We start from the raw sequence: 1,153,433 nt of genomic DNA, 5'->3' as shown, positions 1-1,153,433 counted from the left end.
CTACTAGTGCTGAAGTATGGATGTGAAACATGTACTCATAATGTAAGATACATCCAAAACGAGTAGCGTAACTTGGCATGAAATGTACTTGTTGGGCATAACGCGGAAAACCACAAAATAAACCAATGGACAAGCAGGCAGACAAGAGTGTGCGAAGTGATAGAGGTCGCTGAGTAGATAAAATGGCAATAGGCTGGATATATCGCTTGGCGAATGGACAACCGCTGGAAAAAATGCCATGAGACTGGTTCCTCATAAAATTCTGTGGATGTACCTGGCAGCAAAGAACTACAGACCAAAAAGAGTGGAAGGAACTAGAGGATGCCTTCATACATCAGTGGATCGACCTTAGATAATGATGATGATGCTATGGTACTTATTTCACATGTTTAATAATAATCAGAACCGGTTGCCGCACAGGACAATCTTCGATTAAAGCGAAGGAAACTGGTCGTGATTATCATTAAAATATGTAGTTTTTTTACCATGCTCGATCACAAAATGATCACATAGGCATCCAAAGGGTGGAAGTTGTATTCACAGATTTTTGTTTTTACGAGAAATGTACACTAGCCAAATGCTTAATCCATTTGATGTATACTCTGGATCCAAACACACATTGTGAATTTTCACTACATTACCGTTACCGCTCGGCGATCATGGGCGTAAAGAGCTAATTCATGTAGAATAATGGTCCTTGTACACGTGTATGGAGTTACTGGCAACAATATCGTGTAAATTAAACTATCGCGATAATAACTGTTTACACAGAATAGTGCTGACTGTCTCGCCATTCTCATGCTTCAAGCGTAAGCGAACGCGTTTGTTGTCGTTGTATGGAGATATTTGACAGGTTCGGATAACTTACTTGTGAAAATCGGTAAACGTCAAAATGCTTTGCGCTGTGTAGTTCCTATTTTTCCGTCAGATTCCGCTCGCCACAATATTTCTACTGCGCATGCGAAAATATCGTGCAAGTTACAACTATCGCGTGAAAATTCAAAAGCTGTTGAATTTTTTGATCCTTGCATGCAGTTTTGCAACTTGCATGGTACTCGTAATACGTGTTTACGTTTGCATTTTATTGTTATGGTCGCGATAATACTTAATGCCAGCAATAAATCACGTGTAAATGGGTTATCATAATCACAATCATCATCAACCGGGATGGATCCACTGCTGGATGAAGGCCTCCCCTAGCTTTCTCCACTCTTCTCGGTCCCTAATTCTTTGGTGCCACGTACATCCACTGAAACTAATGACCTCGTCTATCCAGTGGGTTTTAGAGTGACCCTGTGGGCGTTTAGTGCTCCTTGGGCACCATCGTATGACGGCATTTGTCCAGCGGTTTTATACTCGCCGAGGGACATGTCCGCTCTATTGTCATTCCATGATAAATGGGTTATAAGTATGTGATGTATACTTTGTTTTGTTTTAATTCATAAGATAATGATACGATTGAAGTATTATTATAATATATCATAAATTTTGACAACATAGCACTGCTAATCAAAAAGACAAGTTTCTCAATAGACGGTATCGTGTATGATCTTCATTCCATGATATAATTTTTGAAGACAAATGTCACGATTCCAGACGAATAAGTTTTCAGCGTCAATGAAGGTACCTATTCAATCGAAAATAATTTTCAATTGTTCGAAAGCCGTAGTAAGATTAAGTAGCCATTCAAACATTTACATAGTATACTTAGCAAATCTGTTTTGAAATAAAGGGGATATTTGCTATGTAGGTAAGGCTTGTCAAGGGCTTAGGATTCAAAATACATTAATTCCTAATATGCCTACTTAGCTCAACATAATATAGATTAGTTTACTTCAGCGTGCTAAGATAGATATCTTATGCAATTATATTAACTTTCTGTTAATCATAATAATATGGATTTAAATTAACTGTTTCATTCGTTAATCAAATATATACGGTTGATTATTAATGTAACCTTCCCTAATAATAAATAATTTAAAACATATCATAAATATACAACACAAGTTTGAAATTTGTTAACTCAAAATGAAATTTAATATAAAATATAACAGCTAACTATGTTTTTCCCCCAATATGTGAAAAAAAAAATATTTTCTAGTAGAGTTTTACGGAAACCCACGACAAGTAGTGCCAAGGAATTGGCATAAACCATAAAAAAAAATGTTTAATAGGTACAACCTGTTTTTAATCAATATGGGTATTCTAACAAATTTTCATAATTCAAAATATCGCGTTCCAGAAATGACTAATACTCGAAGTAGCAAATTAAGGGAAAATAAAACTGTGAATATTACAACGTTTGCTGGTAGATTTATTGACAACACAAAAGAGCGTTTAAATTGTTTCAGTGTCTACGGATTTAATATCTCAGATTATTAAAGAATATATTTGCATGTATCAGTGCAAGATAGATAGCTTTGCAGAAATAATAGTAAGTAGAAGGAAATGAAATTACATATAATTTGAGGCTACCAACTGATAGTAAGGTGCTTTGAGTCGAGTCCATTTATTGACGCCACTTTGCATTTCGTATATCACTGCTTGCTGACTGTGTATATATTATTTGTAATTTACCCCGATGAATCATAATGTCAGGCTAGAGGTGTTCTCGCAGAATTTATTATACCATCTTCTTTACCATATTTGATCCTAAGACGATACTATTATGGGCCTTCACATAGTGAAAGTTGTATTAACGGCACTAGAACAGCTGGACGCTAGAACAAGTGGGTGCCGCACTGTCGAATGAAATAACGTTCATTAATGAAATAAATAGACGATTGATACAGAAAGTAGACGAGGATGTTCAATAAGTTTATATCTACTACTTAGTAGTTTTAATTGATTTTAACATAATATTTTTTATTGTGGATTGAGAATAATTATTATGCCTGACGCTTCATATAAAAATAAAAGAACTCTCTTCTCGTTGGAACTTAAACATGCCTATGCACAACAAGTATTTACGTGTGCATATTTAAATGCTCAATAAGTATTAAATAATTTAATCTATTGATACTATAATAATTTAAAGAATATGTCACGGTTTCGAATCTCAGATTTGACCCGTTGCACCCCGGGGACAGTTTTACGGTTTTTGCGGGAAAAAACCCGGCGCGTACAGGGCCTTGAAACGCGGAAGCTAATGCTGCAATCCCCATTTTTTATTGAAAATGTCGCTAGATCATGTTGTTGTAGATCGACGTCGATCGAAGGTCAAATGGCAAAGTTAGATGTAAATTATTGTGTTATTAGAATCGCTAATCGGCAGGTTGGCGCGGGCGACGCAGTGCTGCCATATTAGATCGAAATGCTTCACTGACGGACAATAATAAAATTGTATTTAGCGGCATCAGAGCTGGAGTGCGTGGTCGGGGTCTCGAATTTCAGATTTAACCCGTTGCACCTCGGGACAGTTTTACAATAATAAATAGAATATCTACTACTTTTTAAGATATTTAAATGCAATAAATGTACAAAAATATACTATATTACGAGTATGTTAAAAATCTCTAATAATATATTTTTTTTACTTTTTTTTAAATTCAATCTTATTCAATCCTATTGTATTAAATTTAGAATTTTTATTTTCAAATAATAAATCATTCCACTCCCGGGCAGCGCTGGGTGATATTGCTAGTAATATTATATAAGTATTCAATATATATTTTAAAAATATCTATAATTTACAAACGTCTATTTATTTTCGATTGCGTAGCGCCCAGTTGTCCCGGCGCCGAATCGTCCTAGACCCGTATTAACAGGTTTTTGTTTTTACGATAAATTTAATATTTATATTAGCCACTAGCTTAACCTATTAGGTCAATAATCTGCTCATGCTCCATTCCAAATTAAAATGTTTTTTCATTCTTAAATGCTGTGTATTATTGAATAAAAAAACATTTCTACTTTAAAAACCCATTATTTTACCATGTTTTTATTAGCTCGTATTCTTGTTTGTCCCGTACAAATGTGTCCAAGATTAATCCAACTAACTTCCCGACTAGCTAAACATTTGAAACTTTTGGAATATATCAGAACACGACGGGAATGCATTTTTTACTACTTTTGGCCATCTTTAAGGAGAACTGAATTCATTTTCAGTTAAGTCTGTTTTGTATGTTTCGGAAAAAAATTCATTAAAAGTAAAATTTACTACTCACAATTATTGGTTGCTAAGTGGGTCCTAGCAACTAAATTATTAATATATACGTGCGTTACTATGGAAATCAATATGAAATGTCAAAATGACATTTCATTATTCTATATTTATTAATACATAGAATCGTCAAGTTTATATTTAGCAACATTACATAACATAACAGCATTATAACAGAAAATTTAAAATTGTGGTATATAAAAAGTTTTTTTTATCTTGTTATTATTTTTAAATATGTTTCACCGAAGTACAATTCCATTTAATTCAAAACTATTTTTTTATTTAAGTTGTGGATCGTACAACCGGTTAGCATTTATAACTAACTTTTTAGATAGTATTGTATTTGATCCGTAAATTATATTAGTAATAATGCTATTGTTATTTTAATTCGTCATCTATAGCTTAGTATTGGTTTAATGAGATATTGATTTAATACTAACATTCGATGATAGTCTGTGAACCATTCCACGGTCACTGCACATAAACTTCAAATTTTGCAAATTCTGCGGATAAGATAGGATGCTAGTGATGGTTTCCGAGAAACTTTCGATTTTGGATCTAGTTTCGAACTATGAAATACCTACTATACCTGTAAACAATACAAACCAAGCTTATCAATACATAAACTATTAAAGAAAATATAATATTTTAAAACTCAATGTAGATTGGAGGTTAGCGGGCAAAGTGAAGGCTAGTAAAGTCATAATAATATGCCTGAGAGTTGTCAGAATGGCCGATACACTATAATAATATAGACGTGGCTTTATTCTTTGTCTTGGATTGGTATTGATATATTTATATACTTGTCTTATTATATTTTATTCAATACTGAACTAGATTCTTTATCATAGAGCAATTGTAGAAAAAACCTATTGCTTCCTGATTGGTATAATTTGAAGTACTTCAGTTAAAACGTAGATCTAAGAAATAATTCGCATGAATCATAGACGGGTTAAAGACGTGAGTTTAGTTCCATTCGGTCCAATTATTTTTCTAGATTTTTTTTCTAAAATGTAAGTATGTTTTTTTAGGCTTTTCAAAAGTCTGTTTTTTACATGCCTATGATATTATAAACCTGTGTTTTCTTAATATTTTAGAATTGATAAAATACTATAAATATATGCATTGTAGAATAATTGAAACATATAATTAGAATTCAAATTTTATTGTTGGTCTGTATAAAAAAAGACAATGAAATATTCTAATTAATTTTTATTAAGAGTGACTTAATATCACTACTAAAATGTGCACCCGAAGTGCTCAGGTCAACAATATCGATATGTCACTTAATGCAACCAATAATTTTATTAGTGGTAGTCAGCCTATAATAGTACACAACGCTTACATGGCAAGCTATTAATATATACATGTGTTGTCAAGAATAGTTTCAGTAAAGGCTCGGCGCAATATAACCATATTAAAGTAATATTGCCACTATGAATATACCTACTGATATAATGCTTTCGCTTGACGAATTCTTTCTAGATTGCAAGAAAAGGGACTGATTCCTTAGAACAGAGCGAGCAGGAGGATACTGAAAATTGTGAATGAAATAATATAGCGTGATAAACTCCCCTAAAAATAGTATGGCGTGGTGACATTCAAATTGAAGAGCTCAATGATTAGTCAGCTTGTGTGCTTTCGCCAAAAAAGTTTCAGCTGTAGCTGTAGTATAATAGCGATTAAATATATATTGTTCTGCAATTATATATTCCCAGCGAATCAATTTCCAGCAAACAACTCTTAGCTAGATCAGCAAGTCAATTGGCGACATTAGATACGGTATATTATTACATCATATTACAGCATATAATATCATTACGGTGTATTAGCCGAATAATCATTTTTCATGGTATCATATTTTTTTACGTCTGTAATAATAAATAATATTTCATTTCGCTACTCGATTTAAAACGCTGACTCTATAATTAGTCCAATATGATTATGTACCAGAATTTAATGTTAACGTATTAGTTTTTATTGTATAAATAACGAAGAATAATTTATATAAATGTCACTCGAATCTAAGTACCTAGCTCGTAACTATCTCAGTAGATTATATGTACTATCATTGTATAATATACTATTGTACCGATACGCTGCTAATAAATCTCACCCTGCTACATCGTAGACTTCATTATCATCATCCTAAACCCACACATTGAACACCACAGTAGTGACCCAACACAGCCATTCACCAAGCCGAACCGGAGGCTGTAGGACTAATTCTATACCTACATTTTTTGTACCAGGTATAGGAATATTTCTACACTAGAAATATTCCTATAGCTACATTTTTTATGTCAGCTAATATGTTTCTTTTGGTTTTGTCTGTATATATGTTTGCTATTCTACAGAATAATTTTGATCTCTCCTCAAATTCATTACTTTCAACTCCTGACTCTTCTGCACCGAGGTATATGGTTGCTACATCAGTCTCATGTAACTTCGTTTCGGGACAAGAAAGTGTGCGCTAAAATCTTTTAATTCTGACATGTTTATAACATGGAAATCAGCCGTGCACAAAGCGCGGCTGCATATATATGACGGGTGACGATGGAGTAACTAAATTAATCTATTCTACATATTAGCTTTGTGGAATTTGGTATTCAACATCAATGTTCTACAGCCCTTCCTTATATATTATATAATCATCCCTTCCATATATTGGTATTCTAAAATCATCTGCTATTTTATAAAGAATGTTGGTAATCCACGAAGCACATTCCCCGGCAAAAGGGCTTGACATAATTTTGCATTGTTGGCAGAACGGAGCAAAATGTTTCGATGAAATGTGTGGGAAGTATAACTAACTATGTCTCAAAAGTTTATCAGTAAATTTGGTTTGACTCGGATAATTAAACAGTCAATCAGTAGAAGAGTTGCGGTAGACCTCAAGTGCCAAGTATCAAAAGGTGCTAAATAATAGGATAGTGCCATTAGAGTGGATACCATGAATGATACTCCCATTTGCATAATATATTACCTATTCCTCTCAGTCCCTCGCACTTTCTATTACTTCCGCAATTAATCAATTCCTCAAAAACTGATACAATATGATAAATATAGGTCTGTAAACACAACTACTCAAAGAACAGTCTAATAGCTTCAACCACGTCTTATATTATTGTTACGTATATAATATTATTCATTTATTTAAAAAATATATTTAAATCCTTTTACACTACACATCACAACTGATTAAGATAGTTATAAATAGGTGGTGTTTATACTACACTAAAAAGAAGCTTCAAAAAGATAAAATTTAAAATCTTATTATATCACTGTTTGTGCCAATGTGTCACTTAATTAATATACAAATGCTTCATTACATTACCGACCGCTTTTATATAATATTTGTTTCATTGACTTAAATTGATTTTAAAAACTAACCAGTACCATCTGTAGTTTATATTATTAGTTCAATGAAAAGAAATTAATATGACGGATAAAATTTAGTGTGCACTGTTTACGTCGGATCTTCACAACCTACCTCCACTGGGCCGCGGCATATACGAAATTGACAACCCTCGCTATAAAAAGTATAAAGTAGAAATATGGACGATATATGTACTAGTAAATTTTATGATATCCTATATAATATAGATTTGCACATTTGAATAGTAAGCCCAGTATTGAAAAGGTTATAAGTATAGAAAATTCAAATGAATCATTCAAATATTTCCAGCATATTACTATCAACGTCTGTTTGGATAGTTTTTGCATTGAAAAATATTTCAAGAATATATTTGCGGTACATGGTCAATATTTGATAAGGTGTTGTAACTGTATTTCTTATAAGCAGTGTTTAAATCATTAATTTCTCTCTTTAAATAAAATAAAATAATATATTATAAACCTGACCATTAAGTACTAGCATTAGAATTAACCAGGAGAAAAGTGGTGTAAAAATATTGGTACAGTGATAAGGGGCTGTCCACATTATGATGTCACATGATTTTAACAATTTTAACCCACCCCCCTTCTAAACGTTAAAATAGTTTTTTTTTTTTTTTTAAATATTTATACTTAAATCAAATGCATTGGCGTGCCACAAAACAGGTAATTCAAAGTACTGGACACTGCCTGCCACTAAAATAAAACTAATAAATCTATTGTAAGACAATTTTATTTGAATATAACAATTCGCGCTACATAAAAACATCATACAATATTTAAACGTTAGTGATTCTCTTGATGTTCAATTTTGGAAGCTAACACTTCAATATTTGGTTCATAGTTTGAAGTTTGTAATTTTATGCTCATTTTCGAATTTTCTTCAGTTAAACGATTTCGTTAAGGGTTTATGATATACTTCACAATTGAGGTACAGTAGTACGTTATACGGAAACACTTAAAAGAGCGAATGCGACTTTTTTCATACAGCGAAATGTGTCTGGGAGTTCATTCCAAGTTTTGGTTACCATGTCAAGATAATTGTCTTCGTTTTTAATAATTTCATCTTGAAGTTTAATTTCCAAATTTCAAAATTGTTTAATTTGATGAACTCTAAATCAACATATTTACTCTCGATGTTCAAAAATTCAAAATATTTTTTATCAATTGTGTAACTGTCTTTAATGTCACGCTGCAAAAAATATTTAAACATGGGTGAGTGTTACTAAATTAGTGTCCGTAATCATCGGCTCGTGAAACGGTGACACAGTGTATCATCATTCATCACATAATATTACGATACAGTTTTTAAAGTACCGAAAATTTTAATAAATCGTCATTTTCGAGGCGTGCCACCAACAATTCTTTCACGTGCCACCTAGTAGCACGCGTGGCATAAGTTTCCGGGTGCTGACGCAGACGATCCCTAATATGTATGATATTTTTCAATATTAACACTATCCTATTAATATATTGTGGGTTATTGCCAAATGGTAAGTCTCGAAATCATGTCATGGAGTAATTAATTAAGACATGCCCTCTAAAATCAAACATAATACTAATTCCTTTGTGCTTTATGTACATGTTCTATATATCAGATGACTTGAAATTTTTTCTAACATACATATTTATATATACTTAGTCACATAATCCGTTGTTAACTTTATATATCTAAATTACCGACATACCAACTTTTGGAATGTTCAAAATATCTTTTTCAGCTTGCATTTAATTGTCGTCCAAATTTTTACGTCTGCAAATTTTCAAATTTTTTTGCGCACAGAATTTACGGCGGGATACATATTGTGCGCGTATTATTTTTACTTCAAACATCGCAAAAGTCTCAGTTAAATTCTGCTATCATATTACGTCATGTCGCTGTCAGAGCGCGAGTGTTTCGCAAAACGTCTTTTGCGATTTATTATTTTATAAGCTGCATTCGCGACATAATAACGTATTCCGAGGAAAACATAAACAAAATGCAAGTAGTATTTTTTATAATTAATTACTACGATACTTAAAAAATACTCAAGTAACCAACATATACTTTTATTAGCTTTTTTCTTACTAATAAATATCAATTTCTTCTTTGTTTTAGTGTTACTTTATTCTTATGATGGTAATTCTGTGAAAATATTGTAGTTATATCTCTCCAGTATTTGTTATTTCTCATTCTTCTTTGCACATCTGAAGATAATGAGAACTCAAGCATTATTCATTATAAAGGATCATCGAGTAGACCAGGCATGTCCAACGCGACAATAGCACGGCACTATTATGACTATAAGATATGAACACAGAACAGATTAATAAATAGAATTCCGATAGGCTATACTTATCCCAATACACTACATTATGACTCAGGGTTTTGAATGTGTGAGTGTACTACGATAATGAACCACGCATTATAGACGTGCAATCGTGTGTTTTGCAACCGTCAATACACACATCAATATTAAATGAGCGTCAGTGCATACACCGAGAGCAGTTGTCAGTGTTCGACGTATGACGTATTCTTGGCACGTGTTTATGTTTATCTTGTATTCATCTCCACTCGAAATCGGTTGCTCGCTTCTCCACACCTGGTAGGTATTTCAGTTCGCATTATTTCTGAGTTCCCTGAATTAAAACGTTAAAATGTAAAAAAGCGTATACATTCACTTGCAATATTATAATAATACATTTTTTTCTAATTTTTAATGGAAAGCATTAACCATTATTACTTTTATTTTATTAACTAGTGTACGTGAACTTCGTTTTAAAATTAACCATGAGAAAGCTTACGTGACATCGTCGTGTCAGTTGATTCCTCGAGGACCGGTGAATAAAAGAAGAGAAGGTGTAAATTTCTACGTTTTACTAAGTCGTAGTTGCCCTTACCATTGCGCAGTAATCTTTTTGCACAGTAGAAGAAAAAAAGACCAAAACTTATCATTTTAACAATGAATAGGAATGACGGTTATTGTTTAATTTTCAGCCAAATAGAAGAAGTTTGTTTTATATGAAGTGTGTGAATGGGAGAGTGTGGTAGATTACTGTTAGTTTTTATAATGGATAGTATATCACAACCCACTTTAAGTTGAACATGACTGGAAGTAAACGATCTCCATCTTGTACGTCAACATAAAATGTTTCCGCGGACTATAAGCCTTTTAGAATTAATCGTTTTGCCAACTATTAGCCAAATAAATAGGTACACAACTCTCTAAATGTATATTTTAAAGAAAGGGTTCTTAAAAGTAGAACACAAATTAATATTCATGCTTTTTGGTTTCCATGTTACACTTATTATGCACCTCCAGCATTATATATCAAAGACATCAACCGTACGTCTTTATTTTTGCTTTAAAAGATGAAAACGATCAGAAACTTAACCGTGTGGTATTTGGTCTATTTTAATAATGCACCCTTATTTGTTTCACACATGCCATTCTTACCTTTGCGGTCTTCTATTATATTGTACAATTTTAAGTTAAAAAAAATGTTTATTTAGGTTTGTTCAACGAATCGAAACTCTTATCAGTATTAATTATCAGTTATCGTTTTCAGAAAAACTTTGTTTAAATAAAAATAGCCGTTTTTGTTTTTTGTCTCCTGAGCAAATATCATTTTATAGATACCTGTTAATGATAGCGGCTAATATGGCACTAAACTTTTCAGTGCTTACGTGGACGACTTCTAATTGGTAATTTTCCCTTAATTCGAGATAATTTTATAATTCCTGAATTTCCGGAAAGGTGAAATGATTTCACGTGCAACTTCATTGAAAGTATAAATAAATAAATTTGTTAATCCCCTAGATTAAGTACAATTATTAACAAAATTTGTATATTAATTTACAATAATTTAGATACAGGAGTCATGCCTATTTATGTGTGGCCCCGAAAGCTATTAACTGATTTTACATTTTTAATTTTGTGATAAATATTTTTTTTAAAACGGAATATTTGCAAAGTTCCTACATAATACAATTGTGTAGATATATAATATTTGATTTAATCAGTGTGTCAGTTCCATACATATTAGGTATTATCATTGGTAAAAAATGTAATTCAAACTAAAAATCCTGCATAGCTTGAAAAAGTATAATGTTAACTGATATTGTTTATCTTAACATTAGACAGAATTGCATTATACCTCTAAATAACATATTTTATTAAACCAATATTCACAAACAAAAATAACCTTATAAAATCATTTGTAAGGCAATCTACAATACGCAAACTTTATTACTGCACTTGAAATTCTTGCTAATATAGATTTTTTAAATTATACAATCATAAAGACAGTTTAACATTTTTTATTGTACATTGATACTTTGAAACAATTTCATAAAAATACATTTTCTCAGAACAAGATCTTGAGTATTATTATATTAAATAAAAAAATATTTCAATTCATAGGTACATATTATATTATTCTTTAATGTACAACTTCACTTAGAAGTCGTTTAATTTTTTTTTAGTGACTGGAGACATTCAATATATCATTAAAAACGGCTATTTTATTATTTACCTACTACAAAGCTTAAGGCTATACCTCAGCTGAGGCATGGTCTAAAAAGATCGTGACTAGGCGATGCGGGTCGCGGGTGCAAATGACGCAAGCCGAACGAAAATAATTTGTCATAAAAATTCAACATGCGTCCTTTTTATGTTACGTTTATTATTATATTCGTAATAATAATAGGATATTCATTGACATGTTTTCTTTTTCAAGTACATGCGGAACGTTTTTTAGTTATCTTTACACGATTTAAGAATATTTTCATCCGACTCCATCACAAAAGAAATTGACGTGCGAACAGGTCGACAATTCCTCTCCGAATGGCAACGAGTTGCAAAATTTCGTTCCACATAGTGTTGAAAATTATTTCCCGTTTTACTTATGTGCGCTCTTAATAGGTAGGTAAATAAAAATATATATTTTTAAGTTCTTCCAGAATATATGTATTGCGACAATAGATTCGCCAATCACCAGAATTACCGGTAAAAAGAATTTTCCAAATTTTTTTCAAGGTGGTTTCATAGAGCCTAGTCGAATCCAAATTAGCGGTACTCGATGCGGGTAGATGAATTGTCTCCAATATTGCATTTTTCTCAGCCGGTACAAATTCTCTTTGACTGAGCATCTACTGATAGTAAATGCGAGGTATCCATGAAGGCATCTGGGAAAAAAAGATGCAATAATTTTAGGGTTTATGGCTTGTTTATTTATTATTTGGGAGTACTAAAATCATTAATTTTTATTTATATTTATTTAAATTTTGAGGTTGATTTTTATACCCTAGAGATTGAAAGGGGTTCCATGGCAGGGTTTTATTGAGGAATATAGAAGTTGTGAATGTAAAAATGCAATCACGCTCCAAAATTTTCATTTGTTCAAACAATGGCGGAATAAAAACGCTTATCCTCAGCTCATTGCAGCGAAAAGTTTAATTTTTCAAAGAAGAAAATAATCATTGCCATACCTACCTATACATTATTTAAGATTATGAAAAAATAGGTACATGATTCTCAAAGATCATCAGTTTCAATTTTACAGTAATTATACTTTCAGTTGATATACAGTTTTCATGAAAAGATCATTCGTCGAATACATATTTTGATTTTAACAGTAAAATAATTAAAAATGCGTTTTTAGATTGGTTGGTATAGATGGCATTTAAATATTTAAAAAGATGTTGATAAGCTTTTTTGATTATGCATATATTATGGTAGGATGGCTAAAATCGACGTGAAAGTTTAGTGCTTAAAGCTTAGTGGTTAAAGTTGCTCTGGAGGTTTTTTTTGAGTTTCGAGTACTTAAATCATGAAAAACTGTTTTGTGAATTTACAATCATTTTTAATGTAATTAAAGTTATATTTCTTCCGGTACAAAATAAAATGGTAAAATAAAACCTTTCATCAAATTTATGTGCCGCATTATTATCATAAGAGCGGGCTTAGTCGCTAACTTCCCAACAGAACAAATTTGACGACATATATTTGTTAACATAGCGTAAGAACTAGGGACCGAGAACACTGAAGAGAGCTAGTGGAGGACTTTATCCACCATTGGATCGACCCCAGCTGATGATGATAGTTATATTCATACAATTTCCAGATAAAATAAATAAAAACACAGATGTCAGTGAAAGCGTAGAAATGAATTCGCATGACAAACCATCGAGTTTTTTTTTCAATATTTAGACAATGCAGTAGAAAAGGGTAAATATACTAAATTGTCATTTAAAGTAAAATGTGCACGTGGCAAAGGAAGCTCAGGTAAAAGACAAGCATTTTGTCTAATAAATACAAACAGTGGTTCGGTTACAACACATTGTTCTTATTTTCTAGTGAACGTATTCAGCCTGAACTCGCTAGAATAGTAATAGGGAATATGGAATTATTGTTGACATTTCAAAAAAGTATACAGAATACTGTACGTCCTACATTGTAAATGCTATTTGGAACATAATGAAATATTCTAACATATTATATCAATAACAACATAATATTTTGCTCCAATTAATGAAATACATATCCAAATTAGTGTATCTGAGGCTTTGGAATTTTAAACAAAGGTCCATTTCAACCGTCAGATTCATTATTCATTTACTTATAATTTATAATATAATATAAGATAATATTATGTAATATGTATAACACTTTGTATACAAAACATATTCCGTAATAGTAATAATAATATTATATCATAGACAATATGCGAATACTAGTACCTACCAGAGGCGCTAAGCGGGAAAATAATAAGAAAAGATTTCAATTTATACCTACTTACTTATTTAAAAAAATAAAAATCGACGTTTTTCTTTTTCAATAAATATAACATACAATAAAACTACGAATTAGTCAAAAAGTATTAGAGAAAACTTAATAATCTAAATTTTAATAATGAGCTTGAAAATGGGATCATAACTTTGTAACTTTTTTTTTAATATATAAGTTGAATATTCTTCTTTCCAATGTTTTAGATACGTATTTATTAATTATTAGAACACTTTAAAATCTATCAAAAATGTCTCAAATTGCAAACTCCGCATTTTTCCTCTAGGTACGAGTACGTCTGGTAGGTAGAGCATAAAACCATCTCTTTTTGACATTCTTATAAGAAACCAGAAAAACTCTAACAAATAGTATGAGGCTTGAAACAATGAGGACATAACACCGTTAAAGACAATATAATATTATGCATTTGTATATCAATTTTTATGTGCAAAGACATTGTCATATCATAGTGCAATTTGTTGAAAGAGTTTACAATATGTCTGATTGATCGCTTACTTTCAATATGAGATCGTTTAATTTATATGCAATAGGTCTGAAACTGTGAAAGGTTCGTTGTTATGTTTTCTATATTCTTTTCTATTGTATTATATAAATATGGACTGTAAACGAAGAGATGTCACAAAGAGTTGAGGCTTTCGAGATGTGGCTGTATAGACGCATCCTCACAATTCCTTGGACTGATCAGGTGACAAATGTGAAGTTCTCAACCGAATGTGAAATGACCGATATGTTCTGCTTAGTATCACATCCAGAAAACTATAGTATCTCAGCCACATAATAGTATTCCCCAACTTGTCACCCAAGGAAAGATCACCGGAAAGCGTAGTCGAGGAGCAGCTCCACTAAATTGTTCCAGGTAGCAGATGAGAAGACAAAAATAGCCGTGATGGTGGCCGACCTCCGCTAGGGGATCTACTAGATATGAAACATATCAGTTTTACTTGTACGATTTTAGTCAAATTGTATGTGCACTTAACTACAGCTTTTTTTCAATTATACATTTTTAATAAACAAGCAATGTTATACGCTATTCGTACGGCTTACGCCGCTATAGTGATATAATAATCCTAGGGTTTTCAATAAAGGTATTACATAACTGGTATTCCAGTATTTATTAATACCGAAATACCGGTTTTAAAAATCCAAAATACCGGAATTTTTGGTATTAAGAAACCACACTCGTTTACGTTTTTAAAAATGAATTTAATGTTATTTTTCATTACTTTGTACTATAGTGCCTTTTAATTTGTGTGTATAAGTGCTGCTAAAATTAAAATATATTAACTGAATCAAACAGAGGTGAAATAATAACAATACAAAATCCATCAAATATACCTATTTATAAAATTGTCGGGATAAATTAACATAATATTATTTCGAAGTAGAAAACATCCGTGACAAATTTTCGATCATTCTATAATATAATTATTGATGACTTAACAAGCGTTGAATTGAAGAAACTTTTTCTGCAGACGCACTTATTTGCACTTAATAAACAAACCTTTTTGAGGTATTTTTTTTATTATTTATCAACGTATTGAAATTATTATACTATAATATTATTACGTAATTATCAACGTATTGAAATTATTTGTCAAAATTACGAAGTCTACAATATTAGGTTCAATACATATTTTTAATACTGATAAATACTTTTTTTATGTTTTAACTAATACCGATATTAATACCGGTATTCAATAAGAAATATGTTCAATATTCAATAATCGATATGTTCATTCGGTATTGCAATCCCTAAATAATCCTCTTCGAAATACATTAATTTAAAACAGATGCATACCTATGTGACTGAGGCATACCCGTTGCATCTATTGAATTTTGATTCGGTTAAATTGATACAAAGAGATAGTTCTAAACTATCCGTAAGAGATATTAACAACTTCAATCTTATCCCAATTAAAACGTACTTATCGATGATGATACTATGGTATGTGCGAGTGAATTGAATGAAAATCAAAATCATACAGAACATATTATTATGTTTTTGAATCGGACACCATCTTCTCAAAATAAATAACCAATTTCATGGTTCGTCAAACTTTTGACACATAACAGCCAAATATGAGTAGCACAACGATTTAGAGTTTTTCAAGAGCCTCTTCTTGCAAATAAATATACAATACGATCAATTTTTTTACCCAAATTGAAAAATTCATCCACAATCTAAGTCGAAACATTTTTAAATTTCTTACTTCCAAAAACTTTCAATGATTTAAAAAAAAAATATTTGTATTTTAATTTAATATAATTTGTAGTATATGCTCAAAATGTTCAATATGCCAAAAGACCTAGAATTAAAAGGCAAATCCACGACATGGGGATATAGGTACTAAAACCTGCTGGTCGTCAACCGTATACTGCACCAAGAGAAGAAAACAAGTAAATTACACATACATCTCTAATCATTTTTTTAACAAGTTGTATTTGTATTGACATACCAATCTTTTTAATGCCAATAAAATATATCAAAAATTATACGTTAAACTCACAGTTTCGTTTTTTTTTATAAATATTTTTTTCAAAATTATTTAGAACTTATATCTACATCATTTTATAAATACAAGTTTAATAGTAACAGCGGTATTTTTTTTATGCAGATGACGCAATTGATTCTTCAAAATATTTAAAAGGTGGCCTCGAAACAGTTCAAAACAGTCTTAATTACTTATATTAAATTGTACCAAAAAAATTAAAAAGATGTTAAATATTTCTCACAAATAGATTACTTATTACCTAATAACTATGTATTACCCAAAGCATAACAGTTATGTACACAAAAATAAACACTAATACTGTAGTAATGTTATTTATCACTGCCATTTTCAATAATAATTATTTTTAATTATGTACATTATGTGATTCTACGAAAGAGATACCTACATTGATATTCGGACTAGCTTTTATTATTTTTTTTCATGGGAGGACTCAAAATCAATCAGTGCTTCGGTCCTTCACGTTCCTCAATGCACCACTACAAAGTCAGCGTGAAATATTATATTTACGTTTAAATCCATAAAATAAAAGTATTTTATTATGTGTTAACGTACACACCGTTAAATTATTATGAACTACAAAACTAATAGGGCTTAATCAGTTTTAAGCGTTGAGTGTTAGCTAATTTACATTGCATATTTTATCAATAATTTTGTATCAACCCCTCCACAAAAGGCCATAAATATTGCAATGCAATATCCGTAAATGATGTAATATAGATTAGTGGTAATAAACCTCTTATGCAATCAAATGTTATGTTGAAAGCAAATCAGTACGGAACAAAACAGAGGTACGAATACACTAAGCTTTTCATTCAACATGATTCTATTATATGAAAAGCCTTATAAAGTTTATTTTACGTTTAAAAAAATTATTTTACTCCATAAAGCCATGAAGCTTTTTATGTCATCTACTTGTTTTTTGTAATTAAATACCAGTAATCGCATTACAGTTTTAAGCGAATGTGCCACATACAAAGGGCACAAAAATAATGGCAAGTGGGTTGCCTTCTGCGTGTGACTGTAACAAGGTTTAAATCTCAAGTGTGGAGAAATATGACACAAACTTAAACGTGTATTAAAGAATATGTAGTTTTCAATAGATGTCTGCATCATAACGTGCATTAAAGATTTTCACGTAAATGAAACAACGAACATTCAATATTGGTAATATTTAACAACTCTCGTTTTACGTTTCTGCCATTATTATAGCCAGGTCATCATAAAATAATTAGCCGAACACGGTTTCAAAATCTAGGTCCAAGGTTACTGTTATTCACATTTATTCACTTATTCACTTATCTATTATGTGGATCCGATTTGATAATAAATATCATGTATCTAAATAAATAAAGAATATCAGAGTTTAATACAAATGTATATGTATGCAATGATAAGAAGCTGGTTTGCGTAAAATTGATGGGACGTAAAATTAGCCCCATACAATATATTTTAATTCCATTTTTTTTACTTAGGTTAGATTCGGTTTCTGTCCTTAATTTATGAATGGATAAAACAAAAATTCAACAATGTATGTACTTTATTTAATTAGTTATAAGTAAACTCGAATTAATTAGTTATAAGTAAACTCGAATTAATATGTAAACTACAAAGGAAATTCTCCATTTTCCATTATTAAACATTATTTCTGTTGAAACACAATTATTATTCTGTAATGTCAATAAGCTATAAATTTTCTTCAAGCAGAGTGAATCTTCAGTAATAGTATAAGACAGCGACTGAAGAAATGTAATGAGATTGTTGAATATTGTTTTATTGGAAATAAGTACATGACAATATTATGAATATTTTTCTCTTACTTTAATAAATCTTGTCTATTCTTTATGCATACAAATAAAGAAGAATAATATCGTAGAATTAGTTATTTACGTTATAACTATTTTTAACAACGTTTTTCTTAGCTCGTATTTTTATTTTTCTTGTGTTTCTTTGTCCGGTACAAATCTTGCAATCGATTTTTAACTTCCCGACATTCGAAACTTTTAGAATATATCATAACATGATGCCAATGCATTTTTTAATACTTTTAGCCATCTTTAAGTAGAATTGAATTCATTTTCAGCTAATTCTGTTTTGTATGAAAAGTTATTTCGACACTATTATTGGTTGCTAGGGGTCTGGGGTCCTAGCAACTAAATTATTAATATATACGTGCGTTACTATGGAAATCAATATGACATGTCAAAATGACATTTCAGTGTTATTTCTATCAAGTACAAATTTTTTTGATCGTTTTAGCTAGTCAAGATAAGTTTATATGATTCAACAGAAAATTTAAAAACGTTGTATATAAAAGGTTATTTTTATCTTGTAATTATTTATAATATATGTATTGATTACTTATTGGATATGTGAACGCACAATGTTTTTAAGAGCCTTTATGAATATGAACAACACAATATCATTATTTAAGACCAATATTCATTAACTTAGTGCAAGACGTTATTAACTAACCAAGTAATAACACTATATTAATGAATTCTTTTACTATGTACTAACCTGTTACATAATTAATTCTGATTATAGGTAGTTACCGCATATTATAATTCTGATTATAGGTAGTTACCGCATATTATAAATCTTATTGTAGCTGTATTAAAAAATGAGCCAATGTTATACTCAGTTTTATTGAAGTGATATGTGATGACTTGTTGCACCAAGCCGGCGGCTTATCATGTGGGCAATAAATATCTAAAAACGCTTTATATGTATAACGTCATATTCTTTAACAGGGATAATGGATGTTTTATGTGCCAAGAAACTAAAAAATATATTTGTAATAGTAGGTGGGATCAGCAAGGGATTTTTTAAATTAGCGTCAGCACTTCTAAGCTTCGAACATGCGGTTTTCCCACAAAGAAACTATTCTTTTAAGCATAGTTATACAAACTTTTGAGTTTTCTGGATCACCTTCAGTGAATAGGAATAAGGGTCGCATAAGGTCGCGAGCTTTTTTTAACTCTCCCTGTCAATATTTTTTTTTTTTCATTCAGTATCTAACACTAGCGATTTTTATTCTTTCCAAAAATTATTCATATTTTTCTTCTAATTAAGTATCTATGTTCAATAAAAGAATGTTACATTATTGTGAATTATTCGTTGAATAAAAAAATAATTTATTATCTTAATTATGAAATGAACAAACTGCGGGAATTTAAATGAACAACCATCGCATTTATATAATAATGGTTTCCAGCTTATGTATCAAAGCGCGAACATAACTATTGCATTTATATGGTTTTTGTTTTATATTAACTTTTTGAGATATTCAATTAGTAAGCAATTAAATTGATATGTTTTTTCACCAGTATGTTTAATTTAATGTGTTTTGAATTTAAATTAATAAAATTCGCGTTGATAATATGGTCATGTATATGCTTGTTATTGAATATAGAAAAAAACATTCAGGCAATATTATATTTCAGACTAAATAAGTCTCATTCATTATTCATTTATACGGGAAATATAATACTTCGTCCATATTATCTAATAAGTAATATTTTAGATTTGTTAATGTATATTTATTCATATTTAGTGTTTTTTGTTGATCAACATTAAGTTACTATGTATGTCACTTATTATCGTGGTTTTTAATTGAAAACTTTTAATTCATGTCCCACCTGTTAGAAACGTATACTCATAAAAAATGCAGATGTTGTAAAATTACAATTACTTTCGCAATCAACCAATGAATTGCAAAATAATGTCCTGCAGGGCTATAAAATCAATAAAAAAAAAATTATAAATATAATATTATACTGTATCGTATTCAAAGAGTTAATTATCCCGGGATATTAACTGTCACGCGTGATGTTTTTAACACGGCCGCTCGTGACCATGTTAACTGTTTTAGAGCGAGATAGAGAACGACAATAACATATTATTGAGATGCAGCGATTTTGAAAATTGAAAAGTCAAAAGCAAAAGGGCTTCTCCCCATTACTAACACATTGTGATACGCGCATAAAACTACTAACATAATTTTGAAGACGTTTTAGGTAGGTAAACTATAAGATTGAACATTGTTTAAATTTAAAAGTAAGAAGTTATTTAGTCCAATTCGAATATTTCAAAAATAGTGAGAAGTTTTTATGCTTCTTGCCTACTCAATTAATACTAACATTGCGACACTAACGCCTCAAGTGTCGTAGAGCAGTGTTCTTCAACCTTTTAACACCCGCGGCCCCGTGAATATAGGATACATATTTGGCGGACCGGTATTAGCCAGAAATAATAACCATTATAGATAGAATTTTATTTATTAAATCTTATATTTTAAAATTACAACTTTCAGTTAGTGCCACATCTGTTGCTGAATTTTGATAAACGTGATTGCATCATTGTTTCTGAGAGACAAAGTGCTGCATTAACATCCATTCGATTTCCGTTTGGTTAATATTACTGACATAGATAAAAAATTCTTTTCATATAAATAGGAAGTCGAAAAAATTACCAATAATCTGATCTTTATAATTTTTTTAATGCATTTTATGTCTGGACACCAGAGTAACATCATAAAATAGCTCGGTGAGTTTTTCTTTCTCACGAGGATCAAGTGCGCATGATTTAATATCTTCAAAAAAGGGACTATTAATCCAGATGTTAGAGGTCCACCTTTACGTAGGTCTTAATTTTCAGAGAAATATTTATTAAAATTTTCAGCTAACGATTTTAAATGTTGGCTTATGATGTTGAATATGACTTTCTGGTCGATATCAGCAGCATTAAAAATTCTACCAGTATTTCATCTCGTGCGACTTTCCGAATCATGTAGCGATATACCTAGTCGATAGCTGGTTGATAGCATGGTGAAAGTTTTCGCGGACCGGTAATAAATTCTTGCGGACCACCGGTTGAAGAACACTGCCGTAGAGTAATACAAGATATTTTTTAATAAGTCATACTGCAATTTCAATTTGATCAAAATTTTTCAAATAGGGCTGTGTTACCAATTATTGTAGATAACCGCCTTGAATACGGAATTGCCCCGATTGATATCCGTGTTATTTTGATTCAAGAAAAATAACGAAAACATGTTATATACATTGTTAAATAGTTAAAATAGCCCTGCTGTTGTTGGCCATACCTACTATTCTTGAAAAGTGCTTCAACTGAGAGATATCCGTTATTTTCTATAAGATAAAACGCAGCACTTCCATTTGTTTGCTTTATTCAATAAAATTGAGAGACTGCGACTGGCTTGTAGAGAATTTCATCATATACCGAGACAATGGATTAAAGCAGATTAAATGAATTGCATCCAAGGCTTGAGTTGTGGAATGCTATTCGAAAGAAAACAATAAAAGCTATTTTCTAGAAGGAGCTTTATAGAGAGACGACGTATTTATTTGCTTATTAATTTAATTATGCGTTTTCATTTACTATCTCATAAATAAAACTTCAAGAGTTTAAGAGATAAACATTTTGTTTTTACACAATTTCATTCATTATTCTTTATCATTGGCTGAGTTTAACTTACACATATTTAAATAGCTCCCCTTATTATTTTTATTTACGTATTTTGGCGCGGGACCTGTCTTTCTCTTGCATGCATAAAATTGTCTCATAGCGAAAGGATTAGTGCATCATTTGTAGCATACATGCTATACACAGAAAAGATTATTTCTGAGTTCCCTGATGCTATAGATTGTATTTTAATTCTGTACTTTCAGTGACATCTATTTTTTCAGAAGTAAGTTCTATTAGTCCATGACTAATGATATTTTTGCCACGTTTTTATTAGCTCGTATTCTTGTTTGTCCGGTACAGATTTTTTCTTGTTTGTCCAAGATTTCGAACTAATTTTCCGACTAGCTAGACATTTGAAACTTTAAAAAAATATCAGAACACGACAACAATGCATTCTTTTAATACTTTTGGCCATCTTTAAGCAGAATTGAATTCTTTTTTAGTTAATTCTGTTTTGTATGTTTCGGAAAAAATTCGTTAAAAGTAATATTTACTACTCACTATTATTGATTGCTAAGTGGGTCCTAGCAACTAAATTATTTATATAGGTATACGTGCGTTACTATGGAAATCAATATGAAATGTCAAAATGACATTTCTGTATTCTATAACATTTATTCAGTATTTCTATAGTCTAAGTACCTACAATAAAAAGTTTTTATTAATACATAGAATTGTCAAGTTTATATTATGATTCAACAGAAAATTTAAAAACGTGGTATATAAAAAGTTCTTTTTATCTTGTAATTATTATGCTAATTAAATTGCATTGTTAAAAAAGACAAAATATTTATTAAAACTTAAAAAAAAAACATTAAAGGGATAATAATTATATTGGAAGTGCGGTTTCTTCATAATACAATTATTAAATCAACCCAAGTATTTAATTACGGGCATATTTCTTACAACATAATATGTATATAATATCAATCAATATACAAATAATTAAGTCGTCAAATAATAGTATTTTTAATTACAAATCGTAATTAAGTTCTTGATAAGTTCTTCTTTGCATTCTTCCTGGTTTCATGGACGTTTTTCCTTCATTTTTTCACTGTATATATCAGAAAGGGTGTGGAGAAATGCAGGGTGGTAGAAAACCATATGAGTTGTTTAAGATCAACAGAAATATATATATATATATATATATATATGTACATTGTAGAGAGGACTTACTAATGTATTCAAATTACCCACCTTACTATACTACACCCCAAACCAATAGATAATATGCATACAGACATCAGAGACAGGTACATATTAATTATATATTTGTAGGTACATAACTGTATTTTATGGTTGTATGATATACAACATAATTATTATTTTTATTATACTTATTTGGTAACTCGCCGCGTCATGCAATATTATCGTATAGAAATATTATCATGAATGACAGATCAATTTAGTGATGGCAAAAAAATATTGCTCATAGGCGGGCGGGCTCGAGCCACAAACCCTTTCAATCTGCAGTCGATCGCTATAACACTGACCTATACGCCCGGAGTCAGAGTGGCAAAAATGTGTCCTGTTTGGCTTTGTATTATTTAACACGAAAACAGAGGGAAAGTAACGTCGCCGTTTCTTTAGACCATAGTTTCCAAAACTTTTTTTTTGATTCACCGCCCCTTTTCCAAACATAATAAAATTTTAAGTGTAATGCTTGAATTTATAAAGCTAGTTCGGAAAAGAGAAACTAGAAACTGGCATTGTAAAACCATTTATCATTTTTACCACGTTTTTCTTAGCTCGTATTCTTGTTGTTTGTCCGGTGGTTGTTTATCCAGTACAAATCTTGCAATCGATTTTTAACTAACTTCCCGACTAGTTAGACATTTGAAACTTTTAGAATATATCATAACACGATGCCAATGCATTCTTTTAATTCTTTCAGATTTGAATTCATTTTCAGTTAATTCGGTTTTGTATGAAAAGTTATTTTGACAACACTATTGGATGCTAGGGGTCTGGGGTCCGAGCAATTAAATTATTAATATATACGTGCATTACTATGGAAATCAAAATCACATTTCAGTGTTCTATATTGTTTGTTTGTTGCAAAGTAGCAAAAGAAATGATTTGTTGTTCTAAGTATTAATACATAGAATTGTCAAGTTTATAATATGATTCAACAGAAAATTTAACAACGTGGTTTATAAAAAGTTCTTTTTATCTTGTAATTATAATTATTCAATCCTGTTGAAATCCTGGTCAAATGGTTAAAAATTTTGAATTCTTTATTGTAGAAAAATAAATTTTTGAATAATCCAAGGATTTTTTTAAGCGAGTAGGACTCGAACTCAGATACTGCTCTGACGTTTAAGCTATCGAGCTTTCTATTTTAACTAAGTTACTTAAAAGTTCGATCAGCTTTGTGATCTATTAAGGTGAACGAAATTATTAACTTAATCATAACAGATGTCCGACACGAGCCGAATTCTTATTATTAACGTAGAACTCCCGAAAGAAAATGATGTGCTTTTGATATCCAACGTTTTCTTCTAAGGTTTTTTCTAATATGTAATCATGCTCTTGAGGATTTTTCGAATTATATTTTTTCTGTATTACTAATCAAATAAATAAAATTAAAAATAACAAACAATGAAGAATAAGCACAATGCTAATCTAATAATTTATCTATATTAGACTGTCGTTTTTTTATTCAATTGCGACCCTGAGGCCACCAGTGCATCCCGCCATTCCATAACTACACAGTACCCATGCAGTTTAGATTTTCACTTCTATTCGTTTTCTATGCATTTACCACAAACATGTCTTTTTTTTTATTTTATGTCACATCCAAATAATTTTGGATTATAAATATAATGAGGGCTACACATTATTTCTGTTATGACATGGATGAAGCATGGTTAAGTCGGTAAACTCCACAAATATTAACATCGCTCAGTTGCCATTCCGATTTTACTATTCACGTAATATGGCGGCCATTTTTAATGTTCATAATGATTATTTACAGTTTTATACAAAATGTATACAATTTTTTAACTAAATATTAATGCCGTATGCTGCTATCTATGCATCATGATAGATTGTCTTTTTTATACGCTCATCAAATTGGTAAATAAATGTTATATCAGTAGTGTAAAGTTTTCAGAAAACGAACCTGTGGGTCTATTCTATACTTATCGAACACTAAAGTGATAAATAGTATGAAACTTAGGGTAGGTTTGTATCAAAATATTAGCACTTATTGTAACAATTACACGAAGTTGGTTTTTATTGTTGCAATAAGTGCGATATTTTAACAGCAGCAAGATTGGCGCTGTTAAAATATAGTACTTATTGCAACAATAAAAACCAACTTTGTGTAATTGTTACAATAAGTGCTAATATTTTGATACAAACCTAACCTAAGTTTGATAATATTTATCACTTTATCACTTTAGCAGTCGATAAGTATAGAATAGACCCACTGGAATGCGAAGTCACATTTTTTGGTTAAATTTCATATGTATATGCTCTATCCATATAGAAGGTTTTCAACATCTCTGGTCACGCCACATGTACGTACTTAATTAATCCTCAGTGCTTAAATTACTTGTATGCGTGTGATGTATTTTTTTGTTTGTTTGAATCGTTATGCGTACATTTTTATTTTCCGATCCGTTGAACTCCACGAACAAACTCGAAAGTTGGGAGTGTTTTTTTTTCTAATTCAGGTTGATCCATTAGGCAGCGCATTCAGAATGTCGTGGCGGAAACCAATTTGGTGCCGAATCGGGATCGGTTTATAAACTTCGAGTGAAAAAAAACCTTACCCGGTATAGTTTCCCATTAGGCCGCGGCGGGCGCTGCCTCTCCGCCCTGTTGAGTGCTGGGCCTTGGGATAAAATTTGATTGGAAAACGTACACACTCGGCGGCCATTGCAGCGATAAAATGACTTCAACAATAATACTTTGATACGAACTGCAAACATATCGAAAGCTACTGAACCAAAAAGGCGTAAGGGCAGTTTTCGCAAAAAATCAAGAAAGAAGTGGCGGAATTTTTTGATTTAAAATCAAACTTCCATAATAAATTTATATATTTTTCTTTTTAATGTTTTCAGATACATATTTATTAATTAATACAGTTGAAATAGTAAATTATCAAAAATATGTCTCAAATTGCAAACTTCGTATTTTTCCGCTAGGTGCCTCGCCCTGCTGGTTTAAGCATTGCCCTTAATGTTTACTTACGGCTTTAATTTTTTAAGAATTTCAGTTTAGTAGACTCAGAGTCTGCATTGGGCAGATATGATAATTTATGTAAGTACAAAATCTGAACAGAATTAGTTTTGGGAAAAGTTGAACTTAAATTTGTAGTTAATATTAATTTTGGTTATAAAAACACTATTTTTGTGAGTTTTAGTGCGATATTGAATTCCACTACCTAATAAAAACAAGTTTAAGTTTATGCTTCTTATCAATAAAAAGGCAAAATTGCGCCGCAGGCTACATTTTCATTTTATCAGAAGAAACGTAGATATAAGAAAATGTGATTTTTCACCAACACATAAGATTATATTCTTAGAGTGATATTCTAGAACGGTAAGTTTTCCTATAACTGTAACATTAATTTTATTATTATCGACGATGAAAATTGTTTTATTCGACTTAGCACTAAAACGGGCAATGGTGATAAAACTTATTTACCAAATATACATATGCGAAAATTCTTACTGTTTTAAACAGATTTATTAAATATTTAATACGAAATTACCATTTTTTCCGGACGCAATCGGTTAGGGTGTGGGGCGTAACTGCATATGCGGGTATACTATTAAGAGACCCCGGCTTAAAATATCATTTTCAGCGTCCCAAAAGCATGCCAGCATAACTTATTCTTTGACAAAGTTACAATAATGTGTGCTTAATTCAAATTGCTCTTCTGTGACATAAATTTTCACGTACGCCCTTTTGACTTAACAATCTGACTATGTAATATATTTTGTCGTGTCGATTTCACTTTACCCGGTAAACGTTAAATTTTATCAGCCATCAACATTCGTAGAGAGGTAGATCGCCCGCGGCATTTTCGTTTTCCAAATCACTCAAGTACATGCATATCCGCATTTCGGGATATGTTGCTGCACAATAACATAATAGTAACGTATTCACAATAGAAATCGTAGTTTTTCACATGTCAATTCACAAGTTAGCCCATTAACACTATTGTGAATTTTATTATTTATAGTATTCAACCAATATACAGAAATATTCGTGGTATTAGATAAAATTCTGAGCTCAATACAGTCTATATTTTAAGCCATGAATTAATTTTTCTGTCATGGTTTCGCTTCCCAGAAATTTTCGCTTGTCTCGTGATATTCCATCATAAGGCTAAATGCTGCTGATCATCATTTAGATATCTATGAAGAATCTGAAGCTCTGACAGACTTAGCAAACATTTTGGCTATGGAATAAATACACAGTTATCGCTTAAGGATTAACAATTTGATTGTTTTATGGTTTGATTAATATTTTACACTTATCGTCACCTTACTATTAAGACCTTGTAACTCCGTTATTATGGAAAATTGAAGTTTTTTCGACAAAATTTAAACAAAAAAATATTTTAAATCATATCAAAACCTTGGTTCTCTAAACTAGTATGCCGTCAATCTATTGATTAATTAAAAAAAAACTTGTAGGCCTCATAGTTTCAAACATGGAATTAAAACCTCGTATGTCACAATCAAGTGTTAGCAGATTCATCGATTAGAGAGGTGTTTAACATATTGTTTATATTATGTTTTTTCCTTCCCCTGAACATTCTTCTCAAACAGACTTACGAGGTTTTAATAGTAAGGTGACGTTATATAATATGAAAGCTGTGCATAGTTTTAGGATTTTCATATTTTTTAACGAAGCGACCGCATCTGCTTCATAGAAAATTGATATTATTTATATGTTGTTCTCTACACTCAGTTGTCATATTATGATTGAATGAATTAATTTTCCTTCTTCTTAGTACATGTTAGCTCCCCAGTTAGAGCATATGGACACCACGCGACGCCTCTAATAATCTTTGACTTAAGTCTTCCCAGGTTTTCCGAATACCGCCTGTGGATGATGGTATTTATTTAGCACACCATACCAAGTCGCTGGATTTCGGTTGGATTGAAGAAATGGCAGACTGGATTAAATTTCTCTAGAACTCTAGAAATATTTGTCAATTATTTACCTTCAATGTAATGAGAGGCTGTATAATCCACCCTCTATCTTCTCGTTACTTATAAATTCAAACCAACTCACCATAAAACCAGTATCCGCCACACGCACTTATTCGCTAAGCTCAACTTTAAAAAGCACAAGCAGATTTTGATTTTTGAATGAGTGAATAAATAGTGGTTATATTATAGCAGCGACGAAGGGTGGAGGTAGGCTGTTAAAATCTGACATAAATAGTGCACACTAAACTTTGTCACTCAAACGTATTTTTTTTCATTGAACTATGCTACTAAGGCTATACTGTGTAGGTAGATAGTGTTTGTTGGTTTTAAAATTTAATTAAACCCTACCTGATACAAGCCATAGTAGATAATAGTGAAAAAATATTCGTTTATCTATAAAATATCCAAAATTATGCAATTAAACCGTACATAATTTGAGATATTTTATAGATAGAAGAATAATCTTCATCGGTTACGGTTTGGTATAGGTATGGCTTAATGTATTTAAAAAATACCACCTGTAATATATATTCATAATTCAACGAAAACCAATAAGTATGACTGAAAAAGTGTGCACTATTTTTGTCGGATCACCGATAGCATACATAAACTATTATGGTTTGGCTTAGGCAGGATTTAATTGATTTTCAAAAACTAACCAGGGCCATCTGCAAATTGTATTCTTTGTTCAACGAAAACAAATAAGTATGACTGACAAAGTTAAGTGAGCACTATTTATGTCAAATAATAACAGCCTACCTCCACCCTTCGCCAGTGTTATAAAGTAGTATTTGATCGTTCTTTAATAATCCTTACATGTACTCACATATAAATGCTTATTTGAAGAATATACTTCATTAGTCGGTTATTCTTTATTTACGGGAACCTACAAATACTAAATGAATAAGGTAAATAAATAATCTTGTTGTTTGCTGATATTATTAATAAGTTCTTGTCAAGTTTGTCATATAAAGTGAGTAAGTATTATCGATTTTATGTATGTAGATATCTCCTACATAGTGGCTAAAACGGGGCGAAAACATAATATGCCCGTCTAACATTATTTCGGTTGAAAAAGATGTGACATTATATGGGAAACCTTACGAAATTTCAATAAAGCAGACCGTATTATTTATTATTATTTCATATTGTAATAAAACACTTTTACAATAATATATCTCTCGCGTGCCTACAATCTCTCTTAAGTGAAAAAAGTACGATAACTTAAGGACCATGGAATATTCGGTTAAAAATACGCAACACAAAAATAAATAGTATGATGAATGAAACTATTTACTCATCATTATTGGTTCTATAATCATATGTGGAGATCTAATTCATATCTAAATAAAACTCTTACAAAATTGACTGACAAAAACTACCGAAATACAAGTGAAAGACAGAATAGACAGATAAGTAAATTAAAAATACGATCATATCGTATATATTAATTATATAAATTACTTGTAGGAGCCCGTAATATCAAATTATTGTGCTTATTGAATAATATTGTAACATTACTGTATATGATCCAACACGTATTTTTTTATCTTAATGCTATACGGCCACCGCTTTCTGGTTCGATAGCTCAAGATGAACTCATGCTATGACGAAATGTTATACATGTATACAATTTACATGTAACCGGCCGCCTCCCAGATATCTGCATTCACGCCTGCTTATCCTGAGATTCAGTTGAAGACCCATTATGGTAGCGTTACTGTATCTAATGCAATAAGAACAACGCGATTTTTTTTTATCTTAATGCCATACGGCCACCACTTTCCGGTTTGATAGCTCACAGTGAACTATGCTATGGCGAAATGTCATACGTACAATTTACATGTAAACGGCCGCCTCCGAGATATATGCATTCACGCCTGCTTATCCTGAGCTTTAGTTGAAGACCCATTGTGGTGGCGTTAATATTAAAAAAAAACTGCAGACGTCTTCCATTACGTATTCTAACCTCGTGATACGTCCGATTGAGATCTTGTGTGGTAAGATGTGTGTTGAACGGTGTGGAGAAATTATATTGACTAAATAATTCCATTTCTCGTCATTATGGTAATTTAATCAAAGTTTGCCATTCCTTCACAAATAAAATTATACTTTTACGATAAAATTGAAAGACTTATTGTACAAATTAAACTTTTACGACGTTTTTCAATTTGCCCAGCAAGTTATTTTAATTGAAGTATCTACTTACCATCTATTCACTACAAGATTTTCAAAAGCGGATTGTCAATAAGCATCCGTGGATATTAGTGATTTCATATAATATAAATGCAGCTCTAATCAGTTAGAAGATACACTGAAGTATTTTTTTTTATTTGACAGTTACATAAAAAAAATATAAATACTTAGGGAATGGGGTAGGGCAGGGTAAATGTAGGGTATATAATATTATATATGTAACATATTTTATCCACTCATTATTAATTAACATTCAATTTCATTCTGTTATCATTCTTGACAATGGTCTCTGTAGTAAACTTTAAAGGTAGAGAAAAGGAGAAGAAATACAGAAATAGCATAAAAACCAATTGAAACTATAAGTTTCAAGGTCGGTTATCTGCATATTCCGTCATTTTGAGTTAGTCGCAAAACACTCTCAAACATATTATTATTATTTATTACAATGTTTTAAAAGTTTCAGTTATAAACATAAACTTTTGGGATGTCTATGAATGTATAGATAAGGCTTTTACATCGAGGTCATAACCGTTGGCGTGGGGTCTAGGACGATTTGGCGCTGGGACAACTGGATGCCACGCAGTTCGAAAATAAATAGACGTTAGATACTTATACGTACAAAAAAAATATATTTAATATTATTATTTATTTTTAAATTATTATATTATGATTTAATAGTTGGTGAAAATTTAAATATGCCCACGTAAATAATTATTTAATCTTGCATATGTTTAAATTCCAACGAAAAGAGTTTTTATTTTTATACAAAGACATAGACATAGTAATTCTCAATCCGAAATTTAAAAAAAACATTATGTGTAGAGTAAAATGAATTAAAACTACTAAGTAGTAGATATAAACTGATTAAAATTCATCGTCTACGTTCTGTTTACATGTCTACGACAGTGAGGCGTCCAATTGTCCTGGGGTCCAGTTGTGCCATTCCCTTGGCGTGCTTAGTCAGGACTCATGAGGCTTGAGTTGGGAGGCTAGATGTTGTTCCGGTTTGTAAATTAGTAATCAAATAAGTAAAATTTAAATTATAGCAAATAAAGAATAAGCATAGCACCGCTCTCATAATTTATCTATATTAGACTACATACGTTTTCTTGTGCATTTGCTCCCCCAAGGTTATCAGTATCCTCCTCTTCAGCACTTACTTTGGGAAACCACGGCTTAGATTTTTTTAAAAAATCACTTTTATTGCGTCATGCGTGCGTTCACCAGACACTTTTTTAATTAATTAGTCTATAAATGTCACGCCCAAAGAATTTGGTATATTAAAAGAAAAAGCCTTATTTTACATTATCTGTTATGACTTAAAATTATTTAGCAAAAGGGTAAAGCATAGCATGGTTAAGTTTTTCGCTCAGTTTTTTTTAATTTTACATTTTTAATGTGCATTACGATTGCGTATTCGAATGCAGTTTTAAACAGTTTAATTCAAGTTATATACGTACTTATAATTTTAATAATAAGTAAACAAATAATTTTGTTATTTGTAAATACTAAGGCTTAAAACATGCCCATAGCCATTAGTGTGTTTTGGGTATGAAGCTAGTAGGGCGGGTACTAATAATCAAGAAGTTGTTGATGATAACCGTAACGACGTGTTTTTCTTCATTCTTTCTTCAACATTTCGAGCTCGTTGTATAGAGACCATTCTCATGAACGTAGCCTAGTGCCCTGGCCTAGTAGACCAGTAGAGGGCGCAAAGAGTCAGAAACGTTGACGAGAGAATTAGGAAGAACACGCGGTGTCAACCCAATAATCTATTACGTCCTTAACGTCTACGAAAAAATAATAATTTTACCATTTTGCGCATGTCCCAAAATTTATAATTTTCTTTTTGTACTAATTGTATCACATTAAAGATGGCGTATGTAAGTTTATTGTATCTAAGATAAAAATACACATTAAAAAAATCGGTGTGTGTACTTATGTACGCGCGTTAGAAGTTATACTTCTTAGGCGTAACAAAACTTGTGATAACCTAGATTCTTTGACTAGCTCTTACTTATCTTGTTAAATTACACACTCAAGAAAAAATACCGTTTATTAGAACGCCGTTGGTTTATTTCTATACACTTTAACTTATATAATTATTTATCGTTGTTTTTATTTTTAAAGTAACAACTGCCACGCCACTATGACGTTTAATAGTTTGTTTACGTAGTTAGCAAGGAATTGCAAATGACCGACAATAATAAATTCGTTTCCTACGCAACGGAACAAATCTTCGTACATATAATAATATATTCGCTGCCTAGGTAACGGAATAATTCAAAACTATAATATTATACTGTATAATCGTCACGATTGCATTATCATAATGTGGCGTAAAGGCAGTGCGTTCGGCTGATAACCGAACAATCGTGGTTCAAATCCAATCGAGTTCGATTTTTTACGTGTGAAAAAATAAATTATGTGTTACATGTCACACGTCAAAAATACACTCTGATCTGATTTTCCAAACGCACCTAAAGAAGTATAACTTCAAAGACTGTATTCTTCTGATAAAGTACAAAAACGTGGCATTCTTAAATCTCCCCTTGTTCTAATCGAGTGCAGTTCGTATAGTAATAGAATACTAACGTTGCAAAATTCAGGTAACATATTTTCCAAATCGTTCGGATACAAGCAATCAATTTCACCTGAGTTCCTGTTTTGTTTTCCCATTATTGTCTACTCATCATTTTGAGACAAAATGTATTTCCAAGCACATTTTAAATGGGTTATTTATTTCGATAGGTATCGTTTAGTGTCACCCAATTGGGTTGCAATTTAATTTTGTATCGGCTAACCAATATGGGCCTAAATATAATTTCATTTTTGTGTAATCAGTTATATCTATTTTATAATTTGTGTCAATGACAATGACCTGAATATATATTAATATAACTTCCTCTAACTTCTAAATACGAGGGTGGGTCAATAAGTCCTTAGAAAAGCCGACAGGTGGCGCGACTAGTACTGTAAGCGGTTTGTTTTCATGCAGCGGCACTACCGATTCAGTATGCTGCGAAGTTTCAATCAGATTGGTTGGGTTGTTGTGTGTTTCTCGTACATTTAAAAAAAAAATTCTTGTTTACAAAATGGAAAAATGGAAAATGGAGAAAATTGAGGTTAGAGCTGTTATTAAACATTTTAATATAAAATGGTTAACAGCAAAGGAAATAAAAAATGAGTTGGATTTAGTTCACAGCATATCTGCTCCTTCACTTGCAACTATTTATAACTGGTTAAATGAATTTAAACGTGGTCGTACATCAACAAAGGATGAACCACGCTCAGGACGTCCTGTAGAAGTGACTACACCAGAAATGATCAATAAAATCCACGATATGGTGTTAAGTGACCAAAGATTAAAGTTGAGTGCGATAATTGAGGTTACAGGGATCTCAAAAGGTAGCGTCATTTCTATTTTACATGACAAATTGGGCATGAAAAATATTTCTGCAAGATGGGTGCCGCGTTTGCTCACAGTCGACAATAAACGCAATAGGGTGGTGGCCTCTAAAGCCCTGTTGTCGCTCATGCAACGCAATCCGGATGAATTTTTTCGTCGCTTTGTGACTGTAGATGAAACATGGATACACCACTATACTCCCGAGACGAAAGAACAGTCAAAGCAGTGGATTGCGAAGGCAAACCATGTCAAAAGAAGGCGAAAACCGTAAAATCAGCTGGTAAGGTTATGGCTACTGTATTTTGGGATGCACGTGAAATTATTTTCGTTGACTATTTGGAAAAAGGAAAAAAAATAACAGGGGATTATTATGCATCTTTATTGGACCAGCTAAAAAACAAAATTGAAGAAAAACGGCCTCATTTAAACAGGAAAAAAATCCTCTTTCATCAGGACAATGCCCGTGTTCACACATGTTTACGATCAATGGCTAAAATTGAAGAATTGAAGTTCGAATTGGTCGACCACCCACCGTATTCGCCAGATTTAGCCCCCCCCCCCCCCAGTGACTTTTTTCTTTTCCCAAACTTAAAAAAATGGCTAAGTGGACAACGTTTTTTTTCAAATGAAGAAGTCATCGATCGGACAAATGCTTATTTTGAGGACCTTCCGAAAACTTATTTTTCTGATGGTTTAAAAAATATTGAGAAACGTCTAACCAAGTGTATTGAGCTCCAAGGAGATTATGTTGAGAAATAAAAAAAAAATACAAAAATAAAAACTGTTTTAATGCTTTTTTCTAAGGAATTATTGACCCACCCTCGTATCTATTAATATTTAAAATATTTTTGAAATCGGTCGAATTTATCTGTAAGTCAGCATTGTATTGTAGAACATGAAAAATGCATTTCAACCATTTCAACGTATTGGTCGTTATTTAGTCGAAAAGAAGTACAAAGTACTACTATACTTGCCTACTGTGGATGTAATGGGGCTATCTAGCGACAAATTACAAAAGATGTAATTTAATACATTTAATCGTATACATTAAGTATGTCGTGAATTTTAAACGATCGAAACATAAAATCTTAAAGCGTTAGAGTTTCATTTGCAGAGATTATGACAGTTATTAATTGCCAATTTTAATATGAAAAGACAGTTTTCTACGACGAGCAGCTGATAATAACATACTTCGGCATTATTATTTGGTTGAAAAATTCTGTCGTTAGACATTATTTGGAAAAAATCATTGTTCTGTCATCATCATCATCATAGCAAAGTCTAACTATTCAATAGAAATTAAAACGATTTCACACACATTTTTTTATTAAAAAAAAATACATTAAAACCGTGAATAATAAAATTATTATTATAAAAAAATCTTTTCAATAAATTCCAGTGAACTTATTAAACTGCATTTTAATGATAAACATATCAATAAAGTAATATGTAGTAATAATCAGAAGAGTTTTTTTAACCTTTGAACTAACCAATATGTTTCATATTATGCAGGTGATAATTATTTAAAACACATTAAAATGTGAGTTATTAGTAAAATTAATTAAATTGCATCATTCCTGTTCTGTTCCTAGAAGGCCTTTGTAGCATATTAACTTTTACATGTTGATTGTTACTAATATTAATTAATTAATTAATTAGTTTTGGGAGAGTGATGGATAGGTTACGGTTTTGCAGTCTGCCATGAACATGAATGGGCTCCAATACCAGTCTAACAATAGCATGATAAGCATAGGTAATGCATTTTAAAACATGGGATATTCACGTTTTCTAACGTAAAATGACTGTGTGTGTATGAAGGGTAAAAGTGAAACTAGAAAAAAGGTATGTTTTGAAATCGTTGAACGTCTTTTGTGAGTTTTACATATTGCTATAATCCCATGTCATTGAGATTGAGAATATTGAGAATATAAAAAAAACCAATTGAAATGATTATCTACATTTTTTAATCTTATTGTAGTATTCAACCTCATAACCAAGTGTAAATAATACAATAAAATTGAAAAATCAATTCATATTTGAATGTAAATAACCTAAGAATACTTATCTACATAATGTAGAAAAAGCGTAGAAAATTTTTATGGGCTAATTTTTTGTAGAGTTGTATCGTGATTGGAAAAAAATCAAATCATGATAATATTTCATTTGATTTACTAATTTGAATTGCTTGGATAAGGCAAGAAATCGAAGAAATAAATTGTAATGTAGGTAGTTCTTTGTATTTATTGTTTTATAAAACTGTCGCTTCTGCCATGTCCTCTGTGGCGCAATTGGTAGAGTGTTCGGCTGTTTACCGAATGGTTGGGGCATTATTCGGTTCGCGTTTTTGTCTCCAATATCATATTAGGAAATATGTATACCTAATATCACTGACCTGACCCCGTGAATTAGCTCAATGGTCGCTACAAATCAAACGGTTGGAGGTTCGAATCATCTCGCATTCATTCTGTAAGCATAATTACCGTAAAAAATCATTAAAATAATTATGTGATAATAACTATTCGACGCTTGCGTTCTGAAGGTATTGCTTAACAATAGCGAGTCACGATACTTTATGAAGATTTAATTAAAGCAACCGTATACTAAGCTTCAAAAGCATCTAATGTTTGTAAATATTTTGGTTGTAACGTGGAGATAACAGAGCGGACAAAGCTGGTCCGATGCTGGACCTGGTTCCACCACGTGCTGTGGACGCCAGAAGATAATTTCAACCTGGTTTACCTGTTCTTCAAACCAACCGAATTCCGACGACCTGTAAGGCCGCAAGCAGCGCATTATCGGATACGCCGTGTGGTGCATATGTGCTCCAACGAAGGGGCGGACATGATGAAAGAAAAAAAAGTAAAGAACTTTAAAATTCAGTAAAATAAAAATGTTTTGCGAAACATGAAAACTCATAAAATCGCTGTAGGTATTTATTGATTATTTTTATAGCTTTTCTAATGGTATTCATATGTAATATGTTTATGTATCATGCATGTCCACTAAGCTGTGAAAATAACTACAAGTTTAACATAATATAGCTAGGTTTTGAGTTAGTCTGAACTAGTTTTGCATAAAACGTGGGGTCAAGGATGAATTTCATAATGCGGCTTCATACAAACGTCATATCGATTTTTCGCGGCTGGCCATACATCGAGAATACATTTACGATTTGAATAATTTTAACAAAACACATGCATATTATATCAATTCTGCTCATGTAATGCATAATCTATATGAAATCGTCTAATCCGATAATCTGTAATTTCATACTATATAATAAATTATTAAATTTTCCACCCATCGAATCAATCAGGGATGGTCACAATATGAAAAAATATACTTCCGTTTGCTTAGCGTTCCGAATTAGGAAGCGACCACTTTAGTTAGGGAGAGTTGGAAATAGCCGTCGGGGAAAACTCCACTCCTGATAATAACGATTATCATGCTGGTTAACTTAATTTCATAATATGTATTTATTTACATATAGTGAACATACAAATTTAAGACGTTCATAATATGACATAAAAAACAGTATTTCAAAAATTATGACGTACCTACATGGAAATACACTGAATGACCCAAACAGCTCATATTTAAAGAATTTATTAAAAATCGTCCATCTAAACTCATCCCCACGTCAGTGAAATCTATCAATCGGATACGTTTACAGGTTGGTATTCATACAGATTCAAGTAAAGAGTCTCAAAAATAATCTCAACTAAATGGTCGTACTTTAACTGATACGGAACCCAAACAAAAGATCAACTCTCAAGCCGGAGACGAAAAAAATAGTGAAAATGTCAATAATGAGAGTATGGTTCCCATTTTTAGACAAACACATCGTATACTTTCAGACGTTTTCTTAGAAAATGAATTTACACGTTTGGTATGCCGCTATTTTTGGTATAATTGAGTTAGCGAAGTTTTATCTAATGATATGCAATTGAATAAATATTATTACTATAATGAAAAGTCGCCAGAAGTTATTGGGTACAATAATTTTACTCAACAGATTAAAATTTCTGTGATACGATATTTGGAATATAGAGTAATAATTATGCACACGTTTAAAAAGCTATGTGGAATTCTGCTGGTAGCGAATTTCGCCCGTACAACTAAGTGCAATATATTGTACTAAAACTGTGCAGGTATAATGGAGCGCATAATTCAATCAACCTAAATATCATTGATTAATTATTATTAGTGCACACGCCGTATTTTCGGATAACCATAACTTAATAAACTCTATATTCTGTGCCCAATATTCGGTTTTTAGCTGCTTAGAAAATTAACCATTGCTGGTTTACTAACTCAATATGTAATTTCAAAACGAATGAACAATGTATATACCTACAATGCTAATTAGATAACTTTGTCAGTTTTATAAATAAAAAAATATATTAATATCTACCTAACTTACCTACTTTTGTTATATTTTCTTTTTTAGATTATCTAATTTTTTCATTGTCTTGAAGAAAATTAAAATCTTCCAAGCATAATAATTAAAACGAACTGATTCGTATTATACAGTTTGTTATTTTGACGTTTTGTTGCCAGATCTAACATGTTTGACTAGATTTGCAAAATAAATCTGGCATTTATCGACAGCGTAAACCACAACGAAAAGTTGGCGCGAAAAAGATAAAATATTTAGTTTGGATACTAGAAATTAAGAGTGAAGTTATTTACCTTTTATAGGGTTATCAAACAAAAGATATATAAACGAGACTTTTCTCTCAATAAGTTGATTGTGTCACGAGCTGTATGGCATCTTGCACCATCTTGTTGGAATCTCATATTGTCCAGATCGATATCATTTTATTCATGCCGAAAAAATCAGTAATTCATATTTCTGTAGCGTTTTTCATTGTCCTGTATAGCGATTTTAACGTTTTCAAAAAATACGGTCCATTTTCAGCCCCAGACCATAAACAACACCAAACTGTTGTGGCTACAAACGTGTTTCAATAATAGCATGTGAGTTTTCATTACTCCAAATGTGACAATAGAGCTTATTTTTTACGAAGCCATTTAACCAAAAATTAACTTCATCGCTGAAAATGATTTTTTCGTGAAATAAAAGGTCTTTTTCAATTTTCTCTAAAGCCCAATCAGCAAAATTTCTACGCACCAAATGGTGATTTAGCTAAAGTTCTTGTGTTAATTGTATTTTATACGCCTTTCAGTACAAATCTTTATTAAGAATATTTTATGTAGCTCCATAAGAAAGTCCAAGTTCTTGAGAACGATGTGTAATTGATTTTTCTGGATTTTCGTCCACACTTGATTCACAACATTGGTGTTTTCAGCAGTAGGTACGCTTACGTTTTTAAACGGTTGAATTTATTCTTAACATCACACATATTAGTAATTGACTCGAAATTTCCAATTAAATTACGAATAGTAAGCTCTGTATGTCGATTATTTTTACAGTACATTTCACGTAATACCTGAAACGTTGCTCTAATAGATTTACAAATTTTCCAAACAAATGTCAATTTTGGTGTGAATCAGAAAAAAATGGCTGCGATGACGTTTTAAAAATTTATAGTATGGATTTGATTACCTTTTATGAGGTTGTGTATTTTAAAATCAGTAACTTCTATGTACCAGCATTTTGAGAAACCGTCGAGAAAACGAAAAATCCGTCAATCATATTTAGGACTGCAAATAAAATATTTTATTTGAAAACACAATACAATAATAGCGAAATAAAATGTCCGTAACGTCACTGAAATTAATTTAAAAAAAAATGTTTAGAGCAAGAAGAAAATGGCGGCTGATGAAAATAAACGACACTACAATGAACCTCCGGTCTTATTCTATTTTACTAACAAACGGAGCTGAAATTAATATTTTAGTAATCTAGTAGGTACAATCAAAATAATTACAAGATAAAAAGAACTTTTTATATACCTACCACGTTATTAAATTTTCTGTTGAATCATATAAACTTGGCAATTCTATGTATTAATAAAAACTTTTTATTGTACTTGATAGAAATACTGAATAAATATAGAATACTGCAATGTCATTTTGACATTTCATATTGATTTCTATAGTAACGCACGGATATATTAATAATTTAGTTTCTAGGACCCCTTAGCAACCAACAATAATAACTTTCCATACAAAACAGAATCAACTGAAAATGAATTCAATTCTGCTTAAAGATGGCTAAAAATATTACAAGAATGCATTGTGATCGTGTTCTGATATATTCTAAAAGTTTCAAATGTCTATCTTGTCGGGAAGTTAGTTAAAAATCGATTGCAAGATTTGTATTGGACAAACAAGCATACGAGCTAATAAAAACGCGGCAAAATACAGATCAGAATCAAGAAAAATATCAAATAAAATAAAAATAGATATTACCGACTTTGAAACTAATAGCCTAATAGTATTATCTTAATAATTAATAAAGTAAATACAACATGTACTTATTTATTATCTGCGATAAATTTTCGATATTTTTTCTCACGAAAACAATGTTCGTAAAATATTTTTCAAAAGCTGAGCTCTAGACATTTTTCTGCTAGCTAGATTATTTTCATAACATTTCAAGCATACTTTAATCAAATACCAATCAATGCTGACATTGTTCTCAGTATCTTATAAATATAAAAGATTAGTAGGTACTCTTTTAATTTTATTTCGTCGATTTAAAATTTATAACTAATGTTTATTTTCCAATCACAAGTTGTAGGTTATTCTTTTAGAATTTAATGAATAATAATAGTTTTACGGTTATGGTATGGATTTTATGAATGAAAAATATGAAGAATACTATATTTACAAATATAAGCAGCAAAGTCGTTATTAATGGTTTTAAAAAAGTTTTTTTGTTATTACCACGATATTTGAATTATTTATGTTAACATATGTTTCTGGCTATATTCCCACATACCTTCACAATGACTATGGATATAAGATATATTTTTTTAATAATAAAGCCACTCAAATATATTCACAGTATAAAACAATTAATATGTTAAGGCCATACCTCAGTTGAGACACGGTCTAAAAAGATCGTCGCTAGGCGATGCGCGGATTGCGGGTCGCGGGTGCAAATGAGGCATGTCAAACCAAATATAATTTGTCATATAAATCCAACATGTGTCCATTTAATGTTCTGTTTATTGTTTTATCAGTAACAATAATAATATATTCATTGACATGTTTTCTTTTTAAAGTAAATGGGTAACGTTTTAAGTCATCTTTACACGATTTAAGAATTATTACGGCCGTCGCCATCACGAAGCAAAATGACGTGTTTCCAGCTCTACATTCTCTCTCCGAATGGGAGCGAGTGCGAAATTTCGTCGCGCCTATGGTTGAAAATTATTTGCCGTTTCACTGATGAATCACCTTAAAAGGTCAAAAATACATAATATTTAACCAATTATCTAAAAGAAATACATTTTCTGAACATAAATGGATGCAACAATAATGTATTACATAGGTCATGGATGCGTACTGTATAAATAAGTTTGATTTATCATATCATTGAGCCAAAATTTTGAAAAAGCATACAATACAAAATACATTCTTCCATACAGAATCGGAATACTAAAGCAATACGCAGACAGGCTGAGTTATATAAGAATCATTCGTATTATAATGTTTCAAAGATCATTTTTAACTATATCTACACGCATGGCCCCCACATCCTGAAGCGGGCCCCCAGGGTAGGACGTTTGGCACCCCCCCCCTTACCTATCGCTAAGGGTAAAGTCAGTTTGATGCGCTGCAGTAGCGTTATCCATAGTGTATTTTTAGCGATTGTTTATATTTTTAATATGTACGAGTACATCCATTTGATTGATGGAGTTGTTGATTATCAACACAGTACATGTTGCATCGTACAACCAAATAGTTTTAATTATAAATATCATATTAAAATTGCGCCGCAGGCGACCTTTTTTGCTATTAGGTCAAATTTGTGATCTGTGTTTTAAGAAGGATATGAATGATTTATATGAGAATTTAATATAATAAAAAATCGGATGTGCAAATTGACCTTTATCATAATGTAAGTAGAGTTAATTTAATCCACTATCATCCGTATTTATTACTTGTTACGTACTTGTATCAGCGAAGTCAGACAGACTCAATGTTGTATGGGGTTCATCAGTTATGAGAAACGTCTTATATGTGCCATAATAGCTTGAACATGAGTTAACGTAACCAGTAGGTGTTGCCAATAATTGTTATTCACAAAAATACGGCTGATATAGTAAAAATATAAGCTAGTTGGCCTAAAAAACGCTAGAATTTGTCAAACTCTAAAAGTGTCTAGAAACTAGCATTTCATAAAAAATGTTGTGTCATATTGCTTTCACAAGAACAAGATTGGAGTTAAATTTCTATTTTTTGCAACTAATAAAATTGGTCAAAATGAAAAAAGAAATTTAGTATGTAACACATTTTATTTTATATTATAAGATATACGGTACAAAAACCAACATGTTGATTTTCAAGGAAATCTGATATAATATTATATTCTATCTTTATTATGAAAAGTTTTAAACTCTTTGCGGTGTCAAAAAACGCTCAAAATTTTGCAAACTAAATGCTAGACACAATGTATCGGCGCGGCAACTCAAACGTGTCAAATAAATTGCACCAAATAATACATTATATTTAAATAAACTTTTTGATGATTCTATATAGGTAGGTACGTATATTAAAAATCTAGTGAGCTTTTTATCCTAGCAACTTACTGTAAGGTAGTAAAGCTGCATGTTTTTTTTTTGTAATACATACAGTAGACACAGACTCTAGCAAGTACTAGAAGGTAAGTGCACTTTTAAAGGAATTATTTGACGTTTCCGACGTCAAAGGGGTAGAATATTTTATATTTTAATGCAGATTCAATATGATGGCAAGATAGAAGCTATCTGCTCGTCGTACACGTGCATATATCGTTACGTTCACGTGCATTTTCGCAATTTTTCAAAAGCAAGCATATTCATAATAGTATATTTAGCGTACAACGCTAAGTACCACCTAGATTATTTCAAAGTGCACGCCCACAAAGGGATATATTTTCTTTTCAAGAGATTTAATATCAGCTTGTTGGTAATTCACCACCCCCCAGCTCCTACAATGCAATATTGACAATGATTATAACGTTACATAAATTTAATCGTATGGTACCAGCGGAGAAGGGTGGAGTTAGGCTGGATTCGACAAAAATAGTGCGCGCCAAAACTTGTCTTGTAGAATTTAAAATTAGGTTGAGTTGAGTTATCACAAGACGTACCTATGCGTATTTTAATCTCGCACTACCAGGAATTTAACTCTGCAATCTAATATAATATACTGACATCACATATATTTCGATTTAAAATTCAAAGTCAACTGATTACAAATGTATAAAATTACACTTTAAATAATTTAGGACTTGGGCGATTTATGGTGGGAAAAGGATACGTGGGTTATTATCAGTGGCGAAGGGTGGAGGTAGGCTGTCAAGATTCAATATAAACAATGCACTCTAAACTTTGTCAGTCATACTAATTTTTTCCATTGAACTAATAATACAATTTGCAGATGGTGTTGGATAGATTTTTTAAATTCAATTAAACCCTACCTCTAGTAAACCACAATAATTGACGTATGATTATGGGCGATTCAATTTTGAAATTTAATGAATAATAATAGTTTTAGAGGTATGGTATGGATTTTATGAATGAAAAATATGAAGAATACTATATTTACAAATATAAGCAGCAAAGTCGTTATTAATGGTTTAAAAAAAGTTTTTTTGTTATTACCACGATATTTGAATTATTTATGTAAACATATGTTTCTGGCTATATTCCCACATACCTTCACAATGACTATGGAAATAAGATATATTTTTTAAATAATAAAGCCACTCAAATATATTCACAGTATAAAACAATTAATGTGTTAAGGCCATACCTCAGTTGAGACACGGTCTAAAAAGATCGTCGCTAGGCGATGCGCGGATTGCGGGTCGCGGGTGCAAATGAGGCATGCCAAACGTAATATAATTTGCCATATAAATCCAACATGTGTCCATTTAATGTTCTGTTTATTATTCTATTAGTAACAATAATAATATATTCATCGACATGTTTTCTTTTTTAATAAATGGGTAACGTTTTTAGTCATCTTTACACGATTTAAGAATTAATACGCCCGTCGCCATCACGAAACAAATTTACATATTCACACCTCGTTGTTCGGTCTCCGATAGCCAGCGAATCCAAAATTTCGTCGCGCCTATAGTTGAAAATTATTTGCCGTTTCACTGAAGTATCATCTTAAGGAGTCATGTTACAGATAGTGTAGGTTAGTTTTATTAAATTCAACAAGCCCTGCCTAAAACAAATCATAGTAAATAAAAAATATTAATCTATTGATTTAATGGCATAATTTTAGATATTTTATGGATCGTGATAGACGAATGTTTTTTGACTATTATTTATTATGGTTTGGTTTAATTGAATTTTAGAAACTAAATACTACTATCTGTAATTTTTAGTCTTAATTCAATTAAAAGAAATACGTATTCCCGACAAAGATTAGTGTGTACTATATATGTCGGATCTTATCAGCTCACTTCCATTCTTCGGCAATGGTGTGTTACAAGATTCGACGGTCTATATCTTCGCAATGCTAAGACTGAGCTGGGTATTGTACCAACCTAGGAGGAAGGAGACCAATAATTTTACCATTTTCGATCCTTAGAAAATCATTGGGGCCTTTACGGAGTGGAAGAATGTATTAAACGGTTTTTGTTTTTACGATTTTCGTTTTCTAGTTGCTTAATCTATTAGGTCCAAACACACATTGAAAAACAACATGCGATGTTTTTGCAGACGCGGAATTTGAACCCGGAACCCACGACATTATAGAAGGGCATGTTACCGCTCGACTTTAATCTGATTAACGCGGCAAACATTGATACTAAACAATATCTTCGAAACACTTTTTAGGTAAAGATCAGTAAATGCAGAAAATTAAATTACCGAAAATTTATTCTAGCTCGACCTATTGGCCACACCTGGAATAATATTATGGAGTATGAGTATAGAAACATCGACATACTTAGTAAGTCGAACGGTTACATACAATTTATTATTATGACATATTTGATTAATTTTATAATGGAAATAACTGCTCGAAAAAATAGTAGTCGCGAGCTTTTTTATTATTTGCATGAAAAAAATATTAATCAGATTATACACATTATTCCAAAGCGAATGTATTCATTTGTTGCGCATACAGGGTCGGGACCGCCCCAAAGATTATATAAATAAGCATTTCTGGGAAAATACTCTGAAACGAAAACTATTCTTTTTAATTTTATTAAGAATTTTATCAATTGAGTAGTATTTTTATCGATTAACACAATTCGGACCGTTAACGAATATCTTTTTTCTGTAATTATGATGTTTTAATATTTGAATTTGGATGACGAATCTCAGAATCTCTCTGAATTTTAGCATTTGTTTTTATACTATTTTTTTTGACCATGTCCGATACTAATAAGATCATATGGGCCTCCACAGAGAGGACGTTTGTATTAAAAGATTTTTTTTTGTACGAGAAATGGATGTTAGCCACTTGCTCAACCTTTTAGGTCCATACTCTGACTCATACACAAATTGAAAAACAGTATGTGTATTTGCCAGACCAAGGATTCGAACCTGGGCCCACGATGTTATAGGCCGATGCTTACGCCGCGCGGCCATCGTGGGCCGTATTTATAATATTTGCAGATATCGTAATAGATTTTTGTGTTTCCACTTTGTGTACTTCTTCATTCTTTCCTCGGCGTTTCGGGCTCGTTGCAGTGGCCATTATCGAGAGATGATATGATGATGACCCTCTGCAACGGGCCCGAACCGTCGAGGAAAGAAGGAAGAAGTACACACTGTGGAAACTCAAAAATCTATTACGATAAAAAAATAACCGTGAGAGTCTCAAACGGTATATATTTTCAGAGACTTAATTTAAAAAAAAACACAATTATTCTAGTAATGTGCATCGTTATAAATTGTATGTTATAATACTCGGTATATGCAAAGTAATCAAACAGGGAACGCTGGATGCTAGATCTTTCAGGATGATGAAAGTTTCTGGGGTAGTCAAGAGTGACAAGACGAACCATGTAATGTAGAGTTGAAATTCAAAACAATTTTGAATCAAGTCCTAAGAAATTTTTAGCGAAGTAATTTTTTTTTCAGTTTTTTCTTTTAAGTCTTCTCTGACGTTATTTATATTACAACCTTTAAAATACTTTTTCCAGAAGTTATAAGTATAACAACGAATTGAAATATTTTTATTGGTTTGCTAACAATTTCCCAGAATGGAAACTGCCGTTTTCTTCTCTGAGATGTTTCTTCACATGTTTATATTATGTAATACCGAAATCCTGAGATTAAAAATTGTGTACATACGGATTTGCATTCTCTAGTATAGCGACGACAATCCAACGTCTGCTGGAATGCAAAATAACTGTATATCGGTAAGATCGTTCTGCAAAATAAGTCTCAATCCTGGAATCCCGGATGAAACTCAATTTTATAGAGAATACGTAACAAATATTCTTTTAACAGGCAACTAAAATATTTGCCACTTAATAAGAATTTAGTTAAAAAAGACTTACAAATAAAAAATAATCAGCTCTAAATAAATGAAAGGATCAGGAAGAAAAAAATCGATATAGCTTTTTGAATTAGAATATTATTAGAAGGGGAAACTTGATAAAAAGTTATTCGTATATTATTAGATTTTGTATTTATTTGCAGTATTCTTGAGAGTAATTATAACTTTTTGGCACTTCTTACAGTACCTAATATGTGTAGGAACTATGCAGAGAGGTGCCAACCACATATGGTTGGAATATACTCGTACTTATTCTATGCCTATATTATTATGTTTTTCTTCAAAATCATGTTTAATGCGAAACTCGTGCGGAAAAGTCACGTATGTATGCGAATTTTTACTTATGAGAAGATTTCAAAGCGTGTTCATATTATTTCCACGCAACGTTACAACAATATTACAAATATAACATCGTAAAAAAATATTCTCAATTTCGCTAATGTAGTGTGAACAAAAAATACTGATTTTTTTTTAAATTTCGTGAAAAACGCATATGCTCACGTCGGAATATTATTAGGTGGATTAGTTTTTGACAGGTTTAGAAAGAGTATATAAATTTAATATTTTTTTTTCAGAAAATATAAAAAATAATTAAAAAGATTAAAAAATAAAATATCTTAAAGTCTAAATCTGTATTTTAAATCAAAACGTAAATAACTGGGACCGATCATAATATATACCTGCATAGTGTGTTGTTGACGATCAACTTTTTACTGAGAATTTTTACGGGTCTTCGATAATTCTATCTACAGTTATGGTTGCCGACGATAGCAGTTTTTCCAGTGAACTTGAAATCCGCATAAACCTGTAGAGGTTTTCATTAACCTAACTTAGAATCGCGTGGAAATTAATGCTGTGTTCTATGAGGACTGAATATTGTTTATTCAATGCGTGCGTATTGACAGTGCTTGTATGGCATATTACCTGTTTCTAAATATTTCGACTTTTGAGCTTTGAGAATCGATGTCTCTGTCGAATAATAAGGGTTAATTGGTATACCACGTTACAACCACTCGAGCTCGTGACTAGATACGTCATCCTTCGGTAGATTTAAATATACACAAAGAGACGCTTTGTATGGATTGGACATGGCGTGTTCTTCATTCCATCACAGTGTGATAGTCCGTACTATTGTGGAACAGCCTAAAAGATTGGTGTTCGATTGGAGATTGAGATTCGATTAGTGATGCCATGCACCCTGTATGGCTTTAACGCGGGAGCTTCCGGTGCCTCTCTAGCAATAACAATTCATTTACAAATTGACAATGTGATGTTGTGTTGGTGACAATGGTTTTGTTTCGTTAAAGTGTAAATAGATTCGTCGTCTAGAGACTAGAGTCCAGATCCTACTCACATACGAGCGCGAATGTGAATAAAATATAGTGAAAACTAACCTACTCTAATATGACATTTTTTTAAATGTATTGTTTTCTTAAATTTAATTAAATCAAAGTAAATAGGTACATCAAAAGGTTAAATTACACAAAAATCTCTTAACTTTCCAGATAACTTTTAAAAAGAACATTTAAATTGTCACTGATAGTATTATAATCTGAAACCATTCAGTGAATGCTCATTTTGTAATTCCCAAGTTAATTTTTGAGTTTTAAAATTTTTTATCTGCGTATTTATTTATTTAACGGCATATTTCGTAAGTCCATAATTAGATGTCCCTTATCACTACACTGCCTATTTATACTAAACTCATTTGTTATATTTTCACACGTCATTATTTTTAGTGTAAATATTATTTTAAACGTTTACGACACGTATTCCATATAAAAGGAAACAGAAAACATCAGATAATTTTCTGTTTTTTCAAACATCATGAGTATCATGACTTTAACTATACTAATAATTTAAAATTCACGAGATCGTTAAAGCCAAAGGTGTGTTCAAAGAGTAATTAAGGCTATAAACATGTGTCAGGGGCAGTCGTTCTCAAAAGTCGAATAATTTGAGGCATCTATTTACAATAATTATTACCGATACCACTCGACTAGTTAGTATTTGTTTTAAACGACTCTTTTGTGTTTCAAGCGTGAATGATTTGCTATAATATTAGTTTATTCTTTTCAACGTACTCGTATTTTAATTAAAAAATATGAGCAATATTCCAATTTTTATAATCCGATAAACTCTTTATTATAATGCATATAAATCAATTAAAAATTGAACATATTGCCATATATTTATGTCATTTTTATTTATTAATAAGTTTTAGTAATTCATTAAGTTAAAAATATATGCAGGTTTCGGAATTTAAAAACAACGTTACTCCAACTTAAAAAAATGTCGGTAAAAAAATTCAAACCTAACTACACTTACATGGTGTAGAAAACAGCATGAATTACAAAAGTTTTCGTTATTAACAACGTATTTTTTCACGGCATAATAATTTGAGCTCATTTATCTACGAAAAATAAGGAGGATATTTGTGTACAAAATGTACCGCTTAGATGAGATTATGATTATGAAAAATTAGAGAGAACGTTAACTATAGATTATTACATATTGTGTGAAATAACACATAACATAACCTTACGTAGTTTTTGTTATATTTTGACTGTATGTCAGTGGAGAAGAGTGGAGGTAAGCTGTTAAGATCCGACTATGAATAGTGCACATAAAACAATGTTAGTCAAACGCATTTGTTTTTATTGAACCAAGGCTACAATTTACAGTTTTAAAATTCAATTGAACCCTGCCTAAACCAAACCATAATAGTTTTGGTACGTTATGGGCGATCCGATAAACTACACCACACTTTTTCAGCCATACTTATTTGTTTGTTGAATTAAGAATACACATTATTACACATATTGTTGGTTTATTTATTTTTTTAATTCATTAAGCACTGCCTAAAACATACCTAAATAAAAATTATTATTCTATCTGTTGAATTTTAAAATCTAACCAACAAAATCTGTAATTTGTAGTCTTAGTTTAATGAAAACAAATACGTATGGTTAACAAAGTTTAGTAGGTACGCACTATTTATGTCGGATCTTAACAGCCTATCTCCACCCTTCGCCACTGTTGTATGTGGACACCTTCGTTTCATTTGCAATATTCATTAAAATTATCAGCCACGATCAATCTCTGCCTCTTCTCATATTCACCACATTTAGAGACGATACGTGTTTTGCTCATATGATGATTTTGTATCAAGTATGATTACCGAAATTTACATCTAATTTTTTTAAACGTTATAATGATTAACAGAACTGTATACTGTATACTGTATACTGTATACTGTATACTGTATACTGTATACTGTATACTATTGAAAACAAACCTTACCTACTACCTATAATGTAAGATAGGGATAGTTAGAAAAATTTATGAATGAATAGAAAATTCAAATGGGAAAATCCCTAGTGATTGGTAAATTTTAAATGTTGTTAATTATTGTGTTATTCCGATTAATATTCATAAATTAACATGAACTACCACCAATCCGGTTAGTTAAATAAAGAATATAGAAAATATATCCCGGTTTTTCAAACCCTATTCGGTGATCATATCAAAAGGATAAAAGTAATCAAATTCTTGTATTAGCTATGTAATAATATTAGTATCCTCTGGCATAGGTAGGCTTGTCTAGATATGTTTAAGCTAGCAGGCACTTCTGATTTCGAAATTACATTTTTTCATGTTTTCGTAAAAAAAATATTTACTTCTATTTTTATAACGTCTTCATATTTTTAATTAAATACCAATGTATTGATATTTTTCTCTCTATGTACGTACCTACCTATTATAATTTGAAAAAATCAAATATTTTCATTTCAAGTTTTATATAAGTGGGTATTTATTATATTATTTAGCTAGGTACCTAGTTTCTCTGATTCGGTTTATTGGCAAATTTTACACGTTGTTATATTTATATTGTGTATTCAGGTTTACGAACGAACTGGCTTTCCAAATATCGCAGTCAGCTTGGTTGCAGGTTCTAGCGGACTCGAAAAAGAAAACTCCAATTTAGATACCGTCTAAATTATTAAAAAAATATAAAAATATTATACCTAGTCCGATAAGTATCTGATATTATATTCGTGCAGACAAAACATTTTGATTTAAAGCATAATACAAAATATTGCAGTAGCGAAGGGTGCAGGTAGGCTTTTAAGATCTGAAATAAATAATACATATTAAACTTTGTTAGTCATACGTATTTGTTTTTATTTAACTAAGACTACAACTTACAGATGGTGTTGGTTAGTTTTTAAAAATCAATTAAACCTCGCCTAAACCAAACCACAATAGTTTTGGTATACTTTGAGCGATACGACAGAATTATCGACACCTTTTCATTCATAATTTTTTTTTCGTTTGATTAAGAATACATATCACACATATTGTTAGTTCATTTTTTTTAAAATTCATTACGCCTTGCCTAAACCAAACTATAATAGATAAAAATATTATTATATCTATAAAATATCCAAAGTTACGTATGGTTTAATTATATAATTTTAGAAATGTATAGATAGACGAGTATTTTTAAACTATTATCTATTACGGCTTGGTTTAATTGAATTTTAAAAAGTAACCAACACTATCTGTAAATTGTAGTCTTATTTCAATGAAAACAAATACGTATGACTGACAAAGTTTAGTGTGCACTATTTATGTCGGATCTTAATAGCCTACCTCCACTCTTTGATACTGATATATTTTTTAACTTTTATAATGCAAAAAATATCTGCAAATCAAAAATCAGCAAATGTATACAATATTCCACAAGTTTGTTTTTAAATTTTACTATTTTTATTTTTATGCTTGCATCGTGTATAATGGCTTAAAATATACCTGTATTATTACAAAAATATAATTTTAATTGATATTATCTTATACGTTTTATTACATATTTAAAATCCCAAGTCCATAATATAGAAATTATATAATAGATACCTAGAGAAATTCCAATAATTCCCAAATTAGGAATTAATTTCAAAAAAAATCTAACCTCGAATGGCCTTTACAATTTACAAATTTAGCAAAATAATCGAGGATGTCTGAAAAGTTTCATTTGTAGAGACATTAAATTTGACTGATTGTTTTTGGTTAAATTTGCTCTCCTGCAAAATATTGAATTTGTGTCTTCCAAACTTCCAGCTCTAAGGTACAGACTTCATCTCCAGTGCCGTAACTAGGTGTCATGTGCCGTATGCAACGTTTTTTTTTGGAAAAAAACAATAAAGCCAATAGGAACGGTATAACAATTGAGGTGCTAACGCGCTTAGATAAGTAATAACCGCATGTTTATTCAACATGTTATTATAACTACATCAATATTGGTAAACTGAATAAAATAATTTTACTATTTGCATACTAGCGTATTTCATTTAAATGTTTTAGCCTGAAATGTCACCCTTCAAACATTAAAAACATAAATAAATTTTATATTTTTAATATACCCATTTGAAAAAGTACTAGTAGTAATTTATTTAAAAATAAAACCTTCTCTACAATTTTTTTACAACAGTAATTTATAATTTTATTTGCAATCGCATATATTTAAATTTGAAGCCGATTTACTCAACATAGTCATAAGTGCACTTGTGTTCATTAATAATCAGTTAATAAATATTATTAATATAAAGACCATTTGCATATATTTATGAATGAAAATAATAATTTTAATTGGCTTTTCCTAAAATTCATTTCAGACAAATTCAACCATCATAATTAATAATAATAATTGTTATCGTCTGTTAGTTCATCTCAAATATATTTTTATTAATTTTAACTTCTCTCACATGAACACAAAGAAACTATAATATTATGTAATAATTACAAGATAAAAGTAACTTTTTATATACAACGTTTTTAAATTTTCTGTTCAATTATTATGCTCAATATGCTCAAACTTGTACTTGATAATTATTATGAAGTACCTAAATAAAAAACAAACAAACAAATATGTAATACTGAAATGTCATTATGACATTTGATTTACGCACGAACATTTACGCATTGAACGCACGTATATATTAATAATTTAGTTGCTATGACCACCCCCTTAGCAACCAATAATAGTCTTTTATTTTTTAAGGATTTTTCTGAAATAACTTTCCATACAAAACAGAATTAACTGAAAATGAATTCAATTCTGCTTAAAGATGGCTAAAAGTATTAAAAAATGCATTGGCATCGTGTTCTGATATACTCTAAAAGTTTCAAATGTCTAGCTAGTCGGGAAGTTAGTTAAAAATCGATTGCAAGATGTGTACTGGATAAACAACTACCGGACAAACAAGAATACGAGATAAAAAACGTTGTAAAAAAATTCTTAGAGCAATATTAGTATTTCTCTATAACTTAATTAATTCAAACGCATGAAGAGCTTGTAGACAAATAAACAGGGTTGCATTTTAATCTTATGCATTAGGCTCGCCGCAATAAATTTGAAAAACTTCAATGTCACGTCATATAATTTCATATATAATAAAAAAAAAACATTATTTCACAAAAAAATCTGTAGCTGATTTAAAAACATGCATAATACTCTTCTAAAGAATTCTCAAATGCCCATTGATATGTGTAGCATGTGTCGCATCTTCACATTTTGCATGTGCTACATTTTCATTTTAGGATTCCCTTCCTCAAGGGCACAGCACATGTGCACTTATTGCATTGTAAACAGCAGTTATAACTTATTTTTGCCATCACAGTACCGAAATATTACGCATTATTCGATAAAAATTAATAAAGATACCGGACACGGACATTGACCTCAAAAGAGAGGATTTGTCCGGGTAAATGAGGATGTCTAGGAACCCTGGTTCATTTGGCATATTAAACTCATTTTCCTATTTTTAAGATTGATCGCCTTCTTTCTTTCTCTCAATGTTATATTTCTGCGAAGCAATTAAAACTATTTAAACATATGTCATGTTCGTATCAGGAATATTATTAATAGGTACGTAATTTTGTAGATAGATATGTACTTCAACTAATTGCCTGCCATAATAATTACCATTATGTATTAAGAATGTAAGTGTCTTTAAATGACATTTTAAAAACCGTTATAGTATAACTAATCTATTAAGTCTTAGTTACAATATTGTCTAATGAAAACAACCTTACAACAAGGCTCAATAATAAATACAAAAACTTATTTAATTTAATTTGAATTCATAGATGGAACACGTCTGATGTGTAACAAAAGATCGTCATAGCCGATTCGAAAATCAGAAATTAAAAAACGGGCGTACTGGAGCTATTGTCAGTCCAAATGCACCATTGTGGAAAATTTTGATGGCCTATGTACATACTTCACAAAGTGGATTGCTTTGATTGCGAGTGGGCAGGCGAACCACGTAAGTCGTTCGACTCTTTTGAAAAATGTCAACAATAACAAAACAGAAATCGCTGGTTGATACTTCACTTTATATCATAACGGATTCGATACATCAAAGGCCAGTCATAAAACATTATATTACTTACTTATACGAATTTCATGAAGGCTACGGTAACTGATGAATGAACTTGTACGTATTCAGGGATCATTTCAAATTGCGTTTCGGGTAACTATAGGTATATAGGTACGTTGTTTCAGAGTATAGATAGACGATGTACTACCTATAGACATGCATGTCTACAGCTAGGCTGCGATCTACTATCCGGTTATCAAAACTGGCAGTGATCTACCACACTCTACCGTTGTTAATATTCATCTTAAAACTACAAAAACTTATTCTATTTCGCCGAAGACAATTATTAAACAACAAGTCTTAAAATACATAACTCAAATAAATACTCAATTTCCCTTATCGTGTAATGGTTAATTTTAAAACGACTGTCACGTAAGTTTTTTTCAGTAAGTAAGTAAAAATACGAATGGATAACAATTCTTGCTCTTCTAAATCTGAATGAAATCATGATATACCTAATTCAATTCAATTTATTTATTTTAACATATTGTGGACATTTCAAATTATAAGTTTAAGACGTTCACAACATGATATCAAACATTATTATAAAGAAGAAAGAAAAACAAAAGTAATAAAAGGGATACAAATGAAATATAAAAAGAGAACATAACATAAACATACAAAGGCAGTGAAAATACAATTACACATATATATATATATATATGTGTTTAAAGAAATACACCGAGTTTGCTAATTATACCCTATTTTAAGAATTTATAAAATAGCGTACACCTAAACTCACCTCACGCAAGTGGAATATATCAACACGCAAAGCAATTTGGTTATCGCCCTCCCAATTGGCATTACCAGTTGCAGATTAGTTCTACACCTTGGGAGAATAATCACAATTGAATGTACACGTGCTCTTATTTTCACGACTCAATTCATATGGGCTATTGTGCAACAGACCAAAATCCATTCCCCGATCGACGCGTTGGACATGTTTGACATATTCTATATTGAGCGATTTCTCGTAAAAGACTGTTCAAGAAAGAACTTTCTCGAAAGGCGGCGATTTTCAAAAGAATCTCGGCCAATTTAAGAATATTTTCAGTTTTTTCTCAGTTATTTAATCAGTAAAATATGTATCAGGCAATAAATACGTCATGTAATCAAAACGATTACAAGTGACTTTAATAATGCAGCTATTTTAATTTATTTTATTCATAAATATTTAAGCAAAATGATATAATATTTCGTTGAACATTAGTGATTAGCCTATAGAAGTGATCGGCAAACTCATTAGTCAACAGAGCCAAATATCAGCAATACAACGATTGAGATTTCTTTTGAGAGCCAAATTTCTTAATCTCACTATATAGGTAGGTACATTGTTAACGTGATATCATTCTTAATAATGATCTTAATTATTGATAAAAATTAAATTGTAAGTAAGGTAGATGACAATGACTGACAAACACTTAACGTGAACCTTGTATTTCCTAGAAAAGTTTGGGTAAGTCAGGTTTGTATGTTGTTGTTTTTAGGCACGATTCCAGGTTCTCATCGATAAGACGACTTCTCAATTTACTCTTGATAAGGTTCATGCTTGAAAAAGATTGTTCGCATGAATATGTAGCACCGGAAAGGGAAATAACAGCAAACGCTAGTTTTTTCAACTGATCATATGTCAGGAATACCATTCCAGGTATTAAAAATCATCATGCCTTCCTTCTCCAAGACTATCAAAGTAGACTCTAAGCCTGTGCTGTGAAACATGTTCACATTTGTTTTTCTTTAATATGCCCATATCAGCACAGAGATTTTCAAATTTAGAGCTCCATAATTCTTTATCCATAAGCTTTATCTATAATAGAGTTGATAATCTTAATTACCAATTCCATAACTTTGTAAATGTCTGCGCACAAAGCTTTTCTTGACGAATGATGCAATGGTAAGCAAGTATCTTGAGATTATTTTTTTCTTTCAAAATAGCAACAACCCCTTTTCTTACGCCGGTCATACTTAACTGTCTGTTGAAATTGAAACAATTTTATTGAATGGAATATGATGTTTTTCCATACACTCATTACAGCATTTTACAATATCCTCTCCACGTATTTGACATTTGAGTGACAATAATCCTACAAGTTTTTTTTAAGACCTGTAGATGAAATAAATCGTACAAAACGTGAAACTTATGCTGTATCATTTATGTCACAAGACTCGTTAACTGCTATTGATAAAGCTGAAACCAATTTAAGATCTTCGGCTTGCTGGTTGGTTATATTCGAAGACATTTTGACTGTTTTAGCCCGTACGTGGTCATTTGTGGCAGAGCCACACCCAAGGGGGCAAAGAGCCACATGTGGCTCGCGAGCCGCGGTCTGCCGACTACTAGCCTACAGCATAGCTATACGATACGCGAAATTAACGTTGTACCTTCTTACGTCTAAAGAAATATAATATATTGTTAACTATTGATTAATAATAATATATTACTCAAACATATTTAGAACGCTTGGCTTTTTTTTATCTTCACGTTTTATTTCGAAAGTCGTCAATTATCTTGGAAATATCCACTTCTAAACCCTGCTTGCTGGAGCAGTTTAGTGTATTTTTAAACACGAAACGTTCGTCGTTCAAGCTCTAATCTTCCGTGTGATATTCCCTTGAGTGGTCTGTATGTATCTCTTCCTTTGATTTTATGCCTGATGTCTATTTGAGTTGTCTTTGCTTGACCGTATTTATGAGTTCATTTTTCTTCTGGATATATGTAATAACTATCGCAGAAAATAGTCGGTGTTTTAGTTAAGCGAATGAAAAGAAAACAAAATCGGTGCAAATTGTATTATGTGGTCTGCAAACAAATACCTATATTAATAAAGCAATCATTGCTAACCTTTTAATTACCACATTTAAATAACACGTTAATTATATCTAATGGGCAACGACTCCAAACGGGCCAGTCGCGGTGTTAGCACTAAATGATGTAATGAATAACTAATGATGTAAAGAATGTAATATATTTTTGTAATGCTATAGTTTAAAAAAAACTAAATACTTACTAATCTACTATTTATTAATAACTTCGACAATCAAGAAATTAATTTCATTTATTCATGATAATTACAAGTCAGAGATGACGAACCTGCGGTCTTTTAGGGTCTCAAGTACGGCCTATTGACTAAATCCAAATTTTCATCCATTTGACTTCCATTTACTGAATCCAAAAATTCAAAAAGAAATTTCGGATGAGCATTTCCCTCAGTTACCGAAAATCATTGATGAGCAAAATAATTATATATTCGAGTCATTGAAAGAATATGCAGCTGTTATTGACGTATTAATTGAGCCGTTGCCCGGAATAACGTTGTATCCAACAATATTCTTGTTTTGAGAAAAATGGAAAAAATTAAACCAGTTATGTTTTGTTACATTTTATATTTTAAATACAATAAACATACAATTATTAAGAGTTTTAAATGTAAAGTGGCGAAGAAAAGCAATTAAATTTGGATTTATTACAAAAAAATGTAGTAAATTAGTGGAAAAATGTTGTATATGAAAATTTCACATACAACATTATTCCGCAAAATGTATTTTATTCATTCTGCTTCACTCAATAGTGCCTTAAAAAGGCAGCATGCTCATCTAACATGAATTCACACATGTCATTAAGGTATTTCAGCTTAGAATTATCTTCGTCTGCTTTCTGAACATAGCGTCCGACATTCGACTCTCAATACATGAGACGAGATGATGACTTTGTCCATTGTGATTCAGTAACCTGAATGCTAATTGAATATTTGTCTTGATATTAAAATCGAGAACACATCCCGGATTAAATTTTTTTTTTGGCACATACGCGACATTGCAAAATAGAACTAGGAACGATTAAAAAAAATTGAAACGGTATTACGAGTAGATGAAGTTACAATATATAGAGCACTACAATGCCAGCATTATTATCAAACAACATTTCCAATAACAATATGGGTAAATCAATTGAATACAATCGATTAACGTTCGACATATTAATAATATGTCGAACGTAATAATTTTATTCATGAGATCAACAGAACTGTCAAATGGTATACAACATTATTCCACAAAACTGTTTCGACGGGTAAATTGCAGGCTTAATAATATTTTTTTCTGGATAAATACTCTTTTCCTACATCCTTCAGCTTCCTAGCTTTGATATTTGTCCAGTTTAAAACATTAGATGTCCGTTTTCTTCCTTTATTCAAGTGAATTATACCACGCTCCGTGATATTGACGGATGGCGACGCCATTTTGACAATAGCATATACAACGTTCTTCCACAAACCAATAACTTTAAAATGCTGCCACAAGCCTACATATTTTTTCTTTGCCATACTACCTACCTTAAACGATGCATAAAAACATACCCAACATTATTCCATCAATAACTCAACATTGACAATTTTGTTGGATACAACATTATTCCGGGCAACGGCTCAATTGTAAAATACAATGAAAGGTTTACCGATTTTGAGACTCATGAAATCGCACTGAAATTACCATTTCAGCCTCACTTAGTTGATGTCATCAAGGCATCTAAAGAGCTACAAATGGAATTGATTGAGCTCTCAGTAGATGATATTTTCAAGACATTGTTTGATGCTAAGAAAGATCCAATTGTAATATAAAAAATGCCGTAGAATACCCACGCCTTCCGCAACATGCTCGTAAAATGCTTTCCTGCTTGCCAACGTTATCTATATTAGGCTTATCTAGCAATAATCAAGACATGATTAAGGTCACAATTGACAGATACCCATTTAGAGGATCAACTGAAGCTGCGGACCTCTACGCTGTAACCAAATATTTCAATGCTTACCAAGAAAAAGACACAACCCTAATAAATAGTTGTCATTAATTTAAAGATTTACTATATCCGTGTAAATATATGTATATTATAATGTATGTATACATTTTAAAGGGTAGAACACACGTAAATGAATAAATTAATAAATTTCAATGTTTTCCTTCATTTACAAAATACTGTACACTCATCCCTCGATTCACGCGGTTCACTTTTACGCGGTCGAAAAAAAACAAAAAAAAAAACGCTTTTTGTTAAATAACATATTTTTTCTTAAAAAATCCTTTGGAACCTACCTACATTTTTATGTATATTTATTAAAGGCGGCCTTATTTTATTTAAGATAAATGAATGCGGCCTTCCGAAAGGAAGAGGTTCGTCACCCCTGCACTAAGCTCTTATTTATTAAGATTTCGAATATATTTTTTATTCGAATAAAAACATAATATTTCGAATTTAAAATAATAATCTTATATAAGTATTATTATATTAATGAAGAATATTTTTACAGTATTCTATATAATATTATAAAGAAATGAAAAAAATATTAAAAAAACCAACGTCTCACCTATAACCGTAGGTACCTATAATAATTATCATTCAATGATTTTTTTTTAAATTTAATGTTGTATTTAGAATCTAACCAAATTACAACAATAAAAATTTAAATTAATATGTATTTATTTACATATTATAAAATCAAGGCATTCAAAACAAGACATTTATTTAAAAACAAAGAAATGTATGCAGTATTAGAAAAACAATATAAAGAATAAATACACAAAATGTAAACTAAATACATGGTAGTATACCGAATGAGCTAAATAGACCCATTTTAAGGATTAATAAATCAACGCCCACCTATTATTTACTTCTCACTCACGTAAGTGGAATGTATCAACATCCAAAGTGATTTGGTTGAACAAGAGTTATTACCCTCCTAATTTGCATCACCATGTAGAACTGTGAATCATTACAGCAATCGATTAGAACTGTTTTGTTCTCTTGCCTCTTTTAAATAAAGTTGCTCCAAAATTTTTCACTCGTCGTAACTGGATGACTGTATTTTTGATTGTAGGTATATTTTTTTGATGTTTAAGTTTTTCAGTATATTTTATTTTTCACTCTCTTATATGTAGGTACTATGTAAGTGTTTTTCTTTCTTTTAATCATATTTAATAGCTTTCTTCAATGTATTTTTCATAACTGTATTTAATATAAATTATTATCTGCCTATTCTTAGGGCCATTACTTATTCATTTATTTTATACCTCATATTGTACTTATTTTTTTATGATTAATCCTGTTTGTTGACCTAAAAAAAATACGTTTATTATTTCTTTAAATCGAATAAGATCCCGATTCTCGGGAGTTTAGTGGAAACCCTCTCTTTCTCCATGTTAACAAACTTTTTTATGTATTAACTAATAGGATCATTGTATCAAAGGTTTTATCATCTGCGAAGCTCTTTGATCAATTTAGATTCATGAAACTTAGTGCTGCACTCCATTAGGTAAAATATAATTCAACATAAAATTGCATTCATGAACCATTTGAGTTCTCTACAACTTCGTGTAGAATAATAGAAAAAAAATTGACTTGCTTATTATGCACCATATCTAGTTTCTTTAATGTTGGCGAATGTGTCTCAATCCTATATGGACCACTTCATCAACTCTTCTAATTCTAGTTAATTCTTCCGTCCCTTCAGTCCTCTTAGCAGGACCTTTGCGTTGCTCTATTTTATTGCCACGTTTTTATTAGCTCGTATTCTTGTTCGGTACAGGTTTTTTCTTGTGTGTCCAGTATGATTTTTTTCTTATTTGTCCAAGATTTATATTGGACGATTGAAGATGTCCGACTAGCTAGACATTTGAAACTTTTAGAATATAATATGAGAACACGACGACAATGCATTCTTTTAATTCTTTTAGACATTTTTAAGCAGAATTGAATTCATTTTCAGTTAATTCTGTTTTGTATATAAAGTTATTTTTAATTAACTATTTCTTTTATTCAAACGAATAATTCACAAGATTTAAGAATATATCATTCTGATTATTGAACATTATATAATTTTTAGAAAAACACTAACTGAGAGAGTATATCACAACCAATAGAAAAAACTTTTTTGAAAAAAGTAAGCCAACCGGTCGGGAATCGAACCCGGCATTTCCAACGGGTAAACGCCCCAAACTCGTCGCATTCGAGCATTCGAAGAGCGCTGAGTGGTAGGTATTTAATAGCCAATAGCTTAAATATTGTCGTCATTAGTATGTCTTCCGTAGCATAATGGTTGAATGCGACGAGTTTGGGGCGTTTACCCGTTGGAAATGCCGGGTTCGATTCCCGACCGGTTGGCTTACTTTTTTCAAAAAAGTTTTTTCTATTGGTTGTGATATACTCTCTCAGTTAGTGTTTTTCTAAAAATCATATATAAAGTTATTGTTGTTGGTTGCTAAGGAGGTCCTTGCAACTAAATTATTAATATATACGTGCGTTACTATGGAAATCTATATGAAATGTTAAAATGACATTTCAGTATTCTATATTTATTCAGTATTTCTATCAAGTACAATAAAAAGTTTTTATTAATACATAGAATTGTCAAGTTTATTTATTATGATTCAACAGAAAATTTAAAAACGTGGTACATAAAAAGTTCTTTTTATCTTGTAATTATTTTCTTTCAGTATGTTCTATCTATTCTCTTCTATTCTACTTCTTCTTACTCTTACTGTTCGAGACGAGTGGTAATGTATCCGTTTTCGAATACGTGTGTCTCGGCTTCGAATCCCGCGTCTGACAAACACACAAGTTATTTTTCAACGTGTTTTTGACCAAGAGCATGGACCTAATAGGTGGAGCAGTGGCGAGAGGTGGAGGTAGGCTGCTAAGATTCGGCATAAATAGTGCACACTGTCGGTTATATTTATTTGTTTTCATTGAACTAAGAATACAATTTGCAGATAGTGCTACACTGCCTAAACCAAATCATAATAGTTAAGGTATGCTATGAACGATCCGACAAAAATAGTTTACACTTTTTCAGTCATATTTATTTGTTTTTTTTTTAATTAAAAATACACATTACAGAATACGGTATAGTTTAGTATTTTTTTAAACTCATTATAAGCCCTGCTCACCAAACCATAATCGATGAAAATATTCTTCTATCTATAAAATATCTAAAATTGTGTAAGTATTGTTTAATGGTATAATTTTTGATATTTTATAGATTAGCGAATATTTTTTAATTATTATCTACTATGGCTAGGATTGGGCAAGGTTTAATTAAATTTTAAAAACTAACAAATACTACACATTGTAGTCTTAGTGAAAACAAATACGTTTGACTGAAAAAGTTTGGTGTGCACTATTTATGTCGGATCTTAACAGCATTTCGCCACTGAAGTGGAGAATGTAGCTTACATCCATTTATCACGTAAGGTTGTTAAGATTCACGCCAGATTGTATCGCGAATGAAGTTAATATTTAAAAAAAAAAAAACTAGGTAATTTAAGTACATAATTAGTAAAGATACCGATACCCTCCCTTCTCCATCTACTCCACTTGACCCCAAAATCTTTGACTCAGTTATATAAAATACTTCATATCATAATTTCATTTAGATACTTAGGCGATACAATAATATGATCAATATTCTTAAGTTTCCGCTCTTTTGTGACTGGGTACCGTTGATTCTATTGTATATAGATATTTCATTCGCTGTTATTCCTGTAATTTCCATTCTGCGCAATAATTGTATCGATATTAGCGAAAACTTTCTAAACAGATGTTGCCACTACGAATATAGAACTATGTAACATTACCTACCTAGAGCTGTGCTTGTAGCAATCAGGCAATTCCAAAAGGAATCGTTAAATATGCGGCAAAACGGTAAAATGCAAAACACAGTATGATTTGCAGTCGAGATTGGTGACGATAATAACATTAATACGACAATTATTACTAATTAACCGGGTACACGCTTTTCAATATACTCTCATTCACGGTCATACAATATAAGTAACTACCCATGAACTACGCGTTACCTAGGGATTTCAATACCGGTATTTCGGTATTTCTTATTGAATACCGGTACTTATTCGTCAAAACATATTGCAGACAAAAGAAAAACCTATTAATAAATATAACTATTAAAATCTATTTGAAATACTATTTTATAGCACCCTAAAGTACCTACACACATTTATTGTGTTGACCTTTATATTATGTGTACGACCATAATATTTTAGAACTGCTTATCTTTAGAAATACTATAAGTCCGGGTACAGAAAAATCAACGTTTGTTGAATGTAGTATCAACGTTGGATTAAAAGTTATAGAATAATTGGAAATATTTTCCACGAATGTTTTCTTTTCCGAAATATGTTAACTTATCCCGACAATTATTTGTAAATTGTATATTTGAGGGATTTTGTCTTAATCTTTTTTAACTTTTGTTTGTTTCAGTCATATTTGCGTTTTGGCAGCATAAAATTTATACTTAAGTACACTAAAATTAATATGCAATATGTACAGTAAATATACAGTAAGTAATGAAAAACTAACATTAAATTGATTTTCGAAAAACATAAACGTGTATGCTTTCTTAACACCGAAAATACCGATAATTTTGATTTTTGAAACCGGTATTTCGGGGTCGATTAATGATTGAATACCGGTATTGCAATTCCTAATCGTACCTACACTATTGGTGTTCAAACGTTTCTACTTCTTTTTCCTGGTCAATATCCGTTCCTTAGTAAAAGAATATTATTACACCTACCAGATTTTATTAATAAAAAAATAAATAAAAAATATATATTTATTCCAATTCGTTCAATATTATATTTCTTTATATTATGTACATATATGAAAGATACTACGAAAAGTATAAATTAGGTGAAATTGGGTTATTATTATATTAAAATTCTATTTCGTGCTTTATACCGTAATAATTAAGAGTAACTCATAAGAGAAAAACTAGACCATTAACCAGAATAAATGTTGTAGTAAATTTTACTAGAGTATAAGTGCAACAACTTTTTTTACTATATACCTATTTAATACTTTTATAAAGGCGGCCCCAAATTGTCGCCAATTGTCCAAAATAACTTGGTCAACAATTGCGTCAAAATGGCGCCGATTGTCTCAATGACTTAACAAAGAAATAATCTGATAAAATATTTTTTTATGATAAAAATAAAAAAAAAACGTTTTGGGCATTTAAAAAAATTTTAACTAGAGAAAAGAAATATACTTATATGTACTTTACATCTTCTCACAAACAAATAATACAACATGTTTAAAGCGAGAAAACTCAATACGTGATGTTTCTCCTGTAAATTTTGTGATATGGACTTGAATGAATTTTACAAAATGGAGTACATAGTAGTAATCTTTTTAAATTATTGCCAAGGCTTGTCTTACCACAGAATTCACATTTTTTTTTCAAATTATAATCTGCATACGGAAATAATTGGTTGTTCAAAAATAGGTATCTATGAATTCAAAAAATGGCAGTTAAAAAATCCATATATGTATGTAAAATGTGCAATAGATTTTGACATTCTAGCAACAGTTGCAGCTTATAATGCCCCACGATGCTGAAGCACACACTTTGAAAATATGTGAAAACACTATTGTAATATTTTATTAGTGATACGTAGTTTACATTCCGTGACTATGTCGATTTTCAAAAATACCGCGAAAAGATACGTCGTGGGTGGCTTCCGTAATTTTTTTTACTGACACAAGCTCTACAGCCCGCTAAATGCTGAAGGGGTAATTTCGAGCCGCGGAGAAGACTGCTGCCTAACGGAAAAATCATTCGAGCTATGATCATCGTTCGTGATATCGCGACGAAGAACAATAATTATAATATAACCTGATTATCACATCATTTCAAACGGTTTAATGTGAGGAATGTATGTAGATATTATAAAATAATAAGTAATAACACATTGTTACAACACTTCAAATATTTTTAATTTATTACACCCCCGACGACGATGGCTACTTTTATAATAATACATTTAATGTTTTGCTACATTTTTCACTACCTACCTGAAAAATTAATCGATTGTATTGTAATTAATCAATTCTCGGGAACTTCCGTTCAGCAGGTACCTTTAACGATATTTCAAGTATACTTGAAAGCATAACGAATACTAATATTGTTTCTGGAACTAAAACAATGAATGTTATGTAAAAATATTATAATGCCTAATACTATTAATAAAAAAATAATGTTTTTGTGTTACTTTGGAAATTTGCAAATATACTTGATTTTCCTGCTTGTGATTAATAACACAAAATATTATATAACAAGCAGTCATACGTTGTTTAGGTGTGGTACATTATAACGGGTGGCAAATGTAGGAACGAATACATAATATATTACAACTTTTCAATCATACGATGACGTGGCTTAATTACAATGTATCAACACCTTAGTTTAAAAAATAACGGATGTATATAAAAAAATCAAGACAAAAAAACTATCGTGGTATTGTAATACTCATGTTAATAAACAATGTAATGGCAACTTTCACAAGGGTGTCTCAATTCTGTCAGCGTCACAATCCTACAAATATAAAAAAAAAGCAGCATTTTGAGAGTATTTTTTGTAAAAATGCTCTAATTCTAACTAGATAGCGTGTCTGATAATTTAAAGATTTGTATTGTATTTTATCTGTATAAATAATAAATTAGATAAGTAGGTACCTAACGAATTTTCAAACAATACAAACTAAAAATGAAAGAGGGCTGCATTTTCAGTCTGCTTAAGGGTGGCATTTTCCTAGGAATGTCACTAATAGCAACTTACTTTACCGAGATATACTAGAAGCATTGGGGACGTACCTACATTGATATACCTAAGTACCGTTTTCCTCAGTTCAGAACCACGTTCTACGCCTCTTGCCATAAAATACCTGCAGCGCGTATATAGTTATTATTGTGCCTACAACAACGCAATGTCATAGTATCGAACTGCATGTTCCAGGCAGTTCCCACCGTATGAAATGTTTATCCGTAATTACATCTGTCACCACAGATTGACGCGTCTGGTCACGAAGTCAACTGTTTGTGATGTGGATCAATGTACCCCTAAAATTTGGCGTAGACATCGATTGTCAAAACTCAAATGTTGATAACCCCGTGCCTTTGTCATATAGCGGGGATGGCGAACCTTTTTACGTACGCGTGATAGATTTCCAAAATATTATTTTTCGACTGTCTGACGTGCCAAACGTTTTTCATGGAGAAAAATGGGAAAAAACGTTTTTAGGAATTTCATTTTAAAAAAATTAAAAAAGAAATAGTGCACATTCTAAAAATGCATTCTTGATGTAGTCTCCATCACTGAATAGTTTTCTATATTGGCGATTACTTTGGCTCCTTCAAAGCTCGCAGCAACATTATTGGAATTAGGTACTACTAATAAACTTACTTAAAGCACTTGGTTATAATAGTAGATTTACTATTACTAGCTTCACCAAGTTTTTGTTTCTTATTTGGTACGACCATGCTTATGGATAGCAATGAAATTGGTTGTTACTGTATTACTACATTGCTCTTTATGCACAAATTGATACCAAAGTTGCTCCGATCAGATGATCAGTAGCTCTCGCCATACAGATTTCAAGCATTGCAAATAGATCAAAATTAGAGGTTCGCGGCGCGGTTTTCCCTGCAGCCTTATGAGGTTCGTACGATAATACATATTATTATGTATGGCGCATAAAGCCTAAGGATTGATCTAAGCAAGTATATATTTTATATTAAGCGTACCTAATGCTTATTTTTGAAGAGAGCTAATTTTTATTCAATGCGATCTGTCATTTATGGATGAATTTCGTCGTTTCCGTTGTCGCATCGACTGGTAAAAATAATATTAAAAACCTATAAAATGCGTATAGTTATGTCATTATTTTTTTAAATTATTATAGGTATATTTTTCTCTTCAAAATAAAACATTCGCGTGCCATGCAAAATCATCTCGCGTACTATAGGTTCGCCATCGTTTTCGACTCGTTTTCTTCTGGGTATGCTATCAATGCAATCCCTGTCTACCCGAAGAGTGATTGTTCTTTTAAAGCATTTCTTTTTACTTCTTCTTGGGTTCATTTACAATCCGTTTATACTGGCAAATATTAATTTTCATGTTCCCACCAATATCATTCATAGCTCCACGGTCTTCAAGATACCTCGTCGCAGGACAGATGTTATGTTTCATGATGCTGTGTATCGTGCAATTAGCTTATTTGATGGCACAATAAAGGTTGATTTGTTTTTTATTAACTATATAATGTTTGTGGACGTATTAAATAGGCTAAATTTATAATTGTATAAATTATCATATTTCATTAATATTTACACATGCTGTCTTTTTATTGTTATTTGTTATTAAGATATTTTTATACATTTGTATTTATTAAGTATTATGGCGCATTGGCCAATAGCTGTAATGCCGTAATACTCTTTTATATAAATAAATAAAAAAAAAATTTAAAAAAAAATATAGCATGTCATGGCTCGGGCCGTCATATCGAAAGAGAGTATCAACATAGGTACCGTATCGAAAGAAAAAGTATGTGAATAACGGTAAGTACTATATTTTTTAATCTCAAAATCATGTATCCGTAATAGTGTTGCCAACTTAGCGTTTTTTCTTGCCAGTTCTATAATTTTGAATAGGCATCTAGCTTGCATATATTTCATCTGACGTATGGCGTCAAACCTAGCGTGTTTCGATACGTCAAACAGCTTTGAACTTCTCATAATAAAGCCAGAATATTGTTCCAGATTTGCATTCAACATAATGGCTTTTCGTACATTATACAATATTATAAATGTGACATACCAAATGATGACTAAATTAATTCTTACTTGCATTAATTTTGAATTCTATTTTAATAGTTGCTCAATCCAAATCTTTGTTTTGTTAAAAGAAGGTTAAAATTACGAGATATTTTTTTGAAATGCTAGTTTCTACAGTTTTTGAGTTTTGAGAAAATGTAGCATTTATTTCTGCCATCTGGCTTATTTTCTTACCCTATCTGGCATACTTTTGTGAGTGTCAGTTGGCAACACAGATCAGTATTGAAAGAAAGTATTTATTCTTTTTGACGATCTAGCAATACATGATCACGAGTAGCACGCCCGTATTTTAATACCGACAATCATTAGTCGTCACAGAATAAATTCTGGCGGTATAAAAAATATTGAAACGGAACCATTTATTATTTTTCGCTACCTACTCGGTCTTGTTACTCGATATTAATAATTTTTTAAAAATACAATATTTTTTTTTATTAATCCCATGGTAATTTAAAAATAATATATTCTAATAGAATTCTACTATAATAAACGCACAAATAGGTAATTTATATATTCTTGGGTTAAATACTAGAAGAGGGGGAAGATAAGAAATCTTACTTGACAGACTTTAGTCGTTGCGGACAAATATCTTTACCATTGCTTTTCTGAGTTTTATAGTTTAGATACATCATAATATAGTATTATTACGACTTACGAACAACAGTTTCGTTTAAACGTAAATCTAATCGTTTCAAAATCAATTACTAAAATTGAAACTAGGCTTGTGGATTCATAAAGAGGAAACAAGGAAGGTATAATAACTAATATAATGTCAATTAGGTAGCGAAACATTATTAATGCAGCGCTTAATATGATTGAATTGATACAAAACAAAACCTCTTTGAGTATGATTGAATTTAATATTGCAGTATTGTACGTCCTACATCATTATATCCTATGCAATTAGTAATAATCGTTAGTATAAGCCAGTTCAATTTTATAATTGAAATAATTTACACTGAACTTGTTGAATTTGAAATTCGAATAGATTATTAAATTCAATGATGAGTATTTTATTGTGAATAATGTCAAAAATTGCAAATATTTATTACATTCACTGATTTCATTAAAATGTATTGTTTTAATATGAGAGAATATATCAACCGTTATATATTAACAAATAATTTCCAATTAAGTATTACTATTTCAATATGCAATATAATTAAAATATGTATTGAAATAAAACACTCACATTATTCATTTTTGGGAATTCGTTTCATCAAATTTATTAATCAATTGGATATCACCAAAATAATTTAATAACGATGCGTATTTTATTTACATAATATTACCTATCTCAGGTATATCCAACTTCAAATAGAATGTGATCAACTACCATCCAGTATTAAAAGTGGTAGAGTTTTACTACACTCTACCATCGTCAATCTTCAACTTGAGCAAGCGTATTACATTAATTGACAAAGGATAAAACAACGACATTTTGTCATTCACCAATACAGAGAAATAATAAAGTTTTGGTCTTCTTTTGGGCACTCATTGCACTCATCGTCAAATTATTCTCCTACTGCTCGACGGTAAGGGGAACTACGGTATGGTGAGTTGCATCTTCTTTTTATCTCACTCCTGCTGCAATTTCTGAGTGATGTAGGCCACGGGGGTTTTCTTATGATTCATTTGAAGAGGACTTGCACACGTAAGCTGTAAAAAGAAAAAATATATGATTGATTCTTCATTAAAACTCAATGTACAACTACAACTGAATATACCCAGGTTCGAATCCTGAGTATGGAAAATTCACATATTGTTTTTTTAATTTGAGTTTGAAGTCAGAGTATGGACCTAATAGGTTGAGTAAGTGGCTAATATCCATTTCTCGTAAAAACAAAATCTGTTAAGACAAACATCGACTCTGTGGAGGCCTATATGATCATAATACTTATTAGGATCGGACATGGTCAAAAGAAAAAAATTAAGAAAGTAATATATACATACCTATTTTATGTATCTATTCCTAAGGTCAATCAACTAAAATCCTAATCGACACTAGAATCTTGCTGTCACTTGAGACGCACTGGACGCAGGAGTGAAAGAAAGAAAATATGTGATTCCCTAATCGTCGCGCAATTACGCTCTTTGTACAGTAGGAGAATAGTTTGAAAATATTAGTGCGATTAGTGCACAAATAAACTCTAAACGTTTTCACGGCGAATGAGAAATTGATTAAGTATTTCTTTTTATGGTAAAATATAAGTGTTTTATTTCATTTTCAAGGCCTTAGTATCCACAACTAAATACAATACTTACATTAATTTTCTTCACGTTGAAGAATGATACTAGTAGAGTGTGATATTATATGAATATCACTACCCGTTTTGAAACTGGATAGTAGACTTTAGCCGACTTGTAGTTGAATAATTTATGCCTGACACATAGGTATAAAAATAAAATTTACTCGTAATATAAAATATTTTATATTTATGGTGAATGTGAAGTGAATTACCACCAACTAAATGCTGAATCTCTTCAAACGATAATAAATAAATTAAATTTGCCCGGTTTAATTATCGTTGGAATCATTGATTGAATATTACTAATATTATGTTAATTGCTCTACTGTTATAGGCATTTATGATTTAACCAATTTTTAAACGTCATCATCATCGTCGTTAAGTTAAAAATCAATTACATTACCGTGAATAATTACCATAAAAATGTGCTTTGGTGTGAATGAGTATCAAAATAAATGTATTTGATCGGACCGTAAATGATTTATTGTCAAAATCATATTGAATATCAACCCTACTGTCACACTATATAAACAGTAAGTAATTTGTATGTATCAACTATACATGACAAGCCTGAGTAGCTGAAGATTCCCCGGTCGTATATAAATTTAATAAAGTACAATACCAGCTTTTAATTAACGTATTATAAGTAGTTTATTAATTAAAATTAATTAAAACACCATTTCAAAAAATTGTATCGAATTTCATCTGTCGTAATTCCGTTATTAGTAGGCTTGCCATAATTATGAAACTCTAAACCGGGACAAGAACGGGGTATAGGGCAAAGAAACAATTTTAACCACCAAAAATTCTTTTATTACCTATTAAAAGTATGTACAAAATAAGAATGCAGAAGGTTTGCTGCATAAATTTAAATTTATTTTTTTATTGTACCAGTCGTACTTCTCGCTGGAATTAACTTTTTTGCCATCCTTCCCCGCTATCTCATCACATATACGCTACTATGCCAATCATGACAATTTAAATTATTGACAATCATTCACACGCAGAACAACAGCCGGGACTACATGCCAAACCGGCCGAGACGCCGGGACTAATATGTGAAACCGGGACGTATGGTAAGCCTAGTTATTAGGTATCCCTAAGTAGAATCACAGTCGTCCTAATAATTTAACAAAAATAATTTATTTGTCCAATTTATTTAAAATTGCATAGTATTGTTATTGAGATGCGCTTTGTTCGGTTGGCGCAGTAAAATATTTATTCTAGTATTAATTAATAAGTTGCTATTGTTTGTTCCAGCAAAGCAAGTATTCACCTATTCATAAAATTAAATAAATTCGGCTTATTAAATTACTATCTACGCTGCAATATAACTTAAGGGGACGCTCTACAGAAATGCCCTTGACAATTGAAAATATGATATTTTTATATGTGGTCCGAAATAGTTGGTCCACTAGTAATATTAAAAAGTTACCGCCGATACGTGCCTCAAAAGTAATGGTCACTAAATTAAATTTAAAACAAACAAACTCTTTCCAACTAAGCGAGTATAGGGTGACCAAAAAATAGTATCTTTTAATATACTTAAATGTTACTAAACTCAATATGATAATCAGCTGTTTGGTGGGAAGTATTGCAAAAAATATGGTAGATATTGTGACGTTTTTAAACTTAGAGTTTAGTTTAGTAGTTTAGAAACTTATAAATAGATTAATAACTGTTTAACCTGAATTTGTACGAGAACTAAACATACGAAGGATTTTGAAACACATATTATCTACCTACATTTTTATTTCATGTGCTATCCAAAAAACATTATTAATGAATAGTATTTATTTTTAATGTGTAAGACCTACATAATTATTAAAAAACATAAGTAAATATTGTTTAATTTTATTCTAATGCATATTTAAAAAAAACGTAGAATATATCTAGTGAAGTACCCGAGCTTAGTCTGACACTTTTACAAACTAGTAACGCAACTTTACTTTTATAATATGTACTAGTGAAACAGTAGGTAGGTACCATTATTGTATTTTGTTGGTTGAGTAAAGCCAATGCACGAAATAATTTATAACGCCTAAAAAAATATTATCGTGCAGCACCCCATATACTTTTATTATTTTTCACATTGTTTTCATTTGGCCGGCCGGCGACAGCGTTGGCGGTACCTAATAAATCATTGAAAAGAATTGCTCTACCGACAATAATTATTAATATGTTTTTAAAATAAAATATTCGATGACCAGGTATTTTGTTGTAAATTTGATTTAAAATGACGTGCTGCTCGCTCTGCTCGACTAAAATATGAATCACATTGGCTGTTATGGCTACTATTAAGCTGGCTTAGTCGAGTTGCAAAAATATCGCACTATTTTCGGAAAACTCTACAAAATTATAAAAGTAAGCAAAGGACTTGCGTTCACTTTTATGACGTGTGAAAAATAAAACAACACACCCTGTGGCAGTTGTCCTATACCTTTCGACAAATATATCATTTACATTACAATAAAGTTAATGATATTATTACTTATATAACTTCCTATTAAAGTATCAATTCCTTTGTTCGAATAATAACTGACGTTTTGCTTGGAAGTTTTTTTGGAAACATTTTTTTACCCTCGCGATAAATCGTCATTAATTGGTGGTCCAAATATAGAAATAGTCAAACCGCCAGGATTTTAAATAATCTTTGATTAATTTTTTAAAGTTAGTAAACATAATATATTTTATAAGATTTTGGTAATTTCTACGAAGTGACCATCTCATTGCTTCATATAAATCTGCCGCAGGGGTCGAGGATTCGTATCCCGAAGTTACAAATCCGAATGCTCTTATCAATATCAAGAACCTAACGAGTTTAAAAAATACCTAAATCCTTAAAAAAACTATAAAAATAATTAAAAAAAAAATCGTATTTTATAGAATTAGAGGCGATGAAACATAAACATAATATGAAATTGAAACAAAAAAGCTAAAAAATCTGCGATCATCACAGTCGGGCGTTTAGACCATGAGACCACGTGATAGTATGAAATGGTTTTGACATTGTGTGTGCATTTTTTTACAATACGTGTTTAATCGTACGTATGTGTTGTTTGCGTAAAATGTACCAAATTACTTGAAACGTTTGTTGGATTGTGATAGTGTCGTTTATGTTATATCTACATACACGTTAGCGCCAACGAGTACGTCTAGTTAAGCAAGCTGGCAGTCAATTTATAATACATACTCCATACATGATAATTATGTCATTAGAAAATTATATAATTTGTGTAGAATATAAAATAATGAAGTTCTTAGTTATTATTCAATAAACAACAGAAGGTGGGCTTTAAATAATTGCCTGGTATTGGTCTTCGCCACTGGTATTTAGGGATGAAAATATAATGTGGTAGGTCAATGAAAATTCAGTGTTCACGTGGATAGAATGTCGATTGAAATACAAGCAAACCAGGCTATATACACATACCCTGAGGGCAAGAGAAGTCCTGTTTGGCTGGAGTGCGCTTTAAAGATGCTTCGCCAAAGAACGATAAAATAATATCATATAATATATATAATAATAATAATAGATCATGATTTTTTGATTCCGTGTAAAATAATATGCGCGCATTTACGACTTAAGCTTGATTATATTGAGATGCTATGAGTTATTCTATATGATAGATTAGTCTACGGTTTCGTCATTTTGTAGAATATTTTGAACGAACACAATCTCTGTAAATTCAATGATGGAGTAACCAAGTAACGAGTCTCTGTAAATACAATAATATTTTGAACAGAACCCAACCTGCAGACCATTGATAATAGACAACATTCTTATAGAAAATTCTTAGTGCCAACCGCTAAAAACAAAAAATACGCAATTTTGACATGAGTCATGTTGTTCTGGTGATTTCGGCAGATTTTGCTAACTGACAATGTTCGTTTAAACTTTAAAGGATCAAAATGTGATATGGGATGGGAGCACATTGATAACATTTTAAACACAAATAAAAACTACATCAATTTTCAATTTATTTTTTAACATATTGTGGATCTTACAAATTATAAGTTTAAGACGTTCACAGTATGACATCAAACACTATTATAAAGAAAAAAAGTAATAACAAAAATGAAATATAAAAAGAGAACGTAACATAAACATACAAAAGCAGTGAGAATACAATTATGCATCTATAGAAGTTCAAAGAAGTACACCGAGTTTGCTAAGGAGACCCTATTTTAAGAATTTATAAAATAGCGTCCACCTAAACTCAACTCACGCAAGTGGAATATACCAACACGCAAAGCAATTTGGTTGAACATAGTTATCGCCCTCCAAATTGGCATTACCAGTGGCAGATTGGTTCTGCACCTTGGGAGACTTATAGTAGATACACGTTTAATAGTACGCGACATGCACCATAATATATTTCGCGCTTTACGATCAACGGTTATAGACCGCTGAAAGGTGTACGCGCGCCCCAGGGATATCGAACCGCACGTTAAGTTGGGTTGGGAAAAATTATTGCGCTAGCGACTCGTTTATTAAGTCTGACAATGACATGCGTAATCGATATCGATCGCTGCCCGCTTATTTACATTCGCAATGCCTTTCATAATAATAATAATATGCTCACGTGTTTCCATAACATTGCTACAATAAAGCGGACCAATGAAAAAAGCACGCCTTGCGCGCCCTGCGACGGTTTTTCTGTAAGTGTAAAATTATTCTCGGGTGACAATGGGTTATCGGTATCATGTGAATAAAAATTTCCTTAGACAAAAATGACGCATCCGATTCGTCAGAAAAATTAAAAAAGAGCCTCTTAAAGACTTATGTATTGTGATTTGCAGTGGCGAAGACTCCATACTAGGCGATTATTTAAAGCCTACCTTCTTAAGAAAAATATTTTTTAATTGCATATTGACATATTTATATACTTAATCACTTTATTATTTTATTTTATATAAAAATAATTTATTTTGCCAACGAGAGATGTTGTATATGTAGGAATGTATTACAGTATTACACAGTTTACAAAACAACTGCAAAGGTATTAAAAAATATACCACAGCGCGCCGTAAATAAATAATAAACGCCGCGATGTCTCGTCCTAAATAAATCTCCGATTATGTGTGAAATAATTCTGAATTTTTTCGTATGGACTGTACGTCTCGTAACTTCAGGAAGTCTGCTGATTTGTACGAAATAAGGTAAGCTCCCATCGCAGAGCCTAAAACATTCGCGCATAATAATGTTGTCACGACTGCGCACTTTGTCCAAAATCATTAATAATTAGATTGTGATTTGTATGAGAGGATACTATTTTATGAATTTAATGAAACCATGCTTGTAAAATTTATACAAAATTTAAATTATAAATTGATTATGAATGCATAGATTTATTTAACATTTAGTTATCTTTAATTAAGCCGGGCCTCTCTGCGTCACTAAACGCGCCACTGATTAGATTTTTCAAATCTGCAAACTACAGAATGTGCATTTAAGGGGCTGCATGCCAGCAGAGGCACGTAGCGGAAAAATATGAAGCTTGCAATTTGAGACATTTTTTTAAAATAATTAAAAATTTCAACTGTATTATTTAATACCTACATATGTATCTGAAAACATTAAAAAAAATTTTTAAGTCAAAGATAAACTTACAATTTATTGTTACAAGTTATACACATTTAATATTTAATTATAATTATAAAAATCGATGTTTTCTAAAAAAAATATTAAAACGATGAATTAGTCAAAAATCTACACGACAAAAAATAGAAAACTTAATAATCTAAATTTTGATAATAAATATGACCATAAAATATAATGTAATAATAAGATGTGGGGTCCTATGACAAATTTAGATTTTATTTTTATAATATCTTTTTATATAAGTTTATCTTTGACTTAAAAAATCTTTTTAATGTTTTCAGATACATATTTATTAATAGGTACAATTGAAATTGTAAATTTTTAAAACAAAAATGTCTCAAATTTCAAGCTTCGTATTTTTCCGCTAGGTGCCTCTGCTGGTATTCTACTGGTAAAAGCATCCCTCTTAACAGCCGAAATAATTAAAATCATCACTATGTCCATACCTTCGAGGCCTTGAACTATGTCGTTTTTGCGCTACTAAATGCATCGATCTATGAAAATGGTTTTTGTTTTTGAGTTTTTTAGGTCATCGTATTGGATTTTAAGACCCAAATACTTTGCACTCCTGGGAGCCGTTAAATTATATTGGATCCCAGACAATATTAATAAGGACGACATTTTAATGCCTAGAGATAGGTATATTTGTCGTGAAGAAATAATTACATAATATACGAATATTATGTAAACGTATGTTCCCAACACAAATTTCGGTGCACAGTCGCCTATTTGAAAGTTTGAAACTCAACAAGTCACGTCCTCATCTGTAAACATTGTCATCAAATTAAATATATTTTATAGTTTGAATAGTTTACATCGTAGAAAATTTTGTGATTTAATCAAAACAATATTCCACTAAACCGATGAAACATTTAAAAAAATCCTCATACATGGACACACTTTTTCTGTAATATTCACACATTTTTCATCCGCGATGGAAAAAAAAAAACTTCGTAAACAGTTTTTATACATTTTTATCTGTTCTCTCTGATGTTTATTAGTCAAGACCAGGAATAATAGGTCATGTCATCTGACTCTGCTTTGACATCTCTAGTCTCAATTTTAAACAGTGGCTAGCATATATTATTATTAGTCTGAGTCTCTGTTAGCAAACAGAGCAATAATACTAAATACTCGTAAGTATATAGGGTATTGTCCCATTATATGACCAATTTCTTTGCGTATGACACACAGCAGAACCTCAATTGTATTATTATTAACTTACGTATGTAACGCCCACGACGGCCGACGGCTTACGCGTCGGTTTATAATATCGTGGGTCCCTGGTTCGAATCCTGGATCTAGAAAATATTGTTTTTCATTTTGTGTTTGGAGTCAGTGTATGGACCTTATAGGCTGAGCAAGTGGCTAACATCCATTTCTCGTAAAAACAAAATTCTGTTAATACAAACCTTTACTCTGTGGGGCCCCCTATGATCCTATTAAGAATGGACATGGTCAAAAGAAAGCGTTATGTTATAACCATCATCTTGATTTTCAGTATGGCTACCAAATTTAAACGTAACATAGTTAACCATTTTTTTTTTACTAAAATATTGACCAGTATCTTTATATTTCGTATTATCAGTATTTACCGGCTTCACTTCTACCTCACTAAGTCGAGCATTCATATATCTTTTATCTTACTCTAACGCATATTGCGGATATTATACGAGTGCAGAATGCTGTCTTACTCGCACTTATGGCTACTTTTTGTACAGGGGTTTTTAAACTACCCTCGTAGTAGTAGTAAATGTAAACAGTATATTTTATGACATACTTACCCTTTTTTAAAGTAGCCTCAAACACAAAATGATAAACCAACTACATATGTTGGTATTGTATATAACAGCACTTAATGTCGACTGCGAACCAACTAGGTAAATGTAAAATATAATAATATCGTCCTCCGAGACCCAGTCTAGACAATAATTATAATTCTTGTAGTGCACGTTGTGTAGCAGATAATTCATCGTAGGTATATTATTCCAGACATTTGATGGTAGATTGCATACAAACATTCTCGTCTGTGGTCAACATTCATATCCCCATGAAGGCTTCTGGAGAAATGGTATGAAAGACACCCTGCTGGGCCAATAAGTTAAGCTTAGTTCTCAATTTGCGAGTAGCAGACTTTCCTTGCGGAAGAAACGGGGAGACGGGGGAAACAGTTAGGGGAATGAAAAACCCAGCGCAACATCACTGCATCATAAATTGTATTTCTCTATGAGATTTTATTTATAACTTTATTCTCCAGAAATTATTATTAGTGAATAGTTTATATTTTATGCACGGCAGAGACCCATCATATATATCAGGAGTTGCCAACGTGTTTGTTGTTACGATCGACTTTTTGATTAAAAATATAGTCGCGAGCTACCTAAATTTGCATAACGACAAAGAACGCGTTGATACGGTATTTTAAAAATCAATATTATGTATGTATTAATAGGGGGGAAAATTAACAGAAAATGTACTTAATTAAATATGCTTATTTAAAATTATATTTAGTCAGAAAAAATATTTATCAAGCAAGATACATATATTCACCAGTGCTGCAAAAACGTGTAGCAGAATTTCATTTTATTTACTTAATAATTATTCTTTTTTATCATGTTTTTTTATTTAATCTAACGATATTTGGAACCGGGAGAGCTAAATGTCCTGAGGGGCGTTATTTTCACGTCATCGCCTAAACCACGTAAGGCGCCTCTTCGTGACTACAATATCATTCATGGCATGCCAGCTTACGAACGCGAGTGTTTATAGCGTAGTCGTATCAATGTACCCATAAAATTCACCAGAGATACTGATTCTCAAAGCTAAGGTGACGTCTCGGCTTGTCTCGTCATTTTTTTTTATTAACAAACGTAAAATATTAAACTGCAAATGTAGACTTTCTGAAGTTTGTTGATATTTAACATTAATTATTAATGTATGACTTACAATCTCATTAATATGAAAACAGTAAACATCGTTGAATAATAATATATTGCTTGATTCTTTCATGGTTATTTGGATTTTAACATTGTGTGTTAAACTGAGTGAAAGCGAAATGTCCAGAAAGAAAGAAACGTAAATAATACATTATAACTACCTAAATTTACAAATTTTGATCTACATATTTTATAATGTATCAATTATTAATTTCTATTAAAATTTATTAGCTTTGCACCAACCCTGCTTCAAAACGCGAACTTCGTACGTCGCTCATCCGTATGCTTTAGAAAGTTGGCGTGTGAAGTGAAAGTTTACTTACAATTCTAAAAGCACTGCAGTTGAGGAAAACGCCGCATTATCTTCTTATAAACCATAGATTAAATTCATAACTATATAATACGTTGAAACGTGTAAAAACTACAAAATACTTCTCAATAATATACTCTTAGGTCTCAATGCATATATTTCACAATCCAAGGACTCCGTGTGTAAGCAATCACAACACAAAACTTTGCAAGGGGTCCTTCAAATCTCTCATAAAATATAAAAATAATTACAAGATAAAACGAACTTTTTATATAAAACGTTTTTTTTTTTTTTTAAATTCTGTTGAATCATATAAACCTGACTTGACTAGCTTATTTATTATTAACATGTCATATTGATTTTCATAGTAACGCACGTATATATATTAATAATTTAGTTGCTAGGAGAATCCGCCTAGCAACCAATAATGGTGTTGAAATAACTTTTCATACAAAACAGAATTAATTGAAAATGAATTCAATTCTTCTTAAAGATGGCTAAAAGTATTAAAAAATTCATTGGCATCGTGTTCCGATATATTATAGAAGTTTCAAATGTCTAACTAGGGAAGTTAGTTAAAAATCGATTGCAAGATTTGTACCGGACAAAGAACCAGCGGACAAAATTAATTATTAATAAATTAAATTAATAAGAATACGAGCTAAGAAAAACGTTGTAATAAGATGTGAACTAGAAACATGTGCATCTACGTCGATCTGTTTACACAAAATAATTAAATGCAATAAACCTTATTTTTTATTCAACGAATAATTCTATATATTGAATATACAGTGAATTCTCGACTAAAAAATCGTAAAAAATCCGTTATCTCAAGTTTTTGTCACTTCGCATGCGCTGATGACTTAAATAAGATGTGGCAATCGATTGTATCAAATGCAATTCAAAACTTACAGACTTACGACTATTCCGACATACGACATAGGTGGCAAAATAGAACCCTGTCATAAGTCGAGGACTCACTGTACATACAATATGTATATAGAATACGTTCTCAAATATTGTGAATTATTTGTTGAATAACAGAACATGGTTTAAACGAATGGCAAGTGCAAGTACGTTATAAATAAAATTTGGAGTGATACATGCGTCGGTTAGTAATTATGCCACTTAATTGATTCAAAACACAAAAACCAATAGCCAACATTAACGCAATCCGATAAGCATTCTCATATAATAACTAGGTATCTACTAGTTAAATTCGTCGTAATAAAGAAGGGTGTCCATGGCTTATATAACATAAAGTATATTGGCGCGAATTAATGGTTAGATGTTGAACTCCCGTCGGGCGTCAAATTTTCTTCAACATAGATTATTCTAGTATAAATATATCTGAGGTGTTTTCAGATTTATTAAATGCAATAGAATTAAGTTTAAAGAACCCTGCAAGCACGTTGGCCGGAATCCAATGAATGTGGGTTCGATTCTCGCGTGGTATGTATATTCAATAAAAAATGATACATTCATAAATTCTGTGAGTTTCACATTGAATATAAAAATAGTTTTCTTAAAAACTAACATTGAAAATAAAATAAAATAAATATGTAATTGTACACAGTTACCTATTATGTTATTAAAATTCGATTGGCTCAATAGGGGGACTCGAAATCATTTGTGATGGCCTAGGGCAGCGGTGGCGACAATATGGTACGCGAATTCTTTTGGTACGCTAAATAATTGTTTAAAAATGTAAGATTTAATAATAACTACATTATATACATGGAGAATGTCAGAAACAGAACCGACTGGAAAGCCTTTATTAAGCATATGATCTATATTATATATAAAGTATCTGCTTATTTAAATGGCTTTTCAGCAGTGTTATTCTATTTGTAAATATGCATACATCTCTACAGTGTGATTTTTTCCAGTACCTACATAGCACGACATGTATTTATACCTAGGTATCTTTTCGTGGATAAAACTGCCTGTCTATAGTCGGACATTATATTTAATTAGGTTTTCATAAAGCTATGTCAATGGATTCGTAATAATATGTTGTGGTCACATAAGGACAAGCATCGCCTGTATTTTTTTAACGGGTCGGGGAGTGGACCATTTTCCGAACCAACCTCTCATTTACTTTGGACTTGTCCATTTTTTATGAATTAACTGAGATTTCGAGATGCCCATTTCTTCAGCTATTAGAGAAACCTTAAGACATCTCTCTGACAACATCAAACATAACGTGTACCTACATTTATTTGGATATTGCTTTCACATATCGGGCAATATGCGGATTGTTTTTAATGAACTCTATATCCTACTTAAACTTCATACTTCAAAAGTTCACTATATAGTATGAAGAAACATGCATATAAAAAAGCGTTGGTAGAGTCTATATTTAAAATATTTTTATTATTGACAATGATAGGTACCAACTTGTATTAATAGATATAACAAAAACAACCATTTTAAAATTAATCGATATTAATAGAGTAGGTATCTAACTAAGCATCTAAATATCTAACATATCTAGCTAAGTATCTAACTTAGCAAATTTATAGATCTGTATGTAAGTAAGTCCTTAAGAACAGATTTTATTGTGTATCAGTGGATTTTTTGTTTACTTCTACAAAAACCATTCCTATATGTGCGCTATAAAAATAACTTTATTATACAATGTAGGTATGTAAGCGAATTCTTACATGGTTAAATATTTACAAACCTTTTTAGGAAGAGTTTTCCCAAATATGTACCTTTATATTTAGAGATATAGAAAAACATAAATTGGAGATAGCAGTTCTGTTTTTTTTTCTTCATTTTTCTCTCGGAAAATATTTTGGAGTGGGGGCAGACCTTAATGTAAATTATATTGGCTTACATGATTATTGAAGCCTTTGGTCGGTAGTTTGTATTATGTGTCTGGAAAATTCACGCATTGGTTTTTCAATGTGTGTTTAAATTCAAATATCCATGTACCCAATACGGTGATAGAATGGTTGACAACCTACAACCGTTTCCCGTAATAAAAAAAATTAAGATACCTTATCGGAAGACAACCGAGACTCACGTCAGGTTATAGGGTCAACGTTGATGTTTTCAGTGATGTTATTCTTTGTTGAGGTAATATACTCAAAACTAAGGTCTTCGATCAATATTCACTCCCAGTATGGATAGCTGACGTGGATCCCGACAGCTGGTCTAGTTTATAATTAAGATTGACACAGCGAACAGCCGATCAATCCATATTAAAAACGTAATTAAAGAATAAATCAGAAATGACGATGCTCGTTGGAAAATAACATGCTTGGTGAGGTGGTTAGTATGAAAAACGGTTTTATAATGGAGCAGTGGGGCACTCAGGATTTAATATTGGAGGAAGCCTAAGGAGGAGAATGTAAATTAGTCCCATAGGCTCTTTTTCTTCTTCATATATTATTTTTACATATTTTCACAATACACGGCGGTATATTTGTACAGTTTCTGCTAGTTTTCATTAAATTGGAGGCATAGTGGCGGTAACCGTGGAACGTGTCATCAGCGACTGGCGGATTGGAAGTGATTGGAAGCAACCATGCTGGACATGTGCGCCTAGTATGCTAAAATATCACTCTGTTTTTATTTGTCTAAGCCCAAGGTATAGTTTATTGGCTTTCAATTCCAATGTTTAAAATCATTCTGATAATTTTCATGTTTAGGAGGTGCCAAAGCCCCAGGGTGTGCCACTGTAATGGAGGCATTTAATGGTTTTTAAGCATTTAAAGATTTTTTGTGATAGTATCACTTCTACTACTGCCATTGGGCATTGGGCAGTATTATATTACATTGGGTCTAGAAATGTGTGCGAAAATAATTTTATTTAGAAGCGAATTGATTTTAAATTCTATCAAATACTGATAAAGCATAATATTGTAATAGAAGGGTTAAAAATAAAAATATATTTTGAATAATTGGAGCAAATAATTTTTGGTTCATTTTTTGTACGAAGATAACCAATATTATAAAACAGGTATTTTCTGTTCGAACTATTTAAACAGATATTTTATTGGATTGAAAATATTAACTAAGTTATTATAGTATTTCGGTGTTTAATAAAACATTATATATTTAATTAATTTACCAATTATTATAAGTTTCACGTTCTACTCGTACACAGTTAATTGTTATTTTATTATAATATTTTGTTATTCTTCCCAACAAGCAAGAGATAAACATAAACTCGTTTATACATTTTAGAGATAACCTTAATAATAATCATATATTTACAATAACAATATTATAATAAGCCAAGTATTATACCTCGTTTACACGTGCATGAATTTACTGCTGACAGTACCTACGTATTATCGCGGCAATAACAAGAAAATGCATATGTAAACATGAATTATTTTGTAAGTTTCAAGATTGCATGAATGAATCAAAAAAGTTCGGAAGCTCCTGAATGTTCATGCAACAGTTGGGATTTGTTGGATATCTGCGCCGACGCAGTAGAACGATAGTGGCGAACCCGCCAGAAAAAAAACGAATTACACCGCGCAGAGACTCTTTTTGAGGTTAACCGATTTTTACTACTGTCAAATAGTACTATAAAATGACAACATCGCGTTTCGCTTACTCATTGGCGAGACAGTCAGAACTTTTACGTGTAAACAGTTATTATTGCGATGGTTTAAAATACGCACTATTGGTTCAAGTAAATCCATTCACGTGTACAGGCGCTATTACACAAGTTGATATCTTATAGATTCGAATATTAAAAAATCTGTACACTATAATTATGTAAAAGGTTCGGTGTCCGTTTTTTTTTTACAAAAATGAGCTATGAATGTTAAAAAGATACTTTTAACCCTTATCCCTACATACACCCCTATATATAAACAAATGAATGCCCAACAATAAAAAAATGATTAACAATTTATTGACTTGGCACTTAGCTCGAACTCCATAATAATAGATTTAAAACAAAGTATTTTATTACTTATTCTACAATATTTAAATAATTTATGTACACATTGAAGTTAATGGTCCCATAAAACCACACCACTTAATTAAACGTATCACGAGACCCTACAACCCCACAAGTATGTTTTATGACTGAAAATGTCTTAGGAGCAGTTACCTAAAATACAGGTCGCCATACTTTTAACTCCTGACTCCTCTGTTTCTGTAGAGTTTCAGTACACGGTTATAGAGGACACTTTATTTTACTAAATTAAATATAAATGACGGCAGAGCAAGTCTAAGCTTTTTTTTTATTTTCTAAGCTCTTTTTTTCAGTACCAAAGTGCATGGTTGTTACATTGGTTCCGTGCAGCTTCGTCTCAAGGCAAGGAAGTGTGGCCTAAAATGTTTTCATTCTGACTTGTTTTTAGCGTGATGGAAGGCGGCCATGTACAAATCACGGCTGCATATACATGCCCGTGTCCGGAAACTTGTACGTATGCAATTCGCCGTATCACACTTCACCGTGAAATGTTGTATCGGGAATATTATGAAGACATTCGAACCTCTTTGGGTCGTATAATATTGACATAAAATTCATGCCTAAATAAAGCACGGTTCTTGTCGGTATACACTTTACAGGAAGCCAGCAGCAAACAAATTTTGAAAATAGCCGATTTACTGGATTATTGATTATTCTAGGTTAGGTCAGATAAGGGTTTCATTCTTGAATTCATGAATTTTGCCAAAACAGCTATGAAAATTGAATTAATGTTCATATTGAATCTAATAAAATTGGAGACCGTATAGTATACGGTCATTTCTTTCCGATAAGAAAGCTCACGGCGAACTGTGCCACGGTGAAATATTTTGCTTACAATTTACATGTATGCATGACGAGTAACTCAAATCATTGTGTTTTAATAGTTTTACTTTATTTCATTGTAAGTTTTCCTGCCATGTTGTGAACGTCCACTATTTTATCAACGTAAATAAATTAATTTGAATGATTTTTTTTTCTTTTCTTATTGAAGCACCGTTGACATCGAACATAACGTAATATGGTTGTCGCTTTCAATTTTGAATTTATTGAATATCAATCGCCGAGAAAATAATCCACGACAACCTCCGAAAAGGTGGCGCGAACGCCGTACGACTGAAGCGCAAGAAAAGCAAATAAATTATTGAAAAGAAGGCAATACAAAGAAGAAGAATTTAATAAATATCTCGCTCCGTGAACAAGATATCTGTTAATATAAATTTCGTTATACAAATTATTTTATTAATACTAATAAAAAAAATGCTAGTACAGTCTTTTATTATGGTGTTACGATTCATTTTCTACTGAGAAAAATCAAATGAAAAGCATATTAACGTAAACTGCAGACTTTGTAATATTATTTTATATAGGTATAATTTGTATTATTCTTATTCTGAGTTTTCCTATTTTCCGATATAAACTGATATTTTCTTAAGTCAAAGGCAGGCGGTGTATAAATAAAAGATCAATAATTAATGAAGAAAATAAAGAAATTGTTCATACTTTAATATGTTATATTGTATTCATATTCAGCAATAATTCAGATATGTATTAAAAAATGCACAACGGAGATAATGTTCATATAGCCCCTTCTTTACAGTGGCCCAAATCATTTAGTCGTTTAATGGAAGAAAACGGAGAGTAGTTGAAGGAAGTCAGGCAAGATTGATGAAAAAAGTCTAGTTGTTTTTTTTTTAATCTCAACTGCAATGGTTGAGTATGTCAAATTACACAGTTTATTTCTCAGGTTCAGTTATATTGAGTGAAAATTGAAAACTAAATATTTTTGATTAACAGAAATGCATCGTTATTACTGTGCTTAATGTGGTAAATTTTGAGAAAACTTGTCAAAATGGATGAATGATGTAGACAAAGTGGATTGGTGCTATTTCAGCCGACCAACCGCGTAATCGCTCGATCCTCATGGAAATGTTAACATAATTATGTATAACAAAACAGAAATCACGTACGTATATAGTCCAAAGACTTGTCAGTGATAAGTACAGAGGCACGCAGAGAAAACTGGTGTGGGGGTAAATTTAGAAAATGACCGACAATAATTTGCGGGTGGGAAGAAGCAGGGTTAAAATGAAACCTAGTAAATCTAGATACTTCTAGCTTGTCATTGCTTCAACCGTGGACCCCACACTTTTCCGGATACATTCCCAATACACTCCGCACTTTGAGTCATGCGATGAACACATGGCCTGCTTCTGCTGCCATGATTACGTATGTACGAGTGGTTTCGGAACCTTATGGTCATAACTATTAAGATCGTTTGTGTCCGTTTGTGTCATCCGTGCTGTCTTATCTTTTGGATCAGTATCAGAATATTAAAAATAACGTTGGATGGATCATATGGGTACTGTCACATGCCTTGCGTGTCGTAGAATACCGAAAGGAGAGGGGCCAACTTATTAAGAAGCCGGGGCGATTTTAATATTTCATTGACGTAAATTTTATTTTTTCCGAGAGGTAGTCAGGACCTGAAACAACCTCTTGTGTGCGCGACTGAATGAGTAACTTTTTAACTATGCGGAGAACCTTACTGGGAAGATAATATATTAGTTTACAGTGGTGTTGAGAATCCAGTCAACGACGACATAGAATGTTATGAAATTGGAGACCAAAAATATAAAGTTTTTTATTCATATCACGTCTGCTCGCCACTCATTTTTTTATTCACATTTTGTTTGCCGCTAAAACTGTGGATTCGCTTAAGAGCTGTATTACTAGCATTCAATGCGACTATTAATCAATGAATACATTGCATATTAAGTGGTTTTTACGTAAAGCACTTACGGTGCACTCCCGTTGACCAATTACAGTGAGTATACATTGATTGTATGTACATTTGTGTATGCATAGTACATATTAGAACGTGTCTCATCCACAAAACTTCTAAATGAAACCCTCTTCTTCTTGTTTGTGATAAATATTTATAATATGTCTGTATAGTAATAATTATTAATGGTTTTGATATTATGTAACTAAAATAATTTATTTTTCGGCGTAGAGGGCCGTGATTATTTTCTTCATATTTTGGAGTCTGTGGTATAAAAAAAATGGGAAGCACCGATTTAAACGTAAATTTTTATCAATTTAATAACATACGATTTAAAACATGCTATGTGAAAGTATAGTAAGTAACCTGTAATGAGAAAAACTAAAATGAAATTGTATAATGCTTTAATTGACTATTGAACGATTAACTGACAAGATTTAAGTACCTATGTAACATTCTTTTATTGAACATACATAATTTGAAAACAATGAGAAATGTAAGTACAGCAATTAGAAAAAAATCGGTGTGTGTAGCGCGTTAGAAGTTGTACGTCTTTGGCGTAACAAAACAAAATAAGCCGTTACCTGAATCTATTAATATTACTGTGGATTAGTTTGATGAAAACGTACACGTCATCTGTGTCACATATAGCACATGATAATTGTAATTTAATTATTGTATTGGAACAAAACTCATCTTTGCTATACAGCGGTTATAATCGATTCAGAAGTGCCCATGATGAATTAATAAAAAATCAAATTTTAATATATTTATTGAATTATTTACCAACTCACAAACAACAACATTCACAAAATTTATTTATTTATTGATATATAATTTTACTCATAAATAAAACTTACATAAATATAGCCTCAAATCTTGATACACAATTTTTACAATGAAAAATAAATTATACACTCCAATGTAAATAAAGTTTTATGAATATAAATTAACAGTGTAGAATTTTAGTCTCCAGAAATTTTTTTACAAACATATATATTTATTAGGACACAATATTGGTTATGTTTAAAACACGTGATGTTTACTTGGTTGTATTGAACGACTAACTAAATGACACTATGCGCACACGCATGTACCCCTGAGACCGAAATGAATATAAGTAATCATAATGATAAATAATGTGTTGCATCGGCGCGAGCAATTTCCGTCACATGCCAAACGTGTTACATTGGCACGCGCAACTTCGTCACATGCCAAAAATACACTCTGATCTGTTTTCCCAAACGCGCCAAAAGAACTAAAACTTCAAGAATCTTTTTGAAAAAAATACCATACTGATCTGCCGAAATCACCAAAACAACAATGAGGTCACCTCACGTTGAACCACACTACATCGACACCTGCATGACTCAATGAAAGTTTTTATCATATTCCACATGTCTGCACATTTTCGATTCATGTCAAAATCACGTTTTTTTGTTTTTAGTGGTTAGCACTATGTATTTTCTATAATAATACTGTCTATTATCTATGGTCTGCAGGTTGGGTTCTGTTCAAAATATTATCTATGAAAATACTAATACATTAGAGTTGGCACTCTCTATAATTGAATTTAGAGAGGTGGTGATCGTTCAAAATAATCTGCAAAATGACGAAACCGTAGACTAAATTTATCGCCATGACAGCGTGATTGTGACGTGACATGCATCTCAATTTGATCACAACTTAATTGTCCTCTGACTTTTAGCTCGCCTGCTTTAAGTATTCTTATTCCCTCAGGTACAAACCCTGTAGGCCCTTAGGCCAGACCCTAAATCTAGTCTACAGAGTGAAGTGGGGTCCGTAAAAGTATGATGGGTGTTTAATAGCACTTACACGGGAAGATAATAATGGCGTTATGATTGCAATGATTATTTTTATTGCCGGCATCCAATGCGCCTGCGATCGTTCGTCTGGCGAACGCCCCGCCGCACACAACGAGCGCCGAGATAATTTTTCCCCTACAATAATTTTATTTTTCTCGCCCATTAAGCTTTTTTCCGTGCCTTTTATTGCGTCGAAAATTTAAGCGTTTAAACCATTGATGTAATGCCCGGCTATTTCGTCACGTACAAAATATCAGTATTAAACAGGAAACGTAATACATGCACGAAACACAATAAAAAATGTCTCTTGAATTGAATTAGCTTGTTATGCAACAATTATTATTGTCTAGTCCAGTGGTTCTCATGTGCGGCCACCGGATGATTTTTCTGCGGCCACCAACATTATTTTCAGTATTTTATTTAATTAACTGGGCTAACGTTAAATAAAATAAAAACCATTTTAATAATACCACAGTTGAAAAAATTTGGTCGAAGTTATACGTTAGCGTAAGTGAATTCAAATAATAGGCAACAATTGTTTTATTAATATTTTTGATTTTTTCCTACTACTGTATATCGTGAAAGATCATTCATTGTAATTCACTTAATAAAAAAACAAATATCAAAGCCAGTCGACTTTCGAGTAAACTTAGAAGCAGCCATGCGGCTCGCATTGGAAATAAGGAGTACGTATTGAAGAATTTCCATTTGCATTATTGTTAAAGAAATAAATATGTATGTACTAAAATATTCAAATGTCTTTTATTAAAAGGACTTGCACATAAATAAATTAATCCATTTTTTTAGTAAATAAAATTTAGCTTTAATTTTTTCGATGACAACCAAAGTGAAATTTGGTGCCGCCACCAGACGTTTCTATAGAACTGTCAATCTCAATTGTGCGGCCACAGTTAAATTTCACGTGAGAATCACTGGTCAAGCCCAATGGTCAACAATCAGTGACGTCCCATGGAAATAGGCAGGTCATGCGTTTCTTATGGGTAGCATATTATAAATGACGGCGAATGAAGGAAAGATTATAAATGTATTACATTTTTTAGAACAGTGGGGGTTTTCCATGTAGTAGACGAAGACGAAAGTCTGAGTATAAAAAAATAATCGAAGCATATTATGAAAATATTGAAAACATAATTATTATTGTATTATAATACCTACATATAGTAATATCAGTTTATCACACAGGGAAAATTTTCTCATGGGTACCTAGCTCCAAAACTGCCATCGCTACATACCTATGTAAAAGACTAAAATCACCGGTTTTTGAGAGTAGATTTCATGGGAACGTTCTAATTGGTTTAATTCTCAGTAGAGAGTTTTTGTTACAGGTTTTTGATGTATTTGTCTATTCAAGATAGCTGAAAATAAGTAATAACATTGTTAAGTTTTCTAACGATTTATCAATCAATTGAAATTAAAAATAAAAGGCAGCGTTTGCCCAGGGACGTCATTGTCAGCAAACGTTTGACACAAATGAGCCTAATATGAATGTAGTAACGATTATAAAGAATTTTTAATCCATATGCATGTATTTTATAAGATCAAGGTTGCTTAAATAAGTATCGCGGATAGTTTTATACCCGTAGCCGTAGAATATGACAACAATGCTGTAAAAATATAAACGAAGATTAGCAATAATGACCCCTATATCAATTATAATTAATTTGTCAACCACGTGTGTCTTTACTTATCTGATTATGAAATAACATTTTTATGAGCAATCGCAGATATCTATGGACTAAAGTGGTTTCATTTGTTAAGTCAATTGGTTAAATTAACTTAGAGAAACAGATATAGGTACGTTTATGTAATTTGTTACCTTTTTATTGAACTCATCGTCCCGCCGTAATTCTGCATGTGCGAGGTAAACACCTTTACATCTACAATGCCAACATTACTATTGAAACAAACATGCATATTTAATTGTGACCTTTAATAGTGTTGAACACCATCGGTGTTTCTCAAACGTTTCATAAATGCGTACTATCACAACAAAAAAATGAAATATCACTACCGTAACATTAATAATAATCACTTATGTAGATAGTAAAAAAAGCAAGAAACATAAAAAATTTATAGGTACTTATATAAAAATACATCAATACAAAAACTCGGACATAAATATATTAAAATAAAAGACTTTATGAAATTAGCTTTAAATGAATTGATATTACTTCTATAAGAAAATTATAAAATTACATAAGGCTTGAAACAATTAAAATTCTATAGTATTATAAATCAGGTGAATTCAACTATTTTTTCTTAAATAATTAAACAACTTATTTAATTTAGAAGTATGACTTACCTAATTTAAAAACAAGACTTATCTACTTCTTCCAGGTTGATACAGTAATTATTTTCCGTTGCAATTTACAAGATTCTTCTATTAGGCACTTACTGTGATATCAAAGAAATTTAATGATCTAGTGATCTAGTAGAATTATAAAACGATAATTAATTTACTCAGTTTATTAGTTAATTTGCTATTTCGTGTTTCACAAGAATTATCAACGTTTCATAATACGGATTTGAACATCTAATTTTTTTTTTTGAATAATTTGAGTTTACAGCCAGTTGAATGAGTCACACCACTAGATTTTTCTTTGTTTTTCATTTCTGTCGCCCAACTCTAACTCAGACTAATAAATATTATACAAAATTATGTCCATGAATAAATTTATTATGTATATCTACGATTCTTTAAAAACCTTAGTCGCTGCAAACATCTATCAAAATGCTATAAAATTGAATGTAGTTTTCACAGTATACATTGTGAAAATTTGCACGATTTTATCAAAACAACAATCCACAAAAACACGCGTCGCTACTTCCAATGGAACAGTGTAAAAAATCACAAAAATATAGGTACATTAGTTGCTGAGTCCACGTTAGCCGAGCGGCTAACGCGTCGGCTTATAATGACGTGGGTCCCAGGTTCGAATCCTGGGTCTGGCAAATACACATATTGCTTTTCAGTGCTAGCATTGACTGAATAGGTTGAGCAAGTGGCTAACATCAATTTCTCGTTAAAACAGAAATCTGTGAAAACCACAGAACAGATTAATAAATACAAATGTAAAAGCCATCTCCGTGGAACAATATTTTGGTACAGGGTATTTTACGATAGTCGGCCCTTAATACACAAATATAAGAAAGCATGACGACAGCACTCAATGTTGGATGCACGTTACATTTACTTAACAATGCATACTATTATCATACATACGTAACTATTGAAAATAATATATTCTATCACATGTTATCCCATATTTTTCCACACTCAAGATCCGTTGCCTGTTATACCACACCAATTAAGGTAACGCAGTTTCTATTAATTTTGTGTTCACTCGTTATAAAAAATCTCCTCTCTGTGTGGGCACCAATGACATTATTAATGGACAACTCACTCAATACAGTAGCTAGCAAGTAAATTCGCACACGCATAGACGTCACGCAATTATGCGATATTACGCATCGGGAATTTATAGCAATATCACCTTTATTGTAATGGCGTTAGAACAGTGTTTCTAGTGTCAATGTTCATTTGAGCGAACTCGTTCAAACCGAACCATTCGGCAGACTCGACAAAAAGCATCGGAAATTTATAGCAATATCACCTTTATTGTAATGCTGTTAGAACAGATTATGCCATTCGGCAGACCCGACAAAAAAGTGAGTGTAATTTTTTTTCCAGATGCTTCGTCCATATTAATGTCATTGGTGGGCACATATTATTATGATCTTCTTAGGATTGGACATGGTAAAAAAAAGTTCTTTTTATCAGTGCATCTACACATGTTTGCCATCCGTGGCGGAGTACAAAAAATATACCTACCAATTACCATGTCTGTTTATTTACTCGCAGACGTATGCTGGTGTTGACCATTCTTGAATAATGTAGTAATGGAAATATTACTAGTGCCCTGAGTGGGCACTCAGGGACATATTATTATGAAGCTACAATTCACAGATTTAAAAATCAATTCAAAAAAGTATTGGTACTTTTTCTTTCGATATGACGACAATAGTTACAAAGTGTTTACTTTACATTCATTATTATCTATCGTAGACATTACTAGCTTTCACATTATAAAACAAAATCATTTTGTGACAATAAAGTAATCAAAAACAATCTCTTTGGTATGAAACGAATTTTACAAAAATCTAAATTAAAACTGTACTTATTACGATTCATCACACTCTGTAGATTTCATGTTAAATTTGATCAATTCGTCGATATAGGAGCTATTAAGAGTGCTAGTGGTATATTTCCATTTTAGACACAGTGGAAAGTAAATTTTGAATTTATTTACTAGACTCTTTCAATGGTAATTATTACTTACTTCTCGTGGGTATTCTGCGAAAAGGCACTAAGTCAAAATTTTGCTGTTTTGACTTAATGATGAGGTAATCTTATTAAGAGTATGCTCTATAGTCTACAAAAACACACACAGTCATATATATAAAACTGGCGAAGATAATTTATGTTATATGTCAAAAAGACATATATATATTCAGTGAAAAGGCACTAAATGGACTTATATTCACAAAATTCTGCGTACGAAACTGCACTTAGTCATACTCAAAGCAATATCGCAAAAAGGAATTTGCCTTTTATATATATAAAATAAGTTAAGACCGTCCAAACTTTCAAACTCGATTATCTCAAAACTAGTATTTTTGACTTAATGCTTATTCGCAGTATACCCACGTATCTGTACCAGTGAATACAGAATTAATGGGAACTTAAATACCTAACGGATGTGGAGTAACGGGTAACAAATCTCGAGTGTGGAAGAATATGGGATAAACTTAAAAATGTGTCAAGAGTACATCATTCTAAGTTTGTCCTTCGTCTGATAACTGCTCTCGGTTTATGCACTGACGCTCATTGAATATTTGTGTATTTGAAGGTTGCAACACATACTATTACACGTCTATAATGTGTGTTTCATTTTTGTAGGATACTCACACATTTAAAACCCTGTTACAAAATGTAGTGGATTGGGGTGCCTATCTGAATTCTATTTATTAATCTGTTCTGTATTCCGTACCTATTCAACTACCAAATTGGTATGGTTGCGATTTTATAGCACTGTGGAGTGTAAAAGATGGATATAGACGTGCAAAACGGGGGATTTCGTATTCCCGAATTACAAATTGAAAATAACGACCGCTACCGGATTAACTAATAATAAATAGGTTATTTTACACACAGTTATTTTTTCGAAATACGGCCATATTTTTCTGATCGGCATCAACCTCATTTTTCGGCTAGTATATTTAAATCGTAGTGGTAGACAGAGTTACTACCTTTTTCTCTTTCGGTATATTTTGTGTAAATTTATATTATTGTACTATAATTATTATTATTATTATTCGATTGGCAACACTGGTAGTAGGTAAGTTTTGTTCAATATGAGTAAAATGAAGTTATTGGACCAAGTTAACGCGACGTAAATACGCTTCCGAATTGGTTCATGAGATTTGCCACTGCGGCCCAGACACGCTTGTAGCATCATAAACAAGCTAATGCCTGGGGGGGTTGGGGGATGAGAAAACAAAGCATTGTGGGGTTAAGGGTAGATAGAACTCCCTTTAAGCCTTATTCATATCTAATAAGGTCTGAAAACGAGTGAGCATTCTTGCCATTTTTGTGCATTACGTGTTCGTTTATTGTCTTTCGTATTATTTATACAGACATTTTTAAAAATACACTGAAATGATGTAATATTATTTGTTTACTATTTTTGCTTTGATTAGGTATATACAAATTTTCTGCCAGTCATTTACGGAATCATAATAATTTATATGCAACATTATGGTCAAAAATTAAGAATTTGTTGACTTTATAGAAAAGATGTTTGTATAATTAATTATGATTTTACAACGTTTTCCTTCACTCATATTCTTATTTGTCCGGTACAAATCTTGCAATCGATTTTTAACTAACTTCCCGACTAGCTAGACATTTGAAACTTTTAGAATATATCAGAACACGATGCCAATACATTTTTTTAATACTTTTAGCCATCTTTAAGTAGAATTGAATTCATTTTCAGTTAATTCTGTTTTGTATGAAAAGTTATTTCGACACCATTATTGGTTGCTAAGCGGATTCTCCTAGCAACTAAATTATTAATATATACGCGCGTTACTATGGAAATCAATATGACATGTTAATAATAAATAAGCTAGTCAAGTCAATATGATTCAACAGAAAATTTAAAAACGTAAATAAAAAGTTCGTAATTTGCATATAAAAAGTTCTTTTTATCTTGTAATTATTATATTTTATTGTTATCCCAAGCATTTAAATTCATTTATTTAACTACCTACTTCTTTTGTTCAACTAATAATTCACAAGATTTGAGAATGTAACATTCTATATATTGAACATACATAATTTGAAAACAACAAACTCATGCATGTACCTATCTATTAGAATAAAAAAATCCGACGGGACTTGAACCTGTAACCGCTGGATTTACGGCAGTGTGCTTTTCCAATTAAGCCTTTTTCTAAAAAAGATTTTTTCTCGTGTCTATATGCATGAGATGTTTTTAAATTATGTATATTAAAATTCCTGATCACATACATTATAATATTAATACTATAAAAGGATATAACTGTAAACTTCGTTGTTTTTAAATCTAAAACAAAACTATATTTTGCCACATGTGAAATTGTCCGTGGTTATTGACATTTTAAACTTTTGATTTAGTTTATCTAAATGTAATACAACAATATATATTCGAGCAACTCTCTATCGGATTTTTCAATTGACTCGGATTTTGGAAAATTGGCAATATCGTGCGAATTTGTTTATCATAATAATATGTAAAACTTATCATGATTTAATATTACTTATATTATTATTATTCCTCATAGTGGAGGTTGGAGTAACACATTTTTGTTTTTACGAGAAATATTACTTGTTCTTTTTCGTCAAGATCTGGGACCTCAAGATCGTGACCCAGATGATTTGCTGTCGAAAAGCCTTCTGAATGGACTCACCCCACTCCTTTCGATATTCCGCGACACCCAAGACCTGTAGTAGCCACTGATATACTCGTGGTAATAATAAATTGGTGCAACTATCTGGGGCATCCAATATTTGCTTTAATATTACAACGGGGCATGTCTAAAATACAAGACAGCGCAGACGATACAAACATACACTGACGATCTTAATATTTATGACCGTTAAGCCACGCGCATTCGATAACCACTTGTGGATGTGACAGCTGACAATAATTCGTAGGTGAAGACGCTTAGTTAGGTATACCTGCAGGCCAGGTGTTTATGGGTAAACTCAAAATTCAGAGTGTCTGGATACGGGAAGTGTACCTGTAAAAGTGTGATATTTAGCGTTTGGGGTAAATATGAAAGTCAGTGGCACCTGCTAGATTTTTTCAACCCCGCACCATCTCGCCGCCTTAAATATCAATAAAATAATATTAACAATATGGATTCCCCACATAATTTTTTTGTGTGTGCACCTGAGCCTAATTATTAATATTTGACAGTTAAACGGCATCTGCGCCCAGTAAAACCCAGTGAAGTAGTGGCTCGATTGCAGTTGGCAACATCATAAAATAATAGAAATGAAGCTGTTCTCATTATTGTTACGTACGCGGAGTTACACAGAATTGGCAACAATATTTGAGTTACCCCGTCTCCACCCGTCATGCAAATACTGCCGCGACTTGTGCACGGTCGCCTTCCATGACGCTATAAACCTGTCTGACTGATTTCTTTAGTGCTATACTTCCTTGTTCCAAGACGAAGCTGCACAGAACTAATATAGCAACTATGCACATTCATGGTGCTTAAAGAGAAAGAGTTCGAAGAAAGTAAATAATAAATCTTGATTTGCTCTGCCGTCATTTATCTTTAGTGGCATGAAGTGTCCTCTATACCAGTCTACTGAAACTCTGCCGAAACAGATGTATCAGTGGGTCTATTCTATACTTACCGAACGCTAAAGTGATAAATACGAGGGTGGGTCAATAATTCCTTAGAAAAAAGCATTAAAACAGTTTTTATTTTTATTTATTTTTTTTATTTCTCAACATAATCTCCTTGGAGCTCAATACACTTGGTTAGACGTTTCTCAATTTTTTTTAAACCGTCAGAAAAATAAGTTTTCGGAAGGTCCTCAAAATAAGCATTTGTCCGATCGATGACTTCTTCATTTGAAAAAAAACGTTGTCCACTTAGCCATTTTTTTAAGTTTGGGAAAAGGAAAAAGTCACTGGGGGCTAAATCTGGCGAATACGGTGGGTGGTCGACCAATTCGAACTTCAATTCTTCAATTTTAGCCATTGATCGTAAACATGTGGGAACACGATGAAAGAGGATTTTTTTCCTGTTTAAATGAGGCCGTTTTTCTTCAATTTTGTTTTTTAGCTAGTCCAATAAAGATGCATAATAATCCCCTGTTATTGTTTTTCCTTTTTCCAAATAGTCAACGAAAATAATTCCACGTGCATCCCAAAATACAGTAGCCATAACCTTACCAGCTGATTTTACGGTTTTCGCCTTCTTTGGACATGGTTCGCCTTTCGCAATCCACTGCTTTGACTGTTCTTTCGTCTCGGGAGTATAGTGGTGTATCCATGTTTCATCTACAGTCACAAAGCGACGAAAAAATTCATCCGGATTGCGTTGCATGAGCGACAACAGGGCTTTAGAGGCCACCACCCTATTGCGTTTATTGTCGACTGTGAGCAAACGCGGCACCCATCTTGCAGAAATTTTTTTCATGCCCAATTTGTCATGTAAAATAGAAATGACGCTACCTTTTGAGATCCCTGTAACCTCAATTATCTCACTCAACTTTAATCTTCGGTCACTTAACACCATATCGTGGATTTTATTGATCATTTCTGGTGTAGTCACCTCTACAGGACGTCCTGAGCGTGGTTCATCCTTTGTTGATGTACGACCACGTTTAAATTCATTTAACCAGTTAGTTGCAAGTGAAGGAGCAGATGTGCCGTGAACTAAATCCAACTCATTTTTTATTTCCTTTGCTGTTAACCCTTTTATATTAAAATGTTTAATAACAGCTCTAAACTCAATTTTCTCCATTTTTGTAAACAAGCAAATTTTTTTTTAAATGTACGAGAAACACACAACAACCCGACCAATCTGATTGAAACTTCGCAGCATACTGAATCGGTAGTGCCGCTGCATGAAAACAAACCGCTTACAGTACTAGTCGCGCCACCTGTCGGCTTTTCTAAGGACTTATTGACCCACCCTCGTAGTATCAAACTTAGGGTAGGTTTGTATCAAAATATTAGCACGTATTGTAACAATTACACGGAGTTGGTTTTTATTGTTGCAATAAGTGCTTTATTTTAACAGCAGTAAGATAGGTGCTGTTAAAATATAGCACTTATTGCAACAATAAAAACCAGCTTCGTGTAATTGTTACAATAAGTGCTAATATTTTGATACAAACCTACCCTAAGTTTGATAATATTTATCACTTTATCACTTTAGCGGTCGATAGGTATAGAATAGACCCACAGGAGTCTAAAGTGATGAATCTACACAAAAATAAAATTATTCCGTCCTCCAAATAACGCATCAAACTTTGTAAAATAAATGCCTCAAAGTTGATCTTGGTTGATAATATCAAGACGTCGTGACCAATTGGGCCTGTATGTGGACTGGTAAACAGCTCTGCTCGATCGGATCCCGCGGACAGTCCCAAAGGACATATTTAGCGTTTTGATGGTCGTGGCCGCATGTGCATTCCGGCACAATATGTTCTATCAAATTAAAACCGTCTACTTTGGCCCCAAAGTCACCATGGCCGGTCAGGAAATGGCTTACTTGATGTTTTGGTCCTAATTATCTCATCTGAAGCTTGCAGGGCTCATTAAAAAAATACATTTGTCATCTTTTATATGAATGTCCTTACAGTCTGCCTGTGAGGTGTCTTCAGATTTAGGCGGAGTTGGCAACAGAAAGGTTGTCAACTTTCCTTTAAACCCCAGTATTATGGTTCACCTTATAATAAACTATGATATATTATTATATATTATAAGGTTGACTAATTTTGCCTCTCATATACGAGAAAGAACATCGTAATACAAAAACCATACACTAACTCGCCTCGACATAGGTAGCTACTAAGTTTCTAAATTATGCACTCAAAATTATTGTTAGTGAATTTTACTACTATTACTTAGGTTGGATTCACGTTATAAATATATGAATGACTAAATTAGATATTATTAGATTTTAATAAATTTGAAAAATAGCAAACAGAATTTGCATCCCAATAAATATGAACAATTTGTCTATTATATTTGACAAGAAAAACATGGCTAACAAAATATTATGGTAACAACGATGCAGATAATAATTATTAAGAGAATAATTATACGCATTATTGTTAAAATTAAAATCTTCATAAGGACCAATCGATTGATTATTTATTCAGTTATATCCGAGGGATTATATCAGTTAAATATTATTACCCACGCAGAGAAACCAACAATGGTGAAAATGATTGGGAAAATTGATATTTACACAAGCCTAACAATCAAAGCGGAGCGCTTGTTTATCCACGGCCGAAAACCGGATATGGGAAGCAATGAACCCGATATTATGGGTAGCCCAAAACCAGCAATCTATGAACTATAGAAATAAATAACATAAAAATGATATTTTATTCAAAATAAAACTTTATAATAATTAGAAAATAATATTTTGGATAAAATAAGGCCTTCGGTGTAGGTCCCCAAAAATTCGTTTCATTGGCATTGTGATAAATGTTATCGTATTAACCGAGAAGTTTTGCGTAGTATCAAAACTAGAAAAATTTATTACCCCGGCCATATTATGAACCATCATTTGCCATTTTTTTAACACATTTGGTACTGGTTCTGGTTTTGGAAGAAGTACCATGGACTTTTTCCAGATACCGGAATGTCGCCGCACGCACATCATGGGGCATTTTACACATACTTACAGAATTTTAATACGGCCATTGGTACAACAATTATTGTTAAATAGTTTTTAGTTTATAAAGGCAACATCGCTGAACAAGCTGAAGGCTTTAACAAAAAATGGACTTCAAAATTATTTTGAGAATTGAACAAAACGTGTTATAAGTATATGAAACGGACTACGTTGTGGGGAACCACATAGATATTGATGAATAAATTGAGTGCAAAATACACAAGCATAATTAAATAAAGAAGATAAATTACGATTAGCAAAAATAGATAACTACTACAATTAGGTAAACAATAAAAGTCAAGTTAAACACTTAGGTCAAAAAGTTCATTAACTAATTTTGTTCCTTAACGGAGTTATTAAACATGTCAATGCACGAAATCTTTAAGAGAGAATAAATATCTACTAGACACGAAAGAATATTATACAGTCAAGTTTGATTTATGAAAATCTATATTAATTGGGACTCAATATGAATATTTTTTCTTATAATAATTATCACAATCTCATGGTGTTCGAAAAATAACTTAACAGTTTTACATTAACAAAAATATTTTTATTTTGGTGTAAAACAATAGTTATCTTTAAAACAAATTCCAACTGTAAATGATAAATTTTATCATTTACAGTTGGAATATAAAGTTTTAATATTAAAAAAATGTATTTTATGTACTTGATAGTATTAGTTAGGTATATTGACATCTTTCAATCGTTAAGATGTGAACTGTATTTATTTGGAGTAGTACATAAACTTCATAAATATTATTCTTCGATTTGAGCATCTCAAAAGAATCCATCTCTGACGGATGTCCCTCGTCAATGTTCTTAAGATTTCCCACCCTTCTATCCTGTTACAGTTATCCTCCACACAATCAATCCACCTCTTTCGAGATCTACCCCTATGGTTACTTCCACTGGTGAGTTTGGTATCAAATTCTGCTATAATATTATCGGTATAAGGTGGCGTAACAATAACTTTAATTTAAAATGAATGAAGTCATTGTTTCATCAGCAGTATGACAAGTAGCCAATCCTGCCTAAAGCCACATGTTTTCCACGTCCAAATCGTTTAATTGATAACACAAAAAGTTTGAATCATGTCATGATATCGATTTCTATTAAAACTGCTTGACCACGTTCATCTTCTAAAAAATATGTACAAATGACTCATCCAGCCTAAAAACAACACCAAATTGAGCCCCAATGAGCGTAACGATTATATGGGCATTCGATATAATTAGAATGCTATTTAAATGTGGTAATTAAAAACTAATTATCTAGTCAGCAGTCAATGTATAGACTCAGGTAACGGCTTATTTTGTTTTGTTACGCCATGAAGTATAACTTCTAACGCGCGTACAAAACACACACCGATTATTTTTATCATTGTCTTTTATCATACCATACATAATATTATTATTATTATTATATCACTTAAAATAGATTAGGACATCGGACTTCCAATAAAACACAACATGCATACTTTAGTTATTTATATATAAACAAAATAAAACGGATGGTTTGGAGGGGTCATTGTTTGTGTTGTCAACATGAAAAGCTCAAAAATTGTAAAATTATAAAAACTTTGTTTCAAAACCATGTTCATTTATTTTTTCAATTTAATTTACTTAAAGCCTTTTTAGCAGTTGTCATTCATATTATGTCGTTTTTTTGATATATTGGATTTAATGCGGTCGAATCTCTGACAAATAATCGTACCTAATACAATGATGAATTCATACATCCGTATGCATTCATCAAAGTCAATTTTCAAATGAAAATGTTCGCCAATAAATGCATGATTCTGAAACAACATTAGCATGTCTATTAATAACAGTGTTGCTGACATTCAAATAACTCGATATATGTTTTGATTAATATATTACCATATATATATGAAAATACGTGTAGTTAGTTCTCTGCGGTTGTAATTAATAAATTCTCTTTTTAACAATTGTAGTTTCAAATATTTTGTTGACAGTATAATAACGCTTGAAAATAAGTCAGGTCTCCCCGGTTCATCTGAGAATAACTTTTAATAATCATCTAGCGACTGGCCCAATGGTTGGATACCTGTTATAATTTAGCCATCGGGCATTTAATGCGCCTTCCCGTATGGTTAAGTTGTTAATGTTAGCAAAAAACAAACAGTTTCATACTAGTGTTACACTCAGGTATTCCCGGTATAATTGTTTAGCGTATTAGTTACACAATATTCAACTTCCCCGTCATATTTTATTTCGTTGTAGGTATTGCCAGTTTATAAATTGTTTGATAATTCATGGTAATTTAATGTCGATCATAGTATGACAGCCCGTGACAATTTATTACATATCGGCGCTTGAGTAATAATTATTGTTGCAGTGCAATTGTGTTTAATAACGACTGAATTAAATAGTAGGATTAGGAATTACACATTACTGACTGAAGTCCCCTGCCACTTCATAAGACGTCAACATGACATGACAATTACTAGGTAGGTACATTTCAATTGCAATTTAACTTACATGTTAAGTCAATTATGGGTGAATGAATTAGTAATCATTACGTTGGATACTTTTCATTTCACATTTCTCTGCTTACATATTAAATGTGTGAACAGTATTCTAACGTGTAACTATTTTGTATGTAAAGTTAAAAGCATTTTATTAAAATATACGTTTATAAAACGTTTTTTTACTTTCATGTTTACTTAAATACTAAATAATTTAAATGTTTCACTTGACTTGTACTCCTTCAAATACTTACTGGAATCACCAGAATCAGACCGCATTTACGAAAACTATGTAGAAGGCAGTAAATAGTGAAAATTATAATCGCATATTTAAGTTTGATGTCGATTTATTATACTTCAAGCACGCACACAAGGGAGGTCTTCGGGATTGCCTCCCCCCACGGGAAGGAAAAAATACAAATTATTTATTTAAAAAAGAAAATATTCTAGACATAACATGAGAATGACTGAAAACATGGTGATTTCAAAACATGAGAATTTAAATTGACAAATAACTGGTTCTAATCAAACGAGTTAAATTATATATTGTTATATATAGTAAATATTACCCCCAGAAGAGAGAAGAAAAAACATAAACAATTTATTCACAGCACATTACTTAAAATGTCTAGATACTTTACATATATGGGGAGGTCATTAATTAGTCTCACAATCCTCAGTAATATGCTTGATAAGCCTGACAAGAGGAAAATATTTAATTATTATCATCATCATCATCGCAATGAATTTATGGATGCTGGATGAAGCCCTCTTTAAGCTGCTTCCACTTCTCTTGGTCCTATGCGTTGCGTTGCCATGTAATTCCGGAGAACTTTATCATTTCATCGATTCAGCGGCCTCTAGGTCTACCTTTCGGACGTTTTGTACCTCTTGGATACCACTGGATGACTAAATTTGTCCAACGATTGTCTCTTCTTCAAGCTATGTGTCTAGCCCATCTCCATTTGACGCTTTTAATGAACTCTATTACATCGCAAACCCTTGTCTGCTTCCTTATCCACTCCTTCCTCTTTTTATTCTTTCGCGTTATGCCTAGCATGCACCTCTCCATACTACGTTGTGCTACTCTTAGTTTTTGGATCTCTCTTTTACTTGGGGTCCATGTTTCACACTCATATGTGATTACGGGAAGCACAGACTGGTTGAACACTTATTTATTATATACATGGAGAATTACTTCTACTTGTCATATTCCTTCATATTAACAGCAAAACAAGCCATAAGGCTCAATAACAGTTAGTAGTAGCTGCTGTGAAATAATCAAAGAAACTTCAAAACTTTGAGAAAATGTATTCAGATATCGTATGACCTCTCCAGGAGCCAGCCAGTGCCTTAGACATTGAACTACGAAGGTGGTACTGTCTCAATTTCATGGTAACTTTACAGGTCAAAATGTTCAAATTATAAGAGAATATGCATTTGCTATTATAGCATATTACTTTATGCTGACACGTAAGTTTATATTATGTCTATCTTGAAATTATTAGTCTTTCCAATTTCGGACAGAATTATAAACTTCTTGTACCTAATCATGTGAAATTCTGGATTATAATAATATATTATGTATATCAGTGGCGAAGGGTGGAGCTAGGCTATTAAAATCTGACATAAATAATCCATAATAAACTTTGTCAGTTAAATTTACAGATGGTATTGGTTAGTTTATTTTTTAATCAATTAAACATTACGAAAACCAAGCCATAATAGATAATAATCAAAAAATTGTCGTCTATAAAATATGTAAAATTATGTCATTAAACCATACATTATTTTGTATATTTTATAGTTAGCATATTTTCTTATCTACTATGGTTTTCTTTAGGCAGGGCTTAATAAATTTAATAAAAATTAACCGACAATATGTGTAATATGTATTTTTAATCGAACGAAAACAAATAAGTATTAATGAAAAAGTGTGCACTATTTTATCTAATCGCCCATAACATACCAAAACTATTATGTTTTCGTTTAGGCAAGGTTTAATTGATCTTTGAAAACTAACTGACACCATCTGTAAATTTTAGTCTTAGTTCAATAAAACACAATACGAATTACTGATAAACTTTAATATGCACTAATTAGGTCGAATCTTAACAGCCTACCTCCACCCTTCGTCACTGAATTATATATATATAATCCAGTTTTAATTTTCTTTCCGTTCATACCATAACCATAGAAATAAATAGATATTAGTATATTATATCAGTGATTCCAGACTTTTTGTATACATGATACTTTTTTTAGCTAATTCCTGGCTGAAACGTCATATTAAATGACCAGGGCTTAAAACAGTAGGCAGTGACATCCAAATCCAATATCGACCTCGACACTCAAAATTCCGTGGTATACATTTTTATTTAAAGTAAATGGCCAGGATAACTGCACTTTTAAACGCTTTGGTAGAATACAATAATAACAGTGCATAGTAGGCGGCGACAAAAAAGAAAAAAAAATACCACTGTAAGACAAAGGTATAAGACTAGGCTTAAACCTGCCGGACCTTTAAGTTCAGCGAGACGGGGATATACACTAGGTCTCGATAATTGAGTTCCGGTGAAGATTCTAACGCACATTTCTGTAAGAGTTGTACTTTGTAAGCCATTCATTAATTCATTAAACAAAACAAAAAAACAAAATACTCTCATTCGTTAATTTTCACATGGTTTTGCGAATTGTTGGGAATCACTGCTGTATATAATATTATTATCGCGCAAAAATGCATTTTTATTGCTGACTATCATCAATAAATACCCCATAAACAACAGACTATAATGCAAATTTGGATGTAAGATGGATGCTTTGTTTTATATCTTTTGAAATCGCTTTTTTTCGTATTCGAAGTCATAAACCATAATAATTTCATCATGCACAAAATAATACGCTGACATAAATGCTAACCACTAAAACCAACACACCGCAGTAAATCAAATATGTTTTATGTATTTCAAGAATATTTAAACATATTTTTTTATGCCAGAAGTAGGTATTTTGTTTGTTTTGATATAAAGGTACCTATACAGTCTAATGTAATTAAACGAATGGGACCAATGATAAATACTCGCTTCTAAATCCGCACGATGCACAATCGAATCATGCGGTTGCCTAAATTTTTTCATATTTATGTCAATAAGTCAATATGTGTTTGATCCATAGTATGGTCCCAATCAATTCAACAATACATTTAAGTATAATATTGTATATAATATATGTATACTTATAATCAGTTTCACAGTAAAATCAGTTTCATATATAATCAGGATTACTTATGGCTTAATCATTTTACATTAGCACCATAGACTATTGGCATTGTTGCAACCGTGCCTGTTTCAATGCTAGCAATTATTTTTTTTTTTTCGATCATGTCCGATCCTGATAGGATCATACGGGCCTCCACAGAGTGGAGGTTTGTATTGACAGATTTTGTTTTTTATGAGAAATGGATGTCAGCCACTTGCTCAACCTATTAGGTCCATACCCTGACACACACAAATTGAAAAACAATATGTGTACTTGCCAGACCCAGGATTCGAACCTGGGACCCACGGCTTTATAGTCCAACGCTTATGCCGCGCGGCCACCGTGGGTGTTAATTATTAATACCACTAAAACTGAAAATCATTTTTAATGTACGCGTAGTGGCACTCTATAATTATTTACCTCTACGCTCTGTGTAGGTGTCCATATGGTTAAAAAAAATACATCCAAAAACTTAGGCGAGTTCAGCGTATTATGGAGATGTACAACGGAAAAGTATGTACATAAACGGAATGATTGGATAAGGGAAAAATAATGGTATGCGATGTAATAAAGTTGGCTAAAATTTTCAAATGGAAGTGGTCTGGAAGCAAAGATCAAAAAATGGGCAAATCTAGTTATAATATAGTGTTACCAGAGACATAGAAAACGTCCGAAAGATTGTGAAAGGAATCTGTTTGGGGAAGCTTTCACTTAGTATTGGATAGATTCAGACTGATGATGATGATAAGTCTTTGCTACCCTGAACTCTACTCTACCATAATATATACAAACATTGTATATATCTTGATTCAATCTTCAAACTATATTAATTCAAAACTAAGCAATAGCACTTACAATCAGTTTGAATTGGGATGACTAACTGTTATAACTTTTGAATTTGTCATGTTCCGGTTCTTAATTAATATAAATGTTTGAATTTTTAAGTATCATTGTGATGTAAAAAAATTTTCTATGAAAGACATCTTATTTGTTAGGAATTTTATTAATTTAGTCTAGTAATAATCTAGTTCAATCAATAAAAAAAAACATGTAATATTAAAACTACACTATTAAACGAGTACCCGCTCGATGACAATTAGGTATGTATATATACAGTGTTGTCATGATATAAACACTTGCCCGATTTCCGGTAATTATTCACAGCTGTTTTTTTAAATGAAATTTCTTTTCAATATACCTACCTAGTCCTCTTCCAATCCAATTTCCATAATATTCTATCGAATGTTTTAAATTAGTTTTGTTGTAAATTAGTGATGTTCTAATGAAGCATCAATACCCGTAGGTATTATATATATCATATATTTATATTATCCGATCCTAATAACATCATATAGGCCTTCACAGAGAAGAGGTTTGAATTAACAGATTTTTTGTTATTTTTTTACGAGAAATGGATGTTAACACTTGCTCAACCATACTCTCTCTGAACACAAATTGAAAAACAATATGTGTATTTGCTAGACACAGGATTCAAAGCTGGGACCAACGACATTATAAACCGATGAATACATACTATAAATCAGAGATCAGCCTCCTTTTCCTCATAAAGGGAATTAAAAAATCCCAAAGGCATATAAGACATTTATCTTTTGACCGATAAAAAGCATTAAATTTTATAATATAATGTAATTACAATACAATGTAAAATAAATCTAGGATTTTTCATATCAAATAGCTTATTTTCTTACATAATTTTTAATTTTCTTTTTTTGTTAAGAAATGTTAGCTGGTGAAATCGCATCAAATATTTTCCAAGGGCGCATTGGCACCCTCAGGCGACGTTTTGCCGACCTCTGCTATAAAGCTGTATCAAAACATAGCGACATTATTTTGTTACAGGTAACCAAACAGATATTACATAGGTACTACATAAAACAAATGTATAACTGTTTAAAATAAATTTGTCATTCGTAAATTCGTAATTTATTTACCGGAATGTTATGATCACATAGCCTTTGTAATATTTATTGGCTCAATCGAATTTCAACGTGGTTAGCATTTCCTTCAATCTTCACGATTCTTCACGCATCGAAGATTCACGCATCCTGAAATCTACATGGTTTTTACGATAAAGCTACGGGATTCTCACAGACATGAGATCGAATTTACATCCACGGCTTCATAGAAGAGCGCTCCACAATAACGCTTTATTGTGAAACTTTTACAATAATGGATAGTTATTAAATATCAAACAATATTACTATGCCCTTAAATGCATGAGATTTTTGTTTGTAGTTATAATACATATTTTCCCATTCCAATAAGTATTTCAACAATGGGAAAAATAATTAAAAAGAAAAGCATTCCAAACATCGTTTTTTTTTTTTTTAAATGAGTCGTTTCATATAATATGATACATTGTGCATTCTGTGTCTTAAAAATATATTTCGCGAAAACATACGTTTATAATATGAAAGTGGGTACCTACCTATATGACAATGGAAATATTTTTTTCTATGCTGTAATTAGTTTTATACCTAATAACGAAAATAACAATGATTTATTCAGGCAAAAACGTGTAAAATCCTTATTTCACACATGTAAAATTGAAACTAATATAATTCGGGCCCAGTATTACATAATATGTTAGTTTTTTAAATTTATTACCAAAAAAACTATCATTAGCCATCGACTAATATAACTAACTTCTGAAAAATACGTGTCACTAAAAGTACAGAATTAAAATTCAATATGTAGCATATATGCTACATGATGCACTGAAGGGTTAAAAGTAATAAGCTAGTAATAAAATTAATATTTAGCCGTTCCGTTATGGTTGGTGGCCCAACGTACCTATATTTTAGTCTGTAGCCACCCTGACCGATCGTTTATTTCCTGTGTATACCCTGATTTTATTCTGAACTATCACATGCACCAATCTCTTCTTCTTTATAATCAGGACCCCATGACTTGGATTCGTGATCCAGATGTCACTGTCTGAGAGCTTTCTACAAAGCTTGGTTCCACCCCTCTCGACATCAATTAGCACGCAGAGCTTACCTATGACACTCTTTATTTCATCCTTATATTTGTATGGAACCCTTGCTTGTTCACATCGATCTGATCAGATATTATGAGTTTCTCTAAGTTATCATTTTCCCTTCTAGCTATATAACTATAGCATTGTCACGTCTGATGCGAAATTTTCTGTTGATGGATATCGTTAATTTATTTAGCAATTGGCGGCTCTCGTGGTGCAGTGGGTAAGGCGCTGGCCTTTCACCCCAGAGGCCTGGGTTCGATTCCCGGTCATGACAAAAACACTTATGTGTTTTTCTCAAAGCCTGGGTGTTTGTGATTGTTAAAAATTACTAACAACCACCTTGTACGAAAAATCAAGGACGTGGTTATTAATAATTCTAAAAAAATATATATTTAGCAATCCACGAGACTCTCTACATTCGAATCCAGTAACTTTACACATTACAAATTCGTCTAACCTTCATACTCATATTTTATCAAAACCTAAAAAGAAAATAACGTATATACCTATATCATTCTCATTAGTTATTACGTATCTGAATACACTATCAGTGTTTAATCCTAGTTGACGGGGACCACCCGTCAACGCTCCGCTTGGTACTGCAACGAATTGGTTGGATTTGTAGTGGTCGAATAACACGACGACCAATTGTCACCCTACAGAATTATGACACCTGGTACACCTACAAGTTATTACGTTGATAAAGACAACACTTACAATGTTTTATGCACAACTGCAGCCATATCCTGAAAAGACACGTCACTGTAGTTTTACTATGTACTTAATTCAGTAATAATAAATGTTCTGCAATTATGTATCGTACCTTTCTTTAATCTTATAATACATTTCTTCGAAGTATAAGTAGAAGAAATAGGTTATATAACCTGCAGTCCGTTATTAAATCTATCAAAGGCAATTAAATTTTTCTTTATTCATTTCCCTCGAAGCAATTATTTGTTTTATCTGTAATTACTTTATTTTCTAATGACAGTGCAACGACTCTTAATAGAAATAATAGTACGAAGTCTTTTAGTTTACGAGTACGTCTTCACATTGATATGCGTCGTATTTTTAAGTTAAAAAATTATTAAAATATCTACCCCACTGCGTTATGTTTATAAATATTATCAAGGGGAAGTATGATATTACTAAGGCCATCTAGAGACGGAATACAATTTAATTCAATGTAATGACAATTTATAAGTAAGTGCCTACTTATTTAAATAATAAATAACTTTAATAATAAAACATCAGATGATTATACTTACTAAATTTCAAAATAACTTACATTCGTCGAATACATTAATATCGCGAAAAAAAGGTTTTCATATTTTTTTTCGACATGAATTTTATGACTAACATTTTTCTGTCAAATAATTGTTTTTCATAGCCTGTCTAGAATATTTTTGTCGACGAAAATTGACAACAATAATTATTCCAGGTCACCTCTACCAATACAAACAACTGGGTGTTATTTAATACAGGAATATCCGACGTGGGCTGTGATCTACTATCCAGTTTAAAAACTGTCATTCTTCAACTTAAATAAACATATTACATTTGAACATACATATTTTTAACACACTTCTGAAAAAATGTATTATAACCAATAGAAAAAATCTTTTTGAAAAAAGTCAGACAACCCGCAGGAATCGAACCTGCATCTCTCCAGGTATCGCGCCCGCCGCGCATAGACCTCTATGCTAAAGCTGTCATACTAATTACGGCCAATTGTAACTATTGGCTCTTATAACACTCTCTGAAGTACTTCCCAAACTTCCAAAATTATGTATGTTCAATACTTAGAATATTACATTCTTAAATCTTGTGAAATATTCGTTGAATAAAAAAAATAGTTTATATTACCTACATTTGGCTAAACTGATGGTAAAAATAAAAACAAATTAAGCATAGTTGCTTCCACACAGCTTGAACGGTTCGAAATAAATAAATTCTAACTGAAGATATATAAATATATAGGTACGTACCTCAGTTGTTGGTGTGACGCTTAGGTCTGCATTTCGTTCATCATATTGAATGTCAGACGAGTACATATTAGGGGAGGGCCAGATCCAGGAAATCATATTATGGTTTTCTGTCATGTTGGAGCGTTACCCACTCTCAGTCAATTGTTAGATAATATGAAAATGCAGATTCATATAAATAAGTTGAACCGAAACTGGAGTAAAAAAGTTTGACAATCTACAATCTTCATTAAAATCGCTGAAATATATACGCGACCAGGGATTACAATACTGGTATTTAACGATATTAAAATGCTGGTGTTAAAAATGCTAAATACTGGTAAGTCATCATCATCAGCCTGAATATATCTCCTGCTGGATGAAGGCCTCTTCAAGCTGCTTCCACTTCTCTCGGTCCTATGCGTTGCGTTGCCACGTACTTCCGCAGAGCTTTATAATTTCATCGATCCAGCGGCCTCTAGGTCTACCTTGCGGACGTTTTTTACCTCTTGGATACCACTGAATGACAAAATTTGTCCAACAATTGTCTCTTTTTCGAGCTATGTGTCCAGACCATCTCCATTTGAAACCCCAAACAGGTAAGTATTTATAAATAAAAGAGAAATTGTCAAAAACTATACCTATCTTAAATGACTCAATGATCCGATAAAAGTGAAATAATAATAAAAATATCCACTACACATTTATTTTTGATAAGAATGGCTTCAAAAAAAGACCTCAACTTTGGTTTTATGAGGGAATTCTGGCCAAAGTTGAGCTAAAAAAGGCTGTGTTTCGACATCGGTTTCTGGGTAAAATTTATCATTTCGGGCGGGAAAGTCAACGGCTCTGAAAAATTGTAATTTTTACGAATACCGATATTCTACATGCAATACCAAAATACCAGTATTTATGCTTTCATTCGGTATTGCATCCTTAGATCTGACGCTTGTTTGCAGACAGTAATATTCCAATATTATTAGATCCAATAAGAGCATTAATTTGATAGTATGGCTTTACGAGCATCTGAAATTCTACTTTTCTTCGTTATTTCCCCTGTATTCCGGTGGTTTTTATAACTATATATATTATATCTCAATAATATATGACTATCTGTTTCCGGTACAATATACGTGTACAACATAGGTGTTTGACACAATGTCCACTACACAATCCCTATTAGGTATGGTGCGAAAGCCCGCGATCGACGCGTTGCACATGCCTGATCTAGTATCATAATATTATATACAATCAACATTTTAAACCATTTTAAAAGCAGGTGGTGAATTTCTTCACAGAATTTATATAAACATGAGTGAACATAATAACCATTATAATTTATAATTAACATTAATAAGACGGTGCATAATAATTCCGCTTACAAAATTGCATCGTCATAGCCCCTTTCCCGTAATAAACGCCGCGTGCACCCTGGTTTTATGGCAAGTCATCTATTCTCATCATTGCTAATAAATATAATGAAGATGGTTATTTTTATTCCTCCCCTGCTAAAACGTACGTTTTTTATCTATGGTTAATTTACATAAATGGTAATACAGAGCTCATCATCATCATCATCATCACCAAAACTGAGCTGGGTATCATGAGGCCCTACCTTTAATATAATGCATCAGCATTTTTTTACCCCTGGTAATATCTCAGAAGCTGATGCTCAAGACTGAGGTCACAGTCCTTAGCCATGAGGGAACGACGAAGAAGAAGACATGTAAATTTTCAAAAACTGATAGGCTTACAACCGTATATTTGTAGTACATATACATTTTTTTCTTTTTTAAACGGCAATGGTTGGGTTTAATTAAACATGTTAGTTTCTTTTACCATAGCATTGCATTTTTTTCAATAAGAATAGTATATGCCCATTTTAATTAGTCGATAAATCCTTTATTGCATTAATTGCTTTCTGTTTTAAGGTTTAAAATATCATTTCTATGAGTAAAATTAAATATCAATAATTTAATAAATTTTGTGAATGTTGAGTTGGTAAATAATTCAAACAATGGTATGTTGTACATTTACAATATTTAGACACTTCATACACAAAAATACATATTTTTACAGTTTAGGATAATATAAGTTGCATATCCATGTCAATTTTTTTATTAGCGGTTTATAATAATTGAAGACAATAACAATTATTATATTTCATCACAAAAACGAACATCAGGTTTCAGTTAAACCATTAAAAAGGCTATGTTTTACTTTTGATTTGTAATAAATTATTATTGTTAACGAAAATACTTGTACAGTCATCATCGTCTGGGGGGGGGTCAGTTTAAAATAAGTCGACGCGTCGGGCCTCCACGTTCCTAAGCCCTCCACTGCTCAGGGGCATTACTGTATAACTATTAATGACCGACATTGTGTATCATCTCACGAGCAATCATTATAGTTATTCGAATGAGTGACATTTATTATATTATTAACCGAATCATCGCAACCGATGCATGTGATCAGTTAGCGTATACGGAAATATTAACTAATTGATGCTTGTCACCATTATAAAGATATTATGAGTTTATACATGTAGTATTATTTCAGTGATATGATATAACTATATTTTAGTTCTTTAAGTGGGGTGGATTGCTACCAGGAGCATCGAGCGATGGCTTACGAAAGATGCAATAATTTAATACAATATAATATATTTTAAAAATTTAAAAATTAAAACACATACCTTAAATTTACTCTGATAGAAAAAAAAAGTCGCCCGCGGGGCTATTTTACAACGTTTTTATTAGCTCGTATTCTTATTTGTCCGGTACAAATCTTGCAATCGTTTTTTAACTAACTTGCCGACTGGCTAGACATTTGAAACTTTTAGAATATATCAGAACACGATGCCAATGCATTATTTTAATACTTTTAGTCATCTTTAAGTAGAATTCAATTCATTTTCAGTTAATTCTGTTAAGATCCTAAAAATCCGTAATACAATCCACTATTATTGGTTGCTAGGGGTCTGGGGTCCTAGCAACTAAATTATTAATATATACGTGTGTTACTATGGAAATCAAAATGACATTTCAGTATTATTTCTAACAAGTACAACTTTTTTGATCGTTTAAGCTAGTCAAGTCAAGTTTATATGATTCAACAAAAAATTTAAAAACGTTGTATATAAAAAGTTCTTTTTATCTTGTAATTATTACTTTAAAATGTTAACATTTGCAAATATGTGGCTTGATGCAATTCGATGTGATAATATGATGATTGATATAAATAAATGATAAGTATTTCACGAGTAGATATTTATTTTAATTATTTTTAGTGTGTTTCCTGAAATGGCTATTCATCAAATATATTGGAAGGTCTCATATAACATGACTAACACAAAAGATGGTCGCGATGCTTCATAATCGAGTGTCGAGTGCGCCGGCAACTCAATAATTCAATTGGGTTTATATAAAAATACGAAAAATCACTAAAAATACACAGAACGACCTTAATTTCACCATGCGGAACCCTGGGATTTCATTGGGGATACCATTTAGGGAACACTAAAGTGTAGGTAGAGCATCACGCTGCCCTTACCCATTGCGATAGGTATGGGGGCCCGCCAAACATCCTGGCCTGGGGGCCGCTTCAGGATGTGGGGGCCATGCCCGTATGTGTGCGCCTGATGATGTGTTACAATACTGTAATTAATTACGCGTCGTCGTCAGTTGTAGTATTAAAAAATCATAGCTTCAAAATCAATAATATTACACTATTGTCTATTATACCTACAGCTCAAAGAGTTAATAGTATGACAAAGCAATGTGGATTATGTCATTAAACGCATTTAAATTTATGTGATTTGTATTAAATTTTGATCCATCCGAGTTACAGCGTACATGCGTTGTTTGCGATTTGCACTGAAAATATTTTGCATGGGATTTTTCTTCAGGTGTCCCACCAGGCTAATCCGCCGCTGAATGCGGCTTATGTTAATATTACACCAATATGAGTTTCCGGCTTACGTTAGCTCATTCGAAATTGTCTACAATATTATTTTGATATTGACGTTAATATTTGAATTCGTAATAATAATAGTTAATATCAGTGGCGGTTTTGAGTACGCTGAGGCCTGAGGCACTGACTAGTTTGGATTCCGATAGTTATGTTGAAGATCTTCGATATATAACATGCTTCATGTAAAGCTGCAGTAAAGTGCTCTTTCAAAATTTTCTCCAATTCAATAATTATTGTTTTCAGAAAATTTTTATTGAATTTTTGTAATTTTCCGTTACATAATATTATGTTACATTGAGAATTATATGAGCAGCTTAGTTTCAAAGTAGGACAAGTGCTAATCCCACTAAATTCATGTTTTAATTGGTAGTACAAATGATGCTCTTTTCAAAAATTCGTATCAAAGAGGGTCGTTTTCATATAGATTGTTCAGTTTAAAGTCAGTATGTAATATGAAATTCACGCCCACGGTGGCCGCGCGGCATAAGCGTTGGACTACAAAGCCGTGGGTCCCAGGTTCGAATCCTGGGTCTGGCAAGTACAAAAATTGTTTTTCAATTTGTGTGTGTCAGGGTATGGACCTAATAGGTTGAGCAAGTGGCTGACATCCATTTCCATCTGTCAATACAAACCTCCACTCTGTGGAGGCCCATATGATCCTATCAGGATCGGACATGGTCGAAAAAAAAAAAAAAAAAAAAAAAAAAATGTAATATGAAAAATGGACACTGTACACACATGTTCCCGAATATCCTGTACATTTTCGTAAATGATTTATATACCTACTCGTGTAGAGAAACAATAATATATAATAAAAGAGGAAAACAAAATAAGTGACCAAGGGTGTAAAATTAAACGATAGTACGAAGTACATATATATATATATATATATATATATATATATATATATATATATATATATAAACCAATAAACTAATAATTATAAAACTATTATATACTCGTACCTACTAGCTTTCCCCAAGTATATAAAATACCTCCTCCAGTCCCCTTGGATACACCAATAGTACATAAAATAGCGACTGCATTACCTCTTCAGATTATTAATGCTTATTCACTGTCGCAGGTACTCAGTTGAACGGCACTCAACTGTTTTATTAGTCAAACGACGACCAATCTAAGAATATATTATGTTTATCCTTTTTATTTTGCATCTGGCAACCCTGCTCACTATTCAATTATTATATATTGCAGAGAGGACATGCATGCAAGGCAACGCAGAGATTTGGTTTGTCTCGTCTGAGGGTCGGACCGTGCGTCTCGCGCCGTCATTATCGCCCGAGAATGTGTGGCGGATGCCTCACCCCGGATCACTGCTGCAAGCCCACGCGCACAACCACCATTAACGTAAGTTATCATTCTTATCATCAGAAACATACTTATTAGGATAATTTTTGGAAAGATATTAATTGATTCAACAAATAACAATATATTATTCATTCATTTTAATTTAAAATTACGTTAAAAAGTGCATGTGCTACACTATAGTTTGATTTAGGCGGGGTTTAATTGATTTTAAAAACTAAGCAATAACATCTGTAATTGGTATTACTAGTTAAATGAAAATAAATAAGTATGGCTGACAAAACTTACTGTATAGGTAGGTATAGTATTATTTATGTCGGGTCTCCACAGCCTACCACTACCCTTCGCCATTATATACTCATATTTTTATTTATAATGTTCTTAGTTTTCGTATTTTTAATGTATATAATACATTAATTGTTATTATTAATATTTTTTTTATTTGTTGATAAAAAAAAAGTCACTTCACAACACAATAACCCAGCGGGTGGAGGTAGGCTATTTACAATATAAATAGTGCACTCTAAGCTATGTTGGTCAAACGCATTTGATTTCATTGAACTAAGACTACAAAGTGTGGATAATGTTTGTTTGTTTTTAAAATTCAATTAAACCCTGCCTAATCCAAGCCATAGTAGATAATAATCAAAAAATAGATATCCGATTATCTATAAAATATCTACAATTATTCCATAAAACCGCTCATGATTTTAGATATTTTGTAGATAGAATATTTTTATATATTATGCTTTGGTATGTATAGATAGGGTTTAATGAATTAGCCAACTAAAAAAATAGCCAACACTATCTGTAATAAGAAATATGTATTCTTAATTCAATGAAAACAAATAAGTATGACTGAAAAAGTGTGCACTATTTTTGTCGCATCGCCCGTAGCATACGAGTACCTACATAAACTATTATTTGATTTGGCAGGGTTAAATTGAATTTTAAAAAAGTAGCCAGCACCGTCTGCAAAATGTATTCTTTGTTCAAAGAAAACAAATAATATGTATGACTGACAAAGTTTATAGTGCACTGTTTATGTCAAATCTTGACAGCCTACCTCCACCCCTCGTTAATGAATAAATCCTTATAACACGATAAATTTCCCAAATCCTAAATTATTTAAAGTGTAATTTTATTCATTTGAAGTTAATTGACTTTGAATGTTAAATCGAAATATATTGTATTGTGATGTCGATTTATAATACTATATTATATTGCATAGCAAAATTCCTGGTGATAATTCACGTGTGATAACTCAACTCAACTAATGGTACCTAATTCTAAATTCTATGGAAACAAATGAGATAGGGGGTGATGAAATGTCTGGTACGCCAGTAAAATCTATGTCCCTAAAGATAATATGATGTTGAAAATGTAATTTGGTTTATTTGGTAGGATGCGGTTTTATTACTTTTAAATGATTTCTTTTTCTTATCGTGCCATCCTTTAACGGAGGTCGGTCGCCATCAGGATGTTCTTTGCTCTATAATCTACTATTCTGAACAGTTCAGTAGAGGATGTTAATCGACGAAACGCGGCATCGTCTTCTTTTACATGTACAGTTCTGTTGAAGATTCCTTGGATAACAAGTTGGCGAATGCTGTAACGTTGTCCTCTCATAATGTCGCTGAGGTACTGTAGTTTTCTTGTTTTGATACTACGCAGAAATTCTCGGTCGTTTTCCATACATTTGAGAACGTTAACATTATTTACCTGGTCCGTCAAAGAAATTTTGGTATGCGTCTATACATAACACCTCGATAGCCTCAACTCTCCGTGACGTCTTTTAGTTTATTTTTCATATATGTACGAGAGTTGTCCAAGAATTAAAGACCTTTATTCATTTTTGGTGACGCGGATGTTATTTCTCAAAAGATGGCAGCACTGGCGTGTAGCGCAGCTTTCCTCTCCAGAACGAGTGTTGAGCCGGCTCGGTAGCTGCTTCAGTATAACCTTTACATCTGTTTGAGATGGACGCTCCACTGTCGAATCCCGCCACCTGCGAGGTGCGTTCAAACATTCAGTCTCTCAACCAGGAGGAAATCCACCCTGTTCAAATCCATCGTCGTCTTACATCCAATTATGGTAATGTGAAGAACCATAGGAATGTCAGGAAGTTGTGTACTGAGTTTTCGAGTGGTAGAACGAGTGTTCATGATGAGGAGGTGAGAGGAAGAAGGCCCTCAATTGGTAAGGTTTTGTTGAAGAAAAGCAATGATAAAGTTCGTGAAGATCGCCGTCTAACAGTCCGTGAGCTCGCAATTTTGAACCCAGACATCAGTAAGTCTGCCATACAAATAATTTTGAGGGTAAAATTGGAGTATGCAAAGGTGTGCTCGTTGGGTGCCCAAAATTCTGACGGAAGCTTACAAAAAAATCGTGTGGAAAGCGCTTAGGTCTTTTTGAATCTGTTGGACTAATTCAAATGGGATGTCCTCCATCATCTTGCTCATAGCCCCGACATGGCGCCGAGTTATTTCTATCTCATTCTTACCTGAAGCAACCTTTGGCCGAAAAACGCTTCGAGACTGACCAGGACGTGGAGGAAATGGTGAGAACATTTTTGAGGACGGCGGCAGCGGAGTTCTACGACAATGGAATCAAGGACTAGTGCCACGGCTCACCAAGTACATCGATCGTAACAGGGACTACGTCAAAAATAGTGGGAATAGGTACCTAAAATTGCGTATGCTTTTTTATAAAAATAAAATTTTCCTGATTTTAAAATGATAAAGGTCTTTAATTCTTGGACAACCCTCGTATTATACACCATAGAAAAGGATTGGGATAACATAATAATAACCATATTATGCGGTTTCAGATCTAGGTTAAGGTATATCTCAATTCATGTTTTCATTCCCTGAAGTGGTCATTAATCATTCGCCTCTGCAGAACCATGAATCCTCTCAGTGACCGAGTCGATCTATTTTATTCTCTTGCCTCTTTCAAATTAAGTTGCTCCAAAATTTACGACTAATTGTGTCTGGACGACTGCTTTTTTATTATATTTTTCTTTTCTTATATTGTCTTTTATTATGATTACTACTTGTGTGTGTTTTTTTTTAACCATTTTCAATAACTATCCAATATATTCTTTATGCCTGTATTTTATAGTTGATCTAATTTAATTTGATTTATTATGCTTTTGTGCCCGCCTGTTTCTAGGATCATCACATACATATTCTTTTATTCCACATTCTCATTATACTTCTTCTTTGTGAGTTATCCTATTGGTATTGACCTAAATACAAAAATAAATGTATAATTGATTTGATTGAATGATTGAACATCCTTTGATTTTCAGGTTAAAATGGTGTGTCACTCCCTTCGTATTGATGAGGAAACAGAAGACACCTATGAGATCTTAAACGAATTGATACTTCCCGGCAGCGACGTATGGGTGAAGAGCAAGAACTCTACAAAGGGTCACAAAAAACATCACAAGAATGTGGAAAAGCATAGGTTTGGTTCGGCCAACATGTGGAAAGACCAAATGATCGATATTGCTAACGGGAAAGCGGGAACAACGGCTTTAGAGAAGACTCATTTGCGAAACTACAGGCGTTTCTTGAGATACGAGGAGAGAAACGTACATACTATCAAGATGGAATGGGTTTTGCGATGCGAATGTGGAAAAAACATCTGCACTGATAACGCTAATGATTCTGGAAATGAGATTGAATTGGAAAGCCAGCCACCCAAGGCACCATTGTCTACATCAGGCCAAGTTCTCCTGCACCGTGTCCACCGCACTCTGTCGACTATCACTGACATAGGTAATGAAATCATTCGACCCTTTTAAATATATTATATTCATCTTTGCATTGTTAAATGTTCACTTAAAATATACACGTGAGTAATTAATAATATGTTACCCTCACTTTATATGTGTCGTGTCGTATTGGGAGATCGACAATGAGTCAATGAGACTATTCAAATGTAATCGATGTATATAGAGATCCCATTTAGCTATAATTCGCGAAACAATGTTTTGCTGTGTATCAAGTAAAACGGACTGAGGAAATAATCATTTGTAAATTATAACCCTCATTTGTATTTTAATAAAAGGGGCCAGATTCGTAAATCTTCAACCACAAGATTGACATCGAGAAGTTGGAAAACGAATTTATTAAAAAGTAGTTGAATATTTTTGAAATTTTAAAATAATGGTTTCTATAATATAAACCCAAAATTTATAAAATCAACAACATTCGTTACCTTTGCTTATATTATTTTTTTATAGAAATATGTTATTTATTTATTTTATTAAAAAATGAATTAATTATTATTAGTTCTTCGATTCAATATTGAATTTCTCATTATTATTAGTATAGGTATTTATCAATATCACTTTCAGTGTAGTGCTACTGGGGATATCTATTGATGGAATTATGAAACATGCTATTAGATACAATTTACTGAAATTTTACCTTAAAACGTATTTTAATTAATTACAACTTACCTTAAAACCACAAAAATTTAAATAATTATTTTTTTCAATTCAATGACCAATACTGAATTTTGAAAATTGACATTCATTGAATAATTTCAGCTTATCTTAACATCTCTTTATGATTATTAAATTAACATATACTTTGATAAATTAACGTTAAATATGACAATTTATAAGTCAATTATATTTAATTGATCGTCGCTAGTAAGCACTACACGTCCCATTAAAAACAATACTAATTAAGCTATTACAGACGCTATGACAGTCTGGCATATATGAGTCGAAAAACCAGTATCTTATGTTGTTATTCTATCGTCACATAGTCTAAGCACGCAAGTATATAAAGGCATATATATGCCAAAGGATACGGGGTGTAGTTTTTGATCACGTATAAATACTACCAATAATTTCATATGACAATTGCTTCCTCTATGACGTGTATACCAACTCTATCAAACGTCATGATTCAGTAGTTGGGAATACTCACAGTATATAGGATAAGAATAAATGGCAAGATACACGTATAGCACACCGGCCTTTGGAGGTTAACATATATATTATTATGGCATATGTAATTTTGACAAATATCCACTATTCACGCACGTGTCGACGTAATTGCATGATCATACACATTTTTTTTCTAAAGACTATTTTTTGAAAGTATATGCCACATCTACATAGCGTGTAAAGTTAGCTATTTGATTCAATATTGAATTTTTCATTATTTATCGTTACTTATCACTTTAAAAACAAATAAATTTCTTTACTCTAACTAGATAGTATTACAACATAATCACTAACCGCACTAACATACATCATCCATAATGCAATATTATTAAATACTTCAACAAGTAATATGTTTGTCATTTTAAATACAACCTAACAGCATAATTATAATCATTAGTTTTCTGTTGTCTCTAGTACCAACATAATTTCTTTCCAAATATATAATAAAATTAAGGCAACTGATACATATCTTATTCTTGGTGAAAGAGTGTTAAATACTTTCAAAAAACTCTATAAATACGTACATCAAAAAAGATAAAAGAAAAATATACATACATCGTATGTGTACTGTTCGAATAATTCTTAGATACCTAACTACCCTATTAATTAATCATTATTTATGCAGTAGGTTCTTACCAGTATTTTGATATAATATAACACATTATAAAACAATAATTTTACTTAGAATTGAAGAGCTGGGTAGAGGTAAGTGCTAAATGAAAAATGAGGCTAAATGAGTGATGAGCAACCAAATCCTTTTTGGGTGCCGCATTCATATTAACATATACTTATATTTTGCGCATAATTATTCAAACCGACCCATTCACTCCTGTGGCAACACCGTAGAGATATTTAAACCAAGCCATAATCTAATTTAAAAAAAACAATATTATACTACGAGGGGAGTACTGTAGCGGCCCGGCTCAATCAGTCTTGTCAACATCTATATTTAATCATATCAAATAAACAGTGTTAACCTGTACTTTTGTGCTAGACTGTATAATATGCGCCTTGCCTGTACCGAGATCCATAGCGGACTGGTTAAACTAGGACCTCTACAGAGCTATCCATGATAGTGGATTTTGATTAGGTTAGTGGATGGCAGAAGTCTCCCAGGGAACGGAACACAAACCGATTATTTTTTAAAAAAATCTTATTATTTAAACCAAATAATATTGCTATTTTTAAAAATCCTTGCTTGGGCCGCATGCGCCCTGCGGGCTACAGGTTTACTCATTCGTAGTCTAAAAATTTTAAAAACAAAATAAATCGGTATGTTTATACAATGATAAATAGCAACACATGTAGCATCTAGCCGAATTATGTTTTGGAAACGTGGTAAACAATGAATCGAAATTTCGACAAAAACTGTCATATCAAAGAGCTTCAATAATTAATTATCCAGCACCTTAATTACAAGTAATCATTATTTCTTTTAGTTGTATTATAATTATAATATAATCAACATGGCGTCACATGACCCACAAAATTGGGTCGGATACGACGTGCGTGATATAAATTAATTTTGCTATCATGACATTTTACAAAAGTCCAGGAATTCTCCCCATCAGCTTGCACTTTTTCATTGATTTTCCTAGAGTTAATAACCTATTCATTTTTTTTACTTCTAAGTCTACTTCTGTATCTACTTTTGCATCTACGGCAACCATGCAAATTATTTTCATGATACAGGGGGAATATTAACAGTAAGACTGATGTCGAAAAGTTAATTGGGTTTTCATTAACATTAACAAATCATCATGTATTTCAATTGGCATTGCAATATATATAATATAGCTTGTATCCAAGTGACAACCACAGTGAGATTAAAACAAAATATTAGTTCACTAACATAATACACAAGAGATGTCACGGGTTCAAATTCATATGAGTATGTACCTACTTTTTCTTATTTATTTTGGAAAATTATATTCTTCAACTTTTTCATATCATAATCGTAAATAAACTTATCAATAATTCCCTATACGAAAATTTAATAATACCGCAGGAGTAATTTTTGTGCACGTACAACTAACTAACTTCATTATAACACTGCGCACAATATTGTGTTTTTCAATAAGAACAACAAAATCAAAATTACAAAAAAACTTCCATAATATAACGATATCATAAAAGGTTTATTCCCGCTGCCTGTTACAAACTGTTTTAAAATAGGTTGACTTTTTTTGATTGTTTGAATAATAAAAATTATTTGAAACAATCCTTTTTGTTGATTCTACTATTTTGACAGCTGCTTCAGACGATAACCGCATCCTTCGAATGGTTCAACGATAACTAAATTTAAATACTAGATAATATTGAGTTTTGGTCTGAATACCTTGCGAATACCTTGGCTCAGTCGGATTTATTTTTTACTTATTTTTATCGCCTATTATATTAGATTCGGAGAGAGTGATAGTGTGTTATTGGTACTGGGATCTTATTTATACTGGATTATTTGCGGTTTATTTATTCGGACTTATATGAGTGTTAAAATAGTAAGGCAGGACTTTTCCACATTGATTAAAGTGGTTAGCTCATCACTAGTTTTTTTTTTTTATTTATTTACAAGTGTTTATTTACCTCAACTGCCGTCAGTATCGATAACTAAAAAAATTTAGAATTAACAAAAATATTATTGTTCAACCACGCAACGGTCGGTTTAATTAGTCAGTTTAGTTGCGTATTTTACGTATCGGTATCGGTTTGATAATAATTGAATTAGCGATTTTTACGCCATTGTTTATGGTGGTTTTAGAAATAAAGTTTTTTTTGTTTATTCCATACATAATATTTTGAATAAATAATTTATGTTGACAGCTGTTTTGTGCTATACATACATCTTCAGAATGATAACTAAAACTAAATTTTTAGAAATTCCAACTTATAACAAGCAAAGTTACGAAAGAGTGTATTTTCTTAATTTATCGTCTTTCTTTCGCACAACAAAGGCGTAGTTTTATTTATTTTTTAAATTGTATTTATTTAACTAAATTAATTTACATATACTAAGATATTTTAAAAAGAGGAGGTACTATTAAATACGTTCACATCTACATTAACTCTGGATTTTTTTGAAGTTAGTTATCTCATTGTCGTTCTGAACGATAGTCCGAAACAGCCTTTAATATAACAACTTAAATTGTGTAGAAATCACAAAAACAAGATTTTTAAAACGATTTAAAATTACTAATTATAAAAAAATTGATACAATATCGTCATTGTGATTATTATTGACTATTTCATCCGTCACACTCAAGTCTGGTCAGTCAGAAATACTCAAAGTACCTACCCATTCTGAAAGCATCAGTCAGCATTGGGGCTGAAAGAATTGCTTGTAAACCATCGCTCCTGCATGACTATTCCTCGTGAACCAAACGCCAGTGGGAATAAACCTTTTTTTAGATAGATTAGTAATTAAGACACATTCTCGCAACACCGATTTGAGTTGCTTTCAATAAAATCTGATTATTTATTGAAACATTAACATTCCACAAAAATTACACAAATGGATATTATAAAACAAGTTAAAACTAATAATAATGTATCACCAAACAAAACATTTATAATAATACATATTATATTATTATAAATTATCGGTTTTCAAAACAAGAGTATAATATCTATATGCGGTTTATATTTAACCTTCCTGTAATGAAATAAAAATTATTTTAACACAGTATTTTTATCTGCATATTATAGTAAAGTAAAAAATATTTTTTATTATCGCTCACCAATGTATTATGATTTGCCTTTTTTTCTAATCCTTGAGTTTAATTAAATGAACCAACGTGATTTATATTATTTCAACATTATTGTAACAGTATGTATACTTTAATAAATATTAAGTATATTTAAATGTATTTACTTTATAAGTTATCTTAAGCATATTTCTTTATTATACTCAGTTTTTTGGGAAGGTAGTTACTATTAAATGAGAAGGTTGTATAAAAATAAAATAAATAATGTAAAATAATAAATACACAGTAGGTAATTGAAAGTATTGTTGAAGGGTTTAGAAGTGTTAATATAATTTTAAATGCTTTGTTAAATTGAACGATGTTTAACTAAACTCTATTTGTAAGAACATAAGTCTTACTTTATTTATTTCGTTATATTATTTGATTATTTCATTGTTTTAATAAATTAAAGTGATTAAAAATGTTATTGTTATAAATTAATTATTTTGAATTGTTAATTAAAAAGTCTTTTTAGAGATGAATTAATTATTCTAAATGAGCTTTAACATTTTATACACTTAAAAATATTTGGTGGTATTGCCGTTATAAAGTACCTAGAGCTTTATGCGATAATGATAGATTTGTTTGATAGAATCTTTAAAACCTATAAAAGCGAGATAATTCAATTTAGAAATTAGATGATATTTAAACATATTTGGTAGACTATGTACAAAAAAACAACATATCTCATATTAATAAATAAAAAATACTCTTGAATGCATAGGATTTGCCTAAAACAGTAGTCATATTGTTTCTGTCACTATTAAAATATCCCATTTTATTCAGATGTTTGCAACATGTATTCATGTGATTCCGTTGTAATAAAAATATTTATTCAATAAATATATAATCACATGTTCTCAAAAATTTCTGGACAATATTCAATTATAGAATGTAATATAGACATGCCACTCGCATCAAAACTTCTATAACCATAATTTTATGATGGTAGACATTTTAAATTCCCTTACACTATAATTAATAAGATAAGAGTATTTTTGTTACACTGATAATTACAATAATAATTAATTATTGGAAAACCTGACACTCGATAGATAAACGGTTTAATATATTGATTTTTATAAATAATACTATGTGAATTTCAAATATTTTTACTTATTCAACACTCTTAGTTCATTCCTGGACAATGAATTTAAAAATGATAAAGATATTATAACTGTGTGGCTCAAATAAACAAAACAATATAACACTACAACATATTGGTTTTCTGGTTAGTTTTAATATAAAGAAAGTTTCTTTATTTTTTAGCCGTTTTAAACATTTTATGATTGTGATATTATAATTATTTTCATTATTTAAGAGACCTTTAAAATTTAAATCAAAACTACGGAAATGACTTGAAAACAAAAAAAAAACAGTCCTCCAAACGTAAAATGTGGTAATGAAATTATTATAGACTTATTATTATTATTATTGTAATAACAAAATAGATCCACGAGTACGATGAAATGGATGAAAAAACTTCCTAATTGGTATTTATAATGTATCAAAAGCTGAGTAATGATATCAGTATTATACCGACAGAAAAGTATTGAACCTTTTTGACATCCTTAATCTCATTTTGTATTGAATTCGGTATAATATTATTATATTGGAGTTTTTAATTAAATCTGTCTAAGTATATTAATTGTCAAGATGTATTATGATAATATATGTAAGTACTATTATTATCACAAGGTGTATTATGTACAGGTAAATTCCGAGAAAATACTAAATGCATTGAATAGAAGTGTTTCCGAATCATCCAGATTTTTTGTATTTTTTAAATAATTATTTTTATTACAATTTAAGTTTGGTGGACTGTTTATAAACTGTTATTGAAAGCTTTTATGTTTCGTATGTGGTTGAATTGATAGCTTCAGTTGTGAAAGAAACAGAAGAATATTGGAATGTAATTCAATTGAACAGAGGGAGATACAAGATACAGAGATAAAGTACCTACCGTTATTACTCAAATTCATAATAATTGTTATTATAGGTTATAGATAGTCAAGCTATACAAGCACCAAATGTATTAATGTTTGTATTCATTTACTATTGTATTAACTGTCTAAATTATTGATGTCATGTTTCACACAGTTGTCTGTAGTTTGAATGCAGATGAAACTGGAATATCCTGATAACCACTCAACTAGCCGGATCGCACAGGATGAATATTACTAATATTAATTAATTAATATATGTCGTGAATTGATTTTATTGTCCGGTAACCATAAATATGTCAGTTTAAATAAATCTAGACAGCTTTGGAAAATACATAAAAATATATTAGTCGAACTATTGTATGGATTGCCCACCTACATCCACCATTGATAAAATTAAACTAGATTCTAGATACTCAGGCTATTACTGGAATACCTATTATAATTTATTTTCAAGTATTAACTTTAAACATAGGTACGTTTATTATACGTACACAACATTAATTATATGTGTTAAATGGTAGAAAATAACTGTTCACTGGATATGATAAACAATGATAAAATAACCAAATAAAGCAACTCATTATGATGACTTTGTGTTTTTTTTATTATCCTACCAAGATATTGAAATTGATTAATTGATATGTCAAAATGAAAAAACATATAAATGTTTCGCTAGTAGGTACTCACGTCCGATTTCCCTATCTCTACCTTCGCGCCTATTACTAACCCTTGAATCCATAAGGGTGCATAAAATATAACAAAAATAAACTAAAGGTCTCGATCTCGCCTTAATATACAGAATGCGGTGTCTTCGTTTAGTCATATTCATATTATAATTTTGTTGATTGAGTTGAGCAAACAATTATATTTTGATTTCCAATCGGTCAGTGGTCCATTTCTTATTTATTCGGGGTTATAATCCCTCTTTCGGCCGGCAGACTTTGAGAGACCGTAAAAACAACAGCTCTTCACTTCCACCTCTCTCTGCACCACCATTACATACCATTACCTTTCTATTCTGTTTGGCCATTAGTTCTGTAGACTCCTTCTCTGACATCAGAATTCTGCCGCCACCCAATGTCACCTGTCAGATGTTTTCTAGTAGGTATAAACTCCATGCACACTAATCAGTAATTTTCGTGTGTGTGCGAAAGGAAAAGGGAGATATGATTAAAATTTTAAATCGAGTTAATTATGCACAAATTAACCGATGCCTACAGATAAGAAAAATGACAAGACGAATCAACGCTTCTGAATTATTAGTAAATTTCCCAAAAAACATCGAATTTCATGTTGAAAGTTGTCAAATTTAATGACAAACTTCTTTTGGCTCTCCTGGAAATTACTGATTTTATACTTTCTTTTCTATATTTTCCATTCGTAAACAGATAATATAATGTCATGTAAATTATAGGTAAGGGACCGTCCATATATGACGTCACGCTCAAGGGGGAAGGTGGTCTGATATAATATGTGATGATTTGTGATGAAAGGGGGAAGGGAAGGGGGATTCATAAAAATGTTATGTCACAAAGTAAACAAAAAATATAAAAGGATCTGAAAACACATTATTGGGGATCAGGATTTACTTACGGATTAAATATTTTTTCTGTTTTTTAACGTTTGGGTGGGAGGTGCCAAAATGTGGAGGGTAAAAAATAGCCAAAATCGTGTGACGTTATGTGGACGGGCCCGGCCACTAGGAATTACAATAATTTCATTTACAGACGAAACAAAATTTCAAGAGACCCTCTGGGTGGATTTTCACACATTTAAAAAGACTTTTTACCAAATCTCTACATAATATTTCTAATAAACAATAAACTCAATTTCTTATAAGATCGTAAATTAAAAAAGAAATATCATTCTGGCTCCTACGCGAACCATACCTATCGGACTAACTTCTTATATGGCTTGTTATCACAACCAATAATTGAGTCCTTGTTCTGTATCAAACAATGTCTGATTTTTGTCAGACATAGGATTCGAGCCCTCACCCAGAGCTTTAGAAACAGGTGCTCTGTCGCTAACTAATGTGAGTATTATAACAATTTTAAAGTTAATGAAATTGGTCGTATAAATAATTTATTGAAAGCAGCCACAGCTACAGACCTACAAACTTATCTAAAGAATGGATGGGGGAGCCACAGTCGAAAACTACCCAATCAAGACTCGCAACTGGACAGAATCTGACATTCGAATGACGTTTTCAAAATGGCGTCCATATTTCCGTCCGTAGTTTCATTTTTGACCGTTCTTTAGATAAGTTTGTAGGACTGTAGTTATTCTTATTGTCGAGTCTGCACCATTTCTACATCACTAAAACATACATCAATATTTAATAATTCTAATAAAAAATAATATATTTCTAAGATTTCACATTTTTATTATTTAAAACAACAAATACACTGAAGAAATATTTTACATTCGCCAAGTAAAAATACCGTTTGATATTGCTGTAAATAATTTAAAATGATATTTCATTACAAAAACGTGATTGCAACAAGTATGTCCATCTATGTGTGTGACTACATACTAAGCTGAGTTTATAGCCAACTTATAATTTCAAATGATAGATGTCTATCAACATTGTACATCTAAAAAAATACAATATTATGTTAACAAAAAAAATTACACGTCATGACGTCATAATTGCACATAGAAAAATGATTTAGGAAAAATATCTATAATAATATAATTTTGATTTTTATGGCAGTATTTAACAAAATTTAGTAAGTGCCAGTAATCTCCACGTTTACCCAGACTGTTACTTATAGCTTCCCATCGCTTCAACTGCAGAAACCACCCCGAAATTTACTAGCATATTCCCTATACACAGAGACTCCGCAATTTGAGTCTTGCGATAAACACTTGACTTGCAAGCATAACTAAGAGTGCTCACCTATGATTTATTGCAATATATCACATCCACAAGTGAATACGTGTATTAATTAAGGCGCTAAGTAGCTAAAAATAGAAACTGACTATTTTATAGAAAAATGTTCTACGAACCAAAGCCAATAACGTCAACTATGGTCTAAGTGCCCCAAGCAAGTCAAAAAAATACAGCAAACTATTTAAATCTGACGACGTTGTAAGTCCGTTGGCGTGTTTTATTTATAATGGTGTAAGTACCACTGCAGTGTTCAATGGCATTCAATATAAATTGGCCGACGATGGTGTGTTGACACTCACGAGTTCTTAATTCCTAAAATTATGGAAGCTGCCGAGATAGCTTCACACTGTGAAACCACATTTTTCAAAAAGTCTGCTTCATGAAATTTTACTGCAATGACTCAGTATTTTGTAATCACAGGCAATACTACTTTTTGATACTTAGCACCTTAATTAATACACGTATTCAAGTGGTAAACAAACCCACGATGGCCTAGCCATTATAATGAATACGATTGTTAGTATTTGTTTGTGTCATGTGCTTTGTCTGTCTTTAAGATATGCTGGTTTATAATATTAAAGATATCATTCGATTCATCGATTCATAAGTACTATGGGTCTTCCACTGATACGTCTTGCTTTGCGTGTTGTAGAATATCAAGAGGAGTGTGGCTACCTCGTTGAGAAGACTATTCGATGGCCAAATTATACGGGTCATGGCCCTCTGAAGACAGTTAACACACAAATATTGCAACATCTTAAAACCTTTTCACCTCTGACGGCACAGCTGTTGTGCTCTCATTAGTTGGCCGTTCGATATAATTAGCTTGTTATTAAATGCTCCGCGCGGTGAAAGGGTTAATTTAATTTCGATGCACGGTCTTAACTTTTTTTTTCAATGTAGCTAATCAGAAAATAATCTCATTTAGTCGATAAAGTAGTGGGTTATCCAGTTCTTTAACCACTTTCTATTCTTACTATTCGTTCTCTTATCAAATGGATTATAAAGCTGAAAGTAGTTGTATTGACAACATTCCAATATTTTGTACCTAATAATTATAAAAATATTATAATAATTAATAAATAACTTTAGTGTCTATAATATGGTTAATTACAGAAGGATGACAATAACAACAGTTTTAAAGATCAGATAAATCGATAAAATAAAAGCTATGTACGAGTATGCATTGTAAAATTGGAGTGTGTTATTTATACATCTATATTATAATATTATAATCAACCGATGTTTTTACCAAACATACTATAGTTATGTTTACAATATACTTTACAGTGATGTCCCGTGGGTGTAGGCAGGCTAAGGAACGTATGTATGCGGATAGCAACAGTTGATGTGTATGTCAGAATTTCAAAAGTATTTCATCCATTTAAAATAACTGAGATGAAATATTACAATAGTTGGTAATAAGTTAATGATTTCATATCAAATTTTAACGTCTTCTATGCCGCAATTAGTTAATTGATAGTAATTAATTTGCTTGCACTTTACTTAGTGACATCTCTGGCATTTAATTTGTATTGTTATGATACAAACATTTACCATCAATGTTACTGCTCACTGCTGTTGCTTCTTTTTAAACAGTTGAGTATTTTAACAACAGATGGCTTTTACAAGTATTTATTTAATTTTGGTATTTCACTTGATTTGGTATTCTTAGGCACCTTCTAACTAGAATATGCGCTACATTAATAATTCATTACTCTGTAGTAAATTTGAAGTTTATAAACCAATTATTTTGCGATGTCTACTAGTTCTCATAACGCCTAGGTAGAAATTGTATTGCCTTTTGTCCCCAGGCCGTTCGGTTTCCTCTTTTTGGTTTTCCCGATCTCTTTATTGCTAAAAACCAGCCAAGATGAGCGTAACTTCTTGACATATATGTATTATACGATCCTAGAACTTCTTCCAGCCAAACATTGCACTCCATATCCTTTTTGGTCTGTAAAGTAATAACTCTTTTATATAATTTATGTCCAACCCAAAATGTCGTACACAAATTGTTAGATATTACTATTTAATCTATTACAGAAATGAGATAGATAAGATTTAAAAATGTAATAAATTATTACCTCTCCGTAAAGTCTCCCTTTCTTATTCATGGCGACAAATCTTTTGCTTTCCCTGCCTTGAATAATAACGTGTCCTGGAAATCCAGCTGACAAAATCTCCAATATTGCTGAAAAAATAATTATTACCTCATTTATTTAATATGCAGTAAAGAATACCAGGATGATATTTCATAATATTATGTAGTTAAATGAGAAAATATGAATATTGAAATAATATTAAGTCATAAGAGAATCCTCTCTATTTATTGTGATTTTTCAACGATAACGGCATCTGTTTGTCGAAATTGTAAACACTTGGGTTACTACATCGGTGTAAATTTATTATTCTTTTTATCAAAATCTTGGATTTTAGCCATATTGTTATTGTATTACAAAATTTATTATGTAGGATCAGTGGAGGTTTTGGACGATAATGTAAGATGGTGTTTTAACCGAATAAATTGATTTTTCAGGTAGAGTACAAAAAAGTTTACAATATTTTAAAATAAATAATAGGTACCTACACCAAACATTTTATATATTATCAATATCTATTGTCTGTAAGCACACCATATTATGCACCAAATTACATAAATCACAAAATTTACAAATCTGTGGGTTATTACAACACCTGAATGTGGATTTTGTTGTATTTCGTAATTCACTAGATGGTCCTGGTATTACTTCAGTCCCTTTTCAATAATATATCAAATATTGAACTATCGTCATCTATATTATTATGTATTAAATGTTTAGTATAAAGTTAACTAACCATATTTGTCGGTTTCATCGTGTGTTCCAAATATTTTACCATCTGACGGTACTGCGATATGACTGCCTGTCCGACAATATAATAGCATTACGTTACCATATTTGGGATTTCCTTCAATCCAGTGAAAACTAGAGTTACTCTGTAGTCTGCTAGATCTAAAATTTACATAATAATAAATTGTGAATTATATTTTCTAAAAAGGTTAGAATAATATGTTATCTGGGGCCAAGTGCTATGTCAGATTTTTGGCATTTTGAGTTAAGTATGAGAAAGTACTTTTAAATGTTCCTTCTTTCAATGCTATAAATGTCTATGTCAGCCAATGTGATATGAATGAAATAGATAAGAGCACATTTAAAGAAAAGTGTATGCAAAAATAATGTGTTGGCATATTTTAGATCAATAAATGCCTATGTTTACATAACGAATGAAATTTTGAATTTTCCTCATTTTCCAAAAAAAAAAAAAAACTTTCTGATTATCCGCCTTGAGCGTATTAATTTATATTTTCTATAACCAGGTTTTCTTGATGTGTATTGTAAGAGTTAACAATATTAATTTTATTTATTGTTAATGAGAAATAAACAATCGCCTGTAGTGAGCTATTGGTATGTTTGACATAAGCACTTCTAGTATTAGGCCCCAGATATAAAGATAGGGGAACACTTAAAATATTATGAATATAGAAAAAATAAATAGGTATAGCATTGAAAATAGTGGTGTAATATCGTCACTAGTGAATCCAATCCCGAACCAAAATCTTGATCCCGGGATTGGCATTTTTTTTTCATTTTTTGCATTTTTTATTAATAATTAATATAAAATTTCTATATATACAAATAACGTTGATAAAATCGGTCAAAAATAAATTTAGTATAATTTATAGATACTATTTAAGACATTTTTTATTAATATTGTGTACTTTCAATCTTGGAAATACATAGGTTTAATGGAGTAAATAATATTGTAACATGTATGAATAATAATGTGAAAATAAAACAGTTTTATTTATTTATGAAAAGATAACAAATACAAGTTCAATTAAAATAAAAAAAATACAATTGCATTAAAAAACATGGTGGAATCACTTTGTTAAAAGTGCGAAGCATTGTTTTTTCCAATCTTTCTCATTTTTATTAATTTATGTGAAAAAATAAAATGAATTGGCAATACATGGGTAATAAATCAAACTTCATTCAAACTCAGTTTAGTTCTAATGTATTTGTATGTTATTAAAAGTATTTTTTCTGTTATATTTTCGTTTTTATTTTATTTTCCATAAAAAATGATAAAAAAACTCAATGCCGAAAGTTTCGGGATTATGTTTACCAATCTCGGGATTCATAGGTATCGAAAATAGTTCGGGATTCCGGGATCCCGGGATTGGTATCCCTAATCGTCACCAACATGTCAAAGAGGAGTAGGGAAATCAAAAATCGTAGTTTTTCACGAGAGCAGAAATATTTTTAGAGTAGGTACCTATTTCATTAGTACCTACATTGAATATTTTTTTCGCCAATACATATAATAAATACTTCAACACGTATTACGTACAATTTTTTTTTTGAATTTCAAATTTTGAATTTGAAGAAAATACAATTTATTTTTAAATAAAGGCAATGACAATACATAGGTTTTTTGTCATAATCATTTGGTTAGACGATTTTTGGTAATTTCTATCATGAAGTAGTAACACGAGATTATTTATTTGCTATTTTCCCAATTAATTAGAACAATTTATAAATAAATATAAGAAAAAGATATCCATTAATCCATTATTATAAAAAAATGATTTAAGTTATACAAACATTTTAACAGGACATTCTAAAAATAATATAATTTATATAGTAATTGAACTGGTCATTTCGAAAACCCCATAACTGACACAAAATGGAAAAATGCGTTTATTGCGGATTATTGTTTATTGAGGGGTAGACCTATCATTCCCTTAGATATCAACTCAATTGTGAACATGCAACACGATTTTATTAAAGCAAGAATTTTCAGGTCATTTCGAAAACAACATAAATCCCGTAGTTGTGTTGTTTTCGCATGGATTATCCTTAGCTACCGTACATCGACTATATGAAAAATCTTCCACTTACGAAAATTCCTGTGCATGATTTTTTTTAATTATCGCCAGCTATGTATAGGTAAACTCTTTTTTTATACACAACCTTAAGTCAAATAAGTCAGGATTGTATTGCTACCACGAAAGGCTAGCAAAAAAGGGCCCAATTAAGTGTGCATATTTTTGAAGGACTACATAGATCGATTTGTATCCTCGCAAATTACAGAACTGTACATTGTTTCAGACTGTGGTTCGATTTTTTCTTACTTTGACTGACACAAAAAGATTTCAAAGTATTGTTCATGTTGTACCAGTGCAGGGTCACTCATTTCTTCCCTGTGATAGGGATTTCGGTACTGCAAAACGCTTAATCTGGCGCCAAGATAAGATCAATACTCCATATGAGTATTCTTCTCTCATAGAAAGAGTCAGTACAACAAAAATTAAATGACTTAAAAGAACTTCAGCAGTGTATTCTTGAAAAATATATCCCTTTTTATGAAACAATTTTCCAGTAGCAAACCACAGAAACTGAAAATGACGACTGATTGATTTTTTTTGATAAACTTATTATCTGAAATACTAAATTTGTATAAATCAACATCAAATATATATATTTTTAAATTATATTTCAATGAAATTAATTATTACTTAACAACGCTATTCCACAAGAATAGCGTTTCACAAGAAACGTATTTCACAAGAAACAAGAAATTGAAACAGATTTTGCCATTAAATTAGATAAAATTTCATACTTATTTTGGAACTTAAATATTCCATAATATTATTCTACAGCTTTCGAGGAGTTTTTTTTAATGTACGTAACTAAACAAAAAAAAATACAGAGTTTTTTTATCTCTCAAATTTGTTTTCTGTCAGTTATGGGGTTTTCGAAATGACCAATTCAATTATATACAAATAACGCGGAAAGGCCACAAACGCAACCAGTGGATGAAGAGTCAAAAAAGAGCATGGCCGAATTTACAATAGGGCTAAAGGGGCTATAGGCCAGGGCCCGGAAGTGATAGAGGCCCCGTCATCTGTCAAATATGTAAATTGAAATAGTACTGTTAACATATCTCGTAATCACACAATATACGATTTACTGTCCGACAACGCGAGTCGCTGTAGTCGCATATAGAAGACTTTTCAGTGACGTACCTATCATGGTGGCAACGCGTCCTAGAGGCGTGTTTAAATAATGTATCGGCTCTCCTTTAAGATGCGACTATTTGTCTTCTTCGCAATAAACTAAACGTTTACGAATAATAATTGTAACATCACTCCTGATCGTTTTAGACATGTTTTTATTATAAAAACTTCAAATTACGTAAATTATTACATTCGTACACGACGGGAGCGTACAATGAAATAATAAATTTGATGGTGTTCCTCTTTTGAAACAAAAGTGTGATTAGCTGCACTGAAGGGGATTGTTAGTTCACAGTTTTAACACGTGGACAACAAGTTCTTGTTCGACAATAGGTACATTTAGACTTTAGAGAGTAAATCAAAAATAATGTATTGTGGAATTTCGCATTGTATTACAGTTATCATTATTAAAACAACAAATTAATATAGTTATATTAAAACTTTTTCTAATTTACGTTTTAACAACTTGGATTTTAGGGTCTCCACTAAATGTTAGCTCAGGGACGTTTCAAGTGTAAATCGGAACCTGAAAAAAGTACTTACCTACATAATATAATTATTGTTGATGACATAATGATCGAGAAACTAACCAAGTTCAAGTAAAAATCAGAATTTGTTGCATATTTATCCCCACAGTTACGTTAGTATTACATAATATTTTATGGTCATAATTATTATTACAATTTAGTTTATTAAGTTTTCTATTTTTTCTCGTGCAGATTTTTGACTAATTCATAGTAGCAGCCAGCAATCCCTAACTATAAAAAGGTTTTATTCAGGTCTATGGTGTATGGACTTGAGGCCCAGAACAAAATATATGTAAGCTTGATGGTGGCGGAATTCAATTTCAATTTTTTTTTTCAATTTCAATTTCAATTTTAATTTCAATTTTAATTTATTTTACATATTGTGGACATTACAAATTATAAGTTTAAGACGTTCACAACATGACATTTAGAAACAAATAAATATTATTAAAAAAGTATTATGTAATATTGTAATTATGCAATATTAAGTTATTCTATAGTATAAATGTGTAAATACAAAAAATATGAAGTATATAGGTACAAGGAAGTACACCGGATGAGTTAAGCAGACCCTATTTTAAGAATTTATAAAATAACGTCCGCCTATACTCATTCTCACGTAGATGGAATATATCAACATCCGAAGCAATTTGGTTGAACAGAGTTATTGCTCTACCAATTGGCATCACCAATGGCAGGTTAGTTCTGCTCCTCGGGAGAACAAACAACTGATGCTCCCGATTTCTAAGATAGTTATCAGGGACACAGAAGTCAATATTACCAAGAATTGCAGAGTTCTCATTCACACCACGTATTAGTCGAAAAAAATACGTGGCCAAATATTGATATCTTCTAGCACTTAAACTACAGTATGTTAGCATACCTAATTATGGGCAAAATTTTAAAATTATCTAAATGATAACTAAATTAGGGAACTGATGAAAGCTATACAGAGTGAAAAAAATATCGTTGTGTACCTAAATCCTGACACAGCCCCACATGAACTGTCGACATCTTAAGATTAATAAAACGACAACTAAACTGGTAAAAACAATAACAAAAAGATAATATTGCTAAAAATCTTTTAAATGTAAAGTATGCTCTTTTAAGCAGAGAGTCTAAAAATACGTGTTACATACACATAACGGCGATTTAAAAAAATGCATAATGTCCTTAGAAGTTTGATTCATTTAAAATAATATAAATTTAATAATAACGCATCCTTATTGTTTGACGCATATTAAAATCTAGTTAAGGTGATTCATCAGTGAAACGGCAAATAATTTTCAACCATGGGCGCGACGAAATTTTGCACTCGCTCCCATTCGGAGAGAGAATGTAGAGTTGGAAGCACGTCATTTTGCTTAAGCTTACACTTAAGCTTAAGCTTAAGCTTAAGCTTAAGCTTGCATTAAGCTTAAACGTTACCCATTTACTTTAAAAAGAAAACATGTCAATGAATATATTATTATTGTTACTGATAAAACAATAAACAGAACATTAAATGGACACATGTTGGATTTACAAGACTAATTATATTTGGTTTGACATGCCTCATTTGTACCCGCGACCCGCAATCCGCGCATCGCCTATCGACGATCTTTTTAGACCGTGTCTTAACTGAGGTATGGCCAAACACACGGAAAATTAAATATGTGGATGAAAAATCATTCAAATGCAATGAGTGCTGTTACGCAAACAGGAGGTGTAATGACCAAAAAATACATAACATTACACAAAATGATAGAAAAATTACATAAATGCGATGTATGTTTACACATACGCAGAAGACATTTTAGAAAAACAACTCCCATTTAAATGCAATGTATGTTCTTACACAAGGACAAACGGTAAATATATATAAAGTGGATTCCAGTTTTGCACTATTCCATTTGATCCGTTTTTGCGACCCGGGTTTTGTCTTTCGGAAATATGTTATATTTTCTATTGTGATCGTTGATTAAATTTAATGCGTAAGTGCGCAAAGTGCCTGAATATGCCGAAATATGAAACCCGGGTCGCAAGAAACAACCCAAATAGAATAGTATAAAACTCGAATCCATTAGAATTTAAATTCAAATTCCACCAAGTACCCTAGGTCGATAGTATTAGATAATACCATATATAAATAAGTAAGATTTATATCTAAACTAAGTGTTACACAAAATATTGTATCAATTCAATAATCTGTTTATTTAATGATACTATTATACCATACACATTGATAAAAAAAAAACCTCTCAAATTATTATAAATTCATCACATGGTGAATCTAGATAATTAATAAAAGTTGGTTCTTGTCTGTTTGGAAGCCAGCGGCAAACAATATTTTAAAATAGCCGATATACTAGATTATTTGTTAGGTTAGGTTAGATTAGATTAGATTCTTGAATTCATGAATTATGCAGACCTCGGCTATGAAAATTTCCGCTGATCCCGCCTGGCTTCCAGTAAACAGACTTGTACATAGGTACCTAAAAGTTATCTTTGAGCGTTCTTAGTAAATCAGATTGCCATGTGTGTAAGTACAATAAATAATTATTATTGGTCACAATCAGATTGCCATGTGTGTAAGTACAATAAATAATTATTATTGGTCACAATCAGATTGCCATGTGTGTAAGTATAATAAATAATTATTATTGGTCACAATCAGATTGCCATGTGTGTAAGTACAATAAATAATTATTATTGGTCACAATCAGATTGCCATGTGTGTAAGTACAATAAATAATTATTATTGGTCACAATCAAGTTAAAACTTAAGACGAAGACATTGTCTTCATCATACTCGTAGTTGCGAAATACTATTTGAATATAGTTTATTTTAAGGGTACCTACCATTATTTTATAAATGTTTACTTTAGTTTATAATAATTATTATTAGTTGTTTTTTACATCATTATAATATTAGGTATGTATAATTGATATATTCTGTTAATTTCGTTTGTTTCACATTATTGTGTATGGTACGTACATATATATCTACTGTAAAAATTTCTTTCGGATATATTATAATATGTCGTACTTATCTATGTATGTGATGGTATTTTTTTCAGTGTAAAATATTATGTTATCACATAATATAATATTATGATTATATTATGTTTGATTCGGAAAAAAGTCCTGGAATTTTCAAAAAAAAAAAGTTGGCAAATGGGCGTATGGTGTGTATGCCCATAATATACTCTTCTTTGGAGCGAAAATAAAATCGTTTTACTTTAATTTTAAGAAATTTCATCAAAAGGTTCTCAGGATAGACACTGAATATTTAAAAAAAAAATGACGAAGTTAAGAATGTAAAAAAAACACACGTTGGATAAAAATTCTCATTTTTCGGAAGAGATAAGTACCTACCTATATTATATTAAATTTCATAATGAAAATCTTACGTATGGTTTTTATCCAATTTAACAGTAAAGTAAATAAAATATGTATAGCAATTATGTAGTTTTATTAACGTTTACAATGTAAACACGCGTTTGCTCTACTGACAGTACCTAATAACTAATATCACGGTGAAATAGATATTATTAATATATTTGCTAATGTACTCGTATATTCATTTAATAAATAGGTACAATTATTTATTAAAAATATGAAACTATATTTTCCATTTACTTTAGTGCTTGTGCAAACACTCCATGCGACAGACCACGCCTTGTTCTGACAGACTTCTTGGAGTCGGTCTGGTCATCTGATGACATCGACGAGTCACTGGTCTCACTGTTCTGGCTTTCCTCCATTATTATTATTCCACCAGCAAAGACAATCACATAAATTCCTGTTTTCTTGGCTACGATTCACTCACACCGCACCCACACTTATGCACTCAATTAAAATAATCCCATTCAAAGTAAAAATTAACTTTTTTGTCGTCCACTAATGAATGAATGGTCTTCGATGATTGGTATGTTTAGGAGAGAATGAAACAAAACCAACTCAGTACCAAAAATAAATATTATGTTTTATACACTCCCAAAGACAGAAATAGCCTGGTGAGAAGGAAGTCAGTTTGCGTTTGACTTTATGCTCTGTTTTATATTTAGACTTATTACAAGCAAACTTGGTATTCAAAGATTATCGGTACGAAAATATGAAAGCGAAAATTAATTTTATAAAGACAACTTAATCAAACGTTATTCAGAAGTAAATATAGGGTTAACACTATTAAACAATAAGTAGAATAAAATTATATTAAAAGTGAAAGATGTTTTTAATGGTTTAGTTTAGGTAGGGCTTAATCAAATTTAAAGAACAACCTACAATTTGTATTCATAATTAAATGAAAACAAATAAGTATGACTGATAAAGTGTGCTTTATTTTTTTAAGACCTCCACAGTCTACCAATATGATTTGGTCGTTTCAGGGTGTAATTTAATTTAAAAAAAAACTAACACATTCCCATCTGCAATTTATATTATTAGTTCAATGAAAACAAATAAGTTTAGTGTACACTATTCATGTCGAATCTCCACAGCTTACTTTCACCTTTCGCCACTGAATTTATTAGGAAGTGACTTGTGTAATTTCTCCTTCGTATATGACGCCCAACGAAATCATTATCTTTCGGTTGATAACCCTCTAATATTACTATCGATCTTTTACTATATCTGACAGCATCCCTTATTTTTAGCATGACGGATTCGTTAGAAAAAAACGCACAGGCGTAACAAAAAATAAAGTCACAAAAGTAGCGCGACCGCGAGAGACTCCAGTCGGCCGCAAACGGCGCTTTGAAAATGATGTGTAAACCCGCGCACCGCAATATTTTATTTTCTTTCGAATTTGGACAAACAGCATTCAGAGAAGCAGTAGGCAAAGCATGTTCCATGTTTAATAATTTTAGCCGTCAAGGTTTATTTTATTGAATTGATTTTACTTTTCGGAAGTTTTTATCAGGTAGCAAAGGTAAGTACCTGAAATAAACATGTTTCAGTTAAATTATTGTGTAGCAATCATTCATGAATACAACTAAATGGTACACAAAAATGACTAGACCAAAGTTGAAATTAAAGTATATTTTTTTCATATTTTCACCAACAATATCACCAATATTACCTACTAAAATCATCATTTAACATACGTACTAGAAAAAATCCATTTTAGAAAAAATACGACACCCGTCGGGATATGAACCTGTAAACACTGGATTCGCGCCATTTTCCTTTTTCCAATTAAGGTACGGGCATCCTACTTAATTACGATAACTTACATGAATTAATGCTTATCAAATTGCGTTAATAATATTGGTAATATTAAATTAAGTACCCCTCCCCCCACAAGATCGAGAAAACATGTACGAATTATTTAGGTGAATGAAATATTACCTACTTCGTCTTTGTCAGGACTTTCGTGAATGAAGATCGTGACCCGTATAATTTGCCTGCCGGACTGTCTTCTCAACGGGGTGGCCCCACTCGTCAGTCTACGACCCGCAAGGTAAACCCGTGGCATCGATGTAACCATCTGAGGCATCCAATGGTTGCTTTAATATTATGAACCGGCGTATTTTAAAGACAAGACAAACCACACGACACAAACGGACACTAACGATCGTAATCATTACACTCTTTCGGAGCGTCTGGGTATGGATAATGTACGTGAGAAGTTGCGGTGAGGGGTCTGCAGTTGAAGCGACGAAAAGCTATAGGTAAAAGGGCAGGGTAAACGTGTACGTTTTACATACTAGAGTTTGTTAAGGCTATACTTCAGCTGAGGCACGGTCTAAAACGATCGTGATTACGCGACGCACATTTATTGTGGAAACGACGCGTGACGAAAAAAATATAATTTTTCATAAAAATTCAACATGCGTCTATTTAATGTTATGTTTTTGTTATTTAAGTAATAATAATAATATATTCATTGACATGTTTTGTTTTTTTGAGTAAATGCGTAACATTTTTTAGTCATCTTTACACGATTTTTGAATTTTTTTAAATTTAATTGTAACTGTCGTTATACGTCCCTGTGTAGGCAGTAGTAATATTTTCATTGCTACATTATTCAAGACTATTCCACATTAACATACTTCTACTAGTAAATAAATACAATAGAATGTGTAACATGTGTAGATGCACTGTGAAACAAGATTTTTTTTTCCATGTCCGATCCGATGAAGATCGTAATAGGCTTCCACATAGTGCAGATTTGTATTAACAGATTTTTGTTTTAACGAGAATGGATGTTAGCCACTTGCTCAACCTATTCGGTCAATACAGCAAACATGAATTGAAAAACAATATGTATATTTGCCAGACACAAGATCTGACCGGGGACTAACAATTACCCAACGAAGTGCCATTTTCTGCAATAAAATAGTTTATTAGGTTAAGTAGGTACTAAATTCATAAAAGTTAGCTGATATTAATTGTTTGATAAATATTTTATGGAAAACTAAAATACATAAATATTACATGGTAGAATCCGATATTATTCATGCTTATCGTTTATACAAAATCACTTGAACTATAAGCATACCACATAAGCGTGAAGCTTAATGGTTTTCGCAGAAAATATGACGTAATTAGAGCGACAGAAAATGATGCAATAAGCTTCATGTAAGAGCAGTCGGAAATAATAACGGTAACAATAATTGAATATGTTTATTAAATTAATTAAATGGTTAAAATAAAATTAAGTATGTAATTCGTGCGCAGTAGAAGAAATCACAATCTGCGCAATTTCAAGGTTAAATTGTTCCATTAAGACTTTGATAAAATGCTTTCCGATATTTTAGTATACAACTGTGACCCTTAAGTGGATATATTATTTTTTTTAAACATATTTGAAGTTAATTCTTCACGCTTTGATACAGTTACATAGCTTGAAATATTGGACCCCTGTGAAAACATTGTGCAAGTTGTGGTGTTTCTAAAAAAAATGCGTCCAAAATTAAAATTGGGAGCTTTTAACACCGTTCCTAAATTGTTTTCCGTTCAGAATCTAAGTGGAGAGCTTTTTCAATTAGCTCTTCCCTCCAATTATTTCCGCCGATCCAATCGTTTTTATCACCCAATATTTTTGCCGTCCAAAACCAATCTCGACAACTTTTTTAAGAGTGCCCTGAAAGCTTGAATGCGAGTGAAAAAATCATATTATTTTCGTGCGATTTCTTTTTATCTATTTTTCTATATTCTAGAACAAAATGGCATACACTGACAAATAAACACGTGTAGCAATAATGTTTAGGGATGTTTTTGTTTGTGTCTAGTGAAAGTCGACTACATTTAATTTTACGTATTGTTGAGTTTGAAAGAAAATAATGGTTGTGCACAGCGGAAAAAGTTTCAAAACAATTAATTGTATAATTTGTATGCCGACATAATATTGATAATGTGTTACTAGTATACAAATTGCTGTAGGTATTAAAAAATAATAATTATAATATTCTACTATATATCGGAGAATTAGATGGGGTATTTATTATTTAACACAATTGTAATAATAATTAAATTACAAATTTATAAAATACTACAATATTAGATACTACATACACGTGTACAGCACGGGTCTCCAACCCATGGTTCACGAAATGTTTTCCATGAAATTACCAATAACTCAATGAATAACAGAAAAAATATTGATCTTAACTTAGAGGTATAACAAAATTCATTTTTAATGGATATCTCAATGTCAAATAATATGGACTTACTTTGGACAGAATTTCATTTATCATTTATTTTCATATAATATTACCATGCTTACAATTTTTAAAAGTATATTGGATTTAAATCTTCAATGTTTCGAGACTCTGGAGCTCGACAATCGATTAACATCGTCAGCCAAAAGTAAAATATTCCAGCTAAAAGTAGAAGAAAACCATTTCAATGTTATATTAATTAAAATGCGACAAAAATAATACATAATAAGTAGACATACTGCGTTCAATGTAAAAATATTTGGCATAATTTAAATAGAAACTAGTAAAAAGTAGTCATATGGCCGAACCATTTGCATATCCTATTCCTGAATTTGCAGAGAACAGAAACAAGTCAAAAATATGAAGACATATTATAACTATTGTCATTTATCCTGAAGTACAATGCCAACTTAGCAAGAAAATATTGTCAAACAATCCATTGGCTTTTACACATACAGGCCGGTTGCATTTATGTATGAGAAAAAAGATAAAAATTTACCTTCCCCTTGGTAAAAATTTATCTTTCAATTTAAAAGTTTTATATTGAACTAATATATTTTATATTTTATAATATATTAATTAATTAAAAGGATCACTTATGTTGTACAGCTGTACTGTGACTAAAATTTAATTATAAAATAATAAATTGATACTTGTTAATCCATATCATGTCAAATTTTCGTATAGCATTTTTCACCATAATATCAAAAACGGCTTTTTATGCTAATATTGGGAGGTCACAAGTCATAAACCTATCATAAAAAGAGGATTGCGACTTAAAAGAGGATGGAAATCAATGGCGTAGAGGCTTACTTTGTTATATAATATAGATATTAAGTATATAATTATATATTTTTTTAACAAACCATTTCTTCTATTCAACGAATACTTCACCAGATTTGAAATGTAATATTCTATAAGTATATTGAACATACATAACTTGAAAACACCTCAGATAATATACATACTAGCAAAAATGACATTTGAAAAAAATACGACGCCCTATATCTACTGGTATTGCGCCAATATGCTATAACCAATTAAGCTACGGGCCATCTACTTAATTAAGATAATTTTAACTAGTAGGTCCTACATGAAATATTGATCAAATTGCGTTATTACAACGTTTTTATTAGGTCGTATTTATGTTTGTCCGGTGGTTGTTTGTCCGGTACAAATCTTGCAATCTATGTTTAACTAACTTCCCGACTAGCTAGACATTTTAAACTTTTAGAATACATCAGAACACGATGCCAATGATTTTTTTAATACTTTTAGCCATCTTTAAGTATAATTGAATTCATTTTCAGTTAATTCTGTTTGTATGAAAAGATATTTCGACACCATTATTGGTTGCTAGGGGTCTGGGGTCCTAGCAACTAAATTATTGATATATACGTGCGTTACTATGGAAATCATTATGACATGTCAAGTACAAATTTTTTTGATCGTTAAAGCTAGTCAAGTCAAGTTTATATAGTGCAACAGAAAATTTAAAAAAGTTTTATATAAAAAGTCAGCTTTTAATAATACAGTAAATACTAAAGGGAAAAATGCTCAAATAAAGAACTGCCCTTTTAAAATAAAATTAAAACGGGGGTGGTATATCTTTCGCAGTTCACTTACTTGGGCCATATTATTTACTCACTGCCCGAGGGCCGCGGATTGAACAGGTCTTGTTTATATTATTTCCAAGTCGATAATGTGCTCGTGATTGGTTGGATCTTGCAATGACGTCCCTAGACATAATGCCGCCCTTAGGCACCGCCAAACACCGCCCAATTTTTTTATACAGTATTTTTATCATCCTTTCATGACCAAAATATCTAATAAATGTGTTGTAAGTATATATATATTACTAACTAACAAAATATATACCACTAAATCTATTTTAAATGTCATCTTTGCTTCAATACACAATATTGTGAGACCACGGTTTCAGATACATTTAAAAATACACCTGACAACTTCCAAAACTCGCGAGTGTTTAAAATAGTTCAAAATAGGTAAGTATTAACCTACTTATAATAAATTCTAAAACTACACTACACGTGTCCTTACTGGTCAACAAGAACGTGACCTCCAAGAACAACGGAAGTAAACTAGACATCGCGAACCCGAAAAAATAAATACAGTCATGTTAAACCTTGTATGTTGATTAATACATTTTGTTTCCAATCAGTGAGCTGATTTTTTAATGGAAAGATATTTCCGTTATTAGGTTCTAAGCTTAGGTAGGTAGGTATTTTCAGATATACCTAATGATTCTTCTCGATTTGCCACCCTTCGAGTAACTGCAGCCCCCAGGCGACGCTCAATCTGCCTACCCCCACGGGACGTCACTGGGATCTTGCAATGAAACTTTAACGCGCCCTTGAAAAAAAGATAGATTTCAAACTTAATTTCTAACGAAATCTAGTAATGGCAATATTTTCATTATTACTTCTCATACACTTAAATGTCGCTTTCTGTGTGGTAATTTTGTTCGGTTTATACTAACATCATAATATTCAGTTAACTATTAAAAACCCCTATGTCTAACTGGACTTGACATGATATTGCGCATGTGACCTCCTATGTCTAGTTGGACTTGATATTATACAGAATAGTGTTAAAAATGATTTTACAATTGATGGACTAAAGCGCCGGCTAGAAGCGAATGCTTTACCACAAGCTTACTTGCACAAACCGGTTTGTATGGGGAAGCCTGTGTGTGTGAAACTGTAGATTATGCAAATCGAAAAGCGCTGTAAAGTGTTTTTTGCACAAACTATACCACACACGTCGCTGTAGGATTGGTTTCCCGAATAGACCAAATATTCAGGAGACGAAAAACAAATTTCACAATCCTATATTTAAATACATGGAGATATTTAAATTGTTATTTTTACAGCATATGAATGATGTATTCATTACCATTACAAAGTAATTTAAAGAAAGGGATTGTTCTAGTCCAATTAGATACAACAAAACATTCTGCATTAAAAGGTCGATTTCGACAAAAACGGATATTCGGGAAACCAACCCTATAGCGACGCACAGAAGGCCAATTCTTGAATAAAGCAGTAAAAAACACCGCTTTAATGAAGCATTAATGAAGCACGTAAAATTTTTAGTTTTCACAGGAGATATTGTGTGTATAAAGCTTCGAACGAAATGCATTCGTGCGAGTGAGAAAGCATTCATTATGCTTATACCTTATATCCATGCGTTAGAGTAAGATAGAAAGTAAACATGCCAAAAAGAACCGTTTGTGAATTGTTGAAGTACGTAGCCAATTAATCAGTTACGTCTCCAATATAACAATATTACAACACGGAATTTCCGTTGTATTTTGCAAACAAACATGTGTGTTTCTGTATTACAAAATCACAATAAATATTTAAGTGAGAATTTAAACACAAACTAATACTTTCAGCGGTAATAGTTGTGTAAAAGATAGAAAAAATAGAATAACAGCCTGCTCACTACGTACAAATTTTTGACGTTTAATAATATGTCAAAGTCAAATGGAGAGTTACTAGCGCCCCTATCGGCAAAGCGTGTATAGTTAAATTGCATACTGTACTCGACACCACCGGTCGACATTTTATATACTTCGTTGTAGCAGGTTTGCGCTTAGTTTGCGCAACCGGTAATACTGCTTCATTCAAGAATTGGCCTTCAGGCAAGTCGTTACCGTCTAGGCGCTTTAGAAACGAAAACGGTAGTTTCCATTTTCGTGAAATGTTGGGAAGTCATGAAAAATATACTTTTCAGGTTAGGTATCTATATCTAAAAAAAGTATTAAATTCTGTATGTATATTGTATATACTCGTATTATATAACAGTGTAGGTATATTGCTGTTTATAGAAATTATACCTCTAAAAGAGAAATAAGACATTTTTATTGACTTGCCTACATTTTTTAAAAATGGAAACTTTTTTTTGAAACCGTTTTTGTTTGTAAATTCCACAATTATTATAAATTAATTATAGGATTTATATTTTCTATCTAATTCAATTATGTACATATTATGTGTTTTCTTTAAATTAATTAGAGACGTTTTAGAATAAAAAAAATTGTTATCAAGAAGTGAATAAACATAAAACCGGCACTTTATGTACCTATAATCCTGTAAACTGCATAGTCATCCATACACCCAGATAGGCTCTCGTCTAGGATGGCTATGTAGTCGCACGTTTCGTGCCACCTTGCTGTTTTTCAACTATAAAATCCCCCCCTTGGTCGCCCTAAAAAAAGCCCTAAAGTTTGCTGGATTTCAGTCATAATAAGTGACGTCCCATGGAGGTAGGCAGGTCATGCGTTGTATATGTGTGACAAATTGTAAAGGGCGGCAAATGAAAGCGAAAAAATAAACTTTTCCATGAATCAAACGATGCGGTCGCTTCATTATAAAATATCGTCAAATTAGATATTAAAAATTATGACCATAAAAAATCCTGGCAATATAACTGTTGTTGTATTGTAATACATAGTTTAATAGCGGTTTATCGCACACAAATTTTTTCCACAGGGGTGCCTCCAAACCTGTCAGCATCACTAAATGTATCGTACCGAAAAGCTGTTTGAGAATACGTTTCGTCTAAATGCTTTAATTCTTAGTAGATTGTGTATGCAAATGTTGCTTGTTTAATAAAATAGATAGGTACCTACTTAACGAATTCACACACAATATGAAATAAAAAATCAGTCAAAAGTTTTCTGAGCTTTGGTCAATCCACATATTATTGTAGGTATCTATCATGTATTATAACTGCAGCTTATCGATTTAAAGAAAGAAATCTCTTTCAAACTTTCCGACTGACAAATATCACTTTTGCTCTAATGATAAAAGCCCACAGTTATATTGGTTATAACATTTCACCGTAGCACAGTTTGCCGTGAGCTTCCTTATCGGAAAGACATGATCGTAGACTATAGGGACTCCAATTTTATTAGATTCAATATGAATATTAATTCAATTTTCATATATGATTTTGGCAAAATTCATCGTCATTCAAGTCATCCAGTGGTATCCAAGAAGTACAAAACGTCCACAAGGTAGACCTAGAGGTCACTGGATCGATTAAATGATAAAGTTCTGCGGAAGTACGTGGCAACGTAATGCACAGGACCGAGAAAAGTGGAAGCAGCTTGAAGCGGCCTTCATCCAGCAGTGAATAGATTCAGGCTGATGATGGTGACTATACAACCCAAAAAGGTTGGACGGTCTGTAATATACGGCTATATATTTCCGATACAACATTTCACGGTGAAGTGTGATACGGTGAACTGCATACGTACAAGTTTCCGGATACGAGTAAAATTATTAATGAGTACAGAAGAATGATCCAAAAACCATGTTTATTAATTTATCTGGGTTTTTTAATCGTTAAATATTACATTACGTATAAGTGTTTTATTTACTTTCTTAACATTTATAAGAATTTCCACAAAAAACCCAACTTCGCTAATAATAGTTGACCATATTATTTCACAGTGAAAAAAAAAATAATCGTATCGCTGCATCTGAAGTTTTAATTAATAAATGTTATTATTTAAGTTACATAATAAATTTATTTTAATATTTTATTTACCCAAATAAAATTAACTCATAGGTAAAACTAATTGGAAAAACTAAGATGTGGGGTTTAAATTAATAAACAGTTCGCCGTCAGCCATTTTACAACGTGTTTCTTAGCTCGTATTCCTATTTGTCCGGTGGTTCTTTGTCCGGTACAAATCTCGCAATCGATTTTTAACTACTTACGAGTAACTTCCTGACTAGCTAGAGTCTAGACATTTGAAACTTTTAGAATATGTATATCAGAACACGATGCCAATGCATTTTTTTAATACTTTTAGCCATCTTTAAGTAGAATTGAATTCATTTTCAGTTAATTCTGTTTTGTATGAAAAGTTATTTCGGAAGAAATCCGCAATCCAATTCACTATTATTGATTGCTAAGGGGGTGGTCCTAGCAACTAGATTTTTAATTTTTTTTTTCTAAAAATGTACGTGCGTTACTATGGAAATCAAAATGACATTTCAGTATTCTATATTTGTTTGTTTGTTGCAAAATAGCAAAAAAAAAACGATTTGTTGACAATTGCCTTATTTGTCCTAAATTATTAATACATACATAGTCAAGTTTATATGATTCAACAGAAAATTTATAAACGTGGTATATAAAAAGTTCTTTTTATCTTGTAATTATTTATATTAAATATGTGTTTCGTTGGGAGGCACATCGTTACTATAAACAGTATAAACTCATACCTTCAAATGAAATCGTGTCCCTTTCATCTAACGTCTTTAGTCACAACCAGGGAACATAGAATTAATGTGAACTGAAATACCTAACGGGCGTGGAGTAACAGGCAACCTATCTCGAGTGTGGAAGAATATTGGATAAACTTAAACATGTGTCAAGAATAAGATTGTCCTTCGTTCTGAAACTACTTTCGGTTGCTGCACTGACGCTCATTCAACATTGGTGTGTTCGAAGATTGCAACACATAATATTGAAGAGAGAGAGAATGACACTCACCCATTCAAAACCTTTCGTCAAAATGTAGTGTATTGGAGAATAGCCTATCGGAATTATATTTATTAATCTGTTCTGTGGCCACAACCGTTGTGTACTTTTAAAGGGTATTGATGGTGGATTATACGTGAAATTGATTATGGTTTTATTTATTAATTTTTTGACACTTTTCACTTTATTTATTTCATATAATATTCAAATACGGAAAAGTAAAAAAAAAACGTAATAAACGTAATTTATTTTTGTATTTGTATTTCCAACGTGAAGTTACAATACAGAAAATAATATTTTTAATATGCAATACATAGCATGACGTAAAATTGCAACGTTATTTACTTGCCAATCGTCGTGTTTGTACAATGTTGTTTCTAGAGAGAGAAAAACACATAAAAATAAAAACTTTAACTAGAAATGACTTGATAAACTCAGTTAGCATATTGGTTTGGCAATTTATATTCCCATTCCATTCCCTATCTCATCACCCACCTCCTAATCCCCAGTGTAATTGTCACCAGACAATGTATACGCAATTATGCGTCATGAGAGACCGTGTTGCAAATAGACATTCAGTTGCATCTCGACAGCGGACGCGTGCGGGCTTCTAATAGCTTTCCGTCACTTAAGTGATTGACTCAATAGATACAGACTCATTTATAATCTATCATCATCATCATTCATACACCCTCACATATAATCCATAAAACTGTGTCACAAAGTGCGGGAGAGTACGAACCGGGTGACCCAAAACAACGATACCGCCCGAGTGACAGTTGAAACCAGACCACGGAGCCATCAAACATCATCACAAAGGTCAGTATCTGGCGTTCTGTTCCATCGCCCCCGCCCCTAGATCCAACCTCCTCATCTTCCACAAAATAATTACAGTCCACTTAAAAAAGCTCATCCACATATTATATTTTTACATTCTAGGTTATTTAGATTTTCTAGATTATTATTTATTTATTTCATCTATCATAAAGTGTGGAAAGGCGGATGTCGAGCAGAAATAAGAAGGCGCACACAATTGTAAAAAATGCGATGACACGTCTGGACAATATTATGTAGGTATGTAGATGAATCGAAGAATTTCAATTATTACATATTGTATAGTTTTCTTTATATTTTTGTACGGTATCGTGTCATCGACACTGAAGGCAAAGGAGCGAAAGGCCATGTATGCTTTTGAAATGCGGTGTTGAAGCCGAATGATTTGTATTTCTTGGACAGAGCACATGCAATCGTCCAGATACTCCAGATAAAGGAACGGCTCTTGATGTCTAAGATGTATTTGATAGTTTTTTGACATATTATTCGGTGCGAACTGGATAACCTGGAGAGACTGATGGTTTAAGGTAGCCGCCTTTAAGCAGCCTTTACTCTGTCCTGAGAGAAGAAGAGGATCGTGCGTTGTGGAGAGTCTTGGTCGCTCAGAAGATTACCATAAACTGAGCCATGAGGGAACGACCAAGAAGATATTATAAAATGAATTTGAAATCCTGTAAAATATAGCGACAGGTCCGGTTTAGTGGCGATTGCACTGATTGGGATACGCTCTGTGGGTTCTTCGCGACCTGGGTCAAGCCGGTAAAGAAAAGTTTATTTTTAATTTGGAATAAATATTCGGCCCCAAAATTTAACCCCATTATTCACGTATTCAACTTCGGTTACATGTGCATTGTATCTATGCAATTCACCGTATCACACTTTACCGTGAGTTTTTGTACCAGAAACAGATGGCTGTATATCACTGAGATCGGATTGTTATTTATATATCGAAATATATTCGAAACTAAAGATACACACTCATCTTCCGAGCGTCCCGCCTACCGCTGCTGGTCCACGATGTTAGTCTATATCGAATCGTCGCATCGTCATTATATCGATTATCGATTTAATATGCCTAAACTTTATGAGAGCGACTCCAATATCTAAAAAAAATATTATTCATTACTAACAAAATATATACCACTAAAACACACAAAATTAATTTTATAAATATTTTTTCCCCAAAAGGTGGGATTATTTTGATATTGGTAATACAGTGGTTTCTTACATGTAATTTTTGCGATACATTAATTTGCTCTGTCTTAGTAATTAAGGGCGATCCGTGTCGTTTTTCTTCTTCATAAAACTTGGCAACATTTTGATTTGTAATGTAATTTTAGCCTGAGATCGCAAAGGTTTAGGCATTATTAAATCTATAATCGATATAATGACAGCGTGACGCTTCGATAGAGACTAAAATCGTTGACCGAGACCGGTAGGTAGGACGCTCTATAAGAGGGGGGTAACGCAACTTCCAAGCGCACTGGTCAACAAGTCAGACTGTAATTATTTATTCGTTAACCTGCACGTGTCGTTTCTGGTCACCGAGGATATCGAAGGGCAACGGAAGTAAACTAGATATTGCAAAACCGACAAAAAAATACGACAGATACGTTTAATACGTCTTGATACGTTTAATACATTTTGTTTCCAACTGATTTTTTTTAATGGAAAGATATTTTCGTTATTACTAAGTTTAGGTAGCTATTTATATATACTTATACCAAATGATTTATCCTTGATTTGCCGCCCTTAGAGTAACTGCCGACCCCAATCGACGCTCAATCTGCCTAACCCCACGGGACGTCACTGGTAGACGTTATTCAAGATAGATAGATAGTTGGATTTAAAGACCTCGGACAGTGGAAAGAATCTCTTTTAGACAAACCCACATATGGTTGTAACGTCAGGAAGAAGAAACGTAAATAAGTACCTTGTTAAGGGTCTTGTGCTGATAATCCAATTAGGCCTCGCATTTGCAAGGACTGGCCCGGCCCTATTAAGGGGTGTGCTTCTACCTACCAGAGGCACCTAGCGAAAAAATACGAAGCTTGCAATTTGAGAATTTTTTTTTGATAATTTACAATTTCAACTGTATTAATTAATAAAAAGGTAAGTGAAAACATTAAAAGAAAAATATTTTTTATTTTAAGTCAAAGATACTTACAATTGTAAAAAAAAAATGTTAATTTGTTACATATTTACGTACACAGTTGTTACGTTATTATTACATTTTGTTTTATAGTCATATTTATTATAAAAATTTAGTTTATTAAGTTTTCAATTTTTCTTCGTACACATTTTTTGACTAATTCATAGTTTTCATATTTTTTTATATTTACTTTAAAAAACATCTTTAAAAATAGAAATGTAAACATAAATATAGATATAAAAATATAAAAAAAATAAATAAAATATGTAAATATATAAATATATAAAAAAAATATAAATATGAACTTGAAATCCTTTGTAGACCTAGATCTTTTAATTTAATTTAATCCTAGATGAACATAGAATAATAATTAATATATAATCTAGTCTTGGCATTGCAAATACATTTTTACTCAAGGCAAACTGCAGTTTAATTGAGTTATAAACAATTTCCTCTACTGTGCAAATTAATTGGACATTAATTAAATCCACATAGTATCCGTAATAATCCGTAATATCCATAATAGTAGTAAAATAATATTCATCTTCATATGGTGGTGATGTAAAAATAGATATATTATTTAATAGGCAATATAATATTATAACAATAAATTTGCATTTTTTACTCCCTTATACTAATTAAAGTCAAATTCAAAATATGTAATACCTACTTACCAATTTTAATATGCACATTGACTGCTGACTAGATAATTACTTTTTAATTACCACATTTAAATAGCGAGCTATGTATTAATTCACTTTGGGTACCTATATTATTTTAGATGATTTGGCTTTTTCATATTTTATTTACAAAATCTGTTCAATAATTGAATGGGATAATAATAATTAAACTGTACCTGTCGGGTCAGCCATCAATCATCCCTGCAACTTTAAATCATTTAAAATGAATCTGTCAGCTAATTAAAAAATGACCTGGTTAATATTGCCCCCTTTTCTGACAAATTCCGTATTTTTCTGTAAATCAGGGTTGGTCAACTTGTTTATTTTTACATAAAAATATGACCACGATACCTACCGTATTCACAAAATAAATGTGCAAGAACGCACTAGCACGAGATTTCAGTGTCTTATAATATATCGCAGAAACGAGCATTACAATGATAAAATATCAGGGGTTTATTATCATTATAATAATTATGTATTTTGAGATAAACAGGAAAAAATAATTGAAATGAGCATTTATACTCGTATGGGTTTCCCCCGTAGGTATATCGATTGTTTGCCGATGTTCAGTGTCTAAAACTATTCATATCTCATATTATTTTTTTAAATGCACCCTTGTTTAAAGCCCGAAGATGCCACAAAGTGAAACCTGGTTGAATGAAACTAATATTTATGAAAAATAAGATGATTCTAACATTTTTTATTTCTGGGAATTCTATTCATTATAATTAATTATTTTTTTAAAATTTCATCATATTTATTGGATATAATAAATCTGGACACATGATAAATATGATGGTTAAATTTTAATTTGTGATAGTCGTAGTAGTAATAGTAGGTACTAGATTATTCAGAGAATTTAGATTAAAACAAAGATAATTATTAGTAATTAATATATTTGTTAAATAAGTGTATTTTACCACGTTTTTATTAGCTCGTACTCTTGTTTGTCCAGTACATTTTTTTCTTGTTTGTCCAATACAAATCTTGCATTCGATTTTTAACTAACTTCCCGACTAGATAGACATTTGAAACTTTTAGAATATATCAGAACACGATCACAATGGATTCTTTTAATACTTTTAACCATCTTTAAGCAGAATTAAATTCATTTTCAGTTCATTCTGTTTTGTATGAAAAGTTATTTCGGAAAAAAATCACAAAAAGTAACACTATTATTGGTTACTAAGGGGGTCCTAGCAACTAAATTATTAATATATACGTGCGTTACTATGGAAATCAATATGAAATGTCAAAATAACATTTCAGTATTCTATATTTATTCAGTATTTCTACAAAGTACAAAAAAAAGTATTTATTAATATGTAGAATTGTCAAGTTTATATGATTCAACAGAAAATTTTAAAACGTGGTATATAAAAGTTCTTTTTATCTTGTAATTATTAAATTTTAAGGAACTAATTTCCTTTAAAAATAAACTTATTCTACATGGTATTTCTAAACTTGGTTTTCCCGTGATGATTATTAACACAAACCATTTTTGAGAATACAAAAAATTCAAACTAAATTGTTTACGAGAGAAGAAATATTTACAAAAAGGCTTCATATTCAAACTTGAAGACATTTGAGAAGTCGTAGGCTTTTGTGTCCCAGTATTGCCTTGTAGGGAAATTTGCGAGACAGATTCATTTTCTACAGTATTTTATTATAAATAAAAATTACATAATGCACATTTATTTGGAATTCAAGATTGTTTTTGTTGGAAATATTTAACTCGCATTAAATATTACTTTTTATTAGCATCAATACTTAATAACTACTAATCACGTTACATATTGTCAAATATTTATGTGACAGTTTTAAATTCAAAACTTTCAATTCATGTGAATTATGTTAATCTGTTATAAACGTAGATCTCAAAGTATACAAATTCGATGTTGTAAAATTACAAATACGACTGCGGTCGACCTGTTGGCAATACCTGATATACATTAATTTTGCAATCAAAGTAAGGAAGACAGCTAAATGATTAAAAAACATTTTATTTAATTTGTTGTACTAGTCTGGGACCATTAACTTTTGACACTTTTTTCCATGTTCGATTATAATATTATAGTTTGTTTACGAGCACTTGCTCAACCCGTTAGGTTAAACACACATTTAAAAATAATATGTGAATTTTCCAGACCCGGAGACTCGAGCCCTGATGCGTAACCTCTCAGCTATCTTGGCCAAACATTATTACTTATTATATACATATATCATCATAATCGTCATCATCAGCCTGAGTCTATCTACTGCTGGATGAATGCCGCTCTAAGCACATTCCACTTTTCTCGATCCTGTGCATTGCGTTGCCATGTACTTCCGCAGAACTGAACTATTTCATCGATCCAGTGGCCTCTAGGAATACCTTGCGGACATTTTGTACCTCTTGGGTACCACCACTGGATGACTAGATTTGTCCAGCTATGCGTCCGGCCCATTTTTATTTGAGGTTTTTAGCGAACTCTATTACATCGCAAACTCTTGTCCAATTATTCATATATAATATATATAAATATAGATATATTACTTATTTGGAGGTGGGGAAGGAAGTGATAGCTTGGAAAGAATGGCCGTAGTTCATAGCATCATCGTATATTTTATGTTGAAATGGAAGCATTGTTTTTTCAGTGGTATTTGACAGATTTAAAAAAAATTATCAATATTTTTTAAGAACCATACGCTATCCACGTGTAGCTCGGAGAGCTGTGATTTTCAGACCCCTGCTAGATCAATGTATTACAAACCATACGCTCAACCTAATATTTGGGTAATCATTAGGTTGGTCGAATGATCAACAATTAATATTAGATAGAATACTTGTATCATTTATTACGGTGTACGTAACGGAGGAAAAGTGGTGGAAATTGTTGATGAAGTCATCATACTAATTAAAATAACTCTGAAATGAAATTCGATGAATTCACGAAGCAGCAAAAAACTAGGGACTGGGAGGAATGGAGAGAGCTAGGGGAGGCCGAGGATCGAGCCCAGCCGATGTTGACGACATTGAGACTTATAAAAACTCCCTAAAATGTAATGTTCTGTATAGTGTAGGTATAGGTTTATAATAAATAATTACAAGATAAAAATAACTTTTTATATAGGTACAACGTTTTTAAATTCTGTTGAGCCATATAAACTTGAGTTGATTAGCTTAAACGATCAAAAAATTTGTACTTGACATGTCATATTGATTTCCATAGTAACGCACGTATATATTAATAATTTGGTTGCTAGGACCCCAGACCCCTAGCAACCAATAATGGTGTCGATATAACTTTTTATACAAAACAGAATTAACTGAAAATGAATTCAATTCTACTTAAAGATGACTAAAAGTTTAAAAAAAATGCATTGGCATCGTGTTCTGATATATTCTAAAAGTTTCAAATGTCTAGCTGGTCGGGAAGTTAGTTAAAAATCGATTGCAAGATTTGTACCGGACAAAGAACTACCGGAGAAATAAGAATACGAACTAAGAGAAATGTTGTAATAAAAGTGTGTATAGTGTAATACTACCTAAACATGTACATGACTTATAATATATTATATTATATTTTTCTAGAAAAATCAATGTTTTTTTTAATTAAATCAATTAATTAGGTATCTACTCTAAAACTTTTGTCATCGAGAGACCTTATAATCACAAATTGAATTGTAATATAACCATAAATAATATATTGTAATATCTACCAAGCATTGAATACCAAATTAAAACATTTTAAAATAATGCCTCATACTTTTCAGTATAATTACCGTAGCAGTTCGCTTTAATCCAAACAATTCAATAAACATCGAAGCTGATTTCGTAGGGGGTTGTTAATATTTAACCTGCATGCATATGTGTGCTTGCTTAATGTTAATGATAACATAACAGAAGTTTAAAAAAACTCATGAAGATCATTAACATAACAGTACCAGGTAATTAAATTCAATAGGTTTTCTAGGAACATAGATAAGAAGATGTCATATTAAAATATTATAATGCGCACATGCCAGGATTTGTATTGTAGACAGAGCTGGAAATGGAAATAGAACCAAATCCTAGAACCATGAGAAACTGATTTTAGAACCGAAACTGAGACTAGCACCCTTAATTCAGAATCTTGAGAAATACGAACCGATGCCGGTTTAATTATTCTATTATGTTTGGTCATCATTCACTCATTATTGAGTAAGTCGTAGTCAATAGGTAGGTATTATGATATTATACGTTTGTAATTTAGACATAATACCCCGCTTACACGTGTATGGATTTACTGCTTATAGTACGTATTATCGCGGCCATAACAAGAAAATTTACGTATAACACGTATTGTATTATCGTGCGAGTTGCAAGATTGCGTGTATGTATCGCAAAAGTTCAGAAGCTTCTGAATTTTCACTCAATAATTGGTACTTGCATGGCGGTGCGCATGCCCAGTAGAACGATAGTGGCGAACCTGCCGGAAGAAATACGAACTACACCGCACAGAATATTTTGACGGCTACCGATTATATACGAACTTGTCCGAACCTGTCTGAATCTGTCAAATAGCACCATACGTTGACAACATAGCGTATCGCTTATACTTGAAGAATGACATTGGAGAGACATGCAGCACTTTTACGTGTAAAAAGCTATTATCGCGATAGTTTCAAATACACACTATTGGTGCAAGTAAATCCATGCACGTGTACAGGCGCTATAATGTTTTACAAAGTTTTTTACAAATGTAAAAATGACGGTGTCCATCATATCCTCCACTGGTAAAGATATCATGAAAAAATAGCATCGACAAATACTGTTTTTAAATTTAAATACAATATCCGTCATACACAAATATAAATTGGTATAAGTTTTTTAAACCGGAATCGGAATCAAACCCTTAGGGCTTACATTTTTGACTTGATGGAGCTGAACTCTGGATCCGAACTTCATTATATTTTCTACTGGAACTGAACCCGAAATGGAATATTTAAAAAAAAATCGGTGTGTGTACTTATGTACGCGCGTCAGAAGTTATACTTCTTTGGCGTAACAAAATAAAATAATCGCACACTGCGTTAGTCAAAATTCACATCAACCAAAAATATTCAAACAGTTAGAAAATAGTTTTCACATTAACTAAATATGTAATACCAAACAAAAGTAACGTACCTATCACACTTAAAAATATTAAGCTTAGTTTTGACAGCTAATCACATATAATAATAAATTCGTTTCCTAGGCAACGGAACAATTCTTCGTATATATAATAATAAATTCGCTGCTTAGGAAACGGAATAAACTATAATATTATAGTGTATAATCGTCACGATTGCATTATCATACTGTGGCGTAAAGGGAGTGCGTTCGGATGATAACCAAACAATCGTGGTTCGAATCCAATCGAGTAAAAACTCTTATCCCACGTAATTCAGTCTAAAACTTTGTAATATTTGCTTTCTTTCCTATATTTTCCACCCTTAATAAACACATTAGAGGTTTACCCGTACGGAACGTCACCGCATCCGATAGCTGGCTATTTGTCGTTAAGTCAGGAGTTCGTAGAGAGAGAAGGACTGTGGTGACATCACAAATCCAACAACAGTAAATTTTATAGTATCTGTATAAAAAATATAAATTTTTGTTCTTACATTTCCTCACTAATAATAACTAAAAGATAAGTAATTATCACTTTCAAATATTTATTTTGAATCGCGCCAACGATGGACGAGTGGTAGTGCTTGTTTCTGAAGATGTGGGTCGTAGGGTTGAATTATACGTTTAAAAAATCCACAATGAATTTAGCGTATTCATCTAACATATTAGGCGAGTGACAAATACTTATTTGTCGTAAAATAAATTAAAACCCCTTCAAGAGCTGGACAATATCCATATCGAATTGTAGAGGTAATGATAAAATAAGGAAGAAAAAAGAATTTGAAGTAATACTCAATTTACAAATTTAATCTATGCGGGTAATTATGTACTATCGTTATTGTTAAATCTTAAATGATTTTTTTTTTATTTTGACCAATTGAAGGCTTTGAAAAAGTGCTGATCGATAAAAATCCCTTTCGGCTGAAATGCATTTCTGCCATTTCTGAATCGGGCCCTAATGGTCAATTATACTTCTGCCGAAGACTGCTAATTGTTATAAATAATATGAATATTGTTTTTAAAAAATAATAGTAAGTTGTGAGTAATAGATTTTTTTGATGACCCACATCTGGGTCGCGACCCGCGCATTAGGAAAGAGTGCCTTCGGCATAAGCCGCGGGATGACGCCGCCCGGCAGTCACAAACAGCGGCTTGTGAGCGACGGTCGCCGCGTGTCTCCGAATAAATCGTACACTGTGGTTTCCTCCCCGCAACCCTCCGCCCCCAACGGGAAACAAGAAGAAGGCGCGAAGTGAAAAGACAATGCGTGCTTATGTGGCGATCGGCGCCCTGGTGCACGTGCTGCTGGGGCTGAGCGTGCGCGCCAGCATGCACTGCGCGCAGAGACGCGAGATCTCGCCGTGCACCTGCCGCAAGCAGAGCGGACCCGTGTCCCTGCTCATTGCCTGCGAGAGGATGGTCAACTATCAGCAGGTCAGCACGGCGCTGAAGGGTCGGTTCCCCGACACAACCGTCACCTTGGAAGTCACCCACTCCGACGTTCGCGACCTCGCCGGCAGTTCGCTAGCTGACCTGGCCCTCAACGTCCATAACTGCAAACTCAACTACAATAACATCAGGCAAGTCGAATTTTCTTCGTCGTATTTTGAGCACCTACACAGCACCAACTCCGGAGTATGCCTTCAACAATCCACAAATTTCGCGCCATTTAACTTCTCTAATTTAATATTAGTTCTATAAAACACTAACATAATCGGTTACACTTTGATATAGGAATATCGATCTATATTTTAGGGAGAGAAAAGAAGACTTTAGGCTTATTTCTATTTTTGGGAAATTGGAATCTATTTGCTGATTACTCACTATGATTTTCATATAAAATCGATGCTATGTAATTTATGTACGTAGTCCAATATACCTTTTAAGTTTTCCCCATGATGGATCAATGTATCCGAAAATAGGAACAAAATAATAACATTATTTTAGATAGTATGCAGAAAGATTATTTGCATAATCTATCTCATTTTGCGCCATTTACTGATGTATTTTTATTAATTACATTATAAATGTTATTTGAACCGTATTTACTAATATAATATGTAACTTCGATATATTTATTATTTTCTTCTATATTCTTTTGCGCTGTTAACATATAAAAAAGGTCTAATGCGCAGGGAATCAAGTACATAGTTACGTCTTTGCATAAATTCAGAAATGTTGTTCAATCATTCATTGTGAGTACCGAGAATTCCATTTTTTTTATTTGGTCTCTCATTCGGGCGACGCGATAAGGAAAATCATCGGTGAACAATATATCTATTAAACAAGTCACCAAAGGTCATTTACTGTTTTTCTTGTGAAGCAATTTCAGTATTCCCCACTTAATAATATTAGTTCATTACTTACTTCAAATTATCTAAAATTATTGATACAATATTTCCCATGCATTGGCGAAGGGTGGAGGTAGGCTGTTGAGATCCGACATGAATATCGCACACTAAATTTTGTCATATGTATTTGTTTTCATTGAACTACGACTACAATTTACAGATGGTATTATTTATCATTAAATCATACATAATTTTGGATATTTCATACATATAATTATATTTTGTATCAATTATGGTTTGATTAGGCAGGGATTAATGAATTTAAAAAAAAAACTACCAACAACAAGTGTAATTTGTATACTTAATACAAAAATAAGTATGAATAAAAAAAATGTGTACTTACTATTTTATCGAATCGCCCATAACATATCAAAACTATTAAGGTTTGGTTTAGGCAGAATTCAATTGATTTTTAAAAACTAACCAACACCGTCTGTAATTGTAGTATTGGTTCAATAAAAACAAATACGTATGACTGGCATAGTATTATGTGCACTATTTATGTCGGATCTTAACAGCCTACCTCCACCCTTCGCCACGACCCCTTGTATATCTTTCAACGTTTTTTTTTATTTTTTAAATATATTTTCTGAAACACTTTTGTCAGTAAATAATAAGACTGATCGTAGAAACTTTTATTTAAAATATTACCTATACAATTTCATTAAAAATAATTACAAGTTAAAAAGAACTTTTTATATACCACGTTTTTAATTTTTCTGTTGAATCATATAAATTTGACAATTCTATGTATTAATAAATACTTTTTTTGCACTTTATAGAAATACTGATTAAATATAGAATACTGAAATGTAATTTTGAGCAAAAATTGCAGCAAAAAAACTAGGGACTGGGAGGAATGGAGACAGCTAGGGGAGGCCGAATATCGAGCCCCGCCGATGATGACGAAGTTGAAACTCATAAAAACTCCCTAAAATATAATGTTATAGGTATAGGATTATAATAAATAATTACAAGATAAAAAGAACTTTTTATATACAACGTTTTTAAATTCTGTTGAACCATATAAACTTGACGTGACTAGCTTAAACGATCAAAAAAATTTGTACTTGACATGTCATATTGATTTCCATAGTAACGCACGTATATATAAATAATTTAGTTGCTAGGACTGGACACACAAGAAAAAATGTGTTCTGGACAAACAAGAATACGAACTAATAAAAACGTGGTAAAATATAGCCTCACATCAAACTTGTCGGTCTCTAGAATAAACACACTAAAATGTACAGTGGCGGTTTTCCCTGGATGGAGAAGTTTAATTTTGGAAAATTTAAACATTACGTATTGTGCACAATCTGAGATTTTCATTGTGTATAAAATCTTTCAATAGTCAGTGGCAGCTTCTCCTGTAGGAAAATTTTTAAAATGAGGTCTCCAAACCTATTATAAAATAAATAAGACAAGTACGTAGATATGATAACGTGAATTAATTGAATGCAATAAAACTAAGTTTAATGATTTCATACGAATTTAAGAAAAAATATTTTGTGTTTGGCTTAACTTCTATCATAGGGTTCATCATCAGTCAGCAACTGGGCCTTCCAACCTGCCTAAAACGATATTGTAAATTAATACGTTTTATTTGAAAAATCAGCGGTTTATTTTCAGATATACCTTTTGAATGTATTAATGGTTTCTTTCATTTTTAAAGGATAAATTTTTAGCATGATTTTCTCTGAAACTTTACACTTTTCGTCGTTAAGTCTCTAAATAACTTGATTTATTTGAACAATATGCAGTGGGTAGCTCATCATCATCGAGTGTTTATGATGGGTCCGATTTGATTACTAATATAGGTACATTGAAGGAACTACGGTCTTGAAATTTGGAGGTGTCTGTAGAAATTATATTTTAATATAGGTAGTATATAGAATTGATATGTTTACTAATATATTAGTAAATTTTAAGGGTTTAACATCTCAATAGTGATAAAGATCTTCATCACAAATTTGACAATTTGTTGAGCTCGAATGAAATCATTCTCACAATAAAATTGATTATTTACTGTGTTCAGATTTTCTCTATTCTTAGCTGTTTCTTAACAATCTATTATCATAAATATCAAAACCCTAAATAACTTATGATCCTTTAAAATCCACTTCGATTGTTTGCGATTTCGTGTTTTGACATTGACAAAATATATTATTTTTTCTCCTATCCATTTCTGTTAGGTCTCTACGTATAAATAATGCTGCTAGTTTATAATTATTTGACATAATATACTAAGCAGATCAAATTACAAATGAATTATTTTCCAATTCTATATTGTAAATTTTCTTTTTAATATAGACTCATTTTTATTGTTTTATTGATCCTGTTCATAGACGACATACTACTTTTACAGATAAACACGGCATCGACCCGCCCCTTGGTACACGGCTAAACAGTGCGAAATCTCAAAAATCCACCCAATAAACCCTTTAAAAAAGAACACAAAAGAAAACAAAAAACAAATCTCATTATTAATTTAATTTAATAAAACGAAAAACTTTTATAGTACTTTTTCACTTTTAATAGATGCATCTGGACCGGTTTCACCCACTTCAGTAGAATATTTTCAACTGTCAATGTTTTTTTTAAATTTTGCGTTTTATTAAATTAATTTAAAATGAATTTTCACCATGAATTGACAGTTGACACAATAAAAGAAAACAAACAAATCACTTAATATCTAATAACAAAAATACTATTATAAATGGAATGGTATTAAATTTTAAATGTAGCTGCATCTAAAATAACCAGATGTGTTAGTACCTAGGGCAGAAAAAAATTGCTTAGTAGATAAACTAATTATTTAATAAAATAAAGACCATTACGACATCAATTTTGTACATTCTCTATTATAGTTGAATGATAATTTTGTTGATATTTGTAGGAGCGATTTTCTTTGACGCCGATAACGAAATCTATTCATCAAAAAAATTAAAAGGGGGCCTCAAAACGGTTCAAACCAGTCATGCAATTACTAAATTATACAAAAATATCCAAAAGATGCGTAGGTGTTTCTTGCAATTTGACTATGAGATATTGCCTAAATCATAAGAAAATCCCTTCAAACTATTATCAAACGGGCCCATAACATAGCCACTAATATTTTTGAATATGTGTCATTACTGTCATTCTCAATAATAATCATTATTTATTAAGGTGATGTGATTCGTGGTGTTTATTATAGTTTTGTTGGTGGGGGGTCTCGAAATCAGTCAGTACGTCGGACCTCCGCGTCCCTAAATACACTACTGGATATTTGATTGCAAAGTAAGATATCTTTATGAACAGCATCAGTTATTAACAGTTACGGATTATAATACTTAACAATATGAAGTGGGAAAAAAATGACTTTGTTTTGATCACCACGGAATGAGCCTGCAAGTTATAACATTGTAAATGACTTCTAGTGCCCTACCAGCCTACCTAATATAAGGTCACTGGAGTAAATGTGAACACGTTTCCGGTTAATTGATTTTGACCATAAATTACACAAAAACGAGAAGAGATAAATTAGAATTGTTATAGATACATAGTCTATACTTTTGACGACTAAATTTAGTTTATTGGATTATCAGTTCTGTACAGGAACTATTTTTCTTATATTCTTTGGATGGAGATTCGAGTTCACACTTACACGTATTTAAATGAGACAAGTAGAACACTGTACTTTAAATGCTCTGTATTTGCTATAAGAATAGTTAACTGTAAAGAAATACAATTATTATTTCATAATATAAAACTGTTTGTTTTTTAATATCTTGAAAAATAAAAAAGTTACAATTTTTTTAATATGAAGGTCAGTGAAATTACTTAATACTATTGAGATGAAAAAAACAACCAAGTAAGAAAAAACAATATATAAAAAACGGGGCAGGTGTGAACTTCGGTTCACACTTGCCTCTTGCCATCTTTTGATGAGGTAAGTGTAAACTCGCCTGGATTTCCACAAGTATGAAAGCAACAAGCTTACTATTGCCACACATGATAAAACAACATTTATAATAAATGGTGAACAACAAATCATTTCACCTCGCCTTTTAATATAACGATTTAATTAAGTTTTTTTGTGGAGCACCTCTAACTTATCCAATCTCAAAGAATTCAAGCGTCAGATTGAGTGATGTTTTCTTAAAATCGGTAAGGCAGATCTCTACAACAATTTTATGTGAGAAATGAAAAATGACAATGATAACAATCCACTAGATGTAACTGTCCGTCGAGCATTATTACCAATACCACAAGGCGAGTTTGCACTTGCTCCGTATTCACACTTGGGCTAGCCTACCTTAGGTATTTTGTTTTTTAGAATATCTGATTAAATTAGATTAAACGGACCTATAAATTAGGTACGTTATAATAATTACATGCAAGACGTTGACGTACAGCACACTATTCGAGAAGCAACGAATGTTGTTCGAGCTTAAATTTTAAATCCATCTCAGAATTGTTATTACTAATATATATTTTTAAAATATAATTACTGATTTTTTTGTATATAATAATATTATTATATTGATCTGATAACAATAAACTTTGTTATATATAATTAAATGTTTGTAATATACATAACAGACTTTTGTGACAATCTAATCTACCCTAATAATCTAGAACTTATAATATCGTTAGTTTATAATGACGCTTTATTACACTAATAAAAAATATCCGGATTTTATATTTTTATAACTCTGCCTGGAAGTGACGCCATAAAAATATTAAAAAAAAATAATTAATCAGAAACCGTTCAGATAAAATGATAAATTGTAATAACTGGTGTTATGATTTCTAGATAAAATAATATGTTTTTTTTTGATAATTTAAAAAATACGCAGAACTGGGATAATGAAACATTCGAATTATTTTAACCGCTAAATATCTCCAATAGCTGTTAGGTATCAATATATTATTAACATATTTATGTTTACAAATACTGGTTGTTATCTATTCATTGAAATTACTGAGTTGTTGATCTTAGTCAATCATACTAGGGATTGCAATACCAAATGAGATTATCAATACCGGTTTTTTGGTATTTCTTATTAAAAACCGGTATTCTTTAACACATAGAGAAAAAAAGAAATATCTATCCATAAATACGGATATACTATTTTCTTTTAAACACTAATTATTAAGTATTTATAAATAATAATATGATAGAACTATTAATTTTTCATACATTGAATTTTAGTGGTCGGATTAAATATTTTTGAAAGTTCACGTGAGTCCGTATGTTTTTTTTTTTGAGTCGTAAGTATTCTAAAACATCTGAAATATCAATCCGTCACTCTTCAAGAAAAGCGTTCTTGTACCCTCTTTTTTAAATTAACCGATTAATGGTATATTTTGATGGATCAACTGCTTAAATATAAAATTCAGAGTAGCGTTTGCACTCAAAATATTTGCATCTTGGCAGCACAGAGCTCCTGCACTCAATTTAATATGCAATAGAAAGTAATGAAGAAATAACATTAAATTCTTTTTCAAAAAAGTTAAAGTATTTTTGCTCACTTAATACCGAAAGTATCGGTATTTTTTATATTTGAAACGGGTATTTCCATGCAGCTATATACTGGAATACCGGTATTGTAACCCTTAAAAATATATTGAAAACTTGTCAGATGCCAGAATCGAACCCGCAGCCATGGTTTCAGAGGCACTCTACTCAACGAATATACAAGTAAAGCTTGCATATTATTATATACATACAATAAAATGTATAGATTATGATCGACCGAAATGAGCGAGCAAGATGTGAAAGAGCTGACTGGGGGGCACCATTCATTATGCCCTGAGAAATGTGAAAGATCGAAAGGGATGGAAAGTCTTGGTCGCTCAAAGGATGACAAAATTCAAAGGTTGTCACGATCCTCAGCCATGAGCGTACGACCAAGAAGAAGAAGAACACGACTTATATTGCATCTGTACCTGGTAAAGTGCCGGAGTTAAAGTATCGTTATTGGTATCGAGAAAGATCATCAAAGAATAGTCAGGAGAAAGGCATCGATGCAAGAGACATTCAACCGATAGCTAACTTATATTGGAAACGAACAGCAAATATTAAGATCGAAAACGAAGTCAGTGGAGAGGTAAAAATTCGTCGCGGTGTAAGACAGGGGTGTATATTGTCACCTCTGCTATTTAACATGTACTCAGAAGCTATTTTCAAGGAAGCTTCACAAGGTGAATCGGTGGGTATTTTCGTTAATGGGAAACATATTAACAATATACGATATGCCGATGATACTCTTCTGATTGCTGATAGCTTAATGAGTTTACATCAACTGATAGAAACGGTTTATGAGGTCAGCAATTATGGTTTAAAAATGAACCTCGAGAAAACAAAACTATTACTAGTATCAAAAATAGCGACACCAGACACCAACACAAATTTTGTCATTAACAGCGAACCAATCGAACGTGTGACCCACTACATGGGTCAATGAGAAATGGGACCAGTCTCAGGAAATAAAAACTAGAATTATTGAGATTGTAAGGAGTGCCTTTCTCAAAATGAGACGCACCCTTAGCAATCGAGACGTTAACCTAGGTCTGAGACTGCGTATGGTACGTTGTTATATTCTCTCAATTCTTTTCTATGGTATGGAAGTATGGACGCTAAACCAAGAGATGTCACGGAGACTTGAAGCTTTCAAAATGTGGCTGTATGGATGCATCTTCAAAATTCCTTGGACTGACAGGTTGACAAATGTTGAAGTTCTCAATCGAATGGGGAAGGACCGAGAAGTTGTACGTAGTATCAATACCAGGAAACTACAGTACCTGGGCCACATTATAAGAGGACAAAAGTACAGTATTCCTCAACTTGTCATTCAAGGATAGATCAATGGTAAGCGTAGCAGAGGACGGCGGCGCATTTCGTGGCTTACGAACCTGCGTGATTGGTACGAGTGCAGCTACACTGAACTGTTCCGGGTAGCAGATGACAAAGCTAAGATTGCTTTGATGGTGGCCGACCTCCGCTATGGGATGGCACAATAAAAAGAAGATTTGTATCTTTAAATTACTTACTTAGGATATGTGCGAATGTTGTAGCTATCTCGAGTGTTGCATGATTTTTTCAGTTGAATGGAACCATGTGAATTTGAAGTTATTCTTGCATCCACATTTGGGTGTCCGTCGATTCAATACCGCATCGGTTCAGTTTCCAGGGTGTTTTCTTTTTTACCACCATGAGTCCGTCATGCTTGGTTGAGTCCTGAGTACCGCTTCCCAAGACTCCGCTTCTTGGCTGGTTTCTGGGGAAGAGTTCAGTCCTGTGGAGGCGTTTTTGATTTCCAGTAAGGCGATCTTGGCGTAAATTTTTTCTGCTTTGGCGAGAGTCTGTTTTGCTTGTGTTAGTAATTCTTCTAAGAATTCGTCGTTTCTTAAAAAAAGTCGTTTCGTGTTTGTTATCATCTGTTGACTTTGAGAGAGCAGTCCCATTTGGGATTGCTGAAGTTCCTGGGGTCTGGATGTCTTGGTCCCATCTGGTTTGTTTTGATCTGATTGATAGCTTGGGTGTATGAACTGTTTGGTTCGTGTAGTCCATCGTTAGATGAGTGAGACTGCGGGGACGTTTGGTCTGGGCTGGACAGTCACGTGTAGCATGATTGTATTTTTGGCAGCGTTGACATTGTCCGTCTGAGTATTTCCTTCTGGGAGTTTCAATCTTCACTCTCAGCTGCATCACTTGCTAGGTGGCGAAAATTTTTACCCCTTTGTCAGTTGAAAGCATTCTCACCAGGACGAGAGGCATTGGGTATTTGCTCGTATCCTGGGTTATTCTTTGCGTACTGATGTTCGGTAGGCTTGTTTGATTAAATCGTCTGTGATGTCGTCCGTTCCGATTTGTATTGGGATTCCTCTAATTACGACTTTCGGAATAGTAAAATTGTATGAAATCAGTTAACACATCCAATGAAAAAAGAATACCTTTAATCAAATTCATTCTTTATATAAGTCACGAGTTTGTTATCATACTATTATAAACAATCATTACGCTGTTAGGAAATCAATAAATATAAAATAAGCTCTTAGTGCAAGATTCTATGATCAATGAAGATTCCTGTGATTCTTCTATAAATTCAGATAGTAAATAATTGCATTTTTATGAATAAAACACTTTAATTAAAAATTTCATTTACGATAGTAGAAGTGGTGGTAATTTTGTTATAAATTCTCAGAAATTCTGAGTTTTGTATCACATTGTATGCCAATATGTGATTCGATACGATTTACTGAATATGACACAAAGTAATATTTTGTTAGAACATTGCAACACCATAATATAAAAAAATAAATATTAACTAATCTTTAATAATAATAAAATTAGTGTTTGTGATTTTAAAATATTCGTTTTTTGATAAGTATTAGGTACCTACAGATTTTATTCAATTTTTATTTTAATCTGATTTGCCATTATAAATTATAAAAATATTATTGAAACGTATACAATTGTTTATTATTTGAGTTTCGTCTCGATAAAACATTTCGAAGCTACAAGATAAAACTTCTCTAAAATAACGCATCGGTGGAGTGGTTATGTTAGGTTAGGTTAGATAGTCGTTCAAGTAAAGAGCACGTGTTGTAAATATAACCAATATTGTGTCATAATAAATATATATGTTTATAAACAAATTTATGGAGACTAACGTTCTACACAGTTAATTTATATTCATAAAACTTCATTTATATTGGAGTGTATATTTATTTTTCATTGTAAAGATTGTGCATCAAGATTTTAGGCTATATTTATGTTATTTATGAGTAAAATTATATATCAATAAATAAATAAATGTTGTGAATTTTGACTTGGTAAACAATTCAAAAAATATATTAAAATTTGATTTTTTTATTAATTTATCATGGGCATTTCTGAATCGATTATAACCACTGTATGGTAAAGATGAGTTTTAGTCCAATACAATAATTAAATTATAATTATCATGTGCTATATGAGACACAGATGAATCGCGTACATTTTCATCAACCTAATCCACCGTAATATTAATAGACTCAGGTAACGGCTTATGTTGTTTTGTGACGCCAAAGAACTATAACTTCTAACGCGCGTACATAAGTACACACGCCGATTTTTTTTATTATATATTACCTTAATTAGTGTCATTCTTCGAGAGAAAAAAAACAAATGTGTGAATAATAACGCCCGCCATATTTGTTTATTTTATTTTCGTCGATGAGCGATGATAAGGAACGAGTCTAAAGTCAAAACGAAAAATGTTTTATGTCAACCATCAATTTGAATGTGCATAACGAAATATTTTTCAACCACAATAATTAATAATTATTATTGTACTATTGACCTTAGCTATCTGCTTGTTCTAGCTGACAACAGCTGCTTTTATGTATACAACCCAAGTTTTCTCAATAATAATGTACCTACCTATACATTGCCAGCAACATTCAATATTTTACAGCTATACAATCATGCGCCGCTAGGGCTTTAGCGACTAGGGTTTGTAATCCCACAATCCGCAAACCCAGGATTGAAATGGTCGGAATCCTTGAATTTCGGGATTAGCTTCAAACAAATTTTCGTCATAAAAAACTATTTTTTTTATCTAAAAAGTGTAACTAATAGAAAATAACTAGGGAAATTTGGAATACTTTAAAAAATATATAGGTATATTAAAAAAATGGTGCTGTGCGGGACTTCAACCCACATCCATCGGATTCTGATCAATATGCTGTAATGATTCATCCACATGCACTATACTTAATTGGTGAATTATTTATGAATTGCGTAAAATAGTAATATAATATAATATCAGTTTATATTAATATACAAGTTAGTTTGAACAAATATTTTAGAAAATCCTATCCATGCTGTCAAACCAAAGGGGTAAGAGATATTTTGGGAACAATTAATTATGTATTATATTAATACTATCGACCAGTGGCGAAAGGTGGAGGTAGGCTGTTAAAATCCGACATAAATAGTCTACAATAAACTTTGTCAGTCAAAAGTATTTGTTTTCATTGAACTACATCTACAATTTACAGATGGTGTTGGATAGTTTTGGAAAAATCAATTAAATACTATATATTAATTATTATTATATATTAATATGTATTCTTAATTATATGAAAACAAATAATTAGTAGAAATGAAAAAGTTTACACTATTTTGGTTTACTATTATGGTTTGGTTTAGGCAAGGTTTAATTGGTTTTTAAAAACTAGCCAACACCATCTGTAAACTGTAGACTTAGTTATATCAAAACAAATATGAATGACTAACAAAGTTTAATGTACACCATTTATGTCTGATCTTAATAGTCTACATCCACCCTTCGCCACTGTATTACACATTTAATAAAATTGTGAATTATCTTTATTACTAGAAAATTGCATGGAGGTTTAAATGTTTTATCAGTCAGTTGTTTAAATAAAATATATTAAATTATTGTAGAAAATATTCCTTTTCAACAGAATAATAGATATTACACTTTAGAGATACAAAAATACATATAAATGTTAACTATATTGACGACTGTCTCGTGGGATGGTACATTAAATTAATATGTTTGATATTTGTTTGTCTAGTGTTACGTATAAAAAAAACACTACAGTGCTGCTTTTATATTAAGTCGGCCACGTTCTCTACATTCTCTGCGCCCATAATTCAGTGCGTGTTCGTTAACGAGTGAAGATTCACTACAAAATAAAAAGCCTAAACCTCTGCAGAAGCAGACGAAGAGTATTATTTCGAATGTAGAAGTATTGTCTGGAGGAGACATAGAAAAGAAAGCTTTTAATTCCTCTCAATAGCACCAGAGATAAATTATCTGCAATTACAAGCCAACACGCAAAAATAACGTGAGTCAATTTATAAAGCGCTCTGACGTAGAAGGCTTAATACAAACAACTTTTATATTACGCACTATATTTAGCATGTTTGTCCAACAAAAGTTGAAATATTTTTATTACATAGTAGAATACTTTTACTTTACGAAGGCACACCCCCACTCTGTTCAAACAGAATGCGCAGTAGCAAACAAATTCAAAGTAGACATTTTCTAATACGTGATTATTGCTCTGTGCACGCGCTCTACGGGGTAGGGTTGCGCTTTCGTGACGTATAATAGTTATACTTATAACTGGAAATAATATGATTGTATTGAATTTATTTTAAATATTATGAATAGCGTGGAATAAAAGTTCATGTCAAGTTGATGTAACATTACATGTTTATACATTATTAAATAATATAATATTATGTTGAGGCGGTGTGGCATTATTTGTAAGAAAAATATACTTACTTATCACGATTGCCGTAGAATAATCAGACACAATATATCTTTATAACGTAAGTTAAAGAAGCTTTCAAAGTAAATCACTGTCATATTTTGATAGTGGTAGCATGGAAAACGCATTTGGATGGTTATATTCTAAACGAAATTCATGATAATTTTCAGTGTACCTATATGCTAAAACGATTCATTATTTAATGATGTAATTTATCAGGGAGTGTAATAAGTGGTTTTGTTACACGTTTTAAATGAAAATTTGCTCTTCTAATAGGCTCTAATTAACACATTTAAGTTAGTATGTCGAGGTAGTCGATATACATTTTTGCCCGGATTGAGTGATCAGAATAAATAAATAATTTTAAGATAATTAAAATATACCATCAGAATCGTCACCCTAGTTTAAACTGTTTTATTTGTTGATTTTGAATTAATCAAGTATAAATATTGAATCCAAATATTTGCGCTGTTGGCAATTTCGCCCGTTAACAAACTTGCAAACTTACAATACTGCCCTTTTATTATTGTCTCAACATTTGTGTTAATTGACAATCTGTCTACTACATAATATTATTTATCTCTTCTCTTTTCTCTTCTCGTTTTTTTTAAATTTTTTTATTGATGTTTACAAATTTCAATTGATTTCAGTATATATGATGAATGGGAACACAGAATTAATGGGAACTGAAATACCTAAAGTGTGGAAGAATGTGGGATTAACTTAAACACGTGTCAAGAATACGTCATTCTAAGTTTGTCCTTAGTTGTGACAACAGTTTTCGGTTTATGCACTAACATATTGTTGTATTTGACGGTTGCAACACACGCTAATGCACTCTATAATGTGTGTTTAATTTTCGTAGGACACTCACACATTCACAACCCTGCTTCAAAATGTAGTGTATTGTGGTTTTGCCTATCTGAATTATATTTATTAATCTGTTCTGTAGGATACACATATATTGAGAAATTTTAAATTAAATAAAAAATATTAATAAATAGAATATTAAATAAAGCAAATATTTACTATGTATATATTTTGTTGTATTTTATTGGTTTGGAATGGTATTGTGTTGACAGTTGTTTATTATTTTGAATTAAAATATAATTCTACGACAGTTCATAAATTTAAATCTATATATCTATATATATCGGGTTTACGCCATCATTATTTAAATCCCAATGAGTTAAATTATCTCAACGCCTTTATACCACTCGCTTAATTCTTAAGCAGGGGTGGATAGTTAGGAAAAATATGTTTAGAACACGAAAATCATACATTTTATAAAAAACTAGAATTTAAGCTTAAGATTTCCGTACATCTTGCTAGTGCAGAACAACACTATACAATTACGTCTCTAAAAGTGTCAACCTTTGTCGGAATAAAAATACCGTTCCTTACCATCATTACCGTATATTTTATATACGATATTCATTGCATAATTTATATTATTATTGGATAATCCATAGTAAAAATACAACGAAATTTCTTAAAACTATGCAAACTGATGTATTAGCCTCTAGAAGTCGCACCAGGTGAAAATCTTTCTCATTCACACGAAATTTACTATGATGTTGACAAGTTGAGGCTTTCGAGATGTGACTAAATAGATACATCCTCGAAATTCTTTGGATTAACCGGGTTAAAAATCTTGACGTTCTCAATCGAATGGGAAACGTAGTATCAAAACAAGAAAACTACAGTACCCCGGACGCAGAATGACAAGACAGATAACATAATCGTACGCGTAGCAGAGGTCGACGCCGCATTTCGTAGTTTAAGAACCTCCGCAATCGGTACGAATGCAGCTCCACCGAACTGTTTCGGGTAGCAGATGATAAAACAAATATCACTTTGATGGTGGCCAAGCTCTTTTAGGAGATGGCACGAAGAATTCTCCACCTATAACGTATGCATGACGTACCCACCCGCACAGGACTTCACTGCCAGTATGTGAGGATATAAAAATTAGAAGAAATTTTTCAATCATCAATAATAAAAAAATACCTACCGATTTGTATACTTATGTATTTTTTTATTTTAGAAGGCTGCATTAAACTAACTCTATCATAGTACTTTTGCAATTAAGGAGATTCAATTATATGCCCTTCAAGGTGTAGGTACATTATTTTTTAAACGTCTAGGTACTAATTTTTTTATAAATTTAAATTTTGTAAATTATGTAATTCGGTTTAGTATATTTTACTATATATATCAATAAATAAATGGTCAAATTCATTTTATTGTCATGTACCTGCGATTACTATTCATAGTATGATGTACATAATACAAATAAATATATAGTCATTAACTGAGAGAGTATATCACAACCAATAGAAAAAACTTTTTTTTGTTTGAAAAAAGTAAGCCAACCGGTCGGGAATCGAACCCGGCATCTCCAACGGGTAAACGCCCCAAAACTCGTCGCATTCAACCATTATGCTACGGAAGACATACTAATGACGACAATATTTAAGCTATTGGCTATTAAATACCTACCACTCAGCGCTCTTCGAAATCATGTTTAGTGGTTAGTGGTTATCTAAAGTATTAATGTTCAATAATCAGAATGATATATTCTTAAATCTTGTGAATTATTCGTTTGAATAAAAGAAATAGTTAATTAAAAATATATAGTCGATAATTTTTGCTAACTTAATTGTTAACTAACCATTTAATGACTCTTTTAGTAAGAATGCATTTGAATATTTACTTAATTTAATGATTAATATTAAGCGTCCTTTAATGCACCTGGTGGCTTACAAGGCCGCAGATTCCCCACTGCTGCCCTAAAGCATTACAAACTAAGGATTACTCTTCTAAATAAATCAGATTCATTTAGACATCCTTTATCACATCATCAAATCAAACCATATAAATTAATTAAGAAGCCTATTCATAATCGTTACAAACATTTGTTTAATCGCCACTAGAATCAATATATGAAACGGAATTCAGTCTTCTACGGTATGACGTAGCTATATCATTACAGACATTACAGTGGACAGATTTAACTAGTAGCATATTTGTATAAGCTTCATATTAAAAATAAACGATTTGAAGTATCGACCAAGTCTACAAATATATTTTAGTGGATTTAAAAATGAGCATAATGTATATTCTGCCTTAGAAATGTTAATTAACTATTATGTATCTACCTAACAATTTAATAATAAATTAAATATAATTCATTGACGACACACGTATTATCATAGATATGCCGAAAATTAAGAATAAAAAATATGAACAAATTGTAGGGTTTACGAAAATATTATATACATAATAATATATGTCATGTTGCAATGTTTTTTTTTCTTATTTTTTATAAATCAGCATTAAATTTCATGGTCATATAAAATATCATAAACTATCGCAAACGTCATTTTACAATTGAATAAATCCTTACTACATGAATACGAGATAATCGTGTATTTTTTATATTATTTTTTTTCTATCTGTGGATTATTATAGTTTAATTATTTGCTATGTTACGTTTTATATATAGCGATCGGATTTTGTTTTTCAATAGGTACTACGTAAAAATGCGTTTAAAATAAAATATGATATCTACCAAATCATGGCCCCCACAAGGGGGGGGGGCTGACATGGCTCTAGCCTAGGGGCCCGAGCTCAGGAAGGGCCCGGCGTGGCAAGTCGACCAGACAAGTGAGATAAACACAGATCACAAATTTGCTCTAATAGTTTTAAAAAAAAAGTCGCCTTTGGCGCTATGTTACTTCAATGATATTGAAAATTAAAAATATTTGGTAGTATGATGTAATTTTTAACTGTGTGCCGATACTCGACAATTTTATAATTCAAATGGATGTATATATATATTTTCAGCCGGGGTCGATCCACTGCTTGATGAAGGCCTCCCCCAGCTCCCTCCACTCTTCTCGGTTCCTTAGTTTTCTCTGCCACGTACTTCCACCGAACCTGACTAGTTCGTCAATCCTGCGGGTTTTGGGGCACCCTTGTGGCCGCTTAGTGCCTCTCGGGTACCACTGAATGACTGTATTCGTCCAGCGGTTGTCCGTTCGCCGTGCGACATGTCCGGCTCACCGACATTTCATCAATTTGGTGACCTCAAATGGATGTAGATATTTAAAATACAAAAACTCGTTAAAAATACACCTTAATTAAAAAAAAAAAAAAAACGCCACTGCAGCGCGTCACACTGCCTTTACCCTTAGCGATAGGCAGAGAGCCCCGTAAAACATCCTAGCCTGGGGGCCCGCTTCAGGATGTGGGGGCCATGTACCAATTAGTTGAATCTGCTTACAGCAAAAATTCGTGCTTTTTGACTAAAAATATATCCATCATTTCATTTTGTCCATACGTCTTGGTTAATTTCTTTGAAAACGTTGTATTTCAGTTGCTCCTTTAAATAGCCCGACAGAAAACAATCTGAATAAGTATATTAAATCAGGCTTAAAGGTTGTCCATAAATATTAATCTTTGTTTTTACATCCGACCACAAGTGTTATTAACAAACACACACTGGTCAAAATGAGCTTCGTCACTCACGATTAAATTTTCAAAAATAAAAATTAGAATCTATTTTGCTAAAAGGTCAATAACCAATAATATTTGGACTATCAAATTCTTGATAATGAATTTCAGATTATAACTGACTTCTATGCAGCAAACAAAAAAATATGGCAAATCAAAATCGGAACAGTACATTAAAAACACTCATTACTTGACGCCAACTGACAATACAAAGTTTATTCAAACTACCTTTCCTGCAAATTCCAATTTAAAATTTTTACGATGGACCAAAATAAAGTTTTCATAATTTGGATTCGACTTTAAGTTGATGTTCTTTTATTTGATATAACTGTCAGAATTATTTACATTTTACCACGTTTTTATTAACTCGTATTCTTGTTTGTCCAGTACAATTTTTTTCTTGTTTTTCCAAGATTTGTATTGGACGATTGAAGATTTTTAACTAATTTCTCGACTAGCTAGACATTTGAAACTTTTAGAATATATCAGAACACGACGACAATGCATTCTTTTAATACTTTCAGCTATCTTTAAGTAGAATTGAATTCATTTTCAGTTAATTCTGTTTTGTATGGAAAGTTATTTCGGAAAAAATTCGTAAAAAGTAAAACACTATTATTGGTTGCTAGGGGGGTCTTGTCAACTAAATTATTAATATATACGTGCATTACTATGGAAATCAATAGGAAATGTGAAAATGACATTTCAGTATTCTATATTTATTCAGTATTTCTATCAAGTACAAAAAAAGTATTTATTAATACATCATCATCATAGTCAAGTTTATATGATTCAACAGAAAATTTAAAAACGTGGTATATAAAAAGTTCTTTTTATCTTGTTATTATATGACGTCATGTTGAATAGAGTCTAGATATTTCAGATATTTTAATATTGAAGAATGTAATTATTATTGTTTTGTTAAGTAAGCTGAATGTATCTCTGCTTATGTATTATAATAATATACTTAAGGGCGGACGTGCTCAGCGTGGGTCAAAATAGAGCTTTTATTCTATTTTCAAAGCATGATCCTGGACATTCATTAAACGTAGTAGATAATCTATTTATATAATTTTGAAGCCTTATTATCCTTTATATTTATTTTAAACATTTGATGACTGCATAAACTATTTTTATTACATAACATAGTATTCTTTTAAACCTCTCGCTCTAATGTTTTAGAATATAGTCATATTTCAGTACATAAATGTGCAATGGTGTTAAGATTTTTTAGATTTATTAATTTTTAAACGCATTTATAAAACCATCAGTATAATTTATGTCGACATTACTATAGTGACATATTTACGATAAAAAATTATATTGATAATCTCTGTGATCCCAAATTTGACAAGAATTAGGCATTTTATTATTCAAAAAATGGGCAAGATTAACACATTTCAAGATAATTCTAAAGATACTCATTATAAGCTCATGTCTTTGAGCATTCAAGTGTGATAAATATCCTACGTAATAATGATTGCTTTATAATAATTATTGACCTAAGAATAAGGTAGTGTTTTTTTGAAATACGCCATTTCTTTTGGCATTCCCCAGTGGTTAAGCTACAACATACGGCCGTAGCCATAAATTGACAAACTAAAACTGAAGTAGGGAGTAAGATCATGTTAACGCGCGTGTTTGAACATGTACCTAACCGAATTTTTTTTTTAAACGGATGTCCAGGAATGTCCAGGATCATGCTTTGAAAATAGAATAAAAGCTCCATTTTTACCTACACTGAGCATGTCCTCCCTTAATTTTTGTTTTTTTTTGTACGCATATTTAGTGGATTGTACCAACAGCCCCAAGATTTTTCTGATACATGACAAAGTAATTTTATTGTGGTAGATGTATATAATATATCAATCACCTTGGTATGTTACATCGGTTAAGTATTATAACGTATTATTATCATTAGTCCTTCGGAAATGTACCCAATGATTTTTGCATCTCGATTGAGATATAATTAAACCAAATTTCAAAAGATTTTCTGTATACGCAATAGAAGCGCTGGTAGATGACAAAATCGTGAAGTGAATTAAAATGCAAATCATGCCTAGTGTAAAACCAAGATCAAAGTTCATATGAATACATCATTTAATTAGCATAGCATCATCATCATCATCATCAAAAAGTGTCAAGGGTCCAAATCTTTTGACAGAGCTGAAAGAATACAACCGACAGATAATATTGTTTTTTTTTCTATCTTTGTAATAGAATAATGAATTGGTTTAATAAACTATTTCTTTTATTCCACGAATAATTCAAATTATTTAGAAATGTAATACCCCGTTTACACGTGCATGGATTTACTGTTGACAGTGACATGTATTATCCTGCAGTTGGCAAGATTGCATGCATGAATCATGCAAGCTTGGAAGCTTCTGAATTTTCATTTGAAAGTATTTTTATCTATCTGTGTATGCACAGTAGAACGATAGTGGCGAACCTGCCGACAAAAAAACGAACTTTCAGATTGACCGATTTTCACTGCTATCAAATAGTACGAAATAGTAACATAAAATGACAACATCGCGTCTCGCTCACTCTTAAAGAATGAATTGGAGAGGCAGTCAGCACTTTTACGTGTAAACATTTATTGTCGTGATAGTTTAAAATAAGCACTATTGCCACCAGTAAATCCATGCTCGTGTACAGGCATTGTAACGTTCTTTATATTGAACATATTGAAAACATAAATTGGATAATCATTTTATGTAAAAATTCTAGTTAATTCCATTGTAATTCGACAGGATAACGTTAGTTTAATTGATAAGCACATTCGCGCAAATTTAGTGCTTACAGGTTCAAGTCCGGTCGAGCGTCGTATTTAATTGTATGTAGGTACATCTATATATTCTAGGATGTTTTCAAATTATGTATGAATTAGTTTATTTGAATATTTTTAGCCAATAATGCGTTTTCTAGAGGCGAGTCGGTCCAAATTATTTTTATTATGTATCATAAACAACAATTCAATACAGTTACTAAAAAAGTAAGTGTGTATGGTACACACGGTAGAGATTAAACGTATTTTAATGTAAGTAGATAATACTTTTTAACATTATTAAATCACTGGTTTATGTCCATATCGATGAGAATATTGTCGATAATCCATTGGCTGGAGTAGCAGAACAGCAACGTACGTGACTGGTAATCAATAGGTATATTATGGTTCGATTCCACATAATGCTATTTACTTTTTAAGAGAAGAATACGATATAATAATTATTCTTCCCGGCGTTTAATTCCCATGAAATAAGCACAAATAAAATATTCATATATCTGAACTTGACTAAATAAACGGAAGGGACAATATGATTTATAATTTAAGAAAATCACCCTATTATTCAGAATCAAAAATATATAGATTTCCAAATACATAAAGTAATTATTATCTACGACTTTTTTTATTTTAAAATATATATATTTTTTTAATGTTATTTGACACTTGATGTAATAAAACTATTTACCGTTTTATAGTCTCTGCAACTACTTAACGAATGTCAATCATTTGTTAACCTTGATCAGGGATTGTCAAAATTTACTATCCGTAAATTAACGTTAGATTTGAATATTGAAAGATGCTGATTGACAACGAGTATTTCGACATTGTGAACGTTATACAATAGTCGATAGTTTCTAAAGTCGAAAATTCTTAATAAAATTATAAAGTAATATAGGTTATCTAACAAAATTCTAAACATACTACATAACCATATAAATACTTATTAAAAAAATTAAATAATAATATTCACATCAAATGGAATGCATAACCATGGCATTTTAGGGACTGTTTTAAATAACCTATGTAGGCACAAATCACGATGAAATAAATCTGTTAAAATATTGGTGGCCATATTTTGTAATTTTGAATCAAAGTATTAATTTACAATAAAATTTTTCGACCATGTCCGATCCTAATAGTATCATATGGGCCTCCACAGAGTGGAAGTTTGTATAAACAGATTCTGTTTTTACGAGAAATGGATGTTAGCCACTTGCTCAACCTATTCGGTCTATACTTTGATTCATACACAAATTGGAAAATAATATGTGTACTTGCCACTCCCAGGATTTGAATCTGGGACCCACGACACTATAGACCGACTCTTACGCCGCGCGGCCTTTGCGGGTGTTAAATACTAACAATAAATAGTAACATTAATTCCTCAGCGATGTCAGGATTTCTCCAAATATTAATTTTAACGTAACAGAATAGTTTGAAGAATGCTACATTTTTATATCCCGTAAATATGTAATTGAATAAAAAAGAGTTTAATGGAAAACGGAATATAATTAAGCCCGTTAGAAACATTGAGGGGTAGCCTTGAATGATTTTTGCATTAGGTGGCAATATTTTTCGCGACGCCACTGGTCGTTACCAAATGTTCTTCCTCCTTCTTTTTCGACGTTTCAAGTTCATTGCAGAGGCGTCCATCATTTACAGTTCCATATTATATTTGCTGCAGGATCTTCCTTGTCAAATGGTATATCGCGTCAAATAATGTACGTAGATGAAAACACAAATACAATATATAAACATCGATGATAATAATATAACCTATCAACTTTTTCAAAGTTCACCTGAAGTGTGGGACAATTTCATGCACATTAGGCAAGCCAATTTATGCCTCACTATAACATATTATTATTTTATTTGTATTATTTTCTATATTGAAAGTTGAGTTTTTGGGCCTCTTTGATTTTTTTAAATGTGTCAAAGATCGGGGGTAGGTACATAAATGTCTATTGGGGTGGGTCTGTCATCAATTGAAATATAACAGTATAGTATACGCTTCGTAACTTTGCACCCCGGCTCTTAGATGAAAATGATGTAATATATTCTAAATATATTTTTTTACATTACATTATCTACTTATTTATTAATACATATATTAATAGTAGTAAATATATCATTTGATATAATTTTATGCGAGGTAATCAGGCAAAGAGACGTATTAGTGTTGTGAAAAGTACAAAAAAATGCAAGTTGTAAAACGTATACTCTAGTTGTAAAGGAATTATTCTTTTTTAAATATGATTAATTATGGAAGTACATGATTTTTAATTAATTCATGATAATAGTAATATACACATATCACCAACTATGTGGCGCGATGTTTTCTTTCTATTGTTAGAATTTTATATAAAAAAATATAGGCTCATTATTATTACAATCATTTTTAATTGGCTCTATTTATATAACTGTTCTTCATTATCAGCTATGGATATTTATGTGACATTTATGCAGTATTTATTAAAAAATATATGAGTTAAATAAGAATGAATTCTTTCAAACCATCGTTGTAATAATAAAAAAAAATATTTGTATATATATATTAATCATATTTAATTTGGTTAGACGAGTGTACAGATGGGTTTTCAAGGATAGTGTTACCCAACACATTGACATTCATGGTTTACAACTATTTTCTTAATAATCAATTCAATAGTTTATTGTTAAAAAAAATATACTTACAGGTAATATAAATTGGGCAGATTACAATATTAATTTAATAGTCCGCTATTAAAAATAATTATATACCTATGCAATATAATAATAATTTCGAAAACTATTCTTTCAATTAGATACTATTTATTTTAATGTATTTGAACATATTTTCTTATCGTCTAAATTTTCCTTTTAAAAAAGCTATTAGTTCTTCGTAAAAAACTTTGACCGCCGAATTAAAATCAAAATCCGCCCAGAATCAAAGACGACTCGTTTTTCTTTAGGTTCTAATATTTTTTCCCCTGGCTTCTCTTAAGATTCAAGTTTCCTATACTTTTTACAAACTTATAGTATTTTCCTTTTAATTTTTTTCTATAAATAATTACAAGATAAAAAGAACTTTTATATGCCACGTTTTTAAATTAATCATATAAACTTGACAATTCTATGTATTAATAAATATTTTTTTTTTATACTGAATACAGAAATACTGAATAAACATAGAATACTGAAATGTCATTTTGACATTTCATATTGATTTCCATAGTAACGCACGTATATAATAATAATTTAGTTGCTAGGACCCCTTTAGCAACCAATAATAGTGTTTTACCTTTTTACGAATTTTTCCGAAACAACTTTCCATACAAAACAGAATTAACTGAAAATTAATTCAATTCTGCTTAAAGATGGCTAAAAAGTTTAAAATGCCTATCTATCTAGTCGGGAAGTTAGTTAAAAATCGATTGTAAGATTTGAACAAACAAGAAAAAATTTGTACCGGACAAACAAGAATACGAGCTAATAAAAACGTTGTAAAATAGAATATATTTTCTTCTTCGCGTAAAGACAGGATGTCGGATGTTTTCACGGGTTCGGCAAAAATATATTACGATTTTTCAAAATAATGGAAAAAACTATTTTTCTTTCAAAAACCAAAATCGAAAGAATACTATTTATAATAGACTGCTCTTTTAAATAATGACCGAAAGATCACCGTAATGGGAAGTTTTTTTTAAACCATGTGAAGTTCGTGCGTTTAGTCCGGTGGGATACGGAAACCTGGTTAAAAAATTCATTTGTAGATTTTTAAAAAATTTAAGTAACTCAATATTTACGAAAGTAAAAAAAAATATGTAAATGGGTTAACGTAGAAGAATCTTATATAAAATGAATGTAGTTTTACAAAATATAAACGATTAAGAAGTATTTGAAATTTGATTAAAAAAATGGGTACAGTTCGGTTATGAAGAACACAGCGGAAAACACATTTTGAAAATACCCGATACACTGGATTACTTGTTAGTTTGGGTTAGTTTAGGTTAGGTTAGATTGGGTTAGGTCAGGTTTGGTTAGGTTAGGTTAACCTAACAAATAATCCAGTACATCGGCAATTTTCAAAATGTGCTTGCCGCTGCATTCCTCATAACCGAACTGTACCAAAATATGTTGTTATACTGTATTTCTTGTTAATTTTTGACATCATCATCTTCAATATATATCTGCTGGAAGAAGGATTCTCTAAGCTGACTACATTCCTCTCATTTGTTGTGTTCCATTGTCACATCATATAGTTATTTCATTGACCCAGCAGGCTTAAATATATCTTCAAGAAATTTTCTACCACCTGTATCTACCACAGGATGTTAAGCGATTGTCTTTTATGCGATTTATATGCCCTGTATATTTATATTTAAAAACCAAATATTAGCAGCAGACCATAATTAAAATTCAATACATATTATACACACTTGTATACTCTATCGTCTGTTTTCCAAACATTATCAACTATAAACCTTATCACAAAACCACTATGTAACAAAAATATAACACCCCTGTTTTATTTATGTCAGAAAGGTACTGCTAAACTTTGGCATGTATAAGCATGACCCCCACAACCTGAAGCGGGCCTCCAGGCTAGGATGTTTGGCGGGCCTCCCTACCTATCACTAAGGGTAAAGGCAGTGTGACGCGCTACATTAGCGTTTTCCATGGAATTTCCATAAGGTGTATTTTTAGCGATTTTTGTATTTTTAATATGTACATCCATTTGAATCATGGAGTTGTCGAGTATAGGCACACTGTTAAAAATTGCATCGTACAATCAAATATTTTAATTATTAATAATTATTGACGTAAAATAGCGCCTCAGGCGACTTTTTTTACTATTAGAGCAAATTTGTCGACTGTGTTTATCTCACTCATCTGGTCGACTCGTCTCGCCGGGCCCTTCTGAGCCCGAGCCCCTAGGCTAGAGACCTGTCAGCCCCCCTTGTGGGGGCCATGTGTATAAGTATAGCTTAAATTAATGTTTAACAAACTGTGGTACCCTGGATCATACCAAGGGTAGTTGTCACCCACATGGCACCCATCTCATATGTGAAAATATGTATTGTTTTAAAATTATCAATATGTATTAATAAGGGGGACGATAAAATTAGATAAAATGAATGAGGTCTCCGCATCCGAAATTATATATGTATAGTAACGTATCATAAGGGTAAGCAGCTAACGCACTACATTGGGGTGGCATATTCTAACTGGGTGGTAAATAAAAAAAAGAAAAGAAAATAATCCTACTTTTGAAATCAGGTTTCGTCGAACATAGTCCGCCTATGGATTTGACATCGTGTACCTACAAATAAGCGTCAGCTGAAATGAAAATCAGAAATTTAAATAATCAGAACCCTCGCTTGGCATGGTAGTTACTAGTGACACACAAGAGATTTGAATAATTGTCCTGTATAGGCATAAGAGGTTGGTTTGTGGTATCATGTATGTTACGCCGAATGTGTGAAATTACGTATTACATGAAATCGGCAAAATTTCGATAGTATGATTTGATAGTTTGTTGACAGTTGTCAGCTTACCTCAAAATGGAAATTCAGTTCAATTCAGAATTACAAAACCTAACCTAACCTTATATGATATTCAATTATAACTAATAAAACCATCTGTATCAAATTTACTTTTTCTACTGCCATGTTGACAGTTTAAGAATTCCATACCCTGCCGAATTCACGTACTCGGCAGATAATTTGCTTAATTTATGAATAAGGCAACGGGCTTGCATTTTTTCATGAATTAGGCAAAATTTTGCCGATTTCATGTAATACGCAATTTCACGCATTCGGTGTAACATATATACAGATGTCATTGACAGGATAAAAATTGCTTAGGTACCTCTTTAAATTAAAAGAGTCAAAGGACACTAATAACGAATTGTATTTGAATGAAATATTATAAAATACTGACTGGACCGATTTTATAGTATTTTAGATACAAATATTTTTTTTAATAATCAGTAAATTAAATATTCAAGTAATTATAAATAATTGTGCCTATATTTCACAAGCCCGCAATATGCCATTACCACTTAAGACAAATAAAATTTTCATTATATTATAAATATTTTTTGTAAAATAGATTCTTACTTCGAATGGGTGCTTATTTCTCTAACTTCGATTCCATCGTTTCTTTCTACCAACCAGTATTACAGTCTTCTGTCAAATGTTGCATTGCAAGTGATGTATTTCCCGTGAATCAATTCTCCTTCGCGAAAATTGAGTCAATTTCTGATTTTGTCTATCAGATATTGTGTACTATCTTTTGGAGACGTTTTGATCCTTTAGTATGTTAGATTTTGATAAACATTATTTTTTATTTATTTTTCATTTATAAAATAAATCGTGTCAAGGAAAAAAAACGAGACCAGTATGCTTTATTTATTGAATATTAGGTGTACGATGCTCTCAAACTTTGCATAGTGCTAATACAGATAGAAATAATTATGGGATAATAGGTATTTATTTACGTCATAGCTTGGGAATTTCTTACTTATATCTATCGAACGCAATCTTGTGCGCATTCCAACACTCACGTACTCTTGTTATGCGAGATAGTTCCAAAGTTACTATTGCGTAGGTACATAATATCTACTTTAAAATTCCATATCCAAATGTGATGTGATTACATACACGCAAAGCCAATCTCACAATAAATTTTCCCATTCAGTAAATTTTCCTGCGTCATTAGTGTATATTTATTTATATACTTATTTACGCCGTAAAGCTCACTAGACATACCAACATATTCCTAGTATGTACCAAATACTTCACATTCTTAGCACTAAATACGCCAAAATAAACCACTACAGTCTTGGCTATAATAAAGTATTCGTTTGTTTTTATGAATGAATAATTATTATCTAATTCATTGTAGATACGTTTTTGTATTTTTTTCTAACCGGAAATGAATGTAATAGAGATCGTAATCCCGAACCGATACTCCAATAATTGTGACATTCTGTTATTCGTATTTTCAACTCTGATTCCAAGATTGATGAATCCAAACTGAAAGAATTTTCTCCTCCGAATGGATAATGAGTCCTTGTCTGGTTTGTTGGACTTCAAACTTAGATTTGTTTGTATTTTTACAAACTGCCTATTTTAAAAAATTCATATAATACGACAATATTGTATTGTATTAGGACTATTAATACCATTTTCTGAACTCAAAAAATTAAAAAAAATAAAAAAAGGGTACCTTATTATTTGTAAATATATTTTAGGTGTATTGCCTCCTGATTGGTTCTCATTGTCAAAAACTTTTATTTTTATAAATATCATTCGGTAAATTATATAACATAAGATTAGTATGGAAACTGTACTCATTACTGGATACTTCTGAAAATAATTATTAATAAAAATGGTACTGTTCGGTTATACCGGAGGCAGCGGAAAACGCATTTTGAAAATAGTCGATAAACTGGATTATTTGTTAGTTTGGGTTAGTTTAGATTCGGTTAGGTTGGGTTAGGTTAGGTTAGGTTAGGTTTGGTTAGGTTAACCTAACAAATAATCCAGTTTATCGGCTATTTTCAAAATGCGTTTTCCGCTGCCTCCGGTATAACCGAACAGTACCATAAAAATAGTTGTAAACACTGTAATTGTGTAGATACGTATTAGGACTTTAATATCCTATTGTATATTATATTATTAATAATAGCGTAAATAATAGGTTTCGGTTTTTTGTACAACTTTAATGAAATTTGTGCGATTTAATTTTAATAATTTGCTTGCTTAAAACATTAAGCAATAGTCGTATGATATTTCATAATTATTATATCATTATAATAAAAAGTTTTATAATTTTCAGTTGTATTGTATTATTTTCAAACCAGTATTTAAATTAAAGAAATACTTGCACATATTATTATTTCATACAATTTTTGATGAAATTCAAAATCGAGATAGAGTTGGGGAAGGTCGTTGAATTACTTACTTTTTTAAAGCATTTCTTTTTACTTTTTCGTGGCTTTCATTTATAATCCGTCTATACTGGCAAATATTAATTTTAATGTTCCCGCCAATATTACTCGTAACTCTGGGGTCTTCATGATATTCCGTCGCAGGACGGATGTGATGTTTCATGATGCTGTGTATCGTGCAGTTAACCTGTTTGATGGCACCATAAAGGCTGATTTTTTAAACTATATAATATTCATGGATATGTTAAATAGGTTAAATCTATAATTTTTTTATTATTTTAGTTTATTATTTACATATTAACATACTTTTTTTTCTACTTTATTGGTTGTTATTAGTAATTAAATCATTGTTATATTTTGTATTTATAATGTGTTCTGTCGCATTTACCAATCTCTGTAATGCCATAATACTTTCTAAATAAATAAAAGAACAAAGTTCATTCATTTTATAAATAGGAAAGTGCATACGTTCATAGAATTTTACTGTTACGGAAATATCTTTTTAATATTGTTTTTATTAATATATTATTAATATAACGTATTTCCGTGAAGAATTGTCACTAAACGTAATTGAAAACTTTTATGAATCCTTCTACACTACACTCATATATAATGAGGACTTTCTAGTAATAGGTACAGCATTATCAAATATACAAGAGAGATAAACAATTCATTTATTTGGATCTCTGGATGTATGATAATATTTTTTTACAATTTGTACCTGTTATAATTTTCAAAGATTAATTTTGTCAAAATTGAAATGACAAAGTAACACCAGTGCAAAATGACGGCTGATTTAAAACAGTCACCTAATCACCTCTTATTGTTTGTTACACGCAGAGACGCTCCAAGAGAGGGTGCTCCGAGTTTGAGGCACTCACAGGATTCAAGGGGCGGCACATGGACAAAAAATACATTTTATAATAATCTAATATGTATTAATAAAAATATAATATATACAATTCAATTATGTAAACTAAATCCAATCTTGAAAAATATGAAGTACTTACGCGTATTGTATACTACTGAAGGGCGACACTTTTCAAAAGGCAGTAAATCAAAGAATTAATGCATGATATTATAGATATGTATATATAATATAAATATGCACATAATAATAAACAACATGCACAATTTGAATAATAATCCGATTTATGAGTTCGAGATCTTCGATCTATGACTAATGACATGTATCACAAATATATGAAAAGCATTCTCTCGAAGTCTTCATAAGATGCTTCAGTGTTCTAACATAATATACTTACACACAAAAATTTGGCTAAATGTAATAATTTTACATATCCAGGAAATTAACCGGGTCAATAATCTATAATGTATCAGTGGGATTATTATAATGAATTAGTTTAATAGATGCAAAAAAAATTGCCTGTGGTACAATTTTCTTTCATATTATTAAAAACTGAAGTAAAAAATGTCAACATAAATTTGTCATAATATAAACATTTTGATCAGAATAACATAATCATTTGAACTATTTTCACTCATTGCATATTATTTCCATTAAACATATTTATTATATTTAGGGAGGTGGCAATTTTGAAATGTCACCCGAACGGTAACCAACCTTAGCTTGGCCTGGATATACCTTATATTATCAAATATTTCTTTGAAATTATTGTTACAATTTAAGACCAAGACGTATTACTACTTCTTAAAATGCCGATATTAAAAATATGCATATGGACAATTTTTCAGTATCCATAGACAAACATCTAAGACAGGAAATTATGTCAGAATACCCGCTATCTACTACTAATACTTTTCAGATATAATATGTTTATAATATAAACATATATCTGGAAATACCCCTGACGAAAATCAGTTATATCAAATTATGTAACCATTCCAAATCCAACACGTATTATTTTCATATACACTCAATGTATAGGTATAAGATTTAAAAAATCGAATAACTATTCCATTTTCTGTCACTCGCTTATAAACAATGTTCATATTATACAATTTATTATCAAATGTCAGTCATTTTAAAAACCTATTTTTGTTTAATGATTGCTACGCATTTTTAAACCTCTTAAAACAACTTGGGATGCTTGGGATTTTTTAATGAATTTTCTTTGTTTATTTATGATAGATAGATTTTACTATTTTTCCAATTTTAGTAAGATTGAACTAAATTGCATGTGGAGTGGGCAAGGCAAATTAGCTGCTTCAACAAAATTAAAATGCGATACAGCAGCATAATATGCAATTATATAGAAATTATTGGACCTACCTACAGGCATTACTGGTTTAGCAGAATAACTTGGGTGCCCTCAGAAATTTTTAATATATTTTTTCTGTCGACTTACGATACATTTTTATTCAATTATTAGCCGGTATATGTATATCTAAGAATTACCATCTAATAAAAATGCGTGTGATGTGGGCAAGTTAAATGATATTAACTTATTTACAGATTATTGAAGTTATATGTACTTCTTCTGGCGCGTTTGGGAAAACAGATCAGAGTGTATTTTTGGCGTGTGACACCGATGTAACGCCTTTGTCGTGTGACGGAAGTTTCGCGCGCCGCTGCAACACAATTTATTATTATGATTATTCATTAATATTTGAGGCTATATTTATGTAAGTATTATTTATGAATAAAATTTTATATATTAATAAATAAATAAATTTTGTGAATGTTGAGTTGGTAAATAATTCAACAATGGTCGGTTGTAAATTTAAAATATTTAGACACTTTATACACAAAAATACATAATTTTACAGTTTAGGATAATATTTGTCGCATATCCCATGTCAATTTATTTATTAGCGGTCGATAATAATTGAAGACAATAATAATTATTATGTTTCATCAGTCATCACAAAAGCCTATATCATGTTTCAGTTAAACCATTAAATAGGCTATGTTTTACTTTTGATTTGTAATAAATTATTATTGTGAACGAAAATCGTTATACAGTCATTTGTTTAAGTAAAGATGTTCGAAACAGCGGTTTGCTAAATTTTTCAATCACAGGTTTTGAGATTTATTTCTTCCAAAGTAGGTACATTCTGCAATAATATTATTTATTTGCATACATGATATTATTGCTGGCGGTACCTATATTGATAAAATACTCTTGAGAACGAAATGAATATAATCATAATAACGCGCCAATAAAATTTGTTTTTTTATTAATTCATCATGGGCACTTCTGAATCGATTATAACCGCTGTATGGCAAAGATGAGATTTTTTGTTTTGTTATTATTTTTTGTTTTGTTATTTTTTGTGTTGTTACGCCAAAGAAGTATAACTTCTATCGCGCGTACATAAGTACACACACCGATTTTTTAACAGAAAGTATATACTTATTTTCCATTTTATATTATAATATTTAAACCAAACTTGTTCTTTCGATTTTACATCATTTTTATATTTTATTAGAAAATAGAAAATCTCATACCATACCATATTTGCTCCCATAGGGAGTTATCCTGAGCATCTAGTACGTTTTTATACTATTATACAGTTTGTGAAAGATATCGTAATATATGAATTGTTGAGGCCAAGTTCAATTTGGGCAGTACCCGCCCCATTGTAAGGAATAAAATATATCACTCCAGAAACTATGAACATCGTAAGTTAGTCAGTTTGCCGTCAGTGATTATTGTTATTTATTTGAACTATTTGCCATTTCAGCTAATTAAAATATGTATTTAGTAATTTCTCGCAAATAATGAATAGCTTCGCCGCGACAGCTTGGATAGGAAACACTCGTAAAAAATAACAAATAACTTATCATTCAATTTTACCGCATTACAAAATGACATTGACGATAACCTTCTTATCATCACAACAGAACTTGTTCAAAATAACAGGGACTCTCAACTTAGTTATACCTGAAAACAATAATAGATTGTTACTAATCATCATCATCAGCCAGGGTTTATCCGCTGCAAGACGAAGGCCTCTCCTAACTTCTTCTACTCATGTCATTTAGTGCCTGTTTTCCATTCGCTGAGTGATATATTTGGCGTATTGTTATTTTATTTACATGACGTATTCTATCACATCGTGACTTTGAAGTTCCTTTAAAGGGCTCTTAACAAATATTTATGATCTGTTCGACGTACACCGGTTGCGGAATCCTGTCTAACAATAATAATGATTACAATACTGTTTATCAATTATTATTAAGAAGAATGTTAATAATCATGCAAATAGTCAAAAGTAACCTTTATTCCATGGAGAGGGTGTTATTCTATGCAGAGCAGAATTATATTTTTTCGTCTTTATATGAGTACGAAATATGCAATTAAAAACATTAACATCTAAAATCAACTATGAGTGAATACTCAACTAGAATAAGCAAGTACACTTTGTATGTGCTAAGTTTTGTGGAGCTGATTTAAATACAACTGCATTTATAGATAGAATGCAAATTCCTCACATTTCAATGAGCGACGGTTAGCATCACAGATATTTGTCGAAACTTAATAGGCTATCTAAGATCATTGGGGGGTGACATAAACAAAATTTAAAAAAAATTAAGATGCGACAAATGGAAGAGATGTTACTTATAATTATCATCTTTTATCGGGTCTAGGACGATTTGGCACCGGACAACTGGACGCCACGGAATTTGAAAATAAATAGACGTTAGGTACTTATAGGTACTTTAAAAAAATATTCAGTATTATTATTTATATTTCAATGATTATATTATGATTTAATAGTTGGTGAGAATGTGTAAATATGCAGACGTAAACAATGATTTAATCGTGCATATGTTTAAGTTTCAACGAAAAAGAGTTTTTTATTTTATATAAAGCCTTAGGCATGGTAATTTTCAATCCGCGATAAAGAATACATTATGTTAAGAGTAAAATGAATTCAAACTACTAGGTAGTAGATAGAAAATGATTAAAATACCTCGTCTACACGTGTCTACGACAGTGCGGCGTCCAATTGTCCGGAGGCCAGTCGTCCCATTCCCCTTTTATCTTATCACCTGCAGGCATGTGATGTAACTATTGATTCAGCAGAACAGCTGCCCTTAGATTTTTTTAAATGTGTTTTCTCTTCGACTTATGAATTTTTATTCATTGGCCAGCATAAATCTAAGAATTTCCATCTAAGAAATTGCGAAATGGGCAAGCTAAATGTTATTTACAGATTATTTTGTAACATAAGTATACCAATAATTTTTTTCCGCTTTTATGTAATATATAAAAATTTCAGATTTCCACTACTTATACCAATTTTATTTTTCATAAGCAAATAACTAATCTCACACCCACAGAACAGATAATAAATAGAATACCGATTGGCTATGTTCAATACGCCTCACGTTGAAGCAGGGTTTTTGAATGTGTGAGTGTCCTACGAAAATGAAGCATGCATTATGCACGTGAAATAGTGTGTGTAATACACCAACACTAAATGAGCGTAAATGCATAAACCGAGAGCGGTATTCACTATTAGACGTATAACGTATTCTTGACACGTGTGTAAGTTTAACCCGGATTCTTCCTTACTCGAGACGGTTACCTGCTATCGCCTTACCCATTGGGTATCTCAGTTCCCATTATTTCTGAGTTCCCTGCTCACACCCATGGCCCCCACATACTAAAGCGGGCCCCCAGGCCATGATATTTGTCGCCCCCTCCCTTCCCTTACATATCACTAAGTAAGGGTAGTGTGATATTCTCCCCAAATAGTATTTCGTCGAACCCCTGGGTTCCACGGAGTATGCTTTAGCGATTTTTTTTCTATTTAAAAATAAATCAACTTGAATTATTGACTTTTGTTTACTAATAGAGCCAATTTATGGTGTGCTTATCTCATTTAATTGGTCGACCCTCCAAGCCACCTCCTTCTTGTCGGAACCATGCTCAACCCACACCACATTTTTTTCACATATTGTTCCGGGCAGCTAGTATAATATTATAATGCGTGACAGAGAGATGTTTTCTCAGTTATGATTGCATATTTTTAGTTTTCTAATGTTAATCATACATCTGTAAAACTAAACGTCGGGTGAAATAATATAATAAATTTCGTATCATGTAGGTACATTTTTCAATTATATATTAAATAAAATAGTTAATGATTTCAGACAGACATAATTATCAATTTATAAACACTTAATTAACCCTATCACACTTCAGCGTTGCACCATATGGCAAGAACGTACAACCTCCCTTGGTCCATCGTCCCGCTAAACAGTAATGATTAAATTTTAATTATTCACGGCTCTAGTGATGCAGTGCGTAATGCGCTGGCCTTCCACCCGAGAGTTCTATGTTCGATTCCCGGCGAAGACACAATATTTATGAATTTTTCTCAAAGCCTGAGTGTTTGTGATTATTCAAAATTACTAACAACCACCTTGTAAGTACGAAGAAGCAAGAACATGGTTAGTAATAATTCTAATAATAAAAAAATATATTGAATATTATAAATTTAATTTTTGAGCATTTAAATTTTAGTCCTAAACCTAAACTTTCGAGCTCCGCGACAAAAAATCATTTTACTCTTAAGATAATGTTTTTTTTATTGCGGATTAAGAATTACCATGCCTAAGGCTTTATATAAAATAAAAATAAATGTTTTTCATGGGAACTTAACCATATGTACGATTACATTATTTACGTGTGCATATTTAATAAAGTACCTAACGTCTATCTATTTTCGAATTGCGTGGCATCCAGTTGTCCCGGCGCCAAATCGTCCTAGGCCCGTCATAAAACTGTCGATAATTATCTTCCAATACAATACTGGAATCAATGGTTTTTCCATAGATGGAATATTTAAATGCTGATTGACGATAACGATGAATTCAAATATTTGAAATATTTTAACCAATAATTTCAGTGAAATCGAAAGTATTTTGTTCGCGAATAAACGTATATAATATATCATTTAATAATTACCGAATTTGTGTTGAAGTTAATATTTTGACAACAATTGTTATGAGTCGATGTGTTAAAAACATCTAAAACCCCCCGAAGTGTAATCAGTAACACGAACTATTTTTTAATGCATAACGAAGTTCATATTATATGCCGTAAAATGGGGTGAGATTATAGCAATACTATTTTCAAAAGTTTATCCAACTAATTATTGTTTTTTTGCCTTAAATTTTGATTTTTGAAGAAAATATTGCATTTTTTATTATATTAAAAAGTTTTGATACCGATGCCAGGTATCGATACCTTTTCTTTCGATATGATGGAGCTAGTCGTGTGTAGCACGCAATAGAAGTAGTGTCATATTATATTATTATCGGAAATGAGACAACTGGGGGGCAGGACAATTGGGCGCCGAACTGTCGAATGAAATAAATAGACTATTAATACTTTCGACCTAAGGTACTTAAATGGAATAGTACAGAGCTTGAATCCATTAGAATTTAAATAAATAGACGTTAGTTACGATTTTATACAGAAAGTAGACGAGGAATTTTAATCAATTTTTATCTACTTCTATTTTTAATTTATTTTGCTCTTAACATAATGTGTTTTGTAGCGGATTGAGAATTATTATGCATGAGGCTTTATAATATAAAAATAGAACTCTTCTCGTTAGCATACGTAGAGTTGGGTTTCGAGATTTTCCATCCCGAATCTCGAGAATTGAAATTTTTAACATTTCGGGAAATCCCGGACTTTAGAATCTTTTCTCGGGATTCGGGATTTTTTCATTATCAAATATTAATTGAAAAAACGATTTTCTATATGGAAAAAGTGGACAGAAAACACAAAACGTTCAAAGACTGATCGGGGCATTTAACACAATGAAGCCAACGTCGACTCAAAATGAGCGCAATTTTTGCAACATCAGGGAATTTTGTGTCTCAAAAGTGTACGCGATTGTCAGACGCAGCGATTGACAGTCTGTGTTTTTTGAAAGTCTATTATAATAAGTAATGTTTTGAATTATTTTTGTTTTCCTACATCTATCTTATTTTTCTTCTTACATAAATAATAAAAAAAATCATATTTCTTTCGAATTTGTTTGTTTTTACACTGATTTTTGGATTTTTACATGTTTTTTTTCAATTTCTCGATATCCTAATAATTCTCGAGAATTCTTTTCTGGAAATCCCGAATCTCGAGATTGAGATTTTCTCGGGAAATACCCAACTCTAAACATATGCACAGTTGAATCATTATTATTGCATATTTAAATTCTCATCAAGTATTAAATAATAATATAATACCGAATTTAAATATAAATAAAAAATATAATATTAAATATATGTAAGTATATTGTTTTAAAAGTACATGTAATTCACGAACATCTATTTATTATCGAATTTCATTCGATTGCTTGGCGCCCAGTTGCCCCGGCGTCGAATGGTCCCAGACCCTTATTTTCATCGAGTTTGAAAGACTAAAATGGCAATAAAAATATTTTGGGATAACGTGTTTCATTAAATATATTATAAGTAAAAGTAAGCATATAATAAATGTAATTTATCAAGCTTTCTGAATGAAAAGTAGGATAACTATAACATATGTAATTTTAATTCATAATTAATAATAAGAATAATTATCCAGTGCTGGAAACGAGGAGGTACGAAATATATCTAAAATACGAGGCTTAAAATCAAATACCTACCCACTGCGTACTTAACTTAAACCATGTTAAACTTTACATGTTTGATTTTAAAAACATTTTTATTACACGTGATATTATTATAAAAGAGCTTTGTATCACAAAATATTAACCAATAATAATATATTTTTCGTTTCAAAATAATATTATATTATAAGACAACAGTAATTACTTTATTACATTGATAACTGATGAAAATTCATTGTTTATAAATGATATTCCGCCATTTTTTCGAAATTTTTATTCTATACAATATCATATAGGTACCGTGATTTAATATATAAATACACAATTTGATGTCGACATCGACATGTGAAATACAATTAAACCTAGAAGTTTTTAAGTACTACATCCGGTAATTTGGATTGCTAACATATGTCAAAATACGAATGATTTTATTTTTAATATTCTTGTAAAAAAAAATGTATAAAAAACTGCTTAGTTTTCAATGTAGGATTTCAATTCGAAACCTACTGTACAAAGGCCTGCCTTTGGATATACCGCCTACAACATAAACAATTCTACTCCCGGATAGTCTCACTGAATGCGTCAAATTTTATTTGTGATCATTTTAATATTCAAGTAAATTTTGTTTGATTGAAAAAAACATATCTAGATGTAGGTACATTAATTTACTGTTATGTTATGTTATTATATCATAATCTACATATTATATTATTACTCATATTATAATATGTTGAATGCGCTTCCAGAATAAAAAATACTATTTGTTGGAAGAAAGTATAGAGCACATAATTAGATTTTTTTGTTCAATCATAGAACAGCGACGGGAAATATTTTTAAGTGTGTATTTAAACAACACTTTAGGGTGTGAATTATTTGGTAGATACTTCCATTGATGTAATAGTAATTGATACTCTCTGATTGATATCATTGGATACTTCCTAAAAAATCTCGCTATCCAAATAGGAATAGATAGAGCAATATTTAACTTGATGCAGAATATCTGGGACTCACGCCTGTACACAGAAAGCATTCACAATAAAAAGATTTAAATCGTAGGTTGACTGAAAAATTGTTTATATTCATTAGCCGCAATTTTTACCACGTTTTTATTAGCTCGTATTCTTGTTTGTCCAGTACAATTTTTTTCTTGTTTGTCCAAGATTTGTATTGGACGATTGAAGATTTTTAACTAACTTCCCAAGACATTTGAAACTTTTAGAATATATCAGAACACGACGACAATGAATTCTTTTAATACTTTTAACCATCTTTAAGCAGAATTGAATTCATTTTCAGTTAATTCTGTTTTGTATGGAAAGTTATTTCGGAAAAAATTTGTATAAAGTAAACTACTATTGTTGGTTGCTAAGGGGGTCCTAGCAACTAAATTATTAATATATACGTGCGTTACTATGAAATATCAAAATGACATTTCAGTATTCTATATTTATTTAGTATTTCTATCAAGTACATAAAAAGTATTTATTAATACATATAATTGTCAAGTTTATAATGATTCAACAGAAAATTTAAAAAAAAAAGTGGTATATAAAAAGTTCTTTTTACCTTGTAATTATTATAATCTATGATTAACGATAAACAAGATTTTTTAATTTAATTGAGTTAATATTAATGACGTTTGGGATAATTTATTTTACCATTCGCTTTTTTTAATTATTATCGAATGTGTTTGCAAAAATAAAATAATTTTATTTACAGTTCTAAGTAATGTTCTTGGCGGTTGATTATCTAAAAATGATGGATTATGGAGGTTACCGACTTTGAAACTAACATCCTCATTGCAATTATTGATAGGCACACATAATTTTTCATTCTTTAGGACGCCAGGATTGGATACCATCCCTCGTGATAGCAGGCAAAAATGTCCCAAGAGCAGAAGTGACTAGCTACTAGATTCAAGAGAGTGAAAAGTCAGCATGTCTTATGCAAAGGCAGTCGAAAAGTAATCATTTTGACGAATTATTGAAAGGAAAATAATAATTATATATATTAAATTTCTTCTGGACGCGCTCTAAAATAAGCTTGTAGGAAACTTTATAAGGACACCAGATAATGGCCCCATATTCAAGAATACTATACACCAATGAGACGTAGTGTACGTATGACATTTGGATTCTTGAATGGTTTGGCTTATTGCATGATGAATCCAATACTTGCGCGGATAATGGGTGTGTGGAGGTATGCAGTGATCTCTATAGGCATAGTGCTCTGTTTTTTCCGCTCTTCTCGTTTTTTTTAATAAACCGACCCATGGTATTTATATATTGTTGAGTCTTTCTTATGACAACAATGTACCTATTGGTTTATAATTCTAACATTTACCCGACTAGTATTTGCATTTGAGCAATACAATGCACTCGTTATTGATTTTCCATATATCATTTGATTGATCTAAGGATTTGGGAATATCTCCGATATTTAGTTGGTCATAAATCATTAATAACAATATCTACCTACGCTGTATTTATTAATCGAATAAATATTTGGCCATTAATTCTTTCTTAAAATTATCCGCCCTTCGAATAACTGCCTTTATGTATAAATCTACATACGGTGTCGGTTGATACTGGCATGACCTTAGACCTAAGCCAAAACTGGTAAGGACCTTTTCTACCTAAGGTAGCTTTTCATTCTCGATAACTTCTAAGAAGTAAGTAAATCAAAATCTATGAGTCTACTTGCAATATTTTTTGATGAAAATTAGTACCGTCTTTATTTATCTAGATATATATATTATTATATATATACTAGCTGACCCGGCAAACGTTGTTCTGCCATATAAATTATTTCTAGTGAATATTTCGGTTGTTAAATAAAAAATAACGAATGTATCGTAAGTGTGTGGGGATGGGATATATGACAGAAAGAGGAATGGAGCGCTGTAGACGATGACCGCCGATAAAAACAAAAAAACATCAACCATTCATTTTCTCAATTCAAAATGAGTAATGATGTTCATAATGAATGAATTACCTGTGACAGGATCTCGTTGTTTAATGTTTATGCAATATCCGTCTTGTCCCTTCCAGAAAATTAGCGGATATTGGAGAGCGTCGTATGAACGGTGTGTGTCAGCGATGAACTCCAGATTATTGTTTCTTCTTCGAATCACGATTTCTCGCGTCGATGTGTGGTCGCCAACCATGATTCCAGCAATGTCGTCAACAACAGGCGCATTGAATCGACGCACGTGCTCTCCAGCTGGTGTTTTATCAGGATTGATGACAATAGCGTGATTGTCACTTTGCAATTCGTGCATGTGTGCTTTGAAGAATTTCAATAATTCATTGTGCTCATTCAACAGGGCGTCCAGTTCGCCGACGATGCGCCTGGCATTAGGCGAATTGAGGCTATTGTAGCCGCAACGTGCATCCACATGATTGATGTCCTCACCGCACATGAAGTAGATTTGTAAAAATTTATGTGGTTCGTTTGACATTGGCAGCAATGAGCCTACTTTGTGGTATACTTGGCCTTTGATTTTGAACGTAGAGTGGAATTGTTGACCATTTGCCGCAGTATTGTGAATTATTTCTGTTGCTCCGAACGAAGTCATTTGGAAGCATGAATTGAATGTGCGAATGGACTTAAGGACAGGTTTGAATCTGGAACCGTGCCGATGAGCAAGCCGTTCAATGGTTCTGGTGGTATCTCAATTTCTGCTAGTTGCACTTTTCCTGATGCGCAACACATCCCGGCTGACTCATGTTTGAATTTGAGCGCATGACAATGGGGACATTCTTTGTCCATAGCACCAATCAGCACTTTCGGATGAGCGGAATATTCAATATCTGGCTCGTACTCGAATGCGAGACGAAGGAATGAAGCGGATGTAAATGTTCGATGTACTTGTTGGCGTTGTCGGCCATTTGCTCTGCGTGTGTTAACTACGAACTGGCGCGCTTGGCTCCGTTCCAATTGTCGTTGTTGATTTCGTTCAGCTTGTGCCTCTTGTGATTGGGATGCACGCAATTGCAACATGCTTACACGCACGTTTTTGTTATCTTGTCGGATTTGTTCGTCTGTTCTTTCTGCTCTACTATTTCGCATGTTTGTTGCTTTATTCGTTCGATGGCCCAAATGGCCCCCATTGCGTCTTGCTGGCATTGTGTACTGTAATACACGCACATAAAAATAGATAAATTAAAATAAATCGTACAAAATTTTGCACGCACTGCGTTGTGATATGCCGAATGAAATGTCAAAATGACGCGACGCTTCTCTTGAATTCTTCTCGGACGTAGCGCCATCTGTCATTCAACAACATAAATAATTTCGTTCTATTTGAAATACGAACGACGGTTAAATTTGTTCATACAAAAATAATAAAATTGCGATTAAAAAATGGGAGGGTGGGGGTAGGAGAGTGAAAATTTGGGGTTATAGGTATTTTTATATGCCATATAATAAAAAAAACACAAAAAAAAAATTGTCAAAAAAAAAAAAAAAAATCTGGGTAGAGATACCCTAATCATCTAGCGGTATGAAATATACTTGTTGACCTATTCTCATACCTAACAAATATACATAAAAAAATTCATAAAAATCGGTCTAGCCATTTCGGAGGAGTTCGACCACAAACATCGTGACACGAGATTTTTATATATATAGAGATTATAGTAGGTACCTACCATAAATTTTAGATTTGTTTAATTTTCTCTAATACCTGAAAACGACCCTAATTTACATTTAAGATATAAAACAAATATGATTATTTTTTTATATAAATACTGATCATGTTAATTAATATTTCTTACACATAGAAATTTGTTGTTGAAATGTGTTATTGTAATTAACTCTTCAATTATTTAATTATTATTGTTTAATTAGGATTAACAATAAGCTGGATTATCTTTCTATCCATATAATTATTTTGACAATTTCAAGATTAATGAAAATGATTTCTAGTAAGGTATACATATTTTTCACATAAAAATACATCAAACTACTACACAAATACAGAGGTTATTGATCGATAATTCTCGAGAAATAATCAAAGAAATCAATTTCGAAACTCGTGAATTCAATTTTTGGAAATTTTGAGAAATCATCGATGATATTCTCAGAAATTGCGGAAATTTTTACTAAGCAAAAAAATAAAAGGGAAAAAATTAAACATGAGAAAAAAGCTACCGACCGCAATCTAAATTTAAAAAAAAAAAAACTATTTTTCTTACAATTGGTCGCAGGAAGTATGCCGAGATAAAATCTCACAACCATTCAACATTCGGAGGGGCACCAAGGCTTCTACCAGTGTTGGAGTCCTGGACAGCTATTTTATGGTAAACCCAGCTCTGCTTCCTATATCTAGAACTAACAGGCTATTGACGATGCTTACCAATTGGAAGGTCAATATGTACATTCAACCGCTTTGGCTTAGGTATCGCTATATTTCACTTACATGAAGTGAAATTAGATTAAAGTCATTAATTTATCTTCTTAAAATAGAGTTGTTTAATTTATACTTTTTACATTGTAAATATGTTTTTTCTTTATTAAACTAACACCTTAATGTGATAATATATTAGTGTATTGAAGTATAGGTACCTATTCTATAATCTCCACTATGTGTTGAAATTAATTTATTGATTTGAAAATCTAGTAAATAAATTACAATACATACATTTTATTGAAGAAATACTTAATACATATAATTTCACGTAATAGTATAATTTGTTAATTTTAATGAGAGTGGCGTCTACTGATTTTGTTATCCCAGCCAGTTTTAAAGGAAATACAATAATGTAGGTAATAATTATATTTAGTAAATCATGCCAAAAAAAATTACTAACGTGAAGGTGCAAACCAGGGGTAGGGAAAATTTTCACGTTTTAAGGTCGCATTAAGTTGTTATGTTACATCAGTGATTCTCAACTGTTTTGTTTGGCGGAACCCTTAAGACATTTTTTAACGTGTCGTGAAAATCCTACATGGATGATACACGCTTATAAAAACGATAATAAATTACAAATTAGCGCTGCAAACAAAAAAATATAATTTTCACGTAATCTACCACCAAAAGTTGTATTATTCATATTCATTCCATAATCAGCCGCTCTCTGTCAGAAGGGTTATTAGATAATCATTAGTATGTACATACGGAATAAAAATATATTCTCTCGCGGTGCAGTGCGTAATGCGCCAGCCATCCATCCAGGAGCTCTGGTTTCATTTCCCGGTGAGGACACAATATATTTATGTGATTTTCTCAAAGCTTGGGAGTTTGTGATTGTTCAAAATCACAAACAACAACCCTGTACGAAAAAGCAAGGACATGGTTATTAATAATATAAAAAACAGTTAAATACCTCAATTATAAATATGTATTAGCTAATTTCTTCGTAATTAGTTAGGAAGCAGGTGGTTAAATTGATTAAGCACATTGGCGCAAATCCAATGGTTGCGAGCTCGAACTCCGGCTGGAATCTTTTTGAAAGATTTTGATAATAATTCTCGAGTTAGCTTAGATAAACACAATCACTGCTGACCTTTTAATTACCACATATAAATAACACGTTAATTATATCTAATGGCCAATTACTCCAAACGCGCCAGTCGCAGTGTTAGCACTAAATGAGTTAAACTATGTAAAATAACAATAATATGTTTAACTCTTAAATTTTTAAGACATAACTTTTAATTCCGTAATTAAATATACCTGGTAGCATTACCCCTTTAAGTATGTTTACAATCCGATGGTATTTATACAATGTAGGCATATTTGATTATGTTCCTTGATATTTTAACCGATGATGCTATCCATTGATGAAACGAAGTCGCAATGCCATAGGTTAGTAACCCGGGACTTTTTCCTAGATTTAAAATCGTTCCGGCGCTAAACTTGTCCAAATAATTCTCATCAATAATATGTTACACATAATAATATCCAATCACAGAAAATTATTTCATTGTTATTTTTATCATTGAAGAAAATAATCTATAACTTGAATTTGTATGCACATTTTTATAACTGCCCTAGGCGTAAAAAATTTGTTAGTCCAATTCTGAAGTGAATATGAATGCATAGCCTGTTTTACTTTCACCGCGAAATTAGATCATGAGTATAATACTATCACTTCCGGTCGAATTTGAGAGGGAGAAATGTGTAGGTACATCCTCCCGATTTTTTGGGTGTCAGTAGACATCGTCTGTGCTTGGGAGTCTTTGGAGCGATAAAAAGAAAACGCGGATGATCGTTTGAAGAAAAAATCGAGGTATATTGCTGAATACAATTACAGTTGTAACATTTTTAATAAAATTATAATAAATAAAAATGTGCAAGGGACGAACCATGCTAATAGGGATTGCAATACCGGTATTAAATTATTTATCAATACCGAAAGACCGGTTTCAAAAATCCAAAATACCGGTATTTTCGGTATTGAGAAAGCATCCTCGTTTATGTTATTTTTTCATTACTTACTACTGTATTGTATATTAAATTAAGTTTTATTCTGCCAAAACGCAAATATACTGACCGGAAACCAACAAAAGTTAAAAAAAATTAAAACAAAATCCTTCAAATATACCTATAGAATTGTCGCATTAACATATTTCGAAAAAGAAAACATTCGTGGCAAATATTTCCAATTATTCTATAACTATCGATACAACGTTTATAGAACATCCAACAAACGTTGGATTTCACAAAGATTTTTCTGGACCCGGGACTTATAGTAGTTGTAAAAATAAGCAATTTTAAAGTATTATGATCTATACCTGTTTACAATGGTCAATATAATAAATGTAGATATGTAGGTACTGTAGGTTGATATAAAATATTGTTTTAAATATACATATGTTAATATTTATTTTTATTGATAGGTACTTCTTTACTCTACAATATGCTTTGACTAATACCGGTATTCAATAAGAAATACCGAAATACCGGTATTGATATATTCATTCGGTATTGTAATCCCTACGTGCTAACAGTTTGAACGGCCGGTGGTGTCTGACAAGACGCTTCACAAAATCTCTCTCGAAAAATTGAACAGCATCTGGCTATCACGCGTGATTAAAAGTATAATATGAATATTATTAAAATATTTATTACAGTATCTACTAACAATATCTGCCGATAAGGACATCTGATATTTCCTTCCTAAGTTCGGCGTAGAAACATTTACTCATTATTATTATTTAAAAATGATAAGTATTAATTAGGTTGTCAAAGGGTGGCTATAAAATCTTATTTGTGCTATAAATTGATCCGTTCATAATCGATCCTGTTTATACAACTATGAGTCCGCCGGAAATGGTTCCGGCCACTATAGGTATCCAGAGGAGACCTCCCCCAAATGGTCAAATTTGGGGGGGTGACAATACCCTAACGTGTATCTAATGTGATTTAGAAAAAGCGGGATTTTGATTTTTAAAAAACAGCGACCTAGCACATTTTTCACTACACCACTGATATAATAAAATGAGTATTTTTTTGTAAATTATCTCTTTTCATTCTATTTATTTTCTATTTCTTTAAATCTACAATATTATTTTACGTTTCGTTTCGTTTATCAGTTAGTATTTATCTAAGTATTATTAAAATATTAATATTTATAACAGACACAATAATATACCCAGTGAGAATGAAAATATCTAACAAAAACTGTGGGTGCCTATCTGTAATTATGATAATAGGTCAAAATGCACTTAATTTATTTACATATTATGTCTCCTATAATTTTGTTTTATCTGTGTATTTATTAAAAATGTTTTTCAATTGTTTCAAATAGTAATAATAAATCAATTTGTTAACAAATACAATACTGTAGTATAGTATTACAGTGGCTCTCTAATTTAGATCATGAATTTATTGACAACCCACCCATATGTCACCCAAATTTAATAGAGTATATTATTAGTACTGGCAATTAATAAGCATGGATATAATTAATGTAAGGAATATTGGATAAAAAAAATGAATGTGAAGGAGTGATAGTATTGCAAAATATCTTTTTTGAAAAAATACGACGCCCAGTCTTTCTACTAATGTATTTATATATCTGTATTTAGCAATCATACCACTCACATTGACTGCTGACTAGATAATTACTTTTTAGTTACCACATTTAAATATCGTGCTAATTATATCGAATGGCCACCCTTATCGTTACGCGTTGGGCTCAACTCGCTGAACTCATCGAGTCCCTCACGAAACGTACTTCTATTGTCACTACTCCTTCACTCGACATCATGGCACCCACACCCTGAAGAGGGCCCCCCACCTATCGCTAAGGTTAAAGGCAGACTGTCGCTGTACAGCTTCGTTTTTCAAATGGTACTCGAGGTCAAACAAAATTCAGTGTATTTATAGCGATTTTTTAACATATCGAATTATAAAGTTATCGAATTATCAATACACAATAACGAAAAATTGCATCGCACAAGCATATAATTTAAAATAGTAATAACCCCAAGTAAAATAGCGCGCAGGTGACTCTTTTACCATAAGAACAAATTTAGCTAAGATGTGTGTTTATCTCATTTATCTGCCGACCCACCACGCCGGTCCCCCTTGAACCCGGGCCCCTAGGCTAGAGGCCTGTCAGGTGGGGACCATGCTCGACATAGTCAACGTCATTCTACTCGAATCAAGTCTCTCAGTTCATTAATATTAATATCAATCTCTTGATCATATCGATCTCACCAGTAAATCATTACCCGCGATTATAATCTCACGCTGTCATCTTCATCATCTTTATTAGTGTTATTGTATATGTTACGCCGAATGTGCGAAATTGACAATTACATGAAATGGGCAAAATTTTGCCTAATTCATGTAATAGTCAAGCCCGTTGCCTTATTTATGAATTAGGTAAATTATCTGCCGAGTGCGTGAATTCGCCAGGGTATGGAATTCTTAAACTGTCAACATGACAATAGAAAAAGTAAATTTAATACGGATGGTTTTATTAGTTATAATTGGACATAATATAATATTATTATTGTTAGGTTTTGTAATTCTGAATTCAACTGAACGTCCATTTTGAGGTTAGCTAACAAGAGTCAACAAACTATCAAATCATACTATCACAAACAAAAAATCGACCATTGCACGATTGATACCCAAGCACGAATCAAATCGCGAAAATATGTACCTTTTAATAAAATTCTTCCGTTATCATATTATAGTTCTAGATTATTTGGGCATAGTAAATGGATATGAACGTCATTGTAGTTATTGATTGGTATATTTATATATTATAATCAATAACATTTGGTTAGTTTAATTAGTTGCAAAAAACACCACCGGAGCGCGACCATCTATTTTGCCCAATGCTTGAACAAGGCAGAAAAATTACTGCCGAATTCACGCACTTTGCAGATATTTTGCCTAATTCATGAATAAGGTAACGGGCTTGCATTTTTCATGATTTAGGTAAAATTTTTCCCATTTCATGTAATAGTCAATTTCGCACATTCGGCGTAACAATATATATAATGTATTCTTTTATCGCTTAATAAACTTTCATCCAAACATCCACGCAACAACGACCTTATATCTCCTCCATCTCATCTACTTCCAAATATCTGAGGTGTTTTCAAAGTGTGTATGTTCAATAAAGATTTTTACATTCTCAAATTTTGTGAATTATTTTTAAGAATAAAAAAATAGTTTATACCCACATTATTAGCAAGCGTGAATCCAAAGAATTAGAGAGATCCTGATACTGGTAAGTAATTAGGGAAATTGATACTTTAATTTAAAACGCAAAAGTCGACTGCCAAAAATTAACACAATTTGTGAAATGCTTCAAAATGTAAAAACTGATAATAATTAGATAAAACGCTCATTACTTATTGGTAAAGAACATTGGCGCAAATCTAAATCTAGTGGATGCGAGTTCGAGTTCCGCATTGTCAGTTTATGTATGTTCAGTCATAAATAATTTTGCTCCGTAATATGGTGGAATGTCCCACGATAACACTAGAAATCAGAAGGTAACTCTGCCAATCAGCTAAATATCATAAATTTTTATGTGATAAAAATGAAATAAAAATTCGGACCAAGGCTTTATTTACTATATTACAGTACTTTCATGTCCCGAGGCATAAAAAACATTTGAAAAAAAAAATTGAAGGTGGAGTATGCGCAAATATATTATGAACTTCTGTAATATCGGAGATTTGCAATAATTAATGTTCAAATATATGGCAAAAGATCATTGGTCCACGTTATTAGGTACAAATTAAAAATTATTCACACAACATCATTGACCAAAATCGATAAGTTTAATTGTTCAAATGATAGAGTGGCGAAGGGTGGAGGTAGGCTGTTAAGATTCGCTATAAATAGTGCACATTAAACTTTTTTAGTCATATTTATTTGATTTTATTGAACTAAGACTACAATTTACAGATGGTGTTAGTTAGTTTTTAAAAATCAATTAAACCCAGCCTAAACGAAACCATAATAGTTTTGGTCTAATTTGGGCAATACGACAAAATTGTGCACACTTTTTCATTCATAGTATTTGTTTTCATTGGATTAAAAATACATATTACACATATTGTTGGTTAATTTTTTTAATTCATTAAGCCCTGCCTAAACCAAACTATAATAAATAAAAAATATTATTCTATTTATAAAATATTCAAAGTTATGTATGATTTAATTGCATAATTTTAGATATTTTATAGATAGACATGTATTTTTTGACTATTATCTATTATGGCTTGGTTTCTCAGGGTTTAATTGAATTTTAAAAACTAACTAACACTATCTGTAAATTGTAGTCTTATTGCAATGAAAACAAATATGTATGTCTGAAAAAGTTTAATGTGCACTGTTTATGGCGGATCTTAACAGCCTACCTCCACCCTTCGCCACTGAAGAATGAAGAATAGAAAATCCATCACCCCTTCAATTTTATTATAAATATGATTCTGTTTTAGAAAATGAAACGTAAAATAATAAAATGATATATGCCTCTTCACCTATATGCTTCACGGAAGGATTCTCGTCAATTTTGCAAATGACAGCAATAAAACATGTCGTTCGTTAAATAAAAATAATTGCTTAAAAACAAAATTCCCCACTTGGTTCCTCGAATAAATTTCGTATGCATAGAACACAATTTTTGGACATCTCTGTTTAAATGCCCTAATGATCAGGAGTCAAGTAAGATTTTCTTAGCATGAGCTTTGTCTCACAATATAGATATTTAATAAAAAAATATATATAACATCTCTAAAAGGAAAATATAACAATCAAGGCGTAGGGAAGGTGATACTGGAGGCGGAGGGAAAGTGATACTTTTTATCAGGATGGCACATACTAGGGTCATTAATTAATATACGGATTATAGTAAGCTAAAGCCACGATACTTTCGTACATAATAAAAGTTTAAAAAAAATATATAACTAAACAGTTGCATTAAATGGTGGAAAATATTTCAATTATTCCCCCGGCCAACGTTCCAAAATAACCATTCGAAACCTAGAAAAAAAGCCCTTACAAAAATTACAAGTTCCACATACAGTGGATCTCGTGTCCGTGGATAGAAAAAAATTGATGTGTGTACTTATGTACGCGGGTTAGAAGTTATACTTCTTTGGCGTAACAAAACAATAGCCTATATAATGGTTTAACTGAAACGTGATATTGGCTTTTGTGATGAAACATAATAACTATTATTGTCTTCAATTATTATAAACCGCTAAAAAATAAATTGACATGGGATAAACGACAAATATTATCCTAAACTTTAAAAATATGTATTTTTGTGTATGACGTGTCTAAATATTGTAAATTTACAACATACCATTGTTTGAATTATTTACCAACTCAACATTCACAAAATTTATTTATTTATTGATATATAATTGTACTCGTAAATAAAAGTTGCAACATTCAGTCTTTAGCCAACCGGCCCAAGCCACAGCCCTCAATATCACAGCTGAAAATTACAAACCTCCAGCATTTAGAACACCCGAACGTCGCCGCACAAAATAAATTATGTTGAATCGGCTGGTAAAACTTCCGTCCCATGCCAAATAATGCGTTACAATTTGCGCGCACAGGTTTATACTTCTTTAGGCGCATCTGTTTTCCCAAATGCGCCTAAAGAAGTATAACTTCAAAAATATGATATTATGGTAAAAACAAAAAAAACGTCGATGTTAATATCAGGTAATAATTTTCCACTTATATGTGGTAAAAAATATATATTTATAGTTAACTCGACAATGGATAAAAAACAACCGGCAATAAGTTGGTCTCTTCATCTGGCGGCAGTTTAATATTAGATTTTCATTTAAAATAATGTTAGTCTCAGTAAATAACTAAATAAATATTCTCTTAGTCTCTTTTTGAAAAAAGCTACCACCTGCTCGTTGCTATATTGAAAAAAATGAATATTTACTGTGATTGTTGATTGATAGAAAATACCAGAAAAGTAAACAAAGACGTTATAAACAAACCTTCAATTGAATATAACTTTTTTTCGTCTGCGAGCGATAGATTTTCTGTAAATCAAAAAAATCATATACCTACCTACCTGCATTTTTAAAATAGTTAATAATTTAGATTAATTATTTTTAGTAAACAGTAAAAAAAAAAGTATGGAATTCTAATGGATTTAAGTTTTAGGTAGGTGATAAGTTTTTACCTACTTTATTGTATTGATTTATTATATAAGACTAAATTTAAAATAAGACTAGTACTAGTATAAGGAATAGTACAAAACTTAAATTCAAATTCCATCAAGTACCTTATCGATAGTATTAATATTAAAGTATGGAATACACAGTTAGAAATATTCGTGTCAAATTTGTAAAATGAAGCGCCTAGTTTCAAAAGCCCCTAAAACGATTTTAGGCAGTTCTGAGAAAAATGAGAAAAAACGATTTTGTTTTGAGAAAATCATATCTATTAAATCTGTGAGCTTTATGTATTTATTTTTTAATTCGTCACATTCTAAAGAGTATTTTGTCTTTCCATATTAGCGGTATTTGTAAAGCACACCCAACCATTTTAGCGGGTTTTGAAATTTACCGTAATTTTTGATAATACGTATTGACGAATTTTGGAGCTTGTTGAAGTTCAATCTTAGGCCATCATATGACCGTCAGGTGACAAAAATATCCATCTAACTACATATCTAACTCAAAAATTATCAAAAACCGTTTTAGGGGCTTTTAAAACTATGCGCTTCAAATATAAGTATATTTGCTTAGGTGTAGACATTAGAATCGTAGTCATAATGAAGTGAGTTGTAAACTCGGTTCGTCGCTCACTTATGGTGAATTTTCATTGAGTGGTTGGTGTCTGATTACTGATTAGAGCAGCTGATTCTCCGGCGCCACAATATTTAAATCGTGATAATGTGACAGTAGTGGAGAGGGGAGGGGAGGGTATCACGAGGTCCACGACCTCGATCTATTGGAATTTTACTATGTGAATCGCAATAATTGATACTACCGTCAAAATATAATAATAAACACAATCATAGTCTAGCTTTCCCAATTTAACATGTTCACTAATTTTTTTCATAAATGTACCCTTAAATTTATGCTTGAACAATTTCGAGCGGAAAAATTTGTTCGATTGACGACAACTTTTAATTGTAATTTCTTTCTTTTGGCCATATCCGATCCACGGGGTGGAGGTTTGTATTAACAGATTTTTTATGAGAAATGGATGTCAGCGACTTGCTCAACCTAATTATGTTCATCCTGTGACTCCAAATACAAATTGAAAAAACAATAATGTGTGTTTTTGTCAGAACTAGGACTCTAACCTGGGACTCACGACATTATAAGTGTAAGCCGCTCGGCCATCGTGAGCGTAAAAAAATATGTATATGTTATTATGTAATCGTCGTGATTTAATTCGTGAGTGGTGACAATTAATTTACGCTAATGTGTTACTTATGATGTGTTATATCATGCCTGGTCCACACCGGCAACAAGTCGCGCGACAACTCGTTAAATTTTACGATTATTATCATATTTGCTTAAGAAATTTTATGATAATTATCATGCTTATCGTAAAATTTCACGAGTTGTCGCGCGACTTGTTTTCGGTGTGGCCGCACTTTCAAGTTCTCGTAATTTAATATGTGAATGTGTAATTTAATAGCTCAATAATTCTGTGTAAATATGAACATATTTATGTACATTCAAAATACAAATAATTATGGTAGATTTTTTGTTAAATACCTATCTGGCTCAGACGGCTTAATGGAATAAATAAAAATCTATACACCCAGTGATGTCCCGTGGGGGTAGGCAGATTAAGCGTTACTTGGGGGCGGCAGTTACTCGAAGGGCGGTAAATCGAGGAGAATCATTAGGTATATTATATAAAAATATGTACCTAAACTTAGTAATAACTGAAATATCTATCCAAAAAAAATCATCTGACTAGTTGGAAACAGAATGTATTAATTAATATAAAAGGTTTACCAGGACTGTAATTTTAATGTCGGTTTTGCGATGTCTAGTTTACTTCCGTTGTCCTTGGACGTTACGTCTTTGATGACTAACAATGACACGTGCAGATTTGCGAATTATATTTGAATTAAACGTAAGTATGTACCTACATAATTAATTTATCCAAATATTTTTGCCAGTTACTCATTTTTAAATGTATCTGAAACCGCGGACTCACAATGTTGTAAATTAGTATATAGTGGTATATATTTTGTTAGTAATGTATCCATTAAACACATTTCTCAGGTATTTAAGTTTTGAAAGGATGATAAAAATACTGTATAAAAAATGGAGCGGCATTTTGTCGCTGCCTAAGGGCGGAATTTTGTCTAGGGACGTCACTGTATACACCTGTTTCCTTTAAGATTAGAATGTGGAAATGTTGTTTCCGACATGTTTCGTAATAAATTTTTTAAATACATATATTATAAAGCAAGTAAATTTAATAATTGTCAATCGGAACGCAATATTTAATTTATCCTTACGACGGAGCGATTATCTCGAGGATTTTCACGCTTCGGTGCGCTTCGTTCCATTTCGAGCCCTGTAATTATACAATAAGCAGAATGGTAAATAATCATCTGGTAAGAAGTCTTCGGAACTTTGTGGTATGTATTTATTTATAAAAGAAAGATAATATAATATAAAAGAAATAAAAAATAAAACAGAGCACACAGCACAATAATAATAAAATATTATCACCAGGTAAATATAATATATTAATATACAATCATAATACAATGTATCATTAATTTATAAATAAAACAGTACAATAAAATAAAGGTCATTTACTGCAGTGCTTGAGTGCTTGAAAAGAGATATTGAACATGCCGATAGAATAATGAATAATCGGTATCAAAGAATGAACAGAGAAATCAATGTGAAAAGGATTTCAATTTTTTGTAATGTTTGTACACACATAGGGATTGCAATACCGGTATTCCAGTATGTATCAATACCGAAATACTGGTTTTAAAAATCCAAAATACCGGAATTATCGGTATTAAGAAAACACGCCCGTTTACGTTTTTGAAAATGAATTATAATTTATGTGCTGCTAAAATGCAAATATATTGAGTGAATCCAACAGAGGTGAATAAATAATAAAACAATGTTCATTAAATATATTAATATAAGAAATTGTCGCGATGAATTATCATATTATTTCGAAATAGAAGACATCCGTGACAAAAATGTTCAATTATTATTCTGTAATTACTGTACAAGCGTTGAATTTAATAAGCTTTTCCTGCAGCCAGACTTATTTGCACTTGATGAACTTTTGAGCAATTTAGTTAAAATTAGCAATATATTCAAATTATTTGTAAAAAATCACTAGTTCTACAATTATGATCAATACATATTTTTTAATGTCAATACAATAAATGTAGGTATGTAGGTTTTTGCTATAAAATAATATTTTAAAAATATTTAAATAGCTATTCACGTTCTTCTATTTTTTTCAATGTTTAAGAAATACCAGTATTAAGACCGGTATTCAATAAGAAATACCGAAAAACCGGTATTGACATTTTCATTCGGTATTGCAATTCTTATACACACATACCTACGTCAAGTTTTCTATAAAATCAATTTAATAAAATAATATAAATTCAATTAATAGAATTAAATAACGACCAGGGCTGGTTTCGTCTGCATAGAAGAATATGTTTAACTTAAGTTGATGGCCGTGATCGTTTTTAAATTATGTGGATTGTATACTTTTTATTTTCATGAATATAGTTAATACATTATGGGGTTCTCAGTAAAGGGGGTGAATCACGTAACACACCTCGGTTACCGTAGTAGGTACTTACATGCCATGAAATCAAGAGGAAATTAAATTGAAATAGTATGAAATATATTTCAGCATGTCCGGAAAATTGTACGTATGCAGTTGGCCGTATCACAGCTCACCGTGAGATGTTGTATCGGAAATATATGGCCACGTAGCATTGATCTTCTTCTTCTAGCACGGTGCTACATCTCGGGGTGGGATTTGGCCTCCTCCACAACCGCTCTACACTCACTCCGATCTCTCGCCACACTTCTCCAGTTACCGGGTCTATATAGCATTGATATCAAATTCAAATCTAAAAATACTTTTAAAAAAAAACGTTAAAAACCACCGGAAAACAAGAAAAAGACAAGAAAATAGTTAATTAGAAATAATCACATCATATAATTTATATAAAGTTCATGTAAGTATTAAATCATACCTGTCAATATCAAATTAATGTTCTAATTGAATCTAATAAAATTCGAATATGTCTGCAATAATCTACGAACAACGCGTTGTTTTTTTTATCTCAATACTATACGGCCATCTCTTTCCGGTAAAATAACTCACGCTGAACTATTCTACGGCGAAATGTAAGTCGTATAATGTACACGTAACCAAATTTTGAAAAATACACTAATATTAGTTGCACTCAAAGGGGAGAGGGTACTTGGGTTATCTAACGATGAAATTGCGAAACATTTAGTTTCATATAATTAACTGACAATATTTTTGAAAATTAAACATAAATCAACAAATTTTCAGAAAATATATATACTACGAGCTTTCATTGAAGGCTATATCCTAGTATTTCACATTTTATGGTTGTTTGTATTAGGTACATATTGATTTTTTTGTTTGATCTTAAAGCTACAGAACTGATTTAAAAATAATTTATAGTTCTAATGACTTTAGCTTCAGTACTGTGAACATACTAAATATAATGATGAAAGTAAAGTTGTATGTTACAACGTTTTTCTTAGCTCGTATTCTTATTTGTCCGGTGGTTCTTTGTCCGGTGCAAAGCTTGCAATCGATTTTTAACTAACTTCCCGACTAGCTAGACATTTGAAACTTTTAGAATATATCAAAACACGATGCCAATACATTTTTTTACTTTTAACCATCTTTAAGTAGAATTGAATTCATTTTCAGTTAATCATTTGTATGAAAAGTTATTTCGACACCATTATTGGTTGCTAGGAGAGGTCTGGGGTCCTAGCAACTAAATTATTAATATATACGTGCGTTACTATGGAAATCAATATGACATGTTAAGTACATTTTTTTTTGATCGTTTAAGCTAGTCAAGTCAAGTTTATAATATGGTTCAACAGAATTTAAAAACGTTGTATATAAAAAGTTCTTTTTATCTTGTTATTATTTATTATAAACCTATACCTACACTATACAGAACATTACATTTTAGGGAGTTTTTATAAGTTTCAACGTCGTCATCATCGGCGGGGCTCAATCCTCGGCCTCCCCTAGCTCTCTCCGGTCCTCCCAGTTCCTAGTTTTTTGCTGCTACGTGAATTCATCGAATTTCATGAGTTCGTCTAACTAGCGAGTCTTAGGGCATCACTGTGGTCGTTTCGTGGCCTTTTGGTACCACTGTTCGACTACATTTATTCAGCTGCTATCCCCTTGTTGAGCGACATGTCCAGCTCATTGTCATTTCATCTGCTTATAACCTATATCCCACCACTTACTGTTGTATGGCTCCCTATCCATTGTGGTCTTTCCGCGTTATGCCAAAATACATCTTTTGATGACACGTTTCGCTACTCGTATTTTTTTAATTTCTCGTACATTAAGAGTCCATGTAAACACGCATACTTGTGCACTGGTAGAATACACTGGTTGAACATTTTACATTTAAGAAACAGTGGGAGGTCACTTTTGAAGATACTATTCAAACTCCCAAATAAATGCACTCCATGCCAGTTTGGTTCTGCATAATATGTTGTCCAAGATTGATGTAGTTGTTGACTCTCTTGATTTGAGTGTTATTGATGAGGATTGCTTTTGGTTTAGCAAAGCATTTACCACCCACTTTGTCTTAGAGACATTATTTATATTTAAATCTATTTTGCGGATTAAATTTGCAAGTTAGTGCATCTTGTTAAGACGGTCTACTCGGTAGTCTGCAAAACTCGCCTGAATAGCCCTTCCAGAATAGCGGTGAATATAGCCTTACCACTATATCATCAATGACGTCCCGTGGTTGTAGGCAGATTGAGCGTCGCTTGGTGGCAGCAGTTACTCGAAGGGCGGCAAATCGAGGAGTATCATTAGATATATTATATAGAAATAGGTAAGTACCTAAACTTAGTAATAACGGAAATATCTTTCCATTAAAAAGTTCAGCTCACTGGTTGGAAACAAAATGTATTAATTAACATAAAAGGTTTAACAGGACTGTAATTTTTTGTCGGTTCGCGATGTCTAGCTTACTTCCGTTGTCCTTGGACATCACGTCCTTGATGACCAGCAATGACACGTACATATTTTCAAATTATATTTGAATTATAGGTAGGTACATACTTACCTAATTAATGTACCAATCCAAAAAATTTGAGTTTTGAAAGTTGTCAGGTGTATTTTTAAATGTATTTGAAACCATGGACTCGCAATATTGTCTATTGAAGTAGAGATGACATTTACCTAAATTAATTTTTTTGGTAAATTTGGTTAGTAATGTACGAGTATTTCTTAAATGTTGGAGTCATGGAAGGATAATAAAAAAAATAATGTATAAAAAATGGGGTGGCATTTTGGCGCTGCCTAAAGGCGACATTTTGTCTAGGGACGTCACTGTACATTATGGTTGCGGAACTACGTTTACCCCCGCAGTTTTCTATGTATTTTTACAGCCCCAAAATCCGTCTTGACAACTGCATACAACGCCATAAAATCGTAGCCAAGATATAATGGTTCTACTATATATTAGGTGAGATCGTGTCGCCTTGGCGGACACCCTTGCAAGTAGGAAATCTGCAAGATGTCTTATGAAATTTTACGCTGTCTGTTTCTGAGTTTTATAAGTTTATATCAAGTATATAAAAACAAATAATGTATGTCTCAATGCATTTGCTTTCACAAATAGGCAGTATTATCTAGAGCCTATAAAACTTTTGGAGTATAATACTCTACATGAAGATGTTTTTATTACAACTGTTTATTATGTTTGTTATGTAGATATTTAAATAACAAAAATAATAATATATCATATCAATCATTCAATCATTCAATTAGCGTGAAAATGAGTAAAAACTAGAAATTAAAGTACTTTTGGCTTACGAAGATAGAGCAGAATGCACAATGTAAGATTTCGATCCTAAGGATAAGTCGCCGAAAAGCATCACTTAACTATAGACAATCCTGAGTATAGAGTTAAGGAATCCTTAACCATAGACTACTTTTGTTATGAACACGCCCCCTTCTGTATTACCATTTACCACTGACAGCTGGTGTCAAAATAAATTCGCATGTCTATAAAACAGTCCATACACTCAAATTCATTTAACAATGTATCTCAATATGGATATTGATAGTGTTAATTCATTTGGCATGTACTTGCAGAATATTATTTTACATTTATACGCCAGCCCGCAGAAATACAAAATGCCAGGTGAAGAATGACACTTGACGCTAGTGTTCCCATGTTAAAAAAATATCTTGCGGTGCCTGTGGAATCACGTATAATGACTTATAACGGAAACATAAGAGTATTATAATTAAATATTAATATGTATTTATAATTATTGCATTTTTAAAATGCAGTTGTCATATTTTTGTCATCGTTTAACAATTAATTTGCCTAAACTATAGGAAAGAGAATTTTTAAATATGGTATTATATTCAATAGAAATGATCTTAACTAAGGACAATGTTTCTGCATAGTGTTTTCTGCTAAGGAAATTTTAGTTATGACAAATGTTTCTGCATTCCGCTCGTAAGCGCTACGTAAATTGTTAAATGTTAACTTTACTATTACCAACTTTAAATACATTTGATAAACTTCAATAAAAGAAGAAGATGAATATGTATATTATATTCTCACCAAGACTTCTCATCACGTTTTGTGCCACGTTCCTCCCCCAGTTAAGATCGTTGTGGTACGAAGCGGGTTTGGTTGCTAGGTGTTATCTTTTCACCAATAATAATTGACAGTTCGCATCATGTAATTAATACACCATGGCAAGGACTTAAACTAATATCTGTTAGTGGAATTGGCTGATTTGAAATCCCTATAAAAATAGACACTCATTTGTCACGAATTAAACGAATAATAAATCTCAGAAGCCTTATCATATCGTCAATGCAGGGAAATTTATAAATGCATGTACATACGGTTGCATTCCACCTGCATTAAATCGATATGCAATTTATTTCAATCATGTTAACAAAGCTTTTGACTGACCTACATTATATTTGAAAGCTTTCGTGTAGTTTACCCATTAAACTTAACTTGTAATTAACATGTAAAAGGTAAACGTAAGTTGAACTGAAGAGGGATTTTACAAATAATATACATTTTGAATTATTCGTATACATATTATTATTTAAAATATTAGTGAAGGATGTTGTTATAAATAATAATTCAAAAATATATAATATATATTTTTAATAGGCTCTAAATTTTGTTGTGGATCTTTCTGAAGAGGTTTGTTAACACATTTTATTTTACGAAAGTTTATTTATAAGGTATATAGTTTCAGAAATATAGGTTCGGTCGCACAAGATTGAGACAGTCAATAATTACGTAAATTAACATATCATAGAAAAAAAAATATCAAGAAAATCATATCACCGAAAAAATGCTACTTCGGTAGGTATATTACAACATATTAAGTCAAGCCCTAAGGCTGTCAAAAAAGTATTGATACTATCTTTCTATAAAATGCCTACTATCTTGGCGAACTCAAAGACACTCACAAAGTATTTTTTCTCGGAAATCTGGACATTAACTATGCCAAATAAACTAGTTCTGAATATTTTTAAATAAAAATTCTACTCTTTATCGATTAGCCAATAGCAGCCTGCACACACACAATCTTGTGAATCTTGTCTACGTGAAAACCTCGTGTACGCGATGTCGCACGGGAATGATCGTGTATCGTTCGTGTAGCGAACAGCGGAAAGAGTAAGGTTGGTCGCGTCCGATCTGTCACGTGTGCCGTACGTCAAATCGTTTTACTACGTTCGTCATAAATGGACGTTCGCAATTTCTCTCGCCAATTTATTACGGACCTTATGGACATGTATAAAATATTCACATATTTGTGGAGAATCAAATCGGCGGCAAATGAAAATAGAAATTTACGCGTTTTGGCGTATGCAAAAATAATTTCTTCAAAGAGAGAGGATTTCCCGAGACTAATAGAGACTTTGTAGTAAAAAAATTCAAAGCCTTAGGTGTTGTTTTTGGAAAGAGTTAAAAAAAAGTAGAAGAAAGTCGACGTAGCGGTAGCGGAAGAGATGAAGTAGGTATATGAGCCATCATTTTGGTATTACGATCTGCTGCTCTTCACGAAGGATCAAGAGCTTCCAACGGCAAACATGTCAAATATGGATGAAGAGATCGGGGATATTGAGGATGAATCTGTAATCAAATGATGAACTACTGTTCATTTTTAAATATTTTTTTAAATCATCGGGATAGTTTTGATGCAATTCACGAATTAAGGGTAGGTAAGCAAAACACCGTCTTTAACCAAGACTTTTCGTTTTTTTGTTTTGACTTAAACTTATACTTGCGCCTGCACAAGCTCAGCTAGTATAATATTAATTCTTCTTTGTATATCAATTTATTAAGTACAAATTAAGTGTGTAAAGATGCCTTCTTGTATAAAAATAAAGCTAAACTTGTTCACGCGTTATATTTTGGTTATTTTGTGTGCGGAAGGATTTGATTGAATTGTTTTTTCTCAAGAATGATTTGTTTACGAAACTGTGTTTGAGCTAAATGTGAAAATGCAGTTTGTCAAAATAACACACTCTTGCTAAAACCGTTAAATTGTTCTACGCTCCAACGACTTCCACGATCACGCAGTAATGAACGCGCGATATGCCTTTAGACGCTCAATCCCAGTGCGCGCTCCTCAAAACATGTGCAAAACGTTGCGTTATCGCGCAGGATATAGTTGACATGTAAATTGTAGCAGCAGACATCTGACACGGATATTATACCGGGTCCACACTGGCAACATGTCGCGCGACAACCCCGTTAAATTTTACGATAAGTATAATAATTATCGTAAAATTTCTTAAGCAATTATGATAATTATCGTAAAATTTAACGAGGTTGTCGCGCGACATGTTGCCAGTGTGGACCCGGCATTACGCGCTCAATAACGGGTTCTGGCGCGTACGCTCCTGAGCATGCGGTAAAGAATGTGCGTATAAAGGCCGCAAATGATGAGACGGCGACGATTGAGCTTTAAGGTTTGAACGAACGTTGTAGCGCAGCTAGCTAGATCATGTTTACTCTATAAACCGATAAAAAATAATAACGAGCAATCCAATAGGGCGTAAAAAAGGGTTGTCTAAAATATACCATTTTCCAACATATTGATATTTTTTTATTGATCTTCTACTGTCCATTAGCAGACCTACTGAGGTTTTCATGAGATTACGTCGAATTAATTATCCATGATTTTATCCACCATTTCCTACTTCAGGTTTCAGTTGATGGCATTTTAGAATACAATGAGTAATTTATTTTTAATGCATTTTTAAAAAAAAAAAATATTCTTAGTGACTTCTCTTTGGATAATTAATTCTCTATGATCATCAAGTGACTCGTGTAAATGCGGCTTAAGGCTCTAGAATAGTGATTTCCTACCAGGGTACCGCGAAAATTTTAATACACTCAATAAAAATACATCTTATCTATCATATTTTTTTATAAGAGGTTTGGGTTTCACATGACCCAATGAATAAATAAATAGATAAACAATATAAAATTTAGGTTTGGTTAGATATTCGCATATTAAACAAGTAACATTAAGTATAAATGTTGTATTCTATCTTCTGCCAAACCTAAAATTATGACGTGATCTAAGATTTCTTCGATATTTTACAACATATCTCACAAATTTTTCCAATAAAAAAGGCTGAGATTCAATTCCCTAAACGCGCTAGAGCAGCGGTTCTCAAACTAGGGTCCGCAGTCCCATAGGGAACCGCGAAGCGGTTTCGGTAGGACCGCGAAAAACGAACGCATGTTTTTTTTATAATTATAGCATGTAACATTTCTTGGGTTTTGGATTTGGATTTATCCCAGGCAGGGAAAGTAAGTGACTGAACTCCGTCGTTACCCCCACTACACCAAGATTCGACTTGTACTATTCATCGCCAAGCCTTAATGGTGAAAACTATGCCTGACGAGTTGAAAACTGTTCTCAATCATGATTAATGATAAACTACATTAAATCAAATGCACTTAACTCTTGTTTGTTTTCTGAGTTGCAAAAAAAGCGATTCCAAATTTCAAACCCTCTTGTTGCACTCATACGTGAGGTGACTTTCCAAAGGGAAAGTTTTAAAGAGAGTTTTCATACTACATAAAGAAATTCAGCACATTTTGAAAGATACCAAACCAGACACGCACGCAAAATTCTCCGATGTCCGTTTTCTTATTTCCCTGTCATTTTTGGTAGACATATTTGAATTTGTGAATTTACCAACCTGGCGCTGCAAGGAAAAGATACCACAGTTCTCCACTGTCACGAAAAATTGACAGCTTTCAAAATGAAGCTCGAACTATGGATTGTCAAGTTCTTTTTCCACAGCTGAACACATATATTGATGTAAATGTGCTTGAAGTCGATGGCGATATCCTTGAGGTGATGAAACAGCATGTATTCATTCTTAGCGAAGAAATTTCGTACTATTTTTCTGACCTACGATAATTGAAAAATACCATCCTTTTTTCAATAACCCATTTGTACTCTCCATTAGTGATCTGCCTTCGGAGGACAATTTAATTCAGGAACAGTAAAGTTTATTGATTTGATAAATGATGGGGGTGCAAAACATGTTTTCCGAGAAACGTGTTGTAGTGATTTTTTGGATTGAAATGGCACAGTCTTATCCTGATGTTGCAAAGATGGCTCTAAGAGTGCTGATTCCATTCACAACCACTTATGAGTGTGAGACAGCTTTTTCTACAATCCTTACTATCAAGACAAAATCTCGAAATAGATTATACGCGACAAATGACATGATAGTTGATATGGCCAAAACAAAGCCAAACATAGAACAACTGGTTCAGGCAAAGCAGATGCATCCATTCGATTAAAATTGTCATTTAAATTTAATGTCTACATAACATGTAATATTTTCTGAATACATAATTGTTTGTAAAAAAAATGTGTTATTCGCAACCGCCTATAAAGCGTCAATTACATTGAGCTTCTTTACGAGCTGTTTGTTGGCGAATTTACAATCTGCCTGTAAAGTCGCCCAGTGTAATCATATAACAAGCTAACAAGCAGGTTGTAAACACTCTACCGAGAGAAGTTGAAAGCCGGTCAACTTTACACGCTACACGCCGGCGTGTGGGCCAAATCGCAGTAGCTGAATCGCCCGCTTTTAAATTCGCCAACAAACAGCTTGTAAATAAGCTCAATGTAATTGACGCTTAAGCAGTGCCGCGCCGTATGTATGTGGCACCCTTGTGCAAAGTATTTGGCGCCCCCAATTTCATTAAAATAATATAGATTTTCTTCTTTTATTAAAGGGATCCGCGAGCCATTGAACAATTTTTAAAGGGACCGCCCCGCAGGAAATTTTAAAATGTTTGAGAACCGCTGCGCTAGAGACTGCTGTTATGAAAAAATAATTAAAAGTTTTAATAACCACAAAATTGAAAATAAACAGAAACAGTAGGTAGATCAAAGTTTAATACTCTAATATTTCGATCGGTGGATGAAGAAGAGTTTGAATCCGGCTGTCTTATTATCTAGTAGAATACTAGATAATAAAAAATCTCAGACAATATTATGTGTAAGTATTTGATTTAGAGCTAGATTCAAATGCCGTAGGTAAGGTAGGGCCAGTTTAACAATGAACACTTTCTTCAAATTACACCCATTTTATTGAGACATTATTTGAGTACAAATCAACAAACAATATTCCCGATATTCCAATATTTTCAATCTCTAGGTTTTGGGATCAAGAAATCTTCGGGAAAAATGGAATTCCGAGATAATTAATTGCTAACCATATAGTATCATACCTTCGTAATGAAAATTGAATCATCATGATCATATAAAATGGAAAGTGGCTATATTACAATGCGTACCTATATATTCATAGTTTTTCAATTGATTTGTTTGAATAATTTCTCCTTTATTTATACTGATTATTGATTAATTAAATAAATATTGTTGCGACAGTTTGGCGCCTGCTAGTAAACATTAGCCTAACCTTGACCTCATTTTATGTAAACAAATTTATCAGTAGAAATTTAATACCTATATTGCACTAGCAATAACAATCAACTACTAGGGCTGATATCTTTTAACAACAAAATTATATTATTTCTCAACAGTGAGTTCTTGCAAGCTTTTTCTATGTTGTTATTGATATTTTGAAATACAAATATTTTTTTTATAAAAATATGTACTGAGTTCCAATGTATACTATTTCTACAAAGTATACTTTCAGGAATAACTTAAAGACTTTTCATTCGATAGCAACTTGCAGCTAGGGAATGGGACGACTTACCTCCGGACAATTGGACGCCGCACTGTCGTAGACACGTATACAGAACGTAGACGAGGTATTTTAATCAGTTTCTATCTACTACTTAGTAGTTCGAATTCATTTTACTCTTAACATAATGTATTCTTTATCGCGGATTGAGAATTATCATGCCTAAGGCTTTATATAAAATAAAAAACTCTTTTTTCGCTGGAACTTAAACATATGCACGATTAAATCATTGTTTACGTATGCATATTTACATTCTCACCAACTATTAAATCATAATATAACCATTTAAATAATATTGAATATTTTTTAGTCTTCTTTCTTCTAATTCTTGTCAAATTTGGGATCACAGAGATTATCAATATAATTTGTTATCGTAAATATTTCACTATAATAATGTCGATATAAATTATACTCATGGTTGTATAAATGCGTTTAAAAATTAATAAATGTAAAAAATCTTAACACCACTGCACAGTTATGTACTGAAATATGACTATATTCTAAAACATTAGAGCGAGAGGTTTAAAAGAATACTATTTTATGTAATAAAAATACTTTATGCAGTCATCAAATGTTTAAAATAAATATAAAGAATAATAAGGCTTCAAAATTATATAAATAGATTATCTACAACGTTTAAGGTATGTCCAGTATCATGCTTTGAAAATAGAAAAAAGGCTCTATTTTGACCCACGCTGAGCACGTCCGCCCTTAATCCAAACCCATTTGATATTTCAGTTCCCATTAATTCTGTGTTTGCCCTAAAGATTGCTTTACGATACGTTTTTCGCTCATGAGATATGTTTTATCAATTGTACAAAGCACGTGTCGTAAGACAATCTGTATATGTGGTAAATATCAAAAGAAAAACTCAACTCATACGAAGAAAAAGAAAGAAAAGTGGTTAATTATATAAAACTAACCATACAATGCTAGTATTGTTTCAATTGTTTAGATTGACCAAACGGAAGAATTCAGAAAACTTAGTAAGTAACTTTGCAGTAATCATAAATTGACCCACAGCCACAAATATTAATAATATTTACGTATCAAACGTAAAAGTATTTTTTTCTGCTATCGTGGCAATATTTTTTTAATAAAATAATCCCTCCTCATATCACCGCACTTAAAACTTGCCCCATTGTTGGCACAAAGAAAATACTCTTGTAGCGATTGCATACATTCGTTATCCTACGGTTATACGAATATTATGATGCGTTTATTTTATAAAGAAAGAGTGTTTCTTGAGCTCGCATTTACAAAAATCGTTTAGGAATATCACACTTAATTCTAATTGGACGCTTCCGTCGTTTGCCGTAAACAACTTTGACAATGAACGCCAGACATCGTTTGATTAAGTGAACCATTTTTACCATTTCAAAACAGGCGTGAAAATTTATATTATTAAGGTACACATATCATAGAGGCCAAAATTTTTAAAAATTGTGTAGAAAAGTGTCCAAATTGCTTCAAATAACTAGAAAGCTTTAAGGTCACCTGTGGGTCTATTCTATACTAACTTATCGACCGCTAAAGTGATAAAGTGATAGATATTATCAAACTTAGGGTAGGTTTGTATCAAAGGATTAGCATTTATTGTAACAATTACAATTGTTTTGTAAATGCTATATTTTAACAGCAGCAAGAGAGGTGCTGTTAAAATATAGCATTTACAAAACAATTGTAATTGTTACAATGTGATAATACTTTGATACAAACCTACCCCAAGTTTGATAATATTTATCACTTTATCACTTTAGCGGTCGATAAGTAGATATAGAATAGAACCACTGATGCAATTCCAGTAGGTACGGATAAAACGCACGAGTAATATGTGAAGGTCAAAAATTTCCACATGAGGAAGGTTTGTTGGCAAGGATGGCAATGTTGCAAATATGTACATTATTATATATTCATTGTCAAATATTACTTTATTAAAAGGGGAATCATAATAAAAACTATGTTTGTTTATTTCTTTCAAATTTAGAAATTTTACCACAGATTAAAGATAAGTTTGTATATTTCAGGTTCGACTTAAATTTGGTGTCATTTTATTTGAGTTTTACTGCTGTTAGAATTATTTTTATTTTAATGGTTTGCCTTGATTTAACAGGTATTTTCATATTGTAAAATGTGATTATTACTTATTATCAATGAAAAGACCTCGACGAAGCTGTGTACTTCAGATAGTCCATATATAATAATATAAAAATAAACATATTATTATGTTAGTTTGATTTCTTTACCCTGTTGATATCTACAAAGGTAATATTCTGTGTAATAGGTATAAATCGGTGTGTGTACTTATCTACGCGCATTAGAAGTTATACTTCTTTGGCGTAACAAAACAAAAATAACAAAAAAAATTTTGGAGCGCCGCTGGTTTATTTTTACATTTTAACTTATATCACTAAATAAATAATATAAAAGGTAATAACTATCACTATGACGATCTTTTGTTGAGGTAAAGTATTGCAAATGGCCGACAATGACCGTTACATTGGTATACCTTGATTATGCGGCCGACGGCATTTCCACTTCCGTAACGGTTTCTCAATCAAAAGAAGTATAACTTCAAAAATACAAAGCTTGTTTATTCAAATGACAATTCCAAATTTTAATTCTCACGACACATCAAGATAAAGTCTGCATATTTTGGATTCGATTTTAATTTTATAGGTATTCTTTTGTTTGACTCAGCTGTCAGAATTATTTTCATTTTTGACACGTAGTTTGGCTAAATACAGATATTTTAATATTGAAGAATGTAATTATTGTTGTTTTGTTAAGTAAGATAAATGTATATCAATCAATGAAGCGACTGTAGTCAGCGTATCAACGTAAGATTGGTATGAATGATCAAATTAGGTAAAGCGTTTGAAGAAACACAAACTATAATTTTTCCAATAATCCCTTCAGAATTGAACTGTTTAATCGCTTTTGCCATCAAAGGTACGTGGTCTCCGCTACAGCTTACGTTTGACACATCTGACGTCTAGTAACCTAGTAAGTTCTGATCAATTTGAGGTGCATGTCGCCTACCATCACGTGACGTCACAGTAAACTGTCGCTACGGGAAATAAGTGCGTAATGTCGTTTTTCCTGGTGTTTAAAATTTTATCAGACTGATGCGTAGCACATTTTGAACCTTTAAACCATGGGCGGCCAACCCGCGGCCCACCGGCCGTATGCGGCCCGCTGGGTGTCAACTTGTGGCCCGCGGAGCAGTGAAAAAATAAAAATAGTATTATAAATAATAATTTTGTAAATTGAGATTCGATATTGGCTAGCTCGAATTTGAATCGCCTCTTCCCTCGCCGCGCCGCGTCAGTGAGCATCAGCCAATCTGCGGCGAGTTTGCAACGCTATTGGAGGTGTGGTCGCTGTGTGCGTTATCGCCACGTGCCTCGTGAAATTTTCAGATCGACTTTTAAATACAATATACTAATAAGAATATTTGGACAAAGCGAAATATCCTGCATTTTTCGAACAATATGCTCTAATGATGACTTCGCTATTTGGAAACACTTAGACGTGTGAACAGATTTTTAGTCGGATGAAGCATATTATCAAATCCCGAGTGAGAACAAGAATCACTGATGTGCATTTGGAAAACTGTTTCCCTACTTCAGTTTTAGTTTGTCAATTTATGGCTACGGCTGTATGTTGTAGGTTAACCACTGGGGAATGCCAAAAGAAATGGCGTATTTCAAAAAAACACTACCTTATTCTTAGGTCAATAATTATTATAAAGCAACCATTATACGTAGGATGTTTATCACATTTGAATGGTCAAAGACATAGCTTATAATCAGTATCTTTGAATTATCTTCAAATATGTTAATCTTGACCATTTTTGAATAATAAAATGCCTAATTCTTGTCAAATTTTGGATCACAGAGATTATCAATATAATTTTTTATCGTAAATATTTCACTATAATAATGTCGACATAAATTATACTGATGGTTTTATAAATGCGTTTGAAAATTAATGAATGTAAAAAATCTTAACACCACTGCACATTTATGTACTGAAATATGACTATATTCAAAAACATTAGAGCGAGAGGTTTAAAAGAATACTATTTTATGTAATAAAAATACTTTATGCAGTCATGAAATGTTTAAAATAAATATAAAAGATAATAAGGCTTCAAAATTATATAAATAGATTATCTACAACGTTTAAGGAATGTCCAGGATCATGCTTTTAAAATAGAATAAAAGCTCCATTTTGACCCACGCTGAGCACGTCCGCCCTTAATATATGTCTTTTTTGTTTTGTATAATAAAAAAAATCGGTTGTGTGGCCCGGTAGGAAATCTTATTTTTTTAATCTGGCCCGGCTGCTGAAAAGGTTGGCCCCACCCATGCTTTAAACGAAAAATGTCAGTTAGCAAAATCTGCCGAAATCACCATAAAAACAATGAGGTCACCTAGAGTCACGTTGACCTGCACTGCATCGATACCTGTAAGACTCAATGAACGTTTTTATCATCTTCTACATGCCTGCACTTTTCGACTATCATGTCAAATTCAGGTTTTTTGTTTTTAGCTGTTGGCACTATGTATTTTTTATAAAAATGTTGTATATTATCTATGATCTGCAGGTTGCGTTTTGTTCAAAATATTATCTATGGATGTCATGTCGCAAGTAATTTTAACGTACGCACACGTTAAAACTGATAAAATTAATTGAAATTAGCATGAATTAATAATAATTCAAATTACTAATACATTATAGTTGGCACTCTTCATCAGTGTCATTCTTCGGTGAATTTATAGAGATGGTGATCGTTCAAAGTATTCTGCAAAATGACGAAACCATAGACTAAATTTGTCGCCGCCACAGCGTGGCAGTAGGCGACATGCACCTCAATTTGAGTCGCGCTTAACTCACACACGTGACTTTCTGAGAAAAGATTGATGTACAAATGGTCTTTGATTATTTAATATGAACAATATACGGGATACTTTCAGAAAAATAAATAATCACACATCATTTTTAAATCAATCTTTTCTCAAATATATCGCACGTGTGGGTTGGATATTTTTTCTTGTGTGTGTACGCGAAATGCAATAAAATCATCGCCCCTCGCGTCTGCCTGGCAGTGTGGCGCTTCTTGAAACCACGTTTATACGTAGACATCATTCGTGTAAGTCACAGGTTCTCAAACTTATTTCGACCACCGCCCACTTTGAGATTTAAAAAAATCTAGTGCCCCCATATTTTTAACTCACCTTTTTACATTACCAGCTGTTGCGTATCTTATTGATCTCTATTGCAAATATAATTTTTAAACATGCATTATTATAATATATGGATGGGATAGATAGGGTGTGACCTATATCCTATTTCTGAGATCAAAGAATGTTTCAATGCGAGGAATTAAAACTCATACTTAATCATATTCAGTAGCATTTTTATTAACATTAAAAGAAGGCTTTGAATTTAAGACTTATCTAATGTGAAGAATGAATCTGATGCATTTCGACGAGTTTGTTAATATCAGGTTCGAATTCACTTAAAAACCGCCGTAAGTCGTCGCGTTTATTAACTTGCAGTCGATTTCTGTCTTTAGTTACAACGTTGATACAGCACTAAACCCACGTTCATGCAAATACGACAATGGGAATGCTATCAGAAATCGTTGAACAACCGACCATACAGTTCTGCGCTTCTGCAGCCGAAATTCTTGGTAGCTATTCTTGAATTTAATTTTTAATTCATTCGTTTGTTGTCAGTTCTTTAAGTTCTTCTAATCTAAAATTTTTATAGATAGAATTTGTCTGTCGTCGCCCCTCTAGATTTCCTTAACTCCCCCTAATTTTATTTGAGCCTTCTACTGCCCCCCTGAAACCTTCAGCGCTCACATGGGGGCATTATCGCCCACTTTGAGAAATACTGGTATAAGTGTATGGAAATAAGGAACACGCCAATTGGCGACACCGGTAAAACTCTAATGTGTAAGGCAACTCGTGTCCGAGTTTTACACTTGTATAATAGTATATTATCATCGTTCAAATGTATAACATATTATGTGCTTTATTATACTACATATTGCATTTATATAGTTTTTACCTCCGATACGATGATATTATGTAGGATTCTTAAACCTTGAGACTCGTATTCAAGCTAAGGTGTATGTTACGCAATTATTATGGGATTTTACAATTGGGGGTCTCACTCGCAGCAGTCTCATTCGTAGCCCCCTACCCCAAAATATATATTTACTCTTTAATGAATGAATCTTGAATCTATTCACTGCTGGATAAAGGCCTCTTCAAGCTGCTTCCACTTCTCTCAGTCCTGTGCGTTGCGTTGCCACGTACTTCCGCCGAACTTTATCATTTCATCGATCCAGCGGCCTCCAGGTCTACCTTGCGGACGTTTTTTACCTCTGGGATACCACTGGATGACTAAAGTTGTCCAACGATTGTCTCTTCTTCGAGATATGTGTCCAGCCCATCTCCATTTAAGGTTTTTAATGGACTCTATTACATCGCAAACCCTTGTCTGCTTCCTTATCCACTCATTCCTTTTTTTGTCCTTTCGCGTTATGCACAGCATGCACCTCTCCATACCACGTTGTGCTACTCTAAATTTCTGGATCTCTCTTTTATTTAGGGTCTATTTTTCACACACTATTTGAACACTTTGCGCTTTAGGCACTGTGGAAGGATATATATATATAGGTACTAGCCTAAAAATTATGCGAAATCCAGCATTTCATAATTATTATTAATGTTTTGAATATATATTATCTAAATATACGTAATCAATCTCCTCTAAATGTATTCATCATTTTTTCATGGTATAATTTATCTTAGCCTCATAAATATTGAATGTAAAGTGACATAAAATAAGTCTTATATAGATTTAATTAATCACAACTAATGAGTCACAGCTAGAGCTTTCAAACCGGGTAACCGCGCGATTTTTAAATAACCGAAAACCGGGTACATAACCTAACCAGCCATAATCTTAGTAGATATTTGAATGAAAGAGCATTAATTAAATTTAATATAACAGATTGGCAACAAATTAATTTGGTAGCGAAATTACTTTACGCCGTAAATAATAACTTATCTGTGTTTATTTATTCCACAGGCCAATACACTATGTCAGTTGTCTTGCATCTGGCAATGCAGAGTAGTTACATATCCGACAATATAATAAATAATTAAACGACTCTCCTTTGCCGTATGCAAATAAATGCACTATACAAATTATAACTAATATTTAAAAATGACAAATAATTTATTTTGAAATCGGACGATTCAATCCGTTTAACCGGCTACCTATTCCTAAATAAACCGAAAACAGGTAGTATTTTTACGTCAATTAATCAAATGCCCTAGTCACAGATTAAAATCTATGTTATTTTTTCCACATTTTTGCATTTTGGTGTACGTTTGAATTTTGAATCGTATTTGAAATTAGACAGTGAATCTTTCTCAGTAATAGAAAAATATTTTTGATATGATAATCTAAAATAATTGTTTTAGGAAAGGATACTATTTTTAATCTTGGCATTTTCATGTTTTTATAGTTACTATGGATTACCATCATATGGATTACCATGGATTTTAATTTGTGGAACCCTAGTCAGCGTGGGGCCCTACTCCTACGCACACTCAGAGTATCAATAAATTTGTTCCTTTAAACAACTTCTTCTTTTTCTTTGACCATATCCTATGCTCAGTTAGAGCATATTATAGACACCATACGGCGCCTCCTAGAAGCCCCGTGTCTTTCGTAATATAATTTACCTTACATACACTTTTACTGTGGGTTTTTAATTAATCTTATTATTTTTTTTTCAGTGAACTGAATGGCAGCGCTTTTCAAGGGATGACGAATATTGCATACTTTAGTTTGGCCGACAACAAGTTAGGGTCAGTGCCGAAAGATGTTTTACGTCATATGCCAAATATACGAACGCTTGATTTAGGAAGGAACAATATTAAAATTGTAAACGACGCTGATTTTAAGGTAAGCATATTTTTAATAAAACCAGTTTTATTTGTTTTTTACCTATAATAAACCTTTTATAAAAATAATTAAATCCATGTAATTATCGTTGAAAAATCTCTGTAAATATAATATATCTCCACACACATAATATATAACCATTTATATGCTTCGTCTTCGCAGAAAATAGTGTTTGATCAATTAAAAATCTTAATATCCATTTAAATCCACTTCATTTTTATAAGGTCGGTCATAAATGGTGTCACTATTTTTGACCACCGATAGTCACACTTCAACACTAAATATTTTATCCCCTTGTCATATTTTAACACTCACGTCTCACATTCGTTGAAATTCAAATTCGTTGAATATGACCAATTTCAGTATGTTCTCATGGAATATATTATTAACAGAAAAATATATGTTTATATTTTGTTGATTTTGTGATGTCACATTTTCTACAGCTCCCTAACTCCTTCGTCGTAAATCATCAAAACATTGTATCAGACTCACCCCTCCTCTTTGCGTGTGACGTCATAATATATAGACGACTCCTAATCTGTTTAACGTATTGCGTCGTGTGTTGAAAGGATGTTTTAGTTACCATTCATATGGCTGTGGAAACTTGTTGGCACACCAAATACTATCTTTTAAATATCATAAACGGCCCCACGATGGCCGAGCGGCAAAGCATTGTCTTATAATGTCGGGGTCCCAGGTTTGCATCCTGGGTTTGGCAAATATACATAATGATTTTCAATTTGTGTTTTGAGTTAGAGTGTGGACCTAATAGGTCGAGCAAGTGCTACCGCATCGGCTTATAATGTCGTTGGTACCGGGTTCAAATCCCGGCTCTGGAAAATTCACTGCGTCCAACGCAACCGGTGCGTTGCCCATCATGTTATTTAAAAGTGGTAATTAAATATTAATTAAACGGTCCACAGTGAATGGGTTAAGCAAGTGGCTTACATTTATTTCTCTTAAAAAAACAAATATGTTAATACATCATCCACTTCGTGGAGGCCCATTACTAATCAACAAGCGATTTACTACACTAGGTACCGCGCATTTAGGACACACCATCAAATGCAAGCATGGTATAGATTTTTAAAAAGTGGATGACTAGAAACCTATAATAATAGGATCACTCCTGTAAAAACTACAAATGATCCATCTCCTCAGGCCATGCTCAATGTAATGTTACTGCGCATCTGAATTAAAGTACTCCATTACCTGTGGATCATCATTATCATCAGCCTGAATCTATCCACTGCTGGATGAAAGCCTCTTCAAGCTGCTTTCACTTATCTCGGTCATGTGCGTTGCGCTGCCAGGTAGTTCCGCAGAACTTTATCATTTCATCGATCCAGCGGCCTCTAGGTCTACCTTGCAGATGTTTTTTACCTCTGGATGACTAAATTTGTCCAACGATTGTCTCTTCTTCGAGCTATGTGTCCAGCCCATCTCCATTTGAGGCTTTTAATGAACTATATTACATCGCAAACCCTTGTCTGCGTCCTTGTCCACTCATTCCTCTTTTTGTCCTTTCGCGTTATGCCCAGCATGCACCTCTCCATACCAAGTTGTGCTACTCTAAGTTTCCGGATCTCTCTTTTATTTAGGGTCCATGTTTCACACGCATATGTGATTACGGGAAGCACCCACTGGTTGAACATTTTGTGCTTTAGGCACAGTGGAAGGTCACTTTTGAAGACATTACTCAGTTGGCCAAAAGCACTCCAGCCTAGCTTAACTCTGCGTGAACAATTTCATAGACACTTTTTGTCCCAGATTGATGTAGTTTTTCACCTGTTCGAGCTGAGTGCCATTGATGAGGATCTCTTTTTTGCCCGCAAAGCAGTTGAACATGACTTTCGTCTTTGTTACATTTATTTTCAAATCTACTTTGGATACTCATGCTAAACTGTGCCAGAGCTTCTAAAACAAAGAAGAAGAAACGTTATCTACTATTGAATATTACTCTACTTAGTGGGGGAATGAGAATTTTCAACCACAAACACTAGAGAGCAATGTTGTTTTTTTTTTAAGAAATAAATATCAACGAACCGGGAAAATGATTCACCTTAATTGTTTTCTTTATTTACAGAAAAATTGTTAATTACTAACTTATTAATATTTACCTTCGAATTCTTGTTGATTATTAGTAACGACGTATATATTATATATATATATTTGAAACGTTTGGTAATTTTTATTGACTTACCTACTACTGTTGATTGGTGAAAATTACAATTTTCCATTTAATTATAGCCCATACCTTCAATTAAGAACTTTTTATTTACTTCAATAATATAGTATAGATACATATTTTATATCAGTTAACAGTGTGATATTGAAGCAGACGAAACCGGTCTCCGTGATTTGAAAAATATTTGGAATAAGTACTACTAAATATTTTGAAAGTTTCTCCACTTTGCATTGCTATATGTAAAATATATTTTTTAAATTAGTCAAAACTTATAGAGATAATTATGTTTTATACAAAATCAATAATAACTGATTTTATCGTTGTACCCAATGATTTTACCTAGATGGTGGCGTTTTTCTGATGTGTAACGAGGCCGAAAACTTTTTTTTTATTTAGACACAAAACTATAAAATATAACCAAAAACAACACTTACTCCACCTTATAGGCGTTCATTAAAATTTGATTGTAATTAATAGATACGTTATATTTCATGGTAACTTCGTCATTGAAATGTAGTCATAGTTAACATAAAGTTTTTTGAATAATTTATTGATTTATTATTATATTTTATTTATTTTTTATTCTACTAAATGGTGAGGGTACAAAAACACATTGGTTATGCGTCAATTACATTGAGCTTCTTTACGAGCTGTTTGTTGGCGAATTTGAAAGCGGGCGATTCAGCTACTGCGATTTGATGATTACACACAAAACTTTCCATTCGCTGAGAAGCCACAAGCCAGCGACTAATTTGACAGAACGTAGTTCGTTTTTTTACCGGGAGGTTGGTACTGCGCTCTACTGCACAGACTTTTCTCGGTAGAGTGTTTACAACCTGCTTATTAGCTTGCTCGATGATTACACTGGGCGACTTTACAGGCAGATTGTAAATTCGCCAATAAACAGCTCGTAAAGAAGCTCAATGTAATTGACGCTTTAAGCGCAATACGCTTCACGAAGAGTGAGAATGGGAGGTTACTTTTGAATATTTTATTCAGACATGCGAATGAATCCCACCCCATCTTTTATCATCGGAAAAATTCTTAAGAATTTTAGCACACCCGATAAGCGATGTTCTATGAAATCCTAGTTTTGGAATGACGCCCTTTTAAACGATGAGTATTGGGGACAAAATTGATATAAAATAACACGAAGAGGGCGCGAATTTTTGATCAATTGAGTCATGTCGCTCAATTTCGATAGTTCAATTTAGTTCGTTTAACGATCACCGCTCAATTTATTATTAAACGTTCAATCAAAATCAAAAATCACTTACACGCATCGAATTCAATCATTTTCAACTATGAGACATGTTCACTCTCAGATTTCGTGCGACCATTTTAGGACAGACAACACTTTTGTTGTCATAGAAATTTCCTTTCGCTCAAGTAAAAATCAAGGGCTGTGCGATTGGTCAATGCGCTTCTTATAGACGTATACATCTGTAGTGATGCGTAATGTATTTTATTTTATAGAATTATTTATGTTTAAAAAATTCTTTCATTGTTTACTTTTTTAACTTTGGTACGTTTTTCTATTTACTATAACTTGGTTTACATGTTTTTTTATTCTAAATGTCATATTGTGAACGTCTCGAATCAATAATTTGTTATATGGTCAATCTGGTTGTTGTCTACTATGGCCGAGCGGTGATGTGTCATGTCATGGGTCCCGGTCTGAATCCGAGGTCTGGGAAAAAATCACAGAGTATGAGCCAGGTTGAGCAAGTGATCCTCGCTTCTTGGTCGTAATCCCATGGCTGAGCATCGTAACCACCTTTGAATTTTACCATCCATTGAGCGACCAAGACTTTCCATCCCTCTTGATCTTCCACATCTCTCAAGGCAGAATGAATGGTGTCCCCAGTCAGTTCCTTTACTTGGTCGCTCCAGTGCGCCGATGCTCTTCCTCTGCTTCGCCTTCCCTGGAGCCCACCCAAGACCACCAGTCTCTTTAGATTGTCCTGTCAGCGCCGGATAATATGTCTAAAAAACTGCAGAATGCATCTCAGACATATTGTTGAGAGCCGTTCCTTTATCCACAGTGATTAATAGCCATTTATCATAAAATTAAAAACAACAAATGGCTGTTAATACAATCTCTACTCTACTCTGTGGAGGCATGTATTATTATATTATGATCTTATTAGAAACGAACATGATTTTTAAAAAAATGTTTTTTTTTTTAATAAATGAATTATTATAGGTACTTTTATCAATTGAGTCCCACTTTTATAAAACTGTTATAATTCACTTGAAAGTTTTGTATTTTCTTAAAATATATGTGATGGCTTTTTATTCAGAGTACTTTCAAAGGAGTGTGGTAATATTCGTTTGGTTGATTATTTATTTTTATAATATTTACCTTTACGTAATGATCCCAAAATTTGAATTAGAGATATTTTACAACGTTTTTCTTAGCTCGTATTCTTATTTGTCCGGTACAAATCTTGCAATCAATTTTTAACTAACTTCCCGACTAGCTAGACATTTGAAACTTTTAGAATATATCAGAACACGATGCCAATGCATTTTTTTAATACTTTTAGCCATCTTTAAGTAGAATTTAATTCATTTTCAGTTAATTCTGTTTTGTATGAAAAGTTATTTCGGAAGAAATCCGTAAAAAGTAAAACTATTATTGGTTGCTAAGTGGGTCATAGCAACTAAATTATTAATATTAATATATACGTGCGTTACTATGGAAATCAATATGACATTTCAGTATTATTTCTATCAAGTACAAATTTTTTTGATCGCTTAAGCTAGTTAAGCCAAGTTTATATGATTCAACAGAAAACTTAAAAACGTTGTATATAAAAAGTTATTTTTATCTTGTAATTATTTCATATCTAAGTCTAATAAATCTGTTGTGATTACGCAGTATAATTTCTCATAAATTGATATTTCATTATCACATAAAATATACTAATACCATATAAGCGTAATATGGGAGGCATCGTTTGAAATTGAGAATAAAGTCATATTTTGGTAAACCAAATGTCACAGATTATAGCGCTTTTTATTAATATTATTTTGTCGATACTTGCAGTATGTATTATTTTCAATAAAAATATATTTACCAAACTTTCCATTGAACATTATTATTTCAGAGGCCATTGAATAAATTCTAAAATAAGTCGACATTAAAATGTTCATTTAAAAATACGACTTTACAGCGGCGCGTGATTTTTTATCGGTGATCTGTCGGCGATTGGAAACACTAATATTTATTATTAATATTTATTTATCTTTTTTTAATTTAATAACTTCATTCAATTTGAAACCATCACGTCTTGTCACTTGTAATTGATATGAAAATCAGGCAGGCAAATATTATGTATATATATTCGCATACATTCTTGATTGCACGATTTTATCATGTTTACATTACGTGAAGCTCATGCACGTCATTGATTTATATATTATTGATATTAAAAATGATCTTAGATTAAATCGATGAAGATTAATTTAAGTTATTTATATAATACTGTTTTTTTAATAAACTATTCCTAAGACGGAGCATATTATAATAGACCCTACACTATGTAGCTGCATACTGATTCACTTATTGTTAAAATGAATTTATTTCAGGTATATTATTATCAAAGTGTATAGATATATTTACAGAGCATTTTACGAAGATTTTTGTTAAAAATTTAATTTATTTTTACTCCATCTTAGGATAAACGACGACAAGGGCGACAATATAATATTAAGAAACACTAATACCTTTCATCTAAAAATACCTTTTATTAAAATAAACACATTTTAAAAATGAGGCCTTTATTTTTTACTGTGTTACATGTTAAGTTATTCTTTTTCAAATAACCATTTTATAAATTATATTGACAGTGGGTCAAGATAACTATTTATTAATTCTCAAATTAAGTGTTAAAGGTGGAATTGTCAAATTCACGTTAACTATATTGTATATCTATCTCTATTTCAAAACACTATTCTTTGAACGGTTGAGTCATTCAAATTTGTATAAAGGAAAATGTAGATGATAATTCCTCAAATTATAATTTTTCAGCAAAAACAAAAGAAAATTGTGTTTTGAAAAACGAAGATAGTTATGTATGTATATGTCATATATTTTTTTTCATTGTTTTAAGACACTCCTTTATTCTTTCACCCGCAGAGATATTCTCATTATAGATTGATGGTCGATGTATACTTCTTATGCCACTCGATTCAATTGGCATTTTATTAACAGTTTTTAATATGTTGTATTTTTTATTAATATTTTAGGATATTGCGAACATGCACCATTTGGTACTCCCTGGGAATGGGCTGACAGTTTTGGAAAAAAATTCATTACCCTGCACCCTGCAACATCTACATCTTGGTATTAATCAATTGACGACTTTGAATGGCACCCTCAGAACTATGGAGAGTTTGGAGTGGTTATTTATTAATTCAAATAAGCTAACGTCAATTGACAACGAAATGCCTATGGTTGGTTAGTTCACTAATTACCTGTTTAATGCAAATAATATTATGTATATTAAATTGAGTGAATTTATAAATTAATTATATTTATTTGTTTCAAATAGCTCTCTCAGGGGATGACCATGATTCATGCAGCCAACAATCAGCTTAAGAGATTGCCGAAAGATTTGCAGAGTTTACCAAAGTTGGACGCGATATACTTTTATTCCAATAACATACAGGCGTTAAATGGAGCATTGCAAAAATCTAAATTACTACATAGAGTAAATTTATCGTTAAATAATATTAAATATGTATGTCCAAATTTTCAATAACTTATTTATGTTAAAATATTCGAATATAGCTTTAAGCTAATTTTACATCGACAATAATATTGGTTGCGTAACTATAGTATTATGACCGAGAGATAAAAATGTCAGTTTATGATATCAGTGGGTTCCGGATTCGAACACATTATTTTTTGAATGTGTGTTTGAACCCTGAGTATGGACCTAATGGATTGAGCAAATGAATAACATCCATTTCTCGGTTTAAAAAAATCTGTTAATACAACCTCCACTCTGCGGAGGCCCATATTATGATAGTCAAGATTTTTAATATATTTGCAGTCAAGCACATTGTACTTAATATGCACACTATTTGCTATATTACCTACTTTAACTTATATCTTAATAATATTAAATATTATTAAAAAAAAAAAAAAAAAAAAAAAAAAAAACAGATAATTGTTACTTAAACCCTGACGGTTAAAATTATTAAACATGGTTACATGCTTTGCCTACTGATTCTCTGAATGCTGGTTGTCCAAATTTGAAAGAAAATTTATTTGTCAAAGTAACCAAATCCAAAAGATTCAAACAATTGCACTTTTCTGAAAATTAAAATTTATGAACTCATATAGTAATGTTGGTGCGTATTTGCTACACATAATCGTTAGAAGTAATGGTCAATATGGGTTTATGATAGCTGAAATAAGTTATGTAATGTTTAGAATGAATTTTGACGATGTGGCGAGCGAAGATCAAATCGATGCACGACCCACCACGAGTGGTTGAGATAGCTGGATTCGTTATCAGCAGAAGTCCGAACGTTTCCTCCATGAAATTGATGAAATGTTGATTTTCTTTTTTCACTTTTTTACTGCACTGATACGCCTCTTTGACTGATTACCTCACATTAAATTAGATCAAATGGTATTTAATTGTATTAATAAATAAATAGGTAGTATATTTATTTATAACGACAAAAATAAACGACTTGTAAATATTAAAGAAAAAATATAGAACAGCTTGAAATTTGTTATACTTATAGAATTATCAAAATTTGGAGTCTCTAGCGGCCGTGCTACAATTGTAACCGTTACGTCTGTGCGATTTTTCGTAACGAATCCGCCCGGGAGGTCAAGGCAAAAGCATGTATCCATGCTAAAAATAATGAGCCACTATGACTCTTGGCTCTAATGTAAATTCCAGTGGCACCACTGAATATTAAATAAATTATTTTATATTGACATCTTCATAATAAAAACTAAATCTGAATTTATCGTAGACCAGTATTATATACGTTTCTCGCACACTATGAGACTATGTATTTTAATTTCTCCGTAATTTACTGTCACATGAATATATTTTATAACAGTGACGAAAACTGGCTGTTCTGCGAATATAATTGATTATAACAAACTAAAATAATATTGATACATCATTAGACAGTCATGCCCCCCAACCTATCGCTAAGGTTTTTTTTTAAATTAATAATAACCATGTCCCTGCTTTTTCGTACAAGGTGGTTATTGAATTTTGAATTATCACGAACACCCAGGCTTTGATAAAATCATATAAACCCCATTTGTCATAGCCACGTAACACGCGACCCTTCGCCATATTCGATAATAGTAATTTTTATTAGTCGGGAAACACACTAAAAATAATTATAAATTCTCGTCGTGAATTAGCGCCTCAAGCGACCTTTTTACTATCAAAGTAAATCCGTGGCGTTTTTATCTCACTTCAACGGTCGACGTGCCACGATAGGTCCCCAGGCTAAAGCCCTGTCAGCCCCCTTGTGGGGGCCATGTAGACAGTAATCGGTTACTTCTGGCATATTAGACGCATCCAAAAAATACAAATAAACTGAATATATTTAGTTTATTACAAACATTATTTTTGTTGAGAAACTTCTCATTGTTTCTTATTCATCCAAAGCGTATACTTCTACGGCTTATATATAAATATATCAGTATAATCAGGGTTCGAAATGGATCGGAACGCACCGGAGCGCCGTTCCGGTTCGTAACATCTCCAAAATTATCGCTCTGTCTCTTGGAAATATTAATTTGACCGTCTGAGTGATATATGCCATATACTAAAAAAAATCTAATACACTTATTTTTTAAATACTTACAATACAATTAGTTAATAATGTTAGGTAATTTTTTGGTAAAATTATCGAGCGCCCCGGTTCGTAAAATTTTACATTTCGAGCGCTGAGTATAATTTCATACATGTTAAAGATATTGCTACTTTATCACGTTGGAATTGCATTGCGTGCAGAAGGAATACATCGTCGCAAATGCCATTTTAATATCATGTTATGGAAACTCTCGTGTTTAAAATAATTTTACAGGTCAATATAAATGTTAAATCAGGGAATCTTAACGTATGGATCGTGACTAATTGATCAAGTTTAATTATTAACAAGTGGAAGTACATTATAACAATAATTTGGAGTGATCCTGACATCGGTTAGTAATTACGTATTATTTTGATTTAAAATACAAAAGCCGATTGCCAATAAGTAAGAGTATTGTAAAAATCATTAGTTAACTTTATCGCAATTAGATAGGACACATAAAGCTTAGTGGTCAGGCACATGTGCGTGAATCCCGTTGGGCGCAGATTTGAATCACGCTGAGTGTTCTAGTAGTTGTGTATTTCTTGGAAGTGTTTTCAAATTATGTATGCTCAACAAAAGAATGTTACATTCTTAAATATTGTGAATTATTTATTGGATAAAAAAAATAGTTTATCTATAATATTATTGAGATGATAACGATTCGTGGCAAATACACAAAAAATATTTTGAAAACATTTATAAAAAAAAAACAGTTTTAATAAACGAAGCTCTGGATGGAAAACTATCCTTTACTACACAAACATGACTGTACGAGTCGGCGTTTTATACTATTATGATTTAAAAAAAAAATACTAAGTATTTCCCACGCTGAATATGACCTATTATTCAACCTATCTAAATAGTATGTTTTCATGAGCTTTCAAAACTTATTCTGAGCCAAAGTTCACATTAATAATATTAACGTTTTTACCAATATAATTATTGTAATTATTTTGTATTATCAAAATATATTTAATTGATATAATGTTGTCAATTGTTAAGAAGCGTTATGAACTTTGCATTAAATAATCGTTTAGTTCGTGTTTTTGCCACTGTTATAGTATATACTACACACACTCTTTCTACATGGAGTAATATTTTCTTCAGTTTTGTTTCAATATAAATTTCAAATAAAAATATTACTGTTGCATTACTACTTAGATAATCTCTAAAAAAGTCTTTTATGTTTTTTTTATTGCAGCTACATACAAACAAACTTAATATATATTAAATGAAAATAATATATGTCCCATGTCAGTGATTTAAAAATAAAACAGCAACCCCTTATAAAAAGGTCACACAGTGCCATATCTCAAAACGGGGTTAAGCTGGCCTACTTATAATACAAAGAATATCTAACCTTGCAACATTCAAGAGAGTTATTAGTCATATTGCATCATATAAAACGCTGTTTATTTTTTTATAAATATATTTTACTTGTAAATTCTTTGCCAATACACATTTTAATGTGAGATTTTCATTAGCATTATATTCTCAATTAAATACATAAGAGACATTTCGATATTTATATACTATTGTCACCTCAATACTACAACTAGATAACTTGATTTTTACTATTTTTGAGATCTCTATTGAATATAATTCTAGATTTCCTTCTCTACGTAATGATAAATCTACGTAAGTCAAAAGTTAATGTAACTGTATTAATTTTGTGTTTAAAAATATTAGATAACTTTAAAACCATAAATGCATTAAATAAATAAAATATCTATAATATTTTTTCATTCAATCGAACATTATTTAATTGTACTCAATTAGACATAGCAAAATTTTCCATTTTTATTTAAAATAATAATTATAACCTAGATTTATGTTAATCAAGTAAAGTTTAAATTTCATTTTCCCAACAATGACCAAATCATAGTTATCTAGTTGTAGTATTCAGGTGACGATATATATACGCGACATTAAGGTGAAGAATTAATTATTAATTGTTTTAATTAATCAATATGCAGGTATCTAAAACCAATAACACGGAAAATACTTATTATAATTATGAAAAACGTTTGTTTAAAAGTTTCAGTTTATTATAATTTCTCTGTTATCATTAAAACGTTATTTGATAAGTTCTTTCGAATATGTACAGGTATTTTTACAATAACAAAACTTTTTAGATAATATAATTAAAACTGATTTTAAATTCAAAACAATCTCATTTTTAATAAAAAAAAAATATAATAAGTATAACTATGGAATTATTCTAAATTCTTCCATTTGAGAGAACTTGTAAAACTTTAATTATTTCTTAATAATTGTTTTTAGATACTAATTTACTAATGATATTTTTTCAGTATAACGTATATTTTGATTGCATATTTCGTAGTTCCTTTACTACATGACAGTGGTAGTAGGATATAAGTACTCTACTTTAAAGTTGATTTTATTTACAAATGTTTTATTTTTTCATAAAAAATACTTCGGTAATAAAACTTCGCTGGCGCTTTTCAAAAATGGTTGATATTTCTTCGTTTACACGTCAAACGTAATTTAAAATATTCAATCAAGTCATGTAAATAAAATCAGTAGGTACGGTAGATAACTACAGTAACCAAACAAATATGTCGATTTGCTGCCTTTTGCTTGCGTACTGTTTATTTATCTCTTTATGTAATATATGCATATTATAGGTACATACAGACCATGTAGAATCCTTTGCTAATAAAACAGTAATTGATTAGGTACCTTTATAATAACTGCAACCCACTCGCCAACAATCCATATAATTTGTAATTAAGCAATCCTATGACGTTGCTATGGATAACATGGCTTAATCCGTATTTAAGAATGTATCGCATGTCACTTTTATATTTTCATTTCACAAATCAGTACTTACTAACGCTATACGGAAACTAAAAATGTCAAGTATTTGAGTTAAGAATGCCCATGACCCACTATAGTCAAGCCGTGACACGAAACTGTAAACTTGTATGATAGTGCTAGTTATTGTTCATATTTCGAATGCAATGCGGTAAACTGTTTGTAGAAAATGATGATTGTTTCATATTTAAATAAATTATAATCCGTTATATTGATTTGAATGAAATATAAAATTGAAAATCTTCATCTATAGCGAACAGATTACCATATTACATTCGAAGATACCCAATAACTAGCACTTAATTGGTAATTCGCAATTCAGTGCCACGGCCTGAATATAGTCGGCCTTGAATAATAATGTAGCAGTGTTTCCCAAACTTTCGACATCTGTGTACCCCCCCCCCCCTTCTATAATTTTCGTAGCACTGAATACCCCTCGTCAAAAAATGCATATACTCTAATAACAATCAAAATATTTTTTTTCCTTCAGTAGTAAGTACATAAATAAAATAATAATAAACGAAAATAAAATTCATTCATAATAAAATATAAATAAAAGTTATATAATAAATATCATTCATTATCAATAATGAGAAGGATGAAAATGTTTATGTTTTGACAGTTTATCATAATTTGGTTCTCTGGTTGTTAATTTTAATCTGAGATGCGGTTCCACATCCAATAGCATATTCCAAAAGCATCCATAATTTCTTCTAAAAACAAGGTTTTCCATTTGATTTAAAATATTTTAGTGTTTTACAATATAATTCTCAGTTGTTTCTGTATACTAGGGTATCGAACTAATACCATAGTACCAGACAAATTTTAAGTGCTCTGTCATCAAATCTCAATAATTCGTTTTATTCTTCATGCATGATTAACATTTTCAGATTTCAATATTCAGATGAGTCAGACTTTAGAGATTTTTTAGGCCTTCCGAGTAGCCAATCGATTTTTTTCTCGTGTCAATCCTTAATGTCATTATTTTTAATTATACTATTCCGATGATTAAAACAATAGTTTTTCCGGCGAAAAATTATTACATATTCGAAAATAAAGGACAACAGTGTGCTTGTGAAAGAAAAATAATTTTAAAGGACTGCTCTATGTGATAAAATAGATTAGGTACATCGTTAGATATGTTTAATTTATTTATTTATAGTATTGCAGGGTGCTAGTAAAATAATAGATATATAACTGTATATAATACATTATATTATAACATAGTTATATGAGATGTATACTATATTATAGGGTGTCTCAGGTATATTTTATAATAGTATTATCGGCGTTAATTAATTAATGGGGTAGACTTTCATAATATTTTGCTACCTATTTAAACTATCACAAGATTATAGAAAAAAAAATTATATCTAGTTGCCATTTGCGAATTAACAAAATCTAATGATTTATCTCTAAATTGTAGTTAATACCCATAGTGACTATATTTGAAACAAAAATTGTTTTATTCGTTCTTTTTCCAGTTAGCTCATGACGACTTCGCAGAAACAACTTCATTGGCATTGTTGGATTTGGGATACAATCAACTGCAATCGTTGAACGGTTCACTCACCAAATGCACATTGCTGCGGTATTTAAACCTAACTCACAACGAGCTTACAGAGTTTTCCCTTCAAGAAATTAAGGGCCTCGAAAGGCTGTGGGTCGTTGACCTATCGCATAATAAAATCACGCATCTGAGTGGACATACAGAGGTTAGTACATATTATATTCCTTAACATAAGTATATCGAAAATTTTAAAAAAAAACTTGTTCCCATAGTCAGATTCGGATTACAAGGCCGACTCAATATATCAGTCATCAAATGTTTAAAATAAATATAAAGGATAATAAGGCTTCAAAATTATATAAATAGATTATCTACAACGTTTAAGAAATGTCTAGGCTTATGCTCTGAAAATACCATAAAATCTCCATTTTGACCTACGTGGCGCTTGTTGGCCCTTAAGCATAATTTAGTCTCTATGAAAATATCACGATTTTCGCTTAAGTCACTGCATCTTCTGTGTCCATATTGGACGGTTCATAGTAAAATCTAAGGGAAAAATAACAAAATTTGATTGTATCTTGAACCAGGGTCTACGAAAAACGCTACGCCGTAGACACCTCTGCGTTTTTTTAGTATCACTTTTATTGAACATCGTTTTATTAGATATATATTATATCTATAGAATTAATAACTATCACAACTTTGAAACGTATACATAATATTGCAACTCAACTGTATATATAAGACAAGGCCAATAAAAACCAAATAAGTAAATCTGGACTCAAGAGATACTCAACTGGGCAAACGATTTGTATCAAGAGAGTCAATTAATATAACAGATGCACTACTGTTTTAAATGTATATCGTGTTGCAGGTACCAATATTTCTCGCGAATGCCAAACGAAGACAATTAATTTCACAATTAAGTCACATTATTATTGATTGCTACCTGATATATATATATATATATATATTTTTTACCATCTCCGATCCTAATACGATCATATGGGCCTCCACAGAGTAGAGGTTTGTATTTGTTATACCCACGGTGGCCGCTCGGCTTAAGCGTTGGACTATCACGCCGTGGGTCTCAGGTTCGAATCCTGGGTCTGACAAGTATACATATTGTTTTTCAATTTGTGTGTGAGTCAGGGTATGGACCTAATAGGTTGAGCAAGTGGCTGACATCCATTTCACGTAAAAAAACAAATATTTGGATTAGTATATTATTATCCAATACTGGTCCTAATTCCGGGATTCCGAGATTTATGAAAACAAATGGAATTTTCAATCAAAATTAGTTTTTCTTCCGATCCCAGAATTCCGGATAATACACGAACATTAAAAGCAATATTATGTATTACAAGTTGATTACCGAAATGTAAACTATAAAATAGTGGATGTAATAATTTTGAATATATACAAAGTTATATAAATAATTGTATATAGAAAATACTATATACATCGATTTATTTAGAAACTAGATACCAATATTCTTCATTACGAATAAAAGTAGCTTAATTCATATGTAAATCATAATATCCATTTTTAATCTCGGAATTTTGTTTTCAATAATCTAAATCAGGATTCTGAGATTGCAGACCCTCCCTGTACATAATCTCAGATTTAGAAATATAATTACCTACTTTTTTTAGAATCTTGTGGATTTGGGAACACATCTACTTGAACTACGCCTGGAGCATAATCGACTGCAAAGTCTCGGTGGAGCTCTTATGGGGTTACATGGCCTTCTAAGGCTTAATATGAGCCATAATCTGATGGAAATTATATCCCCTGATGACCTCATCGGATTGGACGAATTAAAAGTTCTTGATGTCTCCCATAATAAAATCAAAACTCTGGAAGAAACTTCGAAGGTAAGAGAATTTATCCTGAATGTGTGTGATAAAATAATTGATTTTGTTGGTTATCTATTTTTTTTTTGGACTCTTTGGAAGAAGGCTGTGTGATTATCTCATTATTTTTTACCAAAATTGTCAATCATCTCCACCTTTGAGCCTGTGCTCTAATGTCCTAAGATTCTTTAGCCATGGCTTCCTAAAATTCTCCCCTGTCATAAGTCGTAGGACGTGGTATTTTTCACCAGACATCGAATGTCATCGACGCTTTAGATCCACTTCATAATAACTTTTAATACTGCTATTCGAATTTCCCGCATGAATAAATTATCATCATTTACCAGGTGTAGGTAATACACATTGAACTAACTCTGTAACTAAACGAAACTAAAGAAGAAAATCACAATGATTTTTATTGAACAACGAATGTGGTTTCAAGTGAAAATTTAATTGAATTTGTTTATTTATTTTCAGACGTATCTGCCAGCACTGGAAGAACTTTTGGCTTCCAATAACAATTTAACCCTTCTTGATAAAGATTTCCACGGGTTGCCAATTTTGTGCTGGGCTGATTTATCCTACAATCAAATTGCATCCATCAATTTCGATTTGGTAACAAAGACAAAGTGCTTGGTACATGGAGTTAAGGGAACGTTGAAAGTATACCTTAATGGTAAGTGTACGTAAAATCAAAACAAAAACAAAGAATCCCCCATTTATTGCTTATCTGGTGCTACATGTATGACGATTTTACATAGTTACTGTATTCATTAAACTTCATATTCAACAGCACATTAATAATCATCACATAAACCATGACATTCGTTGCCCTAATATGCCTACTCAGTTCATGCATTAATTACAATTTCAAAAGTATTAATAGTCATCGGGCTTTTATCTAATTTTATATTATATTTATTATTAAAATTTAATTTTTAAATTCACTTTAATTGTGTTTTTAATTAATTGCCGTGATTTTATTTGACTAAAAACTATTGGTTAGGTTAGTAATAAATGATAATGCGACACGACGTTCTTTCATATGGGGAAACAAATATAATAAATAAGTGGATATCCAATAAAATTAATGTCGAGAGGATTAAGATGTGATTTATATGCTCATATTGGACATTGATTAACCTGCGATTATGTGAGAAATAATCAGTGGCGTGCGGTAACTCCTGAGATGGGAGATGTTATTCAAAATACGTGGTTTTATCTATTAGAATATATTACGAGAATAGTACCTGCATATCTATTTAAAATACTTATTATGTATATTAAATACTAGTTGCTTATTGGGACAACAGCCTTAATCTAGGGGTACTATCTTGACCTTGCTCGCTTGCTTAAACATTTGTTTGTTGTAATAAACTTTATTTTTGCACTCATCTTGGGATCCAGATCCTTTATTCAAGCCATTAAAGACTGAAATAGTTTCAGCGATTTTCGCAAAATAAAATGTGAAATTATATAATATAAGATTATATGAATATCTTGGAATAATTTTGGAATTCGCCGTATCCTCAGCATCCATGGACCACGCGCCACTGGTTAGTATAATATATTGTAATAGTATGATTGTTTGCATAATTTATCACCACCAAAAAATGCACACTCAATGGCGATAGCTATGCACTGTTTTACAATAGTTTATTAGCAAACATAATAATATAATGTTATGGTTTAAGACGTTATATAAATAGTTTTCCTATTGCAAACATTGTCTTTAAATAATTTTAATAATAATATGTATTATATTCTGAAGACGCTTGCGCGTTGCTGTATTTAAAATGACATTAAGTTTATTCGGTTTATTAAATCTATGAATTGGAATTGTTTATAGATTCAAGCCATACTGCTAATTAAATAATTACTGCAATAATGCGAATTTAAAAAACTATATCTATGATAAATCTACCTTTCTAAATGAATATTTACAATCGAATTAAGTGTAAAATAAAACAGATCATTACTTTGTTTTCTGCATACAAAAATGACACATACGTCAAAATAAAAGTTCCTGCAGAGATTTTTTTATAGGAAAGACTTCATCTAGAAGATGATTCAATATATTTAGTGTGCCTATAATGTTCCCCCGACCAGAGATGCTAGTCTAAATTGAGACCAGACTAAATGTTGGATTTCCCTAACGTGCCAATTTGTTTTTTTTTCGTTAATGCGTCAATGACATTGAGCTACTTTACGAGCTGCTTGTTGGCGAATTTACAATCTGCCTGTAAAGTCGCCCAGTGTCATCATCGAACAAGCTAACAAGCAGATTGTAAACAATCTACCGAGAAAAGTTGAAAGCCGGTCGACTTTACACGCTACACGCCGGCGTGTGGGCCTACTGCGCAGTAGAGACCTCCCGGTAAAAAACGAACTACGTTCTGTCAAAATAGTCGCTAGCTTGTTGGCTTCTCAGCGAATGGAGAGAATGGAAGAAATAGCTGAATCGCCCGCTTTTAAATTCGCCAACAAACAGCTCGTAAAGTAGCACAATGTAATTGACGCATAAGAGAGAGTTATTCTATTCCAAAATCAATAATTAATCAAATAACTACGATATATTACATTTATTACAAATTTATGTTGTGCTTATCATAGTTGCATTATGAAATCATTAATATTTTATAGCATAAGTAATATTATGTCAACATCTGCATATTATTGCGATCTTTTGCTGATTTTTACAATTGCGATCACTTTAAATGCAATTCCATATTATATTACAACATGCCTGATAATTTATATTTTATTATCATAATAAAATTATTATTGTATAATCATATATTATATCTGTGTGGTAATAATTGTTTTTTGTTTTTAGATAATCCAGTTTTATGCGACGAACACTTTCCTGATCTAGTTCTGATTATGGACAAGTTGCACGCCCGTTTCCTTGGAGAATGTTCAAAGAAAAAACCGATAGGGGTGTCACCGCCCGTACTCATCGTGCCCACGCTTATGAACGACATCGTAGCACCGATAGATGGGCAACTGGGAACTATTGGTAACCCAATAGTCAGCGTAGTTCCTTTAGAGAGTCAGGTGATATCTCAGTCGAAACTGTTTCAAGCTGTGGGCGGGTTGATGGATCATATTATAACTGAAAGAAATATAGACCTGCCTATAATTGTGGACCCACCAATAACTCTACCCCCAGTTACCACAAGCACAATATTACCACAAATTATTCAAGGGGTTCCCAATAAGAGTTTATTTAATTTAGAACCAGAACCCGCACCAGAAACTCCGGTAGCACACCAATCCATACAAGGTAAAGAATGGTTGCGTTTTATTATCATGAATCACTCATGAGCATATTGTAAATTATCATTAAAATTATTTAAAGCTAATTTCTGGGGGGACATTATAATGAAATAATTAACGTTTTCAAATAGCCACAACCGTTTTTTTCATTGGCTCTACAATCTGATGTAGATCTTGGATCAGTGGGTCTATTCTATACTTATCGACCGCTTAAGTGATAAATATTATCAAACTTAGGGTAGGTTTGTATCAAAGTGTTAGCACTTATTGGAACAATTACAATAATATGTTTATGCTATGCTATTTATGCACCTCTCTTACTGCTGTTAAAATATAGCATTTATTCAAAGAGATTGGACTCCTCCCACAGAGGTAGCACACAAATGTCAGTGTGTACTCGTTTTGTGAGAGAAAGTTCTATTTCTCTGAAATTAGGTACACTTTGCTGCAAATGGGCCATACTCGGACATAAAAACGCCCCACTGAGTATTTTTTTTATCAACACAAGCTTACAACCAATTTATGATAAACGTATTTTCATTATAAAAAGTTCCCGCAATAAAAACTTTATTAGGATTCAGGGTAAGAAAGAATATTGCAAATGGAAGTAAGTATTTTATTTTTAATAACACAAAAAACACAATGTTTTGAAAAATTAAACACAAATCAGTTAATAGCTTCGTTTAGGGTTCGTTTTTGACATATTGTGTATAAAATTACTTGTTTATATAAACCTATTAGACACAAAATATAGGTAGGTATGTTGAAAATTTGTTATATAGTTAATTACAATATTTTATCTATTTAACATATTATTATCAGAGAAGCCCTGCATATATAATATGGATTCATACAAAAAAATCGATTATTTAAAACGAAAATGTTTTTATTTGAAATATAATGTATGAAAGTCAGCGTTGAGAAAATAATATTTTGAAAAGCTATTGATTCCTAAGTATAATTAATCTATTAAAATATTGTGTAATATGGTTGATTGGTTCTCTGCATTTTTTGCTAAATGATGATATCTTATTTCTAAATATTTTTTTGAAACTAGTTTCATTAAATTTGTGAAGTGGTTGGTCAATGGCGAAGTATCATACATGTGATTATCTAATTCTCTAAAAATACAGTTGCTATTAACAAAATAGTTTAAAAGTTTATTATTTAAATATTCTAAATTAAATTTTGGATGCATACGAATGCCTCCACTTTGGTGCAGGGCAAAATATATTTAACTCTGAAAACTATTATAAACTTATTTAAATAATGAATGTCATTAACTAGTAAGTACTAATATTTTTTACTTTGAAAAACAAATCTTATGTCCTGGCACATGACATTGGAGAGTAAACATTTTGACGTTTGACATAATTGTTATTGTAACAGATGTTTTAGGAAAAACTATCAATGTATAATTAATAATATGCATATATTGTTCCGAAATGCTGTTACTCCTTTGTATTCTTCCATTAAGAACACTTTTTTAGCCGAATAACATCTGAAATCTTTGTAAAATACAATAACAATATCCGCCATGTTTTTTTACAACACAAAAGCAAACGATAGTGAAGTAACAGCGTACAGTAATGCCAACAGACTTTTTTTTCTGTTTCGTATTGCTTCGTACGTGTTCGTACGAAAATGACGATATGTTCACTCTCCACAGTCTAATCTCTTTGCATTTATTGTTAGTTTAAGCTTAGTTAAGTTAGTTAGCATTAAGTGCTAATACTTTGATACAAATCTACCATAAGTGTGATAATATTTATCACTTTAGCGGTCAATAAGTATAGAATAGACCCACAGGGCCGGGGCCGCCTTACAATATTTTAATATGGGTAACATTTTCTTGTTTTTGTTTTCAAGAAAATATGGATGTTAGCCACTTACTCAACCTAAATAGGTCAATGCAAAAACAATATGTGAATTTACCAAACCCGAGACCCATGACTTACCATGTAGATAAGTATCACGCTATGCCTTCGATGGCGCTGTCACAAAAAATTATACCGTTTCAATTCAAACAAAAGTCACCATTTTCCCTCCTAAACAGAGTATATCGGACTTATGATTAATAGACTTTTTCTTATGAGGAATGGTTAGTATATCTACATTAGCGCCAGCAAGCACAACTTGAAAAAACAGCATTTAATTTTACCATCGATAACTACAACTTGGGTAGTGGGGCTAATTGCTATTTGAGTATTGCCAGTGTATTGCAAGATATTAGTTATCCAAAGTATTATAATAACAATAACCTTATGTTATGGTGGTTAATAACTACACGGGACCAAACCCGTACCCACGGTTTCAGAAACACGCACTCTCTTAACTATGCCACCCATATAGACTAAACAGATTTTTGAATGTTTAAAAATGTATGAAAAATAAACTGTTGGTATATTAAGGGGGGACATGCTCAGCGCAGGTCAAAATGGAGCTTTTGTTCTATTTTCAAAGCATGATCCTGGACATACCTTAAACGTTGTAGATAATCTATTTTTATAATCTTGAAGCCTTATTATCCTTTATATTTATTTTAAACATTTGATGACTGCATAAAGTATTTTTATTACATAAAATAGTATTCTTTCAAACCTCTCGCTCTAATGTTTTAGAATATAGTCATATTTAAGTACATAAATGTGCAGTGGTGGTAAGATTTTTTAAATTTATTAATTTTTAAACGCATTTATAAAACCATCAGTATAATTTATATCGACATTATTTTAGTGAAATATTTACGATAAAAAATTATATTGATAATCTCTGTGATCCCAAATTTGACAAGAATTAGGCATTTTATTATTCAAAAAATGGGCAAGATTAACACATTCGAAGATAATTCTAAAGATACTAATTATAAGCTATGTCTTTGACCATTCAAGTGTGATAAACATCCTACGAATAATGATTGCTTTATAATAATTATTGGCCTAAGAATAATGTAGTGTTTTTTTGAAATACGTCATTTCTTTTGGCATTCCCCAGTGCTTAAGCTACAACATACGGCCGTAGCCATAAATTGACAAACTATAATTGAAGTAGGGAGTAAAATGATGTTAACGCGCGTGTTTGAACTGCTGTTGTGTTATAAGCTGCTCGGCCATAATGGGTGTACATTCTATACTGGCAATAATACTTCAATAGTATTTCGTAATACTTCTACTGTCTACCCAAACCTACATTCGGTATTTTAATCATTATACATGGTCCCTTTTATAAATTGATATTATGATTTTTTTATATATTTGACAGAATATGATAGCGTATTATTATATAGATAAGATATAAAATATAATATGTCAATGGCTTACTAATGGAAAAAGCATTTAAAAAGTAAAAGACCCCTGCCCATAGGCATCCAAGTGGTCATACAAATTTCATTATTTAGGTAAAGAAATGAATGTGGTCATAATATATTTCAAAATATTGCAAACTTGAGTTCATGTTTTTGACCCATTCTACTGTGTCTATTTTTGATACTTTTAATGAAAGGGTTTGTCGTGTATATGTCAATAACCAAAATAGAATTTACTATGTTATATTTTGTAATGTTTAAAATACTAATTAAAATCTAACTGGACTTTTCAGTTTCAACTGAAGTAGACAAGCATTTTCACTGGAAACTTGAATCGACTTGACCAGTTCTGGAATAAACTAAAAACTATTCTTCAAGAAACAGCTGCCAGTACAAACACTTTCATCGAGCAGTCAGTGTCAGGTTTTCATTTATTGTAAATAGTTAGTAATATTTTGGTGATTTTTCCACCTACATATTTCATTTATAATTAAATTATGTTATGTAATAATACAATAAAGAATGTGTATTTATATTAAACAAATGAGTTTCAAATTTGCAAAACCTAACGAACTTAATTTATGTATTCAAAATACTATCTACTTGAGGTAATGATAAGAATATTTTTTCAACAAATATTGTTATAATGACATGCCAATAGGTAATACAGAATGACCACAGATGAATTACGTGCACAATACCACTAAAACAACTATAATAAACCAGATGAAGCTACTGGATTATTTTCTAATACAATACAATATAATTTATATAATTATATTTAATAATAACAATTAGTAAGATTGATAACAGAAACTAATTTACAAAACAAGTCAATCCTTGCATTAGAATCCGGTTTAGACCTTGTGTAGCTGAAACTCGTTGAGGAATAGCATTCAAGGTGCAGAATTCCAGGATGTGTTTGAACCTCACTACATTCCCGAAGTGGGGACTCTTTCAAGACCTCACTTCTCGAATATAATCTTTATGGTGATTACTAAGAAAACACAGAGGATATCAGTATGTGTACTGTATTATATTTCAGTCGTAGTGTACACATAAATATACATTGATGTTAATCACTATGATGATTTATATCCGCCTGTATATCAAAATAGAGTGTGAATTAGGAACCCATTCTATATTTTTATATAAGAAGTTTGAGATAATTAACTTGTACAATAATTAAATGTTCTGGTGATGTATTGTTATATTTTATTTTGTTTTAGGCAATATGTAGTAAGCACAGATTATTAAATTTATTTTCGAATAACTCATTGAAGCCAGGATCAAACCAAACTGTAATTATAATTATTAATTGTATATTGTCGATCATTGGAGAAATAATAAGTGCAGAATTCTATTATTAAAGCAAATATCCAAACATATTTGATTGACTAAGATGACATACTACTGCTAATACTGAATAACTATGAAAATTGTCAACTACCTGATTTACCCACTAATTGTAAGATATTGTGATTTAAAAATAAAAACTGAGTACAGGATACGAAGCGGTTATTATTTTTACTATGCTACATTCATGTTAATATGTTATCACAGGTGTCAGTTCCGATGTGTTAGCAAACTAATACAGCATTATCGTACATCTGCTATTTTACCTCCATTGGGAGAAACTGCTATCCAGAGGATAAATTATACACGAATCTATTACAAGCACATACTAATGGAAATTAAATTTAAAATTTAATTGACAGAGTTTTGTACCATTCCATAAAGAATCAAGTTTGTCAACCCAGGTTGTTTCGCCTTTCATTATTGAGAGTTGTGTGGCAATCAATGAGTCCTGTGAGAACAAGCATTGTCAATAAAATCCGTGACATACGAATGGATTGCGGAAACATTATTTAATTATTTTACATTATATATGTATTATATATACATTTTTTCATAGGTCGTCTGCAGGATTGGTTAGTGCCTACTCAGTGACAAATACTGATGGTGAAAAAAAAATTATTTAGTAAATACATTTTAGCATACAAATTTCACACGAATCTAGTTACCAATTAGCAAATAAGAACTTTTACCTTAGCAATATTTTTTATGTTAAAATGCATTTCTCACCGAAGGCATGGGATACTCAGTTTAAGCATTATTCATCATGAGGCGTTCAATAAATAAGCTAACATGATTGAATGAATATCTCACTCTGCTTGTATCTCGACCGTGTAACTGTTACTCCATTCAGTCACTCAGTATCGCCGAGCCTCGGACTAAATATCTGACTCGTTTTTATATCTTATATTATTGTCTTAATTGTACCTATATAAACTGTACTCAGAGCCGGCGCGAGCTTATTTGGTGCCCTAGGCAACGTTTATTTGCGTGCCCTCTTTTTAACAAATTGTCTAATTTTTTTCGATATAATAAAAAAACATTTAGGGATCATTAGACATAAAAAATATGATAGACACTTATTAATAAAATCTTATTAATAAAGTCTCTTCCAAAAATTTTAATTTAATAAATTATTATAAAACATGCACGCTCATCAGCACGGTCATCAAATATCTCCATTAATGCATCATATATATTACCAAGATTATATCTTAAAGCAATGATACTCAACCTTTTTTTTCTTCGGGCCAAATACATATATTTGTATAGTAACGCGGGCCGCATCACTACTGGTGTGACGAAAAAAATCATGAAACCCCCCTTTTTTACAAAACATTTTTGAGATTTTAAAAATTATGCGTGTTTTTTAAATTAATACCAGATCTGATGTGGACCATAATGACAATCCTCTTCGGGTGTCACTATCTGTGCGTCAAAGTCGAAACGAATCTCAAGATATACGAAATTTCTGATAATAAATATGTTTCGGGCCGCACATAAAAGCTTAAATATCCCTGTCTTAAAGGCTTCAAAGCTTTCGGCTCGGCTTCGATTCGGCTCTCCCACCTTGTTTCGCTCAATGGTTTGAGAGTTAACATTGGAATACGGTTAGATAAAACTTTCCAACGACGTGTCGACCCAGAAAAATAATTATATATTTGTTGAACTATATTCATATAAATTGCTGCGATAAAAACATATACGGTCTCTTTTTATCTTGGATTAGCTTAGACCGCATACCTGGAAATGTCACAGTTTTAACAAAAACTAAATAAGAAATAAGAATAAAAAAGAAAATAAAAATTTTGATTATAGATCTACCATCATGAATTGGCATTTCAGCGAGGGCGCTAGAATGTTGCCATAACTAACAAAAAAATGGTAATTTATAATTTTTTATTGGTAGTAGATTTCTGTACAAATATTATTAAAATAAAAAATTAACACAATCAAAATAAAAACGTGTTACTTTTTTTATAACCACGAGGAAGAAATGCATAGTTGGAAAAATCAGAAATTGGAAAATATAAAGTAGTATTGTGTATATTTTAGTCATGGAAAAAAATATAATAAAAAAAGCGAAAATAAATTAAATTCTAAAGACAATAAAATAGTATCAACATAAATGGAATTTTAAATTAAACACGATAACGATAAATTACACAAACAATGTAGAAATTATATAACTACTATAATGGTTCAATTCCAGATAGACTATCATCCGATTCTGTGTCACTCTCAGGACCATTTACGGTAAAAATAAAACCAGTCGAGGTCATATTATGGAATTCAAATTTGTTAATGTCAGTTTAATTAATATACTAAATTTCTTCATAAATCCGTTTACATACACAAATAATAAGTAAGTATTCATTTATATTGCTATCCGACATTAATTTTTATTTATATCACAACTTTGAACAAAACTAAAAAATACAAGAAATTACTTGCGTTGTAATATAAATGCAACTTGGTAACACTGAAAATAAATCTTCAACTGTCATGGCGGCTGGCCGTTGTATTCCATTATCGATATAAATAATCAATTCTTTTTGTCCTTTTTCATCATCGCAGAATTGCCATACTTTTAAAATGATGTCTCTGGCATTCCCATGAACTGTTTTAGAACTACTTGCCATTATGCACTATACTTATTTCTTCTGTATTTTCAATAACACAATATATAACCCGAATTCTGCACGCTGACGTTTCAAAATGTAAACATTTGACTCAGTCTGGAATAAATTTGTCATAACGCCCAATCAGTAAACACTACTTCCTGCAAAGTTATTTTCGGTTTGGGCTTCGTCTGCATTCATTTCTTCGTGGAGACATAATTCGTTGTTGATTATATTAAAATATAGCTTACATTAAATACTTACCAAATAATTGGTACTAAGTAGCTATTGAATAATGTCAAATATTAAAAGGTCACATTCGTTTATTAATGATCTAAAATGCTCTTTATGTTTTCAAATGTACAAACAATAAAAATCTTGCGAGCACGAAAAACAGCGTATCTACTTAAATTAGCAACAAACACTCATTCGATTATAAAATACTATATCAAATATAAAATTATGTATTAGGTACATTCCTTATTTAAAAGGAAAAAGCTTTTTTTACTTGTTGATCTCTTTTTTTTATAGGTAGGTACATTTTATTTATCAACACTAAATATAATGTGTTTTTGATATTTTGACGCCATGAGAGCTAAATAAACGCAAGCGCAATCCATAATTCGAGAAACATGTTGTAAAATTAAATGGCGTTTGTGACAAATTTATCCTCGATAGACAATTTTAGTTTCAAATTCCACCGGCTGCCAACTTACGATGGTAGATCTATAGCAATCGGAATGTTTTCCGAATCTCGTGGTGAGAGGCTGGGTTCCAGGCCCAGAATCGCCTTGTGAACGCTTTTAAGTAATTAGACTAAACAATACACAGCTGTGTGACAAAAACCCGGGATTTGTATCGTTTGTATACCTGAAACTGGCCATGAAACGCCACCAGATTCCGAATTCGATCACTACTTATGATACATAATTACAACAAACATCAAAAGATAAAAACATCAAAATAAAATAAAACGTATTATTTAAAATTAAGATATGGAAATTAATTTTAGTTCCCCATTTATGTGCCCCTTATGTCTTGTGCCCTAGGCGGTTGCCTAGTTCGCCTATATGGACGCGCCAGCCCTAACTGTACTTGCCAATCCAAAAATAAACTAGCCATCTCCTCCAGCAACTACAAGTCTTCATACTCCGCTTATCTCACAATCCTCATCTCAACACATGCTTCACACCAATGTTGTATATATACATTAGCCGGCTCGCACATCACAACTCGCCTCGTGTGCCTGACCGCCATAAACCAAAACTTCCAAGAACGGGCGACCAGTATTGCATGACACAACCTGACACATCTATCTAGCGACAGTCGCGCGTAGCCTTCGAAACGTATGGATATTTCAACGCGGTGATCGGCGAGCCGGTATAGGAATGACCAATTCGTAGGTGTTTCTTTGTGACTTCGACCCTCCGACTCGGAGCCCGAGAAGGATGCAACATGTCGAATGCAACAGCCAGATGTTTTTTTCAGATGAAACAGTTGCATTCGATCAATCTGCGAACCTCCATTTGGAAACGCGTGTTATGTTGTTTCGTTAAATAACGATGACGTCACATCGACGCGTTTTTAGGCGAGACGTGCGAGCCGACTTAGGTAAGGGCATGAAGATGCCGAAAGAAGAATTAAAATTTACTAAAACTGATTCCTATGAAATAGTACAAAACCCCCATCAATTAAAATAATTATAGATTAAATGAAAATACCCCCATTATACACAAACAATGCTCATTGACTACAATGCATTAACCATAGGCTAACAAAATACATAATAACCATATTGATATACATAGTTGGGCAATAATTTTTTTGCTAGTTTCCATTTGACTTTCGCTGTCTCGAGCAGACTCCTTCACTCTCCTTCTCTAGCCGATCACTCAAAATACTTGTCTCACCGAAGTAGTCTCCCCGCACTCTGTTTTCTTTCTAGAGCATTTAACTTGAGGCGCATGCTCATCCACATATATCACGTGACTGTGATGACACGTGGTCTGTTGCAGACGTTGGGTTTTGATAAATCAAACAACATCGGGGTCATCAAAAAACCTGACCTCATTATTAAAGCGACCTTGCCAGATGTCGCAGATGCGGTCAATCTATATATTATGTATTCAAATATTTGCCATCATTATAATATACTTATTTAATTGTTTCTTTTTATCAAAACAATAGGCCATAGTGTAGTAGTGAAACAATCACAGAATGTAACACATCTCATAGGGAATCGAACCCAGACCTCCAGATGAGAAACCAGTGTCTTGCGATTTAATTTACCCAGGCTGTTTCAATACACAAGATGTGTTTTTACTTCGGCTTTGTTAATGGCATTGGGAATAAAACCGAGATGACAACTTTATACTGATTAAAAATTTTAAGTGGTTTTAATAAAACTCCACAAATATAATTTAATATAATTTAATTATAAATATAAACCATCACAATGACAAGACATACGGTAAAAAATGTAGGTAGCAAATAAAAATTGTTGTACATATTATTTTAGTCTTATTGTCGATTGGATATAATTTCAAAACACGTACATACTAAGAGGTATTGTGGTGTCAAGCAGGGCAATTCCGCAAATAATCAGTATCAAAATAGACAACTGTGATTGATATATCATCCCGAAACATCCGAGATACGTCTGCGGGTAAACTTAACATCTCCGATAACCTTGAGTGTTCGATTCCATACTCTGTGCCTCCCAAAGCATGTCTCAATAGGTGTGTTGCAGCATTTTTGTCCTTTGGTTTCGACTTGAGTCCCTCCATCCTATGCAATAAAAGTTCATGAATATCACCCAATATCATATTCTTCCTGGGCAGTTTGAGTGGAGTAAAAAACACTTTGCCCAGCATATGTTCCCCGACAAGCTTAACAGCCTGTAGCGGTGTCATCATATCCCAAAGTCCGTCAGAAGCAATGACCAAAAATTTATCCCTCGGTGTAAGTTTATGGTAATAAACTTCAGGTTTTGCAGATAAATATGGCGGAGTGTAGTAATCAGGGGGGACAGCTTGCGGCCCCACAAAAGGAACTACAACATTTTCCATAACTTCAGTCGACCATTTATATCGAAAGTCACCGAGGGATCTTAATGGAGCCAGTTGACCCAATAATCTTTCTAGTTTTATAACAGTGTCCTTTTCACTCAGCGGGTGCTCATTTTGTATCCTTAGAACCTCAGTCATGTTTTCAGCATTATGTTCAGTAGTTATTTTCTTTGCAATCCAATCATTATTCTCTGAGAGTACACCTAGAACGGCGTTGCTGTCTCCAACATTTGCAACATGAAGATGAGGACCATCGATGTGCGCTACGCATGCCACTGCTCCTGACAAGGCCACAGACAATATCTTTTTATTGACATTTCCCGTTACATTGAACTCATCAAGGACCTCATTAGAAAGATCAAGATCCAATCCCAAGAATGCAGATTCAAGAGCAGTTTGCATTTCAAAACTCTCCTTACATTTTAACCGGGTCATCTCATGCAGGAATTTATCAAAACTCTTTTTATAAATTGGTTTGATGTCTTCTACTATATCAACCTACAAAAATAAATTTATAAAAACTTAAAACAACTTAGAAACAGAAATTGATCCATTAGTAAATAAAATCAAATAAATAATTCTATATCAAATTGACTCTTGATTTGCCATGAAATAATACGTTATCGTAATCTTCAATGAAGACATACGGAGCTGATAATGAATCCTGTATTCCATTGATTAACAGACACTGGTGGTGTTTGAGTGCAAGGTGAGTGAAAGATACTGGGGCCAATCTGTCAAAATTGAGTATGACTGAGCCGGGGGTAAACATGAGATGTATAATGTTGCTATAAAAGATAAATCATATATCAGCATTGAAATTTCAACATTGACAAAGCCGAATGGACCATGACTTGGGTGACTGGAAAGAGAAAAAAAGGACCTCCTGACTCTCAGTGTGCCTAACTGGCATTTCAGGGCAATGGAGGAGATAGTGGAAAGCAATGTTGGAGGTGGCTATGTTCCCTACTGGGCCGTATCGTCATTAATAATAATAATCATCGTTTTCAGACTTCAAACGATTTAATTCACAGCTGGTAGAAACTAACGAATATAACTTGAGGTGTGGCCATGGCACCTGTGTCGTGATGAAAACTATTAATTCTCCAAACCGTCACACTTTATTTCATATTAAGAAGTGGTAGGTGATCACCATCACTATTACATCTTTATGGAAGACTAAATTCTTGTTAATTGTAATCTGTTTTCAATACGTGTAGTCAAATTGTGTAGGAGTATCATGATAATGACATACTTTTGAATATTTTGATTGACCAGGAGACTGAATATCCTGTAAAATAAATGTTCCCATCTACCCTGGTAAGTCAAAAGTTTACTGTATAGATTTACAGTATACTGCGAATAAGCAAATAGAGCACAAAATGAAAATATTGTGTAATAAACCTTTGCAGAAAATATGCACAATTTGAAAAAAAAACAAATAGTGAAATTGCCAATTAATAGCACACCTTAATTTTAAATAATATACCATTGCATAAATGGTTTATTTCAATGTAAGTATTATGAAGAATATGTTTTTCTACCTTTGATAAAATCTTTGTATGGTGTCTAATTTCAAAAAAGGATGAGTCTACATTATTATGGTCAAACAAAAAATGGATACATATTCTATGTGCAATTTCGAATAATATATTGTATCTATAACATCTAATAACGATTGCAGAAACCGATTACCTATTTAAAGTAATATAAATAAATGTGGCTACGTCTAATTTTATTTTCCATTTATTTATTGCAAAAAGGGGTTTATCAATTAATAGAAATGGGTGTATTGTTCTAATTTGAAAACCAACCGGATATGCTTGACGCACAAAAACATCATTTACCATTAATATTGAATTGTGGATTTTTGTAATTCAGTGATATGCCGCCATCATACATCAATAATAGTGGTAAAGGGTGTCTGTTGAAGGAACGTAGGCTGTGGTAAATGACTGAAAAAAATCCGTAGGACAACTGTAATTATTTACGGGACATGAATTTGAATTTAGATTCATATACAGTATTTTACTGAACATAAAATGTTATACTTTAGTTTTTTATTAAAGATATTTAACTAAAAAAAGATGCCATGCACTAAACAGATATATTTTACAAAAAAAAATTGATGCCGAACCGGGAATCGAACATGGACTAAAAACAATACAACTTCGTTAGTTGGACTTCTTGTACGGTGGGCCAGCCGGAGATTGCCTGCTGTGCATAAAATAACATAGCCAGTGCACAAAGGTAAGTTAAGTAGGCTTTATCGTAAAAGCATTACCCCTTTCATATAATGAAGTAAACGGTAGTTGTCATATCTCAAGGACAAACACCATCAAAATTCTTACAAAAATACTTACCAAATTATACCAAACATTTTTGTTTGCATGTATTAGTAAAAGATTCGATAGACTCGGATACAATATAATATACGTGTTATTTAAAGTCTTGGTGTAAAAAATGGGTGTGGTGTTATATGGAAATTTTAGCAATCAAATTATTGTTAATAATAAGTTAACTTAGAAAGCAGTGGCAAAGGGTGGAAATAGGCTGTAGAGATTTAACATTAATAGTGCACACTAAACTTTGTAAGTCATACTTATTTGTTATCATTGAACTTAGAAAACAAATTGCAAATGGTATTGGTTAGTTTTTAAAATTCAATTAAACCCTGCCTTTACCAAACCACAATCCCCATGCCCCCTGGTGTGAATATAATACATGGAACAATTGTAGGTGTCTTTAATAGTAGTATATACCTCGTATTGCTTATGGCTTGTGTAGCCTAACAAGGCACCATCAGTATTTCCACAAATTCTCCAACGGTTTGTGTTGTAAGCTTAGCATGATTGTTCATACAGGGAGTCCTCATTTTCCGAGGGTAATTCGGACCAAAAATAATACTTCTTAAAGCGAATCCGCTTGAAAAGGGGCCCAAAATTACTTAGTAAATGAGTTTAATTGGGACACGTTTAGAAAAGATAAAGACTCATGAGCAAGACAGAAATAGCGTAGGAGTGTGTGATTGAAAGATTGAAAGTGACAGTTGATGACTGTGAGCTATTGCGCTTGTGTTTTTTTTTTGTATTTCCCTGCAAATTCGAAACTGCGGAGACTCGGATAACGAATACTCGGATAATGAGGACCCCATGTATCTTTAATAATAATGCCAAAATCAGCCATAAGGTGAGTAAAAGCGTGTCAGGAAAGAAAATATGCAAACCAAGGACCAAATACAAAAATAATTAAAAATAGTGATAGGTTAATAATATTATTGGAAGCAAATGCAACTAAGTCACATACAGTCCCAAATGAATTTGCCTTTGCTTCTATTAGATTCATAGAGACCAAGAAAATAGTCACTAAATACCAGCATTGTGGATCGTTTACTAACTACAACAAATCACAAAATTTTTGGATTCTGAATCTATGTATCTATGAAATTACATTTATGTATCATAATAAAATTTATAAATCAAAGAAAATTCACTTCTGCCACACCCAGAGGTGGAGGTCATGTACAATTTTTTTTTTTTTCTTATTGTTTTCTTTTTCGCCAAAATGGGGACAATATTACAATTCAAAAAACAAAATAGTACTAAATCTTACCTTATCGTTATAACTGAGAATTAGCTCTTCCCTCTGAGAAGACTTTACATATTTGTCCATAATATCAGGGGGGAGCAAACAAGCTGCTATATAATGAAACAAGCGTTTTGAAATGACCTGCGCGCAAGCCCCGCCACCATGTCCATCAAATATTCCCACAAGAAGTCCTGACAAATGAACGAATTTAAAATAACAATTAATTGTAAATTAATAAAATTCAGGTTTAATTATTCATTGGATGTTAAATAAAAATTACCAGTAGTCAATAGGCACTGTGCTTCACAACGTGTATCTTCAATTGGACTATTGGATGGTAGTTGATTTGAGTCAAAAGCTTTGACGGAACCTGTCGATAATTCTTTATTGTATTCATTAGCTCGTAGAATATCGGTAACCTGTAAGACAAAAACATTATTTATTACTATATATCATTACTTTTATTACTATTTAAAAAATGAGGCAGCACTATATTTAAAACCCAATAAGTATAAAATTGATTATTTTTGTATACGGCATTCTGTACTTCAATCAGAGACAATTTGTTTTAATATTAATTGATGTTTTTCATTGTATTGTATTTTTAAAGAAGAACAGTACACCCGTTTTTATTAACCAATAAAAATTTAATGCAAAATAAAATTAGATGGAGCATGTATTTGTATCAATTTAATTCAACAAATCTGTCAAGTTTTTAAATATTTTTTACTATCCCTTTATCATTTTGAGGTTATAGAAGATCTGTGATTCCCAACCATGATTCTACCAGAACACTAGTGGTCTGTAAGAATTCACAGGTTTTTGGTAATAACGGTTTTCCATTTTTTTTCTTCACTCTATCATTTTTCTTCTCCATTCTATCTTCTTTTATTCGTATGGTTCCTATACCATTCATCCAACTGCGATGAAACTTTCGTCAATTATTGTTCGCACACCCGCAAAGGTTTCTGAATTAGTACAACCATCTTTTTCTTCTTCTTCTTTATTCTATCTTCTTTTATTCGTATGCGTTCCTATACCATTCATCCGATTGCAATGAAACTTTGGTCAGTTGTTGTGTGCACGCCCGCGAAGGTTTCTGAATTAGTACAACCGTCTTCTTCTTCTTCATTCTATCTTCTTTTATTCGTATGGTTCCTATATCATTCATCCGATTGCAATGAAACTTTCGTCAGTAAGTTGTTGAGCGCACACCCGCGAAGATTTCTGAATTGGTACAACCATCTTCTTCTTCAACTCTATCTTCTTCTATTCGTATGCGTTTCCATACCATTCATCCTATTGCAATGAAACTTTGGTGAGTTGTTGTGCGTACGCCTGCAAAAGTTTCTGAAATAGTACAACCATCTTCGTCTTCTTCTATTCTATCTTCTTCTGTTCGTATGCGTTCCTATACCAAATTTAGAAAATCAATGCTTCTCACATGGACAGCTGTATGTGGCCTGCTCACGCATTGGAAAACCTTCTGATTAATTAGTGTACGCACCAAACGGAAAAAAATGTTGAGTATCCAAAAGCACTTCAATAAAAAGAATTAAAACACTAACACTTTATTTCTTTGAGTGGCATTGCAACGCATGCCGGGTACTCTCTAGTTTCTTATAAAAACAAAGATCTGTTATACAACCACCACTCTGTAATACCATTTTCTGAATGTTGCTTAGTTAGTATCAAACACATCATTGAAGATTGGGAGAGTTATAGTTCGGAGACGAAATTTTGTGGCAATAATGGATGAAGGAATTAATTTTGAGGAATTGAGTAGTCAGTAATCAGTGTCGAAAAATATTAGTTAATTATAATTTACGGACTACTACCGGACACATCCAGTGTAGACAGATAGTTTATGCTTTATTTATGGACAGTAGATCACAAGGCAGTGGAAAATTGAGGAAGGAATGCAAATGATGGAACTTTTAAGATTAGATTAATGCGCCGGCTAGATGGCAGCGACTTGCCTGTGCGGTATAGACTTTTACAACGCTTTTCGGTTTGTGCGAGCTTCAGTTCTCCCGTTCATACACACGGGCTTCCCGATACAAACCGGTTTACGCAGGTAAGCTTGTCGTAAAGCATGAGCGTCTAGCCGGCGCTTTAGAGGTGATTTCAAATTTTTTGAATACGGCGCTAAATTTCACTAGTTTACTAAGCAGAAGTAATAATAATTACAAGATAAAAAGAACTTTTTATATACAACATTTTTAAATTTTCTGTTGAATTATTATGCTCAATATGCTCAAACTTGTACTTGATATAAAGTAAATAAAAAACATACAAACAAAAAAATATAGAATACTGAAATGTCATTTTGATTTCCATAGTAACGCACGTATATATTAATAATTTAGTTGCTAGGACCACCGCCTTAGCAACCAATAAGAGTCTTTCAATTTTTACGAATTTTTCTGAAATATCTTTCCATACAAAACAGAATTAACTGAAAATGAATTCAATTCTGCTTAAAGATGGCTAAAAGTATTAAAAGAATGCATTGGCATCGTGTTCTGATATATTCTAAAAGTTTCAAATGTCTAGCTAGTCGGGAAGTTAGTTAAAAATCGATTGCAAGATTTGTACTGGACAAACAACCACCGGAAAAACAAGAATACGAGCTAATAAAGACGTTGTAAAATTACATAATTGCCAGTTGGCAATGTGAGTTTGCTAATGATAGGCACTTTACTTAGGTATATCACTGCTTACTTGATTTACACGTATTTTTTGTAATTTATCCCTCTGGATTTTAATTGGCGTCAACTAGGTAGAGGTTCCCCAAGATTTTACAAAATACTCCAAGGGATCTGACAAGCAAAAAATGGTGAAAATTACTGGTATAAATCAATACACATTATGTAAAATTAGACACAAAATATGTACCTACGTATTTACATCATGATAATACTTATGGGGTCTTATCGGGTTTTCGAAATAGACACCTCAAATTATACAGTTCTAAAATTGAGATAACCCAATAAAACAAAGCAGGTTTCGTTTGCTTTCAAGGCATTGTGGAAATCGGGGATGGAGGGTGTGGGATGGGATATGTACTTGACGTTGTGAATTTATGGGCGTGCTGGACCCCTGGATATCCCTGTGTAAAATCCTCATATTCACCTAGACATGCGTCGTTCTCGAACATACGAATCTTTTTAAACTAATCTATAGCCAGCGAACGAATCGGTCCCGTGTCACCTGGTGCTTATGCAGTTCGTCGTTCGTCTAGTTCACGCAGTATAGGAAAAAACGAGAGTGAGAGGACGCGCTGCCAGGCAAACTGAATATGTCATTTGGGCGAACTAGATTTGCGAGAGTGCAAGCGCAGTATAGGAAGAAACGTGGGTGGGAAGGACACGCTGCCAGGCGAACTGAATATGTCGTTTGGGCGAACTAGATTTGCGAGAGTGCAAGCGCAGTATAGGAAGAAACGTGGGTGGGAAGGACACGCTGCCAGGCGAACTGAATATGTCGTTCGGGCGAACTAGATTTGCGAGAGTGCAAGCGCAGTATAGGAAGAAACGTGGGTGGGAAGGACACGCTGCCAGGCGAACTGAATATGTCGTTCGGGCGAACTAGATTTGCGAGAGTGCAAGCGCAGTATAGGAAGAAACGTGGGTGGGAAGGACACGCTGCCAGGCAAACTGAATATGTCGTTCGGGCGAACTAGATTTGCGAGAGTGCGAGCGCAGTATAGGAAGAAACGTGGGTGGGAAGGACAGGCTGCCAGGCTAGTACTATACATTTTATTACGGCAACAAAAGACACAATTGACCTAATCTGTCCGAACAAATCACTATCCGTAATTGACCTATTCGGTTGGAGTCCTTATTAAGTGACTCATTTCCCATATCTGATATTCACTCCATCCCTAAAATAAAAACTATGCCTACGACTTGCGATAACGTCCAATAGTTATCAAGTGTGCTACAAATAGCAAATACAAGTACCAAAAGGTTAATACTATAAATAAAATATGGGACAACTGACCCAGAGGGGTCTGCCAGTTGCACCATGATGCGTACACTTCCAATATTATTTTTATTCGTACCTTTAAAAGTTGTTTCCTACTAAAATATTGTGAATTCATTGTTTTAAAGCTGTGAAAAGTTAGTGGAAAATATACCCATGCTATAATAATTATTTTGAACTGACCATTTATTGATCTTATTATTAGTTTTTTGTAAAACATTGCAAAACATGTCAGACCGCACCCGGTCAGTAGACCACTTACATTTTGTGGCGAGTGGAGCAATGCGGAGAGCTTCCTGGAGACGTGAAGATATCTAACCTCACTTTTCGGTATGTCAAGTTTCCGGCTTAGTATATTGCGAGGAAAATGTTGACATGCAATGTTGACGTATGATTCCAATTTAACCACCTTGTTTGGCGGTTTTGGTTTAATGGTGAAGTGTTGTAACTGTTTTATATTAACAACTAATCGGCCACTTTGCGGGATACCCAACATTGCTGACATAGACTAATATATTTTTATTGCTGACAAGTATAAATTGTAATGGGCAATAATTATTACTGTGTGGCCTAAACTATCACGATAACATAGATGACACCGTGTTAATATTACATTTCAGTTTGATTCGGTGTAATGAACACTCGGTCTCTTGTTTTGTCACAAATTGTTTTTAAGTGCCACAACTGACATGTCAAGATTTTAATTAAGTGTGTGACCAGGGATGCCATCTTTTTATCACCGAATTATAGTACGCGGTCCAAGACGTTATAGTATTTTCACAAATATAATATAGTACTGTCTTCTATTGAAAATGTATAAGATTTTTGTTTTTTACCAAAAAAAATAACGGAGAATTAGGGAAGTTCTGAGGCATTTTTTATGTAGGTTCTCTTCTGATCAAAATTGCATCGCTGAATTCAATAAATTTCATTTTAAAAAGTTAAAGGTTTTTTTTCTTAGTTCGCCAAATTTTCTCCTATTACAAAATTATAATACTTTGCACAAATTTATAGTACGTAAATATCGAAATTTTGGTAGGTACATTTGCAATTTTTTCCGATATTCAAAATTATAGTATTTTAGACGTACTATACCTTTTATCGTACATAGTACACAGACAAAATTTATAGTATAAGTACTATAATTATAGTACTATTGGCAGCATGTGACATTCTTCTGAATGTGTGTTGCCGTTGCCGCATGTGAGTGTTTCCATATTTTAAAAATAATAAAATATTATACAAGAACATTTTCAGCCTAAAACAAAGTGGTTCGTGTTTTTTGTTTCGCACCCATTATTATTTTTATGGTAGGTAAGACATTGAATGAGATAGATCAATACTAATCTAGCAGTGATGAGATACCTACAATAATCCGATAGTATGGAGAATAAATTTTAATATTCTTACAGTGTCAACCAATAAGAATTAATGAGGTACCTAGGTATTTAATCTTTTCATAAGAATATAATTATTGTGAGCAATTCTTTTGAATGGATCGCGCTTTATAATGTACCTATTTATATTACATATTATTATTTAACTTATTTTTTCTGATAGGAGAAAGAAGTTTGAAAAATATTTTTAAATCGTTAATATGACCAAACTTGAAAATAAACTCTGTTGGTAGGTAGGGTAAGCCGCCCAGTGAATGCACACATAAGGACTTTGGAGAATTGTAAAATTTCTAAAAAGTACAGGTAGGTATTCCTACAGTTATTCTAAAAAATATTGTACTTATCTATAACTTGTGTAGATTTAAATGAACTTAATAAATATGATGTGGAATACATCACTGTTTAATAAAAAAATAACAAAGAAAAGCCCAGTAATTGAACACAAAATCTAAAGAATGAACCTGAAAAAAAACCAGTAAATGAACTAAGCATATTAAACATATTAAACCTTTATTATTTTAGAATTATAACAGTATTTAAGTACTATAAATTGTATATAGCTATGCTATCACTAATTTTATTGTATTCAAGATGATTTTTCTTAAAAAATAGAAAAAGTTTGAAATTTTGTCAAATATTTAAGTTCCTCATTTATCTGCCGCCACATCATAAAACTGTTATTATATTCCTTTTTGTGAAGTAATTATAGATTAAAAAAAAGTTACGGTCTACTTTTCAACCATAATAAATTCTTTGGTCCATTCATTAGGTTAAAAATGTTAGTTAATGAATTGGTACCGTAGTGTTCAAAAAAAGTGTTCAAATACTAGCTATAAGCTTCCTAAAACATTTATATATTAAGTATAATCATTACAAGGTATTATAATAAATAAATAAAAAATCACTGATCTAAAGAATAAACACATCGTTTATTAATTGCATTAACCTCCATTAGGAAGAACACTTAATGAACACTAATATTTTTAACGTTGCGGCACAAAAAAATATACAAATAAAAGGATATCTTACATTTATGATCTTCGGTTCCTCAGTAAAATCAAGAATTGGGTAATATATGCAGGGAAACGGATTAAAAAAGATACAATTAAAATGTAGCACCACGCACACTCCTTCGTAAACTGGCAACAAAACCTCTTAACCAAAAATGTTTTCTGAATATCATTCCGCCTTCTTGGCATCAGAGGCAGGAGGGGATTTGTGAAGTTGTTTTCATATGGATATAAGTTTTTCCAACCTATAAAAAAAATCCTACTTCAGAAAAATACCACCCATTTCTTATGATTTTAAAATAATCGAGTTTTGTTCATTCACAGGGGGGGTTCATTAACTAGGCGGCTTACCCTACGCTGTATTCTAATAAATTATTAATAGTATCGTCTTCTCTAGTACAGTGACTACAGTGACCATATTTTCTTTTTTTTTAATGTTTATATATATATAAATATATACTTCTATGTGTACATAAGTATCCCAGTTTAACTACTTAAAAATATTAAGATGAAACATATATTATTATAGGTACTGGTACTTACTGAAGAACAATCAAATTTCATATAGGTGTAAAAAACATAATGTTTGATCATTCAACCAAACATCAAATTATATATACACACCGATGGAACACCTTGTATTAAATGCACCGGTGTCTCTGGACACTGATTTTCCACATAAATGAATAATGGGCGCGTTAAGACGGAGACACTTGTGTGTCGCGCCACGGACTACCGTCGTCCGCGGCTCAATTGCTCGATCCGCCGAGACACTTTTATTAGGTACCGCAGCCAGTTTTTATGTCTTCATTGTTTGTATTTCTAATTTATGACGCGAAAATATGCGTTGACTCATTCGCTACTGAGGCTTTCATATAAATAATACAAGAAAATGAAATGGTATTCGTGCAAAAACGTGGACATGTAACTTTGGATCTGACGTCAGAGACACATTAGATATTCGGTGGCTGCAATGGCTACTGATGTGTGTCGAGTGGCTGGACGCTTCGGTGTCTAGACACAGGTGTCCCGTGTGAAACGGACCTTAAAATCGTAACGTCACGAGTTATACCAGTGAATACGATGCTTATTCCTACACAGGCAACAAGTAGTGTCATCACCAGGGAACTCGTCATCACTAACTAGACACGCCACCACTAATTAAACGTATAAAATTACATACTGGTGTAAACTATTTTTCGATGTTTGTTGTTTACAAACAGAATAAATACAAATTCGACACACATAAATTACAAACCAAACCTAAAGCATATTGATTAAAAGCGTGGTAACGTTACTAGGTACCTACCTAGTATGCCATTGGCATTGATTGGCACATTCGCAGGGCGTTCCGTCCTTAGGAATTAAATACCTACTTAGTTACAGGGCTCGAAATGGAACGGAACGCACCGGAGCGCCGTTCCGGCTCGTGAAATTTGTAAAATTATCGCTCCGTCTCGTGGAAGAAATACGTTGACCGTCTGATCTAGATAAGCTATGGAATAGAAAATCTGACACACTTATTTTTATAAAATACACATACGATTTGATGACTGTAAATATCTTCAGAAAATTTGTCGAGCGCTCCAGTTCGTAAACTTTTCCATTTCGAGCGCTGACTTAGTAAGAACTGTATGAAGCACCCAGGTGTCCAGCATTGGTCGATTCTTGAAATAAATACCTACTAATTATTGGTCCTTTAATGCCATCCCCAGAGGTCAGTCACCATCAGAGTGATCCTTGATTTAGCGTCTACCTACTACCCGGAAGAGTTTAATAGTTACAGTATCTACATTCGTCCCACTTAACGCACGTACAATATTATTAGGTACCTACATACCTATGTACGATGGTGGAACATCATTTAAATTCGATGTTTACTTTTTTATAAACAGAACGTACTTGTACGAAACTTGATTTGCATTAAGTATTTTTCCCCTTTTCAGCAGCCTACAACTAGCATTTTTTCTTTCAGAGTTCCTTTGAATTCTTCATCGCCATAAGCACTTACTTTGGGAAGTATTTATGGGTTTAAATAATATGAAAACAAATCATATCATTTTATTAAAATTATTTTTGAGGGGATATTAATTTAATTAAATTTCTCTATAATAAAATATGACGCATAGTCTCAGTACCTAATACCTACGTTGAAGAAAACTTTCTCTTTAACGTACAAAATAACAGACGTAACCGAGTTAATATATTTGCATTTTTATCATTAGGATAATAATATTATTCGACTAATCTTAAAATAATCATTATTGGTTATTTTCCTAGGATGTAAGAAAGATTGCAATAAAATTAATGGCATCGGTAGATAGGTAATGCCTATCATTATTAGCATTTTGTTGAAATAAAAAAAAAAGATATCATTAATTTTCGAGATACATATTATATTATCTTCTTAATATTAAAATATAAAGCATTTTTCAATTTATTTTTTATTCTTGTAATAATGTTATAAAATTATATTAAAAAAACAGTCAGCTACATCAATATTATATTTCCTAATAATTGTATCTTCATATAAAGAAAATCCCAAGATAATTACAATAATTTTATTGTAAGTAGTTAGAAAAACAAAGAAAAATAGTATAGGTAATTTAAATTATTGTTCCGAATGTATTTCCGGTCGGTTATGAGTAGTTATCTATATTAGGTACCTATATTGTATAATAATATTATTTATCGTATCTACCGATATAAATACCTAGGTAGGTAGGTACCTACTATAATTCTCTATACAAAATTGACGTGATATTATTACCAATGCTAGCTTTTGGGGGAAGATTATAAAACCCAATATATTTTTTTTAAATGCACGATATTCCATTTCAGAGTTTGAGAATTGGGTAATTTACTATTTTTAAAATAAAATGTTAGGTAATAAATACTTGTAAAATGAAAGATTACCCATGTCTTTTGTGGTATCCGATCTATTTTTTTGTATATGGTAATGCAATAATTATTTTACTGTACGTGGCAATAATTTCATTTTTAAAAGTCTTGCCAACCGTATTATAAATATAGTATTTGTACTATAATTTGGTCGCTTACAATGTACGATACCTAGTAAAATACACTTTCATTTGAATATGTTAGGATGAAATTAGGAGATTTACACGACAAAATTCAGATGTAAGGGATGAAGGGCCTAGCCCAGGTGCCCTAAACGACAACCATACCCAACGTAACGGACAGTCAAGCAAACTTTGTCAGATCAGAGACATCAGAGGTAATATCAGATCATGCTGAGGTTACTTAGATACCCATATTATTGTGAGATAGCCGTGCCATCCGACCACTTAACGGTCTGACCAGGTCAGGTCTATAACGTTATTGTGTAACTTGGTGTCTGTCGGGCTTAAAGCACTTGTAGGATGTTGTGAGATGATCATCCACAACATAATTTCACAAAAAGTTAGTCATTTATAATAAATAGACTGCATCGATTTATGGCAGCTCGGTCGAAGTAAACTAACCAGATTGTAGGTATTCACACCGTGCATGTCTTTTAGCACTTGATACACGCCACCGTGTTGGACTGTTTCCACAATGATTAATTTCACAAATGCATCTGGCAGAGTTAGATGTTGCCACTGATATACTGTAGGAAGAAATCCACATAATTCGATTGTCAAATTGATTTCTCAAACTACCTATTAGGGTCGTCAGTAATATCTATCGTACGGCATATACTTTTATTACATTTTATGGTACAACACTCTCTTGCATTATACCATCTGTAAGATAGGTAGGTACCATTGGAAATTACATCCGAGAGTAAACTGGCGTTTAGTAACCACAGTTACTATTATTGTAACAAGATATTTTATGTAGGTACCAATCATTTATGTTACGCTTTGTCTCCTGTTACAGTAGGTATCAATACTTTCTTAAATTATTTAGTCCGAACTAGACATTGAAGTGGTGAGGTTTTAGAATATTTTTTTTGTACCGATTTACTTGAGATTATCGAAACACCCGCGTGGATTTATCGAAATGACTTTATCTTGGCAAGTTTAAAAATGTGAAAGGGTATTATTTATTATTCTACATAATATATTTTCAACATATTATATTATGTAATGTAAAGAGGACGTTCCAAGGTTGGCTAGTATTGCTTTATATTGTGCCCTTGGTAGATTATCGCTAAATCGGTGCCTACTATCAGTACCTAACTGCTTATTATCATCTTCAGGTGCTGAACTAGCCTGCCATCGGTAATGCCAGTTATTAGAACAATAATAATTATTTGTGTTACACTTAATTGATTTGGATATCGATATACCTACATATTCCATGTAAGTCAGAGTTTAGGTGGGTGTTGTTTTATAAATTCTTTAAATGAGGTGTTTTTATTTAGTTCACTTCAGAGCCAGATATTCTTTTACAGTAATCTGAAGAGGTCTTTTGTTTTGTTATTTTCATTGTAGGATCGTTCTTTAAAAAAATGGTAATTTTATATTACTCCATAATATTATCGTCATTTTGATTAAGGTGTTTTGAGATTAAATAGGTACCAAACCAAAACCTAACCACAACCTCCTGAAAAACAACCCAACACATAACACAACCTACCTACTTATTTTTGGTTGTATTAGGTTTTGGTTTAGTTTTTGGTCTCAAAAGATCTCGATCACAAAAACAATATGGAGTACCATAAAATTACCAAATATTTATTACAATAGTACCTATGTGAAAAAACTATAAACTCGAAAACAACACTGTTTTTTGTACTATACTAATTAAATTTGTACACTTTTTTGATTTTGTACTATAGCCAAGATAAGAAAAGATGGTCACATTGATTTTCTTTTTTGACATTTTGACATTCAGTTTATAACCTCTTAAAAGGTTGGATCTGTCATTGTCTCGCACTAAGTTGTAAAGAAATAACATTGGTTAATTCAGGCGTTGTGTTAAAAGTTGCCGGTAACGATAAAGAGAATGATAAAACGCTAGGATTATGGACTACAACTTTATTATTTGTTGCTTGTTTTTGTGTAAGTGTCTATAAACTTTTATGTTATTCATAACCTATTGATAACACAAACAACTTTTATAGCCTCCTTGTCAACATTTTTTGACTGAGATCTAAAAGATAGACCTAATCGGCATTGATGTTTTAAGGCACAGGCACAGTGCCCATGGACCCAGTGCAGCCCTATCGTTCATTAAAGATTTTTTGGCGGAGTGGCTAATTACTTTATCTCTCCCTAGAAAGGCTTGGTAATAAAATTTGTATTGTACCCTACTATTTTTTTCTTATCAAAGATATCACAGTTTCACATTTAAGTAAGTCAATAGAAGAAGATTTCATACAGATTATATATTTACACGTATTTAAATATATGTCTTTGGTGCTGGTAATGGGTATAATATTTTGCATTGATTAAAAGTGTAGGTATCTTAAGCAGCATTGCCAACGTAGCGTTTTCCTTGCCAGATCCAGCATTCATTTTTGCAAAATATACATCTCGCGTATTGCGTTAAATCTAGCAGTTTATCGATACCTCAAATAACATTAAATTTCTCTTGAAAAAGCTATAGGTACTATTATAATAGATTTAGGTACATAGAAAGTAATTTTCTGGAGTTTTATACCTTTTATTTTAACAATAAATTTAAATGTAACTTACAATATTCAAGCGATGATTAAATTTTGTAGCTACGTTAATTTTTCATCATCATATTTTGGTACTACAATCCGGCCTCCTTCATAAATTTTGATTATGTGCTGATTCTGACAAGAATAAATTTAATAATATGAGGCAAAAAAATGTTTAAAATCCAACAATTTACGGAGGCTGGTTATTTAAAATGATGTAATTAAATAAAATTATGTTGATATGTTCAATTTTATTTTTGTGTATTTTTCATTATTAGTATGTACTTATCCACAATAATATGCAAAGATCAGGAATTTTGCAACATTATAGCATGTCAGGGGGCATACCGTATATGGGTGTTACATACAGTGTGGTACACGTTGCACGCTTACACGCTACGGTACACGCTTTTCATGTCATTCCAATCATCAGCTGAACTCGTCGTACATTGCAACTTAGTATTTGCAGTATTTTACGATGACCGAGAAGGTCTTTTCAGGCTAGAACATAACAGATTAAATCAGAATAGGAATCATGCACATTCTGGTGCACGCCGACTAAGGTCTTGAAAGGTTGTTCCTGGGACACTACACAATTTGAAGGGTGCTTAAGATTCATTATGCCATGGTATACATCCGCATAACAGGTGTAGAGATGTGGTGGGTGGTGGACAGATTAACAAGTACAGTTTATGGCCAATTATCCAAATTTTGGGAGAAATGAATTTAATATTTCATCCTTTTTGCCTAATAAACTTTCTAAAATCTTATGAAAATCATATTTTTCTCATATCCATACCTCACAAATTTATCCTTCTATGGTAAAAATGTTGCCTGTGGTGTAATTTTATTTTTACATTTCAAAAATTGTGCTTGCGCCATACTGTATATTTTTATGTTTCTGATTATTATTTTGCATTTTTTTGTCTAGTTAATTATCATTTATGTTGAAAATTCAGTTACCGTAGGCCCTCCTCGACGGTCAGCTTTACTTAGGGCTTACAATACTCTAAAGATAGACATTAATTGAGTCAGGAACCCCTTTTATTTTTGCCAAGTAATCTACAACCTCCTGTCACAATTGCACAGAAATCATTTTTAATAGGATGATGAAAACACATTAAATACAATTATACATGTGGATTATCACTTTCTTAATCATTTTACCAGCCCCTGTTTACTTTCAAGTATTTACTAATTTCTTACTGAAACTGTTAACTGATTTATGCTGTCAAGGTTAATCGAGTTCTGATTTCCAGTTTGTTATATAAAATACGTATACATAAATAAATAAATATAAAGGGGGGGTATGTTATTCATACATCGAGACACTGATTAAAAGAAAATTTTGCATTATAAGTAGCCAATACTTTTTTAGTTTTACTATTAAATAGTTTCCGACACCTTGAAAAGACTTTGCAACCCAGCTGAGGCATATTATGTGCTATGGTTCGAAAACCGGTGTACTTTTATTTAATTGCATATTTCTGTAATTAGTATTCCAACATATAAGTATGTTTTTATTATATTTCCTTCTAATCGTTTAAATCAATATACAATCTGAAGTTTCATATAGGTAATAATATTGATGAATAAATTTCTCTCAAGGTCAAATTAATTAAAAACCCATTGTAAGTTTTGCAAAAACATGTTTGATTTCTTTTAAAACAACATTGATATCCGGGCTTTGTGGTTCAGGTTTTCACATGTGCAGTTTTAAAAGCGTTATGACTATATAATATAGACCAGGAGTGGTGAATCTATGGCACTCGTGCCATTAGTGGCACGTGAGATGATTTTGCATGGCACGCGAATGTTTTATTTTGAAGAGAAAAAAATCCCTATAATAACAATAAATGACGTTGCATTGTATAAAAAATAGCAGGTAAATTACTCTCGAAGGATAAGCATTACGTTTAATATAAATATATAATTGGGTTGGGCTTTATACGTCACATATAATATTATCGCACTAACCTCATCAGGTGGCGGGGGAAGCCGCGCCGGGAATCTCTGATTTTGATCAATTTACAATGGTTGAGACCACTGTACCGAGAGAATGCCTAATCTGATCAGAGCAATTCTGATGTCAATTTGTGCATAAAGAATCAAACTAAGTACCTAATACATTAACAAAAAAATCATTTCTAACCACAAAAATGGCTATACCAAATAAGAAACAAAAACTTGCTGGTGCCTGCTGCCTTGCTGCCAGAATTACTACTACAAAGTAGTAATTCTGGCAGACAGTTTCAAAATTAGTTTACCGAAATGCTTGTTTCTCAACCCCTCTTCTATGTATACAGTGCTGATAATTATTAGTAGTTCTATCTCATGGAGAAATAGTTGCAGAGTACCGATATTTGATAAATATCTCATAATATATCAGTTAATCTATGATTTTCATAGTGTCAAGTAACATCATCTCATATTAATTTCAAAAGCTACATAGAGTAGTAGTAAGTAGACACTTTTGGATACATAATGTGAATAATCGAATGAAATAAACAATTTACTGACTTAATTAAACATCTTTGACAATAAATTCTGCTCTGCTAAAATTTTTGCAAGATATATTAACCAGTTCTATGCCTTCAGCGAGTTTTCTCGCACTATGAGGCCGTGATCCGACAGGCCGCACATACAAATTTCGCAAGTTATCTCGTCCGTCATTAAACTTGAATTACTACCCACTGTCAATTGATTTTTGTAATCTATAAAATTAAAAACACAGTGACATCCTTTATGACAACATGAATGAATAATAATGAAATACTAAGCTGCAAATTATTGGTATTGTGATTTTAGTAAGAGATTCGCTCTACATTCAACGTATGTCGTTAAAAATCTGCAGCCTGTCAGATACTGCCATAGTAATATCGTGAGGCATAGAAAAGGTTAAGTATATTATATAGCTACCCACCTTATATATTTAAGTAATTTTATAAGTACATATTATTACTAGACTTCAAAATGTTTAAGAAGGAAGGCAATCACTTTGGATAACTAAAATGGCCGCAATACTCATAAAATGACAATACAGTCACCATTGTCCTTCTTCTTAAATGCTTCTGAGTCTACGAAAATATGTACATGCATACAATGACTGAAGATGCCAAAAGGCGAAACCCGTGTCACAAAAAACGAAATAGTACAAAACTTAAAATCAACTAGAATAAACTTTTGGTTATATATTAGTAATTTTTTATTAACATATGTTATCTTTTCCAAATGTATGTGTATGTTTTTATAATGTATCGTTGAATAAAGTATTTTTTGCAAATTTCGCAAAATTTCGTAGGTAGGTGGCTTGCGACTAATTTTTTATGTAAAAAGTTGATCACAATAACAAATTAGTTGAGTCTAGTCAATTGAGTGGATACCTACATGAAGTTGTCATAAATGTAATAACATTTATTTTATTATATGAATATCGCCGATTCAAGGTTTTGTTAATACTCGTGTAATAATCAGTAATAATTATCGATTGACTTACTCATAATATGAAAAATTATATTTTTATTTTTAGATTTCAAAACATACACTCCTCCGATCTAATGGTATTGACAAGTAGTTAAACCATCAACATCACGTCATATTTTGGGTTTTATACATTCCACTTAAACAATGGCTGTCAATTTAAATTTTGATGTATGGGACTATGTTATCATGGTTTTAATGATAATAATATCTGTGTCAATCGGAATCTACTATCGCTTTACTGGTGGTAAACAGCAAACTACACAGGTGACTTGATATATTTTTATTATACTAAACGAGACATTGTCACCTTATTGTAAAATTAAATCTTACATGCAGATTGAATTCATAACTGTTGTTTTTATTATTATATTATGTCAATTGACTGTTCATGCTTAACACGGTTTAATTAACAGTGAAGTTTTATGATGACATATTACATTTGTAAGGATTCAATTGTAATTTAAGATTAAGTGATAAACATTGTGAAGTAGGCTTACAAATATAACAGATTGCATTAATCTCATATTGTAAAGATATGCCAGAAGAATCTATTCTTATCTTGTTAAGGAAATCCAATTAAATTATTCAAAAATTGACTCAATTTGATACGAGGGTGGGTCAATAAGTCCTTAGAAAAGCCGACAGGTGGCGCGACTAGTACTGTAAGCGGTTTGTTTTCATGCAGCGGCACTACCGATTCAGTATGCTGTGAAGTTTCAATCAGATTGGTCGGGTTGTTGTTTTTTATTTTCGTACATTTAAAAAAAAAATTTGCTTGTTTACAAAAATGGAGAAAATTGAGTTTAGAGCTGTTATTAAACATTTTAATATAAAAGGGTTAACAGCAAAGGAAATAAAAAATGAGTTGGATTTAGTTCACGGCATATCTGCTCCTTCACTTGCAACTATTTATAACTGGTTAAATGAATTTAAACGTGGTCGTACATCAACAAAGGATGAACCACGCTCAGGACGTCCTGTAGAGGTGACTACACCAGAAATGATCAATAAAATCCACGATATGGTGTTAAGTGACCGAAGATTAAAGTTGAGTGAGATAATTGAGGTTACAGGGATCTCAAAAGGTAGCGTCATTTCTATTTTACATGACAAATTGGGCATGAAAAATATTTCTGCAAGATGGGTGCCGCGTTTGCTCACAGTCGACAATAAACGCAATAGGGTGGTGGCCTCTAAAGCCCTGTTGTCGCTCATGCAACGCAATCCGGATGAATTTTTTCGTCGCTTTGTGACTGTAGATGAAACATGGATACACCACTATACTCCCGAGACGAAAGAACAGTCAAAGCAGTGGATTGCGAAAGGCGAACCATGTCCAAAGAAGGCGAAAACCGTAAAATCAGCTGGTAAGGTTAAGGCTACTGTATTTTGGGATGCACGTGGAATTATTTTCGTTGACTATTTGGAAAAAGGAAAAACAATAACAGGGGATTATTATGCATCTTTATTGGACCAGCTAAAAAACAAAATTGACGAAAAACGGCCTCATTTAAACAGGAAAAAAATTCTCTTTCATCAGGACAATGCCCTTGTTCACACATGTTTACGATCAATGGCTAAAATTGAAGAATTGAAGTTCGAATTGGTCGACCACCCACCGTATTCGCCAGATTTAGCCCCCAGTGATTTTTTCTTTTCCCAAACTTAAAAAAATGGCTAAGTGGACAACGTTTTTTTTCAAATGAAGAAGTCATCGATCGGACAGATGCTTATTTTGAGGACCTTCCGAAAACTTATTTTTCTGACGGTTTAAAAAAAATTGAGAAACGTCTAACCAAGTGTATTGAGCTCCAAGGAGATTATGTTGAGAAATAAAAAAAAAATACAAAAATAAAAACTGTTTTAATGCTTTTTTCTAAGGAATTATTGACCCACCCTCGTATTATGGGATTTATTTTAAAACTTTATATTATGGCATAATCTTGTATCCTTCTCCGGTATAAATTGAGGATCACAATCCCAGACAGGATTCAATTCTTGAATTTTCCGAATAAAATTCTTGATCCTGATACTGGGATTGGTGTAAACATGAAATTTTGAAATATGAATATAAAACTCACATTTGAAAAATTTTATAATGGAATTCTTTGAAATGACCTACTTCAATTATTTATTATTTCTATGGATAAATCAAAGAAGCTTGAAGAAGGGGCAATCGTTGGACAAATCTAGTCATCCAGTGGTACCCGAGAGGTACAAATCGTCCGCAAAGTTGGCCTAGAGGCCGCTGGATCGATTAAACGATTAAGTTCTGTGGAAGTACGTGGCAATCCAACGCACAGGACCGAGAGAAGTGGAATCGGCTTGGAGAGGTCTTCATCCAGCAGTGGATCGATTCAGGCTGATGATAATGACGACTATAGATAAATGTGTACATCATATTTTAGTAGGACTATTTATGAAAATAATGATGTATAAATGTGGCTATTTATATAAATATCAAATAACTTAAATGGGATGTTCCAAAGAACACTTCTATAAAATATTTCAAATGTGAGTTAGAACAGTTCTGCATTCAGCTGACGGACTTATTTGTATTTACCATCCTGTGAGGTATACAACTCGTTTATCTTTATTTATGTGTCTATGGAAAAACCAATCAGGATAATTAAATTTAAAAATAATTTTGGATAGAAACTTTGTGACATTTATTATCATTGAGATACAATAATTAACATAAAACTATTTTATAAATAATAAACCTATTTATTTATTATTTACATTCAATGTAACCTTCAGAAATTTCCGCAGCCATTAATATAATATGCATTTGTATTATTATAATGAAACAATATTTTTTTTTTCTTTAGGAGTATTTGATGGCAGACAAAAATATGTCATTTCTGCCTGTAAGTTTTTCATTGATGGCATCATTTATGTCGGCAATCACCCTATTGGGAGTCTCCACTGAGAATTACACTTACGGAACACAATTCGTAGCTATCAATCTTTCATATGGCATTGCTACGCCAATTGCAGCATATCTCTATTTGCCTGTCTTCTTTAAACTACAAAGAGTTAGCGCATATGAGGTATGTATTAAGGCAGTCATATTTTTATTACTTTGTAGCTCTTTGAATTTACTACTTTATTTTAATGATGCAAACAACATAGTATAGATGAAAAATTTGTACAACCTAATTCAAAGTCGTTGAAGAACTCTTTTCTATATTTCTATATCAATCGGTCAATAATTCCATACATTATAAGATGTGCAGATATTGCAACAATTAACTGTGAATGATGAATTTATTATGAATGGATGGTATTGTTTTATTATGTAGGTACTTCATATGTTAACTATTTTGAACATGAAACTTGTACTGAAATCAAAGCATTCACTTTATAATATAAATGTAGCTGTAACTGCCTGTGAATGGACAGATCGCATGAATTATGTATTGTGTATAGATAGATGGGCAGCCAGATACACTCAACTTTATATTTAGATGAACAATCACGTAAAAGCATATTCATAATACTATGTACATAATTCTGAAAAGTCTATAAACAAAAGCTTATAGCTGCCATATTTTAAGTTGTCAATGTAGGTACAGAATATTAATATTTCTATAGCTACCAATTTAACCACAATAAAAATGTTAAAAATCAACATCAAGTAAAAAACTTTATAAGATTTTTTAGTAGCTATAGCCAAACTCTATGGTCTTGATGTAGCTGGTGAATTTCCTCATGGTTTTATTAAAGCTAAAACTTGTAGAGAATTAGATTATTTAATCAATATGCTTTTCACCAAGTATTAATAGTAAACAAAAATAATTGTGTATATAGTTCGATTAAACCTTTATTTAATGTGAAAATGACCTTTGAAAATGACCTTTGAAAATATATAAAATAATGATATATTATTTGATTTCCATTATTTTATTATTTTCACACCTACTCTATTCATTTAGAGTAATTTTAATAAAATATATTTTTTTATGTCTACATATTTATAATCAAACAATTTGAATGTTTATTACTTTTTTAGTATCTTGGCCTTCGATTTGGTCCCATCATCCGACTTATAGCATCACTGGCATATACTTTACAAATGGTATTGTACATGGGTATAGTCCTTTATGCACCAGCTATCACTCTTGAAGCAGTCACTGGCTTATCAAAAACTATTTCAATTCTCGTGATTGGTAAGTATCTGTATTTTACGTACACCAGTGGTGGATTAGTGGCCTGTAACTAATCCGGGATATTTACTTGTCAATTGGCCTAAAATTTAAATATACTTGTTTATAACATACATGAAAATAATTTTTTCAATACAAATAGAAAGGAGAATAAATTCTATCGTCGAATATTGAATGACTCCGATGGCAATACAATTGTAATAAACACAGTAATAATGATAAGGCACCAGAATTATTGTGTACAATCTCATTCACAATTTCTAGCAAACAATTTTACTTCCAGGACTCGTTTGTCTACTGGGACTTACTGAAAATTTGTAAAAGTTAAATTAACATTTACGCTTCCAAGTCAAATCGTACAAACCTCTACCGTGTGGAGGTATCTCGACAGACATTTTGGTAGAATTGGTTGTAATCCTTTTACTCGAGACATTGAGTTCATGCACTGTTTTCAAACAAAATATATTAATTGAAAATATAACATGAAACTTTTACCTGGCTTAGGGATTTCAAACCGCAATTCATAGAGCAAAAGACAGTGTTATAGACCAGTGCTCCGCAACCTTTTTTCAACCACGGGACACTAAAGGTCTTCCCAGAATTCTGCGGCACACCACACGTAAAACAATTTATACACCAAAACATGGACCCCACGTCCTGAAGCGGGCCCCCGGGCCAGGATCGTTGGCATGCTCCCCTACCTATCGCTAAGGTAAAAGACACTGTAATCCTCTAAAGTAGCGTTTTCCAAATGGTGTTCGAGGTGAAATTAAATGTATGTTCAGTGATTTTTTGTATTTATTAATACATACACTTGATATAGTTTGTTTTCGGTATTGACACAATAATAAAAAATTGCATCCCATAATCGCATATTTAAAAATATTACTACCGGTATGATAAGGCAACTTTTTTTAAAAATATTGAGCAGATTTGTAATTTGTGTTTATCTCACTTATCTGGTTGACCTGGATCGCCGGCCCTCCAATAAGCCTGGGCCTAAGTTTTTGCGTCCCATCGTTCCTCAATTCAACAAATTCCTCTCGGATTTATAGGGAAAGCGCTTCTATAGAATTTTCGGCATTGGTGGCAAAAGGGTTTCGACTCCAGTCGTATTGATTGTATGAAAGAAATGATGAAATTTCTTTTGCAGCGAAGTTAAATATTTTTGAGCCAAATCCAAAATTAATTGCTTGTTTTCAATGGTGGTCTGGTAGGTCTCCTTGTCTTAACTCCTTCTGCCAAAGTTCGTGTTTATTTTTGAGTCCTTCTAATTTATCAGAGCATGTCAATATATTTCCATTCTGACCTTTTATTAAGTTCATTCTAATGCTCAAATATATTACCAGCCATGTACGCAAATTTGGCTATTAAGTAAGTATGTATTGTATAATATACAAATTTACTTGTGATTTTTTTTTTTGGAAGCAATGCACTGCAGCACACCTAGCATCATCCCGCGGCACACCAGTTGCGGAGCACTGTTGTAAACATTGCAAATGTTTTAAAGAAAAAAATATTTTTTCTTTATTGTTTCATAGTTCACTTTAATAATAGAGCAAATAAATATGATAGAAAGAAAGCTTGTTTTATGAATTAAACGGTTATAAAATTTACTGTTTCATTTATTGTTTTAAAATTTTATTTTACAGGTCTTGTCTGTACATTTTATTCTACAATTGGAGGCATGAAAGCTGTTCTTATGACCGATGTATTTCAATCAATACTTATGTTTGCCGCTGTATACAGCATTATAATTTATGCGGCAGTAGCTGCAGGCGGGTTAGATGTCATATGGCGAATAGCCGATGGAAAGGGTCGCATTGAGTTTTGGAAGTAAGTATGTGAGTTGAATTTAAATATCGTTCAAGGATGTTTCAATCAGACTCATTGATCTAGATTGGTTTAATTACATAGCTATAAACAGAATGCCTTAAATTCAATCTTTAAACTACTCATAATTCTTTGAAATGTATTTTTAGTCAGTTTATTAACCATTCATTTATTTATTAACAGTATTTAACCCCCCCTCCTAAGTGGTCACTAATTTATATTTGGACTCTTTGTCCTCTCGAAAAATTTATTACAAAAGTTAAATTAGATGGTTACATGTAAATTGTACGTAAAACATTTCACCGTGGCACAGTTCGCTTTGAGTTTTCTATCGGAAAGAGATGACCATAATACTATACAGTGTCCAATTTTATTAGATTCAATTTGAAAATTAATTCAATTTTCATAGCTGATTTTGGCAAGAATGAAAACCTAACCTAACAAATAATTCAGTATATCGGCTATTTTCAAAATTTGTTTAATTTGTAAACCGACAAGAACCGTGTTTTATTTAGACCTGAATTTTATGTCAGTACAATACGAGCCAAAGAGGTTGGATGGTCTTTAATATACGGCCATATATTTCCGATACACCATTTCATGGTGAAGTGTGATACGGCGAACTTCATACGGACAAGTTTCTGGACACGAAATTAGATGCATTTTAGAATAATATTTGCCAAAATGAATGCTTTAATAATATTATGATTGCTTACCAGAACTTTTATTTCTGAAATAACGTATATATATAAATTATGCCCACGATGGCCAAGCGGCTACGCGCCAGGCTTATGGTGTCATGGGTCTCGGGTTCGAATCCTGGGTCTGGAAAAAATTCACATATTGTTTTTTAATGTTTTTAGACCTAGTGTTTCGACTTAATAGGTTAAACAAAAAATCTGTTAAGAAACCTTTTTGTGAGGCGGCCCAGATCCGCATAGGATTGTAGACCCAATTAAAAAATATAAATCATAAATCATCTTGAATTTTACAAAACTACTGATTTAGTTGATAACTGATTAGTTAAAACAATTGCAAGCTGTTGGTGAACAAAGCTTAGTAAAATTAACTCTAGTTTCAGCCCTGACCCAACTGTTAGACATACATGGTGGTCGCTTACCATTGGTGGAATGGTTACATATTTATCATTATACGCTGTTAACCAAACACAGGTAAGCCATATAAATTTATAGGTGTCTCATAATTTTACCGGTGTTGGTACATTGATGGTTAGAGCCTAATAAAACCTTATAATATGTCAGTTTATCGTAAGAATTCTATAGCTTGTAGAACAATTATTCAAAATCTAATGCTGTTGAAACTTTCACACTTGTCGTTGTGTTCGAATCCCACTCTGTTCAAGGAAGGTTTTTTTCTAGTAAGTATATTTCTGATTCATGTAAATAAAAACGGTTTGCATTTTAAAATCTTTAATCTTGAAAAAGAATAATAAAAAATTCTTACTAATTTAATCAACACCAGATAATAGTGTAATCTGAAATAATAGAATTATTATCTCTTTCTCAATTTTCTTGTATCAGATTTTAATTTATGATCTTGATAATGTAAATGTAGAAAGGGATATAAAATCGTCATATCAATACTTCAAGACTTTTGATTGTTTTCTGATCCATTAAAATAATTGAACTTTTATTTACATAATGATTTACTTACTAGTAGGTACTAAAGAACCTTTTCTGGCACTGCACAAAATTATAATAAAAATAATGTCACCCACGTCCATTTCAAAGTAAATCTATTCCCATTTTTGCTTCATAAATGGAGCATATGGGCCTCCATTTTTTCATGGGGAATAGTTGTTTTCTATTTTGATCAAGCACACATTGAAAAGTCAACATAATATATTTGGGAGCCATGAGATCGAACCCTTGGCTTCAGAAGCAGATGCTCTACTAACTTGGCTGCTGTAACCTATTTCTATTTACTACTTGAGTAAATCTCTTCATGTATAATATACGTCTTATATGAATCAAATTTTTGTATGGGATTCGAATGACAATAAATATAAACTAATTAATTAGATCACTTGCACTTAAAAACAATAACATAATTAAAAGAATGAATTTTTTAAATAAAAATCTTCACTTTTATATTAATTTATATCTGTTTTCTAAGACAAGCTTTTTATTTAATTATTAACATTGTATTAAAAATATAGTAGGCATGACTTAAATTATGGAGTATCTACATACAATTATCAAAAATTGCATTGCACAACTACAAATTTTAAAATGTTAACAGTCTTGAAGTAAAATAGCGCTAGGCGATTTTTTTTTTTACTATTATAGAAAATTTGTGATGTGTGTTATCTCACTTATCTGATTGACCCGTCACGCTGGGCTCCAGGCTATAGCCCTGTCAGTCCCCCCCTTGTGGGGGCCTTGCTAGTAGGTACTATTTTATATTATATTATATCTGTAGTTCATAACCAGGGAAAGTAAAATTTCGCAGCTATTGTACGACAACATCTTCTTGGCTACGCTTCTAGGCACTGCTGTCTACTAAATGGGAGGAGCTTGTTAGTTTATAATGGAATTCCGGGTAAAAATGGGCGGAGCATGTTAGTTCACAGTTTTCACACGTAGCCAAAAAGATGTTGTCGTACAATAAGTACCTATTTTTTACAAAAATTATCATATCTGTCATCTTTGATTCACAATTTGATTCTATTCATAATATAAACCCAAGATTCCTAAAATAATACAGCTGTAAATACATTAACATTGCATTTTCCCGTAAGTATTATTTTTGGACATAAGGTAGTCTGGCTTATGGGTACAGAAATTATATTTTATATGAGATTTTTTTCTAGATTTGTTTCTATTTTCTATTAATATTTTATTACTATTGTGTGTTTATAGTAATCTATAATTGTATAATATAGCACATTCAATTATATCTGATAACAATATTATATTGCTTTGTTGCTCCGAATACAAGGTACTTAGCGATTTTTTTAAATTAAAAAAACAATGAATCGTCTTGCCTACTATTCCTATACATATTTTTGAGGAATATTCAACCATGCAAACGTGCATACTAAACATACTAATTTTAATGTCTGAATGCCAAAAACAAAATTGTGGTTTTACAATAACATGTAGCCAATGTGGAGCATGGGCTAGAATCCTAATTTTTTTATTCCATGGGTCGCAGAATTGAATCCCACAGCATCTATGAATATACATATTTTGAATCAATATGTATATATATTTGGATCCAGTACGAGTATATTAATCTGATGAGTAGGGTAAATGATTATCAACAAATATTTAAGATATCTTTACACTGAGGTCAATATGCTTGTGCTAGTCTTGGCGTGGGATGGTGTTTTACCACTTTTTTAACCATATTCAAATTGATTTAATATTCATAAAACTCTCCTGTGATCTACTTAATTTTAACTTCTTCATTTCTGTCTTATCATATTCACTGTGTGAATATTCCCATAAACAATCATAACATGGTTATTATATAAGTGGATGTATTCTGTGTAAGATAAGTGTTATCTGTCGCAATACTATATATTTTTTATTGTTCTTAGAAGTCGTCAGATTATGAATACGTAATCTAAACAAATATGTTTACTGATGATACAAAGTATGCATAATAATAAATTGCTAGTCTGTAATCAAGTACATTTAAGACGTCATTGAGATGATAATTTTCAAACTAAAATCTTTTGTCTAAGAGCGATGAAAGATAAATAATAATCTTTGACATCTAATAAATAGAAAGATAAAAATGATTTGATTTTTATTATATTAAGATATTGGATTCAGATTTTTAACTACAATAATTGATATAGTATTTATTAGACATTGCAGCTACTTAAAAATATTATGATTTCAAAGATAAAACTTTTGAATAGGTAATAATAATATATTAATGTTTGTTCTTATAATATATGTAATATTTTTTATTCAGTTTGCATAGGGTCTGTTAATAAATTTATTATTATTATTATTATTTATATGGTTTCAATATGCTCTTGTTAATTTTTTTAAATTTAGGTGCAGAGATTACTTACAGTGAAAGATTTAAAAACATCTCAGAAATGCCTTTGGTGGAACTGGCCGATTTTATCACTTTTAAGTTTTAGTACTTCATTTAGGTTAGTATCAATCTTATTATCGTTATTTTTATATTGAGTTATATCAATTTCCAAATTGTTATTCAGCATTTGCCTTATTAAGAAATTTAAAATACCCTACATATTATATTGTAGATGCAAGTGCAGTACCTACTACAAATGAACCATTTATGAAAATGATCAGTAGAGACAAAAAAGCTTTGTTATGCATTTGCATAATTTGAATATGATACATATCATTGTTAATTTTCTACAAACACGTATCTCAAAAAACACAACTTTTCAGGTGAAATAACAACTTTATTCTCTCAGTTTTTGATTCAGATATAAATTTTCTTCTATGAAATATCCATTTAGAATAATTACACATATTTTCATGAAAAAAATGTTATGTTTCTTCAATCTATCGCACTATACTTTCGACCGGATCAGTCATATTGTCGGAGATACGAGAATGCGTTGCAAGTTTACTGTGAGTCATTCCACAATATTACTGCAGTAAACACGTATCTTGACTTACGAGAAAGTGCTTCAGTATAATCATCTGTCGGAGTTCAGTATTCTGTAGGTATACTTACAAACACGTAACTCAAGATACGAGTTTATAATATTTTTAAACGTCTTTTATTGTGATATGAGTTTTTTGTCATTGCTTAAATCTACGAGGGTGGGTCAATAAGTCCTTAGAAAAGCCGACAAGTGGCGCGACTAGTACTGTAAGCGGTTTGTTTTCATGCAGCGGCACTACCGATTCAGTATGCTGCGAAGTTTCAATCAGATTGGTCGGGTTGTTGTGTGTTTTTCGTACATTTAAAAAAAAAATTTGCTTGTGGAAAATGGAAAAATGGAAAATGGAGAAAATTGAGTTTAGAGCTGTTATTAAACATTTTAATATAAAAGGGTTAACAGCAAAGGAAATAAAAAATGAGTTGGATTTAGTTCACGGCATATCTGCTCCTTCACTTGCAACTATTTATAACTGGTTAAATGAATTTAAACGTGGTCGTACATCAACAAAGGATGAACCACGCTCAGGACGTCCTGTAGAGGTGACTACACCAGATATGATCAATAAAATCCACGATATGGTGTTAAGTGACCGAAGATTAAAGTTGAGTGAGATAATTGAGGTTACAGGGATCTCAAAAGGTAGCGTCATTTCTATTTTACATGACAAATTGGGCATGAAAAATATTTCTGCAAGATGGGTGCCGCGTTTGCTCACAGTCGACAATAAACGCAATAGGGTGGTGGCCTCTAAAGCCCTGTTGTCGCTCATGCAACGCAATCCGGATGAATTTTTTCGTCGCTTTGTGACTGTAGATGAAACATGGATACACCACTATACTCCCGAGACGAAAGAACAGTCAAAGCAGTGGATTGCAAAGACAAACCATGTCCAAAGAAGGCGAAAACCGTAAAATCAGCTGGTAAGGTTATGGCTACTGTATTTTGGGATGCACGTGAAATTATTTTCGTTGACTATTTGGAAAAAGGAAAAACAATAACAGGGGATTATTATGCATCTTTATTGGACCAGCTAAAAAACGAAATTGAAGAAAAATGGCCTCATTTAAACAGGAAAAAAATCTTCTTTCATCAGAACAATGCCCGTGTTCACACATGTTTACGATCAATGGCTAAAATTGAAGAATTGAAGTTCGAATTGGTCGACCACCCACCGTATTCGCCAGATTTAGCCCCCAGTGACTTTTTCCTTTTCCCAAACTTAAAAAAATGGCTAAGTGGACAAGGTTTTTTTTCAAATGAAGAAGTCATCGATCGGACAAATGCTTATTTTGAGGACCTTCCGAAAACTTATTTTTCTGACGGTTTAAAAAAAATTGAGAAACGTCTAACCAAATGTATTGAGCTCCAAGGAGATTATGTTGAGAAATAAAAAAAAAATACAAAAATAAAAACTGTTTTAATGCTTTTTTCTAAGGAATTATTGACCCACCCTCGTATTATGCTATAAAGTATGTTTTAAGATACATGTTGTGGAATATGTGCATATTCAAATTCTGAATTCAATGCATCAAACAACTCAAAACTGACAAAAATTGAGATGGGTACGTGTTTGTAAAAAATGAACGACGATAATATGTGATATTTCCGGTATATTGATTTATGCTGACAACTGGAAAAATAAGTTTAGCTGAATGTAGGCAAATTTATATATTTTTTAAATTGGAAAATAAAAATTCAAATTTCAATTCAAACAATATTTATGCCTACACTATATTTAAAAATGTAACTTCTACAGCGATTATATTTTGGGACAGCCAAATTGTTTTGTTTATGTAGGTATTTATTAATCATTATTTTTAAATATTGCTTTAATTTCAATATTTTGACAAAATTGCAAAATATATTTTGACATCACTTCATGTCATGACATTCTTTTAATTTTACACAACACCATTGCTTAAACCAATGATACTCAACCTTTTTTTTCTTCGGGCCAAATACATATATTTGTAAAGTAACGCGGGCCGCATCACTACTGGTGTGACGAAAAAAATCATGAAACCCTTTTTTACAAAACATTTTTGAGATTTTAAAAATTATGCGTGTTTTTTAAATTAATCATGTGCAATAGCAACACTCTTATACCAGATCTGATGTGGACCATAATGACAATCCTCTTCGAGTGTCACTATCTGTGCGTCAAAGTCGAAACAAATCTCAAAATATACGAAAGTTGACATTAGAAGCGGATATTTTGCCATTGCTTCTGTGACATAACTAAATTTTACATCACCACCGTCCTGTCCCAATCCTTTGAATATAAAACAATACATGTTGTTTTTTTGCTCTTTTTTAGTGGACTAGCTATATTTTCAAGATACCACAGTTGCGATCCGTTAAAAACTGGAAAGATTACATCTAATGACCAACTGATGCCATTTTATGTTGTGGATGCCATGGGTGGAACTCCTGGCCTGGCGGGTTTATTTATTGCTGGAATATTTAGTGCTTCATTGTCGACAGTATCCGCAGCATGTAATAGTCTAGCAGCAGTTACTCTCCAGGACTATGTCAAGGTTTGTTTCATTCAATCTTCCTTGTCAAACTAACACACTCAGGTGTTTCCACCTGAGTAGTTTCGTGCAAGAATCGATCAAACCTGGCATATTTTTTAATTTATATTATAGGTTTGAAATAATCTAATATCTTCATGTGGAGCTAAACAATGACTATCTGACAAAAATAATAATATTTCGGTAATTAAATGACATGTAGTAATATTTATCATGTCAAATACATAGAATTCATCGTCGTAAATCAATAAATCGACACAAGAAAAATGATTATCAATTAATGTTAAACTTTGATCACTTGGTATATTTAACTAAAAAATTACAAAATTGCAAAAGGTGAGTTATGACTCTAGGCGACTCAATTCACTAGTGAAATTGTTTCCATGGAAATTTTACATTACCTGCTGTTAGGGAATCCAATCCCGAGCCAAAATTCTGATCCCGGGATTTCGAGATTACAATTTGACAATCCCGGGACTGGTCCCGGGATTGGCATTTTTTTCCATTGTTAATATAAAATTTTTATATTTACAAATAACATTGATAAAATCGGTAAAAAATAAATCTAGTATAATTTATACTATTGTATACGTTCAATCTTGGAAATATACAAGTTTAATGGAGTAAATAATATTGTAATATAAATAATAATGTGAATTTAATATGAGATTGCTGTTTCTGATAGTAAAGACATAGTGAATGGATTAGCGAGATTTAAAATAGTAAAGCAAATAATCATGGCGTACTTATGGCCTTTCCGCATCATAAATCTAATTAGTCAGCCAAATATGAAACTGCCGTAAAACGTATGATATCATGGTAGAATTACTTTGTTAAAAGTGCGAAGCATTGTTTTTTTCCAATCTTTCTCATTTTTAATAATTCTTGTGAAAAAATAAAATGAATCGGCAGTCTACACATGGGTATAAATCAAACTTCATTCAAACTCAGTTTATTTCTAATGTAGTTATTTTTTATTAAAAGTATTTTTTCTGTTTTATTTTCGCTTTTATTTTATTTTCCATAAAAATTGATAAAAAAATCAATCCCGAAATCCCGGGATTATGTTTATCAATCCCGGGATTCATAGGTATCGAAAATAGCTCGGGATCCCGGGATTGGAATCCCTACCTGCTGTGTATAGTGTTTCTGTATGTGTAAATGTGTAAGTTATAGATATTTTCCAAAATTAAAATGAATAAGTTTTGCAAGAAAAACATATTTTGAGTTCATTGAATTCATAATTCTGTACATTTAATATTTTAAGTAAATTGTATAAAAATATTTACGGTCACACTTTATCTCAAAAAATGTCATGAAGCACCGACCTCATGTGGTCTGCCCCACTACAGCACAGGTTATTGTAGAGCCCTCAATATGTGCGTCCAGTTACAACAAGTTTCTTCATTCATAAATGTTGTATTTTTGAAGTATTTCTGATTTACAAATATTCACCGAAAAGACTAAATTTCTTTTGAATTTCTTTCCTTTGACAGCCGCTATATTCTAAAATAAAAAAAAAACCTCTGCCGGATTCAAGAATGACTGTCCACACCAAAATAATGGCGTGCCTGTACGGACTGGCATGTCTCGCAATTGCATTCATTGCACAGTTCCTTGGAGGAGTTTTGCAAGCAGCTCTCACTATCTTTGGTGTGGTTGGCGGACCTCTATTAGGTATTTTTACTCTGGGAATGTTTACCGTCAGGTCCAATGAAAAGGTGAGTAGTTCTTCATTGTTTTTTCATCATATCTGCCCGCTAGATAAAGTTGCAACGATTGGTAGCATTTTTATTTAAAATCTGTATTATGAATTTAAGCCATGATTATAATGCCGGGTCCACACTGGCAACAAGTTGCTGGCAACCTCGTTAGATTTTACGATAATTATCGTAAAATTTAATGATGTTGCCAGCAACTTGTTGCCAGTGTGGACACGGCATAATATATTAAATATATAATTTTGTCAAAGGGTTAAATAATTATGATATAATTAGTCCCCAAGAAAAGATCAACAAACCAAATTTCATAGTACTAGGTAGTGAGCCTAATACTACAAGTTTCTAGGTGTTCCTTGACAAAACAAACCCAACAATGAAGTAGTATTCTAAGTTGCCTTATTGTCATCTTTGTTTTGCCAAAAACTAAGACTTAGAACCTTGTAGTTCTCCATTCGCGAGTTGTAGATTTTAGTATACCAACTCATCATCTATTCATAGATTTTAAGGCTGCATATGACACAATAAATAGAACCAAATTATATGCTTTCATGAGGTAGCTAAATATACTGCATATACTGGTGGATATGGTACTTACATTAAGTTAACAAAATGATTTGGGGTGGGGTCCATTTCCAAAAAAAATATCCATAATTTACTGTTGATTTTTAACTCGGTGGAGGGGCCGGGGTAAACAAAATCTAGCAGATACCACTGACTTTCACATTTACCCCGCCGACTACTTGTAAATTCACTTCAATTCATCATGACAATTTCATGAGTTATTGCAAGCTGTTGCATCCACAAGTGGTTAAGGATTGCGCGTGGCTTAACAGTCATAATTATTCGGATAGTTGGTATCTGTTTGTGTCGCCCATGCTGTCTTGTCTTTCAGACATGCCGCTTTGGATGCTCCAAATTTGTGTGTACCACAAGTCTTTCAGTAGCCACAGGCCTTATGTGACTCATCAAATGCCAAGAAGAATGGGGCCAATCCATTGAAGCCAAATCATCTGGGTCACGATCCTCAGTCATGAGGTAATGACAAAGACTAAAAAGAATAATATTAATCGGTTAATAAGTAATAACTAATTTACATAAAAAATCTGTTTAGTTAGCTCGTCGTAGGATGTCCTTTGTTACATTATTTCAATGTCTTAAATCAGCTATTAAATAATAAAAAAAACTTCATAACATCCATTCCATAGATAAAAATCATCGATATGGATCTACCCACTGCTAGATGAAGGCCCCTCCAAGTTGATTACATTTCTCTCAGTCCTGAGTGTTGCGTCGTTGCGACGTACTTCTGCAGAACTGAAATATTTTATTGATCCAGCAGCATCTATGTCTACTGTCGTAGTCTTGCTTGTCAGTCTTCTTACATCTTCCCAGGTCATACCAGTATTCCATAGCTCCACCGTATACACTATGGATGGTATTTAGCGACCTTACACGACGAAGAACAGGCAGGTCAGGTTGAAATTCTCTTGAGGCATCCTTAGCATGTGGTCAAGCTAGGTCCAAAATCGCTTCTTCACTCTCAATGTGATAAAAGGCTGCATGCTCCTTTCTCTTATCTCCTTGTTACTTCTAAAGTTTTACCACCGCACACCCAGTAATCCACTGCAAATATCTGCTCTCAAATCTTGCTATATTGTTGCTCTGAGCCTTTGTAAGGTGCCACGACTCGCTACTGTAAATAAGCAGCATCAGAATGCAAGTGTCGAATAAGTGGCATTTGGTGGATGTGTATATACTTACAATTATTGATCAATATGTATTTTTTCTGTTAAGGGTTGTATTGTTGGATTGATGTGTGGGCTAGCGTTTTCATTATGGATTGGATTTGGTGGACCTAAGCCACCACCGCCCCTTTTGCCCACATATACATATGGATGTAACGAAACACAGACTGAGTCGCATGACAAATTTACTTACGTTCCAAATTATATTGATACCAGGTAAGGCGTACAGTTTATTTGTGTTTTTTTTTGTCATGTCATTCTGTCATGTTTTGAATTGTAATTATAATGTTTTACTAATTTCAGCTTTGATCTAATATTTCCATTGCTTAACACGAATACATATCAAATTTATGTAATTGCATATTGTGTATGTGCTTATGTGATTTGTCTCATTTTACAACGTTTTTCTTAGCTCGTATTCTTATTTGCCCGGTGGTTGTTTATCCGGTACAAATCTTGTAATCGATTTTTAACAAACTTCCCGACTGGCTAGACATTTGAAACTTTTAGAATATATCAGAACACGAAGCCAATGCATTCTTTTAATACTTTTTGCCATCTTTAAGTAAAATTGAATTCATTTTCAGTTAATTCTGTTTCCTATGAAAAGTTATTTCGGAAGAAATCCATAATCCAATCCACTATTATTGGTTGCTAAGTGGGTGGTCCTAGCAACTAAATTATTAATATATACATGCGTTACTATGGAAATCAAAATGACATTTCAGTATTCTATATTTGTTTGTTTGTTTGTTTTTTATTTACTTCATATCAAGTACAAGTCTGAGCATATTGAGCATAATAATTGAACAGAAAATTTAAAAACGTTGTATATAAAAAGTTTTTTTATCTTGTAATTATTTACATTTAATTTTGAACCCATTAAAAGACAGAAGAAATGAAATGATAAACCAAATACAGATAGTTAAAAGTCAAAAAATCAAGGGTCTCATCTCGCCGGAATTGTGGAAACAGAAAAATCAAACGGCTTCGCAGTTACAATAAAATTTTTGCAATTCTGTCATTTCTGGTGTATGTTATCTAACTAGTCCTTGATGCTAAAAAGTTTATTTGTAGTAGAGATTCATAAATACACAGAATTTTTATCTAATCCATATTCGATACAGGTTGTACGATTTGAAAATGTAGATAGTGCTGGATAACAGAACCCCATTCAACAGTAATACCCCGTATACATATCCATGGATTTACTGCTGACAATACGTATTATCGCGGCCATAACAGGAAAATGCATGTGTATGTATTATCATGCAAGTTGCAAGATTGCATGCATGAATCAAAAAAGTTTGGAAGCTTCTGAATTTTCACGCGACAGTTGGAATTTGTTCGAAATCTGCACCTGCGCAGTAGAATGATATATAATTTTCAGGACCAGCTGTCAAATACTACTATAGAATGACAAAATCGCGTCTCGGTTACTCTTGTAAAATGAGATGGGCGAGACAGTCAGCACTTTTACGGTTTACCGGTACCGAAATATGACTATATTCTAAAACATTAGAGCGAGAGGTTTAAAAGAATACTATTTTATGTAACAAAAATACTTTATGCAGTCATCAAATGTTTAATATAAATATAAAGGATAATAAGGCTTCAAAATTATATAAATAGATTATCTACAACGTTTAAGGAGTGTCCAGGAACATGGTTTGAAAATACAATAAAAACTCAATTTTGACCTACGACGAGCATGTGGGCCGTTAACCTCCTCCTGCATCTGCCTCCATAGGGGTCTGTCTAATACCGCTTTCCAAATTAGGACGCCAAGGTCTTTAAATCCAACTCGCCATTATCCCTCCATTTTTTACAAGGTTTTTTTTTTGGACCATGTCCGATCCTAATAGGATCATATGGGCCTCCACAGACTGAAGGTTTGCATTAACAAATTTTTGTTTTTTACGAGAAATGGATGTCAGCCACTTGCTCAACCTATTAGGTCCATACTCTGGGTCATACACAAATTGAAAAACAGTATGTGTACTTGCCAGACACAGGATTCAAACCTGGGACCCACAACGCCAAAGGCCAACGCTTAAGCCGCGCGGCCATCGTGGGTCTACCTGGACTTCATTTGCCTTTTGGCTTCCCAAATGTCAGTTGCTTTGTCATGCGTGACTCATCTATCCTATGTACATGGTGGTCTAATTTGTTGGACTATGATGTGCGGGCCCCCATTCAAAGTATACGGCTCGTAATTGTATCTTCGTCTCCATGCCAACTGTGTGGCTTTGATGGCTCTAAAGATACCATACAGCACGCTCCACTCAAATGAGTTCGACACTCTTACCATGTTTTGGTCATGCACCAGGTCTCGGATCCTTACATGACAACTGTTTGTATTAATATTTTGCACAAGATACATTTCAAGTATAGGTTCAATGCGTTGGAACGTAGCATCTTCATTAGACCGGCATTTGTTATTGAACATACAGTAAAACCTCGATTTTACATTTTTGAAAATCGGGTATTAACACGTTGATCGCCATGGGGGTCACCGGTGACCGGCAAAGAAGATCTGCCTTAGAGTTGTTCTACAGCGCCGGCGGGCACGCGCGCAGTGCATTTTTCGATACGCGGTGACCGGCATGGCCCTTCTGTATATTACTGCCACTTGGCCTGAAAATATGTCTTCCCAGTCACAAAATATAGGCTCACTAATGTAAAGAATGTACATAATGAAAAAAAAAGTTTTCCTTTTAAATTCTAAATGTGTTTTTATTGATATAAAAATAAAAATTAAATAGATTTTAAAAATGTAAGTTATAAAAAATATGTAAATAATTAAAAAATAGAATAACAAAAATGATTATAAGGTATGTATACGTATATTTCCAGTTTATGTGTATCCAGGTATTATACTACCCAATTTGAAAACTTTTATTCCGTATTTGTGCCTTTTCTGTTTATTATACTATCTAAATCTAAATATAATTCCACCGCGAAATGGCACCATGCCCTCGTCAACACATATGGACAGGTGACCGGCGAAATGGCCGGCACGGCGCAATAGAATAAATTAACTTGTTGGCGCCGCGACGGACACATGTGGCCGGCACATCATAAAAATCAATATTTACGTAAAAAAATCATCAAAATGAAAAAAAAACATTATATTCTTTCATAACCTATCAAATAATACCTTAAAAACAAATAATCATTTTTTAACTATTTTATGTAAAACTAGTTGGCGATCAATGTGTTAAATGTACTAAAATGAAATGGGACTGCAGAAAATACACACAAAATGCGGTAAAATTCGAATTCTGGGCACGTAAAATCTGGGTTCCACTGTATATGTTACGCCGAATGTGCGAAATTGACTTACATGAAATGGGCAAAATTTTGGCTAATTCATGTAATAGTCAAGCCCGTTGCCTTATTCATGAATTAGGTAAATTATCTGCCGAGTGCGTGAATTCGCCAGGGTATGGAATTCTTAAGCTGTAATACGGATGGTTTTATTAGTTATAATTGGACATAATATAATATTATTAGGTTAGGTTAGGTTTTGTAATTCTGAATTCAACTGAATGTCCATTTTGAGGTTAGCTAACAACTGTCAACAAACTATCAAATCATACTATCACAAACAAACAACCGACCATTGCCTGATACCCAAGCACGAATCAAATCGCAAAAATACCTTTTAATAAAATTCTTCGGTTATCATATTATAACTCTAGATTTTTTTTGGGAATAGTAAATGGATATGAACGTCATTGTAGTTATTGATTGGTATATTTTTATATAATGAATGACATTTGACACATTTGGTTAGTTTGATTAGTTGCAAAAAACACCACCGGAGCGTGACCATCTATTTTGACAAATCCATGAGCATTTCACACATTTGGTTTAGTTGTAAAAAACACCACCGTAGTGCTACTATCTAATTTGCCCAATGCATGAACTAGGCAGAAAAATTACTGTCGAATTCACGCACTCGGCAGATATTTTGTCTAATTCATGAATAAGGTAACGAACGGGCTTGCATTTTTCATGATTTAGGCAAAATTTTGCCCATTTCATGTAATAGTCAATTTCGCACATTCGGCGTAACATATATAATAAAATTGAAACATATCTATACAAATTAAATTGAAATAATTACAAGATTAAAAGAACTTTTTATATACCACGTTTTTAAATTTTCTGTTGAATCATATAAACTTGATAATTCTATGTATTAATAATTTTTTTGTACTTGATAGAAATACTGAATAAATATAGACTATTGAAATGTCATTTTGTATAAATATAGAATACTGAAATTTCATTTTAATAATTTAGTTGCCAGGACTGGACACACAAGAAAAAATGTGTGCTGGACAAACAAGAATATGAGCTAATATAAACGTGGTAAAATAAGTCTCACTCACTTCAAATATTTTTTCGAATAATAATAATGATTCTCAGGTTTTCCAAATTGTCTATGTTCAATAACAATCTTGTATAATTCATTGACGAAATATAGTTAATGATTTTAAACATTATAATATTACATAATATGAGTCTGTAAGTTTCAAAGTCAACAACCTCCATATTCCGCCAATTTTAGATAATCGCAAAAAACTGTCAAGCGCAATTAGGACTACAAATTGAAAATTTTCTTTCTACAAACATATCAGTAAATAATTGGAAAAGGTGACTAGCGAAATAAATGTCCTCAACTTTAAATTTATAAAAAAGTCAGTTATAAAATATATAGAATGGCGACTGATGAATGTAAACGATTTTGCAATCAGCCTCCGGTTTAATTCTATCTAACTTATTATGATTATACATATGATAGAAAAGTACTTGAAGTTAAATATCAAAATAAGTAAAAATGGAAGTTACTAACTTTGGAACTAATAGCCTCATATTAATGTAGGTATTCATTAATTTTGTTTTCCTTTTATTTTTCAGTGGATATTTCTATTTATACAGACTCTCTTACATGTGGTCGGGAGTTTTAGGATTTATTATAACTACAATTATGGGATACGTGGCTTCAATAGTATTATATAAAATATCACCATTGATGTTTGGCAATCGGTGGCAAGTCGCAAGATTATCCACCTTTAGTAGTTACCAAGTGAATATTATCGATAGGGTTGGCAAACAATCAAATGCTAAGAATTTGAGTGATTTGTCACCAAGTCCAGATTTATTCACCCCACTATTGGCAGCTCGGATATCAAAAAGAAATGATAAATACATATCCGATCTAGAGTTACAAGTAAGTGCTCAATAGAATGTTTGAATGTTTTATATCTCTTTATTATTCTTTGGTTCTTTTTAGTCACTATCTTACTACTTGGCACAAATTCTTAGCTTTTAGTCAAAGGTTGTGGAAAGTATATAAATAACTTTTATTTTAATGAGAGATATTTTGAATATACACAGTAATCTTTACGCTTTCATTTAAGAAATATTAATAATTATATTATTAATTCAGTTATAATATGTAGTTATAACAATATTGGTGATAGATACTGTCTTTGAGAGTTGTTTTTATATGTGTTTTTGTCTCTATAGAAGTCTAATTGTTACCAAAAGTGACGGTATGTCTTCATCAAGGTTTTCAATAAATTATGTAAGTACTTCAGTTTCAATTACTATTTTGCACTGGAAATTTTCCTTTGACTTCACATGGATGATAATGATAATCAATCAACATTATGAGACTATCATTTTATTATAATTACATTCAAAATATCTTTTATGATTTCTTTATATACTATTTCTGTAATGCATGATATACCTTTATTAATATTTCCTAAAATATGTAATGCATGTTGCATGAAAAGTTTATTGTAATACTATTTTTATTCCCAGCAGAGATGATCTAATTAATATGCAGATTCTTTGATTATTTATGATACGTAAAAAAATTTTGATGACAACTAAAAATTTTAGTTAAAAAGAGTTATTAATAGCTATTTTGAACTACGTACTCTGCCTCAGAATAATCTATCGATATCTCTAAAGATAGATTCATAACCTTAAACAACTATCAATATAAATACTTGAATCATACAGATGTGGCTTATTCCATAGCGTTTATATTGTGATAGAATTGCTTTTGCTCATGAACACCTATTCTTATTTTACATCTAAATCAGCACTCGAAATGGAAAATTTTACGAACTGGAGCGCTCAATAATTTTTCGAAAATATTAACCCAGTTAATTTGTTCTATATTTTATAAAAATAAGTGTGTTAGATTTTTTGTCATATGGCCTATTTAGCTCAGATGGTCAAATTATTTTTTCCACGAGACATAGATAATTTTGGGGATTTCATGAACCGGAATGGCGCTCCGGTCCATTTGGAGCCCTGATCTAAATGACGATTTGTATAAAAGACTTCTTTCAGGCTTGTAACACAACTCTGGCAAATAAATCATAGAGCTCAAAATATGTGAAACTTGTTATAAATAATATGAAATGACTTACAACTAATGTAATGATCAACTTTTGTATTTTTATTATATATTATTTTCACGTATATCAAAGACTCGGGAGTAAATAATTTTAGATGCCAAAAGCTCTGATTTGGCTGCTGATTTTGTATACCAAATTTAATGTATATTATATTTTCCTTTTGATATCCGATATCAATAAAAAAGGAATGATGTTTCTATAATTACTTCGTCCAATTTTGTTGTTAAAAAAAGTATGATTCCCAATTTTTTTGAAAAATTTTTAGCCTGTATTTCATTTTGAGTACTTGTTGATTAACAATATTTTTTCTCAAGCCCTCCATATTATAAAGGGATATCCAAAATCGGTCATGAATTTGTTTTTTAAACACAATAAATCCAGTGTCTCACGCAAAATATTTGACAGGACTGTGGAATTCGTACCACAAGTTGGATAACCCTATATAAAGGGCTAATCTATAATACTATAATAATATTGAAATGTATTTAGTTGTATGTACTAAACACTTCTCAACGCATGAATTCTATCTAAAAGTATACCCCTAAATGAAAGGAAATATTTTAATAATCTTTAGTAGCTTTAGATTGAAGAGTTAAAAGACTGTCAGTGACGTAACCAAAAAGTTTGTAATGGGATGGGAGTCTTATAGTCTTATAAAATAAATATTCCACAATGTTGATACAGTAATGACTTCAGGGTTGGATCGGTGGCATGTGACAGTCCTGGAAAATTTTCTAGTTAATCAGCCCCAAATTAAACTAACTAACACCCACGATGGCTGAGCGGCTTGCGGCAGCTTATAACGTCTTGGGTCCCAGGTTCGAATCTTGGGTCTGGCAAATACACATATTGTTTTTCAATTTGTGTTTGGAGTCAGAGTATAGACCTAATATGTTGAGCAAGTGGCTGACATCCATTTCTCGTAAAAAAAAAAACACTAATCTGTTAATACAAAACCTTCCACTCTGTGGAGGCCCATATGATCTTATTAGGATCGGACATGGTAAAAAAAAAAGTATAATACATAATATTTTGTGCATATTATGTGAACAATGATATGAAATTTTTTTTTCAGTATAGACATGAGACTGAATGCATACCATTGTCGATTATTGAATGACTGCAAGGCGATAAAATTGTGATAAACACAGTACGACAAAGTGCGCAAGAAATTATTGCGTATGATCTCACTCAACAGTTTTAAATTTCTGTCATATCATATTTGAAATCTATACATGCATTCATTGATCACGATTTGAAATTTGTTCCCGGTGTCCTGCCAAACCAACCACCCCTGAATGAATCCATGAAAAATTATTTAGTCTAAACAAATTACAAATTTACAGTACCAATTTATTATGCATTAAGATTTAAGTTAATCAAAATAGAGATTTTAATGGTATTTTCAGATATTCCTGGACATTCCTTCAACTTCGTAGAAATCTGTTTATATAATTTTGAAGCCCTATTATTTCTTTATATTTATGTGACTACATAAAGTATATTTATTACATAAGATAGTATTTTTTAATGCTTGATCTAATAGTTTAGGATAATGTCTGATTTCAGTACATCCATGTGCAGTGTTGATTTCATTTTTTCGACTTATTATTTTACCAACTCGTGCATAAAACTATTGTTTAACATTACATAGTAAAATATATTCAGTAGAAAATTATATTTGCAATCTCTGACACTTGATTAAAAAAATTAGACATTTTTTATTCAGAAAATTGGCACGATTTACACATTCTAAGATAATTCCAAAGATACTGATTATGTGTGACCTTTATCCAATGACATTAATATGGACGAAGCATCTGGAAAAAAAATGACACTCACTTTTTTGTCGGGTCTGCCGAATGGCATAATCTGTTCTAACGCCATTACAATAAAGGTGATATTGCTATAAATTCCCGATGCTTTTGTCGGGTCTGCCGAATGGTATAATTCATATTTTAATATCAATATCGTTCGCTCAAATGAACATTGACACTAGAAACACTGTTCTAACGCCATAAGAATAAAGGTGATATTGCTATAAATTCCCGATGCGTGATATCGCATAATGGAAATTGCGAAATTTGTCACGTGACGTCCACCTATACATGTGCGAATGTCGCTATGTGCGAATTTACTTGCTAGCTACTGTACTGAGTGCGTTGTCCATTAATAATGTCATTGCCTTTTTTCATTCAACGAAAGATGATTTATTTTACTAATTATAAATTCTTTATAAAAATTATCGACCTTAGAATGAGTTGGTAATTTTTTGAAATCCGCCACATTTTTTCCTTCGTCATAATCTGAATCAAATATACATGAAAATGGTGATCATTGGAATATTTATTTTTCACTGTTAAAAAATAACGCAAACACATTGATATTGTATTTAAATATATTTATAAAGGTGTGTATTATTAATTCAACTAGAAAACACATCAGAAAATAAATACCTGACTTTATTATTCCAAATTACAAAAATATAACCTCATATTTTGACATCTAAATGAATTGTCAATGAATATTTTCAATAAAGTTAATCCTTCGTAATTATTACGTATTTCTTCAAAAATGGCAACGATTTTTAATCAAAAAAGTCATTTTAATGCTATATGTATTATATTGTATAACCAAAAATAATATTTACATTCCAAAAATCATCAAAACATATGGAGAGAATTATAGCAAATTTCACCTTTTTATATTGTTTTATTACTATTACTAATACACTGAGTGTTATAAAAATATTTTAAATATAATATATATACGGCAGTGTTTGGCTACAAGTAGCTTAGAAATTTTCAGTTTTAGATATCTTGTTGAAAATAATATGTACATATGTATATGCAGATAATGTTTATTTTGCGTACAGTACATATCTATAAAGATCTGCTATTTATAGAGATTATTGAGTGACCTAATAATATAATATAGTATCACTTATGTGCATAGAAATTATGTTTTGTGACTGATAAGATAACTTTGAAAAATTCTAGATAAATATCATTAATTATTAATGTCAGTGTTGATTAGTTGTAAGTATTTAATCATATTATGTAGGTTGAGCACATCTAGAAAGTATAATAATTATTTTATGAGATGTTAAACTATGTTCTCAATTATTGCATACTGTGATCTAAAGACAGTAGTTTAACGAATATTTAAAAAAAAAAATGTTCATTTCGTTAATAAATTTATTAAGTAAATATATATTTTTTGAATTTTCGTGTTTTGTTTTATGATTTGTATACAGAAAAATATTCATTTGCATGTCATTTCTATTTTGCTCGAACTCGGCATCAGGGCAGAAAGCAGTGACAGGTGACATTACTGCATAGAAATGTAGTATAATGTTCATATGACATGACTGCTCCGAGAGTAGTAGTGTTGTCTGTTGCCGGACGTGAACAGTTAGTTTTATTCCGATCATGTTTACTATAAACAAAAAAATATTTTGAATAAAATTGTTTTCAATATAGAATAGCATTCTTCTTTCTCTCTGTCTAATATTCTATCATCATTATAAGTGGCGAATGGTGAGGTAGGTGGTCAAGATCCAACATAAATAGTGCACACTAAACTTTGTCAGTCATCCTTATTTGTTTCCATTGAACTAAGATTACAAATTACGGGATGATGCTGGTTAGTTTTGCAAATTCAATTAAACCCTGCCTAAAATAAACCACAATGGTTTAGGTATGCTATAGGCGATCCAACCAAAATAGTGCGCACTTCTTCAATCATATTTATTTGTTTTCGTTGAATTAAGTATACATACATATTACAGATGGTGTAATTTTTAAAATTCATTAAACCCTACCTTCATAATATGGAATACCACCTAACCGAGGCATATCTGTTACCCCCACGGTGAAGCTATGCAACCTGGAATACGCCGATGACGCTGTCCTATTTGACAACTCAATCGAGAGCATTCAAGAGACAATCGACAGGTTGCATGACAACTCGTCTCGCGTTTGTTTGAAAAACTGATATTTGAAACGGATACTGGGTGTGCGGTGGTGATATGACTTTAGGAGTAATGAGGAGATAAGAGAATGCACCAAGCAGCCTCTCATCATGCTGAGAGTGAAGAGGCGATCTGGTTCTGCCACGTGGAGCTACGGGATGCTGGTTTGACCTGGAATGATGCAAGACTGGCGAGCGACAGGGATTCTTGGAGGCGCCTCATGGTGCCATATGCTCCAACTAAGGGCGGATACGGCCGAAGAAGAAGAAACCAAATCATAATAGATAAAAATATTCTTTTATCTATAGAATTATATATGATTTAATAGCATACTTTTATATATTTTATTGACAGAAAAATATTTTTTAACTATTGGTTTTTCGCAGAGTTTAATAGAATTTTAAAAACTAACCAACACTATCTGCAATTTGTAGTATCAATTCAATAAAAACTAATATGTATTACTGACAAAGTTTAGTATGCACTATTTATATTTGATCGCAGTTTACCTCCACCCTTCACCACTGATCATTATGATTATAAAATAAAACAATTTGCTATATTATATACTACAAAATTTATTTTATGATTAATAAATACACTAACATTTCCATCTGTTTCGTAAGCCATATCTTGATCAATATTATCAGAAGAGATTTTTTTATATTTTATAGACCAACAGAGCTAAATTATTGTAGATCTGTTATCGGCTGAAATAAGTGTATCCATAAAATAACTTTCACTGTATAAGAGACCCATAGGCTCCGTTTTGAAACAGACGGAAATTTATATTTTATATTTTTACAAAACTATATTCAACATCACTGGCGGCTCCCTCTATAGGTCATTCGGTCATTGACCTGCCAAAATAAATACCTTACAATCGACATAATAATATTAATAATATGTGCAATGTCATATATAATAATATCAATAATAATCGGTGGATTTGAAATTATAGGGCGCGCGATATTGTGTCAACCCAGTCTATTGGGCTTTTTTTGTTTGGGCGATAATTCCCCGAACAAAAATATTGTGTTCGCCGGCAGTCTGAAAATTGACCCAAATTGAATATTTTTATAAAATTTTCTCTCTCGTTTCTCATACATAAGACAGAGATCGATATAACACAAAATACGAGATCGAAGCTTGTAACGGTGCGTGAATTACTGTAATATCGGCAATGCCCGAGTGTGAGACAAAAGATTTTTTCACCTAATTAAATGAAACAGAATGATAACACTGACTAGATAATTGGTCTCAAGACGCAACTGTGTATGCGGTTCGGATTCGTTGACAGGTTTTGACGAATGCCTTTGGTTATTTTAATAATATATAAGGAGTTTTTGGTGATTTATAACATTTTTGTGAAGCAGTTAGTACGCACGCAGTAGCAATTGAAGTCTGTGATACAATTATAATGGAAATGGAAGCACGATTTGCATCCAAGGATCATCTCATTATATCCGATTTGTTCAATAAAGAAAATTACACTGATTTTAAAAATAATTTTCCCACACGTCAAGTAAATTTGGTAAAACTGTTAGAAGAAATAAACATAATCAAGTTAAAAAATGAATTATTGGTGTTTTATCAACGAGATGATTTGCATGGCGCTATTAGTGCAGTTTCTCTTCTACATTTTTTACTCAGCAATAATTTCAACGAAACATTTTCCGAGTCGATCAAAGTTCTCCAATTTATTTGCGTCATTCCAATGACAACAGTTGAAAGTGAAAGATGTTTTTCCACTCTCAAAAGAATAAAAACCTTTCTACGCAATAGGGCCAGGATAGACTGACCGCTCTTGCAATGCTCAGTATTGAAAAAAAATATGTGGGAAAAATAGACAATTTTTATAATCGTGTGATTGATGATTTTTCAAAAAGCAAAGAAAGAAAAGTGGACCTGATTTACAAAAAATTATAACGCGTTGTGTGCAATTTCGGTTAACGATGGGTTGGCGTTATGAAAAACGGACATTTTTTGAAGGGTTAGTAGGTACCGACCTATAACAATTTCTAGCACTTATTCTATAATGTATAAAAAGTCAATTTGCAATACGTCTTTTCAGTATACAACGAAAAGGCAAATTAAAATAATATATTCAAAATTGACCTGCTAGGTTTTTCCGGATTAAGCCGCCAATGTTCAACATAACATTCATTGTGTAATATCCTTTGATTTTTTTGAACCCTTAGCAGATCATTCGAATGATATAGGTATTGGAAAAGATATAAGTAATTATATTCACGTTTTCCCACCCCACCGACTGTGACTGCTTTCTACTATACATCCTGTCTTGCAGAGTGGAGATAATACAGCTTTATAAGATAAATCAATTATTTTATCATAATAATATGTATTTTATTCAATAATCTGGCTCCATATGGATGATATTATAGTGTGCACAGTTTCCAGTATACCAGGAATTGCCGAAAAATATCCTAAATTAGTTCTATTTGTATCTTTATTGTTGGTTGGTATATTAAATTGATAGATGGAGATTGATGTCGCTTTAGTTTTTGCAGTGTGGCTTTGACGGTGAGGGAAGTTTTTCACCTGATGATTTATCAAAATGTATATCTTTAAAGGCATTGTTATGCATTAAAGTATCAGTGTAAGTACATCTTACTTTTTAAAAATATATTTTGAATAACCATTATCAGATCCTTATGTTTGAATAAAACCCCCAGGTATGTATTTCTAACAATCTTTTTTCTGCCTTTTGTGATCCTCTATATCAGTGTTTTTCAACCTATCTAAGTTAATGACACACTTTAAAACTAGTTAAGACTTTGTGACAAAATTTTTAAATTAAAAAGTTTCCCTTGAAATAATAACACACTTCGACTGCTTAATCTGCAAACTGGCTAACTCCATTTCAGTTCAGGAAGGAGAAAAACTTAATAATCTAACTATCGAATGGAATTTAACAATTATTCCAAAAATACACTTGGATTTTTCTTTTACAAATAAGCTGCACTATGAATTAATAATCTATTTTAGCTTCTCTTTTATATAAGAAAATTTATATAAAGAGCGGAGTTGTTCCATTTACGATATTGGAAATTTGGCACCTACAGTTGGCTGCTTTGTGTGAAGAAAGATACTGCATCTATTTATAGGTTAAGGAGTTTGAAATTTTGTGCGAGCATAGAAAACATGCTACAATATAACAAAATGCCATCAAAATTTCATTTTTGATCAAAAGTGCAGTTGGCTGGTTTGCAGCTTAAACAGTCGATTTGCACTTATAGTTATCTAAAAAATTTGGCGACAGCTGAGTCATACTCGCAATACACTTATTGGGAAACACTGCTCTATCTTGGGGTTATAATAGAATGAGCCTCATTATTAGCTGTATTTAGTCATTCTTCAAAGATTTTTTTACTTCATTATATCATCTTAGTCACATTTAGTATGAAGAATCACTGTTCCTTATCATTATTATGTTTTTATATGTATATAATTGTTATATAGTAAATTATAGCTTAAAATAGATTACTTAAAATAGATTTGCCATGAAAATTGTAAAATACCGCACTGCAGTCAGTGGTGAGAAATAAGAGACCTGGTGTGTATTCCTGCAATACAACATTTAACATCTATAAACATCTTGTATTTCATTGTAAGGTTAAACAGTATAATATATATAAAAATATAGAAATAAATATCTCAAAGACAACAGATGCTGTGTCCTTTAGTGTGTTTACATACATCTATGTAAGTACATTTCGACTTCAAAAGGACTTTTGTTGGGTTAAAAATTGATAAATGGTGTTTTTCTTTGTTAAGCACCAGGGCTTCAAACCGGAAAAACTGTTATTTTTGTCAGAACGAAAACCGGAACCGAACTGAAAAAAAAATAGTTTTTTTGGTTCAGTACATGTTCATACACGCGCGTTGACATGATCTTCCTCCCCTCTCCTACAGTTGTCGTTCAGTTGTTGTAGTATTTTAAAAATTTATGACTACGGCTGTGTGGTGCAGCATAACCATTGGTTCCATGTGACACGTGACACCGTGCATCATACAACATGTGACACCGGGCATCATACAAGTACCATACAATGTTTTAAATTACGGTAGAAAATTTTTTTTTAATGCAAATATTTAAAAATTAATCACTCAGCTAAACCGAAAACCGGAAAAATTGAAATTTTTTTCGGAACGAAAACTGGTACCGAACTGATATATATATTTTTTACTTGAACCGGAACGAAAACTGAAATGAAAAAAAATAACGGTTCAAAGCCCTGGTAAGCACATCAACAATAATTAAACAGATTGAATTATTATGCTACACGAGTTGATATTGACTTTAGGAATTGAACCAAGATCCAGTACTGTAGGTGAAAAATCTGACTTTCTAGCAAATACTAAGCAAATTTTATCAAAGAACAGTTCTGACTTGGAACTATTACTGGTTTGATGATGTAGTGAAATTTTAATTAACTGATTGTGCCTGGATCAATCTCACCACTGATTGCAGCTATGTAGAGTTTAAAAAACACTGCAATATAAAGTATCCACCACGGCGAGCATAGGTTATGTAGTATTAAAATAAATACATTACACAATATCCATTTTGTTTTCTGTAATGTATAAAAAAAAACAAATTCACACAATTAGGGTCACCTCAATTATTTATACATTTGTTTTCCATCATATATTAACACCAGTATATAAATGTCTCATGACGTCTGTGAAATCTAACAGAGGTTTTTTAAATTCATTATTTAAATACATTATGTTTGAATGGGGGGTTTTAGCAGATTGATAATAATTTCCTGCATTCATTAATCAATTATTTTGCATTATTTTATTTCCTGAGCAAATATTTTTTTTATTGTTTAGTTTAGAAATATTTATGCTATTTAATATTAAATAATTTCTTCATAATAAATAATATTGCATACATACGTAATTGACCTTAAAGGACAATTTACACAAAATTTAAATTATAAAAAAATCAAATTGCAAGCGTCATATTTTTCAACTAGTTGCATATGGCAGGCTGAACATTGAACAGGCTTAATTGATCAACCAGTTTTATTAAAATAATTCATTATGAAAATAATCACACATTAATTATGTATTTATTACAAGTGTGTTTTATCCAACATTTTTATGTTTCAGGTGGAGTGTATGCTTTTAAAGGAATCGCCAGTTTAATGATTCATTTTTAGTATTACGCTTAGTGAAAAAATATTAAATAATTAATGTTTTTAATTGATTATTAAGTAATCTTTATTGTGGAATAGCAACATTTAATTATGAAAAATACGCAGATACACAATGTTTTATTCTATAGTAAGTATATAAATTTATATGCTCATCATAAGTGGTGCAGTAACATATTATCTTTTTTGTTATTCGAGAAAAATAAATAATTCTTTTATTATGATGGTATGAATAAATTTTTTCGGTTAGAATAAAATGAGTATTTATGACTAAAAGACTAAAATGTTATAATAGACTTTGAAGAAAGCGTTAGAACAAATTTTCATTGCTCAATTTGCTGATAAAATAATCATTGGTAAATTTTTATTTATCTAACTGAATGTGCAAATCCATTCCATTGTTTTACTTTACCATGTGCTCTCTACGATGCTTGGTATTCACCACGCGAGAATACCAAGTGATGAACTCATTTTGACTCAAGTAAACTGAATTAAATTTTTTGATTTTATCCTTTTTACAAACATTTACAATGAAGTCCTGCTAATTAAATGACAAACCCATAATATAATGTTTATGCTAGCAATTTACTTTTTTTATATTTAACTTTTTTATTGTTTTTTTTTATTATGTAGGCTAATGCAAAATAAAATTTTATTAGGTTTATCTTGATTTATGAATCTGAATATAATATTATTATAAGTTTTAAGTAGGTGATCCTTTTACATCTTATACACTAATAGTATTTTATTTAATGATTGGGCTATGTAACTAATCTTCTATTTTTATTTGGTTTGTGGGGTATATTAATTGTAAGGTTATTTTGTTATTTTTTTTATATGTATATTTGGTTATTTGAAATGCCTTTTTTACTCTCACAATGTAACCAAATTGCGAGGAATATGTTCAATTTGTCTGCGGATTCGATTTTTTTCTAGTTTTATTAACATTTTCCTCCATATCGGCATGAAGTGTTTTAGTTGCAAAAGACAGTACTAGTTTAATTAGACTAATTAGACATAAGATGGTTAAGAAATCATATGAAATAGTTAATATTATATTAATTTTATATTGTGTACTTTTTGAAGTTTTATACTGAATAAATTTTATGAACCCTTTGTAGATTTTTTTATTTTAAAATAATTTTATTCGATCGATTGTTTTTGTTAAATAATGTTAAAAAAAATACATTATAATATCTGAATTTGGGTAAGTATACGAGGATAGTCCCAGAAGTACCCCACCTAACAAAGAAAACACAAAAAATTTGGAAAAAAATATTTTTATTTCTCTACGTAGTCTCCTTTTAGGTTGATACACTTTTCCCAGCGATGTTCAATAGCTTCGATATCCTGAAATAGTGATAATCGTAGAGCTCCTCAAAATAGCCATCAACCGCAGACTCCACCTCTTCATTGTTGGCAAATCTTTTACCACCGAGCCATTTTTTCAAGTTTGGAAACAGAAAATAATCCGAGGGGCTAAATCTGACGAATAAGGTGCGTGAGGAAGGAATTCGAACTTTAACTCATTGATTTTGGCCATCGCGATAACAAATGTGTGAACTGATGAATTGTCCTGATGAAACGAAACTTTCTTTTTCGCCAATTGCGGTTGTTTTTTCTTGACTTCATCACTCAAACGCTGCAATAAGTTTGCATAACACGTTGATTGATTTTCCTTTCTGAAGATAATCAATGAAAATTACCCACGCGCATCCCAAAAAACTGACGCCACGACCTTGCCTGCAGATGGAACTGTCTTCGCCTTCTTTGGAGCCAATTCTCCCCTTTCAGTCGATTGTTTTGACTGCTCTTTCGTCTCAGGTGTGAAGTGATGGACCCATGTTTCATCCATGGTTATAGATGCAAAAACTTTGCTTTATTGGTGTGAAACTTCGCCAAACACTCGATCGAAACATCCTCACGATGCTGTTTTTGTTACATTGTGAGAAAACGCGGCACCCACCTTGCGCACAGCTTTCTCATGTCAAAATTTTCAGTCAATATGTGATGTACAGCACTTTTTGAAATGCCTACCATGTCTGCTAGCTCGCGCAATTTTAGTCGACGTTCATCCAATACCATTTTGTGGATTTTCGTCACCATTTCTGGCGTGGTCACCTCATTTGGTCGACCACTGCGTTGTTCGTCTTGGCAGCTCGTCCGAGCTCGTTCAAACTGAGCCACCCAATATGTTACTGTTGTAAACAAAGGAGCAGACACCCCCAAAGTAGAATCTAGCGCCGCTTTGACATTGATTGGACTGAAGCCTTTCAAATGATAGTGTTGTATCAGATAACTATGACCAATTTTTATGGTTATTTATTATTCCTTTCTTTATTATTCCTATGGCCACGGTGGCCGCGCGGCATAAGCGTTGGACTACAAAGCCGTGGGTCCCAGGTTCGAATCCTGGGTCTGGCAAGTACAAAAATTGTTTTTCAATTTGTGTGTGTCAGGGTATGGACCTAATAGGTTGAGCAAGTGGCTGACATCCATTTCTCGTAAAAAACAAAATCTGTCAATACAAACCTCCACTCTGTGGAGGCCCATATGATCCTATCAGGATCGGACATGGTCGAAAAAAAAAAAAAAAAAAAAATTTTTTCCATGTTTACAAATTCACTGAGAGCGTTCACTGTTGATGGCTGACAAATAATTACTGAACAACATAGCGTCGTCTTAGGGTTTATAAGGTTGGTACTTTCTATTATGGTCATTATTTTCAAACAACAACTGCTATCTATACCAGGGCTCGAAATGGACCGGAACGCACCGGAGCGCCGTTCCGATTAATAAAATCTCGTAGGAAAATAATTTGACCGTCTGAGCTAGATCGGCCATATAACAAAATAAACCTAACACTTATTTTTATAAAATACTCATAAATTTAGATAACTATGTTAATATTTTCGTAAAATCATCGGGCGCTCCGGTTCGTAAAATTTTCCATTTCGAGCGCTGATCTATACGTCAGGTCGAGTACTTCTGGGACTACCTTATTTTATATATTTTATGAGAGATATCGGTTTCTATCATTCCAACAAAATAAAGATAGATGGCATCTCAATATAATCTGTGAAATAGCACATTAAATTGGTGCCCTGGTTTGTAGAGTCTCCTTTGAAGAGAAATAAGCTGAGGCTAAGAACAGGACTCACAATGGGTAAAAGATTTGATGTCCTCATGGGAAGAAGCAATTTGCAGCTCTGCGATGAATGTGATGTTATGGAGGACATTGTACATATAGCAGTACAATGCCCTAAGTATGAACGACACAGAGTACAGCTTGCGAACTGCGGATATCTTTGAGAATGTTGACGAATTGAAAGGTACCACCCTACATCGGCAAAATTGTAAAGTTCTTTAACAGAATTGGAGTAAGGACCGGCGGATCCTCCTCTTTTTGAGAAGAGGCGATATGTCAGCGAGTCACAGTCAAAGCCTCGGTAAAATCACAAAAAAATTTTGGTATCAATCGAAATGGAGGAGGTTTTTTAATAAGTACAGCAAAAAATACTTTTTAACAACAAAATTATTTATTTTTGATACAGTGAAATAAAATCGTTATCTATTATAAATTACATTTTTTACATAATTAACGTTATTACAAAATTATCAACTGTAATATAAATTTAATCATCACTTTATATCACGGTAAATATTTGAAAACATAAACAATTAATGAATACCTAGTATCTTTTCTAATTTTTCTTTTATATCTATTTCTAATTATTATAATGTATGCCTTATAGATTTTCGTAAAACTAAAAATTTCGTTTTATTACATATTTTTACAGAATTAAAGAAAATTTACTGAAGGATAAAAAATATAAATACCCAAGGCATTATATTTATTATCTTTCTTTTAGTAAAGTTTCCTAAGAATTAATGGTCTGTTAAGTACCTATATAAGATTTTTTTTTTAAATAGACACTATTTTTCATAGATTAATAAAAATATTTTAGATTCAATAATTACTAAGTCTACTAAAATTACATTGCAAAAAATAGTTTTCCATCAAAATAAATATAAAATGGACATATCTGTCTTTCTTCTATAAAAAGAATATTTTAGTAATATAAAAAACACACATTGAATTCTTAACACACAGGATATTGGCTGTAATGCAATGACTTATTATTCTATGAACACAATATATAATCCATTATTGTAGGCAAAATTGTAGGTGTCGAGAATTATTATATATTGACAAAAGTTGGTTGAAGAGTCACCAAAAATGGTTATTAACGTATGCTAAATGCTTTATTTTAAGGTTATTTGTATTATAATTAAGTTATTTTATATCATATTTTAGTCATGTTATTTAAGATAAGTTTAAGATTTGTGCAAATTGTTAAATAACTACATAGGTACTTTTAAAAGTTGGCTATTGCAATGTTGCGCTAATTGAACATTCATTGATTCATAAATAACTACATAAGATTAAACTTGATAAAATTCTGAATATTATTGCCATGTTTGCATTAATGCCAAATATACAAATGACAAAGCCCGTTATTTAATTCAATAAATAATATATCAAAAATTAACCATTTGTATATTAACAATAGGGTTCCTTATCTTACTAAATAGGTTGAATTTATGATAAACCAAAAAACATTGAACAAATTTTATCACACTTGACGCAGCTTAATACATAGCTGCAAGAAAATAATAATTACTAATTGTTTTCACTTGACATATAAAACTTCCATATTGTTGATTAAATTGCATATATAATTAATATCTAACAAAAGGCTATAATATACATTAAATACAAAATGCAATCTGTGCGTTATGTCATTATTGTGTAGGAAATACCAATCTACATCAATTCCGACAGGAAACACCTAAACATCTAATTACACGGGCAGACTCGCAGATTCGATGAATAATATTTATCTTATATTGCTGATATTAAAAAAGTAAACAACATTTCTCCTCAGACACCATTTTCCCATGCATTTTTAATTCAACTGTCAAAGCAAGTTTTCATTGCTTAGACGAGTCGATTAATTGTATTGAGCTTAATTCTAAACAGCTATATTATAATTTGTTTTTTTTTTGTGTTGCATATTACTTCCCTGCCATGGATAAGTCTCATTAACAACGCACCATTGCTACCTGAACACGAAAACAAAACAAAAGTTATGTTATGCCACGACATATTTAAACATCAAATTGCATGTTTGATAACTGGATGTTGAATGACAATAATTTAGATAATACCAGAATGCAACGACGTCGCGTCAAGCCCACTTTGTATTTTTTCATCTATCCTCGGGTAATCTTTGACCCAACTTACTGTCACATGAAATGTGTTGAAAAAATAGAAATTATTTTATTCTCCTCATGATTCGGCTAAATGATTCAAATCTACATTTCAGACGATCACGGGAAGTTATTGGATCTGCAAGTCTGCTGTTGTAATTTACACTTAAGACAGCATAGAGAATCGGCAAAGGAAAGAAATTATTTTTTCAGTCTCTTCGATAATGAGTTAATGGGTTGGAATAATATTATATACCTACAGCGGTATTTAATTTTTTTTCCTTTTCAAATGAAATTCATCTATCAAACCTGATATCCATTTTTCTTATGTCATTTATTCAACATCGGTCATTTTCTTTTGAGATAAAAATCTGCGGAAAAAACACTACCTCTAACAATTAAACAGAATCTTTGAATACTGTGATTTATAACCCACATCTGTAACTAAGGCAGTAATTTGCATTTTGACATGTATATGTCTTACCGCTGGCCATATAAAAATTGTGTCCAAAAATCCAGCATTACGCAGAATGTTACCAGCCAAGTGGTCGAACGCTCTCTTCCGATCAACGAAGTTAAGCACCATCGGGCGCCGATAGTATTTGGATGGGTGACCGCTTTTATTTTCACAGGAAAAAATAAATCGCACTCGGGTGGATTCGAACCACTGACCTTTCGATTACCAGCCGAACGTGTTACCTTTGCGCTATGGCACGGGACTGCCATAGCGACGATTTCACTGTATAATAACTGGGAATAGAGTTGTGAAATCAAGTTTGCCTAGGCGTAGGTTCGGATTTCACTTCTGACAAATATTTTAATATTTTATATTAGTATTAATGCGTTTTATTTTAATTAATATATATTTCTTAAATCATTAATTTACATTATACGTTTGTGTAGTAAATACATATTGTAAAATGAAAAATAAAATTGCGAGTTGCCGTGGTGCACAATTTTCTTTCCTTTTATTAAAAAATATAACAAACACCGATATCCATTATTGGTTCGGTGGTAGAATGTTCGCCTGCCATGCGGACGTCCCGCATTCGATTTCCGGCAAATGCATTTTTTTTGTATTTTATTATTTCTTAAATTATTATGTAATTTATATTAATTGTATTTAATTATCAATATGTATTTTAATTCATCAAGACCTGCTTAGACAAAACAATTGACAATAAAAACAAAATATAAATAAAATTAAATAATGTTGTAGATGAAAATGTCTTGCTAATATAGAAGTATTTTTTTAAATAAAAACACACAAACTTTTTTGACTGTTATCTAATATGACTTGGATTTAGGGTTTAATTTAATTTTAAAAAGTAACAATCACTATCTACATCAGTGGTCGGTAACCTTTTGAGAGACTGGGTAAAAAAATCAATTTTGGAAAAAATATTTGGTTAGTAGGTAAGTGCTAAGTACCTCCGCTACATGGAAGTACATTGGAATGTGGATATGTGTCTTCAATCGCTCTCAGATATATACATGTTCCAATGTACTTCTGTGTAGCGGAGGTACTCAGCATCAGGCTGCTGATGTATTTATTTGAATGCTTATTTTTTTTTTATCAGTAGGACCAATTTATACATTCTCCAAGTCTAGACATTTAAATCAGACATTGTTTAAATTCATTAAAGAAAATGCTTGCTTGCAGGTATTACTGCTTCTAATAAAACTTGCACACAATGCAGCCTTCTTACATGGGCTTGGAAACTGCTCTACAGGAGCTTTAAACACACATTTGACTCGGATTCATTGCTATATGCTACACAAGGGGGGGTTTTCTGGTCCGGACCGCCCCCCAGAAAAGGAAAAAATACAAATTAATTGGTGAATGGAATATTAATTAAGTAGTAGGTGGGGTAAAGGCAGAAGTCAGTTACACCTGGTAGATTTTGTGAACTCCACCCCTCCACCACTTTAAAAAATCAGTAGTAAGTTATGTATATTTTTTCAAACAGTCTTGTGTGCTCGCCTGCGTGTATCAATGCCATCTGTTGTAGTATGATTTACTTTAATTATTAACATATGAAATCAATTTATTATAGTTAATTATTAGGATATGCTAGGAAAAAATTCGCATGTTTCATTTAGTCTGTGGAACACATCCTGACTGCAGGTTGCGTTACTATCAATTATAAGAACTAAACATCATTTATCAAAGAGAATCTTTCCTTTGCTGATTCTCCTCATTCTTATCCCTTAATGGACTTGAAGCCAACTAATCCTGGCATGACGGACAAAAATACATCTCTAAAGCATGTTCGCTAGCGTGCATTATCTAATCAAATTGTATATGCGTCTCCTCCTTGAATCATATGTACTGATTTAGAAGGCCAATTTTATTTTAGGACATTTAAATAGAAACATACTTTATTAACAGAACAAAGACAAATATTTTAAAATTCATTTAAAGCTACATTGTCTTGGATCAATTTAGATGAAGGCTCAATTCATGGTTCCTAACGTTATGTTTTTTTTTTACAAATGATACCTACCCACGCTGCAACAAAATTGCACATGCACCAGTGGCTGATGAGAAAAGAGAGTGTGAGTTTTCTTTAAATACTAGTTAACATAGCAAACTAATTGTGCACATCCAAAATAATTTATAAGGATTTTCATTTTTTTATAGATTTTCAAAGAAATCGGTAATTTTTAATATTACCACACTCAATTCTGGGCATTCATTATTAGTTTACTAAAAAAATATTCAGATAATGTTTACATTACATAATAATATTTATATTATACATATTTATATTTTATACACCGTCAATAGTTTTCCTACATTGCTTCTCCACAAAATCTAAAGGCAATAAATGTTTATTATTTAACTCCATTTCATACTTTTTAAAATACTTATAAAACTCAAAGCTTGGAAGGTTCTGTCTTTTATACATAATACCGTAATAGCCCAAATGTAATGTGAATGTATATTTTGCACAGCGGCATCAGTATCAATATCCGTTCTTTCGATGTGACAGCCCTGTTTATTATTACATACATAACATAAAACAACAAACTCCAATGACAACAGAAATGCATTGGTATATAATATTATATTATGCACCCAATATCAGTCAGGCAAATGTTGGCACCCTTTGAAGCGTGTTGCAATACCGACACTGTCGATAGACGACAAACATTTGCTGACAAGTGCATATGTCGCTCTCTTCACAATTATTGTAAACACCAAATGACCACAAACATTTGGCTGACATGGGTCATTGTGAAGGTTAGCATGAGTATATGGATGTACACCCGATCCTCTTTTTGCACGACTTTTTTTTGCACGGTTTCGAAATAAAATGATTTAAAAAAGTACAGATAACTTTTTTTTTATTTACACTGATTTTTTTGCTTTAACAGGCTTTAAAAAATAAAAAGAATAATAATATGTATATTATAATACGTTCTTGGTATGGACTAGTCACTAAGCGCAGTTACATTAAACAAACGCATTTCTTCAAAATAGAATACGGACATCTGTAGGTAAAAAACATATACATACCTACCCGTTTTTACTAATGGTTTAGTAACGCAAATGGCTTTTACAAAAAAATATTTTATGTTAAAAACATTACGCCATATTTAGGCTAATACGGTATGTATATTTTATATGAGAAGCCATCTTTGAAGATAGGGTAAAAATAGAATCGCCACAATATGATTCTTTCCATTACAGTTTATGTTTTCAGTTTAATATGAATACGTGTATTAAATAAGGCTCTAAGTACCAAAAAGTAGTATTGCCTGTAGTTACAAAATAACGAGTCATTGCATGAAGTGATAAAAATGAAGCAGACCTTTTGAAAAATGTAGTTTTACAGTGTGAAGTAATCACGGCAGCTTCTATAATTTTAGGTATTAAGAACTCGCAAGTATCAACACACCATTGTCAGCTATTTTATATTGAACGCCGTTGACCACTGCAGTGCTACTTACACCATTATAAATAAAACACGCCAACGGACTTACAACGTCGACAGGTTTAATTATTTTGCTGTATTTTTTTGACTTGCTTTAGGCACTTAGACTATTACTGCCCTTCTCAGGAAGAAGGCAGTAACTGACTCTCACACACTTTCGAGATAAATGACATAATGTGTTTTTTCTCAAAATTTAGTACTGTGAATTAATAAAAAACGGTTGTAATTTTTATTAGTGACAAGTTAAAATACAAACAAATTAATAATAACCAAGCAGTAACTGCAATGAATATGTGCAATTACTGCCTTTTTGCTAAAAAAAATGTATTATTTTAGAAGATGTCTATTTTTTCACTAAGGATTTTAACGGTATTTTAGTGATAATACTGATTTTAAAATGAACAGAATATATAGCTTTCAGAATTACCTAACGGATGGCATTCATAACTCAATTTCACAAATTTTGCGAGTTACTGCCTTCTTTCTAAGAAGGGCAGTAATAGTTGAAGTTATTGGCGTTGGTATGTAGTACATTTTTCTATAAAAATGTCAGTTTTTATTATTTTGGTACTTAGCGCCTTAATTAATACACGTATTCATATGTTTTTAACACAAAATATATAATATTATTTATTGATAGATTATTGCAGTCATTTCCCCGTTAATTAATTCACTGTTCTATAAAAAGTTTTTGTTATCCTAAGTTTTTTTGTAAAAAAATCATTAAATTCTTATAGGATTTATGTCCGGATAATGCAAGTTTCTAATGTCAATAAACATAAATAAACATGTAAAATGTTTAAGGCTACGACGGCATATCTATCTTGTATTAGAAATAGAAAAGTTCAGCCGATAGGAGGTATTAAGTACACACTATATTGTACATTTTAATGTGTTATGTTGGTAACACTCATATTTTAATAAAAACTAGTCAATTCGTGAATTTTACAATGTTGAATTCACTAGCAAATTTGCTCCACTTCTAAAGGGAATATTATAATACATCAATAATGTTCCCGAAGTAAACGCAAAACATGACAGTATAGTTGATGTTATCCTCTTGCAGTCTTCGCCACTGGAAGAAGCCAATATACTGTGATCTGTAAACCCGTATAAAAAATGCAAAAAACAATTTATCGTTGTATCTATTACCAGGAAACTGTTGTAGTTCATGAATTATACCACTTTGAAAGAAGGCAAGTATAGATCTCGCTTCAATACTTATACATACTACCTGATGTCTCCCTATATACATGACTGAACACTCAGAGGCATTCTACACAAGTAGGTAAGTTAAACGCAGCGGTTCACTCGCTTCCATGGCCCCCACAAGGGGGCTGACAGGACTCTAGCCTGGGGGCCCGGGCTCAGAAGGGACCCGGCGTGGCGAGTCGACCATATATGTGAGATAAACACACATCACAAATTTGCTTTAATAGTGAAAAAAGTCGCCTGCGATATATCACTTCAATAGTGTTGTTATATTACAATATATGGTTGTGAGATACAATTTTTCATTGTGTGCCGATACTCGGCAACTCCATAATTCAAATGGATGTATTAAAAATACACCATTTAGAAAACACTACTGTAAAGTGCCACTCCGACTTTACCCTTAGCGATAGATAGGGGGGCCCGCCAAAGATCCTAGCCTGGGGGCCCGCTTCAGGATGTGGGGGCCATACTCGCTACCAACCGCTCATAAAATTTGCAAACTACACGCAACCCACAAAACGCGACAATAAACTTTTCAGTGTCAAATATTTTAAAGCGGAGAACACAACCACTATAGCCCTGTCTACATTCAGTCATTATTTCGTTCGCCAGATGAGCGCTATGCAGTTCATGTGTAGCCTGCGCACTGCCTGCATGAAACCAGTTTCAAAATAACCGTTTGTCATGATGAAAGTACTAGCACTAGTACTAGTAGATTCATCACCGATGGATATCTTTTCAACAACACATCAGTGTTGAAAACTGAATGATTTCGGAAAAAAATTATATAAGTATTTATTATACTCTAATGTTATGCCAAATAAACCAAAAATATTATAATTTTGAAGGATTATATTTTTTATTTGTAAAAATATGATAAACTGCTTCCCGTGAAAAATTTAAATCTATTTGACGTACAAGTGCAGAGAGTTGGCGCAGTGCGTAACACGCTTTCAACCTACAGCATGCGTAAAACTATTCGGTGTTAAAACTAGAATTAAAAAGTTGAAATGATCAAATGTAGACATAGCTTATGACTAATCATGAATGACGCATTGCACACGGTATTCACAGCGTGCGCAATGCATACCTCTGACTGCCGCCCACTTTTCAAGCACTTTTTCTCGTGACCGGTAAAACGTTAATGTAATCAGTCTAATTATAACCAATGAATATAATGTGAGATGATAATGTGGTCGGTAGTAGGTGAACCACGATGTTTTACCTGGTTGTGTAGAAAGACCCTCAGTCATTAAATTTAAATTGATATAAATCTATTAAATTAGTGTCAATTTATATAAAAATTTGTTTTAAAATTAAAAATATAAATAGGCTTTAACTATTAGTGACAATGTGCATGATATCTATGTGCAAGTTGGGCACGCCACCAGTCTCTCACGTCGTGGACTGCCGGTGGCAATCTGACTGCTGCAGTGCCGCTGCCGCTCTCGACGCCCGATCCTCCAGAGCCACTCGCATCAGGAGCACCTCCCGGTGAAGCAGCATGAAATCCACCAAAGATTCCCGCAAATCCACTATTACTAGTCCCCACCGTGGCTCCTGATCTTCCTGCACTGCTTTTTCCACTTGAAGTTGCTGAAAAGGAAATGGAGCAAAACAATGAAATATAAGTAGGAATTTCCACCTTAGAATCAGATGCTTAGTCATATTAGTTTACCATTATGCAGCTAAAATCGATGGTTTTAGTGACTAGCCATACCATTAAAGAGTGACAAAATAAAGAAACTCAAGTGACAACTATCAAAATAATCATGTACGTCGTACACAAAATTCAAGCTGGTTTCAACTGTCAACATATTATGTATGTCAAATTATTATGAGAGTATCCTATCATTTGTTTTCTTTCACGACCCGATTAAAATAAACGATTCCTTTATTTTCGTGTCAGTTCATTTTTCAAATTTTAAATGTGCATCTACGTATATGTTTTCCCCCACCACCCACGATAGCCGCGTGGCTTAGGCGTCAGCCTATAGCGTGATGGGTAGAAGGTTCGAATTCTGGGTCTGGCAAGTACACATATAGTTTTTCAATTTGTGTATGAGTCAGAGTATGGACCTAATAATAGGTTGAGCTAGTGGGTGAGATCCATTTCCCGTAAAAATAAAATTTGTTAATACAAACCTCCACTCTGTGGAGGCCCATATCATCCTATTAGGATTGGAAATGGTCAAAAAAAGAAATGTCTTCTCCCTGTCTCTCTCTCTCATACACATTTATATATGTTTTTCTGAAACGTTACATACAGACAGATAGATAAATCAAGACAAATATAATAATATAATGTTTCATTTGAACTTAAATTTAAATTATCGTTCATTTTATCTTGCGTATGAATAAATTTAATATAATAGGTACTATATTTATTTGAATTCTGTGTGCGATTCACTTGATGATTTTATCAGATGCCACATGTGTTTCTCAAGTCTGCTACTACGTAGTGGTAGTGCCACTTATGTTATTCAGGTTAATTTAATGCTGACATCTCTGTTTCCAGCTCTTGGGCATGGTCCAGACGATGCTCTGATTCACAAAACTTAAAGATAGTGCATCTGAAGCATCATGTTAATAATTGGAATAGGTCCTAAATAGGTTATTATAACACATTATTCTTATTACCTTGAGGCCTTTTAACCACTGAACTAGGATCACTAAATGTTGGCTGCAAAAATTTCCTTCCTTGACTGCCAGCACTATCAGATCTGCAATAGAAGTACAATGTTGAAATTATTTTTATTATACAAGATTTTGAGTTTTACTTCCGTTTACCTGTAAATTATTGTACATATTACATTTCTCCGTATCACAGTTCACCGTGAGCAGTCATACTGAAAAGAGATGACTGTATAGCATTGAGATCAAAACATGACACGTTCATGGAGCATTGCATGTTCCAATTTTATTAAGTAAATTAATTTGACATTGATTGGAATCAAATATCTGATAATAATGCTATCATTATATAGCCTTGATACTTACGAGCACCTAGTTGCTAACCTATTTTTTTATATGATAATATTTATAATTTACTTATCTACCTATTTTCTTCAGTCTTTCCCATGTATTCCGGTGGTTTTTATTATATATTTAGAGATGAATTTGATCTCAATGCTATACGGCCATCGGTTTCCGATACAACACCTATCCGTGAACTGTGATATGGCCAACTGCATACGTACAAGTTTCCACACACGTCTACTCCTGACCAGATTAAAATTTTGGGTTGTTATATTTTAATTATGTTATTATAGGTACAAAGGTCAAACAATTACAATGAGCTACAGCAGCAAACTCACCAATAGGTTTCTGTCAATTAATGCAAAAACATAAAATCCTTTATTCTCTCTCCTTCTACTTATGGCAACGCAGAAATTATCCTTGGAGGCATATTAATATCTCCCTAATACTTCTTTGATTAGTAAATAATATTCATACAAACGTAATTGAACACATTTTATATATATAAAACATATTATTTTTAACTCGCGTAATGGATTCGGGTTTTAAATAAATATTGAATGAAAGTAATACCTGCTAAGTGATTGAGTTGGCCCAGTAACCACCTGACTAGGTTTCTTGGGACGCAGTCCAGCACGAATAGACGATGATGATGCTGCCTCTCCAAATTGACCAGGTGTTGCCGCCATTCCGGATGGCTGATCATAATGTGGAGCACTTTCCACAGCACCCTGCCAATTTATGAAAGTATTAATGGTTACTCTGGTTAGTTTAGTGAAGCATCGAACTAGTATAAGTAAGTTACTGATCTATATCTTCAAAGAACGGTTAATTAAAGTTATGATAATATGTCCTCCTTTTCCACTTCTTTATCTATTGAAGTATATCGGTGAATTTAAGGTCACATACGCAGCAGTCAAACTTGAGTTTGAATTTAAACATCAAACATGAAACCATCCACCTCTGCAACTCGAGTATTCGGTAGCTGTCCATGTGTAGTGAAGAGTCACTTTTATATTTATTGTGAAATAAAATATCATTCTTAAGAAACAATACCAAAACGAAAGTGCAAATTAAATGAATATTAAAAAAAAAGTCTTTGTTTTAGCCAATTAACAATAATAGTGTCCTCTTTTGATAACGGTAAGTTTGGCGACTGATTCACAACCATTGTAGATACAGTATTACATATTATAGATAGTATAGTGTATTATTGTGTTTAATAATAAACCTATTCATCCAATATGTCATAATCATAAACCTTCAATAAACCAAAATCGACACGATACACAAATAAACTACATTGACAATAAATTCCTTTTATGGTTGCTCTTTTGACTGATCAATCAATATGCACGCAGCATATTAATTAATTGAATTAAATTATAATTTGTGGAATTTTTATTTAAATTGATTCGACGGTTTTGTTCAAAATATATATACAGTCGAACTCGGTTATTACGATCACGGAAATAGCGAGATTTCGGATTTAACGAGGAAACATTCGTTGATATTTTAGTTTATGATTTTCTCCATACATTTACTACTACTTTAGCTACTTCTCGGGTATACCGAGCAAAACTGTTAATGTGTCGATCGTTTAAAAACAACATTTTCAACCCTAAGCGATAAAATCTGACCGGGCAGTTAACTAGACCGAAGCCGCCGGGATCGGATTACGTTTATGAGACTCGTTAAGTGTCTAAGTACCTAATTGATGTTTTCGCCGACAACATTGAAAAATTATCCACGTATATGGTTGAAATTGCATGTAAAAAGGCCAAGCTTTGTGAAGTCATTAGGTACCTACCCGAGTTCATTACAATAATCAACTTCTTTTGAATGCCGTGCTTGTTTCGAGGATTTTAATGATGATTTTCAGATTTTTTATGTTTTATGCTTAAATAGAACATGGCGCGAAAAATGTTATATAATGATATAATGCGTAACGAGCAAATTCAGTCGGTCCTATCTTCCTCTTAGTAACCAAGTTCGACTGTATTTATTATTAACACTAGTGAATATAGGTTTTTTTTTCCATAAAATATATAAACTGCACCTTAATTCCAGAATCAGTTCGTGCGATAGTTATCTGATCTTCAACATCTAATCCAGCGTTTCTCATTTTTTCATTAGTCGCCCTTAAGCCTGCTATTAAACTAGTTTGCTGCTTCTGAAACAGTCAATGATCAAAATAAATACGTATTGATTCAATCCAAATCAATTGGATCTGATTGATACATAAATAAATTCGCGTATTTCATTTTATATAATAAATACATACTGATGTTGCCCTAATTTTCTTCAAACATCCTTCCAGCCACGTTCGGATGGTCTGTTTGGCCACTTCTTCTTCAATCAAATATTCAAATTCTTCTCTTGCTAAAAGTTCTTCCAATTGAAGCGCTTTTCTAATATCCACAGACCGATATGATAACATACTGAAAAAATAAACGAAATTTATAATATAATAACACTGCACTAAAGTTTGAAATAAAGAGAAAATGAAAAGATCTAATCAAACTCATTGTATTTCAACACGTGGTTGCGATACCAAAACACATTTTAGTATAGTGGCGGTTTATCCTAATGGAGGCCGAAAATGCTGATAGGTTTGGAGGCCCCTTACAAAAATATTGTCTGTGCAATAAACTATTCATTGGTGTTGAAATATAAAAATAGTTACGTTGCCAGGATTTAAAAAAATAAATATTGATATTTTTTTTACAAATTATTATTCTATATCTAAATGCATGTAGGTATTAAAATTGTTGTTTTTACAGCATATGCATGCTGTAATCATTACAAAGTAATTTAAATAAAAGGATGGTTCTGGTCCATTTAGATACAAAAAATCATTCTGCATTAAAAGGTCGATTTCGACAAAAACGGATATTCGACAAACCAATCTATAGCGACGACATGTTATTTAACTTTTGGTACTTTCTGATACTGGGTTTCATCTGATTCATGAAAAACTGACAATAGTTGAATTATCAACACCATAGAAAACTAAATATATGAGTATAATTAAATTTCAGACCACGTGGTATTTTTTTTGTAAATTTACCGGTAATGCAAAATGACTTTCAGATGATTAAATTATTTAAAAAGTTTTTCTTCAATATCTTGCGAATGTGAGTGTGTTAAAATTACTGGGTATACTTACTTTATAACATCATGAAAGGTTACATCTTCCCCGTTGTGCAGTTTCTCAAGTTCATAGCACATGTATTTGAACAGCAGTCTATCTTTCTGGGGATCACATTCAAGTCTTCCTTTTAGGAGACGCAATATAAATTTTACCTAAAAACACACAATAAATATTGATGTAGGTATTGAGGATTGCACAACTGGTATTGTATATTCTACAAATAAGATCTTCTACTCAAATGATCCTTTTTTATCCTCATTTCACAAAAAAGAAATATTGAAATTTGTCTATAATGTGAATTAGGTAATGTTTTTAGTGTTTAAATGAGGCCAAGCCGACCTAAAACGTTCAAATTATCTGCAGTTAAGGAAATAACAATATTTTTTATACACCGTGTCCATGGGATATTCTCCCAACACTGGGAACATATATTTTTTTTGATACAAAGAAATCTGTAACGTGACGGTTCAGGGGTACGCCAAGCTGTAGTGTAGTGTGGGGAGTGCGAAACGCCCAGGCGGCAGGATTCGGGGTGCGGTAAAAGTTCGGAAAACAGATTTTTAAACGATTTTAATAAAAATACACTTTTTAATTACATAAACTGAATCTTACTATAAGATGTATTATGAAATTTATATGTACGTCGCGTCCTGCCAAAGGGCGCAAAATCGAAGAGTTACATATTATTATTTAGGCGTTTAACATTTCCAAACTAGAACTAATTTATTACAGTTGTGTGCAGAATTACAGAAAAGCATTCTTTTAAAGTCTCAATAGGGTGGGTCAGAGTCGTATCATTGTCAAATAAAAAGTTTTACAAACATATTTTTTGTATGACAGGGCGACAGGAAATTAATTGTGCCATAAAGATAAACTATAGTTAAAGAAAAATAATTTGTCTCATATTTTTTTTCATATATATTAGATATGTTTATTAATTTTTTTTTTTTTTTTTGATAAAGGCAAGGCGAATTTATCTTTTAACTCATTCTACATTATTTTAATAAGTTCTTGTTATGTTCTCTCAATTTTTGTACCATGTGGAGGGTATGGAAGTTAAACCAAGAGATGTCACGGAGAGTTCAGGCTTTCGAGATATAGCTGTACAGACGCATCCTAAATATTCCTTGGACTGACTGAGTGACAAATCTTGAAGCTCTCAACTGATTGGGAAAGGACCGAGAAGATCTGCGTAGTATCAAAACCAGAAAACTAACGTACCTCGGCCACATTATGAGAGGAGAAAAGTACAAAATTTCTCTACTTGTCATTCAAGGAACGATCAATGGTAAGCGTAGCAGAGAACGGTGCTAAATTTTGTGGCTTAAGAACCTCTGTGACTGGTACGAGTGCAGCTCCACCGAACTATCGGGTAGCAGATGATAAGACAGAGATCGCCTTGATGGTGGCTAACATCCTCTGAGATGGCACGTTAAGAAGACGAAGAATAAATTGTGTTTGATTTGGTTATTTTAAATCGCTACTTACATGTTAAAATTCAGAATATTATATTTATGAATTTTTTTGTTATGATGTGGGTATTTTGATTTTGATGTTTCCACTAAAAACAGTTTATTTAATATGGGGGGGGGGGGGGCAATATCCGGCTAACGCCCGAGTAGCAGCCACCATTGGCGCGATCCTGTAGAAGGCTGATAATGTCGTTGGGTTTCGGGTTCCATTCCTGGTTCTGGAAAATTTACATATGGGTGTACACTAGCTAACATGTTTATTAACTTACTCTTCTAACGGGTATAACACCTCTTTGGTGTATATCGACTATATTCCAAGTATTTTGAAAATTCCTAATGTCCGCATACGACAACAGAGCATCTTCCTCGTTTGAATAAAATAATGAAAAATTCTCCATGATAATAGCTGCATGTAACAAACAGAAAAATCATTATATAAGCAGATAAAAGAATCACGGCAATTATTTAATTTTTAAACTATCAACTAATTATTATTTCATATTTTTTTTGCAATTATTAAGTATTATTATTCGCCACGTGCAATCATAGTTTTCTAAATATCATAAAAGCGCCTGTAAACATGCATGGAATTACTGTCGTCAATTGTGCTTATTTTAAACTGTCATGACAATAACTGTTTACACGTAAAAGTGCTGACTGTCTCTCCAATCTCATTCTTCAAGAATAAGCGAGACACGAGGTTGTCATTTTATACTACTGACAGGTCGTATTGAAAATCGGAGCTCAAAATGAGTTGTTCGTTTTTTTACCGGCATGTTCTCTATCGCTCTACTGCGCAGGCGCAGATCGAAAATAATCTTACTTGCGCGCAATAAATCATCACAATTCGGAATCTTCCGATCTTGTTTAATTTATGCACGCAATCTTGCCAACTGCAGGATAATACATATTTCCCCATACATTTTCATACTGTGCACAGTACACCCATGCACGTGTAAACGGGGTATAATGCATTTTGGACATCTTGGTTAACCTGAGATAATAGGCTTTAGTTTTGTCTTTTATAGGTGTAGTATGCAATTGGTCATTTGAGGTCGTTTATACATGAAATTACATTGTAATGGTTGTGAGATCTGATATAACGTGATGATTGGTGACTAAGGGGTTAGAAGGGGGGGGGGGGGATTGTAATTAAATCTGATGTCACAAAACTAAAATATTCCGTGACAACATTATATTTACATGGATCATATTTTAATTAGTGGAGAGGGACTTAAAATTTTTACGTAATTTAGATGTAGGATAGGAGAGGGGGAGTCAAAAATTCTAAAAATCGTGAGATGTCATTTATGGATTATTCAAAAGTCTTTTATTATTTAATTGAATTGTAGTTGGACAACTTAAGGTTCAAAAAGGTGCAAAAATTTTCACCTGTGTACATGAAAGAGGTGGGAATAATTATTATTAATATTTCGCTGGCATCTTCAGTGTTTACAGTTGAAGTCGTCGTTCTCTGACCGAACTTATGAACGTTTTTAAATATTTTAAGACTATATTATAATAGTTGCTAATAGCTCATATTCCATACATATATCGCATGATTAGTATAAAAATGCATAACACGTATAAACTTTTGATAAATATTCGCTTCAATTCAAATAATATAGATAATAATAAAACATATATTTTATAATAACATAAGTATAAAGAAAAGACTTTTCGCAAATATAACGCATAAATTGCCAAGAATTCTGAATATAAAAGAAATTAAAAATAATATACTTATGCAATCACACATTCGCCCAACAATTAAAAAATATTTATTATTTTTTACAAATATTTCATTAATAATTTATTATGAAATTCAATCGCCTTGTCCAATTATTATAAAATATATTTGGCGCAAATTAATTATGCCTGCAATTGCTAAAACGATTTCTAAATTATTGAACATAAAAATATTCTTACCCACAAGTAGATTTAGCACAATGTATGTAATTATGACATAAAACGTGCAGAAATATATCAGCGACGCGGTGAAGTTTCCGCAGTCAGTTTCCCAGTAGTTATCACGCGGGGTGCAGTATGGGGGTGCCACCATGCAGTCGTGCATGATCTTGTTCCAATCCTCACCTGTGACTATGCGAAACAACATTGCCACACCATGGATTGCAGTGTTGAAATTCGCTCTCCTTGAACAACAAACCACAGTATCAATTATACAAGATTCAATTGCCACAATAATTTATTCAGAGAATTTCAAAATCTGTAATAATCTCGTACTGATTGCTGCTAACTAGAGTAGCTACATTTATAGTAAAGTTGTGGTATTTACGCGGTCATTTCAGTTGATGTACGAGCCATGGAAAATTACTTAAATCATATTTTCACCACACTTTTTTACATGTACCTTGAGTAATTAATTTCCATGTCCCCAGACCCATTAAAAGCGACTTCGCAAATTCCACAACTACACTTAACTAGTCTACTATGCGGTCATAAAATCAAAAAATGTTAGTTACTGTATTTCAACTAACCTGCCAATGCCTTCGCCATATTTAACATTCCCAAACACAATGGTACCCGCCAGTGCATAAAAGAATACTAACAGAAACATCCCAAATATGATGAAAAATGATTTGCACACTGAAACCCCAACAGTGAGCATAAGCATTTTTAATGTCGTATGTTTCCCAGTTATTGTAAAAAATCGAAGAATGACAACCATAAACCCAATAAAGTAAGACAGGTCATTCTGAAACACAAAAATATGTATTTAGCTAATAATCATTCATAGTGAATTAATAAATAATTATACAATAATAATAATAATAAAACAGTAAAATTACTTACATTATTATACTATAAACTAATATTTATAAAACTATTTGTTTCCTAGGTTCACAATGTATAATAAAACATCTTCTTCAGTCCCCTTGCCCAAAAAGAGCAACTGTTTTACCTCTATGGATGTATATGCTAATTCGCTGTCTTGGGTAAACCGAGGGGACAGACTATGTAATTTCGTGACCATGGCCCCCACTTCCTGAAGCGGGCCTCCACGCCAGGATGTTTGGCATACCTGTCGTCAAGGTTAAGGGCAGTTTGATGTTCTACAGTAGAGTTCCCCAAATGGTATTCCGCGGAACCCCATGGTTCCGCGAGGTATAATTAAGGGTGTTCCATGTACTTTTACCGATTTTTATCTATTTTTCAATAAATCCTCTTGAATTGTTGTGTTGTTGGGACATCATATTATGAAGCACTGATCACAACCCCCTTTTATAGTAGCCAAGTAACATGCAACCATCTGATATATTGGATAAATAGCTATTTGGATTAGTCAGAAAACACATTATAAAATAAAATTCTACTTATTATTATTATTTATTATAATATCAATCATACCTTATCAAATTACATTCCACAGCCACATATTTTAAAATGTTAATATATTTCAGTAAAATAGCGCCGCAGGCGAGTTTTATTACTTTTAGAGCAAATTTGCTGTCTGTATATAACTTAATTTGTCGACGCACCCCAAGCCCGGGTCTCCAGGCTAGAGCCCTATCAGTCCCCCCTTGTGGGGCCATGCTCGTGACAGACAGTCGTATTTTTTGGCTTTGTTAGATGCAGCTTAAAAAGCTTCTGAACTGGACGATTCAACTGATTTATTAAGGCGAGATGCAGTGAGTGTATCCACAACAGTGGCATCCCAAACAAACCATACATTTTTTTTTACCTCCATGGATTCATCGTGATACAATAAAAAAAATATATTAATAATTAAATCATTAATCAATGTAAATATTTAATAGTTAACTTACTTTGAACATACAATGAATGAATATCCACATACAACCAGCAACTGTGACAAGGAGATCATAGCGGTTTCTTCTGCTTTGCCAATACCCTCTGGGGGTAAATGCAATATTTTTCAAAACAACCTCAGCAACGAAGACAAGTGTCAATAAGGCTGAAGTCAAGGCCAACCATTCTGTATGGGCGGCTTCTTTAATCCACTGTAAAATTCATGACAATATTATATTCTATTTCAGTCATACCACATACTTGAATGATTTTAATTTGATAACTTATTTATTTAGTATTATTTGGATAAGATTTTTATTTGGTGTGCCACGAAAAAAATTTTACTTCCCCAGTTTTCCAGACACTTTTATACGGATATAAATGTCAGGCTTACCGTGACAGCTAGTAAGCTGCTATTTAACAATACCGCGATTGCTATGCAACGTTTAAAGGCAATGTGCTGTGTAATATCGTAGGCAGCCGCACGAACTCTTCGACCATCAGGTCTCGGTGGCAAGTGAAGAGGTTGAGCAATTTTTAATCGCTTCTTTAAGTCACACCTGTAAAAAAAATACTGACAAATTCAATACTCCACAACCCCTTTGCTGTCCCTGCAGGTCATTTATAGAACCAATCACTACCAGCGCTCGAAATGGACTGGAACGCACCGGAGCGCAGCTCCTGTTCGTAAAATCCCCGTCATTATCGTTCCGTCTCGTGGAAAAATTCAATATTGCATTCTGGGTCGTGAATTTTATTATTAAAACGTATTATTAAAATTAATTTACTTAACTTACATATATTTTTTAAAGTTGATATGAAATTTATCGGAATAATTGTAAAAAAAATATATTTACGACATGACGTAAACCTCGATTTTCATTTGCGGCGCTGATAACATTATGCCCTAAACTTGCATGTCACAAATTTAAAGACAGTTACTCTATCTGAGCTTGGCAGGTATATTTCCATATAATACATACAGCTGTTATCATTATCATCATTATCATAATATGAACAATTATCTAGCACTCCGGTTCGTTAAATCTTCCATTTCGAGCACTGTCACTACACGATTATAAGTCTAGTTTGTGTGGCTGTTTTAGGTACGTGGAGGTCCTGGCAGGTTTGATGCCCCCCAGCAATCATTTTGACGACCATTGACTGTTAGAAATATAGAAATGTTTTACAGTTTGTGAAAAATATACATTTTTGTATATTTTACGAAGCGACCACCTCATTTGGTTCATGGAAAGCTAACACGATATTCTTGTTCTGGTGTTTCATTTTTATCGAGATTCAAGAGAGGGGAGTAATCGGGTCCCGACCGCCCCCGCAGGGATTGAATGAATACAAATTATTTGGATGAATGGACTACTTCATGATTAAGGATTGCGATTCGGATAATTTGGCTATCAAAAGCCTTCTCAACGGGTTGTACTTTTCGATTGAATTTCGGGACTTGATGGTTATATAATAATATCATCAAAATCCTTATTTATCCCACACTGCATTCATACAACTCTTGTAATTTACTTAATCCGAGTGTACTACTCTTCAAAACATATTTCTAGACGTCTCAGGCCTCTGCGTACCTAAACCCGCCACTGTCAGTGGTCATTTCAACAATTGTCGGTTTTTAAAAATACTTCACTATAATAATAGGTAATTTTCTTACCATCTTCTTTGGTCAACTGTCAGTAGGGCCGTTCCTTTGTTTTCTGAATAATTGGCAATTACGACGCCAACGAATAACGTCAAACCAATCATACATCCAAGAAAAATGTACACATGTATATATATTGCATGTACCTAAAAATATAATATATAGATAATAACTCTATTACAATGTATGTAACTATACAATGACTATTATGTAAAAAGATAAATTGTATTACCGGCCCAAGTGCTTTTATAAGAACATCCCTCACGTCCAGCCACCCTTTAAATGAAAGAACTTCAAATAATGCTAACATTGCATCGCCGATATTGTCAAAGTTGAATCTTCGAGGATTCGCCCTAAAAGACAATAAGCAATTATTACTGACTAAATTTCGTGAGGTCCTATGTGCGATTTTGGTCAGTAGTGAGTTATGTATGCCATCTTCTGAAGTCGTAAAACATCTTTCGTTTGCAAAGGGGCGTATGTGAATCGAAACAACTGCAGTCACTAAAAAGCAACATTGTTGTTATGCATTAAAACATAATAGTATGCCTGTGTGCACTGAAGTATTATATGTGTACCAGTGGCGTGCGATTCATAAATGCTGTGAATGCGGGGCATCCCTAAACCATTTCAAAATTTTTATATGAAATATTCGTAAGATTAAAAAAACCGCGATCGCTGCGTTGCGTTGCTTGTTTTGTCAATATAAGCAAGCTGATGTGGCATGTTTAAAATCCGCCGTATTGATGTTCTTTCTTAAATGACTGTTGTTTCTTTTCTTAAATGACTGTCCATATACATTTTGCATACATAGACAGTCATAGATAATAAAATATAGTAAATGGCAAAAACCGTATATAATTTTATCGGCACATACAACCTTCTGCCAGTATGCAGATACAACCAAAAATTCATAAAATTTAGTAGCATAAGTAAGGTGAAAGTTGAAGGTGAAAAAATGAAATTAAATTTAACAATAATTGAGCCAAGGAGAAGTCGAGTGAGCCAACCGACATTTTTGAAAAAAAATGAGTTAGGTACGTTATGGTATTTTACATGTCATTAACTATCATAAAAGTGAAGTGAACTAATTAAATATATACTAAAATAGTGTTTTATTGTTAAAATAAAAACATTAATTGAGCTATCGTATTATATTGTCAAATGGTGAAGTGAGCCAAGTCATTAGCTCACTTCACCATTCTCACCAACTGGCGTGTTGTTTTATCCTATATAAGTAAATACGGCTAACACGCATGTTGCTATGGTGACATGCTTGTTAGCTGTGTTTACTTCTATGCATTCAGGCAAGTTTCCCACGTAATGGTGAACATGACTAACTTGACGACTAACATAGACTAAAGTGAGCCAAGTGACATTAATAAGTAAAGGTGAAGTAAACTCACTCCTTTTATTATCTTATTACAATCAATATTATCCATAAATACTTTTTTTCTATTTGTTTATGTAATAAACTTCCATTTAATGAATCATAAAAAATGAATACAGCTCCATACAAAAAATTATGTAAAAAGTTCATTAAACTAAAACCTTCAATAAGAAAGTTTCACCATTTTGTCACTTGGCCTACTTCACTTCTTGAGGGGTCAATTAATAGTGTGAATGTAAAAATAATTTGAGAAGCTGAATTGAAATCATTATAATCAATTAAGTATCTCAAAATACCCTAAAAATGTCATGCGAGGTTATGCAAATAATTAGATGATATAATATTTATTATAAGTAGATGATTTTATGAACATCTTTACTAACCAAACCCTTGGTACAAGCATTGATGGATACGATTCGTTTAGGCCAGGCTGTAATTTCATTTTGGTCACAAAAACTCTTCTCATAAACACTCCGACACAATCTTCGCGTCTCTGTATCGTCGGGTCATTACATCTCGCCAATCTGTAAAATGTACCATTGATAGAAATAAATGTAAAGTAACTATTACACATAGAATACGTTTGAACATAAAATAGGGACTCTGGATTAGCACCAATATACCTAACCAATTGGGCCACGTTCATTATATCTAATTACGACGAAATTAACTAATAGTATTTACATCTTGAAATGTTTAACTCTTTTGTGATTTCAATCAATGTATTAATTGGGTAGCTTAATTACCAGCCGACGTCAGAATTTCACAAAATTTTAGTTATTACTTACTTGCTGATAATAATATAATAAAAATATTTTTTATTAAAAAAATAATTCACAAGATTTTAACAATTCTTTATTTAACACACTTAATATGAACACACCTACATACTATAGTATCCACAACATAGCTTGTCACTTAGCGAATACAAATATAATTGTCGCTTCCCTCGACGAATTATTCTTCATTTAGGACGAAAAAATATAATAAGTACTATATTATTTGAAAACACGTAATAGTGTTTTAATATTTATAGATGGTCTCATCGTGAACTAGGAGAACATTCGTTTCGGCCTGTGACATGCTATGAAAATTTGATCAAAATAAATTCAGTGTGGGTTTGATTTTTCCTAGTAAAGCAAGTATATAATTATCTAATATGTTTTCAAATTATATGTGTTCAATAATGAATGTTACAGTTTCAAATTTGTTAATTATTCCTCCAATAAAAAATAATTATTAGAATACGTTTATCATGATTAAAAAAATAATATATTATGTGAAATTATATGAAAATGTTCATAATATTACAATAGTTTTAATATATCAGTAACAATCTCTTAGTAGCAAATTAATATTTGTGTTACATACCTTCCTCCGTAAAGTTGTACACCGTAACTTGCAAATATAAACATAAGCAAAATAAGTAATGTAGATACCTGAAATGAAATAAAATAAAATAAATGTTTTATCAAATTGAAATATTAGTAATATCATACATAATTCGGTTACATATAAATTGTACACATTAAATTTCGCAGTTGTACAAGTTCACTGTGCGTATCTTTCCAGAAAGATATAGCAGTATCGAAGTGAGATTAAAAAATAACATGTTTTTCATGGAGCATTGCAGACAGTAATAATTGATATTGATTGGTATCAAACATCATGCTTTCATTATTGTCAGATATTTTATAGATAAGACTTCATATGGGCACCTAACAAAACTTTTTATAAATAAATATGATATGATTGTAATCCTAACATACTTACCTACATACTATCGTCGGTCCCTATTAAAAAAGTCGGATCTGAAATTTTGTCATTTTCAGATTATTACGTAAAAGTTATTTAAACACTTTAAATATTTATACCACAATCACAGTTTGTTTTGTTTGTTTGAAAAATTTCGAGATATTCAAGCTAAAAATGACGGATCTACCGAGAGTGTCGGAATAATAATGTCGGTTCTTACCAACCGACATTGTTTGCTGGGCGTGGGTGAGCAAGATGCGTCGGATCTGAAAGTTGCTCCTATGTTCACCGGACAGACGGATGTTTTTATAAACGTTTAGAAAAGTTTATATAACCCGTATTTTTATTCATTATGGCAAGCAATAGGTCACAAAGGATATTTGATTAAACATCTTTGATTGCTCGTACTGAAAAATAGCATTTTGCAGATCCGACTTTTTTAATAGGGACCGACGCTATTTTCTTCTGTATTTCCTTAAGTTTCCTTATTTAGACATGAATTTGATATTTGAATACTATGCAGCCATATATTTCTGATACAACATCTCACGGTGAACTCTGATACTGCCAACTGTCTTTTACTTGTATTCATGTCATTTTTATTAGAAAGTGTTTTATTTAGTGATGAATTTGATATTGACATAACAGCTCACTGTGGATTGTTATACTGCCAACAATTTCAACAATTTCCGGACATGACATAATTTGTATTATTGTTATTTTCACCTGTTGAACAGGCCGGTTTTACTCTTAAAAGGGGCCAGGTCTGGTCTAATTAATGGGCACACAATGGTACCCCCCATAAAACAACTATTAATAATCTTCCTACATATATTTTTTTTAATTTACAAAATTAATGATGTTTACATGTTATAGCGTATAAACGGATACTTAGGATACCTGGATTAGTGCGTATTAAAATTTAACATTTCTTTATAGGTTTTTTCATGTTTTCTCTACCAATTTGGGGCCCTGACCTGCATATTTAGTTCTATGGTAAATCCTGGTGTGTTGTTGAATTTATTGTTCTATTATGTAATGTACATTTTTGTTTACATTACAGGGTTCATTTAAAAAATTCGTATACTAATTGATTGTTTACCAATAATATTTCTTTGAAGCCTCTGCACAGTTCATAGACAACTTTTCTCATATGTGGGACAAGTGTAAATATTCTCAAAGGTCGAACGCATCGTAGCACCATCAAAAGTTGAGCAGAAGATCCCGGAGGAACACGGACAGGCATCCACCACAAAAACGTCAAAGAAACCTAACAACAGTAAAATTTGTTGAAATCACACATGGCTTAGAAATATTAAATTCATTAACCCACATTTACACGTGTATATAAATAGGGCTTTCTATTCTTCTTCTTCTTGTGACCATGTCTGATCCTAATAGGATCATTTTATGGCACCGAAACATATTTATATATTATATGGATTCGAACCTAGGACCCATGACATTATAAGCCTATGCATAAGCCGCTCGGCCATTGTAGGTGTAGGGCTTTCAATACCGAATGAAAATATCGGTACCGATATTTCGGTGTTTCTTATTTCGTATTAATACCGCTATTCATTAAAACATATAGAAAAATATCAATAAATATAGCTATAAGAATCTCTTTAATATTTTATAGAAAAAGTACCCACATAATATTATATAGACCATTAAAATTATTATGTATATAGATAATATGATAGAAGTACATACTGAATTTTATAAAAATATATTGATTTTGATTTCGTGACCATATTGAATATTTCTGAAAGTACATAGAAATCCGAATGTTTTTCAGCTATTCGAGTATTGAAAATCCGCCTCTCTTGTATACTTTTTTTTTTTAATTAATTAGTTAATGGTGTATTTCGATCAATTAAATTAATTTTCATGTCTTATATGCACACAGGAAATAGGTACTGTTATTTTAAATATTTAAAACCGGTAATTCGCTTTCGACATATCCTAGAATCCCGGTTTTTAAATACAGGTATTTCAATCCTCATAGGTAATAGTATATATACTACTAACTTACCACGTATATAAAGACATCTAACACGGACGCAGCATCTTTCAAATATGCTTTTGGTGTGAAGAAAAGGCCATCAGCCAGAATTTTTAATGCCAATTCAAGACTCATGAATATAACAAATCCATATTCAGCAACCTAAAACAGAAAAACCCATCCTTATTAGCCAACACTTTGTAAGTATGTATTGATGTTATTTATTTTTATATGTACATATCATATATTATATTGTTACATACAGTGACGTCCCGTGGGGGTAGGCAGATTGAGCGTCGCTTGGGGGCGGCAGTTATCCGAAGGGTGGCAAATCGAGGAGAATAATTACGTACCTACTTATGTATAGAAATAGCTACCGAAACTTAGTAATAACGGAAATATCTTTCCATTAAAAACATCGGCTCAGTAGTTGGAGACAAAATGTATTAATTATTTACTATAAAAGGTTTAACAGGACTGTATTTTTTTCGGGTTCGCGATGTCTAGTTTACTTCCGTTGTCCTTGGACGTCGCGTCCTTGGTGATCAGCAATGACATGTGCAGATTTGCGAATTACCTTTGAATTATAAGTAGGTACCTACATACTTACCTAATTTAAATTTATCCAAATATTGTTGCCAGTCACTCGCGAGTTTTGGAAGTTGTTAGGTGTATTTTTAAATGTATCTGAAACGGTAGACTCGCAATATTGTCTATTGAAGCATAAGAAGCAAATCGTCGTTGAAACTAGAAAATTGTGTAACTCCAAAAACACTACTTTACAGGAGAGACAAAAAACATTATGGTTTCCTATACAAATGTATGGTTTTGGAGTGAAATCATCCATGATTTAACAATGATACAATTTTTCTGGAAATACAAAATTTGCAAGACGGATAGATATTATCAACGGCCACTAGATGGCATTCAAAGTCAATTTTCGATTAAAACGGAGTTACACAATTTTCTAGTTTCAACGACGAAATTAGATTTAGATACAAAACATTTCTTAGGTATTGGTGTCATGAATTAAATGGGGCGGCATTTTGTCTTGAGACGTCACTGGTTACATAACTAAAAATAAATATTTGAAACTAAACGAAACTAAGTGAATATGAATGGAAAAAAATCGACATAGCGCCATTACCTGTAATGCTGGATTATCCATAACTCTATATACAGGTGTTTCAAACATCATGGAAAGACAAGATAGAGTTGTAATACATATCATTACCCAATCCAAATATGTTACTAAGCCAAGGAAATTACTGGAAACAATAAACAAATATTAAGAAATTGGTTCACAGTTTTTTTTATAACGACATAAAAAAAATAGTGTTTTAAATTTTTTTTTATTAAATTAAATTTCATATATTTTCTTACTGTAATGTTTTATAGTGCACTTTTCTTTCTTTTCCAGTTAGGGGATCTTTTAAACGTGCGTCGTATCGTGCGTAAACAGCTCCTTGGCAAAGTTTACGAAATCGTGATTCTCTAGGCACGGCCAGTAAGGGTGTATCAAAAAGGGGATGATTTTCTCGTAAGTCCTCTTCTCTTTGATTTCTAATGACATTGAATAAAAAAAGAATATTGAATTAAATTTTGATACTAGATAACAAACGCTATTTTTTGTCATCAAAATAATAATATAGCACAAGTTTATATATTATTATATAATATGCAGCAGCTTTAAGTCATACCCATGAGTATAAACATTCTGCTAAATCAACAAAAGCACTATATAGTTATTTTTATACAATTACAGTTTAGTATCCGAAATATCTAACAAATAAGATATAATGAAAACAACGCAAAATTAATAATATATTCTTTTTAACAAAACAGGCTATGTGAAGCCTAATGACAATAGCAGTGTCGAAGGGTGGAGATAGGCTGTTAAAATCTGACATAAATATCTCATACTAAGCTTTGTCAGTCAAACGTAATTGTTTTTATTGAACTACGGCTACGGTTAGTTTTTAAAATTCAATTAAGTCCTGCCTAATCTAAGCCATAGTTGATATTAGTCATATTAAAACATCTAAAATTATGCCATTAAACCATACACAATTTTGGATATTTTTTATCGATTATGGTTTGGTTAGGCGTTTGGTTAGCGTTTCGTTATTCAACGAAAACAAATAAATGTGCAGTATTTTGTCGAATATCCCATATCATACAATTTAAACTATTATGCTTAGGTTTAGGCAGGGTTTAATTGGAATTTAAAAATTAACCAGCACAATAATAACATTGTATTCTTAGTTCAACGAAAATAAATAAGTATGACTGACAAAGTTTAGTGTGCACTTACTCGCACTCGAATCTTAACAGCCTACTTTCACCCCTAGCCACTGCTCAGTAATGCAGTGAAACAGTAGAGTAATTAGTAATACATATAAGTGAAACAGTCACGAACACCCAGGGTTGGAGAAGTCTCATAAATATTTAATAAACTATTTCTTTTATTCAACGAATAATTCACAAGATTAAAGAATGTACCATTCTAATTATTGAACATACAATTTTTTTTTCCAATAATAGCTTGCTTTGGAAGAGCGCTGATGAGCAGGTATTAAAAGGCCAATAGTTAAAATTTGTCGTAATTAGTATGTCACCTAGTAGCATAGTGGACAATGCGCGGATCCAAGAGATGCATGTTCGATCCTGCCGGGTGTTTTACTTTTTTTCAAAAAGATTTTTTCTATTGGTTATAATATATTTTCTCAGAACTGTTTTTCAAAGTTATGTATGTTCTCATAAATATTATATTGTGACCCCGCCGGGAGCCCCTGGATGAAAGGCCAACGCTTTACGCACCGGACTACGAGGGTTGCAATAAAAGCAATTTTTTATTGATTATAGAAAAAGTTCTTGCTTTCACATATTAGAAGAGACATCGCTATCATAGTTAGGACAGTTAGTTACCTTCTCATTTCAGCTTGCTGTCTCTTGGCCTGCAGTAGTTTAATATCGAGATCATGAGGCCTGGCACGACTGCTGGTGACGCGTGGAGCAGCCCCGATGTCTCCGTTCTCCATGAGATGTTCATAAGTTTGCTTCAACTTGATAGAGCCGGAACGCACCGACCTTCTTATTGAACGGGAGCCAAACCTGACAGTCCCGAATTGGGAATGAGCAATATCACAAGTCAAAATCTACTTCATATAACATTTCACATATATTTCAATAGATAATAATAATAATATAATAAATCAACGCTGGCAATGACATTTTATTATGTATAATATATCAAACCCTTAAACATTAATTTATGCACGTCTGAATTAATCTAGCTTTTTACCAATTCTATAACACACTTTTTCTATTTTCTTCGGTTTTTGAATCATATTATCAAACTGTTTTGGTAACTCGTCTACTACATAACCCTTATTAAAGGTATTTTAATGTCTCCACAAAGTGACGAAGTCTTGCGTTACTTCATCAAGCCAATTTACTAAATGTTAATAACTCAAAAAGACGTGTTATAGATAATAATTTATCTAAAAACGTAATTGTATTTGTATTCACAGTATCTTTCAAATCCCACCAATGTGTATATTTCATGTAAGGAGGAACTTTTTTTTTTTCTCGAAAACTTCCAACATTTGCATTATCTAATGAACGGTTACGACATGTCAATTGCACGTAATACAGTTCATCGTGACCTATCGTACCGGAAAGAGATAAGCCATGTAGCATTGCGATAAAAAAGCGTTGTTCGTCAAGCATTTTGTACACAATAGCGAGATATCACACTGGCATTATTAATTAACAGATATTTTACGAGTTGATACTAAAGAGCACCTACCACAATTTTATATAAACTATACAATATGATTGTATTTCTAATTTACTTACCTACCTATTTTCTCTGTCTTTTCCTAATAAAGCGGTGATTTTTATTACGATTTTTTTTTCTTTCTATTCTTTAGATATGGATTTTATATTTGAATACTATACAGTCATAATATATTTCCGATACAATAATTTTATTACTCACGGTGAACTCTGATACGACCAAATACATACTAATTTCCGGACAAGGTAATCATCAATTTGTATAGAAATTATGATCATCAATTATTTTTAATTTAAATTACTAGTTTAAATTAAATAATTAAAAATTTTAATGCAATATTTTGTCGTTCATTCTTGTGATACCATAAACAAAGATGTTTAAATTAAACAGCTTTAATTGAAATTTAAATAATGTAACTTTTATAATAATTCTTTGATGTGTCACTGACCTTCACAATATATTCTTAAGTTAACCTGAACCTTAAAATTAATACAATTTACCGGTAGTTATGAACTGAATAGATGATGTAATTAGATAAGAATACCAACTTCTTTTGATCGATCCGTAGTTGTTTGGCGCTGGTAACGGTTCCTTGCGACTTGAGACCTCCCGGACCTTTCCCTCCAGCTCCACCAACTGCCAATAGCGCTGAGTCACCAAGCATCAGACGTTGGTTGTTTGAATCACTGGAATTAACAGATATATATTTATTAAAGAGTGTGAAAATTTAATATTGGGAATCTGTGCAGTGGGACTAGTGCGGGGTTCCGTTTGAATTTGGAAAAGCTCACGTAAAAGGTACGCACATCTTAAAAACTTTTTTGAACAGGCTAAAAGTAAGCACATGACATGCATGCTCATTTAGTGCTGACACCGTGATAGGCGCGTTTGCGTTATCTGGCCATTCGATATAATTAACATGCTATTTAAATGTAGTAATTAAAAATTAATTAACAGCTCAGCAGTGATTGTGATAAGCGCAATGGAGTGTTGGAAACTTGAGCTTGTTTAGGTTTAGATTTCACATCAGAGTTATTATTTAACTAGAGCTAATTCTACTTGGGAAAATTTTAGCATTTAAAAGCATTTTTAGCGTAAATTCGATTCGCGGTTGGGCATCACCATTTTTTTTACTTAAATATGTTTTTCAGTAAAATATTGACGATGAAGGAAAATTCGAATTCTAAGTCCTGTAAATATGGCTGTTCGAGGAGTTGTTTATAGTTACCTACCACAGTCTACCTTCTTCAACACTCACCCGTCGCCACTGATGTGGTGCCATATAATAATGGGAAGCGAATGGAGGAACGTATATAAATATTATAACTTATGAGAGCAGTGGCGGTTTTCCATGATTTTGACATTGCGGTCTATTCGTTAGTAAGTATTGACATCTTAATTTTAAAAATAAACGAAACATGAGAAATTCTGACAAGATAACCATTATTGTATTGTAATATTATTGTTATGGTGGTTGATCGCACAGGGGAAAATTTCATAAGTGTGCATCTAAATCCGTCAACGCCACAGATCTCCATGTACCTAAAGCTACCACTATTTGAGAGTAAATTTCGTGGAGATACTTAATTTTTTAGTATATGCTGTGTACCTATATCAATTTTTTTTATGTATTTGTCTAATTAAGGTAAGTACATAAATAATAAAATAGATGAGTTTGTAGATACCTAACGAATTTTCAGACAATATTCAAACAGCGAAATTCTCTTGACATCAACGTTTTTTGTTGAGCTAGCATAAGAATTTCGCCGGAGTGGGGGAAGAACGAACATTCGCTCGCTTGGTCTAAATCTGGCTTAAGCCTGCTTAAGGCCAGCAATTTGTCTAGGGACCCCGTATGTGTGCTGTTGAGTTTTGCTTTGAATGTTGATTATAGATGCTCGATTTTATATTTAAAAAATATACATTTTAAATAGTTACTTACTTTATAATAATGGCTACTGCTGCTTTTCTGAGATCCGTAGTTCCTTGGCGTAATTTTGGAGCACACGTTAATGTTCTGACCGGACGTTGCTTGCGGTAGACAATTTTGCAATCCCATGCCGAACCCCCGGTACACTTTTTACCAGCCGTACCATCAAGCTCTTCCTCCTCCACTTCATAAACAAACTGACGCATGAAAGACTCCCGCACCTGTTTATAATAATTTATTACATCAATGCCTATATTCAGTCCAGTGTTGCCATCTTTTTCTATGCTAATTATAGTACAAAAGCATAAAAATTATAGTATTTCTGAAAAATATATAGTACAGGAACATTTTTCGTCTTGAATCCTTTGGATTTTGGTATAAAACTATAGTATTTTACATTTTTCGCGAAATTAAAATTATAGTATTGTACTATAATAATACTATGGTTGGCATCACCCTTGTTTATAACTAATATAATAACTTAATATTTATAACTTGTAAACCTTTCGCCCACTAAGATGACCAACCACTGCAATGCATCATGGGTGATGTATAGTAAACTCATCTCCCTTGTGCAACCTAATGCATACCCGAGGTCGACTATATTCAAGCAGTGGCACTGAACTGCGAATTACGATGGTAGTGACAGTTATTGATTATCTTCAAATGAGCGGTAATCTGCATATTTCATTCAAATTATTACAATAATTTATTTCAATATGCAACAAACATCTTCGACAAACAGTTTACTATATTGCATTCAAAGTATAAGCAATAACTTTACTTGTACTAACATCAGAGTTAACAGTTTCGTGTCACGGCCTTACTATAGTAAGCCATGGTGCAAACCTTACCAATCTACGCGAACCGCTTATGGTTTTGCTTATCCAGCAGGCGCTGCTACATGTTGCAATACTTAATCGTCGTAATGGGTGCAAGCTTTTAATGAACTACTTATTTATTTTTTGCTGCATTTAATACTATTTACAGAAATTCATGTATCCAAAGCAAAAATTAAATATGTCCTAACCAATGACTTTTTCCAGTGAGGAAAAAATCGTTTCTGCACCGTTCAGTTTTAGTAAATTCAAATTGCGGTCACAATTCAGTTGAGCTGAGTCGCAGGTACGAATCAAGTCAAATGATCAAATTATAACACTGTACAGATAATATTTTAATGAGCATAAAAGTTTTTACCTTTGGTAAATTGAAATCACTTGGAACTTTGTGTAAGCATGTCATCTGAGGACTATCAGGAAATTTTTCAAACACTCTTAATCGAAATGGAAGACTTTCTTTAATTTCTGCGCTCTGTTCTCTAAATTTCAGCTGCTTTAATTTCTTTATATCCTCATCTAATTCAAGATTATCGAGAATGACGGCCACGAAAAGCGAGAGCACAATCTAGAATTATAATAACATATTAATTTAATAAGCCTGCCTTCTAGAAAGAATACAACATAATGATATTTATAGAGTCCGCCGACATAACAACAAGATGTTGCGTTTGACCATGACGTATGCCTTTCGACCATCCAGCCAGTGGGGAATGCCTGCGCGGGTATCTCTTAATATGAAATTACATGGCTTTCTAACAATATTCTTCTAATATAAACACAGTAAATATCAGTGAACACATTTAGTCAATTCGTAACCCGAATTTAACATGAGGTGAAATTCATTAATTTTGAATTAAGTGAAATTCAAAATTTAGTCCAAACATATTAGGTACATGAGATATTTATGCAAGTTTTTATATACCGAACTACAAACGTTTGTGATAACTCAAAATGAGACGAATAAGGCTTCATCAAAAAATGGTACTATTTCTATACAGCGAAGCGGAGAGTTCGGCAATCTTATTAAATACATATTCAAAATGTATTTATTCATATTTTATGTAGATATAATCATGGCCCCCACATCCTGAAGCGGGCCCCCAGGCCAGGATATTTGGCTAAAGGCAGTCTGACGCTCTACAGTGGCGTTTTCCGAATGGTGTTCGACGTCAAATAAAATACTGTGTATTTTTAGCGATTTCTAACACATCGAACTATAGAGTTATTGAGTATCATTCAACAACCAAAAATTGCATCGCCCAACTATATATTTTGAAATAGTAATAATCTCAATGTAAAGCAGCGCCTCAGGCTACTTTTTTTATTATTAGAGCAAATTTAATATGTGTATAAACCATGACCCCCACATCCTAAAACGGGCCCCCCGGCCAGGATCTTTGGCGGGCCCCTTTACCTATCGCTAAGTTTAATGGCATGTGTGACGCACAACAGAAGCGTTTTCAAAATTGTGTTAGAGGTAAAAGTAAGGGACTTCGGTTTATTTTTGGGGATTTTTGTAGTTTTAATACATCTACTTGAATTATGTAGTTGTCAAGTATCAACACAAAACAATCAAAATGCATCTAACGACCTCATTTTTTAAATGTAAAATTCTCTTTCGTGAAATTGCGACTTTTTTTACCTACTATTAAAGCAAATTTTTGATGTGTGTTTATCTTAAATATCTGATTTACCCGCCACGCCGGGCCCCCTCCTGAGCCCGGGCCCGTAGGCTAGTGTCCTGTCAGCCCCCCCTTGGATATGGCCATGAATATAATACAATATTATAAAATCGTTGATATTATTACTTACAAGTGTGACAAAAAGGTGATATAATATAAAATACATCGCCACGAGTGGTGTTAACGTCTGGCTTGTCCGTATCATCGTTTCATCCATAACTTCCACCCAAGCCTCTTGGGTAAGGATTTGAAACATAGACATGAAAGCCTAAAAATAGATAACCATATTTTTATTAAATTTATAAAGTATTTTACAATTAAAATCAGTACCTATGTAGGAATATAACTAATAGATTAATTGTTTTATATATTGTTTTCTTCTTCAAATTTTCTACATCCATGATAATTTGTCCCGCGTTATTTCCCTCCAGTTGTAACGACATCTGTTACATTAAGTCCTGGTCTTCCAACAAACCTTTTTCGCCTGGACATCCTACCAAGCATCATTCATTTGTAGCATTTTTAATGAAGACCCCAGTAGGAATAATGTAATATATTATTGCATTCTGCATTGTTGACATTCTGTTTAAAACATATTATAACTTAGTTTTAGGGGTGATATTTTGATGTATTACTTACCTCTGGAAAGCTCTCAAATTTCGTGAATTCTAATAGAAAACAAAAAAGCTGCATTGATATTGATGAGCTTATAATCAGTAAACACATAGTAAATATGATGAGACTGCCAAGTTTCTTTCCGGGCCCAAATATTTTATACACAAATCCTTCCAATAACGGTGAGGCTTTTATTAGACGAACTACACGTAACACCTGCAATGGGTAACAATACATTAATTTATGAATAAATAAAAATAATAATGTCAATTTGTAACATTCTATCAGTAGCGGACGGTGGAGGTAGGCTGTTAAGATCCGATATAAATAGTGGATACTAAACTTTGTCAGTTATACGTATTTGTTTTCATCTATAAAATATCTATAATATTATGACATTAAATCATACATAATTTTGGATATTTTTTAGAAAGAATAATTAAAAAACTGACCAACAACATGTGTAATATGTATTCTTAATTCAACGAAAACAAATAAGTGTGAATAAAAAAATATGCACAATGTTGTCAGATCGCCCAAAGCATACAACTATTATCGTTTGGTTTTGGCAGGGTTTAATTGATTTTTTTAAAATTAACTTCATCTGTAAAGTACTATTGGTTCAATATAAACAAATACGTATGACTGACAAAGTTTAATATGCATTATTTATGTCGGATCTTAACATCCTACCTCCACCCTTCGCTACTACATTTCATACACATTTAAATCGATTTCATACTTACAATAAAAAAAATATTTATGTAGAATAAATAGATAAATAGCTAATTTATTTATTTTAATTTTTAGAAAATACTTAATCAAACTGTCAAAAATAGATACAAAATGCTTGATTTCAAAATCAACTAAAAATACAATTGAGTAATTATTAAGTAAGACTTGCAATTCAATTTTGTTGGAAATTAAGATTCGGGTATACGTTTATTTAATTATACCTGAAAATATGTGAATCCCGACAGATATAATGCTGGAATTACGTGTAGACTAGTCCCAATAGTGAGTAGTAATTCGAATTTATGAATAGAGTGCTTGAAATATCCTCTCCACCCCAGGCACCATATTTTAAATAGTGTTTCTAAATCTAGAAATATAGTGAATGCGACCTGCAATAAATAATTAAATAAGTAAATATCAATTAAAATTAAACATAATATTATTTATTATATTTGAGCAATATAGGTACCTACTTTGAAAAGAATTTATGAGATTGCAAATAATGTCAAAATTCAACTAAGTATATTGTGAATTTTCATTACAACTGAATGAGAGTGCCCTGCATAACAATGAATATCTACTAATTACTTGAGATTTGAGGCTGTATTTAACTAAATTAGAACCTAATATCAAGAAATTAGCGCTGTCGTACGCTCAGGGATCTCATTAAATATTTTTATTTTACTAATAAAATATTCTCATCTATTGTATTTTACCACGTTTTTCTTAGCTTGTATTCTTGTTTGTCAAGTGGTTGTTTTTCCAGTAAAAATCTTGCAATCGATTTTTAACTAATTTCCCGACTAGCTAGACATTTGAAACTTTTAGAATATATCAGAACACGATGCCAATGCATTCTTTTAATACTTTAAGTAGAATTGAATTAATTTTCAGTTAATTTTGTTTTGTATGAAAAATTATTTCGGAAGAAATCCAATCCACTATAATTGGTTGCTAAGGAGGTGGTCCTAGGAACTAAATTATTAATATATACGTGCGTTACTATGGAAATCAAAATGACATTTCAGTATTCTATATTTGTTTGTTTGTTGCAAAATAGCAAAAAAATGATTTGTTGACAATTGCCTTATTTGTCCTAAATTATTAATACATAGAATTGTCAAGTTTATATGATTCAACAGAAAATTTAAAAACGTGCTATATAAAAAGTTATTTTTATCTTGTAATTATTTTACTTATTGTTAAAATAATATTAGGTATAATAATACTAATATTACATTTTTTTAAATTTGTACCAGTAAATCCATTGCATGAAATAATTAATTACATACCTACCTATAAAAAACAATAGTGTAATTTTGAAATTTCGTTTTTACTTGGGGGCGTTGAACAATTTTAATATCAATGCTCTAACATTGACGCCTCGTATCTCATTCAATATTATCGATAGGGGGAATTAAAATGTTGAAAATAATCAGATAAGTAATCAAATTAAATAAAAAACATAAATACAGTTAATAAATTATTTTTGCACAGAGCATATTTTTGTTTTTATTTAATCTCAATTAATAGTTTTTGTATAACATTAAATTTTAACTCCCCCCTGTCAAAAATATTGAATGTCAGATACGAGGTGTTAATGTTAGACATAGATATGTAGGGATTGCAATACCGAATGAAATTGTCCATACCAGTTTTTCGGTATTTTTATTGAATACCGGTATTAATACCGGTATATCTTAAACATAAAAAAACAGAAGTAGGTACTTATCAATAAATATATCTATTAAAATCTTTTAAAAATATTATTTATAGAAAAACCTACATACTTACCTACATTTGTTATTATGTTGACATTTAAAAATATGTATTGATCATAATTGTAAAAACTAGTGGTTTTTTACAAATAATTTGAATATATTGATAATTTTAACTAAAGTTTCATCAATTGCAAATAAGTCCGGCTGCAGAAAAAGCTTCTTAAATTCAACACTTGTACAGTCATCAATAGTTATAGAATAATTGAATATTTTTGTCACGGATGTTTTCTATTTCGAAATATTATTATGATAATTCATCGCGACAATTACTATATAAATATATTTGATGAAATTTGTTTTATTATTTTTTCACCTCTGTTGGAATCACTCAATATATTTGCATTTTAGCAGCAGATAACTTATAATTAATTTTCAAAAACGTAAACGAGTGTGCTTTCTTAATACCGAAAATTCAGGTATTTTGGAATTTTAAAACCGGTATTTCGGTATTGATAAATACTGGCATACCGGTTTTGAAATACCGGTATTGCAATCCCTATCGACATGGTAAACGGAACGATGACTTCAATGAGATTAAGAGACAATATTTGTATATACAAGAAACTAATACTTAAGCGAATTTGACAGTGTTGTAATGATCTCTCTAATTGTACACATAGGATTGTTTTGCATTCAAGTGACAGAATGTTGTTAAGATACAACATAATGAAGTGTTTAATTAAAAATAATTCTATAAGCGATTATACTGACCTCAATATAGTAATACTTCTCGTAGAAAACTCTTCTCGGCCGACCATCATGTTTGAAATTCATCGTCGCCGTAACAATACCATTTGAAAGTATCACCGTCATGACAAGTAATCTGAAGTATGCTGATCTTAAAATTTGTTGACATGATTCTGGTGCAAGACCTATAAAATAAAAGACAAATTATCATAGAGATAACAATTACCTTCTAGTACCTACACACAGGTTAGTAAATTTTAGCGTGGTTACTATTATACGCATTGCATAATTGGTAAAGCCCATTGACCAGAATATAAGGCCTTGTCCAGATGACGCGATTTGACTCGCGCGTAAAAACTCGCGCGCATTCCAGGTGCATGTGACCTCATTGAGCTGTCCACATGTAATCGCCGAGTGACACTTCTCGCGCGCGTCGAGATACAGGCGACCTCAATGAGCCGTCCACATGCGAGACACGCATCAAAATATTTCTTCTAATACATAATGTATGGTTCCGACTTATTCCATGGTATGTATACCAAATTATATACAATAACAAAATGCTATATTTTCAAATATTGTAAAAAATAGTTTTACATTACCTATTTATTAACATCATTATTACTTTAGCAATAACATCGCAAATATTAACAATAACATCGCAAATACCAGTACAGTACAGTATAATAAAACCAAAGGCTGCAGTCGTTTTTATAAGTACTTACACTTGGTAATAATTAAATAAACATGTTCTCTATTCAATGAATATATCACAATATTCGAAAATGTAATATTCTTTTTTGAATACTATCATAGTATTTAAAAACATCTCATATAGAATAGATATCTGTTAAAAAGTCCCGCCTGGCGTCGTATTTTTCTCATGTTTTTAGTGGGTAGATATGTTTTTGAGGTATGTATCATGGTATTAAACACATATATTCTCATAAATAAGTTAGTATTTATAACGTAATACCTCCATGCTTGTTCTCATCAAGTGTCACTAGTCTCCATCCAGTATCATCACCAGTTAGTATTTGAGATGCTGTACTATTTTGAATATGTCCTCGCACTCCCCACATTTGCTGAAACTGCACACGGATCTCGTTGAATGTTTCCGTTATCACGGCAATGAAAACATTCTTCACCAGCCAAGCGAGGAAGAAGATCATTGTGCTGTATTGAAAAAGAAAAAAAGTCAATTCAAGCATTCAATAATATCTACAATTAAAAAAAAAAACTAAAACAATTTAAAAAAAACTATGAGTAGTGGTCATCCACCTTCTTATGCCAATCTCAAAAGCGATGCCTACATTTGATCACTTCATCTTCCATTTCACTTCAACTTTTTAATTCTGGTAGTTTAATACCGAGTAGTGAGTAGTTTTATGCATGCTCTTTTGCGTCAGCTATTATATACTTTTACGTCAAATAGTTTTCAATTTTTCAAGGGAAGCAGTGTTATAATACTGATTTTAATAATGAAATATATAAAAACTATAGTATTTTGAAAACAATATAGTACACATAGCATGTCTCATTTTGAATCCTTCAAAATTATAGTATTTTTGGCTTATTTGGCGTAAAATTATAGCATACTATACTATTATAAATAATTCGATTGGCAACACGGACATGATATTGAAAAGATGACAATTGGTAATGAATCTACGTGCGCTACCACTTTCATCACGTAAAACGGCCGTTTTGAAATCGGTTTGAGGCAGGCAATGCCTCTGCATACATTGCGATGCGTTTATTTAGCGAGCGAAAAAATGCCCGAACATAGACATGGCTAATATCGTCATATCAATATCATAATTTGAGTAGGTTAAAAGCAAAATGGCTTTTCTGCATCACTTACACATTGAGATATGCGCATACAAATAATATAGCAATAGTTCTGAGAGGTTTTTAAGTAGGTACATTACAAGTTATACTAAGCTACTTTGACCATTAAATAAGAAATAGTCTTGTTATTTAATTAAATGTGAATTTAAAAAAATAGAATAGCCCTTTTGCTTTTAACCTATTCATTTATTTTATTATCATTATAGTCATTATCAGATTGGATTGAAGCCTCCATTAATTATTTCCAATCTTCTCGGTCTCTAGTTCTTCACCGTCAAACACTGGACAATATTGCAAGAGCAATCATAGATTAATCAAACTTAATAATATGCTAGACTGCAAATAAATAAAAATCGCATCAAATTCATCTGGTCACAAGATAGGTTTTCTCACATTGGAAAAGTATCCAGGGTATAAATCGGAGGAGACAGTGTGAGATTTATTCTCTGCAGTGGACAAACCTGGCTGTATATTAACAACGAATATGATGAGTTTCTTCACTGACCTGAAGTACAATGCGGCTCGCCATGCTGGTAAAGAATCAATTGCCCGATACATAATGAAGACCCATCCTTCCTGCGAGGCAGCCTGGTATACAGTGAATATACTTGTAACTGAAATTATGAAAACAACCATAAGAAAATGTTTTTATATTCGTACAAATTTAATGGCTGTAACATAATGTACTATAAACTTTTATATCATGTCTATGATATTTCCACTAATTCCGCTTATTCGGGTACATTATAATACAGCACTATAAAATGTTATTTTGACAATAAATGGAATTTACGCAGTATTTTGAAATTTAATGTATTTTTCAAATGGTTTCATTACTCACAGTTACTGACCTGCTAAGTAAAAATGCAGTGTTTTTGGTGAAATTGTTGTAGAAGATTTAAACTACATTTTCTTTTGTATTATGTAACATTAATGGATTGTTTTGACTTAATCTTTAAATAGACAAGAGTCTCTAAAATCTCTACCTTCGGTAGATAGAGATTTTTCAGTGAAAATATTTATATTCTAGTTGATAATATCCTCCCACTATACGAAAGAATGAATGGACATCTAAGTGATTTTCACGTAAAAGAAATACTGGCAATATATTAATATATAAATAACAATTTCATTGATTCCCATACACTTACATCAAAACATCTATTTGTTGTTTTTTTTAGAATTAAATATACCTTATAAATAGTCATATCTTCTATATAGTCGTATCTTCTTTATAGAGTAAACTTCTATATAGTATACACCCACAGTGGCCGCGCGGCTTAAGCGTTGGACGTATAACGTATAACGCCATGGGTATCAGGTTCAAATCCTGTGTCTGGCAAGTACACAATATATTGTTTTTCAATTTGTGTGTGAGTCAGGGTATGGACCTAATAGGTTGAGCAAGTGGCTGACATCCGTTTCTCGTAAAAAATAAAAATCTGTTAATAAAAACCTCTACTCTGTGGAGGCCCATATGATCCTATTAGGATCGGACATGGTCGGAAAAAAATATAGTCGTGTTTAAAGAATATATTGAAGTACTTATATAATAGCTGCTTCTTCTTCTTTTCGTGTCATCCTCTAACGAATTATCATCGTACAGAACAACGGAGGTTCTTAAGTGACAAAATGCGACGTTGTCCTCTGCCATACTTACCGTTAATCTTTCCTTGGATGTCAATTTGTAAAATGCTGTACTTTTGACAATCTCATAATGTGGCCGAGTTACTGTAGTTTTTAGTTTTCGATACTGTGCAGAATTATGATTGAAAATGTCAACATTTGTTACCCAGACAGTCAAGCAAATTTTGAGGATGTGTTTATACAGCCACATCTCGAAAGCCTCAATTCTCCGTGACAAATGATCCAAGGCATTACGTTGAATCGTTACATTTAATTTTCTATTCGGAATAACTGCACTCTGTCCGTATATATGAGTACATATTTCATTTTAATGTTTGATGGGCATGTTATGATATATATAATTGCCAGCTTCAGAGATATTATATTAATAACTTTTATAATCGTATAATATACTCACTAAATTGTTCAAATCCGTTAAATCCCATTATATACTTTGATAGTTTCAGTTTCATACATTTCATTCCAGTTGGACACTGATAACCTGATCCTGATTCGCGCGAACAAAATGTATCTGGGATTGCTATTGAATTTATTGTGATGTAACTAGAAAGAAAGAAAAGACATTTAAATATTTATAAGTTCAAATACATTTTTTACATAATATGTAAGAGCTATTTGATTTTATAAATACGAATAGAAAGAAATATATCTTAGTTAAACCCTTGCACTCCTTACTTAATATTTTAAGAATAAACTTACGTAATTAAATTATATAGACAATATACATCGTGTAATTAATTTATAATATATTTTTAAATTGTATATTCATTTTAAAAGAATGCTGTATAAAATGTCGCGTCAAGCTAGGCATAGGAGTATACCTAAACAAGACGATGTCAAGTCTAGCTAAGCATATAAATTTTGACGGTTAAAGCTATCGATATAATCAATTAAACAATATATTATCATGATAGTGTTAGTAATATCTTTTCCAAGAGACTGTTCTAAATTATCATCAATATAAAGCTCTGTATGATCTTGTTAAAGTAAGAAATATTGAAGACATTTTCGTTTGTTTAATAATTTTTGTGACTTATTAATTATGGTTGAATGTTCTGTGATAAAATCGATGTAAACCTTATTTACAGTCATATTCAATTTAAAAATCCTCTAGTTTTCAATAGTGGGTAATCTCACATTTTTCTGAGCTCACAATTTATTGTATTCATACATTTGAGAAGCATCATTTAATATTAGCTCATATCGTCGCCCCAAATGCAAAAGGGAACTTTTTGATTGTTCGTAATTTTAGGCAAAATGGCATTTAGAAAATAAAGTTCACTTGCGTATTATTTGTAAACTAATCTTACACATGTACACGATTTTTTAAAATGATGCGCAGTGGTTACAAAAATAATATAAGGAAAGGGTAGGTATAATTATTTTGTATATAGAAAAGCTATGTTTAATTATTTTTAAATGTGTAATAGCCTTTGTACAAAAAAAATTGTGACGAGAATCTTTAATGATTTAATCTTTAATGAGAATCTTTTAATAAATGAAAAAAATATACATTTGAATCTTTAAGTAATAAGTCACCTGTGCTCTAAGTTTCATTTCAAAAAGAAATAACATCCACACGATTTTTTTCACTCAACAAAAAAAAACTTAAAATGCGTTTATCTCAAAACTCTATTTTTGCACAAGTGCCCTTTTTCTTTTGGGGCGTCGATATATACCTAGTCTAAAATATATTTTTATTAAGAGCAATTATGAGGAAATACTATCGTTTAATTGTGTACTCTTCGAAATGAAGAAAAATGTAATAGATTTTATTATAAATCTTAGGTATATACTTATTTTTCGTTATACTTATATTTTGTATATTGTGAATATATGTTTTATACTTATAAATTGTAATGTTTTGTAATTTATTCGAATAATAAAATAATCGGTTATTGAATATTTTCTCATTAGTCGTTGTTTATGAAAGCCAACATTAACATATAAGTATATAGATTTAATGGTATTTAAATAAAATCATTGATGATAATTTGTTATACTTACTCTGGATCGGTTGTATTCAAGACGCAATGATTTTTCAGCTCGCCAAAAAATTGAACTCCCAACAAACTATAGAGTGACATGAAAAATAGAAAAAACAGCGTCACATTGTAAATTTGTTGGCTGGATCGTCTGTAAACAAGAAAATACACATTTATTACGTCATTTTTAATACATAAAGAAAAAATAAGTACTATTATCTATTTTATATAAACTAATTGTGTACCCACTGTGGCGTATTATTATTGTAATATTGGGTCACGTGATACATGTTGTTTTATATTCAATGTTATAAGTATTACCTACACTAACAATCAATATCATATTATTCAGAATCAGTATGAAATTCGATGTGAAGTTTCTTGGAGTAAAAATGGTAGTATTTTTTTTATTGTTAAGTATAAACGAATAAATTTTATATTCCCAACGAAATATTTGCTGTTGTAAAACAGAGTATCATAGCTGGTATAATATTTTACGAAAAGGTTCAAATGAGACTAAACTAAATTGACTGGATATACATAGAGTTGAAAAAATTAATTCGTGTGGTAATCATAGTACCTATAAGACACATTTTGTTTTCTAGACGATAGCTATTTTGATGTAACACCAGTACTAACGGTGTTAGTTATAACTGAAATAGTTGTGGTTAAAAATACTGAGTTTAATAATATTAATATTATACTATTGTAAAATGGTAATCTAAAAATTAATTATCTTAATTAATGCATTATCAGATTTTTTAAGGTTGTAGAGTATGAAAAAGATCATGACCACAATAATAGAGGAAGAAAAAAAAGTGGTGGAAAAGATATAATAAAATGGGAGGACATGGATAGATTTTGGTGGAATATTTAAATGTAAATGTGTCGACTTACTTGAATATTTGGTTGATGCGTGATTTTGGCATTGAGAATTTCAAAAACACTCTCAAAAATCTTATCATGATAAGTGGTCGAGGAGCTCTCAGGATACTCAAATAACTGAAGCGGGGAACTACGCCAGGCATTTCAAACATTTGCAAAATAACAGACACCCAAAGAAAAAAAACCATGGACGCATCGAATTGACACCAGTGATCTTTGAGGTATGGATTGTCACCCTAAAACAAATGAATTATTGATAATATTTTGATTCTTAAACATGGCGTGTAATTTATTTAATTGTATTGAGAAATAATGTGTTATCCACGTCATACCGAGTTTAGTTGTGTGTCCAATTGCATCGTCCTTCAAAATGTCTTGAATAAATAAATATCTTCAGTAAGACATCTCATCTTTGATTTCATAATATTTTAAATATTATAGGTAATTGTATTATATAACTAAGTATAATAAAAAAATGTTTAAAATCATATGAGTACAGATTAACATAATGGAAAAGTTTATTATTATATGACCAGCGATTGATTATCCATAAAAAATCTAAATATTACAATTTGCATACTACATACATACTATTCAATCAAGCTTATTTATAATATAGTGATTTAATGTCTTAAATTACGTTACGTCATGATAGGGGGGGTCTGATACACCATGAAAATTTGTGACGAAGTGCACCTCACTTGGGGATCACCCCCTCACTTGGGAGTGTTGTCATAAAAAAAAAAATCGAATCGTAAGTTTCCGGACACGAGCTGGTAGATGCTGTTTTTACAACTCGTGTTTTATTAAGAGCAAGTTCAGCGAATGGCTAATAACCATTCCTTTTAAAAATGTACATTAATATCGTGATATAGATGCTTTGGAATACGATAGTGCATTCGGCCATGGACCCTAATGATCTATAGGATGAGAATAAGTAAGTAAATCTAATTTCGTTCAACTTCGCGAGTATAATAAATACTAAAGCTAGCTGTTTGTGTAAATGCTAGTCCCAATGCATATTGAAATTCGACAAGACACGAATATGGTCATAAACCATAACCGCCCGCAATGTTGCAAGTCTTTCCCACGCACGCAGCCCGACAGTAATGCGACGTGACGCCCTGTCAAGACGGATATACGTCACTGTACATCTGAGAAAGAAGCGGTGGTGTGCGTTTATCAGAAAATATAGGGTACATTATTTTTCAGTTAGAAATATGCGAATGCATAGTGTTCCAATTGTTTGAAAGATATTTCTTAACCTGAAATGTTATTTCAATATTATGATCACCGTCATTGTCATAGGTACGTGATTTGACACTGACAGGCACTCCGCAATCGTGCGGCGATCATGTGTACATGTACTAGATTGTAAGGCGAATCGCACGCTATAAAATAGTATGGACTCTGCATGGTAGCGGCGACTGTACTTTGAACAACACACAAGCGACATTCATGCGGCATGTGTGCGGCGGTATATTACGCTATTACGTTACACTGTATGGTTAATAATTACTGGTCATACTATAGGGTTTTAATCAAGGAACTGTTACTCATACAATTTTGATAAGTGTTTTAATGTGTACATAGAATTATTATTGCAATTGACTATACCTTATGTCATACCTTGAGAATGCCCCGTATGTGCATTTTTGCTATCATCTCTGCGGTAAACAGGAATGTCACAACAACATCGCATGAGAAAGTGAAATATTGGAGAGGGGGAAGCTTCTCGAATGTCTTTGGGGTGTTCATGGACACTGATAATAAGCTTACTAAGGCGCAAAATCTCATCAAGCGGCGAACCCATAGCTGAAACACAAAAACCACTTTGCAATTAAATCACATTAATACAATAAGCTGATATTTGCAGTGACGTCCCATGGAGGCATGCATACATATTACGTTCAGGCGCGCATATAAAAACATTGTTTGGGGCAGCAGGTCCATTTTGAAAAAAAATTGATTAGTTTTTTAATGATTTATAAGGTGGCAGGAGTGATGGGTATAAGAAAATCGAGCAGTTGCCGCTTACTTCCAGATTTACCCCGCCTACTACTCATAGTTTATCGACGCTTCAATTGCAGAATACCGCATTTTCATGTACATGTCATACCCAGACACTGCTCATTGTTTTTTTTATCTTATTTTATTATATTGAATTGCTGTAATTAAACAATATTTAACCTTATTTATTTGTCTATTTGCCATTGGTGAGTGTGCATAGTGCCTGAAGATGCCGAAAGACGAAACCCAGGCCGCAAAAACATACTCAAATGGAATAGTACAAAACTTAAATCTATTAGAATTTATTTACGATTAAGCGACAACTATTTTATGTCATAGAGAACAAAAAAATAAATTTTAACATGGTTATTAGACTTGTGTCACAGCTTCAAGGGTACCATTGCCGCGGCCGACCCGTCCTCACCCTGCAGCGATGCTATATAGGCGATCTACGCGCTGCAGGTCTGTCATGGCGGGAAGCGCGATAATTGGCGATGGACAGAGGGAAGTATCACGAAAATGCTGGGGTGTGACAGGGCGAAAGAAGAATAATTATTAATTTTCACCAATAATTGTGTGTTTACTTAGTCTATCTCCCGTATACAGATATTCGAAAACACATGTAAGTATAGGAAATGTGTCTTGTCTTTCTGTTATATATAAGAATTAATTCACACATCGACTGCTTAATCAGCAAACCAGCTAACTGCATTTTTGACCAAAAACGAGATGTTTTCTATGCTCACTCAAAATTTTAAACTTATAAACCTATAAATAAATGCGTTATCGTTCTTCGCACAAAACACCCAACTATAGGTGCCAAATTTCAAATATCGCTAATGGAACAACTCCACTCTTTATATAAATTGTCTTTATATGTAAAAAATTGAAACTAAAATAGTGTATTAATTCATAGTACAGCTTTTATGTAAAAAAATTCCAAGTGTATCTTTGGAATTGTTAAATTCTGCTAGATATTTAAATTATTAAGTTTTTTCTCCTTCCTGAAAAATATGCTCAAATGGAGTTAGCCGGTTTTGCGGATTAAACAGTCGACATTGTAATCGAAAGATAAAATCAGGGATGCTTTGATATAGTCTGAGGTTATGGCTGAGACTATAGCAAGACAGCGTACGTCATTAGACTACAAGGAATAAACAATAACTCAGATGAAAAGAAACAATAAATTTGAAGAAAAGGTTATACGTAACACAGAAGGGAACGTCAAAATTAATATCTGTCTTGAATCTAACAAATACATTTTTTTTGCATATAACAAAATGTCAACAAAACAAGCTTACAAGCAATAATTTGATAATGAAAGTACTTATTACAGTACTTTGTATATTATTTCATCAGTGATACTGTTGAGAAACTTAACAAATTAAATAATTTGTTTTTGTTTTCGTGATTCTAATACTTAACACAATAAATAAAAGTTTTGAATTTTTAAATATTTTTTTTATAATATCTACATATTATTATGTACGATTTTTATTAAATTACATATTACCTGTAAGTCATAAAAGTAGGAAATCACTGTGAATATTTGCTCTATTGGATAATGCGGCCCTGGCTATTATTATCAAACTTTTCATTTCAGCACTGAGCTTTTCATTGTATTGGAATTAATAAATGGAATATAAAGGGGCTTAAATACTATTTAGATTGTAACAATGATATGATTGATTATTAACATGTGTGACTGAGCAATTTTTAATAACTATATAAAATAGATTTTGTTATACAGTTTATAAGGGTGTGTCAATTTTATGAATGTAAATTATTCTTGTATAATAATTGGTGGTATTATCATATTATTTACCTTGTTGACCCATTCTATATCTGCGCTCTCATTCAGTGATTCTTCTGGGCCATAATCCGCCAAAACGGGCTCGCCCTTCAGACTCTGTTTACGCCCCAACATTTCGGAATCACATGTGTAACATCTTATCAACAATTGAGTGTAACAAAAATACAATATATCATCAACAACATTTTCCTTTCAATAAAGCTCGCAACGCGTCATTCGATGTCACAAACGCAACAAACTAAATGAAAAACATTCGGGTGACATTACGCGCGTGTGGCAAATATCGATTGCCATAAACAAAGCGTCATGCTACTATTCGGTTACAAATTTAACAATTACGGTTTGACATTATATATCACAGGGAGACGAATCCAAAATATGAACTATTAAACAAGTGTTGGATTATACAATGGCGAATAACATTACGACATTTGCAATACTGGTGGTTATGGTATATAAATGGGGTGAGGACAATATTTGCCAGCCGGGTGATAGTCGCTGCTCCGTCCCTGTTTTCCTCGTGTCGACGGTTAGTAAAAACGAGAAACAAAACGTGTTTCGTGGAAAATTTGCGCATGCGCCTCTTGAGCCATTATAAAAATTTTCTTATCAATTTGTAGCTGTTCATTCAATTTCGCTAATAATAAAGTACCATTATAATTTACAGTAATTCTCAAAATATTTTTAAAAAGTTATACAAAAATACTATTTTCGCCTATACGCTTACTATAGCCACCACAAAATGGGGGTCATCTTACAAAGTTTTTTACTAGAAATGATTGTTAGCCATTCGCTTTAATCGCTGACCTCTCGCTCTAGAGGGACCAGTGTTTCCCAAACTAACAATATTTGTGAGCGCACATTTAGACACATTATATTTCATCTACAAAAATAATTAGTGACACATGACAATGGTTGGTAACCTAATGGCACGCGGAAGGTTTTTTTGTGGCGCCAATCAATATCAAATTTATGTTCTTATTGAATGTAAGAAAATTGCAACATTACTGTCTATAATGTTCCACAAACAACGAGTTATTTTTTATTTCAATGCTATACGGTCACCTCTTTCCGATACAACAGCTGATGTTGAATGATAATAAAGGGAAATATAATACATACAATTCACATGTAACCAAATATTATATTATTATATATTATATTATTAGTCACAAAATAGATTTAATTTTTTTAAATTTTGATATTAAAATTTGAAAATGCCATGATTAAATTATGGAAGATTTTCATGTATGAAAACAGTGGCACTTACTCCTTTAACGGGAACGTACTGTGAGCAAATACTCTCAACAGTGAAATATTATATTTTCGTATAGAAATCGTTTATCTGAATAAAATTAGAGTATGTGCTTGAAGTTTAAAACCTTAAACTATGAACTAAATATTGGAAAATTAGTTAGCTTCAAATGTTGAAACTCAGAAGAGTCATTAATATTTAAATATTGTATTTTTTATTATGTTTTCTTTTATTATTGCACCCAGAGAAAAGTCTGGCAATTATGTTACGACCGTTGATAAGTTTATGGGATATTTTGTATGTACGAATAATCCTGGTTAAAATTTTCGTTTTTTTATTTATTTAAAAAAAAATATATTGACAAAAATACAGATGCAAATAATTTTATAATGCAATCATATGAGAATGTTAGTAGCAAATACGACAACGTCCCATAGTACTACGTGGAGCTATTGTATGTCAGTGAACCAAATGATAGAACAAACCTGAAAAAAAAAACTAAATAGAGACAGAAATGTTAAAATTAATTTGTTTTTCGTGAAAAAAAAATGTGAAAAGGGTAAAAATTATATTGTATTACCACTGTTGAAACCTATTCAAGCTTAATCCGACTACAGATATCTATCCTTTCCAATAGTATCATCTTCATCCGATAGAAGGAATACCTAATATAAATTTAATGAAGTCAGTTCATTTTGTTCAAATTTTCATTTTAAAAATACCTTTAGTCATTTAATTCGTAATCTGTTAAGAGATTATTCAATAGTGCTTGAACAATGATCAATAATATATTTCTTATCCATTTAAAGATTTCGTTTAAATTCAGGAATATTATATACTAAAATATTTGGTACAAGTCGGTTATGGGGAATACAGCGGCAAACACATTTTGAAAATAGCCGATATACTGGATTATTTGTTAGGTTGGATTAGGTTAGGTTAACCTAACAAATAATCCAGTATATCGACTATTTTCAAAATGTGTTTGCCGCTGTATTCTCCATAACCGACTTGTACCAAATATTTATATATTCATTAATAATATAAATATTTTTTGACAAGTTTGATAGTCGAGCTTGTTGCAAGTCATATTATATTATGCCTACAATATGGAATAGAACCAATTTCATAACTATTCGAACTTATGACACATCTTAAAATGTAAAAGCAGCCCATTGAATTCATCTCTAACATGTAACTAATGCACAAATTTAAATCCACATCCTCCACAGATTGGGAAATACTGATAGATCAAACATGTGATCGGATTATAACGCCAAATTCGATCCGCGCCCAAGGGTTCTGAGACAAGCACTTCCCTATAATTTCCACCGTGGGCGTGAGCTTAATTAATTATTTGTTACTTACAAAACAATAAGCATATTGTCTAATTTTAAGCTGGTGTTATTATTGTTTTCAAATTCATTGTTATGTTAAATATACCTGGTATTTAATATGCCGTAATAATTAATATTGTTTACTTACAATCCTTGGTGGAAATATGTAATAAAATAAATAACACTTTATTACATTTTCTACGCTTTGTTTAAAATTCTGAACTGGTTTTGTTGGCGAAGATATTTTTAGTTATTATTATTTTTATGCCATATCCGTTTTAGGATGTCAGCATTGAGTTTGGTCATTTTTTTCCGCTGCTCTTAACAAGGATGGAGTACTGAATTCAAACCTCAGATCTCTGAGATTCTTGAGTCAGAACCTTCATCCAGGACTTCGAACCAGAACATAACCAAAAACCGAAAACCGGAAAACCGTTATTTTTGTCGGATGGGAAATCGGAACCTAACCGAAAAAAAATATGTTTTTTTTTCGGTTCGGTACACGTTAAAACACGCGCGTTAACGTGATTATACTCCCCACTTCAGATGTCGTTCAGTTGTCGTAGGCGCAACACGTCTTACGTCTTGGGTCTTGACCCTTGTATTCTTAGACTCTCGGGTCACTCACTACCATCCACTCGGAGTTGAACCGAAAACCGGAAAAACCATTATTTTTTCGGAACGAAAACCGGAACCGAGCCAATATATTTTTACAACGTTATTCTTAGCTCGTATTCTTATTTTTCCGGTGGTTCTTTGTCCGGTACAAATCTTGCAATCGATTTTTAACTAACTTCCCGACTAGATAGACATTTGAAACTTTTAGATTATATAATATATAACACGATGACAATGCATTTTTTTATATATTATATTTATTATATTATATCATATTATATTATATTGTATTGTATTGTATTGTATTGTATTGTATTGTATTGTATTGTATTGTATTGTATTGTATTGTATTGTATTGTATTGTATTGTATTGTATTGTATTGTATTGTATTGTATTGTATTGTATTGCATCGCATCCATCGCATCCATCGCATCGCATCGCATCGCATCATATAATATATTATAGTGCATTGCATTACTGAATTTTAAATATTTTTCATAGTAATTTTAAAAGTTATTTTGTCAATCTATAAAATTTTAGTTCAGTGGTTTTCAAACTTGTCCGTCTCGCGGCGCTCTTTTTATCTGAAGATTTTTTCACAGCGCCTTAAAAATACAAATTAGTGGAATACGAAAACCTAGTAATATTAATTATTAATAACCAAGTTCTTGCTTTTTCGTACAAGGTGATTGGTTCTTAGTAATTTTGAACAATCACAAATACCAAGGCTTTGAGAAAATCACGTAAAAACCTATATTGTGTCCTCACCGGAAATCGAACCCAGAGCTTCCGGACGGTAGGTCAGTGTCTTACGCACTGCACCAAGAGAGCCGCCTAGTAAAATAAGTCGATCGTGAGCGCCGAAGGCGAAAAAATGTTGACTCCACAGAATCTATCCTCAAAAGTTGTATTATTTGTATTCTTTTTTAATTTTCCATCCCCAAGCAACGCATCACCTACAAGTCACATGAAACGATACTACTGCTACTCTCATTAATGTCAACTTTTGAATTCATGAAAAAGTATTTTTACACCAGTTGCTAAGATTGTATTGGTGCTATTCAAAAATGATTTTATGTTGTGACAGGAAGCGTTGGAGCGGCCAATAATTTGAGTTACCCCATCTCCACCCGCCATGTATAGCGCGAAATAAGAGAAATTTCTGGAATTTCCGCCGAATGAGTTTCATTCTAATTCCAGTCTTAGTAACCCCATAAATCCATTTTTATCTTTAAGGCGAAAACGACTTTTTTGAATGGTTATCAATTACTCCCAAGACTCTCTAGTGTATATAAATAAAACTAAATTTTAAACATGCTTGCTATAAATACACACGAGCTGTTTAAGACTATATACCGTGCCATTGTTATCAGTCTATTACCAGTGTTTATTTTTCTTAAAGCAAAAGAAACACTCGCATCGTCAGAAAGTTAAAAAAACTTTAATTGAAGTTTAAAGGTATTTTTCATAACCTGAGCGTGTCCACTCAAAGCGAAGGTTATAGGGATATACGACACTCGAGCGGCAAGACTCAGGGACAGAAAACTTGAATAGTTTTATAATATTTTAGTTTGCAATGATAAGAAGTAAATATTTATTAGTATAGAATATGATTATGTAGATAATTAACATATAATATACAACAATTATAATAAAAAGAGTAAAATAAATTAATAATGAGTAACAATGAAAAATTTATATTTATACATAAATATCTATCTGATTCTTAGTGAATGAATATAACGTAGTTCAGTTTCAAAAACAGAATTTTATATTTAAGTGATCGATGTCTTTATTAAAAGCGCCGATATACTTAAAATGTAGTCGCCCAGTCTTCCATATTAACTAAATGTATATAATATATACATTGTATGTAGGTATCTACTGCATTTTATCATTTTTTATATTGTATCTTAAGCGGAAAATACTATTTTTTATGTTTAATGCAAGCATGTCTATCTTATCAGTACATGTTCATTTATTTACTACCTTTTTGCCGTCCGCAGGCCGTGCATGATTTGTTTTCATCCTTTTGAAATTAACATAATACGTATATTGATTAGGAATTTTCCACACCGATAAAGTGGCCACTTAAGAATAAACTCAAGTATAATATCCACTACCAATCGACAAACAGCTAAAGCTTCAAGTCATCTTATACTATGTACAACTTTGTAATTCAGAATATTTACCTACCAATTATATTTTTTAATTAACTATTTTTTTATTCAACTAATAATTTACAAGATTTAAGAATGTAACATTCTAATTATCGAACATACCTACATAATTTTGAAAATATTTCTGAGAAAATATATTAGCAAGTTCAAGTAAGATACAACAAAAAATCTTGGAGAAATCCATGATGTCGGTTAGTAATTAAAGTAATACCTACTTTGATTTAAAATACAAAAGCCGATCGCTAATAGTAGCTCAATTTGGAAAGCGCTTCAGTGAATATTAAACGCCATTAGTTAAAATTTGTCGCAATTAAGAATGACTCATTCAGTATAGTGGTAAGTATATGTGCGTAGACGCGATACCCGAGAGATGCAGATTCGTTCGGGGCGTTACTTTTTTCAAAAAAAAAATTGTATTGGTTATAATAAAGGTAATATTTTCTCAGAAGTGTTTACAAAATTATGTATATTATATTATATTTTATTTTGATTTTTTCATCTTAACTTATTCCACCAATGTTTAAATTTTTTTATGCATTCTGCACATGCCTTTGATCTGATATTTTAAATGTAAAAAAAATAAGAATTCAATTTAACTTTATACTGTATTTTTAACAATTCATGGCGGCTTGTCACATAGGCGAAAGTTCTCAAGAGGATCTCAAAAACCGTAATAAAATCGAACAAATACTACAATAAATAGATATTACGTCAATGTCATGATAATTAGTTGAATGTAATAAAATTAATTTTATAAATATTACAAAAAAATATATAAAAATAATTTAATGTCTCTCCTAAAATTTGATTGACTTAATTTATATCGTAAAGGGCTTCAAAACCAGTCGAAGCCTGGGGACTCTATGTACCTTAAGTCCTGTCACTGTCAGTAACATACATGTTTGTACGTTTGATCTGTCTACAATAAACATTTATATTTTATATTTTGATCCATTACCACGGGTCTTTGCTTCTCCAAATTTTACTCCTACGCATAATATAATATACAATAAATTTATGAAGGGTGTTTTTAAGCCCGATAGAACTTGAAATTACTGGCCGTATATCACGAATAACAAACAATGATGACTTCCAAGGTGTCAGCGTAAACCAGCAAATTTACGTAGCCCGTAGTTAATCCACAGGAAATTATCCAAAGACTCACAACTTTGAAGGCCAATTGACCGGTCCATTTCTCGAAATAAATTTATCAACAAATTTTGATTTCAATATCTCGTATGGTATATAGCGCCATTTTGTTGAAACCACATCTCGTCCGGACTAATGTCATATTTACATATTTTTTAAATCATTGATCATGGTCCAATAACAATCTCCACTGAACACAACGCGATTTCCGGTCTCATTTTAAAATAAATAATGTACGATGATGCCACCAACGTGTAAACCGCACCAAACGGTGCATTTTTGTGAATGTAATACAGTATGTAGGATCTCTTCTGGATTGGTCTCACTTCATATGTGAAAATTTTGCTTATTAACATACCCATTAATTAAAAAATGAGCCTTATCACTGAACGCAGTTTTGCGGTAAAACAATTTCTATAAGTTGCGCGAATCGACGACTGATTTTCAAAAACCGTGACTTTATTCATGATGATATGCCAGACTATACTGAAAATACATGTCAAAAGTGAGCGCAGTGCAACAATTCGATTTGACAGTTAACGCTTTCGTATGTTCAATCTAAGCAAAAAAACATCCGTTATATGGAAACGTGTCTTGGTATAAGTCAATGGGTAAATCAGACAAAACCATAAAATTTAAATTAAAAAAAAATACTTTGTTTCCCGAACTACGGTGAATATATTTGGACCCGACAGACAGACTGGGTTATTTTAAAACCACAACGTTTTCAGTCGACGAAATAAACGAAATTATTCAATACATGTTTTTTTTTTAAATTAAAATGCGTATTACCATAATAAACACTAATAAGTTACACACCTACACGTATCGTGTAACAGAAATGATGGACAAAAATAACAATACTTTTACCCCGCCTAAAATAATGTATTTTTTCGAATAATCCAGTTTACTTTTCAGGATCAGATTTTCCAATTGAATAAAGTTTCAAACAGGTTACTCAACTCTGTTTCATTCAAATGTCGTTGACTTTATTTGAACTGCGTTGGAGATTTCTTACGAAATTCTGACTGGAAAATGTCGAGACGTAATGTTGTTTATTGACACCATCTAATTATAGACAATTCATATTTATAGAATTTCCCAAGTTTATTATTTATTCCGTCTACCGTATAACGGAGGTAATGAGCTGCATTACTAATATGAGAGGCCATTGTTAGAATCCAATTGACTGGGGTGACTTGTAAACACAATAATATAGGGTTGCCCAACTGAGACTGATGGCAGTATGGCACAAATAACTTTTGTAAATGTATTTTTTTGTAAATATAATTAATGAGTTTTACCTCAAATGCCTGGCATTTTCTTGATGGTAAATATTGGCTTGTTTTATTTTGTAAAGTTTTTGTCTTCAAGTATCTTATTTCGGCATCAATTTTTCGCTCGAGTTACTAAATTATTTGAGGTTTATTGACATACACCAAAGCTTTCACGAAGTCACACAAAAATAACGTATGTCAGGTTAAGTCAACCAGGCTAAGTGTACAGTGGTTTCGTCTTAATACAGAATTGTCAATTATAGTTTTATATAGAGCTCTACCCTCCGTAACAGAGTCTCTGGATAAACTTAATAACTTTTGATAACAATATGGACATACAAGTTATCAGCTATAACAACGCAACAAATCGTGTATCTGGGAGTATGTAATTGATGATGGTGCAACGTCCCAGAATTGCCAATGCTCGAAAATCTTCAATTTTACGGAAGGCTGAGTTATTAAGGTGACGCATCAGTGAAACGCCAAATAATTTTCAACTGTACGCGCGACGAAATTTTGTACTTGCTTCGCATTCATTGAGAGAACGTGGAGTCAGACACACGTCACTTTGCTGCGTGATGGCGACGGGCCAATTAATTCTAAAATCGTGTAAAGATGACTAAAAACTTTACCCATTTACTTTAAAAAGAAAACATGTCAATGAATATATTATTATTGTTACTAATAGAATAATAAACAGAACATAAAATGGACGTATGTTGGATTTATATGAGAAATAATATTTCGTTTGACAGGCGTCATTTTCACCCGCGACCCGCAATCCGCACATCGCCTAGCAACGATCTTTTTAGACCGTGCCTCAACTAATGCATGGCCTTAATCATGGTGCTACTGGGAAGTGTTGTGACATTCATCCTATTTTGAGGGTAATTTAGTTGATAAACCGTTAAAATAAATAAACAACTCAATAATATTGACTCGTTAAACATTATATAATATTAAAGACACGATTATGGCAAATGTACTTAGGTAGAGCTCATTTTTTAACCACATTATTATGTTTATAGACTTGTTTGTGGTCATAAGTAAAGCAAACAAAATAGCATGGTATGCTTACGTAGAAAGGATGGTCGAAATTTAGATTCTGCCTATCTAATTGCATTGCAAAGCTGTCAATAAACGTTGTTCAGAGTAAAAAAGAGGTTGAAGCATGTGAAGGTTATATTAAAATATTTTTTACCCCAACACATTGATTCATTAATCTGGATCAAACGCATATTAGTAAAACCAAGATGAGCTCATTCTAATAGATTGTATTGTGTGCAAATATTTAAAATGTAAAAATATATATTGGCTGAGCCAAATTGCGGTCGCAGTCATCCTTAGTCCCCCCTACTCAAATCCCCTCATTTAGTTCTGTCACAAGACCAGACGTTGAGCATTTATGGGTAATAAGAAGACCGTAATTGCGAACAACGTGGAGTTACTTCAAAACCGCCGAGCGCGTATGTTTTCTAAAATTTCATATATCATCCATCAACAATGTACCGTTTAGTGCCGCGCACCGGTTAAACCGAACAAGCAATACCGCGCGAGTGATAGTGCAACCAGACCACGGAGCCATCATCAACATCATAAAACGTCAGTGTCTGGCATCTTGTTAAATCGCCCTCCCCCTCTAGATCCAACATCTACCATCACCTTCAAATTATACAGTCCACTGCTAAATCGCCACCATATTAATGCAGTATTTTGGACTGTAAAAAATGTCGCAAATGCGGCTACGCAGCTTATTTTTGGCGATATAATTTCATTTGCTATGTGGATTTAACTTATTTTCTCAAAAATTTTCATAACATATCGACACAGAATAATACTTTATCGTAAAATAAAGTGCCTAATATTTTTATATTAGCCAATAACATGCAAGCTTATTATCCAGTGATCACTATGATCAACCACTATAGTCACTATACCAATATAACAAGTTCAGACACATCTACTCAGTTTAAAAAAAGATCACAATATTTAAACACAATGTTAAATAAATAACGTTGTAACCATCTCAGGATGTCAATGAGATTTTTTTTTGGAAAAATAAAGCCTTAGATATTATGATATCAAGGCCAGAGCAGACAGATAAATCCTAAACATAAGAACATTAGAGACATATAAGAAATAAATAGATCCAAAACATTTATAAAACTGAGAGAATATACCTAGTCAAAGAATACAGAAAAGATTTATTTCTAAAGCACGGGTGTAAAGAATGGTAACTCAAGGATAGAATCGTTGTGATATACAGAAAACCCGCTCCCTGACGTCACGGCATACCTCCTCAAAATAGGAATAAAATAGACCCAACGGTCTACTACAAGTAAAATAAAAATAAGTAATTGTATTCAGAAGATGAATATTACTTTATCTCACATTTCATAACTGTTTTAATTTCTCAACTACATGTTAATTGATTTTACCACGTTTTTCTTAGCTCGTATTCTTGATTGTCCGGTGGTTGTTTATCCAGTAAAAATCTTGCAATCGATTTTTAACTAATTTCCCGACTAGCAAGACATTTGAAACTTTTAAAATACATCAGAACACGATGCCAGTGCATTCTTTTGATACTTTTGGCCTTCAAGCAGAACTGAATTAATTTTTAGTTAATTCTGTTTTGTATGTTTCGCAACAAAAAATCGTTAAAAGTAATATTTACTACTCACTATTATTAGGTTGTTAAGTAGGTCCTAATAACTAAATTATTAATATATACGTGCGTTACTATGGAAATCAATATTAAATGTCAAAATGACATTTCTGTATTCTATAATATTTATTCAGTATTTCTATCAAATACAATAAAAAGTTTTTATTAATACATAGAATTGTCAAGTTTATATGATTCAACAGAAAATTTAAAAACGTGATATATAAAAAGTTCTTTTTATCTTGTAATTATTTATATCTTCGTTTTACTGAATACTATTTAGAATTATTTGGCTTTAAGATAAATATACTTGGAATTAATAGATAGTACAAATAACTCTCTTATTAGAAGATAATAGGGATTATTATTAAAATGGAAGTAGAATTTGAGTATGCGCAACTGGGATAATTTATAGACCCGGTTTCCAATTGCCAATTAGTAGGAGTTAATTCCTTTTGATTACTCGAGTACTATCTGAAACATTCAGAACTTGCTATTGACTAAGAGGTACTCGGCAATGTAAAGACGAGTCAGTCTAAACTTTACATTTCCGTTTTCCTAAATTGTCTCCTATCTCCTACATTTTCGGGTTTCATTCAATTATCGGAGAAAGCGAATTTCCGCAAATTATCGAGATAATTCAATACACTGCCGAGGCGCCGACCTTCTATTCGACGGTTCTGTGAATCAAAAACTCAGAAAGCATGTCACCCATTTTAACAATACGTTTTCATGGTGGCTGTATAATGTATTATTCCTTGGGGTAAGTCCGAAGTGAAATCAGTAGTATATATATATATGCAGTAATAGCCCCGACATGTCGAGACTTCATGTCCGACACAGGACGAATTATTATTAATAATTCGTGTTGATGTGCATTTTTAAAATCCAATTATGAAAACTTGGAAAAACGGAAAATGGAAAATTTAAAGGACAGACGCTGCTTGTATGGATGCTTAAAACTTGTGCCGCGATTTCTCGCCTCCATGAATAATTAACTTTAGCCATGGCGTACTTCCTAATTTAATTTCGTAATCAGGTTTACAAAGAAAAGTTTTTTTTCCTTTTAGTAAAGGTGCCGTATTTTTCTCAACTATTTTTCCGGCACTGCTTTCATTATACCTATGGTTAAGTAAATAAAAGCTGGGAGCAAACACCTGTTATATCATCATCAACATTAATTTCATAATATAATAATATTATATTATATTTTCTACTCAATATATTATATTGAGTAGAAAATGTATATTATATTAAAATCAATACACAAATCTACAAGTTTAAGCATTTGATTCAAATGAATCGGCATATTTAAATTTATTATAATGGTAATTTTTCGTATTATCGATTTTTCATTATGTGTCAGATATTCAAAGGTCAGTCTACCTCTAAATAAACTTACTGAAAATTTGAGCATACAAAGATTGTCAGCGCTTCAGGCAAAAAGCAATCATTTATATGAAATAAATGCATTATCACAAATTGTATTTTGCTTTTTCCGTTTATGTTGTATTAGTAATAACATTATAATATATCGACAGGTGATGAAGATGTCGGAATTCGAAACTCGGGACGCTAAAACCAAATTTTATAAAATACCAGTACAGACCATCACCAATTAGAGTTTAGATTAAATAAACAACTTTAATAATATAATATTTATATATATTATGTAGTAAATTAATTTAACTATTTTATAGATAATTCACGAACGATAGTCTGGAGAACACTGTCTACAAATAATTTTAAAATACGTTGAAAATACTTATCTTCAACATAATTTGTTTTAAAAAATATATATATTTATAAATAGACATATAATAAGGAATTATATTCATTTTAAGGGGATGAGTATATAAAATGCTGAAGAAGCTGCCAACCAATCGTACTATGTACGTATCCCGTAAAGCTACACGAATACCTAGATGGCGAAGACAGGATCGCGGCATCAAAGGATTGTATGGGATGAAAAAAAAATGGAGGAAACCAACACTTAATAAAAAAAATAGTAGTCAAAATGACGAAGATGATATGGACATACGGAAGTAGACAATTTGTTTCTAGAATTTTTTGAAATTAGGGCCATCAGATATTTCACGCTCTTGATTATCAGGAATTCGTTTAAAATGGGAACTATTTTAGGAGTAGAAGATAATATAATCATTATCTTACAAAAAGCCAGGCAGTTAAGTTATAAAATAAATCAAGAGAAAAAACTTCCACCATTTTACAAATAGGATATTTGAGCCTAGTAAAAAAACAGTTTTATAGACAACTTTGATTTTTGGTAGTATTAGTATATAAACGATTTTTTGTTAAATAGAATTAACTAAATTTCGTACATAGTGCAAACGTAGTTATATCATGATTTTGAAATATTTTAATTCCGTACCTAATAAATGAATCATATACGGTAGGCACAAAATCTACTGAAAAAATAAAGTCATTAAAAACGTATTTAGTTAATTACCTCATGTTTGTAGATTTTTTTACGTGATCGGTAATTTGTATACACAAATAAAATACGAACTATGTGTAAAATATAAAAAAGAAAAAGAAAAAGAAGGTGCAAAATTTTTTATATGTCATCGGTTATACATTAAAATACAATTAAGTACCAAAAAATAATATTTCAAGCATCTATTCGATCTCAAAAACTGAAGTTGGAAAAATGTGACAAGCGCTTTGTTAAAATTGCCATCGAGTGCCAAAATGTCAGTTGTATGAAAATGGCTGAGATTATTGCTTAAAATAACAAATTCATGGTCCTTTCAAAGAGGAGTTCAGCACGGTTATTAATTCCTACATATCTTTGAACTCCAAAATCAATAAAAAAAAAGGTTATAAATATGACATGGCGTTGTTAGGTCGTCAGCTGATATTTCATTGTCGTATTAATTAACCCGGAAAGTTAACTGTGAGGCGTAACACACTGCAAATATCATTAAATATCACAGTTAACACATATTACTAGATTCTAATCGGATGCATTTGGAATCAAGTAAGACGTGTTAACTGTGCTAACAATTATTGTAGATAACCGCCTTGTTTGTGGAAGTGTGCCGAGTGATATCCGTGTTATTTTGGAATAATAAAAATAACGGAAACGTGTAACTATTTAGAGGCGGCATTAAGTTTTAGATAACAGTGCAAATGACATACATACATGACATGTTTAAAGTTATTTGTTATTATTGAACAATAATCATTATTTATTTATTTTAAATTTTATAATACATTCATGGTAAAGGTATTTGAATTCACTAGAAAATAATCATTTTTTTTAATATTTTGTTGATTTTTACTATTTTATTTCGTGTTTTCATCTGTACAAAAGGTATATACATGCCTACTAACTAGTCAATGAAAATTCCATTAGGTTTGAAATATTTTCTGCAATTTTTAATAGGCCAGTTCGTTTCGGTAAAATTATCTTCGTGCAAATGTTTTCGTACAAATAACATGTTGTCGTTTTTGTGAGTGCGGATGATAACATTGGAATACGTGTCGTACTCTGCATTAGTAGTGGTAGTAGTGGGTTGGTATAGTATGGAAGTGTATTCAGTAAGCATGGTTTTAAGTTATAACGTCTTTCGATAATACTTATTGATCCAGAGGGGAGATGAAACTCAAGGAGAGCCGTTTACATAACAAATTGTTTTGACGTCTCGTTTTATAGCAAAGTGTCAGCCGTAGAGATGTTAGCCTCTCGTTCTAACTCGGTGTTGGCATTAAAAGATTTATGTGAAACGATGCCACGCTCCGTCGCTAAATGAGCTGGCCACCATTAATTTTTTTTTCAAATAATACATTACATAAATTTCCAGATAAATAAAATACTCCCAAAGGCAGTTCATATTGTATGCGAGATGTAAACTATGGTAATATCCATATCGACAACTTTCGCGCATTAAACATCTTGTTTTTTTTAGTAATAAGATTTAAAGGGAATGGTACAACTGGACGCCAGGACAAATGGACGCCGCACTGTCATAGACACGTATACAGAACTTCTTCTTCTTTGCCCATATCCGCCCCTTAACTGGAGCATATGGACACCACGCGGCGCCTCCAAGAATCCCTGTCGCTCGCCAGTCTTCTTGCTTCGTTCCAGGTCAAACCAGCATCCCGTAGCTCCGCCGTATACACTCTGTAGATTGTATTTAGCGGCCTTCCAGGACGCCGGAATCCGGTCGGCTTGAAGAACAGGCAAGCCAGGTTAAAGTTCTCTTCTGGCATCCGCAGCACGTGGCCGAGCCAGGTCCAACGTCGCCTCTTCACTTTCAGCGTGATGAGAGGCTGCTTGGTACGTTCTCTTATCTCCTCGTTGACTTAGACGAGGAATTTTAACCAGTTTCTATCTACTACTTAGTATTTTTAATTCATTTTACTCTTAACATAATGTTTTTTTATTGCCGATTGAGAATTACCATGCCTAAGGCTTTTTATATAAAATAAAAACTCTTTTTCCTTTGGAACTTCAACATATGCACGATTAAATCTATTAAAATATTTAAATTCCCGCCAACTATTAAATCATAATATAATAATTGAAACATAAATTTAATAATAATATTAAATATATTTTTAAAAAGTACCTATAAGTACCTAACGTCTATTTAATTTAGAATTGCGTGGCGTCCAGAGTTTCTGGCGCCAAATCGTCTTAGAGCCGATTTAAATTACCTATTTTTTAGATTTTTGCTTTTTTTTAGCTTTAATACAATATTATAGCATGAGGACGACAAATGAAAATTGAACATGGTTATAACTATTTTTCACAAATTTTTTGACTTACCGTAGTTTACTTCTCAGATACATAATTTATATAACGTTACATACGTCACAAAAATAATAAAATATATAATCATATTATTGTGTTAATAACATATTCCGTGTAAACATTTTACCTGCTTAAATCAATAATTTTCAACGGATATATTTTAATCGAATGGAAGAGGGTTGAAAAATGTGACGTAAATCAGGTAATTTAGACGTATTTACGAACATCTGCCTAATAAATTATCTTTAATTATTTAAATTCTGTGGAAATACAATACGGCAAACGCAATTTACATAACCGAGAGGAATATAATCATTTTGGAGATTCATTCGTTCAGCAGTGGATAAATCCAGGCTGCTGATGATGATTAAATTATCCCGTACGTAGGGCCTATAGAGTCAATTTAGCATAAAGATTAAATATTTTTTAATTAATTTCTACAATGTTGGTAATATAATTATGATTTAAGGTTGTTTAAGGTAAGATTATGCCGAGATAAATATTTGCTTAGAATATGTACCTTATTATTCTATTAGAGATGTGGCTACGTTTAATTTAAAATGAATAATTAATTTTACGTTAATAGTTACTATATAAACTAGATTTTTACACCTTTTTAAAATGTGGATATACTTATATCATGTAGAGAAAAATTGTTATAATACTCGTAAATACACATGCAACTTTTAAAATACATGAGAATTTTTTTATTGTGTATAAATTAAAATAATTAAACATAGACTAGAAATTGATATCACGAACTTGCATTGAATCAAATATATATATAAATGTATGCCAAGATAATACATGTACAAGGAAACAGTCCCAAAAATATATTATGGTCGCGACATGCACCAATATTCGAAAAATAAGAAAATCATATTTCCCAAGGATTTTGAAGAATATCTTTTATAGCAGGTCTAACTTCAAGTAGGCTGAAATCTACAACCCAGTATCAAAACTGCTAGTAATCTACCACACTCTTCTATTATTATTCTTTAACTTAAAACTTGTTATTTACCATCACAAAGAATAACTTAATTTTCCATTCGTCGTGAAAATATTAAGTCTTCTTTCGGGCACTAATTATTGCATTCCTTAATTTCTCCTCCCACTATTGGATTCCTGATGATTAAATCATAAACAACTTTCAGGTAAGCTGGTTAAGAAATAATTCATTAAGAATATAAATGGTTAATACTTCCCCGTCAAAATCTAAATGAAATCATATATTACAACTAGGTGTACACTCTTTTTAGATCTTCATGACTCAATTTTGTTCTTTGGGGCCTATGGTGTGTTCGACCAAAATTCATTCCGTAATCGACGCGATGGACATGCCTGTTGTATAGAAAGATGGCGCCAAACCGCATAAAAGTCAATAAAAAAAGAACCATTAGATTCTAATTTTTCATACAAACTGAAAACAAAGAAGATTTTTTATAGACAAATTGCACTTTCATCAAACTGGAACTTGCTGCATCGAATTTAATAGGGAACACTACAGTAGATTCCATATTCTATTCGTAACACTTTAATATTTTGTATTTTATTGTTTTATTTCCGTTATCTACCGGATGTCGGCGATAATTTTTTTCTCTATCGTTTCCCTATTTATCGCAACCTTAAAATGAAGAGCTGAAGTCAAACCAGTGTCTGAGATTTTTGATTAAGAACATTCTTCGTTTGCCAGTGCCTCCTTAACTGGATAATTTCACTTGAGTCGAATAATAAAATAAAATACCCGAGATGACAATAGCTTCAGAAATATAATTGAAGTAGAATAGAAAGACTTCATTTTTTTTTAATTTTATCATGCACAAAAATGATTCCCATGTATCGTATTGAACAGTAGATTCGCTGGTCATCGTATCCTAGACCCTAGACAGATCTCCCAAAAGATGAACGATAGGTTTTCAAACATTTAAATATAACAAATTTGATAGTATGTAACAAGAAGAAGAAGAATGATTTTAAGTAGAATTCATAAAACAAAGCAAGAGAATGTATGACAAAAAGTTGTGATATAAATTTTCTGAACTTTCATACTCCGTCATAGTATAAAGGGAAAATCCTCCGGCTTACCTAGTATATTATTATTGGAACATAAAATAGTTAGCTTTCGGAATATGTTATTATAACTAACTTTAAGCTAAGTGTACCTTAATAATTATTACCTCTACGCCGCCGCGTAGGGTGTCCGGAACATTCTCCGACTACAACTCTTCGCCCACAATTCTTCCCGGTCACAGGCTTTCGCGTACGAAATACTTCGTCAAAAAAAATCTTCGGCGCATTTGTGGAAAACGTATTTTAGATTAATGAGACATTTAGATTTCTTAGTTTCTAATTTCTATGATATCTATTACCTCCACGCCGATGCAGTGTCTGGCCACAAATTTTCGCTTACGTAATTCTTCGCATGGAAATTTATTAGTCGTATACTTATATTAAATTTGTATTGTTAATAAATATCAAATTTCATTGTCGTCGTTTGTCGTCGTACAATTTTCTGGAATCGTTATTTTTCTTTTCAAATAGCCCGTGGCGTCTCTGGTGATTGTTCGCGGTACACCCGGGCGCCGCAGCACACAGTTTGAAAACCACATAATTGCTCAATTAATACATTACTTAGACTTACAAGTTATTTTTAATAATATTTATGCTTTATATCATATACCATATATATTACTTATAAATTTCTACGCATATATAAAGTTAATAATTATGAAGGTACCTATACAAAAATAAATTTTAAAAGTTCAATATAAGTTTGTAGTAAAGATGAATTGTAAGTGCGAAGAATTATGGCAATGAAGAATAATAATTGTGGTCGAAGAATTGTGGGCGAAGAATGTTCGTAGACCCGTCACGTAGATGTGCTACGCCGACCGCTATTACTTACAAATTTAAGGTCTACGGATAGTTAAATGTGTTTAAACCCTTGTTGTAGAGTACGATATTATTTTTATTGTCAGATAAATAAACTGTTATTGTTTTAAAATGATTATTCCGTCTGGAATATAACGACAGCAAAATATATAGATTACGTAATTATACATAAGCATTACATATATATCATAAATTACAATTATGGGGTTGAGACATGGACCCTTAAAGTAAATACTGTAAACCAACAAAATACATTTGAAATATGGGTCCGGAGAGGAATGTTTCTAGTGACCAACATCGACATAATTATGAAGAACAAAACCATGTACAGGATTACTAACCAACAAGTGCCATAAATTTTAATATTTCAAGCTCGTATTCCATCATAACTAATACACGATATCTATTGCAATAAAAAAAATCTTAGAAGACAACGTTGAACTTAAGAAAGCAGAAAACGTCGTGGATAAAAGTAGGTTTCAGATTTTTCTGAAATATAAGCTGTTTTGGGTCCCCTAATGCCTCGTTTTCAGGTGGCGATTTTTGTCGTTCAACTGTATGTTGGATGTCAAATGAAAAATCAAAAATAATATTCCCACGTACCCAGGTTGAACCGATAGTCGTAATCAAGACGGCGTCAAATAAATTTGTTAGTTAGTGCGTCTTGCTAATATCTGATATTTTAAGTGATGAACCAAAGCAAATATTACTGAAAAGGCGTACAAAGTCGTTTATAAACTAAAACCGTGTAAAAAAATGTGTGCACAAGTTGACCGATTAAAAGTAGCATAGACAATATATTTTGTTCAATTCAATTTGCTAGTTGATCAAATATATTATAATCTGATTTTCATTTGTCATGCAACTGGCATTCAACACTCTACTCTATTGAACGACAGTTGCACTTATCTATGTTGGAATAATAACACACCGTATGGTGTATTTTAGTAGTTTTTCCCATTTCTTCTGTTTCGCAGCACTCTTGATGTATTCAGACTCTTCCATGGAGCCGTAAAACAGTCAATTGAACATGATTCATTCATAATCCGATTTAAACCCGTTTATCGAGATCTAAAGATTCAAGAACTGTCAATTAAGACTGCCCGTATCATAATTTCTCTACAGTATTATTATAGATAGTATTTTTTCGTTTTTCAAAAATTCAACAAAAGTGCGGTTTTGGTATAAAGGAAAAATACTTAGGTTTTTGGAAAAAAAAATCTAAAGGACTGAGAAGAAAACAGCCACCTAAGAATACGACTCTAAAATTTCGGTTAAAAAAGGCGTTGATATACAATAATTATTGTTAGTAGTTGTTTAGAACAACCTATGGCGCCCTAAGTTCGCACGCTTTGTTAGTACCATTATACCAGTAAATTAAGAATATTTATAATTATTATTATTGTATATTATAATATATCGTATGATAAAAAATACAACATAATCACATGGCTTTATTGTTATCACTAAAATCAAGAAATCAAAATGTATTTCCTAATGACTTGATTTTCTCTTTGTTTGACCATCATGGCTAAAATTTAATATTTTGTTAGGAACTGTGAAAAAAAATAATAGCTTTCATTATAATCTTGTTTGGATAATATGAAAGTTTATACGATATATAAATTTAATGATAGGAGAGTATAAAACTTTTTCGGGGATGTTACTCAAATAATGCTTAAATTTCGATTCTTTAAAGTTTTCGTAAATTCCCAAAAACGTGGATTTATTTGTATTGAGATTTATGTGTTTTAGTAATTTTAATATTTTTACCATCCCTAGCGAGCGATAATTTTGTCCCAATTTCCTTTGCGCAAATCGGATGCTCAATGCCCGGTCCAGGGACGAGAGAGAGAATGCTACCATCACGTCAGTCAGATTTACACATTTTCCGGTGTCGCAGTTCAAAAAGATTTTTTCTTACTCATATTTAATTTTACTAGAAATTTCATTATTATATGAATAAATAAATATGTAGGTATATATTAATTTGAAATAATATGATTTTTTCATGGCATACATTATATATCAGTATAATTATTATTCTTCATCTTTTTTGCCATTGAACCGCGGCGACATCATAAACATGATAACCATGTGACACCCGCGCATTTTCCAGCATGATATCCTCATATCCGAACCGTCCTGAATTAAACACCAAACGTCTAAAGACCGTCGTTTGCGAGCATACTAAGATTCATGTCTACTCAGCAATACTGAGAATATTTTATTGAAACTTTTAAAAAAGTACCTACCAGTAGAGTGCGGTCTATAGATGCTTTGGATACGGCGCATACCTATATTTCCAAAGATATCATACATTTAAATAGGTTCTTCTCGTATTTCTGTGTGATTTTATAAATAATACAACTTATTGTGATGAGGATTCCTCTTTTCAGTAGTCATCGCATGCCACTGGTACGCCTCTTTGCGTAATTATCTTGCATAAAAATATATCAAATGATATTAGGTTGTATTAATAATGTACTAATAAATAAATAAATGGATAATCTGTGATGATGATAGTATTATTATTACATCATTGTCACTCTACAACCGGAGTGCAAAGTTATGAAGCGTATACTCTACCTACATACTTTACATTACTAAACTTCAATATGATAATTTTTGAAGAATAAATCTAAAAATAATCTAAATATGAATGTAAAGGTAACCTCTTTTTCTAGTATTAATATTTTTCTTATCATTTGTCCCATTAATGAGGATGGTGGCCAGTGGTATTCTACGTTTTTTGAGTGATCTATTCAGATCTTGAGGAATTCTGCGCTGATAAGGTTGTTTCAAATATCTTTAAACATCTATATTCAATTTAACCACTATTTTTATATAGTCGTTATAATTAACATACCAACCCAACTTAATATATATATATATATAGGTTATGTACTTATCTAGATGTTTTTCCTATTTCATCATAATACACCTAACTCCAGAGCACAGACCAAGCATCGAGTCGCGCTATTTCCCTTTGGACATGTCCCCGAAATAAGTATATAGATAGGTCTTGTATGACGCTACAAGCTAACGGTCCGTTTTACGTGGGCGAAGTCGCGCGAAGCGTTGAGCGGCACGCGCAACTCAAACGTATAACTGTGTATGAAAATGTTCGTAAACAGTCTTTTTTTGTTTGTTGGTTTATACGGTTATACGTTTGAGTTGCGCGCGCCGCTCAACCCTCCGCCGACGTTGCTCACGTAAGACGAGCCGTAAGAAAAAAGCAACCATGACGACGGAATTCGTGAGGTGGGAGTGAATCACAAAAGCGCAGAGTGTATTTTCTGAGACTCGTGAGGTATCTATTAGTCGTTTAGTTTTTGAATGATAGTGATATTGTGTCTTTTGAATGTATTTTATTATTAAATAGTTTTATACGTGCATCGCCAATCGATGATTCGTTAATATATTACCGATGTGATGAAAGCAAAATCAAGGCTTCGAGGGTGGGGAATTATAAAATGGTCGCGTATTGCGAGAGAAGATGCTGTACGAATTGTAGTGAGATCGCAGGCATCTGCTGTGAAAATACCATGGGTTAGGAAAGCCAATTTCTCAGGTAATTACTCAACATTTTACCAATATCTCGTGAATATTTGTGATGACTTGAATTATTATAATTTTGCGTTTAGTGGGCGTTACGATAAATCTCGAATTTTCTTGTTGTTTTTGTGACATCTACCAATACAAATTTCACATATTTTTCCAACAGCATATTTTTATTTATTACGCACTACTTTGGATTTTCACAATATGTTTTACCAACCGTGGAGTGATAATATTTAAAAATAATAAATATATACAGTAATTAATATACAAATAATTTCAATGCGCAAATTATAGACACAATAAGAAAATGTCTTAAAAAATGTGAATATATAATATTGTAAGATATATATATATATTTTAATATTAGCAACATATTATCTAATTATTTTTTGAAAAATACAATTTCATTATTTTATTTTACGTAAGTAAGTACCTAGATACTTTTTTTCCGAAATGTGTGAGTTAAGTGTGTTTATGAAGTGCCTACATTACAGGCATTAAATCAATCGTCTCCCGATAAAATGTCGTAACTTGTATAATGAAAAAGCAATAACTCACTCGCTCGTGGTCAATATTTTGCGTATTTTTATGGTTTGTTTTGAGAATTTCGCTACGACAATAGAGACATCTTGATTCTTAGCACGTACGAAAAAAAAAACTTTTTCTGGCGCGCGTTGTTCGAAATATTTCTTATTTTATTTTTGTTTTCATGTCACCCGACTGCACCATACTCGTATGTAAAAAACTGAAAAAAATTCTAATAAAAAGTTTGCCTCTTATTTATACCTGTATGTTTATAATTTTATTGCAATTGTCATCTAACTAAATACTCGATGTGCATCACATTAATATTAGATATACATTAGTGTAGCGTTCATAACTATAAAAAATCTGAATCAGTAGCTACTGTAAAAAAATACCACATCTAACGAAAGCATGTCATTCTGAAAGCGCAATTTTCAATCGTATTTATAATAAATGCATAATAATTGAACTTCTACTCTACATATTGCGCAATTCGTATCAATGAATATTATTTGAAATAAATTCATGAAAAATTTATGTCAAATATTATTTAATTATTTTTTACACACGTTTGTATAACTATGTATTTCCATCTATAATTAATATTACATATTTAAACTAAATATTCAATAGAATTGTCAAACTGATTAAATTTCTTTTAATGTGTATGGGGTTGATTTCAATATTAATTATGATATAAGTATGACGTTTTTGTCTTTTATGCGGAAATTCGTGATTTTACGTTAGTTTCTTTAGTCACTGTATAGTATTTTTAAGGTATATATGACCATTTGTATTAGTCTTTTATTACAAAAGAATACCTTTGTACCCTTTATTGCAATATATATACTGCATTTTACTTGAAAACTCTGGATTCACGGTGATTTATTTCGTTGGATTTCTTTATACATCTCAAATCGGTCGCAAGCTGTTGCAATTAAAGGTTTTGTATCCTGTTTCATACACATTCCATCTGGTGTATCGCAGGGGTCTTACCTTGGTACCCTATTATTAATCTTATATATTAATGATATGAGCACCTGTTTTCTTAACTCACAATTTTCCAGCCATTCAATAACATTGTCTAGAAGTATCAACCATATCAACACATATTACAAACTAGGAGTCGCACCATTGAAACATAGCTCAAAAATACGTGAGCTGGGTGTCATAATGGATAATAAAATGAATTTTAACGCCCATATCAACGAAACTATCAATAAAGCATTACAATTACTAGGCTTCATTCCTCGAATTTCTAAACCATTCAGATCATTCGATGTGCTAAAGGTACTTTATTTCTCATATGTTCGATCCATAGTTGAGTTCGCTTCTATCGTGTTGGAATCCACAGTACGCTACATGCATAAACCGTCTCGAAGGAGTACTAACCGATTTCTTAAGCACGTCAATTTGAAAACCTACTGTTATGATTCATATAATGACAGAAACGATGAAGCTAATTCTATTTCGACCACTGCATCATTTATGTTATCATCTTTGGAAAGTCGATGTTATCTTTCTGATCAGTATTTTCTTTACAAAATTATCAATGGTTTTCTTGACTCGCCAAACCTACTCGAAAGGGTGGGTTTCTACCGTCCATCAAGATTTACGCGAAACCAAGCTTTGTGCCATGTTAGTCGTAGTGATTCTATTATGCACAAAACTCCCTTATTCGGGGCTCTTTAAATTCCAATATGTCTTTCTCCACCATTGATCCTTTCAATAATACATCTGTTTCGTTTAAACGCGCTATCTCCAAAATTTTGTATAATGGATATTAACCAAATTTAAAATGTATATATATATTATATTATATTATATTATATTATATTATATTATATTATATTATATTATATTATATTATATTATATTATATTATATTATATTATATTATATTATATTATATTATATTATATTATATTATATTATATTATATTATATTATATTATATTATATTATATTATATTATATTATATTATATTATATTATATTATATTATATTATATTATATTATATTATATTATATTATATTATATTATATTATATTATATTATATTATATTATATTATATTATATTATATTATATTATATTATATTATATTATATTATATTATATTATATTATATTATATTATATTATATTATATTATATTATATTATATTATATTATATTATATTATATTATATTATATTATATTATATTATATTATATTATATTATATTATATTATATTATATTATATTATATTATATTATATTATATTATATTATATTATATTATATTATATTATATTATATTATATTATATTATATTATATTATATTATATTATATTATATTATATTATATTATATTATATTATATTATATTATATTATATTATATTATATTATATTATATTATATTATATTATATTATATTATATTATATTATATTATATTATATTATATTATATTATATTATATTATATTATATTATATTATATTATAATATATTTTTTTTTCTCTAATTATTTTTCATATGTAATTTCATTATATTTATGTTCTTCTTACTTTCTCACTTTTTATTCTTGTTAGGCTTAACTATATTATAATTTATACATAGAAACTCTGTTGGTTGCAATATAATTTCACTATTCTTTTTTAAACATATTTTTGTATTCAAAATGTAACTGTTTGTTTCTTTAATAAATAAATAAAATATATATATATATATTATATAGAAACAAAATAAAATTAAGCGTATGCCGTATACCTATACTTTATCATAATTTATTTGTATCATATATGAAATAATCCCTGGCATTGTCTTTAAATTTTTCTTCTTATAGATACTTTTGAAGCGTTTTGGAAGTTATGCATTATGAAAATAAATATTCTGTGAGATTACGTATTGTGTTAACTAAAAATTCTGGTTGTTTATTGTTGCATTTTCACTTATTATTGATTTGATTAAATTATATCATTTGTAGTTTTTAACTGAGTGTTTGCTAGTAAAAAGTGAATGGCATTAAGTATTACCTATTATGATGTATTTATTATTTTATGACTATTTTTCAGTACGTATACTTAATGCAAAAGCGTTTAACATTTTTTTATCAGCAAGTAAATAAACTATAAGCCTCTGTAAACATGAAATTAAATTTTATGCAAGTACGTACCCATTTCAATAATACTTTGTTTACTGACGATAACTCATATATTATTTTGTATTACAATTCGGTAGTAAATTCATAATAAATCGTCAAAATACGTGGTGTTATAATTTAAATCTATGATTTTTTTTAATCATTAATTATTTTTACCTTAGGTTACTGCAATTCAGCAATATTCAGCATAAGAAAGAGATCAATTATTACGCGATAATTGATCTGATATTATATTGCATATTGTTGTTGATTGTTAATTTTTTCGACATCGAAATGAGTCGGTAATAAATTGTTTTTGAAGAACCTTATTGATCGCACGTAAAATTATTATCCACGACGGATAACTGATTGGGGAGACAAATAATGTGTATTTTCTATATTTCTGTTTTCATTTTACCAATTAAATAACTTGGATCTAGGTAGGTACCATACATATATTAATTGAAAACATTTTAAATATATGATTAGCAAATCATGTATTGAAGAAAAATAGCACTATTTATTGAACATACAAAACAGTTCGTAATACATCAAAAACATTGTGACTCATGCTACGATACCCCGGGGCAGGCCCTAGCCTCATCGAGTCGTCGTCTCCAGGCCTCCTAATATCCGATATTCAGATCGCTCACGTATCCTGGACTATTACAGCCAACCGCGCCAATTTGGCTTTCCCATAAATCTCCCTTGGGGCCATCAGAAACATAGATATTAGATATACTTACATATTATATAATATACATTTGCGACCATCTTTTGTAATATTGAAATATTATATACACTGGCATCAAGATCTCTCCCAATTTAATTCCTACTTGTACTAGCTAATTGTTTTTCTTTAATTTAAGGGGGGACATGCTCGTCGTAGGTCAAAATTGAGTTTTTTTTGTATTTTCAAACCATGATCCTGGACATTCCTTAAACGTTGTAGATAATCTATTTATATAATTTTGAAGCCTTATTATCTTTTATATTTATTTTAAATATTTGATGACTGCATAAAATATTTTTATTACATAAAATAGTATTCTTTTAAACCTTTCGCTCTAATGTTTTAGAATATAGTCATATTTCGGTACATGAATGTGCAGTGGTGTTAAGATTTTTTTACATTTATTAATTATTAAACGCATTTATAAAACTATTAATATAATTAATGACGAGATAATTTTAGTAAAATATTTACGATAAAAAATTATATTGATAATCTCTGTGATCCCAAATTTTACAAGAATTAGGCATTTCATTATTCAAAAAATTGGCAAGATTAACACATTTGAAGATAATTCTAAAGATACTTATTATAAGCTATGTTTTTGACCAAGCAAGTGTGATAAATATTTTACGAATAATGATTGCTTTATAATAATTATTGACCTAAGAATAAGGTAGTGTTTTTTTGAAATACGCCATTTCTTTTGTCATCCCCTAGTGGTTAAGCTACAACATACGGCCGTAGCCATAAATTGACAAATTATAATTGAAGTAGGGAGTAAAATGATGTTAACGCGCGTGTTTGAACATGTACCTAACCGAATTTATTTTTATTTTTTTTTAAACGGCACATGTTCAAACACGCGCGTTAATATAAAGAAAAAAATATAAAGGATAATAAGGCTTCAAAATTATATAAATAGATTATCTACAACGTTTAAGGAATGTCCAGGATCATGGTTTGAAAATACAAAAAAAACTCAATTTTGACCTACGACGAGCATGTCCCCCCTTAATAATTTATTCATTTAAATTCACCGTCAATGTTAACAGATTTTTAAATTCAACCCAGTTTTATATTGTTGCAAAATTATTGTGCGGCAAATCTGCTTCTGATTATCGTTAGTTCAAGATTCGATCCAAACATTTGTATTTGTTTTTTTCTAATATGCATTTTTCTGATCCGTTAGAAAGAATTGTGTACATTATAATTTTGATTAATTTTGATTTGATGTATTTAAATTATTATTGAATTTTATTGCTGGCGATATGTTATTATTATTAATTCGGCGTTATAAAACATTGATATAATAATAATTATAATTTTAAACTTTTATAGACTAATTTGCTTTAATTATTTTCTTTTCAGATTAAGTGAAATACCCAATCCACAATCCTTTCTTGTATACCTTACTTAAATAACAACCAAGTTTTCTATATACCCGCTTATAACATTTTCAAAACTATTTTGTAATTAAAATTACTAACAATTTATTAAACATTGTTGGAATTACAATACAATATCTTTCTATCCTCGCGGTCGCTAATTTCCACAGAATAATTTCCCTCTGACCTCGGTAACTATAAATTGTCAATTTGTATCGTTGGGTGAAGTTAATCTAAAGAATTCATGTACCAATTTAACAAAGAAAGCAAAAATCCTTTATTTGAATAGTGATTCCTTAAAAAAATAAAGTGAATCGGGAGCAAACTATGCCAGTTATGTACGACATAGGAGACGAAGAAAGCCCTTCTCCATCGGACCAGGAAGAGCTAATGCACGCTGATGAAAGCGAAGCTAGCAGTGATGTTGAAGATGCTCCTCCAACCTGCTCCGCCAAGGATTCTCCTGACCGCCAACCAGGCACAGAAACACCTCAATTGGAGTCTTCAGGAATATCAGACATTTGTATCACCGGGATAATTCTGATTCTCTCTTCTTCCGGACTGATGGTTCTGTTTCCTCTCTACGTGGAGCAGCTTAGCCCTGCTTCTGGACCGCTGGTAGTGCTGATCTTTCCGTCTTCGTGCTGCGTCTTTACTCTTCTGCTCCTCGCTACTGTATTGGGGAAGATTGGTTGCCTTGGAAATACTTCAATCACGCGATGTCCACTACCATTCAAGCGGTGAGTATTTTTCAGTTTACTTTTGCTTATAATATGCCCACGACTTACAAGTGGCAACGAGTCCACCTATGAAATCGTGGGTCTCGTGTTCGAATCAGGGAAGAGCATAAATATAATATGAGGTTAACGTTCATTCTCGTGAAAAAAATATTAATGAATCTTTTCTTGAGGCAGCCAAGATTCGCGTGTAGAGTCAATGAATAAAAAAGTTTGTATCCAACAGGAAAATTATTGGCATTTTTGTAGATAGATTCTAATAACGTCTAATATTATTTAAAGTATAGAAGTCGATTTACTCAATTGGATCACAGGTGCACTTGTATTCGTCGAATCTCATCACCTCAATTATACTAATTATATTTGTACCTGTTGGTCAGACTACCATTTTTTTCAAAAAGACAACTCAGGAAAACATCATTTAAGATTGTCCATACCCATTAATAGACTCCAAGTGTGAATTGGGTATAATAGATATGATAATTAAGGTAAAAAACCTTTTACTCATTTTAGGTAAAGTGGACCACGTTTTCTGGCTCTCAGGTGCAGATATTCACTCTTTCCGGGGGTCTCTGCACAAACCGCCGGTATTAATGTTTTAAAATTTTGAAATGTCAATTTTCAAGAAAACTCTTTTATAATAAAACACCAATGTAATACAAAAAAATTATAAGCCTCTCACGTAAGATAATTTAATTGGTTATCCAATACGTTCAACATGACTGCCGTTTTTTTCCAAATTTTTATTTAGTTCAGAATCTAGAGTGCGGAAGAATGCGGGATAAACTTAAATACGTGTCAAATATACGTCATACGTCGAATACTGACAAGTGCTCTCGGTTTAAGTGTTTACGCTCATTTAATATTGGTGAATTACACACACCATTGCACGTACATAATACGTGGTTCATTTTCGTATGACACTCATACATTCAAACCCCTGCGTCAAAATATAGTGTATTGAATATATCCTATCGGAATTCCATTTATTATTCTGTTCTGTGGTACCTAGATATTTAGCAAATATAGTTACATGATTAAAACTATTTTAGATTCATGCAAAGTTAAGTAATTTAGTCCTATCAAACATTTATAATATACTGTTTCGCCACCGAACATTTTAAAGCAGTCTATTTCGTTTTCTTTCTAGTTAGAATTCATACTTTCAGGCAAAAACATCGAAGGAAACCTTCTTTAGTCCGAATTCTTTATTTGCGAGTTTTTATTATTGTTAAGAAGTTTCACACTTATCATTTATTAATAATCATTAATTAAAAAGTTATAATTACTTTATTAAATCAGAAACTACATGCCGCTAGATGGTCTTCTTACGAGTGATAAGGATTTTTGAAGGCGCCACGTTGTATTCATATTATATTATTACTGAGAAACGGACTTTAATATGAAGAATGAAGAAGAGTTACATGGAATTTTAAATTTCCTCTCATACATATTCGCGTACCTACCATATTATGTTTTGTACAAATTTATCAGAAAGAAGGTGACAAAAACTTCTCGTTGGTGGAACTACATAATATATAGAGAACTAATTGGGTACTTAACTGTGTTACTTTAGGTTATGCAAATCTGCATTGAGCTACGGAGCCGGGGTGTTGCTGGTCGCTCACGCCCAACTTTCTGGAAGAGTTCCGTGCCACCTTCAAGATCCTCTGAAAGCTGTGGTCATCTTATTTTCCCTTCTCTACTATTTCTTCTTCTGCAAAAAGAGTGAGTTTTTATACCACATAACCCCTAATCCTTACCTTATTCTTATTCTAATCTTCTACATAATATGTCAGTCAGCATCATACAATTATTATAAACTTTATTAACACACTCCATTGTTGAAATATAGGGCAAGTATAAAGTCGCAACACTTCCCTTTGTCCATCTTCACGTCTCGCACCTCCCACCGTGTGAGATGAGCGTAGATCGCTTTTGTAGCACCGGTGCACGGGGACGGATGGTCGGCCAAGGCGATGGAAGACTTGATGTTTTGCCAGAAGGGTACGGAGTGTCTTACTCTCTGGCGGCATCCGTAATACATGCCCCAACCACGTGAAGCATCAACTCGTGATTACTTCCAAGGGCTGCCGTACCCACTCACGAAGTCTAGTGCTTGTAACGCGGTCACACCAATGTAACACTAAGATTCGCCGGAGACATATATTCTCAAAGTTCAAAAGTCGAAACCTTTGAAGTTTTGAAGTTTGGAACAGTGCTTCTTACTATGGTATGCGTAGGTACCCGAGATAGCAGGCGATTAAACTTCTCTTTCATAAATGTTTGAATTATTTGTTACACAAATATAACTTTTATAATGCTTTCTTACGAAAAAGTTAAGATTGTGTTATGTACGTCATATAGTTATGAAATATGCCTCATATCCCTAATTAATAATATAGATAATTAAAAATGGGGTAAGAATTGTAAAATATAGTGGTAAGACTCATACTGTATGAACTTAATAAATAAGGTACGATTTTTTTATCATGTAGGTCTGGGCCAAAATCACATCGCCAATGATGATAATAATCTTTTTTTATATATTTATGTAACCTCGATTTTTGCATATAAATTCAAATTAATTTTAATTATAAAGTGTATCATACTTTTTAAAATATATATAATCAAAAAAAATATTGGTGAAGAACAGGCGAACAAGTCAAACGGAGTGTGTTATGGTCGTAATAATAGATTATAATAATTGAAGACGTCCCCGGAAAAGGGGTCTATTTGCAAAAACAAAATTGTTCAGGAGAGGAAAAAAACGTTTTATTCGATCATGCGGACTTTTGGAGTATATCTGTGATAATAATTATGTTCATGAAAACACTCATTATCATTGAGAAATTTTTTTTTTTATTTTGAATAAAATAATCATATCTCTAGACCCCTTTTCTACGGTAAGCATTTTAGTGTTGATAATATCTCAAAAATTGTGGCAGTTAAAATAATAAAACTTTCCAATATCATGAGCAATGCTATATAGACCCGTTTTAGTCAATAAAATCACCTTTTGACATGATGTATTATAATATAGACCCCTTTTCCGGGGACGCCTTCAATTATTATGGTCAAATATTAATTATTAATTGAATGTGTGATATTTGGACCTATTATTTTTCACTTTCTGTCACCTTCCCAGTATTGTTGGAGGTGATTAATCGATAATAATTATTCTTACCCTTGATTCTATCCTGGCATTGTTTATATCTAATTAATATGTTTTCAGTGTTGGGTCTTCGAAAATTGTTTGCGGCATCAGTTATGGCGGTGGGGCTATTCATTGCGGCTGACTATGGATTGTGTGACAAATTCAAGTGTCGTGGTGCCCAGAGTCGAATTGGTGAGTACCCAAATTTCAATAAACAGTAAAAAAAAAAAAAAAAAACTTCACTACGTCCCTATCCTACAAAAGGAATCGTACTAAACTGCTCTCAGGTCACTTTATTATTCAATATCGGCTATACCCTAAATTCAAAATCTTAAAATTAATAAAATACATTGTTTCACACCACACACAAATTAGGTAGATTACCTATCTTATAAAATATATCTGTTAGTATTCACCACAATATATACCAATTATTTCTGGCGCTACAGTCCATTCCGGCTTGTAGCCGACTTCACAACTGCATAATATCACACAGGGATCTTTGTCCTGAGCTCTCGTTATTTCCAACCCTCAGCCCCTCGGTATTATTCTTAAATTAGTATTTCTCCTTCGAGGGCGGCACTTGGAAAGTATCTACTTAAAAATAGAAGTGATTTCAAATGTAAAATTTAACACTAAAATATTCTCACATTATTTCAATTCAAATGTACTTGGTTTTATTAGTATTCACCCTTTGGTTTTCCATTATAAAATCCATTAGATAATCGATTACGTCATACGTTCAGCGACGATTGCTTTAGGAATAGGGTTTGTCAAAACATTTTCAAAATGTAATTAAAATGTGTTTTCAAAGAAATGCTACTAGCTACTACTTAACTCAATTTTCCTACTGAACCCTCTTAGGGAAAGGGTCAGTATTTATCTGATTTCCTTTAAGCGACAACAATAATAAATATCTACTTAGACATGAGCTAAAAGGGTTTACTTTTTAGGTTGATAAGATTCACTGGTTTATCTTTGTTACGAATGTCACCATTAAAAAAATAAAGATTGGTTCTTCCTTTAAAAAAAATTGACATGTACATAATTTGTACGAAAACATTTGTACGAAGGAATATTAGCCGAAACTATCAGACGTATTTACAGATAATCATTTAAATTGTATATAGTTTAATATTCATTATCCAGGTATGTACTGAAGCAGCAATTTGTACGAATTAAAAAAATAAAACACAATATTTATTTAAAAAAAATAATGGGGATTAGTTACATACATTAACTCAAAATACATGCTTGATAATATGTAGTTGCGGTTAGTACACACCTTTCGATCATTCTCAATAGTTATAATGTAAGTAATATAAACATGAATAATTTTGGGGCATGTATTAATGAATCGGTTTGATGGTGTCGGACATTGTTCCTTCGCACAAGTGCTTTCGTACAAATTAGGTAAACGACAGGTACGTATACCTAAATTATAATATTTATTACACACACAACTGGTTTCATCCTAATGGATATCTTCAAATGATACATGATATTATAATTATAATGCCAACTTTAATTTTCAGAAGGAAGTTGGGAGGCCAGAGCCGGCTGGACGATTGTGTATCTAATCGGACTGGGGCTGTTCACCCTTCATTTTACAATCACTGAGGAGCACATTATTCAAAGGCCACCTGTAAGTACCCACATTTTTAATAATTAAACAATACTGAATACATATGAAAATACTTAGTCACACTGGTGTATTAGAAACAATATTATTCTTGAAGTCATAAATTGCATTTTTTGAATAGAGATCATTTAATGAATACATTTTTTTTCTTTATATAAGTTGTTATACTTACTTGTTATAAGGATAATATCTTATAACCATTCAACGCCCACTATGGCCGAGCGGCTTAATCATCGACTTATAATATCGTAAGTCGCAGGTTCGAATCCCGGGTATGACAAATACACATATTGTTTTGTGTTAGGAGTCAGAAAATGGACCTAAAAGATTGAGCAAGTGGCTAACATCCATTTCTCGTAAAAATAAAAACCTCCACTCTGCGGAGGCCTATATGATCCTATTACGATCGGACATGGTCAAAAGAAGAAGAATAATAATTGACAAAAATACGCATTGACAAACACTTAAAAATCGCTCATGTTTTATCAGTCGGTAATATGGACTTAATCAAAAATTAATACATATAAATGGAATACATCTCATTCCACTTTTCTCACCTCCTTATCTATTCTTAAACTGTCTCTTGTAGAGACCTTTCTGTAGTATTTATCTGGTGCTTTATCAACGCTAATCCAACTAATTTCTCTTCACAGGGTGCACTGTATCTCTCATTGTCAGGATCTCTTCTTGCAACAGTATCACGCATGGTGGCACTGGATGAATCATGCGACAGGGTTTATACTCAAGACGACTCCTCCCAGATACTTTCACAACGAAGTAATGGTTCGTACCTTATCGTATAAGCAAAACTTATTTTTCATCGACATCTAACAGCTAGCGACTATCTTTCAATCGGAAAGTAATCCGGTTGGCTAAACATTTATGGAGATAGCCGTGTCACCATATTGATCGGCGATATTAAATAACTGACCGCAATTCCGAATCCCTTAACATCCATTTCCCGTAGTGTCCATTTATTGCAAACTCACTATATAGCTGACTGCAATTATAATTTCCGCAATATCTGTTTTTCCATATAGTCAGCTATATCCAATTTTCGCAATATTGATATAAAATAGCTGATTTAATTATAATAGTTATTTCCTAACTATTATTTTCAAGATATTATTTAGATTGTAAATACGTCGATAAATAGTGGATCGCAATTGATTAAAAACGTCACTTGATTATAAGTTCCCGGTCTGTTAGTATCTCAGTCTCTGTATCGCTCCGCACAGCATCTCACTCTACCGAGACTCGAACCTCAGAACAGTAACAAAACTGTCTTGTACCGACTGTTTACGCTGCAAATAAAACTCGCTTCTCCGTCCATCGGAGCAACCACCAAATCACGACTTTTCATCTCACCTCAAACATTATAAAATGATTGGCCCTGATCAGGAAATTCAGTAGAAGATATACTTACTGCAAATTTTTTAATAACATTTGTTAGATGACGGCAAGGTGAAAGAAGACAACTCTTACACAAGACATAATGCTATAAATTTTAACAGTAACAATATCTATAGTAACTTCTCTTGCGCATTCCACAATTGTAATTTATAATTAAATAGAGAAATAATAATTAGAATTATATATCTGTAGTAAGATGGGAAAACACGATATGTCCATTTTTCTAAATTGTTGAGGAGAGCAATTTTAAACTTTAAAAAATATTCAAACAATGAACAAAATCACATATTGACACAGCAGCTTATTTCTCGACCTATAAGACCTAGGTCGTAGACATACCATAATTTAACATGTTGGATATCTCATTGAGACAAGTCTGAAGGTATACGAATACATAACTCAATTTGCCAAAAAAAACGGATATCATGTTATGCCATCTTACTGCAGATATATAGTAGGTATATAATAATTAGAAATATAATATGCGGAAATTTCTTCCAATCATAATCTCTGCCTCCACTCTTATCACAAACATAAAAACATCACATGAACTCACACAGAAACTAATAGGAAACGGAGCACTGTGAGCATAATCTACACAGATTCAAACTGAGGGACGATAACTGCTGTGCATGTGACGGCAACATTTCTCAAACAGTATATCATGTTATCAACGAAGATATTATAAAATAATCTCGCGAAATATCACACAACAAAATAATATAGGAACACTACATAAAATATCTAATTCTAGCCATTAAAAATGTTAAGAAATAAATGGAGGAACATAATTAACCTAAAACTGTAATCTAGCAGATTTTTAATATCTTAACTTCACAAATGCAACTACGTTAATAAATCTATGTCATTATCTTTAAGCATTGATATACTACTAGATGAGCAGTTCCCATACAAGTGTCATTTTAAAAATGTACCACAAACGAATATCGTCTTATAATATTTCCTTGTAGGTATAATGCGTTAAGGCCATTGGACCCGTTTTTTCCTGTCTTCTCAGAATCGTGGAAATGGCAAGGACGTTTAACACGAATTGACACATAATAAACACTTTATTTATTTAAAATCTAATAAATAATATTCAAATAACACTTTTTGTGTCATTAAAATTTTCTGATTCGCTTTACTTTTTAAAATAAATGACAAATAGTCGGTCCTGTTTTCGAAATTGGCCAAAACGACTGTCACGCCACAGTGAATTTTTGAACTTAATAATAGTTTTGCAGGTATATATTGTATGAAAGAAATGGGTAAAACAATACATTTCATTGATTAACTTACGTACTTTTTTTAATTTCAGAAAAATAAAGATTTTAAAGCCATTTTAGTTTGAGTATACATCAGCCAATTTTGAATGATTTTTTCTCACAAAATAATATATACTGCACAATAAAAATATTTTTTTATTATAATATAACATTTCCGTAATACTATAAATAATAATTAACAATGAAAAAATAAATAAAACCCTATAAATTCGGTACAATTAGTGACGCTATATTACCAAAACACGTCGTACGTTTTCATGTATTTATCCTATTTTCAGACAATTTAGATATATAATTATTTTGCAAAATTAACAAAAAGAGACCATTTGATCGATTAATTCATATAGTTTTTCTAATTTCTCATTTCTAACCTTAGTAGGCTTGTGAATTTCAACGGGTGAGGACGTCTTTTTTTTCCAAAATTTTATCCGTCGCGAACAGTATTTTAACTCATAGAAAAATGACCTTTACTCGCATTGCAGTAACAATCAAATTGGCAAGACCACATAACGTAGACCAGGTGTTATAATTTGTGTTGACAATTAATCAAACATCATAAAATACCAGTGAATGTCAAACTGAGAAAAATGTAGTTATATTATATTATTTATTATCTTGTAATACAAATGGTTGCAGCATGTGAGATATTGTAAGATAATTGAATCTTATAACCACGATGGCTACAAAGAAGTCCTAAAGGTATTCGTTCGGTGCAACATTTATAAAAAAAAATATTTTGGACTTGAGCAGTTTAGATAAAATATAGGTGGACTTTAATTATTTTGATAAATACCTACTTGGTTGGGCTTAATACAGTTTTTATGTACCTGGGTTGCCATGTTTTGTTATTTTCAAAGGGACGTATCCAGGAGTATGTTTATTGGCATTATCAATAGAAACAAAATAATACTATTTTTCAAGGTCTATTTATTATCGATCTTAAGTGGTTTATGTCACAAATAGTAAATTTGTAGAAAATTTAAAGTAAAATACGTTTTCGAATGCTGTCATAGTAATGGCCACTGAAACATGTGTCATAATTTTCCTAATCGTCAAAATAATAATAAAATAAGTGTTTTGGGGCAGAAAATCACGTATATGTTTTATGATGTATGTATTTTTCAGATGGTTTGTGGTAAAATCTTTTTTTTTCATACTGCCACAATTCAACTATTCATAATTAATTGTTTGTTAAATTTTTCATTGTGCACTTTGACTTAATAGGTAGGTGATAAAGTTTTTACCTTACTTTATTGTATTAATTTATTGTTAAGTGAGAATTAGCTGCTTTCGTTGTCAGTGTGTATTTGATGAGTGCGCATAGTGCCTGACGATGTCGAAAGGCGAAACCAGGATCGCATAAAACGACTCAAATGAAATAGTACAAAACTTAAATCCATTAGAATTTAATATATTTAATGCCGAGTTGAATTGAATGGAATCACCTTAGGCATTTATTAGTAATTATTTAACACAAGTAAAAAATATATTGAGGTAAGAACCTAGTTCATTGAATAATAAAAACAATATTACTCTTTACATCACAACTGACAAGATTTATATGAATTGTATATTGCCTGAACTCATTGATCCTAGACTAACACGGTCGATGGATATAAGAAACCCTCAATATCATAATTATATTAGATGCTATCAATAGAAAAGAAAAAAAAATAAAAAATAATAATTTATAATAGTTATTCTAATACATTACATACCGTTAAGCCTGTACACTAATTAAAGAACCAATTATTAATTTTCTATACACACTAATGTTCCGAAATCCTCCGCGGCGACCAAAACGTACTGCCGTCAAATACACGTTATTATAATAATGGTTTCTTAAATCTTGATTGTTGCGTAATAAATTTAAAAAAAATTGTAAAAAGTTGTAAATATTCATTGAATTGCTTTCTTTTATGAGTCATGTTTTTATAATTCAATAAAAACGCAATAATAACAGAAATCTTTTATGCATCTTGTGAATGTTTTAAACTTATAATTTGTAATGTGAGCTCATGAAAAAATGAATAACTTTTGTATTCATACACACCGATATATATAAATAATATACCAATTTGAAACACCTCAGAAACATACATAAGTATTAGATTTTTTTTTGAAAAATATTTGAATTTGAACCCACAATATGATAGGTTCAAGAAAAGGTGTCACTTCACAAATTCAGCATATCAATAATATGAGGTTCTTATTTGGAGGTCTACTATTTTTATTCTTATAATTTATTCTACCTACCACAAAAATGTTTATAAAATTTGTTAGGAAAAAAAATATTATTAATTCAACACTTTTAAAACCTCTGATTTCGTATCTACTCCCAGATACGCTGTTTGTTTTTTTATGCGCGCTCGCGTATTGCTATTTTGTTGTGGCTCTTACGTCAAATTTGATTCTTACGAATGAACCCATAGGCCTTAAGACCGTTAACATGGATTCCCGAATTTCACCCGTATTGCCCTGGCTGTAAAACTAAATTTGCGTTCTTGGAATAGTGAACCTAAGGATGCTGCAACGCAAAACAGACAGAGCAAGTCGTCATGCGCTGACTATTAGTTAGAGCAGGGGGGGGGGCAAACTTTTTGGATAGAGGGCCAAATTCAAGAATTCAAAATGAGCGGCGGGCCGCAAGTAAAATACCATTTTTAGATATACCTACACTATTTATTATCACGAAAAATAAACATTACAAAAAAAAAAATAATGAGAAGAATGAAACTGTTGTACATTTTTGAACATTTTTTTAAATTCAGGTGTTAATTTTGTAGTTGATATTCTCAAAACTGCTTGTAAATGGGCATCGGAGATATTTGATTGTAAAGAATTTTTATTGAGGTTCATGATCGAAAATGTTTGTTCACATAAATATAGGTTGATCCAAAAATAACGAACATTTTTCTTGCATAATATTTAAGTTGGTCGAATTTGTCTGAATTAAGGGCGTTGCAAAATTTGGAGATTTCTTCACGACGATGCAATTCTCTTAAAACAGTGTCACACTGCAGATCAATAATCTCAAGTTGTAGCTCTGTCGGCACACTATCAATATCTATTGAAATCGATGTTCAACGTAGAAAATATTGGTTACATAGTGTGAGACGAGACGCAAGGAAGACGTACTGAGATAATACATTTACAAAACAACAAATTCTTAAAATTTTAATCTATTGTCAATATTTTTTAAAAAATTATAAAAAAGTTATTCGTAATCAGAAGTACAATTAGTGATGGCGGGCCGCATAAAAATACCCGGCGGGCCGCAGTTTGCCCTCCCCTGAGTTAGAGTAAGATGCAAGCTAGACCGGGCTTACTCAGTAAGTTTTAACAAAGGCCGACTCGCTGAAAATCGGGCGTCATTTTAAGAAGCATATGATTCATCCAGTAGTATATCAATGTCTTTAAGTAATAACAGAACCACCTGTCATGGAAGAGCAAGGACAAAAATCGTTCGATACCAATAGTATCTAGTATTGATACTTATTATATTGTTCTACGATCTCAAATCCTTACTTCATGTGAATGACTATGAGCCTTCCTCACAATACGCAATAAATTGAAGATCAAAATATGACCCTATTGTGTACTATCTTCACAATACGTGGAATCAAATAAATACATTTCAGTGGTGTTTGGGTATAACCTGTTAACTGGAAAATGTTGAATTTACAGGACAGCAATTTTAAGCTTTGAATTGCCCACATAAATCTCGGTTTATTTTTTGTCTAACATTGAGAAAACATTTAAAAATAAATAACAGCTCAAGAAGAATATGACAATAATTAGAGTGTCAATTTTATTCCACGAATTAGGACAATAATGTTACTTATCAGTAATCAAACTACGATGAGGTCTTTGGTCATGTTTTGACCAAACTAACCGCTGTCATTGTTCACATATCATCATATTATTACCATTTGAGTATTTCAAATGAAATAGAGATATCGGGTTATTAACAAATATAAGATAATACTATAGTGACCCAATTTTTAATCTTAACATGAAATTACCAAAAAAAACAGATATCATGTTATGCTCAAACAACACCGATTTATATTATATAAGAACTTTGACATGATGAATATGCATATATTATGCTAAGGGTAATTTATATGATATTAGGGCGCTTCCAAATTTACCCAAGACTCAATAAATTCCAAAATAGCGGAGAAAATTAAAATATTTGATAGTCGTTTGATTTGATTGCAGGGCTCGAAATGGAAAATTTTACGAACCGGAGCGCTCGATGTGTTTTTTATAAAAAAAAATGTGTTAAATTCTTTGTTATATGGCTTATCAACCTCATATAGTCAAGTTAATTTTTTCACAAGACAAAGCGATAATTTTGGGAATTTTATGAACGGCGCTCCGGTCCATTTCGAGCCCTGTTTGATTGATTTTCAGTTTAGACGTGGGCAAAAATTCAATAATTTCTATAATTGCCGTCTGATTTTTTTGACATGTATATGTATCTTATGGTGCTGAATACTAATTCCTAGTTAAACTTGGTATTTTGTAATTGTAATTAAAATACCAATATGGCAACCAAAACATCACATTCTTTATATTTCTCTTATTCGATAGAATATAAACATCTTAAAAACTTTATTACATTAAAAGATTTACAATTAAAAATCACAAAAAAACATTGGAATATAGTCATATTATTATCGCGCTAATATTTATACAAAAGTGCATTTTAGCTATGCCACTGGACTATACCTTAGAATTGCTAATATGTACAGTTTTATCAGATCTGATTGACCCTTTTTTCTTCAGATCAATGCTGTCTGATCGGAAGTCAAGAAAAGAATGGGAAAAAGTCAAGTCTTCTAATAACTCTGTGGATTCAAGTTGGAACGTGGCTCTTGGTTATGACGTCCGGAATTTTTTACATTGTCGCATCGGCTGGTGTTAGTACCTACCCATTTCTTTACAAATTAATTAATAAATTTCACATCGTTAGATACAAGTTTAAAAAACAACACACTACATTGGGTTTAAAACAGTAACCCCTTTATCATGACTTTTAATATAGTGATCAGAATAATAATATAATGTTTGTATATTGTATAGTTTATAAATTCCTCGGAATTCTATTCATATTCATATTTACGTAAACACGTGAGCTTATGCGTAATTTGGAACTGGTATATGTGAAAGTGATTATAAATTTATAGTATCGATCTCACAAAGTACAAGTAACGTGTAACACATACATTTATTTAAATATGATTATGTATAAGACCATTGCCGACTCAAGTAGAAAGCCGATACATTCACAACGACTGGTCCTACTTTTTCCGCCCCTCCCGTTGTTGTCGATGGATGACCTGTCGTCATTATATAGTGCTCATACTGACGCGTCTGTTGTGTTCATACAGGGAATGGTTTGATTTGGATAGATGAGTTACATAATAAATAATACACTAGCATTAACACACCTTCTACAAATGTAATGCATAGATCAATGCTACATATTTTTTGGAAATCGATATAACGACCGGTTTTTGTGTGAAGGACTAGTCTGACTTTGAAAGCTGATGAATAACAGGAATGTATGTTATTTATTAATAACACTGACAGTTATATTTGATGGGAGAATTGCCATCCCTGCTGTAGAGTGTAGAAATATAAATAGATGAGTGTGGAGTTAGGACCAAATTAAAGCACCGGTTTTAAAGGTAACCCGTGGAAGGTCTAACTAAATCATATTTTAATATTCTCTTCCTGCACGCGCCCGTATTTTGTAAACGTAATATATCTGCCAATTCATAGAGCTGAAAGAATTTTGTCAAATGTAAGATAAAAATAAATTACCTTCTTGGATATGGACCCGTGCTGTAAAGCCATTAGTTAAAAATGCACTAACACTGTGCCAAGCTGTTTTCTAACAAAGTATTAGTAATACAAAACACATGTATGAAATTTGAAATAAGGTAACTAACTATCCGTTAATTTGAATTAACAAATACTGCGCGTTTTTTTTGTTTATTTTGTGACGTCTATATATAAAGTTCAAAGAGTTGTATGACAGATATTGTGATAAATATAAAAAATGTAATTCAGAATAGGTTCTATTAAACTTGACCTTTATAATTATAAATAAAACCAACTATATAAAACCAGACATTTACGTACAACTTTCAGGATATGAGTCCTGAAAAACCTTTATGGAATATGACTATTGAAGGGATAGCATGTCACATGCCAAATTGGTCACCACCAGGATCTGTTCAACACCTCATCAGCTCTCAGCCAGTGCTATCTTATGGTGTCACTGATGACCCCACACATATGACTGGGTAAAAACTTCATTACTATATCTACTGAGATTTTTGATTTCAATTAAATATTTATTTTACACAATATTTTAATTTACGGTTGTTCTTTGTATATGTAGATTGAAAGATGATCATAATGAAGCGTTAAGAGAGTCACAATCGATTGAAGAAATTTATACAAAGTCTCAAATGAATAAACGTCACTTGCTGGATCACAAGACATACTTTAACAAGGAAAACAGGTAATAAAATAATTAATTAATTGAAATTGTTTATTTGACTAGTTCAACACGGATTATTTTTATTATTACATATATAACTACTTCTTTACAGATTTCGTGATTCAAACTTCTATACAAATAGTGGACACAAAAAACATTTTTCCACTGAATGGCACACATCAAAAGAAAATAACGGACAAGAAAAATTGAATCACCTCAAACACAAACCAAGTACAACCACTAAAAGTAGGAAGAATATTACTAACGAAAAAAAGAACTCATCCTCAAAGTCAATAAATCACAACAAAAATAGTTTCAAACCAGCAGTACAAGACACTGAATTGTTAAACAACCATTCTCATAATGAGCATCACCAGAAAAAAACTACAATTGAAAATGTTAATCCCATTTCAGATAAAGAAAATTCTACATTTTTTATTGCTGTACATAAAGTTCTAAATATAACTCACCCAAGAAAAAAACGGATGATCATCCATACAAATCCAATAGGCTATAAAATTATTCATCCGACTGATTCTATTCTGCACGGTCATGTGATTACCAATAAAATTAAACCAAACCTTGTAGGACATGTTATTTTGAATAAAACTAGTGTCAGTATTAACGGATTTGAAATATTTCCCAAAAAAGAAATCCCTCCCATCAATCGTATTATACGGATAAATGAAAAAATTCAACAGCACCATAATGAGATTCCAGTCGATAAAGATGTTAAACATTCCCCTAAAACTCAAGTTGCAAAGCAACCATTGAGCAAGAAAAATACTGAAAAAACAAGAATTAATCGTCACCATCACAGAAAGTTTAAAAACAAACTACCTGATTTTAATATTAAAAGGGTGAAAAGAGAAGACAACGCTGATATATTCAACGCGTCTGCAGATATTGACTACTTCTTTAAAAATTTAAAGATGTCTGAGAAAAATCATGTAAATCCTATTGACAATGAGAACATTGATATGGGAGACGATAGAAATCCTGACATAGTCCGCTATGAGGTTTCAGACGATAATATTGTCCGAATAACTGACAAGCGGCAGTTGGAGCAAAACAAATTTATGAACCGAGTTGATGGAAATGTAATATACACAATAACAAAAATGGATTCCGGTGGTTGCAATTACATTTCGTTTTATGGTTGGGCGGCATTTGTCGCCTATACCAGTTTTTCTATCAGTTCCATTCGATTTCTGATAATATGTCAGTCATCAGTTTTCACAATTGCCATGATGACTTTGGCATTACCATTTACTGGTGTTTGGTGGGCTGTCGTTTCACAGAATCCCGGTAGGTGGACATTACATAACACATTATCTCTATAAAATAAAATACAACTACATAATAATTAATTTCACTCTTTATTTACTGTAATCTATAAATAGGGTGGCTAGACATTTGATATTTATGGGGCACTTGATAAATGCGGTCGGAATACTTAAATGTCCCGCATGTATGTAAATATTTGGTAACAATCTTTATTGATAACATGCAAATGAGAATATTATTTTTAAATTTAATGGATATAATAAGTGTTGCAAACTTATAAAGTAGGTATATTGTTTTAACCGTAATAATTGTCAATTTCGCACACAATTTTTTAAATCACCTATTATATAAATACAAACAGATTATTAAAAACATATGTCTCCAGGATCCTCAGTTTTACTCCATATTGTAACTATTAATTAATCGGAAAAAACGCTTTTCTTATAGACAGCGACGTTAATTATTATTATAATGTTAAAAATAGTGTTTCCCACTGAAAGTGTCCGGTATTCAGATTCCCCAAATTTGGTCACCCTATCTATAAAACTATAGCTTTAAGATTTTACATATTGAATTGTCATATGTATGTGTATAATAAACTTCAGACTGGCTATCAACTATGAGAGGTCATTTTATGGTTAAAGCTCAATCGGTAATGATGAAACGTTAATACTTACATATTATAGGTATACTGGTTAATTCAAAGTAATGATCATGAATAAATATGTCATTATGTGCACCTCCTTAATTAATAATTTATTCGTAATAACGTATTAACTATGTAACCATGCAACCTAATTGGTTTGAGAGACAATTTTAATTCGTTTTGAAGTTTTAATTATTATACAATTTGTATTTCGCACTGTTCCTCTATGGGGAGAAGATTGATTTTCAATATCGATAAGGATATAAGCATTTTGTTTTATTTTAATTGAACATGTTTATATTGTGAGACAATGAATCTAAACATTATGTCAATGATACTTTAATGTGAATTGATTGTACAAAATAATATTCTTATATATCGATTGTTAATTTTTATTTAATTTGCTTTATACGGTCAGATGGAAGCTTGGAGATGCGGCCTGGTATGAGTGGCGAATTAATCTGTGCTCTTTTGGGTCTTCCGATCGTTTTGTTGGGATTGACGTTATTATTCAAGGCTCATTTGAATCAATCCATTACCAATCTTCAAGCAGAACTATCTCCTCAAGTGGTATTTTCTGGGTAAGTTTCCAATATAGTAATTTGGCGCCAGAACAACTGAACGATTGACATTTATGCACAGGACAAATGAGTCGCTTAGAATCATAACTCACATATTCCAAAAATCAAGTTTTGAGATAATCGCTAAAAACCAACAGAGCACTATTTTTTGTAATTAGAAGAACAGTATTGAACTCCCTAGAATATTAATGAGTGAGAGAGTCGAATAACTTTTTTTTTTTTTTAATATATATACCTAATACTCCTAACGTTGCATACATACAGCATACTATGAGAAATAGAGCTCCCCGATTGGTTAGGAAGGCGTTGGTGACAAAACTCTATTCTTTGAAATATACGACATATTACACCAACAATGAACTTTGTCAACAATTTTCACATGGTTTAAATTGACTTTTAATACTCAACTATTTTTCGGTATATAGATTAATTCATTTAGAATCACTTGGCATATTTAACTAAAAAACGACAAAATTGCAATATGTGAGTTATGATTCTAAGCGACTCAAATGAATGAAGTAAACAATGCCTTTTGCAATTTTGAAAAGCGTTAAAAAAAATTGCCCAACTTGATATAATATACATATCCCAGCTCAAGACGTAAACCTGTAAAGCATTAAAAACTACGACAATCAGTGAATACGCCCTTATATATTATAATTTATATTATATATATAGTAGACTTGTCAACTTTGCGTTTCACGAAACCTTAGGGTTTCATCCTTCATTTTAGCGGCGTTCAGATGTCCTTCGTCCAGTTGGCATCGCTGTATCATTCTACTTCCGTTTTCAATCATAATATTATTTTGAAACCAAAGTGTTGAAAAGGCATTCTCCATTAGTAACTTTTAGAAGACAGTTAATTTTACCATCAGTATCAGTAATTTCATTTACAGTTTCGTTTTATTATATTATTTAGGGCATTTAGGCTATGTCTCTGTAGAAAATATTTTCTACAGTGTCTTTGTTTAACAACATTTCCATTTATAGTTTTGTTTTCAGAAACTGTCTGTATCTTGGCCAGGGGTCGGAGAACTTTTCTTTTTATCACCCAAAAAATATTTTTTTAAACGATATTCAGACTATTACTTATTAATTAATTTAGAAATTAAACAAAAAAATATCATGAAGAATATTTTTTTTCGTCATCTAAAAATACTAATACTAGCCACACATACAGAATTAATTGAAGAACTGAATAATTTGGTAGAAAAGATTGTTAACTGCCCTGTGTTTAAATTTAGTAGCCGTAGCTAGAATCAAGATTCAAGATGGTGGTATAACGTTTCATATGTACCTGAGTAATAATAAAATTGAGGTTCTATTGTGCTCCATACACAAAGAAAACGGCTTCATATAGCCGAATAATATCTTCACAATATTGTCTTTGGTTTAGTATTATTGCTCTGAATTTAAAACTAACCCTTGGGATTTAAAAAATATTTTTTCTAATTCAGTTAGTTAAAATGCAAATTTTAAGTGATATTTCGTTTCGAAATTTAAAAAAAAAATCTATTAGACACCCTACAATAGGTACGTGTTTGTGATGTCCTGATGTCATTCTCTTCTTCCTAAATTTTCCAATTATCTGAATGGCTAACGTCATATGGTTCTATCTGAAACGGTGACGATAAAATATAAAGTCAATATTTAATTTATTAAATCCGTACCTAACAATTATTTATGTTGGTTTCAGGTTATCTACAAGAATGAGTACTGAGAAATTATGTGGAGATCAAAGTATGGAGTATGAATTAGGAAGCAGTCCACCAGCGCGTCTCACATAGTATATGGGTCTCAGGGGTACACTGTTATAAAAATAAAATACCCAATAATCTGTGTGAAACAAATATTTCTGTTTGAAGCTTACAATAGGTTGAAATTTTATATTAGTTATGTTATGTTATGAATTCAATATATAGTTAACTTTATTAACACAATTAAATATTCATAAATAATTTATATTTATCTATAATTGATGTTAATATAAAGACTATGTTGTGTTGTCATATGTTTACATAATATGGATAAATGTTAACTTTTTTATTTATTTTGTTTCATCCAATGACTATGAAATAGTATAAAATTGCTAAAAATTGGTGCTTCTTTACCTCAAACAAATTAACTCCGCCGTTGAGTGAAATAATACTTGCTTATGATTATAATCAAGTGGCTTATTAAAATATCGATAAGCTCATCATTTTAAAATCCAAACATTTTGTTTTCATTGCACATTAAAATCAATTCTTTAAAATAAAATACGAAGAAATCAGACTTATTTTTCTATACAATTGAGGATATGTGTGGAGGAGGAGCCTAATTAAAATTAGGGCGTTCTGTTGTGACCAAAGATGTTGAAGAAAACTTTCTTTTATATAGATGGAGCCTAAACATATAAAAGTGAAGCAAAAAATGACTCTATGTAAACTAAACTTCATACAAACTGTGAAGTGAACTTACTCATTTTTTACTTTTGTTGCATATAAAAATCGTTGGATATTTGCTTCAGTGATTGTGATAGCGAAACCACAGAAGGTTCCATCTGGCAGAAAAATGTTTCTCAGACAACTCGAGATATAGCATGCTTTACCCTATCACAAAAAAATCATTTCGATCCGATAAAAACATACTTATATGTATAATATATTTATACAAAAAATACTATCATAATGAATAAATACGTTTTTATCACAAATGTAGATATACGCTTATGCTCTTCTTCTACTCAGCTCCTCAATTATTGATCCTCCAATAATTGAAGTAAATCTTAAACTTATGAATAATACCCACTAAATATTTTATTACTTTATGTCACAGAATTAATATTAATGTATGGAAAGAAAACTCAGACTTTTTAAAATTAAATGAAACTAATCTTTGTATTAACTGATAATTGGGTTATCAGCCTGTGTACTTAGTTTTCCGTTCTAGAGTTTCGGGTTCAATGAGGATCCATAAAATAGATAAAATGCACAGATCGGAGGAAGAGTGTTGGACAAATGATGATAAATCAATTACCAGAGAATACATAATATAATACCCGTGAAAGTCTCAAGCAGTGTGAAGCAATTTTGTTTACAGTCTGAATGATGTGTTTGATAAATCGAGTAGATACTATGGTAATCTGTTCCACCAATAATAATATTATATAATAATTTAAATAAGTTAGTAGGTACCCACATAAATCTTATTCTTTATTCAGGATATTGACAAGAGATGTATACTTATATTAATTTATAAAAAAACAATCCACGACCATGCGATCTGTACGTAGTTCATTGACTGTACCACGAACAATTAGTAAAGACTATTGAGGATCACAGTGACGGTCAATATTCTGCATTTAAAATGAGATCAAGACGCCTTGCTTGGCATTTTGAAAATAATTTTAACAATGTATACCATTGGTACTAAGTATATTTATTTTACGATGTTATTTCGTAAGATAAGTATACTTTATATTATTCAGTATTGTAATTGTTCTAGAAAGTTAATATTTTTTCTGTCATTCAGAAGCTAAAAACACGATTCAAATGGTATTTAAATTCTGTGGTTTGTGAAGAAAAAAAATGAAGAGATGCAATGTCTGATGATGTGCCATCCAATATTTTATCTGAATACAAGATACTTAGATTTGCTAGATGGGAAATAGATAGGTAGGTATTAGATGTATATTAATAGGACATGGAAGTGTTCCATGGATTCATGTTCAACGTTGTATGTGCCAAATATTTACATGAATACTTCATAAGTCTAATACTTTACAGACGCGTTTGGATTGCGGGGCAGGGTTTCCAGATCGTGACCCGCTGGCAGGCACCTACGAGTTGACATTCTATATATTTTTTATAAACTACATTTTTAATATTATAGTCTATATCTTTTGCTTCAGACGACGTAGAATACAACGTGTTTACATTATTGCAGAATATTAACTATAAATTACGGCTGAATACCAAAATGCAAAAATGGATACAGATGAATGTCATTTTGATATTGTACATATAATAATAACATAGTTTATTAGGTACTTTAAAACTCTGTATGTAGTGTTCTACTAAAAATACAATTGTTGAAGAGTATGTAATGTATTATTAGTAGTGTCAATGTATCTATTACCCACGTATACTTATTGAAGATTATTCAATGTGAATTGTTACTATTGTAAGATTACAACCGAATGAATTAATATTCATAAAAATTGTTCAAATTTATTTCATTCACTATAATTACGGCGACATGTTTAATAAGAAAGTTGGCGAGATACTAGTGTACTAATGTGAGTATTGCCGAAGTACCGTTAGCATTTTAATTTTCCAAACCACTCCCTTCTATCTAAACGTGTCGCTAATATAACCCCAGTCGCACATTGAAAATCGTCTCGACTGGGATAATATACATAATCATAAATCAAAACTGGGCGCAATGTTACAACTTTGCCGGAATGGTGATGTAGTGCGACATTTTGGTATTATACCCTGCACCCTATGTCGGGTGAAATATTTTATTGCTTGTGATACCAGCTGTTTTATTTTTTCAAACAAAAATGTCGCATTTGAGCTGTGTGCGGAGGTAAATTAAATATTACTGTGCTTTGTGAATATCAACAAAATCGCATCGACATATTCGACGTGTTGCAGCCGACTCGATTTTAGATGTGCCACCCGGAAAGGAGTTAGGCAATTTCTTTGATACTAATTTCAATTGATAAGTACCTATTTAATCATGAAACATATTGGGAGTAATTTTAATTTTGATTCAAATGAACTGGCTCAAAATGTAATGTATAACTAGAGCTTTTCTAATATCTATCTATCTGTAGTAGGTACTGTCTATATAGCACTAATATTACATTTTTGTAGGATGTCTTTTATAAACTAATAACCAAAATAAACAATCTTTTCAATTCCGTACATTACAGAGACACGATTACGAAAAAAATATTAAATTTCTGCATTCAAAAATTAAATATATTATTATATCCATTATACAGATTAGCTCATTTATATTATTAGATTATTATCTTTCAATTCAATACCTACTAAATAGTATCTATTTACCAAACAAATTTTATATAACCAAATATAGTCATCTTTCATGTAAGTCTTCGCGTTTTATTCTATAGATTCCTGAAAATATTTTATTTTTATTAAGTATGATTATAATATAAATATACATCTTCTATGAACTTTATTCAGTCATATTTTTAATCTAAGTCATGGCATGACAGTATTTTATGCGGTCAAAGGGTGTTGTAACAATTCTATGTAACTTCTCTTCACTTCGCGGATATGGGTTACGAGAAGTAATAAAATTATAACTAGATACCAGCCAAAGTAGGTAACTCTAATGTAAAGATTCAAATACATTGTGATGCACGTCGCGTACCTACTGTCACATTATGTCACGGCGACAGATTTAGTTTATGGTTTCGTCATTCCGTAGAATATTTTGAACAATCACTATCTCCATAAATTCAATGATGAAGAGTGCCAACTCTAATGTATTCGTATTTTGAATTATTATTCATTATTCATGCTAATCTCAATTAATTTGAACAGTTTCTGCGTGTGCGTGTGTTAAAATCACTTGCGATATTGCATACGCCATACATAGATAATATTTTGAACAGAACCCAATCTGCAGACCATAGATAATAGACATTCTTATAGAAAATACCCAGTGCCAACTACTAAACACGCGATTTTGAGTCGAAAATCTGTAGGCATGTAGAAAATGATAAAAACCGTTCTATGAGCCATGCACGTGCTGATGGAGCGTGAGGTGACCTCGTTGTTCTTGTGATTTTGGCAGATTTTCCTAACTGACAATGTTCATATAAAGGTTCAAAATATGGCTACAGGATGGAAGCGGTCTGATAACATTTTAAATAGGTACCAAAAAAAACGACATTACACACGTTTTTCCCGTAGCGGCAGCTTACTGTGACAGAACGTGACAGCACATAATATGATCATAATATATTTGAACCTTTAGTATAATTATAACTATTACAATCTATATACGAGACTCCGAATGATATTATCTCAAAGTAGCAGTGGTGTGGTTGGTCGGAGCTCTTCTCCAGACAGATTTCATCAATATTATGTTACAAGCAAATAGTTTTGAGTCACGTGTTTATAGATAATAAAGTCGCTGTTATTTTTAACCTGGAAACAATCTGTGCTTAAACAGTGAGGGAAATGATAACTCGGTTCAATTCCTATGTTATTATGGGAAAAATAATTACCTTTTTTTACTGTGAGAGGTGAAATTCAAAATTTTCAGTTAGTACATTAATATTGAAATATTGAAGAAAGTGGTTGTAAATACGCAACGACTCAGCACTATTTTATTTAGCACTACGCCACTGCAAAGTGGGGATAAATAATTAATATTGTACTGAAATTACACAACCAGCTATCGTGTCACACGGACTGATACTTGACTTACATGACTGTTACATTAATTCATACAAATTGTTCACAATGACTCTCTTCAAATTACGTTCTTTAAGATTGGGTACTGACTCACTGAAACGAGTATTCGCAATATGCACCTAGCTATCTGTTTAAATTAGAAATATAACTGTATAATGTAATATCGAGGATTATAAGTAAAATTATTATTAGTTCCGCTCTAAGACGAAGCACCACAGTGTGGCGACAGCTTCTTAATAGTTTTTTTTTATTACGAGGATTGATTGTTAGTCATTTGCTCAACCAGTTTAAATAAAATTTTAAATAAATATCAATCGAAATATAAAACTAAAACTGTGAGTTTGACCTGAGTTTGGAATTCAAATCCACGACTAGGGATGCAAAAAAAATCGATTCTTTCTTCGTTACGATACCGTTACCAAATATCGATATGACGGCCTTACCCACAACCCATGGAGCAAGAGGCTCTATATTCTGCTCCAGCTTATCTATTCTATACACAAGACTGCTATCGGCGGCTATCGAGAGTAGTTTATCATATTTATGTATTGACGTATTATAATTTATTGTTACAATAAGTTATCCGTCCAAGCTGTCAAAACTGTCTATAACTCTCAAAAAGTTAACACAGCCAAGAGAGGTGCTGTTGAAACATGGCACTTTTTGACAGTTCAGACGGTTAACTTATTGTTAATAATTACAAGATAAAAAGAACTGTTTGTATACTTACCACATTTTTAAATTTTCTGTTGCATCATATAAACTTGAAAATTCTATGTATTAATAATTTAGGACAAATAAGGCAATTGTCAACAAATCATTTTTTTGCTATTTTGCAACAAACAAACAATTATAGAATACTGAAATGTCATTTTGATTTCCATAGTAACGCACGTATATATTAATAATTTAGTTGCTAGGACCACCCCCTTAGCAACCAATAATAATGGATTGGATAACGGATTTCTTCCGAAATCACTTTTCATACAAAACCGAATTAACTGACAATTAATTCAATTCTACTTAAATATGGCTAAAAGTATTAAAATAATGCATTGGGATCGTGTTCTGATATATTATAAAAGTTTCAAATGTCTAGCTACTCGGGAAGTTAGATAAAAATCGATTGCAAGATTTGTACTGGATAAACAATCACCGGACAAACAAGAATACGAGCTAAAAAAAACGTGGTAAAATGAACCGCCACAATACATAAATATGATAAACTATCCTCGATAGCGGCCTTGTGTATAGAATAGATTCGCAAGCGGGCACAAATTTCTAATGTTGAAGTATAAGTTACTTTACCCGTGGTATAGGTAAATCATTCTACAGTGGCACCATAGGCGTTTCGCGTATGTATTGGAATTGTTTGCTGCAATGCCTGAATTAATGCTAAGAGTCAATACCACTACAACTGCAAGTCGCCTTTTCCGTACCCATGGTGCCTCTGTAGAATGATTTACCTATATTAGTTATTTTAAGAATAACCAGAAAGCAATTCGTAGGGATGGTAAGCATAGCATAACAGTGAAGGCAAAAACGCGAAGACTTGGCTAACAATTAAATATATTTATACAACATAAATATATTTTTATACATTTCTAGATACGTAGTATTTTAAGAATAACCGCAAGGGTGATAATTTATTATATAAAATGGTACCATGATAATCTAAAAATTAAACCCGATTGACAAATTGGTTTGAGAATGATGGAAATGTATTTACACAGGCAGTTGAGAAGAATATTGTAAGCCGTTAAAACAGCCTCGTTTTAATATTATGGGTGAATCCAATCGATTAATTAAAATTTAATAAACATATAAGTGCTAATATAATATAATACCCGTTACTTTTCCCCCGTTTATTTTTGATCCCAATAACAGACAATAAATCTAAAAACAAGCTGAAACTTATATTATTATATAGTTACCTATAAAAATTTGTAGATAGGTTAGGTAGGGTAAGTGTGAACGCGTTTTCATACAGTTGTACTTATATAGCATTGTGTGATTTCTGTATATTTATATGTTTACCATTTAGCAAGCATATTATTATCAACAATTTCTTATAATCATAATTTTTATGCGTTCTTGAAAGGAACGCTGTCAATAATAATTACCAGTCGATCTACCAAAAATCAAATCACGTCATTGCCGGCCGGTATTGACCGGTTTATGCTGTTTTCTGTTATATCAATGGCACATAATGTTAATAATTATTATCTAAATGGTTGAGAGCTTTCAACAAATTGTCACAGATGGAATCACTACAAACCTTTTTAAAATACAATAATCAGTGTGTTTACTTAGTCAACCTGTCCTAGATATTTACTGAAAAATTATTGGAAATACAATAGGTACCATTGTAGTAGGTTTTATAAATGTTTGTTTTTTGTACTCATAGCTAATCTGTATACTTACGGGTTACCATAGATCAGCTTAGTAATCTAGAAATATGAAACCAAGAATTTGAAGCGAGATTCGGTTTGTGACTTAATGACAGTTAGGTAAGCCTTACAACTCAAGTAAGTAATACGAAACCTCTGGAATATCCTCAAAAATTTCCAATATTAAATGTGCATTTTGTTTACATGACAAACTTGTATGACACAGATTATAATTATTATTATTTTATGATTGAAAATAATATATTCTTTAACGTGTGTGTAAGTTTATCCTATATTTCTCCACACTCGAGAGTTAAACCTTGTCACAGCTTCAACCAGACGGCAACACACTTACCATTATTTTTGTTTTCCCTGGCTAAGACTCATACAATGAATGATATGACCGTTTCGTGTAAATCAAAATACTAAAAATAAGTCTTACATCTCAATATGTACTATAATAAAATCACAGTTACCATTTTCATTTCATAAAAAATATGTTCAAAGCCTATATATTTGTTTGTTATTTCGTTCAATACACGTTTTATAAAACAATAGAAAAAATCAAAGTTTAAGTCATCATCTAAATATATTTTTTTTTTGATTTGGTGCACGCCTGTTTTTCACAGATTTTCAGTTGTTCCGACTAGCTTGCTCTCAATTATTCAAATATTGAATCCCTAAATTTATTCTCTATTGGTTCACCCATAGTATCAATACCTCTAAGATATTATAATATATTAAAATCGTGTATATTCACAGTTGAGTTTCGAATGACGTCATGTGTAGCAAATAACTAGAGAAATACTATAAAAATTCCAGATATTCTGTAGAAATCATATAAAATATCTATATACCCTTACCAATGAACTTAGAAAAATGACATAACATATACATAAGAGAGTAGCTAACCCCTATAAATGTCTGATGAATTCTTGAATAAAATAATACATAATAATACAAAAAGATATTTACCTACCTATATAATTCCTACTAACCATGTAGCTATTAATTAAGAATATTGGAAAACCCTCCAATAATTTTTCAATAAAATTGAAAGTAGGTAAGCATTATACTTTGATTACTTTATACTGCTGACGAAGATTTTGGGCACTATGCATAGTCATGGGTTTTGCATTACTTGGAACGGTAAGTATTATAATTAAATATTACTTAGGATAATATATTACTATATTCCAAGCAATGGTTAATTTTACATATCGTTTGACAAACAGCAATATTTGCAAAATTTACATTTTTGTTGATTCGAGCGAGAAGTTTTAGTACCTATACAAATCTGTGTAACTGTAGAATATCAGAAAGTTTTGATGAATAGTTTTCTTTTAAATAAAAAAAAAAAAAACAAATCGTCATATTATGATTATTATATAAACCAAAAAAATATTGAAATATGTCTTCAAGCGAGATATAAAACAATTTGCACGTTAGATGTTTATTTACTCTGTGTCGTATGCTACAAAAAAGTACAGAAGAAACTATTCACAGCTTCATCATACATTGCATTAAATACCTACAAATTTTTGTGCCTCCTGTAAAATTTCTGAATTATTGTGGGTTATGACATATTGCAGTTTGTCGAACGATATTATCATAATAATGGCCAACTATGCATAGAGACCTAAATAAACGGTAATAGAATAAACAAATAAAAGGAGTTTGTTAATTACGTAAAGTATATTTCAAATTCAATTAAATTTTACAAAAACAGATAAACAACCATTATTTTGTTACTATGGACGATAATTATTTCAAGTATTCTTATTCCTTTTGGCGAGTAATAGGTATATAATACGACCTTCCCTACACGATTGGACGTTGTGCATTCATAAATCATATGACGTTTCCGCGGAACTGACCTTTTAGCAGCAGCGAAGACTAATAATTAATACGCGATTATTTCCCATGTTTGTCTTTTAATTAAAAGCATTTAAATTAAATATTTATTGGGTAGATATCAATTTTTATAGAACTTTTGAAATTTAATTGATTTGATATATTCGTCAATACAATATTTTAAAACCGTCCTTCCTCATAGCCTAATGCGTAAGTAAGGCATTGGCTTCTCATTCAGGGACTCCGAGTTCGATTCCCAATGAGGTCATAATACATATAAGTAATTTTATCAAAGTACCATAGTACCGTTTCTGTAACTGTAATCAATTGTAGTTTAAATAAACAGCGTAATCATATTATAATCTACTAAGGAAGTAAGACTGTAAGTGTAAAGTATTATTTTTTGTTACAAATAATTCACCTCCTTTTAACAGTTAGTCTTCGCCACTGCTTTATAGTAGTATTTTCTTAAATATGTATACCATTTAAAACTCCGCCAAAGAAGCATGTATCTATATTTTATTTATATTAAAATTACAGTCATGTAAAGGTATTATAAGTTGTTACCATTGATGGCTAATTGAAGTACTGAGAATTAAACAGAAACAAATGCACTGGTGACAGAGTTGAGTAAATCGAGTATAAAGTTAAATGTGCATTTGTAAATTCTACTTAACTGTTCCAAACATTTTATAATTTATTGACTTTTTAAATTCCTTTATATTTATTAATGCAAGGGCAAGTCAAGTCAAAAAATTACAATTATATAGTTTTAATGTGAAAATAATGACATTTTTATACAACATGTTCATGGGATATATATATACTCTGATGTTGGGAATAAAATGGTTACATTTTTTCATATAAAGTAGTTACATGTGTGAATTGTGTTTCACATATAAATAGTTATGTGGTGACATGAAAACTGTTTTACGATTTTTAAAATTCATTTGATTTGTACTAGTTCAATATTCAGCAACTATTTTAGTTATTTTAGATAATACGCTACTTGATCTATAAATGCACCCCGTCCAAAGATTATATAGGGTAGTAGTGGTTTATTTTTCTTTCCGTTTGAACAAAAAGAGATAATATTGTTATATTCGCAATGCAAAATTCAAAAAAAATTGAAGACACTGCCTTATCTTCATCAATTTAAAAAAAATGTTTTAGGAAAGTAATGGTTTCTTGAAGCATGTACCTATCGTGTTTGTTCTATAGAAAAAATGCATTAGTAATATATGAGTATAAACTTCTAATCATAAGTAATATACCTATATACTATAGTTTGTGTAACCAATTGAATGGAACCTAACTTATATGTTATCGAAAAATAGTTAAAACAAAATGTTTATTCCAAAATACATTCCTTACGCATGCATAACTCATAAATTTAGTAAAAGTGCTATGTAGTAAAATAGTGTCAACCCCTGAAATTGTCAGTTTGTGTCAAATTAATTAAATTTATTATGGAAAATGTATTCTAAAACGCTGTTTTAATATTCATGCTCAATATAATAATGTCAATAAAAATGTTACATATGGACTACAATTTGTTTCTTTTTTCACATTCACGAAAAGTAGGCATACAGAAAAAATATATTAAATAAAACAATTTTCTTATGATGGTCATAAAATTTATATTTTTATGTAATTATAATATAATGGTACCAAGTGTAAACATTGTATCTACCAATATGCCAATAGATTGTTAAAATGTACATCCATTTATATATTAATTAGAAGTACTCAGTCCTCGACTTACGCGAATTTGACTTACATGTATTCATACTTTTTTTTGTGCTGCAATTTGTTTCTCTGAGTTTGTGTATACATAAAATATTATATTATAAATTAGTAGTAATGCAATCTACGATCATCATCATCATCAGCCTGAGTCTATCCACTGCTGGATGAAGGCCTCTTCAAACTGCTTCCACTTCTCTCGGTCGTGTGCGTTGCGTTGCCACGTACTTCCGCAGAACTTTATCATATCATCGATCCAGCTCTAGGTACTGCCTTGCGGACGTTTTGTACCTCTTGGATACCACTGGATGACTAAATTTGTCCAACGATTGTCTCTTCTTCGAGCTATGTGTCCAGTCCATCTCCATTTGAGGCTTTTTACGTACTCTATCACATCGCAAACCCTTGTCTGCTTCCTTATCCACTCATTCCTCTTTTTGTTCTTTCGCGTTATACCCAGCTTGCACTTCTCCATACCACGTTGTGCTACTCTAAGTTTCTGGATCTCTCTTTTACATATGACCCATGTTTCACACGCATATATGATACACACAGGATAAGTACACACAGGTTGTACACTATGCGCTTTATAATTATCAAAAAAAGAGGAATATGAATACAAGAATAGGAATAATTATTGGTTATATGCAGCAACAACAAATTCCAATAAGCCTACACAGCCTTATACAGGAGAAAACCTCGAGTCTTTTGAAGACATAAAGTGTAAAATTTATGATAGTGTTGATACTTATACATTCACTGTAAGCCACGGATGGTTTCAAAAATTTAAAGGCCTTAATAAACTACACAACAACAAAGTAACATGTGAAGCTTAGATTAAAGAATAAATAGTGAAGCCCCGCTCCCCCAGTGCAGATACAGAGGAAGCTACGAATTGTATCAAGAGTCTAGCAGAAATCATAAAAAAATGAGGATTACATACACTCCATAACAAATTTTAATGTGGCTATATTGGAAAAAAATGCCAGATTGGTCATATATTATATCCCAACTAGAAAAATCTATGGAAGGTTTTAAGGTATCTTTACTTGGTGAAAATGCTGCTAGGGATTGCAAAATCAAACCAATCAATAATGTTTTCTTAAATGTATGTACCTATTTAGGTCCATTGTAAGTCCGTAAGTCGAAGACTAAGAGGCCATCCATGGACTGAAACCGTATCCTTGTGCCATAGTGCCATAGAGCCATAGTGCCATAGTGTGCCATAGTAAACTTATGATTTTTGTTCTTGAAAATATATTTTCACTAAATTTGTAAGTGTAAGTGTATTGTATAAACGAATACGATCAGATGCTTATAATATACTTTGTGAAAATATATTTCCACGAACAGAAAAGATAAGCTTAGTATGGCACACGGTTCGAAACCGCATACGGTTTCAGTCCATGGATGGCCTATAAGTGTAAACTTATAACCAAAAAAAGACATTGTCTACGAACATTTCACACAGGTTATACATGTGAGTTGCGCACGCCGCACACGCCCCACCGAACGCAGTCAGGCCTTATTAGGCGCTGGCGAAGGGTGGAGGTAGGCTGTTAAGATCCGACATAAATAGTACACATTCAACTTTGTCAATCATATATATTTGTTTTCATTGAACTAAGACCACAATATGCAGATAGTATTCGTTAGTTTTTAAAATTAATTAAACCCTGAGTAAACCAAGCCATTATTAAATAGTAAAAAAAATGTATACTTATCTATAAATTACCTAAAAGTATGCCGTTAAATACAAAAACATAGAGATACATTATGCCGTGTCCACATTGGCAACAGGTTGCTGGACACGGCTTTAGATATTTTATAGATAGAAGAATATTTTTAATCTGTCATGATTTTTGGCGGCTTTCGTGGCGCAGTGCGTATGGCACTGGTCTTCAATCCAAGAGTTCTGGGTTCGATACCGGTGATGATACAAAATGTATGTGATTTTCTCAAAGCTTGGGTGTTTGTGATTGTTCAAAATTACTAACAACCACCTTGTACGAAAAAGCAAGGACATAGTTATTAAAAATTCTAAAAAATCGGTGTGTGTACCTACTTATGTACGCGCGTTAAAAGTTATACTTCTTTGGCGTAACAAATATAAGAAAACAAAAAAAATTATCCCGCGTGCCAATAATTTACGTCAGTAGAAAATTCAATAAAATAATAATTATTATTATTAAACTGGCGCTAGGGGCCGTTCAGGTCCATGGCCGACTGCACAACGTTTCTCCAGGCATCTCTGTCCAGCGCTCTCTCTTCCCAGTTGACTATCCCCAGCCTTTCCGCATCCCTTTGAATGTTGTCCGCCCATCTCCGTCGAGGGCGGCCAAGAGGTCGAGTGCCAGCTGGTGTGCCTTTGTAAATCCTATAGAGAGTTCTAGATCTTTCAGATCGTACAACGTGGCCCGCCCATCTGAGCCTTCTTGACCTCAGAATATTAGTGATTCTAGGTTGGTATCGGTCGAAGAGCTCAGCGTTTGTGCGGATGCGCCACCGGTGGTTCTCATTGACGGGTCCAAGTATTCTCCGGAGGATTCTGTTTTCAAACACTTGGAGCGCCTTTTCTTGTTTTTCTGTTAAACCCCACGTTTCACATCCATACATGACGATTGGCTTGATGACCACGTTATACACCCGGAATTTCGTTTTGATGGACAGCATTTTGGACCTGAACAGACGACTCAGCGCGAAGTACGCTGCATTTCCACTTCTCAGTCGGTCAGAGAGCTCTAGGGACATTTCATTTTTAGAGGTAATGTTGGAGCCCAAGTACTTGAAGAGAGAGGTTCTCTCGAACGAGGAGTTTCTTATTCCAATGTTTCCAGAGGGTTCAATGCCTCTTGTCATTTTCAAATACTTGGTCTTTCCCACATTTACTCGTAGGTTCAACCTTTTCGCTGTGTCCTCCAGAGGAGTGAAAATATCTCTGACTTCTTCTTCAGATTCTCCGAGCACCACCAAATCATCTGCGTAGCCCAATATTTTATGGGACCCATTCAGGGTAACTCCACCTTCTGCTTTCAGAGCTTCTCTAACGGCTTTCTCTAAAGCTAAGTTGAACAGCATTGGTGATAAGGAGTCGCCATGTTTTAGTCCTGCTGTCACCTTAAAAGATTCTGATATACTACCTTGCATATGAATTCTACTTCTGGATCCGTCCATGCATACTTTTATTATATTTATAAGTTTTGACGGTATTTCAAATTCTTTCAATATATTCCAGAGAGCTTCTCTATCAATAGAGTCATATGCGGTTTTAAAATCTACAAAGAGACAGTGTACATCTTGGGCGTATTCCCATTTCTTTTCAAAGATTTGGCGCAGTGTAAAGATTTGATCGGTAGTACTGCGGTTTCGTCTAAAGCCGCATTGGTAGTCACCAAGAATGTTTTCGGCATATGGTAGAATTCTTTCGAGAATAATGTTCGACAGAACTTTGTATGCAGTAGGAAGAAGAGAGATGCCACGGTAGTTTGCACAGTTGAGTTTGTCCCCTTTCTTGGAGATAGGACAGACCAGTGATTCTTTCCATTCTTCAGGGATCTTTTCTTCCTCCCATATTTGTTGCAGTAGCTCAAGCATGGCACTAAGAAAGGTTTCTCCTCCATGCTTGAGAAGCTCCGATGGAATATTATCGTTTCCTGCCGATTTGTTATTCTTTAAATAACTCAGTGCTCCCATCAACTCTGCCTTATTTGGTGGCGGTATAAGAGGTTCTGCTGTCGCGATTTCTGGCGATTCCAAAGGTTCATCTGGTACAGAGCGTTGAAGTAAGTTTTCAAAATGGGACTTCCATATGTTTAGCACTTGCTCTTTGTTTGCCACTATCTGACCCTGTTGATCTTTGATTTGTAGCGTGCTAGGTTGAAAGCCTCTTTTTTCAAAGCTCACTTTCGAGAAGAATGATCGAGTTTTATTTCGTTTTGCTTCTTCTTCCATCTGCTCAAAATTACTTTTGATGAAGCTTCGTTTGCACTTTCTCAGATGCTTTCGGACATTTTTGCACGTCTCGCTATATCGTTTCTGTGCTTCTTCGCTCTGCGTATTTTGCAGATAGAACGCTCTTTCTGCTCTTCTCTCCTCCACCATTTGTCGGCAAGTGTCGTCGTACCAAGGGCACTTTACTTTCTTGGGTGCCAGTCCTATCGAGACTTCCGCAGCTTTTACCATTCCTTCTTTTAGTCTCTTCCACCTCTCATCGATACTCCAGGCTTCTCCTTCGGTGAGTTTTCCGATTTGGTTTTTTAACTCTTTTCTGTAGCTATCTCTTCCGTTTGGAGTTGTCAGCTTTTCTATATGGTACTTCACTCTCGTCTTCGCATTTGCGTGGGCTGTCTTTTTAAGTTTTTCCCTAAAGGTTGCTATCGATAAGTTGTGGTCCGTATCACAGTCAGCGCCTCTGTAGCTTCGAATGTTTTCAATAGCTTTATGGTGTCGTCTATCAATTAGAAAATGGTCAATTTGGTTGGTGAGCGCGTCTCCAGGTGGCGGATAGGAGAATGCCCTAATCAAGGGTAGGAGAAAAATAAAATATCTCCCGCGGACCAACAGACCTGGCCATCCAGGCTGGGGGTTGGGCAGAGGGTTAACCACTCTCTCCCGTGAAATCACCAAAGGTTACTAATACTACACAATGCCTCGGACATATGGCAACCGCTTCTAGACGACCCGGACCGAAAAATGGACTACGAATAGGATTTTGGAACGTACTCAGCCTATACCGAGCTGGCGCAGCTCAAAACCTAGTGGAAGAACTGTCAAAATATAAGGTCCAAATTACCGCCATCCAGGAAACCCGTTGGCCGGATAACGGAGAACTTATAGTCGGACAGCATGTTATCTACTATAGCGGAAACACAGAGGGGAAACATGTTTTCGGAACAGGTTTTGTGGTCGCCAGAGAAGTAGCAGATGCTATACTTTCTTTTGAACCCGTAAACGAGCGCATATGTGTGCTCAGAATCAAAGGAAGATGGTTTAATATATCACTTGTGAATGTACATGCCCCGACAGAGACTTCAGAAGAGGCCGAAAAGGATAATTTCTATGATCTCCTTGAAGCGATTTTTGACAGGCTACCGGGACATGATATCAAATGTGTGCTAGGAGACTTCAATGCGAAAATAGGGAAGGAAGCTGTATTCAGACCCTTTATTGGAAAAGAGAGCCTACATGATCATTCTAACGAAAATGGTAAAAAAGTGGCTCTCTTCTGCAGCGCCAAAAACTTAATCGCCCGAAGTACCACTTTCCCTCGTAAAAATATACATAAAGTGACTTGGAATTCAAGGGACAGGAAGACCTTTAACCAAAAATAATAATTGAAGAAAGATATTTAATACAATTAATAAAATTTTGATTAAATGCATAATCAAATTAAAATGATAGGTATGTATTTGTACGCAGTTAAATTATTTTTACATAATTAAACAAAATAATACGATAATGTCACAAAATCTTAACTTCAGTAAAACCTACTTACCTACCTATCAATATTTTCATATAGTCATTAGTAATAAAGAATCATTTTAAAATGAGACCACATTATACATAGATACACCTACCTAATGTTAAAAACAAGTAGGTACCTAGGTATGCAGAGTTTACAAGAAATTGCGTAGGTCTTTTGATGTCGATTTACTCAACTACTCAACTATCAAGTTGTACACAGGGAACTCAGAAATAATTGTTCTGTGGTTGTACACTATTTTACAGGATCTGAATTGCCATAGGTACTTACTGGTTATATACCTACATAGGTATATACCAAGATATTAACTGATTAAGACTTGTAGGTATTCAACAAAAAAGTAAATTATAAATGTCATATTATTATACTATCTAACTGGTAAATTTATAAATTACATACATACTTACCTATAAATAAGTAACAATTTAAATAGGCATAGGTACCTACCTAAATACGTAGGTATTGATTGGTGTTACCTTGGGAGAGTGTCACATTATGCGCAATTACATAATAGGACGTACCTAGGTATATCTACTTAATGTTGCATGCTATACCTAGGTATATTCAGAAATCATAAAACTTATAAGTACCTACTTAAGCCAATAATAAATAAGCACAGGTTTGGGCAATCGCCTTATGATCTATTGTTCTATATTCTATAAGCACATGGCTGTTCAATTGTGTATTAACCATTTAGGTAGATTGGTACATAAATACATAAGTAAGTAATATTTACTAATTCATTTAATAGCTGATTTTACTTAATAATCATAATGATAAATTGTGTTGCATCGGAGCGAGCAACTTACGTCCCACGCCAAATGCGTTATATCGGCATGCGCAACTTTGTCACACGCCAAAAATACACTCTGATCTGTTTTCCCAAACGCGCCAAAAGTATAACTTCAAAAAAAAATCTATTATGGTTTAGTTTAGGCATGGATTAATGAATTTTGATAACTAACCAATACTATAATATGTAATAAGTATTCTTAATTCTATGAAAAGAAATAAGTATGACTGAAAAAGTGTGCACAATTTTTATCGGATCGCCCATAGGATTCCCAAACTATTATGGTTGGTATAGGCAGGATTTAATTGATTTTTAAAAACTAACCAACAATATCAGCTGCAAATTGTTGTCGTAATTTATTGAAAACAAATACATATGCTTGCCTACCTCCACCCTTCGCCACTGGTATTAGGTCATCTCGTAAAATAATACAGTATTTTAATAATATTTATAATGAGACCAATATATATTTTACATTCTTATTAAAGATTTATTTTATTAAATATTGGCCTTATATTTTCGATTATATGATAATAGAATTTTTTTGTTTTGAGCTGAAAAAGTGGACACCTCTTTAGTACAATACTGTTGCACTGAAGAAAAGATGATAACATGATGGTGCCAGGTCAGTAGAATATGAAAGATATGCTACGAATTCACATTGAAACTGGCTCAGTATTTGAAGGGTGTTTTGAACCATATTCTGTACCTTAGAGCTGAAAATGCGGAAGTCAAATTTTTATCAATGTGTATTCACATTCTCTTAATGCTGAAAACTTGGGAGTCCAATGTCACATGGTTTTCAAAATACTTACTTCTAAAACGATGGTAGTCCAATTATTATTATACTTTAAAGCTGAAAGAGAGGATGTCCAATTTAAGTCATTTTTTCTTTAAGCTATATAGCAAAATGCAATCCAATATATATGGAGTTTTAGTCTGAACGCGTGTGAGTGTTTTAACCAGATTAGATTAACTATGTTAAAACTGCTCTAATGCAAAATATTGAATATGTGACTTCCAGACTTTAAGCTCTAAGGTACAGTATGTGGTCTAGCGTGAGCTTGCTTTACATGCTTTACGACAAGCTTACCTGCGCAAACCGGTTTGTATCAGGAAACCCGTGTGTATGGACGGGAAAACTGAAGCTCGCGCAAACCGAAAAGCACTGTAAAAGTGATACCGCTCAGGCAAGCCGCTATACCGCACAGGAAATTGCCGTCTAGCCGGCGCATTACGACAATAAATCAAAATAACACTGAAAAAATATTCTATTATGTGGAGTGGAAGGATTTTGTACATTTTATTCCTAGCATATTTGTATTGGTTAATTTCATCGTAATTAAATAAAACATATAATCGCGAAACCAGTTCAAGCCCCACCGAGCGTCATATTGTTTTCAAAGATTTTTTTGTAGTAGGTATATATCTGAGGTGTATTCAAATTATGTATCTTCAATAAAGAATGTTTCATTCGCAAATCTTGTGAATTATTCGTTGAATAAAAAAATAGTATATCGATGTAACTGTTTGTTTTCCTAAAGTAAAAATAAAGAATTAAAATGCCGTTTTGTTAAGTTTAAATTTGATGAAATGAAATTAAATATTAAAATAAATGGTAACAGGCAGTTTTATTTTTCAAAGTATTTATATTTCTCATTTAAACTACAAGGTACACAGATTTATTTCAAACTCAAAATATTACATGAGTAACTTGATTTTTTTCTTAAATAATGTAAGTAACACATAAAATTTGTATAAATAACACATTTATAATAATATGTCAAGTTTATCAAAAAACCACTATAAACAAAAGAAGTTCACAGTCCTATCAGAAGTTAGCTAAAGTAATATACACATTTGCACAATTGCAAACTTATTACATACTATGACATTTACAAAAATATTATTTTTTAGCAGTAATTTATTACATATGGTTATGAAAGATGAAATATACATCAATAACAATTATTATTAATGGCACTTAAATAGAAATTATAATTTGTAAGTTTACACCTTTCATCGTCGGCCTACATATAACTCGTAAAATGTTAAAAAGAAATTCTTTAATTAGGTATGCATTTTACCGAGAACCTCTGCAACGCATTTTTCATTTAAGTTCATTATTCTTAGGCATATATTTTAGTAAGCATTGGAAATAAAATTCATAGAACAGGACTTGGAGAAGCAGCAGTAAATCCGACTTGATCGGTCGTTTTCGTTGAAATGTCTGTAAATTCTAGTTTTAGCAATCAAAAGGAATGATAAATAAATAACAAACTGAATTTTAAATCTTCATGAGAAAATAGTTATGTTATGTCTCATGCAGTTACGTTATGTAATTGTTGCCATGGCAAATTTCTTTATACTAAAACACTGAGATGATAAATTTAAAACTCACTTATTCGCCTGTTAAAAATCGTTTGTTTACTAGTGGATACGTTTCTATAGAATATAAATAGTTTTAAAACAAATGGCATCAATATATCAGGTTAATAATAATAGGAAACTTATTTTGACCACATTAAATAAAAATTTAAATCAACAGCCTGAAAACTAATAATGTTGTACACAATGGCATAACTTTTTAGGTTTAGAAGGCTATTCTGAACACAGTGCCAATAAATGAGGAGCTGAGAATCAAAGAGATCCAAGTGCACAGGTGACCAAGCCAAGTAAATTAATACCAAGTAGAGTAATTTCTATAAACCCTTCACATAATACAGTTAGGTACATAATATTATCTGAATGATTTATCACAACTGAATGTAATTATATATTATGTAGTAGGTAGCAATTTACTCTCTGTTCCTCAAGTATATGCTTTAAATAAATTGTGGTATAATAGCGCCTGTACACGTGCATGGATTTACTTGGACTTATAGTGTGTATTTTAAACTATCGGGATAATAACTGATACATGTAACAGTGCCGACTGTCTCGCCAATCTCATTCTTCAAGAGTAAGGGAGACGCGATGTTGTCATTGTATGGTGCACGATAATACATGTTTACATATGCATTTTCTTGTCATCGCCGCGATAATACGTACTGTCAGCAGTAAATCCACGCACGAGTAAACGGGGTATAAGGATCTAATCATATGATAATTCACTTTTACCGATTTGACTTTATTTACAGATAATAAAAGTTGGCTTCAATTCAATATGTACAGAAGTAATTAAAATTCATTAATAAAACTGTGTTCAGAATATACTTAGACTGTAATAGACTGTTAATAAATCAAGTGATAGAAAGAAGCCTAATAAAAACAAGTACATCTTGAGCAATTTGGAACAATCGTTAAAAATAAAAATACCTGAAAGACAAGAAAATTAATTGAATAATATTTAAATATGTAAAGCTTTCAGGCCAAACAAAAATACTTTGGCTGTATATCTTGAAACATAATATTTTCGTTTCTTTTTCAAGTTAATTTTTATGAAATTTTCCAGCACTCGAAATGGAAAAGTTTACGAACCGGAGCACCGATATTAACATAGTTATTAAATTTTATGTGTATTTTATAAAAACAAGTGTGTTAGATATTTTGTTATATAGCCTATCTCTCAGATGGTCAAATTATTTTTCCACGAGACGGAGTGATAATTTTACCGATTTCACGAACCAGAACAGTGCTACGGTGCGGTCATTTCGAGCCGTGAAATTTTCTGATTTCCAAAATAAAATATAGGTACGAATTATGATGCTGTTTCAATTCCGGATCATAAAATCTGTTCATAATTGTAATAATCATCCCAAAATCAAATAAGCATTTAAATAGAAGAATAAGATTTAAAATAATAGTTAAGAGAAATACTAAACAGACCTTTACACGGAATTATATTACATTTTTGAAATTACTTTATCTTAGTGTAGGTATTCCATTTTCATTACATTATATTATCACAGTCTTAACTTAAATTATGTTTTAGAGGCAATATATAATGGCTGTTTTTTTTTTTTTTTAAATTAATGTATAATAATTTTCAACACAATCATTTTCTAACTCAGAAACGTTAGAAAAAAATGTATGTATTTACAATTAGGTTAGTTTCCAGTTTTTCTATTAAAGTAATTTATTACAAGTAAACGTACTGCAACTGTATAAGTTTAACTTATGGAATATTAGAAGCAAAAAATAATCAATTACTCTTTCAAATTTGTAACAGAAAATTTTACTTTTCATCGACAAAAAGAATTACAGGTGAAATTAAAGTATAATAGACAATTATGAATGATATTATTATTTATTTTTAGATGACTTATTGACGACCTGATGACGATGGATAATTAAATAAAAAGCAAACAAAAACATCACTAAATTAAATTAATGAGACATGTTAGATTAAACAGATCAATTTCAGATCAGAAATGTATTGTACATGTTAAAACGTTATCAGGTACAAGTTATTTTAAACAGTTATCAAAAGCTGAGTAAATTTCTTGTTATAAAAATATTTGAATGAAAAACCACAGAAACTATCCGATTACTAACCCATTAAATAACAAGGAACGCTAACAGTATACATGGAGAAATATAAAACGGTAGTTTAGTTTCATAGTAAACTGCTCAGAATTCAACTTTAAACACTAACTTTAGATTGTGGATAATATATAAAAGTAACCTGTTTATTATTTCTCAAAAAAAAAATATATATTGATATTATTTTATTTCAGAAATTTAATATAAAAACTAAATATGTACAACACTTCTGAATGAATATTTAAAATTTAATTTTATAACCATAAATTTCGTTCATATAGATAGATGCCAAACTAATTACATCTTAATAATAAATTACACAATAGGTTTCAACAATAATATCTTGCGTTAATAATTGTAATTTTTTTGATTGTGGCAATACAACCAAAATAGCAAGACTAAAAGATAAATTTGTATTAAACTATTTTATAATTTTGCATGTATAGTATAAGCAAATTGCCTTGGTAAACAATAGGTTAGAATTTTGAGAAAGCTGTGAACAAATTTTTAATTTACATAAATATAATATTGTATTACAAGTACAAAATTATACTAAAAAAAAATTATTGGTTTTTCTTTGTTAATTATTTACTCTATACAAATGCGATTAGCGTTGATTGGAATAATAATTTACATTCAGATTTACGCAGAATTAATAAACAATCACAGTGAAGTGTGTAGAGCAGTTTACAAAAGTAAAATAATTGACTCTGTGGTCCAAAATATATACATAATTTTAATTTTAAATATTAACAAGTTAAAAAAAATGTATCATCAAAATCAGAACTGTTTAATAGAACAAAACCCAAGCCCAAAAAAACTCAAGCTAAGATAAAGAGGATTTACATAAAATAAAGCAACATTTTGACATGTTAACTAAAGCAAATGCGTGGATAGATAGATAAGGTACAATTATTTCTAAAGTAATGTAACAGTAAGACAAAAATTTCAAATATAACTATGAATTTTTATGCTACATGTATTGGGTTGGTCATTTCTTCTGTTGAAAGATATGATTTCAACTCTGTATACATATAACTCAAATTTGATTTTAAAAAAATGGATTAGGCTAATGTTAGACTAAACAGCTCATCGAGGATAAATCCATATATTCCCCATAGCAGGAATTTAAATAGGTTCCTCCCAATATAATGATAAAAATCAACATTTTAATAGACATACCTACATACACACTCCACTCCGATATGGAAAAATCTGCGATAAATAAATTATTATTCATTATTTTAATAAGATAAACTAAATATTTTCCTAAAATATTTTTAGGTGTCTTATTTAAGTAACAGTTTTATATATTTTTTTATATTATTCGTAAAATATGTAATTTGTCAATGTGCGGAGAGATCAGTGTTCTTGATGTAACTTCAATATCACATGAGATACATTTTAAGTCTCAGACCGCTGAGTATGTATGTGAGTTTTAAGAGTTTGATTGAAATGTTACAATCAAGTCGTTTAGTCATTGGGAGCAATTAAACGGTGGTTTCATTGCGCCTCAGGGGCTGCAGTTCTCTCTGAAAGTCATTATAGTACTCATGGTCTGATATAGACTCTTCTTCAATGGATTTTTGCGCCGCATAAGTTACCGGTGAGACCCCTTCAGAATTCGGAGCTGTAGAACTCGTGGGCAACTGAACATTTTCTGGCTCTGGGCTCTTTGGAATCGCACTACTCTCACTAACATTACAATCTTTCGGAGGAGAAAATAGATACTCTGGATTATCTACTCCCATTTTCACGTTTAGAAAATCAGAATAACTTGGATAATTTTGACAGTTCTCTGCACTTTCTATGTTATCTGTGTCGTCAATCAGATCCATATACGTAGAAGCAGCTGGATTTTGTTGAGGAGACGGCATAAGATAATCATCTTCATCTACAGGAAGATCTAATTTCATATTACCGCCTTGAGCTTCTTTGATTATTGATATAGAATCGAAGTTATCATCACCTAAATCATTCTTTACACCTGCTTTCAGAGGGTCACTACAGTATCTAGAACTAGAGGTATCGGAATGAAGTCCGCCATTGCAGTACTGTCGGTGGTCGGAGCCCACTGTTTGAGGGTAGCGTAAAAAGTCTTGATCAACGTTGCTCATATTCGACGAAGATGACAATCCCTCGAGTGATATACTCTTGAGGTTGGTGCTGCAAGTATTGCCTTGCCAGGAGTTGGATGACGAGGCCTTGTTTGAGATATGCGGGATGTCACTGGCAATACCAGTCGATGTTGAATGAGGCATATTCATTTCTCCACGGTACTTGGGCTGGAGATACTCGTCCGCTTCTGAAAGAGCTTCAGGGCATTCCATCACAGATGGGAGACTTCTCAACAGCTCCTTTTCATCCTGTAAAACAAATATTAAAAATATGGTTAGGTTATAAAAACCTCAATAAAACAAAATTATTTAAAGTACATATCAAAAAAACGGGACACCACACACAGGTTTATTATTAATAGCAAACCAATTGAATGTGTAACCCAATATAAATATTTAGGAACATGAGTCATGAGAAATGAGACCATTCTCAGGGAAAAATAAACAAGAATTGAAATTGTAAGGAGAGCCATTCTCAAAATGGGATGCCTCCTTTGCAATCGAGATCTTAATCTAGATCTGAGATGTGTATGGTTCACTGTTATGTTCTCCCCAAAGGAGTAGCTACCTCATCCTAAAAATATTACGCAATTCATAGGGGATCACAAAAAAATATTAATCAAAAATATATCGCATGGAATGCAGTTTTTTTTGAACAAAGCTAAAAAAACGCTCTCGACATTGGACAGAAAATTTAAATGATAAAGCCAATTATATCGGAGAAAAATTTGGAAGGAATACCTAAAAGAAGATCTTGACTTTGATTTTAGAGATTTTATTTTGAGACCCTTGCATGATTTTTGCATAGAGGCCTAATATTTCTATGGCATGGAGGTATGGACACTAAGCTAGACGCATACAGATGCATCCTTAAAATTCCTTGAACTGATGGGGTGACAAATAAATGTTAACTCCACAAACAGAAGGGAAAAAACTGAGAAGTTCTGCGTAGTATCAAAAACAGAAGACTACAGTACCTCAGCCACACCAGGACAGCCACCTCAGGACAAAAATATAGCATTCCCCAACTCATTTTCTAAAGAAAGATCAACAGTAAACCTAGCAGAGTATGACACAGGATTTGTTTCAACTCCATGATTACTCCATAATTGAGTATGAGCACAGTTCCACCGAACTGTTCCGGGTAGCATATGATAAGAGCAAATATTGCCTTGATGGTTTCTAACCTCGATAAGGGATGGCATAAGAAGAAGAATAGGTATTAGTAGTAATTACATGATTAAAAAGAAGAAAAGAATTGACACTATACCACAGGGGTAGTCAACCTAGTCCCTACCGCCCACTAATGGGCGTTCCTGCTTGCATGGTGGGCGGTAGGGGTTATAATAAAAAGATAGATTTAACTACAGTAAGTTATTTTATATAGATTTATTCTTTATTTTTGTTAATATTGTATGTAATTATTATTGTATGCTTTAACTTGCTCTAACTTTGCTTTATATAAAGCAAAGTTACTTCCCTACTTTTTAGATCACCATTACTGTGAAACCAGTGGGCGGCTAGAAAATTTTATTACGAACTTGGATACATAAGTGGGCGGTAGGTATAAAAAGGTTGACTACCCCTGACTAACATTAGCTGTAATGTTATAGAATTTTGGGCATAGAGTTTTAAAAGACAGAAGCAAGGGTAGATATGTATGTGAAAGAGTGGGCGTGATTTGTAAATCTAAAAATCGCTGCGTAGATCAGTGGTATATAGTACTAAATAAAAATAGCGACAGGTCGCTGTTTTTAAAATTCCTAATCACCCCCTGTCTATCCCATTTTTTCGAGGATACTGAATACAGAAAATATCGTAATAGCAGAGAAACGACTAATACATTTTCACTTTGGAATTGAACAGACTAAACGCTTCTTTTTGATTTTTTAAGTTAAAAATAATGAAAGTAATTTTCTATATTGTTTACACTGTCTGGAGAAATACCAGAGGGTGCCCTGTCAACTACACTACTACCCAAGATGTTTGTAGCCGTGATATAACATAATATATATCTATGAGATGTCTATTTCCAGATACATACCAATAAAGTACATGAGTGGTAAACTATAAAATTTTTGGTTTCTTTTATCCATCGTATTGTTTTTTCAAATAAGAACAATTTGCCCATTGTAATAACCCGGAAAAACTTTCATAAATTCAAGTAAAATAAAACTAGACTGCGAAAACTAAAACTTGAAGTGTCATGGCCGCCGTCGTGACGTTGCAATATATTATGAAAGGATTGCCAGTATTGGGAGACTTTTTTCCCCTACTTTGGTTCAGAATGTGAATATCGAATATAATACCAGACGACAATATGTTTCCAATATGTCGGAATATTTTTAGTTATATGGTAACACCAGTGGCGAAGGGTGGAGGTAGGCTGTTAAGATCTGCCATAAATATTGCACACTAAACTTTGTCAGTCATACATACTTGTTTTCATTTAAATAAGGCTAGATTTTACAGATGGCGTTGGTTAGTTTTTAAAATTCAATTAAACCCTGCGAAAACCAAGCCATAATAGATAATAGTCAAAAAATACTCGTATATCTATAAAATATCTAAAATTATGCAATTAAATCATACGTAAATTTGGATATTTTATAGATAGAATAATAATTTTTATCTATTATAGTTTGGTTTAGGCATAGCTTGATGAATTAAAAGAATGAACCAACTATATGTGTAATACGTATTCTTAATCTAACGAAAACAAATAAGTAAGAATGAAAAAATGTGCACAATTTTGTCATATCGCCTAAAATATACCAATACTATTATGGTTTGGTTGAGACAGAGTTTAATTGATTTTTAAAACCCAGCCAATACCATCTGTAAATTGTGGTCTTATTTCAATAAAAACATATACATTTGACTGAAAAAGGTTAATGTGCACTATTTATGCCGGATATTGACAGCCTACCTCCACTCTTCGCCACTGGGTAACACTGAAATCTCAAAGAATATCTAGCTGTCATTGCAGTGACTCTATCATCGACCTTATTTATATGCCCAGTGAGCTCATTTTGTTTTTTCCTTCTTCACAGTAGGTTATAACACTACTTATAATCCTCCTACTTCCACATTTCGGCTCAATTTACCGAGAGTACACCGCAGAGAAACGTCAGATTTTTTTAATATTTGAAAGCATCTAAGCGACACTTTTTAAACATAGACAATCGTTGAAAAATTGCTATTATATGGCTAAATCGCTATTATAAGCGTAGACAATAAGTACAAATCGTCGTTGCACAAAAAAAACCTCTGATGTGCAAAAATCTTGTTTTGAGATAAAGACAAAAAACAGTTTTAAAAAATCAAGAGAATGATTTTTAATTTAATAGTACTGCATTTTTTTGGAGTAATATTAATTACACTATTTCAGTTGTTAAAATGATCGATAATGTTTATCAGTTTTACAATAAAAGAAATAACATGTTTACACTGTCACATAGGAGGTAAGTGTTGCACAATTTTGGCACATTGGAGATATTTATTATGCGTTGTCATTGTTGTTTTGAGATAAAGACAAAAGACAGTTTTAAAAAATCATTTTGAATTTAATAGTACTGCAGTTTATCGGAGTAATATTAATTACACTCTATCAGTTGTTAAAATGATCGATAATGTTCATCAGTTTTACAATAAAAGAAATAACATGCTTACACTGTCACATAGGAGGTAAGTGTTGCACAGTTTTGGCACATTGGAGATATTTATTATGTGTTGTCATCCTTGTACAACACTTTATGCCATAACTTTATAAGAAGAATCAATGAGAAAATTGAAAAAAGCCATACTATTATTTAAATTGTATTATTAGATTATCCTTATTTATTCAATAATTTGGAAAGGCTCATTGTTAGCGGAAATATCGAGGGTCGATACGGGAGAGGAAAGTCGCCAACAAGATGGTCCGACCAAGTGTAGGACACTACGCGGCTTTCAATACCGTCAACTATGCAAAGCGCAGGGATCGCTGAAGAGATGTTACTAGGACATTTCCAAAGAGTCACGATCTTAAACAATGAGGGATACGAAAACGAAGAATGTGCTACCTATTCAAAAGTATTGCTCTCGTTGCTAAAATTGAATAGATACTAAAAGAAAAATTGAAAATGTGAATTTGAATATTAAAAGAAAAAATCTAATATTAACGGAATACTGGAAGTTATCTATTGTTTCTTATCTGGCTTATATTTTAGAGTGTCATAAAAGATGCGATGGTTTCTATCAATTACATCCTTCAACTCTTGAAGGTGCTTATATTTTGATTCAGATATGGATAGAGGCTCAGTATACAATGCAGGTGACTCAACAATTATTGGACATAATTTGCGTCTTTGAGATAAAGTTTGCCACTCTTCAGAGTAATTGAGTTCAAATAAAATATCTCCACTCGGTAGATATTTTAAGCCACGAATGTCAACAACTGCTGGATCACCAACTTTCAAGAACATTGTTCCTATTTTGATAGTTACAACCATCCGACATCATTACAATTTCTTCGTATTCATTGGACAATTTCCTTAAATAGTCAATAATGCAAGATGTGAATTTGTTACATTACGATCTGCTTCATGCCAAGCATAAAGAATTACATCTGCATCATTTAACTGATAGATGGTAAAGTTGTGAAGTTGAATTATGCGGATTGCAATATGGATGGTTGAAATATGCGAAATATTTGTAATATGCGGATGACGCTAATATCTTCGGACATAGCAAAACACTTTGCAAATCCATGGTGATAAACATTCTTTTGCTGTTGGCACATTCTTTGGCTTCACTTTTGGCAATACGACGTTCTTCTTTTTTCTTTATGTGTAATTCATAATCTTCTTCGTTTACATTGCCGAGCTTAAATCCGAAACATAAATTACACTGGTCTTTTCTAGGCCTGCGGATTGAAATTTTTTCTTCATGTAGTATTTTACTAAAAATATTTCGATTAACGGCGTCAAGATTATTCTCCAAACACCATTCTTTATATATGTTATGCATATGCAGAATGGATATAAAATTTGACTCCACATACTTTCTATTGGAAGAAGCTCTACAATAGTGGCTGGGTACTAAAGGTATTAGATTGAGCCATTTCCTGACGTCCTTGAGTTTATCTTGTCGATGTTCCTTGGTAAATGATACTTCATATACACTGCTTAGAGTACTGTTTTCTATATAGTTATTTGGAAGACGTATTATATCATTATGTTTTGTCTATCGTTTATAAATATCTTCTTTTATGCCAAGTGTGTTAAGGAAAAAAATCTTAAAAGGAAAGAAATATTTCCGCAAAGTAAAGAATATTTACTTTTAGGTGTGGTCATAATACGACCACAACGGCCCACAAGCCTTCTTCACGGTATATCTTTTGTTTTTTTCCCTTCTACAACTTTCTGTCCGGTATACGATTTTCCGAGAAGTCTTTTCGTTTGGTTTTTTTTTACTTTTAATGTCCAAATTAAGCATTAAAACAAAAAAAAGGACGACGAAATTGATGAATAATACATGTAAATCATAAAAATAACTTACTTCAAAGTATCTTACTGCAAAGTATCTAGAGTAACAGCTTATTTATATCACGAATAACATACATTTAGCAACTGATAGTTTACCGGCGCAATATTAGCGTATAACTCATTAGCTCCGATGTGCCGAGTGCGTGCACAAAAATACCTCCAATGTGATAAGTCAGCACATCGGAGATTTATCCACTTTTAAATATGAGACCCAGCACATTGGAGGTTTAGTTTTTCGAAAATAACTTTAAACCAAAAAATGATATCACATTGGAGGTTCTTGTCAACGATGCAGAAAAAATCGTAGAATATTTTTGCATCAATAACCAATTTTCGTAAAAATGGCACATTGGAGGTTTTTTTTGTGCAACGACGAAATATAAAAATCTTTTACAATGAATAAAATTCAAACATTTTCAATTACCTAATAAAATTCGCCGTTTTCAAAAATCAGTATAGCATATTAGAGTTCACCAATGCATTTCATAAAATTTAAATAATTATAAAGTAACCTTTGACACAAAGACACTCGTGCTTAAACCTTCGTATAAAAACGGTCTAAATAGGTAGGTAGGTAAGCGAAAATAAGGAACATTTTTCAAAATAACGTTATAGATAACAATATTTTTTATATAAAATATAGCGTGTTAACTAAATGATATTGTTATTATTTCAGATAATTCCGACTCAAATTTAATCAATAAAATAAGAAATACGAGTGAAAATGGCTTGAATGGCTTTTATTTACTCTTTGATTAGTGATTGTTTTTATAAGATAATAATATTTATCCATAGTCAGTAATCCGTATTTATTTTGTATTCATTTAATTATATGTATAATAAATAAAACAGGCTCCAGTTTATGAGCCCCACGAAAACATTTCGCTTCCACAAACAAATGGCCCGGTCAAATAGTCTCGATAAAACGGCTCACACTGATTGAAATTAAACGTCACTGGTTTTCATTAAAATGCCACTTTTCCTACTTAAAACTTACCTTTCGTAAATATTCATGAAGCGTGTTATCTTTCATATTAAATATTATACCAAACTAACCTCGTATTTTTTTTTAATCTTAATTTTCTCGGTTATGCGTTAATACGGAATACTGACTATGGATATATATTACAATCTTATAAGAACAATCACTAATCAAAGAGTAAATCAAAGCCATCCAAGCCATTTTCACTCGTATTTCTTATTTTATTGATCAAATTTGAGTCTGAATTATCTGAAATTATAACAATGTCGTTTAGTTAACACGGCTCAATTTTATATTATAAAATATTGTTATCTATAACATTATTTTGAAAAATCTTCCTTATTTTCGCATACCTACCTACCTATTTAGAGCGTTTTTATACGAAGGTTTAAGGCTCGCACAAACCAACGCGAATATTCACCAAGTACCCCGTCAAAATATCCCGAAAAAAGCACCCGCCATCGGTACGGAAGGTCCGGTCAAAAGAGTCTCAAAAAAGCCAATGCCGCTGTAATGCTCCCTACTTACCTGTTGTTAATGAACAAACGTAACATTTATTCACGCAGGGGATCAAAAGATACAATGAAAGCCATCAATTTGTCATATATTTGGCTATTTTTTGAGACTCTTTTGACCGGACCTTCCATATTGATACGGGTGCTTTTTTCGGGTTATTTTGACGGGGTAAATGCGAATGGATGGCAGTGTCGGAGACAAATTGTATCAATGATAATATAAAATTATTGATATATTATTTGAATGCTCGATACCGAAACGTCAAACAATCGCAGCGCTCCATATTGAACTTTGTAAGATAATAACTTAATTCCCTTCCGAAATCTGAATGTCACATGCTCTTTCCCGTAAGCCAATACGAGCTTGATTGGCGAATATTCGCTGCGAATAATTCGCTTTGGTGTGTGCACGAATGTCTTAGGTTACTTTATAATTATTTAAATTTTATGAAATGCATTGGCGAACTCTATTATGCTATACTGATTTTTGAAAACGGCGAATTTTATTAATTTAAAATGTTTGAATTTTATACATTGTAAATGATTTTTATATTTGTACTTATTGTCTACGCTTATAATAGCGTTTTTGCCATATAATAGCAGTTTTTTCCATGATTGTCTATGCTCAAAAAATCTCGCTTAGATGCTTTCAAGTATTGAGATAAGAAATCTGACGTTTAACCAGGGTGTACAGTCGTAATATAGAGCCCACATTTCAAAACTTTTTGCATTATTAACATGTTTAACTCTTTACACGAACTTGCAGCACAAACAAATAATGAACGTCAAATGATTGCACGGCGAGGGGAACGAACAGGAAAGGGCTGAGGAGGATTGTAGTTTTCGAAATGGCCACGCTTTACGTTATACTTGCCGCACTCTGGGCATATTGGTATTAATTTGTATCATTTTATTTTAATGATTTCTGCAAGTGATTAAGTTTTAAAAGATTTTTTTCATAGCCTTTTGGCGGGTTTTAAGAGTTATCATTAATACTCTGTGAAATTATATATTATAGAGTATTTACTTATAAATTTTCAGTTAGATTTTGAGCATTTTTAGACTTATCAGTTTTTGGAAATAGACATCTCATATAATAAGTCAAATAAGAATTTATGAATATTACCTGCTGGAAAGGCATGGGAGGCCTCGTATATTTGTCTCCTGGTATGACAAGATACCTTCCAGGATCTTTGGCCTTTTCAGCAAAAGTCTCAGCCAAATGTTTAAAACTAGGTCGGTTGCCGGCATCTAACATCCAACAGGAAACCATTATACAATAAATATCCAGTGTGCAGATTGCCGGCTGGGGAAGCTTCAGTCCATTTTCGATAAGATCAGGAACATCTCTTGCAGGTATATTTTCATACGGTCTACCTCCATACGTTAACAATTCCCATACAGTAACACCGAATGCCCAAACATCGCTCTTGTGGGTAAATATACGAAGTCGGATGCATTCCAGGGCCAACCATTTAATGGGCATCTTACCACCAGCTGCAGTATATACATCGTTATTATAATCTAAAAGCTTTGCTAAGCCAAAGTCTGTTATTTTTATACTACCATTAGTTTGCACCAAAACGTTTCTTGCAGCCAAATCTCTATGAACTAACCGTCTATCTTCTAAATATGACATTCCTCTCGCTATCTGTGTGCACCAATTCAGCAAAGACTTGGACACAATCTTTTCTCTATGTATTCGAACATAATCCAACAAACATCCTGAAGGCATCAACTGGGTGATCAGCATCATTTGAGATGTCATGCAGACTCCCAATAGTTGAAGAAGATTTGGATGCACAACACTTGCCATTATATAAGCTTCTTCCAAGAATTCTTTGCTGGTATTGGCCCCAGTTCCTTCTCTAAGTACTTTAATTGCTACAGGAATCTTGAAATTATCACCTTCTGGTTCCCATGTACCTTTGAAAACTTTACCAAACGCACCAGATCCCAAAAGACCACCTTTTCTCAACTCTACTTCTTTTACAATCCTAAGTTGGGCGAGATTTGGTTTCACATTGGTGGGCTGGAGTGGTTGATTATCCTCACGTTCAGTCATGGCCATTGCCATTTTCATTGTCGATGCTTCTGTTTTGGCGATTGCTTTTTGTTTGCAAATACAAAATATAACAGTGAATAATGTGAAAATGATAACGACACCAATTATTATACAGATCATGAGAATAGATGGCGCTTTTGATATATCTTTGGAATGGAGGGACCCTTCAGGTTCAGCAGAGCAGTACGGTTCATTTGATACTTCATTTGGGAATATTTTATGATGTAGCTCCTCTGGACAGTTTGCTGTGCAGTTAAATGCTGTGGAATTATCAGATGACGGCTCACCATCAATGAAAATTTTAAAGTTTCTACATTTCATACAGTGCGAAACATCAGGTCCAATGCAGCCTCGACATTCTACATGACAAGGTACACAAATTTGTGTAAATTCATCGGCATAATGATCAGATGGGCATTCATCTTCACACTGCTCTCCTCTTTTAAACTTGGTACATTCTTGACAGACCTGCTCATGGAATCCATAACCGGTGCATTTTTTACAGCGGGGGTGACACTTTCTGCAAATAGCTTTACCGGCTAGGGGTTTGAGAGGCCCTTGTTCCTGAGGCCCAACCCATTCCGAGTAATAACTATCAGGGCATGATTCATTCTTCTGGAGGCATCTATCCACAGTTACATCGCAGTTGATTATGGCTTTTTCACAAGAGTTGCAGCCATTAAGCCCGATCGTATTGAGAGGACCAACACATCCATCGATGCAATTTTCATGGCAATGAACACATTCACCACTACCCGACCTGTATTTGGTAGTCGGACACATGGGAACACAGAATGGCCCATCGCGTGCATTTTTACATTTGGTGCAACGTTCTTGGCCAGGTCCGTGACATGTCGAGTCACATTCTTTATGGCAGGGCTTACATGTTTTTGCTCCAGCTTTGTACATTCTGAAATTGAAAACATTACATTTTAAATCCATTCAATATGTTCATTTTCTACATTAGGTATAAAAAAAAAATATTTACAACTAAAAATTAGAATAATATCGACTGCTTTATTAATCTGCATACCAGCTAACTTCAGTTGGGCAAGTTGGTCCGGAAGGAGAAAAAACTTAATAATTTAACTATCGAGCGGAATTTAACAATTCCAAAAATACACCAGGAATTTTTTTTTTACAAATGAGCTGCACTGCACTATGAATTACACTATTTTAGCGTCCCTTTTATATATAGAAAATTTGTATAAAAAGTGGAGTTTTTCCATTTACCATATTGGAAATTTGGCACCTGCAGTTGGCTGTTTTGTGTGAGGAACGATAACGCATTTATTTATAGGTTTAGGTGTTTGAAATTTTGTATGAGCATGGAAAACATGCTTTATAACAAGATGCCATCAAAATGTCATTTTTGGTGAAAAGTGCAGTTGGCTGGTTTGCAGATTAAGCAGCCGAAATCACAAAAATTTTATATTACCATCCATTTGACTATAACAGACAGCAATTTACATTAAAGCTACAAAAATTTTGTCGAAATTCTTTGAAGGGACATTTGCTATCATAACAATATGTATATTTTAATTAAATTAGAAAATCTATGGAAATAATAATAATCTCATGAGAATAAATTATAATATGAAAATTAAGCCAAAGACATCAAAACCCTTGTAGATAAATAATATTTTCTTTTCAATACTACCGAAACCAATGAAACCAACTTACTGATGTGTATAATATGGTATATTATTCTACAGTGGCACCATGGTTTATGACACCGTTCAGTTAATAGCTGAACAAGTTGTCCATTGGATCAACGAAAATGTGGCAAGAGTGACAATTTTAGGTAACAATAGTTAGACACAACTACTTTACAAGTTGGGTTCCTTGATTTCGTGCCTTATTCATGTTATTCAAGTTAAATTATATTAGCAGATCAAAATAAGAATTTATGCATGATTTTTTGCATCAAAATTGAAATCAAGGTGATTTCACCGCCCACTAGAAGTTTGACTTGAAGAACAAACTTTTTTAATTTGTCTACATCACCATGTTTAATCCCAAGAGAATCATATAAACCCCCACAGAGTGGAAGTTTTATTAACAGATTTTTGTTTTTGTGAGAAATGGATGTTAGCCATTTGCTCAATCTCAATCCAAATAAACATTGAAAGATAACATGTGGATTTGCCAGGCCCAGGATTCAAACCCGTGACCCATGACATTATAAGCCGACATGTTACCCCTTGGCCATCGTTATCAGGTTTTTTTAATTTACTATTTATTAAACAAGCGCTATCAAAGGTTTTATTAATAAGTTTTTTTTCATGTCCGATCCTAATAAGATCATAATATGGCTCTCCACAGAAGACAGAGACTTCTTTTTGCGAGAAATGCATGTTAGCCAATTGCCGAACCTATTAGGTCCATACTTGAAAAATACAAATTGATAAACAATATGTGTGTATTAGTCAGACGCAAGATTTAAACATTACATTTATTAAAGTAAGTATATAATATAATTATTATCACTAACCCTGTGAAAGTATCACAATTTTCTAAGCAAGTATCTCCGAATTGGTAATTCTGACATGACAGACATTGGTCCGGTCCGGCTCCCCAGCATCCTTCAATTGAGCATTGTGGGTCACAAACTAAACCTTCCGCTTCTGTTGATTAGAACATTGTAAATTTCACATAGTCAAGTTAACACGCAACAACAAAAATCCTAAGTTCACATAACCCAATAAAGAGGTGACTATTAAAACGCATTGTTATTCAGCAATGATTATCCTAAATGACAAATTAATTTAATTTAAATGTCTACAAGAAATCGCAACGCATAAAAGCAATGAATCTAGAATTTAAGGAGTCCTTCATTTTAAATAATATGTAGTTACCTAATAGCAAAATAGCATGATTATTTGAGGATCTCGTAAAAGAATAAAATGCAAAGTCTAAGCTAAGATAAAATCAATCTAAATCTTTAAAATATCTGAATAGGTTATGTAAAACATTTTGGTCAATCTTTCGCACGCCCACAAGCCATCATTGTCTGACCATGCAATTTGAAACTATAATATTCAATTTCAATATCAAATTACATTTTTTTTGTGTTCCTATAGCAACAATTAACAGCAAATTCGCATTATTTAAAATGACTATGCAATTAAATTTAAGCAAGCGCAAGATGCAAATGATAGCTATAAGTTTACAATCCTCTTGATAGGTTATGCAGAACACTAAAAAAAGTTATGAGAATGAAAAACTCCAAACTCCATAATTATGGTGGCCTTATAGAGTTTAAAATTTTAAATTTTTCATAAATGCCCTAATAGTAGGTACCCACTAAATTGTATTTTCTTGATTTTACACGCAATAATAATGTGAACCAGAATTTAAACTTACTGCAATCCTTTTCATCTTTGTTATTCTGCAAAAGAGAAGCGTGCTCAGTAGACTTTTTGATGTTTTTCCAAGCGATGTGTTGAGCAAAGCAGAGGTTTTTATTTTCCAGAATGACAACAGCACCAGAGTTTATCTTTCTAAGTGATTTAAGTTCCAATGATTTCAGAGCAGTTTTCACAATGTAAAGAGAGGCAAAGAAATTTTCCATGAGTTGTCTTCCACCAATCACTTCCAAGTTACGAAAGTAGGACAGGTTCGTAAACTCTTCATGGTATCCTTGGATGTTGATATAACCTGTTACTTCTTTGAGGGTACTGAAGACATCCAAGCGATCGGGGTGCATTTTTTGATATCTCGGTCCAAATGAGAAATTATTATAAACCTGCTGAAAACCTTTGAAAGACTGTTCTAGAATTTCTAACGATCCATCGATAATAGTGCAATCCTTGAAGCTATCTATGTTTCCAGAGTGAACCGACTTCACACCGGGACAAGTCTTTGGGCACGGTCCATCACACGGCACACATTCGCCATTCACCGCAGTTTTCTTTGGAGGACAACTTCTAACACATGCACCGTTGTCTTTCAGTAAATGCAAAGGACAGTCTTTTACGCAAGTCGCTCCATAAGCATATTTTCCATTAGGATTCGCTTCCCAAGAGTATGACGTTGGATTATACTTTTGCATCGGAGGACATTCCTGAGTACAAAGACCTTCATCAAAAAAGTTACGGCAGGCCAAACAATCACTTTGCGTAGGTCCAGTACAGCCTCCGGCGCAAAACAAGTGACAGCACTCACGGGGGTTCGAACCAAAGCACCTTCCTTGCCAGCACTGTGGACTGCAATTGGTTTTCGAGAATTTTTGGCAATTCTCCGACCCTTCTCCCCAACAGCCCGCTCCGCAACTTTTATCACAGGGCGGACACTCTCGTTCAGCTGATGTAAAGTTATATAAGTACACATAGCCAGCCTTCGGACCCGTAATAATTTCTTCCCAGTTTATAGTTTTCACATGACACAAATTATAGTTATTGTATATACCGACACTGCCACTAAGTACGTCACGCAACGCTGGCAACTCCAGCGAATGTGTGTTGGAAAGTGTGACAAGCAGTGCAAACTCTTCGTCACGTACATTCATTTTGAAGAGGGTTCTGCCTCTGATGATTTGAAGGCGGGGTAAAATAATCCGCCTTACATCTACATGTGAGATGAGGACGTATCCGGTGATCTCTCTGATGTATTGGAGAAAGGAGAGGTCGAGGTGCTCGTTCTGTAGCCATGTCAGCTCCAGGTTTCCATCCACATAGGTGCAGTTTGTGAATCTGTCGCGGAGGTTTCGGTAGTGCTGTTCTCTGTTTGAGGGAACAGACATCCGTCCGTTCGTGCCAATGCATACTGAAAAAGAAACAAAACAAAATACAATTAGTATAAATATAAATAATACTCTGTACATTTTATGTAAAGTATTAATGACATAAAATAACGCAATAGTTATTTTAGCTACCAATTACATATGATTAGACCATAGTTATAGAAACATTCCTTCCGACTAGTGCCAGCAGTGTAGCTATCTGATCACAAGAGTATGTATACAATTGGGGCTAAGTCGGACAAAGTGCCGTAAATCACAATATCAAATATTAGTTTTTGAGGAATAAAATTATTATTACAATATAATAATTATTATATATTACTCAAAGAATTATGTACCTACCTAGATTAAAATTAAAACAGACAAATCTGAAACCATTTAATTGTGCATAATGCCATACTAATTCTCGATGTAGGTACAACTTGAAACTGATGATAAATAGAATTCCGATAGGCTATATACCAATACAGTAAATTTTGACACAGGATTTTGAATGTGAGTGTCCTATGAAATAGAACCACGCATCATAGACGTGCAATAGTGTGTGTAATACATCGATATTAAATGAGCGTCAATGCATAAACCGAGAGCAGTTGTCAGTATTCGACGTATGACGTATTCTTGACATGTGTTTAAATTTATCCCGAATTCTTCCTTACTCAAGATCGGTTGCCTGCTTTTCTTTACCCGTTAGGTATTTCAGTTCCCATTATTTCCGAGTTCCCTGTGATGTACCTACCTACAACTTGAAACTGATAATAGATTACGATATGTTATGTTACCTATATTTTAGGTTATTATTTTAGTCATAAAATAATTAAAACTAAATAACAAGGTGACTTTTTATAGTATATAATCTTATAGCATAATATACTTCTTATTCTTGTGAAGTCAATAAATGCTTAAACTAAATGAACCCCAAGAGTATTGTCCTATGCAGATGAGCTGGTGGTGGCTTGAGGGAAACTAGGCGCCTACATAGATATTTTCACTCCTCTGTAGGATGCAGTGGAGAAAATAAACATAAGACATAGACGTAGTACGTATGTACATGGCCCTCACAAAGGGGGGGCTGACTGGGCTCTAGCGTGGGGGCCCGGGCTTAGAAGGGGCCCGGCGTGGTGGGTCGACCACTTAAGTGAGATAAACACCCATCACAAATTCGCTCTAATGGTAAAAAAGTCGCCTGCGGCGCTAATTCACAAGTACTTACACTTTTTTTTTTTTTTAATTATTTTTAGTGTGTTCCTTGACTATTAAAAATGACTATTTATCCGATATGGCGAAGATAGCATGTTAGTTAACTGTCACAAAAGGGGGTCGCGATCAGTGCTTCTTAATATGATACAGAGTGGTGACAATGGATTTATTTAAAAACGCCAAAAATCTAGAAAAATACACGGAACCCTGGAGTTCCTGTTTAGAACATTACACTGGCCTTAACATTAGCGATAGGTTGGGGGACCCGCCAAACATTGTGGCCCGGGGCCCGCATCAGGATGTGGGGGCCATGCGTATGTATATTGATAAAGAATATACCCCCAGGCAACGTTCCCTCTCATTTTTATATTGTGTGTGTGGATCAGCAACGCATCTGAGCAGTGGCGAAGTGACCCGGTGCGGTAAATTTATACCCCCCCCCCCCCCCACAAACACACATACAATTTTTCGTTAAAATAAAAATTCCGAAATTGACATAAAATGTATTTTGGTACGGAAGATCAAGTGAGCACGACAAATTGTTAAATGCAATGGATCTAGCCATGGCCCCCATAAGGAGGGGGGCTGACAGGGCTCTAGCCTGGGGGCCCGAGCTCTGGAGGGGCCCGGCGTGGCGGGTTGACCAAATAAGTGAGATAAATACACATGACAAATTTGCTTTATTAGTTGAAAAAGTCGCCTGCGGCGCGGAACTATACTTCATGATCATTAATTGACATTTTAAATTATATGATTATACGATGTAAATTTTAATTATTGTTTGTCGATACTCGAGATCTCCATGATTAAAGTAGAGTAGATGTATTAAAAATAGAAAAAAACCTTCACACTTATTTTAAACAGTTTAAACTTAGCGATAAGTAGGGGGCCCGCCAACGATCCTAGCCTGAGGGCCCTCTTCAGGATGTGGGGGCCATGGATCTAGCTAGATCTTTATAAGGTTTATGAAGGAACAACAGTGGTCCTTCGACAGGAGATGGGCGGAGAATATCAAGAGGGATGCCGGGAGGTCCAGTGCCAATTGGAGAAAGAGAGGGGTCAAGACAGATATTCCTGAAGGACGATTGTGCAGTGCATAAATAATATTTTTTGAAAATTTTAAACTTATCCAACTGGTTAAGAATAATAACGGGTTCACAAATTGAGTATTCATTTTTATACCGTAACCGTACTATAATAATTATTGTACCCACAATACCTACTATAGTTTTGATTACGCAAACAATGTAAAATAGAAGATTATACCTACTAAAATTTTACCGAAACACACTGTACCTAATGTTGAAGGATTAAATAAGAAAAATATTCTCTCTGATATAGTTTTCTTAGAAATACAATATTTTTTACATATACACACATATGTACAAGTTATCTACTTATAATCAGGATGAAAAAAGATGGAACACTGATCCTGGATTATCTTAATTTAATTTATTGACACATTAAGTCAATAAGTAAAGTCCCAACACGTGTTTAAGTTTATCCCATATTATTTCTCCACACTCGAGAACTAAGCCTTGTTTCAGCCTCACCCAAAAGGCACCCCACTTGTTTATCAATTGAAATTGAATTTCGAAACCCTTCAAGTATTTACCATTACAGTTACACACAGTATTATTAATAATAATACCAACCAGATAGTGCTGCTTACAATAATTTGATTCAACATGGTCAATATTTTGTTTCGTGGTAATTCTAAATGGTAAACGAAGTCAGGAGAAATGCGGGTTCATCCAGCAGTGGATGAACAGGGGCTGATGATGATTCCGTCATGTTTAACACTCTATCGGCATACACTCGGCACCAGTTTTTGAATGCTGGCCTAGTAAACAAAAAACCTGAAAGACATTTTACGTCTCCTGGTTGTAATGCAATTATCTCTCTCTTTCTCTCTCTCCAAAAGCATACGATATGATGTCAGAGAGAGACGAGACATCTGAATAATAATAATAATACACCTTTGGATTTGGGCAGGTAGGCATAGCTGTGTCTATGTACTGGAATGCTAAGGAATTTACAGACGCCGCCGGAGTCAATCAAAGCTTCTCAATTATTAACAAGTGCATCAGGAAGATTTTGCTACTAAAAATATTCAGTGTTAACTATTACAAAATTTACGTTTTTGTATTTCGCGATGGCTAGTAATAGATATTAACCTGATCTCCAATATAATTCGACATCCAATATTCACAGAACGAAACACTGACTTGTCCTACCGGGTATGATGATGGAGTAGCCCAAACTCATTTATGAAATGAAACAAAAAAGTGTCCCTGGTTCAATAAAATCCACACAAATCAAGTAGGTATGAAGAGATAGAAGACCAATTTGTTAATATTGCGAATAGTGGCACTGATAACCAACTGGAACTAGCTTCAACGATTTTGATAATATGGAAACTGATGAAGCCTCCATTTCGCAGTAAAACGTATCTTTGGTGAAACATACGATAAAGTAATATTATTTATTGAAGTTAATCCTTACAATTCAATAACGGCCGAGACTGCTTTCGTTTTCTATACCGTTAGTGATTAAACTATTGTATGGATATTGTTATAGTTATACACTAATAAAATACATACTAACTTAAGTACCTATACTATTATATTTCTTAATGAAGTTAATTGTAACCACAACAATTAATATGCCTCTGGAATGTCAGTAACAACTACTTAACAGGTAATAAATTACCTATAATCGTATTCAGGTAAATTTACAATTTTACTTTAAACCCAATGAAATTAAATACTTAATTGTATTTTATTAAATATCTACCTAGGTAGGTGCTTTAAGTATTCAGTAAAATAACATAATTAATTCATAATGCATTTTACTGAATCATTTAAGTGTACCCATAAACCTATGTATCTACTTACATTCTACATTACTAAACTTATTGTCAGATAACCTCGCAGATTTGCACAACACAGTTATAATAATATAGTACCTAATGAGCATGAAACGTTTGTGAACCAGCGGACGCTGCGATCGCGTTCAAAAGATAATAATGTTGGTTGGACGAGCCATCTCGACTTCTTCCAAGAGAAAGCACAAACTGATCTTTGGGAGGGCCTCCTTCTACTCACATTTTTCAAAACAATACCTAATACCATTTTGAGTAAGTGCACATTGTTTTCGTCTATTTTCTATTTCAATATTTCAACACTCAACACATTAACGTAGTTATTTGCGCAAGATCAGATCAAGAAACTTATGTCCGTGAACAAATGAACATTGTATAAAAACTATTGATAAACATTTTGTATACTAATATTGTTAGTAAGTGTAAGTATTGATTACATTTCCTTGTGATTTTTGTAAAGCAATAAAGTAAGAAGGTACTAGTCGGTTATCCGAAAATAGCCGATATACTGGATTATTTCTTAGGGTAACCTAACCTAACTCTACCTAACCAAAACTAACAAATAATCCAGCTATTTTCAAAATGTGTTTGCCGCTGTATCCAGGATAAACGTATAGAACCTAAGTAACAACGCATGGTCTCATTGAATGTAGTTTTGATTAAAGCGTGCAATTTTATATGTCCAGTTTTAGTTTTTAACAATTAGTGATTATACGAGTACATGGCATTATTTGTGTTGGGACGGATTTTTATAGGATTATAAAACAGTGATACCCTTCCTAGCTATTGAGGTGAAATACTTACCTGATAAAAATGAATACTAACTCAGCGATTTACAAACTGAGAGGCGCGGAGTGTTGCAAAGGGAGGCGCGAAAAGTTTAACACAAATGTAGCCACAGGTTTGCAGTTTACAAGTGCATAGTTCATAAAACGGCCGCCAGCTATAAACTACATAAAAGCATAGTTAGTATATAATTAATAGTTTAAGTTGACATATAAAAGTTAGGTTGTTTGCAAACCTATCTGAAGATATGGAGACCAATTTTATTATACCTCACTTCTATACTATTGTGAAGTGCGCCAGCTATCTCGTAAAAAAATGATTCAAGGGTCAAATCGTATTGAAGAGGTAAATTTGTTTAGGAACGATAACTTTATTGCTGAACTAGTCTATTTGGTTAAAAATTTATAAAAATGAGTGAATAGATGAATGCAGGACCACTTATATATTCACTGATTTAAAAAGACAAAGTGAAATCATTCATGGAGCATGGAAATCAGAATTAGAAAAAAATAAGTTCGCCATGTTTCCATTTTTAAATGATTTCTGCGCCAGTTATATTGAACTACTTAAACAATTTACTGAGCACATGGATAGTTTGCTAATGCACTTTTCACATTATTTATTTATAAGATTTCGATTTTACAAAGTTCGCGTGGATATAGAACAATGAACAAGATGATGAATTTGGTACTATTGCATGCGATAATTCATTGTTCAATTTTGGTTGAATCGAAGTGATGAATGATATATTATAATGCTTTGTCAAGAAAACCAATGGAAGTAGGTACTGCTACCATTCGTTACATCATATTATATACGCGAAACGAGATTTTCTGCATTGGGCGCAATGGCATCCAAATATCGAGCACATTTAGTAGAAAAAGAACACTTTGTGCTACTAAACATGCACATCCATCGCATGAAAAACAAATTAATTTTAAAATGTAAAACCTTGTTTATATGTTTAATTAGGTTTTTCTTTCATTTTCTTGTATTAGTAGATACATTTTTGACTAGACTATTATTTAGTGAAATAAAGGGGGGGAGGCGCCAAGATTAGATTTTTTTTTAAAGGGGAGGCGTAATAACATAAAGTTTGGAAACCACTCAGTTAGTAAGTAACTGGAATTATTAAGATTGTCTTATATACAGGCACATTCTGCATTAATTGAACTAGCATTTACGACTATTAAGTAATTACCTAAGCATTTAAGTATAGCTTTGAGAATCTTAGACACTCATGTTCTGATGATGGATTCATACCGAAATATCGGTGAATGAATGCATGCGAAATAACACCCCCCCCCCCCCTTAAACACACCTTACACTAAAAATCATAAATTAGTCCCGTAATTCCAAAAAATGCGACAGAAAATACGTATACTAAACACATTAGAAATACTAAATCCGACCCTTGATGTCAAATAACAAGCAGTCAATAGTATGACTTTTTTTTAAATTTAGATCCACCAACAGGATCAATAAAGATGAATACGTATGTAGGTACAATATGAGATATTGTTAGTATAAAAAATAGCTGTAAGATTGTACACTTTGTATTAGACGGGAATGTTCTATTGAAGGGGGTAATATCACTCCTTATATTTATTATACACTTCGGTCTTCATTATAATAATTATTCTCCGCTCCTCCACCCCTCGTACTCCAGTGCGTAAGTAAGGCGTTGAGCTATCATCTTAGAGATCTAGAGCTACGAGTTCTATCCCGGTGAGGTCACGACATACCTATTTAAGCGATTTTCTCAAAGCCTAGGTGTTTATGATTGTTTCACTTATATTACAGATTACACTATTGTCATTGAGCCTCATGGCCTATTGCACCTAGTGTAGAGTAAGTATAAGTACTTATATACTTATATGTTATTAAATTACTTGCTACCAAGTACTTGTTGTTTTAATATTAATACTATCGACCGAAGGTACTTGATGGAATTTGCATTTAAATTCTAATGGATTTAAGTTTTGAACTATTCCATTTAAGTCGTTATATTATCCTATATTATGATGTTTTCCATGTGAGACTATATTATTATGGTCAATGTTATTGATACAAAATGTATATACTTATGTATGTATGTATGAGAATGTATGGATGAGGATTTAGGTATGTATAGGTGAGTTTATATATATAGTTCAAAAAATAATGTTTTAAAAAAGTAGGTACCATGTAAGAGTATTATTAAAGTCTAATATCTCATTAGTTAATTCCATCAATTATTTTCTTCATCTATTATATGACAATTTTTCTTAAAATTGACGATTTACACCTCTTGAGTGTAGTATTTTTATTGTTTATAAAGAATAATGATCTATTATTAAGCTTTGACGATTTATTATAATGCTATCGAGTGTATTGTTATTAATAAGATAGGGTTTATACTAATTAAGCTTTTTATTTTTTAATAATTAAGTTAAGTTAGGTTTAAAAAAAAAAAGTTTTTTACTGACACTTCAACTATTCATAATTTGTTTGTTGTATTTTTTGTGACCTTTGACTTGATAATGGTAATGAAATTTTTACTCTATTGTATTGATTAATTATATAAGGTAGAGTTAAAGAGTGTTGGTTGTCAGTGTGTGTTTACCTTTGGTGAGTGTATACGGCGCATAAAGATGCCGAAAGGCGAAACCCGGGTCGCAAAAAATGACTTAAATGGAATAGTACAAATCTTAAATCCATTAGAACTTATTGTTTTATTTTTATTAATAATAATATTTATGTTTTTTCATAGAATTGACACCATTGGACTAGACGTTTTTTAGATATTACAACCCACCGTAGTGTAAAAAAAACAATCAAGTACCTACTTATTCCATATAATTTTATAATAATCAGGATCGTTTTGGTAAGATTCAATATGACATGAAGCGCATTTTTTTACCTTCAAAAATAACCTTCCACTGTGGCTAATGCGTAAAAGTGTCAATCAATGTGTGTTAGTAGTGCTCATATATGCATGTGAAATTAGAAAAAATATAAGAGAAATCCAAAAACTACGAATAGCTCAACGTGACATGGAAAGTTACATGTTGGGCATAAACCAATTATTGATAATGAGGCAAACAAGTGTACGCGATATGATAGAGATTGCTAACCTAATGAAATGACAATGGGCCACTAGGCTAGTAGACACCCGATGGAGAATAAATAATAAATTGCAGTGGCAACCAAGGGCGGTTGTGTGTAGCAGCGAAGAACTAGGGACCGAGAAAAGTTTTCGGGTTCTGGGGGAAGCCTTCATCGATTTTTATGCGAAACTCCTTTCATTTTTCATAATTTGCAAGACTTAAGTTATTATTTAAAAAGAAGAGTGTTAGTTCTTCTTTATTTAAAAGTATTCCATTTCAGCATAGCCATATATTACGTCATGGTAAGTACTTATGTAACTCAAATCTCTGTGAAGGGTCAATCGCTGGACAAATCCAGTGGTAGGTACATACGAAGTACAAAAACTTCGATCGGTATGATCTTAAGACATTTGGATCGAAAAAATAAGTATGTTCTGCAGAAGGTACACACGTACTTCTGTAGAATATAAATATTTTTTCGGCTTGCGTACGTATGTACCCACTGAGTTGAGAGGAATGGAATCAGCTTGGAAATGCTTTCATCCGATGGTGGATAGATTTAGGCTGATGTTGATATAAAATAAAAGATTATTTGAGACTGAAAATTAGTAGACCAGTATTTTTTAGAAATAGAACTTGGACATATTTTTGTTGATATGCTAAATTCGTGAACGATTCGGGATGGACGAGGGGTAAATTACGAATTCGACCACCCATGTTACACACTGTTCGTGAAATATCTTAACGAAAAAATTGATAAAATAAATTCAATGGTGGGTTTTGGAAAAGCGTTAAGATTGATTTGCGAATTGTTTTATAAAGCATTGCGTTATTGATTTATAAATCAAACTAGACAACCGGCGATTATCACCATGCAATGAACTTTGTGGCTCACAGAAAATCTAAACCCAAATTTACTATTCACAGTGTTGCATTCAATCCTCTTCTCACATGATATGCAAAATTGGCTACAAACTCAAAATATTCCATTTACAAGTGATAGCAAAAATTTAAATTCTATGAATTAGTGAAGAGACATAAAGAAAATTAAAAAATATGCGTTTGGTAGCTGGAATAGCATTTAATAAAAAATAGTGGACGAAAAGACACCAACGGTTGCAGCTTAAGAGTGGTTAAAAATAGTCATGCAATAACTCGTGAAAACGATTATACTATGGCGTATGGACACCGAGAAGGTCATGGACTATAGACGATTTGCCAAAGATGATAAATTTATTAATGTCATTGGCTACATGTGACAGTGACAGCTCGCTAGATGGTGTCATATTGGTGTCATACCATTCCTATAGCATGTGTTTTTTATTGTTTTTACATTGGTGTGTGTATTTATGTGTCCCGTTTCTTATTTTCTTCTCAAACATTTCGATTCACCAGAGAATTTCGAAGATTGTAGAATACCTGATAATGGCCGATGTTTTGAGACTATTAATTGATTCCACCTCTACGCTACGAGATTGTATCCCCTAAATCTATGACCCCCTATTCAAACCCCCTATTCAAACCCCCTACTGGATTTTGTCAATCAGTACTGCCAACCATATGTACTATAATTATAATATAATAATATACTTACCTAGTATTACAAAAAAAAAAAAAAAAAATTACTATAAGTATTATAATATACCTATACCAGCTATGCTATACTTTTGAAGGATTCAATTTGAAAAGGGGGATAATATTATGTAATAATTCGTCAGCTGAATGCAAAACTATTCTAACTCACATTTGATTTTTTTTACAGAAGTATTCATTGATAGGTATATATTATTTAAGTTATTTATTATTTATTTATATAGACACATGCATGCATCATTATTTTCATTAATAGTCCTACTAAAATATGATACATTTATCTATACAAATAATAAATAATTTAGTTAAGTACCTAGGTTGTTTCAAAGAACTCCCTTCTAAAATATTTCATATTATTTTGTTAGTTAGAATAGTTCTGTATTCATTATTAAGATTGTGTTGGTCAACATAAAAAAGATGACACTGGTGGATACCAGGGAACACAAAAAAATAATGAGAAGTGCGTTGCCTTCTGGCTGAGATTGGAACAAGGTTTAAAAATTAAGTGTGTAGAAAATATGAGATAAATTTAAACGTGTTAAATAATATGTTATTTTTAATAGTTGTATCTAGATTGTAATACCTATTAAAGTTTGTCACGTAAATAAAACGAAACGCGCATTCAATATTGGTAATATTTTATGGAATTCTGATAGATTTTGTATTTCTTGAGTTTTGTGCCCTAAGCGTCATTAAGCGTCAAATTCTTGGTCCATGGCGATTGACTTCGTATTTTTATGTTTTAATCAATTAATAAGTTTTTGTAGACTATATAGCAGGGGGTATCAACTATTTTTTTCATAAGATTTACTTTGTGGAAGAAAAATCCTCCGAGATCTACTTTTAGATACATGTATTTTTAAACTAAAATAGAATATTACTAAGAAAATTAAATAAAGCGTTATACATAAAATGTATAAAAAATAAAATCCCATTATACTTCCAAATTATGAAAGAATAAATTAAATATTTTTGGCGAAAAACCTTATTGACACCCCAGCCAGCTATAGGGTGAAGGATTATTGTAGATCAATCACAAAGGCACAGGCACTGTACCGTGAGGGATAAGGTGATAACCTGTTAGCAACGTTACCATGTTGGCTAAATTATCACGTAGATGGTGATAAATCGTGGCCCCCACAAAGGGGGAGCTGACAGGGCTCTAGCCTGGGGCCCGGCGAGTCGAGTCGACCAGATAAGTGATATAAACATACATCACAAATTCTCTGTCATAGTAAAAAAGTCGCCTGCGGGCTATTTTCCTTCAATAATATTATTATTTAAAATTATATGATTATATTATGATATAATTTTTAATTATGTATCGATACTCGAACATTCCATAATTCAAATAGATGTATTAAAATATACAAAAAAAACACTAAATATACAAATTAATTTTAACGTGCACCTACACCATTTGGAAAACGCTACTGTAGAGCGTCACATTGCCTTTATCTTTAGCGATAGTAGGGCGGCCGCCAAAGATCCTAGCTTGGGGGCCCGCTTCAGGATGTGGCGGTCATGTGATAAATACATCAATAAGCATGAACGAATGCGCAGATGCACATGATGGAATATGGAATCTAGGCTTGGTGACAATCTAAATAGCTATCGAATTATAAACATAACGTATTTGGTAACATTTTTAATACGAAATCACTTTTCGAAAATAGGTGGGAGACGATTCTTTGCTGCTCCAATAGATCGGGTCGTCAGTGGAAGAACTTACTTTTCCCTTTGTTGACAAACGCCGAGGAAGGCTTGTCGTGATGCGGCAGAGCGTGCGGATGGTGGTGGTGATATGACGTGCGTCCAGCCGCGAAAACTTGAACCGCCAGGCCAAGGAGCAGCCAGGTGAGCACAGAATGTGACACAACGGTCCACATGTTCGAACTAGCGGACCATGACACGGAAGCCCGTTGTCCGCCGTGGGGTACAATCCCAGGTATTATTACCACTCTGTCCTTGCCACTTCTACCAAGGAGCCTTCGAAAGCGAAGACAACAGGTAGGCAGTAATGGCTACACTCCGCGGTGTAACAGTATACTATAATTATTTACATGTTATCCTACTGGAAAAGTCTAGTGAATGTATTCCTTCCAAAAAGATCATCACTTCATATCACAAATAATAATAATACGTAATGTCTAACTTTTAAAATATTATGGTATTCTTAATTGTAGGGATTTTCTTCGTAGTCTGTTTTATAAGTATTTACAATTAATTTATTAACTGTTTAACATCACTGTACTTAAATATTCTTGACGTATCGTCCGTCTTTTTATGTTGAACGAGAATTTCTTGGAGAACAAAATTTTGAAATAAATATAAATCCACAGAAAACCGTAGCACAATATAATATTTTCAATAACAATCGTATGTTTCTTCGTTTCGTTGATATTATAAAACATAATAATCAGATGATAACTTTGCGATTAAAACACATATTTTGTGGCGGTTTTTCACTGGCCCCGCGCAAGCATTTGAAACGACAACAATGTAAACTGGTTGTTTTTTTTCTTCTTATTCACTGGTGAAGATGTGAGAGGGGCGGTTGCGACACAGCGAAACTGCGACCATGAGACGCCGCGATGTAAGTTTGTCGAGCTTGCGCGTGCCTCGAACCGGGAAACGACCTTCCCGCTCGGCGGTCCATTTCTCACTAAATTTTGTTTCCCCCACTCGGGCTTCAAACCCATGGGCCCATGTCCGAAGCGGCACCGGGTAACCTGCGGAGAAAAAAGAGAAAACATTAACAAAGCCCATATGAATGACAGAGAAACACAATTCAACAGGTAAAAAGTAATGCACTGTCGACACGCTGCAAGTTTAAATAATAATTACACGCATGGTTCGGATTTCGGAGTGAAATGTAGCATTACATTTGCAGAAAAGTTTTACGTTTCTTACAATACATTTAAATAAAAATTCGATTTATTGCTCGAGTAATAATTGTACGTAAATAATTTATTGTTTATGTTATTGTTATTATATTACTTGGTAATAAAACATGGCAAGTTTACATAAGATATAAATAAATTAAATAAAATGTGGAGAAAACCTTTGTTGTTTGAAACTATTACAAAAGTTATAACTATGTAGAGCAGGGGTAGTCAAGCTGGTCCCTACCGCCCACTAGTGGGCGTTCCAGCTTTCATGGTGGGCGGTAGGGGTTTTAAAAACATTTTCATTATGCATCAGCCTCAGGGATTTCATTAATAATTTAATTAATTTAATGTAATTTCATCAGACGTCATGCTTATATGTATGCAAAGTATAAATAAACATATAGATTTAACTACAGTCAGTTGTTTTATAAAGATTTATTCTGCCAAACATAGCGAAAGTCTGACATAAAGTATTTGGTAAGTAATTATTATTATATGCTTTAACTTGCTGTATAATATGCTGTATACATTTTATAAAGTGGCCTTATTTCCCTACTTTATAAATCATTATTACTGTGGAACCGGTGGGCGGTTAGAAAATTTTACTACTAAAAGAGATACAAAAGTGGGCGGTAGGTATAAAAAGTTTGACTACCCCTGATGTAGAGTGTAGAATTGTAGAATATAACTACAACACAGTGCTTTAAAACAGACATAGGTACTTCTAAGTAAAATTCCATATTCTCGTCAGAGCTAATTTTATTTCTGGCTACTGATATTATATTATATTATAATATTGCAATTCGAGACAAACTATAACTAATATACATTATATTGTATTTTCTATGAAATTCATAATTTTATTAATGTATATAGGCTAACATTTACTACACATAGAAGAGTTTATTACTGTTTCAAATATTATTATTCAAAAAATATATACTTAAATGACTTATTTTATAAATCTCTTGATTACAACGTTTTTATTAGGTCGTATTCTTATTTGTCCGGTACAAATCTTGCAATCGATTTTTAATTAACTTCCCGACTAGCTAGACATTTGAAACTTTTAGAATATATCAGAACACGATGCCAATGCATTTTTAATACTTTTAGCAATCTTTAAGTAGAATTGAATTCATTTTCAGTTAATTCTGTTTTGTATGAAAAGTTATTTCGATACCATTATAGGTTGCTAGGGGGTCTGGGGTCCTAGCAACTAAATTATCAATATATACGTGCGTTACTATGGAAATCAATATGACATGTCAAATTGATATTTCAGTATTATTTTTATCAAGTACAATTTTTTTTTTGATCGTTTAAGCTAGTCAAGTCAAGTTTATAAGATTCAACAGAAAATTTAAAAACGTTGTAAATATATAAAAAATTCTTTTTATCTTGTTTGGGCTATAATTTTAAATCTAAAAACGGTGACCAAAATACGCATGGGTATCTATTTTAATTTGTTGGGAATATAAACAATCAAAAAACGTAGTTTTCACTGTTAATTCTGAATTTAATTCTTTCAAATATATGACTAAGACGAATGGTCTGCACTCGCCTTAACTTAATTATCTATGGTTTTGTCATCAACGAGATTTTAGTTTTTAGTTATCCATTAGTATAAAACCGCATGTGGTTTTGAACCGTGTGTCGTATTAAGCTTATGATGTTTCATCATAGAATTATATTTTCACTAAGTATAAATAATTATAAGTGTCTGACCGTATCCGTTTATATACCGTATAAAATATTTCCATGAACAGAAATTATAAGTTTAGTATGGCACACAGTCTCATCCTAGGGATATCCTCCTAGTCACGGGAGCAGATAATATTAAATTGTATACTTACCTACCAAACCATTATGTTAGTAAATAAGAAATAAACACACCAATGATCTTGCAACGTGTCAACAGTGCAAATTCTGTATTTTCAACATCCACTATAATATTAATAGTACTATGCATGTTGAAAATGATTTTTTTTTGTATTATTGATAGAAATGATAGCAGTCACGTAATTTTAATAAGAGTGAAACATCTTACGAGGATCATTATAATATATTAATAATATTAATATAATAGGTAATGCATGTTTGTTTCATCAATAATAAAGTTAGGAATATTATAAAACCAAATGACGTGACAGAATGGGCATAGTAGCTATAATGTTAAAAAAATATTTAAATACACCTAATACAATGTTCCATTCTACAAAATAATATAATACCTACTATAATGACATACTAGGTATTAAGTTAATGTAAACAATCATTTAAAATAAGGTGAATTCTAAATAATGACTTGTATATTTTAATAAATTTGTACGTGCTAATATTGTACATAGGTACCTTTTTATAATTAAGTACTAAATTTTGAATGACTGATTCGATTATTTTTATAAATAATAGTATAAATAAAATTAATTTAAATAAAACACTATATTATAGTAAGTAATACATAGTGTGTGTATTTTAATTTATACAATATCTCAAATTTTACAGTTAACACCATTTAAAAAAAAAATATTAAGTATATACTATGTATAATTAAAAATACTTAATAACCTGCTATAGAACTGATATATTATATATTGATTCTTACCAATCTAACAACCGTTAAAAAAATATTAAATATATATACCATCCATTTAAATCATATTATAAATTTTATATTATAAACGCTCTGATTAAATTTATTCTATGCAAATACATACATTGGCAAAGGCTGCCTGTTGAACGGAGGTAAATGATTATATTATTGTGAAAATAATAACATGGTCTCATTTAAAGTATCTATAGCGCACGGCCCTCAAATAATTAGAATTGACAGAACGAAGGACAAGCTTCGAATGACGTATTCCTGACACGTGTTCAAGTTTATCCCATATTCTTCCATATTCGAGATCGGTTGCCTGTTACTCTATACCCGTTAGGTATTTCAGTTCTCATTAATTCGGCGTTTTAAGATTTTTCGTTTGTTTATATTATAAGGTAAGTATAGCCGAAAATAAATAATAATAATTACAAGATAAAAAGAACTTTTTATATACAACGTTTTTAAATTTTCTGTTGAATCATATAAACTTGACTTGACTAGGTTAAACGATCAAAAAAAATTATACCTGATAGAAATAATAAGTACTGAAATGTCATATTGATTTCCATATTAACGCACGTATATATTAATATTAATAATTAAGTTGCTAGAACCCACTTAGCAACCAATAATAGTTTTACTTTTTACGGATTTCTTCCGAAATCACTTTTCATACAAAACAGAATTAACGGAAAATGAAATCAATTCTACTTAAAGATGGCTAAAAGTATTAAAAAAATGCATTGGCATCGTGTTCTGATATATTCTAAAAGTTTCAAATGTTTAGCTAGTCGGGAAGTTAGTTAAAAATCGATTGCAAGATTTGTACCGGACAAATAAGAATACGAGCTAAGAAAAACGTTGTAATAAAATAGGTAAGTAGGTAGGTATGTACCATAATTTTTGTTCAGATAATTTTAAATCAAACATTAAAGAGACAGTTTTAGTAAGGATGTCACTGCGTCGCAGGTTTCTCACCATTCATTACTTAGTGATAGAATTGATTCATGGCAATATTCTTTGTAGGTATAATATAAAATAATTACAAACAAAATAATAGATAATGCCTCAGTATCAAGTCTTTGTCACTAGTACAGAATATAATATATTAATATATATTAAAAAAAATACGTGTACGACATATACTTACGTAAACGTCGTAAACAATGATAAACACAGAATGTGAGATTTTTAGATGTTTTATTCGAGAGAGAAAAAATGAAGCTCGCTCAAGTGTTTGATTTCGGTTCGAAATAAAATTCGTTCGATAAATTATTGTTCTCTTCTCACACACCAGAATAAAAATTTACAGCTGTCTTGTATCTACTTCCAAGTTTACAAAGCCACGCGATAGAATTTTGAGAACGATGAATATAGTCGTAATCTATCCATGCATTATTATTGCTTTTCGTAAAACGGCCCGAGACGATACCTGTGATACATCTCCGGGCGCAGGTAAGTTTTTTTTAATGTATGGAATACACAATAGTCCAAAATGAAGTCTAGCTCATAACCACCCCCGACGGCGAAGGTATTTCAGACAATTTACAACCCGCACTCCATGCAGACGCCAATTTTTGGATATATAAAAAAATAAAACAAAAATATATTTATAATTATTATTATGTCTCTGGTTGGAAGTATATACTTACTATAAACAATAATATGGGAAAAGATGCCACAAGAATCTTCAAATTTGACATGAAGTCGAGGCGTAGTAGACCAGTAGACCTGACACTAACGTATACGAAATAGTTAATCACTTTGAAGCAATATAATGTTTTTTTATCGAGTTATTGTTGGTACATACCAGTGGCGAAGTGTGGAGATGGGACGTGGAGATCTGATATAAATAATACACACTTTGTAAGTCAATAAACTTATTTGTTTTCATTGAAGTTAGAATACAAAATTGTAGATGTTTTTTTTTAATTCGATTAAAGCCTGCCTAGACAAAACCATAATAGATGGAATAATATTTTTTTTCTAATATCTATTACGCTTTATTTTAGGCGGGGTTTAATCGAATTAATAAAAACACCTTCAATATTGGAAGTTTAATGAAAACAAATAAGTAGTATAACTGACAAAGTATGTAGTATTAATATTGTCTGATAGCCAATGCCCAACACTAATATTATGGTTTGGTGCATACCTATTACTTTTACTGTCAATTCAATTTAATGTTTTTTTTTTAGAATTATTAATAACCATGTCCTTGCTTTTTCGTACAAGGTGGTTGTTAGTAATTCTGGACACTTACAAACACCCAGGCTTTGAAAAAAACACATAAATATTGTGTCCTCACAGGGAATCGAACCCAGAACTCTCGGGCGAAAGGCCAGCGCCTTACCCACTGCAACACGAGAGCCGCCTAATTTGATGATATTAAACAGTTTCAGAATTTACTGAATTGATCACACATTACCAATGAGGCAATTTTAAAAGAGCCAATATAACTAAGTAATGACGTAATAACTAGCATCGTATGCAGAAAGGTTACGTCATACTCTGTATTACAGAAGTATTTTGTACTCCAGCTCTTATTGCAAGGAAACGTAGAGGGCAGAAGGCGTAGGCAGTAGTATCTCAATAAGTAGCGAAATGTTCAAGACGTTGTAGGGAGTAGTAGGAAGATGTGCATATCTCCTGAAATTTGGCTGCCAATATTCGATGGAAATCAGTTACAGTACTGAACAGGAAATCTGTTCTGTGCTACTGAATAAGAAGAAGAATCTTAAAAATCAACAAATGGATAAAAAAAAAATACTGGTTTCAGGATGCATTAATTTAGTAGAAGATAAAAAAGACGTATAAAATAGAAAGAAAATCGTTCTCATATGTGATTTCCTGCAATCTATATTGTCTACAATAGTTTCTTTTTTAACCAATTATTACTATTGTTGTTTATCACTATATTTAACAGGGAACACAAAATTAACGGGAGCAGGATTACCCTACCGGGTGTGATATAACAGGATACATGGATACGCATCTCGAGTGTGGAAAAATATAGAATAAACTTAAACATGTGTTAAAGAATTTGTTATTTTCATAGTTCTGTGTTTCACAACCTTATTTGTGCCATGCCCCACATCAACGCTTCAAAAATCTCCATGCCCTATCAAAATATCATAGTTAACTAACATATTCTGAAAAAAATGAATTGCTTGAAAAAATGTACATAGGCACATTTTTAATATAACTTTCCTAAGTAAGTATCTATGTATATTATATTAGATGTACAAGTCGGAAGAAAATTAGTGCGATCCTTGTGCTTGATGTGAGCTGCAAAGAGTTTTTATGTGAGGTACTAATTTGGTCAACTTTAATCTTAAATCTACACAGTTTGTGATATCAAAACGATTTCTTTTTTTCAGTAACAAATCATTTACTTACAGTGCTAAAGCACTGCATTCAACTAAATAATATTATGATGGGAATGGCAACAGTAATTTTATCTGAAATTCATGGTTGCAATATCGAAAAAATATTTTCGAAAATGCATTTTTTAACAAAAAAAATGTACTTACCAAATATTATTTATTTGCACATTGCCCCCCAAAACATTCAAATTGCCCCCCGGTGGGGCGTACGTCCCACGTTGGGAAACACTGCGTTAAAGTTTTACACGTAAACGCGCATTCAATATTTGAAGACAGTCCGCTTGACGTTCCTCGAGGTTTATGACATGAAGACCCTTGTAATAAAGCATACCCTAATTCAAAACATTGAAATGTACGCATGCAGTTAGCCGTATCACAGTTCACCGTGAGGATCTATTATGTAAAAACAGATGGTCGTATAGCATTTATATTAAATCCGTGTCTGATCAAAACACGTAACAAACCCACCGGGATACAAGGAAAAGAATGAATAAAATAGGTGGGTAAGTAAATTAATCCTATTGTATATATTTAAATAGATTCGGAATAATTCCAAAGTAGATTATTAACAAGGTACCTACTGGTGAAATGCTTTGACAACAAAGTATACTCTTTAATCATAAAGCAATAATATAATCGAATGTTTCACGGTTTCAAAGCTATTGGGTACCTACTCAAAGTTTGTATTGCGAGTACAAACAAAGCTTTGTGAAAATTAAAACAAGTTTACAGCTTCGAATTGCTTTGGTACTTCAACTTCCACAAGGCGTCAGTGGTAGGTACTTAAGTACTTTTGGCGCCAGTTCAGTTGCACTGAACCATGCCGCGCGAGCTTTTCAGTAAGTACGTTGGTCGTGCGGAATATTGTTGTCGGTATACAGTGACGTCCCGTAGGGGAATGCAGACTAGATACCTGCTAAGGCGGCAAATAAGATTTTTTTCTGCTATAAAATATTTTTGGTTCTTGTCGGTTTAACCGTTGAAGGGAAACCAGCGCAGCGGCAGACAAATTTTGAAAATAGCCGATATATTGGATTATTTGTTAGGTTAGGTTTTCATTCTTAAATTCTTGAATTTTGCCCAAATCGGCTATGAAAATTAACGCGGTTTCCACCTGGCTTCCCGTAAACCGACGTGTACCATATTTCTTTACATAGGTATATTGTGTATTTATTTGTTTATTACTACGTCAATATCATTTGATTTAATTTTATGTGAGGTAATCAGGCAAATAGGCGTATCAGTATGGTAAAAACTACAAAAAAGTGCAGTTATATGGCGTATAGCTACTCTACCTAATGAGTTTGGATGAAAATCGAGCTTAATTCTTTCTTTAAGAGGCTAATATAGGCAACTTAGATTGCTTCGTAGTTGCATAATTATAATCAAACCGTTGCAAGTGAGCAAATGAGCCAAGACGCGCCAAACTAAGTCGAGCTAATTTAGTAACTCCGGACCGTGTTTATTAACAACACAAACGTAGACCCCTCCAAAACAACCGCCCCGCACCACATCTTAATCAAGCATATCACGAGGCCCTACGTCTGGATGTGAAGCATCAGTAGTTTAGCAAGAGCAGATACCCAATACTAAAGTCGCCACGCAGTTAAGTATACTTTGACTGAGTTTACAGAATTTCTAACAAAATCATGGGAGAGAGGAGCACGGTGAGCTAACAAAAACAAATGATTGTAATTAATAAATATATGGTACAAAAAAACAAAGCTAAAACAATACTGATATACAAAACTATGTGAGGAGATCTTCACGCCCGCAATAAGACGCATTAAGAGCGTTTCGGAAGACACTCTCGAATATTCTCAGTGGATTTGCGCCCTATATAGTTCTCCGCCACATGGCCATATTGGTCGGGTGACAATCCACTGCTCTCCAGTTGGTTCTGATCGGAAAATGTGAACGAATATAATAATTTGAAATCCTTTTTATTTAAATCGATTCGAGCATTGGTTGTAGTTGTAATGCAAGTGTTAAACTTAAATCAAAGACTAGACTCAAAGAACGCAGTGTGTAGGTATGGGGTATGTAGCCGCAAAAATTCTGGGGTCCACGATTGAAGCGATGTGAATCTATAAGTAGTAATGCGGCACCTGCTAGATTTTGTTAACCCCATCAAAATAACAAATAATTATACTTACATATTTTTTCGAAATGAATCCCCCATACCATTTTCTGTGAGCGTGTCTGCTTGAGATTGTCCGAAAATTCACATCCACATTGTTGTGGCCTATATTTAATTTAAGAACTTAGATAATTTACAAAGTACACACGCATGTTTTGAAAACAACACACCACAATGCCCAGACTTGTTAGTGTGTAGTTTTAGAGAGGTATTCATCCAGTAGTCGACTGCTCTGGGATGATTATATGCATTAGTATATCGATTAATGAATAAATCATTTTATTTTGTTGTTAGGTGCACAAATGCATAGTGCGAATATAATATTAAATTTAACATTATTTAAGTATATATTTTTTCTCATGTCTCTTTGTCCAGCGGAATTTAAGTATTATTTTATATAACGTGTTTCTTGCTGTCAGTTGTTAGTAATTGCTTAACGGTATAAATAAATTGCATAGATTCAAAAAAAATATGTTTTTCAAACGCCATTTCACAAGGCCATCGGGTTTCAAGCTGTCATATATGCAACAGTACAATATATGCAATGCTGCCATGTTTTTTTTTTATAATACTATAGTATAGTACATTTTACGAAAAGGAGGTACAATTATTTATAGTATTTTTATAAGAATATATTCGCACGGATAATTTTCGTATTTCATTCTTACATTCATAATATTATAATATTTTCCACATGTTACTATGGCAGCACTACAAACCTAATATGTTTATTTATACTTTATTAAATACGGTGGCTTCGTAAATCAAATATAATCATATCAGAGAAAAATACTAAAGATAGATTATAGAATAACCTTAGTGTAAATCGCTATTGGCGATGTGTTTCTAACCAGACAAAACCGATCCTGATCATTATCCAATTAAGAATTCGACACGTCATCCCATCTTCAAATAACCCAATACGAAGTTAAGACTTAAGGTATGTTTAACAAGGTAAATAATAATACCTAACCATTCTACTTATGTTACGAAAAGATGATCGTAGCAGATTTGGTTACCGCAAAGTGTCTTTCTTCGTGGCATTAAGATTTGATTCATGCAAAAATAGAGACATGACGTGATTCAAATTTGATATCTTCGAGGGGGGGGGTGGGTTGCGGGTCCTAACACAGAACTGACTAATAAATAGAATTCCGATAGGCTATATCCCAATACATTACATTTTGATGCAGGAATATGAATGTGTGAGTGTCATACGAAAATGAACCACACATTAGTGTGTGTTGGAACTTTCAAATACACCAATATTGAATGAGCGTCAGTGCAAAAACTGAGAGCAGTTGTCAGAACGAAGGACAAGCGTATTCTCGACACGTGTTTACGTTTATCCCATATTCTTCCACACTCTAGATCGGTTGCCTGTTTTTCCACACCCGTTAGGTATTTCAGTTCAGATTATTTCTGAGTTCCCTGGGTCCGAGAACCCCTGCTCCAAGCTCGCCCCAAAAACAACAACATAATACAAATAATTCAGTTTAATAAAATTTATCTTCATTTTCTTCTTCGTCATGGCCTCGTGACTGAGGATAGTTTATAACAGATAACTATTCAATTCTATTTTTATCTAAAGCTGTTAGTTTTTCATATGTATCTCTATATGCTATGTATCTGCTCGTATATATAATTAGTGTTCAGACCCAGTGCCGAATTAAGACACGTGAAAGATTGATTTTGAGTCCCTCTACGATAGAAATCAAGCCAATCAACGTTTAGTAAAAAAAATACTTAAATAAAAATTCAATTTTTGCATAAAATTTTAAAAGAAAGTTTTTTTACATTCAATTAATTTCAGTACATAAATAAATCAGCTCGCGCACCTATCTGTTTCATGTCTTATTTATTTTGTTCGTATTTTATGACAGGTTTTAAGCTCCCATTCTAAACTTTACTTGTGCGATAAGTCGGCATTGTGTTTTTTTTAGATAGGTACATTTAAAATTCAAATCCTCTTAATTGAGACTTATTAAAATTACGCATTTCCTTATGTTTTTGGAACTTTATGATGAACTAAGGAAAATCGCTATTATTTAGAACAATATATATGTAATTATAATTAAAATAATTTCCGATGCGCTCTCATCGGTGTTGCCAACTTTACGTTGACAAAAATATTCAATATATATTAAGGAAAGAAGTTTGGATTAAAGAGATGCATTTTTCTCGTTTCACTTATGTCTCGTAATTTTTGATAAAAGTGTTACAATTTTAATATGTTTTCCTATTGAAAATGGAACTTCTACACTATAACATATTATTGAAGTCATGTGCTTTTTAAATGTTGTGTTGTGGCTTCCATGGAGGAAACGTTGTCGGTTTTTGGCTTAGAATGTCCTTGATTCATGTTTATTTTATTACAAAGTTTTTATTAGGTCGTATTCTTGTTTGTCCGGTGGTTGTTTATCCAGTACAAATCTTGCGATCGATTTTTAACTAACTTCCCGACTAGCTAGACATTTGAAACTTTTAGAATATATCAGAACACGATGCAAATGCATTCGTTTAATACTTTTAGCCATCTTCTTTTATCGACTCCATCCATCCATCGACTTTAGAGTCTGGGGTCCTAGCAACTAAATTATTAATATATACGTGCGTTACTACGGAAATCAATATGAAATATCAAAATGACATTTCAGTATTCTATGTTTATTCAGTATATCTGTTAAGTACAATTTTTTTTTGATCGTTTAAGCTAGTCAAGTCAAGTCAAGTTTATATGATTCAACAGAAAATTTAAAAACGTAAGTATATAAAAAGTTCTTTTTATCTTGTAATTATTTTTAAATATGCATTATATTTTTACATATTATGTAATTATATACGTATATATATCAGCGATACTCAACCTGCGGCCCGCGGGCCACATGCGGCCCTTTAAGCTTTTATGTGCGGCCCGAAACACATATATTATCAGGAATTTCGTATATCTTGAGATTCGTTTCAACTTTGACGCACAGATAGTGACACCGGAAGAGGATTGTCAATATGGTCCACATCAGATCTGGTATAAGAGTGTTGCTATTGCACACGATTAATTTTAAAAAAACACACATAATTTTTAAAATCCCAAAAATGTTTTGTAAAAAAGAGGGGGTTTCATGACTTTTTTCGTCACACCAGTAGTGATGCGGCCCGCGTTACTTCACAAATATATGTATTTGGCCCGAAGAAAAAAAAGGTTGAGTATCATTGATATATATATATATATATGCATACGTGATTGTCATGATTGCACATTATATTGACGTGATGTGGAGGCATGGCATAATAATCTTTAAATTTTTAATTGTACTAATTTCAACAATTAAAAATTAATTATCTCAATATGAATGCTTTTTTCTTAATGTATTATTATTTTTACTGGCTTTACAGACTGGTAAATATTATAATATATATATACAAAAAAAACTACTAATAGACTTCGGCGATCGGAAAAGGTCAAGGTGTGCAAATTTCGATAGGACTTTTTTTTTAAATTTAACGAACTTATAATATTAATAATAATAAAAATAATAATATTACAATGGAGAGGTTTATTCGGGCGAGATAAATCCGATTCGGCGTTTTTAAAGAAGCAAAAAATAGCTCGCACGAAATAATGTGAGTAGATCGCATGATCGATACGACGTGTTTGTCGGCCATCGGCCTGAGGATAAATCTCTCGGTGGATATTTTGAGTCAAAACCCGAGCCGAGATTTTCAGCCGATAAATCCGCTGCAGTGTTGTTTCAGGACGCTGCAGAATGCATCCAGCTCGGTAACTGTATTCGAGATTAACCTCCTGAGATTCGAACCAACAATTTTAGCGCGTGTCCGGTCATCTATAGAAACCAATGACATTAATATGGACGAAGCATCTGGGAAAAAAATGACACTCACTTTATTTGTCGGGTCTGCCGAATGGCATAATCTGTTCTAACGCCATTACAATAAAGGTGATATTGCTATAAATTCCCGAAACTTTTTGTCGGGTCTGCCGAATAGTTCGGTTCGAACAGGTTCGCTAAAACGAACATTGATACTAGAAACACTGTTCTAACGCCGTTACAATAAAGGTGATATTGCTATAAATTCCCGATGCGTGATATCGCATAATGATACTGCGTGACGTCTACCTATTACACGTGCGAATGTCACTATGGGCGAATTTACTTGCTAGCTACTGTACTGAGTGCGTCGTCCATTAATAATGTCATTGATAGAAACCCATCCTAATTATTGCTAATATTTGTTTCGATTTATTTATTATACGATTGTCGGTATAATTCTGTTATTAGGAAGCCATGCGGGAACCGCGTTAATTGTCATACCGATTTTGGCAAAGTTCATGAATTCTTCAAGAATGAAAACCTAACCTAACCTAACTTAACCTAACGTAAATTAACCCAACCTAACAAATAATCCAGTAGGTATATCGGCTATTTCTAATTTTATGTCTAATAAATTTGATTATTATCTTTAAATAAACGTCATGCATCAAATAAATGTTAAGTACTTGTTTTTTTAATGCGTACAAAATACCCCGTCAATAAATAGCTATTCGAAGTTCTTATCGGTTTAACGGGAAACCAGCAGCATACAAATTTTGAAAATAGCCGATATACTAGATTATTTGTTAGGTTTGGTTAGGTTAAGTTATGTTAAGTAAGGTTGTCATTTTGAATTTATGAATTTTGCCAATATCGACTATGAAAATAAGCGCGGCTTCTGGCTTCCCATAAACGAACTTGTACCATAATATAATTCCATTAATTTTGAATCAAAATACACAAAAACAATGGGAAATAGATTACCTTCTTTATTTGACAGTGAGAAGGTAAAATTTTAAAATAGATAGAGTTACATGAAATAAACTCAAACACATGTTAAATAAAAAGCATATATTAGGTACATGCTTTCAGCAGAGGGACACAAAATGAGCCGACTGTCTAAAAATATTGAATGGGCGTTATGTTTACGTGACAAACTTTAACGCATAACATTATGAGACAGATGTAACTATTGAAAATAACATATTTTACATGTGTTTAAAGTTTTTGTCATATTTTTCCACACCCGATATCTGTTCTCTGTTCCCTGGATGCAGATACTAGTGAGCATGTACGAAAGGGTACATAATATACGCGAATGACCGTGAATTATTGTCAGTGTCATGCCTGACCATTATGACGTGTTAGCCACTACATACAAGTTGTACTGTACTTTATTAACTCTAGCAGTATGAATATTGTCTTCGATTTCTCGTACTCGTTTTTCAATAGGTAGGTACTCCAGAATATATAAACACAATACATATCGTTACACTATTAAGACCTCGTAAGTCCGATATTATGGAAAAATGAAGTTTGTTCGACAAAATTTAAACAAAAAAACATTTTAAATCATATTATCAAAACCTCGGTTCTTTAGACTAGTATGCTGTCCATATATCGATAAATTTTAAAAACTCTTAGGTCTCGTGGTTTCAAAAACGTAACTAAAACCTCGTATTTCACAACCAGTATTAACAGATTCATCGATTAGATAGGTGTTTAAAATATTGATTTTATTACGTTTTTCCCTTACCCTCAACATTCTTCTCGAACAGATATTCTGCATATTCTCAACTGTCATTAAAATATACTTAAATATTTTCAATGGTTTCCAAATTAAAAGTTTAAAATGATAATGCAAGTGTAGCAGTTGATGTTATATTATGTCGACCGTGTCTATCTTTCTTCACTTTTAGTGGACTAAATTCCTATTAAATATTCGCGGACCCCAAAGGGTTTAAAGCTTTTTCCTCGTTCCCGCGACCTACAGGTCCTGCAAGGTCATTTTTCGATAACACAGTCCTAACTGCATTTCTCAACATTTAATTAATGTAAAACTGCGAAGACTTTGTATATGCTATTCAGGTTTACAACATTATAAGCAACCATGGAAAATGTTTTAACTTTGTAAAAGTCAATTTACTTAGGTATATATTTTTAACTACAGGTACACGACGTTTTTAAGTAATAACGTACTAATTATAATGGTGGGTACTAGGAAGGAGATTATGCTTTTGAAACAGAGTTATTTTTATAATTCCTTTCCAATTCTGTTGTTTTTACGTTGACAGTTGTTTCTGACATTAAACACATCTTTACTATAACTAAAGTAGAAGATTCAGATAACGTGGATTAAAAATAGGTTGCATTAAACAGCGTAAACTTATAAGGAAAGATGCATGCTGGGCGTAACGCTGAAAATTATAAAGATAACCTCTGTGATCCCAAATTTGACAAGAATTAGGCATCTCATTATTAAAAAAATGGGCAAGATTTACACATTTTAAGATAATTTTAAAGATACTGATTTTAAGCTTTGTCTTTGACCATTCAAATGTGATAAACATTCTACGAATAATGTTTGCTTTATAATAATTATTGACCTAAGAATAAGGTAGTATTTTTTTGAAATACGCCATTTCTATTAGCATTTCCCAGTGGCTAAGCTACAACATACGGCTGTAGCCATAAATTGACAAACGATAAATGAAGTAGGGAGTAAGATCATGATAACAAGCGTGTTTAAACATGTACCGTTTTAAAAAAAATCGGTTAGGTACATGTTCAAACACGTACCTAACCGTAGAATGTGTAAATCTTGTCCATTTTTTAAATAATAAAATGTCTAATTCTTGTAAAATTTGGGATCACAGATATTATCAATATAATTTTTTATCGTAGATATTTCACTATAATAATGTCGACATAAATTTTACTAGTGGTTTTATGAATGCTTTTAAAAATTAATAAATATAAAAAATCTTAACACCACTGCACATGGATGTACTGAAATATGACTATATTCTAAAACATTAGATCGAGAGGTTTAACATAATACTATTTTATGTAAGTAATAAAAATACTTTATGCAGTCATCAAACGTTTAAAATAAATATAAAGGATAATAAGGCTTCAAAATTATGTAAATAGATTATCTACAACGTTTAAGGAATGTCCAGGATCATGCTTTGAAAATAGCATAAAACTCCATTGGATGGATAAATTACGAGAAATGTAAATTATAAAATATTGAATTTAAATCAGAATTTATTAGAGTTATAGGGATGAAATACCATGGTCAGTACGTTTTCTTTTCTATATATGAGGATGAAAATTCACCTTTACTACGCTCTACTTCTAAAAATGTTACGATAAGAGAACTCTGCTGAAATCTACTGATGGAATGGCAATAAGTTGAATATTAATAATATAAAATTGAATTTTTCCAATTGGAGACTTGGCCTCTATAAATAAATCTCTTTGTAATTGTTATATTCGTCCATGCGCTGTGAAGTATGAACCTATTTTGTTTACGTCGATTTTCTTATGCTAGGCGTTGGGCCGCAGTAATGCGAATGCAAATTATACAGACGTGTAATATTCCTACAAACCAATAATATTTTACTGAAAACAATTACTTGATTTAAGTTTGTGAGGGACTTGAAAACTGTGAAGGAGTCATGAACAATAGCGAATCAAGTTCCGAGTATTGCATTACATTCAAATTTAAGAACATGAGAAAACAATGTTAGTGTTATATTTATATACATTCCATTGAGGTGTTGAAACCTAAATATACATACTTAAACCAACTTAGATAATATATAAATCTAAAGTTATATATCGTATTCATAAATTATTCACAATTTGAATCACTTTAGCCAATCAAAAAAGTCCTAGTAAAAGTTAGATGTCTTTCAGCTTAGTCTTACATAACTAATAATATATTAAGTATAGCATTATAACACAATAATATTGGATAGGGTTCGGCAACTAAATAAGTACTCTAAATTAATTCCTAAAAACATCAATTGTCATTTTTTTCATCTTAACACGATAGCTACGTCGGACACGGCTCCCGTGTCCATACCAAAATTGTAGCCACGCGTTGGTCACGGCCGCCGTGTTCATGTGTTGCTTTCAATGTTAGTAACCAAATATTCTACCGCATGTCTACAATTGTTGTTATTTAGTCTTAGCACCCTTAGCACTGTAAAAAATCTTTCGGTGTTAGTAAATAGGTACTTGCCACGGTTCGGACGTTTCGGGACATTTCATTGAAACTCTCGTGTAAAGGCTTGCTCACACTAGTGTAATCGGAATACGTACATCAAACGACTTATTATATTTTGTTGAAATATTGTTTACAGTTGTAAATTGGTTTTGTTTTATCGAGTAAATATTTTTTTCTAAATTCCGTGTGAATATAAACTTTGTCCGACGTTTTAGTGCATGTGATCCCTTGTGTTTTAGTGATATAGTGATATTCATTTTTTTCCCCCACTGACAATGGATTGGCCATCGTGTTCAAAAAGGCAAAGAGTAGAAGAAAGCGATGACCAAATTAATGTACGATAGTGACGCTAGTGATTTTGATAATATTGTATGTGATTCTTAGATTATAGAAAAATATAGATAGAGCTATTGCATGTGTTTGTCCTTCAAAACATGACGAACTGTTTCACGCACTTTCCTCGCCCCTTTCACGCTTCCTCCGCGACCCTTTCCTGGGTTATTCGAAAATATGTATGACAGTGTGCGTGTCGTAGTGTTGCCACATATCGAATATTTATTCCAATATTATAATTTTACAAGCGATGTTTTTATAAATTATATTATGGCAACACTGGCGTATTGACTATGCACTTGGTAAAACATTACTCACTAAAATCGGCTCATGCGGAGGGCTTGATGTGATTATAACATTGATAGTGAATCGGATTGTGAGAGTGATGATGACATATTTTTACAATCAATTGCAAGAACAAACATTGTACCTGAAAAGTGGTCGTCCGAAAAAAAAAACAAGCCATATCTATTAAATTTTTGGCTACGCCTGACATAAAAATCGACATGAGTGGAAAAGATCCTATCGATTATTTTCAACTGATAGCTGATGAGAAATTTTATAACTACATGGTAGACCAGACAAATGCGTATGCAGTCAACATTCTAGGTCAAACAGAGGGCGATAGAAGTCGAATCACTCAATTGAAAGACATCACAATTGACGATTTCAAACTATTGTTGGGACTTCTGTTTCATACAGGAACGATACGTTCGAATCGTCCAAGTGACTTCTGGAAAAAAGACTACCTCTTCAACTTGACTGTATTTTCGCAGTTTATGTCCCGAGACAGATTTTTACTGATAATGAAATCTTTGAATTTCAATTGCAATGAAAAAGACAGTTCCAGTTTAGGTAAAATACAACCATTGATTGATATGTTTAATGAAAGGATGGACGCCAAATATGTGCCGAAAACAAATATATCAATGGACGAATCGTTATTACATGAAAGGCAAAAAAGCAAAATATAGCATCAAACTTTACATGCTCGGAGAGTCTGGTGGTTTGGCCCTAAAACTTATTGTTTATGGCGGATCATCAATTGAGCGCATTTCACACGGCGCGACTTCAATAAACTGCACGTGTTTCGATATCTGGTAGGTAAAGAATGCAAATACATGTGGCGCACATAATATTATGTATTTTGTGTAAATGACATTGCAAGCGACAGAACTGAGATAAAATATAATAGTTTCTAATATTTAATAGAGTTTTGTGGTTTCGAAAGGTATGTATTTTTCAGGTTCTCTGTAAAGCATGCGATATTTTTGCGCAGCCAACTTACTGTCTGGAGATGAAAGAAAAAAAACTTTACTATTTCACAAAATTAATATTACAGGCCCGGATTAATGTTTAAAAATTTGAAGTGGACATGTCAACAGAATGGGTTGAAGATGTATTCAACTGTAAAGTTAATCTTTTCTACAACACTCATCTGTATGCAGTGACGTCCCTAGGTAAGCTGCCGTACTTAAGCCAACTTAGTATGTCACCCCCTTTCAGTTTTCTTTAAAATTACTTCATAATTCATCAGATAGGTACCTACCTATCTACTTCCATATTTTATAATTTATTTTAGGGTACTTCAAACCTACAGCAAAATTCTTTAAATTGACATGATGTCCAACATTTGAGAATTAGAGCATTTTCACAAAATTTACTTTCAAACAGTTGGTGGTTGTAGTTATGTGGTGGTCTGTGATGCTGACACGTTTGGAGGTAAGTTCCTACCCTTGTGAAGATTTGGCCAGTGTCTTAGATTCATAGATAATATACGTATGGTTAGATTGCAATGAGTATTACAATACAACAATAGTTATTTTATCAGGATTTCTTATACCTACTTCGATTATTTTTTAAACAAAGTTGCAGATAAGATCTAATGAAGTGACCGTATCGTCTGCTTCACTGATAAACGATATTCGGCGCCCTTATGCAACACATTACCTGCCAACAGTGCCAACCCCCACGGAACATCACTGTATGTATAATTATTTTTATTAATAAGGTCGATTCGCTTTTATTCCATTAGTAAGTCAACGATTTTACACGAGGAAGTTACAAGATTGATATTATTATCTATGTAAGTATTAAACGAGATAAGATATTATCATATTGAATATGACGTCACTTTTCGTTTCCCACTATAAATACAGAATCAATTTTATTGTCTATCTGTGTCCTATGATATCAATCAAAATTCTGAGTAATCTAAGCGAATGTTGGATGTTAAAACCTCATATCAGAATACGGCAAGATCCACGAGAGGCTTACGGTGCGGTGCCGTGCAGCGGTGGCGAGGATGGGGGGTATAGGTGCGCATGAGCGTCCGTGCTTCACGACGACCTCGCCTCGTGACCGGTCCTAAGTCCCAAGTCTCGAGTCCCAGTCACTCGCTCTGCTGCTGCAATCGCGATGACTCTTCTTTTTTTGATTGCAGCCAAGTCAGTCGCTTCAATAAACATGTTACACGCAGTGACGTGCGGAGGATCCATAACACCCCAACTAACAATCACTCCAAACACATTATAAAGTCGGATAACTTACATGTTAATAATATCTTGATAAAATACCATGTGAATACTATCACATACTCTTGATTTTGACAGGGTTAAATCCTTTTTAAAATAAACGCTAAATTGATATATTTTTGTTTTGTACATTTTAGGATTACTTATAATATAAAAAAATGGATACATCTGTTATAGGATAACATCAACTACTGCCTACCGAATGCTGTAAATCTACAAAATAATTGCCGGACACAATATTATTCATCAACCAATAAAGAACACAATTTGTGTTGCACGCTCATTTGTTATTCTATAGTCAGACCATAGCATAATAAAACGATAGAATGGCAATAACGCCAATAACATTGTAGGCTGTTTTTGTGAAAATATTCGACAGTATTGTGGTAGTTATTAGCAGAAGTTGTGATTTCTCGACCTTTTTAATTTCTCGAGATTTGAGAATTCTATAAATCAAGAACATTGGTTTTCTTCGATTCTAAATCGACATTATTATGAATTCACCTCTTTTTCTCGATTATTTTTTCAGTATTTTTTTCTATTAGAAAAATTCAGCCTCTAATTCTAGCCTAGTAACAATTCTATGATTTCTCGAGAATTTCATTACTGATTTCTCGAAATTAGCCGTACTTATCTGATTTTTTCTTGAGAATTTTCGAGACGAGATTTTTCGATCACAACTTCTAGTTATCTATGTATTTATCTTAATACTTATATTGTTATCAAAACATTAAAAAAAATGTTGAAGGTACTAACATATGGAACCTTCTCCCAGATAGAGCCTTTTATGGTTTCCTTATAACAATCGCTGAAGCAAGTTCCAGTTTGATATAAGCGCCATTATTGTATGCAAATATTATATCATTCTCATTTTTGTTTAAGTATGTAATTTTTTGCCATATTCAGGTTCCATCTAAATAAAGTCTTATACAAAGAAGTTTTCTCCAACGTCTTTGGTATATAGGCGTCCTAATAATAAACTGTATAAAATAAAGCATTGACTGATGTTTGGCATATATGTACCTATAAACCTTTACATATCACACTGCAGTAATAGCGGACTTAACGAGCGTTATTAATGGAAGCAGGATAATATGAAAAATAAATGGTTCTGCTCATAAATACAGTATAACCCCTATTTTACGTTTTTTAAGGGACTGAAAAAAAAAACCTAATTGGAGGGAAAATGTTAAAGGGGGGTATTGAAAAAAAGAACATTTAAATTTTATGTTTCTAAAAAAAACGTTTAATTAATTAACAACATTCAATTAAAATTTTTATTGAATTTTTTTTTATTTTTTATTAAAAAAATCATGTATATTCGTTTGTTGCATTTTTTATGTAATTCTCACCTTACGCCGTTCGAATGTCACGACCCAATCATTGTCAAGCGCGCGTAACTCGCATATTTTGAATATTCCGACGTAAATCGCGGGAAAGAAAAACGTAAATGCGGGTATTTAATGTACTGAAATACATCGGGACTGAAAAAATTACACGCGATTGCCGGGAAAACGTGAATTCCGGGCACGTAAAAAGGAGGTTATACGTTGAATTTGCCCATACAAATTTTATTCATTCGTAAACAGATAAATATATATGAATGTGGTTGAAAAACAAACTCTGGTTACATTGCAAACTAGTGTTATTTTTTCTTTTACTTATTTTACTATCCACTTTAATATTATTCAGATGTTCTATGTGGGAGGTGTCTTGGTATAAGTAAAATATTAACAACCCTCATAATGAACATACACATCGGCATAAAAGCCATTCTCTATTTTTATTATTATCATGTTTAACCCGATCAAAATTTGGCAGCGTTACGTATACAATGTTGTGTTACTCGTAAACCAAATTCACACTGTCGCCTATCAGCGTACCCGTCAAATGTATGAAATATGGCATTTCAAGCACGTCACTGGTACAACACGAGTCATGTAATTTTCTCCGCATACCTCAGTGGCGGCTCTATACATTAAATTGGTCGAATGCGCTTGTAATAGACGAGTGTAAAACTGTACCTATACCATAGCGATATTACTGATTTAGCTAAGAATACCTCATTACATGAGACACGTTGTTATTGAACTCATAGAATATAATCATAAACATGTACATGTATCTAATGCCGATGAGCTCTTACCTGTCAGGAGATCGCATTTCGTATATTATGATATATTTAAACGACCCGGGTCGCAGTTAGGCATAAAGTCCACTAAAGCAGGCTTACGGGGCGCTCGCGCATTTTCTATGTGAATCATCGAAAATACAACGTAATAAAATACGCCAGCGCACACTGGATTTGACGACGCACTGTGCCCGCCTGCCCCATGAGTCACTGTGTTTGGCTTCTCGGCGATACGAATTAACGAAAATACAACGTAGTCCATTCATTTAACACGGTAAGCAAAATCACGCTCTTATATTTTCAGTGGCTTCGCATCACCCCGCCATGGTAATATGCCAAATCGTAAAAGACACGCGAATGTAAAGGGAGGAGACAGCAATTGAGTCATAGAGTCACAAAATCCGCTTTAACTACTTTTTCTACTTGATAGAAAATCACAAAAAAACTTCATCAGTGTAAATAATATATAATATACATATTATTATAACATTAAATGCTGATGACAAAAATACCTCAATTCGTTAGGAAACGTCATGTAATTTAAACAAAGGGGGATATTAAAATATCCAGAGTAGGTTTTGCGACTCAACGACTCGAATGTGAAGTGTTGTTTTAAAGTTTCTTAATTAGAGTCAAAATTATTTGTTTGCGCTACGCACTAATGTGGTTACGACCACGACCGGAGTCATTTGGTCATCGATGTTTATGTTTATGTTTATGTTTTATATCAAATCGTGCTAATCAATGCACAGTCAACATCAATATCCGAACCAATTTGCTAAAACACGGTTATTGTCGTCCCAATTGACATTACCAATGCCATGATAGTTTTGCTACGGTAGTTATCAGATACGCACATACAATCACTAGTAAGAATGGAATCAAAGTTCTCATTTGCACCACGTATAAATCATAAAACTTCTCTAACTTCCAACACTATAGTCAGATCGTATCAAAAAACTGCGAATAAGATCTTAGTGCTAGTTGTTGCTCATACTTCGAATGTATGTACCTAATATGTTTAAATTTTTGTACAAAATGATATTTTTTTCATATTGGTAATAATTTAATTAATGTTAACGAAATATGCAATCGAAAGTGCGAACATTAATTGCACCACCACCGTAAGTCTCAATTCAGTGCCGCGGTCTGACTATAGCCGACCATTTATTTAAGCATACCTAAGAGAAGATCAATCGGAAAAAGTCACAGGTAATATATCGTCTCTGTTCTGGCAGAACATACTAACTGGAGAATACTAGTTTTGAGTAATTTGACTTTGAAGTTGTTAAAATGTTTGAAATTAAATCATGTGAGTTTATTAGGTAATCGTAAAAAGGATGACTTTAAAATAACGACTGTTTATTTATTAAGAAGGTTTCCAGACGGTAAAGTTTGAAATAAGGAACATTTTGGTACTAACTCAATATGTAATTTTTTCGAATTAGTGTCTTCTGCCAGAACAGTGACGATATTATCTATACAGTTTCAACTAAAGAATAATGATGTCCTACGTCAGAGAGTTGGTACGCCACTTGGCAAGTGCGGTCGAAATAGCGAAGATTCACGAAAGGCCGTGCTCAAAATATCGTGATTTGCCTCAATCCAGGTTGCATTTCACAAGGCTTTCAAAACTGCGCGGCACTCAAAAACTACAGTTTGAGAAGTATTTAGTTAGTTCACTTAGTAAATTTGCAATCAACCTAAACGACACGCTTGTTCTCTTACTTTAGAATATAAATTATTAATCGTGTTATGTTACAATAGATCCGCTACAACATACGGCCGTAGCCATAAATTGACAAACTATAACTGAAGTAGGGAGTAAGATCATGTTAAAGCGCGTGTTTGAACATGTACCAAACCGGGAAAAAAATCGTTTTTACAACATAACTACATAGAATAATAATATCTCCTAACCTCGCACTCTTCTGAATGATGACGCCTTACGCATTTCTGTGACTTGGTGTGCCTTTGTGTCATGCACACCAATCTATTTGCAGAAGACCAATTATTGACCGTATGGGTCAACACGGACATGGATTGAGCTAGCAGAAGAGTGCCGGGAGACATAGTCATTCTGTTTGATCTGTTTATCTTTGGTTTCGTCGGGAGTTACATCAAAACATGAGTATCTTGGTGTCTGTCGATAAAATAACAAACGACTTGTATCACGATGATTCTATGGATGGAAGGTAAACGTATGGTTTGAGATGCCACTGTGGTGGATACATCCACAGCATGTCCCCTGAATGAATCAGTTCAATTGTCAGGTTCAGCAGTTTGAGGCCATTTGGGCCAAAAGGAACGTCTGCTATGAAGACGGTGGCTAAGATCGATAGTCGCTTGACTGATAAAACAGGAGAGTGGCGTTCAAAGCTAACAAGCATCGTCACCTTACTATTAAGACCGTGTTAACTATTACCATTTCTCATTGTATAGTTAAAGAAAACACACTTGGGTGGTTAATGTTTTTTTTATTCATAAATGTTGTTTAATATTTATATTTTTTAAATTTTATATTAACACGCGTGCTGCTTTTAAATACCACCATGTATTTATACTTTATGATATTATATTGAGAGTTACATAATAAATAAATTTATTCATTTTTATTGAAACTAGATCACGTTACGGGTGACGGTACGTGCTTTCCAATAGCACAATGAATTACGTAGAGATTTGTAGGAGAGCAAAGTAAATTCTTCTCATTGGCGATAAGTTCTAACTCACAACATGAAACACATACCTATTGGTACTTCTTGTGAGGTAATAGAAATCACGTCTGTACGACGTTTATATTGGCAGAATAATTATCCAAGAGAACTAACAAAGAAAAATGATTACTTCGCATTTTTTTAGATAAACATAATATTTTTAAAACTAGTTAACCTTGTATTTTTAAATAAACATTATATTTGCGACGCTACGATTAAAATACGTAAAATACGTTATAAAGATAAATTGTTTAGTTGTAATATTAGTTAGAACCTGTGCCTTGATAAAAATGTCTACATATATTGAAGTGGTAAAGTGTAGTTTAGAAAGATTTTCCACATAAAGAAACGAGATATTATAATGGCAACATAGTAGAGGTGATCAATGGAAGCGGAAACTCGACTCTGATTCAGCTATTTAAATATTATTACATATTTTTAAGCTAACATTGCCCCCATTAAGCAGACTTGGAATCCCATCCGTCTTAATTTAAACTTAAACCCCACTGCTCTCAAAAGTTCTAATATTCATATTCGTTCCTTCGTTTCCCGCCTTTTATAATGTGTTGCTCGTAAGCAACGCATGACCTGCCTACCCCCATGGGACATCACTGTCTAGCTACATATTATATTAAATAAAGTCCGTTTCAAATATAGATAACTTAGTGTAGAACCGACGGTCAGTGGCGTAGAATATGTACATAAATGGAATTCGCAGTTTCACAGATCGTCTGTAAAAAAAAAGTCTTATGCTTTTATTATTTTCTAATACTCATAAAATTTTCTATACTTTTTCGAATTATTGTTTAAACTTTAATGGAATGAGAATGTAAAACGATAAAAGGCTTCGTTTTAGTTTAAGTAGCTCGGCAGTCGATGCGAGCCGACATCGCAGAAAATCCCTCTAAGACATCCGCCATTGTTTTCGCTGTAACTTCCCAGTTTCCTATTGTTGTTTTACGACCTTCGATGCAATCGGGCAGATTAATAATAATGGGCGTCCGTCCGAGCGCAAAGTCGTGAACGCGCGGGGCATCAGCGCCCGCCGGTCGGGACGCCCAAGAGCAGCGGTCCCACAAAGGCCCCGGCCCGAGTACGTCCCCCGCCCCGGGACGCAGCCAGCTCGGGTGCATGACCGGCCTTATCGCTTGTATCAATAATCATAGCGTTTTATATCAAACCGACTCAAACTGGCGTCGAGAAATATTTACGCCACGGGTATTTCAAGCATTCGAAATGTAGGTATTTGAAGCATTTCGTGTGAGATTACAATTTCAAAATACTGGTTATGATTGGGGCTTGCATTCCCGAGATATCGCACGATTTCTCGATTCTAGAATCCCGGGATTTAAAATATTTAAAAAGTAATGAGAATAGAATAATTTTATTAACTGAAGAATTATAAGTCTATAATCGACACTTCGATTTTAACATATTTTTTAATTATTCGAGACATTTCGTCATAACTTTTTCGAAAGAAATATTTAGTGATGTATTTTTCCCCGATATTTTCAACAATCGTTTTAATATAGCTATAAAATGGAATAACATAATGTGATCAAATGGGCAAAATTGTATATTATGTTTTTGTCGATACAGATCTTTGAATACACTAATCCCGAGATCTCGGCATTGCAATCCATATGTGCGATGCCCCTAAGAATATGATACAATAATAATAATTAATCCAGATTCCATGTTTTGTTGTTTTACAGGCGTAAGCTAGTGGTCAAGGTTTAAGTATCCACACATTGTGGTTTTTTCACAACCTTATTTTCTTATACATCACTAACTCTCATACATAAAGCGGGAATTGAAACAAAATATTGAGAGAAAAAACGAGTTTATATCTAAATTAAAAAATTCAAGAATAATGGAACAGGTATATTGTATAATACATTAAATCATAAACCACACAATTAAATAAAAATTAACTATATGATTTCATTCCAATCTCAAGCTAGATATAATTTTGTATACATATACTTAATAAAGATTTAATTTAATTTATTTGTGGCTGAAATAGGACGTTGCTTGACTGATAAAACAGGTGAGTGCCGTTCAACTTAGTACCTACTTGCGACATCAAAATAAGCATTGCAATTTAAAGAGTAAATGCAGTACCTACCTAGCTGTTTTGGGTACTATTAGGATATCCAGGGGACTGGGGGACATTTTTTATATACTACAGGAAACCTAGGACATCAATAGTTTATAATTTTTTATATATCGGCGGCTCTCGCGGTGCAGTGGGTAAGTCACTGGCCTTTCGCCCGAGAGTTCTGGGTTCGATTCTCGGTGAGGACACACTATTTATATGTTTCTCTCAAAGCCTTGATTATCCAAAATTACTATCAACCACCTTGTACCAAAAAGCAAGGACATGGTTATTAATAATTCTTAAAAAAATATATTATATATCTACTTATAACATTTACTTTTACACATTTTCTCACTGTTCTTTTGTTTTATTATTTTATTATTATTATAATTTAAATTCCCAATGTCTCTATGTAATACCTATATGATTTTATTAATTTTGTATAGGTAACTGTTTTTAACACCCACGATGGCCGAGTGGCTTAAATGCCGGCCTATAGAGTCGAGGGTCCCAGGTTCGAATCCTGGGTCTGGCAAGTAAACATATTGTTTTTCAATTTGTGTATGAGTCAGAGTATGGACCTAATAGGTTGAGCAAGTGGCTGACATCCATTTCTCGTAAAAAAAAATCTGTCAATACAAACCTCCACTCTGTGGAGGCCCATATGATCCTATTAGGATCGGACATGGTCGAAAGAAGAAGAAAGAAGAACTGTAAAACTATACCTATATAGCCAAAAAAGTATTGGTATCATACCAATATTAAATTAGACGGTATGCGAGGACAATATTTATAATTGGCAACAAAATCAAGAGGATTATTTATTACACAATCAAAACAAAATATAATTCTAAAAGTTTTGACTTTTGAAGAGTTTTTACAAACACGTAGGTAAGTAGTATTGTAATCAAATCTGTATTGTAATCTGAGTTCGAGAAAAAGTATTAGACACAAAACGCTTTTGAATGCCATCCAATCTACCACTTATTATTTTTTTTATTCATCTCTGGAATTCCGTGGGGCATATTTCTCACAAAGGATGAATGCATTGAATTATAAAAGGAACACTAAAGATCCCTAGTACACGGATCGACACATCTTTGAAGATCCAATCTTACGAATCAGACGTCATAATACACCAATCGATAAATATAATATTATCTTTAACGTAACAAAATGTACCTAGGTACTTTGAAACATTTATACATTTTTGTATATTTCTAATATAAAAAATAATTACAAGATAAAAAGAACTTTTTATATACAACGTTTTTTAAATTTTCTGTTGAATTATTATGCTCAATATGCTCAAACTTGTACTTGATATGAAGTAAATAAAAAACAAATAAACAAATATAGAATACTTACTGAAATGTCATTTTGACATTTCATTTTGATTTCCATAGTAACGCACGTATATATTAATAATTTAGTTGCTAGGACCACCCCCTTAGCAACCAATAATAGTCTACTTTTTACGGATTTTTCTGAAATAACTTTCCATACATAACAGAATTAACTGAAAATGAATTCAATTGTGCTTAAAGATGGCTAAGCTAAAAGTATTAAAATAATGTATTGGCATCGTGTTCTGATATATTCTAAAAGTTTCAATTGTTTAGCTAGTCGGGAAGATAGTTAAAAATCGATTGCAAGATTTGTACTGGACAAACAACCACCCGACAAACAAGAATACGAGCTAATAAAAACATTGTAATAAGTCATTCCTGTTGTGCTCTCCTCTGCCGCTCAAAAAGCTTTTTCGCCCATTTTGTGTATTTTCAGAGACTTGGAACGCGGTACTTAAATGTTAATACCAAAACTATTTTTTTATGTACCTAAATGATAATGTCAATCTGAAACATTCGCCAATAGATTCCTTATAAACGATAATATGCAGATAAAATTGTACTAATTGGGTGGTCGGAAGGCTTTATATTGAAGGACGTTTATATTAAAATCAGACGGAAAGTTAGTAAAAAAAACACATATTATAAATAATACTTATTTTAATAAAGCCTACGTTGTTATTTCGGATTTTACAGCATTGCCAAGGTTATGTATAATAAATAAACACAAATTAGGCTTTTTAGTTAATTGCGATTTTGATTATAACACCATTAACATTAATATTCAGCATACAGAAAGATAAATCACTCAAATTAATTACATGAGCAAACAAATAAACGATTATATTTTTCAATATCTTTCAATATATTAGTTTTAGAGAATTCGTAGGAGTGTCGAGTCATCATAAATATTTGTTTAATTATTGCTAAAATCTGTCTAGATCAATGATATTCAAGCTTTTTTTTCTTCTACATATATTTATAAAGTAACGCGGGCCGCATCATCAATGGTGTGCCGAAAAAATCATGAAACCCCCCCATTTTTACAAAACATTTTTGAGATTTAAAAAATTATGCGTGTTTTTTAAATTAATCGTGGTTTGATGTGGACCATAATGACAATCTTCTTCGGGTGTCACCATCTGTGCGTCAAAGTCGAAACGAATATCAAGATATACGAAATTCCTGATAATAAATAAATGTGTTTCGAGCCGCACATAAAAGCTTAAAGGGCCGCAGGTTGAGTATCGCTGGTCTAGATGGTACCGAATTCGGAGTAAGATTTGGAGACGGAATTGAAGATGTATTTTTTTAAAAGACTCCACAACCTTGGAAACACCATCGACGTTAAATGAAATCGCTCGAAGCATCGGCTTTATGGGTAGATGGTTATTATTATGTGAATTCTCCAGACAATAAAGAAGGAGTGCACTCTATAAAACTGCCCGCATCTCAAAAGTTTAAACTTTCAATATGCCTTCTCGTGAAATGGTAGACTCCGTTCCACGGACGTATTCTAACAAATATACGGAGACTCAATCAAAATAATCAATATAAAATAGTATTTATTAAATTATGAATTAAAATATATATATATATTGCACCATTTTAAATTATACTAAATAATATGTTATTCATTATTGCGGTACATACGTTACAGACGAACGATAACATTTTAACGTCTGGAATCACTAAATGAAACGATATCCATAAACGTGGTTTAGTAAAAATAATATCAACGCAGTTTTCTTTACGTTTATAAACAAGAAACATAATACCTGCATGACGTGGTATTATGAATGGTACGATTCCAGAAGGCGTGCATCATAATCGACTTGTTTCAATCCACTGCTGGATGAAGGCATCTTCCTTGTTCTTCTCTGACATAGTTTTTCTTAACCTTAATATTTCGTTAATTTAACGCACCTACACCTACCGTAATCTTATGTTCTTCGTGTACCATTAAAATTATCGCATGTGTCCAGCGTCCATCATGTCCAATATTATGTACTTATTGTTTAGTATTTTTTATGTTTTGATACTTTTTTAAACTAAGACGTTCATACTTTTCTAATAAAGCGATCGCATCGTTTGCTTCATGGAAATACCGCCACTGTTTTCAAAAGTTATAATATTTCTATTCGTTCCTTTATTCGACGCCCTTTATAACATGCCACCCTAAGCATCCCATGACCTTCCTACCCACTGGGCGTCACTGGCGATCCTATTATTCTTTGTAATGTATATTCTGAAAATGTAATAGTGAGTATAATATCGGTGTGCTCAGTTGTTTGGTGAGATCAATGATTATAGGCCAGCAATTTTATCATAGCCGAAGCACCAGATTTGAATCCTGGGGCGATTCAGTTTTGTGCTCTAAGGAATGTGTAATTGGATTTTTAAATAATTCCCAACTGACGACTAGATATAAACGGTTTTATTAGGCGCGCTGCGTTCCATTTTTATACGATGTGATCGGAGAACACCATTATCTGGGCGTATTTTTATAAAACAATAAAATATCAATCATTTCTTTTTATATCTGGACCGGTTTCATCTGGAAACCAAAGATTTTCACCTAATAACTAAATGTCTAATGGTATTTGCTTATTACGCGGTAGTTACCTCCTCTACTATCTTCCTACAATAGGTATCGAACTACCAATTAGGTACAAATAACTAAATAACGATACCTATATATCAACATAATGTCAATATTTTTATATGTTTTAAAACAAAAGAATTCAAATAATAATGTCATAAGAAGAAAATCAATATTAATTAGACTATAGTAGCTACATAATATCGTCTCAAATACTCTGGACACAGAGCATAATATATGAGTGTTTTATTTATAACTATTTTTCATTAAAACATCAACGTATATAAAAAAATCCATGCAATCTTAATCCATTGTATAAGGCGCTGGTCTTTCATCCGAGAACCCGAGTTTAACTCTCGATGAAGCTACAACATATTTAAGTATAAGATTTTCTCGAAGTCTGAGTATTTGTGATTGTTTCACTTCTATAATTATTAACGGTCATTGGGCCTTATGGCCTGTTGTTGTGTTAAAAACACTAGATGTCAAGGGATTTCGTGATCACAACACCTAGTATTGAAATAGATATACTTCCACCATTACGATATAATCAACTGATTCATTACGATAGTTATAGTTACCTAATAATAAATATATTTAGTTACACTTTGTAAATTCGAAAGATTCTTAACAAGAGCGACAAAAAACAGATAAATTCAATTTAATATCTGGACCTCACATGTGATGATATTTTACTTTCGTTATTGACATTTATTTACAACAATAATATTGATTTATCCTATCAAATGTTGAACTTAGCAACTTAAAACTTATATATACTTAAGTAAATAGCACTTACTAATAAATAGATAGCGATGTTATTTTTTCAATTGAACATATTAATTTAAAATATCAATATTACTAGTACATACTAGTTATTAATTAGAGTGCCGGATTAACCGATAAAGTACTGAATAAAAACCTTCCCATACTTCCATTCAGTTACATAATAATATATTTATATTACTTGGGTTACTATATTAATTATTATACATCAGTTTTAAGTCTAATTGATTTAAATGTTGTAATATTTCATATGCGTCACTTTTTGCGACCCTGGTTTCGCCTTTCGGCACTATACGTACTCTTCAATTTTAAATTAGTGCCGAAATAAACGACTCAACTGTAATATTACAATACTTAAATCAATTAACATTTAAATTCAAATTCCATCAAGAACCCTTCGTTGATAGTATTAATGATTAATACATCAGTTTGTTTTGTAATCCTTCGTGCACCCCGTATCAAAAATATTATTATCCTTCAGTATAAAAAGGCCGAATTATAAAAAAAACCGTTTTGGCAAAGTTTTATTTGTACGATTAATAATAACTAAATCGTTATAGATACCTACTGCGAAGCGAACACTGATTTCGCGAGGCCCTTATACGTTGCCGTAATAAATTGATTTCCGATAGCATTGTCTTGATATATTTTATAACGTGAAGAAGAGCCATTAAAAGAGTTGTAAAACGTAATTATTATACGCCTCAACTTTAAAACTAAAAACAATATTATCTGTTCTTGTTTTCTTTATAATGTATTTAATTTATTTCATGTCCGTGACATCGAAGTCTGATCGAGAACTTAATACCAGACGTTTAATTATTGTATTAATGTACCAATTCTGTATTCTTTTTATACTAGTTATTTATACACATGTTCTATATTTTTCTGGATATCAAGGTGAAACTTCCTAGTACATACTGATAATTATACCTAAAACTGACCCTGATATTCTGATAGAAATCAAAACTTATTATATATTATTGCATTTTAATGTATGTAGGTATTACTTCCGTTATATTATATACCTACTGTCAATTTATTACAATTTCTAGTTATTATTATTGTTGTTTTAATTTAATAAAACGCATTTTTTTTTGTTTTGTAGTACTTATTCCACTTTTAATCAATAAATTAGGACCGGTTTCGTCCGCCTCAGAGGGACATTTTCAACAAGGGAGTTGGGATTCAAGGGAGTTGAAAATGCCCCTCTGAGGCGGATGAAACCGGTCCTAATTTATTGATTAAAGGTTGAATAAGTACTACAAAACAAAAAATTGCGTTTTATTAAATTAAAACAACAATACAATGCAGTTCCACCGTAAATTGACAGTTAACAAAAAAGAAGAAGAAAAAAGTTATTATTAGTAACATTTCAGGTGTATGATAATACTTGTGCGAAAGAAAAAAGGCAGAAACCATCAAGCCAATTATCAAATGGTAGAAAAGTATTGCAAACTGATTTTTTTTGAATTTTCACAAATCACCGCTTTGCTGAAGCAGTAATTTGACAATTATTATTCTTAAAAATAAGCGTTTATAATTTGGAATACCTCAAATATAAAAAAAAAGTTTGATAAATATGTGTAACGAGCGAGATTTGAACATAAATCCATCCATCGTCCGTCTATTTGGCTTGGCTATGTCAATTAAGAAGATGGGGAATTTAAGATAAAACTTCGCACGTATAATTGAAAAAAAATCGGCATGATTAATATTGTACCGATTGATTATGATGATAGATAAATCACATTGACCGGAATACGATGGATGCACGTTCCAGTCCGTCTAGGTTCAAATATTTTTCTAATTTGTATGTTTCTAGCAAAATTATGTTTGTTCTATAACGAATGTTACATTCTTAAATCTTTTGTATTATTGATTGAATAAAAACAGTTTTTTTAATAAGCATTCAAGATACGATATACACAACTTTTAAAACAATAATGTTCCACTTAGATTAAATAAGATAATATTGATCATTAAATTCGAAACAAATATTTGATAATAATTTCTATGTACCTACCTACTTACTTACTGATTTTTTGATTTCGGCCACCTTTTTTTCGTACAAATTATTATCATTTCAAAAATCTATCCCGCATCCGATACGGCTAATTACCATACTTACATGAATATACGTCGGTAGCATGTTTGTTAAAAAATACTATAATTATTTTTATCAAAATTTACACTATAAAAAAAATAAAAACTTCTTAAGGCATTATCGCGTCTTATCAGAAGGTGAAAAACTAACTATTTCAGTGTTGTGTGTACAACTTAAGTGTTTTAACACTGGTTATTAATCTCTTGGGCAAGGTAGGTAGGTATATTATTAAACATGGATTAAACTACTTTCAATATATTAAAAAAACACTTTCAATGTTATCATTAGTGAAGTTGTTGATTTTTTTTTATTATTGACTGATAAATATAATAAATAATGTTATGTATTATTAATATTACAAACTAAAGTGCAACGAAAATAACTTACCTAATTAAAAATTATGTTATTTTTCTACACACTTCCCTGTAATAAATATATATATATGTATATATTATATGATAAAATAATTCATTGGTAAATATCCTTTAGTTGTATTAAGTATCTAAATAATTAGTAGTAACAGAGTAGTAGTTAAAAATAAAAAAGTAACAAATAAAAAAAAACGTTCTATTATTTTTTTGGCAGAAAATTGCACCTAAGTACTTACAGTAAATAATATACTTACATAATATTATGTACAATTACTATTAATAATTTAAAATATGTAGGAACTTCAAAAACTGCAGCCGGTATCAGTCGATTTATGACGACTTCCGACTTCACAGCGTTGCTTACCTATATTATTATTATACAATAAGAAATTCAACAATTTAGTCGTCCCAACCCAATGAATACCTACATAATTAATTAGACGTTATTAAGTTATTATATTCAAATGCACAATATACAGGATCGCAGAAGCATGGTGTATCTGGATACATAAAATATGAACTGTACACTGAATGTCTTTTAAAAATATGACGTCATTCGTTTGCCAGTTCGTTAATATTATAATATATATATTATTATTATTTCTTTTGCATAGCATAAGGGAAAGAGAATTGTTAAAAAAATCGAAAAATTGTAATTATCATTAATATAGTGGGCACTAGGCAGCGATAAACTAGAGACCGAGAAGAGTAGAAGGAGCTGGGGGAGCACTTCATAAAATAGTAAGTCTCCTACCGCACCATATTTGTACCCATAGAAACAGTAACTAATCAAATATATTTGAATCGTAAAATAATAGGCCTCTCATAAAACAGTCTGCCATGGTTCAATCTCACAGATGAATCTGAATGAATCTCTACCTACACTGCAATAAAAGTCACCATTATAAATCGGCGTTCATATTTATTTCATTATTGTCATATCACTCATATCGGTTGACAGCCAAATGTTTTTGTAATAACAATAACAATTACTAAAACCATAAAACTAAAAAATACAATTACAAAAAGGTTAATTTTTCAGCTATATTATTATCAGAATTTGTAAAATCTTTATTAGGTATATTAATGTATTTGATATGTGGGGTCCCAGGTTGAATACTGGGTCTGAAAAATACGCATATTGTTTTTCAATACGTTTGGACCTAGATTATGGACCTAATAGGTTTAGCAAGTGACTAACATCCATTTATCATAAAAACAAAAATCTGTTAAGAAACCTCTGTAGAGCCAATTAAAAATATATATATCATTGGAAGTTTATTGTAGCTGTTGCAATCAAATCGCAAACAAAACTTTTCTGTTTCATAAAAATGATGATTTAGTTAGACAAGTAATAGGTATTAATAATATAGTATACCTCGCATCGTGAGCAGGTATACTACCCGTAATTTCATCCACCTGAGGCGAGTTCGCGTTCTCAGGATTAGGGATTTTTATTTCTATCCGAGGACCATGTGAATAGAAAATGTTCCCATAAAATTGTATAATTTTTATCGCTCACTGATGCCTGCAGAAATCTACCGAAGATGGATGTGTGTTTATCGTTTTATACTCGTACCTTATTCTTATTGTATACCTGAATGCAGGGCAATGCTAATGGTTAATTTTAATTTATGTTATATGGCTTTGATAATTTCAATATAAAATGTATAAACAGTGTTGATTTTTCGACCATAAAACGTATTTTTTTTTAAAGTTTATGGGGTAGTACTATGACATACATCAAATCGAAGACGTTGAAAAAGCCTTCTCTGAACAGACGGAGCCTACATACATGAAATTGAAGATGAGACATGGATTAAGATTAGTTTAACTGTACGCCATTTCAAGTTTCTGATTCGATTGTAATCAAGGAGCACAAAGGTAACGAAAGTGTGTTGGTAAAAGATCAGATGACTTTTTGAAAACATAATATGCATTCTCATTCTTCTCATCGCCATCATGAAGGATCGTCAGTATTATGGAATAGATACTGTGGAATTCTGGATCAGTATTCTCCAACATTCTCTATCCACTGCAAACCTTGCGGTGGATGTTATCACGTGTTCTGGCTAAATGTTTTGAACAGTGCGGCTGGTGAAATAGACAGATGATAAACACCGATGAGGCGTAATGTCCTAGTGAAGAAATTCTTTGGAAAATATTATAATTAAATGGTGGAATTCTAATGATGCTTCAAAAAGTGAGTAGGTTTTATTAGGTTTTGGCTTTTAAATTTTGTATAATAAGAATTAGTTAATGTTATATCTTGGTTAATTCTAAATGGATAAGTACATTCTTTCACCAATATGTATATACCTGGACACGTGCACTCCCACGTGAGCCGTTCCACATTAAAAGAACAACAACCAACAGATGGTAGCGGCTTAGAAGTGCATTCTCTAAAACACCTACATTTTATTTTGATATGAGATTTTTTGAACACGTAATGCTGCATGCGAGGACCTATAACTCAGGCCATTCGGACGGAAAAATATTGAAGTTAGTACCGCTATCTAAGAAACTAGTTTTAGCCACACTTCTCGCTCGGAGTCGCGTTTCTCGCCATGCATCAGAGCCGAAACTAGTAAATAATTATGAGTATTTAGACAAACGTGAGCCTAGTGCAGAGTGCAGACCAACATACCGTAAACGTGTAAAACGTGTATAAAACTATAACAATAATGAGCAAGTGTGATCATATTTGATGGATTTATTTACTGTTTCATCAGAAGTAACGAAGCGGTGTCATATAGAATGTTGGTTTTATCAAAGTGTGCAAATTTATACGAAGTGCTCTATGCAAACCAAGTTTAATTTGTTATCAATGTTTACATTATGTGAACATGCATTTAATTTCAAGAAAATGATTATACACGTGCACAAAAGTTTACAAATCAGTGTATAATTTGTATGCAGGCATAAACTATATATTGGTTTGGACTAGGCTTAAATTATTATGAATAAAAGCACAAAATTACATGTGGCAGAAGTATAATTAAATAATGAATTAAAGTACACATTAACAATTTAATACTTGTTGAAATACGATAAAATAACAAATTACAGGGAAAATACTTTTGGCTTTTTTCGAATACCAACCAAAGAATGATTTACATAGGTACTTGGTCATTTTACATTTCTTAGTAATACTAGTACAGCACCTCATTTTATTTAAATAACAGAAAGCTCATTACCACATAAAGTTCAAAAATTAAAAGAAAAAGTATTCAATTCTTGCGAAATTCATTTATACTTATTAATATAATTAATTTTATTACAAAATGATGAGCAAGAAATTACGCGATATATTAATACATCAGTACGACTTATTTAATACATATAATTATTTGGTTGGGTATATACATTTAAAAGTATAATATATAAGTAAGTATTACACAATTTTTAATTGTTTGTAAAAAGATAACCACTATCGTATATCACGGATTTTCAACCATAATTACAAATCCCACAGCAATACACATTTTTTTCTATGTGAAAAATGAAAACTATTCAATTATGCTCTAGTGAGCAGTGTATATTAAACATAAGTTTTAGTGGATTTTAAATGGTATACCAATTACTTAAGGGAGCGGTCAATTAATTATATCACTGTGGCCTGTGATTACTTTTATTGCTTCAACTTTTTTAATTGCTGACTGCGGCGCCACTTTTCAGACGACGCCCGAGGCATTCGTACAAACGCCTACTCGCTGATTTCGACTCTTCACACTGCACACACACATAAATTGTTAAGTGCGTACAAACGTCACCGGTGTATTATCATATTTTTACTGGTAGCTGCATACATTTCAACGAATCACTTTATACATTTTTCTAATATTGAATAAACGATATCGTAAAACCGATGGAAATAAAACGTCACATACATCTGTATATTAGTTAAACACGGATTTTTAAACGAATGTCTGTCCGTTTCCATTTGTTTGGTTTAGAACTATAAAAAAAACTAAAATATTAATGTTTTCTTTTATTTTGTTAACTGTCAATTCATGGTGGAACTGCATTGTAATGTTGTTTTTATTTAATAAATTGTTATTTTTTTTTAATAAAACGCATTTTTTGCGTAATAAAATGCGTTTTATTAAATAAAAATAACAATTTATTAAATAAAAACAACAATACAGATTAATGTTAGTGAAACTTAACGCATACATCGTCGATTTTCTTTAACGCAGATGACGCAATCGATTTTAGGGAGGGGTTTGAAACAGTTCAAAATTGTCATACAATTAATAAAATATACGAATTGAGTAGATACACAATGTTAATCAAATCATAAAAAAACCTTTGTAACTAACATAAGGGGATATTACATGTCAACGAAATAGTTACATACCTACTTGTACACAAAAAATAAACAACTGTTATCATTATCTATCGTCAGCCATCACTGTAATCTTCAATAATAATTATTATAAGTTAGTTATATGATATTATTCTAGGAAAGAGATACATTGATATTGTTTTCATTGGATTGACCACTATTTACCAAAGTTGGAATTTATGGTTTTATATCATTTTTCGCGAGGGTTCTCAAAATCAGTCAGTGCCTCGGGCCTCCACGTCCCTAAAACAACCATTACTTGCACAGCTTATAGACTACGACGTTTCTATCTTCATCCTCTTCAGGTGCTCTAAATATGGTTTTTTATATACAATCTTACTTAAAAAAGACTATTTTGTTACCTAATGATTATATCAATCTATCTGAAACATTCGAAAATAGATTTTCGTGGATGGTTTCCATTTTAAAAAAAAAGCAAAAAAATGTGGGCGTCGTCGATTTACTTCTCCAGATAATCGACTTCAAATATTTATTATTCGATAATTATCTAAAAACCTTCAAATAAATACCTACCGTAGATCACACCCGAGCAAAGAAATGTAAAGCATAATATAATATTAGTCACTTTTAGATTATACAAATAGTGAATAGAAATTAGTTTACCTTACTATCAATATTCATTCATTAGCTCGGTGACAGAATATAGAAAAAAGCATAGAAATATGCACAGAAATGAAACCACGAAATCAAAAACAGTTCCCACAAGAGAAAAGAGCCTCCGGCCATACCAGCGTATTTTCAACAAATTGGTAGATGGCAGAAAGTCGGGAAGAATTGCATTGAGAATGCTTTATATTTCAAATATATGAGACAGATCGTCATCTACTACTATTGATTCACTGTATAAAGGCCTGCGCTAGCTTAATTCACTCTTTTGACATTTATTGTCAATAATTTCCACCGAACTTAATCAATTCCGGTGAGTTTAGCGCCTCTTGGTTACTCCTGAATAACAGAGTTTTCAGCAAGTGAAACTCATTCGGATGCTTAAACAATATTTTCAAAAGTGACCTCACCATTCCAGCCCGTGTGTGCTACCGGTAATCAGAAACGTAAATCCATAATATAAAATCGAAAAAAAAAAATAACCAATGTGGATGTTGAAATATCTATTATAAACATGATTAAATGCTGATAAATATGCTATAAATATTATAGATCGTTTAGACTAGTTTAGAGGAGCGATGACGAATATTTTCTTCATTACATGAAACTCAACCCATATTTTTAATTATGTGTTATGTTATAAGTAGTGGTGTAAATAGAAATAATATAAAATAATAAATAATATTTACATTATTTAGCGATCATGGTGTACCTACATATTGAAGCCGTTCTATTTTTAAAACGTAACCAAATAATGTTTTAATTTTTCGCAGCGTTTCCACGCCTGATGTCACTGATCCGTTCCGCGATGGTCATAAACTTTACTGAATGAATGTACGCCAAAAAACAAAAAAACCATAACGAGGTTTGGTTAGTCAAAGGGGCATAAAAGTGGGGCCACACCGGCAACAAGTCGCGCGACAACTCGTTAAATTTTACGATAATTATCATAATTGCTTAAGAAATTACGATAATTATCATGCTTATCGTAAAATTTAACGAGTTGTCGCGCGACTTGTTTTCGGTGTGGCCGCACTTTAAGGTTCATTTTGGTGACAATGAGTTATTTGTGGGTTTATATTGGTTAGAATGTCATCATTAGCGTCCAAAAAGTGCGGGTTAACAGCGGAAGCAGTCATACCGATATTTCTTAGCGAGGTTCGCTCTCACCGTGAGATTTCTTCATTGGACGTAAGCTACGCAGTGCCTAACGTGACCATTTATTTTTTCCCCCAAAACGGGACATATACTTACTATTTTTTATTAGATAGCCGATAGGTCTCTTGCCTGTGAGCCTGGGCTTAGAGAAGGCCCGGCGTGGTGGATTAACCAGTTAAGTGAGATGAACGCACACCACAAATTTGCTCTAATAATAAAAAAGTCGCCTTCGGGCTATTTTAATTGGAGATTATTTCCATTTTAAAATGCGTGACTGTATGATAAAATTTGCTGTGATATTATGATGATTGATATAATTAAATAATAATTAAAGTGTATTTATTTTTAGTATAATTATTATCTTCAGTATGACTATCCAATATGGCGAAGGGTCGCATGTTACATGGCTACAAAAGGTGATGGCGATCAGTGCTTCATAATATTATGATGTCAAGTGCCGACAACATTAAGAGCATACTTCAGTGAAACGGCAAATAATTTTCAACTATAGGTGCGACGAAATTTCGGACTCGCTGCCAATCGGAGAGCGATATTCGAGCTGTGAACACGTCAATTTGTTTTGTGATGGTGTCGGGGGAATTAATTCTTAAATCGTGTAAAGATGACCAAAAAAAGTTACCCGTTTACTTGAAAAAGAATGTCAATGAATATATTATTATTACTAATAGAACAATAAACATTACATCAAATGGACGCATGTTGAATTTTTATGACAATTTATGTTTTGTTATGCACGCGTCGTTTGCACAATCTTTGCGTCGCGTAGTCACGATCGCTTTAGACCGTGACCCAGCTGAAGTATAGCCTTAACAATTCATGTGGGTTTGTTTTAAAAATACACGGAATACCCTTAATTTCTACCTCGCGGAACCCTTGCGGTTCCGCGGAATACCATTTGGGGAACACTACTGTAGAATATCACATTGCTCTTAACGTTTGCGATTGGCCTGGAGGCCCACTTCAGAGTGTGGAGCCATGATTTCACATGTCTATAGCTTCAATGGTGCATTTGGTAACGTACTTGGGTGTCATGCAAAAGTTTGTTGACAGCGGCTTGTCATTAGTATTTTTTGTTTTTCGAATTTGAAATAACCTATAATGTCTTTCGTTACCGGGAAAATTGCTGTAAATAAGTTTCACCCGTCGCTGTATCGTTTTTAGCGGGTGGGTACACCACTATGTACACAAACACCCTGGTAAAGATGATTAATTTCAGTTAATTGGTGGTTTCTTGTAAAATACTGTATAATAGTAGTACCACCAACAAAGGCAGGACATCACACGCGAGCGTATGCAACAGAATGAATGGTCGTCAGTGATGGCTATTTAATTCAAGCTCTCGCATTCCAGTTCGCATCCGTTGAAATAACCCAGTTAAAATTAACCGTTAATAATGAATGCGCAGTAAAAAAAATCTGATCTATCTCTTTCGCAGTCAAATGTATGAAAATGAAAGCGTACAGCGAGTGCTCGGCTGGCAGGAAGCAACGACATTGTTTTTTTCACAATAATTTCATATTAAAATATGCAGAAGCGCTGTGCTTGCTTTGTGTGTAGGTTTCCTTCCGACTTGTTTGAAACGTGTACCTGGCTCATTGTTACATATTATAATAGCCACATTATGATCAATATTATAGTGACCAATTAACTACTTACCAAATTCAATCATTAATATATTCATAAAAAAACACCAACTACAAATATTTCGTAGTTCAACCATTGACTGAAAGATGGAACTGTCGAATCGAATTTAGTTTAAAATAAAACTACCACTGTTCACCAGCATAGTGAATTCACAACTTTACTGTTGAATGGATAGGTAAGTAAGTACACACCTGTCACTCAAACCTATTTTAGTCCATTTAGTATACGATACATATTCTGTTGAGACTTCAATACTGGTCATGTAATGAAACCAATAATTTAGGAAACTTTTTACACCCACGTAGGTGCATTTTTTAACTTTCTTCGAGATTGTATAGAGATAATTTATTTTATTATATTATAATATATAGGTATAATATGAGGAACCAATGCCAAACGGCCTTTTATCCTCGTCATCTGTAGTGTTAATAACTTATAATTGTATACTATTAACGAAAAGCACATACCCCTTGGTCTCGGATCTGAGGGAAGAAAAATAAATGGGGCTTCTACAGTGATGTGTCCTTCGAATTAATGGAGACAGCACAGCGAAATAAGAAAATAAATATCTATTTGGACAGAAAGGGGAATAAACGGTGTCAATTTTGTCTCTTACTATAATAAAAAATATACTAAATAGAATTTAAGAGCAATATACCTACTTCCCTGATAAGTAATAAGACAAGTGTTTTTAGTTTTAGTGAAATGAGAACCCAAGTTTTAAACTTCCTTTTCTCTTAAAGTACCTATGTAAAATTATGGGATTGTTTTGACTGTCTATTTAAAGACAATGTCTATTTAGAGATTATTTCAAAACAAAAACAAACAACTGCTTTTTTACTTGGCTGGGGAGAATATTAATCGTGTTCTCTAAAATTCGTAATTATTATTAAGATTTTTAATCGAATGCTTGGAAAAGTATACTGTCTAGGAGCTGTAGGTTTGTTTTGCATGTTTACATTCTACATACTTACAGTCTACATTCTACAACATGGTGATATGTGTATAATGAGTTTTTCTTTCCATATTGGCCAGGTGCGTAATGCGACCGTTTTTGTATAAATACGAAATCGTAGACCGCAGGATTGAGACCCGAGACTGGAAAAAATACATATTTTTTTGATACTGTGCAAAGATAAAATGACTAACAAATTCTTTGCAAAAACAATCCTTTAATTCAAAATTACTATTGTAGGAGGGAGGGAGACAAATTCCATCGTCCTCTTAAGGTAACTCTTTTTGGGATTAAGCCTCGATTTTTTTGGTTTACCACCATATATGCGGTATGTATGTATGTAATACAAATTATGATACTATGAGCAGGTATACGTTAATTCATTACCTCACCTTTCCAAGAAGGCTAACAACGATAATTTTATCATTATTATGTATGTAATAGCAATCTATTATTTCATGCTTGTATATAAAAAGAGTTATATAATATATATTATTTTTAGCTGATGGGTATAATGAGAAGACATCTGCAATGAATATTTTTTGTGCGCAAATTGACCAACCACAAATTAATCGGCGGCCAGTCGGTTGGTTTGCTTGCCCAAATAAGCCCCCTCGCAAAGCCTGGCGCGGCGGACATATTGTGCGAGCGGCAAACCTTCCGAAGCATCGACTCGGCGAAGTTATGTTGTGTTATGAAACGAAAAACAGCGATGGCCGGCAGAGGCCACCAATATTTTCCTAAAAGTACACGAATAAATAGACGCGACCGTGTGCAGTTACGATTTTTATTGAGGCATACGAGAAGCTTGTCTCGTCGGAAAACTCAAAAATCTTAAACACAATCTTGTTTTTAAAACTTGTGTTTTTTAAATACATATAGAAAATTCTTTGCAACACCGCGCGATTTCTGTATTTTTAACATTAAAAGTCCTTACAGCTTGAAGCACCGATGTATCTTTTGCAAAACTACACAGGAGAGACGATCATAAGCTTAAATCGTCGTGCAAACTATTGTTCATACTTTGGAGTGTAATATTACGGTAAACTATAGAAAATGATGATTGTTTCATATTGAAATAAATTTATATCGAAATATAAAATCGAAAGTCTCCATTTAGGTACTTCGAACAGGGCACAGTATTCCATTCGAAAATAATCAATAACTAGCACTACCATCGTAATTTTAAATTCAGTGCCCTGGCCCATCTATAGACGGCCATGTTAAGACCGCGTAGTTGATAGAAACGTGGAAAAATTTTATCAATTTACGAAGATACAACGACGATATACTAAACTAAATTAGGTGTCCAATCCAAACCACTCATAAATTTAATTACGAATATATTATAATATTTACATAAAAACAAATTATCTGCATATGGACATCAAATTGTGTTATTAATAAAATGAAATAATGTTTTGTAAATTATAATCAAAATCACTCAGTCTCGGGCCTCCGCGTACTTTAACCCACCAATGCCCGTGAGAATGTTCATAAAAATAGTTTCACTTTATTTTTTATTCCGATTGATATATTATAGAATATTGGCACTAATAACTTGTTTATACAATTATTAATAGTGAAAAATGAAACAATTAAATACGCTAATGCAATATAACAGAGTTTTCTGAAAACCTTAAATGTTAGAATATACATAGGTCTATGAGGGTACAATAGTTTCACAAATATATCCATGCAGTGGAATTACAAATCGTCCGAAAGGGAGAGGAATTACGTAGGCGACATTTACAAAAAATATGAATTAAAGTAGACAAGTACACGGATATGTTAAAATAGTTAAATCATTTATGTGACGTTAAAAATACCGAACAAATCGTAGAAAAGTGCAGAAGTATATTGAACTCCTTCCGGAACGTCAAAATCAAAAATTGGCGCGTAAAAATAAAGTTGGACACACCGCGAGACCGGGCGACTGTGTGAATTCTTTCGGCGGCTCCGATTCAAAGCCTTCTTTTGATTTCATTACGATTGCCGATTACGTACCTGCGTTTACATTTTTTTTATAATTGACCATCATATGCGCTGTTGTAGCAATTTTGCCATCATCAGCTGCAAATCGATGCAACTACATTAAACTGACGGTAAGATCGTAGTTACCCACCGACTGTATCTATAGTCTATGCCACCGACCATATTCTGTCGACCCGGCATTTTAGCTACGTCACAACATTTCAAAACTCTCAAACAGAATGTGATTATCTTTCACCTTTTGAGGGTCAAGGGGCCTCCAAAACTGCTACAAAATATGAACAAAAAATAAATCACCTACTCTTAATTGTCATACAAATTAATTAATTGTAATAAAACTTACTTAGTATTTTTGTATTTTAAATCATATGGAGGCAATCAGTCGGCGTCTAGGACATCCACGTACCTTAAACGACTGAGGTACACGCAGCATTTAATTTTATTTAGTCGATACTCAATGTATCAATACCGCGATTTATACAATTATTTAATATTTTACACATAATACATCGCTACGTGAAAGCAACAGTGGGATAAGTCAAAAATACTAGTTTCGAGATAATTAAACTTTAATGTTTTTTTATACAAATCAAAGAGTTAAATATTTCTTTGATTTATTATAAATGATAATGGTAAGATTTTTTTATATAACATTATTATCAGTGGGTTATCTCAGTTATCACACTGTTGCTTTGAAGTTACAGGATAATTTTAATAAAAATGCAACATTGAAATTTTTCTTATGAATTATTACAGTTTTGTTTCATTAAATTTCATTGATTCATTATGTAGATATAAGTTTCAGCAATCGATTGGAATACTTATCTCAACATCGATTTTTTTCACTTTATCTCACTAATAGGTATGTATCGACAATAATATATTGATTTTTGGTGGAAGCGAAATAATTTTGTTGTTAAATGATTCTTCCGGTTTTATTGTATGAGTCAATCAATGATTATGTTTTTTTTTTAATAAATGACGTAGATGAAGTAGTTAAATATACAATTAGTTTTATTGAGCACAGGTAGGTTTATAACGCGAAATATGTTGTTATTTTGTTTCGATAGTATTAAATAATCATTAAATATATTATTCTGTTGTTGATTAATTATTTGGAAAGCTGTACAAGATCAAAATGTCATAAACATCAAAAATTAACGTGAAACCAAACACACATAATATTCGACCAACTCCGAGCTTCCTGCAATTTAAAAATACCAACTCACTCGGTACCTCCTGTCCGCCAATTCAATAATGCTTTTTTACGTTTGGCAGAAATGGAGAAATTATAATTTCTCTCATTTGGTTTTTTAAAGATTCCAAAGTTCACAACAATAAAAATAATTACCGGTACAATTTTCTATACCTACCTAATACTAAATACTTCCGACTCTCCAATTTTGGGTATTTTTTATATGTAGTTGGATAATTTTTCTTTCTGAATGTTAGAATCTAAAATTAAAAAACTTTAATCGTCGATTTTCTGCGAAAAAAACATTACTAATATTATATCGCACGTTACTACGATAGTACCTAAGCTACATTAAACATTTCCACGCAACTATCGACAGTATGTCTACCTGCACCACGTTTATGATCCTTCAAAGTATAACATTAAATCACGATACTTTAGTTAATTAATATAATTGTGGTAGGTACCTACGTTATATGTATATTTGATATCACCAAAAATTAACCTTGTTCTTCCAATTGCGCTACGGCCAAAATCGATCATTGGCCTTCTTAATTCTCTCCTACAGCCTCCGAATCATACTAACAAATTTAATTAAATAATTAGCTAATTAATAAATACTACCAATAATTCAACATTCAAATTAACCATGCAATAAATTTATTCTGAATTCTAAAAAAACGTTAAATGTGACAACTTAATATACCGCAATCGGGAATTGCTATTAAGAGAGTAAATTGATTAATTATTACATACTGTAGGTAGACAGTGACGTCTCTAGGCGAAGTGCTGCCCTTAAGCAGTCTTAAAATACCATCTCCTGACACGTTTAGTATTTACCTACTTACCAATTTTATTATTATATTTTCGAATGTATATAACACGCATTGCGTATGGCGTATACCATTATACTTGATTAAATATTATATGTACGAAACCTTTCAGTGCGAAGACAACTTGATTAAGAAAATGAGTATCGTTAACTGAGTATCTACTAATCTAACCTAGAATTGGGAAGAGGATATTATGTAGAACATTATACATATCAATGATTTCGAATTCGCAGATAATTGAAAAAAACAATAAGAATGAGAAATCAGTTGCAATTTAATTTAATCCAAGCCATGAGATGAAGAGAGTTGAGTTTACATCCGGGTTTAACACGACAACGTGTCGTCGGAGCTCTTTGACCGGTATGCTTTGAGTCTGACTCATGTAATACTAATACCTACCTAGGTAGGTAGTTAGTTAGTAGATGGTAGTTATTCGTACTGTTGGTGGGTACCAGGTTAGTGCCTAGGTACATAATGACCGTTGCGTCGGTATGTAGCTACGGGATAGTTTAGTTTAATTCAACGTCTAGTTGATAATAATTGGAATTCTTTATTCGTTGAAATACGAGGTGAAATTACCTTGCCGACCTCGACTCGGCCCGCGCTCTAAACTTGCGATAAATCCCCAAAGTTGAACACCTAACTAATCATGACATACAATAAGTTTAATATTCTATATGGGTACAGCACTCGATTTTTTTTTTTACAAAGTAAACGAAATATTATGTAGGTACTCGTCGTGAGAGTCCCTAGATGAACTTAAACTTTTTTTAATCATATATACTGTTCGCCTTTTATTCAGTGAGTTGTTAATTGGAATTCCACGATTGGTTTAAATTAAAATATATGTAATTTACACATAAAAAGAATTTTATACTAATAAGAACTATTTAAAAGCGATTACCGAAAGAACAATACACCGTTAAATTGGTAAAATATTAACATAGTCAAGTTGGCATTTCCGATTTCCTAACCCAACAATGGCTATCATTATTTTATATTAATTGTATTCTCAACTAAACAATAATGCAACACTATTATATTATTGGCTGCTTATATACCTACTCATCCTGACGTATTGTTTTTTCATAAGCTCTGAAAAATAGTAAATAAATGTAGTTGGTACACGTATGAAGATATTATATATCAAAATAAAAAAAATATTGTGGCTAACTTAATCCGTAGACCATGTACTTTTTGCTTCACTTTCATATGTTTAGATCCCAGCAATTTAGAAGGTTTTCTTCATCATCATTGGTTAAAATGTACTTTTTTCAATCAATAGGTATTTAATGATTGGTCCCAATGGGGTGGGCAAATTACTAAATTATTCCACGTATTAAAAGGTATGTTATTATAACCTCTACTATGTGCCTTGAAGGCAGAAGAGCAAGTGGTTATTAATTTATTTTTATTTATTGATCTGGTAATCATCTTTTAGGCTCGGTGCCGATGTTAGCTGCATTAGTATCCAGGATTTTAACTTAGCAAATGATGACCGTCAAGTTTGGAATCTGCTATTTGTGGAGAGAGAAACCTACCCTTTAAACGACTTTTCAGTGTGACTAATGATGATATTGACACAGTTTGGATGCGAGGAATTACTATCTCAGTGGTTCATTGTAAACCCGCGCAAGTCTCTTAAACGAGACTATACCGCGCCAGGCATCGAAAACGTAGCAACAAAGTTACCTGCTAACCATTAGGTAATAATAATTTATATTACACTAATTACAATCGAACCAGTTTGTAATAAATTTATATGCAGAGTGCCTACCTAATGGTCATCATTATTCCCATATTTGGGTATCTGTTTGGATAAATGATTTTTATTACATAGAATTAGAGTGAAAACTAATTAATATGGTGGCTCGAGTTTCTAATTCCAGTAAAAAAAAAATTGCACACCTACGTAAGTATCGGGTAATAAACAAATTTTATGACACTGTTGAAATCTGATCCGAGAGGTTTGTCGTGTGCTCGTGCGTTGAAATATTAATGACACTGAGAGGTTCACGAAAGATAAATAATATTATTATGTAGGACGTAGGTAATTGGTATATAAATAACAGTAGCAAAGATTCCGTGGTACTCACGGATTAGTTAGAGCTTATCTTAAAAATACCAATGGCGAAAACTAGGTAGCAAACAATTACTTAATTAACATGTAACGTTTATCTTGACTTGTAAAGAAATGCGTTTAGTGCTAGAAATTATGCAAATACAGATTCTTTTGCTAACAGAGGTTTTTTATTGAGCAGCTGATCAACCCCGGCTGATTATGATTAAAATATAATTAATAAATTATAAATTAACAAGTATAGTTAGTGCATTGAAATGTGTAAAAGTCGGTGGTGACGTCTTAAAAATATTCAGTCACGCTGTATGGAAAAACTTGGCGCCGAAAAGTTTACCACATAACCATAAAAACATGGTTTAAAAGTGAGAAAAATCATAGTCATAAGCAAAAATCATGAATAGATAGATAGCTCAGATGATAAAAGCACTCAGCTTTACAGTGAAGGATATGAGTTCATATCGTTGTCGTCCCAGCTGGTTTCTGGGATTTTTTCTTAGGGTTTATAAAATGATATACTTAAGTATTTAAAATTAATTTTCATCCATTATTTCATATATTTCGGAAGAACTGCGCGATACTTAAACCACCGTGCACTTGATATACTTAATAAAGAGAATGACACATTTAAAATTATGAATAATAAAGTTTGGGCTACATCTCGAGAGAAGTAGGGTTTCTTTAATATCTTTAGAAAACTATAATAGTTGTCAACTTTTCCCCGTACACTAACTAGTCATGGACAAAAGACGAACGTCGAATTCTTTAGGCATATAATTTAGTTTCTATTAATTATGTGACTAAGGTAATATTGATTACTAATTCAACAAACCGTGAGTATATATTTTTTAACAAGGTTAGCTGTTATTTTGAGTGAATCATTAAATCTATCAATGGGAAATCAGATTTGAAATGTTTAATCACATGGCTAATTCCAATAAATGTAGCATAAAAGGAAATAATTCAACCGAATTAAACAATTGTTAAAATAGTAAATATAAACAACGACAGTAATTGAAGAAAATCCTTGATTTACTTAGACATTTAGACAGAGTTTGATATAACTTGTGTATAAATAATATGAAAGCGAAGCTGATAAATTGCTACTGAGGTTAGCGTTTGAGAATTTTTTTACAATGTTGAAAATCAGCAGTACCTGCACAATATTATTATACATAATTTTATCAAACATTAATTAAATTATCTTATACGAATTAATCCACAAGATCACTTCGTGATTCAAATTAATAACTCTGCTTCTTGGAAAAAACATTAGAATAATATCGACAAACAAGAGTGTGAGATTTTTTTCTGAGTTCGTCAGAAATACTTTGAATACTAGCATAGAGTAGGCACAGATATACCGCCCACTACATATATCGATGCGAGTTTTCAGAAAATTATACTTACATCGAACCACTATAAAAATTGTAGTGTTATAATTATTAATAATACGCATATATAACTAAATACCAGTGGCGAAGACTCCAAACTAGGCGATTGTTTAAAGCCTACCTTCTTAAGAAAAATATTTTTTAATTGCATAGTGACATATTTATATACTTAATCACTTAATTATTTTATGTTATATAAAAATAATTTGTTTGCCAACGAGAGATGTCGTATATGTAGGAATGTATTACAGTATTACACAGTTTACAAAACAACTGCAAAGGCAATGACATTATTCATTGTGCAAAGGTATTAAAAGATATACCACAGCGCGTCGTAAATTAAATAATAAACGCCGCCACGTCTTGACGTAAATAAATTTCCGATTATGTGTGAAATAATTCTGATTTTTTTTCGTATGGACTTTACGTCTCGCAAACTCAGCGAGTCTGCTGATTTGTACGAAATAAGGTAAGCTACTATCGCAGAGCCTAAAACATTCGCGCATAATATTGTTGTCACGACTGCCCACTTTGTTCAAAATCATTAATAATTAGATAATTAAAAAAATAATTTCAACGGCGTTTCATCGAATATTAATAAATAAGTAAGTATAGATTGTTTTTAAAATCTATATCTTATCTAATGATTTTTGATGGGTATACATGTTTTGAAAAATACGCAATTTAAACACATCGCTCATTTTTATGTCGTCAATGAGTTTTTGAAGTTTCATTGAATTAGTGTGTCGTTGTCATTTATTAATGTGTACCTATTCATTAGTAGTAAATATCGTACTATTCTCGTAAGCATACCTGACAAGTGTGCTCTTTTTATCAGATCTCCACAGCCTACCTCTTTCCAAAAGCCACCCTTCGCCACTAGTAAATATTACTAAATGATTTCGGGGGCGACCTAAACCCCTTAATCAATATCAGTGTGAACTAACTATGGTTATACGGCTTTTTTAATATTTAAAATAAAAAAGGTAATATGTGTGAGCAAGGTCGTAGCAATATATTTTAGCACCAGGGGCAGTCAGGAAAAATGCACCCCTTACGTAATACAAAATTTATAGTTAGCTGTGAACATTTATATTTAAATATACACTTCGATAGTGTCCGGGTACCATTAACAGACCTAAATAACTAATAAAAGTATTTTCAAATATGTACAGCCCACTAAAGGTAAAAAATGTGTGTGGGGATAGACATAAACCCCAAATATAGGGCCACTCATGAGAGTGCCTATAGGCTGGACCTAGGGGCGGCAGGTTATATGAAGGTATGGTGAAGCCGGCTAGTATGGCGAAAAAGTATGGTGGGGCGGGCTGGTAATCAATTTGTGGCAAAATTTGAATGTGAACATTATATTATATGGGTACATTATAATGACCAAAGTAAATCCTCTGTGATACCCTGATTTTTTTTTTATCGCGTCGCTGTTTTTCGTAAGTTATCAGCCATTTGTAATTTTTATATTCGTAATAGTTATCGGCCTGCTTCATTCAGCTGTATGAGAAAGCCGATTCCTTGCCCCTCTTTTAATTTAATACCTCTATGGGCTGGACCAATAGATGACAATGGTTCATTTATTATGGATACAGTAAGAGGTAAAAAGATATACTTAACAGTAAATTCTTCATGAATGTAATATTGCGATATTGCGTGATGTGGCAGATATTGAGAAGAGATTGAGAGAATCGGGTAGGTATAATGAGTTGTACTATATACCAAGACTTTAAATTCTCAGAGACTTTAAAGGATATTGATGATTTTAATGTCTCCAGCCGTCATGTATACGCCGGGTTTTGTGTATAACATGAGACCAATGACATTATTAATGGACAACGCACTCAGTACAGTAGCTAGCAAGTAAATTCGCGTATAGCCACATTCGCACATGTATAGGTAGACGTCACGCAATTTCCATTATGTGATATCACGCATCGGGAATTTATAGCAATATCACCTTTATTGTAATGGCGTTAGAACAGTGTTTCTAGTGTCAATGTTCATTTGAGCGAACCCGTTCGAACCGAACCATTAGGCAGACCCGACAAAAAACATCGGGAATTTATAGCAATATCACGTTTATTGTAAATGGCGTTAGAACAGATTATGCCATTCGGCAGACCCGACAAAAAAGTGAGTGTCATTTTTTTCCAGATGCTTCGTCCATATTAATGTCATTGCATGAGACCATGAATTCGGAAAAAAAGAATAGGTAGAAAGAGCGTCGCAGCATAGATAACTGGATAAATATGCGCCTGTAAGGAAGCGGTGAACGAGGCAAAACTTTGATTTAAGTTGTAGCGACATTGGCAGAGGAAGAAAGATAATTATACACTTTTTCTACGTTTGGAGTTTTTTATGGAAAAAAAATATTATCGCGCGTTTAAACTTCTGTGCTCCAAATTACCACTGCGTGTTAGATCAAATTTAACGTTCGTTCTTCCGATGGTGTTAGTAATAATTTAGAGCTACGAGTATATTCAGGGCGTTCATACAGTTATATGTATGGGTGTACTTAGCTCAGATTTCAGAAATGGTATTATTTTTTTAGGTTAGTTTTAGCTTATAGCTTGTATAAGAAACTGCAAAAGACTGACTCAGTACTTTGTCATATTTCACAAATCTCTCCCAAATCACTAATTATATATTGAATATTCTCTGCAGAGTCACGTGTTTGTTACAATAATGAACTGAATATTAACAACAATTAAATTACAAAAACATATTGCTTTGCATGAAGCAAATGACATATGCCATTATATGTACCTACCATAAAATTATTATGAAATTTAAAAAAGGACCAAGAAAACGGACATCTTAATAATATTAAATTCGACAAAATTACGGGTTTAGTCGATACATATTTCGATTGTAACACCACTATCGACTGCTGTGATTTTCTTTGACGCAGATGATGCAATCGATTCGTCATAAGATTTAAAATGGGACCTCGAAACACTTCAAACCGGTCATACAACCATATTATTAAATGATATCAAAATCTTAAAAATATGCGTATTTCGCACAAATTGAATAAAACATTACAAAATCCCTGCAATTAATTATCAGAATGGCCTTTACGTAGGTACTTACGCACAAAACAAAAATAAACAAGTAACATTTTCATGTGCCATCGCTGTCATTTTTATTAATAATTGGATATGTAAGAGGTACCTACGCTGTTATTTTTATTAGGTATGTCGGTAGTTGGAATTTATGGTTCTTATTTTTTTTATCGTGGAGTGCCTCAAAATCACTCTATGCTTTTGTTCTCTAAGTTTCTAAACCCGCCACTGATTATCGAGACTGCGATAATAAATACTTTAGTCTATCTTATATAAATTTTACTTACAGAACGGTGAGGAATTTTATATTCTTTTTCATTTCTCCTCTCTTCTAATTATAGTACATGCAATATATATTTTGCATCTGCGTGCTTAAAAAAAAAATTATTATTATTTTAATAAAATCATGGTAGAACATGAATGCTACATAAAATTATACATAATATGATATAAAATTAAAAGAAATTTTCTCTGACGTTGAACTGAACAGGCATCCTTAACAAACATGTTTTTGCCTAAAAAGCGGAACATAATACATAAATAATGAAAGGTTCCTGGGTAGTCATTAAAAGGAAGTGACTTCTTGGCACACAGCCTACTTGCACGATTGCACCTACAAAGATACGCGCACTAAAATAAGGTATCTATATTATGAACCGTGACCATTTTTTAAAAAGAATATTTATTTCTTTTCGATGAATTATTTTATACGTTAATGTAATATTTATATATTATTATATCAGCATATTATGTAGATACGTGCATCAGTATCACATAAAACTCTCGATAAAGCCCGCACGATCAGCAACCGTTGGATATAGGCACGCGGTACTATACCCGAATCTCACCTCACCAGATCACCAATGATTACATTACTTACTCGAATCACGATAATTTTAGCATGGATACATGCTTTTGTCTTGATCTCGCGGGCAGATTCGTTGCGAAAAATCGCAAAGGTGTAACGAAAAATAATGTCCGCAAGGACGCAAGCGGTATTAAGTATTAACAAATTTCAAGCTGTTAAGCAGAGAAAAGTCGTTTATTGTTGTAGTCTTGATAATGTGCATGAGCAGTTTTATTAGGCATGTAAGAAGATGGTTTTCCAATATTCCTTCTGAGAATAATGTACTCTTACAATTATTAATTTAAAAAATATATTTCCACCTTCAACACAGTTTTAGAACATTTTTTTTATGATAAATGTAGAGTTGTCACTTCATAACTTTGCACTCCGTAATATATTTTATTAAATATATTACCTATTTATTTATTACTACATATTATATTAATACAAGTGAATATCATTTGATCTAATTTAATGCGAGGTAATCAGTCGAAGAGGGGTATCAGTGCAGTAAAAAAAATGAAAAAAGTGCAAAGTTATAAAGCGTAGATATACTCTATGAATAAGTAAACAGTCGTATATAATTCGTTAGCAACAGAGATTGGCATTTTTTTCTTTCGATTTTGGACAACCAGCATTCAGAGAATCAATAGGCAAAGCATGTATCCATTTCGAGAAGTTTTCTTATTGTAACTTCGGAATCTCTAGATATCGAGATGACTATTTTTTTACCAAGAATGTGGTCTATATGGTACGAAAATTTCATAAAAATTTGTATATATTTTTAAAGGTTTAACGAAAGCAACACAGACAGGGAGTAGTAACAAAATCTATTGTGCCGTAAGTGTATAAAATCAGAAAATAGTATTCTCATATTTGAAAGATATTTGGAGCCAAAAAATGTAGGTGGAACTTGACTCATACGACACATTTACTAAATATAAGAAGAATTTGGGGAACCTAACATAGTCTAAAAAAATAATGGTGGACTGGTGTCGAACGATTAAACTGAATGCTAAACCGCCAGGTTGGTAGTGTTGGGAGATCCAGGTCCAAGGTTGGATAGGGAAATCCTGGGAGAGCAAAATATAAAGACCATTTCGGATTATCGGAGATATTAAAATGGAGGCGGTAACCATAGAAGCAAGCCTATCAAGATGTATTGCGCCTCGAATGATGACAGTGGTGAATATTTTCGAGTAACAAAATGAAAACTATTTTTAAAATTGATCACTTTCTAATAGATTTTAAAATCATGTTATATAATTTATTATAAATTATTGAAATACATAATCGTAATACCTACTATTAAATATGCAATGTAAGTACGAAAAATTGTGTGAAATTATTTAATTTATAATTTAACAAAAAATAATATGCAAGTGCTCATTTCTGAGTTGTAATTAGGAAAAGACTGTTATTAATTATTTAGAAATAAAGCTAATTATTGTTTCGTAATGAATTTTAAATTAATGCTTAAGCCTCGTAATAATTATACAGCAAAGTTGTCTCATATATTAAACTCATTCAACACGGTTACCCTACTTTTAGGCTATTAAAAATAATATGGATGCTGTAGGATTTACTAATTATACTTACTTATTCGAGGCGATGTCGAGAAACTGCTGTATTTTACATTATTTTAGAATACAGAACGTGTGTACAGTATACCTAAATATAGCATCACTAACCATCGTCACTAGCATAACATCATAATCATCAGCGTATAACAAAAAACGTCATATCGATAGTTCGACGTCGTATCATAATGGAAAGAAGTCCGAGAAACCTTTACTTTTACTTTAACATTTTACAAAAATCCAAAATCAAAGCAACTCTCAAAGATGATTCATCATCATCATTATCAGCCTGAATCTATCCACTGCTGGATGAAGAAAATTGCATTGCCACGTACTTCCGCAGATCATTTCATCGATCCAGCGGCCTCTAGGTCTACCTTGCGGACGTTTTGTACCTCTCGGATGACTAAATTTGTCCAACGATTGTCTCTTCTTCGAGCTATGTGTCCAGTCCGTCTCCATTTGAGGCTTTTAATGAACTCTATCACATCGTAAACATGGTCAGCTCCCTTATCCACTCATTCCTTTTTTGTCCTTTCGCGTTATGCCCAGCATGCACCTCTTCATACCAAGTTGTGCTACTATAAGTTTCTGGATCTCTCTTTTACTTAGGATCCATGTTTCACATTACGAGATGCACACACTGGTTGAACACTTTGCGCTTTAGGCACAGTGGAAGGTCACTTTTGAAGACATTATTCAGGTGGCCAAAAGCACTCCAGCTTAGCTTTACTCTGCGAACAATTTCATCAAATATACATCCATCTATAGACACTTGTTGTCCCAGATAGATATAGTTTTTCACCTGTTCGAGCTGAATGCCATTGGTGAGGATCTCTTTTTGGCCCGCAAACTAGTTGGTTGATCATGATTGTCGTCTTTGTTACATTTATTTTCAAGCTTCACAAAAGTATTGGTCCTCAGTATTAGTACCGTATGGGAAAACTATATATTGTATTTTTTTAATTTGACCCAATAATTTAATTTTTAAGAGCAGTACATTTTTACCGTCATCAATCATCAGCACTGAACAGCAATCAACAGAATGTGGCTAATTGTTATAAGCCTCCGGGAAAGTTACTACGACCCTCGGTCTGAGGAAAGTTCTATCCATTACCTTAGAATCGGGTATCGTTTCTTTTTACATAATCTAAGCACGACCTAAATTTTCAAAATTGTTGCCATTCCTTATCCTAATTTCTGATAAAATAAATAAATTATATATACGTATGTCATTATTAATATAATAATAAGTATTGTATTACTTTCACATCTCCACCCACCGGATTCGATCCCGCGGCTGGACGAAAAATGTATACTGTTTTTCGATATGTGTTTAATCCAGTACACGGGTTGGACGTTAAAGTACCCACCACCACCCGTCATATATGCACAGCCGTGGATATGCACGGCCGCTTTCTATGACGCTTTAAACGTGTCTGAAAGAAGTGATTTTAAGTGCTCATTCCGTCCCGAGACGGAGCCGCACGGGACTGATGCTGCAACCATGCACCGTAGTGCTTAAAGAAGAAAGTTAAGAAAGAAAATTTCAACGGGTTGGACGAATGGATAACAATCATTCCTCATAAAAAGTCTGTTAATACAACCTCCACTCTGTGAGGGTCCATCATATTATACTTAGATCCAGCATAATCAAAAAATCTTAGGGCATTAAATTTCTTTAACCTCCTATACGAAATATCCGCCCGCGCGTTCATTTAATAATATTTTTAAAACAGGTTGTTATTAGTTTTAAAACCGCCAACACGAACCATTGAATTTCTGAGAAACTTCCATCAAATTACAGCTCACCTCTATTACATATTGGCATTAAAATAGTTAAAAGCCGTTCTATAATGAATAATAGCAGGCTGTAGATACTTTTCTTAAAATGTATGAATCATTTTTTATTAAATAAATATAAAAAAATCTGATTCACTGAAAAAACCAATGAAAATTTAAGAGGCATTTAATCTTGTTATATTATAGTTAATCAAATAACTTCGATTAAAGGCTGTAGTGCTTTTCATTAATGGGTAATCTTATATATTTTCAAAAGGTTCCACGAAAAAGTAACTACGTACATAGCAATTATTACAGAGCAAAGAAAATTTAGAACGATAACCATATAGCTATTCGGAAAGTAACTCGTAAGTATAAATTAATTGATCAGAGTTAGCTGCCTACTTACCTACAGTGTTACGTCATAATCAGGGATACGATGACTTTCAAATATTCTCCCTACCCTTACCTATCAAAGGTGACTGACTACTCTTTAAATTCGACACCACAAATTTAATAAGTAGTGGAAGTTGACAGCTACGACTATTCACTGAATTTTCAATTTACTTCTGATACTTCTCACTGGACTACTGAATATATTATCTAATTTTGCCGGGTCGCGATTATTCACATAGACACATATCATAATAAACACTGCAGTTTTCCATTTTTTTTTCTTCTAAGTGCTAACAGTTGAAACTGAAATCGACTGAAATCGTTCCGAGTTTTCCTCCAAACCTTCGCCATCGTTGATAGTATTGCATGGATACGCTAATGAGTTTTTCTTTTGAACGTGTTTATAGCCATTAATTATACAGTGTTATTGTCCAGATTTACGCGGTGTGTATGAGTATTGATGTTTTGTAAAAAAAAGTCTATTAATAAATAATTTGCAACAGTAATATTATTATTGTTTTAATCAAAATTCAACAATATAACACATCACTGTCGTGCAACTAGATTTGTTTAGAACAAACGATCTATATACTAAATAAAATCCAAATCAATCAAATATCGAAAGACGCCATCGTACCCTCCATAGATAATAATGTTTGATAAAGTATAAACACAAGAGAGATACGAGTCATATAGGCTGTTTGTACATGTATGTACATTTATGTATGTATGTATGTACATTTATAATTTGGTTAGATAGAAGTTGTGCCCGATTTGGAATTCCGATATCGACCCCAAACACAGCGTGATCATTCTATAAACAGAAGAAAACAGATTCGAAATTATTCGTAGATTGAAAGAGCAATATTTAATCTTCACGCCCAGCGGGTGATTTTGATCATTTACCCTGACTTAGATACCTGAAATAAACTAGAATAATGTGCGAGGACTGCGAGGGTTTCATAAAAATATGCTTGATAAAATGGACTTGAAAACAGATTTTTATTAAACTAAAAATATATGTTTTAGCGACCCGATAACACTGTTATAAATAGTAGACATGTTGTTTGATCAATAACAATTTCGTAAATCGTCGAAAGACTTTTATTGTAAAGACGATTTATTGTAAAGATTGATTAAGTAATATAGTCATAATCTAATTTATTTTCAATATCTAATGCTGTCATTAAACACTATTACGTAAAGTGTTAACACAAATAGTGTGATATTCCATGTAATAAAGCGACACGAATCAGATCTTCATACTCGATCCTACTTCGCCCTGCTGAGATGCTACAAGAGCGATCTAAGTACAATATGTCTGACATGACAAGAAGAAATAGACGTGACGCTAAAACGAGAAAAAAATCTTGACAATAACACACATTATATTATATAAAATATATAATTAAAAAATATAATACGTTAGTTATTTTTAAATTAAAATACGATGATTGCGTTTAGTCACTGGAATGTGTGGCTCGGTCACAATTTATTAAATAATATAACATAGTATTTATGTGTATGTGGATGGCTATATCATAAAATTAATGTCGGTGTTTAGTTCTCAGAAACATTTAAGGAATAAACGCCTATCACCTGACTCCGGTCACCGTGAATAAATTGTATATTTATGGCTCCCTAAAGCAGGACTTTTTAAGCGTGTCAGATGTTTCACCTGTTGCACCGACATTAAAATAACAAACCATCTTTTGAATTGAAATAATTCGTTTAGCAAAATACATATATTATAATATTTAATATTCTGTAGGTACTACTACTAGACTAGATCATACATGAATAAAGGTATATTTATAAACTTCACAATCAATGTAAAATAACCCTTTAAAAATGCACGATACTTAGAACTATCTACCACTTGTAATAATAATAATATATAAACGCAATCACGATTGAAATGCATGAAGAGCTTCCACAGGGCGACCAAAGTGATTTCAGAGCTGTTTGCGGTGGAAAGAACAGAGATATAACACGAGATCGACCACACAACCTTCATAATGATTCCAGACGAGAAGCTTCCACTTATGTGTATGCAGGACTTTACAGTTTGGACGTCGATAATTTCCATACAAACCGAAGTAACCAGAACCAAATGTAATATTAGGAAATCGAGATATTCCAATGATCCCAACAATTGCAAATACGACGCGGCGATGAAGACATGGTGTTAACTGTCAATTATTCGTGGTTAAAATTGTATTAATAATTAAAATTTAAATAAACACAGGATTTTATTTAATTATGAATGTGACAGCCTGTTCTCTTGTTGTACATAACTGTAGCATCACTATCATCGCACGAAGACAGTAAAATAATATGAATATAATATATTATTCGGTATTCAAATTTTCTTTAAAATATATTATCTGCATGGCAAGCATATGCGACAGAAGTGATTTTTTTTGTTTAGATCTCCATTCTGTGATGAGTGTCGTCAAATTTTAAGTTTTATTAATCTTAGGCGGTGCATTCGAACGTTTTCTTTCGATCGTTGTGCGGCTGATTTTGTCATAATTGAGGCGGTGAAAAACAACAAACATCATTCAAATACTGAATGTTGGAATCCGACCGAGCGGAGCTGTTTGCCAGGGTACGTCCACACACGGGCCTGATTGGCCACGCCGACTTGATATCAACCAATGCCAACTTTGAGGCATTCGAAAAATTTGCTGCGTCATATGGAGGACGGAATAATTCCGATCCCTTTCTTAGATTCATCACTTTCAACTCCTGACTCAGTTTCAGTACACAGATACAGAGGACACTTCATGTCATTAAAGATAAATGACGGCAGAGCAAGTCGAGATTCTTTTTATTTTTTAAAACTCTTCTTTTAAGCACTAAGGCGCATGGTTGCTACATCAGTCCCGTTCAGCATTGCTTCGGGACGAGGAAGTGTGGCACTGAAATCTTTTCATTCTGACACGTTTATAGCGTCATGGTCACGGCAGGTAATATAATATAATATTTATTAAGTATATATACATATCATTATTCTACTGTAAACAATAAGCAACATATAAACGACGCAATTCATTGTATAATAATTAATAATACATATTTCAACATGGTTTATATATTATCTTAATTCATAATATGCAACATTTATTTTCATAATTTAGGTACATACATGCGTTGGCTAATTCGTTTTGGCTATGATGAAAATTAACAAAATAATTTATTACTTATAGAAAACAATTGAAACACAAAATTACTAGATTATAAGAATATTAATTGTTATATAATAATTATATACGTGGTATATATTAATTCATATTTCGCCGTATTGTAAGCGTTGTACCGGAAAGAGGTGGATGTATAGCAATGAGATAAAAAAAATGACGCGTTGTTCGTTGAGCATTGCAAAATGTCATGTTCCAATTTTATTACATTCAATAAGAACATTAATTTGATATTTACTAGGTAGATACGACTTGATACATACGAGCACCTACCACAAATTTATATAAAGTATACGGTATGATTGTGTTTCTAATTTATTGACCCAGCTATTTCCTTTTTTTAGTTTTTATTACGTATTTTTAAGTGTTATTTATACATGAATTCGATCACAATGTTATACGCCATCGGTTTCCAAAACAACGTTTCACGGTGAAGTGCGATATGATGCACACGTATAAATTTCCGGACACGACAATAATGACCCAGAACAAGCAGTAGGTATGTAGTGATTGGATCTCCTGCCTGAAGTTGGTAAGTTGATAATTTAGGTATTTAGAGTGAACAACGAATTATGTGTTTATATATAAATATGTATGCTAGAAAAAAAACAGGTTCATCCGATATATAGAACATCCATATAAAGCATAAGGATAATGTCTGCAGGGGCGGCTCTACCTTAATGGTTCATAGGGACCATCCCCACATCGTTATCATGTGTAATATCATCAATGCGTAAAAAACGTCCGATATTTTTATCATTGTCATAATATACCTACTCAATTAAATGATTAAATGAATTATTTAATTTATTTCATCTATCTAAACCCGTCGCAATTTTAGAGATATTTATTATTATTATACAAATAAATAAAGCAATAATTGTAAATTATGTTAACATAATAATGATTCCGCGGAAATAAAGAAAGCTATGGTCCATTTTTTGCTGATCGGGGTCACTCAGTCCTACCCCGTTGCTGCAGTACAAATCTCTTTCCACAAAGTATGTGAATGCATTAGAGTTATTATACGCATACTAGGGACCGAATAGAATGACCCCATAGGTGAGTAAAAACGCTCATTGTATGTTATTTTTCAAAACTGATGATGGTAAATTTATAATAATTATCATTATTAATTAAGTTTGTATTTTTAAGCATGATTTTTAGATGTGATTAAGTAACAACTCAGATAATCATATTATTATTCTGAAAAATTAGTCATTTCCTCGTTAATAAAATCATATTATTATACGTAGCTTCGAACATAATGTACCTATAATAATATGAGAATGTAGGTAGGTAGGTAGGTACATACTTGTACATATATTTGATAATTAATGACTAAGCCCCACCACCTAGAAAGTAGTCGAGCCGCCACTGAATGTCTGATTTTAGAGGGTATATCAAACACCAAATTGCAATTACTCCATAACATGATTTTGAGACTTAGCAACTTTTAGCATTATTTTGGCATATTATTATAGTTCCATGGTATGAACTATAGAAAAAAATCAGACTGATAGAAGAATTAAATCAATCAATCAAGCGTCGAGCATTGAGGTCAAGTTAAACAACGCAGAAGAAAATGTACATGCTATATGAAGTAAGTTATTTTAAAAATAATTTTGATATAACACAAGAAGGCACAATATGGCTGAAAACACATGGTCATCAAGTGATATTCCATCCTCGCAAAGAAATTCAATCCTGGAAAATTGTTCGGAAATCAACACGCAAGGCCAACAAACACGAATGACTGTAAGGGTTGCCATATACACAAATAGATCTGATACCGGTAATCATTTAATATAATACATGCGTTGACTAATTATGAGGTCCCTAGCGATAGAGATTACATATTAAAAGCGAGCACTTCGTGTGCTTCAGCTAAAACCGCTACTATTAAGTACCGGTACACGATTATTCAATTTTCTTCAAAATATATAATGGTAATAATATAATATTATAATTATAATAGTGAAAAATATTATATTTTACAGCAAATATTGTTTTTATTATAACGCTCTCCCCCCACCCCCACCCAACCCACCCACGCCCTAATTTCAGTTAGTCATTGAAAAAAAATATATTGAAATAATGAAAAATTAAATGTACATAATACTTAATTATAAAATATTTTTCATTAAAAATCAATAATAGCGTTATTATTACTGTCCGACAAGATCTCATCGATAACAGGAAGTTGCTGTAGTCGTATAGAGAAGACTTCTCAGTAGGTACCTGTCATGGGAGCAACGCGTGTTTATATCTTTAAATTATAAATTAGTTTAAATAATGTATCGGCTCCCTTTTTAGATGCGACTCCTTTTTTTCTTCGCAATAAACCAAAAGTTAATAATAATTCTAACATCACTCCTGATCGTTTTACACATATTTTTATTATAGCAAAAGCATCAAATTACGCAAATTGATAAATCCGTACACCACGGAAGCGTAAAATTAAATGTTAAATTTGGGGCGTTCCTCATTTGAAAACAGAAGTGTGATTAACTGCACAGTAGGGGTTTGTTAGTTCACAGTTTTAACACGTGGAAAAGAAGTTCTTATTCGACAATAGTTACATAATTATTAAACTCGTATCTCACTCAAACGTACTTATTAAACATGATTATTAAACCGAAAATTATTGTCGGTAATATTGTGATAGTTCAACCCTAATTGCACTTGGCCGGTATATTATGCAAAAAAGCTCATCTGAGGTTTGTACACGCAAGTGCTTGATCGGACGCATAATCAGTAGACTGTAAAGCGTAAATGGACTTTTTTATTCAATACAATGGATTCATAAAAGAATATACTTTCTTAGTTACTTACTCCTTTGTGCAATTTTGTATTGAAGAATACTTGTCTTTATTTACCGACAGTAAAATCACTACTTAAGTAATTATAAACACCATTTATAATGTACAATATTATAATATTAATACTAACTACAAGAGCTGCAATTACGTACAATAATTTTACTTTCATCGAAATGTGAAGTTTTTATGAAGAAACGAATTTAGTATTATCCGCTAAAACGTAATTATAACCGTAGCTTAAGAATATCGGTAAATTATAATAATTAAGAATTCTGAATTAAAAATACTTCTTTTTTGTTAGTCCTCTCCTCCGCTAAGGTTGAAAAGTCACTATGTTGGATTTATTTTTCGAAGTGGCAAGTTTAAAAAATATGTGTCTTATTGCTCTGCATCTTCTTTGTTCTCTACCTTTTTAAATATACAGTCTGCATGACTTCGTGTTCACTATTCAGCCAATCTCATTATATGAATAAAAGACTCCAGCTTCCTCCTCTACAAGTCAATACTCTGTTTACATCTAAGGACGTATTCATTTCAGACTCTTATCCAACCCAAGAAGGAAATGTTAAAAATAATTAAGCAGGAATATTACTAAACATTCCGAAAAAATCATAAATAGACAACTACTAACCAACCCAAATTTCTTTGACTTTACACATATTTCGGTGTGTACGTTTGTCTTGTTTTTCACTACTTAGCTAGAATATTGTGAACACCCATTAACCAGCGAAAAGAATACCATCTACCTCATTTATGACAACCCCGTAGTGCAAAGGTTTAAACAAGATATTATACCTACCTACCTACCATATTATGTTTAGATTATCTGATTGGAGGCAGACGGAAAAAATTGTTTCAGGAATCCATCCCGGATTATCACACTCATGATTATTACGGATCAATTGTATCGGGTCAGGTTAGGTTAGAAAGGTAATTTAGAAAAGCCCATCGTCAAACATTGAAAATTGACGTGGAAGAGGACGAACGAATACTTATGGTTCTATCAATATAAAAATTAACGCTACTGGCGTCAGAATATCTTCAACTATACAGATTACACTCATTACAGGAAACAATGGAGATACAAAACAAGGTTATTTAAAAAAAAATTACAACCCTTAGCCGCGAAGGACACGAAAAAGAAGTACTATATTTAAATATCATACTATTCTAGTTTTATTTATGTAATCTGTTTTCCAAGGGCTGGTGGTCGCTTTCTACGTGAGAATTTGATTTTAACCGTATGCTATTTTGATTAGATAAGTGTTTAAATAATATATAATATGTATTAAATTCGGTAATCGTGAGAAGAATGATGGATCGGAGGCCTTCATAGAGTTGTGGGTGGGTCAATAAGCGGGAGGGATGGATGAATAATTAACCGGACCCGTCCTAATTGGGCGTGTTTAACACGGGGCGCTGTATGTTAAACATCGATCGGACAGAGTATAAAAAATAAAATTCTTCACAAATGTTTACCGACCGACTTAAGTGATATTCGACCGCAGGAATGACTAATAATTCCATACTGAAGGCACTCTAAATGTCCGCACGACGATATCAGGCTCCTCGACTTGTTGATATCAAACGTGGGAACGAATCGACGAGAGAAGAAGTTCAATAACTCAACTGTTAAGTGAAACCACGTTTAAAACAAAGGACCGTAATACGCATTACATCAACAGGGATTAAAATTTATAATGACAGTTTTCGTGGCATTTAAATAGACTGACAGCATAGTGCTTGGGCTATACCAGAAGAAACCAAATGAACTTAGTATTAACAATGTTGAGTCAATGCACTTGGAGGCCCGAGGCGTTGACTGATTTTGAGGCTACTCATGATAAAAAATAAAAATCATAAATTCCAACTACTGACGTAGGTTGATGCCTAGTAAAAATAACAATGTATATTTTTCCCTATCGAATATTGTTGAAGATGATAATGATAACACAAAATAATATTATTAGTGTCTTTTTTAGTACAAGTATAATAATATATATTCGTTTGAGTTGTTTTACTATATGGCCTTTTAATGTTAGTTGCATTTATTTCGTTATGCTTTGGTTAATATTGTATAAGTATTCAATTTGTGAGAAATACACATCTTTGTAAGATTTTCGTATAAGTAATTGAAAAATTGAATGAGTGATTTGAACCTTTTCGAGGTCCCCTATTAAATGTTCTGACAAATCGATAGCATCATATGCGTCAAATAAAATTGTGGCTATGGTGTATTAAGTGGTATTAAGCATTTGATGACATTTTTGGAACATTTTCAACATAATATGCCTATTACATATTAACAAAAATTTTAGCTATACAAAAACAATGCAAGTTTCGTATTTACATTTAAAATTAAATACCTGTTCAATCTTTCATTTTTTTTAATCAAAGGTCTTAAGATACTTATATTTTCTCCTTGTCGATTCATAGCACACATTTTATGGGCATTTAGCTTTCGCTGCCGTACGAAATATGTATGTCCGGCATAACATAACGGATGTAGAGATGTGATGGCCCGATGGGTAAACATATCATACGATTTCGTATACCTACAAGAAAAATAAGAATCACTGATTTCCTTTTCTGATTCTAAAATTGGTGGATCGATACTTATATTATTTATAGAAGTGTATTTTGGTTGCATATATTTAATATTATTCTCAAGTGGAAGAGTTCATTCATATTTCAATGAACTATGAAGAATTAATTCATCACACCAATTTCACACGGTTGTATCTATGTATTTCCTTTTTTCCTTGTTCACATCTTAAACTGGTATATCTAACTACATATAAGTAACGTGATTTTTGTCAGATTAATGTCTACAGTCTACAGGCTAACCAATAGCAACGCGAGATAAAATATAAAATTAAACAGGTGTATGTTAATATCTGGACCTGGGAGGTAAACTGGGTTATTTGAAAAAAAAACATGTTTTTCTGTCAAGAGAAAAAACAACATAATACCATAGTATTTTTTTAAAATTTATTTATTATAATACTGCAATAGGCATGTGGGGCCCAATGGCAATAGTGTAGTTAATAATATAAGTGAAACATTCACAAACACAAACTTTGAGAAAATCACATAAATATATTACGAAAAGCCACCGCTTTACGCACTAGACTACGAGGACTGCCTATATCAATACACTGCTGAATAAAGCCCTCTCTAGATCGATTTCATTACTCTCGATCTTGTACTACTTTCGCGTAACTTGATCCAGCGGTCTCTAGGTTTACCTTTCGGACGTTTTTGTTTTGGTTACAAATTTTGTTCAATAAAGATTGTGAACGAAAACAATTTATTACGCAGTATTGTTTTAACCTCGATTGAAAAAGCTGTTTTTTTCGAATAGGCCAGTTTTCTTCTCGGGTTCAAATATTATAACGCGGGGTCGGTGTACAAAGAGCCAAATTAATTGCCATACGTGCGGACAATAATTCGCCATTTTTCAAAGGCTAACACTTGTTTATCCGTAATTAGTAACCAATAAATAAAACTTTTCTAAAAACCGGCGCGAGAATGTTAATGATATGCAAGAAGTCGACGAAAACAGGTCCGTGGACATTTTTAAACATTTTAGTGAGTGCCACAAGCTATAGGCAACATTTTCATTCGTTTTGTTTGTCTTCGTTACCTGGCCGGGTCGACCCTGATTTATTTAAATATTTGAAGAGGATGACACTCGGCTTGGAGTATGTATGTGTGTGCGTGAGTGTACCTACTTGAAAATTATTATTAAAGCCTGATAAAAACAAAGCTCTTATTGGTTATATTCAGACGTTTAAAAGTATTTTACCTGCACGATCACCATTGTAAGTGGTGGAATAATACCAACAATTTTGTTTTTTACGACTTCGGAGGATTGTCAATGTTTTCGAAGTCTTAATAATATTAAATACAATCGAATCAAAGGGATAGTTTGAAATTTATGTCATATAATACACCGATTTATGAAAAACCTCAAAAATATTAGATTTGAGTACGTACTTAACTACATTCTACATAATTAAAATGGTAAGTACCTAACTACATGAATGACTAATGTTTAATTACCTACTATTTTTTCTTGTAGGGATGCTGTTGAAAAGATCTGTTTGCAACATATTATTATTTATTTTTATAACAATTTAAATCTGGACGTCCGGATGATGAAGTACCTAGGATAGTGATATTACGGAGAGGTAGCTATACAATATTCTAAAAATATTTACATTACACCAATATTAAATGACCTATAGTTATTTAAATGTAATATATAGTTTCAATATTTATTTTAATCATAGCACTTTATCGATTATTTCTGAGAATACTCATAATTTACAGCTTACATGACCCGTTTACCACTGATAACCAACTACTTAAGTGTTTATATAATATTATACAATTTATAAGCAAAGTCTTTTAACTCTTTGCTCCAATTTTGAGTGAACCTAAAGTATAAATAAACACATTTTGCAGAAAGACAGATTGGCATACAAATTACGGTTCATTTATTAATAAATGAATAAATAAACGCCATGTTTTATTTCATTAAAGTTTTTTTTTAAACAATTATATTGTGTATGTACTTTGTAGTAGCTGCATTTATCAGGAATGGATAAAAGGGTAATAAAATACACTCTTAAAATGTTAATTGGCAGTAATTTTTAAATAATCAAAATCGTAAACTAGACACTGTGGTCAGTTATTTGCTGTGAAACAACGTAGTCAATACTCAGTATGCAATTAATATGGAGTAGTGATTACAAAATGGTCTTCAATATTCAAATAGTGAATAAGTAATGGCATTTTAAATAAGCTTGCAAATCTATCCGCATGATAAACTGTTCGAATTAGAAAATTGCGCCTAAATGCCCTACATTGTCATAGATTGACTGACACTGACGTTGTTTTTTTTTTTAAACCATGTCCGATCCTAGGAAGATCATAATATGAGCCTACACAAAGTAGGAGTTGTATTAGCAGACTTTTGTTTTTTTTACGAGAAATGGATGTTAGCCTCTTGCCAAATCTATTAGGTTCATACTATGGGTCCAAATATACATTGTTCAAGCGCCAATATTTTGCCATCGTGCGCGTGATACTTGATATGCGATTCTCGAGTACTAAAATTAACATTTACTAAAAGTATAAAAATAAGTAAATTTTGTCACGGTCTAGTCGCAGAGTATTTAATTTTATTATAATGAGCCACAATAAAATAATCTCCAATTTGTTTCCGTGACTTGTATGTAGATATTACTTGTTGGATGGAATTGAGTGAATTGCTAACATCCATGCCTCGCAAAATGTTTTGTTAAGTTCGATACATAAACGAGGTGGCGATACAATCAGCCAGTGAACTTATATTAGATTAGAACAGCGGAAAATATAAAAAAAAGACTCAATATATTAAATGATGACATTTTATAACGTCCTGTTTATTATATTTTACGGCGAATTAATGTATTCAACCGTTGTGAAAGAATATATTATTTTTTTAATCAATTCAGACTAGGTAATAATATTTGCAAATATGTGCATTTCTCACTGCAATCTCTAACCTGCATTAAATCAACAAAAATGCTTCATCGATACCTGACTATTTTCAGCATTTTATAATTATTATTATAAATTATCATTATCCAACATATTATTATAATAATCAAATCCTGGATGACTCAGAATAACAAAATTATTAGGCTCTGGAAGCTAATGAATGGTAGGCATAATATCTATAGATTTTTTTTCCAAATTTCTGATTTGAAAAACAACATTTTTTGCGTATTACAATACTTCTTCAATAATTCAATAATTCAAAATCAAGCAGGATATAAAATTAAAAATAATTATTTAGAATCAGTAGGTACTTATATGTTGTCGCCACAACGATGTATATTCAGAGTAATATGTTTCTACGGACCTACCTATCTAGAATGGTTACATGTAAAATGTATGTATTACCAGAAAGATATGAACGTATAGCATTAAGATCAAAAAAATACGCGATATTCGTGGAGAATTATAAATGTGTAAAAATGTTTACGGAAAGAAAAAAGCTGCTCAAGTCAGTTCAACCAGCTATTGGGCCCATCGGACCGTCTAACCTGGTCGCCACTAAGGTCAATTGTGTTGCATTTATAAAATTTGCTGTGTCATATTGCTAACGTGAAGATCTCTTCACTTAGATTGTTCGGCGGTTTTGTATTAGCTTTTGTTACTTACTACCATTTTTAATTTTGCCTCTACGTGCTCCTCTCTCCCATCGGTACTAGTAACTAACTTAAATCTAAATTCAGTCAAAGCATAATTGAATGCACGACAACCTCAGTCTTGGGTAACTGCTTCTGAGACATTCCCAGTTATTAAAAAAATGATGCTTCACATCAAACGTCCGGTCTCGTGATACGCCCGATTAAGACCTGGTGTGGTGCGATGTCATTAACTGCACTGACCAAGTGGAGGTCGCTACAGACAGACCGGGAAGTAGTAAATACTTAAATATGTAATCAATTACTTTGGCCTTCTTTCTTCAACAAGCCTGCATGTATGGAAATATTACAAACTAATAAATAGTTGTCTATTATAAGTACTTACATTATTCTATATTCTATGTTCGCAAACTTTTCTAAGATGATTTTAACTTAGTCGTGATGTTATCTGATCACGGTTTAAGTCTCTGGTCATCAACAATATCTACCACAGCGTGTGTCCATTTTAATGTGCGGCCAAAAAGTTTTCGGACATAACTTGAGGAGAGGCAGGTCCTGAATCATCGAAGCGCGGAGAGTCGTCACATCACAGCTATTAAAATATAGTGTGTTTATTTTTTCACGGAAAAAACATCGTCACGACAGATGCCCGACAAAAAATAACAAAATATATCAAACATCTTCAGAGTACTTTTCATAAGAATGCGATGGTGTTATTTATGGCTCCGATAAAATATATTTTTATGATAATACATACTTAAATGTTGATGGGATACATATTAGGCATAAAGCCCACCAAGAAAGCGCTCGGTGCGCTCACTACTGAGTAGGCCCCCTCCCACCAGCGCATTACCCTTCACCTATGTAATAAGGGGCTCAAGCAGCACAAAATAATTATTATTATCAGCGTCTCTCATAACAAAGCAATAAAAATATTATAAAATTTCTCAGGGCTTGTAATTAAAATCGGACACGCAATAACTAAACAAAGAGTTCGCTGTTCTTAAATAATGGCTTCTCGCCCGTCGCATCGACGACGCTTCGAGGAGCGTGATTTTGCTCGCCGTTTTCAATGAATGGACTACGTTGTATTTTCGTTAAATCCTATCGCCGAGAAGCCAAAAAACGATGACTCATGGGGCAGGCGGGCATAATGCGTCTTCAAATCCAGTGTGCGCTGGCGTATTTGATTACGTTGTATTTTCGTTGATTTACGCGCCACTTGTGAAATTTTGCGCGAGAGCCCCACTTGCTGCGTTAAGTAGGTTTTAAGCCTTACGAATACTTACACTAGTTTGTCTAAAAAGTTAGGTAAATTCAATTGATTTATTTTCGAGCAATTATTTTGTCTTTAAAATTTGTTAGAATACCTGTAAATTTTTTCTCAGTTGACAGTGCCCAATTGAAACGGACAAAACCAGTCCTAATCAATATTACACCATAAAAGCTCAGAAATATATTATTATTATGTACCTACTTAGTCTTACCTACATAAAAGGATAATCTTTGTTTAGGAGGAAAATTGTTAGTCAGTTGGTATATATTATGGACATTACAACTAAAATATTAATACCGTGTGTTGGACGATAGTGAACGATTATAACCAACTAAACCTAAAGTCATAAATTTAATAACAATACACACTAAAACACGAATCAATGTTCTAATGATCTACAAAATACAAAAAATGGCAACTAATGCCAAACAACTTGTTTTAAACGAAATACATTCAGTTTATTTTAATTTCAATATTAAGTACCAATTACAGACTCGATAATTTTATTGTATTTAAAGGAGTCATTATTCTATCACGTTGAACAAATATATATATAAATAAATCGATTCTCGCCATACGTGGCAATCGCATTGTGGGTGTTTTGTTAAATATTTTAAACATTTATATTATTTTTATTACGAATCGTGGTACGCGTTAAATAATCGTTTAGTATTGAGTGTTCGCCACTGATATTTAGTTAATTATACTATTCTCAGAAATAATATCTGTACGTCAAAGCCAGTCTGTCTTTTTTCAAATTGTATCGATAATTATTATTTAAGTAAGATACTAGATATTGAAACTGAAGTGTCATTCTTATCTTTCGGAGCTAATTCACCTTTTGAATATATTATATTTGTAATATAAACCTGACATTTATATAATGAAAAAAATCGTGAGTCCGTTAAAATTATATGCCTGAAAACTAATTGACGAAAGCGTTGTTTTTTAGCGATACACTGGCTCTTAGGTACAGATATTATAATATAAACTGTTTACGCAATATCTGGCTATTTTACTTTCGTTTCATTATTTATTTCTAGGTTCAAACTAGTGTTACAATAAAACAACAATAATATCATCTATCTCCTCATATATATATGTAAGAGGAGAGGGGATCTGATTTGCATAATACGTCGATAAATAAAATGATTCTGTAGCGTCCTTCAGCACGCGAAGGGTTAAGCTAAGAACGTGCCCGTTGTATTAATTAAGTGGTACAACAAGGGTTACTGTGTAATATAAAAAAAGAGTTCTGTAATACTAATAATATCCGCCTACAAAAACTTTATACTAACATAGTATCCTATGGTCCAGAAAATAAAAATATCTTTTTGACACTCTTATCAATTGAAGAGTGACATTCAAAAACGGACTTAGTCCATAATGACAAATTGTCATATTTTAATGGAACCTGATAGTATGTTGAAATCTATATACTCGTGTACAATTCGTTTCAATCAAGAAGTCTTTTGATCTAATATTAAATTATTTGTGGTTTTCTCAAAATACATTAAGGTTTAATCACAACATATAACATTATATTACTTATATAATTATTACAAGTAATTTTATAAACATTAGAATCAGTTACATTTTTACTTATCAGCTAATACGAAATTAGTCCTGAGCTTAAATTTTAATTATGACAAATATTTATAATATTTTATTTAAAATTCTATAATGTTTTCCCCGCCAAGAATCGACAAGTGAGTAGATATAACTCGAATTGCACTAAATACCCGAAATAAAAAGATAATTTATAATCAATACAATTAAATTTATTTTCTATGATGTTGCCAATTCTCAATTCTTGGTGCAAAGACAGTGTATTACTTAAAATAAAATATAATATGTAGTAGGTACTTATACCACATAATTTAACAATAATTAGGACCGTTTTCGTCCGTTCTATTGAGACATCGTTTCTACTACATACCTATTCAGTTTACTATGTCCGATTTTAGCGGAAGAAACTTGGAGTGGAATAAGTACTAAATACCTACTTTGTAATTGATGAAGTTTATTAAATGTTTTCTACTTAATTTATTTTATAATGTCTATACTTTCAATTCTCAGTATTAATTGTATATATATATACATATATAGTATATATAAATACAGTTAGATAGTTACATAATATTATTATGAACTAAACTTGATAATGTCTTCAATGTAATAGCGAGGTAAATCTGTGTAACGCGAATGTATTGATGGTTTCATACTTTCCGATAATTTTTAAGTCGATAGGTATTTTGGTTGTAATAATATTAACAAGACTTGGACAATGTAATACAACCGAAATAGAAAATTTATATTTATCATTTTGTAAAATGGATTTCTAATAATTCTTATTCAAATTTGAGATTTACTATGAATATTAAATAATAACTATTGATGGATTGAAGAACCTACGATTTTCGAAATATGTCGACATAGCTATAATAAATGGCCAAACAAAATCTTAAACTATAGTGCGCCCAATATAGTCAGGCAATCGGATATCTGTTGGCGGCCGCTTATGGCCAAGGTACAGGCAGGTAAATGTTAACGTGTTGGTAGAATGTAAACCTTAATCCTTTTTAGTTTGGAAGCGGCGCAGCTCGATCTGGCCGTTAGATAACAAAACAAGTTCTTGTGTTACCCGCCGTTTACGCTCACCTTGCCTTCATGTGACTCCTCGCGCGAGATGAGAGGGATTGAATTTTACCAAAATACCATTGTAGCCATCGTAACTGTAGATAGCTCTCGGTGCGCTCAGTTTCGGAGTGAACCTATCTCCTTTGACGTTGTCCATATTATATGACGTTACCACTAAGGGTTTGGTCTGATATACCTACATATTTTGATGATTTGTGTCAAAAGTGTAAGAAATATGACATTAAAATAACATATTACTGGGAGAGAAAAATCCGTAAAAACATTATACTGAAATTGATTAATGTCGACTAAATTGGTTTATTTGTTCAAAAAAGTGACGTAATTTAGACATGATGTAAAACACTTTATATCGAAGTATTACGATAGAGGAGGGGATCATTATTTAAGGAAAGACTGATACATAGGTCAAGAAACCAAATATATTATCCTAATCTGGGTAGCTGCACAAAATAGTTTTTTTTTTTTTTTTAGAATTATTAATAACCATGTCCTTGCTTTTTCGTACAAGGTGGTTGTTAGTAATTTTAAACAACCACAAACACCCAGGCTTTGAGAAAAACACATAAATGTTTTTGTCATGACCGGGAATCGAGCCCAGGAACTCTCGGGTGGAAGGCGAGCGCCTTACCCACTGCACCACCAGAGCCGCCTGCACAAAATAGTTAAGAAACATTGCTTGAAACAGTTTAAACTAAGCATTACATTTCTTAGACTAAACTATGTAAAGTAAATTTAAATTTGTTTGGAATAAAATATTTTATGAATTATTAAATAATATATATATTAATCCCATGTCTGGAAAATTCACATGATGGTTTTCAACGTGTGTTTGGATGCAGAACAAGAACCCAATAGGTTGAGCAAGTGGCTAAAATCCATTTCCCGTAAAAAAATCTATTCGTGAGTCAAATTAAATATACTTATATAATATGTATATATATATATAATTAATGTAGCTAAAAATAATATAAGTATTTTAAATTAATATCATTTAGACATAATTCCGTATATATGTGCGCTCACCTTTCGCGTAGTCCCCTGTAAGATACGTACCTTCATTTTTTTCCTTTATTTTCGTGTATGATATTTTGTAAACGTTACATCTCGGACAAATGTGTAAATGTAGGTACCTAGGAAGATACGAGTATATGGTAGGAATGGTAGTTGAATTGTAAAAAAAAACATTAAAAATAAACAACAGGTCAGGCATGAAGGTAAAGAGTAACGTTCACTAATTGGAAAGGGTAGAGATGAGTTATTCGAACGAAGACCGGTATAACGATGTACATCTCTCATAAAAGAAAATAATGTACATTCCACAACCTAGATTTTATGTAAATGCTATACTAAACTGTGTTCACCATATCGTCACTTTCAGTTGTACCGTACTACAACTAAAAATACATATATCTTATGACCTCCCCCCGCAACAAAATATCAGTACCTAAGTACAACGTAAATTAATAGCACATTAATTAGATATATATTAATATATAGCGAAATTTATACCTTCAAAATACATTTTGTAATATTCTTTGTTCAGTTATTTATCACGCCGAGATATTGATTAACGCTATTTCAATTTAAAAGATTTGTGATCTATATTTCTGAATGTGGACAAATTACCTGATATTGCACCTAAAACATTCTTCAGTGTTTTAAATACATACCTACATATTTAATAAATATCAAGTTTTACGGGTCAAATCGTAAATTACTGTATTACATATCGCATATAAGAAGTAGGATTTACAAATTTGACGTTTGACAATCTTCTTATTTCCCGTAAGTATAACTGACAAGTGCGCTCTTTTTCTCTGAGCTCCACAGCCTACCTATTTCCAAAAGTCTCTCAAAAATATAAATCTCGTTACCTATACTTTCGTAAAAACAATATATGTATATATCGCTGATTAAGCAAAATGACTTTTTAATGCCATTTTGTTCTATTTCCAGAACTCTGTTTAAAATAGTAGTAAAATCTGTCGATAATGTCGAAAATAAGTTATTATTTAACATGCAGGACACACTTTTTAATATTATAAGTATTGGTTGTGCAATTATTTCAATGTGAACGTTCAAATTGCTATCCTGAGAATTTTACTGAAAGTGACATAGAACAACCTGGAAATCAGGCAGCGAATGTGGTGAATACCAAGTGATAACCCATTTTATAAATTATCATGAGTTAGTTACCACCAATTAAACGCTATGTTTTGAAAAAAAAAATACCTTATTTTAATGAATCAAATGAAACATTTTGTTCCGCATCTTCCGAATTTTGAGGGAGTGAAGTGAGACTCATGTGAAAAAAATATCATTATGCCACTTCCTTCTAAACATTGCAATAAATTATTTTACAAGCAATATATGAAAATAGTGAAATGGGATGCTACTGGTGGCCAACTAGAAAGTCCAAGTAACGTGGAGGTAGAAAATTAAGAAAGGCTCGATTTAGGCTGAAGCGCCATTAAAATATTAGAAATTAATCCTTTCAATATTTTAGTCAACATCACTTGACTTATAAGTAGGTATGTATATAAGAGAATAATGTGTATTATGACATGACATAACAATATCTATACCATAGCCATGAATCAATGGAGGCGAGATTACTCTGATTTATCTTAATATACATATTTCATGTCATTTTGACAATATTACATTGATTAGAATGTTTGGTACTGTTCGGTTATACGGAATACAGCGGAAAACGCATTTTGAAAATAGCCGATAAACTGGATTATGTGTTAGGTTAACCTAACCAAACCTAACCTAACCTAACCCAACCTAATCTAACCTAAACTAACCCAAACTAACAAATAATCAAGTTTATCGGCTATTTTCAAAATGCGTTTTCCGCTGTATTCCGTATAACCGAACAGTACCGATTGTTTAATTGACCCTAAGTAAATGACTGTTTATAGAAAGTAGCGCAACGTGGTATGGAAAGAAGCATGATGGACATAAAATGGAAAGGCTACAAAATAATCCAATGGTTAAGAAAGCAGACAAGAGTATGAGATGTGATAGCGGTACCACTAATCAAATAAAATGGCAATGGGCTAGACGACGACGCCCTAAAACCCCCTGGATAGACGAACTCAAAAAGTTCGGTGGACTACGTGGCAGCAAAGAACTATAGAGAGAGGAATGTTGAAGTAGCTATGGGACGCCTTCACCCAGCAGTAAATTGACCCCGTCTGACCAAGACAAAGTGCACGACACAAACGGACACTGACGATCATAACCACTATAACGTTTAAGCCACGCGTGTTCGATAAACACTTATGGATGCGATATCTCGCAATAAATCTTAAGTGAGCAAGCTTAGTTATGCCAGCAGTTCAGGTGTTTATCGCTAGACTCAATGTCTGGGTATGGTGAATGTATCCGGAAAAGTACACGCTGAAGTCAGTGGCACCTGCCAGAGTTTGTTAACCCGGCCGCATTAAAAAATAAAAATAAATTATTATGATATTTTTTTCAAAGTGGACCCCACCCCATACCATTTTTCGGTGTGCCTGTCTGTTATCCGAAAACTATGTGAAAATCTCCGTTTGTCAATTTCAAGAGAATGGTGGCTGAAAGTTCACTTAATAATATAATATATTTAATAATAATATTGTACATATACTCGAATATATCGATAGCCAGTAAAGCATTGCCAATGTTTTCTCAATATAACACTATTTCAATACATGGTATTATTTTAAATGGAAATAACATTTCAATATATCACAGTCCACACAGCATCGAGCAATGCATTGGTTTATTTTGTTAACACAAATAAAATAATATTAAAACATAACAACTAAGCTGTTATTTTTCTCAGAACACATTCAAGGATTTCGCGTCATTAATGAATATTTAAAAAATATTAACAAACTTCGCTGAAGGCAAAAAAATACTGCTCTTTTTGGATAAATCTTTAAAGACAAATATAATAAATATTATGTTTTAATTACATTTTTTTCTGGACACATCGAAAAACGATGTAAGTATGTAATATTTGCTACGCAATTCTGCACTATTTTTTTAGGTTCTTGTCTATTTAGTGTAAGTCAGCGGTAAACAAATTTTGAAAATAGCCAATATACTGGATCATTTGTTAGATTATGTTAGGTAATTACTATTTAATTCGTGAATTTTGCCGAAATCGGCTATAACAAATGCCGCTGTTCCAGCCTGGCTTCCAGTAAATAGACTTTTTTGAAAATTAAAACCATATTTTATTATATATTGTGTCACTGATTTAGTAATCAAATATTGTGTGATTATTAATTTACAAAATTAATCTATCACTTGGTATTCATCATATTGTTTTTACTACAAAAACATCGTTAATATACTGTTTATATGTGGTGAATACCGAGTGATAAATCCATTTGATTAATAATCATGAATTTATCACCAAGCGCTGAAACTCTTGAAAAGATTAAAATAATACAATTTTATTAATAACACGTTTCGTAACATCATTAATGAATTAATAATTCTCTATTATCTACAATCTGCTCTACAACCCTATGAGGATCTCAGCCAACTCATGAACAGATTTTTATTTTGACAAGAAATGGATGTTTGCCACTGACTTGTTAAACTGAATATGACCATACTCTGGGTCCAAACACACATTGAAAAAAAACAACACTCAAAATTTCCATACCCGGGATTCGAACTCGAGACTCATACATAAATATAAGATTAATTTATTTTATTTAAGTGTGTATTCAGTTCTATTTATAATATTGCACATGTTAGACATAATAGTATGATTATTATTCTTTCAATAAAAGAAGGAACCTGATTCTAAGATAATATATAATTTAACATCCATATTATATGAACGTCGCTAAGCAGATGAAATGGCAATAGGCCGGACATGTCGCTCGGCGAATGGACAACCGCTGGACAAATAAATGTCCTCATACAGTGATACCCAAAGGGCACCAAATGCCCACAGAGATGCCCTAAAACCCGCTAGATAGACGAGCATATAAAGTTCGGTGGATGTACGTGGCAGCAAAGAGCTAGGGACTGATAAGAGTGGAGAGAGCTAAGGGAGGTCTTCATCCAGCATTGGATCGACCCGGGCTGATGATGATGATCATGTAATGATTATCCACTTAGCGTTGAAAATGAAATTTATTACAAAATTCTTTGGGTATTAAAACAAAAACTATTTTATACCGCATGGAACGTTAAGTTTCTTATAAACGTGTCATTTTTTAGTAAGACGAATCTGAGAAAGAGAAAAAAAATGACAATTTGTAATTTATTATTGATTTGGGCGGTTTCATTCGAAGGTTTATGGATATTATTCATTGTTTGCATTGATTTATATTCTACTAATGACTCTTTACCTGGCAATTATTCAATACATTATGGTGCATCAGTCTAAAGTTATGTCATTTTTATGTTTTATAAGTTTCAATATACATAGGTACATACAACCTACGCATTTTTAATATTATTTATGGAATATAAAAAAACAGATATATAATCGGAAATAGTATGAATATATTAATTATTACAATGTATATATATATATATATATATATATATATATATATATATATATATATAACTGAAGTGACTTCTTGCAAGTAAGATGTCGTTAAATAAAATTATTATCTGTGATAAAATCTGTTTTGCTCAACAAATTATTGTAACTTCCGAATTGCCTAATTGTTTAAATATATGATTAACCCACCTACACATACACTATAAAAATGTGTACACTTAAATACATTATCATATGTGTGTGGGTGTACAGTGTAATCAGAAGCTACTAAAAAAATTTAGTATTTCCGGACACTTTCATATCGTCATCTGTCAAAATAGTCTTGCGGCTATTGAATAGCGATTTGCTACATAAATTGCTGTTTGATCAAAAGAAATCATACTAAATGCAAATTTACGACCAGTATACTTTTCAAACTACATGGCATCTTACTAAGCTTCAAGAGTCTCGGCTTTTGAGCTTTGAGAATCGATGTCTCCGCAGAATCTTAGGGGTACATTGGTACGACCGCGTTACAAACACCCGAGTTCGTGAGCAGACACAACAGCCTTCGGTGATTGAAGTTATCACGAAGAGACGAATTACGTGGCTGGGACATGTATTCCGGATGCCGCCAAAGAGTGCGGCACTTCGTACCCTTGTGGCACAGCCTCAAGGGTTCCGTCGCTGTGGCCGGCCCTCCCTCACCCTGCAGCGATGCTACAAAAGCGACCTACGTGCTGCAGGTCTGACATGGCGGGAGGCACAGGAGTTGGCGATGGACCGAGGGAAGTGGCGCCAACTTGTGCTTGCCCTATGCCCCAATGTTGGGACGTGACAGGGTGAAAGAAGAAGAAGAAGAAAGAAGAATACTTTTCAAAAAGATCACTTTCAGGAAAACACAATTTAAAAATTTCCAACCTGATTGATGTTTACAGACTTTTGACTTCACGAATAGGCATACAAGCTGAATTTTGTTCTGAAATACAATACAATACTTTAAATACAACATCTGTACTATAGTACTATTTTTTTAGAGTTAAAACTGTTTTTTTATGTTCTTTCAGGACCTAACTATGACCTAACCTAACCAAAAATATCAGACGAATTCGTCAACTAAATATACTTGAGACACCTACGATATTCTGTTATAGATGATACGAAAATGGCACCCATTATAATTATAGGTTGTAAGATTTATAATGGGTGCCCTGGTATGTAAGTAAGTAAGTAAGTACTTGTGGTAGGTACCTATCTACTTATAAAAATCTACAATATTTTACAAATAACACGTCCAAATATAGTCACAATTACTACATTATCTGAAGTCTGAGCAAAATTAATTTAATATTTAAATGAATAAATTAATAAATAAAGGCAAATATGATTGAATATAAACATTCAAGATGGACAGGTATGTATTATTTAAGTAGGTATAACATTGTATCTACCTCTTGCCTTGCAACGTTTTGTTTCGTTACTTATCTTACGTTGGACCAGTACTATTTTTTTACAGTTAAAACTGTTTTTTTATATTCTTTCAGGACCATTAGAGTTTCCAGTTCTAAACCAGTCACAGATGTTCTGCTTCCAAAATCTGTAAGCTTGACCCAATATAGGCAGCTGATTACACAATTATAAGAGCATCTCCATATCATATCGATTGAAAGGTAAGAGCTTTCAATTCTGTTGAACCTTTAGTTGGGCCTGGCTTCTACGAGAAGAAATTATTTTGCGTTTAGTAAATTTGCGGCGTCATACGAAGATCTTTTCACATCTTAGCTTAAACTACGAAGTAATAATATAAGTAAAACTAGGAATCCTATACACTTAAGTATAGACTACTCAAACCAAGGCCTTGAGAAGACCTTTCCTGAACACTTGAAGGGTATAACTCGTTCGGTACCTATATCAATGTATACGTCTGAAAGAGTGTGTAGACCTGGCATTATATGGATGAAAAAGTGACCACTATAACATTTATATCAATAATATTAAATGAAAATTATTAAATGTATTGCACTATAAGCCATGTAAGTATTGGATACCAATCTACTATAATATGAGCAACACTAAAAAGTAAATAACTCAAGGAGTATAATAATTTATACACAATATTATTATTATTATAATCACTAAGGTCACATAGATTTGTATAGAGACATCAACGCGTGAGTACAAAGAAAACTTTTCGTTTCATAAATTTAATTGAAGCACCACATAGCAGCACTGGCAAAGACTCGGTCTAACTAAGCTTACTAAGCGATTATTTAACGTATATCTTAATACATAAACATAATTTGAATACGAGGAGTTTCAGAACGCAATTCCTACGAGACAATTAGGTTAGGAATAGCGTAGTATTCCATTCACGAGTAAATGATAGGTATTATTAAAACATGAGAAATTAGCGAAACATTCAAATAATAAATACACTGAAATTATTGGCTCCACAATAACGATTTTTATAACGATAATTATACAAATACAATTGATTAGAACCTCAGATATAAGAAATAAAAAGATAAGTTTCTGTCAAAAATAATATAATAATATATAGGTACCTACGAGTACCTATATGAACAATATGAATGAAAATATTTTAAATATTGTCCGTAGATACGACCTAACACAATGAAATGTTTTGAAAATTTCATTGGTTATAAGTATATAAGAGTGATGGTTATTATTGAACAAATATATTCAAAAATACAATACATATACATATAGGTACCTAGATAATTTATTGTGATATTTTCCCCATGCCGAACTCAATACGTAATTGTCAAGTAGGGGTTCCTAGATATTCTACGTTAGAGAGTTCCTCCAATCAAAAATGGTTGGTTTAATTAATTGTTAGTATGATACCGATAACTCTCTTCCCATCAGTTCTTCAATACATCGATTAATTTCTTTCATTACAAGTATGTTTTACAAATTATTGTGATAATAAATTCCATTCCATCCTATGCTGTCATATTGTGTTACCATACTAGTAGTTTCACTTTAAGATAATTAAATGGAAATACCATTTTGGTAACATAATATACATATTACACCCACGATGGCCGCGTGGCTTAAGTACCGATCTATAGTGTCGAGGGTCCCAGGTTCGAATCCTGGGTCTGGTAAATACACATATTGTTTTTCAATTTGTGTATGAGTCAGAGTATGAACCTAACAGGTTGAGCAAGTGGCTGACATCCATTTCTCGTAAAAATAAAATCTGTTAATACAAACCTCCACACTGTAGAGGCCCATATGATCCTATTAGGATCGGACATGGTCGGAAAAAAAAATATACCTAAAAATTATATCGCAATAGCCAGTTGGCACAATGAAAGGCTGTACAGACATCGATGGCTCTTCTCTTTCAACCAACGGAAGAGACCAGAGAACACAGAATTAATAGGAACTGAAATACCGATCACGAGTGTGGAAGAATATGGGATAAATTTTAACACGTGTCGAGAATCTATCATTCTAAGCTTGTTCTTCGTTCTGATAACTGCTCTCAGTTTATGCACTGACGCTCATTCAATATTGGCGTATTTTAATGTTGCAACACCCACTATTGTACGTCTATAACGTCTATAACGTCTATGATGTCTGTTTCATTTTCCAATGACACTCACACATTCAAAACACTTCTTCAAAATGTAAGTGTATTTGGGTATAGCCTATCTGGATTATATTTAATATTCTGGCCCAGAGGATGTGAGAGCATTTTAGAGTTGCAGATCTTAAGAAGATGAGTAACATGACTGGGCGTAACACAGCGAGGAAGGTTAAGAAAATAAGGTACCGTTACGTCCGGCGCCATAGGATCGATTGTATGCAATAGCGACTTGCAGCTGGTACCTACTGTAAGTAATTGATAAAAATATTTCTAAGAAGTGTTTGTATTAAAAATCAACGATAAAAGTAAAAATTATTCAAATTGAAAAACAGAACGCGGTTTCCCGCCTACACGTTTCCTGTGCAACCTACTTCGCGTGAATCCGTCGTGGGAAGAGTGAAACTTGAAAAAAATGAGATAAAAATTAAATACATTATATTAGAAATAATAATTGATTGGATACTTTTATTACATAACTGAGTATTGATTTTTTTATCTAGGCGCGTTGTACAAAAATGTACAAAGACTATTTCCCAAAATTGGACTAGTACCTATACATACTTTTCGCTATCGCATTATAATAAATGGAAAGTTTATTTCATGTGTATTGAAGATTTTTAATTAGAAAATAGTTCACGCGACAATCATCATAGCCAGTGGCGAGTCCAAGGACATGGAAGCCCAAGGCCTCCACGATAAAAAATAAAATAAAACCCCTTAATTTTATCTACCAACATACGTTTTAAAAATACCAATGTAGGTATCTCTTTCCCAGAATAGCATACTGCATTAAAGATATTTATTGTTGAAGATGACACATATAATATTAATTCTTATAGTAGGTACAAGCAGTCACGTATTTTATAGAAACCCATTAATTTTAGTCGCCAGGAATTTTTTATGCCTTCGGTAATAATTATTGTACACTAAATTTTTAGATTTTTGTACAATTATTTTTAATAAATGACTGGTCTGAACTGTTTTGAGATCCCTTTTAAATCGATTGCGTTATCTAAGTCAACGAAAATCACCACTGATCATATCTTATTAAATGTATTTAATTACGCACTCACAGGTACCGTTGATCCGATCTGCAATAATTATATACCTGACGGTCCAGAGTAAAAGCGGTAATCTCCATTCGCCATTAATTGATATTAATTTTGAAAAAATATATTTATTATGTGTGCCTGCCTTTGGTAGAGGCATCCCATATTTTTTTGCCAAGTCTTCGACGCCGTATGAAAATCACAAGTAGATAAGGTAATGTGTATTTAGAATCATTGTTATACAACCGATACTGTTCACGTTCAAGCATATTACTATCAAGGCACGATCGGTGGTGGCCACACCGATAAGAGCCTATGGTGGTTCGGTTTACGGTGTAAATATTTGTAATTCGCTCAGGTATCGAGTACCGTATCGCATTTGATTCGCAGGTATATAATACCATGAAAACATTAATTGTTCGATCTACTAGAGTAAACATTTGAGCTTATACAATTTAGCTTACTCTCAATATGGGTTATTGTACTAGCATGAATATACCTACGATTATTTACGTCTGAAAGTTAAACTGTGTCAATGAATAATGGAAATATTATAAACTGATAAGCATTTGAAATATTGACTGTATAATAGTGTATGTATATCACCATAGTATTGATTTACTGTATTTACACAATATCTATCCCAATAATATGTATAAGTACATTACTTTACCCTCTGAGTGTATTTACATACTAGACATTGTGTAGTTCACAGTACATAAACTAACATAAAACTATATTCAATGGCATGAAATAATCTAGATTTTTTAGAAAAAGATAAGCATGATGTTTCGCTATTTCTATCATATTTAATTATTTGTGATGGTGGCTTCATGTAGTGCTACTAGGGACATTTAGGAGCGGAAGATTTTTTAATTAATTAAATATGTTATATTAATAAAAATTTCAAGTTTCCATTTTATGATTATAATATAATGTTTGTAATGGTTTTTTATCATTTACATGTGATAAATAAGGTGTAACATTTTTGATTGTTTTATAAATTTTGCTAATGTATTTTTTTATTAGATTTAGATCTAGAAAATAAGAATTACTATTTTAACCTGAAAGTATTTCATATTTTTCTGAACACAACAGGTAGTAAAATATCATTTTTATACAATTACTCAGTTTTAGCTTTGAATAAATAATTATATCCATATTTCAAATCTCAAAAGTACCAAGAGATGTACCATATTATACCGCTTTATACCCTTGCAATATTATGTATACCACAGTTTAACCATACTTATTATGTTTATTTTCAGTTTATTCCTGCGAGTTTTCAGGAGAAACAATCGAAGATTTATTTTCCTATGCACTGTAGTGTGTTACGTAATACACAAAATATCATATAATTTACTTAAGATGTAAAAAGGATTGCGTTTAAGTATAATAATAGTTCATTTTAATACCAGGTTTACAATAAATTATATCCATCTAGTGACTTTTTGGTTTGTTTCTCCGATGCCGTACTGAAAAGTTAGATTATAACTCTCTTCGAGGGTTCCTAATTATCATACATACAGTATAATATGCCCTAATCAGTGCAGTTGATCAATCTAGATAGTTTTGACATCACTGGCATCGTTGTACAAACTGTAGTGCTTATATTTGAATATTTTAGGACCATTTTTTGTCTCTGATTGACCGATAGATACGGCAGAAGATATTGGGACTATTTATGTACAAATACAACATAATATATTCCCCAAAATATATTTGAGAGAGGATACAATAAGAATCTTACATACATACTGAGAGAAAATGTTAATACAAACAACAATGGCATAACATTATCCTATGGTTGTACAATGTACTTATTCATTTATGAATACAGAACCATAATTTTATCGCAACTACGATAAGCAACGGGTTTATTGTATATTCTTAGACTAGATAGACAAGGTTAACTTATTTCAACAAACATACCTTTACGATTTTTATATATATGATATGCTTGTTACACGATTCAGAATATCTAAAACACTGCGTTGTATATGCCTTCTACATAATTCATAATATCATCCAGTAAAAAGATACCTACAATGTTTTTTTATTAAATACATTAAAGGTACAGATTCCAATGGGCATTATCTACTGAAAAAAATCTTAATTCTGTTATTCAGAATACACCATACATCTGGACTCTGGAGCAAGATCTTCTCGGATATTAAGATAGCTCAATAGAGAATTATTGGAAAATGGGTTAGTAAACGCTGCAAACATCTTACAGTTTCTACGAAACATTGGTTGAAAAATTTAATGCATGCTGCAATTCAGTAACATCTAGATTTACAATTAAAACTTGCATTTGAGTAATGATAATGCATGGTATTGGTAAGAAGTACCCAAACCCCTGAGATTTGCGACAACGTTGGTAATGTAATCATAATATGGCGAAATTGTAGAAGAAAATTGTTTTGAACAAAGATCTGACACAAATTGTCATGAATGAGATTCGCTATCCAAAAGATGGTAGGACAGTTCAAATAATTAATGTTGTAGTAAAAGCAAACCCATGCAATTCATGGTTTTTAATTACCTATTTGGAACTGGATTGTATCTTGTCTATTAAGATATTTTGACTATCTGTACGATCAATTAAGACTATGAAACGGTATTGGCTGGATCGTGAGCACAGTATGCTCGATAACCAACTGGGAATAGAGGAATGTAACATATACTTGGAGTACCAAACTGTAAGCTGGCCACTACCGATCACAGATGGAAAGTTGTTGGGTGAAGCCAAAACACATCACGGATTATCGTGATCCTGCTGATTAAAATGAAATGAAATGTAATATGTAACATGTTGCATAACCATCAATAGATAATAAATTTGAAAGACCGTAAACAAATTGGAAATGTATTCACAATCGCGAAGATTCATTCAAACGACTATTCGACCAAAATCAATAAAACAAATTAGACGATTGTTTCCCACGTCCGACCGATTACCAGACGACTCCGCATTTTTTTTGTAAATACCTACGATAAAATTGGCCTTCAAAAAACGTAACTATTTTACCTATAAATGTTAGACGAATATATACAATTTAAACATATTGCATAATAAATACATTATCGCGTCAATTTAGCGATTTAATGACTATTTAAAAATCGCCAAGTTGGCACCTACTGAGAAAACACAGTGTAAAGATTCATTATATCGATAAATGGCAATATTTACCTGGGCATGTAATTTTTATAAAATTTTATTTAAGAATTTACTCATTATGAGTATTTTAAATAATAATAATATGTCACTAGTGTTATAATTAGTATTCAGACGTACTTACCTAATAGGCAGTGTTGTATTTTCTATATAGTAGCAAAATATAGAATAATAAAGAAATTCTAGGGTAACGAATGAACCCGCGTAATGTGGAGGAATCTTAGCCGACTTTTTACCAGAACTGCTTATTAGCAATTTGTTCTAACCTATACAGTGGATAAACTGCAATTTCCTATTCTTCGTCGCGAACTGAATATGCCAGGAGAACGCGACTAATTTGGAGTTGGAATCAACCGTAGTTATATTTTAACACATCAATCACTGTCTAAACAACTATGTATTATCATTATTTCTGTTGTTATAATCATTTACCTATGCCAAACAGGCGATATTCGCTTATAAATTTGTGTTATTATAAAAAAAATAAGTAAGACGTAATTACCATTTTTGCTTCTAAACATAACACAGTATGGGAGTGGAGATTATAATTATGAAAACACTTTTTAGAAGAAATTGCGCATTTCTCATATTATTATGTATACGACAGAAGAAAAATAACAAGATGGTTGTTAGTAATTTGTTCAACCTATTATACTCTAAGGCCCGTTTCAGACGGGACACCGGTGTCGCGCTCGATAAAATATAAGAGGCCTTTGTATTCGAACAAAGGGGCATTTGTATTATGTTTATGAACGCCCAGAGCTAATGAGTAAATGCATAATTTCGCGTTATAAATTAAAACATAAAACCGGCTGCGGTAATAGACACAAGTGTATCGGCGGCCTGAGAATGTAGCGGCCGACGAAATAGTGTACAGGACACGCGTCGTTTCATTAGCTCTGGGGTGTTCATAAACATAATACAAAGGCCCATTTATTCGAATACAAACGGCTCATATAGTATATCGAGCGCGACACCGGAGTCCCGTCTGAAACGGGCTTAAGAGCGCTATGTAAACCCATCTGAGTTATCTTGGCAATAAAGACTATCCAGAGTTGCTAATTTAGCTCGACTTACATAAGAGTGTCTTGACTGTATTTTAAATGGTTTCGTTCTGGGCCACCTTTTTCCCCATTGGTTTACTACCTGCTATAATATAACGTATTATTATGTATGACGCAATCTAAGTTGCCGATATTGGCCTCTTAAAAATAGAGCCGCTTCCTAACTCTCTATCGTGCACACATAACAATAAAAATATGTGATTCTTACCACATGCGGGAATCGAACCCCCACGCACGGCTTCAAAGACGGACACTCTAGCTCTAGCACTATATATTATAACATTTTTTTTCAAGTCTTAGGTCTAGATAAGAACTATTGAGAAAAATAATATGTTTGTTAATTATCAATTATCAATTTCAATTCTATTGTATTTCGGATTTCCTTGGAAGTGAAGCAAATGCCGACTACTCGCGCAGTTACACACATACATAGACGAATATATTATTTTATGCACATTCATAATAATTATTAACTTCTATTTATGGAGAAATAACCTTCAGAGTGTGGCAATAATGATGACGGCCCACGCAAATCTAACCGCCGAAGCTGCTAGATCACTCCAACCCGAGATCGCTGGCTCCGCATTAAGGAGTGAAAGTTACCCGCGAAGACTGAACTAGCTGCCTGGCGTTAGATATACGTAGGATGGCATACGTCACACATCTCTCACCCACGGACTGGCTTAGATTCGGATGTTGAACAAGGTTGATCAGTAATCAGTCATCAGTAGGGATTTACAACACGGGGCAAATGTCACAATATCAATGTTTTTGTAATTAAGTAATTACTTGGTGTTTGTCACAATTCGATATTAATTAAAACAAAACCAAATAAAATATATTGTAAGTCACAGTGGTAGTTTTATAATATGAAGCAAGTTAAGTGATCGCTTCGTAAGAAAAAAATATAGAATAAAAAAAACCCTGGACATACTGCTTACTCTACCCAAATTCCCATTTTTTTTTAAATTACACAGGAAAAATTTTGGCAGTGGAAGGTAATTAATTAAAATAATTATTTTAACAATGATTAAAACGGGTTTCATTATTTCAGAGAGAGAATTTCCACAGTGGACTAATATTTTGTCATTCTCGATCATATCAATAATTATTATTTCATGTCATTTCGCAACGATTCTTCCATCAATTAGAAGGCGGAATATCTGCATAAATTATTTAATTATACTAGTGTAATTTAAATTAATATAAACCATGATAACATTAAAGTGTCATGAATTCTTTGCCAATATGTATTCAATTGCGAGTCTTAAAAATACTAGAATTTAAGGCGGTTGGGGTTCAAACTATACTACAACCGAAATACATAGATACCGAAACAACATATTGTTAAATTTAGTAAATGCTGTGTAAATTAATTTGTAAACTTTCTGTTTACGTATTTTTAGTTAAAAACTATAACCACACAATCAGTTAAGTTTCGTAATTTAATACCATATCAGAATATATAGAAAATTCTGCAAGATAATTTTAAAGAAGTAACTGAACACGAATAAACAGAGAGATAAAATGACACTCATGGGTGAGAATGTTAAGACCAAGTGTAATTTCATATAAGATTAACACTATTACGATTAAACGTTCGAAACAAAGAATACCGGTTTTGTATGGGCAGGAGGAGTATCGGCATTTTTTAATAAGCACGAAAAACCGGTATCGCAATCCCTATTATCGGTAGATTACTGAACACTCCTGTCTTTCGATTTATCGTTTGCCTACTCTACTCGTACGAGAAAAGTTATATTGATCGTCAAAATAAAACAAAAGAATTGATCGTGATATTACCATTGAGGAAATAAACAATTTCGCTGAAATGGAAACAAACTTCGTATTGTTTCGCTATTATAGCGAATGTATTATTATAAATTATTTATATCATTTTATGCATAAAAATCACATGAAACATTATTTCACATATTATACGGTTCTACGGATGCAATAATTGATTAACACATCACAACATATGAAGCCGTTTTCTTAATTTATATTCAGTAATTTATCAAGCCACGCCCATGGTGGCCGAGCGGTAACGTATCGGCTTGTAATGTTTAACGAAACAGTTTAAAGAATCATAGGTATACCTACTTATTAAATTATACCAAAAAACTTAAAAAGATGCGTATTATTCACATATTGGGTAGGTATAAACTATTATTACGAAAAGCATAACAATGCCTATTATTAACACCAAAAAAAAAATAAACTACTAATATTATCATGTGCCTTCACTGTCATTTTTGATAATACTTATTTTTACTGACAAGATCCCTACGATCCCTATAAGGTCCCTACATTCGTAGTCGGTTTTTATGTTTATAATTTTATTTTTATCGTTAGGGCCTCGAGTGCCTCAGTGCCTCGGGCCTCCACGTCCCTATACCCGGCACTGAACAATGGTATGTGACGTAATAGATATTGCTAAAATCTTAAATGAAAAATAATCGTTACATCGTTTTGAAAGAAAGTTTCTGGACACATTAAGTTATCTATTGGTACCCAAGAAGTACTAACGTATGTCCAAAAAATATACCGCAGAGACAGCTGGTTCAAGTATAATATAGGTTCTGTGGAAGTACATTTTATCGCAATTCACAGGACCAATATTAATGGAATCAGCTTGGAGTCGTTGATCCAGGGTGATAATGATACTATAAATATAATAAATATAGCTTATATATTATAGGAGTAGAGACACACAACAGATTATTAAATATAACTCAGATAGGTTATACCCCAATATACTACATTTCGAAGCAGGGTTTTGTATGTGTGAGAATCTTACAAAAATTAAATACACATTATACGTGGAATAGTGTGTTTTTCAACCTTCAAATACATCAATATTGAACGAGCGTCAGTGCATAAATCGGGAGTAATTGTCAGAATGAAGGACAAGCATATTCTTGATACAAGTTTATCCCATATTCTTCCACATTCGAGATCGGTCACCTGCTACTCCACACCCGTTAGGTATTTCAGTTCCCATTCATTCTGTGTTCCCTGAATAGGGATATCTAAAAGGGAAGTTACTATCAAAACTTTTCATTCGATACGATATCGATAATTTGGATTTTTTTCGAAAAAAATACTTAGGTATCAATCAGCGCTCGAAATGGAATATTTTACGAACCGGAGCGTTTGATAATTTTCCGAATATATTACCATAATAATATGACGTATCTAATTAAATTTTACGTATATTTTATAAAAAATGGTGTATTAGATTTTGTGTTATTATGCCAATATACTTAAGACGGTCAATTTCATTTTTCCACGAGATGGAGCGATAATCTCGGGGATTTCATGAACCGGAACTGCGCTCCGGTCTATTTTGAGGCCTGGTTTCAATACTTTTCTTCCAATATCGATACTTTCTTTCGATAGTACATCCCTACATACGTTTTTAACAATCAGCATGCTCTAGAACTGAAAGGCGAGGCAAATAACTACAAATCTGATGATAATATTGTAATGCAAGTAATTAGGTCTCGGGCACATAACTACACTACTTTTTAGAAAAGATAAAATATATTGTATAATGCTAGGAATTGATATGAGAAAGAATAATATTGGTATAATATGACAATATTTGAAACAGGGATATGTATGTTGGAGTAGGTAAATATGTATACTGTACGCAAATAACTTTTGACTATTTTCGGGATGCACGATGAACATGAATAAATTTACCAAAATTGAATTAATTACTTAATAATGTGAATATCATTCGTTTTAAAATATTCGCGATAATGATTGTAATTGCTTTCTTATTCTTTTGAGTTTGGTCATAGTTTTAAGTATTTTAGTGTAGATATAATTTAATATTGTTATCAATAAAGTGTCACAGCTAAGGATCTATTTGTATAGTTACCAAAATTTTGACGTAAAGTGCATTTGAATACCGTTTTAAATGATAAGAAACGCAAACGCGTAAAAAAAACATCACCTGAACAAATATCACGAGTTTAATTAATTGATTTTAAATATTTAGTTTATGGCCACTAAATTTAATCATTCATATTATTTTCTCTGCAACTGATGTAATATTATATTTAAGATATAAATTAAGTTTTATAAAAATAAGCACGTTTCAATTTTTCTTTTGAATATTATTATAAAAAACGAGTACCTAAGCACAAGTTATATAGATAACATCAATTATTATCAAAAAATAATTTTGAGAACTTCACTTCAAGTCGAAAAATAAATTGTATGCAATAAAAATGTCATTGCAGCCACGTTCTGTAATAATCTAGAAAATAATATATATGTTATCTATAATAAACAGGTATATATTATAGATAACATATATTAAATAATAAATCAATTAATATTTACCAATATTCACCTTATACTATGTTTTTACTGTTTAATATTATGTTATTTAAAGAACTTCCTAAAATAACCTGTTGAATATAGTAACGTCTTTCGAAAAGGTATTGAAATTCTGACAACCGTTTATGTTTATAACGTTGTACCATCTCATTATTTTTAGTAATGATTAAAATTTATACCCAAAAATATAAATGGTAATTATATATTACACTTCATATCATAAAATTTAATATAAGTGAAGATATTAGTTCATAAGGCTGTTTGATTTTTTTTTACAAAATATCAAATGTAAGGATAATGTCTGTTAGGTAATAAAGAAAACAATTATTTTATTAGAATGTTTATAATAGATAAATAACTGATAATATTGAGATGTAATTAATAAATAATGACATACCTTTATTTCGAGCTGTCTTTTTGAACGTGACTATTTATAAACTTATGCTCACTTTAAAAGTTAGATTTTTTAAAAGAATTTAAGTGGATTTATTTCTAATTTCACTAATTTGACAAAATGTTTTATGTAAAATCACTTAAATGCCATCCACCATTACAATGTATTATTAAACAGCCGTTTTGATAGTCAGTCACATTTTGTTGGGCCCGTTCACGACGTCGCCGTGATGTTGGTTCCGATAATAATTTTTACGAATGAAAACAACAACACTGCAATTTTCGCGCATTATCTAGTAAACAGGGATGTGCATTTTCTTCGAATATTACGTGTACAAAGTCGCAAAACAACACTCAACAAAGTATTGAAAACAGATATGAAGGAACATACGGTCAACATAAAAGATACAAACACCATTACGGCGCTAAGTTCTCCATCTCGTAATAGGGTGACCATTTCAACAGTCCGCCAAGATCAGAAGTCTTTTAAAAATCATATGATCATCAAGTGGTTATCGAAGATGACAAAATTAAGAGTTCTTCTTAGGCTTGCGTGTAAATTTTACACACGCAGTTCACCGTATCAAATTTCACCGTGAGCTGTTGTAGATGCCGGAAATAGATGGCCGTATAGCATGAAGATCAAAAAATAACACGTTGTTCGTGGAGCATATCACGAGCATATACTTAACCTATTTAAGAACTCCGTATAAATAAATTATACGATAATGTACTTTGCAAATTTTTACGTGTTTCATTCACGCATGAATTTAATCTCAATACTGTATGGTCATTTGTTTCCAATGCAACAGCTCACGGTGAACTGTGATACGGATATACTACATATAATCTTTCGAACAAGGTTACTCTATCGTTTTTGATGAATTATTAATTGTGCACATTTTTATTGACTTACTACGACGAAGCTATTTTGGAGAATACATAACTATCGTTATAAGGGATTCTATTAATAGAATTTAAAAAACCTAGTGCAGTCTGGTAAGCCTTAAAGGTCATCAAAATTTTACATGTTGTGATTTTCCATTATTAATAGGTATTGAAATAAATTTTGTAAATAGTTATTTTTATTGAAAACGGTTTACTTAACTAAGTTTGGTGAGATACAATGAATAAAACATTTTTCCGAATTTAGGCACAGCTTAATACGTGACACCTAAGTGATGTTATCAAAAACAACAAAAACGTTATTAATAAAAATACAACCATTTAACATACTTAGTAAATATTAAATTTCGTAATGGTTATTTTCAGATGTAATATGTAACCCTTTTTATCAATGAGGATATTTCAAATTTGAAATCCATTATTTCAAGACTCATTTTATAGAAGATTTTAAAAAGTAAAACATATTATTTTATAGACAGCTTTATTTATTCGTATTACGCACTGGCGTAGAGTGGGAAAAATACAACTTGTTAACTTATTTACAAAATTAGTTTTTAATAATTAACATAATATGATAATAATATTTTAATTTTATGTACTAAAGCCAAAACTGAAAAAAACATAGGTACTTATTTTATTTTTCACTGCTAAATTAAAACTTGAATACCTAAATATTCATCCATTTAAATAGATACTTAGACTAATAATCGTTGTCATGGATTTTAAACAATTCTTTGCACTAATTAACAAACTTGCATCCACAAACTAATGTTCACGTAAGTGGATGACGCCCATGACGCCTGGTTACCCTATCTCCTGAGAGCAAGATACAAACAGGTAGGTCTATCAGATTTCAAAGAGGGACGCAAACGTGTTTCCGCAGCAGGTGAGAGAGGGACGAACGTTATGTGAATGCTGCAAGACCTGCAAGTTAGCGTTTTCCACGCCAGGTGCGCTAGTGACCGGAGAGCCTTCCACCATCTTGGATTCTGGCTTCAGAATTCAGATACGTCGAGAATATGAGCGCCGAACGCGCACAGGTAACCTGCGGGTAAATATTACACCGTAGACCCGATAACATTGTCTGTGCAATGTGTCGAGTAGATCTCAAAACAATACGTGGGTATGGCTAGGTACACGTACGACAAAACTGCCAAGCAAGCAATTTGTTTTTTTCTCCCATTATAATAATACAAAGTCGTCGTCTTCGTATAACTGTACTCAAAATGTACTTAAATCAAACGACACGATAGATTATCACAATAAACTGACATATATATGTAACTTTAATTATCTTATACATATTAAAAGGTAAATCATAATTATATTCGTCAATTGATAACTTTACTGTCGAATAACATTAATACAGCATGAATTAACGGTTTAAGCATTACTGGGACTATAGTGTTTAACTGAAATACCGAGTCAAAAAGGCCAGGGCGGATTTTACGCAACTGAAAATAGTACGTAGCCATGACTAAAACTTACAAATCAAAACGAGAATGATGACATTGAAACTTTTGGGTTTTACTATGCGAAAAGAGGCGTAGGGAGATACTAACAAAAAGTTTTTAAAATGTGAGTATACACACGCAATATGGTGATATAAACAGGAAGGACATCGTTGCGAAAGCCAAAGAATAAAAACGCAAAAGTCAAAACAGTAGCAAGTTTTAAATCAAGCATAATTGCGTTCATGTTTATATTTTTCAAAAAACATACAAACAAAGCTATTCCTCAAATCGTCGCTTGATATAAATAAATCCATAACACGGACAAGTAGGCATTCTTCAGGCACTGTTTGTGTTGAATATTATATCAATTGGTGATTTAAAAAATAGAGTATTAATTCATTGTACATAGGTATATCCGATATCGTATAATTTTGTATCATGCGTACCAATAATTGTATTGTTAAATTAATTTAGCGGTTGTATGTAGGTTTATCATGTGCACATACATAAATCACATGCCTACGTCGAAATTTGACACAATTTTCGCAAAATAGTTATACTTTTTACCACATTTACTAATTCTATATAGTATGCTAATACATATAATGAGTAGGTAATGGTTTGGGTTTTTTTTAACATCACGCCCAGTGTGTTATCGTTCGTTAGTTGTTCGAAATAATTAACAGATTCACAAGAACCGTTTGTAAATTTTAGTTAGCATGTGATACGGCTCTATGAAGAAAAAACACGATTATATGCCTTTTTTCTTTTTATGGTTATACGTTGGATAAAACGAGAGGGATGCCAGTGTATCGTCATCACCTTGAGAAAGAAAGAGAAGCAATAGACGAGCTATGCGGTTCGCCTTCGGGGGTTTGTGTATGATTGCGTGTACACGTAAGCCTTTCTGTGCATGTGTGAAATGCTCTTTATCTAACAAACACAAATATAATATATAAGGCATCATTCTCTTCTCTGGGCTACAGCATCTCAGAAGAAATCAAGAAACCAATCTCAGTCGAGGGTCGAAAGGCTCTGCAGGCATTTATTTAACTTTAATCCTTATAGACACTATGCATACTTATATTATTTATTAAAGACATTATTATATTTTTTCTAATAAAATGTCTTTAATGCATATTAAAAAAGACGAACAGTAACGCAATTAACTAGGAAATTCTATCGTAAAAACTTGTTATCTACTCAACGAAAATTACTGAAAGATATGATTACGCGTAAATTGTTTATTAGATTTCACTGTAGCACACGTCACTTTGAGATGTCTTACCGGAAAAATATGACCGTATAGCATTAAGATTTTTTTTAAATACGCGTTTTTCGTGGAGCATCGCAGGAAGTAATCCAATTTTATGAGATTCAATAATTTTAATTTGACTTGATAATTACAAACACCTACACGACACACTATACGACCAACTATTTTCGATGTACCTAACATCTTACGGTGAACTGTGAAACGGTTAACTACATACGTACAAATTTTCTAATTATTTACTAAGTAAACATATAGTGAAATCGAAAATACCTACCAACATAACGATATTAATGTGTCTACTATTTACTAATGGCACGATCCTTGATTCTTTAGGTAAATAAGTTTAAATGTCATAATATTTAATATTGTATACGATTTCCTCTACAATATAGTTTAAATTCTTTACTACCTACACAATTTAAAAATATAATATGGCATTGTAATAAAATATATTATAATAGTTCACTATAATAAACTTGTGGCGACAAACAATGTTTACAGTTTTGATAACTACTGTGTAGTCGCAAGAAATATGGCGGGAAAAAAACAGTAAAACTATTCAAAGAATTTACAAAAATAGTGGATACGAGAGTATACCGTAAGGCTCAATTTTCGTAAAAGATTAAAAGTTAGTACATGCAAATAAAATAAGGTAAGTATATAATAATATACTGTTTTCAACGTTAAGGAAAATAGGGCAGATATCCACAGCTGCAAAATAATACAATATGCTTACCTGTTATTTCCTACATAATATCTACACGACGTCATAGATATTGTAACATAATAATCAGCACGGAGTATTTTTAAGACTTATGTTGTCATAGATAAAGGTATTCAAAAATATGGTAGCAAGATTTGTTTCTAACCCCATGCCAGTGGATGATTTTAAGATAGATACAAACCAAACAGCATAAACATTTAACACGTATTGGGTTTATATTTAAATTGTTTGATATATTACTTAAAACACAGTCAATTATTAGCAATGTTTGAATCAATACATAATAATTAATAATGTGTGCGTTAATGTCAGTAAAAAGGGCGATTAGAAGAGAGTTCAACAGAGACGTATGCAGAAGAAAATTCGCTTTGCTACGCAGCCTCTAGTTGCTCAATTTTAAAGGTGTTGATGATCTGATGCGACTGACTCTGAATGAGGATAGAGATATTACCTACTGCAATATGGTAGTCAACCTGTGATAGAAGACGAGAAGAGAATATATTATGTCTGTGCAAAAAATACTAAGAAAACGTATCTTCAAAATAATAAACACTTTGAAGAAAATACCATTTAATTATTAAAATTTAGTTTCATTTTTGAAGTTATACTTCTTTTGGCGCGTTTGGGAAAATAGATCAGAGTGTATTTTTGGCGTGTGACGAGGGCGCGCGATTATTATGATTATATTCATTTCGGTCTCAGGGGTAAATGCGCATGCGAATAGTGAGACTAACATTCTACATTGTTAATTTATATTCATAAAACTTTATTTCTATTGAATTGTATATTTATTTTTCATTGTAAAGATTGTGTATCAAGATTTGAGGCTTTATTTATGTAAGTATTATTTATGAGTAAAATTATATATCAATAAATAAATAAATATATTTTTCATATCATAAGCTACTAATAACCCATGTGCCTATTCAATCGTCATCAGTAGAATTAATGGAATTAAAGTAATAACCGATATTTTTTTGTTGCCAACGCCAAAGAAGCATAACTTCTAACGCGCGTACATAAGTACACACACCGATTTTTTATTTTTTGTTAAGTACTTATTTTTTTAATTATTAAAATCAAATATTTGACCGGCAATTGCAAATTTTTTAATTTAATTTTAAGCCACGCTGCCCTATGCCCTATGACGTTCAACATATTAAACTTTAGCTTCATCAATTTACCAACAACTTTTTAAATAGCCACTTACAATAAAAAAGAAAATAAAAATAAAATTTAAATACTCGTGAAAATATTGTTGTCTTGTTCGACAATGTGTGTATGTAGGCACGCGCTTCTACATTCACCTCACCGCTTCAGCACTACTATATTATTACTTTACCTAGTAGAGTTGCCACTTCATAACATTGCACTCCGGCTCTAGAATGACAATGATGTAATATATTCTAAAAATATATTTTTTACATAATTATTATGTATTTATTTATTACTACATATATATTGTAATCAGGCCAAGAGGCGTTTCAGTATTAAAAATTATAAAGCGTATACTTACTGTATGTTATAAATACTACTACTAAATTATTATTGATAATGTACTACAGGTACATATAAGCTGCATAAGTGCATCGATATGTATCCAGTGGTTTTTTTAGTTATAAGCGTACTAATAGAAACAAACAAACAAACAACTTATTTTAATTAAGAAGGTAGTATAATATGAATATATTACAAAATATATAAATACTCCGTAAAGGCTTTATGTAAAATCATTGATTTTCTCACTTATATAAAATGGTCCAAAAACAAATAAAATTGTCCTCGTTGTTTTTTTAAAGAACAATACAATAATTTATAACACGCGAATATAGTGTTAATTGCTGTCAAAATAATATAGTGAATTCTTGATAACATAATTCAATTATAACCTACATAAACACCCTTGTTAGCAACGTATGGTATGTTATTTAATTATGTAAAAAAAAATGATTTTCCAGAAACTAACCTCATGAATTGAGGAGATCGGAAAGTTTAATGTTTATAAAATAATGGAAAACTTTGATTATTAATTCTAAATGTACGATTTCGATCACAAAATAAGCAAAAACTAAATTGAGATATGTTTGAAATGAGGCAAAAACATTTTAAATTCGTCATTGTAGGTAATGTATCTGACACTATAACAATTGTCAGACATATATATATATATATATTATACCATATTATTAGTACATTATAATTGAGACATTGGTATTGAGAATACGAGAGGGCTTCATTCTCTTCAGTGATCAGTAAATTACTTAGCGGAATCGTCACGGTCTGGAAAAATTATTGACTGTCATTATTTATAATATTATGGACATTACTTGTAATATGGGATTCTGGCATGACTGAGACGGGAATGGACAACTTACAATATACAATGTAAGTGCATATTATGAGACATGCATAAGTAGGAATAACATTTTATTCAATACGTGTACAAGTTTTTTATTAGCATATTTTCCACACTCTAGATCATAGGTTCTCAAACTTATTTCGACCACCACCCACTTTGAGATTTAAAAGAATCTAGTGCCCCCCATATTGTTTAACTTAACTTTTTACATTACCATCTGTTGCGTATCTTAAAAACAGTGATTGCAAATATATTGTTTAAACATTATATAGGATAGGATAGATAGAAACAGAGGAAGAGCGTCTGCGCGCTGGAGCGACCAAGTGAAAGAGCTGACTGGGGCACCATCCATTCTGCCCTGAGAGAAGCGGAAGATCGAGAAGGATGGAAAGTCTTGGTCGCTCAAAGGCTGGAGAAATTCAAATGTGGTCACGATCATCAGCCATGAGTGCACGACCAAGAAGAGAGAGGATAGATAGGGTGTGACCCATATCCTATTTCTGAGATCAAAGAATGTTTCAATGAGAGAAAATAAAACTCATACTTAATCATATTTAGAAGTATTTTTATTAACATTAAAAGAAGGCTTTGATGGAATCGCCGCAATCCACCGATTTTGTATGAAAAACCATGGACTACATACATGAAATACAAAGCTGCATCCACATTATTACATGCGTAAGCGAATCTAATTCAACCGTCTATACGGGACTCCAAGCATTCGTGTCAAGTGGTGTCTTGTCTAGATTCCGTCGAATTTGTATGGATAGAATTTGTCTGCCGTCGCCCTCTAGATTTCCTTAACGCCCCTAATTTTCATTAAGCCTTCTACTGCCCCCCTGAAAGCCTCCAGCGCCCACAAGGGGGCGCTATCGCCCACTTTGAGAAAGACTAGATCAGTATCCTGTGATACCATACCCAGTAGGGTACACCGATTCCCATTCATTTTGTGTTACCTGGGGCAGACACAAGAAGACTAGCGAGCGACAGGGACTATTGGGGGCACAGTGTGGTGTCCATATGCTCCAACTGAGGAGTCGTAGTGGTTAAAGATAAAAAATATTGCTTGTAAACTAATCTCATTTGCTGATTGCTAAACTAAATAATGACTCAAAACAACGTGTGTGGGAATAAACGTATGGCGTTACAAAAAAAAACATGTTAATTATATAAAAATATTTGCAATAATAATAAAATCGTATATTATTGAGGAAATTGTGAAACGTGAATTCGTTAATAAATCTTTATGTGAAAATAATCAATAGTAATGTCAGCTTCAAGGTAAGATTTTTTTATTCAGATTTCACCAAAAATATTGATAACAATGTCAGATTGGCGGACATTTTAAATTTATGGCACCACTGGAATTTGGTACTTACAAAAAATAAGAGGAATATTATATATGTATGTACAATATGATAAAATATCTACGTAACTTTTTTGGTGTCTACCTACCTACTAAATAATATTATTTAGTATTTTAGTTCTCAATCGAATGTGGAAGGACCGAGAAGTTCTACGTAGTATCAAAACCAGGAAACTACAATACCTCGGCCACATTATGAGAGGACAAAAATACAGCATTCCCCAACTTGTCATTCAAGGAAAGATCAATGGGAAGCGTAGCAGAGGACGACGCCGCATTTCGTGGCTTAAGAACCTCCGTGATTGGTACGAGTGCAGCTCCACCGAACTGTTCCGGGTAGCAGACGACAAATATAAGATCGCCTTGATGGTGGCCGACCTCCGCTAGGGGATGGCACAATAAGAAGAAGAAGTATTTTAGGAATTCGAATTATTTATTTTAAAAACATTTCGGTAGTTTGGATGTTGATAAATTTAACAAAACTTACAAATGCAATAAAATATATTAATTAGGTACCTATGTGATCTTTTATTGTTTATCACAGATTGTATATTTTCGATGGTTGCGTGGTTTTAAGGCTAAAAAAAATAATATGAAATTAAAATGCTTGTCTAAATTATTAACACAGAATCAAAAAAGGTTATCATATATTTACATTATATAGTTTTACATCTTCCACAAAAGCCTTAAATATGCACGTGTCTTCTGCATAGCTTAAATTTTAATAACATTAATTTAAATTCGATTGTAGACTTAACGCATTGAAAAAATAGTTAGTCGGTATATTACAATTATATACTTACTGCGGACATAAAATAATGGGGTATATTTTGCAAAACGTAGAAAAGATTGGCAGGTTTTAGAAGAGATTCTGGACATTTTTATGATTTCATTCATTATTAATTGTATATACACAATACATTTTTCTTGACAAATTAGTTTACATGAGGTAAGTTCCTAAATTATAGATGCCAGCATAAAGTTCCCAATAATTAACAAGAATTTAGATTTTTTTCTACATCCTAGAATGAGTTTTCCACTTAGTCTAAAATGTTTTAACTCATAAAGCGTGAAATGTACTTTCAACGTACCTACCTATTATCATTTCAATATACGTATATTCCGACTTATTCTTATTGGTTATACATTAAAACTAACGAATTGAATAGCCAATATTATAAAAATAAATAATCACAAACAAAAAATGGGATTTAAGTGATGTAATAGTTTGCTAAAAGCCGCTAAAATATAATAGAGCAGGACACACAGCTCAAAGATGAAACAATCGCTGAAAAAATCTAGTCATCCAGTGGTACCCAAGAGGTAGACAATACCTGAAATGTAGACCACTGGATTGACGATATAATTAAAAAGTATAATACAGGACCAAGAGGAATGTAATTAGCATGAATATGACTTTATACAGCAGTAGATTAACCTATGCTGGCAACTGTGACGATGACATCATTACCAGCCTGAATCTATCCACTGCTGGATGAAGGCCTCCTCAAGCTGCTTCCACTTCTCTCGGTCCTGTGCGTTGCGTTGCCACGTACTTCCGCAGAACTTTATCATTTCATCGATCTAGCGGCCTCTAGGTCTACCTTTCGAACATGTTGTACCTCTTGGATACCACTGGATGACTAAATTCGTCCACCGATTGTTTCTTCTTCTAGCTATGTGTCCAGCCCATCCCTAGTTGAGGCCTTTAATGAACTCTATCACATCGCAAACCCTTGTCTGCTTCCTTGTCCACTCATTCCTCTTTTTGTCCTTTCGCGTTATGCCCAGCATGCACCTCTCCATACCAAGTTGTGCTACTCTAAGTTTCTGGATCTCTCTTTTACTTAGGGTCCATGTTTCACACGCATATGTGATTACGGGAACAACGAATGACATAATCATTATAAATTAAATCATCATTTTACCTTGTACAATTACTTTTTAAGAAGATACCCAAATAATAATTAAAAAAAAAAAAAAAAAAACGGTGTGTGTACTATGTACGCGCGTTAGAAGTTATACTTCTTTGGCGTAACAAAACAAAAACAAAACTTGTGATAACCTAGATTCTTCGACTAGCTCTTAATTTTCTTGTTAAATTACACACTCAAGAAAAGGGACCGCTTATTGGAACGCCGTTGGTTTATTTCTACACATTTTAACTTATATTACTGAATTATATAATTATTTATCGTTGTTTTTATTTTTAAACTGCCACTATGACGTTTAATAGTTTGTTTACGTAATGAATTGCAAATTGCCGACAATAATAAATTCGCTGCCTAGGCAACGGAATAATTCTAAACTATAATTATTATACTGTATAGTCGTCAGGATTGGAGTATCATACTGTGGCGTAATGGTAGTGCGGTCGGCTGATCGGCAATCGAGTGCGTTTATTTTTGTGTGAAAAAATAAATTATGTATTACATGTCACACGTCAAAAATACACTCTGATCTGATTTTCCAAACGCGCCTGAAGAAGTATAACTTCAATAAACGGTATATGGGTAAATTATTGTAATGCCGTCTAAAGAATAAAATGTAATAAATCCACCTGGAGTAAAACTTTGGTAGCACCTGCTTTTTGGAGTTGAAATGACTAGGCAGTATTTAAAAAATATTGGGTGCTTGGATTAGTTAGTTACTTAGTTGGAGCGTTTAGTTAAAGTTAAGAGGATGCACCTACACTCACGGGAGATCTTTTCTTAAAACACAGGTAGAAAATCATATGTAGGAGTTATACAAGAGAAGAGCTGGCGCGATGGTGATTTGACCACATCTTTTGTTAGACAGCTCTACCTTTATTCATTTTTTTTTCTTACAAACGAAATTTGTTCACCATAAGCAGATACATCTGCTTTTGACGAAGGTATATTACAGTGATAGCGCACTAAAAGCAAGCGATATGGTTTTGGTTAGAAATTGTTGTATGCAAACATCTATTCTACACATATAATATAACGTGTCTGGAAATTTGTAAGCATGCATTTAGCATTATCAAACTTCACCGAGAGATGTTGTATTGGAAATATAATAATATAGTCGTATAGTATTGAGATCAAATCCACGTATACATAAAATACGTAATAATGACAGTGTTATTATCCGATATTTGCTACCAATCAATATCAAATTAATGTTCCTATAAAATCTAATGAAATTAGATGATAACTGTCTTCACTGTACCACGAATAATGCGCATTTTTTATCTCAACTCTATACGACCATATTTTTCCGGTAAGACAATACACAGTGAAATGTACTTCTGTGATTTTCAATAATTTATAAGTATACTTATAATGTATAAGCGTATATCTTATATAACTGCTTAACAAAATTAAAAAATTAGGGACGTTTCTACGATTTTAAACAAAATTATTTCTATAAATACCTAGTTGTTGGCAATAAATCCTTCTGAGTAAACTATGCCGACGAAACTAATCCAGATCAATGCGATGCGTTTCTTTTTCGTTATTTTTATTAATAATACTTATTTCTTTCATATAATACTATATTCTGGTATAAATTATTTACCTACTCGAATCTTATTCCATCGCTTTATGGGTTTTTTAAAAATCCAACACAGCATAAATATTGATATTTTTATATTCAAAAAGTTAACGCCATTTATCTCCTCCTAATCACTCAACGAGGAATTAAGAATATTCGCTTTAAAAAACTACTCCAAGTGGTTGATATCTATTGTGATTTGCAATCAATATACGGTAAGAAAATAAGCTAGTTTAATACAATTTGTTGTAGTCTACAGACGATGATCCAATATTCACTAATAATATTTTTGAATGTAATACTATATAATAGTATTATATTTCTTTTTATACAACGTGGAATGGGTGACCAGCGCTCAAAATGGACCGGAACGCAACAGAGCGCAGCTTCTGTTCGTGAAATCCCCGAGTTTATCGCTCCGTCTTGTAGAAAAACTAAATATTGCGTTCCTGTTAGTGAATTTTTAAAAAGGAATAAAATTAATTTACGTTATTTATAGTTTTTAAGTTTTATACGAAACTTGTCGGAATCTTAGTAAAAAAATAGTATGTATGACGTGACGTTCACCTCTATATTCGTCTGCGACGACTACATTATTGTGCCCTAATCGTATATGCCACAATTTTAAAGACAGTTACTCAACTTGACCGTATGAGATTATCAGGTACCTATCTATATTTCTATATAATACAAGATATTAAATAATAAGTATGTAAATATTTTCGTAAAAATATCGAGCGCTCCAATTCGTAAAACCTTCCATTTCGAACGCTTGGAATGACATTAAATTATATTTAATTTTTGTATTTATGTAGTTTTATAGAATATATACTGAATAATCTTATACCAAACAAAAATATTATTACCTCGCCTCTTTAAGATTAACCACCTGAAATGCTTTGGCAAAAAGGTGCGGCACCGCTAACGCAGTCAGTCACATGAGAAAAATGTTCCACAATAGAACATTTTATAAAAAGAACAACTGCTTTCTGATTTTAAAAAAAATCCAACAACAGATATTAATTTCATCAGTTTAAAACATGGTATGAAATAATGATAGACAATATTTTAATAAATCGTAAACAGGAACATACCAACCTAATACACATTTACTAAAAATTGTGGATTATCCAATAAATAATATACTTTTTATAATAATCTGTTTCTGATTTATAATTGTAATTAATATTATTTAAATCAATTATTGATTATCATAATATCGTTATCAGGGAACTCAGAAATAATGTGAATTGAAATACCCAACGGGTAAGGAGTAGTATGTAACCGATCCGGGATAAACTTAAACACGTGTCAAGAATCTGTCATACGTCGAATACTGACAACTGCTCTCGGTTTATGCATTGACGCTCATTTAATATTGGTGTATTACATACACTATTGCACGTGCATAATGTGTGTTTCATTTTCGTAGGACAGCGTATTAAATATTTTTTTTTCCGACCATCTCCGATCCTAATATGATCATATGGACCTCCACATGGTAGAGGTTTGTATTAACAGTTTTTTGTTTTTTTTTTACGAGAAATCGATGTCAGCCACTTGCTCAACCTATTAGGTCCATACCCTGATTCACATACAAATTTAAAAACAATATGTGTACTTGCCAGACCCAGGATTCGAACCTGAGACCGTGATAGTTTGACGCTTAAGCTGCGCGGCCACCGTGGGTGTTTGTTGAATATAGCCAATTGGAATTATATTTGTTATCTGTTCTGTGACTGTTATTGTAAAAATAAATACTTTACCATACCACCTTGGTTCAAAGAACGGCTGAAAGTTAAGCAACTACATAAATAAATACCAGCTTACCACAATTATTATCATATATGTGTTTTGATTCAATGTTCAATTCAATTTTAATCTAAGTGGAACATCATTGTTTTGAAATAAATGCTACTTATTTTTGTTTTCGTATAAATTATTATTATACGACAATAAAATTCTAGGTATTTGACTTCAATGGATGTCTGCTATTTTTGTAAAATAACCTGATCGTTTCGTACAATTTTCCTTCGTATAAATTAATGTTATATACCCAATATTTGTACTGAAGAAGGTGGTAATTCTATATTCATTCAATCATCGCTGACGTCCGGTGACGGATATTGCACCAAAAGAAGTAGGGACCGGTTATCAAATAGGTCACTTATAAAAAAAAACATTTTGTATGATAAAAAAGTATAATATTAGAGTGCTTCCCGTTCTAGGGTAAAAGTGTTTTTGTGCTTTTCCGTGAGGATATAATTATCACCTATCACATTTAAATTCCAGCGTAATGTTTTTGAACTAAAATATAGCTCAGAAGAGCCGGCACGTGATGCCCTATCCTTTCCAATACAGCTATGGTATTATTCTGTGAGCGCTGCTGCCATATTAGAAAATTCTGATAAAAATCAATTAGCCTTTTAAGGAAATGTCTCTTCAGCCGTTTTTGACGGGTCGCTTAACGCGGTACAACACAATCGAGAATTTAAAAAATCCCGCTTATATTTTTTTATGATTCCTTTTAACTGAAGACGAAGGTGCAATGCTTTACGAAACACTGTCACTGAAAATATATGCGACAAGTGACGTAACTGACCATATATATTTACACCCTCTTACGACAATAAATTACAAGCTATTGCGAATTATGGCATATCACAGAAATTGTATTTTGTATATTTTCACAAACTTTGGTCAAAATCTTATATGGACTATACATTCTCGATCATAATTTAACAACACGTGGTTATTGTAGTTTTTAGAATATAGTTAATGTTGACTTAAGTTCGAAATTCGGTTGACATACAACTTTAATCATTCCGTCTTTTACATGAAGGATAGCCCACAGTGCCTTACATATCTAAAGGGCAGTGCTCATTTATTTATCACGGGCACTAACTAGCCAACCCAGAAAATGGTCAAATCCCATTCAATGTGATTCACTAAAATATTTAAACTATTATCAACGGCATATTAATAATTATAAGTTCACCGTATCATGTCCCAACATTAGCGCAGATTCTTCTATACATGATCAAAAATCCCGTGCAGGAGGTCCTGCATGCTCAACATATTAGTTTTATCCTGGGAAAATCCTGCTTTCAAATCTTCAGTGCCGTCTGCAAAAGTCTCAAGAGATGAATATAACTCTCACTTGCTGCTTCGTGGACTATCAGAATGCATTTAACAGCTTTCATCCTGATCCTCTTTGACAGACTCTGCTTGGTTATGGTAGACCATGGAAATTAGTCGCCGTGATAGGTACTCTACAAAAATTTCGGGAGAAGCTGAAACATCCCATGACCTCTGAGAAATCATTTCAAGATTCAAACAAGGCTGTGTACTTGCTGCTTTTCTTTTTATCATCATGATGGATTTCATAATACTTAAGGCAAGTTCATCTTGACAGTAAGATACGCCTACATCTACATCTTGATGACGCAACCAAAGTATGCGAAAATAGACTGTATAACTTGGAGTACCTATGCAGAAGTTATTACTATGTTTGTCAAAATTAAATTAAATGGTACCACACGTGACATTTATAATTCAGAGAGGTGTATAATAAAATTGAATAAAAATAATATATTCCTTACTATTTATAGACTGTGGGAGAAAATAAAATGGAGTTATTCCAATTTATACAACTTCATTCAAGGGCACCTTCAAATATCTTCGTGGGCATCCAAGCACCGGTTAAACATCAATGAATAATGTTAAATAATACGTAGTGAATTTAGTATCATCTTCATAAAATATGGAATAATATTTTGTATTTGATATCAGTGATATCACCATCATCATCATCACATTTCTATTTGGTCAACGGCACTCCATAATCATAAAATTAAACAGTTATTAAGTTTAAATATCATAATAACACAAGTAATACGTAATGCAGGTATAATGTATTTAGCTGTAAGTATTGGAATTGGTTATTTTAAATGTTCAATTATTTTACTTTTTATGTAAAAACGGTCCAAGATAAACGTGTCGGGCTGTAGGCAGTGACAGTCGTGAAGTCATACGTTGCTTAGGAGTAGTACATGAGGAACGAATACGAATATCACATTTTTTAAGAGCATGGTTTTCCACGAAGCACACGGGAATGAGAAAGTACCAACAGCTTAGTTAAAACTTTCATGGAATCATTTAAAAAATCCGACAACCTTTTTGTATTTGCACAGGCATTTTATCACAAGGGGGTCTCTAAAACTGTCAGCGTCTCAGTATATTATCCATAAAAGTGATTCCATCTGAAAGGAATCAGAAAATGAAATGAATCACAATTATTACCATAAAGTAATGATTTCAAGATAAATACATTTTACTAGCGGTTTAAATAGTAGTAGATTTATCTTACATTAATTATACATATTATTGTATTTCTTAAGAAATCCTCTGCCTTATACGCGGTTCCGCCACTGTATATCAATCCCATATCATAGAATGTCACAAATAGATAGACAGAACCTAGTATTGACACCAACTGTAAATAAAGTAGATGTTTCACCAGAAGTATAGTCTTGTTTGTTTACCTACAGTTTACATTAATATACCTCTTGCAAGTATTGGTGAGATAACGCGTGAGTGCGTTAGGAAGATGATTGAGGCAATATTTGCCATACTAGGTAAATAAAGACTTTTTCTTAGGTAAAGCTCCAGAGCTCAAGACTAACCGCCGAATAAAATGATAACACAGCGTAAAATGTACTCGATAACCAACTAGGGATTCAATGCGATCCCGGGATTATTGTTCTCAATCCAAGTGGTGATTCCAAAATTGGGGAAAATATTCTTGTATAGAGATGGAGCCTGAAAACATGACAGTGGTGACAAAAAATTACCACTAATTTTCATACAAACTCTGTTTGTTATGTTTACATGTAAATTGTACGTAAAACATTTCACCGTGGCACAGTTCGTTGTGAGCTTTCTTATCGGAAAGAAATGACCGTATACTATACGGTCTCCAATTTTGTTAGGTACAGTATGAACATTTAATTCAAATTTCATGACTGATTTGGCAAAATTCATGAATTCAAGAATGAAAACCTAACATAACCTAAAAAAATAATCCAGTATATCGGCTATTTTCAGAATTTGTTTGCTGCCGGCTTCCTGTAAAGTATAAACTGACAAGAACGGTGAAGTGTGAAACGGCGAACTGCATACATACAAGTTTCCGGACACGGCTAGTTATTTCATTCTTTCATAAAAAAAACTGTGTCTAACGTAATACAAAAATCGATTTTAGTGATTTTGATAGAAAAAAACCATAGAATGCTCCATCTTGAAGAGTATTCAACATCTTCCATTAAAACAAAAATCCAAGTTTTCAGTATGTGTACGACTATTAATTTTGTGACTGACATGTTTTCATAATACTTTAGTTGCATACCGACAGATATTGGATACATAATATGTCAGGATTTACTTTTTGAACACAAAGCATTTTTTTTAAACTACTATTCGAATTATTATTATAAACAAAATTGTGTTACTGATTAAAAATCTTAGCATTTGCTTAAAAAAATAGTCTTGGTGTAGTTTACAGAAATATTATATTATGTTAAATTAAAATAAGTCCATCCAGGGTTGCGATTTAAATCACAGGTGTTCGGTATATACAAATCGGCAAGAATCCCGGGATTTAAAAATCTTAAACCTAAAATATAATATATTTCGAAATTCACAAATTGATGATACGTAAATAGTACATAGCAATAATAAAAATATATCTGCCACCCTAAAATCTGCTGGTTCGACGGACTTTCAAGTTTGGCATAAATACATAGCAGCAAATAACTAGGTGCCATTACCCGTGGAAGGAGCTTGGTGTGACTTTCGCCTATCAGTAAATTGACTCCGGCTGATTATAAGATGTTTAGATAGTTTTTAAGTAAATAAATTGTAATGTCTCGTTGATCCATCAATTATTGATAAAGAACCGAAATTATAACTATGGTAAAATGCATCAGTAGCCTGATGCTGAGTACCTCCGCTACATGGAAGTACATTGGAACGTGTATATGTCTGAGAGCGATTGAAGATATTATATATCCACATTCCAATGTACTTCCATGTACCCGAGGTACTCAGCATTTACCCACCAACCAAATATTTTGTTCAAAATTGTTTTTTTTACTCAGTCTCTCAAAAGGTTACCGACCACTGATGTAGATACTGTTTGTTACTTTTTAAAATTCAATTAAATCCTAAATCTAATTCATAGTCAAAAATAACGTAACTGGGGAATTAAATATGTAACCAATTCACATTTTTTTTACAATTGTAAGTTTATCTTTGACTTAAAAAAAATCTTTTTAATGTTTTTACATACATAATATGTCTATTTATTACAGTTGAAATTGTAAATTATCAAAAAAATGTATCAAATTGCAAGCTTCGTATTTTTCCGCTAGGTGCCTCTGTAAGCACAACCCTCCCCCTTTTAATGTATATTTATCTTACTAAGGTTAAAAATATAAATTAATAATTTAAGAAATACATATTAGTACTTAAATAAAAAAAAAATATATATAAAAATATTTGTCGGAAGTTGGATTCGAACCCACGACAACAGAATTTGTATACAATTACTGCAGTCTTAGAGCATGAAAAATTATAATAAAATGTTCCCAAGCGGTCACCCATCCAAGTACTATCCGCGCCCAATGTTGCCACCGATGAGACCGCTCGACTAGCGTGCTCGTAGCGATGTAATAATAAAATAGTAATAGTAACATTTCTGCGTTACATTTGAAATTCTGCACACAATTTTAATATCACGTTGAGCGGTAAAACATAATATAGGCATGTTAAAAACAATAGAACATCAATTAAATTAAATTTAAATAAAAAAAATAATAATAAACTACAACTATCCATACGGGCCCGATGACAGTAGTATAGTGAAGTACATAAACACCAGAGTTTAAGAAAATCACATAGATGGATTGCGATCTTACGGGGAATCGAACCCTGCGCCCCCAGATGAGAAGTCAGTGCTTTATGCACTGGACTTAAAGACCAGCTGCCTATCTATACCTTTCAAATCAAAAAAAAAAAAGTCTAATATAGTCTAAATTGGAATATGAACGAACAAAGTTTTGTTGCTATGTGACTTGATAAGAGCATAATGCAGAGTTGTCGAAGTTAAGCAGCCGTTCTAACAAGAAAGACACGTCGAATGTTCTCTCTTTTCCACATTAGGCATTCTAATAAGAATAATATATATTTTTCTCACTGAACTTAGGTCGTCGAAATCGACCTCTTAAAATTAGTATGGTTCTGCATCGCGCTCTTAATAAACATGTGGACTTCGTCACTCTAGTTCTGACGTTCGAATTATAAATGCTTAGAGTTAATTGAGTTTCAATATTGAAACCAAATATATATGCATATGCGATATAAATATATACGTCAGAGTATAATTTCGAACAGCAAAGACTTTACCCGATTCATAAAAAATATGGCGATGCCTGCTGAAGACTGATCAAGACTTCATACATTTGTGATAACTTTGTGATTTAAAAAAAAGTTATTTTCCTCTCATGAAAAGATGTATCCGGGGTGATGACTTATTTAACCGGTGATTTATTTTATCTCAGTGTTTATGTTGGCAAATGCATATATAACTTTGTTGACCGCACGTAAGCAACAAATTGAATGTTATTGTAGCAGTATCACGTTTAGCACTATCAGTGTTATTCTGTGATATGTCAGGATATTAGGTACAAAGTTTATCGCATTATTTTGAGAAAAATGCATTAATTTATTTTCGCATGGCGCCAGTCTTCCTAGCATTAGTACCTTCAACTCGTTGCCTACTTAAGTTTTGCAATATACTACATATATATACCTATAATAATAATAATTATTGGCACTGTTTCTCAATAAAATATATTTATATAATAAATAATATGGCTGTGATTTTTGCGATCTTTGCAACAAAATAACACTCGATGTTGCTATGTGTTATTTTAATTTAATAAACATGCAAATTATCAATAAACTCTAGTTGAAACTGACACAAATAAACGTGAAGTACATATTTGAATCTTTATAAGATATCCAGTATTTATTTATTACCTAGTAATTCATGATAATTTATAACATGTTTCTAGCACTTTTTTTTCCTTTTTACCACATAATAATTTAATTATTCAAGAATGGCTATTACAGATTATTGTGTTTCACACACACTTTATCAAGTATAAGTACCGAAATCTTATATTTGAGTTTTGATTATTGATAATGGTATTTGCAGGGAACTAAGAAATATTGGGAAATGAAATACCTAACGAGTAAGGAGAAGCAGGCAACCGATCTCGAGTAGGGAAGAATACGGGATAGATTTAAATACGTGTCAAGAATACGTCATATGTGGAATACTGATAACTGCTCTCGGTTTGGAAAACGCTATTGCAGTGCGTCACACTGCCTTTACCCTTAGAGATAAGTAGGGGGGGGCCGCCAAACATCCTAGCCTGGGGGCCCGCTTCAGGATGTGAGGTCCATGGCTGTGAGATATGGTATCTTATCAAGATTCAATGGGAGGGGACTCAGAAATAATGGGAACTGAAATACCTAATGGGTAAGAAGAAGCAGGCAACCGACCTCGAGTGAGAAAGAATACGGGATAAATTTAAACAGGTGTCAAGAATACGTCATACGTCGAATACTAACAAGTGCTCTTGGTTTATGGGCATTTTCGCCAAAGTTTGTACATTGCGTTTTTGGCATGTCCCATGACTTTGATTGATTTTTTCATAGTTATTATATTATAAAATGTTGGAAAGTTATGTACTTTTAACATGCAAATTTATTAATTTACTCTATTCAATCAGTTAAATACAACTATCTGACCTGTATATATTTTTAATTGATTATTTAGATCGAAAGGTAGTGCGTTTTTACCATGTCCCACCCATAAATTCAAATAAACAAAGTCTGATTTCGTCATTAATTTTGAGTGTGTAAAATTAAATTCGTAGTGTTTTCAACAGCTTACATTATATATTTTTGGAAAATATATAGTTTTTTCGTAAATTTGTACCAATATTGAAAAAAAATCACGTTTAAAGTGTGTCCCAGGATATTTGAAAAAGTGGAACTCCACATTCCGTTACCACGATTTTAGCATGAAGGCGAAAAATTTTCACTATAAATATGTTTTTTTTTAATGTAGCAACATTTTTGTATAACACTGATCGCCATGTACACTTTAAATTGTTGGTGTGTGTCGGTATCGCTATCGGAACAGGTTGCTTTCTGGGTTGGTCATTTAAGAAGTTCCACTACTGTTACCACGATTTATAAGGTAAGAAAACACATATTTCTATTTCACATACTACACATATGGAGCTTATCTTTCATACTACAGATATAATAAAACATATCGCAGGTTTAACAATAAAACTAAGCTAAATTTTGGCTTCAAACACTTCTGAAACAGAATCCGTTACTTCCACTCCGAAACTATATTGGTGGTAACGTATATGTGGAATGTAAAAGTAACGAAATGGCATGCATAAAGTTGGGTTTACAGTGTGTGTTTAGTTCTTCATAGATTATAAAAAAAAATATTTTGTCTGTTCGTATGAAAAACAAAAATATTTTCATTAAAAAATATAAAAAATAACCTGACTATAATATAATAATATAATAAAGATTAAAAAAGTATGTGATATGTCTGAATACGCAAAAATAGCGCACATAAAAGTATGGAGATAAAAAAAAACAACAGAAGGAAAAGAAAAAACACCAGACTGAAATAATTGCGAGACAGGCACTGGCTCTGTCATACTCTTTCTGTTATACGCCACCAAAATTTTAAAACTTCTCCATACATTTTAGGCATAGAAATTTATAAAAATGTATGAAAAAGTATTTTTTTGTCACGTTTAACAGAAATGTGTACTCGATTAGATTTAATACCTAGAACTGTAGGTATTCACGAAATGTCAGAAAAGTACGTCTTGATTACAATCAACCTGTATAGCTACATTTTATGTTGATGAATACAATTAAATTTCAAGACAACATAAAGTCGAACTTGGTTATTACGAGGAAGATGGGACCGACTGAATTTGCTTGTTATAAGCGTTACTCGTTATATCAGAGAATAGGTATTTTTAAATGAGCATGTCACATTACACAAAAAGCCGAAAATAAAAAATTTGGAAACCATCGTAAAAATCCCCGAAACGAGCATGGCATTCATAAACTACAAAAGAAGTTGTTTATTGTAATTAACGCTGGTAGGTACCTACGGACTTCACAAACCTTGGATTTTTCAACCATATGCGTGGATACTTTTTTATTATTGTCGGTGAAACACCAATAAGGTAGGTACTTAGACACTTTACTAGTGTCATAAACGTAATCCGACCCCGGCGGCATCCTGTCCAATCGGATTTTATTGCTTAGGGTCGAAATGTTTTAAAACGGTCGACACATTAACAGTATTTTAGCTCGGTATATCCGATAAGTTGCTCGTTATAACAGTGAAAGAATTAAATGGATGGCGAAAATCATAAACCAATTGTCAACAAATGTTTCGTTATTACATCCGAGATCTCGCTATGTCAGAGATCGTAATAACCGAGTTTGACTATAATTATTTTCGTAAAAGTTATATACTCCGTGCCGCGCTAGGAACTCGCGTCTGAATCCCTTGCTGATTTTTTTTTTCATATATTGTTAATTTGCTTAAAAATATTTTTTATCTGAGTTACAAATAATATAAATGCCAAATAAAGTTATGGTAATGTATAGTGTGTCAAAATTATTACCTACCTTATTTTACAAGTATTGTGAAATTTATTATAAAATATGTCTATTTTAGTGATTAAGTTTGATTTGTTTTGTTATTTTGACGCACGTTGAATATTTATCTGTCTATCAAAAAATTCAAATAAATTTCATAAAACAAAAATTTGTTTTTATGGTAACATGTAACTTAAGCTTTACAAATTACACTCCGTTACCATTTCGTTCCATTCCGAAAATGTCCCCAAAAAAGTTGAACGTTAACTATTTTTCATTTGATTATTAAATAACGAAACTTATTTATTTTTCCAATAAAATTTAGTAAAAGTGATTATTGTCTTTAAAAAAATAGCAGAACGAACATTGATTGGTTTTTTCAAATACTAAAGGAAAAATGCTCTGCCATTATAGACATAGGGTAACGGAGGGGAACGAAATGTGCCCAAGAATTAAAATTCAATAATATTTTTTGACTATTTGTAGTTTTATTTTGAAGTGTATGGTTTTTTTAATCTAATAGAGCTCTTTTAAGTGATAAAAAGTGTTTCATTCATGTTTTAAAAGCTAAGTTTCGTAGTCACGGAACGGAAACTTATTATGCCCAATTTCATAATAAAAATGATATAAATATTGTATTAATCAATATTTTGCTGAAAAATTGCTATCACCAATTCAGCAATAGAACAAGGAATCTGCTAGCTATATAAAAATGGTTAATTTGAGTGAAAAAATAATATTACCCAAATTTCAAACATGTACAAACTTTGGCGAAAATGCCCTTATGCATTGACACTCATTTAATATTGGTGTATTACACACACTATTGCACTTCTATAATGCGTGGTTCATGTTCGTAGGACACTCACATATTCAAAACCCTGCGTCAAAATGTTCCTACTGTATTGGTATGTAGCCTATCGGAATCTGTTCTGTGTTCAAAGGTATTGACTATTGAGCGTCAAAATGTACTGTATTGGTATATATTATACCCTATCGTAATTATTCTATTTATTATCTGTTCTGTAGATATTTGGGTAGAAAAAGAGCTACATAATGTGACACATTTAACACATTTTGCTATTTTATAAATAAGTAAATAAATAAGTTGAACAAGGCAAATGGCTAACATACATTTCTCGTAAAACAAAACTCTATTCGTAAAACTGAAACCATCGATTAAAAATTCTACATTGCATAAAAATATCAATGAGTAAATATGATCACTGTACACAAAAACGCACTGTCGGAAAAAGACCAAATTTAAATGAGAAGCCTTCGTTTATCGCAGATTTTTGTTACTATAAAAACTATATACCTACTTAGCATTCACAACTGAATCAATATGGCGGTTTACTTAATAACAACTCTCTTCGATTGAGATTTAAATGAAAACTCAATAGTGCTGAAAATTAATTTGTATTCTTGTATTTAAAAACAGTTATTAAAAATTCATATGGATTTTTACACATGCGTCTAAAATAAATAAATCAATGAAAATAGATAGACCCGGATGCAAAATCTCAATTTAAAGATGGCCTTCGCTACCATATGTCGCAATAAGTATGACTGAAGCCTAGTTCGTTAACATGCTTGTGCCTTGGCTGAAGTTTTGATTCAGTCTTTTTTTCTATAAGTCATTTTTTGTGACCAACAGGTGCTTTTTTTAATAATTCAACGTATGAAAATAATATTTTTCAAATCATCTACGTATATTTCAATATACAATTTAATAGTAATTATGAAATCAGATTTCAGGTAAATCCACATAGGAGGATTTTTCTGTAAAATAAGTTTTAAAATAAATTGATTGCATTTTTCGGTTTACCTTTAGTTCTAAAATACGTCAAAGTAAACAGTAAATTAAGAGCTGTTAAAACCCAATATATGTACCTACATATATAATAATATGAATAAGTTCTCGTGAATAGTAAATGATTTAAGATTTGTCTTCCTTTTTCTTTAGAACACAGTGATATCAACTGATGTTACGTAAAAATATTTAAAAACCCTTCCTATACAGAACACACCACTCGTGAACATAAAAACGCATGATAAAAAATTGCAATCAACAAACCTTTACTTGTTTTAAAAAAAATGCTACAAATAATAAAAAGTAGAATATGGGAAAATAAGACGATTCCAGTTGAATCAGTGTTGCCAATAGAACTAATTTTTTTTTATGATGGTAGGTACATATTATACCTAATATTATGTAATTGAATGTGAATTACGCCGAAATACTATAATTTCGAATTATACTTAAAAATAGCCGCGTCGTATAATAATTTATTGAGAAATATTATACTTTTAACATATTTTGAATTTTTTGACCATTACACTTAGCTGATCTATGTTTTCGAATATAATTAATTTATCATTTTAATATGTAGTGTTAATCGTCAATTTATTATTGACGTAGAGGCACTGTAGTAATCAAAATAAAATAAAATATGCAGTACTCATTCCATCTTATTGAATATCAATCAGGCCCGGTTTTGCAGCGAATAAAACTGGGTCTGACATCGGCTAAATTATGTGAAATAAGTACTACATATTGTGCAGTAGCGGTTTTAGGTAGGTACGTCATGGCCCGATGCACTGACAGGCTAGCAGACCTCAAAGATTTTTTTTGAAAGATTTATTTATTACACACAGATTGTGAAGAATATGCATATTTTTAAATTCTGGTACATTCTCCTCCTCCGTGATTAATACGAACTGTTCCGGACAGTAGATGATAGAGCAAAAATCACGGTAATGGTAGCCGACCTTCGACAGATGGTACGGGAAGAAGAATAAAGTACTTTCTGGTGAAGCGACCGCCTTAGCTGAGTTGAAATGACTTAATTTTAATTAACGATTCACTTAATACCTACATTTAATATGAATATACGAATATGAAGATGGTGTCGGACGTCCGAAATACGAAAAAAAGTATAGGTATAAAAATAATACACTTGCTAATAATTATTGTACGTATGAAAAAATACTGTGTAATGATTACATACGTAATCAAAATATAATAATACAGATTCCGAACCGTCAATACCGGTCAGATCAAAATTGGTTTTATAATTCAATACCAGATAAACAATCAGTTTTTTTACACTTAAAGGCTGTACTGGTAAAATTTATTCAGTCATTGTTGTTTATAATAATAATTATAATGAAATTTTTACAACAGATAAAAAAACATTATATTGTCAGATATGTAAGTACAAAATTACGGATGACTTTTATTAAAAAAAAATAATTAAAAAATTCCCCACTTTAAACGATTTGATTGTTCTCTCGGCCATGTTCAATAGTGTGATCTTTTTATTGTTATTTTAAAAATGTTTCTGGTGCATCTTGGCAGATAAAGTAGTGACTATGACGGCCGAGAGAAACCTATCAAAGATTTATTTATTATTAAAAGTTTGACGTGGCTACTTGGACAGAAATATTCCTCTTCAACCTTTTTATACGTCAAACCAAAAGTTGTGTATGTTTTGAAATAAAATTACAAAATAATCAACGATGTTGAAAACCTCATTCTATAATCTATAGAGATAGAACCTAAATGTATGAAATTAAAACAAAAAATCACCACTGGTCCACTGATAAGTTACCTAGTAATGTTTCGTTTGCTAATAAATTTACACTACTGCTGTTATATTATGTATATGCCAATTTTCAGGTTTTATAAAAAGACAAGTTGTCAAGATTAGTAGAAAAGAACCACTAATACTACAGTTTGGCATTATATTTTAGTTGTAAAATCCTGCAAATTTTGTGTAAAACCATTTATAACTGCACTCGAGTAAGTGATCACAATGAATGTAAAAATTACTGTCATTTTATGTGAATAAGAATATCGGAATAGCAACTGAGCGATGTTATTATTTGTGGTAATTACCAACTTAACCATGCTTCGCGCGTTTGCTAAATAAATAAATTATTTGTATAAAAATAATTGGAAATATTTGACATAAATTACATATTATACAAGTACCTAACCTAATCTAACTAAACGATTAAAAAATCAGTATATTTTTTAAATGAATCTAAAATAAAAACATCCATTTTTTCTTATGCTTCATCTATGTTTTGATAATCTAATCTTATTGTATATAATATATTTGTGAGTACGTAATTAAACAATATTATAATAATCATCTTGACCATTGACTTCAAGGTATGACGTAGCAATAGTCATTATTGCTATGTTGAAAAACAACATCCATTAACTTTAGAATTTACTTAATTATCGTATATTTATAAAAAAAAATATTTAATTTAAATATTATTGTTCGACTGATTGTTTTTAATAGAATAATTATTAATAATCTGTCAAATTCCCTCATAACATTATATAATAGGTATTAAATATTTAAAAGTAGATATGGGGTTAACACCTTGAAACTTAATTATGTACTTAATTCTTTTATACTGTTGTTGCTGTACTTACAAACATTCGTTTTCACAAGAGTATAAATACTATTTCTATACACTCGTGTTTTATTTAGCAAGCACTTGAATGTACCTGCCAAATGTCATATTTTGGGCGGGCTTCACCACGCCCGTACCAGATACACTTAACCACATCGAAAGAAATATGAGAGTAGATAAGAGGGGAAGTTTAAACTGATACTACAGAAGCAGTTTTCTCGATTTAACGAGATTTTGGCTACCTTCAAAATTCTATATTCACTACGAACAGCTTTGCGAACGGCCAGAAAATTCAATGAAATTCAACCATATGAAGACATGTTAACAGTTGTGAATGGTCGTATAGTAAAGGAGGTGTGCTTATCAACAAATATAATTATATACCCTGAAGAGAAAAAATGTGTGGTCAACGAGTGACATCAATGCATTAAACTTTAAACTAGGTATATGGTTTCATGTTAATTTTACGTATTACGTTTTGCCGTAGTACAGTTCATCGTGAGATACCTTTTGCGTTGTTCGTATCGTATTGCAGACAGGTTCCACTTTTAATAGATTCAATAAAAACATTAATTTTATATTTGATAGGTAGGTACAACTTGATACTAGCACTCAAAAGAATTTATACATAAATCATACAATACAATTTTATTTCTAATTAATTACATATTACATATATATTTTCATTTGTCTTTCTCTTATATTTTTTCCAGTGATTTATTACGTATTTTGTATGTGTTTTATTTACACGGTGAAACATGTCATGGCGGACTGTAATACGACTAACTGCATACGTACATATATATTTACGGATAAGAAACTAAAAAGGGTAGGAAAAGTAATTAATGCGAGTCGAGGTCGTGGTCAAGAAATTAATTCTACGTGGGTGCTTATATCCCATTGTTAATCCCAAATTATTCACGTACCATAGTAAATTCTTTATTCTTCTTATAAAAGTTTATTTAATAAATAAAAACACCAATAATTATAACATATTAACCAATCAAATAATATGTCAAACAAACAATCGTGATAGGTAATTAAGTTGATATATGTTAATAACATAAATTATTAAAAACAAGATAAGTTATTTCGAACTTTCGTTAAACTTATAAATGGTTTGCCATTGGGTTTACGTATAACTTGGTTGTGGATCTCTTGTTTTACTAGGCTAGATATACGAACTCTTAGATAGGTATCTAGTATTGCTTGGTGGTATGGCAATATGAAACATAATTTCCCAACATGACTTGCCATATTATTCTTACTACATAATAAAATATTATATAGATACATATCGTATGATTATTATTTTATAAGGATATACATTAATATAAGTACGTATTATTGTGGTAAGCATAGTTATATCCCTAGATATATAGATATATTATATCTGTAGTTTAATAAGTGTAAAATTGATATACCTATTTCATTGAAACAATTTAACGTGTATTTTTTCCATAAATTGTTCATCCTTTTTTGTAAAAGCATTATTTTAATAAGTTTTATTTATTAATCGAAAGAGCTGAAAAACTTAGTAAAACTGTATACTAATGATATAATAAATTTACCAAAGGCAGATAGATGTACATGCTTTGATTCAAAGCAGAAGTTAACAAGTCGATGAACACGATTAACTCATTGATAGAATTAAGTTAATTTTATTTAATGGCAGTCAATTTAAATATTGTATATTTTATTTATTTATCAAAGAAACTGATAATAGCATTCATTGCCACCTCAATTTTATTAAATTCTATTAAATATGTCCATTGAAATACAACTTTCATACGTTTGTCATGTCAAATACGCAAAATATAATTATTAATTAATAAGAGTTAGAAAAGTATAACGTGTCGGGAAAATTTTATAATTTTAATGTGTGCCGTGATATCAAAAAAATTTGGAAGCACTGGTATAGAGCAGAGCTGTAAATGGAACCGGAACCGAACTCTGAGAATCACTTAATTATTTTGAAACCGGAATACCTTAAAAATGATGGGGGCCCACTCATCTTGGAGCCAGCTATTTTAAAGAATAGTAGATAGGTACCTAATTAACATGTTATTATATTATATTCCGATGATTTAATAAAAAGTTCTTTACTAATTTGGTTAACTATCTCCATAGGTCCGGATGCACCACCTGGTAAGGATATTGGAAACAGACTCGATACTTACTTTATGAGTTTTGGAAATAGAGTAAAATATGAATTATGCCTATAACAAGGTACCTATAGAAGTATAAGTATATTGATTTTAAACGCAGAAACCAGCAGTTACTTTATTTGATGCAAATGGCGTAATAAATTCGTCAGTAAATTTCAAAGGGGACCTCCAAACAGTTCAAACGAATCATTGAATTAATAAATTATACCAAAACCTTAAAAAGATGCGGTATTTCACACAAATTAACGTTTTTTTGATTAATAATATTGACTTAGGATTTCACGAAAAATCCTCAACTATCAGATCATCGCAGATCATGAGTTGCTTAGAGACAGCAAATGCAAATAATATTATACATCTTTGATAGTGGATTCCATGCACGAGAATTTTTTTCCCAAAGTTTTTATTTATACCTACATATATTTTTACTAATTATGACCACGAAGGCCTAGCGGTAACGTGTCTGTTTAACATGTCATGGGGTGTAGGTACTCACTTATGTATATTGTATGTATGTATTATGATTTTATAGAAATGGGTCTATTTAGGCGAAAAATTGTATTCGATTAAATCATGTTTTATAAAAAATAATTCGTTCGAGTGCTAATAATATGTCATCGTAGGTCTCAAAATCTCAAAATCGGGCTTCTGCGTCACTAAACGCGCCACTGGAAACTGTACCATATTAGATTTTTCCACAGCAACTATACCTGGAACCAAACCTTTGAAAAATGGGGATTCTAACAGCTCTGGTATAGAGTACCGATAACCTAAATAAACTCGTACTGGTTATCAGCTGTTTACAAATCAACTTTGCGATTAAATTTGCGACAACATTTTAGAAGTAATAATTAATTTAAAATGTAGAAGTCAAAGTAATGATAAACCACTTGCACGAGGTGGCGGGTGTTACTTTTTACGACATTCTTGCATTCAGTGCACGGGTCCACGCGATAACAAAATGGCTTATCTCATGCAGGTTTTTGACACAGCATTCGTTGACTCGGTTCAATAAATTGGCACAAAGAATGATTTCCAAGGGTACCTTTGGCTTGAACGAGACGTAAGTGCATTTATGATTCGTAACGCAAACTGGCATATTAGGTCAAAACAATAACTCCTCGTCAAAACAATATCACTCGTGCATACTGTGATACGGTCACCATCTTGGAAAATGGCGGACGATTTTCAGTTTTTCAGCTATATCTCATTAATTGCTGAAAATATCTAAAAATATTTCAAATTCAATTTTTGAAGAAAATTAAAACACACATCTTTAATAAGATTTTTTTTGTATCTACAACGATTGCCGTTCTGTAGGGTAGGAATACGTCATGTAAATTTGTCACGTGCATTATACCTATATAAAAGAAATTAATATGAATTTTTAAATTAGACTTTGAAGTTTGAATTTAAATTTTGAATTTATTTATGTGACGATTATGTTAAAACACTTTTTTATTTCAATGTGAATCCCATGCATATACGTACTTATTATATTGGCCGTGGTCGATTCTATGAAAATATAAACCACGTTTTATATTAATTTCATGTATATTTACTTATTAGCGTGAAAACACCTTGGCTCAAGTATTTTTAGCTATGTCCGGCAAGATGTAAGTGAATTCCTTCATCAAGTGATGGTGGAAACGTGGAAACAGTGACAAAATCCCGAACGGCCTAAAACAGAACTCTCGATACAGATTTTAGATGGGGAAAATGGGCTAATTTGCAGGAATCGAAAGGTTCTTTTTAAATTAAAACATAAATAAACACCATTTTGAACGATTTTTAAGAAACATTACTGGGGCCAGTATGCTTTTTGCATAGGAGCACAATATTTCTAGCTTCGCCACTGATTTATAGATTATAGGTGAATATATTATTATTATATTGTATAATATTATTGTTTAATAAATTTGTACAGCAAGTATGCAAGTTCTGTTTTACGTAAGGGACGCAATTATTTTTATTACCCCGAGCGCTGACACCTAAATCCGTTCTTGGCTTAGACTATAGATACGTTCTTGGCTATTAAATTTCTCAACCATCGAGGGGAAAATGTGAGAATGTAAAAATATTGCAAAGCCCTGTGCAGTTGCGGGTTCTAAAGCTAATTCCCTAATCCGGTATTTTTTGTTAATGTGATGAAAAAAATATCATTCCGTCAAAGAAAATTATAAATTGAGGGTGAAAAGTAATATACTATCAACCCTTATTTACACCAATTGGTAAGAATCAAATTATAATATTCAATTCTGTTTGAAATATTACATCCTACTTATTATTATTACTATTGAGAATAGTGAATGAAAATATTACTAACCATTGTATGTTGAGTCCTCAGCTTGGGCAGCCAGCCATCCTGTCTCTTGGATTCTGTGACTGCTGCCATCATGTGATACGACTGCTTCGGTAGTATTCGATACTTGTATCTTCAGAAAGTCTCTCGAGTAGATGCAGAAACCCATCAAAAATTGATACAGCATTTCTTCTTTATGTTATTCTGTGATCTGAAGTGATTCTTAGTCCATTAAGTATTTTACATATTGTCGTTTCTACCAGTTTTGTTAAAAAATGTATTCCTACTCATCTTACATACTTTCATGTATCATGATGTACTTAATTTACAGTAGAAAAAAAACATTGTTTTAACAAGTTTGGAAATACCGAAAGCTATAAATTTCGGTCAAATATTTATACAAGATTTCTCATTTAAATAGCATAGAGAATAAAATTAGATAGGTACCTACACCTCAATTAATTAAAAGTTACTCAGAAAGGTTTTCTTAGTAATATAATTTTATTTTAAAAATGATAAGCATTAAATAACTGATATCCATATTCTCTTGTAATCATAGCATTCATAGTAGGGATTGCAATACCGGTATTCTTGTATTTATCAATACCGAAATACCGGTTTTAAAAATCCAAAATACCAAAATTTTCGGTATTAAGAAAGCACACAAGTGCTATGTGTAGTTATGTGGTGCTAAAATGTAAATATTGTCTGAATCTAACAGAGGTGAAATGATAATAAAACAAAACCGATCAAATATATTTATATAATTGTCGCGATGAATTATCGTAATAGTATTCGAAATAGAACACACCCGTGACAAATGTTCAATTATTCTATAATTATATAGCCAGGCTTATTTGCATTTAAATTGAATGCTTTAATTAATATTATCAATGTATTGAAAATACGTATTTGTAATTTTCACCAGTTCTACAATACATTTTTTTAAATATCAACATGTAGGTAGGGTTTTTGATATAATATATTTTTAAAGAGATTTTAATAGCTATATTTACTGATAAGTACTTCTGTTTTTAATGTTTTAACGAATACCGGTATTCAATAATAAATACGGAAAAACCGGTATTGACATTTTCATTCGGTATTGCAATCCCTAATTCATAGCAATAACCCCAATATCACGTATTACAGACTAATTAATATATAATAATGTGTGTGTACTTTGTGTACGTTGTATATATTAAATTAACAATAATATCGTTAACAAAATTGATATTTATAATAATTCTGACAATCATTTTTAAAGTGACACCCGATTTAAAAAATACTCTTATTGAAAACTTACACAAAACAAATTGGGTATGTTATTAATATTATGGTTTAAAAAAATCTATGAAATTTAATATTGTTATTATTGTGTATAAATTTAATATTCACATAAAAAACTGTTTTTTGCTACAATGTTTGGTCGTAAATACTTTTTAATCACCCATATAAATGTATATAAGTACTGAATTAACTGTCAATATTTATATTTCTTACATCTGTAAACTTGATAAACATAACTGAGAGATAATATAATTATAATACACTAAGAAGTGTTTAGTGTAAATTATATACAATTAAACAAATTAATAAATCTTTATGCAAATCATCGTATTCTTACATTGTGTAAACTTTAAGTGTATATTATGTTTGTTTTGAGTTGATTGAGTTTGCAAATATTTGCAATGTTGGTAGATATATAAGGCAGACTAGAATGTATCCAATGTATCAAAGAAACCAAAATGTACTATAAGTTATAAATAAAAATAAACTCTAAATTTGAAACAAAGTGATGACATTCTAGACTCAGTTTGTCTTTTATTTGTTTTCTCAAATATTTTTTTTCTTTCTAAATATTCTTCCCTAAATTTCCCTAAAAATATATCTTTGTTGAAGCATTTTATTCTAAATTAAATTAAATCGTGTGAAATTACATATCTAGCTGATTTCTAGTCAATAAATATATTTAGACCTGTTCTAATATATTTATTTTAATAACCATAACTACAGTCATGTCGATGCAGTGTTCTAATTCCAACTCGCAGCGGGTATTACCTGAAAAAAAAAGAAAAATATTTGTAGTAGGTATAAAAATTATTGAAATAATGTACATAAATAATACAACATTCTAGCAATAATCAGTTCAGCAGTTTATAATTATAATAAGTATATGATAAGTATTTGTATAGTTAATAATAAGTAATTTTAAAACTTTTAAACCAATTTTTGAATGACATTTAAAACCTTATTATAACTGTATTGCTGTCAAACTTCAACCCTATGATACTGAAATAATTTGAGAAACACTGACTTACATAACTAACTGAACACGATGTATTTTACCGTTTTGCATGATAGCTGATAAGATTTTAATATGACATGCTTTCATATTCGAGAATAAGTTTGATAGGGAACTGTGCCATGTTCTGGTTTACAAATAAAATCAAAATAATATTTTACTAAACTAGGGTGAAGAAAAATCAGTAGAGATACATTGCCAACATTAACTTAATTTTCAGTAGTAAAAATTATTAGAGTGATATGATAAGTCTGATCAGTGATAACAATAATACGTGGATTGTCGATCCGTGTTAATTATGCATTTATAATATATATGCCATATATAAAAGAGTTATAAAACTTATATTAACATAATATTAGACATGAGTAGTATATCTATCATTCTACAATACAATAAAAAGGCTCTTCAGGAGAGAAATTAAAAAAAAATACCATGTTTGATCTTAAAATCATATGCGCCTCCACAGATTGGAGGTTTGTATTAACAGATTTTTGTTTTTTCGAGAAATGGATATTAACAACTTGGTCAATCTATTATGTCCATATTCTAGGCCCAAACACACATTGAAAAACAACATGTGAATTTTCCAGACTGGGGATACAAACGTGGGATCCACGAAGTTATAAATAAGCCAACGTGGTGGTCGCTCGCCCATCGTGGTACTCAAAAAGATCAAAGTGATATTTTTGGGTGAAAAAAAAATATGAATTTTAATATACTTATTTATAATTGTTAGGATGAGAAAAATCTGTCTTCTTAAACATAAATAGATAATAGCCATCTAATTCGTTTTCTATAAATAGGCTAATAATAACTCAAAAACCTGAAGATGTCCGATGATATACTATTAGGTACGATAATTTTTTTTATGATAAGATACATTTTGTTGAGACTGTACTGTGTACTCTGAGAATTCTGTTAATCACATGTGAAAATTATTTTCCGAATATTCAAAAAATTACTAAAACTGAAAATATTTTTTTAACCTATATGTTTAGTGAGTATTATTGGCAGGGCGCAATCTCCATCAAATATTACATGTTGTATGACAGATTTTTACTACACGGACCTCACAGCAGAAGATGTAAAAGAAAATTGAAAACCATTTGCCATGTAAAGTATTTACTACACTTAAGTAAGGTAAGGTAAGTAACACAGTACATACGAGAACATTTATTTATATTATTATTATTGTATTTTTGATACATTATTGAATTCTCCATAATACATTGTTTGCTATTTAACGTTGAGTTTATATACAGCTTAGTGTCAGTAGTAATTTTTCAATTCTGAAAACATAATTACATAATCACATAATTTAATTAGAATATATTAATTTCGTTTTTGATTTACCTTTAGTTTTAAATGGGGTTCAGAACCAAGGAACATAAAACTAATGGAAAATGCGTTACCTTCTGGCTGTGGTACAAAACTTCGAGTGTGGAGAAATATACGATAAATATATATAGGATATATATAATATTTCCAATAGTTACATCTGTGTCATAATACACATTAAGGATTGTGACGTAAACGAAACCTATATTCATTTTTTTTTAAATTCTAAAACTCTCTACGCAATGGCTAATACATTTTTTTTCGACCATATCCGATCCTAATAGGATCATATGGGCCTCTACAGAGTAGAGGTTTGTTTTGTTTTTTTTACGAGAAATGGATGTCAGCCACTTGCTCAACCTATTAGGTCCATACCCTGACTCACACACAAATTGAAAAACAATATATATACTTGCCAGACCCAGGATTCGAACCTGGGACCCACGGCGTGATAGTCCAACGCTTAAGCCGCGCGGCCACCGTGGGTGTCTATTACATTTATATATTATTAATTTGTTCTGTGTTTAGAATTATTGGATTTTTGTGTGTGGATTTGATTCAACAACTAACGCCTTCACCTGAAGAAGGATACCCATGACCTTCTTCATTTTCAAGACTCACGTCTCCATTTTTAGAACCACCGCACGGTACTTAATAATATCCACACCTTATTCAGTTTACGAGCAGTTCCTGCTGCTTTACCACCTGTTTTCAACTCATACAAAAAATCGTTTTTATAATATTATGCTTATTTTGTATCATTAACTCAACATTCGAAATTGAAACAAAATTAATAATTATTAAACCAATAGGTGATGATATAAAAATGCAAATACATTAGAACATTAGACGTTAAATATAATCATGAACCAGATGAAATTATATTTTCATTGAAAAAATTACAGTTAAATTTTAAAAAAGCTGAAATAAGTTTCTTGGCAACCTAACACTTAATATAAAATAATTGAATATTTAGTGTTCAAGTGCAGCGGACGTACGTGGCAGTGAATATTTGGACCGAGAACAGTGGAAGGAGCTAAGTGAAACCTTCATGCACAAATGTGGATCGTCCCTGACTGACAATTTATTAGAAGAAACAGTTTTAAACAATATACATATATTAATTAAATTAGGTTAAAAATTAGAATATGTTATTCACAATTATTAATAATTATAATAATCGGAATAATAATATTATGGATCCATACGTCAACACATTCAGAACCAACGGTTTAAATATTATGATTGATTTGTTAACTACAGAAAAGTTAAGATTCACTGTAGTAAATAAAAACGAAACGGACGTATTCTATTGGCATTATCGCATTCGATTACGTACGCATATAAATGAATCATGATTAATTGTATATAAACTTTACGTTATGTTTGCAACATTGATAAATGCATTTTTTTGTCAAATAAATCTCAAGAGTACGTATTTGATGTTTGCTACAAATTAACCACCAATTCAAAATTACTTACAGCTGATTAAACCATTAACTTAGTAACCACTTTTCAATTTCACTTTTTAATATATTCAAACCCCGTTATTGTATGAAATCTTTGAGTTTGAGACCCGACTTGAAGTATGTACATAAAATGTATTTGTATCACTCAATGGTGGTCTGTCGCATATGGAGTAAATTTGAAAAGATGCCTCCAAAGCCATCAGTGCCTTGGACTAATACACCCCTACGTAATTAAACTTGACACTGGCTACGGTAGCCTGAAGAAAGTTTCAACCCGGCTGCTAAATAACGTCCAAAGGATGTATGTGAGTAGTCACAGATGTTGTCATGAATTAGGACGAATGTTGATCTATCTAAAACCTATTAAATAATTATGTAATACTAAATATACACAACATTTCAAAATGTTAAATACTTCTTATTGAAAACACATATCGTTGAAAATATTGCATAAAACATACCTATTATAAAAAGGTTTGATATACCTATCTCTGAACCCGCTATCTCAAAGAACAAGAGCACTCACTCATATAGTGAAAGATGCGAATTTCGAGTTTTCTTCTTTTTGGTCTATCTTTTTCTACGATTTTTTGATAAGTATGTATATTTTCTGACGTGCTTATTTCAAAATTATGTATTTTTCCAAAATGTACCTAAAACGCCACTGGTAGTTGGTACAAATCACTATACCTAATGAAAAAAGTATCATCGTGTATATTTTTTTAATTATAATCATACAAAGAATGCTATTTTATTAAGCAGCGTCGTCCGTCGAATCTCGATGATATAAAAACACACCAAATAAAAGAATACATGTATGTAAAAAAACAATTTGAATTAAAAATAGCTAAAGGCTTAAAAAATCGACACGTGTGTGTGAGTGCATGTACATGAACGTGATTTCGGACACCATAGTAGAGAACCTCCGAGATGCTAGGCTACGTGCGAACGGGATGGAGGTATTAAATTATAGTAATTCCAGTCAAATCATGAGAGGGACGGCAATAGCCGAGGAGGTAAAAAAGTGTGACCCGTAGTTTGAAAAGAAAACGGAACATGTAGGTGTAACATTCCTCCGGACATGAACTAACTAACACATGCTTCCTACACCAGATGGACCGCTGCTCACAGTGGTGTGGACATGTGGAGGAATTTAACTAAAACTTAATCAACAACGCACGATATAATTTAAAAAAAAAAACACGTCGATAACGTTCAATTTTAATTTATCATTGGGAGTTACATCGCCATTTATAAGACGGCAAACAAACCTAATATAGACCGGTATCTTAATGAGGATTTTACGAGGATTGATCGTTCGCCAGACGATCGAGTCCATAGTTTGGGTCGCTTCAGAGACACCTTAAAATTATTATGAAAGGAAAAATTTTGAGGACAGCGACGTTATATACATGTTATGATTGTCTCAGTGTTTACTTTGGTATGATCGTTTTTATTTCTTAGACGTGCTAAGATAATCTCAGACATATAAAACAATTAAATACAGAAAATACTAGAAAAAAATGAAGCAGTTCAAGAATTTATTCAGTGACGCGCCAAGAGGGGGTGTTAGGGGTGCAAAACACCCGGGCGGTAGAATTCAGGGATAGGCAAGACCCCGAAAAAAACATATCTATCGACATTATTAAAAAAATATAATATGTTATTCAATTACATAAAATGAACTTTATGATGAAAATACTGACACGCAGCTAATTTCCTAGCATATCATTAACATTTTCTTTTATCTATCAATATAACTCGCTTTATATTATAATTCAGAATGTTTATGAGTGAATATGAATGTAATAGGTAAAATTTGTCATTATTTTTTCTATAAATTTTGATGACAATAAAATAAATGTTTCAATATTTCTCTCGATATATATTTCCACTTAAAAATATTTATTTTATTTGGAGGGAGGCAATTTTGGGGTTGGACTCGCTCTAGGTACGTCCGTGAATTCAATCAATTAAAAAAAAGTCTTTAAATTATTTAGCGACGATCCGAACTGACAGTGTTTAAAAATAAGTAAAAGTAATTTATGTACCCCCAATTAAAATGTAATACATTTTAATGAGCATCTTAACCATGGCTTTGTGAAAGTGTATTGGTATTCACACCCGTTGACCGTTTAGTAATTAGCCAATCATAAACAGTATCCAGAATTTATCACAAAAATCCTTTCCATACCCACAAAGTCACCAAATAACCAAAGAACTGCAAAGTTCTTCTCAGAACTGAGATAGGTACAGAGAGTTGAGTAATGAGATTAGGAAATTCTTGTAATGATTATTTTATATTTTTGACAGTTATCTCATCAAAATTTATTATTGTTTAACATTGTGTATGGAACATTTTACGTATGCAGTTCGCCGTATAGCATTGAGATCGCGTTGTTAGTGGAGCATTTCACTGAAAACTAAGTGGTACGTATGTTACAAAACCATAAACAAAATAGTTTGTAAAAGTATTTTTTGTAAGTAATATGTGGTGCACTTTGGTGGTATTCAAACTAAATGGTAGGAAAATACTGTATTAATTAAAATAAAATAATATATACTGTTCAATCCACATCATATAACAACAACTAGGACTGGTATGTATAGGTTATTTTTTTTTGTAAAGCTTATATTAGTGTTTATACGTGTTCTACAACAAATAATTTTAATATATTAATTTGTTAGTATTAAATATAAATGATACATTAAACAAACTGTATGTATTACATTTCGCCGTACCACAGGTCACGGTGAATTTTGGGCGTAATTACGTTGTTGTGCGTACGTCACTGACAATTTAGTTATAATTTATATTAAGAGGTAAGGGGTAAGGGGTAAGGGATGCTACTATTGTGAACATATCGTCGTTATACGTCGCTCACCATACAGAGATTTCGATGATTACCCTCTTAAAAAAGAAGGTCCAAAAACAACTAGATTACATGGATATGATGTAAATGGGGACTCTTTTGTTGCTATACTTACGTAACTAACTATTTAACATGAGATTTGACGTATCAGTTTAAAAATGGTGTGTTAGAAAACCGATAGTCAACTTAATAATATATTATAAATTAAATTCAAATCTATCTTTTTAGTGAATTTGGAATCCACATTGGGTGTGGCGGGCTGCATTTAGCCAACTTGGAGTGGCATGGAGGTCAAGACTGTATCCTGTGAAATGTCGTTCCACGCATGGGTGCTACTGTGTGGCTGTGAGCATGGCCCCCACAAAGGGGGGAGGGCTGACATGGCTCTAGCCTGGGGGCCCGAGCTCAGGAAGGGTCCGGCGTGACGAGTCGACCAGATAAGTGAGATAAACACAGATCACGCAAAAGTCGCCTGCGGCGCTATTTTGCTTTAATGATATAAATATTTTTTTAAATTTGGTTTTACGATGCATTTTTTAACTGTAAGCCGATACTCGACAACTCCATAATTCAAATGGATGTACATGTTAAAACTATAAAAAATCGCTAAAAATACATTTTAATTTTACGCGTACGCCATTTGGAAACGCTACTGCAGTGCGTCACACTGCCTCTACCCTTAGAGATAGGTAGGGGGGGCGCCAAATATCTTAGCATGGGGGCCCGCTTCAGGATGTGGGGTCCATGGCTGTGAGATATGTTATCTTATCAAGCTTCAATGTCAGGGAACTCAGAAATAATGGGAACTGAAATACCTAATGGTAAGGAGAAGCAGGCAACCGATCTCGAGTAAGGAAGAATACGGGATAAATGTAAACACGTGTCAAGAATACGTCATACATTGAATACTAACAATTGCTCTCGGTTTATGCATTGACAGTCATTTAATATTGGTGTATTACACACACTATTGCACGTCTCTAATGCGTGGTTCATTTTCGTAGGACACTCACATATTCAAAACCATGCGTCAAAGTGGACCTACTGTATTGGTATATAGCCTATCGGAATTATAATTATTAATCTGTTCTGTTTTCAAAGGTCTTGACTATTGAGCTTTGAGAATCGATGTCTCCGCCGAATTGTAGGAGTACTTGTGGCACAATCTCAAGGGTTCCGTCAGGTGACCTACTTTCCCTCACCCTTCAGCGGTGCCATATTATACTATTGTCATGTATGTCAAAGAAACTACGCTTCGGGAAGGCGAAAGACCAACGAAGACCTAATCGACCTCGTACAATATTGAAGAATAATGTCGAGTTGGATTTGAAGACTGTGGGAGTCCAAAACTATAGGGAAGTATATACAAATAGGGTTGTAATTCCTGGAAGAAAATGATTCTGAGATTTTATATTTATTCAGTATTAAATAAGAACTAATAATATTCTAAATAATAATAAAGATATTTTCAAACATTACCTCGAGGATGGTGGTATATAATTATCATTTTATGCGTTTCTTCGAACTGTGTAATAAACATTAACACTTTTATCACCCAATGGCTTATATTGGACGAATAATGCAATATTTATGTAACCCTTCGGCTATAATAAATAATATAAATGTTAGATATGCTTGCCATATAGTCAATCAACATGTGAGAGCACTGGTTCCAGACTCGCTTATACACCGTAATAAGAATGGGAAATAATATGCTATTGAAGATATCTTTCGTACCGACTAATATCGTAAATCGCAACGGAACGGAACGGAAAAGTGTCTTATTGATATTCTTATTTTGTATGTATTTTTTATCACTTCTTGGTTCTTAAAAGCAGGAAGATTTTTAGCAATAACTTGCAATTATTCATGCGCTCAATAATATCTCGCATACATATATTCATTTCATAACACCTTTCTCGTGTAGATACAAAGTACATACAAGATACAAATTATGTACATTCAATTTGTTTGAAAAGTTCGACACTAAACGCACGTCCACACCTGCAAAATGAAATTTAGTTTTAAATTTCCCTTAAATATGGCCACAATTACGTTTTTGTCAATATCACTTAACTAGACAAACGAGGACACTCGAAATCAACCGCCCCCCACCACACTCGGTTTTAATCGAGCGTAACACGAGACCATACGTTTGGATGTGAAGCATCAGCAGTTGTTAACGCCTGGGAATGTCCCAGGAGCAGATACCTAAAACTGAGGTAATCACGCTCTCAAGTGAGCTTTGACTGAGATTACTGAAACCCGTAATTTAATAAAAAGTGTCATGAGAGAAAAAGGCACGTAAACTTAACAAAAATAAATTAATTTAATGATATATACAAAAAAACAAAGCTAAAACATACGGACACACAAACCTATGTGAGACAATCTTCATGTCCGCAATAAAACGCCGCATTTTTTAAATGCAATGTGATTGGCCATGGACCAAGGTTTTGAAGCTGGATTTGGTTTATTAATATATGGCGGTGAAAGAAGCACAAAGCGTTCTGAGTGTTCTCGAATATTACCAATATGGAATGAGTGTTTCTTTTAACTTTAATGCATATATTATTATGTGATACAGGCGCAAGTATTTAAATTTAAAATAACATATTCTTTGACATGTGTTTAACTTTGTTGAGATTTAAACCTTATTACAGCCTCACCCAGAAGGACCCAGAGAACTAATACGAAAAGAACATGGCCATTTGTATAAAAATAAGTACTTATTTCAAAAATATATTTTTACAAATGTTCGTTTTACCTGTTTTATTTGTTTACCGCGTATGTATATATATTGGTCTGAAATAATCATAATTTCTACGATTATAGTTATATCCGTATCTAAACCCTTTGTTCCATATTATTACCGATTTTTCAGTCATTTACATTTTAGATCGATATTATATCGGTGGGGAATACAAATTTTCTTCCGAGTGCACTTCATTGAGGGTCAACAATCAGCTAAAAATGAATACCAAAATTTGGGACCTTTGGGACCGAGCCTTTGGGACTCGTTGGCCCACCGGGATTTCTCATGTTGTGCCAACAGATCGATCCGTAGGTGGATAGTTTCTAATACTTACACTTCTATTCATATTTTTTCTGATATTTTTCAATTCCAATACACCACTGATAACAAAATAAATCGTAGATTATTTCATCATGGCTGGGTTTTGAGATAACAGATTCTGCGTATCGAAAAATATGAAAACTGTTTAAAGTTAATATTTACTCTTGATACGAACAAAGATTCCATTGATAAATATGACAAGAATAGTATTGAAAATTTACCTTAACTTATTATTCCATTTATAATATATACAATATATTATTACATAAATACAATTTATTGTATTTCTTATACGTCAATCAAGACGGGATAAGTGAATCAGCCTTATCAATATATAATGCAAAAAAATATATAAGTACTAACAAAGATGACTATTGAAGCGAAGGTTTCACAATTATTCCATTGTAGCAAACCTACATTTCATATTGATACGGTTGATAAAAATTGATAATGCCGATAACAGCTATAATATGGCATCATATACGACCAACATGTCAATCGCAAAACATTTTTGCAACATTGTATTTTCGTATAAATACTTTATGACCTACTTTTCTGACAAATTAAAAGATTTTTGAATTTAATACGGTACAAGTCGGTTTGCAGGAAGCCAGGCGGGAACCGCGCAAATTTTCATAACCGATTTTGGCAAAATTCATAAATTCAAGAATTAAAACCTAACCTAATCTAACAAATAATTCAGTATATCGGCTATTTTCAAAATTTGTTTGCCACTGGCTTCCTATAAACCGACAAGAACCTCTAATACTGATAATAATTTACAAAACATTCCAATTTTAATTTGAGCTTTAAGAAATATGCAGTGTCTACAAAAATGAATGTTAAATCGAAAATATTCAACATCCTACATAACTTTGTTTTTAACGTGTTTTCACATACGAATACAATCGTACTACATTGATTAAATCCATCACAATTCGATGAATATTTAATTTAAATGCTCAATATATTCTCTGATATCTTAAAAAAAACATAAAAAGACACAATAGACCTACTCGGAAAAATCATAGATTCTTTGTTAATATATTATACAAATTTAGCAGGTAGATCTCAACAATTTTTATGCCAAAAGTCGTCCACAACAAAAGTTTATCACCCCTGACCTACATAACTGTGTATATACAGTTTTATGTTATTTCTAATATTCACCGAACATATTCATACATACCGCCAAAGAGAACCAGGTGTACGCGAAACCTTGACTAAGAAAAGCGATAGCTTCCTAAAATTCAAATCTTTAACTTCACCAAACAATCTGGTAAAAACTTAATATACTGACGTACCGCAAATATTTCAAACTTTCAAGACATTACATAGACCAAGTATCGGAAAACAACAACTAACGAGTCATGTGTTAGACTTTGTACGCGCGCGAGGTTATTCAGAAATACTGAATATAAAACGCGCACCACAACAGTAGGTATGTATTCTGAATGTGTCACGAGAGTGAAATCAGTTAAAGAACTCATAGAAAAATTATACTTATTATCTTCGGTTTTAAATAATATGTATATGAACAAACATTTTCAAGCATGAACACCAAGAGTATATTGAGACAAGCTACATGCCACACATAAAAAACTTCGCAAAGAGATGCATTCATTCTACACATTGGGTTTAAATAATAGTAGAGTATTTTTGCTAATTTTCTTGTTCGAAAATGTGTACGTATGTAGTCGGCCGTATCAGAGTTCACTATGAGATTTTGTAACGGAAATAGATGACCGTATAGTATTGAGATCAAATTCATGTATAAATAAAAACTATGTAATAAAACCACCGGAGTATAAGGGAAAGACAACAGAAAATAGGTAGGTTAGTAAAACAGAAAAACAATCCTATAGTATAATTTATTTTATAAAATTCTGGAAGGTGCTCGTAAGTAACAAATCTATATCAATCATTATGAAATTAACGTTCTTATTGAATCTAATAAAAATTGGAACCTGCTGTCTGCTATAGGTACTCCACGAACAACTCAATGCTATACGGCCATCTCTTTCCGGAAAGATAGCTCACGGTGAACTTTCTGTACTACGGTGAAATAGATTACATAAAATTTACATGTAACCGCTAATTTTTTCCTAAATACAATTTGAATAATGCCAAGATCACAGTAGCGTAAAACAATTAAAGCTTGTTACATATTCACATTAAAATATAGCATATACGTAGCTATGTGTATATTATGTGTAATGTATACCTATAGATATTAATGTGTTGTTAAAAATATAATTTTGTGTTATTCATATTTAGCTCTTACGTTAGTTCGACAAACCCCGAGTCGTAGATCAATCCGCAACAGTTCATTTTTTACCACTTGAACCCGGGAAAATATGCAGTAATGTTTGTTATCGGTCTCATCACCCCTGCACAGTTATTCCACAGAGAATTTGCAATCTACATAACGCCACAAAGTGGATAATTTTCTCAAGTTTACCGCACAATATAAACAGGAAAGAATTCAACCCGCACACTTGACAACTAGACAAGGGTTTGAAATGACGTTAATCGCCCATTTTTATGATCGCTTGTTTCATTTTTTGATAGTAGTGTTATGAATATTATCTATCGCCAAGTGTTAAAGTATGTACTCTACTCTACGATTTTAAAATCTTTGAATTCTATTTAAAAAAAATAGTGTCCTTTTTTAAAACTTTAACACTCAGCTTCACTGTAATGTAATATTTATGTTCTGTCTCCATAAAATAGCACTTCAGTTTATTTAGTCATAACTAGGGTCATCAGAAAAGTTTCGATAGTTTTTCGTTTGATATGATGACCCTGGTCATAACATAACGCAATTACCTATCTACTTATCAGATAATGCAAAAGATATTTAAGAGTCAATTATTATGATATTTTAGTTTTTTAATTATGCACACTGGCAATGTGTATCATTACTCATAATATGATAGTGATATTATAACAAGTAGACACACCTAGATTTTCAGATTATTATTTATTCTAGATTTAAGTATAATGAGTTTAATGAGATCAGAAACAACTGAAGACACAGAATGTAAGATGACAAATTCCTAAAATTTTAACTCGGATATAATCTCCAGTTTTTGCAGTCATTATAAAAAATACTTTAAATAGTTTAAACGTAAGAAACTAGTATTAGTTGGAGGTTTTAAGGAAAAAACACATAGAGAAAGCGTCTCTACAGAATGAAAGATAAGCTATAGATGGAACTTTAATCAAAGTTGTTCGTACTGGGGATTGCAATCCCTGGATTACGACATTAGAAATCAGACCATTTTTCATATATGAAATACGTTATGTAACCTCCATTTTTAGTATTTTTGGGTACCTATTAGTCTGTTTACTGGAAGTCAGGTGGGAACAACGGCAATTTTTATAGCCGATTCCGGAAAAATTCATGAATTCAAGAATGATAACCTAACTTAACAAATAGTCCAATATATCGGTTATTTTCAAAATTTATTTGCCGCTGGCTTCCAGTAAACAGACAAGAACCGTTTTTTGATATTCATTTATCATGACTTATTATTTTAAACGTGATTTTTTATTTATATTAATAAAACATTTTATTTCGCTACCTATTCGTATTTTCAGAATGTTTGAAAAAAGAACATATTTTAATTTCAGTCCTAAATGTGATTCACGTTTTTTTGCGATTTTCTGAAATGGTGGAACATGGAAGTTACCGACTTTGAAACCAATACCCTCAATTGTGAATTCAGGTTTTTCGGGATCAAGAAATCGAGCGGGATCTCACGGGTGCAAGCCCTTATTTCGCACGGCGGTGTTCTGGGAATAACGAGGAAACACGGTTCTACTTCCGATACAGGGTTATTAACAAAATAATTAGACAAAAAATGATACTGCATTTAGATTCATTGATTTAATTATGGATTATATATCCATTATTACTCAAGACCCCTGCCGTGAAAACTAACTAACTAAACATTTTCTTTGTGGCGGGCTGGTGAGGTTTCCACAGGCAGGTTTACATGTAGATGTCAGATTTTAGCACGTGGGTGAAAAAAAGGTTTCCCAATGTAATTATTGTACGTAGGTATTTAACTTAATAGAAACTGAGAAGTATTTTTAAACCCACACGTGCCTACGCGAAAAATTTTGACTAGGCCCAAAAATGGGACTATCCGAATGCACGACGGCCAGAGATATTCAATGCTCATTCACAATTAATATAGTACTTGGTATTCATATACATTGATTATTTACTTAACATCAACTACTAGTGTGCCACACACAGCACACGTCTCGTAATTTACTTAGATTTAAATATTTTTAACAATTTAGTTTGATTATAATATAGATTCGCTTTATAAATTATCTTATTACCGTATTATATTGATACTAGTTTTGCCCACGAGCTGGTAGCTATGACACAATCGCCATATGCCAAAGAAGACATTTGTATTATAATATGAGTGTCCCAACAAAATTGTTTAAGACAGTAGTTAGTTAACAAGTATAGCATAATATTTACCGAACGAAATAAGTTATAAAAATATTGATAAATAAAATGCTATGTTGTATTAAATAATTGTAATACAATTTTTTATTACTTCAGAAAGAATTTAAATATTTTACAACCTAAATAGCTATCGACTATACAACTTTTTTTGGTAATTTAAAATTATTAATAATAGTAAGTAGGTATACTATTGTGTTGATGAATTAATTGTTTTCGTTAACTAGCTATATGTATTTTATTGTTTTCATAGCAAATATCCATTGGGTCAAACGAAACCGACCATGACTGTAAAATTGTGTCAAATGTATCAAATATATAGGTACTGTGTTTTATATTATTAATTAAAACAAAAAGTTGGTATAAATAATTTAAACTAATTCATCCAATTTTATAGGATTTTATAGGAAGTTGCGTAGATATATTGATGTACGAACACATTAACACTTGAAGCAAGTATGGTTTGAAAGAGATTTCAGATTTTCGGCAATATCTTCAATCAGTCAACAAGACTATTGTCCTTGCAATTAACATCGCGACCTGAAAAACATAAGGGTAAAGAAAAGCTGAAAAGGTGCCTCGGCAATTGGTGGAAGCTGTGTGAGCTCTGGAGAGAGCAAGGATTCCGCAACAAAACCGTGTAGCTTGGCAGCGAAGTCACCATGGCCAGTCAAGAACTTGCTTATCCAGTGTGTCGCATCTGAAGCTTGTGGACAGATACTTTTGTCGCCTCTCGGACCTTCGCCTTAAGACTGTTGAATCACTACATATGTATGTACCAATAACCATAGAGTGTTAATAGAGTAAGATAAAAATAGAATAAATATTTACAAGACCTGCGTTACAAGCGACGATTGATATTCAGTACTAAAATGGACCTAATGAGGAGCCGAATTTCGACACAAAACTAAAAGTCCATTTGGAATCATAAAACCTACAATAATCGTAAGTCGTGATTTTGAACATAAATAAAATACCTTTTTACCAAAGATAAGTTAAACCAGTCTATGCTATGAGTATGGGTATGCATACACAGTATAATCAATGCATTATGAGTAGGTGGGAATGGGTAGGCGCGCATCTATTTATAATGTATTCCATATCCATAAAATATTATTAAAGATAATAATATTTACACTTCACAATTTACGTAGAAAAACAATCAATGGATACTATTATAAATACGATTATTTATCCAGGAATTCAATAAGATGAATAGACAAGAAATTTAGTATTAGTGCAGGATCCCATAGACTTTTCGTATACATAATATGCGGAACGCATTCTGACAATTGGAATGGGTTTTTGGGGTCACAAAGATATATAATGTCGATGTTGCCAGGCGATATTAGTGGTAAATTTTTTTTTATTGAGGTTTTAATTTTTTTTCTTATAATCCACCAAAAAATGTTCTGAGTTCTTCAATAAAACCAAGACCGAATCAGGGATTGGTTGACAATGCAATAATTGTACCATGCCATCGGCATGGTCGTAGAACGGTTCGTCCCATTTGAAAAAAATAAAAATAGCGGGTAGTGCAATGTGTTCAAAATTATCGATTCTTAGGATCCTTCTTGGCTTAAATTATTTTATTTAGTAATATTTTTGTATAGAATCACCCAGATTGGTTTCTTTACCATATATATGCATATGACATTAGTTTGAGTATAACGGTCAATCCAGAAACAGTGTAGGTTACACATATAGGTAGGTGAATAAATGAAATAACGATAAACACTAACCACACTAAGTGCACTTTATTAAAAAAAAGAAACAAGTCAAGTGTTCAAACTGCTTTAAGTACCATGATCACAGTTTTTACAAACACTACTTACAGATTTGCACAATGATATAGATGTCAAAGCCGATTTCTTATAACTACATGATAATGTACGGCAGTTAGAATTACATTTGCATGGTTTAACTAAATAATTTGGTAGAGGTTTATTCGTCATTTGTCTTGGATACAAATTATTTTCTCGTAACTCGTAGTCAAGTTGCAGGAAATCAATAGGCTCAAATAGTGGATCAGATGAGCTTTTCCATAAATAAACTTGTGCTGAAACCTTTAAATTTAGTCTCAGCACAATACTCCAATATTAAAATAAATAAATTTAACGTAATACTAAGTGATTGAGATGATAATAATATATACCAAAAATATTTAAAGATTTAAACAGAAAAATGTTTCTGCGTATATAATATCTTACATTAATAAATCTGTTGGATATAGGTATATTATTGTGTTACTAATAAGCATTATTACTTTTCTTTCTATGCCATCATATTATAGAAGTAGTGGGCTTAAAACAGACTGAGATTCTTGAGCCAGGATATTCATCTCCTACAAGGGCTTCGCTAACCGAAAATCTTCCCTTGAATGATATAATATATCGTCACTATTCTGGCAGAAGACACTAAATCGAAAAAATGACGTATTGAGTTAGTTATACCAAAATTTTCCTTATTTCAAACTTTACCGTCTGGAAACCTTCTTAATAAATAAACAGTCTTTATTTTAAAGTCATCGTTTTTATGATTACTTAATAAACTCACATGATAGACTATTTCAAACATTTTAAATTACTCAAAACTAGTATTCTCCAGTTAGTGAGTTCTGCCAGAACAGAGACGATATAATAATATATTCTTTTTAACACTACAACAGCCATGGGGCCCAAAATGGGGACAAAAATATATAGTGAAGAATTTTTCTATAATCTAAGATAGTGACCTAACCGTATACCTATCCAATCCGCAGCCATATGTTAAAAAGTCGGCGTCTAATGCACTGGACAACATGGGCCGCCCTAACGACTAACAGGAATTGCCGAATGATGTGGCCTCTGTAATATCATTATCATTACCTGGATTTACGGTGGCCGAGCGGTAACGTGTCTGCTTATAATGACGTGTATCCTAGGTTTGAATCCTAGATCTAGCAAATTCACATATTGTTGTTTTCAATGTGTGTTTGGACCCAGAGTATGGACCTACTAAGTTTAGCAAGTGGCTAACGTCTATTTCTTATAAAATCTGTATAAGCCCATATTATGATCTTCTTAGGAACGAACTGGTTAACCAGTGTAATGTTAACGTAATGTGTCATTTAATAATTATATACCTGGTTATAATAATAATATATTATAATAATAAATTCGCATAAATCATTAACGGATCGATAACGTCAAAGACAAGAGCACTCATTCGGATAGTAAAAGATATGAGTTTGAATCTCACCCGGTAAAACTTTATGTTTCATAGGTATATTTAAATATATATGTACATATAGGCTTACCAGAGGACGGCGCCGCATTTAGTGGCATAAGAACCTCCGTGATTGGTACGAGTGCAGCTCCACTGAACTGTTCCGGGTAGCAGACGACAAAGATAAGATCGCCTTGATGGTGGCCGACCTCCGCTAGGGGATGGCACAATAAGAAGAAGAAGGCTTACCATACGTCCCGGTTTCACACATGGTCCCGGCGTCCCGGCCGGTTTGGCATTTCTTCCCGGCTGTTGTTCCGCGTGTGAATGATTGTCAATAATAAATTGTCATGATTGGCCGCAGTAGCGTATAATATTATGTGATGAGATAGCGGGGGAGGGTGCGAAAAAAGTTCATTCTAGCGAGAAGTACGACTGGTACAATAATAAAAAAAAAAAAAATAATTTCTGCTGCAACAGACCGTCTGCATTCTTCTTTTGTACATACTTTTAATAATAAATCAATTTTTGGTGGTTAAATTTGTTTCTTTGACCTATCTTCCGTTCCTGTCCCGATTTAGAGTTTCATTAAGTATTGTCGAACAAGAACTTCTTGCACACATGTTAAAACTGTGCACTAACGAACCCCTTCTGTGCAGTTAATCGTACTTTCGTTTTCAGATGAGGAACGCCCCCAAATTTATCATTTTATTTTACGCTTCCGTGGTGTACGGATCTATCAAATTAATATAATTTGATGCTTTTTATAATAAAAATATGTCTAAAACGATAAAGAGTGATGTAAGAATTATTATTAGTAAACTTTTGGTTTATTGCGAAGAAGAAAATGAGTCGCATCTAAAAAGAGAGCAAATAAAATTATTTCATCACGCGTTGCCGCCATGACATGTCACTGAGAAGTCTTCTATATGCGACTACAGCGACTTCCCGTTATCAAAGAGGTCTTTTTGTCGGACAGTATATACGTAAACCTATCGTTTTCTATCACACGTTGATGTTAACTAGATCATAATTTATTTTTCATAACTGTAATGGACACACGTGTGTACTAATTTTTATGATTGTTGATAATATAATAAATACTACAGTGACAAAAACTATTGTTAGTTTTAAATTTATTTGCGTCTTGAAATGCAGAAGTTACTCAAAGGGTGGGTAGCCATAAGGCAGAGATTTTTTATGTGAGATTATACCTGGAAATATTTCTGGCTTATCAGCATTTCTTATCTACTTGAAATATGTCTCTCATGTACACTATCAAGATAGTCCATCACAACATAAAATATAATATCTGCTGGTTGGCATCTCTAAATCACGAATTCCCCAAATGTCATGCATCAGAAAATGAACGAACACGACGAAAGGTGACTTGGATTGTGGTCATGTTATTAGAATGTAATCGAATCGTTTTTGTTTATTTTGTATGTAGAATGTCATTTGACAATTTCGGTTTATTAGCCACCAGCCAAGTCAATCAGTGTAGATTTCAGTGAATTTATTTATAGCAACTGTTAAACAGTGGTAGACAATCATGACATAAGACACATTTTAAATATTTAATTTGTTTTTTATTCAAAACTGAATCAGCGCTCGAAATGAAAAAAATGTGTTTGATTTCTTATGTTATATATCTACCATGAGTTTCGTATTAAATATAAATGCATTTAATATTTTATTAATAATTCACAAACGAGAATGCAAGTTGCAATTTTTCCACGAAATAGAACGACGGTTTCGAGGATTTCACACACCGGAGCTTAGTTCCAGTTCATTTTAAGCCCTGATTACTGAAATATACACAAGACATAAGCGAGTAACATTCTTAATTTAAAAAAAAATACTCATATTAACATAAATAAAAATTTTATTCGGAAAATAATTTACACATATTTCGTGCTTCTTTGAAGTTGGTCCAATACATAATAATATATTATAATATGATTTTAGGGTGTTTTAAATTCCGACTACAGATTGCAACCACCTTATCAGCGATGTGATAGAGGTCGCTAAGCAGATGAAATGTCAATTGTCGATTGGGCAATCACTGGTCAAATGCAGTCATATATTGGTACCCAAGGGGCGCCGAATGCCCACAGGAACGCCCTAAAACCCTCTGGATAAAACTCATAAAATTCAGTGGATGTAGGTGGTGGCGAAGAAATATGGACCGAAAAGAGTGGTGGGACTAGAGGAGGCCTTCATAGAGCTGAGGGTCGATCCCGGTTGATGATGATTATGATAATATATATAGTAAACAAAATGTGTCTATACAATAATACCATTAAATGGTTTGCTAGGTAATTTCAGCCAGATCAAAGAATTGAAAATGTTGTGTTAATGTGTTATCGGTTTCGTTAATATTTTCATTTTCTCAAAAAAGATGAATCGTCCTACTACCTAGTATATATATACTTCGGAGCTGCGTTTATATTACTATATTTAATTTATAGTAACAGTATTGGACGATCAGATAGAACAATCAGTACTTCGGTAATTTTGACTGAACGAATGGAAGGACTCAAAAAATTTAATACCTCTCTCGATATTGCCAACTTTCACTTATCATAAATACATATAAAGTATTTATCACAGTTTTCATTGCGTAGTATTATTGCAAGTACATTATAGTTTTACGTGTGATCGTGTGAACGTCTTGATATTAATTGTAATGGTCACTCATGTAAATAAATCAGTTTGAAAAATAAGACTTTTACTATTGAAATTAGTGAATGTTTTGATTTTAAATTGTTATAGTTTTTATACTTTAAATCACTCAACTAAAAAATTCTATTGTAGCGATAATCTTAGTTTTGGTTGCTATAAAAGAATAAAAAAACATTTTTATTTATCCACTGTAAAACAACATTATTTAAAAAATGTTTGTTATCCGTGTTTTCAGCGACAGCGTCTTCATTTTTTTATGAAACACAAGTTAACAAAATATTTAAGGTGGAAGGTACTAAACAGAACCATAAATCATATTATCTTTTCGTTTTCGAGGAGTATTGTGTGTGTGTATGTGTGTGTGAATATACTTTGTCAAAGCTTTTGGCATATCTTACATACCTACCCCTACTTATAAATGTTATATCATCATTTTCATTACAATGAGTAAGCACTTTTAACTGTTACAATGATTGGGATCGCGATATATGATTAATTAAAAATGATAAGTAAAACGTGGAACTTATTATTATATGATAAATGTTTGCAGGTATGCAAACACAAATATGCATAAGTATAGCAATATCAAAGAAAATTATATACTTAAATCAATAATTGACAATTTATCTGGGACGCGGCCTTTGCGTACAAAATGTGAATATTAATGTGAATGTGAATTTACAATTTGCAACCCTATTTCACTAAAAGTAGAATTCATTTTTTAACCACAAACAAAATATACCGTAAATCTTGTATTTGGCAATATTTAAGCGGATGATCGATTAAGATGATCGCGAAATAATAAAGCAAAATTGTAACAACTTAAACGTGAATTTACAACAATATGTATCCTTATTACAATGCAGGTTGAGTTCACTTTTCAAACACATTCATAATATGTACCTATTCACCAGATCCACGTGTCTATATACATACGGAGGTAATTCTCCAGATGCTTTGTCCATACTTTTAATGACTAAAATATTATTAGGATGGTAATATATGATTGAAAAATTAAAGGTTTATTAACTGTAACTATGCATTCATTTTATGGAAAATTTCTGTGTTAAATATGGGGAAAATTTATAAAGATCTATTCATATCATAATCTAACTAGTATAAATCAATAATTACGTTGAGTATAATAGACGAGATGTTTTGGGTTTATTTTTTATTTGTTTTACAAGATTTGCTAACTTGTATGTTATTTTCAAATACACTATTTTGGGTTAATTTCAAATGATTATTAAATAAGTAAATACAGCAATGTAAACATAACACGGCATATTTATTAGCTTGTTTCTTTGACCAGGTGGTGTTTGTATTAATCGAGTCTTTTAAAATAAATACAGAAAGACAAAAATACTTATACGATATAAAGACAGCGGTAGAGTCATACGTCACATATAAAAAAGTACGTAGTACCTACAGAAAACTAACGAACAGAAATTACCAAAATATTGTAGAATAAACCATTTATTATGTTAATAGCTTTTTGCGATTTATATACAAAAATCGCTAAAGGCAGCTTGACATTAGTGGACCATTTATGCAAAAGTAGTATTCGACTACCCCGAAATTTTGAGCATGATCCAGATTCGTATACACTTACTCTCTAGACGGACGAAAAATTTTGAACCTTTTTACGTAAATTTTTTAAAAAGTCAAATTCATTCTTCATTAGGTACCAAAAATTCATCATATTTCGAATAGTTCTTCTATTGGCATGTTCAATACCACCATTCAGGTACTCGAGCACCATAGTAAATGAACTTTTTTGTATACACAATCAACTCGTTATTCATAATAATATTATAATGTTGATTTTATTCAATTGTAATTTTTATTTTGGTGTTTATTATTGAGGAGATAAGAGAACGCACCAAGCAGCCTCTCATCGCGATGACAGTGAAGAAGCGATGTTGGACCTGGCTCGTCCAGTAACAGTAACATCTTATTATTATTATTGTTCTACCGGCTCTGTTTTATTTTACCACGTTTTTATTAACTCGTATTCTTGTTTGTCCAGTACAATTTTTTTCTTGTTTGTCCAAGATTTGTATTCTCGATTGAAGATTTTTAACTAACTTCCCGACTAGCTAGGCATTTGAAACTTTTAGAATACATCAGAACATGATTACAATGCATTCTTTTAATACTTTTAGCCATCTGTAAGTATAATTGAATTCATTTTCAGTTAATTCTATTTTGTATTGAAAGTTATTTTTCGGAAAAAATTCGTAAAAAGTAAAACACTAATATTGGTTGCTAAGGGGGTCCTAGCAACTAAATTATTAATATATACGTGCGTTACTATGGAAATCAATATGAAATGTCAAAATGACATTTCACTATTCTATTTTGTTTCTATCAAGTACAAAAAAAGTATTTATTAATACATAGAATTGTCAAGTTTATATGATTCAACAGAACATTTAAAAATGTGGTATATAAAAAGTTCTTTTTATCTTGCAATTGTTTTACATAATTTCTTTCTTATCTGCAAGCGGCGTTTATAAATAAATAGATATAGATTTTTGGCACATATTAGTGTATTAGTGGTTTTTTTTGCCATAACTTCGAACACTTCATAACTTCATAATCGATTTGTAGGTACACACATCAGAATACCACAATATAATATACACCTAATAACGATAATTTTAGCTAGGTAGTTAAATACATAGTTCAACGTTGTTAGGTACTACCTGACAATAATTGAAATTAATTTGTGTGTGTATATTTTGAAGATAGTCATGAAAAAATATGACACTACTTGACGGGTTTAATTTTGATATCTCATTAGTTGTTTGGACCGCTATACATTTTGGACTTGATCGATATGTGAGAATGATTTTTTTTTACAATGTTCCATAATCAATACTTCCAAATAGAGTCATGCCACATGGTTCTTCTTCGTCTTCTTTGATCACTAAATGTCTCTCAGTCCATAGACGGATATACCACTTTTTAATGACAGTCTAAAATACTTACATATCACTTATAGCTTTCGTGTTATTCCGGTCCACGACCAAATCAAACGGCTCGGCATGCCCTTTCTTGACAAACTAATAAAACATTAATTTTATTTAAGTTTATAATCGTAGACGAAAATGTATTCTGCTCTCCTAATATGAATAGCCTTCCTTATCTTATATTTTTGTAAATATGGAGTTAAGGTTGTGAGTTGTGAGATTGATTATATTTTTACAATATCTACTGTTTATCAAAATTATTAATATTTTCACGATTAATTAACATAAAAGACAATATCTACCACTTATCAGGACCAGATTTAGGAACCATAGAGTTAAATCAAAATTTATTTATGTACCTACGTAATATATTGAAACATAGAAATTTAATTTAAGACGTTCACAACATGACATTTAAAAACAAATAAATAGTACTAAAACAGTATAAAGAGTAAATACAAAAATTATAATGTAGATACATGGAAGTATGCTGAATGAGCTAAGTAGACCCTATTATATGAATTCATAAAACAACATCTACATATTATACTCATCCTCACGTAGGTGGAATATATCAACATACTAAGCGAATTGGTTGAGCATAGTTATTGCCCTCGTTTCATTAGAAAGTATCGTCATCTTAGTTTAAGAAACAATCGAACATAACTATTGTTACCTATATTGTAATGGCGGTTTATTGTACAAGCAAACCCTTCAGCGCCACAGGCCTCCACATACATAAAATAACCGCTTTTTAAGAGTAGGTTTCGTGGAAATAGTCTAATTTTCAGTAGATCGTGAATTTAATAACTTTTGGTATAAGTTCTTGTTTGTTTAGTGACGCCAATATATATGATATAATGGGTAAATAGGTAACCTAATGAATTTTCTGACACTTTGAAATTAAAAATGAAAGAGGACGGCAATCTTAGTCTTCTTAAGGGCGGCACTTTGCCTAGAGACGTCACTGCTCGTCAATGAGTGTGTGTTAATTTATAATTATGTTAACATTTTGTTTATGTTCAAAATTGATCTTAATCTTTGCTTAATAAGACAAGTTGGAACTGCAATCATACATTCTGATGCAATGAGTTGAAATACCTCTCAGCTTTTATTTTAAGATTTTTTAATCTCTTTACAGTGTTATTTTAATCAATTATAGTTTAATTACTTCAGAAATAAGTAATTTATATAATATTTACCTACATTTAATAATATAACTACTGTTTAGTCGACATATAGGACATTTTTATTATTTCTGGTTTACAGATAGAAGATGTTGGAAAAACAAGAAATAACCACACGATATTGATATTACACTAATCTCTAGAACGCGATTTAAAAAGTCTATTAGCAAGTAACCAACAAGAAAAAATGGCAATAATTATTAGTTCAATGAACTGAAATACGATAAAAAGTTTAAATTTTAATAACTATAGATGAAGAGATATATATATTATATTGACTGATGATTACGAAACTTTATTTATATACTATCGAAGCTATTTCTCTCGAGAATTAAGTCCTCAAGTTATAGTGTCTTTCTCACGTTGCCTATCATAGCTTTATTCAATCCTCGCCCCAAGGTCCCCCAACCCACCCCAAAGTGTTTATTATTATAATTTTATTACAAAATTAAACGTAAAATTATTGTTTGTACTAATGTTTGATAAATCTCACCGTCTGACCGAAACGTGGGTCTTAATTTTTATATATGTTATGGTGAATGATAAATAGTTATTTTAAAACGTTTTATTAGCTCGTATTCTTATTTTTCCGGTGGTTGTTTGTCCGGTACAAATCTTGCAATCGATTTTTAACTAACTTCCCGACTACCTAGACATTTTAAATTTTTAGAATATATCAGAACACGATGCCAATGCGTTCTTTTAATACTTTAAGTGGAATTGAATTCATCTTCAGTTAATTCTGTTTTGTATGAAAAGTTATTTCGGAAGAAATCCGTAATTCAATCCACTATTATTGGTTGCTAAGCGGTTGGTCCTAGCAACTAAATTATTAATATATACGTGCGTTACCATGGAAATCAAAATGACATTTCAGTATTCTATATTTGTTTGTTTGTTACAAAATAGCAAAAAAATGATTTGTTGACAATTGCCTTATTTGTCCTAAATTATTAATACATAGAATTGTCAAGTTTATATGATTCAATATAAAATTTAAAGACGTGGTATATAAAAAGTTCTCTTTATCTTGTAATTATTATATGTTATTTTTTAAATATGTACACTTACCTAAGCATATTGATTAATGAAAATTTTACTAAATCGTGTTTTTTAAAAAGCCCCAGAACGAATTACTGAAAACAATATTCACGACCTCATACTCTTGCGATGTAATTTCACAAATAAAAAAAAAATCTCATTGCAAAATTATCTTTAGGTACTAACATTTAGTCAAGATTACATGTAAAATGTACGGTCATCATGTAAGTCCAAATTATGTACATATCGACATCTAGTGATTTGGAGTCTTAGAACGTACGCACGAATATGTAATAAGAAAATTGTGATTACTCTTGTACGCGCCATAAACACCTGGATCGATCGATGAGTTTCTCCACATAATAAATTCATAAAATATCATAGAACACATAAGTATCTATTTATTTGCCAATTATTTCCATAATATTTCAAGCAATTCTAAAGAATGTGACCACGTTATAATTTACTAGGCGGAAATCCCATCTGAGGAGTGTGAAAAATATCTGTAAGAACTATCAATAAAATTGAAGTATCTGTCTGGACTAATATTGGTGGAACTTGCACAACTTATAGAAATAAATCAAACATTTTAACCACCATCTTAGTTTTGTATTGACTTCTAATTATCCAACATATCAATTTTAATGTCAAAACATAAATACTTACACCAAAATAAAATACATGCTTTAACTAAAAATCAACCAAATCAATAGACAATCACATTTTGGACACCATTTTATTATAGTATATAGTATATAGCTACTTCTAAGGCATAAAGTCCACTAAAGTAGGCTTGCGGGGCGCTCGCGCATTTTCTATGTGAATCATCGAAAATAAAACGTAATCAAATACGCCAGCGCACACTGGATTTGACGACGCATTGTGCCCGCCTGCCCCATGAGTCACCGTTTATCGCTTCTCAGCGATACGAATTAACGAAAATACAACGTAGTCCATTCATTAAACACGGCAAGCAAAATCACCCTCCGATAGACGGGCGAGAAGCCATTATTTAAGAACAGTGAACTCTTTGTTTAGTTATTGTGTGTCCGATATTAATTACAAGCCCCGAGAAATTTAATAATATTTTTATTGCTTTGTTATGAGAGACGCTGATAATAATAATTATTTTGTGCTCCTTGAGCCCCTTATTACATAGGTGAAGGGTAATGCGCGGGTGGGAGGGGGCCTACTCAGTAGTGAGCGCACTGAACGCTTTTTTGGTGGGCTTTATGCCTAATAGCACAGCTTCAATTATTATTATTCAGCAATATAAAATCAATGTCTAAAATGATCTACTAAATCAATTAAATCGGAAGATAATTAGAGGAAAATTGAAATTTTGCCCGCCATCTTGAGTTTTAATTTAAAATTGAAATTGCACAAAACCCGTGCGCATTTCCTGCTTTAATTTTTGGCTTATGCATGAGATATTTTACAATTACCTACTATTGCTTATTTTAAATGAATACTTATATACTTAAATATTTTTAGTGACAAAATAAAACAAACAATCTAAATAAAATAATAGGATATTCAAACAATTTTAAATTTAAATACTTAAAATGAAAAACACACAACAAAACACTTCGAGAAGATTAGCGAATGATAGGAGCCAATGGAGGACACTCGTAGAGCTGGCCAAATTTCACCGTGGGATATTACATTGAGAAAGAAGAAACATATAAGATTTGACAAATTTCCAAATATAATGGTGAGGGCATACGAAATAGTAACGATAATGAAACTAATTAATAATTATAATCAGTGGCGATTTTCTTTGAGGCAGATGATGCAATTTATTCGTCAGAAGATTTAAAAATAAAAGTCAAAACCAGTCATACAATTATTAAATTATACCAAAATCTTAAATGTTATTTTTTATTAATCAGTGCGTCGAGCCTCTGAATCACTATACGCGCCAACCGTTATAGGTACGTACTAAGGCTATAGATACATACATACATAGATACATACATACAGGGTACGTACAAGTATAATATTATATAACTATGGTCTTCATAAAGTTGGTATAATGAATGGTAAAAATAAGTGTGCCAGTTTGGCCGCCCAGTCAAGTTTACGTCACTCTTACGAATACATAATTACTGTTCGATTTGATTTTTGTAATGAAAAAATATTCCAACGACAATAGCAAAATGTCAATGTCACCAACTTTGAAAAATATTTTATTGTGTTGTATATTCTAAAGAAGCCTTTTCTATTACCCACTCGTAGTATAGTCTTTATGGTCAATGGTTTCCCAAAGAACCCTGAGCGGGCCAAAAACCTGATAAAATTTGATGCTGTAAGTAGATATTGCTATTAGTGTCTAGGAGTCGCAAGTCGTAGTCGTGTGAACACGTAAACAAGGCTCGGACGCGTCCGGAATAGCGTTAGGTCATTCACCACCGCGTGCCATTCCTCGAGGGGAGGAGGGCAGCTCTAGTCCGTTGAGGGACGAGCGGGAGGGGCTGCTGGTCGAAGACGTAGAGAGGGGGGCAGGTCCCGCCGCAAGAAGGATGTCCACCATTCGAATTTTAAAAATATATTTTAATTTCTATTCAGCAAGAAAAGAATCGTGAATTCTTATGGTATTACATAATATTTATTATAATATAATATATTTTGTACTGCAATTAGCAGGATTCCTTCATCTCAATAAAGCTGTTCAGGATAATCCAGTGTACATACAACAAAAAAACGACGATATTAATATTGTCAGAAAAATTTGAGACATAATACTTATATATAAGGATATTCATTGCTCCTACAATCCGATGTCGATCTCCACCATTATATGGCCCCCACAAAGGGGGGGTGGCAGGGCTCTAGCCTGGGGGCCCAGCGTGGCGGGTCGACCAGTTAAGCGAGAGAAACACACCACAAATTTCCTTGAATAGTAAAAAAAATCGCCTGCGCCGCTATTTTCCTAAAGAAATATTTGCATTTATATATGTCTATGCGATGCAGTTTAATGTGACCTGATGATTGATGTAATTAATTGATTTTCACGTGTAGAATTTTATTTTATAATTATTTTAAGTGTGATTCCTGACTGTGGCTAAAAATGGCTGTGACGAAGGGTTGCATGTTACTTAGCTACTACAAAAGGAGGTCGCGATCAATGCTTCATAATAATATGATGTGAAATAAATAAACTGGATTTATTTATTGCAGAAAATACACAGAATCACCTTAACTCTGGGGTTCCGCGGAAACCATTTGAGGAACACTACTGTCGAAAATCACACTGCCCTTAACCTTAGCGATAGGTAGGGGGGCCCGCCATACATCCTGGTCATGGATGTGGGGGGCATGATTCGTTCTAACTATTACTATATACTCAACATCCAAACGCACGATGAAAAACAACATATGAATTTTTCTGCCTACTGCGATTAACGACTTCATAAATGGACACTTTACAAATGATCAAAATTAATGATTATAATTTAAACTATCTGGAAAAATTGATATACCCGTTGTCATACTCTGTCAAAGATCGAAGAAGGCAATTTTAACTGTTTGTTCCAGTTGTACAATGTCAAAGGTACTTTTAAGTACATTGTACTTAATTGCATATTTCGTATTATTATTAAAAGTGTGTGCCTGAATAGTATTTTAAAAAATGACCTCCCAGTGTGTCTTAAACTTAAAGTGATCAACCAATACGTGCTACCAGTGCTCACGTATGCGTATGAATGTAAGAAAAATCAAAAAATTAAGGTTTGTGTTGGGTATAACGTTGAAAAACCACAAAGGAAATTAACGGATAAGGAAGGGAATGAGCTGGACGAATGGTGTTATATAGTGGTACCTAAAATGCACTAAACATCCACAGTAATACGCTAAAAAGACGAAATCATAAAGTTCTGTCGATGTACATGGTAACGAAGAACTAGGGACCGATAACAGTAGAGGCAGCAAGGAAAGGGTTTCATCCAGAAATAGACTGAACCCGGGTGATGACGATGATGAATTCATATGAAAATGTGCAAAGGCGCCAAAGAATTGGTATACCATATTCTATCAAAATATCCCTCAGACAGAGTTGAATGTAGAAACCACAAAAATGGAAGCAATAGATGGAAGTGAGATTAGCGGATTTTAGCAGTGGAATCTACCGAATAAGACAAATATGTATTAATTAAGTTTCGACACGGATGTGATCAATTTCACGGTGGCAAAGAGGAGGAATATATCCGTTCTGGAAGATTTAATTTATGGTTTTTTTCAGGGAATTCAGAAATAATGGGAACTGAAATACCTAACGTGTGTGGAGAAACAGACAACCAATCTCGAGTGTGGAAGAATATGGGATAAACTTAAACACGTGTAAAGACAACGCTTGTCTTTGGTTCTGACAACTCTCGTTTTATGCACTGACGCTCATTTAATGTTGCTGTATTTGAAGGTTGCAACACATTCTATTGCACGTCTATAATGTGTGGTTCATTTTCGTCGGACACACATATTCAAAACCCTGCGTCAAAATGTAGTGTATTGGGGAATAGCTTGTCGGAATTCTATTTATTGATTTGTTGTGTTTTGTTTTATTATTATTGAGATGTGCGTACCCTGCCAACGGGCGATCGGCCTTTCAAGAGTGTTGCCCAGGTTAAAAAACATGCACCAACATCAATAACATTTACGATACCAGGTACTTACTTGGATTCGTGCATTTGCCGAGGTACATACTTATAAATAAATCGCCAAATAATATATTATCTATTTATCTTCGTGTTACGTCAGAAAACAGAATTCAAAATGGCCGCAACACATTCCTTAAATATTTTCATAGTCAAAATGAGATCATCAAGGGCAAAAACCTGCATTAGACAATACCTAGCATCAATGTAAATAAATCTAAAAATAGCTAACAATAATTATTATTATAATAATCGATCGATTCGAAATTACCTAATATATCGTCGCCCTCAAGGAAGAACTCACCAAATACAGTTTTTGGTCAAAATGAGTTATTTATACTGGCAATCTTGCAATTTTGAACTCTATCTAAGAAAAAATCACCAAAATGTTAACTACCCGTGTCCGGAAAATTGTACATATGCCGTTGACCGTATTACAGTAGAGTTGTATCAGAAACCGATGGCCGTATAGCATTCAGATTAAAACCTTTACTTTTTTTTTCATTTGTCTTGATTTATCTGAGGGAAAACATATAATGAGTAGGAGATAACGAGACAGGGAGACAACGTATTAAAATGTGTAATTTCTAAATTTGAAAAATAAATTTACACGCAAGTAAAGGATACATTTATTCTAATCGGGACGTGAATGAAAACAATAATGATGATAGGATACTCTCATAATAGTTTGTCAGATGATTAAAGTGTAATAGGTACTAGCATATCGATAATATGTATACTATAATGTAAGTATTAAACGACATTGCAATTAATTTGTGGTAGATTGAAGGAAAGGTATAAAGACTATGGTGTATGATGGTGATGATTAATCAAAATAGTTTATATTGCAGAACTAAGCCACAACCAAGTGACAGGTAGCACTTTTACCTGAAAATCTTTCCTAATGACTAAATAAAACACTTCACAATGCGTAATAAAAACCATGGAAATACAAGAGAAAGACAGAAGAAATTTATTTAATATTTGAATTAGAAATACAATCATATCATATATATTTATATTATACATTCTAAATAATTCAAAAATAGATTTCCTAGTAGATGCGTGTAAATATCAATTATCTGATACGAGTATCTATATCAAGTAATGTTTTTATAAAATCTAATAAAATTTGAACATTACTGTCTGCAATTTTCCACTAACAACTAAGTATACTTACATGAATATGTGTACCTAGGTTTTGACAGACTTTGACAGTGGTTTTTGTGTATGACTTAATGAGAGGCACAAAGCACACTGAATGTTCTCAAATATTACTTCGCGTTGAACTTTAAATTGAAAGTAACATATTATTAAACACGTGTTTAAGTTTGTCCTATATTTCTCAATGGTCAAGAATCGTTATCTTCTTACAACAGCATCCGGAAGTTTTTGTGTTCCCTGGTAAAAATAAGATGTACATGAAAAGTATACAAAACTCCATATGATAATACTATTATGTAGCTACAGTTTGCTATTACTCCATGTCGATCATATGCGTAAATGTGATTGGTATTCGATGCTCTAGGGTGGCAATTAGAGATTTAAATTTTCCAATATGGCCAGTTTTATAAGATTTCGGTTTAGTTAGGACGATGCAACGTCAGAGACGAAAATTATGTTAAATTCAACAATTTTATTGTAAAACTAAATAACTTCTATAGTTATCATTTATCATATATCTTAGGCATAAAGCCCATTGACTCAGCGAGTGCGGCGCTCGCGCAAAATTTCTACAAGTGGCGCGTAAATCATCGAAAATACAACGTAATCAAATACGCCAGCGCACACTGGACTTGACGATGCCTTGTGCCCCGCCTGCCGCATGAGTCACCGTTTTTCGCTTCTCGGCGATACGATTTAATGAAAATACAAAGAAGTCCATTCATTGAACACGGCTACCAAAATCACGCTGCTCGAAGCGTCGTCGTTCGACGGGCGAGAAGTCATTATTTAATAACAGAGAAGTCATTGTTTAACTTTATTCCGTGTCCTATATTTCGCTGGTTGAATAATGTCGTCGTAAATATTAATTACAAGCCCCGAAATAATATAATATTTTTATTGCTTTGTTATGAGAGACGCTGTAATAATAATTATTTTGTGCTGCTTGGGCCGCTTATTACATAGGTGAAGGGTAATGCGCGGCAAGAGACGTGTGATTATGGTTATGAATAAACGCTTCATACGCCGACTTCGCCCGCTCGACGCGTTCTATGGGCACTATCGCTTACAATCGTTGTAATGAGTTTCCTTAAAGTGAAGGAAGCGCTCGCTTTGTCGAGAAGTAGCAAATTAAACCCAACCAAAAATATCCGTATATTAAACTACCTACTTATATATTATTTGCAGCTATAAAAAATCATTGAAGCACAACACCATAACTGTACTTTGTGTCGGCTTATCGCAAAGGAAAAAATTTGCAAATGGCCCTTCAAATCTGACTTAGAAGACGAAAAAAAAATATAAATAAAACAGTTACATACGTAGGTGCGTACCTATGTCAATCCATTTATGCAAATTTATTAAATGTTATAAAATAAACTGTGTAAATTTTCTAAGTATTAAACTAAAAATATTAAAAATTGATTGCGTTAATCACTATCGCGGGGAGTCATTGTGCACACTTCCTACACAATATCCCAATACAGCAACGTATGGCGGTTCTCGTGGTGCAGTACGTCAGGCACTGGCCATCCATCCGAGAGCTCTGGGTTCGATTCCACAATATATTTTTGTGATTTTCTCAACGCGTGGGTGTTTGTGATTGTTCAAAATTACAATCAACCACCTTGTATGAAAAGGAAAGGACATTAATATGTATATATATATTTTAAATACAGTAATGTAGGTATATACGTTTTGTTAAACAGTTCAAATTCATCAGACGAAAATCAGTAAAAATCAATAAGAACTACCGGCACTATTGCAAATTGCAGTTTAGACAGAGCCAATTTTTAATTTTGCAATATATTTTTTTACAATAATCCTTTGGTGGGTATAGCTGTTAGAAGCGTTAGAAAATCAAAACAATAATGATTTACAGAAATTAACCCAGATTCACAAAATTAACAAGTAGAGTTAATTTATAATTATTTTCTTCTGTATTTTATAATATATTAGATATTGTATATATATTATTTGTATAAGTGAATTCGTGTAAACCTAAAATTATATGAGGTATTGGAGTGTCTTTTTATTTTTCAAACACTACGATTAAATACTTTAATGTTGGCAACGTTTGGGGCCTCCGCGTACCTTAATCCACCACTGAGTATTGGACCGAGTGTTATCAAAGCAGCATCATTGCAATCAAAATACTTTCTGTCTTCTGTTATGTTCCAAAGTATGTAGATTGTAAATAGGTTACTTTTTCTATGGCGGCAAAAAATATGCTCTACAATGACGTGATGTTATTTTTGCCGCGTACAGTTCCCGCCAAAACTCTAGGCTGGCCATTTCCCCGAGTCATTCACTTCGCAAAGAAGAGACAAGTATTTTAATTGACTTCAGGTGAGTGAATACTCCGAGGCTATTGGATGCCAGTAGTGAATGAACTATCTTGAATCAGACGGCACAAGATGGCTGCGTTGAAAAATTTGATTAAAAAAATATCTCCTCATAGAAAATACTTTGTTCGTGGTTTGCTGCTTTGAACTACCAACATAAGTATACTTCAAAGTAGCATGTATCCAGGTATTCACTGAATACCTAAGTAATTGAGTTTCGAAAGAAAAAGTATCAATACTTTTTTGACAGCCCTTATTACTGCTAACTACTAACCATTTAATATAAAATTTATTATGAAAGTTGTTTAATAAATAGGTAGTCCACATATTGTCAAAATTTAACAATAAAACATACATATTCCATGTGTAATTTTACATTATGTGTAATAATGATATATTACTTCAAAAAACACTTTCATACTTGATACAAATAAATCCCGATATGGAAAATTTTATTTTGCTTATATTTATTGCAATAAAGAGTTTATCAGCTAATAAAAATAATATTTTTCTAGTTTGTTAATTTAAAAAAATAACTAATATTAAAAACAAATATTTGCGCTTGAAACACAAAACGTCGTTTAACAAAAAATATTGCAAAATGGGCATCGTAATTTTATTATTATAATGTAGAAATTATTAGTTCCAATGCGCCCGTATTCATAATATAGTATATAATAATCCATAATATTACTGCTGAAATGGTTTGACACTGCTTTTTTTCACCAATTAGTTACCTACTATCTAAAAAATTGTTTTGTTAATTTAAAAAAAATCACTAGTGGAGATTATATTCAATTGTATTAATTTTATTTGATTATATCCAGGAAACGTAAGAATTGGAAGAATATGGATCCCAATATTCCCAAGATGTATTAATTAATTAGAAGAAAAATATCAATGTCATGTTTTGGATTACGCACAGATGAGTATGAAGGAAAATGATTTCTACAGAAGGTACGAGTAGCACCCACAGAATGTTTTAGGCGAAATCAAATAGTACAATTGTTCACTATGAACATTTTTATAAAACGCGGGCTACAGGTCGCTGTGGACCATGATTAAATGAATACGTGTATTAAATAAGGCTCTAAGTACCAAAAAGTAGTATTGCCTGTAGTTACAAAATACCGAGTCATTGCAGTAAAATTTTATGAAGCAGACCTTTTGAAAAATGTAGTTTTACAGTGTGAAGCAATCACGGCAGCTTCTATAATTTTAGGTATTAAGAACTCGCAAGTGTCAACACACCATCGTCAGCTATTTCATATTGAATGCCGTTGACCACTGCAGTGCTACTTACACCATTATAAATAAAACACGCCAACGGACTTACAACGTCGACAGGTTTAATTATGTTGCTGTATTTTTTTGACTTGCTTGAGGCACTTAGACTATAGTTGAAGTTATTGGCGTTGGCATGTAGAACATTTTTCTATAAAAATGACAGTTTTTATTTTTTTGGTACTTAGCGCCTTAATTAATACATGTATTCAAATGATTAAACTGGCGCTAAGGTCCATTTAGGTCCATGGCCGACTGCACAACCATCCTCCAGACGTCTCTGTCCAGAGCTTCTCTTTTCCAGTTGGTCACACCCAGCTTCGCTGCATCCCTGCTGACGGCGTCCGACCATCTCTTCCGAGGTCGGCTTAGAGGCCGGATACCCACTGGGACTCCTTTGTATACCCTGTAAAGAGCTCTGCTTTCTTCGCACCTTACAACGTGACCGACCCATCTCAGCCTTCTTGCCCTCAGAATATTTCTGATCTTCGGCTTGAAAGACTCGTAAAGTTCGGCATTCTTACGAATGCGCCACCTTTGGACCATGGTCACCCTAAACATACTCCTCAATAATAGTCTTTTGCTCTCGTATTCAGTTATCGACCCCCAGTTCTCGTAAGTCTTGCTGGATAGTATCACCGTAGTCGTGATCTTCTCGCACCCGTCTTCATTCTGGCTCGATAGACATACTTTGTTTCACCGGTGATTGATATTACAGACGTGTCAGGTGGCCGACGCATCTCAGAAGTTTGATTTTGATAAATCTGATGACGTCACGCTTATCAGAGTTTGTAGAACTCACGACTTCGCCAGATGCCATCCTCGCAAACACGGTCAAAGATTTTTAATCTATATAAAATATTTATTTATATCACTTACCTAATTTATCCAGGTATTTAAGTACATACAATATACAATTCGCGCTGGATTATTTACATGGGGAGTAGATTTAGTCTCTGTGGGTCTCGAAAAATGGATAATGAATCCAGCAGAGTGTCTTGAGTACCAAACATTGAATGCCCTCAGTAAACTGCGAACCATTGTAGGATGCATTCGAGACTATTATGGTGAAATGGGAGACATCTTGTTACGAACCCTAAAAGTACAGCAAAATACAAAACATGGAATGCTTGTTTTCCATGCTGCAAACTTCTGGAGCGTCACTGTCGCCATTGAAAGCTCGTCACGACGAAGAAAGAAGTAAGTATGTTCATTTATATAATAATATAAAGTATACAATTAACTTGGAATTGAATTGTTATAAATTTTATAATAAATATTAGGTAGGTATGTATTATATATATATATATATATTGCAGTGGCGAAGGGAGAAGGCAGGCTGTTAAGATCCGACATAAATAGTGCACTCAGTCAAACGTATTTGTTTTCATTGAACTAAGACTACAATGTGCAGATGGTGTTTGTAAGTTATAAAATTCAATTAGCCTTGCCTAATCTAAGCCATAGTAGATAATAGTTCGTTTTTCTATGACATATCTAAAAGTATGTCATTAAACCATAGATAATTTTAGATACTTTATAGATAGAAGATTATTTTTTATCGATTATGGTTTAGTATTTAGGTAAGTATTTGAATTTTTAAATTAACCAGCACCATTTGTAAATATTGTATTCTTAGTTAAATAAAAATAAATAAGCATGACTGGCAATGTTTAGTGTGCAGTTTTTATATCGAATCTTAATAGCCTACCTCCACTCCTCACCACTGATATAATGATGTAGGTATTAGTGTAGATTTATAGTTTTGACAGTATTGTTAATGGGGAACTCATTATTAATTTATGACGTGACAAATAACCCGTAGAATTTTATTGAAATAATTAATAAGATGCATAATTTATTATGTTGCTAATCCGCGAGATCGTTGACAAAATACGTAGTAGGTACATATATGAATAAATTGTTTAATTATTTCCTATTTATTAATCGGCATTAAATAACAGATTTGCATACATCTACTTAACATTCTTGTCCTGTTAAAAGTTTTCAGCGAAAAACATCACAAGTGTATACGATTTGTAAATAGAAGAAACATTCCAACATTTCCAACGACAAGTACATTACTAGGCGTTCACACGTATTGGATAGTTTATTGGGTAATATTGGATTTTATTTTGTGTTAAACTTGACTCGAAATATTTTCGGCAACTTATTCGCAGAACTCAGCGGTCTGATAACTTTGTGACGCATAAACTGGCTAATAATAATTTTCATAAATTAATATTTTAATAAAAAAAATAAACAAGTTATTAAAAATATCTACTTTATAATGAGACTAATAAGTCGGATAATAAAGAATTAACGATAGAAATATTTAGATAATAAATATGAATACTATAATAATAATTACGATACAATCGAATTATTATTTTTTATTCAATAGTGAATAGATACGAGATTTAAGATTGTAATGAAAACATAAAATTTTGAAAAAAATCTAACATAAGAATACGAAACGTAGAAAAGAATCTAGAAAAAAAGTTTGACTACTTGGGTCTTTCCATTTGTAAAATTGTTAGGATTAATTGGACGGTATTATGCAACAAAGAACCAATCCACAAAAACTACTTCTGAGATAAATAAATACCTTTGGTAAACAAAATTCTAAAATATTGAAAGTAATTGAATCCTCCCCCTCAATAATGATCTATATTACATTTGGGCATTTTAATATAATTAAATAAAACTATTTTGTTGAGAAGAAATTATTTATAAATAAAAGGCCTTTCCTGAATTCCTTAATCATTTATTTTTATTCCTCTTTCAATTTTCCATGTGAATTTTTCTCTATGAAGTCTTTTTGCATCCACAGGGTTAACAAAAATTCTCGTGTCAGACTTTGATCTTTGACAGATGCATATATCATTATTGTGGGGAGGCCAACATAACGGATCAAAAACAAGTGACTTAATGTTGCTAGATCAAAAAAAAAACATGCAAAAACAGAGGCAATGTGATGTAGAATGTAGATCATTGTTCCATATTTAGTTCAAAACTGCCAAAATGTAACATAAATCATTATTGAGGGGGAGGCTTCAATTATTTATTTATATTGACTTGTTAACTTTTGCTTTATCTGAGGAAATTAATGCATTTTTTTACAGAAAAAAGTTGATTAATTAAGTTGCGAAATTGAAACAGATGAATGTTGGTTAGTTGGTTGGTTAATGATAGATAGCACTAGGTACGTTCACTTACACGCGTGACATTTTTTCCTAAAAAATTGACTCTTATGGGAACCACATTATAGCACTGACTCATATTTTAACAGGCTGTGGGTTGGTTCCTTGTTGCATAATACCGTCCAATTTGGATACGTTATAGACGAATCGGTAATCTTACGGATAAACGGACTCATCCTAAGAGTTAGATAATATTATAATAGTCAAATTTATTAGAGGATAATAAAATCTCCGAAGTAGGTATATTATATTCACTTTGAGATTTGAACGCAAGGGCCTTCTTAAAACCTGACCGGACGCCTATATTATCAGTAGGTACATAAGATCAGATAGGCAGGTACCTACTACTTATAACTAAAATGATTTTTTTCCTAACGAGTTTCTTATAATTTAGAGTAACTAATAAACGCTAAGCTGGTCGGAAAATTCTTACACTATTAAATAATTTACAGCCTTCTTCTGTACATAAATTATTAACTAGTTCAGATATACGTCACGTAAATTAAAATGAATACTAAAAAAAGTTCAGTTCGTAGCTCGGCTAGTTAAAAGTATAACTCGTCTCGATATCTGCCTACTTAATAGTAATATCGTGTGTTTAATTTGGAGCGGGTATATTGAACCTTGTTGACTCCTTTGGTAATCAAATCAGCGATTGGAATCACTAATCATGCCATCAATAATATGGAAAATAAAATTTATAACGTTTCTAGAAACAATTTACGTTTTATTGGTGTTGGGTGAGCACTTAGTGCTTTCATGTTTCTTTAGAGTTGGGATATTTACGACTCCAGTATAACTTTATAGCCTGCACCAAGATATCTATCCATCTCCCCCGAATATGAGCCGGTGGAGTCAGATTAGGTGCAATCAAAATTTATTCTGTATGTTAATTATTTACTGGTTTTTATTAATAATGAAGAATTTCCAATCAAGGTGGGTTTTATGGCACAAATACTCGAACTGCCTTTCGATGGTGCGAATATAAAAATCGGACGTCTTCTTCCGTTCATTCTTCGACACGAAAAAAATGCCGGCGACTCAATTTAATTATATTCATTGGATGGCATAAAATGTTAATTAAGCTTGTAAAAAATGTAATAAAAATCTTCATTATATTAGGAATACTTTTTTATATGAGGTTATAATTTATACAAATACCAATTTTATTAGTCACTAGTATAAATGAGGATAAACATATTTTTTGTAATTCTTTCAGATGTACCATGCCTAGATTAATCCATTAATAGATGAAGGCCTTTCCAACCATTTCTCTCTGTCCTGTTTATTGCGTTGTCTCATTTTTACGCAGAACATATTATATGTATGTACAAGTACTAGTTGGGATTTCTATGTTTTAATATTGTGAGTACAAATATTTTGGAGTGAACAAGAGACGAGAAGGGGGTGAAAAGAGACGCCATATGAGGTAAATAGAAATCCCTTACGGGTGAATAGAAACGCCTTGCAGTTAAATAGAATCAGTGATGACCCACGATTGAATAATTAAGGTATTTATATTTATTGTAATTTTTATTTTCTTTCTAGAAACATTCCTGCATAATAACAACATGCAACACTGGCAAAGGTATAACGCATTTCCAGGATCCCAAAAATAACTACTTTTTATAAAATTTTCATTTTATTAACTTTTTTATTCGCTAAATGCGTTATTATTTCAACCAATCTATTTTTCAGACTATATTGACATTAAAAGAAGTGAGTTAATTGATTTTGGCCGACGTCGACGATTGCGTCCCCTGATTTATAAAATAAATATTAATATTTTTTTCGTATGCATGTGAAGAATTTTTCATCTTGTCCGAAAAACAAAAAAAAACTGAATTTAACTATCGATTTTTCCTGTGTCGTTTCAGATAACCTGATCGTTTATCTAAAATCAAAAATTAGTGTAGTCATACCATTAACATACTAACCATCATGATTTCCTGATACTTTTATAGATTTTTGTTTTACACCATTAATTACGAATTTTCAGAGGTCAATAAATATCCCCACTGCATAAAAGATACACAGGTATGCTTACTTTTTCTTACAGGTGTTACGAGGAGTCATTGACTTTTATGATATCTTTATGCAGTAGGTATGTATATGTTTTTTCTTGTATTTTGTTAATATAATAATTAATGCTTATTATAATACTTTTCATAATAATTTGTAATTTGTCACACTAACTGATTAGTTATTCGAATTTATTATTTGAATAAAAAACACATATTTCGGATACTTTCTTGCATGTTATATATTTTTTTTAAATAAAAGAATGGAAGACAAGAAGAAAGAAGACATTAGGCCATTTTCAACTAATATAATATAATACTAAATAAATTAAGAAAAATTTTAAATAAGAAATTCGTAAGTAAATGCTTTTGTTTAATTAAAAATAATTACAAGATAAAAAGAACTTTTTATAGACAACGTTTTTAAATTTCCTGTTCAATTATTATGCTCAATATGCTCAAACTTGTACTTGATATGAAGTAAATAAAAACAAACAAATATAGAATACTGAAATGTCATTTTTATTTCCATAGTAACGCACGTATTAATTATTAATTTAGTTGCTAGGACCACCCACTCAGCAACCAATAGTGGATTGGATTACGGATTTTTTCCGAAATAACTTTTCATACAAAACAGAATTAACTGAAAATGAATTCAATTCTACTTAAAGATGGCTAAAAAAAGTATTAAAAAAAATGCATTGGCATCGTGTTCTGATATATTCTAAAAGTTTCAAATGTCTAGCTAGTCGGGAAGTTAGTTAAGAATCGTTTGCAAGATTTGTACTGGATAAACAACCACCGGACAAATAAGAATACGAGCTAATAAAAATGTTGTAAAATATATACTTACTAGTGTTTAGTATTTAGCTACATCAAATTTTAACCCACGTACAGAGGCGGCTTAAAAATCACGCGATAAAAAATAAAATAAAAACCATAACTTTAAACTAGCACCGTACTCGTACCTAGTAAATACCTATATCAATGCATCGCTTTCCTAAAATCAGATCATGACGTCACTAAAAATAATTAGTATTTAAAATCACAATGATGACACTAAAAATAATATTAGTGGGCTATTTTTATGCGTACAATTAGGTAGGTACGTGCCCTTTTGATGTTAGTTATAGATAGGTCGACATATCGAAAGAAAAAGTATTGGTACCTACCTGATATCAGTAATTTATTTTATACTCAATTTGTGATAAATACGCATCTTTTGAAAATTTTATATAACTCAATAAGTGTATAACTTGTTTCAAGCCCCCCCCCCCCCCTATTAAATTTCTGACGAATCTATTAGGTAATCGACATCAAAGAAAATCGCATTTACCTACTAGGTAAATCTCTACTGTTTATTGATATTAATATGAAACAAAAATATAATCAGGTAACAGAATTAATGGGAACTGAAATACCTAACGGGTGTAGACTGTGGAGTAACAGGTAACCGATGTCGAGTGTGGAAGAATATGGGAATTATATATAATATAGAATTTAAACACGTGTCAAAAATACGTCATTCTAAGCTTGTCTACGTTCTGACAACTGCTCTCGGTTTATGCACTGACGCTTATTAAATATTGGTGTATTTGAAGGTTGCAACACATATTATTGCACGTCTATAATGTGTGTTTCATTTTCTTAAGACACTCACATATTCAAAACTCTGCTTCAAAATGTAGTTAGTGTATTGGGGTATATACAGCGCTCGAAATGGAAAAGTTTACGAACCGGAGCGTTCGACAAATTTTCTGAAGATATTTACATAGTCATCAAATCGTATGTGTATTTTATAAAAATAAGTGTGTCAGATTTTCTATTCTATGGCCTATCTAGCTCAGACGGTCAACATATTTTTTCCACGAGACGGAGCGATAATTTTACAAATTTCACGAGCCGGAACGGCGCTCCGGTGCGTTCCGTTCCATTTCGAGCCCTGGGTATATACCTAGCTTATCTGAATTATATTTATTAACCTGTTCTGTGAATATAATTAATATTATATTTGAGGTAGTAATTAGGTACATAATCCCATCATTCTTTTCCAGTTTGCACGTTTTAAAGTTCGTGCCTACTTAACTGATAAGAGTTTCCGCCATTTACTGTTTCGATAATTTCATTCGCACCATTTTTTAACTGTCCGGAGGAAAGGAAATGAATTTGGCACCGCAAGCGAACAAACTAATATTATACTGATATTGTCATTATTTGTTTGTTCAACACGTGCGTGCTACCTGTGCTCATGTATCTCTGTGAGACATGGCATCTTACTGAGATTCAAAGGTCTCGGCTTTTGAGCTTTGAGAATCGATGTTTTCGCCGAATCTTAGAGGTACATTGGTACGACCGCCTGACAGACACAGAAGCCTTCGGTGATTGAGGTCATCACGAAGAGACGTTTTACGTGGCCGGGACATGTGTTCTTGTGGCACAGCCTCAAAGGTTCCGTCGTCGTGGCCGTCCCTCCCTCACCCTGCAGCGGTGCTACAAAAGCGATCTACGCGCTGCAGATCTGAAATTACGGGAGGCGCAAAAGTTGGCGATGGATCGAGGGAAGTGGCGCGAACTTGTGCTTTTCCTATGCCCCAATACTGGGTCGTGACAGAGTGAAAGAAGAAGAATTGTCGAATACGTATATAGTATGTCAAATCGTGAAGAATACATGCAATTTTACTGCAAATTAAGTAGTACCTACATAAACATGCGAAAGAACCAACGGGGACAAGGTTAAGGACCACTGAGATGGATATAATATAAACTTGTAATATACATATAAAAAGACGGGACTTCAGTAAAGTAATTAAAATAAATGCAGCATTTACAACTAATGGAGAATAATATAGAAATTATAGAATACGGACTAAAGATAATAAATATGTACATAATGAAGATATTACATCATTACTAACATACACCTACATAATAATATTTAAAACGTTATAATTGCGTCAACATAAAAACAAGGTTGCAGTTAAATATCGTTTCATATCTCTACACACCATTACCCACATTTCTAAATGATTGCTTCTTTATAATAAAACTTTATAATAATATAATCGTAAAGCAAGAGGAAAAAGTGTGGATAATATGTGGAGTATTTATAAAGCTGTTGTCTTTCGTTAGACTAGTTTCCCAAACTTTTTCTGCAATGGAACACTTCGTAAACCCGGAACTTTTAACGGAACACTTAGCATATTATTCTTTAGGTTGGGTTCCTACTGGTCAAAATTTAAAAAAAATGTTATTAAAGTACTTTTTTTTATTTAGTATTATTTTTAAATAAAAACATAAAAATATGAATAAATAAAGCATTTAATTACTTTGATGATTTTGAGTCCTTGAATTGCATATCTTCGTGATATCAAGCACAATATTGGTAGTTCCATTCTAATATCTGGTGTGGCATCGAGCCTGTTCCCTCCACTTTCTTCGTTGCAGCATAAAAAAAACCCTCTGTGCATAAATTGGTTGTAGAAAACGAAATAAAATAATAATAGCTTGTTTTGAAAAATTGGGATACTCTTCTGACAAGCTCGCGTTTGTATTTTTGTTTCAAATCAGAATCACTAATTAAATATATAATAAGTAAATAATATTTTCATGCTTTTTTCACTTGCGCTTAAGCCTATTGAAAATGGATTCCGAACCCAGGAATCGTCCTTACTAGTTTTCGGAAAATATTGCAAAAGATTTGTTTTCAAGTTATGTAGGTGTTCTAAAAATACTTTGGAAACTTATTAAAATTTAATTCATTCAAACATTCGTGTAAGGCAGGAAAATAATCAAAATTATTAGATTTAACTAATAAAATCCAAAATTGTATCAAAGGATGCAATTTTATCTCTTGTATTAAATATTTTAATACTTTTTCCTTGTAATTTGTAATGATAAGTTAACTTCATTGCACTTGGTAAAAATATCTGCCAGATATGCAAGCTTTATTAACCACGAAAGATTTGTTAAAACCAACAAAAATTTGTCCTGAATTATTTTGTGCCTTCAAGAAGACTAATAACTCCCTTCGAAGTTCATAAAGTCTTTTTTCCTCTGGATAGCCATCTTACTTCAGTATGTAATAAAAATACTTTGTTTCCACTGCCCGTTTCATCGCACAATATTTTAAATAATCTAGATTAAAGTGGTCTTAATTTTACACAATTTATCACTTTCACGACTTCATCCATAACATAAATTTGTGGAAATTTTTTAGTCACCAGTGCATACTTATGCAAAATACAATGACTGCTGTTGGCTCTTATAGCTACTTTCTGGATACGTGATACAATACCTTTCATCTTTCCTACCATAGCTCGAGCACCATCTGTACAAATATCAATTGGTAGACTTCTCCCAACCTATCTCTTTATTTGTAATGTAATCATTAATATAGTTGAATAATATATTATCTTCTGTAGTTTGTCAATGTAATTATGCGCACATGAGTAAATCCAGTGACGTCCCGTAGAGGTAGGCAGATTGAGCATTACTTGGGGGCGGCAGTTACTCGAAGGGCGGCAAATCGAAGAGAATCATTAGGTATATAATTATAGTTGTAAGTACCTAAACTTAGTAATAAAGGAAATATATTTTTATTAAAACATTCAGCTCACTGGTTGGAAACAAAATGTGTTAATTAACATAGAAGGTTCAACAGGATTGTAATTTTAGTCGGGTTCGCGATGTCTAGTTTACTTCCATTTTCCCTGGATGTCGCGTCTTTGATGACCAGCATTTATACGTGCAGATATACTTATCTAATTAATTTATCCAAATATGTTTGCCAGTCACTCGCGAGTTTTGAAAGTTATCACATGTATTTTCAATGTATCTGAAACCGTTTCAGTAGAATTGGTATTTAAATTAGTTTTAGTGGAATATATTTTGTTAGTAATGTATCCATACAATACATTTCTTTAAAAATATTAGAGTCATGGAAGGATGATAAAAAATACTGTATGAATAAGGGTGGCATTTTGGCTCTGCTTAGGGGCAGCAGTTTGTCTAGGGACGTCACTGAGTAAATCTTTTTCAATACTTTTATCATATGTGTAATGAACAAATACTAGTAGTACAGCTAGTCCTGCGACATCTGTAGATTCATCTATTTGCAATGCATATTCACTGCAAAGTCGAAGACGATGAATAATCAACTCTTTCTCTATGCTAGTAGAAAGATCTTTAATGCGCCGTGAAACAGTATTATTTGATAAGATGGTCCTCCGCATGTACCTAGATACTTGACGTCATAAACATCAATGGAGATTGATCATCACTCGCCTTTCAATATGAAGTAGATTCTCTACTTATTTTAGTTTTACTTCTAGCTAGTAGAAGATCTTTAAATGTGTTGCAGTCTATAAAACCCTTTGAAGTTGCCGCGGAACACCTATTCAGGTTCGGCGGAACACTGGTGTTCCGCGGAACATACTTTGGGAAATCCTAAAGCATGCTAAAATTCAAATGATACATTTTTAAATTATATCAATTTTAATTGTAAGTTTATCTTTGACTTTAAAAAACATATTTTTCTTTTTTAGTGTTTAGAGATAGAGGTATTGATTAATTTGTGTCAAATTGCAACCACCTCAAAAGTTATAGTGAAAATATTGAAATGTCGTAATTTCTACAAAATCTTTCATTTCTTTTCGGTTTCTTCATTACAAAATTGTGCTCAAAAACATCATAAACGTACATAAACATAAATTTGTAACTACAATGTCACTTATACTGCCATCTGATAATTGTAATAAAAACTAAAATATATTTTGTTTATCTATTTATTCACAGATGTCACTGTAAAATTGTTTTTAATTATTATTTTTGATGTCGGCTGTGCTAATTAACACGTTGCTATTTTTTATATTATTTGACAAATTTTTGGGTGCCTATGCAATATAATAAATTGATATCTATTGAATTCGTCCAGCCATATAGCGACATCAGTTGTGTAATAGTAAAAGACTTTGAATTTATAATAACACATATATAGTATAGATGGCAGTACATGAAACATTTAAATTAACATGAAAATATTTAAATTTCACAAGAATACATTCTTATAAAGATAAATATTGAATCTATTACTGCAATGATAATGTTATACTGTAAAAAAAATCAAATAATTAGAAGAGCACAAATTATTATGTATTCCCTTGCACCATACCTATTGTTTTCTGCAGGGCTTTTTTTAAAAAAAAAAGGTGCCGGAACTCACTTCATGTCAAGCTTTTTACTAAATAAAATTATATTCAAATGTCACTTAAATGAAATTTAAAGGAGCTATGCCACGAAGCAAACAAAAAAAGGTTGATTTTTACGATAATTTTTTATTTTAGTCAAAACAAAGCTACAGAAACAATAAAATACATACATTATATTTGAAATATATTGTACAAATAAGACTAAATAAGACTAAATTTAAAATATGATTGTAAATACATATGTAATGTATTTATTTATGAACTTGAATAAAAGTTTAGAGTGATTTCCAAAGTTTTTTCCAATTCTCGTCTGATACATCATCTCGATTCCTTTTCTTAGTGTTAGAGTCTAAGGCCGAATGTCTTCCTTTAAGTAACCACCTATCAACATATTTTGAAGGATCGAAAAGTGTCAAGGGTGGTCCCACGAGTTTGATGAACAAGAGTGCCGAAACTGTTTTAGTGTTTAACGAAGCTCTTGTTGGGGTAATAATAAGATTCATTTGCGAAAACCCCCGTTCACATTCACTTGAAGAAATGGGAATAGAATTCAGAGCATATACCAAACGCAAGAGTTTTTCAGAATATGTCTTTTCGAGAATGTATTCGCGAAATCCACGAATCATTTCTCGTTCATCTAGTTGTAGCCTGATCGAAATGTTTCTAATTTCCATCTCTCCAAATGTCAACCGATTATCAATGTCTTCAGGCCAATATTTTTGGTCAAGTACGCGAGCCCAAAGTGCAAACTCAACATCTTTATTATCTAGCAGCCTTTTTTCAATTGACGTTTTCAACGTGGAATAAAATATTTTCGGATCAATAGGAGGATCATTTTTAGAAACTTTTTCGTGAAGTAAAACTCCACGAAAATGCAGATTGCTTATAGCAGCTGCAGCACATTTATAATAGGGTCAAAAGTTTTGTTTTCTCCCTTCAAAAACTTGAACGAGTTCATTTATTTTTCGATTTGCAATGTAAAGGTTCACATTGCGATTTTGTAGGTCCAAACTAAGTTCCGACAATTCTTGGAGAGCGTCGCACATCAATGCTAGATCCAATAAAAATGCTGTTGATGTTATTTTGTTCTTTAAGCCACTGTAAGTACACTTGTCATTTTTATCTCTTGTAGGGTGATTCATCGCTTCTTCAAAATGACGCACAAGGGATTCATAATTATTCCACACAGCCGAAACTGAACGAAAACTAGATGCCACCCATCGGGTACTTAAAACTCTTCCGATTTTCAGTACCTCAACGCCTAGTGATTCTGCACATAAATGCAACTCTCTATTATTTTTCGGCGACGCGTGGTATAAAACATAAAGTTTATCAATAAATGATTTGAATCCATTTGATTTCATCACATATATGATTTACAATGTTAATACTTGCGTTAGTGGAATGGAGAATATGACCCATTTCGATCCCATTTAGTTCTTGGAGATTAATTTCACTTTCAAACATATTGAATGATTGATTTTCCTTAGCTACTTTATATGCAGTTCGAAAAATGTTTGCTGTTATTACTTTTTCGCGAGATAACGATTTTAAAAAAGTATTTTCAATCTGCTTTTTTTTGGCTTCAGAAATGATTTTTAACGCTGCTTTGTGTGCAATAGATCCTCTGTGATCGAAAATTTTTTTTCGAAGTGACCCCAATTGTAGCTTCCTCTCTTTCCCAGAATACGTGATTTCATTATTGGCCCATTCTTTGGATATTGTCATTCCAATTGTCGTTTCAGTTTCAAGAGTTCCAACGTTTCTGCAAATTGTGCAGCCAAGTTTCATTTTGTGTACGTTAAACCATTCGTTTTTTGAGCAAAAATCGTTTTTTTGATCTAATGACCAGCAGTCTGGCCAATCGTTTTGAGTTTGACCTTGATCCCCGAGATCAGCTCGAGATGATTCAGGAACATCTACATGTACCGATATTTCCATATCTTCTGTCATCGTTTCTGTTACTGTTTTGAGCTTTTTATTTGCGGAATCGGCGCCGCTGCCGGTGGTTGAGAAGTAACAGGAAATTTTTTCATATTTAAACTTGGGGTTGCACTAAATAATATATAAAATAGTTGCACAACACGTAATCGTAACACAAACTGACTAAACAAACGTAAATAACAATATACGCAGATGCCGCCATGCGATAAACGTCAAACTGTCAAAATCATAATACGCAAAAACATACGTATGAAGCTAGTTACATACGCAGGTTTGCTATTTAAACTTTGCGGTTACTTCACTAACACTAACACGCCAACATTCAAAATGGCTTCCACCTGTACCTTATTTTATCATTTTAACGAATTATTATTGTAATTACTTAAGCGCATTTTTGATTTTGAAATAAAACCGTGAAAAAAGGTGCCGGAACGCCGTTCCACCGCGTTAAATGGAAAAAAAAGCCCTGGTTTTCTGGAATTGATAGTACCAACAAAGATATGTATTATTTACAAATATATATATAATAATATAGTCTGTAATACTATGGATTTTTGATGAATTTTTTTAAATACTTTATAATTATTTTTATTAAATTTAATTATAATAAAATGCCTAACAATGTGACAATACTACCATCTGTTATTTGTATTGAAAACTAAATATTATTAGTTTCACTATTAATTCACAGATGTCACTTAATTTTTTATTTATAATTTATTATTATTAACCCAAAATACGCTTATGCACATGCATGTAAATTGGATAGTCGGATAAATACCCCTATGGTTGGATACTATACTACAGTGACGGACCGTGGGGGTAGGCAGATTGAGCATCGCTTGAGGGTGGCAGTTACTCGAAGGGCGACAAATCGAGGAGAATCATTTGGAATATATAGAATTTTTTTTCGACCATGTCCGATCCTAATAAGATCATATGGGCCTCCACAGAGTGGAGGTTTGTATTAACAGATTTTGTTTTTACGAGAAATGGATGTCAGCCACTAGCTCAACCTATTAGGTCCATACTCTGACTCACACACAAATTTAAAAACAATATGTGTACTTCCCAGACCCAGGATTCGAACCTGGGATCCACGCTTAAGCCGCGCGGCCATCGTGGATATCGAAAATATCTTTCCATTAAAAAAATCAGCTCACTGGTTTTATCGGGTTCGCGATATCTAGTTTACTTCCGTTACCCTTCGACGTCCTTGGTCACCAGAAACGACACATGCAGATTTGCGAATAATTTGTCTGATATTTTGTTAGTAATGTATCCATACAACACATTTCCTAGATATTGGACTCGTGAAAGGATGATAAAAATACTGTATAAAAAATGAAGCGGCATTTTGGCGCTGGCCAGGGGCGGCATTTTATCTAGGGACGTCACTGACTACAGACAGGCGTATTTTTAAGATATTCCTCATTCAGAAACCTAGCACCTTGCCACTGTCTACAAATTCGTTATTATTACTTAAGTACTTAGTATATACCCACGATGGCCGCGCGGCTTAAGCATTGGCCTATTGTGTCGTGGGTCTCGGGTTCGAATCCTGGGTCTGACAAGTACACATATTGTTCTTCAATTAGTGTATGAGTCAGAGTATGGACCATTAATAGGTTGAGCAAGTGGCTGACATCCATTTCTCGTAAAAACAAAAAATCTGTCAATACAAACCTCCACTCTGTGTAGGCCCATATAATCCTATTAGGATTGGACATGGGCGAAGAAGAAGAAGATACCTACCTATACAGTATCCAACAAATCGAAATATTTCGAAACCAACGCGATCTCATCGTATTGTACAATACAGTAAGAATACAGTAAAGATTTTTTAACAATTCATAATTATTTTAATGTTTTTTTGCGATGGTGTGCAAATTTGACATCAATATTGTGACTAGGTATATCGAAATTATAAGATTCGATTTAATTAAAAAAGGATTTCAGGGTATGCACACAGCGCATTCATCTTCATGCCGTAAGGTCTAATGACAGTAGTGCAGTGAAACTCAAGAAAATAATGATACAGCCAATAGCGTACACCTATCTGGAATATAGTAGTATGCAATGTACCCACTACCCATAGATAATAGAAACCCAAGAAAGGATTACTGTACTTGATATAATTAAATAATAAGGAATATTTCAAGTTACTTACTTACACAAATTTTTAAATGTAAATTATATATTTTTTGAAATGTCTTAAATTGCAAGTTTTATATTTTTCTGCTAGGTGCCTATGGAAGGTAGAGTATCCACCTTAACTGAAGCATAATATGAATATAACAGGAATCTCTGTCCCTGTAATTGCTTCAACTGCCAATTTATTATTCTTGGTGGACATCCATTAAGTATATAAAATAATACCGTGTTTACGGTAACCAAGTGCGCATGACGAGTGGTTAAAATAAAAGCCTTCCGAAGGTTCACAAGTTATTAGGAGTAGGAGTTTATGCATTTACCTGTGTAATGGTAATGACAGACGTGTATTCGGCACGCATGAATAAACACAAAACTAAGGTATAACATAAACAGCGGTAATAAGTATCTTGCTTAGCGAGACATAATTTTATTTCCAGAATATAATATAATATATTGTATATTATCAAACTTTGCTTAGTAATATAATATTATAAAAGTATAATAAATAGATTAGATGTAGATAACGATATATAATAGAAGTATTGAAGTACAACCGATTATTAGAATTGAGTAAAAATTCATGAATCCTGTAACGAACAACACATGCGTGTAAATACTGTAAATTAATGAATCTGCACCTGAATAGTATAAACTTGGTTATTTGAAAGATGATCTTTCTTCAGTAGAGGCAAAATAATAATTTCTGCGTTTTTTCTGCTACCAATCGTTTAAATAACGATGACTACCAGCTACCAGTAGATAGCTTGTTACGGTGTAATGTGATATGCAATTTTAAACTCGACTCGACTGAAAAATAGAAAATAACTGACACTATCAAACTATTAGATATATATATATACTTAAACAAATTTATAAAAATACGCTTTTCAATGGATTAATGCAAAAACCAATAGACACACGAAATAGAGGAGTTCACTTCGTTAGACAGTACGAAATTCTTGAAAAAATTAACGTGTAAAAAAGGTAAACGCAACACTATTGCTCTATTTTAACACTCATCCTAATCTAACCTAAACCATCACTGAATAGACAACGATAAGTCAACCGGTCAAATTTTAACATAAAATCACCAGCATCTGAAAACTTCCTGTCAAAAGTTGGCGTAATATTAAACGTTGCTTATAAAATATTTTTTATTGCTTGGATGAATTTCCATTAACCAATATGTCACTTACCACGCCAGGTCTTAAACAGACGTATTCCTAGGCATGATAGGGGAGTAGTTAGTTGTTTAGGGATGTCATAGGATGGATAACTACACGGAGTATACCTCCTCTAAATAATATATAGGTTTTTTTATAACTAGTGCAAAAAATATCTTTTGGAATATTCCTAAACATATCACCCATACACGTCGTTTCGATCACCATTTTTTCAAATAAATTCAATAAATTAATCGTGAAACTGTACTATAAAAAGGCAATATGTATTTAAAATTGTATGCTGTAGGTACCTATGTAATATTATAACTACTTTAGTCGAATTTCACCACAAACCATAACGGGTAGAGCAGATTTAATCATGTAAATTAACCATTAACAGAAACATAAAAAATATGATCTGGTTAGTGGCTATATATAATATGGACAGTATGTATATAGGTATCCAGCTAGCCTAGACATGTTTATGAGACAGCTCTCAAAAGAGAGTCGCCGTTGAATCCACGAAACACCACAATGCACGTTGGGCGAGAGGAATGGAATCAGGTTAGAGAGGCCTTCATCCAACAGTGGATTGCTCCAGGTTGAGATGATAACATACCTACGAAGCGGGTCCCCGGGACAGAATCTTTGCCAACCCCACACCCTTACATATCGCTAAGGTTAAAGGCAGTGTGACACTCAACGGTAGCTTTTACCAAATGGTGTTCGAGATAAAATTAAGGCTATTCTATGTATTGTTAACGATGTCTTGTATTTTTTTAATTTACTTGAACTATGGAGTTCACAATATAACATTCAAAAATTGCATCGCACAATCACATTTTTAAAATAATTTAATTTTAAAATGTTAATATGCTATAAATAAAATAGCGCCGCAGATTAGTGATGTGTGTTTAATTCACTTATCTATCGACCCGTCACACCGGGCCCCCAGGCTAGAGCCCTCAGCCCCCCCCCCCCTTGCGGGGGCGATGACGTAGGCTACATACGAATATACTGGACTACATTGAAATGAAATAAAGTGTTGGAATTGACTTAATATTTTATTGCATCACTGTGAATCGTGTAAATATACGTAATCATGTTATTACGTGGTTATGTAAGATGTTCCTACCTAAAGGGCTAACTGTATCTCAGGTCTCATACACAAAAGGCTCGCATCGAACTTCCGCGATCCGCGGGCGTATCAAGATGCCTTATAAGGGCGAAAGAGTCGATCGGAGACTACGTGCGAGCTGCAAACGCCATCCAGCTCCTGTGATGCTGCCTCTTCGCAAAAAACCAGGCGCAAGGTAACTTCGCCAACCGCCGCGACAGTCATCGACGTTAACAACCAACAACAACTAATGAAGGCAACGAACTGTAGATGGGTCAATCGAATTGAATAACCCTCGAATTAAATGCGCTGTATGTATACTATATACTATTTCCGTCTCTATTAATATAAAATACCAGAAGGAATAGTTATTCTTATTATATTAACATTTTTAATATAATATTTACTATCAGGTCTACCCCGTATTTACATGCGAAATGTGCTGTGCATTGCGCGAGGCCATCGGAATTTGGAGGGCGGCAAAACAATCCGTTGTTTTCATTTTATGATCTGTATTTGCCTATTACATTTTTAAAGGTTAGTGCCGCCCTCCTTCTCACCATGATATTTTCCAAACCAAAAAATAATAATAAAACTAAACGTAAAAACTCATATAGAAAGGAATATCAAGGAATAAGGAATATCAAGGAATACCACTAACATCGGTAGCGAAGTGTGAAGGTAGGTTTTGTAGAATTTGTCGTATCACCCAAAGTATACTAAAACTATTATGGTTTGGTTTACGCAGGGTTTAATTGAATTTTAAAAACTAACCAATACAATCTGTAAATAATTGTAGTCTTATTTCAATGAAAACAAATACATACGTACGACTGACAAAGTGTAGTGTGCACTATTTATGGCAGATCTTAATAGCCTACCTCCACCCTTTGCCACTGAATAATATAGTATATTATAGAAATCATTTTGTAGTAAATATTATAGTATCTATTCATTATGACAATTGTCATTACTACTACTTACATAAACTGCACTTCAAAATACCATTCAAAATACTTTAATAATTTGATTTTATTTTGGTCGTGAAATTTTTCATGTTTATTTTTTTAAATATGGTTAGTAGTGGTGGATTTTTAGATTTGAAACGGCGGCGGCCAAAAGCCACATGAGGCGGGCCTGAGTACTATGGTGAATATTTATTAATTTAGATATTGTTCATTATCAACATCAACATCGTTGTAAGATAAGAGGTATTTTTACAATTCTAGCCAAGTTTAATGCAATGATATCAATGCGTTTATTATCACTGGAGGTGAAGTCAGGTCATCTCAACCGTGCTCCGGACCGATCGGCCATATCGCTAAAGCCCAAGAGGGCTAATTACATTACGTTTTCATGAGCTAGTAGTTCTCAACCATTTATATATATCTAATAACTTTAATTGTTTATTGTGAAGTATTTATAACACTCTAGTAATAACCAAATAAATCTTAGTAATTATTGCTCCTGAGACATTCTCAGCAATAAACTGTAAAACGTACCTACATGCAATAAATATGCCAGGGGTGGCAAAAATATGGCACGCGTGCCACCGGTGGCACGCGAAGTGATTTTGCATGGCACGCGTTTGAAGAGAAAAAATACGTATAATAATAAGAAATGACAGATCGCATTGTATAAAAAATAGCAGACAAATACTATTCAAGAATAAACATTAGGTTTAATGAAAATATATAATTGCATAAATCGGTCCTTAGACTGTATGCGTCACATATAATATTATCACACTAACCTCATCAGGCAGCGAAGGATGCCGCGCCGCGTACCTCTAACTTTGATCGATTTATGATGCTTGAGACCACTGTAGCGAAAGAATGCCTCACCTGATCGGAGCAATTCTCACGTCAATTTGTACGATAAGAACAAAACTAATTAATACATTAACAAACAATTTCATTTCTACCTACAAAAAATGACTGCACCAAATAAAAAACAAAAACTTCGTGAAGCTGGTAGTAGCAATTCTGGCAGTTTCAAAATTTTATTGGTGGACCGAAATATATGGCGTAATTGAAAAAAAAGTGATGAAGCTATACGTGGGCCATGTTCTATGAGTGTTATCTAGAATGTCATCATTTTTTAAATATAATTTTTAAAAACTATTTTTCCCTCATGAAAAAACTGCTCGGCACGTCACAGTTTAAAAATAATATTTGGGAAATTTTGGCACGCGTACATAAAAATGTTCGCCAACCCTGAAATATGCTGTACTAAGGATGTATGATTGTATATACAGACGTCACGTGGATGGTAGGTATTCGTTTACCTACGAAAATTTATAGAAAAATATTTGTGAGAAAGAAAATTGTTCGATTAAGTACTCAGATCTCAGGAAAGTGTTTTTGTACAAACTACATAATAATGTAACTGTGAATTCTTAAACCGAGAACAGACTTTTATACGCATTAAATGATTAAGTTTTTATTTCTATAAAAAAAGATTGCAGCGGATTTATTTAGTATTAATAGGTGATTGATTGCTTATTTATTATGTCACCTTTATATTAATGCAGTGATTAGACGGATGCGACCCCAGGGATGTTTTTTTTTCTGCGGACTACTAATGATTTTTTTAATATGTTTTGTAAAATAATCGCTTTGGATAATCATGCGAAAAATATATAAGTACATATATATCGTAGGATTACTGTCAAAAGTTGGTAAGTTTCAAAATCATGTTAAGGAGTAGCCATCTAAAACCGGGTCTAGGACGATTTGGCACCGGACAACTGGACGCCACGGAATTCGAAAATAAATAGACGTTAAGTACTTATAGGTACTTTAAAAAAAACATTTAATATTATTATTTATATTTAAATGATTATATTATGATTTAATAGTTGGTGAGAATGTAAATATGCAGACGTAAATAATGATTTAATCGTGCATATGTTTAAGTTCCAACGAAAAAAGAGTTTTTTATTTTATATACAGCCTTAGGCATGGTAATTCTCAATCCGCAATAAAGAATACATTATGTTGAATTAAAACTACTAAGTAGTAGATAGACACTGATTAAAATACCTCGTCTACGTTCTGTATACGTGTCTACGACATTGCGGCGTCCAATTGTCCGGAGTCCAGTTGTCCCATTCCCCTAAAATCAGACATAATGCTAATTTCGTTGTGCTTTATGTGCATGTTCCACATTTTTTACAGCATTTATATAAGATAAACATCCGTTGTTAACTCTAAATACTTAAATTATCGACTTTGCAGCTTTTGGCAGCAACCTCACGAATATAAATGCGATCCCCAAAACTTTTTTAGTATTTATTTGACACTCGTGAAAAGACCGGTTACCCATCACTGACTTAATGTGAAAATTTAATCAAATGGTTCGACGAAAGATGATTGATTTATCAAGCTGATATTGCGAACTAGCGCAAATCAGAAATAGGGGAACACTGTTTCAATGATGCATTGTGAAACTGCGCCCAAGCACGATTGATATAAGTGTGTTCCGCACCCGAGGCATTTCCTGTCAAGGAGTAAGGATACGAGGAATAAGTGGACGCCGCGTATGCTCAATAAGTGGCTCAGCTACCAGAAAGGACACGTCGCCGTCGGCGTCGCCTCGTCTTCCATTTAGCGGCGCCGCATAACTATTACCAAGAGTAGTCAGTATAATGCAATCTCATCACAAACCACTTGTGACAATTGGACCGGTAATATGCGACGCCAGCGGCTTACAAACTGTAGATGGCGCCTCGGTTAGGAACGCGTAACACTGACTTAATATCGAGATTATAATATTGTCAACGTTATACCAGATGTGCTTCACTTTAGTTATCCATAATAATTGATATTCAATTTTGTTGAAACTGGGTGCGTATTTCGTGGACGAAATTATTAAAATTACAAAATTATTCAGTTCCTAGTTATAGTAAAAGCAAAACATCCACGGCGGTTTTCAATCGTAACATGTATACAAAAGTAAAATGGAGATAAGTCATTTTCGGAAGAACCACAATAAGATGGAGTTTAGCACCTACTTATTTAAATGTGTATGTTTCTGTGAGAAATTTACGAATTCGACCACATTGATTCGACTCACTCCTTTTATCTCTTTATACGTGGCTATTTTAGCATACTTATTCAAATCATTTCTTAACTTTCCGACGTATCTCCCAAAAAAAGAATTTAAAAAGTAAAATACACTGTAGGTATATAACAAATTATTGAAAATACATACACACGTAAATGAGAAGTGACAAATCGAATCAACGTCTCCAAATTACCAAAATCAGCACAATACAATATAGGAACTCCTATACAAAATTATCCAAAACTCAATCTTCTTTTGGCTCTCTTGAAAAGATAAGACTTATCTCCTATTTCTTTTCGCGCGTAGATTGATGAGATTATTTTAATATTTATTCATGTGATCTACAAGTATTCATGATTCATTTATAATTGTTTCCGCAAGGAGGAATGTTTCCACTGTTTCCAGTTATCCCTAACTATTAACATGCATTAGCTGGCAGCTCTCGTGGTGCAATGCGTAAGGCGCTGGCCCTCCAACCGGGAGCTCTGGGTTTGACCCGGTGAGGACACAATGTTTATGTGATTCTCTCAAAGTCTGGGTATTTGTGATTTTTCAAAATTACTAACAACCACCTTGTCCAAAAAAGCAGGGTCATGGTTATTGCTAATTATAAAAAAATGCATTTATTAGCTATTTAAGATTGTAAATCACTCCTTCTGTCGCCACTAAAATACGCACTACAACGTCTACAACCTTCGTGAAATAAGAAATATTTAAACATTTTTAAAACTTAGAATCAATTGAATATCCTATACGTTTTCCACTGCTCGTTCGACAAACTCTTCCACTTTTCGCTGTTACGTATTTCCATCGATTTTGATCAATTCATCCGTCGGATTTCGAGCGATTCTATGGGGCATTTAATACTGGCGTCTGCCCTAATTTTATCCACTCCACCCCATTACTACTTCAGCTCATCGCGAACTTTGCCTCGCCCCCTTGGTATCCTTTGGATTCCTACCGCATTAGGCCTATGTTCTACCCAGTGGTGGTTTTATGTGAGTACGTGGAGGCCCCTTATCGAGCCATCATGTATTACAAAATACAGAAATAGTGAACTATGTCATCCGGGTTTGTGTAAGTAGGTAGGTATACTCATCTTGTGAAAAATATGCCGATATGTCTTCCAAAATGTCGATACTTTCTGACGAATCGACCCCCTCAGTTGCTTTATGGAAACAACCACTGCTTCCACCGCTTGTAATACAATTCTACTGTTAACGGTTCCGTTACCTACGAATAGCTAACATTTCTCTTTAACCCAAGTCTTGATTGCGGGGGTATATTAATATTAAAGCAGAATATGGAATTTGACAGATGTTGACAGAATTTGAAACTGCATCAACAGTACTATCATTTATATGAATAATAATTAGTAACAATGATAACTTAATGATGCTTGATCATTAAAATTCAAAGAATTGTAAGACATGATATGAGTGAATAATAAAACCGTTTAATTAAATGGTAAACATTCTTGTAGTTAATAATTGCACTGTCACTTGATCGCATTTTTTTATAATTATAAGTCACCATTGCAATGAATGTAACCCGAAACTTCAGGCGGGTGAGAAAGTCAGAAAATCCGTTGGCTGGCATGATGTTTATACATTTCATTATGCTGATATAAAATAAACCATGGACTTGGATATAAAAATAATTGGTCGATGGAGGAGCGCTTCTGATAAAGGTAATGTCGTGTTAAGCGTTGTCGTCGGGACCAAGTGGACAATAAGAATTACGGATCATGCTAATACCGACAGCTTAGTAGTTAATCGCCAGGATAATCATTACTCATTAACATTACTTTTAATTTTAGTTTTACTAAATAATAGTGACCAATCCACTGTGTCTAGTTTTTTGAAATTCATAAATAACACGCAGCTGTACAAATATTTGATATATTAGTAAAAACAAAAAAAATATACTTAAAATAATAATTACATTGTTGGTTAAGATAGGATCAGAGTGTTTTTGGAGCTTTGCTTAATTGATAACGCACTTCGGCCGGATAGCAGTGGATACAGGATCATGTTTCGGTTCCGCTCCATATTAATATTAAAAAAAAACATATATATTGTATTTTCTAATATATGTGATTTTGAGGTGTTCCAAATTATATATATATATAATAACAAATGCTACTTTCTGAAATCTTATGACTTAGGTAAGTATTCATTTAATTTTAATAATTTTTGAAGCCTCTTTACGGACCGAGGAGAGTCTGTATTGAATCTGAAGTTCATTGATTATGGATTCGTTGGTACGTTTGGCCGTCAACCTCTAGTATCACATTTAAAGTGTCTAGCGCTAGCCTCTACTTTTATTTGCCTTTACCGTCTCAGAGGTATTTTATTATATATCCACCAAACGGAAAGACAAGAGAACTTACTAGAAGCATTTTAGTCGTTTAGGTAATATTTTTAATCTTCGGAATTTGGTACTTATACATTTTTTGCGCTTACTATTCCTCTTTGGATGTCAGTCTCGTATCCACCTTTTTCTGATATGCTCGACCGAAGATAAATACAATCTATATCTTTCAACGACATTCTGGATTGCGGCATAATACTAATACGATAATCTATGACCATCAATTTCATCATGTTTATCTGTGAGCCCAAAATTTACCTTGATTTAAATGACAAAGATGATAGATATTAATTTGGTACCTAACGAAACTTTAAAATATAATCAGTTAGGTACCTACTGTCACCGACAGGTTTTTCCACCCCTGTGGGGGGCGCTCCCATAAGGAGTAGTGCCACCCAGCCGCTCGGTCTGACCCTGGTAGTCAATGCGCCACCGATGAAATGATGATGACCCTTGGCAAAGCTGAACAAAATATTTCATATGTTAAGTCCCGCAGTTTGCTCTGACAGGCCCCACGGCTTCTCAGAGTGAACTGTGGATGGTTAAGTCGGTCGCCACAGACCATGTAAATAAAGGTAATAGGTAATATAGTATAAGATTGAATTTTTTTTTTGTTGTCGAATATAATATGGTAAATTGTAATATAATATTCATATGTAATGCAAAGGATAAAACAGTAATAAAGGGGGACTTATGGATGGGCGTTGATGGTATGTAATATAAGATAGTTAAGATGTACGTAATGATAAGAGCATATAGATCGATGTCGCTACGCGTCGCACGTACACGGCACAATAATTGTTAACATATGCTCATAGGCCTGTTGCGAAGGCTCCCATTTGCACGTATGTGCAATCACAAAGCATAGCAACACGTAGGCAATCATCGATCCGATTATAATCACGATCCCGCGTAATTAATTTGCATATCAATTCCGATCATTAATATACGCGGCTGTTCCGCGCGCGGCGTGTCCGAATCGGTATTCTGGCAGCTTTCCTGCTCTCACATACGACGGCGTCTCTGTCGTATGTGTAGAAATCGATTTCGCGATACAAATTTGCTCGCTTTGCAGTGACAGAGCCCCTCTCGCTCGCGTGTATGACGGCATCACGCTCACGTGCGACGGGAGAATCGGATCAATGATTTTGGTCGATCAAGGAGACCACGTACTGGAATAAAGTGCGGGAAATCTTTGATCGACTAGGTATGAGTATGTACTAAGCAATTATTACTGCCTATATGTTTGGTTGACGGAATGACATCCGTCAACTAGTCGTAAGTATGTGCCTGTGGCGACACCGAGCTATATTAAGTCTAGTACACACCGGAAACTTTTGTCGCCAACCTCATAAAATTTTACGACTATGTCTCGGAAAACGTAATTTTTTCTTGTAAGCCACGGAACGTTCGCCTGATTATTATTATTTATTCGCATTTGTTGCGAGCGCGGGACACCTGCTATACCTACATATCAAAACGCGCTCGATATTTGCGACTGGGACTCATGCACTCTTTAAAATGTAGGTACCTATTACAGTGAAATAAATATTATAGGTACTTATAGCTACCTATATTGCAATCTCAAAGGCGTTGGTGATCTGACACGGCTAACCCAAAATAGGTAGATGTAGGTTAGTACCTACTTCAATTTGGTCGATATAAACCTAAGAGAAAAAAACGACATCTTTGAATATAATATATTACGAATTTTGAAAATTTTAGTTGGAACACTGCTCGCGTGTTATAATAATAATGCAATTAGGGATTTCAATACCGGTACATATTTCATAACCGGTATTCAATTATTTATCGATACCGAAATACCATTTTCAAAAATCCAATATACCGGTATTTTCGGTATTAAGAAACCGTAAGTACACGTTTATGTTTTTCGAAAATGAATGTAATATTATTTTGTCATTACTTACTACTACATACTATATTAAATTTAATGTATAGGACTGGACGACAATGTAGTTAAATAATATTAAAATAAAATCCCTCAATTAATATACTTATATAATTGTCGCGATGAATTAACATATTTCTAAAAAGAAAATATTCATGGTAAATATTTCCAAACGTTCAATTTCAGCAAGGTTTTCTGTACCCGGACTTATGGTATTTGTAAAAATTAGCAGTTCTAAAATATCTATACTAATGATCTATACATTATTACAAAGGTCATCATAATAAAAAAATGTAGATAGGTTCTTTAGGTTGCTATACAATAGTGTTTTAAATAGATGTTAATAGTTATATTTATTGATAGGTACTTCTTTATTCTATAATATGTTTTGACGAATACCGGTATTCAATAAGAAATTCTGAAATACCGGTATTGATATATTCATTCGGTATTCCCTAGATACAATCACCGCGTGTACACATACAATGTATTGTCAATTCCAACCGCATTGGATATATTTACCCAAGCGTCGTGGTTGGAATTGCGGCACTTGTGATTGGGATGTTTTGGGTCCCATACACACCTTTCTTCTCTGTAATGTTCAATAGCTGTGATAATTTCATCATTGTCCCAATGTGCCATGATTTACCAGTGTGTAGGTATGTAATATGACTAATATGTAATAACAAAAAAACAAAAGAACCACCGCCGCTGTTTCACGTGTTCCTTCAATGAAATATATAAAATGAATGACACTACAATAAAATTAAATCCGTCCAAAAAATATAGATACCTACTTTGTGTACCGATATCGATATATTGCCGGTATCAATACTTTCTTTCGATGCCAATATTGATTGATATTCGATTGTTTGGACAAACATCATTTGATAATTTATGATAATTGGTACCGATATTTGCGAGTATTAATTTTTTGACCACATTGACAGGTACTGTTTCTTTTCTCCAATACTCCAATGTTAATTAGTATTTTTAATTATTATTCGTGCATATTTCAATTATTTTTTACAGTTTCTACGTATGCGTACGTTAAAATGACTTGCGATATTGCATCCATAGATAATATAACCCAATCCTCATTATGACCTCAGCTTTTTTGACCAGAGTCTTTTTTTTAAAGGGAGGCGTAGTAATATGAAGTTTGGAAACCACTGCTTTATAATACGTACGCGTTGTTTCTCAGAATTTTTTTTCGAGATTTCGGAGAGTAAAATACTATTTTGATTCTGTAAAAAATGTCACAAAATGCGTAATAAATAACTAATCAAAATAAGTGCTAGACATATGCTCCAATTGATTGGCAATCGCTACCTACACGGAAGAATAAAGAGTAAAAAATAAAGAGTCGATATCACTAAATTCCAGTACCTACTCACGTAGCACTTATTATAATCAACTGGTATGTGAATTGTATTAAGAATAATTTTATTATTAATGAATCATTAAGTGTGTTGCTCGCTCTTTTGACAAAATACCGACGCTCCTCGAAACAAGCGTCGACAATTCTCGACATCAACATGTAAGTGAAATACGATTCCTAAAACGATAAAAGTAATTAAAACTCGGGAACTCGAGCGATTATTTTTATGATGAGTGACCTCATTTTGAGATGTCACCACTTGTTGATTTCAGTGAGGACGATGTTGTCAACTCCAACATTTGTCAACTTAGTTCAACAAACGATTAATGTAATTTATGTTCCAATAAAATATGATAATTATCGTTAAATTTTATGAGGTTGGCGACAAAAGTTTCTGGTGTAGTTCCACTTTTAGTTGTTAATGTGAGAAAGATTGCGCGACCAGTACATTTATATATTAGAATCAAGTAACTTCCCCGCTTGATATTGTTTAATATTAAGCTTTTATTTTGTAGTTAAATTACCAATCTACCGAGTTCATATTCTTAGACCAACGTCAAGTAGGTATTCAGGCCGTCGGGGCGCCTCAAAGTTGAGCCCCCCAACGGTAGTTGGCCGAAGGATTGGTATGCGCTGTCGAAGGCCTGGTGCCACAAATATGCCAAGTTAACCACTGGCATATGACGCCTTATCATCCAGGCTAACTTTGTAGTACTCTTGTTTCTGGGTGAGAGGTACCTTCGCGCCGCTAGGGCCCGTAAAGCCGGCCGCCGCGGGAACGCCCCTCCCTCAGCCACGAAGAGCGCCACCACGCGGGGGGTGTGCTGTATCGATAGGTAATTCAACCACGAATCCGTCGATGCCTCGCACGCCTTCGTAGGTGCGTTTTTCGTGGGGCTGGCCCAGAAACAATGCGGTACTGCTACATCAATTACACGCTCTCGGTACTACTAGGTACTCGAAGTATGTATGTGACGCGTGAACGACGCCGCCCACCGGCGAGCGTCGGCTCGCGCCCATAATTTTACTTAGTCGGCCCTTACGTAGATGTCGCGGGTAATTAGTCATTGTACAATTTCCGCCACTCTCGTAAGGAAACCGTTAATTAATTTTGTCACCCGAAAAACGTTGAGCTAAGGGATGAAATCGGCCAGATTTGCATATAAACCCACTATTTTTAATTTCATTATCAGTCTTCGCTCACATTTACGACCCTGAACCTGCGAAGGTCAGCGGCGTATTTTATTCTCACTTCTCCATACAAGTTTGTCAAAACTTGAGAGGAGGTACTCACCGTGGTTCGAAATACCTACCGGTCGATACCTACCTGCAAATACCTACTGTCAATCTGACAGCTCAGGTCGCGAAGTGTCAGTCAGCGACTTAGTCGTTTTGCGCATAATTTTTATTTCTCATTATTGGACCCGGTCCTCAACCTTTTCCGTACAGTGACCCGCGCTCGCGCAATCTCGCTTGCAACCTATAATAAATAATTAGTTAAATGAATAAATTGTGTAGTTCTATAAATAACTTTATATAATAAATTAGTGTTTGATTATAAACTTTAATAAATTGACTTTTTCCGTTGCTATTGTGGTTACGGCTCAATAAATTAGAAACAATCTAGTAACCTGGTGTTTTCAATAACTATAATAAGTGCCTACCTGTTCTTCCAAAACTTGAATGTACCTCCACTCCAGGCCCGGAGCTAGCCGAGGATTCGGAGGCCTACACTACGTAGCAGTGGCGAAGACTCCATACTAGGCGATTATTTAAAGCCTACCTTCTTAAGAAAAATATTTTTTAATTGCATATTGACATATTTATATACTTAATCACTTCATTATTTTATGTTATATAAAAATAATTTATTTTGCCAACGAGATCGCATATGTAGGAATGTATTACAGTATTACACAGTTTACAAAACAACTGCAAAGGTATTAAAAAAACCACAGCGCGCCGCGCCGTAAATTAAATAATAAATGCCGCGACTTCTCGACGTAAATAAATTTCCGATTATGTTTGGAATAATTCTGAATTTTTTTTGTATGGACTTTACGTCTCGTAACCTCAGCAAGTCTGCTGATTTGTACGAAATGAGGCAAGCTCCTTTCGCAAAGCCTAAAACATTCGCGCATAATATTGTTGTCACGACTGCGCACTTTGTCCAAAATCATTAATAATTAGATAATTAAAAAAATAATTTCAACGGCGTTTAATCGAATATTAATAAATAAGTAAGTATAGATTGTTTTTAAAAATAAAAATAAATTTTATCTAATGATTTTTGATGGGTATACATGTTTTGAAAAATACGTAATTTAAACACATCGCTCATTTTTATGTCGTCAATGAGTTTTTGAAGTTTCATTGAATTAGTGTGTCGTTATCATTTATTAGTGTGTGCCTATTCATTAGTAGTAAATATCGTACTATTCTCGTAAGTATACCTGACAAGTGTGCTCTTTTTATCATATCTCCACAGCCTACCTCTTTCCAAAAGTTACCCTTCGCCACTGCTACGTAGTGTAAACTAATGACATTGGGTTAACTTATTACAACATAATATCGAGCAAGATTTCTTGGAAAGGGCGCGGTTGGTGTATTTTAAACACTGCATTTAGCACTTAAAGATATTTTTATCATTCACGGCAAGTAAGTTACATTTGGATATAATATTATTGTACATACGGATACAAAATTATGTCGCTATTTAGTGGGCGACGAGGACTTCACCACCCAGTTACAAAATATATTATTCGATTACGATTAGGTAAATGTTGTTTGAACATGAGTTTACGTTATGGCGTTATGGGTTATTGGTAATAAAACTGGCGTACCTACTGAATATAAAATCAATAATTAAAACATGACTATTTCCAACTAATCACAAAAATATTGGAACCTTATATTTTATTTTTGGAATTTGAGCAGGAATAGTGGGATCTACTTTAAGAATAATTATTCGAACCGAACTAGGAATACCAGGATCTTTAATTGGTAATTCGCGCGCCCGGGCTTTTTCAGCTGCCGTTTTTCAAAAAGTCATGACTGCAGGTACTTTGTATTAGCAATCTAGTGACTGGGCGGCCAACGCCTCTATTGGTATAATTTGAAGTCATGTCCTGAAAGGGTGGGAATTTTAAATAAATGAAATTAAATTTGGTCCGTTTAAACTTTAAATCAACCAATTATATAGCTAGGTTAGGATGGTAACAGTAGGTATCTGCAAAGATACGTTGAAATGAAATAATATGCGTGCTCAAATTCCAGTCGCTCCAAGATTTTTCTAGGAATTTTCTTTAGGCTTTCCCAAAGTACATATGTATATTTAATAAAATCTTTAACGAAGCTAATTATCGGTCAACCATATAATATTGTTGTTGAGCTGTTAAAAAAGTCGATGTTACAATTTTGTATTAATAATAATATCTACGTTCATTTTTTTGTCTCTACTTTAAAATTTCAATTTAGGCACATCAAAGGTTTCAATACCCAAACGATATATTTACTTAATATGTATATATAATAGTACGTTTTAATATTAATTATTAATATATTTTAATAATACAGAACCTAGTGATTTTCCAGTGCCCAACGATAAACTAAAAATGAGTTAATTTTTATTCACGATGCAAACATAGTAACTCATTCAAAACAATAAAGTACCGCGTTACAGTTCGTTAAGAATCGATGAGTGCCGCATGTGAATATTGGCAATTGAACAAACCCATCTCAGTCGAATTGTGCAAAGGATCATAGATCAACACCAATGACTAAACTACTACTATAGTCGGGTATTACATAATGCCAGAGCAAGATTTTTAAGTACATCTTAATGACAAAAAAACAAACAGCTGTTCATTTTGTTAGTTTTTAATTTGAACGAAATCATTTTTAATTCACTTTCTGATACTAGACACCCTCATAAAATAAACATTAACAAAATTACAGCATTTTTGGGAAGTGGTTTGTTTTATATTGTTTTACACTGTGCAAATAGCAGTTGGCCGAAACTAGTCTTGATCATGATTCAATTAGATAAAAGTTATTGTGTTTTATTTTAATTACATACCTAAAAATATATATTATCTTATTAAACTGTTTTAATGTATTGCAGAAATGTATGTACTGTTGTATCTATACTATGAATTGGTTTTGATTTGATGAATTGGAGTCCCAACCACTGACGGCATTCAACCCCCCCCCCCCTCCACCCACAGACCTCCAGATCCACAACACTACGTATGCTACACGCGCAAAACGACGACACGAATTAATGCAATGTTTAAGTTTATCTTGAAAATTAGTTCGTCGACACCCGTGTTTTTTTTACACTTCTATCTAGAAATCACTCACCGGGTATCGAGGGTAGTGAGAACCTATTTTTGGGGTACCGGACCGCCCCCAAGTCATCAAAATACATTCCCTGTATAAAATACAAGTTACTGAGTATACGCAAAGTAGACGAAAAATCAACAGAAAAACGTTGCATATTTTAACATATCTTTTTATATACTTATTATAAAGACACTGATGATCAACGAAAAGTTCTCATATATTATCTTGTTTTATATATAATCTAAATCTTGATTTAACCTATTCTGAGATCATAATCGTAGCATAGAAACTTTTTACTTTCCGAATTCGTAGTTTAGTATTTTTATTTTTTTTCGAAAAGTAGAGGAAAGTTTATAAAATGAAAAAATAAATAAACGTGATTATCATTATTCTTTCAATGGTTACTGGTACCCAACAATCTTGCGATGTTATCACACCTGCGTGACAGTGAGAGGTCCGAAAGTTAAGCACCGCTAGTTTGATCCGCCCCTGCCACCCCCCACTCATTCACAGCTGAAACTAATAAGAAGTGATTGCCACAGTAATATATCGCCCGATGTCAAAGTCATTGATTACGAAGAAGACGTGAGTATAAATAATAGAATAAATCACGTACATGCCTGAAAATACTGAACCAAACTGGACTATTCAAGCTTACAAAACCAGAATGATTAATATTATGGAAGTTATGCAGACTTGCCAACTGTCTGTTCTAAAAAAATTGCCTGATAGGATTAGAAAATAAACCTGATGATATAACAAATACTAAAAAATAGCATTAATATTTATATGATAAAATAGCAGTTCACTTTAACAATCAATTCAATAAATACAAATATTAAAAAACATACTAATAATTATTATGATTAAAAAGTATGTGCCTATATTATAATTATTCTATATGAACCAAGTTCATATTTTAATTATTAGCTGAATTTTAATTAAGCACCCAACTCGAGCAAGTCAGCAGCTACGTCAATCTCGGACAGCAGGTGCCCATAGACGGAAGCATGCACGATGAAATTGCTCGAAGAAGAAAGCTGGGATGGAGTGCTTTCGGACGTCTGAATGGTATCTTCAAGAGTGACCTACCATTATGTCTTAAGCGTAGGGTGTTCAACCAATGTGTGCTACCCGTGCTCACGTATGGCTGCGAGACGTGGACCCTCAAACACGACAGATGTCCAAAGGCTAAGAGTCGCATAGCGAGTCATGGAGAGGTGTATGTTGGGCATCACGCGAAAGGACCGTAAGAGAAACGAATGGGTTAGGAAGCAGACAGGAGTACGCGATGCAATAGACGCTGCCAAACAACTGAAATGGAGATGGGCGGGTCACATTGCTCGCCGAAAGGACGGCCGCTGGACAAATGGTGTCATCCAGTGGTACCCAAGGTGCACGAAACGGCCACAGAGTCGCCCTAAAAGCCGCTGGATTGACGGACTGGTAAAGTTCGGCGGAAATACGTGGCAGCGAATGACACAGGACCAAGAGAGTTGGAAGAAGCCTGGGGAGGCCTTCATCCAGCAGTGGATTGACCCCGGCTGATGATGATGATAGGTATATATTGGTACTGTAGGGTAAATATACGGCAATCCAGAGTAGTTTTAAATAAAGACCTGTTACCTATAACTATCAGATCTCAGCTTTCTTGATCAACATTGATTCAATACCTACTATGGAATTTTGAATTGAATTGAATTTACTGAATATACAACTTTTTATGCATCAATACATACATAATATAAACATTAAAATGATATTGTAAACTGTGAAAATTAATAATTTAGAAAATACTACAAATATATATCATGAATTTTGTAGAAAATAGAATATTTTATATAAAAAAATCATTATAAATAAATAGGTAAGTATATTATTTAAGTATTGTTTTAACGAGTATCACAACATAATACAGAGGATTAAACAGATATATAAGTACAAAATCCTTCCGCATTTTAAAACCTTAATTTGATTATTTGTACTTATAAGATAATTATAATCCTAGGCTAAACAAGATTATACAAACATTTCTAAAGCAAAATTTCAGCTCCTTACCTCAGACGACGACCACACCCATACATTTTTTATCAACCTCAACAAAGATTATGTTCCACTGAATGTATTGTATAATATAACGTACACCGTTTTATTTTGATTGAAATATATATGTATTTTATGAATCATTAACAACCCATTGGTTCAATGAGTTTTTATTACAATCATTTAATAAAGAATTCTATCTGTTTTTCAAGAACTTTACTGCAATTTATTTTATTGTAACAATTTTAAATAACGTTACACTTCCGTAAAATACCCGTGGCGCATGCACTCAGAAATGCAACAAAATAATATTCCATTGTCATTTTTTATCAATACATGTTTTTGTTTCTTTCTTGATGAGAATAAATAAATTAACGTCGGATCTAGTGACACCGTAGTGAATATAATTCCCAACAAATAAGTCGATTGCAAAAGATTCGCTTCGCACGTAAGTAAGTGAAATCATTGCTCGTTTTCAAATGCCCATTTGTACGTGCATGGGCTCCTAAGTAGGGTTGCACACCGCATAAAAATAACATCTGTGGATACTTTTCATTGATATATATTATAAATTCTAAAAATATACATCAATGGTACCTGTAGAGATAAACCGTACCAACTCGTATTCGAAAGATAAAACAAGAAAATTATCAGCTACGAAAATGAGATATTTTTCAACCATAAATATTTTAAATCTCAACTTATTATTAAATAATATTATCTCGATGAAAATAAACAATACTCTTTAATATTGTACGACACATCTGATATTATCATAATATCTTTCAATCAAAACTGTAATAATATTATCTAGCATTAAAGCAATAAATTATGATCGTAGACAAGAAGTCGGCCAATAAACTGTACTGATAATACTGCCCTAACAAATGATACAGACTTATCTTACATGTTTGGGAACGTTATATTTTGTTTTACATAGTTTTACAATATGTTGATGCCTATGAGAGAAAAATTCTCCGATTTCAAAAAGTTTGCGAGATTTTACGGCGAGCAAGACGATTTTGTCTCATCGCGGCGTGGCTGTAATAGGTTAACAGATTTTTGGTTCCCCATCTATGGATATGCAGAGCCGCCTTCCATGACGCTTAAAACGTGTCTGAAAAAAATATTTTACATAGGTACTCACCTTAGACTGTACTCACTCTGTTGTTCCGATAACAAGCCGTACGGGACCGATGTAACAAGCATGTAAAGTGGTGGTTAAAGAAAAAATGAAAGGGTTGGCCTGGCTCACCTAGTCTCGGTGACATTAAGTGTCCTCTGCATGGCCCCCACAAGGGAGGGGGTTAACCGGGCTCTAGCGTAGGGGCCTGTGCTCAGGGAGGGACCCGGCGTGGTGGGTCGATCAGATATGTGAGATAAACACACATCACAAATTTGCTCTAATAGTAAAAAAAGTCACGCTATTTCACGAAAGGGACATTTAAAAAATTAGGTTGTAAAATGCAATTTGAGTGTTTTGTGTTGATACTCGACAACTCCATAATTCAAGTAGAATATTAAAACTACGTAAAATCGTTAAAAATAAACCGAAGGCTCTTACTTTCACCTCTAATACAATTTTGAAAACGCTTCTGTTATGCGTCACACATGCCATTTTACTTAGCGATGGGTAGGGGGGCCCGGCAAAGATCCTGGCCGGGGGGGGCGTTTTAAGATGTGGGATCCATGGTCCTATGTATCCGCAAGATTTGAATGCGATGATGATTCTTCGGGATCAACCCAATTAACCTCCTTTACATACGACGCTGTAAGCTTCTCAAATGCCAAATCTTGAGGCCAGTGTGTGGATGGACTCTAGCAAACAACACCGCTCGCTCAGAATGCATAATCGGGGAAAATCAGAATAGGAATTACGCACACTCTAGTGCAATGTTCCTTTTTACATCCGCGGACCACAAAAAAATCAAAAAATGTTTTGCGGATCATCAACATTGGAATAAAATAATAAATATTTTTATTTACACTATTTTTGAAATAATTGTCGAAATATAATACAACCCCACTTCAAATGTTCGGTTTCTAGGTAACTAGTTTTGAACTGCAGAAAATTTTTGCGGCCTACCAAAAATCTTCGCGGACCACCTGTTAAGAAACTATGCTAGTGCACGCCTACCAAGGGACTCTTGTGAATTTATTCACTCTCAACACGACTTTATATGGTGGCCCAGTTCGTTACGCCACGGTGTACGCCTGTGTGGACACGTACCGGGTATTGCGGAAAAAAGCAAGTTTCATAATATTATTATTCACATTTTTTAAAAGTCTATTTTGTATAAACAGTTTCATATTGACAAGCAATAATTGAAACCGTTCCCCGTTCAATCTTATCACTCTTATCAGTATTTAAATTTATTGTTCACTTTATGATACTAGCTAGAGTTTACGTAAATACAATTCCATATAATGCGAGCCTAGCTAGATGGTTTGTTTGTCAGCTGATATCTTTAAGAAACTGTTAGAAAAATAGTTTTTACCAGTTCCATGAAAATTGATTAACTATACAAATATATTAAATGTTTTCCCAAAAAAAAACAAATAGACAAACCACAATATTTGCGGTCCAATCATTCTTACATAAGATAAAGTCCAGGCTACATTAGGTGAAATAAAATTGATTTTTGACACTGTGAAAAATGATCAGGATGGCAGGAACGCCGAAGAAAAATAAAATAATAATTAACAAATCGTCACAAAAAGATTGGAAAGCTGCGACTCAACTTCGAAAATTCTGCTTAAAAACAGACCTAACAGTATATAACATGAATTGGAAGAATAAAACTTATAAATCATACAAAACAGTTATGAAAAGGTTTAAATAAAAAATTAGAAGCTTCATTCAAGAAGTACCCGCAAAGATGGCTAATTTCCTAATTGACGGAAAAAGAAAAGGGCAAAACTCGGGTCGCAAAAAATACTCAAATGGAATAGTACATAACTTAAATCAATTAGAACCTAATATTGGGGTATCAAAAAATGTACACAATATTGGCAGTGACAAAAATGTGTGAACGATAGATACATGTACACGCAAGGGAGGCCCGTCGCACTGAATGATTTTATGATTTAATCTCCCCGCCCCCCGATAAAAAGTACAATAAAACCAATAAATTCGAAATATATTTTATTTTTATGGCATTTCTTTTATTATATACTTAGTCAATTTGTGAGAAATACGCACACAATAGGATTTTTGTATAATTGTATTATTGGTGTGAACGGTTTCAAGGCACCTTTTGAAGTTCGGCTTCAAATAACTAATGTATAACTAAGTATGCCGTTCAACAAATATATTAGTTTATGTTGCAACCCTAAAGATCATCACTTGCTGGTGAATCGTTTCGGTGAAATGATGTCACCATAATATGGACCCCACAACCAGAGTAACCGATATGGTTAAATATCAAAAAATCAACGAGTCTGGCGTCGCCCTAAGATGGAGAAGCAATACGGTCATCGCAATAATGTTTTCCTCATATTTTCTGTGGATCGCCATTGAGAATGTCTTTTGGAGCGTGTACGCTGTTCATGCCTTCTCGTAAGTAAATTTTCATTCGCCAGCCAAAATGGAGTCTCATGAGTCGAGTTCACGGATGGCCGACTCCGCGCATGGTAATTTACAGATAGTGAGGTCGGCCGTCTTTTGCGACGTTGCCTAAAGACGTGGTTCCAAATCAACGCACAGTCATTGTCGGTATTGTTCTTACTTTTCATAACTCGGCAGAAACAATCGTAAACTTATATAGGACGGATTAGGTGTAACGATTGGCATTGTGGTTTGCAACGCTTCTAGGCTTCAGGTCCATCATTACCCCTCAGACCCAACGCCAACTGACTAATTTCTTACTTTAAAAAATATCGACTAGGTACTTAATCTGCAAACCAGCTAACTACACTTTTGATCAAAAATTAGATTTTGATGGCATTATGTTTTAAAGCATGTTTTCTATGCTCACACAAAATTTCAAAAACCTATAAATAAATGCGTTATCGATATTCACACAAAACAGCCAACTGCAGGTGCCAAATTTCCAATATTGTAAACGGAACAACTCCTCTCTTTATGTATAAAATGGAAGTTAAAATAGTGTATTAATTCATAGTGCAGCTTATTTACAAAAAAAAAATCAAAGTATATTTTTGTATTGTTAAATTCCGCTCGATAGTGTTAAAGTATTAAGTTTTTCCTTCCTGAACAATTTGCCCAAATGGAGTTAGCCGATTTCAAGATTAAGCAGTCGATATGTGAATTTAAGTTGATCCCACGATTTTCGGTACATATAGATTCTTTTTAACAGCACATCATGCCATGAAATCCAATTACAAGAGTGTAGTAATAGAAGTGAATCAATCACACAAAACATCCAGGCTCCACGAGTCCCCGGAGAATCCAGAAACATAAAGGCCGCTCAATTAGAGATGCGACAAAGAGTTGATACATTAGATTTGGTTGAACCTGTGTTTTTAATGAAATATATAATCGAACTGAGTCGACGTAATTAATATAATATACAGAAATAAATAAATGTATTCAATTCGAGCTGACATTCGAGGTTTCGTAACGTTTGAATTTATTTGAAAGTAACTACCTACCTAAAGAAGGCTTCCCGACCCAACCAAGGCCCGAAGAATAAGACACGATGAAGAACACGGTACAATGCATTCAAGTTTTTTAAACATTAAATTGGTGCGGCTGAGGGAGATGAGGCACTCCACACTTTAATGGTTTTTAATTTAACAGATCTGTGTGACATCTTTGAGCAGGAATAACAAATGATCGTGCTAATATTATGTAACTAATACAGTATGTTAACATAACGTCTACTATACGGAGTTACATAATATTCTACACTTTCAGAGTAAAAATGCTTATTATAACTTTAATATTATAGCTTACAATATTTTATATTAATAAGTAGGGATACTGAGTGAAAAAAACGTAGGTACATACCTACATATAAAATCGCGTTACATATCATCGAAATTTCGAACGTAATCTAATGAAGTCCGGATAGTGAAACAAATTTCAAACTACAAAGAAAATTCAGATATTATACTACTATATACTATTACTTCACCATATTACAGCGACGGAATGATAGTTGTATGGCCGTAAAGGTTTCGGAGTGTCGCACTTCCTGGCAGCGTCCGGGACACATAATATCCAAGTCTCTTCGTGTCTACAACATCGGTCACCAAAGGGATAGCGTATCAGCTCACGAACTCGAGTGTTTGCGGTCGTACCAGTTCAGCGGAGACATCAATTCTCAAAACTCGAAAGTCAAGACAGTTGAGATATAGTAAGATGCTACGCTTGACAACCATACAAGAGGACAGATAGCGAAATATCTAATACATTGAAATATCTGATCTATAAGAAGTAATTACGTTACTAAATTAGACTCGTCTGTAGAAGTGGACTAGCATTATGACTATCTAACACTCGATTAAATTAACAAGATCACATTCCATTAACGGGTGAACTTTTTGTTTGTTGGACCCATAAGGACATTATTCGTAAGAAGGTTTTTCTTAACTGTTTTCCCTCGTTTTCCTTTCTCAACTAGGCTATTTATGGGAAATGGCATTAATTTTCTTACCTACAAGACTTAATCCTAGCTATATAATTAGCCAGGAAACTAAGGTCTGCATCTCAGTTCAAAAGGTTTCAGTTTAAAAAAGGGTAGAAGAAAATCTGATAACTAATCATTAGTAAATATTTGTTATAATGGATATCTTATGTATATCTGCCCAATAATTGAAGTTCAAAAAATCATTTTAATAATATTCTATTGTAACAGTGTAACGAATTGCTGGGCCAAGTCATGGGAAGTAATTATTCATCGGCTGGTACGCGATACAATAATTTTCTTGGTACCTAGTGTTAAATTAACAACAATAAATTCATTGTATTTTTTTTCCTTTCCATTAGCGAGTTTTAGCACCTCGATATGACAATGATAACGCTATATTATTGTAATCGCAATTCACAAGGTTGTAACGAATTTAGGTTTCTGAGGAGTCATTGAAATAAGCAAGTAGTAATTAGTACCCATGTATTAGAAATCAACAACTTTATAGAAATAAAACTCGAATCAATAATATATATTATATAAAACTGTGCTTCAAGAATCAGATCACAAAAATAGGAAGAGATTATTGTTAGTTTAAATAATTACAAGATAAAAAGAACTTTTTATATACCTACAACGTTTTAAAATTTTCTGTTGAATCATATAAACTTGACTTGACTAGCTTAAACGATCAAAAAAGTTTGTACTTGATAGAAATAATACTGAAATGTCATTTTGACATGTCATATTGATTTCCATAGTAACGCACGTATATATTAATAATTTAGTTACTAGGACCAATAATTGTGTAGAAATAACTTTTCATACAAAACAGAATTAACTAAACATGAATTCAATTCTACTTAAAGATGTACCGGACCAAGAACCACCGGACAAATAAGAATACGAGCTAAGAAAAACGTTGTAAAAAATGTGAATTTGGGCAAATAAAACAGTTGCACTTCTCTCTATAATACCAAATAATAATGAAGAATAAATTACAATATTAATGGAAAACGGGAAACAATAATTGAAAAAAAAAACATAATATCTAGTGGCGTATTTCTAATCCGGATTCTCATATATTATACCATTATATACATAGGTATTATATTACTGTCTTAAAATTAAGGGGGGGGGCGTCAGGATCAATAATCAATATTCGAGATGGATCTGATAATCGCAACCCAAAAAAGTTTAATATCACCGCCGCTAGTAGTACATGTATCGCTGGGGGTATGCAAAAATATAGAACGGTCGAGGTAAGGTCGAGGTCAAATATTGAATAAATATTTCCTCAGTCGTACAGATCAGGCTATTCAAATTAAGATTAAAATTTATTTTACATAATATTATGCAAATTATAAACTTAAGACGTTCACAACAAGATATGGTATGGGGGAATAAATATATATATATATCAGTATAAACAATAATTATATTTAAAAAAAAAAAAAAAAAATCATAATTAGAAGAGTAGACAAATAGAAACATCATAAAAAGTACATTAAAATAAAACGACCGAGTTCAGTAGACTCTATCTTAAGAATTTATAAAACCATGTCCACCTAACTCATCTCACGCTAGTGGAATATATGAATATCAGTTGCCGTTCGCTTCAAAACAGTTACTGCCCTCCCAATTGGTGAATTATCAATAATACGTGCAAACCCATTAACCGTATTATACTTAATTATAGTAAGTAGTATACATTTTATTGTATGCACACCTGACTTAATAGATTTTTCAATGAAGTAGGTAATAGCATGTTAGAAGTTTGGGAAACAACTTGTAAAGAAAACCCAGTGTTAAATATCATTTAAATCACGACTGTTCCCATAAGAAAAATATCATCGTCCATCCCCTTTGAAGCATGTGTCGTGGCGTAACAAGTTTTTTTTTTAAATAACGGAAGCTTTTTACCGAATTCAAAATATTTAGGGGAGTCTTTTTTTGTCTGCGCAATAATCCGACACCGGAAAGAGTTTTTTCGAAAACGGATCTTCGTAATATGGCATTGAAAGAACAGACCGGAAAACCCCTCCAAATGTTCCGTGCACCCTCGAAAACGAAGGGGTAGAATGGTAGTCTGTGCATTACTTAGAGAAAGGATATCAGCACTTACATCATAGAGATGAGAATAATGCGATGTTCCCAAGATGCACTTCCTTCAAGAAACTAAAACGGAACTGGTAAGTAGGTACAAACCGGTAATGTTAACTGCCAGGCGAGATTTTTTCTGTTGTCCTGACAGCATCACAGTAATTGCACTTGCAGTACATACGATGACATTCTTAGGATGTTCGTGTCCCAAAGCGGAAATTCTCCTTTTAAGGTTTAACAGTCATGTTCCTCTTTGATGCCCGCTTTGAAGATTCCATCTCACAAAGGTAAGTGTTTTTATAGTAAAGTTTAAAATTAAAACCTTTCAACGAAGTGCCCATATAAATTAGGGATTGCAATACCGGTATTTCAAAACCGGTACCTAGTCAATTATTTATCGATACCGAAATACCGGTATTTGCGATATTAAGAAAGCATACACGTTTGTACTATTATACTTAGTACTTATACTATTGTATATTAAATTTAGAGTAATGCCAAAACGCAAATATATTGACTGAAATCAACAAAAGTTAAATAACAATAATACAAATCCCTCAATTAATATACTTGTAGAATTGACATATTTCGAAAAAGAAAATATTCGTGGCAAATATTTCAACTATTCTATAACTATTGATCTAACGTTGATAGTACATCTAACAAACGTTGAATTTGAGAGATTTTCTGTACCTGTACATATTTATACTTATAGTATTTGTAAAAATTAGCAGCTCTAAAATATTATGATCTATACACATTTATAAAGGTCAACATAATAAATGTAGATAGGCACTTTAGGTTGCCATAAAATAGTGTTTTCAATATATGTTAATAGCTATATTTATTTATTGATAGGTACTTCTTTATTTACGATAATATGTTTTGACGAATACCGGTATTCAACAAGAAATACCAAAATACCGGTATTGATATATTCATTCGGTATTGCAATCCCTACATATAATACAAAAAACATAGTTATATAATAATAATATAGGTACAACGTTCTCCGTTTCCTTTCAACTGAAAATTAAATAATAAACAAGTTTTATTGTCCGTGTCTTGATCAACATCACAGCAAAGTGGTTCAAAGGTTGACTAGGTATCTAAACAAAATTTTATCTTCAAATGGTTAAGTTAATGGGGGAAAAAACCTCCTTAGAATATCGTCTTATTTTCCGTGTCCGGAAACTTGTACGTATGCAGTTCGCCTTATCACACTTCACCGTGAAATGTTATATCGGAAGTATATGGCCGTATATTAAAGACTGTACAACCTCTTTGGGTAGTATAGTCTTCTTCTTCTTCTTCTTTCTCCCTGTCACGTCCCAACATTGGGGCATAGGGCAAACACAAGTTGGCGCCACTTCCCTCGGTCCATCGCCAACTCCTGTGCCTCCCGCCATGTCAGACCTGCAGCACGTAGGTCGCTTTTGTAGCATCGCTGCAGGGTGAGGGAGGGCCGGCCACGGCGACGGAACCCTTGAGGCTGTGCCACAAGGGTACGAAGTGCCGCACTCTTTGGCGGCATCCGGAATATATGTCCCAGCCACGTAATTCGTCTCTTCGTGATAACTTCAATCACCGAAGGCTGTTGTGTCTGCTCACGAACTCGGATGTTTGTAACGCGGTCGTACCAATGTACCCCTAAGATTCTGCGGAGACATCAATTCTCAAAGCTCAAAAGCCGAGACTCTTGAAGCTTAGTAAGATGCCATGTCTCACAGCCATACAGGAGCACAGGTAGCACGCACACGTTAAACAAACGACATAAAATTCATGTCTATATAAAACACGGTTCTTGTCGGTTTACACTTTCCAGGAACCCAACAGCAAACAAATTTTGAAAATAACCGATATATTGGATTATTCGTTAGGTTAGGTTAGGTTTTCATTCTTGAATTCATGAATTTTGCCAAAATCAAAATCAATAAAAATTGAATTAATGTTCATATAGAACCTAATAAAATTGGAGACCGTATAGTATACCGTCATCTCTTTCCGATAGAAAACTCACGGCGAACTGTTCCACGGTGAAATGTTTTACGTACAATTTACATGTAACCCTTATTTTCCACTTATAAATTCTAATAAAAAGACGATATTTTCTTCCACGTATCAGTTTCATACAATGAAAAAATAAATGGCACCATTTTGCTCCGTCTATGTATGCACGATATTTTTTTCATAAAATAATAATTATCTTGTTTAGAGTTAAGATTCTCTAAAAGTATGGATGTTTTATTGTAAAATATGTCCGCCGCTCATTTCTTGATCATAAACATGCCACCAATCAAAAACCAGTTGCGAACCACTGATTTAGTTTTTATTTTGAAAATATAGTTAAGTTATAAACCATAAGAACTAAAGCAGAGTGTTTTTATTATGATGATTGAGTAATAATCAAACCGTCAGTTTTGAAAGGGTAGCAATGAGCACAATGATTGAACATCTTGAAAAGACCAATTAAACTCACATAAAAAAATAATGAAATATTTTCGATGCGCCCATATAAACTGGACGTTTTTCAATTTGTTGAAGATGCATCGCACTCCAAAATGCATTTTAATCGCTTAATTTAACTTTTCTAAACTCAATTCGAGTAAAACACGCGAGCGGGGTAGATTTTTTTTACTGCTACATAAGATAATATAAATTTTATTTTATGACTTAAACATACTATGAAACATCCGATATTACACACTGTATAGTGCAGTGGCGAAGGGTGACTTTTGGAAAGAGGTAGGCTGTGGAGATATGATAAAAAGAGCACACTTGTCAGGTATACTTACGAGAATAGTACGATATTTACTACTAATGAATAGGCACACACTAATAAATGATAACGACACACTAATTCAATGAAACTTCAAAAACTCATTGACGACATAAAAATGAGCGATGTGTTTAAATTACGTATTTTTCAAATCATGTATACCCATCAAAAATCATTAGATAAAATTTATTTTTATTTTTAAAAACAATCTATACTTACTTATTTATTAATATTCGATTAAACGCCGTTGAAATTATTTTTTAAATTATCTAATTATTAATGATTTTGGACAAAGTGCGCAGTCGTGACAACAATATTATGCGCGAATGTTTTAGGCTCTGCGAAAGGAGCTTGCCTCATTTCGTACAAATCAGCAGACTTGCTGAGGTTACGAGACGTAAAGTCCATACAAAAAAAAATCAGAATTATTCCAAACATAATCGGAAATTTATTTACGTCGAGAAGTCGCGGCATTTATTATTTAATTTACGGCGCGGCGCGCTGTGGTTTTTTTAATACCTTTGCAGTTGTTTTGTAAACTGTGTAATACTGTAATACATTCCTACATATGCGATCTCGTTGGCAAAATAAATTATTTTTATATAACATAAAATAATGAAGTGATTAAGTATATAAATATGTCAATATGCAATTAAAAATATTTTTCTTAAGAAGGTAGGCTTTAAATAATCGCCTAGTATGGAGTCTTCGCCACTGGTATAGTGTATACGAATGTACTTATGTGTCGCATTGGCTAATAACTGCAACACCACTACGGTTTTCTTGATAAATAAATACCAATTATAAGTTTAATTGGAAATGATATTATGTTTATCTGCCCTGCTAAGTAAAAAGACAGTGATTTTGGTTTTGGTAAATGAGAACCGAAGTTTTAAACTACCCTTTCTCTTATATTATGTAAAATTAACAAAAGGTAGTTTAAAAATAAAATTAAAAACACTGTCTTTATACTAGTATTAACTTAATACGTTATTTAGTCGGTAAAAACGCTCGAAATGTAAATTTTTACGAACCGGAGAGCTAAATATTTTCCGAAAATATTCACATAGAGCTACTTATCTAATTTTATATATGTTTTATAAAAATAAGTGTGTTAGACTATTTGACTCAGATGGTCGAATTAATTTTTCCATGAGACGGAGCGATAATTTTGAGAATTTCATGAACCGGAACGGCGCTCCAGTCTATCTCGAGCCCTGGTTGGTACCTACTGATACTGTGGCTAGATGCCTATATGCATGAACTAGCTTGATTCCAATTGTATACATTTAGAAACAAGTAAGACCTGCATTGACGTAGTGCAGTCTCCTTTGCTGTGTGTCTTGGCCCTAAGTTGCAAAAAAGATGGCACGTGGTTGGGAAGCACAACTACGACATATTATATTATACGTTGTACAATCAGCGCTCGAATTGGAAAATTTCACGAACCGGAGCGCTCGATAATTTTACGAAAATATTAACATAGTTATCTAAGTGTATTTTATAAAAAGAAGTGCGTTCGATTTTTATTATATGGCATATATAAGCTCAGACGTTCAAATTAATATGCTCACGAGACAAAGCGATAATCTTGAGGATTGTATGAACCGGAACGGCGCTCCGGTGCGCTCCGTTCCATTTCGAGCCCTGTGTACAATGATATCCCTGTCGTGTCATACGTGAAAGTGGGGACTACCTTGAGGAAGCCACATCTCAGTTATGGAAAACACCCAGCCACCCAATAACCTTCTTTTCAACATGCAAGAAGAGGAAAGGAGGGTCGGAAGATCATACTGCCGCGGACAGATGGGAAAAATATAATAAAATATTGTCAACGAAACGACATTTTTTTTAAATGACTCGTGACATTTACGCTTCAATCTTCTCATTAGTTTACCCGTTGTTGCTTATATCATTATCAAAAAGCAAATATTACTTGATCACGTCCGGGCCTCTGCTATCTTGTACCGCAAAGTAAATACACAATCTTGTTACGTGCAGTATTTTAGAATGACCTGTAGGAAAATTTTGTTTTTTTCTTTTTTGTTATTCTTCGATTCCTAGAATGTACGTAACAAAATGTATGTTGAATTAAAAATACTGTCTCACAATGCTTTGCAATAGTTTAAATTTTAAATAACAAAATTAAACTATTCTATCGTATTCCAGAATTTTTAAACTTCAGTGGAACGACAAATAATTTTCAACTACAGGTGCGACGAAATTTTGGACTCGCTTGCAATCGGAGAGCGAACGTCGAGCTGTGAACACGTCAATTTGTTTCGTGATGGCGACGGGGGTATTAATTCTGAAATCGTGTAAAGATGACTAAAAAACGTTACCCATTTACTTTTCTTGAAAATATAAATGTTATGAAACCTCTCCGAGAGACAATATCCACATTAATTAAATTATATAGCTAACGATGTTAGTTTAATTATATAATATAACTATACAACTTCTTCATACTGTACTAAAATCTTAATAGAAATGTGTCGCTATATTATGTGTTATTGTTGTATGGATCGTGGGATTTAAAAATATAATAATCTCACAAGCATGTTTTTAAAATAATCGTGTTCAGTAAATTGCAATCCTCACAAATGGTTACGGATACGCGGTGAACGGTTTGTGCAAAAATCAGTGATCAATTTGAATTTTGCAAATACGTAATTCAAGGTGACAAGAAAATACATACTTATGTATTTTTATACAAAGCAGTTACATGTTTGAATCGTGTTTCACCCATAAATAAATACCTGTGGATTGATATGAAAACTGCTCCTAACTAAATTTTAATCATAAGTCTCTTAAACTCATTTAATACTCACGACAGCATTATTTAAGAAACTCTATTCAGATGAGCTTCTTTTAGCGAATTATTTATTCTATCGCGGAAAAATTGGTATCAAAATCAATCCTAAACCGATTTTAACCGAATTTAAGCATGTATGTAGAGACTAAGGGCCTTTACAGACGGGACACCGGTGTCGTGCTCGTATATAATAAGGATGCCTTTGTATTTGAATAAAGGGGCCTTTGTATTATGTTTATGAACACCCCAGAGCTATGAGTCAACGCGTGTCCGGTACACTTTTCCGTCGCCCGCTACATTCTCAAGCCGCCGATACACTTGTTTTTATTACCGCAGTCAGTTTTAGGTTCTAATTTATAACGCGAAATTATGCGTTGACTCATTAGCTCTGGAGCGTTCATAAACATAATACTAAAGCCCCTTTATTCGAATATAAAGGTCTCATATATTATATACGAGCGCGACACCGGTGTCCCGTCTGAAACGGCCCTAATAACTCGCAATACACTGGCAATACTCACATCGTCGTTCGGAATTGAACGGGGGGTAATAGTGTAATGTGTTAGTTAGACAGATATAGGTAGGTACATGCGCAATTTCATACCAATATAATATTATATTACTAGCTGCCCGTGACAACTCCCTACGGAAGTAAATATGGTGTGGTGTGAGATTTGCTATTCGCTAATGAAAAATAAAATTGGTATAATAGACATTTCAAATTTGGTTTTAATATTATATGTATAAACGTATATACGTGAAATAATATATAGGTATCTATTTTTAGCTTACCCACTTCATCCGCATTTTTGTTAGATGACATTTCTTAGATCTATCTACGAGGGTGGGTCAATAATTCCTTAGAAAAAAGCATTAAAACAGTTTTTATTTTTGTATTTTTTTTTTATTTCTCAACATAATCTCCTTGGAGCTCAATACACTTGGTTAGACGTTTCTCAATTTTTTTTAAACCGTCAGAAAAATAAGTTTTCGGAAGGTCCTCAAAATAAGCATTTGTCCGATCGATGACTTCTTCATTTGAAAAAAAAACGTTGTCCACTTAGCCATTTTTTTAAGTTTGGGAAAAGGAAAAAGTCACTGGGGGCTAAATCTGGCGAATACGGTGGGTGGTCGACCAATTCGAACTTCAATTCTTCAATTTTAGCCATTGATCGTAAACATGTGTGAACACGGGCATTGTCCTGATGAAAGAGGATTTTTTTCCTGTTTAAATGAGGCCGCTTTTCTTCGATTTCGTTTTTTAGCTGGTCCAATAAAGATGCATAATAATCCCCTGTTATTGTTTTTCCTTTTTCCAAATAGTCAACGAAAATAATTCCACGTGTATCCCAAAATACAGTAGCCATAACCTTACCAGCTGATTTTACGGTTTTCGCCTTCTTTGGACATGGTTCGCCTTTCGCAATCCACTGCTTTGACTGTTCTTTCGTCTCGGGAGTATAGTGGTGTATCCATGTTTCATCTACAGTCACAAAGCGACGAAAAAATTCATCCGGATTGCGTTGCATGAGCGACAACAGGGCTTTAGAGGCCACCACCCTATTGCGTTTATTGTCGACTGTGAACAAACGCGGCACCCATCTTGCAGAAACTTTTTTCATGCCCAATTTGTCATGTAAAATAGAAATGACGCTACCTTTTGAGATCCCTGTAACCTCAATTATCTCACTCAACTTTAATCTTCGGTCACTTAACACCATATCGTGGATTTTATTGATCATTTCTGGTGTAGTCACCTCTACAGGACGTCCTGAGCGTGGTTCATCCTTTGTTGATGTACGACCACGTTTAAATTCATTTAACCAGTTTTAAATAGTTGCAAGTGAAGGAGCAGATATGCCGTGAACTAAATCCAACTCATTTTTTATTTCCTTTGCTGTTAACCCTTTTATATTAAAATGTTTAATAACAGCTCTAAACTCAATTTTCTCCATTTTCCATTTTTCCATTTTCTACAAGCAAATTTTTTTTTAAATGTACGAGAAACACACAACAACCCGACCAATCTGATTGAAACTCCGCAGCATACTGAATCGGTAGTGCCGCTGCATGAAAACAAACCGCTTACAGTACTAGTCGCGCCACCTGTCGGCTTTTCTAAGGACTTATTGACCCACCCTCGTATATTGGCCAAAAAAATGTAACATAAGTCCATGTAGAAAACATATTTAAAAATTTCTGAGGGCACACAAATAATCTGCTGAACAAGTTACTATCACATGCCTGCGGGTATGTCCAATCACTTCGATATAATTGCATATTACCTATTATATTGCTATGCATTTGAATTTCTTTGAAGCAGCTTACAGATTAGGTCAGCAGATCTAACTATGCTCGGAAATAAACTGAGTGAAAAATTATCATAACTGGATAGAGAAAGTACATTTTAAAAATTCCCAGGACACAAGTTATTCCGATAGGTTTTAAAATTCGCAGCAATCGATAAATAAAAATAGATTTTAAAAATGACACTTTCTGACATTAGAGAATAAATTTTCATATAAACGTAGTTTGATGCAAGTAACGAAAGATAGGATAGGTAATAATAACGTTCTACAAAATCAGTGGATAGTACTTATGCAGGTGGCGTTCTTTTTTTTCAATCTTGTATAAAATGAGTACAGACCTACAAACTTATCTGTAGAATGGCCAAAAATGGAACTACGAACAATCATAGAACGCCATTTTGAAAATTTCATTCGAATGTTAGATTTTGTCCAGTTACGAGTCTTGATTGGGTAGTTATCGACAGTGGCTCCCCATCCCATTCTTCAGCTAAGTTTGTAGGTCTGTAGTTATCAGAATAATACGGTTTGAATTTGGATCGATTACATAGATATAAACATAATATATCGGAAAAAAGTTCTTACGAATTTTAATATATTGCAAAGTGTTGGAGTGGAGCACGGAGCACTGGCAGTGACGTCCCGTGGGGGTAGGCAGATTGAGCGTCGCTTGGGGGCGGCAGTTACTCGAAGGGCGGCAAATCGAGGAAAATCATTTGGAATATATAGAAATAGGTAAGTACCTACCTTAGCTTAGTAACAACGAAAATATCTTTCCATTAAAAAAATCAGCTCACTGGTTTTGTCGGGTTCGCGATATCTAGTTTACTTCCGTTGTTCTTCGACGTCCTTGGTGACCAGAAACGACACGTGCAGATTTGCGAATAATAAAATTACTCTGATATTTGGTTAGTAATGTATCCATACAACGCATTTCTTAGATATTGGACTCATGAAAGGATGATAAAAATAATGTATGAACAAATGAGGCGGCATTTTGGCGCTGCTTAGGGGCGGCATTTTATCTAGGGACGTCACTGAGCACTGGAGCAATGGGATTTTACGTGGAGTAGGAGCGGATCCGGAGTACCAAAAATTTGTAGTGCTCCACTGCTCCGGATGTTTTTTTTATTATTAAATTTTCATCCTAAAATCCAATGAAAATAGTATATTTTGACAGCTCACTTTTTTGACAGAAGAGGCAAATAATGAGAGACGATTTGCTGTCGGTTTATTTAATAGAATTATGAAAATGACGATTATTTTAAAACTACTTATTCTTTTAACATTTGTATACATATAAAACTTTTTACCCGGTGCGGAGCAGACCCTGGAGCGAAGCCGGACCAAGTATTAGGTCCCGGAGCGAAGCAACTCAAAAAAGGGTCCGTTCCAACGCTCTGATATATTGGATTGTAGTGTGTTGCCATTTGGTTTTGTAAAATATATACGCATAGGTACCAAAAACTTTCAATACCTACCGTTGTGTCATTTGGATGACGTCACATCAACCCGTTGGCGAACCAGTTTTCTCGACGTATTGTTCTTAATCGCACAAGTACCGGGTGGATAGACACGAGGCCTTGAATTTAATTCACGAAGCTTCCTTCGCCCAGGTGGTATACTGCTCATTGGGAGTGGCATGTTCGTAATCGTAACGGCTAGTCTGGAGCAGCGAATGTTCACGGTACGCCGAACCCGCGCATAATGCAACACACTTCGGACGTCTGTTCCACTCATTGTCTTCGTAAACTCTGTGAAATTTAATAAGACACGGAGTCATGGTTAAAGACCCGAGGGGGTGCCCATGTCATCATATTGTACTGAATAATAAGTAGGTACTTACTATTATTTAGATTTTAAATAATATACACATTAGAGTAGAAGTCGACGAGAGCTTTTCGTTGTCTGTGGACAGCGGCGCGTTTCTTTGACGCAAATGACGCAACGAATCCGTCAAAAGATTTAAAAGGGGGCCTCGAAACAGTTCTTAAAAATAAAAATCTTAAAAAAATGCGCTATTCAAATTCCGTATAAAATAATAATCAAAGCATAATAAACGAAAAAAACGTATAACATGCCCACTAAAATGCATACGTAATTTTACACAAAAAACAAACCACTTATATTATTATATTGTGTCGCCTGCGGCGCTATTTCCCTTCGATAATGTTATTATTTAAAATTATGTAGTTGCACGATATAATTTTTAATTGTGTATCGATACTCGATAACTCCATAATTCAAATGGATCTATTAAAATATACAAAAAACACTAAATATACACATTAATTTTACCGCGTACACCATTTCGATAACACTGCTGTAGAGCGTCACACTGCCTTTATCCTTAGCGATAGGTAGGGGGCCCGCCAAAGATCCTAGCCTAGGAGCCCACTTCAGAATGTGAGGCCCATGGTGTCACCATATACACGTAAACGGATGAAATCGACCCCGATCGTTATTAAAATATGACTAGTCGATGTTATATGATGTGGCTGAATATACCTACTACCGAAATGCATTTTGTAACCAAAGCCGACTGGCGCTATATTCAAGCCGTGATACTTCAAATGTAATTTGGTAATTTATTCGCAATAAATAAAGATTTTCAATTTCATATTTCAATAAAATTATAACCATTTATTTCAATATACAACAATCATCATTTTCTTCAAATAATTTACGTGAAACGGCCTGACTATAGTGGCCATTGGATTGTAATGGGATAAAATGAAGATATCCTGGACTGAGTACCAATGAAGAGGTTTAAAAATGAACTAGTAAGCCAAGAGAACGTATAGCCATCATCGACACAAAATTTGGCGCAATCTGCTTCAATTCAATACAGCAAAACGCAGGGGGAAACAGTCTTATTTAGAAAGAGATTCTCTTGACACAAATTCACACATTTAAATAACATGCTAATTTCATGTAATGGCCGTTTAACGGGGACACGCCAGCCGTGATACCAGTATAAGTAGTCCGCTGAGTGAGGGCGCCACATACTATTATACTATATTTGACATATCATTAAATACTTTTTATATTGTGATTAGCTTAGTTCTAAATTCGAACACCAGACGATTTATGGGTGGTATATGATTGGCCCAAAGTATGAAGATATTCCGCGGCTTATAGAAAATATTTAAACTAACTAGTTATATCAATATTATGAAATCTCAATTTAGTCATGTTATATTTTTAAGTATTGACACAGAAAAATGTTTGTTTTACGTAAATGTTAATTGCTACCATTACGTACTTGCGTAGACAACAGGTGCATTTTATTACCAACATGAAGTATCTTAACTTCAAAGATTTTCTTATAAATACAACGGCTATATAACTTATATGAAAATATCGGCATATTGTTTACAATTTCGTCATCCCAGCAATATGTAGCTAACCCAGTCGCGCACGGAAGAGGGGGTTTTCGGATCCGGAGCCCCTCCCAAATAAAAATAATACAAATTCTTTATGTGCATGTAATATCACTTCTTTTGTTTCTCTTTCAGGACCGCTTGACTGAGGATCGTGACCCGGATCATTTGACTGCCTTCATAAAGGGTTGGGTTTTACTATTTTCGTTATTCTACTACTCAGACCCATGATGGTCATGAAACGGTGCAACCATCTGGGATATCCAATGGTTGCTTTAATATTCTGACGCGGCGCTTTTAGACAAGACAGTGCGGACGCCACAAACGGACAATAATGATCGTAATAATTATGACTGTTAGGCCACGCGCTTTCTGTAACCACTTGCGGATGCGACAGATCGCATTAACTCGTAAACAACCTCGTGTATTTATAGCTGCAGTGCGTGATTCCGTGGTTGAAACGACGAGAAGCTATAAGTAACATCAGTAGGTGTATATTTAGTATATACCTGGCCTTATGTTATGTTTAATTAACGTATCATGTCGATGGTGTGATTATTTTTCTTCATCAAGATCTCATGACTGAGAATATCACCCGGATTGTTTGGCGGTCTGGCAGTTTTCTCCATGGCTTGGCCCCACTTCTTTCGGCACACAGCGATACGCAGGACCTATGTTGGTGGGAACCCCGTAGCGATTCTTGATTTAGTCCATCCGTCTGGAGAGAGCTCTTCTACATTAGCAACTTCACGTGACTGTATCGGAGTATTAACGATAGGGATGGAATTAATAGATTGCTTGATGAATATTCTACTTCCACTTGTCTACTATACCTAGCCCACATTATGATATAATAGCCACATATCTCATTAGTCATTTATCCAGGGAAATATCGACGGTGATATAGGTACGTAGCCCAATTCGTCGATTCTCCGCGATTGATACGAGTACAGCTCCATAGGGTTACAGTTCCTCCTCCAACCTCCAATATAAGATGACACCAACAAGAAAAACGAATAACTACATAACCAAAATTCAAAACAGAAGAAAAATTCTTCAATCATAACCGTCATATCAGTCTTATTAATCTAGATTACAATTTAACTAATTTAGAGAATATTGCCATGTTCCTAGTGCACGTGAGTTGAGAATAAATAATAAATAGGACAGTGATTCTCAACCAGGTTCACAAGACAGTGTGCGATGTTCCATGAGCTTTTGTAAAAACTTGTAAGTACGACAATATAGTACTTGCTAGAGTTTTGTAAATGGGTAAACCAATATTATCGTTTTCACGTGACCTACTAATAAAACGGCGAAGCATTTTGAATGTTTAGTTTGGTTAAAAAATATTACTATATATTGACTAGTAATGAACAATTTCATTAATAAAACAAACAGTTTTACTAACCATTCATTGTTTAAAATACATTCAATAGTCATTCAATAAAAAGTGTTTAATTATAAACTAAATCGAAAATTTTTCGTTAATTCTACAATGATTACATATTGTTGAGTTATATGTGGTTATTCTGGATATAAACAAACTTAACAAACCTCAGTACAGCTCAAATTTCATCAAAGAATAACTCAAATATTGTAGAAATAATAAAAGCTCTATAAAAATATACGCACTATACTTATTTGGAATACGTGAGAGCAACTATCTACCGTTTTTAATATCACTTCAAACGTAATGTGTGGAAGCAAGTTAAAGAATATTCCCACTATACTAGAAAAGATTAGAAGTCACTGGATACGAATTAATAAAATGCGCTATTGATTTTGAGATGTCAATTTTTTATTCAATTCAATAATATGCTACTGTTCTTGTCCGTTTGAATTTTCTAATTGGTTGCAGGTGACCCAGTTATAATAAAGTGATCAAAACAGTACATGAACGTTAATTTTAAATTGCAATACAACACAAAAATCAATAGAGATTGAGATTACACAACATTCAACCCATAATAAAATTATGTAATATTATATGAACAGAAACAAAATATTCAAGTATGTAACAACATTTACAAGATATTATAATATAGGTAGGTATTATTACATTAAAAACTAAATATTTTTCAACTTATAAATGGCTATTAAGGGCCCACATGCCCAACGAAGGTAAAAATGGAGATTTTATGGTATTTTCAAAGTATTAGACTGAACATTATTTAAACGATATAGATAATCTATTTATATACTTTTGAAGCCTTATTATCCTTTATATTTATTTTAAACATTTCCTGAACCAAACCTACTTACGATGAAAATGTTTAATATTTTTTAATCAATAAAAAGAATCTCGTTACAATAATATTATTGATACACGAAAATAATCCTGCCTATATAATTGTCATTTTGAATGTGTAAATGTGACATGAATGAGTGACGACCCCGTGATAGCCTAAATTATTTTGTAGTTTGTAACTATTTACATTGTATCCGTGTATTAACCTTTTTTGTAGCAACTAGACCTCCGATCTAATATGACCTGGAAACTATTCAAATTCAAATTATTTCTAGCCGCTATTTTCGGTTTCAATAATTTCCATATAAACAACCAAGAAATTATACTCAAAATTCTATTAAAAATATGCATCCTATTTTGACTGAAGCTTGATTTTTATCTGATGAGGAATATCGCCCATGCCTTAACCCAGATATTGGCAACCTTTTTTTACCGATCGGGAACGCAATACAAAGATAAAACATCGCCCGGGCCACATAGATATTTTTTGACAGATTAATAAAAGCTTTACAACTTAAAAAATATAATAGTATCTATAGCGTGATAAGAACTTTTAAGTATACCACTTACATGGGTACCTACTAAATAAGATTTAAAACGGAACAAAATTATAAGAAAGTGAAAATAAGGGGTATTGTCAGAATTAACAAGATAAAATGAGAAGGATCTGGACCGGTTGGAAACACCTATGTATCATTATCATCTGCTGGTATATTGGCGAACACGGACTCCGCGTTCCCAATCTCTGCCTTAACTTAACATATGCACTTCATTCATTTCGGCTATGTGCCATAGTCATGTTTTATTTTAAGTGTAGGTACATAGACCATAGATTTAATAAACAAAATATAGACCGAAAATTATCATGAATTCCCACCAAATAAAGGTGAAACATCTTGAAAAGATCATCAATGAGTTCATGTGTTGGTTACCCCTTGAATTCCTCATGGCCCTTTGATACCTTTATAATGTAATCTGTCCATTTCCTCTCGACTAAAGGCTAAGATACACGACGATGCAAGCTGCTGTGTTCGCGCAGCGTCGACGAATAGACAATGCAATTCACATATGGCTTAGCCAAACCGACAGTAAAAATATATACATAATTAATATATTCTTTTTAACACTACAACAGTCTTCAAGGCCCAATGATAGTAGTAGCTTTGAAAACATCACATGCATATTATTATATTGTGACCTCACCGGGAATCTTAACAATTCAGATGACTTTAAGAACATGCTGGAACTAAAATTTACCTTGGGATTGGGGAAAACTATATTTTCATTAAATTCTAAACATAAAAATACACCAGACTGATTATGGATGGAACATTTACAACTGTCGAGCTTTTTTGAGACTCCACATCTTAAAAAAACTCGATGAATTCCCAGGTGAGGGGCAGGAAAACCGTGATTTCGCCGAGGAGACAATGCGAGGAGGAACGCGAATCAGCGATCTGCTGCTGGTGGATGACTGGGAGAGAGCAGTTTAGGTGGAGAAGTCATCAGGCTTAGCCTCGATTTGGTCTGTAGCACCGGTGAAGAAGAAAATGGCATAATATATTATCGACATCCACGCTTACGTTATACTCAATAACAAATACAATACAACATGCTTATTTAAAAAAAAAATTAGTGCCGGTGGAGATTTTTACACACATCCATCGGATTTCGGCCAATAAGCTTTAGCAATTTAGCCACCTGCACCATTCCTAAAGGTGGTGAAATTACCCATTAACTATACGTCCGATGTGTTACCAAATATCGTTAAAATGAGCGACAGTTTTTTTTAAATACAATACTTGTATGTATGTATACAATACAGTTTTTAAATATTTGTGTAAAATAGTATTTGTTTTTTTTTTAATACATTCATGAAATGTTTATAAGTGCAATACGTACTCTGCATTCCTGGGCAATAATTGCGTTTTCTTTTGTCTTTGAAAAGAATTCAATTGTTTTGTAAAGTATCTTGATTGAATCAACAGCACATAATATAGATAGGCACATACCTACCCAATGCTTGCAGATTCAAAACAATGGCCATTTATAAAGACATGGCTGTAGAAGCCGTACTATGTGTTTCAATTATTATTGCCATAACAAATGGTTGGGAAAACATTCTTAATATCAATTAACGACTAATGATCAGAGCATCTGGAAACCAATTTCGGGATGGCATTGGGACAGACTCACAGACGGTATTTAATTAGAATTAGACTGTATGTGGGGCCAATATTTTTTAACGATTTTGATTGAAGGACACATCCATTAACTAGAGTCCTCGAAGATGGCGAAATAGCGTAACGTTATTTAATTTCGATTACGTTGGATAAATAATTATAGCGACTGAATTATCCTGATGATGATGATATAAAAATAATAAAATTATACCTAGGTGTTATACAAAACACAGAAGAAAACTTTCCTTTACGTGGTCACTAATTTTACAGTAAAACTGGCTAATATTAAATCGAACGTATATATAGACATTGGAGTGCAGTATGGTCATGATATTACTAAAATGTGTTCGTATAATTAACTAGAGCGAGTATCAAGTAAAATCTACTGCAACATTGCGTTTATTAATATTGTACATCTTTACGTGTTTTGCATCAATTAATTGCTCTTAAGTGTAATCAACGGATTTTGTTCAAATTGAAAGTTCAACTAGGTGCAGGGTCATGAGTAGGGATCCCGGGATCCCGAGCTATTTTCGATACCTATGAATCCCGGGATTGATAAACATAATCCCGGGATTTCGGGATTAATTTTTTTATCAATTTTTATGGAAAATAAAATAAAAGCGAAAATATAACAGAAAAAATACTTTTAATAAAAAATAACTACATCAGAAATAAACTGAGTTTGAATGAAGTTTGATTTATACTCATGTGTAGGTTGCCGATTCATTTTATTTTTTCAGATAAATTATTAAAAATGGAAAGATTGGAAAAAAACAATGCTTCGCTTTTTTAACAAAGTAATTCCACCATGATATCATACGTTTTACGCCAGTTTCATATTTGTCTGACTAATTAGATTTATGAAGCGCGATAAGTACGCCATGATTATTTGCTTTACTATTTTAAATCTCGCTAATACATTCATTAAGTCTTTACTATCAGAAACAGCAATCTCCTATTAAATTCACATTATTATTTAAATTACAATATTATTTACTCCGTTAAACTTGTGTATTTCCAAGATTGAACGTATACAATATTAACAATAAATGTCTTAAATAGTATAATTAAATTATACTAGATTTATTTTTGACCGATTTTATCAATGTTATTTGTAAATATAAAAATTTTATATTAACAATGGAAAAAATGCCAATCCCGGGACCAGTCCCGGGATTGTCAAATTGTAATCCCGAAATCCCGGGATCAGAATTTTGGCTCGGGATTGGATTCCCTAGTCATGAGCAGTATGGTTGCAAAGTATATCCAAACATCATGGTATTTAAAATATATTGATAATATGCATGGATTGTATTGTATGCTAAAAATATTGCTACACTGAAGATATTAGCCGTAGAATGTTTGCAGAGTATAACAATATTGCATTACTAGAATAAAAAATACCAAGTGGTAGAGCCTACATTCTTGAATGTACTCGTAGCTTAGTTCTGTAACAGAAATTAGGTACTGGAAAAATCAAAGTATCTACTCCAGAAATCTGAATCAAACATATTCTGATAGAAATTTACATTTTCAGACATTCATCGTTTTCAAAGTCGTGTTTCCTAACCGACACAAAACTTTTTTATACCTTTCCGTCAATCTATCACAAATTAATTATAATGTCATTTAATACTTTATCTATACCTACTCGATAGCTCAGTAAGTACTCCACTATAGACATCAAACTATTATTTATTTTCTTTCACGGCCCGATTAAAATAAAGGATACCTTTATTTTTTACGTGTCAGTTTATTTTTCAAATTTACAACGTGCGTTTACGTATACGTTTTCTTTTACCTTACCCTTTTTAATACGTCTTCTCCCTGTCTCGCTCTCACCAGCATATATTTTCTCTCATGCGTTACACACAGTTATATAAATCGAGACAAAATATATAAAGTGTTTCTTTACAAGCTCTTGCTAATCGGTCATAAAATAATATACGTCAATTCACATAACAATCCAACCAACTTACTTTACCTAATTAATTCGGGCTATTTAAAGGCAAGTAATTATTTTGACCGTATGCGACCAAGGGCTGGCGATAGCTTGTTTTATATTATTGTTTTACAATTATTTTATTTCATGGTTTTTACACTACATAAAAAATTAATGATTTAAATTTACGTAGATATATCATATTATTCAGTCTACTTACGAGTCGCATAGAGCAGTGCTCCGCAACCTTTTCTCACCCACGGCACACAAAAGGTCTTCCCAAAATTCCGCGGCACACCACACGTAAAACCATTTATACACCAATACATGGGTTCCAGGCCAGAATCTTCGGCGCCCCCTTACCTATCGCTAAGGTTAAAGACAGTGTGATACTTTAAAATAGCGTTTTTGAAATAATGTTCGAAGTAAAATAAATCGTATTGATTCTATGTTCAGCGATTTTTTGTATTTATTAATTCATCCACTTGAACTACGGTTAGTTGTCGGGTGAACAATAATTATTTGTCGAGTATTGACACAATAATAATAAATTGTATCTCACAATCTGATGTGTTGCGACTTTTTTTGCAATTAGAGCAAATTTATAATTTGTGTTTGTCTCATTTATCTGCTTAACCTGCCACGCCACCCCCCCCCCCCTGAGCTTGGGCCCCCAGGGCACCAAAATTACATTACATACCTACTTATTTGATAAATAATTAAATAAATATAACACGCAACGAAGAACCAAATGTACATTATTATTCCCATGTAATTGTATTATCAATAAATAGCTTGTTTCAATGATCGTACAAGTTTTTAGCCTTACTTAGTTTGGTAGCCTTGTCAGAAATACGAAGATATTCTTTATTAACCGAAATCCAGAAAATACCATAAGCGGTTCTATAGAATTTTTGGCATTGGTTGCAAAAGAGTTTCGAAACCAGTCGTATTGATTGTATGAAAGTATTGATGAAATTTCTTTTGAAGCAAAGTTAAATGTTTTTGAGACGGATCCAAAATTAATTGCGTGTTTTCATTGGTGGTCTGGTAGGTTCTTTAGTACATTTGTAGAGATCCTTGTCTTAAATCTTTCTAATTTATCAGATCACGTCGATATATTTTCACTCTGACCTTGCATTGTTTTATTAAGTTCATGCAGGTGCTCAAATGTATTTATTACCAGCCATGTACGCAAATTTGGCTATTAAGTAAGTATTGTATAATATACAAAATTATTTGTGTTTTTTTTTTAAGCAATGCTCCGCGGCACACCTAGCATCGTCTCGCGGCACACCGGCTGCGGAGCACTGGCATAGAGGTCAAGGCTGTATTCTGTGAAGACCAAATACAATATATTATGTTTGTTGTTAAATTAAATCATTTCAATTTTAGAAATCCATATTTAGATGCTAAACATATACTCATCATTTTATAATGAATCACTTATTTATTACCGAGTCAAAATTGGTAAAATAACACATTCCCAATTCGACTATTATTTCATTAAAAAAATGAAATAATTTTCGATCGTCTATGACCCACACGCTCTATCTTTCTGATTTATTGCAATAAAAATTAAAGACATAGGAAACCGCTACACCCAATATGTTTATGCATTGACATCATCGCATTTATTTTGTATGAAAATAATATCTCTTGATAATTTACGACAGTCACCGAGATAATTATAAAATATGTTGATAAAAAGTTCACCCCTGATTTGGAGTTAAATCGAGCAACACCCAACACTTGTGAATAGCACCAAGTACCTTTGTAGTACTTATTGTACTCTTGAGTGTAGTCCTAATACAGAAATAATAACATAGCCGGCGTGTGCAACTAATCGAGAGAAAACTTAAAAGCTCTCGAGGAGTGTATATGCGGGCCTCAATCTGGCAATTCCAGCGACTAGGGTCATTCGTTTTAATGAACTGGGAGGTCTGTAGATGGTGGACAGTAATTCAGTTAATATCATTATTATTCTACTAAGAAACAACTAGTTCATCTAACTATAATTTAGATTCTAATATACCTATTGTAACATGTTTAATTTTTCAATCGCCGATCTCAAAACTATTGATTTTCTTTGATGCAATTTGACACAGTTTCATTATTGAGTAGGTTAAAAGCAAAATTGCTCCTCGCCATCATTTATTTTCTCAACAAGCATAAAAACATTGTCATAGTTCTGACAGGTATTTATGTACCTTATAATATAAGTTACCTATATTATATTAATACAATATACTGAGCTACGTTGACCATTGATTAAATTTTAAAATAGTTTTATTCATTATTAATTTGAAAATTCTAAAGAGTATGTAACTATTGTGAATTTCAAAAATGGAGAGAAGCCGTTTTGTTTTTAACTTTTTAATTTTACTCACTTATCCTATATTTTCTTCCATCCCTTTCGGAATATCAACAAAATCGCCACCCTTGACAAGCCATTATAACCAGTAGCGGTTTTCCATATTCGTTTTTTTATTTTCAACCAGTTGTTTCGTATAACGTACCAAAAATTTTACAAAAATATACATTCTAATTGATTTCAGTATGTCCTATTCAAGTTAAGTATTTTTTGCGACTCAGAATTCGCGTTTCCATATCATCAGGCACTACACACACCCATCAATGGCAAATGCACATTGATACAGAATAGAGTTAATTCTCGTTTATATAACAGATTAATACAATAAAACAACGTGAGCATATTATTACTAAGTAAAGAACGTTCACGTCCTCTTATTGTAATATTTTGTTATAAAAACAAGAATTAACTGTATTCTGTATTATTGGTAAGTGTGCATATGCATGGGAATGCCGAAAGGCGAACCCGAGTCGTAAAAAATGACTCAAATGAAATAGTACAAAACTAAAATGAAATTCAAGTACCCTCAATTATTAATAGTATTAATTTTATAAAAATGCGTATGGCTGTCAAAGTTCGTAAAACCGCCACTGTTTATAATAATATCAGTACAAGTTTGATTAATGTTACGCCCAATAGTGGATGATAACTACGATAAACGTTGTCAACGATTTTCTTGCCAGAAGCATTTTCGAGTAGGCATATAGCTTACAAAATTTGGTTCTGGCGTGGGGCTTTAAATACAGCGTTTATCAACACGCAAACATATCAGATTTTTATTGAAAATCAACATTTAGGTCTTTTGTACCCCATATTTTATAAATAAAATAAATGTTACTAAATTTTACCTGCATTCATTTACTTACTTATTTTATTATTTGTAAAATACGAAAATCATCTTCTTCTATCTTTTTTGTTTTAAAAAAATCTGAATAATTGAATAATATTTTTTCGAAATATTAGTTTCTATACACTTTCTGAATTTTGGGAAAATCTAGCGTATTGTCTTGTTCTAGGCATATTTGTTTGAATGGCTGTTGGCAATACTGATCACGTTGCATTCTACACCAAACTCTTTCTAAACATGTCATATTTTTTGAAATTATAAGTAGGTAGACAAAGATTAGAACCAATATAATTTAAATATAACATAGTATTCGTTTTTTTAATGCTTCTTTCAGTGGTAATTTATAGCCCATACTCGTATAGTATGGCGAAATTATATTATAGTTTATTATCAAATAAAATTTAATTAAAATACGACTAGATGACAGGTCCATAGAAGCCTACAAAATACGCTCATCGATTAGGATCAAATAGCCTCCGTCGATAGAAGTTATTTTCTAAAATGTGATTGTATAGATATCACAAATTTCACATTTTCAAATTTAAATATCGAACATCAATCGAATGGGAACTCTTTTCTAAAAAAAATGTCACTCGAATGTGAAACTGTCGCACAGAATTATATACTTAGGAATTGCTTCCTATTTCCTGCCAATCGTCAGTGTGACGACGATTATAATGCCGGGTCCACATTGGCAACACGTCGCGCGACAACCTCGTTAAATTTTACGATAATTATCATACTTATCGTAAAACTTAACGAGGTTGTCGCGCGACATGTTGCCAGTGTGGACCCGGCATAACGCAGCAAGGAAATTTAACAATGTTTAAATCTTTGATATAAAACTGAAAGAAATATTTTAAATTCCTAGCCATATTTATATAAAATATACATATAACTACCCAAAATTAGTTTATCGATACGTGGCGGGTTTAGTGAGTTAGAGGCCCGAGGCACTGACGGATTTTAAGGCGTCATCCACATGAAAAGTTTGCTGACCACAACAACGATGAAAATCTTTGTATATTTTCCACAGTTTATATAGTTATTTTTTTTAATTTATCGCTTTGGCTATAATTGCATAACGCGGTCAAATCTATATGTACCTAATTCATAATAATATATAACACCGCACAGTGCAAGATCTCATAGTAGCGGTCGATTTCCTACATATAAACACACATATATACTTACTTAGGAAAGGAATTTAGAAATGCATCTCAAGTGATAGGCCATGTGCTTATTAATTACTAATGTACATAAAATATCTAGACATATAAGGAATGTTTTTTTTCATGAGCAACACTTATAATATTCTGTTGATCACTGGACAATGCCCGATCGTCAATCTGTGAGATGTGTTATGATTGATTATGTATTGTAAAAATAATAAATAATAAATTATTGTACTCAGTGGCTGTTAATGTTACATTTGACAAACGCTGCCATGGATGACAGAAGAGAAAGAAAAATAGATTGCATCCGTAATACTATACTGACTAAGGAGCATGCCCCGGATGATTTGGCCATCGGGCAGCCTCCTCAACGGCTTTACTTCATCCCTATTGACATACAGCGACATGCATGGATTTGACTTATCTTCGTTCTCTCCTACCTTTGACTTGATCGTCGTCAATGGCATTTGCCTACACATGATCAAATACCACGTATTCTTCAGGTTGTCATGATATACATATGAATCCGGCGCAAGGCAAATTGAGGAAAGCCTGTCTCGAATCTAGAGTCCGACTCATTCGTCCGTTCGGCCCGGTCATCCACCATCTGTCTCCAATACCACATTTCAAATACTTACGTCCTTCTCTTGGCATACCCGTTCATATTTTTATCATAGATACGTACAAATAAAATATCTAATAATACTCTTGTCTATGTCAGGTTTAAGAAAATTTTCATGTTGGAATTCTGCAATAAGTTATCTGTAACCTAATAAGGCCGCACTAGATGACCTACAAGGCTGCATATTTCCCACCCCTTAAGGTCTAGAGTCTAGACATATTGATATGATTTCATAGCTGATTATCTATTTCATTGTCAATACGTCTTGTGCGTTAAAAATGCACAACAAAGATCTTTTGTGGATGTTGTTTACAAAGAACATAATATCCCTTTTTTGTAGTTTGTCTATTGTTGTTGCTTGACAGAATTTAACACAATAAGCAAACCTCTACACGTGTATTCACCACCCCTATTACTTGTCTCATCATTATTAAATAAAATTTTAATCAGCTATACATTACATTATCTTCCCCCAATAAGTAGGTAATACAATAAGATAAAATATTCGCAATTCTTATAGTGTTACCGTGCAAACGTCCGTACAAAAGGGGAATTTTGCCATAACCGTACTGGACGTTATCAATTTTTGAATGCTGGCATTATTGAGAATTATATGATAACATAACAAATAAACAGATATTGACAGTTCATAGAATGTGCTCGAAATGGGTAAAATAATAACAAGTAATACATATATCGACAACATCCAGTAGGTGCACATCGTGTATGATACATTTCAGTCGAAATTATCGACGTCCTTCGGTTTTTTTATATATTTATCCAAGGTCTTTCTAACATTATTATTCAAAAACAAAATTTTGGCCGCAATCCGAGGAATTGACGTTTACTAAACGCTGGACCCTGAATAAACAGATAGCTACTTTAAATATTTCAATAAATTTATAACCGAGTTAACATTCATTTGATAGAATTCAATTCCACAAAATTGCTAATATTATAATTTACGTGGAAAATTTTACGAACCGGAGCGCTCTATAATTTTACGAAAATGTTTACATAATATATATCTAAACATGTAAATATACAGTTATCGAATTTTATTTGTTTTTTATAAAAATAAGTGTGTTAGATTCTTTAGACGGTCAAGTTAATTTTTCCACAAGACAAAGAGGTAATTTTGGGAATTTTATGAACCGGAACGGCGCTCCGGTGCGCTCCTGTCCATTTCGAGCCCTGAAATTACCTATATAAAATGGAAAATTGACCACGCATACCAAAATCAATGAGAACTGGCTTACCCTAGCAGGTGTGGTATAACAGGGTACGGGTCTCGATAGAATATGCTATTTTCAATAGTTACGTCTGTCTCATAATATTTACATTAAACTATGTTACGTAAACATAATAGGCATTCAATATTTTCGGACAGTCGACTCGCTTTGTTTCCCTTGGTTTTGTAATAAACCGGACCCTGCTTCAAAACTGTTACCACACCCGGTCCCGGTTGGTTAAGCCAGTTTACGTGTGTGTTGAGTTCCCTTGCGCAGACAAGACTCACAAGAGTATTTAGAAATAAAATAACTATTACCTACTGCTATAATCGAAGTGCCAGTATTAAACAATAGTTATCATTTATTGACCATATTAAATAGTGTTTTGTAGTAAGTACCTACCTATGTGTTGAAATGGCTTCTTTAGAATTTCGAATAATTCTAACCAGCCATTGAAAGGGCTTACAATTTTACACTGTTTTAATCCATTCATGTGTAATATAGCAACCATAAAGCAGATACAAAAATAGTAAAATCCTGGAAGTTCAATCAATTATCAATTAAACTTACTACTTACTAAATGTATTACCTCTAGGTAATACAATATTATTACGCTGTGCTATCCGAAGCGCGACCAGAGTGTAACCTTAACGTACGCCTAAAATTCTTCACTAAACAAAATAATATAAAATTATAAACATCGTTATTTTTTTTGTTAACATTAGCATTTACCGTCACCCCTCGTGGGAGATCACAGCGTTCATAATTTATCGGAGAGAAAAACACGAAAATCTGCTTTGTAACACGCATGCCTACTTATGTCATTTTGCAAGAAAGCCACTCGAAGATGAATTTTAGACGAGTGTCTTTTTACGATAAAAATTAAATTCTTTCCAGCGAGTTTTTTTTTAACTTAACACAAAATAGTGTAGATATTAAATAATAATATTACGTGTCCACAATCTGCTCTACTTTATTTACCCTTCATATAAAATTTGATGCTCTTTTCTCTACCACCACATTCATTCATAATTCGAGTACGTCCATGACGATTCACCAAACTGGATTGATTACTTATGCACAGAAAAGATACAAAAATAATAAAATACGTTTTAAAATAATATGTGACATTATGAAAAAATGATATTGTAAAAAATAATAATTACTATAGTAAAGTTTGTTTACCATAATAATGACTACGTGTCAAAATGTGAATTAGCAACCCCTAAGCCACTCCACATGATCTCCGCTTTTAAACGTCAAAGACTTATCGTATAAATATGTCCCCTCATTCCGGTAATTACAGATATTTGTAAGAGGATTTTTTTATCAAAATCAAATGATTTGTTACAGCCAAACGACACATTCCTTGTAGTTCTAATTGTAATGTAGGATTTATCCAATCGATTTTAATTTTATTCAAAATCGTTTTGTTTTGCTTAACCTTATAATAATATGAGGACTGTTCTTTCTCAATAATCAATTAAAAATAATATGAATGTTATTATTGATAAGCTCTTATTGTATAAATAAACTAACATATTGTATTATGTAGTTTTCATAATATATTTTCTTTCAAACCAAGTTAGAGTAAACACCTAATTAGATGTACCTACAATTATAAAAATCTGGTAGTTATTAATTTAATAAGATATTCTTTTATCACTTAATGTCCCCTTATTTAAATATTATTAATTAAAACCTTCTCTCCTGCAAGAATGACAACACTGGTAATCATGGCCCCCACAAAGGGGGGGCTGACAGGGCTCTAGCCTAGGGGCCCGGGCTCAGGAAGGGCCCGGCGTGGCGAATCGACCACATCACAAATTCTCTCGAATAGTAAAAAAAAGTCGCTTGCGGTGCTATTTATCTTCAATATTAGTATTATTTAAAATTATGTGGTTGTACGATACAATTTTTAATTGTGTATCGATACTCGACAACTCCATAATTCAAATAGATGAATTTAAATATACAAAAACACTAAATATAGGTACACATTAATTTTACCGCGTACACCATTTGGTAAACGCTACTGTAGAGCGTCACACTGCCTTGATTTTTAGCGATATGTAGGGGGCCCGTCAAAGATCCTAGCCTGGGGGCCCGCTTCAGGATGTGGGGGCCATGCTGGTAATAGTTTTATTCACGCATGTAGCGATATCTGGTTTAGGCTATAATATAAAAGTCCAACAGTAGGCAAGATAGTTTTACCACCGGTGTTTGCGTACAAGTGTCCGAGTTCGTGCGATTCGGTGCAAAATGGAATAAGCAAAATTTCATCCTCAAGAGGCTAAGTTAATGGGGAAAAGAGTCTTTTTATAATGTCATCATATTTGCTCTTAAATCTTGTAAATTCTGATAACATTCACATTTTCTTATAAGTTTTGTGTCATACAATAAAAAAAAATGGCCTACGGCGGAATTTTGCTTGCTTTTTATTAATCACCAAAAAAATGTGTTACACTCTCTAATATTATGGGAAAATTGCAAAAATAGGGAGCCAGTCACTCGATTCTTGATCAAAAATGTACTTCTTATCAAAAACTAGTCGGAAACCACTTACCTACACCAACATTATGAAATGTGTATAATTAATTTATTCAGTTGTGTTTTACTTGGTAGAATCCCATTTTACGAATATGTATGCAGTTTAGTCATTTGATCACATTCTACCTTTTGTTTATTATAAGTAATTCGACACTATTTATTCATATTTTAATGATATGAATCAATACAACCAATAAAAATGTAGAATTTGACAGAAGATCGCAATATAATAGTATATTATGTTTATATTTATTCAAATGAATCGTTCAACGCCACGATTGTTGTTGATGGAGTGAATGGAAGCCCAATGGAACTCCTCGGCGTGCATGACTGGGCGGAGATAACTCGGAACGAGGAGAATGGAAAAGATGAAATTAATGCTAACCTTTATCTGTAGCGTTAAAGAAAGAAGAAGAAAATAAATCTTTCCGTTAACCGCTGAGTCACATTCGTTTACAGTTTACTCGATAAACAAACATGTGATACGATTAAATTTGTGTATTTTTGCATCTTCAATCTGGTCAACCACATCGCTATAGTTTCATAACAATTTCATTCATGCACACAATGCAGGCGTTATAAATATTTAAACTAAACCAACAAACTGATCAATACAATTTTCTGTGGAAATATCAAAATGGTTTCACAGCATTTGGAATAAACAACCATAATTATTATTTTAATTCCAAGTAATTTACCGTATTTCATCTTAGAGTATATAATTTAGGATTTTCACGCTTAAAATCGCTGTCTAAAATTATATTGTATGGTAAAACTCAAAGAGATCAACGATCCTGAGTGTGATTCAGAAAAATCTGAAGAAGTTTCAAACTCTGATGTTGATATTACAAACGAAAGTACTTACCACGTTTTTAAATTGTCTATTGAATCATATAAACTTGATAATTCTATGTATTAATAATTTAGGAAAAATAAGGCAATTGTCAACAAATCATTTTTTTTTGCTATTTTGCAACAAACAAACAAATCTATATTCTATAATACTGAAATGTCATTTTGATTTCCATAGTATCGCACGTATATATTAATAATTTAGTTGCTAGGATCACCTCCTTCGCAACCAATAATAGTGGATTGGATTACGGATTTCCTCCGAAATAACTTTTCATACAAAACAGAATTAACTGAAAATGAATTCAATTCTACTTAAAGATGGCTAAAAGTATTAAAAGAATGCGTTGGCATCGTGTTCTGATATATTCTAAAAGTTTCAAATGTCTAGCTAGTCGGGAAGTTAGTTAAAAATCAATTGCAAGATTTGTACTGGATAAACAACCACTGGACAAACAAGAATACGAGCTAAGAAAAACGTGGTAAGTACATAAATAATCTTACTGCTTTTTATTATCATTGTTTGCCTTCTATCTTCGTAATATTATGATTTATTTAAATATGTTTCCATATTGTATTAAAAAAAAATAATAACGATGGTACGTCTTATAATCACTGGATTAAGGTATTTTTTACACGATGGTGGTCATCGCACGACTATGCAAAACTATACAACAAAGGTAGGTAAGAAATCGAAAAAAGTCCCATAACGTCATTATGATGGACGCCATGAAACGAATAATTCCTTGCCGAGAGGTTCAAGAGAAGTTTTCGAGTAGATTTCGGTCGTGAGAAATAAAAACTCTTTGTGGAGTTTACATGTGTTTTTAACTTGCTCGTTTACCATAAGATTTTTGTTATCTCCATAGTTTATGAGTAGGTAACTAAAACTGAGATTATATTATTTAATAATTTATCAGATTTCTAAAAAAATACATTTTTTTTAAATTAACAATGCATATGAATTCAGTATAACAAGCAAAACCATTTATTTCACCTTTATATTAATTAAAGAAGAATTTATGAGATATTATGTAATGGTAAATTAAATTGAAATCCTAGCCTCTTGTCTAATTTGTGTTGGGTATTTTAATTTTTCAATTATATTAAATTTTAGGTCTGTTTACTGGAATCCAGGCGGGAACAGCAGCAATTTTAATAGCCGATTTCGGCAAAATTCATAAATTCAAGAAACCTAACCCAACAAATAATCCAGTATATCGGCTATTTTAAAAAAATGTTTGCTGCTGGATGGCTGCTGGCTTCCACTAAACAGACAAGAACCTTTAATACTTACAATAAATCTTATAATTTTGAATTTTTCGTCATAAAATCATTCATCACAGATTCTAATTAAATGTATCCACGTTACCTATCACTTCTGAATCTTCTGCATAGTTAAACAGGTATGTTTAAGATGCAAAGTACAATGCTTTATTAAAATAACGATTGTGTTTAATAAATACTATCGACCGAAGCTACTTGATGGAATTTGAATTTAAATTCTAATGGATTTATTATTAAGTGGTTTCAAAACTTATAAACATTGTAAGTTAAGTAGTAAAAGTGCTTGTTGCAATATGTTGTATATCGCAAACCGACAAGTTACGTAATATTTATACTTACGTAGATATATTTTAAAAGCATCAATTTTTCATTAACCTTTCCTTATCATACGAGTTACATATGTATAAGTATAAGATCATTTTTTTTTAATCTGATCTCTTCTTACAGAGTATGGTTAATTATTTTGAATTAGTCAAATTCGCATTTCAATGTTTGCCTTTTGGAAGTTATTTAAAGAAAGAAAAATGTTTTCACCCCGTTCCGCATAAACTTTGAAATGATTAGCGTTGGTAGATAGCTATCTGAAAGCAAAGCCATCGCCTTACCATCAGTAACACCGCCTTAAACAAAATGCAGTGCGTAAAGCAGGGTTTACCATGCGGATGGGTTTCTAATTTTGTATCGTTCTTTGAATTGACTAGTGTTTTTCCGGTATTTTAGACATTTTGAACAACAACTATTCTATTTTTTTTACATCTGAAGAAACGTTATAGAATCAACCTAATCTAAATCCAATTTTGAAGCATTGAATCCAACCTTGTAATCATGTAATCACTAAAAACCATACTTTAAAAAATGTTGTCAAATCAAATGCTTTGAACTTAATTTATATCTTAATAACAACCGATTTACTTTTGGTTAGGTAAGCTATTCTCTAGGAGAACTATTGAAATAACCTTGTTCATGGAGCATTATTACATTTAGTATTATTACAATTTTATTAGATTCAATGATAATATTAACTTGATATTTGATATTATATGTACGACTTGATACTTACAAACATCTACTTGCTAACATACTTTTGAATAATTCAGAATTTCATAATAAATACATACGATATGATTATATTTAATTAATTTACTTAGCTAACTACATATTTTATTGTCTTTCCCTTATAGTCCGGAGGTTCTTATGACGTATGTATATGTCTTTTATTTATACATTATTTGGTTATATATGTTTATCCTGGATACAGCTGCAAACACATTTTGAAAATAGCCGATATACTAGATTATTTGTTAGTTTGGGTTAGGTTAAGTTAGGTTAGGTTATGTTATCCTAACAAATAATCCAGTATATCGGCTATTTTCAAAATGTGTTTGCCGCTGTATCCAGGATAACCGACTAGTACCCATTATTTTAATATCAATACTATACGACCATCGATTTCCGATAAAAGAATTTACGGTGAGCTGTGATACGACAAACTGCACGCGTATAATTTACCGGACATACACATTTATATGCGAATTGCCAACCCTGACTAAGTAAGCATTCCCTAAGTATGTAGATGCAAAGACGAAGTACCTATAGTTGCAGGCGTGGAACAGAGACTACACCACTTACTTTCAGTAACTACTTACGGTAGGTTTATTGTCGATGTGTGGGAACTTTGGCTCGATCTCTCTGCGCAGTGTCCCATACTAAATCCGCCTTCGACGACCTTTTTTTCTCATAGCGGATCGCAGGAGCGAATTGGATATAACTCTATATGATGAAAATAACCATACAGATAATAATGGAAAATAACAAGAGTTAGTTATATTTAATATAACTATCTATAACCATATTTTGTGCTATTGGTGACAGTATCATTATCATCTCGAGCAGGTGTTGGTACTGAATAAAGACCTCACCTTACACTCTTATCGGTCCCTAATTCTTCGCTTTGTATATTCTCGTGGTTATTGTATGACGATGTCTATGGTGTGGTTGATATATTTGATAGGGACTATTAACGTTATTTTATTTATAAATTATTTTTAAAGTATTCTTCTGATGTTAGTAGGGATTACATAGCTTCATCATTATCATTAACACAACCATCAGCCAGGGGTCGTTTTACTGCAATATGAAGACGTCCCCATGGGCCCTTCCGCTTTTCTCATTCCCGTACTCTTTGCTTTGCATATCCGCCTAACCTGATGAGTTTGTCGATCCAGAAAATTTTACGACGTTTCTTTGGTCGTTCAGTGTATAACTGTATGCCTGCATTTGTCCAGAGGTTATATATTCTACTCAACGGAGCGTGCCACACCATATTGCATTGTTTTTACTTTTTTTTACAATTTTTTATTGCAATTTAGTTCAAGTTTAAAAAGGTCGATCATATCGCAAACACTTTTTGCCTTTTCATCCATCGATATATTATGTTTATGGTCTTCCTGCCTTATGCCCAGCATACTTCTTTTCAAATCACATTGTGGTAGACGTGTATACTTATATGATTACTAAAAACAATATTGTAGAGATAAGTAGTTGATTAGTTAACTAAAACGTACATAACGTAACATAATAAAACGTACGTTTTTACTTGATATTAATATTAAATTGCAAAAGTTCTACTTTTGATTATCTACAATTCAATTTAGAAATATAATTTTATATTACAAGCTGTTCATTTTGTATGTGAATCCTTAAGGACCCACATGCCCCGCGTAGGTCAAAATGGAGCTTTTATGCTATTTTCAGAGCATAATCCTGGACATTCCTTAAGCGTTGTAGTTAATCTATTAATATAATTTTTAAGCCTTATTATCCTTTATATTTATTTTAAACATTTTATGACTGCATAAAGTATTTTTATTACATAAAATAATATTCTTTTAAACCTAATCTAAATCTAAATCTAATGTTTTAGAATATAGTCATATTTCAGTACGTCCATGTGCAGTTGTGTTAAGATTTTTTAGATTTATACGCATTTATAAAACCATTAGTAAAATTAATGTTAACATTATAATATTTACGATAAAAAATTATATTTTATAATCTCTGTGATCCCAAATTTGACAAGAATTAGGCATTTTATTATTCAAAAAATGGGCACAATTAATACATTTTAAGATAATTCTAAAGATACTGATTATAAGCTACCGAAAAAAAAAATTCGGTTCAGTACATGTTTAAACACGCTCATTAACATGATCTCACTGATGATACTTGCTTACATGATCGCACTTCAATGTAGAAATCTATTCTTTTTATAATTTAATAAAGACACAATTCAAAAATATTTTGAATGTGTCCTAAAATCGAACAACCCTTTCTGGGATTAAATCATTATTTTAATCCATCGGAATAAATTAATGTTGAAAATGGATTCATTATATTAATAGATTTTTTACATATACCTACCCAAGTAGTATATTGAACATGTTAACTATGTATTTTTATTACAGTGAAGTTTTTCTAAAATAAATTAGTAATATTATGACAAAAAAATAATCCAAGTCGTCTGAATATATGAACCCAGTACGCCTCTGTGTGAGTAAGCCACATGTGATATAGATTGCCTTTTTATATGACATGTGCGTTTGCTCTTCTGTAACCAAATTTAATAACGAGAATAATAAAGTCGTTAGACATTTAAAATTTCAATACGACTCTAGAGTATCTAGCCTAGTCCTAATTCTTATTTCAAGTATCGCCTAGCCGCTAATCTAAGTAATTAAGTTAATATTAAAATTAACAAAAAAACCGAGTTTAACTGTGTTTTTTCTTTGTTCGCCTCGTATGCGAAGTTTTTATTATACTTTCTCGATTACTCGCATAACAAGTTCATTATTTTTCATTAAAATGTTTTATTTACTTTCATAATGAGTACTAATTTTGACGTTTAATTGATAATCAAACCGACGGCCTGACGTGCCCATTAAAAAATGCATGCTATTAAAAGTATAGTCCAAGTAAACTAAACTAAACTAAAATAGTACCTAATAGACTAATCAAAACAAGACAAGTAAGTAAGTATATCAATTACTTTATAGGTATACCTTATACCAGTGGTTGCGAACCTATGGCACGCGAGATGATTTTGCATGGCTCGCGTTTGAAGATACTCTACAATTACTCTTCAATAATAAGCATTACCTTTAATATAAATATATAATCGCATAGGTCGGTCCTTGGACTTTATGCGTCGCATATTGTAATATTATCTAGAACCTTTAATTTTGATCGATTTACATTGATTGAGACCATTGTAGCGTGAGAATGCCTCATCTGATCGGAGCAATTCTAGTGTCAATTTATGCATAAATAATCAAACTAATTAATACTTACATTAACAAATAATTTCATTTTTACCCACAAAAAATGACTGCACCAAATATAAGAAACTAAACTTGGTGAAGCTAGTAGTAATATTTCTGACAGACAATTTCAAAATTGGTGGACCGAAATTTATGGCGTAATTGAAAAAAGTGATAAAGCTATACGTATACTATGTTCTGTGGGTGGTATCAATAGAACATCATCATTTTTTAAATAGAATTTTTAAAAACTATTTTTCTCCATAACTTCTCGGCACGTCAGTTGAAAAATAATATTTGGGAAATATTGGAACGCGTACGTAAAAAGGTTCTCCAACCCTGCCTTGTTCCTACCTACTAAACTTGATTCGTAAAGATTGCACCAAGTGATTAGGTATATTGTATTATTAAGTTGGCGGTAACTTCATAAAATTCTGTTACTTGCTTTTAATTAAAATTAAACTATAGCATATTTCAAATCCTAAGTTAATTACATTATAATCTTCAATAATCATAATACATAAACCAGGCAGCATTATTGTAGCAAATTGTGTAAGTAAATAAATTATGATAAGTATATTATGATTGTGTTAAATAACAAGTTCATCTCAATAATATAATGTAGGTAGGTACATGCAATCCCAGATTAGGTTATATAACTTGCAACATTTTTAATTTTAAGACAAGAGCTTTGGCTAAATTTACGACACGAAAAAACAACGCGTTTTCGTGACAGATGGTGAAAAAATAAACTCTCACTGAAAAGCAGGTGCTCGAAAAATACAAACCCAATCGGTTGGTGTATCTTACAACAAAAAAAAGTAAATTAGCTTTAGAATTTTGGATAATTTTTTTTTATATATATAATATAGTAAATTGTTAAGACGAATGACCAATGGCTACATAACATTTTTTTTCAAAGCGGGTAAATAGTTAAGTATATTTAAATAAGACCTGTGTCCTGTGTCTTAAATCACTGTGTAAAATGTAAATATTATACTTAATAATATATCTCTAGTTCTAGTAGTAACAGTGTGATATTTGATTTTTTTAGAAAATCAAATTAAAATGACACACACATCCTTCCCATTTTTTAGTTTCAACTTCAAGTATGTAACGGTAATAATAATGTTATCATGGAAACGTTATCGTTTATTTATTATATTATATGCATATATTAGGGATTGCAATACCGGTATTCCAATATTTATTAATACCGAAATACCGGTTTTTGAAATCCAAAATACCGGAATTTTCGGTATTAAGAAAGCATACTCGTTTAAGTTTTTGAAAATGAATGAATGATGAGTTATGTGCTGCTAAAATTCAAATATATTGAGTGAATCCAACATAGGTGAAAAAATAATAAAACCAATTTCATCAAATATATTCATATAATTAAGTAATTGTCGCGATGAACTATCAAAATATTATTTCGAAATAGAAAACATCCATGACAAAAATGTTCAAATATTCTATAATTATTGATGACTGTACAAGCGTTGAATTTAAGAAGCTTTTCCTACAGCCGGACTTATGTGAACTTGATGAACTTTTGATCTTGATGAACATGATGAACTTTAAGATTATCAATATATTCAAATTATTTGTAAAAAATCACTAGTTCTACAATTATGATCAATAGATATTTTTAAATGTCAACATAATAAATTAATGTAGGTATGTAGGTTTTTGCTATAATATTTTTAAAAGAATTGAATAGCTATATTTAGCACCTACTTCTGTTTTTTTTTAATTTTTAAGAAATACCGGTATAAATACCGGAATTCAATAAGAAATATCGAAAAACCTTTATTGACATTTTAATTCGGTATTGCAATCCCTATATGCAATCACTTCAGAACTACGTTTTCTTTGTCTTTTTTCCACTTTCTTTTCTAAAATTTCACATGACAACGGACATTTCCACGATTTACGAATTCTAAAAAATCATAAAAATGAAAACAAGTCATAAAGGTCACACGTTCACATATTATTTCACTTTTTCTTGTACGCTCGGATTAAGTTAAAGTGTCTGTTTTGTTTAATCTATATTCTATGGTTTTGTGGATATTTGTTAGATAAGTGAAAGGCCCGCTGGCATTCACTATCCGCATTATTCCCATAGTTGACACAAATATGTTATTGAGCATTATCAGAGACGTAAGTAAAACAGGGATCAATATATTACAATCAGTGATTTTACGAACAAAGTACACTTACGAATCCAGATCATGTTTTTAAGAAGAACGGAGCCACAAATCGATGTCATTGTGTTTAGTACATTTTCTCGTTGCTTACCTAAAAAGAAAAGAAAAACATATTTTAGACAACTATAAAAAAGCAACAGTTAAGTTAATGGAAACAGACTGTACTCCCTAACAATAGTATGCCTATAATATTACATTAGGCCCCCATAGACGGACAGTTCTCGTAGCAGTTTGAACATGGCACAGACAATAACTGTTCAATAACTGTACGTTAGTGGACACACCACAGATCAGTTTAACTACCCCATTTAAATCTGTCGAACTGTCAACAGACGTGCCCATATACGTACAGTTATTGTCTGTGGCAGATCAAGTGTCAAAAACTATGGAGGTTATGTTCGCCGAGATCATACACAGGGGTACCATGTGTTAAATTAGTTTTAAGTAGGGTATACTTGAACGAACGATTGATCTACGAATATTTTTACTTTGTTAGATTTATTATGATTACAATTTATTGTTTGTGTAAATATATGTCCAAATTCTTTTATTTTGAATAAATTATTCATAGTATACTTATTGTTGTTTTAATAAAATTTAATTAAGATAAAATACATACGTATTGTTTTATTTAAATCAGGGTTATATACATTAAATTTGTGTAATATGTTTTATTCAATCACCAAAACAATTTACTTATTGGTTTTGAATAATATCTATTAATTTGGTACATATTATAACATTAACTTAATACTAAATTTACGTAAGTACATATTTCTTTTGTCTAGATTTATTTTACATCAAGTTTACATTTTATTTTTTTATTTATTATTATATTAGTGGAAAATATTGTTTGCGGTACCTAGTTGACACCACAATATTCGTAATTATATAATATGAGTATCTCGCAAAAGAACTAACACGCAACAAAAATAATATACTTCTTACGAACGAACTATGACAGAACTGTCAAAATTTGCCGCCAAATCGCGCCAGCTACTCCTACTTTACGTTACCAGCATCTAACGTCAAACGAGAACTTTCGGCTAGTTGAAATTCCAACAGTTTTACAAAAACACGGGAGTGGGGGGTCGCTGGCAGTTTGAACATGGCACATATCTGAAAGGTCGAAAAGTGTCCGTCTATGGGCGCCGCAGATTATCTACCAAAGATAACTGTATAGTTATTAACTGGCATGTTCAACCTGTTACGAGAACTGTCCGTCTGTGGCCGGCAATTGTGTTCAGCCCATCACCAAACCCCTATGTATCCATAAAAATGGACTATGTTCGGCGAAAATGCATTGAAAGAGCAGTTGATGGAGCTGAAGTATTATGGATCAACCCTGTTTGATGATGATGTTATATTAAGATTATTCTAAATTTATATTTTATAGTGATATTATAGCGATAGATGTGCTTAAACTCCTCTGGTCCACGCCACTGTTATGGCTGCGTCATTTGTTTCAACAAGGCATCGATAATACAGCTTGGAGCTTCAAACGTCAGCGCTAGGGACATCATATCGAAAGAAAATGTATCCATAACTGGTATCGCAGTGGCGAGTGATGGAGGTAGGCTGTTAACGTCCGACATAAATAGTTCACACTAAACTTTGTCAGTCATACTTATTTGATTTCATTGAATTAAGAATACATATTATTATTACAGATGGTGTTAGATAGTTTTTTTAATTCATTAAGCTCTGGCGAAACCAAACCATGTTAAGTAAAAGTAATTCTTATATCTATAAAATATCTAAAATGATATAGGTATGATTTAATGGCATAATTTTAAATATTTTTAATTGACTTTTAAAAACTAACCAACACTATATGCAAATTGTAGTCTTATACAAATAATATAGGTGCCATCATAAATCTACCAGTGTTCGAATTTAAAACTAAGCTCATCACAGTATAAAAAAGTATTTAATGATAATATCGAGGGTTAAGAAACGACACCTCGTAAGTGACAAAATAACAACTTACAGGCGAGGGAAAAAACTCACCTACACACAATGTGTTTGATATTTGATATTACAGATCAATGATTTTGTCATGTGTGTATGTACTATATACTATGAGGATTACTTACATGCATCTGGCAGGTGGCTGGTGGCAAACAAAATGATGCATTTAATTAACAATAGTTATCATAAGTGTTAATAGTAGATACGAGATATAGTTTCAAACGTTTTTAAGAGTTACTTACCTAAATATATTTTTTAAGAATTCTACAAACCTAACTTGAACAAAAGTCACTTACGAGGTGTCGTTTCTTAACCCTCGATAGGTAGGTATGTCAAAATGATAACATGTGGCGCCATCACTAAGCGGACAACCTACACTGGCGGATCAATATAGTCAAATGATGTTCGAGGTAAAATTATTAAGGGTAAGTATTCTTTTTAGCGATTATTTGTATTTTTCAATACATCAATTTAAATAATGATTTTGTCGAATATTGATATAATATAATACTCATAAATTGCATCACGCGACTTGATTTTTAAATGATTACACCCTTAAAGGAAAATAGCTCTTTTTATTATTAGAGCAAATTTGTAATGTGTGTTTATGTCGGTTATCTGGTAAACCCGCCACGCCCCCCCCCCCCCCCCCGTGCCCGGGCCACGAGGCTTGAACCCTGTCAGCCCCTCTCCCCCTTGTGGGGCCATGATCTACTATCTTGACCATTGAGCACAGTTAAAAATCAAACCCCATTGGTCTACTCTTGACATATGAAAATAAAAAAATGCGTTTTGAACGATTTATTCATCTCACCGGTTTTCATCTTTTTAATAATGTGCTGATATTCAACTGTTTATTAGTAACGACTTCATTGTACGAGAATATTATTATTGCGTTGCCGAGAGAAATCTGCAGTAGGTAGCCAATTAATACCGCATTGTTTTATTAGCTCAATCGTTCGGCTTCTCGGTACAAGGTTCAAAGTTTAACACCGAGGTGATACTTTCTAGAAAATAATACCGATAACCATTGATCTATTCCGCATAGAAGAGATGTACCAAATTTATACGTGTCTATCATCGAATCGTCCATGACTTTGAAAAAAAGCAATTAATCCCATGTTCTCTAGCTCACTCTCACTTTGTAAACGATTTGTATACGGTTTACAGTGGAAAAATAATTATATCCATTTTTTACTTTACCACTAGATGGTGCAAAAGTTTTCCATACGTTTTAATGTGAACCAAACTCATGGAAAGGATCAGATTTCCAAGAAGCAAATGAGGTAGTCGCTTCGTCAGAAAATGCGATAATCTTAAAAAAAGCGTATTTTTCACAATCGAAGTATAAAAACGATTTTTTTATTCTGACAACATAATTATTACTGTATTCAATAATTATAAAGAATGTAGCATTCTTCATTGAATAAACAGAATTTGGAAATACCTCATAAACATACTTATCAGAAAAAACTTGAAAAATATACGGTGCAACACATAACATGGTCGGTTCGGATAGGCCGATCGTCTTAGGCACCGTATTTTTTTCAAGATTTTTTCTAATATGATTCTGAGATGTTTCCAAATTATAAATCAATTTTCGATTCTTGTCTGTTTAGCAGAAGCCAGCGGCAAACAGATTTTGAAAATAGCCGTATTACGAGTTAGGTTATCATTCTTGAATTCATGCATTTTGCTAAAATCGGCTATGAAAATTGCCACTGTTCCCACCTCCTGGCTTCCAGTAAACAGACCTGCACCCTTAGATTCCTGCACCTCAATTTCTAGTATTTATGGCATGAATTACATATTTCTTTATACATCATAATAACCGTTGATTTTTTTTCGTTAACAGATGCGCACACAAGGGAGGAGGTTTTCGGTTCCAGACCCCCCCCCCCCCCCCGCTGAAATTTAGGCAAAAGGAATATTATTTTTTCCTAGTCTTCGTCAGGACATCATAACTGAGGATCATGGCCCGGATGATTTGGCTGTCGAGCAGCCTTCCAACGGGTTGGCCCTACTCCTCTCGGCATTCTATGACACGCAAGGTCTGTCGTCACTGGAAGACCCGTGGCACTCATAAATCGGTGCGACTGTATCCAACGTTTGCTTTATTATTCCGATGTGGCATGTCAAAAAGACAAGACAATGCGGACGACACAAATGGACACTAACGCTTTTACTAATTATGACCGTTAAGCCACGCGCATTCGATAACAACTTGTGAATGCAACAGCTAGCTATAACTCGAAGGTTATATATATACAATACACTCTGTTATATCTGCAGACCAGGCGTTTATCGATAAACTCAAAGTGTCTGGGTACGGGGAATGTACCTGGAAATATGCGTTATTTTGCAAGTAGTAGGTGGAATAAATATGGTAGTCAATAGCACCTGCTAGTTTTTGTTAATCCTGCCGCCTTTAAAATTTAATAAAAAAATATTATGGATATTTTTTTAATGGACCCCTCCCACAAACCATTTTTTTGTGTGTGCGCGTGATTGTTTTGTATAAGTTTCGCCAATGTTATTTAAGTAGGTACATTATGATCACACCATTTGACATTTTAAATAACATTCGAATAAAATGTTTTATAGTTAAGTTAAGTCTAGTTTGTGATTGATTATTCATATCACATCACATAGTAAACTATGTGGTACGACCAAACCGATAAAATCTTGAAAAATATCTGCAGTTGCTTAGCCATTTGAATAATGGTTTGAATACAAATTAAATTTCTTCCATCATGAGAAATACGTTAAGTTGGTAGGACTTACATTGATATTGAAGAGTACTGCAACTTATTTTATAGTGTACGTGATACTTCACTGTGACCCATAAAAGATTCGGTTACAGGTAAATTGTACGTAAAACATTTCGCTGTGGTACAGTAAGCCGTGAGCTTTATATCGGAAAGATATGACCGTATACTATACGGTCTCCAATTTTATTAGATTCAATATGAACATTAATTCAATGTACATAGCTTATTTTGGCAAAATTCATGAATTCAAGAATGAAAACCTAACCTAACATAGCCGAACAAATTTAATAATCCAGTATATCGGTTATTTTCAAAATTTGTTTGCCGCTGCAGGCTTCCTGTGAAATGTAAACCGTGTTTTATTTAGACATGAATTTATATCAGTGCTATACGACTCAAAGAGGTTGGACGGCCCTATATTTCCGATACAACATTTCACGGTGAAGTGTGATACTGCGAACTGCATACCTACAAGTTTCCGGACACGGCTTGTTATTTATTTCTTTTTTCTTACACAAAAATAGTTAAACAAGTAACAAGTTTTAAATCTCGAGTGTGGATTAATATGATGTGTTAAATAAAGTTACAAGTTACATGTAAATTGTACGGATTACATTTCGCCGTAGCACAGTTTACCGTGAGCTGTCTTATCGGAAAGATATTCCTGTATAGCATTGATATAATAATAAAAAAAACCGCTGTTCGTGGAGCATTGCTGACAGCACTGTTCCAGTTTTATTAGATTCAATAAGAAAGAACATTAATTTGATATTAATTAGCATCAAATATTGATAATTGGTACGACTTAACACGAAAACCTACCAGAATTTTATATAAATTATACGATATGATGATTGCATTTTTATTTTATTTACCCACATTTATTTTTTCTGTCTTTCCCTTGTATTTCGGTGGTTTTTATAATGTATTTTCAAGTGATTTATTTAGATAAGGAATTGATTTCCATATTTTATACGGTCATCTATTTCCGATAGAACATCTCACGATGAACTGTGTTACGGCAAACTGCATACGTTCAAATTTCCGGACACGGTTAAATAAGGAACATGTTATTTGCAATATAGTCTGTATCATAATAATATGCATTATACCACGTAAACGATACGCGCATTCTATATTGATGTTATTTAACGATATTTAGAAGGCTTTTTATTTCCAGCATTTTTTGGCATGACCGGTAATAAGTGTCGACTATAACTATATTATAGCTTTCACATTTTTAATCTGTACTGTGGATCCACCCGATAGCAAATTCTTTGACTTAACTACGGTGATCAAAAACGAGTGATATCAAATAATAATATAGATATATAATATATATATTTAAAACCACGTCCGATCCTAAATATATAATAAAATAGACCTCCACAGAGTGGAGGTTTGTATTAACAGATTTTTAATTTTACGAAAAATGGATGTAAGCCACCCTGTTAGGTCCATACAAACAGACATTAAAAACAATATGTAGGTATACTTTTTTTTAAATTTATTGAATGTATTATTTACCTACTCTACAAAACAAACAAGATGTTTTGTTGAAATTTCAGAATTTGCAGTGTTCCATCGCAGGATACATTCGGGAAACCTTGCGTGTAAACAACTGATTCTTATATTAATTTATAGTTGTAGATTTTAGAAGATGGCGGATTCATTCAAGAAACTCATTAATATGGCCGCTGTATGCACATACCATTCTTCATTCTTTTCATATTATAATAACTCCTAATAAACCTACATAATATTTACTTCAATTAAAATATCTAAACAATATTTCAAAAATAATATAAATGTTTTATATTTAGTTAATCGAATGTGATGTATACAGTCTGTCCTAACAAACAACTAAAATCTTAATAATGTCGCGGTGTTTACAGTAGTAAATTTAACGTTTTACCATGTATTCAAATCACCAGCCTGCCAGGGATTTTGAAGACGTGATAATTCTCCATCATTTTGGACGTGCCATGGGTCGCAATGTTCAATAATTCATGTCGTATTTTTTATTATTCTTTTTATGGTCTTATTGCAATGTTTTTTGGTTATTTACCATCTAAACAAATGCTGAAACCTCGCCATGAATATTCTAAGACGTCAATACCATGACTATAAAAAAAGACAACCTTTGCATCAAAGGGGTACTGATGACTCATTTTTTAATGATGACATTAGTAATGCCTACTAACAAGATACATCAGTTCGGTGAATATTGAACATTGTGTACAAACTGTTCAAAAGTTGCATCAAAATAATTGTTTACAAACATTTCTATCCGAACGTGCATTTAATACTTTGTTCTGATACAATATGACCTGTTTTCCGACGCAAATGGGGTTACATATTAATTGTACGTATTATATTTCACCGTAGTACAGTTCACCGTTACCGTACAGAGATTGCAATATAGCATTCAGATTTTTAAAAATCGCGTTGTGCGTGAAACATTGCAGATAGTAATGCTCCAATGTTATTAGATTCACCAATAACATTAATTTGATATTGATAATAACACAGTCATTTTTATCAGATATTTGTTAGGTACGACTTGATACTTACAAGCACCTACCAGAATTTTATATAAATATATAAGATAGGATTTTTTTTTCTAATTTACTAACTTACTTATTTTCTTCTATATTTCCTTTGTATTCCTTTGTATTCCGGTGTTTTTGGTGTACTATACAGTATACGGCTATCTATTTCCGATACAACAGCTCACGATTAACTGTGATTCGAGCGACTCGATTCGTACAATTCCGGACTCGGTTTTAATCAATATCTTCGGGTGAATATGTTTACAAATTTGTTCTAAAAAAATTCTAGTAATTCAATAATAACGATTTAAATATAAATATCATTTTTCCAACTATTAGTATCCCACGGTGTCTTAGTTGGTAGAGCGAGCGACCGTCTCTGAAGCCGCCAGTTAAATCCAGTCGTTGGTTGATAATATTTTTTTTTCGATTAGTGTTTGATTCTGGGCATGGATGGACCAATTGGCAGATTGGTTGAGCGAACGACTAATAATTTATTATTCCCCGTAAAATTACTTTGTAATATAATCTCAACCAGGTACATACTGCTTACGAGCGAAAATGATAATTGAGGTTTATGACGCATTATCCCAGACACCCACTCCATGGACATCAAGCAGAGACCTCAAGGCTCAAGTCCAGAAAAAGCTTCCTTAAAAGGACAACGGAAGTGGATTGCCTCCCAGAAGAGAGTCGTATCCAGAAATGAAAAGAAAGACTCTGCAATCCTTGGATAGAGCCAACAGAGGAACCCTCGCCGGAACACAAACTTCCCTTCGATGTCTGGAAGGCACTGAACAGACTAAGAGTCGGTGTCACAAGGTGCAAGACAAACCTCAAGAAGTGGGGTGTCTTAACCGGCGAGGATGTCTCATGCGAGTGTGGGGAGGTGCAGGATGCGAAGCATATGTTGGTTTGCCCTCGAATTGGGATTGAGTGTGTTGAGGAGGACCTGTTGAAGGCCAATGACAGGGCGGTCTCCGCTGCAACGTTTTGGAAAGGAGCGGTGTGATCTCGGACACGATAAGTAAGTAAGTATGGTAATAATAAAATTAGTGGGTATTTCTTTACCGAATAAGTATGAAAATGTGCTGGGTTTTAGTGAACCAAAACGTTGTGAACTATACTTGATTAATTCAATGTTTATCTCCCGTAAAAAAATACTGTTTGTAAATAGATGTTCCAGTGTTCATTTATTTTGAAAGTTTTGTTTACGTTTAAATATTATTGCAGCTCGATATTATTAGCTACTGACTACCGGTCACAAAAATATCACAATTATTGATATTAGACGTGGCAATTATATAATTGAATATTTACCAAGTTAATTCGGTCTATGGTGATTGTGTCCCCAACGGCTGACCAAACAAAAGACATAAATATGAAACAATTAACAATTTCACAATACAATGTACACGTGGTCAAACAGTATATAAAAAACCCACCCTTCTAAATGATATTAATAATTGAAAACAAACAAAAACAATCGACGTCAATACAGCCTATAGCATGATCACCGTGATCCGGAGTCAACCCACTACCAGATAAATAAAATGACTCATCTAGCTCCTTTCTTTTTTTTCACAAAAATATAAAATGTTACTAATGTAGTGTAGTTAGTATTATGCCTCAAACAAGCATCCAGACTTTAAGAAAATCACATACATATTATATTGTGACCTCACCGGGATCGAACACTGAGCCTAAAAATGAAAGATCAGCGCCTTACGCACAGGACTACGATAGGACTCTTCTCGGTTACTAATTCTTCGCTGCCACGTACTTCGACAAATGAAGCGCCTAGTTTCAAAAGCCCCTAAAACGGTTTTTGAAAATTTTTGAGTTAGATATGTATTTAGATGGATATTTTTGTTACCTATATAATGGCCAAAGATTGAACTTTATAAAACGCCAAAAACCGTTAATACGTATGATCAAAAATTACGGTAAATTTAAAAACCCGCTAAAATGGATGGGTGTGCTTTTCAAATACCCATATAATGCAAAGCCAAAATACTCTTTAGAATGTAACGAATTAAAAAATAAATACATAAAGTTCACAGATTTAATAGATGTGATTTTTTCTCATTTTTCTCAAAACTACCTAAGATCGTTTTTCTCATTTTTCTCAGAACTACCGAAAACCGTTTTAGGGGCTTTTGAAACTAGGCGCTTCAAATATCAATAATAGTAGTGTCCCAGAATTTGGGCTCGGATAGTGGACAACCGATTGAATAATTCATTCATACTGTGGTACACAAGGGGGAGTAAAAGACAACATGGGCCCTCACCCTTAACACGGTGGAGTAACGAACAGAGTATTCATGGGGTTACTGCCAAAAGTTGGTAAGTCTCGAAATCATGTTATGGAGTACTTGCAAGTTGAAGTTTAACATGCCCCCTAAAATCAGCCATAATGCTATTTTTTGTGCTTTATATGCATGTTCTTATCGGATGACCTTGGATTTTTTTTTTAAAAATTAATATTATCGACTTACCAACTTTTTGCAGTAACCCCACGAATTATTATATATTATAAGTACCTAAACGATTATTTACCTATACAATATTGATAACCATATCCTGCTTCATGCTAATACTCAATCACAAAAGGTTGGTATTTCTTTAAAATTAATTGTTATCTTTTCCCCATAAATAATATTAATTTTAAATATATTCTCTTACAGTGTTACACAATATGTCTTCGCCATGATTTTTATACATATTAATTTACATGAGATGTGGTGTTTGGAGGCGCACTCCAAGGATGGCAAAGAAGACGAATATCTTCGTTCTGTATAAAATGAAAATGAAAGACCAACCCTCCATAATATCTTCAGAAAATTCTTCAATTTTTTCGTCCAGAAAGTCAACATTTACTCGGTGATTCGATCAAGTGAAGGGATGCTACGTGTCTTATACATTACTTACATACTTTAAAAAATTTAGATATGCGGACGCCAGATTGTAGGAATCGTCGGAAAGATTTATGTTACTAGAACATTCAAAATATGTCACAATTCTCATCAGTGAGGAACACAAGAACGTAGAACATATAGGTATGAAAAAAGAATTGGACGAGAATATCAATTATTAGTGAAGAACAGAATGAGAAATACTATACGTAGTGATGAATCACCAAGACGATATTAACATCTCGATAAAGCAGAGCAATGGTCAGGAACCAGCGACAATCGAGCTGCTTTGGTGAGACGATTTGTATAAAAAGTTTCGTTTATAAAAAAAATACACACATATCCATATGACAGCGTATTTATTTCCATTGGAGTAATTTGAAACTAAATATTCAATGAAACTGAGGTATTCGTACTTATTTTATAGTTTTTCAGATCTAGCTCTCCATGTAAGAAAAATTTATAAATTGATGAAACATTCATAATAACAATGCAGGTAAGAAACCCACTACAAACTAAATCTTTGTGATAAACAGTGTTCAGGATACTAGTAGGAAAATGCGGACGTGCTGTGGTTGATTGTGGTGTGAAATATATTATACAGCAATCAACAATCTAGAAGAGCTGTGTGTGAGGTCAAAACTACAATTGAATTGTGGAGCCATCACAATTATTACTCATCCTTAGACCTAAGTCTTCTTAGAAATACTCTTTGACAAAGATCTCGTATGAAAAATACTTTATATAATTATTTACAATTTAGATTGTAATAGTCTATATTTTATATAGAATTCCTTTGATCAAATATATTTTATAATAAGTAACAGCATTACCCTTTATCAAAATTTATTCATCTATTTGATAGCTCATTAACTTTGCCAATAGTTAAATATTATTAAGATATAGTAGATATAAAAAAATAGACGATTCTCGCTTTAATTTATTCAATATTTTATTACAAATATTTGATATTTTGTTTGCCGTGGCTTATAGGAAAATACCTCAGAAAATTTGATAAATAAACAAAATATTTAGATAAATATCTTTCGAAAGAATCGTTTTTTTGTATTTCACTCTATGGTTTGTTTTAAAAGAATGCTGTCAAAAAAAAATTAATAAAAAAATTGATAAAAGATCTTTATCACAGATCTTGTATTATAGTGTTATACTAGCCACATTAATATTTTATTATAATAACAACAATCAAGTTAGTATCAAATAATGGGTGTAAATAAAACTGTTTACTTCGGACGTGTACTTCGTTTTAAATATTACTAGATGACTGGTGTTGACCACTTGACCAGCGATTATGTATTCTTCAATCAATGTCTTGACCCATTTCGATTCAAAAAAAATATCAAAATTACATCACATACGTTCGTGCCTTTATCCGATTATTAAGTTTTATTTCTTAGGCATTTTTACTAATATTTAAATTGTTTACCTATTAGTTTTTAATCCATTTCACACAACCATGGTCAAACATTTTCAGGCAAGTTTCTGAACCTCTGTTACCTAATGATTTTATCATAATAATCAATAATTCAAACCCATTCAAATAATATAATATCTTCATGACGTATATTAAGTTGTGTGTATGCAGTGGCGTATCAGGGGATGGGCGAACAGGGTAGCCGCCCCAAATGCAGCCCAGCTTGGGGCGCGAAAATGGACTTTCATTAAACGTGCAAAAATAAAAGTTAACAAATGTCGAAAACTACTGAAATAATTTAATACATTACATACGGAATCTCTGATCAGCGAAACGTTTTTTCAGAAGCAGTACACAATATATTAGTAGCAAGCGGAAATAGTGAAGAGAAACTATCCTTATGAGTACGATAGAAATAATGTTTTATTTGTGAAAAATCGCCTGCGGCGCAAATATTGTTCGTGTTTATTATATGTACAAGTATATCGTATTGTCCGTTACTGTTATTAATTTATTAACATATATAATATAAAGAGTTTTAAGATTTTTATACCAATAAAAACGGGGATCCTAATTGACACGTATATTATGAGTTATTTAGTCCATATTATTTAAATATGTTAATAGTAATTAAACACATGGGAACTTAATATTTATAAGTAGTAAGTACTAGGCATAAGTTTGCATACCTACCTGAAAATTTGGTATTATGTATGGGGCGCATTTTTGTTATTGCCTACTGACCCTGGTCCTAAAACAATTATTTACTACACCCTCGTGTGTCAACTCTGTAAGTAGGTACCTACATTTGAGAAGTTTTCATTGTCTTTAAAAATATTCCGACCTCTGAGCTACAGAATTTGTAATAGTAACAAGTCAGTCTTCATCGTAAATTGATGACGTGTAAAAATAATTGAATCATGTTCCTTGAATGTACGTCTTGATTCTATGAACGATCTCTTTTCTGGGTAATCTTACAAATAAGTATCTACATCAGTAATTGTATAGTATTTACTCGTTTAAAAAACTCTGATCTGTACCTATTACAATCGCCTAGTTAACAGATTTCGACACAGCCTAAAAAGCCGTCAATTTACTAGATCTAAAAACATGATATAAAATAATTGACCCAGCTAAAAATCGTAACATGGATATGACGTCAAGATCAGTGATTCAGAATCTTTTTCGTTTGGCGGAACCCTTGAAACATTTTGTAAAGTCTCGGGGGACCCTAACCGTCTTAAAATATATCGAAAGAGACGTGTAGTTGTTGGCAATCACATAACTAGACAAACTACCAATTACCACGTACTATTTTTCAGTCTTAAATTTAATCGATATTTTTACCAACTACAATCTACTGGCTAAAATATTTAAAACGCTATCATACACATCTACAAAAAATCATAATGTGTTAACACAGTAGGCGAAAATGTTGTCATTTCCACAAAATCTAGTTTTAAAAGTTGTTTATCGTATTACTTCCGTAATTTTCTATCCCTTTGAAATTGGTCGCCCCTAACCAATCCTCGATCTGCTCACGTATTATTTAAAGGTACTTTAAAAAAAATATTGGTAGTGTACTTCGGATGTACGGTGTATCTTACACACTTCACGGAAACTAATGGAAAGACATAAAACAAATTTTAAAATATGGTACACAAATCACAAATTTGTCATGATGTATTTTTTTTGCAAGTTTTTGAAAATTCCGGAACCATGATTGGGAATCACTTGGGAAGATAAAATATTTGTAAATTACTGATGGTTGCTAAGAAAATTTAAATGGTGGATTGAGCCTAGTATCACGGTAGTAACAAATATTGCAGTTTTAACATGGGACATGTTTTACTCATGATCTCCGACGTAAAAGTGTTACGAAAAATAGACGTAGAATACCTATAGACGCTCAGCCCGCCCGCGGCCCGCGCCCCGCCCCGATTACTTACGCGCGCCGATTATTTTCATTTTTCGTTCAATAGCCTACATTCTGTGCGACGTATTGTTCATCTGTTATTATTACTGCTTTAGTTTTATTATTGTAATTACATAATTTTCAGAAATGTAAAATTGTTTGAATCCTTTGGATTCGGTTACTTTGACAAATAAATTTTAATTTGAATTTGGACAAACCAGCATTCAGAGAATCAGTAGGCAAAGCATGTTCCGTGTTTAATAATTTTAGCCGTTAAGGTTTAAGTGACCATCATCTGAGGGCCCCGTTTACTTATTATGTAGATATAGGTCTTCTCGGGCGCGATATCATTACTGAGGATCGTAATCTTCATAAGCAGTTACTATTCTCCTCACGATTCTTCTCCAGCTGTACTCAGCTGATCATTTGATTATCTTCTCCTTGTATTCCAATAAAAATCTGACTTTTATCCGGTACCTATACGCAGGTAGTTAAAGCAACATTCCAATTGATATGGGATGTTTGTGATTCATAGCTGTACCTGCATGGTTAACACACATATCTGTAAGGATCTAGCAACTTTAATAAAAAAAAATACTTTATTGTCCGATCCTAATAAGATCACCACAGAGTGGAGGTTTGTATTAACAAATTTTTGTTTTTATGAGAATTGGTTGTTAGCCAATTGCTCAACCTATTAGGTCCATACTCTCACTCCAAATGCAAAATGAAAAATCATGTGTATTTGCCAGATTCAGAATTCGAATCTAGGACCCACGACATTATGAATCGACGCGTAAACCGCTCGGCCATCGTGGGAGTTAAGAGTTTATATAAATTATAAATTTTGAGGCCCACACAAGGTTCAACCAACAGGGATTGTTTTGTTATATTAGTCGTCGTTTTTAAAAGAAACAAATAAAAAATTGAATAACAAAGTACTCGCCAAAATTTCGAAAATATGTGGAGGAAATAATATTATAAGTATTATAATCATTCGAAATGACTCTTTCGAGAAAACCGACCGCTTCACATACCTAGGTTCCATTGTCACCACTAACGACGAAATGGAAACAGCAATCAGAAATCCAAAGTGCTATCTCGGAACACAAAAATCCAGATATCCAAAGGACTACCGAGGCCACCTTTCACGTATATGTAGATCAGAATGTTAAGGTTAACGGCCCACATGCGCCATGTAGGTCAAAATGGAGATTTTATGGTATTTTCAGAGCATAAGCCTGGAAATTCCTTAAACGTTGTAGATAATTTATTTATATAATTTTGAAGTCTTATTATCCTTTATATTTATTTTAAACATTTGATAACTGCAAAAAGTATTTTTATTACATCAAATAGTATTCTTTTAAATTATAGTCATATTTCAGTACATCCTTCAAGGCTTCAAAATTATATTAATAAATTATCTACAAGGTTTAGGAATGTCCATGCTTATGCTCTGAAAATACTAAAAAAGCTCCATTTTGACCTACGTGGCGCACGTGGGCCGTTAAGTCATCAGCTGCCAGCTGATGACTTAGACTTAGACAACAAGTCTGTAAATGGTTTTCTGATTTTCGAACGAAAGATTCTGAGAACGAAATTTGAAACAAAGAATGGAGATGGAGTGTGGCGCATGCGTCACAACCACGAAGACTACCGAGAAATTTTGGGATCCCAACATAATCCAAACCAATAAAATTTCTTAACTAAAAAGAGCTGATCATGTTCAACGAATGTATCTGGTCAGTCCGGAAAGTTTTTGATACTAATCTGGTCAGAGGAGTAATGAGAGACACAAAGTGGTTAGATGAGATGGCCGAAGAGGAGGCTGGAGCCCAACCCAGGATATTACACCATGATTGATAATGATGTGGAGGAAACTCAATGTCAAATAAATATTCAGTATTTTTCGTAATCTGTATTTCCCATTAAGTGTTTTTTATTGTATTTTTTTTAAATGTTAACTAATGATATACAAATTTAAATACACATTTTATATTTAACTGGAAATCCAATGTAATAAATTATTTTACGTTTATACAATTTATGTAGAGTAGACAATCAATAGGAAAAATGATAATTAATTACTTCAATATGTGCATATACGTTATGCATATTATATTATAGTTCACCATGTAATCTAATTATTAATGTACCTCAGATGCTTAATGAGTTTGAAAACTACTACTACTACTATAAACTTACATGAATCATTCATTATTATGTATCACTTTTTTAATAAAGATTTTGCTTCAAGTAGGTATAAACATTGAATGTTGATAGCTTATTGATATTAATGGTATCATAGATAGAATATGATAGATACAAAATCAGACAAAAGAGTAGCTGTACTTTTGCCATACAATGCCAAAATTCTTTTTTGTTAGGTTTACATTCGAGTTTTAATTTTAATTGCAAATTGACCACATTTATGTTACATAACGCATAATAAAATAACGCGCGGCCGCAACTGTTCACTTCCGTTAGCGTAAAATTTCGAATCGCCCATAAAATTGATATTGGCAAGAAGAAAAATGAAAAAAAAAACATAATGAAACAAAAAAAACCGCAAGGCAAAGAGATCATTCAACCGAGAGATGTAGTATCGGAGGTAGGTATTCCACGGAACTACAATGAAGAAGCAACCGATCTGGAGTGACGATTGACTGGCAATCTGGTGTTCACTCACAATGGCAGTAAGCTTTGTGTGTCTCTTCGATAAGTTCAAGGCTCGATCCGATTTGATATATTTTTGACACTTATTTCACAGTATCAACAATTTATTACAAAGAATCAGGTGCTGGCAGACAAATTTGAGCAAGATTACGTTATTGAAGATTCGACAGAGGAAAATAGACAGAAGTTAAATGAACATGATTTATAATCGTACCTATTATGTCAATGCATGACTGTCAATTATGCATGCAAAACATCTCAATAGATTAATATTACATAAATCCAAGCAGTGACGTCCCTAGACAAAATGCCGCCCTAGGCAGCGCCAAAATGCCATCCCATATTTTATACAATATTTAGCAAAATATATAGGCATAATTTAAATGCCATCTCTACTCCAAAAGACAATATTGCGAGTCCACGGTTTTCAGATACATTTAAATATGCACCTGACAACTTTCAAAACTCGCGAGTGACTGGCAAAAATATTTGGATAAAATAATTTGGTAAGTATGTACCTACCTATAATTTAACTATAATTCTCAAATCTGCACGTGCCATTGCTAGTCATCAAGGATGTGACGTCCAAAGACAACGGAAGTAAACTAGACATCGCAAACCCGACAAAAAAATACACTCCGGTTAAACATTATATGTTAATTAATACATTTTCTTTCAAACCAGTGAGCTGATTTTTTTAATAAAGAGATATCTCCGTGATTACTAAGTTTAGGTACCTATTTCTATATATACCTAATGATTCTTCTCGATTTGCCGCCCTTTGAGTAACTGCCGCCCCCAAGCGACGCTCAACCTGCCTACCCCATGGGACGTCACTGAATCCAAAGACTTCAAGAACACCCTTTTCCAATATTATATGAATGTGAAGCCAAAAACAGATACTAAGACTAAAGATTAAATTAACTGTAAGTCGTGTAGTAGCAAATTTCATACATCACCCGCATCTGTCAAAAATATCAAAAAGTGTCGTATTACAAATTTATGTATTGACCAGTGTGTTATTAAGCAACTCGTATACTCGTTACAATAAACTAGTAGTGTATCTCTTGTTTGAGTGAACAATAATGTATTACAAATTATAACTATACTCATTGGACTAACTGGTCACTAATACAGTATCTTTCCGTGGGGGTAGGCAAGTCATGCGTTACATATAGGTGGCGCATTATAAAGGCTGGCGAAAGAAGTAACGAATACACACTTATTACAACTTTTAAGAACAGAGGCGTTTTTTCTACCATTAGAAAGTATCGACATACTAGTTTAAAAAATAATTAAAGCATACAAAATCTTAACAATATAACTATTGTTGTACTATAATACATAGTGCGGTTTATCGAAAATGCAAATTTTTCACAAGGGTCCCTTCAAACATGTCAGCGTTACAGACCTCCATGCAACTAAAACCATCACTGTTTGAGAGTAGGTTTCGCGGAAATGATCTAATTCTTAGTATATTGTGTATTTGTCACTTTATAGATATTTTGTGTATTTGTATACCTATTAAGATTATGTATTTATTTAGAAAAAAGAGTATTATGGCATTACATAGATTGGCATATGCGCCATAATACATAATAAATACAAAATATGAAAATGATTTAATTACAAATAACATCCAATATAACAATAAAGTAGGAAAGAAAGTATGTTGTAAGTATTAAAGTAAAATGATAAAAACTATTACAAATTTAACCTATTTAACACATCCACGAATATTAATTATATATTTAAAAAAAAAAAACGTTTATAGTACCAGCAAACAGGTTAATCGCACGATACACAGCATCATGAAACATCACATCCGTCCTGCGATGTCGACCGCAGAGTTACGAGTGATAATTGGTGAGAACATGAATATTAATATTTGCCAGAATAAACGTATTGTAAATGAACCCACTAAAAAGTAAAAAAAAACGCTTTAAAAGAGCAATCACTCTTCGGGTGGACAAGGATTGCATTGATAGCATAATAAAACGAGTCAGAAAATTCTTTTTATTATCATAATAAGGAAAGAATCCGTATGCCTTTAAGTAGAGAAACCTAATATAGTCGAAAACTGATGATACAAAAGGTAAGTAGGTACCTAACGAAACTAAATAAAAAAATAAGCTTAGCCTAGGGACGTCACTGCACTAATATTATGTTTGATAGTGATGTGAACGAGAATCAAAAACCGCTTCTTGTTACCCGTATTAGGTACCTACTTAAGATAAGTAGCGATCACAAGCCACTTACTACCTGCTATTCTCACACAGTAACTGGGTACTCAATAGTACTCAGGTCATGCCACCGGTGTTTTATAGTGTAGAGCTACTTACTACACACGTTGTATAATCTATAATATGATATAACTACAGGTGGATCAAAGTTGTATGTAATTTCGTAGTACCTATAATGCTAAATAGAGTATTATTTATAAACTTTCCTCCATTCATAATGTCATTGATACCTGTTAAATAGGAAGGCAATGGGCGAGAAACATAATGTTCATTTCCGAAGACGTAGCTCCGTGTACGAAATCACAACATTATTTTTTTTCATATTGTACATAATGTTTGATTAAGATCATGGATCCAACACAGGGGTTCTCAACAACATTGTGGTAGCGAGCGAATTCGAGAATAGATTTTTTTTAAATACCTACTAATAATTATCAAAATAGGATAAACATTGATTTAACGTGAAAATGTTACAATATACTTATTATTATTCTGTGTCATTATTGTTAAGAAGAAGAAAATACAATTAATAGTTAACGAATTTGACATTCGATTTATTTAAAAAATATACAAATATATATGTAGTTACACCCACGGTGGCCGCGCGGCATAAGCGTTGGACTATCATGCCGTGGGTCCCAGGTTCGAATCCTGGGTCTGGCAAGTACACATATTGTTTTTCAATATGTGTGTGAGTCAGGATATGGACCTAATAGGTTGAGCAAGTGGCTGACATACATTTCTCGTAAAAAAAAATCTGTTAATACAAACCTCTACTCTGTGGAGGCCCATATGATCCTATTAGGATCGGACATGGTCGGATATGTAGTTCAAAATAATAAAAGCAGAAAATAGAATATTGCCATTAACATATAAATTAAAGTAGTTTCACATTTTACAGTGCATTTCATCGACTTATTTCTCATAGTTCGGGGTATATAATAATGGTCCAATACATAAGCAATCGTCAAAATTATAATCGGTAAGTAGCGCTTACGCCCACGGGCGTCGTCTTGAGAGCCCCTGATTATTCCAGCAGATTGAACGAACGTCATTGAACTATTTCTCATAAGAAAATGTATGCGTTCTCGTATTGTATCTCCATCTCCACCCTGACTGTGTGCCATTGATGTCCGAAGATACCACGCAGTACGCTCCGCTCAAATGAGCCAAGTATTTTCCCATGTTTTTTGTCATTCGCCAGGTTTCCGAGCCATATATGACAACTGTTGTTATTTAGATGTATTTCAAGTGTATTGTCTTGGAACTTAGTACCTTTACGGCTCTACTGAAACAATATTTGTTGCCTTACACAATTCTTCTCATCATTTCATTTTCCAGGATCTATGTTATGGTCACTTTTAATTATCGATATACAAGATACTAGAGGTTGCGAAAAGGAGATTAATCATAGAATAGTCATATTAAGAGGGGTATTTACAACTTTGATCAAAATATAGAAAAGTAGTACCATATTATAATAGATCATCAAAATTTTCCTGTTAAATAATTTTAATTTTCTACATATTTCTTTATGGTGTTGAACTTAAGGAAAAACAAGACGTACGATTTTTTTTTAGATACAATGCTAAAAGCGCATAGGTTTTAAGAAATCCACAGATGGCAGAGAGGACAAAATATCTCCGTCCTGAAAGAAAGAAACCAAAGACCGTCTCTCTAATACAAATATCCAAGAACTTCTGGTCACATAGCCAGAATGTATAAACATAATTTGGAAAGAGTCATCGTTGGCGAAAACATCGAGGATCGACGCAGAAGAGAGAGGATGCCTACCCGGTCCGACCAAATGAATGACGCTACGGGTCTCTCAATACCTTCAGCTATGCGAACAACAGAATAAAGGGATCATAGGAGAGCCATAACTAGATCGTTTGAAAGAAATCACGATAATCAACAGCTACGGGCGCGAAAACAAAAGTACACTGTTAATGGAGCCCAGTAAGACAAAATTAATTGGTGACACTCTCAAAAGCAATGCTGTGCCCCCTGCTGAAATTGTTAGATGTTCAGTCTGGTCTTGGAACTACTTGGAGGTCATAGACCCTGGCAGATTCGGAAATCCCCTTGCGAAAATTTTGTACGTACGATAAACAGCCAATGGATATTCAAAATGTAGCAATAGTCATGTTGCCCAGATTAAAAAAAATATTTAATTTTTAGGATGTTAGTACATTCTGACATAACTACTTTTTGGGAACGCCGCTGTCCTGCCCTCTGGATACAATAATGTTATTTCAGTTTGTATCAATCTTCTGGTGTTTTTTTTTCAAATCCAAAATAATACGTTATAATATAGCTTGTGTAAAATGTTGACCGAGAACCTCTCGGTTGTAGCGCTGCCGTGCGTGCTAAAATGCATGCGAAGATCTCTCCGCACAGACATGTAACGGTATTAAGAATAACGATAGTCGTCGACCACAATGATTTATTTGTATACTTACTTGTATAATAATATGAAGTGCGTGTTGATCTTTCTCCAGCGCCATATTAAAAATAATCAGCAACATTTTAAAATTATTAATTAAGTATATTATTTCGCATTGAGATTGTAATTTCTCCACGTTAAGGGGATAGCTCATGTTTGTTACTTATCGAAAAGTGTATAAAACAGACACATTACCTACTGTAATACGTTTTAAATACTTACCTTATACCTACATAGTATTCATTTACATACCATTTTTAAATATAAAACCTCCTTCAGTTTTATAGCTTTGCACTGAATAGATTGTTCATTAAACTAACGAAAAAAAATCCTAATTCGAGTTGTTAATAAGGTTGCTAACTTTTCTCAAGAAAATTCCGGGACATCTTTCTGAAATTCCGGTCAAACTGAGAGTACTTTTAGCTCTTCCGGGCAACATTTTTTCCGTGATGTTTAAAGGAAATCATCCAGAATGAAACTTGAGCGCTTTATTTGTTAGGTCTTCCAGCCAAATCGATTGCTAACGTCCACGGTGAAAGTCGATTTTTTCTTGGTAAATTAAAGAATTTCCGTTTATTACTTAGTTTTTCTAAAAAATTTGACAAAACTTGATAAAACAATACAATTATGTAAATTACCGCCATCTATTGGAGAAAATTTTGAAGGTTGTAAATGAGAAAAACTATTTATGAATAGTGACGTCCCGTGGGGATAGGCAGGTCATGCGTTTTTTTAGCGACGGAAACTTAAGGAAGGTGTATGAATAATACAACTTTTTAGAATAAATTCTACGAAGACGAGAATTTTTTGCCAGCGGCACTGGCGACAGGACTGTAGATCAGATTTTCATTGTATTTATCCATTAAAATAATAATTAATAAATAATTTCTAGGGAAAGAATTTACGTAAACATTTTAGTAGATATATATTAAATATTTGTATAATTATAGCATTGAGTCTGCGTAGGGCGGCACTTTACCTAAAGATGTGACTGCTTATAAGTATAATCGTTCAGCGTTGGCTTATCAAAACAATTTATGATTAGTAATGAAAGAAAAACTAGATTTTACCCATGTATTATTATTGTTTTTTTTTGTAATTGAATATAATAAAGAATAGCACTGATAAGCTATTTTTTAACTGCTTATTCTTTTATGACGTTTTTAATCACATAACAAAAGAGGTGAAATCGGCTCATTGTCAAATATTTATAAAATTTTCACCACATGGGAACCGATTAGCCATACAATACTCGTCGCAGTTTGTAAATAATGCTGCATATTTTATTTTACTATCAACATGAAGAACCAAGTCTGATAATACGGCCTACAATATACTACATACAGATTTTCTCAAACTTTTTCGGCCTATCACCCTCCTTTTACAGCATATTCCACAGCACCGCCTCCCATAAAACTAGTTAAAACGATATATCAAAGTTAGTAAAATAATATATTGAAAATGCTATATTTATTATTATAAAAAAATAGCGTCGCAGCGCTCAAATGAGACTCAGATATTGGAGAAAACCCATTCAAATGCGATGTTTGTTTATATAAAATTTCACTGTTTAAAATATATATAAAAAGAACAGTAAAACTAGTAAAACCATTTAACTAAATTAAATGGTTGTTCTTTTGCATTTATAAAGCTATATCGCTTTATTAAAAAAGTATGTCCATAGAGGTAAAGTGGGGAGAATTGATTTGGATATTTTACATTCTTTGTGTCCTACGTATAAAGTAATGTGTCTGAAAATCTGAGTTCACGGTAGAGATCAAGGAAGATTTTTATTTCAAATGTAATCTATCTTGATCGTTTTTATGAATGTATTAAAATATATGCATAGTACATTAGCACAATTCATTAAACCAAATGAAAACCATCACAACTATATTGTAAAATCAGCTATTTAGACATTCGACTTTATGCATAGGAGGTATCGATTTGTATTCTTTGCCCCTCTTCGATCACCTTCATACCCGTACCCGTACTTCCTCATTCATCGCCCCCTTTAGTCTTCCAGTACCCATAGGAGGCGAGGTACCATTCACCCACTTTGAGAATCACTGAATACAAGATACAAGTCTCAAATATTTTCCCATAGAGGATGCATACATACGTAGCTGCCGGTCAAGTATTTATTACAAATGCGTATTTACGTCCATCATTGCTGCAAGTACGTATGTTGCATTAATACAGAAATCGCAAACTTTGATTTATTATGCGGTAAGTTATCGCCAACCTTTGAAGATCTGTAGGTTTGGTATGAACGAATAAAATAATTAACTGCAATAATAAAATAATTAAATTATATTATTTTACAATGAACGTGTTTCCAACAGTACGTTTTCAGTCATATAGTACAAAAGAACACAAATGTCCTCAATTGTATTACATAATACCTAATTTTAGTCATCGTAGTGTTTTACTAATAGCCGTCGCACATGACAACCACGAGATGTTGCATCAAGTAGCAGAATGTTTCAAACTGGTCGTTCATGGCAGAGGCAGTTTGGGAATATTACATAGGGAGCTGCGTGCATCATCTCCGCATCTTCCCGTTTAATATTCCCATATCAAAATTCTTTCTAATGAACATCTGATCTGTAACTCACTACTACTTGACACAACGTCTTTTGGTTGTCAATTGCGACGGCTCTAATAATAGGTAATAGCAAGTAATGGTAATATTTGAGCATAGCCTAAAAGTTTTGACTTTTGAACTATCAGAATCAATCATCTCCGGCTAATCTCAGGAGTACACTGGTACGTCTGCGCTACAAACACTAAAGCTGACACGTCATTGTAATCATGGTAATTAAGGTAATCATGAATAGGCGCGTCACGTATCTTGAACATGTATTCCGGATGTCGCCCGAGAGTTTGACGGTGGTAAAAAACGATCTACATGCTGCAGACCTCTAGCAAGAGGCGCTGTATGGACTGAATTAAATGCGGCGGCCCTCGTGGTGCGTAAACTGGGCTCCGGGAGCTCTGGGTCTGACTCCCAGTGAAGTCACAATATATTTACATGGTTTCCTCAAAGCCTGTGTGACTATGTGATCGCTACGTTGTTGCAGTGTTGAAAGTTGAAAATCATTTAAAAGCCGCGACCTTGGCCAAGAATATTTTAAATCGTTTCAATAGTTACGCAGTCGAATTTGAGATGGCAATAAATGCATTATGTTGATCAGTGATCACCTTTGCAATTTACATACATATATAATAGGTATATTTTTATGGGTCTAGGACGATTTGGCACCGGGACAACTGGATGCCACGGAATTCGAAAATAAATAGGCGTTAGATACTTTAAAAAAAATATTTAATATTATTATTCATATTTAAATGATTATATTATGATTTAATAGTTGGTGATAATGTAAATATGCAGACGTAAATAATGATTTAATCGTGCATATGTTTAAGTTCCAACGAAAAAAGAGTTTTTTATTTTATATAAAGCATTAGGCATGGTAATTCTCAATCTGCAATAAAGAATACATTATGTTAAGAGTAAAATGAATTCAAACTACTAAGTAGTAGATAGAAACTGATTAAAATACCTCGTCTACGTTCTGTATACGTGTCTACGACAGTGCGGCGTCCAATTGTCCGGAGTCCAGTCGTCCCATTCCCATTTTTATTGATTCAGACCCTGCAGTTTCCATGGCGTCCACTATAGCTACATTTACATATATTATTTATATGTAGATACCTACACACTATGATTGCTAACTTCATCTCCTTTTGGAGTAAATGTTGAGTCGGGAGCTGGCTGACCAGCTACCGGTTTTGAGTTTCCAGCCAAGTGTGTCGCTGTTCGCCGCCTATAGAAATACACCAACCTGTTCACAATCTGACTTTATTTAATTGCGGATGTTTCATATTATTTTTTAATAACACTAAATTACTTTAGTTAATGGCTTCGATCGATTGGTGGAGCGGCTGCCTGTATCAACTCGTGATGGCCCGTGGATCGAATCTTAGTAAATTAGTAACAGGTAGGTATTTGCCTACTTCGTATGGCGGCTGGGTGACACTGACGGAAGCACCTCGTCAGAAGCCAGTGTTGCCAAATTCGATTGACAAAAATATGCCAGATAGGATAAGAAAATATGCTTGTCAGAAAAAATGTTGGTTTTCTTATAATTAAAAAAAAATGTCTATAAACTAGCAATAAGTCATAATTTTTCGAGAACAAAATATATTATTCAAGGAGAATAACTAACTGTTTCGCAACTAATAAAATCCTTAAGTCACACGGTTACATGTAAATTGTACGTAAAACATTTCACCGTGGCACAGTTCGCCGTGAGCTTTCTTATCGGAAAGAGATGACTACGGTACATACGGTATTCAATTTTATTAGATTCAATATGAACATTAATTCAATTTTATTTTCATGGCTGATTTTGGCAAAATTCATGAATTCAAGAATGAAAACCCAACCTAACCTAACCTAACAAATAATCCAGTATATCGGCTCTTTTCAAGATTTGTTTTCTGCTGACTTCCTGTAAAGTGTAAACCGACAAGAACCGTATTTTATTTAGACATGAATTTTATGTCAGTACTATACGACCCCAAAAGGTTGGACGGTTATTAATATACGGCGAAATATTTCCGATACAACATTTCACGGTGAAGTGTGATACGGCGAACTGCATATGTACAAGTTTCCTGATACGAAGTCATACAACCAACTTAAAACTTACCGTATGTTATATTTAATTTATAACTGAGATATTATAAGTACAAGAGGCATTTCAGCTTTTAGTGAGAATTTATAAGCTGTTTCCGTTGGCGAAAATCGATACATTTACTGTCATTCGCCAGATGCGTATTTTGCAACCTAAATGTATATTAAAAAATGATAGATCTGAAAAGAAAAATTCTAAGTTGGGAACGTTTGTCAGACTTTTGTTCTCAAAAATAATACGTTTAGGTTATATTATCAGTGAAAATACATCCTTCATACTTGTACCATAATATTATAGGTCATAAAATTTAATGAAAATTACTTAATTATTTATTATGTACTTGTATGTAAAAACATTTATCAGCTATCACATCTAGTAAATACATTGTACGGCCAATAAATTTATTGGACACAAATAAAATTATCTTACATTTAAGTAAGTAAGCCAAAGTAAAAACTTAATGTACTAAAATTAATATAACTCTTACATTTGATTGAAGTAAATCCTTCAAATATTTAGAAGTAGGCTATTGAAATCTTCTAGTATATATTTTAATATTTTAAGTTAATTTTCTGTATCAGTGGGATCAAGAAAACATTTCAAATACATATAGTTTTTTGTGTTTTTTTAGCCTTTTTTACACAAAATGACAAAAGTAAAAAGTATATGATAGAAGTAAATGATAATAAAAATATATTATACTAAAACTGAAACTAAATATAATACTCAAGGTATTTATAATATTTAGGGCCATTATATTCTTTTTAATCTTTCAAACGCCTCATACCTACCAAACTGATCATTTGACAAATTAATTTAAATAAAATTACACGATAAAAAGAACTTTTTATATACAACATTTTTAAAATTTCTGTTGAATTACGAGTATTATGCTCAATATGCTCAAACTTGTACGTGATATAAAGTAAATAAAAAACAAACAAACATACAAATATAGAATACTGAAATGTCATTTTGACATTAATTCATTTTGATTTCCATAGTAACCCAAGTATATATTAATAATTTAGTTGCTAGGACCACCCCCTTAGCAACCAATAATAGTCTTTTACTTTTAACGGATTTTTCTGAAATAACTGTTCATACAAAACAGAATTAACTGAAAATGAATTCAATTCTGCTTAAAGATGGCTAAAAGTATTAAAAGAATCCATTGGCATCGTGTTCTGATATATTCTAAAAGTTTCAAATGTCTAGCTAGTCGGGAAGTTAGTTAAAAATCGATTGCAAGATTTATACTGGACAAACAACCACCGGACAAAAAAGAATACGAGCTAATAAAAACGTTGTAATAAAATAGATTTTATAAACCAATTATTTCGTTTAAAAAATATATTGAACTCTATATAACTAACACCATAAAATGATAGCTACATCCAAAGTAATTTAAACTTTTAAAAAATCAAAATATGATGTTAAGTGTTAATATGATATAAATAAAAAGGATTTCAAGTTATACACATTTATATTTTTATAAAAATCGATGTATTTTAAAATAAATATAAAAAATATTAAAACGATGAATTAGTCAAAAATCTAAACAGCGAAAAATTGAAAACTTAATAAACTAAATTTTAATAATATATATGACCATAAAATGTAATGTAATAATAAGATGTGACCCTGCAACGAATTCACATTTTATTGCATTTTTTTACAATTGTAAGTTTATCTTTAAATTAAAAAAAAAATCTTTTTAATGTTTTCAGATACTTACATATTTATTAATTAATACAGTTGAAATTGTAAATTATCAAAAAAAATCTCAAATTGCAAGCTTCGTATTTTTCCGCTAGGTTCTCTGCTGGCATGCCTCTCCCTCTTAACGGCCCACATGCTCAGCGTACGTCAAAATGGAGCTTTTATGATATTTTCAAAGCATGATCCTGGACATTCCTTAAACGTTATAGATAATCTATTTACATAATTTTGAAGCCTTATTATCCTTTATATTTATTTTAAACATTTCATGACTGCATAAAGTATTTTTATTACATAAAATAGTATTCTTTTAAACCTCTCGCTCTAATGTTTTAGAATATAGTCATATTTCAGTACGTCCATGTGAAGTGGTATTAAGATTCTTTATATTTATTAATTTTTAAAAGCATTTATAAAACCATTAGTAAAATTTATGTCGACATTATTATAGTGAAATATTAAATTATGTTGATAATCTCTGTGATCCCAAATTTGACAAGAATTAGGCATTTTATTATTCAAAAAATGGGCAAGATTTACACATTTAAAGATAATTTAAAGATACTGATTATAATCTATGTCTTTGACCATTCAAATGTGATTTAAACATTCTACGAATAATGTTTGCTTTATAATAATTATTGACCTAAGAATAAGGTAGTATTTTTTTGAATTACGCCATTTCTATTGGCATTTCCCAGTGGCTAAGCTACAACATACGGTCGTAGCCATAAATTGACACACGATAAATGAAGTAGGGAGTAAGATCATGTTAACGCTCGTGTTTGAACATGTACCTAACCGATTTTTTTAAACAGTACATGTTCAAACACGCGCGTTACTATGAAAAACATATAGGTATATATTTTTTTTTCTGTCCCATTTCGCGAGCATATGGAACGCCCCTCGTATGTCAATGCAAAAGTATAGAAAAAGCATTATCTCACAGAAAATATTTTAGAAAGATAGATTTCAATGAATATTCGCACGTGGTCAACGAAATGTTACGGCGTGTTTCGTGCACATTTACACTGTAAACAAAGGGTGTCGGATTACAGTGTTGCCATCTTTTTGTCACCGAATTATAGTATGCGGACGAAGAAATTATAGTATTTCGGCAAAAAATATAGTACGCGTTGAATAATCAATACTTACCTGCAATTTCAAAAAAGTCCGACCAAAATACTAACCCGCCAATTCAAAAAAAATCCATTTAGAATGAGAGTCGAGACCTTTTTTTTAGGTGTTTCAGCCCATTTTTCTTATATTGTCAACTTTTTTCCAAATTTCAAAGTTAAGTATAGTATTTTCTGCCTTTTATATCGTACATAGTACGCGGACTGAAATTATAGTACAAATACTACAATTATAGTGCGGTTGGCAACACTGCAAGTAACGGGTTGCTTGTTTTCGAGCAAAACTCTTCAGAGCCATTTTCAGCCAGAGCAGGATGTGAAGCATACCTAGGTACATCACATCCCGAAATATACAAATAAATCGGGCCACCCAATATTAATCAGGCCATCAAAATCACACGGATAACCAGTATGTACATTCGAATCGACCAGCCAAGGAACCCCTCTAGCCGGAGAAGTGTTTAAACACCCTCGTTGTGTTGGTTGTACGATGTAAAAAGGCGCATTGAGCATTAGCGTAGAAATCCGGAAAAGGAATGCGTAAGAGATCAGATCGGAAATCATGGTATTCGGTGTGCTATAGAGTCACGGATATAAAATTTAACAGTCTGTTATAAATATTGAATTTTTGTCGTAGTTGCTATGTACCAAGTTTGATTGTAGAAACGTTGTCCAGGAATTTATATTCCGAGCTCTGTATCTCTCAAATCCGTCACACAACCTTTATACAAGCATTTTCATGTCATTCGCCAATCTCGTCTGGGAGCGGTTTTCTTCATAAACCTTACTAAGGTTGGTAGAAAGGAAGGTAGGTTTCACGGTTACGTTGCTATAACATTGTATACCCGGAATTACGTTTTGACGGCAGCTTGTATTCGAATAGACTCTTCAGTGCTTGGTATATTACACGCACGAAATACCAAATAGTAAAATTTGATTCATTTATTAGTATGAAATGTTTTACCCATCCATGGTAGCTCAGTAGCTTATTAGCAAACACACTTACAGTATCCAATTAAAAAGAAACAAATTCCCCAAGGTTTACTAATTATAATAAGTTTTGACTCAAAAATGGTTTTTATTATAAAGAAATCGTAATTAGCGAACAAAAGAAACTGATGTTCAGTGTAGGAAATATACGGTCAACATAATAAGAGGCTAGTATAAATACGATTCAATTATTCAACGAGCATTTATTTAAAGCTTCCGTATTTTTGAAATAATTACCAACTGTTTTTGTTTTTTAACGTTTAATTAGTAAACTGGTTGCTATAAAATTTGGTGGATTACTGTTCAAACTGCGTTGTAATTTTACTAGAAAAATAATCGGGATAGCGCACTACCTGGATGTTTTATTTATACATCAATGAAAAAAATCCAAAAATCTTTAATAGCAAGGCAACATCGCACTCCGTATTCAAAATTATTGCGATTTTTTAAATTCAAACTGGCCGATAATCAATAAAATATGTGTTTATTAACACACGTATGAAAATTTATTCTTCTTCTTCTTTTACCCTGTCACGCCCCAGCATTGGAGCATAGGGGAAATACAAGTTCGCGCCACTTCTTGACATGCCAGACCTACAGCGCTTTTGTAGCACCGCTGCAGAGTGAGGGAGGACCGGCCACGAAGACGGCGATGGAACCCTTGAGGTTGTGCCACAAGAGTACAAAGTGCCGCATAATAACTGCAATATTTATATATATATACTTATATGAAAAGCTTATAATACAAATATATATATACCTAGGTATTATAATTTAATTCAATAAATAGTAATGTAAACATTAAATACTTTAATGGTCGATTTATCAGTAGCTAATTGAATTAATGAATGAATCGCGGATAAAGTTTACAATATACAGTCTTTTCATTATTAATTGACATGGCATTAAATTAATAAACCTATTTATTAATATGGCGTCTATTTTTACAAAAATATAATATGTCAAAACAATATGTCGAGATTGTAAATAATGTAATAATAAGATGTATTTAATACTGCTGGTATTAAGTGTTTGCGTATGTATATAATCGGAATTTTCTTTTGTCAGGATAAGTAAACGACATTAAAAGAAGTATTTATTTTATGTATGGTTAAAATATGACAGCAATCAGATATGCAGGTTTTCCGTCGCGTGCACATATCGTTGCACGTAACTTGTGTTCAACCATTCATTGTCCATTAAACAGTAAACACCAATTACCCGAAAAGCGGTTAATTGGTCTCCTCCTTCTTCTGCCATGTCCATGCAAGAGATGCGCCTAAACTCTTCCCAACCACGTCTTGACCGCAGACCGACCAGGTCGCACCATTCGTTTTAAACATTGCATCGAGGGCGCAGGATGCAACGAACGGTCAGCCATCACGTGTTTCACTGCATTTTCTTCAGCGCCACATTAGCAGTTTGAAGAATTTTATCGGAGTATACCGAAATCTTCATATAATTGTTTGTAGTAATTAATTATGTTTATTGGTCTTGATTAGTCACAATCTCTGCATTTCGGCTTCAGTTACGAAGTATAATATCAAAAAGCGATTTGATACAGTTTCTCGTGTTATATTAAAACTTACGAATATTTTTTTCACTCCAGTATCCCGGAATAGTATAAAGGAATATGTAAAATCTATATTGACACACATTTTTAACGCAAAACGGTATTCAACAAATTTCCAATTAAAGGAATTTTTACTTGGGAATTACTTAAGTATAAGTTTATATTCGATTCTGGATTAATAAAATAATATACAACTATATTTTCCGACCATGTCCGATCCTAATGGGATCATATGGGCCTCCACAGAATAGAGGTTTGTATTAACAGATTTTGTTTTTTACGAGAAATGGATGTCAGCCACTTGCTCAACCTATTAGGTCCATACCCTGACTCACACACAAATTGAAAAACAATATGTGTTCTTGTCAGACCCAGGATTCGAACCTGAGACCCACGGCGTGATAGACCAACGCTTAAGCCGCGCGGCCACCGTGGTTGTACCTACTCTGATTCGCTGATCAAATATTTGATTTAGAGTTGTAAATACATACCAAATGACAAAATAAAACTTTTAAATATAATATTTATTAGAGAAAAACAACAATAAATTCTATATTATATTTGATAATATGAACGTAATGATGTGATTGTAACCGGAATAATATTTAATATTCCGTTTAATGGGAAATCATTTTTTTTATTTGATGATAACTTTTCTATCTGAGGTTCATAACAATCAGTGGCCTTTAATCTTACATTACGTAAATCAGTTCTCTGTTATTTGGTTTCTTTCTGCGAATTTAATAAAAAATATTGACGAAAATAATTGATTGCACACCGGTTTGACTCTCGACCACTACACCAGTCGATTTTTGACTGGATTTGGTGGATTCGCAGACAAACTCCACGCGTTTGAACTTGTCACCCGATCAACATGAGCATGTAGAACTACATAATGCAAACCACATCCTTTAGGAGTGTCCGAAAATATGTCCAAAAAGGGAAGGGATGCACAAGTCAGTTCAACCAGTTGTTCGAATCGGTCGCCACAAAGACCGACTGGTTTTTTTTTTAAATGCGGCGTCAGAACGTGAGGATCTCTTTACATAATTTTGTCTATTAGTATTGTTTTTTTTTTTAAATATGTATTTATTTTTTGTTGGTTCACCGTGCTCCTCTCTCCCATAGGTGGATGAGGAGTGGGATCCATAACCACTTCTGGGCCTGGTATCATGACTTGTCGTTTACAAAATCGTCTCAGGTAGACGAATTACAAAAGAGAGTACGTCTCTCATTTATAAGGAGATGAGAAGTAGCTGCCACGACTGCTTCATCAGCATCATAACTTTCCATGTAGGTACACTATCGTTTCATGTAGGTCATTCCCGGCATTGAAATTGAATGTGCAATTAATGATATTTTTTAGTATGTACATAATTCGAAAGCCAAGACGAATACGATTAAACATCGCGTATAGGATTTTTATACGGCTATGTTTTAAGCCAGCGAATGTATTTTTATTCAAGTTGAGTGGAAGAGGATATCCTCTAATCTGTATGCCTAGAACCGGTACATGATTCTTTTTATTTTAGAAAAACTGGTTCGATCGCCGCTTTCCTGTGTACGCGCCACTTTTCGCTAAATGACAATCATTTACTCAGGTATGTCGGTGTTTAGAGCAGAAATGTCCACAGTTTTACTGGCTCTAAGTACTTCAAAGACTAAACACCATAGTGAAACGTAATACCAAGCGAATATGAAGGTGTGTTAATTCCATCGCAATAAAAACCCACCATATCTATGCAGAATTGATCAAAATTGACTCTGTATAACATACGATCATATTTGATTTTCAAATAGGTAACATAAACAAAATAGTATAATTACTTCTTAGTCCATATTCGCTTCTTCGGTGACACCATGTGGCGTCTTACGTCTGCCCAGGTTTATCGATCCTTTAGAATATGCATCTAATATTCTAATGCCTAAGCAATGCATGGCTGCCTACTCACACGAAACGTCACCGCTAATATGCTTGGTAAACACGAGTTAACAATTATTATTACTTTATAAAATTATAATTACTTAATAATAATATACTTACCATTAGTTTATTGCCTACACTTTGCTACACGTGTTATATATATGTTACATTTAAAATCTCTATCATTTGAGTATTTTTTTGCGACCTGGGATTCGTCTTTCGGAATTGTCATGCACTATGCACAATCACTAATGGAAAATGCACATCGTGCAGATAGTGTCTGAAGATGCCGAAAGTTCAAAATCTAACAGTTACCGTCAGTAGCATGGCCCCTACAAGGAGGGCACTCACGGGGCTCTAGCCTGGGGGCCCGGCGTAGCGGATCGACCACTCAAGTGTGATAAACACTAGTGGCGAAGACTCCATACTAGACGATTATTTGAAGCCTACCTTCTTAAGAAAAATATTTTTTAATTGCATATTGACTTAATTATATAATCACTTAATTATATATTCTATAAAATAATTTATTTTGCCAACGAGAGATGCCGTATGTGTAGGAATGTATTACACAGATAATTACAAAACTATCTGCAAAGGTTTTAAAAAATATACCACAGCGCGCAATCTTGACGTAAATAAACGTCGGATTATATTTCAAATAATTCTCAACTTTTTTCATATGGACTTTACGTCACGTAGCCCCAAGGTCAGATTATATTTCAAATAATTCTCAACACTTTTCATATGGACTTTACGTCACGTAGCCCCGCCCAGTCTATCTAATTGTATGAACTAAGGTAAGCTCCGATCGCTGAGCCTAAAACTAAATAATTAATAATTTGATAATTTCAAAAAATAATTTCTATGGTGTTTAATCGAATATTAATAAATATAGAATGTTTTTTTAAAAAAAAAAGAACTTTTAACTAATGATTTTTGATGTGTATAAATGTTTTGAAAAAATACGTAATTTAAACTGATCGCTTAATTGTATGTCGTCGGTGAGTTTTTGAAGTTTCATTAAATTAGTGTGTCGTTGTCATTAGTGTGTACCTATTCATTAGTAGTAATATCGTATTATCTTCTTATTTTTCGTAAATATACCTGACAAGTGTGTTCTTTTTATCAGATCTCCACAGGCTACCTCTTTCCAAAAGTCACCCTTCACCACTGATAAAGAAACATCACAAAATTGCACTAAAACTAAAAGAAATTCGCCTGCGGTGCTAGTTCACTCCAAGAATACTAACGTTTAAAAAATATGTGATTGTGCGATGCAATTTTTGATTATTGTTTATCGATATTCGACAACTCCATAATTCAAGTGGGCGTATTAAAAATACAAAAAATAGATAAGGTGATTGGTGAAGTATACCTTGGCGATAGGTAGAGGGCCTGCTTCGCGATGTGGATGCCATGGTCAGTAGATAGTATTCATTTTTTCACATACCTATTTCAATGTGTTGTAACTTCACCCACCCTAGGTATTAAAAAATAACAAATACCAAATCATTGAGATCAAGGGTTTAGCAAAAAATATAAATTGCTACTCGAGGGAACTGGATCAATCATCCAAGCGCCGGCATCTGGACGAGGAGGCGGAAGAACACTGCAGCGCCGGATGCCGAGAAGAGGAATAACTGCACGGCGTGGCCTGGACCGACGGACGCCCTTGTTTTGTTTGAGCGCAGGAAACTATTTTAAATACTTACTAGAGATCAAATCACACAGACCTCCAACCTGGCCCCGGTCAGTCGCGAAGCCACCGAGGCCAGGTTCCATTCAAATGAAAAAAATCATGCTACTCTCCAGATAGCTACGACATAATATTATAAAGGGGATTTAGGCCATAAATATCGCCTAAGTGGCCCAAAAATTTAGCAAATATCCTAAGTAAGTAGTGTTTTTACTTTAACGTTTTTCATATTTATATACGAAAGAAGTATCAGGCTGTAGGTACTTATTTGCAGTCGTTTGAGAATTATCGCGGAAATCTGGTTGGGTATTGCTGTGTACTAGTCACTCAGTGTTTCCTTTGACTGAGCGAGGTGTCTAATACTACGACCGGACGCTGCGAACAATCTCCTCTGGCCTAAGCATTCAACAAGCGGTCGACTGTGAAATTCAACCGCAATAATTGTTATCGGTAAACGATGTTTCTTTTTTTACAGAAAAATTCCTTTAGACTTTAGACCTTTAACGTTCGTTGATTTTATAACAATAGATGAAGTGTATTTTATAGATATATATATTATTGTTACCGCGTTGTCATAAAATAATATAATAACAAGATAAAAATAACTTTTTATATACAACGTTTTTAAATTTTCTGTTGAATTATTATGCTCAATATGCTTAAACTTGTACTTGATATGAAGTAAATAAAAAAACAAACAAATATAGAATACTGAAATGTCATTTAGATATTTCATTATGACTTCCATAATAACGCACGTATATATTAATAATTTAGTTGCTAGCACCCCCTTATCAACCAATAATAGTCTTTTACTTTTTACGGATTTTTCTGAAATAACTTTCCATACAAAACAGAATTAACTGAAAATGAATTCAATTCTGCTTAAACATGGCTAAAATTATTAAAAGAATGCATTGGCATCGTGCTCTGATATGTTCTAAAAGTTTCAAATGTCTAACAAGTCGGGAAGTTAGTTAAAAACCGATTGCAAGATTTGTACTGGACAAACAACCACCGGACAAACAAGAATACGAGCTAATAAAAACTTAGTAATAATAATAAATAGACCAGAAGAGTAATACCCAAATGGTATTAAGAGTACTTTAGTGAAACGGCAAATAATTTTCAATTATAGGTGCGACGAAATTTCGGACTCGCTGCCAATCGGAGAGTGATAGTGGAGCTGTGAACACGTCAATTTGTTTTGTGATGGCGTCGGGGGAATTAATTCTTAAATCGTGTAAAGATGACTAAAAAACGTTACCCATTTACTTGAAAAATAAAACATGTCAATAAATATATATTTATTATTACTAATAGAATAATAAACATAACATTAGATGGACGCATGTTGAATTTTTATGACAAATTATGTTTTGTTCTGCACGCGTCATTTGCACAATCTTCGCGTAGCGTAGTCACGATCGTTTTAGACCGTGTCCCAGCTAAAGTATAGACTTAATGAAAACATAGAGAATGTAAGAGTTATTTAATGCCAATTGGTGGTGTCTACAGAGATAGATACCATCAGTGTATTCAGTGAACGTTTTGATAATTATTGTATTTCCAGGCATTGTTATTTATTGTTTATCATATATTATGTACAGATTACATTCTAACCAGGGCTCGGAATGGACCGAAGTAGGCCGTAGTAAGACCGGTAAAATTATCGCTCCGTCTCGTTGAAAAAGTAATTTGACCATCTGAGCTAGATAAGCCATATAACAGAAAATCGAACACAATTATTTTTACAAAATTCACATAAAATTTGATAACTATGTTAATTATCTTCAGAAAATTGTCGAGCGCTCCGGTTCGTAAAATTTTCCATTTCGAGCTCTGATTATAACGGTGGCGAGGAGTGGAGATGGGCTGTTAAGATTCGACATAAATAGTTTTACTGACAAAGTTTAGTGTGCAATATTTATGTCAGTTTTTAACAGCCTAGCTCTACCCTTCGCCACTGAATTATAAAGCAGAAATGTATAGCCTTTTATCAATATTATATATTCAGTTTTTTTAACTCTGTGCGATAGGAAATACTGTTTACCTGTTGTGAAGATGCTTGATGTCTAAAATCATTATTTTACAGGATAACCAAAAGACGATTCTGTCTTGGATTACTTCATAATATGGTAACTTCTAAGATTCTGTGTACAAACATTATTTTTATGTTCCGACTAGTGGCAAAACATTATAGTTCCTTAGGTACCAGTTTGAATGTCTAGTTTTAGTATAAATTAGTTACAATTAATTTAGATCAACTTTTACAAGTTTTTGTCGATACTAAGTAAAGAAATGTACTTACTAAGTATGGAAAAATAGATTTATTCCGAATTATTTGTAATAGTGCAAAGTTACATTATATTTTATATTTTCCGACTGTATCGTCTCTGTAGCATAGGACAATTCGAAGAAGGGACAATTGTTTGGTAAATTTAGTCCGGTGATATTCACCAGGTAGAAAACGAAAGTTAGACTGATGGATTGACTAAATATGCGGAAGTACATGGCAATGCAACACGTATGACCGAGAGGAGTGGAATCTGCTTGGAGTGGTGTTCAACCATAACCGGATAGATTCTGGCTAATTATAATGGTACAGTATCTACAATAAATTGTGTGTAAACTTGAATGGTTTTGAATATAAAAATATGCATTATTATTGAAAAAAAAATAGTTAATTTAAAACAATTCATTAATCACGTTTCTTTCAATCAACCCATCTAGCATATGGATCCGTTGTATTTAGTTTGGCTAACGACCACCAACCATTATCAAGAGTATTAATACCATAAATACTGCCGAGGTCCATTCAGAGTGGAGCTCGTAGCAGGAGCACGGAACAGTGAAGCAATGGTGTTTTACCCGGAGCAGGAGCACCGAAAATTTGTAGTGCTCCACTGCTCTGGATGTTTTTTTTATTATTAAATTTTCATCCTAAAATCCAATGAAATTGACACTTTGCAATACTTGAATTATTTTTAATACTGCCGAGTGATAAATAACCTCACTTTTTTGACAGAAGAGGCAGAAAATGAAAGACGATTTGCTGTAGAAAATCTTGATTAATAGAATTAATAATGAAAACAACGAATAATAAACCATTTTCTTCTATTAAGCTTATTTTTAATGTTTATATATATATAATACATATTAAAACTGTTTCCCGGAGCGGAGCAGACCCTGGAGTGGAACTGGAGCAAGTATTAGGCCCCGTCCAGCGTAGGCGCGTTCGTATAATCAAAAAAAGACATTGTCTACGAACATTTTCACACACGGTTATACTTTTGAGTTGCGCGCGCCGCTCAACGCTCCGCTGAACGAGCGCTTAGGTTCCGGAGGTGAGCTGGAGTGGAGCAACTCAAAAAAGGGTCCGCTCCAACCCTCCGTTATGCTCCGTTAAAGTTTTACTTTTCTATATTACTTATTTAATTTAAATTTAACTAAAGTAATAAACTAATGAATAAACAGTCAATCTATTATTAAAGTGTCATCTCATTTAAATACTAAGATTTTCGTTATTAATTATAATGTCATAAATTATGTATGCATATTAAATTCATTTTAAATCATTCCAAATTAATCTAGTAAACATGCGTGCCGATTGTCAGGTATAAAGTGCTAAATAAAATGTTACACTTCATATTGTGACGTATTTATTTACTGATAAGGTAAATGATTTCCTCGCAGGTGTTTTACCTAGGAAAATATTCGATAACTATGTCAGAACTTTAATATTATAATAATCTATTCAAGAATGCATTTTTTTGTACAAATCTGATATCCGGTTATTCATAATAATGTTAATCAATAATTAAATTGCAGTATAATTAAATAGATCAACAACAATTTAGTATCAATTACAATTTACACATTACACAGTGGATCATAATTCTGTATAGTGAGCAAACGGAATGGTATCATTGAGAGAAGTGTCATAGGAATAATCATTGTGGCTGTAAAATAAAGCATTCAAAGGTCAATGTAATGTAATGTCCACACTTTATGAGGGCTAAAAGATGACGTGGAATATGAAAATGTAGATACGAGTATGTACTGCGCTGGATCGGCCATGTGCATAGAATGCCGGAAGAGTTTTCACTGTCAGTAAGGGTTACATATAAATTTTATGTATTATATTTTGCCGAAACACAGCTTACCGTGAGATGTCTTACCGGAGAGAAATGGGCGTATAGCATTGAGATCAAAAAATACGCGTTGTTCGTATAGCATTACATACGTATTGTTAAGTGTTTTATTGAGACGTGAATTTGATATCTATTTTCGATACCTACAACATCTCACGGGATCTGTGATACGGCCAATTGTATACGCACACATTTCAGGACACGATCAGCAAGGCGTGAAATGTATGCATCCCTGAGATCAGAGGAAGATCTGGACAGCCGAAAATGAATTGGCTGGTTTATGTCAAAGTAGATTTACGAATGCCATTTTTATTTACCAGGCTTATTTTTTTTATTTTAATCTACATATTATTATCAAGGACAATGCTGACTATATTCAGGCCAGAAAACGAAGCTGAAAATATCAGTCGTAGTGCTAATTGTTGCTTATGCTTATTCTTCGAATGCAATATGGTAAACTAATGCAGCGTCCAAAAAGGAAAAGTTTACCAACCGGAGCGCTCGACAATTATTAACATAGTTATCAAATTTTATGTGTATTTTACAAAAATAAGTGTGTTCGATTGTTGTTATATGGCCTATCTAGATCAGACGGTTAAATTATTTGTTTTCACGAGACGAAGCGATAATTTTATCGATTTTGCGCTCCGATCCATTTCGAGCCCTAATTGATGATTGTTGTAAAATATTGATACAAAAATTAATTTGAACGAAATGTTCAATCGAAAATCTTCATTTACAGTGAGCAGGTTACCGCATGTCATTCGTAGATAATCAATAACTAGCACTGCCATGTAAATCGCTATTCAGTGCCCTGGCCTGACATTGCATCGGCATTGCAATAATGAGTTGAATCATAATCATTTCGATATGCTGGGTTAACTTTGTGACCAATGATGATCATATCAAGAGCACCAAAATGCATGTTTTCTATTTGTACCAGGTAGGCACCAACCAGTGTTGCCATATTTTCTAATATATAAGTGGAATTATAGTAGGTACAGAGCCTCCAAAATTATAGTATTTCGGCAAAAAATATACTACGCGTTGAATGACCTATACTTTTCTGCATTTTCAATATTACAATACATTCTCTCGTAATATCGCGGTCTTCAAAATGCCCCATCGCAGGACAGGCGTGGTGTTGTATAACGATGGCTATGGTGTGGTTGTCATATTTGATCGCACCATTATCGTTGTTATTTTTTTTATCTCTTGTCATTCTTTTTCTTTGTCATTATCGTTTCCCTCCGAGCAGCAGGCAGTCTTCGCCACTTGCATTAAAATATATTATAATATTAATAATGAACTATTTAATGCTCCACATATTGTTAATTATATGCAATTTCTCACATTGGTTTTGGAGAAATGCATAGATAATTTCAGGAGAAAATAATTATTATTTATATCTAACCAAAATACGTTAGTAGGTATAAATAATTGGTATGATGATAAAATTATATTTAAATTGAAGAAATTATGAATAACTAATTAAATTACTAAAAAACAACATTATCTTTTGTTGTTAGTTATTTAATTAAATTTAGATAATGAGAACAGTCATCGGTAGATATTTATTTCCTTTAGTATTAAATAATCTTTTAAAAATATACCCAATTATTTTTTATTGTCATAATATTATAATATAAAAAATTAAATAACACTGATAAAAATCACATGTATTTTTTTTTAAATAGAAGCAAGTTTACAAAAGAAATTAAATTATGTATGGACAAAGAAATAATATTTTTTGCTATTTATTTGACATTACCATTTTAAAACCAAGTTTGATACAATATCTTAAATAAATGATAAACCATATCATAAACGCGCCATCTTTATAGACAGAGAATTTTTATTTGCTCATTGCATCAGTATCAATAAATACGGTTTGAAATCCAGGGATCTTCCTCAATTTATTGATACCTATACTTTTCCTGGGATATCCGATTTAAAAAAATATATATAAGTAAGTAGAATACGTTTTATCTAATGAAGAGTAATTTGAAGAAGTCGAAATAAAAAGGTATATAATATTATGTTGGAAATATTATAAGTACGTAAATCCTTATCCTTTTAAAATATAATGTCTTTTTGTAGTCACCCAAGATTAGTTTGTACGCTCTTAAAGTGAACGAGGCTGACTACGCAGGCTATAACATTTGCACAAAGAGGTACATCATACACACTGTCAGTTGCATTTAACAATTTATTGCATTTACATTAAGTAACATTTCTGGTTTCTGTTATTTTGTTGCACAACAAAAAGTTGGGGGTGGGGGAGGGGGAAGACGGATAGCAAAACCTGCAACAGGTGGGTGTAAATGAGAGCCACAGCACTGCAGCCTAAGTATGTGTATATACCTACATAATCATGCACACTCGTTTACCTGTAAATAAACAAGCTTTCGCCGCATGCAAGATAGGAAGGTATTTCTGCGTTACTCTTGTCAAACGACGTAATAACTTTGTTGGACGCAATTCATTGAAGATTATATAAAACACAATTCCCAATATTTATGCTCAACGCAAAGTTGGTTATGTTTGATAACAATCTGTAAAAACTCAGTCAAGTCAAATGTCGACAAGGACGAAGACGAACTCAGAATCGAACTCAGGGTATTATGGGTGCACAACTGGGCGTGTCTCTGACTGCTGAGAGGAGTAGAGCCAAGCTGCGGAAAAGGCTGTCCGATGGTTCTGAGTCACGATTCTTAAGAGCGTACATAAGAGAAACGGCAAATAATTTTCAACACTATGTAGAACGAAATTTCAGAGAGGGATAGTCGACCTGTTCGCACGTCAATTTCTTTTGTGATGGAGTCGGATGAATATATTCTTAAATCGTGTAAAGATGATTTAAAAACGTTCCGCATGTACTTGAAAAAGAAAACATGTCAATGAATATACTATTATTATTACGAATATAATAATAAACATACCATAAAAAGGACGCATGTTGAATTTTTATGACAAATTATATTTCGTCGGTTCGCGTCATTTGCACCCGCGACCCGCAATCCGCGCATCGCCTAGTCACGATCTTTTTAGACCATGCCTCAGCTGAGGTATAGCCTTAATCATAAAGTCCCAACGAAGAAGATGAAGTTAAATCTAATTTTCTTATATTAGACACAGATTTTAACAGCTTTAAAATATATGCTGATGACTGTCGTACTTTTATAAAAACGTCAAGAGAAAAATATTATAAAATTGATATTAATTATCACATATTTATTAATTATTTTTGTAGACCTGTGATAAATTATACCCATAACTACTTAAATTGCAATTTAATTTGATGAAAACATCCCAGTTTTAAATCACCAAATACACCTTGTCTTAATATTTATCGCCCTGGCTAAACGAATGGAAAAAATATCCAAGATATCAATTGTATACAAAAGTAAGTCATTGCTTAATAGCTGATAATAAAAAAATATTTTATCAGATCAATAATTATGTATGCTAATGTTTCAATGAAAAAGTTTCTCATAGTACCTATTATCTGTACCGTTTTACATTCGAAATTGAACGTATGACGTACCTATAACACTGACCTAACTATGTATCAACTCTTAAGACGATACATCAATGAAACGGCAAATAATTTTCAATTATAGGCGCGACGAAATTTTGGACTCGCTGGCATTTGGAGAGAGAACATCGAGCTGGAAACACGTAAATTTGTTTCGTGGTGGCGACGGGGGTATTAATTCTTAAATCGTGTAAAGATGACTAAAAACGTTACCCATTTACTTGAAAAAGAAATCATGTCAATGAATATACTATTATTATTACGAATATAATAATAAACATACCATAAAAAGGACGCATGTTGAATTTTTATGACAAATTATGTTTCGTTCGGTTCGCGTCATTTGCACCCGCGACCCGCAATCCGCGCATCGCCTAGCCACGATCTTTTTAGACCGTGCCTCAACTGAGGTATAGCCTTAAACAGGCAAAGGTTGTCTAATTACATTACCTTTACTACTCAGATTATTCCCATAATACGAATAAATAATAATTGTAAGATTATATATTTTCCAGTAGTGTATTTTTATTTTTTTTAAATACAACTTACATAATATTAATTATCCTTTATTTATATGTATTACGCTTAGTATTTCACATCGTCTATATTTATTTTCTGACAGTTAACCAACGTTATAAATACCATTCATATTCACGAGAAGTTTCCATAAAATATCACATAAAAACAACTATAAAGATGTAACATTTGGAAAATCAAAAACTGTATTTTTTTAGGTATGTCAAAAATTCATGATGATATTTAACTTTATTAATTTACATATATCAATAACTAAAGAAACATTCTATATTGCAAATTTGCTTTTCAGTGGATTCTCCTTACTGTATTATATGGTGGACTTATTATTATAATTATACGAGACAATTTTAATAAAAAATAATCTGCAAACACCTTCGTATCTCGCATTTATGTAAATAACCGAAGTAGGCCTGATATTAGGTACCATAAAATATTCTAAATAAACCGAATGACAAATAAAATATAAAGCATAAATATTATCTATTTGCGACGATTTTATTTTAGAGTATTAACTTTACTTATCTACGTATAAATAATATTACCTGTCATAAAAAAAAAGTCACTGATCAATATTATATCTGATAAGGATTCCTCATATGATAATAATTTTAGGTCTGAATATTAACATTTATTATTTGTATTCGTCATTTCAGCTCACCAATTCTTGAGCATCAAACACTAGTAACCATGTTTTTGAATAGCTACCTACTGTACAATTAAATGCGCTTTTTGACAATGCATATTAGAAAAATTAGTAGAATAAAATAAAACTACCACCGATGATAAGGGTTGTCATATATATAAAATACAATACATAAAAAGGGGCTACACTACATCTGACTTCAATAACGAACTAATCAGTGGGCTTCAATAAATCGATTTTAGTATGCTATACATTCGTCGTGAAGACATGACACTGAGTTAAATAAATGTTAATTAATTAAACTGGTGTTTACGTAGTAGAACTCATTATAATTCAAAATAGCTGTCGATATAACTAACTCAAGCATCGTAGAAATAACAAAAAAAAAACTATATTTCAAATACAATTCAATTACTTATTGTTTGTTTACGTTGCCCTGTGAAACAAATAGATTAAAGAATTTGCTAAACCTAATACAATACAACTGCCATTAATAGTGGAAAATTGATTTATTATTCCATACGAAAGTAATGAAATTGCAACGTGAGAAACAAGCGGCTTTAATTATATCTACCATGAAATTATATTTCTGTAATTTGTAACAAATTTGTTTATATATACATAACAGCACTATACTTTGGAGAAATAAGAAAGTTCAATAAGTTTCTGAACAAAAATAATATAATATTAACCTAATATGATGGGGGGAATGGGACGATTTGACACCGCGAACTGGCCTCCGCCGATTGGCCTCCGGTAATTGGCCGCCGGTACAATCGGACGCCGGCCCAATTGGACGCCGACCCAATTCGACACCGACCCAATTGGCCTCCGGGAGGATTGGACGCCGTATAGTTGAATTAAATACGCAAAGGAATAGACGTACGTTACGATTTGTTGGAGTAAGTAAGCAAGTCAGTTTAATATGCTAAAATCTTCTCAGTAGTTGTACCTTATACATTTCGCGCTTGACACATTTTTAATATAGATTGAGAATAATTATTATGCCTTATGATGTTTATTAAAAGAAAATAAGTCTTCCCTCGCTAAAACTTAAAGATGTGCATAATCAATTAATTTATTGTCTATACACGGGTACTTATTTATATTTACAACAAATATTAAAAATAGTGTTAGATGTTAGAATGAAAATTACATTATATTTCAGCGTTTTGTCGACTTAATATTATAATAAAGCTTAAACATGTATATTATTATGCATAAATGCGTATTTTAAGATAGTATGAAATTAAAAACAAAATATTAAGTAAGTATAAATGTTTCAGTAGTTTGATTGATAAACTACTTAGGTACTGGGTGCTGGACGAAATCCCGAAGGCCGAAATTCCGAATGCTGAAATCCCGAAAAATAAAAAAATACAAACATCAATAATTGCGCAATTTTTGCAAGAGAGACAAAAACCCATTTTTGTGGAAATATAAAAAAAATGTAAAATACACACATCAATAATTGCGCAATCGTGCGCGCAATTTTTGTAAGAGAGACAAATCTCATTTTTGCGGAAAATGGGTTTTCCGATTGCGCAATTTTTTTTCAGGAGAGATCATTTTATAGAACGAATAGATTTTGTGTCTCTTGAAAAAATTGCGCAATTCGCGATTGCGCAATTATTGATATTTGTATTTTACATTTTTTTTATATTTCCACAAAAAATGGGTTTTTGTGTCTCTTGCAAAAATTGCGCAATTATTGATGTTTGTATTATTTTTATTTTTCGGGATTTCGGCCTTCGGGATTCCGGCCATTTGGGATTTCAGCGTTCGGGATTTCGGTATTCGGGATTTCGGCTTTCGGGATTTAGGCTTTCGGGATTTCGGCCATTCGGGATTTCAGCATTCGGGATTTCGGCCTATTAAAAATGTGTCAAGTGCGAAATGTATAAGGTACAACTACTGAGAAGATAGAAGCATATTAAACTGACTTGCTTACTTACTCCAACAAATCGTAACGTACGTCTATTCCTTTGCGCATTTAATTCAACTGTGCGGCGTCCAATCCTCCCGGAGGCCAATTGGGTCGGTGTCGAATTGGGTCGGCGTCCAATTGGGCCGGCGTCCGATTGTACCGGCGGCCAATTACCGGAGGCCAATCGGCGGAGGCCAGTTCGCGGTGCCAAATCGTCCTAGACCCTATGATGGGCGTTACTGTAAAAGTGTAAAGTATAAAGATATTAAACATAATATATTATGAATTAATATTGTTTTAGTTTATTATAATCGTTAACCCTAAATCAACAAGGACTCATAGTCGCTGCTTTATACCTATTAATGTTTAAATGTAAAAAAAAACTTGTATTTTATGGACTTACCTCAGTAGTCAGTAGTTGAGAGATTGTCTTTTATTTTATCATTTCTTTATTTCTCAAAAGTGATTAAATCTGAAAATAATATTATGAGTTTACATATAATAGTTAACTTGTCGATTGAAATAATTAAATATTATATTTATCAGGAACAATTTAATAATTACATTAGTAACAGTTTTCAAGGCAGTAGTCAAAATCATCAAAGGATAGTCGACAATCTCGGTATAATATTTTTAAATATTACCACGGTATGTATTGTGTACCTTCGCGTGTACCTATATTGAAATTGCATCGCTCGTAAACCGGCCCTCTCCCACTGCATGCAAATTTCGCAAATAAATTAACTTTCAAGACAGCCATTGAAAGTGTACAGCATGCAATAGCATTATGTATAAAGCCTGTAAGACTATTATCATTATAAGTAACCTATCATATTTATAAGATGATTAATCTCAAAATAGAAACACTGAAATAAAATGTCTTTATTTCAAAATCGAGTCGTATATAAAATTAAAATCGTAGGTTTTTAATCATTTTTGTATTTATTTATAAATTCATAAATTTTACTTCATCATCATCATCATCAGCCTGAATCTATCCACTGCTGGATGAAGGCCTCTTCAAGTTGCTTCCACTTCTCTCGGTCCTGTGCATTGCGTTGCCACGTACTTCCGCAGAACTTTATCATTTCATCGATCCAGCGGCCTCTAGGTCTACCTTGTGGACGTTTTGTACTTCTTGGATACCACTGGATGACTAGATTTGTCCAACGATTGTCTCTTCGACATAGCGCTTCTCTTTTAAACTTCTTCGTTTCACGACGCCCTTAGTCTATTAAAGATTCTTTTGCTGTGCCCTAAAGAAATATATTGTGTTCTGAGTCCTTCCAGAATCAGTTCGATAGCATTTTTATTTTTGAATTTTTGTCTATCGATAATTGTTAGTTCGGAAGTGAAGTCATATCCGACTTCGATTCTGTGCAGTCTCTGCGTTAAAAGAAGAGCATTTTAAATTTTGTTATCGCAGAGATTATGTTGTAAAACTCTTCATAAAAATGATAAAATAAATTAGTTATAAAACAACCCGTAGGATTTAATATAACTTATATTAACAATATAATCATTTTGTAAAATGGAATGTTACTGAGTCAATTCTTTCTTTATTTTAAAAGTATGTACATAGCAATAGCGACAATTATTCTATACTTAACAATCAATTATTTACAAGAATTGTGCAATAAAATTGTGCGTCAGTCAATTCGAAAGAGAAACCGCTCTATATCCCCTATTTTTCCCAGCTCTTTTTCTTTTTCATTTTTTTCCTTCAGACCCACGACGAAGAGCCATGCGCTCTTCGTTAATAGGTATACAAATGCGAATACTACAGATGATGAGGAATAAAGGCCGTTTGGCCTTGGTACCTCATACTATACCTATATATAATTGAATTGAGTTGATTTTAACTCACAAATGTATAACTATCGTTGGCCTTCGATAAATAAGGAAAAATCAGAAATCACTAAATAAATTTAAAAAAAAAATATGATTCAAGTCGATCAATGGTCACCAACCGTTCACACTTTACATGTTACACAAATGAAATACATAAGCCGTTCAATGTAACAGTAATGATCATTCTTCTTGTGTATTTACTCGTAGTTTACCACCAGGGAACACAGAATTAATGGGAGTTGAAATAACTAACGGGTGTGGAGTAACAGTAACAGGCAACCGATCTCGAACGTGGAAGAATATGAGATAAACTTAAACGTGTGTTAAGAATACGTCATTCTAAGTTTGTCCTTCATTCTGACAACTGCTCTCGGTTTGAGCACTGTTCTCATCATTCATAGTGGTGTATTTGAAGGTTGCAACATACTACACCACGTCTATAATGCAGTGGCGAAGGGTGGAGGTAGGCTGTTAAGATCCGCCATAAACAGTGCACATTAAACTTTTTCAGACATACATATTTGTTTTCATTGAAATAAGACTACAATTTACAGATATTGTTGGTTAGTTTTTAAAATTCAATTAAACCCTGAGAAACCAAGCCATAATAGATAATAGTCAAAAAATACATGTCTATATATAAAATATCTAAAATTATGCAATTAAATCATACATAACTTTGAATATTTTATAAATAGAATAATATGTTTTATTTATTATAGTTTGGTTTAGGCAGGGCTTAATGAATTAAAAAAAATAACCAACAATATGTGTAATATGTATTTTTAATCCAATGAAAACAAATAACTATGAATGAAAAAGTGTGCACAATTTTGTCGTATTGCCCAAATTAGACCAAAACTATTATGGCTTCGTTTAGGCAGGGTTTAATTGATTTTTAAAAACTGACTAACACCATCTGTAAATTGTAGTCTTAGTTTAATAAAAACAAATACATATGACTAAAAAAGTTTAGTGTGAACTATATATAGCGAATCCTAACAGCCTACCTCCACCCTTCGCCACTGATAATGTGTGTTTCTCAATACACATTCAAACCCTGCTTTAAAATGTGGTGTATTGGAGTGTAGCCTATCTTAATTATATTTATTAATCTGTTCTGTGATTACCACCATTCAATCTTCCCACCGTGTAACTCTGCCAATTTTGGTAGTAGGTATAGACCTGTGTACCCCCGTTAACTATCTTAGAAATCGGGAGCATCCGTTCTTTGTTAACCCAAGGAGCATAATAATTAAGATATCATTGATAATTCCAATTGGGAGGGCAATAACTGCAGTCATTAAAATCGCTTCGAATATTTATATATTCCACTTACACGAGAGTGAGTTAGGTTTTTTTAAAATAGAACCAAGCCTATTATTTAGTTCACTACTTTTTTACTTACTGTCTTTCATTTTTATCTGCCACTATTGATTTAAGTATTGCATACATAAATGGCACTGTGTTAGCGGTGAGTGATAGCGATAAAATCTATAATAATATGAGAAATAATATCTTAGATAAGTAGGTTGTAATATGATAAGATAAAAAGAAGGCACCGTATCATTTAATAACATTATAGATACAGTGTTTCTCAACCGCCGGTCCACAAAAAAATTAAATCAAATTAAATATACAAATATTATTATTCTTCTAATGCCACTCTGGTGTTCATACATGCAATACAAAAAATTGCCTCAGTTTTGGATATCACTAAAATCGATTTACTTATTATCCGGATTTTCGACTATATTTTCATGTGAGAAGATTTTTTCGGCCATGTCAATAATAAAAACTAAATAGTGAAACCGAATGAAAGATAATGCAGCGCTCGTATCACCGAAACAACACCGAAGACACGGTTATCAACTATTCTAGCAATTATGCAGCTTCGGTTTTCTAATTATTTCTGTCAACAATAGAATTTTCATTGTATATCAGTGGCGAAGGGTGGAGGTAGAATGTTAAGAACCGACATAAATAGTGCACATTAAACTTTGCTAGTCATTCGTATATGTTTTCATAGAACTAAGACTACAATGTGTAGATAGTGTTTGTTAGTTTTTAAAATTAAATTAAACCCTGCATAATCCAAGCCATAGTAGATGATAGTCACAAAATAATCGCTGATCTATAAAATATCTAAAATTATGCCATTAAACCATTCATAACTTTAGATATTTAATAGATAGAAGAATATTTTATATCATAGCTTAATCATTAAAAAAAACTAACCAATACTATCTACAATATGTATTCTTAATTCAACGAAAACAAATAAATATAACTGAAAAAGTGTGTACAATTTTTGTCGGATCGCCCATAGCATAACTATTATGATTTTTAGGCACGGTTTAAATGATTTTTAAAAACTAACCAGCATCATCTGCAAATTTTATTATTCGTTCAGTGAAAACAAATAAGTATGACTGAAAATTATACACTATTTAGACACTATTTGTGTCGAATCTTAAGAGCCTACCTCCACCACTCATCACTGTGGTATATATATATATATATATTTGTTTGTGTTTACAATCAGACTGCTATAATATTATGTATGTTACGTCCACCAGTTATAATACAAGATTAAACAAAATACTCACAAAAATACTAAAATACATAATAGTTTTTATGTCTCTTATTTTCACCGGTTCGCAGATGTAAAAAGGTTGGGTATAGAACAGTGGTTCTCACGTGAAATTTAGCTGTGGCCGCACAATTGACATTGACAGTTCTATGGCAACGTCTGGTGGCCGCACCAAATTTCACTTTTGTTGTGATTGAAAAAATTAAAGCTAAATTTTATTTACTAAAAAAATGGATCAATTTATTTATAGACCATTCAATAAAAGACATTTTAACATTTTAGTACATACATATCCATTTATTTAAAAATAATGCAAATGTAAATTTCGCAATACCTACTTCTTTTTTCCAATGCGAGCCGCATGCTGCTTCTAAGTTTACATCTGTCAACTGGCTTTGATATTTGTTTTTTATGAAGTGCACTACACTGAATGATCTTTCACAATATACAGTAGTAGGAAAAATCGACAATATTAATAAAGCAATTGTTGCCAATTCTTTGAATTGACTTGATTCTTGGTCAACGTATAATTTTGACCAAAATTTTTCAATCGTGGTATTATTAAAATGGTTTTTAAGTACTTGATCATGACTCATTTCCAATAACGCATATTTAACGTTAGCCCAGTTAATTAAATTAAATACTGAAAATGATGTCGATGGCCGCAGCAAAATCCTCCATGAGAACCACTCCCAGTGATGAGAACCATGAGAATCCATGAGAACCACTAGTATAGACTATATATAGTCTATAAAATTATATATATAGTCTATAAATTCTATAATTATAGATATTTACGGTTTTTACATACATTGTAATTGGCAATACCAATGGTGTAATTTTTGTGATTAAATGCCATATAATTCTTAGTGTTTGCAGTACTATTGCTTGCATTCACAATACGTGTTCGATACGCGCCGCAAAACGTTATAATGTCACGTAAAATTGTGGTCGGTTGCCATATAATAATATTATAACCATACAAGTTACAATAAACAATCTGAGCGCACAAACGTGTGTTTAGAGTTGATGCATCTTACTATCTATGTAAACACGAGTTACAACTTTACTGCAATATGTACGTCTTTATATCGATGTGAGGGAGGCACAATATAATGCACGAGGATCAATTTTTATTGGTAATACCAATCGGTAGAAAAGGGATATAAGTCTGAAATCACTACATTTGGTTTTCAAGAGAGCCAACAGAATATTGAGTTTTGTACAAATAATATAGCGGCGTTGATTCGATTCGTTCCATCTTTCCTTTATACAGGTGAATTTGGCATATTCAAGAGATTCTTAAACTTTTCATTCATATTATACATCCATTCATAATATATGATATTATTTTTCATCAGTGGCGCATGAGAAACTTTTTTTACTATAAAGTTATGTGTGAATAAAATTCAAAATATCCAAAAATGTTGAATCCTACTATTAGATGTTATAAACTGTATGAAACTGAAGCAAAAAAGGTCCACTGGTTCACATATGAAATTAGTTACAGGTGACTTCGCATTCCAGGTTCGTTTCCAGAGAACTTCACACTACTGATATGAAATTTATTGACTAATTTCATGGCGTATAAAAAGACAATTCATCACGATGAGTAGGTAATCAGTGCGAAATTATTATTTAGTTGAAAAGCCAAGTTAAAACAGCTGTCGTTTCGGGCTCGAAGCGGCCGTAATTCATTTTGGAATGGCCATAAAACGTCGCGTTGTCGAGAGTTTGGCAAATGCTTGAGCTTGTCGCGCGACAGATGACACGTCGCAAGTGCATGTGGACAGCTCAATGAGGTCACACGTACCTGGAATGCGCACGAGTTTTTACGCGCGAATCAAATCGCGTCATCTGGACAAGGCCTAAGACTCCTTATATTAATGTATGGTCCAAATTCTTTGAAGATACCAGTAATATAATATGTCATATAAGAATTCAAATCATTTTACGAATATTGCACACTTTTACATACCTACCCAAAAAACATTGGTTACGCTACTTATGAAAGATAATTTTATAAATGTTTCTAATACTTATGCGTATTTATGACGGAGTATAACAAATAAAAAAACACTTGTTTAATCAATTTAGTCATGCTGCCCTTAGTCACAAAAATCTTCTAAGTATATAATATTATAATAAATCTTAATTACGCATAATATTAATTCTATACTTACAATTTATTGTTATATAAACGTAATAATATTTTTCATATACAACATACCTACAATTAAATCAGGGGACACAGAATTAATGGGAACTGAAATACCTAACGGGTGTTGAATTGAGATTATGACATAAACTTAAACACATGTCAAGAATACGTCATTCTAAGCTTGTCCTTCGTTCTGACAACTGCTCTCGATTTATGCACTGACGCTCATTCAATATTTATGGTGTATTTCATTTTCATAAGACACTCACACATTCAAAACCCTGCTACAAAACGTAGTGTATTGGAGTATAGCCTATCTGAATTCTATTTATCAACCTGTTCTATGATATAAATCAAAAAATGCTAGGATAGGTATAATAATAACATTTATTATAATATATTAAAAAAATATTTTGAGTTATGCAATAATTAGTATCAATGGACATCCAATACGATCAATTTTTTTTAAAAATTATTTATTATGACCCCTACTTTTGTTTTTTCGTACAAAGCGACATATTCAACGATAGTCAGCGTCAGTGCATCAACCTTAGTCAGATCAACATACCCAAGTGACTGTAGTAGAACTGTATCTATAAAATAAACATATTGATACTTAATTATTATTGTTTAATTTTTAGTTACAGGTACGTACCGAGCGAGGACGTTGGGTTGCGTAGCACCCGGGCGGCAAAATTCAGGGGGCGGCAAAATAGATACAAAATATTTTAATACCTAATATTCATTACTAGAAATAAAATACATGTACGAATGAAATATATAAGGTAGAAAATCTAAGAATTAACGTATGATGTATTTAAATATACCCACATAATAATGATCTTATTTATTAGTTCAAGATCTCTGATCTATGACTAATGACGTGCATCACAAATTTATTAAAATAAACTGAAAAGCATTCTCTCGAAATCTTCATAGAATAGTTCAATTGTGCAAAATGTAATTATACATATCCATTATACTAATCGAATCAGTAATCAATCGAGGCATTATTATAATGTATCGCTTTGAAATGAGAACATAATTTGTCATAACTCATAATATAAACACGTTGATAAAAATGAATTAATGATTTCAATAATTTTTATTTCTTGTACCTATATCTGGAACGCCAATTTTGGGTTGGCAACCGGGCGGCAATCACACTTGGCGCGGCTCTGTAGCTAAGATAAACTATTACACTATTAAGTTTAATTAAATTTAAAACATGCCATAAAACTATATTTCTTTTTATTCGGCTCATATTTAACTCGTATGCATTAATTAAATGGCTCATCTTCAAATCCCTCATTTCTAAAATTAACTATACTATCGTCAAGTTTGCCAATTCCTGGTCTAACTGACACCCATATTGATGAGATGGCAAACGTATTGAATGAATCGTATTCCTAATTCGGGTTCACGTTGGTAAATGAGTAACGTTGTATTCCTTATTTATTTCTTGATATACCTAATCTTATCTTCTTATCTCTACTGAGTACATGGCATGACAGGTAGCAAAATGTTCACCTCTTCAATTTAAACATTGCATTTACGTTAATATAATTTGTGATCACTGATCAGTGATCACTGATTCAGTGATTACAGATTATTCAGTAGCACAATAATAATATGTAGGTATCTATAATATTATTCTTATAATGCTGTACACGGGGGACAGCCGAATTTAGGAGGCGGCCATTAGATCCGGCATTTTTTAATTTAATATCAAGTATATTTCACAGTCGAAACAACATGAAATAAGTTGAAGGAAGCCACCTTATGTGTGATGGAGGTATAATAGTAAGGAACATCCGAAACGTTGCAAGATTTGGATATCTGATGAAACATGGGAGGCCATACAGACAAGAACCGATCTTTGAAATAAGGGACTTAATTCAACTATAGAACATGCAAGGTACTCTGAACAAAACAGAGTTGTTCAGCGACTCTGTTGGCGGGACAAGAATCTTTTCCTCAGAAATAAATGTGAAGACATCGAAACCCATGCTGTCAGAGTATAAACTTGGGATCTTTTCCAAAAAGTGAAAGAAATCACTGGAGATTTCAAGAAAATTAACTGGGCCATCGAGGAAGAGAACGGCACACTGCTTATGGAGTTGGATAGGGTTATGGCAAGGTGTAAAACATATTGTGAAGCCCTATACAGAGATATAGAAGAAGATGATGAGGTGGTTGATGTTCGTATCGATAAGCAAGAACCTGAAATACTTTTTAGTGAAGTGATAGAGGCGACGGCGAGACTAAAAACCCACAAGTCACCAGGTGGCGATGGCATATCCGCAGAAGCCTTAAAAAAGCTCAATGATGACGGAAAAAGAATCATACATCAATTATGCAACATGATCTGGAAAAGTGTTGTATGGCCTAAGGACTGGACAGTCAATTTTCATCCCCCTGCACAAAAAAAGGTTCCTCACGTAAATGTGAAAACTATTGAACAATCTCACTTATTTCACATGCATGCATACATTAGTGTTCTCAATATTTCTATACGGAATACGTCAGGGACGGCAAGGAAAGCAAGGGAACGGAAGGCAATTGATGCCTTTGAGATGTGGTGTTGGCGCCGAACGCTTCGTATTTCTTGGACGGAGCACAGGACGAACCAGTCAATCATCCAGAGACTGAAGATAAAGGAACGTCTCTCGACAATATGTCTGAGATGAATTCTGCAGTTTTTTGGACATATTGTCAGGCGCTGACCGGACAACATGGAGAAACTGGTGGTTTTGGGTGGCCTCCGGGAAGGCAAAGCAGAGGAAGAGCGTCTGCGCGCTGGAGCGACTAAGTGAAAGAGCTGACTGGGGGCACCATCCATTCTGCCCTGAGAGAAGCGGAAGATCGAGAAGGATGGAAAGTCTTGGTCGTGCCTGCTTCGGCAGAGTTTCAATATATTGGTACAGAGGATACTCCATGTTACTAAAGATAAATGCTGGCAGAGAAAGTTAAGATTCCTCAATAAAAAAACTAATATTTTCCCCCGCATTTTTCCTTGAGTGGCTTTATGGGCTACGCACAAAAGCGGCCATATACGTTGGACGGGCCTGGTTACGATATAGACATTGTATGAGATAAGCACGCCTATGTTATGTTATCAATATTATCGATTCACAGTAAAGTTAGTCAATACACCCCCCACCACCCGCCGTGTCTGTACAGCCGTGGATTATGCACGGCCGCCTCATACAGCGCTGTGTTGCGACATAGTGAATATTTAATTGCTCATATTTCGTCCCGAACGGGACCGATTATTTTCAACCATGCACCTCGGTGATTAAGACTGACTCTAGAAAGAAAGTAAGGTCCAGCCGTGCTTTATTTAGAGATGAATTTTATGTACTATACGACCCAAAGAGGTTGGATGGTCTTTAATATACAGCCACATATTCGACGCTTGCATTCTGATGGTGCTGCTTTACGGTAGCGAATCATGGCACCTTACAAAGGCTCAGACAGTGACGTCCCGTGGGGGTAGGCAGATTGAGCGTCGCTTGGGAGCGGCAGTTACTAGAAGGGCGGCAAATCGAGGAGAATCATTTGGAATATATAGAAATAGCTACCAAAACTTAGTAATAACGAAAATATCTTTCCATTAAAAAATGCAGGTCACTGGTTTTTTCGGGTGCGCGATATTAGTTTACTTCCGTTGCCCTTCGACGTTATTGGTGACCAGAAACGACACGTGCAGATTCGCGAATAATTACAGTCTGATACTTAGTAATGTACCCATACAACACATTTTTTAGATATTGGACTCATGAAAGGATGGTAAGAAAAATACTGTATAGAAACATGGTGCGGCATTTTGGCGCTGCCTAGGGGCGGCATTTTATCTAGTGACGTCACTGGGCTCAGAGCAACCGTATACTGAGCTTCGAAAACAGATGTTTGCGACGAATACTGGGTGTACGGTGGTATGACTTTAGGAGCAACGAGAAGATAAGAGAACGCACCAAGCAGCCTCTCATTACGCTGAAAGTGAAGAGGCGACGTTGGACCTGGCTCGGCCACGTGCTGCGGATGCCAGAAGAGAACCTCAACCAAACTTGCCTGTTCTTCAAGCCGATCGGATTCCGGCGTCCTGGAAGGCCGCTAAATACTATCTACAAAGTGTATACGGCGGAGCTACGGGATGATGGTTTGACCTGGAACGAAGCAAGAAGACTGGCGAGCGACAGGGATTCTTGAAGGTGCCGCGTGCTGTCCATATGCTCCAATTAAGGGGCGGATATGGCCAAAGAAGAAAAGAAGATATATTTCCGATACAACATTTCACGGTGAAGTGTGATACGGCAAACTGCATACATACAAGTTTCCGCAGACGTATTCTCTGAGCTTGATCGTAACTACCGGTTCTCTTCGCCACCTCAATATTGGTGCCTTGATTTATTCAGATCTTAAAAATTATTTCATGGAACCACATCTCTCTAAAGCCATGAGTATTTTAATTGCTCTTTCTTTCAGCGATCAAACTATTCAATATTAATCTTGAAAAATATTCTGTATTACAATATATGGCTAAGTAATATCTAATTTAGGATATCACAATAATATGATTATATTGTAAGCAGTTTCATACAAAATCCACCTGTTGCCCAGATTTAATAAATATTTGGAACTGGTATAGTGAGACAGCCGCATATTGCTTCGTTACGAGTGAGGTAAGTCTGTGGCGGTTCCAAACACAAGCGAGGCTCCAATAGCAAAATGTTTTTAAAGAGGTCACCAACCTTCGTTAGAAGACATCATCAATAGAAGAAGAATTATTCAGGTGCTCCATAGTTATTATACAATTCAAAAATAGTCACAAATACACCGAGAATCCATAAAATGCTTATCAATACATTCGACTTTGTTTAGGAAAAAGGGCGTAACTCTCACAGAACAAATTTTACAGGAGGAGCAAAAAATTTTTTGAATGATTTTGTTTCAATATTTAAAAAAAGGCATAGACATTTAGTGCATGGTGATTGATGATTTGATCTAATACCTTTTCGATCTAATAATAATTAAAGAAGTTATTACATAAAAATCATAAAATTGAAGGTAAATGCTTTTTTCCTCAAATTAAAACTTAATTAAAGCTCAATTAAAACCTGAATTTAGATAATAATGCGGCATTTGCGGCTTACTTCCTTTTTACAGAACGTGTATTTAGATGTATACATTGATAATATCTAATAAAAGCACTTTTCGAAAAATCGAGGGTTACACCCTTTTTCCTAAACATGTCGATATATAATTGTTGACTGTGTTGTACTACTAAAACACCAAATTGTGTGAAACCCATATTACAATTAATTAATAAGCTGATTAGATGGGAGGTACATAGTTCATGGGTGTACATTCACATCGTATCGGTTTATATGCTCCGTCTGTGTCAGATAGTGTATACAAAATATTATCCGGTGAACAGAGATGCTGACAATATCAAATCGGTTGGAGAACGATCTTGAATGGTACAACTACATGCAAAACTGCCGGCAGGTCGTTAAAATCCTGTTTGCTAAATGCACCGAGAAATATTCATTCATACACTTTTTATATTAAATTGAGGACATTAGTTTCAAAGTCAGTTACCGCAATAATTTTATTTCGTAATATTCACAAGAATCTTGTCATACTAATAATTACAATTAGAAATTTTGTTTTGACAAGCATATTATAATATAATGAATGACGAGATGGGTCACAAAACAAAACTAATATGAAGATCATTTGGGCGCCTTAATAGTATCTTCAAACGTGACCTACCATTGCACCTAAAGCGAAAAGTGTTCAACGAATATGTGCTACCGGTACTCACACATGGACGTGAAACATGAGCCGTTAATATAATAGGTATAAGAGATATCTAAAAAATATGATTAGCGTGGCATTGAAGGGGCGGTCGGCTAGTGCAGTGCTCCGAAACCGGTGTGCCTCGAGACGATGCTAGGTGTGCCGCGGTGCGTTGCATAAAAAAAACACAAATACTTTTGTATATTATACAATACTTACTAATAGCCAAATTTGCGTACATGACTGGTAATATATTTGAGCACCTGCATGAACTTAATATAACAATGCAAGGTCAGAATGAAAATATATTGATGTGCTCAAATAAATTAGAAGGAGCTAAGACAAGGATCTCAACAAATGTACCAAAGGGCCTGCCAGACCACCATTGAAAACAAACAATTAAAATTCTATAGAAGCGGTTTCCCTATAAATTCGAGAGGAATTTGGAATATAATAGAATAGAATATTAGAATAAGGAATGTTGAATTGAGAAACGACGGGACCGCTAAAACTGAACTTCGCCGATGTTCCATTGGCTATTTTCTGGATTTCGTTTAATAAAGAATATCCTCGGGTTTTCGACAAGGCTATCGCAGTTCCGCTCCCGTTTTCTACGACATATCTAGGTGAGTAAAAATTTTCAACTCAAGTTATAATTAAATAAGCAGTATTGTTAGTTAAATAATAAAATTAAAATAACCAGTCTTGCTTGAAGGGTCTTGACCAAGAACTTCGGGTTGCTCTTTCATGCAGGTATCATATTAATTAGTTATTATAAATACAAATACATGGAAATATGTACATTTAGTTTCTCGTCGTGTGTTATGTACTTATTTATTAAATAAAAAAAACATAAATTAATGTACTTTTGGTGCATGGTCCCCACAAGGGGGGGGCTGACAGGGCTTTAGCCTGAGGGCCCAGTCTCAGAGGGGGTGGCGTGGCAAGTCAACCAGATAAGTGAGATAAACACAAATTACAAATTTAACCTAATAGTAAAAAAGTGGCCTGCGGCGCTATTTTCCAACGCTGGTATGAATATTTGTGCGACATGCGATTGTAGGATACAATTTATTATTATTGTGTCAATGTTCGACAGATAATTATTCTTAACCTGACAACTAACCATAATTCAAGTGGATGTATTAATAAATACAGAAAATCGATGAACATACAGTCAATATCTTCAATTTTACCTCGAACACCATTTGAAAAACGCTATTTTAGAGTATTACACTGTCTTTAACCTTAGCAGTAGGTAGGAGGCCCACAAAAGATCCTGGCTTGGGGTCCCCTTTCAGGATGTGGGGTCCATGTTTTGGTGTATAAATTGTTTTACGTGTGGTGTGCCGCGGAGTTCTGGGAAGACCTTTGGTGTGCCGTGGGTGAGAAAAGGTTGGGCTATAAAAACTGGGCTAGCGGATATCTAAGGTGGTAACGACCACAGAGTTGCCCTAAAATCCACTAAATCGACCAAGTAGAATAAGTAGATAGTAAAAGGTTTGGCTGGTATGGTTGGTTTGTATAGCGTTTCCATGGAACACTTGATGTAATAAAACATGCTTACTCCATAGAGTGGCAATCGCAGTGTTTCTTCATGGCAATGATTGGGGAGAATTTACATAATTTCGAACATGCTAAATAATAAAACTCTGCGGAAGTACGAAGCAGTGAATAACTAAGTGAATACTAGAAGGACCTAGGGGAGGCCTTTATTACCAGTGGAATGATGCATCAATATCAATAATGGCAGCCCTCGTAGTGGGAATGGGACGATTTGGCACCGCGAACTGGCCTCCGCCGATTGGCCTCCGGTAATTGGCCGCCGGTACAATCGGACGCCGGCCCAATTGGACGCCGACCCAATTCGACGCCGACCCAACTGGCCTCCGGGAGATTGGACGCCGCACAGTTGAATTAAATGCGCAAAGGAATAGACGTACGTTACGATTTATTGGAGTAAATAAGCAAGTCAGTTTAATATGCTTCTATCTTCTCAGTAGGTGTACCTTATACATTTCGCGCTTGACACATTATTAATATAGATTGAGAAAAATTATTATGTCTGATGATGTTTATTAAAAGAAAATAATTCTTCCCTCGCTAAAACTTAAAGATGTGCATAATCAATTAATTTATTGTCTATACATGGGTACTTATTTATATTTACAAAAAATATTTAAAATAATTTTAGATGTTAGAATGAAAATTACATTATATTTCAGCGTTTTATCGACTTAATATTATAATAAAGCTTAAATATGTATATTATTATGCATAAATGCGTATTTTAAGATAGTATGAAATTACAAACAAAATATTAAGTAAGTTATCTGCTAAATATAAATGTTTCAGTAGTTTGATTGATAAACTACTTAGGTACTGGATGCCGGATGAAATCCCGAAGGCCGAAATCCCGAATGGCCGAAATCCCGAAAAATGAAAAAACACAAACATCAATAATTGCGCAATTTTTGCAAGAGAGACAAAAACCCATTTTTTGTGGAAATATAAAAAATGTAAAATACAAACATCAATAATTGCGCAATCGTGAGCGCAATTTTTGTAAGAGAGACAAATCCCATTTTTTCGGAAAATGGGTTTTTCTGATTGCGCAATTTTTTTCAGGAGAGACCATTTTGTAGAACGAATGGATTTTGTGCATCTTACAAGAATTGCGCAATTCACGATTGCGCAATTATTGATGTTTGTATTTTACATTTTTTTTATATTTCCACAAAAAATAGGTTTTTGTGTCTCTTGCAAAAATTGCGCAATTATTGATGTTTGTATTTTTTTTTATTTTTCGGGATTTCGGCCTTCGGGATTCCGGCCATTCAGGATTTCAGCGTTCGGGATTTCGATATTCGGGATTTCGGCTTTCGGGATTTAGGCTTTCGGGATTTCGGCCTTCGAGATTTCGTCCGGCACCCAGTACCTAAGTAGTTTATCAATCAAACTACTAAAACATTTATACTTAGCAGATAACTTACTTAATATTTTGTTTGTAATTTCATACTATCTTAAAATACGCATTTATGCATAATAATATACATGTTTAAGCTTTATTATAATATTAAGTCGATAAAACGCTGATATATAATGTAATTTTCATTCTAACATCTAAAATTATTTTTAATATTTGTTGTAAATATAAATAAGTACCCATGTATAGACAATAAATTAATTGATTATGCACATCTTTAAGTTTTAGCGAGGGAAGAATTATTTTCTTTTAATAAACATCATAAGGCATAATAATTTTTCTCAATCTATATTAAAAATGTGTCAAGCGCGAAATGTATAAGGTACGACTACTGAGAAGATAGAAGCATATTAAACTGACTTGCTTATTTACTCCAACAAATCGTAACGTACGTCTATTCCTTTGCGCATTTAATTCAACTGTGCGGCGTCCAATCTCCCGGAGGCCAGTTGGGTCGGCGTCGAATTGGGTTGGCGTCCAATTGGGCCGGCGTTCGATTGTACCGGCGGCCAATTACCGGAGGCCAATCGGCGGAGGCCAGTTCGCGGTGCCAAATCGTCCTAGACCCCTCGTAGTCCAGTGGCTTCGGGTTCAAACCGGTGAGGTCACATTAAATTTATGTGATTTTCTCAAAGCCTGGGTGTTTGTAATTGTTTCACTTCTATTACCAATAATATTACACTACTGTTTCAAGACACCACTGTCATTGCCTCGTGACCTGTTGTAGTGTTAAAAAATACCTAAGTATAGATATATTTTTTTATTAATATTTTTTAAAAAAATAATTATATACTTACATAATAATATATTATTAAAGTTATATAAATATATCATAAACGCAAATAGTACAATAGAATAACGTAAAACACATAGAAATTATCAGAAAACCGTATTTTTCTCCTAGCTAAATAATACATACAAATCGGCTGATGGAAGTTACTGACCTTGCAACTAACTTAATAAATATTATCCTAATTTTACGGAAGAAGCTGAACTAAGCCTGGCGCACATCTAAACTCATGTCGACTGCAACACGTCGAATGTGCCGTTGATATTATTTTGGTATTCACAAAACACATGTAATTTAATACTTATACCTTCGCACACAGCACGAAAGCGACATTTTATTACGAATTTTACCCGACATGTGGTGCAGATATAATACCAAACTGTCGCACTTCCTCATTCATTTTGGCTGCGTCACATTACTGTCCCGGCATGGCATCGCATATGCGAACGGAATACAGATGCGGTTTTGATTTATGACTATATCTCAGTCGAGACGATTTCTAATGTGCGACTGGGCTAATAGTTAAATGAACTTAAACATGACAGAATAATAATTTTGTTAATACAGTTCGTCACTGCACAGGCCAATTGTCGGAACCTTCACTTTTCATCAAAGTGACATTTTAATGGCAATGGACTTATTGCATACTTCTACACGAACTGGCCGAGTATCTATCATAAATCCCAAAAAAATATTTCATATCAAAATAATTCGAAAGCCATTTGTAACTTATAATAATAAAATATTCCAGCCAAATGCTGTAACCCAATAAAGTAAACGTAAGCCAGAGGTGTCAATAAAAGAAAATTCTCAATTTCTAATAAAATAATAAATAAATGGTATATAAAATAATAAGTAAATCCAGTGCCCACAGTTTTTTTCACTTCCTGAACAATTTGATATTTGAGGATTACGACAATAATTGGCCTGTACAGTGACGAATGTAAAAATCAAATAAAAGTAGACGTAACTGACTTTACAACTAAAGCTCTCAATTCAGGTTTTAAAAATTCATTGAATTGATTTTACACCCATGCGATAAAGCGCGATCATGAAAACGTCCGCCACTCGAAGCGCATAACGTTCAACTCAAGTAACAATAAAAATACGAAGATACAGGTAGTATCAGACCAAGCAAATTTACCTGGATATTATTATTATACCAGCTCACCTTGCGTTAAATTACCTTAGCCTAGAAGTGTTTTAGAACAATTTGTGTAAGACTAAGTATATTTTTTACCACTTATTTAGTTCACTATCACTATATATGCCAGGCGCGTACACAGAAAAATATTTAAGTGAAGAATCCATTTTGAAAAAAATATCCATGTATTTTTTAATTGATTTTTAATCTAGCAGGTGCTTCAACCACACTTGTCCAGGTGCCTTATTCAAACCCAGACACTCCACACACTTGATCAACGCAAAACTTTATCTTAGTGAGACGTCGGAGAAGTCACTTATTATTAATATATTTCGCCGTATAACAGTTCACTGTGAGATAAATGGCCGAAAGTATAGTATTGAGATCAAAAAATGACGCGTAAAAGGTACAAGTATCATACTTACGAGCTACGTTTGTTTTAAGGGTTTTATTTATACATGAATTTGATCTCAATACTATACGGCCATCGGTTTCCGTACAACGCCTCACAACGAACTGTGATACGACCAATTATATGGACACGATTGCGGATACAATGTATCCAGCATTACTACCTTGAAAAAACCTAAACCATTATTTGTAATTCGTTTTATCCGCATAACGTGTAACGTGATGGATATTAATCGTTTTGCTTTTATCGTGCTCTCATACCTATAATAATATAGCCTAGTTTTTGTCATGTCAATTGGTTACAATTACTTTACAATTTACATTTTTAACAAATTTGTGTACTTAATTAATTCAAGGCAAACATTAAAAATGCTACTAGATATGGACCCGTCCACAGGTAGTTGCCTGAGTTGATAAATAAAATATAAAGCAACGATAGAGCTCTGATTTTAGATGAATAAGCAGATTTTTTTTATCCCCGGCAAGTGCAAGCTGCCGCGAAATGTTGGATACCTGCATCCGTAGTTGTATGAAGATATTGTTCAATAGCGGTCGACAATATTTTTTTTAAACGGCGTACATTATAATAAAATCTTTGGGGACGCTATAGTTTAAAAGTTGTTGTAATGATAAATAAAGAAACCGATTGTTTTATAATTGTTTTTGTTCAAATTTTATATTAATATAAACAAATCGTGTGACCGCAAACTGTATAATTTGTAATGCATCTAATATTACATGCTAATCTACTCGTAACATTAGAATAAATGGTACTGTTCGGTTATACGGAATACAGCGGAAAACGCATTTTGAAAATAGCCGATAAACTGGATTATTTGTTAGTTTGGGTTAGTTTAGGTTAGGTTAGGTTAGGTTAGGTTAGGTTTGGTTAGGTTAACCTAACAAATAATCCAGTTTATCGGGTATTTTCAAAATGTGTTTTCCGCTTTATTCCGTATAACCGAACAGTACCGAATAAATTTGTAGATCTAAAATATTATATTGGCATCGTTTAGCCAGTTTAGTGGCATCCGCAGCTCTTAATTAATCTTTAAAAGAATACTAATAAAAAAAACAACAGGCAAACAAATTTTGAAAAAAGCAGATATACTGGATTATATTTGTTAGGTTCGGTTAGGTTACGTTAGATTTTCATTCTTGAATTAATGAATTTTGCCAAAATCGGCTATGAAAATTCGCGCGGTTCCCGCCTGGCTTCCCGTAAACCGACTTGTACCAAAAACAATATTGCTAAATTGAATCAAAATAATTATTAAAAAAAGTATAAAAATGATTACCAAAATTCTATACTCTGGCTTCGCATTGATATAAACTATCCACCCATAGCATAGACGGACTAAACTCAATAAAGCCTTCCTGGATGCTGGGAGAGGATCTGGAGAAATTTATTACCGTGAATGGCAAGGATCTGGTGCAAGGAACTCTCATCTGTTGGTAGACGCGATGGTAAAATACCGTGAGGTTTACCTTAAAACCCATTTTAATGTGTTTCTTGTTATAAGACATCATGATTTACTGCCGATCACCATCTTATAAATACATATAAATGATAGCCGGTTGTACGCAATGAGAATTCAACATATTAAGAAATTATGCCAGCCCTTTAACTGTTTTCAACCCCTACTTTAAGGATGTAGGTGCATAGTGTAGGTATGTGTGTAACGTGCTGGTGCATTTGGCAGGCTGGCAACATCCGCTGCTTTGACCTCCGGGGCGTGGGTTTCAATCATAGAACGCCTGTGATTCCAATGTGGAGCACAAGAAAAAAACAGACCATATGGCATCCCCCAACATCCCCATACATACAGACATACAACGTACCGCTCGCCATATAATATTAAAAATACAACAGAGATGTTTACTTACAACCTTATAAACTTCAGACTATTTTTTTAAATTCAAGTTGATCTGATTTGATCATTTAACCTACACTATTATTAGTTATTTATCATCACCACAATTGGATGAAGGTCTCCTTTATTACTTCCCTATCATTGCATTCACATTCTACGTAGTTCCAACAAAAATAATTAATCTATTCATCCAACTGGTTATAGGATGGACCTATTATTATAGCCACTCAGTACCCCTCGGATTATACTTATGACTTATGACACTATTTCACAGTATTCAGTTAGCGTTTTATACCTATTTTATTATCTCAATATCACTCGTATCACTTCAAAGTGCATTTCCTCATATTAAAAAACCATTTTAAGAACTTCGATAAAAGAATTCGCTTATGGACAATCATAAAAGTTCAAAGCTCTAAAATCCGAGCTCAGGTGAAATTTAATGAAAAAATCTAGTGCGTGCTGCAAACTTTTGGCAGGATGCAAAAATATCTACAAACCCGTAACATGGACTTCCGTTTATTGAAAGAATTAATCGTCAGCTGATGAATGCAGACTGCATTGAGCTGACGAAAATTTATTCTATCAACCAAATTATTATATTGCCTAATACATACTATGACGGTGACACTTTGTATCGTGTAATTTGTAGTAATGTTTATACTGTTGTAAATGAAGCCATTACCTATGCGGCTGTTTGTTCAATTACAATTATTATTAATTATTTATTAACTTCCAGAATATGAATTATTAAGTTATTTATGTAATCTATGTACCCATGACGAATGAAGAATACTTGAAAAATATTTTACATATTATAGAGTTTGTTGAAAATATTCACATAAGTATATACCTACTATAAAACATTAAATTTAATAATATTACCGTAAATAATTCTAAATTCTGGAGAACGTCAATAATTATTATTACGTTTAGCAGTAAAACTCCACCCTCGTCTCGTACCTACATAATATTATAACTACTATGACGTATTCACATTAAAATTAATTTCGTAAGGTATATTTTTTTACATAGAGACTCGAGTTGGAAAGGGATGGGGAAATGAATGAAATATGTGTTGGTATAAAAAGACAAACAACTAATAATAAACTTAAAGAGATGTGTCAATCACCAGGTGAATTAATAATTTGTTATTGAGCTTCTATACATTTTTGTCATCAGCATGCTTACTAAGAATATTGTCATTATTATATTTGCAGTAAGATATTCTGTTAATACCAGAAGGATTAATCCATATTAATTATTTCAAGTATGCTTTCATATTTGTTTGTTGTAAATACCTACAGTACTTACTACGAGGGTGGGTCAATAATTCCTTAGAAAAAAGCATTAAAACAGTTTTTATTTTTGTATTTTTTTTTTATTTCTCAACATAATCTCCTTGGAGCTCAATACACTTGGTTAGACGTTTCTCAATTTTTTTTAAACCGTCAGAAAAATAAGTTTTCGGAAGGTCCTCAAAATAAGCATTTGTCCGATCGATGACTTCTTCATTTGAAAAAAAAACGTTGTCCACTTAGCCATTTTTTTAAGTTTGGGAAAAGGAAAAAGTCACTGGGGGCTAAATCTGGCGAATACGGTGGGTGGTCGACCAATTCGAACTTCAATTCTTCAATTTTAGCCATTGATCGTAAACATGTGTGAACACGGGCATTGTCCTGATGAAAGAGGATTTTTTTCCTGTTTAAATGAGGCCGCTTTTCTTCGATTTCGTTTTTTAGCTGGTCCAATAAAGATGCATAATAATCCCCTGTTATTGTTTTTCCTTTTTCCAAATAGTCAACGAAAATAATTCCACGTGTATCCCAAAATACAGTAGCCATAACCTTACCAGCTGATTTTACGGTTTTCGCCTTCTTTGGACATGGTTCGCCTTTCGCAATCCACTGCTTTGACTGTTCTTTCGTCTCGGGAGTATAGTGGTGTATCCATGTTTCATCTACAGTCACAAAGCGACGAAAAAATTCATCCGGATTGCGTTGCATGAGCGACAACAGGGCTTTAGAGGCCACCACCCTATTGCGTTTATTGTCGACTGTGAACAAACGCGGCACCCATCTTGCAGAAACTTTTTTCATGCCCAATTTGTCATGTAAAATAGAAATGACGCTACCTTTTGAGATCCCTGTAACCTCAATTATCTCACTCAACTTTAATCTTCGGTCACTTAACACCATATCGTGGATTTTATTGATCATTTCTGGTGTAGTCACCTCTACAGGACGTCCTGAGCGTGGTTCATCCTTTGTTGATGTACGACCACGTTTAAATTCATTTAACCAGTTATAAATAGTTGCAAGTGAAGGAGCAGATATGCCGTGAACTAAATCCAACTCATTTTTTATTTCCTTTGCTGTTAACCCTTTTATATTAAAATGTTTAATAACAGCTCTAAACTCAATTTTCTCCATTTTTGTAAACAAGCAAATTTTTTTTTTAAATGTACGAAAATAAAAAACAACAACCCGACCAATCTGATTGAAACTTCGCAGCATACTGAATCGGTAGTGCCGCTGCATGAAAACAAACCGCTAACAGTACTAGTCGCGCCACCTGACGGCTTTTCTAAGGACTTATTGACCCACCCTCGTATTCTATTGCATCTTCAATAATATTAGCATGTAAATGAAACGGCAACTAAATCACGACAAAAAATGTTTAATATAAACTTAAAAGACCCATTTTAAAGGGTGGATACATATTTAGTTAGAAGCAAACATATTTGTGAATAATTAGATAAAGCGAATACCAAAATAAAATTACATAAAAGCCATTAAAATTTAGTTGGCTGAAAAAATATAAAAAATAGGTGCTGATCTTAGACTATAGATACATTAAGACGCCACCCGTTGCATTTCTAAACGAAGCCGTGTGCCTTGCGTTTGGTTTGTGGGCGAGCGAACGCATTCGTCTACAATGTTCGAGACCATAGACCATTTCGCTAGTGCTCGCCCAAAGTGCTCGCACTAGACGCTCAGAATTAAAATATAATTTTCTATTTTTTTACGTTATATAGTATTTTTCAGCGGTCAAAATGCAACCATTAGGTAAAGATATCCATAATTTAAGTTATTTTAAAGAAACACTAGGTCACTGATATTAAAATATATAATAAAATACAAATAAATTATCACGAGCATGTATCAACTTACCTATGAAACGTAATACCATCTTCTTGCTTATCAGTACGGCTACCACATTTTAAGAAAACACACAGAACCATCTTTTCTACTTAATTAACGAAAAATATTTACCATTGACTTTATGTTTAACACAAAAAATATCAATTTTAGCAACACGAGCTCGCAAGTTATCGACGCTATGTGAAGCGTTTCGCCCCGATTTGATGGCGATACTTTTGGAAACTAGCTCACACATATGTAGACCTTTTATCTTACTCTAGCGCGTGTCGCAGAGATTGTAAGGGTGCCGAATACTTTCTCACTCGCACTCATGCATCGTGTTTGTTCAGGCCTTGGTGCTGATAGTTAAATAACTACTAGTTTACTAACAAATTGACCTTGATTTTATGGTTTATGAAAATTTATATACACGGTGGAAAAGTACTAGAAAACCAGTCATGCAATACCAAAAATAAAATGAAAGTGGCTGTATTTGACTCGTAAGTCTGGACTAAATATTAGGAATAAGTCATTATCCGCTCCTGGTCATAGAATAAGATATCATTTTCTTTGAATCTTAGAAGCCCTCTTGTTATGATAACTGCATCTTCCCGGATGTCCTGTTGGCACTCTCATTCGACCTCCCTATTCTTTTTGTTCTTCCCTCATCGCCCACCGGTGCGGTGCACTCTGGGATTTAATAAAAAAAATCGTGACCTCTGAGCAGTCTCGAGGATTACCCTGCATCACAATAATAATTATTATTTTATTATTCAAATGCATCCGCCACATTGAAATTGTGTATCAACACCAAACACAAATGAAATGCATTTGCGATAATAACTCTTTCCTCTTACAAGATACAAGCAGGCACGTAAGTCTAATCCTCTACTAAGGTTAAGACTTTGAACTGATATGAACTCGGCTGAACTCCGTAAACGTATTCCAGATATCCTCAATCCATTGATAAATAAGATTAATTCGTATAAAACCTTCGCTATCTGTATTATTGGATTGCGAAAATGGATGGTAAAGGCAAGAGACAAAAGGACACTAACCCTCATTCTAAGACATGCGAAAAACTGTGTGAAAAAATATCACACGAGGAAGCTTTATTATACCCAGTTGCATTTTTTTTGACGCAGGTGACGCACAAGATTTAAAATCACTAAACAGTCCAAACCATTCACACAATTATTAAGTATAAAACATTAATCTAAACATAACAATATCCCTGCATTATACATCGAAAGGCTTATTTATAACAAATCCACACAAACAGATACGTACCTCTTGTACATAAAAAAATACCACTAATATTAGTGTATTGTATCATCAATGGCATCTTCAACAATTGTTGGATATGGAATAGATGCATTATTATTGTACTAGGTATGTTGGTAATTGGAATGTATGGTTTTTATTTTATTTTTTATCGTGGGGGCCTCAAAATCAGTCAGCGCCTCCAAGTCTCTTAACTCGCCCTTGATTACACCAGTCATACCGTAAAAGGTATTTATTAACATATAATATTAATCATTAAATTGGTTTCGAATTCTAACGTTAAATACCTACTTACCTAAATTCGAACCGATTTTTTTTAGATAAATTGAAATTTACAAATTATAAATTTAAGACGTTCACAACAATATGTACATTGAAAAATAAATAAATAGATAACAGTTGATACAAGTGATAAGTGTAAAATAGAAAAAAAGTATACCGAGTGAGTCAAATATAAATAGACTTTATCTTAATAAACAGGTCCAGCTAAACACGCTCTCACGTAAATGGAATATACCTGGCATTACTAATGCCAGGATAGCTCTGCACCTTGATACAAATAAACAAAAAAAATGATGTACCCGCTTTTCCAAGACTCATCCTAGGTTGATAGTTACACAAATACTTACACAATAATACATTTCTCACTTACGCAGTATAGGTATAATATGTCGGAAAAATACATATCTAAACATAGTCTGCATACATTAGTAAGTCACTGCAGTGACGTCCCGTGGGGGTAACGACATGAAGCCAATGATGCCGTCGCTTCGTATATTGAGATTTTAGTTTGAAAAATAATCAAAGTATAATAACTTCTGACAACGTAACTATTATTGAATTATAATCATGGTCCCCACATCCTGAACCGGGCCCCAAGGCTATGATCTCTGTTGGCCCCCCTACCTATCGCCAAGGTTAAAGGCAGTGTGACGCTCTACAGTAGCGTTTTCCAAATGGCGTTCACGGTAAAATTAAGGGTATTTAGTGTATTTTTAATACTTACATCCACTCTAATTATGGAGTTAATTATCAGTGACACAATTAAAAAATGGGTCGCACAATCACATATTTGAAAGTATAATCAGTATTAAAAGAAAATAGTGCCGCAGGCGACTTTTTTTACTATTAGAGCAAATTTGTGATATGTGTTTATCTCACTTATTTGGTCGACTCGCCACGCCGGGCACCCAGGCTAAAGCCCTATCAGCCCCCCCCCCCCCACCTTGTGGGGGCCATGATTGTAATGGTGGTCTATCGCACAGACAAAATTTTTGCAAGGGTGCCTCCAGACCCGTTAGCGCCACAGACCTACACGTACCTAAAACCACCGCTGTTTGAGAATAGGTTTCGTAGAAATGCTCTAATCTCTAATCTAACGGTTACATGTAAATTTAAAGATTTTGGTGTATTTGTCTGTGTGTATAATAAAATATGTAAGTAGGTACCTAACGAACTTGCAAACAATTTGAAAATAAAAACCATAGGGGTATAATAAATTTGCAAGGGCGGCACTTTGCCTAGGGACGTCACTGAGTCAAGCAAGTATTATAGGCATCGAAACAAAGCTTTATTCGACTATTGCGTGATCACATTAGATATTGTATAATGCAATTAAATGCATCGCTTGGTAAATAATATCACCCCTATTATTTGCTCCTTGTTACTGCCGGAGACAAAAATACTAATTTTGGTGAAATTCCATCAGAAACGGACAATTTATTTTAACTGACAATTTATTATGTGGTGCTCCACCAATATACTGTCATGGTGATAACTCTCAGCAACACGGAGGAGGGAAAAATTTTATGATGGGAAAATCGGATTGTTTCAAGATTAGGTTTAACATAATAATTAATTATGTACTTAATGTATTTGACTAATTCACACTTCGGTTATTTGATCTTTCAAATCGTTAGTAGATATATGAATAATCAATTACCAGCGAAATACGGAAATAAAACAGAATGAAGAAGAGACTAATTCATTTTTCTTTCAAATCAATGAGACCAACGGTTAGGACCGCGGTTGGGTCCAATCAACCAACGATTGGACCTAACCGCGCGCCCTCTACCTGTACTAGCCACTCCATTTCCATGAGTATCCAGCATTATCCAGTCAGTGTATTTAGCTTCACGTGATGTTTAGAGTGACCACGCGCGATCGCCAATGGTTAGATATACGGGCGTTTCCCCCTACCCGTTTCCTACCACACCACTCCGTCGCTGCTATCTAGCCAGTTTATCGTCTGTGTTATTAAATGATACATGGGACCCGTCTCAAGAAATAGAAACAAGAAACGAGAGAGCAAGGAATGCTTACAATTGAGACCTCAACCTGAGACTGCATACTGGGGATTCGCTGTTATATTTTCCCAATCATATTCTATGGCTAAATCAGAAAATAACACGGAAAATATCCTTGAAGACTTTGGCGTATCCTCAAAATTCCTTGAACTAACGTGGTGATAAATTTTGATGTAATCAAACGCATGGGAAAGGACTGAGAAACTCTGCCTAGTATGGAAACTAGAAATCTATATTACTTCAACCACATTATAAGAGGACAAACGTACCTACAGCATTCTCTAAACCGTTGTCCAAGGAAATATGGACAGTAAACTTAGCTAATCAACTAAACAGATAGGTCTCAATATATTTACTCTAATTATTAGTGGTGTGTCAGTAGTGTAAGTACCCTTTCTGAGAAAGACGAGAGGGAGGATGCCTTCATCGATGCATAAACTCGACAGTGACAACGCGCTATGTGGAGTCTGCCGCCACACCAAGTATTCCCAGATTGTCTAAAGCAACTCGTACACAAAGATTGCAACCAATATTAAACAAGCAAAATGTAATGATTAATGAACACAGATGAAATGCATGTTAATTCATATCCTCAAGTTACACGGGAGTTTCACATGCATACGTGAATACTGGTAGTATACACTGATTGAACACTTAGATACGTACGCTTAAGAAACAATGGCAGTTCACTTTTGAAGACACCACCAGCAAACCAGTTCATCAATACTTTTATCTTCGGGACATTTCGATAATCCTTAATGTAAGAGAAATGCAAAAATTACCAGTAGGTAGCGCTATGTAACATAGAAAATTGCATATTGGGCATGGTGCAGAAAAACCAAAGAAACCAATGGATAAGAAGTCAGACACGAATACACGGTGTGATAGAGGTCGCCAAGCAGATGAAATGGCAATTAGCTTTACATTTCACTCGGCAAATGGACAACCATTGGAAAAATGCAGTACAGTGGTATCCAACGGGAACTAAACAAACACAGGAACTCCTTAAAACACGCAAGATCAACGAACTCATAAATTTCAGTAGATATACGTAGTAGCGAAGAACTAGTGACCAAGAACAGAATAATGATCTAAGTTCTAGAGGACGCCTTCATCCAGTAGTAGATCGACCTCAGCGTATGATTATGATGATAGGGGAGTAGTTTTTTTAACCTTCAGAACAAATATATGCGTTACCTACTCCTTTCTCTCTCTCTTTGCAGATGATCATCGTCAAGTTCTATAATATAATATATAACACATAGAGCACTGTTAATACAATTGGTGGACACTAATCAATAACGAAAATATCAGATAAAGTGCTAAAGTGCCGGATTAAACTTAATTGCCGATATAATTGGCTTACTAGCGGACGAAATACCTATCTGAAGAATAAAAGAGTCCACGTAAGCGAACCGGTTCATAGATATCCATCTATGTTTGATTATTGTAAGTAACCAATTTCATTATTTAGTAACAGAACGAATACAAAATTGATATAATGATATGGTGCATATTGTAAATTGCCGTTTGCTTTAACATATTGTGTGAATTTATTGATATTTTGTAGGCAAACTTGAGTCCTAGTTATAAGTTAATCAATAGTCTAAATCATTTTTTACTAGTGATATTATAGTGTCGACTCGTAATGTCGGGGTACGTAACAAGTATTTTCGGGATAGCAATAATATCAAATGAATAAATAACTACGTTTACCGTGTAGGTAGTACCTAGCGATATCTTTGTGCGAGTCGACTTAGTGTATGGTGTTTGTCTTCGCGTCGGTTGCAGGAGGTCACAATAATTGACCCCACGGAGACTGGATGTGTCAGCGCTGGACAATCCATCTTTCCCCGCCCGTCGATCGCATTCCAGCGACACTACCATTTTTTTCAAATTCCATATCGAACAATAACTCAGGAATGGCACACGTCAAACCCAATCGATGGAAATTTACCGGTGGCGCGAAAATTAACATCGATATACATATTACAATAGTGTACACTAGTAGGTACATAATACATGAATCAGGGAATTATTAATCTGTCCCGTGACACGAATCAAGAGTTAGTTACCAACGACACGATCGCCAACAGTTTAGTAAACTAAGGTAGCTATATCCATCAGGGGCGGCTCCGCCTTAGGGGTTCGTAGGGAGCATCACCACATACGTAACATGTCAAAAATACACTATGATATTTTTGTTATTGCAAATAATATTCATTACATGATTAAATTAAATACTTAATTTATTCCATACATCTCAACCCGTCGCTATTTTATAGAGATATTTTTATAAAAATAAAATAATTCAAATTGCAGCATTGTGCGATGACACATTAAGAAATCTAGTAAGGGTCAATTTCTCGATTACCGTGATCACTCTGTCCAATCCCGTTGCCGCGGTACAAATCTTGTTCAATACATTACCTACTCGAATACATTATCGTCAGTATACGCATACTGCGGATGGATTAAAATAACCCAGAGTAAGTTAATTACATTGTGGAATTAATTTTACATTTCAAAATAGTTATATTTATTCTGGAAAAGGTTATTTAACATATAAAATTACCCTCAATCACCATTAATAAAAATCGTATTACTGTAAATAGCTTGGGATATAATGTATAATAATATGATGTAGGTATATTTAATAAATAATGTGTAAAGTAAACCCCACCACCTAAAATTTCATTGAGCCGCCACTGCATATATCATACCTAGATACATATATCATATCATATATCATATAAAAATAGATACCAGTGCATAAACATATATATGAGTAGGTACTGAAATAATACGGAACATATTATCTTATCGCAATATTATGATCATGTGAATAAATATGTATGAAATTCAATATTGTTACGGAATAATCTATAAATAGTTAAAACAAATGCACCACTACATGTCAACACAACATCAACATCCAAAATGAAATACATAAACAGAATATGATGAAATACATAAACTTTTGGTAGTTATGTAATTTATTTTGTAGATAACTGATAAGAATATTAATAATAATAAAATAACGTAAGTACGCTTTTAATTTCATATAAGTATTATATATTCTATTTAAGACTAAATTATACACGATTTTTTAATTACTCGACCCATGCATATTCATAAATTAGAACTGGTTGGGATTAGAACATACGTCGTTCGCTTGAAGGTATAGTGCTCTACCCGAGTCGCTGGCTAAGTGGTTATAGTATAACAACAATTCGATCTTGTGTTTTAAAGCGTCGATGACATTGAGCTACTTTACAAGCTGCTAGTCGGCGAGTTTAAGTAGTAACTTAAAAAAGATACTTCAAGACTATTCTTTCGTTCGATGGCGATACTAATTTTGTATTTTCTCTAGAAATAAATCCCATGATCTGTCATTAAGCATAAATGTACTGTGCGAAAACATCTTCTTGGCTACGCTTCTAGGCGCTGTTGTTTACTAAATGGGAGGAGCTTGTTAGTTTATAATGGAAGTACGGTTAAAATGGGCGGAGCATGTTAGTTCACAGTTTTAACACGTAGCCAAGAAGATGTTTTCGCAAAAATACACATCTGGAATTGACATACACACCATATATTGAGAATTTGAGGATCTCTACAAAAATATACTCCCAAACAGTGGTAGTTTTAGATGCGTGGAGGTCTGTGATGCTGACGGGTTTGGAGACACCCTTATGAAACGTTTACAATATGTATAACAATACGGCAATGGTTATGTTGTTGGATGTTTTTATGCTTCGATTATCTTTTAAACTAAGATATCGTTACTTTCTAATGGAGAGACCGCAACGTCTAATTCATGGAAAACCGTCACTGCTTTCAAAAATTGTAATATTAATTTGTATTCGTTCCTCCATTTGCCGCTCTTTGTTATGTGCTGCCCCCTATACAACGCATGGTCTGCCTACCCCACCCACGGGACGTCACTGTCATATGAACTGTCGCTGTCACTGAATATTAAAATAATTTTTATTGCATGAGGGGGTAATTCGGGAAATATGGCCGCCATTTTGTTAGGGGGATGAATTTCGAGTGACTTCCTTCATAAACGTCGACGTTGGGTGTGAACATGATGTATGCCAAGTTTGGTGCTCTCCTCAAAGGGTGCAGTTTCCCGCTAAAAAACGTTGGTACCCAAAACATCAACCGCATTACCAATGTAGGAGAATGTTTTTGCTATTGTGGATTTCTTGCGGCATTCACAATATGACTACGGAAAAAATTATGTAGCTACGGACTAAGTCAGAGAATTAGACCGAGAATATTAAGATGATAGGTACCTACTTATATCTTTTCGGTCCTGCTAATGTGAACTAATGGCGTGGACACTAACAGACACAGGAAACTTGACTCTTTCAAAATGTAGGTGTACAGACAGATAACTTCTCCGTATCAGCTAGAAAGATAAAATTACGAATGACGAAGATGAAAAGGGCCAAAGAAGTAACAACTATAAAGTCGGTTACTTTGACCACATCATGCTACATCTCAACGTCTGCATCTTCTCATTCAAGGAAAGACTGCCGGTAAATGAGACCCTGGCGGAAGAAGAATGTATTCGCTCAATAATCGCGGGAACTGGTTTTTAACTAAGCACCCCATCCCGTACAAAGCAGCGACGGACAAGGAAATGATGGGCAAAATCATCGCTGAAAGAAAATAATTTATGGTGTAGCGACATTAATGAACAGATCCATAAAGCAATGGGTAAAAAAATTATTATTTGACAAAATAAAACAATTTAAAATAAAGGCTCTTACATTGCCTAAGAATAAATAACCATGTTTGATTCTAAATGGAGCATAGTATGAACCTCCACAGAGTGGATGTTGTATTAACAGGTCCACCAGGTCGGTTAATATTTACGACATTTTTAACATTGTCACTTTTGGGTTTTCATGTTTGGCGAAGACGAAGTCATCAGAAATTAACTGACTCGAAGTCATATAAAAAGCAATAATATTTTTTAATTGAGTGGGATAACTGAAAATTAAAATATGATATGATACCAACAGTATGATATATGATGCAATGGGGTACACTCAGCATTTTTGGCGCCAACAGAGCTAGCTGCTTTGATAATTTAAAACAGTGCGAGAATATTTTCATTCTCATTAAGTTACATTTTGTATGTATGTAGTTTGCATGTAGTGTGTGTCGATTTTCCAAACAGAAATGGTGTGATAAATTACAGATGTAAAATTTGTGATATAAATTATATAAGAAATAATAAATATATAATATTAAATATAATAATTATGTATTATATACGATCATAATTACATAATATTATGTCATTCATATATGAATTTATTGGGAATTATTTTCAAGATTTTATTAGGAAAAAACTAAATAAAACCTTATTCTGACACCTCCAGAGTTTACCGTTCGTATGCCGCTCATTTTACACTCATTTTTACTCTCAAACTTAAAAAAAATACATTTTTATTATTTTTCCCATATTAAAGACAATCAACAGCATATGCATATATTTCTTGGCGCCTCCGGATACAGTAAATGTAAATATTTAATAATTATTAATTTCGATTCCATGAATGTTTTCAGTGGCGCGTGCGAATAATACTTAATATTGTACTTATTGCATAGATGTAGTATACGTCATTTTAAATTATTGTCTTCCTAATAATTGGCTTTGACATGATGACTTTTGACCGTTCATTTTCTTCATTTTCGTGTGAGGTGTGCAGCTGCACGAATCATTAAGCTTAGTACAGACCAAGATACATCTGCCCATAAACATATGTATATGTATGCGGAAATATGTATATTAGTAACATTAACTTAGTCAGACGTAAGAAAGTGAAATACATATACCTACTCTATGGTGTATTTAATAATTAGTGTAGTATGTACCAACGGCCACGGAACATTAAAGTAGACCTGATGTAGGCCCATACATTTGAGTAACGTTTGAGCAAAATATGATAAAACAGTTACCTCATAGCATAGACTATAGATACATCAGTTACCTACTTTTAATTCGCGGGTCGGTTTGAACATAAAAACAATGTTTCATGCATTCAACAAAGTACAATATCCATTTACTTACTTATATGTAATTTATAATTGTTAAAACTAGACACATAGTAACACAATATTTTTTTATTTAAATATTTATTGGACAAACATATAAACATAAAGTACTAGGTAACTAGGAAAAACAATAATATAGTACTAACTATATTATTGTTTTTCCCATGTTATTTATTGATGGAAAGATATGATATTGCGTGGTTTGAACGGTAAATCGGTATTGGGGTAATATTTAAAAAAAAAAACCACTTATGAAAATTTATTTATTTCTTTTGTGGATATATACCGTATACGGAACTACGGGCACAATATACATTAAAATATTGTTTTTATAATGTCATAAACATGGTTCAAATCAGTCCAATTAGTGCTGAATGAAGCCAATTCATTCTTGGTGTTTATCGTCTAATATTAAAATTTTAAATTAACCAACTATTTTTTGTGGGTAAAAATACAATACAGCCGTTGGCTTTTCGCTGCGTAGGTACATGGGTACATCTGTGGAGAAACACGGGTTTGTTTTCAGTTTTACTATCGTAAGTACATATAAAATTTAATTTGCGTTTAATTCACAGCGAGTACCAAATGGGCGCCACATGTATTTTTTTGAACAAAACAAACATGGAAAAAAATGTATAAGAAGTTATAAGCAAGTTCCTACCAATCTACCTAACTACTTCGCCTGTTGTACACAATATATAGCTAATTGTAAGCTAAAGTATTTCTTAAATATTTTTATTTGCATAATATCAATTGCCACTGCTAAGTAAAAGCTGAATCTTTTGAAACTAGTAAAATTCCTATCACAATTAACATAAACAATATTTACGATTTTCTCTCAGATCATTTAATAAAATAATAATGTGTGGTAGGTATTAATTATTAATATAATGCAGTTGAGGGCAGTGACGTCCCTAGGCAAAGTGCCGCCTTTAGGAAGACTTGGAATACCGCCCTCTTTCGTTTTTAGTATTGAATTGTTAGGTGCATACCTACCTATTTGACTGTCTTAAACTGACAAATGAAATAAAGATCTTTAAAACATTTATCATCTCCTGGTGATAAGAGCATTCCTACGAAACCTCCTCTCAAACAGTGATGGTTTTAGTTACGTGGGTGTCTGAGGCACTGACAGGTTTGGATGCCCCATTGTGATTCCTTTAAACAAGGATGTCGGTACTTCCTAATGAAGCGGCAAAATCGTGCTCTAAATGGAAAACGTTGTAATGATAGTATTCATTCCTTAATTTGCCGCCCTTTATAATTTGCAGCGCCTAGGCAACGCATGGTCTGCCTACCCCATGGGACGTCACTGGGAGTATCAATTGTAATCCTAGTAATAGGTACTACTAATACTACTAATAAGTATGCATTTACAAAAGATTTGAGAATTTCTACAATGTAGAAAATACATGAATTTGAGAAATCTCAGAAACATTCTTCCTAGAAAAGGTGGTGTACGTTTTTAATGTACTTAATGTATTTTCAGTTTTATTGCTTTATTTTATATATATCTATATATATATAAGTATATATATATGTGTGTAGGTACCCACTAACAATTGAAATGCTATTTTTTCGCATAAATGACACAAAACTATATTTATTTAATGGTATATTATTTATTAAGCAGGACCATTTCAATAAAAGGTACAAGTCGGTTTACGGGAAACCAGGCGGGAACCGCGCTAATTTTCAAAGCCGGTTTTGGGAAAATTCATGAATTCAAGAATGAAAACCTAACCTAACAAATAATCCAGTAAATCCGATATTTTCAAAATTTGTTTGCCCCTGGCTTCCTATAAACGTAAAGTAAACCGACATGGACCCAATAAAATTAGAAGTAACTTCGAAAAATCATGATACAGGTGTTTTTTTTTAAATAGTAGGTATGTAAATAGGTACTTGTATAATATTGAAAAATATAATAAATGTTAATAGAAAACATGATAATATTTTAGTTAAGTAAATAATTTTCAACGCAATGTACTTACTTAATATGAAATATATATAAAAGTAAAATGTAAATAAATTAATAATAAAAAATAATATCCGTTCTTCTATTAATTATTCAATCCGGTTTCAACATGCATCGTGGTAATTATTTACCAAAATAAATTAAGTATAATAATTTAGGAGTTGCAAAATAAAACAAAAAAATACTTACCTATACGATTTTTTTACGTGTGATTAATAATATTTTTATCATTTGGTAATTTTGTTATTTTAGTGAGTAAGAGTGAAATCTCCACGTCATGGTATTTTACCAAGTGAAGAACGCAATGTCACTGGACACCTTCAGTCATGCCGACGGCGGAATGCAAAAATCGCTGGAGAGATTATGTACGTATGACGAGGGTGTTTTTTTTAAAATGAATCACGATTCTTAACAATGGGGAATATGACAAAATAAATAATATGTAATACTATAAAATTATGGAAGATAATTAGAAGTATTCTGGAAGTAGTTGTACAGGGCTGCGCGTCTAATGGGTGGACAAAGTGAATTAGTCATTAGGGATGTAGGAAATGTAGAAGAAAAACGAACTTATTAATACAATCAATAAAAGAAAACTTTCATCAGCGCATCGCACTGAGCTATGAATAGGGACCTGGGAAGCTAATAATCCAATGGGGAATTGTGAAGAAGACATCGGTCAGGAAAGTTAGATAATGATTAATGGTTCAGCCAAAACAACAATATAAGAAAACCGCCCCTTCTCATGAATTATACCAGAATGACATTACGTAGTTTTAAATAAAATTATTAAATGATAATTCTTACCTCGTTCTTCAATGACACTTGTCGATGTTTCCAAAGACTGGATTCCTCCCAACGATGCAACGAAGAAGATTACTAAGAGTGTACTTCCCATCTTGATACGTAAAAGTAAATAACAGTAAAAGACACTTGTTCTAACAACGACACATTTGATTTATTGCATTAGTAATATCCATGACACAAACAATAAAAGAAAATCTGTTTGGATGTATTGTTGTTTAACAACTTCACTGGTTATTTAAGTATTTTAAAATATTAAACCACTAAAACTAAAACACTTTTTGTAATAACTACCGCATGAAATAACAGTAACGTTAAATAATTAATATTTATAATCCTTATGCGAAATTATATTAAATAAAATTATTCTTATTTTTTGTGTCATACAGTTGAAACGTCTTTTATGTCACACTTGATATTATATAAATAAAGTTTAACATTTTTCAGTCTCACGCACATTTTAAACAATTAACATACTTGTATATTTGGAGTAATTAAGGGTATTCAATTTATTGTTGATATTTTATAAAAATCAAGATTCACTGGAGCCTCGCGAGGGCGCGAAAGTATTATTTCTGAAGTTAAATTCGCGACGTGAGTTGCGCACCACCGACGACATCGCGTACCAACTTACCAATAATAAATTAATAACAATTTTCGAGCACAAACTCTGACACAAACACCAATGCAGCCAACATTGAATTTACAAAGTTGAAAGATAGGAGGGGTATTATGATCACTGCAGTACGATCTGCTAATATACAAAATGTCATGTCTATTTTCATAATATACAGCTAAAATAATATAGCATTTCAAACGTGTTCGTCTTCAAACTACACGATTTTCACTACTTTTAATACAATTTAATATTACCATATCTCTGAACATTTAGAGAAACTCTCGCTACAGATATAAATACAGCGCGTATATCATATGTTATCTTGATGTAGTGAGTAAAGTTAGCGAAATCATTTTTTGGCGTCAAAATTTAAATGGAATAGTAAAATATTACATACTAGAATACTACATATTTCTATAAGTAGGTTACAGTGCTCGAAATGGAAAATTTCACGAACAGGAACGCTTTAAACGTTGAACGCAGGAAAAATTTTTCGGAAAAAACGGTATGCTTAATTTTTTTCTTTACATACGTACGTACGTTGGATGTATAAATGCAACAATAAACTTTGAACTTCTTACGTGGATGTATATTGAGCAAGTGGGCAAGGATTGTCAGCGCCGCAGGCGAAAGAACCTCGTCTCAACAAAGTATACCGTCAAGAATTGTATTATTCTTTACTCTTACTTTATCTACCACCCATAATCAGCAGGCATGTTACTTCTACCACCACTCGTCACTGCTTATAACTTATATTACTGTCTCATTTCGGATAGTTCAGTTTGTTAATTAATTCAACTTAAAAAACAACATATCCACATACCTACCATAAAGATTCAAATTAAAAATTAATTTACATATAACAAATTTTACAGATTATAGATTCAAGACGAGCACAGAATATTTTTAAAAAAATCAAAGAAATAGTGTTTAAAAATAAAGAAATAGATGCAGCAACTATTAGAAAAAATAGTAAGTACCTATACAGAGACGAGTAAATACAAAATTTATACAGTACATATCTGTACACCGATAGAGCTAACTACGCCATTTAATTATTTAAGAAGTTATAAAACAAAGAATTTATAAATCGTTCACATAAACTCGTTCTCACGCAGGAGGAATATACCAATATCCGAAGCAATTTGGTTGAACACAGTGTGTAAGCGTTCTTAAGATAAATCAATCGGATAAAGCCATGGATGGCATCCACACAGCTTCAAACAAAGGATCCTCAAAGATTTCTTTTGAACCTTCTCCACCATAAGGGCCATTAGGCCATACCTACTTCTAAGAAAAGCTTCAAGCCATCATCACAAAACTACGTAATTATAGCATTTTAAATTACCAATGGTGTATCATTAATTATCGGCTTTTGAGCTTTGAGAATCGATGTCTCCGCCGAATCTTAGGGGTACATTGGTACGACCGCGTTACAAATACCCGAGTTCGTGAGCACAGCAGCCTTCGGTGATTGAAGTTATCGAAGAGACGATTTACGTGGCTGGGACACGTATTCCGGATGCCGCCAAAGAGTGCGGCACTTCGTACCCTTGTGGCACAGCCTCAAGGGTTCCATCGCCGTGGCCGCCTCTCCCTCACCCTGCAGCGGTGCTACAAAAGCGACCTATTTGCTGCAGGTCTGACATGGCGGGAGGCGCATGGCGATGGACCGAGGGAAGTGGCGCCAATGCTTGCCCTATGCCCCAATATTAGGACATGACAGGGTAGAAGAAGAAGTATCATTAATTATATAAGATAAAACATGACGGAATGTGCAACTCGAGTTGCTAAACACGATTCCTATAGAATAATATAAAATTGTCATTAATCAGTAGGTACCTACCTATATTCAACATTATAAGAACTAATATTGTAGTGTATGTATATACCTATACCATAGGCCCCACATCGTGAAGCTGGCTCCCAGGCTAGGATCTTTGGTGGGGCCCCCTTCTTATCGCTAAGAATAAAGGCAGTATGTACGGGGTAACAATAATCTGTATATTTAGTGTTTTATTGTATATTTTAAAACATCCATACGAATTATGGAGATGTCGAGTATTGATAAACAATTAAGAATTGTTTCGTATAACCACATAACTATAAATAATAGTATTGTAAGAAAATTCTTTTTTTTACTATTAAAGCGAATTTGTGATGTGTGTTTATCTCACTTATCTGGTCGATTCGCCTCGCCGGGCTCCTCCTGAGCACGGGCTCCCAGGCTAGAGCCCTCTCAGCCCCTCGTTGTGGAGACCATGACCTATATGTTACAATGATGATGCTTTGGTTACCATTATTGTAATATACGTACACTTACCACCTCAGATTAAAGAACTTACCACCGTATTTATTTAATCTATGACTACCATCTAAAATTATTTGTTGTCCGCACTGAACACGTACCTACCTAATTTGTGAGTGTATTTTAAACTAAACGATTCAATTTGTGATGTTTGTCCTTACCTAGTCTCATTAAAGTCATTATTATTGCCACGGTGATGAATAATGATAATACAGAACAATAATTTATTATTATGATAGTAATAAAATTTTATTGGACGATATTCCTTTTTTTTTAAAACAAATTTACAAACAAAAATTAACTAAAAGTTCTCTACATAGTAGGTATCTATTATTTCTATTATTTTTAAAGTAGCAAGTTACAACGTATGTAATTATAACACAATAGAAACGTCTCTTAAAAATAAACTAATTACGGTAGGCTATTCAATAGTTTCATACCAAAAACATTTTTGTAGGAAAATGGCATAATGGTGCATTTATTTATTATTCATTGTAAAAATAAGGGTTTACGACACGTCATAAATATTTTTTAAAACGTCGAGTCAATTGTCGAAATGACATTAAATCAGAAAACCCTGTTTCAACTGTATTGTCGATCTTAAATGCTTATCGGAGTGAATTCTTAATGTTTTAGCAGATTTACACGAAGTACCTACTACTTAATTAAACCTTCATAAAATTTATAAATATCCACTCATATTTATCATTTTCAAAACGAAAAAATTCTGCTTGTGGCCACTGGTCAACAGCATTATATGTTAAATCAGTTTGGATACCAACGACAAAAAATATACTTATATGTAATATATAGAAAGGTATCGCCTGCTGAGATTTTGAACCAAATTTATGAGAACAAATTTAAATAATACAAAATGTTTTAAAAAACAAGCGATTATCACTAATAAGTAGATTTTAGCGGAATTGTACGATTTAAATTACCAAACTTTATCATATTAATTTTACCACCGAAAATTTTGCCCGCAAAAATAGACGTGGGTATAAAATTAACACGGCGATTAGATGGCGATGAAAATAAATAAGTTTTATCACTCACAATAAAATATAAGTAATAAATTAGTAGGTAAGTAAATTCGCAATGCATACCAGTGAAAGGTAAAAGCGAGACTGTACTGAGATGTTTCATACCTTAGAAATTATTATACAAATACGTAGGTGCCAACTTTATTTTTTATTGAATTTAAGTTATTTAAGTACAAAAGGTTTTCAAACAATGTCAGCAAAGGCACAATTCTTTTGTAGCTTGCAGCTGTAGTTACTTTTTTATGTAAGTATGCAATTATTTGGAGTGTTTAGACAATGCATTTAGACACGGATGTATCGACACAAAAAAGAAAATTGAAAGAAATTTAGGGATGTCATAAATTTTATTTTTAACCCTTGCACGCCCGGCATGACATAACTTCGTTAATTTTTAATTTTGAGAAAAACTTTAAAAGATACATTCACACATAAATATCTCAATTTAACGAACCGCAACGCAATTTTAAATGAATCCACGAGCCGGAACGGTATATTTTGGAATTCCACGAACCACAACGGCGCTCCGGTGCGTTCCTGTCCATTTCGAGCGCTGAGTAGGTACTTAATGCGATAATTGATTTAAATTTTAAAATAATGTAGATTAAAATATTTTTTTTAGTTTTTGCCTTAATTTAATCTGCATATGTTACGAGGAGCATTCGTTGTATATTTACCTCAACATGAAAGGGGTAACAGTGTTCACTACTCCTACATTAACGTTTATCTTTTTAAATTACAGTACCCAACAGTTATATTCATGCGCGTACACTAAAAAAGTTTCTGGGAGGTCCATTTAGAAAAATATACGGTACTGTTCGGTAATCAGGAATACAGCGGAAAACATATTTTGAAAATAGCCATAAACTGGATTATTTGTTAGGTTAACCTAACCAAACCGAACCTAACCTAACCCAACCTAACCTAAACTAACCCAAACTAACAAATAATCCAGTTTATCGGCTATTTTCAAAATGTGTTTTCCTCTGTATTCCTGATAACCGAACAGTACCAAATATACCATTATATTATAATATCCTATTAGGTACCTACTTAGGTATTGTATTTTACCACCACACTTTCCCAAACATTTTTATATATGTACCCAGACACTCCCTGCTTTAATTCTAGCGATGGCTACCTGAACTGTAGCTGTAAGTACTCATAGCTAGAATTCTTCACATACTTGCAATACACTGCGACTTGTCACACCCACAAGTGATTATCATGTGCTCATTATCAAATGGTCCTAATTATGTGATGTTCACACTGTGCTGTTCGATGGTGTTACAGCTCAATTCGAGCTTTGGACTCATTCACCACCTTTCTCCAGCTAGCCCGATCTTTTGCAGCATTTCAGCAGTCTTCGACGCTAAAAAGAGCTCCTGCATCGTCCTTTACCCTTTCAACACAGCACTTCTATAGTCTCCCAACTGTCACATATGACGCAATATTTATGGGGATTGGCAGTCACACCTCCATCATCTGGCACCTCAGAATATAATCATTATCTAAAGTTAAACAACCACTCTCACTGACTTTGTTGACAAAAACCTATAAGATGACGTTATCAGACACTTCCATGTAGGTACCTACTATATAATTTTTGTGTTCACTCTGTATTAATTTATACTGTTTTTCTAATACTTTGTTTTTTAAAACTGTTTTTATACCTATTATTTCTTTGTTTTTTCTTGTTATGTTGTGAACATCTTGGATTTGTAATTTTTATTGTAAATAATACACCTAAATAAATAATTTTCTATTTCAATTCCTGTCCTAGCAGGGTTGCTGCCCCTCGACCTGCACATGTAACTATGAGGATAGATCACCATCCTCATGAAGGGGTCAACACTACCTTCTTCGAGGGAGTACACCTGATGCTTTTACCGCGACCCAAGGACCTATGTCACAGGAAAACTGTGAACACCTTTGTCTACAAGAGCACGGTTGTCGACACACAGGTACACGGTTTTAGTTTGATAAACATGGGCCGGAATGCAGATGTGGGCACAATAATCAAGGTATTGAATATGCCCTCCGGAACTATCAGATGATCAAAACGAGTGAAGCCGTTTGCTAGGTTTCATCCAAACATGGTCCACAACTCCATCAACCAATGCCAACATTGAGGCATTTGAACAGTTCGCTGCGTCTTATGGGATACAGTACAATTCTGATGCCTTCGTAATTTCATCAATTTCCTTCATCTCCTGACTCCTAAATGTCCCAAAAGGAAAATGAAGTTCGAGAAAGTTAAGATGCTTTTATTATTTAGAAAAGTATGTTTTTAAGGATCATGTTGCATGATTTTTTACATCAGTCCCATGCGACTTCATCTCAGGATAAAAAAGTGAAGCACTAAACACGTTGACTGCATATAATATGGTATGACTTTTCTCATTGATAAAACTACAGCAAAGCGGTCACAATATTAATGTAACCGTCTCCTGTTTGTGTTTCCTTGTACAACATGATTTCTAGTCCTAGTCCTTATACATTTATTTGGAGGTTGCATTTGCAACTTACCCAGTGTGAAGGTTATTTTTAAATGGACTCTCTTCCACTCTTTTTCCAAAATTTGACTTTTTTTATATGAAGGGCAGACTCCCCAGAAACTACCACCATGCATTCAAGGATCTTTATCGGATTCTTCCCTTCTTTGATTAGATATTTTATCACCAGACAGTTTAACAAATCAAACAATTTCTTGGTAGAAGCGCTTGGAGCCATGCTGTTACTTTATTACTCCATTATGTCGAATTTCGATCACCATGTACGGACCCAGGCCTATAAGGCCAGGACAGCCTTCCAGAGACTTGGCCGTATGGGGTCTACAATTATTAGGGACGCTTAAAATCACCTACAACGCCATATTCATGGGTATCACTGCCTACGCTGCTAGTGTTTGTTGTAAAAGTGTCAAAATTAGGAATATACTTTTAAATGGGCAGCACAGTGCAGTTATTTATCACAAAAGTTTACCGCACAATATCCATGGAAGCACTCTGTCCTGGCCAGAATCCTTTCTCTTGACCTGCACATGCAGGTACACGGTGCATCCACGATGCTCCTCAAAGGTTAGATGGTTATTGTTGGTAACTTTCACCTTGCCCCACCTCCAAACCTTGATACTGGAAATGCATCCTTGAGGAAGTAGATTATAGATAGATATGGAGTAGTATTTGTCATCAGTCATCTATGATTTTGAAAGACTTCTATACAAATAATGAGTAATCGTAAAATTATGCTAACTCTGTTTTAATGGGTTTTTAGTGTTATCGATAATGTGTGCACACAGTAGATTTAAAATAGCAATATGTATACCGATACAACCGATAAAACAATAAATAAAACAAAATATTTTTTATAATGGTTTTTTAATAGGATCAAATTTACCCTATAAACCCTTAACTTATAATTTTAAATGAAAAGCATAAATATAATACACGAATAATAACATTTTATTTACATGAATTAATAGTTGTATTTTCATTATGTACATATAATGAAACACATTTCCCAACAATCGACGGGAGAAAATATCTTAGCTAATTTAATGTAATAGAAATTTATTTATATAATTTATAATAGAACAATATTATTATGACTCTTCGATTTCAAACAGGAGATCACTAAACTAACAGCAACAAGTTACAGGCATAAAAATTCCCTTACATTTTCTCAATTGCATTCACATAATGGGTAGTTTTCATTAGTTTTATAAGACAAGTTTTAAATAATAACACTAGGTATAATAATTAAATAATTCATGCAGGGGCAAAAGATCAAAGATTGTTTTATTTAAAGTATCTGATTTAGATTTCAATTTTATATTTTCCGGCGAATCGTTGTTGACAAAAAAAAACAATACGTGAATAGATAAAGAGAAGCAAACTAAGGACTATCAATCAGTCTCTCAAAAAAAATCTATTTAAGTATATGATGTAACTTGATTATCATAAATATTCCTATTGAAACTAGTTTCATTATTTTCATAAACTATTCAACGTAAGTCCAACCTATTAAGTAAACAACGCTTCATAATCTTCATAAAAATCAAAAATCCAGCCATTATATCTGCTGATATAGTATAAGGAATATAAAAAAAAAATTTGTCTCATGCCCAACACAATATTACATAGGTAAACTTCAAAGATATTTACAAAATTAATTCATTGAATTGAACGGCCTCAAAACATGAATTGACTAAATAAAGTAATGCGGTAATATCAATAATTCAAATGTTAAGTCTATTTCGGAGAGCTTAAATCAATTAAAAGAAAAAAAATACTACAAAAGTAAAAGAAACAATATCATCTAAAAATATAAAGCTATATCACAAAATAATTAAATGAAATAAAGAGTATTTTCTGCATAACACACATTTTTTCAGTTGTTACTTTTTAATAACATAAATCATTGGCGAAAATTTAAAGACATGGGTTTTTATAATGCTTATATCAGAAAGACAATTTCACTATTCTTGTTTTATACTTTTGAGTAGTGGTTTTAAGGACATACATTATGATTAATTGATACAAATGTAGCAGCAGAGCTTTCATAAGAAACTGACAAAAGAATAAATTGCGCGAAAACTTACGAACTATAAATACATTAAAATTATTAGTGCATCCTAGAAAATATGTAACATTCAACAAATGAACTAACAACTAACACAGCAATGATGTAATTCAATATTGATTTAGTATAATAAATGTACAAAGAATGTACAGGACAACTTAAACAAGCAATTTTATATTGGACAGATAGAAGAGTTGACCTTTTAATGTTGATGTATCTTATTTAAATAATAGATTAATCATCATTTATGATCTAAAGTAGGACTAGAATTAATTATAAATATAAATGCTCAATGCTATAAAAAAATATTTTGTATATAAGTTTTCAACTGGATTACTTTTCTTTATTGAGAGCAGCAATAAATTCTTCTAACTTTTCTTGAATCTGCCGTACACGTTCTGAAAAGAAAAATATTGTTATAAATACATGTGATACATTTAACCTGATATGAGGCACCTATTTTCCAAGTCCACATATGGTCAAGACTCAACAGAAAATTTGTATGAAATTCACACAATAATATGCAATGATCTACAGCTAACAAAAGTGGAGCTATTGTTCTCATTAAGAAATACATTAAATTAGAAAAAAAAAATCAATGATTTACACATGAAAACCAAAAACGTCTTTTATTATGGACATTTTGATTTTTAGAAATAGATAGCTACACATATGTAATACATTCTGATGGCTCCTGAATCTCTCCCATATCGTAATTGATCAATAAACATCCCAAAAAATAGTTACAGTTCTGACGAACAAATTAAAATATTTCAAATTCATTATAGATATGCAGTAATTTGATTTTATTTTCATTCAGTAATTAGTAATTCTAGTAATTCTAGTAATTATACATTACAGAATCCTTTCCCCATAATGATTAATGTAGACAATTTTAATGGTAAAAACTGACTAGTTAAGTTGAGGTGTAGTGATTTGGTGGAGTACATAGCTCGCAATTCACCAGCTATACTCACATCAGAACACCACCCCCAAGTTGTAATTGTTGATATCAAATTAATTTATTTAAAAACGATTCATGCACCTATGAAAAAAATGTTTTTATATACTCAAATACAATTATTTAAGAAATATATACTTACTAAGATCTTCAGCTAGTGTAACTCGTCGTCCCGTTAAAAGCTGCTTCTTCTTATCGGCGTCTTGACCAAAATCTTCCAGGACGTCTTTAAGTTCCTTATCGAATCTATGAGCTTCCCTATTCATAATTTGCTGTCTAAGTGCATTGGCCGTAACTCTCATCATTTGCTGGATTCTCCAGAACAAGATAACATCGCAGCATTCCATTTCTCCGTCCAGCCCTTGTTGATGGTAAAGATAATATCCTTTACGGCAGTCATAAGCTCGAGCTAATGCTTGTTTCAAGAAAAATTTTCGGTAAACTGGATGCCACGTATCCCTTATATAATCAGAGTCTACATCCAAATCTTTATGCTGCATGTTTTTACGAACAGCCGCAATTTCTTCATACGATAGAGTTGGGGCATGTTTTCCGGAATCTGCCGATGTGCTTGCGTTTTGATTACGTAACAGGCCCTCTAGTTCAACGCGTACTGCATTGCGTTTAGTTTGATCCTCTGAAGTATACTGCCATTTACACCATCTGGAAAATAGAAAATAATGCATAAATATACATAGTAACTACAATTACAATATGTCAATGAAATCCACTCTTACAATTACTTACTTCTCAAAGAATGATGGTCCCATCATTTGTTTCAGAGTATCTTCGGTGCGTTTTAATGTATCCTGGATGGAAGTCTCTAAGAAATTTACAGCCTCATCCCAGTCACGCTTTCCATTTACAGCTCGGTCTTGCAAAGCGTTCAACTGCAAAACACGTACCATCTCCATTGCCTTATCTTCCCAGCTGTGTCTATAAATTCAGAGAATAAATTAGTATGTTCCATAAAATACGTAACTGACATACATATTATGCAGTATATGCGTGAGACAATACAAAATTAACAACTATATCTTACTTATTCATCGCCTCATCAATGACAGCGGTTTTGAGTTTATCGAATATAATGTCATGGTCTGTTGACAATTTAGCTTTTTCAATAAAGTCTTTGAACTCGGACTGTAACGTTTCCCAACCGCATTCAACAGATCTGAAATTAAAAGGTAAATAAAATTTAAATAAACAATCGGGAGACATGTGTACGGACTAGATCAATGTTATTGTATAAGAGATACTTACTTGGCAGGTAAAGAGCCTTCAGCCCACTGTTTTAGTTTGATGTCAACATTCGTGTTGAATGTGTCTGGAAAATAATTAAAATAACAATGTAATAAAAATGACATTCAAAGTGAATACTTCTCTAAAATTTATTCTTATCTGGCTCTATGCCTACAGCGAGTTGTCTCGCTCTATGAGGCCGTTATCGACAGGCCGCACATACAAATTTTGCGAGTTATCTCATCCGACTTTAAACTCAAATTACTAGCCACTGTTAATTGATTTGCATAATCTAAAAAACTAAACAAACAGTGACATCCGTTTGAATTATTATGAAATACTAAGCCACAAATTATCGGTATTACAGCGATTTTAGTAAGAGATTCGCACTACATTCAACTTGCGTCGTTAAAAATCAGATACTGAAATAGTAATATCGTGAGGCATAGAAAAACTAACTACCAAACAGGACTAGGTATTTATAATATAGAAATAATCAGCAGTGTTTAATTGTATAAAATCAATTGCACTGTGACATTGATTATTACTTATTTATGCAATTGGTAAGTAATCAAAGAAAAAAGAATGTTCTCTACGTTGGCAGCATTGAATGTGGTGAAGTCTTGTTTTGGTTAATTAATTATGTACTATAATTTACCAACAATAAATTTATTAAGAAGACATTTTGCTTACTATTGTTAGGTGTCATAGCTGCCGGCAGATAAATGTTCTCAAAGACGTGTGTACTCGTAGTGTCCCATAGGCGGTGCATCAATTTTTCTTCCCATTTCTTTGGAGGAACCATAGACAAGTTGATACTTTCGTCCAAAATTTCTCCACGAGCTCGTTCAAATAATTCGTCACGATCCAGCTCTCGCAACCTTCAAACAGAACAATCGACAAGTGTATAAGATTTTAAGTTACAAAAAATCCATGATCACGAATAAAGTCCATTAATCACCAGACCTTTTTCAACATGAGTAGTTTGACGATTTGATACATTAAAATGCTATTTGCATAGCTATAGTATTATGAAAATAATAGTGATTATTGAGCATATAGATTCAAACTAGAAAGAATGAATTGATTAGCGGTTACAATGGTGAATTGTATTATAATGTTTTCTTACCTTGGGAAGTTGTTTTTCCATTCGGTTTCGAGATTAAAACGTGTAGCTTTGAATGCGTCAGCCTGTTGTTCTACCGAAGCATGAACCATCTTCCAGAAACATTCAGCAACAGCCAGTGACAGATTCCTAGTTGTTACTTGACTGGACATTATAAGCCCATCCCTGAAAAAAGAAAATTCTATTTTAGTACATATGCGAGAGATGTGTTCTTTAATTCTTTATTCACATTGTTAAAAAAGATGTGAGCAGCCTAGAGAGGGTGACGACTGGTGGCGTAAAAGGTAAGAGGTAGCATATGCGTGCGTGCTCTCCACAACAGGCAACACCATCAAGAAAACGACCAAATTAACAATGATTGAAACAACAAAATCAGTGCAGGATTGTTCGCCTATAACTGTAATTTCAGTGATCACCATCTTCAGTAATGAGGCAAAGAATATAAAGTGAGTAATAATAGAGGCAAAAATGTAAGCATCACATTTTAATAACAGTGAAAGGCATATTCAATCTTTGATTCCTGTCCGCACAAAATCATACTCACTATCATTAACCCTTTCGCTGCGAGCCATTTTCGCGGGAATTTATTTTCAGTCAACTGATCTGTTAAAACGGTCACTACAGCTAAAACAGATCGATTTCAAAATTTAAAAATAGATTACTAGATGGACTATATATCAGTTATTCGAAATGCACCAAGAAATAAACTATATTCGTGACATTCTCACTAAAATAAATCGAAGAAAATGAAGACGCTAAAAAAATCCAAGCTTTGGCCGCGCGTTCAAAATGGCGGCCGTCCACTCTTCACATACACGGTTTGAACACATACTACCGAGCAATTCGCTGCGTTGGTATTTGCTATGCACAGGGCTGAGTTGAGCTGTGGGACGGTCTATGACAGATATATTACTAAATCACTTGTGGAATAATCAGTGGGTTATCGCATTTAGTAAGTCGTAAACTCAAATTTTATTACCGTTTCAAATTCTGAACCTATATTTATTTTCGTCGCCATGAAATAATGTTGTCATCATGACACTTACTTATTATTATTACTTACCATTAGGATGTTTTGGAGAATAAAACACTAAAAATAATTACTGCACTGCTAAAATACTATTATGATATAATTTATGAGGCGCCGTCGGCTTTTTCATTGTACAAAGGGCCTGTCGAATGTGAACAGAGCTAACACAGTTTCGTGGCACATAAAAAATAAAAATTATTACCCATTATAATAATGTAAATATCAAATATGGAACAATGAACAAAGCCAAACAAATTTACTGGAGAGCTTTGCGTCGATAAAATATTTTCCAGCATTATTTCTTCGATAATATTATGTGGTAGTGACATTTTGGCGGGTGAAATAATTATTTCACATATATTTATAATGACAAAAAATACTAAAAACAAATCGTCAAAATGTTTCTATCGAGATCACAAATCACTGAGAAAAAATACATAACACTAACGTAATCGTAATAATTAATTAAATGGTAAATAAAAATATTATCGATGCACACTTTTCGATGCAAGACCAATGTTTTGTTTTGATAACCCTGGTGACACATCGAGTACACCCGTCTTCGCAATGGTGCGCGATTCAAATGACTGAATAACGAGTGTTCTTTTCAAAAATATATTTCCTTGTGTTTTACTTGACATTTTTATGATCTGTTGCCTGATATGTCTACCTAAAGGTTTGAACTAATTTTTAAAGCATATTATCCACAAGTGTCTCTTCTAGTTTGGTCAAAAATACGAGATAAAGTCTATGGCATGTTTACATGACATACGCAGTCTAAGGGTTAAACATTTACTATTACAATTATATTTTTAACTAAAAGGGCACCAACATTGCAGTGTTTATTACTCACTTGAATAGTTTTGAATTCCGGAAGAATTTCTCTTCATAGTCTCTAATTGTTTGTATGGAATCATCTTTGTGGCCGCGGCCTGTCACTACGGCGAAGTATCCAAGGGCTTTCATGGGAAATAGTTTTCCGGATAAAATTTTCCTGATCTGAAAGGATAAATGAAAAACATAATTCAAAATATTCACATGTGCTTTAGAAAAGGATCTATTAAATTAATGTACTTTATAGCAATCAAGAGTAAGATCACACTATTTCTTATAATAATAACGACATTACCTAAAAGATATTGTAATTAGATATTATGTTGCTGTTACTAACCCTGTTTGGATCAGTCAAATTTTCCTCAGCCATATCAACTTTTGTGAGAACAAAAATTGTCCGTTTTCCCGATGGATCACACTGTGCAACAAGATCGGTTACATTACTTCTTTCGGCATCCACTGAGCCATCCTAGAATAAAGAAATATGAAATTAGTCAACAATTATTGTGATCCACGTGTGTCTCGGGAATAATGTATCATAATAGTTTATTGTGAAAATACTCTACCTGAATGCAAAGGATGATAGCGTTTGGATTGTTCATGTAAGCCTGCGTCATCTGTCTGATAGCATCCCTCGTGTCTGATGCCATATCCACCGTTTGCGTCTGAAAATAAGTCAGAAAAATCAAATAAGAGCTACAGATACACAATTGCATTATACAAATCATACATTATTACGCAAATGCAAAACGCCGTTGAATAAACCAAAGTTTCCTTCAAAAAAACATTGACAAGTACAAAATTTAAAACAAATTATGCTGTGTAGCACAATATGAAGCGATATAAATCATTGTTTATCCGATTACTTTTGTATTTTTTAATTTATTGTAACAGTGGGTGTATTTGTGTAAAATAAATAAATATCATGTAAAGAAATATTAATTCGCAATGCTAAGACATTTCAGGTTAAGGTGCAGTATTGTAGAGAAGTCATTAAATTTTGGAGGAGTCTCGCTATTATATTATTACGATGCGTTCCCCACGCATTCAAAATTAACCAAATTAAAGATATATTTAATTTCAAGAAAATTATATTAAATATTCAACAAGTTACGAGAGAAGCAAAATTACGTAAAATGTTCATAAAAAAATATGAGATTTCTACAGCAGATAGCCAGCATCAGGTGATATGTCACAGACCATATAATCGTGTAAATTATTTGTAAAAAATAAAATTCTTACTGAAATAATGCCGGGCAAGTCAACAAGCACCATCCTGTGAAGGCCAGGACCCCGCACCGACATAGAAATCACGTCTTGTGAAACTGTGCGTCCGCCACGGACACTGTTACGCATGCGCAGCTCAACCTCCCTAGCAATAGTAGATTAAAATTGGCAATCATTCTTACACAATTAACATCAAATCAATTTTCAATATAGACAATTCATTTACATATATAGATATAAAGAAGCCCTTACATACAAAATTACAATATTTAGGTGGGAAAGATCACAGAAAACCACAGCAAGCTATTGCTCTCTGTATTACAAATGAGCTACAGTTTAATTACTACCAAAAATACAACCAGTAAATATTATAGATACTTACTAGATAGAGAAAATAATATTGGATATTTAAAAATAAAACCATTGTTCTAAAAAGTGTATATTAGAATTACTTTAACTACTCTATGACAACATCTTCTTGGCTACGTGTTAAAACTGTACTAAACGTAAACGTACGTAAACATGCTCCTCCCATTTTTAACCACACTCCCATTATAAATTAACAAGCCCCTCCCATTTAGTCGACAACAGCGCCCTCCTTCACGTAGCCAAGATGTTGTCGTACAATAAACAACTAGGCATTTGTTATGTTATAATGTACTAGCTACAACAACTGTAACAGTAACGCGGTGTGATGAAAAAATGAAATGTGTATGATGAGAAATGCATTCAGTATGGCCAGGACTTTTTCAAGTCATGTTTATTCAATGAAACTGTCAAACTACATAAAACTAACTTGGCACCTGGACATGCCTTAAAAAATGGGGATACATTTATTTTTCAGATGTAATGTCTATCTTTGTAAGTCAATGAATAAGAAGGTTCAAGTACTATGTTGTGGCTGTGTGAACATTCACCCGCTTGTGAATTAATAACACTTGCTAGCATGAAAATGCTCCCTCCTTACGTAATTATTATACAGCTGCTATTGGTTATGGGAACAGTTCGATAATATAAAATATAAATTATAATTATAGCAATTTTGCGCAAATACAGTAGGCGAAATTTCCAATGTCCTAATGTAAATACAATGGTTATTGTAATATTTTGAAAATGCAAATAATAAATGAATCGTTACCTTCGTAATTCGGCCAGATCAGATTCTTTCGTGAGATCAAATTCCCTTGAAGAGTCACGGAACTGTGCAATGTGATAAGGGCCTTCAGATAATGTAACTTTAACAGGTGCTCTGAAAAATAAAACATATTTTATCAAAAACAGTCCCCTCGACACGAATACATACAAAAAAAACATTTTCATTTCACTATGGGCAGTGAATGACTGACTAATTCATTTTTCTGAATTACAGATTAATTACACATATTGATTATACGCGCAAGACAAGTAAAAGTGAACTAAATAAAAAAATATTAGTTGCAGCATAAGTTAGCCAACTGAACAATGATGATAAAGGATATTAAAATACATTAGTATACCTTGTCATCATTTCCCCAGCTCCTCTCGGGAAAATACGTGCTTGTGCCACCATCTCTAGAACACTAGTCTTTCCAGCACTCTGGTCGCCAACTACCACTACCCGTGGGAGTTGATCGGCACTCTCAAAGCCGCTTCCATATCCTGATAGCTCATCCAAAACTTCGGAGTACATATCAATCAGTGATTTCTGAAAAAGAACAATAAATATAAGTTGTATTAGACAAACACATGAATGACATTGTATTTATGATACACGTAATGATTTTGAAGTTACCTTGGTCTTCTTGAGAGCGGCTGTATTTCTTCCTCCACGTAGTAGCAAGTTTTGCTTACGTAACTCTCTATTTTCTTTTTCCAACCTATCGAGTTCTCTCTGATATCGTGCTTGTGTTCCAACCAGCTCCTCTTGTAAAGAATCAATCCTCTGTTTATCAGCGGTACCTATTCAAATAATGTAAACATTAGCATCTGTACGCCACTGCCCAAGGTAGCATTCATCTCTACTGGAAACTCTTAAAGAGTCAACCACATTTCTGTAAATTGATATCATGTTAAACTAACATATATAGGAACTGATAGGAAATATGCATTATATTTTTATTGATTGATAAAGGTAATCACCGAAAACAATCACAAATGTATATTTGGAATAAGATTTTCAAGAGATATGGACAAGCAATATAACACTACGTGTACAGAAACACTAAGAACCAAGCCACACGGCGCTCCAAATTGGTCCGTATTCTGGTGCTGCAGTGTGTAAATTTGCAGTGCCGTGTGTGGCTTGGCCCTAATGAAATAAAAGGATGAAGTAAAACAATTGTGTGAATTGGCCCAACTGTAATAATATGAATAGAACTCACTGTAGCCTTTTGAAGTGTCATCTGCTACTTTGGTGTACGCAATATTCACATTCTCTAATTTGAGACCTGCCGATAGAAGTGAAAAACATAAATACAATACAATTGAAGCCAGAGACAATACTCTGAAAACATTATTCAAAGCAAATATATTGTAAATTAAGCAAACATCATTCATTGCCTCAACATATATTCCGTTTTAGTTGTATTTCTTCTTCTTTTCTTTCGACCGTGTCCGATCCTAATAGGATCATATTATGGGCCTCCACAGGGTGGAGGTTTGTATTAACAGATTTTATTTTTTACGAGAAATGGATGTCAGCCACTTGCTCAACCTATACTTTGTTATATTACTAAATTTTTCAATGAATCTAGGGTACTTTGTTGAAAAAAATATGTATTACATCAAAAAACATAATGTGGCAATGATCAGTGAAGTAAAAAAAATTTATAATTATTAGCCCAGAGACAATAATTACATTTAAATTCTTCATTCAATTTAATCTACCGATAGTTTTAATAACAGTGAGGAAGAATTATGTAGTAGAATATATATCTCAAAATAAACCACCCAAACAGAAATTTTAATTGGAAAATATTAAATTCAATGAACGCAATATCGACCTATTTTCTAATAAAATCTAATTTACGGTCAATGGTTGACTATTCACCAAAAAAATATTTTTAAAAGGCTTTTGTTTACCTGAAGATTGATTGTTAACAGAAGCTATCACATCGAACAAACCTGGCGGAAAAGAAAAAAGACTAGTAAGCATTAGGGACTCCAATGCCAGACAGAATTTTCAATCCCGAGATTACGGGATTATCATTTTTCAATTCCGGGATCCCAGGATTAGGCAAAAAGGTGGTAGGCAATAATCCCTAGTAAGTATCTCTACTTGAACTATTAATGTACAAGATTAAAAGTGCACTCAATGTGTAAAGATCTCTTCAATAAAAATTATTCTGTACACAGCCGACGCCTAATGGCAAATGATTAAGTATGAATAATATTCAATAGCAACAGACTTGGTAAAGGTACTATAACAATGTACGTTATATTTGAGCAATATTCAACCGATTATATTCGAAACAAATTACATGTATTCTGATAAATATCTATTTTCTATACTTACTATAGCAAGAATATTTTTATACACAAAAACATCATCGGTGATCAAAAAATTGAATAGGATCTTTCTAATAGCGACATTTGATTTCACGACCAAATTGAATTACTATTTTAAGAAAATCAGAGGAAAAACCTTATACACTCTTCGTACATAAAAATTACATCCATCCAATGAAATTGTTTCCATTGTATTTCACAATCATTGGGTCAAGAAAAATGTAAGAAAGAATAAATTAATAGTGACATTTTTAAAGTCCTTTCAATTTGTTATAAAATTAAATTCAATACAATCACAATAAACTATGGAATATATAAGAATCAATGACGCACTTTTAGTTCAGGAAATGAATGTAATTCTACCGATTAAAAAATATAAATTAACCTAACATATTATAATGGATGTAATGGAATAATTTAGTATTTAAAACCTTAATAAGACGTTTAAAGGCATCTGTATTTTGCTCAACTGAATATCCCACCCATGTAATGAACTAAAATAACATGTATTTCATTGTAAAAACAAAAATATTAATATATATTGGCCCAAGCTTTGAGTGTCGCATCGTGTAATTGAAAAAATAATAATAATGAGGCTTTGCGCATAAAATAGAGATAAAAAACTATTAATTATAATAAATCCCACTTGACACAATGATACTACAGTGTTTAACTGAATTAATGTACGCGTACCACTCAAACCATACAAATTACTCACACGCCCGCTTACATATTATAATTAATTACTCCTTGATGGGCCCTATAAGTCCCGCATGATTTACCATCGATATGAAGGATGACGTTACGGGGATCATTAACGCAGTCATATATGTATTTGTATGCAAATTGCCCTTTCATCGCACATTTTTATGTTAGGGCCATTATCAAAATTTTGCTATCTAAATACCTGTTATATTCTTGTACAAATCTGACTCATGATCGTGGACTGCACAAATACAAATTTTACAATTTAAACTGACTAGGTACGCGATTTTAATGACTGCAAACTTAAAAAAATGCACAGACAGGCGCTTATAAGCAAGAGTCTAGACTGTGAACACTGCATTAAACTCCGTTTACATATGCATGGACTTACTGCTGACAGGGTGAATTATCGCAGCCATAACAAAAAAATGCATGTGTAAACATGTATTATCGTGCAAATTGCCTGATTACATACATGAATCAAAAAAGTTCAAAAGCTTCCGAATTTTCACACGGCAATTGGACTACGATATCTGCGCCTGCGCAGTAGAATGATGGTGGCGAATCTGCCAGTAAAAAACAAACTACACCGCGCAGACACATTTTGCGGTTTGACTGATTTTCACAACCTGGCAAATAGTACCATACAATGATATCGCATCTCGCTTACTCTTGACCAATGAGATTGGCGAGACAGTCAGCAGTTTTACGTGTAAACAGTTATTATCGCGATAGTTTATAGTATACACACTATTGGTGCAAGTAAATCCATGCACGTGTACAGGCGCTACAACGCTGCATTTGAACACATCCAGTTAAACATTGTAATATCGATATAATTAAATCAACAAATCCAATATCATAGAATAGAACAAAATTTAAAACGTAATGAATACTAACGTTCGGAATTATTGCTTTCTGCTGCCTCTAGAGCGTTCTCCCACCTGTTGCCAAACCACTGCCGCATTTCATTGTATTTGGCCTCCGTCAATTGTTTAAGCCTTGGGTCTATAATAAAAAGAAAACAAATATCATAACTCGCCAATAACCATCTTGACAACACAGTTCGGTGGTTGATATTGATTAATGCAATTTGCAAGTATATTGTATGAGAATTAACCACAAGGACATACTACGTTGACATTGCCTACGGTGTCGTTATGGCGTAAAGTTTTAACATATTTATTAAATAATGACAAGTCAATTGTGTGTTGGATCCTCCCATATAACAATAATTAGAGGAATGGTATAGAATGATAACTCAAATACATACCAATATTAACATTCTCCTTAACATTATCGCGTATTGTCATCAAAGAGCCAGTTATTTTCTTCCATTGCTCGGTGTCAGGTAAAACATCATTTAGCCACCCAAGATCAGGAAGACCATCATTCCATTCTTGATATTTCTGAAAACAAAATCAAATTTAGGATGTGACAGATAATTTAAGAGGTGGCATGTGGATGAAGTTATCATTATATTATTATATTCTAATGTAAATATTACCTGTCATAATAAAGAAACCTTGCCAGAACACAAATAATTTAGCAATGAGAACAACCAAAATGGATACAGATGATTATATTGACAACAAATCCAGGAAAATATACAATAGCTGAAGTAACATAACCTCAAATAATACGATACCTTATTTAGTGTTACGCCACCGCTGACAGCTCCGCCAAGCACCAGATATCGTATCTTGAGAACTCCTCTCAATACTCTTGCGATAATCATCCCGTAATTCCTTACATACAAGCCCTTAATCGACGATTGTCTTAGCAAGGGCCTATTACGGTTCAGACTCGTACTCGTCCAGAATGAGAAAAAATCCACTCTTCTTTTCGAAATATTGCTATTTCGTAGTTTGTAATGCGTCAATGATATGTTCCTGTAGATGACAAGAAATTATTATTATGTATCAGCGTAAAATAAAAGCTGTCAAGACAATATTATAACTAAAATGTTCGTCGACATACCCAAATCGTCCACGAAGTATTTGCGCCATTGATTATCATTCAAACATGTGATTACAATGATATTACAGCAGCTCTCACTCCAGTGGACATTCAATTATGTTATAAATTAAGTTAAACGTCTTTTATAATAAAGATTACCACTTTAATCCGTGAAATATTAGCTCACCGACAAGCTAGAGAGAGAAACGAAAAGAAGATGGCGACGGCGTCGCTTCACTCGCTTTATTGCCATTATAATAATTTTAGTAGGGAATAATAAATATATTCATTATCAAAGAGATTGGACTCCTCCCCCAGAGGTAGCACACAAATGTCAGTGTGTACTCGTTTTGTGAGAGAAAGTTCTACTTCTCTGAAATTAGGTACACTTTGCTGCAAATGGGCCATATTTGGACATAAAAACACTGAGTATTTTTTTTTATCAACACAAGCTTACAACCAATTTATGATAAACGTATTATCATTATAAAAAGTTCCCGCAATAAAAACTTTATAAGGATTCAGGGTAAGAAAAAATAATGCAAATGGATGTAAGTATTTTATTTTTAATAACACAAAAAACACAATAATATTACGAAAAATTATACACAAACCAGTTAATAGCAAATGGTTAAATATTGGAATAAGAAATATGGTCTTGTTTTTACATATTGTTCTATATAAAATAACATAGCATTATTGTTTAGATAAAACGGTTAAATAAAAAACACAAATAATTACAGTTAATTACAAACAAAAAAAAATTATTATATTACCTACATATTTACACATGTGTATTTTGAAAATATTTTATGAAATAAAAATATAACATGGGTTCGTTTTTGACATATTGTGTATAAAATTACTTGTTTATACAAACCTATTAGAGACAAAATACAGGTAGGTATGTTGAAAATTTGATTTTATAGTTAATTACAATATTTTATCTATTTAACACACTTTTTTAACTCTCATTTAACTTTAACACTCATTTAACGTCAATTTCCGAGAAATGCTTCCCACACAGTAATGAATATTTAGATGGCACCCAGCTCTCCCGCCCGACTGCATCAATCCACAATTTCCGAAGAACTTCATTTTTTGGAAATCTGAAATAATTTTATTTATACCTATAACATTATAAAATTGCTACATATACTCCATTACATACTTCATATAAATACAATTTTTTGTTTGGTATTCTTAAAAATATATTTAACTCTGAAATGAAATATAAAATCTATGTAAATAATGAATGTCATTAACTAGCACTAACAGTTTTTACTTTGAAAAAGACATCGTATATTTTGGGTTCAAAATAATATTATGCATATGGCCCTGGATTTTTCGCAATAAACAACCATTTGACGTTTGATGTAAAAGTTTTGAATTGTTATTGTAAAAGATCTTTTAGGAAAAACTATCAATGTATAAATAATTAATAGTATGCATATTGTTCCGAAATGCTGTTACTCATTTGTATTCTTCCATTAATAAACATTTTTTTACCGAATAATTATGTAAAAGAATAACAATATCATATCCGTCATGTTGTTTTACCACACGAACTTGAAGTAGCTCCAGAATACCAACATTACCAACTGTCTTTCTCCGATTCGTATTTTTTAGTACATAAGGCCATCCTCTCACGGCGCAACTTATGTCCGTCGGAACTGAAACTAAAATTCCAGCCAGTATCTAGCTAATGTATTTCAATGGCGGCTCGCTGACGGCGAGACTGGAATCTCTCAGCTTCAAAACGGTCGCGAAGAGATGCGACATGCTAGTCGCGCGGTCTCTGAAGTTTCCAGTCACCGTAAAACAATGGTACCAACATCATTAGATTTCGGTGAAAAATCATATTTTCTTACCAAAATTGGTTAAATGTTAATTGGAAAATCAAAATAACCTTATGTAAACGCTGCAGCGCGCGTGTTGTCAGTTTTTGTACAACACGGTTGATAGTTAAGTTTGACAGTTTGAGGTTATGTGATTATTATTTCAACTGGGTTTCAGTGGCGCCGTGTGCGAAGCATCACATTGGTCAGTTTATGAGTTCCTTCATAAACCAGTTCCATCAGATTTCAGTTGCGCCGTGGGAGGATGGCCTAAATGATAGCGTGTTCCCTCTCCAGTCTTTCAATCTCTTTGTTCATTATGGTTGAATTTATTAAAAAAAACCTCTTTAATATAAAATTTCAAATATTCGGGGTTTTATTATTAATTCTATTATATGAATAATATGGGTCATTAACTTGGTGGATCCAATTTTGTATTGGCAACTTTTTTTGATTGTTTCTGCACAATTTATTTATTTATATATATAATAAGCAAAAAATTCCAAATTTTTAATTTAAACTAAACATCGAATGGCCCAATTTCAAATGGTTGTGTATCATTAGTGCACGTTTAAGCGAATTGTTATATTTAAAATTTAAAAAAAAAAGTAACAAGACAATAATATGTAGAATACTTGGACCATTGAATTTCTAATGCCTGTGCTCCATTGGCACGCAAGTCAGACGATTTAGTCTTCGGACTTTTTTTCCTAACATGTTTAATAATATTTAACTCTCCGAGCTGCCAGACTTCGTCCGTCGATCACTACGTACTGTCGACGTTCGAATCATTTGGAACGAAAAATAATCTGTAATTGTTTTAAATATTTTTATTGAATATTTTCTTAATTTACACATTAGGAAATGAGAGATTTATCAAATACTTTTTTATTTGTATTTATTCGGAAGACATTACAATAATCGCAACTTTTTTTGACAGGTCGACTTTTTTATTCGTTCGTTGATCAGTAGCAGAGCATAGACAAATCGGACGATTTATTATCCTCTGACTTTTGGCTCGCCAATGGAGCGCCTGCATAATGCCCGCACCATTGCACGCGAGAGACAATCAGTCTTCGTTCTGTTTTTTCATATGGAGCACCTGAAATCTGCGAACTTTTGTATCGCAGACCAAGATTCGATGGATTTCAAAATATGTTTGATGTTTTACTCCCCAAGTTGCCAGAATTCGTTCGTCAATCAGTAGGTACGCAATATTATATAATAATTAAATTAAAAATATAATTTTTAATTTAAATTTAATTAAACATTTATTATCCTACAGTTGGCAAGATTGCGTGCATAAATCAAACCAGTTTGTTAGTTAATTTTGCAGGCTCTGTACTATAATAATTCAACTTTGAAAATAAACACTGGTACCCGGTCAAAATATGCCTGTACAAAAGAGCCACATCCATACAGGAAGGCCCAGTCAAAACAGCTCACACATATATTACACTGTTACCAATTCAGATAGGTACTTACTTAATGTCATTGCCGTGATATTTATCCATATTCCATAATGATGTAAGCCGCAATGAAAGGCAAAATAATTCCATAGTGTTACTAGTCTCTGGCCAATTGGCAGCATTGATTGCAGGTTACGTTTCACTGCAACTTCATGACAGGGACAGGCAGTTCGGCAGTTGAGTTAGTTCGATGGTTGCGTACACGGAGATGTATAATATTATCCGAGCGAGATTCGGTCGCCAGTTATTTTAACAGAAATGTTGTATAAAAGTGTGTATGTGTTTGTGAAAAATGTGTTATCGTGAAGGATTTCAACTACAAAATACTTGGTGAGTCACTTTTATCGCATTGTATCGCCATTTATCAGTATCCTATGTTTATTTTATTGATACATCAACTGGGTGTTGCTTCCATGGTACCTATGTTGTTATGTGCTGTGCCTATAGGCTGGTGGTATCTACCTATTCAATTTATACGCTCGTCCCTTAAAATACAGATATTTTATACCATACAACCTAGATAGTCCAGTCGATGCTTACGGTACATTACTTGAATTTGACAAATTTAATGTTTAGTTAGTCAGTCCAAACATTTTCAATATTTTTTGTTAAAAAAAACAATAATATAACTAGGTACTTACGTACTCTATGTATTGTTTGATTAATTGAAAAATGCTAGTTTACAGTGTTTACTATATTGCACTATTAATTAGGTAGGTACCTAGGTACATATTTTTCTAAATATGACACAAAAGCAAACCATTCAAAAATATGTTTCTCTGTAAAGACTTTAAATCTATGTAACGCCTAACATTGTATTATATGAATAGAAATGATAATATTGTGAATGCAATGTTCGAGGTTCGACTGGCTGGCGACTGCGATTTAGCTCACGTTTCCTATCAATATTGTAATAAAGAACTTTCAAAAATAGTAAGCTATTCTAGCAATCTATTGGCAGGTTTTTGAACTAAAATACAAGGAGCTAGGGAGAGAATGACACTCAACAATATCGGCCAGTGCTTGTAAACCATCAGTGTATCAGAATTTAAAGCATTATACGATACTCCGAGATTCGTAATTATGCTGTCTTCGAGCGGAGAACCTTGCATTTTATTCGCTTTATTTTTTGAGGCGAAATAATCACCTTTTTTTAATTTTTAAACGTACTTATTTATGCTTTCACATTTTGTATACCTATTATGTGAGCGCATCGATCAAATCTTGCTATACAGTAAACCTCTGACGAGAAGGAAGTAGCCTGTTTATGGTGTTTTTTTTTCCAGGGTTGGGTCGAACTCCCTTAAGGCTATACTTCAGCTGAGGCATGGTCTAAAAAGATCGTGACTACGCGACGCGCATATTGTGCAAACGAGCGTGCGCAACAAAACATAATTTGTCATAAAAATTCAACAAGCGTCCATTTATCGTTATGTTTATTGTTATATTAGTAATAATAATAATATATTCATAGACATGTTTCTTTTTCGAGTACATGAGTGACGTTTTTTAGGATTCTTACACGATTTAAGAATATATTCCTCCGACGCCATCACAAAACAAATTGACGTGCTCACATCTCGCTACCCTCCGATTGGCAACGAGTGCGAAATTCCACCTAGGTTCCGGTGCGACCCTAGACCCTAAATTCCACCTAGGTGCGAGGTTCCACCTATTGTTGAAAATTATTTGCCGTTTCACTGATGTATGCTCTTAGTATAGAAATCCCGAATCATCGAACGCCGGAATCCCGAAAAAAGTAACTTTATATTATATTACCTATCCACTTTAAATGTATGTAAAATCTATTTAATTTCAATGTCTAATCTGGTAGGCAATTTTGTAATATTAATAAAAACATTCACAGTCTTGAAATAGTATAGGTTAAAAAGAATAAGAATCTTATTTTTCGTCATTTGGGATTTCGGCCTTCGAGATTTTTGCCATTCGGGGTTTTGGGTTTTGGAGGTCTTCGAGTTTTCGTCCGGTACCCGTTTTATTCAAAGGATCAGCTGGGGCAATGGCGTTTTCAACCATAATTGGGAACATTACTGTTATTGAAGTAGGTGTTAAACTAACTGCTTACATACTTGCGCGGAGTACATGCGAATAGATTGGAAAATGCGTCAAAATCTTGCAAAAAATGTTCAATTATCATTAGAATCAAATCAATTTGAACACGTAAATTAGTTTTACAATACCGACATGAGGTGACTGGTAATTTTGTTACTAACTAGTAGTATTGCTATTATTAGTTTTTATAATTTTACCGAGGCGTTAGTGCGAATCTGTTGTTCATAATATTATCTTCTCCATAATTATATTAAAGATTTAAATTCCATAATGCCAGGGGCACATTTCAGGTCTTCGACGTTCTTTAAAACATCTGCAAATCGCCACTCTACTTGTGTCACGAATTTGTTGCATTTTACTACTATTTTTTCAATGTTTTGAATAGTACATTCATTGTTGAGCTGCAAACCATTTTTAATCATAATCAAATATTTTACCCATTCTGTGGCGTGATCTCAGCTTCAATATCACCTTGAGCTCGTTTCTACTCATAGGCGACTCGACAAATCAGGATATTTCCGCCATGGGGACGGTAGAATGTACTTACTTTATTGTTTCTTTTGTCCAGGGATTAAAATTTACAATGATTTTCGTACACTGACAGTAAGGCTTCCTTTATTTATATAAATATCCCTTTAAACTGACATCCTAGGATGAGAAATATGTAGAGATAATATTATCACCGTAATAAATCATGTGTCAGCTGAAAATCTATTGTTATTTTATAGTTTGAAGCATATAGTTAAAGTTAGGTATATAATTGCAATACTGAAATTACCCGATAGAGACCGAAAGCCTGGCGGCGCAGCTCGTGTTCATCTTATCTATGGTTGTCGATTTCGAAGTACATATCTTGAGTATTACTAGGATTAGAAGATACTATTTCTTACTTCCTTAAATAGGTATATATTTTCGCAAATTTCAAATAATGGTATACATTTTTTCCCAATAACTTTAACTTGAACTGCAACATTAAAATTTTAAGTGTGTTTTGTAGTTGTAATCGCGTCTCGATAACGTTGTTGAAGAGCCGAATGAGGTTATTTTGTCGTTTTTCTTTTTCACAGTAGGAGATAAGATGACTTATAAACTTCCTGCTGTCATTTTTCAAAACTTTAGTCATTATTAACACGTCTAAATGACTGATACCGTGCAATTATAAGAAACGTCAAATGCGTTCAAGGTGAGGGGAATGAATACTGAAACGCGAGAGGAGGGGACCTAGTTCTCCAAGCCGCCGCCTATCACCGTAAAGTTTTCGCACTATAACACGTTTTCTTTTTTTTGCACAACTAATTTAGCCTGTTGCGCGATCGGTGGATCATCCCGCGACATATCACCGTGGCATGAATTCGAGTTGCGTAGAGTAACAAAAGTGATATCTACTCGCGAAGCACAGTGCGATACATTCAACTCGCGACGGGTATGTGGAATAAATCTATCTGCTGGAGTCTTAACCGGGTGATGCGCAAAGAAGTTGTTGTTCAACGTAAATTTGAATCCCTCATTTAGTGCAATAAGTTCAGCTGTAATTATCGGTATCGGTATTATTGGGCTTAGGTTCCTATTTTTGTGCATTCTCTTGTCTGTTATCACATGACCTGTCCTCGCTCTTTCTCGTCTTTTGATCCGTCTGTATAGAGATGGACCCATCCTACTTATCACTCGCTCAGCGTTTTTCCACTACCTCTTTCAATTTTGCGAATGCCATGCTCCATTTTGGTTAATTTATTTATTAGTTAGCCAGTTCTATATCAGAACAGGTCTAATGTGATAATACATACCGAAACATTTTGTGTTTGAAACGTCTCAAGTTTTTATTGATTTTTATTAGTAGTGGGAGCTTCTGTTTATCATAGTATAATATATTGCTTTCAGTGAGTTCGTATACCATTTCACTTATTTTACAATGGAGTTATATGCCGCGCAATGAAAGTTGAGGCGAACACAGATACGAAAGATTGTGTCTATTGTGGTGCATTTCTGAGGCAACGGGCATTGCACAATGTCTACGAGAAACAGTCTTGCTTACGCCTACTTATTGGGCGTATGGCGAAAAGAGCACAACATGCGTATACGTTGATGTCGATTTAAAATTTTGAAACACCCTGTTTGTAAACAATGCGTCTGTGTGAGTATTGCTTCGCTTCAACTCTTGTTAACACATCTATACCACTTATAAATCTCCACTTCATCCATATCTTTGTAGCCAGTGCCCATCTAATGACATTCAGTAGAGGCACGCTATTATACTTATATTATATTATTACTAATATTATAAATAAATTGATTGTTTTAAGTGGTGCGATCGTTAAAGAGAGTACTAATTTTTTTAATAATGTTAATAAATGTAAAAATTACCTGATAGTATTTGTAAGTTTTTGAAATATTTGAATACTTTTTCCTACAGTAGATTTAGATATCTGTTTATGGAAGTAGTATAATATTATGGTGATGTAATGTGTGATATATGATTTAAATTTCTGCCTATTTTCGATCTGTTAGAGTTGGGTAATTATATTATGAGGAGTAATGAATTACATCCACAAAAATACATGTCAATGTACCTATTTGGAAACAACATATTTATTTTTCTATCTTCCATCTCTGATGTTTAAAATACTTTTCTGAACGATGCAGGAAACTCAATTTCGCAGATTTGTAAAAAGGTTTGTCAAAATTTTCAAATTACTAACTGCTCCACAACCGAAATGGCAGCACTGCTCGATTTAATTTTTTTCCCGCCGACATTTGCATCAAACGCTTCAAACATCCAAACAAAAATGGTTGAAAATTCATTCGTTTACATCCGTAAATTGAAAAATTTGAGATTGTAAGATTGACCCCCACGAACCGTGATTTAGGTACTTTCCTATTTATTAGATTTACAGCATCTAAAATCATATTGATTCTCTGGTCGTAATATCTAGCTCAACTAATATAATATGTACATTATACCTACATGAATAATGTGTTCCATTCGCGGCATAATAAAAAGAAACACGCTATAGAAATATTGTTAATGTACGTATAAAAATGAGTATAGGTATACAGTTTCTTTAATATAATATTCATTTTGTACATTTACTTAACCATGTATATGGACGTGGCAAAATATTTTCCGGTCTGCGATCCAGATACTTCAGGTTTAGTATTACTGCGTATGTTCTACAGCTGCGCGTAGAAACTTTGTCTCTTTCTCTTTTCCTCCTTTTCCCTCCCGCTCTTTCGCTTGCATCTCTCTCCTCCTCATTTTCTTCCTTCTCTCTCCTTGTTTAGTGTAGACGGCCATTCGCGCATCGATCAGCGGTGTTTTGTCTGTTCGTAGTGTATCTGTTTTTATAAATTTGAAGGATGCCTAAACCGGATTTTTGAGGTAAATTTTAACATCTTGGATATTTTAAATTCCTTCGAATTAATATATGATAAGTTGTCATATTTTTGATACCATTTTCTGTGTGCAAACCTTGTAATTTGTGTATTTTGTTTGCTTGCCTGTGTCATTCATAGACTACTTGTGCCCAAAAATTGTTTACGGAATGCACTGTCCAGTCGATATCGAGATCGTCAAACACCATTGTTTATTATGATATTGTATTTATGTGTTTATTATTAACGAATTGTTAATAGCCACTAAACGTATGTTAAATTATTCTTTGTCCGCAAAATTGTGCACCCCCAACGATTGCGTAGGTACCCGTTTTAACAAAAAAACTTGTATGTATGTATGAATTGGTACATCGTTCACGCAGAAGTAGTAATATAATTTTTGTGTGTTATTAAATTCATTGTAAGTAGTAGGTACAATACGTAAATGATTTGTTACTGTTCTAGGATTATGATGACTGTAATTAATTTACTGGGTACCTTTTTATGTATACTTATACAAAAAGGTACCGTGGTAAAGGGTGTGTAGAGATCGTACTGATACCAATCACTTTGGCATGGAGCCAGTTAACGTGTCCATAGAATACCTAGTAGGAATCATAACAACCAGGGCTGAATTTACCATAGGGCTTAGGGGCTATAGTCTAGGGGTCCCAGTTAGAAGCGGTCTCAGAAAACCTTGCATGTGAACGAACTGCCCCGAACCAATCAATTTGACCAACAAGCTCGATGGAATTAGGGTACCTACCTACGTAGGTAATAATTATAACACTTTTAATACAATATGATATTTTTGATGTTCTCTTGGTTCTTTCATGGCTGAGGATCATAACATAACCACATTTAAATTCAGTCATTTTCTGAGCGACCATCTCTCCCCTTTCATTCATCCCTTTCGGTATTCTGCTTCTTTCGGGGCAGAGTGAAGGTTGCCCCCAGTAAGGTCCTTACTGGGGGCAACCTAAGAAACTGCAGAATGCGTCTCATACATTGTCGAGAGCCCTTCGTTTATCTGGAGTCTCTGGATGATTGATTGATTCGTCCTTTGCTCTGTCCAAGAAATACGAAGCATTCGACGCCAACACGTTACGACGACATCAATTGCCTTTCGCTCCCTTGCCCTCAAGGTCGCTCGATACGGTACAAAATATGGAGAACACCAATATTTGCACAAGTGTAATTTTCGTAGCAATTTAAATTACTCGATTCGCCATCATTAAGCTTTTTAAGGCTTCTGCTGGTATGCCATCGCCACCTGGTGACTTGTGAATTTCATGTCAAAACAGCTAAATCCACGAAATATGCCTGCAACATCATCCATAGAGCAAAAAAGTATTGGATTTTTTTTAAACCGCGCTTTTATAAGCTATTGTTTTAGGGGTGGGGGCGTATCATGCCTAAATGTAATTGTGTTTTAGTTGTGTACGGCTGATACCCAACGTGTAAAATTGCAATTCTAAAAAATAGGGTGGGGTGAAACGGTCTGAGATGTGGTTGGTGTCATGAAGCTTCTGAGTTTAAGTCATTTTTCACATTTGGTACCCGTACACAATGTGCCGCGGATTCTTCTCAAGTGATTTGTAGTATCTTCAAGATGTGCAGAAGTTTGGCGTCGGATGGAGGAAGGGGCAATTCCAGAGAGCACACGAATTACTATTATTTTATAATCTCTTCTTCTATATATAATCTTCTGGTGGGTTACTTGTCGACTGTGGGAACTGTTTTTATTTGAATTCTTCAGATTTTTGCCACGTTGAGTCCCAGCTATCTCTACATTATCGGCTTAAGACGTGGGCTAGCGGATTTTCCGTGCACAAGATCGGGGATCACTTTCCTCCACTCTTTCTGTACGTGCATTCCATAATAATTATTGTCTTCTCCGTTTGAACACACCATCAACCTCGCATATTTTTCGGCACTTTTTTTCACGATTCCTGAGGGTTTTCGCTATGTTTTTTCTAGCTTCAATTCCATGTCTCATTTATTAGGTACATTATCTTGCTTTTGCTGTCTCATCTAATATTTTTCCAAACAATGTCTTGTAGACACCCTGAAGTAGGTACTGTACTTTATCAATTGATCATTTTTGCTTTTGAGATCTTGGTAAATGATCTCCGCTCAGTCAACAAAATGTCGCGTCTTAATATTTCAATCAAAATAAGTGTGTTTGCATTCGCGTGTCCGTTCCTCTGAAATGCGTTCCTTTCTCCTCCCACCATGACGTGGGAGGTTTGAGGGAATGGCTTTTAACTAATTCTCGTAAAATCTGTTCATATATGCATACCACACGACACGGCGTGTTTAATAGCATGCACTGTCAGAAGTAGATGAAGTGGAAAATGTGATAAAAGATTTTTTTTGTTTTGTCTTAACGAATAACAACGTGATGAATTTATTGCGTTTACCTCAAATTTTATAAGATATGTGTATCACCGAGAATATTTTTTCTAAAACCGATGTGATATGTAGGTATATAAATAGATATTTATACGTTATACCTTGCGAACATCTATCATATTTTTCGATCCTGCGATCGATTAGCGTGCTCGCGCCGTATAATATTGATAGGTACCTAAATGGAAACACTTTGAATAGATGCCATAATATAGAGTATAAACACAAAGGTTTATGTATCGAAATTTTCACTGTCGCTCGTTAGTCTTATTGCGTAATTCCAGGTTGGTTGGAAGAACAGGCAAGCCAGGTTAAAATTATCTTCAGGCGACCGCAGCACGTGGCCGAGCCAGGTCCAATGTTGTATTTCACTCTCAGCGTCTCTTATCTTCACGTCAGGTACTCCTAAAGTGATATCGCATACCCAGTATTAGTCGCAAACGTCTGTTCGCCTTCGTAAATCGCCGCGACTCGCTACCGTAAAACAGCACCGTCAGAACGCAAGCGTTGAACAGATGGAATTTGGTTTTAATCCAGTCACTCCGCATCGAGTTGAATGTTACTCCAAGAATTCCCATTCGGATAGTGAGCTCTCTTTGAAAAGTGGTGTGGACACCCGGGTAATTTGAAGCTGTTCACACTCTATATAAGGGATGGCGAACCTATGGCACGCGAATGTTTCATTTTGAAGAGAAAATAAATTACTATTTTGTATATTATATTGTTTAAAAAGTATTTTTTACACTTTTTAAATACTTAATATATTATAGATATAATTTAATATATAATAATATATATTATTTTTAAAAGTAGGTACTTATATTATATAATATAAAAAAAATAATGACGACATGATGATGCGCAAACGGAAACGACGAAATTCAAGCATAAACGACAAATCGCACTGTAAAAAAATAGGCAAATTCTTTTCAAGAGTAATCATTACGTTTAATGTAAATATACAATTGCTTGGGTCGTTCCTCAGGATCGGGCAATTAAAAATCAAAATATTCAATTCATCCAGTTCCTGATGACATTAATATTTATCAGCAGTCATTTAAAAACCCGGTCTCTGAGAATTTTGAAAACAAGGAAAAAAATATTTTAAGAATAAAAGATACGCCTTCAGCTAGAAATACGATGAAAGATAAAATATCAAGGACTCAATTGTAATTTTTAAATTTTTTTAATAGAATTTTTAACTATTTTTTTTAGAAAACTTAAAAATAAACTTTTTTTAGCCATGAAAAACTGTTTGGCACGTTAGACAGTCGAAAAATATGACTTGGGAAATTTTCGCACGCGTACGTAAAAAGGTTCGCCAACCCTGCTCTATATGTTTTGCCCATCTCTTGGTTTTCTTCGCGTTGATTTTCAAACCAATGCGAGACGAATTGCTATGCAAGCTTGTCGATTGTCTCTTGAATACACTCGATTGAGTTATGGAATACGACAGTGTCATCGGACTATTCCATTCATAACGTCAGTCGGTCAAATATTATATCCAACAGATCGTCGAAAAAGACATCAACTATTTATTATTCTAAAATGTAATTCTGTTTCCCTCTTAAATTCTATAAATTGTGGTAAAAGTAATGAAACCCTTCTTCGGTCAGATAAAGTCTTCTATAATTTATCTTTCTAATAAAATCGGATCCACCAAGTTTCAGTTTGTCGTAAGTGCCATTTTTTGAATGTCTTGAACTCTTCACAGTTTGTGTGAAAATTTGGTCCAATTTTTGTTTCACTTTTTAATGTTTAGGTTAATTATAGAAGAGAAGCTATGGCAAAGCTTTTTTCATATGTTGATTTTTTAAATTTATTATAATGTTTACACCAATAAACACAATAATAAGAGACATAGATTACCTTCTGGGTGTGGTTGTAAGAAGTTGCGATTCTCGAGAGTTGATAAATATGAGTTTTAAATAGTTTATTTGTAGTATTTACGACTGTTCATAATGTATTTTAAAGTTTGTTCCGTTAACGAAACACGCATTCAATATTGATAATATTTGAGGATATCCATAGGGGCTTGTGTTCTTTGTGTTTTATGGCCTGGCTTGGTTTCAAAGTGTCTGTCTACGCCCAATGGTGACTGGCTTTCGTATTTCTATCTTATCAATCTATTCGTTTGCACATTTCAAAGATAGATTAGGTACTGATTTAATTTCGAAACTTGTTTAAATAAAACTGAATATGTCTAACAGGAAATAATATAGTGGTTCAAAAGTGGTATAATTATGAAAACGTTTGCTATAACTGCTGTTTTTAGGATTCCGGTGGATCTAAGATTATGCATGAAAATGTGCACACTATTTTGATCATCACAATAATAATTATATATAATGTTGTCATGATCATGAACTGTTGAAACTGGGAAAACCTGTCGAGCCATTTACAACCCTTCACAAACATAACTGCCCCTTTATAAACTGAGTAAGTAAATATATCATTATTGGTAGTCATCATATATAAATGAAGCTTTATGGCACGTGAAATTTTACCAACATTTCCTTCCACGTTACGTAGCTCTTTTTCTACATAAACCAGACAATATTGACTAATAATAATTATAATATTACTTACATACACTTTCAACGTGAATTTCAATCCTTATAGGTACTTGATAAAACTCATCAGCAGTCATCATGCAAGCGAGACACGTGGCTTAATCATGAACCAACTAACGCTGAATATCTTAAAAAAATATATCTGTACCTACTTATGTAGTATCCTTTTTTTACTGGCGTTGGTTAACTATCAATTTTTGGCGGAAAGACATTGTATTAGTTTAAATAAAACACAATGTACCGTAGTACTTATTCCACATAGTTTAATAATAATCAGGACCCGTTTCGTCATTAGTTTATAATTCCCCACTAAAGCTGACGAAATTCACGTATCCACTAGGTACCTACTGATATTATAAAACCACGTGGAATATTGTGTTGTATTTTAATTTATTAACAGTACCTAATCCTAATATCGTTATTTTATTCAGAATATACCTAGTCAGTTACTTGAATACTTACGTTGTAAGTTTCCCACTAACGATAGGTGCCAACTTAAGTACTCGTAATTACACGTATCACAGATTAACTTCGACTTGAATTTTTGGCGTAACGATCGTACATCCATCCCTTCATCGCAAATAATCACTTAAAACTAATCACATTATTATTCATATATTTGGATTAATTTTGAGTTCCAGAGAATAGTATGTACATGTTTGCGTAGGTTGTTACTTGTTATGTAACCGTGCGTAGTTAGGCAGGCACACACGTTAGCGTTTAGCCGTTATACCAACATAACGATACTGTGGGCAAGTACCTATATTATTATAATTATTATATCGCACCGTCCAGAGACGCCGCGTGGCTGACGTTTCGTCACACCTGATACATTTTACGAGCTGTAAAATATGTGTTGTGTACCTGGCCGGCCGTGCCGAGTTGCAACTCGCTACTTGCAGCTAAAGACCGCTGCGCCTACATTTTGCTGTTTCCTCACTACATGTTACAAATCGTCCAAAGTACTGGTCAGAGAAGTGGACGGCCGACTCTTGCCGAACTGGATATTTTGAGCTCGCGACTGTTCATTCACCCGTCCGTTTGTTTTGCCCACTGACATTTTGTGTGGCAGGCAGCCTTGCTCATATTTTCTTCATTTTGAATGCGTGGACCTGTTAAATAACGCCCGTGACGTCTCCGTGACTTTCCAAACGACATTAAAGACAGTGAAACTAGGGCGTTGTATCCCTTTTTTATAATAATATATTAAATTTATATATATATATATATATATATATATATATATATATATTACTAGTTTCAAACGGAGGTAAATAAAGCTCTTACATATTTGTATTACGGATGTACCCATTGCCATCTCATTAAATATTATGAGTTTCCTTAACAACAACGGCTGTCAATAAGTGATTGAAAGTCATTGTAATAATTGAACTGTATACTTATGTACGCGCGTTAGAAGTTATACTTCTTTGGCGTAACAAAATATAAACAAAAATTGTGATAAACTAGATTCTTTGACTTGCTCTTAATTATCTTGTTAAATTACACACTCAAGAAAAAGGACCGCTTATTGGAACGCCGTTGGCTTATTTCTATACACTTAAACTTATAATACTAAATTATATAATGGTTTCTCGTTGTTTTTATTTTTAAAGTACCAACCGTCACTCTGACGTTTGATAGTTTGTTTACGTAAGGAATTGCAAATGTACGACAATAATAAATTCGCTGCCTAGGCAACATTTTAAACTATAATATTATACTGTATAATCGTTACGATTGCAGTATCATACTGTGGCGTAAAGGTAGTGCGTTCGGCTGATAACCGAACAATAGGTGGTTCGAATCCAATCGAGTGCGTTTTTTTTCGTTGAAAAAATAAATTATGTGTGTCACACGCCAAAAATACACTCTGATCTGATTTCCAAAACGCGCAAAAAGAAGTATACCTTCAATAAAAAAATTAAATACGCCAGCAGCCTGATGCTGAGTACCTCCGCTACACAGAAGTACATTGGAACATAATATTGTATATGTCTGAGAGCGATTGAAGACACATATCCATATTCCAAGGTACTCATCATGTACCCACTTACCAAACATTTTTTTCTAAAATTGATTTTTTTACCCAGTTTCTCAAAAGGTTACCGACCACTGATGTAGATAGTGTGTTACTTTTTAAAATTAAATTAAACAGTATATCCAAGTCATATTAGATAACAGTCAAAAAAGTTTGTGCGTTTTTATTTAAAATAAATACTTATACATTAACAGGACATTTTAATCTACAGCAGTAAACATTATTCAATTTTAGTTATATTTTTTTTTTGTCAATTGTTTGATCTAAGCAGGTCTTGATGAATTAAAATACATATTAATAATTAAAAATACAATTAATATAAATTACCTAATAATTTAAGAAATAGTAAAATACTAATAATAAAATACAAAAAAATTGCATCTGCCGGAAATCGAACGCGGGACGTCCGCGTGGCAGGCGAGCATTCTACTACCGAACCATTCATGGATATCGGTGATTGTGTTATATTTTATAATACAAATGAAAGAAAATTGTTCACCACGGCAACTTGCAATTTTATTTTTCATATTACAATACGTATTCATTTATTAACGTATGATGTAAATTAATAATTTAAGAAATATATATTAATAATAAAATAAAACACATTAATACTAATATAAAATATAAAAATATTTGTCAGAAATGAGATTCGAACCTTGGCAAAATTGCTGTACCTATAAATAACCCAACTTGATTTCACAACACTTGAAATTCGTAGTTATTATACAGTAAAATCATCGCTATTGCAGTCCCGTGCAATGGGTCAAGGGTAGCTCTTTCGGCAGGTAACCGAAAGGTCAGTGGTTCGAATCTACCCGAGTGCGATTTTTTTTCCCCTGTAAAACTAAAAGCTGTACCCATCCGAGTACTATCCGCGCCCGATGGTGCTTAACTTCGTACATACTAGTGTTTTATCTTAATTAAATAATGTGAAATTGTGGTATGTCCATTTATTTAATGAATTGCATTGGAAGGTACCTATTTCATTTCTGTATGGAAAACTTATTCTTATTATTCTTAAATACAATTAGTGTACTTAATTAGCCATTATATTATTATATAATATATATCTAATATTAATTCATCCACATGTTCATTCTTTGATATCATGTCGCAAGGTAATGTAATAACATTTCGTATGAAAGTATGTGTTAAATAATAGAATTTTTAAATCTTAAAAATCAGAACTTGTCTAGAAACTAGATCATTTCGTGATTACAAAAAATGTTAAAAAAATCTATTTTCCAGTGGGTATTTATTTACCTACAATTTAAAACTAGCAAGTAACGTATAGTATGTCCTACCTCTTCATTTTCTCCGAATGACAATAAATTTTAGTAAGCAATACGTTTTTGTACTTATTTAAATACAGAAATACAGTAATAGGTTGAAAATATATGATTTTGCATAGTTACAATTTGCCATTATATTATATGATAAATATGTATTAAAAAATCATTGAAGGACAGAATGTTACCTACATTTTAATATTTTTTGTCATCATCTGGCGAAGTAAAAGATCTGCATACTTTTTTTCTGATCAATTTCACATTAATCACATTATTCAGTAAAAGTAACGTGCCACGAAGTCAAGCAGAGGTATGAAAAAAGTTCCCCGTTACGTGTGGTGTTGTCCTACATCCACAATCAAAACCGAAGTCTCAAGGGTAGGACAAGCAAAAGAGGAAGTCTGCCGCTGAGAAAGTTTCGTTTAAAACCAGGGTAACAAGATACCCATAAAGTCTACACACAAAAAGTGTCAAGAAAGAGCAAGCAAGAAAACCAATAATGTAAAGAAACCGCAGGTGGAAACAAGAAAAGTGTAGATGTGGTCAAGCAAAAGTCACCTAAACAATCTAAGGAATAAAATATCTTCCAAAACGATAAGTGGTGATAAGTGATAAAAATATGAATCTAGTAAAGTATCTGTCCTGTATCTGTATTTGCACAAAAATAATGGAGAAAAAAACACCAGTCGCGCAGGAATGTGTGCATTTTAGTGAAGTGAAGTGCATTGCATTTATTTCTTACTAATCTACTGTCAATTTAAAGACGACAGCCAATTCAAAATAATTATTAGTTTGTCAATATTATTAACTACTATGACGAATGTAAGTGCTTAATTCGAAACGTAGGAGAATATTAATGACATAAGCAAAAAATAGCCCAATACGACCGATAACCGAATCTATTATAGAAACAAGATTACAAAAATCATAGTAAGAAACCAGAAAGTAAATGTCTTTTGAGATGTAGGTACCTTTTCTTATGATAATATATTATCATAATCATCAGCCTGAATCTATCCACTGCTGGATGAAGGTCTATCCAAGCTGATTGCACTTCTCGATCCTGTGCATTGCGTTGTCACGTACTTCGATCAAATTTCATTTGCAGCAAAGTTAAGTGTTTTTGAGATAGATCCAACATTAATTACTTGTTTTCAATTGTAGTCTGGTAGGTTCTTTGGTACATTTCTAGAGATCCTTGTCTTAACTCCTTCTGCCAAAATTCGAGTTTATTTTGGAATCCTTGTAATTTATCGGAGGATGTCAATATATTTTCATTCCGACCTTTTTTTTATTAAGTTCATTCAGGTGCTCAAATATATCAGCCATGTACGCAACTTTGGCCACCCAGTGATTATCTTCGAAAAGCTGGTGTAATTCGGGCGTGTTTTGATTTAGTAGAAACGTAGGTACGCACCTCGTGGCGAAGTTCAAACAATCTAGCCAAAAATTTGCCTCGGGATAGCTAACGTACTTCCGTGTAATGATTCATATTCCGGTCCCATTTCTGCGCAGAGTATTCCAAAAATTCGCGAATTTTGGGCTCTTGATTTTGTAATATTTATGATAGTGATGCACTCGCTCACCGTTTGTAATAGATCCTCTGGCAAGTTTTTGGCCATCAATGCTTCGCGATGTATGCAGCAGTGTGTAATGTGTACTGTCTAAATAGTATGTGGTTTTTTTCTGCCGTGCAATTAAATTTGTAACATGTTAACTAGCCTCTAAGGATTTTTCAGAAACTGTGACGGACGATATCATAAATTGCTTCTGTTTTAGATTTTGACTTAAAATTCTCTGAAAATATAGTTTATCCTTGTTAGCGTAACTGGGATGGTTTGTATTTAGATGGCGAAACAGTTTACTGGGTGCCATTGCATCGTTTGATAGCTGTTCTCTGCAAATGACGCATTCTGGTTTTGGAGACGTTTCTTCACCACACCATGAAAATCCGTATCGAATGTAGTCTTCGTTGTACTTCCTTTTCACAATCTTCGGTTTTTTTTACAACACTGCTCATGCTGGACTCATCATTTGTCCGTGAAGTCAGTCGTTTTCCCATTAAAAACTTATCCATATTTAAAAGAGTGTAAACATAAAAAAAAACAATAATCTTGAAGAACGTGCACATTGCCGAACTACTGACCAAATGATTCATAGTCAAAACATTTTGTTTTCACTTATTTCTTTGAGTGCCAGACAGCTGAGTATAAACAAAGGGTCACTCGGTGGCCTCCCTTTTACATAATGTGTACTGGAAGAAGGTAATGTATTACATTTTACGTCAAGTGTGATTTATTTATCACCACTTGCGTGTCGATAAAAACATGCACGGTGCAGTGCCCGATGATTAGTAAATATTTTTTGTATTACTATTTTTATTATTTATTACTAAACAAAGCATTTAAATAAAACGAAAAAATTACTTGCCGACCAGCGGTGGCTCATTCTAAAATTGCCGCGAATATTATTATGTATACAAAATTATTTGCGTATTTTTTTGTAGCAATGCTCCGCGGCACACCGGTTGCGGAGCACTGCTATAAATAAAAGACCTATTATGGATTCATATTTTTTTGTTGACATTGGAAGAGATTCGGACCTAATTCATGCTGAGATACTGTGTGTTTATGAAAGTAACACCAACGTTGTTAGTCTTTCGTATTTACGTATTCAATAGATACTAAAAAATATATTTCAAATGCTTGCTTGCTAACCACATTTATGATAAGATATATCGGTAAAATACCTAATATGTCACTTGCTACTGGCCCACCTCGCATGTTCTTATACGTTTGATTATATTGTTTTTGCTATCCATTAAACAGAAAATATACGGCAAAATAACGTCACATCCCATGTAATTCAGTGTTGTGTGTTTGTGAAACAATCTGAAGTCGATATTGAATGTTTTTTTAGAACGTGATCTAGAGAATAATACAATATTAAATTTAATTGCAATGTTCTGCGAAATTATTGCGCCTCATAACATAAGCTTACTTTGTCGGAATATAGCCCATCTGGCCAATCCTTATCGGAAACCATTATGCTGGTCATATCAAATAAATTACTTTCGGATGCTAGTGTATTTTTACATAATAATATCAGTTGTGTTATGTTTATGAGTATGACAAATGACGTTATTGCTCGAAACATTCTTATTGATCACTCCCTAGATGTTTTAAATCTAATTTTTTGTTGTCAAGTTAGATACAGTTATAGTAATTCAAAAGAAAATATGTACACTGCATGCCAATGGGTGGTTGATTAAAAAAACACGGATTCCGCATATCGGATTATTCGGATATTCAAAAAACATGCACTGATTCGTTGTATCAGTCTTCAATGGCTACACAGTAGTTGTCGCCAAAAAAGTAAGCGAATGAAGCACAATTTTCCTCAATACATACCTGGCCAATGGCCACGAATGACATGGCATGACATGGCCAATACCTGAACTTGCGTTCTCAGATTTTTTGCTTAGCTGATATTTGTACGAGCATGTAGTATGTTCCATTCATTGTACAGTTCTTTAAAAGTCAATCAAATATGTACAGATTCATAAAATAAAATAAAGACGGTATACGACTGTCATAAGTCAGTTCAGGCCGAATCCCAGGTGGATCAATTTAATGCATGTTTGAATTATCTTGTTCCCGAGTGCAAAAGTCAGTCACCTTAATTGGTAGAAGAGGCCGTTCTCCGTTTTTGAACTGTTACTATAGTTTTACCTATTACTTACGGGATAAATTATTAATATATGCTCACTGATGAAGAGACAGTTATTTGAAATTTGACACTATTATGCCACACCTTGGGTTAGTGGTAACCTTAACCTTTTTCATGCCCCGTATACAAGAAAATATTTTGATCAATGTTCACACACCATATAAAAGTTATTTATTACATTCTAAGATGAATAAGTCATTTTTGAAAACCACAGATTTAACCGCATACGGAGTAGGTACTGCGGGTGAATAAATTTAACTAAGAAACAATAGTCATAAGCTTTTAACTCTGCATAAAATGAAAATATCGTACTGATTTTAGGAATATGGAAAATAACCACTAAATGGATTTGGCAGCATTTTAAATTACTTATAATTTGCGATAGTTTCATATTATTAATAAAATGGAATTCTGCTAATTAAATGCTTTTTCGCCCATTGGGCTGCCAGCCCAGGTTGGGAACTCCGGTCTTAGGTTGTTTTGTGTATTTTAGTGGAAAGTATTAATTGGAATTAGGTTATCCTGGTGAAGATAGTCTACTTAAACGGCCAATAAAATTATCAATTACTGTAGTTGAGCGTAAAAGTGATACTATGTCATGAATATATCTATATTTATTTTTTTGTAATGCCTGATGCAGTACTAGTACTATATAAATTTGTTTGTAAACAAATGAACACTATGAAAATTGTTTACAAACATTTGAAGTTTTTTATAAAAATGTTTTCATATTCCGTCTCGATTGAATGTAATGTCTGTAAATGTAGTGACGAACGAGAAAGTGTAGCAATATTTGGGGAGTTTTTTTTACCGTTTCATCGTAAGTAGCGAGGCTTGGTGTTGTGGAATGCTGTTTTTATTAAATGGTGCGGAAATGTTCATAAACCATTCTATAATTTGTATGCGAACATAAGTATCTTGGTTTGGACTAGACTTGGACGACACATGCAAGTTAGAATTATTATACAATTAAGACTGTATTTTACACATAAAAATTGTCACCCGTGTCGCTAGAGAAATCTGAGCGGTTTTTGGTCTCTCCCTAACAATGGAGAAGAATGGCTGTTGGGCAGCGTAAACTTTTATAAATAATTATAACAAGCTAAAACAATAAAAATAGCCACTTAAACCATGATAATATGCTATATTATAAATACCCGAACCAATTGTATATTTTCAACATAAATTAAACGATTTTCACGTAGAAACTTCTGAATCTCTCTTATGTATCAAAGGGGTAGCACTAATTATTTTCATACACATATTAGTTACGATTAGAGACCAATACTTTCATAACCGTCAAAGATGTAGCTCGTATGTATTGCACGTTTTTATTTCATTGCCTACTTACGAATTGAATAATACATTGATTCGTAATGTTCGTGGGGGGGGGGGGGGGGTTAATTGCATTGGGGGTTAGTGCCATTGCTCCACATAATATTTACCCAAGTTATATTTTGAGCTGTCAGCACAGAATTCTACTTTCCACATGTATTTTGATTCAAACTTTAATATTTATCAATTTTATCCTAAACTAAAATATAATTTGCGCCTTACGATAAGATAATTATTATACATGTTATGGCGAAATGTAGTTCGTCTGTAGTTGTATCGCAAATGTAGCAATTAGGTGATTCTTTATGACGTAGGAGTTTCCAATCGTATCTACTATAATTATAGTAGGTAATATAAGTTTGAATCTACACCAAATATGCCAAAATATTAATAGGTACATTTTGAAGGATGGAAGACGAAAAACGATCATTTGTGTACTATAGTTTTTTTCAGAAATACATCTATAATTTTTACACCATTGTACTATAATAATCAACAGAGAAAAATACCAGCAACACTGGTATCTATAATATGTACTAGAATCCATCGCACCATACAGCCGTCAATTTATGACTAATATAATACGTCAGGATTTCAGGTTAAATTATATTTGATGTTTTTTATTGGGAAAGGCTTACAAAGTTTTTATTTGTATTGATTTTTGTAATCTCACTTTCTCTATTGAGTATGAAGAAAATCTTTCCTGTTTTAATTAGTAACCAATAATGTATGTTTGTTGCAGAAGAGCCTGTGCGGCGGCGAGGGCCTCCCGGCGAGCGACGAATGCGACCAACGCGACAGAGCGCCCGCTCCGTGGGACCGGCCCTCTCGGTTCTCATTCCGTGCGGTCTGATGATGATGTGATGATCCTCGCAGCGGCCGATCCTCCGCCGCCATTGATTCTCACATCGCTATCTCACACACACACCTGTCGATAATGCAAAATGCAAGCTGCTGCGTTTCTCCGGTCACTGTGGCAACGACACTCGTTGCGCCGCCCATCATGTAATCGGCGAGACTCGCTGCACCGACTGCATCGTCATGGCAACCATCCGCCCGGCGAAAGTCTGCGGCCGATTCCAACATCGTTATTGATCGCTGTTTACGCTATTTAATAAAATGGATTTTAAAACTGTGAACACTGATAATGCCCGACGTGCGATGCGATTGACAATAAGTGGTTGCTGTGCTAAATTTTTGAGTGTTATCAGTAGCGGATAAGGGCGTGATGCTTTTGTCCTTGTTTTGAATTGTTGTGATAGGACCTACTCTCGATGAGAGCGGCCGGCCTCTTTGTGAATCGTGAAATAAAAAAAACCAAGTGATCTCAGTGTTCTGTTCCGATAAGACGTTTATCATTAGTGGACCTAATCTCAATCGTTCCGAGGAAAATGAATCTTCGCACATGTATTGGATTTTTGCATGCGGTATGTGATTTTATACAATAATACTTAGCCCTCGGGAAGTACATTGGTTGCATATTATATACGATAACAACATACTGACGATATATTTAGCATAACATGACCTTCAACACATGTGTAAAGGCTACCGAAATAACTATACCTAACTGATTTTAAAGTGAGGAACTAAGTAAACGTGGATTTTTTTATTCGTAATAACATAATAATACTTACATATTAAATTAATTAATTAGGATAATGCGAAGTAACTCATCAGTTGTATTAGTGAAACCTAGAAAAATATTAGTAAATATAACGTATATTATATAATTAAAAATGTATATTTATACCTAGTCACTTTAGTATTTACTCATTTTTTTTCTTTAATGTTAAAATTTCTAGCACATTTTGTAACTGATTCCATCTGGGCCCAGCACTTTTATTAAGTATGCAAACTAATGGCGGTTTTAAATGATATTTATAACTTATTCCGATTATATAATATATATGTAGGTACTTATATATACAGATCTATATCTCTCGACCAATTATTATCACTGTTCTTGAACAACAAAACTTTCCCTTGTGCCATGTCGGTTTAAGGAGAAAGCACAAAATTGTCAACTGTAAGTAGTCTGGTACTACATGTCAGACAGGTACTAATCTACCACATTAAGAGGAACTGATGAATTACTTACCGACTTAATTTAAACACCGATAGTTTTAATGAACTATCACTAAATCGTGTCAATGCCACCAATAATCATATAAATATTAAATCACGATCGACTGCATCGAATTAATTAATTAATAATATGTTTCTAGCTGTGTGCACATATACGTTTGTATCATATCGGTGAATAATTAAAACCGGTATCGTAAATTAATAGTAAACTTGTAAATTGTGAACAGAACTATCGTTCGATTTCATTGGGAAGTAATGCGTTTTGTATGAGAAATTATTTTTAACTTTTCAGACATTGAAATATTCAGTGAGAGACAGATATTCTGTAGTGCAGTAAAATATTTCAAAGATTGAATCTAAAACTTAAATAAATAAACGTGAATGTCGTTTTTGGTTTTCAGGATAGACGGCGTTAAAAAGAAAACAAGTACTTTAAAAAAAAAAAAAAACAATTCTGTAATGTAATTTAATTAATAAAAGAAAAAAATCTTAACTAAATGATTCAAAATTACTCGTGTCTAAATTATTGTCTTAATATAACTGGACTGTGTGTTACGAATGGATATTCGCCGCATATGCTCAAAACATTAAACATTGCTATTGAGAATTGTCGTGGAGGCAAATAGGCCAGTGGAAGTAGAAGTGTGAAGCGCGAGTAGGGTGCGCCTGTGCATCTGTTGTGGGGCGTTTGCCCGCCCGCAGAGCTGTGCGCGCCGCGGCGGCCCGGGGGGCGCGGGGCACCCCGCGCGCCGCCCCACAACCTACGGTGAGTCCTCCACCCCTTGCCTTGCCTTGGTCACAATATCTCGACCGACATTTTCATGATCGCCACATCTCACATTATCATCAATATCATACTATTTATCATGACACGACAAACCAACTATCTATCACCCGTACTTTTTCTCGTCCGTTTCTAGGCAGGTTCACCCGGGAATAATTTGTTGTTATGACTCTTTCTATTTACATTTTTGTTTCATTTGAATGAAGTGTAAGTTAGGTAGTTAAGCCTTTACTGGCACAGGGTAAAAAAAACAATACCCACCAATGACTCTTCAATTATCTCATTTTATTTAATACGTTTGCTGCCAGCGGTTTACAATCTTCTCATTTCACGACATTGTAATTGCAAAGGTCCACCATTTTTTTTTTACAGTTAACTGTTATAAATAACTTTTTTCTTAGTATTGAGAGCATTGTATTATTTGATTCATTTGTTTATTTAATATTATTTGGGTTAGAATCTTGTTTTCTATGACAGTGTTAATTATCATGCACTTACGACTAAAATATCTTTTCTCAATCACTAATATCGACATTATTAACCTTCTGTTGAACTCCTGTGTCACAACTGTTGATTCTTCACGCCACACTGGTTTGATATCGCCGACTGAATAGTATCGAAGTATTTGTTCATGCTCGACAATCGTACGAGGTATCGATTAAATATATCATTTTGTAAATTATCACTTTAACTTACCTAGGACTTTTGATTTCATAAATTAGCATGAATTTTATAATAACAAAAGTATTTTCAAAGTAAGACAGTACCTGCATATTATATTTTAAGGTACTTGTTAAAATTCCTGCCCTCAAAATAAAATTATGCGCAGTTATTATAGCTTTACTTGACTACCGCCTAGGCACGGACCTGACCTCGCTCATCGTCATGGCCAGACTTTTACCATAATGTCCACACACAATAATTCTATAAGGTGTTCTAGAATGATCCTGCCTTTGATGTTTCCCATATACTTACTGTGCATACGTAATCCTGTATTTACACTATTGTAGTGTCTCTTTGTACCTACCCATTGAACAGTGTTGACCTCTTTTTGTGTAAATTCGTTTTTAATTATTGAATGCATGTTATCAAGAAACGGCTATCTTATTCAAGTACCTATCTACATATTTTAAATGCTTATCAATGTCATTATAAAATGGATGAAAATTATTTTCCTACGGCTAATCTATATCCATACTACCTATATGGTATTAGAGCTAATGATTTCTCGACATTTTTAATTTCTTGAGATTCGAGAATTCTTGAGATTGTTGAGAAATCGACATTATTATGAAATTACCCTTTTCGGTAAATTTTTATCCTAAACAGAATCAAGGTCGAGAGCTTTTTGAATTTTAGCTCTTCCGGCCAAACATTTTTATCACCTAGAAACTAAATATATTCCGTTCCAGAATTCTAGAATCGGTCAGCAGCTTACACTAGTAACAATTTCTCGATTTCTCGAGAATTTTTTGATGAATTTTCGAAATTTCGGAAAATTAATTTCTCAAGATTCGAAATTAGTCTTTGCTCATTATTTCTCGAGATTTTTTGATCGCAACTTCTAGATGGTATAGCTGTGAGCTGACCTTTATTCACAAAAAGATTCGTACCTAATCCGCCGCCGATGTAAATATACGAAGTACGAATGACGTGGCAAATAATGATTTTTCATCTAAGTACCAAATCAAAAAAAACGTAGTTTCTTATCGTTATTTTCGTCCTGGGGCAAATATGTACTCGTTGGAATGCTTTATTTTTCGAGTGTAAGCAGAGTTTTTAGTGATGTTTTTTTTATACTTTTGCATTATACCTATCTCAAAAATATCCGATGCCGACTGTGCGTTCTGACGTCATGACGCAGCGAGACTGAGAATTCGAAAATATCTTCGTAAGAAACTGATGATTACTTGTGGTGGAAATTGATCCGGCCACATTGCCATAACACTGTCTCAGCGATCTATTTTTTAAAGAATCATAATTAAGATATTCAGCTAATCAAAAATGATATTTTTTCATAGATATTATCAAAACAGCGATTAATATTTCGTATTACGTATATTACATCCAATTTAATGCATGTGGGGATTTTGGGGTCATGCAACATTTAAAACTTCCGGGTGTTCAGCATAATATTATATTATGCTGAACACCCGGAAGTTTTGATTCATAATTGTGTCAACCGTGTCAACGATGCTGATAATTGATCACGCGCTCTATGTAAACACTGACTTTAATAAATACCTCTGCACACTACGTACGCGTTCCACCGATAGTGAGTGATGAATGATGAATGATGATACAAAGATCTTTCAAATATCGATATCTTAGAGTTAAAATATTGTATCTCCATAAATCATAATATTGAGAAAACTGCAATTGAAAGTTTGCAAACCTTGGAAAATTAGATTTTGTGATATAAAAATAGGTATATACTTATCTTTGAAATGGTAGGTTTAGAAGATGCAATATTTTAACACATAAAAATATAGGCTTTTTTCGTACATTTCAGTACTTAACTCATTTTCGACCAAAACTGGAGATACAATATTTTAGCTCTAAGCCATCGATATGGTGGTATCTTGTACCTTGCCCTGTAGAACGTAACGTCCCGTATATGAGGCTTAGGTACTCGATCACTTTAGTAGGGGATATAATATGTATCACTCATTGTTACACCGCCAAATTATTAGTGTTATAATCGTAATTACCGTTAATGAGATTAGATTTTTGTTAGTTGAATAATATGTTTCATGCCACCACTAACAACTGCACAGTATCGAAAAGGCAATATTATTAGAAAGTATTTTCTCTTTGATTGCTTTTTAATTGTATGTGGATACTTACCTAACTACAATTTATATCCTAGAAAATTAACAAATTTCGTTGATAATAAATAAGTAGGTATTTACCTACTTATTCACTTTTTTTATATTGTCATGTATTCACATTAATCTGTATTGGTATTTCATATTGCTTTAGTCGTTAGCTACCTTTAGCCTTAGACTCCATAACAATGTGTTAAATACGCCATTGTTCAGAACTTCATTCAAAACATGTTGATAATATTATCATGTTCGAAAGACAAAACATATCAATGGAAATAGGTAGGTACAATAGTCTCATATTTATAAAATTGAGGGTGAGTCTGTCGCATGGATGTCCTTGTCATACATCATGCTTCTCGCTCAGGTAATTCTTATACATACTGATAGAGATACGTATAGAAACGGCACGCTGATATAATACATCCTCTCTCGCCTATCCCATTTTCCATGCACAGTTTCGTATCTAGGAAAATTCCATGGCAACACACAAAGGTCCGCCTACACATCAAGTCCGCAATTAGTGGATTTTATTACATATTATATTGATAGGTAGATTGTAGTTGACTTTACTTGCCTTCGTTTCTTGTTTCCAAACTACGTAGTAGTTCTATGTATCTAAAGTATTTTCTATGTCCACTATGCTCGAATACACCTTTCACACACCATCGGCTACAGGGGCGGGTCTAGCGGTAAGGGGACTAAGCGGCCGCGTGGGCCCCCGAGATCTTGGAATGTCTTACAGACGGATTTTGATAATTTCTGATAATTTTTTGATAATTTCTGTGATCGGGTGCAGGTCATCGTTTACTTTTTTTTGGTCTCGCTACTAAACAGTGGAATGCGAACTATTGAAAGGATCTATCCTACTGAAGTCATTAGAAAATTTCATCGATAATTTTCGAGAAGAATATGAAAAAGTTGAAAAAGAGGCAACTGATTTATCAGGATTATTCTTTAATGATGAATGTGGACAAACTCGCGAATATTTTTTTTTGGAATCTATCAATGGAAGAAAAAAAAAGCGATAAACAAAACAAAGAGGACATTGATGTTTGTACCTTTGAAGATGAATTTGACCATTTTTTATATTTCTTTAAGAAAACAAGGACACTATTAAAACAACACCAGACATCTATCGAGCAGACAAAGAAATGTCTTGACATTCCCAAATGTAGAAATATTATTGATTTTTTTTTAACAATCCCTTTTTCTAATGCGTCAGGTGAAAGATCGTTTTCTGTTTTAAAGCGTTTAAAAAAGTATTTGAGAAGTACTATGGGAGAAGAAAGATTAAATAGTATGGCCGTTTGTATATAGAGCAAGAAATTTTAAACCGAATTGACACTGCCAAAATAATTGACGAATTTGCAAGAAATAAAGCAAGACGAAAATTTATTAAAAAAATATGTTTTTTTTTAATCCATTTCTATTACCTTTGTTAATTTTATGTTAATAAATCAATGAGAGTTTCTATGTATAAAACTTTTTTTTCTAACTTTAATTGGGGGGCCCGAAATTTTTACCGCTCAGGTGGCCTTCGCTTGACTTGATCCGCCCCTGATCGGCTAGGTATAGTACGTTAAAACCGGGACCTGTGGACAGTTCCACTACTTATATTATAATATTTACTATCTTTTCCGTGATTATAATAAGTATTGGAATTTCAGTAATTATATTACCTACATAGGTACTTCGATGTCTTGTTAGAGCAGTTACTTATCGATGCAAATAACGTACAGGGTAATGATAAAATGAAGCATACGTATTTCCTAACTATATTTATTATCTATCCTATAAGTAGCATACTTTGATTTGTTTCTTCGCATCCCCTATTAATTATGTACTATATTCATCCTTGTTCATAAAAGTTATATATATTATTATAAGTATATAATATATATGTATGTAAGTATCTATATATGTATAATACTTTTACGAAAATTGCTTGCGTATGCGTGTACATTTATATTTATTACATACGTGTATAGATCTTACTTTGTGTTGTTAAATGAATGTCTTTTGGCGCAAACTGTCATTATTATGTCTTTCGTTTGCCTATAAATAGAAACTTAAATTAGTAAGATTGCTTACTATAAATATTTATACATAGTCAAAGTCATAACATATTGCGTAAATACATGTACGGAATCGAAGTACACACCCTTCATTTACTTTGAGACATAGGTTCCCTTTTTATAAACAGTTCGATCTGCAAATATCCGTGGCCCAATATACATTATTATGATTTATGAAGTTATGACGTATTCACGAAGCAAGGCATTTGGCTCTGTAGTTTTTCTCGAGAGCATTATGGAGCTATTGTTGGTATTTTAACAGCTTCTTCTTTAATCTATTTGAATCGTTAGTTAAATGGAAGTTTATTCGAATACAACTTTTTTTGATTCCTTACTTATTAATTTTTACCCCTTACACAATTTTACGCGTTATTCCGTGACAGTATTGTCGTCACAATTGAGTGCTTGCATTACGCAAGTAATCCCCACCGCGACATGCATAGACGCAAGTTGCGTATCCTGGATTAAACCATCCAATCCTCGTAACTTGGTTCTTCGAAACTTCTGCGACCGATTTCGTATCAACAAGTTTTCGGGCTGGTCGATTCTTTGGATATGCCACTAGCCCAGGGGTCGGCAAAAGCGGCTCTTTGCATAGACGCTCAGACATAAACTCAAATTTCACCTCATCTCAAGCAGTCTTATAAGTTATACCTTATGAGTCGCCGAACCAACTTAGACTCGTACTTGAGTCGTACTGCATACTCTCAACCACTATCTACTCTATTCATATTCTTAAGGCCATGCATTAGTTGAGGCACGGTCTAAAAAGATCGTTGCTAGGCGATGTGCGGATTGCGGGTCGCGGGTGCAAAAGACGCCTGTCAAACGAAATATTATTTCTCATATAAATCCAACATACGTCCATTTTATGTTCTGTTTATTATTATATTAGTAACAATAATAATATATTCATTGACATGTTTTCTTTTTTAAGTAAATGGGTAACGTTTTTAGTCATCTTTACACGATTTTAGAATTAATTGGCCCGTCGCCATCACGCAGCAAAGTGACGTATGTCTGACTCGACGTTCTCTCAATGAATGCGAAGCGAGTACAAAATTTCGTCGCGCGTACAGTTGAAAATTATTTGGCGTTTCACTGATGCGTCACCTTAACTCATAAACTTAACTTGACACCGTTCGACACAAATGCTGGTTCACTCCAGATGCAATTAATAGATTTAAAAAGCAAGGAACTGTAGTGCAACAAATTCACAGATCTTACCAGCTGCTTGGAAGAACTCGAAAGAGAGAAATCCAATTTGCTTTCTCAGTACAAGTTGACAGCTATAAAACATACTTAAAATAGAAACAATAATATTTGATACATGGCATAGTTTGCCTGAAACATAATATTATGACGCGTTAAAAAAAACTAGCTTTTGGTATTAGCACAATCGTTGGCTCTACATATATAATATGCAAACAAACATTCTCATCTATGGACCAAATAAAAAATAAACCTAGAAGCAGAATAACGGATGAAAATTTACAATCATATTATATTCAATTAAAAATAAGCAGCTATTTGTCAGATATAGTAAAACTATCAAAAGCGATGTATGGACGCCGTTCTAATTATTTTTTTTTAATAAAATATCTGGTACTTTCCCCCCCTTTAAAAATCGACATCATATAGGTACATATATTATGTATGTTACATATATGCGGCTCTCTGGTACCTTTGTTATCATGTTTCCTTGACAATTTGGCTCTTCTCACTTGACAAGCTGCCGACCCCTGCACTAGCCCATCCGTTAGTTGTGGCCACATTTTGATATTTTGGGTTTTGTTTTGTACACTTATATTTGTATAAATAAAGCTTAAAGATTTTTTTCAAATATCAGTTTCCGGCTTTTTACTTAATTATGATATCCAACATTCTGATCCATCTGTGAGCACTGGCTGTATAAGATTTTTGGATATCTGTATTTTCGTTATGTTAGATTTAGGTGATACCTAATTATATTATGCTTATGGATTTCAAAGTAACATTTAATTGTCGGATGTCTGTATTATTTGTCTTCTGATTTCTGTTTGCACGCCATTTTTGATAGTAACAACGGAGTCAATATAGGTCAAATAAATTGTCGGTCCTCTCTAAGCAGTTATTCCTAATAGTAATATTGCCATGTTGTTGCATTGGATCTATGGTTTTGGAAGCTATCGTGTATTTAGATTTAATGGCATTCATTTTATGGTCAATTTATTCTGCTTCACATGCTAGTTTATTAGGATTGTTCGCTTCTGGTCTTTGTTATATTCAAATTGCCCGTATATGCCATGATTTGGTAAGTATCTTTTGGAAGATAGTGCCATTAGATTTAATTTTAGAGTCTGATTTTTTTCTGGGGAGATGTTGAACAAAAGGCAATACAGCGCATCTCCTTGGCATAATAATTAATGTATTTCATCAAATGTGTGGAACAGCGTTGATAGGAGTTTTGTATTTTGACGGCGTTTCCGTGGTTGTCATTTGTATACATTTATCCGGTATGTTAAACTCCTCCATGGCGTCGTACAGCTTCGATTGAATTATATTATCGTAGGCCTTGGGAGTCTATGAATACATGATACGAATCCATATTGTTTTCGAGTACTTATTTGGCGCAGGATTAATATTTTGTATGTTTGTCGATCTTTCCGGACAAAACCCATTTTGGTAGGTACTAACTAGCCAATACATCACAGTACTACTTAATGAATGATACACGCTTCGCGCCGTGCATAATATGCGGCAACCCTCGAGCCTCGAGTCTGTACTTGCCCCTGACCTCTGTCAACGTCGATTTTTATTCAACAATCCAATACCTATATCCGTTATAAAATGTAGTGATTTTTACGAATGTATTGAACGCTCATATTATTACAGTAAGTATTTTTTATTCTCTAAACTAATTTAAATGTCATTTTACCTTGTCATACAATAATTGTAAACATTCACCTGTTTCATCGTCAGTAATTTAGAATATCCGATTTTGGTAACCCATATAAGTATTATTCACTTCACTCTAATACTATTTGATCTTAAGTAAATTGACTCTTACCACTCTCCTTACTTAACAGTTTATCCATCATTCTTTTGAGAACAAGCAGCAAGTAGATTTAATATACTTACTGATTTCTCAAAGTTTTTCATAAGATCCTCATTAAATTTCCAAATTGAAGGGCTTCGATATCGGAGGTCACTTAATACAATTAATTCCTTTCAGTAAACGGAATCTGGCAGTCGATATAAATTTAATAAATCCGATTTATTTTATGCAACATTTGGAGTATCCAAAGTATTTTTGTTATTCATCAATGATATAATGGCTATTTTCAAAGGTGATTATATGTTCTTCTTTTCGTTGATAATATAAATATACATATTCTACCGTGTTTCCGTTTTGATGATACTGTTATTATCCAAGAAAAATACAAAGGTTGCAAAAACGGTGTACTGCTGACAGGTCATATCTTGATACGTCTTTCCAATAGTTTTTACCTTAGACTATAGATACATCTAGACGCCACCCGTTGTATTGCTAAATGAAGCCGCGTGCCTTGCGTTTGGTTTGTGAGCGAGCGAACGCATTCGTCTACAAATGTTCGAGACCATAGACCATTTCGCTAGTGCTCGCCCAAAATGCTCGCACTAGACGCTCAGAATTAAAATATAATTTTCTATTTTTTTTACGTTATATAGTATTTTTAAGCGGTCAAAATGCAACCATTAGATAAAGATATTCATAATTTAAGTTATTTTAAAGAAACACTAGGTCACTGATATTAAAATATATAATAAAATACAAATAAATTATCACGAACATGTATCAACTTACTTATAAAACGTAATACCATCTTCTTGCTTATCAGTACGGCTACCACATTTTAAGACAAGACACAGAACCAACTTTTCTACTTAATTAACCAAAAATATTTACCACTGACTTTATGTTTAACACAAAAATATCAATTTTAGCAACACGAGCTCGCAAGTTATCGACGCTATGTGAAGCGTTTCGCCCCAATTTGATGGCGATACTTTTGGAAACTGGCTTGTAGCTAGTAGACCTTTTATCTTACTCTAGCGCGCGTCGCAGAGATTGTAAGGGTGCCGAATACTTTCTCACTCGCACTCATGCATCGTTTTTGTTCAGGCCTTGGTTTTTACCGTAAAAGAAACCTGTCGTATTTAATTATTTGTAAATCACATATTAATCTTACTTCTTCCAAAGTTAATAAACTGGATGGTTTCATCACGCAGAGCCCTGGTGAGTTGTGAGAGGGAACATGTTGTGCGTCCACTTATTGAATATATTTCTACAACATGCCCCCCTTTTATAAAAGTTCACATTTAAACTATAAAAAAATGTCAAAGTAAATTTCAAACAAAAATACAGTTATATTAAAAATGAACTAAACTATTTTTGCACTAAGCGTAATTTTGTTTTTATTTAATTTCATTTAAGTAATAGTTTTTGTGTGACATTTTAACTACCTTTTGTCAAAAATATTGAATGTCAGATACGAGGTGTCAATGTTAGACCATCGTTATGTTATGTTTAACCGCAAATTAGATTTTTTGACTGCATCAAACTTCTAAGTAATATCCAGTTTCGGGTGTAGGAGGATTCGGCGCCGAGACAACTAGGCGCACGCGATCGAATGAAATTCGAAAATAAATAGACGTTCGCAAATTATAGGCAATATATATAAATTATATATACCTTTAAAATACATATTTAACATTATTATTTTAAATTATTATATTATTATTTAATACTTTGTGAGAATTTAAATATGCACACGTAAATAATGAGTTGAGTGATGGGTTTCATGTTCGTAATAAGCAGACTGTTGACTACCTACCTACTCAACTTGGTTTTCATAATTTGATATGCTGCTTTTATATTATTGTACCTTTTTTATTTTAAATTGAAATACATTATATTTTATCGCTGTATAAAATTGTACCTGACTGTAAAATTTGTTGTTATATAATATTGTCTCATAATGTACATGTGCCGTTTATAATTAAATAAATAATTTACTCCAATATTGGTCACGTAAGATCAAATCGTAACGATGTGATCATCATTTGAACATCCAACTAAATGTCAATACTAATTGATAACTTAATGGAATATCAAAACAGACATGACATTGAAATAACATCTTCTTATCTAAATTCTAGTGTCTAAATGCTTTGATATAATATCTACCTATCAGAAATCTTTGATCAGAATTAATTTCAAATCTCTTTTTCAATGGAATTGCTGTTATTAAATTGATATCATTGGTACTTATGATAGATTTGAATTCTCTTCTTTTTTGTTATGAATATACGTCTTCGTTAGATGAACTAAGTACCAAGAAATTGTATAGCACTAGGGTAGTTTAACGTAAAGTAAACTAAAAAGAAAACAACCATTATTGAAGCTATTGTTATTACTATCAAAATCGGTTACCTTCGTATTTCGCCATATTGAAATAATAGCACATTTAGGATCGTAAATATAATATTTTCTTTTTGCGATCTATAAATCGTTAAGTAATTAAGTAAATACCATGAAAAAGTATATTGTAGTAGTAACGAAAAATATCATAAAAAATGGAGGTACTTAATCGACTTTCAAACTAATAGCCCCAATTGTTCGGCTGGTTTAATAAAATAGAAGCTCTTTTTAACTTGACACGTCTAGTCCAAAGATATTGACGGCAACAAAGTACTTACTCATACCAAATTTATCGAAAGATAAGTTAGGTGTAACCAGCTCATAATTATAACAATTTTTAGCTTTAATCACTTTACTGTTACCAGAAAATTTCTGTTTATCGAGCCATTGCTTTAGGTTTGGAAATAGATGGGAGGTCGCTGGGGGGCAAACCTGGCACTCGTAGTGGATGCGGTAGTTCAGGTATTTTGGTCATTGCTAGTGGTACTTTATGAACTGTCGTGGAAACTTTAACGTTGCAATACAGTTTCTTGATACACCATGACTGTCTATTTTCTCAAGATATTCAATTAATAATTATTGTTGAACAAAAATTTAATTCTTGTCCATCCCAGAAATTAGTGGAGGAGATACTTAAACTTTTTAGCATAATATTATTGTACCGAGTTTGGTTACTTCAACGTTAGTTTGCATATCTGAGCCTATTGTTTTTATGTTTCTTCATTGCGGATATAGGTACTTACTGTATTAGAACCAGGAGTAATCAGTAGTTATAAATCAGTGGAAATATTTGCCATTGTTTCACTTGAAACATACATTCGAATACATAGTCCAAAGTGAGCAAACGCAGCACGTATCGCGCGTAAAGCTTATTCACGTTTAAAAAATCACGTTTGTCGTGCATATGTACACGTTCATTTTATGTACTCAATGTCTGACTATATGTCTAACTTTCAATTTGTTGTCGGCTAAAAGAATTAGTGGATCTAAATTTCTTCAATCCCCCATTTGACCGTCCAGTGCGGTCACGGAATAGGTACAATATTATTCTGTGACTTCGGTGTTCTTCTTTACAGCTTCAATCACGTTTAAATCCATAACGTTCGTAACGATGTTACAGACTCAGACTCACATATTATAACTGTATTTAATTTTTTATTTAATTTCTGAAGTTCCCTTTGAGGAAATTCAATTTGACTACAAGGTGAATTTATTTTTTCTCGTTAAAACGTTAATATCTGCTAGCTTATTTTTTAACGAACTGTCAAACACAAACTAAGCAATATAACCGAATGAAACTTAACGTTATCTGAGTTGGTTCGTTTGAAAAAGAAAACAAAATAGTAAAATGCTGCTATCAATATTATGTCATTTACCTCACTTATCAAACTTCCCTATCCAGGTCGACGTGCACAGTTTCAGAGATTACCTCATTACGCTCCTTCGATAGATTCCTTCTCAAACAGATTTTTCATCCAATCATAAAACTTATTAGCGTACATCCGTTCTGTCTTCTAGCTATTAAATAGTTTAGGTTTGTAACTGACGTATACAATTAATTAGATCGTCAGAATTTGCGTGCGAATGTTGTTTATATTTTTATTACTGAATTATGATCTAATGGATTTGTCTAAACTCTAAATAGTCCAGTCAATCTGTACTTTATGGTTGCAAAAGGTCGGGTAGAAGTTTTTTTTTAAATTTGTATATATCTATGGTAATTAGTGACAAGAAAACGAATTTTGCCAATTCGGATGACTTCGGCACAACTTTTGGCGGGCAAAAAACCGCAAAATTTTGGGTGTTTTTTTGGTTTTTCGCTTATATCTCAAAAACGGTTGGTCGTAGAAAATTATTCTTTTACACAGAATCAAAGCTTATTAAATTTCCTAAAAATATTTATATAACACGTTTTTTTCTATCTTTAACCGTTTATGAGACATTTGCTGTTGAAAACACGCGTTTTAGTAAAAATCAAACTTTAATGAGAAGAAATACTAATCTAAACTTCAGATCTTACAAATAAAGTATATTCATAGTTTTAGTAATGATTGCAAAACAAATGTTAATATGTACAGAATAATAATATTCACCAAACATCTTAATTGTTTAACCGTTTCTGTCGCTTTGGTGAGGTGGAGTAGGCAAAGGTTTTACGTCGTCAAAGTCTTGCAATGCAGCTCCCACGTCGGGATCATTATCCTACAAAACTATATATATTCCATTAATTTGAAAAGAATGGAGATATATTATATATATGTATTAATTAATTTCATATCATCATTTATCATTCATTACTGGAAAGTTCTGCTTGAGTATAAAAGTCATCTTCTTCAGCGTCCTCTTCCTCCAATCCAGAAATATCTGCTTCATTTTCATAATTTACTCCACTGCAGTTCTTGCAAATTGACGAACAGTTCATCCCTGATTTTCGACAGGTACATGCTTTACTGCACCCCTTCTTGCATGCACAAGAAAGTAATTTCAGTATTTTTTCAGGCGCTGGATCTTTAATGATCTCCACGGGTATTAGGCCATTGCTGGTTCGCTGCCACCCCCAATCTTCTGGTTTTTTAACATTGCCAAGCCAAGTTTGTGTTTGGTAGTAGGATCTCAGCATTTGGTGTCGCGCTGCGTCTCGAAATGGTGGTAGTCTTGATAGATTAAAAAAAAATTGGCCGATTTCATGAATAGCCGATAACGCAGTGTCCAGTGTTTCCTCAGGTTTACAGGCATCACTGTACAACCTCATAAGTACCTGTTCTCCTGCTACATCTATCTCATCAGTGCTGGCATCTGGATTGTTGAATACAGTGACCACTTCCTTCAACTGAATATTCTTCTCCAAAATACCACACAATTTAATCTTTCCATGGCCCAATAGAGAGGATGTTGTATCACACCCACTGAACGTGTGTGTGAAAAAAATGGTACGTGCGTCATATTTAAACGATTTTGTCGAGAACAACACATCTGGTTTACTTCCCTTTCCAGGTTTTCGAAAGAATAAGTTGTCCAAGAATTGTCCTCTTGCCGACATCAGTACAAGAAGGTCATTATCTTCACCTATTATTACTACGCTTTTAAATTCATTTGCTTTTGAAATGGCAGTAGTTACACTTTTATGCCAACCCATGAGAAATGTGTTTTAAGTAGTGTTATCAAGCGATTTTTATTACTTCCGTTGCTCAAAAAAAGTTCCTGGTCCACCTGATTGACAGTGTTTCCTTGAAACATAATTTCAGGGCATGGTTTTAAATTTATACGGCGTAATCTTTCTACAAACTTTGTCCCACTGGATGCAGCATTGGATGGATATCCGTCAAATAGGTACAACTTCAATTTGTAACTTATAATGTTTTGTCAAATAATCCGAATATATCTTCGCAATGTCATCAAAGCATGACTTTCGGGGCCAAACTACTTTATGTAGGAGATGTCCTCCGTTAGCCACAATAAACTGATTGTTAATGTTGGTGCTGTGAGTCTCAATGCTGGTGAAAGTAGAAATTAGAATGTGGCCCTTTCTACCACTCCCACTAACCCTCCCCCCAGCCCCACGCACCATCTGGAACATTGCGCCCATTGACAATAAAGACTAGTTTGTAAACCCAAACTAATTAACTAATTAATAAAACCCAAATATTTTTTTTAATAGGTAACTAATCTTTTATTATTATATAATTAGGTACCCTAATAATTTCAATTCTTAATAATTTTAATATTACTGACAATATTTTGAATCAGAAAGATATTCTTAAAACAATAAAAGGTAATTATAGGATAATTTCAAATAACAATAACAAAATATTTAATATCAATAGCATATTAACTGAAAAAACCCAGCGAAATTAATGGACTTTATCTAACTAGTCACTCCATTACCTGTGGCCCAAATTCCATGAATGTAATAAACCCACCATTACCTACCCAACATATTTATTAAATGTAAAAATAAAATAATAATATGGAAATATAAGGTAATGAACTTTGTTTTTCGTCTCCTGAACATTTCACATATTGTCGCTTTGGACAATATAATCCTAGAGCGACGATATACTGTTTTCAACAGCAAGTATCTCATAAACGGTCAGAGATAGTATATAAATAGATAGTAGATAAAAACGTATTATATAAACATTTTAGGAAATTTAATAAGCTTTAATTTTGTATATAACAATATTTTTGCTACGACCAACCGTTTTTGAGATATAACCGAAAAACCAAAAAAACACCCAAAATTATGCGGTTTTTTGCCCGCCAAAAGTTGTGCCGAAGTCATCCGAATTGGCAAAACTCGTTTTCTTGTCACTCATTACCATATATACAAAAAAAAAATCTTCTACCCGACCTTTTGCAACCATAACCTATTTTTCGGTCTAATTTGACTAGACTAAAAGTAATCTATGAAGATGTGCAATAGCACTGTCGGGGAATATATTGTTTATGGAACCCTACCATTCGTTGTGATTTTTTCATGTTCGCGTTATGGAGTAACGAGTGCTCCTAACTTCATACTCATAAAAACGAGATTAAAAATAATTGAGTATAGTCTATAATATATTCTCATTTATTTCTGTTTCAATTTTTTTTATTAAAAACAGCATGGAACGGCCAGGACATTAAGGCAGCTGTAATATGTCATTGGGCAGCTGTATCACGGTCGTGAGGGTGTGGTATAGGGTTGCATTTCGCATTCACCGGTCCATACATAAGAATACTATTTCTGTCTGTGCCCGGCAGTGTTGCCAAACGTACTATAATTATTATAGTATTTATTTTGTGCTTTGTTTTTGGTCAATATCAAAAAGGTATAGTACGCCAAAAGTACTATAATTTGGCGAGTCGAGAAAAAAGGTATTGTAAAGTGTGAAAAATTCTAAACGCAATCCTTAAATACATGAGTACCTACCTACCTATCTATAATTTTATTGGCCGAAAGGTCACAATGTGTATCGACTGATTATGAACGGAATTTTTTCGAATTAATTTTTAAAAATATAAGAAATATTTATATTTTTATCCAAATGTTCTGCGTACCCTACTTACTATATATTTTCACGAATTTCTCTAAATATTTTCTCGAAAATTTCTCGAACCGCCTACTATATTTTGGTGACAAAAATATTGCACCCAGTCGTAACATATGTACTTGTAAATACACACCGTAATATTGTTATTCATGTTACTATTGTCTTTGAATCATTCGTGTCGCGAATTTGCATTGATGTATGCAGTGTGGTACGTGAAAACGCGCAAAAAACACGCACTTTTTAACATTTGTGGCGATGAATGACTGGCGGTGTTTTTATTTTATTGTTGCTACTTTTACAGATTTTTTCGAATTCTAGGATTATCCAAGGATTAGATTCCTGCTACGACTGCACAACCTACCTCCGGGAATCTCTATCCCGAGGTCTTTCTCCATTCAGTCACATTCAACCTCTCTACGTCTCTCTTGACGTTATTCGCCAATGAATAATATTTTTTTAGTTCTTACTTCCCATTTTTCGATCCTGAGGATCATACGGGCCTCCATGGAGTGTAACATTTTTTTTACGAGAAATGGATGTTGGCCATTTACTCAACCTATTGCGTCCATACTCTGACTCCAAACACAATTTAAAAAAACAATATGTGTATTTGCCAGACTCAGGATTGGAACCTGGGACCCCACGACATTATAAATTGACGCTTGAGCCGCTCGGCCATCGTAGGCGTAAATTTGGGGAATATTTTTTTTACCATTTATTTAGTCAAATAGACGCAGGCGTTCCGTGCTGTAGGCAAGTTATACATTATTGGGTATCGATGGTGAAATTTATTGTACTTGATACTTTGCAAAATCTTCTGTCGAAGGTTAGCTGTCATCAGTTTCACTTCCACTTCGTTTAATGTGGATCTGGACTGACATATCGTGTTGCTTCTGTTTAACCATTTATGTACAAGAGATAACCATAGAAACAATATTTGATATTTTAGCTTCGTAGCGATTATTAGACGAGACAGGTTTAGTCGACGATCACATTATTAATACATTGTACACATTTTTAAGCATTCAAGCGTTATGCCACAGGCTAGTGGTACTCAAAATTTGAAAAAAAATGCGCCATCACAATGATCTTGTAAATGTATGCTGTTGTAGACAATTACGCAAGCACAAATGCCTGATCAATTGAAGCAGATGTGTGCACGAGTTTGCGTTAGGCATGTATCATGTACCTACCTATTTCTGTCCAATATGTTTTTCACAGGTTAGGGCTAAGGCCTAATGCCGGGTCCACACTGGCAACATGCCGATAAGTATGATAATTATCGTAAAATTTCTTAAGCAATTATGATAATTATCGCAAAATTTAACGAGGTTGTCGCGCGACATGTTGCCAGTGTGGACCCGGCATAAGACTCACGCCGATGCAAATTGTTGAAGATTTTGGTGACTAGTGGTTGTTGCTTGATTCCATTTGAATCCGTTTGAAATCAAGCCAGACCTGCGTTGTGGCACCTAGTTTCAAATTGTCTGCGGTGCCACAATGCAGATCTTACTTACTTATGCACTTTCAATTGGAATATGAATGAATTGACGTACCGAAATTGTTCGCTATATTTGAGATAGTTCTCCCTCAAATATATTATTTAACTTATTGACGTTAAATTCTTAAACAACTACCTAAGGGCTGAACATACAAATTACCGTGAAATTTGGATGTTGTTATTTGATTCCAATTGGATACATTTATAATCATGTACGACCTGAATTGATTCGCAGCGCCGTGTGTCTTGGTCCTTAGGCACACAAAACATAAAAAAAATATTATGTGTTATAATCACGTATATCTTATATGGTATTGTGGCTTAAAATGTTTTAAAAGTGATCTCCCATTGTTTTTAAAACGCAGTGTTCAACCAGTGTGCATATACCGGGCCAAAAGGAGTAGGATCTGCAATCCAGCTATGGAAGTAATACAGATTGATAATGTAATGGTGTTGTACAATGTCATGCACACTGTCGCGAATGAATACACGTAGATTTTTTTTATTTTTATCAACAATTAATATAGAATTTAAATTACGTCGTATGTATCAATACTTTGTATTTAGTTTGTCGATTGTTTATTCATATATTTGTAATCATTTGAACACGACTCGCAGACTTCCACTGGGTAGATATTTGCAAAAAATGACATTTAAATGCCCTCTAATGCAAAATAAACTTAAGCCGTGTTTGATGCTAAGATCGATATAAAATCCCTATACGACGAAAAAAACAACAAAAGTGTTCGGTACCTGAAAAATATGTTTTTTTTTTTTTTTTTACTCCAGATGTATTGAATGGTTGGTCGCTGGCACATAGAAATTGTTTTCAATTGATTCCTTCTTATCACAATTCGCATTAAAGCGTTACCACCACCGTGATAAAAATAATCTTAGGTACACTATTTTTTATTCAACGAGTAATTCACAAGATCACAATGTAAAGTTGGGTACGCCGCAGGTGGCACTATTGGTAAAGCACATTGTCTGGAATCCAGTGGTTGCCGGTTCTTGTCCCGCCTGGCGTCGTATTTTTTGAGACATTTTCAAATTATGAAGATTGAATAAACTTGGATATTTTTGGTACCTACACATATTTTTTATATGTAATGTGTGTAGACGTAACACGCGCGGTATACATTACAAATTGATATAAAAATCTTAAATTTACCCTCGGATAGTACGTAAACGGTTTTATTTTGCATTATTGTCGCTTGTTTTTGGTGTTAGCTGTAAGTCCTGTACGTACATATTATAAAAAGAAGCAATATGTCTGCATCTTGGTATATATAACGGTTTTTTTTAATATCAAAAAAGCTGATGAACGTTGGATTACTAATTAAGTTAAACTATTAGTCACTGCCACTAAATTTAATCAATGGTCTGATAGACATACTGCGTGACAATTTAAATAAAGCGTTTTTAATTTTTGGAACTTGAAATTTGTGTTTTAGAGTTTTTTTATATTATTTATAAATTATTTTCATTAGTTTCAAGTCACGTTTAATGATATAATAAAATCATAAGGATATTTAAGGTACCTAAATATAGGGTAATTTTTGCAAATCTGATTTACAGGGTAAACGGCGTACCTATTTAATAATGGCACTCCATCCATCGCCACACATACCTTACAGCCACTGATTGGATGACTTTTACAATGTCTTCTATGTATATTGAAATACTATAAAAAATTGCCAGGTCGTCAGCCCAGGGCCAACATTATCTGTCATCTGCCAAAGTATTATGAGAGTATCGTAATAGTATCATTGTTTTCTCACACTATCCGTTTAAAATAAACGATTACTTTCTTTATTTTCGTGTCAGTTTATTTTCCAAATATAGAATTTGTATGTACTTAATCCTTTCTTTCACCTTACCCTATTAAGTACGTTTTCTCTGTCTTGCTTTCTCTTACACATTTACATCAGTGGCGAAGACTCCATACTAGGCGATTATTTAAAGCCTACCTTCTAAAGAAAAATAATTTTTATTTTCATGTTGACGTATTTATATAATCACAAATAATAATATATTCAATATGCCCAAAGACATCTATCGTATAATTGTCATAATTTTAAGATCTTTTCCCATATTTCAATAAGCACCATCTATGGCATCTCTCGAAAGTTATGGCATCTCTCGAAAGTAAAAAAAAAAAAAATAGAACACACCGCGTTTCGCTTCACATATTGTATAGGATTATTTTCGCGTGAATCGACGGGTTTTTCAATATGAAGTTTTTTTCTCATTATTTATAAATTTCTGGCGTCCTGCATACAAACGTACAAGCTGTTTCGTTAGCGCTTACGTCGCGAGAGCACATTTATTCAAAATAATTAATAAGAAGATAATTTAAAAAAATAATTTCTATGGGATTCAATCACATAAATATGTATTGATTGTTGTTAAAAATATAAAATAATTTATCCGTGATTTTTATTTATTTATTAGTTCACTCGTTAGACAATTTAGATATCTGATATTGTACCTACCTAAGTTTGTGTTTTAAATATAGAAGTATTTTAAAATGTCTAGTTTTACGGGTTAAATTATAAATTGTTATGGAACATAATATATTATATACAACGACGGATATTTTCATAGATGATAGGTAATATATATTGAGCGTATGTTACGTTTATGAATTTTAGGAAAATACATAGGTAATTCAAACTAATTGGTTATTTTTACGAAATAATTATAACAAACCAATTAAGCTTTTGAAAATTCTTTGTTTTAGCGTACCTATTCATCAGTAGTATCTTCTTATTTCACGCAAATATATCTGACAAGCATGGTTACTCCCACAGCCTACCTCTTTCAAAAAGTCACCCTTCGCCACTGATTTACATATCGATATCTAACATTGACACCTCGTATCTGACATTTCACATTTTTTATAGAGGGGACTTAAAACGTAATAAAAAAATCAAGGAATCAAATTAAATAAAAACAAAAAGACACTTGATGTGAAAAAATTGTTTGTTTATTTAGCTATGAAACATTTTAAATCAGTTATCGCAATGAAAAGATATTAACGAAATTTGTCATGTACGTGTTTACAATATGTACAACATATTTGAAAAAAGGGATGATACGTGGAGGCAATATGTTCAGTTGGTTCAACTGCATTAATTCAGTAGTAAACGGCTGTACTTCAAAAATATCATTCTCTAAAGCAATTATGTACTGATTTAGAAACAGGACCATCAGGTATCAAATTTACGTTAATAACATCAAAACTCATTAGATCATGACGGCAAATTAATGTGATATAATCATTGCCACCACTTTTTTTTGTTAATTGAACATTGTTTGTATCATTCAAACCAACAGATTCATATAAACCCTGCAGATCAGAATAGAGTAAATAACTATAAAATTATAATTCTTGTCAAAAAACCTATGTAAATCAAATAAATCATGCACACAGAAAAGTAACCTCACTTTTTCAACGAAGATTTTAACTAACTTTTATAGATTTTATGCTAAGTATATATGTATATGAGCACATACTTTTCAATTTAATTTAGATGTCTCATACATAATAGCTAATAATAAATGGTTTGAATCCAAAAAAAAAACAAGAAAATCGTTCAGCTCGAATTCTCAGTCTGTTTGAATATCAGATACGAGGTTTCATTATTGTGAAATTGCAGTTATTTTCGAGCGGTGCTGATACGAGGGGTTAACTTTGAGAAAATGACAGGTTTAAAATTTTTATGCAGTATTAGGTTCCTACCATGAGACAGAAACAATACGAAAAGTTTGATGTGTAAAACGTATCATCTATATTTGTTAAAAATGATGATACGAGGTATCAATATTAGATTGGTCATCGATAATATTATGTTTTCTCTCACGCTTTACAGATACATCTAATATGTAATTATAAGGTAATAATAATACAAATTTTAAGTTAACGAACCTTCAGTCAATTTGATGACATTTTATGAAATACACAATAGGTATTCGTTGAAAATAGAACAGTGCGTATCTAACTTAGTTGTAATCGAAAATTACGTGTTTATGTCATTCGATACAATATTCGTCGGTTAAAGCTATCTGTTTGTATAATATGACTTAGTGTAGCTGTACTTAATGATAATAACTCCTAAAGTGGTAGATCCCGCGTCTGGCAAATTCATGTTTTTTTTCAAGAGCAAGTGTTGACCGAATGACCAACATTTCCTCGTGAAAAAAATGATGAGACAACTTCAGTTCTCTTTGCGGGGAGGTCCATATGCCCCGCTTTCTAGCGAATATGGTAATTTGTTTTTTTTCTTCTTTTAATTGGGGCTTTATTGTATTATTATCTATCTCAGTTTGAAAATGATGCTAGATGAAAACGATTTAGTTTTTTTTTATATATTTAATCCTCTAATAGTTAAATGCGCCTTTGCCAGCACTTTTGCAATGACGTTGATCCTTTGAAAAAAATATTTCTATTCGTAAAACGACCGAGGAGTTTAAAACAGACTGTTTTGCCTTATCTACAATTTTTCAGATGGGATGATGTATTACCTAAATCCAGTGTATAAACCTCACGAACGCTTACTATGGTTCCCGTTGAGTCTTGTCATCATTCTCTATCAACTATTGATCATACCTGATTAGAACATTTATTGGTACTACATTTTCGTTATATTTATTATGGAAGTCCTTCCAAGTCTTGATTTTCAACTGCTTCCCTCTATCAAGATCGATCGAAATCCCTACCTACTTAATTCTAACTTCTTGCAGTTTTACGTTTCGCAATATATTAATTTATTTTCTTTTATGTTTATATTTATGTTTTATGTTTATGTTTATAATTTAATCTAATAATTAATCTATTTTTAAGTGCTATATTTTAGTGAAACAAATTTCGACATTAACACTACATATTTTATGAGTAGGACATTATCAGAATATCTTAAACATACAATGTCAATGAATTCCTAATATGTTGCCACGCGTCATTTTAAAGTTTGATTTTTTTATGCTGCAAATATACGTTTTAGGGCTCAGACACAACCTCCATCTGGATAAAGAATCAAATTTTAGGTTCAAATGATACATTTGGATTCAAGTAAGAACTGCGTCGACGCGCCCTAGACGCTTAGTAAATTTTATGAGAGACCGTGTAGAAATAATGTAGGGAACCAACATGAATCTCCTGACGTTTGATAATACTGTGTTGACAAACGAATTATATAAAATATAAACATTTTACGTGCGTCGTGTTTAAGTATTTATCTGATAATGACATAGCTAGTAGATTATATTATGTATGAAATTATAATTAACATTTGCATACTACTCATTAACATTATTATTCATTCATATAATAATAAATTTTGTTGAAATATGCACCTTTTTAGTAGACAAAGAACTGTTTTCGAAATAAAATATTTTATATAGCCTTCTGATATTGCAGGTATAAAATGTAAAGTTGCATCTATTACTTATGCATAGGCACACTAAATATATTTGTTTATTTCTATTTTGGGCCACACTTGCTTTCCAGCAGTAAAAAAACCTGTCGTTATTGTTGTTATGACTATGAGTGTTGTTATGACCATTATAGATGAACAATGAATATGGTAGAGACGTATCGGCCAATAATAAATTATGGAGACCAATAAAACATAAACCTGTGCCTTTTGACAACGTGTGCATACAAAGTATACGAGGTAAATGTGTTGATTGCCTTATTCTCCTTGATGACCAAGTGATAGTCTGTCTGCTTGCTGCATCCAGTTCTACCATCGACGGCACGTTAAAAGTCAATCACACGGCTATAACATTGAACATGGCATTACAGGACAAGACAAGGTACAAGAAGAATTGCAGTGGTGAATAGGGTGAATAATATCAATCGTATAATTATGTATTATCATTGCTGGATGTCGACTCCTTGACCCGGATATCTAGGTACCTACGTGGAGCTATCACTTAGTACAGGGTTGGCCAACCTTTTTACGTACCCGTGCCAAAATTTCTCAAATAATATTTTTCGACTGTGACGTGCCAAGCAGTATTTTTTATGGCGATTTTTTTTGAAGTTACACTTTAGGCGCGTTTGGGAAAACAGACCAGAGTGTATTTTTGGCATGTGACGAAGTTGCGCGCGCCGAAGCAACACAATATATTATTATGATTATATTCATTTCGGTCTCGAGGGTAGATGCGCATAGTGTCATTTAGTTAGTCGTTCAATACAACCAAGTAAACAGCACGTGCTGTAAACATAACCAATATTGTTACACTGTTAATTTATAATCATAAAACTTTATTTATATTGGAGTGTATATTTATTTTTCTGATTCTGAAGATTGTGTATCAAGATTGAAGGCTATATTTATGTAAGTATTATTTATGAGTAAAATTATATATCAACAAATAAATAAATTTTGTGAATGTCGAGTTGGTAAATAATTCAAAAATATATTAAAATTAGAGTTTTTTAATTCATCATGGGCACTTCTGAATCGATTATAACCGCTGTATGGCAAATATGAGTTTTGGTCCAATACAATAATTAAATTACAATTATCATGTGCTATATGAGACACAGATGAATTCTATTAAAAAGGTTTAAAAATTATAATTATGTAAATTACAGTTATTGACATTCTATCTTTCGCCGTATTTCTAGCCGAAGGCATATCTTTTATTCGTTGAATATTTTTTCCTCGTTTTCAAATTACTCAAAGAGATCGTGGAAGCATTTAAATCACTCTTCTTTTATAGCATATTCTCCATCACTGAGCGGGTTTCCATTTTTAGAAATTAGATATGTTTGAGGTACATACAGTAACAAGCAGTTATTAGGTATATTTGAATGACTACCGATAATTAATTTCGTAAGGTCTTTGTTGATGGAATAGTTTTATTTTTAATTACCCGATCCTAATGACCGACCTATGCAATCGTATATTTACATTAAACGTAATGATTATTCTTTAAAATGATTTGCCTGCAATTTTTTTATACAATGCGATTTGTCATTAATTATTCATGAATTTCGTCGTTTCCGTTTGCGCATCGATTGGTAGGTACCTAAACATAATATGAAAAATCGAAGAAAATACGCATGGCTATGTCATTGTTTTTTAATATTACATATAGAAAAAAGGTCTATCACGTATTAGGTCCTCTCGACAGCTGTCGAATCGCGCTCAGAGCCGCTGTACCCGCACGCAACACGAAATAATACTGCCAGAGTGGCAGTACCAGACAAACAAAGCTCATAGCTGCGAGCCCCACTCCCCGCGCTCCTCCTTCGCCCACTCGAGCATATTCCATCGAAAATTTATATTGCACAAAATCACGCGATGCGACACTTTATGATATTTGTATCGCGGTGTATGATAATTGTTGGATATATCGGTGCGCGGGCGAGCTTATACATACTTAAATAATATTGATATTTTCATAGAATATAGGTACATAAATTTATGTAATTATATTATAATATTACATTTTTCTCAATTTGCTTGGAGGTGCTGCAGTTCCGCAGTGCATATGGATATGGACGAGCCGCCACTGCCTATATTTAAACAAAAATTACTGATTTATTTATAAACATGGTCTACAGAAGCTTAGCTTCAGTGACAAGTTTAATTGTCACTTCGTAATTTGGGTATCGCGGATATAGGTGGATGTTTTGTTTTGTATAATATTATTATCTATTATCAATCAAGTAAATATTTTTATAAACTGTAAGAGCTTTTCAATAATATAATATAAAATTACCTTGTTTTAAAATTAAAAAAACGAAATAAAAATAAATATTTTTTTCATTGATTTTTTTCTCGGCTTCAAAAATAATATAATTAACATAATTTTCATTATTTTAGAGTTTCGATATGTTTTGATATTGTTATTTAATTAATTTTATTTTTTCACCTTTTGTGTGAGGAAAATTCCCTATCACGCAGTTAGGGCCATACTATCACAGAGTTAGCTCATATCACGGAGTAAGCTCAATATTTACGACCATTTTCACATCTCATTAACTCTTTTGCTAAAGACATTTGAAATTTCACTGTTATCTCTGTCAATAATTAATTTTCGTAATATCAAGAAAGTACATCTTTTCTATTGAAAACCCTAAAAAACCTTAGTATGACGGAATAAGCTCAGTTTATCCTACTCGTGTGTAGCACAGAATGGATTAATAAGATACAAAATGACGGTGGTTTTGGTATAAGACTTAATGAGCGTTGACAAGCCATTAAACGCAAGAAATACAGAGCTTCTGAATGTCATCAAAACTTCTAATATTGAATGCGCGTTGGGTTTACGCATAATCCATACCTACTGATCCAGACGTGAATGTTGAATATGACATATTGTTTAACACGTGTTTACGTTTATCTATACACATTCGATAATCATACTTCATTATATTACAACCAATGACATTATTAATGGACGACGCACTCAATACAGTATTGAACGTAAAATGGAAATTAATCGGGGCGGGGCGCGGCCGTGGGCGGGCTGCGCGTCTATAGTTATTCTACGTCTATTTTTCGTAACGCTGTTGCGTTGGAGATCATGAGTAAAACATGTTCCATGTTAAAAAGAAAGATGTATTGACTGTAATAATTATGGTTATTTAGCAGAGAAAATGAATCTGTTTTTTCAGTGAAAATCCATGAAAAAGTATTTATATTAACATATTAAATTAATGTACTTTGTTCCTAGAGCGTTTTTGATGCCTTCAGCAGCTTTAAATGTGGTGAAAATAAGCTATAACTATACTTAGTTTGTTTATTTTCTTAAACATCAAATTTCTGACCATCAGATAGGTATTTAATGAGGGTAGGTCGGTATTTGAGAAATAAAACAGCACAATGACATAACATTCTTGGCGTTATAGTGATATGATGGTATCATTATAATTTAATGCCGCATTTCAACAAACTTAAATGAAGACCAAAAGTGCAATTGGATAAGAATATAATTGTTGCTAATTCCTTAAAATATGTTCATATTTTGTGGGCTGATCAAGAAGAATTGATTGATATTAGATCAGATAATTTCCTTGAAGTCGAATTTAAGGCTATACTTCAGCTGAGGCATGGTCTAAAAAGATCGTGACTAGGCGATGCGCAGATTGTGCAAATGACGCGAGCCGAACGAAATATAATTTGTCATAAAAATTCAACATGCGTCCTTTTAATGTTATGTTTATTATTATATTCGTAATAATAATAGTATATTCATTGACATGTTTTCTTTTTCAAGTACTTACATGCGGAACGTTTTTTAGTCATCTTTACACGATTTAAAAATATATTCCTCCGACGCCATCACAAAACAAATTGACGTGCTCACAGTCACCGATTGGCGACGACTGCGAAATTTCGTTCCACATACTGTTGAAAATTATTTGCCGTTTCACTTATGTACGCTCTTAATGAAAGAAGTCTTGCAGAATTTTGGGTAAGACAGCGTGAATATCCGTCAATCGCAAAAGCAGCATTAATCATAATTCCATTTGCGACAACATACCTATGTGAAACAGCATTTTCATTATTACTGGTAATAAAAAATAAACACAAGTCGTGTCTTTCAACGGAGACTGGAGCAAACCCTAAGAATTAGTTTTTCAAACATTGTACCGGATATTGATTTATTATGTAATAAGTATGCAATCGTTCCCCTCTCATTAAATTGTGTTTGTAGGCTAGTATTAAATGTTTTTTTTTTAATTTTTGCTTTACAAGCAAGTAAATGAAATGTTCTATTATTTTTAATAAAAATGCACCTAAGTATATAATAATTAAGCAATGGTAAATAAAGTACTGTTGGTTACTAAAAACTAAAAAAATTAGGGAGGGGTAGCCTGGGTAGCCTTGGATTTTTATTTTCTGATTTCGGGGGTCGTAGTATGAAAAAGTTTGAGAAGCACTGGTTTAATGTATGCTTAGGCATATGGCATCAATTTGACGATTATCGGGTATTCGACTCTAGTATTATCTACCTAATTATTACTTATTACTTCCGTAGGTTGTTTCATAAATAAATTATTTTTTGTCAATTTTGAAATGAGTTTCTGGGAAAATGTGGTGTGATTTTTACCCGTATACCCATTTTTTTTTTTTTTAAATTTTTGCACTCTTTTTTCGATAGGCAAAAAAATGTATTGAAATTTTATTTTCACAAATTGTTGATTTCGTCAACGGCAGTTGGCAACACTGGTTATAATATGTATTCAATGCACTACTTTTCATCAATAAATTATCATGTTTGTCATATTAGTATCTTTAGATCTTTAAATTTCAAAACACCCCTACCGGTGGTGTTACAGTTCAACTTGAGGCTTGGCCTCCCCCAGCCGGTGATATTTCCTGCAGGCCTTCTAGAAGGAGCCTTTTATCATTCTTCTCTTCTTCCTCCTAGCGTATTCTTGACTATTCTACTGGGTTCTCAACGAGAACTATTTTTGCTAACCATGTTATTGGCGTACGCTGGATAAGGCTTGCCCAGTTCATCCTTAGGAGTTTTGTGAAAGTGGAGAGTTTAGAATCTCCACATCTCACTCTCTCTCGTGGGTCCGCATATGCCTAGAGGAGTCGTCCTTTCAGAGGTATCCATCTGTTCAACTTCTTTCCACGACTCACTTCCGTGCAGCAGTGGCGAATATTCCATGCTAGGCGATTATTTAAAGCTTACTTTCATAATAAAAATAATTTCTAATTGCCTATTAACGTATTTAAATAATATCTTCATTATGTTATATTCTTAATAGGTACAAGACAATACAATTTTCCAACGGCATCTGTCCATACTCTGTAGGTTTGTAGATACGTATTATTGGTCAAGCAAAGGGTACATTGTAATTACACTAATACGTAACGGACTGTACAAACACAATCCACCAAATCCAGAGGTTTTAAGTAATTTGGTACATTTCACACATGCAACGTCTATAAAGGGACGGTTACACACGTGTTGTAAAAAACACACGCACACAATGTCAAAACCTGAGGCTTTAGGTACATGTTATAGACGGCTGCCTTCCATAACGCTATAAACGTGTCTGAAAAGATTTTATTGCCACATTTCCTTGTCCCGAAGCGATGCTGCACTGGACTGATGTAGCAACCATGCACCTTTGTACTTAGGGAAAGAGTTTTAGAAAATAAAAAGAATCTTGACTTGTTCTGCAGTCATTTATCTTTAATGACATGAGGTGTCCACTGTACCCGTGTACTGAAAGGAGTTGAATGATGAATCTGGAAGCATAGAAATAATTATTCCGTCCTCCATATGACGCAGCAAATTTTTCAAATGCCTCAAAGTTGGCCTTGGTTGATCAATCAAGTCGGCGTGGCCAATCGGACGCGTGTGTGTAAAACACTGAAGGTGAAGAAATTTTAAAATTCATCTCCCATAAGTATAGCAGTCGTAGGATTTTCTTTCAGTTATCTGCCACAGCCTATCTACTTTCAATAGGCACTCTTTGTCACTGCTGTACAGTTGTATAAAAACGAGTGTTTGTTTTCCTGTGGACATTTATTTCAGGACTTCAGGATTAGAAGTAATAATAAGTCGTACTATGAGTTATTTGCTATGAATACTGTCAGTTTTACCTTTTAGACATTTTGTTTTTCTTGTAATAGTGGAGCCCATGCTCGTGAAGCGGTCGATAATGTCAAACTTGTAATTTCCGATTTGGTCAACCCCTCCCCGGCTTAGTGTTATATACATTTACTCGTAGGCTGATCACTGGAGCAGGCGATTGGATACAGTAAAATACTACCTCGGAGTCTTGTAAGGATCTGCCCATAATATTGAAACCGTCTGCATAGTCAAGCAGTTGGCTCGGTACGTTGAGTGTCGTACCAAAAATTAACCTGGATTACCTAAACATGCGGGCACTTCACTGATGGCACTCCTGTGTCCATTTGATTGTAGCTCATTCCGTCTGGCGATGGCCATGGCCACTTCTGTATGTCCTTTCTAGGGAACTGGGTCGAGCAATAAATTATCTTGATAACTCCATTGTCAATGTCCACCGTACGTTGCTGTAAATTTTTCCGTGGTAGATTTGTTTGCTGATTTTATGTCACATATACATTAATTTTACTATAAAAATACACTAAGTTGTCCATATCCCCCGTTTCTGCGAGTGCAGCACACATTATATTCTGTTGAAGAAATTTGTTTTTATTCTAAGCACGCACATTAGTTAACTTAAAGCACATATCCGAGCTGTTGCCTTTCATCTATATATATATAAAAATGAATGTGTTCAGTTGTTGTGTGCACACCCGCGGAGGTTTCTGAATTTGAAAAACCATCTTCTTCTTTTTCTTCTTCTTCATTCTATATTTTTTATTTGTATGGTTCCCATACCATTCAACCGATTGTAATGAAATTTTGGTCAGTTGTTGTACGCATGCGCCCGCAAAGGTTATCTGGATTAGTACAACTATCTTCTTTCGCGTGTGTTCCTATACCATTCATCCGATTGCAATGAAACTTTGGTGATTTGTTGTGCACGCCCGCGAAGGTTTGTGAATTGGTACAAAAATCTTCATCTTCTCCTATTCGTATACGTTCATATACCATTATTCCGATTGTAATGAAACTTTGGTCAGTTGTTGTACGCAGGCCCGCGAAAGTTTCTGAATTACTACAGCTATCTTCTTCTTCTATTATATCTTCTATTCATACGCGTTCCTATACCAAATTTGGAAAATCCATGATTCTCACATGGACAGCTGTATGTGGCCTGCTTAGGCGTTGGGAAACCTTCTGATTTATTCGTTTACTCACCAGACGGAAAAAACAAAAAATATTGTGTATCCAAAACAGTGTTGCCATCTTTTTCTATGTTGATTATAGTACAAAAGGGTAAAAATTATAGTATTTCATAAAAAACTATAGTACAGGAACATTTTTCGTTTCGAATCCTTCAAAATTATAGCATTTTTGTGATATTTGCGTAAAATTATAGTATTTTATATTTTTTGCGGATTCAAAATTATAGTATTGTACTATAATTATAGTACGGTTGGCAACACTGTTCCAAAAGCACTTCAATAGTGGCATTGCAACGCATGCCGCGTACTCACTAGTAATATAGGTATATTAAGAACACATTGTTTATAACAAAGGTATAATAACAATCGGGATATTTTCCTTAATAATTATATGTAGCATTGTGTATGAGTTCGTATCTAATTTTCCATTGCCAATCTACTTTGTTTATTGGATTGCTGGGATATTACTTGTATACAATCTATATATCATAATATATTATATTTATGTTTTTCTTCCCACACAAATTTCGAACGTTCCTGATGAACAAAAATCAAGTCTATATTTCGTGCGCGGGGTCATTCGGTTGACAGTTTTACGAGTTTTTGGTCCTAGAGGTGTGGTTGTCCGTGTTCATGACTTCAGTAAGTGGAAATGAAAGTAGGAATTGAGTAACATAGTCTGCGACACCATCAGGATACATTCTTGTGTGTCTGCATTACTCCATTCGAAACTCAGTCTCCTCCATCCGTCATTATCGAAGCGCTCCATAATTAAAAAAAAAATCTCTTTTCCAATATCCGCCATGTGTGTATATTATAGTTCTCATTTTACTCACCGCGACTCCGCGGACAGATCCGTAAACCTATTTTAATAAATTATTATCGTCATACCTAAGGCCCGTTTCAGACGGGACACCAGTGTCGCGCTCGATATAATATAGGAGGCCTTTGTATTCGAATAAAGGGGCATTTGTATTATGTTTATGAACGCCCCAGAGCTAATGAGTCAACGCATAATTTCGCGTTATAATTTAGAACATAAAACTGGCTGCGGTAATAAAAACAAGTGTTTCGGCGGCGGCTTGAGAATGTGGCGGCCGACGGAAAAGTGTACCGGACACGCGTTGACTCATTAGCTCTAGGGCGTTAAAAAACATAATACAAAGGCCCCTTTATTCGAATACAAAGGCCTTCTATATTATAGAGAGCGCGACACCGGTGTCCCGTCTGAAACGGGCCTAACATGTGCGGTGTTTTATTAATGGTAAAGCAGTTATATTTTAATGGATGCATTACCAAATTAAGATTTATTTAATTTGTACAAAGGTTAATTGGCTCCTTTTTATTAATTGGGGTAGCATTCATTTACTTGTAGTCCATTTCACAACAGAATAATTAATAGTAATTAAACATACATACATTGAAAACCCCTCAGATATAAATATATTATTATGTATTAGGTAAGTAGGTAAGTACTACTAGAAAAAAATGTTTGATTTAAAATACAACGTCCGACAGGACCATTATTCGTTGAATAAAAAATGGTTTATTGACAGAAATTATATAATTATATCAATTAAGTACACACCCTTTTAGTCGATAGCTATTTCGGCTGTTTCGCCATTATCAGTTTATTCCATTTTTATCACTATTTTTGTTGAGTTTTTTGTTGCTATCTTTTTATTGTAAATAGCGTTACTAACCTTTCCAAGTTACTTAAGAATGACTTGAACAGAGTAATGTCATTCATACTTCAGTCGAAAAGAGTCCACAGCACTAGAAGTGCGTAGTTTTAAATCAAATTTACAACAAAACCCCTAGTCATCGAAGATTTTATTTTAAAAAGATAATTATTATTATTCTCGGTATTAATTTCATCATAGTTTTTAATTAAACCTGTGCAATTACATTATTTGATTTAAACACTGTTGACAGCCCTGATGTGAATGAATAAAAATATACTATTGTATTGTAAGTAGGTATGTTGACCGTCTTCGAATAAAACATAGTTTGTGTGGGGTGCTGCACATTTAATTATTTTAGGCAGTAATGATATAAATTATTTCGTGCTATGACTATACAATAATGGTACGAGTACCTACCTATTGTTTCATTAGTAGAAAAGTAAACTTGCGTTACTCGTTTGTAAATGTGTCAGAGTAAACTTGAACCAATCGGGCAAGTAATACAAAGTCACTTTCTTTTTATAATAAACAGACATCACTATATTCTACGTTTTTTAAAAGATGCATTAGAATTAAACAATACCTATTTTTTAATATGTAATAGGTCCTACACATTAAAAATAAATACTATTAATTAATAATGTTCTTTGGATAGCACATGAAATAAAAATGTAGGTAGATAATATGTATTTCAACATCCTTCATATGTTTAGTTCTCGGACAATTTCAGGGTAAAGTTATTAATATATTATTAAGTTTATAACGTGGCTACCACATAATTGAAAACGTCACCATATCCATCATATTGGTTGCAATACTTCCTACCAAACAGCTGATTAACACATTGAATTTAGTAACAAGTATATTAGAAGATACTATTTATTGGTCACCCTATACTCGCTAGCGTGTTTATGTTTGAAATTTAATTTAGTGACCATTTACTTTTGAGGCAAGCATCAGCGGCGACTCTTTTATATTACCAGTAGACCAACTATTTCGGACCATATATAAAAAAATCATATGTCCTATTCTCCAGGGCATTTCTGTAGAGCGTCCCCTTAATACGATTTCTACATATTACATTCACCGTCACATATTATGGTAAAAAATATTTTAATCCATTGCGTCCCATCATATTAATAAGATCTGTAACATGCATTTCTGACTGCTTATATTCAACCATTTCTTAATATTAACACCTTTGAATGTCGTTTGAACGTCATAATGATCGATATAGAAAATATAACCACGCCTATAATGTGCTGATCCAGAGTAAGGACCCAACCAGGGAACTCAGATATAATGGGAACTGAAATACACAACGGGCAAGGCGATAGCAGGTAACCGACTCGAGTAAGGATGAATCCGTGTTAAACTTACACACGTGTCTAGAATACGTTTAACGTCGAATACGGAAAACTGCTCTCGGTTTATGCATGCATTTACGCTCCTTTAATGTTGGTGTATTACACACACTATTGCACGTGCATAATGCGTGCTTCATTTTCGTAGGACACTCACACATTCAAAAGCCTGCTTCACCATGCGGCGTATTGAATATAGCCTATTGGTATTCTGTTTATTATCTGTTCTGTGGACCCAACGGATTAAGCGAATAACTAACATTCGTCGTAAAACAGTTGTTGAGATGATTAATGGTCCTCTTTGTCGTAAGACAGATCAAAATGCTTTATTTATTTTACTAATATAGTCCCGTAACAGTTGAATGCGTCTTGTCCACTCACTACCTCTGCAACGAATGTTAACCCTTTTGAAAAACACTACGTATTTATATTTTTCTGAAGCCCCCATGAAGGAGTCAAGTTGGGTGTCGCTTGAATAGCGGTTTTAGCTGCTGAAATACACATTCTCAGGTGGCAGTTTGCGCCTTTGTCGAGATAGAGGTGGTCAGCGCGTTGTCGCCAAGAGGCAATGTGAGATTTTCATGACTTTTCTTTTTGGTAAGAGTAACTCTTCCTTTTTCTGACAGTTACAATAACGCTAATTCCAGATTTAACTCGTTATGGGTGGAGGAAGTCACCTGTCTCTTAACTCATTGGCTGCCGACTAGATAATGATTTTTTGATTACCACCTTTAAAATGCACGTTAATTACATCTATCGGCCGCCTAGTCATTACGCGCCAGGTGTCTTCAGCGTCCAAAGTATTAATTTCGCATTTCTCCATAAACTACCACCATGCGTTCATACGGTTTCTTTTCTTCCTTACTAATACATTTTACTATTGAGCGGTATTACAGATCGAGCATTTTATCTTTTTTTATTCTTATGGTTCCTATACCATTCATCTGATTGCAATGAAACTTTCGTCAGTTTTTGTGCGCACACCCGCCAAGGTTTCTGAATTAGTACAACCATCTTCTTCTATTTGTATGCGTTCCTATACCATTCATCCGATTGCGATAAAACTTTAATCAGTTGTTCTGTGCAACCATCTTCTTCATTCACCTTTTTTTATTCGTACGGTTTCTATACCATTCATTTGATTGCAATGAAACTTTCGTCAGTTGTTGTGCTCACACCCGCGAAGGTTTCTGAATTAGTACAACCATCTTCTTCTTCTTCTATTTGTATGCGTTCCTATACCATTCATCCGATTGCGATGAAACTTTTGTCAGTTGTTGTGCGCACACCCGCGAAGGTTTCTAAATTAGTACAACCATATTCTTCTTCTATTATATCTTCTATTCCGTATGCATTCCTATACCATTCATCCGATTGTAATGTAACTTTGGTGAGCTGTGCGCACGCCCGCAAAAGTATAAATATTAAAAAAAAACATATTTTTTTTATAAAAATATAAATGTGTATAACTTGAAATCATTTTTATTTGTATTTTTTAATGATGTTTTTAAAATATATATAAAAAATATTAAAACTATGAATTAGTCAAAAATCTTTTTTATTATTATTGAAGAATATATGGATGTTTGTATGTACCTTCCTGGTATCGGTTTTTTTTATACAAATCCACTCGCGCAGTCGGATTTCGACAAAAAATGGAGGGTAGACGGAGGCCAACGAGCCGGAGTGCGTGGCCGGGGTCTCGAATTTCAGATTTAGCCTGTTGCACCCCGGGGACAGTTTGACGGTATTTGCGGAAAAAGGCCGCCGCGCACAGGTCCTTAAAACGCGGAAATTAATGCTGCAACCCCCATTTTCATTGAAAATGTCGCTGGAAAGTGTACATTTAAAACATATTGGCGTTTATTTCAGCTCGATCGGGGGTTAAATGGCAAAGTTAGATGCAAATAATTGTGTTATAGAATCGTTAATCGGTAGGGAGCCAACCGGGCCGGCGCGGCGCGGGCGACGCAGTGCTGCCAAATTTTCTAATGAATCAAATTCAAAAAGGCTCAGCGAGGCTCATCCTATGTGCAATTTTCAGCTCTGACATATTGCGTATAGACATGATGATTTGGCGTAAATATTTCCATCGCATTTCCGTGTTTTTTAAATTCAATCCTTTGTACTCTACGAATTAAATTTAGAATTTTTAATTTTCAAATATTAAACCATTCCACTCTCGGTCAGCGCCGGGTGATACTGGGCTAGTATTTATATATTCTTTGATCATCAATTATTATTTCTACATTGGAATACATTGCGTAAGTTTGAAAATAAAAAATACAAAAATAGAAACATTAAAAATGTTTTAACTAACCCAATCTTCCCCTACTGTTACTTACACTGATAAGAGTGATAAGATAAGTCTATTTCAATAATTAAATGTCATTATTTTCATATATAGATATATAATGAACGCCTCGTGTATCTAATTATCATTTTATTTTGACATCCATCCATCCCGTTTTCATTACTGCACCTTATTACTAGTACTACAATGCTATGTGGGTCAAGTACCTGCTTCCATCAAGTTTAGACGCACAATCTAAATCCGCCTCGACGCTATCCTTTCATCTTGTACGAGGTCGACCAGGTCTTTGTTTGCCTTCGTGCTTCCCTAATATCACTTATTTGTCATGCGTGTTTCGTCAGCTACATGACCCAATCACCTAAGGTTGCCTAACGTGATGTGCTATAGAATATCTATACGGTGTACGGGCTCTCGTACAGAGCGTACATATTGTTGTTATGTATATCTTCGTCTCCACTCCGACCGTATGTTATCATTGACAAATGATGGGTCCAAGGATACTACGCAGTATGCTCCGCTCAAAAGAACTAAGTACTCTCCATGATTTTGGTCATGCACCAGGTTTCCGAGCCATATGTGACAACTGGTCTTAAAAGTGTGTTGTACATAATGCATTTCGATGTGTTCCTAAGTAAGCTTCGGTTCAATGACTTGGAACGGAGTAATTTTGTTAGACAGAAGCGTTTACTATTACTAGTACCAACATACATGATCAAAATGATATTATTAACTCATTTAGTGCTAACACCGTGACTGACGCGTTAAGAGTACTTGGCCACTAGATATAATTAAGGTGTTATTTAAATGTGGTAATTAAAAGTTCAGCAGTGATTGTGTTAAATGTCTTGAATGATATAATTGAGGTACTGAGAATTGAAAAAGTATGTACTATGTACAAGTGACATGTAATTATAAAAATGAGTTTTCATTTCATCTATTTATGCGCAGAACTTGAGTCAAATAATATATAACAGCTTTGTATAAAAAGTTATAAGCATTTTACTACTTTATATACTGGCGTATAACATGTTTTATTATTTTCATTACTTCAATATATAATTTGAATGTTTTGGCATGACTTGTCTCCTTCAGACACTACAGCATAAATTGTTTTACATGCATAATTTGAAAACACTTTATAGAAATAATAATATAACCACTAGAACAAATCTTTTTGAAAAAAAATACGACACCCAGCAGGTTCGAACCTGCGCTTCCTGGGATTCGTGCCCACGTGCACTGACCACTATGCTATACGATGTTTATTTCTAAGAGCGTACGCATGCTCAATAAAAGAATGTAGATTCTTATAGTGTGTTAATGGATTATCTAAGAATACTGAGAATGTTGTTGGGACCTGCCCCATCCTCTGTATGACTTCTCTGGAGGACTCTGCTATCCACCATGCTGCTGTAAACACTGACATGAATGGCTTTACCGGTACTTATGTAGGTAGTACTGTTGAGCTGTTGACAATGTATTCGTTTCACATACTTTTGATAACAGATAAAATGTAGAATTTAATATCACATAGGTACCTATTTAACTTAACGTCGATATAGGTACCAAAGTATGTCGCTAGTGCATTCGTATTTTCTCTATCAATAATTCTATGTGTACCTACGCCTTCCGCGTAATTTTAGACTACAATACATTTTTAAAAAAGTTATAGACCATATTGCAATTTTCTGTTACAATATTAAACATTGTTTCGTTGTAACAATAATATATCGGCAGCGAGCGTCCGTTCCTGAAAGGACATTTGGATTTATAAAAAAAGCAACCGTTGATATTGTGTCAGGCATAAAGTTGGTGAGTATGGCTCGCGTGACTGGGCTCTGCTATGAAAGCTCGCGCGCGTGGCTGTGTGGTCGTCAGGCACAATGTGTACGGACGCAGTGACGCGCCGGTGTGTGCGTGCAGGCAGGAGCGATCGATAGGGGCCGCGAGCGTCGGTGGGCCGAGGCGCGGTTGCCGCTGGCAACGGGCGGGCCGCCACCGCCCTACCCCACCCTACCGCCGTCATCCCCGTGCACCATCCACATCCTTCCCCGCCGACCACCCCATTTTTGGCAGAGACCATTTTTAAGTTTTCTCTACTGTGGCTTCCCATCATTTTCCTTGATTTATTGCTGAGGGAAATCTTACACCGGTTCTCTTTTCATGATACTCTATGCGGCTGTGCCATTGTTTTCGTACGGATTTGGTAACTTTCTTAATCCTTGGCTGTATATCACCATTGCAATAATTAGTAATAATTATTTCCTTTTCTTAATGCGCATTTCGACCATGGTTGGTCAAGTCACTAATATATTTGAATCAATTAATACATATAGACCTATAAAATGGGGCCGGTAACCTGATTACGTGATCTAGTAGGAAAATGGACTAAACCATGTGCGATTGTTAAGGCCATGCATTAGTTGAGGCACGGTCTAAAAAGATCGTTGCTAGGCGATGTGCGGATTGCGGGTCGCGGGTGAAAATGACGCCTGTCAAACGAAATATTATTTCTCATATAAATCCAACATACGTTCATTTTATGTTCTGTTTATTATTCTATTAGTATCAATAATAATATATTCATTGACATGTTTGCTTTTTAAAGTAAATGGGTAAAGTTTTTAGTCATCTTTACACGATTTTAGAATTAATTGGCCCGTCGCCATCACGCAGCAAAGTGACGTGCGTCCGACTCCACGTTCTCTCAATGAATGCAAAGCAAGTACAAATTTTCGTCGCGCGTACAGTTGAACATTATTTGGCGTTTCACTGATGCGTCACCTTAAACATTGGACTGGAAGCCATTAAAATGTCACTGAGAAATAAATTTGAGGGGCGAAAATTGAATAAAGTATTTAGTTATCCAGTTCCAGCGGAGTTTTCAATACTGTAATAAATCTTTCCACGAAGTAACATGTCGCCAGAGGATATATTACATGCTAACACAGACTGTTTCAGGACACTTCCACTATTAATCTTATCATATTAGTAGGTACTTCGCATTGATTATTATTCTTTGCGAATTATCCTTAGATGGCCGCGTCCCAAGCATTCTCGTAAGTAAGGTAAATGCTAAATGAGTGAAATTACGAACCATTTGTTTCCCAGTTTCCCAAATTACTATGGGCTATGGAAACCCTTAACTGGATATATAGGCACATATACAGTAAAGGTAAACACTTATTCACAAGATCCATTGATTGTTATCAACTTATCAGCTAGCATTATGATCAGTAAATTATTATCAGATCAGTATATTATATCAATTGTTTACGGCTTACGCACTGGTTTACAGTTTACATTGTTTACGTGTACACCATTCCATGGAATATACAAACTACTTGACTGGAGTAGGCAAATAATACAAATGAGTTTCGAGGTAAAATTAATTCTACTGTTATGCTCAAGTCGTCAGTAGGTCCATTTATAAATTAATCAAGAAGACTATGTATACTTCACATTACGTTTTTTTAAAATATACATTTGTATAATTAATGACCCCTTTTTATTTAGGGCGGTAGAGGGTTAGGGGGTGCATTTTAAAAACGCCTAGATTTGTTCTTTAAATTGTCGTAATACTAATCATGATTCCGAGTATTTTTTATTTGGCACTTGGGTATATGTATATATTACCAAACCTACACATTACGTACATTGTTTGTTTTTTAATCAAATATTTTTTGTTTGTATTTTGAACAAACAAAAGTTCGTATTTGATAAACTTTGTTATTCTTCAGAAAATGGTGTAAAAGGTAAAAATGCCGTCCACTGTTAATTATTGGATTAAATTGACTGTATTTGAATAAAACATAAAAATTGCAGAGTTTCGAGACATAAGTTTTCAAAACCGACATCTTATGAACAAAACAAAATAATATTATTTTAAAATATTGTGGAATGTTACTTATGTTACTTATGTATATATTTATCGCAAACTAAGTTTCAAAAGCTTGCGTCGAATTATCAATAATACTCGTAATACTATTTAACTATTAACGATTAAATTTTTTGATTCATTTCGAAAATATATCGATAATGCATGAATTATTGCAATATTCCGGGACTATGTTGCGGGGCTAAAATCGAAAGGAATTTCTCATTTACGGCAGTGGCGCTTGGTGGAGCACAGGCACAGAACGTTAAACCAGTAGATATTTTTTCGTGTGCTTGATTGCAATAAAATTGTAATTGTAATATATTATAAAATCGTTACTTAAAACTATGCATTCCTCGAAAAAGATAGCATGCATACCAATGAATATTAAATTTGTCCCAGCACGTTAATATTCTTAAAATTTTCGTACACGATATTACGATTTAAGAAAACATGGTTGTAATGTTGTGTATTTCAACAAAACAATGGAATACAGCATTGGTAATTTGCTTGATTTGTTCTGATACAACCAAGAAGTTTGATTAGAAAAAAACTTTTGAGAAGAAAATGCTCCTGTTGTGTTTACTTAAAATTCAGACGTCAAATACTTTTCAGTTTTACTTTCTGTACCTACCTAAATATGTACAGAAGATCAATTATTGACAATTTCATAACTTTATAACTAGGGATCAAGTTTATTCCATTAACCCCGAGGATGGTGTGTATCGTTCTACCTACACAGTCAAATATAAGTCTTAATTCTCCGTTTTCCATTCGATTGATGGAAGGAGGACTTCGTTGGGTGTCCGTGACCGTCGTCTTGGCGCTCCGAAGGATTCACATGTGAAACGATATTACAGACTACTCTCTGATATAAATCTTCCTCACTATATATCATTTTTACATAATATGTACCCGAAGACTTATTCATATCAATATCGTCTTTTTGACAATGTTCCCAACACTTCACATCTGTATGTGCGTCATAAGAGTTATATAGGATTTTATTTTGGTTTTCTCTTTGAGGAATTTTGGGTTGAAGTGCTTCTGTATAGCGATGTACCATTTAAGTAAGTACATTCATTTTAATTATTTCTACTCTCATCTCGTTGTCATTTGTAGGGAGGAGAGAGGATGTGGGGGGTGATTGGCCTTACCGCTTAGCTTGTTGGAGACAGACAAAGAACATCTATGTATAATATACAATAAAACAAAAAACCAATATCATTAATAAATTGTACCAGAACATAATATTAAATATTCGGAAACCATGTTGATAATATAACTTCGAACAGTTTGTATAAAATGTTTATTGAACCGATATATCTTGGTCTGCACTAGGCATCACACACTCACGCAGCCGCGTATTTCATCGTGAGTTGATTTTCCTGGCAGAGACTGTGGATTGTGTGCGCAACTGTTATTCCATTGAATCAGGATCTTCAGATCGAATACCAATTATTTCAGCCTACTGCCTGAAATATACTATAACCGATTACATGGCCTCCACAAGGAGGGGACTGACAGGGCTCTAGCCTGGGGGCCCCGGCTTAAGGGGGGGGGGGGGGGTGACGGATCGACCAGTCAAATGAGATAAACACACATCACAAAATTGCAGTAATAGTAAAAAAAATCGTCTGCGGCGCTATTTCACTTCCGACATACTGATATTAAAAAATATGTAGTCTGTCTTACATAAGCTGACGTGCGGTTTCCCCCCCCGCTTCAGCATTCAGCACTGCATTTCCTCTCGTTCCCTCCCATTAAAAACTCGTACGCGATGGCACAATGCTCTCCGTCCGCGAACGACGTGACGTGAACGCCGGCTTATAGAATACAGACGCTAGTTCTGCGATGAAATTTTTGATTATTGTTTGTGGATATTCGACAACTCCATAATTCAAGTGGTGTATTAAAATATACAAAAAATCGCTATAATATAACCAAAATTTTACCTCGTACACTATTTGGAATACAACTGTAGATCGTCACACTGCCTTTAACCTTAGCCATAGGCATTGGGCCCGCCGAAGATTCTAGCCTGAGGGCCCGCTTTAAGATGTGGGGTTATGCCCGATTACTATACAATGATTTAGTGGTGTATACCTGACGTTATTCATTATTCTACTTTCCAGAATTATTGGAATGGGAAGTACCTACGTAAGCTGGACGAAATGTATAATAATTATTGTCGACTATGTGTACTTTTATATACTGTAGGATTATCCCATTAATTTGACTTTCCTTAAAAATGGAAGGAGGGAGGGGGGCATATTTTTCTCAATGCCTTACGCGTAAGTGTAATAGGCCATCCATGGACTGAAACCGTATGCGGTTTCGAACCGTGTGTTTATCAAGCATATCGTAAGCTTATTTTTTCTAGTCATGGAAATATATTTCCACAAAGTATATTATAAGCATCTGATTGTATCCGTTTATACCATACACTTACACTTACAAATTTAGTTAAAATATTTTTTTTAGTTTAGTATGGCACACGGATCTAAACCGCATACGGTTTCAGTCCATGGATGGCCTCTAAGTTAAGTTCTTGCGTACATATTAAGGAAGTTTTCACCGCCACACTTCATCAGTTCGGTAGAGGTTTTGTCCACACCAGGTTGTTCAGGCTATGGATGGGATTTCTAGGCATGCTTGTAGGTCAAGATCCTGACTAATTGAAGCATTGGTTCACGGATAACAATTGATTTATTTTTTGGAATCCTACACAGTACACATTTCTGTAAATGCCATTCACAGTATTGGAAAGTTTCCTAATTCTTCAATAGTCGAGTCATTCCTGTTGACAGTTGTTTAGCTTTAGACTGTTTAGGTTTAGACTGTAGAGCCATGAACCCATTTTCATAACAGCACTAATAGGTAACCGTTGGGTAATAGTTGGGCTGATAATTTTATTTTAAATTGGTTGCCAATTGGCATTTTGAATCAACTTCATTAGGATTTATAATATGATATTTTTTTTTATCAAGAATGCTTAGATCTTGGATTTTTTTGATTGTTATACAATCTCAACCATCATGTGGGGTGAATATAACTTCGATATTCCAACAATCGCAAATGTTTCCAGTTGGCAAATATTAATGTACCAAAATCGGTCGAGGTTGTGAAACTTGCCCGCCTATGTTTTAGTATGGTACACACAGTTTCGTGTTTCGTGGGGATGTGGTGGCTTGACACCAAAGTTTATAAAAATAGATACTCCAAGGAATCTGGTTCCTCGTATAAATGAATGAAGCAGGGTTGTAGATTGCCGAGGGCCCTTAAGGTCGCATATTTATGGGGATTGCCGGTTACGCCTCCAGCGTATGACACATTAGAATAAAATCATTATCCAAAGGACTACATCATCATACGCGCTTCCTGTTCTGGCAGGTTTGCTGCCCCTCGACCTGCACGTACAAGTACGAGGATCGAACACCTTTCTTTTGAAAGGGATCAACACCACCATTGAGGGCGTCCATCTGACGCCTCCGCCGAGATTTGAAGACGTACCTTACAGGCATACTGTTAACACGTTTGTGTGGTGACATACTATGCACGTCAGGGGTAGCCAACCTTTTGCATACCATGCGCCAATTTTTTTCACATACGAGTTCAGATGCGCCATACAACTCGAGCACCTTTTCTACCTTCTTACGTTCACGGTTGGGGTTGGAAAATAGGGATAGGATCCGCTTCGCTTATGGGAGGAAAAGGAATAACTCAGTCACGCAATAAAATTAATTAATTTATGTCAGTTCAAAAAACACACATTTATTGGAGCACCAATCTACAATAGTCGGAAATGATCTCTTGAACGAGAGGGTGATCGCTGTCGTGGACCCCGTTGATGGTGCTACAGCTGTCGGAGGGTCTCGTTTGGTGAAGATAACTGGACCACAGTGATGTGATGAGAGAGAGAGAGAGCTCTGAGCGGGATGTAGCACTAAGAGCTTTTGAGCGTTTGGATTTCGCTAGTCTTTCAATGTTTGGTGTTAAATTTGTTACTGAGAGCAGCAGAGAATTCGAATTTGAATTAGTTATTCGCGACCTTGTTTTGCTTTTAATCAGCACTCAGGTGTTGAAAATATGAAGATGGATTCAGTTATGGTGCCTACTTTAAAAGAATAAGTAGACGCAAAGCTGCAATGCGCCGCCTGTAATCTTCCAATGCGCCACGGTTTGGCCACCACTGGTCTACAAGATTGCACTCGATACATGGCAGTCGAGGTGGTCGGCATCCATCAAGGGTCGACAAACGTATCTGTTTTTTTTCAGATGTGTCCTGCAGGTTTCAGATGAGACAACTAAGACCAACACACTGGTTAAGCCAGTTCCTGACCGGCCATGTTCACTTCGCAGCCAAGCTGCATGGTTTTCGTTTGATAGGCTAGGGCCGGAATGCATATGTGGGTACGACCATCAAGACGCTGAACACGTCTTCTGGGACTAACCGTTGATATGATCCGACCGAGCGTAGCTGTTTGCCAGAGTCCGTCCACACAGGGGCCCGATTGGCCACGCCGACTTGATATCGACCAAAGCCAACTTTGAGGCATTTGAAAATTTGCTGTGTCATATGGAGGACGGAATAATTACGACCCCTCCTTAGATTCATCACGTTTCAGCACACTGGTACAGAGGACTCTTCATGTCATTAAAGATAAATGACGGCAGAGCAAGTCAAGATTCTTTTTATTTTCTAAAATCCTTTCTTTAAGCACTAAGGTGCATGGTTGCTACATCAGTCCCGTGCAGCATCGCTTCGAGATAAGGAAGTGTGGCACTAAAATCTTTTCATTCTGACACGTTTATAGCGTTATGGAAGGCGGCCGTGCACAAACCGCGGCTGCATATATGTACGTGGCGGGTGGAGATGGGGAAACTCAAATCATTGCCGAGTGTCGTGTGCCGGGTGCCGATAATAGCCCCCCCCCCCATGATAAAAGGTTAATTAAAAACCATAAATCACATTCTTTATCTTTAAAAATAATATTGAGGATGATAGTGATGACTCATAATAATATTAGTGGTTTATTTTTTGTGAACAAATACGTCATAATATGTTAATAGTGGTAATGTTGATGTTATTTACATGGATTTTGTTGTGCTTTGAGTAATATCGTTTGCTGTATACGTTTATAATATTTTTTTTAAATTGTGTGACCGGTTTGAAATGTTTTGAGGTCCCTTTTAAATATTCTGACGAATTGATTGCGTCATCTGCGTCAAAGAAAATCGCCGCTGGTCACACTCTTTTAAATCAAAATTGGTGTTTTCTTTTCTAAGAAAGGCTTTATTTATCCAAAAAAGCAATTTTCAGATAGCAAATTATTTATTTGCTTTACGTCAACTTTTTGTACTACCTAGGTTACTAATATAAATCTTGAAATACTAGTTTTTGGTCAATTTGTGAGACGTAATAATTGATATTTTTCATTGTACTTATGAGTATGAAACGAACCTTTAATTAAATTAAATAAAACTAACCATTAAGATTAAATACCACCATTATTTAAATATTTGTAATAGGCTAAAGGAGAAATATCAGAAAACTTTAGGCCTTCCTACTCGAAATTACCAAATTTAATTAATATCAAACCATTTTTTCAATAAGTTTAATACGTAAGTTAATATGGAAATGTATGGGCATCCTTACGAAAGCATTTTTTAAACAATGACGCACACCTCAGATTTTGCCTTGGTTTCGACGGCTGTCAACAAATAAACGGCAATTAGTAAAAACTTTTATTTTATTACTCGTTCTTATATAAAACTCACCCTTGAAATTTCCTACGTAATGCGATTTTATTACAGAATATAATTTAACGTCGGCGAAGTTCTTACCCACTTATTGATCAAAGGATCTATTTTTATGTTTTTTTTTTTGTTTGGCCTCCTATACAAGAATGTTATGAATTTATTCGTTATTTCAGAGCAGAATTTGGCAACCTTATTCCCATGAAGGGCGTAATGCAAAGTTTGGAAATTGTTTAGGGATCATAATATAAATATTATATAATATCAGAGTCATTATCAAAAACTTTTTAAGACAGAAATTTCCACTTTACAAGCTGTGGCAATTAACTGTTATTGTTTAATAATAATATAATGAAATCGAATTGTTTTTTTTAAGTTAAATTAAAATAATGTTAACAAAATTCTGTTTACGTGAAGAGCGTACCGATGGATCTGTTGTTTTCCGGATTGACGAAATCGAGAAACCGAAGATGTCCGATATACTTACTCCTACTATTAGAGTTAATACGATCAACATTTTTTTGCATTTAGGCTACATATTACATTTTTAGGCTATACATATTATATATAATTTTGGTATATTATATGAGAAAAATCATGAGATGATAATTACAAATTGCACTATGTTGGTTGGTATCATAATTTACTTATATATCAGCGAAAATAAAGATTCTAAAATGTTACACTATTTGCAACATTACGTGTCGATTACAATTTTCAATGGAAAGTTTTACCGAATATTATTGTTATTGTAAGTAAGTACCTAAGTACACATTAAATGCGTAATGCGCAACGTCTACAAATGGTTCAAGCTTAGCTTCGTAAGATGCGCAAAATTATTCATTATAGGGCATGACATGCGTCCTTCGATACAATGCTTGTAATACGTGTACGTACACGTATTCTCATTTAAGATTATCTCCCGAGTGTTCTAAGAATAATATTAAAATTAAATAGTTTTGACTTATTCCTACTATAGGTAGGTGCGTAATGCGATAGATCTATTGACTGCTGTCAATAATTATTATTAAACATCTTAATAAAAGCTTACACAACATCTTCAATTTAATATGGAGATGTTTGCGTAGGTTTTCATAGCAATATTATTGGAGTTATCGATATTTCGGCTCTGAAAGGGCAATCATAAGGTTTCGTCTCGATATTAGCCGAAGAACCGAAATATTTACCAATTTGTAGATACATTACACCATACCGTCACGAAAGAAATATTGAGTTACATATTGAGCTAAATAATTTATATAACATTAAAATTTTTGCTTTCACATAAATAAGATTGCTGGATGACGATTGTGTAGTGGACCTGAATAGTCTGGTATTAGTAAATGGTTTTAACATAATTAGTAACATACATAATATGTATATACCTATAAGCCAATAGTTAAAGTTTGTCGCAATTTAGCATGGCAGTCGAGTAGAGCAGAGTAGGCAGAGTATTTTCAGAATTGTTTATGTTCAATAATTAGAATGGTGCATTCTTAAATCTTGTGAATTATTTGTTGAATAAAAGAAATAGTTAACTATAGTCAATTTGTTGCAACATGTTTACACACAAATAATATTGTCAGTACTTTAAATTTCAAAGGTTCATTTACTTATGGATACTAACTTAAGGTTGACTTGTTATAATTAGGGAGCGGATTTATATCCAACAAAAAACATGACGTTATATTTTTACCCATGGTAGCCACCGTATTGCTTTATCGGCCATCTATGAAGCCGTGGGTCGCGGGTTTATTCGCGGCTGGGCAAAAATGTGTGTTTGATCCAATACAATGTGTTGGATGAATAGCCAACGCCCATTCCTCGTAAACAACGGTTAATATGTCTCCGTGGGACGCCCATATGTTCAGCTTAGGGCCAATTCGCACGTCACTGCAATTTACAGCAAATATAGGCAAGTTGTAGTGGATCTTGCTTGAATCTGATTCCAATTGGAATCAGTCCAAAATCCAAATCAGTTTGCATCAACTTGCTGCAAATTACAGCGCAGGCTTGGTCTTTGGGAGCGGACGTAGTAGGTAATTTACTTAAAAAATCTAGTATCCAAATCATTTTGTTTTTTTTATTTGGGGATTTTGCGAAGTTGCAGTTACACAAACGATATGCCGTAGTAATGTGTGAAGACATTCTAATGCGAATTTTCTTTAATTATGATCATATATTATTATACTGTATTCTTTTCTATTATGCGAACCTTCCATAACGTTAACATTAACATTACATAACTTAATTTAATTTTCAATTAATATGCTGATCAAGTGATGTGGTAATTTTCCATTGCGTATTTAGAATTTACCATTGATTTATATAGTTAGTGGATTTAACTCATTTATCTTGGTCCGTTATCATTCATCCGAGATCTATTGTCTGCATGTCTATAAAATTCTACTCTTGATGCAATAAATTCCCATTCTTGTGGGAAAATGTTGACACATCGTTAAAGTATTCTATGTAGGTATACTTCATGATGCTTTCAACCTTGAGTCCAGCGAGGGCGCAACAAATATCCCCATGGGTGCCGACCTGTTTTATCGTTTAGTTATCTATAATAGTTAACACTGTTGGATTCAACGCGCGTCGTTTATTGTATAAGCAAATCTAATTGATTAGTGGTGTCGATTAATTATTGTGACCGGTAATTTATACGAAAACACTACTTGTACGAAGGAAAATTTATTAAAATTAAAATTTTAGTCGACTAACACTTTTAGTCCAGTCAAATTGAACCGAAAAAATACGTTACGGTTGCAAAAGGTGGAATAGATTTTTTTTCTACTTGTGTATACATGTATGGTAAAGAGTGAGAATAAACGACTTTGCCAATTCGACTGACATCGGTACAACTTTTGGCGGGCAAAAAACCACGAAATTTTGGAACATTTTGGTTGGTCGTAGCAAAAATATTGTTATATACAAAATTAAACCTTATTAGATTTCCTAACATGTTTATATAATACGGTTTTTTCTATCTCTGACCGTTTATGAGATATTTTCTGTTGAAAACAGTATATGTATTTGAAAACGCGCGTTTTAGTAAAAATCAAACTGGACATACCTTAAACGTTGTAGATAATCTATTTATATAATTTTGAAGCCTTATTATCCTTTATGTTTATTTTAAACATTTGATGACTGCATAAAGTATTTTTATTACATAATATACCTAGTATTCTTTTAAACCTCTCGCTCTAATGTTTTAGAATATAGTCATATTTCAGTACATAACTGTGCAATGGTGTTAAGATTTTTTATCTTACTAAGTATTTACTGGGGAATGCCAAAAGAAATGGCGTATTTCAAAAAAACACTACCTTATTCTTAGGTCAATAATTATTATAAAGCAATCATTATTCGTAGGATGTTTATCACACTTGAATGGTCAAAGACATAGCTTGTAATTAGTATATTTAGAATTATAATCAAATGTGTTAATCTTGCCCATTTTTTGAATAATAAATGCCTAATTCTTGTCAAATTTGGGATCACAGAGATTATCAATATAATTTTTTATCGTAAATATTTCACTATAATAATGTCGATATAAATTATACTGATGGTTTTATAAATGTATAAATTATATTATAAAGCAAGAGATATCGTGGAACATCGCCCTGAACTTAATAATAATGTAGTTAGACTAGGAGCTTTCCACACTCTAATGTCATTCATGGGAACAATATGCAGGATAATGGGTGGAAGTGCGTGCACATCTCTTAGTTCACCTTGTTTTGGGCTCTCATATCTCATAAACGGTTAGAGATAGAAAAAAAACGTATTATGTAAACATTTTAGGAAATCTAATAACCTTTAATTCTGTATACTTATAACAATATTTTTGAGATGTAAGCGAAAAACCAAAAAAAATCCCAAAACTTTGCGGTTTTTTCCCGCCAAAAGTTGTGCCGATGTCATCCGAATTGACAAACTCGTTTTTTTCTCACTCATTACCATATATACAAGTAGGGAAAAAATCTTCTACCTCACTTTTTGCAACCATAAAGTACAGATTGACTGGATTATTTGTCTAACCGCTAATTTGTACGGTTTTCAGAGATACGTGGGTAGGATTTATTTAAAATTCTACATTTATTTTAAATCAATGATATTGATGTGAAACAAATGTAAACAATTCGATAATATACATAATTTTGAAAAACACTTCTGAGAAATTATATTATAACCCGTTTTTCAAAATTATGTATGTTCAATAATTCAAATCTTGTGAATTAATGTATCAGCTGGTAATAATTACAGAGTTATACCTATTTGATACCAATCAATATCAAATAATGTTCTTATTGAATTTAATAAAAATGGAACATTACTGTCTGCAATGTTCAACGAACAACATACTTAGTATCATCTTTACTCATCAGAACTCCGTGAACGCTACCGTCCAATAGCTACATATTATATAATAGATAATATTAAAGATTTTAGGCAATAGGTACGCCCACACACAATTGTCATGTAGCACTTTTATCATTATTCAGCTATGGTGTCGATTCCTGTGGTTTTCCTATTTTTTATATGATCTATGATTTTTTTCACTTCGGGTTTTTTAGATTAGGTCCTTAAGGTCATTAAGGTTCTTCGTAATCTATAGACAATTCTGTTTCATTTCTCTCCCGTTGCACAACATAGAAACAAAATCCTCCCAGACCTGAGTTGCCCCTCTCTTTCAAAATCCCTCCGTATCAAGATTGGTTCCGAGCAGTGGTGCCAACCGTACTATAATTATAGTATTTGTACTATAATTTTCGTCTGCGTACCATGTACGATATAAAACAGGTTCAATAGGTACGCCCAAAATACTATAATTTTGAGAAATCGGAAAAAAGTTAAACAAAGAAAAACAACGCAAAAATAATCCGTGAGAAGCAAAAAAAAAAATCCCCATGTCTAAAAAAAGGTGACGGCGATTTCCAAATTGCGAGGCGGGGAGTGTTGCAAAGTGAGTCGCGCAAAGTTTAACACAATTAATGTAGCCACAGGTTTGCAAATGCATAGTTTATAAAACGGCCGCTAGTTATAAACTACACAAAAAAACAGTCCTATAAAAGGTTGTTTGCAAACCTTTCTGCAAATATGGAGATTAATTTTATAATCCCTCACTTCTATACTATTGTGAAGCGCAATGGCTATCTCGTAAAAATGGAATAAAAGGTTCAAATTAATCATAATGTTAAAATTTGAGGCAAATTTGGTTGAAATTTAAAAAAAAATGAGTGAATAAATCAATTCAAGGACCACTAATGCATTCACTAATTTAAGACGACAAAGTGAAGGCATTCATAAAAAATTGGAGCTTAGGAAATCAAAATGACAAAAAAAAGTTCGCCATATCTCCACTTTTAAATGATTTCTACGCCAGATATAATGAAGCAAACAAAAATCTATTTACTGAGTTCTTGGTTTGTTTGCTAATATACTTTTCACATTATTTTATTAATAGCAAAAAAAAGTCGCCCGCGGCGCTGCTTTGTTTCAGAGCTATTAATTTTTTTTAAAATGTGGTTGAAAAATTCTGACCCGGAGGGTCCGCTTCAGGAGTGGGGTCCTTGATAACATAAAGTTTGGAAACCACTAACAAGACGTTAATTACCCCACGTTTAATTTTTTGAAAATGCAGAAAATTATTGGTCACTCAACGCGTACTATATTTTTTGCCGAAATACTATAATTTTGAAGGCACTGTACTATAATTCCACTTTCAAAATATGGCAACACTGGTTCCGAGCGAGTGAAATTCAGTCCGTAGCGGATGGTCCGCATGAAATGAGTGTAAAAAAACAAGTCAAGTGATAATATACATCCTTTAGTTGTTAAACAACAAGAAATATATAAATGAACATTGTTTAATACATTAGAAGCGTTAGAAAAGTTATTGTGCTGAAAGAATCCAAAACACCACAGAGAAATTCCAGGTCGTTATTGACCCTTTCACTGTTGCGCGCTGAGCGTACGATAAAATCATAATAGTCCTTTTATTCCCAATTAAGACAACGTTAGTTACATCGTATACCTACCATAAGTTTAATTATTATAACTTTCTCAAATCCACTTCAAAATCGTTTTACTGATTAAATGGTCATTTTATCATATTGAAAATGTTAGGTAAACGATAGTCGATTACTTAATTAAATGCACTATCGAAAGGGTTGACTAATGTACAGTGATAATTGTGTCTAATGGATGCATTTGTGAAAAGTGAAATTGATAAGTGAATTATGACTTGATGGCGAATTTTTAGACAGGTTTGGGTGTTTTTTTGTTGCCAAATTTTCATTTAGATACTTTATTACAATCTATAAATAATGTAAATATAATGAATAATATATATCCACTCTTCTTGGGTGGGTTGGTGTCTGAACGTACGCGGGCTTAAATCCCGCGTCTGACAAAAATTCACATGCTATTTCTCAATGTGTGTTTATTCTAGAACAAGGATTATAGCATAGATTTCTTGGATTAGTTTATGATTTAGAATCTCGCTGTCACAAAATTTAATATTCAATATATTATAAATTAATTATATTCCATGGAGAAGCGGTCGGTCACCATAAACAAAACCATTGCAAAACGTCACTATGAATCTCTTCGATCTCTGATCACTGATATAATGTAAAAGTACTTCAGATGATTCATTTTGTATTTATCCAGCGGGTAGGTACTCGGTTGGTAGGTGAAGGAGGTGTATGGCATGGCTTCTATGATCTGGCCGTCACGTTATTAGTCTTCTTTCGAAGCAAAATTCCTATCTCTCTTTCACGTACGTCTTTATGTTCCCGTCATTTCACACTACTTACAACAAACACTCTCTAACGTGTCGACCAGAATATATAATTCGTCCTGTAGAGCACGTTTATAACATTATCTAATGTAGTGGTTCTCGAAATGTGCACCGCGGAATATTTACAATACAGACAGACATTTTGAAATGCCCATAGTTTTCGTACAGATATCAGCAGCCCAGATCGTACAGAGAAATAAAATGAGGTACCTTTGTAAATGTGATCAAAAAGCAATGTGCGAAAGGAAATGAGGATGTTTTTGTGATTTGCCGCTGTTGGGTATGTTCCTTCTTCCGGCATCGTGAACCAAATAAGTTAGGGGACTCCTTATCTAATGCACGTTATTTGTACAAATGTTGAAAAATAACAACATAGTTTTAGATGTCTAGTAGTTTGAACAAGAGCACAACGTTTAAATAATTACAGCTGGTAGGTACATGGATACATATTTTGTACAATTTGAATAATCTCTTGTCTGTATTTAACCAGGATTATAATACGATAGTTTGTTGTGTCAAAAAACTTTTCAATCCTTATTGAATATAGGTACCTAAAATCAATGGCATATTAGCAATGTTGATAAATTAAAAGTGAGATTAAACGTTGAATAACCAAATGTACATATGTACATAATGCGTATTGCCTACTTAATTTTTTGTTTGACGGAAATACAAGACATTTTATATTCGAATTATACGAGCTAAGCGAATACGACTTTTAAACAAATATTTGTCAACTTTTACCGTTTTGTCTTCATTATATCGCCACGTTTCCATATTTCAGTATTTTTTATGGGTGCTTTTAACATTTTGGTATCGATGTTCTTCTTTTGTGTGTCCTATTTGTAGGTTCTGCGCGAGTTATCGCAAATAAACTTAAAAAAGTACTTAATTGCATTTATACATCGTATCGTTGTGTTTTTTTGATTTAGTTAAATAGCAAGTTCTAGTAATCAAGACATTAATGATGATAATCGATAGTGTCAACATCTCTTTTATTATTTATACAAGAATGGACGTGTGTTCAAATCATAAAAATAATTAAATCGTATGCGGCTTATAAGTTATTATAATATTACTAAACTATATCTATTAATAAGCCGAAATATTTTTTTAGGCATATCTTAAAACTGACCCACACTGTAATAGTATGTACATATTTTAATAAAAATATTCATGAAAAAGTCTAAATTTAGATACGAGGGTGGGTCAATAAGTCCTTAGAAAAGCCGACAGGTGGCGCGACTAGTACTGTAAGCGGTTTGTTTTCATGCAGCGGCACTACCGATTCAGTATGCTGCGAAGTTTCAATCAGATTGGTCGGGTTGCTGTTTTTTATTTTCGTACATTTAAAAAAAAAAATTGCTTGTTTACAAAAATGGAGAAAATTGAGTTTAGAGCTGTTATTAAACATTTTAATATAAAAGGGTTAACAGCAAAGGAAATAAAAAATGAGTTGGATTTAGTTCACGGCATATCTGCTCCTTCACTTGCAACTATTTATAACTGGTTAAATGAATTTAAACGTGGTCGTACATCAACAAAGGATGAACCACGCTCAGGACGTCCTGTAGAGGTGACTACACCAGAAATGATCAATAAAATCCACGATATGGTGTTAAGTGACCGAAGATTAAAGTTGAGTGAGATAATTGAGGTTACAGGGATCTCAAAAGGTAGCGTCATTTCTATTTTACATGACAAATTGGGCATGAAAAAAGTTTCTGCAAGATGGGTGCCGCGTTTGCTCACAGTCGACAATAAACGCAATAGGGTGGTGGCCTCTAAAGCCCTGTTGTCGCTCATGCAACGCAATCCGGATGAACTTTTACGTCGCTTTGTGACTGTAGATGAAACATGGATACACCACTATACTCCCGAGACGAAAGAACAGTCAAAGCAGTGGATTGCGAAAGGCGAACCATGTCCAAAGAAGGCGAAAACCGTAAAATCAGCTGGTAAGGTTATGGCTACTGTATTTTGGGATGCACGTGGAATTATTTTCGTTGACTATTTGGAAAAAGGAAAAACAATAACAGGGGATTATTATGCATTTTTATTGGACCAGCTAAAAAACGAAATTGAAGAAAAACGGCCTCATTTAAACAGGAAAAAAATCCTCTTTCATCAGGACAATGCCCGTGTTCACACATGTTTACGATCAATGGCTAAAATTGAAGAATTGAAGTTCGAATTGGTCGACCACCCACCGTATTCGCCAGATTTAGCCCCCAGTGACTTTTTCCTTTTCCCAAACTTAAAAAATGGCTAAGTGGACAACGTTTTTTTTCAAATGAAGAAGTCATCGATCGGACAAATGCTTATTTTGAGGACCTTCCGAAAACTTATTTTTCTGACGGTTTAAAAAAATTAAGAAACGTCTAACCAAGTGTATTGAGCTCCAAGGAGATTATGTTGAGAAATAAAAAAAAATTACAAAAATAAAAACTGTTTTAATGCTTTTTTCTAAGGAATTATTGACCCACCCTCGTATAATCAGTTTTATTTATGTATTAACTGAATATTCTCTACTATGAACCATATTACGCTTTCCAACAATTGACGAAAAGTAAGAATTACTTCGAAATATCAGACATCGCGGAAGACAAATAATTTTATTTAGGACAACGGTTTCGGAAATTTAAAAAAATATATATTACAACGTCTGCGTTATTTTGCCACCGATTTGAAATGAGTAGGATTTTTTTCACCATTTCCAAAGTTTTTTTTATATTTTTTTTATATTGACAAACCATCATTTTATTATATTTCATGAGTTTACAAACACGGTTTTCATCCCTGTATTTAATGATCAAACAATTTATACGTTGATATTAATTACTGCTTGTATGCAATCAAGCATTATCTCAGTTAATACATAGATCCCATACGAAAATTAGAATTTTGCTGTCCATGTACAAGGTAATTCATATATCATATTTCTATTAAATTCACGGATTTACCAACTATCATGTTTCATTAACATCTTAACTAGAATTCTATATTCACTACCCTGGAATCCCAGAATCATGTTCGATTTATTACGAAAATTATAATTTAACTCGTTAAGCATCCATTTTATTATTATTATTTATATACATAATTTTGAAAACACTTCAGAAAAAATGTACCTATTATAACCAATAGAAATAATCTTTTTGGAAAAAGTAAGACAACCCGCAGGAATCGAACCTGCATCTCTCGAGGTATCGCGCCCTTCGCGCATATACCACTATGCTAAAGCTGTCATACTAATTACGACAAATTTTAACTATTCGCTCTTATAATACTCTCTGAAGCGCTTCCCAAATTGAGTTACGATTGGCAATCGACCTTTGTATTTTAAATCAAAGTAGGTAGCAACATATTACTTTAATTACTAGCCGTTACTAAACTATTAATAAACAGATAAGTTTTTATTATTAATGAAACAAATAAATGGTGAATCGTCAAATTCATTAAAATTCAGCAAATCGTCACCTTTTTAGCAAAACCATCTATGTCGCTTCTATCAAAAATGACTTTTAAATACCGTGTCATTCCTTATTTTTTTTTCTATAGGCAAGTACAATAATCTATGTGTTGGGTAAACTTGCTCCGAAGTTATTTCTTAAAATAAAAAAACAGCTATGCGTAAGGTTCAAAAACAACGGTTCACAAAAACAACTATGTGTTATATTATGGTATTTTGATATCGAGAGTGTAATGTTTTTTTACAGTTAGCTACACATAGTTTGTTTTTATATTGTGTCTTGCACGACAGATTGAAAGATGCAAGAAAAATGAAAGATGCATGCTCACATAAGGTGATTGAAAAAAACCGTCAGGTCATTTCTTTGTGGGGAATTTTCTCAATAAGAGAGGCAGGAAATATTCAATAATTTCTGGAAAATGCCTACATGGCAAATAAAAAAACAATATAACTCGCAATTATTCAAGATTACGCGTTTGCCAATTTTTTTTATAAATACCCTTGGTATAGGCGAGAATTAATTTAAAAGTTGAGTAAACAACTACAAACGTCTCGATGACAGTGGCCAATTTAAAGCAACAATGACAGGTAATAAGAATCTGACTGAAGATAAATAATTGATAGTGCAACCAAAAATCAAAACGAGAGAGATTTGTGGGAAAAATGTTACATTGTGGTTGGATCTAATTCCCAAAGTTCCCAGCCATTATTGCAGAGAAAATACCTCCAGGGTGTATGCGGAATCGTGCTTCCGATCCAAAATACAAATGCATGATGAATATAAAAAATGGTCTCAGGAAAATGGTCATAAAGCAGCAGAAGTATCCTTTTTTTAATTTTTAAACACCAAAAAATTTGTATCCACCAACCACGAAAAGATCAGTGTGCCATCACTGCCATCTGCTGTAGTTATAAAATTAAGACTGTTTCAGAAATGGAATACAATAGCCACATTATTTAAAAAAAAATATGCTAGAAAGACCAAAAATGAAATGAAGGAGAGTACCAGAAGTATTACTGGACGGTTAGTAATCACGATGGTTCTCCAAAGTGTGCTGCTGTGTCAAAAATACAGGCATCAAAAATGTATAAACAAAAGCTGCAACTACAAAATTTCACCATATAGATTCTTAATAATGATGACGTAGAGCCATAATTATGTATGGCAAGAGGGAAATGGTGGGGTATCTTCTAATGAATTTGTCTCATCTCATCGAAAGCAGGACAATACAATGAAATAATTCTAATATCGGATGGGTGTGGATATCAAAACCGAAATAAAGCTTTCGCTACTGCTCTAAATGATATCTCTAGAGAGAAAAAACATCAAGATTCAACAGCTTTTTCTAGAAAAAGGCCACGCCATGATGGAGGCCGATAGTGTACATGCCACCTTGGAAAAGTATTTTAAGCCTCCAATATATTCACCGTCTGATTATATAGCACGTATGCGGCTGGCAAGACCAAAACAACCTAATAAAATTAATGTCATTGATTTTTAATTTTTAAGAATTATGATAAGATTAAATCTGGATTAGGTTCAATCAGACCAGGAAACGAATCGAAGATTCTGTTGTATATGATATTAAAATGTTAAAGTATCTACCAGATGGAACAATCTTTTACAAACTCAACTTTATCACTGCAACCGTTCGATGGCCTTTGTAAAATGAATCATTGCCAATATCGCAGCCGAAATACATACATCTTCAGGAATTAAAAAGTGTAATAGAGAATGATCACCATTATTTCTACGATAACCTAACATTTAAACCTGATAATAAAAAGTACTTAAACGAATTTATAAATATAATATCATCTAATTATTGCATTAATAATTAATATAATAATATTGCAATTTATCACTGACCCACTATGTATATTTAACTACTATTTATGTAACAGTTTATCATGAGTGCAAATTTATTATTATTCACATTTTGATGAATAAATTAGACTATGTGTATTTACAAAATGATCAAAACAACTTATGTGACATCACAAACTGTATTTTTTATTAATTTTGTATTAAAAACAAAAGATTTTTGTAAGCAAAATAATAATCTTAGACCATTTTCTGATTATAATGAAGCAATCTTCATAATTTTTATGTTTAAATGTAATATTATTTTTTTATTCAGTTTTATCCTTCTACACAATTTGAGAAAGTGCACATAGATGGTTTTGCTAAAACGGTGACGATATGTGCGTGGCAGCGAAGAGTTAGGAACCAAGAAGAGTTAGAGTAGCCAGGGGAGACCTTCATCCAGCAGTGTATCGACTCCGGCTGATGACGATGATGTAACTACATTCACTTAGCTCGTAGAGCGACCGTCATCGAAGTCGTGGGTCGCAGGTTCGATTTCGCAACCAGGAAAAATGCATGTTGTATTTTTCATGTGTATTTGATCCAGTGCAAGAATGACTAACAACCATTTATCGTAAAAAAAAATTGTGTCAACATTACTTCCATTCTGTGAGATACCTACATAATATTATTAATTATTATGCTCAAATATATATTTTATAAATAATCTAATGTCAGCACAATATGGTAATTTGAATATTTCTTTTATTAGGTACTTAATAATTACTATCCAGAATTATTATGATTATCAAGTAAAGTTTATATTTCCATTTCTCAGCCATGCCAATATTAAAATTATTAAATTAAATATTGTTGCTGGTCGTACTGAGGTGACGGTATCAATAATGATTACGATTTCGTCAGCCGATATGACAATAATATTCAGGGGTTGGACTGGATCACGACCTTCCCAAGCTTTTTCATTCTGGCGAGGGTGAGGGCATCGAACTTCTGCCTGCGTACCCAACCGCAAAGTACATCACAGTATCCAACAATAGGATTGGAATGTGCGACGATAATTTGAAGCGGGGGTCATAGGGCACAGTCACTTTTCACTTTCTGACTTGCACATTGTACCGGCTCGACACATATTAATCATACCTACTCCTTTAATTATTATCGAATCGAGTCTGTATGGAGCGTGACCATGCTTGGCCATAATTATATTATGTTGGCGGCTCTCGTGGTACAGTGGGTAAGGCGCTGGCCTTCCACCCGAGAGTTCTGGGTTCGATCCCGGTCATGACAAAAACATTAATGTGTTTTTCTCAAAGCCTGGGTGTTTGTGATTGTTCAAAATTACTAACAACCACCTTGTACGAAAAAGCAAGGACATGGTTATTATTAATTCTAAAAAAAAAAAAAATATATTATGTTTCCTAATACATTCTACGACACTTTCCACTCATATTAATTATTATTGTATGTTCACGTGCGGCTTATAGTGCGCTGCTCTCGAAATGTTTTTGTAAATGATTATTAAATTTTATATCCATTGTTTGGCAATGTTGCTAACATTGTTTATTTTAATTGTGGTAGGTACAAAATGTCAAAACGGTCTGAAAATATTGCATTTCTGAAAAAATCTATAATCGTATCGATATTTTATAATAATAGTATTTTCTTGTGATTTGAGTAAAAATATTGTAAATTTAACTTTTATAATACATCGGACCAAAATTGTAGCACGGTTGACAACATCGTTACTAGCGCTGTCCAGCATATTATATATGTATTCATAGGTACAATTAATTTGTAATAATTTTAACTTGTTACCAAAAATAAGTGTCGGCGAATATATCTATACATATACATGTATCGATTTGACATAAGTCTATTGGAGGCTTTGAAAGTGTCCGGTTTCCGGTCAAAATGGTACGACGCACATAATAAATAATACACGCAGATACGTGTTTAGTGTTCTTGTTAACGGTGCTGTGAAATTACTTCGGCGTGAACTCTGCACCTACAGATGATCTGACATTTTATATTATTATAGTATTACTCGTATTACTTTAAAATCAAATTAACCAAGCCTTTGGTAAGTGTTATTGAAGTTATACTTCTTTTGGGATGTTAGGTAGAGAGAGAAATTGAGGGCTGCGCGCGCACACCGTTACGTTAAAGTGCGACCCACACACACACACACACCTAACGCGCGTATGCGAACAGTCAGCTGCAAACAAAGTTTGATAGTCGAATTGTTCCGTTGCCTAGGCAACGAATTTGTTATTGTTGGGCCAAAATAAAATAAAAACAACAAGAAATAATTATATAATTTATTTAGTGATATAAGTTAAAGTGTATAAAAATAAACCAGCGGCCCGGCCCTCCTTTATTCTAGTTTTTGCGATGCTGAAGACTAACGAGGAAAATTGTCGCCATATCGATACCGAAAAAAATCTGAAAATGTAACTAAACCTCAACGAAGAGTTTCTGTACCAATTCAAAAAGCCGGGACAGCTCAAGTTGCTATGGACCAAAACTCATATTTATTTTGCCTTACAGCGGTTATAATCGATTATGATGAATTAAAAAAAATCTCCAATAATTCATTTGGACTTGCGTGTTCCGTATGCGTTGGGCTGTGGTTCGAAGACGATTTAAAACTTCTATCTTCTGGACATGAAGAAATTTTAACCAAGATTATACCTAATATATCTAAAGCAAATATTAAACTATGCCCCACATGCGTTCAAGCTTTAAATATAAATAATATACCATTATGTCAATGTAGGTACAATGGTTTCCAGAAATACATAATCATCTCCCAGCGTTGGATTTAATTTCGGAGAGACTTATATCTATCACCACGTATTCCTTTCATATAGATCAGAAGACTGACACGTCATGTGAATGGCCAATACGGTATTTACGGTCAAATAATTATAAATAACGTGCCCTATTTCAGTTATTTTTGTTTTGTTACGCCAAAGAAGTCTAACGCGCGTACATAAGTACACGCACTGATTTTTTATAATATGAAGATTTCATAGACTCTAGAGCAGCGATACTCAACCTGCGGCCCGCGGGCCACATGCGGTCCTTTGAGCTTTTATGTGCGGCCCGAAACACATTTATTATCAGGAATTTCGTATATCTTGAGATTCGTTTCGACTTTGACGCACAGATAGTAGATTGTCATTATGGTCCACATCAGATCTGGTAGAAGAGTGTTGCTATTGCACACGATTAATTTAAAAATCACGCATAATTTTTAAAATCTCAAAAATGTTTTGTAAAAAAGGGGAGGTTTCATGATTTTTTTCGTCACACCAGTAGTGATGCGGCCCGCGTTACTTTACAAATATATGTATTTGGCCCGAAGAAAAAAAAGGTTGAGTATCATTGGTCTAGAGCAGGGGTTCCCAACCTTTTTGTACTCTAGAGCACATTCTAAAATATCGGTAGGGTGGCGGGCACCACCTATTTTTAATCGACAAACTCCTTCCATAACTTCTCGTTTTCCCATAATTTATTTTCTTATATTAATAATTTATTAATAAATAATAAACAAAAATGTTTCAAAATAATAAAACTATTATTCAAATTGCATACACACAGAGAAATGTATTTACAAAACGTAAACAAAGTAAACAAAAAACACAAATAAAAAGAAAACATTTTATAAAAAAATAGAATATCAATATGTCAATGTGTTCTTCGGCATTGCATATCATTGGCCAGTGCCTCATAATTAGGAGAGTATGACGATAATCCTGTTAGCAAACAAACATAAAGATGCTCATGATGAGATCGATATCTTGATTTTATTAAGTTCATGTTTGAAAACAATGATTCGCATAAATATGTCGGAACCGAAAAATGATTCAATTTTATATGCCGCTTTTTTCAAAAAAATGGGAACTTTTCTCTGTCCACTGTATTCCAAAAGTCCTCTGATATTAAGGATTTAAGCAAAATATCATTCTTAAGTTCCAAAATTTCTAACTCTAGTTCGTCTGTCTTACCTTGAACAAAATCTGCAATACATGCGGCCATTTCCATTACATTTATTTGGCAAGTAAAAGGATTGATACAGAAGGAAACAATTGGCTCGATATCTGTAAACTGCAAAAATCTCTCTTCAAATTGTTTTTTTAACACTTGAAGATGCTTAATAAATAATGACCCGTTTAATTCATTGTTACCTAGCATTTTATTCATATGTGGGAAATGCACGAGAGAATTGATCTGAAGATGTGATATCAACAAATCCAATTTAGCTTTAAATGACTTTACAGAGTTTATCATTTCAGCTATGTTTTTATCTTTCCCCTGCAACTCCAAATTTAAAGAATTCAATTTTTCCATGATGTCTGTGAGAAATCCCAAATCAATCAGCCAGCGAGAGTCAGCTAGTTCATCATAATTTTCCTTTATATCGTTTATAAATGTTTGTATTTCTTCAATTAAACTCACAAATCTTGTAAGAAGCTTTCCTTTACTGAGCCAACGTACTTCAGTATGCAGAATAAGATCATGTTTTTTATCTTCAGTATCTTCTAAGAGTCGGTGTTGCAAAGGAGCTACTCGAATAGAATTGATTATTTTTGTAACTATTTTCATAACGTGTTCAAATGGCAATATTTTACAACACAGAGCTTCCTGGTGGATAATACAGTGATAGGACATAAAGTTTGAAAATGATTCATCCTTCTTGCAGAGGGCAATAAATCCTTTGTTTTTACCTACCATTGCTGGTGCCCCATCGGTGGTTATCGCAGACAGCTTGTGCAAAGGCATATTTATTGACTTGGCGTATGTTCTGAATGTATTATAAATATCCTCACCCCTTGTCTGTCCTTTCATATGTAATATTTGCAACATATCCTCTTTTACTGTGAAGTTACTAAATACCATTCTCTCCATAACTGCTAACTGTGCTGTGTCTGATATATCTGTTGACTTGTCAAATTGTAGCGAGAACCAGTCACATATTTCCAAGGCAGTCTTTAACTGAGTTTGTTTGTCTGTTGAAATTGCATGTATTCTTCTTGTGACGGTGTTATTTGACAACTGTAAGTCTTATATTGCTGAGACAATCTCACGTTTGTTAGAAAATCCATCAAACAAACAATCGGCACCAGTCAAAAATAGTTTTTTAAACAACTCACCATCAATGAAAGGTTTCTTCATTTTTGCGAGCATGTGAGAAATTTTGAAAGAAGCAATGGTGGTCTTTTTAGAATTTTCCACATGTCTAGTGAAAACAGTCTGTTGTGCAGTTAGACTTGATTTTAGTTGACATATTTTTTTCTTTCTTACTTCAGATTTAAGTGGATAATTCACATCAAAAGTGGCATGAATTGTCTGAAAGTGTCGTTCAACATTATGTTTTTTCGGCACTGCAATACTACTACCACACAACAAACAGAGGCATTTATTTTTCACATTAAAGAAACAATATGATACCTCCCAGTCAGTGTTAAAATTATAGGTTCGTTGTCTTTTACTCGGTCCACTCATTTTAGAACTATATATAAGGAATATCAAAACTCCTAATTCGTGTTTCGTCAGACGAAGATGTCTCCTAGCTAACTGTCGCGTGCTTCGGCGTTCATCGGCTCAGTTCGTGGCGTTCGTTCACTTCGGGTTTTCTGCGTGTGTCAGGCTAGCGTGAAAATTCTGTCTGTCGAATAGTGGCGGGCTCATACGAATCGTTCCGCGGGCGCCATGGTGCCCGCGGGCACGGGGTTGGGAACCCCTGGTCTAGAGCATCGTCATTTTCAAACAGGCTTACAAAAAAAGTTCCAATGCGTGCTTATACAATTTTTGATCTTTCTGTTAAATATACCACTTTCCTTATAGGTTCACAATGTATGAATATTCACATCTTTCACTCCGAAAAACGTCAAAATTAAAAAAAAGATTGCTTGTATGTACCAGATAGTAAGGATTACTAGGCTAAGTAGAGACAAATATTTAATATTAATTGCATAGGAGCAAAACCCTACATTGATGAACTGTTGAAAGAAAGTTGAAAAAACCTGGTGTTAACAACTCTTTTCATCTCATTCTGAATCTAAGCAGTAGTATACTAACTAATATGAAGTCACACATTATGTTATGTTTCATTCTTGTTTATCTAAATAGTGTATTTTGCTATGTGTGCGTCGTATCTACGACCCAATAAGAGAGCAATAATTTAAAGAGAATTTACAATACTGCGTTCTACGATCTGTATAAATTGCATTGCAGTTCAATCAATTAAGATTAGGAAACTGTGCTAGCTAGGTTAGATCATGTGTGAACGACAATGAACTGGCAAATAGAGTAGGTAATATTGAGCAATTCGATGTGTCGTATAGGAGGTAGGCTTAGAATCCTTAGGTGGAGCTATCAATGTTCCCTGTATGTATACCTACTTGAGGTAACGAATTAGAAAACGACAATTTAGAATAATTGATAGGGTTAATTGGAGGACCTCATGATAAATACACGATAAAATTTTCAAATCTGAAATTAGTGTTTTTTGTCAATTCTAGATCCCGTCGTTAGTTTAAATAAACGTATATTATTCAGATATTTTAACATGTATATATTTTACTGCTCGCCGTGACTATTACAATAAAATTCTGTGCACAAATTTCAAATGTAACGCAGAATGTTACCATCCGAGCGCCTGACGTTTCACGTCCGATCACTGAAGTTAAGTAACATTGCGCGCGGATCTTGTTGGATGGGTGGCTACTTGTTACGGTATAAATATTAAGAGCGTACATAAGTGAAACGGCAAATAATTTTCAACTGTATGTGGAACGAAATTTCGGCCGCGTTGCCATTCGGAGAGCGATAGTCGAGGTGTCCGCACGTCGATTCGGTTTGTCATGGCGTCGGATGAAAATATTCTTAAATCGTGTAAAGATGACTAAAAAACTTTACGTATGTACTTAAAAAAGAAACCATGTCAATGACTATACCATTATTATTACGAATATAATAATAAACGTAACATAAAAAGGACGCATGTTGAATTTATATGACAAATTATATTTCGTTCGCTTCGCGTCATTTGCACAATCCTCAGGTCCTCAGCATCAGGCTACTGATGCATTTCTGTAATAACTAATTTTATTAATATTACTTCATAGCATAGATAACGTTTTAATTGATATTTTTCACTTGAATTTCTCACCAATAATTTTTATCAAAAATTACTAAAAATCACACAAGCGCCACTGTTACATTGAACACATTTTCTCCTCCCAAAACCGAAAGTTCATGGTTTTACATATTATTATTTATAAGATGTTTCTATTCGGAATTCCCAAGTAACACATATTGTAATGTTTCAAGCCGCATTATTTATGTAGGATCGGATCCTGGGCCGCGAATTGCTTTCCGGGACGAACGCGGCCAAACCGGGACGTAGTCGTTACCACACATGGGCAGGGACGAAGATGTCTCTACTTTTTATTTGGAGACACGACTTACGGCAGTTGCAGCGCGTCAACGCAGGTCTTACTTGATTCCAAATATATTATATTTGAATCTCAAATTAGATGTTTTTTTATCCAACTGGAGATTCTAATCGAATGCATTTGGAATCAAGTAAAACCTGCGTCGACGCGCTACAACTGCAGTACTGTATGTATGCGCCCTTAACGGTGTACTTAATTCCCTGTTCTTCCTCGCGATACAGTCCTAACTCCTGCAACAGGGCTATTTTAAATAGTTAACGCGGTGATACGTTTCTGTTATTTTTATTGCTCCAAAATAACACGAATACCATTCAGAGTAATTCACATACACAAGGCGGCTATCTACAATAATTGTTAGCACAGTTAAAACACGTCTCACTTGATTCCAAATGCATCCGCTTAGAATCTCCAATTGAATGAAAAATACCAATTTCATATTCTAATCGGATGAATTTGGAATCAAGTACGACGTGTTAACTGTTTTAATCAACAATATTTAACGGCTTGTGGTTAACGTGGTCATGGAAGATAGTGTTAAAAATACTCGACTATTAACTGTCAGAATACAATATTATATTATTATAATTATCACTTTTTTTTATTGAGTTAAGTGATATGTTGGAATAGACTTGCTGATTCCTGGGCCTTGGCCTCATCTGACATCTGCCTCCATTCAGGCCTGTCAAATGTAACTGCAATGTCGTTTATTTTTGCCATCTCCGCCCCCCACCCCACGTCCTTCGTATGTGTAAATGTGTTATCAGAGGCGCGAAATTTGGAATCTAGGATGAAATTTGTAGCTTCACCGTGGATGACTCTGTTATATTATGTATAAGGGCTTGCGCAGACAGAGAGCGGTCGGAGTTCTGCGTTCAACCGACCGTTGACCGCTAGCGTTCAGGGACAGCAGACAGGTGGCGGTCAACAATAAGCTTTCCATTTGTTTACAAACGTTGTACTGACACAAGCGCTGCATAATGCGAGACCGCTATATTCCGACTGCGAGTGGAAGTGAGAAAGCACCGCTGTTGCGTACTCACTCCCCCGTGTGGTTTCGCTCTATGTTGTGTGACTGCTCAAATTCCTATGACGGGACTGGACGGGAGGTACGGCGTTCTTTGTAATTCCGGGCATAGAACTCAAGAACTCTAGCGTTCCAATTGACCGGCGCGGTCTGACCGCCGGCTGTGTACCCATACAGTATGAAGTCCATACAGTACAAAGAACGCCGAACTCCGAACGCGGAACGCAGACCGCCTGACCGCGCTCTGTCTGCGCAAGCCCTAAGTGAAATTTAACTGTGGCCGCACAATTGACATTTACAGTTCTATGGAAACGTCTGGTAGCCGCACCATATTTCACCTTTGTTGTGGTTGAAAAAATTAAAGCTAAATTTTATTTACTAAAAAAATGGATCAATTTATTTATAGACTAGTCCATTTTAATAAAAGACATTTGAACATTTTAATAGGTACATATATATTTATTTAAAAATAATGCAACTGGAAATTCTTCAACTGGTTTCGATATTTGTTTTCTATGAGGTGCATTACACTGAATGCACGTTCACAGTATACAGTAGTAAAAAAAATCGACAATATTAATAAAGCAATTGTCTTCAATTCTTTGAATTGAGTATTGACTTGATTCTTGGTCAACGTATAACTTCGACCAAAATTTTTCAACCGTGGTAATATTAAAATGGCTTTAAATATTATTCTGTAAAGCGCTGGTGGCCGCAGCAAAATCCTCAGGTGGCCGCATGAGAACCACTGGCATAGACCCTGATCTAATAGTGAGACATAAAAATCGAGAGTGGATATCATCCGCATATTATATATTTGGAAAAGAAACATATCGCATAGTAGGTAGGTACAACCCCAATTATCCGGTATAATTGTGATAAAACTATTCCAGATTCTGAAAGCCAAAAAATAATAATACACCTGTTTCACTTTCAGAATAACCAACCCCACTTCATTGCAGATTTTGACCTTTCATGATTTGTTTAATCATACATTGTTCTCATAACCATATTATAAAACCGATGATTATAGTGCAAACCAGGTAATCTATAATAAGGATAGCCGAAGGACTGCATACTCGAGGATTTACTGTAACTTGTTCGATTACTAAATTTCTATATACGGCACAGCTGCCATGCTTTCAACATAATATTATCACGCTCCATCACGCAAGTGATATCTACGATTTCGTTCCAGTTTACTGTATTTCACTTTATTGTCTTCCGAAAACTTTCACTGTCGCGCGTCCACGTGGCGGAGAATTATAGAATGCAAACTACATCCTTTGGGAATGGCCGAAAATGTGCTCCGAAAGGGAAGAGATGCTTAATTTGGTTTAACCAGCTGTTGGACCATCGTACCACCCGACCTGCCGACCACAAAGGCAAATTTTGTTGAATGTGGTGTATTTAAAGAAACATGGATTTGTTTTAAAGTCATGCATGAAATCCTATTCGCTTGACGTTTCTCACTTATGCTACTTTAAACTCAGAAGCAGCTGGTAGGTGTCACCGAACCGAAAATATGTATATTTTGAATTGTATTGCATGCAATTTCCGGCTCTTTTTATTATGCGGAATCAATTGCTTTCCAGTATTAAAATCACCTCTGATTTAGGTAGTAATTAGTAAAGACCATCTAAGGATGTGCGAAAATAATATACCTATACATGTTATTCTTACATAATTATCTTCTTCTCGTGACATGCCCTATCAGGGGTCGGCCACCGTCATGATGATCTTTGTTCTGAACAGTTCGGTGGAGTTGCACCCGTCCTTAAACCACGATCGCGTGTCATCCTCTGCTACGTTGGACGTTGATATTTCGTTGGGTAATGAGCTCGGGAATATTATACATTGTTGTCCTATATATGATATGATACTATGCCGAACTTCTCGGTCCTTTCCCATTAGTTTGAGGACGTCAACATTTTTCACCCTTTCAGTCTACAAGTTTCGAAAGCATCAACTCTCCGTGGCATCTTCTGATTAAGCGTCCATATCCCCCCCCATCCCATAGAGGATTGGGAGACCATAACAGCGAACCATACACAGTCTCGCATCCATGTGAAGCTCTCGATTGGTAACGAGGCGTCTCATTTTAAGAAAGGCACTCCTTGATATCTCAATTTTTATTATTATTGTTTAATGTTATTAAAATATTTAAAACTACGAGTATATTAGCCCAAAAAACATGTATACATACATACTTATGGTAAAAATCGAATCGAATTTCCCCAATAATTTTTCCAATATTCCCTAGATTTACGTCAACTTACGTTAAATGCTTTTTCATCGTAAAAAATGACAAAAGCTTCTTTATTTACGTTGTTAACTTCAAAAGTACGTTTCGTGATGGCGTTTCGAAGATATTGGTAACACCGTTAGAGAAGAGTTTATCATAAAATTTCTCCTGTATTAAAGATTCATTAAATACCAAAATGTCTTTCACAATTCCGTGATTAATGGTAAGATCGCCATTTCCCCATTTTATTAGCCAATATCTAAAATCATGATCGACATCATATCGAACATTGTGGTTATTTTAATAATTCGGTTTCTTTGAATTTTCATCAAAGCTCATTGAGCTAGGGAACTTTTGGGTAATGAATGCCTCATAAAGAATGACAGAGAGAGATTGCCCTAAGCTAAGCTAAGTGATGGTAATCTAGCATCATAGTTTCCATACTGTCACGAAGGATAACGTCTTTATTATTAAGTTTTCACAATTCTCACAAGATGAATGTTGTCATCCACGCGACTAGAATGTAATATTGAAATCTTTTTCATGGGTTTCAAATAGCTCCCCAATATTATAATATAGGGATCAGTCATATTAAATTACCTCGTATAATTTAATTCGGTACTTCAGCAAATGAAATGTAATGATATGACAAATATTTTTATTTGTTTTGTAAATATGTCACCAAATATAAATAATACATTTAAAAAATGGAGTATCTGCACCGTAGAAACATGCACATACTTTGTTTAACCGGATTAATGTATAATATACGAAGATGACGTTATAAGATAGTAATAATAAGACATCGGTATATATTATACGAATATGTTAAATCATTTCGGTACCGTTTTTAACATCTGTCGGATTTGTAGTAATGGATCATGATTTTTTTTTGGGGTAGCCTTATACGGCCCGCTGTGGATCTTGGCCACCAGTAGACCAATTCACTCTCATCGGTTTTCCGATCTCTTCCAGTTGAGTCATATTCATTCATATATCATTATATATACATATCATATATCATTAAACCACCGACATCGTGGTCTTCCCGTGAATCGTTTTTATTCTGGTCCATTAAACGTAAGGCGCATCGTCCGTGCTTGATCCGTGTCACTACAGGCCCATCGCAGGCGTTGGATCTCTCACGCGTCTGATGCTCATGGTTGTAGCGACGTCGCCAGACTTCATCCTCGCAGGTGCAAGATATTTGAAGATTCTAGTCTTTGTGAATTGACCCTGGGACTTTTAATACCGCTTACAGTGAATGTCTCTTTTCACCAGAGGGACATGTCTCTGATCACTCATAATAATATACTCTTTGAATGATTGAAATCGACATAATGTAATGCTAAAACTCACAGGTGCACTTGTACACTATGACAAAAAATATCCGATATGCGAATTACATACTTACCAAATCGTAAACAAACTGTAAATATTTATAGTAATTTTCAAAATAACCAAGGTCAGTGCAATTGAATGAATAAATAAATAAAAAAGCAAAGATGTCGATATAAACCTGCAGAGACAGACCACAAGTATTTGAGATGAGAAAGTGGATATTAAAACTAATGATTAAACAATCTCCCAAGTAATTAATTACAAATTGCAGATTCATCAGTGGTAAACATCACACCTTTGTGTCTTCGCCCGAGATTTACCAGGACGTTAGAACTGTGATAGAAATGATGCCCTGTAGTATATTTTATTACATAACAAATGTTTTATTCAATGAATCATCATTTTAGATGAACAGTCGCAATAAATCATAACAATATGTCATACGTAAATTATGACAAAACCTAAAAAAGGTAGCTATCTTTCAGTGCAATAATACCTATACATAGTATACAGAATATATTATTTTCTATATTACTAATAATTAAGCTGCAATAAAACGTTATGGAATCGTCATTAAGTGTTGTAATACTACAAGTTTATATTAGTTAAACCTAGGACAAAATAAAAGTAACACTTAGTAAAGATACAGCACGAATTCCGAGTTTTATCAATTTATAAACAGTTTCAATAAAAAGTACCTGCGGAAGCCAACAGCGGTGGAGTGAGGTTGTACAACTTCGCTTGCGGATTCGGGACGCAATTCGCCTGGTTACTCGCGAACGGTTATAAATACGGGATACAACAAAAATAATATTGTTTGTAAATGAATTTGACAATAAACTCAACATGTGTGGTCCCATGTGATTTTGACAATCAGTGCCAGTGCTTGAGAAAAAGTGAAAAATATTTATTGTTGCACGGATAGTGCACTTTGTGCGGGGAGTGCGTCAAACGCTGTGAAGCGAGGGGTTGTCCACACTGTTTTTTGTTCACACTGTTGCGCGAATTCCAAGACCGCGTGAACGGCAAAAGCAATAAAATGGAAAACACCACGATGGAAGTGAATGAAACCAAAAAAACGAAGAAGAAAAGAAACGATGATGAAGAGGAAGTGGTTGGAGAAAAAGAAGAAGAATGGCAGACGGTGACCTCTGGAAAAAAACCCAGAAGAGACTCTGGGGTCACTCCAAAGGGAAACCAAAACATCGTCATGATAGCGACGGGAAGTAAAATTCCATTAAAATTGAAAATAGCGCAGATGCTGCATAAGGCAGGAGTAAAAGTACAGAAAATTTACAATAAAAATTTAAAGACGTACATCCAAGTAGAAGACGAAAAAGAAGCAGATAAAGTGAAACAAGCTGGAGAACTCAAAGATCTCGGTTTTGTGACCAAAGAGAATGACTCCTGCTCTTATGGAGTAATAAGAAAAGTCGATATTGATATGGACCTCCAAGAACTGCAAATGGAAATCAAAAGTGATGCAAAAGTAATCAACCTTAAGAGGTTGACAAGAAAAGGTGATACAGGAGAGCTGACAAAGACCTCGTCAGTCAGTATTAAATTTGGGGAGAAAATATTGCCGAGAACAATTTACATATATGGAGTCTCTTTTGCTGTAGAACCGTATGTATTCAGGGTTATGCAATGCTACAAATGCTGGCGATATGGGCATATCGCGAACAATTGCGGACGTACAGTAGAAACGTGCCCTAAGTGTGGTGAAAACCACAAAACCTGCGAAAAAAATGAGGAAATTACGTGCATCAATTGCAAAGGTAACCACGCGGCAAACAGCCAAAAATGCCCAAAGTGGCAAGAGGAAAAGAATTGCAAAGAAGCAATGAAAAAAATGAACATACCTTTCAAGGAAGCAAAAAAAAAAATGTTAAATAATAGCTATGCTGACATATTAAAACAAAAAAAAATCGTAGGAAGAGATGAAAGCGAAACAATTCAAAAAACTAAGGAAAACAAAAAGAAAGAAGAAGCGGTGGTAGAAGCTTCAGGCTCAACAATAATATCTACAGGTAGTAGCGTAAAGCCTACAAAAAATAAGAAAAATTCAAAAGGGAAGACAGAGGTTAACGCGATGGGAGAAATTATAAAAGTCTTGCTGAAAGGGGGAGACTGGCAGCAGATCATTAAACAACTAATAATTAAAGCAGTGGACTGGGTATGCAAACAATTCAAAGAAGGACACTTAAAGGAAATTCTAGGGGAGGTTCTGGAGCAAAATGGATAATAAAAAACAAATTAGGATTTTACAATGGAATGCCAGAAGTATGAAGCAAAAAAAGGATGATATAGAACTCTACTTAATAAGACAAAAAATTTCAATAGCATTAATCTCAGAGACTTGGCTGAGGTCTGAATTAGACTATCTGAAATTCAATGATTACACGATGTATCGAAAATACAGAAGGGATGGACACGGAGGAGAGCGATTCTGGTGCATAAAACACTGGCGTCTAAAGAAGAAAGAAAGAAAGACGGAAGAGCTAGACAAAATAATTATAAAGCCATTTAACAGAATAGGAGTGAGGACCTGATCGAAGGATCCCCTTCTAGAAGAGAAGAGGCGATATGACAGCGAGTCGCAGTCAAAGCCTCGGTAAAATCACAAAAAAAAAAAAAAAAAAAAAGTACCTGCTAGTTTTTCATTTTTATATATTTTTTAACGAATACAGCATTACTTAGAATAAATTCTATTTTACAACATAATATTATTATCAACACTATTAGTATTTATTAAATTCCAAAAAAATGTTGTATTTTGTTTATGTCATTAAAACACTGATTGTGTTTTTTTTTTTAAACCATGTCCGATTCTGATAGGATCATATGGGCCTCCACAGAGTGGAGGTTTGTATTGACAGATTTTGTTTTTTACGAGAAATGGATGTTAGCCACTTGCTCAACCTATTAGGTCCATACCCTGACACACACAAATTGAAAAACAATATGTGTACTTGCCAGACCCAGGATTTGAACCTGGCACCCACGGCTTTATAGTCCAACGCTTAAGCCGCGCGACCACCGTGGGTGTCAAACTTGCCATTATAACTGTTTTCCCAATGCTTGGATGATTAAATTTCAACATATGTTAAAATTTTGGCTATATCAATTATGTTTGAAATCAGTTGCAAAGCTTACAAACTTTTTGAAAATGGTCTACGAATATAAGATTTTTTGTCAATGACCACACCCATCTAAGCTAGTCAGCTCGCCTATTTCTCATAAAAAATAGTTTATATAAACAGCTTATTTAATTCATTTTGTCAATCATCGATTCAGTGAACTTTTACTCAAAAGCGATAACCAGTTCACTTGGTTATATTTGAGAAATATTACGTATATGTTTAGTTGCAATAGGGTAAACCCGGTAAACTGTGCTTATTCCGTAATACTAAGGGGTTTTCAAACAAAAAAACGGATAATTATACATTTTTTTTATTACAATTTGATTGATGGCAAAATTTACAATAAGTACAGAAAAGACAAAATTATTAAAATTAACCATTGGAGAGATAAGTAATTAAAAATTAAAAATAGTACTTACTCCGTGAAACTCCGTGATACTATGACCTTTACTCCGTAATACAGTTTATATTGAATATTTTAACACAAAATCAGCAAAAATATGGCAGAAAAAGTGTATAACTGTTACATTGGTATTGATACAAAAAAAAAATACAAAAAACAGGTTACACAAAAAAAAAAAATCAATCTGATTCTTCACAGTGACTGCACACAAAATATAGACTATTTACAACCTTTTGGCAATGATACCAAATTTTACAAAATTACTGCACATAAAATATAGACTATTTACAACCTTTTGGCAATGATACCAAATTTTACAAAATAAACATTGAATCCATTCTGCCATTTTTTTTTCAAAATATTTCTGAAAATATGCCCTTAGGCTTCGGCCACATAGGTAGGTACTTCGATAGTGCTATACTTGTCTACTAAAAACACTACTGCCACATTGCACGCTACGTGCTAAGGTACAAATTCATTTGACATTTGGGAGCGCTCAAGTCAACAACGATGTCACTCTCAAATCTAACCAGAAAGCTTACGTCTCACAGAGAATTTAAGTTTAAAATTTCGAAAGTCTCAAATTTGAACTTGTTGGGTGCACAATGTCAATTCATCTCAAAGTGCTCTTGGAGAGTTTCAACTTATCAAAAAAAAAATCGGAAATACGATGAAAACTTTTTTTGTTATTTGAGGATGAACCAGGAAACATTTGACTTATTGTTGGGCAAATTAAAAGAGACATTACAAAAGGTTGTTACGCATTTCAGATGTTCTAACACCCAAGAAACAACTTGTAACGGTAAATTATTTTGCATCTCTCTGTCTCGCAATATTTTTTCGTCACGTCATGGTCACACTACGGCTGTATGTCATTATTCATAACCTCAAAATATACGGTGTTTGACGTTTGTCATACTGAAGAAATGTTCTTACAACTTTCTACAGTTATTTTCTTTAAAGTGACACAAATTCTCTATTCTCTATAATAACCCCTTATATAATATTATATATTTTACGTGTAAGAACATCCTCCATCGTGCAAAATCACTAGGTGACAATAAAATTAGCCAACACGTTTGTTCGCCGGGAGACTCACTGGGTGACTGATAATCAAAGAGCAAGGCGCGAAGCGTGCACTGTGGCCATTGCGATAGTAGTGTGCGTCCGTTCTCTAGGATATGTCACCTAACACGTAGACACCAAGCATGGCACCTACCTATGTGGCCTTATCCTTTCACTCTCCACATATTATGTTGGAATTACACTTAGAACTTGAACCACTTTTCTTAACTTTTTTCACACATTTTTTTCGCGCACTTGTTTTGGCGTCAACACTTTTGCTGAAGGATCAGCTCTTGGGGTCTTCATTTTGTTCGAATGGGGTATAGTCAATATTTCCCGTGTGGAAGGAGAAGATCGCGTCGAAGATACAGGGGGAGATTCTGAAGGTGATGGTGCTGGATGATTCAAAACTGTAGATGGAAGTATGGCATCATCAGTGATAGCGTTTTTGTTTAATGGGAAAATTCCGCATTTTGAAAAACTTGCTGTTATAATAGATGGTTGAAAAGCTTAGCGAAAGGCTCCTGCTAAAAAGGAAGTGAAGGCTTTTCTCCGAGATTCATATTTAAAAATGTATTTAATTCTTTCTGCCAAGCATCTTTTAACGGCTTATACCTGAACGCCGACATCCAACGGTTGTAAAAGATCTGTCATATGGGCAATATGATTGGCCGGGCAGGGCTGGTGGGATGTTATTTATGAAATGTTTGAACCATTCTAAAAATAATTCATTATTTATCCATCCTTTAGGCCAGGGGATAATTTAATAATAGCAGTTCGGAATGGAGATTCTTTAAGGCGATCGATCAGTCAACCGCTTTCCCTCAAAAATTACCATCGGTGGAATGCTCAATCCATTTGCGCAAATGCAACCTACCATGATAGTTGTCACATCTCTTTCTCCATATGCTTGTTTATAGACATATTTCGACCCAACTCTAGAAACCACCTTTCCTGCATTCAATACATAGGTGAGACCAGTCTCATCCACATTCGAAAATATAATGACCTGGGGTTTTACTAACAAACTTACTTTTGCTCTGCATAAAACGGAATCCATCCTTCTCAAGGGTGCAGCCAACCTCAGTTCAAGATCGCCCACCATCCGTATGGGTAGTACTTTAGTTAAAGTCAAAGATAAGGTTACATATCTAGGCATTTTACTGGATGACAAATTATCATTTCTGCACCACGCTAAGACATCGGTGGCTACAGCAAAAGCAGTTTACCATCGGGTCTCCTGGCTCACTGGAAGTAATTGGGGTCTTAATTTCAGATCTCTTAAAATAGCTTACGATGCAATCTTAATGAGTATCGCTGGATATGCCGCCAGCACGTGGTATCATAGATGTAAGTTATTGTCTATCCGAAAAATTCTTCTCAGCGGTCAACGCTCAGCATTACTTGCCCTCACTAAGGCTTATAAGACGACTTCTACCGACGCGTTGCCTGTCTGTCCTTTCTGGAGTGCTTCCGTTAGACCTGCACATTCAAGTCCGTGGTGCCACGACCGCCTTACTCTGAGGTCTGGGGGCGGAGGTTGGCGGTATCTTTATATCGCCGCCTTCAGGTCTTGGATCCATGAACCGGTGCGCTCGAAAAGTTATTGTACGCTACCTGGCGTATGACACCGCATTGCGTGCGTGGCAGGGGCGATGGACCACTTCTTCCAAGCGCAGACACACGTATTTATTTTTTCCTAATATAAAGTGGGGTATGGAGATAACCAGATTGACTCCAGACCATTGGACTTCTCAGTTCTTAACCGGGCACGGTTATTTTGCCTCCAAGCTCTGTCAGCTTGGCCAATTAGAATCTCCGACTTGCTTATGTAGCGAATTGCAGGATGCCGATCACATCCTCTGGAAGTGTCCCATATGTCGGTTGAAAGGGAAGAGCTTCTTAAGTCGGTCCGACCCTCAGTTGGGACAGGGAAAATTTCTCAGCTTTTAAAAGTTTGCAGCATTTTACGGCGAGCGAGAAGGTCTTTTCTCATTGACAATTGATCGGAATACATTATATCAAAGTAGGGATCATGCACACTCTAGTGGACGCCAACCTAGGTCTTGGGAAGTTGCTCCTGGGACACTTTCGGCACAAATTTGAAGAGCGCCTATCGTTCTTTACGCCACGGTATACGCCTGCATAACGAGTGTGGAGACGTGGCGGGTGGTGGAGGGAAAAGCAAGTCACGGAGTACGCGCAGTGTGCCCTACGTGCAATCGGTGAAATGATGAAGTGCACAGCCATTTTTAACCTAGTACTTTGGTCTTGCACAAGTCTTGCGGTATACCCGCTATCCACCTAACCCCATTCAATCATCGCGTGATGTAGTTTGTGTGTAGGTACGAACTGCACTGTCTAAATTATTTTTTGTCATCAAACGCAATATTTTAGTTTAAGAGGAACTACGTCTAAGTCAGAAATATATTTGAAAAAATGCAGACGATTTAGGAATCTAGTGATGCGATTTTCCAATAATCAACATACCCATTTTACAGCGGCGAAGGTTGGAGGTAGGATGTTAAGATCCGACACAAATAGTGCACACTAATTTTTGCCAGTCATACATATTTGTTTTCATTGAACTAAGACTACAGATTTTAAAATTCAATTAAACCCTACGTAAACCAAGTCATGATAAATAATAATCAAATAATATTTGGTTATTTTATATTATATGCCATTAATAAATCATACAGAATTTTACATATTTTATAGATAAAAGATTTTTTATCTATATTAGATTTTAAGTTTTGATATTTAGATTTTAGTTTGGTTTAGGCTTAAAAAAAACTAACGCAACGCCACCTGTAATATGTATTATTAATTCAACGAAAACAAAAAGTATATCTGAAAAAATGTACACTATTTTAGTCGGATTGCCCATAGCTAACCTAAACCATTATAGTTTGATGTAGGCAGGGTTTTTTTGATTTTAAAAAACTAACCAGCACCATTTGCAATTTGTATTCTTAGTTCAATTAAAACAAATACATATAGTTATATGACTGACAAAGTTTAGTGTGCACTATTTATGTCAAATCTTAACCGCCTATCTTCACCCCTAGCCACTACTATTTTATTAATTCCATCTTCCCTTTGCACTCGTTAATATACATATTTTTTTTATTTTAACAACTCCCTAATCAATTTAAAGAATAAACATACATAATATGTAATAAAATTATAATTAGATAGTCAAATGCAATTGCTGCACGTTGCTCACCGATTGATAGAGTATACTGGATGTTAGCTCCCAATTATGGTAATTTGTAAGGTTTCTGGTAAGTATACTTTGGCTTTGATGACCATGCTTATGCATAACAACTAAAAACTCTACGAGAGTTAAGCTATAACGAAAAATAATAATTCAATTTAATACACCCTATAATTAATTTACAACACTTTTTATAATCATTGTAAATTTATTTTCATCACTGTTCTGTATAATGTCCAACTAGACACAATATTGACACATACCCAATATTTTATCATTTGTCTAGTCCAGTTAGACATACGACTTTTAACGGTAAAAATAATCTGATTTTTCGTATTGTTGAGACGCAAATCTGTGGTTCTAAAAATGATGGCCAATTTATCCAAAATTCAATTCACATATTCACGTGTTCAATTTAATACCAAACTTTTTTACCTCACGGCACACTGGTGAATAGGATTTGTTCCGTGGCACACCAAATAAAAAAGGAAATGTACCTTATTAATATAAATAATGGAAATCGTACTGTAGATAACATATTTTTTTTTTAAATATTTTATCAACATAATATGTACATAGGTGGTAATAATTGTATTAATGAGAAGGATGCAATTGATTTTTAGAAAGAATTCTGTCAAAACTTGGCTCTAAATTAGATAAACAAACACGTAACTCCTTGTCTACCATCTGTAACCGTTTTTTTGATTTCATTTCCACGAGCGGTGAAAAACCATATTCCCAAAGATACGACGATCAAAACTGTAACAGTTATTTAATTGCTGTTGTAGACAATTGAGGATATTGACTCCGAAGCGATATTCAAAATGCTGAGAACTCTAGCTCAGAAAATGAGGCTTTGTGCACAGGGTCATTTTTTAGGACTATTAAAATTTCCTCCTTTGTTAGTGTCAGATGTGTACCGTCGAATCTTGCGAATGGATTGATGACTGGCTGGTACATTTGATAATCAAGTGATAGAAAATACTTGGAAAATGATGCAGAAAGGAGTTCTAATGTCCTCTGCACTACTGGCATTTTTTTTTGAGGAAGCGTCTACACCTGGGAAGCAATTAGCCTCTAAGTTTTTAACTTTTCTGGTCCATAACTTGATAGTACTTTTCATTTTGAGAGCCAACGTACTTCAGTATGAAGCTGCAAACACTTAAAATCAGAATTCATATTTTCACACAGTGATGCAAAAAAGTCTGCAACGGAGGGAATTTGATTTTATGTAATTCACCACTTAGTAACGTTGTCCATCGTCTTCAAGAGCTGACCAGGCAGTGTCTTTGACACGAAAACTTCGCCGTGAAGGAACACCATCAGTGCAAACGCTAACACAAGTTTGTCACCGAATCTCTCTCAATTCGACGTTTTTTTTACCAGGTTAAATACATCTTCTCCCGTCGTTCTTTACTCCAATTCACAACAAAAAAAATGAGCTTTATTGCTAATGTCAGTACTTTCATCGATTTGCAAGGACCATACATTTTCGAGTTCATTCTTTGCATTAGCAAATTAATGCTCTCGGATTCAACAGTAGCCTTGTATCGCGTCTACCACGACCACTATGTACGGACGTGACAAATATTTATTTGAATATGTAGATGTTGAATTTATTTAAAATTGAGAACAATTTAAATGAATAGGCATTATTTAAAATAATTAACAGTTTTGAGGCTTCTTCCTTCGCGGCACACCCTGAGACTTTTGCGGCACACAGTTTGGCAGACACTGATTTAATGCTTCTGTTAGCGACCGTACAAAATGTGTCGGCGTGGGCAGAACCTGCTGTTTACCATATTGCAGAACCTGGCCAAACGGAATATTACGATCGGTGGGTATATTTACATGCATTTATTTATATGGTATTTACATGCATTTATTTATATGCGTCCCAAACAAAAGTTCCCGTACGAATAAAATAATATGTAAAATGCAGACTAAACAGTTCACAATAATCAGAATTGTACTTTGTTATAAGGGGTCTCAATATTTTTTCATTGTTAAGCACCACCGACCGCCACCTTATTTTTTTTTACTCCAAACTGCATTGAAGTGGTTTATTTTGACTGACACGTAGAGTGGTGTTATTTCGTCCGATCAGAAAAAAATATGCCCACAGGTTTTGTCGTTCAACCATTTAAGTCAAAATTCTCACTCATTTATTTGTACTTTGTTTTAAGGGGTCTCAATATTTTTTCATTGCTAAGCACCACCGACCGCCACCTTATTTTTTTTACTCCAAACTGCATTGAAGTGGTGTTATTTCGTCCGATCAGAAAAAAATTTGCTCACAGGTTTTGTCGTTTACCATTTAAGTCAAAGTTCTCACTCGTTTATAGATGCAGGTTTCTTGTTCTTACCTTCTCCATTTAACCTTAACCCGTATCTGCTCCAAGTTTAGTGTTTATTATTGCTACGGCACTTACCTATATTAGCGCATGTAAAAATAAGCTTTCTTATGATCCCATAACTACTATTAATTGTACACCCCGGTGGCCACGGACACCCATTACAAGTAGACAACAAGTGTCAGATATTTTCTAAAACTTTAATCGAAACCTACAGCTTATTGGTCAAATCTAAAATAAACGATATTATTTTACCACAATTTAGTATCGCTCAAGCGTTTGGTTGGTTCTTTATAGTTAAGAAGTATGGAGTCTTCTGGTGTCATACACGAAACAAAAAAGAATTTATTTGTATATTTGTAACACGAGGGCACATTATTTTTTCGGTGTGTTTATTTAGAAAAGCTTACGGCGCCCCTGGAGATAGCTCATGGCGCCCAATGGCACCGCGGCGCACGCTTTGGATTACACTGATATAAATACTTACCATTGCCTCATAGAACTTTCTTAGTAATGTGGAAGTTAATTTTTCTATTTCTGTGATTTTTATTTGCTTGATAGGAGTGAGATCCGAAATGATGGAAGTGAGTGCCGCACGCATATTTGAATAAATCACTAAAATTGAATAGAATTGTTGTTAGCCATTTTCCCAACCATTCTTTTATGCTCTTGAAAATCACACAGTGAACGAACATGTACTTTTTGCCAGACGCGGGATCGAACCCGCACCCACGCAGTAACAAGCTCTCAAGCAACTACGCCATAGTGGGGAAATTTGTAATTAGTGTTATAGAATAATATCTGCGTTTAATATTTTTTCGTGACGTATTGAGTAGCCATTCGCGACAGCGGTTGAGGAGTCCTGCGTTATTGTAGCGATTCCGCTGTGGTAGGTTATCTTGGGTCTTAGCTTGTTTTTAATGTTTTCCAACGACATTTTTTACAAAATTTTGCTTGCACTGGGTGGACTATAATATGTACTTACAAGAGCTCAAAGTTTATGATTACTTGTCGAGCGTAGGTACTTCAGTAGATTAATTCTACAAGCGTGAGAATCATGTGCATGTAGGTATGTACTTGAAACTTTTCGATTTCGCGAATCTCGTTATAAACTAAAATTCTCTTTGTTTTATTTTAATGTTACTTATTAACATATTATTATCTACAATTTACTCGGTACTCTTACTTTATCAGTAGATACTTTCTCGGTGAGATGGGAAAATACCTATACTTATTATATATTTTTTTCAAGCCCACTATAGTCATACGAATAGTTTTACTATACCATAATTTACGATCGTAGTGCTAGTAAAGTTAGTGCAATATGGTAAACTGTTCGTAGAAAATGACAATTGCTTCGTATTGAAATAGGTAACGCGTTAATTGATGTGTACGAAATAATATACAATCGAAAATCTTAATTTGCTGCGAATAGGTTACGGCATATCGGTTTTCGACTCCCACCCCCCTCTCCTTTATTTTAATGTTATCATTATATCATTGATAACATTAAAATAAAGGGGGAGGTGGTCATATATTATCTACATATAAAAATATATTTTTACATTATGAGAAGTACTACGACAAGAAATTTCATTACGGGTACGACACTGTTTAATTACAATTATAAAATTACAAATTATTTCCATTTTTGAAACGACTTAACTCACATCGAAGAGATCCCCTGTCCCCAGTTTGGAAAACATTAAGTTAATTTATAATATAAATATAGCATGGACATTTATTTGTGAAATAATATACATATTATGTCAATACGTGAGATATCATTTATTTTAAAGTGTATGCTACTAAGGCTTATGGTTACTTTTCTTTTATAAACAGTCCTGAATGCTATTTTCCCTCCATTTGGTTGTATATAGAATTTGTGTTCGTATGAAACTAATTGTTTCGATTGATAATGCTAATCGCCCCAATGTGCCGATAAAGGTTTTCGAGACACTCGAACAGTGGCGCACCCAGGGTGGGGTGGCAAGGGGCCCTGGCACCCCCCAAACATTTGCAAGCCAATAAACTATACTAACTAACTAACTAAAATGATGAACGATGATGAAAAATAAAACTCCAGCACCCTTTTTAGAACAATTTCATAGATTTTAATGTCTAACACAAAAAATTCTTGGTGTCCACCCGAATTCCGGAGTGGTGTAGGTCATGGCTGGGGAGAGCTGACGGCTCGGGCTATGGGGGGCCCGGCGTGTCGGGTTGACCAGATAAGTGAGATATACACACATATCATAAATTAGCTTTAATAGTAAAAAAAAGTCGCCTGCGGTGCTATACTTCATGGCCATGAACATTTAAAATTATATAATTGTGCAATATATGTTCTGATTATTATGTGTCGATACTCGACAGCTCATTATTAAAGTAGCTGTATTAAAAATCGCTAATAATTCACTATATAAGTATCTGCCCTTAATTTTAACTAAAACACAATTCGAAAAACGTTAATGTAGTGTTTCACACTCCCTTTAATCTTAGCGGTAGGTAGGGGGCCCGCCAAATATCCTAGCTTGAGGGCCCGTTTCAGGATATAGGGGCCATGGTGTAGGTACACCGAGTGCAATAGACAAAATACTGATAAACGAGAAATTAGGCTGTGTTGTGTTGAGTAGGTTTGTGTACCTATAAGTTAAATGCAATAAGACTTTTTTTTGTCCATTTTCAATTAATATTTTGGAACCTCAATATTAAAAAAACGAAAAATCGACGATAAACATGCGGCGACAAGAACGGACTACACCCACTACAGTCGGTGGTGGTGTAAATCAAAAGAACATTTTTTTCAGTGGAATTCGGCATAAATATTGTAACTCTAGAGTCTAGACCAGTAGTTCTCACGTGAAATTTAACAGTAGCCGCACAGTTGACATTAACAGTTCTATGGAAACGTCTGGTGGCCGCACCAAATTTCACTTTTGTTGTGATTGAAAAAATTAAAGCTAAATTATATTTACTAAAAAAATGGATCCATTTAATAAAAGACATTTGAACGTTTTAGCACCTAAATATGTATTTATTTAAAAATAATGTAAATGGAAATTCCTCAATACTCCTTTTTTCTAATGCGAGCCGCATGGCTGCTTCTAAGTTTACATCTGTCAACTGGCTCTTTCACAGTATACATACGCATGCGGCCACCAGGGTCGCACATGAGAACCACTGCTCTAGACCAAGCGGGAAGCACAGCCGATATTATTTGAGTATGTTTTAGCATACTAGGCGCACATGTCCAGCATGGTCGCTGTTGGTTACTTCCAATCCGCCAGTCGCTGACGCTCAACGGTTACCTCCACTATGCCTCCAATTAAAAACTAGGAGAAACTGTACAAATATTCCGCCGTTGTATTAATTGTGAAAATATGTAAAAATAATTATATGAAGAAGAAAAAGAGCCTATGGGACTAATTTACATTCTCCTCCTTGGGCTCCCCCCAATATTAAATCCTGAGTACGCCACTGCACTCGAATGCCCCATATTTACGTAATCATTGGTAATAATCTATATCTATGATATGACAATAATATGAGAATATTATTTCAAATCGTGTGCATGCTATACATTTACAGAGTCGTGCTCCAGCTGTAATTGTCGACTTAAGAGGACGTTCTACAGAATTGGCCTTGAGAATTGAAAATATGATTTTTTAACATGTGGTCCATAATATCTGGTCTACTAGTTAATATAAAAAGGTCGTGTCAAAGTTGTTTGTGTTAATAAATTTGCTCTGTGACTGATCCGACTCATATTTCACATTCATTTCATCAGGGCTGTCGAAGACATAAATCATAATATATATTTATAATTTTAAATTTTTATTTATAATATATATTATTTAAGTTTTGTGCATCTAATGCCGGGTCCACACTGGCAACAAGTTAATTTGCTGGCAACCTCGTTAGATTTTACGATAATTATTGTAAAATTTCTTAAGCAATTATGGTAAGTATCGTAAAATTTAATGAGGTTGCCAGCAACTTGTTGCCAGTGTGGAAATGGCTTAATATCCACTGTGGTTCACGTAGTGGCATGGACCTGGGGTTAGCTAATTCAGGAAGTCAACACCCATGATAGAATTTTTTCCAGTTTTGGTTGCATTATATTCCAAAACTCTTCTGTAAAAATCGTTTCCGAGTTTATAAATGGAAATTTCTCGGTGTACATAGTAAACAAACCTACGAATAAAAAAAGACAAAAAGGAACATACTGATTCATCGCAGTAAAATCTGGTAATCAAATTCGCCATTTTGAAAAGCGACGATTTTGCGTAAACAAATATCACGTGGTCTGTACGTGTGCGGCAAACTTCGAATGTGTTTGTAATTTTGTGCAAAGTGCGAATGTAATGTTTTCAAATAATTGATATGGATTAATTATACCATCGTATTATTTTCTCGAAATCATAAACATACTATAATAGTATTTGAGTATCAACCTATGTTCAATTTGAATTGGGTTATAATAAAAATATACCCGTATATATATATCAATAGTATGTTTGCTACAAAATCCACCCAAGTTATCAGTACGTACTTGCACAGGTTTGATTAAAAACCATGATGAAATTAACATTTAAAAAATATGAATGCTTAATATTATTTTGACAGCCCTGTTTTCTGATCGGCTTCATCTCGCAGGTGTTCATAAAATAATAATAATTCTCCGCGCGGCAGAAATTATCAGTAATAATAATAATATTTCTTGAAATAAAATCTCCGATGATTAGTGATTTTTGCGAAAAGATCGATTTAAATTGACGTAGTTACGACGCCGAGGTCCTTTTTATACTAAATTATATTTGAACGGCGGGCTCTTCAGCGGGCCCTTAAACTGTTATGGGAACTTTAAAATCTTGATTTTCTTCTTCATAAAACAAAAAAGTGTATTTATTGTGGCATATTTTTAAATAAATTACTGTGTACAAAAAGGATAAAAAAGGTCTAATTGAAGATTCTAATACAATGCATTTGGAATCAAGTAAGACTTGTTAACTGTGTTATTCAACGACACTTGACGGCTCGCGGTTAACGTTTATGGGCGACCGTGATAAAAATATCACGCCTGACAGTTGACCTTCCGGGTTAATTAACTGCCTGAATACGACATATCATATTTCTTTTTTATTGATTTTTTAAGTTATACTTCTTTTGGCGCGTTTGGGAAAACAGATCAGAGTATTTTTGGCGTGTGACAAAATTGCACTCGCCGATGTAACGCATTTGGCGTGGGACGGAAGTTGCGCGTGTCGATGCAACACAATTTATTATTATGATAGTAAAATCAGTTATTAAACGAATTAGTAAATATTACTTACTTATGTATTTATGTACCAATCTACCTAAATGGTTAATACATAATTGAACAGCCATGTGCTTATAGAATATAGAACAGTAGATCATACGGCGATTGCCCAAACCTGTATAATTTATTATTGGCATAAGTAGGTACTTATAACTTTTATGATTTCTGAATATACCTAGGTATAGCATGAAGTATTAAGTAGATGTACCTAGGTACCTACTTATTATGTAATTGCGCATAATGTGACACTCTCCCAAAGTAATACCAATCAATACCATACGGATTTAGGTAGGTACCTATGCTTATTTAAATTGTTACTTATTTATAGGTAAGTATCTATGTAATTTATAAATTTACCAGTTAGATAGTATAATAATATAAAATTTTTATAAAATTTACTTTTTTATAATATATTTTTTTTTGTTTTCTTATTTTTGTTTTGTTACGTCAAATAAGTATAACTTCTAACGCGCGTACATAAGTACACACATCGATTTTTTTAAATTAAGTGATATGTTAGAATAGTCCTGCAGGTTCCACAATTGCCAAAATAATAATCATAGGACGAAAACCTCAAAATCGTGTTTGCGATAATATCGAATGAATTGTAAATAAACACGTTTTATTGTTAGCAGAAATGCCATTAATCATAATACTGAAAAATTGGCTCCCACTGAAAATATCACATATTGACATCTCCCAAGTCTGGCCACCCTGCACAATAACATTAACTAAATGGCCATGACGTTGAATTAAGTGGAATCTCTATAAGTCTATAGCAAAAAACTAACATAAAAATTATAAAATCAAATGGCCATGTCTTCTGGTATAAATATATCTAGTTGTTGATGTAAGTAAGATGTTGATTCCCAAACGTATGCACAACATACAATTCTTGCTGCACTGTAAATAAAATTCATCTATACATACTTGCTATTTATCACATACAAGTGATCTAATATGACAAGTGTTCTCACTTCTCACGTAGTACATAAACTTTATCAAATACATTATTACATTTGAATTTATATAATACCGAGGCTATTACGTGAACATGTCGTAAGGGGGACAGTTTGGTGGAAACGAGTCATTTATGGGGTTCGATTGTTTATAATGTCATCAGCAGCGTCCCACAAGTACGTCAGCAGGATAAATATCGTGACGATGTTGCAATTATTTTTTTGGTTAGCGTTTTATTTAGCAGTTTAAAAAAAAAACGCGTGAAATTTCACATGGAATATGGACGTATTTTTGGTTAGATCTTGACCATATTGTATGTGGGCTTATTGGCTGTTCTTATTAGACGCTGCATTTACCGAAAACAAAAAAAAAACTCTTACCTTCCCCTACGGCAGGGATGGCAAATAGGATTTCATCGGCGTGCCAAAATTAGCCGTTTTCTTGTAATTCGTGGCGCGAGCCATTACTTTGTAGGTGTACATGATATTATAATCTAAATCATATTAATTCTTGAATACACAAAAAAACAATTAGGTACATTGGTAACTATATTGCTTATTGAATATATAAGAAAAATGATACGCATAAAATGAAAGAAAATGAGGAAATATAAAAACATTTAATAACAAACTAATTTTTGTTTGAGGTTTTTTGTTTCATGTTTATCAGGGTGATGTGTCGTTGATTGCAAATGAATACATGCTGCCGAATCTTCCTTGGTAAACCTACTTCTAGCGTTTAAACTTTAAATGTACATGATTCAATATACCGAACAGTACCGAAAAATATTATCACATGAGTACGTGGAAGAAAAAATGGCCAACAACGATTGCTAGTTTTTTAACAGATATAAGTATCAGACATGCTTTTCCATGTTTTTAATATTATGTTTTCAATTCGGCATTCCGATTCATCAATTTGAGACAGCCGATGACATTCCAATTCTTCAATAATTCAGATATTTACAAATTTTTCAGCCCAAATAGGATTAGATTGCAAATCAATAATTGCTTTGATTTTATATTTTCCCACTATAAACGTTTATAGTTATTAAAAAAATATAAGGAATTATTTTTTTGGCGTGCTGTCGAAAACTTTCGGCGTGCCAAGTTGGGCACGCGTACCACGTATTTACCACCGCTGCTCTACGGCCTACATATTTAAAATTGCACTTCTGTACAATCACTTATGCCCTTTCGGCGTAGTATTCTCGATGTAATAACAAATTATTGATGACATAATGAGTTGTGGGAGAAAACATAATATACATATAATATGGGAAAGGGCCAGCTGGTAATAATTCCAATTTTCTATTGAATAGAGGAGTGGGATTATTTAATGGGAAAATCGTGAAGTGAGCAACTACAGTGACAACTAAACTGTTTTTTCATTCTAATCTAAACCAACTTTATATTGTTTTTGACAATATATATATACAAATTGACAGATTTTCAATCTATGGCCAATAATCGACCTGTTGGTCTACTAATTATACTTTAACAGCTATCAGACACGTCTCGTGAAATTATAGAAAGCTTACTTAGACGGAAATAATTACATAGGTTTAGATAATACTAATATTATAGTTGGGATGAAATTGTCATACATTCCAACAGTATAATTATTAAATAATGAAACAACATAATACAAATAACTTCCATACTTCCATTTAGATCCATCCACAAAAAAAACAGTATATAAACATCAGTGGCCTGATGCTGAGTACCTCCGCTACACAGAAGTACATTGGAACATGTATATGTCAGAGAGCCATTGAAGACACATATCCACATTCCAAAGTACTTCCATGTAGCGGAGGTAGGTACTCAGCATTTACCCACTAACCAAATATTTTTTCCAAAATTGATTTTTTTACCCAGTCTCTCAAAAGGTTACTGACCACTAATGTAGATAGTGTTTGTTACTTTTTAAAATTAAATAAAACCCTAAATCCAAGTCATTTTAGATCATCATCATCATCAGCCGGGGTCAATCCACTGCTGGATGAAATTAGATAACAGTCAAAAAAGTTTGTGCGTTTTTATTTATAAAAATACTTCTACATTAGCAAGACATTTTCATCTACAGCAGTAAACATAATTGTTTAGTCTAAGCAGGTCTTGATGAATTAAAATACATTTTAATAATTAAATACAATTAATATAAATTACTTAAGAAATACTAAAATACTAATAATAAAATACAAAAAAGTTGCATTTGCCGGGAATCGAACGCGGGACGCCCGCGTGGTAGGCGAGCATTCTACCACTGAACAATTTATGGATATCCGTGTTTGTTATATTTTATAATACAAAGGAGAGAAAATTGTTCACCACAGGAACTCGCAATTTTATTTTTCATATTAAAATACGTATTCACTTATTAAGGGCGGACGTGTTCAGCGTGGGTCAAAATGGAGCTTTTTTCTATTTTCTAAGCATGATCCTGGACATACCTTAAACGTTGTAGATAATCTATTTATATAATTTTGAAGCCTTATTATCCGTTATATTTATTTTAAACATTTGATGACTGCATAAAGTATTTTTATTACGTAAAATAGTATTCTTTTAAACCTCTCGCTCTAATGTTTTAGAATATAGTCATATTTCAGTACATAAATGTGCAGTGGTGTTAAGATTTTTTACATTTATTTATTTTTAAACCCATTTATAAAACTATTAGTATAAATTATGTTGACATTATTATAGTGAAATATTTACGATAAAAATTATATTGTTAATTATGCTTTATAATAATTATTGACCTAAGAATAAGGTAGTGTTTTTTTGAAATATAGGAATGTCCAGGATCATGCTTTCAAAATGCAATAAAAGTTCCATTTTGACCTACGCTGAGCATGTCCCTCCTTAAGAATTATAAAAATCTTAATTTTTATGGTTTCAAAAACATAATTGTTTACCGAAATAATCTCTTTTTGACAATTGATTTCTTGCACTAAAACCTTGTTTAGAAACTCTTGCTTGTCATTTATGCATAACGAATATGTTAACAGATAGCGCCAGACTTCTCAAGTGCCCGATGAGGGAAATTCTCCTGTAATGGTAGAAATGTTTACTAAGTCATACTATTCTGTGGATGAGAATTTATCCACACAAGATTGAAGTGCCTACTTAATATAATGTCTCACTAGTAGAGGTTTTAATAATATTGTAGGTATATCAAACGTCGCTAAGTTGTGAACTACCATAATATGCATTGACAATATACTACAATACCTGTTGACAGCTGTTATTTTCAACAACTATGCATACAAATATTGCGGGGTTGCTGTCAAAAGTTTATTAATTTATGTTATTAACGTTAGTAATGGTATATTTAAAAAACATCACACTAGGAAGCAGTATTAAAATCAAATATGTAACTAATAACAATATATTATTAATTCTTTTATTTTTATTTTTCAGGCTAACGAGAGATCAAAGTAAGGCTGAGAGAATGATGGTAAACTCTTCGGAAAATGTGGAAACAGCAAAGGAAGTCTATACATCCAACATGTCCAATACAGTGGAGGAGAGAGCAGGTCTCGAAAGGAGCGGGGGAGGGCGAATACAGCGTCCTAGACGTTTTGTTCCTCGCCGTAACAGCTCCGCAGAAACATCCACCAAAGCATCCATCTTCCCCATTGTGCAGTGTAAGCTACCCCTTGATAGGATTTCAGATATCCTATCAAAAATCAGAAGAACCAAAATGATCAATCTAACTAGTAAAAATAAATGTACACCTGATACTAATTCCAGTGCAAGTGATAATCCTAGTGTTCCATGTGTCAAAATGGATAATCCATTAATATCTCTCAAACCAGAGAATGCTGCTGATAGTAGTGATCTTGCCCCGAGAATAGAACGACCTTCGAACTTGCCTGCTAGAACGATGTGTTTATTTTGTGATCGAACTTTTGTTAATGGGGTCCTTCTTCAAAAACATACAGAACGAATTCACCACATCTCAACCAATAGAAGATCAAGTATGAGGAATGCAGAGATGATCTTTCCGCCGAATTTCCATCCCGGGTGTAACATGTGCAATAAAAATAATGGTGTACAGACTGCCACAAACTTACCAGTTTTATTCAATCACTTGATGGATGAACATTCAGTTAAATACTTTGCTTGTAGATTATGTCAAGAACGGTTTTCCACCTTAAAATTTTTATTAAGTCATAACAGAAATGTTCATGGACATGAACCTGAACATGAAAAAAACCTAGATGAAGATCACGATCAGGTTACTAGCAAATGTTTAAGAAAGGGAATTAGTGCAAAAGAAGATACATACTTACTTGAAAATTTATTAGTCAATAAATGTGTACCTCAGTCAACTTCTTCAAGCCCAATAAGTAGTGAAATTCCGCAAAGTTTACAAAATACTCAAAGTGAATGTAGTGACAATGATCTTTTATCCGATATCTCTAAAAAAATATTACCAACGACTAAGATGAAAGATGATTTTGCAAGCGGTGTTAGCTTATCGGAATGTATACATAGTAAAAAAAAATTAAAGGGTAAATCATTGGAAAGAAAAGCCACACGAAATTCGAAAAATCAATCTATAATCTCACGGAATTCAAAAACATCTTTCATAACACCACGAAATTCGAAGTATCCATGCATAGAATTACGAAATTCTAAAGTTGCATGCTTGGAACCAAATACAGATTTAATTCATTTATACGCTAAATCATTTGAAACAAAAACCGCTCAGAAGAAAAAAACCGGGTCCGACTTAAAATCTGAAAAATCGACTAAAGATGCTTCTGTAGTAGATGATGATTTTATTGATTTTGAAGATAACATTGTGGCTAACTTAATAATACCCAGTGAGAGAGTGCAGATTAGTAAAAAAAATGGATTGGATCAGAGTGCTGTCATAATATTGGATGATATAAATCTTGATAAAAGCCTTTTTAAATTCAAAGACTCTATTAATCCTGTATCTCGCGCTCCTCTAAAACCTGATGCAAACGATAACCAAATATTATCACGACTGGGCTTAACACAAAATAGATCTCCTAGAGCCCGCAGTCTCCGACGGTCACAAAAGACTCCCATTACTGAAAATCGTGCATCTTCAGAGACATGCCGCAAAGATAAATCAAAAATAAAAAATGATTCCTCTGATTTTGTTATCAACAAAAGTAGAAATGACCCTAATAGCAAATTTGATCCCGATTTTTATTCTACTGTTGGCAGCAATGTTCGGGAAAATCTGATGAAATTTTTAGATGGCAAATTAGGAATGCAGAATATAGCCTGTGATATTCCCGAACTGATTGATCCTAAAATTAGAAGTACTCATGCCATTATTCCTTCAATTCCCATACAGCCTGCAGAAATTCATGGAAGTGATGTGTCATTGAATGCTATCACAGTTTTCCCAACACTTCTCACTTCAGATCAATATGGATCTGACAAAGTACCACATTATTCATATGGAGCCAAAGTGCAAACATTCAAAAAAATTGTTACAAAAAACTCTTGGAAATGGAAATGGGATCCAATAAAGAAATATAAATACTGCAATGAAGATGGCAAGATTGTCAGAAAAATACGCCAACTACAGCAGATTAGCCCGAGAGACTTATCTAAGCTTGATATATGGACACAATTATCAATGAGAGAAAAGTATGATACATACATTGTTAATAAAGAATCCGATCTGACAGATAATGAAGAGGAAAAGTCTAGATGTGAAAGACAAAGACAAATTAATGAACTTAACACCATTCTAGATAAGAGGGTGTTCCCTGAAATCGAAGAGGAATGCTTGCGATATAAAAGTCCTACAAATTCTTCTCTGCCTATTCCGGTTGAACCTAACATTATTGATGTCACCCCACCCACACACACTTCTATAACGGAAAGTATAATATCCGAATGTAGAGTATTGCCAAATAAGTCTGATAATGATGAAAGTGTCCTAAGCTGTTTGGGGTTAATGCCTCGTTCCAACATCGCAAGTGAAGGACAATCGGCTGAAGTATTGCCTGTACTAAGCGGGGAATGGGCGAGACCGCGGTGCTATGTGTGTTGTATATGTGGCCGTAGAACAGACTGCTTACGATTGCTAGAAGCACATCAGGCCGCTAGACATCCTCATGTGCATGCCACTCACTATGAATTGGTTGGTCAGGAACTCCTTCAAAAAGAACTATACAAACATCTGTATATGCCAGGCATTAAAAGAGATCATCAAGCTATAGAAAAAAATAAATTGAGAAAAGAATCAATAGCTAGACAAATCAAAAAGATTCCACGAAGAATTATAAATAGGTCCACTAGAATTCTTCGCACAACGACTAGAAAAATTAAATCTTCTGAAAGAGAATGCACTAAATGTAAAAAATTGCTGACACCCGGTGAGCTTTATAGACACGTGTTAGAATGTGCAGGTGACTATGGTTGGATAATGGCAAAAAAGAAATGCAAATATAAGCCATTTGGAACTCGCAAGAGACGGTTAAAAGGTCTTTATAAAAGGGAGAGACCTCAAGAAGACGACACTGGTGAACTCAAGGATAGAACGGCCAGGCCAAAACTACCTTCTAGACCTCGGATTAAACCTAGCGATGGTAAGATATTTTCTTTTTGTATTCCATAAGGAGGTTTTATGTGAGCAATAATATTGATAAATGAATGATGTTCAATATTATCAGTCATGACAAAACATAAGTATATTACTGTTTTGTCTAATATATCGATATTCCAGTCATGAGAAATTCATGTACATGAACTAGATCTGGCCCTTGGCCGGTTCATGTGACCCCTTGTATATTTGCAACAATGGCATTATATTAAATTACATTAATTTTATTCCTTCCTACCTACCTTCCTCATTTTTGTGGCCTGCAGCTGTTTTGAGGTTTTCATATAGGGATTTTAAGGCAAAAAAAGGTTGCCCATGTCTACTGTAGCCATTGATTATTTAATTTTCCGAATTATTGAATCATTTTTTTGGTAATTGAAGTATTCTAATAATGTCACTGTAATTGATTTTGCTGGATTACTATTAATTTAATCATAGATTGTCTATGACCACAAATGTTTTCTCAAAACAGAGAAATTTTATCGGGTACCTTTTTAAAATTGTATTCTTTAAAATCCAGTGTTGTGTCTGGACAAGTGCTGCCCTAATTAGAGATAAAATGCCCCACATTAACTTTAGTCTGAGTTTTATCCTATATTATTTCTTCTCGGCTGTCTTAAAAGGACAAATGCGATGAAAACAAATAATACCTTTAACAGTAGTAGAGTAGTTACAAAGAAAAAAAAAATCATTTCCATTCATAAAACGTTATCATAAAAGTTGTATCTATTATTGGCATTCCTACTTTTATTTGCTGTTCTTTGCAGTTTTGCATTTGCCTAAGTAGCATACGACACACCTACCTCCATAGGGGACGTAATTTCTTAGAGAATGCTGCAGAGATCAAATAACATTTGATAAAAAAAACAAATCAAATTAGGTACTTAAAAACAATTCAAAAAAATCATCTAATTTCTGAAAAGTCATTTAAGTGAAATTGATTTCGTGAACCCATAACTGATTAGTATTAATTCCTTAGCAGTATAGACCATCCAGGTCCATCATTCTCTAGGGGCCTTCACCTTATTTTTTTCTATGACTAGACACAATTAATCCTTTTCTACATTCTTTACATAAAAAAGTGTCATTTTCATATAATCTTTTAACCCTAATGTGCATTTTTCTATTCAGCATTTTTCCTTGTTTTTTCATTTCATTGAAATCATTTTTATACAAATGAATCCTGTGACAACTTAACCATGTTAGTTTAAGGACAGTGTGAGTTGTTTATTTATTTTTGCCAAAAAATTCTGTAAGATATGGTTGCACATAGTTGGTTCACAGTCACTTTGAAGGTATTTGGAATGGTTATTTTTAAACATGATTTTAGGTAACAAACTGACTTTAATGTTTGTCTAGCAAAATTAATTTTATTTATAAAAAAAACTAATTAACTGTTGTCTTTTTTCAGCCGAAACCATTCAGCGAATGTTGGCTAACTTGCCGGCCAAACGAGCTTCGAGACAAATACTAGACCTGCCATGCCCTAAAATTAGAGGCCATTTGAAGAATGACAAACAAACTCATATAATTCGTAGAGTTCTTCCATCTAAATCCAATTTACAAAGACAAAAAGTATTAAGCACAACAGTTATCACTACATTAAAAAGTGGACTCGGTAAAAAAGTAAGACGAATTACCAGATCAGTTGCCAATAATATGCAAGCATTGAGACAAAGGAAATTTCTGATGACCACTAAAAAAGAATTTCAGCCAAATGAAAGTCCAAAAAGAATACTCAATACAAAAACTGAAAGTCAAACTGAGGATAAGGATACAGATACATTGAAGGAAATTGCTGTCAAAATTATGAATGTACCCAAATCACCTAGTAAAATATGTCCTAAGCGTAAAGTATCACAAATAGTCACTAAAGAAAAGGAATCACCACAAATTCAACAGGACCAAGAAAAGTCTTTAGCCGAAGAGAAACATACAAGAAACCGTTCTAGAATTTCAAAAAGTGAAATTTCGTCCGGTCATGAAGACAACACAGTTAATGAGAAATTTAAGAAAAAAACTAGGGCACTCAGGACTCGTCCAGATGCCACCAATAATGTAATTGAGCCTACAAAATCAACTGAAATCCAGAAAAAAAATGATATTCCAGCAAAACAGTTGATAAAAAAACCAAATAATAAATTACAGAAGCCGATTAAGAATAAAGAAGAAAATATAGTTGAAAAGGAAACCAAAGAATCAGAGGTAGCCGATGCAGAAAAACCTGCAATTAACGAATCTACTTCAGATGATTTGGTGGATATTTCCAAGGTTGACGAAACAGAAAGCCTTCCACTGCCTAAAATAAAATCTAAAAAACCCAAGAAAAAAGTTAAAGGATTTCCGTTAAAATGGATATCTAGCAAAAAAGTGCGATTGACTAAATCAAAGCATAAATTAAAAAAGAGTGAAAGTGATCATTATAAAACGGGCAATAAAGAGCCTATTATAGAGCAAGCAGATCTACTAAAATCTGCTGAAAATGAAACTACAGAATCACCTTTGACAGCGAACATGAAAGAGGTTGAAGTAGTAGTGAAACAATGTGCAGAAAATGTTGAAATACCACTAGCAAGTCCAATGGCACAACCCGACATTAAAACAGTTGATTCACCCACTTTGACATTATCCAGTGATGATAAGATTACTGAACCATCTGTAAATGATTTGAAATTGTCTATGAATTCTTTACCTGCACAGAACTTAAATCCTTTTAGCCACATTGAAAATTTGCCTATCATAACACAAACTGAGCAAATTTCTGAAGCCAGTTATAAAAATGTGCCAAGTGCGAATTTTCCCAGTGTGAATAACAATCAATCAACCAATTCTGGAAATAGTGATAATCACAAACAATCTCACCATGTATGGAAATCTAATAGTACTCAATTCCAAAAGGAACTCGACACGGATATTTTAAATATGTCTAAAAACAATTCGACTGCGTCATCCACCTCATTCTTGCAACTAGAGAAAACGGTTGTACCGAATAGCATAATTGAACCTAGCAGAATGCTAAATAATGAGTATCATATAATTAATGATAAAATTGATAAACCTCCTTTATATCAACCTCAATTATACATCTTGCCTAATGAATCTGAGAGTAGTAAATCATTTCAACTTGAGAATGTTGCGAATATGAGACACAGCATGTTTTCAAATTATCAGAATGATATAATTTTTGATAACGAATCGAGGTCAGTTGCAAAGGCAAAACAATCAAAGTCAAAACGTGGATTAAATGATTGCATAGCTATGCTTAAAGGTAAACTAATTGAAAAAGTAAGTCCACCTGAACCAACATCAACATTTGAGAGCGCACCTTTGAATACTGATATGGATTATTCTCTAAATGAGGACGATAGTCAACAGCCATTAGATTTATCTGGCAGAATACCCCAAGCGGAAGATTTATCTTTGAAAACCTCTGCAGCTCTATCTTCGCATCAAAAATATTCAAAAAATAAGTCCAGCTCATCAGTACCGTTTTCTAAAACTACTCCTACTAAGAGTTCAAAAAAACCCGTTTTTGATCCAACGTTAAGAATACCACAATATTCTGTCAATCATGTGAATAAAAGTAACATTGTTTCTGTTCGAAAAATGTGTGGTGGTTCGACATTAGAAATCACTAGAAAAATAACACCGGACTTTTCGATTCCATCTTTACTAATTCCTGATCGAAAAATGCATTCTGATATTTTACCTGAGAGTAATTTAAAAAGCATAGATTTGCCTCAATTAAGATATGGACTATCATTGTTGCAACCAACTTTGGTTGACACTATTGAGAAATTACCACCAGACCAACGAGAAGAGATTGTTAAAGCTTTGCCACAAGTGTTTGCTAGAGCGGTGGAAAATCTTCAATCAAAAAGAAATGAGACATCTGTGAATACTATACCAATAAGTTTTGACAGTAAACAATCAAATCTTCAAGCAGATACTTGTGATAGACAGAATCTTACTATCACACCTGTAAGACCTTTCTCACCCCAAAATGTTAACATTGATTTCAATGTTAAAGTGGTAATCCCGCAAACTTCAGAAATATCCACTCAAACTGTACTTTTGAACAAAGAAAGTGTTGTAGAAAAATGTTCCACAGAATTTGAAAATGTTAATACTGACTTATTTTTAATTGATCCTGTCACTGGAATGATAACTGAAAGAGCAAAGGTAGAAATAAAAAAATCCAATAGTGTTTCAGTTTCTGATACTGATATAGTTCCAATTGAAAATGAAACAAGGATACATAAAATCAAGTGTCTTACTGAATCAATTGCTGAAGTGATTGACTTAACTGAAGAACCATCAAATACTGCTATCAAAGATTTTCCCAATACATCGCCCAGTGCTGACAAGAAAATTGTGTCAGATGATTCTATGAATATCACCATTCAAGATAAAGCATTGGAGGGCTTACTCAAGAGGGACACATTAACTGAAAAGACAATTGTGGACACAGCGAAAATGGAAAGTGGTACAGCTAGCTTAAGAGCTGTAAGAATTAAGTCTGCAACTGGAAAACGGCCTATTGTTGATTTGCCCCAGACTGAAGAAACAGTATTGATTGATTTGAGTGAAAACCAGGAGGATATAAGTAAAGAGGATCTACCATCAACTGTTGTGAAAAGCCACATAAGTGACAATACTGAAAAATCTACTGAGCCAATACACACACCGTCATTTGTTGAAAGTACTACTCCTTCCAAAGACATTTGTAACGAACCTATGGCAAATGATCAACCTGATAACAATCTGCCGACTGTACACGTTGAAAATCAAGAAAAAGAGCCTGCAATCCAACAGGATGAAGTTAGTAGCACACAACATTCCACAGTAGATGAGAATTCTGATTGTCAACTTGTTGAGACCATCGTTACTAAAGAAAGTCACTTCGCAAAATTGGAACCTACAATAACAGCTGATGTAGCTAATAAACACGATAAACCCAATGAATCAAATGAATCAATTGAAATAAGTGTAGATATAAATAAACATGTTGACTTGCTTGATGAAAAATTAGATTCATCTATAGAAAACCCACTTAAAAAGTCTAAAAGAATTCTTCGGAACTCGCACAAAGCCGAGTCGTTGGTTGACAAACCCGCTGAAAGTGAAATAGTATTGGAATCAGCGGCTCTTCCATCCAAAAAAAGAATTGTTACTCCAAAAAAGGTTAAATCATTGTCAGTAAAATCATCAGACGGTGAAGTACCATTGAATGATGATTCAGTTAAGATAACCACTGACTCCAATAGTGCACAAAACTATGAAAAGTCACCAATTATTAACGATGATGTCTGTCTTGATGAACCAACTAAAAAATTGGAAATGAGTCCCATGTCAGAAAATGTACAAAAAGTATCCTTCAACAATCTTTTGATGGAAGAGAACAATACAATATCAGAGACTGCTCTTACCCCATCAAATGTCACTGAATTTCAATCTGAATCTAAAAATTTAGGAAAGGATGTAAAATCTCAAGCTACAGATGTATCGAAAGTTGAACTTGGAATAAAGGAAGAGACACATGTGAGACGCAGCTTACGAAAGAGTAAAAATAAATCTCATTTGAAAGACACTATTAAGAATCCTGCGAAAAACGTTACAAATATTCAGTCTTCCGAGAGTTGCCATGATATGTATTTAAATCCAGATGTGTCAGGGTCCGCAATTATACCAGGGGAGTCATGTAAAGCAAATCTTGGTAAATCGGACTTGTCTAATAAATCTGATGATTTAAATATCCCTCCTATACATGAGTACACAGAAACCATAATTTCATCAGGAAATGAAGAGTCCGATGATGATATATGCCTCGCAGTTGTTGCAAAGAAAAAGTTGATTACCAAAGCATTTGAGGACAATGATGACTTACCCTTATCTATGGAAATTACATCTCTTTTGCCTTCACACAGAACAGTTACAGCATATCCTAAGAAAACAATTAATCAGCAAAATGAAAATATCACAAATTTAGATGAACCTCAAATGATTACTCATATGAGTCCAGAAAAAGTACAATTGAGAAAACTTACTGAAAAGACAAAAGCTGATGATACTACTAATATATCACCAACACGGTTAACAAGAGCCCAAAATTTAAAACATGAGAAGAAAGCTGTTATAGAGACACCAATAGAAGATAATGTCCAGTCTTTGGAAGAAATACCTCTGACTGAATACGTCGAAAATATTAATCTTCCAGATGATAACGATTTCAAAAACAATAGCTTTCCTTTAAAAAAACGGAAGGTAATACCGCCAAAGACCCAATTGATAGCAGATGACACTAAAAAACATGAAAGTATTCGTAAGTCAGGTAGACTGTCAGTATATAAAGAAAGATCCTCTCACATAAGTGATGATAAAATCGCTGTAATAAATTCAGTGAAGTTGAGTGATAACGGGCATCTAATCTTCAAAATGCAAAAGGAAAATGATCTCTCTACTGAAAATAATGATATTACTTCGGTTTTGCCTGTACAAGCCTTAGGCAGCATCAAGAAAACAAATGTCAAGGTGGATAATAAAAAATTGGATAAAAACAAAAAGTTAACGAAAAATAAAGACTTGAGTAATAATGATAATGCTCAAATTGATGATGGTTTGCATCTGGATTTAAAAAATACTACAATAGAATCAAATTCACCAGATATTACCGAGGAAATTTCTGATAAAGAGAAGGCTGTAATCCTATCTAACAAAAAATCTAAAAACACGAAAGGAAATGAAAAAAATGCCGTAATTCTATTAAAGGATAATTCGACAATTTCAGTCACAGAAACTGTAGTTTTCACTCAGAAGGTGGCTGAAGATGAATTGAGTCTTGATAAGCTAAGTGCTAGTATTGTGGAAGATGTATGTACCAAGGAGGAAAGTAAACAGATGGTTTTAGATGATGTAGTCAAACCACAGGAAGATATATTTTTCACAAAAAAAACCAGATCATCAAAACATTCACTCTCTGGAAGTAAATTAAAAGCAAGCCCTACCGTTGAAATTGATTCTGACAAATGTACGAAAGAGATAGATAGCAATTTGAAAACACATAAAAAGGTTTTATCGAAAGTATCAGCGAATAATGAGGATTTACCAAAAAAATTGACTCTAAGAGATTCACCTCGTTTAATCAAGACTACAAAGCTTAAGAATAATGCGGAACCTCCAAGCCAATTAGAACATGACACATTGAAGTCTAACAGCAATATTTCATGTAATACTGAGTTAGTTGGAAAATCTGTAGACCAGCCTCTTCAAAAACATATTTCACATAAGGTAAATAGAAAATTGAATATGTCCTCTGACACTGACAGTGATAATTTATCAACAAAAACCAAAACTAAGAATGATATCAAAGTTCAGGAAAATAGAGAAGAGAATAAAAAACGTAGTTTGAGAAACACTGAAAAACTTGCTAAACCAACAGTTGGTAAAAATGATGTTTATGAAATTGAAACTGAAGAACTGTCTAATAATAATATTCAGGAAAATATACCTCTTTCTGAAATAAGTAAAATATGTCGGCTGCAGAAAAAACAGACTGAAGAAAAATGTAACGTTCTCGGTGATACAAGTGCGAGCACACCTGCAGAAGAATCTCCCGTCATTATTTTATCACCAAGTAATAGGAAATCCACTAAAAAGGTTAAATCTCATCAGCTGCCAGTGGATGATTTAGATATGTTAACTAATTTCAATCGTGTCAATATTGTGAGCGAACCTAAATCACTAAAAACTACTTTAATTGATGCTACAACAAATGAATCAACATTGGTTGTATCGGAATTAAAAGAAATTAATCCTCCGAATGAAAATACTGAGTCAAAAAAAATAACTAAGGCATTCAAGAAAAATAAATCTAAACTGCCACAAATGTCTGCAGAAATCGAAACTAAAATTTTAACGGAAGGACAGGTGCCTGAGAAAACTTTGGTTCCTCAAAAAAATATAGGCAAAAGAAGAAATAGCAAGCCTAGCAGGTCTATTTTGCCAATGAATGAGTCTTCTCACTTTTTAATAGAGAATAGTTGCAGAAAAGAATTACAGGAACCCAAACTTGATATAGATGTAGTACCACAGAGTATCGTTGAAGATAGAGTAATGAATATTGAAAATCGGAGTAAATCTAGACTGGGCTCAAAATTGAAATTAAAACCGGCAAAATATAACTCTACAACAGAAGAAGAGATACGTGATGAACTCATTAAACTACCAATGACACACAGTGAAACATCAATAATCGAAGATGGGATTCGAACAAGATATAATAAAGAAAAAAAATTAAAAACGAAACAAAAAGATTTAGTGACACTTAGCAGTGAAATAACAATCATGGAATCTTCCTTGCCAAACAAACATGGTCCAATTGAGACAGATGAAGTTAGCCATAATGAATCTGAGACTGATGGCTTAAAATTACCTTCATTAAAGGAACTAGGATCTAACAATGAAATTGTTAATATTGACAAATCTTTACAACTTGACACCTCAGATGAAATGCAATCTTTTAAAGTGTCTAGCCAGTCTATCACTGCTGATCAGAGTACGCGTGGTACTAAAAGTAAAAAGAAAAAGAGGGGGCAAAACAAGCTTGCGCCAACTAGCGCATTAATAAGTAAAAATGTTGAAGGATCCTTGATATATGAAGAAATATCTGACAATACAATGAAATGTCCTATCCAGAATGTGACGCTATCAGAGAATAATGCCACTTTTAAAATTGATAAACCAACTGTGAATAGTGAATCTGAGGCATGTAAATTAGAAAAAAAAATTGTAACAGAAATTGATGAACCTGTAATATCTAATATTTCGAAATTGAAGATAGGTGAAAAATTAAAGAAGAAGAAATTGAAAATTAGTAAGAGTGCGAAGGTTCAAGATGTTCATGTTGAAAATAAAACTACCAAAAATTTATTTCATTCAAAATCAATAGTTAACTCTATTGCCATACCCAAAACTTGCCATGTGGAGTTGGTTATGATGAAAAGTGACCCAAGGAATGAAGATTCAAGTCACTCAGTTGACAGAACATCAAAAGAGGGTTCTAAAATAAACCTACACGAAGATACCTCTGACCTGAAACAATCATCAAAAGAGACAGAAAGCAATAAATATCAGAATGTACTAGATATGCAGAAAAAATATACACTGACAAATGATTCCAATCCACAACAAGATAAACCAGATATTTCAATACCTGAAATGCATAGTTCTGATAAAAAAGTTAGTTCATCCAGTAAAAGACATTCAACCTTGAGAAGTGATGTAATTAAACACACTCAACTAGATGATTCTAACAATCAAGTAGGTGTTTCCACTATTGAGTTGAATTCTGAATTACCAAATTTATGTGTGCAAGACATCAAAAAATCTGAGAAACTGGGGACCATTAAAATTGAAACTAAGAAGAATTGTTCTATAAAATTATTTGCTCAGAAAGACTCTGTTCGCCAAAATCAGGAGGCCAATAAAAAATCAGTGGATTTCTCTGAAGCTACTAATATAAAAAAGCTTCCTGTCCAAGCCCGAAGAATTAGTCATCGTCGACGCACACTTGCCAGCTGTGAATATATTGAAAATACGGATAAAGGAAATGATGAAGATTCATTGTTACAAGATAAATATTTAGCAGACTTTGGTATGTTTACTGAGAAGCGACCCAGAAAATCAACAATCATGGCGATTAAAAAAATATCTCAAACTTTCAAACCCGATTCCAGTGATACTGATGACTTAGATGTACAATCAAATTTAAGTATGTTGCGCCGCAGCAGCAGACCTCAAAAAAAGCGATCGAGAAAATCTTCCTTGAGTCATGATGATATTAGCTCAGATAAATCGATGACAAAGAACGATCTAGATGCAGATACCAGTACATTGTCCGATAAAGTTACTGATATTGATACCCAGGATTTACTATTAAATGATTCATCACAGGAAAATTCTGAAGATCACATTTCACTGAACAAACTATCGGATACTTTAAAAGAGTCTAAAGAACAAAAGCTTGAGTCGAACTACTGCACAATTTGCAAGAGAAAATTTAGACGACCTGAAAATCTTCTAAAGCATAAAATGACATTAATGCATATATCTCGGTTATCTGAAATAGAAGCCCAAGACATGGTACCTAACTGTAATGTGGAAGAGAGAAATGTTTCACCTGTAAATTGTTCACCAACGTCAACAGTTGAATGCTCAAAATCCAATTCTTCCATTTCAAAAATTAATGATAATCCCAGTAACGATATCTACTACAATGAAGAATGTGTTCCAGTTAATAATTCAGCAAAAGCTTACAAGAGTCTAGCAGAACGTAAAAGTTTTGAAAATGAGAGCTCAGCATCATCAGCTCAAAAAGACAACAGCAGCCCAACTTTGCAAGAAGAGACTAAAGCCGTAGAAGAAAAGGAAGATTTTCAAGTAATGATTGAAAAGAATGAAGACTTACCATGGAAGAAATTGAGTCGTGATGAAGCATTATTTTTTGAGTGTTGTAGCTTGTTGAAAGAGTCTGATACATCAAGAAAACAGTCCAAAGTGTTGGATGTCTTCAAAACTATTACAAAAAGTTCCAAGTATCCATCACCTAGTAAAAATAATTTAGAATCTTCTCATCATACAATAATGACAGCTAGTTATGATAACTCTGAACAAGAAGGTATTACCAATCTTGATGACGACTCCGAACTACAAAAACCTAAAGATTTATCAAACGATTCCTCGTCAGAGGTCTTGATAAAAAATAATGCAATTGTCCAACTTGATCTATCAATACCATCAGAAGCATTCCCATATGAGTGTGATAAAAATAGTGAATTTGACAATGATTGTGAACAGAAGAAATGTGACTCTATTGATGGCATAATTGAATCCCTCTCAAATTGTAAAGAAGTTGAGGAAACCGGTAGTCCAAATGTTATTAATTCCTTTAATGCCATAAGTCACGAATCAGACAAACTTCAAGATATTGATGGCACAGTATACAAAGAAAAAGAAAGTTCATTATCTCTTAGCTCATTCATCACAGAAAAACATATTGATTGCTCTGAGCATGATCCATATTCTGCAGAGTGCCTGATGGCCCGTAACAACTCAGATGAGTTTTCTGAAAATGGAGACAGTATAATATCTAACCAAGACACTGTGCAGCATTCCATTGAAAGTCTAAATAAGAATATATATTCAGAAAAATCAACAGACTACATAAATCAGCTCAATGAATTTGAAGATAAATTTGATAAGATCAAACGGAAGGCTCGTGAAAAGGCACAAGCTGCCCAAGAAGCGATGGCAGCTGTTTTGACACCGAGACTGCATTCCAAAAAATCCAAAAAGAGAAATCACTGCAAATCCAGGTACAATATCAAACATATTTATTATCATTTGTTATGGTTAAGTACTTCATAGGTATATTTAGTAATTGAGATGCCTAATAACAAAAAAAATTATAATATTATAATGATCTTTTAACTTATAAAACAGCACAAATCATAAGATAAAAAATGTTTAAAACCCTATTTATTGTACCTGATTATTTAAAATTTAAATTGATATCAATTTATATTGCAATGTATAATTTTATTTTTCATATATTTATTGCAAAAAAAGGGATATCAGCTAATAGAAATAATATGGACATATTGTTCTAATCTGAAAGGGAAATATGATAGAAACGATAATACAGAAATATTTAAAGTACAAGTAAAATATTAGATTTAATTCAAAATACAGTTTAGGTAATATGTGAAACGCCTAGTTTCAAATCCCCCTAAAACGGTTTTTGAAATTTTTTGAGTTAGATATGTATTTAGATGGATATTTTTGTTATATATATGAAGTATTATTGATTTATATTAATAAAACGCAATTTTTTTTTGTACTTGTTCCACTTTTTTATTTAATAAATTTGGACCCATTTCGTCCTCCTCGAAGGGACATTTTCGTTCAAATTTATTAAATAAAAAAGTGGAATAAGTACAAAAAAAATTTGCATTTTATTAATATAAATCAATAATACAATGCAGTTCCACCATGTATTGACAGTTAACACAATAAAAGGAACTTATATGATGGAAAAAAATTGAGCTTTAAAAAACGTCAAAAACCGTCAATACGTATGATCAAAAATAAAATTAGGGTATATTTCAAAACCCGCTAAAATGGTTGGGTGTGTTTTTCAAATACCCCTAAAATGGATAAGCCAAAATACTCTTTAGAATGTACGAATCAAATAATAAATACATAAAGTGCACAGATTTAATAGATGAGTTTTTCTCATTTTTCTCAAAACTACCTAAAATCTAGGTGCTTCATGTATCTATCATTGTCTGTTTCCCCGCTTGTATGAATTTTGAGGCTGTATTCTCTTCGCCAAGTTGCCTATATTTACTATAAAACCTGATGGGCCTTAAATCAAAATAAATTTGGTGTGGCTTAGAATACTTACTGTATTATTTGCTCAGCACTGCATTGAATATAACTGCAAGGAAATATTATGTTGATTCTTTTATATTGTCTGCCCATGATGGTCTTGTTGGTAGAACGCCCGTCTCTGAAGCTGTTGGTTTGCAAGTTCAATCCTGCAGCTGGCAAAAAATCCATGTTGTTTTTCAATGTGTGTTTGATCAAGTATAAAGACCCAAAGCGTTGGGCAAATATCTAACAATTCATAGTAAAAAATCTATTTATATAACCTCCACTCTGTGGAGATCTTATGATCTACTTAGGAGTGAGAAGTGAAAATGTTTTTTTTTTTACTATGAATAAATAATTTTCTTTTCAGGAGATCGGGAAAGCAAGACACCGGATTTCGGTCAAAATCAAGTAAGAGATTATCAAAACATGGGCAAAGCCACAAGAAAAAAATGAATTTTACTCAAAAGATGCATAATAAAAAAGTAATGACAAAAGGAGCTTTAAAAGGTTTTGATGGAGTAAAAGTTTCAATTCCTACGCAAGAAATAAATCTACAGGACATTTTAGAGACCAGCAAGGCTGCGGCGCTCGAATTTGGTAATGATCTTGAAAACTCTATGTCTGATAACAGATCAAATTTCCAGAACACCGATGAAGGTAGCATAAAAAATATATTAGATGAAAATATTGATTGTAATAAATTGTCAAGCCATGAAACTAAATCAGGAACGTCTGATAAAAAGAAGAAATCATCTCAATTTAATGATAAAGAACGCAAAGAACATACCAGTAAAAACATAACAATCGAAGACGATGGCAACGATAAGCATCAGTTGGACATTTATGAGTTCTTTGATGATGAGGACGAAAATAATGTGTCAGACAATTTTAAATTTAGAACCCCAGTTATTCTTAACAGCAAAGAAAAATCTTCAGTCACAGCGAGCAAGAGACTTACCGATAATTTTACAAATTCATTATCCAACTTAGAAAAAAATATAATTGAGACTCAAAACGAAGATTCGCAAATTTCTAGCTTAAGTTTCTCCGACAGAGATGAATTTGTTTACATGTCTGATGATTATAGCGGAAATCACAGTGAGGAAGAAACAAATTTAAGCTATAAATCTGTTGAGCGGGGAGCTAACGCAGTTAAACTAATCAGAAAGCATACCAAATTATCAAAGGCTCACAAAAATATAAAGAAAAATGCAATTATGGGTAAAATTTTCAAAAATAATGCCATAAGAAGTGACCAAAAATGTTTGAAGGAAACTATTACAGAAAGCTTTTCAACAGAAACATCAATGCCAGCTCATACTGATATGGATCAATTATTTGACAGTCTATTGGAGGAGAATCCTGTAATTGACAGTCAATCTAGTATGAATGAGTCATCTAAAAATCTCACAGAAGAAATCGACTTTTATAACGAACCAGACAATGATGCAGCAGAATCTGCAGACCAACGAACTCCTGTTGCCGGTGCAAGTACTTATGAATACCTATCTGAAGACTATGAGACTGACGATGAATCTAGAGTTAATGCTAGAATACGACAACGAAAAATTGTTCCAAGACTTAAAGCCAGGTCTACAGATGATGAAAGCTCTGTCAATGCATCTTCTAAAGTAATTACAATTCATCCTGATAAAGGTCTGTACAATAAGTGTGAGAGACGAGTAGATATGGACTTTTACAAAGATAACATTGGTGTAGCTAGTCGAAAATCACAACGGAAATGCACAACTGGAAAACAAAACGTTCTTGTTGAAAGTTGGAGCTCAGAGTCGGACTTTGAGGACTTTCGTCAATTTGAAGAATATTCTTCTATCCCTCGGTCACAACGCCATCATCGTAGACCACGCAGGAGTGGTCGCCACCGCCAGACTGATGAACCTAAGTTACCTTCTGATGCTAAGAATGATGCACCAGAGAATGATAATATACCTGATTTAAATTCTGAGGTAGCGGATTCTATCGAACTAAAAAACATGGTTGATTACACACCTAATATTGAAGAAAAGTTGGAGGATGTACACTATTCTTCTAAAAAGAGAAAAAAGCGAAGAGCTATTCATGCCAGCGAATTGCAAATTCAACAAAAATCTCTCCGAATGTCTTCAGGATTGCATCAGGCTCGAAGGGTTTCGTTTAATACTTTGAACCATAGCTCTAAAGTGCCAGGATCACGAAGAAGACGCAGACAGTCACAGAAACCTTTTGATTATGATGATGAATTCAAGCCTGCAAGAATCGCCGAACCATTAGCAACCCAAAGGCGTAATAAGAGGACTGCATCTGAAATGTTATACTATTGGTCATCTTCCAGTGATGATGATGTTTCTTGTGCTGCTGTTGATACATCTAGCAGGGAACCTGAGCCCATTGAACAACACGGGTGGATAGTCGGTGACTCTCATAAAAAATTAGTGACTATGTTGGCACACGCCAAAGGACGCAAGCTTGATGATAATACTTCTGTTAAGGAAAAGAAACCGCGCCCAACAGTATAAACCCAAGTAAGATATACTTATTTTAGTCTATTCTATCTATATAGAAATTAATCAATCATATATAATATACATATGTAAACATGTTTGCTCAAGCGAATTTTAGGGACAAGTTATAATGGTATGAAATGAAAATTTATTAAACAATTGGTAAAAGCTCTTCCAGGGTAAAAATTGATAGAAAAATCTGTATAATTAACATTTTATAACTATTATAAATTGTAGCTCCATCGTATTTATGTATAATATGTACCATTATTTTTAATATTGCTATGTTCCATTGATTTCGAATTATTGCTGCAAAAACAAATAAGTACAAAATATTATATTATGCATCTTGATTTATTCAGCTATGAGAACACGTAGGTATGTACAATCAGGAATTCATAAAAATAAACCCATTACAAATAGGTTAAAAAAAAATATACCAATGATAATAATATAAACCAAATTTTAATAAGTGTTTTTGGTAAAAGATAAATAAATCAGTGATTTAGATATTATATTTTTAAATAAATTAATAACATGCGGTTTTTTTTAAAGCAAAAGAAATCACATTGTGGAAAATTCATATATATTTTCATTATGTATATTGTACATGGACAAGAAGTTTTATTCCTCGTTAATTATTAAATAATAATTATTGAATCTCTAATGGTTTATAATATTTTTTTGTGAAAACAGAATTTATGTTTGCTAATTATGTGCTGCAACAAAATAGTGTATGTAAGTTTTCATTCTAGATACAACATTGTTCCCGACATTCAGTTCTATATGGAGAGTCAGCAGAGAGAATGATTGCATTGCTGAAGATAAAAAAAACCTCTTCAAAACAAGATTTTAACAGAATCTTAAATTAAATATACTCGGTATTTGGTCGATTCTTTTATAGATTTTAGGGTTGACAGTGTCAAATTAGTATTATGGAGAGAAACATTTATCCAATTTAAATATACATATTATAAATCATTGTATTAGAATCTTAATAGGCTATAAGTCGTTGTCTTTTCTTTTCACTGTAAATTTTCTAAAAACAAACAACTGAGAAATCATTAATTAGGTAAAAATTAGCGGCTTTGAGCCATTTCAAATTTTTTGTTTTTTACAATGTTTGTTTATGACACCTCACAGTTTGGCAATTTTGCCAAACAATTATTTAGTAACATGCCCCCCCCCCAATCATTCTGATAACTTTTTAAAAACCCCAGCATTATTATCATTATCATGACTTCATCGATATAATTATAGATTAATGAATCCTCCACACTATAAAGTCTATAAAAGAGTTAATCAAACTCTTTGTATTCATGTACATAATAATATATTCTATTACCACACAGTTTCTAATCATAAATGATAATTTATGTCCAATGTATTTATTGGTAAATCACCATGATGTTTTTTATAGATAATATACCTACATTCATTTTTTTCTCATCGATTTCTGGCTGTTGATGTAGTATTTTTGTTTACTCAGTGTTGAATATGGTCCAGATTAATATCACTGCATCATATTTCGTTGTCATTATTCACTTTTCATTTACAACTGCTATTGACTATTCCCCATTTTTTACGACTGTGTTTTTATGGTACCTAAATATTTTGACTTGAAAAATTATAAGCACTTGACTAAATGCTTATGACTAAATAAGCAGCTTAATATATTTGAGTAAAAGTCTAGTTTTGTTGATAGATGAACAATCAAGTTGGTTAGCTGGTTAAAAATGAATTACCGCAACACTGCTTACCGATTTATCAATATAAGATTATATAAATAAATTTTAATGGTTTTTTTGATTATTATTTTTGAAAAGTTATTTGGAGATTTCATGCTACATTTAATTAATTAAATCATATTCTTTGTAAGTAATTAAGAATACCCGACTAAATATTATATTACGTACTGAATCTAATTTAGTAATTTTATAAATTGCTTGGCGAGATAATTTTTGCTATAAATAAATGTATGATTTTTTGTTTTTTTTTTCTTAATAATTTATTTTACTATGATGAAAGATTATACATTTGCGCGTTTCCAGGCATGCTGTATTGTGTATTTTACCACTTTTGCTTCACTGTGTCTTGCTCGATTCACATATTTTTATTAGACTTTAGTGCCGTTTGTGTTTTGTCTTACATTTTATATATGTTGAAAACTTTACTATTAAATACTGAAAATCTTGCATGACATTATTTATCGTTAATATATGTTAAATATTATAAAACACGAAACAGTGAGATTGTACTTTTGACTGCACATCCTGCAGATGGAGCATACTTTCGCAGAGTGATGCATAATTTTGATTGTTTAATATATAATAATTTATATACAAATTTTCCACTTATATAACAGCATAATTCTATTAATATGTAGTGTTTAATTTTTTTAATATTAGGTACCAATAATATTGAGTGGTTAAAGAATTAGGTAGTATTGTATTCAAATTAATATGTGTCCATATATTCTTTCATTGTCGTTTGATCAATATCAAGTGTTAATTTTTAGTATTTGTTTCATATACATTTTATATTGTGTATAATATATTCAATATATGACATACACACTACCTAAGTTTAGAACACAAGTTATTGTGCTACTTATAATATTTATGTAAAATTATATATAATTTGAAATATGTGTAAAAAATTGAACTGTGTGTTGATTTGTGTTAAAATTAAGATAACTGAATTAAGTTTTATCATTAAATGCTTAAAATAATTGGTTTCTTAAGATTAAATTACTAGTAAATTAAAATTTATCCGTAAAGTTAATAAACATAACATGATATTTAGAATAAATATTTGTTTCCGGCGTTAATTTTTCTTTTAAATATATTTCTTAAATTTGAAGCAGTTAATTTCGAATTTATTTAGATTTTTATTGTTACATTATAAAATAGTCAGTAATAAAAATATTTATATATAATAAGGGAAAAAAATGATTTCTGACTATATATCATAATTCTGTAGTGATTTATCTTGCTATTATTTGTAAACAGATTATTTTGTAAATTTTTCCTTCCATGTTTTTCAAGGCTTATTATAATAATATTATATAGATTGTATTAATAAAGTGATGAAATATGAATTAAAATATATTGTATAACTTTTATTACACCTAAATATCCTTATATCCTTTAAGTAACATAACATATGGGATGGAATTCATTACAAATCAAGTTTATTAGTATTGAATACAATGTAAGTGTACATACTTATCTCAATTCTTAGTTCTAATATAATCAATTCTTTTTTACATGTCTTCGAAAACTAATGCATTAACTATGGAGTAGGCTGAATTTCACAATAAATGATTGACTTTGCGAACAAGACACATTTGTAAATTTCAGAGACATACACGGATGTTAAAAATTGTATGTCTTACTAAATACTTGTTTTTAATCAATAACTTTCATAAATATTATTTTTCAACGGCAACAACAAACAATTTATAAACACTATGTACAATTTGTTCCTTTTTTAAGTGAATTGGTCGTATAGAATCATTTTAAAAATGCATGTGGAGTAGGTCAGTTTACCACTGTAATACTTATAGCATGAAGAATTATTGTAAATTTCAATATTTCTCCTACTTAATGCAAATAAAACTAAAATTATCCTATCATGTTTAATATAGTTATCAATACCCCAAGAAGACCTTTTCATTGGATTATTGCGCGCCAAGTGTGTTTTTTTTTAAAACTTAATTGTGTTGCATCTTGTTTTAGAATGAGTTATAGGATTATTATGAAATAGTGATTACAATGCTCTTGATTGCTGGTTTTTTTGAGGTTGAAGCTTAGTAATTTATTCAACTTGGCATTGGTTATTCAACATGTTTAAACCTTTATTCACAGTTTTTCAGACTTCTATAGCTCTTGCACTAATTCAAAAGGTAAATCAAAATTTTAACTATGCCATTGATACTGTTAAAGTGAAATTCTAGACACTTGAGGTTCAATTATCTTTTCTTGAATCGGTAAATTTTTGTATTTGCTTTTGCATATAACCTGCAAGCGTCTTATGTTTATGTTATGCTTTATCAATCAATTTTTATTACTTTACTTGAAAATAGTTTTGAGTCGAGAGAAGCATAGATTAGCATGCATAATGTTCAATATCATAAATAATGGCTTCGCTAGCCGCTATAATTAATCTGCGTGCGAAAGGAAAAGGGCGATAAAATTTGAAAAATTAGTTGAAATAGGTCAAATGGACCACAATGCATTATAAATGAGAAAAAACTCAAGTCGAATCAACGCACCTCGATGACTTAATTGAGATGCTTAATGACTAAATTTCACACGGAAACACAAAGTTGTCTTGAAAAGTAGTGATTTTTGACTTAACTCCCCTGATATTGAAAAATTATGGCATAATAATTAAATTGACAATCATATTTTTTCTTTTTTTAACTAAGTCCGATTCTAAAAGGATCATTGGGCGTCCACAGAGTAGAGGTTTGTATTAACAGATTTTGTTTTTACAAGAAACGGATGTCAGCCACTTGTACAACTTATTAAGTCCATACTCTGATTCATACACAAATTGAAAAACAATATGTGTACTTGCCAGACCCAGGATTCGAACTTGGGACCCACAACGCTTAAGCCGCGCTGTCATCGTGGATGTTATTGACCGTCTATAAATAAAGTTATTTTTACATTAATAATACTACACCTGGCAACACAGCCATCAAAAAATAATTGCCTTAAATGGGCAATGTAGAATCTATATTACACAGAGAAAGAGATATATCTGTGAATCATATTAACATTTTGTTTATCTGTATATCGTGTCTTGTTGCAATTCAACACAGTAGATGAAGACGAGATAGAAAGAGTATGGCAGTATATAGATAATTGCTGCTCTCCTGCACATGTTCAAATCACTACATTCTAATACGCAAGCGATTCGTGTGCACTTTGCAGGTGCTGTTAATATGGATAGCACCAACTAGTTCCAACTGAAATCTGCCAAAATGGTGTTATTTTTTCATTATTCTTTTAGTGTGATATCACTAATTCTCTCTGATTTAGATGGAATACGTAGATATAAGCATGATGGCAGCGACGTGTGCGATATTAATGAAAGCAGCGTATTGCCATTTGGAGAATATCAAATAATTATAGTTGTAATGCATTTACTATCGTGTTTACTAAACATATTTGTGCAATTGCAGGATATCAAGTCTCAGACATGTGTTTTATAGTTTCAAAATGTTTACATGAAAGACTGCAATGAATCAGTGAAGGCTTACACAACAACCGCATGCCATGACAGAGAAGACTAATTTAATTCAGCAAATAAAACGCTGTGGATCATGCGACACATTAATTGAAGAAATGTTATTTAAAGATAAAGTAATTAAATGATTTATAAATATAATGGACTAATGAGCTATTTTAATTTAATTATTGTAAATAATTGTTCAATTGTATATGTATATTGAGATTCCACATTTTACAAAATAAAAAATAATTTATTTATATCATGAGACATTATAAGAAAAATAAATTAATTGGGTGTTTTTTACACTGTATTCGTGGAAAAAATAGCCTGTGATGCTGGTATTGGATTTGACATATTATGCGAAAAAAAGATTTGTTCTATATGTTCTCATTTTATCTGAGAAACTGAACATATCTCATTGCATAATTTTCTTTGCAAACTAATCTTTTGTCAGTATTATTAGGCTGAGTTTTTTGTGTACTTTCTTTGATATATAAAGAATGTTTTATTGATAATTATTGTATGAGTGAATATAAATAGTAATTATATAAATGTGTATATTTATTTTCCTGACTATCTTATTTTATTAATAGCTAGGTATACTACCATTTAGTTGTATGTAATAAACAATTGATGTTTTCAATAAAAATATATATATATCTCCTCATGTGGCATCTGACTAAACAATTGGGATTAGTGCATGGGGTAAATTATTGTACATATTATTTCAATGTATTAATTGCAAATGTATGTATGTACCATTATTGAAAATCAAAACGAAATATCCTGAGTAAATAATAATTTATTCCTCTGCTCTTAATTTAATCTATGGGTATAGGATTACATTGCCAAATATACATTTAATACTAACTCGAGCTACCATAATGATAGTTGTCAGATTTTTTTCATTGGGCTTTATCTGTTGTGTACTTTAGTATAATCCTTTCACATGGTTACCTAATTCAAAATCACGACTCAGTATCTCAAGAAATTTTTCTGATTTCAGCTATCAACCCTATAGTTTCTCGATTGGATTTTTCAATCAGTCACATACTTCCAAAGACTGTTTTTACATAAAAATATTTTAATAAAAATCCTAATCCACTACTCAAATAATAGATATAGTAATTGATGGGTGTAACAGAGTCAGTTGTTGGGGCACCTGACTATTGATTTGTCTGTAATCAAATAAATAAATTATCTTGGCATATTGAAAAATGAAAAGTTAAGGAGAAAACTATAAGCATTCAGCAGTTCCATCTCAAAAAAGTCAAGAGTAACCATGGTTCGACTCTAAATATGGTGAAACAAATGTAAGGCTCATAAATATGATGATACATAGGAAATTTAATTCTTAATCCTTTCTATGCCGCAATTAGTTAATTGGTGTAATTACCGTAAGAATTGGTGTAATTATGGCGCCTAAATGCGCTTTCGGCAGTTAAACAGTAGAGTATGTCCTCTATATAGCTTCACCATTTAAAATGTGGGGGAAGCCTTGCCAATCCATAAACTATGTAGGAAGGATGTCTAAGCCATGATGATGCCCTAATTATTATTAAACATGTAATAATCACATAAAATAGTATTCGTCTAAAAACTTTCTGTTCTAAAATTTTGAATATATCCGTATTTAATTATCTGTGATTATATTTATTCATAATATTTATAGTTATTGTTATTCATCAAATTATATTTTCTTTTACAAGTCTTTGGTTTGAAATTGTTGACTAATCTTTGCATTTAAAATGTTTGAAGAACGCTAACAACATTTGTGGAAATATAAAAAAAATGTCTATAATTCCTAACAACATCTGCTGCTTAAAATTTTTTGGTAGGAGAATATCATTTCAAACATAAAGTATAAAGTAACGGAAAACATTAATTGAGTCAGCACATTTACTTGGTATAATTCCAAATCTAAATTAATTCTAAATTTTACATGGTGTTACAGTCGAAATAGCTACCGACATAATATACAATCTTGTAGAATTTAATAAGATTTATATTGTAATTGTGTAATGGAAAAAATTTGATAATCTATCAAAGGTGCATTAAAAACATTCTATTGGAACTTTTTTGTTTATATGAGGTCAGCACATTATTTACTTTTATAAGTACGAATGAAAAGAAAGTAGTTGAATTAAAACTATTAATATATAGATTTAAGTAGGTGCAATATGACAGTCTAGCAGGGCCTATTCTAAAAAAGGGTATTGTAGTGACATATCACTATTTGGTCGAGAGTAAAGAATTGTAGCCGTTTTCGTACATATTTGAGGTTTCCTTTTACTGAGATTAATTTTTTATTTGAAGGTTCGCAAATATATTTCCTACACCTCTTCAAAGTTATGACCTTTCCATTTGTAACACCTATATACATACACAATTTAGTAATGTTATAGTTGGTCCATCATTTGACTTTATGTTTCGAATCCATTACAGTTACAGGATTAATTCTCGCCGGTTAGATAATAAATATATTACTGAAGATCATAGCCCAATCATTATCATACCATTTAATAAGGAAGGGACATGCAAGTAAGCTCTGAAGTAATATAGGTACTGAATTATTGTAAAGATGTGAGGACTTTTATTTATAGAGATCTGGTCCCCTGTCATAAGCAGCCTCTACTTTTTGATAAGAGCATAATACAGATGAACTTTTTATGTGAGCGTAGACAATGGGTAAGTCATATATTACTAACAACTATTATTAATAGTAAAAATAATTATGTTTGATAATTTCAACTGGTAATTCTTAATTTAATTGTTTCAATAATTGTATAAGTTTTGCGCATTATCTTAGCTCATTAACAACGGCTATGAACTTGTCAAAAAGTAGAGGTTGCTTTATGTGTAACATGTCTAGATCTGTAACATCAGTCCCAATTTATCTGAGGGTGGATAGCATTTAACTCATTCACTGCAGACCAGTTAATTACTATTTAATTACCACATTTAATTCTCATGCTAAAAGTATCTAATGCCGACACGGCAGCCGTGTTGTCAGCGCTGTATGAGTTAAACAGACCATAAGAAGCTGGTCCATGCTAAATTTTTTTTTTATTACAATAGTTTAAACAAAAGGGTATATTTTAGTCATTCGAGGAAGATTTATTATTGATATACCTGCGTTATTAGGTATAGTGATTTTTAAAAAAATAATAAGCATCTGTCTATTTAGGATAAATAATTCGTTTTTTTTATGATTTCATAATATTATTGTGGTCTCATTTTATGTACATAAATGCCATAACATAAGTACATATTATTTGAATAAAAAATACCATTTTTATAAGCTTTTTTATTACAAACATTTATCAAAACCTACCCCCACAGTGAGAAAAATAAAAAGATATATAAAAAGTAATAGGTAAGAAATCAGCAATATGGAAATATTTTGGGTTCATAACTGACTAATTAAAATAAATTTCCAGTATAGTCCTATATGTTCAATCGCCATTTCCACTCCTAGATCAAACAAATTGCACTTCACAACATGGAGGTATTTTAATAACTTAAATCATATCATTATTATCAGGGATCATCTTTCAGGACCCAACCAGTGTTTCTCTAACCAGCCTAACCATTCATAAAGAATTATAACTAAATATTAATTAAAAATAGGTACTTATATATTTATACAAATATTATTCTATTTAGAACTCTCAACCAGAGGCAATGTCTCGGTGTTGCAGGAAAATCATTTTTGGGGAGTCAGAGCAAATCCCAGGAGGCAACCACGGTCAGAATAAAATATTTCAAATATAATAAAAGTCAATAAGTAGATATTATTACAGAAATAAAATATAATAGTATATTTTTGATCATCACAATTGCTCTTTAGGTATTGTAAATCAGTATTAAATGTATGAGTGACAAACACTTTGTAGAAGTGAGCCGGTGGTAAGTGTGTATCTCAACATGTAATGAAGCCACTATTGATACCGAAGTACACAATGATTTTTTGTGTATATTGAGCATTTGAAACAGCATCATGAGAATATACAACTTGATTCAGTGATATGCTAGGGCGAAAACTCACGGTAACGCAGGTGTTACTTGATTCCAAATATATCCAATTGAAATCAATGTATTTAATTGGGATTGCAGTTAGCATGCGTCGACACAGATCTTACTTGATTGCAAATGCATCCGATTAAAATTTCCAATTGTGTTTTTTTTATCCAGTTGTAGATTCTAATCGAATACATTTGGAATTACGTAAGACCTATTTCGACGAACGCTAACTGCAATGCCTCTAATAGAAGTGATCTTCGATAGTCGCTGATATCACTACGACCAGACAAAAAACTTTCTAGTTTTAGTATTATTTATATTAAAAATCTGTTTTGTAGAATTTTTAATGTTTATTTATTTTTCCCATGACGTAAACACAAAAGTATATTAAACTCGAAAGAGGTCCAATTTTTCAGTAATTGCTAAGTCAGAAGATGTAAATATTTTTATTAGGTACCTAATTAAATTACTTTTTACTCCAAACTGAATTTACATTAATATTTTTATGAAAGTAAGTTTTGCTCAATTTAAGAAAAATTCCACTCGCATATTTCACTTACCGAGAGATGGGTCTATCCAAGTTAACAATCCAACTGTCCTTATTGTTAGTACAAAAATACGTCTCTCTGTTTACACACCGATTAATAATTGGAACTGAAATAAAATTTTACTTGCCAGCTTTATTTATATCGTAGGAATCTGAATCAGTCGAGGCGCCCCCATGTAGTTAGTCACCTAAGCGCCAAAGCACACTGCGGCCGTGCCAAAAAGCACATGCTTTGCGAAAGCAAGTGCCATATAGGCGCCGTGTGCGCACCGCATGGCTTCTTGCAGTGTGCTCTGTGCCTCTGGTATTGGTTCATAATATTATGAAAGCCGAGAGTAGAGGTAAATTTTATATTTAAGACGGTCACTAACACCAACGTAATATTTGTTATCCGATAGAATTTGCTTGATATGTATATGTGCAGTCAAGCTCCCTCATTGGGTGACGTCAAAATTGTTATTAATATAACAGTGTGGCTTAAAACAAGGCACTTGTTATACACGATATTCGGACATTTTCATTTTTAATTTCCAACTACCTACGTTAATTTTTATTATTACCAGTAATATCTTTATCTGCATATTTCTACGATGTCATCAAAAATTGGACGTGGTATTCTTTGAAAGAAAGTGCGGAAGTCACATATTCATAATTTTTTAGTAAAGTATGCAGGTTTAAATGTGTATTCATGTTCTGTTAATGCTGAAAATTATGGAGTCCAATGTCACACGGTTTTCAAAATACTTGCTTCTAAAACGACGATAGTCCAATTATACTTTAGAGCTGGAAAAGTGGTTGGCCAACTTAAGTCATTTTGCTTTATGCTATAGCAAAAATATTAATTGCAAAAGTGCGGAAGTCCAACATATTATGGAGTTTTAGCCAAACGCGAGTGAGTATCTATTTTAAGTAGATTAGCAACACTGAAGTCACATTTGTAGTGTTTTAGTGTGTTTAAGGTTTAAAAATTTAACTATAATCAATATTATTTAACTTGGTCTATGCAGGAATTAATTTTTTTTAAACTAGGTAACTATACTGCCTATTGTAGTCTTAGTTTAATGAAAACAAATACTTATGACAGGCAAAGTTTAGTGTGCACTATTTATGTCGGATTTTAACAGCCTCATTCTGACCAAAATTCATCAAATTTATACAATATTACACAAGTTTTTTTTTTCACAATTTTTTTTATTATTATGTTTGCATCATGTGTACTTAAGGGGGGACATGCTCGTCGAAGGTCAAAATTGAGTTTTTATTGTATTTTCAAACCATGATCCTGGACACTCCTTAAACGTTGTAGATAATCTATTTATATAATTTTGAAGCCTTATTATCCTTTATAGTTATTTTAAACATTTGATGACTGCATGAAGTATTTTTGTTACATAAAATAGTATTCTTTTAAACCTCTCGCTCTAATGTTTTAGAATATAGTCATATTTCGGTACAGAACTGTGCAGTGGTGTTAAGATTTTTTACATTTATTAATTTTTAAACGCATTTATAAAACCATTAGTATAATTTATTACGAGATAATTTTTGTAAAAAATTCACGATAAAAAATTATTTTGATAATCTCTGTGATCCCACATTTGACAAGAATTAGGCATTTTATTATTCAAAAAATCGGCAAGATTAACACATTTGAAGATAATTCTAAAGATAATTATTATAAGCTATGTCTTTGACCATTCAAGTGTGATAAAAATCTTATGAATAATGATTGCTTTATAATAATTATTGACCTAAGAATAAGGTAGTGTTTTTTTGAAATACGCCATTTCTTTTGTCATTCCCTAGTGGTTAAGCTACAACATACGGCCGTAGCCATAAAATGACAAACTATAATTAAAGTAGGAAGTAAAATTATGTTAACGCGCGTGTTTGAACATGTACCTAACCGAATTTATTTTTATTTTTTTTAAACGGTACATGTTCAAACACGCGCGTTAATATCATTTTACTCTTTACTTCAATTATAGTTTGTCAATTTATGGCTACGGCCGTATGTTGTAGCTTAACCACTGGGGAATGACAAAAGAAATGGCGTATTACAAAAAAACACTACCTTATTCTTAGGTCAATAATTATTATAAAGCAATCATTATTCATAAGATGTTTATCACACTTGAATGGTCAAAGACATAGCTTATAATAAATATCTTTAGAATCATCTTGAAATGTGTTAATCTTGCCGATTTTTTGAAGAATAAAATGCCTAATTCTTGTCAAATTTGGGATCACAGAGATTATCAATATAATTTTTTATCGTGAATATTTTACAAAAATTATCTCGTAATAAATTATGCTAATGGTTTTATAAATGCGTTTAAAAATTAATAAATGTAAAAAATCTTAACACCACTGCACAGTTATGTACCGAAATATGACTATATTCTAAAACATTAGAGCGAGAGGTTTAAAAGAATACTATTTTATGTAACAAAAATACTTCATGCAGTCATCAAATGTTTAAAATAACTATAAAGGATAATAAGGCTTCAAAAGTATATAAATAGATCATCTACAACGTTTAAGGAGTGTCCAGGATCATGGTTTGAATATACAATAAAAACTCAATTTTGACCTTCGACGAGCATGTCCCCCCTTAAGGCGATACATCAGTGAAACGGCAAATAATTTTCAACTATAGGCGCGACGAAATTTTGGACTCGCTGCCATTCGGAGAGGGAATGTCGAGCTGGGAATACGTCAATTTGGTTCGTGATGGCGATGGGGGTATTAATTCTTAAATCGTGTAAAGATGACTAAAAACGTTACCCAATGAATATATTATTATTGTTACCAATAGAACATGGTGTGTAAAATTCCCACCTCCGCTCCCATTATGTATACGCGGCCGGCTAACATAACCCTTACGTGTGCCAGATCAAAGAATTTAAGCCCTCATTTTGTCCCGAGCAGAGCCGCACGGGACTGGTGATGCAACCTTGCACCGAAGTGCGAATGCATGATGTTAATTTATATGGCAACTATCAGAGTGACTTTAATTTGAAGAGTCGCAAGGGGAGTCGAGAGTGTCCCGCCCCCCGTACGCTCTGGCGAATTTAGTAAAGGCCGCAAAATACCAATAGAACAATAAACAGAACATTAAATGGACGTATGTTGGATTTATATGACAAATTATATTTCATTTGACATGCGTCAGTTGCACCCGCAATCCGCGCATCGCCTAGCCACGATCTTATTAGATCGTGCCTCAACTGAGGTATAGCCTTAATGGGTTAATATGTACCTGTAATTATTATTATTACAAAAATATATTTTTAAATGATATTTATCCAACACGTTTTATTACATATTTAAAATCCCAAGTCCATAGTATAGACACTTTAGAGCAGATAGTGCTGAAGTCCAATAATTTCCCAATTATTAATTAATTAAAAAAAAGTGTAACCTCGAATGGCATTTACAATTTAGCAAAATAATTGAGGATATCTGAAAAGTTTCATTTGTAGAGATATTTGACTGTTTGTTTTTGGTTAAAACTGCTCTCCTGCAAAATATTGAATTTGTGACTTCCAGACTTTCGGCAGTGATTCCAAACGTGGGACGTACGCCCCACCGCGGGGCAATTTAAATGTTTTTGGGGGCATTGCGCAAATCATTAAAAATGGCTAATGACTTACATGACAGATTTCAATAAATTGCTTTCCCACCTGCAATAACTCAACCGATGTTGCTAGATATAACTGTTGTGGCCATGCAGTATCAAGAAGAACTGTTAGAGTTGCAAAATTATGAATCTTAACACTATTCAACATAAGAAATGCAATGGCGTGGCTTTGTGTCGAGACAGAAACAAAATACTTATTTATGACAAGTTAAACAAAAAATTACTGTTGCTATTCCCATCATCATATTTAGTTGAATGCGGCTTAAGCGCTGTAAATGATTTATTACTGAAAAAAAGAAATCGTTTTGATATCACAAACCGTGGAGATTTGATTAAAATTGACCAAATTAGTACCTCACACAAAGCATAAGGATCGCACTAATTTCTACCGAGTTGTACATGTAACATAAATACATATTTACTTCGAAAGTTACATTACAAATAGTATTGCCTATGTGCATTTTTTATTTGAAGAAATTCATTTTTTTCAGAATTTGTTAGGTAGTATCACTTCCCTCCATTTCGGTATGTGTGGATTTTTCTCAACTGTCACTTTTATTTTTAGTTTTCTTTTTTATCGTCTGTATTTTAGGATTTGGAGGTAGATAATTAATTGATACACTGGAATGGTTTCGGAAACGACGAGGTTTATTTGGTGTTAATGTATACTATATGGTTACATTTTTTATCATTTAATTCTACGGAGCGCAAAATGTACGCGTTCGCGATTTTGCTGCTTGTCGCGATCTGCCCGCCAAAAAAAAAAACCGTTGGACTCGCGAGCTGTGCACAATGCGACGTTGCCATACGTGTTTTTTTTGGACAATGTTGCCGGTCAGATATTATTTATTAGTGGTATTATACATTATTTAATTATTTTCGCAATCAGCCGTTATTATTTGTTGGCTTTGATACCGATTCGGGCGTCTCCAGGTACACAAAGACACACCCAAATGGGGACCATACGGGGGTGTCACAAGCGCACCTCTCTGGAAAGGCCCGAATGGGGTCGGGCCAACTAAGGGCTGATTACGATAGCGTGTGTAACTGGACAGTGCGGTGGCTTGATAAGGGGTGGTTGCGTCTCTAGACGTTGAAGGATCGAAGCCCCACCGGTACGTCGGCGGCCGGAGAGACTCGGATGCAGCACTGTAGCATAGTGGTTCGCGGTTCCCGGGCCCACCGTAAAGCTGCTGAGAGAGGAGGGCGTCGCGCCCAGCCCTCTCAACACCCTCGGACCGTCGGCAAACGGAGAGTTTCGGATGCAGCACTACGCCGCTTTGTGGGCGTAGTGGTTCGCGGCTCCCAGGCCTACCGTACGGGCGGATGCTGAGAGAGGACGTCGCACCCAGCTTTCCCAACAGCGACCGTCCGAAACTCAGTCGATCCCTCACGAAAGTGCATACCGGCACATTACTCGACCCCCTTTTTTGCTCGCTTGCCCTGCCGCGGCTATCGAATTACACGCACTGCACTGATATTATACTAATATAATATGCGAAAACTTAATTTTATACTTAAAATGGCTTTAAAGTTTATAAAAATAATTTTAAAAATATATCAGGGCCCGAAATGGACCGGAATGCCATTCTGCCTCATACAACTGCTCCGGGTTGTAAAATTTTCCACTTCGAGCACTGAAATAACTTAATATACATCGCTTCCAAACACAAAACACTTAAAACTAACTAATCTATGATGCTAATGGCTGAGGATGCTGCTTGGCTGCTTTCCGCTGATGGAGGCTGCTTTGCTCAGCTGAAGAAGGCCGCTTTGTAGCTCTCTTCATCATGGTGCATCTGGGCCAGGGCTGATTGCAAGGCTCACAGACACGCTGCTGTTGACGAAGAGGGCTCAAGCGGCTGATGATGCAGGGCATTTGATGCCGTTTTCCCTCGTTGGAGCCAGGGTCTTGCCCGATACACTCGTCCGTGGGCCAAGTTCGCTGGCGGATGCAGTTGGTCGGGAGTACATCGGGAGCCATGACTTCGCAATCCGGGTGTTTCTGCTCTTTTCTTCACTGGCTTGGCTTTGGCAGCATCCTCTTTCTACTGCTTATTATTATACTTTGTTGAGCGCCACCAGAGGCAAGCCTCTGGATGTTTCTTCCTCGCCGTTTCCTATTCCGGTGTTTGAATCTCAGGGTGTGTCCGGGTGAAAGAAATTTCACCTGCTTCTTGATTCCAGACGATCAAAATCAAGAAGCGTAGTCCCACGTTGACTGGGGCCACTTATCACTTCCCTCCATTTCGGTATGTGTGGATTTTTCTCAACTGTCACTTTTATTTTTAGTTTTCTTTTTTATCGTCTGTATTTTAGGATTTGGAGGTAGATAATTAATTGATACACTGGAATGGTTTCGGAAACGACGAGGTTTATTTGGTGTTAATGTATACTATATGGTTACATTTTTTATCATTTAATTCTACGGAGCGCAAAATGTACGCGTTCGCGATTTTGCTGCTTGTCGCGATCTGCCCGCCAAAAAAAAAACCGTTGGACTCGCGAGCTGTGCACAATGCGACGTTGCCATACGTGTTTTTTTTGGACAATGTTGCCGGTCAGATATTATTTATTAGTGGTATTATACATTATTTAATTATTTTCGCAATCAGCCGTTATTATTTGTTGGCTTTGATACCGATTCGGGCGTCTCCAGGTACACAAAGACACACCCAAATGGGGACCATACGGGGGTGTCACAGTAGGTAGTAACTATAAAATTATGATAGGGCATGGAGATTTTTGTAGCGTTGAATGAAGTAGGGCATGGCACAAATAAAGTTGGGAAACACCGCCTTAATCTACGTCTCCCAATCCTCATTTTCCCTTCAGATCTATTGAAGAAGAGAAGCCTTTTGAATTGTTGGGTGTCGTAAATCCTTACATGGCCCGCGTGTAAAACAATGTGTACACTCCGTGGTCGTACCTTCCTTTCCATATGCCAGTGCTCCGCAACCTTTTCTCACCCACGGCACACCAAAACATGGACCCCACATCCTGAAGGGGGACCCCAGGACAGGATCTTTGGCGAGCCCCCCTACCTATCGCTAAGGTTAAATACAGTGTGATACTCTAAAATAGCGCTTTTCAAATGGTGTTCGAGGAAAAATAATGGTATTGATTGTATGTTTAGCGATTTTTTGTATTTATTAATACATCCACTTGAATTATGGTTAGCTGTGAGTTAAGAATAATTATTTGTCGAATATTGACACAATAATAATAAATATTGTATCCTAAAATCAGTAAAATCTTATCTTAAATATTAAGTAAGTATTGTATTAATATACACCCACTATTTGTGTTTTTTTGGGAGCAATACACCGCGGCACACCTAGCATCGGCTCACCGGTTGCGGAGCACTGCCATATGCAATCTTTGTTGATTATTTTAGTTTAGGAAGAAAATAATATTTTCTTCCTAAACTAATTATATTATAATATATACACACAGTAGTGGTGTGCGGTCAATACTGCGGTAGGTACTGTGATGGCAGACGGTTAGATCTGCAGTTTTTTTCACTTTTAAGTTTTCTTTCATAATATGTTCAAAATTGTACATTATTTGATATGGCAAAATATTAGAGCTGCAACATTATTGGTCACAGAGTAATGTTAAAAAATATCTGCATCTGACCAAATATGAAAAAAAGTTGATATGGTAAAAAATATAATAAAAAATATGGTAAGATAACAATTAAACTTCAATCCTTTTAAAAGATGTTTTGTGTTGGAATGCTAATTCCGCTTATTTTGATATAAAATACTTCAAAATATCTTATCAACTCTAACTTTTCAAACTGATTTCAAAACTGTGTTTTTGCTCTCCAGTAAAATTGTGTAAAGAGCAGTTATAATCATTTGCCATCACCACAGTACCGCTGATGCTGTAGGTGCGGAGAATCCCGATTAATAGTAAATAATGTCATATTATTATAGTATAAATATTACACTTTCGGAATATATCAGAACTACTACTCTGTGACACTATACTACTTCATCGGTCACCTTCCAAGACTAAATTAAATATCAATGTGTGTCACAGCATCTCAACAAAGAAAAGTCTCCGCACGCCACTGATATGAAGCCTTTGGTAATTATTGATGCATCCTATAGGGATTCAAATCTTATACAACCTATGTTAATGATCTCTTATCATTATGATCGTCTCTATATCATAAAATGACTAGGCTTACAATCATACCAATAGCTAGGCACAATAATTGTGCAGATTATTTCCAATACAACATCGACAATAAGCTTAGCTTACTTTCGATTATAGCTTGCTGTATAAATACTAGCCTAACGTTTCCAATCCCGGAATTCCAAGATATTATGTAGATCTCGAAATTCTTGGATTAAAAATGTCAGCTTAGCGTTTACACGATTTTCATCTGAAATATTTTTAAAATATGTGGATAATAAAATTTAAATAAGCAATTTGTATCTACACTTTCCGTTTTAGTTTGTATACAAAGAAAATTATTAGATTCTCTGGAAATTAATGTAATTTAAAATTATTTAACCTACCACTTTCTCTAATAATTATTTTTGGAAACATTACAATCACTTTTCCATATAGGAAATTTTATTTTCCGATCGTCTGCTCAAATATTTGGACGTATTTTTGCAAACAAGATTAAACACACACATGACGTGACATCCTGATAAAATGTAATATTTGAGACAAAATTAATTTGTAATAATGTGTGATTATTTCATACCATAAACTTTATGGTAAAGCTTTATGTTTTATGATTTGATTTCACCAAGATTTACATTTGAACAAAAAAATTTTTTTTTTTTGAATTAAATTTTATTGTTTTTAATCTTTTAGGATTAACTATTATTTTTGAGCTGTTCTGCACCAAACCATCTTATAAACCTGCACTGACTATACTAGCGTCAAACCACGTCGGTTTCAGAATTGATTGGTTATGAAGTACCTATCTGATGTAGAACATCTTCGAGATTTCCGTGAAAAGTTTTCTGAATTCATTTTCATATACCTATCGAATGTCAATACCCCGTATCTGACCTATATAACGAAAATGACTTTTTGATGTACTAAAAACAACAAAAAACTTGCCCATCGACTGCGAAATTCCCATATCTGTAACAAATTTGGATTTTTATTTTTATATATTATTATATGTCACATTTTATTGGATGTTATCATTATATTAGGCATTATGCGCTTTGTTTTACCGCTTTTTACACTACGAGTTATTGGCATGTTATGTAGTTGCAATTAGGGATTCCAATCTCGGGATCCCAAACTATTTTCGATACCTATGAATCCCGGGATTGGTAAACATAATCCCGAAACTTTCGGGATTGATTTTTTTTATCAATTTTTATGGAAAATTGAATAAAAACGAAAATATACAGAAAAAATACTTTGAATAACAAATACTACATTAGAAATAAACCGAGTTTGAATGAAGTTTGATTCATTACCCATGTGTAAGTTGCCAATTCATTTTATTTTTTCACATAAATTAATAAAAATGAGAAAGAGTGGAAAAAACAAAGCTTCGCACTATTAACAAAGCAATTCCACCATGATCTCATACGTTTTACGGCAGTTTCATATTTGGCTGACTTATTAGATTTATCAAGCGGAAAGGCCATACACCATGATTTTATTTACTATTATAAATCTCGCTAACCCATTCATTAAACCTTTACTATCAGAAAATAACAGAACTGATAATGATAAATATGGAATTGAGGGAATTATTATGCATAGTAGGTACCTACTTAATATATAGGTCCTCTTCGATGTTGTGGGGGATCAAACGCTCTCCGCAACGTAAATGGTAAATAAAGGTCTAAAAAAATAATGAGCGAGAGCTACTGTTTCTTCAGCTGCGGATGACTATCTTCCCAACCTCTACGACAGTAATTTGGTTTTTTTTTACATCAAGATTATCTGAGTTTCATTCCTTATCGATTACGAACAATTTGACATTGTTTGTACCCTTGTAGGTACCTATGTTCATCATTGGCACTACAACCCATTATGGATCTTGGCTGCTTCCAAGAAACATCTCCACCCCCCTTTTCCCCTCACCCCACATCACAAATTGTCCTCCTCAATCCTGGACTACACTTTTGTATACAACGATAAGATCACTGTACAATACAGGTACCTACTTACAACTGGAGCTTGCGATTTCTCGAGGTTCGAGAATTCTCGAAATCAAGAATATTTGTTTTCTCGAGATTAGTTTTTTGATTCCGTATATTGTTGTAGATTTGAATTATATAGAAAATAAATTTAATCTAGTTTATCAGAAAAAAATTATTGTATCAATTGGGTCTGGCTAGTCATAAAGTACAGTTTTCGAAAATATTATAATATGTCAAATACACCTAAATTAATGTTACATGTTCTAGCTGTAATAACAAAGTGTATGCTTTCCATTTAACACATAATCAAGAAAGCACGTTTGCTTTTCCATGCCGTTATTTTTCACGAGGAATCGAGGAAAGAGTAGCGAGGGCATATAAGCCTCTGCGCAGAACATTTCATCACAAACAATTTTCATAAACATCAGTGACCATGGTGAACAATCTTCTTAAGTGTGTTATACTGTTGTATTTCAGTGTCTCAGTCGTGGAAATGACCCATGATACAATTAATGAGACCGACATAGGGAATTATACACGAGATGCCAGATGTGAGTAGCCACTGCCAAAACTATTTTTTTTTCGATTTATAATAACTAATCTAACTTTAAAAAAAATATTGATTCGAATAATTACACATTTATTTAAAAAAATGAACATATCCATTTCTTAAATATTACATTCACAAGAAGATTAATATATTTACAATAAAATATTTTGTAAGGGCGAAAATAATGGCGATTTCGAAATTTACGTGAAATTGTTCAATTTTTTTTCATAAGAACGCTTACGTATTTTAATACAATCGATCAATAATCACGAGCTTTCACATAATTTAGTATACATTACAATGAAAACTTCACTATCCGTTAAATACACATGTTATTGTCATTTGTTTGCGACAATATGATGATACATATAAAAAAGTTATTAGGAAAATAAAAATTCAAATTAATTTTTATTATCTCGAATAAAGAAAGTTCACCAAAGATTTGAATTTATAGGCAAGTACACCATCCTCTCTTTCATAGGAAGGACCTAATAATATAATATATCAAAAATATATCCCCGGATTTCAGAATCACTTTTTGTATGCTATTTGACAATAATTCATGTAGGTATTAAGTACCTATTTAGTGGGTCAACTAACTTGGCAGGCCTGGGAAGCCCGTTTTATGGTATCATAAGTGTCCCCATTCGTAGTATTTCACAATAAAGACGATTCATTTAGGTTTATGTGTATATTTGTTTCAGTTTTTCCATTCTTCAGTATTATTCGTTTTGAAAACAAAGAGTGTGGAGGTGCGACTAGTTTCAATGGGACATGTTTTACTCGACGGGAGTGCAACGACTTGGGAGGATCAATAACGGGAACGTGTGCTTCGAAAAGAGGAGTCTGTTGCATAAGTAAATACTGAATTATAACTTAATATTTATGCATAACTTATTACTCATGTATAATCTGGTTAATCTCTCTTAGTGATTCTATATTTACTGTTGGTTAAATAAAGTTCGAAAAACTCTTAACTTCGTTAATCGCACCTGTCTAATTCATGCGACACAAGAGCGCGTGCTATTTATGTATGTATCATGTGGTTATCATAAAATATTGGTCATTTTTCATTTATATAAACACCAAAAGATTTATCTGACAGTTTCACTCTATGTGAGAATGGAAATAAAAAATAGTTAAATAATACCTATGTCGAATTAATCACAATGCGTAATTAATATTATGCGTGCAGAGAGGGCCGAGCGCCAACGATAGCCAAGTTGGTAGAGTGGCTATCTATGCGCAAGTGGGTGGCCGGTTCGAGTTGTTTTTTTTTTCTTCCAATATGTGTTGATCTAGTGCAGTGATTCCCAACCTTATTTCTATCAAGCCCAATTTCAACGCTTCAAATTCTTCAGGCCCCCCTCCGTAGATTTTCAAGATGACCTTTTTGCGCCCCAACACATTCAAATTTTCCCACGTTGGCAAACACTGATCTAGTCCAAGGACACGGGTTGGGTGTTTTTTTTTTTTTTTAATAATTTCATATAAAAAAGGTTTGTTATTTATAACCACCACTTCGCGGTGACCCATACACTCTGCTAAGGAGCAAAAACAATAATTTTCATTACTTTTAATGGAAAAAATCGGTGAATTAATAAATTTCACATACATAAGTATATAAATTCTCATACAAAGAATAACTCGATCTTCTTCTACCTCTGCTGAAAAGTAGTGAATTTAGACTTATTTTGTTCTTCCTTTCGCAAACTTTCTTTTATGAATATCGGTACCTACCTATACCTACTCATACGGAGATTTTTTTATTAAATATTAGGTGTGCCATAATAAAATAAATACAGCTACGTATTCAAATGGGTCGTATAAAGCCCCATTGAATGAGTTACTTACCAGTGGTTTCATATTAAGTAGACAGATTGCACTGCACGCCTATTTAGTGAAAACAAATTAGCTGCAAATTTTCACCCTTTCAAAAATTATATTAGATTATAAGTCAATGTGTTTGGTGATAATGACAGAGACCATTATTATACAGATAATCTAACACTACATTTAGTGATAACCAAATTACCGTAGAATGTATTAATTATTATGTCGTTAGATATCTTCTTAATACTTAATATTTATTATTGGTTCATCGAGTTTTTTTCATTGGTTCAACTACAATTTGATTTGTGGAAATATGCCGCACCCCGAGGAGGTTTTTTTATTGAATGATCAATAATTATTGTTTTCCATTTCCTCAACATCCATGCACTAAGTTCGAGCGCCCATTAAAAAAACAACATGATTTTACCAGGTTTGCTATGAAATGATAATGAAAATTCTGATTCTAAATTTTTTTTTAAATTAGGTCAGAATGTTTCAAATTTAACTTCGAATGAAAAACACATTCGTTGCTCAGAAAAGCTAAAAAACAACAACTATATCAGGTATGGCGAACCTATGGCACGTGAGATGATTCTGCATGACACGTGAATGTTTCATTTTGAAGAGAAAAGAAATATTACTCTTTTATATATATTTAAAAAATGTTTTTATTTTATAACAAAGTTTTCCAAATAAATATATAAGTACTTACTTATATATGATGTTAAAAAATAATGACGACATAGCCATGCGTATTTTTTTCGGTTTTTCATTTTGATTATGTTTATGCACCAATCGATGCGGAAACGGAAACGACGAAATACATCCATAAATAATGACAAATCGCATTGTATAAAGACTTTAGAATTGCAGGCAAATCATTTAAAAGAATAATCATTACGTTTAATGTAAATATACGATTGCATAGGTCAGTTCTTAGGATCGGGGAATTAAAAATAAAAATATACAATCAAGAAACCTTATGAAATTAATTATCTGCAGTCACTCATATATAATAATTGCTCGTTATTTTACCTCAAACATAATCTCTAAAAATGCAAAACCGCTCAGAGAATATAAGTGAGTAGAATATAATGTGAAAGAAGAGTAGTTTAAATACTTCAACGATCTTTTTAAGTGATTTGAAAACAAGGAAAAAATATTCAAAGAATAAAAGATATGCTTTCGGCTATAAATACAGTGAAAGACAGAATATCAATAACTCAATAGTAATTTTTAAACCTATTTAATAGAAATCTTAAAAATTTATTTTTAGAAAACTAAAAAAATATTTTTTCGTCATTAAAAAAATTGCTCGGCACGTTACAGTCGAAAAATATTATTTGGGAAATTTTGGCACGCATAGGTTCGCCATCACTGAACTATATTATAGTATAATTTTTCATCAAAATTTGTTGGGAAAGAAGTTTGGGAAAATCTGTAATCAAACAATAAATATACGTAAATAGTTCGTAAACCATTCTAACAAAAGTGTTATTTTGTAAACTAATATATATTTTTACTTGTTAGTTCAAAGGTCGTGTGGGTCTACGTCAAATGTGAATAACACTTACTTCACAAACGCCGGTTACCCCGGACCGTTCGGTGGAGGATCCCGATGCACTATAACAATTAACAGGTGTAACTCGGATATCTGTCAGGTGAGTAGAGAGTAGTTAACGTAGGGCTATACTAGACCGAATATTATGCATCGCCGAATGCTGCACACTGCATTACAGTCAAATGTATCATTATGTCAAGCATGGCCCCCACAAGGGGGGGGGGGGCTCACAGGGCTCTAGCCTGGGGGCCCGGGCTCAGGAGGGGCCCGGCGAGGCCAGTCGACCAGATAAGTGAGATAAACACACAAATTGGCTTTAATAGTAAAAAAAATCTATTTTATATAAAAAAGCGCTATTTTCCTTCAATAATATAATTAAATCTATATGGTTGTACGATAAAAATTTAAACTGTGTATCGACACTCGACAACTCTCCTAAATTCAAATAGATGTATTAAAATATACAACACAAAACACTAAATACCTATACACATTAATTTTACCGCGTACACCATTTGGAAAACGCTACTGTAGAGCATCACACTGCCTTTATCCTTCGAGATAGGTAGGGAGGCCGCCAAAGATCCCAGCATGGGGGCCCAGTTCAGGATGTGGGGGCCATGATGTCAAGTAATGCGAAAGCGGTATCTTCGATGACGTATTTTAGGCTTTTATAACTGGGGTCTTAACCCATCAAATAAATGTTATTAGTAGGTACGTGTTCATTATACTGAAATAGTTATAACCAGAATATTTATTTTAAGATTGGAGAAAATTGACAAATAATCGCCAGCCAGCGTTGACCGATTGAAAAAATATGCAATTATGGTACGAGTATTATTATGTTTATATTCACGTAGGATTAAATAATATATTGACGATGATACAAACAGCTGCTTTACACAGTGACGTCCCTAGACAAAATGCTGCCCCAATTTTTTATACAGTGGTTTTTATTATCCTAGCATGACTCCAATATCTAAGAAATGTGTCCATGTCATTTTTGCGAAACATTAATTTGCTCTGTCTTGAGGAATTTATTTATTTATTTAGGAAAAAGTATTATGGCATTACAGCGATTGGCCAATGCGCCATAATACATAATAAATACAAATTATAAAAATGACTTAATTACAAATAACAACCGATAAAGTATGTGCTTATGTAGATGTTAAAGTAAAATGATAAATACAATTATAAATTTAACCTATTTAACACGGCCATAAACATGATTTAGTTGATGAAAAATTTAATCAACCTTTATGGAGCCATCAAATAAGTTCATCGCACGATATACAGCATCAAGAAACATCACATCCTCCCTACGACGGGGTATCATGAAGACCGTGGAGTTACGAGTGATATTAATGGTAACATGAAAATTAATATTTGCCAGTATATACGAATTGTAAATGAACTTACGGAGAAGTAAAAAGAAATGCTTTAAAAGAGCAATCACTCTTCGGGTGGATATGGAGTGCATTGATAGCATACCCAAAAGAAAACTAGTAGATAATGACGGCACGAACTCTTCGATACAGACTAAAATCGTAGACCAGAAGGGGTAGGTGAGACGGTCTATAAGAGGGGGGTGTATCTTTAGTTTTGACGGCCAATGCGATTTCCGTGCGCCAGACTGTAATAATTATTCGCAAATCTGTACGTGTCGTTTATGGTCACCAAGGACATCGAAAGGCAATGGAAGTAAACTAGACATCGTGGACCCGATAAAAATTACAGTCCTGTTAATTAATATATTTTATTTCCAACCAGTGAGCTGAAATTTTTAATGGAAAGATATTTTCGTTATTACAAATTTAGGTATATATTTAGGCAAATCGAGGACAATCATTTCGTTGATTTCGTTGATGATTCTCCTCGATTTGCCGCCCTTCAAGTAAATGTCGCCCCCAAGCGACGCTCAATCTGCCTACCCCCACGAGACGTCACTGACTTTACTATTGAACTGTGGTTAATTTTAGGACCATTGATATTGTATTAATTAGTGTCATTAATACTTTGGACGCTGAAGACGCACCTGGCGCGTAATGACCAGGTGGCCGATCGATGTAATTAACGTGCATTTTAAAGGTGGTGTATGTATGTATGATAGATGTATCGTATGAATAGATGTATTTATATGTATAAAATTTCGTTAACCCGAAACACAGAACAATTATTTATGTATGTTCAATATAAAGAATGTTACATTCGTTCAATAAAATAAATACCCAGTTTATTAAATTATTAGCAAGTGAAAGTACAAAAATTTGGAGTGATCCGGACGTCGGTCTGTAATAATTGAGGTACTGAATTGATACCTAATTTGATAACCATTGCAATAATATTATGTAAAAAATATTAGTTAATTTCGTCGTAATTAGATAGGACGCCCGTGGCTTAATTTGTAAAACACATTGGCGCGAATCCAGTGGATACGGTTTCAAATCCTGTCAGACGTTGTATTTTCTAGTAAATATTACAGATACATATATATACCGGTAGTCCCAGAAGTATCTGACCTGACGTATAGATAGCAGTTGTTGTTTTAAAATAGTGACCATGATAGGAAGTACCAACCTTATAAAACCTAAATTTGAAGTTTGACGACGCTACGTTGTTCAGTAATTATTTGTCAGCAATCAACAGTGAACGCTCTCAGTGAATTTGTAAACATTGGTCAAATTTATGTGATACAATACTTTCATTTGAAAGGCTTCAGTCCAACCAATGTCAAAGTGGCGCTAGATTCTACTCTGGGGGTGTCTGCTCCTTTGTTTACAACAGTAACATATTGGGTGGGTGAGTTTAAACGATGCTGTACGAGCTGCCAAGACGAACATCGCAGTGGTCGACCAAATGAGGTGACCATGTCAGAAATGGTGACGAAAATCCACAAAATGGTATGGGATGAACGGCGACTAAAATTGTGAGAGCTAGTAGACATGCTAGGCATTTCAAAAAGTGCTGTACATCACATATTGACTGAAAATTTGGACATAAGAAAGCTGTGCGCAAGGTGGGTGCCGCGATTACTCACAATGGAACAAAAACAGCATCGTGAGGATGTTTCACTCGAGTGTTTGGCGAAGTTTCACAGCAATAAAGCAGAGTTTTTGCGTCTATTCATAACCATGGATGAAACATGGGTCCATCACTTTACACCTGAGACGAAAGAATAGTCAAAACAATCGACTGAAAGGGGAAAATTGGCTCCAAAGAAGGCGAAGACAGTTCCATCTGCAGGCAAGGTCATGGCGTCAATTTTTTGGGATGCGCGTGGGGTAATTTTTATTGATTATCTTCAGAAAGGAAATCAATCAACGGCGTGTATTATGCAAATTTATTGCAGCGTGTGAGTGATGAAATCAAGAAAAAACAACCGCATTTGGCGAAAAAGTGAGTTTCGTTTCATCAGGACAATGCACCAGTTCACACATCCGTTATCGCGATGGCTAAAATCAATGAGTTAAAGTTCGAATTGCTTCCTCACGCACCTTTTTCGCCAGATTTAGCCCCCTCGGATTGAGGATCCTCGGGAGAGTTTCCAAACTTGAAAAAATGGCTCGGTGGTAAAAGATTTGCCAACAATGAAGAGGTGGAGTCGGCGGTTGATGGATATTTTGAGGAGCTCGACGATTCTCACTATAAACATGGTATCAAAGCTATTGAACATCGCTGGAAAAAGTGTATCGACCTAAAAGGAGACTACGTAGAGAAATAAAAATTCCCATTTTTTTTTGTGTTTTCTATGTTAGGTCGGGTACTTCTGGGACCACCCTCGTATCTAAGGTATTTTTTTAAATTATGCATATTAAATATAGAATAATGCTACATTCTCAAAATAAATATTGTGAATTATTCGTTGAATAAAAGAAATAGCTTACAGAACAATAGTTACTCAAAATTTTCAGGGTATTTATTTTGTCTGTTTTCATTTATTTTGAAGCCGTTGTCTCCTGCACATGTTGGAAAATATCGCCAGTGTCCACGTCGATATTTTCGTGAAGAATGAAATGTTTGGAAAGTTTTAATAACAATCTGATTAATTCTAATTCAATATGACGACTGTTAACTTTTGAATACTCTCAATACATAACAAAAGTGAATATTTTTGGCATGCTATTTTTCTTTACTGGGTCAGGTAAACAGTAATGTTTAATTAAATAACCAGGCTCTGTAGACCAGATGCACATTGAAATTTTGTATATTTTCACATGGTAGTGATATCATTTTCTCTAAAACAATAAATGTCATGCAATTATTTTATTGCCGGACATTATTATTACTATAAAGCACAGTTTTTTCTTATGTGAATATTGCGATTATTTTGAATTTAACAATTAGGAACATTACCTATTGTTTTTTTATTATTTAAATAGCTTAAATTGTTGACAATGTCCATGTTTATAAATATGGACATACTGTATCCGTATTGAATTTTAAATATTCAAACAACATAGCTTGATAAAATATTGATACACGATTTTTAGGAATAGAAAGCTATGCGGTAGACATGCCGTATGTGAGAAGTAAATTAGGTAAATCCTCTTTTCTTTTTGAGTGTGGTGTTAATGTATCTAGCTTTTGGGTTTAATTATCACATCTGTGTCATTTATGTGCGGTAGTTTTAATATGTTGACTTTTACATTCCAATGATCTTTGATAGCTTCTGGTTTCTAAAAAGTATATAAATAATAATAAAGTTTTGAGACGAGGTGACGCACAAAACAAATACAGTTTAAAAGGTGTGTATTTCAATTATCTCTATATATATAAAATTCTCGTGTCACGATGTTTGTGGTCGCACTTCTCCGAAATGGCTCGACCGATTTTTATGATTTTTTTTATGTATATTTGTTAGGTATGAGAATAGGTCAACAAGTATATTTTACACCGCTAGGTGATTAGGGTATCTCTATCCAGAAAAAAAAATTCTTTTATTTTTTTGACATTTTTTTTTGTATTTTTTTTATTATTTGGCATCAGAAAATACCTATAACCCCAAATTTTCACCCTCCTAACCCCACCCTCCCATTTTTTAAATTGCGATTTTATTATTTTTGTATGAACAAATTTAACCGTCGTTAGTATTTCAAACAGAACGAAATTATTTATGTTGTTGAATGACAGATGGCGCTACGTTCGAGAAGAATTCTAGAAAAGCGTCGCGTCATTTTGACATTTCATTCGGCATATCACAACGCAGTGCGTGCAAAATTTTGTACGATTTATTTTAATTTATCTATTTTTGTGTGAGTGTATTACAGTGCACAATGCCAGCAAGACGCAAGGGGGCCATTTGGGCCGTCGAACGAATAAAGCAACAAACATGCGAAATAGTAGAGCAGAAAAAACAGACGAAAAAATCCAACAAGATAATAAAAACGTGCGTGTGAGCATGTCACAATTGCGTGCATCTCAATCACAAGAGGTACGAGCTGAACGAAATCAACAACGACAATTGGAACGGAGCCAAGCGCGCCGGTTCGTAGTCAACACACGCAGAGCAAATGATTGACAACGCCAACAAGTACATCGAGCATTTACATCCGCTTCATTTCTTCGTCTCGCATTCGAGTACGAGCCAGATATTTAATATTCCGCTCATCCGAAAGTGCTGATTGGTGCGGTGCTATGGACAAAGAATGTCTCCATTGTCATGCGCTCAAATTCAAACATGAGTCAGCCGGGATGTGTTGCACATCAGGAAAAGTGCAACTACCAGAAATTGAGATACCACCAGAACCATTGAACGGCTTGCTCATCGGCACGGTTCCAGATTCAAACCTGTTCCTGAAGTCCATTCGCACATTCAATTCATGTTTCCAAATGACTTCGTTCGGAGCAACAGAAATAGTTCATAATACTCCGGCAAATGGTAAACAATTCCATTCAACATTCAAAATCAAAGGCCAGGTATGCCACAAAGTAGGCTCATTGCTGCCAATGCCAAACGAACCATATAAAATATTATAAACGTATTTTTTTACAAATCTACTTCATGGGCGGTGAGGACATCAATCGTGTGGATGCACGTTGCGGCTACAATAACCTCAATTTGCCTAATGCCAGGCGTATCGTCGGCGAACTAGACGCCCTATTGAATGAGCTCAATGAATTATTGAAATTCTTCAAAGCACACACGCACGAATTTCAAAGTGACAATCACGCTATTGTCATCAATCCTGATAAAACATCAGCTGGAGAGCACGTGCGTCGATTCAATGCACCTGTTTTTTACGACATTGCTGGAATCATGGTTGGCGACCGCACATCGACGCGAGAATTCGTGATTCTAAGAAAAAACAATAATCTGGAGTTCATCGCTGACACACACCGTTCATACGACGCTCTCCAATATCCGCTAATTTTCTGGTAGGGACAAGACGGATATTGCATAAACATTAAACAACGAGATCCTGTCACAGGTAATTCATTCATTATGAACATCATTACTCATTTTGAATTGAGAAAATGAATGGTTGGTGTTTTTTTGTTTTTATCGGCGGTCATCGTCTACAGCGCTCCATTCCTCTTTCTGTCATAGATCCCATCCCCACACACTTACGATTCATTCGTTATTTTTTATTTAACAACCAAAATATTCACTAGAAATAATTTATATGGCAGAACAACGTTTGCCGGATCAGCTAGTAATTATATATAAACAATTACGAGATTTGAGGAAAGTGTTGATTGTTTTTCAAACGATCCAGTTTTAGTGATAAACAACCCGCCATGATATTATTTATTGCGGTAGGTATATCTTTGCCTACTACAAATACAAGCCGATACTTTTTTTATCTACCTCTTCTGACCCTCTTGCTGCTGTCTATGAATGGCCTATCATTGCAATTGCAAATCGATATTTCCAGCTGTCTTGACATAGGGAATTGTATGATTTTGGTAGATGAGTTACATGATAAATAATACAGTAATATTAACACAATATATTTCACAAACGTGATGTTTAACTCGATGCTGCATAAAACAAATTTTTGTATGAAGAAATAGTTTGACTTTGACGAATAACAGGAATGTATATTTATAATAAATAGGGAGCGGATTTATATGCATCAAAAAACATGACTATATGCATGCACCTATGCACTTAAAAGAATAAAAATATGCCTTAAAAACGAAGAAATATGCAGTTAAAAATTGACATTTTTTATTGAAAAAATTGTTAATAGTCGTCACTTCACCCAATATTACTGATAAAAAATTAATAATCTTAATCAATATAATACAATAACAAAAAAACACAAATAATCAATATTACAATTTTCTAAATAGTTTGTTTACAAGCACAAATAATTGAATAAGAAATGCAGTGTAAATTAAACGTAACTTTAAAAAATAAAAACAACACACTTAACTATTCCTAAATATCATTTTCTGTTTTTTTTGTCTGAAAAAATGAGTTACAATATATTTTTTAATATTGCGCTCTGGCATAAAATTTTTCCACATATCCGTCAGTAGTATTTTGTTTATATGCGGTAAACGACATTTTAACGTACACAGAGGTGATTGTATGTCGATCCAAAGCGACATATATAACTTTTTGCAATCTTTCTTAGCTCTGGGAAATGTTCACAGAGTAATGAACGTCAGAAATTAATTAAGTCTGAAGCATTTTGATCTGGAAAAAGCTCATCAAATTTCATTTTCAATAATGAATTGGTTTTTAAATCACTCAGTTCCATTTTGTATGTTACCAGGCATCTATATTACATTTTGTTCACGAAGTGAAAATGGGTTTATAAATATGTGTTTGCAGTTTTCTTCTTTAGCAAAATCATGAAAACTACTTTCAAAATGACCCTTGCAATATCTCTGATTTTTTCAATATAATTGGTCAAAAATTGCTATTATCCGCAGCACATTCATTCTGCTCTTTCAAGTGTGGAAATTGACTCAAATCCTCATTTTCTAACTGAGAGATAAACAGTTTTAATTTCATTTTAAATGAACTGATGCTATTTACTAAGCTAGGAAATAATTTATTCTTGCCTTGTAGTTTTAAATTTAGATCATTGAGATGGCTAGTAATATCAATGCGCAACGGTTTGGCCACCACTGCATTAGGTTATTTGATTTGCAGATTTTTTTTATCGAAACGAGACAAGGCTTATAATTAAGTGGTTTTCAAAAACAGTATCAACCGTGAAAAAATGTCAACCGACCTAGGATCTGATTTCAATAGCCGAACAGTAGAATCACTCATTTGAGAAATATGCTTGTGCTAAAAGACAGGTTCAAGTTTTGTATCAAGAGGGGAATGAGTATATCGAATAAATGAACTACGAGTATACTAAACAACCTGGCATATCCCTATACTTACTGGGTTTTCATTGAAATTTGTTAAAATGCTGTTATCTTATAGAATTGTGTTTATCCTCGATACAGCTTACTATGCTAGGCATATTATAATGATGATTCATTTAATATAAAAATCAAATAACATGTCTAGTAGAATTAAAACAGTAAAATAATATAACCGGAATCATCATTATCACACAAAACAGAATAAATTTGTCAACCATTTTCTTGAAGAACTATGTAAATAAAAAAACGACTTTAATTCGATCCATGTCGGTTCAGCGAAAATATATGGAGTGAGTCATCTGATATCTAATGCATAAGTCCAGATTAGGGAATCCGATCCCGAGCCAAAATTCTGATCCCGGGATTTCGGGATTACAATTTGACAATCCCGGGATCCCGGGACTGGTCCCGGGATTGGGATTTTTTTCCATTGTTAATATAAAATTTTTATATTTACAAATAACATTGATAAAATCGGTCAAAAATAAATCTAGTATAATTTATACTATTTAAGACATTTATTGTTAATATTGTATACGTTAAATCTTGGAAATACACAAGTTTAATGGAGTAAATAATATTGTAATATAAATAATAATGTGAATTTAATATGAGATTGCTATTTCTGATAGTAAAGACATAATGAATAGATCAGCGAGATTTAAAATAGTAAAGCAAATAATCATGGCGTACTTATGGCCTTTCCGTTTCATAAATCTAATTAGTCAGCCAAATATGAAACTGCCGTAAAACGTATGATATCATGGTGGAATTACTTTGTTAAAAGTGCGAAGCATTGTTTTTTTACCAATCTTTCTCATTTTTAATAATTTATGTGAAAAAATAAAATGAATCGGCAACCTACACATCAAACTTCATTCAACTCAGTTTATTTCTAATGTAGTTATTTTGTATTAAAAGTATTTTTTCTGTTATATTTTCCATAAAAATTGATAAAAAAATCAATCCCGAAATCCCGGGATTATGTTTATCAATCCCGGGATTCATAGGTATCGAAAATAGCTCGGGATCCCGGAATCCCGGGATTGGATTCCCTAGTTCAGATCAAGATATATCGGTTTGATAAACATTGAACATTGTATACAATTTTTTTCCCGAATATTTAATAAATGTTCTGATGCAAACGATTTTTATTTCCCGACGCTGATAGAAATATTGGTTATTATACAAATGTTCTTGGCCCGGTGAGAAGATATATTATTATGTCGGTTGATACGACAATGCTCTTTGAAAAATTATATGGTAATTACAACTCTCTTATATATTTATATATTTAATTATAAAAAATAATAAAAGTACACCTTCATGCAAAGGTCTTTAGAGTATATATTATTATTATCGGTGACGTCGCTATGAAAAGTGCCGCCCTTAGGCATACTTACAATGCCACCCCTTTCATTTTAGTCTTATATTGTATGCAAAATTGTTCCTACATACTTACTTATTTTATTATATTAAAACTGACAAATGGAAACAAATGAGGTAGCTAATAATTATCTACCCAGGATTGGAAATTTATACGAAACGTACTCTCAAACAACGGTGGCTTAGGTACGTGGAGGTCTGAGGCATTGACAAGTTTGGATGCCCCCTTGCGATTTCTTTAAACTAATATGTCAGTACTTTCTAACGATGCGACCGCATCTTCCGCTTAATGTAAAAATAATTAACTAATGGAATTCTACATAATGTAAGGAAATAAAAGGAATAAAACATTAAATATTTTTGAAGTTATACTTCTTTAGGCGCGTTTGGGAAAACTGATCAGCGAGGCTATTCTAAAATATCACTTAACATCGAAAAACAGCTAAAGTGATAAAATTTGTAACATTTAGCACATTACGTATTCCGGTTGTTAATTATTTATACAAGTTAGCCGCGACGAATGTCAAAGAGTGTTAATACTTAAGGTGAAGCTTTTACTGAGCCGTTTTTAAAGAGGCACCTAGCGGAAAAATACGAAGCTTGCAATTTGAGACATTTTTTTGATAATTTACAATTTCAACTGTATTAATGAATAAATATGTATCTGAAAACATTAAAAAGAAAAATATTTTTTATTTTAAGTCAAAGATAAACTTACAATTGTAAAAAATGTAATAAAATGGGAATGAATCGAACCGTACCCTATTATTACATATATTTTATGGTCATATTTATTATTAAAATTTAGTTTATTAAGATTTATAAGCATCACCGAAGAAATTTTTGACTAATTCATAGTTTTAATATTTTTATATCTATTTTAAAAAACATCGATTTTTATAAAAAATATAAATGTGTATAACTTGAAATCCTTTTTATTTATATCAAATTTTATTTATGTATGGTTCCAATATTGAAGCTACATACATGAAAAAAAAATATTATTACCGTTTTCATATCTTTACAACAAGATGATTTAAAATATGCCATGTGTTGATATTTAGTGTACCTAGTAGGCATTTTGAAAAACTCTGAAGGCTTGGTGACTAGTTTGATATTCTAAAAAAAATACAGTTATTATTCAATGTTTCCGAATGATCATAGTTTATTATATTCATTGGGGTATTGTCTTCGTTTGGTGCATGTATATTTTGTGATGTGGACTGCGATTATTTGCCGTTTCACTTATGTTATGTATACTCTTAATTTGCCGCCGTTAAGCAACGAGTTGCGCGCATACCCCCACGGAACGTCACTGCATATTATATTGGTGGTGTATTCTGGAACGGTACCTCTGTCATCTCAATATTGTACAACAATTTGACTTTTGAGAAAATATAGCGATACTTGTGCGGCTGGCGATTATTTAGAAAATGGTTATGTTGACTGATGAAAGGTTTTGCACCACTGCGCACCATCTACAAATTAATTAGTCATTTACAACATTAAAGTATATATATTTGTTAATGTTTGTATGCATGAACTATATAAGAATCGCTGTTCTTTAACATTATATAATATCATTATGTCATTTGCGCTGAGCGGAGTTGGATGCGTTTGAGAAAAATCGTGGCGATTAGAAAAACTAAAATGTACACAATACACAGACGACATAAGGCGCCGCCAGCACCATGATTTTACCCCACAGGTCCAAACTACATAGGAAGTGGCGTGGCGTACGTGGAGGTCGCGGGAGCGCCCCTGGCAATTTGCTCATAAAACCCCTCGCGACCTCTATACCACGCCACGCCACTTCTTGTGGGCGTAGCGACTTAACGTATCGTGTCACGAAATTAATCAATTACATTCGTATACCGATGGACATCAATCGCCACAAGTTGCATTATTATGCACATGCTACCGAAGCATTTTCACTACTATCATTTCTTGCGCGTGATAATATTGTGTAATATATTATAAATTGCCTATAAAAGTGGTGAAGAATCGATACTAAATGATTAACCCCAACTTGTTAAAAAATGGTCTAAGTGTGAGAATTTGCTAAATGTAATTAGTACGAATTAATTGACTGTTCGTGCGTAAATAATGTGAAAAACTGGCGACAACTAGGTATTCTGTATGGAATTATTGGTCGAAAATTTATATGAAGAATGATAGTGCCGCACTTTTTCAATGATTCATAAGTTTACACAAAGATAAATTTAAAAGAAACTTAATATGTATATTAATTTTATTGTAATAGTGAATTTTATTGTAATAGTATTTTAGGTATATTATAGGCACCTTGGTAATTTTCTCGGTGTGTATGATCATTCTTTTCGTTTATTATAAGCTATAATTGTTTAATTCTGTACAACATGCAGTAATTGGCACTGCATTCTAATATAGAATGGTTTTTATTTATTTTTGTTAGTAATAATAAGATTTTTTATTTTACTTTAGAACGCTGTTCGATCCGAAGTAATGGGTTGCTGACGAAGAAAAAGTTTTGTTTGTTTTCTAATGAATCAGTGATACATAATTTTCATCATACCAAATCGGAAATTCTTTATTATCAATATTGAAAAAAAAACGATTTTTCTATATGAAAAAAGTGGACAGAAAATACAAAACGTTCAAAGACTGGTCCGGGCATTTAACACGATTAAGCCAACGTCGACTCAAAATGAGCGCAATTTTTCAACATCAGGGATTTTTGTGTCTCAAAAGCGTACGCGATTGTCAGACGCAGCGATTATTTTTACGAATTATTTTTGTTTTCCTCCTTCTATTTGTTCGTCTTCTTACATAAATAAAAAAATGGAATTTGTTTGTTTTAGACTGATTTTAGAATTTTTTAGTTGTTTTTTTAATTTCCCGATATCTCGAGAATTCTTTTTTTAAATCCCGAATCTCGAGAATTGAAAATTTCATAATTTCGGGAAATCCCAAATCTCGAGATTGAGATTTTCTCGGGAAATACCCAACTCTAGCAGAGATGTAGTGCCGCGCTCAATTGGATGTAGGTATCGCCTGATGTCTGCTAGCTTCCGTCGCCGAATTCAAATTGTTAGCACATATTGAAAATGTTATTTAGTGAATGCTATTTTAAACAATTCAGCCCGCGAATACTTTTATATAATTTTTTTATAATTTCCTGATGTCTTGCTATTGTCGTTAAACCGTTGTAGATAATTTTTACGGTAGGTACGATCAGAACCTGTGAATAAATTCTTCACTACAGAATTTATGTAGTGCGAGCCTATACAGAAAAAAAATATCCGTCTATCTCCCATTAGTTTATAAGCAGTAGATACTGGAATCAGACTATTCAGTTATAATCTATAGTATAATATACTGTTGTTTATCTATAGCTAAGGCTGGACTTTTTGGATCTATCTTTGGCACAGCCGAACGGAGATGGCGTGTGTGTGTCAGACGCACTGACTGTCACAGGAGGCTCCTCAAGAGTGCCAAGAATTTGCGGGGATAACACAGACCAGCATGTTTACGTAAACTTTAATGGAAACAGTCCGATAACGATATCCATAGACGCCAGTACAGCTGTCAGCTTCAATCGAAGGTGGAATATAAAGATCATGCAGCTCGCTTGCGCCTGTCCGACATTAGGTGAGAAATTACTTATTGCTTGATTTGGCCGTTATGTTTCTGGAACTTTTTCTCATTTATTCAACCCACTTTATTTAAGGCCATGCATTAGTTGAGGCACGGTCTAAAAAGATCGTTGCTAGGCGATGCGCGGATTGCGGGTGGCGGGTGAAAATGACGCCTGTCAAACGAAATATTATTTGTCATATAAATCCAACATACGTCCATTTTATGTTCTGTTTATTGTTCTATTAGTAACAATAATAATATATTCATTGACATGTTTTCTTTTTAAAGTAAATGGGTAACGTTTTTAGTCATCTTTACACGATTTTAGAATTAATTGACCCGTCGCCATCACGCAGCAAAGTGACGTGTTCCTGGGTCAACATTCTCTCACTGAATGGCAGCGAGTCCAAAATTTCGTCGCGCGTACAGTTGAAAATTATTTGGCGTTTCACTGTTGCGTCACCTGGGACATGCTCAGCGTAGGTCATAATGGAGCTTTTGTTCTATTTTCAAAGCATGATCCTGGACATACCTTAAACGTTGTAGATAATCTATTTATATAATTTTGAAGCCTTATTATCCTTTATATTTATTTTAAACATTTGATGACTGCATAAAGTATTTTTATTACATAAAATAGTATTCTTTTAAACCTCTCGCTCTAATGTTTTAGAATATAGTCATATTTCAGTACATAAATGTGCAGTGGTGTTAAGATTTTTTACATTTATTAATTTTTTAACGCATTTATAAAATCATCAGTATAATTTATATCGACATTATTATAGTGAAATATTTACGATAAAAAATTATATTGATAATCTCTGTGATCCCAAATTTGACAAGAATTGGGCATTTTATTATTCAAAAAATGGGCAAGATTAACACATTTGAAGATAATTCTAAAGATACTCATTATAAGCTATGTCTTTGACCATTCAAGTGTGATAAACATCCTACGAATAATGATTGCCTTGTAATAATTATTGACCTAAGAATAAGGTAGTGTTTTTTGAAATACGCCATTTCTTTTGGCATTCCCCAATGGTTAAGCTACAACATACGGCCGTAGCCATAAATTGACAAACTATAATTGAAGTAGGGACTAAAATGATGATAACGCGCGTGTTGGAACATGTACTTCTTAAAAAAAATCGGTTAGGTTAGGTTTTTTTTAAATTATAGCGCGCCTATGTGTACCGTTAAAATTACTTTATTAGATAGCAATGTTGAATTTCTAATAAAATGAGCACATGCATTTTTGTAGTGGAAAAGGTTTATAATCCATTGCATAATAATATTTTCATTGGTCTGGACCAGACATTCCACTTGTTTTAAATATTATACATTTGTATTTTTATTTTGTCATTTAATAATATTTATTTCTGAATTTGTTGAAGCGCCAAGTGGATGTCTAATGTATCACACAGGAGTATCAGGAACAGTAAACAGTTTTAATTATGGAACTATGCAGAGTCAAGCCACATCCACGGCTGGGCTTTTGGGGACGAGAGAAATGGCCAATCTAAATTATGGAGTTTGCATAAGGATGGAGGCAGGGTATTGTAGCATACAGTGGACACAAGGAGGACCATTCTCGTTCACCGTCACGGGAGACGTGGATGGGAGTGACAATACGGTACTAGGAACCCCGTTGGGATCAAACACCGGTGCATTGTGCACGTCAGATTTCGTCGTCATACCAAATCCGATTGCACCACAAACTTCAGATAGATTTTGCGGACTTGGGTTTCCTACTGTTACAAGTTAGTATTTTTCATTTAATTGGATTTTTTTAAACATACCGTCTTACTACGGACGTGAATATCTCTTCACATAGAATGTTCGTCAGTTTTGAATTAGCTTTATTTTGTATTATTTTTATATAGTTACTTAAATTTTTTTTGTTGTTAGTTATCCGTGGTCCTCTCTCATATATGTATATTTTATTCAAACAAACCAGTCAAACCATACTTGAGAGTGTGTGGCGACCTCGGAATTGGGTAAGTCCTCCCGAGACATTGCCTGACGCAAACACATCAAACGTAGGGCATCGGGATACGCTCAATTCTTTCAACTTGGCCTACATGTTCCGACAGATTCCGGCGTCTCAGAAACCCGCCAAATACCAGTGGTGAAGGGTTGAGGTAGGCTGTTAGGATCCAACATAAATTGTGCACACTAAACTTTGTCAGTTAAACGTATTTGTTTTCATTGAATTAAGACTACAATTTACAGATTGTGTTGATTAGTTTTTAAAATCCAGTCAAAGCCTGCGAAAACCAAGCCATAATAGATAATAGTAAAAAAATATTCGTATATCTATAAAATATCTAAAATTATGTCATTAAATCATACAGTATTTCAGATATTTATAGAAGAATATTTTTTAACGTTTATGGTTTGGTTGAGGTAGAACTAAATGAATTTTATAAACTAACCAACACCACCTGTAATATGTATTCTTAATTTAACGAACACAAATAAATGACTGAAAATATTTTTGTCGGATCGCCCATACATAGCATACCTGAACTATTATGGTTTCGAGAGTCGAAATCGGATATGGCTTTACTTCTGAATGACCAATCACCGAACGATTTTTTTTCTGAATTCAAAAAAAAAAAAAGTCTCACGTCATGTGATACTGAAGGGATATTTTTGATTGGCAGCTCAGGAGAGGCTCACAAAATACGAGAATTTCGATATTTTTTATGGAAACAATATTTATCACATATATAGATCACATGAAAAAATCATTAAACGCGAACGGTGCAGTAAAACCACACTTGTTTCTACATCACATGTGCATATCTGACATAAGATACATGTACACATTTGTTTCATGTACCTATTAAGAATATGATTACCGTAACAGAATATAGTTCAGACATATAATGTTTGAGGCTTTCACGGTTGTTTTTTATCGTAGTAGATTTTTAGGTTTCCACGGTGTGTCCTTCTTTACTCGACATATCATCTCTTGATAATGGCTTCTGCAACGAGCCCGAAACGCCAAGTAAAGAAGGAAGAAGGACACACGGTGGAAACCCATAAATCTACTACGGTAGTTCAGACAATTTTGAAACCCCCTTGACGAAGATAGTGCCCCATACGTTTCATGAAAAACCGCCTCTGGTTCCGCATGATTTCCCTTGGATTGAAAAAAGAGATTTAACTGTCAGTTAAAGTTATTTAAATGTATCTACGTACATTAAAATTATTCTTATTTTTCAGCTGCGTCGAAGCCATTCGTTCTGACAGTAGTTACGAATGGAAATGAAATAGGGGACGTAACGAATAGAGGATTTAGCTTGACGTATACTCAGCAACCATGCCTGCCTACGAACTAATCGTATGTGAAGACAACATTAAAAACTATGGTCTATCGAATTTACCTAAATACAACCAGACCATTTTTTTTTAAAATTACAACGTAAATATGTACAATAAATTCAAATCGTGAACTTATATTATACCTTTATTTCAATCTGACATTCGTTAAATATTATTATTAATCAAAATTATTTACTTTACCCTTGTCTATTGAAATTTACGAATTTAATTGGAAATTTATTTGAATTTTACTGTTCATTTTGCATTATTTTTGTTTGAAATATTTAAATAAAAACATCTACAGACACAATAAAAAATATGTTATTTTTATATCCAACGACCTGAAAACTTGTTACTCTTATGATAATCAATAAATAAGTAGGTAACATTGTTTAAAATAGTGATATTAATTTTATTTACATAATTATCCTGCAAATTTGAGAATATTTTAATTTAAATTTGTTTGTCTATTCAAATATCAATAGTTGTTATAATATCTTCTTTGTGTTTATGTGTAATCTAATATAACCATATTAAATCTACTCACACATTTATAAAGCTATCGTATACTACGATAATATTTACAAACACAATATTATTGTGTTTCTAATAAAATTAAAATATGAATAATTAATACCGTAATTATGTATGTTTATTGTATACCTACCTATTTTTATAAGATACTAAAGTAGAGAATGATCTATCTATAACATACTGATGATGGGTTGAATGTCTGAAATATATGACAACACCACTTATTCAAAATCATCATTTCTACTACATAAACAACAGTTTAACAAATAATTAAAAAAAAATCTTAGTAATATTTTTTAAATTGTAAATTCGAATTTATCTTTTTAAACGCTCTGAACTTTGCGCTGCTGATGGTGGCTGAGTTGGTGGACCGCCTGTCTACCAAGACGTCAGTTGCAGATTCGATTACGCAGATGGCTAAAGAAATAAACGTAGTTTTTTTTTTCCAATTTTTCCAACAACCATTCATTGGATAAAATCTGTTAATATAACATCCATCGTCCAAGAGCTGACACTGGTAATTTATTTTTACAATTTTCTTCGATAAAATATTCTTTGTAAAGTGCGTGCCATTCAAGCATAATATTGTTAGTTTAAACCCCTGTCTACATAAAAATACATATATTATATAAGTAATATTACCATTTGACAATCGAAAATGAAGAGCACGAGGGGTGTATTATTATTTATCTTCCTCCCGTGCCATCCCCTTTTGAAGGACGGACACCATCATTTGCTACCATGTTTAAACCATGAACTACGACGTCGTCCTCTACTACGTTGACCTTTCCTTGGGTAACGAGTTGGGGAATGTATTATTTTGTAAGTATTTTTCCAAATTTTCCTTTACACACCTCTAAATTCATTATTATCATACCTGCCCTAGGCAAATACTAGTTTCCTCAATCAACATGCTTTGGACCTCTCGTCTGTATGCCTTGTTGTTCCAATTTCCGACACTGATAATCCAGTTCTCTTCCGGCACCCAGTCTTCCGCCGTGCTTATATGACCAGCTTTCTCAGAGTTACTGTGGCCATACTTACGGACATCATGTTCAGTCCGCGAGAGAAACTGAATCATAATAAATTTGACAACCTGTCAGTTCACCAAATAGATTATACATTTCGTAATTATAGTAAAGTCGCATCTCCTAATGTATATTTCAGGTTAAATCAAACGCCATCTTGAGGAATGTCATTACTCATTACAACACATACGACGATTACATGTAAATTGTACGTATTAAATTTCACCGTGAGCTTTCTTATCGGAAAGAGATGACTGTATACTACACGGTTATCTCTATAGCACCGCGATGAAAAAAATACGAGATGTTCGCGGAGCATTTTCATAGTTGATTTTGGCAAAATTCATGAATTCAAGAATGAAAACCTAACCTGACTTAACGTAACCTAACCTAACAAATAATCCAGTATATCGGCTATTTTCAAAATTTGTTTGGCGCTGGCTTCCTGCAAACCGACAAGAACCGTTTATATTTTGACATGAATTTTATCTCAGTATTATACTACCCAAATAGGTTAGACGGTCTTTAATATACGATCATATATTTCCGATACAAAATTTCATGGTGAAGTGTGATACGGCGAACTGCATACGCACAAATTTCCGGACACAGCTACACGAAAATAGAGATTGAGTGAATGAGTAAGACGTATTCATACAAAAAAAAGAAACATCAGATCAATCGTATATAATAAGTCGCAATCTACTATTGGATGAACGTCTCTCCAAGGTGATTCCATGACTCGTTAATTTGGCACACACTTTTCCAGAATACAACCAGGCTGCTATATTATCTACCTTTCAAACATTTTCGTCTCAAAAATCGTTTCATAAATTTGTCTCTTCTTCAAGCTATAAAATGTGTCAATATATAATGCAGTTGTTTATATATTTAATAAAATAGATTTTGCATCTCAGTAAAATATTTAACGAATGGAATTGGGCCGATCATCTTGGAAAGTTTTTCATGCGAAGCCGCCTGGGCAGAGTTGTGCTGGGAGATGCAAATTGCGGTGGTTAGATGTCGTGGCTCAGGATGCGCGAATCCTGGATTGGAGGAGGATTATGGAGGAAAGACTGGATTTGGGATGACCCCTGGCTTTACCAGAATGACAAAAGGAGACTTCATTTTCCACTGCTTCAGACATTTTCTTTGTAGAGAAGTAGGTAATGAAATTAATCAATAGTTTGGATTAAATAAAAAAAAAATATATATATATATACATATATAATAAGGATACAGCAATACAGTCTGGGGGCAATTAAAATGCGTCGAAGTCTCCACGAAATAACAATGTCTTGAGACGAATATGTTTATAAATTAATGTTAAGCTTGTTGTAAATATACATTTTTAGTAGATGTTATAAAACTTTGGCTCGCCGAATATATGCGCGTGTTCATTGAATGACTACGGTTTTATTAGATTATTTGGCATGCGTTTATCTTCACGTGTCGGCCACTACCTACTTGATACTTTCAAGTAGTAGAAATATTTCGCAATCAAAATTATAATAAATATTTACTGCTCGAGTTACGATTACTATGTCGGCCAATCACCAGCAGATTCGTTCAAAAATATGACCGGTGCAAGCCCATTTGGAAATTTATTGAAATGGATCTATTTATGGACTCATATTAGATATTATCCACGTTATAGGGGATATAACGTATGGTATTTAGTGACGAATACTCGATATTGAATAATTATTTAATATTATAAAGAAATAATTGCACCAGTGCTGATGTGAATTGATTTATTAGGCAAAAGTATGATATTATGAGACTTTCACGGTTGTTAGTTATCGTAAGAGATTTTTGGGCTGTCACCGCGTATTCTTCCTCCTTGATAAAATCTTACAAACAATAAAAAAAATCTTTAATTGAACGAGCAAAGGCATATGGATTAAACCACTATAGAATTTCAGAAGAATTTGTAGAATACTCGATGGGCATAGATCACAAATTTTGAGATCATATTGGAACGAATTAAGGTATGTATATTTTTTGCGGTTAGTAAAAGTCTAAATTCTATCTATCTAACTATCTAAATTTACATGGGCACTTATATTATAACATTAATAAGGATGATGCATTACATTTAAAATCCTAATGCTTTCTGACACTTTTAGCACAATCCAATATCCGATTTGGTATATCTAGCCGTCGCAACTGACACAGTATACTAATTAATACTATAGCCCCTTTTTTATTCTGACCAAGATTTTCCCTCAGATGAATAGACCCCTTTTCGATCCATTTAGAGCGGGGTTTGTATTTATACACTTGAGAATGACCTCATCAACGAGCTAGAAACGTCGAGGGAAGAAGGAGGAAAAACATGTAGTGACAATCCGAAAATCTATTATGATCAGTGACGTCTCTAGGCAAAGTGTCGTTCTAAGGCAAAAATATAATGCAACCCCCTTTAGTTTCAAAGTTTATGCGAAATCATTAAGTGTACATCACTGTCCATCTCTACCCATTTTATCATGTTAAACTAAACATCTTGAAAAAAATGACATACTTACACAAATAATCTAATGAGGATTATAGCATTTCCACGAAACCTAATCTCAAACAGCGATTGTTTTAGGTACGTGGAAGTCTGAGGCGCTGACAAGTATAAAGGTCCCCTTTAAGATTTTTTTAAACTAAAACATTGGTAAGTACTCTCTAACGAAGCGAGCGTATCGCCCGATACATGGAAAACTGCAACTGCTTCCAACAGCTGTAATAATCGTATTCGTTCCTTCATTTGCCGCCCCTAAGCAACGCATGATTTGACGCCACCACCGGACGTCACGGATTACGATAAATATGTAATATATCTCCGACATAACGTTTGACCAAAATACCTGTTTATTATGAATGGTATAAACTCTAAATGTGATGAAATATTCGCATGGAGAAAGAAAACAAATTTATTTTCCTGAATAATTTGACTTGGTTTAACTTGTTTAACTATTTAACTTGGCTTTGATTGGTTTAACTTAAAATTATTATGGACTGAAGGTTTGGAATCTCTTGGCCGGTCTGAACAATCCGGTTATTCAAGATTCAGCAGTCAATATTGTTGATGGTGTTTTGACTATGATTTCCCAGTGGCGTCACACGAATCTCATTTAAAATTATACGTTTCATAAAATGAAAACTATTAATCACTATATCCATTAGGATGCACAGTCTGTGGTTTTTAAATTGAATATTTCATTTTATATATCCACCACACACCATATGTGGGTTATGTTAACTAACTAAACTAAAAAAAACTAACTAAATAGGGGTATATTAAATCCAAGACATACCATATTATGTGGGTGTGTCTTTTTCCCTAGTTTTTTATGGATTACTTCGCATTTACTATCGAAGACTTTGGCACGCACACTACTCTACTTGAGAGTAAATTAATTTTATTTTAATTAATATTTAATAATTTTAGCAGTTGGGGTTTAAGTAACCATAATCTGAGGGGCCCAGAGTTTTTTTTTATCATTCAATACTGAATATTCAAAGGTTTAAGAATATTAGATTCTTTATTATAGAAAAACCTCAGACTTTCTTCTAATGTGTATTTATGTTTCAAAGGTTTTTCAAAATTGTGTTTTTTTTCTATAATAAAGAATCGAACAGAACGAAACCTTATTTATACTCAATATTGAATAAAAAATCATTATTCTTAAGTACAAGAACGCCGATAATCAAATTTGACTAGCCTTAGACGTATTTTACAATTAAGTTAGAAATGTTATTTACCTTAAATGATCATAAAGAAAATATCGTCCTGATTGGGGGAATTTTCAGTACCCCAGGTTAAGCGTACATTTAAGAAATAATCGCATGAATCACACACAGATCGATAGCTTAGAGACGAAAGCACTCACCCGAAAAGTGAACGATGTGAGTTTGAATCCAATTCGGTCTTTTGGATTTTCTGAGGTTCTCCAAAATTGTGTTTTTTCAATAATATAATATTCTTTCATCCCTTTCCTCTGTCCCCATCCATAAAGGATTTGTGACCGCCACTGTAGGCTAGTAATAGCTGGTGGCACAACCAGTATGGGTGAACGAGTAGCGTGTCCTACAATGCCAACGCCCGAACTTGACCCCCCTTTCCAATATTAAATATATAATTAATGTCAGTCTGAATAATAAAGTTCGATTTTAAATAGGTACATATTATCTACCTATCTCTCACTAGTTTAAGCGTAGGTGCCTACGTCTAAATTAACACAAAACAAATTAGTATTTTATGTAAGAGTCTCATATTCTTGTCATTACAATATACTACTATATCACCATATGACGCTTCAGCATCGGAGCATAGAGCAGGCACCAGGTGACACCACCTCCCCATGCCAATCACCACGGTTAGCGCCTCGAGCCATATGAAACCTGCAGCACGTAGGTTATTTTCGTAGCACCGTTGCAGTGAGGAAGGTCGGCCACGATGACGAAAACCTTGCGGCTGTCCCGAAAAATGGGATGCCTCCACCAAAGAAAAGCACACATATATGTTTTTTTCCAAATATCAAATGACGAATGGAGACAACTGCTTTGACTCCGGACCATTACACCAGCTAATTCTTGACTGGACACGGTGGCTTAGCTGGCAGGCTCTATAAACTTGGTTTTATTACCCATTCAACATGTCCATGTGGTGAAAAAATACAATAATCAAACCATATCCTTTGGGAATATCCTGAAATCTGTATGGAAAAAGAAGAGCTGATGAAGTCGGTTCGAACAGTTGTTGGGCCATCAAACCGTCCGACCCGATCGCCACAAAGGCAAATTGTGTTGCATTTAAAAATTTTACGTCGTTATACAGTTTGCGTTGGATCGTTGCAAAGCGTTTTCTTGAGAATTCTGGTTCTGGCTTTTTCGAAAAATTTCTCCCATCTTCCTTATTTATAGGCCAGTGTTCTCCAGGTATCTGTATCGGTCGCTCTAGTGTCCTTTTTGACATCGTCCAACCACCTAATTGGCTTACCAGTCGATTTGCGACCATGGTTTGAGTTACCCCATCTCCACACGCCATGTATATGCAGCCGCGGTTTGTGCACGGCCGCCTTCCATGACGCTATACACATGCCAGAATGAAAAGATTTTAGTGAAACACTTCCTTGTCCCGAAACGATGCTGCACGGGACTGATATAGCAACCATGCACCTTAGTGCTTAAAGAAAGAGTTTTAGAAAATCAGGATATTCGCGTCTTTTTAGAATAGGACCATATCATGTCCTAGGCTGCAATTTTCTCCTGAATCGTTGAGCCGATTGAGTGTACGCTCATCGGCCTTGATGAGTGTCCATTACTTGGGTGGATCATTGTATTCTACATTCGGATTTTAGTACTACAAAGAGAGTGGAATTAATAGAGACAGGGAACACCAAATTAATGGGAACTGGCTAACCCTACTGGGTGTGGTATGACAGGGTAAATATCTCGAGTGTGGAAAAATGTGGGATAAACTTAAACACGTGTTAAGAATATGCTACTTTCAATAGGTTAATGATATGTATTTTAGTTTGTCACGTTAATGTAGCGTGCTTTTAATCTTTGGGAACAGTCGACGAGGTTTTTTTTTAATTGGGTTTAATGGCGGTAAGGCCATAAACTACCATGCTTCAGAACTTTGGTCCATGGCGATGGGCTTCAAATTTATATTTATTAATGGATGGGAATTAATCACACATCGCGTTAGTCAAAATTCACATCAACAAAAAATATTCAAACATTTAGAAAATAGTTTTCATACAAACTAAATAATACCAAACAAAAATGACGTATCATATTTAAAAAAATATAAGTGAACTTAGTTTTGACAATTAGTCACATATAAAAAGGAAGAAATTCACAAAGCGAAATAATATTTTCATCAATGGTCGGTTATGGTCACGCCATTGCGCGAGACGTCAAAATATTTCAGATCTGTCTGATATTATTGTGGAATTTGTCGTTTTAACAATACTATTAAGTATATCCGTGTTAAAATATTAATTTAACTGCAAAAAGAGCAACATATATATTTTCTCTCTATACATTCGTTTTTGAGTGTTACAATATTAATTTACTGACAACAGTGAAAACTATTTATTTCCATATTGAAAATCTACCATTTCACATTTGTCTATCTTTTGTTAAACCATCCATTTCTGATGTGAATTTCATATATTTAAATGTTATCGGAACTTTGTGCAAACGGTCTATTTAATTGTGCAATATTAATGTGTTCTGTGGATTTTAGTTAATTTTATAGTACTTGTTTGCTGCTGACTCTTTGTTTAATTTCTACCAACTAGACCACTCACAGTTAATTGTTTCCTTGGGATATCGGCGTATAAAAATGTTAAACAATTTGTTCTACCACTCTGAATATTATTAATAAAGTTCTCTGTGTTATTAAAAAGTTGATTTCTATTTTTAAATACAGCTGTCTCCATGTCGCACCAAAGGCTCTGCTCTACTATATTTTGTTTGCTGGACAATTATAACCACTTATCAAGTTAATGTCTGTCGGTCATTGAGACCTTACATTTTCGATAAAGCATGCCATTTCTGACAAATTTTCCACTGTGGTTTTGTATTTGCTAATAATTTATGTTATTTGTAGTTGTTATGTGTGTGACATCTAAGAAAACTTGGGCGTGTGATCTCAGTAAAATGTTTTAGATGTTTTCTAAGAAGTATGGCAGGTATCTTTTCGATTCGATAAATACTCGAACGTGGTAAATTAATTAGGGCATGGGAACTTTACGATAGTTGTATTTACTAGATCCGCTTGTAGCCAATACTCCTGGTCACTAGGTATCAAAAAATATGTTGATGAATGCAATAGGGTGCAAAAGAACTGTGTCAAAAAATCACTTGTTAGATCAGGGTTTCCTAACCGTTTTGAGTCGTGGCATAGATTAGGGTTATTGTTCTGGCTTCACGACTTAATTAATTAATACCAGGACACATAAGTACAGATAACCATTGAATAAATTGGATAGTTCTAAATAATAGGCCCATGATGGCCGCGCGGCTTAAGCGTCGTGGGTCCCAGGTTCGAATTCTGGGTCTGGCAATTACACATATTGTTTTTCAATTTGTGTGAGTCAGAGCATGGACCTAATATGTTGAGCAAGTGGCTGTCATCCATTTCTCGTAAAAACAAAACATCTGTTAATACAAACCTTCACTCTGCGGAGGCCCATATGAACTTATTAAGATCGGACATGGTCGAAAAAAAAATAATGATTTTTATATACGTAACGGCGTTAATTCTCATTAACGTGAATCTTAGTTTTGAACATGTTTTGAACATATTTTGAAACCTCATCAAATGTTAGCATTCTATCAGTGGCGAAGGGTGGAGGTAGACTGTTAAGATTCCACATAAATAGTGCATATTAATCATTGTTTCATTTGTTTTCATTGAACTAAGACGACAACGTGTAGATAGTGTTCGTTAGTTTTTAAAATTCAATTCAACCTTGCCTAATCCAAACCATAGTAGATAATAGCAAAAAAATAATCGTTCATCTATAAAATATCTAAAACTATACCATTAAACCATACATAATTTAAGATATTTCATTGATAGAAGAATATTTTTTATCGATTATGGTTTGGTTAGGCAGGACTTTCAAAAAAACTAAACAACACCATCTGTAATATATTATATTTTTAATTTAATGAAAAGAAATAAATATGTCTGAACAGGTGTGCATTATTTTTGTCGGATCGCCCATAGCATACCTATACTATTATAGTTTGTTTTAGGCAGGGGTTAATTGAATTTTAAAAACTAACCATCACTATCTTCAAATTGTATTTTTAGTTCAATGAAAACAAATAAGTATAACGAACAAAGTTTCGTATGCACTATTTATGTCGACTCTTAACAGCCTACCCCCACCCCTCGCCACTGCATTCTATTACTCGTACCGTACCTTATTTTGTCTTCAGAATATAATATGTTTCTCGATTTGTTTTTTTTCACATGGGTTGAGACACCTAATCCATGCATGAATATTTTTGGAAAATGTAATAGTACATTCAGTGATTATTTACCAATGTTGACTATACTTTTTTTATTTAACCAGAATACATGCCTCAATGACTCAGGGCAGCTTGGCTTACAATAATTTCTCAATTAACTGAGAATCCCATTGATAATTATTTCATTCGCACATATTTTCCATCCGTAGCGGAATAAAATTACAAGATAAAAAGAACTTTTTAAATACCACGTTTTTAAATTTTCTGTTGAATCATATAAACTTGACAATTCTATGTATTAATAATTTAGCACAAATAAGGCAATTGTCAACAAATCATTTTTTTGCTGTTTTGCAACAAACAAACAAATACAGAATACTGAAATGTCATTGTGATTTCCATAGTAACGCACGTATATATTAATAATTTAGTTACTAGGACCACCCTCTTAGCAACCAATAATAGTGGATTGCATTACGGATTTCTTCCGAAATAACTTTTCATACAAAACAGAATTAACTGAAAATGAATTCAATTCTACTTAAAGATAGCTAAGAGTATTAAAATAATGCATTGGCATCGTGTTAATATTCTAAAAGTTTCAAATATCTAGCTAGTCAGGAAGTTAGTTAAAAATTGATTGCAAGATTTGTACTGGATAAACAACCACCGGAAAAACAAGAATACGAGCTAATAAAAACGTGGTAAAAATGGACATTTGCATCAAAAACATTTTTAATGTTTATAAACGGTTTTTATATACCTCTTAAACAGTATTTATACAGTAAATAAGTAGATATGTACCTGACCACAATTGAACATAATAATAAATTGTCTCTTGTAATTGTGCATAAACGAATAGATAAGCCAAAGTCAGAGCGTCTTTTTGTTTATCTATTGTTAGTAGGCATCACATATGTCTCACAATATGGAGATAGCATGCCAATCTCAAGAACGATAATAGAAACAGGTAATTTGCACTTTTAAAACCTGTCCAATAGAGAGGGTTCACGAGTTTATAAATTTGGGTTCATTGGTCAACGTCTATAATAACATGGTTCACGAATAATATTCACCGATTAGTGTTCTTGCTACACCGAAGAAGAAAATGAAAAACTTAAATAAATTTAATATTACTATTTTACACCGTTTTTCTTAGCTCGTATTCTTATTTGTCCGGTGGTTCTTTGCCCGGTTCAAATCTTCTCGACTAGCTAGACATTTGAAACTTTTAGAATATATCAGAACATGATTCCAATGAATTTTTTAATACTTTTAGCCATCTTTAAGTAGAATTGAATTCATTTTCAGTTAATTCTGTTTTGTATGAAAAGTTATTTCGACACCATTATTGGTTGCTAGGGGTCTGGGGTCCTAGCAACTAAATTCTTAATATATACGTGCGTTACTATGGAAATCAATACGACATGTCAAAATGACATTTCAGTATTATTTTTATCAAGTACAAATTTTTTTGATCGTTTAAACTAGTCAAGTCAAGTTTATATGATTCAACAGAAAATTTAAAAACGTTGTATATAAAAAGTTCTTTTTATCTTGTAATTATTTACTTATGTTTATTTACACAAGTTTAAGTATAGTAATTACTCAAAAATATAGAGTCTATTTACATTTATATACCAGTCCTTTTTTCATAAAAATAGTAAATTGTTATTTTTTAAATAAAATAAAATGTAGTTGTTACATCAGTAATTAGTATGTAGTTACATCAGTAATTCTGTTTACATTTCTAATTTATATAAAATTGCAAGCAGAATATACCAATTCTTTAATTATTAGAATCATATACACATCTCTAACATTGTTTTAATAATTTATCGCGGCCCAATTCATTCCAAAAGTGTTCTGCAAATAGACAATGAGTACCAAATTTGTTGACAATTTCAAAAAACTATTAATTATTATTACAAACGAATTTCATAAAGTGAGTAATTAATTAAGGTATTATCATACACGTACAAACATCTCGATTTTTGTAAAAGTCTATTTACTCAAAACAGGTGGGCTTAACTCGAGGCTTTTAAGATTTGGCTGTGCACGTGTAAAGTAAAAAAAAAATGAAAATTAATATACTTACCATGTTTACGATCATTGAACATATGGGCCTGCAACGAGTGGTGTGTAGTGGATTCGCTCAACTCATTGGGTCCTTTCGCTGGGTCAAATACACGTTAAAACACACATGTATTTTGAATAGACGGGAGTCCGAACTCACGACTTCGCGGCTTCGTATTTATACAAAGACGGACGCTCTACTAGGCCGACGTGGATGTTGTACATTTAAAACTCATCGAAAATAATTACAAGATAAAAAAAACTTTGTATATACAACGTTTTTAAATTTTCTGTTGAATCATATAAACTTGACTTGGCTAGCTTAAGGGCGGACGTGCTCAGCGTGGGTCAAAATGGAGCTTTTCTTCTATTTTAAAAGCATGATCCTGGACATTCCTTAAACGTTGTAGATAATCTATTTATATAATTTTGAAGCCTTATTATCCTTTATATATATTTTAAACATTTGATGACTGCATAAAGTATTTTTATTACATAAAATAGTATTCTTTTAAACCTCTCGCTCTAATGTTTTAGAATATAGTCATATTTCAGTACATAAATGTGCAGTGGCGTTAGGATTTTTTACATTCATTAATTTTTAAACGCATTTATAAAACCATAAGTATAATTTATGTCGACTTATTATAGTGAAATATTTACGATAAAAAATTATATTGATAATCTCTGTGATCCCAAATTTAACAAGAATTAGGCATTTTATTATTCAAAAAATGGGCAAGATTAACACATTTGAAGATGATTCTAAAGATACTCATTATAAGCTATGTCTTTGACCAATCAAGTGTGATAAACATCCATCCTACGAATAATGATTGCTTTATAATAATTATTGACCTAAGAATAAGGTAGTGTTTTTTTATCGTCAATATTTCACTATAATAATGTCGACATGAATTATACTGATGGTTTTATAAATGCGTTGAAAAATTAATAAATGTAAAAAATCCTAACACCACTGCACATTTATGTACTGAAATATGACTATATTCTAAAACATTAGAGCGAGAGGTTTAAAAGAATACTTTTTTTGCAGTCATCAAATGTTTAAAATAAATATAAAGGATAATAGGGCTTCAAAATTATATAAATAGATTATCTACAACGTTTAAGGAATGTCCAGGATCGTGCTTTGAAAATAAAATAAAAGCTCCATTTTGACCTACGCTGAGCATGTCCCCCCTTAAACGATCAAAAAATTTGTACTTGATAGAAATAATACTGAAATGTCATTTTGACATTTCATATTGATTTCCATAGTAACGCACGTATAAATTAATATTAATAATTTAGTTGCTAGAACCCCAGAGCCCTAGCAACCAATAATAGTGGACTGGATTACGGGTTTCTTCCGAAATAACTTTTCATACAAAACAGAATTAACTGAAAATGAATTCAATTCTACTTAAAGATGGCTAAAAGTATTAAAATAATGCATTGGCATCGTGTTCTGCTATATTCTTAATGTTTCAAATGTCTAGCTAGTCGGGAAGTTAGTTAAAAATCGATTGCAAGATTTGTACTGGATAAACAACCACCGGACAAATAAGAATACGACCTAATAAAAACGTTGTAAAATAGAATAACCAATGTTTGAGCATTAAATTTCTCTAACAAAATATATTCGGCGAGGAATATTATTTATTATTGTTTATCATTGCATAAAATGCAAGTGTCAATGTTAGAACAAGTAGGTCATGGTCGCATTTAGCTTTCAAACTAGTTTTTTTTTTGTATTACGCCATAGACATTCAAGAAAATTTTCACAGTAGGGGCAAATTAATATTATCAAATCTCAGTAATCGGAGTATACTTATTTTAAAATTATATCAATTACAATAACATTAAATAAGACACTGTTACGGATACGAATACGAATGATATTTGAAAATTTTCACTGCGTTTTGGATACGCCCTTATAAACAAAAATTGTGCATAGTCCACTTTAGTCCAGTTTAGATATACCTACAACTTAGCGATATCAAATCTTATTACCTTAAAACAGGTCCATATCACCCATGCAACAAATTATTTGCTACATTCCATCTAATATAATAAGTTTAAAAAATTATGAATGACAATGGAGTCTACTCACAGCCTACTTGAAGTTGGTCATACAATATACTAGGTATATGAATTAATATTTAGCAACCTATATAAACAATATAATAGTCCTTGGATTTTGATTGTTAACCCTTCTCCTGGTCTTTTTAAGACGTCACTGCGACTAACTTTTAATTTTTGGGGTCAAAATTGTTTTCACCGCTTCTTTGAAACGAGACATGTTTTCAGGGTGGTACTTTGCCCACTAACAATCTACTTAATACCATTCTGTTGTTATTCGGATAGAGAAATTTACGATTTCTAGATTCAATCGCTTGAATGAGTGAAGGTTACAAGTTACAGTGTTACTGTCTACTTATAATATATGTGTCGCTAGATTTCAAAATCAGCCAAGTCCACCTTTAAGTATTTTTGACGTTTTTGTAAATTGCTGAAGAACTACTGCTTTCTAACATTTCTGCATTGTCGAAATGTGGAACTTATTTATTTTAAATAGTCTATAATTGAAATAATATAAACTTTCACCCTTGTGACTGTGTACTTGAGAAAACAAAAAGCTGTTTTTCTCCTAATCATCGATTATGGACTTGGCTGATTTTGAAATCTAGCGACACATATGTTCTAAACTACAGTTGTATACTCAAAAATTTTGAATCTTCTTCCAGATAAAGCATTATGTGGTACTCCTATAAAAATGCCTAAAGCAAGTTCCGGTGTGCCATTTTTATATTCAACTAATTTACAAACAAACAACAAAACATTTTCTTTCCATCTTCAACATCTTTACATATTTAAAAAAAAATATATAAGATGTGTTATCACATGGGGTCTCATGTAAATTGTACGTTTTACAATTCGCCGATTCTCATTTCACCGTGAGCTGTAATACGGCGAGTATATTTATGTGAGTGGCCGTATAGCATTGATATACAAAATATGACGCGTTGCTCGTGGAGCATTCCATACAGTAATGTTCCAATAATTGTATTAAATTTAGTAAGAACAATAATTTAATATTTGATACTAACGAGCACCTACTTGCTAACCAACTTTTGAATCGTTCAGAATTTTATATAAATAAATCCTAATTTACTTACCTATCTATTATCTTCTATCTTTCCCTTGTATTCCGGAGGTTTTTATTATGTATTTTTAAGTGTTTTGTTTAAACATGAATGTGCGGCCATCGGTTTCCAATACGACAGCTGACGGTGAACTGTGGTACGGCCACCACATACGTACAATTTTCCGGACACGATCGCTTGGTATAGTATACACCACATACATAACATATTATTTCTAGGACACGTGTTTCGTTTACTTAGTAAGATGTTTCAAGTAGTAGTATATTCAATACTAGAGAAACTTACCAAGTAGAGTATACGTTTTATAACTTTGCACTTTTTACTACACTGCTACGCCCTTTTGCCTGATTACCTCGCATAAAATTAGATCAAATGATATTCACTTGTCTTAATATATGTAATAATAACTAAATAGATGGATAATCAAATTTTTAGAATATATTACATCATTTTCATCCTAGAGCCGGAGTGCAAAGTTATGAAACGTATACTCTACTATACTGATGAATAAAAAATGAATAACTATGATTACCCATTTTAAACTCTGTCATAAATTATCACCAAGAAAATACTGAATCTGTTGAAAACATCTTTACATAATACAGGGTGTCCTCGTTTTCCGAGGGAAATTGGTACCGAAAAAATACCTCTTAAAGTGAATTCACTTAAAATGGGGACCAAAATTACTTAGTAAATGGGTTTAATTGGGATACGCTTAGAAAAGAAAAAGACACGTGAGCAAGACATAAATAGCGTATGGGTGTGGGATTAAACGTGACAGTTGTCGACTGTGCGCTATTGAGCTTGTGTTTTTTGTTTTTTATAGTTCTTTTGCATTTTTCTGCAAATTATTAACAGCGGAACTGATAACGAATACTCGGTTAATGAGGACCCCCTGTATATAAATATTGAGTGGATGTGTAATCAAAATCTAGTTAGAAAATAGTTGATTGACATTATATATTTGCTTTTTTTTAGTAGATGTAGTAAATATTACAAATTACAATACTATACAATTTATCAATCACTCGTTATTCACAATATTATAATTTTTTTTTAATACGAAACGTATTTACTCACATTTTAAGGTTTGTCAAATATTTAAAATCATCATCTGACGCTCGAATTAATTAAATTGTTATAGTAATTACCTGCATAGTCGCAGCTAGGGAATCCAATCCCGGGATCCCGAGCTATTTTCGATACCTATGAATCCCGGGATTGATAAACATAATCCCGGGATTTCGGGATTGATTTTTTTATCAATTTTTATGGAAAATATAACAGAAAAAATACTTTTAATACAAAATAACTACATTAGAAATAAACTGAGTTTGAATGAAGTTTGATGTGTAGGTTGCCGATTCATTTTATTTTTTCACATAGATTATTAAAAATGAGAAAGATTGGTAAAAAAAACAATGCTTCGCACTTTTAACAAAGTAATTCCACCATGATATCATACGTTTTACGGCAGTTTCATATTTGGCTGACTAATTAGATTTATGAAGCGGAAAGGCCATAAGTACGCCATGATTATTTGCTTTACTATTTTAAATCTCGCTGATCTATTCATTATGTCTTTACTATCAGAAATAGCAATCTCATATTAAATTCACATTATTATTTATATTATAATATTATTAACTTGTGTATTTCCAAGATTTAACGTATACAATATTAACAATAAATGTCTTAAATAGTATAAATTATACTAGATTTATTTTTGACCGATTTTATCAATGTTATTTGTAAATATAAAAATTTTATATTAACAATGGAAAAAAATCCCAATCCCGGGATTGTCAAATTGTAATCCCGAAATCCCGGGATCAGAATTTTGGCTCGGGATTGGATTCCCTAGTCGCAGCAATGAATTATTCTAGAACAAAACTATTTCCTCTTGTCAGACTTATCGGGCACTAATAGCAAAGGCTGTGAGACTCCTTAGAGACGGAGACACTTTCAGTGATTTGCTATGTATGTATAAAATTTTGTTTAATTTAATATTATTGATTTTTTTTCTCAAGACTAATATTTGCTTTGCGTAGTATTTGTTTTATAACCTGTTCTGTTTAAAGATAAATAATATTATGTCGTCAGCGTCTTGAATTAATATGTCGTAGGTACAAAGCGGCGATTTTATTTGACGCAGATGGCGCAATCGATTCGTCAGAAATTTTAAAAGGGGGCCTCGAAATAGTTCAAGTCAGTCATGCATTTTTTTAGCAATACCAATATATATAAAAGATGCGTATTTCTCACAAATTGAGTATCAATAATATTAGCCAAAGCAAAGCAAAATCTCAAAAAATCAAAAAGCCCAATAAAATAACAACACTATTATGTAGGTACTACTTACACAAAAAAAAAAAAAACCACTTTCACTACCTCAACTTCAATAATAATTAATTTTAGTTACATGATTTGGTTCTAGGAAAGCGGCACGTTTATATTTTACTAGTTACATTGGTAGTTAGAATTTATAATATTTATTTTATTTTTCATCGCGAGGACCTCAAAACCAGTTAATGCGTCGGGCCTCCACGTCACTAAACCCACCACTGTAGGTAGGTACACCAGATGGTTTAAAAATAAATAGAGAGAGATAAGTTTTATAAAACTACCATGGATTAACAAAGTAAAGGTTTTTTTATGAAAAGATTATAAATTACATGTAACAACAACTTATTAATTACATGTTACACTTATAAATAAAAACAAATATGTACACGAAACAATGAAATCAGTCAGATGAATATAAAAACTTAACTTAACTTAACTTAACCTTAACTTAACCCAAAAAAAGTGTTTGATAAAAATTTTCTACAAAATTATATATAAATACAGGGAGTATACGGACTTCGGAGTGACGATATATCAAAAATTAATAAAGCAACTCACACAAATGGAATATATCGATATCCGAAGCAAATTTTCTTGATCACGGCTATTGCCCTCCACGAACAACGCGTTATTTTTTTGATCTCAATGCTATACGGCCATCTCTTTAAAGTGAAACTGATGGAGGTAGCCACAGGTAGCGCTCTAGTTTGTTTGCGGCCGATTTAAAATTTTCAGTCGTTTTAAAAGGAGTGTTGTGATATGCACAGTAGATTTAAAAAATGTCGACACGATCATTACTTGAATCATTTCAAAATCGGTTCTTAACATTTTTCTTACCTTACAGGTCGGTAACCATTACAGATCCATTAAAATATGTATTTTTGCAATGTTATTGAACTTTAATTTGAAATTTTTTTCGATATGTGTTAATCGTTAATGAGATATGGTTGTAAAACTAAAAAAACATTCGCATTTTTTTGTATGGCACCCGTCGAATATTGATTATTGATTCATGGACTATAATATATATTAGATATATAATGAATATGCAAAGCTTCTTTAGGGGAATCCGGAATTCCCTACTATGGGTGGACTACACTTAGTATGTCCCCACATACTGAAGCGGGCCCCCAGACCAGGAGCTTTGGCAGGCCGCAGATCCTATCACCAATGTTAAAGCAGTGTCACGCTCAAGTTGTCCAAATGGTGTTCGAGGTAAAATTAATGGTATTCAGTATATATTTAGCATTTTTTTGGATTTTTAATATATCTACTTGAATTATGTAGTTGTCGAATGTCAATACAAAATACCTAATCAAAAATAACATCGTACAACCACACATTATGTTAAATGATTTCCTTGAAGTAAAATGGAGCCGCAGGTTATTAAAGTAAATTTGTGATTTGTGTTTATCTCACTTACCTGGTGGACTCGTCAGACCAGGTCCCTAAGCTAGACCCCTGTCAACCCCCTCCTCTCCCTCCTTGTGAGGCGAAAACGTATTTCGCTATTTTGGAACATAGTTTGATACAGCATAGTCGAGTAGAGCCCACTCTGATAAATCTATAAATTCTTAAAGAATGATAATAAATTTTAAAAAAATGCAAAATTTATTCAAAATATATGTATATTTTTTTTGTAATTAAATGTGAAATATTATGAAGTGACCTCCATTTTCCGCTATACGTCCTCTTTCGACTGCATCTCATCGCTCGAATTTCATGTCGAATGTTGTTTTCACATTGATATATTATTTATTGCTGGTTTGTTCATGTTTATATAGGTTATAGACAATTCCTCCACATATTCAAATGTGGTGACCAAGTAAACTCTATATGGGGAATGAGACAACTAGACGCCTGGACAATTGGGCGCCGCACTGTCGAACGAAATAAATAGACGTTCGTTACGATTTTATACATAAAGTAGATGATGAATTTTACAAGTTTCTATCAACTACTTAGTAGTTTTAATTCATTTTGCTCCTAACATAATGTTTATTTTTATTGCGGATTGAGAATTATCATGCCTGGGGCTTTATATAAAATATTAACTTATAAAGAACTTAAACAAATGCACAATTAAATCATTATTTACATGTGCGTATTAAATTCTCACAAAGTATTAAATAATATTAAATATATTTTTAAAAGTGCTTATATTTCACAAACAACTATTTATTTTCGAATTTTATTAGATTGCGTGGCGCCCAGTTGTCCTAACGCCGAATTGTCCTAAAGTTTCATTATCATTCGGCCTGTATGAGATGTTGGCTTACCTTTTTGAAAGTACATCAACTTTTGGATGTAACAAAGCTTTAAACAGTTTTATAGCATTTTAAAAATTTGCGGCGTCTTATTGCGGACGTGAAAATCTCTTCACATAGTTTTTGTGTAATCATTTTAGCTTTGATTTTGTATTACCTATATGTATGCCATTATATAAATTTATTTTATGCTAATTCTCCGTGATTTTCTCTCCCATGGCATTTTTTTTTTATTAAATTATGTCAATCGGTATACTCAGTCAAAACTCATTTGAGAGCGTGGTGACCTCACTCTTGGGTATTTGCTACTGATACATTATCAGGCTTAAAAAACTGTTGATGCTTCACATCCAAACGTAAAACCCCGTGATACGCTCGATTGAGACCGAATGCGGTGCGGGGCGGGTTGGTTTGGAGGTGTATTTGTTTGCATATAGCGAAGAGGTTGCATTTATCGTTGATGAAATTCGAGACCAGCGTTGCCAACTTAGCACTTTTTTGCCAAATCTAGCATTTTTGAATAGGCACCTAGCTTGAAAAATTCTTATCTGGTTTTTAGACAAAACAAACTTTTAAAATAAAGCTAGAATTTTATAAGTACCAGATTTGCATAAAAATCAACACTCTGATATTTTGTATCTTATATCTTATAAATAAAATAAATGTTACACACAAAATGACGATTAAATTTCTTACCTCGATTGATTTTAATTTTTTTGACTTATTTTATTAGTTTTAAATTTTTTATTCGATCGTTTTCTTGTAAAAGCAATATTACTAGTTACGACACAATTTAAAAAAAATGCTAGTTTCTAGACACTTTTTAAAAATTCTAACATTTTTTTCTACAATTTGGTGTTGGAACGTGAACAGGTTTTCCGCGAAAACTTGGAATGGTTTTACATGCTGCAACTGCTGTAACGATCAAAGTCTTAAAGAACTTCGTTCACTAATATTTTTATGTGTAATGGCTTAAAAATAATTACTAGGTACTTAAATAAATATTTATTTTTTATCGATTATGTATTATTTACCTACCTTAAAAAAATAAACAATGTTATCAGTTCAAATTTCAGGATTTGGGAAGTGTTCCATCGCAGGGAAGGTTTGGAAAGCCCTGGTGGCATATTTTGCTTGGCATTTGTCAATACTGCTCAACACAAGTCATACCATCCCTATTTGAGAACGCGCAATTTTATTAATCTCATATACGTCGATCATACTTATTCTTGATGGAAAGTGAACGTCGATATGTGCGTTGCGTTGGAATAATTGAATTTTGATCTGTGAAATAATTTTCGACGTTCTTTCATTTGTTTATCTACTGTTAATTTCCTTATAATACAAGTTAATGATAAATTTAAAATTATCTGATCTAAAAAAAAAATCAATCACCCTAAAAACATGAATATTTAAAAACGAAACGCGACCCCTAAACCATTATGTGTTATTAATATACCTGTGTAGTTAAATTGCACGCATAAACAGGATAATTTATCATTTTATTTCTTTATTATTAGTTTCCACACAGCTATATGTCAGCGTATTGTAATTTTAGTTAAGTAGATAAATCAAACTATTCAACAGTTCAACAGTAAATTGTTAGTAGGTATACGGTTTGACAGATCTCACGTATGAGCATATTATATGCTCATTCGTTGTTATTATTATGTCATCTGTCGCAATTATAAATGCTAAAAATAATATGTATTCTTCACAATGCAACATCCAACTAGTCATTCTTTATAATGTGTAATATGGGAAGTAATTGAGTATCCATTGTACATATTTTAATTGCGTTTATATGAACGACTCTTGAGTCCTTGGTGTCCAACTGCTAGTCAGTACATGTTTCCTTAAATTAACTTCAATATAATATATATATGTATGTATATAATATATATATATATATATATATGTTTCTTAATATAATCATGACTAATCTACTATACCTATATCATATATTATTATGTGTATCACTGCTGAGTCCAGCCCTCATGTACGGAACAGATATATTAGGTTATCGGTAGCAAGTCTGGAAATGGTTTTCTGATATTCGAAAGAAAGATCCTGAGAGCGATATTTTTGATACATTAAAACCCGGCTGGTCATGTTCAACGAATAGAAAGTTTTTGTCTGGGCGGAGAAGTGTTGGGAGACACTAATTGTGGTGGTTGGATGGCGTGGTCCAGGAACAATATATAAAAAAAAAACATGTAAACACAATTTCAGTTGAAGCTTATGCAAGGGCAATGTACTCGAAGTTGAAGAATGGGTGAATGAAGAAACGAATTACAAATATTACAACTTTCGTTTCATTAGAGTGTATCGACATCGAAGCATAATAAATTATATCACACATAACTATAGATGTTAATGGCGGTTTATCGCACAAGAAAATTGGATGCAAGGTGTCTCCAAACCTGTCAGGGCCACATGCTTCCACATACCACTGTTTGAGAGTAGGTCTTGTGGACATTCTCTAATAATTGACAGTAGATGATGTGTATTTGTCTTTAACGTAAGTAGGTAGGTAACAATTTGTCATACAATTTGAAACCAAAAATGAAAGGGGCAACACTCTAAGCTTAAGCTGCTTAAGGGAGGCACTTGGTCTAGGGATGTCATTGGGTATATTTTAGTATAAACATTTTTAAGAGATTTTGAATTTAAAAATATTTACAAAAATATACTGTATGAGTTATTTCAAGAAAAAAAAGATTCCTTAGATATTACCTATTACGTTTTCAATAAACTAAAACATATATTTTAAGCGAAACTCACAGCTACAAGGTTCCTGTAAAAAACAACTTAAGTTTATCTGTAGGCACATTATAATAATGTAAGTAAATACTGAATTATTTCGAAACATTGTACATGGGTTTTTATTGCAGTTTCATTTTGCAATGAAGGTAATGTCATATTTTTTTCTATAATATAAACGTCTTTAAACTATGGTTAATAATAACTTTGTCTTGCAATAATTGTGATTTTTTTGTATTACAAAACTTGGTAGCGATTCTATATCATTTTTAGTGTAGTTGAATTACTAGCCAAAGACAAAGTACGTTGGCGTTGGGTATATTTTACCTACAGCTGCTTGCTATTTTTTATGACTATTAATCTAATTAATAATGGTCCACATATCCATATTTATCTGTTGCACATTTATTTTTATGAAGTTGATTGACTGAGTGAATCTAAGTGGCGAGATGCGAGAAACAACAGTGTGAAGTTAACTACACATAAATCTGCACTGCATAATTACATAAAATATTGGAGAGATCCGTGACGTCGGTTAGTAATTTAATTAGCAGGTACCTACTTTGATTAAATAAACAAAAACCGATCGCCAATAGTAGCTTGATTTGGAAGAACGCTGATGAGCAGGTATTAAAAAGGCCAATAGTTAAAGTTTGTCGTCATTAGTATGTCACCCCGAAGCATAGTGGATAATGCGCGGATTGGGGCGTAAACCCAGGAGATGCAGGTTCGATTCCTGCCGAGTGTCCTACTTTTTTCAAAAAGATTTTTTCTATTGGTTATAATATTTTTTTTTCAGAAGTGTTTTTCAAAATTATGTACGTTCAATAATTAATTACCTGTAGCTAATCTAATCCTTGTCGTAGCTTTATTCAGCTTCACTTTCATTTGTTTTGACTCAATATATATAGAGAAGGGTTTCTTCAACGTATTTGGCAATAAGAACAATGATAAACGTTCTTACAATAATTCAGTATATTTTTATCTTAAGTTATTTTTAATCAAATTTATATTTTAATAAATTAATACTCTAAATCCAAGTGTATGTAAACACCGAATTCAATTCCGCAACATGATGTCATATTAAACACGGTCATGGCCATTAGAGTTTACGCCAGTGGTTCCCATAGTTTCCCCCCATATGATACACAGATAATAATAATGTATCCGCACAAGTTATTTTTGAGAAAAGGGAGCATGCCAATTATTTAATTTGTCATTGTTATTCATACCTTTACCGCCATAATCGCAAGGCCAGTGTCTTACAATGATTGGCATACATACACACAATAATTTGTACATGCACATCTCTATCTGAAAGCCAGTGTATCGTTCGTCCAAAAAGAACTTTTTCATGAAAACTTAATTTAAGATCTTTTACGTCATTAACGACAATGACTGTATAGTTTTGGAAAGTTTAGGTATCTGTTATTAATTGATTCAAAGTGTGAGTCGGCTTTTAATTAATAGTATGCTTACAAGCAAAAGATAAGAAGTATTTTTAACCCATTTTCGACAACATCGAACACGATAAATATTGGTTCTGAGCTACAAAATAGTCTATCATCATCATCATCATAAGTGATTCAACAATCTAGGGTGGATCCTAGCCTCCTCCAAGAACTGCCTTCATTGTTTCATATCCTGAGTCAGTATTTTCCAGGTCCATCCAACCACCGATCTGGGCCTGCCAGTCGACTTCCGAGCGTCTTATCTGGTATGCAGGATTGCCCTAGGCCAGGGGTCGGCAGTTTGTCAAGTGAAAAGAGCCAAATTGTCAAGGAAACAGGATAACAAAGGTACTAGAGAGCCGCATATATTATGTAATATACATACTATGTATATTATGAATATGGATTTTTAGGAGGTAAAAGTTCAAGATTTTTTATTAAAACAATTATAGAACGGCGTCCATGCATCGCTTTTCATTACTTTACCATATCTGGCAAATAGCTACTTATTTTTAATTGAATACATGATTGTAAATTTTCATCCGTTATTCTGCTTCTACGTTTATTTTTTATTTGGTTCATATACGAGATTGTTTTTTCGCATATATATGTAGGGCCAAAGATTGTGAGAATACCGAAAGCTAGTTTTTTTTAACGCGTCATATGTTTCAGGCAAACTATCCCATGTATCAAATATTGTTTTTTCTATTTTAGGAAGTTGTTTTATAGCTCTCTACTTATGCTGAGAAATCAAATTGGATTTCTCTCTTTCGAGTTCTTGCAAGCGGCTGGTCAGATCTGTGAATTTGTTGCTCCACAGTTCCTTGCTTTTTAAATCTATTAACTGCAACTGTAGTTGCTCTGTTCACTGAAAATCACTGATACGAATGATGTCAGGTTAAGTTCATTGACATTTATTTTGATAGGACGTACGATAAAAGCTAATGTAGTCTTATTTTCTCTGAACTGGTGAAAACGTTCATCAAAACTGTTTTTATTTTTTTCTATCTATTAAACTCATAAGTTATAAGGCTGCTTGAGACGAGGTGAAATTGGAGTTTATGTCTGAAGAGCCGCAAACGGCTATGCAAAGAGCCGCATGCGGCTCGCGAGCCCCTTATGCTGACCCCTGGCCTAAGCGGTTGAGCGCTGTATATTCTAGCTACATGGCTCGCCCATCGGTATCTACCAAATTTAACGAATGTGGAGATACATTCTTCTTGGAAAAGGTTATAGAGCTCCAGGTTAAGCCGAATGCACTATCATCCTCATTCTAATATAACACCATATACCACCGCAGCACCTTCCTGTCGTCTATATAGACTTGGTGAGAGTCCAACACTCCGAGCCATAGGTTAGTATTAGTTGGATCAGCATCTTGTACATCGGATTTTATGACGGGAGAGGGTGCGACACTTTATCTGATTTTGTAGATTAAAGTAGCACCCGTTCGCTGTTATGGCTTTCCGTTTTATTTTCTCACTTATGACATTCTTGTTGGTTAATAAGGAACCGATGTACATAAACTATCGACACACTCCTACACTCTTCCTAGGTTTGTCCCATATAGAATCATTATAATCTAATTAAATGCAATTTTAGATTGAAATCGGTGAAAATAATTGTATTAATATTACTCCGCCCAACTCCGGCCCATTGAGAAATACAATATACATTATTAGTACTAATATATAGTCTATGGTACTAACTGAATTATTTAGAGGTAACGATTCATTGATTACATTGATATTTTACGACAAAATTTTCAATACCACTATTTTAATCCCGAAACGAAAAATGTTCCCATAATTTGGGATCAGCTTGCATATATATTATCAGGAAGATAATTGAGAGAAAATATTTAGTTTAAAAAAAAAAATTAAAATATATGACTGTAAATCTGAATCATATACGCCCTATTTTTTGATATTACATTAAAAAATATATATATAATAAAAATACTACTAAGTTTGTAATGTTAGAAAAAATTCGACAAAAAGATTTTTTAAATTTAATTTTAATAATTTTTGTTTGGTCCGGACATTCCAGGAATATTGTACATACTCCCTAGTTTTAACGATTTTCTAGATCATTTTTATATTTTAATATTATACTGACCAAAATAGCCGGAAAATGGAAATTGATTACAAAATATAATAAAAGCTAAATTATGTGGCTATACTATTATGTCAGTCAAACTTTAACAAAGAATAAGCCCACTACCAATTGTCAAAGTAATAAATTGTGTACTATGACAACATTTTTATATATATTCAACACAAATAAAATTCGTTCTCTCAGTTGGCTAAAATATGTCATATTACGAGTACAATCAATAATAATGTTGCAAAAATAAATTTATAATCATCTGTTTAATTCAACGCAAAATTACCGGCTGAAATTTATGATAATAATGTAAGTACATAGTTATTGTACAGTGAATAAATACGTGTATATAGGCACCATTAAAATAATCGGCTTAAAAAGATAAATTTGTCGGTCACATAGGTTTTCAATGAATATATTTCACTTTAATTTCCCAAATGACCGATAGTTTCGCGAAGGTTTATAATTCATAGAAAGGCTAAATGAATAAATTAATATACGTGTAATTTAAAATGGTCATCTCTTCCTAAGGTAACTAGTTCAGAGACATGTCAGATCTACCATCGAATGTAACTTATTTAAGGTATTGTTATCAATTTTATATTGTTAATGTTTATTATAATACAGTGACTATGTCACATAACTACGCTCTCCCACACTGATTTGGTAGTCCTGAAAGCCAGTCTGACTGAATTAGGTGTTGCCTTCACACGGCCTGACATTGTCAAGTAGCTTTTCTTTCCGACCACAATGCAAGTATCACGTCTCCTATTATTATAACGAAATTTGCCATCGTGATAGTAGCAGCGTTCATCATTGGTGTAATAAAAAAAAATGAATGAATTTGAATGTATAATAAGTCAACATATATAGGCATCTCTTGGTGTAAACTGTAAGTGTATGCTATACGCCGAGGATCGCAGAGTAGTAAAGTGTCGACTTATGATGTCGTGATTCCCGGGTTAGAATCGCGAGTCTGAAAAATTTATTTAAAAACAATAATCTGTTAATACAACCTTCACTCTGTGATCGAATATGGTGATGTAATATTGTGTAATTTAAAATAAGCCAAAACATAATTTTTACATACACGTTAGATATGTTGACATAGAAATTTATTTTCTAGTATTAAAAGAACTTTTTCATATCTCTGACCAAAATATGGCATAGCCACCTCTAGCAATAGACTCCATATATATAGTATATAATGTTATATTATAATACTAGCAAACTTCATCAAACTCGCTAAGTCGCAATATTGTAAGCAATATTGTGTAGATCCAGTCATCAATATTTTACTCAATAGACGTAATAAATAAATATTGTTTAGTATACGTTGCATCATCGTATTAGTTCTAAATATTAGTCACATGAATAGAAGTAGGTCTCACCACTTTGAATCTTCATATCAAAAGTAAGGTTATTTCAATATTATTAAATAAATAATATTGTGTATATATGTGCACGACTGTCAGATAGGTCTTTAAAAGTGGAGCGTGTTATAAATAATTTTCCAATAATGGTATATTCTTTTTATCTAAAATATGAAATCTGTGTGAAATCTTTATTTATCCAATTATCTTTCTGCGTGAAAAATTAAATGGAAATAAGTCGAAATAAGTCAAAATAAGAGTTTTGTACAACTTTATAGATATGTGAATTTCTATATTTCTATGTGAAATTAACTAATTTAATAACCTTGATTTCTTTCGTCTCTTTTCTCTTATACCCCAGTGATTCTCAACCAGTCCGCGACAATTCGCAAAAGCTTGCGGAAAAAGGGTGATTTGATTTTTTTAATAACCGAGCTATTTTATTATATTTAAATAATTAAGCATTTTGAAAGCTTGACTTTTTAAATGGCCTACTCTGATATTTAAGTTTTTAGCAATGTGCAAACAAATTAAGATAATTACTGTATCTTAATATGTTTATCACAAGTGTAGGCTATAACAATACTCTTTCAATATACATTAAAAAAAACTATTTTTTAACATCTATTTATTAATCACAACGTCAGTAAAATGCAGTGTGGATAAGCAGATCATACTTTGCTTAGGGTCGGAGCATTCTAAAGGTTTGGAAAATTAAGGAAGACATGAGAACAATTTCAAATATAGTAGTAGTAAAGTAGATCTTGTGAAAATAACAAATTTAAAAAAATATATAGATGATTATTAGTATGTATCTACATCATAATTTCAATAATAGTAATTGCAGGCATACATAGGATAAAAATAAGGCCCATAGCTAATGAATTTACATATCATTCGAGACTTTTTAACTCACATTACCTTGGTATACCGTTGACAACTGCTTTTCACGAGAACAAAGATTGAAGAAGAATTTATTGTTTCACAACTAAATCTAAATACCATTGAATGGATACATTTTATTTTTATTTATTAAAATATATGTAAAATATATTCTATTGGTAATTTTTATTATTTATAATAAGGGACAAAAGGCAATCATGTTAATTGTCAAGAAAATCTGATGTAACATTCTAGCCTTTTATGTGAATTTGTAAGTTATTTGCAACGCCTTATTTTAAACACAACGTTTGCTAGCTAGATGCATATTCAGAAAAGGAATATCTGGAAAGAAAAACGTTAAGTTGGCAACGCTGACCCTGTTCAAAGTCAAGCAAAATACGAGTTTCCTCCATCGTTTAAACCTATTCAAAGATGGTATTATAAATGTAGACGTGGTTCAGTGTGCTGTAAATAAAGCTGTTGATGAACAAATCTACGAATTATGATGAAAATAGTAAGTAAGCATAAAAAATAAATGTAATCCGAGACTAAAAAATAGTATAAAGTTGCTTTTTCGCGCGACGGTTGTCGTGTTTGCTCATTTTTTTACCATAAACCTGTTTGAATAGATATTTTAACCAAGAGATTTTTAATGTTTCAAATATATAATGACAGTTTTCCGCCAATTTATGATTCTTGATTTTACCTTCGTTTAACCACTACCTACCTAGCATGAAGGAAAATCAAAATAGTACCTAGACGAAGAGGCGAAACGGCAACAAAATCATCAATTTGGCATCTGCCAAAAAGATTATCGCTGCTAATTTTTGGGACGCGCAGGGAATAATTTACTTCGAACAACATGAAAAAAAAATATTCCTATATTCGAGTGCATATGTCGTAAAAATGGGCTGTTCCCATAGCATTGCAACTATTCACAAAACAACAGTTGCAATGGCCAATATAGATGAATTCAGATTCAAATTGATACCACGTCCATTTTTATCAGCAGCCCCCCCCCCGCTGCCAATGACTTTATTAATAAAGCTAAATCTCGAAGGATAAAAATTGTATCGAAATAATGAAATGAGTAAATGCTAAAAATTATATTTTTCTGAAGAGTTTGAGATATCATTTACTCACAAATATTATTTAATGGCCCTCGAATATCCTTGGACCAGCTGATGTGTTAAGAAAAACATACATATGTTATGCCCACAGTAGCCCAAAGAAGCGAATGTTGGCGCCCTTTGATGCGTGTATCACGTGACCACGTAGATATATTTCCCTAACGTGGGCAATTATGAAGGGCAGCATTAGAATATATATTAAAATAATACTAATGCTGTTGTCTTTTTTGTTTAACTTACTTATCAAAGTGACATCATAGATACATTTTTTACTGTATATATTATACTACTTAAAATGTGACATGCTCTAAATCGTTCAGGTCGCCCTACCTACGGTCTGACACCACATACATAGTGGGCAATACAAAAGCATTTTTTCATAATGTCATTGTGGTTATAGATTTTCCTTAATACCACAATGAGTTGGTAATTAGTTTTTTCATAAAGTTGTCGATAAATCGGCATTTGCAATTATCCGGATACGTCACAGAATATGGATGGACATACCTATTTAATATTATAGTATATCTGTATCACCCACGATGGCCGTGCGGCTTAAACGTCGGCGTATTGCGTCGTGGGTCCCAGATTTGACCCTGGGTCTGACAAATACACATATTATTCTTCAATTTGTGTGTTGAGTCAGAGTATGGACCTAATAGGTTGGGCAAGTGGCTGACATCCATTAAATTTCTCGTAAAAACAAAAATCTGTTAATACCATTGATATATTGGTTAATACAAACCTCCACTCTGTGGACGCCCATATGATATTATTAGGATCGGACATGGTCGAAGAAGATATATGTATCTGAAAGCCCGTGTATCTTTAGACTCAACATGTGAATTTCAGACAGATCTTATCTAAGTTGTGTTTAAGTTCCAAAACGAGTAATCTACTAATATGTATATAAAAAATGCGTGTTGTACATTTCAATAGATACATTTCAATAGATACATTGAGTTGTAGAAACGAAAGTCTTGGTTAGGTTGACGAAGAGGTATGTTTCAAACAACTTGCTTCGCGCGACACCTCCATCTAACCGACTATACCTAAAGCCTGGCGCATACTTATCCAAGAAAGAAATAAAACACATTTCAAAAACTGATGGTTTGAATTCACTGTACATCAAATCAACACTATAAAAAATAAATACAAATAACTAAGTGATATTTTTCATATAGATCATAAAAAATCTTTTTTCTCTGAAAAAATACATGATTTTCCTGTTATCGTTTTTTGTGTAATTGTGAAAATTAAAATATTATTGCAGTCATCAAAAACCAAATTAACTATATCTATCTAAACTTTATATATTACTTATACCATTTATAAACATTATTTAATTTTAATACGATACCTATTAAGGTGAAGTCTTTACTGAGCCTTTATTAAAGAGGCACCTAGCGGAAAAATACGAAGCTTGCAATTTGAATTTTTTACTAATTCATAGTTCAAGCTTCAATCAAGCTTCAATATTGGGACCAAACATAAATAAAATTTGATATAAATAAAAAGGATTTCAAAGTTATACACATTTATATTTTTTTATAAAAATCGATGTTTTTTAAAATAGAAATAAAAAATATTAAAACTATGAATTAGTCAAAAATCGCTTAGGTGATGCTTAGAAAACTTAATAAACTAAATTTTAATAATAAATATGACCATAAAATATATGTAATAATAGGGTGCGGTCCGATTCAACAAATTCACATTTTATTACATTTTTTACAATTGTAAGTTTATCTTTGGCTTAAAATAAAAAATATTTTTCTTTTTAATGTTTTCAGATACATATGTATTCATTAATACAGTTGAAATTGTAAATTATCAAAAAAAATGTCTCAAATTGCAAGCTTCGTATTTTTCCGCTTGGTGCCTCTTTAAAAAAGGCTCAGTAAAGACTTCACCTTAAGTATAAACTGTATGTTATTTGTATTTGTGTTTTATATCACATATAATCATTATCAGAATTATGGGGGTTGGGGAAAATTAAGAGCAATACATAGAAGGATCAGGTAATATAGATCATTGAATAACTATACCACTCTTCTCCTCCCTCTCAACCTGTATATAATTGACTATACTTATAGGAATGAAATAAAATGGATCTTTAGTTTAATAATTATTAATGCTGCGAAGGATGAAAGGGGAGAGCTACATAATGTTTGTTTTTCTTACCCCAATCCACTATCATTACACTAATAATAATTATATGATATATAGTTTATAAATCGAATTAATATTGGTGACTGTAATAAACTAAATGAATGTCTGTGTCGTATTAAATATTTTTTTACGTTGTGAATACCAATTAAAACCAAGTAGCTACACGTAAAAATAATAATACAACTATTATAATGGAGTTTCACCAAGTAAACGTAAATTCAAATGCAAACATTTATTGAAAAGATATAACATACATTTTGTTGCAGAGAGTCATGATAATTAGGTGTCATCACAATTTAAACATTTTCGTTAAAAATACGGAATCCACACGATGTATAATAGTATACGTACTCAGTCATCAGAAAAATCGGAATATTGTTACTTCGGCTGTTGAACTGTTTATATTCTTATATCACATTTTTTTGCGTTGCGTCAAAATATTACTTTTTCACACATGCAAGTCATTAATAGAAATTAGAACACGGATTATATGAGGAAATAATATGTAGGTATTTTACAACGTTTTTATTAGCTCGTATTCTTATTTGTCCGGTGGTTATTTGTCCGCTCTTTTAATCGATTTTTAACTAACTTCCCGACTAGCTAGACATTTGAAACTTTTAGAATATATCAGAGCATTCTTTTAATACTTTTAACCATCTTTAAGTAGAATTGAATTCATTTTCAGTTAATTCTGTTTTGTATGAAAAGTTATTTTGGAAGAAATCCGTAATCCAGTCCACTATGATTGGTTGCTAAGGGGGTGGTCCTAGCAACTAAATTATTAATATATACGTGCGTTACTATGGAAATAAAAATGACATTTCTGTATTCTATATTTGTTTGTTTTTTTATTTAATTCATATCAAGTACAAGTTTGAGCGTATTGAGCACAATAATTCAACAGAAAATTTAAAAACGTTGTTTATAAAAAGTTCTTTTTATCTTATAATTATTTATAATGTAAAATGTTTGCAAAGATCTAATTTCGCTATAAGCTAGTGTATGTATTTATGCATAAATAATTTTCTTTGTAATCAACCTAAGATTTTTAAAAATAAAAATGAGAAATATACTTATCTTGATAATATTCTTTGTTTGAATAACATTTTTAGATATTATACTAAAAAATATTAATGTCAACTATGAAAATAATATTCCTTATGAAGGGTATTCGGTATACTTTGTAATGAACTAAGAAACTAATAAATAAAATGCGTTATGTACTAAGGTTCATATTATTTAGTTTATGAACATACTAAAAATTTAATATAAAATTCCTATGCCAACAAGAATACAGGAAATACTTAAAAATCACTTTGTCGTAAGTGTATGTTTATTCTGCTATAAAAAACCAGCAATGGTGTAAAATTTGAAGGAAACATGTGTAGTAAGGTGACAAAAAAGAGGCCACTTTTGTTATATATATTTTTTTTATTAATTATACCATCCGCAAAATTATGATGAGGTAAATATTAATTTTAAAACAGTACCGCAAGTTTATTTTAAATAAAAAGTAAACTGAATTGTACGTATTTTTGTATTGCTTTATAATTATTATGATTAGTGAAAAGTTTACTTATTAGTTTTAGGCTCAAACTGATGTCGAAGACGAATAGTTAAAAAAATTAAATTAACATATTATGTCAATCAAAAGTATAGATTATTATCATATAACATATTCGTGTGTTTGCTTGTATTTATTAAAAAAAAAAATAGCGTACATACGATGGTTATTTTTTTCGAAATATATTCGTGGTTAATCTTTCGGATGAAATTTATGTGTCAAAATCGGTCATAAGGGCGGAAATTCTATGACAGCCGGTAACCAATGTTGATCGATAGATTTTGGCACATCAAATCAATCAAACTGAGATTGAGGCTTCGTAACTGATTACTGTTTGCCTTAAAAAGAAATCGCTGTAGGGTGCTGATAACACTGACAAGGGTAAATGACCAAAAAGAAACTTGTTTATATTCTCGTCCCGATGGAGGTAACTTGTGCTAACTGACAGTGACTCTCCCGAGTAAAATTATTGTAAAAGACTGGAAACACAACTATTAAAGCTTTTTTAGCAGTGGCTAAGCATCCCCAAAAATAATCTATGAAATACTTAATATGCAATGATAATATTTATTTATTGTACAATTATTTATATATTAAATTTCACTTACATTATCTTCTAGAGTTTATATATTATTATTACAATACCAAACGCCATAAAATTACTTTATCTGCCGCCCGCCAAGATTCAATTTCAATTACCCTAATAATATAATAATGATGTATCAAATAGTAGGTATTTATGATTTCTTTTTTAGCAGAATCCCTACAGACAAAAGTCACCGCATACCATAATTTCTAAGAGCATTTAACTTTAATCAAGTCTTACCTAAGTCAAGTAAACTTGACTAAAGTAATTATTGCTGTCATAATGTTATAACATTTCAATGGTTCAATTATTTAATTCACTATGGTGAATAAATAATCCAATCATATAATATTAACGGCATTGGGAAAAAATCCTTATCTCAATTTTCTGCTGGTAAACACTGTTATCAACACAATATTCTTCCGATATATTATAACAAGTTCAATATTTTTAACTGATAGCTATTTTGTTTAATATAATAATTGTAGGTATATAGGATAATTTATTTGTTTTCCATCCAGGATGAAAAATAGTTTCCTAGTCACAATCATTGGATCATCAGACGTCTCTAAACCTACAGGTCACAGTGACAATTGTCAGTAATGCAGTAATTCTATAGCCACGTTTTTCATTTAATTATTTTTTGTTTTCCGTATTTTAAGAAGTTAAGAATACTAAAAGTAGTTATTTTATGGAATATTTTATTCTCGTATGTCATATTTTTGGTGCAAGTTTGATTTATTTGTATACAATTATTTTTTTAAGTATAAAATTATTTTAATAATGTACAGCTGTTAATATTCACAAAAAACAATATTAAATATTAAACCTTTTTTATTTATGTTTTATTGCTTAGTATCAACTTTTTCAATCATCAACCTTTTATTTAATGAGCCACTTTCTTTCTAGTTTTAAACAATACATATGCCCTCAAGGGTTCAAGTTTGGATCATGATTATTTTATACTACAACTCTTGATTATTTTTATTATACTAATATTTTTCTCACGTGAAAATATTAACTATATAACTTTATTTTCTAAAGTAATTGTTTTTCAACAATAAAATATCAAATAAATAATTTACATAAACGAGTACTTTAATATTTTTGGATGGTTTTTTGCATAACATTTCAATATAATATTCTTTTCAATTTTCAGAGAAGCAATAACCGTAAGTCACATAAAACTTTGAGAAAAATGTTATCCTCGGAAAACTTTTCAAAGAAAATAAATAAATTTCTTCTACATAATAAGAAAATCTAATTTAATATAGTAAGTAATATATTAGATATATACGTTTATCGTAATGATAATACGAATCGATGGTCGTCTGGAAAATAAATCAATTTTCTTTTCTAACATCTATATTGAATTTCCAAATTGTTTGTTGTTTTTAAATTTTCATTGTTACTCACTTCCAAATAATATATATTTTAAAAATTCAAGGAGGGTTTTTTAAAATACGATTTATTGTAACAGTGTTCCCCATTTTTTTCACGAAATCCAATCATAGTTTGTAGGTACTGAAGCAATTAAATATTTTAATGTTTCACGTAATCAAAATAATGCACCACAGCTAAAAAAATCGGTAAGTCAAATGTTAAATTGAAAGTTACATTTTCCAAGGGGACGCGTTTTGTCTTCATTCATGTTTCACAAATAAATGCAGCCAACTTGTATGCGTACCTATAAGGTGAAAATGATATGCTTCTATACTAATAATCCGTGAAACACTTAATTTTAACTCGCGGAACCACACTCAAGGAAAATAATGTATTATAATAATCTCACCGAGACTCTTAGTAAAGTCATTCTGTAAAATGATTTGTTAATCGATACCATCATCATTAGTCAGGAGTTGATCCACTACCTCCTTCCACTCTCCATCCAACAAATTTTATGAGTTTGTATTATATTATTCCTTGTGGTCGTTTAGTGTCCCTGTATGAATATTTTGTCCAGTATTTATCTTATCAGTTTGCTCGACTGATAAGATGTCCGCTTGTGAAGTTAGGGGTTGTAGTCTTGTATCCTTCGTCTGAAAAAATCCACAAACGTTGTGTTTGAATTCAAACATAGAGGGAAGAAAAAATAGTTTTAAACGCTTTCAAAGATTTTTTTTCGGGAAGTTACATATAAAGTATATACATGCAATTAAAAAGGTTTATTTGTAAATATTATCCGAAAAAATGTTGAATTCAAATTTAAAATCATTTAATGTTTATTAGGGGTCTTTTTACTCATCATCAGCATGTTTTCCTATTACGTTTCGCTAACCCACCTGCGTGTGGAAGGCCGCCTCGATAACTTTGTGCCATAGCTCATGCATAAAAGCAAGCTGTTTGTACCAGAAGCAATCAGTCGTCGCACCGCAGTTGAGGCGGATGCACAGCTGTCATACAACCAGTTTGAAAATATATTAAATCGAAGTTAAACCAACCAATAATTGATTGATAGTCCATCAATATATATATTACGCGCGCGTTTCTCTCTCGCTGCTCTGATTGAAGATAATTTCCTATAATAATATTATTTACTTAACTGTGTACGCATACTTATTGTAAAGGCTCAGGACTTTCTACTCGATCTCACCGATTAATATAGTAAGTGCATTTATAATTTATGTAATTAGTTATTGCCGGCTATTGGGCACTAACCTTAGAGTTAACTAGAACCGATAGCATAATTATTGTTAGGTATAATGCTATCAGCTTAGCGTTTGACGCTCAGTCAACTCAATTTTCTACAATGTATAATAAGTAAATATTTTGGTGCTAGAAAATAATCTTTTTACAAAAGCATCCTGTGTAAATAATACATACTATGTAAATAAAACACTTGGGAAAATTCGTCATAACTTCCTCTCGTTCGACAATTTTTGCAAAATATTTACAACTATCAATTTAATCTTTGTATTTTGAATTTAACAATATTTAAATTCATCTATATTATAGTAAGTCAACATTATTAAATATATATACCTATATTAAAATACAAAGATATCTTTTGCGTTGTCAATTTTTAAATGTATTATTTTCTTCAGAATGTTCCTAATTCAATGTATGCGATGTATATAAAAAGATATTTGAATAAATATTAATATTTTTTATATTTAATATGTTACTATGTAGTGTCCACCTACTGATTATTTTAATATTCTTGTAGAATTTTTTTTGACCAATAAAGCTATGTTAATATGGATTAGGGTTTTGACCTCAAGAACTTACTATTGAACGAGCGAATAGCTCTTAAAGCTCAATAAAAAAAACTGTTACTCATTGTCACATTGAAGAAAATTAATAATCAATAATTATGGTTGACCACTTTGTTTCATATAGAATAATGTTTAATAATACGGATTTTGTATATTTTTTACTGTAGATAATGATATTTATGGTGACTTCATCCAAATCCTATCCAAATAACCTTGATTCAACAATAGAGTACCTACTTGCACGCCAAGCCACGGAACCGTGTACATTTTAACTATCCACATACTTCAATAAAATTTATGAAAATATGTGTGTATTTTTTGTATACAAATCATATTACGACCACTGTGTATGATTTCCATATTCAATTACAATTTAACAAAAATTAGACGCGGAAAAACATGCTATTAAAAGACTTCGCCTGCGATCAAATATTTAACAATAAAGTATTATTAAAACCGATGTATTACTTATTATATTATGTTCAATAATTAAACTAAAAAGAAATAATATTAATGGTCATTTTTCTTCACAAATCATTCAATTATTGTGGAGATATCGTAAAGATGTTTTAAAAGTATTTATCGGTTACATGGTTAAAACCCCTGCAAATAATTTGTTTAGAAAATAGTCATTAATTAATTGAGCGTGTAAATTTAGTAGAGCATCGAACGTGTTAACACTTTTATAAAAGAAAGATGTACACGTAATTTAACAAGAAAAAATGCTATTGCATATTTGCTTATTGTAAGTAGAAAAAAATATGTAAAACTCAACTCAGCCCTAGCTCAATGGTTTTCAAAGCCTATGAAGAGGTGCCACAGTCTAAAAAATAATTCAAAAATATGTAAATACAATAAACTGAGGCATGATTTAAATGATAGATCACATTATGGCACCAGTATGTGACAATCAATGATGCCCACTTATCAACTGGTTTCAAACATACTTTCAAGCAAATAATATAGTATATAAATTCACGTCATGAATGCGCGGATCTTGAACTCGAAATAATTGAGGATAGTTTGAGTGATGTCCCAGGTGAGTACGCGAGTAAGGTGAGGTTATGTGTTCCTTGCGGGTGGAAAATTTAGGATGGAATAAGAAAAATAGTTGAGAGTAGATTCTGAAGACCTGATAAAAATTCTCGCCTGGGGCACTAACGGATGGATGTTTGTTTATATCAGAATTTTAAAAATATATTTACATATTTTATGCATTTAAGATAGCGAACTAATAAAATATTGTCGACGTAGGTAGGTAATAAATTTATATGAATTTTAGAATTTTTAATCTGGATAAAAGCGGTATTTTACTTTGACAATATTATATCTTTGAGTAACTGTGTTTAATTCCACGATTTGTGAAACTGCGAGTTGAATAGCCCATTCCATCTACTCGTAATTTTAGGGCGACGTAAAATATATTTATATTATACACTAAGGTCGCCGTAAAATAAAAAAGTTTGAAAACCACCGTTTAGTCACATTCGTAATAAAACAAAATGTACATATTTCAATAATATGTTTTAACGATAAAATTGCTACAATTGTATTTTTTCAGTTGTTTTACATGTGATAATAATCTCTTTAAAAAGGAGGAAAATTTACCTTTGTTAATTTCCTTGAGTTATCACAAATGTTTGTGGTTTTGGTCTCTCTTCAGAAGGCATTGCAATATTTAATCAGTATTGGCTAACAGGAATTATACTATGCTATAAATACCAACATTATATTTATTTGGACTTAATCTTCAAACTCAATTACTTAAAACTTTTAAATCATACGTACGTCAAGCTAGAAGTCGAGAGGCGATACGTAGGTACATATTTCACTTGAAATAATAAATTCATAACTCATATGTACGATATAAAAATATACAGTGTTAATTTTTATGTTTTGGTTCAGCACTAAAAAATGATGAAACACAAAGGCCTTTGAAAAGCATCAAATGAAAAAAAACCTGTTTATAAAGTCTATCAAAATATCTAGGTTCATTGCTATAATAGAATGCTGCTTGCCAAAATTTCGGTATTAGCCACTTCGTCCTGTGTTGACCTCTGCGTATAAGTTGGTATTTATTTACCTGATAGTTGTTTGTTTCAACTTCCAAACATCAAAACAAACTTAATAATTTAGGTTAATGAATTTCAACTATTTTATTCTTCCAATTAACAGCTACCATCTGCGTATAAAACTTCCAATGATTTAAATATAAATTAAATTATTTATATTGTGCGAAAATTAATACTTTTCAGGAAATCCAAAAGAAGATTTATTTTTTTACCACATTGTATAATATGAATTTCTATGTTAAATTTACCAGTTCAACAACGACAATTGTATGCCCCTTTATGCATAATAAACTTACATAATGTGAATTATGATAATTTTTAAATATTTGCAAATTGAATTCGATTTATTAAGGAGGATGCTTATACCAACAGAGGCACCAAGCGGAAAAATACGAAGCTTGCAATTTGAGACTTTTTTTTGATAATTTACAATTTCAACTATATTAATTAATAAATATGTATCTGAAAACATTAAAAGAAAAATATCTTTCAAAGATAAACTTACAATTATTGTAAAAAAAATCTGAATTTGTTACATATGTATGTCAACAGTTACGTTATTATTACATTATATTGTGTGGTCATATTTATTATTAAAATTTAGTTTATTAAGTATTCAATTTTCCTTATACAGATTTTTGACCGATTTACAGTTTTAATATTTATTTTAAAAACATCGATTTTTATAAAAATATAAATGTGTAGAACTAGAAATACTTTTATTTATATCAAATCAAGCTTCAATATTGGGACCACACCTAAATAAAATGTCATATAAATAAAAAGGATTTCAAGATTTACAAATTCCTATTTTCATAAAAATCGATGTTTTTTAAAATAAATATAAAAAAATATTAAAACTATGAATTAGTCAAAAATCTGTATGAGGAAAAATTGAAAACTTAATAAACTAAATTTTCTGATAAATCGTCAGTTAATATATTTTTTAAATATATAAGCAATCTTATACACTTATAATTATTATTGTACTTTAGGTATATAATATTACAGTTAGATTTAATTTCTAACACGGTGAAATATTTATGTTTGATAGAAAATAATAATATACTTAGTCGTAAGATACAACAATTGAAATATACATAAAACTAGACATAAATAAGCTAATCAATTTGATAGATACTTTCAATCATGCGGAATAATGAAAATTCATTCTAAATCAATTATTTTTTAATAATTATTTATTAAACGAAAACACTATAAATAGTATTTTTACATATTATTATTTAATAATATCAGGATTATATTCCACTTAGCAGAATATCCTCAACAGATAACGGAGTGAAACAGAACGGAAGAGAAGCAACTGAAGCGAATGTAAGCAGTCCTGATATAATATATTAAAATAAATAATATGGAATAATTATTATGTACAGTATTTTAATTTAATTAAGTAATATGTATTTTAATCTCTTTCAACCAAGAATATACATTTAACAGAATTAAAGTGATATTTTGAGAAGAAAAAAGATGAATACACAAGAGTGTGTATTTACTCAAATGAATATAACATTAAATTAAATTTTATATATATATTTTTTTTTTTTCGACCATGTCCGATCCTAATAGGATCATATGGGCCTTCACAGAGTAGAGGTTTGTATTAACAGATTTTGTTTTTTACGAGAAATGGATGTCAGCCACTTGCTCAACCTATTAGGTCCATACCCTGACTCACACACAAATTGAAAAACAATATGTGTACTTGTCAGACCCAGGATTCGAACCTGAGACCCACGGCGTGATAGTCCAACGCTCAAGCCGCGCGACCACCGTGGGTGTATATATATATGGGTGGATATATATATATATTATATTTTTATCATTGCATTAATACAACTTAAATTATGTACACATCTTCCGACATGGATTTCGTGATTTTTCCATTCGCTGGTCATTCATCTCCCAAACATATATTGTTTTACACGTCATAACTCTTCCTCAATCGTGTTATTGTTTTTGAACCATTTTAATTAGCAATAACATCCAATAAATTGTTCAGTACCTACACTTCGTTTAAGACAAGGTCATTTTCTTGTGCTTTGGGCGAAACATTAGATCTTTTTTTTTTAAATCGTGCTGAAATTAATGACACTATAAGTAACCTCTCGTAAACGTAACGTAATCACTCCAGCAAATATATTAAAGTAACAATAAAATACAAACTATTTATACTTACCTACTCCCAATGTGTTAATTACCATTATTTATCAGTATTGTGGCTAATATCGCTAATACTTAGTTGTTGTAATAGATATGGTTACATTTAATTCAATTATAAAATTAATATATCAGGGAAACTATAATAAAATTAAATCTTCACGTAATCTTATATACATATATGCACGCTCGAAATTTTATGTCGATGTGTTTTTTAATTTATTTTGCGTCTAAAATGTCTGGTTTACATAATAAATCAAATAAATAGGTACTTTTTGTTAGTTTATATAAATAATAGCAATATTAAAAAAAATGAATTACTATTATTTGGTAGCATACATATGTTTTTTTAATAAACATGAATAAAATTTATTGTCATATTATTCGAATACCAGACAGATGACGTTTGTATATTTTAGTTTTTTTTTACTTATGCAAGAAAAAGTAATAAATTTTAATGAAACTTGTTTCAATCAAATTTATTTATTTGCAATCCTCTATCCGAGATCTTCTATAGGATTGATTTCTGCGGAATGGATTGATAGTACTGCGTTCGTATAATTAATATCAAAAGCTGTGTTTTTCTTCGCCACGTAAACCTTTGATCTTCTTTCCTTTGATATTGATATTAGGTAATACTATCAACCGATAGTACTTGATGGAATTTGAAATTTAATTCTAATGGACTAAAGTTTTGTACTATTCCATTTAAGATGTTTTTTTCGACCCGGGTGTCGCCTTTCGGCATCTTCAGGCACTGTGTACACTCACCAAAAGAGGTAAATACACAATGGCAATCAATACTATTAACTCTAACTTATATAACCAATCAATACAATAAATAAGGTAAAACTACATTACCTAAATATCAAATCAGGCGTCACTGGGGAATGCTATAATGTGGTCTAACTATTATTTTTTAAATAGTTTTTGGATACTTTCCGTGATACTTTTTAGTCCATGCCACTGAAATGAATTTATGAAATTTCAAACCGAATCAAACGTAATCTTGTAACGTTGAAATGTCTATTGCTATGGTACCAGTAGCACGTCATTTTAGAAAAATTCATTCGTTGCTATATCAATAGATTCTTATTTTGTAATAATTTTATAATTACGTAGGTAATATATGACGGCTAATGCAAAATGCAAATTACTTATGCAGTACAATTTTCCCACGAGAATGTGTGCCATAAAATATGTCCGTTTACCAAACGTTACAACTGTTTAAAGGTATCTGACAATAATCGTATATTATACACGATTACAATAAACACGCCACTTAATTTGTTATTGCATACTAAAGAATAGGGGCTAATATTAAAATAGCATTACATATTATAATAAATTAAAAATATTCTTAAACATATATCTTTTATTTTCATCTTCTAAAGCAATAGTGTGTCGACTAAAATGTGAACGCAATAGCCCAAAAATTACAGTTGAAATTGAATAGACATATTCGAAATCATCATACTCTCATAAGGCACTGAATATTTTCTAACTTTATATAAAAATATATAATTTAAATATTAAGGTTTTACAAAAGATCTCCTTTAAACCAAGCAAAACAAATGGAGGCTTAGGCAGTTTTTCTAAGAAATGAAAGCAACAACTGTGTCATATCTTCACATTAATATTTTGCAAAGTATAAAGACCCTTTTTTATTCACATGGAAATCAATTAATAGGGAAAATAGGATTATTGATATATGTATGTCACATAATATTTAGAGATGTGGTATTGAATGCCTTATGCCTTTGACTTCGGGGAAAAATGCTAAATCTAATTAATATCAAACGTATTTCACTAGGTTTATGTAACTCTGTAATAATAACGTGTTTGCTTCTGGCATATAGGTATATAACTGAATCTCTAATCAATTTGATGTTATTTTCTTATTTGCCGTATTTTTCTGGAAGTGTTTTACTTTTGTGGCCTGTCAATACCATCTGTTGTATTTTACCGATTCGTAATAGTATTTATTAATTATTTATTAGCTATTTTATTAATTTAAAATAAGCATGACACGTTCATGGAAGTTATTCATCATTATACTTAAAACTAAGTAAAGTATCTCCTATATATTATTATCCTAAGAGATTTTGGAAAATTCACAAACGGCTCATTTAAGCGACATTTTATTGTTATTTTTACATCTTCACTTCAAAATGTGCGCTACCGATTCATCTACCGTTTGAATTGACCACATTTCACAAATTTTCAATGATTTCACAGGTACTTGACGTTTATAACTGATATTTTCTCATACAGCGTATACAATTCGCCATACTTCTTTTAACATACAGCAGAATGACGTCTTCGTCGCTTAAGACCTTCTAATCCTTTATTTGACAAACGGATTCGATTATTTTTATTCAAATATCGTAATGTAGGCATTGGCGCACTTTTTTCCGGTGAAAAAACCATAATCTTGCTACAATTTACTGCGTAAATAAAAATCTGACAGGTGTGTCCGCCACTGTCCGTCATATCATAGATAACGTGACATTCCAAATTTGATTTTTTTAAATACTTCTTTGTGGCTGTTCACCCACTATTTTTGTTGTTGAATAATTACCTAGGCTACTAATTTCCATACTAAAAAAGTTGCCATTGCAAACAATGAAAGAAATTAATACGAATTGTTATAGTTATCAAAATGTGTGATATTGTATAATATCTACCTATTTTTTTCGTCTCTATCATCATCAATCTTGACCTATACACTGCTGGATGAAGGCCTCCTAAGCCTTATTCTACTCCTTACTTACACATGAATTGTTATATTTATCAAAATCGGTGATATAATATTATAATCTACCTATCTATATATAATGCCATTATTATCACGAGCCTCAATAAATCCACTGCTGGATGAAGGCCTCTCTACGTTGATTGTATTCTTGACAGTATTGAATTTCTAATGTTATTTATCTATATATTCATATCGTCATCATAATCATCATCATCATCATCAACTAGGATCAATCCACTACTGGATGAAGGGTTCCGCAACCTGATTCTACTACTATCGGTTTAACGAATTTGCGATATTATACCTATTTCTATCATTCTTATATCATCGACCTGAACCAATCCACTGCTGGATAATGGCCTCCCTAGCCCGGTTCTACTCCTTTCTGTCATATGAATTGCTGTATTTATCAAAATCGGTGATATTATATTTAAAAACATATTCATATCGTCATCATCATCATCAACCAGGATCCATCCACTGCTTAATAAAGACCTCCCTAGCCTGATTCTACTCCTTTTGTCATATGAATGTATGTATTTATCAAAATCTGTGATATTATATGTATCTACACATTCATATCGTCATCATCATCATCATCATTATCATATACCTGAACCAATCCACTGCTTAATAAAGACCCCCTTAGCCTAATTCTCCTCCTTTCTGTCATATGAATTTCTGTATTTATCAAAATCGGTGATATTATATTTATCTACATATTCATATCGTCATCATCATCATCATCATCGACCTGAACCAATCCACTGCTTAATAAAGACCTCCCTAGCCAGATTCTACTCCTTTCTGTCATATGAATTTCTGTATTTATCAAAATCGGTGATATTATATTTATTTACATATTCATATCATCATTATCATCGACCTAAACCAATCCACTACTTAAAGACCTCCTTAGCCTGATTCTACTCCTTTCTGTGATATGAATTTCTGTATTTATCAAAATCGGTGATATTACATTTATCTACATATTCATATCGTCATCATCATCAACCAGGATCAATTCACTGCTGGATGAAGAGTTCCGCAACCTGATTCTACTACTATATTATACCTATTTCTATCGTCCTTATCATCATTGACCTGAACCCATCTATTGCTGGATAAAGGCCTCCCATGCCTGATTCTACTCCTTTCTGTCATTTGAATTGCTGTATTTATCAAAATCGGTGATAATATATTATATCTATTTCCATTATCATTATGAACCTGAATCAATCCACCGGTGGATGAAGGCCTCTCTAAGTTGTTTGAATTTCTGTCGGTCATATGAATTACTATATTTATCAAAATTGCTGATATTATATTTTCCCATTCATAATATCGTCATTATCATCATCAACCAAGATTAATCCACTGCTGGATGAAGGTTATACCAACCTAATTCTACTCTTCTTGGTCATATAAACTGCAATATTTTTTAAATTTGTGATTTTATATACCTACCCATTTATATCGTCATTATCGTCATCAACCTGTATCAATCCACTGCTGGATGAAGGCCTTTTTAAGCTGATTCCACATCTTTAGGTCTTATAAATTCCTATTCTTATCAGATATAATATGTATTACTTCATTATTTATCAACATTTGTCTCGATATGAATGTCCCGCACCGGGAAACTATATTGTTTAAGTTTAATTTTTAAAACAAAATATGATTTTTACGATATTATTCTGTGGCTCCAAGCATTTATTTTTTATAGACAATGAAACAAAATAATGTTTAAATTTATTTTTTATGCTGCTAACCTTTTTCTATTATGTAAATGGGACCCGAAAGAGATTAATATTCGCGTTATATTGGATCGCTATTTATGATAATCACGATTGAGATGTATAACTATTTATCATATTTAAATGCACATACCTACACATATATTGTATTAAAATTAAAATGACAGTGGTAGCAATCGGCGATTGCCAGCTGTTTTGCTAGGCTTAGCAGCCTGAAATGGTGTCAGATGATATTGAGAAGGCCAGACTCCAGAATAGACTACGCACATGACTCCAAATTTGTATTTGCAGTGACGACATGCATATCGTAAAACTGACAAATCAGATAAATTTTCAATTGTCTGACGTGAATGAAAATCCATCCCGAAGGGACAACTATGGCGCCGTCTATACACACTTTACAATTATTATATTAAAATCCAACACCAAGTCACTATGATGAAAAGCTGTCTGCAAGACCTAGCGAGACAGACTGGCGAGAGCCAGCTGACTCAGCTAGTTCTTATTAAACAGCGACAGTTTAGCTAGGTATATACCTATATGACCAGTATCAGTGGTAGCCCTTACGATAAGTTCTCGTAAGAATGCACATTAATTCGGATCGTATAGATAATTAATTACATTATTTTCTCTTAAAGTATCGACTTTCATATGGGTCATAGAAGTAACACAATAAACTGAACGAAGCTAACACCAATGATACTGGCCGTTTAAAATAAATACATTATGTATTTAAACTATAATTAAATACACAACTCAGTCGGTGTTCAGAACGTCGTCAAAAAAAATGTTTATATTTTACTATACAATCGTAGAAGTATATAATGTATTCGTTTACCGCTTTCATTTATATATTACATATATATTATACATAGCCTATAATATCAAATGATATACGTGTTGGGAAATCTCTATTTGAAAAAACAATTAACAAATAGAAATAATAGTTTTCCCTTCTAAAATAATATGTTAATGTTAAAATTATTTTAATTCAATAAAAATATTCCAACATAAATATAATCCCAAATTGGTGTATTTTTAGATTATGTGTCTGATATAGATTGAAGATAATATTATAATTATATAACATATTCTTATGGAAAATGTTTTCATATAAATATGATTTTCATGGTTTCATAAAACATAGAATATTAGGAATTTCTGTATGAGATGCGATAAGAATAAACTAAAATTTAATTTATTATAATAACAACATGTATGATACTTTTTTTTTTAAAAATTAAGTTGTAAGTCTTAATCATTCGCGTACCTATGCATTATAAGAGTAATAAAAATAGTGTCATTGCTTGACCGAGCTAGCAGTAATGTCGAATGGAAATAATTTGTTGTGTATACAATACTATAATGTCGTAGTTGGAGACTAAAAAATAATACTATACCGGTTCTTGTAGTTGATTGAAGTATATCTCGGCATGCTCCCCGGATGACTTTCTAACTGTGTGTGTGTTTTTTTCTTGTTGGCAACACCAGGTTTCTCTTACGAGTAACATCACTAGGAAAATTTTAGAAATCACCGTCAAAGTTAATTGCACTCTTATGCGCTGCCAAATATTATATTGAACTACTTTCAAACTAGGTAAATAAATAAAGCTTGAACTTACCAACACTAAAACTACACATACTAGGTACACTGGTATTATGGATTTATAAATTTAACGTTCATTATAATGATATGATTATTAAAAAGATTATATTTTATTGATCGCTGGATATATCGGTTCTCTTTACAAATTTTCTTTCTTATTAGACATGAGAAATAGTTTTCTCCCTCCTGTCGCCATTTCCCACAACGATATCATAGATTTTCGCAAGGTGTGATAGTAACCTGTTGGCATGAGTTTTGTATTGATTGCTGGGTGATATTGCTTACTATATTTCCAATATTTTCTAACAACTCTAAAAAGCTGTGAGTGATCCCATCCATGATCGGTTCAGTGATTACCATATATATTCTTCTACTAACAACAAATCTAATAGAAATTATTATTTTTCTTAGTCGAGACATAAGATTTAAGAATATGACTTTATCCATTGAACACACATAATTAATATCCACAAATAAATCCAACAGTCTATTTTTTACTCACCATTCGCTTCTTTAGCGACTAATATATCTTGTTTTCGTACGAGATTTACTATAGAGAGATAAGCATCCCTCAGTAATAAATAGCAAATGCGTTTCAATTTTAGATTTAATTTTTTACCAATAAAAGTTTTGTTTTGTACAAAACCTACAAATCTCTTGGAACCAGACGTATAATTGAGGTGGGTAACGATAACATTTAAATATTCTCCGTGTTGGCAGCCCTTCAAATCACAATAACACATCTTATTGTTTGCCATTGAGCTATCAGTCGGTACTTTCAATATTGAGAATTTAACATTCTCCAATCTTGTTTATTTTCAGTATTCAATAAAATAAAATAAAATAATACATATATAGATATATATATAATTTTCAATTAAAAAAGTAATGAAATAATACGCACTATTAATTTATCAGATTTTCATCGTAAACAAAAAGTGATTCATTTACTTGAAACACGGACAGTATTGTTGACCGCGTAACTAATCACAATCAGTAATCACTAATCAGTCAGTGGATTTGAAACTTTTCGTTTCACAGTTTCGTTTAAATTCGGTAACAGAGATAGTCGACAGTGACAGGACACACTATTTCATAAAGATTTAGTCTTTCGTTCCAACGAATAGTTTTCCTGTCGCTGTCGCCCGGTCCAACGGCTGACTTTTTATGCGCCCTAAAATAGCGATTAATTGAATGAATAAACCTGTTGTTCACCACAAACTATATACAGCTGCCCCCAGTTTACGTTACGTTAAGTTTTGAATATATGACGGCTATCACTAAAAACCCAGCTTCGCATAGTTGATCCGCAGCAAATACATAGATCCTGGATTAACTCAGCTTATGGATAACAAATTCATTCTTTGCCAATATCCAAAACCCGACCGATTCCATAAGTAATAACCACGATAAGAGAAGAGGAGTATAATACGTTGAATTTTGATTACTGCCATCGAAACATACTAATAAACATGTCCATGCATGTTCGAATATCTTGTTGATATATAGAAATTAAATAGTAAAAAAATTAAAAAGTTGAATATCTAGAAATTAATCGCAGTAACCTAAGGTACCGTAGCACATACTTTGAAAACCTCTGTGTTACGTAATAGGTTTTACAACCTTTAAAATATCACGCTCCATTGCATTTCAGTATCAAGTATGAATTTAGATATAAATACTTACCGATATAAAAGAACAATTATTATCGATGAAAATTTTCCGGTATTTAACATGTTTTATAATATTTTTAAATTACGAGATTTAATTAACATCAATTGTTATTTATAAATTTAATTGATATAGGTATTTATTTCTAATAAAAATACAGTTTATAGAACTGAAATAATTGTAAGTACATAAAAAATATATTTTGCTAGTATTAGTACGTATTTTATATTGTCTATCAGCGGTATAATGGTACCTAAGTTAAGATACGTTATGTGTGACTTATTTTATTACTAAAGTCACTACTCACAATCTATCGTACATATATTGAACTACATAAAAAATATTTTTAGATTAAAAAAAGTAGAAACATCGAAAAATACAACATAAGTATAATATAGTATTTGGTAGTAACTACATAATATACCCAATGGTAATTAAGTATTATTACATAGATAACTTGGAATAGCCTCATAAATATACATATTATAAAAATCCTTGAAAAAATCATAAACCGTATTGTATTTTCAATAAACGTTTTTAAATCTTCTGTATTACACGGGTTTGAATAAAAAAATATCTATTACTATTACTGACCTATCGTTAGAATATCATGATACAATTTAGTGTCAGTTTCGCATAGTATAAAAATATTAAATAAAACCCTCTTTCGTGAAAATTAGTCTAGTGAAACGTTGAAAGCGAAGCTAAAAATGGTTACTAAAACTAATGATTAGGTTAGCTGAATAACGAGTCGCATTGTAGATTATAAATACTTACTTAATATGCAGCCAACTTTGCAATAATTCTACTCTTACGTCTATTTTCCAGGATCGCACCGAGATAAAAAAAAGAGATAACAATTTGCGTTAGTATTACTAGACTATTTTTTTAAAATTAACGAACTAAGTATTAATATTTTACTGAACAACCATATTATTATATATCGCAAAATATAATGATAGATGAGTAAATAACTAAGTAAAAAAGTTAAAACAATTCTGCTAACGTAGAGAATCTTAATTTTCACATAGTTACATACTAGTACCTACAACCATTTTGAAATCGTACTACAAAATGTTCATAAGATTTCTTTTAGATTTATAGTTCAAACGTCTAGATCAGGGGGGGGCAAACTTTTTGGATGGAGGGCCAAATTCAAAAATTCGAAATGAGCGGCGGGCCGCAAGTAAAATACCATTTTTAGATATACCTACACTATTTTGAGAATAAAGAATTATGTTGAGGTTCATGATCGAAAATGTTTGTTCACATATAGATATAGGTAGATCCACTATCAATATCTATTGAAAATGAATCGCGTACTATTGCTAAACTTGTCTCAATGTTTCGGAAGTCACCAAATCTTTTTGAAAAATCGTCATTCAGAGCTTTAATAATTTTACCATACTCTTCAAATTTATATTCTGGTATATTCAGCAACTTCAAAGTTGGAAAGTGGTCCATGTTGTTATTCGATATTTGTCGAAGGAATAACTTGTGTTTTAATTGAAATCCATTCAAACTTTTTACCATATCATGGGCAAATATTTTTTTTCCTTGCAACGCGGAGTTAAAAGTATTTAAATGTGTCACGATGTTCAACGTAGAAAATAGTGGTTACATAGTGTAAGACGAGATGCAAGGAAGACGTACTGAGATAATACATTTACGAAACAACAAATTCTTCAAATTTTAATCTATTGTCAATATTTTTTAAAGAATTATAAAAAAGGTATTCGTAATCAGAAGTACAATTAATGATCGGGGGCCGCAAAAAAATACCCGGCGGGCCACATGCGGCCCGCGGGCCGCAGTTTGCCCTCCCCTGGTCTAGATGCATTCATTGTTATAGAATGCGGCCCTGCGATGATGCTAATATGGAATATGAAATTAATTTTGGTTGTTTACATTTTTTCCTTTTCGATATGTCTATTGCCTCAAAAAAAAAAAAACATAGTTGGGAAATCTATCAGACATAAAAAAAACATTTATGAATATATTCAATTCACAGTTATCGGATTATGTTAATGTTTATTGATATAAAATTCATATTTTTCGATAAATAAAAGAAAAAAACAGATCATAACAACTTTTCGTAGACTTTTAATATACTTTGTTTGTGATTACACTGATTAGTGATTAGATTATATACATGAGTAGGCGTTTACTATTAGTCTACTGTAGTAGGATGTTTACTGAATTAGCTGTATAATTCATTGTAATAAAAAGACAATAGTAATACGACGCTGAAACCATAAAGACGATAATAACACAGGGGCATCTATGACAAAAGATTGTAGGCCACACTGTTTTTTTCTCCTCACCCCGATTAATTTTTCAACGAAAAATTATACAAAGGATAACAACAAGCCATCTGCAATATCCATCTAGTAACAAGTTACTTAGCGTAGCTTCTCACTTTATAAATTATAAAGATTACAACAGGCGCGTACAGAATAATGGTTTGGAGTGGGGTGCATTTTGAAAATTAACCATAATATTTTGATATCGATTTTTAAGGCGAGTAAAACCTAGTCGGTGCCACTGACTTCCATATTTACCTCGCCTACTACTTATAGATTCTCGTCGCTTCAACCACGGAATACCAGCCACATTTATCATACCCACATACTTCACATTTGAAGTCTAGCTTGTCTTGAATACCGTACCTGCTGGTAAAACTAATAGTGTTCACATACGTGTTATTGCGAGCATCCACAAGTGTCCATTTGTGTCATCCGCGCATCATGTCTTGTCTTGTCTTTTAGGCATACCGCATCAGAATATTAAATCAAATATTGGATGGCCCAGATATTTGCACCAATATATGAATGTCACATGTTAAGATGGCCACATGCATAGTGTGTCGTAGAATGCCGGAGGAGTAGGGCCAAGCTATTGAGAAGGCTGTTTGATAGTCAAATTATCAGTCATGAGGTCCTGACGAAGAAGAAGAACAACTTATATGCCATTTATCTAAATAACTTGTATTTTTCCGTTTCTGGGAGGGAGGGTTCGGACCCGAAAATATCCCCCTTGTATGCGTGCCTGGATTACAATGATTCTAAATTTCCACTCTATGTTATTATCTTCTACGCGATTGGAACAAAATGTGAACTGATATGAACTGCAAATACACCATATTCTGACTCAAATATAACGCAAACAGTAACTTTATCTCATAGAGTACCTACTTACAACACAGTAGTTATATTATTCAGTCCACCTAAACGATTTAAGAATTTCAGTTGGTCGTTATCCACAACCAGTGATACAATAATAATTATTAAAATATTTTTATTTATTTATTCAGTCATTCACGTAGAGTAGTAGCACGTGTTATTAAACAATAATTATGTAAGCATATTTTTCATAAATAACTGTAAAAACGAAATAATAAATGGTAGTTTTTCATGAAATAGATGAGGCAGACGCTTCATCATTAAATATAAATATTCTATTAAGGTACGCAACTAATTCTCATAATCCAAGTGCAAAAATCAATCAAAGCCTAAAACAATGCGTAAAAAAGTCCTGGCAACACTTGATGTCTTTTGAACACTATAATATCCAGGTAACTCAGAACTAATGGGAACTGAAATACATTACGGGTAAGGAGAAGCAGGCAAGCGATCTCGAGTAAGGAAGAATACGGGATAAATTTAAACACGTGTCAAGAATACGTCATAGGTCGAATACTGACAACTGCTCTCGGTTTATGCATTGGCGCTCATTTAATATTGGTACACACACTATTGCACGTCAATAATGCGCGATTCATTTTCGTAGGACTCTTGCACATTCAAAACCCTGCTTCAAAATTTAATGTATTTGTATGTAGCCTATCGGGATTCTATTTATTATCCGTTCTGTGTTTATCGTACACGCAACATTTAAGCAAGGGTCAGCACTTCGGGCTTGCTGGTACCTAAAATAGCCGTATGAAATAATTATTATTAACTTAATACTACCGCCTGAGCTGAAATAAAAATTGAATTTAAATTCTAATTGAAAAGAATATTGTACTGTTTTTATACGGCATCTTCCAGTTTTATGCAAAATACATTCCCATGGAATACTGTAAAAGTATGATTAGTTGTAAATATAAAGATTATAAGTTTTCTGGTTGATTGCTATTGCTTACTATTATATCTTCATTATACGGACGGCATAACGGTGATCTGGGGGACTACGAACCCCCCCCCCCGGATTTTCAGGTATAATTCGCTACTGCATACATCGCTATAAAATCGTAGTCAAGATTATGTTGGTTCAAGTATAATTACATCCAGTTGATGTTATATTTAAAAAATATATAAATTTGTATCGGTGTTGAGTTGTGGATAACTTCTAAATAAGAGATTCTATGTTTCTGGTTTTGATTCTACACGTCTTCGTCTATACCCATAATAATAATTATGAATCATGGTTAAGACGGTACTTCAGTGAAACGGCAAATAATTTTCAACTATAAGTGCGACGAAATTTTGGACTGGCTGGCAATCGGAGAGCGAAAGTCGAGCTGTGAACACGTAAATTTGTTTTGTGATGGCGACGGGGGAATTAATTCTTAAATCGTGTAAAGATGACTAAAAATGTTACCCATTTACTTGAAAAAGAAAACATGTCAATGAATATATTATTATCATTAGTAATAGAACAAAAACATAACATTAAATGGACGCATGTTGACTTTTTATGAAAAATTATGTTTTGTTCTGCACCCGTCGTTTGCACAATCTTCGCGTCGCGCAGTCACGATCGTTTTAGACCGTGCCCCAGCCTAGTATAACATAAGTTTCTAAAATCAACTCATTTAAACAATATCTCCATTTTCTTTTCGCATACAGAATTATTACCATATTAGGTATTGAATGGAACACTTAACACCAACTTTTCATAATACCCAAGATGTACATATCATTTTATGAATAATCCTTTTAAATAATAGTGTCTTTACTCTACATTTAATATAATATATACATGAACAGAACACGTGCCATATAATAAAATACTATATACATCGTTTCTTATCGTGTTATAGAGAGAATATTTGATTAGAATGATTTTACATAATATATGCAGATAATTTATTTACAAACATCTATTAAAAAAATATCGAATAAGCGCTCAGTCCATGATACACGACATTTCAGTTTATCTGAAATCCAGATAATGTAAGACAATATTAATAGAATATCGAATTTATCTGAACTAATTAAAATGAAAGTATCGGAAACTCTTTAATCTGACAATTTACACCGATAGTACTTACTGATAATACTGGCATGAATTACAAAAAAACATCAAATCTCACGTTTCCCCCTAAATTGCATACCCTAATCGCATTTCTAACATGTTGTAAGGAAAAAATACCTTTCAATCGCAGTTAACCCATGTGTATGTAGTTTCATCTTTCTTCATTAATATTTTATCAACCGGGATAAGTATTTGAAGCAAACATAGGTATTACATATTATAATAAGCGAATTATTTATATATTGATATTAATTGTATATACCTACATAAATAATTATACATGATGAATGTATACCCCTTATTGTCTATCAATCGTTTTCCTATTTATACGGGTAATATGTAATTATGTAATATTATATGAAGTACCTATATGTGAATATCCACTATTTATATTTATAATAGTGCGGCAGATATGGTAGACTACTTATTATTCAAATAATATACTCTTATTCGTATTATACTTCATTCAATCACTAGGTATATATATATATGTCAATATAGAAATAAACACAAAAACAATACCACGCTATAAAATCACATTGCCATGAAGTAGTGTTTTTAATATATAGGCATCATAGACCCTCAATCCATGGGATTGAATTTTAATCAGATCTATGGATTTGCACTTTACCTACATACCTTCTATAGTACCTATTCATCATCGGTGGCTTAACAACTCAGGTCGTGTACTATTCGCCACTAAGAACTTCGTTTATATGTCCTGGGTCGGTATCCACTAGAATCTAGCTAGATGTTCAGAACTGCTTCACCATTAATCTGCGGCAGCTTTGCCTGCCCTTCGGTGGTTCGGCATTATTCATTCCTGCTAAATGGTTCGCTATTCGGAATTTACAAATTTTATCAAATATGGATAATTGATATACGTCATTCGCTCGTTTATATAAAGTAAAACCATATGCAACCCCTTTCCCTCGAATAATCGAATGCACGCTATATAGGCCTTAGTGAGAGTCCAACACTAATCAGATCAACGTCACATACCTTAATCAAGATTTGTATAAAACATGAGAGGATACAAGACAAGATTGGTTTTGTAGACCAAACAGTACCTGTCTGGTATTACAATGCGTATAATAAAAGTAATAAAAACATAAAAAACAAAAGTAAAATTGTTTTAGTGGCAGTAAATATGAAACATGACTATACTAGAGAGGCATGTTGTAAGTCATAGCATAGCTGTAAAAACATATATAATATATTTATTAATATTCGATTAAACACCATAGAAATTATTTTTTTAAATTATCTAATTATTAATTATTTAGTTTTAGGCTCTGCGATCGGAGCTTACATTGGTTCATACAATTCGATAGGCTGGATGACGTAAAGTCCATATGAAAAAAAATTGAGAATTATTTGAAACATAATCCGACCTTTATTTACGTCAAGACAGATGGCGTCCTGTGGTATATTTTTTTAAAACCTTTGCAGATTGGTTTGTATTTATCCGTGTAATACATTCCTACACATACGGCATCTCTCGTTGGCAAAATAAATTATGTTATAGAATATAATATCAAGTGATTATATAAATAAGTCAATATGCAATTAAAAAATATTTTTCTTAAGAAGGTAGGCTTCAAATAATCGCCTAGTATGGAGTCTTCGCCACTGTGATATAAGCTATTTATTGTTTATTATTTGTATCGAATTTCTAGAAATTCCATTTAATATTATTATTTTGAAATATTAAAGAAAACACACTTGTTCGTGGTGATTATTATCGCTTAATTTTATCGCAGATTCGTAATAATATTATAAAATTTTATAATCATTTCATTATAAATATTAAAAAATGGTGTAAATTACCATGTCAGTATGATTTTGTTTACTAAAATACGATATGAATTATGTACGCATAATAATATATAGGTATTATTTTAGAAGTACCAGCAACACTATTATAGAAACTGACTAAACATTTATTTTTATTCCAAATTCAAATCTATTTTTCCTTCTTATATTTTTACGTTGCTAACAGCTACTTATTTTCAGGTTGGCTCGAAATTAAAGAACTTCGACTTAATTTAATGGTATCATATAACTTTTTTTATATTACAGCATTGTAGGTATTATGTTCATTATTGTTATAAAAAGTATACTGACGTTTATTTAAATAAATACAATGCGTTACGACGAAGAATTAACAATTTATAACGACAATAAAGTGACAAATTGATAACCACAGTTGTTGCTAGCATTGGATGATTTATAATTAAACAGAAAATCGCGGCATGTGTTGGGTTCTTGGTTTGGTTACTTACTTACGTACTATACGTGATTTTTCACCTAAATAATAATAGTGCATTGAATAACAACGTATTATAACTAATTCAGGGCACTTTTATAAGGTCAGTGTAGTCTGGTTATGGTGTGCTGTGACGCATCTGTTAGAAGGAGAATTGAATTGTAGCTACTTTAATTATTCGATTTAATTACCTAGTAACCTTTTTTCAACTCCATTTTGAGACATTAATCCTTCCAAAGAAAACGTTTTTTTTTCAAAATATTTTGTCGAAATAGAGGAAAAACTTACCTATTATGAACCCAAATTGAAAGAAGCTTTATCTTTATTTATATTATACATATAAAGAAATAGCAACTGATACATCTACATGTTAAATGATGGAATAAATATTAATTTCTTCATTCACTCGTATTAGTGCAGGATCCCATAGACTTTTCGTATACATAATATGCGGAACGCATTCTGACAATTGGAATAGGTTTTAGGGGTCACAAAGATATATAATGTCGATGTTGCCAGGCGATATTAGTGGTCATTTTTTTATTATTGAGGTTTTATTTTTTTTTCTTATAACCCACCAAAAATTGATCTAAGTTCTTCAATAAAATCAAGACCGAATCAGGGATTGATTGAAAATGCAATAATTGTACCATGCCATCGGCATGGTCGTAGAACGGTTCGTCCCATTTGAAAAAATAAAAATAGCGGGCAGTGCAATGTGTTCAAAATTATCGATTCTTCGGATTCTCCTTGGCTTAAATTATTTTATTTAGTAGCATTTTTGTATAGAATCACCCAGTCTGGTTTTTTTACCATATATATGCATATTTCATTAGTTTTAGTATTATGGTTAATGCAGAAATAGTGTAGATTGCACATATAGGTAGGTAAATAAATGAAATAACGATAACCACCAACCACACTAAGTACACATTTATTAAAAAAGAAACAACAAGTCAAGTGTTCAAACTGCTTTAAGTATCATGATCACAGTTTTTACAAACACTACTTACACATTTGTACAATGATATACATGTCAAAGCCGATTTCTTTAGCTACATGATAATGTACGGCAGTTAGATTACATTTGCATGGTTTAACTTAATAATTTGGTAGAGGTTCATTCCTCATTTGTCTTGGATATAAATTATTTTCTCGTAACTTATAGCCAAGCTGTAGGAAATCAATAGGCTCAAATAGTGGATCAGATGAGCTTTTCCATGAATAAACTTGTGCTGAAGCCTTTAAACAGTGTAAATACAATCATATGTGCATATCACTCTTCAAATTTAAACTAAATCCAATATTTTGGGAAATAAATTTATATCGAAGTTCATCCGCTGTTGTTTTTTGTTTACATAATAAGTAAGTGCAAACTTTTCCAGGTCTTGAAACTGCTGTGTCTCCAGCAATTCATTTCCTAAAGCTGAAAGTGCATCCTGAACAAAACTCATTGACGAGATGGTTAAAGTTTGTTTTTTTGTACCTCTGCGACTAGTAGTCGCAGCCGGTTAAAGAATGATTAATACTGGCAAAATATTACAAATATTTTCGCCAAAAGATTCAGCTGCCAAATGGCATCCTAAAACACGGGCTTTCTTCTGAGATCCCTCAAACCATAATCCACGGCAACCAATTGTTGCAAGTTTATTCCAGAAATAAATGCCTAAGATTGAAACATCTGTATCGGGACTGTGATAATCTCCAAATTTTGCATTTTTACAGCATGAAATATATGACAGAACATTCTAGAATCTAGATTCTGCTTCTAAATTATTTTGATTTTAAATCAATGGCGTCAGTAAAAATTGATCCCTGCAATTTAAACCTTTGTGTGGGGTCATCAAATCTACCACAAATGTACAGCTCACTTTCTTCGTTGATTTTTACAAATGTAGGAGCATTTTTCCAAATAAATTTATCAAGCTGTAATTTAATTTGAGGACTCACAAAAGAATCTTTGCAATTAATCCACCAACATCTAAGGGACAATCTCCAAGACTTACATATTATAAGTATTTACACTTTTTAAGGGCTTCAGCTTATGGTAAAATTATTGCATTTTCAATCAATCCCTGATTCGGTTTTGGTTTTATTGAAGAACTCAGAACAATTTTTGGTGGGTTATAAGAAAAAAATTAAAACCTCAATAAAAAAAAAATTACCACTAATATCGCCTGGCAACATCGACATTATATATCTTTGTGACCCCTAAAACCTATTCCAATTGTCAGAATGCGTTCCGCATATTATGTATACGAAAAGTCTATGGGATCCTGCACTATATGGTGACGGGCTGTAAATGATAGACACAAACAATACCACAAAATCACACCAGTCAAAACAATCTAAAGTTGATTATTAATATGAATGAATCGACTAGTCTCGCACCCCTCGCTAATGGTGCCTGATAAGCCCGACACAACGAAAACCGTTCTGATTCAGATTAGGTCATGGCTACGACCACGTAGTTAATTGGCAGGCGCATATAAATACAAATTATTCAGTACTTCAAGATTGAAAACCACCCCTTGTGAGAGCAGGCATGTTATCATTAAATGTATTGATTGATTTACTGTTAAATACTGTAATTATTCTATTTGGTAGTAAGTGTCAAGAGAAGCTTTATTAAAATGTCATGTTCTTCATAAATGATCGCACGTGTATGTTTAAAACGATTGCCATAGCGGGCGTCATCTTCACCGGACATGTTAATAATTCTTTACGCGTCTAATTTCGAGATATTCTTTGTTCACATCAAATATGTTTTAGTACAGGATGGTGTACTTTAAAATTAGCTGCATAATCAGACCTGGTCTGGTTGGTTGTAAGTGAGATGACATTATTGAATTACTCTTATACCCGTAAGACCATTGTTTATATTCTTCGTATTATCATTGCATCATTATCATAAGAAATCATCAACGTCCCACTGACAAATGAATTTCTCATGGACCAACAGTAACACGCAGTCAGTACGTATTATACAAATAGCCGCATAGAGTTTTACAATCTAATTTGCGTACAATATTGTGACAAACTGAGGATTCCGCATTTTGCATAACAAGTCCACCTGTCCCGAAAAAAATGTTTCAAAGTATAGTCCGACAACAAGAAATCGGCGATAACAGAAAGTCGCTGTAGTCGCATATAGAAGACGTCTCAGTGACGTACATGTCATGGCGGCAACGCACGCACGGCATGCGTGTTTGAATACTGAATCGGCTCTATTTTGCCGATGTAACACATTTGGCGTGTGACGGAAGTTGCGCGCGCCGATGCAACACATAATATATTATTATGATTTATATTCATTTCGGTCTCAGAGGTACATGCGCATGCGCATGCGCATGCGCATAGTGTCATTTAGTTAGTCGTTCAATACAACCAAGTAAACAGCACGTGTTGTAAACATAACCAATATTGTGTTATAATAAATATATATGTTTATAAACAAATTTCTGGAGACTAACATTCTACACTGTTAATTTATATTCATAAAACTTTATTTATATTGGAGTGTATATTTATTTTGCATTGTAAAGATTGTGTATCAAGATTTGAGGCTATATATATGTAAGTATTATTTATTAGTAAAATTATATATCAATAAATAGGTAAATAAACTTTGTGAATGTTGAGTTGGTAAATAATTCAAAAAATATATTAAAATTTGATTTTTTATTAATTCATCATGGGCACTTCTGAATCGATTATAACCTCTGTATGGAAAAGATGAGTTTTGGTCCACTGTAATATTAATAGACTCGGTTAACAGCTCATTTTGTTTTGTTACGCCAAAGAAGTATAACTTCTAACACGCGTACATAAGTACACACACCGATTTTTTTTCGTCACAGATCAATAGGATTCACTGTACCAGGAATTTTCGTGTACAGCAAAAATGTTTCTCATGAAAATAAACTATCGAACTAGTAACACTATTGAAAAGCGACTCATATCAGTGCAAAACTGACAAACAAATCTAAGACCATACATGTTGACTATGTAATAAATACATTTAACATTTATCATTTATCGACGTGTGCAATGTGTGTCCACTTATCGTCTTCATTTCATCGACTTTGTAGTGATATATCTACAAAATTTATAGATACAGCCCTATTGAACGTTTTAAGTACGATTTTATTAAACACAATAATTTTATTGTTACAAAAAACATAATAATTTCAAATGTGAGTTAGAACAGTCCTGCATTCAGCTGATGACATGCGTTTTTAATAAAACCATGTCCAATCAAAATATCAATTTTATTGTTACCTTGTGGGTCAAATAAATCAATTTATTTTAATTTATGTGGGACAGCTTGATTCACCACCAATACGACGATTTATGAAAAAATATTTTATATACGTAGTTAAATTTGAATATGATTTGCATTTAAAATCAAAATAAATATATGTTTAATACTCAATAAGAAAGCATTATTACCGATTCGTTGTTTATTAATCAAATAAACCGTTAGTCAGACTGATTTAATATGAGGTATGAACAGCGTATATATTTTGGCAATACGTTTTTTTTATTATTAATGTACATATATTCGTAATTTTAGCAGTTTTTTCACGTCAGTAATTTTCCACGAAAACATCCAAAGTAATCAGTGATGTCCGGTTGTTCTCAGATGGTACCAGTTATTTATTTAGTGCTCTCTTGTGTGTTTATTTGTCAGGGGTCTTAAGACTTACTTGATATTTGTTTTAAATGTTGAAATAACTTCTGCGTTTTCGTATTCCTCACTGATTAGGATCGTGACTGCTTTTAAATATCTTAATTTCATCTGTCCAGCGACCCCTGTTAATCGCCTGATTGGTCGATCGAGTAAATTAACTCCCTCTTCCGCGTCAACTCTCGATGTTTCCGCTGATCAAATCACTTTAAACAACAAAATTGAAGGCGTCCCTATAAAAAGGGTCTATATGCAAAAACAAAAATGTTCAGGAGAGATAAAAAAATACTTAGCGAAATAAATAACGACAATTTAATGTTTTATGTGTATATCAAAATATACAAAGTCTATCATTTTCTTATCTTAAAAATAATATTTTAACAATAAAAACATAAAAAATATAGAAAACTCAAAGTAAAATTATCAAATTATACATCGCAGGTAGACTCCTCTTCCACGTTATCCAACGAAGGAACGAATGATAAAAAGCGTGGCAATACTATGAAATGAAATTCCCCACTCTGTGTATACTGTTTAAAAACTTTTTAAAAACAATAAAATCACTTTTGACACCAATGTATTATATATATCCTTTTTATAGAGACGCCTTAATTATTGTCATTTTCCATTACGACTATATGCCGAAATTGGAGAACTCTCTGAAGATATATTCAATCTACATCTAAAATAATATTATAAGAATATTTATATTTTAGGAAATAATTCTTCTTTTTGTGTCATATCCGTTATCTGACGTCGGCGATGATTTTGGTCATCTTTCCCCTATCTGCCACCCATCCGAACAGTACAAAACTCAAATCAGTCTGTCAGATCGTCAGCAAATTTCTTTTCTGCCAAGGCATCGCTTACTAGAAAACTTCCCTTGCATAATTAGACGCAGAAGGTGATAGTAGAGCTTATGATTTCTCGACTTATTTCATTTCTCGAGATTCGAAAATTTTATGTCTCATCTATTAATTTCGATTGCAGTCGGCAGCTTTATCTCCGTTCAACATATTCCCTTTGTTATTTTTACCTAGTAACAATTTCTAGAATTCTCGATAACCTTATTTATGATTTCTTGAAAAGTGACAATTCTAAAAATGTCAGAAAATTTATTTCTCAAAATTGAAATTTTACCTCTCGGTGAAGTATTCGGTACTCGAGGTACCTCTCGAGATAGGTTACTTATTATTTTGGCTATTCTATGTTTTATATATTATACAAATAAGTCACGAAGACTATATAACTGATGAGTAATGCGAAGAAGTTTAGTGGAAGTAAAGATGGAATGATTTAAGATAATGATTGGATTCTGTATATATTTGACATATATTGAGGAAGATAATACTGAAGAGTAAAACAAAAAGATTTAGTAATCGCCACAAAGGTACACTATTTTTTTTGACCAGCTTTCCGATCCGTACGTATGATTTTTTTTTTGTTTATCTTTGTTTGTCAAGTTTTGTTATACAATAATATTATTGGTTATAATGCACATATCCATTCGATGTGTTCCCATTTTTTTATTCGAGACTAGGACAATGATTATAAATTAAAAAGTCAACATAACGGTGGAGTTCGTGATCTGACACAAAATCGGTATAAATTATTATTAAAATACATGACAAAGAAGAAACTCACGGAATATCCTAAATAAACAGGTTTCATTATTATACAAAACTCTTGACACTGAAATTTAAATTCGATATTTTTTATGTGCTTATCTCAAACGGTTTCATTTCAATATATTATCCTAATGAATTATTCATCAGGAAAAAACGTCGTGTTCTTATTACATAAAGATTAATGTTAATTTGATTTAAATTATGTGCCTAGCTAGACGTTAACTTTTATAAAAGTGTGTCTGCATATATGTAAAATTATATTATATGTTTATTTTAAACAAGTTTTAGGAACATCTCATACTTTTGAATAAGACTCATGATCTAATTTATGAAGTTAATGCAAAAAATATTTCATGATTATTTATAATAAATTTGTTTTTATAAATCAAATTTTATGGTATAAATAATCTGATAAAAATAGACGAGTACGTTAAACCAAAGTCGAAATAAAAATACCCCTAGTTAAATTATTTTATTAAAAGCATTAGCTATAATTACGTAAATATTAATACAATCTCACTCAAGATATATTAATTTTTCGACTAAACTCTCAATATTATACATACCAATACACAATATGGTAATATCAAAGATTATACGCATTTTAATTGCTTTTATTTTGGTTTTCCAAATTGGCGCAGTATCATAGCGTTTTGTTAACATATAAGTATTTAATCAGATTCTCATAAACAAACTTTTTGGAAGCTCTGTCTTGAATTTCCTAGTTTTATACGGATCTTATTGCCTACTTACATGATTACAGTAATAATGATAATAACTGAATTATAACACCTAAATACTTGACTAATCTGTATATGTATGTATTAATGTAAATTAGGTAAGTATACCGAATGCAGTTAATAAAGATACAATTAATTTAGTCACAAATAGGCTTATTTATAACACTTTATTTATATGAAAATAGAATTCAACCTCCGATTCATTTTAAAGATGCTATAGTAATTATTGTCCACATTCAATAGACTTGATGATAATAATTTTAGAGAGAAAATGCGAAATTCTTACATGTCAAAATAACATCGTTTCGTTGAATTACTCGTATATATTCAGCGATATCTCGTTAATTGGTTTAAATGAAAATTTTAAGTTACTTAACCACTTCAAATATTATAATGTATGCAAAAATAATGCGAATTATCTGTAATTAAATATTAATAATTATTGTTTTTGCATGCAATACAATTTATTATCTGACAACTGTTTCAGCAATATGAAATTAACCCTTTCAAGTTAAGCTTTTTTTGGAAACTTTCATACGTAATTACTGATTAGGAAGGCTCGTTATTTTTCTTCACCTCGAAATAAAACCACTCCTATGTTTATTTTCTTTTGACATGTATATGTCTTACCGCTGGCCGTGATATTAAAATTGCGTGCACAAAATTCCAGCGTTACGCAGAATGTTACCAGGCGAGTAGTCGAACGCTCTCTACCGATCACCGGAGTCAAGCACCTTCGGGCGCGGATAGTACTCGGATGGGTGAACGCTTTTATTTTCACAGGAAAAAATAAATCGCACTCGGGTGGATTCGAACCACTGACCTTTCAGTTACCAGTTACGAACGCGCTACCCTTGCGCCACGGCACGGGACTGCCATAGCGACGATTTTACTGTATAATAACTGCGAATTTCACAACTGGGAATAGTTGTGAAATCATGTTGGGTTATAGGTACAACAATTTTGACAAATATTTTTATATTTTATATTAGTATTAATGTGTTTTATTTTATTATTAATATATGTTTCTTAAATTATTAATTTACATTATACGCTAATAAGTGAATACGTATTGTAATATGAAAAATAAAATTGCGATTTGCCGTGGTGAACAATTTTCTTTCATTTGTATTATAAAATATAACAATCATCGATATCCATAAATGGTTTGGTGGTAGAATGCTCGCCTGCCACGCGGACGTCCCGCGTTCGATTCCCGGGAAATGCAACTTTTTTGTATTTTATTATTAGTATTTTAGTATTTCTAGACCTGCTTAGACTAAACAATTGACAATAAAAAAAAAATATAACTAAAATTGAATAATGTTTACTGCTGTAGATAAAAATGTCTTGCTAATGTAGAAGTATTTTTTAAAAATAAAAACGCACCAAGTGTTTTTACTGTTATCTAATATGACTTGGATTTAGGGTTTAATTTAATTTTAAAAAGTAACAAACACTATCTACATCAGTGGTCGGTAACCTTTCGGGAGACTTGGTAAAAAATCAATTTTGGAAAAAATATTTGCTTTATGGGTAAATGCTGAGTTCCTCCGCTACATGGAAGTACATTGGAATGTGGATATTTGTCTTCAATCGCTCTCAGACATATACATGTTCCAATGTACTTCTGTGTAGCGGAGGTACTCAGCATCAGGCTACTGATGCATTTAAGTCAAACAATACCGTACTGATATTTATTATAATAGTTGTACCGAGACAGCACTATTTCATTTTTTTCTTTTGAACATGTCCGATCCTTATAGGATCCTAGGATCCTAGGATCCTTATAGGGCCTCCATAAAGTGGAGGTTTGTATTAACAGATTTTTATTTTTACGAGAAATAGATGTTAGCCACTTGCTTAACCTATTAGGTCCATACTCTGACTCCAAACACAAAATGAAAAACAATAATATGTTATTATTGTTTTTATAACCCAGGATCGAATCTAGGGCCCACGACATTATAAGCCGACGGTCACGCCACTCGGTCATCGTGGTCTCAAGGGGATTCGGCGTGGTGAGTCGGCCAGATAACTAAAATAAACACACATCACAAATTTGCACCATTAGTAACGAAAAGTCACCTGCGGGACGAATTTCCTCCAAGAAAACTCGAACACCATTTCGAAAACGTTACTGTTGAGCGTTACACTGCCTTTAACATTAGCAATAGATGGGGGGACCCGCCAAAGATTCTAGTCTGGGGGTCTACTTCATGATGTGGGGGTCATGCATGCAAGTATAGATACTTTTTGATACTGATATAGTTTGCATCGACGCTATTCATTCGATACCAAAACCGGTATCTAAACATTCTTTCCATACGTTACCGACACCAGATATATCGATATTTTTTTGTATTACCCTCCTCCCATTTGTGTTTGGTTCCAGAGCATCATCATCGATGAGAAAAATAAACTTTTATCGTAATAAATATTATATTTTGAAAAGTCTAACCACGAGCCACACCTAATAATTGTAGAATTGAAGAAAAATACCATTGTCAGTCAATTATATTAAAATAAAATCAGTTTCTGTAGTAATATTACACGACTGTTTTGGAATATTTTCCGCTACGTTAATTCATGAATAAATTCATAATAATTATTATTCATAAATATTATGAATTATTCCGACTTAAACTTCAATTGAACAGGAACAAATCAATATTTATTACTCATATTAAAACCAAATTATAATGCATTATTTGTTTAATTATATAAAACACAATTTTATAATACTTATTCCACTTTAGTAATTAAATTGTGTACCGGTTTCGTCCTCTTCAAAGGGACATTACCAACTAAATAATAAACTTAAAACAGGCCTTTATCAAAAAAATCATAAAAGCCACAAAATAACTACCAATGCATTGCAAGGAACGTACATAATAATCAATAGCGATTAAAATACAATTACAGCAATTAGATATTAATATTATTTACAAAAAATATTTCAATAAATTAGACACACATATTTACGTTTAGGCGATATTCGATAACAGATTCAAATTTTAATTATTATTGGAAATACATATTAAACAATTTATGGATAACAAAATAAAAGGGAAATAAGTCAAAATTTTAAAAATCAAATAAATAAAACAAAAATAGGACACAATAAATATAAAAATAATATATAACCACGGAAACGACACAAAATTATAGCCATTTTGATAGTATACAATCATTACGTCATTATATTGCTAAAACACACATAGGTACCTATTTAGCAGAAGAAAATCGCCATACTATAAATCACTTTACTTTACTTTGCTACAAATACTTTTGCAAAAACCTCAAAATACAAAATAACGTGGCAGTGCAGTGCAGTGGATTTCCTTGAAGCGGGTGAGGCGCTCGTTTCGACAAGTATAAAAAACTTTATAAAACTTTTAAACGTGTAATTATATAAATATGGTCAGTGGTGGACTATTTATTAGGTCAATTATGGCACGGGGGCATCCACAAACCTCATTAAATACCAAAAGATAACACATGTGTCATTCACTCATGTACTTTTTGTCAATCTGCTTACACACACGGTGCAATTAGATACGATAAAATTGAAAAATATATACGAAATGATATATCATATTTCTTCAATGTACCTACATATACTATAAAAGTTTATTAGTTTCTGTTTTCGAAATCAGTCAGCACCCAGGGAATCCGACTACTTTAAACCACCAATGGATCTATGATACGAGACATAAAGTAAAATTTTAAATTGTCACATGTGAAACTACAAATATAGAATTTTAATAGATCATGGTTATATAGACTACAAATAAATTACCAGGTAACGGTGCCACCTGTCAACATTTTGACTCATCTGTTAAAATTATAGAGTATTCATTCATTCATTTTTTCTTTGACGATGCGATTAAAATAAACGATTCCTTTATTTTTGTGTCAGTTTATTTTTCAAATTTAGAATTTGCGTTTACATAATATACCTATTATGTTTTCTCTCAACTTACCCTTTAAAGTCGTCTTATCAATGTCACATTCTTTTCTACACATTTACATATATGTAAATAAAGACACATATATATTTTAATAACGTAGGTTCGTCAAAAAAACCAAAAAAAAATGTGGATATCTAATCAACATGTTTTTATATACCTACCCACCTATTAATGATTTATTGGGTAGATCTACCAAAAAAACGTAAAAATAAGTCGGAATTATAATATGTTTGTAGATTAATTAGCATTATCAATAAATAAGGATTCAACAATATTTATTTTTAATAGCAACGTTTTAAATAACATGACTTAGTAACCACATTGAAGGAATTCTATCTGCAATTAATTGATTCTGTTACAATAACACACTGATATAAAAAAGGTAATAATTCGCAATACTCGTGTTACATATACATAACAACATAACTGATAAATTATTTATAGTGCAGGATCCCATAGACTTTTCGTATACATAATATGCGGAACGCATTCTGACAATTGGAATAGGTTTTAGGGGTCACCAAGATATATAATGTCGATGTTGCCAGGCGATATTAGTGGTCAATTTTTTTTTAATGAAGTTTTATTTTTTTTTCTTATAACCCACCAAAAATTGTTCTGAGTTCTTCAATAAAACCAAGACCGAATCAGGGATTGATTGAAATTGCAATAATTGTACCATGCCATCGGCATGGTCGTAGAACGGTTCGTCCCATTTGAAAAAATAAAAATAGCGGGTAGTGCAATGTGTTCAAAATTATCGATTCTTAGGATCCTCCTTGGCTTAAATTATTTTATTTAGTAGCATTTGTGTATAGAATCACCCAGATTGCTTTCTTTACCATATTAACATATAGGTCACCTGATAGTACCTCATTTGTGATTTTAATTGTAGACAATGATAGATGCAACTATTTATGCGGTTGTCACAAACTGACAATGTTTATATTAGACATTCAATTAGTATTCCTTTGATAGTACATTAATTCATATGGCAATTTGGAGCTGTTTCAAATTATTATTATCTCACCGACCTAAATAAGTATCTAGCTGTCGATACATTTAGTATAAATTTGGAATATTATCCATGTATTATGCATAAACTTTCTATTACACTTACGAGGATAATAATATAGTAAACAACTTATAATTCGTAGTAGAAGATTATCATTATCATTACGAAGCGAATATGAGTAGTGCATCTCAGGGCCCAGGTCCTCGATTAACCTAACCTAACCTAACTTGACTTAACCGGGGCATTTTCACGAGTTTATAAGAAAATTTGTGGATAAAATATGTTTTAGTCTACAATGAAAATATTTATAATCTTGAAAACAAAATATTTCGAATTATTAAAAATAATATACTTATATATAAAATTAATGAAGATGATAAAGGAAATATTGAAAAACGGTACTTTCTAATGCCGATGAAGAAAACCTTCTCTATATAAACGGAGCGTTATTATAATATACTTATATAATACATTATATATGTAAGCAGTTGAAGCAGCTTGAAGAGGATTCTTAACATATCTTTATTTTACGAGAAATATAATATGTTAGTCACTTGCTCAAAATATTAGGTCCCATACACACATTGAAAAACAGCATGTGAAAATTACATGCCTGATCCGTAACTGATCGACCATCGTGGGCGTAAATATATTATTTTTATATAAACTGAAGGTGAAAAATGTTTACATTCTGAGAATAATAAATAAATTAACTGCCGAGTCATTTTCCTTGGCAGATTAATTAGTAGCAAAATTCACACTGTCGAATACTCAATCAGTTAATTTCATAAAATCATAAATCATTAAATGTTGAGGAATCTCCATCGTACAATATATAATATTCCATATACTTATAGCCTATAACGTACTTCTATGGTTTGTGATTATAAATTTGAGCAACGTGGAGAGAGTAATTAAAAAAAACATTCGAAACATGTTTTTCACTGTTTTCATTTCAGTATCTACCTGTCATTTTGATAGATTTCGTTTTTTTTTATAAAACATTACTTAGGTTCTACGCAGCGAAAGAACACTTTCGTTCGCCTTGTTGGGAATATTTTTGGGTCAGGCAACGTCCGCTGAATTTTAAGCAGAAAAATAAAAATTCTAAACGCGTAGGTCTGATACATTGCTATCGTAATTCGTAGCACTGGCGATACCTCCACCTCGGGCAGCCACCCCCCTCCCCTCTTCAGCCCATCGCACAGCCATAATATTTTATCCTATCAACGCACACTACCAATTTGGGAAGAAGAAAATGAAAGAAAGAAAACTTTCTCACGTTATAGTAAACAACTCGAACAAAAATTTGAGACAACAAATTAGTGCGTCTTTGTCCATTTTCTTATTTTTCTTTTAAAAAATTCCAGGAAATCTACGCCAATATGATATTTGCATTCATTAATACATCTTCATATACAGAATGTACTAATTCATAAAATATATGAAGTGAAGAATGGGTAATTTTCCTGAAAGGGTTACATACATAATCATATTGAAATGTGTTGGGATACAGTCACGTAGATGTTAAAAAATCATAACGACCTAATCAAATTAATTCACTTTTGAAAATGACCCTCATTACGATGTAGGTAGACTTAATTTTTCTCTCACTATCGTGTGTATCTGTTTATGAGTGTCATGTTGTGAACGTCCTGAATTAATAATTTGTTATGTACTCAACGTGTCTTTTTCAAATAAATAAATAAATAAATGAAGAAAGAATAAAAGTTTTATAGCGAATTAAGCTAATATAATGCTAAAAAATAATGTCACAAAAGTTGCGCGGCCGCTCGAGACTGCAGACGGCCGCGAGCGGCATTTCGGGGGTGACGTGTAAACCCGCGCCCAGCAATTTATTTTGATAATTCTATAAGTATTAACAAATGTTAAGCTGTTCTAGTGTCCGAAAAGTAATTCGTAATTTCCATGTGCTTTTCTGCACTTTGCATTAAAATAAACTCAGTCAGAGCTCACTTTGAGCGTAGCAACCTAAGTCTTGGGCATTTTCTCCCAGGACACTCCCAGTCCAATTGTTTCAGATGTTTCACATCACCAATTGTAGGGCCCCGCGATACGCTTGATTAAGAGTGTGGTGCGGGGCGGGTTTCGGTGAAGGGCGCTTAACTTCATTTTTTTGTTCTAGTGTCCATCTATGATCATTAGAATCAGTCAAATCATTAGAATCAGCCAAAGCTTACGCGAGAGCGTGGCGACCTCAGTTTTGGGTATCTGCTTCTGAGACATTACAGTGCGGAAAACTGCTGATTCAATCTCAAAAGGTCCCGAAGTTAAGACAAAACAACCGGCAAACATAATGCACTTGAAACAATTCGTCGCGGGTACTTAAAATGATCAGATAGTAGCGGCGGAGCGGTGTGGTGAGGTACGAGTAGAAGTGTGCGCGGCTAGATCCAACGGTTGCCTATATCATTGATTTGAAAAAAAATCAAAAGTAATCGGTCTATTTCTTCATTCGGGATATATATTTATTTTTATTTTGATGGTATCGCTATTGTATCATCGGATATCACTGGTTAATAGTAATATTTGCAAGTAATTAATACAAGTTGTTAGTTTAATTTCACAGTTTAAAAAAAATCTTATATTTTTAAATCTATCTATCTGTTAGTACCATTCCCACCAATTGTTAAATTTTGAATAAAAAAAAAGAATTATATATGTAACGATTCCATAACTAAATACTTGGAAACTCCTGACACTGACTATAAATCTTTTTAGTAATATCAGTTTACATTACTAAGTTGGTAACCATGTATTTTGTAGGTTTGAACAGTGACGTCTCCAGGAGAAGTACCTCTCAAATAGCACCCGACTTTTTTATCTCAATGTTTATGTAAATTCTTTCTCTACTATACATTATGATCGTAGTGAATAAATTCAATGAACATCTGATTTACAATATCAACTAAAATTGAAAGTGAGTACAAACCTTTACAGAATTTAACGGGGCATAAACAATGTATGACCTACTTGATCCCACGGGACGTCACTGAGTTTTATACGCCACATAATATAGTGAAGTTATTGGAAAAACTCACAAGAAAGTGGACGAGAAAGAACACTGAAAGTACAGTGCAAAATGTGTGTTCGATTTCCAATTTTTTTCTAACATATATATTTTTAAGGAATATAATAAATTCTTTACGATAGAATTGTAAATTAAAAATAAGTACCTATCTTAATATTACATTTTACGAGTCATAAAGATCTGGTGTAAATTTTATTTTTAATTAAATGGACACAATAATTGTTGAATTATTCCAAATAGACATAGAAATAGATAAAATACATATTGGTACTACCGGTGGTCGATGGCTTTATTAAAATGTGTGTATCATCTACTATCATTGGAAAATACACCATTTGGTTAATCAGTTTTTCCCTATGATCGTAATGTGAATTATCTACTCAATTGATTACGAAATAATTAACGTTACTACGAAATAATGAACACCTGACTTACGAAATAATTAACGTCTAGACTATAGAACTGCACGAAAATCTGTGGTTTAAAACTAGAACTAGTCAAACAAATATTTAGAATGTATGATTATAATATTTAATGATGATTGGAAACATAGACAAGAATTAAAATACCTACCGTTAATAATTAAAGCAGGCACAAACAGAAATGTGGTATCGACGAGTGGAGTATATTCCATTTCGAAAAAATATCTGTAAAACAATCGGTATAAGCAGCTACCCACTAAATGTATTATTCACTTGAAATCACTAAAATTGTAATACTACAAATGTTTCGAATCAAATTTGTGTACAGACTGTGTTTTCATTTTTTGAATCCATTAATTATTCTTGTATATTGGATACCATATTGATAATTAGTAATAGTAGTCACAAAACAGTGCAAATGTTGAGAAACCCATTTTTTAAATTTATATATCGATAGAAATTTTTAAATTCTATAATACATGTTAATTATATTAATTTATGATTATAATAGGAATGGTATTCATAAAAGTATGTTTTTTTTTTGCTTTCCTGACTATTTTTTCTGAAGTCCCATACCCGGTTTCGAATTTAGACAACCGAGCTTACCAATATTAAATATACCAATATTGAATGAGCGTCAGTGCATAAACTGAGAGCAGTTGTCAGAACGAAGGACAAGCTTAGAATGACGTATTCCTGACACGTGATTAAGTTTATCCCATATTCTTCCACACTCGAGATCGGTTGCCTGCTACTGCACACCCGTTACATGCACCTTACTATGGACCTCTGAAAAATCCATAGCTAGCTGGTGCCATTAGACTCTAGTCGTTTCCACTCCGAACCTTGCACTTTCCCGGGAACATTCTCCATGCCCAGATACTCCGCGCTTTGATTCCAGCGATGATCACTCGGAATGCAACTATAAACCCTAGCGGGATGCTTTCCAACGAGTCGCCGCAACCTATGGAGCTCACAAGTTATTATCGTGTCCGTTTGGTATAACGTTCCTTATTATAAGAACCATTGTGACCGTCTGTGTTATCCGCATAGCGCGTTCCATCATTTAAATATCCCATATTATAGCAACAATTTCTTTTAATATCATCACCGCGGTAAGAAATATTCTATTCACCTAAATAATTTGAGTTGTTTTCGTTCCGGGAGGTCCGGATCCGAGAACCCCTTGTGTCTGTGTTGGCGTTGACAATTCAAAATTGTATTCATTATAATAATGAAGATTTTATATTAACAAATGGAATATAGAGTGCTGTATAGGTGGACGCATTTACTTGTATTTTTATCTAGGGTTTGAATTTTAGCTATCCTCTGGATTTTACAAAAGTCATGTAGTTCTAAAGCTCAATTTAAATCAAGATTCAAAGATCAATAGCATCGATCTATTTTGTGAATTTCGTAATTCTTATTTTGGTCAAAAATTAGAAACGCATTGAATAGCTAGTATTATTTAACCTTTATGTAAATTTCTTACACCCATATAACGTATAATCGGGTGAAAATAAATCCAAATATACCTACTATATCCTAACCATAAAAAGGAAAAGGAGTGTCATTATAATATATATATATATATTATACCTAGTTTATTCTTTGTTTCATTTTTTTGTTTCGTTTGTCTATCTAATAAATAATGATTCTGATTTGGTTATGGTATGAGTATGGCAATCAACAATAGTGTTGCGCGCGCAGGTATGACAATATTAGAATACAGATTTATATTTTCCAATACTCAGACTGCACAGGTTTGTGCAATAATATGTGCTTGCTTGATAATATAAATTTGTTTTGAATATTTCAAAACATTTTTTGCGGTTTGCAATATCTTTAAATTGCATGGAAAGTGTCTACTTTCAAAATTGTATTGAAAGAAATAAAATAGGGAAATTAAACCGTTGAATAAATCATATTTATTAAAGATAAAACTAAATAACTTCCTTAGAACCATATTCCATAGATATAATATAATATAGAAATATACATAATAATAAAGTTTCGACAAAAATGATCATGAGGATAATGCTTAAATTAGCTGCAAAGTAATTCGCATTGTAGATTCATTTGTAGCAAACATCATGCGTTTGTACTAATTGCAAAATATGATAATATACTAATCCGTATTCACACTCGCACAAGACTATCCAAGTGAGTCCCAGTGTATCGGTCCTCCTCGTGTATATATCCATCAGTATAAGTTTTCCGCTGAGTGAGGGCGTCACTTACTAACATTTGACATATTATTATCATTAAACATTTTTATACTGTGATGAGCTTAGTTTTAAATTCAAACACTGGATGATTTATGGTGGTAGGTATATCTAAATCAAATAGTATCAGGGAAAGTCTTGACAGTCTTGTGTGATACAGCAGAAGAGTTATTAGAAATATGTATATTTTACAATTATAATGTATTATTATATTTACAACAAATGAAATATGCCTATTATTCATATATTCTACACTATTAATGTAAAGTATTAATATTAACAACAAAGATACAAAACATAGTGTTGATAAGTGTTATATTTTAGGGATGTTTTTATGATTGGTTTACATTTAATATGTATTTATTAATGTGTACAATATAATATATTATAACGCAGCGCCCGGCAACCTATGCCACGCGTGCCACTGGGTGGCACGCGAAAGGATTTTTGGTGGCACGCCTCGAAAATGACGATTTATTAAAATTTTCGGTACTTTAAAAACCGTACCGTAATATATTATCGAATTATACAATTATGAAATTTGGAAATTTAACTTCAAAACTGCCAGAGATAAAATTATGAAAAACGAAGACAATTATCTTGACATGATAAAAAAACGTGGAATGAACTCCCAGACAGATTTATTTTCATTGTATGAAAAAAGTTGCATTCGTTCTTTAAAGTGTTTTTGGTAGAACGTAGGTCAATGACATTAATATGGACGAAGTATCTGGGAATAAATATGACACTCACTCTTTTGTCGGGTCTGCCGAATGGCATAATCTGTTCTAGCGCCATTACAATAAAGGTGATATTGCTATAAATTCCAGATGCTTTTTGTTGGGTCTGCCAGACGGTTCGGTTCGAACGGGTTCGGTCAAATGAACATTGACACTAGAAACACTGTTCTAACGCCATTACAATAAAGGTAATATTGCTATAAATTCCCGATGCGTGATATCGCATAATGGAAATTGTGTGACGTCTACCTATACATGTGCGAATATCACTGTGCGTGAATTTACTTACTAGCTACTGTATTGAATGCGTTGTCCATTAATAATTTCATTGACGTAGGTACTACTCTGATCAAACATTCTCAGTTATGAAATATATTATAAGCCCGTATCTAAATCGTTTAACTGAAGAAAATTCGGAAATGTGCATAAAATTAAAAAGTTCAAACTATGTGTTAGCTTCCAGAATTCAGATTAGAGTCACTAATGTTGTAATATTGTAATTTTTATTTATATTTTTATTGGGTATTTTCATATAGTGTGTATTATTATAGTCAAATAAAATTGTCTTACAATAGATTTACTAGTTTTATTTCAGTGGCACGTTGAGTGTCCAGTACTTTGAATTACATGTTTTGTGGCAAGCCAATGCATTTGGTTTGCCGACCGCTGTATAACATAACGCATTCTGGCTAGATCGTTACCGCACGTGTTGTTAAGCGAACGGAAATTTCTCTTTGCGTATAATGCCTTAATTTTTCTATTTTATGTTCCGATATTATGACGTTGGTTTTTTAATGTTTATTACACCTGCGATACAGAATGCAATGTGCCATGAAATTTTGTATTGAGTATTTTAAATTTGTATTCATCGAGTGTACATAGTTGTCTTTCGTGGTACTTGTTCGGTTCCCTTCATTTTGGAAGCGATTAGCTTTTACTAAACTTTCTCTTGAACACACTATGTGCATTACATTGGACAAAGTATTTTTATTATACGGCCACAATATTATTTACATTCCCAATTTTATTACTGATACATTTTTACTCTTATTTAGTATGCATTGGATACCAGCGGCATTAGCCAATGAACCCCTACAATGTACCCCTTAATGTGGACAACATTTTAATCGACATATATAAAATGTATAGCCGACGCAATATGTACCTATAGCGTTTAATTATTATTTATGTTGCGCACACAGCAGTAGAGTAGTGGTAAAATGCCCGTTCCGATCCAACTGCGCTACTAAGCCAAATTTACACTCATAAATCATAAAGTACATTTAGACTAAATGATTTCAACGCATAGCTTGCCAGCATCTCACATAAAAAATAAGATTACTCAAAATTTAATTTACCACTTGAATAGAATAAAACAGCCTAATCCCTTTCGACATTCTACGATACGCAAGACCTGCGTCAGTGGAACTTATGAATTGGTGCAACCATCTAAGGCATTCAATGTTTGATTTACTATTCGAATGCGGCATGTCTAAATAGACAGTGTGGAAGACACAAACGGACACTAACTAGACACTAGTTATGGCCGTTAATGCACACGCATTCGATAACCAGCCGTGGATGCGACAAATAGTAATAACCTGTAGGTTAGCACCCGTTGTTATAGTTGCTGACCAGGAGTTTGTCGCTACAATCGAAGTCTGGACCATTATCTGGGGGTAGGAGATTTAAGCGGTTGAAGCGACAAGAAGTTATAAATAGTAGGCGGTGTAAATGCAGAGATTACTGGCACCAGAGTGGCACCTTTGTTAACTACGTTTCCTCCCGTCGCCTTAAAAAATCAATAATAGATTAATATGGATATATTTTCTAAATTCTCCCCCAAAGTTTTCTGTGTCCGCGCCTGAAAACGCTTATTCAGATACAATAACATCCGTTTTAAGAAGTAAGCCTCTCCTCTACCAAGCGTCAACGACTTATTAAACTAATTAATATAGGTCGATGTTATTATATCAAATACTTTCTCATTACACTTAGCTATGCAACATTGGAACATTATTATCTTATTATTATTAATAATCATGAAAGTTTCATGATGCACTAACGTAGCGGTCCAAGTGATTCTAATCAATTGCGTGGTAGTCATTATTGGTTCATTTATAATATTTGTATATTACAGTAAAATATGAAATATTTTTTAATTTTAAGCGACACGTGGTGTGTTTATATGCTTGATAATAATAATATGTTGTGTGTAAACGAAACACGTGACGATAACAAAATATAATAATTTAAAAAATAATAAAGCTAATATGTAAAGTTGAACTGAATAACATATGAGCAAAGAAATAAACCTTATCTATGTCGATGTTACATTTACGATGGAGTAACCATTGTTTTACATATTATACAATCTTTTCGCATAATATGTGTGTGTGGTCCATAGATTCTATGGATGTAGCGCATCCGTAAATTATTCCAAGATAATTAAAATATTTAGACATAAATAAAATCAGTTCATTTGAAATAATAGAAATATGCTAATATTGTTATAAACATATCGAAAAAAATGACTATACCTACTTAAATATTGCCCCTACTTTATTTTAATGCAAAAATATACTACATTATTTTTCAATATATTTACTTTCCACATAAATCCATCAAAAAAGTATGTAAGTATATATTATAGATAGCAAGTTCAAGTAATATATTTAAATATATATACTGATACTTATTTTGAAGAGCATCATTTATCTCAAAGTCACTCCGCGTTACTGGTACACAGGGCTTTTTTGTCATGTAACGCGTTGGAACGGCGTTCCGGCACCTTTTTAACGGTATTTTTCAAGAGCAATTAGACGAAACAATGTTCGCGCTTACATAGAACAAGTTAATATCCTGAATCATATCATATGAAAAAACATAATATCATGAAAGACTATCGCGTTTGATATATGCATTGAATTCTATTAATTTATTAATTATTATTAATTCTATTAATAACCATTTCTTCAAATGAATGTGAACACGAATTTACGCGAATGAATCTAATTATTACCCCAATGAGCTTTGTTGAAGACCAAAATAGTTTCGGTACTTTTCAACATTATTGATCTTAATTGTTTATTAACTATGCATTTTTTTTATTTTCAGGATCGGATCTAATTTACGAAAAATAGACATATTAATTAAACGTGGCAGATGATAAACAGTATGAAGCAAACAGTAATCAAGTAAGTGAAAAACCCACTTTTCCGTTTGTATTTTATTTTTATTTCCACGCCAACACGTCCCGGGGCGGTATTTAGTCTCATCCGCTGACTCCATCCAGTCCTTCACCACTCTACTCCAATTCCCATCTCTTCGTTTTTTGTATCTATTATCTACTGTCTATTAATACATTATGAGATCATTTTAAATATATGATGTTGCTCCCAAAGTGTCATTATTCGCATAAAGTAACACATTAATTATCACACACTTTTTACACGTATTTTATTGTAAAGCTCATATCGGGTTCGTTTAAAAAAATATGTTTTTGAAAGAAGTGTGACTAATAAATTATTGGTTAATAATTATACTGTCCTTACACCGAAGATTAAAATTATATAACACATAATGTTAAATATTTAACAGTCCCCATAAGTTTTTATCTTTTTACTTAAGTACCTACTGTACATGTAAATATTTACACTTTCTATAATATATTTGAGAGCATTACGTGCGAAACCGCTACTGTTCAGTTTTTAATCGTTTTTGAGCTGATAATGAAAGTGAATAAAAAATTCCATAAATTGAATGCAGTTTCTCTCGCACATTTTCATATACACAAAAACTGTAATTGATAACATTTTTAATACACTTCATTATGAACACCTAACAGCGAATCGATAAAATTAACGTGGCGGTTTTATACGTTATGTCCTTAATTGTAGTCTCTCTACCATTGGTTATGAGTAGGTTTAGGATTTTTAGGTGCTAAAAAATGAATAATAGGTACTTAAAATGTGTAGATATAATTGGAAAATATGTTATTAAAATTTCATAATTATGTGCTAAAAAAACAAAAATAGGTGCTAAAAATTTAAGTAAGTTTTACAATAAATCATATATATTTTAACAGTTTATTTTATTATTTATTCACAAACAGAAAACGCTTTATTATAATTAATAATAAAATATTGCTTCAAATTTTCGAAAGTGAATCCTTGACGATTTTTTGATATTAGCAAATTTTTATACATGGAAAAACTTCTTTCCACTTCTACAGATGTTATTATTGCGTATGTAAAGAAACTATTTGAAGTAGAAAAAATTGAAACATCTGAGGCCTCTGTTGGATTTTCCGAATCAGCTATTATATTCTGCAGCGCTTGAAGTCCAGTATTTTTTTTATTTAAAACACTATTTAATTTTGTACATATTTTTATTCCAATAGGAAAATTTCTTATTTTAGCAGCAGTATTGTTTAAAATATTAATTTGCTCCACTAGTAGGTACATTTGTAGTTGGTTCTAACATTTCAATTGTGTTTACCAGATGACCATAATTTGAAGTGATCAATGCCAATTCATGTTTTATGGAACGGTTTCCCATTATTTCTTTTGCTATTGAAATATATAGTTGGAATCTTTTTCATCAAGCATCTCCATAATTTCTTGTAATTTTTCAAAATTCGCAGTATAGTAATTTACTGCACTAAGCCAAGTTCCCCACCTAGTTTATCACGGGTTGAGGGGGTAGTGATTGAAATTGAAATCTTGTGTTTATGTGAAAATATGTGCTTAAACCTAGAATATGTAAAAATATGTAATTATCCAAAAATATTTAAAAATAGGTGCTAACAAATAGGGCTTAAATGTTTTAAAATTGTCTGAAACATATTTTTGATATTTTGCTGTGGGGCCGCTCGAAAAAAATATTTAAATACCTAAGAATCCTAAGCTTAGTTATGAGTTATGGTATATCAATTTATATTATATATTTAATGCAATATCTAATAATTGTATCAACATCATAGTTTAATTTCTCCATGGGTCAATTAAAATTTATGATGAATGGATGAATATTGTGATAAGATGCCTCCATTGTGAATGTCGATATGTCTAGTCTTAGAAGAGCAGAAATGGTGATTTAGGTGTGTCTTCGTTTTAATTTATTGTGAAGGCCAATAAATACTTCGATTAGTTTTCCGCAATCGACGAGTCCGCAATGCTGCCAAGAAACGTGTGCTACAAAATAAGAATACATATCATAAATACATATTAATTATCCGAGAGATATTTAACAAAAATTAACTAGGCATGACGTAATAATAAACACCATTGTCTGATCTGAGTGATCAGTCTGTGATTACTGATTGTGATTACAGATCAGTGGTTAGTCACGCAATATCAACCACGCCCGGCCTTCTCGGGTTCGACCGATCACTGACCAATTTTCAGTCAATCACGAACAATTCGATTCGAATTTTAAAGCATTTCAATAAATGGATTGATATCGTTGAAAAAGCATTGATATCGTTTTCATAAATATATATCTTTATGGCACTACGACCATTGGCGGGTCTTAACTCTTAACCTCCTCCAAAATATCTCAATAATGCATGCAGCACCGACGCTTTCGAGTTACTTTGGCCGAATTTCCTGTGTCGCAAACTAAACATCTTAATTTTGGCCCTCCAGATTGTCTCTTCTCTTCAAGGGATGCGAACATAACACGACTTACTTATTCTCCGTTATTCTATATACGTAACCGATCCAGCACCGTCTGTATTTTAATATACATCATTATACATCACACCTCATTATACATCCCCCTCCAAATGGCATTCTCTTCAGCAGTCCGATAGATTCTTGTCAGGGCTCTCTTCTCAAAGATATCCATCCCTGTCTCATTATATTTGATGAGTAATCAACATTTTGATCGATAAAATTGGATGAACTCCTGTAAGAAGTAGTATTATGTACCTATATTGAAAAAAAAACCAATCATATAACATACCGTACAATGCTACAACATTGCCTGTTTTTTAAAGATTATTCAGAATATGGAAATAACAACACACATTTTTAACAATATTTTTTAATCTACAAATTACATCACTTTTTACGCACCGCATACAACATCCATTTATTTATAAATTGTTGTATCGAGACATTTATTAATCTTTTTAGAGATGGGCAAAGTTGTATTAAAAATTACACATCTTTGCCTATAAGATTTTCAAGCAAAAACAAACGTTGGATAATAATTATTAAAGCTCAAAATGTTTTGACAACGTTTTCATTCTCAACTGAAAATACAGGAGACTCCGTACAAGGTATACCAGCTTGACAAACCGATCTGGCAAAGATGTGCGTAAAAATCATGTTCGTATATTCCATTAATTCCCAAAATAATAGCAAGTCTCCCCTGGAGAGCTTTAAAAGATTCAAAAAGGGCAAATATTATAAATCTATACCTATCTCAAGATTTTTACCTATTCGATTAGTTTGATGTTTTGAACTCATCGTGGTTTAGTATAAAAGAAGCCCGTTTCAGTGGCTTACCAACAGTTTGTGTTGAATAAACTAAATACAGTAAAATATATATTTATTAATAATGTATTTTAATCGGTGACATCCCTAAGCGACGTCGCTAGGCACGCCCTTAAGCAGACTTAGAAAGCCGTTCACTTTCAATTTTTGTTTCAAATTGTATTTAAAATCGCTAGGTTAGATTAGATTGTGTTAAGCAGAGTAATAAATAATACACAAAAAATCTTTAACAATTCAATACATGCAAACCATTAAAGAATTTCCACGAATCCTTCACTCAAACAGTGTTGGTTTCAGGTACCTCTAGGTCTGTGGGACAGACAGGTTTGTAGACACCCTTGCGAAAGTGTTACATATGCGATAAACCGCCATTACAGTACATATTAGAATGGGCATTACAATACAATAGTTAGGTTATTATGATTTTTTAAGCTTTAACTATTTGTTTAAACTAACATGTCGATACATTCTAATCTTCTACTTCAGTGGTCTTCAAACTGTGTTCCGCGGAACTCCGGGGTTCCGCGGCAGGGGGTTCTGCGAGTGAAAATAAAAATTCGCGAGTCAAAAAAAAACGACAAATAGACCTAGACTTCGACAAATCATGTAAAAAATGTAATTATTTTAAGATATATTTTTCTAAGGATGGGATGGGGTTCCCGAAAAAAAGCATACCTATAATTCTAAGGGTTCCGTGAGTCGACAAAGTTTGAAGACCACTGGTCTACTTCATGGACCACTGCCACTGCTCTCAAAAGGTGTAATATTCGTATTCGTTTCTTAATTGGCTTCTCTTTGAGTGTATTGCTCCTATGCAATGCATGACCTGCCTACTGCCTGTCACTGAATTTAATATAATATCTAATAATATCACATTTATTAAGCCCGTTTTGGTACCCTTATAAAATTTCCATACTATGTATGCTGCTTCCTTATTGTCCATAATTTTATTTTCTAGTATTGAATTATTTATCAATTATTTTTGCACACTTGTTGTAGAATATGGATAATGTTGATGTACACTAGAGTTACACAGACGTTTGCAGGAGGCCTGCAGTTACTTTAATATTTTCCAAGAGAACTTCGAAAGAAATTCAAATAATGGACAAATCACATATTGACGCAGTTTGTTTCTCCCAACCAATAAGACCTATTACTTATACCATATTTCAATATCCTGTAGATCTCACGGAGACGAGTCTGAAGGTGAAGGTATACATATCAAAAGTTACTTTAATAGAGTAAATAAAAGACTAATAATAACAGACTTTAATAGAGTTTTAAAAACCAATAAACACTATCTATACATTGCAGTCTTAGTTCAATGACAACAGATACATTTGACTGACAAAGTTTAGTATGCACTATTTATGTCGGATCCTTCGCCACTACTATACACTAAATTAACCTTGCAAAGGATTCAAATTGGTCGTCAGTGAAACAGGGACAATATTTAAATTTATTTAAATATGCATTCTTTAAAAAATACGTACTTCTTAAATTATTATAATACATTGTTGATGAATACAAATTCTAGACGAGCAAAGTCAAAGAAAAAAAATAAAAGGTGTTGAATAATTCCAAATTAAAACACATTTAAAATGATATACAGTACTCATAAATCCTTGCAATCTTGTAAATGTATTGTACGCAATAAAATTAGTATTTAGAGGTCAATGTCATTGCAAACGTCTTAAGAATATATTACAAAATAAGTGAGTCATTCAGATGCAAATGCATTATCTTAAGTAAATTACCATTTTCGTTAGTAAGCTGAGCACTTAGGTTATATATTATTAGCAAACCTTTTTTTTGAAGAATAGTTATCAGTCATTTACTCAATCCGTTGGACCATTGCACTAGATCAAATACTCACGAAAATAAAACATATTACACTGTTTTGCCATTCGCGGTATTTAAACAGATCGCATCGAAGAAATGTTTTCACTGTCCGATATCAGCTCTCTCCACAGCCGGATTCTTTGGGTTGCTATGTATCTCTATATACACAATAGGTATATCCACTTCTGTTTAGGAATTCTGGCCATCCTATTCCTGTATGCAATAATATATGACTCAATGTACAATGCACACAATACATGACGTTGTACCTACCATCTTCGACATTTTACATATTCTTCGAAAACCCGTCGCAATCTTCCTTTAAAAGATTCTCCGATTCTTCGAATCCTCTTCTGATCATATCCACCACTCATCAGTATAATCTGGTGAGAGTTTTATTTTACGTTTCTTAGAAAGGGTTGCTGCACAGTATTGGTCAACATAATTAAATATTATTCTTCTAATAAATTTTTGATTGATATCATTTTGAGGAGTGCTGCGTGATATGTATGGAAGGCTTTTATCCAGCAGTAAATCGAGTGGTGATTTTATTTGACGCAGATACGCGATCGATTCGACAGAAGATTTAAAAAGTAGCCTCGAAATAGTTCAAACCAGTCATACGTTTATTAAATTCTATCAACATTGTTCTGACGCCAACGAGGCCCATAATGTAAGCACATAAACAGATACGTGAGTATTTACTTATCCATAAAAAAAATAAACCAATAACATAATAAATTATGTGTCATCACTCCTTAATAATTATTATTTTTGGTTAAAGTATGTGTTATCGTGAGAAGCTTCAAAATCAGTCAGTTCGTCGGACCTGCTCCACCACTGAGCGAATCTATCCCAATTCATAATTATTGCATGTATAAAATAAAATAAATCACACTGAAAGTGCGATGCAGAACCATATTATGGCGTGCAAGTTCCTAAGATACGCGCCTATCTTTAAGAGGCCAATATCGGCAACATATAGCATAGCTTACAGTATCTATACGTAATATACGTCAAATAGTAGGTAGTAAATCAACGGGAAAGAGCAGTAGCCCAGAACGAAACCAAAGTCGCTAGATTTCAAAATCAGCCAAAATAGGTCAAGATACGCCTAACTAAATCGATCTAAATTGACAACTCTGGATGGTGTTTATTACCAAGTAAATTCAGATAATTTAATAAAGATTCGTCCGCTTATCAGGACAATCTCAACTGGTAAATGAAATATATCTTGTCCAGTTCTAAGCGCATACCAGCTGGATAAATTGATTTTAAAGATATGTGATTAAAAATTCAAAGTGCATAACCATTTTAAACATTGTGTGAAGTATGTTGTTATGTTTATGATTATTAATTTACACTAAGACTCAGTAATAAAGTATAAAATTACATGTAAAATAAAATAAAACAATATTATTATACCTAGTAGTGAATAAAAGAAGGAAACCTTCTTCTATAGAGATGGAACTTAAATATGTTAAAGTGAAGAATAAATGAGGACTTGTTTTAGTCTACTAATTTTCGTACAAACTGTGAAGAAATAATTTTATTATTCTTGTATAGAAAAATATCACTTAGGACAAACTGGAAAATAATTATTTAATAACGATCAGAACCGATTTTGTCGGTTTAGTATAATTCTATAACTGTAGCCGGGAATCATATGTGTTAGAGACATTATCTGATTTCGTTTTATTTACTTTTTCTATTTTATTTTCATTATATATTTTAGACATGACAGTAAACATCTATGAAACTGTTACAACATGCAAATATTATTAAAAAAAAAATCGCAATGGTATGTATTATTCGAAGTGTAAATAATAACCGATGGTAATATTTATTTTTATTTATGCAGGTAGCTATTTTTGTTTATATTGTTGTATTGTCTGAATTATTTGTGTCAACGCGCTCAGTCAATTTTTTGTCAAATCCGTTCTCGTTTTTGATTACATAATATTTGTTGCTTATTCTGCAATCGACTATTGTTGTCCTCGTGTGTCGAATCATTGGACCATGTTGCCAATAATATGCTAACTATTTGTTGGCAATAATACGCCAACTATTTATCCAAAATTCATATGCGCTGCGGCAGGACCAGAGTTGTTTAATTTAATACGTGATTCTTTTTCAACGAGAATCCAAATAATGTTTTGTTTTCCCTTCGGATGAAAGTATGAGGGTTAGGAACACGTATTCTTGCGTCAGCCTTCAATAAAATGAATAAAGGTTTGACCATAAAACTCAGCACCTACCAGATCAGTTTCCGTAACATCCAATGTATGTATAACCGAAAAAAAATGTTTTTTTCGGTTAGGTTAGGTTAGGTTAGGTTAGGTTAGGTTAGGTTAGGTTAGGTTAGGTTAGGTTAGGTTAGGTTAGGTTAGGTTAGGTTAGGTTAACATAATTATTATAACCTTAGTGTAAAAAAATCAACCCAAACATACAAAAATACTGACAACATAACTATTGACGTAGGTATTTCTGGCACTTAGTGAAGGTACATCGCTTAATTTTTTCTTCTTATGGCTGCTCTAATTCTGTCGGTGCTTTGGTCATCTAAGCACGTTAAACTGCCTATGGAAATTTAGTAGCGTCTCATCCGGTACAATTATAAATACTGTATAGTGACTCCACTTCTGTAAGAGAGGAAAAAACTCAATTTTGGATATATAGGTATATATATATATATATATATATATATATGAGAGATTTTAAGCTTATATGAGTTTGGGTCTGGACATTGACATGTAACGTCTTCTACTCCATATCTCCAATGAATCATGCTCCATCGATCCATCGAAGCCATGGTCTTCTCACTTTTCGCTTTTCACCTTATTTGTTATGTGGGGATTATTTTCGGAACCTATACACTTATCATACTACTGACAAATCCTGCCCACCTGAACTGCACACATTTCAATCATAATTTGTATAAATAATATGAGTCGTCTCTGAGCAGAAATTTAATGACCTCAAGGCGATAATGAACCTACGGTAAGGCCACACAGTGGGTAAATAATTTGATGTCTGAGAATGATGAATGAGAAGCGATCACGGCTTTGCGATCAGGTTCAGGAGGATATTGTACACATATCGGTACCTACAGTGTACAAATTTTGGGTGACACAGAGTAGAGCTGCTGTCTTTACGAACTAGTCCAGGATCCCATAGACTTTTCGAAAAGTCTATGGGATCCTGCACTAAGCGTCGAAGAACTGGAGGCCTGAAGAAGGGATATGATAGCGGGTCGCAGTTAAAGTCAGTTAAAGTAAAATCAAATATAAATAATAACAAATATTTTGAAATAAGTAGATCATGTAAAATAGAATTAATATCATTTGAATTGTGGATTAAACAAGACACGTCAATATCGCATGTTGAAGTGGAAATTCTGCCAAAAATATAATTGTATGATAATATTGCGATGAGGTATTCGAAATATTTTTTGGAATGCTCACTATCAGTCGAAAAACACTCAAGTCTGACCGTATACTTTTACAACGTACGTTTCCGAATGGGAATCCATTAGGATCGAACAAAATTACGAGGCGATCGTGAGTTTACGACTGCGCTGGGCCTTATTTTCGTAGCGATTCCATCAAAAAACCAATCGGAATTTTATATTTTATATTATTATCGATACACATATATCTATTCCACTGCACAGGAGATGGAAACGTATTTAGGTTGTAATATACTCGTAACCCTGAAAAGTCATTCGAGATTTATTCGTTTTCAAAAATATAAAATAAAGGACGTTAACAGTTACTCGTGAAAAACTTAGTCGAGACGTTCCGTGAAATGGAATTTTCACCGATCAGCACATTTTCAAATAAACGCTACATCTTTTAATAATTCGTACAAATCACCACTTCAACAAAGTGCTGATCGATGAATATTCCATTCAGTTATTATGCGGTTTTGTCATTTCGTAACGCGATGATAAATAGTTTTGGTTTTTTTTCCATCGTATATCTAAGTACATTATAGTCACATTATAGTATAGCTGGATATGGTAAATGGAAAAACAAGGGACGTGTCCTACAGTATACAAAGAACAAACAAGATTTTGGAATGATATGTTTTACTTTTATATTATTATGTATACATGTATCGTGTAATTATTTTACCCTAACATATTACTCATCCCAAAAGAAAATATTAATTGCCTACACCTAGTTATTACTTGTAAAAACGGTCAAATTATAAATAGGCTAGCAGTACTTATAACCCGGCGCTGCCCGGGAATGGAATGGTTTAATATTTGAAAATTAACAATACTAAATTTAATTCGTAGAGTGCAAAGGATTGAATTTAAAAAAAAACACACGGAAACACGATGGGAAGATTTACGCCAAATCATCAGATTATCTATGTGCAATCTGTCAGAGCTGAAAATTGCACATAGGGTGAGTCTCACTGATCCTTTTTGAATTGGATTCATTAGAAAATTTGGCAGCACTGCGTCGCCCGCGCCGTGCCGGCTTGGTTGGCTCCCTACCGATTAGCGATTCTAATAACACAATTATTTTCATCTAACTTTGCCGTTTGACCTCCGATCGAGCTGAGATAAATGCCAATAATTTTAAATGTACACATTCTGGCGACATTTTTAATAAAAAATAGGGGTTGCAGCATTAACTTCCGCGTTTCAAGGACCTGACTTTTTTCCACAAAAACCGTAAAACTGTCCCTGACTGTTACTAAATGTGAAATTCGAAACCCCGACCACTCACTCCGGCTCCTCGGCCTCCGTCTACCCTCAAAATTTTGTCGAAATCCAACTGTACGTGTGGATTTCTATAAAGAAAAACCGACGCGACGGTAGCCACATCCAAATATATTCTTCAAATTATAGTATAGATACCAGTGGCGAAGGGTGACTTTTGGAAAGAGGTAAGCTGTGGAGATCAGAGAAAAAGAGCACACTTGTCAGGTAAATTACGGAAAATAAGAAGATAATACTTACGATATTACTACTGATGAATAGGTGCACACTAATGACAACGACACACTGGTCATAGGTTCCACCGCTGAATTTGTCAAATTATTTAAATCACTTATGGCAGTAGAATTCCACGCATACTTTCTTTACCAAACAATACGCATCGCCAACAAAAAAGTTTGTTTAATGTATAACTGCCAGTTAAAAACAAATATTTATCATTTATAAATTGTTGTGAAAATGTCTAATATAAGTTTTTTTGCTGTATTCAAATCTAAATGAACCCTTGGAAGGTCAAGCTTTGATAATTTTTAAATGCAATCGTTCGCACATTTTCTACCGGGACACTACACAATTTAATAAATACTTATATATTTAAAGCACTGGCGAATGATTTCGGTACAATATGAGATAATTTATCCACATTCACAGTAACACAATGAATTTTGTATTATAAAATAAATCTTTACCACCGCTTTGACATGTCAAAATGACATAAACTGTGAATAGCATGTTATGTTTGTCTATGACTGAAGTAACCTAAATAATAATCGCGAATTAATACAATATTTATTTTTAATAACAATTTATAAATTATATGTGATCGAACACAATAGTTATTATTTTTTTTAATCATCCTTATTATTTATTATTTGCTTTTAAAGATAAGCAAAGACAATAAACAATTCAACATTTCGAATAAGCTTGTCTGTTAACGCTTCTGAGTCTCGAACAAAAACCCAGACATGCATGAAGTTAGCAACTGAATTTCGGTAGAAAATTCGGCTTGGATTATCGTTGAAATAATTCTAAAAATAGCACTCACGTTGGACGTTCCGTCATTTATTTTTGATTCGAAACATGACTAAATTAAAAGCTCTACTTATAAATAACGACGATAGATGGCAATCAATATTTTTATTATAACCTACAATGTCCTACAATATAGATATTTATTTATATAAATTAAATACTTGAAAATAGAAGGTAAGCTTTAAATAATCGCTTAGTATGGAGCCTTCGCCACTGATAGATACGATGTTTTAAATTTTAGGAAAATTATCCAATTACCCTAAAATAGCAGAAAATTTCATAGAAGGTAGGTATATTGAAATCAAAATATGTAACTTATTCGGTAGGTCAATAAATAAACGCTTAAGTATATCTTTAATAAAACATCTTAAATTTAAAAAAAAAGTCAACTTAAAAATAGTGTTGAGACGCCTGACAGTGCATAAAAAGTGCGAATTAACTCAATGACAATGCGCATGACACATTGCTCGTATGTCAGACAAAGTGAGAGGGTATACTCGGTTGCATTGTTTGGTTTTGTTTATAGGCATTAATTCAAACAATAATATGTACGTGCGTCATTGTAGGTAACTTGACAATGCATAATATCACTACTCGCATATTGATTTGTGTGAGGAAAATTAATGCCATCTTTGCGGTTCTAATACAAATGATACGGTCTGATGAGTATCAATAATAACATTTATAGACAGCCAGAGCTGGTAAACTTTTCTGATATTGCGATCGACTTTTACATGACTTAAAAAAAACAAGTTTTCAAAACTGTTGTCTTCATTTGTGCAAAAAATACTTTTACATGATATCGTCACTGTTCTGGCAGAAGACACTAATTCGAAAAAATTACATATTGAGTTAGTACCAAAATTTTCCTTATTTCAAACTTTACCGTCTGGAAACCTTCTTAATAAATAAACAGTCTTTATTTTAATGTCATCCTTTTTACGATTACTTAATAAACTCACATGATAGACCATTATTTCAAACATTTTAACAACTTCAAAGTCAAATTACTCAAAACTAGTATTCTCCAGTTAGTGTGTTCTGCCAGAACAGAGACGATATTATATATAAAAACAAAATTTCAAAACGCTATAAAACAGAAAAAATATTCGAATCAATGCTCATTGAATGAATAAAAACGGTTAAGATAAATATTTTAATTATAAACATATCGACGTACATTATCGTCCTAGATTAAAGCTATTAATTAAATATTGCAACATTGTCAACTTAAAATAATAATATATGGTTGTGTCAATTTAATTTAATTTAAATTTCATTATTTGCTAAAGACACTTTAAAAAATGGTAAAAATTATGAAGAAAAAAACTATACATATCTACATACATGTTAAAAACACAGAGAGCACGCATGATGACAGTTAGACTTATTTCAAGTAAGTGTGAAAAGTTGAATAAATAGTTTTATATACATGAAAAGTACATATAAAAAATCTAATTATGTTAATTTGTATTCTATAATTTTCATCAATTCGTTTTGTTTTAATTTACTTAAATATCCAGGTTAACTATATTAGCGCTATCAGACCCGCTGCATTCGAATCTAACCGAACACCTCCAATATGGTATTCCCATGATAATTTATTTTTCGTATTAAATATATTAATTTGCACTATTCAAGTTCACAGGACAGAAACAGAGGATTTACGAAAGTTGGTGGAGAGTTTTTTTTTCAAAAATATTCAGCTAAAACACGCACAGTAACTGACATATTCATTCGTAGAGGATCAAGGAGATTCAGGGGTAGAAATAAAAAAATAATGTAAAAATAAATAAATATAATTATACCAAACTACGAACACGGTCGCGATCTACCTGTTAACCATACCTGTTATACGGAACTTTGCCATCGTGAATACTTATGTAAGTGTGATAGATTATACCTACCCACAGACAATAAATTATTTTTATTGGCCTGGAACGCAAGTATTCTTATTGAGTGAATTAGCTTTCCAATACTGGCTGAATAGTGATTGCCATTTCAAGATATAAGTAAATGTCATCGTCGGCCCACTTTTAAATCTTATCATCACGCCCGCCATCTTATATTCCCTCAAATGTTAATAACCAATCCTTGTAAGATATTTATTTAGAAAGGTAAAAAAGAAAGTCATCAGCTACATAATAATAATTATAATATTGGGGATACTACCTTTTTAAATATAATATGTTTCTAGAACTTTTACTGAACGACATACAGTATTCCCTGAGCTGGAAGTATTGAATTTTTGATGTAAAAAAAAGAAAATAATGTCCTGTGTTTGATGCATAGCTTTGGTTACTTACATACATAACTAGCTACGGTTGTTTACTATTTTGTCTATATATATAAATGAATGTTTGTTTGTTTGTCCCGTATGCGTTCCTATACCATTCATCCGATTGCGATGAAAATTTCGTCAGTTGTCGTGCGCACACCCGTGAAGGTTTCTGAATTATAAAAACCATACTCTTCTTCTTCATCATCATTTTTATTCGTATGGTTCTTATACCATTCATTGAATTGCGATGAAACTTTGGTGAGTTGTTTTGGGCGCACCCCCAAAGGTTTCTGAATTAGAAAAACCATGTTTTTCTTCTTCATTCTATCTTCTTTTATTCGTATTGTTCATATACCATTCATCCGATTGTAATGAAACTTTGGACAGTTGTTGTACGCACGCCCGCGAAGTTTTCTGAATTCGTACAACTATCTTCTTCTTCTTATATTCTATCGTCTTCTATTCGTGTGCGTTCATATACCAAATTTGGAAAATCCATGCTTCTCACATGGACAGCTGTATGTGGCCTGCTCACGCGTTGGAAAACCTTCGTGTACCTACCAGACGGAAAAACAGAAAATATTGTGTATCCAAAAGCACTTCAATAAACCGAATCAAAACACTTTATTTCTTTGAGTCGCATTGCAACCCATGCCGGGTACTCGCTAGTATATTAAAAATAATAATGGTATATTACATAAAAAGAAACAAAAACTTATGTTATATTTTGCTTGTAAGATTATAGCAAGGCATTTTTGTCCATGTTGGCGTGGCCTTGGAAAATCGATCACAGGGAATAGTTAATATAAACCTTGATACAAATGAATCTTCAATACGGAATGGCCTGAAGCTAATTTTATTATTAGTCGTAGTACCTTAACCACGACATTGTGATATGATATACTCTGTCTAGTGTCTAGCTAGGAGCATGTTTTGCAGGATAATAATTATGTACATAAAGTATGTAGTATTTTATTTGGATTTTTTTTGTTTGTTGCAGAAATCCAGGATGGTGGAAGAGAAGGAACAGTACAGAGAAGTCTCTGACAACATTCGCTGTTCTGGCAACCATGGTGGCCCTTGCGCTTGCCATTGCGCTGGCCGTGGTGCTTGTGAAACAACATTCAACTTCAGCAGGTAATAAATAATATTACAATATTATGTTATATATAAATAAGTAATATAATGGAAAGTGTCAGGTGTGGTTGTAAAGCTAATCGAGAGTACATCGTCTGGTGGTTGTAAGTTTCTACCTCCTACGTGTATTATTAATTATAATATATTGCCACAAATCGTACTTTCGGAAAATGGGAAAATATTAGGTACTCATAAATACAACTAGGTAAGTATATTACATTTGTCTCATTATATATAGTACTCATCATTTCAGGCATTTCAAAATACGATAAGACTGCAATTAAATTTATGTAGTAAAAGTAAACGATGTTTTTGTATGTTGACCGTAATATTGTCTGCTTTAGTCGCTAAAAACTTTATTTTAAATAATCGATTTTTTAAATCGGCTTGCCGGGTTTCTTAGTTTTAAATTACTATCAATTTTTGAAAATAGATACATCATTTATATATCTTGTATCGACTAAAAAGTACCTAACAAATTAGATTTTGGTTCTTCAAAAGCTTCTGAAAAACCATCTCTAAGAAAGCAATTGTCAACATTTATAATGGATAGTTATCAAACAGAATAATATGAGGAAGATTAGACACTTAAAAACAATTTTATACTGTCAAATAAAATATCATTAATTCGAGATCGAAATTAACCCAATGTAGTGGGACATAAATATTCACTATATGTGTGATCACGCAGAATATAAACATGCAGGATGATCTACCAACAAGCGGGCTATGTAAGTACCCCTCCCATGGGTATAAATTAAAACCTGGACGGTTAAGACTGAGGTGTCCATAAGAAATTTTACGAAGAAACAAACTCTAGAGGAGGTCTGGGTCCACCAAGGCTTCTAATCACGAATTTTAACGATAACGATACTATTATGGATTATAAAAATAAAAATAAAGTCCAGAATGATTGCTGTTACTGTATTGTATTGTAAACATATTAGAAACATTACATAAACATCTGTGAAGTGTGGTCCATAAATGCTGTGGATGCGGCGCATGCCTTAATTAGTTAGTTATGATAGTATAAGTATCAGTGAAACCAATAAATAAATTACTGCTCCATATGATACCAAATATGTCGTGGAATAGGACTGTCTGTTTAATAGTATCTTTTTCATGCCTTGCAAATAATTTTATATTATTTTAAGATAGCATTGGCAACGTTTATTTTCATTATAAACTAACGATAGGAACATTCATTTTCAATAATCTGAAAAATGTTACAGGTTTCTCAAATTCAAGAGCATACCTATTCTCAAAAGACACCGCACGTCATTGACGCATATAACCATAGAATTTGTATTTTTTTAGCGCCACCTGGTAGTGTGACGGAGGCACTTAGTGGAGGTCCTCCATATGTCGTATCGAGACATGACACAAACAGCAAGGATTCAGAAAGTAATGACGACGTCTGTGTTACTGCAGGTTGCGTGCATACCGGTAAGTTCAAAAATAATCGTTTCATATAGTTTTTTAGAAATTCAAATTTCAAATTATCACATCGATAAAAAATATTCAAGATTTTGTAAATAAACTTGCCTTTATACTCAAATGGAAAATGGAAAAGGAAGAAATGTTGGATTGCTGACATATTTATTAATGTCGGTGTATATTATCTGTATTTTCCAGAGAGAAAGTTGACGTTTTAAAAATAGGTTTTTAAACCTTTTGTTATATTGTAATACATAATTGCAACATGACGTAGCGATGTGGTAATCCATTTTTTTTAAATTAATTATGCAGGTGTGTATACATCCCTACGTGTTTTATATAATTTAATGTGACATGATACACCATGATATGAATGATATGAAAAGTTGTAGGTTTTTCAAAACAATATTCAAATTGATTCACAATTATTTATAATTCACTTATATAGATAACTTCCCAAAAAAAACGTCGATTATGACTGTTTTTTTATTATTTTACTTTCCTCAGCATCCAGTATTTTGAACAATCTCGACGATTCAGTGGACCCATGCGATGACTTTTATCAATTTTCCTGCGGCGGATTCCTCAAGAACACCGTTATCCCAGACTCCAAGTCTTCTGTGAATGCTTTCTCCATCATTGGTGACAAATTGACAGAGCAATTGCGGTTGACCCTCGAGGCGAAAATCACCCCAGACACCCCAAAACCTCTGCGCCTCGCCAATAATTTCTACAAAGCATGTATGAACAAATGTAAGTCCATAATATCTATTAACTATCATGATATATATAATATTATGTAAACTTGCTAAAAGTCTTTTATCGCAGCTTGTATATTATTTGCAATATTTCCATTTTACATAATGCGGTTCTGTATAAAAACTTGTTCTAGTATTGCTGATTATTTAGCCTAGAAATATGTAATAATTTTTCCTGTCCTTGTCATGTTCTGTTAGTTGGTAATAATACCATATCACTTCCACCAACCACTTATGTTCTTTATAGGTAATAGAGTTTTTTATAATTTTACTTTGTTTACTTTGACATTTTACTGACCTCGTCAAATACAATATCATATATTACATTTAGTGTTCATTTTACTGCTCGGTTCTGATTTAAAGCGATGATCTATATAACAAAAAAATCTTATTGATGGACGCCGAATCTGAAGAAAAAATGCCCCCCAGCGAACTACCCTGTTGATGGGATACCTTCATCTGGTCATACATATTTCATAAACAGATGAATACTTGAAACAACTCTACTAACGTGCATATTACAAATTCGTATTCGTGTCTCATTGCATTGTTATCCTATTCTACTAAAGTGTCTGCATGTGTCCGCTAAAATAAAGCCAGCGGTTAAAAAATAATTATGTGCATACATTGCAATAATATGCATACTGAAAATTCGCATTCATGCATTTGACATAATTATACCATTAACGTGCCCAAATTAATATTAAAATTTTCTTTGTAAGGGAGTCTTGCTTAAGTCAATGATTAGGGTCGTTGAAGGCAGAGTGGAATGAGTCATACAAGAGATCAAGTGTCAAGAACTAGATTGTTTCAGGAGATAATTTCAATAATATGTGGGTACTTAACAGTGTAATTTGTGAATTGCTATTGTCAAGGCATAGTAGGTACCTACATAGTTAATGCACGCGTGTAAATTAATGTTGAATGTAAACTAAAATGTAAATTATTATGAATAATTTAGTAATTTTATTATAAGACAGTTTTTATTTTAAACTAATTATCAAATAATACATCTTTATATATTTTGTCAATACAGCATCTATAATAATAGATTTAGATTTGTATTGTGTTGAGGATTAAACAACTATAAGTACGAATACTTAAAAAATAGTCAAGATCAATTTTTACATTACAATATGGGTAGGTACGAGTACATACTTTAATACCTGACACAAGATTCAAACATATAGCTGCTTTATACGAAACGATATGAGTACCTATATAATTATTTTGTTTCCAAGTTTGAAGTAATCTCATGGACATGGTGTATAAAATGTTATTTTCTCATAGCAATCGTATACCTATAAATTGAATATTTATTTGATAATATCATTTTATGGAATGGTAATAGAGGCTTTGTGAAAACGAGACTTCATTCACAGAATATTGAAAATAGTTGAGGAGAAATTAAATTATAATCGAATTATTTATCTAGTCGATTTACTCGACTTGCTAACCAATGCAAGTGTATTCGTTTAATTCTTAGCATATCAGTGTAGTTTTCATAATCAGCTATTTCAAATATAGGTATATATACTTATACATATTATTTTTAATTAGACGCATATATTGAAATTGTATGCAAACCCAATTCCAAATCTCCCAATCATATGAATCAAACGTTTCTCCGAGTTTTCAAGTATAACTATTTGGCTGCATGATTTTTAATTGTAGTACCTATATGAGATGTGCGATTTATATTTTCTCTGATCATGTGTGCGTAGACAAAAAATATATAATATAAGCTTCTAAGTAACTTAACTAGATAACGTAATTAATAATTATGACGTGTGAATACTTTTAGTAAACTCCCAAAAATAAATGAGTTGGTGACGTATAATTTGTTAACGAGATTATATTTATTGCTTGGCGATATTTTTATTTGAACTTTTTATAACTTGTGTATCTTATTAAAACACCAAAACAATCAAACCATTTTTTTAAATTCACAATAGTTAATAACACGTGTTTAATTTATCACATTTTACTTTTAACAAATGCATTAAGCATAATATTAAGAGTATATGATAATATGTATTATTGCAATACATCAATAGATATTTTTTGCTAAATATTAATTAAGACATTCACATAAAATACCTATCCACCTAGCGAATAATTTGAACACACACAATATGTGCGAAAATAAAATAACATAACGAAAAGACACAACACTCAACACAATATATATATGTATATTTAAATAAACATTTCAACAAAAATATTTCTCATTTACATTGATTTATATTGCTAGCGATATTATTAATATTTGAAGTTGCTATTGTAAATAAGCGATGGTGGATTTCATGAAAAATTGCTGTATTGTAAGATTTTCTGAATTTTATTGTTAAAGAAACATTTCCATAGTTATGATTTTTCCTCTTTATTTTCACAGCAATAATCGAAGAAAGGGGACTAAAGCCATTGCATGAGATTTTGAAGAAACTCGGAGGATATCCAGCTCTGGAAGGAGACTCATGGAAAGAAAATGACTTTTCATGGATACAATCCGTGTACAACTTCCGCAAGCTTGGTTATTCCGTTGATTACTACATGGACTTTTCCATTGGAATCGATGTGAAGAATTCGACCAAACGTATAATTGATGTAAGTATTCTACCGATTACGTTAGTTGTGTAATAATCATTATGTTGTGTCTTCATTACATTTGCGCGAACTGCTTGATACAATCTGGACCCGAGAATTATAATACCGTGGGTTATAATAAAAATGTACTTTATTCAGATGCACCAAAAAAACTTTATTATTTAATTGTTTCCCTCTACAATTCATTGATTATTAAGGACTATTGATACGTAATTTGTTTCAGGATAACATCATATGCATTTTAAATGAGATAGATAAAAAACATCGTTTTTGAACCGACTAAAAGTGTCAGATGCAGGTAAATGATAATTAATTTTTAGCCACCTGAATTTTCAGGGAAGCACAAAATTATTACAAAAATTGGAAAATATCTGAAATTTACTGAAAATATTTTGCGACAGACTGAGTCTCTATCTTATTTCATTTTCGTGCACCATAACAAAAATCTTATATGGAGTACCAATTAGGAGAATAATTGTTGATTCTGTTGATTTAAAACAACAATTATTCTCCTGTGACCAAATTAACAATGGTGCTTAATATGCGTAACTGGGAAAAGGGATGAGTCAAGTCAACGGCTCTGAATTAATAAATTCCACAATGAAACACAGAAATTCTCGTACAAAGTTGTCCAAAACTTCTTTTTTTATGATAATTTGATGTAAACACAATTTTAAAATTGCGCGCAGAATTATTGTTTTCATAGGTCGCTGTTATAAATGTTAATTATTATTGTTTTATGTTGTAACTTTGTGTCGATTGTTTTACTACTGTTGAATTTAATAATTAAGTAAGTTGCTACTTATCTGATTTACTATTTTATTGATTCGTTTTCTCGTTCATATAACATCTGAAACAAACCATTATCTCTCCACAGAATTTTGAACACTACATATAGTAATTTAATTCACGATATTAACCGTTATAAGTTCACTTAAGGTTTGTACAGAAATTGAAATGTATTTTTAATATGGATATTCTGATTGCGTACCACGTTCCGAGTGATCTTTTTCTCGCTATTAATTTATATATGTGAGCATAATATTATTGCATATATATTCTGATTATTTTATACGGTTTATTGGTAATATGACTGTGTAATATAACTTTAGCTGCGAACTCTGTAATGCTAGTTCACAATGGTGTGCTATCAGTGGAGGTAGGGTAAAGGCCTCCTAAGACGTCAATTAAATCAATCAAAATATAAACTTAAAAATACAAAATTCTGCGTGAAATTTATACAAAGTTAATTTTATTGCATTCGATTGAATTTCACATATTAACATATTATCTGATTTATATATTATTTGTTCACATTTACGACAAATTGAGTCATCTGTGATTAATTTTCCTGTGTGATAAGCCTCCAAAAAGTATTAAAAATACAATAATAAGTACAGTTGTAATGCAAGAATGTTTTAAACTTATAGGTCTCAGATTGTGAAATATATATGCACCTCTTTAAGATTTAGGACAATTTATCTGATATAAAGTACTTATTCCATTTTCTTTGAATAAAATAAATTTTCATCGCGGACATTTACTAATTTAAATGAATACTATAGATAGTTATGTGTTTTTATTAATTTTGTTACAGTTGGACCAAGCTTCATTGGGTCTAAGCAGAGAATATTTGAATAAAGGTCTATCTGACAAACTTGTGAAGGCTTACTACGATTACATGGTCGACATTACCGTTCTTCTTGGTGCTGATAGGGCCAGAGCTGTGACTGAGCTGAATGATTCTCTCGCTTTCGAAATTGCATTGGCAAACGTACGTATTTAAACATGATTAATATTACTTATCATTAATATTACTTACTATGAAAAGAGTCAATTATCGATTATTGAATCGATTTCGTTTGGAATTAGAAAAAAATCAAATTACAACTTTTACTTTGCGCGAGCATTGGGATGATTAAAACTTCGCTGTAAAAACAAAGCTAATGGATAAAACAATTACACATTGGAAACACATCAAATTTTATTGTAGAAAAGGTTTTGAAGTAAAACTTTTTATACGAGGCAGATTGAATCCCGCTGGCGCAAAAGCCATCACAAAAAATTAACGACTCTCGGAAGTCAAAAAATTCCCGACAACTCACGGCACCTGAATTCCCTGAATACATTCCCTCCGTAACGCAGGCTTATATTGGGTGCTATTCAATGTTATGCTGAGAGTGTCGCAAGAGAAACTTCCCAAGACTTTGGTTGGCACTGGGGTGTGCGTGATTCCTATTCTGGTATAATAATTACGGTCAATTCTCGATGAGAAAAACCTTCTTGCTCGCCATAAAATGCCACAAATTTTTTGAAAGCAGAGAAGTTTTCCCTCGTAGATACCAACTGAGGGTTAGACCGACTTGAGAAGCTCTTCTCTTTCAACCGTCATATTATAGGAAAACTCAGAATGCGTCGATTCGCCATATAAGCAAGTCAAAGATTCTATTAGTATTGTCAGAAATATTCTACGCGACATATGACGCACTCATACGCCAACATGCAGAATAATGTGTTGACATCAGTGGCGAAGGGTGGAGGTAGGCTGTTAAGATTCGCTATAAATAGTGCACACTAAACTTTGTTAGTCATATGTATTTGTTTTTATTGAACTAAGACTTCAATTTACAGATGGTATTAGTTAGTTTTTAAAAATCAATTAAACCCTGCCTAAACGAAACCATAATAGATTTGGTCTAATTTGGGCAATACGACAAAATTGTGTACAATTTTTCATTCATAGTTATTTGTTTTCGTTGGATTAAAACTACATATTACACATATTTTTGGTTCATTTTTTTGATTCATTAAGCCCTGCGTAAACCAAACTATAATAAATAAAAAATATTATTCTATCTATAAAATACTCAAAGTTATGTATGATTTAATTGCATAATTTTAGATATTTTATAGATAGACATGTATTTTTTGACTAATATCTATTATGGCTTGGTTTCTCAGGGTTTAATTGAATTTTAAAATCTAACCTACACTATCTGTAAATTGTAGTCTTATTTCAATGAAAACAAATATGTATGTCTGAAAAGTTTAATGTGCACTATTTATGGCGGATCTTAACAGCCTACCTCCACCCTTCGCCACTGGTTGACATAGACTTTCACCGACTCAATTATGTAGAAATCAGCCGCACATCGATCCAAGGAGTAGAAGAATAATAAAATGTCTCAGCGTCTCCGAAAATGGAGAGAAAAACAAAAAGTTTCACTTAAGTTGCGGATGCTCACCACACACTCAATTTTTAATTTTCTTTTCAGATATCTTGGCCAATAGAAAAGAGACGTAATCCAAACAAACTGTACAACCCCATGACCGTTAAACAATTGCAGGAGACTTACCCCAGGTGAACTACTACGTACATATATATAAATGATAAGGCCAAAGCACACTGGAGGCGGCGCGCGTGGCCTATGTTGCGCAAGGGGCTCTTTTCGACAGTTTTAGGCCATCCTCCCACGGCGCAACTGAAATCTGATGAAACTGGTTTGTGAAGGAACTCATAAACTGACCAATGTGATGCTTCGCACACGGCGCTACTGAAACCCAGTTGAAATAATAATCACATAACCTCAAACTGTCAAACTGGACTATCAGATGTGTTGTACAAAAACTGACAACACGCGCGCTGCAGCGTTTACATAAGGTTATTTTAATTTTCCGATTCATATTTAACCAATTTTGGTAAGAAAATATGATTTTTCACCGAAATCTAATGATGTTGGTACCACTGTTTTACGGTGACTGGAAACTTCAGAGACCGCGCGACTAGCATGTCGCGTCTCTTCGCGACCGTTTTGAAGCTGAGAGATTCCAGTCTCGCCGTCAGCGAGCCGCCATTGAAATACATTAGCTAGATACTGGCTGGAATTTTAGTTTCAGTACCGTCGGACTTCAGTTGCGCCGTGGGAGGATGGCCTTAGAGTAAACCAGCATCTACTAAACTGTATAGATACGAGAATGTTGGAAATATTTGGATTAAAATAATATACTCACGCAAAATCAATAAGTTGTGCTAAATAATATTAAAATAATACTTGCTTTCAGTGTGCCATGGAAAGAATATATCAATACGTTGCTTTCTCCTCATGAGGTTGTCGGAGACGATGAGGTCGTAATTGTTGATGTCCCTAGTTTCATCTCAGGACTCGAAGTAAGTACATACGTAGTATATCTTGCCTATCATAGCATAACTCTAGTACATTAATATAGGAAGTGCAAAAAATCTCCTGAGTGTTCTTTCATAAACCTGTATAATACATTTTAAAAATATAAGTGTAAAGTGTAAGTTATAATCATATACTTTTTTATGTTGGTCTTTCACCGAACTCATTGGGTAATTTGATATAAATCATAACATTCAGTCGGTTCCCGTTTTAAGTGCGAGGATGACTGCCTCTGACAGGTTTTGGAGGCATATCGTGTTTTTTTTTCATTTACGATATGCCTTTGAGTATTAGAAATACCTATTGCTAACATTTCCAGGATTTTATTATTAAAAATATGGATCTTTTAAAAATAAATACTTTTCGTCGGAATGACTGCCTCATCTTCTTCACTGAAAACTATCACGCATTGAAAAACAATGTATTTTTTTGTTTGAATAAAGTTTACTAAATATTTCTATTTTCAGGTGTTGTTGAAGAATACCCCGAAAAGGACGCAAGCCAATTATGTGATGTGGAGAGTAGTTAGCGCTTCTGTACCATATCTCTCGGAGGAAGTTCGAAGACGTCAATTGGCATACGCTACATCCGTTTCAGGAACAAGTGAACGCGAGAGTAGGTGGAAGGAGTGTGTGGACATTGTCAGTGGAAGGTATGCCCACTATAAATAATGCCATAGAAAATTTATATAATGAACGATACATGTATATATCTATTAATTAATTAATAGTTGAATAATATCGACGAATAATGTATATGTTATAAATTCCTGGATTTTTTAGTACTTACTTATTTCTATATGGTAATTCATTTAATTTAGCTGTAAGCTCTAAGTATGTAGGTATTTAAAAAAATAAAGGGAGTTCCATGTTCCACTCCTTTTTCGTGGTGAAATAAAGTGGTCAAAGGCACAATTATTGTTTTGTAATAATTGTAATGTAGTACACCTAACATGGCCCACATCCTGAAGCGGGCCCCCAGGCCAGGATCTTTGTTGGGCCCCCCTACCTATCACTAGGGTTAACACCAGTATGACGCTCTACCTACAGAAACGTTTCTCAAATGGTGTTCCAGGTAAAATTAAGGGTATTCAGTGTATTTTTAGCGATTTTTTTATTTTCCAATAAATCCACTTGAGTTATAAAGTTTTCAAGTATCGACACGCAATGATCAAAATTTGTATCACACATCACATATTTTGAAATATGAATATTCTTAAAGTAAAATAACGCCGCAGCCGATTTTTTTACACATTAGAGCAAATTTGTGATGTGTGTTTATCTCACTTATAAGGTAGTCGCGCCACGCAGGGCCCCCAGGCTAGAGCCCCGTCAGCCTCCCCATCTTGTGGGGGCCATGACACCTAAATAAGCTTGTAAACGTCTGGAGATTTTGTTCATTAAAAAAATGATTAAGTCGTTACAATAAAATGATAAATCTTCTTTTAAAAATTCTTTTTCAGTCTGTCATTGGCTGTTGGAGCACAATACGTCCGAAAATACTTTAATGAAGATTCCAAAAAAGCAGCATTGGATATGGTCGACAATATAAGGTAAAAGGAATACAAAAAGCAAAAAATGCTTTGATTTTTTGAATGAAATTAATGATTTTTTTATTCATATAAGGTTATTAATTACTACAAATTATTTGCATGTAAGTACATAATATTAATAATTTATTTAATTATATGTTTCAGATCCGAATTCAGATATATCTTAGAAAACCATGTGGATTGGATGGACGCAAAGACAAAAGCATCAGCCATCGACAAGGCAGACAGTATGCACACACATATCGCTTACCCATCTGAACTTTTGGATGACAAAAAATTGACTGAATTCTACGATAACGTAAGTAACTCAACATTAATATATGTGTGTATCTAATTACATAACAATATATTTTATATAAATAAATATACACTGATTTATCAAGAAATATTAAATTAATATGCAAACCATAATACAATAATGACTATAGATCCTTCAGTATAAGTTGTCCGCTGAGTGAGGGCGCCACATGCTAACATTTAACACATCATTCAATACTTTTTATACTGTGATGAGCTTAGTTCTAAATTCGAACACCTGACGATTTATGATGGTGTATCTATAGCACATAATTTCCTAAACTGTGGTTGGTACGCATAAGCCTTCCCTAGTGTTTTTCGAAGCGGTAGACGGCTGATTTTTTTATAATATAAAGTATGCATGTATCATGTAGCAGTGATGATGGGCGGAAGTAGGCTGTTGAGATTCAACATAAATAGTGCACACTAAACTATGTCAGTCATGCTTACTTATTTTCATTGAACTAAGAATACAAATTGCAGATGGTGTTGGTTAGTTTTTAAAATTTAATTAAACCCTGTGTAACCCAAGCCATAATAGATAATAGACAAAAAAATGTTCATCTATCTATCTATAAAATATCTGAAACTGTTCCATTAAATCGTTCATAATTTTAGATATTTTATAAATATCTATTATGGTTAAAAGACTAACCAACACCATCTGCAATGAAAAGAAATAAGTATGATTGACAAAATTTAGTATGAACGATTTATGTCAGGTCTCCACAGTCTACTTCCACCCTTCGCCACTGACGTATAGTACCCTAAAAATACTACAATTTTGTCTTTCCGTATCTATAATAATTTTGTCAAAAATACCATTGATAGTACCTATGAAAAAATGATACTGAAGATGTTATTGACAAGACAAAAAATTCCCTTGGGGTACACCGTTAAAATGTGCCTGTCATTAAACAATTAATAGATACAAGTATGTTGTGAGTTTGAGACACACTGGTCTACTAGTATCCTTAACCTAACTATGCTGTGTGTGTGCCAAGTAGTGCGCACTGTTAATATCATTGGGCTCGAAAAATAAAATATGGTTTATACATAATATTGTGTTTTCTGTTTTTACAGTTGGAAATATCACCAGATTTATACATGGAATCAGTTCTGAATCTCACCCTGTTTGGAACGGACTATTCATTCAAGCAATTAAGGAAGCCCATCAACAAAACAGACTGGGTCACGCGTGGCCGACCTGCAATAGTCAATGCTTTCTACTCAGCAACTGAAAATAGCATACGTAAGAAACATAATTAATAAATGACAATATTATGGGAGAATAACAAATAGCAGTTGTCACTAGTCAAGATTTACGTTTAGATATTGGAGCTTGAAAGTTTTCGGTAAATCCAGTCAACATCCCTAAATCAAGTTTTAGAATTAAGTTGTTCTTCACAAGAACACTATTTTTGTTATTCCCAGTTCTACAATATAAACACTCAGTGGTTCTAATAAAATGAGTAAATTGATTTCAAAATTAATATTTTCCAGGCATTTTTCTTGAGAGTAGTTTTTATGCTTAAGTATATCTTTTTATACAAACCAGATATATTATTATGATTATTTTCTCAACATATATAACTGATAAGAGTGTATGTTGGTGAGAAAAATGTCCTTAGCTTATTTTTTTACCTTTTTTTTCTTCTTGATCGCTCCAGCACTTTTACGACTTTCCTCTATTTCGCCTTCCCTGGAGGCTACCCAAAACCAACAGTCTCTCTAGGTTATCCGGTCCGCGCCGAATAATATGTCCAAAAAACTGCAGGATGCGTCTCAGACATATTGCTGAGAACTGTTCCTTTATTTGAAGTCTCTAGATCATGGTTTCCCAAACTATGGGTCGCGACCCACCAGTGGGTCGCGAGTAGGGATCCCGAGCTATTTTCGATACCTATGAATCCCGGGATTGATAAACATAATCCCGGGATTTCGGGATTGATTTTTTTATCAATTTTTATGGAAAATAAAATAAAAGCGAAAATATAACAGGAAAAATACTTTTAATAAAAAATAACTACATTAGAAATAAACTGAGTTTGAATGAATTTTGATTTATACCCAAGTGTAGTTTGCCGATTCATTTTATTTTTTCACATAAATTATTAAAAATGAGAAAGATTGGAAAAAAACAATGCTTCGCACTTTTAATAAAGTAATTCCACCATGATATCATACGTTTTACGGCAGTTTCATATTTGGCTGACTAATTAGATTTATGAAGCGGAAAGGCAATAAGTACGCCATGATTATTTGCTTTACTATTTTAAATCTCGCTAATCCATTCATTATGTCTTTACTATCAGAAACAGGAATCTCATATTAAATTCACATTATTATTTATATTACAATATTATTTACTCCATTAAACTTATGTATTTCCAAGATTGAACGTATACAATATTAACAATAAATGTCTTAAATAGTATAAATTATACTAGATAAATTTTTGACCGATTTTATCAATGTTATTTGAAAATATAAAATTTTTATATTAACAATGGAAAAAAATGCCAATCCCGGGACCAGTCCCGGGATCCCGGGATTGTCAAATTGTAATCCCGAAATCCCGGGATCAGAATTTTGGCTCGGGATTGGATCCCCTAGTCGCGAGCGAATATTGAGTGGGCCCTAGCCACTGTATACGTGAATTAAAAAAATAGGATGTGATAAATTTGATATTTCATTCAGCTATTTATAATTCCTAAAAAATGAAATTGATCAAACGGATCAGACATTTTTGCAGTTCACGATAAAATTCGAGCGTTCATGAAAAGCTTATGTTGTGGAAAAGTTGTATTGAGAATGGTTAGTATGATTGTTTTGAAACACTTGAAACTTTTATTATTGAAAATCAAGTGCAGCCTAAGATGAACGTACTGTCTGAAATTTCCAGTCATTTATCACTGTTAATAAATAACTTTGTAACCCATTTCAAGACGACTTACCAACTAGTATGTCAACAAAAGCAAGTGAAGAACTCATTGATTTATCAAAAGATACGTCACTGAAAAATAGTTTCAATCGTAAACAGTAATCGAAATTCTGGCTCTCAGTTGCTGATATTTATCCTTGCCTGTTCGATGAAGCTATGAAAGTCCTTCTCCCCTTTACTACCTCATATCTATGTGAGGTCGGATTTTCGGCTATGGTTAACATTAAAACTAAATACCGAAATAAATTGGATATATCAAACTCACTGCGATTAAAAGTAACTAAAGTTGAAGTTGATGCTTAAACTGTAATGAAGAAAAAGAAGAAACAAATACATCCTTCCCATTGAAATAATTTTGTAAAAAAACCTTGCAGGTGTAGGTATTTAAGTAATAAGTTTTTTTTTATTTAAGTTGTGCTTCTTATTTCAACAGTCTTTCATTCATATTGGTAACACTTATAAAAAATATTTTTTTTTATTTTAATTAGAACAAATAAGACAGCATTAAGTAGTTCCACGACTCGCCACTAGGGAATCTGAGCATTACCAATATTTATGCCCTCTTTTCTCTAAGACAGCTAAGAGGTGGGTCCCAAGATTGGAAATTTTTGTTAGATGGGTCGGAGCCCAGTCAACTTTGGGAACCACTGCTCTAGATGATTGATTGAATCATTCTATGCTCTGTCCAAGAAATACGAAACATTTGGCGCCACCCATAGAGAAGGCATCAATTGAGCCCATATCTGGAAAATGAGCGTTATCGTGATAACGCTGTTTTTTGGTAAATCGGTTTAAATTACACGGCATATACCTATGCATGCACTCACCAAATATTACTTTGATATTCTAACAAGAGGTGGCAGTAGACAGTCTAAACTGACCATGTGTTGCACGTTGTTTATCCGTAAGTGAAATGGTTAACTGCCAATATCTCTGAATTCAAGATAATGCTCGTTTTCCAGATATGGGCTCAATTGCCTTTCGCTCCTTTGCCTCGACTTGACACTCTACAAAAATATGGAGAACACTAATGTTTGCATAAACATAATTTTCGTGACAATTGAAATTCCTCAATCCTTCCATAGTAGTGATAAGAAGTGTTGCAGTTTTCGCAATCTGTGTGCGTTTTCATATATCTGCTTCACATCCGCCTTTTCTACGAATAGTCGATCTCCGATATTTTTTACTTAACGGCCCACGTGCTCGTCGTAGGTCAAAATTGAGTTTTTATTGTATTTTCAAACCATGATCCTAGACACTCCTTAAACGTTGTAGATAATCTATTTATATAATTTTGAAGCCTTATTGTCCTTTATTGTTATTTTAAACATTTGATGACTGCATAAAGTATTTTTGTTACATAAAATAGTATTCTTTTAAACCTCTCGCTCTAATGTTTTAGAATATAGTCATATTTCGGTACATAACTGTGCAGCGGTGTTAAGATTTTTTACATTTATTAATTTTTAAACGCATTTATGAAACTATTAGTATAATTTATTACGAGATAATTTTTGTAAAATATTCACGATAAAAAATTATATTGATAATCTCTGTGATCCCAAATTTGACAAGAATTAGGCATTTTATTATTCAAAAAATCGGCAAGATTAACACGTTTGGAGATGATTTTAAAGATATTTATTATAATCTATATCTTTGACCATTCAAGTGTGATAAACATTTTATGAATAATTATTGCTTTATAATAATTATTGACCTATGAATAAGGTAGTGTTTTTTTGAAATATGCCATTTCTTTTGTCATTCCCTAGTGGTTAAGCTACAACATACGGCGGTAGCCATAAATTGACAAACTATAATTAAAGTAGGGAGTAAAATTATGTTAACGCGCGTGTTTGAACATGTACCTAACAGAATTTTTTTTAATTTTTTTTTAAACGGTACATGTTCAAACACGCGCGTCAATATCATTTTATTCCCTACTTCAATTATAGTTTGTCAATTTATGGCTACGGCCGTATGTTGTAGCTTAACCACTAGGCAATGACAAAAGAAATGGCGTATTTCAAAAAAACACTACCTTATTCTTAGGTCAATAATTATTATAAAGCAATCATTATTCATAAGATGTTTATCACACTTGAATGGTCAAAGATATAGCTTATAATAAGTATCTTTAGAATCATCTTCAAATGTGTTAATCTTGCCGATTTTTTAAATAATAAAATGCCTAATTCTTGTCAAATTTGGGATCACAGAGATTATCAATATAATTTTTTATCGTGAATATTTTACAAAAATTATTTCGTAATAAATTATACTAATGGTTTCATAAATGCGTTTAAAAATTAATAAATGTAAAAAATCTTAACACCACTGCACAGTTATGTACCGAAATATGACTATATTCTAAAACATTAGAGCGAGAGGTTTAAAAGAATACTATTTTATGTAACAAAAATACTTTGTGCAGTCATCAAATGTTTAAAATAACTATGAAGGACAATAAGGCTTCAAAATTATATAAATAGATTATCTAAAACGTTTAAGGAGTGTCCAGGATCATGGTTTGAAAATACAATAAAAACTCAATTTTGACCTTCGACGAGCATGTCCCCCCTTAAATATCATTAAACTTGTACCCTTCTTATTCATTATACACCTCTTTATCACAAAAAATATCATTTAATTCAGATTAGCTCGGAGATTGAACTAAAAAAATTGAAAAATGTCCATCTATATAGAAGAACATCTTACTAAGGTTTACTAAAATAAATAATATTTTCAGAGTTCCCGGCTGGAATTTTGCAAGGAACATTCTTCTCATCGCAACGGCCTAAGTATATGAACTATGGAGCCATTGGTTTTGTTATTGGACATGAGATAACTCACGGATTTGATGACCAAGTAAGTTTTCATTACCCGACTTTACTACGCTCATTAAAGTTGTGAGATTTTATATCACATAGATTTATCATGTAGCCTACATGTCAAGTAAGCTACAAAACCATTACGTTAAAATTTTAAGTATCAAAAAAGTTATAAACTTTGCCAAAAATGTCTTTACTATTTTTTGTAAAACATATATGATGTAAAAATCTTTTATTTAAAACTTATTCATTTATTACAGGGAAGACAATTCGATAAAGCTGGAAATCTAGTTGATTGGTGGGCAGAGGAAACAAAAGCCAAGTATTTGGAGAAGGCTAAATGTATTGTCGATCAATATTCCAATTATACTGTGAAAGAAGTAAATTTGAATGTAAGTAATAGCATCATAATTTAGTAATATCAAAAAACAATTTCTAACAATAAGTAAGTACCCTATATAAATTTTCATGCTCGGTAGAAAATGTTGTTTTTATCTTGCGCATATCTGAATTATTTTATTTGGTTGATTCACCTGCATTCTGTGATCTCTGACTATCGATTAATGTATTGCTTGAAACTCACAATCATTTGTTGTATTATCTCTTGCAATATAACATAACAATACATAATATAACATATTTTGTTATATATTTCAGCTGAACGGCATAAATACACAGGGTGAAAATATAGCCGATAATGGTGGTATCAAAGAAGCATATTTGGCATACAACAGATGGGCGAAGAAAAATGGTCAAGAACCTAAGCTTCCTGGACTTAACTACACTCCACAACAGGTACCAGATAACATTTCTAAATCATACAAATGCTACATTATCTACAAAATTTCACCAATACTAAAGATGGATTCAAGATCAAACTCTGGGAGTATCTTTCCCTTGATTCAAACACACTCATCATATTGTAATAATATGAATTTGGTTTAAAATAACAAATAAATGAAGAATTTGGCTCTAGTATCAAGCTAGTGTGAACTGTCCTATGTTTAAGTCATATCTATAACCTTATAGGTAGCTTAGCACAGAACTTAAATCAATAAGAATTATAACCTTACTATTATAATAATTATCACAGCATTAGCAGCAATCTGTGGAACTACAAACCCTCTACTTTATACATGTCATATCTATATCACCTGCCTCTACTTGTGTCCTTAACACTACAAAATAGCAGGTAAGACATGTTACTGTAGTAGTGTAATCAATATTTTCATTTTCAGTGCTAGTTGATCTCAAAGAAACTTCAAACAAAGAATTTTAAGATTTATGATTGTTTTCCAGTTGTTCTGGATGAGTGTTGCCAACACATGGTGCTCTGTATACCGTCCCGAAGCATTGAACTTGCGAATCACCACAGGCTTACATGCACCGAGTCAGTTCCGTGTAAATGGACCAGTATCTAATATGGATGACTTCGCCAAAGATTTTAATTGCCCCATCGGTTCAAATATGAATCCTCACCATAAATGTAAAGTGTGGTAGTACATATTAGTTAGTTATCTATTTGTAATTTAATTTTAGAAATCAATTGAATCACCATTTTGAAGAAATGGTGTTAAACTGTGTTATTTTGTAAAACGAATCTAACATGACTTCCAGAGTGTATTGCAAATATGATTTCTCTGTCATTTACTGTGATTATGAAAGAAGTGGGTTAAAGTTTTCAGATTTGGCTTTATTTTTAAAATGGTGATTTAATTCTACTGTGTTTGATGTTTGTGCAGGTAATTATTATTTTGTGATCTAATAAATATTATTAATGAATACCTACCTAGTTAATGTTATGGCAAAATATTCACTTATACAAATTATTTTGAAATAGTAAAAGAACAATAAATATTACTTTTTACTATTAGCTGTGTTTTATTATTAGCCATATGTTAATTCATAAATTAGAATTATTAAAAAAAAAATATTTATTTTATTTTGTAGGCTTTCGGGGAAATTTGGGAATAATTAAAACATCTGTTATTTTTATAATTGGTATTTTACTAGAAATAAAATGAAAAAGAAAACAAAAATTCTATGAACAAATAAAGAAAATATAATAATATAATTTGCATTGTTACTTACACTGAACAAATTGAGTAAGTTTGGAATCCTGCACTTATGGCAATCGATGATGGAATATTTATTTAATAAATCCTTGACAAACAAGAATGTAAAAAAAAAGAAATTTTCTTGACTAGTATTTTCTATATCTAAGTATATCTACATACAAAAAATTATCAACCTGAAAACAATAATGTGTCAGGAATTTAATGTTGGATTTAAAAAAAAAATTACTGTCAGATTACTTCCTTTACTTAAAAACAAATGTTTAAAATTTTAAGACAAGATGGAAACTGATTATTATAGTCTATATTAAGTAAAACTACTAAAGAATATTGCTATAGTTAGGATACCAATCCAAGATAACCGATGCTGAGCACAAGCCGTGATTACTTCCCTGAGCAAGTAAATTCTATTTCCATTGAAAGTATCAGGATCTGACAGTGTTAACTGTAATTTTTTAATTGAATTAGCTTTTAGAATGTACCACAGAATATCCAACCACAATAAATGGTTCGAGTAAAACTCTTAGAACAAGGAAAAGTGTGAAATTCATTATGTGTTTACGGTCTGACAAGATGAGTGTGTTGAAAATGTGACAAACATGGCTAGGACTTGAGAAAAGGTATATCTAGCATGGTGTTATATTTATCGCTTTGTCACTCTAATAAAATCTAGTTTTAATTAACATCTTTTTTCTTTTATTAACACAAACTTACAGAAGCATATACACTGACCATAGAATTAATTACCTCAATGATGTTTGATAATGAAAGGTAGAATGGTTTGGGATAATTCTTGTGAATAATTAATTTATGTATTCAATAAAAGGAAATACGTACCTAGTTACAAAGATCATTTTAATAAAAATGAAAAGTTATCAACTATAGCAGTGCTAAAATCTTTGCAAAATATTTTTTATTATTTTTGATGTGTAAAAGAATTACAATTAAAAAACAGGTAACGTTAACGATACTGAGTAACTTCCATACCTAGCTTTTATGATACATACACATGTTGCATTTTTAACAATTGTCATTATACAAAAATAATAACTAAGTATTAACATACAAATTACAAAAATTGTTGAATACATATATAATGTAAAAAATATTTTTATCCATACCTATCTACCTATTAAAAATTTCAAAAAGAAAATGGCAAACAATCGTTATGTCAAGTATGTATTGATTAACTTACATAGGTAAATGGTACTCCAACAAACACAGTACACAATGGATTGATACTACTAAGTACATGCTCATAGAGAAAAATCATTATTTGTATTTTAAATGATGTGCTCCCAGGCACCGACAGCTGATGCTTATTAGGTTATTATTTGGTGTTTCACATAACAATGGAGAGTGCATTTAATTTCATTTAAGCTTAGGCTAATCCAGAGTATTCATGTTGTGTATACAGCTCATGGCGTGGTGATTAAATATATTATCCATAGACAAATAAATTGTACCATAGTATAAATGAGGAATTTAAAGAAATAACACCCTGCAATATTATTGATCTTAACAACTCGGGTTATACAATACATAACACAACCTATTATGAACTATTTGTTGTTTTAGATGGAAGATCAGATAAACCTCTCAGAAATAGTGATTTTCCTTATTTACCTACACTTATCTGTCGAAATTGGATACATCTAAATATTCTAAATGGATGTTACAATGGTGGAAATTTATTGAATTATATTTCTACATATTTCACAACCGAGTATCTGGTAAATAAATTATTTGAACACATCAAAGCATTTAAATACATTATTGATTGCGGCATGTTTGTCCATTATCCAAAATAACATTAATTATCTTCAACATTGAAGAAAAATAAAATCTATTGTGAAGATTCCACTATGATATCTTTATGGTATAAATATATACTTCACACAAATGGTACACGCATTACATTTATTACATAATGTATCTTTTTAAACTATAACAATATTTATTGCTTCAAAAATTTCAAGCTCAATAGCTTTATATGTATTTATTATAATATAAAAATCCACAAGTTGGAGAAACGTGAATATGAAATAAAATTTAACAAACAATATCTAAAAATTATCGAAATGCATATTTTGGTGTAGAAATGTTGTTGAGATAATTAATATCTCTAGCAGCACAACTTAGGATAACCATTTTAAAAGGTTTTTTTTTTTTTTTAAATATTATATAATAATTTGAATTAACAAAAGCTACACAAGGCCTACAATAGACACATATTCAATTAAATTTCCACTATGTACTACATAAAATGTATAATATAAATCAACATTCCATGGAGACTTAAACCTATCATACTCAATATGATTATAAAAACTTTGTATGTATAAAAAATTACAAAGGTTTTTTATACATCTTCACTAAAGCTTCCACAGAAATTTTGCCAACCTTGACTGACTTCAGCTTTGAAGCATTGTGCAGGGATACTATTTTGTGTGAAGAATTAGAGCTTGCAGGTAAATATATAACACTATCATCGGCATCATCTCGTTTTGGGCTGGTAACGGTGTCAACATTTTCGATTAGAACGAAGTTTGAATCAATTTCTTTTTCAACAGGATTTTCAATATTGCTCTCAGATGATTTAAAATCTTCATTCGTCTGATTCAATGGTACTTCATAGCATTCATCTTGTTTTATATTATTACTATTCGAGGTATTTATATCGGTAGTTATATTAAATGCAATATTATTTGGAATATCTTCATCAGTTTTATCAACAGGTTTTATTTTTATTATTTTATCATGTTGTAGTGTTTCATTATTTTGTAATCTTTCATCAATCGCGCGAAAAGATTGTGAATTTATGTGTTGGTTATTCTGAACAAAAGTTAAATTCTCGATATCCAAATGTCACTTAGTGTCATCTTTATTGGTAGATTTGTTGGATTGGGCAATTTTACCTTCATTTTCTTGAATAAACTGCTTTACAGAATCGAGTACGGGTGTGTCTGTTATACTCATCTTGTTTCCACTGGAAGCGTTTAAATAGGGAAGCATTCCACGATACTTTTCTTCTTTTGATAACCATTCCATCTGGAACAAAGAAATAAATGTTAAAAGGATTAAAAAAATAACATAAAATATGAATGAAAACAGCTTTAATTACAATATACGTGTTTGAGCTGATAGAATTTATGTTACGATAATCTTTAGTAAAAATATCAAGTATCTAAGTACCTATCACTGTAAGTATTTTGCTATAATTATGTACAATGACAGACATAAGTATATGCCTACACGATTATTTATTACAACTTTAACTTACATAATATACAGTAAACTCCCAATTATACGTGCATGAATTAAATTTTTTTAAAAATTACTCGCTCGAAAGCAGCATGGATGGATAGAAGGATCTTTGAAAATTAGTCAAAACTAAATGGGTTCCAGAAGTGAGAGATTTTTTGAAAAGTTAGGGGTTACCATAGAAAATGCTGTTATCAGATAATGCTCCTTCTCATCCAAATGAAAGCATATTGAAAACGGATGACGGCCTGCCTTATAGTTGCAAAATTTTTACCACCTAATGTTACATCTTTAATTCAAACCATGGATCAAGGGGATAACCCCTCATTAATGAAATGAAATTACCGTAATGGCTTTCTTAAAAACCTGTGTAACGAAGATGACGATTTGATTAAATTGTGGAAAAAAATCATAATACTGGATGCGATACATGGAGTGACTCAATCTTGGTACATCGTGGAGGAAAATTCTACCAAATGTAGAAGTGATTTTTTGAATTCCATCGAGCCTGAGACAAGTGAAATCTAAAATATGTGAACTAATGGCAAATTTACATAGCTTTGAAAATGTGTGATTCATGTGATACAGGTTTTCAAATAATGAGTGACGCGAATATTATTTCCAATCTCATTCAACCCGAAGACTGAAGAGAAAGAATGAGGCTGAAAGTGAGGAAGAAGAAATTATCAATCACATTAGTCACAACACAGTGCCGTGTGACTTGTGTTGTTCTTAACACTTTACTGGAGTACATCGACCAATGGGAATTCGATTATAATGATATAGAGTCGAACTCGGTTATTACGATCACGGATATAGTGAGATCTCGGATGTAATGAGGAAACATTCGTTGACATTTTAGTTTATGATTTTCTCCATACATTTATTCACTGTTATAACGAGCAACTTATCGGATATACCGAGCAAAAATTTTCTTAAAACTGTCAATGTGTCATTCATTTAAAAACATTTCGCCCAAGTCGAACCTTGACTACTTTCAAAGCTCTAGAGCACCAATTTATTTTAGTTATGAAACCTTTTTATTCTTCCTTGAACACAATGAAACCTCTACATATTTCAGGGTAACTTTCTCGCTGCAAATTTAAGTTCAGATTTTCAAGAAAATCCATAGGTGTTGGAGAAGGGATTTATTTTTCCCAACAGCTTAGATTCAACTTACAAGATAGTGAATTTGACTTATCTCTCGCATTAAAATTGTTTTTCGGAGTGATAAACATACTTCATTCAATTTTGTGAATATTCCATTGTGATTTCCCATGCCTTACGTATCGTTATAAATAATCGTGGCCACATACAGTAAAACCTCGTTAATACGTATTCCACGGGACCGAACATCGAAAAAAAATTCGAATTACAAAATATGAAATGTATGGGGGGAAAATATTTAAATTTTGATTTTCATTAATTTCGTTTACGATCATAGATTTGCCTACCAAATTTCCGATACAATTCTTTCAAATTAAAATCTCTTACTGAAGTTACCAAGTAATGTTGGCAGGTATTTACCACCAAATTGTTTGGCATTGTTTCTCTAGTAAAACCATGTGAAAATCCAATAAACAATCACCAATTAAATACCTACAGCCCTGAAACATGTATGTTATTGTTTTTTCGTTGAGTGGAGTGCAGTTGTGCCTCTGATAACATACCGCCGTGTGTTAATGGGTCATAAAATGTCAGGATTATTTTTATTACCTTCATAAAATAAGTAATTTATGATGTTTTAAGAAAAGTTTTCAATGATTGGCTCATGAAATAGGGTACTTTATTACGATTTGTTGAACATTTTTATATGTCAGGACTCTGAAATCATTTCGAATTATGAAATTTGAATTAAAGGTATGATTTTATATGAAAATAATGTTCAACCGACTATTTTTTAGCGAAAATTTCGAATTATCAGTGTTCTTATTAACGAGGTTTTACTGTAACTGTGTTAAGTGTGATTGAAATATTTTTAGCTAGCTTATATCTCCACAATTTATTTTTGACATTGAAGATATCCATGGCATCCTTTGGTATGCCATACTATCCATCAAAGTTAGTTGAGATTTTCCCGCTTGGGTTCATTAATAGTAAGACTTCTCATTGCATAGTATCACATAATGGGTACATATGACATAACTATGCTTACCTTGAGCTGGTGTTCTTTGACTGCTTCCTCACATATATCAGTAACCATTTTCTCAGTCAGAATGCCATCCTGAGAGGCGTACGCTGCGGCTTGCCACGCAACTCCCAATTTGCTGATTGATCTCCCAGACATGCCAGCCGTAGTCACAGCCATTTGTTCACACAGATCACCATAGTCGAAGGAAGCTAACTTTAAACGCCTTGAAAGAATAAAAAAATAATCAAATTAAAATATTATGATAATGGGGAAAATATTAGGATAAGATAGCGGAAAGAAAATAATTGTGTGATTACTTACTTGTGTCCTTCGGCAGCCGGCTGCAACACGAACTTGTCGAAATATAACCTGATAAGTCTTTCTCTCTCGTCCACCCCAGGCAAGTTAAACTCAATCATTTTGTCCAATCTGAAACATTGCATTACATAAATGAAATAAGACTACCGCCATTGCTAATTTTACTGCGTAAATAATGAATTGTTTTATAACTACAGTTTAACCTCGATTATCAGAACTAATTTGGGATAATGGTAAAAACATAATACTTACCTAAATCTTTTTTACTTCTAGAACTACTTTACTCTTTACGTTCCATCTTTGAAAATTTATATGATATTAATAATCATAATGAAATCTGGATAATCAAAAATATTGAAAACTTAGATTATTTGTTTTTTTAAATCTCTTAAATTGAATAAGACCAATTTTTATAACTTATAGTAAAATAGAGATGTAATGTTTCTGCTGAAATATAATTATAAATTTAACCATATAATATATTTTTTTAAATACAGTATTTTTAAATTTGCTTGTTTTAAAGTTTTTCCCATCTAATTACACGATACAATTATATAGGAAAGATAGAAGTTGCATTTTCTTTTTTATAAAATATGATTTCATGCAAAATTTTAGCGGGGGCAGGGAAGGAGGAAATTAAATTTTGGGGAATATGAAGCAAGAATTATTACAGACAACTTTATAGTAAAATATCAATGTGATATATATATACCTATCATTGATGGCAGAATCAAATTGCTGTGGCGTATTGGAAGCCAACACCAACATAAAACGCTCACTCTGTTCCGAGGTTCTGTAAAGGAATGCATTGAGTGCAGCTCTAAGGTCTTCCGAGATCTTCTCAGAAGACCGTTTTCTTAGGAATGCATCAGCCTCATCAATGAAAAGCAATACTCCTGGAAATTTTATTTTAAAATACATTAATAGCAGAAGCGAATTCATGAAAACTGATCTTATCTGAAAGATAATCTTAAACATTATAGTTATTTAATACCAAATATACAGTTATTTCAAACATATAATTACATGACGCCAGTGGCAAAGCATGGAGGTAGGCTGTTAAGATCAGCCATAAATAGTCCATACTAAACTTTCTCAGTCATACGTATTTGTTTTCATTGAAATAAGACTACAATTCAGACGGTGTTGGTTAGTTTTTAAAATTCAATTAAACTGTGCGAAACCATGTCATAATAAATAATAGTTAAAAAATACTCGTCTATCTATTAAACATCTAATATGCAATTACAGTAAAACCTCGTTAATACGAATTCCACGGGACCGAAAATCGAAAAAAAATTCGAATTACGAATTATGAAATGTGTGGGGGGAAAATATTAAAATTTAAAAAAAAAATTTTGATTTTCATCAATATTGTTGACGATCATAGATGTGCCTACCAAATTTCCATTTTTATTACCTTCTTAAAATAAGTAATTTATGATGTTTTAAGAAAAGTCTGTCACAATTTTCAATGACTGGCTCATGAAATAGGGTACTTTTTACGATTTATTGAATATTTTTATATGCCAATTAAAGGTATGGTTTTATATGAAAATAATGTTCAAGGGACTATTTTTTCGCGAAAATTTCAAATTATCCGTGTTCTTATTAACGAGGTTCTACTGTAAATCATAAATAATTTTGGATATTTTATAGATAGAATAATATTTTTTATCTATTATAGTTTCGTTTAGGCAGGGCTTAACCTGATAGCTGCCCGTAACGTAACGTTTACGTCATGCACAGCGGCGATTCAGGCGCCCGTACCGTACGATATACGCCGAGCCGTTCTACGCGCTTGTATGAGTCAAATATTTATTTATTTAATTTTAAAACGTGTAACTACATTTCTGATCAGACCTTGCAAGCAAAAAACATTTGTACGGCGCATACATCGCGAGAATAAGGGAATTTCCCGAGAGGCCAAATCAGGGTTAGCTCAAAATTCCCCTGCACACTGGGATATCTTGTACAATAGGCAGTTGGTATGATTCGATAGTGATGAGTCAGTTGTCGCCGGAATATCATTTAGTCGGGATGCTAATTCGGAATGCTTTCTTATTCAGATTTGCGTTATAATTGGAATGTTTTCAATGTTTTTACATTGAAATTTAATTTCTATTGAGTGACCAAGTGTTTTTATTTATATTTCATATACAATTTGCGTATAAAAAAGTGTTATATTTACGAGTTTTGTTTTAGATTTTACCTACTAAACTTGAATGAAAAGAAAGATTTTCGATGTTTTTAGATAGAAATTGACAAAGAACTAAGTGTTGTGACTATTTTTCATTTGTATTTCGGATTCGATTTGCGTATACAAAGTGTTTTATTTACGAGTTTAGTTTTACAAATTTTATTATTCAAAATGGATGAGATCGACGAAGTTGGTGAAATCGATAACCTTATCGAAACAGTTGAATCTGAAGACGATGGAAGTGATGATTCGGATGTCGAACTTGAGGAAACTTTGGAAGTCGATGAAAGTGAAATTATCACACCGGAATCCACTGAAAGACCGACATTTGAGTGGAAATCGGATATGTTTGAGCCACGCGCATTTTCCTTCGATGCTAACGTTTCGGGATGAAAAGCTGATAATTTGACTTCGGATGCACTCGAAATGGACTATTTCAAATGTTTCATCGATATTTCTTTTGTTGAAATGTTAGTCCGAGAGACCAACAGACAATTTGTATTTGCCACAAAAAATATCACAGTTTTGAGTGATCGTCTACGGCGATGGGTAGACTGCATAATTGATGATATGTACACATTTTTGGGGCTGTGTATGCTAATGTCAAGGAATTCACGGAATAAAATATCTGAACACTGGTCTATCCACAGATTGTTATTTTCACCATGTTATTCCGAAACCATGTCCAGGAATCGTTTCGAACTGATGCATCGAATGTTGCATTTTTGTGACAATGAAACGCAGGTTCCCGGAGATCGACTATATAAAATTAGACAGGTCCTGAAGGAACTGAAAATTTCTTTCAAGCAGTACATGTGTCCATATCAGAACATATGTATTGATGAGAGTCTTCTCCTTTTCAAAGGCAGACTTTTATTCCGCCAATTCATCAGGACGAAGGCTAGTCGTTTCGGAATAAAAATTTTTGTAATGGCTGATTGCAAAACTGGTTTTGTCTTAGATGTAATCATTTATACCGGAAAACAAACTGAAATTGAGAAAAATAATTACATCGGTATATCGGGCAACGTGGTGGTAACGATGCTTGGACCATACTTGGAACTAGGGCATACATTGTACATTGACAACTGGTACAGCAGCCCAACGTTATTCAAGTATCTTTATGATCACCGGACGAATGCCTGTGGAACCGTAAGGAGAAACAGAATTGGGATGCCCAAATTTACTAAGAAATTGAAAAAAGGGGAAACCGATACATTCCATACTGACGAAATTATGGCTTTGGCGTGGAAGGATAAAAAGGATGTTACAATGTTGTCCACAATTCACAACAATACTTTCAAACCTACTGGAAAAGTAGACTATAAGACTAAAATTCCGATTTCCAAGCCGGAATGCATTGTTGATTACAATAAAAACATGGGTGCTGTGGATCGTAGTGATATGATAATTTCTTCTGTAAATTCGACAAGAAAAACTGTCAAATGGTACAAAAAACTTTTTTTCCATTTGATAGATTTATCTCTGCTGAATGCCCATGTATTGTTCCAACAAAAAACTGGAAAAAAACAACCGCTGGGTGAATTTCAATTGAAAGTCATCGGACAACTGATCGAAAAACATAAGTTAGAACCAAAAACTCTTTTGAAGCGAAAAGCACCCTTACCCTCTAGGCTAACAGAAAGACATTTTTTGGGTAAAATACCACCTACTAACAATAAAATTAATGCGGCAAGAAGATGTTATGTATGTGCCAATACAAAAAATCAGAAAAGACGGAAAGAAACTAGGTATTTGTGCAAGCAGTGCGACATTGCTCTGTGTTTTGAACCGTGCTTCGAAATTTTCCATACACAAGAAAGTTTTTAGTGATTTTAATGTGTTTAGTATACTTCTTAGTGCTATAAGTATTTATGGTGACATTTTACAAAAATACTATAAAATTTATTTTTCAAAATACTTATATTAAAAAAAAAAAAATCAACTAATTCTTGTAAGTGCAGTGTTGTGACAACCCTACCATACCTGAAAATTTTCAGACATTTTCACGAAATTGTGTATGAAAAACTTTTTCGCCGAACTTCAATTGAGGTCTCATATATGTAAGTGCATTATATTGGACTTTTCACTATTCTTTTAATTTTTTTATAATATAATTAATTCCTGGGCCCTGGGGAGTATACCTAGTACTTTCAGCTGGGCTGTTAAAAGGTTAATGAATTTAAAAAATGAAACATCAATATGTGTTATATGTATTCTTAATCCAACGAAAACAAAGAAGTATGAATGAAAAAGTGTGCAAAATTTTGTTGTATTGCCAAATATACCATAACTATTATGTTTTGGTTTAGGCAGGGTTTAATTGATTTTTAAAAACTAACCAATACCATCTGTAAATTGTAGTCTTAGTTCAATAAAAACAAATACGTATGACTAACAAAGTTTAATGTGCACTATTTATGGCGGATCTCAACAGCCTACCTCCACCCTTCGCTACTGCATGACGTATGAATATAATTAATTTTAAATTGAATACCTTTTCTGCTTGTATTCGCCCAATCGAAGACTTTATGTATAGCAGAAACTGCTTCTTTTCCCATAGGTGCCACATCTCCTCCAGTCATAATTGCATATTCCATTCCAGAGTGTATAGCAAGTTTCTAAAATAAAAAAATAATAAATGTTGTTATTAAAAAATCATATGTAATTATTATTCAGCATTAAAATTGAATTATCACACTATTGAATTCCTTGAGCCACTTCTACCTGTACCATACAAAGCAGTAGAAGAAAACCCTATCTTCTAGATGAAAGTAAACCTGGATAAAAGAACTGCTGGAATTGTATTTTTTAGTTATGCCTATAAAACATTGATTGAATTTTCGTTTTTTTTTCGATATCATCTTTTTATTATCTTTCGAGAGAGTCAAAATAGCCAAAAACGCAGTTCTGACCTTTATGTAGGAGGTGTCGAAATGTAGCTTATAACTGTCAGTGAAAGGACTGACCGACTCAATTACTGTACATGACAGGCAGCGAAATACACCTAACCTTCATTATTTAAAAGATTTTTTTAAACAAACACAAAATTGTATGTCAGTGCGCCAACTTAATAATATCCATTTTTATGTGGTTTCCAATACAACCACATTTCAAACATTCCAGAAATGCCATACCAACAGTTCATACGGTCTAGTATAATCCAAGCATGGCCCCCAATCTTGAAGCAGGCCCCCCTACCTATCGCAAAGGTTAAGGGCAAGTTCTACAGTAGTGTTCCCCAAATCGTTTTCCATGAGGTAAAATTAAAGGCTTTGTGTTTTTAGCAATTTTTTGTATTCTTAAATAAATCCACTTGATTTATTAGTTGTCGGTACTCGAGATCATAATATGAAGCACTGATCACGATCCTCTTTTGTAGTAACCTGTAGTAATATGGGACCCTTCGCCATATTGGGGAAATAACCATTTTTATTTATATTAGTCAGGAAACACTCATATCACGTCAAATTGCATCGCACACTACATATTTTAAAATGTTATTATTTTCAAAGTAAAAGAGCTTTTTTACTAATGTGAAAATTTGTGATGTGTGTTCATCTCACCGAACTAATCGATCCGCCACGCCCCCATGCTAGAGCCCTGTCAGGCCCCTCATTGTGGTGCCCATGAATCCAAGTTATTATATTAGGTACTGTAAAACTTTATGATAGGTAATGAATATATGAGATTTACAACGGCAATGCAAACAGGTTCTCTGCATCATAATAGAGATGATAAATATGATAAAATATTTACCTTTGCAAATAATGTCTTTCCAGTACCAGGTGGCCCATGCATTAATAAATTTCGGTACATTCCTTTGTTTTGTCTAGTATTTTTAGTGGCTATTGCAACATCCCTCAGCCTCTCTTCTAATTGTGGATCAAGAATAACTCCTGAGAGGGCATCTTTGGGCCGATTGTAATGTGCAATCAAGCGGCGTGTAGTCAACACTGGGTGTTTTAATGTCTCCAATAATGAAAACCGAGTAGTTTCAGAGATAAGAGTTGGTTTTCCTGAAACACAATTGAACATTGTTAAAATTGAAAAATTTAAAAAGATTTAGATTTTCAATAGGATGAATAATTTTTGAAACATCTTGCCATCCCCTAACAAAGGTCGCCCATCATCAGGGCGATCTTCGCTTTATCATCTGCTACCTGGAAGAGTTTAGTGGAGCTGCGCTCATAAAATGAGGCATCATCCTCTGCTATTTTACCATTGATCTTTCCTTGGATAACAAGTTGGGGAATGCTGTACTTTTATCCTGTCATAATCTATCTGACTGAGGTACTGTAGTTTTCTGGTTTTAATACTATGCAAAATTTCAGTCGTTCCCAATTGATTCAGAATATTAACGTTTGTCACCCGGTCAGTCCAAGGAATTTTAAAGATGCGTCTATACAGCCACATCTTAAAAGCCTAAACATCTCTTGGTTTAGCGCCCATAGCTCCATACCATAGAAACAGATTGCAAACAGCAAACCATACAGAGTCTCAGATTTATGTTACAGTCTTGATTGTTAAAGAAGCATCTCATTTTGAGAAAGGCAGTCCTTGCAATCTCAATTCTTGTTTTTATTTCCTGAGATTGGTCCCATTTCTCATTGACCCATATTCTCAAATATTTATATTGGGTCACACGCTCAATCGGTTCACTGTTAATAACTAAACTTGTATTGGTGTCTCTATTTTTGATACTGTTAATAATTTCATTTTTAAACCATAAGAATTTCCAACCTCATTACCCTTTCTACTATTTGATGTAAACCTTTTAAGCTATCAGCAATCAACACTGTATCATCTTCTTCTTCTTCTTTCCCCCTGTCACAACCCAGCATTGGGGCATAGGGCATGCACAAGTCCACGCCACTTCCCTCGATCCATCGCCAACTCTTGCGCCTTCCGCCATTCCAGACTTGCAGTGCGTATATCGCTATTGTAGCACCGCTGCAGGGTGAGGGAGGGCCAGCCACGATGACGGAGCCCTTGAGGCTGTGCCACAAGGGTACGAAGTGTCACACTCTTTGGCAGCAACCAGAACACCCCCCTTACCCATGTACCCCTAATTTGACCTCCATGCGACTCCAAGTTGGCTGAATGCAGGCCCGCCATACCTATGCTGATTCCAAGCTCACTAGAAATACCACCAACTGTGGCACTTAAGTATTTGAACGACGGGCAAACCGGACACCCGCAAAGGAGTGTCGGCGTCAATGCATGCAGCACTGCACATGGATTTGGTCTTAGCCGCATTCAACACCATACTCAGCCCAGTTGAATTTGCCATAGAGATTCACGGTGAGGGCTGTCAAATGCCTTTTCATAGTCCACGAAGCAACAGGTGAGAGGTATATTCATCTCTTGATAATGTTGCAGGAGACATCGGAGAGTTGAAATATGCTCCGAGTAGGACTTCCCTGGGACAAAACCACTCTGCTGCGCACGCAAAACCTCCAGCATGGGACTTCTAATCCTGTACAGGAGAATCTGCGCCAACACTTTCCCGGGAACGCTGAGAAGAGTGATACCTCTGTAATTATTAGTCTTAGGCTCTGGGGCACTGTTCCCTCTCCCACACCACGCACAGAAGGTCACACAAGGACGGCAATATGGCGCTCAGTCCGCAGAGCAGAAATTCTGCATGGATGCCGTCATCTTCGGGAGCTTTCCTGCGGTTCAGTCTTTTGACTGCCTCGTCCACTTCAGCAGTTGTCGGAGGGTCTTCGCAGAATTCCGATGCAGTAGTGATTCTGAGGGCGGTGATCTCCGACGGAATATCGAAGGGATGCAATGGAGGTGGGCGATTCAGGACATCACTAAAATTTTGGCGCCATTGCTCCTGAACCTTTGCAGGTTCAGTGACTGTCACTCCATCAGAGTTGCGTAATGCAATGACCACCGGATGTTTCCTACTGCAAATCGCTCTGGTGATGAGGAAGAGAGTACTTGGATTATTCTTGCAGGCAGCAGATTCCGCATCCCGAATGAGGTCACCCAGGCTTCTGCGCTGCGCTGTGGGTGGGTCGTATGTACCATTGTCCCGCAATTCTTTCAGGAGCTTCCTCTTCTCAATCATCTCCCATGTATGAGGTGACATCTAGTCCGGCATGTGTGTATGCCGCTCTCCTAAGAGCCAGACCACACCAGGCGACTTCGGTCTCGAGACCAGACCGATGTAAGCAGTTATATGGACCATGCCACACCTGGTCGCCCAGTAGTCGCGCAAGCAATAAAGTCGAGCGATCAGTAAAATCTCATCCTTGCGCTCGGTCTGGTCTCCCAGTCTCTCTGGTCGGGCAATTGGTAGCGATGTATGAAAACATATAGCAATGTATTGAGCGCTGCCACACTGGGCGATCAGTCGCGGGCTCGCGGGCAGCCACGCCGCGGAGAGAACGTATTTTTTGCATAACTTGCGTGTACATTCATTATTATTATTATTTATTGGCTGCCTCTCTGGTCGCTTGCAAGTCGCCCGAGAGACCACAGTCGCGCGACTGGTCTCGAGACCAGAGTCGCCCGGTGTGGCCCGGCTCTAAGGCAGAAGTTGCAGAGTTCATTATGGCATCCCGGAATAATATCCATTTTCCTTTCATGGGATCTAAGTCGATGGAAGACGTACCAGAAGGAGTCCGATCACCATGTAAGTTCCTCTGCAGCTCCAGCTTGTAGGTGGCACGCACAAGGGTACTTTTAAGTTTTTCCACATCGAGTCTAACCGTCATTTTGGGACTCGTTTAAGGTCTATATGGAATTTCCCTACCAAGAGTTCGTGGTCACTATGGATGTCTGCACGTCTAGCAGTTCATGACGATACTTCGCTTTGCCTATAATGTGACCACATTATGGACTGTATCATCAGCATACCAGTTATTATTAACCTCTTTCCCGCGATTCCCCATACTTTGGGACGATACATCGCGATGCATGCTCTGAACGCGACCATCATATCTGGCGCAAAATGCATACTGCCGGTAGAGTAGAAAATACATAGCGCAAAAAACTGTTTATTCTTTTAAAATCTGCTTTGATGCGTCCTACCAACGTCACCTCTGTATGTTTCACATAAATTATTTTCTTTCATTTCAAAACATCTAGCCGATTGAATTTTTACTTTCTTGGACAACAGGGCCACATATTCCGATCATTCATGAGTTTGATGATTTTCGATCCGGCATGATGTTGAACGATTTGAATGAAACCTCTCCTGAATGCCTTTTCTTCGAACATTTTTAAATAAAAATATTATGTCGGAGATAGTCAAAGAAACAAAAACTTTTTATACCTATTCATATGCAAAAACTGACCTTGAACCGAAATCGCGGTCACATAATTGGACAGATACGTCAGTGCCAGAGTTGTACACGTTATTTGCCGTGTCAATGTTAATGACTAGGAACAAACACACCACAATAGAAGATCATTGGAGCACTGATCCGTACCTCCATGCGGACATTTTTGGTAAAATTTTGGCTAGAGATCGCTACCAACTAATTCTACAAATGCTGCATTTCTCCGATCCTAATGTGACCACTACAGATAGACTGGCTAAGATTAGACTACTTTTGGAGCACACACGAAATATTTTTAGAGAATCTCTGATTCCGCTCCAGAATTTATGCATAGACGAAAGTATAATCATATTTAAAGGTAGACTCATTTTCAAACAGTTCATTCCATCAAAGCAACATCGTTTTGGAATTAAAACGTTTGTGCTGTGCGATATTATGACCGGATACATAATTGACTTTATTATTTATTGTGGTGAAGGAACTGAGTGGACGATCAAAATCTGGGAATTTCTGGTGCGGTTGTAACGACGCTGTTAAGCGATTAGATTGGAAAAGGGCACACGCTATGGTGTGACAATTGGTACTATAGCCCAGCTTTCTTAAAGTATTTACACAGCCATGGAACTAATGCTTGTGGTACCGTTAGGAAGAACCGGAAGGAGATGCCAGTTTTTAATAAGTTAAAAAAAGGAGAGACTAAAGCTAATAGTCCACTATTAGTCCTTAAATGGCACGACAGGAGGGATGTGCATATGTTGACCACGCTTCATGACCACTCATTCGGACCAATGGGAAAAATCAATTTTATAACTGGAGAACCGATTCAGAAACCGAAATGTGTTTTGGGATACAACAAAAACATGGGAACGGTCGATAAAGCCGATACCGGTAGCCTGTCGTGCATGCGGAAATCCATCAATTGGTATAAAAAGGTAGCCTTCCATATTGTGGATGTATATTTATTAAACGGATTTTATTTATACAAATTTGTTACCGGCAACAAAAAAACATTGGCCGAGTTTTAATTAAGTGTGATAAAACAAATTGTGGACAAATATTGTGGACAAATATTGTGTAAAAACCATGAATACACCTCAACCGAAACTTTCAACTAACAATAATCCCATAAGATCATTGCCCAAATCTTCTACACGACATATGCCAGAAAACATTCCTCCAACACCTAGTAATGACAAACCGCGTAGACAGTGCCATGTTTGTGGTAATTCAAAAATAAATAAAAAAAATAAGAAAGCCACTCGTTTTATGTGTACAGCATGCGATGTAGCCTTGTGCTTGCATCCATGTTACAAAATATACCACAGTTCAAAACATTTTTAAATTAGTATCGTTTTTTTAATTTTAATTTTGTAAAGGTCTAGTTGAGTTTTAAGTTACAATTTATACTTTATACTTAATTAATAACTTATAAGCAACGTTCCCTCTAATTTTTCTATTGTGTGTGCGGATTATCAACGCATCTGTGCAGGGTTGGTGTCATCCGGTGCGGTAAATTTACACCCCCCCCTCACTGTTCACTTGAATTGTTTGTTACGTACACTAAACACACATGTAGTTATTTATTACAAAAATTGATTATTAGTTTTGTATTATAAATATTTTGAGTAAAAAACACTGCTTTTTGGCACGAACACTTTTACCGTTTAAAAAATATTGTAAGAACTGTGATGTTTTCACAATAAGGAGTACTATGAGACTGTACTGACAATGTTTCTTGCAATATGTCAAAGACTAAGAAATGTAGAGGACCCGGCATATAGGTGGTCATTGCTAAAGATTAAAATACAGGGTGGGGCGTGGGAACTTCCTTTTTTGAAAGTGAAACAAAAGACGACAGGTTTAAAATTTTTTTTTTCTTATTTTTCGCTTGTCACACAACATTTAACATTTGATTTTACACCGTTTTAAAAATAAAATCTTGTAAATGTCGCCCTCCATTGTCAATACACTGATTCAGTTGGTTCAATTCGGAAGTTTTGGTTCACTCTTTCAAGCATTCCGACCGGTATATTGGCAATTTCGGATCGGATGTTGTTCTGTAAGTCTTCCAGGGTCTGTGGACGATCGTTATAAACCAGGGATTTGAGATAACTCCACAAGAAATAATCACAGGGGGCTAGCTAAATCAGGCGAGCGCGCAGGCCAGTTTACATCCCCTTGCAGGGAGATCAGCCGCCCAGGGAAGGCTAGTTTCAAAAAATCCATTGAAACCCTGGAGGTGTGGGCTATGGCCCCATCCTGCTGAAACCACACATTGTCCAGTGCCATTTCTTTGAGAGAAGACAAAAAGAACTCATGGATCATAGTCAAATAACAGTCTGATTTCACGGTTACAGCACGACCGTATTCTTGAAAAAAGTAAGGGCCAATGACCCCTACTCTTGAAAATACACACCATACCGTGACACGGTCTGAATGAAGGGGTCTCTCATGAAGTACCCCGGGATTTGTTTCACTCCAGTACCGCAAATCCTGTTTATTAACACAGCCACTAAGATGAAAATGTGCCTCGTCAGAGAAGAAAAAAAGTGCGTCATTGGGTAAGGTTTCAACCAGCAGCTCACGTGATGTTTGTCGGGTTACATAATAACACAAACACAAACCTAAAACCCAGCCCCTCTCATTGAGACCTTCCTCTCCTCTCTGTGACCCCCACTAACTTCACAAATCCATTTTGAAAAAAGGAAATTCTCACACCCCATGTACGTATCTTTTTTTCGTATACTTTGGCATGCGATAGAACGGGTAATTATGATCCCTTCTTGAAACTTTCTTTTACAATATTTTTGTGTGAGGACTGTGCGGGGGTTGAAAACAAGTGTGCGGACATATTTTGGTAGGTGTGCACGCGCACACCTTAGAGGGAACATTGCTTATAAGTATTCAAAATGTTAAATAATAAATGTGTTATCGTAAAACTGTTCGAGTGTGAACAATAATTGCGTGATCTACAGCGATGAATACGACAATCGAAGGCGCCTTTTCGGCGCAAGTGTCCAAATCGATACAAAATGGCGACAAACAGTGAGTGATTTGTTAGTATGCACATATTTCTTAAGGATATTATGACAACTTGATATATAACTGCGTATTTTAGTGTTTTCACAGAATGCTTATGAGTCTGGCCTCCAATAAATCCACACCAAATATTGTTAATGAGCTTATTCATTCTAATACGGCAAAAAAAACATTCGGAGAAATAACACCGCGTAGTTTCAATTTAGTATGACGGAAAGTTAGCTTTGGCCGGGGCTAATAGGTTAACCATTCACTTAAACAGGCTTCTTTAAAAATTGCTTCCAAGTACGTACAGGTTAAATAGTAGAGGTGAGAGTACACACCCATAAACATAAAACAAGCCATATTACTCTTTAAATAGATATTATCTATTTAACCCCACTCTGTATCCACGTGATACCAAGAAGCTATTTATGTCCTTTACATTTTTTCCATATTTCAGTATGCCCAGATGCATTATATCATAGTTATCATACATATTGTATCAAAACTGTAATTAGATTTCAATGGTATGTATCCAGTATCCTATTAAAATTATACGGTTTATTTGAAATGATTTTACCTATACGTGCTTCAATGTAGCGGGCTGTCACAGAAGTTGCACCTTTTGCAGTGTATAATCCCAATGCAAGCAGAGATAATCCACCAACAGCAGTCAATGCCTTGTCCCAATCAGTTACCAAAGCATTGAGTCCCGTGCCTAATACACTTCCAGCAGTTCTATTATCAGAGAATAAAGAACAGAATAAGTTTAGTCTCATGAATTGTAGTACGACATTTTTAATATTTACCGACAGATACCTTTTGATTACATAATCAGTAAAGTACTGATGTCGTACAAACTACAGCATTAATTATATGTGAAAGTATTTAAAAAAAAAACTGACTTGATTCCTTCCATGACAGTAACTCGATTTTCTTGGGCTTTTAATCTTATTTGTTCGAGTGTTATATCTCTGTTATCACGATCAGCCTTTGCCCGAGCTCTGGCTTCAGCCTCAATGAGCTTCAGTTTATTTTTCTCCCTCATTTCCATTTCATGCTCAATTGTGGCTTTCCTCAAGGCTTCTTGTTTCGCTACGGACTCTTCTTGCCTGAAAAGTAACACAAAAATTATATATATCATATCACAACTAATGGTCGGAATTAATCATAGAATAATACATATTTTTGAAGTTATACTTCTTTTGGCGCGTTTGGGAAAACAGATCAGAGTGTATTTTTGGCGTGTGACGAAAATGCGCGCGCCGATGTAACACATTTGGCGTGTGACGGAAGTTGCACGCGCCGATGCAACACATAATTTATTATTATGATTATATTCATTTCGGTCTCAAGGGTACATGCGCATGCGCATAGTCTCATTTAGTTAGTCGTTCAATACTATCCAATATTGTGACATAATAAATATATATATTTATAAAAAAATTTCTGGAGACTAACATTCTACACTGTTAATTTATATTCATAAAACTTTATTTATATTGGAGTGAATATTTATTTTGCATTATAAAGATTGTGTATCAAGATTTGAGGCTATATTTATGTAAGTATTATTTATGAGTAAAATTATATAACAATAAATAAATAAATTTAGTGAATGTTGAGTTGGTAAATAATTCAAAGAATATATTAAAATTTGATTTTTTATTAATTTATCATGGGCACTTCTGAATCGATTATAACCGCTGTATGGCAAAGATGAGTTTTGGTCCAATACAATAATTAAATTACAATTAACATGTGCTATATGAGACACAGATGAATCGCGTACGTTTTCATCAACCTAATCCACTGTAATAGTTAATAGAGTCAGATAACGGCTTATTTTGTTTTGTTACGCCAAAGAAGTACAACTTCTAACGCGCGTACATAAGTACACACACAGATTTTTTTTATAAGCTTTCAACAGTCATGTCACAATACATTTCAATAATATTCATATTTGATTATGTTCTTTTTTCTAGTATGAAAAAGAACTTCTATCAAAAAATCCAATATTGCCTACAATTATAGTTAATTGAATCTTTTTGTGCCAGAAAGTACTAATGAAACATCTATCACAAATATTATTTGAAATAATATTTTTAGGTATATGAATAAGAATAAAATTACTTACTTTCTAAGATTTTCATCTTGGGCGCGTTGTTGCAAAGCCAATTGTTCTTCGTAACGTTTTTTAGAAAGTTGGTCTTGATATTGCGCTCTCATTTGATGTTGTTTAGTTTCTTCCTATAACACAAAAAAATAGTAAGTACAATGTAACAATATTTAAATACATTTTAACTTTGTTATTTCAAGCAAGTTCCTATCTTTAGCGTAGTGGAAAACTATTTTACATTTTCTACATACATTTTCATTAACTAACATTTCTATACATTTTCTTAAACCATGAAATGTAAATGCTGTAATAAAAATCACCATTTTTGCTTCAAGCTCACAGATCAAAAGAATCCACCAACCTCTTCTCCACTACAGACACCAATAAACAATAGCCTAACTCAGGGGTTCCCAACCTTTTTGTACTCTAGAGAACATTCTAAAATATCGGTAGGGTGGCAGGCACCACCTATTTTTAATCGACAAACTCCTTCCATAACTTCTCATTTTTCCATAATTTATTTTCTTATATTCATAATTTATTAATAAATAATAAACAAAAATGTTTCAAAATAATAAAACTATTATTCAAATTGCATACACACAGAGAAATGTATTTACAAAACGTAAACAAAGTAAACAAAAAACACAAATACAAAGAAAACATTTTATAAAAAAATAGAATATCAATATGTCAATGTGATCTTTGGCATTGCATATCATTGGCCAGTGCCTCATAATTAGGAGAGTATGACGATAATCCTGTCAGCAAACAATCATAAAGATGCTCATCGGTGAGTCGAGATCTATATCTTGATTTTATTAAGTTCATGTTTGAAAACAATGATTCGCATAAATATGTCGAACCGAAAAATGATTCAGTTTTACATGCCGCTTTTTTCAAAAATGGGAACTTTCCTCTGTCCACTGTATTCCAAAAGTCCTCTGATATTAAGGACTTAAGCAAAATATCATTCTTAAGCTCCAAAATTTCTAACTCTAGTTCTTCTGTCTTACCTTGAACAAAATCTGCAATACATGCGGCCATTTCCATTACATTTATTTAGCAAGTAAAAGGATTGATACAGAAGGAAACAATTGGCTCGATATCTGTAAACTGCAAAAATCTCTCTTCAAATTGATTTTTAACACTTGAAGATGCTTAATAAATAATGACCCGTTTAATTCATTGTTACCTAGCATTTTATTCATATGTGGGAAATGCACGAGAGAATTGATCTGCAGATGTGATATCAACAAATCCAATTTAGCTTTAAATGACTTTACCGAGCTTATCATTTCAGCTATGTTTTTGTCTTTCCCCTGCAACTCCAAATTTAAAGAATTCAATTGTTCCATGATGTCTGAGAAATCCCAAATCAATCAGCCAGCGAGAGTCAGCTAGTTCATCATAATTTTCCTTTTTATCGTTTATAAATGTTTTTATTTCTTCAATTCAACTCACAAATCTTGTAAGAACCTTTCCTTTACTGAGCCAACGTACTTCAGTATACAGAATAAGATCATGTTTTTTATCTTCAGTATCTTCTAACAGGGCCTTGAAAAGTCGGTGTTGCAAAGGAGCTGCTCGAATAGAATTGATTATTTTTGTAACTATTTTCATAACGTGTTCAAATGGCAATATTTTACAACACAGAGCTTCCTGGTGGATAATACAGTGGTAGGACATAAAGTTTGAAAATGATCCATCCTTCTTGCAGAGGGCAATAAATCCTTTGTTTTTACCTACCATTGCTGGTGCCCCATCGGTGGTTATCGCAGACAGCTTGTGCAAAGGCATATTTATTGACTTGGCGATGTTCTGAATGTATTATAAATATCCTCACCCCTTGTCTGTCCTTTCATAGGTAATATTTGCAACATATCCTCTTTTACTGTGAAGTTACTAAATACCATTCTCACCATAACTGCTAACTGTGCGGTGTCTGATATATCTGTTGACTCGTCAAATTGTAGCGAGAATCAGTCACATTTCCAAGGCAGTCTTTAACTGAGTTTGTATGTCTGTTGAAATTGCATGTATTCTTCTTGTGACGGTGTTATTTGACAACTGTAAGTCTTGTATTGCTGAGACAATCTCACGTTTGTTAGAAAATCCATCAAACAAACAATCGGCACCAGTCAAAAATAGTTTTTTAAGCAACTCACCATCAATGAAAGGTTTCTTCATTTTTGCGAGCATGTGAGAAATTTTGAAAGAAGCAATGGTGGCCTTTTTAGAATTTTCCACATGTCTAGTGAAAACAGTCTGTTGTGCAGTTAGACTTGATTTTAGTTGACATATTTTTTTCTTTCTTACTTCAGATTTAAGTGGATAATTCACATCAAAAGTGGCATGAATTGTCTGAAAGTGTCGTTCAACATTATGTTTTTTCGGCACTGCAATACTACTAACACACAACAAACAGACGCATTTATTTTTCACATTAAAGAAACAATATGATTCCTCCCAGTCAGTGTTAAAATTATAGGTTCGTTGTATTTTACTCGGTCCACTCATTTTAGAACTATATAGAAGGAATATCAAAACTCCTAATTCGTGTTTCGTCAGACGAAGATGTCTCCTAGCAAACTGTCGCGACCCGAACGGGGCAGCAATCGCAACCACAATGACAACAACGCGGTTCCAGGCGGGGAATGCTATTTGCACATCAATCCTTGTACACGCCGAAAACCCGAACTGAGCCGATGATCGCCGAAGCAATCGGGACGGTACGAGCATGTAACTACTGTCACGTGCTTCGGCGTTCATTGGCTCATTTCGTGGCGTTCGTTCACTTCGGGTTTTCTGCGTGTCAGGCTAGCGTGAAAATTCTGTCTCTGTCGAATAGTGGCGGGCACATACGAATCGTTCCATGGCGCCCGCGGGCACGGGGTTGGGAACCCCTGGCCTAACTAATAAATATACTATAGACTAAATACAGAATCATTGTATTTTGTCATTTTAAAAATGGTTTTTATTAATTGAACTGGCGATTACGTGGTAGACTCCAATATAATATTTATATTATACGCCGCGCAGTTAACACGTACATAGTGATGTCTCACTAAGTTTTTGTTTTGTTTTATTATTTCTTTGAAACAAAATGGCTGAAATTACTGAATTAACCAATATTATAATGAAACTAAGTGCCCTTATCAAAAAACTTATGAATAAAGTGGAAGGAATTGAGGAATTCCTCAAAATTGCGTAGCGAGATTATACAAATAACCCATTGGATTTTACAAATAAATTATGCATACAAGGTTTTGACCAAAAGACATTGCAGTACTAGGTGTAAAAAACAAAATTAAAAGTTTGCTGTCATATTTTTCCAAATAATCAGTATAATATCAATATTTATTTTACGTTTATTAATTCATAAGAACTCCGAATATTTATCATTCGTGTAATGCAAAGTAGAGTACCTATACTAATATGCTTTATAACCTTGCACTCCGGTTCTAGGATGAAAATGATGAAATATGTTCATCGAGGCCTCCAAAGCGCGAACGAATTGACGTTGAGAAGCTCCGACGCCGAAGAATTCGGATCGACTTCGAAACTGCTGTACGAGATAGTGTAGATCGTATCTACGAGCGGCACAAATCTGAATCCGACCTCATTGAGGCGAACTGGAGCCTCATAAAGAGTGCGATTGTGTCGTCGGCTCGTACCGTCCTTGGTACCAGAAGGAGTGAGCAGCCAAAGTGGATGTCTAACGAAACGTGGGTTGAAATTGGTTAAGAGCCAGGCTGAATGCCCTGAGAGACGAGGAGACAGACCCCGACGGAACCGAGGACCGCCGGACTGACTACCAGACCCAAGACAGGGTAGTCAAACGATCCGTGCGGTTGCACAAGCACAATTTTATGAACCGGCAAATTGAAGCGGCAGAGGAGGCAGCAAGCAGAAATGACACCAGGAAACTCTTCCGAATCACCCGCGAAGTCCCGACTCCCGGAGCCATTCGTGGTCCCAGTGGAGCAATAGAGTCTGCCGCAGAATGCGTCAAGAAGATTTGGAAGAATCATTTCTGCGGAGTGCTGAACTGCCCACCCCCTTTGGATCCCTTTGACATATCTGCGGAAGCTTTACTTTTACCCGAGCGACCGACATTTCCGATTGCCCACCCACGCACACCAAGATAAAATCGGCTGTGAAAAGGCTCAAGAACGGAAAGGCACCGGGGGGAGACGGGATTCATCCTGAATTCCTCAAGTACAGCTTAAGCGCAATCCTGCACCCTATGTTTCATCTGATGACAAAGGTGTGGGAAGAAGAGCGTTGCCCAAGGGACTGGGTGAACGGTGAAATCATCACACTTCTTAAAAAAGGTGACCCTCTAAGCTGCGACAATTACCGAGGCATTACGCTACTCAGTGTTCCGGGAAAGATTTTGGCAAACATCATTTTGATGAGAATAAGGGACCCAATAATACACGTCCTCAGGAAAAACCAAGCCGGTTTTCTACCTGGTCGAGCGTGTGCAGACCAAATCCACAACCTTCGATGTCTTCTCCAGCAGAGCCATAAGCTGAACAGTCCGATGGCTTGCTGCTTTGTGGATTATGAGAAGGCTTTCGATAGTCTGCACCGCCCCTCCCTCTGGATAATACTGGGAGCATACGGGATCCCTCCCAAGATCATTGCCATAATCAAAAGCCTGCATGAGAATAGCGAATGCTGTGTCAGAATTAGAGACACTGTCACGGAATGGTTCGGGGTCACGACCGGAGTCAGACAGGGTTGTGTCCTTGCACCGTTTCTCTTTATCATTCTCCTTGACTTCATACTACGGAAGTCAATACCACCCGACCGAGGCATACCTGTTACCCCCACGGTGAAGCTATGCGACCTGGAATACGCCGATGATGCTGTCCTATTCGACAACTCAATCGAGGGCATTCAAAAGACAATCGACAGGTTGCATAACAATTCCTCTCGCGTTGGTTTAAAAATCAACACGAAGAAAACTAACGTCTTGTGCAATAGCACCTGTCCTGATCCAGATTTCCCTCTGATTAGCGATGGACAAAACATCGAGAGCGTCGACAGCTTCAAGTACCTGGGGGTACATATCACGGGAGATGGCATTTTGCAGAAAGAGCTCGCTATCCGAATGGGAATGGCTGGAGCAACATTCAACTCGATGCGAAATGTCTGGGACTCACGATTATATTCGGTCAAAACCAAATGCCGCCTATTCGACGCTTGCATTCTGATGGTGCATTCTGACGGTGCTGCTTTACGGTAGCGAATTATGGCACCTTACGAAGGCTCAGAGCAACCGTATACTGGGCTTCGAAAACAGATGTTTGCGATGAATACTGGGTGTGCGGTGGTATGACTTTAGGAGTAACGAGGAGATAAGAGAACGCACCAAGCAGCCTCTCATCACGCTGAAAGTGAAGAGGCGACGTTGGACCTGGCTCAGCCACGTGCTGCGGATGCCAGAAGAGAATTTTAACCTGGTTTGTCTGTTCTTCAAGCCGACCGGATTCCGGCGACCTGGAAGGCCACTAAATACAATCTACAGAGTGTATACGGCGGAGCTACGGGATGCTGGTTTGACCTGGAACGAAGCAAGAAGACTGGCGAGCGACAGGGATTCTTGGAGGCGCCGCGTTGTGTCCATATGCTCCAGTTAAGGGGCGGATATGGCCAAAGAAGAAGAAGAAGAATCAGACAAGTGTAGTAAAAAGTGCAAAGTTACGAGGGTGGGTCAATAATTCCTTAGAAAAAAAGCATTAAAACAGTTTTTATTTTTGTATTTTTTTTTTATTTCTCAACATAATCTCCTTGGAGCTCAATACACTTGGTTAGACGTTTCTCAATTTTTTTTAAACCATCAGAAAAATAAGTTTTCGGAAGGTCCTCAAAATAAGCATTTGTCCGATCGATGACTTCTTCATTTGAAAAAAAACGTTGTCCACTTAGCCATTTTTTTAAGTTTGGGAAAAGGAAAAAGTCACTGGGGGCTAAATCTGGCGAATACGGTGGGTGGTCGACCAATTCGAACTTCAATTCTTCAATTTTAGCCATTGATCGTAAACATGTGTGAACACGGGCATTGTCCTGATGAAAGAGGATTTTTTTCCTGTTTAAATGAGGCCGTTTTTCTTCAATTTTGTTTTTTAGCTGGTCCAATAAAGATGCATAATAATCCCCTGTTAATGTTTTTCCTTTTTCCAAATAGTCAACGAAAATAATTCCACATGCATCCCAAAATACAGTAGCCATAACCTTACCAGCTGATTTTACGGTTTTCGCCTTCTTTGGACATGGTTCGCCTTTCGCAATCCACTGCTTTGACTGTTCTTTCGTCTCGGGAGTATAGTGGTGTATCCATGTTTCATCTACAGTCACAAAGCGACGAAAAAATTCATCCGGATTGCGTTGCATGAGCGACAACAGGGCTTTAGAGGCCACCACCCTATTGCGTTTATTGTCGACTGTGAGCAAACGCGGCACCCATCTTGCAGAAATTTTTTTCATGCCCAATTTGTCATGTAAAATAGAAATGACGCTACCTTTTGAGATCCCTGTAACCTCAATTATCTCACTCAACTTTAATCTTCGGTCACTTAACACCATATCGTGGATTTTATTGATCATTTCTGGTGTAGTCACCTCTACAGGACGTCCTTAGCGTGGTTCATCCTTTGTTGATGTACGACCACGTTTAAATTCATTTAACCAGTTATAAATAAATGCAAGTGAAGGAGCAGATATGCCGTGAACTAAATCCAACTCATTTTTTATTTCCTTTGCTGTTAACCCTTTTATATTAAAATGTTTAATAACAGCTCTAAACTCAATTTTCTCCATTTTTGTAAACAAGCAAATTTTTTTTTTAAATGTACGAGAAACACACAACAACCCGACCAATCTGATTGAAACTTCGCAGCATACTGAATCGGTAGTGCCGCTGCATGAAAACAAACCGCTTACAGTACTAGTCGCGCCACCTGTCGGCTTTTCTAAGGACTTATTGACCCACCCTCGTATAAAACGTATACATACTCTACATTTACGTGATTTTATCTATGATTTGACCAAACGAAGTGAAATGGTTTATGAACAGGTGAAGACACCGAAACGAATGCCTCTCCTTGACACATTCACAAAACTTCTCTGTGTAAAACCAGAATTCAAAAGTTGAAGTGAAAGTGGATGATGAAGTGAATATATGTGGACTTAGCTTAAGATGTTAGAGTGAACATGTTTTAATTTTGTCCCATAAATATAATATATTATAATATAGATATCTAGATAGATAGAAATGTGGCATCAGACAATCTGTAATCATATTACATGATTGTTATGGACAGAACATGCATTTAGAAGCATCATTGTAATATGTATTACAAATAAGCATGAAGCTGAAACCACTAGAGGTGATATCAAGTATCATGAAACTGAAGACAGTGATTTTGTTTTTGAATCTTTGCATATTATGTTCATCGGTTGAGATTGTTTCGAAGACTGGACCACTTTTGCTCAACATCTAACCAATACAAACATAAATATATAATATTGAAGTATCGCTTTCCATACTTACATTATTACCAATTAGATCCATACTGATAAAACTGGAAGTAAACAGTGTCCGATCCTATCGTCGGTCCCTATTAAAAAAGTCGGATCTGCAAAATGCTATTTTTCAGTACGAGCAATCAAAGATGTTTCATCAAATATCCTTTGTGACCTATTGCTTGCCATAATGAATAAAAATACGGGTTATAGAAACTTTTCTAAACGTTTATAAAACCATCCATCTGTCCGGTGAACATAGCAGCAACTGTCAGATCCGACGCATCTTGCTCACCCACGTCTAGCCAACAATGTCGGTTGGTAAGAACCGACATTGTTATTCGGACACTCTCGGTAGATCCGTCATTTTTAACATGAGTATCTCGAAATTTTTCAAACAAACAAAAAAAACTGTGATTGTAATATAAATGTTTAAATAACTTTTACGTAATAATCCGAAAATGACAAAATTTCAGATCCGACTTTTTTAATAGGGACCGATGATATGGGCCTCCACAGAGTGGAGGTTTTGTATTAGTTGATTTTTTGTTTTTACGAGAAATGGATGTTGGCCATTTGCTCAACCTATTAGGTCCATACTCATACACAAATTGAAAAACAATATGTGTACTTGCCGGACCTAGGATTCGAACCTGGGTCCCACGACGTTACAGACCGATGCCTCAGTTTAACATTATATTATTCCAGAATATCGGATCAAAGTTTTAAGGAACAAAATTTTTAAATACAAATGATATAACTATGCAGAGTTAATTAACTTATTAACTACTAATTACTAATTATTAAATACATTGCGAAGAAAATTTTATGTTGAAATCAGTCGCCAAGCGCTAAGCAACATGAGAAAGCCTTACAGCAAGAGTGGATTTCATTTAACTGTGAATTTAAATACCTCCTTAAAACGAATCTACTTTTATTATATATAATATTATGTAATAATCTCTAGGAAAATATAAAGATTCTTTTCTTTAGTTTTAACACGCTTAATTTTTTTGCAATTACATAAAACAATAAGTATAATATTCTTGGATTAAATGACTGTTAGCCGAATGGTTAACAATAAAGTAAATTTAAAATGCTATTTTGTGTAAATTGGTTACCAGATTTAAGTGATGAAATAAATGAAATTTGGAGAAGGTGCCTTAGTAATATGGTTAAAACATTTTTTTCTAAACATAATCTATGGGATACTTATTAAAACCAAATCTCAATTAAATATTCACCATGCCTACATAAAAAAACATAAATTTGGTACTAATTAATGTTGTAAATTAATTTAAACGCGATAATACAATGTGTAGAGATATGAAAATATTAAACATCAGATACAAAATGGCATACCTAATTAAAACAACTCTATTTAAATATTATTATTTCAACTAATTGAAATTATTTTTAAGGGTATAAATCTTTAGAAAGCAAATGAATTACATCAGCGCAAAATACATATTGAGTGCCGTACTGATTGATACATTGGTCCAGTCATTTTCAATGAAAGTTTATGCCAATTTCCTACATCATATTCAAATGCAAAAAACGCCAATATCACTGAATTATACAAAAATTAACCAATTATCAAGCGACAATCTATAAAAAAGTACAGTTTTATATAATGGTTCAAGATTCCTCAATATTTATGCAATACACTTGTTGAATGGGATAGATAAAGTCTACAGAATCACAAAAACATCTCACATGTAAAGCTTTTCTGATATTGCTTCATTTACACGCAAACTGTATAAATACGCCAGCGCTTTTCCATGACTTAATAGGATTTATGAGGTATAGCAAAAACAAATTCATGGTATGTAATAAGAAACAAGAAAACGCCGTTTACTTCTTTCTATTTATTAATGATTATTGGTAATACTATAATGTAAGTATTTAAATGCGATACAGATAATAATGTACATACATGTTTGTGAGCTTTTGTTCTATTTCGTTAATAGAATGTTAAACCTACCAAGAAACAAGTCAAACACTCTGTGTGAAGAGAGGATGATGAATCCGTAACACGTGGACTTGGTAACATGGAAGAAAACCTTTTAGTGTCTTCAATGACGTCAGAAACGGGTGAAGAACTCTTTTGGACTGGATAGAAAAGAGAGGGTAATAAAAGAAATCAACAATGTCGTTATATCTGTATATAAACAATATAACATTATCTTATATTACTTGCAGCTTATGATGGACATTATGCAGTACATTTTTTTACTTATGGATAAAGTAGATTTATAAGAAATTGATAATTACCTGCAATGTTTTCCGCCGTTCTTCATGATCTACTCTTTTTTGATCTGTTTTAGCTTGCTCTATGTGGGCTTCATATTCCTTTATTTTAGCCATTTGCTCATGTTGTCTGGTGACTTCTTGTAATTTACTTAACTCCAATGCTTCCTTTGAATGCTCTGAAAATGAGTTATATGCAATTAGGAACAGTTTGTTAACTAGAAATTTGCTTTAATGCCCACTGATTGCATTTTTCTTATATCGACTGCTTAATCTGCAATCCATCCAACTGCACTTTTGACCAACAATGACATTTTGATGGTATTTTGTTATAAAGCATGTTTTCTATGCTCACACAAAATTTCAAACTCCTAAACCTATAAATAAATGCATTATCGTTCTTCACACAAGGCAGCCAACTGCAGGTGCCAAATTTGCAATTTCGTAAATGGAACAACTCCGCTCTTTATATAAATTTTCTTTATAGGGAAGTTTCCATTTTTTGAATTATTAAATTGCGCTCGCTACTTAAATTATTATGTTTTTTCTCCTTCCTGAACAATTTAATTTGCCCAAATGGAGATAGCCGGTTTGCAGATTAATAGGTTGTCCTCGACTTTCGTACATATTCAGTTCCTGAAAATGTGTATGAATGTTGAATGTACAAAAGTAAAGCAACGTAAAAAAAACATCAAAAAGTGTATTTTAAAATTAATCAATGAGACCACGGGTATAATAAAGTTAACGAGACGTATTAGTACTCAGGTGTTTTCTTTATAAACTTGTCAAGAGAGGGAACGAAGGATAGGGGAGCATACTTACAGTTTTTTCATTATTGACAAAAATCTAAAGTACTCTCTCAGTAATCCACCACCCCAAAAACCAGACAAGTGTCCAATTAGTGAAAGTGGCAGATTATAGTGCATACATACAAAATATGGTAAAAATTAAAACAGGTACTTCGTAAAAATAGTTTTTTTGGTACTAGTGAGTTATGTGGAATACAGCGGCAAACACATTTTGAAAATACCCAATATACTGGATTATTTGTTAGTTTGGGTTAGTTTAGGTTAACCTAACAAATAATCCAGTATATTGGGTATTCTCAAAATGGGTATTCCACATAACCGACCTGTACCATTTTTTTTTTTTTTGAAAAATTTGTACTTGCAAATTAAGGTTTTATTTATAATCAAAATCAAGTAATTAGTAAATTGTAAATTGTAAATATTTATAAACTAAGTTTATTAACTAAATATTAAACGGTAAATCACTTGACACAACCAGTTGTTTTGTGAGGCAGATATTCTTGAATGGCTTAGGATTCCTAGCTTTCCCAATGACCAAAAACTTCATTTTGTGTGTCCCGGTTGCATTGGAACACGGCATAATTGTGATGCGGTCCTTGCGCACTTTCCTCCCTGGTACATTACTTTCTTCGCGATGAACGTACGTTTTACGAAGGACAAGTTTCCAAAATAAACCTGTCTCATCTGCGTTGTATACTTGTACGTGGCGGACTACTGAATTTGATAATTGAATACCGGCGAATTATAGAGCTTGATTTTGTGCTTTCAACTAGTAAAAATTACAGCGGATTATAGTAGTTGTCGGATAATCGAGCGGCGAATTACTGATAGTGTACTGTACTACTTAAATATTTAGCGAAGTGTATGAAAGTATAACTGTAATTTGAAGATGAACCATTAATTAATAAATTTGCTAATTTAAAATATATAATTATCCAAATCCTTCTTATAGAATCAAAATATATCCGTTGCGATTATTGGTGAAAGGTTATGAAAAATATTCATTCTTCGGCGTAGAAAGAGATTTTCATAAAAATTGAGTATCGCTCTAAGAGTTATAATATAAAGAACTATTGTTTGGCAAAATGAAACCGCGTGTCTTGCATATAACGCACAGTAGAACCTCAATTTTATTATTATTAACTATAAAACGTTATACCATTATATTGCTTCTCCAAATTCAAATTTTCTACTAAACACAAAAACAATAAATTTCAACACATGCTCGCAGTTTTAAAATGAATAGCGACCTCGAATAAACGACCAACAGTTAACTCTTTGGAGAAAATCTGTGATGGTTACTCTACAATGAAAGCTCCATTACAATCAAGCATTATCTTTATGGTGTAAGAACAGTGGTACTATATTAACATGTAGGTATCTGATTGATGTGGTTTGATGAATGAAAGGCATTCATAATATAACAATAAAGAGTAACCAATTGAACTGTTAGGTCAAATAAATAGTTGTAAATAGTGTAGGTACGTGTGAGCACTATTACGCAATCGTAATCAATTATTGGCCGAGGGCAAAGTTTTTATGTTGAATGGGTAATTACTTGATTTTTCCAACTCTTTGGCAGCTTGAGCGGCTCTTTCCAGAGCACTAGAGTCAAATCTATATGCCTCCATCACTTTCTTTTCAGCACGGGATAAATTGGAAGCATCCACTTGAGCACCAGCGCTTCCCGGATTTTGCCCTTCTGAACCGTCGATGTTTCCGTCATTAGCCAACTGGGGTTTTTTACTCCCATATCCAAATAACCAAGACATCTTACAGAGGTTATCTTTTCACAATATATATATATATAATGCAATCACAAAAAATAATCTTTTAGGTTAGTTAACCTCAAAATCTTCACTTTGCAATTGCACTACGGACCTTCAAACCTAGTGTTGCCAAATGATTTGAATTTTTGAAATACCAGTAAACCACTAAAATAATGAAAATCCCAAATAACGTAGATTAACGTCTCTCATTATACTATTTTGAAAAATCATTAAAAAAACACGTGATATTTTTGTGGAAGCTGTGTAATAAAAATAATTCAGTTGATTTTATCTCGTCTCAAAAATGCATGCAATGAATGTATCACTTTCAAAACTTTCAACTAAAACGGCTAACACAACCACTAAAAAAACAGTCTCGTGATAACAAAAAGTGTTTTTATATCACTAAAAATGAATCTATAGTCAACAGATTATAATAACTAATTTACTTTTGTAATATAAATAAGCTAATTAATTCGTATTTCATATCTAAAAGTATGTTTTTTTGGATAAAGTCAATTTGTTATTTGCGGTTTTGGTACCTACTTTATTTGGGTATTTTACTTTTGAGATTTTGATAGGGTACATTAAAATAAAAAAATAAATTTAAACAGTGAATATAGTAACATGAAAAATAGTGTTTATTATTTTTATATACTTAGATTAAAATTTTGTTCGATAAATATTTATATTTGAGATGTTATCTAAAAAAAAATATGTTACTTAAATATTATTTTGTAGAAAATTGCTATGGCATCCCTGCAAGTGTTGTTTTGTTTTTATATTTTGGAGAATGAAGAGTGAAATTGAATATTTGAAATGTCGGTACAACATTTTGTTTGTGCATTTTTTTAAATATTGAATTTTAAATTAAATTTGATTTCTATATTAATTATATACTTATGAAAATAGTGGCCATCAGTTTATTTATATTATTAGGCACATTATAATACAATAAGACAATACGACGGCCGAGGCATATAATACCGTCACCATTAACTTCTGGCAGTAATTTATCCACATTCACCGAAAACTCATAGAAAATCAGAGCTTGCGTTCAGCACACCGGTAGATAATGATATTTTGAAAGATTCATGTAATTTTATCGGATCTGATAGAATTGCGATGAACGAAAGACGAGAAGAACACAAAGAAAGAAACAATGTCTTGTTTGAGAGTACAAATTATCAAGCTTTTAACAGAAAAACAACCCACCAAAGTAAAGAGGATGGACCTGTGATAGATCTGCACGATGAAAGCAATATCAATGAACCATTATTTATTAATACAGATGTAATCTGTGACAATATAACATCAGAAGGCAATAGTGGAATAGAGTCATTGAAAATCTTTAATAAAGAATGCTATTCCACAAATGTGGCTATCGGTCATTTGAACAAAGATGATTACAAAACTCCTGAGGATTGCGGAGGCATTGGTAGAAAACTGACACCAAAAACGGCAAGCATCCTGGATAATCTATACGGAGACGTCTGGAAAACCACCCCTGGACTCTTCAAGACAACTAAACCTAGAATTGACCGCACCCAGAAAGTCCAAAAGTTTTCTATCGACGATAACGATGTTCTTGATAAAATCAATTTATTGAATCTTAATGCTAAATCTACGACAGATACGAAAGGGAAACGGAAATGTAATATAACATATTTTTTTAAATCCTCTACTAAAAAAATTGATTATGAGGTTACATCCCGTGAATATTCTGCAAACAAACATCCAACAACATCGCATTTTGATATAATCGATGATATTTATGTTTTAAAAGATTGTTTGAAAGAGATGACTAGTATTATCGATGTACGTAAAAATAGTAAAAAAATAGCTTGTGCAATAAGTGCTTAATTTTTCTGACATTTCAGCAGATGACAATTTACCGTGCACTGGTTTGCATTCAGACATAAATAACCCTATATACATGGGTTTACATAATTCTACAGACGGTAAGATTCCAAACCTTCCAAGTTGTAGAGAAAAAGTTGATTTGACTGATGACAATTATCCCAAAACTTTGAAAGACGATTTAAAAAAAAATAAAAATCCAATTGAAGGTGAAGGTATGATTATTTCTAATGATAAAAACGACCGCTCTGTTATACAACAGAGTTTAAATGATTCGGATAATTTTTTATCCACAAGAAAGCCTAAAATATTTAATGCAATTTATTCACCATTTTTGTATAGTAGTATGATATCAAAAACGATATTATAAATTCTAAGCTCGGTATGATTAAGGCTAATATTAACAATAAAATTAATTCTCTAGATTTGATGACAGAGAACCACTCCAAAATGATATCTAGTGAACCAAATCTGACTGACAAAGAAAAACCCAGGAGAAGGATTGTCACGCTGATGAATATTGACAAGGCCATCAACCGAAAACCGTCTTCGAAAGTGCAAATCAAATTTACTAGACATGGCAAAATAGAAGAACAGAGGGATATATCAGATGTTAAGAACTGCGTAGGTTTGAATGATAACCAAAAGGCAACTATCAATGATAGAAAACAAAATCCAAATGACAAAAATGCGTCAGACGTAAGAATTAAATCAATCAGACAACGAAAGGACAATCATTTAAAAGAGAGGGTGAAAGCAGAAACAGAAAAAATAGATGCTGTTTCTAAAGGTTTAGAAGTAAAAAATAAAGATAGTAGTAATACAAAACCAAATTCAGATAAAGATGACAAAACAAATACAAAATTACAAAAGAACATAAAGGATGCGGAGGAGTATGACAAAGATGATTCAGATTTGTTTGATACATTAATCAATAAGGAGATTGTAAGAATCAATAGCAATTTGGATGATTCCTGTCAAATTTTGACCACAAAAAAGAGGAAAATAAACTACTTTCCGGATTCCAGTGATTCAGATTCAATCAGTGATTCGGATAGGAAATTGCAAAATTTGCACTTCGATCTTCAGCCTAAAAGACTGGTCTTTGGTTCCAGCGGTAATGATAGTGATATAGGAAAAAATAAAGAAAATTATCCAGACAACGGTGTGAAGAAGAAAACTATGAAAAAGTCAGTAAAGGAACGGAACTTGGCACAGAGTTTGGCAATTTCAAAAGCAAATATTCTAGATTCAGACGCAGTTCGAGTTGATAGCTTCATGGCCTCTCTTGCTGGTAAGTTGTGTTACTTCTGAGACAGACAGACAGAAGGCGGCGTGGCGAGGTGTGGCTATCGCGAAGCATTTATAAGGCATTGTATTGCATATGTATAAGGCATTCAAATGAAGTAGTGAAAAGTAGATCTACGGTATATTTTTATTTACACTCTGGAAACAAATACAAAATATCGGTTAACGAAAATTTCAGATCAATAAGACCAGTAGTGGTGTGAGTGGCATTGCTGCTTATCCAAATCTCTACTGGCATAAATAAAGTGAGCGGCCCGTGTGGTCCTCCTGGAGGGCGATTCCCGACTGAAGCATTATGAAGCACAAGTGACCAGTTGCGCAAACATTTACACAACATACTTCAACTGTAGCATATTAAAAGTCAACCGCTGGGTGTCACTAGGCCAGGCTTTGGTAGTACACATACTTTGACGGTAGGGGCGCTCGCAACTCTCCGTTTGACATAATAAACGTCAGATTTCGTATCGTACGTAATATTGGAGAAAGCTGTTGATCTATTGTTTTACATTTACCACATATTACCGCTAAAATTATTATGTCGTGTTTCAATTCTCATTTAAGGATGTATTTATTGTGATTTTGTAATACAGAAACACACATGTTTGTTTGCAAAATACAACGGAAATTCCGTGTTGTAATCTTGTTGTAATATTGTTATATTGGAGACGTAACTAGCGTGTTTAAAGATTAATTGGTTACGTACTTCAACAATGAATGATTTAATCATGCAACGTTAACGGTAAGTACTGATTAAATATGAAGTCATTACCAAAATGGATAAAAATGTTATTTAATTTCATGACATTGACAATAGTGCCGTCTTGACATGTTTACTTTCTATCTTACTCTAACGTATGGACATGAGGTATAAGCATGTTGCTTTCTCACTCGCACTTATATGCCGTTTACCCGTTTCACTCGAAGCTCTGTACACATAATATCTCCTGTAAAACTAAAAAATTTACGAGCTTCAGTTGAAGCGGTTCGGTGACGTTTTTTGCACTGCTTCATTCAGGAATCGCTGTCCTGCCCTGTCACACTCGGTGAGCTCTGCAGTATTGGTTCAGCTTGTATTTTGGTTGAGTGATAATGTCGTTTGAAAAATTAACGTACACGCCGTTGCCCCACTGCCTTCTGTGGGCTTTGTGCCTAATAGCATATCTCAGATTAAAGCGGTGTTCTTCATGACTTGGTCAAAGGTTTTCTCTATGCCGTTCTTGATTCATTACAGTAGTCTAAATACTTATATATCTATAAAATATTGAAAAATAAAGATATACCACCATAAATAGTCCAGTGTCCGAATTTAGAGCTAAGCTCTTTACAGTATAAAAATCTTGAAAGATAAATATCAAATTTTAGCATGTGGTGCCCTCGCTCTACGGATAACTTATACAGTTGGATCTATCAACTATAATTGATGGAATTTGAATTTTAATTCTAACCGGTTTAAATTTTGTATTTTTCCATTCAAATCGTTTTTTTTGCGATCCAGTTTTACCTTTCAGCAGCGCTCGAAATGGAAAAAATTACGAACCGGAGCGCTCAAAAATGATCTGAGGATATTAACATGGTTATCAAATTTTATGGGTATTTATTAAACATAAGTGTGCTAGATTTTTTGTTATATGGCATATCTAGCTCAGACGGTCAACATATTTTAACTACGAGACGGAGCGATAACTTTACAGATTCCACGAATCGGAACGGCGCTCCGGTGCGCTCCAGTCCATTTCAAGCCCTGCCTTTCAGCATATGTGTAGTTAGTTACCAATGGCAAATGCACAACTAAAACAATAAAACAATGCTATTTGTAAATTTTACAAAATAAATATTTCTTATACATTCGTCGCCATGCCACATTAAACGAAGCAATCGAACATGAATTCAGTAGGAATACGTTAATGATACCTTATCACCCCATGTGTAGCTACAATCTTCCATCTCTATCTTTCTCGAAATTATTTTGTCGAGAACTATAATTAAATGATTAGAATCATTCTGATTAATGTCGATAGCCATTATTGACTCTTTTGATTTATTAAACTATTGTTTCACATAAATGTAAGGTGAGTCGGAGTAAGTGTGACATATAATTCAATGAGATGAATTTCAACGTGCTTCATGATGAATAGGTGTGTCTTAAACAGTTGAAAACTTTACCGTAGGATCTACAAAAGCATTACAATTAATATGTACAGAAGGAACCCACTGTATAATATATTACTATAACACGACATTTTAATATTTTTTGATCACTAGTCAGTTTGTTACACTTACCCCAATATTGGGGTAAGTGTAACTAAATTCATCTTTATTCCAAAAGTACTTCAAAACCATAATGTATTATATGCATGTATTGGATATTAAGTCTTCAGTTAAAACTACAGTATAGAATTTCAACAAAATGGACTAAAACATTTTTTTTGGGGTAAGTGTGAAATACTAATGTATGAAGCGCTAGTGATGTCCCGAAAGAAAAACGACATATTTTTTTATTAATTAACGTAGGTAGTTGATGGAAATCCGATGACACTAACGAGTTTACTTTTTTAAGGATCATGGGAAAAACTTGTTATGTCAAGTTGACAGTCAACATTATATATCTATTGTGGACAATCCTTTAAACTCAGGTTGATGATTGTACTATTTAATAAGACAAGTTATAGTACCAATTGATTACAAAAGGATCCCAAACTTTTTTCAAACATTCTACGGCTTGCGGTTTTTAACATGGAACATGCTTTTGTCTTGCCCACCCGGCCGGATTCGTTACGAAAACATCGCACAGGCAGCGGTAACGAAAACAAAAAATAAAGTCACGAAAGTAACTCGGCGCGGGCTGGAGTGGCTTCAGTCGGCCTCGAACGGCGCTTCAGGAATAACATGTGACCCGCGCCCCGCAATTTATTTTATTTTCCTTCGAATTTGGACAACCAGCATTCAGAGAATCAGTGGGCAAAGCATGTTCCATGTTTAATAATTTTAGCCGTTAGGGTTTAAGTAACCATCATCTTTAAATAATAACTTATTTCTTTTAATAAAACCAATTGTGTCCGGGTACTTCGATTTTAAACGGTGTGTTAATATTATTTCCTTTAATATACTGTCCAATTAATTCGAGGACTAATTTTTTTGTGAGACATGCTTTTCCAACGTATGCAAATTTTCTGCAAAAGATGTTTCAATCTCTTTGGGTAATATTGTACTTCTGCTAAAACTGTCTTGTCTTCTTTCGTAAACATGATTATACATATCCATATGATATATCCTGTTTTTTACACATTCAACTGTTTTTTGTAATTTTCCTTGGTCGTAAGCTTCTGTATCTGTCTTTCGTTTATATTTACATGTGGAAAAAATGCACACTAATTATTATCACATGTTAGATAAGCACTTATTTTAAAAACTTGTGTATTTAATTGAAACACATGCACTCTTCCGAGTACCTACTTAGCTAACATAAAACTATAACAATAAAATTATAAACATTTTATTTCAATTGTGAACATTTTTTCGATCGATATAAATAATGCGCCGTGTCCCATCACTAGTTAAAATAATGACTATGCGAATTCATAGAAAATATATGGGGGAACTGTGACACAAAACAAAGGCACACTTATCCCACGCGTTTACTTTCGTGGGGGAAGTGTGTCTACTCGATTAAAGCTTTAAAATGATCATCAATAAGTAAAACGATAACAACACTTGAAGCAGGGTAACAAAACACATATACTCACTAAATTTTACAACCATAATGTGCAGATTTCCGTGTTTTAAAAAATAGTTTAGTAACAGCTACCATCTCACTCGTCGACTTCAAAATGTCGTCTGGAGAGTAATCCATGTAGTCACCTCAAAAAACATGGTATCGACACCATTTATGATTATTTTTATAAATCGGTGACTTTGCTATCACCTTTCCATAGATGACATTATCCAATTTGTAGTAGATACTGAGATATCTTAGTAGCTACACTTACCCCAAAGTTACACTTACCCCGACTCACCTTAATAATATTATCAAATGGAATTCTATGTACATACTGAAATAATTTTGTTGTAACTTATGGGTTTTTATCTTTTACCTTATATTATTTTATCGAGATATATTTTGTTCACGATGATTCCCCGCAAAGATGGTTCCATCGAGGGAAGCGGATTGGTCCAACAGGACACCGGGAGGACTTCCGATAAGCCGACGTATGCAAAATCTTTTTATTCCAAATTGTATAAACGCGTGTGCTCATTGTCACTATCATCAACCGCGGTCGGTCCACCGCTGGAAGAATGCCTCCACTAGCTTCATCCTCCAACCAGGATTAAAAGGTTGAAGTGAAGTGGAAGATGAAGTAATCAAATGTAGACATGTCTATAGGCATCTATATATCAAAAACTGTGTGTTCCTGAGCCCCGGTCTCCAGCTGCCAATCTTCCGCAGCCAATTTTCCAATACAAAATTCATTCGTATGGCATAGCCAGCCATTTTGGCAGCTGGAATGATTTCAATTATTATCTTTCAGATAATGTCCCATTGTGGAGATGCGACCCGGATGCAACATGCTTCAAAAGCAATTTCAAATCCAAGCGGGATGAGCTGACCAAGAAACTCTTCATCATGTTCAATGAAAATGTGTTTGAATCAAAATTGCCGACCGACTTGCCGATCGTTTGGAGTACCAAATTCACTAAGACTGCTGGTTAAATTAAAGCCTCTTTTATACCATAACAAAATGTAGACTGTATTAAAAAGATTAATTGAGATGCTGAGGATTGAACGAATACAAGTGCACCGGTGACCGAGTTGAGTAAATATACTTTAGACCTAAATAATATGAGTTAGTAAATTTTAGATAACTTTTTTTAACATTCGTTAAATAATGTTCTTGAAATTATTACTGTTCTAAAAAAATATTGATATTTTTACGTTCTTAGTGATAACGTTACATATTATATATAAATCCAGTGTTGGGAATAAAATATTTATAACTTTTCATACAGAGCTGTTTGAATCGTATTTCACGGACATGTGTAGGAAGGCGGCGATGTGAAAACAGCTCCTTGACTAATTTTTTATTACATGTCACATGTACTCGTTCAATCATCAGCACCTCCATTATTCCAATCGAAGAGAGTGGAGAATACTCTATAAAATCGTCGGGGATAATATGTTTTGATTGGATTTGAAAAACAACAATTTAAAATATAAAACAGTTTATTGATACAACAGGATTAATAACAAAATAAATGAAAGCAATAAACTGAAACAATAACATTAATTTTGTTCCGCATTACAAAAAAGCATACCTACTCATAGTTTTTCTTTTCTGTGGTTGCTACACACCCTGTTTGGCCTGTCTGCACCTGCTATGCTGCTAATTTGTCGATAATTACCAACAAATAATCTGATCGTACGGGCATGATTCTACTCATTATGACGATTCACGGCACGTGACACATGTCAAAATAAGTATTATCAAAAATCGATCACAATATAACAAATTCGCACCCCCTGCCTATAGACTAACAATATTTATAGTGAGGTTTTTATTTTATTGTGGTTGAATTGTAAGCCATAGAACAATTATTAATATTCTGTAAAGGTAGCTATGATGGCCGCGTGGCTTAAGTGTCAGCCTATAATGTCGTGGGTCCCAGGTTCGAATCTTGGGTCTGGCAAGTACACACATTGTTTTTCAACTTGTGTATGAGTCAGAATATAGATCTAATAGGTTGAGCAAGTGGATAACATCCATTTCTTGTAAAAAACAAATCTGGTAATAAAAAACTTCCACTCTGTGGATGCCCATATGATCTTATTAGGATCGGACATGGTAAAAAAAATACAACTGGCAGCACATTGAAAAATGATAAATATAAAATTTTATTTGTAGCTGCCATCTCTGCCATGTTTTGACATTTCTTCATTACGCATGTACCTATACATGCGGGATTTTTCACTTTAATATTGTAAATAATGAAATTTCGGTGTGTTTGGCGGTATATCTATGAACAATAGACAATGTGCCCCATCGATTGTCAAATTGATGCTGTTTAGAAAAATCCTTGGGCATATCTGTGAATATGTAGTAGAGGAATGACGGCATGCTGGAAGACTATGACTTAGGTGGCTGGACAAATAGAAAAGTACCCACAAATTCTTGGCGAGTCCAACTGACGTCACAAGGTCATGAAGAGAATACTATGCAGAGCAATGTTGGAGGACTGTAGCACTATTAATAATATTGTAAACGTGTTTTAATTGAGTCGCCCTTTCTGATTTCAGACGAACCCTTAATAAAATCATCAAAACTAGAAACAAGCCCAATACACCTGCCACTATTACAAGAGAGTCCCGTGTTGAGTTGTCGACAAAGGTATTGGATGGAACCCAGCGATTGAGAGATACGCTGGCGCATGAGTTGTGCCACGTTGCCACATGGCTCATAGATGGTCAACCGAATGATGGCCACGGACATTGCTGGAAGTCGTGGTGAGCATATTTACACGGTGGATTAAAAAACATTATATTATCTACATATGTCCATAATTCACATAAAGACTTTATATTTTTATTTTTATGACAAAGAAATGAAAGAATGAAATCTGCAACTCGCTGTGGGTTTATTTGCAATTATTTTTCTGTATAATATTTATAAACTCAATGGATTTTGTAGATCAACCTGTTAGAATTATTAATAAATTTAAAACACATTTTATCAAAAATTAAATGAAACGGCACTCCATCAAAAATTGATGGTTAAATAAAGACCACCGATCAAATCTGGTCTATACGCCCAGTTTCGGCCATACACCCACCCAGCCTCCCTGAGACACAAAAGGTGATGTGACGCAACTGCAGTTACTTAGGTCTAGGAATGTCTCACGACCAACTATCCAAAACTTATTTTTAAAACATCTTGTAAGAAAAGACAATAGGAAAGGAAGTATGTAGCGTAAGAAGAGTTTAAATGAATTTTAAAAACTAACCTACACCATCTGCAATTTGTATTGTTACTTCAATAAAAACAAATAAGTATGACTGACAAAGCTTAGTGTGCGTTATTTATGCCGGATCTAAAAAGTAGAAGTGAGTTGGAAATACTGTCACCAGTTTGTGTACTCAAGTCTCGGATGAAACTACCCATACTGAGTATGTGTGGCCCAATAAACTTATTCCAAAAAACTTATGATGATATCGCGAGTCGCTGTTTTGTGTGCTCGCCAGTTGGAAGACTTTCAACACTATTGATAGTGCAGGATCCCATAGACTTTTCGTATACATAATATGCGGAACGCATTCTGACAATTGGAATGGGTTTTTGGGGTCACAAAGATATATAATGTTGATGTTGCCAGGCGATATTAGTGGTAATTTTTTTTTTATTGAGGTTTTAATTTTTTTTCTTATAATCCACCAAAAATTGTTCTGAGAGCTTCAATAAAACCAAGACCGAATCAGGGATTGATTGAAAATGCAATAATTGTACCATGCCATCGGCATGGTAGTAGAACGGTTCGTCCCATTTTAAAAAATAAAAATAGCGGGTAGTGCAATGTGTTCAAAATTATCGATTCTTAGGATCCTCCTTCGCTTAAATTATTTTATTTAGTAGCATTTTTGTATACAATCACCCAGATTGGTTTCTTTACTATATCTATGCATATGAAATTAGTTTTAGTATTATGGTTAATCCAGAAACAGTGTAGGTTGCACATATAGGTAGGTGAATAAATGAAATAACGATAACAACTAACCACACTAAGTGCACTTTATTAAAAAAAAGAAACAAGTCAAGTGTTCAAACTGCTTTAAGTATCATGATCACAGTTTTTACAAACACTACTTACAGATTTGCACAATGGTACAGATGTCAAAGCCGATTTCTTATAACTACATGATAATGTACGGCAGTTAGAATTACGAATAAGTTTATTTATGGAAAAGCTCATCTGATCCACTATTTGAGCCTATTGATTTCCTACAACTTGGCTATGAGTTACGAGAAAATAATTTGTATCCAAGACAAATGACGAATGAACCTTTACCAAATTATTTAGTTAAACCATGCAAATATTATGACGTGTCATCACTGTTATCTTCAATAATATTGGATAGGGAAATAGATACATTGTTATTTTTATTAGGTACGTTGGTAGTATTCTTTATTGTGGGGGGCCTCAACATCAGTCAGTGACTCGGCCTTTCAAGTCTCTAAACCCGCCACTGATATAGGTACACTGATGAAATTTATTTACGATAGTTTTAGATTTAAAATGCACATTAACCCTGATTTCATTTATATTGAGATAATAATCGTACTATCGTTTTTTGAAATTCATATCTGAAAACTGACTAGGTAGTACAAACAAATTTATCTATGTATGAAGACGATTTCAAAGCATGAAAAACATAAAGTTGTTTTTTGGAAGAAGTTTGTTTGGGGACCACATGTTCGGAGTACAAAAAGAAGACGAAACTTTACTAAATTGGTACCAATAAGCTGCTGTTCTATAAGTTGTGACATTTTCATCAATCATTACATCATCCAGGAGTTTTTGAGTAGCACAGAATTCTCAATAAATATTTTTTTTTTAGTTTTTGAACTGTGATAAATATTTTTTACTTCAACACTATCAGGCTCCATCATTTCCATCCTTCTCGATCTTCCGCTTCTCTCAGGGCAGAATGGATGGTGCAATAATTCTTACATGATTACAAATTCACCAATACTAAAAACGTTGTGGAACCGCCATCAAGTGCCGAGTTATGCCAAGTCCCAAATCAAGATAAATAAAAAAAACATTATATAAACAGTTTTAAAGTTGCATATCAATTGTTTGCAAACATTTGTATAAAAACAATTCATAGATACTATTTTAAACAAATGTGCACTTTTTTGTATTTCGCCACGAATAAAAAACGTATGCAAACGCACAAACAAACATGCAAGCGTGGACGTGTCTACAGATTTTGTTTCACTAAAAGTAACGTCGTGTGGTCTCCACGAATGTTGTTTTGATTAAATCTCATAAATTTATATGATACGGGCTGCCCAGACTACATTTAATTGATAACAATGTGTGCAGGTGAATACGTGCGTAGACTTCCAAATGTTTGTAACGTGCATTTGTTAAGCGATATAAGTTTACAAACAAAGTGGGTATTCTACAAAAAGATCATACAATACCTTCTGGTTATAATCCAAACAACTCTGTTCAGGTTCTCAATTTTATTACATATATTAAATAAATATTTATATTGAAAAGGTGAAGTGCCACTGGTTCAAACCGCTGGTAACAGACGCTCCTACATTGGACAGGCCAAGCTTTTGGAGCGGATAACTAGTCTAGACTTCATCGCGCGTTGCATGAGCGTTTCCACCCTGGCCGCGGCCTAGGCTTGTTATAATTATGACCGCTCAAAACATGTTCAAAATAAAAAAAAACTCTGTTATTCATTTTTGTTAACAAAAATATTATAACCTAACAGAAAAACAACTCATAAATTTAAAATGTGTTTAAAATTTTATAATAAATGAGACATTTCGAAAAGCGGAGCTCAGCGTATTTTTAGCGATTCTGTTGAAGCCGATTCACAGTCTGAGTTCCACGAGCCGATACGTATTTCAAAAATACTAATATGGAGTTGGTTTTAGTTCCAGTTGAGTAGCTATAAGACTTAGTTGCATACGCACGCCAAACGTTCTATATAGTATTCCAAATGCTAGTAAGTATTTTCGAACAAGTTTCGATACTAAGTATTTTTTTATACTGGTAGTACCTAAGTATACTTAGTCTTCAAAATCGACCAGTTTTCCCACCTCTACTAAAAAGTTTACCTCCATTCTTCGCGACTGGTATCTGGCCTGTTCGAAGGTATTCCACCTGTTCTGTCTGGTCCCAATCTTTGCTTCCTCCGCTATAAGATGATTGGTTCGCTTTCTCATGTAAAGCTTCTCGCCAGCCGAGTGTGGAGATGGGGTCAGATGAAAGTTACCTACGAAGAATTGACAACAATAAAATGATAATATAAATTACTTACTTATATTAAATTCTACAGGTTGCTGTATTTGTCGATAGCTATTTTGGCTGTAACACCATTATCAAGAGTACAAAAATAAATGACGTATGGAATCATCTCTTTCCCTCACCTATCATTGATTTAAAACAATTTTCTTTACTACAGGTTATTTAATATTGTTTTTATCAATACAACCAAAATAGCTATTGACTAATAAAACAGGTTCTAGAATTTAATATAATTTGTATTATAATTTTGTAAAATGAAATTCTACCAAGTAAATATACATTTATACAATGTCTTAAAAATTTGTTTCGCAGGGTTGCGAGAACCTTAAAGAAATATCCTGAATTGGTGGCGCTCCCAGTTTGCCATACATTGGATATACATTTCAAGTATACCTACAAATGTATGAAATGCGGTAACAGGTAAATAAGTTTTCTTTGATTTAATGTTCAGTCAAGATGACCGCACTTGCAGAATGATATTATTAACCCCTCCTTCCTATTTCATCTGCTTGTGTCGTGATCTTGGCCAACAAGAGTACATATCAGAGTATTGGACAGCGCTCGAAATGGAAAAGTTTACGAACCGGAGCGCTCGATAGTTTTTTGAAGATATTTACACAATTATCTAAATTTATGTATATTTTATAATTTAAGTGTGTTATATTTTGTTTTTATGGGCTATCTACCTCAGATGGTCAACATTTTTTCCACGAGACGGAGCGATAATTTTCCCGATTTCACGAACCGGAACGGCGCTCCGGTCCATTTCGAGCCCTGGTATTGGACTATAAAAGATCTTTGACAAAGATGTTATAGCATTTGTTTAAGGTGTATTCTTTTATAAAATACGAGAGGTACATTACACTGCATAAATATTTTATAAAGGTTTACGAATAAAACAAATGTTTATGTCTTTTTAGTCTTTTATTTCCACTTTTATAATCTGGATGGTGATTAATATAATACAGCATTTCGTAGTTTTCATAATCTACAATCAATATTTTCATGCAATCCTCCATTTTGAAACAGGCTGTCAAAACAGCCATCATAATATTTTTTTATACATTTTTGTCAATCTACTGTATTTGGAAAAAATCATCTGGCAACGCTGCAAAACACTCTTCACCAAAATATTTGATTAAATGTTAATACGAATTCCATGTGTACGGGGAGAAAAATACTAAAATTTTGAAAAAAAAATATTTTTGATTTTCATTAATTTCGATTAGATCATATTAGATGTGCATACCAAATTTCTGATATAATTCTTTAAATCTGTGCAAATACCATCCGTCATTAATCAATTAATTGAAGTTATTAAAAGAATAAGTTACCAATGTAGGTAGGTATTTACCACCATGTATTGAGCTAGAATTATAAAAAAATATAAGTACGAAATATTTTTTATTTTTCCAATTTGTCGACACAATTGTTTGGCATTATTTCTCTAGTAAAACTATGTGAAAATCCAATAAAAATCCACAATTAAATACCGACAACCCTGAAACATGTTAGTTATTGTTTTTCCTTTGAATTGAGTGCAGTTGTGCCACTGATGTGTTAATGTTAATGGGTCATGAAATGTCAGGATTATTTTTATTGCCTTCATAAAATAAGCAATTTATGATGTTTTAAAAAAATGTCTGTCATAATTTTCAAATTAGATACCGAAACTCTTTTGGGGCTGCAATTATATAGTTATTAATATCCAATCCGATTATTTTACAAAACAAATCTTATTCATTCTTCGGCATATTATTATACTTATAGAAAATCCTGGCTGAGCCGCATGAAATCATTCCGTTGGCCACATCCCTGCTCATTACTGGTTCAGCGCATGGATTCCCAGCATAGTTTTCAAAAACAAAAAATGTTCAGTAGACACCTATTTTTTGAGTTTTGAAATTAAAATGAAATATCCGTAATATGTGTCATATTATGACTACTTAGGTTGATCTTTTGCTGAAAGTGAACCCAAAACCGAACCTTTAAATAACTGAGGGTTCTAATAGCTCAGTATAAAATAATATCATTATGCACTTCAGTGGCGAAGGGTGGAGGTAGGCTGTTAGGATTCGCTATATATAGTTCACACTAAACTTTTTTAGTCATATGTATTTGTTTTTATTGAACTAAGACTACAATTTACAGATGGTGTTAGTCAGTTTTTAAAAATCAATTAAACCCTGCCTAAACGAAGCCATAATAGTTTTGGTCTAATTTGGGCAATACGACAAAATTGTGCACACTTTTTCATTCATAGTTATTTGTTTTCATTGGATTAAAAATACATATTACACATATTGTTGGTTATTTTTTTTAATTCATTAAGCCCTGCCTAAACCAAACTATAATAAATAAAAAATATTATTCTATTTATAAAATATTCAAAGTTATGTATGATTTAATTGCATAATTTTAGATATTTTATATATAGACATGTATTTTTTGACTATTATCTATTATGGCTTGGTTTCTCAGGGTTTAATTGAATTTTAAAAACTAACCAACACTATCTGTAAATTGTAGTCTTATTTCAATGAAAACAAATATGTATGTCTGAAAAAGTTTAATGTGCACTGTTTATGGCGGATCTTAACAGCCTACCTCCACCCTTCGCCACTGATGCACTTTCGTTTCAGTAAATACGGCGTAATTAATACCTGGGTATCTTTTCAGTCGAACAAATTTTGAGAATTACATATTATACAGAATATAGGTCCAACATGTTGAGATTATCAAATGCAAGCGAGTGATAATCAATGCCAATGATTTATTTAAAGTTGCACAATACTGGTGTTCAATAATTCATGCTCCAGGATTGGATGGATTATTATTTTTAATTAGGTTAATCCACAATATATTAATAAATTGTGTCTATCGAATATGTTTCTACTGCTGTCATGATTAGGATTATGTACCAATGACTAAAGCAAGATAATAATAATTATTAGTGTGTCTGTTTTTGTCACCTTAAATGCCCAATATTATTGTGGACAGATGAATCGATACTAAATGATTATTTAACATTGCCTTGACCATTGAAAATGAGACCATTTATTAACTTGAAGATTCAATTAGTACCTTCGGCATATTTGGTAGAACCAAGCAAGTCGCAATAGATACATTTAAGTCACTGAAATAAGCGGCGTGTTAACATTTTTTGATAGTAGCTGTCTTGTATAGCTAGCGATGAAACCAGATGCACAGTAATCATCGCTAATAGGTGCTTCAACGGTCTACTAAAACAAAATAAATCCCAAAACAAATATGATGTCACGGAATTATGTAAATGATATTTTTTATAGCATCAGTAGGCATTCCAAGTCTATTGATACGATACAAAAGAGATGCGGCTATTGCTACGGAACTCTGGAATGCATCCACAACAAGAAACACAAAGACGGTCTAGTTGTATCAACCCCCGCCGGCCAAAAGCGTCAGGCCACTGGTTTTGCACTCTACGTCAAAGAGAACTATGGAAATGTGAGGGGCGCCAATACGCCACATAAAGAAGCCATGAAGTATCTTGGCAAGCAGTATGCCAAGATGAAAATTGACAACCAAGAACCACAGGATGCGAAATGATTTCTGTATTTGTAAGCCCAGTCGCTCATAGAAAAACGTCTTGACTGGGATATGGCCTTAAATCGAAACCTGGCGCAATGTTGCAACTCTCTTTCAACACATGCGAGACCATACCGGAGGACTTTCGGCTATCCGAAATGTATGAAAAAGCAGCTTCTGCAAATGTTTCGATGAGACATTTTGCTTTTCTAGAAGCATTTTACCAAAAAAATTGCATCGACGCAGTGTATGGCAGTACATTAAATGTTTTGTGTATGATAACAATATCACATTGACAAATTCAACATGTTGCAGTCAAAATGAGTTTCTTTGTGTGACTGAGCTAATAGTTTTAATATAATTGCCGTATTATATTGATATCTAGATAATAAATATATAGAAATGTGTTGGGTAAATTGATACCTGCTAGAATCTAGATTCCCAAACACATTGAATACAATTTTTTCTATGGATTAGATGTGTTATTAGATGCACAGTTGGTAGTTACTATTATTAAATTAGCATCTCTTTTCTGGTTGGAAAAAAAAGGTGGAGACTTCATTAATTAAATTCTAAGACTGCCTGGCAACAATTTAACTGAATATATTATATTTTAGCTGTTTTATATTATAGATTGTGTAATATTTCCTATCATTAATAATTGTTATGATATTTTGACCTGTCATAAATTATTATAGAATATTTTGTGTAGACCTATTTACATTTTAACTAGGTATGACAATTTATTTTACTTTTAGAATAATAAATACATTTTGTTTATATTATTTTTTAATCTAGTATTTTTGTATTTGGTAATTAATGTTGTATCTACTTGTGCGATTTGTATTACTTTTCTACTTTTTCTAAAATGTTACATTAATATAATATGTAATTACGAACCATAAAAACGTTCTAAACAAACTGTTATGTAATTTTTAATCAGAAAAGCAAAATTTTTAATGAGGCGCTAATAGAAAAAGAAGCTTCAATAAGTAAACCTTAACTGTTTGTTGACAAGTTATACATTCTTTCTAAAAAGAAAATAATTATATATATAATATTTTAAAATATATAAGTACATATTATTATATTCTGTATAACGCACCCCCAGAAGTATACTGTGGTATGTCAAAATCAGCCATTTTCCAGGATAGCCGAAACGAACTTTTTGAACCATGTCCATGTTTATGTAATGGCTCTACAATCTCCACTCCTCTCCATGTCCATTCTTCTTTGTAGAATTGGAAAAAAATATATCTTTCTAGTGGCATTAATATAATGATTAAGAAGACAGTATTTTTTGTAAAAAAAATAATTTTTGAGTTACTTCCTTGTTCTTCAGGGAAATGAAAATAAACTCTGGGCTCAACTGTCAAAATCAGTATTGTAACTCAGTGCTGCCACTTACTGAAAAATGAATTCCCAGAAGGACACTGGAGCAACTCAGTTACCTCAGTGTTCGGCTAGGGACTTGTTTTTTTGCTCTATAGATATTATAAGAAAGACAATGTCAAAATATCGGCGTTACTGGAGTGTTCTTCTCGATGTTTGACTCAATTTATTTAAAAGAAGACTGAAGTTAGGCGTATATCTTATTAAATATTTTTTAGAGATACGCTAGTGTTCTCCTGAAATAGAGAAAAAAATGTAATTGAACTGCATTCATAACTCAAAACAGCCAAATCAGACTTACGCCAGTGTACTTCTGGGGGTAATAAGGGTAGTAAGTCTAAGACCGAGTTCCGGATAGGGTAAAATTCTCAAGAAGTATTTGAATTTACGGCATTACTGTATGTGATGTTTGCTTCTTTCTCCCACGAATGAATATGACCAAGAATATATAATTAACACCCATCAAAACTCCATATTGTGGAGTCAGCCTGGATTGAGGAAAATAATCTATGAAGTATTTATGGAAAATTATCAATAACTACCTCAATTATAAAAATCAAAAATAATTTTATTAGACTGTTCATAGGTACATAAATATACTATTTACATAAAATGCGAAACATTTAGGACCTAAATGCTGTGTAAAGGTTAAAAGTGAAGACATTGGCTGGTAATTCTGAACAATCTTGTAGGAAAAATGTATGTCATTATGTACTAGTGTTTATATCCTGCTTCGATTGGAGGTTTTCCTTGGCGTTTGTATAGTTTTACTATACCATAATATCAATGTGTTAATAATATTATTCTCTTGTCCAAAATCTCAGACTATATAGTATATAGGTTTTCATTTTGCATCTACTCAGTTAGATTACATTATTCTTTCCCCAAAGATAATTTTTCTACCATTGACATAGACATTTTTTTTTGAATTATTGTGATCTACACGAAAATTTTTGGATTATCCGCTCATTACATTGTGCTATAAAATTGACCATGGGAGAAGCATTCATCACGGAAGTTAGTCCTTGTTAGGTACTCGTTATGGTGAAGACAAGGCAAATCAAGAATTGAATCTATAGGCGAATCGCTTGGAATCAATGGGACTGTGGGAACAAACACACTCTTGATAAATACTATCGGGTAAGTTTCCATCGATTGGCCTGGCCTAAATCCATACTTTTCATTTGTTGAAAATGATTAAGTTTTGCAGAAATCATTGTGTGCATTGTCAAGAACTTTTGCTGTAATAGAGATAACAGCTACCGACTTGTGATTCTCCATTGATGACTCTTTAGGTAGGGCCAGATTTACACATGGAGAGACCTTGTGCTAAAATGTATTCAGAGTCCAAAAAAAGGAAAGTATGCTGATAGTTTATGGATTTTTTCGATAAATTTTTAGGAGTCTGGAGGAACTGGGCTATAGTCCTTTTAGACCTATGGTAAATCCGATCCTGTCTGTAGCTACCTCTCTTATGTATTGGAGTAACCTTTGACATCTACCTGTAGTGCTATTGTAATATACCCTTAATAAATATAGGGACATTATACAGTTCTTAAGAGCGAGTTTTATTATGTAATACACCTAAAAACATCACCCTCATCAATTGGAAAATATCGATAAAATTGGCACCGTGAGATGGTTATCTTGATGTTGGGCTACGTACAGTTTCTTAATACTACAGTTGAACCCCGATCTACCGTTCTCATATAAATCGTTTTCCTGCAGGGATCGTTCATTTTTGAAAGTCCCGCCAAACACCAATTAGAACAAGGTTAAATAATAATCCCGCATTAACCGTCCCCCGATTTATCATTTTCCTCGATCTATCGTCTAAAATATTATCCCGATTGACCGTTTTTGCTGAATATTTTTCGTTTCGCTTTCGTAGAATTAATTATTTATGACACACATACAATTACAGACCTTTCAGTCGCGTCGCATCTCGTATCACGAAGTCGCAACTAAAATGCCTCCCATGAAGAAAACTGGAACTGTAGCTGAGAAACTGAAAATAATTCAAGGCGTCGAAAAAATCCAGGAGAAAAACGAGTTTTTTTTTATTTATTTTTTTGTATATCCCGCGTTTATCGTTTTTTTTCTAGGGTCCTGATACACCCCTGTTACAGGCGGGCTTCTCCCGGTGTAAAATAATCATTTAGTAGCTATAAGTCGAAACGTAACCCTGACCTCTAGAAACGGCTTCATAAAACATCTAATCTGATTCCTTGCTCAACCACGTAAGTATTTTTTTTTCATAGGTAAAGGGGTGTGAAAATCACATATTGGGCGGAGGTGTAATTAAGATAAATTTAATTTAATTTAAAAAGTATAAATGATGATGGATGAAAGCGATAATTTTAAGACTAAATATAAGTATTTAAATATAATAAATTTTGCCGCGCATTGTGCGTGAAATCCTCGCGCGCCGGCGCCAGGGTCAGGCTCGTGATTCGCCGAATCAAAGATCACGCGATAAAATTTGGCCAATCACGAGAGTCCTTTTTGCTGGACGGCGTCGGTACGCGAAATTTTAAAAAAAGAAAAAAAAAATTAGTAAGCGTCCCCTTTCCGACATATACGGACCTGCGTAACTAATTGTTAAAACAAAATATGTAAACGTTTAAAGAAAATGTAAAATATAAGAAGACCACGTTACGAGCACGAAAGACCGTGTTTTATTTATACTCCAACCGTTTGAATTTCTCTTTTTTGTGAATCCGGGGTTCGATGGACTCCTGAGCTAGCCGCTGGAACCCCGGGGATCTCAGTCCCTTGAAAATCGTAGAATCGGGGTTTCACTGTACATGCATAATAACATTATTATTATATTGCATAAAAAGATCTAATGAGCCACTCCATGTCTAGCCACCTCTTCGCCCTTCCAATAAGTAAACCCACTATTCTTTCTTAATGATTTAACATAATACCAAAACAATTTGAGATAATGTTAAATCATTAAGAAGGTTCTGGGCGAAATGAGATAAATTGATATAGGCATACGGTTTAATGTTGTCAATCACGTTACTTCTTGGAATGAATACCCAGCAATATTTTGACAAAACGTCGCTGTAGGATTGGTTTGTCGAATAGACCAAAAGTCAAATGTTCAGGAGACGAAAAACAAATTTGATTATCCTATATTTAAATACACGAAGGTATTTAAATTGTTGTTTTTACAGCATATGAATGCTGTTTTCATTACAAAGCAATTTAACCCTTAACCAGGTAATGGTAATATGCTTCCCACATACAATTTGGCTGTGTTTTATCGGGCATTGGTTTTATTTTACCCACTATCAGTCAAAATTCAACAACGAATATATTGCCTATGACTCAAACATAATGAAGTGTGAATCGGAATGCGTCTGCGAGTTTGACGGTTAGTTGTTTTACATGTCTCGACTTGTACGTGCGTTTTTAGAGCAAAGCAGTTAAGTAATATCATAATGTCGAAAAAACACAATATCAGTCGCAATATTTTTTTTTATTTGGTAGATTATGATGAGTTATTCTCCTATATTTGTATTACAATTATGTAAAATAATTTATATTTTGTGAAATATAATGCATGGACTTATGTGGGGATTATACCACCTTTGCCCGTTGTCGTTTAATATTTTTATTACCATGAAACTAAAAAATCCCTATATAAGCCAAATGGAAATTGAAAACATTATATAAGCAAGGAACATAACCTAACCTAACCTAAAGCAAAAGAAGGAACGTTCAGACGATACAGGTTTTGTAGTACAAGACAGGTCCAAATATCAATGCAAAATCTGCAAAGTGCCCTGTGTGTAATTCCGTACATGGAAGATTTCCATACAGACAATAATTAATAATAATTAATATTTTTTCCATTTTCTCGATTTTGATTGATTGTAATAAATGTACCAAAAAAATTGCTTGTTTTATTTTGAAAAATGTCAGGCTGTGGTAATATACATCCCACAATCTACTTGTTAAAGCTTTCTCTTACCAGGCAATGGGAAAATCGTTCCCACCTAGTTTTTTAGTAGTTTTCTTAGACCTACTGAATTTTTCATAAGTACATATAATTCACAAATAAATAAAGGTTATATTTCATAGGAATTATAATTATTGCTCTTGTAAATTCCTGGGGCCTGGTTAAGGGTTAAAGAAAAGGATGGTTCTGGTCCATTTAGATACAAAAAATCATTCTGCATTCAAAGGTTGATTTCGACATAAACGGATATTCGACAAACCAATTCTATAGCAACGAAAAATCATCAGCAAAAATAAAAATCAGGCCGATCACAAAACATCACTTTCCGTCCATTCATTAAAGCTTCTCTTAGGTTTATGCAATTTTGAGAATATCGTCATCCATCATAACTTTATTGTAGATAATGTCAGTAAACTCAAAATGAGATATTTCTCTCGTCGGATAATTTTGTTGTTCTGTTGCCAAGGTTACCGATTGAACGGAGTGTCCATAAATTAAAATGTTGAATATATTATGGTAACTTCAAAAATCTTATGAATTAAACCACACAAACACTTGAAAATAGATATTGTGTTGATCCAAATTTTAGCTAAGGAATCTTCATTCAGGCCGTTGTATCAAAAGAAAAAGTGTCAGTAGGTATCGTATTGGTGCCAAAGTATTTTCACTCACAAGTATTGAGAGAAAAGTATCAATAGTTACATATCAGATGAATGAGCGGTTCGATTTGTCCGAGAGCTTTTTTAAGATTCACCAAGGCTAAAGTAAGTATCAAAATATTTTAAAATTCTTGTTCATAGAGCTCTGAACATCAGAGCCGATTGATACCAGTGAACCGAGAGACCCAGCGGTAGGTGACTTTGACTGCAGTCACTGACATGTTTTATGTTGACACCGATCCTAATAGGATCATATGGGCATCCACAGAGTAGAGGTTTGTATTAACAGATTTTTTTACGAGAAAACAATATGTATACTTGCCAGACCCAGGATTCGAACCTGAGACCCACGACGTGATAGTCCAACGCTTGAGCCGCGCGGCCACCGTGGGTGTGATGATAATTTGTCATTCAATAAAATGCTTAGATAAAGTGGCAATGTCTCTTATGGTACTCATGGTCCCCACATCATGAAACGGGCCTCCAGGCCAGATTTTTTAACGCCTCCCCTACCTATCGCTATTCGTGTATTTTTAGCGATTGTTTAACGTAACACATCGAATTATAGCGTTGTTGAGTATCAACACACAACAACCAAAAATAGCATTGCACAACCTTATATTTTAAAATGGTAATAATCCCGAAATAAAGTAGCGCCGCAAGCGACTTTTTATTATTAGAGCAAATTTAAGATGTGTATTTATCTGGTCGACCAGCTACGCCAGGCCCCCCTTGAGCCCGGTCCCCTAGGCTAGAGTCCTGTCAGCCCCCCCTTGTGGGGGCCATGATGGTATTACCCATGAGGATGACCTTGATCTAACAACAGCACTACATTTAGAAGAGGCTTCAATTTTATTCAGCTCATAAGAGAGAGTCAGGACACAGCTATTTTCAAAGTCTTCTAGCCATTAAGCAGTTGCAAAAGAGCCAACCTTTTTACTTGGCGCGACCCTTGGAGCATCATGTAAAATCTCGGTGAATCCCTGCATTATTAAGAGGGGGCTCAAGAGAAGGAGATTGAAATATAATCTAGTATAAAAAGGACATTGGCGTCGTTAGGACGTTTAGATCGATATTTTCGCAAAAATCACTAATCATCGGAGATTTTATTTAAAAAAAAAAAAATATTATTGGTTTTGTCGGCCGTCTTACACATTATTACTTGATAAACAACTGCACGTGTCCGCCGATCAGAAAACAGGGCTGTCAAAATATTATATGGATTAATATTTTTAAAATGTTAATTTCGTCATAGTTTTTAATCAAACCTGTAAGTACATACTGATAACTTGGGTGGATATCGTAGCAAACATACTATTGATATATCTACGGGTATATTATTATTATTACCTAATTCAAATTGACCATAGGTTGATACTCAAATACTATTATAGTACCTATGTTAATGATTTCGAAAAAATAATACGATGGTACCTATATAATCCATATCAATTATTTGAAAACATTACATTTGCATGTAGGTACACGCATAATATAGTGAAAAGGTCAGATACCTGTTTAATTTGCAAGATAACATCAAAATTTGTATATACTTACCTAAATGAAGAATGACATTCATGAGTGAGCACGGCTCAAAGCTTGGAAAATGTGTTTTTTTTCAATTTGAAAATATTTTAATTGTGTATTATTTTATTACAGATTCATAATACATTATATAACTAATAGAACATACTGTTTTTTCTATAAATAAAAAAGACTGGAAGGAATATATTATTGTGTCACGGCAATCTAGAAAGACCGGAAAATATGGCCAACAATGCATGATACACAAACATAAAATACACAAAATTACCTATTTAAGTTTACCGCACACGTGCAGACCACGCGATATTTGTTTACGCAAAGTCGTCGCTTTCCAAAATGGCGAATTTGGTTGCCAGTTTTTATGGCGATGAATCAGTATGTTCCTTCCTGTCTTTTTTATTCGTAGGTTTGTTTACTATGTACACCAAGAAATTTCCATTTATAAAATCGGAAATGAGTCTTGGAATATAATGCAACTAAAACTGGAAAAATTCTATCATGGGTGTTTACTTCTTGAATTAGTTGACCCCAGAAACAACACGATAAGTATGATAATTATCGTAAAATTTATCGAGATTGTCGCGAGACATGTTGCCAGTGTGGACCCGGCATTAGATGCACAAAACTTGAATAAAATATATTATAAATAAAATTTAAAAAGTACAAAATAATTAATTGCGTCGACAGCCCTGGCGTCATTTTTTATACGCCCGCCAGTCGGATGGACTAATAAAAAAATAATGTGTCTAGTGACTGTATGTAAATAATTATTTTTAGGCACTCATGATATAAATTATTTCGCCCATTGGCTTTACATAAAATAATGGTACTACCTACCACTTGTTTCACTAGTATAAAAGTGAAGTTGCTCAGGCAATAAAAAGTCACTTTCTTTTTATAATAGGCAGACACTAAATTCTACGTTTTAAAAAATATGCATTAGAATTAAACAATACCTATTATTTTTAATACGTAGGTCCTAAACATTACAAATAAACACTATTAATTAGTAATGTTTTTTGGATAGCACATGAAATAAAAATGTAGGTAGATATGTATTTCAACATCCTTCGTATGTTTAGTTATCGGACAATTTCAGGTTAAAAAGTTATTAATATATTATTAAGTTTATATCGCGGCTAACACATAATCAAAAAAGTTATCATATCAGTTGCAATACTTCCCACCAAAGAACTGATAAACATATTAAATTTAGTAACATTTATTAGAAAGTACTATTTTTTGGTCACCCCATAGCTTCACTTTACAAGCTTCACTTGGAGGGAGTTTATTGAGACAAACATTGGCGGCAACCCTTAGTTAATATACATTATACCTACAAGGAAATATTATAAGACGATATTCGTTTGTGGTACATTTTTAAAATGACACTTGTATGGGAACTGCTCATCTAGTAGTATATCAATGGCTTCGACAGTGTTTATGATTTAAATTTAATTAAGAGAACATTATTATTACTTTAGACCAAAGCATTGTCGGCGACCTTTGAATATTACCAGTAGAGCAACAATTCCGGACCACATGTATAAAAATCATATTTTCAATTCTCAAGGGCATTTCTGTAGAGCGTCCCCTTAAGGGATTTAGAATCAGCCTTGCAAATTGAAAATATGATTTTTTTACATGTGGTCCATAATAACTGGTCTACTAGTTAATTATATATTAGTAGAATATAACAAAGGTACCGACAGTATTGAACCACGCCAGGGCTGTCGAAGACGTCTTACTTATTCTTATGATAAGTTGTTTTTAATTGTGTGCAATTTGGCGAAAAAATATAATATATACAGTTGCTTACCATTCGGTTATCCAATGAGCTGGGTTTTGTTTAATCTTCTGCCGACATCCTACAGTTTTATGTTATATCTTGCCCATCTCGCGTAAGGCTATCTGATATTATAAAAGTCACACAGTACAACAGTGTTTAAATCTAATATGTAATTGCACAGGTTTAATTAATAACTATAACGAATTTAACATTTTAATGATTTACCTATGTTTTATATCAACTTAATAGCAATTTTAATGATACAAGATACATATTACGATATACTCAAAATACATATTACGATATACTTGATATACTCAGATACTACAGATATACAGATAATATGTGAAATATTTTGATAAGCAAAAAAATAAGAACAATACAAAAATAACATAACATAATCAGCTAGTCTTTTCATACATATTTTAGATGAATGTTGTATGCCGTTTGACGCTTGGAAATATGTAATTATTCCACCTGTACAGTAAGCTATTTTTAACTTTAAATTTGTAACCCTTTTAAAACGTATCATTAGATTGATATTATTTTGACAGCCTTGTATTCCTTCGGCCGGCATCAGGTTACGTCGCATACATGTTTGAAGGTAATAATAGTAATAATAATAATGATTATTCATTCGACCGAGAATTGTAATTAATAATTATTGCCATATATAGCCCAGTTCATAGACTAATATACTTTTATAGATCCGCCACTCAGGGATACCAACTGGTTCAAAGTTGTCTCTCTCTCTCACAACTTGGTGTAGCTGGCGGGCTTTTTTTAAATAATCTGTTGCATTGTAATATGGTAATAAAAAGTCAAAAAATTGATAAGTATTATTTTTATTGCAGAAATATAAATGTACAACAAAAAATAATATTACATAGCATGATAAATTAATAATATTGCAGACATGGTATATAATATCACATATTACATTATCACAAAACCATGAAAAATATAAATTTTATCAAATACAATGAAATTGTGAATTACATTAGGATTTTACATATTTCAATTAATTCAAAAAACTGATTATTGTTCTCTGATCAACAGCATTTAATGATCATAATTCAATTAGGATTTAGTCGTCAGAATCCCAATTTCAACAGTTGAATAATGATTATACAGACATATAATAATTATACAGCTGGTTGGAAATTATACAATTAATTTGGTATGTACTTAAGTATTATTAATTGCATGTTATCGTCATGAAAAGATTATATTTTAAATTCTCAGAATTAATGATTTTGTATTAGCAGAGATAAATTACTATTTTTCATTAGTTTGTTTGATTAAAACCTCAATAACTGAAAAAAACCGATTATTGAAAATGCCATGTTTAATTTATATTGCATTTAAGGGTTTATTGGCTTAAAAAAATAGCTGTATTATTTTAAATGGGAATTATAAATTAAATCATCATTTAATTACAAGATTGGTTTGTCACTCACTACATAAATTCGATATTTTGACATTAATATGCAATGATTCGAACTGAAAAAAGCTGTAATTGTTTTAAACATTTTTATTGATTAATTTGTTAATTTAGATATCAGAAAATGAGAAATTAATCAATTTTATTAAAAATTTGGATGTATGAAATTCTTAAAAGGAAACGTAAAACTTGTGTTATTCTCACTGCTATATTATTTTATGCAAATCCACATATAAATAACAGAATTCTTTACGATTATCGATTACGATCAACATTACGATTTGTTTTAACTATCTCAACTGTAAAAGCTCGACCATTTTACTCGTCTGTTAGTCAGTAGCGAAGCATAGACAAATCGGATGATTCATTGTCCTCAGACTTTTCGCTCGCCTGCGCCTGCATTAGCATAAATTAAGAAAAAGACAATTCAAAATAAATTACTGTAAATTGGTTACATATCTTTTTAGATATATATTAGTTCTTTGCTGTACAATGTTTGTAAATAAAATGATTCCACAAAATGTATATAAACCCAAAAATTCTTAATTATCAACTTATTTTTAAAAGCATCTAGGTACAACTGTATTTAGAGTCGAGTTAAAATTAAGAGCGTTCACAAGTTTTGCAGGAGACAAAAACATCATGGTTATTATAGAAATATATACAAACATAAATGGTTATGGAGTTTAATCATCCATGGTTTAACAATGTTAGATTTTTTATAGAATTACATCATTTGCAAGACGGGTAAATATTAACAACGGCCACTAGATGGCATTGAAAGTCAATTTTCGATTAAAATGGAGTCACTTTTTTCTAGTTTCATCGACGAATATATTATACAATGAAATTTGTGAATTACGTTAAGATTTTACATTATTTCAATTACTCCAAAAAACTGATTATTATTCTCTGATCAATAGCTTTTAAAAATCATAATTCAATTAGGATTTAGTCGTCATAATTCAAATTTCAACAGTTTAACAATGATGATACAGACATATTATAATAATTATACAGCCGGTTGGAAATTATATAATTAATTTGGTATGTACTTAAGTATTATTAATTGCATGTTATCGTCACGGGTTTATCGGCATAGAAAAATGGCTATATTGTTCTAAATTAAATTATAAATTAAATTATCATTTAATTACAAGATTAGTCTGTCAATCACTACGTAAACATCTAGAGCGGGTTTAGCGATTGATATATTATTATGTATATTTATTTATCCAATCTTCAGAGGTTATTTTATAACCCAACACAAGCGTATTTGCTTTAAAATATCAGAGAAAGTATTCTGCCTTGGGGGTGAGTTGATCAACACAAGGGACACCAAGACGCGCTAAGATGCAGCCATATGTTTTATCTGAAACATCATAAAACAATGTATTATTTACTTATAATTATTACAGTATATGTTTTATTTTTCAGTTTTGTATAGTTTGTCATGGTAACGGCCCATTACTTATAATCAGATCAGTATAAAATGGCTGTAAAGCCTGAAGTCACATAAAAAATTGTTACCCATTTAATCAATTTAAAACAAGAGCTATGATGTTTTTGAGAACACCAAATGTAATGTGTATACATTATAATTTAATTCTTATTCTTGCAAGTCGGTTCCAGTCAATTTAGCACCTTGTGAACCTACCAATTGATGTAGGTAAGTATTGATATTTTTTAGTTGTGTGGATAGGATCGATTTGTGTCAATCAGCACTAGTAATTATGTACTTCAAGGCAACTAAAAACTTAAAAATTACTCACGCTTCTCTTTCTGAACAGTTGAAGTGCTAGACGTCTCCAACTGAGGCTCTTGCTGCATCGTTAGGGTTCCTGGCGATTCTGCACGTTCAGCTGAAATCGTGCAATATTCACCATCGTTAGTAATCGTTGAAGAACAGTTTACCATACCTAACAAATCGAGGAGAATTGAAATAAAGTTTGTGTCCACAGATTCATTATAACTTGTGTATACAGAATGGATCACACGAGTATATAACATTATAGCTCCATGTGCATGGATTTACCGGCACCAATAGTACATCCACGTTGGCCGCGCGGCTTAAGCGTCAGCCTATAGTGTTGTGGGTCCCAGGTTCGAATCCTGAGTCTGACAAGTACACATATTTTTTTTCAATTTGTGTATGAGTTGGAGTATGGACCTAATAGGTTGAGCAAGTGGCTGATATCCATTTCTCGTAAAAACAACTTCTGTTAATACAAACCTCCACCCTGTGGAGGCCCATATGATCCTATTAGGATTGGACATGGTCGAAGATAGTGTGTAAACTAAAATATCCCAATAATAACCGTTTACACCTAAAAGTGCTGACTGTCCCGCTAATCTCATTCTTCGAGCGTAAGCGAGACGCGATGTTGTCAATGTATGGTGCCATTTAACAGGTTGTGAAAATGGTAAACGTCAAAAATGCCCTGCGTCGCCGTGTAATTAGTATTATTTCAGGCAGATTCGCCACTTTCTTTCAACTGGCTATGCGTATCCGCCATGCAAGTCCCAACTACTGCGTTATGTAGGTACATTATTTAAAAATATTACTCACAAAATGAAAATCACATCCGACGATGCATAGGTACATATAAAAGTCGCATCTAATTCTTTTTTATGGCTACCGCTGAGTCGTAGGTACCCACTGTAAAAATATTTCTGTATTCTTCTCTGGGGCTCTATGTTAGAACTTGCGAGTCGTGTGAAACGTCGTAGTTATTCGCGAAAGTGACGTAGGTTATCGAAATAAGGCATGTCGAAACTTATCACTACCTGAATTAGTCATAATCTGTGTCGACATTATTGCCCATACCAAAGGGTACTCGTGACCAGAGACGGCCATACGACTTGAGTCACTCTCTCTCTCTCTCACTTTGATGTCTCGCTCCGATACGTAGGTAGTTTAGTTTAGAACTGTCAAAAATGAGAGACTAAGCTGCGATCGGATATTATTATCTTATCTTTACCCGCGAGAATAATTACATATTATTATTTTATATTTCGCCAAAGCACTGCTATATATTTGTATCGTTCACCCAAATATTTTAAAAGATGTCAATCCCAGAAATAGTTACTTTTGCTTCAGTTTTAGGATCACGTAATCATCCGCGAAACAGATCAAATAATCATGCTAACTTATCTGAAAATGCTTTTTTACTCAGTGATGCACTATTTATACGTAATTTTCGGTTAAACAAAGAGCTTGTGAGATATATTTTACAAATTCTCACGCCATATAGGTTTATTATCGTAAGTTTAATGTTACTACTTACCTACAAGCGTGAAGAGTTTACAATGCGAAAAAATGAATATGGTTGTATAGATTAAAATTAATCAAAGACATAGAAGATGTATGTTATATTTTGACACATTATTACGTTTATAATATTATATCCATGGAGAATTAAAAAGTCGTAGGTAGGTATAATGTTGAGACGGACATAACCTCACCTACCTCATTTCAATTAAGATCACTTAATTGAAACCTCTCCATTCTTTTGCTACTTTTGCACGACGAAGGACGTGAATTCATGTACATATTACCCGATTTCCATGTTTATTTTGATATTTCGTTTCGTATGTGACAGTGACCTTGAAAATCAAAACGTCAAAATGAATGAGTTCGCTGACGGAAAGAACACGGCATTACCAATTTATAAACAATAAAGATGCCGAATTATTATATTACCTATTCACAATGTTACTTAATACTCTGTTATCTTGAGTTCAATTAATTATGTTAATGTTTTATAATGGTTTGTAATGAATAAATACCTACATAAAAATAAATGTTATTGAAGACACTGTGTTTATTTTGTTAAATCTTGTTTTACAGTGTAATAATATTATATGGTTTCGCATTTATGTAAGGTTATATTCTACGTACATATATCTATATCATATTATACTAAATCAATCGAATATTGTAGGAATTATACACAAACATAACCAACAAAAATATTGATTTCGTTTGACATTTCATTTTTGACGTTTCATCTTGTACCATAGACACCGATTTTCTCGGTTTTGGCGATGTTGCCAACTAGTCACTCGCGAGTTAAAATAGTCCATAGCGAGTGGCTTCAAAAATAGGTATTATCGTATACGGTATGAAACGGGCGATACTAACTTGTCATACCACACGGTTTTCGACCATACGACTCGCAAGTTCTAACATACCCGCCCTGCAGCCCGAATTCGTAACTATCGACTCGTGTGGTCGACAACCGTGTGGGATGACAAGTTAGTATCACCCGTTTCATGCCGTATACGATAATACGTATTTTTGAAGCCACTCGCTACGGACTATTTTAATTCGCGAGTGACCAGTTGGCAACATCGCCAAAACCGAGAAAATCGGTGTCTATGGTACAAGATGAAACGTCAAAAATGAAATGTCAAACGAAATCATTATTTTTGTTGGTTATGTTTGTGTATAATTCCTACAATATTCGATTGATTTAGTATTTATGATATAGATATATGTACGTAGAATATAACCTTACATAATTGCGAAACCATATGATATTATTACACTGTAAAACAAGATTTAACAAAATAAACACAATGTCTTCAATAACATTTATTTGTATGTAGGTATTTATTCATTACAAACCATTATAAAACATTAACATAATTAATTGAACTCAAGATAACAGAGTATTAAGTAACATTGTGAATAATATAATAATTTGGCATCTTTATTGTTTATAAATTGGTAATTGTCGTGGACGACACCTAACTTATTCATTTTGACATTTTGATTTTCAATGTCACTGTCACATATGAAACGAAATATCAAAATAAACATGTAAATCGGGAAACAGGAACACGAATTTACGTCCTTCGTCGAGCAAAAGAAAGGAGAAGCTTCAATAAAGTGATCTTAATTGAAATTAGGTAAGGTTATGTCCATCTCAACATTACACCTAGGTATCTACCACTTTTGTTTTCTCTATGGATATAATATTATAAACGTCAAAATATAACATACATCTTCTGTCTTTGATTCATTTTAAGCTATACAACACCCATATTTATTTTTTCGGATTGTAAACTCTTCAGGCTTGTAGGTAGTAACATTGAATTTACGATGAAATAGTCGCCGGGAACTCCTGTGAAATCAAAATACCTACTATATAGTAAACGCGACGCAAAAATTACATCATTCGTTTCCTTTATCCAGTCTGGTAAGGTTACGTTTTTCTATTTTTTTCAGGTCAAGATGGAAAGAAAACCATATTGTAGTGCGATAACTTTGAATGCGATTCCGGGCTCAAATAAAGACTGGAAGCATTGGAGAAAGGTGAGTACCCACTACCCAATACTATACATATGCTATAAGTACTAACTTAATATATTTTGAGTGCCCAGCAGTGATTCATTAATATAAAAATACAACGGAGGCACGATCGAACTGTGGTCGGTGTAATACCGATAATTTGTGGTTTGGTATTTCATAATTATTCAAACAGCGTTCAATGTGCGTTTAATTTTTTGGGTTTTATGAAAGGGTGTCACAAGTATTATAAGGTCGAATACCCGTACTAGTAAAATCATGGAAACAGCTGTGTATATTTATAATGGGCCTCTTTAAAGTTAATTTATCTCAAGTTGACGCATGGTGTAGTTAAATTATACCAACCTTTTAGTTTGTACGCGTTTGGTTATTTGTTCGGGGTCTTTCATTGTTGACACGCCTTAACTTGACAGATGATATAGGTGAAGGTGTGTTTAACTAATGGTTAATAATTTGCAGACATGGCACGATATACGGAATAATACGAAAGGGAAGCAAGCCGCAATAATCAGAGACTCGACTGCTACAGGAGGCGGACCTTCAACTGCCCAAGTTTTAACCGGAATAGATCTGCAAGTATTGGAATTCGTACATCCGACATCCGTCCGAGGCCTAGATGAAGTACCGGAGTCAATGATTGAGAATCCAGATGACGATACCATTGAGGAGTTGGCCGTGCCAACATCACAGCGTAGGGTACAGGTGGCAGCGCCAGAATATTTGCATGTTTCAGAGGTAGTAGGCCCACCGTGTCTACCACGTAACAAGGCGTCAAACTTAAAGGCAATGTGTGACATTGGCAAAAAACACATGGAAATATTGGATAAATTTCAGCAAGATACGTTGAAAATGAAGGAGATGAAATTAAACGAGGTGTGCAACACGCACAGCACGTTCTGTACGTTGCTTCGGGAGATGTTGGACACACAATCCCGTAGTACTGTCGCGCTTGAGTCAGCTCTAAATATGGCTCAAGATGTCATAAATGACAATAGAACAGCATCTCGCGAACTGATTGCATCAAATTTACGTATAGCTACGGCATTAGAATCGATAGCAAATTTTATTTCGTCGAGCGATTAGACCAACACAGATATTATTAATAATTTACCTTTCAATCTCTACCTTGGATGGTAGGTTGACTTTGCACAAACACATTTACTTAATGGATTTTGCTATTTCTAATTCTTCACTTGTCCTTGTTGATTTTGTGTCAATTTATTAATTTTTCTTTATTACAGACTTAATGGTGAGTATGGTTTAACGAATCAATTGATTCATTTTAAAAACTGGCGTTGTCACCTATAAACTTATTATTTTTAATATTATGTAGGTACTTATTTATTCAGTTTCATAACCTTTGCAAGCATCACTCAATATTATTTTAGCAGATTATGATGAGCACACATTTAACTACTTTGTTACATAAAAGTTTTATTATTGAAATATGCAATAATTAACATCAATTAGTTAATAAATCAAATATAAAAAAAAATCTAAAATCCATTTCAGATGCATAAAAATATTAATCATACTGCGGGTTACGTTGGAGCCTCTATTAGACAGGGCTGTTTATATAATATTTGCTACATGCTAATCTGATTTCAGGTTAATCATATTTTCCACTTGATATTATATACATGGAGTGATATAACTCCTGGAAGATATGCCAATGTCGGTCGAAGATTCTGGATTAACCCGCCGAATGGGTGATGTATCAATAATGTAGGCCCGACAAAGGAAAGTCCATGTAAATGTATTTACTACCTTCATTTTTCCTTATTATAAATAAAAATTATTAAATTAATAGGTATAGTCAAGTTGGTAAACTTGCGTTAATTACTGGTTGGACATTTTCCTTCGTCGGGGAACCTTAACGAGTTTGGTCACCAAAACACTATTGAAAGATTTTATGGATAAACTGATTAAGTATTGCTAAAGAAACATAGAACATTGATTTAATGTTGTTATAATAATTTAATAAGACATTTTTATTCAGATTCCATATTGTCTTTATAATGCTTTCGTGACTTGCATTACCTCAAGGGTCAACATGGAAACATGCTCTTGTTAGTTATAACATTTTTAATACAAAATATAGTCTAAAGTCTTATGTAATCGAAGATATGGATGTGTAACTGATATAATATTGCAGATAGTCTATGATTGCAGCTTTATAGTTTATTCATAATAAATGTATAACCTATATTTTTTACGGCCCAACGGTGGCCGATGGCGGCTAATGCGTCAGCTTATAATGTGGTGGGTCCCTGGTTCGAATCCTGGGTCTGGCAAATACACATTGTTTTTCATCATGTGTTTGTTTGGAGTCGGAATATTCATAGGTAGAACAAATGGATAACATCCGTTTCTTGTAAAAGAAAAAAAAACTGTTAATACAAACCAAAAAGGTCCATATGATCTTCGGATCAGACATGGTCCAAAAAAACTTATAATTACATTAGACTGGAATGGCATTGAGTTTTGCTTGATCCAGTGGATTTTTTACTTAGTAGAGATTATGAAATAAACAATAATTTTTTCTAATATAATTTTCATGCAATTGTCAGGCTCTCAAGATATTCTAAAACCAACTCAGCTTAATTGTGTATATTTCTAATCAACTATAATGTCTATAGAAACATGATGAAAGCCAATCAATTCAATGGGTCGTGGATAAATATTTTTGGGTTGATATTGTAATTTTATGTAAATTCAAGAAGTCAACTACCTAATTTTTTGCATGATTCTAGATTCACTGATGTAAGCAGATGGAATTTTTCTACTCGGCGCTTGTAGCTCTACAGAGGACTGGTGCAGCCGACTCTTCACTGATTCATGGACATTCTAGTTTTAAAAGCAATGCATTGTAATTAAATATATTATGTATGCAGAGCGTACATGACTGAGGTTTAAACCATGATTTTTTGAATAAAAAATAATGCTTTGGGAAAATTGCCTTTATATAATTATTTTCTTACCCTCCAATTCCATTGAATGTCAATCATAATAATCAAGTAAATAATTTATTCAAAACAGTTTTTTACACACATTGAACATAATCACATACATTGCATATTTCATTGATTGGTTAAATATGAATTCAGTTTTAAGGTGCACTGATCATATCATTTAAAATTTACCAATGAATACAAAAAAATAATCAAGATGATTTTACAATAACTCCAAAACTGTTGACATCTGTTCGTTGAAGGGTGGGTCATTTCTAGTTGCATACTATTTAATGATTGTTTTTATAAAGAAATGTACTGTTTGATAAAATATGTAGTGTTCGACGAACGCATACTTTATAATAGATTTCAATAAATTGTTAGTTGTAATTGAATTAAAATACTCAAATGAAAATTATCAGTAAATCACATTAACTTGCTTGTCCCCCGAAAGTCAAAATTTCATAATACGGTAGGTACTATTAATTTATAATACAACAGTAGTCGGGGGCATCACATCATGTACGTAATACGTGTGACGCACACCACATTAATCGTTTTGAACTTACCTCCGTACGTCACTTGATGTGGTGTCTTTATGAGATTCATTCATTAATCCCAGATATACTCTTATGAAAAAATATGCATAGCATAATTGAAGGGAGAATACTTACCGAACATTATCCCATCTATGTAAGAAGAAAATATTCTACATTGATCGCAGTTTTAAAAATTTTTAATTGACTTTATTTAAACTTATAAATTTATGCATTTTCTTATAAGGTTGTGATGTAAATGGTTTTTGAATTATATTCGTCAATGGTGAAATATTAACAAAATGTATTTTAGGATTTAATTCATCCGAGGGGTGGCTATGACTCTTGGTTCCGCCCATAATATAATTGGAGCTGGCTCAATCACACGCTATGGATACCTTAAGAGGGTGCTAAGCAGAGGCCAAATAAATATACATATGCTATTTTTTTTATTGTGTTAACTGTCAATTCATGGTGAAAATGCATTGTATTAATGATTTAAATTAATTCTTCTTCTTCCACGGCGCTACATCCCGGGGTGGGATTTGGCCTCCTCCACAACCGCTCTCCACTCACTCCGGTCTCTCGCCAAACTTCTCCAGTTACCGGGTCTTCCTATATGAAGCCAGTCCACTTCTACGGCGTCAGCCCATCTCCTTCTTGGACGGCCTCTGGGTCTCTTCCGTTGAGGTAGCCACTTCGTCATGATCCTTGGCGCTCTAACTTCAGGCATTCTCTCCACATGTCCCGCCCATCGTAGTCTTTGGGACGTACAGTATCTTATGATTGTGATTTAAATTAATAATAGCAATAAATTATAGGTAAGTATATATTCATTGTATAAATTAGTCATGAAGGAAGCTACATGTTAAGTTATATCAAGAGCATGTTTCCATGTTGACCCTTGAGGTAATGCAAGTCACGAAAGCATTATAAAGACAATATGGAATCTGAATAAAAATGTCTTATTAAATTATTTTAACAACATTAAATCAATGTTCTATGTTTCTTTAGCAATACTTAATCAGTTTATCCATAAAATCTTTCAATAGTGTTTTGGTGACCAAACTCGTTAAGGTTCCCCGACGAAGGAAAATGTCCAACCAGTAATTAACGCAAGTTTACCAACTTGACTATACCTATTAAATTTAATAATTTTTATATAGGGAAAAATGAAGGTAGTAAATACATTTACATGGACTTTCCTTCGTCAGGCCTACGATACTTCACCCATTTGGAGAATCTTCGACGACATTATAATACTATAACCTAAGATGATAATAAAATAATAAGTACCTATTAAACTAAATATAAATAATTACATGGCTTTACGATGTTTAACTAAGTGTTATGGCGACTGAAATAGTTACGTATAAGTCTACTTTGAACTCTTTGGCCGGCAATCAAATCTGGATTTGTCCGCCTATTACGAGGCGGTTCTTCTACATAAATAAACTCATTATTTACATCACCAAAATCCAAAGTCTCATCAATTGGATCGGGTTCAGGCATATTGCTCTCGATACATAAATTATGGAGAACGACACATGCATTTATAATAAGTGATGCTTTTTTTGGTGCATAATGAAGGACTCTGTGTTTTAGGAGACATCGGAAACGCATTTTTAAAACACCTATGCAACGCTCGACAGTTGCCCTAACTGTGGTGAATTTGGTATTAAAACGTTCCTCTGGCGAATTCGGCTCTACGGTATGTAAAGGAGTCATAAGCCATGATCTTAAAGGATAGCCTGAATCCCCAAGCAAGTAAGAGTTGTCTTCTCCGCGGCTATGTAAACGTCTGAGCATCGGTTCAACATTACTGTTGGTGAGTATATATGAATCATGTGCACTTCCTGGATAACGTGCGTTCACATTTAGAATTTTTAAATTCACATCACATACTAACTGAACATTTATCGAATGGTATCTTCTACGATTAACATAAATATGCTCTGGGCTTAATGGATCATGTTTATTAGGTGGAAAGATGGCTACATGTGTACAATCAATACACCCTATTATCCCTGGAAACTGATACCTGGAGTAAAAACCATTCCGGATGCCTTGAAGTCCCTCTGGGCTTGTAGGGAATTTAACCCACCGATTAAAAATATCGGGTGAGTTCAAGGCAGCCACCACTTCACTCAGAACACGTGATACGCAAGACTGGGAAACTCGTATTATACCATTTGCAACAGGCATTTGGTATGAACCGGTTGCGAAAAAATTTAATGCTATTAGAACCTTACTTTGAATGTCAAGGGCGGAGCGTCTCCTTCGCAAAACCATATATGGCGTGAGAATTTGTGAAAGATATCTCACAAGCTCTTTGTTTAAGCGGAAATTACGTATAAATAGTGCATCACTGAGTAAAAAAGCATTTTCAGATAAGTTAGCATAATTATTTGATCTGTTTCGCGGATGATTACGTGATCCTAAAACTGCAGCAAAAGAAACTATTTCTGGGATTGACATCTTTTAAAATAATTGGGTGAACGATACAAGCATATAGCAATGCTTTGGCGAAATATAAAATAATAATATATAATTATTCTCGCGAGTAAAGATAAGATAATAGTGTCCGATCGCAGTTTAGTCCGTCACCTTTGACAGTTCGAAACTAAACTACCTACGTATCGGCGCGAGACATCAATGCGAGAGAGAGAAAGAGAGACTCAAGTCGTATGGCCGTCTCTGGTCACGAGTACCCTTTGGTATGTGCAATATTGTCGACACAGATTAAGACTAATTCAGGTAGTGATAAGTTTCGACATGCCTTATTTCGATAACCTACGTCACTTTCGCGAATGACTACGATGTTTCACACGAGTCGTAAGTTACGGAATCGACCTGCTGGAGGGCGATTCATGAATTTAGCACAAGTGACCAGTTGCACAACTATTGCACAACATGCTTCAACCGTAGCATATTAAAAGTCGACCGCTGGATGTCACTAGGCCAGGCTTTGGTAGTACACATGCTTTGACGGTAGAGGCGCTCGCAACTTTCCGTTTGACATAATAAACGTCAGATTTTCAATTCGTATCATATGTAATATTGGAGAAAGCTGTTAATAAATTGTTATACATTTACCATTTATTACTACATATTACCGCTAAAATTATTATTTCGTGTTTCAATTCTCATTTAAGGAGGTGTTTATTGTGATTTTGTAATAGTTTGTCTGTAAAATATTGTTGTATCTTGTATTGAATATTCTAATAATGGAGACGTTTCTTTCTTTTAATTATCTACGTACGTTTTATATCGCAACGTTGACGGGTAAATACTGATTAAATATGATGTTATTAACATATTTTAGGTTATTTTACGCCCCCAAAATGGAAGTCCCGCAGTCAGAATTCGGTAATCGAACGGATGCGTTCAAAATGACCGACAACTCATTTGTAAAACGTTTTCGGTTATCGAAAAAAATTAGCAGATCGACTTATTACCAGGTTGGAAGAATTGATGGCACCTCCACCCAGATCTTCGGCATTAAGCGTCGAAACTAAGGTGAGTGGTGAACTTTGATGTCTATTTATATAGGTAATGAAAAAAATATTAAATGTTTGTCGCTTAACATTGTTTCTTGTGTGTAGGTTTTAGCCACACTTCGGTTCTTGGCGACTGGAAATTATCAAACGGGTGTCGGCGATGAGCACACAGTTATGATAAGCCAAGCATCTGTCAGCAGAGCCGTTCAAGAAGTGACGATGGCCATTGATGACCATTTGTTGAACGAATGGGTGCTATTCCCTTCTGACAATTTGGAGCCTATGAAACAAGAGTGAGTACTTATATAAAATAATTAATAATCTACACGTAAATATGATTCCTTTAATATGCACAAGAAGATAAAGGAAACATTGGGAATTACGAAAGGAACCTCATCAACTATCTTGAAAGACGAAAATGGGCGTATTATATTAGATATAGAAAAGAAGCTGACTCGTTGGAAGACATATATTGAAAATCTGTTTGATGATGATAGGGAACCTATTGGCTATACTCTTAATAAATGTGAACAAGCTCCATGCATAAATAGGGCCGAAAAAACCAATCGAACGTGTGACCAATAGTACCAAAATAAAACTTTCTAAATATATCTTTTTAAAAATGTATTTAAACGGATTCTGTTTCAATTCTGAGTGTGTGACGATATTCCCAATATACGTGTTCAACATATTTGTATGTTTAAAATAATTGATTTACATTAGTGAAATCCCGTTTAAAGCGGTACGTCCAAGGCGTTCTCGGAAAAGTGCGCGTCTTAAGACGTTCTTGGCAGCCATCTGGTTAAGCAAAATTGGATAAAAAATATCCATGTAAATAGCGAATCATAAATTCCATTGTAATCTTTATGGATAACTGGCTTCTAGGATTAAAGGTTAAATACAATCAACCACAAATTGTTAGGACAACTAGTTTATATTATTCATCAATGGTTTATGATTACGATTAA

General features: G+C 32.7%; 13 protein-coding genes and 2 long non-coding RNA genes across 29 annotated transcripts; 8 read left to right on the top strand and 7 right to left on the bottom strand.

Moving 5' to 3' along the window:
- Window positions 1–130,795: 130,795 nt before the first annotated feature.
- LOC147079759 (fibroblast growth factor 1-like) lies at window positions 130,796–139,449 on the bottom strand. The gene is made up of 4 exons (XM_085951952.1): window positions 139,325–139,449; window positions 131,954–132,108; window positions 131,203–131,309; window positions 130,796–131,072 (listed from the first exon to the last, which is right to left on the bottom strand). The coding sequence occupies exons 1-4, from the start codon at window positions 139,447–139,449 to the stop codon at window positions 130,881–130,883; spliced, it is 579 nt and encodes a 192-aa protein (XP_085808078.1). The 3' UTR covers window positions 130,796–130,880.
- A 20,361-nt stretch (window positions 139,450–159,810) lies between these two features.
- Window positions 159,811–253,464, top strand: ltl (leucine-rich repeat-containing larval translucida). The gene is made up of 9 exons (XM_085943972.1): window positions 159,811–160,254; window positions 230,904–231,072; window positions 237,515–237,721; window positions 237,820–238,008; window positions 244,432–244,662; window positions 246,113–246,334; window positions 246,791–246,989; window positions 249,150–249,599; window positions 253,190–253,464. The coding sequence occupies exons 1-9, from the start codon at window positions 159,938–159,940 to the stop codon at window positions 253,237–253,239; spliced, it is 2,034 nt and encodes a 677-aa protein (XP_085800098.1). The 5' UTR covers window positions 159,811–159,937; the 3' UTR covers window positions 253,240–253,464.
- A 5,831-nt stretch (window positions 253,465–259,295) lies between these two features.
- On the bottom strand, window positions 259,296–268,257 carry Pdp (pyruvate dehydrogenase [acetyl-transferring]-phosphatase 1-like protein, mitochondrial). Its single transcript, XM_085943776.1, has 4 exons — window positions 267,779–268,257; window positions 263,810–263,948; window positions 263,554–263,720; window positions 259,296–260,439 (listed from the first exon to the last, which is right to left on the bottom strand). Exons 1-4 carry the CDS (start codon window positions 268,019–268,021, stop codon window positions 259,450–259,452), a joined length of 1,539 nt encoding a protein of 512 aa, XP_085799902.1. The 5' UTR covers window positions 268,022–268,257; the 3' UTR covers window positions 259,296–259,449.
- Window positions 268,258–274,756: 6,499 nt separating this feature from the next.
- Window positions 274,757–312,370, top strand: LOC147079756 (putative sodium-dependent multivitamin transporter). Of its 3 annotated transcripts, XM_085943991.1 has the most exons (13): window positions 274,757–274,932; window positions 279,067–279,284; window positions 281,852–282,073; window positions 283,036–283,192; window positions 284,842–285,025; window positions 286,098–286,194; window positions 289,057–289,157; window positions 291,964–292,183; window positions 293,677–293,901; window positions 295,696–295,862; window positions 300,576–300,888; window positions 301,188–301,245; window positions 311,211–312,370. In XM_085943991.1, the coding sequence occupies exons 2-12, from the start codon at window positions 279,165–279,167 to the stop codon at window positions 301,209–301,211; spliced, it is 1,830 nt and encodes a 609-aa protein (XP_085800117.1). In that variant the 5' UTR covers window positions 274,757–274,932; window positions 279,067–279,164; the 3' UTR covers window positions 301,212–301,245; window positions 311,211–312,370. The 3 variants fall into 3 exon arrangements, with proteins under 3 accessions (XP_085800117.1, XP_085800105.1, XP_085800113.1); XM_085943979.1 differs by lacking the exon at window positions 301,188–301,245 and having other exon boundaries at window positions 311,211–311,367; XM_085943987.1 differs by lacking the exon at window positions 311,211–312,370 and having other exon boundaries at window positions 301,188–301,413.
- A 10,855-nt stretch (window positions 312,371–323,225) lies between these two features.
- na (sodium leak channel non-selective protein na) lies at window positions 323,226–362,376 on the bottom strand. The gene is made up of 33 exons (XM_085945576.1): window positions 362,154–362,376; window positions 359,948–360,133; window positions 358,331–358,554; window positions 357,456–357,584; window positions 355,846–355,991; window positions 354,307–354,415; window positions 352,927–353,126; window positions 351,975–352,135; window positions 349,704–349,871; window positions 348,772–348,963; window positions 348,263–348,400; window positions 346,809–347,015; window positions 345,624–345,832; window positions 344,230–344,367; window positions 342,808–342,993; window positions 341,263–341,442; window positions 341,027–341,147; window positions 339,910–340,041; window positions 338,974–339,141; window positions 337,488–337,555; window positions 336,500–336,640; window positions 334,959–335,079; window positions 334,739–334,872; window positions 333,455–333,620; window positions 333,078–333,272; window positions 331,788–332,005; window positions 331,219–331,442; window positions 329,559–329,695; window positions 327,833–327,969; window positions 326,948–327,104; window positions 326,723–326,836; window positions 325,237–325,394; window positions 323,226–323,280 (listed from the first exon to the last, which is right to left on the bottom strand). Exons 1-33 carry the CDS (start codon window positions 362,253–362,255, stop codon window positions 323,226–323,228), a joined length of 5,121 nt encoding a protein of 1,706 aa, XP_085801702.1. The 5' UTR covers window positions 362,256–362,376.
- Window positions 362,377–383,802: 21,426 nt separating this feature from the next.
- LOC147079754 (uncharacterized) lies at window positions 383,803–405,171 on the top strand. Its single transcript, XR_015070535.1, has 10 exons — window positions 383,803–383,875; window positions 389,624–390,380; window positions 391,954–392,105; window positions 393,613–393,726; window positions 395,070–395,179; window positions 395,830–395,959; window positions 402,670–402,803; window positions 404,041–404,195; window positions 404,294–404,416; window positions 404,508–405,171. It is a non-coding gene; the product is annotated as an uncharacterized LOC147079754 (long non-coding RNA).
- Window positions 405,172–431,419: 26,248 nt separating this feature from the next.
- Egfr (epidermal growth factor receptor) lies at window positions 431,420–776,050 on the bottom strand. Of its 3 annotated transcripts, XM_085943956.1 has the most exons (6): window positions 550,977–551,423; window positions 457,335–458,334; window positions 444,673–446,073; window positions 443,801–443,933; window positions 440,368–442,216; window positions 431,420–432,465 (listed from the first exon to the last, which is right to left on the bottom strand). In XM_085943956.1, exons 2-6 carry the CDS (start codon window positions 457,489–457,491, stop codon window positions 431,590–431,592), a joined length of 4,416 nt encoding a protein of 1,471 aa, XP_085800082.1. In that variant the 5' UTR covers window positions 457,492–458,334; window positions 550,977–551,423; the 3' UTR covers window positions 431,420–431,589. The 3 variants fall into 3 exon arrangements, with proteins under 3 accessions (XP_085800082.1, XP_085800085.1, XP_085800091.1); XM_085943959.1 differs by lacking the exons at window positions 457,335–458,334; window positions 550,977–551,423 and adding an exon at window positions 775,784–776,050; XM_085943965.1 differs by lacking the exons at window positions 457,335–458,334; window positions 550,977–551,423 and adding an exon at window positions 582,281–582,376.
- An 8,090-nt stretch (window positions 776,051–784,140) lies between these two features.
- On the bottom strand, window positions 784,141–797,160 carry Opa1 (Opa1 mitochondrial dynamin like GTPase). 2 transcript variants are annotated; one of them, XM_085945776.1, is made up of 20 exons: window positions 796,923–797,120; window positions 796,591–796,834; window positions 796,216–796,351; window positions 795,843–795,950; window positions 793,812–793,853; window positions 793,112–793,177; window positions 792,523–792,689; window positions 792,248–792,435; window positions 791,890–792,000; window positions 790,767–790,896; window positions 790,091–790,189; window positions 789,862–789,993; window positions 789,544–789,689; window positions 787,664–787,825; window positions 787,228–787,415; window positions 786,556–786,619; window positions 786,335–786,466; window positions 786,040–786,228; window positions 785,435–785,955; window positions 784,141–784,729 (listed from the first exon to the last, which is right to left on the bottom strand). In XM_085945776.1, exons 1-20 carry the CDS (start codon window positions 796,949–796,951, stop codon window positions 784,665–784,667), a joined length of 2,919 nt encoding a protein of 972 aa, XP_085801902.1. In that variant the 5' UTR covers window positions 796,952–797,120; the 3' UTR covers window positions 784,141–784,664. The 2 variants fall into 2 exon arrangements, with proteins under 2 accessions (XP_085801902.1, XP_085801968.1); XM_085945842.1 differs by lacking the exon at window positions 793,812–793,853 and having other exon boundaries at window positions 796,923–797,160.
- A 3,223-nt stretch (window positions 797,161–800,383) lies between these two features.
- LOC147079751 (uncharacterized) lies at window positions 800,384–934,538 on the top strand. 3 transcript variants are annotated; one of them, XM_085943933.1, is made up of 7 exons: window positions 820,117–820,459; window positions 821,522–821,886; window positions 900,245–900,409; window positions 910,638–913,801; window positions 915,227–925,187; window positions 926,615–928,769; window positions 933,943–934,538. In XM_085943933.1, the coding sequence occupies exons 3-6, from the start codon at window positions 900,315–900,317 to the stop codon at window positions 928,761–928,763; spliced, it is 15,369 nt and encodes a 5,122-aa protein (XP_085800059.1). In that variant the 5' UTR covers window positions 820,117–820,459; window positions 821,522–821,886; window positions 900,245–900,314; the 3' UTR covers window positions 928,764–928,769; window positions 933,943–934,538. The 3 variants fall into 3 exon arrangements, with proteins under 3 accessions (XP_085800067.1, XP_085800074.1, XP_085800059.1); XM_085943941.1 differs by lacking the exons at window positions 821,522–821,886; window positions 900,245–900,409; window positions 933,943–934,538 and adding exons at window positions 800,384–800,538; window positions 929,504–929,640 and having other exon boundaries at window positions 819,775–820,459; XM_085943948.1 differs by lacking the exons at window positions 821,522–821,886; window positions 900,245–900,409; window positions 933,943–934,538 and adding exons at window positions 805,559–805,657; window positions 929,504–929,640 and having other exon boundaries at window positions 819,775–820,459.
- A 14,208-nt stretch (window positions 934,539–948,746) lies between these two features.
- On the top strand, window positions 948,747–969,268 carry LOC147079750 (uncharacterized). The gene is made up of 6 exons (XM_085945694.1): window positions 948,747–948,893; window positions 949,597–949,749; window positions 952,256–952,386; window positions 965,381–965,636; window positions 967,025–967,390; window positions 968,862–969,268. The coding sequence occupies exons 1-6, from the start codon at window positions 948,776–948,778 to the stop codon at window positions 968,975–968,977; spliced, it is 1,140 nt and encodes a 379-aa protein (XP_085801820.1). The 5' UTR covers window positions 948,747–948,775; the 3' UTR covers window positions 968,978–969,268.
- A 35,479-nt stretch (window positions 969,269–1,004,747) lies between these two features.
- On the top strand, window positions 1,004,748–1,079,678 carry Nep2 (M13 family metallopeptidase neprilysin 2). Its single transcript, XM_085943924.1, has 17 exons — window positions 1,004,748–1,005,001; window positions 1,046,786–1,046,865; window positions 1,061,059–1,061,195; window positions 1,062,513–1,062,641; window positions 1,063,140–1,063,385; window positions 1,065,786–1,065,997; window positions 1,067,595–1,067,771; window positions 1,069,273–1,069,358; window positions 1,070,060–1,070,165; window positions 1,070,646–1,070,830; window positions 1,071,641–1,071,730; window positions 1,071,875–1,072,028; window positions 1,073,111–1,073,279; window positions 1,077,724–1,077,842; window positions 1,078,066–1,078,197; window positions 1,078,463–1,078,600; window positions 1,079,105–1,079,678. Exons 2-17 carry the CDS (start codon window positions 1,046,834–1,046,836, stop codon window positions 1,079,303–1,079,305), a joined length of 2,313 nt encoding a protein of 770 aa, XP_085800050.1. The 5' UTR covers window positions 1,004,748–1,005,001; window positions 1,046,786–1,046,833; the 3' UTR covers window positions 1,079,306–1,079,678.
- Window positions 1,079,679–1,082,056: 2,378 nt separating this feature from the next.
- Window positions 1,082,057–1,112,717, bottom strand: LOC147079748 (ATPase family AAA domain-containing protein 3A homolog). The gene is made up of 11 exons (XM_085943914.1): window positions 1,112,385–1,112,717; window positions 1,110,042–1,110,196; window positions 1,100,250–1,100,362; window positions 1,099,018–1,099,224; window positions 1,098,693–1,098,850; window positions 1,091,553–1,091,812; window positions 1,090,291–1,090,414; window positions 1,086,306–1,086,489; window positions 1,085,597–1,085,704; window positions 1,085,300–1,085,498; window positions 1,082,057–1,082,931 (listed from the first exon to the last, which is right to left on the bottom strand). Exons 1-11 carry the CDS (start codon window positions 1,112,596–1,112,598, stop codon window positions 1,082,749–1,082,751), a joined length of 1,905 nt encoding a protein of 634 aa, XP_085800040.1. The 5' UTR covers window positions 1,112,599–1,112,717; the 3' UTR covers window positions 1,082,057–1,082,748.
- An 859-nt stretch (window positions 1,112,718–1,113,576) lies between these two features.
- LOC147079747 (uncharacterized) lies at window positions 1,113,577–1,130,143 on the top strand. The gene is made up of 8 exons (XM_085945564.1): window positions 1,113,577–1,114,249; window positions 1,114,476–1,114,670; window positions 1,114,880–1,115,749; window positions 1,120,290–1,120,466; window positions 1,120,768–1,120,780; window positions 1,122,053–1,122,259; window positions 1,126,111–1,126,218; window positions 1,129,107–1,130,143. Exons 1-8 carry the CDS (start codon window positions 1,113,721–1,113,723, stop codon window positions 1,129,384–1,129,386), a joined length of 2,379 nt encoding a protein of 792 aa, XP_085801690.1. The 5' UTR covers window positions 1,113,577–1,113,720; the 3' UTR covers window positions 1,129,387–1,130,143.
- Window positions 1,130,144–1,139,551: 9,408 nt separating this feature from the next.
- On the bottom strand, window positions 1,139,552–1,144,154 carry LOC147079746 (uncharacterized). The gene is made up of 3 exons (XR_015070300.1): window positions 1,143,958–1,144,154; window positions 1,141,937–1,142,026; window positions 1,139,552–1,141,536 (listed from the first exon to the last, which is right to left on the bottom strand). It is a non-coding gene; the product is annotated as an uncharacterized LOC147079746 (long non-coding RNA).
- A 374-nt stretch (window positions 1,144,155–1,144,528) lies between these two features.
- LOC147079745 (uncharacterized) lies at window positions 1,144,529–1,147,264 on the top strand. 8 transcript variants are annotated; one of them, XM_085943862.1, is made up of 4 exons: window positions 1,144,529–1,144,663; window positions 1,145,006–1,145,078; window positions 1,145,398–1,145,484; window positions 1,145,938–1,147,264. In XM_085943862.1, exons 3-4 carry the CDS (start codon window positions 1,145,404–1,145,406, stop codon window positions 1,146,559–1,146,561), a joined length of 705 nt encoding a protein of 234 aa, XP_085799988.1. In that variant the 5' UTR covers window positions 1,144,529–1,144,663; window positions 1,145,006–1,145,078; window positions 1,145,398–1,145,403; the 3' UTR covers window positions 1,146,562–1,147,264. The 8 variants fall into 8 exon arrangements, with proteins under 8 accessions (XP_085799988.1, XP_085799991.1, XP_085799997.1 ...); XM_085943865.1 differs by having other exon boundaries at window positions 1,144,529–1,144,771; XM_085943871.1 differs by having other exon boundaries at window positions 1,144,529–1,144,767; window positions 1,145,938–1,147,256.
- The last annotated feature ends 6,169 nt before the right edge of the window (window positions 1,147,265–1,153,433 follow it).

Source organism: Rhyacophila brunnea, unplaced genomic scaffold (assembly GCF_057557595.1).
Source record: "Rhyacophila brunnea isolate RB1 unplaced genomic scaffold, BYU_Rbru_1.0 scaffold_1, whole genome shotgun sequence".
In the NCBI taxonomy this organism is placed as follows: domain Eukaryota; kingdom Metazoa; phylum Arthropoda; class Insecta; order Trichoptera; family Rhyacophilidae; genus Rhyacophila; species Rhyacophila brunnea.
The sequence above is the reverse complement of the archived record's forward strand: the minus strand, read 5'-3'. Positions and strand labels throughout refer to the sequence as shown.

Bases quoted from the DNA above. Each gene is read 5' to 3' on its own strand.
- Pdp (XM_085943776.1), bottom strand. From the start codon at position 268,021: ATGTCAGCAATGTTGGGTATCCCGCAAAGTGGCCGATTAGTTGTTAAT. The intron at 263,721-263,809 runs GTAATTTTTATT...TTCATTTGTCAG, and splicing joins ACAGTGCCTATTGACTACTG to GACTTCTTGTGGGAATATTT. The intron at 260,440-263,553 runs GTAAGATTTAGT...TTATTTTTGTAG, and splicing joins TTCTCAGTTATAACGATAAG to GTTGATATAGTAGAAGACAT.
- LOC147079745 (XM_085943877.1), top strand. From the start codon at position 1,145,404: ATGGAAAGAAAACCATATTGTAGTGCGATAACTTTGAATGCGATTCCG. The intron at 1,145,485-1,145,937 runs GTGAGTACCCAC...AATAATTTGCAG, and splicing joins ACTGGAAGCATTGGAGAAAG to ACATGGCACGATATACGGAA.
- Nep2 (XM_085943924.1), top strand. From the start codon at position 1,046,834: ATGATAAACAGTATGAAGCAAACAGTAATCAA. The intron at 1,070,831-1,071,640 runs GTATGCCCACTA...ATTCTTTTTCAG, and splicing joins GTGGACATTGTCAGTGGAAG to TCTGTCATTGGCTGTTGGAG. The intron at 1,078,601-1,079,104 runs GTACCAGATAAC...ATTGTTTTCCAG, and splicing joins TTAACTACACTCCACAACAG to TTGTTCTGGATGAGTGTTGC.
- LOC147079759 (XM_085951952.1), bottom strand. From the start codon at position 139,449: ATGGAGGAAAGCCAGAACAGTGAGACCAGTGACTCGTCGATGTCATCA. The intron at 131,310-131,953 runs GTTAGTTAACTT...TTATTTTTTCAG, and splicing joins CGATGAAACCGACAAATATG to CAATATTGGAGATTTTGTCA. The intron at 131,073-131,202 runs GTAATAATTTAT...ATTACTTTACAG, and splicing joins AAGGGAGACTTTACGGAGAG to ACCAAAAAGGATATGGAGTG.
- ltl (XM_085943972.1), top strand. From the start codon at position 159,938: ATGCGTGCTTATGTGGCGATCGGCGCCCTGGTGCACGTGCTGCTGGGG. The intron at 246,990-249,149 runs GTAAGTGTACGT...TTTTGTTTTTAG, and splicing joins GTTGAAAGTATACCTTAATG to ATAATCCAGTTTTATGCGAC. The intron at 249,600-253,189 runs GTAAAGAATGGT...TGGACTTTTCAG, and splicing joins AGCACACCAATCCATACAAG to TTTCAACTGAAGTAGACAAG.
- LOC147079747 (XM_085945564.1), top strand. From the start codon at position 1,113,721: ATGAACGAAAGACGAGAAGAACACAAAGAAAGAAACAATGTCTTGTTT. The intron at 1,122,260-1,126,110 runs GTGAGCATATTT...TTTGTTTCGCAG, and splicing joins GGACATTGCTGGAAGTCGTG to GGTTGCGAGAACCTTAAAGA. The intron at 1,126,219-1,129,106 runs GTAAATAAGTTT...TATTTTTTATAG, and splicing joins TGTATGAAATGCGGTAACAG to CATCAGTAGGCATTCCAAGT.
- LOC147079750 (XM_085945694.1), top strand. From the start codon at position 948,776: ATGGTGAACAATCTTCTTAAGTGTGTTATACTGTTGTATTTCAGTGTC. The intron at 948,894-949,596 runs GTGAGTAGCCAC...TATTTGTTTCAG, and splicing joins TTATACACGAGATGCCAGAT to TTTTTCCATTCTTCAGTATT. The intron at 965,637-967,024 runs GTGAGAAATTAC...AATTTGTTGAAG, and splicing joins TTGCGCCTGTCCGACATTAG to CGCCAAGTGGATGTCTAATG.
- LOC147079756 (XM_085943979.1), top strand. From the start codon at position 279,165: ATGGCTGTCAATTTAAATTTTGATGTATGGGACTATGTTATCATGGTT. The intron at 289,158-291,963 runs GTTAGTATCAAT...GCTCTTTTTTAG, and splicing joins AGTTTTAGTACTTCATTTAG to TGGACTAGCTATATTTTCAA. The intron at 293,902-295,695 runs GTGAGTAGTTCT...TTTTCTGTTAAG, and splicing joins CCGTCAGGTCCAATGAAAAG to GGTTGTATTGTTGGATTGAT.
- LOC147079751 (XM_085943933.1), top strand. From the start codon at position 900,315: ATGCTTCTGTTAGCGACCGTACAAAATGTGTCGGCGTGGGCAGAACCT. The intron at 900,410-910,637 runs GTGGGTATATTT...TTTATTTTTCAG, and splicing joins CAAACGGAATATTACGATCG to GCTAACGAGAGATCAAAGTA. The intron at 925,188-926,614 runs GTACAATATCAA...TTTTCTTTTCAG, and splicing joins AGAAATCACTGCAAATCCAG to GAGATCGGGAAAGCAAGACA.
- Egfr (XM_085943956.1), bottom strand. From the start codon at position 457,491: ATGTGGACCGTTGTGTCACATTCTGTGCTCACCTGGCTGCTCCTTGGC. The intron at 443,934-444,672 runs GTAAGTTTAAAT...TCTAATCAACAG, and splicing joins CAAAGATGAAAAGGATTGCA to AAGCGGAAGGTTTAGTTTGT. The intron at 432,466-440,367 runs GTAATATTCATA...TTTGTTTTACAG, and splicing joins CTCCCATGCCTTTCCAGCAG to GATGAAAAGGAGCTGTTGAG.
- LOC147079748 (XM_085943914.1), bottom strand. From the start codon at position 1,112,598: ATGTCTTGGTTATTTGGATATGGGAGTAAAAAACCCCAGTTGGCTAAT. The intron at 1,110,197-1,112,384 runs GTAATTACCCAT...ACTCATTTTCAG, and splicing joins CAAAGAGTTGGAAAAATCAA to AGCATTCAAAGGAAGCATTG. The intron at 1,085,499-1,085,596 runs GTAAGTAATCAC...TATTCTTTCAAG, and splicing joins CCGGCTGCCGAAGGACACAA to GCGTTTAAAGTTAGCTTCCT.
- Opa1 (XM_085945776.1), bottom strand. From the start codon at position 796,951: ATGGCGCAAATACTTCGTGGACGATTTGG. The intron at 787,826-789,543 runs GTGAGTAATAAA...TTCTTTTTTCAG, and splicing joins CGGAATTCAAAACTATTCAA to GGATGGGCTTATAATGTCCA. The intron at 784,730-785,434 runs GTAAGTATATAT...TTTTCTTTTCAG, and splicing joins TACACTAGCTGAAGATCTTA to AACGTGTACGGCAGATTCAA.
- na (XM_085945576.1), bottom strand. From the start codon at position 362,255: ATGTTGGGGCGTAAACAGAGTCTGAAGGGCGAGCCCGTTTTGGCGGAT. The intron at 357,585-358,330 runs GTAAGTCGACAC...TCTTGTTTACAG, and splicing joins CGCATCAACCAAATATTCAA to ACGATCCAGCCAACAAATTT. The intron at 327,105-327,832 runs GTAAGTATACCC...TTATTTTTTCAG, and splicing joins ACCTTTCATGATGTTATAAA to TATGTTATCATATCGGTCTG.